The sequence below is a fragment of the Bos javanicus genome, chromosome 15 (genome assembly GCF_032452875.1).
Source record: "Bos javanicus breed banteng chromosome 15, ARS-OSU_banteng_1.0, whole genome shotgun sequence".
Classification (NCBI taxonomy): Eukaryota; Metazoa; Chordata; class Mammalia; order Artiodactyla; family Bovidae; genus Bos; species Bos javanicus.
In genome coordinates, this window is record NC_083882.1 from 30901173 (window position 1) to 31815801 (window position 914629).

Consider the following 914629-nt stretch of genomic DNA (forward strand, 5'->3'; position numbering starts at 1 on the left):
TCACTCAATAAATAACTTTCACATCATTCTCTCAAAGAGCCTCACAGCAATCTGGAGCAGGCAAGAGACAGAATCTTCACCTAGAAAACGTGATAATTAGCTGGGACCCATCCAGGTCCCAGGAGGAGATGAGGATGCATGGGGACTTAGGTGAGCTTGGCCACCTGCTAGGTTCCTATCATTAGATGCAGTTAAGATTAGCACCTGTCCCATTTTATGGATGAGTAAACTGAGTTCAGGGAGGTGATGAGCTTCCTCTCGTGTTACACAGCCTGCAAGCGGCTGAGAGGTAGAATTCCAACTCTAGATTCTTGCCAGCACACTCTCGTGGCTTCTCCAGACACACCAGAACTCCTCCAAGAGCTGGGGCATCTGTCCAGAGGAAAGCTCAGGCCCCCGCTGGTTAATCCTCCAGGGGTTCCTCAATAGGACGAGCCAGACCAGGAGCCTGGGTGCGGTGGGAAGAGGCCGCCGGCCGGTCTGGGGCGGACAGGTGTTCCGCAGGGTCGGGACCCACCCCGGCAGCACGGACTGCCCCCTCCGCCAGCCCCCGGCTCCCCAAATGCAAATCGCTGCTTTGCCTGGGCCTGGGGCCAGGCGCGGGGGCCCTGCCAGGGGGCGTGGCCCGCGGCCCCCGCCCGCCGCGCGGCGTGCTCACCTGGGGAGTGTGGCAATCCCGTCGCGCCGAGTGCTGCCCGGGCGGCCGCGAGCGAGCAGCGGAGCGCGCGACGGCGGCGGCGACGGCTCCGGCGGCGGCTCCCGCGGCGGTGGCGGCCGGGGACAGAAGGCAGGAGACCCTGGCTTCCCCTGGGGCCCGGCTGGGGCAGACGCGAGGGGCCTGGGGGGAAGCTGGCTTTGGCCCCGCCTGGGGCAGGATGGTGAATCTGGAACCCATGCACCCAGGTGAGGGGCGGAGGGCGCGAGCTCTGACAGGTGTCCCTGCGTGCGGGAGGGGACGAAGGACAGGGGCGCCGCTCTCAGGGGTGTTGTTCCCCTGCGGCCAGGTGAGGGCGGTGTGGACAGCGGGTCACCCGGGGCGGGCGGGCGCCTGGAACGTCTGGGGGATTGGGGGGAAGAATGCGGGTAGAAGCTACAGCCTAGGGGTGTCAGGGCTTCTGAAGGCTCGCAGCACCCCAAGAGCCACAGCTATGTGGGACCTGAGCGTGCTGGGCTGTCCTAGGCTCGGGGAAGTTGCCTTACTGTTCACTTACTGCAGAAGGGTGGCTCACTGGCTTAACCACGGGTGTGGACCTGGGAGTGCAAAAGTGAGGGAAGTACTTGTATCCACATGTTGGTGTTTGGTGTCCCCGGCATTTATATCAAGTAGAGGCCAAATGGACATTTGTGCCGTCTAGGGGTGCCTAGGAGAAGCGAACAGAGCTGGGCATTTACACAGGCACAACCCGGGCAGCTGGTACAACGCACCTATATTGATTAGGGCTTACGGAAGTACGTCTGGTGAATATCAGAGGGGAGTCTACCTGTCCTCAGGTATGTTGGGAGAGGAGGTGGAGCAGACCCCATGAAGGTGTGCCTGCTCCCCAGCTCTGTGGATCTAGGTGGTGTTACAGGCTGGTGCACGGCGGGGTTGGGGAGTCCGTGTGCAGGGGCTGGGCCGGAGCTCTGTGGGACCCCACCGGAGGAGTAGCCTGCTCAGGGGCCTGTGGGAAGTCCTTCCATCTCTTTGTCTGAGAGGGGATGTGAGAGATACATCAGCAGTGGGTGCATGGCAGCGGAGACCCAGGGGTACCCAGTTCCTGTGTTCTTTGTTCCATGTCCCATAGATTTAGATTCCAAGCTCTCCTCTCCCCAGGAGTGGGAACCTAGGCCATAGAAATACTCTTCTGGGAGTCAGTTTCCCCTGCCTGAAAGGTCTGTGAGCACGGAGTGAACCAGGGCCCTCTCCATTCACCCCGCTGATCCCTCCTTCCCCATCCGGGGGAGGACAGGGGCTCCTAATACCAGAGGCTGGACTTGGTGTTGGAGTGGGGCTTCTGGAGGTCTGAGGGCCTGAGCAGAGAAGGACTCCAGGTGAAGAAAGCTGAGCCTGGTTTGGCCATTTCAAACCAGCGACTTGCCTCTTAAAGGGGGCAGCACCCAATGCATGGCCTTTATTAAGAACTTCAGGGCTGTTGGTGGAATTTTGTTACCTGCTCTTCTTTCTGGAGGAAGCAATTTTCAAGACCCAACCCAAGGAGCACGGCAGGCTAGAGTCTGGCCTTTTCCTGGAGCGGCCAGTCCTGAAATCAAGCAGCAGTGGTTGCACAGGGGAGACCCAGGGACCCCAGTTTCCCCAGACGTAGTCCTGATGTGGCTGAGAGAAAGCCAGCTGACAGGGAGGTGTTAACTCTGAGTGGATCCCTGGGCACCAGGACGTGCCAGGAAGGGCTCAGTGAGGCGGAAGGAGCCATCCAACTGGGTATCATCCAATGTTTGGGGAAAGTCCATTTCCAGATCCTGAAGCACCAGTATGGAGCTGGACGTGGCCAGGAGCCTATCCTGGGCTCTCGTTCCTCCACTTCCCACCAAGAAGGCCTCAGCACACATGGGGAGCAAGACCTCAGGAAGATCAGAGACTTCCTGGGGGTTTTCCACCTCGTTGTCTTCTAGAGGCTCCTTCTCTGGGGGAAGTGGGAGGAGGGGGGACCCTGCAACCCAGCAGGGAGGCCGTCTGAGGGTGAAGAGGATCTTGCCGAGAGCCCTAGAGGGTGAGGCTGAGGTGAGGAGGCCGAGCCCTCCTTGCCTGGCCTGGGAGAAAGCTCCAGGCTGATGCTTATCAGAAGCCCGGCACCTCCCCCAGCCCTGTCCCCGCAGGCAGACACCGAGGGGTGATTAAGCTAAACCTGAGGGGCACTGCCTCCTCAGGTGGGGTCTGCGTCTACTCGGTGTGGGCAACCTGAGTCATCTCTCTACAGCTGCTTCCTGCCACTCCCCAGCCCACTTCTTCAGCCTGTCTCCCCTTGGGGCTGTCCAGCCTCCCTGTGAGGTTTCTTGGCCCCTCTGTGGTGTCCGGTTCCCCTTCGACAGCACCTCAAAGGGATCGCTCAGTTTGGGACTTTCTGTGAAGCCTCTCTGACTGGGTCTCCATTTGAGGGTTCCCTTTGCTGGGTCTTCTCAGTGGGCTTCTTACTCCAAGGTCATCTTTTTAGGGTCCTTCAATGAGGGCCCTGCTGTGGGGTCTCTGAGGGAGGGTCCATCTATGGAGTGTCTCCTTGTGGGACCCTCTCTCGGATCTCTCAGTTCAGGATCCTCTTTGCGGAAACTTGGTCTCTCTCTCTCTTTTTTAAAATTATTTATATATTTATTTGGCTGCATTGGGTCTTAGTTGTGGCACTCAGGGCCTTTCATTGCAGAACATGGACTCTCTAGTCGTGTGCAGGCTTAGTTGCTCCACCGCATGTGGGATCTTAGTTCCCTGGCCAGGGATCGAACTCGTGCTCCCTGCATTGCAAGGTGGATTCTTTTATTTATATATATATATATATACATATATATATATATATATATACATACACACACACACACGCATACACACACACAATAAATTTATATGTAATGAATAAATATATAATAAATTATATATATATAAATATATAATATAATATTTAATATAAATATATATATATATAGTTCCACCTAAAACTATCACAACATTTTTAATTGTCTATACTCCTATATATATAGGAGTATAGGCAATTAAAAATGTGATAGTTTCAGGTGGACAGCAGAGGTTCAGCATGTATACACATGTATCCATTGCTCCCCTCCCATCCAGGCTGGCAAGACGGATTCTTAACCACTGGACCACCAGGAAAATCCTGAAATCTGGTCTCTTTTGAACCCTATTTTTCCCCTCCCAGTGGTCCTGTGTCCTGTGGGTACTTTATAAACAGCACTTGCCCTTCGAATCCCCAGTCTGAGCCCTTGTGGATTCCTCCTCCATTGATTTACTACAAGAGTTTGGGGTGGGGTGTGGGCTACCCTGAAGCTCCCCACCTAGCAGCTCCGTTGGCATGTCAGCCCCTGTGCCAGCCCATCTTTTCACTCAGATAACCTGGGTGCCAGCTGTGATCCAGGTCTGCCTGGGGCCTCAGCACTTTGTGTTTTGTAGAGCGCCTCTCCTTCGACTCAAACACTCGAGCATGAATGAGGTCACCAGACAGGGGGGCACCCCAGCCAAAGAGGGGCTCCTCCCTCCCAGGCCCCATACAGGTGGAGGGGTAGACAAGAGTCAGACAGAAGGCTTCCCTGGGGGTGCAGCTAAGAACCTGCCTGCCAGTGCAGGGGACAGGGATTTGATACCTGGTCCACGAAGATCCGGTAACTAAACTCGTGTACCCCACCCACTGAAGTCCACTCGCCTTAGAGCCTGTGCTCCTCAACAAGAGAAGCCACCACAACGAGAAGCCTGCACAGCCGGCAACTAGAGAGCAGTACCCACTTTCCGAAAGTAGAGAAATTTGATGCGCAGCAACAAAGACCAGTGTAGCCAGAAAAAAAAAAAAAGGAATCAAAAACCTCAGGCAGAAGAGACAGAAGAGACAGTGGAATTCAGCCTAAGGGGGACACTCAGTTAGTCCCAGGGCACCTCTTGTTTTGCCCCTTTTCTCACTGTGAGCTGTTCCCCATCAGGGTTGGGAAAGAAGATTCAAGTCTCACAGACTGATACCAGTTACGGCTCGGGACCCCAGGGTCCTTCCAAGGTCTCATGAGAGGATGTGCATTTCTCCTGAAGTAGAGGTGAGGGTTGACTCCTCCACAGCAGAGTTGGAAACATGGCTAGCTTAGAAGTAGGAGGGTGGGCCCCTTGAATTGCCTCTGGGAGAAGTGCCCCCAGCAGTGGGTGTGGGAGGGAGAAGTCAGGAGGAGCTCCAGTCCCTTCCGAAGAGTTGAAGATGGACCGTAGGAGAGAGGGGAGTGGACCTTTTGCTTTCCCAGCATCGCCTGGGCCCGGGATGTCCAGGACACTGTGGGCACTGAGCCTGCAGCCTGGGGAAGTGCTGCCCCTCAGACTCTGCTCCTATAGGTTCACACACACATCCTGGTTCACCAATGTGTCAGGAGGGGCTGCTGCTGGGTCATGCCAGGGCATCAGGAGGGCAAGGCCGGCAGCCAACACCTTGCCCCAGCTTCAGAGAATGACGGCGCCAGTGAGGCAGATGAGGGGCTGTCTGGTATCTGGGTTCTTACACAGAGCAGCTGAGCCTCCCCAGGGAAGGGAGTGATGGCAAGGAGCCTACTCAGTGCCAACTGAGATAAGAACAGCACAGAAGCCCGGCCCCACCCCACACCTCCCCCACTCACCTCCGGCAAGTGTTGTCCGACAGGCAAAGGGTTACGGCGTCTCAGGGAGTTTCGGTGTTGGCCCATTTTTAGGCTGAGACCCAAGAGCTCATTCCGCCCATCAGCCTCAACCTCCTACCCAACAGGAACAGGCTCTCAGTATCTTAGCATCCTATGGCACTCAAGAGCTTTTACAGATCATCTCAGCCTGCCCCTCCATGCAGACCCACATCTCTGTCCGATCCCGAAGTATCACAATGTCGCTCCCATGATGGATACGTTGAACAAGTAGATGTCCTGGTAGAGTGTGGAGCCTTTGACTCCTTCAAAAGTTTTTTTTCGATATGATTAGGACTTCCTTTTATGCTAATTTAAAAGTTCAGAGAGATGGCTTTTGGATAGATTTAAAGATGGTGCAGGGAATGGGTTTTGGAGGAGAGTCTGCGTTATAGGCATAAAATTATGGTTGAGCTAAAAAGTTACCCTTCTTAAATGTCAGAAGTTTGGAATAAGTTGATTCAGAATACTTGGTTATCATCCCAGCCTTACTACTACTTAAACTCTTCCTGTGCCCATGAGCGTTTTTCTAATGAAGTCAGAATTTGGAGAATGCAGATGCCTTCCCAGGTAAAGGACAAATTACGATAATGCTGAGACAGAAAACCAAAGCTGTTTATTGTAATGGGAGAAGGGGACCCCCATTGAAGCTTAAGTATCCAGTTAGTTCACTCATTTATCACAGCTTTCTGTGTGCCAAGTGCTGTGCCAGGCTGTTTTCATTCAAAATCTTACTTGCTCATCACAATAATTCTGGGGAGTATCATTCTTTTCTTTTCTTTTTTAGCTGAGAAAACAGGTTCACATGTGTGGCCAGGGTTCCCCCTGCTAGTTAGGATGGCACTGGGATTAAATCCAGGGCTGTCTGTCTGCTGTCAAAATCTGTGCTCTGAATTCCCAGGACTGCTGAAGCAGGTTTAAAAGCCCAATGAGGGTGAGAACTCACCCCCCTCCCACCCGCTTCCTCGTCAGTCTCTGGTTTTTTCTCAGCACTGTTGAGAATCCCTATGGGGGAGTGTGACTGAGCCTGTTTGTGGTAGGCAATGCCCAGCTCAAGGGTGGGACTTCATTGGTGGGACAAAGCAAAGCCTGTTTCCCACTGGAGCAGAAAATGAGGACTAGCAGAAGTCCTTTGCAGGTGTGTCCAGGTGGCCCACCCTAGTTATGCTGATGCATGGCAGACTATACAGAAAGTTTCAAACTGCAGCAGGAAGAACTTTGGTTAAGCTCGCGAAATGCTTTCTCAAGTGTCATGCGCTGAGAAGGGTGGCCAGTGTGGTTGCAGGGTTTCCCCTAGAGGTCTGTAACCACACAGGACAGCATGGATGTCTGAGGCAGGCTTACGGAGCTCCACTTATTCATCTGGGAGTGGTCACTTAGGCTGATCTCAAAAATACTCCTCAAACTACAGCAGCTCCTAAGGTTGCTTACCCCTACCCCTGCTGCTGGGGTGTTCCAAGGTCTGGAAAGCCTTGCGACTCCCCATCTCTGTCTTGCTTGGCGTGACAGTCACCCCTTCTACATTGCAGTCACTGCTACCCCTGGGACCACAATTTAAGTCTCTGCCAGAGCCACACACGTCATTGCCCTAAACTAAATAAATAAATGAGTTTCTTCCCGCTTTTCCCCCTGGGGGAGGTCCACCCTTCTCCCTCATCCTGATCCTCTCCAGACCTCAGGCATCCAGACTGCCAACTGCTTGATTACCTGATGCAAATGAAGATGGCCTGCTTACCCGACATTGGCTGGGGAGCTGGGTATGCAAATTGGCTCACCCAGACTTTATCAGATTTGAAAGAGTTAAAATGCTGCCCCAGAGAAGAGGGTGGGGGTAAGGTGGGTGGGTGGGTGGGGAGTCAACCCAATTTGAATAAAATATTCTTCTGTCTTTAAGGGCTTCAGTATTTGAGTGGTTTAATAAGGAGAGGAGTCTAGAGAACGAGAGTTAGTTCAAAGTTACATCTTTCCTTCTCTCTGTGCACCCTGGAGGGGACTTAGGGGCCTCTTAGGTAGTGGCAGCTGTCTGTTGTGGGTAAATGTTTAATTTATTGAAATGAAGCAGGGCAGACAGGCCAGACCAGAAGCACTTGGGGACTGAGACAGGGGGCTTGTGTAGGTCTTCTCTCGCTGTGGGGCACTGACCCAGTCACCACCCCTCTCTTACTAAGAACTGAAAATGCTGAATGAGTAGGAGAGAAGGTAAGGATTCCCAGAGAGGGCCACACAGATACTAGGGTTTGATCCCTAGACAGTGGGCTGGCCTCTGAGAATCAAACAGAGAACAGAGGCAGAAGGGCAGGCCTTGGTTCAAGCGTACTCTTACCTCCCAGGTTAGATTTATTATAGTGGGGGTTGGGGGCAGGATGCGAGATGGATTTCTTATGCTGCTTTAAAAATTACTTACATTCTCCAGATGCCAAATGAAGTGAGGATGAAGAATGGGAGACATTCTCCCCCATGCTCCACCCACCCTCTGTTGTACCCTTCCCCTTGTTTAAATTTTTACCAGCTGAGCCAGGCGATGGAAAGTAGTGGCAACGAATGATACAAAGTGGGAGAGACCCTACAGTAGCCGGAAGAGGGGGGAAAGGAGGCTAGCCTGAGAGAAGAGTATATGTGTCCCCAAGCTTATGAATATTCTAATAGTTGTACGTTCAGGAATCAGGAATTTGAAAGTCTGATGGTTGTTGTAATTACACATTCATCTTCACTGTTTAGTTACAGCCACATATGTCAAAGCGAGAAAAATTGTGACCTGTTATTAAAATCGGTTGTGTTTTCCCTGCAGATATAAAGATGAGTGGGGACGTAGCAGATTCTACAGATGCTCGAAGTGCTCTCAGCCAGGTGGAGACAGGTAAGGGTCTTCTCTTCTGGGGACAGAGACAGAAAAGCAAGGGTGGGAGAGGGTTATTGGAATTCATCGAATAATGAATCTCTTATTCATTTCTTGTATCCTTTCTGGCTTGGTCTTTCAGCCAATCAGACCCAAAGGCTGAGTCAGGAAGCGAAGAGGTTCCCTAGAGATGTGGGTATGACCCTTTGAACAGTAGACATTGGTCTACAGTAGAACAAAGTCTCTGGAACGAGGCCTTAGATCCTTAGAAACAAACAAGTTAGGGAGGAGATTCACTTCTTCTCCCCCCGCCTTTTTTTTGTGCCTGCACTGTGCAGCATATGGGATCATTAGTCCCCGTACCAGGGATCAAACCCACTCTCTGCTGTGGAAGCTTGGCATCAAACCACTGGACCCCCAGGAAAGTTCCGAGATTCACTTCTTCATTTGCCATTCCAAGACCCCTAGAAACAGCAGGCTGTGTTCCCAGCTGCTACTGGCTGACGGAAGGCAGAACCTGTCTTTGGTAAATGGGAACTAAGGCCTTTTAACCCCAGATTTCTCAATAATCCTACTCAAGGATCTAACCAAAGAGGCCCATGTACAAGTGTTTGTCTTCCAAATTACATGCATGTGGGTGGTAAATAGACCCAGAAAGGAAGGCTTAGTGCCTGGAGATGATTTTGCTTTGTGAATAAGAGAAAGAGAACAGAAAAGAATTGAGAAGAAAGTTTCATAGCTCCCTGCTTTTAACTCTGTCATCCTTACTTTGAAAGCTCCATATAATTAAAAAGAACTTAAAGAAAGATGAGTATAAATTGTAACACCACCAAATAACTTTAATAGCATCCCAACAAGACCTCAATTAGTCTTTCATCTAGATCATTAGAGGCGTAAAAATTAGAAGTGGAAGAGAATCGATGTCCCCCAGAGCTAAAATCTTTTCCCAAGTCTTCAGGTGCAGTCTCATTCCATTCTTTTTTTTTTTTTTAGTATTTATTTATTTGGCTGCACTGGATCTTAGTTGTGGTACATGGATCCCACGGGTTCTGTAGGCTAGGCGGGCTGGCTTAGTGGCCTTGTGGCGTATGAGATCTTAGCTCCCAGACCAGAGATGGAACCCATGTCCCCTGCATTAGAAGGCAGATTCCTAACTACTAGACCACCAGGGAAGTCCCAGTCTAGTTCCATTCTTAAAGCTAAAAGGCTCCGGATCAGGGACAAGAAAACTGAGAGTCTTGTGGAGGCATCTGTAGGATATATTTCCCATAAACTTTCCTGCCCACCCCGCTCCCCAGTTTAGTATTGATACTGTCTGTCTGCACAGGTGGTGGCACAGGTTTTATGTTTTGCTTTGTGTCTAGGGACAGTTAAGTTAGGAGAGGGTGGGCCAGTTGCAACCATTTGCCAATTGATTTATTAGCTGAGAATGTGTTACTATAGGGTCTATGGAATGGGGCATCTTTTCTTCCCAGTTGTGAAGAAAATTGCCTTTTATCTCCAGAACTCAAGCAAGGCTTTCAAATGAGTTCTCCTGAAGAGTATCAGGCCTGTCTCTGTTCTGAACACTTCCCTAGAAAAAGGAGAGTCCAGAAGCCTTGTTTCAGGGAAGCTGGGCCACCCTCCCCCTGTAGCAGGCTGGCTGGAGCCAACTCTGCTCATCTGGGCCGAGTATATTGTCCCAGGTATGTGAGGACACAGTTAAGAGAATGTCCATATGGATGGAAGAGTGCACTTAGCAGGCTAGCTCTGGGGCCCTGTTATTAGTTATGGGACCAAGTCAAGGTGCCTGTGTCGGGAGTGAGAAGGACCTATAACAAAACCCTGAAAAGTGAGCCAGGAGGTGGAGGGAGTTCAGATCCTGAGTAGGGATTGGTTGTTTAGTTGTTCAGTTGTGTCTGACTCTTCGCAACCCAGTGGACTGTAGCCCTCCAGGCTTCTCTGTCCACGTGATTTCCCAGGCAAGAATACTGGAGTGGGTTGCCATTTCCTTTTCCAGGGGATCTTCCCAACCCAGAGATCGAACCCAAGGCAAATTCTTTACTGCTGAGCTACCAGGGAAGTAAAGAATCCGCCTGCCAATGCAGGAGCTACAGGAGACGCAGGTTCGATTCCTGGTCAGGAAGATCCCCTGGAGAAGGGAATGGCAACCCACTCCGGTATTCTTGCCAGGATAATTCCGTGGACAGAAGAGCCTGGCAGGCTACAGCCCATAGTGTCCCAAAGAGTCAGACATGACTGAGTGGGGTTAGGAAGGTTTATTTTCTATAGGCCATCTCCATGGTTCTGGCCTCCTGTCTGGGAGTGTAGGAGCTCGCACAGACTAGGTTGTAGGTCCAAGAATCTGAACATAAACTGGATCTTTCAAATACAACTGTCATCCCAGTGACTGTCAGTTCAAAATGTGACCTTAGACCAGTTTGCTTCCCCAAGAGGCAGGAACAGATGACCTTCGATGAGTATGGATTTAGAATCAAACAGATGTAGGGTAAAGAAAACAGCTTTCCTGCTTACTGGTTGTGTGATCTGATAAGTTAATTTAATTTCATCTTTTTCTCTTTTTTATTAAATTTATTTTTGTCCATTGATTTGGCTGCACTTAGTTGATTAGTTGATTATTGATTAGTTGTAGCATGTGGGATCTAGTTCCCAGGGACTGAACTCAGGCCCCCTGGGTTGGGAACATGGAGTTATAACCACTGGACCACCAGGGAAGTCCCAGTTCATCTCTTTTAAAGGGGACAATTAATGTCCATCCTTAGAGAGTAGGTTGAGAGCTGAGATGTTTAAAGCCATTAGCACAGTTATGACAGCTGTGGCCATCATTTCCTCGAATGGCATCATCAAGGTCTTGTGATTCTGGGGTCTTCCCTGGTAGTTAGCAGTTGGAGCTCTGAGTTTTCACTGCAAGAGGCATGGGTTCAATCTTTGGTGGGGGAACTAAGATCCCACACGCCATGAGCCTGACCAAAAAAAAAAAAAAAGATGCAACGTATATAACGAACCTTTCTGCTAAGCGTTTTGGGGCTGCAGGTAGCTCGAGTGCCCTCACCCCTTCACTCAGGCCTCGAGGGTCAACCCTAGATATTGATTTTGCTCCTTTCTTCCACCACTCAGGGAAGAATTCTGTATGCGTCCTACACTCCAAGGAGACCCGTTAGTCCATGTTGTCTGGAACACCTCTAACCCCAGACCCTTCACTTTTAGGGGCTCAGCTTGGTAGCTGGTAGCATCCATGCTTGAGTGATTGTCAAATTACTGCATGTTTTTAAGGGCAAGAAAAAAAGAGGTAGCTAATTAAAGTAACCAAACTTCCTGGAAAGTCGTTCTGACTCATTTTTTATGAAGGAAAGCTCATGGTGAGTCACAGTGGTTACCAACCTGGTTTAATGGCTTCCTTTGGATTTTTGAAAGGCGGATTACCCTTCCAGGCAGTGCATGAATTAAGGGGTAGTTTGTCTCTGGGTTTTAAAGGAACTATAAACAAGGGTGACCTAGAAAGCCCCAGCTCCCAGAGAACACCCTTGGTGTTGTGTGAAATCCCCAAGGGGCACATGGTGGGAGCTGAGAAAGGGAAGTGAATTTCCCTTTCACCCTGGCCAGACCGACATAGGAGAGCGTTCTCGGGTCCAGACACAGACCTCCCCGGCTGGTAGAGACCTGGCAAGGCTGCTCATCCTTCTCTTCCCTGCCATCTGGGCAGACAGGTAAATGCAGAGTGTCTTTGTGACAGCATGAAGGACCAGAGAAAGCTCCCGATCCCTGTCCAGCGCTGTTTCCACACCGCCCAGAAGACCAGAGCCGAGCTGTTTCTATTGTAGCTGTTTTGTCCCTCAGTCGTGTCTTGACTCTTTGTGACCCTGTGGACTATAGCCCACTAGTCTCCTTCTGTTCATGGGATCTTCCCAGGCAAGAAATACTGGAGTGGGCTGCTGTTGCCTTCTCCAAAGCTGGTTCTAGACTTCTAAACTTTTCTGAATCCCTCCTTTGAATCCCTGTTTTTACTTTTCCTTCGTTCTTAAGCTGACATCATATACATTTTTTTTTTCTGTTCTCACTTGAGTGGTTGATAAGAAAATAAGATTACCCACACTTCAAAAGCCCCTGGCTCTGTACTGACCAACCCCAAGCACCCACGCAGCTGACCCTATGACTTTTGACCACACCGATCATGATGTAGCTTCCAACACAGGAGAGGACAGATGGGGTGGTCTTGGGAAGAGGAAGATAAAGGCCAGTCACATCCACGGAGCTTCCTTCCCGTGCCCAGGCCCATGGAGCCAGCTGTAACTACATCACCTCATCTCATTCTTACAATCCACGTTTTTATCAGTGAGGAAATCGTGACTCAGAATGAGAAACTAACTAGCCCAGGATCGCACAGTTTCTAACCAGGAATCAAGTCGGGCCTGCCTGACTCAGGCTATTAACTCCCTGCAGATTACTGGGCAAGTGTTCCCTACCTGGATGTTGATTTTCCTCCCCATTAAGGAGGATTTGGGGGCTTCTCAGTGTAAAGAATCAGACAGGTGAGGAGGGTTGTGGATCCCTGGGATGGGAAGACCCCCTGGAGTAGGAAAAGACACCCCACTGCAGTATTCTTGCCTGGGAAAAATCCCATGGACAGCGGAGCCTAGCAGGGCACAGTCCACAGGGTTGCAAAGAGTCGGACATGACTGAGCGACTAAATAACAGCAACAAAGGAGGGTTCGGGGCTGGATAATCTTTAAGGGCTGGATTTTTAAAGATGTGTACGCAGCTCTGCTTTTCAAAAATCTCATTCATCGGTTCGCACACCCACGTGCTGTGTTTGTGTGTGGGCCTCCTCAGGCCCGAGCTGCCTGTGCACCCCATCACCTGCCTCAGCCCCTACATCCCCTCTCGGCCCACTCTCCTCTGACTCCTCCAGCTGCCTTGCTGAGTTCAGGCTCCGATCTCTCCTCTGACCTCGCTGGCAGGTCCCCTTGTGTCAGAACCTGGGTTCAGAAAGATGAAGAAACAGTCCCTGTCTTCAAGGAGCTTTTCTCCGGGACTTCAAGGCGGAGTGGGTAACAGGGCCAACTTGTGTCTGCCAGGAACAAACATTTGGCCTTTACAACAGTTCTGTGCAGCTAGATGGCACCATCCCACTTTGCCGATGGGGAAATTGAGGCTGGTTAGCAAATTTCCCCAAGATTCTGAATCTAGCAATTGACATAATTAAACCTGGGTCTTTCTAGTGACTTTTTAAAAAAGAATAATTTTATTTACTTACTTACTTTTGGCTGTGCTGGGTCTTCGTTGCTGCACAGGCTTTTCCCTGGTTGTGGAGAGTGAGGGCCACTCTCTAGTTGTGATGTGTGGGCTTCTCAGCGTGGTGGCTTTTCTTGCTGCAGAGCACAGGCTCTAGGGCGTGCGGACTTCAGTAGTAGCGGCTCGTGGGCTCAGTAGTTGCGGCTCTCTTTCTACTGACTTTTCACCTAAAGAAGGTGGTGGGAAGACCGGAGACCTTCACGGGGAACAAGGGACAGATGACGCAAGAGAGTGACGGCATCAGAGAGATGCTAAAACGATGGCGGGTGGCTCCAGCCAAAGGGGCCAGAGGGGAGCCAAGCCCCTGCTGGGGGCTGGGGGGGCAGTCTCTTCCAAGAGGTGGAAGCCTTGTCTGCTGCCAAAAGGTGCTTGCTGGGAAAGAGAGAGAAAGAGCTGGGGTCCACTCACTCCCTTTGGTGAAGTGTGGAGGGTGAGGATCTGGCCTCAGAGAGAAGTGTCTCCTCTCTTCTCTCATTCAGCCTTACCAACGTACCGGCCCCAGCTCCTCACAGTCTGCAGGCTCAGCTGTCATCAGTGGGGTGAGGAGATTGCAGACCCAGATGTCACTGGAGCAGATGCCTTGGCACTCTGTCCTGCTCAGAGATCTGGAAAGGAAGAACTCCGTGAGGGCAGCCCATGGGGAGGAGAAGGGGGACAGGAAGAAAAGAGGGCAGGGACTGGACTTCATCAGTCATGCCTTCCTTTCGCCCTTCTCCGCTTCAGTCACTTATCTGTGAGATGAAACTGCTCACTGTGTCGCATTCTCCAGAAGGACCAGCCAGGCAAGTTAGCTGTGTGGGGTCCCTTTGCAGAAAATCTCTCCTCACTTAAATCTGGGAACTTTTTTTTTTTAATAATTAATTTGTATTGGAGTATCATTGCTTTACAATGTTGTGTTCGTTTCTGCTGTTCAGCAAAGTGAGTCAGCTATACACATACATATATCCCCTCTTTTTTGGATTTCTCTCCCATTCAGGTCACCACAGAGCACTGAGTAAAGTTCCCTGTGCTGTACAGTAGGTTCGCATTCAGTTCAGTTCAGTCGCTTGGTCGTGTCCAACTCTTTGAGACCCCATGGACTGCAGCAGGCCAGGCTTCCCTGTCCAGCACCAACTCCCGGAGCTTACTCAAACTCATGTCTATCGAGTCAGTGATGCCATCCAACCAGCTCATCCTTTGTCAACCCCTTCTCCTCCCGCCTTCAATCTTTCCCAGCATCAGGGTCTTTATAGTGAGTCAGTTCTTCACATCAGGTAGCCAAATTATTGGCGTTTCAGCTTCAGCATCAGTCCTTCCAATGAATATTCAGGATTGATTTCCTTTAGGATAGACTGGCTGGATGTCCTTGCTGTCTAAGAGACTCTCAAGAGTCTTCTCAAACACCACAGTTCAAAAGCATCAATTCTTTTGCGCTGAGCTTTCTTTATAGTCCAGCTCTCACATCCATATGTAACTACTCGAAAAACCATAGCTTTGACTAGATGGACATTTGTCGGCAAAGTAATGTCTCTGCTTTACTGTCTAGATTGCTGTCTAGATTGATCATAGCTTTCCTTCGAAGGAGCAAGCGTCTTTTAATTTCATGGCTGCAGTCACCATCTGCAGTGATTTTGGAGCCCCCCAAAATAAAGTCTTTCACTGTTTCCACTGTTTCCCCATCTATTTGCCATGAAGTGATGGGACCAGATGCCATGATCTTAGTTTTCTGAATGTTGAGTTTTAAGCCAACTTTTTCACTCTCCTCTTTCACTTTCATCAAGAGGCTCTTTAGTTCTTCTTAGCTTTCTGCCATAAGGGTGGTGTCATCTGCATATCTGAGGTTATTGATATTTCTCCTGGCAATCTTGATTCCAGCTTGTGCTTCATCCAGCCCGGCATTTCACATGATGTACTCTGCATAGAAGTTAAATAAGCAAGGTGACAATACACAGCCCTAACATACTCCTTTCCCAATTTTGAACCAGTCTGTTGTTCCATGTCCTGTTCTAACTGTTGCTTCCTGACCTGCATACAGATTTCTCATGAGGCAGGTCAGGTGGTCTGGTATTCCCATCGCTTGAAGAATTTTCCACAGTTTGTTGTGATCCACACAGTAAAAGGCTTTGACATAGTCAATAAAGCAGAAGCAGATATTTTTCTGGAACTCTCTTACTTTTTCGATGATCCAAGAGATGTTGGCAATTTGATCTCTGGTTCCTCTGCCTTTTCTAAATCCAGCTTGAACATCTGGAATTTCCTGGTTCACATACTGTTGAAGCCTGGCTTGGAGAATTTTGAGCATTACTTTGCTAGCGTGTGAGATGAGTGCAATTGTGCGATAGTTTGAACATTCTTTGGGATTGGAATGAAAACGGAACTTTTCTAGTCCTGTGGCCACTGCTGGTTCTCATGAGTTATGTTAAATCTGACAGCTTTCTGCATGGTTTTAAGAAGCAATGGACACAATTATATAGGAGAGCCTGGAGAGGTTAGTGATTCTCATAAAAGCCCAAAGAAAGAATGAGGAACTGATTCAGGACGAGAAATCCCATCTCAATTTGTTTATTCCTGGGATCTCACTGTCTCCACCCTACTGCGTCCCCAAGAAAAAGTCTGAGGATAAAGAAACTACAGCTTATTGCAACCAAGAGATGCACTTCCAGGCAGAAGACTCTGGAGATGTGTATGGTTTTTAACCCAAATGTTTATGCAATAAAACTGTTCTTTCAATGACACAGAGGACAGCCGGGGTCTAGGAAGTACCTGGGGTGAGGTGAGACTTGGGGAAAGGTGCGCAAGAGTCTCCTCTTGATAGCTCTTCCTAATGAGGCATGGGGGTAAATACACACTCACATGCACGCCTTTTATGATTAAATGACAGAGTAGGTGTGAAAGCACTTTGCAAAGTGTCTGTCACCATACAAATATAATCCATCATTAGGTTGATAATTATTGGAAACATTCAGGAGACAAGATAAAGAAAGCTCTGTCACTTAGCAGTGTGGGACCAGTCTGCTGGTGCCCTAGGCCTGAGTTTCCTTGTCACAATATGGGGAGGAGAGGGCTGGCTGCAGGAATAAAGTGAAGGGAATGGGCCAGGTGGGCTCTACGACTCAAGCCCAGGGACTCTGGTCCCGTGCCTTAGTCTGAACCTACTCTGTCCCTTACCTCTCTGGAGGAGAAAAAGGAAGTCACGGCCCCTGCAGATGTCCAGGGGGAACTGACAAATTCCTGGGGAGGCCAGGATTCTGAGAGGGAATCTCATTCATGCCTCACTCTTCCTTTGCAGATGTTTCAAATCTGTCCCCGGAAAATGAAAGAATCTGTTGTTCTTAGAGCTGTTTTCCCATTTATCATCCATCCTTAAGAAAAGCTAACCCCACCATTTCTCTTGGCCACCTATCCTTACTGGATGCAATTCTCAGGGTCTGAAAGTCCTTATCTCTTGCCTACGACCCTCTTGCTGCAGTAAAAGCCCCATGCCTCTTGTTCTGGCCTTCCACAAGTGGCTTCCGTCTCACCGTGTTGCCAGTTTCTGTGGCCGGGAGATTAGGAGGTACTCAGTCACCATCCAGGCTTCCTACTGTGGCCATGTGTGCTGGAGACCTCAGGAGAGCAGCCTGTGGTGTCGGGAGGTATCTGCCTCCAGCACACGAGAACCTCAGCAAATAAAACAGCTACTCCAGCAGCTCACACCTGTGCTGCACAGCTCACAGGCACTTTCTCACCGTCTAGTCCCAAATCCAACCCTACAGGGCAGAACCATGCTGCTCAGATGATAGGTGGCTGGGCCAGTCCTGCCGGGGACCTGTCCCTCTTCCTTTCTGGGGTCCCTTGAAGGATGTACCCCTCTCCCTGCCCAAGCAGCCCTGAAGCGCTTGGACCTCCTTTTCTCTTCGATCTAAGAGGGAGTAAAGTGAGGTGGCCACGTTGGGGGCCGTCAGTATGTAGTCTTTTGTTATCCTGGTTTCATCAGTGGTCATTCCTTAGGGCACCGTTTCTTAAATAATGTGGGTTGCAGGACCAGTCATTTTATTTCTGGTCAGTCACAGACCAGTCTGCAGTCCCACCATCCATGACTGGTAATGCAGCTTATACCCACCGTACACATTCAATAGGACCCAAGCTGGTCTACACCACATCCACAGAGAGTGCTCACTAATCATGTGCTCCGGGTGCTGCGAGCATTTCTAAATTCTGACTCTCTGTGTTTGGATGCATCTGGTCTCAGACTTCAGTGAACAAGTCAGACCAGCCTGGTTGTGGGACCACATTTGGAGGTGCCTTAGAGGATAAGGATGTGTCCAAGAATGCCCGTTTCCTTTGGCCTCCCATGGGCAATGGATATATCTTATGGGCTTCTGAGCATCCCTCCTGCTTCCACTGTGGCTATTGTGGGGGCAGTGATAGGGAGATCCAGCAGGGGAGGTAGGCCCAGGCAGTCCTGTGCTGTCAGGAGTGGAATGACACCACAGACACACACACACTCCTGAGCAGTGTCCAGAGGCTCAACTCAACACTGTAGCTTCTGGGTTGGATCCCTGCATTAAGGCACCTAAACTGCAGCCTCACTTCTCAAGCTGTGAGTAGATTCTTTTGGTCTCTTGGCGCTACTTTGCTCCTCAAGAAACAATTAGGGCAGTGAACACCTGGTGTGCAAAAGTGCTCAGCAAGTGGAAAAGGAATTTGCAGAGAAATGAGCAGCCAAATTAGAGTAAAGTCTGAGGGCTTGAGGCCTTCCCTAGTGGCTCAGATGGTAAAGAATCTGCCTGCCAATGTAGGAGACCCAGGTTCCAGCCCTGCTTCGGGAAGATCCCCTGGAGGAGGGCATGGCAACCCGCTCCAGTATTCTTGCCTGGAGAATCCCATGGGCAGAGGAGCCTGGCGGGCTACAGTCCATGGGGTCACACAGAGTCGGACACAACTGAAGCGACTTAGCATGCACGACTGGGGTAACAGCAGGGCCCTGGGAGTCTCAGGGAGGGCAGGCCTTTGTGCCAAGCCAGGAACGTGAGAAACAGAGCGGCGGGCATCTCCCAAAAAAGCAGTAGTGCAGTTGACTCAAAAAATAATAGGTGTTAATTTGCATGGCATTTTACATACGCCCTGCTTTCCATTCCTACCGCTGGAGAGGCATGGCCGAAACCCCCCAGGTCTGTCCTCTCCTGTCACCCCCTCTAGGAGCATCGCTGTGTCCTCCAGGCTCCAGAACTTTCACCACCCAGCCCATCCTTAAATTAGGCCAACCTGGGGAAAAAAACAGCAGTGGGCCTCGCTTGGGTGTGCAGGGTCCAGATTTGCACTAGAGAAGCAAGCAGGTGGCCTGGTAGGTCTGGGACCCTTTGGGCACCTCGGTGAGGGGCGCCCCACTTGCCTGCGGTGGCTACAGTGAGGCCTACTTGGTAGGCAGGGGGCTTGCCCACCCCACCTACTTGGACTGGGGAGAGGAACAAAAAAATCTAAGCCGGGGAGCCCAGAGAGGTGTCACCCAAAGGAGAGGAAACCCAATGGTTGCCATGACGATGGGGACTGGTGCCTGATTTGCATAGGGCAATGATTTCCATACTGCAGGGTGGATTTCCATATCCCTGCCTCAAAGCCTGTTGGGGCCAGAAGCGGGAGAGGGGAGAGGTTATTTGAAATTCAAATGAGGGTGATTAAGGTTTTCTTGAGGAGGGAAGCGTGGACAAAAGGGGTTAAGCCAGCTGGGAAACGTCTGCTCAGGGCTCCAAGATATCAAAGGGAGGTGGCTGCTCTGGGCTGGCCTCTCCTACCCCTGTCTCTGTCCCCTCACCCCCTCACCACAGGCCCCTGGAGGCTGAGGGTGGTTGTCTGGGCCGGGTATTTGTGGCCTCGGCCTCCCAGGAGAAACAGCTAGGTCTTTATTCCCCTCCTGTCCCAGACTCAGTTTACCTCCCAGGGTCCTAAAAGATGCTTGGATTCTTAAAAACCATTGAGTGAGTTAATGAGTTCTAGTTCTGGGCTTAGGCCTGCCACCCTCTGCTGACAACAGATTGGTCATCTCAGTTTTTGTATCAGTGAAACTGGAGAAGCAGTCTGCACCTCCTTGTCCGACTGAGGAGATGTGAGGAGACAGGCATTCTGGAATCATCTCTGCCATGAACCTGTGCCAAAAAATCACCTCTGTCTTCAGGCCCTGAGTCTGTGCATTGGACGAAGGATCTGAACTTGAGGGTCTCTGATATCACTTCCGGTTCTAAGATGCTGAAGTCTGTGAGTACATGATTGATCCTATGTGCTCACCGGTTGTTATTTGTAAGATGTGGGTTGCTGCACCCCTGGTTCCTCTAATGTGTTAGGAACGGCAGCCCTGTCCCCCAGCTCACCAAGGTGCAGGCCATAAATGCAGTGACTTTGGAGCCAGAGTCTGTATTTGAATCCCAGCTTCTCTACTTACTAGTTATAGGACCTTGAGGTGGTTACTTAATGTCTCAGCTCAGTTTCCTAGACTGTAAAACGGGGGTAATAGTAGACATGGGTCTCATAGGGTTCCAGTGAAAACTGAATAAGCCAACATCTGTAAAGGACTTAAAGTAGAGCTTGAGTGAGTGAAAGTTGCTCAGGCGTGTCTGACTCTTTGCAACCCCATGAACTATACAGTCCATGGCATTCTCTAGGCCAGAATACTGGAGTGGGTAGCCTTTCCCTTCTCCAGGGGATCTTCCCAACCCAGGGATCGAACCCAGGTCTTCCACATTGCAAACAGTTCTTTGCCAGCTGAGCCACAGGGGAAACCCAAGAATGCTAGAGTGGGTAGCCTATCCCTTCTCCAGCAGCTCTTCCTGACCCAGGAATTGAACTGGGGTCTCCTGCATTGCAGATGGATTCTTCACCAACTGAGCTAACAGGGAAGCCTCTAGAGCGGAGCCTGCCATACGTAATACAATACAGGAATGCTATTTGCCAGTGTTAGTATCAGAAAGACAAATTGTCCACACGATGGAGCAGTGACCCAATCGAGGGACCCTCTGTTAGGAATATGGGCTGTCTCCTGAATGGACCTACCTGTGAATTCATTCACTTGTGGCCCACACACTGTCACAGCCACCTGTGCTTGGGAATGGGAAGCATACGTCAACGAAGGGCCCTCAAACAAACTGACATAAGGCAATCCAGAAATGGCTGGAAGGAGGGGAAAGAACTAGTGCCAAGACCCCTCCTCCCCACACCCAGTGCTTAGAGATGTGACAGATTCAAGGAGGCTGCTGCTGCTGCTGCTGCTAAGTCCCTTCAGTCGTGTCCAACTCTGTGAGACCCCATAGACGGCAGCCCACCAGGCTACCCCGTCCCTGGGATTCTCAAGGCAAGAACACTGGAGTGGGTTGCCATTTCCTTCTCCAGTGCTTGAAAGTGAAAAGACTAGAAGACGTTTATAGTTCTGGAACTCTAAAGGTCTTTTTTCCTTCTCAGGTTTCTGCAACAATTCCATTTTTTGTTTTCATTTGGAGATAGATAGTACAAAAACTGTGGTGTAGTCAGTCTTGGCTGGTGGACAGATGTGGGCTTGAGTTTCTACTTGACAAGTTACTAATCAGTAACCTTGGGCCAGGTTGATTAGCCTCTCTGAGCCTCAGTTTTCCTCATCTGTGAAATGGGATAATAAGAGCACCAACTCGTGGGGTGATGATGAGGATTAAATGCTGTCCTGTATATAAAATGTTTAATACAAAGCTTGGTGCATAGTAAATGCTCAATAAATGCCAACTATTAATTAATCCCTGTTATTTGAAAACAGTGTTCTCTTGCCAAAATGTTTGAAAATTCTCTGGTCTAGTCCTATTCTCGTATTTTATGGGGAAAGAGACTGGGGTCAGAAAAAGGAGAATGATTTTTCCAAGGTCACAGCAGAGAACTGAGATCCCTGTTTCTTTAGAAGTCTTTCCCTACCCTAGAGGTAGTCCTCTGTCCTTCGTTTTTTTTATTGTTTCTTTGGACAAAGCCTCATCTCTCCCCATCACCTGTCCCTCAGAAGTGGCCGCTCCGACGCTTGGAACAGGGGCCCCAGAAGGGAAGGAAGAGGCATGACACAGGGTGAGCACAGGGCATGGTGTCTGGTTCCAGAGGACATTGGCAGGCCTCACTGTCTCTGAGCCTCAAGTTTCTTCACTGGTGAAGTAGGCGTTCTGGAATCTCTGGCCCTGTGGACCTCACAGGTAGGCGAGGCTCTCTTAAGGATGTGAAACGAAAGTGTACTGCCCAGAAAGGAACAAACCCAGTTCAAGTCCCCAAGACCCATGCTTGTTGGCCAGCCCATGGGCCCTGCCTCCAGAGCTGAGAGAGCAGATTTCCATCCCTCCAGGTTGGGCTCCATGACCCAGCCTCAGTTTCCTTATCTGTAAAACGAGTTGTAAGGCGGGAGCATGTCTGTGGCAGCTGAAGGAAGTGTGAGTTGTTCTACAAATGTGAGATAGCATCTTCCGTCTAAGCTTTCCCACCGCACACGTGCCCCTTGGAGCCACACAAAGGACATCTGTGTGCCTGTGTGAAGCCCAGAGACCCGCTGCGTCTATGCAGCGTCTCTTAGCAACCTTAAACCTCTTCCCCTCTCAGAACTCAGGGTGGAGTGGGCTGGGGGCTGGTCTGGAGGAGACCTTTAGGGAACCCCTTGACTGTGGTCAGAAGGCAAGTTCGAGCGTCAAAGCTGGGGTTCTGTTCCTGCTTTGCCTGCATTACCTGTGTGGCTTTCGCTCATCACTCATCCTGTCTGGGACTCAGTCTCCTCACCTGTCAGTGGTGAGTGCAGCACCGGGCGTCTGTGTGATCCTGTTCAGCACAAAAAGTGCTGATAGAAAAACAGCAGCCAAGGCACTTCTCTGATCTGTGCCCAGAACCCTGGGTTTCCTTAACAAAGTTTTTCCTTTCAAGTTGGATTTTTATTGTTTTCCAGGGTCAAGGGATGATGAGTGGAGACTGGGCTGGGGATCCTGGCCCTTTGACCCCATTCCAGGCCAGGGCCCGAGTCCCTAGTCTCTTTTTACGGGAACCTGACACATCTGCCCGCATGCTCCTTCAGCTCCTCTGATCACACTGCCCACTTTGGGCCTCAGTGTGTGGCCAGCAGAAAGTGGGGGTCCCAGGAGTCCCCTCTATAGCTCAGACTGAGAGGAAATGAGGATTCTATTTCCTAAAAAATTAGAAGACCTTGGGGAGGAGCCTTTCATGTATCAAAGAATGACAACAAATTATAAAGGGAAGCCAGAGGAGGCTGGGCCTCCGTTTTAGCAAAGGTGGAGGAGTGGGCACCCTCTGTCCATGGTCACCCGGACCCATGCCCCTGACATCTGTGAGAAGGGCCTGGAGAGCAAGGCTTTGTACAATGGCACAGGTGGAGAAAGTCACTGGGACACTCACAGGCCATGTCGCAAGGAAGCCCTTGGCGACACCAGTTGGGTTTACTCTGCCATTCTAGAGAAGAAGCTTTAAATCATGAAAATCTACAGGGAGTCAGAGCTGGAGGGACCCTGGAAGATCTTCCTGTCCTGGGGTAGCAAGTGGGTTTCTTCAGGAGAGCCACTTCTGATCATCGCTGGTGGTCGCTATGCACTGAGTTTAGGAGAAGGAAGTGAATACAGCGGGTCATCAGTGATGTCTGCCCAGGGCATGTCTCCCTCGCTGCACCTTTGCACCTGCTATCCACAGCTGAGACCATTCAGCCGGTGGAGAACTGCAGCTCTGATCTCCCATCCCGTAAGCCAGCATTCTTCCCCCAGCCCATCAAGGTCCTCCCGTGTCCTGTTCTTCAGGTGCCTTCAGGGGCCAGCCTCAGTTTCCTTTGAAACGGAGAAATGCCAAGGCGTTTCTTTGCTCCCACGAAGAAAGTGGCATGAATACAGACAGAATTTTTGGTTATAGTATGTAATGGAAATTGAAAGCTATGGAGATCAAGCAACTTGCCCAAAGTCCAGCAGAAAATAGCCTTTGAAGTAACCCTCGGGCTCAGTTTACCGTGTGTTCTCTGTACAGAACTCTGGCCATTAGGCCACAGTGCCCAGTTCCTTGGAGGAATCTCAAATAACAAAAAAGGTAGGCTTGGTGTCTGTGGGGTCCTGGGAAAAACTGTTTTGACTGGTTAGAATGACTTCACTGGGAAGTCTCTTGGTTTGCTCTGGTGGCTACCTGCCCAGGAGGGCCTCCAAAGGTGCTGGTTATTTTAATCATTGCTATCCCAGGAAGTGCTAATACATTGCCAAGTAGTCATAAAGTGACAGGGGAAGTCTTACTGGGTTTACCTGGGAGTGGAGCTGGTGAGAAGAGAAGCAGCCCAGAAATGGGAGCGTTTCAGCCTCCTTGCAGAACGCTCCCTGTGTGTTTATCAGGCAAGAGTGAAAAATCCTGCTGGAACAGTTCTCCACTCCTGTGCTTCCACCTCCCTTACCCAGAGAATTGCTCCCCAGGCAAGCTCATACCCCAGTGCTGCCAAAGCATGCAAATCAGTGGGCCTGTAGCACTGTGGCTCAGAGGTGGGAACGCGGAGGGCTGGCCAGCTCCTCCTGTCTCCGTCTCGACAGGGGTCTTTGCAGGTGTCTGGGACTGCTGATCTGGTGTTCACCAGATGCCACGGAGGAGGGACAGAGATGGAAGTTGCCTTGCCCGCTGTGTTCCTCCTATAGACAGATCCTTGACCTTTCTCACTGGGACTCTGTTGAGTATTACTCCATCCTGGTCTAAGGAGATTCTATCCAGAACCCTGGTGTTCCCCACCGATTCAAGATGCCTTTTACCCTCTTTTCATCACTGACTATACGTGTGGTACTCAGTTGTGTCCAACTCTTTGTGACCCCATGGATTGTAGCCCACCAGGCTCCTCTGTCCATGGAATTCTCCAGCCAAGAATACTGGAGTGGATAGCCATTCCCTTCTCCAGGGGATCTTCCCAGCCCAGGGATTGAATCTGGTTCTCCCGCACAGCAGACAGGTTCTTTACCATCTGAGCCCCTCAATTCAAAAACCACTTCTATAACATCTCTGAAATAAGCAGCCTCTGCTTGAGCTCTGTTGACATGAAACCATGGGTTTCACTGCTGGACAATTCCACATTTGACGCAATTCTTCCTTATCCTGAGGTGAGCCTGCTTCCTGGCAGCCTCCACCACTGACCCTTGTGGAGCTGGGTTTTAGGAGCTGCAGGTTAAGCCTGCTTCATGTCCAAACCAATATTTGGGGAAGAAAGAAAAGTACTCTGACATTTACCTAAGAACATACTATGTACCAGGCATTGGGCCAGGTAGAGCTTTCAAATGTTCCCTCATTGAATTACTTTAAAAAGTTTTATTTTGAAAAACTTCAAATATATAGAAAAGAGAAGAAACAGGTTAACGAACAACCATATACCTACCACCTGGATTTAATAACTTAGCATCTTGCCATATCTGTTTCATCCATTTGGGGAGGGAAATATTTTCTTTTTAACTTTTTATTTCAAACACACCTGAAGGTAGACACTAAAATGATGAGCCCCCTTATACTTATTGCCTACTGTCAACAACCATCAAGTTTCTGCCATTCATGTCACTGAAGTATTTTCTTACAAACTATAGACATTATAAACATTTCGATCCTAAATATGGCAGTATGTGTCTCTAAGCCATAAAAGACATTTTCCTTCTTGACCACAGTACTGTTATCACACTTAACAAAATGAATCTCTCACATAATTCTTGTGGCCATCCTAGGAAGAAGGGTTGATCTAAGGGCAAGGGTTGATCTTTATTTGTTTGGGCTCCAAAATCACTGCAGATGGTGACTGCAGCCATGAAATTAAAAGACGTTTACTCCTTGGAAGGAAAGTTATGACCAACCTAGATAGCATATTCAAAAGCAGAGACATTACTTTGCCAACAAAGGTCCGTCTAGTCAAGGCTATGGTTTTCCCTGTGGTCATGTATGGATGTGAGAGTTGGACTGTGAAGAAGGCTGAGTGCCAAAGAATTGATGCTTTTGAACTGTGGTGTTGGAGAAGACTCTTGAGAGTCCGTTGGACTGCAAGGAGATCCAACCAGTCCATTCTAAAGGAGATCAGCCCTGGGATTTCTTTGGAAGGGATGATGCTAAAGCTAAAACTCCAGTACTTTGGCCACCTCATGCAAAAAGTTGACTCATTGGAAAAGTCTCTGATACTGGGAGGGATTGGGGGAAGGAGGAAAAGGGGATGGCAGAGGATGAGATGGCTGGATGGCATTACCGACTCGATGGACATGAGTTTGAGTGAACTCCAGGAGTTGGTGATGGAGAGGGAGGCCTGGCGTGCTGTGATTCATGGGATTGCAATATTCGGACACGACTGAGCGACTGAATTGAACTGAACTGAAGGGCAAGTGTCCTCTTCTCTAGGCTAGATATCCTTTCCTCATTAGATGTGACTTGGAGGCCCCAGTCTTGGTCCTCATGCTCTACAGCCAGTTCATCAGGGTCGCTTTTAGAAAATGGTATCCTGAACCGGGCCTGATGCTCTCAGCAGAGATCTGCAAATCTGCATGTCTGCTAACATGCAGGTTACCACGCACGTGTAGCACACTCCAGCCAATGTGGGCTTCATGCGTGCATGCACGTGTGCTCAGTCATGCCTGACTCTTTGTGGCCCCGTGTGCTGTAGCCCACCAGGCTTCTCTGTCCATGGAATTTTCCAGGCGAAAATACTGGAGTGGGTTGCCTTTTCCTCCTCCAGGGGATCTTCCCCACCCAGGGATTGAACCCACATCTCCAGCATTGGCTTTAGTCAACTGAAATGCTCCTTTTTTCCAGTTTCTTTTCCACAGGAAGAACACCAGCCTCCTCTCTCTTCCCCTCCCCACAAGGAACTCCAGTCTGTTTATTTCCAAACATGTCTGCCAATAAACAGAAATGGGAATCATTTTTTTTTTTTCCGTTGGGATGGGAGAGATATATTGAAGTGAAGTGAAGTGAAAGTCGCTCAGTCGTGTCCGACTCCTTTTGGGTTGGCCAAAAAAGTTCATTTGGGTTTTTCCCTGTAATGAACTTTTTGGCCAATCCAGTATTATATTTCTTTAGGAGGCTGAGTCTCCTTGAAAATGTGAAATATGGAGTATAGATATTTTGATGGTCAGTTATCTTTAATTATGCACCCATGAATTTTTAATCACTGTAGTTACTCGCTGTGATTATTTCTATAGTTTTAGTTTGAGATTGGTTATTGGTTTTGTTGAAAAAACTCTTTGAAGTTTCACATCGTAACCCAGAGTCTTCTGTTTAAGCTTTATTGAAGTGTTACTGGTAAATAAAATTGTAAGATGTCTACAGTGTATATCATGTGATTTGGTACATGTATATATAGTGAAAGGATTCCCACAGTCTAGTTAATTAACACATCCATCACCTCTATATTTACCTTTTTATGTATGAGACAGAACATTTAAATTCTACCCTCTTAGCAAATTGTAATTGTTCAGTACAGTGTTATTAACTATAGCTACCATGTTATAGACTTCCCTGGTGGCTCAGCAGTAAAAAACATGCCTGCAAATGCAAGAGACACGGGTTCGACCCGTGGGTCAGGAAGATCCCCTGGAGGGGGAAATGGCAACCCTCTCCAGTTTTCTTCCATGGGAAATTTCATGGGCAGAGGAGCCTGGTGGGCTACAGTCCATGAGGTCACAAAGAGTCAAGACACGACTGAGCGACTAAATAACACCACCACCACCATGGTGTATATTAGATCTTCAGACTTGACTCCTCCAATAGCTGAAAGTTTTTGTCCTTTTAGCAACTTTTCCCAATTCCCCCCACCCCTCCAGTGTCTGGTAACCCGCTTTCCACTCTCTGACTTTTTTTTGAGTTTGAGTTTGACTTTTTTTCTTTTGATTCCACATATAAGTGATCTGTGCAGTATTTACTTGACTTTCTCAGTCTGACTGATTTCACTTAGCATAATGCTCTCAAGGTCAATCCATGTAGCTGCAAATGGCAGAATTTCCTTCTTTCTTGGGGTTGAATAATATTCCACCATACCACATATATATATATATATATATATACACATATATATATATGGCATTTTCTTTACCCATTCATCCACTGATGGGCTATAACTGAAACTATTTCCTTAACTTGGCTATAGTGAATAATCTTGCGGTGAACAGGGGAATGAAGCTATCTCTTTGATATCCTTTTTTCATTTCCTGTGGATATATACCCAGAGTTAGATTACTGGATCATATGTAGATAGGTTTAAAGGCGGAAAAACATATAATATTAAATTTAAACATAACACTTACCACCTTAATCATTTCTTAATTCAGCATCCTTTATCTTTTATGTATACAGTTGACTTTTTTAAACCTAAATATAAGGCTTAGATTTATTCCCGTTACATATTATCTTGTTGGTTTTTGCCTTCTATTCAGTTCAGTTCAGTTCAGTTCAGTCGCTCAGTCATGTCCGACTCTTTGCGACCCCATGAATTGCAGCACGCCAGGCCTCCCTGTCCATCACCAACTCCCGGAGTTCACTCAAACTCATGTCCAACGAGTCAGTGATGCCATCCAGCCATCTCATCCTCTGTCATCCCCTTCTCCTCCTGCTCCCAATCCCTCCCAGCATCAGAGTCTTTTCCAATGAGTCAACTCTTCGCATCAGGTGACCAAGGTATTGGAGTTTCAGCTTTAGCATCAGTCCTTCCAATGAATACCCAGGACTGATTTCCTTCAGAATGGGCTGGTTGGATCTCCTTGCAGTCCAACGGACTCTCAAGAGTCTTCTCCAACACCACAGTTCAAAAGCATCAAGTCTTTGGTGTTCAGCTTTTTTCACAGTCCAACTCTCACATCCATACATGACCACTGTAAAAATCATAGCCTTGACTAGATGGACCTTTGTTGGCAAAGAAATGTCTCTGCTTTTTAACATGCTATCTAGGTTGGTCATAACTTTTCTTCCAAGGAGTAAGCGTCTTTTAATATCATGGCTGAAGTCACCATCTGCAGTGATTTTGGAGCCCCCAGAATAAAGTCTGTCACTGTTTCCACTGTTTCCCCATCTATTTCCCATGAAGTGATGGGACGAGATGCCATGATCTTAGTTTTCTGAATGTTGAGCTGTAAGCCAACTTTTTCACTCTCCTCTTTCACTTTCATCAAGAGGCTGTTTAGTTCCTCTTCACTTTCTGCCATAAGGGTGGTGTCATCTGCATATCTGAGGTTATTGATATGTCTCCTGGCAATCTTGATTCCAGCCTGTGCTTCTTCCAGCCCAGCGTTTCTCATGATGTACTCTGCATATTATTTAAATAAGCAGGGTGACAATATACAGCCTTGACGTACTCCTTTTCCTATTTGGAACTGGTCTGTTGTTTCATGTCCAGTTCTATTCAGATCAGATCAGATCAGATCAGTCGCTCAGTCGTGTCCGACTCTTTGCAACCCCAAGAATCGCAGCACGCCAGGCCTCCCTGTCCATCACCAACTCCCGGAGTTCACTGAGACTCACGTCCATCGAGTCAGTGATGCCCTCCAGCCATCTCATCCTCTGTCGTCCCCTTCTCCTCCTGCCCCCAATCCCTCCCAGCATCACAGTCTTTTCCAATGAGTCAACTCTTCGCATGAGGTGGCCAAAGTACTGGAGTTTCAGCTTTAGCATCATTCCTTCCAAAGAAATCCCAGGGCTGATCTCCTTCAGAATGGACTGGTTGGATCTCCTTGCAGTCCAAGGGACTCTCAAGAGTCTTCTCCAACACCACAGTTCTATTAGAATCAACCAAAATATTTTCTAATCCTGATTACATCAACCAGCTTTCTGAATTAATTTTGCTTCCTGCTTTAAATCACCTCCAAATTTGATCAGCATCTATCCTGCTTACTTGCCTAAACTATTGATTATAGCCTAATACTTGATTCCCTCTGTGTTGGACTCTGGGCACAGTGAGTTTATTGGGAAAACTGAATGAGTGTAGGAGTTGAGAGATCTAAGCTTTAGTCTGAAATCAGAGTCTCTGAGGCTGTGTGACCACCACAAGGTGCTTCCCTCTGAGGCTGGACTTCAGTATCCTTCCAACTCTAAAATAATGCAGTGGTCCTTCTTGGCGTCTGTCCTGCTTTGTTTTTTCCTACAAGTGACTGCCATCTTCCAAGAGCTTGTATAATAGAATGTGTTCAGATTTCTGCAGGTGGAGGGACCCGTGATTTCTTAGATCTGAATAGAAGATCCATTTCAGTTGCAGTTTCTGAGTTATTTGGATCAGTTAAACATGCATTCATTCAGCTCCTACTATGCGTTAAATGCTGTTAAAGGCTCTCAGAGTACAAAAATGAGTAAGAAGAAATAACCCTGGCCTCTAGGAGCTCACAATTTCATGAGGAAAACAGACACACAAAGCATTGACTCTAAAATATGTGGCAGGACTTTCCTGGCGATCCAGTGGTTTAGAATCTGCCCCAGAGCAACTAAGCCCATGGGCCACAACTCCTGAGCCCACGTGCCACAGCCAGAGCCTGTGCTCCACAGCAAGAGAAGCCACCGTAGTGAAAAGTCCACGTACCACCACTAGCATAGCCTCAGCTCGCCACAGCTAGAGAGAGCCTGTGCACAGCAACATCCCAGCGCAGCCAAAACTAAATGTATTTTTTAAATATCTGGTTGTGCCAGGTATCAATTTAAAACCCAAGTCCTTCTAACCACCTTCACGGCTGCCCTTCTGTCCTGTGCAGTGCCCTCTCTCACCTGACCCACTGCATGGCCTCCCTTCCCCCTTGCTTATCCCTACAGCTGATTACCACAGGTTTATTTATTTTTGGCCATGCCACATGACATACAGGATCTTCCCCAACCAGGGATGGAACCTATGCCCACTGCAGTTGGAGCATAGAGTCTTAATTACTGGACCACCAGGGAAGTCCCTGATCACCGCAGGTTTAAGCACTGAAGTCAGTTCATGTAACTCCTCTGCTCAAAACCCTCTGATCACTTCCCAGTGTCCTTGGCATGAAAGCCAAAGTCTTCGGCATGACCTGCCTTCCAGAGCCACGTCATCTTGCCCTGGGCCACACCCATCCCCTGCTCTCCGGCCCTACTGGTCTCATCACTGTTCCTCAACAGGCAAGCCTGTTCTTGCCTCACACAGGCCTCAATCCCTCTGTCTAGAATGATCTTCCCAGACCACCCTGATCATGAACAGCCTCTGACACTCTTCTCCTGACCATTACTACTGCTTTCCATAGTAACTCTTTCTAAATGAAATTGTGTATTTGTTTTCTTATTCCTTTTATGTCTCTTCAACTAGAAAAGAAGCTCTGTGTGGCCAGGGACTTCATCTGGTTTTCCAGCATGATATTTCAAGTGCCTAGAACAGTGCTTGGTATATAGAGTGTATTTTGTGGAATGAATGAATTTGTTCACATTTTAAAATTACCCCCTTACAAGGCTACATTTACAGTGTCATGAAAGAATATATTTTTTTTAATACGAAAGCAATTTTATCTTTAAGTCTAGCCTCTGCACACACTATTTTCAGTCCTTGGGCCCTTCCCATCTTAGCTCCCCTCTCAGATTAGCTTATTTAATCTCAAAATTGGACTGCTATTCAAAGATGACTTCCTGTCTCACCTATTTCCTCTTTCTCGGAATCCCAGAGCCCTTAACCTCTACTGTCATCTTGCCAGCCCAGCTGCTCTCGGGGATGCTTCACAACCTATCAGGCAGGCAAGGGCCAAGCTTATCTATCATTTAGAGCAGAGCAGAGGGAAGGGGGCTTCAGTTAAAGCTCCAGAGGATTCTTTTGGACCCCATTCATTCATCTATCAGGTGCTTCTTGAGCCTCTGACCAATGTTAGGAACTACAGTGGTCTTTGAGGACAAAAGTGGTGTCATCCTTCTGGTTTTCAAGGAATTCATAGGCCAGAGGGAGAGAGAGACATGCAGACAAGAAAAGGAGTTCCATGACATGTGCCATAGGGCTGGTAGAGAGGGGAGGGGGACCAACTTTGTAAAAGGGAACAGTGCATGGAGGCCTGGAAACGGGAGGGGTGTGACGTGTTTGGACGTGTGGATCTTTCCATGTGACTGGAGCACAGGGTATCTGGGAGGGAGGAAGGCGAGATCATGAGAGCGGAAGACAGAGCAGGGAAGGTAGGCAGAAACCAGATCATACGGGGAATTATTTATCACACTAAGAAATTTGGACTTCATTCCAAAGCTATTGAGGAACCAATGGAAAGCAGAATTTTTTTTTAATTAAAAATAACTGTGTTGGTACAAAGTGATAACCATCGTCTGAGCCTTCAGTGAGTCATAGTATAATCAGATCAGATCAGATCAGTCGCTCAGTCATGTCCGACTCTTTGCGACCCCATGAATCGCAGCACACCAGTCCTCCCTCTCCATCACCAACTCCCGGAGTTCACTCAGACTCACGTCCATCGAGTCAGTGATGCCATCCAGCCATCTCATCCTCTGTCGTCCCCTTCTCTTCCTGCCCCCAATCCCTCCCAGCATCAGAGACTTTTCCAATGAGTCAACTCTTCGCATGAGGTGGCCAAAGTACTGGAGTTTCAGCTTTAGCATCATTCCTTCCAAAGAAATCCCAGGGCCGATCTCCTTCAGAATGGACTGGTTGGATCTCCTGCAACATCAAAGATTGTTGGTCACAGATCACCATGACAAATATAATAATAATGAAAAAGTTTCAAATATGTGGAGGATTACCAGAATGTGATAAACCTGAATATACATTATTACATAATGTCATTGTGTTCAGGTTTCCTTTTTTCCTCGGGCTGACCAAGCCAAAGCCAGATGTGAACCCTCTGCATTTGTGGCAAATCTGTTGTTGAGGACAGAGTTCACAATTGTACTCAATTCACTTTATGTAGAGAGAAAGCAGAAGAATTTTCTAATTGAAAGGTCTGAATTCATTCACATGTTCATTTATTCATTCATTCAACTAATATAATATTTAAAAATTTTTTTTAATTTTATTTATTTATTATTGGCTATATGTAGAATCTTTATTGTGGCTCAGGCTTAGTTATCCCATGCATGTGGGATCCCTGACCAGGGATTGAACCCACATCGCCTGCTTGGTAAGGCAGATTCTTAACCACTGGATGACCAGGGAAGTCCCAACCAATATAATTTGAACTCCTGTTATGTACTAAGCCCAGTGCTAGGCTCTGGGTGTATGGCATTTAATATCATTTTCTTGCCATTATAGAGCCAGTTATCCATGGGGCTCAAAGGAAGATTGTTTGGCAGCTCCTGCCCTGAGGAGGTATATGAGTAGGAAACTTAATTTTAGTAAAGAATGGAAGCATTTTTCTAATAATAGGTATATGTTTAAGCAGATTTTGGTATGTCCATAAATGGAATATTATGTAGCCATTAAAAATTATCTTTGCAAGCATAGGAGAAAGATTTATGATGTGTCTTAATGGTGTAGGAGAAAGATTTATGATGCTCACTAGAAAAAGCAGAGTAAAAATCTGTACAGAGTGGTATATATCAATTAGGAAAAGCAAGCATAAAAAGGTCATGAAATATACAAAAGTAGTCATTGTAGCTCTTCGCAAATTGATTTTTTCTGCTACTTTTTCTATATCAAAAATTTTTTTCTATTAAGCATACCTTTAATTTTTCAACCGAACATTTACTATAAAGGGAAAAAGATGAATAAAACAAAGAATGAAAGTTGGGGGACAGGTGGTAGAAACAGGTGTGACAGTCATTTACCTGACATGATTTAGATCCCATCAACCCTGGAGGGCTGGGATAGTGGAGGGACTTCTTGCCTTCGGGCAGTTCCTTTAGGATCCGTGGCTGGTCATCCCTTGCTTTTCCAGAAAGCCTGTGTCAGAACTTCTGTCTGAGGACATCTGGCAGAAGCATTCTGGTATGGCAAGTTCTAATCCCAGTTAGATTCTAGATGACCTTGGACAAGTCAGTCTCCCCTTTCCTTGTCTGGTTACTCCCTTCTTGAAGAAAAAATTTTCAAAGACTGTCCCAGGAAACAGAATAAACAGGAAGAGTCTGGCCACAGGGCAGGCAAGTGTACTTTTTCAAAATAAACAGAAGCTCATCCTGACATCCTATTTCCCTTTAACTTTCAGTCTCTTCCAATCTTGCTAGCTATTAATATTTTCTTTTTTTTTTTTTTATCTTTTTCAGGAAATGATCGAAATGGCTTAGATTTCAACAGGCAGGTAAGGACATTCAGAAGAAAAATTTATTCTATAAATTTTAGGGGTCATTCATACTATGTCAAGTGTGGGGACACAAAGAAGATTAAGGGAAGTGTTCAAGGGTGTTTATTTGTAGATTCATCACTCTCAGGATTGGTAGGGGTATTTCAAGAGCTTTTGCAACCCCCATCTGCTGAATTGGCAGGCAAATTCTTTACCACTAAGCCACCTGGGAAGAAGACAAAAGGGTGGGCTTCAGTTAAAGACACATCTAGGTAAACTACGAGGAAGGACTTGCAGCCAATGAGCTTTATCAAACACTGGAAGAGCTACCAAAGGAAGGAGGCTGTAGAATAGGCTTCTCTCTCAAGGTCTTTAAAAATAAGACAAGGACTTCCCTGGTGCCTAAGATCCAGTGCCTAGGACTCTGAGTACCCAATGCAGGAGTCCCAGGTTCCATCCCTGGTCAAGGAACTAGATCCCACATACTGCAACTACAGATCTTCAACTAGGATCCTATGTGCCCCAGCTAAGCCCCAGCTCAGCCAGATAAATAAGTATTTATTAAAAAAAAAAAAAAAGATGAGACAGATTCTCAACTAAGGGATAGTTTGGCCAGGTGTGTTTCCAGGGCAGGAGGATGGAGGATATGCCTGAGGATTCTGTGACCCTGAAGGAGCCCTCCGTGGTTGGGGTGTGGCCCGTTGCCTGTTCTTTCTGAGCTTCGTGGCCCTTGGATGAGGGCATCTCACAGTCCCTTGGATGAGATGCGCAGGGAGTAGCCCATCCACACCAAGACGGCGGCACTAGCCCAGCCTGGAGGTGGCCCGCTCCACAGGCCTGGTGGGTTTGGCTGCCTGTGTGATCTGTTTGAAGCTGGGGAAAACCTTGCACTTAGGTCAAGGGTGGGGGCAGCCCCTCTGGTCCCAGCAGCCTACCGAGAGGCCCCTGATCCTTTGAACTTCTGTAGGGATAAGATTTCCTCACCAGTTGGGAGAAAGTTTCCAGGTTTCTGTCAGGGGAGGACCTCACTAGAGTTTGCTTCTCTTGGATAAGCCTCATCAGGGCAGAAAGGAGGGCAATCCCACCCTCCCCTGGGAAGGGTTTCTGCATTTCTCATTAATGACAAGAACAAACACAAGAGATTTTTTCCTTTTTTTTTTTTCTTTCGGTGCACAGGCTTCTCTATTTGTGTTATGCAGGCTCCAGAGCGTGTGGGCTCAGTAGTTGTAGCATGAGGGTTAGCTGCTCCATGGCGTGTGGGATCTTAGTTCCCTGACCACAGTTCGAACCCGCATCCCCTGCATTGCAACATGGATTCCTAATCACTGGACCACCAGAAAAGTCCCACAAGAGACCTTTTCTTTAGAGGGGTGGGAATTTTGGAGTAAGAGAGGCTCTGCTGGTCACGCTCCTTTACACACTTAGACTGGCATTCACCTCTGTGCACAAACACACACATCCACACCCTCCCTAAGAATCCACCTGGCTCCTTCTCATTCTGCCTTTCAGATGCCATCAGATACCAGCACCCACACCCTCACATTCACACCAGCTCACCTGTGGACCTGCAGGTGGGCACTAGAATTTCTCAGGTCCCTAAATTGATAGTGATACCCTCGAGCTTCATGACGAGGGAAGTAAACCAACATTTGCAGACACTCAGGCAGTAGGCAAGGAGCTTCTGGCACTTCGTCTCATTTGATCCTCACTATTCTCACCTTACTTGGTAAGGAAATCGCTTCCCAGGTAGCCCCACCTGATTTGGGGAAGGGTTTGAGAGGTTAAGTAATTTGCCAAAGGTCATGCACATTGGTTAACTGGCAGAGCCAGGACTTGAACCCACATCTCCTTGACTCCTAAGCTCATTTTTCCCATGATGCCTTGCAGCACCCTCCTCCCCAGTCCCTCAATTCCCCTCTCCCTGAAAATGCACACCGTCCTTAGGGAGAGGCCTGGGAGCCAGCAGCTGAGTGTGACCTCACCGTGACTAACCTGGAGGAAGTGGGAGGTGGAGGGAGCTGGGAGGGGAAGAAACAGTGTTGTGTAGGAGTCGTCTTTGTGTCTGATACCGAGAAGGGTTGGCGGACACGGGAAAGCAAAGGCTAAGCCGCCGCCTTTGGTGAAGCTCCGGTTGGAAGACCCCAAGCCAGTTGGTGCCATGGGGAATTGCAGCCAGGCTCTGGGTACACTGCCCGCCATCTTGAGGTTGCATGAACAAGGGATGTTTACTCATCAGGAAGTTTCGTGCTGAGCCTGTTAACTTCCTGATCCCAGGAAAGCAGCCTGAGCCTGTTTGGGAGATAATAGTGAGCTGACCCAGAAGCAGGGCCACCCCTAAGTCCCTCGGAAAGATTAATTCAGAGCTGGAAGGCAACAGGACAAGGCCAGATCCCTGGACGGGGAGTCCGAGGTCCTGAGGGCCAGTGCTCTTGCACCGTACACAATCCTCTCCTTTCTGGGCCTCAATGTCCTCATGAATAAAAGAAAGATGTTTGCATAACATGGTCGCCAAAGCCCCTGCAGTCTGTATGTTATGGTCCCATCAATTTTCTCATGCCATATTCTGTTTGGTTATGCTTCCACATTCCTTTCATGTTTTTCTTTGAAGAGAAACAGGGAAAAGAGTGTCCATTTCTTTACCCTGAGCTGTAGAGAGTGAAGAGAAAATGTCACATGAAATCTTTCCAGCCTTTATGATCTCGTGTCATCCAGAGAAAAGCATTTTTCTGAAATTTAAGGCGCAGAGACAGAAGGACCCAGCAGGCTAGATCTGGGGCTAACCATTCATTCTTTGAATACTTAATCATTCCTAAGGGTTAGATAGAGGGTGTCATTTGTAAGATGATAAATTGCCAACGAACTCTGTAGGCAATTCTGTTAAGACAGAAGAGCGCTGAGCTCTGAGATACTGCACAAGGACGTCACCATAGAGATGGTGTCCGAAGCGGGTGACAAGGGAAGAGTATGGGATTTGACTGGCAGAGAGGAGCAACAAGAATATTCTTGTTGCTGTGAAAGTAGAGCCTCACCACGTAAAAGGGAACTATGCGAAGGTCAGCATGGGGTGTGATGGTGGGAGATGAGGCTGGACAGACTGTGTAGAGCTTTGAATGCCCAGCAAAGAAGTCTGGATCTATCCCATGGACAGGAGGGAAGCCACTAGGCTTTTTCAAACAAAACTAGTTTCACTTAATGGAAGAGCATCAGAAGTGGGTATGGGTGAGGAGGGAGGAAGGATGAACGGACTGATGTGAGAGCGGCCAGCGGGATGCTGCTGAAGCAGGAGGAAGTGGGCAGTGCCAAGGAGTGGGATTAAGCACACAGACAAAGAGCCAGATGGCCTGCATTAGAGTCCTGGGCTTTGTACTGCTTGGCATTGTGACCTTGTACAAATTCTTCAACTTCTATATTTCTCTGGGGAGAATACTGGTACCTGTCTCACAGGACTGTTGTGAGTGTGTGTACATTAGTGTACCTCTTTGACAATGTCTAGAATATATATATACTGTATGCTGCTGCTGCTAAGTCGCCTCAGTCGTGTCCGACTCTGTGCGACCCCATAGACGGAAGCCCAAGAGGCTCCCCCGTCCCTTGGATTCTCCAGGCAAGAACACTGGAGTGGGTTGCCATTTCCTTCTCCAATGCATGAAAGTGAAAAGTGAAAGGGAAGTCGCTCAGTCGTGTCTGACTCTTAGCGACCCCATGGACTACAGCCTACCAGGCTCCTCCACCCATGGGATTTTCCAGGCAAGAGTACTGGAGTGGGTTGTCATTGCCTTCTCCAGGGGATCTTCCCAACCCAGGGCAAAATAGAGTCCAATTTGGGAGAGATTTCTGGTATACAATCAGGAGGATTTGGGCAACAAATTGGAGATGGACAGCAAAGGAAGGGGAAAGGTCTGGCACAATTCTTGTGTTTCTGGCTTCGATGCTAAACATTAGTGGGGCTGCGATCAGAGATCAAGAGGATTGGAGGTCCAGTCAGTTTGTTCAGATGATAGGAGGAGGAAGAAAGGCAGATAATGGTCTATAGGTGCTCAATACATGATGAGAAACTCAGATCTAGAGCGAGCAGACAGGTTAGGATGCGTACTGAGGAGTCACCATTGAATGGTGTTAATCCTAGCAATGGGAAGGAGTGAGGTCACCTTGGGAGGTGGTGCAGACTGGGATGAGAATCCAGAGAAGACCTGGAGAGAAGGAACATGTCAGGGACAGGCTGATGAACAGGTACCCATAGATGAGACTAAGAAGGAGTGGTGAAAGGGATGGATGGAGAACCACACCCACAAAGGAAAGATTTTCACAAAGGTGGGGACAACAGATAGCATCAGAGTGCACAGAGATGTTGTACAGCCCCAACTGGGAAGTGGCCATGGTCTGGAAGTGAGGTGAATGGTGCTGGTCTCGTCATGGCATCGTGATGAGAACAGATGCCAGGTTGCTATGGGGTGTGGGGGAGGGGAGGAGGGGTTAGGACATGATGGAGATGAGGACTACAGAATTCCCTTCCAAGGAGTGGGATGATGAAGAGATGGAGATGTTGGCCGAAGATGGAGACAGTGTGAAGAGAAGTTTTTGGGGGATGAGGGAGGCTTTGGGGGGCTGTGGGCCTGGGGAGAGATGGGAGATGCAGTAGAGGAGACAGAAGAAGGAGAACATGGATGGAAGATTTAGCCTAGAAGAGGGGGGTGGGGGGAAGGGCTAAGCACCCTGCCAGTGAGTTCAGGAGCCCAAGGGACAGCCTTCCAGTCCCGGAGTTTCTCCACTTCCACTTCCTGCTCTTTGGACCCGCAGCTAACTTCAGAAGAACTTTAGGAAGTATTATTGACTCACAGGGCTTGGAGAGCCCACAGTGACACAGGCACCCCTGGGCAGCCTGGCGCTGCTCTGTGCTGATGGCTTCTGGGTCCCTCATCAATCCAGGGCCATGGTTGTCCATCAGAACTATCAGCATGGCGTCTCCACCTGTGCTGTGGAATGCTGTCTGGCCAGAAGACTTCACAAAAGCTCTCTGAAGCCAGAAGAGAGTCTGAAGCAGGTTGGCAGGTATCTTTGTCTCTGAGCATCCTGCCCCCAAAGCTGACAGCCAGCTACCTGGGGTTCTGTCTCAGCCCCAGGCCTGGCAGTATTCTCAACTCACCTGCTCCTACAACAGGAGGCACTTCCTTTCTGGCTCAGCTGGTAAAGAATTCACCTGCAATGTGGGAGACCTGGGTTCGATCCCTGGGTTAGGAAGATCCCCTGGAGAAGGGAAAGGCTACCCACTCCAGTATTCTGGCTTAGAGAATTCCATGGACTGTATACTCCATGGAGTTGCAGAGTTGGACATGACTGAGCGTCTTTCACTTTCACTAAGCCACTTGAGTAGTAATTGGGCTTCCCTGGTTGCTCAGACGGTAAAGCGTCTGTCTGCAATGTGGGAGACCTGGGTTCGATTGTTGGGTCGGGAAGATCCCCTGGAGAAGGAAATGGCAATGCACTCCAGTACTCTTGCCTGGAAAACCCCATGGACAGAGGAGCATGCTGGGTTATCGTCCATGGGTTTGCAAAGAGTCAGACACGACCGAGCGACTTCACTTTCACTTTCCATGATGGAGGCAGGACCAGGCTCTCAAGCTGGGGCTTGAAGGTCTGCAGTGAAGACATAGTGAGTCTTCTCTGGGGCACCCAAGGAGGGCTGGCCCCACTGTAGCTGAGCACCAGAGGGTGAGGGAGGGAATTAATTGACCACGTTTGACCATTTAGTCCCACAAACCTGTGCCTAGCTGGGTAGTGAGGAAGAGTCAGAGAAGGGTAGAACGAGGTCCCTGCCCACAAAAGCTCCCAGTTGGTGGGAAGAAAACACAGTGGAAGATGCAGGGGGAGAGAAGGGAGAGAGGGGGGGTGCCCTGCATTATAGTAATGCCAGTGGGCTGATTCAGGGAGTCTCAGAAAGAGCTAGAGCATAGGGATAGCACTAGGGATAGAGCTAGGGATAGGGGGCCCAATAAGCTGGAGGGAGACTCTGAGACCTCCTTGTGAAAGACCTCAGAGGATGAGAGTTAGGATTGTGAAAGTCTTGATCCTCTGAGGCTTGTTTCCGTCTGCGGCAGAATCCAGCTTCTGGTCCTGTACTTCCAGGTGGATGCAGGATTGTTGATGGTGGATGGGCAGACTAAGGGAAGAGATTGAGCAGCCAGCCAACTACATTTTGCTCAACCCTAAGCAGTAAGGTTGGGTTTTAGTATGTTGACCTATGACATCCCTCTTTTTCCCCCGCCCAGGTACCAAAGCAATTGAAAAACACAGATGCAGGAGTCAGACAGATAGAGCTGCAAGGAAGACACGATTGTTTGTTTTTAACTCAGTGTGCTTTTATTGCCAAAAGAAAGTGAAAGTTTTACCCTAGGAAACATTGCTATAAAAATCATTTAACAACAAAACTATAAAGACAGAGTAATGACAAAGATAGTGGTAAATTCTATCAGAGAGCTTAGATGGACAAAATATATATAGTGAACATCAATACATCTCTCTTATTTCTTTGTCAAACAAGAGAAGAAGGACAACAATACAGTATTACTTTTAGGTAATATCCTTTATAAAGGTACAATTTATTTAAAAAGATTGCACTTAAACAATAGGCCAGAACTTATTTTCAATTAACTGGTTGGGGGACATGGTTCTGATGTGTTGCCATAATGGACTTTCAAAGACCTTGCTCCAGAACTAAATATATCCACCCAGCACACATAGAGTTGGTGGAGAAGAGACTTTAAAGTACCCTCCTAGCCAACAGGCAGGTCCCAGAAGGGACCAAGTCACACATATCCATTTCATTCTAAACCTGTGCTTCTCAGCCTTATCAGATACAATATCCCCTGTAACAGGGTGCTATAAAACTCCCTTAATATGCTAGAATGAAACTTATAGAAGACATACCTAAAAATCAGTAGGATACTCTAATTTGGATAATGATTCAAAGGAGAATGAAAAAAAAGTAAATAATATATATTTCAGCGAGTAAATCCTCGTGAAGACTCCCCCGGAAGGTTTGATGAGATAATATGATGTTTATATGAATGGGACAGACACAAGTACAGACTGATATTGGTATGCTATGCTGGCAGCTCAAAAGCCATGATTTTCCAAAATGTTAAGCAAACTCTTGATAAACTTCCAAACAAAGTAAAATATAATCTTTCTTCAATTTATGCAGAAAATGGCATCCCAGAAAAAGGCAATGCATATTAAAAGTGTGCAAAAAGTACAGTGTGCCCGCCTAAAAACTGGAATTGGGGACTTCCCTAGCAGTCCAGGGGTTAAGACTCACACTTCCAATCTTCCAATGCAGGGGACGTGGGTTCAATCACTGGTTGGGTTCGATCCCTGATTGGGAAACTAAGATGCCACCTGCTGCATGGAGCAGTCAAACGGAAAAATAAAAACTCTGGAATTGGGTTCTAGGCTCGTGTGATTATAGGCAGGCTATTTACTGACGCAAGTGACTGATGGGTATTTGAAAGCCAAATACAAGTTGTACAGAACACAAACAAGTGTTTCTTGGCTATTACCGTCTTCTGCATCACAGGATGTCTAGAGTGTCTGTCCTCTGCTTGGTAAATGCAAACAGAACCTCCTAGTTATTAAGACAGAAGAACCACCACACAGATATCAGAGGATGACCTTTAGCTTTGCTCTCACCGCTGCCCCTCAACCCCCGCCCCGCCCCACGGTGAGGACAGCTGCTGACTTAGGCTCACCCGGGACACAACCCTTCTTCAGGAGGTGGAGGGCACGGTGTTTCTGTGGCTATGATCCTTCCACACAGAAAGGCAAGACAGTGAAATACGGAGGCTCCCCAGCACTGGGAAAACGTACCCCAAGTGACACACACAAACCTGCCCTCAGAGAACTCGCTTGCTATTCCACAGGGAGACAGGTCTGAAAAGTACCTTAAAATGTCAGAACAACGGGTATGTAAACCAGTGCAGCCTGAACAGGGACTAAGCTGGGCCTGTGGAGTCACAAGGTAGACGGAGGGCAGAATTCTGAGGCAGGAGATGGTTGGTGAGACAGAAGGACTCCTTTCTCCAAAGTGATTCCCCCGTCATAGTCAAGATAAGGTAACAGTAGAAATATTTATTAGTAGTAAATATTTATTATTATTAAATGATAATAAATCCTGCCTGTGCACAGGTGCTGAGTGCAATGTGCTTCGTTTTTATTGTTCCTTTTATTACTTAGAACACTCCTGTGAGGTCTTTGGGATCATTCCAATTCCACAGATTAGAAAACTGAGGCGCTGAAAGGTTAAGGAATTTTCCCAACATCACTTCATCCAGAAGTACGGAATTTAAGGCTAGACCAGCCAAACTCCAGACTGCATGCTTCTTCTGCTCCACGGCCCTTCTTGTCTGGGAGGAGGTGGTCCCATGTAGTTGAGCCAATTGTCTGTATTGGTCAACCTCCCCGTGTTTCACTGTCCTCACCTGAAGATGAGAACAGTCATCAGGCCTCCTTTCCAGGCATGTTGTAAGGGTTAATTACAGTTAAGACACAGAATAGGCTCTGACATACAGTCATTGACCAATAAACATTAGCTGCTATTATTTCTGATGAATGAGAACCCATAATTTTCTCTTCCCCTTCTCTCCCTGGGTGGCTGCTCTGCCAAACTTGCACCAGTTTAGATGGGCTGCCAGTGCTACTAGAAGGAAATTTTTTTCTGAGATGCACGATCTTTCCATCTAAGCTTCCCCCTATCCAACCCTAGCTTGGATGGGAAGCAACTGATGAGTGTCTTCGCTTTTGGAGAGGTGGGAATTTGTCCTTTGCCAATCATGCTCTGCTGTTTGGCCTGAGGCTCAGATGTCAATGGTCTCCTGTTCGTGGCCTGGGCAGCAGCCTCAGTATTTAGATGGATTGAGCCTTATTTAGAACAGGACTGTGAGGAGCAGGTAGGAACAGGAGCAGCCAGGGTTCTCAAGAGGCTGGTCCTGGGACACCCTGGTTGACCTTAGAGCCGCCACCACCACCACGAAGCCCCTCTAGGGCACTGGGTGTGGGGCCAGCTCGTTCCGGCTGCAGCAATGGCACAAGCCCACGGGTGCCTCTAGATGGGGAGTGGGAGACCGAACATTCCTCTCCACTCATGTGTGGGGTGGAGAGCAGAGAGGACACAAGAGGAGAAGGAAAGCATCAGACCTTCTCCCCGATTCCGCGGGGATCCAAAAGAGGGCTTTCTTTGGAGATTTGAATGAGTTGCCTTTGATAGGTCTACATTCTGGTAAGGAAGGGCCAGTTTGTCCCCCTCTCGTGTAGAAGTCTTTTTGGAGCAGGAGTCTTGAAAAAGAAGCTGGATTTGGCTCAAATGGCATAAGAAATTAATACCATCCTGAGCTGAAAGGCAGTAGGCCATGCCTTCCATAAGCAGTATCTCATTGGAACCTCACAGCAACCCAGAGGGATAGCTTTTAGAATTCCCAATTTACAGATGAGAAAACGGAGTCCAGAAAGGTCAAGAGACTTTCCTGGATTCAAACCGTGAATGATGGAATGTGCCAGGCACTTTACCTAAAGTTCTATCTTATTTGATATTACTTAATCCTTACGACAGCCAGGTGAGGTAAGCGTGATTATTCCCATTATACAGCTGGGGTAACTATAACTCAGAGCGGTTAAGTAATTTATCCGGGGTGGAGCTCAGATGTGCAGCAGGCCTGTCTGACCCTACCCTGTGGCAGGCTGTTTTTGAGACAGAGAGATCCTGCGAAGCAACGAGCCCTAATGTTGCACAGAGCCCCCCGCCTGTAGTCTGCAGGGTACTTTTCCACAGGTCCCCAGCCCTCGTGCTCAGACCGCAGACCTCTCGCGGCCAGGGCTTGCCAGCCTGCATGACAGAGATGCTATCTGCAGGCTCGGGGAAGGCTGCCAGGGAAGGGGTGGGGTGAAGCAGGGTTCCCACCCAGAGGGTTCCCCTGCCCCGAGAGGAGGAGTGCCTCCCCGGCCTGTGCGTGAGAAGGGTGCAGGGAGGAGATGACTGTTTGCCTGTGTGTGTGCCCACAGGGCAGGGGGTGGGACCTGGCTTCTCTGTGCCCCCAGTCGGAGGGCTGTCGAGGCAACTCTAGTACCCAGAAGATTCTCCTAGAATCACTGCTGCGGCAGAAAATAAACTTTTCCACCTCAAACTTCCCTCTCCTAGTCTAGCCCGAGAGTGGCTTCGGAGGCCGGGCTCAGGGCTCAGGCGCTGTGGCCTTGTTCAATTCCCTACCCCATTAAGCCAACAGTTTGACTCTCACAACAGCTATTAAACAAGCATCATTATTCTCAATGAACAAGGGAAACTTCGGCTTAAAATGGTAAAGTGACTTCACTTAAGTGGCAGAGCCAGGGCTTATTCCACTTACCTTTATTCAGTGTTTACTTGATCATATGCGCTGTGTCCATTACTGGCCTCCTGTCTCCAATTCCAGCTTATTCTACTAACTGGCTGCCCCCTTCACCCCCATCACCCCTCTGGCCTCTGCTGCTTGTGTCCAGATCCCATGTCAAGACTCCCTTCCCTCCTCCCTGCGAGGCCGCTAAAATCCCCTCGGCTTCCAACGCCCAAGGATTCACATCCTGTTTTGTTTCTCTGTCTTGGCAGCCCCTCCCCTGCACTGGCATCTGTAACATTTTCTCCCCAGACACTGCTGGCATGGACTGCTGCAGGGCGTCTGGTTCTAGGCTTACAAGTGGCAGTGCAGTGGTCAGAGATCCAGCCCTGCGATCACACAGACCGGGATGTGAATCTTGGCTCTGCCACCAGGAGCTGGGGTCACTCACCCTTCCCAAGCCTCAGTTTCTCCCTCTGTAAAATGCGGGGAAATAATAGCATCAACCTCACAGCATTGTTAGGATGAGGATTGAAAGAAATCTTGAGCGTAAGCTGTCTGGGATATAGTAAGTGCTCAATAAACTGGCTGTTGTTGCTGTTGCCACAGTTGATTCGCGCTGCCCTGTTTCACATCAGCCTGCTCCAACTCTGCTCTTGGGAGGCACTGAAGGCCCAAGGTTCACCATTTTCCAGATGATAGTTCCATTCAGATTCCCCCAACTGCAGGCCTTTTTCTGGGTGCCCTAACCTGTGCCCTTGTGCCTGACTCAGCCCGTTCCTAGAGGAATAATAAGAAAAATATGCCAGACTCAGTTGGTGCCAGGTAAACACAGGCATGCCTCTCCATACCTGAGAGGGTGGTTCCTAAAATGTTGTACGTAAGTTAAAGTTTTATCAACTAAATTTAATTTTTTTGCACCAAGAGCCTGCTATTTAAAGCAATATTATGCTCAATCTTTTTAGAGACTATAAAGAATGCCCTTTTACGATGAATTAAAGCAAACATCATCCATAGGATTTGCTTAAAGTAAGTTCTGTATTAATTTGGCTTTTTCCCGATGACATCTTCTCAAAGAAAGTGTGTGATCCTAACCAGGTAATGTTTAAACTTGACCCCATCACAGTGGACGGGACTCATCTGAGAGCTTGGAAGTGGGTTTTGCAGGCCAGTTGGGGAGCTGGTAAACTGAAGCCCAGAAAGATTAGAACACCCAGTCCCTGGGGGTAAACGCTGATGCCTGCTGGGGCCAGTGGTGGAAGGCTTCTGTGCCCCCTGTCTGGGGCTGGGACTCTCAGAGGTGTGGCTGCTAGGGTACAAGCCCCCAGGCCAGACAGAAAAAGTTACCACCACTCTGGCTAGAGGGAAGCCATGCAGCTGCCCAAAGGCATGGAGTCCCTTTCTCTCTGAAGTGAACCAGAACCAACTTCCTTTTTGAGAATTTGGTGCTTCCCCTTATGCTGGCCGGGCAGTGCAGAGGAGTACAGCTTCCTGGCTTCGGGGCACTCCCCAGCCTGGCCAGGCCCATGGCCTCTGAGAGACAGACACTCTTCCCACATAAAGCAGGTGGGGAGTAGCAGGATCTGAGGTTTGGGACTTGGCTGAGAATCTAGCCACTCAGCCAGGGTCCATCTAACCTCACAGGAGACCTCCAGGCCCTCTTCTTCCCAGGTCCTAAGGGCTTCTAAGTACCACCCAGAAATGATCCTCTTTAAAATAAGGAAGTGTCCTCAAGATAGGGAGGAACAGAGGAAGAGGCAGCATCTAGACTCTGTTGCTTTTTAATTTTTAAAATTTATTTTATTTTTGGCTACACCGAGTCTTTGTTTCTGCACACGGGCTTTCTCTGGTTGCAGCGAGCGGGAGCTACTCTTCCTTGTGGCGCTCGGGCTTCTCATGGTGGAGGCTTCTCTTGTTGCAGAGCGTGGGCTCTAGGGTGCATGGGTTTCAGCATTTGTGGTGTGTGAGCTCAGTAGTCATGGCTCCCAGGCTCTAGAGCACAGACAAGACTCAATAGTTATAGCGCACTGGCTTCACTCTGCGGCTTGTGGGATCTTCCCAGCAGGGGTCAGACCAGTGTCCCCCTGCATTGGCAGGCCGATTCATAACCACTGGACCACCAGGGAGGTCCTCAACTGTTCTGAATGAGCCCTACCCGCACACCGCCAACCCCCTCACCGCCTCATCCTAACTTTCCATCACCCTGCCATTTATCTTTCCAAACTCAGCTCAGATGTCTTCTTCTTCAGGTAGCCTTCCAGAAGATGGGAAATATTTGAGGAAAGAGTCTGTATTGTATTGATTCCAGTAAAGCAGTGCCTAGCACAGAGCAGACGTTCAGTACGTGTTTCTTAAATAAATGGACTGATGGATAGCTGTGATGAACCTATCCACCCGTCCCTCCATCCTGGTGCCAAGGATCCCACCTCTCTGCTTTTCAGGGCCTTCTGCTCCTCATGCTGCTCTGCTCCCTGTCATCATTCTCTCAGCCAGCGATTCTCAGAAACACACCCGTCCTCCCAGGGCGGTGAGCTTGCTGGGTGTCTGCACATAGCGTGTACAGTGGGCTCCTTCCAGTCCACTCTGGTAAATATTTCCCAACTCCACTGCTTTACTGGCTGGGTCCCAGGAGCTATTGGCTGAGGCATCTCAGCTGTTTGCTCAGTGGGTGCTGGGTGCCAGGGCCTACCCTCTAGGCATCCGGGGTCTGCATATAGGACTCTGGCCAACCTGGCTTTCTAAACTCTTTGAGGTTGAGAGTTCAGTCCCAAGCTACATATCCCAAGCCAGAGGAGGCCCCTTACAAACGCCCCTTAACGGAGGACAGGGCTGAACTTCTTCTCCTAGGACTGCCCTCTCCTGGCCATTTCAATAGGAAGTGTGGTTGAGGGTAACCAGTGACCCCTGACAGCACTGTGACTATATTTTTCATTAGCTGTAGAGACAAATTTGGGTTGCATTTCTAACTCCGGAGTGAGTCAGAGACAAATAGACCCTTAGGGCAAAAGGGTCCCTTAGGTCATTTGTCCCCTGTATCCAGAAGGGTTCCACAGATCTCTGCTGTCTGGCACCAAGGCTTTATTCTTCTTTTCTCCTATCCCGTCTGTGGATACACTTATTTATTCATAATACAACATTTTACGACTAAGTTTTCACCATCTGCATTAGAATTTTAAAAAAATATTTACTTATTTATTTGGCTATACCGGGTCTTAGTTGCAGCATGTGGGATTTAGTTCCCTGATCAGGGATTGAAACCAGGCCCTCCACATTAGGAGTGCAGAGTCTTAGCCACTGGACCACCAGGGAATTTCCTGCAGTGACATTTTAAAAGAATAAAACATAGCAAATTTTTATACAGTTAAATATGTCCAATTTAAACAGTCTGAGAGTTTGCATTTTGGGGTATTAAAATATCAGTTGCATGTAATGAAGTGATGACTTGAGTAGGTGATACTGGTTACTTTAATGTTCTTAGTTGACAAAAGAACACTCTCTGAACTCTGCCAAAAAAAATTAATTAATTAAAATTTACTTGTCAGGAGTCTCAAAACCAGCATAAGCCTCAAAACCAGCTTAAGCTACCTCCTGGAGCAACGTTCTTCTGCCGACATCTCTGACAGAAGGCCCCTGGCCCCACACCTCTGGCCAGAGCTCTCCCAGGAATTCGGGACTCACTTCCCAGAATGCAGTTCACTGCAGGGTTCAGCAGATTGCGATGTTAGGACATTCTTTCCCCTGAGGCTCCATCCACTCTCTGTGGCGGTCACCCGTGGTCATCACTCCACGTGCTCCAGGCCCTAAATCCGTCCACTTTAGTTGACAGCCCTTCAGTATTTGAGAAGAGCTCTCACCCCTCATCCTGCCACCTACACCAGGGCTCCCTCGTGGCTCAGATGGTAAAGAATCTGCCTGCAATGTGGGAGACCTGGGTTTGATCCCTGGGTCAGGAAGATCGCCTGGAGAAGGGAATGGCAACCCACTCCAGCATTCTTGCCTGGAGAATTCCATGGACAGAGGAACCTGGCGGGCTACAGTCCAAGGAGTCGCAAAGAGTGAGACATGACTGAGCAACAACACAATACAACAACTCACCTCTCAATCTTCCCCTTTCCATGTAAACATCCAGAATTCCTTCAGCAAAGTCATATAGAGGTTTCTAATTGCCTTACTTAAAGCAGTCACACACAAAGTGTATGAATGCTTTCTTGTAGAAACATTGTTCCTTGTTGAGCTTCGGCCCTCTTTGCAGAGAGAATTTCTCTTATCAATATGGTGTGTATGTGTCTAAGAACCTTCTCTCCACTCATACGTGGATATGGGAACAAATGGAAATTATAAATATTTGTGGAGTTTTAAAAATGCATGTATATGTACATATGTAGGTAGGTATAAATTATAAAGTGTGTATTCCTTTGTGAATTTGTTTTGAAATTTAAAAATAAGATTTGTAGATTGCCCCTGGGTGTTACACATAGGGTCGATTATGATTATTGTTAATGACTGCATGCCATTCTGTTGTTTCAGTGTAATTTTACTGTTCTATTACCCTACCAAAGGACATTAGGTTGCTTCAGCTATTTTTGTTCAATGCTGTGACAAACCCTTTGAATTTGTTTCTGCCTTCATGCCTTTCACCCTCTTTAGGTATAGTATCCACAAGTGTACAACATTTAATACTCAGACGAATCTGGCTAGGCCAGAGCACCTTGGATGATTTATTCATTATCCATTTACTCATTCAACAAAATTTAATTGAGCAAGTGCTGTATCTTTGTTGTATCTTGATTCCAGCCGTTACAAGCCCAGATAAGGCAGTGGCAGGCCTGTCCAGGTGGAACTTGTATGGTTAAGTAGGGGATCCTCATTCCACACTCTGCTGCATTAGAATAGTACAGCCTATCCTACAGATTTTTTATTTTTATTTTTTTCTTTAAATTTTGCTGGACTGTGGTTGATTTACAATGTTGTGTTAGTTTCAGGTGTACATCAAAGTGATTCGGTTATACATATACATATACTCATTCTTTTTCAGATTCTTTTCTCATATAGGTTGTCATGGCATATTGAGTAGAGTTCCCTGAGCTATACAGTAGTCTACAGATTATTTAAAAGATAATTATATCACACTTTCAATTTACATGGTCTTAAGTGTCAGTTAACACCTCTCAAGTCTTCTTGAAAAAATTACAAACTGCTGCCTCAACTTGTGCAGTTAATTTTCATATTCTAAGTAAAGGATTTTTATATTTCCTCTTATGCTTTATCTTATTACTTTGTTCCCTTCCTTGCATCTTTTCAAGTTTATTTTTTTAACCATGATGTTTTTGCGCACAGTAGTAGTAGCCAATCCTGTTCCTCATACAGAGATGTATTAAGTATGCAGGGTACATATCTCTTCATAGTCTAATGTACTGATGACATTCTTAGCAAGACTGGACCATGAGCAGAGTCCCATGGCATGCCATTGGAGACATCCCCGTTGGATGACACTGATTTGTTAATTAACACTCTCTCAGTCCTTATGACCCCCATCTTGATTTCCAGGGACATGTGTATATATATATACATATAATAATTATAGCATTCATCTGATCCTTATTTCTAAAAACCCTGTATAAAAGAAAATGAGCCTAGTTTGGCGTGACTTTTTAAGTCAGCACGATACCAGGGAAAGGGAGTTCATTCTGGGTCTGCTCAGTCTCTCAGTCGTGTCCGACTTGTTGGGACTCCATGGACTGTAGCCTACCAGGCTCCTCTCCCCATGGGATTATCCAGGCAAGAATACTAAAGTGGGTTACCATTTCTTCCTCCAGGGGATCTTCCCCACCCAGGGATTGAACTCACGTCTCCTGCACTGCCTGCATTGGCAGGTGGATTCTTTGCCACTGAGTCACCTGAGAAGCCCAAATCTGCTTAGACTTAGATTCAAATTCCAGCTCTGCCACTTTCTAGCTGTATGGTTTTTGGGAAATCCTTTGATTTCTCTGAGACTTGGTTTCCTAAATTCTAGGATTATTGAAAGTATTTATGCGTCAGTCCCCTATCTATTCAATAAGCATTTAGTGACAGGCAAGCAAGATAAGTATCCCAGGTAATACATGTGCAAAATCATCATCTTCATATTGATTTGGTGACAAAATCAGGGAAAGTCCTTCTTAGAATAGGTTTTATAGATGTGTGTGTACGCTCAGGCATGTAGTTGTGTCCTACTCTTTGCAACCCTATGGACTGTAGCCCACCAGAATATTGGCAAAAATACTGGAGTGGGTTGCCATTTCCTTCTCTTGGGGATCTTCATGACCCAGGAATCGAACCTGAGTCTCCTGTATCTCCTGCATTGGCAGGCGGATTCTCTCACTGTGCCATCTGGGAAGCCCAGGTTTTATAGTTCTTTATCCCTAAATCCTTGACACCTGGGCAGGAGTCAAAGATGATTTTCATTTTATAAGTAGGGAAACAGATATACTGTCAGAAAGTCCCTTGGCTTAAGTTCACTGCCTTTTGGCAATAAATTTGGTAACTGCTCCTCAGCCATAGAGAATTTAGCTTACACTGTCAATTGTGTGGGTTCAGCCAACCATTTTGCCTGGAGTCCTGTCCCAGGCTAATAAGGGTAACAGGATAGATATGTACTCAGTAAAATTTGAACCAAAAGGCAAACCCCATGTCAAACAGCTACTCAGAGCCATTGCAGTGCCTCAGTTATCCAGAGAGCCCACAGCCTCACCTATTTAGAATCCAACTGAGAGTAAGAAGGAAGCCATTGAGACTTGGAGCCAGATGATTTCTCAAGAGCCTTAAACTCCTATTTTAGAAACAGTTGTAACAAACTTAACTATCTGGTTTTTCTAGCCCTTAGCAAATAAAAGTTGCGAAGTTAAACTGGCATGGGGGGCTGCTAGAAGCCAGGATACCAACGATAGGATAAAAACCTGGTTGTGAGAAAGGAGGCAAAAAACATGGAAAAAACCAGAACTGCAAAAAATAAAGGGATTCAGAGCCTTTTAGTGCTACACCCAACAGAGGCCAAACGCTTCAGTGTCCCTGAGGGCACGATTGCTTTTAAAATGTGTTCACAATTGTGATTGCGTCATTGACTAAATTACCTTTCAGGTACCCTTTAAGGGAAAGAAGGGATGTGTATAATACTTTTTAGCAAGATCTCTATTCAAAAATGAAATCAATCAATATGTATTCAAAACGGAAAGAAAGACTTGGAGCTAAAAAGGATAGATTTTAGTAATTGAAAAATGTACTTATTTGGGGAGGCTTTCTCAGGAAATCTTAGGAATTTTGAAAGATGATGTGTTGGTTTTTTTTTAATTGAGGCATAGTTTATTTATAATATTATATTAGTTTCAGGTAGACAACATAGTGATTCAAAATGTTCATATATTATACTTCATTTATTATTTATTATATAACACTGGCTGTAGTCTGGCTGCTGTACAATCTATCCTGTGGCTTATTTTAGACATGGTAGTTTGTACTTTTAATCTTCTCCCCCTGTCTTGTTCCTCCCCCTTCTCGCTCCCCACTGGTAACCACTAGTTTGTTCTCTTTATCTGTGAGTCTGTTTCTATTTTGTTATATTCATTCATTTGTTTACTTGGGTTGGCCAAAAAGTTCGTTTGGGTTTTTCCGAAAAAAGGTATGGTAAAACTGGAATAAACTTTTTGGCCAACTCAATATTTTTTAGATTCTAAATATCAAGTGGTAACATGCGGTATTTTTCTTTCTCTTCTGACTTATTTCAGAAAGTATAATACCCTCTAGGTCCATCCATGTTGTTGCAAATGGCAAAATTCCATTCTTTTAATGGCTGAGTAATAGTCCACTCATATACACATTCCACTTCTTCTTTATCCACTCCTCTGCGGATGGACAGTTAGGTTGGGTTGCTTCCGTGTATTGGCAGTTGTAAGTAACTGCTGCTATGAACATTGAAGAGCATATGTCTTTTTGAATTAGTATTTTCATCTTCTTTGGATATATACATAGTGCTGGAATTGCAGAATCATACAGTGGTGCTATTTTCAGTTTTCTTAAGAATCTCCATACTGTTTTTTCCCACAGTGGCTGCACAAATTTACATATACACCAACAGTGCACAAGGGTTCTCTTTTCTCTACATCCCCACCGACATTTGTTATTTACAATTTTTTTGATGATAGCCATTCTGACAGGCATGAAGTGATATCTCACTGCAGTTTTTATTTGCATTTCTCTAAAGATTAGCAATGTCGAGCATACTTTTCATGTGTCTGTTGGCCATCTGTGTGTTTTCTTTGGAAAAATATCTATTCAGTTCTTCTTCCCAGATTTTAATCGAGTTGTTTGATTATTTTACATTAAGTTCTATGAGTTGTTTATATATTTTGGATAATGACCCCTTATTGGTCATATCATTTGCAACTGTTTTCTGCCATTCAGTAGGTTGTCTTTATGTTTGTCAATGGTTTCCTTCGTAAAAGATTTTTAAGCTTACATGGGTCTCATTTGTTTATTTAATTTTTAAAATTTTATTTTGCCTTAGGAGACAGATCCAAAAAATATTGCTGCAATTTATGTTAAAGAGTGTTTGTCCTATGTTTTTTTTTCTAGGAGTTTAATAGGTTTTGGTCTTACATTGAGGTCTTTGACCCATTTTGAGTTTATTTTTGTATATGGTGTGAAAAAAATATTCTATTACATGTAGCTGCCCAGCTTTTCAAGTACCACTTATTGAAAGTATTAGTCACTCAATTGTGTCTGACTCTTTGTGATCCCATGGATTGTAGCCTTCCAGGCTTCTCTGTCCATGGAATTCTTCAGGCAAGAATACTGGAGTGGATAGCCATTTCCTTCTCCAGGGGATCTGCCCAACCCAGGGATCAAACCTGGGTCTCCCATATTGCAGGCAGATTCTTTACCATCTGAGCCACCAGGGAGTTCTTATCGAGGAGACCACCTTTTCCTCATTGTATATTTTTGCCTCCAGTGTTGTAGATTGACAGTAAATCCATGGGTTTATTTCTGAGTTCTCTATTCTGTTCCATTGATCTATGTGTGTGTTTCTGTGCCATTACCATGTTTTGTTTTTTTTTTTTTTTTTTGATTACTGTAATTTTGTAGTATAGTCTGAAGTCAGGGGGATCATGCTACCTTTAGCTCTTTACTTTCTCAACATTATTTTGGCTCTTCAAGGCCTTTTGTGCTTCCGTACAAATTTTAAAATTACCTCCTCTAGTTCTGTGAATAAGGCCATTGGTATTTTGATAGGGATTGCATTGAATCTACAGATTGCCTTGATCATTTTAACAATATGAATTATTTTAATCCATAACATGGTGTACCCTTCCATCTGTTTATGTTGTCTTCAATTTCTTTCATCAATTTTGAGTACATGTCTTTTACCTCCTTAATTGGATTTACTCCTAGGTATTTTATTCTTTTTGATGTGATTTTAAATGGGATTGTTTTAATGTCTCTTGCTGATAGTTCATTGTTAGTGTTTAGAAATGCAAGAGATTTCTGTGTATTAATTTTGTATCCTGCAACTTCACCAAATTCATTGATAAACTCTAGAAGTTTTTTGGTGGGGTGTTTAGGATTTTCTATGTATAGTATCCTGTCATCTGCAGTGACAGTTTTACTTCTTCCTTTCTGGTTTGGGTATCTTTTATTTCTTCATTTTCTAGTTGCTGTGGCTGGGACTTCCAAGACTATGTTAAATAAAAGTGGGCATCCTCATCTTTTTCCTAATCTTAGAGGAAATGCCTTCAGTTTTTTACCACCAAGTATGATGTTAGCTATGGGTATGTTATATATGGCCTTTATTATGTTGAAGTATGTTCCCTCTCTACCCACTTTGTGGGGAGTTTTTGTCATAGATGCTGACTTTCATCAAAAGCTTTTTCTGCATGTATTGAGATGATCATATGATTTTTTATTCTTTAATAAATTAAATGTGATATATCACATTTTTTGATTTGTGAATATTGAACCATCCTTGCTGCCCTGGAATAAATCCTGCTTGGTCACAGTGTATGATTCTTTTAATGTATTGTTGGAGTCAGTTTGTTAATATTTTGTTGAAGATTTTTGCATTTATGTTCATCAGTAATACTGGCTTATAATTTTCTTTTTTGTGAGTTCTTTGTCAGGTACTCTTTAGGGGAAAGTAGAGATGTATATGATATAAGATGTCTGTTCAAAAATAAAACCAATAGGAAAGAGGAGGAGAAGAAAATCATATAGTAGGATTTATTCCAAGAAGGCAAAGTTGATTTTACAATAAAATGTCAGTTGTGCAATTAATCACAAACAGAAGTCAAAAATTATGTGGTTATCTTAAAAAAATAAAGAAAAAAAAATTTGATAAAATTCAGTTCAGTTCAGTTCAGTTCAGTCGCTCAGTCATGTCCAACTCTTTGCGACCCCATGAATCGCAGCACACCAGGCCTCCCTGTCCATCACCAACTCCCGGAGTTCACTGAGACTCACGTCCATTGAGTCAGTGATGCCATCCAGCCATCTCATCCTCTGTCATCCCCTTCTCCTCCTGCCCCCAATCCCTCCCAGCATCAGAGTCTTTTCCAATGGGTCAACTCTTCGCATGAGGTGGCCAAAGTACTGGAGTTTCAGCTTTAGCGTCATTCCTTCCAAAGAACACCCAGGGCTGATCTCTTTCAGAATGGACTGGTTGGATCTCCTTGCAGACCAAGGGACTCTCAAGAGTCTTCTCCAACACCACAGTTCAAAAGCATCAATTCTTTGGCGCTCAGCCTTCTTCACAGTCCAACTCTCACATCCATACATGACCACAGGAAAAACCATAGCCTTGACTAGATGAACCTTTGTTGGCAAAGAATTAAACACCCATTAATGGTTTTAAAATTTAAAAAGCTCAGTAACTAGAAATTGAAAAACAATTTTTTTTAATCTGGTAAAGGATATCTTCCAAAAAATACCAACCTCTAACATACTTGGGAGGACTGATGCTAAGGCTGAAACTCCAATACTTTGGCCACCTGATGAGAAGAGTTGACTCATTGGAAAAGACTCTGATGCTGGGAGGGATTGGGGGCAGGAGGAAAAGGGGACGACAGAGGATGAGATGGCTGGATGGCATCACCGACTCGATGGACGTGAGTCTGAGTAAAGTCCGGGAGTTAGTGATGGACAGGGAGGCCTGGCATGCTGCGATTCATGGGGTTGCAGAGTCGGACATGACTGAGCAACTGAACTGAACTGAACATACTTAATGATGAAATGTGACATTGAGAAAATGACAAAAATATACACTACCATTACTTTTATTCAATTATCTTGGAAGTCTAAGCCAGAGCAATAAAGTAAAGGTACAAAATAAAAATAAAAAGTGTAAAGTTTGGGAAAAAAGTAAAACTATCTTTATTCACAGAAAACTATTGACCAAATTGTGTAAATAGAAAATTCAAAAGATCTTACAGGGAAGTTATTAGAATTAATAAGTGCATGTAATAAAGTTAATGAGTATCTGATCAGTATGTGAAAAGCAAGTGTATGTCTATATTTCACAGCCAACAAGTTAAAAATGAAACTGTAAACACATTTATAACAGTATCAGAAAAATCAAATCCTAGAGGTGCAATACTTCTAAAAACTATAAAACATTGCTGAGAGAAATTAGAATATTCAAATAGGCGAAATTTATATAATTTAGAAGGTCTACTGTAATAAAGGTGTCTATTTCCCTCAAATTAATCTATAGATAATGCAATCCCCATTAAAATACTGGAAAGTGAAAAAAAAAAAGAAACCAATAAATAGCTATCCAAAACTGAAATAAAGTCTTTGGATCTGTAAGAGATAATTTCAGGGACTGAAAATCCACTTATTTGGGAAGCTTCCTCAGAAAATCCTAGAAATTTGACAGATGTGTTGACTTTTAAATCAGATAACCTGAGTTCAAATCAGAGCTCTCCTGATAACCAGCCATGTACCTTGGACACATCATTTACCTTTCATGAACCTGTTTTCCTTAACAGTAAAACAGGAATAGCATCACTTGCCTTTTCAATCTCATGGGGATATTCTGAAAATCAACCAAACTGATATGTTTGAAAGTGCTTTGTAAACTGTAGAGCTTCATGGAAAGGTATGGGTAAGGGCTATAGGCCACATCCAGGTGTGGCCTCTTGGTAGACGATGACTCAGGTTATGGCAGGAGAAGGAGATGGATTCTCAGTTATTGATTTAAAAACACACACATACAACAAACATATCTATCTGCATATATGTGTGTTTATTTAGAAAATGTGCCCCTAAATGTCTCAAGACACTTCTTTCACCAGGTAAAAAAGGAAACTATCACTAACTTGAATACCTTAGGAACTGAAATCTTCCAAACTCAAGCACTGAAATTTGGAGTTCTTTCTCTTTTTAATCTTATTAATATTTTTTTTCTAATTTAAAATGAATAATTACCTTTGAAAATTTGGACATTACAGAAATATTTGACTTAGTGAATACCTTCTGGAACCCCAAATGCCCTCCGTGTGTCTGTTCTAAGCAATTGGATTGACTCTGGTCTTTCAGAATTTTTTCTGTGTTGGTTCTTTGTGTCCTACAGGCATTCAACAGAGAATTCCTGAAATAGTCCTTTGTTATAGAGGATAAACCTTTGGGGGTGGAAATATATTTTCGATACTAAAAGTTTGCCATTCCATATCTGCCTCTCCGTTCTTACTGTTTTGGCCTTAGGCATGTCCTCAGCAGCTCTTTACCTAGACTGTCATGATAAACAGCTCTTTAATTAATTCCCCTGCTCACAGGTATCCTCTCTTCAAATCCATATTCCATACAGCTGTTAGCATAATCTAACTAGGTGAAACTCTCACATGTCCCTGCCCTTTGCTCAAGTTACACTTTGCCCCCGAGTCCAGCCTCAGCTTCTTTGCGTGATCCACAGGGCCTCTGTCATCAGGCCCTGGCTGCTTGCCCCAGCCTCTCCCACTCCACGCTGTGGCAGCACTGAATTGCTCGTCGCTCTTGAACATGAAGTCGTTTCGTTATCTGTGACTGTGGACAAGCTGCTCCCACTTCCTGGCATGCCCTGCTTTCCCTTCTGCTGAACCCCCCTTCATTCTTCAAGGCTCCTCAGAGGCTCCCACCTCTCTTTCCTGGAACCTTCCTATCTGACCCCTCTTTTTCTGGTTATCTGTCCTCTGCCCTGACAAAGCAACTCACAACCTTCCCATGTGACCACCGCAGCACCGCCTTCCCACTGCCTTCAGTATTGCACTGTAGGTGATGTTTTTGTTTGTTTCAATTCATTACTTATCTATTTTTTAAAGCTTTTTATTTTATATTGGAATGGCAATGATCAACAATGCTGTGATAGCTTCAGGTGGACTGCAAAGGTCTCAGCCATTCACATACATGTATCCCTTCTCCCTCCTCCCCTCCTAGCCAGGCTGTGTAGGTGACTGCAGTTTTACTTGCCATCTCCTAATTGGTCTGGGAGGTCCCTGTTCACCTTTGTGTCACAGTTACTCTTGGTATACAGTAGGTGCATACTAAATGTTTATTGAACTAAAATGGGAAGGGGAACTTTATGGGGCAGAAAAAGCTATGTTTAAAGCCACTTGGAAGACCATATGCTCCACTGCTACCGGAGCAGATGTGGGATCAGAGGGCCACAGAGGCACATCACTTTATCCAGGGCACCAGAAGAATACAAGAGACAAGGACCTCAGTCTTCCTTAGAAGACTATTCTCAAATATGCATGTTACCAGGGAAAGCCTTTTACTTGCATTTATAGCCAATGCTCAGCCTTTCAGAGACAGGCTTCCAGGTCACAGGCAGTTCCCCAGGGGATGCCAAAGAGAATCCCAGTCAGACTTGTTGAAAGTTTACTTTTGATCACTACGTCAGCCCCACATCCATGTAAAAATCCCAGGCTCCACTTGTGGAAACCTGTACACCAACTGTGTACCACATGTGAAAACAGCATGGCCCACTGAGGAGGCAGAGGTCAACAAGTTCATTTTTAGGTGGGAAATTCTGGGTGGAAACAGAATGGGATGCCTTACAGAGTGGTATGGGCAGAAGAAGGGAGGGTCTGGGGCCCAAAGATCCAAATAGAAAGTCAGGCTCTGCTCTTCCTGGCTGTGTGATGGGTCTATTAATTTCTCTAGTCTTGGTTCCTACATCTGTAAAAATGGTTCAATAAGATTATTTTCCTCATTGAGTTATCATGAAGAATAAATGATGATCCATTTGAAAGTACTTTTATTTTTATTGTAATTGTATTTACTTAGTTTTGGCTGTGCTGGGTCTTCGTTGCTGCATGGACTTTTCTCTAGTTGTGGTGAGCAGGGACTAGTCTCTAGTTGCAGTGTGTGGGTTTTTTATTGCGGTGGCTTCTCTGTTGTGGAGCACTTGCTCTAGGCACGTGTGCCTCATTGGCTGTGACACATAGTTGTGGTTCGCAGGCTCTAGAACACAGGCTCAGGAGTCGTGGCACACAGACTTAGTTGCTCCGTGACTTGTGGGATCTTCCTGGTCCAAGGATCGAACCCGTGTCTCATGCACTGGCATGTGGTTCTTTACCACTGAGCCACCAGGGAAGCCCTAAAGTATTTTTAAAATATTACTTTTTCCCTTTCTTGAACTGATGCTCTTGGAACTAATCTCTGTAGCACTTCATGACTGCAGGCTGGTGCTGTGTGTGTGCACAGTCTCCTTTGGACCCCAGAGTACAATATACAGTAGTGTGAGAATATCGTGGTGTGTCTGAGCCTTCTCTTGCCCTGTCCCACATCTCTTCCTCATGATGAGGGAGGAAAAGAGCAAATGTCAACCCCCCTGGAGTTAATCTGTCTGTGTGAAAGTCAAGGGAATATAAGAATGCTGGTTCCCAAAGCAAGCGTTATCAGGTCACACATCAGGTAGATGTGTGCTTTATCTGCATCTAAACCTTACCCTGTGTAGTAATGGAGAACTCTGAATCGGGACTGAGATTAAATCTTATTAGAGCAATGGGATTAGGGTTACTACTGAGTTACTTCAGGAGCCAGAATGGGCAACAACCCCAGGGTGATAGAAACAGGAGGCAGAGTCATGCCACTGTGTAGGGGAGTGGACTTGAATACTGGGTGGAAAGTTAGGAGACCTGTTCTTAGGGGCCCTGACTTGGTCTCCAGACTTGGTGTGACTGCATCTCTAGCTGGGTTGCCCTGATAGGTGATTTCTCCTCTGGAGAAATCAGAGTCAGAGCTGTAAAATGAACCATTTGAACCAGGTTGTATCTACACTTCCTGTGAGTTCTGATGGGAAAGGGAAGGAATCCACATTGTTGAATGTCTGCCATGCACTTGACAACAATCTGCACAAAGCTACCTTGAAGAGTCTATGGTTTTATCACACATGGTAGTCAGGTTTATGTAGAACTATGCACTCAGATAGATGTGGATTGAAATCCCAGATTTACCAGCAGGAAGTATCTTTTAGCGTTTCTTAACTTTTCTAAGACTCAGTCTAGTAAAATGGGTCTGCTGCTGCTGCTGCTAAGTCACTTCAGTCGTGTCCAACTCTGTGCGACCCCATAGATGGGAGCCCACCAGGCTCCCCCGTCCCTGGGATTCTCCAGGCAAGAACACTGGAGTGGGTTGCCATTTCCTTCTCCAAAGCGTGAAAGTGAAAAGTGAAAATGAAGTTGCTCGGTTGTGTCTGACTCTTCGCGACCCCATGAACTGCAGCCTACCAGGCTCCTCCGTCCATGGGATTTTCCAGGCAAGAGTACTGGAGTGGGGTGCCATTGCCTTCTCCAAAATGCGTCTAGTGACTCAATAAACGTACCTGTGTGCTCACAAGTCAACTCCAACTCTCTCTTTTATACATGACAAATTTCTTAAGTAGATTCCATCTGGTGTGTTTTCTTCCTTTCATGGATGCATAATCTAGGCCTAGAGAGATGAGTGAAATAACTAAATATAAGATCATGCAGGTCTTTAGAGGCACACATGGAGCCCAAAGTCAGGTCTCCTGGTTAATTCTGAGCCTTGTGCTTGTTTCCTGGATGTGTTCTTTTTTTCCTAACCCCTGCTCTGAAATGAATCACAAGGTTCTTCCATGATAGGCAGCCCAGTGTATGCAGAAGAACCCAGTGTGGTGACAACCAGCATTCACACATCAGATAGTTCCCAAGAATAGCCACTAGCAAAAGGTTTTCAGAGTTTGATTCCATGCTCAGCCTTTCGAGCCCCAGCCCTCCCCACCCCTTCTTCTGGCCATTTCACTTATTTGGGGGGCAGAACAGCCATCTATAGGGGTGAATCAACAGTTCTCTGTGGCACTCCTTCCCAGTCAAAGAATCAGAGAGGCACTCCACACCTCTTGTCGACCAGGTAGGTGGCCAGGATAACTAGAAGACTCTGATTCAAAAGAGGTCAGGGTTAGGAATTCCCTGGCTGTCCAGTGATTAGGACTCAGCACTTTCACTGCCACCGCCCAGGTTTAGTCCCTGGTCAGGGAACTAAGATCTGCAAGTCAAGTGGAGAGGCCAAAAAAAAAAAAAAAAAAAAAATCAGGGTCTAAAAAGAGGGCTAGCATTAATCCAGCTCTTCACTGGAAGCAGATGCTGCTGGTGTCCCCAGAGGGCTAGAAAGCAGCACAGTGGTTAAAGTGCTTCAAGTCCTGGGCACCGAAAATAATCCATGAGGATGTGACCTCCCAGAGAGCACAGCCCCTTCCTAGAGTTTTTAAACTTGAATGCACGGACCTGTATGCCAGAGGGAGAAGAAAACTTTTATGGGCTTAAAATGATGGGGTTTTTTCAGACATGTGTCAGTACTAGCAGTGCTATGTGCTAAGAACTGAAGCCAAAGCATTAAATAACAGGACTGATAAGCATATTGCATTTCCAGAGGAGGTACAAGCAGGAAAAACAAGAAGGCCTCTATGGAAAGCTTCTTTTCAGGAAGGAACAACTCCAAGTGGCCCCACCCTCCTAAGAAATTCTATGTTTATTGAAGGACTCCATGTCTCCTCACTTCATCAGTCTTTGTCTAGAAGTTCAGTGCTGCCCAAGAGAAGATTCCAAAGTGTAACAGGCCAAGGTACATCTAGGAACTTCTCTGGTGGTACTGTGGATAAGAATCCACCTGCCAATGCAGGGGACAGGGGTTCCATCCCTGATCTGGGAAGATTCCACATGCCTTGGAGCAACTAAGCTAGTGGGTCACAACTGCTGAGCCCACGTGCTGCAGCTCTTGAAGCCTGAATGCCTAGAGCCTGTTCTACAACAAGGTTTCTTACTGTTTAGTCATTAAGTCATGTCCAACTCTTTTGCGACACCGTGGCAGATGAGCCCACCAGGCTCATCTGTCCGTGGGATTTCCCAAGCAAGAATACTGGAGTGGGTTGCTATTTCCTTCTCCCAGGGCTCTTCATGACCCAGGAATCGAACTCGCATCTCCTGCACTGGAGGCAGATTCTTTACCACTAATGTACTTGGGAAGCCCGCTCTACAAGAGAAGCTACCACAATGGGAAGTCCGTGCATTGCAACAAAGAGTAGCCCCCACTGACCACAGCAGAGAAAACCCTCGCAGTGCAGTGAAGACCCAGCACACCTAATTGAAAAAAAAACACCCACAAAATTGTTTTTTAAAGAAGGTGCATCTAGGCTAGTCTGTCATAGACCTGACTAGACCTCATCCAGTCCATCTCTTCTCCCCAGGCACTTCCCACAGGGACCCAAAAGGGTGGGAGCCTTGGACTCATGGGAAGCAGTCAAGAGCCATGGAGAAAGGAGAGTCTCTTGGGCAAAAACACAGCCAGCATCTCTTAGGGGACTCTCAGCCTTGTTCATCTGAGTTAGCTGCCTGCCCCATTCCACTACTTGGAATGTATTTTTAGGATTGTTCATTAGCAATGTTTGTCAACCCTTTTATAGATCAGTTACAAAACAGAAACTCTTCCTCACTGCTCTGGAGAAGTATAGAAGGGGTGGGGGGGAGGGAGAAACAACCAAAAAAAAAAAAAAAAATCTTGCCTGTAATTGAAGGCAGGTTGGGAGATGTTCACGCTTTGAAATTCTCCTTCTTGTGAAATGTTTATGAAACACTTTCCACAAACGAGTTATGCAACTGGCACTACAGCTTTGATCATTTTCATCGCTAGTGATATATTCATTAGTGTCGGGCTGTTTTCCCCCCAGGAGAGGGCCATGTGAAATGTCACAGGGAGGGGGCTAAGGCTAAGTACTCCAGCCCCATCAGATGGTTAATAAGGAGGTTCAAGTGTATGTGTGGACCACAGCATCACCTTTTCCATCACCTATCGTCTGTTCTCTCTCTTATCCCTGGAAAGTATGTAGTACTGTTTTGTAGAAAGAGTGCCAGGGGAGGGTCAGAGGACCATTCCCTTGTCAGGGTTTAGCCAGTGTCCTGTTGAATACCTTTACACTCATCTCTGAAGCACTCCTGGTCTCCATGAGATAGTAAGATACGCACTTGTCTTCAAAATTCCTGACTGGGAGGTGAAGCTAAGTAAGGAATGTTTGAAGGGTTTCCAATTCATCATAAAGGGCTCTCTCTTCCCAGGAAGAGACTATTTATTGCTTTCTATAGCAGGTGATGTCAGGGAGTTTGCTGGGGTTAGAAAAGATAATCACCCATGATACCTCTTTACCTCTCTGGTCACTACCCAAGACTCAGTGTAACACCTTTGCACAGCACAATGGGTGGAGAAGATCCTAAACTAACTAACTGTGTCCAATAGATGGACAGAGTGATCGATGGCCTTGACCGCGCCTTGACCTGGCAGAGCCCTTTGTGGTGGCTCACGTTCCCAGGGATCGGTCCATCGCAACAGGGCCTGGAGAATTAATCTACTGGCGTGAAAAGATGCTCCAAAGGGACCCTGCAGATGATCTGCACAGTTTCAGGGAGGCTGTGGGTTTGGTGGGGTTTTCACAAGTATGCGGGAAATTGGGTTTTCGTCCAATTTGCCTCTGGTTCTCACGTTATAAGTCAATGGGATCCAACAGAAGTCTCTCTATCTCATCGTTCCGACCCACAGCCAACACCCAGTTGCCTGGAAAGGTTCCAGTCTTTTCCATTTGACAGCCGTGAGAGGGATTTTGGGATTTGGAAGGGACTTGATTTCTTAGTTTCTTAGCCTCTGAACTCTCGGAGAGTAATCAGAGAAGTGTGCAGGGGGGTGGGAGGGGTGTGGGATCAGACAGAGTTGCTGCCGTGTCTCTCCTCCTCCTAGTCCAGTTCAGCTCTTTCTGAGACTCAGTGACCAAAGCGGAGATTTTAGAACTTGTCACAGGAAAAGTCTTCTGCTTTGCTGTCTTTCAAATTGGTTTGTTTAGGATTGCCTTCTTTGGGGTTCACCATCAGCAACTCATACCTAAGGGGTAGTAAATGATGAAAAATGAAAGAATAAGGTGTCGATAAATAAGGTGTCGATAAAGCAAAAACTCAGAAGAGTAACACACGGAGTTGTCAGAACACCCCCAGGCTAACACCCAGGGGGATGTTTTGCCATCAGGAACCTCATTTTCAGAAGTGGGAGGTCGGCAGGGGCCTTGAAAGAGCATGGAGGGCAATTGATCCAGGAAGCAGATGAAAGGGTGCATTTTCTTTTATGATGGCGCTGGTTTCTGAAATTAAGTGTTGCAGGAAGACCTGGCACTGATTCTAACAGATAGCACTCAGGTTGGAGGCAAAGCACATGTTTTCAAGCTCTGTCATAGCTGCACCTTCTTATCTCCCCATTGCGCATAATGAGTCTATAAAGGAACCCTGCCACTTGCCTCCGAGCTGGAGCCCTGCCAAGCTGCCTGGGGTGGTTCCACCAGCGTGCTGTGAGCTCCGATTTTCCATGTTCTCCCTCCGTCTCCCTTCCTCCATCCTGTCTCACCTATCCCCACTGGGGATAAGGGATGCCCGGGAGCACGAGGGGGCTGCAAAAGAAGCATGTGGGGAAGGGAGGCTTTGCTTAAGTAAAATCTCCTCTCTGTGCAAAGCTTGAGCTTGGTGGTGATCTGAAATAAGTAGTTTATCATCTATTTTGAGCTTTCAAAAACCTGCTAACGAATGTTTCCCCGGAATCTAGGATGTGAAAACTCTAACTTCTGGGGGAAGAACTAGGACACTGGAGCTTCTTAGATGGAGATGCCAAGTATGGTGGGTGGGGAAAGCTGAAGGGCATTGAGGGTGGGGATGGAGGATATTCTGGAGAACACTCCTGGGGGGCAGTGCCTTTGAAGTTTTCTGGATGTCTAACTGTCTGCCCTCACAAGGCTGTTTTCTGACACTCTGACTTCCTCCTCTTTGCTTCCAAGTTTCTAGAATAGTCTCCTTAGGTGAGGAAGGAGAGGAAAGATGTATAAAGACTATCCCCAAAAGGACCATCTTCTTATCACTTTTGGTACAAGCAGGGCTTCCTGGTGCTGTTTAGATCTGCTTTATCTAAGAGCGCTGTAGCAAGCTGGAGGAGCGAAAGAAAAATCATGTAGAATGGGGAAACCAAGTCTCACAGAGACGAAATGATTGCTCAAGGTTATGTTGTAAACTAGGGTCAAAGTTAGGACTAGAAACAGGTTCTAGCTCCCTGTTCGATGTTTTCCTCACTGTATCCCGATGCAGGATGGGGAGAGAGACTCTGTGTCTTTGATTCAGTTAACACGCATTGGGTTCCCACTAGGTACGAAGTACCATACTTAGGACGTGGGCTCCCCCCTTGGTCTGTGTCACTCAACAAGATCTTCCTAACTCTCCAACCACAGGGAGTTCTTTCTTTAGTGATCCAAAGCACCATTTTCCCACAGCAGTTGAGCACAAGTAGAGCTGTTAGTCTGAACCTTTGACTTGTGTTAAACTAATGCAGACAAGAAAGATTCCAGGATGTCAGTGATATTCCCAGCATAGACCAAGAAAATGGTTTCAACCAAGATTCCTATGGACAAGAGCTTCCAGCCAAGCCATACCCGCCCGACACCAGCCCCCGCCCCCCCAATGTCTTTTATAAGGTTCTGTCTGGATCCCAAGCTCCCTGCTGTATTATATGAATTCAGAGTCCCTTGCATACTCTCTACCCACCCTCCACCCCCACAATGGACTTTTTGAAAGGCTGCAAGAGGGTAGTTGTTCTCAGGGTGGGAGAAGGGGTGGGCATAGGTAGAACTTCCTGCCCTGCCCTTGGACACCTGGAAAACCCACAGGTGGGTGGTTGGTGCTGCCACTGAAGGGTGGTAGAGGCTGGAGAGAGTGTGGAAACCACCACAGGCCCCTCAGGCTGCAACTTCAGCAGTGACTGTGAGGGAGCATGTCCCCACCTGTAGGGAGACAGGCAAGGTCTGTCACCCAAGCCGCATGGCTAAGGAAGCTGGCTGCCAAAGCAACTCAGCTCGCAGAGGGCAGGTTAGTGTAGAAAACATGGGGGAATGGAGGGAAGCTGGTTCCCAGACTTTGGGATTTTGTGGACCAGGAAAATAAAAAACAGACTATAAGGGAGATTGGAAAAGAACTGCCTTTTTCTTTTTTTAAAAAACTTTGTAAAGTGCACTCTAAAGCCCATGCTCCACAACGAGAGGCCCGTGCACTACCTCTGGAGAGCAGCCCCTGCTCACCACAACCAGAGAAAAACCTGTGCAGCAGTGGGGACCCAGCTCAGCCGTAAATAAATAAAGAAAATGGAATAAAAATACCATTGAGGAGCACTATCATGTCCAAAAAGAAATCCTAACATGCCACCCCCAAGACAAAAAGAATATCATCTAACAATCTGAAAGAAATGTTTGAAGTCACTACAAAAATTCCTCATTTTTTGAGTTTTAGTGAGGAAGAACGTGTATTGCTGTACACACCAGCACAGGCCATGGTGTTCAGGAGCAATCAATCCAGGTGGACACCCCGTTGAGCACATTTACCCCTGAGAACCTCTCAACCTCTGTCCCTTACCAGCTGCCCTAACCTAAAGGACTCACACAGGCAGGAAAATCAAGTTGCAGCCCAATAGGCGCTGCGCGAGTTTTCTGACTCTTGGGGCTTGTTGAACATCTCCTGCCTTCGCCTTCTCCGAGTTTCCCCTTCCTTCTGCTTGAGGGGTCCTGAACTGATGCTTCTCCTTCCTGCCTCCGCTTACAGATTAAAACTGAGGACCTCAGCGACTCCCTGCAGCAGACTCTCTCTCATCGACCATGCCACCTGAGTCAAGGACCTGCCATGATGCCCGGAAATCAAATGTCTGGGGTAAATGCCAGCTCAAGTCGGGGAGCCCTAATAGTCTCAGTGGGCCAGTGAGTTTCAGGCGAGCCTCCTGCAAAATGCTTCACCTCTGGACCTGGCTCTCAGTGCATCCAGATTGGGCCAAAGAATCCCCTGCAGGGAAACTTCGATGTCTGAGGTGGGGCTAGGGTTACCAGACAGTCCTCAGAAAGATGAAGCCTGGCTACTTATGCAAAGAGGGAGGTCTCCACCTCTCTGGGAGAAAAAGCAGCCTGTCTTGCCAAAATGATAGGGCTCACAGCTATAGGGCTGGGGTCTGCCAGCCATATTCAGTGGAGCCCCACGATGACAGCTATGGTCACAGAGCACTTCTGTCCCCACTAAGCCCATTCTTCCTCCTCAAGAGTTTGTCAAGCTAGAAGGAATAAAGGGGCTCCTGAAATAGTAATGACAAATGTCTGAGAAGGCTGGATGTCCACAGGGTAAGTCCCTGATTTGATATGGATTCCCCCAGGGAAGAATGAGCCACCACTTCCCTGGAAATATTTAAGGATAGAATGTGCACTTATTCTTTCACTTCTTTTCAGCAAGGATTTACCAAGTCTTTTCTTTGTGCACAGACCTAAGCTCGGTCCTGTGGGGATCATAGACTCCCACGGGTCCAGATCACAGAGAACTCCCATGTCCCTGGATATTGGGACTGGTATTTCTCTTTGTGGGGGCTAATGGGAGGAACCCCAAGGGGAAATGGACTTTCTGTTTCATCAAAGCGTTTTTATTAAGAGCAAGCAACAGGCTTCTTCCTCCAGGAATGGTTTAGACCCTGGAAACGGCCAAGATGAAAATGGCTTTTAGTATAATCAAAGGGCATGAGATTAAAAAAAAAATTGTGTACTGTGTGTCATTTCTAGGGTAAACCTCTGAGAGATGGGTAATACCCACAGTCTGTGTCCTCGGGGCATTATCAGTCTAGCTGGGAGACAGTTCTGACACACACGAAAGTTAAATAACAAGGCAAGGTTAAGTAACAACAGGCTGCGAGGCACAGCCTGACTGAGGGCAGGCAGTGTATCAATAGCACCATTAACGGGGTAGCCGCTATGTGCCACATACAGGGACACACAGAGGCATAGGGCAAGCTCCCGGTGGATACCCCTGGGACAGACAGGCAGCGGGTGGATGGAGCCCACGCTCCCAGCTTGTAAATTCTATGATGTCTGTGTCGCCCTGCATAGGACATGGCCTCCCTCCACCCACTCCAGCAGCTCGTGCTGGTTCCCGGACACCTACAGTCTGTTTCCCAGTTCCTGCTATCTCAGAGCCAGCCTGGGCAGCAAGGTGAGAACCCTGGGGGTTTTCTATATAGACAAGGGCGGTAAAGGGCTGCTTCTGCCTGCTGGGACCCAAGTGTGGGGTGTGGGTGACCAACTCATGTGCGCATGTGTGTGCTAAGTCACTTCAGTTGTGTCCAACTCTTGGCAACACTATGGAGAATCCATGGGATTCTCCAGGCAAGAATACTGGAGTGGGATGCAGCTTCCTTCTCCAGGGGAATCTTCCCAACCCAGGGGTCGAACCCGAGTCTTTTATGTCTCCTGCACTGGCAAGCGGGTTCTTTACCACTAGTGCTACATTAAGGTTGGTGGGTGACCAGCTTACCCTCTGGTATTAAGAGCGGCTTATCCAGCTCAAGGCCTGAAGAAGGGACCTGGTTTTGCCCTTCAGGTTGAGAATCCTTCTCCTCCTCCTTCTCCGATCTTCCTTAATTTCATGACCAGTTGAGAACGAAGGTAAAAGGTGGCAGAGCCGGGGCAGAGCAAGGAAGGAGGAGCTCTTTGGGAAACGCAGTCCCAATTCCTTGGAAACCTCCCCAGGACTCAGGATGTGGAAACAGACGCCCGCCCTCGGGGAGCTGGAATTCCATTTGTGTGGGGCGGCAGCGCCACCCACAGGCTATGCAGAGCATTGTTGGGTTTCCTCCCACAGGGAAGTTCCTCGCAGAGAACTTCTCGTTGGCCAAGAGCAACTAGACTAGAATATTCACAGTAATAACTAACATTTCTTGAGCTTGATATGCCAGGAGTTCTGTGGAGGGATTTTTCTGACATCTTTAAAAATAACCTCGAATGGTAGGTGGACCTACTAGAAAGTTCCGTAAATTTCTTTTCTTCAGAAAACCCATTTTCTGAAAAATGGGTTTCAGAAACCCATTTTTTTGGCATTGCATGGTACTGCCTCGCTGTCTCCCACCTCCACCAACTAGAGCTGAAAGTGATGAAGTCTAAGCTTCTCTCCACTGTTCAAATCCCAAAGAGAGGCTTTGGAAATCCAGAACCCGACGAAACCGCAATCTTGCCTTCTGTCCTTACCACCTGCCCAGTAATAGGTATCCTTCGTTTCCAAGACATCTCAGAGTGTTATGATGATGATGAATGAGGACATAAGTGAATCTGTGAGTCTCTGCATTCACTAAACAGTGCACATCCTGTTCCTGGCATAGGAAAGGGAAGGTAACAGTTAATTCTATTTCTTTTGAAAAATGGCACTGTGAAACTGGCTCAGGCATATAACCAATGAGGCTAGTGTGTGACACAGAGAGAGAATACAGTTTAGTATTTAGAATCAGAAAAACTCATTGGTTTAAAAAAGTCATTTACTAGCTGAGTCTCCTTGAGAACCTTACCTGACCTCTCTGAGGTTCCTTTTTCTCCTCCCTAAAAATGGAATCATACTAAAACTCTGCCTCACAAGGTTACTGAGAGCTATTTGAAATAATGCATGTGAGAGGGCTTTGTACATTTCAAAATGCAGCGTAAATGTCAGATCACTGTTAGTACTCGTGCCTCTGACTCTCAGTACAGGGTTCTTTATAGCTTTCTTGCTTACGTATTTTTAAACTTCATTATTATTATTAAAAAAAAAAACATTTAATTTTGTGTTGGGATATAGCCAATTAACAATGTTATGATAGTTTCCAGTGAACAGTGAAGGGACTCAGCCGTACATACACATGTACCCATTCTCCCCTGAACTCCCCTCCCATCTAGGCTGCCACAAAACACTGAGCAGAGACCCTGTGCTATACAGTAGGTCCTTGTTAGGTGTCCATTTTAAATACAGGGGTGTGTACATGTCCATCCCAAACTCCCTAGCTGTCCCTTTCCCCCCATTATTCCTCCGGCAACCATAAGTTTGTTCTCTAAGCCAATGAGTCTCTTTCTGTTCTGTAAATAAGTTCATTTGTCTCGGGTAAGTCATCTCTCTTCATATTCCATATGTAAAGAATGTCATAGGATATTTCTTCTCTATCTGACTTACTTCACTCAATATGACCGTCTCTAGGTCCGTCCATGTTGCTGCAAATTTGCCTATGTATTTTATTTTTCTTGCCTATGTATTTTAACAAGGAAAAATTAAGCCTCCAGGGTCTCTGTTGTCCCTAATCTGTTCTGGGTCACTGATGTAAAGCATCTCTTCATTCTGAAGAGTACAGTGGTCAGCCTCAGTAGGTGCTACACGTCAGTGACCCAGAACAGCTTAGGGACAACAGAGACCCCAAGGTTCTGCTCTGTGCTGAGTGCGTGGGGTGACCTGCCCCATCACATGCTTTGGTAGTCAGTTCCATTCCCGTAATGTGAGTAACAGTTCCTGGCTGTGGCTCTTCTTAGAGGGAGGCCATTGTCATGACCACCAACCAGGCAGAGCGCTTCATGGACAGTTTTCCTGGAGCAAGAAGGAGGAAGCAGACCTCAGGCAGTGTGAAGAAGCAGGTAGAGTCCATACCACCAGAGAGAGTTGCCAGAAGCTTGGCCTGGGCTCTTCCGTTCTCTCTCTTAGCCCTTCCTCCCAAGTGTACAATGTCTGGGTCCTGCCAAGAGCCTCTGGCACTTGTCTGCTGCCCTTTAGAGCTGTATCGCCCCATTCCTTTGACCTGGCATCTTTTCAGATGTGGCTAGGCCTCTCTAGCCATCCCGGCTACTTCTGCAGGCAAAACGAAAACCCTCAGCCCCAGCTTGAATTCTGAGTAGTCACCCCCCTCATTTCCTTCCCACCTTGGGTTTCTTCAGGCCTGGCTATCAGATCCCAGAGCTGGTTTCCTTGACCCTCCTCAGCCTTTGTACCACTCCAGGCAGGCAGGCAGGCAAGCAGAAGGACTGGTTTGGGGACTGCTGTTTACATCTGCTTATCCCCATGTCTGATTCGCCTCCACTTGTGTGTGGCAATCCTGACAGTGTTCGTGGGGGCCTCTCCTCAGGGCTCCAGGGCGGGGTTGGGGGGGTTAGGTAGCAGGGGGGTGGGGACAGTTATTACGTAGAGCATGTCTTTCAGTTGGCCTGGATTTTAGGCGTTTGTTGCTTTGTTCTTCCCCTTTCACCCAGGTCTGCAGCCAAATCTTCTCCCCTTTCCGCAACAACAGAGCTCGCTCCTCCTTCCGCAGACGGGGCCTGGCCTCACATCCCAGGTAAACACGCGTACTCCTCCTCTCCCCTCTAGGAACCTCTCAGCTCTTGATGGAGTTAAGCTCCCTGGTTTCTCCTTTTGGGGAGAGTGAATAGCAAGGGATTGTCCCCATTGACGCAGAGGAGGAAATTCAAGCCACAGTCAGAGGAAATGAGTGACCCAGTGTCACTTGTGGAGCCAGAATTAGAAGCCAGAGATTCCAGTTCCTGGGCTAGCCTGCTCTGGACGCGCGCATTCCACTCCATCCCCGATCAGGCCCCTGCATCAGTGCTCTGCAGGGCTCAGCTAGCTTTCCAGACACACTAAAGTTACTGCCGCCCTCCTGGTACTCTCAAGACCCAAGGGGGAGACCAGAGAGCCACAGGCTTGATGTCAGGAGAACACCAAGACAAGGTCTCTCATCTCTGGGCCTCTCTTAAGAACCCACTCTTTGAGGGACTTCCCTGGTGGTCCAGGGAACTCTGCGCTTTCACTGCAGGGAGCACAGGTTTGATCCCTGGTCAGGAAACTGAGATTTCATGTGCCACGTGGCAGGGCCAAAAAAAAAAATATATATATATATATATATAATTGCTTTTCTAGATTGGCTTCTGTAGTGGACAGGTCCCTGGGTTGGGAAGACTGAGGTCTGCAAGAGGGCCCTTTGCAGAGCTGCCCTGGTGCCGCACAGCACCTGCTTGCCAGTGAGAAAAAAAGGCACCACTTCCTCTGGCCAGAGGCAGCCTCATACCAGGGAATGTGGCTTGGCCAGAGCAGCTGGAGTTACATCAGAGCTGCCACCCCTCCCCCTCATTAGCTGCCCCTGTGCAGTTAACCCCTACACCATTGCATGAGATGGCTCTGCAGAATCCGACGTGTAGAAGAGCTGGGAATGACTGCAGAGATCCTAATCCCTTCTCTGCGCTAAAATCCCCATGGATTGCCCCTGGCTTTACAGTGCTGGAGTCCACTGAACTTCTGGAAGAGCCGAGGGTGCCACCTAGTGGCTAATAGAAACGAGGACACCAGTGTCCTAAGCTCTCAGACCTCTTCCTTACTGCTAGCGGAATATCATCACCACAGACTTAGATCTGGAATAAATCTTAGAGGATTCTGAAGATCAACTCATGTGACTTATAACACAAGAGCCATGTGAGACCAGAAGCAGAAAGACTGGAAGATTATTAAGATCATCCTGAGGCAGCAGTAAAGAGACCTACTCAGAGTGGTAGCAGTAAGGGTAGAGGATGAGATGGTTAGACAGCATCACTGACTCAGTGGACATGAGTTTGAGCAAACTCCAAGAGACAGTGAAGGACAGGGAGGCCTGGTGTGCTGCAGTCCATGGGGTCGAAGAGTCAGACACGACTTAGTAACTCAACAACAGCAACAAGTAAGGGCAGAAAGGAGGGGCTGACAGAGGATGTGGGGGAAGCTGACTCAAAGCAGTTCTGCAGCTGATTGGATGTGAAGGTAGGACATGGGCTTTGTCCTGAGGGTCTGGTCTGCGCCACCCAGTCTCCCACTGAAAAGGTTCAAAGCCTAATGGTTTCAAATCATTCTGTTCTAAAATAACCTCCCTCGAGGAAAAGAGTCCTTAACGTTTCTCTGGTCATCACAAGGTTGCCTGTGTGAATGGGAGGCCTGAAGAAAAGACTAAAGTTAACCCCAGGCTTGGAAAGGAGTAAACTGGAAAGGAAGATAAAAGAGTGGACTTAGGCCACTTCATCCACATGGCTAGCAGCACAGCCGTTGCCCTGTATATAAGCCCCTTAGGACCCCAAGCCTGGGCTCCATGCCTTTTTCACGGACGAGCTCAATTTACTCCTGACCCCAATAGGCATAAATTGGATTCCAGGTATAAGAGTCTGTTCTATGAACATAAACTAAAGAAAGAACATCTCCTGGCAACCATGAATGCGATCAAGGGGCACTTGGATAGTAGTGGAATACTTTTGATTTTAAAAAAAAGAAAAGCAGAAAGCAAAATATTCTCATGAAAGAAAATGATGGTTTAGAAAGTAAAATGGTGGTCACAAGAGTCTGGAATTTTATGGGAATTCCATTAACATAATGAGTCTCAGACGCCCACTGTTATCTTCAGTTAATGCCTGTTGAACACCTCAGTCACTTTGCTTTGTGGAAAAGAACAGACGAGACAAACAACCTTCTCCTTATCCCATTTTGAGATTTGTTTTGGGGATCTTTGTAGACAACCCTGCTAGCTCCTTTTACGGTGGAAAACTGAAAGGAGGAAGTTACCTGCTCAGAGTCAAACTGTGAGTCATAGGCTAAAGCCCAGAAAGGCCACCGCCCTGTCCCACACTCCTGTTTCTGCCCTAGCTGCTCCTGCTGGTCCCTTCGCGTCATTGTTGTTTAGTCGCTAAGCCATGTCTGAGCGACCTCATGGACTGTAGCCCGCCAGGCTCCTCTGTCCGTGGGATTTCCCAGGCAAGTATACTGGAGTGGGTTGCCATTTCCTTCTCTAGGGAATCTTCCCAACCCAGGGATCAAACCTGCATCTCCTGCATTGGCAGGGATTCTTTACCATTGAGCCACCAGGGAAGCCCAGTCCCTTCACAGAAACTCCAATTTCCACTTCCAAACACTGACATAATAGGAATCTAACCTGTTAGCCTCTAAGCAGGGCTTTAGTGCAAAAAGCTCAGAGAATGCCATTTCATCTGTTGACTGTGGGTGAGCTTGGTGTGTGTCTCCTCTTAGGCAGTTGGGCGCCCTGGGCTACCAGGATCTTCTTTAGAACCCCATCTGGAAGCATCTCAGCATCTCCCTGTGCCCAAGCATCTCCCCAGTGCTGGAGGAGCTGACGAGCCCAGTGACCTAGAGGAGCTGGAGAAGTTTGCCAAGACCTTCAAGCAGAGGCGCATTAAGCTGGGCTTCACACAGGTTTGGTTTGGGACTGAGGAGGTGAAGAACTTGGGCTGAGTAGAGACTGGACTTCCTAAGTGTAGGTTTAAGAGCACCTCAAGCTCATGGTGTTCGGGGCAAACCCATTGTGCCCCTGTGTCCCCTAGCAATGGGGCACAGTTGCCATTGGTAGGGAAGCCGGGGACCCTGCTGATGGAGGGGGCAAGGAATGAGAGCCAGGCCAGAGGCAAGGCACACACCACTCAGAGTCTAAGGAGAGAAGTAACCAGGTTTCCATCTTAGAGGAAGAAACCTGGAAGGGAGCCAGGGTGATGGGTGGGAGCTCAAAAGGTGTGGCGAGGAGCTAGGATGGTGGGGGATGTGGACAAAGGGGAGAAGGGACCTGTCAATCAAGTTCCTCCCTCTCCACCCCCACGTGCAGGGCGATGTGGGTCTGGCCATGGGAAAGCTGTATGGTAATGACTTCAGCCAGACAACTATCTCACGATTTGAGGCCCTCAATCTGAGCTTCAAGAACATGTGCAAGCTCAAGCCGCTGCTGGAGAAGTGGCTGAACGATGCAGGTAGGCCTTGAGGACGTGAAGATGGATGGTGCCTTAGAGCAGTGGTCCTCAACCTTTTAGGCTCCAGGGACTGGTTTTCATGGAGGACAATTTTTTCACAGACCCAGGGTTGGGGAGTGGTTTCGGCATGATTCAAGCGCATTACATGTATTGTGCACTCTATGTCTATTATGATTACATCAGCTCCACCTCAGATCATCAGGCATTAGATCCCAGAGGTGGGGGACCCCTGCCTTTGAAGGTCCGCAGAAAGGGGCTGGTGACTGATCTATGCTGGGGCTTTCAGTGGTCAACACTCAGGGCCCTTTCCTCTCCTCCTGAGTCTGGAACCAACAGAAAAATAAGACACCGGGGACAGGACCTGCCTGGCCTCACCTAGGACTGCTCACCAGAGACAAAGGTGGGGTCTCCAGAGCCAACACACCCAGACTACTGTCTGGACTGGGTCTAGAGCAGGGGCATAGGGAAGGGGGCTCTCCAGGGTCTCATGGCCGGGAGGAGGAGGCAACAGGCACAACAAAAGATCTTTATCTGGCTAATCCTTGAGTAGGTTTTCAGAGGTCAGCAAGTTACTTGGGAAAGCGTTCCAGCAGGAGTGGGGTTTGCAGGAGGATTCAGTCAGGCGTGGTGGCCATGGAGGCAATTCCAGGAGGCCCAGGGTATAAGCCAGGGGCAAAACATTTGGAATAATGAATGGAAGAGTTTGGTGTCAGGGAACAGTGTGGGATAGGGTTCTTAACCACAGCATTAGCAGTATCTATGGAGAAGGCAATGGCACCCCACTCCAGTACTCTTGCCTGGAAAATCCCATGGACGGAGGAGCCTGGTAGGCTGCAGTCCATGGGGTCACTCAGAATGGGACACGACTGAGCGACTTCACTTTCACTTTTCACTTTCATGCACTGGAGAAGGAAATGGCAACCCACTCCAGTGTTCTTGCCTGGAGAATCCCAGGGATGGGGGAGCCTGGTGGGCTGCCGTCTCTGGGGTCGCACAGAGTCGGACACGACTGAAGTGACTTAGCAGCAGCAGCAGCAGCAGTATCTTGGGACAGACAGTACTTTTTCATGGAAGCTGCCCCATGAATTATAGGCTATTTAGCAGCATCCTTGGTCTCTACACACTAGATGCCCGCCCCCTGTTGTAACACCCAAAATGCCACGAGATAGTGCCAGACCTCCCTGGGGGAAGGATGGGGGTAGTACAAAGTCATCCCAGGGTGAGGAGAAGAGCCAGTGGTGGGGCTGGGCTCTAGTCTGTAGATAGTGTGGGTTAATGGTTACTATGGGGCTTCCCTGGTGGCTCAGATGGTAAAGATTCTGCCTGCAACGCAGGAGACCCGGGTTTGATCCCTGGGTCAATACCCTGGAGAAGGGAATGGCAACCCACTCCAGTATTCTTACCTGGAGAATCCCATGGACAGAGGAGCCTGGCAGGCTACAGTCCATGGTGTCACAAGAAGTCAGACATGACTGAGTGACTAACACTTCACTTCCCAGTGGTTACTAAGGATAAAGAGGAGAGTGGGAGATGGGCAGCCAAGGATGGGACCCTCTCGGAAGTCCTTCCACATGGAAACAAGGGAGTGGGTAAGGAAGTGTCCCCACCAGGCTGTCCCTTTGGCAGGTTTTACTGGAGCGCTGAACTGAGAGAGATGACCAGAGAGTCTTAGGATCTTTGGGAAAGGACCTTGCAGATCTCTTCTGGCGTGACTCCCCGTCTGCGCCTGAATGCTTCTGGAGGGCCCTCCCAGTTGACCCCTCACACCACCTCAGCTGCAGCACTCATGCTGCAAAGGAAGTGGCCTCACACCAGCCTCTGGCCTCCAAGGGCCATTGCTTTTAGCTCAAAACCCCAGTTCCCATTTCCCTCAGGATTCACATCCAGGCCTCCTTGTAAAAGACAGACCTGTGAGTGCCACTGCCCTCACCCACTCACACCCACACATGCCGCTGATGTCTGGGTGTCCCTGAACCATGACCGCAAATGCTGGAGGCACCGAGGTGGGAGGCGTGGAGGACCTTTGCCCGGAGCAGCGAGGAGAAGCAGGATTCTCAGGCTGTTCATGCTCCCCTGCGAGGGGTGGGGCCGCGGACCTGCTGGGAGAGGGTCATGGGACCTCAAGTCCAGGGAGACAGAGCCTGTACCGGCTGCCTTCCCCTCTCTGAGCCTCCTCTCCTCTCCCGCTCCACACAGAATCCTCCCCGTCGGACCCCTCGATGAGCACCCCCAACTCTTACCCCGCCCTCAGCGAGGTGTTCGGGAGGAAGAGGAAGAAGCGGACCAGCATTGAGACCAACATCCGTCTGACTCTGGAGAAGAGATTTCAAGATGTGAGCAGATCTTTGGGGTGGGGGCAGGTGGGCTGACTTGCACAGGAGGGTGAGCATACACGCACAGGTCCTTGGGCACCACCCCCGAGCCCCCAACACCTGCCCTGGGAAAGGGTCAGAAACAGAGACCTGCTCCTTCTCCAGGTGCTTGAGTGACAGGCTGGGCTCCAGAAACTTCCTCCCCCACAGACCCTGCTGGCTCTGACCTCTATTTGGTACCCATGATCCCTTGAGCCGAGAGATTTAGACTGGGATCTAGAATCCTAGTGGAGAGGATTGTATCTGTATCCAGTTGAGATAAAGGAAGCAAAGCCAGGACATTGTGTATATATTCTTTATCTTCCTCACATTGCTTTGTATTTTTCAAATTATATACGTAAAATAAATACTCATTGTAAAGAATTTGGAAAATGCAGGGAAGTAGGAAAAAAAATTCACCACCAAATGTCATCTATGTATGTCCCTCTGTTTCTTTCTTTGGCATACACTTGCTTCTCTGCTGGCTCAGATGGTAAAGAATCTGCCTGCAATGCAGGAGACCTGGGTTCGATCCCTGGGTCGGGAAGATCCCCTGCAGAAGGAGATGGCAACCCACTCCAGTATTGTTGCCTGGAGAATCCCATGGACAGAGGAGCCTGACAGGCTACAGTCCAGGGAGTTGTAAAGAATCGGACATGACTGAACAACTAACACTTTCACTTCACATACACTTAAATATTTGTGATCGTATTACATACACACATTGTTTGGGACTTGCAGCAAAAGTGTACTCTGGAGTCAATATGTGGAAGCTAATAATACCAGTTATGTGCCCCATGGGAGCCGGGGAAGAGATGAGGGATAAACATGTGTGGCCTAAAGAGCCTTTAATCAGGGTCCCTTAGGGACTGGCCTCCAGAGTTTCCATCCACACCGCTCAGGTCCCTCAAGGATGTACCCATGGCCTAGTTCTGCCTCGCAGGCCCCAGGCCTCCAGGACTGTGGCCTCCCCAGCAGATTCCCCCATGCATGTGACTGAGGACTTGATGGCTGCATCCTGCTGGCAGGATGATAAGAGTTGGTTTTTCCTTTTGCTGAAGTTTCTCAGAGTAGCAAGAGTAAGGGAGGCTGTAGAAAGGAGAGAAAGGGGGCTAAGATCAAAGATTGAGTTGGGGGTGGAAGCGGTCAAAACAAAGGAGTGATGGATATATATATATATATTTGAGTATGTATGCAAATGTATGTGCTTCCCTGATGGCTCAGTGGGAAAGAATCCACCTGCCAATGCAGGAGACATAGAGATGTAGGTTCAGTCCCTGGGTTGGGAAGATCCCATGGAGAAGGAAATGGTAACCCACTGCAGTACTCTTACCTGGGAAATCCCATGGACAGAAGAGCCTGGCAGGCTACAGTCCATGGAGCCGCAAAGAGTCAGACACGACTTATCGACTCACACACACACACAAACATGCTTATCTCCTCTGAAGTCTTGATGAGTCCACGTGTTTTAACTAGCATTTCCTATTCTGAGGTAGGCAGGAAGAAACCAGCTGAGAGTTTTCCTCAGATTATGAGGAAAGAGGGGAACATGGGTTCTGGGGATTCAGCCTGCCCCACCAAGCTCATCAGCTTCTTTATTCAGAACTTCTCCTGGATAAGAAGTGAGAGGAGAGCCTCCACCCTATGTCAGGCCCTGCACTTGGCAGTTGACACACATTTTCTCCTTCAGTCTCCACAATAATCCTACACAGTAGTCATTATTACTCTCCTTTCATAGATGGTTCTGGAGAAGGCAGTGGCACCCCACTCCAGTACTCTTGCCTGGAAAATCCCATGGACGGAGGAGCCTGGTGGGCTGCAGTCCATGGGGTTGCTAGGAGTCGGACACAACTGAGCGACTCCACTTTCACTTTTCACTTTCATGCGTTGGAGAAGGAAATGGCAACCCACTCCAGTGTTCTTGCCTGGAGAATCCCAGGGACAGAGGAGCCTGGTGGACTACCGTCTATGGGGTCTCGAAGAGTCGGACACGACTGAAGTGACTTAGCTTAGCTTTTCATAGATGGTAAGACTGAGGCTCAGAGAGGTTGGGAAAGTTTCCTGAGGCCACAGAGTAAGGGCTAAAACCACTATTCCATCTTAGGTCTGATTCTAAAGCTTTTGCTCCATCTATTGTTCTATCCTGCTTCCTGGAACATCTCTCCCCCACCTTTGATTCTTGGTCCTGTTCCCTTCTCCTCCTGATGGCTCTGTCCCTTTGGTTTCTGTAGAACCCCAAACCCAGCTCTGAGGAGATCTCCATGATTGCAGAGCAGTTGTCCATGGAGAAGGAGGTGGTGAGGGTCTGGTTCTGCAACCGACGACAAAAGGAGAAGCGAATCAACTGCCCTGTGGCCACACCCATCAAATCACCCATGTACAGTTCCCGGCTGGTGAGTGGCCAGGAGCCAAACTGCCTGCCAAGCACTGGGGGAGATGAAGCCTGGAGGCCAAGAATCTTCCCCATCCTAAGGAAGATGGGGTGGGGGAGTATGGAGTAAATAAATAAGCAAAGAGATACTACATATCAAATATATATAATATAAAGTAAAGAAGAATAAGGAGATAGAATGTGATGGTAAGGAGCTGGTGTTTCAGTAGAGGGGTGAGAGAAGGCCTCTCTGATAAAGTGAGATTTTATCAGGGATCTAAGTATTGAAAGGGAATGAAATATAAATATCTGGAGGAAAGAGTTGTTCCAGGTAGTGGGACCAGAAAATGAGAAGAGCTGGCATGTTTGAGGAAGAGCACGGAAGCCAGTGTCACCAGGGCAGAGCAAGGAAGGTGGTGAGGAGCGGGAGATGAAGTCAGAGAGGTAACAGGACCCCATTCACTAAGGAAAGGTCTTAGAGGCCATCAAAAGGACCCTGGCCTTCATCTTAAGTGAAATAAAATACCACTAGAGAGCTGCCACGGGCTGCCATTTGGAGATTAATCTGTGTGGAAGCAGGATACCACCTGAGAAAGTTACAACAATCAAGCTTCAAGGGGTGGAAGCTTGGGCTATGGTGGAGGGCATGGTGGGGGGAGACGTGGTTGGACTCTAAATGGATTTCCACCATGAAGCCAACAACGTGTGCTGTTAGCTCAGACAGGAAGTACGAAAAACGAGGCCAAGATGACCTCAACGGTTCTGACCTGAGCAACACATTGGCAGGTGTTGCCATTTTTTGAGATTATAAAGACTGTAGAGGAACAGGTTTGAAGGGTGGGGAGGTGAGCAGAGAATTTAGAGCTGGTTATATTAGACTTAACATCCTGGGCATCCAAGAGAAAGTGTCAAGTAGATGGTTATATCTAGGAATCTAGAATGCAAGGTGAGAAGTCAGGGCTGGGAGTGATTTGAAGTTCAGGCAGACTGGGAGGCCTGGAGGGTAGAAAATATCTTCTCCATCCCTGGGATTGGTGAAGGTTGAAGATTAAGGGAGGTGGGGATAATGGTGTTGTCCCCATGTTTCTAGCACTCAAGGGTGGCTGAAATCCAGCCTCGTCCTGGCATAGTTCATAAACGCATACTATTGTTTATTCTTTCACCAAACATTGATCAACCATCTACTATGTATTGTTCTTTGTACCAAGTGCTGGGGATACACAAATAAATAATATTTGTCCCCTGTCCCGGAGGACCTCACTGCCTAGCAGAGGAGACAGACAAATAATCAAATGGCAGACAACACGATGGTTTCTCTCAGAGAATTTAGGAGTAGCAGCTAACAAAGCCTCGGGAGGTGGTGGTTAGGGAAGGCTTCCCCAAGGAGATAATTAATGCCTGAGCTGAGTCTAAAAAGACAAGAAGGAGTGAAGAGGCAAGTAAGTGTGTAGCGGGTAGAGTTCCCAGAGGAGAAAGTAGAAGAACCATGGTGCAGTGGTGGGAAGCAGGGTGAAGAGGGCACGGAACAGCAGGTGGTTCCATGGGGAGGACTGTTGACAGATAAGACTGCATAGATCAGCAAGGGCCAGATGGAAGGGATTGTGGGCAGGGGTAAGGGAGGTGAAGGCTTGGGGAATTGCTGACGGATTTGAAGCAGGGCACTGGCATGATCAAATTTGCTTTTTAGAACCATCACTCTGACTGCAGTCATAGAGGGTGGCTTGAGAGGCACCAGGCTTGGTTTCAGAGATGAGTTAGATGTGACCGCAGTTATCCAGTAAAGATAGGATGAGGGCCAAAGCAAAGCCATTTGGTTAGATGAGGGGCATGGGAGAGATTCAGGAGATAATTAGAAGGTAGAATTATTAGGTCTTGGTTAATAGCTTGAAAACTGGGTGGGGGCAGGGAGAACCATAAAGGGAAGAGAGTACTCTGGGATGCCTCTCTGCATTCAGGCCAGACTGACTGGGTAGAAGCTGGTGCCGATGATGGAACAATTATACGTAGGGGAGGAGCTGGCTTAGGAGTAGGAAAAAATTATTTCAGTTCCTTTTGTTTTTTTTCATTTGGCTGTGCTGAGTCTTAGTTGCTGCATGTGGAATCTAGTTCCCTAACCAGAGATCAAACCTGGGGCCCCTTGCATTGGGAGCACAGAGTCTTAGCCACCGGATCTCCAAAGAAGTCCCATTTTAGTTCTTTACACCATTATGATATACAGTAAGGCCTATGGGTCACCCAAGTAGGAAAGTCCCCGGGCACTTGGAATAATGGGTCTGGAGTTCAGAAGGAAAAGCCAGGATAGAGAAGTGAGCTGGGGACTCATAAGCACACAGGTGGTGGTTGGCATCCTGGGTCAGGAGGGTCTCACCTGTTTAATTTGTACAGAAGAAGCAAAGAAGAAAATTGAAATCCCAACCCTGGGAAACACCAGCATTTGAGGGCTGGGCAAAGGAAGAGGACCAAGGGGAGAAAATAAGAAGGTGGAGCCAGAAAAGGCAAGAAATTGCAATGAAGTGGGTGAAGCAGCTGTAAGGAGCCCTGAAGGATTGCCGTGGGAACACCGATGAAAGACCCCCCAAATCAGGATGGGATGCAGGAGGGCTGACTCCCTAATTTGTTTGGAGAACAGGTTGGGAATTCATAAAAAGAACAGCATAGCAGAAGGAATAGTCTGTGAGAGGCATTGAATTCTAAAACAACATGATGCATCTGGGGAACCACAAGCTTTTTGTTCTGGCTGGAGCTAAGGGTTTAGGCCTAAGACAGGAGGTTGATGAGAGCTGGATCATGGTGGGCCATGGATGCTAAATTACCCTCGAAGCTATGAGGAGCCATTGACAATTTGAAGTTGGAGACAATATGATGTTCATTGACCATTCATTTCTTAAATATTTATTGAGCACACACTATTTGGCCCTGAGATGTGGCAGTGCACAGGATCGTTATTGGTGATCTCTGCTTAGAGTCTAGCAAGGAAAACAGACATTAAACAGAATGCAATTTGTGATGAAGCCTCCAGAGAAGGCGTGTGGGTATTTGAGGGACCAAACCTAGTCCAGGTATCAGGGACTTCTCTTTGGAATGATGGTCAAGTTGATGGCAGAAGAAAGAGTAGACTCGAATGGGGTAAAGGTCTGAGTTAGAGGTGGGGAAGGGGAGCAGGATGGCGGGGCAGAGGGAGTGTTGGGAAGAACATTCTCTGCAGATGAAACAGTGTGGGCAAAGGCCCTGAGGCTGGGGTGGGCAGGGAGAGGAAGCACAGAAGGTTGGAATGGAACACAGGGAGGGAGACTGTGTGAATGAGGAGGCTGGAGCAGTAGGCGGGCTAGATCCTGTAGGGCACTGTAGGCCACGTGAAGGAAACTGAACCATGCCATGAGAGATTTGGAATCCTTAAAGATGGGGCTTTGTCTAGAATAGTTGGGAGGTAGCTATCACCTCAGTTCAAACCGAGCTGGGGACACCAATGTGGAGAAAAGAAGTGGGAGGCATGGAAGAGCCATAAAGGAGCATCATGCATTCTCATCGTGCATTGGATACTGAGCACCTGCCAAGTTCTGGGTGCTGCAGCAGACACTGAGGATCCAGCAGGGGACCACACAAGCATCACACTCCCCTCATGAAGTCTCCAGCCTAGTCAGGGAGAAAGATGTTAAATAAATAGTCACATTAATACTTGCAGTCAATGCTAAAGGAAAACAACCCTGAATATTCATTGGAAGGACTGATGCTGAAGTTCCAATAATTTGACCACGTGATGCAAAGAGCAGACTTATTGGAAAAGACCCTGATGCTGGGAAAGGTTGAAGGCGGGAGGAGAATCGGGTAGCTGAGGATGAGATGGTTGGATGGCATCACTGACTCAATGGACATGAATCTGAGCAAACTCTAGGAGATAGTGAAGGACAGAGGAGCCTGGCACGCTGCAGTCCATGTGGTCGCAAAGAGTCGGACTCAACTGAGTGACTAAACAGGAACAACAATACTTTTGGCGTCCTGAAGGAAGAGGGTAGAGAAAATGCTCTAATTCGGTCTTCTCCTTGGGTCTCACTGGAACATTGTCCTTGGGACTGGGACATAGTTTCTTCTACTTCTGGTGTGAAATAATCTCCAAGATATACTGTTAAGCAAAACAAAAAAAAGAAGAAGAAGAAGAAGAAAGAAAGCAAAAAAGGCAAAATTATTCAGAGCAGTGTGGGCAGAATGCTACTATTTATATAAAAACTTAAAGGGAGAGCCATATCTCTGCTTGCACATGTACAGACTGTCTCCAGATAGAAGAGAAGAAGCTGGTTGCAGTGACTAAATAATTATTTATTTAAAAACAACAACAAATGGCTTGGGGTGTGGCAGCAAGGGGTGGGTAGAGGAAAAGAGGGAGGGAGATTATTGATAGCATCTCTCACCACGCTGCCCCACACCTGTCTCCACCCTTCGTGGGCCCCCAGACTACTAAAGAGGCTCCTTGTGAAAGGGTAGGTCAATGAAAGCAGCAGAACCATTGCTGATTGATTAGGAAACGAGTACATGCTGAATCCTGTCGGCATGGGATGTTCCAAACTAGGGGAGGGCAGGGGTGGCCAGTCGAAGCTCCCTGAGCAGAACCTCCCTACGAGGTCCTGGGTGGAGGCTGATCCGAGTGTCCCAGGACAGCATGAGAAGATGAAGGGGGAGGAAAAGTATGCCGAGTTCAGCTCCAGTGAAGAGATAAACAGCAGCTCAAGACATACAAGAGTTGACAGCTTCTGCAGGAAGGCAGGGAACTAACATTTAACAAGCCAGGTACTCTTTGCCAGGCATTGAGTTAGAAGCTTAATGGACATTATCTCATTAAACTTAATTAAAAGAAAATATGAGGGAGGTGTTACTGTTTTTTACGGATGAGAAAACCAAATCTCAGCAGGGTTAAGTAACGTGCCCCAGCTACACAGACAGTGGTGGAGCCAGGCCTCACTCCCAGACCTGTTGGGCCCCTGTGTCTATTTAGGATGGTAATACTGAGGGTAGGGATTCCTGGACTGTGTGGGAAGGTTAAGCTACAGTACCTTAGGTCCCTTCCCAGCCCAGAGTTGATGATGCTGTGAGGTCTCCAGGGCGAGATGCAAAGCTTCAGAGACCTCACACAGTTCGTCTCCTCCAGGGACCTCTGAAGAGTGGATGGTCCACTCATGCATCAAGATGCGAAGCCTGTGTCAGGATGGTTAGGGCTGAGCTCTTCTGCCCAAGCAAGTGCAAGGGTTAAAAATAAAACACAAGCATTTCCATTATTCTTTTTTTAATGTTTATTTATTGGGCTGCATTAGATCTTAGTTCCAGCATGCAGGGTCTTCATTGATCATGTGGGATCTTTGAGGCAGTGTGAGGGCTCAGTAGGCGCAGCATGTGGGCTTAGCTGCCCCATGGCATATCAGTTCCCCAACCAGGGATCAAACCTGCATCCTCTGCAATGGAAGGTGGATTCTTAACCACTGGACCCCCAGGGAAGTCCCCACAGGGGTCTTTTAAGAAGGAAGAAGAAGGGACTGGAAATAAAGCAGCCATCCTGCAGTGTCGGCCACAACGGCATCCTGGAGGCATGCTCCTCTCCTCACCAGAGCATCTGAGCAAGGCCTCTTTGGTCTGGCAGTGCCCAGGCAGCCTTGCCAGGGGTCACACTGCAGAGAGGCCCTGGCCTGAGGTCCGCAGGGAGTGGTAGGAGCAGGGCAGAGCTGGAGCTGTGTGGTGTACATGGTCCAGAGCCTTTCCTGTGACACAGAGCACAGGGCATTGGTTTGGGATTAGGAAACCATCCAGGAAGTGGAGCCCTAATCTCTGTGGAGTCTATGGCCTAGCACCCTGGGAGAAGCTACAGAAGATGGACATGGAAATGGAAGAGAATGTTTACAAGCTTCTCTCACCTTTCAGGTGTCTCCCTCTGGATCTCTGGGCCCGCTCTCTGTCCCTCCAGTCCACAGCACCATGCCTGGAACAGGTGAGCTCTAAAAATAAGGTCTACTAGCATTCTTTTTGGAGAAGGCAATGGCAACCCACTCCAGTACTCTTGCCTGGAAAATCCTATGGATGGAGGAGCCTGGTAGGCTGCAGTCCATGGGGTCATGAAGAGTCAGGCACTTACTGTGTGACTTCACTTTCACTCATTGGAGAAGGAAATGGCAACCCACTCCAGTGTTCTTGCCTGGAGAATCCCAGGGGACAGTGGAGCCTAGTGGGCTGCCATCTGTGGGGTCGCACAGAGTCGGACACGACTGAAGCAACTTAGCAGCAGCAGCGGCAGCAGCAGCATTCTTTTAGATAATGGGATAACAGAACTGCAAGATATTGACCTAAGTCAGTTCAGTTCAGTTGCTCAATCATGTACGACTCTTTGCAACCCCATGGACTGCAGCACGCCAGGCTTCCCTGTCCATCACCAACTCCCGAAGCTTACTCAAACTCATGTCATTCAAGTCGGTGATGCCATCCATCTCATCCTCAGCATTCCCAAAATGTGTTTCAGAAGATGTTAACATTTTTTCTAGGAGGAAAAGTCTTCCATGATCAAGTAAGTTTGGGGAATGCTGAGTAGGTAAAGTTTGAGCAAGTGTTTTTGTTTTAATTGCTGCACTTCTCGGCCCACTTTATGTACAAATCTCTTATACATAAAAATGAGCTGAACAGAAGGCAGGGTTTTCTAAACCAATTTTCTACAGAACTCTATTTTTCAAAAAGTATTTCAAAGAATTAGATAGGGTGACCATATGTCTGGATTTGCCCAGGACAGCCCCAGTATCTGATGATCCCCTGTGATGATGTCATTATCAATACCAATGCCTTCGACCCTTCAAAGCATCTTAGCTTGGAGGATGAAATCTATGTCACCTTATCCACGGAATGCTGTTTGGGAAACTCAAATACAGGAGTTCAGTTTTATCCAGATTTGCCACATTACAGAGGTCACAAAGAGGTTTCAGGGAAGTGAAGCAAGTTGCCACAGGCCACAGAGCTCTTTAGTGGATGGCTGGGACTCCTCCCGTGCTCTTTCTGGAAGACCACGTACCATGTGGAAATGGGAACCCCAGAGAGGCTGGCCATCTTGACCTGTGCTCTCAGCTTCTCTTTTCCTCCCCGAGCATTCTTCCTTCTCTCCTCCTCGCTTCCCTCCCGAAGCTCTGGTTCTCTTTCTCATCCCACCCCTGGGTCCCAGGCTGGATATACCCAGCCCAGGGTGTGCCCTTGGAATGGGATGGTTTTGGCATCCATCCTTCCTGTGTTTTGCAAGTCTTGGACTTGTGGAACCAGCCATGCCACTCTCAGGGCCTGGGCTAAGGAGAAGTGTGTACGATGAGGGCCCCCTGGGGCTGGGTGTTGATGCTACCATGATAGGAGGTGGGCAGATGGGTGGAGGCGGGAGTGGAGTAGGGAGAAGGTGAGACCCCTTGGGGGATACGTGCCTGAAGGTCACGAGGTCCCTGGAGCCAGCCTCATTAATTCCCCCTTGTTTCTGCCTCTCCTCGTGCTCAGTAACGTCATCCTGTTCCCCTGGGAACAACAGCAGGCCATCTTCTCCAGGCTCAGGACTCCAGGCCAGCAGCCCCACTGCATCTCAGAATAACTCCAAAGCGGCCGTGAACTCCTCCTCCAGTTTTAACTCTTCAGGGTAAGGTGGAGGGAAGAGCACCAAGACACCTCTGCCAGGGCCAAGGGACATGTGAGAAGCTGTGTCTGAGGGTCAACACCTTGGGGAAGAAGGCTTGTCACAGGGGAGGCAGGGAGAGGGCGGGGTGGTGAGCCAGACTGGACTCTATCCCTTGGGAGTGGGATTTAAAAGAGAAGCCTCAGCCAGTGCTGGCAAGGAGCTGATGTCAACAGAGCCAAAATTTCCATCCTCTCTGGGAGGGTGGAAATTTCCAAACACTCCTGTCGGAAAGGGACAGGTCCTTCCCTGGGCTTCGGAGAACTCCCTTTCACGCCAGTTCCAGCTGCAGTGGGGGCATTCTGCCCCGAGCCTGAGCTTCCCTGTGTAGCTGACGCCCTGGGAGAGGGGAAGGGTGCTCCATCCTAACCTTGTGCTCCCACCCAGGATGCAGTGACAGAAGCAGCCTCCAGAGCCTTGATGCAAAGATTCTCCTCTAAAAAGTGTTCCCAGAGTGGATGCCTCAAGAGGTTTCTTCCCCAGTTCAGAACAAAACAAGAGATTTGCAAGTCAGGCAATTAAAGACCTGAGCTTGTTTGAAGAAATGAACCTGTTTGTCCAAACCCAAACTGTTTGGCAAGGCAGCCAGCTCTTAAGAGCCAACTGTTGCATACCCCCAAAGCTAGGAGCTCCTAAACCTCCCCCACCAAAAAGAAGAGAGGAAAACATATAATGGACATTTAAAAAAAAATTGTTCTGAGATATAATTCACATTCCATAAAATTTACCAATTTAAAGTGTACAAGTCAGTGTTTTTTAGTATATTCACAGGATGGTGCAATTGTCACCATATCTGATTCTAGAACACTTTCAGCACCCCTAGAAAAAAACCCTATATGTATCTGCTAGTGCTCACTGCTTATTCCTGTCTTTCCTCATGGTTAGAAGCTGTCTGATTGACTCGTTCCTTCCTCCCCTCTAGATCTTGGTATCGATGGAGTCATCCCACCTACCTCCACTGAGACCAAAAAGTTTCTCCTCTGCCACCTGGCCCTGTATTCCCCACCAGAAGGAAGGGAATCATGCCATCTCTGTATGGACAGATTACTTTCAGGAGAGAGAGCGGAAGAGGATGAACCCAAACTCTTGTCTTCTTCGGACCAAGGGCCTCCAGAGATCCAAACTGTGATTGAACCGTGTGCTGACTCCTAGCGCTCTTGAAATGCACATCCCTCCTAGGAGTTGGTCATTTCTACCTTCCTTGCCTGCACCCTTCTCTAAATATTTCAGACAGTTTCCCTGCTGCAGTGGCCTTTGAAAAAGGACTTCTTCTTATTCTCCAGCTCGTCTCCAGTTCATTCTGGGCACAGCCATTCACCTAGTGCCAGACTACCAGAGGGGAGAGAACGGGTTTTGACTCTGAACTTAGCCACAGTCCAAGAACTGATTCTAGAATCTGTGAAAAGATTTGAATCTGATGTCTCTACCAAAGCTTGGATGTTTTTTCTGTTCAGCAAACTTTTCATTTCCCCCCACTTTCTCTTTAGCCTCGTCCCCTTTTCTAGAACCAAATCCATTCATAATCGTATTCTCCAAATTCCCTCCTCTTTACTCAGTCCCCTGGCACATTTCTCTGCCCACAGGTGCTCTTCTGTCTGCTTTGTCTGCCCCAGAGTTCAGGAACACCTGTTTCTTCTCTCCTTCCCTGTGTTTCTCCTTCTCTCCTTCTCTGCCCTGTCTCCTGTTGCAGAAGGAGGAACACGAAAGCACACACACAACAATTATGCTGGCAACATAACTGTATATAGCCCTTTCCTTTTTTTGCATTATGTTCTTCTCTCCTTAATGTGGAATTTTCCAGAAAAATGTTTAACTCAGGTGTGAATTTTGAAAATGTCTCTGTAATATATTATCTTCTTTAACAAAAAAGAAAGAAAGAAAAAAAAAAATACCAAAGTGTGAACTACTGTGCTAGCTTCCACAGGAGTTCCCACATGGGCTGGGAATCCTTGTTGATTTTTGCAGGAACGTTCTTTCTCCAGTCTCTTTCTTTGTGGGCCAGTGTGTAGACTGTAACATGAAGCCATTGTAGAAATGGTCACTTTTTATTTTTTTTAAGATTGCATAGCCAAGAAAATGTTGAGATTCAAAGGAATCTCTCTGTTCCTAAATAAATTTGTATAATGATATATACAGTATTCCACTACTGGTAAGAAGCTACTACTGCTAAGTCGCTTCAGTCATGTCCGACTCTGTGCTACCCCATAGACGGCAGCCCACCAGGCTCCTCTGTCCCTGGGATTCTCCAGGCAAGAACACTGGAGTGGATTACCATTTCCTTCCCCAATGCACCCATGCATGCTAAGTCACTTCAGTCGTGTCCGACTCTGTGCGACCCTATGGACAGCAGCCCACCAGGCTCCTCTGTCCACGGGATTCTCTAGGCAAGAATACTGGAGTGTGTTGCCATTTCCTTCTCCAATTGGTAAGAAGAGGTTTAGGTTATTCTGTGTCTTTTGTTGTGGGGGAATGTGAATGCATATAATGAAAAGGATGGATAAAGTGTTTCAAATTGGTGGATCAAGTTTATTACTCCCCCAACCAATGCTGAAGATGACATACGTTAATACAGGGCTCTGGAGAGTTCAGAGATTCTACTCTTTTTGACTGAACAACCTTGAGGAAAGTGTAGGTAAGAGATTGGCTTCCTCATTTTGTAAGTGGGAGAATGGTAAACGTGTAAGGTCAAGTTGTTTGGAGACTTATGAGGTGAAGTCCGGGGTTTATAGCTCATATCTCAGAAATCCTAAAGGTCATGAAAGTGATAGATATTTGAGACAAGGGATGATTCAAAAGTCAAGTATTTGGCTTTTGAATGCACTGTGACTTTTGAAGAGGCAGTTGAGAGGCAAGTTGTGGTCTTTCTTGGGTTAATAAAAATTTAAATAGTTACCATTTTTGAGGCAAACATTGAGCTGTAGGAAAAGGAGACCCTTCAAAAATGTAATGACTGAAGGGAAGAAACTAAAACTAGCATTCAAAGTTTGTTACAAATAGTATATCCCAAGGGGAAATCTATATCCAAATAACCACAAATTAACTGGGTTGTTTTTTTTTTTTTTTGGATGGGGCTTATATTAAAAGTAATATCTCGTGTGGTGAAGTGGGAGAAAGCCTATTGGTAGTGGTTACTTTGTCAAGAAAAGATCTAGTTGAAAGGAGCTAGATATGCACCAAAGAGACAAGAGGAGCCTGCAGCAATAATTTAATTGTATAAAGAAACTACTCTGCCACCCATAGGCCCATGTGTACATACACACGTGTGTGTACACTGTTCTTTGTACACTTGTGGGTGCCAGAGTAGACACTTTCCTGCAGCAGTATTGGCTACTTTGATACCTTGTTCAGGTGAGTGCTGCAAGTTGATGTGCTGCACTGTCCATGAGTCTGGTGTTCACTCATTTGACCCTTTAACAAATATTTTATTTTTTCAGAGCAGTTTTAGGTTTACAGCAAAATTAAGAGGAAGCTACAGAGATTTCTTGTACACCTCTTGCCCCCATATATTCATAGCTCTCCCCATGATCAACATCATTCACGAGAAAGTAATTTTTTTTTTTTACCAAGAATGAATCTACACCGACACATCACAATCACCCAAAGTCCAGCATTAAACATTTGTTAGCTTACCTTGGAGTTCTCTCTAGATGTCGTACCTTCTCTAGGTTTGGAGAAAAGTACAATGATGCGTATCCATCATTATAATCACACAGAGTATTTTTCACTGCCCTAACAACCCTCTGTGCTCTACCTATTCATCTCTCCCTGCCACACCCTTACAGCCTTATTTCTGTCGCAATAGTTTTGCCTTTTCCGGAATGTCACATGATTGGAATCATAGTATATAGCCTTTCCAGATAGGCTTATTTCAATTAGTAATATGCATTTAAGTTTCCTTCATGTCTTTTCATGAGCTTGCTAGCTAGTTTCTTTTTAATGCTGAATAATATTCTAATGTCTGGATGTACCACAGTTTATTTATTCGTTTACCTACCGAAGGACATCTTGGTTGCTCCCAAATTTTGGCAATTATGAATAAAGCTGCTATAAATATCTGTGAACAGGTTTCTGTGTAGTCATAAATTTTCAGTTCATTTAGGCAAATACCAAGGAGTGTGATTGCCAGATTGTGAGAACATTTAATTTTGTAAGAAACCACCAAACCGTCTTCCCAAGTGGCTGTACCACTTAGCATTCTCACCAGCAATGTAATTAGAGTTCCTGTTGCTCTGCATCCTTGCTAGCCTTTGTTGTCAGTGTTTGGGATTTTGGTCATTTTAATAGGAATACAGTGGTATCTCATTGTTGTTTTAATTTGCATATCCCTGATGGTATGATGTGGAACAACTTTTCACACACTTATTTATCATCTGTGTATCTTCTCTGGTGAGATGTCTATTAAGATATTTGGCCCATTTTTAAATCAATTTGTCTGTTTTTTTACTGTTGAGTTTTAACAGTTCTTTGTATACTTTGGATAACAGTCCTTTATCAGATGTGTCTTTTGCAAATATTTTCTCCCAGTCTGTGATTTCTCTTCTCATTCTCTTGATATTGTCTTTTGCAGAACAGAAATCTTTCTTTTTAGTGAAGTCCAGCTTGTTAAGTATTTCTTTCATGGTCTGTCTCTGGTGTTGGATCTAAAAAGGCAATACCATACCCAGCATCATCTAGGGTTCCTCCTATGTTATCTTCTAAAAGCGGTTCCCAACCTTTTCGGCACCAGGAACCAGTTTCATGGAAGACAATTTTTCCACGGACCAGCGGGGAGCACATGGTATGATTACCATCATGGTGTATCAGGATGATTCAAGCACGTTCTATTTATTGCACAGCTTACTTCTATCATTAGTATTACATCAGCTCCACCTCAGATCATCAGGCATTAGACCCTGGACGTCGAGGACCTCTGTTCCAGGAGCTTTATAGCTTTGTGTTTTACATTTAGGCCTGTGATCATTTTGAGTTAACTTTTGTGTAGGTTCATTTTTTCACATGTGGATGTACAGTTGTCCCAGCTCCATCTGTTGAAGACACTATCATTATCCTATTGTATTGCCTTTGCTCCTCTGTCAAAAATCAGTTGACTATATTTATGGGGGTCTATTTCTGGGCTATTTGACCATGGTTTTTATAAAAGAAATAAACAGAATTGTAGCCTACCTGCTCAGCCTCCAGTAGCTTCCATTAACTGTTGCTTTGGAATGTTGCTGAACAGACTCAAACCTAAAAGGGGGTACCAATTCACTTTTCATGTCTGTAAGATCCTGTAAAACTCATCATTCCAGTCAAGTTAAACTGAAGCCTGGTTAGCTTCTTCAGCATCTAATTAGGCACAAGAGAATCAAAGGGCAACAACCAGTCATTGTCTAGGAGGAAAGAAAGGGAAAAAGAATTGTTGCTGCTGCTTTTTGAATTTTCAAACTTTGATCTTTAGTAGACTCAAGACTGATGGGCTCAGCTGTGGGCTCCTAATACTAAGAGCTTTTGGTCCAACTGAGGGGTGAGAGGATGAGTTTAGTTGCAGACTCAAATTAGGAATCCTGTCCTGAAGCTCAACCCAATGTTCTGTGACAACCTAGAGTGGTGGGAAGGGGAGGGAGATGGGAGGGAGTTCAGGAGGGAGGGGATATATGTCTCTGAGTCGTGTTGATGTGTGGCAGAGGCTAACACAATATTGAAGAGCAACTGTCCTCCAATAATTGTATTTTGTTCTATACCTCTCAATATTGTACAATTATAATCTTTGATAATTAAATAATAATAATAATAGTTAAGCTAAAAAAAAAGAGAAGAATCCTGTCCTGGGCCCCCAGACTGCTGGCTGAGTGCCCCTTCCCACTGTGTACTCCGCTTCCCCTGGCCACATTCATGGACTGTGTTTGCTGCCTCTTCTGTTTTCCTGATAGACTGTGAGGCGCTCCTTGTAGCTGTCTGTCTTTTTCTCTGTATCCTCTTGACTAGTACTGTGACAAGGACACAATAGGCAATTCAGGTTTTCAAAACCCGAATTCTTTCTTTTAACCTCTAAACAACTTCTAATAGGAGCTGTGAATAAAGAACGCATAGTACCATCTTGGAGGAGACTCTAGGGGAGTGGAGGCAGCCTACCTTTGTGGTTAAGAGTATGACCTCCAATGCCATATTGCCTGGGTTCATTACCCAAATCTGCCTCCTACTAATCACATCACTTTGGGCAATTTCCTTCAGTGCTCTGTGACTCAGTTTTTCACCTGCAAAAATGGGGATAACAACAATATCCATCTCCAAGAGTTGTGAGAATTAATGACTTAATATGTATATATATGTAAAGTGCCTGGAACAATGCTTGATTAATAAGTGTTATCTGTTATTGTGATTATTATGATTATGATTGTTATTGTTAGTAAAATAAATTGGTGGAGAGCTTCCTGTTCCCTGCACAGGCCAGAACTTTCCTAGGGAACACCACAGTTGACAAGCCTGTGATTTGGTGGAACACAAATCACCAAATTTGTGGCCAAAGATACATGAATTAATAAAATTTAATCCCAGGTAATGGAGTTTGAGCCTGGAATCTCAGCCACCCCAGGATAAAGGTCCGATATAGGCTCAACTGGAAGAACTAGCACTTTCCCTTATGCCCTCAGCCATTAGACTCCTGAAGCCTTTAATTCATATTCTGTTTTTTCCTGGGAAATGGTGGCAGCAAGAAGATAATTCCAGGTTCAGATACTAGAAGAACTGTAACAAAAACAAATGGGGAAAAGTTGAGATATGCATACCATCTATTCATTCAGTGAAATGGATCTCTCCTTGTTTTCTTTCTTCAAGCTATTATTGTTACTTATCTGGTCCATTCCAATCCACTTGTGACAGGTTGTCTTCTCCAATTCATTTTATATTGATTTTCATTGAGTAGCAGTGATTCCGAACTTTGCTTACACAGATAATGGAATTATCTGGGAAACTTAAAAAAAATTGACACACACCGATTCTGATTTACTTTGCCTGGGATGTGGCCCAGGGAAATGGGACTTTTAAAAACTCCTCAAGTGAGTCTGTTGTATTGTCATGGTTGAGATCCACGGCCTGAATGTGCATACAGATCACTGGGGACTTTGTTAAAAATGCAGATTTGATTCAGTAGATCCAGGGTTAGGGTCTGAGAATTTGTGTTTTTAACAAACTCTCAGGTAATGCAGACTGGAGTAGCAAGGACTTGAGAACATGATAAAGTTATTCCCTTGCCAAACATCATCATAGGTTTCCTGTTATCTGCATAATATAATGCCTCAGCCTGGCATCCGAGGCTAGCATCAATAATGAAAGGTTCTCTAACATCAGTTCCTCCCAAATATGACTAATCATCTGAATGATCTATGAGCAGGTTTTAATAGACATAGATTCCTGAACCTCACGCTAAGCCTATTAAAGCACAACCTTCAAGGTGCAGCCTGAACAAAGGGTGTTTTGAAAACACTTCCCAAGTGATCTAGAGGGGCATTCAGATTTAGGAGTGCCAGTATGCTTCCAATATACATTTGCAGGCTCACTTCCCATTCATTCAGGCAGCAATCATTTATTGTGCCTGCCTTTGTACCAGGTAGAGGTACCAACAAAGATGAAAAGAGTGTGATCCTGATTCTTAAGGGGCCAGCAAAACAAATCACCCAAACTACTTACTATTCCCCAAACATGGCCTAAAGCCTCACCCTTCTGCTCAAGGTCTTCTCTTCTTAAGAATATCTGGGCCCCTCAGCATCCTATCATTGCCTGTCTTGATCAACCAACCCAGATGCCCTCTTTTTAAAAATTAATGAATGAATTTGGCTGCACTGGGTCTTAGTTGTAACACTCAGGATCTTTAGTTGTGGCATGTGGGATCTAGTTCCCTGACCAAGGAATGAACCAAGGCTGCCTGCATTGAGAGCATGGAGTCTTAACCACTGGACCAATAGGGAAGCCCCTTAGATGCCCTCTTTACCCCATTTGCATCTCCAAACTTTCATTTAGCTATCTCTTCAAACTCACTTTCATTGGTATCAAAACAGATTCAGAGAGGAGAGAGGATTAACCCAAAGTGAGGTAACAACAACAATAATTAACATTTATATAACAACTTCCATGTGCCAGCCATTCTGTAAGCACTTTACACATGTCAAGTGTGTAAAATTCTTGCAATAACCCAATAAGACAGCTATTATTATTACTATCCCCATTCTGTGGATGAGAAAACAGAGGCACAGAAAAGTTAAGCAACTTGTTCAAAGATACACAGTCAGTAACCAATCCGGATTTACTCTTAAAGCCTTATTCTCTACTGCCAAGGTAGTGAGAGGGCTGACCTGAGAAGGAACAGATAACATTGGTTTTCAGGCCTGAGCACTTTCCTGGAAATTAGTTATTTGTGTGCCTGTTTAACTTAAACGCAAAAGTGAAATCCCCCCCAGAGCCTAGTAGGGGTGTAAGCACTTAGTAGGTGCTCTCCAACTGGTTATGGGATGGGCCGTCACATCGTGGGGGCAGGAGATGGATAAGTGTTCAAACATAGACAACAAACAAGTAAGCAAAAACAACAGTCTGCAGGTCTCACGTCACTATTAGGTCATCATCACCCCTCACACCCCCGCCCCTCGCCTCCTCGTGACGAAGAGGGGATCCTCCCGCCCGCTTTCTGAACAGTCCCGGGTCCAGCTCTGGCTGTGCGCTCCGTCCTCCCAGCCAGCAGGTGCCCCCAGACCCCCGGCTCCTCCTCTGCCGCCGACAGAGCCTGGTCCTCCCTCCCTCTTTCCGCTGCTTCCTGCTCCCGGGGATCCCGGTCCTGAGCTCTGGGGCCGAGGCGCCCGAGGCTTTCCGGGGCGCTGGACCAGGTAACTGCGCGGCGCGAACCGCCCGGCTCCGGCGGCCGGCTTGGGCTCCGGACGTGGATGTCCTGGCCTGCCCGGCCCGCTGAGCGGGGCGAGGGTGGGAGAAGAAAGCCGGCAGATGGCCTGGCCTGGCCTCTGAGGGGAGAGGGCCTCCTTCTGCCTCTGGGTGCCGACGGGATACCGGCATAACGGTCCGGCTCAGGTGCGCCGCCGCCGGGCGTGGCCGCAGCGTAGGGTAGGCAGGTCCAGGAGAGATGCGCTCGCGCTGCCTGCCAGGCGCCGAGGTTGCCGCTGGCTCCAGCCACGCCTGCTCCGAGGCCCAGAGCCAGGTGGGCCCGCCCAGCGCTCCTCCTCCCGAATCTGGCCCTGGACAGGGAGGAGCGAGGACTGGAGCCTTGGAATTCTGAGCGGAAACGGCCATCGGCCATCTAAATACCCTGCCATCCTTTCCCCCAAGAGTGAAAAGCCCCAACGCGGAGACGGAGTGACATTCTCAAGGTCACAGCGTTGTATCTGCCATTTACGAATGTCTATTCTTTTATTTGTTTGTAAATGGGCTACTGTTCGCTCTGTTCTGCCAGGGAATTAGGATTCAGGGAAGAAGACTAAAAATACTAATCGGCATAACCAAAAGAGCTGATCCGTATTACTCTGGCTGGTGACCCTGGCCTTTAAAAGGAAGTGCGAGAGGACGGTTCTTTTCACTCTGGATCCTTTGTACTTCTGGCTCTTGCTCAGAAAATTGGCCTGGAAGTTTTATGAAATTCTCTCGGAACTCCTTGTCAGAACTGGGCTGGATTATAGAGTTTTATCGGTCATTTTCCCCTCTACTTTCTCTCTCTTTTTTAACTGAAGCTCCAGAGGTGAAAGTGATTGGTCCACACACTCATAGCTATTTAGGGGCAGAAATAGAATTGGAACTCAGGTCAGTGATTGACACCTGCTGTTTTCTTGAGTAGAAATCTGGTTTCAGATGAAAGCTGTACTGCACTTGACCTTCATAAAGCCCTCTTGGGATAGCATTCTTGGGAGTGGCTTGTGTACTGATGTGTGTTGGTCCACAGATACTATTTCACTTGTCAGAATAAAGTTAAGCAGTGAGTGTAGCCATGCAGAAAATTCCTGCTGAGATGAGACAGATATCTGAAATGTATTTTTTAACTTTTTTATTTGTACTTTCAGTAGAGGGGCTAATGAATATTAATAAGGACATCTTGGTTATTTTCAGATTTTTGTCCTGTCTGACTCTATTGACTCCATTATTTTCATTCTTGTCCTGGTATATTTATCACTAGTAAGAATGTCAAAGTGTAGCTTTCTGACTGTGTTTCATTTTTAACTAATTTCCTTAAAGATATTTTTATATATTAACAAAAACTCCCCACTTGTACCTCAAAATCCTGCTTCCCTCTTGGCCAGTTTTTGAGTTAATTACAAAACTGAATAGAACTAGCTTCTTTTTTTTCTTCCAAAATATCTAGGTCTTTGTTTAGTTCTATCTTCAGGTTTACCTCATTTTGATTTTGACTGGTAAACCCATAATTCAAACCCAAACTTCAGTTGAGTTTAGTATCAGTTTAAAACCACATTAAACTCTCATGTGTCATGACTTCTAGCAGAGACCACAAGTGGTGGAGGTGTTTTTCCATGAGAGCTTCTTATTGGGATTTTTGAAATATGAACACATCTAATATGTGTATTATATTACTTGTGTCTCGTAGTCCAAGGTCAGTCATCACTGGGAGATTATTGGCATTTACTCATCATTACAACATGTTATGTTAGACTGTCTGCTAACTCAGAATGCAGTTCTTGCTTTTCAGTTTACAGTTTTGACCAGTGATCTCTAACGAACACGCAATCAGAATTACAGCCACACTTCAGTGGAAGATTCTTGGCAATGTAGATAAGGAAAAAGTATTTCTGTGAAGGTAATATTTTTGTACTGTCTTACAGTAGAAATGAAGACATATACTCAATATGACCCAATGCTGTTTTCTTAGGGTGCATTCTTTGTTTTTCTGGTTTTGGTCTTTTCGTCATAGGATGGCCTTAGCTCTGTGTCTGCAGGCACTGTGCAGCCTGGGGGGCTGGCTTTCGCTCTACGTTTCTTTCTGTCGCCTGAATAAGCACCGAAGCTATGAGTGGAACTGCCGGCTGGTTACGTTCACCCATGGAATCCTCTCCATAGGTCTCTCAGCTTATATTGGCTTCATTGACGGCCCTTGGCCTTTTACCCACCCAGGTATGTGGGAGACGTTAGAGAATTTTCCCTTAGGAATTTATGATTTGGAGGTAGTCTTGGAAGGATGGGAGTTTCCCACAGAATTTGTATAATACTGAAGAATATTGAAGAATAATTACTATTATAATGTGCTTTGGGAGTCTTAGTTCATCTTCTTGTTAATTCCGATATTGTATGCATCACCTTTTGTTCTGCTTTTCATAACTCTATTTTTAAAACAATTTTAATTGCTTTTTACAATTTAATTGATCAAAATGTATAAATTATAAAAGCAATGTCAACATTTTCTACCACCACCCCCAGACAGACAATGGACTGTATAATACATACTTTTTGGTAACCTGCAACTTTTACTTGATTGTATATTCAAAGGACATCATCTTTCCATGTCTATGTATATAGATCTTCCTTATCCTTTTCAGTTATTATATAATATTGTGTTGTATGCATTTGCTATCCTTTATTTAACCAATGCCTCATTATTTGGGGTAGCTGAATTAATTTTTAAGCTGCCAGATGTGTTCCTAAATGTTCCTTAGAATACAAAACCTGTCTCCCCTTGAATTAGTTTGCTGGGGTTTATTACAGACTGGGTAGCTTAAATGACAAAGATTGATTTTCTCGCAATTCTGGAGGCTAGAAGTCCAAGATCAAGTTGGTGCATTTGATTTCTTCTAAGGCTTCCCCTCCTTTGTGTGCAGATAGCTGCCTTCTTGCTGTCTTCACATGGTCTTTTGTGCCTAGTGTCCTCGTTTTACAAGAACACCACCCTAATGACTCTATTTTAATTACCTCTTCAAAGGTCCTATCTCCAAATATAGTCATATTTTGAGGTACTGGGGTTCAGCCCTTCAACATATGAATTTTGTGAGGACATAGTTTAATCTGTAAGTTCCCCAGAATATGATTTTTTTTTAATTCCTTAGATTCTTTTTCTAATTTCTTTATAGTCCCATATTGAGTTTCTGAATTTCCTCCTCAAACTATCAAACTGATAGGAAGCAATGCTTAAGCTTCATGTTTTACATGAAGGCTGTTAATGGATTCAAACAAAGGGTCCTTGCACCCTATGTTCCTGCATATGGGAACATACAGAGTCCACTTTCAAAACAAGTTAGGGCCACCAGTGTCCAATAATCTAACCCATTAAGCTAAGAAATTAATCTGACATTTGGGACAGAGTAACATTTCCGTTATGGTTTATTATAGGATATTGAATATTGTCCCTGTGCTATATAGTAGGATCTTGTTTTTTGTCCATTCCATATATGATAGTTTGCATTTGCTAGTGGGATAGAATAACTGAATCTGGAAGCAGACTTTTAGCTGGTTAAAAAAAAAAAAAGGAAAGAAAGAGACTGTGTAGGATTTTAATTGAAAGAACAAAGTAACTCGATTTTATGCTGCTACACAGAGGACGCTGGATCATCACTGGTGTTCGAATCACTCACTGAGATCTGATGCATCAGAACAGCATGTCCTGGGGGCTGTAACATTGCTTTGATAGAGACCAGAGTTTTAGGTTTTAGTCTTTTTTTTTTTTTTAGTTGTCTCTAAAAAGCATGTGCCTGCCATTGCTTTTGTTTTCAGTGATTCCAAAAGGTTTGAGAAAGAGCAACACAGGATCCCTGTGTAAGCCAGCACAATTCCTAGCCACTCAATATGCTTCTTCTTGGTTTATTTCAGGCTCACCCAATACACCTCTCCAAGTGCACGTTCTGTGTCTCACCTTGGGCTACTTCATCTTCGACTTGGGCTGGTGCATCTACTTCCGGTCTGAGGGGCCTCTGATGCTGGCTCACCACACACTGAGTATCTTGGGCATCATCGTGGCCCTGGTGCTTGGAGAGTCGGGCACAGAGGTCAATGCGGTCCTCTTCGGAAGCGAGATTACCAACCCCCTGCTACAGATACGCTGGTTTCTTCGTGAAACAGGCCATTACCATAGTTTCACCGGAGACGTGGTGGATTTCCTCTTTGTGGCCCTGTTCACTGGAGTGAGGATTGGTGTAGGAGCTTGCCTCCTCTTCTGTGAAATGGTCTCACCCACGCCCAAGTGGTTTGTGAAGGTTGGGGGAGTGGCGATGTATGTGGTGTCTTGGTGTTTCATGTTTAGCATCTGGCGCTTTGCATGGAGGAAAAGCATCAAGAAGTACCACACCTGGAGAAGCAGGTGGAGTGAGGAGCGGCAGCTCAGACTTAATGGACATCTCAAGACACACTAGCCAAGGCTTGCTCTGGACAATGGATTAGGTTAAGTCAGCCACGGGAACCAGGTTGGACATATGGCTGTTACAGAATCATACTTATTACAAACTTAGATCACAAAAAAAGGGCTAAATTTATTGATTGGTTTGAAAGCCAGTCTTGGAGCAGAACACATTCCAGTATTAAAACGCTAACTTCTGCAGCAGCACAGCTGTGGAAAGTGCGACTACCAGCAGTAGTTGGGAGTAAGTCAGAGCTGTGAGATGAGTGTGCTGCATTCCTTGTAGGTTGTGGTGACCTTGGCTCTTCTGTCCCTGGGAGGCTTGATGACCAGACAGCTTAGAAAGGAACTCAAAAAACATTAGTGCAATTTCTTCCTTATTCCTTTGAATAAACAAATGCTTATTCCTGGTTTCTGTGTAGCAGCTTAAAGAAATGCACCCCATTTACTATAAAGTGAGGGACTTTCAGGAAGTAACTTGGATCAGGAAATTGAGAGCAGGATGGGAGGTGAAACCATGACAGTGGTGGGGGGCTACTTCCTGAGCCTCCCTATACCATATACTTGGTATATACCATATAGGACTCCCTGTGCTTGGGGGTCCCCAAGTACATACCTTTAGGCATGATGCTTCACTAGGAAGACTCACAGCACACAGCACTTTGTTGTACTTAGAGCTTTGATTTATTACAGTAACAGGATACAATGAAAACTCAGTGAAAGGAAAAGGCACCCGGAGCAGAGTACAGGGGAAACCAGCCCAAGCTTCCAGAGCCCTCTCCCAGTGGGATCATGCAGGATGTGCTAATTCCTCTAGCAGTGATCTGTTCAGAGTATGTATGACATGTCTAGAAGAAAGCTTGTTAGAGATTCGGTATCCAAGGTTTCAGTTGGGGGCTGGTGCCATAGGCAGTCTCTCCATGGCGTGCAAAAGTCAGCCTTTTCCTGACTCCCAGAAGGAAAAGAGGTTTTCGTCATGAACCACATTGTTTGTGCAGTTTAGAGTCAGTGACCCAGTCTCATCAGTTCAGGTGGGAACCTTCCTGACGAAATCTAAGTCCCCGGATGCTGGCCAAGGGCCAACCTTGCAGACAGCCCTTTCCAGGCCTGCTCTATTAACTCTTTTCTGCACAAAAACCATAGAGCTAGAGCTTCGGATGAGAGATGAATGAGGTGTGGGCAGATTTACCGAGTCCTGTTGTACGAGTTCTGCCCTACCAGGAAAACTATGCCAGTTCTCAGGGCTTTCGTGCATTAATCTCCTAGGCATGAGAGGCTGTGACTGAATTCCGTAGGGATTTACCATGTAGATTCCACTGGGCTTGAGATGCCAGTTCAGGTTTCAGCTCTGCTATACATACTACAAACCAGAACCAAAGACCAAATGTCCTGGCCTCAGGGTGATGAGGCTGTTTTTTTTTTTTTTTTCCATTTCAGATACATTCCCTGTTCATCTTGTTACTACTTTTTCTCTGGAAAAGGTGCCACTCTCTCTGGACAGTATATTATGAAAAAGCCAATGTCAGGAGGAAAAAAATATTTCTTAATCAATAGTCTCTCATCTTACCTAGGCAAAGCAAGAACACAAGTGTAGTAAAAGGGCTTAGGAAGTGAAAATTCTTAGGTTCTGTGAACTGATTTGGCTACTCACCTGCCAGATCCTTTGGGCAGGTCACTTGTTTACTCTTTACCTCTGTTTGAACCCTACTGTCAATAAAATACTCCATTGCGTATTTCATAGAGACATTAGGTGGCTTTTCATTAATGCTTTAATGTAGGGCTTTTATGGGAAAAAAGGAAAGTTTTATTTATTTGTTCATTCGTTTTTTATTTATTCAGTCAATTGTGTTGTTGAGACCACGTAGTGGTGACCACGTAGCTCAGCTGATGAGCAAGAGTCTGGGGCTGTTGAAGTCAGGGCTGGAGGTCGGTAGGAAGTGTCAGCCCATTCGATGGTCACTCGTAATCCTAGCCTAATGAGTGGTTTTTGAAAATGGACATCATTGTCCAGGCATGAGTGGTTGGAACCGCATGAAGTCATCATTGCTCTGGGAAAAGACAGCTTTAAAGGCATGTTAACTATGGGTCTTTTAAAATGACTGTCATTTGGTTAAGGAGATTTGCTGGACATGAGAATAATCTGACAGTAGCATCCCCAGCTCCTTTTTTTCTATGACCCATATCCCTGAAATGCTGGTTAGCTTCTTTCCAATAAGACTGCGGTCAAAGTAGGATGCTAGGGAATGCTGATTTTAGCAAAAGCCTAGTTAGAAAAGCGTGGCTTGGCACCAAAAAAAAAAAAGGGTGGGGGGAAGCCGTCTCTTGAATTTTGGCACAGTGCAACCTGTCCCATACCAGACAAATGAATAGACTTAATCTGGTACCAATTCTTTTCTCCTCATGCCTCAGAAGTGAAGGGATTGTAGACCTTGCTCTTTTAGGGGAATGTACTTAGATTTCTTGAATTTCAAGAAACCTAACTAATGATAAGGGAAGGAGAATCCCTCATTTCAGCTTTTTCTTGATGTTGTAGCTGATAACTCTGAAGGCAACTTGCTGAGACAAAACTGTGAAATGAAGGTGACTCAGCAGTTAAGATGCTGAGTTTGTCCATGACAGGTACTGTAGGGCTAATTAACACGTGGTATGGTCAGACACATGAAGTACTCTTTTGCATTCAGATTACTATGTAATAATTATTAACACTGCTCAAGAAGAATTTATATTTCAATAAGATTTATGCTAAATTTTATAAAAATAAACAACTTTTTATCAACCCAGGGTCTGCTTTATGTCTTTCTTGTGGTTCTGCCAAGAAGCTTAAAAAAAAAAGGCTTTGGCTTGCAGAAAGGTTGAACCATATTTATACTTACCGGTAAAATACTTCTTAGCTGCTCTTATCCACCATTCTTAATAGTGTTTATTTTTTGAGGCAACAACCTACATACAGAAAGCAGTTTGCCAAAAGGAGGAGGAAGAACTTAATTTCTTATTTTGCCACCTGTTTTAGTTGTTGTTCAGTCACTCAGTCGTGTCTGACTCTTTGCAACCCCATGAACTGCAGCACGCCAGGCTTCCTTGTCCTTTACCATCTCCTGGAGCTTGTTCAAACTCATGTCCACTGAGTCTGTGATGCCATCCAACCATCTCGTCCTCTATTGTCCCCTTCTCCTCCTACCTTCAATCTTCAAAAGCATCAGCATCTTTTCCAGTGAGTCAGTTCTTCGAAGCAGGGACCCAAAGTATCCGAGCTTCAGTTTCAGCATCAGTCCTTCCAATGAATATTCAGAATTGATTTCCTTTATGATTGACTGGTTTGATCTCCTTGCAGTCCAAGGGACTCTCAAGAATCTTCTCCAACACCACACTTCAAAAGCATCAAATCTTTGGTGCTCAGCCTTCTTTATGTTCTGTCTATTTGAGTAGTTGCCTTGAAAATAATGATGTCCAGTTGGGTCCATGAAGACAGGGCCTTCTGCTTTCTTCAGACTCTGCTTCCAAAGACTGGAACAGTGTTAGACACACAGTAGGTGCTCATTGTGTGCTCAGTAATGTCCAACTCTTTGCAGCCCCAGGGATTGTAGGCCACCAGGCTCCTCTGTCCACTGGATTACCTAGGTAAGAATACTGGAGTGGAGTGCCATTTCCTCCTCTAGGGGGACCTTCCCAACCCAGGGATCAAACCCAAGTTTCTTACATCTGCACTGGCAGGTGGTTCTTTACCACTAGAGCCACTTGGGAAGCCAGGTGCTCAGTAAGCAGCTTGAAAGAATGGATGAGGGCCTGGATAACCCCCCATTGGAAAACCTCAAAGAGCATGCACAGTGGATAGGTGTCATCGATGTCATTTTTCTAGGTAAAGGACTAATGTCCCTGTGGAGTGTGTTCTGCCTAAATTGGTGTGACTATTGTGAAGGTAGTCTATACACAGACTCTAGAACAGTCTAGAGCTACCAACAGTTGTAAAGAGGCTTTCGGGGACTTTTTTTTTTTTTTCTTTTTTTTACCATGAGAGTTTTGTGTGTGAATATAGAGATTTTCATTATTAAAAAAAAAATAGCCCTGGAGTGAATAATCACTGGCTTAATTAAATCTTTTGCTTACCATCTTCCGAAGCTTTCCCACAGCAAATGGCCTCTTTGCTCACAGCTAGAACTTTGGGTCTGTTTAAGTTTGGAAAGATCGTGAAAGCAGCCTGCCAAGAGGTTTTGTATGCAAGGAAGAGAAGGTGAATTAGGAAACTTTCCCAGTTTGTTTTATTCCTGAAGCTCGTGGAGTGAGGCATTCTTGAAGGGAAGAAGGAAACTCATTTTTAAAATGCATGATTTGATGAGTCATTGGGTCCAATTATTTTGATACCCAAGCTGTGAAATTGTTGGAATACGGCAAAAAAAGATATTTAGCACGTCTAAAAGTTTGCGGATAAGGTTTGAATTTTGGTCGTTGTATACAGACTGATGAAGCTCTTTCCAGTTATCTATGGAAAATGCGCAGTTTAATGAGTTTACAGGACAGAATTATCATGCTAGGGTACACCAGCAGGTGGCAATGTGTCCTGGTCTGATCATTAGGAAAGTGGCTTGGAACCCTATTCTGCTTCTATTCTTTCCCAAAATAAACATTACAAAATTAGTTGGCTGTGCCCTGGACTTAAAAAAAAAATCGAGCAATAAAGAGTCATCTTTGGCCTCTGTTTATCTTTATCTTTTTTTTTTTTTTTTTTAAACCGAGTTCTAACGTCAGCCTTAGCTCATGCATCTATTCAGGGATAATGATCCTTTCACGCACTGTTGCGGACTGACTTTTAGAAACAGCATTGTTAAGAGGTAATTGTTTCCTTTCTCCACATCCACTGTTTATTAGATTTGCTTTGCCACTTGATTTCCACAAAAATGTTAAAGACCCTTACCCACCAATACAGGTTTGAACCCCAAAGTCTGATAATGGTTGCATGAAGAGACAGCCACTTCAGATGTTTGCAGGCGGGATGGAAGAAATATATTGTACATGGAACTTGAATAGCTACAATCCTGAGTTACGCAACCATAAAACTGGATGGGTGTCTAAACCTACTACCTAGTAGGAAAAAAACATATATATATATATTTGGGAACTCTTCAAAGAGAACTGTAATGTAACAGGATAAATAAACTGCCCTCCCCCCCCCCCCCCCCCCCCCCGCTCCCATTTCTTTCCACAGCAAGCTTGTTAAGCCGCTGTGGAAAGCACCATGCTTGCTCAATTTGGCAAATAACACATTTCATTTTGCCAAGGCAGAAGCAGCCTAAAAGCAACCTTATACGAAGAAATCCTGGCTCCAATTCCCAAACTGTCTCCCCATTCCTATACACTTCCATCCTCCAACTCTCCGCCGGCAGCCAAGACTTTTTTGCGCGGCAGCCCCTGCCCTGGGCCGAGGCCAGCAGGTGCCCCAGGTGAGCGGCCAAGGCCAAAACCTCTCTCTGCTGGGGTCTGATTCATCAGAGAGCAGCGGGGTCCGGGCAGCCGGACCTGAGTTTGCTTCCATTCGCCAAAAACAGTCTGTGCGTGTTATCAGAAAAGAACAAGTATGCTCCCTTAAGGAATACAAGTTTCTAGGACAAGGGGGTGAGTAATTTCCAAAGAGCCTCTTCTCTCATCCTCAACAACTCGGGACTGGGGGCGTGCTCTCTGGGAGAAAGCCGAGTTAGGGCAAGCTAGACCCCAAAGTAGCAACCTCCGGCATTCGTGGGCTCCCTGAGACAACCTTAGGTTGGCGCGTGGGACTCTCAGGGTCGCACGGTGCCCACCTCCTTCTGCCCCGCAGAACTACTTTTTCGCTCTCCCCCAACAAGAGTCCGGCGGAGGCGTCCGCGCGGGGGCGGCGCGCACCCGCGGTCGGTGAGAGGAGGCGGCGCGCGGGGTGGCGAGCGCGGGGGGCTGGGGCCGCCCCGCGCGCCGCGGAGGGATCCCGGGTGAGGCGGCTTCCCGAAGTCAGAGGGGAGGAGGCCAAAAAAAGTCGGCGGGGGAGGGGAAGGGCGAGCGCTCGCGCTGGATGCGGCAGGGGCCGGGAAGGCAGAACCGGAACCGGAACCCGCGCGCGCGCCTGCGGTTGTCGCGCGGCCCCCTCCACCGCCGGCGGCCTCCTCCGCCCGCCGCGCGCGCTCCCGCGAGAGCCCCAGGACCCGGCTAGCCGGCCCTGCGTTCCCAGTTGCCGCGGTCGCCGCCGGCCTCCCGGGCCGGTGCTTCCAGGCCGGGTCGGACGGGAACCTCCCGCCCCTCGCGGGAACCGCCGCCTACCGGCGCGTCGGGGAGGAGCCACCACCGCCGCCGCCGCCTTCGCCGACCGCGGAAGAGCCCGGGCCTCCGAGGGATGGGGAGCAGCCCGTGGGGCTGAGAGACCAGGTTCCTGTCACCTCCGGCTGCGGGACCTCCTCTCCCGGCGCTCGTGCTCGTCCTGGCGTCCGGAGCCTGGTGGGGGGGCGGCGAGGACGACGAGAGGTGTCCCCCGGCCCGGGGCCATGGAGCCGCGCGCGGCTGACGCGGGGCGGCCCGAGACGCGGCCGAGACCGCGGCCACGAGCGGCCGGCAGCCCCAGATAGAAAGCAGAAGCCAGCGGGCCCCGGCTCGGTGGCGGGGATTTACAGGCCCCCGAGACCCCGACGAGGAGCCCATCCTGCCCCGGACGGACTCCTGAGGTCCGTTCCCCGCGCGGCTCGCCGACTTCCCTCCGTGACGAAGTTTTCTCCGGCGCTTTCCCAAGGATCGCTCCCTAGCTTTAGAACTCGCCTTCTGGCGGACTTGCTCGGTTTGTTTTGGGAGATAACGTGCTTCGCTCCCACCCACATCCCCTTTCCTTGACCCCTGCCAGTCGGACGTTCTAGATGACTGAATGGAGTTTTGAGTTGGACTCTGGTGTCCCCTACGGAGTCGGGCCTGATCCCGGAGCGCTGGGGGTGGGGTGGAGGTGTTACTGTAAAATGCAAGTTGGATAAAAGGAGGACCTCTCGCCAAGGGCCCCAATGAGTGGCACACAGTCTACTATCACCGACAGGTTGGTATGAAGCTCCCCCCTGCGCTTAGCCTCCCTGGATGGGGCCCGACCTAGCAGGAGAGTCAGGATTGCCTTTGCCCAGTGAAGTTGACAGGCATCCGACGGAGGGTTGTTTCCGAGCTCTGCAGTTAGTCTGGGGTTGCTGCCAAGTTACCCGGTTGATTGAATTTGGAAATGTATTTTTTTTTTTTTCCTGGAGAGAAACTTTTCCAGAGTGTCGGAGGAGGGGTAGGTAAAGCCACGATTGTGTTTTTCTGTCCGTAGTGGGCATTAGGATTCGGTACTGATCTTGGAAGCAGAGGAAGGTCATTTTGGGTGAAGGTCAGCGCCGGAGGTCGGCTGGGGTATTGGTCCCTCATAAGTTAACTCCTGGCCTGTAGTTCCTTAGACCCTGTTCTGTTTGTGAACTTCATTCTGAGACTACCGCATGATGATTTATGAAATTGATATCCTTGAAACATTGACTTGCACGGTGTTTATTGTCTAATAGTTTTCCAGAATGTTGGAATTACCAGTAAGTCCCAGTCTTCTGGTGGGGACAATATCAAGGAACTAAAAAAAAGAAAGGGCGGGGGAACATCATGGGGCTTGATTTTAATTATTACACTTTTAGGATTTCATTTTCCAGAAACGTTTGCATTTAAGGGGTGTAGGCCTAAGCGAATTATGTAGTAGAAGCTGGCAGGTGGATTTGTTGAGTTGGGTCAGTCTTTTACAGTACTTACCTATGTTGCTCGGTGAATTGAGGTAGACCATTTGTGGTTTAAGTGAGTTTCCTTACTCTTTAGAGTTATTCTTTGCAATATTTAAGTGATAAAAGCATATTCTTTACTACATGATATTTTTCAGTGTAACTATGACATTGTATTCAAGTCCCAAGTTTCAATTGTTTTTTTTTTTTTTTGGTCAGCCTTCAAACCATTACATCATTAAAAAGAAAAAAAAAAGATCAAATAACTGAAGTTAGGGAGCAAAGAAAGCATTTTGAGAAGTGCTTCTGCAAAAAGTAGTTGAATTCCCTAATAAGAGAGTTTCACCCAATTGTAAGACTCATTTGTTGATTTTAAAAGGGCCAAATTCCATTATCTTACCCTAACAGCTACTCCAGAAACAGAATTTCCTGTTCCTGTTGATGCTTCCCAGTATCACGTGAATGTTCACCTAAAAGATTCTATTAAATATTTAAACTATTTATTCTTTGTTTGTGTATTTTTTTTAATGCATTTAATTTTCAACTTCTCCGAGAGTACACTTAACATTATTAACAATGCTTATTTTCATTTTTTCTGGTTATTCCCATTCCTTTTCCTTTCACGGTGTTTCGCCTCTGAGAAGCCACTTTCATGGGTAATTGTTTTGCTGGTTCTCTTAATTCTTGCCTTCTCTGTTGACCCTGGAGACAAGTCTTATTAGGAACTAATATGTTGGTAGTTTTCATTGCAATAGTAAGGGTGTTTAATTCCGTAGAAACAGAACCTTGGGTCACCAGCTCATTCCACGTGAAAATCACCTAAAGGCCCCCAAGTAATGATCTTTCCTTCTTTGCTTCTCAGAGATTTTCTTCCTATTTCCATTATGTTGGAAGGAAAACTTTGGGATTTGTGTTGCTTTTTGTAACTTAGATGAGATACAGATGTACAATAAGCATGCAGTTAATGCCTGTTTTTTGCCAGGCACTGTGCTGGGCACAAAGGATTAAAAGATGAATATTCTAAGATGAATCTGCAAATTGGTTTGGGTTTAATATCTACTTGAATTAGTTTGGGTACTGCCTAATTTCACATACTTTTTAAAAGACAAAAGACTTTAAAAGCCACTTAATTTAATGTGCCTTGGTGAGACAATTATGGATTCATATTTCTTAGGAATTTACTCCTAGTTTCTTTTTTTTCCACCACAAGATTTATTCTTATGTGACCATTACTTTTTCTTTGAACATATCTTGCCCCATAAATCTCAAGCATCCATTGACTCTTAGAGTTGTCTCTGATTTGAATATATGTTGGGGTGAAATCTGGAAGTACTGGTTTAGTGTTATTTCTGTGCCAGGCTGCCTTAATAAAGTTACGAGTATAGAATAGTTCCCATCTTCTTCTCAGCCTACCTACCTCAGCCTCTTCTCATGGTCTAACTCCAGTGCACTCTAGATACATTTTGCTGATTCTAGAGCTATTGGCAAATTAACAGTGTCTTTTTAAAGATCCTTTCAAGTTTGAAGTACTGTATGTGGTATGGCTTTGTTTTGTAGAGTGTGCAGACCCACCAGGCCAGCTGTGTGAGTTAGAGTTCTTTCATTGTGATGCTTCTGACTACAGAGTCTGTCTGTCCTCAGTTGAAATCAGACTAGCTGGTTTTGGGCGTTGTTCTGTTTTGCAGTTTGTGGCAGGCGACACATGGCTGAACAAGATAAGAAGGGTTTTATTCTTGTGTTAGGGACGTGCTGGGGCTGGGATGGAATTCAGCTATGTTTGGGCTCTGAATGGTCACTTTGGAGACTCAGAATTCTGTTATATCCTGTTATTATTTTGCAGTTAAATTAACACATTCATTTACTCCCCATTTCCCCTTTTCATTCTCTATTCCTCAGGCACTCCAGCCCCCTTTTAAAAAGTGTAATTATCAACTTAAAACTCAATCTATATGTTCATGGTAGCTGTTGTTTTTATGTAGTATATTTGAATTGTTAAAAAAAAAAATCTAAACAGCTTATGAATGCCATCCAGTGTCTTGCTTTGTAATTTCTATGAAACCTGAAGATTATATTTTTCAGCTTTTAGAACCAGCACTTGAAAAGTGATAGAAATATCTGATTGCTGTTCTCCAGTTTGCATTGATTGCTGTCCTTAGTCCCAAAATAATCCTAATTGTTTCTAATCCTCCTGGATGCTTGTCCTCACCCTAAGAGTTTAGGGGTCCTGTGGTAGTTGGAATTTCTTTTGAGAGATAAGAGAATGTTTTTTCAGTGGACTGAGTAAATTGTTTCAGGCTGTATTCTAGAACAGTGAATTTTCAGGGACAATACAGGTACGATTTTGCTATAAAGGTCTTTGTTGAAAAGAACCTATGTCCTGTCTAGGACTTGTAGATTTTGTTGGTTTTGATTTATAGATAAAAGGTTTTTAATATATTGGCTTTTTTTTTTTTTTTTTTTTTAGCACTGTAAGTTTATCTTTAAGCTGTTTAACTGAAGCAAGTCTTTTTGTTCTTTTTTTTTTTTTTTTTAAGAAGCACCTTTTTAAAGTGAGACTGGAAACCAGAGGCTTTATATGCATTTGCCCAGTAATTAACGTTTTCATTCATAATACTTTTTCTGCCAACAGTGCCATATAATAATGCTTTTGATTAAAATACAAAACAAAAATTCTGTATGTGCACTGTTTTCAAGGCTGCCTGAGTCATCTGCAAGGTGAAATTATTTGTAGCATTCATTTGTAAAATCAGTCATTAGATAAATACTGAATTGAAAGTAGGGCCAGGATCACAGAGCTAGCTTTGTATTCACTCTAATGTTCTTCTCTTCTAGTTTTTCAGTTTTAAATTCTGATTCAGACAGGTATGCAGTAGTACATTCTCTTGTACAGTTTTACATGAGTCAACATGTACAGTCCAAGTAAATTTTTTAAAAGTACAGAGCTATAGTCTTCTAGATTAACGGCACATTTATAAGATGTTCACGTGTATTTAGTGAGATGATGAGAGAAGCTTTATTTGAATCATAATAAAAATATGTTAACCTGGTAATACCACTTAACACACTGGTGGTTTCATGAATTGAGTATGAATTGCCTGCCTACTGATACGGGTTGTAAAAGCAACAGGATATTTTAACCATTTTCCAGCGGTAATTGGAGAAGTGCTTTTACATCATGGTTGTCTAACAAAGTTACCAGAAATGCTACTTATCATTTAATTGCTTATCTCCTAGGGATTGACCATGCCACATTTTCAGAAACAGGGAGCATAATTAACTTCATTAAGTTTCATCCATTAAAACGTGGTGTTGATGATGTTTTAAAACTTCATTGGAAGGCATGGTCCTTTTCCTTTCAGTAGTTAAGAATCTTCAAAATAATGGCATTTGGACTGAAAATTTAAAATCAGCAAAATTATAAATGTTGTTGTTTCCTTTTGAAGAAAATACCCTGATATATGTAATGATATCCTATGGCAGTGTGGCTCTGACATTTACAGTGTCTTCAATTCAATGTGAGGCAGATCATCATTTACACTTAGAGCAACTCATAGCATTTAAGTTAAGATTATAAAACTGGAAAGGATAGATTCAAGATATGACCTAGATTTTCTGGCTTTCAAGTCCTCCAGATGTCACTCTAAATTATTGTCTTTCCGTGTGTATTTTTTCTGTCCTGCTTCCCTTGTAACTTTCCAAGCTAAGTCAGGGTTGGATTTTTCTCTTACCGGATGCTTTCTAGTACCTTATCCATTCTAATTTTAAGTATCTCTAGAGGATAAAGCTATCGTCACTTCCTCAGGAGACTGAACAACAATCTGATAGATCTTATAGTCAGGAAGTTTTTCTTGATCTTTAGCACAGACTTTTCTTTTAAGTTGTCCTGTTACTTGTATACACTTGCTGTACTAGGCTAAATAATGATCTCCTCCCATTTTATGTTTATGTGACTGTAAATGGTTTAGACAGTTGTCCACCACCCTTTCCTTCCCCCCACCCTTATTCTTTGCTGAGCCAAGTTGTATATTCTGTTGATTTGTGTCTAAAAGTCAGTCTGTTCCTCTTAATATTTTATTAGCTTTTCCTCAGTTGCTCATCTAGTGCAAAATGGTTTTTTTCTTTCAGTGCTGTTCTACTACAAAATGATACTCTATATTTTATGTTTATTCATATTCTAGAACAAGTTGCAGTTTGGTTTTACCATAATACAGGGGTCTTCTGTTTTCTCCAGGCATAGCCCAAAATTATAAGTAAAGAAATTCTCAAGACCATTTTGACTCAGTTTTATTTTAGATAGTTTTTTTAGAATGGATATGGGAGATGTCACCATCAAAAAAACAAACAGATATATACAAACAGCATAATTAGCAAATCAGCTAATTAAGCCATTGCTCATGTTATAAAAGCCTTGTTTACAAAGTGATTCTTTCTGATATCGTGCCCTAATGTAAGTTACAAGTATTATCAATTATGTGACAAAAATGTAGCAAACAAATGATAAACCATCCCTGGTTGAAAATTAATCAGAAATGAGGGTGAACCATCTCTGAATTTAATAAAGAGATGTGGTTGTAGCTTTAAGATATCACTGTATGATGAGATATATCTGTAAGTTGTTATTCTTTTTTCTTTGTTTTTTTACAGTGGTTTTTCAGTCTAATCTTAAAATTGTGTGTCATTTTTCCATTTTGGTTTTTTTTGTGTGTGTGCTTGTGTTGTTTAACTTTGTTTTTTCCTGTTATTTCCACTTATTAGTGAAAAGAAATAGATTTGCAATGATAAGCAGGTTTTTCCAATAAGACATACTGTTATTAAAATTGAAATAATGTTTTACTTTCTTACCAGTGTATTTACAAGAACTGTTACTAATGATAAGTAACAGAAGGAAAACATGGATATTTAAATTATTATATATATATACACGTACATATATATATATATATATAAGATAGAGCTCTTGAATGTTGTATTAGTAGACCTTTATTGTTGATACTTAAAGTTATTTTAAATAGATATCTTTATTCTTCCATGTTTTGCTAGTGATTTTGTTACCTCAAATGTCAGAATTTTGGAAACGGATGAGATTTAGGGTATTTTACTTTCTCTACTTAGAATATCTAGAGTACCAAGATAGCCACAAAAGAAAGAAATTTGTAAGCGTTCCTAACATCAAGAGAAACCTATGAAGCTAGTACCTAGAATAATTCTCAGCTTTTTTATTTTGCAGAGATAATATGTGATGGTGTCACAGGTCAGAGACTGCCTACAGTTTATAAACATACGTTACTGACTTTCAGTAAAAGGAGAAGTATACTGTTTTCCTTACTAAATTAACATGTACCAATGCAGCTGACAGCTTAGATTCATAGCAAAACAGGATCTCTTACTAATTCAAATGCTGAATCCTGGCTTTTTCGGTCATAGACACATGATAGACCTGGGTGGCTTCCCAGTGTTGAGAGATAAGCAAATCTGAAGGCCAGTAAAAAATTAGGTTTCCTGTCATGGGACTGTGAGAGACAATTCATGAAGAAATTGGGAATATATAAGAAAACCTGATTTAGTTAATGTTTAATCTTATCCACTTGTCACACTGTTTTTTTCTTCTGATGCCTATTATAGGCATTTAAAGACAACTGTTCGAGACTACAGTTTTGGTTAAATATTACATTTAAATGCTGATGTTAGGTTCATACACTCGAGCTTAAGGAGGATTTCATGTCTTCTGTGGATTCAGAAAAATCTAGATATTTGTGGTGTTGAAAAAATCAGCATCTGAATAAATTATATGTGAAATTGATTATGTAATGTAGAAGGTGACTATATCTCATCCAGAAGAGTAACAAGTCCCCCAAATACACTTATACACTGAAATACATATATATAAGATACCTTGTGAAGGTGCTTGGACATAGCCTTCCATAGGTTTTAGATGGGTTATCTGCCTGTGTTCCGACACAGGCTGATACATTGTGGTTGCCCTGTACAGTCTTTGTGGTTTACTCAGAGGAAGTGGTTCTTGTGGGTGAAGGTCGGATCTTTTTAGAGATTGTTGGTGGCATATGCACTGTCAGCTTATTTCCTGTCTTATTGGCTGTTTTGGCAATACCTCCTCAGGGCAAGTACTGCTGAAGGGATATTTAAATGTTTTGTAGTGGCAGAATAGATGGTTATAATGTTGTATAATACCTACCTCCCAAGGCGATATGAGGGTTAAATTAACGTTTGTAAAGTGCTTTGAGATCCTAAGATGAAAAGAGCAGAGATGTCCCTAATCATATTTGCAGATATTGCTCAAGTTTAAGTAAAAATTTATTCACGTAGTGAAATGTTACTTTATTGGCCTTGAGACTTCTGTTACCATTCAAGTGTTGTTTAATCACCTCAAGAGTTGTGGTTGGAATGTTTTTCTTCTAATGCTTAAAAATATAGTTACCCTGTATGGGTTAACTTAGAGGAGTAGATACCTGGTCTATAGTTAAGGCTTGTCTATGGTTAAGGCTTATTCACCAAGTTTAACGCCTAGAGTGTGCTTCTTCACCAGTTTAATTGGCATACTGAAATAATGTGATTGAGAGAATTTCCTTTGAGATCCATAGGTGCACTACCCATGTACAAAACCCTGTGTTTGCTTTACTGAAATCTTAACATGAGCAAACTGATAGAATTGCATGTACTTACACTCCCCATTGTTTTAAATTTTGTTTTCACATATTGCCTTTGCCACTTTGAAGAATTAACAATGAATATCTTTATTGGAAAAGGCTTTCTTTAAAGCTAAATTGCAACCAGTTTTCAGATTCCTTAAGGATAGGAGGGTAGTTCTTACTCATTTTTAATTAGTTACTATCTGCTTCATTATATTTTTATTCTCTTTTAATACTAAAAAGCATAAGGAAGAAAAAATAGCCCAAATTATCCAGTTATCCAAATGATGTTGTTAAACACACTCATGAAAATTCAAATGATAGATAATATGATATAATAATATATAAAGTCTCCCTCTGATCGTAACTGTATCCCTGCACACCCTCTGGTTCTCAGACTCTCTCCTCAGAGGTAACTACAGTTAAGTTTTTTTGTGTGTATCTACCTTCCTTTACAGTCTCATAAATATACCACTCATCATTTTAATATTCTTGGTACCTGACTTGTAGTAAATGTATCTATCAGCTTTTGCTGGGTTGTATTGCCATCAGTTCAGTTCAGTCGCTCAGTCGTGTCCGACTCTTTGTGACCCCATGGATTGCAGCACACCAGCCCTCCCTGTCCATCACCAACTCCCGGAGTTCACTCAGACTTGTGTCCATCGAGTTGGTGATGCCATCCAGCCATCTCATCCTCTATTGTCCTCTTCTCGCATAGCAACACCAACAAATATCTGTGGCTTACAACACTAGTTAATTTCTTGCTTACACTGCATCTTGTCAGCTCTGGATTGATTGCAGCATTTTTGGAACCCTGTCTGAAGGAGCATCCCCCCAGCAGCCCCTGGAATATGCCATTTCTGTGGCAGAGGGAAAGAACAGGAAAATGGATGGCAACATACAGTGACTTCAAAAACTTCTGCTCCGTCGAGGTGTATATCACATCACTCACATGTCATTGGTCAAAGCAGTAATATGGTCATGCTCATTGTCATTGGGCCAGAGATGTGTAGTACTCCCACAGGTGGCATCACACGCCGGGTGATGACAGGTAGATCTGTATAATCCTAAGGAAAGAAAGGGCAAAGCAGTAAGACAGTCTGTTATCGGAGGTGATCGATGAATTCTTGTTAAATGGGTTGTTTTGAATCTGTGAAAGTTTTTATTTTTATGGACTGTTTCAAGCATATACACAAGTACAGAGAATAATATAATAAACTTCCGTGTTCCCATTGTTTGCGTCAAAAACTTTCTGTGCATGGACAGTCTTGGTTCATCTATTTCCTTTTCCCGCTTCTCCACTGGATTATTTTGAAGTAGGCTGGATATCATAATTTCAACCATAAATATTTCACTGAGTATCTCTGAAAGATAAAATCTGAAGGTGTAACTTCTTTTAGTAAATTCTTACTGTCTGTTAGTAGTTGGAGATAATGATGCTATGGACTGACAGGTGTCAAGTAGGAGAGGATGTTCATGGAGTTGTATCTAGAATTTGACAGCCAGAAAGTTGTTTTGATTTAGTTTTGAGTATTTCTGGAGGAGGCTTACAGCAGAATGTCATCTGTTTTTCCAGTACCTCCTTTCCTCCTGAGTGTGTGTGTGTGTGTGTGTGTGTGTGTGTGTGTGTGTGTGTAAGTGTGAAGCAGGTAATTAACCTCTGGAAAAAAATAACATTGCAACAGATTTGATTTGCAGGAGGTTTCATTTCACACTGAGCCTCTGTTGGAATGACGCCAATTGAAAGGAATCCCAGCCCTTAATGGCTGTAAGTCTTCTGGGAGTTCCCAGTTGCTGATGTTATATACTCTGGAGAAGAATATCAGAATCATTTCTAAAAATTCTGTATTCAGCTATGCTGTTTGCTGTGCAGAGAAAGGTTCTGTCAGATCTCTAAGGAAATAGTCCTAAAACAATATAAAAATAAGAAAGTGAATCTGTCTAATTTTAGTTTAGAAATAATTTAACTCACTCTCACCTGCTCAGGTTAGTTCATCTGAGGACCTTTTTAAAGCCTACATTTTGACTCATAACTTCATAGATTTTACTAGCATATAGTGTGAGACAGTTTACTTATCATTTCTATGGTTATGGGAGTAATAGACATTATATTATAGATCGAGAATAGTCAGTTTCACAGAACATACTTGGGAGAGGGGTATTATGTAACAGTGGGAAGCAAGCTAAACAGATATAATCCCTTCAGTTTGTAGGTTGGCTGGCGACAATGAGTTGATCAAAGAGGATTTATACAGGCTAGTGAATAAATTATTGTATATAACATGATGAAAATAGTTTATTTTAGGATAGTACTATCTATGTTTTCTTATCTGATGTTTTTCACTGTTCATTGAAACTTAGTTAAAATGGTCTTTCTAGGTGTCCAAGTAGTTTTAGTTTTCTTTAATTAAGTTATATTGTTAATCTCATTTCAGAATCCATGTAGTGACTGAAGCAGAAACTTGGTTATCGTCGACTTGTACATAAAAATTTTATTTAATTTTGAATTTTTCTTGGCATTGGATTGATTCTGGCTTTGGTTGCTTGGGGCTCTACAGTCTGTTTTTAATAAATAAACAGTTTTTTCCCCCATGGAGAATTAACTCTTTGACCTGCCTTTTGTTCATGTTGTATTTCTATTGTATCATGTTAGAAAAACATTCACTTTTAAAGATAATAATTTGTTGGTCCCTTTGTCAGAATAAGGTACTTTCACTTGGGTTGCATTTGTCTTTTGTGCAATTTGGGGAAAGGTTTGTGGTTTCTTGTTACTTAAGTATTTGTTTCTTGTGTATTTATCCAGAAGCCTACATGGTCAGAATTCTTGAAACAGTGTTTGAAGGTAAATTGGGTATATTAGTAAATAGATGTGAATAGTTAAAAAAAAAAAGAGCGAGAGAGACGGTTCTTACCATGCAGTTATTGCATAACAGGATACAAGATATAATTTGTTTCCAAAAAAGGAATTAAGTAAAATATGGATAAATATTAGTAATTATATTAATTTTGACTGCCCTGGCAGAATTTTTTTGAGACTATTCTCTTTTTAGAGATTAAAAGTAGCTTTTAAAGGAAAGATATTTTAGCTCTTAATTATATATTCTAATTTTGATTTTTTGCAGCCTTTGTAAGAAAGGAGTAGTAAAAGGGAACTAAATGAAGATAATGTAGAGAAAAGAGCCTGGGTTTTGGTGTCAAGACTTGTTCTGCTTACATGCTAGGATACTTTAGGGAAATGTACGTCTCTGAGGAACAGTTTAGTTTTCTCATGTATAAAAATTGGAGTAATATCACTTACCTTTAATGTTGGCATGAAGATTAAATGAAAATGTATTTAAGTACCTAAAGGAGGTCAGAAACTTAGAATGGAACTTATTATTGTTTAAACTTAAGAAATTGGGTTTTCCTACAACTTTGATCTACACATTTTAAATAATTTGGAATTCATATGTATCTGCTGCTTCTGCTGTAACAGTGTTTTTTTCCTTGCTGTGATAATATTCCCTTTCCATTAATTTCAAATTATAGGATGTTTTTAGAATTAAGGTGCATTTAGAGGTGAGGAATAGACCAAAGAGACAGTTATTTCAACTCAGACTGTGAAACAGTAGCATCTGTAGGTATAGAGTCAATAAGATTTTTTTTAGGATTGGCAGTCAACTTTTAAATCTGCCTTTGATCACTTAGATTTGTCCAGCTCTGTCCTGACAACATCAGTTCATTTGTTTCTTCATTTGTTCAATAAATATTGAATGCCAGCTCTGTGTAGGTCATTATGTTGTCAGTTATTTTGCATTCTTGTCTGCTGATTTGTATTTAAAGAATTAAGAAATTTACCTCTGATATTCATTGATTAGTGCTGAGGATTAAGATGAGAAGTCATGTGTACTTTAGGGGTGGTGCTAGTGGTAAAGAACCCCCCTGCCAATGTAGGAGATGTAAGAGATGCATGTTTGATCCCAGGATCAGGAAGATCACCTGGAGGAGGGCATAGCAACCTACTCCAGTATTGCTGGAGAATCCCATGGACAGAGGAACCTGGCTGTTTACAGTCCGTCTAATACAAGTTTTATGGGATTTGGTTTGTTGCGTGTGTGTGTTATAGGCACACAAGACAGTAAATGACTCAAAAAATTGTTATACTGAGTATGTAAGAGGAGGAAAAGGTAGCAAAAGAATGACTTTACTAGTGATTGGGCCTTTGTGAAACATAAATGATGTAAGCAAATTGAGTTTAAGTTTATTCTTAGCAAGAATCTATGTTTGGTTAAGTGGTAATGGAGATTATATTTTCTTTTTAAAGGTTTCTTCTTACAGTAGTAATCTCTTCTATATCATTTAGTTTACAGTTTCTACCACTTAAAGAAATATCATCCCTTTTATCCTAGCTGTAGATTCATATTCTGTGCCATAAAACATTGTTAATTTTTAGTCATTTCCTCTCTGTAAATGATTTTTTTGTTACTGAAAATTCTGTGGCATGAATCCTTTTACTTAGCCTCCCTTTGTGCCATAACATTGGAAAAGAAAACTTGCCTAAGAGATAGTTCAGTGTGTTATTTTTTAACCTCTTTTAAGCTATGAATTGTTTTCCTGCATTTTCTTAGTAACCCTGGAGAATCAAGAACAGATAGGCAGATAGCTGGTTTAAAAAAGAAGCCCACAAACCAGATCCTTTATTGAATACTGTTTCTGTGTAGGGAAAGGATGGAGAATTCTAATTTGAGAGTTTTACTAGGTGGTGGATTCATTTTGATATTTGGCAAAACTAATACAATTATGTAAAGTTTAAAAAAAAAAAAAAGCTTATAGAGAGGCTGCCTGCAAAAAAGCAATGCCCTTTGAAGCATTCGTATGGACATGGAGACTGTATAGCCCTTAGGGAGATCTACAGACATCCGCTCTGCCGAGTGCTGGGAAGCGGCTTTTTCCCATGCTTGCAGCATCCCTGTGGGGTAAAGTTCTGTTAATTTTGCATAAATATTTACCATATCTCATTTTAGCTAGCATTGCTTCCTTACACTGGTAGTAATAAGGAAATCTTTGCTTACCCAGCTTGAAAAGTTTGTTATAGATATGACTTGTCTGGAGAATGTTGTTATCTTTGAGGGCTGATGAAGTTAAAAGTCAGATTGGAAAAAATAATGGGGTAAATTACAAATTCACAATCCATAAATAATCTACTTATTATAGAAATATTTGCCCATGTTTACTGTCCTATATTTAAAAGTGAGAAGGTTATTATCATACAATCAGCATGATTCACTTCAGCTTTGTCCCATCTAACAAGTCAGATCATTGTCGCTTTCATATATCTTGTCAGTGTGATACTTGAGTAATTTAGTCTCATTTACTACACTTTAACAGTTATTTCCTCATTTAGTTGTAAAAGCTTCAATTTATTAAGTAGGTTCTTTGTAGGCATTGTATTTAATACATATAACAGCACTATAAGGCAGATGTTATTCCTGTTTTACAGATGAGAAAAATCTTAGATTCAGAGACATTTGTTGACTAGCCTGTTATTTCCCAGCTTATACATACTTGGGACCAGGTTTAAAATCCAGGTCTTCTGACTCCTGGTTCATTGTGTTTGCTACTGCACATAATTATGGGTAACTATTTTTTCTGTGAAGGTAGGGTCCAAACACAACTACAAAGTATGGAATTCAAATGAGAATGTTCAGTCAAAGAAGGTTATTTATTTAGTTTCTTTATCTTTTAACGTGGACTTCCCTGGTGCAGGGGTAAAGAATCTGCCTGCCAATGCAGGAGACACAGGAGACTTGGATTTGATTCCTGGGTTGGGAAGATCCTCTGGAGAAGGAAGTGGGAACCCATTCCAGTATTCTTGCCTAGGGAATCCCATGGACAGAGGAGCCTGGTGGTCTACAGTCCATGGGGTCACAAAGAGTTGGCTACTACTTGAGCAACTAAACACTGCCATCTTTTAATGCAAACTACAGTAGCAATTTTAAAATTGTGTTCCAGGGAACATCCAGAACACTTCAACAAGAATGTAATTTTTTGTTTTGCATGATTTTCTTAGGAGCCCCACATTGTCTCAGGTACTCAAGGCAAAAGGTAGAATGTAAAATGAAATTAATGGAATTAATGTGTAATCCCCCCCAAATTTTATTATTTAAAAGAGGTCCAACTTATTAGTTTAAAAATGGTCTAATCTGTTTTATTTTTTAAGTCAAAAATAGTTCAGTATTTGCAGTTTCATGTGATTTATCCTAGGAACTATCCATATGACAACATCTTAGCTCTTGTCATTGCTCAGAAAGATCCTGCTTCCAAATTTTTGTGTTTTTCTACTTCTTACCTTCTACTTCTCAGTCTCCCCCATTCCTTTCTATATGCATTCTTTGCCTTCATTGTCATTATTGGGCTTTTGATCTCTCCCATCTGATCCCATCTAGAACTTCTGCTCTTCTTCAACCTTTTAGTTTCCTCAGCCTTTTTATTTATTTCTGGTTGAGTCCTTTTGCCATTCTCTGTCATTTTCCTACCACATAGTAGATACCTAAGAGGCTTCCTGGATTATTTAATGTATTTTCTTTATAGAGTAGCCTAGCAGAAGTGATTTCAAAGATGGTAGCTTTTATTTTAAGGCGATGGCACCCCACTCCAGTATTCTTGCCTGGAAAATCTCATGGACGGAGGAGCCTGGAAGGCTTCAGTCCATGGGGTTGCTAAGAGTCGGACACTGAGCGACTTCATTTTCACTTTTCACTTTCATGCATTGGAGAAGGCAGTGGCAACCTACTCCAGTGTTCTTGCCTGGAGAATCCCAGGGACGGGGGAGCCTGATGACCTGCCTTTTATGGGGTCACACAGAGTCGGACACGACTGAAGTGACTTAGCAGCAGCAGCAGCTTTTATTTTGATCTATCTCACCTTTCCTGTACTCACCCAGGAGTTGGTAACTCATTAGTCTCTCCATCCAAAATACACAAAATCATATAGTAGGAACTATAACATTTTATACATAATAGTTTACTTATTCTTTACTGTGAAGTATAATGGGTTTTATTATATAATCTTCATTTTGTAGGTGAAGAAACAGGAGCTCAGAAAGTTTTAAATATCATACCTACTAAGTGGAAAAACTGGAATTTTAGTCTTAAGTTTGTCTAACTTCCCAGCCTACACTGTTAATACTATGCTGTCCTGTCAGATAGAATCAGCATTGAATCGGGTACTCGTTCTGCCCTTAGAAGCTTCTAGTCTAATACAAGGAGATAGACATGTCGGCAGTGAGACTCAAGAAAAATCAGTACTTTCTGGATAGATCAGAAACAGGAGATAAATGCTTCCATTGAATCCTTAAAGATGGGTTGTAATTATCAGGTGAGGAATAGAAGATTATTTCAGGTAGAAGCAGTGATTATGAACAAAGGGTAAAATAGCTCATCTTTTCTAAGAACTCCATGGGTGTAGTTCATTGTGATGAGCATGGAGGTTGACTATGGGCACAACATTTGGTAAAGTTGCAGTGATAGGAGGCGTCAAATTATTTTTATACCGTTCTGAGTTTGGCTTTTGTCCACTGGATTGTGGGAAGCCACTGAAGATCTTTAATTGCACGAGTAATATGATCAGTAGTTATGGTATAGAAAGATCATTTGGGTGGCATTGTAAAGATTTGATTAGTCTTGAGAAGTTTTAGGGGCAGAGATAACCAATAAGGAGACATTTTTCAATAAAGAAGAATGAAGTACTAAATTTGTAACAATACATTTAAAAACGAAGAGACAAATAGAGTTATTAAGAAGATGTTAAATGTAAGAAAGGTAGGTGGTGAAAGTGAGGGCCTTTCTGGCTTGGGTTTTAGTGGATGTTGGGTATTCCATTCACCAAGATATGGACTATAAAAGGGAGAAGGCATGGGTTTTGTGTGTGTGTGTGTGTGTTTGGTTGACTGATACGATGAAAGATGGAGAGAGAACCGAGGTAGTAAGGGACAGATTCAGTTTAAGGTTAGAGTCATCTAATGCTGCATAATAGATTATCCCAAAACAATAAATAAACTTGCACTCTAACATGGTAGTCACAAGGCACTTGTGGCCATTTAAATTAGTTAAAATTAGATAAAATTTATAATTTAGGTCTTAAGTCACACTAACCACTTTCAAGTATACAATAGCCATGTGTAGCCAATAGCTACTGTTGTGGACATTGGACAGAGACCATTGTAATCATTGCAAAAAGTTCCCTTGGAGAGTGCTGCTAAACGTTTGTTATCTCACAGTTTCCTATGATAAGGAACCTGGAAGCGACCTAGCTGGGTGGTTCTGGTTCAGGGTCTCTCAACGAGGTTGTAGTTGAGATGTCTATTATGGAAGCAAAGACTTGCTTGACTCCTCTGAGGGCTTGATTGGAGCTGCTGGATGGACTTCCAAGGTGATTCACTCACATGCTGGCTAAGTGAATGCTGGTTGTTGGTAGGAGGCCTCAGTTGCTCACCAGGAAGACCTCTCATCGGAATGTTTGAGGCAGCTGACTTTATCTAAATCAAGTGATCATAGAGAACAAGATGGAAGCCATAATGAGTTTTATGAGCTAAGCTCAGAAGTCACAACCTGTCTTTTTTGAAATGTTCTCTCAGATCAGCTGAGAGATCAGCTCTATTCAGGGTGGGAGGGAACTCTACAGGGTGTGAATTCCAGGAGACAAAATTCACTGGGGTTTATTTTAGATGCTGCCCAGCACAGGTACCTGTGAAGCCTGCAGGTGCAGACATCGGATAGGCGACTATATGTGAAGGCGTGAGGGCATAGCTACTGCTCTTGTGTTCGTAATGGTAGTTGAAGCACTCTGAGTAGGTGAGTTCAGTAAGAATGAGATTTCGCTAAAAGGATGGCCCAAATAGCATCTTGGGTCACATGTCTGGGGTAGTCAAGAAGGGCTCTCAGAGGCTGTTGAGAATCAAACCTGCAGAGAATCAAAGGAATGGTTACGGAGGAGTAGGAGTACCAGGAGGGTATTTTATAAAGGAGCTTTCATGAAGGGATGAAAGTAAAGTGTAATTAACATTGCTAAATGATACAAACTAGTCAAGTAATAGTCGTTCTTTCAAAAATTATTTATTGAATATTCTGGGAACCAGAGAAAGATACATAGATGAATAAGATAAAATCTCTATTGATGCAGTCTGAGGAGATATGGAGAGTTTTTTGGAGGAAGATAAAACCTTAGTGTAGACCCTCTTTAAAAGGTAAGGAGTTGAGTTGGGGTTAGGTGTAGTGTGTGTGTGTGCATGTGGTATGGTCTAAAGGTGGCAGTGGTGATGATATGGGTAATAGAATAGACATTTTAGGCAGAAGGATGGCTTGTTATGTGCAGGATATTCCTAGAACATGCAGTTTGTAATGAGGAAAAGTGGTGAGAAAAGAGACTACAGGGATAATTAGAATGGTCTTGAGTTCGTGGAAAGGAACTTGCCTTTATCTTGTAGGCTGTTGCTTCCCATATTTAAAATTATGACTTACTACTACTACTACTACTAAGTCGCTTCAGTCGTGTCCCCATAGATAGCATAGGTATGCGACCCCATAGACGGCAGCCCACCAGGCTCCACCATCCCTGGGATTCTCCAGGCAAGAACACTGGAGTGGGTTGCCATTTCCTTCTCCAGTGCATGAAAGTGAAAAGTGAAAGTGAAGTCGCTCAGTCGTGTCTGACTCTTCGCAACCCCATGGACTGCAGCCTACCAGGCTCCTCTGTCCATGGGAGTTTCCAGGCAAGAGTACTGGAGTGGGGTGCCATTGACTTAGATAGTATCCAAATAATTTAATCCTTCATGTATCAGTTACTTAATCTTCTCTAACATTGCCTTTTAAATTGAAAATCCATTTCCAAAGGAAACTTTACTTCATTATTGTAAATAGAAAATCAGTATTTTTGCCACATAGAAAAGACACAACAGTAGAAAAATTGCAAGCTATTATTAGATTTAAAAAAATAAAAAATGAGATACAGCAGTGAATCCTTTATTTTACAGAGATGTCTGCCTGAAAAATCAGTTCTTCAGTGAGAGACTGTTTTTAGTCAGCAAGAAAGGGAGACTTCTTTGGAAATCACCTGGTATAATTCAGATGAGATTTGGTTATTGGGACGTTTTCATTTTTAAGTTTTGATGTTGACAAGCACCAAGAATCCTAACTTGCAAGTGTTTGTGGTTTAAAAGATCAGAAAATAGTTAATGGTCAACTTTGTTTTACATTTAAATACTAATAAAAATTAGGCCCTTTATTCAAAGAAACTATCTAATCTTCAGAATCTGTTCTTCCAAATGTGTCAAGCTATTAGTTGATGTTGATGAAGTAGAAAAGGAGTTCTTCATCTACTCTTTGCTGCCATCCAATTTGGGAAAATTATTGTGAAAAATTATCAGATCTTTGATATTATTCAGAATACTTTCAGTGGTTTTTCAGAGGAAACCTTAAGTGGTCTTTTCAGAGAGGAACAAGAATGCAACTCACTTATGTATCTCATAGTTCTAGTTTTCACTTAATCTTGTTCACTTTGTTTTACACATGGAATTCTTACATTGTCAGGGTAAATGTAAGTTGTTCACCTGAACAGATATGTTTATCAAGATGTGCCTATTTGTAAAACTTGTCTCATTCATGCATGTTATCTCAAAAACTGAAGATTTCTTCCAGAAATATTTGAAATTCTTCCTACAACTCAAATGGGTGTACAAAGACTTTTCCATTATTTCTGCCAAACTCTGTAGTGTAGTTCCAGTTTTGAGGTTAAGATAGGGAATACTTTTATAAGATTTTTAATGAATATTTTTGAGCTGAAATGGCCCACAAAAAGCATGAAAATAATAGTGTTAAAGATGCTACAAAAGTGCCAAGAAAGAGTAACATTCTTGATGTTACAATAAAAGTTGGAATGTCTCAAGGTGACTGATTACATTTAAGGAACTGTTGGAGGGAACGTGTGGTAAAGATGAGTGGTCATTTAGGAATTCACAAAGTCCTGTAATCAAGGGAAGCTAACATTATCCAATTTTGAATGATGCGACCAATATATTTAAGAATAGAGGGTAGAAGCAGTAGTTGAAATCTCTTAGTTAACCTCAATTTAATGGACGTACTCCATTTCCCCCATGGAGCATGACTTCTACCCACAGTTGGATTAAATGATTACATCTACAGGCTACTCTGTAGTATGTCTGAATACTTCCAGGTGAACTTTGTAATCCCAACCTGTTGTACTAGTATTGGAATTAGATAGTTAAATATTATGAAAACCGATGAAATATGAGCGTAAAAGGAAAGTTATTTCTATGAAAACTGAGTTGTATGTACTTTGGAAATACAAGTAGAGACTTGTCACTAAGGAAATTTCTGTCAAATTAGAGATGAAAAACCACTATTAGCTATTTGAAGAGAAAAAGAGTCCAGGGATTATCCTTAGTTTCTTTGTCCACTGTAAAGAAACTGAAACAGGAAATGAACAGAGCAGATCTATTATAGCATAATTTATAAAAGGATAATAAGGCAGCCCAACACATCCTTACTCAAAGAAAAAATCTTGAGCCTACATTTAAAAATTGGCAAATAAATATACACCTAAATATTTTAAATTGACGTTTAAGGTGTATATGATTGGTTTTTTTAAACAGTTCTTTAACTGCTCTTTCCCATTAAATGACCAATCACTGGTACCAGTTAATTGAATAGGTCAGTTTTTTCTGACTAAAGGCATGTCATAACTTGAGATTTGAAGAGAAGGAGACATGAAATGCTTTTTTTTTCAAGGCTTCCATAACGATCGTGTTGGTGGTGGTGGTTTAGTTACTAAGTTGTGTCTGATTCTTCAGACCCCGTGGACTGTAGCCCACCAGGCTCTTCTGTCATGAGACTTCCTGGGCAGGAATGTGAGTTGCCATTGCCTTCTCCAGTAATGATCATGTTACTGGTATACTAATTGTTAGTGTTTCTATTTCCAAGAGTGCTTTACTTGCATTTAAAAATTAAAAAAATTCAGTAGCAGTTTGTATATTTTATCTACTCTTGCTTTCTATTTTTGTCAAATAATTGCTGTTGTTGTTTAGTCATTAAGTCCTGTCCAACTCCTTGCAACCCCATGTACTATAGCCTATGTTATGCTAAGTCACTTCAGTCGTGTCCAACTCTGTGCGACCCCATAGATGGCAGCCCACCAGGCTCCCCTGTCCCTGGGATTCTCCAGGCAAGAACACTGGAGTGCGTTGCCATTTCCTTCTCCAGTGCATGAAAGTGAAAAGTGAAAGTGCAGTCGTTCAGTCGTGTCCGACTCTTAGCGACCCCATGGATTGCAGCCTAACAGGCTCCTCCGTCCATGGGATTTTCCAAGCAAGAGTACTATAGCCTAGCAGGCTCCTTGTCCATGAGATTTCCCGGATAAGAAATTTCATTTCCTCTCCAGGGGATCTTCTCCACCCAGGGATTGAACTTGTGTCTCTTGCATTGGCAGGTAGATTCTTTACCACCTAGCCACCTGTGAAGCCCCATCAAATGATACTGGTTTTTAAACTTAGAGCAGTGAAATAAAGTTTTCTTTTTAAATGAAAATCATACTACTTAAAGAAAAACATTAATAATACTGAATTCAGGAGTTCTGTGACTATGGCAGTCCTTAAGACAGAGTTTAAGTATGGGAAACAGTAACCCCCAGGTTAAAGGCAAGTTCCTCAACATTCATTTAAGACCACTCACTGCTTGGCCTTTGTCTGACTTCTGCAGTCTCATGTCTTAGCACTCTCTGTTATCACAGATGCCGTGTTGATCAGTATAGGGACTGCCTCTTCTCAAGGACTGAGCCCAGACCAGGCCAGAAGGTAGTTAGAAGAGAGGGAATTTGATAGCTCTGAGGGCCATGCTTTGGAAGAAGAAATCATGGAATTAATTTTTTCAGCTTTACTGAGCTTGTCTGTCTAACTCACTTTTGTGTTCCCAGTACCTGCAAGATAGTGAAATAAATATTTGAATTGATAAATAAATGAACAGATAAACCCAAATAAGAGTTACAGTGTTATAGCATAAGGCATAATCTTGGATACTGAGCAAAAACCTTCTGAGACTATGCCTTGCTGTGTTGGGAACTTCATCTTTATTTAAAAAATTTTTCTTTTCCCTTTTTAAATTGTAATTTAAAAGAATACTGAATGCTAGGGAGAATTGTGATAAGGCAGTGTATTTTGTACTCTTCAGTTGAGGCTATAAATTGGTTTAAACTTTATAGAAAATAATTTTACAGTATAACTCAAAAGCCTAAGAAATATTTAAACCTTTTGATCTGGTAGTGCCAGTTTTGGCATATATCTCAAGACATAAAGTAAAAATTTAGTTATCAGTTTTTATACAAAGATGTCGACCACACCATTATTTGTAGTAGGGGCAGAGAGGAACCCGTCTAAGTTTGGTATCTCTGAAGAGTGATGGCAAGGAGCTCCCAGGAGACTGGCGTTAATAAATGACCTTAGGACATTTGTAGAGATTTATATAAGCACTAAAGACATTTTCAAGTAAAACTTAATAGAAGAGTGTCCATGGCGTGTGAAAAATAGGAGATAAAACTGTAAATATAATGCCAGTTATTTTTTTTTAAACATGCTTAAAAAAAAACTTCAAGGTCATGTGCTAATTTTTTAAACGTTTCTGGGTTGTGAGATTGTGCATGGTTGTTTTACCTTTTACCTGTATTTTCCTGGCTTTCAACCGTAAATATATATTGCTTTTGTAATGAGAGATACTTTGTTTTTAAGTGAAAGCTCTACTTAGTTTCATTTATTTGATTGCTTTTTATTTCAGTGAAAAACCATGGTAGTAATTTGATGGAAGATCGGAGGTAATTCTTGACACCCGGAGTGCAGGTGGGAGACTATAATGGAAGATGAGAGAAGCTCCTGCCCCAGGGGCGGGGTGACGGAGCTGGGGAGGACAGCAGTGACAGTGGGTGAGATAGAGGAACAGAGGAAAACGAGTCCAGGACGACTCCCAAATTGCCAGGTGTTTAATTGAAAGATTCTGAGTTGGAAGTTCGGCTCTTTAAAAAAAAAGGTATTCTTATTTAGGGAATATTTAAATCTAATGAGGTTATTAACAGCTTCAGGTTCCTTTTTCCATATGCTTCAATTCTTTAAATTTTATATGTTGTTGAAAATCTTATTTCTGATTTGTTGTTAAGAAGAACAAATAGGTGACATGATTATGAAGATAATGTGTTTCTGACATCTGTCACCTGTGGATTGCCAGTTAGTGAACCTGGTTATCTTGAGAAGTTATTAGCTGACTTGCTCACTAGTTTATGTGCACCACTCCTGAAGTTATAATCTTAGTGGAAAATGGCATCTTCTAAGTAGAGAAGGATAATTTTTAGGTAAAATTGTAGATGGAAATTACGTGTACCCTGGGTAGCACCCCCAACAGCAAAACAAAAACAACAACAAAAAAAACGCAGGAAAAAAAATCCTGCCAACTATTTCTCCACTGCAGGACTCTGCAGAAAGGTCAGTTAAAAACATGGAAGCATAAGCACTACCATATGTCCATATGTAAAATAGGTAAGCAGTGGGAATTTGCTGTATGACTCAGGGAACTCAAACCAGGGCTCTGTCACAACCTCCAGGGGTGGGAGGTGGAGGGAGGTTAAAGAGGGAGGGAACGCAGGTCTGCCTGTGGCTGACTCAGGTTGATGTATGGCAGAGGCCAACCCAATATTGTGAAGCAGTTTTCCTTCAACTAAAAATAAGCTTGGAGGAAAAAAAAAAAAAACTCAAAATGATACCAAAGGTAGCTTTTTTTGGTGAACTGAAGTTAAATTTAAATTTAAATGTATCCACTTGGGGGTCTTACGTTAAAATTTTTGAAAAATTTTTTATGATGCCCTGAGTGATAAAACAGTACAGTGAGTGTTCTGTTCTTGCATTTCAAATATAAAGTTCCTTATTTTTCCACAAAAGTATTGGCTGATCTTTTCCTTTTTTCTGGTTGTGAGCAGCAGGTAAATTAATGTGACCACAGTGTGACCCCCAACTTCCTGACTCCAGTTTCCTAATTCTGAACTTACCCATCTTTCCTTCTTCAAGGTCATGTGATATTGTATATGCTATATATGAATAGAAATCGGAAAGAAAAAATTTTTGTTTAGACAACCCTGTGGCAAAGGAGAGTTGGAACGCTTAATTGCTGTCCAGCAGTCTTACTGGATCTGATTTTTTGGTGATTACACAAGTAGAGATCATACAGTATGGGAAGGATAAAGTAGATGACTGATCTGTAATTCTGTTACTCACATCTCAGAACTGTTGTGATATGTGAATAATTTTGAAACGTTTCCTGTACTTTTGGGGAAAAACACATTAATGGGACTTCTCCCAAGGATTATAGAACAGCACATACACAAAAAATCATTAATTTCCATTACTTATATGCTTCTAATAACTTTTTTACATCTTGAAATTTTTAAAATTTGGAGTTTTTAAATTAATAAGATTTTTAACTTAAAAAGTTGGAATACTTTTTTAACGATAAAATGATAAGACCCAAAGATTTCATTGTGGAATAGAGAAGAAAACTTACATGGAATTTGAAGTAGTGTTTTTATATTTGAATAGCATTAAAAGTTTTTTTAATTTTCTAGATTTTTTTAGCCACACCATGTGGCTTGCAGGATCTTAGTTCCCCAACAAGGGATTGAACCCATGATTCCTAAAGTGGAAGCTGGGAGTCCTAACCACTGGACCACAAGGGAATTCCTTGTGGAATCAGGAATTTGTTTAAAGGGAATCAGCATTTGTTTATTAGTTGGGCTCTGCACTTACCCATTTAATCCTCACAACATTCCTGTAAAGCTAGTACTTAGTGTAATCATTTGTGAGGAAATTGAGGGTCAGTGAAGTTCAGTAAGCTTTTCAGGGTCACACAAAGCATGGAGTAGTTGTGCCAGATTTTGACTTCATTCTGAATAATCCCCAAACCCACATTTTTTTCATGTATTTCCCCCTTTTGAATACTTTAAATAAACTTACTTAGATATTTTAAATAAATATCATCTACTCCTTAAGTTATTTTTATTTGCCAGCATGTATGATACAGATGATTGTTCCTTAGCTGCTGAAAAAGCAGAATTGTTGTATCCTTGGTGTCTGGCTCTTCATGATAGCAGCATGATCTTACATAGTGACTAGTGACTGTTGTAGTGTACACACAAACCTTTTGTTTTTAATTAAACCTGATAATAAATTTCAGAGAGAAAGGAGAACTAATTCAGAATGAGAGCTTACTGATAAGTTTGAGAGTTGTAAGTCAGTAAACTGGTGGTAAAAGCTATTTAAGCATTACAGTTATCATCTTATAGAGATTAATTGGAATTACTCAGTTTTAACAAAACATTGTTCTGGAGATAATAAGAGAATGTTTTACTCTTTAAATGAATTCTAAATTAAGAAAAATTTTTAAAAAAGCTGTGGTTTCTCTGTTAATAAGTAGAAGTCTCAATTAGCCACCACATCTAATTTAAACTTTTTCTTTTCCCTTCATTGTAAAATACTGCAAGCATAAGACAAAGTAAAGAAGATAATATAGTGAACATCCAGGTACCTACTATATAGCATCATCATTTTGGGAGGAAGAGGAAGAAATAAACAACCACATAAAGTTAAAACTCTGCTGCACACTTTTCCCTGATCTGCTCTTTCTCCCCAGTAGCACGCTGATATATTTGGTGTTTACGTATTTCCTCAAACATTACAGAGAGTTTTTAGGGAGACAGATTTTTTAACTTTATAAAAAATTGAATTCATATTGTATATATTTTGCAACTGTGTGTCTTTTTTTTAAATGAAGTCCAATTTATTTTTTCTTGTGTTGCATATACTTCTGGTGTTATATCTAAGAAGTCTTTGCCTAACCCAAATACCAAAAATTTATTCATACTTAATTTCTTTAATGATATTTTCAGTATTTTACAATTCTTTTTTAGTGTTTTTTTTTTTTTTTTCCCTAACTTTTTATTTGAAGGATAATTGCTTTACAGAAGTTTGTGGTTTTCTGTCATATGTCAACAAGAATCAGCCACAGGGGTCAGCCATGGCCTCTCCCTCCCATCTCCCTCCCCACCCCACCCTTCAGCCTGTCACAGAGCTCCGGTTTGAGTTCCCCGAGTCATACAGCAAATTCCCATTGGCTATCTACTTTACATATGGTATTGTAAATTTCTAGGCAACTGGTTTTTAATAACATATGAATATAGTATGAGGTAAAGAGTGAGTTTTCTTTTCCCTGGAGATTACCAGTGATCTTGCCATTTGTTGTACGTTTATCTTTTCGCCATTGATTTGCAGTGCCATCTCTGCTGTATATTGTGTTTCCATCTTCTGTGAGTTTGTTTCTGATATTTATGTTCTTTTTTGTCAGTTTAACTTTTTGTGTGCCAATACCAAATTGTTAAAATTAAACTGTATAAGCAGAGTGAGTGTCTTTACTCAGTTTTTCTTTTCCAGAATTTTCATTGCTAGTCTCATCCTTTTCTTTTCTGTATGAATTTTGGCGTCAGCTTATTAGATTCTATAAAAGCCCTGCTGGGTGTTTTATTACACTTACATCAAAGGTTTTATTAGTTTGGGGAAAATGGACATCCTTGTGATACTGTCTTATGCATGAACATGGTGTTTCTTTAGAAATTTCAGGCCTTCTGTTCCTCAATAGTAATTAGTAATTTTATCCATAGACATCTTAAAGCATTTTCTGTTAATTTTATTTGTAGATACTTCATGATTTTCACTGCTGTTTTGAATATTGATCTTTCCTTCCCTTCTCTCTCCTTCCCTTTCCTCCCTCCCTTTTTTTTTCTTCTTTTCCCTCCTCCATTTCTATCTCTGTATCTCTGTAGTAACTTCCCTACTGTATCATTTAATATTTTAATTTTATGTTGTCTTGGCCAAAAGTTCTGTTCACGGTAGTGCAGTATAGAGGAAAGCATATGGAGGTCAGAATTGCTAGAAATGAATCCTAGCCTTGTACCTCAAGGATAATATGATAATTAAGTCAACTTTTTTGGTTTGTTTTTTGAGACTAACTCTCCTAGTCTACGGAGAAGGCAATGGCACCCCACTCCAGTACTCTTGCCTGGAAAATCCCATGGATGGAGGAGCCTGGTAGGCTGCAGTCCATGGGGTCACGAAGAATCGGACACGACTGAGCGTCTTCACTTTCACTTTTCACTTTCATGCACTGGAGAAGGAAATGGCAACCCACTCCAGTGTTCTTGCCTGGAGAATCCCAGGGATGGTGGAGCCTGGTGGGCTGCCGTCTGTGGGGTCGCACAGAGTCGGATACGACTATAGCGACTTAGCAGCAGCAGCAGCTCCTAACCTACATAGGGAGAATAATGCTTTCATATTTTGTATATCACAGGATCAAATTAGATTTGATTTTTTCTAACTAAATGCAAAAAATTGTTATTTTGAGGTAGAGGAAGATATATATTAAAATCAAAAATATTAAAGAAGAACGTATGAATACATATGCTTGTGCTTAGTTGCTCAGTCGTGTCCGACCCTTTGCGACCCCTGAACTGTAGCCCACCAGGCTCCTCTGTCCATGGGGGTTCTCCAGGGAAGAATACGGAGTGGGTTGCCATGCCCTCCTCATACATATACTTATATTGACTTAAAAATTATTTATAATGTTTATACCCCACTTGCCCAAAAGGATGTGATTTGTAATAAAGAAAACATACACATATACATACATCCCAACTGAATACATTAAAAATTTAAAATCAAGTTATCACAATGAAGTAAATGCAAATATTATAATTATGATCGATACAACCATTGTGATTAATGCTGTATGCTTTTGGGATACTGTGGGGAAAAGATAAATATGATTTGACTATTAGTGGGTGTGTTTCCTCTTTTGTAATAAGGCAGATTTTTATTATTTGCCATCAAATTCATAAAAATATTAGTCACATGGATTTTGTGACAGTACTGCTTCTCCTATAAGTTAAAAGCAATTTTTAAAATGTCTTCTTCAGTCACCTTAAATAAAAAAAATTAGGAGAGAACATAAAGCTTAATTCGCTGAAACTGATTTCTTTGAGTGGACTGTCACTTAGATATTTTGTAATCTATAAGGCACTAACTTGGATTATAATCTAGAGAAGTGGTTCTCTGTATAAACATTTTTAAGCATTTCCTTCATACTTTTGAATATTGGAATTTTTGGTAACACCCTTAAAGCCATTAAAATTTTCAAGAGAACACTAGATAATTAATAATAACTACAAGGTAACCCCTACTACAGTAAAAAATACCTTGTAAATTTCAAAAGAATCCACAGCTGTCTCATTATTTAGTCACCATTAGCACTGCAGTCTAGGTTTCAGTAGAACTGTTTATTGTTCTAATAATGTTTTCTTCTGTGTTCATGAAGCAAAGTTCTTATATGTTCTAACTGATATACTGTCTTTAACATTGACTTGATATTATTTAATGCCCCTGAATTATAGTTATTTGTACTTTACTACACTCCGTGTCATGTGTTGGGCTAGTACAGAGTTCTTTCTAGCAAACCTTTCTCCCAGTGAGTTATTAATCAGTTTGCTTTGCAGGATTGAATCTGCTCTGAAACATGTCTTGATTTTCTCTAGGCAAGTGCCGTGGAGTTAACTCCTAGTATTTGAAAGACTTATTTATAGAAAATTGAAGTTTGTTTTTTAGGGATAAGACAGGTGCTCATTTTTCTGGGGTTTTCCTACACAGTGTTTTCCAACTTTTTGTATTAATAGAAGCAAGCAGGATTTGCAATCAGGTATGATTTCAAATTCTGTCTACCACTTGATAGCTGAGTGCCCTTGAGAAAATTACTTGGCCTCCCTAACTTAGTTTTGTTTCTTTATCTGTGATATCTACCATAATATCTAATACTTTAAGGGATTTTTGAACAATAAGTTTTTTCAAAAATTTTAACTATGGTTTGATAATTTGTTGTTTAAGGCCAATTTAGCTGATGTACCCACCTCTAGAATTAAAAACCAATGCAGACACACAAAAAAAGCTATTCAGGATGAGTCTGCTCTCAAACATAGTTTTAGAAGTAGATTTTTTTAAAAGTATATGTAAAATATATGCTTGCATAATTTTACTATGTAAAATTTAAGGCATACATTAAAATTAGAATACCACAACAAACCTTCCTATGCATGCTACCAGCTTCAATTAAGAAAGTATAATAAAGTAACAAGTTCCCTCCCTTCTCTCTTGCTTAATCTGATTTACTAAGGTAGCCTCCAAGAAGTTTCCTCACAAAATGAAATTACCTTATATATACGTTTTATAACTTGAAATTTTTATTTGGAAATATACTTAAAATATGTTTTATTACCGTGTGATTGCCTATGTCTGTAGCTGTACTATATTCTGTTGTGTAGCTGTCTAATAATTTACGTAACTAGTAGAATAATGGTATGATGTTAAATAACTTTTTTCCTTTGGTTTTTTTCCCCCGTCCTTTTCTGTGAACAACTAGTTTTTGATAATGATGGAAAAAAGCTTATTTTGAAAGCAAATTAAAATATGAGAAGTGTATTTTGATGGCTGTTGCTGCTGCTAAGTCGCTTCAGTCGTGTCCGACTCTGTGCGACCCCATAGATGGCAGCCCACCAGGCTCCCCCGTCCCTGGGATTCTCCAGGCAAGAACACTGGAGTGGGTTGCCATTTCCTTCTCCAATGCAGGAGAGTGAAAAGTGAAAGTGAAGTCGCTCAGTTGTGTCCGACCCTTAGCGACCCCATGGACTGCAGCCTACCAGGCTCCTCCATCCATGGGATTTTCCAGGCAAGAGTACTGGAGTGGGGTGCCATTGGCTACCTGTAGTTAAATGTCTTCCCTTTGTTGTGCTTCCTTTAAATATAATCCAGTGACTCTCTTTAATCAGCTTGTCTCTGCACAGTGCCTCCTGTGTCCTCCTATGATCATTTTAGAGTGTACCCATTGTTCAATGCTTCTAGATAGGCTTTCTCTCATAAAAATGAATTGCAGAGTTAAAGCTTTTTTTTTTTTTTTTTTTATGGCTCTGTAAGGGTTCAGCAAGTTAGGCATTGCTTGGATGTTTTATTTTCTGGAGGAAAATCACTCCTTTTGATTTAATTACCTTTTAAGAGTAGGGAGGTACTTCTGGAGATTAAGTTGGATTATTGTTACAGCTGAGTGTGTGTATGAAAATTATGATAGTTGATAAAAACAGCTTCACTGAGCTACTGAACATCTCTAGCTGATTTTTCTGCTCAGCTCCATCCAGAAGTTTACAAAGCTAAAAATCAATTTCTTGAATTGTTTCTTTTTTATTAGATTTGAAGTTGACTTATAGTTGATTTACAGTGTTATGTTAGTTTCTGGTGTACAGAAAAGTGATTCAGTTATACACACGCACACACACACACACACGTGTGTGTATATATTCTTTTTCGTGTTCTTTTCCATTATGGCTTATAGGATATTGAATATACTTTCTTGTGCTTTACAGTAAGACCTTATTGTTTATTATATATTTAAGTTTGTATCTGCTAATCCTAAACTTCTCTGATTTATCCCTCTCCCATCCTCTTTCCCCATTGGTAACGATGTTTGTTTTCTATGTCTATGAGTCTGTTTCTGTAAATAAGTTCATTTGTATCACATTTTAAATTCCACATATAAGTGACACCATATAGTTTATATCTTTCTCCTTTCAGTTTCACTTGGTATGATAATTTCTGCAACCATCCATGTCGTTGCAAATGGCATTATTTCGTTCTTTTTTATGGCTAAGTGGAGTCTGACACGACTGAGTGACTTCACTTTGACTTTTCACTTTCATGCATCGGAAAAGGAAATGGCAACCCACTCCAATGTTCTTGCCTGGAGAATCCCAGGGATCAGGGAGCCTGGTGGGCGGCCATCTCTGGGGTTGCACAGAGTCAGACACGACTGAAGCAACTTAGCAGCAGCAGCAGCATTCGGCTGTGTATATGTATATACCACGTATTCTTTATCCGTTCACCTGTTGGACAGACTTTTATTTTAGGTTGTTTCCATGTCTTGGCTATTGTGAATAGTGCTGCTGTGAGCATAAGGGTGCATGTATCTTCTGAAAATATATGCACAGGAGTGGGATTGCTGGAGCATATGGAAACTCCACTTTTATTTTTATTTTTTGAAGAACCTCCATTACTGTTTTCCATAGTGACTGCACCAACTTACTTTCTTACCAACAGTGTAGGAGGGTTTCCTTTTCTCTACACCCTCTCCAGCAGTTGTTATTTGGAGGCCTTTTAGCAATGGTCATTCTGGCTGGTGGGCTTCCCTGTTGGCTCAGTGGTAAAGAATCCACCTGCCAGTGCAAGAGCCGTGAGTTCAATCCCTGGATTAGGAAGAGCCCCTTGAGAAGGAAATGGCAACCCACTCCAGTATTCTTGCCTGGGAAATCCCATGGACAGAGGAGCCTGGCGGGCTATAATCCACGGGGTGCAAAAGAATCAGATGTGACTTTGTGACTAAACAACACAACAATTCTGCCTCATGTGAGGTGGCACCTCATTGTAGTTTTGGTTTACATTTCTCTAATAACTAGCAATGTTGAGTATCTTTTCATGTGCCTGTTGACCATCTGGATGTCTTCTTTGGAGAAATGTCTTTTTAAGGCTTCTGCCCATTTTTTGATTGTTTTGTTGTTGTTGTTATTGAGTTGTATGAGCTGTTTATATATTTTGGAAACTAATTCCTTGTTGGTTGCATCATTTGCAGATATTTTCTTCCAGGTCCTGGGTTGTCTTTTCATTTTGTTATGGGTTCCATTGTTGTGCAAAAACTTGTAAGTTTCATTAGGTCCCATTTGTTTGTTTTTGCTTACATTTCTATTGCCTTGTGAAACTGACCTAAATCTGTTTTATTTATTTAAATCTCTATTTTATTTATTTCCTCTCTGATCTTTAGTATTCCTTCCTTCAGCTGACTTTAGGTTTTGTTTTGTTCTTCTTTTTCTAATTCTTTTAGGGGATAGGTTAGATTGATTTTTTTTCTTATTTTTTGAGGAAGGCCTGTATTACTATGAAATTCCCTCTATGAATTGCTTTTGGTGCATCCCATAGATTTTGTATAGTTGTATTTTAATTGTCATTTGTCTCAGTATTTTTAAATTTCTTCTTTATTTCATTGTGACCTTTTGATTTTTTAGTAGCATATTTAGTCTTTATGTAATCTTTTTCTTTTCCCCTTGTTTCTCTTTCTGTTGTTGATTTCTAGTTTCATACTGTTGTCATCAGAAAAAAAAATGTTTGAAATAATTTCTGTCCTCTTAAATTTGTTGAGGCTTATTTTGTGTCCTATTATGTGGGCAATCCTAGAGAATGTTCCATGTGTACTTGAAAGGAATGTGTATTCTGCTTTTTTTCTTTGATGTAATGCCCTGAAAATAGCAAGTAAGTCTAACTACTCTATTGTATTGTTTAGGCTCTCTGTTGCTTTACTGACTTTTGTCTAGAAGGAAGATCTACCTATTTATGTGAATGAGGTGGTAAAATTTCTTACTATAGTAGTTCGCATCAATTTCTCCCTTTATGTCTATTAGTACTTGTTTTATGTATTTAACTTATATGCAGAGTACATCATGAGAAACGCTGGACTGGAAGAAACACAAGCTGGAATCAAGATTGCCGGGAGAAATATCAATAACCTCAGATATGCAGATGACACCACCCTTATGGCAGAAAGTGAAGAGGAACTAAAAGGCCTCTTGATGAAAGTGAAAGAGGAGAGTGAAAAAGTTGGCTTAAAGCTCAACATTCCGAAAACGAAGGTCATGGCATCCGGTCCCACCACTTCATGGGAAATAGATGGGGAAACAGTGGAAACTGTGTCAGACTTTATTTTTCTGGGCTCCAAAATCACTACAGATGGTGACTGCAGCCATGAAATTAAAAGACGCTTACTCCTTGGAAGAAAAGTTATGACCAACCTAGATAGCATATTGAAAAGCAGAGACATTACTTTGCCAACAAAGGTTCGTCTAGTCAAGGCTATGGTTTTTCCTGTGGTCACGTATGGATGTGAGAGTTGGACTGTGAAGAAGGCTGAGCACCGAAGAATTGATGCTTTTGAACTGTGGTGTTGGACAAGACTCTTGAGAGTCCCTTGGACTGCAAGGAGATGCAACCAGTCCATTCTGAAGGAGATCAGCCCTGGGATTTCTTTGGAAGGAATGATGCTAAAGCTGAAACTCCAGTACTTTGGCCACCTGATGCGAAGAGTTGACTGATTGGAAAAGACTCTGATGCTGGGAGGGATTGGGGGCAAGAGGAGAAGGGGACAACAGAGGATGAGATGGCTGGATGGCATCACTGACTCGATGGACATGAGTTTGAGTGAACTCCGGGAGTTGGTGATGGACAGGGAGGCCTGGCGTGCTGTGATTCATGGGGTCACAAAGAGTCGGACATGACTGAGTGACTGATCTGATCTGATATTGGGTGCATATGTTAAGTGTAGTATTGTCTTCTTGTATTGATTCTTTTATCATTATATAATGTCCTTTATCTGGAGAAGGCAATGGCAACCCACTCCAGTATTCTTGCCTAGAGAATCCCGTGGACAGAGGAGCCTGGTGGGCTGCTGTGCATAGGGTTGCACAGAGTCGGACACGCCTGAGGCGACTTAGCATGCATGCGTGCATTGGAGAAGGAAATGGCAACCCACTCCACTATTATTGCCTGGAGAATCCCAGGGACAGAGGAGCCTGGTGGGCTGCCGTCTGTGGGGTCGCACAGAGTCAGACACGACTTCAACGACTTAGCAGCAGCAGCAGCAGTGTCCTTTATCTTTATGGCTTTTGTTTAAAGTCTGTTTTGTCTGTTATAAGTATTGCTTCCCCCATTTTCTTGTCATTTCCATTTGCATGAAATACCTTTATCCATCTCCTCACTTCCAGTCTATATGTCCTTCACTCTAAAATTGGTCTCTTATAAACAGCATGGTGTAAGTAAGGCTCTTGTTTTCTTTTTAGTCCAGTCTGCTGGTCTGTGTCTTCTGATTGGAACATTTAGTCCATGACATTTAAGGTCATTATTGATGAAAGTAGTGAAAGTGAAAGTCACTCAGTTGTGTCTGACTCTTTGTGACCCTGTGGACTGTAGCCTGCCAGGCTCCTCTGTCCATGAAATCTCTGGGCAAGAATACTGGAGTGGGTAGCCTTTCCCTTTTCCAGGGGATCTTCCCAACCCACAGATTGAACCCAGGTCTCCCACATTGCAGGTGGATTCTTTACCATCTGAGCCACCAGGGAAGCCCAAGAATACTGGAATGGGTAGCCTATCCCTTCTCCAGGGGAACTTCCTGACTCAGGAATCGAACTGGGGTCTTCTGCATTGCAGGAAGATTCTTTACCAGCTTAGCTACCAGGGAAGCCCAATTATTGGTAGATATGTGTCTATTGCCATTTTAAACCTTGTTTTCCAGTTGATTTTGTATTTATTCTTTGTTCCTTTGTCTTTTGTTTTTCCTTTTGTGGTTTGATGATTTTCTTTTGTACTATGCTTTTGTTCTTTTTTATTTTTGTGAGTGTATTGTGTGTTATTGATTTGTGATTACCCTGTTTTTGAATTAAGTTTCTTCAATGCAGAAATTATCTTTAGATATGCAGAATTAACCTTGTGAATTTTGTTATAACAATCTCAGTCCTCATAGTTACAGACTTAGAAAAAAAATTTTTTAAACAAATTTCTCTTTGGATAGTGAAGCATTTCTATGATGGTTTTAGCAAAGAATATGTTTTGATGAATAACTGATTACATTGAATTATGTAGATTAGCAATTTAAATCACCAACATAGCTCTAATAAGTTAAATCTGTGATACTGAATACAGATATGTCAGACTTTGAAGTTTCAAAAATGTTGGAATCCACCCTCATTTTTGAGGAGCACACGAAACCCAACCGTATCTTTTTCTGACTTGTAAAAGAAATGAAAGACATTGGTATTTCACTCTAGTTTGCAAATGAGGATTAAAAACGAGAAGTTAAATGACTAAGAGAGAAGACTTAATTTAAACTCAAATAAGCGTGCTCAGAATGACTCTCTCCATTTCTGCCCTTCCTTCCATAGTTAGCCACTATATTTCTCAGATTTTAAGCAAAATTAGTCTTTTCATCATGGAAACTGTTAACATTCATTAACAAGTAGTTTTACTTTGAAATCTGATCAGCAAACACTAAAGAGTGAATTGTTGCTATACTCCATGGGAGTCTTGAGATTGACGTCAAAACACCAGTACAGCTGTATAAGCAGTGGGAAGAGTATTTTTAACATCTTTATTAGATCATCTTTTGACCTTTCTTTTTGTTCTTTCTCTTCTTCCATTAAACAGTTTTTAAAAAGAGGCTTTATAATGTTATTTTCTACCAAAGCTGTAGTGATGTTCTTTAAATTATTAGCACCTGTACCATCCTCCTCTAGATTCCCTTCCGCTTTTATCTTTCCCTTCTTTTCATGTAGTGTTCTAAGTTCTTCTAAGGAGATGGACATTTTTATTTAATAATAGAGAAGTGGTGAAGGGGGAATTTTTTTTAAGAGTATTTTTTAGAACAGGGTTAGATTTATAGAAAAACTGAAATCTAGTACAGAGAAGACTATGTACCCCATACTTGACCTCAGATTCCCATTTTATTAACACATTACATTAGACACATTACAATGTTAGCATTGTACAGTTGTTAAAATTAATCATTTTTAATACATTGCTTGTGCTCAGTCGCATCTGACTTTTTTCGGCCATCTGAACCGTAGCCCCCAGGCTCCTCTGTCCATCGGATTTTTTAGATAAAAATACTGGAGTGGGTTGCCCTTTCCTCTTCCAGGGGATCTTCCTGACCCAGGGATTGAACCCACATCTCCAGTCCTGCATTGCAGGCAGTTTCTTTGCCTGCTGAGCCATTTAGTATATTGTAGTGTTAGTCACTCAGTTATGTTGCACTCTTTGCAACTACATGGACTGTAGCCCGTCAATCTTCTCTGTCCATGGGATTTCCCAAGCTAGAATACTGGAGTGGGTTGCCATTTCCTTCTCCAGGGGATCTTCCCAACCCAGAGATTGAACCCAGGTCTCCTGCATTGCAGGCAGATTTTTTACTGCCTGATCCACCTGGGAAGCTGCATTTAATACATCATTATTATTACCTAAAGTTGAAAGTTTATTTTGATTGCCCTGGTTTTTAAACTGTTCCCCCTGTTTTGATCCAGGATCACACCCAAGATACCATATTACATTTAGTTTTCCTGTCTCCTTGGGCTCCTCTTGGCTGTGACAGTTTCTCAGATTGTGACAGTTTCTTAGGCTTATCTTGGTTTTGATGATCTTGATAGTTTTGAGGAATACTGGTCAAGTATTTTGTAATATGCCCCTACATTGGAATTTCTCTGTTGTTTTTGACACAGACTGTAGTTATGGGTTGTTGGAAGGAGGGATCACAGAGATATAGTGCCATTTTCAACACATCATATCAAGGGTATATACCATCAACATAATTGATGACTGTTGACAATGACCTTGATCACCAGGCTGAAGTAGTGTGTCAGGTTTCTCCACTGTAGAGTGTTGGAGTGTTCTAGTAAGAATATCCTAGTTAGGGGAATTGCTCTGGTAATTTCTTGGGCTTTAGGTATTAGAGTAAGTCATTATATTGATACGATGCTCACTGAAATGTTAAATATTTTTACAAATATGTTCTGAGTTAAAAAATTAAATGCTTTGAATGTTCAATCTTTCAAGTTTTATTTTTAAAATAAAAGATTTTTCTATGACATTCTTAAGACTTATGTTTATCTAAAGTGAAACTCCAGTACTTTGGCCACCTCATGCGAAGAGTTGACTCATTGGAAAAGACTCTGATGCTGGGAGGGATTGGGGGCAGGAGGAGAAGGGGACGACAGAGGATGAGATGGCTGGATGGCATCACTGACTCGATGGACGTGAGTCTGGGTGAACTCCGGGATTTGGTGATGGACAGGGAGGCCTGGCGTGCTGCGACATGGGGTCACAGAGAGTCGGACACGACTGAGCGACTGAACTGAAAGTAACAATTAAGATTTCAATATTTTGTGTAGGAAGTTAGAGAAGCAATCAGCTATTTAAATTCTGGACTTTTTTTCCCTTTATAAAAAATGAAATTACTTCGAAATGCAATTTAAACGTAATAAAGTTCACTCATTTTAAGCGTGTATTTAGATGAGCTTTGACAGATGTGTATAATTTTTGACTAACACTGTTACTAAGATACTGAACATTTCTGTCGCTCTGATAAGTTCTGTCTTGCATCTTTTCATTTATTCCTCTGAAACTGTTGATCTGCTTTCTGTCTCAAGAGTTTTGTCTTTTCTAGAATTTCATGTAAATGAAGTCCCTTTTTGTGTCTTTGTACAATGTGTATCTTTTTGTGTTTGTCTTCTGTAATATTTTTTTTGGTTCATTCAAGTTGTTACATGTTGTAGTAGTTTGCTTCTTTTTCATGCTTATAGTATTCCATGTGTGAATAGTTTCTGTATCCATGTACTTGCCGATGGACATTTGGATCATTCCCAGTTCTGGCTATTTCAGATAATTCTGAACATTTGCATATGAGTTTTTATGTGGTACACATTTTCATTTCTTTGTGGTGAAATCCCTGAATTAGGATTACTAAATTGTTTGATAAGTGTATGTTTAACTTTACAAGAAACTGCCAAACTCTTTTCCAGACTGACTAGCATTTCACATTCTTATAAGCAAGGTAGGAGAGTTTCACATCTTCCATATTCTTATCAATATTTGGTATTGTCAGTGTTTTGGGTCATTTTTGTAGGTGTGAATGGCCATTTCATTGTATTTTTAATTTACATTTCTCTTAAGATTAATGATGTTGAGGACTTTACATGTGCTTTTTGCCATATGTTTTCTTTTGTGATATATCTGTTTAAAATCTTTAAAAAGTGGCTTATCTTGTTATTGAGCGATAAGATACAAGCCCGTTATCAGATATGTTTTAGGTAAAATTTTTTCCTGGTTTGTATCTTGTCCTTTTATTTCCTTAACAGTGTCTTTCAAATAACAAAAGTTTTTAATTTTGATGAAGTTCAGTTTATCAACCCTTTATGTTTTGCCTTGTGGGTCCTATCTGAAAAATCTTGACTTAACGCAAGATCACAAGAATTTTCTCCTGATTTTTTTCTTGAAGTTTCGTAGTTTAACTCTTAGGTTTAGGCTTCTGATACTTAACAAGTAAACATTTGTATGTGGTGTGGAGTAAGGATTGAAGGGTGTGTGTGTGTGTGTGTGTGTGTGTGTGTGTGTGTGTGTTGGCATATGTTCCAGTGCTATTTGTAGAAAGGACTGTTCTCTCCTTATAGAACTGCCTTGGCATCTTTGTTAAAAACTTCAGCACCATCTTCGCCGGGTCTGTTTATGCTCTCTGTTATATTCTTTTTGTCAATATGCCTATCCTTGTCTTGATTGTCTTAACTTGATCTTAAATCTTGAAATAAGATAAGGTAAGTCTTCCAACTTTGTTGTCTTCCTAAAAATTCGTTTGGCTTTTCTAGGTCCTTTGTATTGTCATATAAATTTTAGTATCAGTAAAGCCAGTTTCTATTTTTAAAAAGGTGCTGGGATTTGGGGTAAGAGTGCTGAACCTAGTTAAGATTGGGGAGAAACAGTATTTTGACAGTATGAGTTTTCTGATTCATGAACATATTCTCACTCTCCATTTATTGAAGTCTTTAATTTCTCTCAAAGATTCTACAGTTTTCAGTGTACAAGTTTTGCACATAGTTTAGCTTCATCTCTATATATTTCATGTATTTTGAGCTTAAGTGGTATTTAAAAGTTAATTTTTGATTTGTCACTAGTAATTATAAATATAGTTGCTTTTAATATCAGTTCAGTTCAGTTGCTCAGTCATGTCTGACTCTTTGTGACCCCATGGACTGCAGCACGCCAGGCTTCCCTGTCCATCACCAACTCCCTGAGCTTACTCAAGCTCATGTGCATCGGGTCAGTGATGCCATCCAACCGTCTCATCCTCTGTCGTCCCCTTCTCCTCTTGCCTTCAATCTTTCCCAGTATCAGGGTCTTTTCCAAGAGTCAGTTCTTCGCATCAGGTGGCCAGAGTATTGGAATTTCAGCTTCAGTATCAATCCTACCAATGAATATTCAAGACTGATTTCCTTTAGGATAGACTGGTTGGATCTCCTTGCAGTCCAAGAGTCTTCTTCAACACCACAGTTCAAAAGCAGCAATTCTTCAGCGCTCAGCTTTCTTTATAGTTCAACTCTCACATTCATACATGACTACTGGAAAAACCATAGCTTGGACTAGACAGACCTTTGTTGGCAAAATAATGTCTCTGCTTTTTAATGTGCTATCTAGGTTGGTCACAACTTTTCTTCCAAGGTGTAAGCATCTTTTAATTTCATGGCTGCACTTACCACCTGCAGTGATTTTGGAGCCCCCAAAATAAAGTCTGTCACTGTTTCCATTGTTTCCCCATCTATTTGCTGTGAAGTGATGGGACCAGATGTCATGATCTTAGTTTTCTGAATGTTGAGTTTTAAGCCAACTTTTTCACTTTCCTCTTTAACGTCCATCAAGCTTTTTAGTTTATTGATCTGTATACTATTTTATTGCTAGACTTGGTTGTACTAGTTTTTAAAAATAAATTACTTTAGAGTTTTTGTGTCATCTTTCTATAAAGAAAATTGTACCTCTTTCTTTTCAATCTGTGAGCCTTTTATATATTTATTTTTATTGTGTTACTGCTTTGACTAATCAGAGTAGAAATTGAGAACAGACATGTAGAATCCTTGCCGTGTTTTTTTATCTTAGGGAGAAGGCATTCAGCCTGTGAAGTATGAAATGAAATGGTGTGTTTGTTTTTTATAGATGTCCGTTATCAGTTTAGGTATCCTGAAGTGAAAGTGAAGTCGCTCAGTCATGTCCAACTCTTTGTGACCCCGTGGACTGTAGCCTACCAGGCTCCTCTGTTCATGGGATTTTCCAGGCAATAGTACTGGAGTGGATTGCCATTTCCTTCTCCAGGGGATCTTCCCAGCCCAGGGCTTGAACCCGGTCTCCCGCATTGTAGACAGATGCTTTACCGTCTGAGCCACCAGGGAAGTCTTAGGTATCTTAGTTTGCAAAAAATTTTTTATCATTGATGAGTATTGGATTTCGTAAAGTGTAGTTTCTGTATTTACTGAGATGATCAGATGGTTATTTATTTATTTATTTTTTACTCTGGTGATATGGTGAATTACACTGAATTCTGGATGTTGGGTGGACCTTGCATTCCTGGGATAAACCCCATTTCATCATTCTGTATTATTTGTATATATATATGGTTTGCTAATATTTTTTTCATTTATTTTTTAATTGATGGATAATTGCTTTATAGAATTTTGTTGTTTTCTGTCAAACCTCAACATGAATCAGCCATAGGTATACATATATCCTCTCCCTTTTGAACCTCCCTCCCATCTCCCTCCCCACCTCACCCCTCTAGGTTGATACAGAACCCCTGTTTGAGTTTTCTGAGACATACAACAAATCCTCGTTAGCTATCTATTTTACATATGGTAATATAAGTTTCCATGTTAACTCTCTCCATACATCTCACCCTCTCCTCCCCTCTCCCCAGGTCCATAATTCTATTCTCTATGTCTTTTTCTCCATTGCTGCCCTGTAAGTAAATTCCTCAGTACCATTTTTCTAGATTCTGTATATATGCATTAGTATATAATCTTTCTCATTCTGACTTACTTCAGTCTGTGTAATAGGCTCTAGGTTCATCCACCTTATTAGAACTGACTCAAATGTGTTCCTTTTCATGGCTAAGTAATAGTTCATTGTGTATATGTACCATATACATATCCTTTATCCGTTCATCTGTCGATGAGCATCTAGATTGCTTCCATGTTTTAGCTATTGTGAATAGTGCTGCAAGGAACAATGGGATACATGTATCTTTTTCAGTTTTTGTTTCCTCAGGATATATGCTTGGAGTGGGATTGCCGGGTCATATGGTGGTTTTATTCCTAGTTTTTTAAGGAATCGCCATACCGTCTTCCATAGTGGCTGTTTCAATTTACATTCCCACCAACAGTGCAAGAGTTCCCTTTTTCCACACCCTCTCCAGCATTTATTGTTTGTAGACTTTTGATGATGACCATTCTGACAGGTATGAGGTGATACCTCATTGTAGTTTTGATTTGCATTTCTCTAATAATGAGCGCTGTTGAGCATCTTTTCATGTGTTTGTTAGCCATTTGCTAGTATTTTGATGAAGAGTTTTACATCTGTGTTCATAAAGGATATTGATTTTTCATTTTCTTGTAATGTCATTGTCTTATTTTCATGTCAGGGTAATGTTGGGCTTAGAAAATGAATTGGGAATTATCATCTGTTTTCAGAAAGAGTGGGTGTAAGGATTTTATCTCTTTCTTTACGTGGGTGTGATAATTCACCAGTGAGGTCATCTAAGCCTAAAATATTCTTTGTGGGAATATTTTAAACCAACAGTTGAAGTCACTACCTTAGAGTGCTTACTCTTCTGACTTCTAGCATCATAGACTAACTATTCAATAACCTCTTTATTTTAGAATAAATTTAGATTTAAGGAAAAGTTTTGGATAGTATAGAGAGTTCCCATATACCTCATACCTAGTTTTCCTCATTGTTAACATCTGTGATACATTTGTCAGAACAAAGAAACTGACATTGATATTAACTAAACTAACTACAGACTTTATTTGGATCTCACCAGATTTTCCATTGATGGTCTCAGGCTGTTCCAGGATACCACATTGCCTTTAGTTTTCTTGTTTCCCCAGTCTCTTCTGGTTTGTGACAGTTCCTCAGGTTTACCTTGTTTTTCTTGACCTTAACAGCCTTGAGGAATGCTGTCTGGCTATGTTTTAGAATACTTCAGCCTGCATGTGCTGCTGCTGTGTCCCATTAGGGTTATGCATTTGTGGAAAGAATACCCAGAGGCAAGGTCCTCTTTTCACTTCATCTTATAAGGGTCTGTGATGTCTACATGACATTCATAGAGCATCACTGATGGGATTGATCTGGACCACTTGGCTAAGAGTGTTTGCCAGGTTTCTCCACTTTATAAAGTGACTCTTTCCTCTTTCCGTCTACTATTCTGAAGCACGTCACTTGTCTCAGTCCACACTTGAGGGAGAAGTATCTATAGCTCTGATTTGGAATTCTTCTGTAAGGAAAATTGACTTTAATCCAGTACCACAGGGTTCACTCTGTTTTTCCTTACTGTCTGACAATGAGAACCCTGGCTCTGACCATCCACTATCCATTTACTTGTTTGTTCAACTCCAGTTTACATGGAAAGCTATTTCAGAACTGTTAATCCATATACCCACGAGAAATGAATGTTCCATTTAGAGTACCGTGTTTCCAGTCAAAACATTGTTTTCCAAAGTTAGTTAGGCCAGCTCTCCCCCTGCCCCCATCTTTGGTGTAGGTATGTCATGATTTGTCCTGCAGTTAGATTCATTTGTCACAGCCCACATTTCATCCTGGAATCTTCCAGTGGTCTGATTGGTGGTTTTTGCTGTTGCGTGGTCAGCATTAAGTGAAGTCCAATGTGCAGCTCTGTGGGTTTTGACAGAGTTGAGTCATGTGTCCGCCACCCTAGTGTTAACAGAGCAGAGCCTGTGCTCTGTGCGTCCCTTTGTGTGTCCCCTTTGTAGTCAGCCACTCTCCCCTCCCCTGATCCTAGTAACCGTTAATCTGTTTTTTGTCTTACCTGTTGTTAATTTTTGCATTTTCCAGAGTTTCATGTGAATGGAATGGTATTAAAATCTTTAGATTTTTCGTCTAACTTCTTGAACAGTTCTTGGTTCCTCCCAGAAGCTCAGATGGTAAAGAATCTGCCTGCAATGTGGGAGACCTGAGTTCGATCCTTGGGTTGGGAAGATCCCCTGGAGAAGGGAATGGCAACCCACTCCAGTATTTTTGCCTGGAGAATCCCATGGACGGAGGAGCCTGGTGGGCTACAGTCCATGGGATCGCAGAGGGTTGGACACAACTGAACGACTAACACTTACTTACACTTCTTGAACATAGAACATTAAGATTTATCCATAGTTTTGTGAATTAATAGTTCATTCTTTTAAAATTATTAAACAGTATTCCATTGTATGGATGAATCATAAGCTTATTTAATCTTTCCTCCATGAAGATTATCCTGATGACTTCTACTTTTCAGCAGTTACGAGTAAAGCTGCTATAAACATCCATGGACAGGTTTTTTTATGAACATAAATTTTCACATCATCTAGGTAAACACCTAAGAGTGTGATCTCTGGGTTATATGGTTGTATGGTAAATCATATCACTACTTCGCTATTAAGTACTTAGAAACAATAAATTTAGTAAATCTGTTGTTTAATATTGTCCACAGAGAATATTAAGATCAGTCTCTAGAAAGTCTGTAAAATCTACTTTTTTTTCCGGCCTTTGGTTCTTCTTTATTTTTTAGAAGTTACATTTGCCAAGGTGTGCTTTCTTAGAAGATGATTCTTCATAGATCACTAATTGTGGTTCTGAGGTTCTGTAAATTTGTCCATAAATTCACGGAACTCTGGTCTATAATTTATGTAAATGAACTGATTACTGGGTATTAGGAGGCCTGGGCGTGCTGCGGTTCATGGGGTCGCAAAGAGTCGGACACGACTGAGCAACTGAACTGATCTGAACTTGGAATTACATATATTCAAATGTTTTACAGAATGTGTTTTATAAAACAAAGAGTATGTTTTTTATTCATTACTAATGTATTGATCCCAGAAATTATGTTTTCCAAATTGTCAAATTAGGTTGATATTTCAGAAAATGAAGTGAAAGTCGCTTAGTTGTGCCCGTCTCTTTGCAACCCCATGGACTATACAGTCCATGGAATTCTCCAGGCCAGAATATTGGAGTGGGTAGCCTTTCCCTTCTCCAGGGAATCTTCCCAACCCAGGGATCAAACTCAGGTCTCCTGCGTTGCAGGCAGATTCTTTACCAGCTGAGGTAAAGAAGGGAAGCTTCCCACAAGGGAAGCTCACAGAAAAGGAAATTAGAGGGTAATGAGTCATCTTAGTGTGGGGATGTATTTGTTAGGGAGCAGTGTTTGGGAAAAATTAGTTACAGCAAAATTATACAGGTTCTAGGGATTAGATTGAATGAGTGTGTCTCTTGTCCCTCCCTGCTTCTAGTGTAAATGGCAGGGATGCTAGTTAACAGAGTGCCAGACATCACAGCGCCTGGGGCGTATTTAGAGACCAGGGAAGGTTTACAGTAATCAAACACAAATAGGCAAAGTAGCATGAAGAAATTTCAGTCCTTTCGGCCTTGTTCACAAACTTAATTAGGCTTATTGGGTCAGAAAATATTTTTCCTCCCATTTTTATCTGTTCTTCTTTCACCCTCCCATCCCCACCCCCGACCTCCTGTTCCAGATTACCTTTGAAGGGGATCACGCTATCAACAAAAAGAGAGGTTTTTTTTGTTTAATCCTAACTTACTTGGTTTATTTAGCTTTCAGGAAAGGAGCAGTGGCGAAGGAAAATTTTAAGATATACAAGGACCTCCATTTTTGATAGAGACACTATATGTTCTTCTAAAAATCATATGTTATTCAGGAAATTCTGAAGAAAATTAATTTTTTTTTGTGGCTCTAGAATTGGATCTTTTACAAGTATTTTTAATTTATGGGAGCTGCTTGGCCTACCCCCTTCACATATTGCCAACTACATCTTTGCTTTTTTTATTTTAACTGTTTATATAATTTTACAGTGTAATGTTTCGGAGCTGTATGTGGATGCTGTTCTTTGCATTTCCATGAGCAGCACAGTATTGGGCTTCAGTTGATGATGGTGGATGACTGGGGGTGGAGAAGAGGTGGAGTTTCTTCATATCATCCCTCTTGTGGTCAATAAAATCATCCGACAAATGCCTTCCCAAGGATGTCGAGTGTGTATAAAGGAGAAGCCTAGGAATGCCAAGGGAGTGGTGTTTTACTGAGGATTTCATTCTGCTCTGCTCCATGGAAACGAGCCTTTTGAGCTTTTACTTGTCTGCTGATTTGTCCGGTGATCCAGGTAATCTAGTGCAGTCTTTGTTTTCTCGGTGGTGTGTGAAATGTAGCAAAATGGTAGAAAGCTAGCTTTAGTGAAAGGGATATACTTACAACAGGAATAAAATTAGAAAGAAAAAGGACCTATTACATTGTTCATTACTCTTTAAATAGCTTTGAAGGTTTTTTCATGTTTTAAAAAGACTAATTTGATCTAAAGGAAGAAAATTCATAGTTTTAAAAACCTGTACTTTAATTTCTTAGCTTGAGAACAAAGGTTTTAGCATCCAGCATTGCAGGGATATTTTTATTCAGAAGGAGAGGAAGCAGCATCCTTCTGTTAACCTTTTTAGAACTGAATTGACAAAACTCTTCTTAAATCTTAGCTAGGGTCTCTGATTTATTATTCTGTAAACTGTGATTTAATTATCTGAAGCTTCAGGTTGGTTGATTCCCTTTGATACCTAAGAGATCTTGGAAGGAGTATGAGAGGGGGCAGGGATTAAATCTGTAGTGGGGGAGGGGAATATTTTTACAGAGTAATCTTCATGATTGTTTCTCCATTTGAAGCTAAATTGAAATATACAGTCATTTGGAAACGGTGATATCCATGACACCAAACACTCTTATCTGTTTGAATGATTTTATCCTTTGTTCAGTTTGTGGTATTTTTTGCTTTTGTCAGCTAAAATGTTGGTTATAAATATGAAGAAGCAGCCAGATTACTATGTGATGGCATTGGAATTGCAATTCTGATTTTTTTTTTTTTTGCATTCGTTTCTGTAAATACATGAGCATGGGCATGAATGTGAAAAGCAAAAGTGCTATAAAATGCTGCAGGCATTTTTGTTTTCTCCTGAAGGTGTTTTTCATGGTGGGAGTTGTTTTGTTGTAAATAGAAAGACCCAATTTATGATACTAAGATGTGTTTAGTACTACAGACGTCTCTATTTAGAAAAGAAAGACCAAAAACATTTTTAAGCATAGTCTGAAGCTTTCAGTTAATTTGATTATCTTCCTCATAGTGGTGTGAGTTATCATACTATTTGTCACATTTTGAAAGTTGCTTGATTCCTCAGAATACTGAAAAATTAATAAATGCTTATTGAGTGCTTACATAATTTTCAGTGCTTTAAATGTAAACACAATTTGTAGCATAGCAGAGAGTATAAAAAACCTATGCATATGATGTACTATTTGTGTGTGTGTGTGTGTGCGAGAACACACCTATTGGTTATATATGTATATGGGCTTTCTGGGTCGCGTTAGTGGTAAAGAACCCACCTGCCCATGAAGGAGACACAGAGATGTAGGTTCCATCCCTGGGTCAGGAAGATCCCCTGGAGGAGGGCACGCCAATCCGCTCTAGTATTCTTGCCTGGAAAATCCTATGGACAGAGGAGCCTGGCAGGCTAGAGTTCATAGGGTTTTAAAGAGTTGGACACAGCTGATGCAACTTAGCACATGTATGCTTATATACTGACACGTGGGTATTTTACATAAGCTATTACATCTAAGGATTCCCAGGTGGCTCAGTGGTAAAGAACCCGCCTGCCAATGCAGGAGACGCAAGAGACTTGTTTTCCATTCCTAGGTAAGGAAGGTCTCCTGGAGGAGGATATGGCAACCCACTCCAGTATACTTGCCTGGAAAATCTTACTGTCAAAGGAGCCTGACAGGCTATAGTCCATGGAGTCACAAAAGAGTCTAACATCATTGAGTAACTGAGCACTCATGAGCACTTACTGCATTTAATCCTAAAATGACCTTGTCACAAAATTAGCACTATCCCTCTTTCATGGATGAGGGAATTTATATTTTGAGAGGTTAAGTAATTCATCATAAACAACAGACCATAAAGTGATGAAGCCCAGGTCAAGCTCAAAAACTCTTTCCATGGTTTTAATGTGAGTGGATTAAAACATTATATCACAATTATTTGACACCATGAAGAGTGATGCTGGTGGAGTGAACAGGAGATAGGGTCCCAATCCCTATCAGGAATTGAGTAATTGGATAAAAAGTTTAGCATCATATTTTATAAAGAGTGAAGGTTGGACTAGGTCACTTAAAGTTCAGTTCTAACATTATATGATTGTATTCCATGTAAGATTTTCATATGTGGCTTATGGAAACAAATAGCGTTACTTTCAAGTTTTTATTGTAAATATATAGGTTTCCATTCCTGATCCTTTATAACCTGCTTTACTTTTTCTCCAGGGGATATCTGTAATGCATATCACCTTCTAATATATTACAGTATACTTTTTTTCATTAAGTCATTGTTTATTGTCTCCCTCTTCTGTTTCTGCCAAATACAATGCAAGGACCTAGACCAGTGCCTGACTATGGTAAATTCATTTATTGAATGAATGAATGATATACTTTTATAGTACGTAGATAAGATATTGGAGAAGGCAATGGCACCCCACTCCAGTACTTTTGCCTAGGAAATCCCATGGACAGAGGAGCCTGGTAGGCTGCAGTCCATGGGGTGGCTAGAGTCGGACACGACTGAGCGACTTCACTTTGACTTTTCACTTTCGTGCATTGGAGAAGGAAATAGCAACGCACTCCAGTGTTCTTGCCTGGAGAATCCCAGGGACGGGGAAGCCTGGTGGGCTGCCGTCTATGGGGTCGCACAGAGTCAGACACAACTGAAGCAACTTAGCAGCAGCAGCAGATAAGATATAGAAGTAACTAAATAGTTTTTAATATCAACAGATTCCCTTGGGGTTAATAGTATTCATTTTACTATTATAATGACCCTGTAAGGAACTAATTAGTATGAGATTTTTGAAAAAAAGAGAACTTATAGCAATTGAGTTTAGGGAAGTAAACTTATATATGCTGGAATTTCCTCATGCAAAATTATTGATAGTATAGAGCTTCACAATCATAGTTTTACCCAGTATTCTATTTTAAAATGCTAAAGTATTATTAGAAATTTTCATATACACAAAGAAAAACACAGTAGCAAAGTTCCTTTTTGGTTTATTTGTTAATTTATGTATACTTTCAAATGTTACTAATTTATAATGGGTAGAAAATATTCAGACCACTGAGTCTTTTACTTCAAAATTTTTTCATGAAGTATGACATTATATTTACTGGTAGTTTTGGTTCATTTGAATGTTAGGCTTTCTGAGATTTCAGTAGCTTTATTGAGGTAAAATTGATGTATAATAGACTGTATATGATTAAAGTATAAAATTTGATAGGTTTTGATATATATATACAACTGGAAACTGTCCACCACAGTCATGGTAATATACATATCCATCATCTCATGTTTCTTTGTAGCTTTTGTAATTTTTCCCTCCTAGCCCTCCCCACACATCAGGTACCCACTGATGGTATCATTATAGATTAGTTTGTATTTTCTTGCTTTTTGTCATTTAGATTAGCTTGCATTTTCTTGAATTATTTTATAAAACTGAAATTTTACAGTGTGTCATTTTTTTCTTGTTTTTCTTGCATTCTACATAATTACTTTAAAATTTGACCATGTGTATCAATAGTTCATACCATTTTACTCCTGAATAGTATTCCACTATATGGATATACCACAGTTTGTTTATCCATTTATCTGTTGATGACATTTGGGTTATTTTCAAGTTTGGGACTACTAAGAATAGATTTGCTTTGGACACATAAGTCTCTGTATGGACATATATTTTCATTTCACCTAGGAGTGGAATGGCTGAGTTATGAGGTACGAGTGTAGTGTTTAACTCTTTCAGAAACTGCTGAACTGTTTTCTAAAGTGATTTTATTGTATTACATCCCTACCAGCAAAGCTCTAGTTGCCCCAAAGCCTCACCAATACCTGGTACTTAGTCTTTTTAATTTCAGCCATTTTAGTGGTGTGTAATGGTGTCATTGTGGTTTTTATTTGCATTTCATCTCATGACCAGTGATGTTGAGCATCTTTTTATGTTATTTACCATCCATGTGTCTTCTTTCATGGATTATCCAGTCAAATCTTGTTTTTAATTATGTTCTCTTTTAATACTGAGTTATAAGAGTCCCTTATTATATATGATTTGTAAATATTTTGTCCCAGTCTGTGACTTGTCTTCATTTGCTCAGTTTTCTCTCACTTTCTAAAAAGCTTAATTGAGATGTAGTTCACATTTCAAAGATCAGAAGTTTTTTACCGTTGAATCTCAGTCTGTCAGTATTTTCTTTTATGGGTTTTGCTTTTGGTATAGCTAAGAAATATTTGTGGCTCAGCTGGTAAAGAATCTGCCTGCAGTTTGGGAGACTTGGGTTCTATCGCTGGGTTGGGAAGATCCCCTGGAGAAGTACACACTCCAGTATTCTGGCCTGGAGAATGCCATGGACTGTATAGTCCATGGGGCTGCAAAGAGTCCCACGTGACTAAGCGACTTTCACTTCACTTCAAAGGAGGTAAATCTTTCTGCCAAGAAATATTTCCCTAACCAGTATTTTTCTGGAGTTTGATTTTAGAAGTTTTATAGTTTTAAGTTTAGTTTTAGGTCTGTGGTACATTTTGAATAATTTTAAAATATGGCTTGAGGTATTTACTGAATATATATTTTGGCATATGAATATCCAAATATTCCAGCACCATTTCTTTAAAAAAAGTGCTTTTCCTCCACTGAATTCCCTTTGAACCTTTGTTGGAAATCAATTGTCCATATATATGTGGGCTAAGTCACTTCAGTCATGTCTGACTCCTTGAGATCCGCCTGGCTCCTCTGTCCATGGAATTCTCCAAGCAAGAATATTGGAGTGGGTTGCTATGCCCTCCTCCAGGGGATCTTCCTGACCCAGGGATCAAACCTGAGTCTCTTACATGTCCTGCATTGGCTGGCGGGTTCTTTACTACTAGTGCCACCTGGGAGTCCATTCTGTTCTGTCAATTTCTTTGTCTATCTTGACCCCAGTATTACGCTGTCTTCACTACTGTACCTTTATAATAAGTCTTGAAATCAAGTAGAGTTAATCCTTTAACTATGTTCTTCTTTATCAGAGTTGTTGGCCTGCCTAGGTTCTTTGCATTTCTGTATGAACATTAGAATCAGTTTGTCGATTACTGAAAAAAAAGTGTGTTGGGAATTTAATTGGTATTATGTTGAATCTGTAGATTTTGTTGAATCAGTATTGCTAAAATGACATCTTAACAATATTGAGTTTTCCAGTCCATGAATACAACATATCACTCTATTTCGGTCTTTTTCTCAGCCATACTGTTCTGGTTTTCCATTTGCAGGTCTCTGTATCTTTTGTCAGAGGGACAAAGGTGGTGCTAGTGGTAAAGAAAATGCCTGCGGGTGAGGGAGGTGCAAGAGATGCGGGTTCAGTCCCTGGGTCAGGAAGATCCCCCAGAGGAGGAAGTGGCAGCCCACTCCAGTATTCTTGCCTGGAAAATCTCGGGGACAGGGGAGCCTGCTGGGTTATAGTCCATGGGGTCACAAAGAGTTGGATATGACTAAGCTGACAGCACACACACCCTGTGTATTTAATATTTTGATGCTATTGTAAATGGTATTGTCTTTTCAAAATTAATTTCCATTGTTAGTACAATTTACAGTTAAACAATTAATTATTGATTTTGAATTCTACAGCCTTGCTAAGCTTATTAGTTAGTTCTGGTAGCTTTTTTGTTGATTTCATAGTTTTCTATATTGATCATCATGTAGTGTGAATAAAGACAGTTTTACTTCTTGCTTTCCAACCTGGATACTTATTTATTCTTGCCATACTGCACTGGCTAGAATAATACAGTGTTGAGTAAAAGTGATTAGAGAAAACATCTCTGTTCCTAATCTTAGGGGGGAAGCTTTCCTTTTTTTCACCTTAAGCATGATGTTAGCTGTAGGATATTTTATAGATGCCATTTATCAGGTTAGGCTTTTAATGAATGTGAGAAATGAAATTGATAACACTTGCACAAATAGAACTTTTTAAGTAGCAGAGGTCACATTTTTTTAGAAGAAAGGGTTTTGGAGTATTTTTCAATTCAGTAGTCTTTTAAACGGGTGAATTCTATCACTGCCAATATTCTGGCATTGCAAGGGACATCATAACTAGACAGTTTTAGTATTTTTTCTGCCATGTAATTGTGACATAAATTTGAATTTAAAAATATAAGAACGTGTCCTTTAAAATTATTTTTTCACAAGTTTATGGATTTTTTGATTCCATAAAAATCAATAATAATGACTAAAGTCATATTAATGTAGCAGTATATTTTGATTTAGATTTCTCTAACCACTTTTACATTTTACAGATGATAAGTTAATTTCTTGGGGAGTCTCGTCTACTTCCATGATATCTGCGCTCATGCTGATGTCATCCTGATCTGGAATTGCCAGATCAGTCTCCTCTCTGAACTCCAGTCCTTTGTAGACACGTATCCCCTATGATATCCTGCAGGTACCTTGGCTAACATAAAACTGCTTACAAGTGGCACAATTAAATGTTTTATCTAAGCCAGACTCCTTGGAGTTCCTTTCCCTCCCTTTCCCCTAAATTTGCTGTAACTTCCATGCTTATTTACATAGTATTATTTTTGGTGTGTAGCCCCTATTCTTCATTGCCTTTGTTATTGCACTCTTCATTTTTTAATCTAGAAATGCTGTTATTTTACAATTAGTTTTCCAGCCCCCAGTTTCATATCTTTGCTGCCCATTCATCATGTTATTTGCAAGGGAGTATTTTAAAGTGCATAGTGGATCATTCTATTGCCTGGCTTATAGTCTGTTAGTGTACCTGCATTGTCTTCAGCAGTGGTTCTTTGGAGGAAGAATGTTGCAGACCTTTTGAAACCCTCTCCAGAGAGTCTCATAGTCTAAAATATTCAATACCTATAGAAGCTGAAACCAAAGTTTAAATTCCTTTGTATGATATATAGACCCCCTTTGATCTGGCAACTGTTTATCTCCCCAGACATCTTTACTCTCTCCCCACCCAAGCCCCATGCTCCAGCCATACTGAGCTACTTGAATTTTTGTCCAAACACATCAGCATATGCTTTTTCCCTTGCTTAGAATTTCTCTTCTTGATTGTTTGGTTGAGTTATTAATTCATTCAGCAAATATTTACTGAACATTTTGAGGACCTAACCAGGTACTGGATTTACTTTGTACCTATGGAGATGTCTATAATTATATAGAATAACATTGAATGCAAATAATTATAAAATGTGGTAAACTATTAAAAAAGAGAGAACAAGGTTAATTATGGGAGACAGTATAACAAGAGGAGCTTAATTTAATTTGGAAACTGAGGTCAGGAAAGGCCTTTCTGAGGTAGCAACTTTTAAGCAGAGACCTGAAATATACTCAGGAGTCGGGTGGGTAGGGAGAGTGGTTCAGAGCAGAATGCAAGATAATCCTTTTGGCAGGAAGCAAGCATATGAAGCAATAAAGGTAGGCCATAAAGGTGACTGGAGCATAGGGAATGAGCAGGAGAGGGTGGTAAAGTTGAGATTAGAAAGGTAACAAGAGCTATGTTTTATATTTAGGCCTTGTATGTCGTGTTTGGTGTTTGGATGTTTTTTTTTTTTTTCCCCCCCTACATGCAGTGGGAAAAAATTTAAGCAAGGGAGGAACATGCTAAGATTTGTGTTTTGAAATTATATGGCTGCTGTTTGGGAAAATGAAGGATGTGTGCAGGAGTAGAAGTAGCAAGGCCACTAGTGCAGTAGTCTAGGTTTGAGATGAGATGGCTAGCTGTAAGCTAGCAATGCTGAAGGTCAGAAGTAGACAAATTGGAAATGTGTATCGAAGATAAGGTCACTGGAATGTGATGATGAATGTTAACTCCTTGAAGATAGTGACATTTATTTTGTGTCTTCAGTCTCTAGAGCAGTGCCTGATATACAGGTGGTACTCAATAAATATCATTGGATGGATGGAGAGTTGGTGTATTGGATGTTGGGCCCCGGGGAAGAAGGTTGTCATTAATGACTTCTAGATTTGACTGAATTAGCTAGGTGAATGGTGGTCTATTTATTGAGATGGAGAAGCAGGTTTTGAGAGGCAGAGTAAGAATTCAGTTTTAGATTTATTGAATTTGAGGTGCCAGAGAGATATCTAAATGGACATGTCCAGATGGCAGTTGGTTAGGGCCCAGAAGGTTAGAGGAAGTCCATCTGACAATGTCTACTGTCTTTCATTTAGTTCAGTTCAGTTCCTCAGTTGTGTCCGACTCTTTGCGACCCCATGAATTGCAGCACACCAGGCCTCCCTGTCCATCACCAACTCCTGGAGTTTACCCAAACTCATGTCCATCGAGTCGGTGATGCCATCCAGGCATCTCATACTCTGTCATCCCCTTCTCCTCCTGCCCCCAATCCCTCCCAGCATCAGAGTCTTTTCCAATGAGTCAGCTCTTCGCATGAGGTGGCAAAGGACTGGAGTTTCAGCTTTAGCATCATTCCTTCCAAGGAACACCCAGGGCTGATCTCCTTGCAGTCCAAGGGACTCTCAAGAGTCTTGTCCAACACCACAGTTCAAAAGCATCAATTCTTCGACGCTCAGCTTTCTTCACAGTCCAACTCTCACATCCATACATGACCACTGGAAAAACCATAGCCTTGACTAGACAGACCTTTGTTGGCAAAGTAATGTCTCTGCTTTTGAATATGCTATCTAGGTTGGTCATAACTTTCCTTCCAAGGAGTAAGCGTCTTTTAATTTCATGGCTGCAGTCACCATCTGTAGTGATTTTGGAGCCCAGAAAAATAAAGTCTGACACTGTTTCAGTTATTTATTGAGCACCTCCTCTGTGACTAGTATTGTCCTGAGATATAGAGGTGAACCAGAGATCCTTACATCATAGAATTTATATTCTTGCAAGTTAGGGGTGGGGTGGGTGATAGATCAACAAATAAATGCTTTAAAAAAATGAGTACTGTGTTCCAAAGGACGTGAGAGCACGAGATTAAGACATTCTCCATTGAGGAAACTCGTCTTCTGTTGGATAGCTGTGGGGGTGGCTTTTGTTACAGGTATGTATTAATTTCTGCATTTTAATTGATTTAGTGCTTACCCTCAATTCTTTTACCTTACCATCTGCATTCCTGAGTTCGTTCATTCTTTATTTTTTATTGGATGGATTTTGGCTTTAATTAGTGTTTCTCCCCTCTCCCAAGAAGAGCTGATAGGTGCTTTATTTCCTTATTTCTCTAAATATTTATTTCTATTTCCAGTATGTATAGTAACTTTTAAAGGAAGGTTAGACATTGTATACTTTTCCTTCTCACAATGGAGTCATAGCTTCTAGCATAGGCAGTCTTGTGGAGAAATCTTGAGGCTAGTAACTTAATCTTATCCATTTACACATAACCTAATTTTTTTTGTCTAGGTGCTCATGTAGCTCTTTACTTAAAAATCTTAAATTTTCATAACTGCCGCCAGAACACAGCACAGAGAACTCTGTGACTTGAAGAACTTGGCTGTGAGCCACACACATCTTCTGAACACGAACAGAAAAAGAAGAGTAGGTACCAGGAAGATGGAATAGTTAATAACCGGTAACATTTACTGTGCATGTAACATATGCCAGTAATTGCTGCAGCAAAAGAAGCTGTCACAAAAAGATTAAGGAACTTGCTTAGGATTAGATAGTAAGCAGAGAAGCTGAGTTACAAACCCAGTTGCAGTATATGGGTAGGGTCGTTTATTTTAATTTATATCTGTTTTTATAGTGTGCATTGTATCCTTCCATCTTCAGATTAAAATTATTCTGTATTTTTCAGAATTTTTAAAAATATCTTTCTGAATATTCTTTTTATACCTATAAAGCATAGTAGTTAAGAACAAGGCTCTAGAACAGTAAGGTCTGGGTTTGCAGCTATGATCCCTAGCTTTAGGGAGATCTGCTTCCTGTTCAGGTCTACTAAAGCCTTTCTTGGTGTGGATCGAGAATTTAATAGATACGGCAAGTATGTTTTGTAGTTAGTGGTTTAAGGTTATACTCATGTACTGTTTCATGGAGAAGATGGAGTTTTGTCCCCTCTTATTTTTGCTTTTAGTGTTGAGGAAGCCTAGTACAGTAAAACTGCCTTTCTTTTCCACCTTTACCTGGAGTTTAATGCATGTTTATTGAAGGAATGAAAGGTTTCTGAGAACATTGCCATGAAGAAACACTTTTAGGTGGAAACAGATCTTTCTTCATATGAAACTCTGGCAACTTGCCCTCTTGGCAAATAGATATTAACAAAATTCTCAACCAGACTTTGAGATTTGGGGACACAGATTCTATATGATGGGGAATTCTTTTGTAACCAGTTTATATTGGCTTATCTTTGCCTAAAAGGAATAAATGGCATAAATACCTTTCTAGCTAAATATTTTGTAGTTATACCAGATCTAGTTTTCTGCTCCTCACTCATGTGAAAACTTTTAGTTAACTGTAAAAAAAACTGTACAAAAGAAAGATAATGTTTTGTTGGAAGATAGTAATCTAGAGGTTGAGAGCAGGGGCTCTAGTGAGACTAGAGGGTTTTCAGTCACAAGTCCTCCATCTACTAGTTATATAACTTGTATAAGTTATTTAACTTTTTTGAATCTCACATTATTCTACTATAAAATGAAGCTAAAAATAATATTTATCTCTTTGAATCTTTGTTAGAATATAGTTAACTAATATATATGTCTAAAATACTTAATGCAGAGATTGGCATATGGTAAGTACTCAAGTAAAACTACTACTCAAGTTTTAGCTAATATTATCATGGTTTCAATTGTTAATGATTATTCTTACCATGGATAATGGAGGGCATGTATTTGGAGCAGTCTGCCTAGCATAGTTTTTAACTACCAAGTGAACCTGAAGGTATTGAATGTTCCTCAGCTAATAAATATTCTTCCCAAATAAATATTTTTCAGGGAATGTGGCCTACAGACCAGCTTACTTTGTTGTTCTTTACCTCTTTAATTTATGCTTATTTCCAGCCAGTTTATCCCCTCTTTAACATACAACTTCAGCAAAACAATTTTTCTCATTCAGAAATTTTTGTTCTGATGTTGAGCATGTTTAAATTTGGGTTTGAGCACTGATGTAAAACTAAACTGGATTCCCTCCATTGACTCTGCTTCACCGTCCCAGGGTAGAATTTTTTTCAGGAACTAAAATAGCTTTATCTAGCAGGGTCTTCCTGCCATTAGCAGTGAAACAGTACAAAGGCCACATTGAGCATAACTGCTGGGGAAACCCTTTTTCCTTCTCTGGCCTGTAAATGCTGTTCTGTCTCTGTGAAAAGCCCTGACATCAGCTCTTGGAAAAGTCCAAATACTTGTGTTAGAACAGGGCTGAAACACTTGCTTGAGCAAAGACTAAATGACTGAACTATGGTTATAAGTTTACCAGATGCCTCTCAGTCATGTTATGCTTTAAAAAAAAAAAGTAAATCTGTGAGTTTCAGATATTACCTAGAGAATTTAGGATAGAGATGACAATGTAATAGGTATCTCTGTTTCTTTACTAGTTCCCTCATTTTATTCTTTTTCCTAAATAAAATCTAATTTCAGGGTATCAACATTATAAGCTTTGTGTAGTATTCTCCATATATTAAGTGCTTCCTAAGTATTGATATTTGGGGCAAAATACACTGTTATGTAAAATAGACTGAAGTTAACTTTCTTGTGTGTGTTAATTGCTCAGTCATGCCTTGACTCTTTGTGATCCCATGATCTGTCCATGGAATTCTCTAGGCAAGAATACTGGAGAGGGTTGCCATACCTTTCTCCAGGGAATCTTCCCAACCCAGGGATTGAACCTGGGTCTCCTGCATTGCAGGCAGATTCTTTACCGTCTGCAATACTAGGCAAGTAACTTTTTTGGTATTCAAATATATGGAATGTGAAAGTTCATTCATCAGAAGGCTCCTTTAAAACAAATCAGGTGGTGACTCAAACAGCTATAGTGGTTTTCCATTGTACTTTGAGTAAAATCTAAATTTGTTGATACTGCTCGCATTCGTACATTATCTGGCTCCTGTCTACACCTGTTGATCTCTCCTGGCCGTTCTCTGTGCTCAAGCAACAGTGAACCTCATATTTCTCAAAAACACTAAACTTCTTTTCCCTTGTGACCTTTGTACTGGCTGTTCCCTTTTCCCATGACCCTCTGGCTCCAGATTTTCTCACGAGTGGCTTCTTTACCTCATTTACATCTCAACTCAGATGCCTTAGATGTCTTCTTTGAGTAAACTAACTTAACCCATTTAGTCCCAATTACATCTCTTATTTTTCTCATAGCACTTAACACTTTCTGAAATGATTTGGTACAGTTGTCTGTTTGGACTGTTGTATTCCTGTAGAATGTGAGCTTCCTGAGAGCAGAGGCCGTATCTGTTGACGACGTAGCCTCCAGTGTCTAGAGCAGTGTGTGGCACGGTTTGCTGTTCATGTAACTTAGTATGCGTTTGGGTGCCCATAACAGGAAGCCGAGTCAGGCCAACTTAAGGTGTAAGGACAGTAAAGACGTTTCCTGGCTCACACAAAAAGTCTGTTGGTAGGGTTGAGGGATTTTTGACTTAGTAGCTTCACTCTGTGAGTGGCCCGGGTTCTTTCCATTTTTCCTCTCTTGCTATCATTGTCACCTTCATCTGAAACTAGTCGTTAAGGTTGGATGCTGACTAGCTGTCAGGGCTGCGTGCTTCCTCATTCACCTCTAGTGGAAGAGGAGAAATTTCATTTGCTTCTCTCAAGAGTAAGAGATGCATCCAGCAAACTTTGTTTCTATTCTTCAATCTCTCTCTGAATTAATCACATACCCAAGAATGGAATTACCATTAGGCCAAAAAGGCTCATTGCTTTTGCTGCAGATGGAGTCATTTTTCTCTGAGCCAGCTGGGGTCTGAGGAGAGTAATAGATAAAATAGTAGTGAAATAAAATGGTGGTTTCTGGATTGGGAATCACTTATATCCTCTATAATCCTAAATAAAAAATTTTAAATGAGTAAATGCATTTAGTAAACATGTATTGTCAAGTATATGCTCAGCACTCTACTAGTTAATTGAAATACAAAGTCAGATAGAACATGTTCTTTACCTTTAGATAATTTAAGGTTTAGTGAGTGAATCAGACAAGTTAACAGAATACTAAAATTGTTTTGAAAATCAGTCAGCTGCAACATTATGACTATAGCTAACACTGCTATATAACATAGGAAAGTTGTTAAGAGTGTAAATTCTAAGAGTTCTCATCACAAGGAGAAATTTTTTTTTCCTTTTTTTTCTTTCCTTTTTATTGTATCTTTATGAGAAGATGTATCTTAGCTGAACCTATTGTGGTAATCGTTCATACTATGTGTAAATTAAGCCATCATACTGTGTACCTTAAACTTACACAGTGATATATGTCTGTTATTTTTCAATGAAACTGGAAAAAAAAATCAGTCGATTAATTGATTAAAATAATTTAATCCAAAAGAAAGTGGAAAATTGAAAAGGGGAAACAACAAATGAGACAAGTGAAAAGCAAATAGCAATGATGATAGACTTAAACCTATCCATATCAGTAATCACATTAAAGGAAAGTGGCCTAAACGCTCCCATTAAAAGGCCAAGATTATCAGATTGGATAAAACAGCAAAGCCCAACTATATGCTGCCTACAAGAAAAATACTTTAATAAATACACAAAATTTCAAAGTAAAAAGATGGGGAGAGGGGTTCAGGATGGGGAACACATGTATACCCATGGCTGATTCATATCAGTGTATGGCAAAAACCACTACAATATTGTAAAGTAATTAGCCTCCAATTGAGATAAATAAATAAATTTTTTTTTAAGTAAAAGGATAGGAAAAGATATACTTTGCTAACACCAATCAAAGTAAAGTTAGTGTGAATATGTTAATAGCAGATAAAGTAGATTTCAAGCAAAAATATTGTTAGGAATAAAGAAAGTCACTTCATAATGATAAAGTAGTCAATAAAAAAGAAAACAGCAGCTCTAAACTTCTGTGCATCTAATAACAGAGCTTTAAAATTCATGAAACAAAACTGACATATAAAAACGACAAGTAAACACATCCACAATCAATAACAGTGACTTCAATATCTCTCAATAATTGAGAGCAGTAGACTGAAAATCAGCAAGGATATGAAACACTTAACACCGTTGACCAATTTGATCTAATTGCATTTATAGAACATTCTAGCCAACAACATAATATATTTCTATTTTCTGCAAGTGCACCATGGAACATTCACCAAGATAGACCATATTCTGGACCACAAAATAAGTTTGCATAAATTAAAAAGATTTAAGTTATATTAAAGTATGTTCTCTGACCACAGTGAAATTATTGGACATCAATAAAAGATTTATGGAAAATCTTCAAATATTTGGAAATTAAACAGAAGAATTCTGAATAACCCATGAGTCAAATCAGAAGGGAAATGGGAAATTATTTTGTGCTGAATGAAAATGAAAGCACAACATATCAGAATTTGTGGAATGCCACTAAAGCATTACTTAAAAAATTACATTATTAGAATTTAAGAACTATCAGAAGAACTTCCTTGGTGGTACAGTGGTTAAGAATCCACCTTCAGTGCAGGGGATGCAGGTTCAATCTCTGGTCGGGGAATTAAGATCCCACATGCTGCAGAGCAACTAAGCCCACGTGCCACAACTAGAGAGCTTGTGTGCCGCAACTACTCAGACCCTCTGAGGACCACAGCCAGAGGTCCCACATGACCCAACAAAGACCCTGGGTGTCGCAACTAAGACTCACTGCCGCCAAATAAATTAATTTTTTTAAAAAAGCCACCTATTAGGAAAGAGGAAAGGTCTAAAGTCAGTGACCTTTCAACTTCCATTTTAAGAAACTAGGAAAGTAAGAGGAAATTTAAATCAAATTAAGCAAAAGAAGAAATGATAAAGATCAGAGTGGGAGTCAATGAAGTAGAAAAGTAGAGAAAATCAGTGAAAGCAAAAGCTGGTTCTTTTGAGAATATCAGTAAAGTTGTTAAATCTCTAATGAGGCTAATCAGGAATGAAGATGAGAAGACGTTACCGATTTGGGGAATGAAAGGTGATACCAGTACAGATCTATAAGTATTAAATAGATAATAAAGGAATATTATGAATACCATGCCAGTAAGTTTAGCAATTTAGGTAAATTGTGGTTTGGAATGTTATAAATCTCAGCAATATAATTATATACATAAATATATAAGTATATATACCTATGTATTATATATAAACAAGAACATATAAAACACATATGTGAACTTATAAAAGACATGTATATGTGTGTATATACATACATACATGAACTCACACACATACATAGATGGGAGCTAGATTTCTCACTGTCAAGGAAGTTAAGCCAAGGGGTGAGGTGAACCCTTTGGTACTGGATTAGAATCAGAGACATTAGTGTGAACTCATCTTTAGCTTAGTAAATATACAGTGGATAAATACAAAAACAATTATAGATGTGTGTATATGTATACATTAATTTATTAGCTTTGTCTGCTAATAGGACCAAGAACTATTGACACACCAGTAGCAGCAAGCACATTTAGCTCCCAGATCTTAGTTTCTAAATACCAGTCCCATAAAAGACTCCTTAGAGAAATTGATTCTAGGGCTGGAGTAGGCAAGATATAAGATGAGCCTAAATTTACAGTGCCAGAAACAAGGAAGTGCTAAAAAAAAAAGTAAAACAGTGGGAACACAGATGCCAGTCTGAAAAAACTCTCAATGGCTTAAGCTGGAATCGCTTTTTTGAGCAATAAAATAATGTATTGATTAGAACTCAAAAGTATAAAATAAATATACATGAATTCATGCTGATAGAAATGATTGCATAAATTAAGTATAGAAGAAGATACAAATCTTCCTTATGGGAAGAGTTCCAAATGGTATACGTGAATTCTGCCTCCTTCAGGAGATGGAGAAGGCGATGGCACCCCACTCCAGTACTCTTGCCTGGAAAATCCCACGGATGGAGGAGCCTGGTAGGCTGCAGTCCATGGGGTCGTGAAGAGTCGGACACGACTGAGCGACTTCACTTTCACTTTTCACTTTCATAAATTGGAGAAGGAAATGGCAACCCACTCCAGTGTTCTTGCCTGGAGAATCTCAGGGATGGGGGAGCCTGGTGGGCTGCCGTCTATGGGGTCGCACAGAGTTGGACATGACTGAAGCGACTTAGTAGCAGCAGCAGCAGCAGGAGATGGAGCTTAATCTTCCCAACCCCTAGTATGGGATTGGATTTAGTGACTTGCTTCTAAAGAATAGAATATTGAAAGGGGGAAAAAAAAAAAAAAAAAGAAACTACAGGGCAAAATCTGGCAAATTCTGTCTTATCCAAATGACCAAGGGTAATATTACTAGTGATGTCAAGTTGATATTATATATCCTCTGATATGGGCTTCCCTGGTGGCTTAGACAGTAAAGAAACTGTCTGCAATGCAGGAGACCCAGGTTCGATCCCTGGATCAGAAGATCATCTGGAAAAGGGAACAGCTACCTATTCCAATATTCTTGCTTGGAGAAGCCCATGGACGGAGGAACCTGGCAGGCTACAGTCCAAAGGGTTGCAAAGAGTCTGACATGACTGAGCAGCTAACACTTTGACTTTTCATCCTCTGATACATGACAAGAAAGGCATTTCACCTCTGTGGTATTTCAGAAATAGGCCCACATATGTATGTACAATTGATTTTCAACAAAAGTGTAAAGGCAGTTCGATAGAAAAAAGATGGTCTTTCCAACAAATGATGCTGGAACAACGGGATAATGCTATGCAAAGAAATAAATTTCTGTCCATACTCATGCCCTGTTCAAAAATTATTGTAAAATATGTCATAGACCTAAAAGTAAAATTGAACATCATTAAACTTTCAGAAGAAAATGTAGAAGAAAATGTAGGACTTTGTTATGTTGGGGAAAGCTTTCTTAGATATGACACCAAGAATGTGTGATCACAGTCACAAGCACTAGGAGTTAGAACATCAACATATCTTTGTGGAGGACACAATTTAACCCACAACAACTGTGGTAGTTCCCAGTTTAAAGATTGTTTTCATGTTTAATGCAGGGGAACTGAGAATTTCTCTGTGTACTAAGTATATAAGTAAAGCATCTTCCATATCTTTGCTTACTTTTCTCTCGAATGTAATGATGGTATTATAATTACTAAATACAGAATTATTTGAAAATATGAGTTTGGTGTAGCTTTTTGGCATTTATTCACTTTGTGGATAATATACCTCTAACCTGTTATGTATATCTCTGCTTTATCCATTTTTACTTTTAACAGTTTTTTTAACGGTCTCTTTCACCTGTTTTGTGCCACACTTTGGCACTTGGGCTGCAAAGTAATGTTACCTTGGACCTTTGTCTTACAAAGTCTGTTCCTAAAACAGCTCCTTCAGCTTCTTGCTTCTATGTGTTTCCATAAGGGTTAGAAATGATTTCACAGGATTGAGCTAGGAGACTGCTGTGTCTTCTGTGTTCTGTTTACCTTGTACACACAGAAACTCCTCTTGACTTCCAGCCAAACTCCCGTGTGGATTCCTTACTATAGATAACTTCATCTTAAGGAAGAAATCAACAGGGAGTGCATACCTTGAGTTACAAGGATATTTTGTTACAACATTGTTTATTATACTGTAAAACTGGAGCTAGCCTAAATATTTACAAAAGGGAATTGGTTAAGTTAATTAAATAGCTGTATCACAAAGCACTTTGCAGTTATCAAGAGTGATCTGGAGCCCTGTTTTTCAAATCTTTATCTCACTTGTAAGTTCAATATATAAAATAAATAGAAGTTAAATAGCTCTGATGTATGGGAAACCCAGAGTCTCCAATCTACCCATTTTTGTCCCCTGATGGTCCTAGAATTTTATGCAGCACAGTTTAAAACCATTGCTTTGGTTAAAAAAAAAAAAAAGTAATGTAAATTATGTTGATGTTTTATTAAGTTAAAAAAAATTACCAAATAATATGTCTGTTATGCTTTAAGTTTTATCAAAAGAATTTTTATACACTGTGTTTATGCTATATACAAATACAGTAGTCTATACCTTGAGAAAAGATAGGGGATGTGCTCATAAAAATTCTAGGTATTGAGATAATGGAAGAATTTTTGGTTTCTATTTTGTCTTTTTAAATTGTGTACATGTGTTTCTTTGAGAGTAAAAGATATTTTTTCATATTAAGAAACAGAGAATCATTGCTTAATAGGAAACTTTACATTTTGGGAAAATAATTCCTCAGTTCTTTGTGAGAGAGGAATTATCTTGAGAATGTTGTAAAATACTCTTAGTAGCATAGATTGATTCAGAAATTATTAACATCAGTAGTCTTAGGTGTTTGTTAAAATAAGTCACATTTTTATCATCCAAGGGAGAAAACAGAATTGAATGTCAGTGGATTCAAAATGAACTGAACTTCATAAAGCACTGATTCTCAGTTCTGAGATAATGTAAGAAGGTCAAAACAATTGAAATACTCTTCCCTCCACCTTTTCAGATTAAGTATTGTTGTGAGCTGTTTGTTAATGAGTATACCTCTGCTCTAGTTCCTTGGTTTTATTGTAGAAGAAAGGGTGAAAAGGGCATGCATAGATCTGATTTTCTCAACTTTGTTCCACAAAATTGAAGGGTTTTTTTTTTTTTTTTTTTTTGCAGTAGTTTGAAAGTTTGAAGTATTCAGGTTTGGCAGCAGAAAGTGTGGTTTTATGATAAACTTAAGTGGATAGCTAAGAGAAATTGAGTTGTTGTTATTTGATTGCAAAACCAAAGCGTTTATGAAGAGAAATCTTCCTAGTTTTAAAACCAAAATTTTCATCAGAGCATTCATTATATACATATCCAGTAAAAGTATTTTCAGTGAAAATTAATTTCCTCAGAAGAAAATAAAGCATTTTTATGGATGTGGAAGGTGTGTTATGTAGAAAATTTAATTGTAATGAAACTGGCTGTCCATCAATTTGTTTAGTGGTCTTATCTTTACCTATATTTTATATTCATATAGCCTCAAAATTTTCATTATTTATGGAAATATCTCACCAGCTAAGGAATATGACTTAAATATAAGGATTGATAATCAAAATCCTTACCCGTAATGCATTATTTACATAAATTTTTAAAATTGTAAGTGGAAAACATAGAATATGCTCAATCCTTATTCCCTTCAAGTTCTTCTCAGAAAGTGTATAAGGTTTTAGTTTCCTCAGAAGAAATAGACCTGTGTTGGTTTAGATCAAGGAAATTGTGGACATTTTTATCACATGTGGGAACTAAATATATACTTTTCTTATTCCGTATATTTTCTTGTCCTGTGATTTGGGGCATTACTTGGTTAAATACAGCTATGGCAGTGATGAGGCTTCTTGTAGTCAAGGAATGAGCACACACTGTGCCAGCACCTGAAGGTAAGCAGAGATCAAGAAGAATAATATTCTGTGGTTTGGGAGTTAATGTAGCTTTGGTGGTTTTTCCTTCTCCCAAGATTTTAGAAATGAAATCCTATCACTGTTGTGTTGACACTGGATAAGTATTAAAGAGCACTTAAGAGAAATCCATTATAATTTGTTTTCTTGTTTAATTGGTAGTCCTTGCTATATACAATGCTATTTTTAATTGATATATAATAATTTAAATTTTTTATATAATAGAAAATAATTTTTTATGTAATAGAAAAAATGTTGACATGCTATCTTATATTTTATTAAATTGTCAAAGTATCTCAATGGCACCTCAGTGCAAAAGGTAAAAAGCTAACAACTAAGGATTTCTACTTTTTTCAGAAGCACAATTGTATCTTTTGCCAAATTTGAAGAAAGAAGCTTATTCCTACAAATTTTGCATAATTGTCACTGCAGTTTACAAAATTTGAGCTTTTAGTATTAGTATATGTTGGTGTAAATCCTTGTTGGGAAACATGCCCATCCCAGGTTAGGAGGCCTTTCTCTCCCTCTCATTTTTATTGTCACAAACAAATCCTGAAAGAGGGAATTGTGAAACAAGGTTAAGATTTAAATTCCTATCTATAATAAAAGGGGAAAAATTGGAAGCAGTGACAGATTTTATTTTCCTGGGCTTCGAAATCACTGCGGATGGTGACTGCAGCCATGAAATTAAAAGACGCTTGCTCCTTTGGAGGAAAGCTATGACAAACCTAGACAGCATATTAAAAAGCAGAGACATCACTTTGCTGACAAAGGTCCATATAGTCAAAGCTATGGCTTTTCCAGTAGTCATATGTGGATGTGAGAGTTGGACCAGAAAGAAGGCTGAGTGCAAAGAATTAATGCTTTTGAGTTGTGCTGGAGAAGACTTTTGAGAGTCCCTTGGACAGCAAGGAGAACAAACTAGTCAATCCTAAAGGAAATCAACCCTGAATATTCATTGGAAGAACTGATGCTGAGGCTGAAGCTCCAGTACTTTGGCCACTTGATGCAAAGAGCCAACTCATTGGAAAAGACCCTGATGCTGGGAAAGACTGAAGGCAGGAGAAGGAGATGACAGAGGATGAGATGATTAGATAGCATCACCAACTCATTGGACATGAGTTTGGGCAAACTCCAGGAGATAGCGAAGGACAGAGTAGCCTGGCATGCTGCAGTCCATGGGGTCACAAAGAGTCAGGCATGATGACTTTGCAATTGACCAGGAACAACCCTATCTAAAGAAAATCATGCATTGACCCTGTAAGTCCTGAGATTATTCTGTAGAGTCCAGTTTCTTGCTGATTTTTGTTTAATGTGTTTGATGTTTTGACTGGTGTTGAGTGGTATGAGAATACTTAAGTAGTTTGAAGGTCTCAGACTTTTTTCAGATTTTTTTTAAACTTTTTTTTTTTTTTTGAGTAATTTGAAGTCTTAAAAAGACACTGTAAGTTAGTAGTGATACTCATGATCTCAAAGAAAATTTAGTTAGAAACCTTACAGGAAATACTCACAAAAGTGATAATGTTCCAGATTATCAATAAAGAGATGAAAGTTTAATAAGCTATTATTTTCTCTTATGACTTACTTTTCCCAGTTCAGAAGCAACCAATATGAAATGTATAATATCTCTGACAGAGAATTAAAATAATTTAGAATTAACTATTTGATTTGTCAAAGTATGTCCACAAAAACAAGAGACATTTACTTAGCATCTGTCTTGTGTTTGAAATTCTTCAGTAAAAGTGGCGGTATACTAAGCTATGTTTAAAAAGTTAATTTGAGATCTTACATTACATTCTAGTGAATCATTTTTGGATCTACACCGAGCTGAGCTCCTTGTTCCTTGTCATTCTGTGGTTATGTATTGCAAGGTCCAGAAGTTTAAAGCTAATAACACCATGAAAAATTCTCCATGACTCACCCTGTCAGCTGTGGCTTCTGCTTTAAGAGCCTTTCTGATAGAACTAATTATTGTTTTATTGCCAGCTCTGCTAAACTTTTCGTGCTTTGGGTCTGTATGCTAACAAAAAAGCACAGTAGTAGATAATGTTCAGACTTTTTTTTTTGTCTAGATCCAAAATTTTTAGTTCTTTTAGCAACTCTGAGCTTGACCAGTTATAAATTATAGGTGGCAAGAGGATTTATGACTGGTGTTTTGATTTTTTCTTTTTTTTGGTGGGAGGGAAGTGGCGGTAGTTGTTTTCTGCTTTTGGTTCTGTGTGTCTTGCTGTCCAGAGATGTAAAGATTCAGTTGACAGTCGGCTGATGTCGGTACTGTGCTCTGAATCACGTGCTTTTCGGTACTGTGTATTGTAGGCAAACATCCTTACAGCTGTCTTCGTTTATTCTTTTGTGAAAAATGAGATAATAACTTGAGCTAACTTGTTCATATTCATGTTAGAGTACTTTCAAAATTAAGTGCTTTGCTTCAGGTTATTTAAATTAGTTTTAGAAATAGACGAATGAAAAACTCGCTTTACGTCCAGGACACAGACTGCCTTAATCATTCTAGATATTTTAAAGATGAGGAAATGTTGGACTCTTCACTAAATGGCAAGCAAAGTCATCGTGATTTCACTTTGTTTAAAAAAATCACTGATCTTACTTGCCAGAATTAAAAGTTCTGGTTATAATCTGGTTCTTTTTCTTACCCTGTAGCAACTAGGAAATTTGGTAACTTGAGTATGGACATTAATTTTACATAATATGACTTAGCAAGTTAAGTTTATAGTTTCATCATAGACTTTGAACTGTGCATTTCTATGGATTTTACTGAGCTAAAAAGCTATTTGAATAATGTTAGTCTTTATTTTTCTTTTCTATTGAATTTGAAGTCGTGCCACTAAAATTCAGATTTTATATTTGTTCTTCCTGATTGTTGTTCAGTCGCTCAGTCGTGTCCAACTCTTTGCGACCCCATGGACTGCAGCACACAAGGCTTCCCTGTCCTTCACCATCTCATGTTCAAACTCATGTCCATTGAGTCTGTGATGCCAGCCAACCATCTCATCCTCTTTTGTCCCATTCTCCTCCTGCCTTCAATTATTCCCAGCATCCAGTGGGTCCAATCCAAAGAGTCTTTTCCAGTGAGTTGGCTCTTTGCATCAGTGGCTAAAGTATTGGAGCTTTAGCTCCAACATCAGTCCTTCCAATGCACATTCAGGGTTGATTTCCTTTAGAATTGACTGGTTTGATCTTCTTGCTGTTCAAGGGACTCTCAGAAGTCTTCTTCAGCACCACAGTTTGAAGGCATCAGTTTTGTAGTGCTCGGCCTTTTTTATTGTCCAGCTCTCATATCCGTACATGACTGTTGGAAAAACAATAGCTTTGTCTGTATGGATGTTTGTAGGCAAAGTAATGTCTGCTTTTAAATATGCTGTCTAGGTTTGTCATTGCTTTTCTTCTAAGGAGCAAGTGTCTTTTAATTTCATGGCTACAGTCACCATCCACAGTGATTTTGGAGCCCAAGAAAATAAAGTCTGTCACTGTTTCCATTATTTCCCCATCTATTTGCCATGAAATGATGGGACCAGATGCCGTGATCTTAGTTTTTTGTATATTGAATTTTAAGCCAACTTTTTCATTCTCATCCATCACCTTCATCAAGAGGCTCTTTAGTGCCTCTTCACTTTCTGCCATTAGGATGGTATCATCTGCATATCTGAGGTTATTGATATTTCTCCCCGCAGTCTTGATTCCAGGTTGTGATTCATCCACCTCAGCATTTTGGGTGGTGTACTCTATATATTCCCCAGTGGCTCAGACAGTAAAGGATTCGCCTGCAATTCAGGAGACCTGAGTTCGATCCCTGGGTCAGGAAGATCCCCTGGAGAAAGAAATGGTAACCCACTCCAGTATTCTTGCCTGGAACAATCCCAAGGATGGAGGAGCCTAGCAGGCTACGGTCCATGGGTTTACAAAGAGTTGGACAGGACTGAGTGACTAATATACTTCTGCATATAAGTTAAATACAAGTTAAATAAGGTTGACAGTATACAGCCTTGCCCAATTTTGAACCAGTCCATTGTTCCATGTCCAGATCTAACTGTTGCTTCTTGACCTGCATACAGGTTTTGCAGAAGGCAGATAAGATGGTCTGGTATTCTCATCTCTTTAAGAATTTTCTATAGTTTGCTGTGATCTACACAGTCAAAGGCTTTAACATAGTCAATAAAGCAGAAGTAGATGTTTTTCTAGAATACTCTAGCTTTTTCTATGATCTAATGGATATTGGCAATTTGATCTCTGGTTCCCCTGCATTTTCTAAATTCAGCTTTTATTTTTGCAAGTTCTTGATTCACAGACTGTTGAAGTCTAGCTCGAAGGGTTTCGAGCATTACTTTACTAGCATTTGAAATGAGTGCAATTGTGTGGTAGTTTGAACATTCTTTGGCATTGCCCTTCTTGGGATTGGAATGAAAACTGACGTTTTTGCAGTCCGGTGGCCACTGCTGAAGTTTTCCTAATTTGCTGGCATGTTGAGGGCAGCACTTTCACAGCATCATCTTTCAGGATTTGAAATAGCTCAGCTGGAATTCCATCACCTCCACTAGCTTTGTTCATAGTGATGCTTCCTAAAGCCCACTTGCCTTCACACTCCAGGGTGTCTGGTTCTAGGTGAGTGATCACACCATCATGGTTATTCGAGTCATTAAGATCTTTTTTGTATAATCCTTCCGTGTATTATTGCCACCTCTTCTTAATATCTTCTGCTTCTGTCAGGTCCATACTGTTTCTGTCCTTTATTGTGCCTATCTTTGCATGAAATGTTCCCTAGGTAGCTCTAATTTTCTATGAGAGATCCCTAGTCTCTGCCATTCTATTGTTTTCCTCTGTTTCATTGCATTGTTCACTCAGAAAGGCTTTCTTATCTCTCCTTGCTCTTCTCTGGAACTCTGCATTCAGATGGTATATCTTGCTTTTCTCCGTTGCCTTTCTCTCCTCTTTTCTTCTCAGGTATTTGTGAGGCCTCCTCAGACCACCATGTTGCCTTTTTGCATTTCCTTTTCTTGGGGATGTTTTTGATCACTGCCTCCTGTACAGGGTTACAAACATCTGTCCATATTTCTTCAGGCACTCTGTCTATCAGATCTAATCCCTTGAATCTATTTGTCACCACCACTGTATAATCATAAGGGATTTGATTTTGGTCATACCTGAATGACACTTAGTAATGTCACTAGTTCTTCCTAATAGCTACTAGTAATTAAATGCTTAATATGCACAAGGCAGTGCTTCTTATTTAATGCTTCTCATTTTATGATTTACTCCTCAAAACGAAGTGGTGAGTTCAGTATTAGTATTATCACTGTCCTACAAACAATTCTTAGCGAGGTTAAGCAACTTGCCCAAGTACAAATACCTTTTCATTGTAAAACCAAAATATGAACCTTGTGTTTTTTCTGAGGAGTCATTGAACCTAGGGTGTTGAGATCACATGTAATTCTCATTGACTGTACTGTGACAATACTTTGGCCACCTGATGCGAAGAGCCTACTCATTAGAAAAGACCCTGATGCTGGGAAAGATTGAGGGCCGGAGGAGAAGGGGGCAACAGAGGATGAGATGGTTAGATAGCATCACCGACTCAATGGGCATGAGTTTGAGCAGCTCTGGGAGACAGTGAAGGACATGGAAACCTGACGTGCTATAATCCATGGGGTTGCCAAGAGTTGGACACGACTGAGTGACTGAACAATGACAGTACTGTAACAATACTGGAATAGTCTGTTTTTTGCACTGATGTTTATTATCATTTTATGAGGAGCTGAGCCTAGGAATTATCTTAATTGTTAACCTGTTTTGCAGAATTCTTTGGTAACTTTACTCACTTAAGTGATTTTTCTCTTGCATTTTAATATTACTAAAATCAGGATGTATGTTACAATGGAATTTTTGAGAATTCTAAATTTAGTAGCTAACATTGTTTGAATGTTAATAAAAGCTTGACCACTCTCCAATGTAGGTGAAATTTCCTTAACTTCCTCCCCTTCATTTCGGTCATCCATTATTAAGAACCATCCAGACTCTCAAATTCCTTGTCATAACTAAACCCAGGGGAGAAAAATCTAATATCTTGGAGGAAACAGAATAGGAATTAAGGTTTGCCTGTGATATCCCCATTTCTTCTTTCAGAATGCTTCTCACTGGAGTGGAATCCAAAGGCTAGCTTTTGTCTCACCAAAATCAGTAAAAGGAAAATATGATTTCTAGTAGGCTATTTATTATACGCAAATATGTTGTAACACATCACTTCGGCACTTCTTTGCAGTTTTTTTTAATCCAGAAGAAATTCTGTGTAATGGTCTTAAAGCTTTTAGGTTTTAAGATCTCTCCTTTTAAAAAATTTTATTTATTTTTCTCTGCCCTGGGTCTTCGTTGATGCGTGTGCTTTTCTCTAGTTGCGGAGAGCAGGGACTACTCTTTGCTGAGGTGCTCGGACTTCTCATCACGGTGGCTTCTCTTGTTGCAGAGGACGGGCTCAGTACTTGTGGCACATGGGCTTAGTTGCTCCGCAGCATGTGGGATCTTCTCAGACCAGGAATCAAACCCGTGTCCTCTGCACTGGCAGGCGGATTCTTTACCACTGAGCCACCAGGGAAGCCCTGAGTTTTTAAATCTTAAAAACAGTTATGACATCATGTATATGTATATATGTATCATAGAATCATTAAACCTGGCTAAGAAATGAAAGTCTTTTTCCAATATATATATTAATTGCAGATTAGGGTTGTTTAATTACCGAATCACATTTCCCTCTACATGATTTAACATATTGGGAGAAGTGTGAAAATAAAAAATTGGGGGAGGCCTCTGTGTATTGTAACCTAATGATTTAATACTAGAGCTCAGAACTAACAAAGAAAAGGCATCCTGAGTCAAGTGAGTCAATATGTTGTGACATTTAAGGCCCTTGGTTAGGATTTTTGGCACGAAAGTATGCTCAGTATGCTTAGACGACAGAGGATGAGATAGTTAGATGGCATCACCAACTCAATGGACATGAGTTTGAGCAAGCTCCGGGAGATGATGAAGGACAGGGAAGCCTGGTGTGCTGCAGTCCATGTGTGCATGCATGCTAAATCACTGCAATCGTATCCAACTCTTTGCAACTCCATGGACTGTGGCCCTCCAGATTCTCTGTCCATGGGATTCTTCAGGCAAGAATACTGGAGTGAATTGCCATGCCCTTCTCCAGGGGATCTTCCCGACCTGGAAATCAAACTCGTGTCTGCCTGTGTCTCCTGCATTGCAGGCGAATTGTTTTCCCTCTAAGTCACCTGGGAAGCTGCAGTCCATGGGGTCGCAAAAAGTCAGGTATAACTTTGGGACTGAACAACAACCAAGGCACCTTATCCCAGTGGCTCAAACTCCTGGTAACCCTTTCCTTTATCTGTTATGATTCTTCATATTGGCTCTTTGACTTTGTCATATATCTAGCAAAATACATATACACATATATAAATAAACACAAACATATTCATTGTTGGCTAAATGTCCAAGTCATCAACAGGATATTTTCAAAATCCAGACGCATTTGGTTAACTAGCCACATCTAATGTTATGTCAGCATTCAGACACAGCTGTTTCTACTTAAATATCTAACCAGATGAGATTTTCACAATTTTATGATTGGACTACACAATGAACAGGGACTTGGAAATATGGGATTTTTGTACACCAGAATTGTTTTATCAGCCTAGTGTTGGGCTACTGTGTTGCTAGAACATGGCCATTTCTCAGCCTTCAGCCTACCTTTCTGTAGCATTTAGTAGTCGTATCTCTTCTTTGTTGGTCCATAGGACAGCCCTTTCTCTATTGTGATTTATCTTTTTTATCTCCTTCATCACCTGTCACATCCTTACTCAGTTGTTCAGAAAATAGGTTACTTTTCCCAAGGATTTGATCCTTGGTGTTTTCTCTTTATGCTGCTGCTTCAGTCGTGTCCGACTCTGTGCGACCCCATAGATGGTAGCCCAACAGACTCCCCCGTCCCTGGGATTCTCCAGGCAAGAACACTGGAGTGGGTTGCCATTTCCTTCTCCAATGCATGAAAGCGAAAAGTGAAAGTGAAGTCGCTCAGTCGTGTCCAACTCTTTGCCATCCCATGGACTGCAGCCCACCAGGCTCCTCCATCCATGGGATTTTCCAGGCAAGAGTACTGGAGTGGGGTGCCATTGCCTACCAGCAGTAGGTTGGTGACACAAATCTACAACTCTAGCCCCAAGTTTTTCTCTGGGGTTCTAGCTTTCTGCTTCTAGCTGTCTCATTACATCTCCATGTCAATATCCAGGAAGCGGTAGTGATTTTACAAAACCGTGGGATTCTGGTGGTGATGTTCTTAGCTAGAGCTGATGGAAGAAGGCCCTTGACTGTGTTACTTACGTGCATTTGCAGCGTCACATGCGTATGTACATGTATATTTGTTTGTTTTACCACATATTTTAAAGTGGAATTTGGTGATTAGAGAAAAAGTATTGTGATGTAAAGATTTTTTGAGAAATTTCTTTGTACTTGGGGACTGTGGTAAGTCAACTGCAATAAGGAAGTTGTACTGAGGTAGCCCTTCTTATTTCATTTTTGTCCTCTTTCCTTTCCTTTCCTTTCCATTCCCTTGTAAGAGAAAATAGCTCAGGAAACTGGTTTACAATCAGTAGTCTGGGAACTTCCGGTTTCTTTACCAGAATCTCCCTGGATGATGCAGTTTCTGACGCAAGCAGCATTGTTCTGGGATAGGAGTTTTTAATATAATGGTTGTCAGGCCAAGTGGCTAAGGTTGCTAACTGCAGGTATTATCCTCTGCAGAGATTCAGTTGGGAATTCTTTACTGCCAACTTTTATGTTCATCTTTTTTTTTAAATTTATTTCAATTGGAGGATAATTACTTTACAGTATTGTGATGGCTTTTGCGATTCTTTAAATTTAAATCCCATTCCCTCCCATCTCCTCCAGCAAGTAAGGATGGACTACTTAGGCACTCTTATTTCTGAAAATGTTATAATCTTTTGTAATCAATGTGTTCTTTAGAGCAGTGTCCTCTCTCTTAGTCCAGAACCTCTATTTCTTGTCATGCCTACCTGGGTTGTAAGTTAATATTCTGTAACTTATTAGGGAAGTTTTTAGATTCTCTTTTTCTTTGAATCAATTTTAATTTATGTGGGAATTAAAGGGAATTATAATTAAAGTTATATTTAGACTAAGTTTTCATTTTAAGCTAAACTATCTCCATGCCAAATAAAATAGTCAAGTATCATTGTTTTATGTTTATTTCTTCCTACCCTTACTAATGTGCTTCCCTGGTGGCTCAGTGGTAAAGAATCTGCCTGCAATGCAGGAGACATGAGTTCTATCCCTGGTTGGGGAAGATCCCCTGGAGAAGGAAATGGCAACCCATTCCAGTATTCTTGCCTGGGAAATCCCATGAACAGAGGAGCCTGGTGGGCTACAGTCCATGGAGTCACAAAAAGAGTCGGACACAACTTAGCGACTAAACAGCAACCCTTACTATAGTCTTTTTAAAAAAATTACTGATATTTTTAATAAACCCTGTTCTTATTACCTAGACTAAATAATCTTTACCTGAAATAGTATAGGTTGAGATAATTATAGAAATGAGAAGAAGAATGGAAGTTTGAGAACATTCCTTTAGACTTAGGTTAGTGTTTATGTATAGCATCAAATTCTTATCAGGAAGCATCCAGAAATATTCTTTTAAAAAGACAACTAGGAGGAAAGGCTGTAGTTCTTCTTCCTTACAGAACTGAAAAAAATGTTAAAGTACCCTTTGTTTTCTACTTTTGGAACTTGTTTTTACTAACTGATAGTACTTCAGTGGCAGTTTTTTCTAGAATTCTGTTATTGTAGAGATAATTGAATGGGGATTATTTATGTTAAACATAAATAATTGAAGATCTTGATTTGATCATGATCAAAGGTTAGACACAGACCAATAGAGCAGTAATCAGCACCCGGCTATTTTGGATGGGGAAAGGTGAAGAAGGAACTTTCTTTCTAGGAAGAGTAAATATAGTATTTATATTATAATATTTATAATGGTGACATTTTTCTAGCTTCCATTTTTTAAGTCTGTAAAATAGAAATAATATCTTCATAGATATTTTTAGAATTAAAAAGTAATATATGTGAACAGTTTAGAATAGTGCTTAGCATCTACTAAGCCCTCAATAAATGTAGCTATTGCTATTATTATTTTGATTTTTAAAGAGAGAACCCATACTCAGGGACAGCTGATGGTAAATGCACCTGCAATTTAAGATTTAACAAAGTAGTTAAGACATTAAAAAATGTATCCAGTTCCACTTGTTTGTTGAATCTTGCCTTGGAAAAGTTAGTACAAGATGTAAACCCCTTATTCTGGTTTTATAGAAAGAATAAACTTAATAACAATCGTACAAGTGAAATAACTACATCTAATCTTTTTATTTTTTTTGTTTGTTTCAGGTTTCCCCTCAAAAAACCTATAAGGTAAGTTGTTCAGTTGCACTTCATATGTTTAGGTTCAGTGTTACTTAGAAGTGTTGCTTTGAAATTATGGTGCATTTCTGTGGTTTTCAGAAATGTGGATTTAAGTAATTTAAAATTTCAAAATGTTTTACAAGTTTGAAATATAACAGGTGTTGCATATTTTTTCTGGAAGATGGCATTATTTTGATAACATTTCTAATGTTTTTAATGTAAGCATTTTAAAAGTTTGTTCAAATTGATACTTAAGGTCACTCCCTCTGAAGAGATTTAATTTCAGAATCTTTTGTGACTGTTTTAAGTTGTGAGTAGCTTGGGGAGTGTAAATGGATTGCCAGTTTTGATGTGTTTTATAACTTTGGTGACTGTAACTGCCTTTAGTTAATGAACTTTGGCAAACTGAATTAGTTAGTTACCCTAAGAAAGTAAAGGGAAAAAATCCAAAATGTCCAGATATTTCTGTGTCTGTATCTATATCTTCATATTTATTCATTTCCTGGGATTAAGTGCCTCTTCCTGAGTGCTTGTTCTTCAGCATCTCTTTTCTCTCTGATCTTAATTGTCATAAATATTATTTAAAATGTAGGTAGTGTGTCATTCCTAATTATTATGATACTTTTATCATTTTTTAGTGATGGCATAGCCCAAGATACCAATGCTCATCTTAATTAGTAATGTATGTGTTACAGTTGGAGAAGGCAATGGACCCCACTCTAGTTCTCTTGCCTGGAAAATCCCATGGATGGCGAAGCCTGGTAGGCTTCAGTCCATGGGGTCGCTAAGAGTCGGACGCGACTGAGCGACTTCACTTTCACTTTTCACTTTCATGCATTGGAGAAGGAAATGGCAACCCACTCTAGTGTTCCTGCCTGGAGAATCTCAGGGATGGGGGAGCCTGGTGGGCTTCCGTCTATGGGGTCGCACAGAGTCGGACACGACTGAAGCGACTTAGCAGCAGCAGCAGCAGCAGCAGTGTTACAGTAGTGCAATATCTGATCAAGTGTAATATGGTAGGGCACAGGAAAAACAATAATTCTAATGTCATCTGGGGCTTGCAAAAGATATGTCTGTGGCATGAACTGTAGGCAGACTTTAAAAGAGCCTTGCCTAAGATTTTTTTTTTTTTTAACTGTTCTCATCTAAGCTGTATTTACAGTGTTTTTGAACCTGACCATAGTAAACAAAGGGTTGGGGACTATGTTTAATTACTTTTCAGTACTGTTTTTTTATCTGTTAATTTGAATAATAGTAATCAACCTGTGAAAACCACTAAGAGATTTTAAGGAGTTATTTCTCAGAATAAAATACACGTTATTACTAAATGCTGTGCTGTGCTTAGTCACACAGTCTTGTCCACATCTTTGTGACCCCATGAACTGTTGCCTGCCAGGCTCCTCTGTCCCTGGGATTCTCCAGGCGAGACTACTAGAATGGGTTGCCATGCCTTCCTCCAGAGCATCTTCCCAACCCAGGGATCGAACCTAGGTCTCCCACATTGCAGGCAGATTCTTTACTGATTGAGCCACCAGGCAAGCTCAAGAATAGTGGAATGGGTAGCCTGTCTCTTCTCCAGGGAATCTTCCCTACCCAGGAGTCGAACTGGGGTCTCCTGCATTGCAGGCGGATTCTTCACCAGTTGAGCTACCAGGGAAGCCCTTATTGGTAAATACTGCTCATTATTTTAAAGCACTTTTTTTTAAAACCAGCTAAATAGACTATATTAAACATAGCACAGACTGAATTTTAAAACGTCTTGAAAAATATGAATTAGGTTTATGAGACTACGTAAGGTAAATTCATTTATTGGTTTCTCTTTGTAAGACGCACGTGGGATTTTTAAATTGTTTTTGTTACAGTAAATTTTTTTGTAGTAAATATTTAATTGCTTTTATTTAACTTAGGCATGGAAGTATTTTGAACCGAGAGTCACCAACAGATAAGAAGCAGAAAGTTGAGCGCAGTACATCACATGATTTTGACCCCACAGGTAACACACTTTGTTCTGCCAAAGAATACTGAGACTGGTGAAGTTTTGAATAATACACCTTAAGCTACATAACTGCCTGAAACACCCAGGAATAGCTGTTTGATCTATTTAAGACTCTCCTTCCTCTTCAGTTACATAATATGAAACCTTTGCACTCAGAAGGAATACAAGCATTTTTAACTTTCAACACTATGGATTCTACTATGGAAGCATCATTGCAGACTGTGTTGTATTTTAAAATAATAATGATACTAGAAATAGTTATATCATAATTGGAAATTTTGGTCAGACCAAGGACTTAGTAGCAAGGTAAATCCTAGGTATGAACAGTAGTATGTTTATAAAACCAACATTGTAATCAAGGCTATAACAACTACATATTCTGTAGTCAATTAAAAATTCAGATGTGATCACGGTAAATTGGAGAATTGGATAAAATAATTCAAAATTAATGATTATCTCACTTTAGAGTAAGTAGATGAATAGAAATCTCTTTTTCTTCAAAAAGTATTCTAAACTCAGAGCTGTCTTTCAACTTCAGTAGTGTTGATATTTCCTAGAATTTTCATGCTAGTGTACTTTTGACTATATCTATTCTTAATTTTGTATATAGGTTGAACCCTTCTTGTAATATATAGGCTTTGGTTTCCCCTTGTAAACTCACTCAGTATTTAATTTATAAAAATTACTTGATAAATTTGCTTTTGTCATTTGAGACGTATTCCTTGTGGATATACAGTTTTATTCACTGAGACATTCCCATGACAAAAGATAAAGTAAGTAAATACTAAGGTCTCAGATACATAAATATAATGTATCTGTTTTTAGGTATTTTCACTTAGAAATAACATTTTTAATAGAGTGTTTCTTTCGTATCCAAGATGTTTCATAGTATAAACTGCTAGTACACTTTGAAAAACATAAATATTACCTAGTAAGGGAAGAATGGGAAGTGAACAGCTACTGAACCTTGGGTGGTAGGTTAAAAATGAAATCCCAGTCATCAATTTAGGAGGCTTTGGTGGTGGGAGTATGTAATATGTAACTTCTGGATCTCTATTAAGAAATAATTCTTTGTTTTTGACACCTCATTTTGATGTCATAGGACTCCAAGGCTTTCATTTATTGATAAGTTTTGTCTTGATAACTAGGGTCACAGAGTTTCTGTCCTATACTCGTCGAAGCCATTAAAGTCTTGTTAGATTGACTTACTCTGTATTGTTCATCTGTGATGTACCCATCTCCAAAGACAGGTTAGCAAAGTGGTACCCCATGTTTCACAATGAGATTATTACAGCTTTTAGTGCTTTTGTCATCTCTACAACTGTCAGATAATATATTTTGTAGAATTCTCATGTGTTGTTTGTTTGAACATATTTTTATTGCACTGTCTTTTCTTCAACAAATCTAAAATGTCATTACCTGTGCTGTTCGTGACCATTCTAAGGGCTGTCACCTGTGATGTTCATACTTTGTGTTTGCACGATTTAACTTGATCATGATTCATTCTTTTTTTTTTTTTCTCCCCATGAATTTTCCCCCTTACATTTGGTCTCCATATTTTCTATATCTCTCTCCTTTTCTCCCACTCTTGTGCAGATAGCTCCTCCAAGAAGACAAAGTCTAGTTCAGAGGAGAGTAGATCCGAGATATATGGTAAGCTAATGTAGCCAATTCAGCCTTGCACCTTTGGAGCTTGCTTCATGCTGTTTCTTTTTTTTTTTTTTTAACTGCAGTCTTCTTGTGTCTGCTCTGCATGGCATGATCTCCTGCAGGGAAAGGGAGCCTGGGGTTTTAATGTGGCTGTGATGTGGAAGCTTAAGAAACTAACATTATAGAGGAGGAACAGGTACATTGCCCATCTTCTCTTTCATCTTGTTTATGTTAGGAAGGTGATCTCTAAGATGTTTGGGTCGAGTTTCTCCAAATAACATGGATGAGCTTTGAATTCTTGTCATTTTCTTCCCATGTCCCATTTGCAGAGTTTGGCTCATGTAGAATTTCATCATTCCTACCAGTCTTTTCCTCTCAGTCTAGTCCCAGTGTAGTTTAGATGTGTTAGCAGCTCTTCAGAATTTTTATTTTATTTTTTTATTGTTTTTTTTTCTTTTTAATTGCCTCATCATCTGGAAGTGCTGTTCTTGTATAATTTTTCTACAACAGCAAAAATAACTTAAGTGTTTTATTTTTGTAGATGGAGAATGTCTCTGCCTTTCATAAGTTTCCCAAAGCTTATTCTGAATAGGAAAATTTCAAAATGGCACCTCTAAAAAATAATCTCCACAAAGAGCAGGTTTAACCTGAATGGTCAAGTCTTGCAGCAGATGCTTGAAACACTAATATTTCCAGGCTGTGTTCTGTCTTCCAAAGATAACGTAAACCCTGTTTGTGTAGTTCAGACATATTTTTCCTTTTCCTTTGCATAGTTTTACCTGCCCTCTTTTCTTGTTCTGGCATCTAATTAGTGTTTTGAGAAAAGTGAATAAGAGAAGCACTGCCTGGAACCTAGACTTTTAAAATAATCTTTGAAAGACTAATAAGTTTTTCTTTTTAAAGAAGATTCCAAATTTGGCCTCAAAGAAAAACCAGGTCTTCTTCAATAGAGCCAAAGTCTATCAAGTAGAAGTTTCTCCAGGTGCAGCTGTTTCCTAGCTTGATTAATACATGAAAGGAAAAAATATGTAAAAATGCCCCCTTTCTCTTTTAAGACACTTGAACACATACTGTCAGGTACTGTTTAGTATGAGGCCTGTGTTTGGTTGTAAATCAGTTAATGTTTCTGTGTTAGGTACATATCTATAGTTGCTTTGCTTGGGTTTATGTGACCAGTACTGTTTCTGTGCAGTTTAAACCTTTTACAGTAGTTAACAGGAAATGTGTACCATGCCATATGGCATGTCAGATTTCATGTTTTTTTCTTCCTTCCAAAGTATTTGGCTCCTCATAATTTCTTGAGACTCTGTCTTTCTGTTCTATATAAAGACCTTCCTATGGTTTATTCTCTCCTTAGGAATGTGAACACTCTCTTTATAGCACCATTCTTTTCCAGTAACCTTTGCAATGTTGTAATTTCATCTCCCCCTCATTTTCCTAGATCTGTGGTATGTATGCTGTTTGCTTTGGATGAGACTAACAATTTAGGAATCTATGACTAGAAATAGTAAACTAATATTTTTCTTACCAGCGATAGGAATACTAACACTAGTTCAGACATGCCATTGGCTTGGTAGTAATAGAAACATTTTAAGTGGTAATGGGGAAGTAAGGTGTGGCTTCTCTGTGTTTGTTTCTTGAGAACCCTTGAAATACCTCTTTTGGAAGGAACTAACCCATGAGTTCTCAAAGAGTACTTTGGAGAGGGATGAGTTGATCACAACAGAGTTAGCGTGCTAACTTAAATCTCGTTGACATTACAAATATTCTATCACCAGTGTGAATAGACTTCTTCAGACTGTGTGCAATTAGCATGGGTGAAAAGGAGTATCTGGAGAGTTTTGGAAAGTTTAGAAATACTGGAGTATAACTTGAGTAGAATCATAGCAACTGATGACATTGCTTTAGTGTAGGGTCTCTTAAGCAAGGAGATCCAACCAGTCCATCCTAAAGGAAATCAGTCCTGAATATTCATTGGAAGGACTGATGCTGAAGCTGAAACTTCACTACTTTGGCCACTTGATGCAAAGAACTGACTCATTTGAAAAGACCCTGATGCTGGGAAAGATTGAAGGCAGGAGGAGAAGGGGACGACAGAGAATGAGATGGTTGGATGGCATCACTGACACAATGGACATGAGTTTGAATAAACCCCAGGAGTTGGTGATGGACAGGGAGCCTGGCATGCTGCAGTCCATGGGGTCGCAGAGTCGGACATGACTGAGCAACTGAACTGAACTGAGGGTCTCTTAACAAGCCCACTTTTAACTTTTGAGATTATCTTCTTTTGGGGTAAAATTTGTTAGCTGGATACTTCACACAGATACTCGTCATTCACTTACAAATTATTTATTTTAAATTTTCCTGGCCATTTTTAGAGCCATTTTGTGAGATGGATTCACTTTGCTCATTTTAAGAGGAAATCAAATGTTTGTTTTGTATTCACTTCTTTGTTAAGCTTCTGCCCAGTACAGTAGGTCAATATTTGTTCCTTTCCCCCTTATTTTCCTCTCAGATCATTTTGGAGTCTTTTGACCATATACAGATATATTTTCTGATCTGCAATTTTAATGATATTTAATTTTATGTTTTCCTTACTGTAATGGAGAAATTTTCTGTTGTTTGAGGAATGTGAGAGATTTAGCAAGGGAATTTTGAGTTAGACTACAGCTTTTCCCTAATTTCTGTCTTGGTGTCCTGAAAAGATCTCAGCTGATGGTATTATGTATAAGAAAATAAGCTATGTCTTTTTGAATCTGTGTTATTCCTCTGGGACTTCTATAGCAAAACACTAGAGACTTGACTTAACAAGAGTTTTATTTTCTCAGTTTGGAGACTAAAAATGTGAGATCAGGCTGCCAGCAGCTGCTAGCATTAGTCAGGTTCTGGTGAGAGCTCGTCTCCTGGTTTAAAGATGGTCACCGTCTTGCTTCGTGCTTGCGTGGTGTTTTCCTTGGTGCAAGCATGTGTAGAGGGGGAAAGAGAGAACAAGCTCTTTGCTATCTCGTAAGGATACTAATCCCAGCATGAGAGCCTCACTCTTAATGATCTTATTTAACCCTAATTCCTCCTCAAAGGACTCATTCATCTCCAAATACTATCATGTTGAGGGTTAGAACTCAGCATATGAATTTTGTGGGGGTGACACAAGCATTCAGTCCATAACAGAAGCAAATTGTTGCTGCTTGAAATATTCTGATTTAGATACTTAGAATGTATCTTTTTAAATTCATATTTTTTTTCCTGACTTCTCATATCTGTAAAATGAGAAGTCCTTGGTTTGATTTTTACTCCCACCAAGTTATCATTCTCTCTGTTTTTTTCTTCAACTTTGCAAAGAGCATTCTACACCATGAATGTGTGTCCTCATAAGTCACTCACTTCTTAACTTCTTAAAATCTGACTGCTGAAGACATACTCTCTGGGACGTGAATCAAAATAATCTAAGTTGAAAATTTATAAACTTTTTCTCAGTTCTCACCTTCCCCTTGAGACATTAGACAGCGATGATACACTATCTTTGGTGTATATAATACTACGTCTACCCTTTCCTTTTCTCTTTATGTTGGTTTTATCTTTTCTGTATTTATTTTTCCTTCTTCTAAATTTAAGCATAACCCAAGTTTGTCCCTGGTCTTTTTCTGTTTCCAGTCTCATATTTATAACAGTTCACTGCATACTTCCACTCTGTCCTTCAAATCCAAATGACCAATTTGGGATTTATCAGTGTTAACTATGGCTGGAAATTGATTTCCCTGTTTCTTTTAGTAGCACAGTCATTTTCCTGTTCACTTAGTCTTATTTTCTTAAATTTACCTGTGACTTCTCCCTTTCTCTTGTCCTCATTGTCAACGGTTTGCCACATTCATTGGTTCTACCATCACATTATTTTTCACCCCTTACTGCATGGTTTCATCTTTGCAGCTTTGTTCAGGTTTTCATTATGTCATTAGACTTATTTAATAGACTAGACTCGTAAGTTTCTTTCATGTTGATTTCACATTGATTGACTTCCTTTTCATTTTTCTGTATTCAATTAGATTGGTATCACTGAAGTAAGGATTTAGTCATTCACTTTTTAGGAAAGTACAAATAGTTATTAAGATATGCCATGATTTGTTTCCAACTCATCATTCTCCATTAATCTACTGCTTTTCACCTAAAGGAACCAGACTGTCCCCCAAATTTTCATTTCTTCATATACGACTTGGTACTTTTTCTTTGCTCATGCCATCCCCATTGTTTTGAATGGTTTATCTCCTATAACTCCTTGTTAGAATCCTCCCCACCCTTCAAGGCCTGTGTTCAACTACTGCCTCTTCCATATGGCTTTCCTAAGTTTGCTAAGTTTTTAAACAATGGCTTTTGTTGTCTGACATCCTGTTAACATCCTGCTTTATGTCAAGTTGTTCATATTTGTATTCATCTTTGCATCTTCCATAATGACTGACACACTGGAATCACTCATTGAGTGAATGGTTGTTGAGATTGGTGTGCATTGTTTTAGTAAAGATGATTAATGGAATAAAATTGTTGATTCATTTTAATTGGATTCTCCTTTCTCTGAAAAACTTTAGGGTAGAAGAAAATGTGACTTTGAAAAGAGACTAACTGTTGGTTATAATGTAAAAGAAAGAAATTGGCATATTTGGAGCTTAAGGCCCTTCTTGCTGGCAACATTGTGCATTTAGAATCAAGAAACTTCTTAATCAAAGGATTATCTAAGGTCTAACTCATAAAACATGTATGTCTGGCAGCAGTTTAAAAATGAGCTGTTTTTATGGGGTTGCACATGGTCTTTCTCCACACCCTTCCCTGAAGCTAATTCTTAAGAGGTGAGACTTAGAGAAGTTTGGTCATGTAAAAAAATCAAAGATGAAGAAAGACTAATGTGCTTTCCCTGAAGTAAATGCAGTTTGAAAGGTTTAGCATGTTGCTTTGCATATTTAACACTACATTTTCATTAATTTTATATTTGGCAATATAGTTGCTGAATTTTTCAAGGAATATATTGCAGTGAAACCTCAGAGTACTTTTTCACCTTTTTTAGAATACCTGAAAGACTTCTTCCCCTCCCTACGGTAAAGCATTATAAAGACTTAACTTTTTTTCACTTTCAATCCTTGGTATTTAACTTTTGAGTAAGAAACAGTTTTTTATGTTGGTTTCAAATGTTGCATTGGAAAGGGGGATTAAGGAAGTGGAATAAAAGGATGTGAAGTTCACCTACCCCTAAAAGCACATGAAAAATACATCTACATGTAGAAAAATTCTCACTGTAAACAAACTGGAAACTGGCAGAACAACTATATGACCAAGGCTGCAAGAAAGATTCTCACGTAGTTGGGTAGGATGGGAAGAAACACTGGGCTGAGACCTCTGCCCCTAGAAAGGACCTAAGAGGAAGAGGGAAATAGTGTGAGTGGACACTCACCCTGGGAAGTAAGCAGGTGGAGCCACAGGCTGGGAATCATAGTTCTGGGGTCCTCTGTAGAGGAGACAAGCTCCCTTGGCTGCTTGGTGAACCAGTGGGACAAAGAGAAAGGCAGGAAAAGCCTGGACTCCACTGTGAGGAGTATGTGGGTACTGGCTTGCCAATAAGAAACACACTTAAAAAGGAACAGAGCCATTTCAAGCCTGACTACCAGGGATTCTGCTCTAGCAACCTGGGAGTGGACCCCACCCCTGACAAGGCAACAGTGCCTACCACTGAGCAGAGAGGAAATCCCACCTTAAGTCCTGTGCAGGCCAGGACCAACACCAACCACCACCACCAGTGTGTGCACCCCCTATCAAGGTGATCATGGCTAGCACATCCTGAGGAAAAATGGTTCTGGCATCTCCATCAAGTTCAGCCCTCACACCAGAGACAATAGGCATAAACAGTCTATATGGGGATGCTGCTATGTAAAAACGTCCCTCAAGACCACAGTGGATAACTTCCACCTAAATTCAGGGACAGAGTTAAGTAAAATGGTAAGGCAGAGGAACTACCCTCAAAAGAGCAAGGAACTACCCTGAAATAATAAATAATGAAACAGAGGCAATCAGTCTACCGGTTAATGAATCCAAAAATTTCATAATAAAAATGTTAACTGAATCAAGAAAGAGAATTGATCTAAGCACAGATAATTTCTAGAACCAATAAAGATCTTATAAAAAACAGATAATTCAGATTTCCACTTGGAACTCTGATCTAAAGTGTCTAGTGCAAGGCTTCCACATGCGATTCCCTATGAGCAAGTGAAACTAGACAAAGCACAAAAGGAAAAAGAACACAGGCACACGTCATCCCTAAAAAGAAATAAGCACAAACCGCTCAACCAGCCTTTCCCTCCAAGGACAAAAACCAAAAGGAAGAAGGAATACAACCCTAAAGCCTGACCTCAAGTGGAGCAAGTTAGAAAAAATGATGAAAAGACAGAAATACAGTACAAATGAAAGAACAAGGTAGAAACTCAAAGACCAAACAAAGAGGAAATAAGCAATCTACCTGAAAGAGAATTCAGAATAATGATAGTAAAGATGCTCTGAAGACTTGAAAATAAAATGGGGAAAATGCAAAAAACATTTGACACTGTTAATATAATCACCAAGGACATAGAAGAAATAAAGAAGAAGCAAGCAGAGATGAATAACACAATTACTGAAATAAAAAATACTCTGGAAGGAACCAATAGCAGAGTAACTGAGGCAGAGGAGTGGATAAGTGAGCTGGAAGATGGAATGGTGGAAATAACTGCTGAGGAGAATAGAGGGAAAAGAATGAAAAGAATTGAGGATAGCCTCAGAGACCTTTGGGAAAATATTAAACGCACCAGCATTCAAATTGTAGGGGTTGTGACTTAGCAGCAGCAGCAGCAGAGAAAGAAGAAAAAAAAAAAAAAGACATTGAGAACATTTTTGAAGAAATTAGATCAAGACCAAGAAGCACAGAGAGTCCCTTACAGGAGAAACCCAAGGAGAAACACATTGAGACATATTAATCAAGCTGACAGAGATTAAGCACAAAGAAAGAATATTAAAAGCAGCAAAGGAAAAGCAACAAATAACATACAGGGAAAAACTCATATGTTTAACAGCAGATCTTTTAGCAGAAACCCTGCAGGCCAGAAGGGAATGGCAAGATATATTTAAAGTACTGAAAGAGAAAAATCTACAACCAAGATTACTGTACTTGGCAAAGATCTCATCCAAAATTGATGGAGAAATCAAAAGTTTTATAGACAAGCAGAGGTTAAGAGAATTTAGCACCACCAAACTAATCTTGCAACATACTGAAGGGACTTATATAGCCAGTAAACACACAAGAAAGGAAAGACCTACAAAAACAAACCCAAAGCAATCAAGAAAATGCCAGTATCACTGCTGGTGCTGCTAAGTCCCTTCAGTCATGTCCGACTCTGTGCAATCCCATGGTCGGCAGGCCACCAGGCTCCGCCGTCCCTGGGATTCTCCAGGCAAGAACACTGGAGTGGGTTGCCATTTCCTTCTCCAATGCAGGAAAATGAAAAGTGAAAGTGAAGTCGCTCAGTCATGTCCGATTCTTAGCGACCCCATGGACTGCAGCCTACCAGGCTCCTCAGTCCATGGGATCCTCCAGGCAAGAGTACTGGAGTGGGTTGCCATTGCCTTCTACGTATCACTAATCATCTTAAATGTAAACAGATTAATGCACCAATCAAAAGATACAGACTGAATGGATACAAAAATAAGACCCATATATATGCTGCCTACAAGAGACCCACTTCAGACCTAGAGACACATACAGACTGAAAACAAAAGGATGGAAAAAGATACTCCATGTGAATGGAAACCAAAAGAAATCTGGAGTGGCAATCCTTACTTCAGACAAAATAGACTTTAAAGAATATTATGAGAGACAAAGAAGGACACTACATAATGATCAAGGGATTAATCCAAGAAGACGTAACAATTGTAAATATTTAGGCACCCAACATAGGAGCACTTTGATACATAAGGCAAACACTAACAGGCATAAGAGGGGAAATTGACAGTAATACAATAATAGTAGGGGACTTTGACAACCCACTTACACGAATGGACAGATCATCAAGACAGAGAATCAGTAAGGAAACACAAACCTTAAATGAAACATTAGACCAAATGGACCTAATTGATATCTTCAGGACTTTCCATCCAAATGCAGAAGAATACACTTTCTTCTCAAGTGCACATGGGACATTCTCCAGGATAGACCACATCTTGGGTCATAAATCAAGCCTCAGTAAATTTAAGAAAATTGAAATCATATCAGGTATCTTCTCTGACCACAACACTATGAGACTAGATATTAACTAGGGAAAAAAACCAGCAAAACCCAGAAACTCATGGAGATTAAACAATACATTACTAAATAACAAAGAGGTTACTGAAGAAATAAGGGAAATCAAAAGATTCCTAGAAACAAATGACAATGAAAACACAACGACCCAAAACCTGTGGGCTCAGCAAAAGCAGTTCTAAGAGGGAAGTTCAGAGCAACACAATCATACCTTAGGAAACAAGAAAAGCATCAAAGAGACAACCTAATTCTACACCTAAAGAAGCTAGAAAAAGAACAACAGAAAAAAGCCCCAAAGTCAGCAGAAGGAAAGAAATCCTAAATATCAGAGCAGAAATAAATGAAAAAGAAATGAAATGTTACCAAAGATTAATAAAACTGAAACCTGGTTCTTTGAGAAGATAAATAAAATTGACAAACCATTAGCCAGACACATCAAGAAACAAAGGGAGAAAAGTCAGATCAACAGAATTAGAAATGAAAAAGAAGTTACAACAGACAATCCAGAAACACAAAGGATCATAAGAGAATATTGTGAGCAACTATATGCTAATAAAATGGACAACCTAGAGGAAATGGACAGATTCTTAGAAAAGTGCAATCTCCCAAGACTGAACCAGGAAGAAATAGAAATTATGAACAACCCAATTACAAACACTGAAATTGAAACTGTGATTTTAAAAAAATTCCCCCCAAAACAAAACCCCAGGGCCAGATGGCTTCACAGGGGAATTCTATCAAACATTTAGAGAAGACCTAATGCCTGTTTTTCTGAAACTCTTTCAAAAATTGCAGATGAAGGAACACTTCCAAACTCATTCTTCGAGGCTGCAATCACCCTGATACCAAAACCAGGCAAAGTAAAAGATGCTCAGTTGTGTCCAACTCTTTGTGACCCCATGGACCCCATGGACAGTCCATGGAATTCTCCAGGCTAGAATACTGGAGTGGGTAGTTGTTTCCTTCTCCAGGGGATCTTCTCAACCCAGGAATCGAACCCAAGTCTTCCACATTACAGGTGGATTCTTTATCAGCTAAGCCACCAGAGAAGCCCCCAAACTAGGCAAAGACAACAAAAAAAAGTAAATTACAGGCCAGTATCACTGATGAACATAGATGCAGAAATCCTCAACAAAATTCTAGCAAACAGAATTCAACAACACATTTAAAAGCTCATACACCATGATCAAGTCAAATTTATTCCAGGGATGCAAGGATTCTTCAGTACGTGCAAATCAATCAATGTGATACACCATATTAACAAATTGAAAGATAAAAACCATATGATCATCTCAATAGATGCAGAAAAAGAAAAGCCTTTGACAAAATTCAGCACCTGTTTATGATAAAAATGCTTCAAAAAATGGGCATGGAAGGAACCTACCTCAACATAGTAAAGACCATATATGATAAGCCCACAGCAAACATTATTTTCAGTGGTGAGAAACTAAAAGCATTCCCGCTAAGACCAGGAACATGACAATGGTGTCCACTTTCACCACTATTATTCAATATAGTTTTGGAAGTCCTAGCTACCACAATTAGAGAAGAAAAAGAAATAAAAGTAATCCAGGTTGTAAATAAAGAAGTAAAACTTTCACTGTTTTCGGATGACATGATACTATATATAGAAAACCCTAAAGAAACTATCAGAAAATTACTAGAGCTAATCATTGAATTCAGCAAAATCACAGGATACAAGGTGAGTACACAGAAATCACTTGTATTCCTATATACTAACAATGAAAAATCAGAAAGAGAAATTGAGGAATCAATCCCATTCACCATTGCAACAAAAAGAATAAAATATCTAGGAATAAACCTACCTAAGGAGACAAAAGACCTGTACACGGAAAATTATAAGACACTGATGAAAGGAATCAAAGACGATGTTAACGGATAGAGAGATATTCCATGTTCCTGGGTAGGAAGAATCAATATTGTGAAAATAACTGTACTGCCTGATGCAATCTACAAATTGAATGCAATCCCTATCAAACTACCAGCGGCATTTTTCAAAGAATTTGAACAAAAAGTTTCACAGTTCATATGGAAACACAAAAGACCTCAAATAGCCAAAGCAGTCTTGAGAAAAAAGAATGGAGCTGGAGGAATCAACCTTCCTGACTTCAGACTATACTACAAAGCTACAGTCATCAAGACAGTATGGTACTGGAACAAAAGCAGAAACATAGACCAGTGGAACAAGATAGAGAGTTAAACCCATGCACCTATGGGTACCTTATTTTTGACAAAGGAGGCAAGAATATACAATGGGGCAAAGATAGCCTCTTCAATAGGTCATGCTGGGAAAACTGGACAGTTCAGTTCAGTTGCTCAGTCGTGTCTTACTCTTTGCGACCCCATGAACCGCAGCACCCCAGGCCTCCCTGTCCATCACTAACTCAGAGTTTACCCAAACTCATGTCCATTGAGGCGGTGATGCCATCCAACCATCTCATCCTCTGTCATCCCCTTCTCCTCCTGCCCTCAGTCTTTCCCAGCATCAGGGTCTTTTCAAATGAGTCAGCTCTTCACATAAGGTGGCCAAAATATTGGCGTTTCAGCTTCAACATCAGTCCTTCCAGAGAACACCCAGGACTGATCTCCTTTAGAATGGATTGGTTGGATCTCCTTGCAGTCCAAGAGACTCTCAAGAGTCTTCTCCAACATCACAGTTCAAAAGCATCAATTCTTCAGCGTTCAGCTTTCTTCACAGTCCAACTCTCACATCCATACATGACTACTGGAAAAACCATAGCCTTGACTCGACGGACCTTTGTTGACAAAGTAATATCTCTGCTTTTTAATATGCTGTCTAGGTTGGTCATAACTTTCCTTCCAAGGAGTAAGTGTCTTTTAATTTCATGGCTGCAGTCACCATCTGCAGTGATTTTGGAGCCCTGAAAAATGAAGTGAGCCACTGTTTCCACTGTTTGCCCATCTGTTTTCCATGAAGTGATGGGACCGGATGTCATGATCTTAGTTTTCTGAATGTTGAGCTTTAAGCCAACTTTTTCACTCTCCTCTTTCACTTTCATCAAGAGGCTCTTTAGTTCTTCTTCACTTTCTGCCATAACTACATGTTAAAGACTGAAATTAGAATACTTCCTAATGTCATACACAAAGATAAACTCAAAATGGGTTAAAGATCTAAATGTAAGACCAGAATCTATAAAACTCTTTAGAGGAAAACATAGGCAGAACACTCGATGACTTAAAGCAAGATCTTCTGTGATGCACCTCCTAGAGTAATGGAAATAAAAACAAAATAAATGAGTTTGACCTAATTAAAAGCTTTTGCACAGCAAAAGAAACTACAAACAAGGTGAAAAGACAGCCCTCAGAATGAGAGAAAATAGTAGCAAATAAAACTGAGAAATAATTAATTTCCAAAATACACAAGCAGTTCATACAACTCAAAACCAGAAAAACAAACAGCCCAGTCAAAAAATGGGAAAAGGACCTAAAAAGACATTTCTCCAAAGAAGACATACAGATAGCTAACAGTCATGTGAAATTATGCTTGGCATCACTCATTATTAGAGAAATGCAATCAAAACCACAATGAGATATCACCTCACACCAGTCAGAATGGCCATCATCAAATAATAAATGCTTGAGAGGGTGTTGGAGAAAAGGGAACCCTCTTGCTTTGCTGGTGGGAATGTAAACTGATACAGCCACCCTGGAAGACAGTATGGAGATTCCTTAAAAAGCTAGGAGTAAAACCACCATATGACCCAGCAATCCCATCCCTAGACATATACCCTGAGGAAACCAAAATTGAAAAAGACATTTGTACCCCAGTGTTCATTGCAGCACTATTAACAATAGCTAGGACATGGAAGCAACCTAGATGTCCATCAACAGATGAATGGATAAAGTAGCTGTGGTATATATATATATATATATATATATATATACACACAATGGAATACTACTCAGCCATAAAAAAGAATGCATTTGAGTCAGTTCTAATGAGGTAGATGAACCTAGAATCTATTATATGGAGTGAAGTATGTCAGAAAGAGAAATATAGATATTGTATACTGATTGCATATACATGGAATCTAAAAAGATGGTACTGATGAATTTATTTTCAGGGCAGCGATGGAGAAACAACAGAATAGAAAACAGACCTATGGACACAGGGAGCGGGGAGGAAGGAGAGGGTGAGATGTATGGAGAGAGTAACATGGAAATTTACAATACCATGTGTAAAATAGATAGCCAGTGGGAATTTGCTGTATGACTCGGGAACTCAAACAGGAGCTCTGTGACAATCTAGAAGGGTGGTATAGGGAGGGAGTTTCAAGGGAGGGGACATGGGTGTACCTGCGGCTGATTCTTGTTAATGAATGACAGAAAACCATAAGATTCTGTAAAGCAAATATCCTTCAATTAAAAAAGTAGGTTATTCAATTCTAAAAGTAGATAATTCCAAAATAAAAAAGCACTTTAGAAGTGATGAGAAGACTAAACGACATAGAAGAATGCGTAAGTGATCCAGAAGGTAGAATAATGGAAATCACCCAATAAAACAGCAGACAGAAAGACAAATGGAAAAAAAAAAAACAAAAAACAGTAAGAGAACTTAGGGATAATATAAAATGTGCCAACGTTCATATTATAAGGGTTCCAGAAAGAGGAGGGGGGATCAAACATGTATTTGAAGAAATTATGACTGAAAAATTTTCAACCTAAAAAAGGAAAAAGATACCCGATACACAGCAGCCCACCAGACTCCCCCATCCCCGGGACTCTCCAGGCAAGAACACTGGAGCAGGTTGCCATTTCCTTCTCCAATGCATGAAAGTGAAAAGTGAAAGGGAAGTCGCTCAGTCGTGTCCGACTCCTAGCGACCCCATGGACTGCAGCCCACCAGGCTCCTCCATCCATGGGATTCTCCAGGCAAGAGTACTGGAGTGGGGTGCCATTGCCTTCTCCAACAGGAAGTACTGTGGGTCCTAAACAGGATGAACTCTAATAGACCTATAAACAAGACATAGCATAATTAAAATGGTAAAATGTAGTTAGAGACGTCTAAAGGCAGCAGTAGAAAAATAATAATGCCGCATTTGCGGCAGTGTGGCTGTAACTAGAGATTATCATACAAAGTGAAGTAAGTCAGAAAGATATCACTTACGTGTGTAATTTGAAACATGATACAAATTAACCTATCTCTGAAACAGAAACAGAATCACAGATACAGAGAATAGACTGGTTGTTGAGAAGGAGGAGGGAGGGAGGAGGGAAAGGGATAGATTGGGAGTTTAGAATTAGCCAATACAAGCTGGTATATATAGAACGGATAAATAACAAGGTCCTAGTTTGTTACACAGGGAACTATATTCAATACCCTGTGATAAACCGTAATGGAAAAGAATATGAAAAAGAGTATGTGTATATGTATAACTGAGTCCCTTTGCTGTACAGAAGTAATTAATAAACATTGTGAATCGACTACAGTTCTTTAAAAATACCATACAACAGAAAAAGAAATGAAAGGAGGAATAGCATCTTATACCTATTTATAGCATCAGAAATACAAAAAATCGTAAGAGAATATCATGAACAATATGTCATATTATGAACAACGTGTCAACAAATTGGACAGTCTAGAAGAAATAAACAAGTTTCTGGGAACATACAGCCTATACCAGGACTGAGTCAAGAAAACACAGAAAATTTGAACAGAGCAATCACTAGAAGTGAAATTGAGTCTTTAATTTAAAAAACAAATACTCCCAGCAAACAAAAGTCTAAGACCAGCTGGCTTCGCAGGGCAATCCTACCACACATTTAAAGAACTTATACCTATCCTTCATAAGCTATTCCTTGAGGAGAAGGGAACACTCCCAGATTCACACTATGAAGTCATTCAGTTCAGTTCAGTTCAGTCACTCAGTCGTGTCCAATTCTTTGTGACCCCATGAACAGCAGCACGCCAGGCCTCCCTGTCCATCACCAACTCCCGGAGCCTACCGAAACCCATGTCCATTGAGTCAGTGATGCCATCCAACCATCTCATCCACTGTCATCCCCTTCTCCTCCTGCCTTCAATCTTTCCCAGCATCAGGGTCTTTTCAAACGAGTCAGCTCTTCGCATCAGGTGGCCAAAGTATTGGAGTTTCAGCTTCAACATCAGTCCTTCCAATGAATACCCAGGACTGATCTCCTTTAGGATGGACTGGTTGGATCTCCTTGCAGTCCAAGGGATTCTCAAGAGTCTTCTCCAACACCACAGTTCAAAAGCATCAATTCTTCAGTGCTCAGCTTTCTTTATAGTCCAACTTTCACATCCATACATGACTACTGGAAAAACCATAGCCTTGACTCGACGGACCTTTGTTGACAAAGTAATATCTCTGCTTTTTAATATGCTGTCTAGGTTGGTCATAACTTTCCTTCCAAGGAGTAAGCGTCTTTTAATTTCACGGCTGCAGTCACCATCTGCAGTGATTTTGGAGCTCCGAAAAATAAAGTCAGTCACTGTTTCCACTGTTTCCCCATCTATTTCCCATGAAGTGATGGGACCGGATGCCATGATCTTAGTTTTCTGAATGTTGAGCTTTAAGCCAACTTTTTCACTCTCCTCTTTCACTTTCATCAAGAGGTTTTTTAATTCCTCTTCACTTTCTGCCATAAGGGTGGTGTCATCTGCATATCTGAGGTTATTGATATTTCTCCTGGCAATCTTGATTCCAGCTTGTGCTTCCTCCAGCGCAGCGTTTCTCATGATATACTCTGCATAGAAGTTAGACAAGCAAGGTGACAATATGCAGCCTTGATATACTCCTTTTCCTATTTAGAACCAGTCAGTTGTTTCATGTCCAGTTCTAGTGTTGCTTCCTAACCTGCATACAGGTTTCTCAAGAGGCAGGTTGGATGGTCTGGTATTCCCATCTCCTTCATTACCCTGATACAAAAACCAAAGACACTATAAAAAATTACAGGCCAACATCTTTGATTAATGTAGATGCAAAATAAATGAATGTAAATACAACATATTAACAAATTAAAGCTTAAACAATACACAAGCAGGATCATATGTTATGATCAAGGTGTATTTATTGTAAGGTCACAAAAATGGTTCAGTATACACAAATCCATGTGATACACCACAATAGCAAAAGGAGAGACAAAAATCACATGATCATCTCAATAGATGCAGAAAAAGCATTTGCCAAAATCAAAACCCATTCATGATAAAAACTCCTATCAAAGTGAGTATAGTGGGAATATGTCTCAGCATAGTAAAGGCCACTTAAGAGAAACACACAATAATACTCAATGGTGAGAAATTGAAAGCCTTCCTGCTAAATTCAGAATCAAGGATGCTCACTCTCACTGCTTCTGTTTAACATGCTATTGGAAGTCCCAGCCACAGCTGTCTGACAAAAAAAATTTTTTTAAAGAAAAGATATACAAAATAGTAGGGAAGAGGTGAAACTGTCACTCTTTGCATATGACATAATGCTTTATATAGAGAACCCTAAATTCTGCACAAAAATACTGCTAGAACCAGTCAACAAATTGAGGAAGATTGCAGGATACAGGATTAATATACTGAAATCTGTTGCATTTCTATTATACACTAATAATGAAATATCAGAGAAAGTAAAAAAGACAGTTCCATTTAAGATCACATCAAAATAATAAAATAACTAGGAATAAACCTAAGCAAGGAAGTGAAAGACCTGTATTCTAAAAAACTGTAAAACAGTGATGAAGAAAATTGAATATGACTCAAAGAAGTAGAAAGATATTCCAGACTCTTAGATTAAAAGAATTAATATTATTAAAATAGCCATATTACTCAAAGCAATCTACAGATTTAAGTGCAGTCAGAATACACAAGCATTTTCTGCAGGACTAGAACAAATAATCCTAAAGTTTATATGGAATTACCAGTGACCTCAAATTGCCAAACCAATTCTGAGACAAAAGAACAAACTGGAGGGAGGTATAATCCTCTCAAACTTCAAACTATACTCCAAAGCTATAGTAGTCAGAACAGCATGGTACTGGCACAAAAACAAATGCATAGATCAATGGCACAGAATAGAGAGCCCAGAAATAAATCTATACATCTACAGTCAATTAATCTATAACAAAGTGGGCAAGATAAACAATGGAGAAAAGATAATCTCTTCAAGTGATGCTGGGAAAGCTGGATGACCATATGTAAAACAATGAAACTATAACATTCCTTCATACCATATACAAAAATAAACTCAAAATGGTTTAAAGACCTAAATGTAAGACCCAAAACCATAAAATTGCTAGAAGAGAGCATTGAATACTCTTTGACATAAATTGTAGCAAAATTTTCTTGGATAAGTCTCCTAAGGCAAAAGAAATAAGAGCAGAAGTAAACAAATGAGACCTGAATAAACTCAAAAGCTTTTGCACAGTGAAGGAAAACATCAAAAAGACAACCTGTGGAATGGGAAAAACATTTGCAAATGATGTGACAACAAGGGGTTAATATCCAAAATATACAAAGAACTCATTACAATTTAATATCAAGGAAAAAACAATCCAGTCAAAAAATGTGCAGAAGACTTGAATAGCCATTTTTTCAAAGAAAATATGTAGATGGCTAACAGGCATGTGAAACAGTGCTCATCACTGCTGGTTATTAAGAAATGCTAATCAAAACCACAATGAGGTATTACCTCATACCTGTTAGAATGACGACCATCAAAAAGTCTACAAATAACAGATGTTAGAGAAGCTGGGGAGAAAAGGGAACCCTTGTACACCATTGGAGGAAATGTAAATTGGTACAGGCACTGTGGAAGACAGTTTGAGTTCCTTAAAAAACTAAAAATAGAACTACCATATGATTCAGCAGTTCCACTCCTGGGTATATAGCTGGAAAAACAGAAATGCTAATTGGAAAAGACAATGCACCACAGTGTTCATAGCAGCACTATTTATAATAGCCAAGATGTGGAACCAGCTCAAGTGCTTGCCAACAAATGATTGGATTAAGAAGATGCAGCAATACAGGAACTACATTCAATATGTTGTAATAACCTATAATGGAAAATAATATGAAGAATAAATATGTATATAACTGAATCACTTAGTTGTACACCTGAAACTAACACAATATTGTGAACCAGCTTTTGTAAATCATGCTCGTGCTCAATTGCTAAGCCATGTCTAACTCTTTGGGACCCCCATGGAGCCCATGGGACCCCTGTAGCCCACCAGGCCCTGTCCATAGGGTTTCTCAGGCAAGAATACTGGAGTCAGTTGCCATTTCCTTCTCCAGGGAATCTTCCCGACCCAGGGAACCTGCATTGTCAGGCGGGTTCTTTACCACTGAGCCATCAACTATACTTCAATTTTAAAAAAAGAATATCTTATGTATGTGTACAAAGAGGGACATCATAACACACATCAAGGAATATTACTCAGCCATTAAAAATGAAATAATGCCATTTGTAGCCACATGGATAGACCTAGAGAGCATTATGCGTAGTGAAATAAGTCAGACAGAGAAGGACAAAGACTATATGATATAACTTATATGTGGGATCTAAAAACAATACAGATGAATGTATATACAAAACAGAGTCACAGATACAGAAAACAAACTTTGGTTACCAAAGGAAAGAGGGAAGGGAGGAAGTACAGATTTGAGGTAGGAATTAATAGATACAAACTACAGTATATAAAATAGATAAACAAGGATATACTGTATAGCATAGGGAAGTATACTGAGTATCTTGTAATAACCTGTAATGGAATATAATCTGCAAAAACACTGTTTATGTTATATGCCTGAAATTAACAGAATTTGTAAATTAATGGTACTTCAGTAAAAAAACATTGGAAAAAAAGCCACAGTATTTTAACAGGAAAACATATCCTTTGTTTATAAAGGGGAAAATATTAGGAAAGGATAATATTTACATAAATTTGATAGACTGTCTACTTTTACTTCACTGATAACATGAAGCATGACATTTATTATCAGCTTCCAGCTTCTTAAAAGACAAGAAATAAAGAAAAACTTATTTGTAACTAAAGTTATTTTAGGGTAGATAGAGAATCAAGTTAGTTAGAATTTAGGACAGAAGGTTAGTGTCTGTATAGAAGTATTTCCTCACTTAGCATAGTTTTCTATGATTTTACTTTTTCTTGAAAAATGACTTGAGTATGATATATTTATAAAATAAGTTCAAATTAGTAAATATTCATTGAGCACCAATTATACACCAGGTACTATGATAAGGGATGGATTAAAAGGTATAGGAGACTGTACCTGCTTTCTAGAAGTTCACAGTCTGGTACAGAAGAAATCCTGTTTTGTAAGTATGATAATAGAGATGTGCACTTGATTACCAGTGCTCCATATGCAGTTATAAACATTTGTGAGAAAAAAAAAAATCTTCATATGGCACTAAGGACAGTGAGAGTAAAGAAATATTCCTGTGACTAAATCTCAAATTTAGGTTATCGTTACCTTACTCGTTGAATACTCTCTCTGCCTGTCTTCATACAATGTACTTGGTTACAGTTCATGTTAAAGTCATTTTGTGACCTTAAAAAACATGTATTCAGAGATAAACACATTTGTATGGTGATTATAATGAATAATCTTTATGGCAGAGAATAAGGGGATTAGAAAAATAAACCAGAAAACAGCAAACAAACCATGGACAATATGTGTTCTAAGAACCAGAAAAGGTTAACATGGTCAAAGGTGTTTTTTTTGTTGTTTTTTTTTTTTAGTTAATAAAATTTGGAAATAGACATTCTGTAATTAGGAGTCCATTTTTTAAATCTCGTCCTTCTTTAATAACATATTGGGCCTGTTATTTTATCATATTCTTGGAGAAGGCAATGGCAACCCACTCTAGTACTCTTGCCTGGAGGATCCCATGGGCAGAGGAGCCTGGTGGGCTGCAGTCCATGGGGTCGTGAAGAGTCGGACACAACTGAGCGACTTCACTTTCACTTTCACTTTTCACTTTCACGCATTGGAGAAGGAAATGGCAACTCACTCCAGTGTTCTTGCCTGGAGAATCCCAGGGACCGGGGAGCCTGGTGGGCTGCCGTCTATGGGCCCTATCTGTTTCTTTATTACCCTTCCCCACCAAGATTTTAAGTTCTTTGAGAGCAAAGACTCCTAGTAGTTCTGTATTGCTCATAACACCTACAGATTACAGTGTTAAATAACTAGTAGATGCTTAATACAGATTTGCCCAAAAAAAAAAAATGCTTTTTGTCAAAAAGGACATTTCAAAAGTACGACTAGTTAGTACTGGTGATGTCAGTACTATGGCTTCCTATTTTGTAAGAGTGGTGAATTTGTGAATTCAAATACTGTTTAGTACTTGGTGGAATTTATCCTCTGTGGTGGTTAAAACATCTTCTGGTCTACGATAAGTAGAACATTTTAAAAATTGAATTCCATAGATCCTGAATTGGCTATATATGTGTTTTCTTTTTGTATTGGTGGCCTAGTAATTCTTAGATGTTCAAGTATGTCAGACTCTCAGACTGGTAGATGGACTTATAATAATAATAAGTGGACAGTATAATGGTATTAAGGAGAAGAAAGAGGTGGATATGATGTGCACATTGCTTTTTCTTCTTTGCTCTTTATCTTTTCCTTTTAATGTAGAATCAAAGGGGAAAGTTATCACACAGAACAAATTTGAATTGGAGAATACAACAGTATTCTGAAGTAACCCTAATATATTTTTTCAATACTTAGTCTATTAGGACCATAAGCATATTTGCTAAAATTAATTGTGTGTTGGTATTTTTTTTTAATCTCTGATCACCTCCCTTTCTAAGTTTCCATCCATCTCTAGACTCCTGTTGGAGAAGGAAATGGCAACCCTCTCCAGTATTCTTGCCTAGAGAATCCTGTGGAGAGAGGAGCCTGGTGGGCTGCTGTCCATAGGGTCGCACAGAGTTGGACACAACTGAAGCGACTTAGCAGCAGCAGCAGCTAGACTCCTATTAATTCATTAGCAATTTTAAAATTTTCCTTTTATTCCAGAACATTTACCAGGTCCTGAGATAAGTTCGTAAACAAGGTAGTGCCCTGAATTCTTAAAAGTGTGTAATCTAGTAAGAGGATAAACACAAATCACTTGTGACTGATAAAGATGCTCTGAGAGTAAGCAGAGGGTGCAGTGGTAGTTAGAATGGGACACCTAACCCAGTCTTGATATTTAGGAAAAATTTTATAAGAGAAGATGATTTGTTTCTTGAGGCCTTCTTGCTGTCTCTCATCTTCTAAAGTTATCACAAGAAGCTTTGTAAAATGTCCATGTTCCCTAACCAATCTCAAAGTAATTTGCTGGTCTATTAAAACAAAATTCAGACAAAGACATAAATGAGGATTGACTCTACTAAGGATTATTTATATTAATGATATGAGTTTGTTGACACAAAAGTATTTTTAAATGATTTTTAATTGATGGCATAGATAAATAATATATTTCTGAGCAGGAAAATCCAAGGGCAACTCACCCCTTATCATAATAAAGTAACAACTCACACTTATTAGCCCTTAGTATTTGTTAGACATTAAGCTAGAGACTTTAGGTTCATTTTATTCAAGTGAAATACACAAATATAACAAACTCTTAACCTCCATTACTCCTCTCACTGTGTACAAGCACTCAATTTTCTACAGGAACCTGAAAGAGAGTCTGCTTAAGAAGATCAGTAGCTTAGCAAGCAAACATCAATATTAGAATCCTCTAACTCACTGACTTTCAGCCCTTTGGAAGTGAGATGAGATAACTGGGGGGGATGGTTATAGCATGAAAAAATACATATTCAGTGTTGTGGCTGTCTTGACTTATGATATTCAAAAATTCAAAATATCTATTTTGATATTTCAAATGACTGTAAAGAAGCTCATCAGATGTTTTATGTTTCTAAAGCTGGGTTTGCATTTTTAAAACTTTCTGTATAATATCATTCTCTGATACTTATATTTATTGTATTATATACTAGGAATTGTAATAAAGCATGTCTTTTTCCATGATTTTATGCATTCATACTCATTCTATTTAGAATTTTTCCTAATTACTTGAAGGAAGCAACATTAAACAAAAATGGTTAAATTCTGATGGTTATCTTTCCTCTGCCCACATTATGGTTTCCTATTTTAGAAGAGTGGTGAATTTGTGAATTCAAATATTGTTTAGTACTTGGTAGACTCTAGAATTGAGGTCTCATTTTTTTAAAGTTGAAAGTTAACTTTTTTGAGATCCAATTTACATAAAATACGATGCACTCATATTAAATATACGATTCAGTAAGTCTTGACAGATACATATTCATACAACCATTACATTAATTAAGATACACAACATTTCCATCAACCCAAAAAGTTGTTTCATATGTCTCATTGCAATCATTCTTACCTTTCCATCCGTCTTGTCCTTAGGCAACCACTAATCTGCTTTTTGTTACTACAGTTGACTTTTTGGCTTGTTCTACATTGGAATCATGTAATATTTATAGTCTTTTGTATCTTCCTTCTTTTGCTTAATGTGATGTTTTTGTGATCCATATTAGTTGCATGTGTGAGTAGTTCTTTACTTTTTTTTCTTGCTAAGTAGTATTCTATTATAATGGATATATGACTATTTAAAAAAAAAATCTATTTGTCTGTTAATGGACAACTGACAGAATGTGGTCTGCTGGAGAAGGGAATGGCAAACCACTTCGGTATTCTTGCCTTGAGAACCCCATGAACAGTATGAAAAGGCAAAATGATAGGATACTGAAAGAGGAACTCCCCAGGTCACTAGGTGCCCAATATGCTACTGGAGATTAGTGGAGAAATAACTCCAGAAAGAATGAAGGGATGGAGCCAAAGCAAAAACAATACCCAGTTGTGGATGTGACTGGTGATAGAAGCAAAGTCCGATGCTGTAAAGAGCAACATTGCATAGAAACCTGGAATGTCAGGTCCATGAATCAGTGCAAATTGGAAGTGGTCAGACTGGAGATGGCAAGAGTGAACATCGACATTCTAGAAATCAGCAAACTAAGATGACTGGAATAGGTGAATTTAATTCAGATGACCATTTTATCTACTACTGTGGGCAGGAATCCCTTAGAAGAAATGGAGTAGCCATCATAGTCAACAAAAGAGTCCGAAATCCAATACTTGGATGCAATCTCAAAAATGACAGAATGATCTCTGTTTGTTTCCAAGGCAAACCATTCAATATCATGGTAATCCAAGTCTATGCCCCAACCAGTAACACTGAAGAAGCTGAAGTTGAACAGTACTATGAAGACCTACAAGACCTTTTAGAACTAACACCCAAAAAAGATGTCCTTTTCATTATAGGGGACTGGAATGCAAAAGTAGGAAGTCAAGAAACACCTGGAGTAACAGGCAAATTTGGCCTTGGAATACGGAATGAAGCAGGGCAAAGACTAAGAGTTCTGCCAAGAGAACGCACTGGTCATAGCAAACACCCTATTCCAACAACACAAGAGAAGACTCTACACGTGGACATCACCAGATGGTCAACACCAAAATCAGATTGATTATATTCTTTGCAGCCAAAGATGGAGAAGCTCTATACAGTCAGCAAAAACAAGACTGGGAGCTGACTGTAGCTCAGATCATGAACTCCTTGTTGCCAAATTCAGACTTAAATTGAAGAAAATAGGGAAAACCACTAGACCATTCACATATGTCCTAAACCAAATCCCTTATGACTAACAGTGGAAGTGATAGTGAAGTAGAATAGTGGATAGTGAAGTGGAAGTGAAATAGATTTAAGGGACTAGATGTGATAGACAGAGTGCCCGATGAACTATGGATGAACTATGGAATGAGGTTCGTGACATTGTACAAGAGACAGGGATCAAGACCATCCCCAAGAAAAAGAAATGCAAAAAAGCAAAATGGCTGTCTGAGGAGGCCTTACAAATAGCTGTGCAGAAGAGAAGCAAAAAGCAAAGGAGAAAAAGGAAAGATATACCCATTTGAATGCAGAGTTCCAAAGAATAGCAAGGAGAGATAAGAAAGACTTCCTCAGAGATCAGTGCAAAGAAATAGAGGAAAACAATAGAATGGGAAAGACTAGAGATCTCTTCAAGAAAATTAGAGATACCAAGAGAACATTTCAAGCAACGATGGGCTCGATAAAGCACAGAAATGGTATGGACCTAACAGAAGCAGAGGATATTAAGAAGAGGTGGCAAGAATGCACAGAAGAACTGTACAAAAAAGATCTTCAAGACCCAGATAATCATGATGGTGTGATCACTCACCTAGAGCCAGACATCCTGGAATGTGAAGTCAAGTGGGCCTTAGAAAGCATCACTACGAACAAAGCTAGTAGAGGTAATGGAATTCCAGTTGAGCTATTGGCAAATCCTAAAAGACGATGCTGTGAAAGTGCTGCACTCAATATGCCAGCAAATTTGGAAAACTCAGCAGTGGCCACAGGACTGGAAAAGGTCAGTTTTCATTCCAATCCCAAAGAAAGGCAATGCCAAAGAATGCTCAAACTACCACACAATTGCACTCATCTCACACGCTAGTAAAGTAAAGCTCAAAATTCTCCAAGCCAGGCTTCAGCAGTACGTGAACCATGAACTTCCTGATGTTCATGCTGGTTTTAGGAAAGGCAGAGGAACCAGAGATCAAATTGCCAACATCTGCTGGATCATCGAAAAAGCAAGAGAGTTCCAGAAAAACATCTATTTCTGCTTTATTGACTATGCCAAAGCCTTTGACTGTGTGGATCACAATAAACTGTGGAAAATTCTGAAAGAGATGGGAATACCAGACCACCTGACCTGCAGCTTGAGAAACCTGTACGCAGGTCAGGAGGCAACAGTTAGAACTGGACATGGAACAACAGACTGGTTCCAAATAGGAAAAGGAGTACGTCAAGGCTGTATATTGTCACCCTGCTTATTTAACTTATATGCAGAGCACATTATGAGAAACGCTGGGCTGGAGGAAGCACAAGCTGGAATCAAGATTACTGGGAGAAATATCAGTAAGCTCAGATATGCTGATGACACTACCCTTATGACAGAAAGTGAAGAAGAATTAAAGAGCCTCTTGATGAAAGTGAAAGAGGAGAGTGAAAAAGTTGGCTTAAAGCTCAACATTCAGAAAACTTAAGATCATGGCATCTGGTCCCATCACTTCATGGGAAATAGATGGGGAAACAGTGGAAATAGTGTCAGACTTTATTTTTTGGGGCTTCAAAATCACTGCAGATTGTGATTGCAGCCATGAAATTAAAAGATGCTTACTCCTTGGAAGGAAAGTTATGACCAGCCTAGACAGCACATTGAAAAGCAGACATTACTTTGTCAACAAAGGTTCGTCTGGTCAAGGCTATGGTTTTTCCAGTGGTCATGTATGGATGTGAGTTGGATTATAAAGAAAGCTGAGCACCGAAGAATTGATGCTTTTGAACTGTGGTGTTGGAGAAGACTCTTGAGAGTCCCTTGGACTGCAAGGAGATCCAACCAGTCCATCCTAAAGGAGATCAGTCCTGGGTGTTCATTAGAAGGACTGATGTTGAAACTGAAACTCCAATACTTTGGCCACCTGATGTGAAGAGCTGACTCGTTTGAAAAGACCCTGATGCTGGGAAAGATTGAGGGCAGGAGGAGAAGGGGATGACAGAGGATGAGATGGTTGGATGCATCACCGACTCAATGGACATGGGTTTGGGTAGACTGTGAGTTGGAGATGGATAGGGAGTCCTGGGGTGCTGCGGTTCATGGGGTCGCAAAGAGTCGGACGTGACTGAGCAACGGAACTGAGTTGTTTCTAGTTTTTCACTCTTAATGAGGAAACTTGCTGAGAACATTTTTTTTTTTTACCAGTCTTTATGTGGACATGAGTTTTCATTCCTCATAGGAGTGAAGATGTTGGGGCATGTGTAATTATATGCTTACCTTTTTAAGAAATTCCCACCATCTAACATTCCCACCAGCATTGTATAAGAGTTCCAGTTGTTCTGCACCCTTTCTGGTGCTTGGTATTACCTGTCTTTTCATTTTTAGCCATTGGTTAATATATAGTGGTGTCTCATTGTGTTTTAACTTGCATTTTCATGAAGACAGCAGATGTGAGTACCGTACCTTTGCATGTGCTTATTGGCCACTGATGCATCTTTGTGTGTGATGTGTTTCTTCAAATCTTTTGTCTCTTTAAAATATGTCTTCCATTACTGGATTGTAAAGTTGTTCTTAAAATAAGAATCTGGATACAAGTGCTTTATCAGTATTTGTATTACAAATGTTTTCTCCCAGTCTGTGGCTTGCTTTTTCATTTTCTTATTACTGTCTTTAGGAAAGCAATTATTTAAAATTTTGAATCCAGTTTGCTGGGTTTTTCTTTATGATTGGTGCATTTTGCATCCTGAAAGATCTCTGCCTATCCTAAGGTCTTGAAGATTTGTTCCTGTGTGTTCTTATGAAAAGTTTTAGCTTTTATCTTAAGGTTCATGGTTTGTTGTCAGTTAATAAATTAAGGTTTAAGATTCCTCTTTTCCATTCAGGGATCCAGTTATTCTAGTTTGTCATCTGTAGCAGGCTCATGTGTGCTGTGCTTAGTCACTCAGTTGTGTCCGACTCTGCAATCCCATGGACTGTAGCCTGCCAGGCTTCTCTGTCCAATGGGATTTTCCAGGCAAGAATACTGGAATGGGTTACCATGCCGTCCTCCAAGGGATCTTCCCAACCCAGGGATCTAACCCAGGTCTCCCTCATCGCAAGCAGTTTCTTTACCGTGTGAGCCACTAGGGAAGCTCATAACTTGTGTCATTTCATTTATAGCAAGAAATATGCATGTATATTCATTAACGTGCAGTCTTTAGCACTTCCTTTGTTTTGTACACCAAAGTTATTTAAAAGATCATACCTCTGTATAAAAACCTTAATTTTGAAGTAGTTTTTATTTGCTAATCATCATTATACTTGTGTTATTTTTATATATTGTTTTTACATATTCATTTTTGGTGAAGCATTTAGAGTCAGTAAAGCTGGAAGTATATATTAAACCTTTGACTAACACAGAGTTCAGGATCTCCCGATCTTGCTCTATGATAAAAACAGCCCTGGGCACTAATCAGGGTTCTGTTTTATCCCTGTTCCTTTGGTTGTGGTCTTCTTTCTCTCACCTTACCTTGACAATTTTTGTTTGCTGTTTAACTGGAAGGAAAACAAATTTCTCTGTAGCAATCAGGTAAGTATATGAAAGAAATCAAAGAGCTGGTTAAGTTCACAAGTTCTTTTATCTTTTTTACTGTCTTTTCTTTTTATTATTTCTGTAAGCCAAAGTGTTTCTTTCCGTTAGACTTTTCAGAAGAGCCACAGGTGCTCTCTAAGCATTCCTTTCTTTTTAATAGTCTGCTTTTCTGAATATGTTTTTTTGAGAGTAATACTGAACTTCTCTAGAGTGTACCATGGGCTGCTGCTAGCGTAATGTCCCAGAATGTTCGATTGTCTTGGGTTTAAATACCATTTAGAGCACTTAAAAACACAACGAAGTGGGGGTAGAATTTTATATTGCAAATAAATTGCATAGACTTGAATGGGCTTCCGTCTGTCTCCTCTCTAATACTTTACCTTTTCCAGTTCGCCTTAGCTATTTTTAATCCTGGAGCAATCCTACCTTTCCTTTGAGAAACCAATATATATGACTCTGTGATATTCTTGTGTGTGTTTTGCTTACGGGGTTAGTGCTCTTTATTTTTATATGGGTTTCATGTGCTGCCTTGTGTTTCTCCAGGTAGAATGCAGTTCATTACTAAGAATATGATTATTGACTTTTTTTCCCCTCTGTTTTCTCTTCCCTTCTCTCTTTATCCTGTGGTTCTCGTGCAGGTCTTGTTCAGCGTTGTGTGATCATCCAGAAGGATGACAATGGATTTGGGCTGACGGTCAGTGGAGACAATCCAGTGTTCGTACAGTCTGTCAAAGAAGGCAAGGCATTTTTAAAAAAAAAACAGTCTTGTCACTGGGAGCAAACAGAGTAAGAATAGAAAAGCTTAAATAATGTCTATTGCTTAGAATAAAATAATTGCATAATTATAGGTCATATGGCCTTACTGTACTAGATTTGTCTTTAGTGTTAGTTATAGGCATGAATTTATCCCAGTTGATTTCCTTTTGTATTTTATGGAAAGAAAAAAGTTCTTGTATGTTTTAGAAAAATCACATGACCCTTTAGTCATGATACTTTAAGCATCATCACTTACAGAAGTTTTTGTAATTTTTTTTCCTTCATGGCACCAGAGATATTTAGGTAGTGACAGATTAAAGAAATGGTCGTAGGCTCAAAAATATCTGTCTTTTCCCCTCAAATGACTATAATATCTTATACTATTGCAATATTACCATATATTGAATACTTTATTTTAGTTGCTGTAATTTGAGGGAGGTACTTTGGTACTTTTTAATCTCCATTTTACAGGGGATATTGAGTCTTAGAGTGAAAAAAAAAAACAAACGTAAAATCTGACCATGGTCACCCAGCTAGTGAGTGGCAGAAGCAGGAGTTGGACCTTGTCTGTCTGACTTTACAATCCATGTTTTTCACTGTTTTGTTACATGCTTCTCTTTTGAGAAGATTGTCAGTGAATGTAAATGAATTACATTTTAAGAATTAATTTCTGTTACAGATGGAGCAGCCATGCGGGCTGGAGTACAGACAGGTGATCGAATCATCAAGGTAAGGAAAAGACTGTTAGGAAATTTATGGTAGAAATATAAGGCAGCATATATTAGCCATATTTTAACTTTTTAGCTTGAATTTTTATTAAAAGCTGCACATTATAGGGTGATGGATTTATTGACTCTAAAAATTTATTTCATTTATCTTAATATTAATGTTACCCTTTACTGAAAAGCATAATACAAGTTTTGAATAAATAGAGTCATGTGTGTTCTTGGGCAGGAGAGTAGCTCACTGTTGTAAAGACCTTAGTTCTCCAAGTTAATCTCTTAGCAAGAAATTCTCATCATAATGTATTAATAAATTTGGGAGGTGTGCCATTCCTTGTCAGACTTCCAAATGATTATTTCTTCTAAACAAATTTTGCAAAGGTATTGTGGGAAGAGGTAAGTGGGAGGTGAGATGGTATAGATTAATTCAAAGCAAGTGACTATAGTATAAATATGGATCTATCTGTGGAACACAATAGAGGGTCCAAAAACAGGCCTTGAGTTTTGATCAGTAGAGTAAGTATGGATTCAGTTCAGTTCAGTTCAGTTCAGTCGCTCAGTCGTGTCCAACTGTTTGCGAGCCCATGAATCGCAGCACGCCAGGCCTCCCGATTAGTCACTAATTATTAGGCAACTGACTAATGTGATTACTTAAAATCAAATTACTGTACAGGAAAAGACATAACATATTTACAAAGAACTATCTGGAAATAAATATTTGAAATATATTATAGAATATAATATACTATAAAGAACACTTTTAAATTATTAACAAAAGAATAGTCTAATAGAAAGATGGGCAAAGAATTTATCAGACAGTTCCCCAGCGTAATTGAAATAAATAATATATCAATGAGGATATGTCCAATCTCATTGATAGCAAAGAAGTAGAAATTAAATGATAGGTAAAAATATATTTGCTTGTCAGGAATTTTAAAGACTGCTAATACACATTTGATATAGTTTGGGAATCTACTCTTATAAACTTGTGAATATAAATTAGGTAAAACCTATTTGGATGGAAATTTGTGAATAGATGTCAAAAGTTACATATTTTTAGAAAGTATATAAACTTTGACCACAGTCTTGCTTTAGGAACTTATCTAAGGAAATGGTGTTCAAATGTGAGGTGATATGTATATAGGAAAATTTACTTAAGCTTTATCACGTTGAAACTTGTAAGCAATCTAAATATGCATAAGCTGAGGGCTAGAGAAATAAATTGAAGAAGAAGATGGCAACCCACTCCAGTATTCTTGCCTGGAGAGTCCCAGGGACGGAGAAGCCTGGTGGGCTGCCATCTATGGGGTTGCACAGTCGGACACGACTGAAGCGACTTAGCAGCAGCAGAGAAGTAAATTGCATTACATCTCTAGCTCTTAAAAAGAGTAGATTAGGTCTATTTGTACCTATATTGAAAGGCATCCATAATACAATAAAACAGTATTTTTTTTATTTGCAGAAAAAGACAGTTATAATGTGTGTGTATGCTTGTCTGATATTAGAATAGCATCTCAAAGATTAAGCATCATGCTTAATAGTGATCGTCTCTGGTGGGCATGACAAGTGTACTTTTGCTTCGATTTTATATACTGATAAATTTGAACTTGTAAAAATTAGTATTACTTGCCTCAGAAAAAATAATGTTAATATTAGATCCATGTTTGATATTTTTACTTTAATTTCTCTGGCTTAGTGGAAATTCTGGAGAACACTTCCTACATTTAGCCTGCCTGAAAATTTAATTTTCTCTGTAAAGATTAGGTCATGATCAAAAAACAAAAGGTAAATTGAATATTATTGTAGAATATTGGTTATTCATCTTTTGAAAAATGTATTATGCTTTTGGAAAACCAATGAATTTGCAATTAAAAGCATAAAGAGCTTTTCTATTTGCAAGCATTCTTTACTGTGAAGGATTTGTGTATCTGTTGCATAGTATATTTATCATTTTTCATGGTGAATAAGTTATAATGTCCTTTAAAGCAAGGCCTTTTTTGGTGCTCAAGTTCATTTTGTTGCTGAGTATACGTTATAGAGGACTTCCCTGGTGGTGCTAGTGGTAAAGATACTGCCTGCCAGTGCAGGAGACATAAGAGACAGGGGTTTGATCCCTGGGTCGGGAAGATCCCCTGGAGGAGGACATGGCAACCCACTCCAGTCTTGTTGCCTTGATCTCGTGGACAGAGTAGTCTGGCGGGCTGCAGTCCATAGGGTCACACAGAGTCAGATATGACTGAAGTGACTTTGCTTGCATGCACACACATATACCTTGTAGAATAGTGGTAAAAGTGAATATTGAACCAGATATATACACGTTTTTATGTAGGCCTGTTTACTATATTATAATTGGTTGTATTGTGTATAATAATTCCTAAAGTCAGTTTATCCATTGTCTCAATTAGAATGTATCTGACACACACTGTTTTCATTTTTTTATAGGTGAATGGAACTCTGGTGACTCATTCAAACCATTTGGAAGTGGTGAAGCTAATCAAATGTAAGTGAATGTTATTCTCAGTTTTGTTTTCTGAAACCCTTAAAGCAAAGATCAGCAAACATTTTCTGCAACAGGCCAGATAGTAATTTTTTTAGGCTTTGTGGGCCAGATAGTTTGCCACTTGACTCTCATTATAGTGTAAAAGTAGGCATAGACAATCCATCAGTGAATGGACATGGCTGTGTTTCAGTAAAACTTTATTTGCCAGAATAATCTGTGGGTTGAATTTAGTCCCTTGGCTGGAGTTTACTGACCCCTATGTTAAAGTCTGAGGTGAAAATTCTTAACTTACTAATAACTATCTTTAGTCCCTGGTGGCTCAGACAGAAAAGAATCCACCTGCAATACAGGAGATGCAGGTTTGGTCCCTCAGTTGGAAATAGCTACCCACTCTAGTCTTCTTGCCGGGAGAATTGCTGTGGACAGAGGAGACTGGCGGGCCACAGTCCATGGGGTCACAAAGAGTGACTAACACTTTTACTGTTTTTCACTTCATCTTTAGTCCACTTCATATATATGGCTGATTATAATGTCCTTGTCATTCTTGGTTATATTGAAAACATTTGAAAGAAATGGATGAGTTGACCTGAAAGAGAATAGGTTAGAAAATCAGACACAATGGTTCGATGAACTGAAATGGAACTTGAAGTAACATAATCATATTCTCTCAGATAAGCAAATGATTAAATAATCCAGGGGAGTGATGTTCTCTTGGAAATCCCCAGGGTTAAGAATTTATAATCTGCTCTATCAGACTATTCCACAGGATAGTAGGCTACAGTTAAGAGACAGGTGTTTGTGGCCAAGCAGAAACACTACTTCTTTATTTAATATTACTTCTTTTTGGTAAGTGGACATCTTTAAAATAAATTTAATACACTGGAATCTTTCTTGGCCTTATTATTGCTTAGATAAAGTAACCCATGAATTCCTTTACCTTTTCATCAGAGTACTAGTGCTCTAAATCTGTCACTTTGTTCTTAGTGTTTAACTTCAGTACATTTTAAAAAGAAATGGGAAGATCAGAATTAGAAGACCTCATACTTGAATAAATTTGATTACTTAGTTAATGAGACTGTGACTTTTTTATGGACAATACAAATATGCACTAAATAAATATATGTTTATTTAGTGCATATTTGTATATAGTATTATTTAGTACATATTTATGTACTAAATAAATTTAGTACATATTATGTACTAAATAAATACATATATACATATAAATTTACGACATGGTAAATTTTTATGTACTGTATAAATATGGTTTATGATAATAAATATATGCCTGGTAACTGTGTTCCAATATCAGTTTTACTTAAATCCGTGGACTATAGCAGTAGATTACTTATCCAATAACAAGAGCCTAGCTGAAAACTCAAAATAAGCATAAAACAGTCTAAGTATTGAAAACAGATATAAATTTGAAATGCCTAAACCCCTGTGTACTATACTTGTAGTAGAGTTCCCTCATGTCCTGCTCTTCAGTGCAGTTTCTGGACATGATAAAAGTGATTTCAAATCAAACCAGTTTAAAAATATCCAAAGAAGGAAAGGGAAGAACCAGGAAGCTTTGAAAGACAGACATGGATAAGTCAACAAGATACATCAGATGACTTTGTGACAGTCACAAAGTGTTTTTGATTGAAAAACTTTAAAAGTGTATATACTTAAAGTCTCCCCAGTATCACAGCATTAATGACTAAGTGTAAAAAAAAATTTTTTTTTTGGAACTTGAAACACTGAAATAGTTGCCATTGAGTTTCATGGAAGAGTAAGTGGAAAGAAACACTATGAAATACAATTTAAAGTATAAGAGAAAGGTTCTGTCATTAAAGATCAGTTATCTAGAAAAGTTATTTATTTGGAAAGTGTTTTTTTATTCTAGATAAATAATGAATATCTGTTGTTGAGTCTCTGGTTATGGGTAACTTTGCTTTCTATAGTTTTTTCCCCTGTAAAATACTCAATTTGTCTTTTCCTCCAAATTTTTGAAATTAAAACTTAGTACTTTTCTGTTGTGGCTTTTTTTTTTTTCCTCTTTTTTTTTGTGGGTTTTTTTTTTGTCACACTGATTTTTTTAAAGTTAATTTAAAATTGCATCATTACAGAGTTAGTTAAGCCTTGCTTAATTAGTATCATCTTAATATGGTGATTTTTTAAATTTCCATTTGAGAAATTGAGCATAGCCATTAGTAGATGGTTGATAACAACTCATTCATATCTAAATTTAAAAAAATTATTGGTGTCATAAATCTTACTTGCTTTTAAGTAATATCCGATCTTATGAGTAATAATTTGTTATCTGAAAATCGCATTGTTCTTTTAGATCTGTAGGGGAGTCATAAAAGAGAAATAACAGATTGGATTCTTCTTCTGTGGAGAAATGATTAGCCAGCAGATGATGAAACTTTCTCACATAACTAGATATTTTAGAACTATCAAAGATTAAGTAGTAAAATGCTGTAAAATTTTTTTGACAATGTTATTTTCCCTTTCCTCCCCTTTCTGCCATCTCTCTCCCGGAAGCTGGTTCCTATGTAGCTCTCACTGTTCAGGGACGCCCCCCTGGGTCGCCCCAGATTCCACTTGCTGATTCTGAAGTAGAGCCATCAGTCACTGGACATATGTCTCCCATCATGACATCCCCCCATTCACCTGGTGCATCTGGGAATATGGAGAGAATTACTAGTCCTGTGCTCATGGGGGTAAGCGTGGGAAAATGTCTCTGTAAATGTCGTTATATAATGAATGATGCCTTTGCTTTATGTTAAGAGTTTCAAAGTGTAAGATTCTAGAAAATAATTTGCTGCTGATAAAAAATTATATAATGATTGGAATGATTGCACAATATTGGGATGGCAGATTTAATTCAAGTATTTAACACTTACATCTACAAAACAGTGTACCTCCCACAAAAATATAATTAAGATATCTGTGGTCAAGGTCCTTTGTCTTCTTAGAATATATATTCTAAGAGGAAAGGGGTTTTTTGTTCATTATGTTTCCCCAGAGTCTGCAATATTGCTTGGCATATAGTGCTAGATACTTAATAAACCTTTGTTGTTTGAGATTGAATAAAGGGTATGCAGGTAATTATACTACAAAGGCAGGATGTTGACATTATTAGAAGGAAAATATTAAATTCTGTGAGGTTTCAAAGAAGGGAGAAAGCACATCCAGTTGCGATAAGGAAGGAGTTTATGGAAAGCTGTTATTTGAAATGAGCTTTGAAGAACAGTTAACATTCAAGTGGTGGCAGTGGAGGTCAGGGGGAGGAAGGCAACCCGGGTAGAGAGAGTAGGATAAACAAAGGTAAAGAGCCAAGAAAGCATCAAGTATTGGGGAGAAATAGCCAGGATTTTTGTTTGGCTGGTGGTTGTTAAAGATTTATACGGTAGGAGATGAGCTTGGAAAAGTAAGACTATGTATTTTGAAGAGTCTCAACAATGAAGCTAATTTACATGTAACTGGATCATTAAGGATATATTACATATTTTTTGACTGATGTGATTATAGCAAGATTTTAGGAAGACTAATTTGATAAAATATCATAGGGTTATAAAACTGGGAGAAATGGCAGGAGATGTATTAGGGAGCAGTCTTAATATTTCAGGTAGGAAATACTGGGAATTTGAGCCATGCAAGGGATTTGATAGTAAAGATCCAAGGGAGGGCAAAGTATAAGATACTATTCTTACATTTAAGTCAACTTCATTTCTCCAACTGATATTAACATTTAGTGTTTTTTGAATGTGATATTAACATTTTAGTGTTTTTTATCAAAAGTGAAATAGAAAGGTTGAAATTTCCCTATAACCTTTTATCTTCAGTGTCATATCTAAAAGCTTGGTGTCATAACCACCGGAAATAAAGAAAATCCTGATAGGTATTGAAAATTGGAGCTGAAATGTAACATTGTATGACTCATTTTCAATACATATTTTAGCTTCACTTTCCTTGTGTTGGTTCTTGGGTTTTTTTGTTTGTTTGTTTTTTCTTTTTCTAGGAAGAAAACAATGTGGTTCATAACCAGAAAGTAGAAATTCTGAGAAAAATGTTACAGAAAGAACAGGAACGGCTTCAGGTACTAAGTTAGAAATGGGGCTATTTACAGGCCAGTAAAAACATGAGTGGGCATAGTTGAGTTGGTACTTATCATAATCAGACACTATTGATAATCAGTGCCATCAGCTATTTTATTGATTAAGAATGGACTTTTCAGATATTTTCTTGACATAAGTAGTTAATTCTTGAAATATTTTTATAACTTTTCAGCTATTGCAGGAAGACTACAACCGAACACCTGCTCAGAGATTGCTAAAAGAGATCCAAGAGGCCAAGAAACACATTCCTCAGCTGCAAGAGCAGTTATCCAAAGCCACAGGCTCTGCTCAGGTAACATCACTGTTAAAAGTGCTGCGCGCCATTTTGCCGGAGAATTTTCTTCTGGGAATGTGTCAGACGGTATTACAGTTAGCCCTTTTAAAAGTTATTTTTTCTAGTATAGGCCAACAGGATGTCCTGTGTAGGATGTTACAGAAATAATGGTCAACTAAAAAAAATGCGAAAAAAAGAAATGTAGGCCTCTGATTGTTTGGTCATGATATCATGCTTCTTTGTTCCACAGTAATTTTAGAATGAATTGAGTGTTTTTACTTTGATACGACAAATTACTGAAATGTATTTAAATACATGTATTTCCATTTTGAGGTTTATTCTGCCATTTGAAAACAGACCGGCAATTATATTTTAAGTAGGGATATATAATTTTTCATACTTAATCTGCAAAACAACCCTCTGAGATTAGATATTACTGTTGTTTCCCCGCATTTTACATAAACACTTAAAGAAAACTTGGATAAGTTAAATAACTTGTCTGTGGTCATGTAGCTAAATGGAACATGGAACTGGAATTTAAACTCAGTCTGACGAATTTAAAACACATTCATGTTCTTAATGACTATATTTTAAATTTAAAAATAGATTAGCTATATAGGTGTAAGTTATGAGGATGATAGTCTCATTAGAAGAATAGCTCAGCATTGTATGTCAACCACATTTATATTCTGTAATGTTTAGATTTGGTATATGGAGCAATGAGTAAAAGCTGCTTATTTGTTATTCTTCATGAGTTAGGTCTGTAGCTTCACACAGCAATCATCTATCCTAATCTGCTCGTTTTAAAGTTAAAAAAAATCATGCCATGGTTGAGAAACCTTGGTTAAATGACTCATACAAGATCACACATTTTTAAGGCCTCTTGACTTCCGGGTTCAGTGTACTTTTCATTACACATTTTTTTTTTTTTCTTTTAGTTCCATTAGCTATATGAAGTTTTGAGTATTCTGCCTTAGTAGTAATTGACATAAGTAATGTTTTATGTTGTTGTTACTACTGAGCAAAGACAGCAATCTTACTCGGTTCCAAGAGTAAAACTGTGGTTCCTAATGTAAAAGCTTATAATAGTTTGCAGTATAGCATTGCGTCCCAGAATTGACAATTTATTGAAGTTGTAAAGTGTTGGAAGGCAATTAACCACAAGTTATAGTGTCATAATCTTTATTAACAGGCAGGGAATATTAATTACATAAGTTAAACTATTTTATCTTTTTACTTTTATTTGGAAGTTTGAATATTTTATTCTCTTTATTGAAATATCACTTTCCCTGTCTTCAAGGTCATGCCATTTTAGAACCACAGCATTAATAGTTATTTATGCCTTTGACTTTTAGAACTTTTAGTGATTCTTGATCACATCAAACTGGCCAACTTTTTACAGTCTCCATTGAGGTTGCAGTGTGACTCTCTTTATGCGGTCAATAACGAAAGAGTCTTTTTGTTGTTGTTTGTTTTTAATGTATGTGTGCCTAATCTGTTTTAGGATGGAGCAGTAGTTACATCCTCCAAGCCGCTAGCTGACGGGCTAGCAGTGGGTGAAGGAGAAGCAGATCCTGGTGATGGGCTAGGCAGACTTGACTGTGGCAGCGGAGACGCTTCTCGGCCCGGTAGCGACAGTGCTGATGTGAGTGTTCTGCACTTGTATTTTGGTGTTTTTCTCTACAGCCCCACTTCCAGATTTGATTGTAAGTTATAGGAACTACAGGCGTTCTTTTTACTTTCTTTTTATCGCCATCATCTTTTAAATTAATTAATTTATTTTAATTGGAGGCTAATTACTTTACAATATTGTAGTGGTTTTTGCCATACACTGACATGAATCAGCCATGGGTGTACATGTGCCCCCCATCCTGAACCCCTCCTCCCACCTCCCTCCCCATCCCATCCCTCAGGGTCACCATCATCTTTAATATAGCAATTTGATGAGCAGAAATTCTGGACCCTGTTGTATATGAGCTTTTAATTCCAGAGTTCACTTTTTCCCCTGGACACCATTGCCAAATGTTTCTTTTAAGGAGATGGAATTTCCCAGCAGGCGTCTTGTTTGTGGGTAGAGAAGTTAATAATGCCGGTGCTTTCTTACTGAACCGAGAGGCCAACTGTTGATATCTTTAAGAGCATGTTAATATTCCATTTGTGGTCAGAGTGACTCAGTCTCGAATCATGGGGCACTTTGCCATTTCAAAGAGGAAAAGCCTTAGTCCTCTTAGACTTCAGCTAATAGCCCATGTTTAGTAATTCTTTCTTGGTTAACCCAAAAATTGCCAGATGAACATGGATAGCTGTTAAGATGATAAGAAAGAGCACATGTATACCTGTGATGGATTCATTTTGATATTTGGCAAAACTAATACAATTATGTCAAGTTTAAAAATAAAATAAAATAAAAAAAAAAGTATTTTAAGCTGAATATGATGTAGTGTCACAGTTATATGAATACTTAAGTGTTATATACTCAGCAATACTTTGTAAGTAGTATGCAGTAATAGGAATAATTACTTCAAAATAGATCACCCTTCTTAAAAATGATGAAGAAAATAATCTGCTGCAAGTCAGTGTTTTTTTCCAACGTGGGTCATAAAATCAGTTTAGTGGGTTGGGGCCAGTATTTTTTTTTTTAAAAAGAATAGAATAAGAAATAAGAGTGCTTTGCATGTAAAGGAGGTAAGTGTTACTTTTGGTGACTTTTGTTGTATACACACATGCACACATTGTGTGCATTTGTACACATGTATAGCTGTGTGTGTATGTGCACACGTTGGTTAATAATGTAAAATTTCTCATAGTAGAGGTTGTAAAAAAAAAAAAAATTGAAAGCCACTTGTCTAAGCCACCACCATTTAGGGTATCTTGATGCTTAGGCCCAGTGACTCAGTTCCTCGTGCAAGGAAGATTTGAGGATATTTTTATTTTGAAAGATACTAATAGGAGTATTATGATTAGATAGGCTAATTATCTTGATGATAGATTTCAATTTTGCCTCAAGAAAAGAATTATAGTAGCTTACATTTATTGAGCATATGTATTAATACCATCAGCTATAATAGGTGTTATACATTTTTTATCTTAGTTAATTCTCAGAACAGCCTGATGAAGTAGTACTATTGTTATTACTTAAACAAAAGGAAAAACTGAGGCCAAAGCGAGTTAGCTAACTTGCCAAACTTACTCAGCTAGTAAGTGATTGCCTCTACCTAATTTCAAAATACCAGCACTCAAAGGCTCCAAGGTCTGAAAATGCATTATATTTTGGGAGAGCAGTGAAAATTTTACAGGTGTACTAGGATTATATTAATGCTAAAATGGCTGGAGTTGATCTTACAAGCAAAGTCTTGAGTTCAAGTTATAACTTGTTCTAGCAGTGCTGTTTCTGGGAATCCTCACATTTCTTCTGTTTGATTCAGTGCTGCATCTCCTCTCTGATTGCATGGCTTATCTCTCCCATTAGATGTTTCTAGTGGTAGATGTTTCTAAGTTTAGATATCTCTAAAGCAACACACCATCATATTTGACTTTATATCTCTGAAGACAATGAGATTGTAGGAACTCAGAACAAGTGATGGAAATGAAAAATTTGAATTTTATCTTATTTACAGAAATGTTAACCATAAAATCTGTGGCTTAGAAATATCACGTTATGAAATACAGAGTGAATTGGCAAGTGTAGAAACAGGCAGTCCAGTGAATTCAGACTGTTCGACATGTGTCTGGTGTCTAATTGGTCTTTGAACAAGAGTGAATGAGTAGAGTTTGGGCTGTATCTTGCATGCAGAAGAGAGGCACAGCCAGAAACATGTCCGTGTCGGAAATGAATTGAAGTAAATAGACAGGGAGATCAGTAAGAAAAGACGACTACTTGGCTTAAGAGGAACTTGACAAATGTGTGTTAAATGGCTGACAAATTGTCACCATCTATTGAATACCTACTTTGTGACAGTAGTTGTACCTAATGCTTTACAGTTACTCTTTTTAACTCTCATAGTGATCTTAAAAAAGCAAATGTCACCATTTTATAGATGAGGCAATTGAGGCCAAATAAGAGGATGCTGTGGAAATCCACATGTGAGGCAATACAGTGAAGACTACTCACTGAACACGTAACAAACTCATGTTGTTCCTACAGGTGTCTTTTTGAAGCTAGAGATTTGCTGCTTTTAGCTTATGGATTTCAGTGTTTGTTTCAGTTGTACTATATTAAGATTGTAGGAACCAATCAATGCCTTACATTTTTTCCATTTTCTGCTCCTTTTTATAAAATAACCTCCTTATGGTGTTTGTGATATCATTAGCATTGTGAAATTCCCTGCTCTTCCTCACCTCAGAGAAGGCTTTAAAGAATACTCACATGCCCATGGATGTACTTCTCATAAGAGAAGCTCAGTTCAGTTCAGTCGTGTCTGACTCTCTGACCCCATGGACTGCAGCATGTCAGGCTCCCCTGTCCATCACCAACTCCCAGAGTTTGCTCAAACTCCTGTCCATCAAGTTGGTTATGCCACCCAGCCATCTCATCCTCTGTCATCCCCTTATCCTCCTGCCTTCGATCTTTCCCAGCATCAGGTCCTTTTCTAAAGAGTCAGTTCTTCACACTGGGTGGCCAAAGTATTGGAGCTTGAGCTTCAGCATCAGTCCTTCCAGTGAATATTCAGGACTGATTTCCTTTGATCGCAAATTATCGTCGAAAACTTAGAGCATTTGCCTCTTTGATTTTCATTTTGCAGCTGATGTTTAATTTAAAAGTTACTTTGAGGAATTTCTCTGGTGATCAGTGGTTAAGAATCCGCCTGCCAATGCAAGGGACACAGGTTTCATCCCTGGTGCAGGAACTAAGCCCCCACATGCTGCAAGGCAGTTACACCCGTGTGCCACAACTACCGAGCCCAGACTCTAGAGCCCGCGTGCCACAGCTCCTGAGCCCACAAACCACAGCTGCTGAAGCCTGTGTGCCTAGAGGCCATGCTGCACAATGGGAGAAGCCACCACAGTGAGAAGCCTGCTCGCCTCAGTTAGAGAGAAGCCCCCACACACAACTAAAGAGAGCCCACGAGCAGCGTCAAAGACCTAGTGCAGCCAAAAATAAATAAATAAATAATTTAAAAAATAACAAACTTACTCAAAAATAGACTAAGATAATAAACTCCCGCATGTACCTAATCACCCAGCTCAGAGTCATCAACAAGTGCTTAAACTTACTTTTGTCTGTATTCCTTCATTCCTCGTACTCTCCATATACTGGATATTTTAAAGTAAATCCAAGGTATTATTTCATTAACATGCGTCTTTGGGAGGAAAAAAAGACTTAAGTTAGAGCCATAGTAGCATTATCAAATCTTCATTAATATTTTCTTAACATGCAATGTGATTAGCCTAATAGTCTTATAATAATCTTTTTACAGTAGGTTTATTTGAGGCAGGATCCAGTCAACAGCTTCAGTCTTTGGTTGATAAATCTCTTAATTTATGATAGTTCCTTCCTCTTTTTTTTTCTTACTATTTTTTTTGTTAAACTGGGTCATATGTCCAATAGAACTACCCACATTCTAATTGTATTTTCATGGAGGTGTTAAGCATATTCATCTGGTATATATTTCCTGAAAATTGATAGTAAGATCTAGAGTCTTGAAAAGATTAAGGATTGAAGGTTGTTGTTTGGCAAGAACAATTCATGGGTGGTACTGTGTATATCCTGTTACACCACATTAGGAGGAGAATGTCTGGTTGTCTTTTTACAATTGTTAAGTTTGTATAAGGTATGCAGATTAAATCAGCATAATTCCTTCCTTATAAATTTCTCCACTAAGTTTTTATCTGATGTTTTTACTTCCATTGATAGCAAAAATGCCTGCATCCATTATTTAATAAGGGATTTCAAAATGGTATAATTTTGTCATTCGTCCTATATTCATTAAATGGAATTATTTTATAAAGAATTTTCCCTTCTAGCTTTTAAGTTGCTGTAAAATGTAGCTTATACGGGAAATTCAAGACAAATGTTTGATTATTTTCCCTTACGTATCTGTTTTCAGAAGAATTGGTGCCTGACATACTCTGAAGGTCACTAAATGTGGGGATGTTTGCACATATGTGTGTAGATGTGTAATATTTTGAATTCACAGATTTTTAACCTGTTTCTTACTGCATTTCAGTCCATTACAGTCATTTTTCTTTTTGATACTTATTAAATTGTCCCTTTTGGGGGACTAGTGTGTTCCTTCTCAAGTTGTCTTATGTGTCCTTTTGACATGACTCCCCAGTAACATAGGTTTCTTTCTTTTTGGTGTGATAAGATTATTCTAGCTTGATCTGTCCTACCTCTTAACCTAGAGTCATCCATTTCTCCCAGGTGGGGCTTATATTTGAAATTACTGTTCTCTGTCTCTCATACACATTATATATACAGATAGCATATATCTTCTGTATAGGCATTCACACAAAAATCTCTTGCATCTCATTTTCAGCTGCTCTGAAGAATGGCTCCCATTGCTTGGAGTGTTCCTTATCTGCCAGAATTGAAGCTTTGTGTATCATAGAGTGTGTATTTTACATTAAATCATCCCAAACATACCATGTAAATTTTGTAAGAATCCATAAATCAGTTTACATAAGGTAGGAACAGAAAAATAGAAGCTCATTTTCCTTCATATAAGTAGGCGGAAATGCTTTTAACTTGGATAGAAAGAATAGTTTGGGACAGAGGGATTTAGAGGAAGTAGAGTTTGATTTTGACTTAATGAGCTTGAAATATGTAATATATCTGATTAGAATTATTTGATAGACATTAACCCTCAAGCCTGAAGATGAAATTATTTTATCAACATAAGACTTAAAAGCCTAATGAATAAGTGACTTTCCAAAGTCAGGTAAAAAATAGCAGAGCCAAATATTATATGAAAGATATTTAATAGTCACAAACACAAATGTGACATTCAGAACATTATTCTTTCACATTGCTTTTTCTTATCTCCATTGGTGGGCCTGTTGAAATGAACACGTTGTTTTTTGTTTTTTTAATTTTCATTAGAGTCCCAAGAGTGGCTTGAAAGAGAGGATTTATCTAGAGGAAAACCCAGAAAAAAGTGAAGCAATTCAGGACACTGTGAGTATGAAATCAATGAAATGATAGTGACTTTCCTTATACTTCAATGACAGACATAACTGATGTGTGTGTGTTTAATTTGGAGAAAAAGCTTAAACTTATTAAAGAAATTTAATAAAGATTGGAAAATAGCTGCTACATAGTATTATTATGTGGTTAAATTTTTTTATAGTAAAATACAAATAACATAAAATATACAATTTAACCATTTTTAAGTTCATTTTGTCATTAAGTTAGATTCACATCATTATGCAACCATCAGCACATCTATCTCTAAAACTTTTTCACCTTCCCCAGCTGAAACTTGGTGTCCATGAACTTCCATTTTCTCCTCTCTCCAGCCCTGGCAAACACCATTCTACTTTCTGTCCCTTCGAATCTGACTAGGAACTGCATAATAAGTAGAATATATATTTGTCCTTTTGTGGCCAGCTGATTTCACTGAGCATAATGTCTTCAAGTTTGATCAGTGACTTAGCATGTAGCAGAATTTCCTTCCTTTTTAAGGCTGAATAATAATCCATTGTGTGTATATACCACATTTGGTTTATCCATTCATTCATCAGTGAACACTTGGGTGGTTTTCCTTCTGGCTGTCATGAATAATGCTACTCTGAACATGGATGTATAAATAAATACCCATTTAAGTTCTTCCTTCAGTTCTTTTGAGTATATAATCAGAAATGGAGTTGCTAGATCTTGTAAATCCCTAATTGAATATTTTTAGCATTCTGATTTTATTTTTTAAGATTAGGACTTGTATAAAGTTTTATAGTAAAAGATTTAATAGCATATTATGATTCATCTGTTATTAGCAACATAAGGACTGTTGAAAAATCAGAAACCTCAAGTCTGCTGTAAAATGAAAAGTTGTCTCACTAATACTCTAAACAAATAAAATTTCTGCTTCACCTCATTTTTAAAAAAATATTAAAGCCTTGTGGTTTAAAAAGCAAGAGTACAGAAAGGCAGAATCAAGTTTAGGCAATGCAAATACTTAGAGTTGCAACACACTTAATGAAGAAAAACTGCAGCTGTGTGTTTATTAGTCACTTAATTTATAGCTTGTGGGTCCATGTACATAGTTGCAGCTGTAACTGCTGTGCAGATAACTCCCATGTCACCATAGCCTCACTCCCTTTGCTCAACCCCAGATCCTACAGCATTCAACTGCTGTCAGGTTTGAGCCAAACTCATTTTTTTCATATTTGTTCCAAATTTACTATTTCTTCTAGTACTATATGGTCTTCCATTTCTGTATTTGTGGTATTCAAATATCCCATACTTTTTGCATTATATACTAATGTTCCAACACTCCCCTTTTCATGCCAAATCCAAATGTGTAAGGGAGTGAGGGCTGCCAGCCTACAATTTATTTTACAATCTTGTTACCATCATTTCTATAGCAGTGTTTGTGTGATTACTTGAATATTTTATTGCATTATGCCAATGATTTTCAACCAGGAATGATTTTGTCCCTCAGGGCACATTTGGCAAGGTCTGGAAACATTTTTGATTGTCATGGCCGGGAAGCTGCTCCTGGCATCTTGTGGGTGGGCAGTGGCCAAGTATGCCGCTCCGGACCCTACAGTGCATAGGACAGCCCCCACAACGAAGAATCATCTGGCCCAAAATGTCAACAGTGCCATTTTTCCTTTGTCCTGTGGCCTTCGTTCACTGTTAAAAATTGTAACTGTTTGTGTAAGCCAGCTTAATTTCTTTCTGTAACAAGGTCTAGATATATATGAAACAATAAATGAAGCCTACAGACAGGGATTAGAACCAGATAAACAAGGGTGTATAAACAGAGGATGTTTATTATTTCTAGGGGAAATGTTTTCTCCCCCTCCCCCTGACCAAGAAACAATCAATACTGGAAAATTTGAGAACCACTTTGAAAATAAAGTACCTAAAGAAAAGGAAAAGAAATCCAGTCAGTTTAGTGAACCATGTCTTTTTGATAGTTTGGCTTTATTCTGTCTCTGAAATTGACCACCAGGCAATTTTTCTGTTCCTTCTCTATGAATGTTTCCAGGACACTCAGTCGCTTGTTGGGAGTCCCTCTACCCGTGTGGCACCTCATATTATTGGAGCAGAAGACGATGACTTTGGTAGTGAACATGAACAGGTGATGACTTTTTCTTTCTAAAAAACAAATTATTAATTTTCTAAGATGTTTGATTTATTGCAAAAATGAACAGTTTCTGGAGATTGAAATTATATTGATAAGAATTTGAAGCTCATTAGAACTAAGATTAATTGTTTACTTGCTTGGGTTAATTGCTTATTTTAGCTTTGACCAATAGAAATGGCCTTGCTCTTGAAGCTGATAAGAAGTCATTGATTTTTACCTACGTATTTTATCTTGGGAGAAGGGGGATGTTCTTATAAATTTTTTAAAAATTTTCAAATTCTGGTTGTTTATTGATGGTATATAGGAATGTGATTGGCTTTATTCTTGTCCTTGTTAGTAAGCTCATGTGATCTTTTAGTAAACTAACTACTTCAAAGAGGTTTTTAAAATTAACTTTTTAAGATTTTTCTATGTAAATAACTGACAGTTTTTATTTGCTTGTTTCCCAGTGTTTATCTTTTATTTCTTGTTATTACCTTTACTGCGCTGGCTAGGATTTCCAGTATGAGGCTGAATCACTGGTGAGACAGGGCATCCTGGCCTTCCTGGCCTTATCCTCAATCTTAGGAAGAATGCATTCAGTCATTTATTATTAATATGATGTTAGCCATAGATACTTTTTTTTTAATTGAGGAAGTTTCCTTCTATTTTTAGTTTGATAGGAGTTTTATCATGAATAGATGTTGAATTTTGTTGAATGACTGAGATCATCAGATGTTGTTATTAAATTTACATTACATTAATATAATTCATGTGGAACTACATATCATGGTAAATTACATTAATTGGTGTTATTAGCATTTTGAAACAGATATTCCTGTTTCATTCCTGGGAGAAACCCCAGTTGGTCATAATTTATTTTCCTTTTTCCAGTATTATTGGATTCAGTCCTATTATTTTGCTGAGGATTTTTGTGTGTGTGTTTATGGGGGATAGTAGTCTGTAGTTTTCTTTTTTTGTAATATCTTTGGTTTTGATAGTTGGTTGATGCTGAGCTCTTAGATGTGAGTTGAGAAGTCTTAGTCCTCTTATATTTTCTGAAAGAGATTGTGCAGAATGGGTGTTACTTGTTTAGATTAACTTACATGATTCTAGGTTAAGGTCAGCTCTGGCTGCTTTCTGTGTTCATTGCCGTTTGGAAACATACAAGTATTCTAGGAGTTGTGTTATTTAAAATCACACAACTCCATTTCCTACCACTGTCTCTTTGATTAGCCTAAAAGGAAGACGCCTATTTTGTTATTAGGCAAAAAGCCTCGCTTTACATTTTTAGAAGTGTTATTAACCTGTTTTTTTGTGTGTGTACTTATTTGTAGACCTGTGAGCTCTTTGATAATTATATTCTGGATTTGCATTCTCCCAGGATGGTCTTTCTTCCAACCTGTTCCCAAGAGATTATTTTCAGAGGAAGAGATTCCATAGCCTATGTTGTTTATAATAAATTCTAGTGAAGTTTTTTTAAACCTTGAATTTTTTAGGAAAGGTCAAAGTGAAATTGGGATAGTCATATTTAACTGACCTGACATGACATTTTGCATTTATGTGTTGGTGTTACTAATGTATATTTACTTACTTTTCTAGATCAATGGGCAGTGCAGCTGTTTTCAGAGCATTGAACTGCTAAAATCTCGCCCTGCTCACTTGGCTGTCTTCTTACACCATGTAGTTTCCCAGTTTGACCCTGCAACATTGGTAATGTATTTCATGATTTAGCCAGTTTAGAGTTCTTAATTGATTCAAATACCGTGAAACTTTTCAGTTTTAGCAAGATGGGTAGATAGACTTCTGCCAGTTTTCTAAATTAGATATGAAAGATGATTAAAATGTTACTAATTTATTTTTCAAAGGCTTGGTTATATGGTAATAACTGCATTGTTCATGGTGACCTACTTGTTTCAGACATTTCTACTCAATGAGGATCTAGCAGATTACATTTTTCTTGATTTCTTCCCCATTTCTTTCTCTACTACAGCTCTGTTATCTCTATTCAGACCTATATAAACAGACCAATTCCAAGGAGACCCGTCGTGTCTTCCTTGAGTTCCATCAGTTCTTCCTGGATCGATCTGCTGTAAGTTGCCAAGTTAATATATTACAGTCTTTGCTTCAGTATACTGAATTACTGGCCTCCTACTTCTGGTCTTCCCTCCCGTGTTTTTGGACTTGATTGTGCTTTCTGACGTCTGTATTATATCTCAGTTATTGACTACTCATGACTGTTTTTTTTTTGTTTATCATTTCTAAGTTAATTATAGGTATATAAATTCTCACAAAAGGTTTTAAGGGATATATATGTATATATATAGGTTTATATATATGCATATTTAGGATAAGGGAATGAAAAAGAATACAATATATATGTGTATATATAAATATACATATATATTTAAGATCCAAAGGTTAGTACTTGTATAATTGGACTCTGGTTGGCCTCTTTGAAGTTTGGAGGCCCAGTTTAACTAAAAAGGGATGGAAAAGATCTTACTCATATAAATGATGGTAGATAATAGTAGTGTTTTATTTTACCAATAGAAATCTTAATAAGGTTTTTAAACTAATGCATTTTATTATTATCCTTGCTCTAGGAAAAATAACAGCCCTTAATACGTCTCTGATAATCATGCTGCATGTCTCTAGTCCTTTCATATTTGCAGTTCTCTTATTTGACTGTTTCACACCTTCTCTCTTTTTAAACTCTCTATCAATTCCTCTCCTGTTCTTTTCTCAAGAACTGATGACCTTGCTGGTTTTTTTTTTTTTTTTTTGAGAAATTTAAAGCATATAGAAGATAACTTCTTCCAGAGGTGTCACCCTACCTCTGTCATACCATATGCTTGACCTTCTCTCCTGATGTGATGATATGTAGGAATTTTTCTGCTTTTGGTTCAAGACTGCCTCTTCGCCTATTTATCCAGAGCGTGCTTTCTTATACCTACTCAAAGATGGTACTCTAGCAAACGTACCCCTTCTCTCTTGCATCATCAGTTCTTTTGTTTTCTACTGAATCAGCCCTATTAGTGTGCAGACATGGTTATTTCTCCCATCTTAAACAAACTCACACAGAAACATTTTGGCTCCCCCTCTTCCTCCAGGACTTGCCCTATATTCTTTGTATTTTATTACAAAGCTACCTCTACATCTCAGTTCAGTTCAGTTGCTCAGTCGTGTCTGACTCTTTGCGACCCCATGAATCGCAGCACACCAGGCTTCCCTGTCCATCACCAACTCCCGGAGTTCACTCAGACTCGTGTCCATCGAATCGGTGATGCCATCCAGCCATCTCATCCTCTGTTGTCCCCTTCTTCTTCTGCCCCCAATCCCTCCCACCATCAGAGTCTTTTCCACTCTTCGCATGAGGTGGCCAAAGAATTGGAGTTTCAGCTTAAGCCTCAGTCTTTCCAATGAACACCCAGGACTGATCTCCTTTAGGATGAACTGGTTGGATTTCCTTGCAGTCCAAGGGACTCTCAGGAGTCTTCTCCAACATCGCAGTTCAAAAGCATCAATTCTTTGGTGCTCAGCTTTCTTCACAGTCCAACTCTCACATCCATACATGACCACTGAAAAAACCATAGCCTTGACTAGACGGACCTATGTTGGCAAAGTAATATCTCTGCTTTTCAATATGCTGTCTAGGCTGGTCATAACTTTCCTTCCAAGGAGTAAGCATCTTTTAATTTCATGGCTGCAATCACCATCTGCAGTGATTTTGAAGCCCCCAAAATAAAGTCTGACACTGTTTCCACTGTTTCCCCATCTATTTCCCATGAAGTGATGGGACTGGATGCCATATTCTTAGTTTTCTGAATGTTGAGCTTTAAGCCAACTTTTTCACTCTCCTCTTTCACTTTCATCAAGAGGCTTTTTTAATTCCTCTTCACTTTCTGCCATAAGGCTGGTATCATCTGCATATCTGAGGTTATTGATATTTCTCCCAGCAGTCTTGATTCCAGCTTGTGCTTCTTCCAGCCCAGCGTTTCTCATGATGTACTCTTCATATAAGTTAAATAAGCAGGGTGACAATATACAGCCTTGACGTACTCCTTTTCCTATTTGGAACCAGTCTGTTGTTCCATGTCCAGTTCTAACTGTTGCTTCCTAACCTGCATATAGGTTTCTCAAGAGGCAGGTCAGGTGGTCTGGTATTCCCATCTCTTTCAGACTTTTCCACAGTTTATTGTGATCCACACAATCAAAGGCTTTGGCATAGTCAATAAAGCAGAAATAGATGTTTTTCTGGAACTCTCTTGCTTTTTTGATGATCTAGCGGATGTTGGCAATTTGATCTCTGGTTCCTCTGCCTTTTTAAAACCAACTTGAACATCTAGAAGTTCATGATTCATGTACTGCTGAAGCCTTGCTTGGAGAATTTTGAGCATTACTTTACTAGCGTGTGAGATGAGTGCAATTGTGCAGTAGTTTGAGCATTCTTTGGCATTGCCTTTCTTTGGGATTGGAATGAAAACTGACCTTTTCCAGTCCTGTGGCCATTGCTGAGTTTTCCAAATTTGCTGGCATATTGAGTGCAGCACTTTCACAGCATCATCTTTCAGGATTTGAAGTAGCTCAACTGGAATTCCATCACCTCCACTAGCTTTTTTTGTAGTGATGCTTTCTAAGGCCCACTTGACTTCACATTCCAGGATGTCTGGCTCTAGGTGAGTGATCACACCATCATGATTATCTGGGTCGTGAAACTCTTTTTTGTACAGTTCTTCTGTGTATTCTTGCCACCTCTTCTTAATATCTTCTGCTTCTGTTAGGTCCATACCGTTCTGTCCTTTTTCGAGCCCATCTTTGCATGAAATGTTCCCTTGGTATCTCTAATTTTCTTGAAGAGATCTCTAGTCTTTCTCATTCTGTTGTTTTCCTCTATTTCTTTGCATTGATCGCTGAGGAAGGCTTTCTTATCTCTCCTTGCTGTTCTTTGGAACTCTGCATTCAGATGCTTATATCTTTCCTTTTCTCCTTTGCTTTTGCTTCTCTTCTTTTCACAGCTATTTGTAAGGCCTCCCCAGACAGCCATTTTGCTTTTTTGCATTTCTTTTCCATGGGGATGGCCTTGATCCCTGTCTCCTGTACAATGTCACGAACCTCCACCCAGGCACTCTATCAGATCTAGGCCCTTAAATCTATTTCTCACTTCCACTGTATAATCATAAGGGATTTGATTTAGGTCATACCTCAGTGGTCTAGTGGTTTTCCCCACTTTCTTCAATAAAATCTGAATTTGACAATAAGGAGTTCATGATCTGAGCCACAGTCAACTCCTGGTCTTGTTTTTGCTGACTGTATAGAGCTTCTCCATCTTTGGCTGCAAAGAATATAATCAGTCTAATTTCGGTGTTGACCATCTGGTGATGTCCATGTATAGAGTCTTCTCTTATGTTGTTGGAAGAGTGTTTTTTATGACCAGTGTGTTCTCTTGGCAAATCTCTATTAGCCTTTGCCCTGCTTCATTCCGTACTCCAAGGCCAAATTTGCCTGTTACTTCAGGTGTTTCCTGACTTCCTACTTTTGCATTCCAGTCCCCTATAATGAAAAGGACATCTTTTTTTGGGTGTTAGTTCTAAAAGGTCTTGTAGGTCTTCATAGAACTGTTCAACTTCAGCTTCTTCAGCACTACTGGTTGCGGCATAGACTTGGATTACCGTGATATTGAATGGTTTGCCTTGGAAACAAACAGAGATCATTCTGTCGTTTTTGAGATTGCATCCAAGTACTGCATTTCGGAGTCTTTTGTTGACCATGATGGCTACTCCATTTTTTCTAAGGGATTCCTGCCCACAGTAGTAGATATAGGGGTTATCTGAGTTAAATTCACCCTTTCCAGTCCATTTTAGTTCGCTGATTCCTAGAATGTCAATGTTCACTCTTGCCATCTCCTGTTTGACCACTTCCAATTTGCCTTGATTCATGGACCTGACATTTCAGGTTCCTATGCAGTATTGCTCTTTACAGCATCAGACCTTGTTTCTATCACCAATCACATCCACAACTGGGTATTGTTTTTGCTTTGGCTCCATCCCTTCATTCTTTCTGGAGTTATTTCTCCATTGATCTCCAGTAGCATATTGGGCACCTACCGACCCGGGGAGTTACCCTTTCAGTACCTTCTCAGTGGGCCTTCCCTGACCAACTTACTTAAAATTTCATCCCCCATGCTTTCTGTCACCTTTCCTGTGTTATTTTTGTCCATAGAATTTATATTTTTTTCTTTATTTTTATCTGTCTATATTCCTGCTCCTCTGCCCTGAATGAAGCTCCATTAGGGCAGATGTCTTTTATTCTGTTTGTTCACTGCTGTTTTCCCAAAACTGAATAGATCCTGACAGAGTGGTCACTCAGATAGTTGCTGAATGGATTGGTTAGGGTTCTGATTATAATGCCATTGTTTAAAATATTACACATTATATTTATTAAGATGATTTTCTTCAATGAAGAAATGACAGTATACTGAAGTTTATATGAACTTGACATTTCTTAAGAGCATTCCATGCTAAGGCACAGAATGTGCCTTCAGATCAGGTGATTTCTTGTATTTTGCTGCTTATTAACATCAAAGTGTAAGAACCCTGCTAGATTAATTTGCTAATTATTCTTTTATGCCACAGGTGATATTATTTCATATAAATACGCACATACAGAAATGAACGTATATATACTTCTTGCATTTGTGCTAGAAGTACTTCTGGAAAGTTGGCTTGAGCTACTTTATAGCAACTTAAGATAAAGAGAAAGCTTTGAAATCCATTTCAACTGCTCTTCAAATAAATATTAGAGCTCTCTTAATTTTTAGCAGTAACTTATTTTCAGATGTAAAACTTCAGATCCTACATTAATTTTTTTTTTAATTCTGGAAGGATATGACTTAAGTGGGTGTATAATACAGAGTAAATTTGAAGAAGATAATATATTTTCTCCAAATGCAAAATAATTTTTTCTGAGACATTTCCCAAATTAACAGGAGAAAATTATCTGGTAATGGGATCACAAACTGCAGTTGTCATGTGAAAAAATATAGCTAAGAAGAAGTTAATTATGACACAGTTATCTTATTTCAGTAGTTAGAACTGCAGATGTAAGAACTAGAGATTTAAGACTCCAGAGCTTCAACATTGATATCCAGCACTTTCTCGTTGGGAGCATGACTTCTTATGAGGGTTCTTCAGCTTTATATACGAATATGATTGGGAATATCATGGTCTTCAGTGTGAGTGTCTCAAATACAGTGAATAAAATTGTTATACATGAGTAAGTTTTTCATATGGTTATCTACATACAGTTTAGCTTTTTATCTATATTGATTCAAACAGTGTATGACCAATTATCTTAACCAGTGATTCTCAAAAGCCCAAACCAATATTCATTCATTCTAGAAAGCCAAAGCCAACAGGAATAAATAAGGCACAAAAGCATCCAGTCATCTAGTAAAATGGATTGTAGGTATTTCTTTTATAACATGATCCTTGAGGAAAGGGCTTATTTTCAAGTTCAAACCATAGAATATTCCAAAGCTGGGAAATTTAGATGGGTGGTACCCCACAAATGAGCTTATACATGAATATACTTATAAATATAGGTATTCAAGTTTTTTCTCTTTATTTTATGTAAGTACTGATATGGATCCTGAAAGACCCTAAGTGCTATTTCACTTTTTGTTTGCATTTTTGTTTTAGCACCTGAAGGTTTCTGTTCCTGATGAAATATCAGTAGATCTAGGTAAGTCTGGAGCACCAGTGTGCCAGAGGATTGCATCTCTGTAGATAGGTAGCTCAGCTCCTCTCTAGAGGTTTTATCTGTTACACAGTGACGAGTAGGTCATATGAATCACAACAGTAAAAGAGCCTATAATACACTTCAGAGTAAATGAAATGTGAGTTCTAAGATTAAAATACTTAAAATATGTTGAGTATCTCTTTATCTTACTTTAAGTTTACACCAAGTAGTGCCAGTTACAATGCACAGAATGTGCCTTTAGATCAGGTGATTTCTTGTATTTATGCAGAAAAAAGACGACCAGAGCTTATTCCTGAGGATCTACATCGCCACTATATCCAGACTATGCAAGAAAGAGTCCACCCAGAAGTTCAGAGGCACTTGGAAGATTTTCGGTAAGCCCTGTGGTCAACAGAAGCTGATATGGTTGTCCTGAATTAGTTTTCTTTCTAGGTAGGAAAAGGTTACACATTCCTTGGCATAACATGTGGTCTCTATCACTGTTACTAAAACCTAATGAAGTTCTGGCGTCGAAAGCTTGGCATGGTACTGAGAGTGCATGGTCCCCGTTCCTTATGGCTGGCAGGAATTGAGCTTAGTACCTGTCTGTGCCAAGTGTGTCCTTCGGGATATGTGTTCTGTTGAGTGACTTCCTCTAGAATTTTCTTCCTCCAGTGTCCCAGGTGACATGGGCCCCCAAATAGAAAAGCATGACATTTTACCTGTTGCTAGAAATTCATAACTATGGAAACTCCGATGAAGCGTCTCCAGAGGGAGATAGTTACCCTCTAGGTAACTCAGGAAATTACCCTCTAGGCTGCCTCAGGAAATTTCTCCTATTCCCTTTAGGCAGAAGCGCAGCATGGGGCTGACCCTGGCTGAAAGTGAACTGACTAAACTTGATGTAGAGCGAGACAAGGACCGGTTAACTTTGGAGAAGGAACGGGCATGTGCAGAACAGATTGTTGCCAAAATTGAAGAAGTGTTGTAAGTAATAGAAATACATGTAGAAACGCCCTCTCTACTGAGATGATAATTATGTGTAAAGTACATTTGAACAAATTTAGAAAGGGTGTCAGGTTGTTTATGTACAGCTGTTTGCCTTGTGATAATACTTGAGAAGCTGGAATCTTAAGTTTATGCTGATATCGTAGATGACGTTCTTGTATTTCTTTTTCTGGGTATTGGTAAAATGAGTAACTGTTGAATTTCTAGCTGATCAAAAACAGGTTGAATACTTACATTGGCTTTAATTCACAGGCTTTGGAAATGTTTCTTGCTATAAAACATTTATAGCAAGTTGATGATGAAAAAATGATCCTTCAGGGATCACAATTTTTCTGATATATCATTACAGGTGACAGAGACTTAGAGTGGGTCCCAAAGCATTTACTGTGCCACAGGGGCTTCCCTGGTGGCTCAGATGGTAAAGAATCTGCCTGCAGTGTGGAAGACCTGGGTTTGATCCTGGGTCGGGAAGATCCCCTGGAGAAGGGAATGGCTATCCACTGCAGTATTCTTGCCTGGAGAATTCCATGAACTTGACTCTATTTTGTTGATCAGTTATCTGAGTTTAGTAACAACTCTTTTATTAAACTGTAATATTTCATTTTAAATGCTTTCATTTTTAGGATGACTGCTCAGGCTGTAGAAGAAGAAAAGAGGTAATGTAACTATTTTTTCCTAGAATTTTAAAGACCAAAAAAAAAAAAAAAGAAACTGTCTTTTCTCCTGTCCTAAATTAAGATTTATTTCTTTTAACTTAAAAATACAGACTGTCTCTGGTGGCTTGTATTTTATGTGACTAATATTCTAGTATCTTGAGTAGAATCTTTACTGGTCACAGTGAGTAGATAGCTCTTTATGTTTCACTTGATGAATTCTAAGACTTTGAGCAAGGGGGTTTTGGAAGTCATTTGATATCTTTATTTACCTACTGTCCCTTCCCAGAAGTCTTATTTTACTTAATCCTTTCTCCCCCAGTTCGACAATGCAGTATGTTATTCTCATGTACATGAAACATTTGGGAGTAAAAGTGAAAGAACCTCGAAATTTGGAGCACAAGCGAGGTCGGATTGGATTCCTTCCAAAAATCAAGGTAAAACTGGAGTAATAACAGTGTGTTCAGGTCGCCATGCTTCTTATGTCTGACTGCACGGCTTTCCTTCTTCTTAGTGTTTACTTTTTCAGCAAATTAGTGCTAAGCATGCCAGCAGGAATAAGATACGGTCCCTGTTCTCAAGAAACTCAAAATCCAGTGAGAAATCCAGGCGTACGAACTAACTGTTAGATGATATGAAAAGTGAAAACAGGAGTTTACACAGAGAGCCATCGTCAGCTTTGTTTCGACCCCATGCTTTTCCTTTACGGTTCCTCTCGATGTTTATAATTGTTTATGTTGTTAGATTGTAAAGCTGGATGAAGATAAGGGCCTCCTCCTTCGTTGTACCCCATCTTTTAGCATTGTGCCTTCAGACATTATTAGCTTAGCAAATATTATTCAAGAGATGAATGAGTTACTTAAAACAAGCTCCCAGTAAATGTGTTGTAAAAATACCTTTTACTTTCCAAAATTGTCAGCTCTGAAGGGTTTGAAAAGGCATCTTGAGTTTGGAGTGTACATAGTGCTGTGTGCCAGCTTCCAACGAGCGCCCGTTGTGTGTCTTTAATTTACATGTGGCCAGTTTCTTTCAACCTGACCATTAGGATTGTGCGTCTCTTACCTCTTTGATTGTACCTTGATTCTAGCAAAGTATGAAGAAAGATAGAGAAGGCGAAGAAAAGGGGAAGCGAAGAGGATTCACCAGCATCCTGGGACCCCCTAGGAGACCAAGCCGCCACGACAACAGCGCAAGTAAGTTGAAGTCTGAGATGCTGCATTCCCACCATTCCATGCCGTCTTTAGATCAGAGGCTCATTCAGCTAGGTTGGGTTGCTGGAGAAAGATGTTCTAGAAATGTTTCCACTGAACCTCCACTGTTTTCTATTCAGTGTCATTTCTAAACCCCCGGTGTTCAGTTAGACTTCACAGTTGTCGTGTTTAATGGCAGTAGAACATCCCATCAGCTGTTCATAACATAATTTACTTACCTGTTCTGACTTTGTTGCATTCACTTTCTGATTGTTAAATTCATAAAACAAAATGTACACAAACTTCACCATCATACTTTGTCTTTTTGTACATACGTGACTCATTTTCTCCATACTTAACTGTTCTCCACCTCTTCATTGTGCTTTATTTCCTGATGTCCCGCCACCCTCAGGCCTAGTGGAGAGATGCTGTCCTAGAGAGGGCTACAGGAGAAGTGGAGGTGGTGCTATGGGAGAGAAATTAGGTCCTGCAGTGGTCCTCACATTGGGCAGCACCACATTTCAAAATACTGGCACAGTTGGAGTTGGGGGCGGGTGTTGTGATCCAGCAAAGCTGAGTGTCCCACCCTATGAAGAATCCTCATTCAAATGTCAGTGGTGCCCCTTGTTGAGAAACACTGAGAAGATGAAGGAAATCTTTAGAGAAGAGGTTGAGGAGAATGGAAAACTTAACCATCTGTTAAAGGGATTCAGAAGAAGAATTGTAGGACTTAGGGAAGGAAGAATTTTAGGATTAGAGATATAACGAGCTATGTGAAGATGTGCACAGCTCTGGGGTGCTTCTTATGGTGACTGATGTAAACACTGGTAACAGGCAGGATGGGGATTATTCTGCATGGTCTCTGAGGCATGTCATGATGAAATTGTGAGTGTTAGGGAGGAGTGGGGTAGAGGCTTGCTAAGAGTTCACAGAGCCAGCGGGCTTCATCTTCACTCTGACAGAGGAATACAGCTTTGTGGTGTATCCATCTCTGTCTGTCGGTATCCCCTCTCCCCACACCCAGTGCTGGTCTTCTCAGCTCCTTTTCTCATGACCCTTCTTCCTCTGCCTCTTCTCTCTCCCCCTCATCTTCTACCTTCTCCCACCCTTTTCTCCTCCTCCTCTTTCACTCTTCCCTGCCTTTCTCTCTATCTCCATGGCCCACCTCCTTCCTTCTCTTTCTTCCTTACTTTTTTTCTCCCTTCCTTCCTATCTTTTTATCTCTCTCTCTCTTCCTCACTCTGTGTAATTCTTGTTCTGTGTTTCTAGGGCCCACCATGTTCTTTCGAATTCTTTTCGTCATCTTCTTTAAAGCTGTTTTGCCACATGATTACTAGCCGTTGCTTTCTGTTCAGTTGGCAGAGCCATGGAACTGCAGAAGCAGCGCCACCCTAAGCACTTGTCCACACCCTCATCTGTGAGTCCTGAGCCTCAGGATTCTGCGAAGCTGCGCCAGAGTGGGTCAGCAAGTGAAGGAGCAGACACTGGATACCTGCCAGCCAATTCCACGTCCTCCATGGTTGCAGGGGCCACTCTTTCCCAGGAAGGAGGGAAAGAGAATGATATGGGTGAGCTAATGCTGTCATTCAACTTAGCTAAGCATCAGGATTTTAAAACAACCATACTAAGAAATAGAGGGGCAGATTATTTGAATCAGGACTGAGTCACAGTTTAAAGATTTTAGTATCCTATAACCAGTGACAAATCTATTCTGAATGGTAATTTTGAGTTATTATCCATTCAGAAAATATTTATGGAGTTTTCTGTCAGGCATTATCTCTGTAGCAAACATTAGCATGCGAGAATTATACATAGATTTTTGCCCCATGTAGCTTAGCCTTCTGGGGAAGTAGTCATAAATACCATAAATAAAATATTCAAGTTATGGGGAGTGTTGAGAGGACTGGTCAGAAGTTAGAAGCATATACAGTAAATAAAAGAATGGGAGGTAATGAATAAAGAAAAAGCAAAAAGAGGAAAGAAGCCGAGGAAGAGAAGATATTCTTATTCATAAGAGATTTCCATAAATTTGGGGGAGATTAATGGGATGGAGAAGGCAATGGCATCCCACTCCAGTACTCTTGCCTGGAAAATCCCATGGACGGAGGAGCCTGGTAGGCTGCAGTCCATGGGGTCGCTAGGAGTCGGACACGACTGAGCAACTTCACTTTCACTTTTCACTTTCATGCACTAGAGAAGGAAATGGCAACCCACTCCAACGTTCTTGCCTGGAGAATCCCAGGGACGGGGGAGCCTGGTGGGCTGCCATCTGTGGCGTTGCACAGAGTCGGACACGACTGAAGCGACTTAGCAGCAGCAGCAGCAATGGGCACGAGTGGTTTGATGGATGAAAGGACATAAAGGAAGTAGGAGCCCATAGTTCGTGTAAGGAGTCCAAGGTGGGAGCCAGTCTGTCCATTGGAACCCAAAAGAGACCTTGGGCTTAGAGTTGTCATATGAGTCACAGAGTGCATGAGGAAGAAGTAAAACTGAAAATGATGAATTCACATCTATAATCAAAACAGTTCTGTCAGCAACTTCTGATTTTTACATTACAGAATATAAGCAGTCATTCCTGTATCAGAAGAAAATGAATATGTTCTTTGTTACAGAAGTTGAAGTCAGACTGATTATATTCTTTACAGCCGGAGATGGAGAAGGTTATACAGTCTGCAAAAACAAGACCTAAAGCTGACTGTGGCTCAGATCATAAGCTTCTCATTGCAAAATTCAGGCTTAAACGAAGTAGGGAAAATGACTATGTCATTCATGTATGACCCAAGTCAAATCCCTTATGGTTTTACAGTGGAGGTGATGAACAGTTCAAGGGATGAGATCTGGTAGACAGAGTGTCTGAAGAACTGTGGACAGAGGTTCATAACATTGTACAGGAGGTGGTGACCAAAACCATCCCAAAGAAAAAGAAATACAAGAAGGCAAAGTGATTGTCTGAAGAGGCCTTACAAATAGCTGAGCAAAGAAGAGAAGCGAAAGGCAAAGTAGAAGGGGAAAGATATACCCAACTGAATGCAGATTTCCAGAGAATATCAAGGAGAGATAAGAAAGCCTTCTTAAATGAACAGTGCATAGAAATAGAGGGAAAACAATAGAATGAGAAAGTCTAGAGAGCTCGTCAAGAAAATTGATGATACCAGGGGAACATTTCATGTAAAGATGGGAACAATAAAGGACAGAAACAGCAGGTACCTAACATAAGCAAAAGCTATTAAGAGGTGGCAAGAATACACAGAAGAACTCTATAAAAAAGGTATTAATGACCCAGATAACTATGATGGTGTGATCACTCACCCAGAGCCAGACATCCTGGAGTGTGAAGCCAAGTGGGCCTTTGGAAGCATTACTATGAACGAAGCTAGTGGAGGTGATGGAATTCCAATTGAGCTCTTTCAAATCCTAAAAGATGATGCTGTGAAAGGACTGCCCTCAATATGCCAGCAAATTTGGAAAACTCAACAGTGGCCACGGGTCTGGAAAAGGTCAGTCTTCGTTCCAATCCCAAAGAAGGGCAATGCCAAAGAATGTTCAATCTACCATACAGTTGTGTTCATTTCATATTGATAGTAAGGTAATGTTCAAAATCCTTCAAGCTAGGCTTCAACAGTATTTGAATCAAGAACTTCCAGATATACAAGCTGAATTTAGAAAAGGCAGAGGAACCAGAGATCAAATTGCCAACATCCATTGGATCATAGAAAAAGCAAGGGAATTACAGAAAAACATCAACTTCTGCTTCATTGACTATACTAAAAAACCTTTGACTGTGTGGATCACAACAAACTGTGGAGAATTCTTACAGAGATGGGAATACCAGACCACCTTACCTGAAAAAGCTGTATGCAGGTCAAGAAGGAACAGTTAGAACCAGACATGGAACAACAGACTGGCTCAAAATTGGGAAAGGAGTACGTCAAGGCTGTGTATTGTCACACTGCTTATTTAACTTATATGCAGAGTACCTTATGCAAAACGCTGGACTGGATGACTCACAAGCTAGAATCAAGATTGCAGGGAGAAATATCAACAATCTCAGATACGCAGATGATAACCACCCTGATGGCAGAAAGTGAAGAGGAACTAAAGAGCATCTTCATGAGAATGAAAGCGTGAAAAAGCTGGCTTAAAACTCAGCATTCAAAAAACTAAGATCATGGCATCTGGTCCCATCACTTCATGGCAAATAGATGGGGAAAAAGTGGAAACAGTGGCAGATTTTATATTCTTTGGCTCCAAAATCACTGTGGATGGTGACTGCAGCCATGAAATGAAAAGATGCTTGCTCCTTGAAAGCAAAACTGTGCCAAACATAGACAGTGTATTAAAAAGCAGAGACATCACTTTGCCGACAAAGATCCATAGAGTTAAAGGTATGGTTTTTCCAGTAGTCATCTATGTATGTGAGAATTGGACCATAAAGAAGACTGAGTGCTGAAGAAAAACCGATGCTTTCAAATTGTGTTGCTGGAGAAAGCTCTTGAGAGTCCCTTGGACAGCAAGGAGATCAAACAGTCAATCCTAAAGGAAATCAACCCTGAATATTTACTGGAAGAACTGATGCTGAAGCTGAAGTTCCAATACTTGGCCACCTGATGCGAAGAGCTGACTCATTAGAAAAGACACTGATGATGGGAAAGATTGAGGGCAGGGGGAGAAGGGAGCGACAGAGGGTGAGATGGTTGGATGGCATCACTGACTCAGTGGACAAGAGTTTGAGCAAACTCGGGGAGACAGTGAAGGACAGAGAAGCCTGGCATGCTGCAGTCCATGGGGTCACAAAGAGTTGGACATGACTTGGCACAAGCTAAGTGAATTGTGTAAGGCCTTGGTACACAGTTCTTAAGTCCTCCATGCTATTAGTGCCCTGAAGCTAACTTTAGGGGACCTAAAGCCTGGCAGTAGGCATGCCAGGGGCTTATGCCACTCAGAGGAGCTTCTAGCTGAAAGGATCCTACTTCTACATAGCAGAATAGGAAAGTCAAGTCAGCTGCTAAGTCTTGCATTCTTAAAAATGTGCAGCATTACTCACTTTTGGCAGAAGTTATTAGAGTCAAGACCTAAGATAATCAGATAAGATCAGATCAGATCAGTCGCTCAATCGTGTCCGACTCTTCGCGACCCCATGAATCGCAGCACGCCAGGCCTCCCTTTCCATCACCAACTCCTGGAGTTCACTGAGACACACGTCCATCGAGTCAGTGATGCCATCCAGCCATCCCATCCTCTGTCATCCCCTTCTCCTCTTGCCCCCAATCCCTCCCAGCATCAGAGTCTTTTCCAATGAGTCAACTCTTCGCATGAGGTGGCCAAAGTACTGGAGTTTCAGCTTTAGCATCATTCCTTCCAAAGAAATCCCAGGGCTGATCCTCCTTCAGAATGGACTGGTTGGATCTCCTTGCAGTCCAAGGGCCTCTCAAGAGTCTTGTCCAACACCACAGTTTAAAAGCATCAATTCTTCGGCGCTCAGCCTTCTTCACAGTCCAACTCTCACATCCATACATGACCACAGGAAAAACCATACCACCAAACCTATTTGGGGCATAAAAAGGAAAATACAAAATAAACAGAAAAACTGCCACTAGCAGAAAACAATTTAGGTAATAAGTAAGAACTTATAAAAATACCTCCAAATTAGATAGTATTCTTGAAGAAATTAAAGAGGTTATTATATCTAAAGTAAGAATAGCATGTTATGAAAAAGGAGCAGAGACCAAGAAGTCTTAATATAACTGTTATATACAATAACTGTTTTATTAGTTATCAATTGCTTTGTAATAAATTATCCCAAAACTTAATGGCGTAACACACAAAAAATATTTACTACTTCACATTTTTGGTGTGTGAGGAGCTCAGGAGCACCTTAGCTAGGCAGTTTTGGGTTGGACTCTCTCATAAAGTTGTAGTCAGGATGTCAGCCAGCCATGTAAAAGCTTAACAGGGCCAAGAGACCTGCTTCTGTGCTTCCACAGGTGGCTGATGACAGGAAGACTTCATGATTGAAACATGAAGCAAACAGAGGCATAATCTGAAAGTGACTGATGGAGTGTATGACTTTAATGTAATAAACATTCTATTTCATGTGACCTAGGAGTTGTAGCATTGGACCAGTAGAAAAGAAAACATAATCCTAACGTAACATGCCTCTTAACCTGGCAAGAAAAATATGTATAGGGTATGTTGTATTACAATATGTGTATGGTCACAATAATGTAAGTACACTATTTTTTTTTCAGACTCTTAGAATCAGCCTATTAGGCGAAGCATAGAATATTTTTAGTTGTGGCTGCAGATCAGAATGGAAATGTAAAAAATCCTCTTAAGGATACAAGTAAAAATGTAACTGAAAGACATGAAAGGTAAAAGGAAAGAAACACAATTAAAGAGAAGGATACGGACACAAATACCTAATGTGACATAGAGGAAAGTTAAGACACTTAACGCCTTGTTGGAATAAATATATATATATAATTCCATCATGTAAACTTAGGGAGTAACAGATAACTAGGAATAATAATATAGATGTTAAAGAATGGGAAGAAAAAAAGGACGGGAAGTGAAAATGGGATGAATAAGTGAGCAGACTCTTCAGAGATGAGAAATATGAAGTTATTTGGAGGTAGACCATCATGATAACTAAAATTTGAATGAAGAAGATTGGTACTTGGAGTAAAAAGGATATAGAGAATGTTTCTCCGTATCACGTGCTCTTCCTAGTAGTTGCCGTGTCTTATGTTGATTTTTTTTAAGCTGCGTAAAAATGATGGATGGGGAAGCCTGGCATGCTGCAGTCTTTGGGGTCACAGAGTCAGACACGACTGAGCGACTGAATTGAACTGAACTGAAAAATGATATTCCAGTTTATTTTTTACTGCATGTTAAAATTTTATGTTAGAATTTTGTTTCTAGCTAACCTGCAGTTGTTTAAGTAAGAATATGACCATGGCTGAGACTGAAGCTTTCTAGGGGACTGAATTTTTTTTTTTTAAATCATTGTCCTTGTGAACAGCATCTGAATGTCTGACTTTTGTCTTTTCAGGATCAAAACAAGCTGGAGAAACGCCAGCATCTGGAGACTCCTTGGATGGCACTCCTCGTACTCCCAACACCATCTTTGATTTCCCACCTCCTCCATTAGACCAGGTGCAGGAGGAAGAATGGGAAGTGGAGAGGTAATTCAGGGGTGTCTTAGGGGTGTTTAGGACATTGTTAAAAGTTTCTCACTGTATAGTATGCCTATACTTAGTAGTGTTTTTTTCTACATGCTTTTTGGGGAAAGAAATAGAATTTATTGGTAGTAAATATTAGGTACTGAAATGTTTTTAAATTTATTTGATATTAAGTCATTGCAGTATCCAGAAGAATTATTTATCGGTCACTGTGGTTTAACACAATTTTGAATATCTTTGTCATCAGTTTTTTTCATCACCATTTTATTTGTATGTTGACTGTCTATTCTCCATTGTCTTAGAGTGACTGAGCATGGGACACCAAAGCCCTTTCGAAAGTAAGTAATCCTAAAGTAGCTTTCAGTGGGCATATTTTAAGAAATATATCTTTTTTCCCTAAAGTCCTAGTTTTAAAGGAAAAAAAGCCCCATGTACAAATCTGTTAGCTAGTATAAAAGAAATTTCTTAATAAACACAACTATTTAAAAATTTATGGAAGTGTTTATAACACATGTAAGCTATTTTGTAAGGGAGGATGATGTTTTAGGCTCTGCTAAGTAATACTTCAGAAATCTGACTAATTGACTGTAACATAAAGACTTGTGCTGTCTCCCATTGTCCGTGTGATGTCCTGAAATAGAAATCATTATTTGTTCTTCATTAGGTTTGACAGCATAGCTTTTGGAGAAAGTCAGAGTGAGGATGAACAGTTTGAAAATGACTTAGAGACGGACCCACCCAACTGGCAACAGCTTGTCAGTCGAGAAGTGTTATTGGGACTAAAGCCTTGTGAGATCAAAAGACAGGAAGTAATTAATGGTGAGTTTAATTCATTTTTGTTATTCACATATATTGAGTTTTATTAGAGTTAAACCAACCCCAAACCTTGGAGTTTGCTTCAGAGTTTATACTCAATGTTTGTTTTGAACAGAGAGGAAATTAATAGATGATCCCTGAACTTTCCAACTTAAAAATGCAAATGATTGTATGATTCTTATTGATAATTTAAAAGGAAAATGTGTTTAGCATTCAAGTTATTTAAAATTCATATCATCATAGATCTTAAACATGAAGAATCATTGAGACAACACTTGTGCCCTCACTTTACTTTCAGGCTCTGTTATTTTTTTGCGCGTAGATTATAAATGAGAGAGCCAAGGCTCAGAATAACTAATTGAATTAGTCAGGATCATGCAGCTGGTAAGTGATGGGAAGAAAACTAAAATCTAGGTCTTCCTTTATCCTTGTGTAATGTGCTTTATTTTACCCTAGCATATATGACACAGAAGCTGTACCTATTACTATCTTTAAGTTGTGATTTGAATACATATGCTTCCTGTCTCTAGCAACATTGAGACATGGTGAAATTAAAAAGTTTGGCCTCAGAAATGAGAGTCTATAGGCAGGACTTCCCTGGTGGTCCAGTGGTTAAGAATCCACCTGCTAATGCAAGGGACATGGGTTCAGTCCCTGGTCCTGGAAGATCCCACACGCCTGTGAGGCAGCTAAGCCTCTGTGCCACAACTCCTGAAGCGTGTGCTCTAGAGTCTGTGCCCTGCAACAGAAGAAGCCACCACAGTAAGAAGCCAATCCGCCGCAACCAGAGAGTAGCCCCTGCTTGCTGCAGCTGGAGAAAGTCCGTGGGCAGCAGCGGGCACCCAGTGCAGCCTGCTTAATTAATTAGAGTTAATAGGCAAGTTAGATAACATAGAATGCTATTACTTTTGAAGAGGGTTCAGTTCAAAGACTATGTGATATTTGGACTTACAGTTTTCTAATGTTGTAGTTGTGATTGGTTGGTGCTGGCAACCCATGGATTTTGGAGTACATTGTTATCTTGTAAGTACAGAATGGTTTAAATGATACTTTTCATTTAGCAGTATTCAACTCTTACAGCCAGTATATAGTAGGGTTTCATGGAATTAAGAAGTGACTTCAGAGATACCGTATCCTGTCAAAACTATAAATAATGATTATATTAGTCATTTGGTTCTTAATTTCAGCCAAAGTGTATGTTTGATCTCATTCTAAGTAAGGTAACATTTTATGTTTCCTATTTTTCTGCTTAGAATTGTTCTACACTGAAAGAGCTCATGTTCGAACATTGAAGGTTCTAGATCAAGTGTTTTATCAGCGAGTGTCCAGAGAAGGAATTTTGTCACCTTCAGAACTACGGAAAATTTTTTCAAATTTAGAAGATATTCTTCAACTTCACAGTAAGATAAATTGACTCTGATCTTTGTTCCTAACATTTCCAATAGATAAAAGATTGTTGGTATAAAAAGGCACCATAACAGTAAAATCTTATAAATAAATGTATCCATGTTGGCATTCCTGAAAGTTCTATAATTATATGTGAGCATAAGATAAAGAAATAATTGGATCTTTGAATTTCTCCCCAATTCCTTACTTTCACCACATCAACTTTTTTTATTCAGAGTATTAACACAGAACTTAGGGCCTAAAGTCAATGCCTAAGACAAAAAACATAAATAGTTAAAATTAACCTTGGAAATTCCTGATTACTTACATTATATATGTTTTTTAAAATATATACTCTGTATAATATATGTATAAATATATTTTGTAAGTACTGATATATAATCCAAAACATTCAGGAATTAAATTATTTTATGGTTTTGTTGCTTGGAATGCTTGAATGAATACATTAAAAATCAGTGCTGCTGTCTGTCCCTGGTTGTAGTCATCTTGGGCTTTGGAGACAATAGTATCAGTTCCTCTCTCTTTAAGTCACTGTTTCTCCAGGACCCTTACTTTTAGTCTGTCTTTCATTAAGGATGCCATCACCACCTAGCAACACCCACCCACCGAACAGTTGCCTTTTGCTCCTGAGTCTCACCGGTGTGCGTGACACATTTGAGCATGATGATGTCCGTTGCCTGGGAACACACGTTTTGAGAGGAATAGTGGGCAGAGTCACTTGTACAGTCGAAGTTTGTTTTCTTACAAGCATGGCTGGTTACAGATGGAATCTTGAAGTTAAATGCGTATTTGATGCCCCTGTACCGTATATAATGTGCTCGTTTCCACATTATTTTATGCTTTGGCAGCTGGTTTTCATATAGAACTAAAAATATGTAGATGTATAGGAATTATGTCCAGATTTATATTTAAGGCAATTAGAAGCTATGTGGCTTAGTCGCTAAGTCGTGTCCGACTCTTTCAACCCCATGGACCGTAGCCCACCAGGTTCCTCTGTCCATGGGATTTTCTAGGCAAGAATACTGGAGTGGGTTGCCATTTCCTTCTCTGCGGGATCTTCTGGACCCAGGAATTGAACCTGGATCTCCTGCATCACAGGCAGATTCCTGCATTGCAGGCAGATTCTTTACTGACTGAACTATGAGGGAAGAAGTCATACTACTCTGAAAATCCTTTTTTTTTTAAATTTAGATTCATGACACTACCAGTATCTCAGCCTGAAGTGAATGTATGCTTAATGTTTTTTCATCGTTTTCCACCCCCTTAGTTGGATTGAATGAGCAAATGAAGGCTATTCGGAAGAGGAATGAGACCTCTGTTATTGATCAGATTGGGGAAGATTTGCTGATCTGGGTAAGGACATTGGTGATTTCATTTAAAAATTTTCATAGGCATTTGATCAGATTTAAGGTTAAGCTGCTAACCTTCCCAAGTATGCAAACTCATCCTTTCATGTAAAGATAAAAAGGGTCCAAGTGTGTATTCTTAATTAGTCTTCTAATAAGTGCCCATTCAACTGCATGCTCTTTTCTCATCAAATTAAAAATAATAGTTCTTTGTGTTTTAAAGAACGTAGAGTAAAATGGGCCTTGATAAAAATAATTTAACTGATGTGGAATTTTAGCTGTCTTTTATTGTCAAAATCTTAGAAATGTACTGTAAAACCCTGGACAATTACAGATTGTGAGCTACCATCACAAAAGCAGAAAAGAGAAAATTACTTAACCTTATTTACAGTATAAGGAAAGAGGGTTCAGAGACTATAGTAGCTGCTTGGCAGATTGCATTTATCTTTCTGGCTGACTCTTTGTCAGCATATACTCACTGTTCTAGGTGCTGGGGATACAGTGGCAGTCAGAACAGATACGGCTCCTGCCCTTGTGGAACTTATAATCAGTAGGGGAAAAAGAATAGTCATTATTTCAGGTGTGATTAATGTTACAAAAAGGGGAGAATACAGGTTATTTTGGGGGACACCTAAACTGGAGCATATAGAAAATCTTCCTACATGAAAGTGGAGTTGATCTAGACACTTAAAGAAAGTCCTATAGTTAAGCCTATGAGTAATAGTAAAACATGTGACGTTCCCAAAATTTTAACCCTGGTTGAACAGGAACTGTTTAGATATGCCAGCAGATACTTACTTCAGTATGTAGACTGCTTGAGGAAATGCCAAAAGATTTTGGTAATTTTACAATGATAACTTTTAGAAAGATTAAACACTGATAAGTTGACCAAAACAATCTTCATCTTACTCTTTTCTCTGATGGTGAGACCATGACTCAGAATCTACTAATCTATTAGTAGATCTCTTCTTAATGATTAGCCACTTGACATGTAAAACAGGATCAGGGAATCCTAATCCAGTCTCACCTTGCATTTCCTGAACTTTACAAAGCATTTTCTCCTTAGACCCATGCTGGCATTATTGTTGTTAAGGAGACTTAACTTCCTTGAAAATTCAGCTTATTCTGTGGCTACTCTGTGGTCGTGTGACTCATTTTGTTTCTTGATCTCTGAGTTCTGTGGGCTTGGCAGCACACTACCAAACTTGAAATAGAAAATTTGTAGTATGACATAGCGTAGCATCAATTTTCTTCTCCATTTGGATTAAAAAGTTGTGAGTCATATGGACTTAAGATATCTATCTTGATTCTGAAGCAGTTTAATTTACATCTCATATAAATAATGTTTAACACCAAGTGTCAAGTGAGATTCATCATTAATAAAGTACAAAAGTACAGTTGGTCCTCTTGTAATAGCCCTTTGGACTATATAAATATTACATGTGAAAAAGAGATACCTCTTAAAAGTGGGACAGAAAATTTATTTTAGAGCATGTAAAAAGAACTGTATTCTTGACCAGTGTGTTTTGCCTATAAGAGATTGAGGAAAAGCAAAATAGACTAACCAGTTTGGCTAGTTGCTGCTAGGTACAAATGCTTAATTTAGGGCAAAGCATTGGCCAGAAATACTAAAAGCAGAAATCGTAAATAGGTGTCTAGATTTATTTTATCTTTTAAAAATAGTTTTGGAGAGTATTTTTCCAGTATTGGCCCCATGAGATCACCTTATATGTACTTTTGCTGCTAGTAAAACCACTGTAAAACTGCTTGAGCCTGGGGCGTTATTTTCTTTTGTAAACCCAGCTGCTGTTAGTAATTGCCTGGTACCTAGATTGACTAACATACCAAGAATTCTGCCAGTCTCATCTCTAAATATGTTGAGTGTCATATTTAAAATAAAAATACAACATTGGAGCAACCTATTAAAACATCACTCTGCGTGCTTCATAGTTGAAGAGGAAAGTACTGAGCATTTACCTACAAATGCCCTGTGCTGTGCTGCACTTAGTCACTCAGTCGTGTCCAGCTCTTTGCGACCCCATAGACTGTAGCCCACTAGGCCCCTCTGTCCATGGAGTTCTCCAGGCCAGAACAATGGAGTGGATTGCTGTCCTCTTCACCAGGGGAATCTTCCCAACTTAGGGGTCGAATCCGCATCTCTTAACATCTCCTGCGTTGGCAGGTGGGTTCTTTACCAGTAGCACTACCTGGAAAGCCAGTAAAAAGTATAATTTTTAGTAAAAGAGGTTCATAGGCTCATGCATCTTCCCTAAGAGAAATTTAAGGGATGGAGCTCCAGCTTCTGCATAGGTGAAGCAGAGGTGATTTAGTTTTATTGTGACCCAGAGGGGTTATGACCTGCCCTGGGTTTCATAAGTGAGAGAGTAAGCTTGAACCCCAAGGGTTTTCTTCCTAGAGCAGTAAGATAGTAATTTTTGTGAAGGTGTCAGATTCTAAGAAAATCTAATTGTAATCTCAGTCTTTAAGCATTTCGTGTCTCATATCCCCCAGCTGTCAACCTTTCTGTCAGATTTAGAAGTGGGATAGACTGAAAAGGTTAAGTTGTGGTAAGCTGTGAACAAGAAAATATTATACGATGATCAAAAAAGGTCTGGATACATCAGAGTCAGAAGTTTTTTAGTGGAGAATCCTTGATAATCCACATTAAATATGTAGATTTCTGCTCCTTATCACTTGGGGATACTTACTGGGATACTGGAAGGATTGTGGCTGTCTGTCTTTTTGCCTGGCCTTACATAAGCTCAGTATCCCATTCTCTATTGTGTTCTTTGTGTTCTTGGCACAGTTCAGTGGACCCGGGGAGGAAAAGTTGAAACATGCTGCTGCTACCTTTTGCAGTAACCAACCCTTTGCCCTGGAAATGATCAAGTCTCGTCAGAAAAAGGATTCTCGATTCCAGACTTTTGTGCAAGTGAGTTGAGTGAGTCATGTAACCAAAAAAAAAAAAAAATGCAGTTTTTTTGGGGGTCAATTACGGAATGAACTAGGGGAATTCTAAGACTAAAATTTTGCATAAGGGTTATATCTATGTTTACATTTTTAAAGCCATACATTATCTCTTAAATTACTGGAGGATATAAAGGTGATACTGTAATGGTGAATTATAAAGAATATATGATGGGATTAAAATATTTGACTTAGAAGATATTGCCTCCACATTGTCTTGGAGATATTGCAGGAAATGGCCATGCACACTATTGAAATAATCCTGTCAAAACCTGAGAAGGGCCTTATAGCCAGCCCAGAGAAGAGTCAAACAGCAGTCATGCTTACTGGGATATATATTGGTATAGATAACCATCAGCAAACTAGAGCCCGTGGGCCATATCCGGCCTCTTCCCTGTTTTTATAAATTAAGTTTTATTGGAACACAGTTTATTTTGTATTGCTGTAGACAAATCAGCACAAATGTTGCAACTTGATGCAGATGTATCATGTCACAGTTTTGTAGTTTAAGAGTACAAATACAGTTTATCTATGTTCTTTCTTCATGCTTTCATCAGGCTGAAATCAAGGTATCACTTGCAGCTGCAGTTCTCATCTGGGACTCTCTCAAGCTCACTAGTTGTCAGCAGAATTCACTTCCTTGTAAATGTATAATCGAGAACCCTGTCTTGCTGTTGTTGGCTAGCAACTGCTCTGGGCTCCTAGCAAGCGCCCAAATCTCTTTGCCACATAGCCCCTGTAGGCAGTTTATGAGATGTGGTGTTCTCTTCCAGGCCAGTAGGAACGTGTCTCTCTGACAGAGCTTGCTTTTAAAGACTCCTCTGATTAAGTTATTCTCACCTAGGACAATCTCCTTTTTGATTGACTCAGAGTTAACTGATAGTCACCTAATCACAGGAGCGATAACCCATCATATTGATAGGTTCTGTCCACACTCAAGGGCAGGGGGTGGGTTATACAGGTTGTACACCAGAAAATTGGAATCTTGGAGGCCTTCTTAGAACTCTACTCCACAGAGCCAAGTTCAATCCTTTAGGTGTTATTTCTGGCTGCTTTTGTGTTAAAACAGCGGAATGGAATAGTTGTGACAGAGACTGATGACATTCAAAGCCACGTCTGGCATATTATTGAGAAGTTTGCAGACCTCTGTTACAGCTGAGCTGATATATCTATATTTATAATCTACTGTGCCTACTTGGAGTGGCAGATAGCAGATTAACTGATTGATTAGCTTTTGGTGGGAAAGCCAATCATTGGAAAACATAACTAGATTTTCTTAGTATGTAAAGATAAAACTTTTTCACAAGAAAGCAGTTCTTAGAGATGATTATGGATGTTCTCAATCCTTGCTTAAACAGATAGCACAGAGCCATTTGCTGAGTGATAAAGGCTACATTATATGATTAAAGAAGAAAACAGAAGTGGAGTGTGCCAGTGGCATGTCCTGGCAGGTTTTAAGTCTTGATTTAATAACCAGAACTGTGATGCTGAACCAGAACTGTATGATGAATATATGGTGCATGTTAGGTAATTATAGTCCTAATAAGAATTACAAATTCACTATTTGCCTTTAATTTTAGGACGCTGAGAGTAATCCACTGTGTCGTCGTTTGCAGCTAAAGGATATCATTCCCACTCAAATGCAGAGGCTTACTAAGTACCCTCTTCTCCTGGACAATATTGCCAAATACACAGGTACAGCATTCTCACTGAAATTAAAGAGCTTAAGAGCAACAACAACAAAAGCACATTTTGCTGAATAATCTCTCACAGCATCCTGGTGTCTGGCACTTTGAATTTCCAAGTAGTATGGCAAAATAGTCTAGCAAGATTCCAGTTGTCTTCAGGCTCTTTGATTTAATGTGCTCCATTAGTAGCTCAAGCACAGGATTTAAGCAATCTGTGGATCATGGTTAAATCTGGCTCACACATATTTTTGTAAGAAAAGTTTTATTGGAACATAAATCAGCCAGTCATGCTCACTTGTTGAAATATTATCTCTTGACTGCTTTTGCTGTACAACAGGGTTAAATAGTTGTGACAAAGACCATTTGGCCTGTAAAATATACAGGAAAAGTTTAACAATACTTCCTCTAGCATGTATCATCCTATTTCCTTTGGTGAAGGCCTGTACCAGGTTGAAGAGATGTTTTATATCTATTGATATGTACTTTCATTAAGTCCAGTCAGTGTATTATCACTCCAGCTCTCTTGTTTTAAAATACAAAGTGAGTCTGAGTTTCTCAATTGAGCTTTAGGTTCTTATACTTACTTAGTTCTCAATACTTCTGTGTAATTAAGTGCCTATTTCTTATGCCTGGGAATTTGAAAATATTCATACACATTAATTTTTGTACTTTAATATATTTATTCAGTATAATTGAACTGTTGTTTAGAGGATTATAATTTTAAATATTGTGATTTGGTATTCTTTACCAAAACATAACTTCAACACAATCTCAGTACATTTTGGTGAATTTCATCTTCTTTTAATAACAAGTATTGTAAGTTATTTTCTTTCTTTAATCCCAGATTTAAAGAAACTTATTTTGGAGCTATTTTTAATTATTTTATCACTCAAAATTATTGTTTAACTAGTCAACTGTACATAATCTTGTAGGCTATGCACTTTGAAATTGCAAGGAGAAAGGAGTCTCATTTATATAAGCTTACAATGTGAATGAAACCCGTTTCTTGGGGTGGGCTTGATACTCGATGTAAAGCATCACTCCTCACATTTGATTTCTTTTTAAAAATTAGTATTTATGCTTAAAGACTGTGATAAGAAGTCTTACCTGTCCCAAGACTACCTAAACTAAGATTCTGATGTAGATTTTTTATCCTGGTATAAAAATATTCAGGGTCTTAGTATGCTTTCATACTGTTGAAATAAAGTGGTATCTCCTTTATATATATATATATGCTTATATTCTTTTCTGATTTCCTCCATTTTACATTTTGGATTTTTTTCACCATATTTAGAGTGGCCAACAGAAAGGGAGAAGGTGAAGAAAGCTGCAGATCACTGTCGTCAGATCTTAAATTATGTGAACCAGGCTGTTAAGGAGGCAGAGAACAAGCAGGTAAGAAGGAAAAAGCAAGAAGACACAGGTTGACAGTGAGAATAAGAACGTTAAATTCGTGTTACCCAGAGCCTGTTCAGTAACCCTTGTAGCTGTTATTACATAATTGAGGGGCGGAACACTGGTTACCTATTCATGTAGTAGGTGGGGCCAGATCAGTTTGTGGTAGGACGTCAGAGTTGTGTTTGGCTCTCTTGAGCATCTCTAGCTGCTTGTTTGCTCATTCATTCAGTCTGTTGGTAAAACTTTGGAAAAATAGGAATTTTGTTGTTTGTAATGTAAAATGTTATAACCCTAGAGGGAAAATTAGAAATTTATATCTATATTTAAAAAACACATATTCACGTGTTCATCTTTTGATCCAGCATTCTCTTCTTAGTGATCTACCCAAGAGAAATGAAGATATATGCCCATAGACTTCTACTGGAATGTTTGTAGCATAAACCAAATGTAGTATAGTCATAAACTAAAGTAATACCAGCAATAATGGGTGAATCTCACAAACATTATTCTGAGTGAAAGAAACTGGACACAAAAGAGTACACACATATATATTCTGTTTAGTGAACTTATAAGACCTAGCTAAACTAATTTATGGTGGAAAAAAATCAGAAAAGTGGTTTGTCACTGAAGATGTGGGGACAGATATTAGCTAGGAGGAAGTATGAGAGAGCCTTCTGAAGTGATGGCCATGTTTTGTATCTTGATAGGAGTTTGACTGCGTAAGTATATGCATTGGTAAAAGCTCATGGAAAGGTACACTTAAAATGTGTACATTTCACTGTATATAAACAAATATTGAACTCCCATTTAAGAATATTGAACTCTTGTTAGCTCTGTTAATGATGAAATGTTTAAAGTGTGCTTATATCTGTAACTTATTTCGAAACACATCCAAAATATCAAATGGATTGAGGAATAGATAGAGGGATGAGTAGATGGACAGATACATGGTAAAGCAGATCGAGCAGATGTTAATTGTGGAATGTAGATGAGTATATGGGCATTTACTATATACATGCTGACCTTTCTATTTAGAAATATTTTATAATCTTGGGGAAAATGTATGCACCCTTTAATCCAACCATTCTTCCTCTGAAAGTGGATCCTAATATACATGTCCATTAGTAAGATGTAATTAAACTATAGCTTTTTCACAAAGTTGAATACCACACAGCCACTGAAAAAATGAGCCCACTCTCTATTTGCTAATGGAACCATCACCAAGATATATTGATATGATGCACACACAGAAATGTGTATATGACTATATTGTTATTTTTGAATAAGTGATACATATATGAAAATATTATGTTACCATATATTTCTTTTAAAAAGGGTGTATCTACACACAGCATGCACAGAGGCAGTTCAGTTCAGTTCAGTCGCTCAGTCGTGTCCAACTCTTTTCGACCCCATGAATCGCAGCACGCCAGGCTTCCCTGTCCATCACCATCTCCCGGAGTTGACCCAAACTCAAGTCCAACGAGTTGGTGATGCCATCCAGCCATCTCATCCTCTGTCGTCCCCTTCTCCTCCTGCCCCGAATCCCTCCCAGCATCAGAGTCTTTTCCAATGAGTCAGTTCTTTGCATGAGGTGGCCAAAGTACTGGAGTTTCAGCTTTAGCATCAGTCCTTCCAAAGAACACCCAGGGCTGATCTCCTTTAGAATGCACAGAGCCAAGCTAACTTATATCCATATGTGTTCTTTTTTGCTTAGAATTTTCCTCATAGGCTACCCAGGAAATGGGTATTAGAAAACTGGAGGTGGGGAAAGCGTGGACAAACATAGAGGGAGACTTACTGTTTTTTGTGTGCCTTATATTACTTTCTGAATTTTGTACCATGTACATGATTTACTATTTAGAAATTAAATACAAGCTAGTTAGAGGCCAGAGAGTTTGAAAAAAAAATTGGAAGAGCTGAAGAGGTGGAAGGAAAACCAGGAGAGGGTAGTGTCACCAAAGCCGAAAGAAGGAGTGTTTTAAGAAAGAGTGAGTTGTCAGTTGTGGCTGATGTTGCAGAGCGCTCAGTAAATGCAGGGGCAGTGTCCGCATTCAATTAAGAAACAGGGAGGTCATTGATCCTCAAAGGAGTAACCTTAGCTCCGTCCTCTCTGATTTTCAGCGCTTGGAAGATTATCAGCGTCGCCTTGATACCTCTAATCTGAAGTTGTCAGAATACCCAAATGTTGAAGAGCTCAGGGTAAGAGATGGTCTTTTGGACTCTGTGGGAGAAGGAGAGGGTGGGATGATTTGGGAGAATGGCATTGAAACATGTATAATATCATATATGAAACGAGTCGCCAGTCCAGGTTCGATGCACGATACTGGATGCTTGGGGCTGGTGCACTGGGACGACCCAGAGGGATAGTACGGGGAGGGAGGAGGGAGGAGGGTTCAGGATGGGGAACACGTGTATACCTGTGGCAGATTCATGTTGATATATGGCAAAACCAATACAATATTGTAAAGTTAAAAAATAAAAAATTTTTAAAAATTAAAAAAAAAATGTACTGAAGACCTGGCAGATGATTAACATCTCAGTGGAAACATACATGACCTGAAGGAGTTCTTATATCATACATTGTCTATACTAAGGATTGTTTTCTTCCTTTTAAATGTCTTGGTCTGTGTGTAAAGACTGCTTTAGTCTTTCATAAGAGTAATATTTTGTGTGAAACTAACTTTTTGTGACAAGAATTTGTGGGAGACTAAGGAACATTCCTTACTGTTAAATTTAATTTTATTGTACTCTATAGTTTGAGTAAGAGTAGGGCTGTTTACTGTTGGAACTTTCCAGATTTTTGAGTTAAAGAATATAATTATTTTTCTATGAAGCTCTTCTAAAGCATTAAAGTTGAAACCATTACTGGAATGATAGTAAAATATTTATAAATTGTTATTTCTAGTACATGGAGTTTTTGTGTTAATTAACTTCTGAGGATTTTAAGTCTTTCTTGTACTGTTTCACTGGTTCTTTTGGCAGATTTATTTGGTAACTATTAAATTAGACTTTTATGTCCTACATAACAGCTTATCAAAACATGCTGATATGCTGAGCTTCCTAACTTCCAGAGACTTAAGATTTTTCTAGAGCTGCTTATACTAAAAGATAATTCTCTCAAGTTATTGATATTTAGAGCAAGCCTGAGTACTTCCTGGACTTCTGTGAATGCTGTCCTTAGAGCTTTTTTTGGAACAAGAGCCTAGAACTCAGAGGCTTCATATGCATAAGCCATGGTCTAGTTAGTTATGCATAGAAAAAAATAAGGAAGGGGGTTGAGACTCTAGGGACTGAACGTTTGCTTCATTTTTATTAGCTGTTGTCATCTGTTTAGAGTGTGATTGGGAAGATTTTACTCTTGGGTGTTTTTCTACAAGATGCGTTTTCCTTTTTAGAATATTTTATGCAGCTTACTTTAACTGGATTTTTATTCTGTTTTCAGTAGCTTACAGATATCAATAATCATGAATGTAAATGATGTCTTTTATATTAGGAATTTCTTGAAAGGAGACACTATGGAATATCATTTAAGTGCTTGGAAATAATTTGTATATAATTCTCCTTATTTTGGCAGAATTTGGATTTAACAAAAAGGAAGATGATTCACGAAGGCCCATTGGTTTGGAAGGTGAATAGAGATAAAACAATTGGTAGGTGTACTGTCTGCCAATGTGGGGGAGAGTAGAGAAAGAAAAAGAATAGGAAAGTTTCCTTATGCCAAACAGAAAAGACATCCACTCACATTTTTCAGTTACAGCAGTTAGCAGTGGTACTTTGTGTTATTTATACATTTACAAAAAATCTGCTTATGTTATTGTTTTACATGTGAAATGTGTTAAATATTTATTTAGGAATTAAGCAGAAAATTTTGTCATTATCCAGTCCTGTCTCCATCTTTGTATGCTGATCAGGCTAAGCTTCTTTTAAACTTCTCTATCTCAAACTATCTGTGGTGAAGAACCATTGTTTTTTTATTTGTTGTGATACTTTAAAAATGAATTATTAAAAATGAAATTAAAAAACACAATAGCAAGTCACTTTTACTAGATTTACCAGAAATCAGTTTTCTATGTCAAATTGTTATAAAGTTTATAAAACACATCTCAGTTTCTATACTAATCAACTTGTCCTACATTTTTATTTTTAGATCTGTATACATTGCTGCTGGAAGATATTCTTGTATTGTTACAAAAGCAGGATGATAGACTGGTGTTAAGGTGTCACAGTAAGATTCTGGCATCTACAGCTGACAGCAAACACACATTTAGCCCCGTCATCAAGCTGAATACGGTGTTGGTTCGACAAGTGGCAACAGGCGAGTATGTCCGCTGAATGACGCTAATCTCCAGGTTTATCATGACATTGCATAAGACACTCAGTGTTGTCTGAGTTGCACAGCTGGCATGGAGTTCTGCTCCTTTTATATTCTTATACAGATCAAATGAAATGCATTTACTGCCTAGAATGTGAATTATGAGTTTATATCCCCAAATTATTTAGGATGCTTAGATTCTCTGAATAATTTTTCACATTTAAAATTTTTCTGCGTATTACTCTGATCTTTATTTCATGTTCAAATCAGTGAAGATGGTGAACTGGAGCTAATGCCATTGAAAAGGCTTTCATTGTTTTGTTAGTTTCTTTAAAAACTTCAAGAGTTTATTTGGGCAAAAATTTATTTGGCTTGGGCAGCATCTAATATAGCAGACAGACTTATTTTTTTAGATTATTTTTATTTTTTTGAGAAGATAAAATATTTATTTATTTTAAATTATGAAAGTATGATAACACCTTTACCAGAGACTTGGAAGATACAAAACAAAGTTACATGTGGTTCCACTATACATTATGATTATTTTTTTAAATAGATAAAGAGTTTTAGTTGGGGTTTCAATATCAAACTCTGAAAAATTAATAGAATGAACAGACAGAAAAGTAGAAGGATATAGTAGACTGGAAAAGCACTATGACCCAATTCAACATAATTAAGATTTATATAATTTGCACACAACAACAGGATAGAAATTCTATTCAGGTTCCCATAGACTATAAACCAGGAGATACTGGAACATATCCAAAGACATGTTGGGTGTAAAATTTTATGCTCTGAAGGTATTGAATCATACAGAGTCTGTTTTCTTATCACTGTGGCATTATGTTAGAAATCAATATCAGAAGATATTTGAAAATAATGCTCATATTCTCAAGTGCAGTGTGACATTTACCAAAAGAAATATTGAATTTAGCCATTGACAGGGCTTTCCTCTTTTGATATGGTGAGGAAAAAAGCAAAAACAGGAGAAGTGGGTGTGGTTTAGGTTTTTTAAAAATCAGTTTAAGTTAGAAAGTTACACATTAACAGTACTAATAATGAAGATCCCTGTTTAAAATTCTTAATTCCATGGTGGTAAGATACATTTATGACCTTGTTTCATCAACACCTACTGAATATTACCAACTACCCATTTAGCAAAAGGGCAGTGTGGAATAAATGCAAAAATAATGTTTAGTTCAATAATTTCGATAATAGACACTTTTTTGTTTTTAATAAATTACTGTGGAATTAGTGTTAGCTTTTATAATCTTCGTCTTATTAAAGTATAATATATATAGTATAAGATAAAATAATTTGCAGAATTTTTAAGTTGTATTTGATGAGTTTTTACTAAGTGAATGAGTGTCTACAGAGTGATCACGTGTAACCTTTACTTAGATTAAGATGCACAAGAGTACCAGCACACTAGAAACATCTTTCACAGCCTCTGTGGGTCATATCATTAGAGTAAATTTGTCTTGTTTTTTTCAGATAACAAAGCTTTATTCGTCATCTCCATGTCTGATAATGGAGCCCAAATTTATGAACTGGTGGCACAGACAGTTTCTGAAAAGACTGTGTATGTACTGGACATAGCTACCTTGCTCTATTGTGTCTTATTATTCTGAATATAATATTCCACAATCTTAACCTTGCTTTTGTAATAGGACTTTGAAAACCAAAAACTGTATGGAAACAGATACTTCCTCTGTATTCTTTGAGAGGTGTTCTTTTAAGAACTTGTTCTTTTAGACAGCTGTCTCTTACTTGGGCTTCCCAGGTGGCTCTAGTGGTAAAGAACCCACTTGCCAGTGCAGGAGTTGTAAGAGATAAAGGTTTGATCCCTGAGTCAGGAAGATCCCCTGGAGAAGGGCATGGCAGCCCACTCCAATATTCTTGTCTCTTACTTTGAAAAGTATCTTTGCTAAAGAAAAAATTCTACAAGTGTCAAGTGAAGTTTTTTTAATGGGTAGTGTATCCATAATGTTGTTAGGTTTTTCTTTAAAGTATAGAGTTTTTATAATCTCTGCTTAATAGTATGTCTCCAAAATAAAGATAACCTCTGGCAGAAATAGGGTTTTTTGTTGGTTGGTTTGGTTTGGTTTCTGGTATAGTTCGTTGTTTTTACTTCTGCTGTCTGAGTATGTTTAAAATGTGTTTCATTTTCTTTGCCCTTCTGAATGTGTTTTGTGCTGTTTCCAAACGTGCAGCTGGCAGGACCTAATATGTCGGATGGCCGCATCCGTGAAGGAGCAGTCCACAAAGCCAATCCCACTGCCCCAGCCACCACCGTGCGAGTGAGTGTGCCTCTGCTCCTGAGTGGCATCAGAAAAATGATGGATGATTCTTAACATTTTGTTGCAGTGATCTTTAGGCACCTTGTGAGGCTAAAAGGTTATTTATTTATTTTTTCTTCTGCAGAGGAGACAACGATGAAGAAGAACCTCCAAAATTAAAAGTGGAACATCATGACATTTCAGTCACTGGTCTGCAGAGTCCAGGTAAACTGTTTGTCAGAGTTAACCTGGAAGAAAGTAGTCTACATGCTAGTTAATAAAATGTGAAGAGACTCTTAACTGCTTTGGTTTATGCAGGTTCTGGCATCTGCCATTCACTTTAACAGACTTTGCTCATGCGCCTTCTGTGTCATCATAATGCCACACTAAGTGCATGCATTTTACTTCGTGGACAGTCTCTGTAGCTCATGTGGTAATTTTTTTCCAAATATTTTTCTGGGTGCTTCACATTAAAAGTTTTGCTAAGATGTATTCTACTTTCTCTATTCCATTGAACAGACAGAGATTTGGGATTAGAGTCTCCTTTAATGTCATCAAAACCTCAGTCTCATTCGCTGGGTACCTCTGGGAAGTCGGAAGTAGATGACCTCTTTGTGGCTGAGAGACAGTTTGCAAAGGAGCAGCATGCAGACGGGACACTAAAGGAAGTCGGAGTGAATTATCAAATCTCAATCCCAGATCCACACTTGCCTGGCTCGGAAGAACGGTGGGCGCTGGATGCACTAAGGAATTGTAAGTTCTATTCATACGTTAACACAGATATACTTATTAAGCACGAGAGTTCTATAATGTACTATGCAACCATTTAGGGAGAGTCAAGAAAGTATAAACTATGAATTTTCCCTTCAAGAATTTTACGATCTAGTTTGGAAGATGACAGAAAACTTTCCCCTACCTTCTTAAGTTTTATAGGTATGTCAAAATTGATCTGGTTTGCGTGACCAGAGAAGGGAAGCATTAGAAAACAAGAGAGCTGTGATTACTTTCCTAAAGAATGGGTAAGACTCAAAATAGGTATTTATTAACAGGAGAATAAACAGAAGTCATTCAGATAAGAAGAATGGTAGGACCAACAGCAAAAAGGCTAAACCTCTGGGGGTTCAGAGAGAAGTGAGTAGGGCAGCTGGCCTGTGTGGGAGACCACACAAGCTAAGGGAGTTGTGGGGCAGGGTTAGAAAGCTGGAGGACGCTTTGTGGAGCCCCGCTGTTGTGGACCCTGAAGACTAGATTGAAGGGTGGCACCCCACGGAGTTTTGAGGACTATTTCAAGCTACAGATATTCTTCTGTTTTTCTTGTGGATACTGTAATATTCTTCACCGCAGTCCATTCTTCACACACACACACACACACAGATGCACAACTGGGTGGTCCTTGCCACTCTGTTAGCTATCTGCCCCCCTTTCCAGCCTGGTTGAGAACCACTGGTGTAGACAGGAGTGCATCACATGTCTCAGGTGTACTGGAGGAAGGGAAAAAGGCTGGCTGCAGAGAAAGAACCATTTGAAGTTTTTAAGCTGGAGTGTATGTATTAGTAATGAGAAAGAATACTCTGGCTGAGAGCTGCAGAAGGATTTGAATGGAAAGAGGATTATTGTGGTCTGGGCTTGAGGCTAAATGGGTTTGGACTAGAATGGTGGAATGGTGTTAGAGAAATAAAATTGAAGTGAGGAACCAACAAATACGTAAAACAATTGACTTCTTTGGATGTGAAGACAAGGGACGGGGAATATTTAGAGATAATTTCAGTTTTCTTATCAGAAATAAAAATTAGAAAGGACTGCCACTGCCCACTGCTACACTTTCTTTTCTCCTCCTTTCCTTTGCCATAGATTGTGGGCTCAATTTTAAAACATATTGAGATGTAGGTAATGAATGGCAAGCCGTTTAAGAGGAAGGATGAGCAGGAGGTTGGAATTTTAAGACTGGAACTTTGGAGAAAGTTAGGGAGAATGCTGGCTCTGAGTATCAAAGCCATATGAATTCATAGCATCTCTCAGTGAGTAACTGCAGAACAGAGAGACAGAGGGTCAAAGACCCAAACCCATGTGGAGACTTTATTTAAAGGGAAGACAGAAATTAAGGTAGTTGAAAGTAGGGAATTGGTCAAGTCATTTAAGACTTACTTTATTCTAGACTCATTGAGTTAACAGTGGTAATGATTTCTGATGGTTTCACTAACATTGTTCCACTGACCCTCTCATTGAGTGGCCTCACAGCATACACTGGCCCATTTAAAATTAAATTGGTTCTGTTTTCAGCAACCTAAGGAAGCTGTGTTACTTAGTGAGGTCATTTTTAAAAACTAATAAATATTTCCTTATCCTTTGAAATTATGCATGGTACCAAACATTGGAATTAAATTTACAGGCCAGCTTTTTTTTCTTTGTCACCATTTAAGGAGATTCTTTGGGTTATTATAGATGATAAAATTAATGTTCTAATAAAATTAGAAAAAGTAATGCCTATGTAGATAGTGTCTGTTTCTGGAAAAAGCAGAACTTTCAAATTCTTTTGTTCAGATTAATACAGCTTTTCTACATCCTTTTAAGAAGTACCTTGGGGGTATTATTCCAGTTATATAGAAGAAGAAGTGGAGGCAGGCATGGTATTGATTATTTAACAGTTTTAAATAGGAGAATAATAGGAAAATCTCCATTGAGAATTCTTCAAGTTTTTTTTTTTTTTGTCTAGTTTAATGTTAAATTTTCTCTAGATGGTGTTTTATTTCATTTTTCAAACCAAACAAAAAATGATTGTGTGAAATTAATGTTTTTTATTGTATGTTAGTAAAAAGGTACTGGCTTTAAGAGAGAAATTATAATTCCTCTAATTTAATTCTGTCTGTCTGAGGTTATGTGAATGCATGTGTTCTCCCCACTTCCTAAATCTTCTAGTGGGTTTGTTGAAGCAGCTGCTGGTACACCAGCTGGGCTTGACTGAGAAGAGCACTCAGGAAGACTGGCCACATTTTCCAAGATGCAGGACAGCCTCTCTGGGGGTGCAGGCAGACAGTGGAACCCAGAACCCTGAAAATATTAAGGCCTGTCATCCTGTTGAAGCACAGATGCCCTTTAGAACTGGAACTGGTGACATTTCAACTTGTTACAGTCCACGGACTTCAACTGAATCTTCTGCTCCACGGGATTCAGTAGTACTGGCATTCCAAGAGAGCCAGGCAAGTGACATTTTAATAATGGACCACATGATTATGACCCCAGAGATGCCTCCCTCAGAGCCAGAAGGGGGTCTTGATGAGAGTGGAGAGCACTTTTTTGATGCCCGTGAAGCACATAGTGATGATAATCCATCAGAAGGTGATGGAGCAGTTAAAAAGGAAGAGAAGGATGTTAATTTGCGCATCTCAGGCAAGTTCCTTTCACATTTAAACTTTGATTTCGATCGTCGTTATTTGTCCTGTGTGCTGAAATCGATGTTGCTTGGATATCCGTGTATGTGTTATTGTATGTGTTATCTCACGTGTGTGCCTGTGTGTCTGTGTATAGTGTCTGTTCTTTCATGCAGTAAATACTGTCTTGACTCTATGCTGGGCCCCATCCTAGGTCCTGGGAGATGGAACAGTGAATAAAACACAGAAAAATTCACTCTTCTCATGAAGCTTCACCACCGCTCGGGGAAAGAGTAACAATAAATAAGTTACCAAATAAACAGATGTCAGATAGTAAGGATGATACAGAAAAATAAGTCATACTGAGGGGCGCAGACAGTAAGGAGGAAGGACAGGGTGGTCAGGGAAGAAGGCCTCTCATGAGGTAGCACTTGAGCAGAGACCCAGGGGAAGGGGAGGAAGACGCTGTGTGGGTGTCCAGGAGTAGAGTGTTCCAACAGAGGAGGTGAGCACACAGTCTGCGAGGCCAGAGCAGGCGTTCTGTGGTTAAAGAGCACAGGCTGTGGGAGAAAGTGGTGAGAGATGAGGCCAGGTAGGTATTTGACAGGGAAAGTGGTCATAAGATCATATAGGGACTCAGTAGTTTTCAGCTTTTAACTTGTAAAACGCTAGCAAACATGAAGTTATTCCAGAATTACCAGGAATGTTTGCTAAGTGTACCTTTAATCTGAAGTAAGAAAATTCTGATGTCCTGAAAACATAACTTGGAAATTTGGGACTTAATGGCCTTTCCCCCTCTTTAATAGCTTTTAAGCTATTTCAGATATTAAAGAATCCTCTGGCAATGCAGGAGACCCCAGTTCGATTCCTGAGTCGGAAAGATCTGCTAGAGAAGAGATAGGCTACCCACTCCAGTATTCTTGGGCTTTCCTAGTGGCTCAGCTGGTAAAGAGTTTGCCTGCAATTCAGGCCACCTAGGTTTGATCCCTGGGTTTGGAAGACTCCCTGGAGAAGGAAAAGGCTACCCACTCCAGTATTCTGACCTGGAGAATTCTATGGACTGTATAGTTCATGGAGTTGCAATGAGTCAGACACGACTGAGCAACTTTAACTTTCACTTCAGTAGCTTTTAAAGGTGTCAGCACATCACCCCACATCTATTTTCCGATGTGTTGGAGGTGGTACTAACCTCTTCAACCTGTCCTGTCTCTGTCCGTAGGAACCTATCTGATCCTTGATGGCTATGACCCGGTGCAGGAGAGCTCCACAGACGACGAGGTTGCTTCCTCGTTCCCCCTTCAGCCCGGGGCAGGCATCCCCTCTCTGGACTCTGGACACCAGCAGCAGCCTTCTCCCCAGAATGCTCATTCTGATGGGGCTGTTTCACCGTTCAACCCAGAATTACTGGTCCAGCAGCGCTGGGGAGCTATGGAGGATTCCTGTTTTGAGATCCAGAGTCCCTCTGCTTGTGCTGATTCACAAAGCCAGATCATGGAGTACATTCGTAAAATAGAGGCTGACCTTGAACACTTAAAGGTACCTCGGACTTCATCCTTAGGAGTCGGATATAAGAAACACGTTTAACAGAGAGGAAGTGTAGAATGATCAACATGCTGATGTCAGTAACCTCGCTGAGGGTCTAGATTTGTGTGTTTTCTCTGACCATTGTCTGTGAGTAGACCTGGATGAAAAACTAAGGTCGGCATTGTTTTATCGGGTTACACATCACAAGAGCAGAAAAAGTTGTACTCTATAAACTGTGTGTGTGTATGGCTTTCAAAGTTTAAGGACCTAAATACATTTGGGATGATTGGCTGACCTCCATGAGAAAATGTGAGCAATAAGCTGAGATAGGTGGAGTTCGTGTAGTTAGGAATCTAGGCTGGGAAGTGCCTTAACTTGCCATCACCTATTAATTATCTGTGAATTGTAGGGTGATGTTGATAGTTTCCCAGATGCTGTGACAGAGAGAAATTGTCTCCAGTGGCTCCAGTGGTAATCTAAAGACCTGCCTATGAGTAGGGGTTCTGTAAATGGGCAATTGAAGATGTCACTGTGTGAGCCATCACTGCAGAACTGACCTGTGTGGTCATTTCTGACAACAGGACTCTGTAAGTTTGCCATCCGTAGGCACAGGTACCAGAGCCCAGATGTTTTGTCATGACATTACTTAGAGGTTTTGGGGGCAGAGTTCAAAGTGTTCTTAGTCTCTTAGCTAAAGATTGATCTCCCTTAGTTTTTCTTTCACCTTCATGTGATAGGTTTTCCTTTCTTTGTAGGATTACATATAGGGATGTCCTGTGGCTGGTAAGATTCTAAGAGGCCTTCGAGGGCACATTGGCTCTAACTTAGTTCATGCCACATATGGGATCGTTTTCAGGGTGACTCCAGGGCAGGAGGGAATAATCACCTCTAATAGTTGCCCTCTCCTCTACTTTCTTCTGCATGGGAACATTTTAAGTTATTCACTCAAGGGAGGAACAGGTAAAAGGAAATGAAATTTACTTCTTTTTTTTCCCTATTAACAAAAATTTTAATGATGTTAATGTTAAATTTGACAACTTAGACCTGTAATATACAAAAGCCTTCTTTCCTATTTTCAAAATAAAGTTTTTTTAAAATGATGTTTGAATGAAAAACCTGTGGGTTTTATTTTACAGAAGGTGGAGGAAAGTTACACCATTCTTTGCCAAAGGCTGGCTGGATCAGCCCTCACAGACAAGCACTCAGGTGTGTGAACGCTGTGGGTTTCTGACTCAAGAATCATCCTGCCTGAACAGTCCATTGAATGAAATGATTTATTAGTCTTTAAAGTGAAAACCTTGTGAGATTCTGTTTCATCTCTTAAAAAAAAAAAAAAGATACTTGTTTCCGAACATCATGCATTAAGCAGAGGCCACTGTCTGCTGACTCGGCTCTTCCTCTCAAAGAGGAGCTGCAGTTGTCAGTCCCCACGCCACTCGCGTTCTGTCGTCCTTCCCCTTTGCAAAAGCAAAAGGCAGAGCTGCAGTGAGGGGGTAAACCGAGGCTCCGTAGCGGTGGAGGCAGGCCCTCCTCGGGTCCTGCTGTGCTTTCCTGTCTCCCAGAGACCACAGATGGTTCCTGTGTTCAGTGCAGCAGTCTGTACTCATTTGCCTTCATTCTTTTGAATGAGACTATTCTGATCCAGAAACAAAGATGTTAACAAGGTCCACAGGTTTCAGATATATTCTCTGTGTTAATTTTATTTTTATTTATTTTTTTTAATTTATGTATGTATTTTTGGCTGCACTGGGTCTTCATTGCTGCGAGGGCTTTTTTGTAGTTGCGGCGAGCGGAGGCTACTCTCCGGTTGCAGTGCATGGGCTTCTCATTGTGGTGCCTTCTCTCGTTGCAGAGCATGGCCGCTAGGGTGTGTGGGCTCAGTAGATGCCGCTCGCGGGTCTAGAGCACAGGCTCAATAGCTGTGGTACACAGGCTTAGTTGCTCCTCAGCATGTGGGATCTTCCCAGATCAGGGATTGACCCCGAGTCTCCTGCATTGGCAGGCGATTTCTTTACCACTGAGCCACCAGGGAGGCCCTCTCTGAGTTAATTTGAACTCAGTCTTTCTCCTTAATTTGACCTCTACACCTCTTTGTTCTTCCCAGATAAAAGTTAGAGCCACGTGTCCTGGAAGTGACTGCAGGTTGTTGGATTTGAGCACCAGCCTTGTCTCACCATGTCCTGGCTCCAGTGTGGACGCTGAGAGAGAGTGTGACGTGTGACGGAGGATCTGCCTGCAAACACCCTGGGGGAGCCATGCCCTCCGGGCCCCAGAGCAGGACTGGGTCTTCACAGCCTGGCAGCTGCACAAGTCTGTCCGCGAGGGGACATCTGTCCTCTCGCCCTGCTCTTCTCACTCTCGGAAATCCATTTTGATTCAGAACAAAAACCAAATGTATAGAGCTTTGGGTGTAGAATATGAAATTTTACTTAGACTTAAGAGAAAGAGAAAATCAGATGTATTTATTTGACTTCATTCCGTATTTGAAAGCACATTTTAATTTTTATTTTGCCATGTTTTGTTTTAATTGAGTAGTGAGAGTTTTAGCCCTTTGTATTTAGTACACCCAAGGATTGACTGCTCCTGAAGCAAAGAGTTCAGGATGGGGTATCAGGAGGTGGCTGGAGAGGTGAAGAGGGGGAGGGAGTGGGCAGAGGAGGGAGGAGCATGAGGTCTCTACCGAATGATGTCCCGTGCCCTCTGCTGTCCCGGAGGCTGCTCGTCTGAGGGTCCCCTCAAAAGCGTACTCAAAAGTCCTCTGCTGCGACTCCTCCAAGCAGAGGACTTGAGCTTTGTGCTCCCAGGTGCGGGGCTTCCTCCCACCCGAGGCCAGCACCTCTTCTCTGTAGCTGGGATCTGCTCCCGATGAACAGGAATCCTCAATGTACTAAATAGCAGGCACTTGAAAATGGGTGTGTTTTCTTCTATCGTCTCCTTTTCTGTTGAGGGTTGGGATTTGGGAGGGAGAGGAAAGCAAATTTTATTTTCTTGACTATAAATTTGTTATCCTTGGTATTGTTTCATTTTTATAATTATACATTAGACCTTGGCACTTGTGTAAAATAATCCCTGCCAGCTGAGCAGGAAGCGAAAACAAGCAGAGATGCTTCAGGTGGTGGCAGGGGTGGGGGCTGCTGAGGAAGGGTGGGATGGGAGCGGGTGAGAGTGTGGGAAGGTTATGTAACTGAATCACTACTGAGTTGAACAATGGCTTTCATGAGCCACGGGTACTGCTGATTATAAGGCCAGTAAAATTTTAGTACCTGGAGGTTTGACTCTGATTTTTGCACTGATGGTGCCAAAGGGCTCTTAGAGTTTGAGAAGAGAGCCAAGGGTGGAGTGGAGAAGGATGCGGTGGAGAAGGCAGAGCTGCTCCAGCCAGCTCCAGAAGCACATCCTCTGACTTCACTGCTGGAGCTTTTTCCACACTGGTGCATGACTGACCTTAAAAATTGCAGACCAGAACATACACTGGATACTGCAGGCAAGGCGTTGGGAACTGCCTGCTCTAGAATGAATAGTAGCCCTGGCAGCACCCTCCAGAGGATACATGTTTCAGAACTGCAACTTGAGAACTCCCTTCAGTTCTGTTGGCTTTCTGTGGTTTTCTTTGTGCATCAGGTATATATTAATGTGTTTTGAAGTATTTTTGCCAATCAAAAATGAAATCATTTGTCAAATATTACAATTCTCTTAATACACAAGGAGTTGATCCACTGCTCATGTCTTTCAGTAGTACCCTCTGAACTCTGTGGGTAGTTAAGATGTAATTTTGCTCTCCCCTGCCATCCCCTCACCATCTGCCCCAAAATATATATATATATATACATTATATATATATAATATATATATAAAATTTCCCCCCATCATAAGTGGTAAGGATTCCCAACTGCGTTTATAAACACCACTACAACTTAGCAAAGCTCATCTATGTCCAGATTCTTGTTTCTGTCTTTCCAAAAGTGATCTGTGTTTTTAAATAGACCAACTTGGATCGTTGGACCTCATCTATAAATTAGAATTTTATTTTGATTTATAGCCCAAGTATAAATTAAAATGGGATTAAAAAATTTAGAAGCAGAATCTAATATATAAGTAAAGCTTGGGACTTGAACTTTCTGTATCTCTTAAGAGAAACAAGTAGAAACCAAATGGTTACATTGTGCTGCTGGAAATAATGTAGTCACTCCCAACTAAAAGGGGTACCTGTAGTTACTTGACACTAATACCATCAGTGGGCAGTTAATCAGAAGAAAGGTAAATACAAATAGAACTTTCATCTTAACTTCAGATAGTACAGGGTCATTGAATAATTCCCTAGCACTCATTTATTTAAGAAGATTTGTATGTTAGCAGAGTTTTAGTTTCTCTTCTGGTTCAGCCAACCCCTTGTCCTTAGCAACTGTTTGCTTTTCCTTTTCCTGAAGTTTAACCTCTCCTTGGAACAAAAACAGGGCTAACTGGAAAAATATTTTGACTGTTGCTCTAGTACCTCCAAATAAATTCGTATCTAGATCTTCAAATGAATCCCCCAAGTGAAATCTAATTCTGAAAAGATTCCACGATTTTGAGTTTTCTTTTTTATCTCACCAGCCTCATGTCTTCCTCCTCCTCCTCATCCTGGCCTCCCATGCTCTCCTTTTATTTTTATTTTTTCCCTTTTGTCCATTATAATCACATCCATCCTACTTTGATACTATACCTGCCTTTCAGGACAATGGAATTAGGTAATCTCTTTTTGGGTGAGACTGATGACCATCAAAGCCGTTTTCTCAAAGTTGGTGACTGAAGTTGGAATCAACTTCCATGTGGAAAGATCCAAGGGCGGTGGACAGAGCCACCTTCCCAGAGCAGGAGAGCTGGTTTTAGCTATCGTGACCTGCCGTGACCCTGTGCTCTTTCCCGTGGCCGTAAGGGATCCCTTGCTATTAAGTGGCAGATTACATTTGAGGTGTCTCTTTCCTTTTCAGAGAACAAAGTTCAGCAAGGCAAATCAATAAACCCCAAAGTGCTGTAATTTAAAATCATGATCACTGCCCTAGAAGTCATATATTTCGTGTACTTTAAAACCAGCTATGAATAACTTGGACTGCTTGGGTTATCTTTGGCTGTTAGGACGTGAACTGTAACTATTTATTATAATATGCTACAAAAAAGGTGCTTTTTTGCTTTCTTTTCCCTGAAACAACTTTGATCGACCGTTAGAAAGGATGAATCCCTCTCAAAAAATTTTTTTGTTAATTTGTCCTTGGAGGAGGGTGGAGAGCCAGTATGATAGTAAAGGAGAAAAGCCCACTGTTCCCTTATTTTTGAAGCTAAAGAAAACAATTATGCCTACTGTGAGTTGTCTTTTGCTCGCATACTTTTTTCTTTTTGATATCATTAAATTCAGTATATTATGTGGAGCTTCTGTATTTCAAACTGGAAGCAGTCTTCTTTGAAGGTGGTATATGATGTAATTTTGAGCTACAAGAGCTTTGGTCAGTCTTTCCTCCCCTATATATTACAGGGGGCAAGGTTCAGAACTGTGTTCAGAGGACCTCAAGATAGAAAATTAAGCAGGACCTTCCAGTCATCTTTCTGCTGGCTAACTTTTTATTCCCTAGAATTACAATTCCTCTTTTAAATCTTTTTTTTTTTCCTCTGACTCCTCCACCACTTTTCAAAGTGATCTGCATAATTATTCTTTCCTCAAGAAAAGAGTTCCTTTGCCTTGTTCTTCTCCACTGGTACTGATGGTTTTGAAAATAAACTGGTAGGAAAAAAAAGTGTACCTCCTAGAAGGAAGCCCTGCCCGCCATTTCCAGGTGCCAATGGCTAAGCAGGTGTGCCGCAAACATAACTGTAACTTGTGCACACTGTGGGTCACTCTTAATCAGCCTCTTCCTACTAGAGCATTTTATTTTCCTTGTTCACCATACAATCATGTACTACTCTTTAACAGAAATTACTTTTAAAGAAATCTGGAACTATCTTTAAAAAAAAAAAAACTTTATTAATAATCATGTATTTTTACTGATCACATTTTGAAATGCCTAAAAGACTTTATTGTTCTAATTATCCAGATGTACCTTTGTAAAATAGCTCTTTTATGAATTAGCTGATAAGGCTGTATGTTTCTGGAACAAAATATTGGTCATCTAAAAACTCTGTTTTCTGGGGTCTGGGAAAATAGAAGAATGAGAATTCAAATATTAAATATGCTTAAAGGAACCAAGTATGTGACTTTTTATTTACATTCCTGTTGATTTGTCTTATTCAAGTTATCTTAGAGAAGTTTTGACACCAAGGAGGCCATAATTAATCTCACTGGCGGTGACTGTCAGGCATCTTCTACTGGTCAGAGCATCTTTACTAGTGAGGCAGCCAGTTGACCTCTGTAACATGTAAACTTCCGTGGGGACACTCACAGCTGGAATTGCCCCAGCATCTGGGGCAGTGTTGTTTGGGTTTTTTTTTTTTAACAGTTTTAGTGGGATATAATTCATTTACTGTACAATTTACTCATTTAAAATGTACAATGATTTGGGGCCTATTACATTATTATTTTTTAATGGTAGTAAAATATATATAACATAAAAACTTTAAATGTACGTTAGTGGGGTAAATGGAGCAGCCTTTATGGCTTACTTAAAGGTAACTTTGGTTTAATGCTACCCTAAATGAAGTAAGACGTCTTTATTACCATTCTTATCCCCGGTGTTGGACTTCCTAAACTACCAACCATTTCTATGCTTTTATGGATCCCATTTCAACTCTTTCATTTCAAAACCTCAAGTTTTAGGCTTTGGGGTATGTTGGTTTCGACATAGAGGTGTAATTTGATTTATTCTTCATATATTTTAGTTTCCAGTTATTTAGCATGTGTTTGATAGATCTACTAAGCATAATAATAAAAAAAAATCAGTGGAGGTCTTGGTGGCCTAGTGGTTAGGATTCTGGCTTTCGCTGCAGTGGCCTGGGTTCTGGTTCAGTCCCTGGTTGGGAAACTGTGATTGTGCAAGTCGTGTGATGCCGCCAAAAAATAAATAAATAAAAATGCTTAGTGTTTTGTAGATCCTTTACTTAAACCTTAAAAAGTTAAGTCAGATGTACTTGCAGCAATTAACCTGTTTGTATAAGCTCTGCTTATAAACATAACTGATAGAAGAAATAAATACCCATACCTTCTTACAGAAATGGAGAAGGTCAAACTCTTGTCTTTGCATGTGAGCATTTACTTCCACCTTTTGACTGGTTCACCAAAGTTTTAATGCCAGCTTGAAAGATAAGAGGATCTGTCCTCTTAAAAAATTTACTTCTCAATTAAAACTTTATATCTTCCCACTATGACGAAAGTTGTGAAACATTACAGATAATTAGCTAGATGTAGGTGTTTTCCTTTTTTTTTCTGTAATGTCAAGTATAATTCTAGATGCTAATTAAAAACACTTCTTGATTTTAGCTGTCAGGGAATATGATTGTTTTGCCACCTATTATTACTAGTGAGACATCATCATTCCCTGGGCATCAGCCAAGGTCTTGGTTTGAAATTATTTAAGGTAGGTGTAGCTCTTTCTATTCCAATCTTTCCCCCCATTTGATTAGGGTGCTATTGGAACTATAAGTCTTCCTTTACAGAATTTTATTTTAGAGGATCCTTTTTTTTGTATATGTGACCACAGGGATGGGGCTTCCTGAATACATTCTGATCAATAACAATAATTAGGGTACATATTGGTGATCTTTTCTTCTCTCTGTATATTTTAAAATTTATTTTAATTGAAGGATAATTACAGTATTATGGTGGTTTTTACCACACATCAACATGAATCAGCCATAGGCATACATGTGTCCCTTCCATTCTGAGCGCCCCTCTCACCTCCCTCCCCACCCCATCCCTCCAGATTGTAAGAGCACCAGCTTTGGGTGCCCTGTGTCATACGTCAAACTCCCACGTGGTGATCTTTTTAAAAATTTTGGAGAAATATCAATACAGAGAAATTTTTCTGCTGTCTTATTATTTTAAATATTGAAGGCAGCAGGATATAATGTGGCAGTTCGCAATCTTTTTGACCTCAGAACCACTTCATAACGCTTAAAAATTATTGAGGACCTTATGGAGGAACTTAGGTTCATGTAGATTATTATAGCTATCAATATTATTAGAAGTTAAAATGAGAAAATGTATAAGAAGTGAGAAAAGCAGTAACAATTCATTCTAAAATAATGATAAACCCATCACATGTTTTTATGAAGAATTCCTGTATTCCACAATAAAATTGTAAGAGCATTTAATCTCTAAGCTCTGCCATAATAGAAGGTAACTGAATCCTAGTATCTAGGTCTCTGTGCAGTCTAGTATAATACATTGTTTTTGTTGAAGTAGATGAGGAAAATCTAGCCTCACCCAGACATACATTTATAAAAGGGAAAATGAATAGCTTTTTCAGATAATTTTAGATATTCTTTTTTGATAATACACTAAAATTTGATAAGTAGTGTTTTTTTTAAACAGCTGCAGTGTGGAGTCTGAAGTCCTATCAATGAAATTGTTATACTTTATTATGCTCAAATCCATCAATCCATATAATACTTTAAATGTGTCAAGAATGGAATGTTTTCCCATGCATGATTTTGTAATAGCCTGTATTGATCATTTGGAAAATATTGGTTTACCACATTATTCAGGTCTTCAAATGTTAACACATTTCTTTCTGTATGTCAATCACACTTGTTAATAACAACAGCCAGTCTCATCAGAAAAGTCTCAGTTTCCAAAGTTTTTAATTTTTGCTTGAAAGCTCACATTTTATCATTGGCAACAAATGCAGTTGTTTTCCTCCTGATAACAGGCTCACTTTTTCGTTTTTGAGAAAATATCTGCCGAATATGCAAATCTGAATAGCCAACCTGTCATTCTTTCAAGTTCAAATAATCTTCCATTTGGGGAAAAAAAAGTGGCTTATCTAGCATCCAACTCAAACAGTTGCACAAGTCCTAATACTTCTCCAGACACAGTTGTGGTGCTTTTGTGTGTGACAGAGGTGCTTTATGCATTTTTCTCATTTTGTCTCAGAGTTTTCACAAGGTATGTGCTCAAGGAGTGTGATTTCATAAAGTTTTTAAATTGTTACTGCTTCATCAAGGGCATTCCAAAGAGAAACTGGCCCTGTTAGTACTGTACAGGAGTGGCAGGAACACAGGGATTCTTAGTAAAATTTGGCGTCGCTGCCTGGATTTCGGCTAAGACCACCAGCAGATTTCCGCTCCGTTGCTTTTGCACCATGAGTGCAGAGTTAACAGTGGAAAGGCAAATGGTGTCTTAGTAGTTTCATGAAAACAATTTTGATTCCTGGACCCTGTGAAAGGGTCTTGGAAGCCCTGAGGGCTTGCAGACCATACGTGCAGAATTGTTGATGCAGTAAAAAGGGCCTGGGTGTAGATGATCTGGGTTCATTTCCAGCTCTTCTCCTTACTTGCTGTACAATCTTGAGTAGATTACTCTTTCAGTTTCCACTTTGTAATCTGTAAATTGGGGTGGAAAAAACTTATCCTGGGCTTCTCTCATGGCTCAGACAGTAAAGAACCTTGCCTGCAAGGCAGGAGACCCAGGTAGGATCCCTGGATCAGGAAGATCCACTGGAGAAGGGAATGGCTACCCACTTCAGTATTCTTGCCTGGAGAATTCCATGGACAGAGCAGCCTGGTGGGCTACAGTCCATGGAATCACAAAGAATCGGACACAACTGAGCAACTAACATACAACACTTATCCTAAGAGAGCTGTTAGAGGAATTGGTAAACGAGAAATTATGTGATTGGTGTCTCCAATTTTTTATTCATTGTAGGATTTAGTACTTAAAGCAGGAAAGGTGAAAAATGATACATTTAGAAAATGTAAATGTATTTTACCAATATAACCATATTTCATGTTTTATAATGGTTCTGTGTGTCTAAGCCCTAGGTTCTTAAGGTGTGTGGTGTGTGTGTTTATTTTTAAAGAATTGGTTGCTGACCTCTAATAATAATATACTTCTTTACTCCAATTGTTCTTCTAAATGTAAAGAAAAAAAATCTGCAGTTTTAGAGAAACCTATTTATTGGAAGCCTGTATATTATGCTGTTTTGATGCTCCTATTATAGGGGGTGGATTGTGGTGGTGGATGTTCCACAAACTTCAGTAAATCATATGGGATGAGTGGTTTTCATCTTGTCTTCTATATGCAATGTGCTAGGATTGGAGTTAGGGTTACTACTTGGGTTTATCTTCCAGTTAAAGCTAGATCGTGGTGGTTTTGAAACATGTTTATTCTCAAAAATATATGAGCTGCTCTCATTCTTTTAATTAATGAGAGACTGAGTTGTATTGTGGTTATTGAATGAGAGTCTTATGTTTTTAAAAAAACGCACTGATGGTCATGTCTAAAAACCATGGATGATTTTCACATGAAAATCATGATAGTACTTTGAGATGAACTTTCTGGAGAACACAGATCCTATAGCGCACATATCATGGCCTCCAGTCCATGGTGTGGCAAGGTTTCTGAGATTTCTCTCTACCTTTCGTCCTATCCATAAGGAGAGGGCCATACATATGGCCCGGAAGCAGGACTACAGCAAACCTGAGTTCTCTCCACTCCCTGCTCTGTTAGCTGGTTATCTAAGCTAGAATAAGTTCCTACCTTATCTGGGCCTCTGTTTTCTCAGCTTTCGCTGAGCAAGTCTGTGAAATGGATTACACCGAAACATAGAGACAGCTTACCTCTTGCTTACTAGCTATTCTCAGGGAAGCTCTGTCCTTTCCCCACTGCATATGTTGTTCCAAATCAGAGTATAATTTTAGTATCATTCACTGGAGTCTGTCCCTGGATGTTTCTTTTTCTTCTGTTCTTTGGAGTATTTGTCTTGTTATTTTATCTGATAGCTGCCTCTAGTTCAGTATTACCTGTAGTCTGATGAAGTGAAATCATCATTTTTATTTTGTCTGGATCTCGCTGCCAGTTTATGATAAATTTGGGGCTTTTCTCTGAAAGAAGATCTGACATTCCCGGTTCAGAGGAGACTTTCTGAGCAGGCTGAGGGGAGACTGATAGATCTTATCTCCATCTCAGCTCATGTCCTGAGCCATTACTTATTCTGGGAGGCTCATGAAATTTACAGAATTTTTAAAAGTTGAGTGCCCATAACATGAGCTAGCTGGATTGATAATTCAGCAAGCAAATGTACTATCAGAAAAACTGGTCCAGCCAGCAAGGATGAGTCCCAGAGAACTTGGAAGCTTTCATGCAATCAAATATTTATAAACTAACAAGGACAAAACTGTTCTATGCAATGCCACCTACTGAAAGTAAAAGACTCAAATATTCTTAACTTTTTTTTCCCTTTTAGAAATTGTGTACTTTGGGATACATTCTAATCTGCTTGGCAGTCAGTGACATTTAGCTGCAATACATATAGAGCCTGATGCTTGCTTGTGGGAGCAGGGGGAGGGGGACAAGTATTTCCATTCTAGGAGGAGTGTGTGTGAAAGGCTCTGAATCTTCAAACATGAGTTGTGATTGATTAACGGATAGTTCCAACTTTCTTCTTCCTCTTTTGGGAAGATCTGAGCAGGAATCTTTCTACCCTGAGCCAGAATAGCTTGGCAGCAGCAGCTAAAGAGTTGATTGATAAATTGGTGAACTTAGTCCCAGCTTTGTTTCAGAAAACAAAGACTTGGAGGAGCAGAGTGTTTGAAATGGCTTCAGGAAAAAAAATAAAAGCTAGGCCTTAGGGGAGGAAGGCTAGGGATCAAGTTCATTTATGGTATTTGTTATGAGGGCCTGTGATTTTTTTCCTTTCAAAATATCTTTTTTTTTTTTTTTAAGATTTATTTGGCTGCACTGGGTCTTAGTTGTGGCACACAGGATATTCGTTACATCATATGGGCTCCTCCACTGTGAACATGCTCTTTAGTGGTGGCATACGGGCTCCAGAGCACATGGGTTCCGTTGCTCCACAGCATGTGGGATACTGGTTCCCCCACCAGGGATGGAGCCCATGTCCCCTGCATTGCAAGATGGATTCTTAATCACTGGGCCACCAAGGAAGTCCCTCAGAATGTCTTTTTGATCTAGCCTTGCTCTTCTCCCATTGTAGCCGGCTCACTTTGCCATGCGTGTGAGCATCTAAAAACACTGTGAGAACCGCCTTCTCATGCTCTCCCGTCTGCCACAGGCAGCTACCCATCTGGTTTCCCAACAGCACTACCCTCATCACAACACTTGACCTGCCCAAGAGACTACGATGGCTTCACCGTTACTGCTGTACTGAGGTTAAACTCTGCTTAGTGTCTGAGATGTTCATGGTTTATCCACTAGCCTTATTCCCCTTTACTGCCCACGATAAACCTGCTTCTCCAGGAAGGCTGGCCTCCTCCCCGTCTTCCTCATCTGGCATCCAGGTCCTGCCTTCGCTTCATTGTCTGAAATGCACCTGGTCCTCCTCTCTGTATCTTCAGCTCCCCCTTTTCAGTTCCTGAAACTGCTAGTTACTGTCCCCTTCCCCCAACTCTTCCTGAGATTGTGGTTTTTCCCTTGTATCCACCTGCCCCCGCCCCCATTTCCAGTTAGAGGATGTGTGTTTTCAGGTGCCAGATTATAAACATAAGGGCTTCACCATGAGTGTGAAAAGAATAGCTACAGTTTATTAGAACAAACTATGGGATCAGGTGGGCTTCCCAGGTAGCACTAGTGATAAAGAATCCACCTGCCAATGCAGGAGATGCAAGAGACACAGGTTCTATCTCTGGTTCGGGAAGACCCTCTGGACAGAGGAGCCTGGTGGGCTGCAGTTCCCAGAGCTGGCGAGAGTGGAACACAGCCGAGCAATTAAGTACATGCATGTGCACACAGGATCAGGTGCTGCACGCTTTATGTATGTTACCCCTAATCTTAGCAGGCACCCCAAGAGCTGGGTGTTTCTCTCCTGTTTTAATAGGTAGACAGCTGAAGCTAGTGGTGATTGTGATGTTCCCAGAGGAACAGCCAGAATTCAAGGCAAGATCTGTCTTCCACCAAACCTTGTCTTTACCACCCCCCTGTGGAAATAACTTTTGTCCTTGAAAGTATTTACAATAAAACACTGAAAAGACAAATACATGAATATCACTTTTCTATCTTTCTCCCTTACTAAATTGTGGTTACTTAAATTGGACTAAGGTAGAATTTTGCATGTCATTTAAGGTGTTTGATCTTGGCAGTGGTTTGGACAGAGTTGAACATAAAGATGAATTCAGCAACTGAATTACACTGAGTAATACAGAGTAGGAAAAGGAGAGTTAGGAGTCAGAGAGACTAAAGGAAGGCTACTGCAATATTCAACAGAGACTTCAAATTGGTTAACCAACAGAATGGGGAGAAAATGGTATAGTTAAGGTAGAATTTACAGATGTTGGTATGCAAATTAATAAGAAACATACAGGAGAGAGAGAAGCTTTTTTTTTTTTTTAAGAAGAAAGACAGTTTTGAAAACTTATGGTTACCAAAGGGGAAAGGGAGAGGGATAAATTAGGAGGTTTGGATTAACATATATGCACCTCTATATATAAAATAGGTAACCAACAAGGCACAATGGTAAAGAATCTGCCTGCCAATGCAGAAGACACAGCAGACATGGGTTCAATCCCTGGGTCAGAAAGATCCCCTGGAGCAGGAAATGGCAACCCACTCCAGTATTCTTGCCTGGAAAATTCCATGGACAGAGGAGCCTTGGTGGGTTACAGTCCTTGGGGTCACAAAGAGTCAGACACTTCTGAGCAACTGAGCATGCAACAAGGACCTACTGGATAATAAAGGAAAATCTACTCAGTATTTTGTAATAACCTAAAAGGGCAAAGACTCTAACTGAATCATTGTGCTACACACCTGAAACTAACACAATATTGTAAATCAACTACGCCTCAATTTTGAAAAAAAGAAAAAAGGGACTTCTCTGGTGATCCACTGGGTTAAGACCACCATTCCACTGCAGGGGGCGCGGTTTCAATCCCTAGTCACAGAACTAAGATCCAGCGTGCTGTGTAGTGTAGCCGAAATAAAATTTTAAAACACACATTAAAAACAGATTGTTTGGGGACTTCCCTGGTGGTCCAGTGGCTGGTTCTCTGCTTCCAATGCAGGGGGCCCAAGTTCGATCCCTGGTCTGGGAACGTGTCACAACTAAGACCTGGAGTAGCCAAATAAATAAGAAAAGTAAACAGTTTTTTCAAAACTGTTTCATGGACCTACGAGCCTGGTATTGCCACTAACAGAAGTCAGGACTCAGGGAGGAGAGGATGGCTTTGTGGGGAAAATTTGTTAAACGGGGCTGTAGGCAGGAATATGTCAACTAGGGGATGTCCACCAAGAAGCTGCAAATACAGTCCCAGAGCTGATTGAGTTATCCATGTGAGTTGTCCCAGCTGGATTAAGGTCAGGAGCCTTGTGTTCATAAATTCTCAAAGTTAAAAGTACTGAGTCCGTCAACTGATGAATGGATAAACAAAATGCCATATTCATATGACGGAATGTTCTTTAGCCACAAAGAGAAATGAAGTATTGATACATGCTACAACATGACAGACTGGAAAATGCTATGCTAAGTGAAGAAATCAGTTACAAAAGACCATATTTTGTAGGATTCATTTATATGAAATGTCTAGTATAGGTAAGTCCCTAGAGATCGAAAGTAGATTACTGGTTGCCAGAGGCTGAGGGGTAGGTATAATGCTAAGTGTATGAAGTGATGAAAATATTCTAGATTTCTTTGTGGTGATGAAAATGTTCTAGGAGTTCTACGATAGTGGTGATAGTTACACACCATGCAAATATGTGAAAAACCATTGAATTAAACACTTAATTTTTAAAAAAATTTTTATTGGAGTAGAGTTGTTTTACAATGTTGTATTAGTTTCTACTGTACAGCAAAGTGAATCAGCTCTCTCTCTCTCTCTCTCTGTATGTATATATATATATATATATATATATATATATATATATCCCCTCCTTTTTGGATTTGCTTCCCATTCAGGTCACCACAGAGCACTGAGTGGAGTTCCCTTTGCTATACAGAGGTTCTCATTAGTTATCTATTTAATGCATAACAGTGTATATATGTCAATACCAATCTCACAATTCATCCCACCCCTCTTTCTCCTCCTTGGTGTCCATACGTTTGTTCTCTACATCCGTGTCTATTTCTGCTTTGAAAATGGGTTCACCTGTACCATTTTTCTAGAATCCACATACATGTGTTCAGAGATCATATCAGTCGCTCAGTCCGACTCTTTGCGACTCCATGAATCGCAGCACGCCAGGCCTCCCTGTCCATCACCAACTCCCAGAGTTCACTCAGACTCACGTCCATCGAGTCAGTGATGCCATCCAGCCATCTCATCCTCTGCTGTCCCCTTCTCCTGCCCCCAATCCCTCCCAGCATCAGGGTCTTTTCCAATGAATCAACTCTTTGCCTGAGGTGGGCAAAGTACTGGAGTTTCAGCTTTAGCATCATTCCTTCCAAAGAAATCCCAGGGCTGATCTCCTTCAGAATGGACTGGTTGGATCTCCTTGCAGTCCAAGGGCCTCTCAAGAGTCTTCTCCAACACCACAGTTCAAAAGCATCAATTCTTCGGCACTCAGCCTTCTTCACAGTCCAACTCTCACATCCATACATGACCACAGGAAAAACCATAGCCTTGACTAGACGAACCTTTGTTGGCAAAGTAATATCTCTGCTTTTGAATATGCTATCTAGATTGGTCATAACTGTCCTTCCAAGGAGTAAGCGTCTTTTAATTTCATGGTTGCAGTCACCATCTGTAGTGATTTTGGAGCCCAGAAAAATAAAGTCTGACACTGTTTCCACTGTTTTCCCATCTATTTCCCATGAAGTGATGGGACCGGATGCCATGATCTTCGTTTTCTGAATGTTGAGCTTTAAGCCAACTTTTTCACTCTCCACTTTTACCTTCATCAAGAAGCTTTTGAGTTCCTCTTCACTTTCTGCCATAAGGGTGGTGTCATCTGCATATCTGAGGTTATTGATATTTCTCCCAGCAATCTTGATTCCAGCTTGTGTTTCTTCCAGTCCAGCATTTCTCATGATGTACTCTGCATGTAAGTTAAATGAACAGGGTGACAATATACAGCCTTGACGAACTCCTTTTCCTATTTGGAACCAGTCTGTTGTTCTATGTCCAGTTCTAACTGTTGCTTCCTGACCTGAATACAAATTTCTCAAGAGGCAGATCAGGTGGTCTGGTATTCCCATCTCTTTAAGAATTTTCCACAGTTTATTGTGATCCACACAGTCAAAGGCTTTGGCATAGTTAATAAAGCAGAAATAGATGTTTTTCTGGAACTCTCTTGCTTTTTCTATGATCCAGCGGATGTTGGCAATTTGATCTCTGGTTCCTCTGCCTTTTCTAAAACCAGCTTGAACATCTGGAAGTTCACGGTTCACATATTGCTGAAGCCTGGCTTGGAGAATTTTGAGCATTACTTTACTAGCATGTGAGATGAGTGCAATTGTGCGGTAGTTTGAGCATTCTTTGGCATTGCCTTTCTTGGGATTGGAATGAAAACTGACCTTTTCCAGTCCTGTGGCCACTGCTGAGTTTTCCAAATTTGCTGGCATATTGAGTGCAGCACTTTCACAGCATCATCTTTCAGGATTTGAAATAGCTCAACTGGAATTCCATCACCTCCACTAGCTTTGTTCGTAGTGATGCTTTCTAAGGCCTACTTGACTTAACATTCCAGGATGTCTGGCTCTAGGTCAGTGATCACACCATCGTGATTATCTGGGTCATGAAGATCTTTTTTGTACAGTTCTTCTGTGTATTCTTGCCATCTTTTCTTAATATCTTCTGCTTCTGTTAGGTCCATACCATTTCTGTCCTTTATCGAGCTCATCTTTGCATGAAATGTTCCTTTTATCTCTGATTTTCTTGAAGAGATCCCTAGTCTTTCCCATTCTGTTGTTTTCCTCTATTTCTTTGCATTGATTGCTGAAGAAGGCTTTCTTATCTCTCCTTGCTGTTCTTTGGAACTGTGCATTCAGATGTTTATATCTTTCCTTTTTTCCTTTGCTTTTCGCTTCTCTTCTTTTCACAGCTATTTGTAAGGCCTCCCCGACAGCCATTTTGCTTTTTTGCATTTCTTTTCTATGGGAATGGTCTTGATCCCTATCTCCTATACAGTGTCACGAACCTCATTCCATAGTTCATCAGGCACTCTGTGTATCAGATCTAGGCCCTTAAATCTATTTCTCACTTCCACTGTATAATCATAAGGGATTTGATTTAGGTTATACCTGAATGGTCTAGTGGTTTTCCCTACTTTCTTCAATTTAAGTCATACATGTGTTAGTATACGATATTTGTTTTTCCTCTGTCTGACTTATTTCACTCTGTATAACAGTCTCTAGGTCCATCCATGTCTCTGCCAATGGCACAGTTTTGTTCCTTGTTAATGGCTGAGTCATATTCCATTGTATATATGTACTACATCTTCTTTATCCATTCCTCTGCTGATGGACATTTGGGTTGCTTTCATGTCCCAGCTATGAATTGTACACTTTTAAAGGGTGAATTTTATGGCATGTGAATTACATCTTTTAGAAAATGGAAGGAAAAAAGTATCTTGGAGATCATGTACTCTGTCTCCACACTGAGTGATTCAGTGTCTTCATCCACCCTCTACTTACACTGAAGATGCTTAACCATCTCCTGTCATAGGAAACTTTCTCACAAAGTAACTCAGTCCGTGTTTTTGGACTTCTAACTGGTGTATGTGACACAGCGACTGAGGAACACAGACTGGACATTGGACAGTCCTAGTTCTGCCACTTACTAACTTGCGTGGCGCTGGGCAAGTTAGTTAACTTCACTAAGGCTCAGTGTCATCATCTGCAAGATGAGGAAAGTAATAGTGCCTTCCTCGCAGGGTTACATGGAAGCAATGACACAAGGCAGGGAGAGTGTAGGACACCTGTGCAGAGTCAGCACTCGCTAACTGGTAACACTTAGCTTTTTGTTATCTCTCACCTGCCCTTCATTACAGCACTGAACACCTAGCAAGAGCTCAATGACTACACTTACAGATTTGGTGGTCCCATAGGCCCAAAAGTCTAGAGCACTAGAGGCCATGACACTGCGGGAATAAGCGGTGAAAATGGTTTATTGGTGGTTTTGTTTTTTAAGACTCTTGATAGGCTCTTCTAATGCCTTTACTGTCAGTCAGTCAGTTTCCCAGGAGTTTTGTTTTTCCCTCATGAAGCACGTGCACAACGTGGCCAGAGATCTCAGGGGTTTAGGGATCTAAACAACTGCTTGGTGACCCAACAAGGTGCCAGGGGAGCTTGCATTTAATTCTCCCCCAAAGATCCAATAACACTAAGGAGCTGACAGCAGTCCTCTTTAAAGTGCTCTTTATGTTAACATAAAGCAGCCCACCCAAACCTTCCCAATATCCCTACGCTCTTTGGCAATTAAAAGACATACACAGAAAGACAGTTGGTTAAGCATGTGAAAGCAATGAGGAATTGTCTCCTGGATTCTGGTCCTAACCTCAACCTTCTTATCCTTGTTTTGGCAAAGGTTAGACAAGTGCTCTGAAATGATGGGATGCCAAAAGTTGAGACAGGAGACAATTTATGCTGGTTCCATCCTCTAGATTTGGTAACCTTTTACAAGTGGTTTGTTATATTCCGTGTCTAGTGCAGTCCTGGTGTTAGCTGAAGCTATATGGGTAATCTGTATTGCTTCATAAAATACTGTAATAAACCCAATAGTAGCTGCTGCAATAGCTTTGCACCAAGGGAGCATGACTTCCCGCCTCTCATTCTCTCTGCTTCCTACTCCCCAACCCCTTTTTCACTCCCCCCACCAGGCAGCTGGAATAGCCAATTGCCAGTGTTACTTTCAGACAACTCAAATCTCCCCACACGATTTTTTTTAAGGTTTCTTTTTAAAAAATTTATTAGAGTATAGTTGACTTAAATTGTGTTAATTTTTGCTGTATAGCATAGCAAATCAGTTATATATACACATATATCCACTCATTTTAAGATTCTTTTCTCATATAGGTCATTACAGGGTATTAAGAAGAGTTCTGTGTATTGTACAGTTCAGTTCAGTTCAGTTCAGTTCAGTCGCTCAGCCGTGTCCGACTCTTTGCAACCCCATGAATCGCAGCACGCCAGGTCTCCCTGTCCATCACCAACTCCCGGAGTTCACTCAGACTCATGTGCATCGAGTCAGTGATGCCATCCAGCCATGTCATCCTCTGTCGTCCCCTTCTCCTCCTTCCCCCAATCCCTCCCAGCATCAGAGTCTTTTCCAATGAGTCAACTCTTCGCATGAGGTGGCCAAAGTAATGGAGTTTCAGCTTTAGCATCATTCCTTCCAAAGAAATCCCAGGGCTGATCTCCTTCAGAATGGACTGGTTGGATCTCCTTGCAGTCCAAGGGCCTCTCAAGAGTCTTCTCCAACACCACAGTTCAAAAGCATCAATTCTTCGGCACTCAGTTTTCTTCACAGTCCAACTCTCACATCCATACATGACCACAGGAAAAACCATAGCCTTCACTAGACGGACCTTTGTTGGCAAAGTAATATCTCTGCTTTTGAATATGCTATCTAGGTTGGTCATAACTTTCCTTCCAAGGAGTAAGTGTCTTTTAATTTCATGGCTGCAGTCACCATCTGCAGTGATTTTGGAGCCCCCCAAAAATAAAGTCTGACACTGTTTCCACTATTTCCCCATCTATTTCCCATGAAGTGATGGGACCAGATGCCAGTATTACTTTCAGACAAATAAATCTCCCTACACGATTTTTTTAAAGATTTCTTTAAAAAAATTTATTACAGTATAGTTGATTTAAATTGTGTTAATTTTTGCTGTATAGCACAGTGAATCAGTTATATATATACATATATCCACTCATTTTAAGATTCTTTTCTCATATAGGTCATTACAGGGTATTAAGAAGAGTTCTCTGTACTGCACAGTGGGTCCTTATTAGTCGTCTATTGTACATAGAGGAGTGTCCCTGCCTGGTATTTTTTTAACTGGTTTGTTTGTTTCCAGATGTCAGGAGTGTGAAGCACTGTTCCAATCAATGGTTTAACCTTCTTGTTGATATTTATTCAGCTCTGTTGAATATCCTCTATTAAACTGAACTCCATGGATGGGAGAGTACATTTGAATCTTTCTCTGTTCTCTGGAGACATCATAATATTTCCTATTATCTGGGGTTATTGTTTTGCTGGGATATTAATGAGCAGTTCCCCTGCTGGAGTTATCACTGCTTCTTCCTGCCTTCAGCCCCCAAACAAACAGTTTTGAATTAACATGGAAACCAAGCTTAATTTCTTGACTCATCTCCTCTGATTTTGAATCTCTTTCTCCGTTTCATGGCCGTTATGGATAATTTGACGTGCTTATCTGTCCGTTTCCTCTGACCCTGGTACTGATAATGTGATTAAACCCTCTACTCTGTTGCTTTTCATTTACTTCTCAATCATTTCTGATCGTGTGTGCTGTATTTTCTTTATTTGGATCCAAGGTGTAATTAGGAAAGAGAGCTGAACGGAAGATGCCTGTTTTTTTCTTTCTCTCACTGTGGCAATGGGTGAAAAATGCTGTCCAGCACGTCCGGTGGAATACCAACTGCTGTGTGTCTTTGGTAGCACTCCAGGGATGTGTGCAAGTCCAGATGTGTGATGGCAGCTTATTTACCTTACTTGGTGCTTAACGAGATGTTCAGATACTGTTACTTTGAAGCACTGCATCTATTTTTATTATCTAACATTTATTAAATGTCAACCATATGGTCTGTTAAACACAAAGAAGAGCATAGTTCTTCTGCTGGATGAGGAATCTAGAGTGCATGTGAGTTTAGTTTTAGCCCTAATGGCCAAAATATTTTTTTAAAAAATGTGTAGTGGGCAATGTATGTCATCCTAGGGGAGGTTTTCCAAGTATCTCCTATTAAATTAATAAGCATTAACCCCTGCCCCCCTGGGATGACATATAGAAATCAAGGTATGAAATAAGAAAGAGAAATAAAATACACTGGGAACTTGTTTTAAAAGTAAGATTGATTTAAAAGAAAGATTTGACTTTTGCTCTTATTTCAAGTGATGGGTTGCATTTTCCAGCTATTTTGGTTTCACCTGCGTTTTTCATTCCACAAAGAATGTTTTAATCTTTTCATCTGGCCCAAGGCAAAATTGGTGGCTTGGTGCTGTTAACAAGGAAAAAACCTGGAACTTGAAGGAGCAGGAACTTGGATTGTAGCTCACTTAACCAAGAAGTGGCTCAGCTTTGTCAGTTACACTCTGTATAACCCAGGTTCAGGTGTATTACACGATGAGGGCAGAATGGAGTTAAAACCACAGTAAGAAGGAAATTTTTCTGGTTTAAAATCAGAAAATACAACTCGGGGGCTCATGATTTACTACCAAGCGGGTTCCTTTCCCATCTTTGAAATGAAGATAACATCATCACAGGGCTGAGATGAGGAACCCATGTCACAGCGGCCATGAAAACAACTCGTAAACAGTAAAGTGCTGTACAAACATTAGTTGTTATGAAGAGTGATGGTGAGAGGGGCTAGATACCTACATGATGACAGAATTGAAAAGTATTCAACCTCAGAACTCTTACTGTCTATTTGTATATGTTTATGTGCAAGAAATGTATCCAAACACATTCACTCTTGCATTCAGATTTATTTTGCTTTTAATGAGGAAGGTGCCAGGGTAGGAGTGTTGAGCAGAGGACCGAAATGAGTGGGTTGACCCTCTGGACTCAGGGCTGAGGGAGCTCCTGGAAGGGGGGACTTGTGTGTCCCCAGCCTCTGGGATGGGCCTGGGACCTAGTAATCACTGAGCAATAGTCCACCCAACCCAGCTGAAGATTGAAACCACATCCTCAGCAGTAATCTGTTACTTAATAAATTTTCTTCTGCCTGTCTCATCTACTGCTTTATCCAATAATACCATAAACCAGATCCTTATAGCACTGATCTTATCCTTGGGAGTTGGGAGAGGGAAGACTTACTCTCTGCTTTGGGAAGACTTGCTCTCTTGCTTTGGTTATTGAATGTCCAAGTATTTCTGTGTAAGCATTTTTGCTTGGGCCTACTTTTTTGGTCAATTTACTTTCTCTACTCCTCTTTCCCTATCAAAATTTTTTAATTAATTAATTAATTTGGCTGCATGGGGTCTTAGTTGCATCATGCAGGTTCTTTCACTGGGGCGCATAGACTGTCTTGTGGCACACCAGCTAAGTTGTTCCGTGGCATATGGGGTCTTAGTTCCCCAACCAGAGATCAAACCTGAGTCCCCTGCATTGCAGGGAGGATCCTTAACCAATGGACCACCAGGGAAGTCTCATTCCCATCCAAATTTTAAGTCAACTGTATCACCTCTACAGTGGGCCTAATTAATTAGCATTTGAAAAGCAGCGCAGCCATCAGACTCGGGGAGGGGTGACTTGGAGTCGATTTGTATTCGGTAGAACAAGGTATTACTGTGTATGCTGAGCTTCACCCAAGTGCTTCATGCTTGAAAATGCATGAAGAAAACCATCCTTCCTCTAGCAGGAGCTAGTCTGGCTTGGAGGCTGAAAAGCAGTTGATGTATTGAGATGCTTTTTCACTTTGACTCCACACACAGTTTGCATTCCTGAACGTGTATGCCTGTGTGCGTGTGTGTTATAAGAAGTCGTTTAAAAACCAAGCACGGTGTTCATCTATTCAGATTGGTCTTATTTGGAACCATCTTCTTTTCACGTAAATAGATTCCCTTTTCTTAACAAGGCCATTAGTGCTATTTACCTAGTAACACTTGAGTGTGTCAATAATATTACTTTGTCAAGACAGCATTTAAGTAATTACTGCATTTTCTAGTATTAAGTGTCTTCACTGCATTCAAAGAAAAGTGCCCATGCATCTAAAGAGAAAGGCCCAAACACATGCGGCGTGCTTTTACTTCCAACAATAAGTGTTACATGTCTTCAAAGATTGAAATTTCCTTTTAGCCTTGGGCCAAGGAGACAGACTGAGAACCGAGAATTTAGAGATGGAAGGTAGCTCATTCAACCTTCTAATCCAACGCTGGAATACCTTCTATGCAACCCTGGCAGATGGCCATCCATCTGCTTGTATACTTCCAATGCTGGGGAGCTCATTATCGCCTGAGGCAACTCATAAATTCTTTCTTATTTGAGCTAACATCAGCCCGTAACTTCTATCCATTGGTCCTGGTTATGGAGCAACATAGGAAAGCTCTTAAGTATTTGAAGACAGCTGCCACAGCTTCCTTTAGTCTTTTCAAATTAAAATAACTAGAGTCTTCTAAATTAAGACTTTTTTTCTGAAATGTGGCAGAGCAAGAATGAAGTGATTGTTATATCATGCAATACCCATCACAGTACTTTGGTTGTAATTGCAGCTAGCAGGTAGGCATCTCTTCTAGTATTTTAAACTTGGGCTAAGCGTACTCTGCAGTACAGTTTCTGAATGTAACCCATGCCTTGTTTAGCTAGGAACAGTAAGAAATCTGTCCCTGGTGAATAGAAAACCTGCTATCTTCTTCCTGTTGCTATTCGGAATTCCTTGAGAGAGCACAAGCTCCGAGAAATTGCTCTGAGATAAAATTTAAATGTTTTCCTTTAGAAGGGAAAATTAAATGCACCCAAATATAAACTTTTTCAAAGTAGAAACTCTGTTCAATTTTTCTTTCTGTCCCCTATAGTATGTAATATCCTACCTGGCAGAAAGAAGCTGCTGGATGAATTGCTATTCTATTGAGCTGAAAAAAAGAAAACTGCTCAATCTTATGTTGAAATATGTATATATCAGGGATATGTATATATATACACACACACATGTATATATATACTATATGTTAAATACATATATATTCATATATGTACAGAGACACATATACATATGCACACACACATCCTTTTTTTTTTTTAACCTTCAAATACCTTTATAATATCCTGAAGTCATTTTATAATAATTCATAGGAAGACTTAATGCCACTGTTCAGACAAAACTGTTCTCTGGATAAACTATAAATCCCAAACACCTGGGGGAATATGAAAAGTGTCATCTTATTTTTACATCCCGAGGCTGCTGCATGGAGAAGGCAGAGCTCTTTTTCACCTACTTTCCACTGCTAAAGTGATTCTGCTTTGCTCCCAGGCAGAATATGCCACCCCGCTCCTCATCGTCCTGCCTCTTCCTCCTGTGCAATCGTTTTGCTTCTTCAGCTGCCCTAGGTACTGGAGACTGAGAGGGAAAACAATGAGACAGGGAACAAAAATGCAACTGCTCTAGTCCTTGCTGAACAGTTTACCCAATTTGGCTTAAATGTTTAACATCTTCTCACAGTGACCTTTGACCAGCATCCTTCATGCGGCATGCTTCCTTCCTGATGCCTGAAGTCCCACGTTAAAAAAATTTTTTTTAAATTACTGATTTATGTAAATGGCTGCGCTGGGTGTTAGTTGCGGTATGTGGACTCTTCAGTCTCCGTTGAGGCATGCGGGGTCTTTAGTTGCTGCACGTGAGATCTTTAGTTGGGGGATGTGAACTGTTAGTTGCTGCACGTGGGATCTAGTTCCCTGACTGGGGATAGAACCTGGGCCCCCTCCATCGAGAGCACGGAGTCTTAGCTGCTGGACCACCAGGGGAGTCCCCAGAAGTACCAAGTCTTAACCTATCTTTGCTGCTTCCTCACTGAGTGATTTCTGTCTATCACATGGCATGATGGAAGCTGGGAGTCATGAGGAAAGGTGGACATGGAAATCCATCCCAAGCAAAATGCTACCTTTAGACGTGAGTATAGTAGCCTTACTACCTTGGGACTGGTTACGAGCTTTTACTTGTGCTACCGAGCTGCAGCCTCCAGCTACAGCACAGATCTGTAGAAGGTCCAGAATGAAAATTCTGGGTGTAGACACAAGCCAGTGTGTGCTGGGGGCCCTCAGTCCGACCTCTGGAGTTGCCATAAGTCACACGCCCCTGCAGTCTGCTCCCTACCCCATCCAGTCAGCCAACCTAGTCCACGGCCATATAACTGAGTCAACTGTATGTGAAAAATCATACAGAAAACGCCTGACGAGAGAGCGGACCACAAACCACAACTGCTAGAAGCAGAACCTTCTCCCTCTACCAGATCTTTTACTTGACTGTGAGCTGCCAGAGGTCAAGCCCTGGATTGCTCTTTTGTTTCATTTCCTATTTTGTCTCCAGTCCCTATGCATAATAGGCACCGATGATTTTTTGAAGAACTAATTGCCACACAGTTTATCTCCTCTGCTGGGTGGTAAATGGAAGCTAAGACACGTGGTGGGATGTATTAGGGTCTCACATTAGGCAGACAGCATGGCTCAGGATGAGAGGCACGTTGCATTCTGATCAGGGATGACCCAAGTTTTCATTTTAATTTCAATGTGAGTGGTATTCTTTAGGTCTAGACTTAAAAAATGGAGATAAGAGGCATTGGGGGAAGGGAGATGCATGATCATGCAGTTGTCAAGAGAAGGGAAAAAAATTTTGTTTTCCTCCATATTCCAACATGTTTAGGTTTATTTATTTATGTATGTATTTGGCTGAGCTGGGTCTTAGTTTAGGCATGCGGGATCTTTAATTGTGGCATGAAGGATCTAGTTCCCTGACCACTAATTGAACCTGGGCCCCCTGCATTGGAAGCACAGTCTTAACCATTGGACCACCAGGGAAGTCCTGAGGAGGGGAGGTGGATTTTTAACATTAGATGTAGTCTTTGCAGCCAGGTAGGCTGAACAACATGCTGCAAGGAGGCCAGGAGGCTACGTATATCTAAACACACACGCGTGTATGTTTGTTCTCTGCCAGCGCTTGGCCATAATGTTATCAGGGGAAAGCACTGCTTGTTGCATCCGACAAGGCATGAGTGAGTATCTATGTCAAGTCCAAGAACTCTTTCTAATTTCAATTTTGCTCTTAAACTGGTCCTGTTAGATCATCCTTTATCCCCAAATAGGTGGCAAGAAGACACAGAGGGTCACTTTCATTTACTCCAGAGTTCGAGTGCAGTACTCTGGTGGGATGGCTGCATTTTACTTCTGTGTGGCAAGAAGGTTATTCAATCAGGCTGTTGCTTCCTTCAACGTCATTCCCCCAAATGTGAACCCCTAATTTAGATTAGGTTTATAAAAGCTTCAACTTAGCAGGGACCAAGGCTTCATACTGCCAGTTAGGTCATTTTATCTGACTCATTTGATCTGACCACAGAAGGCAATTTGATTTGCCTGAATTGCAGACCCACTAACTCTTACTCCGTGTTTGTGCATTCACTGAACACATTTACTCACATCTACTGTCCCAGGCATCGTGCTGTTAAGACAGCACGATTTTACCATGAACTGGTGATGAGCTTTCAAAGGATCTTAGAAAAGAGAGGGCAGGTAAACTGAAGATCAAATATTCTTTGTGGATATACCTGAAGCAAATACAAAGAAGGAAGAAGCTAAAAATAAATCCAGCAGATGAAATTCGTAGTCTCTTAGTGAAAGCAGACATGAAACAAGTGATAGCCATAAGCGCCAATAAGTGCAGGCGAAGTCCAAAAGAGGGAGTAATTAATTCTTTGAGAAGGGCCAGCCTGCAGGTCAGGAAAAACCTCTAGTAGAAAGAGATTCCTGAACTGAATTTGGAAAGGTAAATATGAACTTGTCTAGCTGTGTGTGGGGGTTGAGGGGAGGGAATGCGGGGATGGGCTTTGGACGAAAGTCAATGTGTTAAAGGCAAAGAGGCATAGCATGGGAGGACCAAGGACCGAGGACGCCCCTGGTGGTCAAGGGGCTAGGACTCTGTGCTCCCAATGCAAGGGGCCCAGGTTCGATCCCTGGTTGAGAAACTGGACTGTGCTGCAGTTAAGACCCAGCGAAGCCAAATAAACATATAAATTTTTTTTTTTTTTGAAAAAAATGAGAGGACCAGAGAACTAACTACAAGCATTTGGTGTTGATGAAGTCTGAGAAGGGCGGTGGTGGAAAATAGGTGGTGGGACAGAAGTGAGCTGAGAGCTTTTATGTTGTGCTAAGAAGCTTGGGACTCAGTTTTACCTTAGAGGCCAGCTAGAGTCACGAAAGGATTTTAAGCTAGGGATGAAGTAGCTGAAACGACAGCCATTTGTGGATGTGTTGGAGGCAGCCAGGGAGGTCAGTTAGAAGACTGTTGCCATAGTTTCTAAGAGACAGTGACAGAGATGGCATGTACCCCTAAGCAAGTGCCAGGTCACACAGTCACTGTGAGCCCGAGTTGGCCCCACTTATGCAATGGGTTCATTATGAACTTGGGATGAACCTTCAAAGGGACCTTTGGAAAAGACAGGTTAGGAAATTTAAGATCAGGAATTCTTTTGGGATATACCTGAAGCAAATACAAAGAAAGAAGGTGCTAACATAAATCCAGGAGAACAAATTCCTTTCCATGGGCTCCAGTCACCAAAGCGCTTGAATCCACTGGGTTTAACCATGAGGCCCTAGCACACGGAATGCTGTCTGTCTAGCACAGCCCAGCAGCTGGCTGTGTGGGATGCTTCAGATGAGAGGTTCCAGGGGAGGGACCACCATTTCCACTTCTCCACCACCAGAAGCCACTTCTCCTATCTCATTCAAGGCTGCAGCCTTGGAGGTAGTTCAGCTGAGCTGGCCTCATTCCCCTCCGACATAACCCTGCTGTGGGATCCAAGATGATCTGGACCAGCCTTTCCACCCCATTCCCACCCACAATCAGGTCTGGGAAGTTAGCTTGCCTGGAATTAAACTTTGATTGACAAGTGACACTGATTTTCAGGAGTAAAGAAAGTAGACACGCTCTTCCCTGGTGGTCTAGCGGTTAGGACTCCACGCTTCCACTTCAGGGGGCTTGGGTTCAATCCCTGGTCAAGGAACTAGGATTCTGCATACTGCTGCAAAAAGAGAGGACAGCAAGCAGCGATCACTCAGAACTCTGAGGTTAGTAGCAGAAGGAAGAGACAGCAGGTGGGTGGGGGACAGCCAGGGTGGGGCTGTAGGCAGGCTTCTCTGGCATCACTATTCACGTTCTGACTGCTAGCGGGCCTTGTGCTGTAGGAGGCAGAGGCCTTAAGGAAGGGAAAGAAGGTCAGAATCATCTTCTCAAGAAGGGGAGGAAGGGGTCCTCATTAGACCACAGTCAAGACCCATCAGCAATTCTGTTGCTCTTGCCAACAACTTCTCCCCCTCCCCGCCTCCATTTATCAGGAGACAAAGGAATAAGATGAGACATTTCACATAGATGGTACTTTTCTTCCCAAACAGTTAAGCTTCTATGGTCTTGCTCATCTTACATCTTTCCAAGAAAAGGCCCAGGATCCAGACTCGGCCTTTCAGAGTTTGAAGTAACTTTAGAGATTATTAGTCTGCTTCCCTCATGTGAACACTGAAGGGGAGGGATGTGAAGTCACCTGCCCCAGGTGGGTCCCAGGAATGCCCCTTGCGCCTCCGTGTGCTGTCTGCTGTTCTGTGCAGCCATGTGCCAGTTGGCAAATGAGGCCCTGAGTGAGAAGATGGAGCCGGAATTAGATGGTTCTGTGTGGCCGATTCACCCCAGGGTATGGCTGATTCTCCCCCGGGTATGGCCGGTTTACTGGGGGTATGTTAAGCTTTAGCAGCTTTCTTATGTGAAATGGGATTAGGGTCATCTTCACACATACCTTGCAGAGTTGATGCAAAGGTTCCTGAAAACCACACGTGTGTAGTTTCTGTCATGCCGGCACCCAGTAGAAGTACTGGTGTTTCCCCTACAGAGCATTCGCCACGCCCAGCTAGCGGAGGTGGGAATGGGAAGCCAGCACTCTTGTGAGCCCCGTTCCTCCCTGCAGCCCTGGGTGGCCAAGAAGTGGTAAGAGTGGGGTGGTGAGCCTGGGGAATGCAGCATCATCATCCAGGTTTCAGCTTTTTATGCCCAAGACCCAACCCAGGACATCTGGGAACAAACCCTTCTCTGAGAACTGACTACCTTGTGGGTGGGCAGAGAGTTGAGTGCGGGCGGCTCAAGCCGTCGACGATGGGAAGACTCGGATCAGTGCCTTGTTTGTCCCAGATAGAGATCACGTGGGTGGGAAAGGAGGAAGTCCCCCTCTGAGGTCACATGTCCTCAGATCTTCCTCCTCAGGATCCCCGATTCCCCAGCTCCTCCGGAGGACAGCGGTGATGTAGTACAATGAGCTATGGAGGCATGTCAGAAAGCTTGATTGCCCCCCTGGTCCTGATGCTCACTACCTCGTTTACCTGAAGCCCAGGCTCCTGGGCTGGGATCCTCATCCGTGGCATGAGGTTGACGGCTCCTCCAAAGATGTTTGTATTCATAAAATAGTGCCCTGGAACTACTAAGTGCAAGCCGTCTGTCTCCAGCCTCCTGGAACAAATTGTTCTTTTCTCTCCGCCGACTTCACACTCCTCCAGCCTAGCCACCACCGAGGCCAGTCTCCAGAAACCAGCACGCTCTTCCCTCGCGCTGTTCCCCGAGAGCCCCACCAGGAGGCGCCCTTTGCCCGCCGAAGCGGGCCGGGCTCGAACTCCTCCAGGCCGGGGTGGGCACCCCTTTGCGCGGGGTGGGCACCCCTTTGCGCAGGGCGGTGCTGGGTGCGGGTTCGCCCGGGGTCCCCCGGAGGTCGATCCAGCGCAGCGCCCGCACCGCGTCCTGAGGCCGCTTGGTCGCGCGCGCCCCCCGCGACCCTGCGTGCAGCTGCGGCCCCGGCCCCGCGCCTCTCGTTCGGCCTCGGTCCCCGGGGTGGCGGCAAGTTTGCTTACGGTCGCTCGGGCCCCTCGCCGCCGCTCTCCTCCGGCGCCTGGGCCCCGAGCGCGCCGGGCGAGAGGGCTACGAGGGCGGGCGGGCGGCTCGGCGCTCGGGCCCCGAAGGGGCGCCCCCCCGGCCGGCGTGCGCGGGCCGCCGTAGTTCCCGCGCTGCCCGCCGGGCGGCGCCGCGCGCCTCGGCCGCGCTCCTCCCGCGCTGCCGGCTCCTCGCTCGCTCGCAGCCGGACACAGACTCTGCCTTCAGCTGCCGGCGGATCGCGCTGGAGCCGCCGCGGCGGCTGCGGAAGAACGAAAAAAAAAAAAAGGAAAACAACAGCCCGGCGGCCGGCGGAGCAGCGCCCGGCCCGAGCTCAGCCCCCGGAGTGCGGAGCCGCCCAGGTAAGGGCAGGGCCCGCCGCGGCGCCCCCGGCCCGCACCTGCGCTGCCCCCGCGCCCCCCGCGTCCCATCCGCGCGGAGCCCCGCGCGCGCCCCCTCCCGCGCCCGGATTCCCTACTTCTGACGTCTCTGCCTCTCCTGCCCTCCGGGGCCGCGGCCCCGCACCCCGCCCCCGCCCCCGCCCCCACCCCCTTCCCTGCGCCCTTCCCTCCGTCTCCCGCCTTCAGCCAGCCTGTCCCCTGCACTCCGGTCTCTGCGTCTCCCGATCGGGCTCCGAACCCCCATCGCTCTGCGCCCGTAGTTCCTCCGGTCTCCATCCCCATTTCCCTCCCTCCGCATCCCTTCCCCGGGCTCGCCGTCTTCCCGGTCTGGTCCTCCCTCTGCCCCTGTGCAACTCCCAGCCCTCCCTCTGCCCCCTGCAGGGATGACGGCCCCTTCCCCACCCCGGCGCTTCTCCCCCGCACCTCGTCACCCTCCGCTTCTCTGGTCGTCTCGGTCCCCGGCTACAGTGCCCCATCCCAGCCCGGAGCCCACGAAGCCCCCTCCTCCAGTCCTCTCTGCCATCTGCCTCGACTGCCCCCGGCCCCTGCCCTGGACTCTGGCCACCACCACACGCGCCCCCCCCCGCCCCAATCCTTCGCGCCGTCTCGCTTCGGGGAGAATAGCGTCGTATCAGAAACGACCCTCTTTTCCCTGGACTACTGAGGTTCCCACCCATCCCACCCTAGTTCACCCGAGTGGGAAGTGAGGGAGAAACTCTAGAGACCTGCATTTGGGCGTGTGATGGGGGAGGGGGCTGGGGCGGAGCGGGGGGAGGGGAGCTGAAAGCGAGCTCCTCTCTAGTGAGGACTGGCGAGCGGTGAGCGGCTCAGACCTGGCCAGAGGAGAGGGCCAGCTTGCGACAGCTGGGACAGGGGTTTCTAGGCTCCGGGAGCACCTGTGTCTCTTTCGCTGGCTCCCTTGAGCTGAGGAAAGTGATGGGGGAGGAGTTGGAGCCCAGGGAGAGTTGGCGAGGGCCTTTGGGCTGGGGAGGCCCGCAGCCAGGGAGGACCTGGGCCCTCTGGGCCGCCAGTCTGGCAGTGGCCGGGCAATGCGGCCACCGTCTCCCCCACCGGACCTCGGGCTGCACAGCTCTTGGCACCTCTACTTCATGCTGCCATCTTCCTCCTGGTGCTGTTGTCTGGTGATGCCACGAGGTGCCACCTCCCTGCCTCCCTCCAGTGGCTCTCCTGGGCATGTTCTCCCAAGGGCCTGGGTTGTCTGGAAAGCAGAGGGACCCCTGGGCTTGGCTGGGCCCCGGAGCCAGGCAGTGGGCGCCAGTCGGGACCAGACCAAGACATCCCGGGACTGGCCAAGTGCCCGGAGCCTTGCCAGGGACAAGGAGAACTGCCTTCATCTAAGCTCCCTGTGGGTCACCTGGGTGACTGGGGTGCTTCCAGGAGCACCTGCCAATGGTGGGCGTGGTATCCCCTGGGAGAGAGGCTGTCTGGGTTGACAGTGGGCTGCCAGAGAGAGGACTCTGGTCCTGTTTGCTCCTGGAGTGTCTGTGCTCGTGGAATGGGTGAGGGCTGGGGAGAGGTCCTCTGTGCTCTGGTCCCGCTCAGGGAGGAACCCCGGGAACTCCGCTGGGCATCGTCAGGCTCTATTTGCTGAAGCTGCAGCTCGTGCCTCTTCATTAATCAGGTTTATTATTTTCCTCACTGGCTGGATGTGTTCCTCAAGGTCATGACCCTTTGGAGAGTTAATCTAATATGCACACATTACAGTGTCTGGGTTTGTTTAATTTTCCGTGTTTTGTTCATTTCTCGTGGAGCTAGCCGTCCATGGAGCTGCGGCCCCGGCTTGCCCATCAGCCTCCTGCCTGCCTCTCTAGCTCCATCCCCATCCTCCTCTGGACCTGCCAGCCAAGACCAAAGATGAATCTGGCTCCTGGAGTTCTTGGGAGAGGAGGGTGGAGGAGGGCAGGGGTTAGGGGAGGGGGGTTGAGAAGAGGTTCTGATTTTCTCTGTTTCCCCATACCTCCCCCCCCACCCCCTAGGCATCTTGATCATTGGTTAGCATTTTCCCCAGCACCTAAAGTTCTTCCTAGAGACTGGCTCTGCTACTTGGTCTGGCTTCCCAATGTGGTTTTCCCTGTGGATGGAGAGGGAACTTTGCCTGGTGGCAGATAAGTGGAGACTCTGAGGAGGAGGTCCCAGCTGCTGGAGCACAGGACCTCCTGGACAGTGGGCCTCAGCTGTGCCTGGTATGAGTCTCAGCCCGACTGAGATGCAAGAAGGGAAGGAAGAGGGCAGGATGACCTGTCCTGGGAGACGAGGAAAACCTGCTCAGAAAACAAGAGGAACATTGAATATGACGCCGGTTGCTGTGCGGCTGGCGCGGGTGGGCAACAGGCAGAGAATACGTGTGGGAAGCAAACATCTCTTGTTGCTTCTGCATAGTACGAGTCCCTTACGTCGTGATTGAGTTCCGCAGTTTTCCAAATGCTTTTTAGAAAAATTACTCGATCTGAACCAGACAAGCGTTTTGTCTATACCACTGCCCTTCGGGGAGGTGTTATTGATCCCCTGAAAACTGAGCCTCGAAAAGGTTAAATGACTTGTCTGAGGCTCTGCAGCCACACCTGAAGCCTCTGGACTCCCAGCCTGGCTCTCGTGCTATTGTACGTGTGCTCAGTCTCTTCAGCCGTGTCCGACTCTGTGTGACCCTGTAGCCTACCTCTCTCCTCTGCCCATGGCATTTCTCAGGCAAGAATACTGGAGTGGGTTGCCATGACACCTTCCCGACCCAGGGATCGAACCTGAGTCCGTGTTGTCTTCTAGTATTGGTAGGTGGGTTCTTTACCACTGGTGCCACCTGGGAAGCTACTTGTTGCTTTTTAAGGTCTTGCTGCTGTTCAGCCCTCCCTCTCCACATCCCAGGCTTCAGCCCTCACGTTCGCCAGGGTCAGCTCAGCACTCCTCCTTGCTCGGGGCGCTGGCTCCCCACCCCTGCCCCGGTCTGCAGCCTGGCTGGTCTGTGGTTCTGCGTTCTCCCTGCCCCTAGACTGGCTTCACTGGCACCCTGGCTGTCCTCCCACCCCCACCGCAGCCCATGGCTTCCTGTGGAACCCGGCCTGCAGAGTTCCTGGTTCTCCCAGGCACATGGCCTGGGGGCCTTGCACTTCTCAGCTCCCCCATCCCACCCTCCTGCACCTTGTTGCTTGAGCCTTGGTTCTCTGGGACACTGCTGGTGCCCAGCCTGACCTTTTCCCCTGGCTACTATCCCACATGGGGCTTCAGTGGCCCAGCCTTGGGTTATGGTAACATAGCCTCCTCTCTGGGGAGGCTGCAGGCACCTGACCTCCACCTGGCCTGCCTTCTGGCAAAGGATGGTGTTTGGAACATGTGACCCGGTCTTCAGAGCATCAGTGGTCCCCTTGGGTTCCTGGATGGAGTTCCCAGACTGTGGCCTGGAGTTTACAGCATCGACATGCTGGGCCCAGCTCTGTGCCTCTGGACCTGACCCTCTGCCCTCTCTCTGCCTACCCTCCCCCCAGGCACTCTATGCTTTTCCTTGTCCTTTTCTCCTCCTTTCTGCCCACCCTTCCCAGCCTTCAGGGTGCCTCTGGAGCCACACAAGGTATAGCCTGAGAAGGGATTCTCTGCTCCCACCCTGGCCTTCTATCCCCAAAGTGTGACAGCTTCAGCGGCTCATGTCAGGCAGACCTGGGGTTCCTATTCTGGTGTCACTCCATGGGTGTGAACAAATTGCTTAACCTCTCTGACCCTCACTTGCCTCACCTGTAAAATGGGAATAGTCTCTTCTGCCTGAAAGGCTTGTTGTTGGCATGAATGTGAGCAGAAGGGACCGTGGTTTGTCAGCCCAGGAGGTGCCCAGGGAGTGTCCCCAGGTGGCTCCTCCCACACAGCCTCTGTGGTTTAGCTCCCAGCGCCTGCCTGCTGTATATAATTACCTGTCTCTGCTTGTCTCCCACCTGGATGGCCGATCCCCTAAAGAACAAGGCCTTTGGTGCCTTGGCACATCCTCAACTCCAAAGGAGCAAGCCCTGTCCTTCAACATCCCAGAAATTGGCCCCTGCCCCTAGTAGGAATGTGAGAAATAGTTGTTACTTGATTATAATATATGGTTACATAAAATAGGGTATGCCTTACCTGTAGCAAATCCAATAGGAAAAAACCATTTTAAGCCACAGTACCAGCTGAGAGAAATGGTGGGAAGGAAGTAGAGGCTCAATTTAATGTTGTATTGCCTGCAAAGTTGGCTCATTTCTCTCGGTCACCCCAGAGACCCGGTGAATTAGACCTGATGATCTCTTACAGATGAGGAAGGGGGCCCACAGGGGGCCCTGCGGTGTAGCCCACGGCTCAGACCAGGGAGCGCTTCAGAACCCCGCTTCCTTCCCCTCGACTGAGGCCAGAAAAGGGAAAGAAGAGCCTCTTTATGAAAAGATACATCGCAGGTTTTCTTTAAACAACTGAGCGTCTCTGTCACCTTGGTTCAGACCAGCAGGGATTGGGGGGTTACCAGAACCTCGGGGAGGCAGGACCGCTTCCAGCAGGGTTATGAGCAGGTGGAGAGCACAGGTGGGCACATGGCGTGGTTGGTGTGGTTGGCACGTGCGGTGTGGGCATGAACCTGCAGTGGCTGCCGGCTGAGCCAGGTGTTCACAAGGGGCTGGAGTGCAGGGATGCACAGGCCAAGTGGGGATGGGGGGTGCCCTGGGGCCTGGGTGATGGGCAGAAGGGATGGGACAGGTGAGGCTGGGTCCTCTCGGTGGGGAGAAAGGGGGACAGGGCTGGGGCAGAACTAACTGGAGTCTGCAGAACCCTGAGAGCCAAAGAGAAGGGTTCAGCATCCTTGGGCAGAGGCAACTGGGTGCCCAGAGTGGGTGAGGGACTTGGATGAGGGTGACGGCAGAAAGGGGGTGCACTTGAGTGGCATTTCCAAGGAGCGGCAGACGTGCTGACAGCTTGGGCACGCAGATGAGGGAGCAGGAAGTGTCGGAGGGAACTTCGAGATTTCCAGCCTCGGTTTTCTTTCAGGAACAAGGGAGCCAGGAGGGGAGGCAGGTCTGAAGGAGGCTGGGGAGTGTGTGCCCAGACATGCTGGGAGGAGAGTGATGGGGCGTTTAGGGGTCCCCCCAGGTAGCTCTGGGGTCCTAGCTTGCAGCTGAGCAGTCTTTTGCAAAGACGCATGCCTCGGGGCACTTGCTGCCCTGGGGGCTGCTTCTAGGCATTTCTGATGCCTGAATTTCACCCCCCAGCCTGCTGGGCGCCCTCTCGGTCCTCCCCTCCTGAAAGTGGGACCCTTGTGCCCAGCACCCCCTCTACCTGTCACCTCTAGGGGATCATGCCTCGCACAGAGCAGCTCTGAAATAAATATTAATATTTGTCTTATTTAAGTGGCCTCAACTCATGTTTAACAAATGTCTGTCATGGAGATATATTTGTGGAATATGGTGGGTGAGGAGGGCAAAGGAAGGCTGGGCGGGCCTTCAGCCTCCGGGAGCTGGGGCTCCTCCGCCACACAGGCCTCGACCTCTGTGACTCTTCCCATCCCTCCTTGGCCCCCTGCTTGATCCTGGACCTGCCTTTTCCCAGGATGCGGGGCCGGGTTGTGGGGGATGGAACAGGGGTCTGGAGGACAGTAGGCTGCCCTTTGTTGCTCAGTCCCGGGGTTGGCACTGGCCTGCCCCTCCTCTGGAGGGGTCCTGCTTACCCTTCCTGCCTTCTCCTGCGTTTCTCAGGGGGCAGTTTTCAGAGGAAGCAGGGAAAACCAGGTGGCTCTGGAGTTTCTGCCAGGGTGCACTGGGGATATTTTGGCCAAGGAAAGGCTGCGTGTACACAGTCTGGTGGGGAGATCTTTGTGAGGGAGGAGGGCCTATGTTGTGGACCCGCGGGACAGAGCCAGCTGGGAAATGGGAAAACCAGGCTACTGATTGCCTCAGTTTCCTCTCTATAATCTGGGCCGTATGATAAGGTCGACCTCACGGCTCCCGATTCAGTGAGATAATCACGTGGAGTCTCCTTGGGGGAGGGAGTAGAGAAGGGTGTGACCCCTCAGGACAGAAGAATGATTGTGAAGTAAACACATATTTAGAATTGGAGTTTAAGGGCCAGAGTTAAAACAGAGGATTTAATAAAATGAGAAATCAATAACCCAGAGGATGTTAAATGTAAGTGAGAGGCTGGTTACAAGGCACACTTAATAAAAAAAGAAAAGTTTGAGAAGCCGAGGAGGATGGATGTGTCCTGGGGCTCCAGGGATGCTGGGGTGGCTTCTGCCCTCAGCCTGGCACGGCTTCCGAGTGGGCAGGCTGAGTGGAGGGATGAAGGGCTGCTGTCACCTTTTGGGGTCTGCTGTCTGCTCCTCTCTGCCTGAGCAGGGCACCCTGTCTCCCCTCCAGAGGCTGTGGGCGGGTGGCAGGGAGGCGGTGGCTGCTCCTGGATCAGACTGCATGGGATTCCAACCCCAGCTCTTCCAGTCCCATGAGGAACATAATACCCACCTGTGACAGTCTCAGCAGTGCACCAAGTGCTTGCTAAATGGTCACAGTTGTTCTTGTTAGAAGTATGATTACATTTTCATCTTTACAGAGTCTCTCCAGCCCTGTTCAGTTCTGAAGATGTTATGGAATACCATTCCTAGTCAGGTCGGTGAGAAATGGGGAAGCCTTATTAGGAGGCAGCAGGGGTGTTTCTTTAGTCATCAGAGAAGTCTAGAGGGAGTTTAGTCCCAGCCCCAGGCAGAGGAGGGCCCTGAGGTCCAGGGAGCTTAGGTTAGTTGTCCAGGTTATAAGGCAGGAGTCCACTGAGCTGGGGCATCCTTTTCACTGGGCTTTGTGGCCTCCAGGAGGGAGGGAGAAGGCTGGGAGAGAAAGACTCATAGTCATTTGGTCCCATCCAGGCATCCCAACAAAATCAGATTAGAACTAAAAAGGAGAATGGGCTTGATTTAAAAAAGAAAAATTTTTTTTCTTGGCTGCACCACAAGGCATGCAAGATCTTAGTTCCCTGACCAGGGATCAAACCCACGTCCCCTGCTTTGGAAGCTTGGAGTCTCAACCACTGAACCTCCAGGGAAGCACCTGATCTTGATTCGTTAAGGCAACAGTCTGTGAACTCCTTGAAGGCGGGGATACGGCCTTGGATTTTTGACTCTAGCACTCAGCTGACACATAGTAAGTACTCAATAAATACTTGTTAAATGGACAGATGACTTCACAACAATGCCAATGCCAATAATACCAGCTAATGTTCATTGAGTACTTATTATGTGCCAGGCATGATGCAAAGTGCTTTCCGTATAGGATCTTAGTTCATCCTCTTAATAACTTTAAGGTACTATAATACCCATTTTACAGATGAGAAGGCTGAGATCCAGATCAGGCGATGAATTAGCCCAAAGTTTCATAGTAAGAAGTAAAGTTGGAATTTACACTCAAGCAGTCTGATTTCACACCCTGGGGGTAAAGTTTCTGTGTGTGTGCCTGTGTGGGTGCACAGACATGTGAGCACACAGGCACATGTGTGTGAAATGTGCGCTGACTCTCCCCTAATTTCTTAGACTCCCCTCCGGCTCCCTCACTCCCCTGTGGGCAAGGCCCGGCTTGGAGGAGGGGGCAAACTCTTGATGTACTCTGGTGCTTGTCTTTCCTTAGCCTGATTTCTCTGACCCCTGAGTGGAAGGCCACTGGCAGCACTGGGGGAACAGACCACCCCCAGTGGAGCTCCTGCTGTGGTAGCTGATTGTGTGCCAGTCTTATCTAACACAGAGGCTGTCCGAGTAAGGACCTGGCCTGGATGCTGGAGGAGGGAGCCACATGAAGCCTTAGCCAGACTCTCGTGAGCTCAGATGAGATGGGGCCCCACAGGGTCCTGGATCCCACTTGGCCCAGACCAGCAAGGGTCTGTGTGTTCACCATCCCCCCAGGGCCCGGGGTCTAACTGGGGTATATTGGACTCTCAGAGGCATGACAGGACGTCTCTGGAGGAAATCTGAGGTGCCCTGCTGTTACAGTGTGGTTGTCAGGAATCTTTACAGCATCTCCCTGATCTAGGACTGTTCGTAAGGTCACGGAAAAATGTTCCCGGCAAGGCTGGTGACAGGATATCTCTCTCTCTGGAGGTAACACAGACGTTTTCAAAGGTAGAGAGGACTAGAGTGGATTTAGGGAGGGCCAGAAGACCCTCATGGAGTCATTTCCTAGGGGGCTTATGGGTACAGCTTGTCACCGAGCCCACCCCACCCCCAAGCTTCCATCAGTCAGCACAACCAGCCCTTTGCTGAGGCTGCCGATGCCAGCTCCTGGTGTGTATCACATATTCAGAGGCTTGTGATGTCTTGGAGATTTCTTCTCTCCCAGGTATCTTACATGGCCTCAAACCTGAAAGGTAGATGCGACAGGTAGGAATTATCATCCCAGACTTTCAGAATTTCAGTAACTAGTCAAAAACAAGAGTTTATGGGTTGAGAGGTCGCATCAGTATCCAGGCCTGCTGCCCCTTGCCTGGGGCTCTGTCCTCACGCCTGAGACTGATTGAAGGCCACCGCAGCCTTTGCAGATGGTGGAAGCAGTGCTCTTCCCCAGGCTAAGAATATTGCATTGAATAAAGCAGCATTTGTCCAAGAATGATAATGCCTATTTTATTGCTGGGAAAACTGAAACACAGGGAGGTTAAATGAATCACAGAATCTTATTCCTGGAAGGAACTTGAGATCATTCAGTCAGCATCCTACCTGTGGACATGCCATCTTGTGGACAGAGTCTCTGCTGGCTATTTCCCAGCCTCAGCTCACCCTCCTGCTTCCCTCTTCTCCTCCTCTTCCTCCTCCCCATCTTCTGAAGTCTAGCTTTACTAAGCACGTACTGTGTTATAGATGCTTTTATGTGTGTTTATGATTGTTTATTATAAGGTAGTAACTGTCATTCCCTGTGCTATATAGTGGCTTCCCTGGTGGCTCAGTCGGTAAAGAATCCACCTGCAATGCAGGAGACCTCGGTTTGATCCCTGGGTGGGGAAGGTCCCCTGGAGAAGGAAATGGCAACTCACTCCAGTATTCTTGCCTGGAGAATCCTGTGGACAGAGGATAGACAATAGTCCTTAGACAATAGTCCTTAGTCCAATAGATAAACAACAGTCCTTGTTGTTTATCTATTTTATATCTAGCAGCCGGAGAAGGTGATGGCACCCCACTCCAGTACTCTTGCCTGGAAAATCCCATGGATGGAGGAGCCTGATAGGGTGCAGTCCATGGGGTCACGAAGAGTCAGACACAACTGAGCGACTTCACTTTCACTTTTCACTTTCATGCACTAGAGAAGGAAATGGCAACCCACTCCAGTGTTCTTGCCTGGAGAATTCCAGGGATGGGGAGCCTGGTGGGCTGCCGTCTATGGGGTCGCACAGAGTTGGACATGACTGAAGCGACTTAGCAGCAGCAGCAGCATGTATCTATTCATCTCCTGTTCTCAACTTAACCCTCTTCTTCCCCTTTCTCAACCATACATTTGTTTTCTATGTCTATGACTCTGTTATGTAAATAAGATCATTTGTACAATTTTTTAGGTTCTGCATATAAGTGATATCAGATGATATGTGTCTTTGGCTTACTTCACTTAGTATGGTAATTTCTAAGTCCATCAATATTGCTGCAAATGGCATTATTTCATTCTTTTTTATGGTGAAGTTGATATTCCATTGTATCCTCTTTATCCATTCATCTATCGATGGACACTTAGGTTGCTTCCATATCTTGGCTGTTGTAAATAATGCTGCCATGAACACTGAAGTGCATATATCTTTTCAAAGTAGAGCTTCCATCTTTTCCATATGTATGCCCAGAAGTAGGGTTGCTGGATCATATGGTACTTCTGTTTTTAGTGCTTTAAGGAACCTCCATAGTGTTTTCCTTAGTGACTTTTCCAATTCCCATTCACACCAGCAGTGTAGGAGAGTTCCGTAGATGCTCTCGAAGTATTACTTTGATCTTCCGACAGCCCTCGGAAGTAGGGACTATCGTCTCATTTTACCAGTGAGTAACCTGGGGCTCAAAGAGGTTGCATAGCTTATCCAAGGTTTAGACTTGGCAGTCTCACCCGTGCTCTTGACCTCTCATGAGGCAGGCTGCTCCTCGCCAGGTAGCTGTAAACAAGGGAGCGTGTGGGAGCACCCAGCATACTGCCTGGCATGCAGAAGGTGCTCAGGAAACGCTAGTGATTCTCTCCTAAAAAATACCAGAACGCTTTGCCTTATACTGAGCCAAATCTACTCCTCACAAATCCTCGTTCTGCACCCTTCCTTGGAGCCCTGTAAGGTACTTTTACCCTTCTTCTCCTTCCAGTCCTGGGGTTGTGAAGAGCCCTTACGAGCAAAAGGCAAAGCCTCCTCCTACTTGTGTTTCTGCTCAGACTCTTTCCCATGGAGACTTCCCTGGCAACCCAGTGGTTAAGACTCCAAGCTTCTACTGCAGGAGGGCACGGGTTTGATCACTGGTCAGGGAACTAAGATCCTACATGCTGTGTGGCATGGCCAAAAAAAAAAAAAAGACTCTTCCTCAAACTAGAGTAGCCTAGCAGGAAGATGATGGCCTGGACCTGAGGGGGTGGGGTGCTCTGAGAAACCTACAAGGCTGGCGCTGGCCTGGAGGGCAGGTAGGTGCCCAATCCTTGGTCACGTCCATTCCTAGCACACATTTCTCAAGTGCCTCTTGGGTGCCAGGTCCTGCCACAGAGCCGCACAGGGTGGGCTTCCCCACCCCCAGGGCTGGGAGCACAGATATCTTCTGAATCTGTCAAATGATGGATTGGGCCTTGGGTCCTGGGGACTGGGGCCTGAGGACTGAGGTGACAGCCTGCTCCCGCGAACTTCTGTGAGGCCACGTGAGGCTGCAGACACCCCGGGAAGGCCAGAAAGTTCAGGTGACCCAGGTCGCAGGGTAAGCAGCTGGGTGGAGAAGGCTCACCCGGGTGATCTGAATGAAAACAATACCATACCATTCTCCTTTGAAAAGTAGGTGTCTTGCCAGAGTCCGGGGTAAATAGTCTGGAACGTGAGATGTGCCAGGTAGGGTGCACATCAAAAGCAAATAAGGCGATTGCACCAGGTGAGCTGTGGAAAGTCAGCTGAGGATGTGCGTTTCCATCAGCACAAGGCTGGCTCTCCCCCTCAGCCCCTCCCCAGGGGAGGTGGTGAGCGGAGGGGGATGCTCGGGGCTTGACCTTGGGCCTCAGAAGCCGGAGTGGACCTTTGTCCCATGTTCCTGGACCAGGAATGCTGCCCCTCTTGTCACGTCTCCAGTGTCCATCCTCAAATGTTCTGGCATATCCTCTCCGCAACTTACACCATAGGGGTCACTGGTTCCGTTTGACCCAGGAGATTACGGATACTCCTGGGTAACCTGCAGCCACACAGCTGGACCATAGCATCACCCCTTTTCTCTGTATCTGTGTCTTCTCATGGTGGCCAGTGCCTCTCCAAGGAGCCAGTAGGTGTCTCTGCTTGAGCCTTCAGCCCCGGCAGGGGAGGAACTTAAACAGCCCACCAGTTGCAGAGGGTCCAGGGCAGGAGACTGTGTGGCCAGATGCTTCAGGAAGGTCAGCAGAAGTCATCCTCTGTCTCCCCAAGAGATGAGCTCCGGTGGCACAGGGGCTGGGTCTGTTTCTCAGCATTGCCTCCCCAACAGCTTGGATGGTACCAGCTTCTAATAGGTGCTTAAGACATATTTTTGAATGAATGGCTTCTTCTGGGAGCCCTTGTGTGCAGAGGCCCTGGATGGTGGAGTCTGGGGCTAGCAATGAGCCTCAGCTCTGGAAAGATCGGATTGACAGCTTCAGCTCACAGTGTGTGGATCCAAGGTCCCCCTGGACCGAATCCCTAGGCACCTCACTCCCTCCTGGCGTCAAGGGCCAAGGGGGACTGGACAGGGGTGTCTAGTGAGAGTGGGGGTGGCACGTGCGGTGAGAGCTCTGACTTCACTCCCGTGAATCAGGAGGAGACTCGGGGAGCAGAGGCCTGAGCCCCAGGGGTGCTACCCTACACACACGAGGTATGAGCCAGGGATGGTGTGCCCCCAGAATTTCATTTCTTCCTGGTGGAATATTTGTGGGAGGGTGCCAGGCAGGTGAGTGTAAGGACTGTGGGGGCAGAGAACCTGGGAGAAGACTGCCTTTTGTGGGGATGGAAGCCCCAGGATTTGGGGCGTGAGCTGTGGCCCTGTCTGCGCTTTCAGCCCCTGGATCTCAGGGCACAGTCTGGCACTGAACGCGGATGCAGAGTCCCAGTGTCGCCTGTTGCTTGGTGCCAGCGTGTTCAGTGGTGTCTGCTGGATCTCCTCCTGGGCCCACTTCTGCTGATGGGCGGTGGTGCCTGCAGGGCAGGGTTGAGAGGGGTCTGGGGCCAAGGGTGGGCTCCCTGGAACAGAACCTGGGTTGATGGGATGTCTGCCAGGGGCCCAGGGTACAGTAAATTTGTCCAGTTGGACTTAGTCCAATCAGCTCATTGTTTTTTCCTAGGTTTTACCTTCTCTTTAAAAATTAATTATTTGTTTATTTTTGGCTGTGCGGGTCTTTGTTGCTTTGCGGGCCCTAGTTGTGGTGAGTGGGGGCTACGCTCTAGTTGCGGTGCTTGGGCTTCTCACTGCGGTGGCTTCTCTCGTTACGGAGCTCGCGCTCTAGGCCCATGAACCCAGTTGCTCCATGGTGTGTGGGATCCTCTCAGACCAGGGTTCGAACCCATGTCCCCTGCATTGGCAGGTGGATTCTTAACCACTAGACCACTGGGGAAGTCCCCAGTCAGCTCATTTTACAAGTGAGGAAAGCAAGACCCAGAGAGAGGAAGAAGCTGGCCTGAGGTCACATGACTTGCAGCATCAGGACTTGAAATGGGGGCCCCTGGTTCTTCCTTGTCTCCCAGCTCACACTAAACTGGCTCTCCAGGAGCCTCCCCTCACACCAGGGGAGCAAGCGCCCTGCGCCAGTGCCCAGTCCTGGTGGGCCCGATTCACAGCTACTCCCACCCTCCCAGCTGTTAGCCCACCCTGAGTCCCGAGCAGGGCAGGGAATGAGCCCTGGAGCAGGCCTTGCCCTCTGGGACTTGTGACCCCAAGAGGTGTGTGGAGAAGAGAAGGCAAAAATTTTGTGCAAACCCACAGGAGTGAGTAAACAGCTCCCCCCCCCTCCCAGGGACAAGGATATGTTCAGTCAGCAGTATTGTAAGACCCCCAGTGTCCAGATTGCAATGGGCAGCATGAGGCAGGCTGACCGTTCTCTGGGCAATCCCAGGAGGCTTCCTGGAGGAGGGGATTCACCCCCACCCCCGACACACACACACATTGTTAGGGGTGTGTGGTCTAGTATGATGTGTGGGATGTAGCCTGGTGTGGTGGGGTAGTGACAGGAGAGGGCCTTGGCCAGCCTGGAGTTGGCAACCCCTCCTCTTCACCTCCTCTATGTGCGTGCGTGCTAAGTCGCTTCAGTCGGTTCTGACTCTGTGTGACCCCATAGACTATAGCTGGCCAGGGTCCTTTGTCCATACGATTCTCCAGGCAAGAATACTAGAATGAGTCACCAAGCTCTCCTCCAGGGGATCTACAGCCTTGGATAAGTTTGTTACCGTGTCTGACGCCTCTGTTTGCTCAGCAATAAAATGGGGGTAATAAAAGAGCTAATCTCCTCAGCCTTGGGGAAGAGCAAATTGGATAACATCTATGGAAGGGCTTCTTAAGTAAGGTGCTTTCAGTACGTACTATACGACTTTATATAGATTTATAAGATTCGAGAACAGGAAAATAAATCTCTGGTAACAAGTCAGGATAACAGTACCCTCGCAGAAGGCATGGGGGTGCAGGGGGCTCTATGATACTGATAATGCTGTCTCTTGATCTGAGAGCTGATACTATGGGAAATTCATGGAGCTCTACACTTAATGTGCACTTTTCTGTGCAAACATTACACTTTGATTTGAAAACTTTTTCTTAAAAAAGAAAAAAATTGGGGAGGCTCCAAGGCTTATAGGGGACTTCCCCGCAGGACAGTGGTTAAGATTCTGCCTTCCAATGCAGAGGGCGTGAGTTTAATCCCTGGTTGGGGAACTAAGACCCATATACTGTGGTGGAATCAAAAATTTAAAAAAGAAGAGGAAAAAAAAAAAAGTGGTTAGAATGGCCAGACACTTGACGGAGTGTCCTTGAGGAGGCCTGGAATGCTGTTGGTAGAAATAGTAGCTGGTTTCTGTGGAATGTTTCAGGCAGTGTGCTACTGAGTTCACATGCACTTCCTCCCCTAATCCTTCCAACAGCCACATTTTACGAGGAGGGAAACGGAGCCTCATAGAGGTTCTGTAAGTTGCCCAAAGTCACACAGCCAACTTGGGGCAGAGCGGGGCACAGGCCAGGTGTGACTCCAGAGCTGCCCTCTTGGTGAAGCATGAAGGACCTAAGTGTTGCCTTGACCCTTCCTCAGCTAGCTGGAGGGTGGCTCCTGGGTCTTTGTCGTCTTTTTTGACTCTGATGATGCCAGGGTTCTGCTGGCCTGCAGCTTGTGGTGGAAGATGCAGAAGGGCGCGGCTCCCAAGCTGGTCCCAATCTGGAGATGCCCTCAGAATGGGAGTAAGGGGGCAGCCGGAACCAGATGGAAGCACTTGTCTGGAGAGCTGCAAGATCACGCAGGCAGGATGAGGTGGGCAGCCTCTGAGGGTCCTGGTGGGGAGGGCGCTGTATGGGGCTCCAGGGCAAATGATGACTAGCTCAGTTTGAAACCTCCAGGGCAGATCCCTGCCAGGTGAGAGGGGAATGGCTGGAGAATTTCTCCTCCCAGCAGCCAGGGGAAGAGGGGAGCTTTTCTGCATAATGCGAATCCCCTTGGCACCTCCTGAGCCCCAGATGGGGGGTTTGCATCTTCACCAGGCCTTACTGCTCCCCTGAGGAGCTTCAGGCATGAGTGCAGGCACTTCCTTTGTTGCCTTTATTCTCAGCCCAACTCAAGACTTAACGGCCCTGCCCTGTGGCCTTGTCTAGTGGGAGAGAGAGTCCATTGTTTTTGCCTTTATATGCAACTGGCAAAGTAGATAAAGCCTTATTGTTGTCCAAAATTTCCAATCAGATGGGAAAACTAGGGCTCCTGGCATCATTCAGGTGTGCCGGAGGAGGGCGGACAGCAGAACCCCTCACCTCCTCTGGGAGGCCTGCCCTGATTAACCCCTTCAGCTCTTGATGGTTACAGCCCAGCTCTTAGCAAGAAGGCACATCCTCTGATTAGAGTAAGCACAGTAGCAAGTTCTGGTTCTTTGTGATGGTTTATGTCTAAAGCCTGTCTCCAGTTCACTGACTCTGTTACTACCATTTGACTGGAGGTTGGCCAAGGGCAGGACCGTGAGGACCTTCCTCTGGGCCTCCCTTAGAGGTTCCATCCACGTAACCAGTGCCAGTCTGCAGTGCTGGCTGTAGTTTCCCAGTGCAGAGTTGACTCTGCCTCAGGACCTTTGCACATGCTGCACAGCTGCCTGGAACCCCTTCTACCACCTCCTCTCCTTTTGCTTCTCCATCCTCTTCCAGGAAGCCCTTTCCTGTAACCTGAACGGGGCCCCTCTTGCTGCTCTGGCTCCTCCCGTGCTCCTTCCCTCTGGAGCACTCCCCAGCTGGCACTGTAGCTGCCTATTCATGGTTCAGTTTCCCCTTACTGGGCACTGAGCTCTGGGAAGCCAGGGATGGGATTGGGCTGTCACATCCAGTTCTGTGCCACAGCCTGTAACTCCGAGGATCTTGCTGAGGGTTTATTGAAAGAAGTGAGGCCGTTGAGCACTGAAGAGAGGAGTAAGTCCAGAGCTTCTCTCTGGGTGCCCAGCTGCTGTGTCCACCTGCCCTGGAAGGAATGTCCTTGGCTGTGACTCCCTCTAGCGGAGTCTGAGACCTCAGACAGCTATAGAGGCAGGAGCCTGGAGCCCAGTGTGGGTACCAGTGGCTGCATCTGTTTTGCTCAGTGCTGAGCCTCTGACATCTGCCTGCAGGTGCTACATCAGAGTGTCCCATGGATTTGCCTGGAAGTTCAAATGTGTCAGCCCCCTGTGGGGATCGGGGGTGACCAGGAAAGGAGATGCCCATCTTTCATCCTTCTAGGGAACTGGGTGGAGGTGGTTTCAGATGGCCTGGCCTCAGCCACTGTCCCCATTGTGTGCAAATTGCTTATAGGAGTTTCGCATCCAGTTTCTCATTTATTCCCTCCAGCAACCCTGGGAGGAGCATGTTATTGGCCCATTTTACAGATAAGGAAAAGAAAGTTCAAAATGGTTAAGTGGGCACAGCCCAGGTGACATACCTGGTAAGCAGTGGAGCTGGGATTCGGTTCGTCTCTTTCACCATGCAGCGCCTCTCCCCACCCCGTCCCCTGCCCCTCAGCTCTCTTTCCTCTTGGGTGGCTCAGTGCCTGCGCAGGAGCCAGGGAGCCCAAAGTGTGAGTCCTCAGAGCACCCCCCCATCCTTGCTTGGCACCTGAGAGTCCATGACCTTGGAAGGCCCGTGTCCTGTGGGGAGGAAGTCTGGCTTTGACAAATAGCCCTGTGGTCCCAGGACAGGCAGGGCTAATTCAAGTGCAAACAGTGTATTAGTATTTATTCCTCACGCTCCACTGCTAATAAAATTTGAGTTTTAAAAATAATGGTGAGCAAATGAATTGGTCGATGGCCTGTGGGGAGAAGATGCAGAAAGGATATTTCATGGAGACATATGACAGGGGGACTAAGCCACGGCGGGTTCCTTACTGGGGTGGGGGTGGGAGGGCTTATTTTGGGGAACAGCTCTCCACTCCTGGTCCAGTTTGAGAAGTCGTTAATCTGCATGTTAAAATTTGTTGAAAGTATATTTGCCAACTGCGGCAGCGTCTCCAGGCTGAGGAGGTGGCTGTTGGCTGGGGAAATAGCTCTCCAATGTCTATTTCAGTTATCTGTGCTTAAAATCTGTAATTTGGAAGGCTGCTTCCTACAAGGTCCCATGACTGCCATCCAGCGCGTGCCTCCGTTTCTGACACCTGAGTTATAGAGCTGGTCAGGTTCTGCCAGGCAGGGCAGAGACCTAAGAAGGTTCTAAGAAAAATGTAGGGACGTATCATAGGTTCCATGATGCCTGGGAATAAGGAAGAGAGAGAGGGGGCCCCTGGGATGGGAGAGGGGACTCAGAACCACCCCCTCCCCTACAATAGATAGCACCTCTGTCCCTGTGATTCATCGGTTCCACTGTGCCTCAGGAGCATCACGAGCTGTAAAAAGCATAATTTAAGAAAGATAGGACCTGCTACTGTGTGACTTTGAGCAAGTCATTTATCCTCTTGGTAACTTAGTTTCCTCATCCATACAAAGCAGGTGATGAGACCTGCGGGGCTGGCTTCATAGGATCCAGAAGGAAAACAGGACTGTGTAAGCAGAGGGATATGACAGCCCTTCAGATACTAGCAGACAGGCTCCTGCTTCCCTCAAGAAATTGCTTTGCTTAAAGCTGGGCTTTTGGAGGGCTTAGAGAATGTGAGGGGATTTGGGATTTGCGTGTCTGGGTAGTACCTGCAACACCTTTCAGATTTCATCCATCAGCCGTGATGGACAGGGAGAGGCATGGCCCTCCCCGCCCCGCTCCCTTCCCCCTCCCTGTCCCCACATGGGCGGCAGCTCTGCGGCACTGCCCGAAGGATCGCTGAGATGTCAAGAGTGCCTGCGCTGTGGACTCAGCACTCGGCACACTGCTCCCCAGTTCTCAGCCGACCTTGAGGTGGGCACCAGTATTAACCCACTTTACTGGAGCAGGAGGAAACTGAGGCCCAGAGCCGTGAGGGGGCCGCCCAAGGTCACGGTTAGATCTGAGCTCTGCCTGCTCCTTCAGCATCCTGCCGCCTCAAGGTTCTGGCCCACGGCTGCCTCGCCAAAGTGGGGTCAGTGACCTCGGGGTGTCCCTGTGGAGTGGCTGCCATCCCCCCTTCCTCTCTTTTACCCCCAAATGGAGACTCTCCTCCTGCCCCAGCATCCAGCATGAAGAAAGACTTCAGTGTCCCCAGCAGATATTTTATCTTCCGAGTACCATGAACCGCAGGGAGTAAGACTTCCAAAGGGCAAGCTGGGGTCATGGCCACTTGGACCCTGGGCTGCAGATGCAAAGATGGCTGCCTGATTCTGATTCTGACCTCTTGGAGTCCTTTGTAGCTCCTCCCAGTTCCAGAAGTGGCCTGGCCCTGCTGCTCTCAACATCCTTTCCCCAGCCCTGAGGCCAGACTCTTGAGTGTCCACGCAGGCCCACCCTTCACCCCCTGCATCTTTTGATCTGGCTGATCCAGTACCGTGTAGTCGGCCTGGTGGCCCTGTGATGTTAGCAGGGGAAGTCCAAACAGCTGGGAGGCGTTGAATCCAAGACCTTGGCAGTGGGGGGAGTGGGTATTGTTTAGACATTTTGTGTAAATTAGTATTATTGTAACTGTTAATTGAATGTCCATTGACTGCCTGTCAGAGGTTTGATTTAATCTGTCCTTCCCCTCTGAGTCTCGGTCCACTGCTTAAACAGTTTGCTTGATTTGTGCTCGTTTTTCTTTCTCTAATGTGGTCTCCTTCCCTGCATCACAACCTGAGTTTCATCTCACTGGCTTCATAATGAGCATCTTCTGTTTTCTGGCACTGGCTTTGGCCTCCATGTGGCCCCTAGTCCCTCCCAAGTGGATTCCCAAGACTCATTCCTTAACTGGGGACTCAAGACAGACATAGAGTCAGCCTGGTGTGTTTCTTTGGGGGCTTTAAGTGCTTTGAGATGTTTTCTGGAAGGGAGTAGAAAGGGCAGTGGCCTGGAGACTTAGGGGACGAGCCCCAGTTTTGCCTCATTCATTCATTCAGTGAGACACCAGCTCTCTGCCAGGCTCTGTGATCAGCACTCAGGGGACGAGTTCCTGCGTTTAGCCCTCTGTAGGAGAGACGTGAACAGCTGATCCAGTGCAGCATGATGGTCAAGGCAGGGGGCCATGGGGACACTGAGAGGACATTGAAATCAGATGTGGGTGGCAGGAAAGGCTTCGTGGAAGAGGAACAGTGCCTGCAAAGCAGCTTGAGCTCTTCATTCAGAAGACAAGGAAGAGTTAGCCTGGCAAAGGGCACCCCAGGCAGAGGAAGCAATGGGTAACAGCGGGGCTCCTAAAGAGGTAGCTGAGAGGAACTGATAGTCATTACAGTGATGATAATATATTGAGACTCACTCAGCATCAGGCAGTGTCCAAGGGCTTTTCTTGGCTTATCTAGTTTAGTCCTTATAACAACCCCACACGCAGATGCCATTGGCATCTCCTTTAATGACTGAGGCGTGGAGCCCGGATCTCACCTGTCCTAGTGAAGGGACTGGAGCCATGGACTCAGGCGTCTGATTCAGGGCTGCTGGCTCCTTCAGCATTTTGCTGCCTCTGTGTCTGTTCCAGGGATGTCACACCAAGACTTGGGGTGTCCTTGCTGAACCAGATTGTGGAGGGTCTTAGGTGAGTACATGGAAAAATTTTACCTTTATCCTGAAAGCTACAGAGAGCCACTGAGAAATTGTAAATTGAGGAATAGCTTGATCGGGTTTGTTTTTAGAATTTATCACTCTGGCTGCTGTGTGGAGGACGGATGGGGCTTGATCCAGAGTGGAGGCATGGAGAGCAGTTGCTGAGTGGGGCCGTGACCCTACGAGGAGGGCTGGGTGCTGGCTCAGGCGGGGGAACTGGGGTGCACAGATGAGCATGGGCTCCAGAAGCACGAGGAGGCAGAATGTGCAGGACACTCAGGGGGTGCTCGAATGAGGGCGAGGGGTGGTGGGTGAAGGCGGGGTTTAGATGATTCTGAGGTTCCTTTTTTTTTTTCACCAAAGGTTGCAGAATTTTATTTTTGTAAAGTCGCATCAAAAGTTAAATTATTGGGACTCCCCTGGTGATCCAGTGGTTAAGACTCTGCGCTTCCAATGCAGAGGGTACGAGTCCAATCCCTGGTAGGTGAACTAGATCCCACATGCCGCATGGCATGGCCAAAAAATAGAAAAGTCAAATTATTACCTATTACAGTTTCTCTTTTGGTGTTCTGAGGCCAGTTTCCAATGTGTGCAGGAGGGGTTTTCCCTCATAGCACCAGGCAATTCTCAGACATCAAAAGGGTATTCAAGAATTCAGCTCAATCCTGGCACCATCTACCATGGTCTAGAATCAGATTCCCCAGGTGAAGGGCTCAATCCCCCAAGAGCATCTTCCACTTCAGATGCCGGCATCACACCCAGGTAATGACCTGTGCTTCTGACCCACTGTCTAAAGGATAGAGGGTCCCACCACTGCCTCTAACTCAGGATGGCTGATGGGCTATAAATCAGAGGTTCCCACCACCTCCTCCTTGGGGTCGATGATTTTGCTAGAGTGGCTCACAGAACTCAGGAAACATTTTTCTTACCAGATTACCCGGTAAAGAATATAACTCAGGAACAGCCAGGTGGAAGAGATGGGGAGGACAAGGTACCGGGGAAGAGTGGGGGGTTTCCATGCCCTCCACGGGGGTGCTGCTCCCCACAAGTCTCCTCGTGTTCACCAACCTGGCAGCTCTCTGAATCCTGTCCTTTCTTGTTTTTATGGAGATTATATTGCATAGTCATGATTGATTGATTAAATCCTTGGCTATTGGCAATTGATTCAGCCGCCAGTCCCTCTCCTCTCCCAGAACCATCTAATCATGTGGTTGGATCTCCTGGCAACCAGTCCCCATCCCCAGGGGAGGTCCAGAAGTCACGTCATTAACGAAACAATAGACACTTTATCACTCTCATCACTTAGGAGATTCCAGGGGTTTTAGGAGCTCTGTGCCAGAAATGGTGACGAAGACCAAATATATATTTATTATAAATCGCAATATCACAGTTCCCAAATCAATAAAAATATCTTTATCATAGAATGACTCATATTCCCTGAAACGAGAAAGGAATCCTTTCTAGTTGCAGCGTGTTGATTCTGCTGATTAGAAGACTCAGATGTGGCAGGAATCTTGAAGACTGTCAGTTGATAGACCATTGGCTCACTAGCATTAATTTCTTGATAGCAAAATTTCCAAAACACAGAAGAAGATGTGTGTTGAAACTCACTTAACTCACTAAAACTAAACTCATATACCTTCTAAATGTGACTGTAAGTGTTACTGGCTACAGAATTCTTAATAGGAGTTATTTCAATAAGACAAGAGGTTTTTTTTCCCTCAGTTTTATTGAGATATAATTGATATATAATCACTGTATTCGTTTAAGGAGTACAGCACAACAGTTTAACTTGCATATATTCAGTTCAATTCAGTTCAGTTGCTCAGTCGTGTCCGACTCTTTGCGACCCCACGGAGTGCAGCACGCCAGGCTTCCCTGTCCATCACCAACTCCTGGAGTTTGCTCAAACTCATGTCCATTGAGTCAGTGATGCCATCCACCATCTCATCCTCTGTCGTCCCCTTCTCCCACCTTCAGTCTTTCCCAGCATCAGGGTCTTTTCCAATGAGTTAGTTCTTCGCATCAGGTGGCGAAAGTATTGGAATTTTAGCTTCAGCATCAGTCCTTCCAATGAACACCCAGGACTGATCTCCTTTAGGATGGACTGATTGGATCTCTTGCAGTCCAAGGGACTCTCAAGAGTCTTCTCCAACACCACAGTTCAAAAGCACCAATTCTTCAGCACTCAGCTTTCTTTATAGTCCAACTCTCACATCCATACATGACTACTGGAAAAACCATAGCTTTGACTAGATGGACCTTTGTCGGCGAAGTAGTGTCTCTGCTTTTTAATATGCTGTCTAGGTTGGTCATAACTTTTCTTCCAAGGATATATCATGCATATATTATGAGATGATTACTGCAGCAAGTTTAGTTAGCATCCATAGTCTTGTATAGATACAATAAAAAGAAAAAGGAAAAATGGAAAAAAATTTTTCCTTAAATCCAGAACTTTTTAACTTAAATCCAGAGGGTGTACTCTTTCCAGCTTGCCTGTATCTCATTCAGCGGTGTTAGCTAGTCCTCATGCTGTACATCACGTCCCCACTGCTGGTTTATCTTATAACTGAAAGTTTGTACCTGTGACCATTTTTTCCCAACACCTCTCCGCCCTCCCCCACCTCTGGTAACCACAAATCTGACTTCTTTTTCTCTAAATTCGGTTTGTTTGTTGTTTAGATTCCACGTATAAGTGAGATCATACAGTTTTTGTTTTTTTCTGTCTGACTCATTTCACTTAGTAAAATGCCCTCAGAGTCCATCCACGTGGTCACAAGTGGCAGGATTTCTCTGTTGTTTTTGTTATGGCTGAATAATATTCCATTGTCTATATACGCTACGTCTCTTCTGCTGAAATATAGCTGGTTTACAATGTTGTGTTGGTTTCAGGTGTACAGCAGAGTGATTCGGTCATACATCATATATGCCACATCCATATGCTTTATCTATTTATCCATTGGTGGACACTTATGATTGTTTCCATGTCTTGGCTCTTGTGAATAATGCCACTGTGGACGTGGGGGTGCAGATATCTCTTTGACACAGTGTTTTCATTTCCTTTGGATGTATTCCCAGAAGTGAATTTGCTGGATCAGATGGTCGTTCTATATTTAATTTTTTGAGGAACCTCCATACTGTTTTCCACAGTGGCTGCACCAGTTTATAATTCCACCAACAGTGCACAAGGGTTCCCTTTTCTCCGCATCTTCGCCAGCATTCGTCATCTCAGAGTCTTCGTGTAGGGCGGCTGGGAGTCATTCACGAGACGGGGTGTACAGGGGAGGACTAGATGGCAGTTCAAGTGATGGAATCAGTTCTGTTTTAGACTCGCTGATTTGAAGTGACTGAAGGATATCCACATGATGTCCAGTGAATGTACACCCAGAGCCCAGGAGAGAGGCAAGGGCTGGAGATGCCGATTCTGGAACTGGAGCACATAGACGGTACATGGATTTGGATGAGCTCTCCTTGAACATTTAATGTCAGAAGAGGGGAGGGCTGGTGCCGGGCTTCTGAAGCCTGCCCACACTGAGGGCCTGAGTCTGTGATAAGGACCAGAGGAAGGAGCCAGAGTTAGAAGGACAGCCTGGAGAGAGAGAGAAAAAGGGGTCGCAGAAACCTCAGTAGAAGTGGAGAAACGATCCAGGGTGGTGTGCGGCAGAAAGGTACAGTAAGCAAGGCAAGGGCAGGCTGTGCTTAGCGATTTGGCAACTTGGGGGCCCCTGGGGACCTTGCAGGGAGAAGACTTGGGGGGACACAGGGTGGAGGTGATTGCAACCGGTTGCAGCCATGCAGGAATGTTGGACGGGATGAGAGAGGACCTGTAACAGGTGATTTTGGTAGCTTTGTTAGGGAAGGGAGAGACCAGGAGAGCCCTGGGCAGGGGCAGGGATCCCTGGGAAGCCTCTCCAACCTTTGGGAGACCTGGGTATGGTTTATAGTGAAGAGGGGAGGAGAGAGTGACCAACCATTCTGTATGCCTAGAACTCAGGATCTCCCCAGGCTCGGGACTAAGCCCAGGATGCTCCCGGGCAAACTGGGACGATAGGTCGGGGTTGAAGCTAGTGTGGAGGCAGGAGGGAAGAACCTGGCCAGTTGGGGTTTGGTAGGGCGGGGTGATCCAAGGCCAGGGGAATAGGTGGGCTCAGGGTCACGGTTACTGCAGTAATTAGCCATGGGTTTCAGGCCAGTCAGGGCAGATGGTAGAGGGAACCACTGCTTTCAGAGGTTCAGAAATTGAGGGAGTGATGGGCATTAGTAGGCAGGGGAGGAGGGCGGAGGTGCACATCCTGGAGTTGGTACTGGTTTGGGAAAAATTGAAACAATGATCAGGAGCCGTGTGGCCCTGTGGAGCCAGGTGTGACTTGAGGGAGGGGCCACAGGTGGGCAGCCAGACCTACACTTGGGTACATACACCTGTGCTGTAACCTGGCTGTACCACGAGGGACGTGGAGAAACCCTCTTCCCCAGCAGGGAAGGCTGAGACATGCTCACAGAGGTCTGGAGCAGGTCCGGTTCTGGAGCCCCTGCCCTCCATCACGCCCCTCATTCTAGCCACGGAAGTGAATATCTGGTCCAGGAGCCCAGCTGTCATACAGGACCAGCCAGGCCCATCTTTGGAGCAGGGCTCGGTTTTGAGTCTTCCCCTGCTTTGTCTCTGTTCTCAGGCATATTTTGGGGATGCAGAGAACAGAACTCCTGGCTGCTGCAGCTCAAGACTAATGACTTGTGGGGTTTAGTGGCCCCGAAGTCAGAGAGACGTGTGTTTGAGCCCCAGTCCTGGCATGTGGACTCCACGGGTTGTTGATTAGGATGCTTAACCTCTCCAAGCCTCAGTGGCCTCATCTGCACAAGGGGGATGACAACAGCCCTCACCTTATAAACCTGGGAGGATTCGGCGGACTGCTCCGCGTGAGTGTCAAGTGTAGTTACTGCTAGCTGTGACCACTGCAGCTGTGTATCCTTTCCAGTGGTTCTGTTGGCTGGTCCTTCTCATCTGTGTCAGCCTCAGATCAATAGGGTAGTCTTGGCTCCTGTTGGCTCCTTGGCTCCTTATCACCACTGCTAGAGGTAAGAGTGAGGCAGCTGAGGGGCCTGCTTTTCCTCTGAAGCGCTGGCCAAGTTCCGTGGGAAAAGGAACACTGTCTATGCTGTTCTGGTTGGTACTGTGTAGTGGCAAGCGTTAAGTCTCAGAGATAAGGATTCCATTGCAAAACATTCCTGTCCTTCCCCTGTACTCTCTGCCCCTGCCCCTCTTTTTTCCTTACTACCTCTTTCTTACTACCTTCTAATATGTTTTGGGGCTTCCCTTGTGGCTCAGGTGGTAAAGAATCTGCCTGCAATGCACAAGACCCAGGTTCGATCCCCAGGTGGGGAAGATCCCCTGGAGAAGGGAATGGCAACCCACTCCAGTATTCCTGGAGAATCCCATGGCCACAGGAGCCTGGTGAGCTACAGTCCATGGGATCGCAAAGAGTCGGACACGACTGAGTGAGTAACACAACGCTTCTAATATGTTTACTTATTTGTGTTGTTTATTTTCCAGGCCCCCTAGAATGTGAGCTCCATGAGGACAGGGATTTCTGTGTTTTGTTCACTGCTCAATACCCGGTATCTGAAGTAGTGCCTGGTATACAATTAGCATTAAATAAGTATCTATTGAATGAATGACTAAGCTCCAGATAACCTGCAAGCTTTTTTCTTGCGGTTTTTTTGTCAGCTGCCTGGCCCCTACATCCCTGTTTCAGAATCTTGCACTATTTATAAAGCCTGATCTAGCCAGTTAAGATATTGTGTAGTGCAAACAACTTGCTATAGGATCAGAAGGGAGGGAATAAATGATTCTATCCAGGATGGGAATAGGACATGCTTCACTGAACAGATGACATTGAACTGGGCTTTGAAGGATGAATAGGAGTTTTCTCCGTGGGGAAGAGGAGAAAGGAGATTCCAGGCAGAGCCAATAACATGAACAGAGGCACGAGTTCTATGAAAGTACATGGAACATTCAGGGAATGATGAGGAGTACCCAGATGTAAGGAATGTGAGGTGTGCTGGTAGATTGAAGGAAATGAAGTGGAAGTCTTGGGATGACATCTTACTGATATAAACAAACATGCCTAATAAGAGAGAATGGTAGTTGAGAGCCCAAACTCGGGGGCCAGGCTGCTTGGAATCCGATCCCAGCTGTACCACTTCCAGCTGTGTGCTTCTGTTTGCTGTAAAGAGGAGATAATGAGAGTATTCACCTCACAGGGCTGGAGCGAGGATTAAACGAGTAAAATATACGAAGCACTTAGTACCTGAGCATAGTAAGTGACATGAACATTAACTATTATTATTATTATAGCAGGAACCCAATGAATGCTGAATGCTTTGGGTACACATATCCATGTACACTGCCACACGTAATGAGCAGTCGTCAAGTTATGAAACTGATGCTATAACCGACTTCCAATCAGCGGGCTTCATTTTTATTTCTCAGCGGCAGGCATGAATGCACTTGAATGCGGTATTAGCAAGCTTGACTGGCTGCTCCTGACCAAGGGCTGCCTTTATACCTTCTTGGGCCAAGGCTAGGGATCAATCTGAGATGATGACAAACAAAGGTAACCACAGAGTCATTCTTAGGGGAGCTGCGGACGATTATCAATGAGATTCTAGAAGCATCGTGCCGAGAAATTGCCTGGAAAGTCGGAGAGGTGCCAGAAGTCTGAAGACAGGCAGATGTTTTCACAAAGAAGAAAAAGGTAGATTAAAGAATATTATGAAGCAATAAGTGTTAGGCCATTTTCCTCCAATATTTTGGAAGAGCATGTGGAGCAGATGGTTTTTGAGCTCTGGGAAAACAGAGGTGTTCACTGGGGCTGGCAGTGCTCATGAAGAGCAAGCCAAGTCAACCTCATCTTTTCTTTTTTTTGTTGTTCCAAAAACTTAACTGTGTCTAAGTATCTTAGACACGGTGTCTTAACTTCACAGAGCTTTGAGCCAAGTCTTGACTGTGTTTTAGGAATACGATTCTTGTTGTTCAGTCATTAAGTCACATCTGACTCTTTGTGACCCCCATGGACTGCAGCACACCAGGCTCCTCTGTCCTTCATTATCTCCCAGAGTTTGCTCAGATTCATGTCCATTGAGTTGGTGATGCTGTCTAGCCATCTCATCCTCTGTCACCCCCTTATCTTCCTGCCTTCAGTCTTTCCCCGCATCAGTGTCTTTTCCAGTGAGTCAGCTCTTCGCATTAGGTGGCCAAAGTATTGGCGTTTCAGCTTTAGCATCAGTCCTTCCAATGAATATTCAGGGTTGATTTCCTTTAGGATCGACTGGTTTGATCACCTTACTGTTTAAGGGACTCTCAAGAGTCTTCTCCAGCGCTATAGTTTGAAAGCATCATTTCTGCGGCAAATTAGATGAAATGCTGTTATAGTCCTGATGTACAGACAGGTAGATTCATAGCGGGTTAAATAATTGAATCCAGAGTGTTGATTAAGAATTACGGTGGACCCAGAGAAAACTCACCTTTGTCTGGGCTTTCATTCAGTTCCCCACGTGTTTTCATGATGAAGAGTAGCTGAGCCCTTCCTGTAGTGCCAAGGGTGTCATCCTTGGGCCTGTCCTGGGTGGCATGTCTCTGGATGTCCTGGATGAAGAGAGAGAAGGCAGATTATCAGGCAGGGAGAAGAGCCACTCCACTAGGTGACATAATTGACATCACTGGGATGACTGATGGGCAGAACAGTGGGCCAAAGCCAAGCCCATGGAATTAACTACTCGAAGTCTCACATCCAGATTTTTTAAAAAATCAATTACATGAACACAGAATGAGGAGACCCGAGTTGGCCTTGTGAGGGGCAAAGGACTTGAGGATGGGGCTGACACGAGCTCCTTGTAGCCCCAGTGCAATCTGAGGAAAGGACCATGTGTTCAGGCAAAGGGAATGTGCCCAAACCCCGCGCCCTAAGTAGATCATGCTCGAGCCAGGTAGGGGGGCCACCCTGTGCTCTTTACTGAGTGCCTCACTCCAAGATAGGTTGATTAAAACCGCAGTACCTTTGGGAGCCAGCTGGTGAGATGGCCAGGGGACTGCAGGAAGGTGGACGAGAAGATTCAGGGTGAATGCTTCAGACCCTGGAAGGTCTGCAGCATGGTTCGAGGAGAAAGATCCTTACTTAACTGCGTCACTGTCCCATATTCTTTGCCCCATCCCCAGTCAGAGGGGACACCTCCTTTTCCTTTCCGCAGTTTCAGCATCCCCTCCTTACGTGGCCAGCAGTTTCTTTAGAAACAAGAGACTGTGAGGCAGGAGGACATTTGGGTTGTGATCAGGCAGGGGACTCCTAGGTGGGGATGTCCAGATGCTTCATGAGTTCCGGCCACACAGCAAGCCTCTAAATAAACTCTCACCATCATGACTAGCACTGCTGCCTTGCTCTTTATTGGACATGGAGAGAAGGCAGCTGAGTGTGTACAAATGTGGTGACTGAGATCTCAGCGGAGCAGCTGCTGTACTGCCTGGGGGAGTCCTACCTGGAAACTCACAGTGAAGGAAGCAAATGCAAATGCCTTCTGCCAAAGCCCAAGGCAGAATTAATCACTGCTTCTTCTCTGGTCTCCAAGTCCGTGGTACCTGCTTCCATCAGCGCGCTGCTGCTCGGACTGCACCCTGGATGGGCATTCGTACCCCCAACTGCGCCCTGGGTGGGCGTTGGTACCCCCTCCCCCAGCACACTCTGCCTGCGTTCCTTTATAGCCTCAGTCCTGGCCCTTTGCCACACACAAAGTAGCTGCTCAATAATGAATGAGTGAATCTGCAGTAGAATAAATATGTGCTCTTCTGCGTATGGGCTGGAACACATACTCACTTGTTCTTTACCAAAAACAAACCTTTGAGTGAGTTTTCCTTGTTAAGGGGAAGGACCTAGGGTGGAGGGCAGGGGTCTGTATCTATGCATCATCCAGTGAGGAGAACCACAGAGGGAGCTCATGATTTATGGCCAAGGCCAACATTTAAATAGAAACCTGGTCTTAATTATTTAGCCTTAATAAACAAAAGTGTGTTTTGCGGTCATAGCCACAGACTTTCATATATCACATAGCTCTAAGGAGAGCAGAAGGATTTCTTTTTTTAAATTAAAAAAAAATTATTCATTTTTCAGTGTGCTGGGTCTTTGTTGCTGCTAGTGGACTTTCTCTAGTTGTGTTGATGGGGGCTTCTCCTGTTGTGGAGCATGGATTCTAGGGCATGTAGGCTCAGTAGCTGTGGCATGCCAGCTTAGTTGCCCGGCAGGCATGTGGGATCTTCCCAGACCAGAGATCAAACCTGTGTCCCCTGGACTGGCAGGACTCTCAACCCCTGGACCACCAGGGAAGTCCCAAGGATTTCTTTAGAGCTAGGAAGAAGCCTGGGTATCGACCCCACTCATGGTCTCAGAAGCTTCAACACATCCCTCCAGACACGTGCCTGTCCCTAAGCACCTTTGCTTCTCCAGACAGGTTTGGTACCAGGCCAGTGGGGAGGGGTGTGTTTCTTGAGATTTGTTTCCTCTTGAGAAGAAGGGGTAGGACACAGGAGTTACTTACAGGTGGGTGCTTATTCTGAGAAGTAGAAAATGTCCAGGTGACACCCCCTACCTCCAACACCACCTGACTCTGGTGCACCAGATTCCCTTCTGTCTGAGTCCCTTCCCATGAAGTCTATGTTATAAAGGCCCACTCTCTCAGGACCGGCCCATCCAACCACTCCAGATCCTTGGGACTTAACATTCCAAGCAGATTTCCCTTTTCTTTCTCCCTAAGTTGGCATCAATTTTCACATTAGTAATGAGATTGTGTGTATTGCAATAGCCAGCACTGTTGGCTTCCTTGCTGCTTAGAGCTGTCTGAGCCGACTGCCTCAGGTCTGTTCTCTTCAAGTGCAGAGGTGGGCCAGGTGCTGGAGTACGCTGTTTATCTGAGACTTTTAAACTGGCAAGCCCTCCTGCTCAACCACCCAGATCACTCCAGAGGAGAAGGAAGTCAGAAGGAAAAAGAGATTGCGTTTCTCCAGTTGTGAGTCAAGGCAATCCCAGGAAGTCTGCAGGACAATTCTGATGATACCAGCCAGAGCTTGGGGCTCTGAGTGCATCCCAGGATGGGCTAGGGTCCTCCCAACGGAGGCATCAGAGAGAAGGCCAGCATCCTCAGCGGTCCATGAGTCAGATGCGGTTTCTTCTGTCCTTACTCCCCAGACTGGGGAATTCTGTTCAAGGGCAGGCAAGCAGCACTGGGATCATCCAGACCAGAGCCACGTCCAGAGCAGGTGAGAGGCGCTCCGCCAGGCTTCTCCGTGGAGGTAGACTCCCTAAGGTCAGAGGTAGTGCCCGGGACACTCTGCTTAGGGGATAGCACCCTGAGTAAGCTGTCCCTGTGGAAGGAGAGTCCAGCCCCTTTACCAGTGCTAGGGTGGCTTCCAGGGGCCCATGGGATAGTCCCGGGCCTGTGTTCTGGCTATCTTTCTTTTTTGGTTTGTTTCCTCCCACCTCTTTTTCTTTTATTTATTTATTTAGTTTTAGGCTGTGATGCTAATTTTGGCTAAGATCCTAACATCAGGATCTCAGTTTCCCAACTAGGGGTGGAACCCGTACCTCCTGCATCAGGAGCCTGGAGTCTTAACCAGACCAGCAGGGAAGTCCCTGTTCCCGCTATCTTAAAGAGGTACCAGGTGAGAGGCGTGGCATATCACAGGGTGGAACCTTCGGATGAGTGGGGAGCATCTTAAATTCTCAGTGATAGTCATCCCTTGTGTCTATCTCCACTGAATAATAGGTCACCAAAGGAAGCATTTTTGCAAACATGATCTCATGCTTTTCACAATAGCACAGTGGGAAGGAGTGCTATCTGCCCCTCTTTGCAGGTGGACTCCAAGTCCAGTGCTCTGTCTGGGATACACAGCTGTCCCTTGTGGCTCTCAACTGTGAGGGAAGCTGGCCAGGGATTGAATTGGAAGTACTTTGGCTTCAACAGATCTTATTTGATCTGGAGCTTAAGTCAAGCTGCCATCGGTGAAGTTATTATCATTACCACATATTTAAAGTGGTTAAATATTTAAAGCCATGTCAGCTTTTCTCTGCTGAACAGGGTCACCAGACACATCAACCAGATGCCTCCACTGGGAGCCCGACACTGGGTCTCTGCACCAGGAGGGTGAGTGGGTTCCCTGACGGGAAAGGAGGCAGCCAGGTAAAGAGGAGCCTGCAGCTCCAACCTGCTTGGCTTCTGAACTCCTTCTCAAGGTTGCCTGCCAAAGCAGTTTTTAAATAATCAAGTTACTGTGGGGCTGTGACTCTGACTCTCACTGGTGGGGAAGCTGGCAGCAGAAAGGGGTGGGATGGATGGGCAAGGAATGGAGTGTTTCCTGGGCGGGGAGTACCTTTGGGAATGATGGTAACCCCGGGCTCGTTGGAGGCTCTTCCTGACCTCTGGGCACAGATCACTGAAGGTCTTGCCCACCTATTCAGGTGGCTGGGAAAGAGCAGGGTGGCTTTAATGCTAGTTAAGTGTGTCAGGATGCTTCTAGGGCAGAATAACCCACACCTTGGAGTGCAGGGGCTGAGCGCCTATTACCAGGTTTCTTCTTGAGGGTGCTCACCCAGGGTTCAATACCTGGATGTCCTAAATGTGCAGGGGTCATGGGTAGAGTCCAGAGCTAGGAAGACTCTGGAGTTGGATGCAAGTTTGTGACACTATGCCTTTAATTTTAATTTTTTTGGCCATATCTTGCGGCACTCGGTGGGATGCAGCGCTTCCCAGGTGGCGCTAGTGGTAAAGAACCCATTTGCCAATGCAGGAGACTTAAGACATGGGTTCAATCCCTGGGTCAGGAAGATCCCCTGGAGGAAGGCGTGGCAACCCACTCTGGTATTCTTGGCCTGGAGAATCCCATGGACAGAGGAGCCTGATGGGTTACGGTCCACAGGGCTGCAGAGAGTAGGACACGACTGAAGTGATTTAGCGCGCATGCATGTGGCATCAGGATTTTAATTCCCTGTCCAGGGATTGAACCCATGCCCTCTGCAGTGGAGGCACAGAGTCTGAAGCACTGGACCACCGGGAAGTCCCAAGTGAATCTGTCCCTTTGAGGTACAAGGTTGATAGTGTCCATAAGATTCTCAAAGAGGGCTGTGGTCTCAGAAATACAAAGCACCACTTGTTGGTGTGCCGGGAGACCCTTGCCAGCGTGTTACATCACCTCCCCCAAACCTGGGGACCAGGCACCGGGTCCAGGTGCAGCCTCTCTGGGCATGCTGTGGTAGTTCACAGTTCAGGGCCTTTGCCGAGGCTGTTCTGTCTGTCTTTGCCTCCTTGCCCATCTGCCAACCTCCTATTCATCCTTCAACAGCCAGTTCAAGCTTTTGCTGATCCCCTCCCCGTGGACAGAGCCAATCGTCCCCTCTTTTGTGTACATGCATGCTCAGTCTGTCATTCACGTCCAACTCTTTGTGACCTCATGGACTGCAGCCCACCAGGCTTCTCTGTCCATGGGATTTTCCATGAAGGATACTAGAATGGGTTGCCGTCTCCTTCTCCAGGGAATCTTGCCAACCCAGGGATCGAATGTGCATCTCTTGCATCTCCTGCATTGGCAGGCGGATTCTTTGTCACTGTGGCCTCTGTTTTGAGCCAGCATCAAGCTTTAAACAGGTTTACTGGAGCACCTACCACTCAGTGTTTTCAAACCATTTATTCCTGTGTTTATTTCACCAGGACAAGGTATTTCTCCTAAAAAGAAAAAAAAAACCCACAAACTTATTTTATTTATTATTTGTTTATTTGTCAGCTCCAGGTCTCAGTTGCGGCATGCTGGATCTTTAGTTGAGGTGTGTGGGATCTAGTTCCCTGATCAGGGATGGAACCTGGGTCCCTGGAATTGGGAGTGTGGAGTCTTAGCCTCTGGTCCAGGGAAGTCCCAAGACTAAGTATTTCCTGAGTGCAGGTGAGCTCGTCTTCATTTCTGAATGGACCTTTTGAGTAAACCTTTAATAAAATGTGTTAAATTGATTTGGTGAGGCCCTTTCAACCCAAATGGCCACAACTGGGTAGGTATCGAGAAAAATGCCCTTTAAATGTGAAGATTGGAACAGTTGCAGCACAGCTGTTATGAGGAAGCTGTGTCCCTCTTTGCCGATATTTCCTTGGGTTTAGAACAGGCTGAGTTTGATGTACGAGGGAAAACAAGGAAGGAGGTCGTCCTGTGGGTCACCAGAGCTCTGGTCCTAAAGGAGGAGAGGGGTCAGGGCTGGACATGGAGACTTAGGATGTCATGGAGGAACCATGTGTGGCCCATTTCACAGATGGACTAAGGAGAGGACACCATGCAGCACTCGGGAGAGGGGACCTGCGATGGTGAGCACCCAGGCTCCCTCCCAGTGCCAGGCGGGGTGCCCGCATGCCTCACTGGAGCTGCACAACAGCCCTCTGCTGGAGGGTCCTGTTTCTCTAGTGTGTAGATGGGGAAACTGGACCAGGGAGGTTGCCCTCTTAGCCCAAGGCCACATGGCATGTCTGCGGCGGGGTCAGAACTCACAGCTGCAGGAGTCCAGCTGCGAGTCTGGGCACTGCTGGAGAATGCACCTCTGAGCCAGAGAGGCGTGAACGAACCAGAGAGGCTCTGAGCCTGGCTGGAAGCCGGGGTGGGGCCCAGCGTCCCCTGCTTCACCTCCGGGTAGAATTCTTCAGCCAGGGTCATGAGGAGACATTGGGAGTCATTTTGAAAAAGGGGCTGAGAGCACGTCTGTGCGTTACGTAGTCACACCAGAAATGGAGCTTTGCTCACTCCAAATCACCTTATCTCTAGTCTTTAGAATGTTCTTTTGGCTGAAACTATATTGAATTAATTTAATTGAAGTTTTTTTTCCTGAGATAATTTTTTTCTTATTATAAAATGATATATGTTCTTTGAAGAGAGTTTAAAATACAGTGAGGCAAATGTAAGAGAGTGGGAATCGCCCATAATTCTACTATGTATAATAACATTAATAATCATAACTGATGTGCTGAATGCTGTGTATTAAGGACTATACTAAGGGCTTTGAGGTACTGTTATTATTAACCCTTTTTTTAGAGTGTGAGGAAAACAGACTCAGAGAGGTTAAGTAACTTGGCAAAGGTCACACAGCCAGGAATTGATGAGATTTTAATATGCACAGAGTGACTCCAGGGCCCGGGCTCTTAAATTCCTCTTTCTTGTGTGAAATAGCAACAGCAATGAATTGGAAAGGGAGGCATTGAAGCTGTTTACTGGATTTTGCCTACTTGGGACTGGAGCAATTGTGATTATAGTGGTCAGGTGGGGACCACCAGTTTCAGGAGTCTTTCGATAGCAACATCTCGTGGTTCTTTAACTCAGGCTTTATGAAGACAGGGAAGGCGTTACTGAAAGCCAGAGGCGTGCTCCATCCTGAGCTTTCCACTCAGTTGAGGCTGTGCGCACACGGGAGCAGCAGGGACAGTCTCCCTCCATCAAGGGTGGAGGCTCTGGGTGAGCCCCCCTGGGCTCTGCTTCGTGGTCTGCTGCCCACTTCATGTCCTGGGTGTCCTCCCTTTCTCTCCTCAGTGCCCCTGTAGCCAGTGGCTAAGAGTCTTCTGTCCTCGTGGGTTGGTCCAGGTGTTGACCCCGAGGCATGGCGGACCTGTCCTGTGCTTCTAACAGGGTCCCTTGGGGTGTCATCCTCCCAGGGGAGCCAGTGTGTGGAGGAGAAGGGAGGTGTCTGCGGGCGGTACCCCTCTCTGAAAACCACGCCTTATGGCATCCACACGACCGTTCTGGTTCAGCTGCTTCATCCCCTGTGGACGTGGGTGTGCTCATGCATTTCTCAGGACTGCAGCTGGTCCGAAGAAGTGATCAGGGCTATTTTCAAGGAGGGCGAAGGAGTAGGGAGAGGGTGAGCCATGTGAGAACAGACCAAGTGGTCTGGAGCGGTTTTTTCTGGGATGGCAGAGGACTTCCTGGGGGCTGTGTCTGCTTCCTGCCAGGCTGTGGGTGTGTAGCTTCCACACCTGCTGGTCTAATAACCATTAACCCCAAGTGCCTGACCCAGGGTGTCGCTCCCCTTTCTGAGTCACAGGCACCAACTCTCCCAGAGTCCTCTCCCCACTCTGGGGTTATTATGAATATGGATGGGATTGGGGCAGTGCTTCAGGCTTCCATGAACTGGGTATGAAAGAGAAATACCAGAAGATGATTCAGAATCTTGCTAGAGGAACCAAATATGACCTCAACCCTTAATACCACTAGGTTCTGGGCCTGAACACAGCTTTGGAACAACAAGGGAGGCTTGGCATTGCCTGACCAACCATCTAGCTTAAGCCTCTTCTTGCATGCAGAGCCCTGCGTCCCTCCCCTGGGCTCTGTGCCATTCCCTCAGAGCTCCTGCTTGGCTCACCCCATCCCTTTTGCATGGCCATCCCATCTACTTGAAGTACCTGTCCCTTTCGCACCCCCTCCTGCCCCCATCCTCAGGAGCCAGCTCAGTGTCCATTTCCCCCATGAAGCCTCTTCTGGAAGCCTTTACTAGAAAGGGTCCCCTCTTCTTGCCCCCAGGACACCGCAGGCTTGCGTCCACCATGGCCTTTAGCGGCTGTGCTCGTTTGTCTTGACATCTCTCTTTGCACTTAGACTGTGAGCTCCGGAGGTCAGTGACCTTGCCTCAGGCGTGTCTGACTCCTAGCAGCAGTGACCTCAGCAGGTGGCCGGATGGCTGGAGGGACAGAGAGGGACAAATACTGTGGCGACGTGAGGGCGGGGCACAGGCAGCATCACTGGAGGTGGTCAGACGCCTAAACAGGCACGCAGTCTCACACACACTTTCAAGGCAGTGATCACATAGGTGGAGGAGACGGTTGCAGTTGGTGAGACCAAGTGGGGAAGCATTAGCCCCATTTCCAGCCACTCAGGCATGGGTTTTGTCCCAGCATAAACATATGGTTTTTCCATCAAAGTATCTTGCATGGGAAATCAGAAAATCTTTCTTAGGGAGAGACCAAAAATTACAAGAGCTCATCATTATTATTTTTTAATTAAAAGACAGCAACTGCCTGATATTCGGTAAATTCAGGCCCCTCCCATGGGTCCACTAATGTGCTGAAATCTGGGTTTAATGTGCTGAATTTATTTTTTATAAGAATCTGTTGCTGAATCTGCTTGACGAAGAGAGCCTGGTTAGAGCTTTAAGAAACTTCTCATTAGCGGGATAAATGTGCTGGGTGCTTGGGGAATCTGCAGCCTACTGCTGCTGGGCGCCTGCCGGGGCAAGTGGGGCTGCTTGGCCTATGCTGGGGTAAATCCAGAGGGTCCCCGTGGGCGGGCACACATGGGGGCCAGACCCTGGGAAGTGCACGCACAGGTGTCCTGATCAAAGCCGTTGCGTGAGTCATCTCCTGTTACCTGGTGCTGGAAGCATGATGCTGGCTCAGGCTGCCAGACTGCCAGGCCCTGCCTGGCACCCAGGAGTTCTCCCTGTTGTGTGAGAATACGCCTCGTGTCGTGTTGTTTAAATGCTGGTTTGTAGAAGGCAGGTGTGTAGAAGGGGACCTAGTATATGGATGCCCAGGTAACCCTAGTTCTGATGGGGGTGGGGATGAGCAGAGATATGTGGGGGACACCGGAGGTGAGAACTGCACAAGGTGGAGCCATGTGGTGTAAAAACAAGGGGACTCCAGGCAGAGACAGTGAAGGTGGGCGGCATGGAAAAGGGAGGGTGGACGGAGACAGCATGTCTCACTTGGGTGGATGGCAGGCTGACAGGAGAGGGGATGGGAGCAAGCTGGTTCCTTGATCGCCTTACTAGGGGATTCAGACTTTCTCTTCTCAGCTGCTGGGTTCTAGGAGAGAGAACAGTGTGATCCCGTTGGCGTTCTGGGACGAGCTGATGGCAGTGTGGAGGATGCACAGCTGTGGGTTAGAGGGAGTCTTGCTACCGGGGTGCGGCCCTGGAGCAGAGGCCCGTCCCTGGGCGTCTGTCCCCCAGCCCCAGGGCCCTCTGAGTTGCAGCACCAAGCTTTTTCCTTTGAGGCCAGGCCTTCTGAGTGGAAGCACAACTCCAAACCAATATTCCAGGCCACAGAACCTGGGGCCACACGATGCTGGTTGGAAAAGCAAGGGTGAGTGCTTGGCCTAGGCAGCTGTTGGACCCTGCCGGGGAGAGGGGGGACGTTCTGAAGGATGCTCTCTTTCTTGGCTGCTTCTTATCAGAAGACACATGCCCCCTATCCACCCATGAGATATTGTTAGATGGCAGCAGTGAACAGACACAAAGTTGAACCAAGAAAGAGGGAGCTTCATGGGAGCTGCAGCAGCCCATGTTTTAAAGCTCTCTTTCTGGGACTTCCATGGTGGTCCAGTGGTTAAGACTCTGCTTCCAATGCAGGGCTCACAGGTTCGATCCCTGTTCCGGGGACTAGGATCCCACATGCTGTGTGGTGCAGCCAAAAAATAAAAATTAAAAAAGAAAATCATCTTTAAAAAATGAAAAAGGTCTTTTTTCCTTTAAAAAGGACCTGCGGTTAGACAGAGGATGGGAGAGGCACAGTGAACACCACCCTAAGCCTGGAAAGGTTGCACACGCTGTCGATTCAGTCGTGTCGGACTCTTTGTGACCCCATGGACTGTAGCCCTCCAGGGCCCTCTGTTCATGGGATTCTCCAGGCAAGAATACTGGAGTGGGTTGCCATGTCCTCCTCCAAGGGATCTTCATGACCCAGGGATAGAACCCACATCTCTTATGTCTCCAGAATTGCCAGTCGGATTCTTTACCACTAGCACCACCTGGGAAAGGTTATTTGCCACAAGATGCTGCTGGGCTCAGAGCAGAAGCCTGGGACTGGAATGTGCAGAGGCTGAGGAGGGTGGCTGTGGGCAGCCGGTGGAGCTGGGGTGCAGAGGAGGATTTGGGACAAGCAGCTGCCGTGAAATGAGGAAAGACCAGGGACACCTGAACGAGAACAGATGCCCAGGGTCAGAGAATGCCAGTCAGATGTCAGGGCCGTTCCTGGCCTTCAGGGCCCTTCATGGTAGAAAAGGCTCCCTTGGATATTGAGGTGCGAAAATATGAGGTCTTCAGACATTTTGCTATCAATAATTTAGTCTTTATCATTTAAGCCAGTTTGAGTTGGGTTTTCTGTCACTTGCAATGGATTCGGTTCCAAGTGCAATGAAAAGCTATTAAAGGATTTTGAGCTGAGGAGCACATGATCTCATTTACATGTTGAAAAGATGCCTCTGGCTGCCGGTGGAGAATGGACTCTAGAGTGGCATGAGTGGAAGCAGGGGACTCCTCGAGAGGCTGTTGTAGCTGTTCAGGTGGGCGGAGGAGAGGCTTGAACTCGGGTGGTCATGGCAGAGTGGGCAGATGATGCCAGCAGAGTCCTGGGGTAGCTGGTGCAGGATCAACAAGACTGCTGTGGGTGGACTGGAAGGACAGGAGTGACTGGAGGAAGACGGAGCTGTTAGTGATGCTGGTGAGGAACGGGGCTGGAGGAGTGTTGGGTTGGTGGGCGGGACGGGTTGGAACTTCTCTTTTCAGCAGATTCTGTTGAAGAAGCTAATCAGACAACTAAGCAGCCCTAACAAGTCAACAGTTGGATATCAGTCTCTTGCCCAAGCCAAGGGTCAGGGTTAATTTGGGTGTCATCAGTGGTTAAGAAAAAAGTCATGTAGGGGGAAAATACAGAGATGGAGAAAAGAGGGCTGAGGGCAGAGCCCTGAAGTTTGCCAATCTTAGAGCCTGGTAGAGATGGAGAAGCCAGTGATGGAGAGAGAAAGTGGCCAGACAGAGAGGAGCCCAGGCAGTGTGGAGCCACAGCACCCAGGAAGGAGAGGTCAGCTCTATCCAGGAGTGATGGGGGTGTCACAGCGAAGAAGAACACAGAAGCATCTGCAGGATTTGGCAACATGGCAGTCATCGGTGACCTCGATAAGCCAGACTGGGGTGACTGAAGAGTGAACAGGAAGAGAGGGGTAGGGGTGTGATCACTGAAGTTTCTTTGAGGTGAGCTGTGACCAGGAGCAGGTGATGGAGCTGTGGTTGGAGGGGGATGTGGGTTCAAGGAGGGCATTTTATTTTTAAAGGCAGGAGATGGCGGAGTGTGTGAATAGTGATGGAAATGATCTAGTGTAGGGGGGATAAATTGATAATACAGGAGAGAGGGGGAATCTCTTCCTGAATGAAAGGGAGGGCTTGAAATCAACTGATTTGGCCTCTCCTGGAGCAGAAGTGGAGGGATGACAGAGAATTTGAGAACAGGAGGTAAGGCTGCCAACTTGGTGGTGAGAAATTAAGGGGTTTCCTCTTTCCTTGTTTTCTCAGTGGGTTACAGGGTGAGGCAAGGGGCTGAGAGTCCCAGGGGCTGTTGAGGAAGGAGGGAGGGCAGAAGACAGGAGTCTGAGAGCAGGGGGTAGGGCGACCTTACCTGGGATCTGTAGGAGGAGTACAGGGTGATGCTGAGTGCCTGTCTGAAGCTTGTGGTTATTAAATTAAAGTGCGAGCAGTCAGCCTGGCTCTTTGGTCGCCTCCCGAAACGTTCGGTGCCTGAGGTGCAGACGTGGAGAAGACGGAGAGTTGGATTCTGGTGGACTGGGGACTCAGCCCAGGGAATGGAAGGAGGGTGGAAGGGGCAAAGAGTCTGAGGTCATTTGCAAGGGAGAGATTATACGGAGCCATAATTATGCATGTCCAAGAACTTCTGAGATAGAAAAGATGTTGGAGATAAATATTTAGGATCATCAGCTAATGGGCAGCACGTGAAGGGTTTAGACGAGATTGCCCAGAAGAGGGTGTGATGTGAGAGAGAAGAGGACCAGCGATCAGATCAGACTGGGGGAGTCAGCATTCCAGGTGGGAGTCGGGGAGCCTTGGGGGTGACTGAAAGGGAGACATGCAGGAGAGGTGGTGCCTGGAAACCAAAGGAGGGAAGAGCAGGAGTGACCAACCCTCCCGGGAGGCTGGAATTGTTACTTTAGATGTCACTGGTTACGTGGGGTGAAGATGGAAGGGGAGGGAGTGGAGGCAGTGAGTGGGGTCAGAGGGATGAACAGCATTAGAAGCGCGGCAACTTGACCCAGATCTAGAGAAACGAGAAGTGGGTTAATTTTCCAAGAGGCAACAGAGAAAGGAAGTTAGGACCTGAACTTGGGGGTTCTGTTCGGAACCAGAAAACAGCACTTGGCTCCCTCAGGGGCTGGAGCTGTGAGAGAGAGGACCCTTTGTGTCCGGAGAAGGAAGGAGGTGTGAAAAGGGGTCAGGGACCAGATGTAGGGGGCATGTCATGAGGACTGTGTTCTGTGGAATCTGAACAAGCAAGTGAGTGTAGATTGCTTGCCCACGTGTCTCTTGTACCCGGATATTTCTCTCTTCATACTGGAGCAGACCATGTTTTCCCAAAGCTGGCAGAGTTGGGGGTGGAGTGGGAGGGATAGGGCTGAGGAAGGTCCAGGCCACAGTGTCCAGGCCAGGCTTTCACACAGAGAAACCAGCTTGGAGGGGGCACAGACGTGACAGGGCTGGGTGCATGCAGACACTGACACTGGGGAGAATGTTAGGGGTCAAACACACACACACACACACACACACACAGTCCCTGGAATAGCCTTGAACTATAGGCATCTGTAGGCACCATGAACAAAAGGAAAGTGAATGAATATCTAACATTAAAAAACCTAGGGTCAGGCCCCAGTGGGACTGCAGAAGGCTCTGTAGATTGTGTGAGGTTTGGAGCCCAGGATATCTTGGCAGAAACAATTTATGCACTAAAAGAGCCCTGGCTCATCAGAGGGGCAGTTCCTTCATTATTCTTGCCATAAAGGCCTTTGCAGTCTCACAGCATGTCCTGCCGTCTCTTTCAGTGTTGGGGTGCGGTCGGGTGTCAGGGCTGGACCACAGCATCTCCCCCTGCGGCCCCTGGAAGAAATCCTGTCTCCACTTTGGTTTTGTTTTCCTCCCAGGTTCGCTTCTCCACTCCCCAAACTGCTGAGTGGCATGAAGTCACAGGGAGGCTTGGCTTCCTCCTCCTTTCCAGTCTCCTGCGAGTGAGCTCAGATGGCCCCGAGCCCCTTTCGCCCTCCTTTCAGATGAGGAATATCTGCTGGGTTTGAGGGTGCGGCAGGAAGACTGCATCCACATTGCTACCCAGTGTCGCGGAAGGAAGGGGGGTGTCCACGGAGGTCCGCTGGACGGAGTGCTTGCTTCAGCTGCCTGGGGGGCCCGAGACGGTTCTCTGCAGCCCATGTGTCCTTCAGCGCACACACACTTGGGTCAAAGTGCAGGTAGCCAATGACCATGCGCTATCTCCTGGTCTTTCCCATGACTCCACGTGTCACTCCTGCAAATGGAGACATTTCCAGCCTCAGTCTGAGTTTCTGGTGGTTTTTGCTGGTGGGGATTCTGAATGCAGAGCCCGTCGTGCAGCTTCCTGCTTATTCATTAGGTCTGGGCACTCTCATTACCGGGTGGTGAACCAGAAGCCACAGCGAGGTGCCGGGCCAGATGAGGGTGGAAAGGCTTCTCTCCGGAGCTGACACAGCAGTCATGGGTCTGGCTTGTGTTTCTCCACTTCTGATTTGCATCGAGGTTGCTAAGAAAGCTTTCCACCCAGGTCTGCTTACGTCACCGTACGCCCAGCCAACGCTCCCAGACCTTCTTCTCTGCCATCAGTGGAATTCAGGTTGGGGCTGAGGTTGCTCTGAGAGGTACACAGCAGTCATCCTTCTCACTCACAGTCCACCTGCCTTTCCCTTCTGGGTAGCTTTTTATTTGACAAATAGAATTGAGCAGCACCCAGCGTCTAGGTGGTGGGGTGGGCAGGGCACAGGGGATGCAGAGAGAAGATCTGCCCTTTATCCCTGGCTCTTTGTACCTCTCAGGAAAGCTGTGAGTGGCATCAAGTCTACAAGTCCCTTTTACCTCTGTCCCCAGAGGCTCAGTCATCATGAGAGGCCTGGGGCCTTCTTCCCACATTTGTCACTATCAAATCAATCCTAAAAGAAATCAACCCTGAATGTTCATTAGAAGGATTGATGCTGAAGCTGAAGCTCCAATACTTTGGCCACCTGATTCGAAGAGCTGACTCATTGGAAAAGACCCTGATGCTGGGAAAGATTGAAGCCAGGAGGAGAAGGGGATGACAGAGGACCAGATGGTTGGATGGCATCACTGACTCAATAGACACAATTTGAGCAAACTCTGGGAGATAGGGAAGGACAGGGGAGACTGGCGTGCTGCAGTCCATGGAGTCGCAGAGAGTCGAACATGACTTAGTGACTGAACAGCAACAACTGGCCCCACCCACGGAGAATCACAGTCGCGCAACCGGGCTGGGCTCGTTAATCTCGGAGGCAACAGAAATTGCTTTGCCTTGAATTTGACGGTTTAGGCAATGACAACATTTATACAGGCAGTTCCCACTTACGTACAGGTCATATTTCTGGCAGTTTATTTATAAATTGGCTGTTGGCTACTTGAAAACAGTTTTTCTCATAGAAATACATTTTCAGGTGATGGTTAAGTTTCCCTGCCAGCACACAAAGGGCTATTTAACTTGGATTAAAGTAAATTATCAGCTAGTTGAAAGGGGTGGGTCTAGGTCAAGATTTAAATTGAAGGGGAGATTGCTGGGGAGTCAGGGTCAGCCTGGGAGAATGAAAGGTCATTCCATTTGGTGTACATAACAGTACAGCCGGTCTGAGCCATACATTCATTGATGGTTCTTTATCTTGCAATCCATATTCATCAACAATCCTGTTTGTTCTACCTGAAAAACAGAACCCAAATCTAATCACCTTTCAACTTCTGCTAGCCACCATCGCCCTAGATGGAGCTACCATTCTCTCTTCAGCTCCCTGTTCCTGTGTACCCCACCCCCTCCCCACAGCCTGTCCTTCACAGCGCTGGCAGAGTAAACCTTTAAAATGGGAGTCAGATCAGGCCGGTTCACAAGGTGAAGACAGAGGCCATCCAGGAGGCAGCACCTCCCTCTCCTCCGCCCCTCACCCCCATCGATTCCACTTACCTCCTGCCAACTCCACAAAGAGGTAGGGATCCGGTGCCTGCTTTTTTGGGGGAGCTTCCTGGTTTCCTTTCGGTTCACTCACTCTTTAAAAGTCACTAGGTTTCTGCATATATCCTCAGTATCTGGGGCTTAAACCCCTGTGCTTTGTTTTAGGAGGAAAACCCACCCCCATCACCTACTGTGTACATACACGGGAGGACACTTTAAAAAAAACTGTGCTCCATAGGTTCATAATTACAGTAATTCATCTCCTCTGTGCTCCTCCATTAATGGTGACCGGCAGTCTCGTTCCCAGCCCTGTGTGAATTTCTCTCCACTCTGCACTGGCCGCTGATTCCTGCTCATTCATCACTCTCCATCCCCTCTGGTGGCACAGGGACCCTGTCCTGGGGACCTCGCCTCCCAGTGGACCTCCTCTTCCTGGTGTGAGCTGACTCCATCATTGGAGCCGGCCTGGTACAGACAGCAGCCTGCTCTCAGGAGGGCCCGACCTCCAACTACTGCTGTGCCAAGGTGGCCTGTCTGAGGTGTAAATCAACCCCGACTGCAAGGCCATCGGCCGTGTTCTTGGAGCTGCCTGCTGACAGCATTCAGGAGTCCGGGCTGACTCTTTCTCTCCTGGCTGTAGCAGTGTGGGCCATGTGTTATGACCACAGAGGATTCAGGGACTGGGAGGAGCCCTCCGAAGTTATTTTGCCTCCCTGGCCTCTGCCCTCGGCTAACACCTTCTGATCATCACCGTGGGACAAAGAACCCTCTTCCCATGGAGACTTGGTTCAGCACGGCGCCCCTCCCAGCTGCCTGCCCTCTGCTCACGCGGGCTCGGTTGCGTTGGTGGAAGAAAACAGTAGCTCCTGCTGATGAAGTCACCTGCCTCTGGCGCTGCACTCCCACCATCACCAGCTTCTTCTCTTGACCACTTGTTTACAGTTTCCCAGCCTCTCTGCCGTCTGGGCGACAGGAGCACCCAGCCAAGACAATCTGAATTAATTTTGCAAGTAAAATTTAATCAGACGACCCATCAAGCGCCCCACTAAATCAAGACATATTACATCTTGTGTGAGCCCTGAGCCCATTCATCATGTAAGGCAGCCCCTGAAATGCCAGCCAGGGTTAGGGCAAAAAGGAAGAGCGTTCTTGTCTGAAGTCAGAAGCAGTCTTCCCTGTCCCCGGCTTAGCTCTTTTGCGGGTGATAGCATCAAGAAGGTGGTATTGGTATTGGTGGCATCAGAGTCAGGGTCAAATGCTCCTGAAACAGATCTCTGCTTCTACACTTGCTAGCTGTGCAATTCTGCACAGCTTACTTAACCTCTCTGAGCCTCAGTTTTCTTATATGTAAAATGGGAATGATGGCCCTCTTAGAGGGCTGTTACAAGGTTAAATGAGGGAGACCTCATTTAAGTGTGAAGTGTCTGTATTATACTAAATGTTCTATAAATGGTAGTTCCTCCCTGCCTCTGCCCCTGCCCCCCATAAGAAGTAAGTTAAAAACCTCATGGAAAAAAAATAAATAAATAAAAACCTCATGGATATTTTTGGTTCAGCTATGCCAATGTAGTGGCATTTACACACAACATAAATAATAGAAAATTAGCAGGCAAGTACATTATATACAAGGAACAGTTGAATGAATTCAGCTGACTGAGGGAGATGGATTCAGGGGACATTTTAGGTTCACATAGAAAGAAAATGGGCAGAAGTTTTCACCATTCGGATGTGGTGTGGGTTTCAAAGGTTGGTCTCTCTTTGTGCTGTACTTTCTGTCTTGTTCTGACTCACAAACTGTGAGCGTCTGGTTTTACAGAGCTTTCTGAGATCCTTAGTAAAGCCTAACCATGGTGGTGGTGATGGAGCCTCATCTTTTTGCTTCGTTTACTTTTTCTGTTACCGTTCTAGGCTGCAACAGACTACAGCCATTTAGGACCAGGCATAGGGAGATAGGGGGCTTTTCGGGGGGGTGCAGTGGTAAAGAATCCACATAACAATGCAGGAGACTTGGGTTTGATCCCTGGGTCGGGAAGATCTCCTGGAGGAGGAAATGGCAACCCACTCCAGTATTCTTGTCTGGAGAATTGCATGGACAGAGGAGTCTGGCGGGCTAAGTCCATGGGTTGCAAAGGATCAGACACGACTGAGCACGCATGCTTAAGAAGATAGAGAAACCTCGCACATTATCTGCTGACAGCTTTGATTAGGATTCCTTCTAGAGAAGTCTGGGAGTGGCGACCCTCAGGGGACAGCAAAGGTCCCCTTGGGTTAGGTGGTGGTAGTTCTGCTCTCAGCGTGGCCTCCAGGGAGCTGGGGAATGAGGTCTCGGGCTCCTCAGGACTGGCTTTGGGGGAGAGGGGCTCCCTAGCTTCCCCTACTTTCTCAGCCATGTGTGAAGGAGGTCCCGGCAGCCATGGGACTCTCATCTCTGATTGAATGCTTACCTGAGCCCTGAGCAGAGAGAGCCAGACAGAATCTTCATCTTTGTTTTTTAATTAAACTTTGTATTTTGTATTGGAGTATAGCCGATTAACAATGTTGTGATGGTTTCAGGGGGACAGCAATACATATACATGTATGCATTCTCACCCCAAATTCCCCTCCCCTCCAGGCAGAGTCTTGTTGACCAACAGGAGCTCCCAGTCCTGACTGACTGTGGTACTTACAGAACCAGTGACAGAACGTAACTTACTTCTTTAAGGACCAAAACTTAAAAAAATATTTTGGCCACTTTAATGAAATCTTTCCATCCAAATGGACATAAGAAAAGTAGGACTAATATGCATGCTTTCTTTTTTTTTTTTTTAAGGTTTCATTCTGAGCTTCTAAAAAAAATATATTTATTTTTAATTAAAGGATAATTGCTTTACAGTATTGTGTTGGTTTCTATCAAACATCAACATGAATCAGCCATAGGCATGCTCTCTTAACCAGTGTACTCAGAATACAGTTGGATTACTTTTTCATTTCTCAGGGTTGTGATCATAAATGTTAGCTACTACCCGGGTGCTATGGGCTTCCCAGGCGGCTCAGTGGTAAAGAATCCTCCTGCCAATGCAGAAGATATGGATTCTATCCCTGGGTGGGGAAGATACCCTGGAGGAGGAAATAGCAACCCACTCCAGTGTTCTTGCCTGGGAAATCCCATGGACAAAGCAGCCCGGCAGGCTGTAGTCCAGGGGGTTGCAAAGAGTCAGACACGACTTAGCGACTAACAGCAACAGCCCTGGCTGATAATGAACCAGTGCTCCAGAGCCTGGTGGGATAGTTTTTTTCCTCCACAGCAGACCTGCTTGGGTTCCCGTGACTTTTCTCTTTTCTCCTGCTTCATCGGCTGCCTCTTACTCTTGCCCACTTGTCTGCCTCCCTTTTCCTCTTCCCTCTTCTGCACTTAGTGTGAATAAACTCTCTGAGCATTAGCTTAGAGTGGGGCCAGGAGGGGTCTCTCTTGTTTGCTCTGAGTCCTTTTTGTTTCCTCCTTTATCTCAGTAGAGTTGAGGCCCCTAGCTGGGTGGTATTATGGTTCTGCCTGTGTGGAAGTTGCATTGTTTGCACATGTGCCCAGCTTTCCTGATAGATTTTTAGATCGCGGTCCACAAGGGACCGGACTACATTTGTTTTCCCCACAGCAGTGCTCCATGGATAGCAGGGTCCCTTCACAAATGTACACACTGACTTTATCAATGAATCTATTGGACTGGCCGAAAAGTTCGTGAAGGTTTTCCATAAGATGTTATTAAAAAACCCAAACAAATATTTTGGCCAATCCAGTACTTAATGAGATAGGGAATTAAATGGAACAGTTAGTTCCATTGGAAATAGAAGTAGTTACACCACTAGAAAGAAAGAGAGCATTTCCCTCATGTATACAAAAGAAGCAGTTCGATAGTGGCTAGGAGCTAGTGAAATGGGGCTGTAGCTGGGTGATCTTGATTACTCTATGCCTTACTTTCCCCACCTGAAAGATAGGATAATTATACTGGCTGCGTCATAGGGTTGTAAAGATAAATGGGGTCCTGGCTGTTAAAATTGCTTAGTACCGGACTTTCCTGGTGGTCGAGTGGCTGAGACTGCCAATGCAGGGTGGCCCCGGGTTTGATCCCAGGTTAGGGAACTGGATGCCACATGCTGCAACTAAGACCTGGCACAGCCAAATAAATATATAAATAAAAATAAATATTAAAAAAATAAAATTACTTAGCTGAATACCTGGCACGTAATAAAGCATTTGCTGATGTTAGTAATGATAATAAAAAAGCTTTATGTGTGATTTGGTGTATCTGGTGGGGATGGTGTGTGCTTCCTAGGGGTCTGTCTAGGGGCCCTTCCTTTCTGCCCTGGATTGCACCCTCCTTTCCCCGCTTCCATGCCTCTGGGAAGATCTTTATTTGGCCTCGGTGTGAGAAGGATGTTAATGCAGAAATGTTAGGTCTGGAGATTTCCACAGCCTTTGAATAATAGACATTTGGAAAATTAAATATTTCTGTCAAGTGTGCCATAAATCTTGGCTGTTTAGGAAGGTGAGAAATTACAATTGCAAACCATCCAGGGAGGGAGCAAGCCAGTCCAGCTCCCTGGTGTGTGGTCTCAGGGTGAGGGTGGGTGGAGCAGGGGCTCCCAGAGACAGCAGCTTTGGACCAGGACAGGGAGCAGACGCTGGGCTGAGGGCGGTCAGGAGAGGACTGGTTACTGCAGGTCGTCAACCCGGCGCACTTTGAAGTTCAGAAGGTTTTGATGGAGGCTTCCCCCTCTGCGTTCTAGATCTGCACCTACCGGGCTTCAAGCATTTCTCTCTCTTCTTTCCCTCTTGTTTTGGCTTTCCTGCCTATCCACCCACACACCTGATGGGCACCCTCCCTCCCTCCTCCTGCTTCAGAGGAAGCATCAGTCCCAGTAATTCCTGGCACTGCTGGACAGCCATTTGGGGAGCTGGGGAGCCTGTTCTGGGCTTCCTCTGCCCCAGCAATGGCAAACCATGAGAGGGTCTCACGAATAGAAATGGTATCCCAGACTACACAGAGCAGGCAGTAGATAAGCTGCCAGGCTCCTCTGTCCATGGATTTCTTTAGGTAAGAATATTGGAGTGGGTTGCCATTCCTTTCTCTGGGGCATCTTCCCGACCCAGGGATTGAACCCAGGCCCCCTGCATTGCAGGCATCTGAGCCACCAGGGAAGCCCATATGTATCTCTAGGGCTCAGGAAACATCAGAGGAGGAGATTTGGGTGAAGTCTATATAGACTATGAACAGCTCCCTGTCTCCTCCCTCAAGCCCCAAGATGACCCAAAGATAGGCACCCACCTTCAGCCCTGTCTGTGTGTCTCTCTCCTGTCTTCTTACCCACTCATGTATCCAGATTGGACTCTTGGATGACTACACTGTATATTGTGTTGGCAAAAAGACTCACTCGGATTTTTCCATCACGTCGTACGGGAAGGCATGAACAAATTTTTGGGCCAACCCATTAAATGTGATGAGGGCATGTCAACTGGTCACCAGTTCTTTGTGACCCTCTTGAAAAGGGCTACAAAGAAACCAAAGCCTATCTAAGGAAGTTTGGCCAGGTGTTGAGGAGACTCAGAACCATGTCGTGTCCTTCCTTTAAGGCATTTGTTTCATTCGGCCATTGTGAGTAGGTGGCTAGAATGTTCCAGAAGCACTGGTTGCTGAGGAGAAACAAGTAATAAAGAGACAAGTCCATCTTCTCTGTGTCAAACATTGTGCTAAATTCCGTAAACACAATAATTCATTTAACACGAAGAACCTTAAGATGTTACTATTATTCATTTAAGTAAGAGAACTGTGATTCAGAGAAATTAAGCAACCTTCACAGATGGAAGAGCTGAGAATCAAACCCTCATCTGACTTTCAGTCATTTTGAATCACTTGCTAATAAGGCCTTGCTGGAAAGTTGAGGGAGCCAAGCCTTGCCCCTGAGGAGCTCAGGGTCTAGTTGGAGAGCAGGTGAATACGTTTGAGTGGGGAGCTCAGTCTTGGATGGATGACAAAGAACCAGGGAGGGCTTCCTGGAGGAGGTGATGCAAAAGCTGAATCTAGCAGGATGTAGAAGAGCCAGTTGGGAAAAAATGGGAGGTAGGCTATCATGAGGTTGGGGAAGCGTTTCAACACATGCACGGAAGTGAGGACTTATGTTTAGGTCATAGCAAGCAGTGGGAGCCAAGGTACAAGGGGAGAAGCCAGGGAGTTGGCAGGGATCCGATTGTGAAGAGCCTTGTATGTCAGACTAAAGGTAGCAGGAGGCCACTGCGGGGATTTCTACAAAAGGGGACAGGTTGAGATCCACTTAGCAGCTGGACAGGAGGCAGAAAAACCATGAGGCCACTGTGGACATTAGTGTGAAATGTGTGTGTCTTAAACTAAGGTCTGGAAGTACACAAATCTGAAGGACCTAGAAAGGAGAATTGATAGGACTCTGTGCTGGTTCGTCATTTGTGGAGAAGGGAGGAGCCAGGTCTGGGGGAACAGAATGGGTAGCCGAGTCCCCAGATTTGCGTGGCCTGCTTGGTGGCAGCGGGGATCCTCACCGTGGACCCAGGCCTGTTCATGTGGATGAAGTAGATGTATTATGATCACTGGGCTAGGGGATGCTTGTGACTATTGAGATGTCAGTCATGCAAGCAGGGACCCAGCTGGCCCTGCTCCCAGGAACTGGGCTAGGGAAGTGTGCCTCCCCACCCCATCCTCCCCCAGGCACAACCTCTTCTTTGTCAGTTACAAAGGAAGTCAACTCTGTGTGTATTGGACATATGGATGGTGTCTATTATTGTCTTCTTTTCCCGTGTGGCCTAAGGATTGCTTGGCCAGTAAGCTTTGCTTTTGGCCCTGCTTTCTCCTAGAATACTAGCACGTGGCTGTTTGGAAGGCATCTGCCCTGAAACCCACAGCCTAGCTTTGGGATGGCAGCTGTGAGATCATGGGGTGGAGGGGAGGTCGGGTTTCCAGGTGCCAGCTTCTCTGGGTTCTAGGGAACAACTGGGTCCTGGGTGAACTCTGTGCCCAAGGTTGTTTAGTTGCTAAGTCGTGTCCGACTCTTGCAACCCTGTGGACTGTAGCCTGCTAGGCTCCTCTGTCCATGGGATTTCCCAGGCAAGAATACTGGAGTGGGTTGCCGTTCCCGTCTCCAGGGGATTTTCCTGACACAGGGATCAAACCTGATTTCCTGCATTGCAGGCAGCTTCTGAGCCACCAGGAAAGGACTCTGTGCCCAAGGAGAAGCTTATAAAAGGAAATAAGACAATCCTTATATTTTTAGGACCCTAGAAGGGAAGTAGGATGGATGGCAACCTTGACTTTCTGGAGTAAAATGTGAACTTCTGAAAACTGAGGACCAAAAGCTAGGTCCAGTCTTGGCCAGGCATAGGCCAAGGGCTGGGGGCGGAGCAGCAGCAGCCCTCTTGTAGTTATGAGGGGGATGGGCAGAGTTGATCAGCATCCAACTGGCCTCCTCCCTCAGCTCAGCAGACCCCAGCACTTCTGGAACTCTATCCTTTGATCCAAGTGTTCCATCATGGGCGTCTTTGTTCTCCAGCGCCGAATTCCTCCCCACCCTTCAGAAAAGCCCACCTGAGTTGAATCCCCATCTGCTTTCTCTCTGGCTGTTTGAGCCAGTTCTGGCTCCTACCGCACCTGGGGTTCTGTTCTGTCGCCCGGGCCCGCCATGAGCATAGCTACAGTCTAGTTTGACTCCAGACTGACCCCCTGGGCCTGGCACATTATCCATCTCGGACTAGATGCTCCAGATGTGTCTCCTGTATGTAATACAAGCTCTCAGAGAACCTTTAAAAGGCTGGGGTGTGGGGAGGGGGCAGGATCCTGAGAGCGCCTACAGAGTGGAAAGATGGGGACGCGGAGGCAGTGCTCCAGGGGAAGGGCTGCGGGTCCTGGAAGGCGGCGGCGAGCCCTGGAGCCCCCGCCCGCTCCCTCTCCCTACGTGTGCGCTAGGCTTTCGTTACTCTGGCAACTGGTCCCGCTCAGACGGCAGCAGGCAGCTGAATCCAGCCCCTTGTTGCGGGGGAAAATGCTCTCATTGAAGCGCCCGAGCGGAGCTTCTGCCTTTTATTGCAACCGGCGCCACCGGCTTCCATTTGTAAACTTATTAGTGTGCGCGCGCGGGGAGAGGGCCGGGGAATCCGGGCCGCCGCGCCAGGGGACGGCAGGGGCGACGGCAGCCGCATGCTAATCAGCCGGGCTAGCTGAGCCGAGGGGCGGGCGGGGCCTCCTGGCCCCAAGCGCCCCCGCCCCAGCGTTGACCTTGGCCTGGCCTGCTTTGATTCCCCGACTAGGCGGTAGGAGGGGGATCGATGCGCACGGATGGAAAGGGCCTTAGGATTCAGAAAGCAGACAGGTGTCTCCTGGGGGAAGGAACCCTGTCCCGCATAGGGACCAGGCCGGTCTCCGCCCTGCCCTGAGGTTGCCCTAGCCCGGGTCCCGAGGCTTCCTGCAGCCACAGTCAGCCGGCGTCTGCCCAGCCGGCCAGGGGAGACCGCCTGCGCCCGGAATGATAATGCGCCCGCTCGCCCGCGCCTCATTTGTAAAGGGCAGCGGCCTGGCTGCCGTAGCAGGTAATTAGCTGGACAGATGGGGACCGGCGCGGAGGTAGATGTTCGCAGTGAAGACCGGCGCCCTCTCCCTGTCTCGCTCCCCGAAGGCTCGGGAGTGGGATGATGAACAAAGCGTGGGCCTTCCGGAAGCGGGCGGCTTTGGACCCATCTCAGGACTTCACACAAGGGCAGCTCTTTGTTTACAGCTCCTCTTTCCCTTCCCATTTCCTTTTCTTCCACCTCCTCCCCTTTTCCGGTTGTCTGCTCCACCCCGGGGGCGGGGATGGGGCGAGAAGCCGGGGCGGAGTGGGGGGGGGGGGAGGGGGGCGGCGGATGGTTCCTGTCAAACCGACCCCCTTCCCAATCGCGGTTACTCTGGTGGGTACTCTTTGCCAGGGAGACTGTCACACACACATCAGAGGCAGTGACGCTGGGGCGGCGTGGGAGGACTGACTGCGGAATCCACGTCATCCAGCCCCGGAGGAGCGCTGGGCTCCTCTCCTGCCTGCGGGCACCCGGGCAGCCACCAAGCAAGGCTTTGCCGGCCGCGTCCAGCAGCTGCTGACCTCATTAGGGCTCCGATCATGGAGGCGCAGGCCGTTAAAGGTCCATAAGAACCAGAGCTAAGTGGCTGCAAAGATATTGACAGCCTCCCTGGAAACTCACTTTCCAATGAGCTGCTGCATCCCTCCTCCTTTAATTAGCAGGAGGGAGCTGGACAAGTTGTTACAACTGCAGGGAAAAACGATAAAAGATGGCTTTGTATTAGTGTGGCAAATTTTATTAAACCGAGAGAAAGGGTAACTGAAACATGACAGCCGTGTGTGTAGTGCCTCCTGAATTTGTAATAACCCAATCTTGCTCTGAATCATCCCTGCGTTGGCAAACCGAATATAAAGCATTGAACAGATCCAATATTGTAAGAGGAACAACAGAGAACAGCCGAATGCCCAGGGACAGGTAGGGGAAGAGGGTCTCCAGCCCAGGGCAGCAGTCACTGGTTAATGAGCAGAAATAGAGGGTCTGGCCTAAGGCTTTGTCTCCTGAATGACTCCCCCCACCCCTTTTTTCCTATGTCCCTGTCTTTTCACTTATAATTCAGAGGTAATATCTGGCCACAAGAGAAAACTTAACTAATAGCATGTTAGTTGGCAGGGAACGGACAAAGCCATGTTTTTCTAAAGGGAGGAAAGGGTGAGACAGGAAATCTAAGAGAAAGAACTGAGCCACATGGCGGATCTGGGCTTGGAAAGCTCTTTGGTGCCCAAGCAGGAAGGGGGTGGTCTTATGTTTACTCTGCATTGGCTGTGATGCAGGTAGCTGTCCTTGTTTTGATGATAGAGATCTGAGCCAGGCTTGGAGAGGTTAAGTCCTGGATCTCCTGAATGGCAGCCTGGATCTGTACTTTGATCTCTCCGCCTCCAAAGCCTGTGCTTTGCCTTTTACCCTAGGCCTTAGATTTTAGTTGACAAATGAGAAGGGAAAAATATTCTTCATTTGTAGAGGCCATTTTGTGAGGAATTGTAGCCCTTGAGCTCTAAGGGGTTTTGAGAGATTTTCTGATGAAGGTGAGATATTGTCTCCTCTGTTTTTCAGAGGAAGTCACTGGGGCCCAGAGATGTTAAGCAGGGTGATCCAGCCAGGAAGTGACTGAGAGAGGAGACCAGACCTCACATCCCTTCCAACTAATATTCGGGTGTCAGATAAATCCATGCTGTCTTAAAACAGAGTCTACTTGGGATAATCACAAACTAATTTGTGGACTGGCCAGGCCAACATATGTGGTTTTAGACCTTCTAGAGTTGGAATAAAGAAGGTACTTGGAAAGTATGTGGGTTTCCCAGGTGGCTCAGTGGTAAAGAATCCACCTGCCAGTGCAGGAGACATGTGTTTGATCCCTGGGTTAGGAAGATCTCCTAAAGTAGGAAATGGCAATCCATTCCAATATTCTTCCCTGAGAAATCCCATGGACAGAGGACCATGGCAGGCCTTTGTCCAAGGGGTTGCAAAGAGTCAGACATGACTGAGCACGCATGCATGCCCTTGGAGTGTTTATCACAAACTATTCCAACAACATGCAAACTTTTTTTTGACTTTAGGTTCAGGTTTTTTTTTTTTTTAAGATTTTTAAGATTTATTTTTTACAATATTCTAGAAGTGGGAGTACAGAGATTTCCCACAAAGCCCCTGTTCCCACACATGTATGCTGCTGCTACTGCTAAGTCACTTCAGTCGTGTCTGACTCTGTGCGACCCCATAGACGGCAGCCCACCAGGCTCCCCCGTCCCTGGGATTCTCCAGGCAAGAACACTGGAGTGGGTTGCCATTTCCTTCTCCAATGCATGAAAGTGAAAAGTGAAAGTGAAGTCACTCAGTCGTGTCCGACCCTCAGCGACCCCATGGACTGCAGCCCTCCAGGCTCCTCTGTCCATGGGATTTTCCAGGCAAGAGTACTGGAGTGGGGTGCCATTGCCGTCTCCCCCACACATGTATCGTGTCCCCCATTATCAGCATCACTGCCATCAGCATCATTGGAATGGTGCACTTGTTACCCAGGACGCACCTACACTGACACTGTAACTACCCATAGATGCATGGGTTCCCTAAGGGTCCCTCTTGGTGCTGTACATTCATGGGTTTGGACAAATGTATAATGACATATATCTGTCACTACAGTATCAAGCAGAGTACTTTAACTGCCCTGAACATGCTCTGTGCTCTGCTACTCATCTCTCCCCCGATCACCACCCCTAGAAACTGATCTTTTCATCATCTCCACACTTCTGCTTTTTTAGGTTCAATTTTCTGAATGGGAGATGGTAGAGTTAAGTGGATTCATCACTGGTTGAGCGGTTACTGGGTTGGTGTCAACTAGAAGGGAGTTCCTGGGAGCATGTATCAGGACTTTGTTCTTCTTTCCCACTTCACTGTTTGTGATGTGTTGATGTTGGAATTAAGACTCACAAAGCTCTCAGCAGGATGGTATAGGGGCTCGAGGGGGCATTTCTGTGGAAGTCAGCAGAACTATGGGTGTGGAACGGACTCGTGGACACATGATTGAAAGCCTTGCCTGCCAGGCCTGCATGAGAGGCTGTGGAGTGGCCGGCCAGCCCTTCTTTAGCAGAGGAAGAGACTGATGAAGTGAGGTCTCCAGGACAGAGAGAGAAGCCCACATTCTCTTCCAAGACCCTCGTGCCTGGTACCAGATAGTCCCCTGATGTCACAGGAGGAGTTTCCTAGTATGGCACAGTGTTGGGCTTTTCATGGGTCATCTATCCCTTCATCTGCCACAAGGCAGCTATGAACCCAAAACATGCCATACAAATGGTTGTCTAGCCCCATAAACTCTCTAGGAGATGTGATCAAATGTTGCTCACTTCCGGGCAGTGAGACTGGTCCTTCTGGGGTTCAGCCTGACTTCTCACTGCTGCTTCTCCCTTCTCTTCTGTCTGCTTCTCTCCCTTCTCTTCTGTCCTCAGAAGAGACAGATGTACACCTCCATCTTCTCCATCACTCTTCCTAGATGTGAAGGCTGGCGTTGCAGACTCACCTCTCCTCTCACTCAAGTTCTTGCGGCCGAAGACAAACTGGACCCTCTGAAGGGTTCACACCCCACTCAGGAGTGATTGACGTGTCCGCCTCCTCAGCGTGGAGTGGAAATGAGCAGAGCACTTCTGTTCAAAAACAGGAGACAAAAATATGTAATACAACCCCAGGCTCCAGTTTGGGTTTGCAAAGTGGAAAACAAAACAGAACCATTTTCCAGGTACTTTTATGTTATTGCCTCTATAATGTGCCCAAAAATATTTTCTGAGTGATTCATCTACAATCCAATAAGAACAACGGCTGTTGCCATTTGTATGAGAGGAACAGAAGCGCATTTGTGAGTGGTTTTATTTTACGGAGGGGAAATGGCACAGGTGTTTGGAACCATTTGCCTGAGGCATGGAGATCTGTGCCCAGGGCGTCGGCAGCTCCAGGTGGGACAGCCCACACCACTGCAGGGAAGAGGAGAGACCTACCAGGCAACTCCCCATGGTTACCATGGGAAAGGGCTGTCCGAAGTTGAGGCTTTTAACTTCATACACTCATCTCCTGCCACTATCTTTAAAGATCTCTGTATCGTCTGCTAATTTTAAAAAAATCGTATGGTGGGCTTCCCTGGTGGCTCAGAGGTTAAAGCGTCTGCCTGCAATGCAGGAGACCCCCTGGAGAAGGAAATGGCAACCCACTCCAGTATTCTTGCCTGGAGAATCCCATGGACGGAGGAGCCTGGTGGGCTACAGTCCACGGGGTCGCAAAGAGTTGGACACCACTGAGCGACTTCACTTTCACTTTCACTTTCATAGGGGCTGTGTGAAGGAAGTTCAGGAGCAAGAAGATGTATGATACATATAGCTGATTCCCCTGGAGGAGGGCATGGTAACCCACTTCAGTATTCTTGCCTGGAGAATCCCCATGAACAGAGGAGTGGCGGGCTACAGTCCGTGGGGTCGCAAAGCGTCAGACACGACTGAGTGACTAAGCACAGGAGCTGATTCACTTCACTGTACAGCAGAAAGTAACACAACACTGTAAAGCAATTATACGCCAATAAAAAAAGAAAAATAAGACATTAAAAAAAATTAAGATTTATAGTAATCATTCACATTTCTAAGTTTTTGCAACGCTGCCTTCTATTCATCTCTATCTTGATCCTGATAAGCACCCTGGGATTGGAACAGACTCTGCAGTCCCCATTTTACAGATGAGGGAACTCAGGCTTTGGGATGTTTACTGCTTTGTTCAAGATTAAGAGACTCCCCGTCTCTTGTTCTCCTATTCTTCAAGTAGGGTGCCCCCTTGTAAATGTCAGGGGTTTCATGTTGCATTTTGATTTGGGGGAAGAGATGTGAGCTGCCCCAAAGGGTCGTGCTACCGAGTGTCAGTCACTGCAGGAAGAGGAGGGTCATTAGCCAGGAAACAGGAGTGGCTGGGAGGACCCCAAGGTGCCAGGGGAGAAGCTCTAGGCCCTGCTCTTGTGAGTATACACTTGGGGGAGGAGTCGGTGTAGGGAAAGGTGCTGTCTCCCCATGGGCAGGCAGGGTCTAGGTAGGAAGGGTGAACTGGGAACCCTGGAGAGGGTCGGCCATACCCATAAAAGCCAGCTTCCTTGTTCCTTTCCCCTTTGTGTTTCCAGGCTGTTAGAAAAGTCTTATTTAATCATTCCAGCCTCATCAGATGTGTTTCTTGAGAGAAAGGCAGTGGACCTGTGTCTACAGCAAAGCATTGTTTGACCACCTTGTTGGTTCAGCATCATGAGTGAGACAGCCCTTCCCCCCAGGACAAGATGAAGCTTGGGTGACAAGGGTCAGGGTAGAAGGTGCCTGCTGCCTTGCCTCACTGGAGAGCATCCCTGCACAGCCAGCACTGCAGGGTCAGGGTTTGAGGATTTTAAGAACTAATTGCACACAACAGTGTGAGTATACGTAACACTACTGGACTGTATCCTTATAAACACTTAAGATGGTAAAGTATATGTTTTGTGTATTTTACCATAATAAAAAAATGAAAAATAATGATTGTAATCACTGTTCATAGTTCATAAGTCAAATAATATTAAAAGGCTTATGATAATAGATATTACTTCTTTGCGCCTAATCTCCCTTGTCCCATAGTTTTCCTTCTGAGAAGTAATGGCTTTCAACTTTTCACTTGTTTCTTCTGACGTTTATGTACCTTCATAGTTCTAAATAATATATGTGTATTGTTAAAGTTTGGGGAAGGCAATGGTACCCCACTCCAGTACTCTTCCCTGGAAAATCCCATGGATGGAGAAGCCTGGTAGACTGCAGTCCATGGGGTCGCTAAGAGTTGGACACGACTGAGCGACTTCACTTTCCCTTTTCACTTTCACGCATTGGCGAAGGAAATAGCAACCCACTCCGGTATTCTTACCTGGAGAATCCCAGGACGGGGGAGCCTGGTGGGCTGCCGTCTATGGGGTCGCACAGAGTCGGACACGACTGAAGCGACTTAGCAGCAGCAGCAGCATTGTTAAAGTTTAATGCATTGATTATATTATCGAATGACTATTTGTGGTAATGAGGATTTAGCTCTGTCACACTGCCTTCCCCTCTGATTCTTAACGCTTACATAATGTATTCAAATTTTAGTTAAATCAGTATTGGCGATTTATTGATACATTGTTCAGTTCAATTCAGTTCAGTTGCTCAGTTGTGTCCGACTCTTTGCGACCCCATGAACCGCAGCACGCCAGGCCTCCCTGTCCATCACCAACTCCCGGAGTTCACCCAAACTCATGTCCATCGAGTCAGTGATGCCATCCAGCCATCTCATCCTCTGTCGTCCCCTTCTCCTCCTTCCCCCAATCCCTCCCAGCATCAGAGTCTTTTCCAATGAGTCAACTCTTTGCATGAGGTGGCCAAAGTATTGGAGTTTCAGCTTTAGCATCAGTCCTTCCAAAGAACACCCAGGACTGATCTCCTTTAGAATGGACCGGTTGGGTCTCCTTGCAGTCCAAGGGATTCTCAAGGGTCTTCTCCAACACCACAGTTCAAAATCATCAACTCTTCTGTGCTCAGATTTCTTCACAGTCCAACTCTCACATCCATACATGACCACTGGAAAAACCATAGCCTTGACTAGACAGACCTTTGTTGACAAAGTAATGTCTCTGCTTTTTAATATGCTATCTAGGTTGGACATAACTTTCCTTCCAAGGAGTAAATGTCTTTTAATTTCATGGCTGCAGTCACCATCTCCAGTGATTTTGGAGCCCAAAAAAATAAAGTCTGACACTGTTTCCACTGTTTCCCCATCTATTTCCCATGAAGTGATGGGACCAGATGCCATGATCTTCGTTTTCTGAATGTTGAGCTTTAAGCCAACTTTTTCACTCTCCTCTTTCACTTTCATCAAGAGACTTTTGAGTTCCTCTTCACTTTCTGCCATAAGGGTGGTATCATCTGCATATCTGAGGTTATTGGTATTTCTCCTGGCAATCTTGATTCCAGCTTGTGCTTCTTCCAGTCCAGCATTTCTCATGATGTACTCTGCAAAGAAGTTAAATAAGCAGGGTGACAATATACAGCCTTGACGTACTCCTTTTCCTATTTGGAACCAGTCTGTTGTTCCATGTTCAGTTCTAAATGTTGCTTCCTGACCTGCATATAGGTTTCTCAAGAGGCAGGTCAGGTGGTCTGGTATTCCCATCTCTTTCAGACTTTTCCACAGTTATTGTGATCCACACAGTCAAAGGCTTTGGCATAGTCAATAAAGCAGAAATAGATGTTTTTCTGGAACTCTCTTGCTTTTTCAATGATCCAGCGGATGTTGGGAATTTGATCTCTGGTTCCTCTGCCTTTTCTAAAACCAGCTTGAACATCTGGAAGTTCACAGTTCACGTACTGCTGAAGCCTGGCTTGGAGAATTTTGAGCATTACTTTACTAGCATGTGAGATGAGTGCAATTGTGTGGTAGTTTGAGCATTCTTTGGCATTGCCTTTCTTTGGGATCAGAATGAAAACTGACCTTTTCCAGTCCTGTGGCCACTGCTGAGTTTTCCAAATTTGCTGGCATATTGAGTGCAGCACTTTCACAGCATCATCTTTCAGGATTTGAAATAGCTCAACTGGAATAGCTCAACCTCCACTAGCTTTGTTCGTAGTGATGCTTTCTAAGGCCCACTTGACTTCACATTCCAGGATGTCTGGCTCTAGGTGAGTGATCACACCATCGTGATTATCTTGGTCGTGAAGCTCTTTTTTGTACAGTTCTTCTGTGTATTCTTGCCACCTCTTCTTAATATCTAATGCTTCTGTTAGGTCCATACCATTTCTGTCCTTTATCGAGCCCATCTTTGCATGAAATGTCCCCTTGGTATCTCTAATTTTCTTGAAGAGATCTCTAGTCTTTCCCATTCTGTTGTTTTCCTCTATTTCTTTACATTGATTGCTGAGGAAGGCTTTCTTCTCTCTCCTTGCTATTCTTTGGAACTCTGCATTCAGATGCTTATATCTTTTCTTTCCTATTTTGCTTTTCACTTCTCTTCTTTTCACAGCTATTTGTAAGGCCTCCCCAGACAGCCATTTTGCTTTTTTGCATTTCTTTTCCATGGGGATGGTCTTGATCCCTGTCTCCTGTACAATGTCACGAACCTCCATCCATAGTTCATCAGGCACTCTGTCTATGAGATCCAGTCCCTTAAATCTATTTCTCACTTCCACTGTATACCTATTTGAATAATATTTACAACTGACTGCTTTATTATGGTTATGCTTCATTTTCCCCCCTAAAGTTAGTAACTGCCTTGTTTTGCTTAACTTTGTGGCTCTAATTTTCTTTGTATCTACTAATAGCCTCTCAGAATAATTTTCCTCAAGATTACTGTCATCAGGCAATGCATCAGTTGCAGCAGGTTTCTCATAAACTTTGCTCCTGGACACCTCTGTTCTGTCTGGACAGCTTGTTCCCAGGCCTGCAGCCATGTTATCCCGGGACCTCCCTCTGCTCTGGTCCTGAGAATTCCCTTTGCCCTTCTGTGATTTGCATTCTCTGTTTCTAGGATCCTGCATCTTCTTCTTATTTGGTTTGCTCCATTGTTTTTTTTTTTGCTCCATTGTTTTGATGGAGCACATTCTCCAGGAGTTTCTCAGGTTTGAAACGTGCAGTGTCCGAGGGCTTGGTGGTGACGGTCCGCTGGGGGCACCGTGCACCCTGGACCGGGGCCTTCTGTACCTGGTGCGTGGCAGTCCCCTCTTCCTGGTGTTTTCTGTCATCCTCCTTCATCTTGCTGGAGGATTTTGAGTTTAGGAAGGCCGATTGGTGGTGGGACCCTTGTATACGTCACGCTAGTAGGTGGCAGAACTGTGACTTGGACCCAGATTTGCTGGCTCAAATCCGGTGCCCTTCCTCTGAGCGCGGATCCTCACTCCTCCTACCGTGGCCAGAACCAGTGCTCCCTGGCCTCAGCTGACCTCACTCACAGCCTTGCCTCTCCTCCTTGTCCTCCCTAGCCAGCCCCATTGTTGATGTCTGTCTCTAGAACACCTTTGCTTAGGCTCTGTCCAGGATCTGGTCTCCTAGAGGACCCCAGGGTCTGTATGGTGACCTCGACATTTTATACCTTTCTGGGTGGCCAGGCTACTTGGAGGCAGGGAGCATGGTTTGTAAGGATCACTGCCCCCTTGCTTTGCCTGTTGCACACTCACTCTGCTCATACCCCATCCCCCTTTAAAAAAATTAGCTATAGTTGATCTAAAATGTTGTATTACTGTCAAGGTATACAGCTTCAGATTATTTTTCATTATAGGCTATACAAGATACTGGATGTACTTCCTTGTGCTCTACAGCAAATCCTTGTTAACCTATTTTATATATAGTGATGTGCATCTGTTAATCCCAGACTCCTGATTTATCCCTCCCCCTTTCTTGTGCCCCTTTGTATTGGCAGGAAGTCAGCGAAGGGATCCCCTCTACAACATGTCTACTAGCCTTTACCTGGAAGAATTCAGACCTGAATCCCGCAGGTGAAGGAGTAGAGATCATGGGAGAGAGTCAGGCTCTTCTCAAGTCCATTGTAACTCTGTAGCTAAGAGCATGTTGAGATGGTGAACAGGGCAGGAGGGCCGTCTGCTTTGCAGGCTGTCTCTGGGAGGACTTTCTGGGCTTGCTTTAAGATAGCGGCTTCCTCCTTCCCCAGTGCCTTCTGTCCCTCTTTCAATCCCTGCCTATAGCAGTACCTCTCTTGGGATATTTCCCAGGCTAAGTGGAAGCAAGATGGCAGTTCATGGCAGGAGTCTTGCATAAATAAAAATCCACAGATAACTCCCAAGAAACCTGGCTGTAGCCATCAGTTTCAATCTTTCTTACCCACCAAACCTTTCCCAGAGCTGCTGCATGGAGCAAGACTGAATGATCCGTGTCTTTCCTGTTTTCATCCCCTCCGCTCCCTCCTTCTGCTCCTGAATGAGGTACAAATTAGCAATGAAATGACCCAAGTAAGGCCATTAAATATTGCGTGAGAAGATGGAAAAGCAAGAGGCTTCAGTCATCCATAATTAAATAATCAGGCTCATAGCCCATGAAAGGTGACTATTCTATTTACTCATTCATTAATTTACTCAGTAGTCTTTTATTCATCTAGTAAAGTTCTAGACTCTGGCATTATAAAAGCCCAGTGTCTTTCAATTTGAGGTATTTAAAGTGTATTTAAAGCAAACTGACCCTTGATGAGTTGTAATTACCCTGAGGTCGTGAATCTTTGATTGGTTTTGCTGATTCCATGCAGGGTCCCCCGGGTTCACGGTTTGGGCCGAAGGACAGGCAGATGCTGGGAGCCATAGCCCCATAAATGTTGCTGAGGATGCTGGTGCTTGATCAATAAAGCTAATACTGCCATTGTCATCAGGGAATAAATCTGTACTCATGTGTGTGAGAATTTCCCCTTGAATGTGCTTCTGAGGGTGCTCAATCAGATTTTTTATGGTTTCCAAGAGCTAGGCCTGATGAAAAAGGCCTTGGCAATTTATTTCTGAGGAGAAGTTGAGCAGAAAACAAGAAGTCACTAAGCTAGTCCAGTGTCCTACCCCCAACATCCCGAAGCTGCTGGGGACCCTGGACCCCAGCTCATGTCCTACCCCCAACATCCCAAAGCTGCTGGGGACCCTGGACCCCAGCTCAGTGCTCCTCAGCTGTGCCTCGTGGGTCTTTGGTGCCCAGCTCAAATCTTCTCTCTGGGTGGAGGAAGAGGTGCATGTGGGGATGGAAAGTTGGAATCGGAGCCCTGGGACTCAAAAAGTGGTCATGAGCAAGCATGTAAGAGGACAAAGCAGGAAAGGAAAGAGGAGTGGGGTGAGGCTGCATGGGGAGTCAATAGGCCCTGGTCCTGCCACCATACACGGTGTGTGGATGGACCTGAACTGTGAGCCAGGTAACCACCGAGGCCTGGGGCCTGGGGCTCAGGACCCTCTCCCAGCGCCTTATATCTGGAGATGACTAAGCCTGTACTCCCACTCTGGCTCCTCTGTGGGGCCCAGACAGAAGGTGGCTGAGGGCCAGGCCTTGGGACTCCTGCTGACTCATCTCTGTTGCCTCGTGGACTAGAAACTGCTGCCCTGGGAGGGCCTTACAGCCCTGAGAACATCTCTTGACAAATCCTGTCACCTCCAGGGCCAGCACCGGTGCCTCTGGGACCAACTGGGGAATGTGAGGTGTCTTCTCTCCAGCTTATCACAAGCTTTTCATGAACATGAACATGCCCCGAGTCCACAACATGCCCCAGCATGTACCCAGGGTGTAGTAGGGGCTCTATACATGCTGTATGAATTGAGCGGTAACCACACTGTGTGACTGTCCCTGAATGGGCAGGGGACAGTGTTGGGAGCAGCATCCACGACTAAGCTGCTCAGAAGGATAGACCTCTGTGGCCAGAGGCCTTCTCCCAAAGAGGGAATGATGGAGGGATGATGATAATAGTAGTAGTAGGGACTTCCCTGGTGGTCCAGTGGTTGAGAATCCTTCTGCCAAGGCAGAGGGCACTGGTTCGATCCCTGGTCTGGGAAGATTCCACTTGTGTAAGCCCATGCAGTGGGCTTCAGAGCAGTGCCCTTAGAGCCCATGCTCCACAGCAGGGGAAGCCACTGCAGTGGGAAGCCCGCATACAGCAAGGAAGATACAAAAGAAATAAACATTTTTTAAAAAACAACAAAAATAATAGTAGTAATAGTTGTTGTTCAGTTGCTCAGTCACATCTAGCTCTTTGCCATCCCACAGACTCAGCACACCAGGCTTCCCTGTCCTTCACAGAAGCAGCAGTTAGAACCAGACATGGAACAATGGACTGGTTCAAAAGCGGGAATGGAGTATGTCAAGGCTGTATGTTGTCACCCTGGTTATTTAACTTATATGCAGAGTACGTCATGCAAAATACTGGCTGGGCTGGATGACTCACAAACTGGAATCAAGACTGCTAGAAGAAATATCAATAACCACAGATATGCAGATGATACCACTTTAATGGCAGAAATAAAGAAGAACTAAAGTAGTAATGGTAATAACAGCAAACACTTATAACCGGGCACTAGACCAGGTAGAACATCTTTGTATGTTATCTACTTAATTCTCACAACAACCCTAGGAGGCAGGCATTCTTTTTTTTTCACTTAAAATTAAAAAAAAAACTAATAGTTTTGACTGCACTGGGTCTTGCATGCTGCGTGAAGACTCTCTGTAGTTGCGGTGAGTGGGCTTCTCATTGCCGTAGCATCTCTTGTTCTGGAGCATGGGCTCTAGACACACGGCTTCAGTAGCTGTGGCATGTGGGCTCTAGAGCGTGGGTTTTAGTAGTTGTGGCACATGGGCTTACGTGCATGTGCAATCTTCCTGGAACAGGGATTCCATGCATTGGCAGGAGATTCTTAACCACTGGACCACCAGGGAAGACTGAGGCAGGCATTCTTATTCCCATTTTACCGATGAGGACGTGGAGGCACCTGGCTTCCTGCTGTGCTTTCCTCTGGTCCCAGTTTGATTCTCTTCCTCTGGGCGAGGCTGTAGCACTTTATCTCCCTCTCACGGCATTGCTCGCTCCTCCTGGCTGTTTGCTTCCCTAGAACAGTGAGCTCCGTCAGGTCAGGGCTCTGCCTGCCTTCCTCATAGGCAACCCCTGGCACTTGGTACAAAGGTGCCATGGAGTAGACACCCAAGGAATGTTTTGAATGAATGAACGGACACGTTCTGAGAGCATCACTTGCTGTCCATGAAGAAGTCGGCCAATCAGTCTGCAGGGAGGGGGGCTCTATCCTCTGGGTCTCCCTGCAATGCCCACTGAGCAGAGGGGTGTCCCAGAAACCAGCCCCTCTGTTTAACATGTGTTTATTGTTGTTCAGTTGCTAAGTCACGTCCGACTCTTTGTGACCCCATGAGCTGCAGCATGCCAGACTTCCGTGTCCTTCACTATCTCCCTGAGTTTGCTCAAATTCATGTCCATTGAGTCAGTGATGCCATCCAACCATCTTGTCCTCTGTCACCCCCTTCTCCTCTCGCCCTCAATCTTTCCCAGCATCAGGGTCTTTTCCAATGAGTTGGCTCTTTGCATCAAGTGGCCAAAGTATTGGAGCTTCAGCTTCAGGATCAGTCCTTCCAATGAATATTCAGGGTTGATTTATTTTAAGATTGACTGGTTTGATCTTCTTGCTGTCCAAAGGACTTTCAAGAGTCTTCTCCAGCACCACAATTTGAAAGTATACATTCTTTGGTGCTCAGCCTTCTTTATGGTCCAAATCTCATATCCATACATGACTACTGGAGAAAACATAGCTTTGACTATATGGACCTTTGTTGGCAAAGTGATGTCTCTGCTTTTTAATACACTATCTAGAATGACCATAGCTTTCCCTCCAGGAAGCATGCATCTTTTAATTTCATCACTGTAGTCACCATCTGCAGTGATTTTGTAGCCCAAGAAAATAAAATCTGCCACTGTTTCCACTTTCCCCCATCTATTGTGCTTATTAAGCACCTACTGTGTGTCCTATACTAAGTGGCAGGGAGGAGGCCCATGACCTCAAGGAGTTTCCAGTTTCTCTTGCCAGGAAGTCCCTTCATTTGAATTTCTTCTAAAGCTGTCCTGTGTTTTTGCTCAGTGGCTCCTGCTTTGCCCTCTAGGAGATCTGGGAAGGGGAAACAGGTATCTTGTTCAGCAGCCTTTTCCATTTCAGAGAGCCCTGCCACACCCAGCATCCCTCAGACAGACTAACCGAGATAATTCAATTATGCATGTTAATGCTGGGATCTGTCATTCCCTCCATTTGTGGACATGTGCATTTTTGCCAATTCTGAAGAGTACAGGTTTTCTGCTCAGCCTGTGGTGGGCTGAGGGTGCCGCCATGGTGCTGGTATCTTTTCCATGTATTGTCTCACAGTTCTCCTGCCTCTCCCTGTCTTTTACCTGATTTAATTTTCACACCTTATTCAGTGGCTCCTTGAGAAACTCTTCTACACCTCTTCCCTCTGACCTATGGGTCTTTCCACCATCTTCCAAGCTCTTCTCCCCTCTGGGGCATTTTTACAGGAAATACAAAGGATTTTCTGAAGGGCTGGTGCTCTTGAGAGCCTGAGCGTGTGTTTGGGGCCTGAGCATCACCCGCCCACCCAGGAACAACAGTGTGTACGACTCCTATTCTCGCCTCCACGATTCTCCCTTCAGATACCTCCAGCCACTCTGACCTCCCGCTGACACCCTAGGATGCTGGCAGATCCAGGCGTGGGCATCCAGCTCCCTCCACCCTTCTCCTGGCGCTTCTGAACCGAGCAGCAGAAAGCTGTCGAGTGGGACCCTGAGGAGCAGCTCAGAGGCGGTCCAGACAGCATCCTGCTGCAGCTGGAAGATGCAACCCCTTTTTCATTTTGTGGGCGACGACCATAGGAAAACAGAGTATGAATGGCCATAATTTACTGGGCTCCTGGGTAAATTTGTATTTCATTCTGATTATTGAATGTGTCTCCTAATTGCAGCTATAAAAAGGAATAGTCCATCTTCCCCCTTGAAAGCCTGGTGCTGGCTGATTGTTGTTTAATTAGTTGATGCCAGTGGTCGAGGGGTGAGTTTGGAATTACAATTACAACTCCTATTATTTCAGGGAGATTGCTGAATTAATTAGTGGGACAATAGGATTCCTCATTGTTGACATCTTAAGAATCCACAATAATAACTTTAAAATGGGTTGCAGTAATGGGAGTTTGTAATGGATTTGTCTTCTCTGCCGGGAGAGGCTGGACTTCAGGAGGATGGAGGCCTACCTTCTCTGCCCCCTCCTAGAGGGGTGTGGAGTGTGGAGAAGCAGGTGCTCCTGACTTGGAGAGAGTTTTGAGTGGCTGGATTGGGAAAGGAAGCAGGGAGGACTCACACGCCCGTCCTTAGCTTTCTCGTGACCTGGCCAGCTGGAGACCAAAGGTTATATTGTTGTTTCATTGCCAAGTCGTATCCAACTCTTTTGCAAACCCCATGGACTGTAGCCTGCCAAGCTCCTCTGTCCAGGGTATTTCCCAGGCAAGAATACTGGAGTGGGTTGCCATTTCTTTCTTCAGGGGATCTTCCTGACCCAGAGATCAAACCAGTGTCTCCTGCATTGCAAGCAGATTCTTAACCACTGAGCCACCAGGGAAGTTCAAAGATTCCATTAGACAAGAGAATAACGAGAGACAAGAAAGGGTCCAGCCAAAAGCATGAAGTGTTTAGTTCAAGAAGGAACCTTGCTTATAGCTCTGAGGGTCATGGACAGCCCCTCTGGCCAGGGCCCAGGGGTGGCACCTCCTGAGGCAGGCCCAAGTGGTGACAAGGTCTAGTTCATGCAGGGAGCTCTTGGAGGTGGGTGGATGGAGTCTGGTGAGCCTGTATTCCCAAGACCCCTCTGGGACCACCAATCTGTGCTGGGTTAGGGATGAGGCTGACTGTTGTTTGGAGTGGGTGACCTTCAGCCTTCTGCTCAAGGTCTCCCCTGAGTTCCTGCTGGGCGTCCAGACGGCCTGTGTTGGGGGTGGGGGGAGCTGGAACGATCCTGCTCCCTCTCTCCATGCTTGCCCGCTCCTTCTCTTTCTTGTCATCCTTCCTGTCTCCCCAGGAGCCACCAGAAGCATCTTTGCTCTGGATATAAAAGAGAAATATTGCACTTTAGCTTCAGCAAGAGAGGTGATAATGAGAATATAGGAGAAACTGTTTATCCAGGTAGTTAATATTTGAATAATCCTGAAGGTCATGTGGCATCTTTCTTTCAGAGAGAGATTTCTACCCTGGCCTGGGCTGTGTGCATGGAAAGTGGGGCAGGGTGCACCTCTGTCCCACATTCTATGCCTAGTTGGTTTCTGTAGCTTAGAGACAGAAGTGGGCACCTGGGCTGGAGGGGGCCAAGTGGGCTTCAGAGTGGGTGTAGCCTGCAGTCTGAGCAGAGAGGGGGGTTGGGTCCCGAGAAGCACAGAATGGGAAGATGGAGAGCTCTTGGTTTAGAAAGACATGCTTGGTTCCGGTTCTGAAGACGGATGCTCAATGAAAGATGTTTGGTGGGAACCCTTACCAGACACCATCTCTTGGGTGTTCATCTCCCCCTTTCCCCACCCTGTTTTTCCAGGGCTCTGTGTCCTCCAGGGGACAGAAGGCCTGGGGAGTTTCTTGGAAGGCAGATCATTAAGATTTAATGGGATGTTTCCCGCCAGACAGGGGGATCATAAAATACAACTAATTTAGAGAGCTAAAGGATCACAGAGTCATTTTGCCTGTCGGCTAGGAAAGGCCAGACGTGAAATTATGCCAGTCCCTGCCCTCCTCTCTCTAGCCTTCCCCAACCGCACTGTTGGGCTGCAGATGAGCTGGCCGAGAGCACCTGCTGGACAGAGCCCCTCCACGCTGGCGATGAGGTGTGCGGCCACGGCCGACTGGTGGACTGGTGTGCACTTAGCTAGGCTGAGAGCTTCGTGAGGAGGGGTGATGCTGGAGCAGGGTCCAGGAAGCGATGCGCCCCTGTGCAGTGCACAGACATCTCAGCTGCAGCCCAGGGGACCATAACTGTGGCCTGGACATCGTTTTGATCCTTTGAATCCCTTGCAGCATGGTATCCACCGCATTAATCTGTCATGGTCCTGTCCTCCAGGCAGAGTGAATTCAATAGCTGAAGGGAGTGAGTTGGAAAAGGGGTGGTGACAGTATGCAAGTGTGTTTGTGTGTGTATGTGTGTGCCCGTATGCGTGAGTTCACATGGATGGGGCAAAGATATAGAGACAGAGAGACAAAGGGAGAGAGATGGGGTAGATGGAGATGAGGGCAGGAGAAGGGGAGCCACAGGCTGGGGGCAGGGAGATTGAAGGGCAACAGTTGCCTTCCCAAGGGCAGGGACATTTGGTCCCTTAGCTGTGAGTCTACCCCCACCAGAGATGGGCAATGAGATCATGAAGGGACAGAGGTGGGCACAGCCCAGGGGCAGCAAGGGGGAGGCCTGATGTTACAACAGCAGCAGGATCCTCTGGGCTCTCTGTCTGCTCCCTGACTCTTAGACTGAGTACGTGCTGTATTGGTGCTCCCCAAGAAGCCGGAGAGAGGATGAGTGTAGAGTTGCCCCTAGGCATGTGATGGAACCAGCTCTAGACAAGGACTCTATTTATCTAAAATTATTAGAACAGGGGATTCCCTGGCAGTCCAGTGGTGTTAAGACTCTGAGCTTACACTACAGGGGGCAGGAGTTTGATTCCTGGCCAAGAAACTAAGACCCTGCATGCCATGTGTGAAAAAAATAATAGCAAGTAATTTTATTAGTACCAGCAAAATGGGCTTATTTGGCAACAGCAAGAATTGCAGTTCAGAACGTGCAAACTTTGGGGAACCACAGGCATGTCCAGATAATAAAGGAGGGCATTTTATAAATAAAGGGGGCATGGGAAGTGCTGTTCTAAATGAAAGTTCATTGGTTGGAAGTGGGAGACACACAAAGACAGATATCATGATACCACTTACATGTGGAATCTAAAAACAATGGTACAAATGAACTTATTTACAAAGCAGAAATAGTCTCAGAAAACAGACATAGAGAACAAAGTTAGGGGAAAGAGAGGAGGGCGGGGCAAGAGCGGACAAAAGCTTGGACAGAGTGGCCCTGGCGATAGCAGGTGGCTGCTAGGTAGATTCCAGATATGTGCGCTGCTGTTTTTCTGAAGGTACACTTTACATGCAATGAAACTCGCCCTGTTTGGTGTAAAGTTCTATGCGTTTTCATGGCCGAATGTCTTTGTGTGAGCACCACCACAGTCAAGGGATGGTGACTATGGTTACCCCTGACTCCCCTGTGCCCCTTGGGTCATCCTCTCCCCTGTTTTCCAGCCCTGGCTGCCTCTGATCTGCTTTTTTTGTCCCGTAGGTTTGCCATTTCTACAGAGTCCCATAAATGAAATCGTATGGTGTATAGCGAGGGAGTCAGTATAATGCACTCTCACTTGGCATCGTGTGTTCAAGAATCTTCCATGTTGCTTCATATAGTAGGAGTTCACGCCTTTTTCCTGCTGGGTTTTCCATTCTATGGAAATACCAGCTTCAATATTCCTTCACCACTTGAAGGACATTTGGGTTGTTTTCAATTTGGGGGCAGCTTCAAATAAAGCTCAATTTCAATAAAGCTCATTGGTGTGCACATGTTTATGTGAATGTTTGACTTTATAGGAAACAGCCAACTTGTGTTCCAGAATGGCTGTACCATCTTGCATTCTCATTGGCAGTGTATGTGAGTTCCAGTTCCTCTGAATGCTCACCAGCATTTAATATTGTCCTTTACATTTTTCTTCCTCCACTCTGATAGGTATATAGTGGTATATCATTGTGGTTTTAATTTGCATTTGTCTAATGATTAATGACATAGTATCTTTTCATCTACTTGTTTGTGATCCCCTTATCTTTTTGGCTCACATATCTTTTTAAAGTATTTTGTACATTTCTGTATTCTTGTTGGGTTATTTTTTTTTTTAATTTTTGAGAGTTCTAGTATATTATGGATATATCCTTTTTCAGGTATGCAATTTGCAAGTTTTTTCTCCCAGTCTGTGATTCTCCCCATTTTTTCCTCACTCCCTCTCTCACTCTCATTTTCTCTTTTAAGTCACAAGACTAAGTACATTTATGAAAACAGAACCAAGACTAAATATATAATTTAAAAAATCAGAGACCACCAATCTGTTGTCATTCAAAGAATGATTTCAGAAAACTGCTTCTTCTTAAGATTTGTTGGGAATCTTATCTTGATGACCTAAGGTTCATAGTTTATTTTTTTTTAAGTTGTAATAAAATATATAATTTTTACCATCTTAGTCTTTGTAAAGTGTGCAGTACAGTAGCATTAAGTGCATTCACATTATTGTGCAACCAATCTCTAGAACCCTTTCCATCTTTCAAAACTGAGATTCTGTGTCCATTAAATGAAGCTCCCCAGTGCCTGGCAACCACCATTCTACTTTCTCTCCTTATGAATTTGACTGCTCATTAAGTGGAATTGTACAGTATTTATCCTTTGGTAACTGGCTTATTTCACTTAGCATAAGGCTCCCAAGTTTCATCTATCTTGTAGAATGTAGCAGACTTTCCTTCCTTTTCAAGGCTGAATAATATTCCTTGTATATGCAAAGACCACATTTTAGTCATCTATTCTTCTGTGCATGGACCTGTGCATTGCTTCCACCTTTTCTCTATTGTACATAATGCTACTTTAAAATTAGGTTTAAAACTATTTCTTTGGGACCCTGCTTTCAGTTCTTTTGGGTTCTTTTCATTCTGTTGACAGTGCTTTTTGAGGGACAGGAGTTCTTAATTTTCATTTTAAAATTTATCAATTTTTATTTTTTGGTTTCTTGTTGCTTGGTTTTTTGATGTTGAGTTGTAGGAGCTGTTTGTATATTTTGAATATCAACTCCTTATCAGTCATCTCATTTGCAAATATTTTCTCCCATCCAGTATGTTGTTTTCATTTTGTTGATACATTCCTTTGCTGTGCAAAAGCTTTTAAGTTTAATTAGGTCCCATTTGTTTATTTTTATTTTTGTTTCCTTTGACTTAGGAGACAGATCCAAAACAAGATTGCTACGATTTATATCAGAGTGTTCTGACTGTGCTTTCTTCTAGGAATCTTATGGTTTCTAGTCTTACATTTAGGTCTTTAATCCATTTTGAGTTAATTTTTTATATAGTGTGAGAAAATGTTCTAATTTCATTATTTTATATGTCCCTGTCGAGTTTTCTCACATCATTTATTGGAGAGACTATCTTTTCTCTGTTGTATATTCTTGCCTCCTTTGCTGTAGATTAATGACCACAAGTATGTGGGTTTATCTCAGAGCTCTCTATTTTATTCCATTGAGCTATGTCCTTTTGCGCCAGTACCAAATACTGTTTTGATTACTTAACTTTGTAGTATAGTCTGAAGTCAGGAAGCTGATACTTTGAGCTCTGTTTTTCTTTCTCAAGATTGTTTTGACTATTTGGATTTGTATTTATGTACAAATTTAAAAATCATTCCTTCTAGTTCTGTGATGAATGCCATTGGTATTTTGATAGGGATTGCACTGAATCTGTAGATTGCCTTGGGTAGCATGGTCATTTTAACAATATTAATTTTTCCAATCCATGAACACTCTATATTTTTCCATCTCTTTGTGTCTTCATCGGTTTTCCTGAGTACAGGTCTTACACCTCTTTAGGTAGGTTTATTTCTAGGTATTTTATTCTTTTTGATACAATTGTTCTCTTCCTTTCTCTTTCTCATAGTTCATTGCATTAGAAATGTTTTGACATAGGATTGACAGGACATGTCTTTGGATGTGGAACTTAGAGGAGAAAGAGGAATTAGGGGTGACTGAATTTTGGCTCAGGTGACTGGTTGGATCAGGGTGCTGCCTTCTTAGATGGGGTACCCTTAGAGAGAACAGCTTTGGGACTTGAAATTTTTGAGTTATGTTTTGGAAGTCCTCTAAGATCATTTGGCAAGGAGTGAGCTAGACATATGTGTCTAAAGTTCAGGGCAGAGGTGAGGGCTAGAGATACACATTTTACAAGTCACTGGTACCTAGAAACAGACAGGTAAGCTGATGCTTAGAGTGCGGTGTGCTGAACACAGAGACAGACGCGTGTGCAGTGCGTCCGAGCCCTGCGGCAGGAGGACAGGGTGGAGCAGAGAAAGGCCCCAGAGGAGGTCAGGTCAGGGGGTCTTAACAGAGGAGTAGGAGTTTGCCGAGAGAGGATCTTGGGAGTGGAATTTCAGGGGAAGGATCTGTGCACAGGCTTTGGAACATGAAGTGGAGGGTGTTCAGGAAAATTCAGAGTTTGAAGCTGTCAGAGAGAAGGTGCCTGGATAGGGATGTGGGTGGGGAGTCTGGAAGAAGGGAAGGCCAGTGCCAGGAAGAACTTTATATAGAGAGAGCAATTTGGCCTTTCTTGTGCAGATATCGGGGAAATGAACCACAAACTTTCTGTGTGTGGTGGGGGGAGGGGATCATCCCATCTTCCCTCGAATGTTTGTTCGAGGTAAAGGACCAGGGCCACGTGTATGAATTAGAGGCCATGAGACAGGAAGCAGGAAGGTCAGTGAGGGGGCGCGTGTTCACTGTGAGATGCTGAGTGTCTGAACTTGGTAATGGCTGGAGGGATGGAGAGTCAGAGGTCATGGTGTGACCTTCGGGATGAGCTCCCTCTACTCCTGGTCTCCCCTCCCTTGGCCCCACCAGCGAGGCTGCCCTTCCAGCGACCTGTCGAGTGTGCCTGTCCCCAGGGATCCCTTGATTAGATCAAGCCCCACAATTGAGGTGAGTCTCTTTGTGCTTCAGCCTCCCCCAGACCCGACATGCAGTTGGTATCAAGACACCTGCCCAGGTTTGGAGGCGAGTGGGGTCCAGACACTTCAGGGGACTGGCATCAGGTCTGAGCCTTCATCCGTCTGCCTAATCAGACCCTGTCTATCCTGACAGGAATATAGATTCGATGCTCCTTTTTCACTCTGTCTGAAATAGCTCCGTAATAACGGCAGGAGTTAGAGAGGCATTTTTATTGATTAAACAATCGAAGCGATTTGTCTTTACAAAACTGAAAATATAGAGGTGTCTCTTTCTTCCTCTGTATACATTACGCATGCTTATTTATTGGAGGCAACAGTCTCTGCTTGTAATCAAGCTGATGTTTATGATGGCACTGCTTTATAATGCCAGGCTGAGATGATATAATGGGAATTGGGCTGAAAAGAAGCCTAATGTAACAACACTGGCAATCAGGGGTGAGAGGCCCCTGGGGATGGTGGAGGGCCGGGAGGGGGTGGCTGGAGGGAGCCAACTGTGCAGCCATTTTGATATGGAAAAAGGATTCTTAGAATGCCACTTATAATTCTGATCGTGTAGGGAGAAGAGCCAGGGCTTTGCATGGCTCAAGGTTTGAATCCTCGCTTTCTTCCATTTATTGCCTGTGTCACCAGGGAGAAGTTACTTCAAGTCTCTGACACCCAAAAAAGGGATAATGATGTCTACTGAGAAGGCAAATGTGAATTGCCTAGGGCAGGATCAGACATACATAGTTATTATTATCTTGATCGTTCCAGCATGAGGTTCTAGGGACTCCCCTAGTGGTTCAGTGGCTAAGACTCTACACTCCCAATGAAGGGAGCCTGGGTTCAATCCGTGGTCAGGGAACTAGATCCCACGTGCCACAGCTTAGAAGCTCACATGGTGCAGCTTAAGAGTTTGCTTGCCCAAACTAAAGATGCTGCACGCTGTAACTAGACCTGGCATAGCCAAAGAAATGAATATTTTAAAAAAAAAAAGTGTTCTAGGTAGGAATGGTGTACTAAGGAGCTTGGACTGGGAACTAGTGAAGGGAGCAAGTCAAGAGCTCTTCAGGACTGACTCTCAGGCTGTACCCATTCATCCCAGACGCTGTTTGCAAGTGTTAGGGAGCAGATTTGGCACCCCTGATTGTCTCTTTGGCATGCGGACTTATTTAGGCTGAATGTTTCTAAGGCCCCAAAGACTGAGGCGAAACCTCTGATCTTTCCCCAACTGCCTGAAAGAATGTGGATGTGTGCCTTATTCCAGGACAGGAGCCATCAGCATAGCTCACTGTAGTCTGAGCTGGAGTGTAAACAGACAGGAACCCAGCACAGTCTGTTGGTTAAAATTCCTCTCTGTGTCCTACGGTCTCTGCCAAACATTTCCCAAAGACTGACTTTTCCAAGTCTCAGTGAATTACTTTCCTCCCCTTTGTAGTCCCAAACCACTACCCCCGACATCCTCTTTTATCTTTATCTATTTATTCCTTATTTATTTAACAGAGTAGATTTTTTTAAAGGTATTTATTTATTTAATTTATTTACTTGACTGCACATGTGGGATCTAGTTCTCCGACCAGGGATCGAACATGGGCCCCCTGCATTGGGAGTGTGAAGAGTTAGCTACGTGACCACCAGGGAAGTCCTCTCTTTTGTCTTTAGCTGGAGACAGTATTTAAAGTGAGGATTTCAGCCATTTTGATGAGTTTTTCAGTTTTTCTGAGTCCCTCCTACGTTTACATGTTATTAAACTTTTGTTAGATTTTCTCCTATTAATCTGTCACAAGTCAGTTTAATTCTTAGACCAACCAGATAAAAGCTAGGAGGGAAGAAGAAAATGTCTTCTCGTGAGGCTGACTGGGCTGTGGCTCAGATGGGCAGGTACCCTAGTGTTGTAGTGTCTCAGGCCTGTTGGATTACCTGGCCAGGTACCTGGAAGTCTTCACAGGGAGGGAGCAGGCACAATAGTCATGTATGGATGTGAGAACTGGACCATAAAGAAGGCTGAGTGCTGAAGAATTGATGCTTTCAAACTGTGGTACTGGAGAAGACTCTTGAGAGTCCCTTGAATAGCAAGGAGATCCACCAGTCAATCCTAAAGGAAATCAACCCTGAATATTCATTGGAAGGACTGATGCTGAAGCTGAAACTCCAATACTTTGGACACCTGATGCAAAGAGCTGACTCATTGGAAAAGATGCTGATGCTGGGGAAGATTGAGGGCAGGAGGAGAAGGGGACGACAGAGGATGAGGTGGTTGGATGGCATCACTGACTCAATGGGCGTGACTTTGAACAAACTCCAGGAGATACTGAAGGACAGGGAAGCCTGGTGTGTTGCATCCATGGAGTCACAAAGAGTCAGACACGACTGGGCGACTGAACAGCAGGGCCCCAGAAGACTGCTGAGCTGCCTTTTGAGTCAAGAGGAGGAGCTGAGCCTTGTGGGACAAGGTTGCCTCTCAGAGCTACTTGCTGCATTATTGAGATATTCCTAATTCCAAACTGATACAATGTAATTGTTCCAGCCCTGCAGGGCTCAATGTGAAAACCTACATCAGTCTCTGAGGGGATTTGCCAGACTGCATCCGTGTTTTTAATATTATGGGCCTGGATTGTGAGCTGTGGTGGACTCAGGAGGGTGCACAGTCTGCAGTGAGCCAAACACAGAAGTCCAGAGCTCCTGTCTCTGCTGATGTGTGACCGGACTTGGCCTGCTCTGGAGGATACCAGGGACTGGAGGGAGGGCAAATAGCTTAAGGTGGAGGTGCTGGGCATGCCTCTGGTCCTCAGGTGTCTCAGCGCCTGGATTTGGGGTCAGCTGGGGCAGAAGCTCCTCGGAGTCTAGTGTTCTTGGTGTTGGAGTATTAGGGTGAGGTGATCACTCTGCCAGTCAACTCTCTTTCTTACTGCCTGGCAACCAATGAACACACACACATCTGGTACTTATTGTGTGCAAGCATAGGGTTTCTGGAAGGTGGAGGCAGCAGATATAACATAAAGTCTTTACTGGCTAATCTAGGTTTTCAGAGGGCAGGGGAACTACTATGAACGAGGCTGGTTGAGAAACCCTTACAGCAGAAGTGGGGTTTGCAGGAGGATTCAGTTGGGCATGGGGGCCCGGGAGGCATTCTGGGAGGTGAAGTGATGTAAGCTAAGGGCAAAGCGTTTGGAATAACGAGTGGAAGAGTTTGATGTCAGGAAATAGTGTAGGACTGTTGTTCAGTTGCTCAGTCGTCTCTGAGCCTTTGCGACCCCATGGACTGCAGCACCCCAGTCTTCCCTGTCCCTCACTATCTCCCCGAGTTTGCTCAGACTTACGTCCATTGACTCACTGATGCCTTCCAGCTATCTCATCTTCTGTCACCCCCTTCTTCTTCGGCCTTCAGTCTTTCCCAGCATCAGAGTCTTTTCCAATGAGTCATTTCTTCGAATCAGGTGGCCAAAGTGTTGGAGCTTTAGCATCAGTCCTTCCAATGAATATTCAGGGTTGATTTCCTTTAGGGTTGACTGGTTTGATCTCCTTGCTATTCAAGGGACTCTCAAGAGTCTTCTGCAGAACCACAGTTCGAAAGCGTCAGTTCTTCAGCACTCAGTCTTCTTTATGGTCCAACTCTCACATTCGTACATGACTACAGGAAAGACCATAGCTTTGGCTGTACGGACCTTGGTTTGGAAAGTGTAGGATAGGGTTCTTAACATTTCAAGTCAGATACTTCTTTGCTGTGGTGGCTGTCTGGGCATTGTAGGATCTTTAGCAGTATCCCTGGTCTCTACCCACTGGACACCAGCAGAATCCCCTCCAGTCCCTGAGTTGTGACAGCCAAACATGCCTGTAGACTCACCAAACATCTGGAAGCAAAGTCACTCCCACTGAGAACCACTGGCTAGTATAGGGGGTGGTCAGAGATTATGGTGGAAAGGTTGGCCGGGCCAAGTCTGGAAGGGCAGTGGGTTTTATGTTAAGAAAATTGGGACTATAACTCAACAACAAAAAATCACATTACCCGACTAAGAAATGGGCAATAGACATTCCTCCAAATATGTACAAAGTGCCAATAAGCATATGAAAAGATGCTTGATGTCATTAATCATAGAGAAATGCAAATCAAAGCCACCATGAGATACCACCTCACACCCATTAGGATGGCTGCTGTCAAAAAATAGAAACAAGTGTTGGCAGGGATACGAAGTTGGAATCCTTGTGCACTGGTGGTGGGGATGTAAAATGGTACAGCCGCCGTGGAAAACTGTATGGCAGTTCTTCAAAAAATTAAAAATAGAACTACCATATGATCCAGAAATCCCACTTCTGGGTATATATCCAAAAAGAATTGCAAGCAGGGTCTGAAGAGAGATTCGCATGCCCCTGTTCACAGAAGCATTGTTCACAATAGCCAAGAGGCGGAGGCAATCCAAATGTCTCTTGATGGATGACTGGGTAAACAAAATATGGTATATCGTATATATGATGGAGTACCACTCAGCCTTAGCAAAGAAGGAAATGTTGTCATATGCTACAACATAAACGAACCTTGAGGACATTAAGCTAAGTGAAATATTGAAGAGTAAGTTTTACTTGTAAACTTCCAAGTAAGCACTGTAAGTTTATTGAAAAGTGAACGTTGTATGATCCCACTTACATGAGGTATACAGTCAAGTCCCTAGAGACAGCAAGTAGAATGATGCTGTCAGGGCCTGGGGAGAGCTGGGGCGAGAGAATTCTTTAAGGAGTATAGAGTTTCAGCTTTGCAAGATGAAAAAGAGTTAGGACTTCATTCTGGAAATAAGGAGGCGCCTTCTGTAAACAGATGATTCAGGGAAGCTATGGGATCAGCAAACTCTCACAAGGAGCTTTGCAGGAAACTATACATAACATACAATTTAGCGTTTTCCAGTTTAGCCATTTTAAAGTATGCCGTTCAATAGCATTAAGAAAATTCACATTGCTGTGCAGCTGTCAGCAGCATCCACCTCTGGATGGGGGCTGGGGGAGGGGGGAAGGGAATCAGTATTTCATGAATACAGACCTTCCATTTGGGAAGCTGCTTCTACTTTCAGTAAAGCCATTTCTACTTTCTGTCTCTGTGAATTTGATTACTCTAGCTACCTCATGTAAGTGTAATCATACAGTATTTGTCTGTTTGTGTCTAACTTCACTTAGCATAATGTCTTAAGCGCCTTCTGTCTTCATTTTAAACTTAATTTTATTTTAAAATGTTATTTATTTTTTAGCCATCCCATATTGTTTATTTTTTATTTAAGTATAGTTAATTTGCATTGTAATGTTAGTTTCTGGTATACAGCAAAGTGATTCACTTATATATATAATTATATGTATTTATACATAAATTTGCTCTTTTCAGATTCTTTTCTATTATAGTTTGTTATAAGAGATTGAATATATTAATAGTTCAGTGTGCTATACAGTAGGTCCTTCTTGTTTATTTTATATATAGTAGTTAGTATCTGCTAAAACCAAACTCCTAATCTATCTTTCTCCTCTTTCCCCTTTGGTAACAAATAAGTTTGTTTCCTGTGTCTGAGAGTGTTTCTGTTTTCTAAATAAGTTCATTTGTATCATGTTTTAGATTCTACATACAAGTGATAGCATATGTTTGTCTTTGACTTTACTTGTGTGATAATCTCTAGGTCCATCCATAATGCTGCAGATGGCATTATTTCATTCTTTTTTATGGTTTTGTTTCTGTGTGTGTGTATGGCACACATTCTTTATCCATTCATCTGTCGATGGACATTCACGTTGCTTTCGTGTTTTGGCTATTGTAAATAGCGCTGCTATGAACATTGGGGTGTATGTATTTTTTCAAATTGTTGTTTTCTCTGGATGTATTCCCAGGAGTAGGATTGCTGAATCATATGGTAACTCCATTTTTAGTTTTTTGAGAAACCTCCATACTGTTCTCCATAGTAGCTGTACCAATTTATACTCCCATCAACAGTGTAGAAGGGTTCCCTTTTCTCCACACCCTCTCTAGCATTTATTATTTGTAGACTTTATGATGGCCATTCTGACTGGTGTGAAGTGATGCCTCATTGTAGTTTTGATTTGCATTTATCTAATAATTAACAGGAGAAGACAATGGCAACCCACTCCAGTACTCTTGCCTGGAAAATCCCCTGGACAGAGGAGCCTGGTAGGCTGCAGCCCATGGAGTCACTAAGTCGGACAAGACTGAGTGACTTCACTTTCACTTTTGACTTCCACGCATTGGAGAAGGAAAAGGCAACCCACTCCAGTGTTCTTGCCTGGAGGATCCCAGGGATGGGGGAGCCTGGTAGGCTGCCGTCTACGGGGTCACACAGAGTCGGACGTGACTGAAGTGACTTAGCAATTTAACAATGTTGAACATCGTTTCATGTGCTTATTGACCAGCTAGATGTCTTCTTTGGAAAATTTTCTGTTTAGGTCTTCTGGTTTTTTTTTAGAGAGTCATTTTTGTTGTTGTTGTTGTTGTTGTTATTAAGCTGTATGAACTGTTTGTATATTTTGGAAATTAATCCCTTGTTGGTTGCATTATTTGCAAATATTTTTCCCACATTGTAAGTTGTCTTTTCATTTTGTTTGTGTTTCTTTTGCTGTGCAAAACCTTGTAAGGTTAATTATGTCCCATTTGTTTATTTTTGCTTTTACTTCTATTGCCTTGGGAGAATGACCTAAGAAAATATTGGTATGATTTATGTCAGAGAATGTTTTGTCTATGTTCTCTTCCAGGAATTTTATGCAATCGTATCTTATATTTAAATCTTTAAGTCATTTTGAGTTTGTTTTCGTATGGTGTGGGGTGTGTGTCCTACATTCATTGATTTACACCTGGCTGTCCAGCTTTCCCAGCACTACTTGCTGAAGAGACTGTCTTTTCTCCATTGTGTAGTCTTGTCTCCTTTGTGAAAGATTGGTTGGCCACAGTTGTGTGGATTTATTTCTGGACTTCGTCTTCTGTTCTGTTGATCCATATATCTGTTTTTGTACCAGGCTGTTTTGATTACTATAGCCTTGTAGTATTGTCTGAAGTCTGGCAGGGTTATGCCTTCAGCTTTGTTTTTCCTAAAGACTGCTTTGGCAATTCTGGATCTTTTGTGGTTCCATATAAATTTTAGGGTTATTTGTTGTTCCTTTTTAATAAATAATGCATCACTGTAAGTGTGTGTGTGTGTGTGTGTGTGCACACACACGTGCACATGTGTCTGTGCATGTATGCATACTCAGTTGCTAAGTCATGTCTGACTCTTTGTGACCCCCATGGACTGTAGTCCATGGCTCCTCTGTTCATGGCATTTTCCATACAAGAATACTGGAGTGGGTTGCCATTTTCTCCTCCAGGGGATCCTCCTGACCCAGAGATTAAACCTGTGTCTCCTGCATTTTCAGGCAGATTCTTTACTACTCAGCCACTGGGAAGCCCCCATATGTATAGACCATATTTTATTTATCCATTCATCTGTCAGTGACCCTTGGTTATCAGGAACTTTTACTTGGAATGGAACTGTTTTCTCTGCCAAGGATCATAAAGTCGGATGCAGTGTGGAGCCCAGCTGGCTGGTGACATAAAGGCACCAAGTCGGCCAAGTTGAAGACAGTAGTTACTAAAACAGCTTGTGCTGGGCCCAAGAATGACCCCTACCTGTTATATTATCTCAGTGGTTCTCAAACTTTACCAGGCACCCATACCACCTGGAGGAGTTTTGTGAAAACACGTTGCCGGGTGCCACTCCCTAGAGTTTCTGATTCAGTAGAGGCTTAAGAATTTGCATTTCTTGATTGAGAAACACTGCCCTAATTGTAACTCATTGCCCAGACAGGATGTGGGTGTGTAGTGCCTGGCTTCTTCCTGCTGCTGCTGCTGCTGCTGCTAAGTCGCTTCAGTCGTGTCCGACTCTGTACGACCCCATAGACGGCAGCCCTCCAGGCTCCCCTGTCCCTGGGATTCTCCAGGCAAGAACCCTGGAGTGGGTTGCCATTTCCTTCTCCAATTCATGGAAGTGAAAAGTGAAAGTGAAGTCGCTCAGTCGTGTCCGACCCTCAGAGACCCCATGGACTTCAGCCTTCCAGGCTCTTCCATCCGGGGATTTTCCAGGCAAGAGTACTGGAGTGGGGTGCCATTGGCTTCTTCCTAGAAGAGGTCAAAATCCTACCGAGGCCACCATCTAAATAGTAAAGATGGTGTAAAGTCCACGTTTCTAGGGTGGACTCAGTACACTGGCTTGCCAACATCCACTGGACATGGAAAAAGCAAGAGAGTTCCAGAAAAACATCTATTTCTGCTTTATTGACTATGCCAAAGCCTTTGACTGTGTGAATCACAATAAACTGTGGAAAACTCTAAAAGAGATGGGAATACCAGACCACCTGACCTGCCTCTTGAGAAACCTATATGCAGATCAGGAAGCAACAGTTAGAGCTGGACATGGAACAACAGACTGGTTCCAAATAGGAAAAGGAGTATGTCAAGGCTGTATATTGTCACCCTGCTTATTTAACTTCTATGCAGAGTACATCATGAGAAATGCTGGACTGGAAGAAGCACAAGCTGGAATCAAGACTGCTGGGAGAAATATCAATAACCTCAGATATGCAGATGACACCACCCTTATGGCAGAAAGTGAAGAGGAACTAAAAAGCCTCTTGATGAAAGTGAAAGAGGAGAGTGAAAAAGTTGGCTTACAGCTCAACATTCAGAAAACGAAGATCATGGCATCCGGTCCCATCACTTCATGGGAAATAGATGGTGAAACAGTGGAAACAGTGAGACTTTATTTTTTTGGGCTCCAAAATCACTGCAGATGGTGACTGCAGCCATGAAATTAAAAGACGTTCACTCCTTGGAAGGAAAGTTATGACCAACCTAGATAGCATATTGAAAAGCAGAGACATTACTTTGTCAACAAAGGTCCGTCTAGTCAAGGCTATGGTTTTTCCTCTGGTCATGTATGGATGTGAGAGTTGGACTGTGAAGAAGGCTGAGTGCCAAAGAATTGATGCTTTTGAAGTGTGGTGTTGGAGAAGACTCTTGAGAGTCCCTTGGACTGCGAGGAGATCCAACCAGTCCATTCTGAAGGAGATCAGCCCTGGGATTTCTTTGGAAGGAATGATGCTAAAGCTGAAACTCCAGTAAAGTACCTCATGCGAAGAGTTGACTCATTGGAAAAGACTCTGATGCTGGGAGGGATTGGGGGCAGGAGGAGAAGGGGACGACAGAGGATGAGATGGCTGGATGGCATCACTGACTCGATGGATGTGAGTCTGAGTGAACTCTGGGAGTTGGTGATGGACAGGGAGGCCTGGCGTGCTGCCATTCATGGGGTCGAGAAGAACTGAATGACTGAACTGAACTGAAAGTCTCAGGAACTCCGCTTGGCTCAGCCCCAGAAACTTCCTCGGTGCTGGCTGCCTGTGTCTCATGCTGCCAGTCAAGCTTTAGAATTAGATGCAGCCGCTGCAGAAGGACAGGGCTCAGAAGGTTTGAAAAATGCACAAAGACATTGAGCCTAATACCCTTTGCTTTGGGAGCACTCCCTGTTTGCACTCCCTGGCTCACAGGGGTACCTCGGAAAACAAAACATGACCTTCCCTGCAGAGGCTCCCCCAGGGCCTCTCACTAGCCAACTCCACATCCAGCCCTGCCCCCATCCACAATTACAACCATTCTCAGCAGGGCAGAGTGTTTGTTTCTTTTAATATATATTTAAAAGGTATTGATGGCCAAAAAGGCCGGAGGGAGGTGCACACAGCCTGCTTGGTGGTTGGCATTTCCACATGTAAAGGCTTCTCTCCCCATCACTCCTAGAGACCAGAGCAGGAAGGGGCCTCAAAGGACATTCTGCCCAAACCCCTGAGGCCTGAGAGGGAGGTAAGGGTTGTAGGGTTGCGGCAAAGGAGGGGCAGAATCAGCTCTGGTCTCTGCTGTTTCTAACTGATGTCTCCTGCCCATTCAAGGACATAACCTATCTCTAAGGTCGAGGTCTGGATCTGGGAGGTCTCAATGCTTTTTTTTTTTTTTTTTTTAATCCATGAAGCATTAATTTCCATTGGTTTTTTTCTTCTTTCTCCTCAGTGTTTCAGCCCCTCCCCAGCACTGCCATTTACTCCTTCCTCTGCTTCCACTCCAGTGTTCTTGCCTGGAGAATCCCAGGGATGAGGGTGTCTGGTAAGCTGCCGTCTATGGGGTTGCACAGAGTCGGACACGACTGAAGCGACTTAGCAGCAGCAGCAGCAGCTGCTTCCTTTCAGCTTGGCCCTCCCTGTACCCCGATTTCTCAGTTCATTGTGCCTGGGCAGCACATTTCCTCATAGCCTCAGGCTTTGTCTTCCCCAGAGAAATAGAATGAAATGGGCAGACTTCTGCCGTGATACCCAGAACAAGCCGTTGGCCACAGATATCAGTCTGGTGGCCTTATGTGGGCGGCTCCAGATGAATCTTTAGTGATGAGTCCTTGCTCCCTGATGTCCAGGTATCCCTTTCTCCTGGCCTGCCACCTCCTTCATGCTGTATTTCTAGGCTGCATACAGTGCCTGGCATGTAATTGGCATTTAGTTAGATTGTACACTGAGCCAGGGGAATGCATGAATACAGTTTACTCACTTCCTGATCTGGACTCGGGCCACTTCTTAGGAACCCCAAGGCTGACGCAAGGGAGGCTCAGTGACTCTCGTGTCAGTGGGATCTGATGGCCTTTTGGTGGCAACCTCTGCAACAGGGTCCCCTCACCCCAGACCCCACATAGCCTTTGTGGAGTACTTACTGAAGCCAGCAGCGTGCTGAGTGATTTACCCATGGTGTTGGTTCTCCCAGCAATCCCTGGGTTCGGTCCCACTATCTCTCTTTTAAAGGTAGGTTAAATGAAGATGTCGAGAAGTTAAAGATGATGTAACGTAATGAATCCTCAGCTCCCTCCCTTCCCTGGATTTCTATGCTGCTGCTGCTGCTAAGTCACTTCAGTCGTGTCCGACTCTGTGCGACCCCACAGATGGCAGCCCACCAGGCTCCCCGTCCCTGGGATTCTCCAGGCAAGAACACTGGAGTGGGTTGCCATTTCCTTCTCCAATGCATGGAAGTGAAAAGTGAAAGTGAAGTCGCTTAGTCGTGTCCGACTCCTAGCGACCCCATGGACTGCAGCCCACCAGGCTCCTCCGTCCATGGGATTTGCCAGGCAAGAGTACTGGAGTGGGTTGCCATTGCCTTCTCCAATAGGCTGACCCTAACTTAAGGCCAGGAGGCACAGTTGTGATGGATGTTGTTCAGTGGTTAACTCACAGGAGATCTGCCTTCTTAACCTGCTTCCTTCTTGACTGAAGGGGTGAAACTGAGGCCAGCCACCATACTGGGAGGTTGGCCTCATCTGTCTCTCTTCTTCCCAAGCCTGCAGCTGAACTTTGGCTCTGGCAGATGGTCCTGAGTCTGGCAGTACCACTGGTCAGTAGGGGAGCTACTGCTCTGGGAGGCACCATCCATCCACAGTCACTTTCTCTGTGTATAACTTGATCACCTTCTCTCACCCTACCTCTTGTTATCTGCTCATTGTAGCTATAGTGCTAATCATGTCAGGAGTTTAACTTAGAAGTGTGTTGGTGGTGTTCCCCGTGGATGCGCTCAGTGTGTGCCCCGGCCCCCTCTGCCTCCTCCCCTCTCCTGGACTCTTTTCTCCTCCTCCTTCTGGGAGGTTCTTCTGCTCAGGACTGTCCCACCAGCTTCCTTCTATCCCTGTCTTTGTCCCAGGTGGCTCTGGTATTCATTTGCCTCTGGGTGGATGCTCATAAACATTTTGAGTGTAAGTCAATTGCTGTTGCTTCCACTGTGATAAGTTGCAGACTGTCTGTCGCAGGCCTGCTCTGTCAGCATCCCCACCTCCCCTCTGTATTTGCATTGGCCCGGGAGCTCTTGTTTCCATCAAATGAGTCAGGGGAGAGATCTTGGAAGAGTAATTAATTTGAGCAGATGTGTGTCAATGTCCTAGGAAATAAAAGATGTCAGTACAAACCACCTGTGCTTGCTGTGGCCCCGAATCTGCAGAACGCAGGTGGGCCTCTCCTTAGGAAAACCTCCAGGTCCAGGCTATTTGCATTTCAAAAGTCACTTGACAGAAGGATTTGCTTCTAGATCCCTTAAAACTGGAGCTCCTTTGGTTTATTTAAGTCATTTACAGGCCATTAAGTACTTGACAGAGGGACTTTAGGGACGGGAAAACTTTATGTTCAAGTTTAAGAACCAGTGCCAATTACAGATGGCTCAGAAATGAAGATTAAGCATCCCAGAAATTGTGTGTAAAGCCAGTGGGGAAGTGCAGGCTGACTCATCAAAAACAGGACCCCACACACCCCTTCAGAGATGCTTGCCAGGGACCCATATAGAAATGTACCTGTTTTTCTGTAGTGATGAGCCCTGACATAGGAACTATGATTTCTGCACTGTTTTCCTGATTGATCCCTGTTCTGCTCAGCCCCGTGTTCCCTTAGGCTGGGTGGAGATTGCCTAACTGAAAATCAGAGTCCCAGTCAATGGCTTTTTAAGGTTTTTTATTGTCTGATGTTTCTCTAGTAGACTCCCTTTTCACTCCCCAGGGCTCCTGTTTCTTCCCTTCTCTGACTTCAGTTCTCCACCTCACCTCCCACACCGTACTCGGAGCTCTGCATCTCACTTCAGACTCCACGGAAGTGACAGAGGAGATGGAGACGGAGGCATCTGTGTGGAGCCGCCTCATCTCCGTCCAGCCCCCAGGTCTGTGAGCCCATCGCAGCCGGGCTTGTCTTCATCCCTCTTGAAACTCCGAGGCACAGTCCTTCCACCTGTGCACCGGCTCTCAGCCTCTCACAAGGACCTCACCTGGGATCTTTCCCAGCAGTGTCTGACCTGCTCTCTTATCTGTCTTCTTTGACAAAGCCACAAGCTGCCTGCAATTGTACCTTCTCTTTCAGCTCCTGCTCCATCTCTGTTCTCTTTCACTGCCAAACAGCTCAGAAGGATTTTTGGCGCATACCACCTCCACTTCTCCAACTCCCCGTCACCCTTCTGCCCACTTCAATCTGCCATCCGTCCCCACCAGGCCACTTTATGACTCAGGGAGGTTACCGGTAGCTTCCGTATAGCCTCCTCCTGCCCTGCTGATGCTTTACTGTCTCCATCTTGGCTTCTCAGCAGGATTCCACACCCTCTCCTTCTCAATACACTTTTTCTGGGCTCCCGACGTTGGGCTCCTCTGGCCCCACTCCCTCCCTTTCTGTTTGTTCCTCCTTTTCTCTTGTCTAAATATCAGATGTCCTGACTCTTGGTCCTCAGCTTGCATCTCCATCTACACACCCTTGCTAGGTGTTACCAAGCTTAAATGCCATCTCTGTAGTGATAAGTTCCAGATTTCTCTCTTGAGGTCTGGTCTTGGGATTCTGTCTTCTTGAATTTTTCATTTGAATGTGCTACAGATACCCCAAACATGTGAAAGGAAACTAGACTCTCTATTTCATTTATCTGTGGCTGTCTTCATTGTTGTGTGTGGGCTTCTCCTTGCGGTGGCTTCTCTTGTTGCAGAGCATGGGCTCTTGGTACACAGGCTCAGTTACTTACAGCTCACGGGCTCTAGAGTGTGGGCTCTATGATTGTGGCCCGCGGGCTTAGTTGTCCCGTGGCATGTGGGACCTTCCTGGACCAGGGATCAAATCCGTGTTCCTTGCATTCTTTACCACTGGACCACCAGAGAAGTCCCCAGAAACCAAACTCTTGATTTCTCTTCTCATGTCTTTTTCTCCCTAAATCTTCTCCCATTTCAGTAAATGGCACCCACGTCCACCAATTTACAAGGCCAGAAACATGGGAGTCCTCCCTGTTTCTTTCCCTTACCCTCTCCGTCTCACTTCCCACCAGATCCTTCCAGTTGACCTCCAACATGTATCTCCAGTGCACACTCTGCTCTCCATCTGCCCTGCCCACCCTCTCATCCATGCCACCATCATGTCCTTCCTGACTTAGGGCCGTAGCCTCCTAATTGGTCTCTTTACTGCTATTCTTGATCCCTATTCTTCGCACAGCACAGCATTTCAAAACATAAATTGTTTCATGTTATTTCTCTGCTTAGACCCTGCAGTGGTCATTCATTATCCTTAGAATAAAGTCCTGACTCCTTGCTGTGTCTTATAAGGCTCTGTGTGATCCAGCCCAGCCATCTAATCCCCCAGCTTCATCTTGCTTCCTCTCCTTGACTGGTCGCCCTCCTAACACCTGTTTCCTCCCATCTTCCATTGTGATAGAACCCCACTTTTGTTCAGAAAAGGGACTTTTCACGAAAAAGGTGGTGACATTTTCAGGAAAGGTGAGTCCTTCTCTCTTCCACAGGAGGTGACCATGGTTAATCCAAGCTAATTGTGGTAATGCCATGACTCTATGTCCAGTGATTGGTTTAAGGGTGGGTATGTGATTGGTTCTGCAACATGGGACTTAAGAATGTCTCCTGGCATTGCCCTCCTGGGAGAATTAGACATGAGGGGGAGATGCCTCCAATACCCACTTCCCACTTTTCCGATGTTGGTGGATAAGGATGTGGTGCCTGGGTGCCATGATGGCAGACACAGCCACACACTGAGGGGTAGATGGTGGGGGGGAACAGGTCCTGATAGACTTGGCTGAGTGGCTGAATCTACTCTGTAATTGACAGCATTCCAAGCATTGCAAACAACTGAACCCATCCTAACCGAAATCCTTTCTCTCACTCCACTCTCACTGGCCTTTCAACCTGTGGACGTGCCAAGCTCCTTCCTGCCCCAGGAGGTTTGCATATTCTGTTGCCTCTGTTTGGAGCATCTCTACCTGCTGTTCACATGGCCGATGTTGTATATCCTTAAGGCTCAGACGGCTCTCACATAAAGGCTTTCTTGCATCTATTATTTCTTTGTGTCTACTTCTTATTAGTTTCATTCATAGCCCTTAGCACCTCTTAAAATAATTTCTGACATTCACTTTTTCCTTCCTTCTGTTAACTCCATAAGGGCAGAGATTGTATATCTTGTTCACTACTGTGGCCCGATTGTCTGCACATCACAGAACACAATGCGTCGCAGAGAGTAGGGGCTCACTTCCTGTTTGCGGACTGATTGCATGAATGGAGGACCAGTCTGATCATGCTCTTCTTTCCCTTATTCTCTTCTACTTGGTGACACCTACACTTTGTACTCCAGCCATTCTGACCTATGAATGGTATTATATGAACTATATATCTGTAATATAGTCTATAATGGTATTATTATAAACTATAATACCTATTATGATATTATAGTTTTTTGAACATTGCTTCGTCTCCCTGACCTCTGGACCTTTGCATGTGCAGCTCCGTCTGCCTGGAAGAGCTCTTTCTTTTCACCCAGCCACCTCCCGTGCTTCCTTAGGTCTTGGCTGGGATGCTGCGTATCTTCCTGGACCTCCCCTCCCTGGATTGTGTACCCTTAGGTCCCCGTTCACCCACCACAGCACTGACCAGTCTGTACTGTAGGTCCCACTTGTCTGACTCCCTTAGACTCTGAGCTCCTTGAGAGAATGACTTCTTTATCACATTTTAAAATCCTTGTATCCCTAATACTCACAGTAAGTGATAAAACATTCCCCCTCTGACGATGGCTTCCCTTGTCGGGCTCTCAGGAGGACTCGGGCGAGGGAGCATGCGGGCACAGCACCTCTCTCAGGTCCTGCCTCCCCAGGAGCGTGAGACCTGCCTGTGCCCCTTCCTTCCTCTTCTGCTTTTTGGCTGCTCTTCCCAACAGGTGTTGACCTGCCCCTGCTCCCTGCCCGAGCCCAGGCTCTTCAGCTGAGCCCAGCAGCGGGCTGTGAAGTCTCGCTGTACCATAAAGGCGGTTTCTGTAGCTGCTTCTTTTTAAACAACAAAAATAAAATTGCCTCTCCGTCTTACTTGGCTGCCTGAGCCGAGCGCCTTGCCAGCGTGTTCACATTAAGGCATCTGCGGGGGTCCTCCAGGTTGTGGGCTGTGTGTGTTTTGCCTGTTTAGTGCGGCGGCTCCCACTCTGTCTAATTTCCTAATACAGCTCAGCCTTCTAATTTTTTCTCCGAGGCTGTGGACGGGAAAGGGGAATTGCGACTCCAGATGAGGCCTTCTTCAGACTCTGAGATCCCCCCAAAGTCAGCCTTCAGCCCAATTAGAAACCTGCCTGGCTTTTTAGGAGCCAGAGTGCCTGCCGATGGAAGATTCCTGTTCCAAGCCCTAATTGCCGCTTGATGGAATGAATAAAGACATTGTGTTTCCTACATTTTACTTACAGAGCTGCTGATGCGGTGAATGTTGGATGAAGCGTCTCTTTCTCAGAGAGATTAAAAACCGAGTGCCTCAGCGACAGATCGGAGCCGCTGTCTTAGCGACAGGCTTTCCCCTCGTCCCTTCAGAGTCCCTGTTTGAGCAAGTCTGGGGAGTCAGGGAGAGCAGGTCCCTCTGGGGACCCTTCCTGTGCTATCCGCTCCTCTGAACTCAAGGTGGAAGCCGCTGGGACCATCTAGTCTGGCTGAGTAAAAGCGATAGAAGTACTTTTTGAGTGGTGGTTTTCCCAGACAGTCTCTAATTTCCTTCCCCACAATGACCTCACGCCTATGGTTTCCTTTGTGGAGATGCGGAAACTGAGGCTAAAAGACTTAGGTGGCATCTTGCCGAGGTCTTACACAGGTAGCAGGGAACAGAGCAGTGCTTTGGATTCAGGGTCCTGGTGCTGAAGTGGTCTTTCCCCCTTGGCCTGGGATGCTTTCCTGCTGGGTCCAGTTAACCCAACCCCCGAAGGGCTGCCAATTCTTTTCCTTGAGAGTGAGTGGCAGGGAGAGTGTAGCAGGTAACTGCTGCTGCATAACAAACATTCCCCCAACTTAGTGGCTTAACAAACTTTTCTGTTTGTCTTGGCTCCATGTTAGCTAAATGGTTCCTAGGGTCTTGGACTAGAAGGTCTGGAATGGCCTGTGTCAATATCAGCTGGGAGACCCAGATGGTCTTATTTTCCAGGAGACTAGCCCCAGCCTGGCCTCTTCTTTCATGTATTTTGTATGTAGCTGTAACCATACATATAGCTGTAGGTTCATCTTTGAAAGTAATAATGCTGGTTTGAACCTTGTTTATCTTTACTTGCTCCTGTGGTAGTGGAAAGTTGCTGGCAGCAGGAGAGGGAAGCCCTAAGCTACAAGCACTTTTGGCGCCTCCGTTAGTTCATGTCTTCTAGTGTCCAGTTGGACAAGGAAGCCGCGTGTCCAGGACCAGATTCAAGGAGTAAAGAATAGACTCCGCCTTTTGATGGGAGGGGCTGGGAAGCCCCATTAGAGCGGGCCTCATCCTGAGATGGGGAGCTTTTGCAGTTACTTTGCTCTCCCACAAAGGGTCATGTTCTTCAAAAGGCCATTTCATGATTCCTGGTCCGGTCATTTAGGGGCTGGAGAGGGGACTTACTAATCCTCTACATCTGGACAGAATGTCACCATGGCTGTTTCCAGACAGATGTTTCATTTTTTGTTGCTATATTGTTTTTAACATGCAGAGGATGAGAAAACAAAACCTCCCTTTGGTAATTTATCCACGTTCTCATAACCAGCCATTATCTTTTGTTATCTTTATGTCTTTGGACCACATGCTTCAGCTTGCCTGGGAGCGCGTATCTGGACGTGGTGGTAGGACCATCCCGCCTCTATGGCTCATAGCTGCAGGATGGAGGAGGCAGCAGCTCTGTGCCCCTGCCTCATCCCTTCTCTAGGGCTCTCAGCATGCTCTGCTTTCTCCATCTGAACTTTCTATGGTTTTCCCCCCATGATCTAGGAAATACAGACCAGAGGATTTTAGGCTCTTTGAAGGAGGGAGAGGTTCAGAGGAATCCATTCTGTGATTGAGTCTCTTATATACCCTGACAGCTTTATCTCAGATTCTGTTTTCCCAGCCCCCCAGCCTCTTTCCTGTGCTTCCAAGGCCATGATGACCTGTTTTCTGGGTAGAAACTGCTTTAATCAGAGGTTTGTGGGAACCAGTTTCAAGGTAGCCTGCCTCAGGTATTATTAGGCCCTCAGGTCTCAATTCAAGGTTTCCCTATAACCTTCCAACAGGGAAAGAACAAGGTTGCAGGAGGTGTAAACACCATGGGCTTTTCCCCAGCTCAGCCACTTGGATGAATCCCTCTAGGAATTCTGTACATAGCTGGGCCCCAAGGCCTGGGACCCAAATGTGAAAGGCCTCTAGTGCCCCTTGTAGCCAGGACTGGTTACAATTATTGGCTGATTTTGGTCTCATTCTTTTCTGCAATGGCTTAAATAGCCAGCACAGGGCCTGGCACAGGAGGAAAGCTCCAGAAAGGAGCTCACCCCTAGACCACCATGCCAGCGACTGAAGCCCCGTGGCAGAAAGTTCCAGAGGGGTGGTGCTGGTGGTGCTGGTTGAGGTGGAAGTGAGCTGGTTGCTCCAGTGGCCATGGTGGGAAGGGAAGAAGGGGGAGGTGAGATCCCAGCGTGGGGTCTGAAGGCTACACCACTGAAGACGGCCTCATCTTCCCCAGCGCCCTCCCTGCACGGCCAGCGGGCTTCTCAGCGCGGCCGGCTCCTTGTGCATTGTCAGCCTTTGTGTGGCACCCATTAGAGCCCGAGAGCCAAAGGTTCTATGATGGTGGCTTTTCCTCTTAAAAAAAAACAAAAACAAACTTTTCCTGCAAATTAAACAAATGTCACATCAGCTTTGGTTGCCTGAATGGCAGCCTTCCAGAGGCAGTGCCTCAGGCTAAGCCGGGGGAGCTGGGTTTCTAGTCTCAGGGGCTCCTAGGGAGGCCCTGTCTGTTCCTTGAAGAGAGGAATGTCGGTCTTCATTCTGCTTCTCCCCCGTTCTGCTTCATTCTGCAGGAGACCCCGTTTGGGAGCCCAGGGACCCCCTCCCAAGAGGGTGATCAGTGATTCCAGGAGCCCGCCCACCCCTCACTATTACAGGCCACATTTAGTGTATGTATAGAAAGTGAACTGGGAGGCAAAAGACTACGGCTTTCCTCACTTTCTCAAAGAAGTCGGGGACCCTAAAAAAGACTGAGGACTCAGAAGATCTAGTATGGCTCCTTTACTGTGGACAAGAAGAGCTTTGGGCCCAGACAGGGCAAGGGACTTGATTCAGGTCACACAGCATATTAGTGGGTTTGGTTTATTTTATTTATTATTTTTTTAAGTATCTGTTTGTCTGTGGGTATTAGTTTTGGCATGCAGGCTCTTCGTTGCAGTGTGTGGACTTAGTTCTCTCAGGACACGTGGGATCTTAGTTTCTAGAGCAGGGATCGAACCCACATCCCATGCATTGGAAGGCAGATTCTTAACCACTGGACCACTGGGGAAGTCCCTGGCTTTTGGTGCAAAGGTCAGATCCTCATGTTTAAAGGGAGGGAGCCAATATTGAGGAGGGGAAGCCTTTTTTCATTTCCTGGTGATTTGCAAGCAGCTTGTCTCTTAATTGATTGTATGTGGTGGGGTTTTTTATTTCTTTTTTTTTTTTTTTTGGTTTGTTTTTTTGTATTTTTTTCGTAGCTGCTGGAATCACTCCCAGAAATAAAGGGGCTGAGATGAGCAAAATAAATAAGGAATAAACAGGCTCAACATGTGGGGGAAGTGAAAGTAAAAAAGCAACTGTGAGTTTGGGGTAAAACTGACTCAGAACTGAATGGGAGCAACTCTGAAACCAAAGTTAATGAGATGGAAAAAGAGCAGCAAACATGATAAACAGCCGGAGCGTGTTTCTGTGTTTTGTTTTTCCTGGAACAATGGAGCTCAGGGCTTGCCAGTCTCTTTAAGTGAGGAGCCTGGGCTGGGCTTGGCATGTCCCCCAGCTCTGGCAGGCGTGAAGGACTGAAAGGGAACTCTCGCCTTCTGGACCCTTGATCCTGGCCTTTGATTTTGCTGGGGTCTGCTCACCAGCTCCGTCAGCAGCCAGGCACCCTGGGGCCGTCCTGTCTGCTCTCATCCTTCCCTCTCATCCTAAGGCTCCTTAAATTTCCAGCTTGCTCCGCTTACGGTATTGATCGGGAGCCCTGGGGACCAGCTGCACGCAGATGGACCCCTCCTGTTCCTTTGTTACCTTTGACAAGCCCCGGACCTCCCAGGCCTCTTTTCTCTGAAGTGATGAGAATGCTGACAACACTCTTTTGCTATTCTCAACCGATGAGAATTTTTACTTCCTAGGGCCAGTCTCCGTTTAGTGGATAAAATAGAACCCAATAGGAATTGATTACCACCCCGCAGGCTCCTCACAGGCCCGGCAGCCCTGTCCAAGAACAGCTCTGTCCTTTCAGGGAATGGATAGATGGTCCTGCTGGTAGCTGCCTAAAGAGGGATCAGGGAGCTAGCTTGGCATCTTCTAGACTTTTTCTCAGGCTAGTGTCATCACAGCCCTTGGTGGGGGCAGGTGTTGGTAGCCCATTTTGTGGATGAGAAAATAAAGGCCCAGAGATGTGAAGGAGCATGCTTGCATCTTGGCAGAAGTAGGCTTGAACATAGAACTATCTGAACCCAAGGCCCATTGTCCCTGTTGAGAACCGGGTTGGGTGTGAAGAGCTCTATCTTGGTTTTCACAAGTACCCTGTTAATGCTAAAAAATACTAGTAGCTGGTATTTTAACTTCCTTGGTGGTTCAGTGGTTAAGACTTAAGATTCCAGCGCAGGGCTTGCAGGTTTGATCCCTGGGAGCTGAGATTCCACATGCCTGACAGCCAAAAAACCAAAACATGAAACAGAAGCAGTATTGTAACAAACTTAATCAAGACTTTAAAAAGGGTCCACATCAAAAAAAATCTTTAAAAACAATAAAATAAAATATTAGTATCCTGTTCGGTGTTCACTGTGTTCAGTGGCAGCTCTTTTGGCAGAGGTCGGAAGGCAGGGAGAAGGGGGACAAGGGCTGAGGAGTGCCTTTCGATGGGGAATCACCAGAGCTAAGGTCACAGATGGGCAGACTGCGTCTTGCTGGCAGAAGGGCTCTGTTTATCCAGAGATACTCTTGCTCTGGGGCTTCCCAGGTGGCTCAGCTGTAAAGAACCCACCTGCCAACGCAGGAGATGAAACAGACGCGAGTTCGATCCCTGGGTCGGGAAGATCTCCTAAAGTAGGAGATGGCAACCCATTCTAGTGTTCTTGCCTGGAGAATCCCCATGGACAGAGGAGTCTGCTGGGGCTGCAGTCCTTGGGCCTGCAAAGAGTTGGACACAACTGAGCAACTGAACACGAGTCAGAAAGTGGGGGCACTGTTCAGGAAGAGCTGACTGTCCTCCTGAGGTGGGTTTCAGAGTGGGGCTGGGTTAAGCCCAGGCTGATTTACACCCAGATCTGGCAGAAGAGGCTCATTGTCGTCACCAGGCAGAGAGACCTGTAACCTGCAGACAAGTGAGGATGCAGGAGGATTTCAAAGGGAAACAGCTAATGCATGGGGAGGGGTGGTAATAAGCAAAAAGAACTCCCATCCAAGGAAGGGGCGCCAGACCCTGTGAACCCTAACATCTGAGCTGAAGAGAGCATGGTGAGGATGCAGAGGAGCGGTTCTGAGGGCCGCATTAGTGGCCCCCAATTCTGTCTCATTGTCAGAATCAGCCAGGGAGCTTTAATAAGAAAAAATAATAGTTATGGTCAATCCCTGGTGGTGGTTTAGTTGTTAAGTCGTGTCCGACTCTTTGCAGTCCCATGGACTGTGGCCCACTAGGCTCCTCTGTCCATGGGATTCTCCAGGCAATACTGGAGTGGGTCGCCATTTCCTTCTCCAAGGGATCTTCCTGACGCAGAGAATGAACCTGTGTCTCCTGCATTGCAGGTGGACTCTTTACTGACAGAGACACCAGGGAAGCCAGTCCCTATCCCTAGACTTTATTGGGATGGCTAGTGATACTGATGACCAACCAAGGGGGGTTACCTGGGTTAGATGAGTGTTTTATTCAACATCAAAATAAATATTTGAGGGAGAGAAGAATCAACACTCAGGCAACAAACCTTTGAGAACTTAGCGCCTACCAGGCACTTCTGTGGCTTGTATCGAGGCAGATGGGGTCCCCTGTCGTCTAGGAGTATACAGAATAGGTAATAAAATCTCTCCAAGCCTCACTTTCCTCATAAGTTCAATGGGACAAATACTGCTTTGAGCACAGGGTCTCAGTGAAGTTTATGTGAAAGAACAATGTGGAAACTAAGTTCCTAGCTTCGCATCTGGGCCATGGTAGTTTCCCCAGAGTTGTCTGCTGACCACGGTTCCTGATGCAGGACTTCTCTTCCAGTTCAAGCGCCATGTGAATTGAGGGTCTGCACTCTGTCAGGGATGGTCCAGGCTTTGGAGGATGTTGTTGTTGTTGTTGTTTTGGCCATACTGTGGCATGTGGGATCTTAAGTTCACCCAGCAGGGATCTAACCCATGCCCCGTACAATGGAAGCTTGGAGTCTTAACCACTAGACTGCCAGGAAAGTCCCCAGGCTTTGGAGGATGTTGGAGTGAGGGGGACTTCATTTCAGTCCTCAGATAGCTTTCAGTGTGATTGGGAGACAGCCGCATTAAACCCCCAGCACTTCAGCATCTAGAATGCAAGCCCAGGCTGAGCATAGATACTTCGTGCCCTGCTTTATGTGGGTCTGGGGCCAGAGGGTAAAAGCTCCAGGGAAGCTGCTTAGAGAAGTACGGGATTTTGCAGGATGAATAAAGTTCTCTAGGCGGGCAAGGTGCTTGCAGGCAGCCGGGACTGGATGTGCAAACATATGGAAGGCTTGACAGAGATGTGTTGGTGGCAGGGGCCTGGCGGGTGGGGTCGCTGGACCTTGCCTGCCAAGGTCTTTTTTTGTTGTTGGTAGTCGCTAAGTTGTGTCTGGACTCTTGCAACCCCATGGATGGTCGCTGGCCAGGCTCTTCTGTCCATGGGATTCCCCAGGCAAGAATACTGGAGTGCGTTATCATTGCTTCCTCCAGGGGATCTTCCCCACCCAGGGATCGAACCCATGTGTCCTGAATTGCAGGCAGATTCTTTACTGCTGAGCCACCGGGAAAGCCCTCCAAGGTCTCTAGGCCCTTCATTCTTGTCCTCTGTTTCTCTCTCTCCTCCCTCTTTTCCTCCCCGGAATGGCACGTACCAGGTTCAGACACCTGAAAAAGTTCATCTGCTTGATGTTTGATTTATCATTCAAACCTTCGGTAACTGGTTTCTAGTCTCATAAAATATTAAATACATCCATATATCGAATATCACATTTTGATATGTTTTCACGCCTCATTTGCCACCAAAGTCAAGGACAAACTCACATTTTTCATGGCATGGGGCCCAGATTTGTCCAAGTACAGTGTTTATTATATCTCCTCACCCCAGCCCTCCACACAGACCCGAATTTCTCAGGGTCTTGCATGAGTGTCCCCACCGACAGCCCACTTGGCACTGACCATGGCATGCCTGGGGCAGAAAGGCAGCATATATCATCCCCAAGGAGGATTATTTGCATAGCATTGTAAACATTTGTGGAAGGGCAGGGTCTCTGCCAGACATCTCCAGATCCCTCGTGGGACAGCAGCCAAGCCAGTGGCAGAGCCTGAGGGGGAGAGGCTGTGAGTACGTTCGTTCTTTCCATCTGTTCTGGTTCCCATGAATTCATCTGACATTTCATGAGCACCTATTAAATGACAGGCACTGAATTAGGCTCTGGGAATGTTAAGATGGTCAGACAGAGAAGGAGAAATATCATATGACGTCCCTTATAGGTGGAATCTAAAAAGAAATGATACAAATGAATTTACTTACACAGTAGAAAGAGACTCACAGACTTAGAAAATGAACTCATGATTGCCAGGGGGAAGAGATAGTTAAGGATTTGGGGAAGGTCAGGTATATACTACTATATTTAAAATGGATAACCAACGAAAACCTATTGTATAGCACATGGAACTCTGTTCAATGTTATGTGCCAGCCTGGATGGGAGGGGAGTTTGGGAGAGAATGGATACACGTGTAGTGTATGGCTGAGTCTCTTCACTGTTCACCTGAAACTATCCCAACATTGTTAATTGGCTATACCCCAGTACAAAATGTTTTTGGTGTTAAAAATTAAAAAGATAGTAAACTATTGCCTCACCGTCAGAGGGGAAGGTATAGATGGCATTCAGGGCAGTAAGTGCTACAGGTATCGAGGGAGAAGCATGTCAGAGGAGCTGTGAGCGTGGAGAGGAAGTCATGCCGTTCTCCCCTGGGAGGCGGGGAGAGAGTGGGGCAGCAAGAAAGACTTCATAGAAGGAGGGATCCTTGCGTTTAGTTTTTGACTAAGAATAAGTGTGCAGAAGGCAGAGGGCAGGCAAGGACATCCTGGATGTGCCTTCGAGAAGCTGGGAGCTCAGTGTGGCTGGGACCATAGGGTTTGGGGAGGAGCTTGATAGGCTTGAATGTACACAGAAGGTGAGGGTGGACCATGGAGGCCCTTTGAAGCCATGAAGATAAAGGGATTTGGTTGTATCTCAGGGACTGCGCAGGTCCACTGGAGCGTTTTAATGGAGGGAATGCTGTGACCAGATGTGTAATTGGGGATGGTTTGGAGCAGGACAAGAGGAGGGTCAGGGAAGCCCATCAGTCGGCTGCTTCTGTAACCCAGGGGAGAATGAGGAGGGTTGGATCCAGGGGGAGAGGAAGAGGATACAGCTCAGGAGACATTTAGGACTTGAACTTGATGGTGTAACTGATACAGGGTTAGTGGGCGCTAAGGCTGGGTTCCCCTAAATGTAGGCTTTGAGAACAGTATTTATATTGTAAGAGGTTTGTTTGGGGCGTGATCATAGAAAACACCAGTGGCAAAGTGAGACAGGGAAGGAAAGGAAGCCGGTGCAAGGAGCTTAAACGACAGATGAGTGCTGTGGACACATGGGGCTCAGTCCTGCTGGGGGCTTGCAGAGACCGCAGGGTGTCCCTCCTGATGTGCCAGGGAGTTGGGGTATAATCATCCAGATGCCACGTGTCATTGGCTAAGGGTTGCCACCAGGCCTAATAACCCAGCACTGGTCTGCAGGAGAAAGCCATCAGCCCAAAGTCATAGGTCCCTGCCATACAGGGATGATGCTTGCCAAGGGGATTCAGGCAGGGCACAGTTAGCATCTGTACTGTTGGTACAAGAGAGGGGAAAGTCAAGGATGACAGCTGGTTAGGTGGTGATGCCATTCAGAAAGAGAGAATGTGGGAGGGGTGGTCATTAGGGGGAGAAAGGGAGATGACTAATTCTACTTTGGACATATTGAGTTGGGGGTGCCACAGAGAAACATCCAACAAGCAACTGAATGATGGGATCTAAAATTCAGGAGAGAGGAGTGGGCTCAAGACACAGAATCTGGCTCCATTTGGGTAGAGATGGAGTCTAAGTCATGCACTAAAATTAAGTCACTTGAAGTCAGTTAATCTGAGTGCATGGAGCCTAAGTCATGCGCTCAGATTAAGTCAGGCAGGCTGGGCCTAAGAGGGACTTCCCTGGTGGCTCAGATGTTAAAGAATCTGCCTGCAATGCAGGAGACCAGGGTTCCCTGGGTCGGGAAGATCCTCTGAAGAGGGGAATGGCAACCCACTCCAGTATTCTTGCCTGGAAAATCCCATGGAAAGAGGAGCCTGGCAGGCTACAGTCCATGGGGTCGCAAAGAGTCAGACACGACTGAGTGACTAACACACGGACACACACATAAGGGTTGAGACGAACAGATGAATTTATGGAGCAAACCAAGGAAGAAAGCTCAGAAGTGAAGCGAGAAGTAACCAGAGGTAGAAGAACAGACAAAAGCAATTAAGACCACAGAATCCCAGGGAGGAAGACGTTGGATATGACAGAGGTGCCAACCTCTTTCTGGGCCAAGCGGTTCAGGAAGGTGAGGATGGGACAGTGTTGGGTGGGTAATGAGGAGGTTGTGGGTATTTGAAGAGCGTTTTCAGTTGAGTGGTGGGCACAGAAGCTACAGAGCAGAGGCAGCTGTATTAGGTTTATGTTCAAGGAGGAGTCAGGGTCAATGTGGCATTTAGGAGTGTATTCTGGAACTGGTATGCAAGATTGGAGAGAGCAGAGACTGTAAAGGAGCTGCTGGGAGGGTCCTGGTCTGGGATATAGCAGTGGGCAAAGAAAGGAAGAGATAGGTGGGCTGCGGCAGCCTGCAAAGAAGGCTTGATAAAGCTCAAAATCGCTAGGCTTGGGAACACATCTGCAGTGGCTCTCAGGGCCACCCTGCCGGTCACACTCTGCCAGGAGTCTGCAGAGTCGGCTGTATCAAGAGTGTGTCTGTGTTCCAGGGTGGGGTGCTGTGGTCATTGACGTACGTGGTCTCTGCCATCCCCCTTTTGAGAGGGTGACCTTGGCCACGCTCCTGATCCTTCTGAGACTTCTTTCTGTGTGTAGAGGCAGAGGTGATGGCCACCACGCCTGCGTCCTGAGTTGTGAGGCTCCAACAGCTGGTGGTTTCGGAGCCTTGCATAGGGTATGCTGACCTGTCTGGGTTTTTCACTGTGCTCAGAACCACCATCAGGGCCTGTGTCTTTGGTGGGCCTGGGACGGTGCCCCCTGGAGCTGGCCTCGCTTCTCTGCTCACTGGACTTTGAGGCCCCAGCTCACTCTTCTGGAAGCGCCAGTGTGTGCTGACCTTGACTGCTCCCCCTCAAGGTGGACAGGCCTGGCTGGATTGCAGCCTGTGGACAAAAAAGTGACCAGCCAGCAGGAGCCTTTTTTCCCCTTTCTCTTCTTCAATTCAGGACTGGTCTGTAGCCCACTGGCTTCAGGGAGGTGACTGAATCTGCTTTGCTGAATTATAATAGCAAATTGATTTGATAGCCGCCAGTGTCTGTAACACATTCCAAGTCAACCTGGGATAGCACCATTGTGGGGTAATGGCATTTTAATTGTGTGTGTATCTAGTCTGGCTAAATGTTGGAGGCCTGGGGCAGAGGCTCAACCCCAGAGCTCCCCAGTCCCTCTCTCCCCCTTATGTCTGGTCTGCTGGACTGCTATCAGAGATGTTACACCCGGAGCCCAGCCCTCTCCTGCCTCAGGGATCGGGGAAGCTGAGCAGTTGGGGGTGAAGTTGAAGATGACTCTGGGCTTCCATCTGTTTCAGATTTTCCTCCCTTTTTAACATGTCCTCTGTCCCCCTCTCTCTGCTTCTTCTTTCTCACCCTCTGTATCTTTACTGCTTAATGTTTTGTCGGCTTGGCCTGCTATCATTCTTTCCTCCTCTGCACTCAGTTTTCCTCTCATCCTTTTCTCTGTTCTCTCTACTCATGTGCTGTGTGGTCTTCAGCAAGTTGCTTACCCTCTCTGAGCCACAGTTCTCTCATTTATAAGATGAGGTGGTTAGACTAATTGGTCTCGGTATCCTTTGGTGCTAATGTGATTCCTCCCTGTGTTCTGCCCTCTCCCCTCCCACCTGCCTTCTCTTTTGTTTTCTCTGCTTCATTTCTCGGCTTCAATTACTTTTTTATGGCCAGCCTGCATGTGGGCCAGACAGCGGTGATGAAGGCAGGGAGCAGGAATTTCCCCTCTCCACCATAAGGGTGGAGGCCTGAGTTGCCGTTTATGACCCCTGAGCTGTCCAGAGGAGATGGATTTAGTGAGGAGCTGACTTGCTCCCCTCCCCCAGAACAGCCAAGTAATTGAAGAAAACATGAATGTTAATGATGCATTTAGCATTTGAAAGTTAGAGGGGTGATTAATATGTTGTAAGTTGTATATTAACACCTTTGCAGTGGCATAATGAAGACAAAATATACACTTGTAGATGAGATTGTTTATTCTTGTGTGCAGACTCTTGGTTCCTGGCCCCTGAAGCCTCAGAAAACGTGGGGTTGCTGTGTGTGTGGCCGGTGGGCATGGCGGAGGGACCTCTTTCTGGCATTGAGGTTCTGGTCCACGATCTTTGTCACCTGAGCAGAGGACAGGAGCATGGCAGGCAGGGGACTTGGGATCAGCAGGGGGACAAGATGGAGGGCACCATTATTTGGGAGCAGCCCCCACCCGAAGACAAGGTGGCATGTTCTTCATGGCTTGGGGAGCTGACTCTTAAGTTTTCGAGAGAACTTCAGGAGAGGGTGGCTATCTCCAGATGGCACCCACTTCGAGGGGGTGAAGTGCAAGAAGGATGAGGGAGAGAGGAGCCCCCTGCAGTGTCTCAGGCTTCAGGAGCTCAGCAATTAGCCCTCCTGCTCTGGGGAGGTCTGTGCTGCTGGACTGGGCATGCTTATTAAGTCACAGGCCAGGTCCAAGGAAGCACGTGGATGGGAAACTCTTACTTGCCCCTTGTTCCCCACTGATGCTCCGTCAGCCCTTTTAGAGCCAGAATCCAAGGGTGTGGGGAGTCTTGAACGAACCTTTAGGCCACATGTTATAATTTCCAATTGGAAGTGAGAAGAAGAGACTTTGTTTTGGGCTCACAGCTCAAGGTAGAACCAGAGGGACTGGCTCTCCATGGTTGCTTCTCAGGGATTCGGGACTAAGTGCTATGACTGAGAGCCGCAGTTCACTCCTTTGACCACGTGGACCTGTGGGTAGTTCAGTGGTCCCAGAGGCTAAGGAGAAATTCAGTTACACACTCAACCCTGTAGTTCTGAAGTCTGGAATAGCAAGTAGAAGGCAGACGGATTCATGTCCCATCCCGGGATTTGCTGGCTGTGTGGCCACGACAAAGTTGTTTCATCTCCCTGGGCCTCAGTCAACCTGCTTATTACACAGGGGTGATGATACTAAATATCCTAAACACACATTCTGAAAAATGATTTGAGTCAGTGTGTGCGTGTGTGTGCGCGCGCACGTGTGTGTATGTATGAGAGAGAAATACCAAGTACAGCTTCTGCCACAAAACAAGACAGTACTCAGAAGACGGTGATGTGTGATGATTTTCGTTTCTGTCACTGTCATCACCGGCTTTCCTGGCCTCGTCCTGTGTACGCACCCGCCTCCTGCTTGTCCTTCAGGATTCAGCTTAGTCACCTCCTCTGGGCATATTGCCTCACCGCCCACCACCCCAGTCTGGATACCACACCCTCCAGTGTGTGGTGAGAGCTCTTCTCCATCTATATATATTGTCCCTAGAATTTGTATGTCTTTCTCCTCTATCTGACGCTAAGCTCAGTGAGCAGGGATTGTGTCTCATTCTCCCTGGATCCTCAGCACCAGCCTTTGGTAACTGTTCATCGAATGAATGAATGACCTAACTCCAGGCCTGGAAGGCACAGCGTGGAATGAAGCCAGTGGATGTGCACATAGCTGCTCATTTTCCGAGATTAATCATACATGCTTCCCGCTGTGCAAAGAACACTGTGCTTTGGGGTTTAGAGCATTCCCCCCAACCCCTACAAGCGATAGAGAGCCTGTGACACAGGTTATCTCCTTATATGACCAATTGCAACTCAAGTCCTGCCGAGCCCATCTTTTCTGGATACTTGGTTCATTCTTCTTGCGACATGCTTGTCGTTTTACCTTGTCCTGTGGCCACTTGCTTCCATAACCTACTTCCACCAAGCTCTTTGGGGATTCATCCCACTGTTGTTGTTCCGTCCCTCAGTCATGTCCAGCTCTTTGCCACTCCATGGACTGCAGCACACCAGGCTTCCCTGTGCTTCACCATCTCCCCTGGCTTGCTCAAACTCATGTCCATTGAGTCAGTGGTGCAACCCAACCATCTTGTCCTCTGTCATCCCCTTCTCCTGCTTTCAATATTTCACAGCATCATGGTCTTTTCTAATGAGTCAGCTCTTCTAATCAGGTAGCCAAAGTATTGGAGGTTCAGCTTTAGTATCAGTTCTTCTAGTGAATATCCAGGGTTGATTTCCTTTAGAATTGACTGGTTTGATCTTGCAATCCAAGGGACTCTCAAGAGTCTTCTCCAGCACCACAGTTCAAAAGCATCAATTCTTCGGCACTCAGCCTTCTTTATGGTCCAAATCTCACATCCATACATGACTACTGGAAAAACCATAGATTTGACTATATGGACCTTGTAGGCAAAGTAATGTTTCTGCTTTTTAATATGCTGTCTAGATTTGTCATAGCTTTTCTTCCAAGGAGCAAGCGTCTTTTCATTTCATGGCTGCAGTCACCATCTGCAGTGGTTTTGGAGTCCAAGAAAAGAAAAGCTCTCTCTGTTTCTATTGTTTCCCATCTATTTTCCATGAAGTGACAGGACCAGATGCCATAATCTTAGTTTTTTGAATGTTGAGTTTTAAGCCAGTTTTTTTTTTTAACTTTACTTTTCACCTTTATCAAGAGGCTCTTTAGTTCTTCTTCACTTTCTGCCATAAGGGTGGTGTCATCTGCATATCTGAGATTATTGATATTGAAATTATTGGCAATCTTGATTCCACCTTGTGCTTCATCCAACCTGGCATTTCTCATGATGTACTTTGCATATGAGATAAATAAGCAAGGTGACAATATACAGCCTTGACACACGCTTTTCCCAATTTTGAGCCAATCTATTGTTCCATGTCCAGTTCTAACTGTTGCTTCTTGACCTGCACACAGGTTTCATAGGTGGCAGGTAAGGTGGTCTGGTATTCCCATCTCTTTCAGAATTTTCCACAGTTTGCTGTGATCCACACAGTTAAAGACTTTAGCGTAGTCAATGAAGCAGAAGTAGATGTTTTTCTGGAATTCTCTTGCTTTTTCTATGATCCAGCAGATGTTGGCAATTTGATCTCTGATTACTCTGCCTTTTCTAAATCCAGCTTGTACATCTGGAAGTTCTCGGTTCAAGTACTGTTGAAGCCTAGCTTGGAGAATTTTGAGCATTACTTTGCTAGCATGTGAAATGAGTGCAATTGTGCAGTAGTTTGAACATTCTTTGGCATTGCCTTTCTTTGGGATTGGAAGGAAAACTGACCTTTTCCAGTCCTGTGACCACTCTTGACTTCCTACTTTTGCATTCCAGTCCCCTATGATGAAAAGGATAACTTTTTTGGTGTTAGTTCCAGAAGGTCTTGTAAGTCTTCATAGAACTGTTCAGCTTAAGCTTCTTCGGCATTAGTGGTTGGGGCATAGACTTGGATTACTGTGATATTGAATGGTTTGCCTTGGAAACGAACAGAGATCATTCTGTCATTTTTGAGATTGCACCCATATACTGCATTTTGGACTCTTTTGTTGAGTATGAGGGCTATTCCATTCTTTCTAAGGGAATCCTGCCCACCGTGGTAGATATAATCATCATCTGAATTAAATTCGCCCGTTCTGGTCCATGTTACTTCACTGATTCCTAAAATGTCAGTGATCACCCTATGCTCTCCCCATGGCTGTCTGTATGGGACACCTGTTGCCACTATGAACTGCCAGGGTGTCCACTTGTATAGACTCTCCTGCTAGTAGGGTATGCGTGGTGTATCAGTGAATGCATGCATACATGATTTCGTACTCTAGTTCTAGTGTAGGAGCCTATTCAGCTATTGCCTCGTTATGTGGTATGCCAGTTTTTCTACTTATCCAGAGTTCTTAGTTCCCAGAAACCAAGGATCTTTATTTATTTATTTATTTTTTTGCTGTGCCACACGGCATATAGGATCTTAGTTTCCCTACCAGGGATTGAAGCTGTGCCCCCTGCATTGAAGTCTTAACCACTGGACTGCCAGGGAAGTTCCACAAGGATCTTATTAAATACTTCTGTGTTCTCATAGTACTGGATAAATCAGTTTTAATGGCTAATTACTGATTGATTTCCTCAAATTTTCTATCTTATTAAGACTTTTGAAGCAAAAAAAAAAGAGAGTCTTATTAGCTTTGTTAAGGAGTGACAATATCTGAAAGAATTGACCAAGCTTGCGTACCAGTGATGAAACATATGGCATGTGGGATTCCACATGATGGGTGGAAATCCTGAGAGTTTTTCTAATCATTTCCTCACAGGCACTAATTACTTTAATGAAGGCAAAAGATCTCAGTTAAAGAGATTTATTAGACTTGGACAATAGAAGTTGTCAATGTAGCCCTCATTAAAACCTTAGTTAATTGAGTTGCCTTGTGCTGGGTGGTCACTGGCTTTGGGCTTTCCCAGTGATATCTGTGGAAAGAAGGCAGGACGTGCCTGATGGCCCAGTGGTTGAGAATCTGTGTACCAGTGCAAGGGACACAGATTCTATCCCTGATCTGGGAAGATCCCACATGCTGCGGGGCAACTAAACCCATAAGCCACAACTGTTAAGGCCACATACCATAACTAGTGAAGCCTGTGCTCCCCAATGAGAGAAGCCACCACAACGAGAAACTTGTACACTGCTACAAAAGTAGCCCCTGCTGACCGCATCTAGAGAAACCCTGCGCACAGAAACAAAGTCTCAACACAGCAAAAATAAAATGAATTTAAAATTAAATAAATTAAAAAATGTCGAATCATTGGGGGAAAAAAAGGGATGGCAGAGGGTCTCTGCTCATTCTGGGCCAGGCTGAGGCCACGCCAGCTCTGAGCTTTCCCCACCCTGCATGTGGAGTTCTGAGCTAGGGGCTCTGGAGGGGGGTGGGGGGAACTCAGGGGAAAGAGAATTGAGTGCCCACACCTTGGAGTTTGGGGAGGGGAGAGGAGTTATGAGCTCATGATGTGAACTGGAGTGCTTGTGGGAGAAAAAAACATTTCAAACGAGCTACCAACCTAATCAGTAGAGCTCTGTGTGTGAGTGATAGGGGTGCGAGGATAATCATTCGAGGCCTGAAGGGTTGGTCTCGCATGTCATCTTGGAGTATGACAATGATGAGAATAACTAACACCTGCATACAGGAGTGACTAAGGGAGCTTGGGTTCTAAGGGAGCTGCAGAGACCCAAGTTTATAGCTGAGCTCAGCCGCTAGTTACTAGCTGACTGACCTCTGGCAAGTTACTTACACCCTCTGCTTCTCCATCTCTTTTGTGAGGTATCATCATAAATGACTCCTCTGTCTTTTGTGCAAGGTGACATGTTCTCCACCTGGGACTAGAACCTAGGTCTTATCAATTCATGGCCTATGCTTTGTGTACACTGCAGTGGAGGGAAAGGGGACTGTGTATGTTTAATTAGCTGGTGTAGGGAAGAGCTTTGGAGATACAAAGCTCTTGATAAGTGGTGGTAATCCTCTTTAATCTGTGTAGGGCTGATGTGTGGATGGAATATACAAGGCAAACAGCATTGGGGGAATTGACGAGGAGGGCAGGGCAGCCCAGACAGAGAGACAGGGAAAGAGAGAGAAAATGAGTCAATGAATGTTGAGCGTGTGCACACAAGTTTGTATGTGTGTCTGTGGATGTACGTGCATTGTTTTTGCTCACCTTTGGGGTGCTTCAAAGTGATGGGTAGGGATTAAAGTATCAGATGGGACCAACAGGAGACCTCCATGTCTCTGCATCCCGGGAGTTCTGGGATTCTCTCCTTGGTTGGAAGGTGACCCCGGGTTCTGGGGCAGAGAAGCATGGAAGTTCTGAATGCACATCTGTGTGGCCCAGGGGAGGTGTTGAAGAAGAACCTGGTGCAGAGTGAGCTCTCTGCATGCTGCCCTGCTCACTCAATGTCTCAGGATGCTTATAACATTTGAAAATTGGCCTGATGATTCCTTCTGGCAAAGTTGCCAGTCCTGCTGTAGACTGGAACTGGGGGATCTGTGAACTCAGAGACACTCTGTTCTGCTTTGACTCAGTGGCGGACAATCTGTTTTCCCCTAGGAGCTGGGTTTTGGTCTTCAGTTATCAGTCAGTGCGCTCTCTCCTCTGTTTCCTCCTCCTCCCCATAAGGAGGCTCCGCCCACATCCTCACTAGCTTCCTTCTTTTGCCTTCCTCCTTTCCTCTGCTGGTGGTGAGGGCAGCCAGAAGTCGACCTGGGTTGAAGATGTAAGTGCCTGTAGTTCCTTGCAGGGGGTAGGGGTGGGGTGGGATGGGGGGATCCCGGGAAATAATCATTTGCTTGAGAAGCGAGACAACAAAGGGGAAGAAGATAATAAAGCAGGTTGTAGGTTACACTATGGGCAACCACCACCTGGCCCCACTAGGGACGGTGGGAGAGCATACAGGGCATCCTAGAGCAAGGTATCCCGTTGGCCGCTGACCGGAGATTGTGACACTTAGGGCTTGCGTGTGTACCTGGGCTGCATGGGTTCCGGGGACCAGAAAGTTCTCAGGTGAGCTGCAGGTGCCTGAGGCTGGAAGCCCTCAAGTTGGGGAGCATGGATGGAGGTGAGCAGGGCCCCACGGCTCCTCCTGGCCACCCCGAACCACCCTGGAGACCAGACCCGTACTCAGCTGCTGGGTACGGGCAGCTCCTCGGGCCATAACCCGCTCACATGGAGATGCCAGCTGCCCTCCAGGGTTAGGAGCATTTCTGCAATTTTTTATTTCCTGAAGAGCCTGAGGGTGACCTGATTTATGAGAACCACAAACAAATGGAGAGTTTTCAGGATGCTAGGCACTCTGTCCTTTTCCTGCACCCTCACTTTGCTTCTCTCTCTGTAGCCCATGGAATAGGATAGTTTCTTTTTTAAATTTGGGCTGTGCAGGCTCTCTGCTGTGGCTAGGGCCTTTCTCTATCTGCAGTGCCAGCTTAGTTGCTCTGTAGCATGTGAGGTCTTAGCTCCCCAACCCGGGGTCAAACTCATGTCCCCTGCATTGGAAGGTGGATTCTTAACCACTTGGGCCACCAGGGACATCCCTTTGAGAAAAATAAGGTAGAAATGGAAATTATTTTCTAGTTGGGGCAACTGAGGCAAAGAGTGAAGTGATTCGTTCCAGTTCACACAGTTGGTGGTGGAAGAAATGGCAACTCATTCTAGTTTTCTTGCCTGGAAAATTGCATGGACAGAGGAGCCTGGTGGGCTACAGTTCATGGGGTCAGCGTCAGGCACGACTGGCAACAGTGCACACACGCACACACACACACACACACAGTTGGCAGGAGGCAGGTTCATAACTCTGACCAGGGGCTTTCACTCTGCCCTGTACCAGCTCTTCTGCCTCATCTCAGGATCCACAACGCCTGCTGATGCCAACTGGCATGTCCCAAAGTGCTGACAGGGTGGGTGGGCTTCTCCCGTGGCCTCCTGTGTATAAGGATACCCGAATGAGATCAACTCTAAGTGTACGTTAACAACTCCCCTGAATTGTGGATTGATAAGGACCTGGGCCTGGGGGAACGGGAATTGCCTTTAAATCAGGTTCTGAAGAACATACTAGCCTCTCACCCTTGGATAAATTTGTCTCTGCCTGGCAGGGCCTGGCAACTGCCGGTGGCCCAGCTCCCGCCTCATTACCAGGAAGCCCAGCCCTGCCAGTGTCTGCTTGTCACTTTCTTTGTCCCAGGGAGCCCCTGGAGACCTTTAGGAACACGTTTCACCTGTTGGGCCTGGCTGGCACTCTCCCTGCCCGCAGGGCCTGAAACAATGACTTTGCTGTTGGGCTTCATGATCATTACTTGTGGACAGGGAACCCCAGGGACCTGTTCAGCTGGGCGCTCACTTGCATTTTAATCACGTGGCCAAAGAGCTCTGGAGTAGGAATAGGGAATCTTGGTTTAAATTCCACTAATTACCGTGCATCCTTGTACTTCTGTTTTCTGGGCCTTAGTTTCCTCATGTGCTGAGGATGGAACCTAATGTCCCTTCCAATCCCGAAGTGCCAGGAGTCAGAGAGAGTCAGGAGGTCATTGGGTTACAGAGAGGGCAGAGGGTTAACGGCTGATTTCAGACACTGGTCTCCCTAGGGTCCTAGCTGTCTGCCAGCTGACAGTTCAAGCACCCAGGACCCTGAGAACAGTCCCAGAGACCTTGGACCCTGCCTGTCCCAGGAGCTTGAAAGCATGGCTGGCCTTGGGTCTCCATGGGAACAAGGGGCAGAGGGAAGAACAGGGAGATGGTGCGTGGTGGGTAGGGGAGGGAGCTGTGGACACAGCCAGAGTTGAGCAGCTGGAGTCTGGCCCAGCCCCAGGTGCAGAGGGGATGCTGGAGTGGGCCAGGCCATGAAGGATTGTTCCTGCTGGGCTTCTGGGCTGATAACCCCAGCACTAAGGGATCCCTTGGAGTGGTGAAGCTGGAACTCAGTTGTAAAGACAGCGATGGAGAGCAGAGCTTCCGTAAGGGGTTCTTGAGGAAGAGCCTGCTGGATGGTTCTTTCAAATTGGCTGTGACAGAGCTGTCCCCCAAGGAGCCATGCTTAGCTCCATCTCTCACCAGATGGAAGCTAGCTGCTTTGGTCCAGAGGATTTGGCCCCATTTTTGCCAACAGGGTGGATGAATTAGGAGGGCAGCCCCACATTGCCTCAGTCCGTAGTCTCTGTTTTCCCAAAGAAGAAAGCAACATCGTCAGGCACCTACTATGTGCCAGGCTCTGTGCTCCACTCCAGGGTATTCACAGATGGATCAGGCAGAGACCCTTCCCTCCAGGGGCTTAGGTTCTAGGGGCAGAGGCAGGCCACTGTCAGACGTTCCCGGCATCTGTGGAAGATGAATGCAGAAGAGGAGGGTGTGCCACAGATGGGAGATGGTTGGAAATTCCCCAGAGGATTTACTGGGGAAGACTGTGGGTGAGGGGGCGGGTGTGAGTGGATTTCTTTCCAGGGAAACTTCACAAGCAGAGGCATCGTGGCAGGATTGTGTCCCTGCCCTGCATGGATGGGCTGGGGGAATTCAGGCTGTATCTGTAACAAACACCCGGGAACAGTGGGCAGCTCTGGTCCCTATGCAGGAAGGGAGGCCGAGCCTTGAGTGGGCAGCAGAGGGATTGGAGATGGGCATGCACGAGGCACCAAGCCCCCCAAGGACACTCAGGTAATCAAAGGCCAGCATGGGAACCCGAGTCGGACCTTGAGAAGGCAATTTTCAGACATGTGAATGAGGTGCTCAGATTTTACCAGGTTCCCCTCTGCATCAGGCCACGAACCACTGTGTTTTCCTTGCATTGAACAAGCCTACGACTCACTATACTTACCTGTGCAAGTGAAACCAGGACCCCCTCTGCATTAGGCAGTTTCACTGGGCTTTTGCTCCGGGTTCCTTGGCCTCTGCGTGATCTGTCTGAGTGGGTCCAGGAGCGGTAGTGGGTAAGTGTGGCTGGAGCAGTAACTTCACTTAGGACTCAAATCCTCACTGAGAACCTTCTCTGAGCCCTGTGGATGTTGGCAAAATGTTATGTATATGTAGCCATGTGTGTTTCTCTGGGAAAGAGTCTGAAATGTTCTTTTTTAGGAAAAATTTTTTCCTGTTTTTAAAAATAATTTTTGTTGGAGTATAGTTGTTTTAAAATGTTGCATTAGTTTCTACTGTACAGCAAAATGAATCAACTGTACATATATATGTATATTCCCTCCCCTTTGGATTTCCTTCCCATTTGCTGCTGCTGCTGCTAAGTCATTTCAGTCATGTCTGACCCAGTGCAACCCCATAGACAGCAGCCCACCAGGCTCCCCCGGGATTCTCCAGGCAAGAACACTGGAGTGGGTTGCCATTTCCTTCTCCAGTGCTTGAAAGTGAAGTCGCTCAGTTGTGTCTGACTCTTGGCAACCTCATGGACCATAGCCCACCAGGCTCCTCTGTCCATGGGATTCTCCAGGCAAGAACACTGGAGTGGGTTGCCATTTCCTTCTCCAATGCATGAAAGTGAAAAGTGAAAGTGAAGTCGCTCAGTCGTGTCCGACTCCTGGGACCCCATGGACTGCAGCCTACCAGGCTCCTCCGTCCATGGGATTCTCCAGGCAAGAGCACTGGAGTGGGGTGTTCCTTCGCATTTAGGTCACCACAGAGCTCTGAGTTGAGTTCCATGCTATGTGTATGTCCTCATCAGTTATCTATCTTATACGTAGCGCCAGTAGTGTACATGTGTCAGTCCCAATCTCCCCATTCATCCCACCCTGCTTTCCCCCTTGGTATCCATATGTTTGTTCTCTACATCTGTATCTCTATTTCTGCTTTGCAAATAAGATTATCTGCACCATTTTTCTAGATTTCGCATATATACGTTAATATATGATATTTGCTTTTCTCTTTCTGACTTATTTCACTCTGTTTGACACTCTCTAGATCCACCCGTGCCTCTGCAAACAATCAGATTCTCAAAATAGTCTTTTACCTCCCAAACAGTTAAGGTTAGAACTGTTGAGACAGGCTCTGTCTGCCTTGCCCTCCATTGTATTACCAGTGCTAAGGGCTTGTCTTAGCCTGTTTGGGCTTCTTTAACAAATTACCATAGATTGGCTGGCTTACAAACAACAGATATTCATTTGTCGGTTCTGGAGGCTGGGATGTCTAAGATCAGGGTATTGGCAGATTTGGTATAACCGTCTTTTTTTTGCTGTAACCTCACATGGTAGAAGGAAGCTCTTTGGGGCCTGTTTTCTTTTTGAACTTTTTTCTTTGTATTGGAGTATAGCCGATCAACAATGTTGTGATAGTTTCAGGTAGACAGCAAAGGTACTCAGCCATGCATATACATGTATCCATTCTCCCCTAAACTTCCCACCCATCCAGGCTGCCACATAACATTGAGCAGAGTTCCCTGTGCTATACAATAGGTCCTTGTTGGCTATCCATTTTAAATATATCAGTGTGTATATGACATTCCCAAACCCCCTAACTGTCCTTTCTTTGGGGGCCTCTTTTGTTAATGGAACTTATCCCAGGGCAAATGTTCCACCTTCATGATCCGATCATCTCCCCAAGGCCCCACCTCCTAATGTTTAATACCATCATCACATTGGGGTTTTGGATTCCAACCTATGAATTCTGGGGGGAACACAAACCTTCAATTTATCGCAGTGCTTGATAAATAATTACTAGATGACTAGGGTTCCATGGGGTCGCAAAGAGTTGGGCACGACTGAGCAACTAACACTTTCACTAACAGTTTTTCTAGGTGATGAAAAGGAATAAAGGTTCATAGATGGGGAAAGCTTTTAAGGCAGATGTTCACATCTGTGGAAAAGCTCTTGTTTCATTTGCTTAATAAACACTTAGCTCCAGTGGTGTGCCCGGTAGTAAGTGCAGTGCTGTGACTGCTGCTGTTGCCATCACCACTGCTGTGTCTCCAGCTCCACCCAGCCCCCTGTTTATGATGTGCCAAGCATCATGCTAAGCCCTTTACAAACACAGTCTCATTTAATCCTTACAACTGTCCGATGAGGTCGACATTGTTACCCCCGTTTTAAAGACAAGGCTCAGAGAATGGCTAAGTCGCTTGCCAAACATCACGCAGTCACTAGCAAAGCTCTCATTCCAATCTGAGTCTGCCTGGTTCCAAAACCTGTATCCTCAGCCACTATTTCAGGGCTGGGTGGCTCAGTGCTGAGAACTAGGAGTCCTCCCACCTCTTTCCTGTTGCTCCAGATTGGCTGAATTCTCTTTGGCTGAGAGGTGTGGAGTAGCCGACACAGGCTGCCCAGCCCAAAGTCCCTGTCCACTGGGAAAGGAACTCTGAGTCCTGGGTGAGGGGAGGGAAACAGCAGGGCGCAGGGAGCCTGGAGGGTTGGCCCGGGGTTCCTGGAAGCCCTCTCCTCAGTGGAACCTTTCTCACTGTCTGCTTTCTAGCCTCTGATCAGCTGACTGCTGGGAGGCTGTCCTGCTAGGACAGGATCAGGGCATTGGGCACTTGGAGCTGTCAGGGAGAAATATGGGAATCATTTCAACAGGTAATCACAGGATATTGTGAGCTTGTTCAGTGCAAAGAAAGCTCAAATGGCACAGATAATCGATGGACGTTGCATCTAAGGGATTTCCTGTGGATGGCCACAAAGGAGTCTTCCCTGGGGCCCTGGTGGTGGGATGAAGTGCTGGGCTGGGGGAGGGCTGGCAGGGAGTGGTGGCTGTGATGTCCGAGGGGCCGATGAGAGGTTAAGGGGAGTTGGGGAGAGTGTGCCTTTGCCTCTGATCAGGAGTTTAGAGACTGCATTTTAGCCCCATCTTGGTCACTTACTTACACGAAAACTTGGCAAAGTCGTTGTTTTTCTGGAGCCTCAATTTCCTCCTCTCTGAAGTAGAGGGATTACCTGGATTTGGTCAGTTCAGACACTCTGATTCTGCCATCTCTAGAGGCTCCTCAGCTGGAACGTCAGGACAAAAAACCTTTGTAATAATCAACACGGGCACGGGGTAGAGCTTGTGCTTGTCTTCATGTGTATCTTTTATTAGTAGTGTTAGCAACAGACATGCAACAGCTAACATTCCTTGAGGATGCAGGACATATTAGGCTGTATGGCAAGTACACTATTTCTTTTATCCCTCATGTGCTAAGTGCTAAGTTGCTTCAGTCGTGTCCGACTCTTTGCAACCCTATGGACTGTAGCTCACCGGACTCCTCTGTCCATGGCATTCTCCAGGCAAGAATACCCAACCCCATGAAGTGGGTTGCCATGCCCTCTTCCAGGAAGTCTTCCCAACCCAGCCCTCACAACAACCCCATTGTACCAATGAGGACCTGAAGCTCCGAAAGGGTGAGTAACTTACCCCAGACCACATAGTCTGTAGGGAGCAGAAATGAGTTGCCTCTCTGAGCTGTTAGATTTCAAAGCTGGTGCCCTCAAGCACTCGGCTGGAATTTTTCAATCTCTTGACAACAGTCCACAGCAGGAATACATTTCAGAGTCCAGCCCAGATTACCCAGAGATACAGATATACAAACTGAAATGCTGTGTGCTCTGTGCACTGACCGTTCCATTTTCATTGCTTTTCATCTCTTTCTTGATCATCTTTATTGTATTAGTTTCCTGTGGCTGCCCTAACAAAGGACCACAAACTGGGTCGCTTAAAACAGCAGAAGCTTGGTCTGTCTCAGTTCTGGAGGCTAGAAGTTGTTTTTTTTTTAATTTGTTTTTTTGAAGTATAGTTGATTTATAATGTTGTGTTAATTTCTGATGTATAGCAAAGTGATTCAGTTATATATTAATACATTATTTTTCACATTCTTTTCCATTATAATTTATCACAGGATATCGAATATAGTTCCCTGAGCTATACAATAGGACCTTCCTGTTTATTCATTCCATACATAATAGTTTGTATCTGTTAATCCCAGACTTACATGGGCTTCCCTGATAGCTCAGTTGGTAAAGAATCTGCCTGCAATGCAGGAGACCCCGGTTCGATTCCTGGGTTGGCTCCTGGTCTGATTCCTGGTTCGATTCCTGGGTCTATGCATCATAGTTTGTATCTGCTAATCCCAAACTCCCACTCCATCCCCACGCCCTGCAACCCCAGGTCTCTTCTGTATGTCTGCGAGTCTGTTTCTCTTTTGTAGACACATTCATTTGTGTCGAATTTTAGATTCTGCATATAAGTGGTATCAGGTGCTATTTGTCTTTCTTTTTCTGACTTACTCCACTTAGTATGATAGTCTCTAGGTCCGCCCATACCGCTGCTTTATCGCGTCCTTGTTGTGGCTGAGTACTATTCCGCTGTGTGTGTATACACACATATATATATATACCACATCTTCTTGGTCCATTCATCTGTTGATGGGCATTTAGGTTGTTTCCATGTCTTGGAATAGTACTGCTATGAACATAGATGTGCATGTATCTTTTTAAATTATAGTTTTGTCCAGGTATATGCCCAGGAATGGAATTACTGGATCATATGATAGCTCCATTTTTAGTTTTTTTGAGGAACCTCCATACTGTTTTCCATAATGGCTGCAATAATTTACATTCTCACTGACAGTGTAGGAGGGTTTCCTTGTCTCTACACCCTCTGCAGCATTTGTCATTTGTTGATTTTTTTTTTTAATGATGACCTTCTGATTGGTGTGAGATGACACCTCATGTGGTATTGATTTTCATTTCTTTAATAATTAGCAATGTTGAACATCTCATGTGCTTGTTGGCCATCTATATGTCTTCTTTGGAAAAGTGTCTATTTGGGTCTTCTGCCCACTTTTCGACTGGGTTATTTTCTTGCTGTTGATTACATGAGCTGTTCGTATAAGCCTTTGTTGGGTGCATCATTTACAACTATTTTCTCCCAGTTTGTCAGTTGTCTTTTCCTTTTGTTCTGGTTTCTTTGCTGTACAAAAGCTTGTAAGTTTGATTTGGTCCCATTTGTTTATTTTTGCTTTTACTATTGCTTTGGGAGACTGCCATAAGAAAAACATTGCATTGATTTATGTCAGAGAATGTTTTGCCTATATTTTCTTTAAGAGTTGTATGGAGTCATATTTTACATTTAAGTCTTTAAGCCATTTTGAGTTTATTTTTGTGTATGGTGTGAGGATGTGTTCTAACTTTATTGACTTGCATGCAACTGTTCAGCTTTCCCAGCACCACTTGTTAAAGAGACTATCTTTTCTCCATTGTATGTTGTACTATCCTTTGTCAAAAATTAATTGAATATTAGGTGTGTGGGTTTATTTCTGGGCTCTATCTTCAGTTCTGTCAATCCATGTATCTGTCTTTGTGCCAATACCATGCTGTTTTGATTACTGTAGCTTTGTAGTATTGTCTGAATGGAGGCCAGAAGGTTGAAACCGAGGTGTTGACAGAGTCAAGTTCCCTTGAAGGCTCAAGGGGAGAATCTGTTCCATGCTTCTTCTGATGACTTCAGGCCATCCTTGGCTTTTGGCTGTATTAGTCCAGTCTCTGCCCCTGGTTCAATTCCTGTGTCGGGAAGATCCACTGGAGAAGGAATAGGCTACCCACTCCAGTATTCTTGGGCTTCCCTTGTGGCTCAGCTGGTAAAGAATCTGCCTGCGATGTGGGAGACCTGGGTTCAGCCCCTGGGTTGGGAAGATCCCCTGGAGAAGGGAAAGGCTACCGACTTCAGTATTCTGGCCTGGAGAATTCCATGGACTGTATAGTCCATGGGGTCACAAAGAGTAGGACATGACTGATCGACTTTCACTTCATGTCACTGCCCCCATGGTCAAATTGCACCCCCCTGTCTCTCTTCTACTCTCTGTGTCTATCTTATAGGGATGCCTGTGGTTACATTCAGAGCCCACCTCATAGTCCAGGACAGGCCTTCCTCTCAAGATCTTTAACTTATTCATATCATTTGCCGTATAAGGTAATATTCATAGATTCCAAAGATTGGGACAGGAACCTCTGTTTTGGGGGACCACCATGCCTACAATTATGGGCTGGTGAAGTTTTTGCATTCTCTGTACATTTCGAACAGTTACCATCACTATTCACTTTGAAGGTCCAATTGTCCCATCATTGGCCAAGTGGGAGAACCTTCAAGGCAGCCTCTTGATCGTTAGCCCCACTAGTCAGGGGCAATTTCTTGCTCTCTAGTGCCAGATGTCTCAGGTTCACCTTGTGTATTCCTGTCCCTGACCTGGAATTTCTTCTGGGCACTCTGGTTTCTTTCGGTAGGGAATGGAATAGTATTTCTCTTTGATATTGTCTATTCTACTCTGTTTCATTGAAAAATTGTACTGATTGCAATCTACCTAATTGATATCAAACTGCCACCTGCAGTTTGTGCTGGATTCTTCTGCGTTTGCTTACCTTTCCCACAGATTTAACTTTCTTCCCATATAAGTGTGAAGTACCCACAGAACAGGGCCAGATCTCCATCCACTGGTTCTCCCGTGGCCCCAGCAACTGAGTCTGCTTACAGAGGGTGGCCCTTCACACTTCTGGCCGCCTCCCTGTCCCGAGGCCCTGCTTCCTGCTAGACTTCATTGCTCCTCTCCCCCTGCTGTGCTCTTCTCTCCTCCCTATTCCCAGCTCAGCCCCTCTACATCACTGTCACTCTTCTGCATTCTAAGAGGCTAATGTGAAAATTGTTCACAGATGGCACAAACAATATGGAAAAGAGCCTCTCTCTTCATCAGAGCAACACGAGATAGAGTTTTTAAATGATTAAATTGTTATCAGAATAATTATGCTGAAATCCCAAACATCTCCTCCATGTGCTGCTTCAGCCTTTCATCAAGGACTCCTGAGGCTCCCTTGGTGGTTCTTGGGAGGCAACACCACCAGGGGTTCCAAGAACTGACTGTCCAGTCCCTTTCTGTGGCCTTCAAATCGGGAAACTATGGACAGAAATCTTTGGGCAGTATGGCTGTATCCCCGCAGCTCCTCACCTGTAAACCAGGTGCCAAGCTGAGCCCCCGGCCAGGTTCTAGCAGACTTTGCTTTTGGTGGCTGCCGCAGCTCCACCCTCACACACAGGCTCTGTGCCCTAAATAGCCCGCAGGTGCTCCTAGAGGCCTTGTCCTGCCCACTCCACAGTCCCGGCCCCCCAGCTTCTTTGCACCCTCTCAGAGCCGGCTGGCACAGAGGGAGAAAGCAAACTGGATGAAATCTTTCACATCACTTAAGACTGACGGACACTTGGTCTCTTACCTTCCCCAGAATATTTGCATTTTGGGAGTATCTTGGAAATCTCTCACAGCTCTCTCCTTCCTCCTTATCTATCGGGCAGACCTTGTTTCTTTCTTCCCGCCTGCCTCACTCCCGTCCAGCCCCTCTCCCCACCTGCTGCCCCAGAGAGAAAGCTCAGGAGACCACACCTAAAGGAGGACCACCTCATCTCTGGTTGTCCAGGGGGAAGGGCAGTGGTGGGGATGGAAGAGAGACCTGGGAAAGAGGAGACACATTTCATATTAAAATTAAAGACTAGCAGTCATGAAGCTGCTCTTTAAACAAATATTTAAAAATAGATTTTAATTTCATAGTGTGGTCAGCCAAGGCAGCGAGGGAAGAAGAGCCAGGGGAGGCTGAGCAAGAAAGGGCCCTGACCTGCAGAAGCAGGGGAGAAATTATGAACAGATTCTGTGCCTCATTTTAGGTTAGAAATTCAGCGTCATTGCCTCTTAGCACTCACATGGACGATGTTTATTGATCAGTTCTTCAGCTGCTCTTTCTCTCTAGATCTATCTGTCTCCCCTGTTAACAGACCATGGTTCAGTCTATTCCGAAGAGGCCACATTTTGGCTTGGGTTTCGATGGACAGAAGTACGCTCTGGCTTGTTTCTTTATCTTCTCATCCCAAAGACAGAGCCAGGGATATGGAAGAAAACAGTGTGTTTGGTGAGAGGGTGGGTGGATGGATGGGTGAATCAGCACTTCCAGGTGGAAATGACTCATCAGCGATGGTGTCAGCGGCCTGCGGGGGAGTGGGGAGGAGTGGACAGTGGCCTGCCCATCCCACCTTGGGCTCCGGCGATCAGGGACTGCCCAGTCTCTCTTCTCTTCAGATCCTACCTCTGATTAAGCGCCCTGACACAGTATCTGAAGAAATATAAAAGCCAAATTCATCGGCTGGGATGGAATTGTATTAAGGAGGATGAAATGAAAGGCTTTTCACAGAAAGGGATCTCTAGGATCATATGATGGAAGACTTTAATTATTTCAAAGTGCCCCCCTCCCCCAAAAAAAGATGCTTTCAAAATGAATTCACTTTGGGGAATCACATAAAAACATTATGTATGTGTATCTCTTTGAGTTGTTAAGCTGTTACTGATTTAGAGGATTACTGGCAGCCCACGCAAGGGGGACTTTAGTTGCCTCCCCTGTGAGCTGATGACAGACAAGGCAACGCTGCAACTGGGGGAACAGAGACCAGGGAATGGAGAAAGGGTTTAAGGTCCTCTGATGAGACACAGGCAAGAACTTGAGGTCATCTAATAACCTTCTTTCATTGACCTGGTGTAGACGCTTTCTTAGAAGGAAGCTAGTGAGTTTCCCTTGCCATTGAAAGAGAGAGGGTATCTCTTTCATGAGTTGGGGTGTGCCGTTTCAAGGCCACGCAGGGTGGTGCTCTTAGGACCCTGTATCCGATGGCCTTACTGTCTTCCCTTGGCCAGACTAGGTGCACGCACTTCTCAAGCTCACCTGGATCCAGGCTTTTCCCAGGGGATCCTGGGCCAGAGACCCACTCCCCGGAGTTCACTCAGTCCCCCCCTCTATCTGAACCCCCATTTGGATTAAATTGCATGGGCTCCAAAGCTGCTGCCCATTCACTGCTCTGGACCCCCATGGTCTGAAAACCCTCTTGCTGCACTGCCCATCCATGCTAACTTGTCCAAGGCTCATCAGAAGGATGGTAGAGTCACATAGCTAGAACTTTGTAGGTCAGAAGGAACTAGAACGTTTGCCTTGTGGTCTGCTCCTAAGACACATTTTCTTGACATAACTGAGAGAGAGCCAGCCCTGGCAGTGGTGACCCTGAGGGTTCCCGATGTGCCAGTTGACACCTGGAGTCTCAGGGGTCTTGCCCATGGCCCAGGGCACACTGGTCAGTGGCCCCTGGGAGAAGTGGGCCAGGTGGAGGTTAAGCCCGGTCCTGTCCATGCTCATCTTGCCTTGGGAGCCCCTGTGTCGGTACTGGGGGTGCATCTAGGCTTGTGTGGTTCAGTGTTCACTTTATTTACTGTGGAATCCTCAGGGATAACTCATAGTAGGTATCTCACTAATACTCATTAATGTTGGTTGGTGAATGAACACTAGGGAGCCCAAGTTGGTCTAGTCCTTTAGTCATAAGAAATTACACTTGCCATGACTCCTAAACTGGATTTGGATGGGAGCCTTCACTCACCTTCCCTGGTGGCTCAGACCTTAAAGAATCTGCCTGCAATGCAGGAAATCCAGGTTCAGTCCCTGGGTCAGTAAAATTCCTTGGAGAAGGGAGTGGCAGCCCACTCCAGTATTCTCACCTGGAGAATTCCATGGACTGAGGAGCCTGGAGGGCTACAGACCATGGGGTCCCAAAGAGTTGGACATGACTGAGCAACTAACACTTTTGCTTTTTCACCCTTCACTCTCCTGGTCTTCCCTGAAGGAGGAGGCGCTCTATATGGTGTAAGGAGAGCCCAGGGTGGGAGCCATAAACCTGGGTTCTCATCTCAGCTCTCCTGACTCTGGGTCCATGTACACAGGCGCTGTCTCCAGGCCTCTGTGGGCCTCTCTGCAATGGGATGGGTGTACTCTGCTAGTCTTTTCCAGTTCTGGGCTTTCCTGATCTCCCCCTTTCCTTTCCTGCTCCACCCTGTGCCTCCTGGAGCCTCCAGAGCCAGCCTGGGAGATGGAATGGGGCCCACAGGACTGGCCATGTGAGCCTCCCCTCTCCCGTCTCCCCCTCTGCTTCCCTGTGTGACCGAGGCCTTGTTCATCCTTTAATGATTCACCGCACACAGCCTGGGGCTGCATGGCGGCTCCCAAAGGCCAAGTCACCTCCCGCAGAGAAAGGCTGCCTGTCCCTGGGGGCGGGCACTGCTGGAGCAAAGCTGTCAGCACACTGCTGTTGCCGTGGTCACTGAGCCCCGGGGAAGCATGAGCTCGTAGTGTGCGGGCACTACTGGATCTGTGCACTGGGGCCTGTCCAAACAGACAGAGTCCCTGGAGTGCCGGTCCCCTCTGGTCACACTCCCACCTCCCCCCACCACAGTTCCTGCGTGGAACCATTCTTCAGGTTATCGCATGTTCCCTGAAGAAGGAAAGTGGAGGCACATGCCAAAGAAAACTCCGGAGCTCACGTGCTGCCCACAGTTTGCTTTGCCCCTCAATCCCCCTTTGGCCTCAGTCTTCTTATCTGTTAAATGGGCCTGAGAATGTTCCTGATGAAGGTGGTCAGAGGCAAAGTTTGTGACAGTCCTTTGGAAAGTGCAAGGGTTATTCTCAGTGTGCAGCCTTGGGGCCGGTGCCGGCAAGCTTCATGGAAGGGTGCTGTGGAGATGACTAAGATGAGGACTTCCCTGGTGGTCTGGTGGGTAAGACTCTGTGCTTCCACTGCCAGAGGTGCAGGGTTGAGCCCTGATTGGGGAACTAAGATCCCACATGCCATGCATTGCGACCAAAAAAACAAAAAAGAGAGAGAGAGAAGGACAATTCTATCACTGTGATTTGAAAGGTTTTTCAAACAAAATGAAAGGTTTTTTTTTTTTCCAAGATAGTTTAAAAGTGGGGTGAAACTCAGAGGTGTGGCAGGCTGGTGGGTAGAGGGAGGTTGAATAGTCTCTGTCCCCATCATTCAGCCCTTCATCTGACATCTCTGGGTGTCCAACCTTTTCTCTGCTTGGAGAAGTCACTGATTTGTAGCCCAGAAATTTATCTTCAGCCCATGGTACTAGGATACCCAGTCACCCCCCAAACCACTCACTACTTCTTACCTGCCCTTGCCCTGGTGGATGTAAGGAGTCTGACTCTTGAAAATCCACTTCTTTGGTGTTCACTGGGGCCTCTCTCGGAGAAGGCAATGGCACCCCACTCCAGTACTCTTGCCTGGAAAATGCCATGGACAGAGGAGCCTGGTAGGCTGCAGTCCATGGGGTCGCTAGGAGTCAGACATGACTAAGCGACTTCACTTTCACTTTTCACTTTCATGCATTGGAGAAGGAAATGGCAACCCGCTCTAGTGTTCTTGCCTGGAGAATCCCAGGGACGAGGGAGCCTGGTGGGCTGCTGTCTCTGGGGTCGCATAGAGTCAGACAGGACTGAAGCGACTTAGCAGCAGTAGCAGCAGGGGCCTCTCTGACCACCACCTGCCTCTTTGGGTAAGAGCACCTTTTGGAGAATGTAGGGGATCTGAAGCCAGGAGCTGTGTTCCCAAGGTCCTCCTGACAGCATATGGTCTGTGCAGAGAAGGGAAGTGAAGAAAGAAGTCATCAGCTATTTCTCTGGGGCTCTGGTCCATTTCACTGCTGGATGGATGGAGGAGGAGAGGGGCGATCAGCTTCACAGAGGCCTGAGGAAGACTACCACAGAGGACCCGGGTAGGTCCTGAGGCCTTAGCAGTCTAATCGGCTCTTGGGGTGAAAGACTTCTCCGGAGAGGGTGAGAAACCCCAGGATCAGTTCTCTCTGTTTTTTCTAGATGATGAAAAATAAATGTGAAGTAAAGAGGGTTCAGGGAAAGAGCTATCCTTCCCTCCATCTCTTCATTCTTTCTTAAATATTTATTAAGCAAGCTGTGTAAGCCTTAGACTGTGCTAGAATACCGAGCATGAAGCACCTGTCTCTTGCCGTCTTTGTTGTTCAGTCGCTCATTCGTATCCACCTCTTTGTGACCCCGTGGATGCAGCACGCCAGGCTTCCCTGTCCTTCACTGTCTCCTGGAGTCTGCTCAAACTCGTGTCCATTGAGTTGATGATGCCATCGAACCATCTCATTCTCTGTTGCCCCCTTCTCCTGCCCTCAATCTTTCCCAGGATCAGAGTCTTTTCCAGTGAGTCAGCTGTTTGCATCAGGTGGCCAAAGTATTGGAGCTTCAGCTTCAACATCAGTCCATCCAGTGAATATTCAGGGTTGATTTCCTTTAGGATTGACTGGTTTGGTCTCCTTGCAGTCCAAGGGACTCTCAAAAAGTCTGCTCCAACACAGTTCGAAAGCATCAATTCTTCGGTACTCAGCCTTCTTTATGGTCCAACTCTCACATCTGGCTCTTAAAGCTCACAAACTAGTCAGGAAGATGAAACAGCCATCAAACACAGCAGTCAAAGCAAGCATGCAGGCACCGAGGCGAGTAGCATAGCCATTCAGACTTGGGTGAGCTTGGGGAAAGCCTGGTGCAGTCAAGGAGGGCAGCGTGGAAGAGGTGGCCCAGAGGTGGGCCTTGGAGGATCAGAAAGCTTGGAGAGGTAGGGAAGATGAAGGGAAACATGTGATGAGAGAAAAACTCGTGCAGTGTAATAGTTGATGATCTGAGTTTGAGTCTGTACCACTGAATATCCATGTGTCTGGACAAGTCACCTTCCTATCTGAGCCTTGTTTTTTCATTTGAAAAATGGGGACAGTAGCAGTATCTACCTCTTAAGGATGGTTTGAGAATTAAATGAAATAAAAGAAAAGCTATGTGGGGCCAGTTGCTCCAGAATACATATACTTTCCAACTTGGTACCCTTGTTATCCCTACTGTTGCTGCTGCTACACTCTGCCCTCAGCCTCGTAGCTGCCTCTCTGCTTCCCTCCTCACACCCTCTCAGCATCCCTGCATCTCCCCTCTGGGCCACCTGTGCCCCTGATTATGTACTCAGGCCTCTGGCCAATCCCCTGTCCCCAAGCAGAGAAGGCTGGAGCGCCTCAAGCAGCTGTGAATTAAACCCAGCTTCCCTCCTGCTCCGCTCCAGTTGTCCTCTGAGGCAGAAAGTTTCCCTGCCAGGCCTCTGCTGTTTGTGTTGACAGCTCCAGCCACCTTTTCCTCCCAGCGTCCCCCATGCTGGGTGGCTGGAGACCTGGCCTTTCACTTCCAGAGAGGGGATACTCTGCCCTTAAAGGCTGCATCTGCCCACCCCGCTCTGGAGCCTGACATTTTGTCTGTACCAAGATAGAGTCCTCTGTGCTAATTGGGCCTGTTCTGGCTGTCCTAGTGCTAATCCAATATCATTGAACTTGCACTTGGAGTGGTAAAGCTTCAGAGCAGAGTGCCCAGCCCAGAGATGAAAGGTGCCCAGCAGTTGTGCTGGTGGCGGGGCCACCACGGGCCCAGAGCAGGGCGCATTCTTCCCAGCTGAGGTCTAGAAACCCCACTGAGCTCATCATGCGAGTGAACAGTCTGGGAGGGTTGCCTCTCTCCCCACGTGGCTGCAGGTTGCAGCCATTCCTCATCACTGCCTTTTACAAGCCCTCAGGCCCTCAGCATCTCTCACCTTTCAGTCTCTGGGGTCAACAGAAGGCCCTGCAGCCCTGGCACCGGAGCTCAGCCTCTCGGGAGCAGGCAAGCTAGGCCTCCAGTGACCTATTCTTTAGCTCAGACAAAAGGCCGCCTGATTGCTTTGTGGTATTATTTTGCGTGTTTCTGAAACAAATCAAAACATGCTTGAAGAAGAACAGTGAACCAGCATCTCTTAAGGGTGCACATGCTCCTGGCAACCTGATGGGAAGAAGGGCAGTCTCGGCTTTGAAGCCACACTCCTGCCAGTGGTTCTGAGCCAGCAGCCGTTGCCAGCCTTCCCCATGCTGCCAGGGGACAAAAAGGGACCCCTAAAGAGAAGCGGGCTCCTTCCTCCTCTCCCAAGGGTGTTGGGCTGGGCTCTGGGTGGGTGAGACTCTGTCTCAGGAACGTCAGGTGAGGAAGAAACCCACTGGGGAGAGCAGTTCTGTTAGAGTCCACGAGTCCATATCATTTTGAGCAAAATTGAGCTGATGCTGACGAGCTTTGCCAACTTTAAAATTACTCCAGCTCCTTCTGTGCCAGAGCCCTGGGGGCTGAGGGAGGGCGGAGCTGTGGGGATCTTGGTAACCCCTCTTTTCTCGTTGGACCCCTTTTTGCGTTGTCTTATTGGAAAATGAGAAGATTTTCCAGGAGACCTGTGGGTTCTTGGAGAAGAACTCTCACCACGCGGGTAAGATGTGCATGGGCTGAAGCATTGGGCGGTCCTGGGCCTGGGTCTCAGCTCTGTCCCCTGTTACCGGCTAGGTGACTGTTCAGTCTCAGCTGTCTTGTGGGCAGGACAGGGATAGTTACAGCGTCGGCCTCTCAGGGCTCTTGTGAGAATTAACAGAGATGCGTGCAGAGCACTGACGCAGTGTCCAGCTCACCAACAGCTCCCAGAACGTGTCAGCCGTCACGTTCGCTTCCTCCGCCATGGTCATTGTCAGTATTTTCATCATCCCCTCTGGTGCTGATCATGTTGGCCATGGGGCTGGCTGGGGGCTCCAGAGTGTCTCTCAGACTTTAAACTGCACTTGAATCATGTAGAGACCTTGTCATAAGGGGGATTCTAACTCAGGAGGTGTCTGAAGGTGGGGCCTGAGGTTCCGCCTTTCTCACCGGCTCCCCGGTGACACTGCTGCTGCTGTCTGTGGGCTGTGCTCTGGGTGGCTGGGCTGTGGCTGTGACCCCCGGGCCTCAGTGCACAGAGTGGGTGGGTGTGGCATCTGGGGCCAGGCCTCCAGGTCAGCTCGGGTGGGAGCCTCTCAGGGTCAAGAAGGATGTGAGAAGCCTGGTGAGTTCAGCAGCCCCATCATTAGAGAGAGAGAGAGAGAGAGAGAGAAAGAGAGGGCAGAGGCCTCAGTGGGCTGTGAGGTCAGCAGAGGTCTTCCTGGCTGATGTCATGAAAGAGAGTTTGAAGATGATTCTTTCCTTGAACTCCTCATTTTCTCATAATTTAGGGCTGATTGTTATGATTGCTGCCCGAGTCTCGGGCCTATCTCTCCAATTATGCTGAAAGCTCTTGGAAGACAAGGGTCTGGTCTCTTGTCCTCTTTACCCCTGAGCTCCTACGATCCAGCTGGGCTTGGAGGATGCACTCGGGACCCGTATGCCTGGATCCCTGACTGTGGAGCTTGGTGGGGTGCAGGGTGAGGACAGGCTGTGGAATCGGGTGACCCTGCCCCAGTCCAGCACAATCATGAACTTTCCTGCAGTGCGTGGGCAGCTTCTGAACACCCCCTCATCCTCCCCCAAGCCTCATCTGGAAAAACAGGAACAGCGACCCACCTCAGAGAATTATCAGGATTCATTGAGATAAAGTATGTCAAAGGGCCCAAACTTCCCTGGTGGCTCAGTGGTAAAGACTCAGTCTGCCAGTGCAGGAGATGTAGGAGCCTCAGGTTCAATCCCTGGGTCGGGAGGAGCCCTTGGAGAAGGAAATAGCAATTCACTCCAGTGTTCTTGCCTGGGGAATACTGTGGACAGAGGAGCCTGGCAGGCTGCAGTCTATTGGGGTCACAAAGAATGGGACAGGACTTAATGACTGAACCACAACGACAAATGTCAAGGGCCCAGCTCAGAGTGGGCCTTCAGTACCCAGTTGCTCCCCTTCTGTCCTCCTCATTGTCTTTCATATTCTCAAGCTATAGCACGCACCTGCAATCCTGGGTCCTCTTAGAACTACAGTCTTATCCCCAAGGCTTTTCTACACTGACCGGTTCTATCTCCAGGCTAGCACTGGGCTGTGAAATAAAGGTCTAAAAGCCATCCCCCGGGACTCCCCTGGTGGTCCAGTGGTTGGGACTCTGAACTTCCAATGCAGGGGGTGCAGGTTCCATCCCTGGTTGGGGAGCTAAGATCCCACCTGCTGCACTGAGTAGGCGAAAAATTAAAAAAAAAAAAAAGTCACCCTTCTTTTCCTAGTCCTCTCCTCCCGCTACTGCCTGCCGCCTGTTTATCTTGCTGAAAACTTTGCTCTTTTGGGAATAGCACTTAAGTCGCCCTGCCCAGTGAGTCCTGGGGGTGGGTGGGGGAGAGAAGTACCGACTGAACTGATGGATTCCCAGCGTCGCCTGCAGCCCCCTGCAGCCCCCTGCACTACCACCAGCTGCCCCTAGAGGCCTCCGTGTTCTCGGTGCACGAGTCTTTGCCCACGGGACCTGGGCACCTTCATTCTGTGTGAAGAATGAGGGCCTTTGCTGTGTGGCTCTCTGCTGGGTTTGCCAGGGAGTTGATGCTGAGGGCTTGTTAACTGCTTCTCTCTGTCACCCACTTAGAGGTCACTCAAGGTTTCCTTCACTGTCACCTACAACCTGGGAGGCAGGCTGGCTGTGCCATCTTCACTTTACAGGTGAGGAGACTTACAGGCCACCCAAGGACACAGTCACCTCTGTCATCTGGCTCTAAGTTCAGGGTCTTTCTCCTTGGGTGACGGCTGCCCACACCACGCCATTAGCACAATGGCAGGTTTAGAGAAGACCAAGAACATAGTGTACTGGTGTCAGTGATTTCAGTCTTCTTGGCCTGGAGCTTCATTTAAGATGAAATGCCATCAGCAGGGTAATTATCATTATCGGCGTATTTAAAGTGCTTAAATATTTGAGTCCAAGTCAAGCTTTTACAGCTCTCTAAATCAGAGGCAGTTACGCCGGGGCCAGGCCTCCTAGGAATCTTAGCCCTTCTGTATTAGGAGCAGAAAGAACTGTTTCCTGGCACAAAGGGGGCTCCCTGCAGACAGGGGCCCCCTCTCCAGAGCACGTGGGTGTGCTTCCATGTATCTGTGTTATCGCCTTTGACTTAGAAAGTCTTCGCACATCCTGCTTGGATCTGGAGATAGGCTGCTGCACCTGTTACCGATGGCGTTCAATTAAGGACCTGAGACGCTTTTAACTTTTATTGTTTATTAATAAAGTTAAGTCCTAAGCATTAAAACCGTACTGATTTAGCTTTTATTCAAGAGGAAAATGAAAATGATCCATTCCCTAGGTGAGAGAGGACAGGTTGTGAAGCATGAGAAGGCCCCTGGGAGTGGGGCTGGGGAGGTTGTGTGAGCCTCTGACTTCCCTCTGTCGGCACCGTTGTGTTTCCTGGGGGTCCCCACCCGGCCAGAGGCAGACAGAGAGCATGGCTGGGCTTGGAGATTTTTTTTTAAGTGAAGAGCCTCACTTACAGAACATCTACTTGTGGGAGGTGCAGAAAGACCACCGCGAACCTCTTTGCTTTGCAGCTGAGCGTGTCTGGGCACGTGGAGGTCGGGGCAGGATGGTGCAGCGGTTCTCAGAGACGCCCTTGGAGGCGGCCAAACATAGGTTCAAATCCTGCTGCTTCCACTTGCAGGCTGTGTCCTTTCAGAGCAGCAGCGGCTCCTTTCTGAACCCCATCTCCAAAGTGGGGCTCTTTGAAAAAAGTGAAAGTGTTAGTCTCTCAGTCGTGTCTGACTCTTTGTGACCCCACAGACTTTGTGGCCCCCCAGGTTCCTCTGTCTATGGAATTCTCCAGGCAATAATACTGGAGTGGGTTGCCAGGCCCTCCTTCAGGGAATCTTCCCGACCCAGGGATCGAACCCAGATATCCTGCATTGCAGGCAGATTCTTTGCTGTGTGAACTACTGGGGAAGCCTGGGGCCCTTTAGACCCGCCTTTCAGTTTATGTGAAGATTAAGAGTGATGGTGTGTGCAAGTTCAGTTCAGTTCAGTCACTCAGTTGTATCTGACTCTTTCTGACCCCATGGACTGCAGCATGCTAGGCTTCCCTGTCCATCACCAATTCCCTGAGCTTACTCAAACTTACATCCAGCGAGTTGGTGATGCTATCCAACCATATCAGCCTCTGTCGTCCCCTTCTCCTCCCGCCTTCAATCTTTCCCAGCATCAGGGTCTTTTCCAGTGATTCAGTTTTTCACATCAGGTGGCCAAAGTACTGGAGTTTCAGCATCAGTCCTTCCAATGAATATTCAGGACTGATTTCCTTTAGGATGGACTCGTTGGATCTCCTTGCGGTCCAAGGGATTCTCAAGAGTCTTCTCCAACACCACAGTTCAAAAGCATCAATTCTTTGGCTCTCAGCTTTCTTTATAGTTCAGCTCTCACATCCATACATGACTACTGGAAAAACCATAGCCTTGACTAGATGGACCTTTGTTAACAAAGTAATGTCTCTGCTTTTGAATATGCTGTCTAGGTTGGTCATAGCTTTTCTTCCAAGGTGCAAGCGTCTTTTAATTTCATGGCTGCAATCACCATCTGCAGTGATTTTGGAGCCCAAGAAAAGAAAGTTTCTCACTGTTTCCATTGTTTCCCCATCTATTTGCCATGAAGTGAAGGGACTGGATGCCATGATCTTAGTTTTCTGAATGTTGAGCTTTAAGCCAACTTTTTCACTCTCCTCTTTTACTTTCATCAAGAGGCTCTTTAGTTCTTTGCTTTCTGCCATAGGGTTGTGCAGAACCATCTGCATATCTGAGGTTATTGATATTTCTCTGGCAATTTTGATTCCAGCTTGTGCTTCATCCAGCCTGGCCTTTCGCATGATGTATTCTGCGTATAAGTTAAATAAGCAGGGTGACAATATACAGCCTTGACATATTCCTTTCCCAATTTGGAACCAATCTGTTTTTCCATGTCCAATTCTAGCTGTTGCTTCTTGACCTGCATACAGATTTCTTAGGAGGCAGGTAAGGTGATCTGGTATTCCCATCTTTAGACTCGCCTTTCGGTTTATGTGAAGATTAAGAGTGATGGTGTATAGAAAGTGCCTGAGATATCGTGAGCCACCTGAAAAATGACAGGAGGTGGACCCTGGTGCCTTGCCTTTGGTGGCATTCTCTCTCCTTTTGTTGCTTAAGGTGGTTAGAGGATGAATTACCAAACTCGACAAATAACATTTCCTGAGACCCTACTATGTGCCAGGGCCACGGGGAGACCCCCCCAGATTGTAGAGGGTGGAGGTGTGATTGAAACCAGAGGCCCGTCCCTCTGGCTAATTGCAGCAGCGGCAGCCTGGAAAGGCCTCACCTCCAACACAGAGTCTCCTCCTCCCAAGGGTCCCGCCCTGGTTAGCCTTCTGCGCAGCCTGTCTGCAGGGCTGTGCCCTGACTTTTCTGGGAAGAGCCTTCCCAGACATAAGACTCTCCCGGGCTGCCAGCCTACATTTCCCCAGGGGCACCTTGTTCCCCTGGGGACTGTTCAAGATTGAGTCTGTCAGACGGGGGACTTGTTGCTATGTCTGGAAAACCCACTGGTCTGGAGACAGTGGGCTGGGAACTGAAGAGAGAAGGGAGGGCAATGGGGGGACAGTTAGAGGTTCATCTCCGGAGCGCTTATGAGACTGCCTGCCAGGGGCTTATTTCTCCCTCCTCCCTAATCTCCTTGCCCAGCTCAGGGGGCCACCAAGCAGGTAGAGCAGGTGGCCAGACTGCATGGCCCCTCATCTCTGGCTGCCCGGGGAGGGAGATGGAAGCTCCCCTCTGTGCTCAGCTAAGCTCAGTCTTGGCAGCTGGGGGCAAAGCTCAGCTGAAAATGGATCCGTGAGACCAGGGGACCTTGAGGAGCTAAGGGACTAGTTTCCTAACCCCCTCCCCACTCTGGGCCTGAGAGGATGGGAGGGCAGTAGGGGGCTGCCAGTGTGGCCAAGATCCCTGCAGAAGTCTCAGGTCCTTCCAATGTGTCTAGTGCCCGCTGTGAATTTTTCTCGGAGATAATTGGCCTGTGAGGTTACAAACCTGGCAATCCCCACCTGCTCAGAATGGGAGAACTCTTTGGCTAATTCTTGGAAACACGACAGAGCTGCCCGAAGTGCAGTAAATCAGCTTTGTAAATTGGGAGGCTAGGTCAAAGTCCGGGTGGTTCTTTGGCAGTTTGTAAAGCTGCAGATGGCCCTGGCAGGTCTCGCAGGGCCACACCCAGGTGGTAGGTGCCAGCTCTAGTCTTCCCGGAGCACTTTTACGTTTCTAGTGCTCCATCTGTGCTGACCTTGGGGCTGACCCAGCCTCACCAAGACCTGCTCTGAGGGTTCTAGTTCATGATCTAGAGGCCCAAATGGTGCCTCCCTGCTGCAGCCCAGGAGGCCAGCTGCCATGCCCCCACTGTTCGCTTTCCAGGAGGAAGCAAGAGGCTCAGCATGCCACAGGCTTCGGGTTAAGCAGCGGCACAGGGTGTGCTGAGTGGTGTCAGGGCTGTGCCCGCCACGCCAGCACTTACCTCGTGCTCCCGCTGCCTAGTTGTAGTTGCTATTTTAAGTTAAGATGGTTCTACTTTATTAAAAAGGAAATCCCCCAGGGAGGGTAATACTGCTGAACTGCTATTAGCCATGGACAATTTAGCGTGAATTAATTAATCTGACGGTGTCCCATGTGACCGCAGGGTGGAAGGGGCATGAGGTCGGCTGATTATGGGGAGAGAGCAGAGAAGGGGAGCCAGGGGCACTGAGGACAAGCAGAACCCCTACTGTGCCAGGTTATCTCTTGTTTGCTTTAATTTTTTTAATGTAAACTTTTTCACAGGAGTCTATCAAGTATACAAAAAAAAAAGAGGAAATCATAAGTGCACAATTTTGAATTTTTGCACAGTGGACACACCCTTCTATCCAGCACCTGGACTGACAAATAGCAGCCAGTTGTCCCACTCAGGCCCCCAACTTGTCACTATGACCCCTGCTGTGACCATGGTCCTGATGCTCAGTGCCTGTTTTGGAAATGGATGAACATGGAACCATACTGCAGGCATCTTTTGTGTCTGGCTTTCTTTTGTTCAACGTTCTCTTTGTGGGTTTCATCCACATTGGTACAGTTCATTGATTTTTCATTGCTGTGTTCCATTGTCTGAATATGCCATCGCTTATTGATTCTATGGTTGATGGACATTTGGGTGTTTAGTTTTTGACTCTCATCAACAGTGATGCCTTGAATATTCTTGGACATTTCTTAATTATTTCTTTTCTATGTCTCTGGCTAGATGGTTTTCTCCTGGGAACCCTCCTCTGACCTCCATCCCCAGGGGAGGCTAGGTGCCCCTCTGTTTGCTGCCCTATGGCATTCTGTAGCATTTCATGAGGGCAGGAAAAGTAGAACTATGATATTTTCAGCTTTTAGTCAGTTGTCTGGCATTGAGTTGGTGCTCAAAAGTGTTGGTTGAATGAATGAACAAATCTTGCCTATATCACAGTTTTGCCTGGGGCTGGTCTTGACCTCTAAGCAAAGCAGCTTAGGAAAGCTGTGTTGGGGGACCTTGGGGACCAACTGGGATTCCTCCCTAGAGAGTGTGGTGCTTTCTGGACTCTGGGCTTCACCTGAGCCCTGGTGTTGCTGAGAATGGGACTGGAGTCCAGGGCCATAGTCAGAGGTGTCTGGCTGGGCAGGATCCCAACTTTTCCAGGCATTTCAGAGACTAGACACTAAGCTGTGGCAAAATGAGCCTGTGCCCCCTTTGTTTCTCTGAGGACCCTCAGGCTACACAGGCCTCCCTGGACATAGGTGTTTGGTGGCCAGCTGGGAGGGAAGCATCATGAAGAATGGAAGAGAAAGAGAAGATGCAGGAAGGGAGGGTAGAGAAAGAGAGGAGGCGAGAAGGGGAGCAGACACATAAACAAATCCTTTTCTTTTTCCTTTCCAGAAGCAAGGCACAGGGGAGAACCAGACAGGCATGGAGCCTGAGCTCTCGGGGGAAGCGAGTGACCTCATGTTTGGGCTGTGTTGATTTCACCAGCAAGTGACAAAGTGGAAGCAGGAACATGAGCCTGTCGAAATGCAATGTCAGGGTGCCCTGGTGGGATAGGCTTTTTTTTTTCCCCATTGGTGCTTGGCAGATCCCTTTCACAGGCAGACTGAGTTGCTTCCTGTGCTCCCTGGCTGAGCAGCATTGATTGAGCACGTTATTCTTTATTCATACACCTTTTGCTGAGCTGCATAACAAATGTGCTGTAAATTTCGGTGCTTTAGAGAGAGCCTGATGCATAAAACAGGACTCCCTCCCCTAATATAATGGAGGCTGGTCAAATTCTGCATACATCAAAGCTATTTGGGGTGCAATTGCCGTGTTTTTGAAGTAAACATTACTTCTTAAAGAAGATCCACACCCAGAATAAATTATTTTTTTTTGGCATGATCTGAGGCTAAAGCTGGTTGAATCTTTTCAACTCAGCCCAGGTTTTCTCCTAGTGAAGTGTGCCAGAGTGCTTAAATCCCAAACTGCAGAATGCTTCTTCCTTATCCTGGGCTGCCTTTGCCTACAGAAGTGCACCTCTCCCAGCCCTATCTTGTTCCTCGTGGTGGCATCTCAGTCTTCATTTTATGCATTCATTTTTACTAATTTGCCAATTATGTAGTGCTTACTGTGTTCTGGGCTTCCCTGGTGGCTCAGACAGTCAAGAATCTGCCTACAATTTGGGAGACCTGCGTTCCAGCCCTGGGTTGGGAAGATCCCCTGGAAGAGGGAACGGCTACCCACTCCAATATTCTTGCCTGGAGAATCCCATGCACAGAGGAGCCTGGTGGGGTACAGTTCATGGGTCGCAAAGAGTCGGACACAACTGAGCGACTAACACTTTCACTTTTCACTTTACTACATGCCAGGCTCATTTAGAAGCTCTTTAACAAATACTAACTCAGTTAGTCTTTACAACTCTGTGAAGGGGCGCTTATTTTTTTAATATTTATTTTTATTTATTTGGCTGTGCTGGTGTTAGTTGTAGCTCATGAGATCTTTGATCTTCTTTGCAGCTTGTGTGGGAATTTTAGCTGTAGTATGCAAATTCTTAGTTGCAATATATGGGATCTAGTTCCCTGGCCAGGGATCAAACCCAGCCCTCCTGCATTAGGAGTGCAGAGTCTTAGCCACTGGACCACCAGGGAAGTCTGAAGCACTTACTTTTAACACCATTTTCCAGATAAGGGCACCAAGGCACAGAGAAGTTAAGTAACACACTCTGCTGCCTCTCAGTTATGTCTTCTCAAGTGGCGTGAGAAGCAGGGGACTGCCTTTTTTCAGGAATTAGAAACAACATTTGGTGCCTTTCTTCACATCCTCCTAATTGAAGGTTGCCCCTTGACCTTGAAGAGCAGAGGGTCAGCCCTTGGGGAAGAAGTCAGAGTCTGTGAAGTACACCTGTCCAAAGGCCAGGCTGAATCGGCAGCACCATGGACAGAGGCACAAAAGGGCGCTTGGCGCTCAGGCCGGCAAGGTCAGTTCCGGATAGAAGAATTCCAAGAGCTTGCTGTTAATTCTCTTCTTCTTATTAGACCTCCACACCATAGATGTTCCTGGCATCTCTGGACTTACGTCCTTTTCTTCCAGTTTTTCCTTCCTCTGTTCTCCACCCTCTGTCTCCGCTCTGGTGGCACCGGTATCCTCACAGTTGTCCAGTCTGGAAGCCTGGAGAAGTGAAAGTGCAAGTGTTAGTTACTCAGTCGTGTCTAGCTCTTTGGGACCCTATGGAGTGTAGCTTGCCGGACTCCTCTGTCCGTGGAAGTATCCAGGCAAGAATACTGGAGTGGGTTGCCATTCCCTTCTCCAGGGGATCTTCCTGACTCAGGGCCTGAACCCAGGTTTCTTGCATTGCAGACAGATTCTTTACCATCTGAGACACCAGGGAAGTCATCCTGTTTTCCTGTTTTTTTCATGCTCCACATCAGATCACCAGGTCCTGTCAACTCCACCTCCTATAAAAGTCTCACCTGCACACACACCTCTCTGCCCCTGCCTTTGTTCAAGCCACTTTATCCATCAGGACTTCTGTGTTGCCCAGCCCACCAACCTTTCACACTTTAGAGGCAACCCCTCCAAAACTTCTTTTGAGGTACAGTCCGAGTGATTTTTCTATTTTCTTTCTGTGATTCTGCTTACATCACCGCTTTACTTGAAACTGTTCAATGGCTCTTAGAATACACTTCACACTTCTTAGGAGTGGCTTCCAAGGCTGTGGGTGACCAGGTCTCGCCTCCCTCAGGGCATCAGCTCTCTTTGCTGTCAGATCCCTAAACATTTCTGTTTCTTCTTCCTTCAGGCCCTGAATGTACTGTTTCCTTGTCCCCCACTCTGCCTCCCTCTGGCTAATCCCAGGGTATTGTTCACATCCACACTTAGATGTCCTTTCTTCTGAGGAGTGCTCTCTGACCCCCCAAAGCCTGGCCTTGGGGACCCCTTCCCAGTGTTCCCATGACAACCAGGCAGCACTTCCTCCACAGTAACACCATGTACTTGGTATTTGAATTTGAGGGCTACCTGTGTGTTTATCTGTTTTACACAGTGTCTCCCCATAGTGTCTTATGTCCTAGTAGAGAGCTGATTTGTGGAAAACAGTTAACCAAAAAAAAAAAAAACACTTTAATGAGTAAGTGCTACCAGAAAAAGGGTATTGATCCAGCAGCCAGGAGACTCAAGTTTTATTTATTTATTTTTAATTTTAATTTATTTTTAAGTGGAGGATACTTGCTTTACAATATTGTGTTGGTTTCTGCCATGTATCAACATGAATCAGCTATAGGTATATACATGTCCCCTCCCGCTTAAATCTCCCTCTCACGTCCTCTACCCCATCCTACCCCCTCTAGGTTGTCACACAGCACCATATTTGAGACTCAGGTCTTAAAACCTGCTCTGGCACAGATTCTGGATGCTGAAGAAGTCATTTTCTGACTCTGAGCCTCATGTTCGTATCTGTGAGGTGAGGAGCCTGCACTAGGTTCTGGATCCATCTTCTGCATCCTGGATTTGCTTTCCTAGGCTGTCTCTACTTCCCAGGTTGTGAGAACCCACCCTCTCCACTCCTCCTCCAGCTTGGCTCCCTGCCTTTAGCTGGACACAAATTCTTGATGCTGAAGAAGCCATTTTCTGACTCTGAGCCTCATGTTCATGTCTGTGAGGTGAGAAGCCTGCGCTAGCCAGTGGCGGCCTTGGTTTCTCCTTGAATCCAGGACGAGAATGCTTAGAAATTCTCCCATGTCCTTCTTCTCACCTCATCTTGTTTGCTGTCAGAACATTGTAAGTAGGATGCTTCTCAAGCTGCCTCTGTCCCTGTGATCAATAGAAAGACGTCAAGTCTACATGCTCGCAAGGCCGCCTTCCCCCAGCAGATCTGGGAGACTCTGGGTGGCCGCAGCCTGAGTCAGCACTGTGTTTAATTTTAGGACCCATTTACTGTTCACCGGAGAAGGCAATGGCATGCCACTCCAGTACTCTTGCCTGGAACATCCCATGGACAGAGGAGCCTGGTGGCTGCAGTCCATGGGGTCGCTAAGAGTCGGACACGACTGAGCGACTTAGCAGCAGCAGCAACACTGTTCACATGTTTCTCATATTCATTCAGCACCTCCCTCGAGCATTTACTACATGACAGGCATTGCTCTCAGTGCTCAGGCACATAAAGAACAAAGTAGACAAAACCCTAATCTTGGGAGCTTACATTTTCACGAGTGTGTGTAGGAGCGACCCATACAAATAAGCAGCACAATGGGGAAGTAAATTATATAATAAGTCAGGAGGCGGCGAGTGCTGTGGAAGGAAAGGGAAAGAGGAGCAGGGAAGATGAAGACTCTGAGACTCTGAGATTTGAGTCAAGACCTGAAGAAGTTGAGGGCGAGTGTCGGTTTCTGTGGGGGAAGAATATTCCAGGTCCCAAAGTGGGAGCATTCGGGGGGCGGTATGCAGGCATGGATCCGGCATGACCTGGCAGAGTGCCAGGCCCAGTGCTCGGCAGGCTGGTCACTAGCATTTGCTGGTGGTGGGAGCATAGGCTGCTGGGCTGGAAGCAGACAAACTGCCACCTGCCCCACTGCATGCTGGCTTTGTGATCCTTGGCAGATTACTTTGTTGAGTTCCTGTTGCTTCGCCTTTGTAGGAGGGTTGCAACCCAGGCTTCATGGGGTTGTTGTGGAACTTGATGAATTAGGTACATGGAGTGCCAGCTCACTGGCACATGCGTGGCGTGTGCAGCCTGATAATATCAGTCCCTGGCATGCCCTTCTCCTGGTCTTTGGGCAAGACGTATGTCTGCTCTGAGTCTCAGTTTCTGCTTCTGAAACGCAGAGGATAGTCACTCCTGTGCTGTCTTCGGTCTAGACTTTAATAACTGTCATGTCCAGCAATGGGAGTAATAGTATTTTAAATGTATTGAGTTGGCCGAAAGTTTGTTCAAGTTTGTCCGTAACCTGAACAAACTTTTTGGTCAACCCAATAGATGACAGATTCCCAGGGGCAGGGGTTCTATGTACATCTGTGTGTATATATGTGTGTGAGTATACATATGTATGATTGCATGTATGTACAGTTCGACAGGAAACAAGTAGGTTTTTTTTTTTTTTTTAATCTTTCGTAGATGCTTCAGGGGCAAGGACATTATTTTTAGATGAAACCTCAAGCCTCCCACTCGGTGTTCAGTCGATCCTCATTGAATAAATGAAATGTTGCTGATGAAGTTATCTTTGCTGGATAAAATGTATAGGTAGAATTCAGCAGAGCTGTTTGCTTCCAGGTAGCAATGATGGAGTGCCATCACGAAGAATATTTAGAATATATTTATCGAGGACTTAACTATGTGCCAGGCACTGTATTAAGGACTTTACATGCATTTCTCACTTAAAACAGTCAACAACCCTGCAAGGTAGGTACAGTTATTATCAGGATTTTATAGTTGAGGCAACTGAGGCTCAGATGTCAACTTCTTGATCACAGCTCGTAAACGAAGGAGCTGGAATTAGAACCCAGCCTTCCAGAGCTAATGCACTTTCCTGCTAGTCTTATGTCTTCCTGAAATGTCACTGCACCTTTCCATGGTCTGATCTCCCATGAGGCAGGGAGGAGGTAGGAGTGGGGTGGGGAGGAAGGCTGTTCTTTCAACCAGGCCATGTGGAAAGTCCCGACTATAAAGTCACTCCCCAGGTTACTGGCAAACCTTCCCAGTAGGATGGGGAGATGAAAGAGTTAGCTTTTCTTGCCTGCAGTAGACAGTGAAGATGTTTAAAGACAAGGATTGCTTTCTTCCATGTACCTAAAGTTATCCTTTTCCATTTGGTCTCAGAGCACGTTAAGAACTTGATGGAGGGGACTTCCCTGGTGGTCCAGTGGTTAAGATTTTGAACTTCCAATAAAGGGGACGCAGGTTCAATCCCTGGTCAGGGAACTAAGATCCCGTATGCTGTGAGGTATGGCCAAAAAGAATTTAAAAATAAACCTACTGAAAAATCAAAATTGCTTAAAAGAAAAAAAAAAAAAAGAACTTGGTGGAGCTCTGTGAGCCTTGGACCACACATTTCCCTTTTGGGTGCCTAAAACCTGAGGACACATGTGTATGTATAGTAATATACACTTGGTGCATACATGCTAAGTCACTTCAGTCGAGTCAGACTCTTTGAGACCCCATGGACTGTAGCCCAACAGGCTCCTCTGTCTATGGGGTTCTCCAGGCAAGAATACTGGAGTGGGTTACCATGCCCTCCTTCAGGGGATCTTCCCAACCCAGGGATGGAACCTTTGTCTCTTATGTTTCTTGTATTGGCAGGCAGTTCTGCCAGCACTTCCTTACACCTTAGCTGTGTGACTGCACTTCCCAGCCTGTGCCTGGTGACCGCTGTCTGCACCTATGTCCCTTTGAAAGATCGTCTTGTGTCCTAGTAGCTTTCTGTCCACTGGCAGCTCATGACTAGTGAGTGCATACTCAGCATGTAAGCTCCTGCTTAGTTGCACAGTTGTGTATGACTCTTTGTGACCCCATGGACTGCAGCCCACCAGGCTTCTCTGTCCTCCATGGGCTCCTCACCTCCATGGGCTTCTCCCGGCAAGAACACTGGAGTGATTGTCATTTCCTTCTCCAGGGGATCTTCCCACCCAGGGATCAAACCTGCATCTCTTAAGTCTCCTGCATTGGCAGGGGGGTTCTTTACCACTAGTCCCACCAGCATGGAGATGAACAAATGAATGAACAGGAGACTGGTCTTCATACCACCAGCCTAGGTGAGGCTATTATCTACCCCAGTCACTCCTGGGTAGGGGGTTAACAACAGAGGCTACCTTCCTGTGGGGTGGGGTGCCCAGAGACAAGCCGGAGATGTTTGATGTCCTTGGCCTTGAAGCTGCCGTGGACACGCTAAGCTGCGTAGAGCTGACCTGGGTGCTCCCCCGTCCCCTCAGCTGGACTGGGTGGCCAGCTATGGTGGCTTGGAAGAGCCTTTCTTCTGGAGCCTTTCTCATCTGGCGCCTGTGTTCCTGTCCCCTGGCCTGCCAGCTTCTCCTTGGGTCTGCATGGAGAAGGAATGTGTTAGGATTGCTCTTCTGCGTGTTTAATGTGTTCCATGCCTGCTGTGTCCCCCTGTGCTCAAGTTCCGGGCAATTACCCTCCTGCCGGGTTTCGTTGCTGAGCACAGCAGGTGGGCCTTGTTTGTAATTCACTTGCACCATTAACGCTGGGTTAGCACCATAAGGGCGACTGATGCGCTCAGTGCCCCCAGCCCCAGATGCCGCTTGATAGCAGGATGTTAGATTGGCTTTGGGGGCTGAGGCATTTCTAAGCTCTTCCTGATCTGCTTTCTCCAGTTGAAAGCGACGAGAGAGGTTTCATCTATTGACAATCACAGGGTAACAACAGTCATCTGAACTAATGGGAGATCTGTACCCAAATACTGGTCGCCCCAAATCATGGTGATTTGGCTCCGAACAGTAATACCAATAATCCTAATAACAGCTCTCAGTAATCTAAGCAACAGTGCCATCATTGAGCACTTGCTACTTGCAGGCGTACTGCTAAGATCACAGCTAATCTTTGAGAGCAATCTTAGGAATAGCCAATATTTTCTCCATATTGTGGATGGGAAAACTGAGGTTTGGCGAGGTTAGTCACTCGGCCAAGGGCATAGCTAATAAGGAGCAGAGCCCAGAGTTGTGGATCTCGGTCTGATGCAGGCACAAAACTCGAGCTGCTAGCGGCTACCTTACACTGCCCTCCTCTGGGATGAACGATGTGGAGTTTTGTGAGTGGAGGTGGGGGTCAGGTCAAGATCTCCAATTTGCCATGCTAATTTTTTTTTTTTTTGCTAGCATTCATATTAAGATGAGTTACTGAGTATGGGAATGAGGAGTATGATTAAAACATCCTCCATAGGTTTACTTTTATTAATTAATCAACCGTACATTTATTGAGCTCCAACTAGGTGGAAAACATTGTCTTAGGTGTTTTACAGAAAACAAAGATAAATCATTCATCCGTTCAATAAATTTGAGAGATGGGGAGTCAGACATATATTCCAGAATGAAAGACAGGGAATGTAATGTTAGGGGTGGGGGCGGAGGAGGTAAGAATTAAACAACCGCAGGGATCTTACTTTCTGATTGTTGAACCATGATTGGCAGTTGGCAAAGTCTACTGCAATAAGCATCACATATAGTGTCTCCTTTAATCTTTGAACAACCCCGTGGAGAAGACAGTGCAAGTAGCATGTTTCCAGCTTTATGGGAAATTAAGGCACAGAGGGGCTTCCCTTGTGGTTTAGTGGTAAAGAGTGTACCTGCCAAGCAGGAGACGTGGGTTCAATCACTGGGTCGGGAAGACCCCGTGGAGAAGGAAATGGCACCCCACTGCAGTTTTCTAGTCTGGAGAACTCCATGGACAGAGGAGTCTGGCAGGCTATATATAGTCTATGGGGTTGGAGAAGAGTCGGACACGGCTTGGGGACTAAACAACAGCAAAAGGCACAGAGGTTTTAGGGTCTGCTGGTGGTTGCACAGAGAATGGTGGTAAAGCCAGATTGGAGCAGAGGCCTTATGACTCCAGCTCCAGACTCTTCAAGAATCTCTCCCATTAGAGCCCAGCGTATGTGCTCGGCCTAATCCAAGCTTGGTGTGGTATATGTGATGCCCTCAGTCCTACTGAGGCTGATTCTGGAGCTGCCTGGGGCTCTACTTTCTTTGCAGACCCAATGCCTGGCTGCTTAGAAACTTTCTTTTCCCTAAATCTGTGGGAAAATTCAGGGCCCTAATGTTCAGGCTGTACGGGGTCCGCTCCCTTCAGGGTCGGCTTCCCCATGTTCACATCCACGCACATGTGGCTAAGTGCCCATTAACTAGCCTCGCTGCTCTCCAGGCCACCTGGCACACCCTGGTCTCATCAATTTCCTTAAGCACAGCTCCGGTCCTGGCCCTCCCTTGACCAGAAACTTTCAGTGGCTCTTTATCGCCTGGAGGATAAAGTCCCTGCTCCTTAACCTTGGCATCGAAAGCCTTCTAGAATCTGACCCCAAGGCTTATCTCTCTCTGGACCCCACAGACACCATGTGCTCCTTCCAAGGTGGGCTACTCCCTGTCCCCGGGACAGCTCCTCTTGCCTTCTGCAGTGAGTGCCTGGAAGGTTTCCCTTCCTGCACAGCACATACCTCAGGGCGCAGCACATGTCCTACATCTTCCAAGAATCTGGTTCCAACTCTCCAGGCCCCAGGAGGCCTTTCTGCCTCTGTCTTCCCAGCACTTCCTCCTGTTTGCTGATGAAGGCTGCCCTGTCTTGTGACAGCTGCTCCATTGCTGTCTTGCACCATGAGTTTACGAGGGGTGCTGCTTAATTTACTTTTCCCACAAGGACATCTGACTTTTCCAGTAAGTTCCTTGAGGGCAGTCAGCCCACCTGAGAGTTCTGAGAGCCTGCTGGTGGTGCTCAGCACAGCGCTGGGTCAGCCCCAAGAGCCCAGGGACACTGGTGCAACGTAGCAGGGTTGTCAGGATCTGAGAGGTTCCTCCCCCCACCCCACCCCCGCACAAGGTGGTACTTACAGCCTTTCTCTCTCCTTCTGGCAACTGGAGCTGGACTTTCATGGTTATGTGCCCGCTTCATCTGGGCCCTTGTGGTGGGGGAAGTGTTAAGTCCAGAGACAGCCCCCTTGCTTATCTAAGGAAGTCAAGGATTTCCCCAGGGGAACGTCAAAAGCCTTCAGCCTCTGGGCTTCAACCCCTAGCCTCTCTTGGCTCTGCCTGAGTTTCTGAGACATCCCAGACCATGGTGAGGAGAAGCGACGAGGCTTTGACAGACTGGATGAGAACTACTATGTGTGCGTGCTGAGTCTTCTCACTCGTTTCCAACTCTTTGTGACCCAATGGACTGGGTAGCCTGCCAGGCTCCTCTGTGCATGGGCGTCTCCAGGCAAGAATACTGGAGCAGGTTGCCCTTTCCTTCTCCAGGGGATCTTCCCAATCCAGGGATAGAACACATGTCTCTTATGTCTCCTGCATTGGCAGGTGAATTATTTACCATTAGCACCACCTGGGAAGCCCAGGAGCTACTGTTGCCTGTGACTAATGTGGAATCCCGGGGCAGCTCCTGGAGAGAGTGTTCTCTGCATCCCTGACCCCTTCAGAGATCAGGTCAAGGCAGTGGGGCCCCCATTCCCCTCCCCATCTCTCCTTCCAAGGAAGGACCCTCCTCTCACCTAGCGCCTGGGATCCGGCTAAGAACCAGAGCTGTGAATGCATTGGTGTGTCTTGGAGGTGCTGGACGTGGGCTGGGTAAGCATGGAAACTGCAGGTAGGCTTGGGGGCTGTGGAAGCAGCAGGAGAGGAGGTGCTGGGGTTAGCCTGTGTCTGGCCAGGGACTATGGTCTGAGAACACACTCTGGGGTCACCTCTGAACAGCGGCTCTACTCCTGCTCTCCTGGTAGCCAGAGAACCTGGGCCGGTGACAGTTGGTCCAGTGAGACTGTGAGAGCCCTGAACGGGCCCAGCAGTCACTGAGCACTTGACCTCGAGGTGTTGTGTGCGTGCATTCTCAGTTGCTCAGTCATGTCCGATTCTTTGCGATCCCATGGACCATAGCCTGCCAGTCTCCTCTGTCCTTGGGATTCTCCAGGCAGGAATACTGGAGTGGGTTGCCATGCCCTTCTTCAGGGGATCTTCCTGACCCGTGTTGTTAGCCTTACTCTACAGAAGAGGGGGCGCAGGCTCAGGGGTGAAGTAAGCCTAGGTCTTAGAGCCAGTCATTGAGAAAGCTGGAATTCTTTATTGTTTTTTTAAATTATTAACTAGATTTCTTAATTGAAAAAGTCATCCAATCTTTAGCTTAAAATGCAAACAGTAGAGAACACTTCAGAATGACAAGCGAGTCTGCCACCTGCCCTGCCTGCAGTTCTAGGACCTTCTTTGCAGGGGGCAGTTGTCCAGTGGCAGTTTCTGTCCTCTGCCCCACACAGAGCCTGGTGCCAGGCCTTCCCCAGGTGGATGGCCATCAGTGCTGATGGCACTGAGTGGGGGAAGGGGCTGGAGGGGACTTCCAGGCCGTTCCAGAGCTTGCAGTGAACTTGGGTGATGCCAGCAGAATAAGTCAATCACTTTGCAATTTGAAGGGGACACCCACCCTTACTGTGGAGAAACTTTAACCTAGATGTTTTATCAACTGTGCTGTATAGATGGAGAAGTCTTGAGGCTACTGTAAAAATAAGACTGAAAACCAGAAGCAGGAGGCTTAAGTCCAAATCCTGAGAACACCAGAGAACTCCTGACTCCAGGGAACATTAATCGACAGCAGCTTATCAAATGCCTCCATACCTACACTGAAACCAAGCACCACCCAAAAGCCAACAAGTTCCAGAGCAAGACATACCATGCAAATTCTCCAGCAACACAGGAACACAGCCCTGAGCTTCAATTTACAGGCTGCCCAAAGTCACTCCAAACCCATTGACATCTCGTAACTCATTACTGGACATTTCATTGCACACCAGAGAGAAGAAATCCAGCTCCATCCACCAGAACACCAACACAAGCTTCCCTAACCAGGAAACCTTGACAAGCCACCCGTACAATCCCCTCCCCCCCACAGTGAGGAAACTCCACAATAAAGAGAACTCCACAAACTGCCAGAATACAGAAAGGCCACCCCAAACACAGCAATATAAACAGGATGAAGAGACAGAGGAATACCCAGCAGGTAAAGGAACAGGATAAATGCCCACTAAACCAAACAAAAGAGGGAATCTACCTGATAAAGAATTCCAAATAATGATAGTGAAAATGATCTAAAATCTTGAAATCAAAATAGAATCACAGATAAATAGCCTGGAGACAAGGATTGAGAACATGCAAGAAAGGTTTAACAAGGACCTAGAAGAAATAAAAAAGAGTCAGTATATAATGAATAATGCAATAAATGAGATAAAAAACACTCTGGAGGGAACAAAGAGAATAAGAAGAGTAGTAGAGGCAGAATAATAATAATAATATAAATAAGTAGAATAGTAGAGGCAGAATAAATAAGTAGAATATTTATAAATAAATAATAAATAAGTAGAATAGCAGAGGCAGAAGATAGGATTAGTGAAGTAGAAGATAGAATGGTAGAAATAAATGAATCAGAGAGGAAAAAAGAAAAACGAATTAAATGAGGACAATCTCAGAGACCTCCAGGATAATGTTAAACATCCCAACATTCGAGTCATAGGAGTCCCAGAAGAAGAAGACAAAGAGAAAGACCATGGGAAAATACCTGAGGAGATAATAGTTGAAAACTTCCCTAAGATGGGGAAGGAAATTATCACCCAAGTCCAAGAAACCCAGAGAGTCCCAAACAGGATTAAACCCAAAGCGAAACACCCCAAGACACATATTAATCAAATTAACAAAGATCAAACACAAAGAACAAATATTAAAAGCAGCAAGGGAAAAACAACAAATAACACACAAGGGGATTCCCATAAGGGTAACAGCTGATCTTTCAATAGAAACTCTCCAGGCCAGGAGGGAATGGCAGGACATACTCAAAGTGATGAAAGAAAATAACCTACAGCCCAGATTATTGTACCCAGCAAGGATCTCATTCAAATATTATGAAGGAGAAATCAAAAGCTTTACAGACAAGCAAAAGCTGAGAGAACACAGCACCACCAAACCAGCAGTCCAACAAATGCTAAAGGAGCTTCTCTAGACAGGAAACACAAAAAGGGTGTATAAACTCAAACCCAAAACAATAAAGTAAATGGCAATGGGATCATACTTATCAATAATTACCTTAAACATAAATGGGTTGAATGCCCCAACCAAAAGACAAAGACTGGCTGAATGGATACAAAAACAAGACCCCCATATATGTTGTCTACAGGAGACCCACCTCAAAACAAGGGACACATACAGACTGAAAGTGCAGGGCTGGAAAAAGATATTCCACGCAAATAGAGACCAAAAGAAAGCAGGAGTAGCAATACTCATATCAGATAAAATAGACTTTAAAACAAAGGCTGTGAAAAGAGACAAAGAAGGACACTACATAATGATCAAAGGATCAATCCAAGAAGATATAACAATTATAAATATATATGCACCCAACATAGGCGCACAGCAATATGTAAGACAAATGCTAACAAGTATGAAAGGGGAAATTAACACAATAATAGTGGGAGACTTTAATACCCCAGTCACACCTAGGGATAGATCAACTAAACAGAAAATTAACAAGGAAACACAAACTTTAAATGATACAATATACCAATTAGACCTAATTGATATCTATAGGACATTTCACCCCAAAACAATGAATTGCACCTTTTTCTCAAGCGCACATGGAAACTTCTCCAGAATAGATCACATCCTGGGCCATAAATCTAGCCTTGGTAAACTCAAAAAAATTGAAATCATTCCAAGCATCTTTTCTGACCACAAAGCAGTAAGATTAAATCTCAATTACAGGAGAAAAACTATTAAAAATTCCAACATATGGAGGCTGAACAACACGCTGCTAAATAACCAACAAATCAGAGAAGAAATCAAAAAATAAATCAAAATATGCATAGAAATGAATGAAAATAAAAACACAACAAACCAAAACCTGTGGGACACTGTAAAAGCAGTGCTAAGGGGAAGGTTCATAGCAATACAGGCATACCTCAAGAAACAAGAAAAAAGTCAAATAAATAACCTAACTCTACACCTAAAGCAACTAGAAAAGGAAGAAATGATGACCCCAGGGTTAGTAGAAGGAAATAAATCTTAAAAATTAGGGCAGAAATAAATGCAAAAGAAACAAAAGAGACCATAGCAAAAATCAACAAAGCCAAAGGCTGGTTCTTTGAATGGATAAATAAAATTGACAAACCATTAGCCAGACTCATCAAGAAACAAAGGGAGAAAAATCAAATCAATAAAATTAGAAATGAAAATGGAGAGATCACAACAGACAACACAGAAATACAAAGGATCATAAGAGACTACTATCAGCAATTATATGCCAATAAAATGAACAACTTGGAAGAAATGGACAAATTCTTAGAAAAGTACAACTTTCCAAAACTGAACCAGGAAGAAATAGAAAATCTTAACAGACCCATCACAAGCACAGAAATTGAAACTGTAATCAGAAATCTTTCAGCAAACAAAAGCCCAGGTCCAGACGGCTTCACAGCTGAATTCTACCAAAAATTTAGAGAAGAGCTAACACCTATCCTACTCAAACTCTTCCAGAAAATTCCAGAGGAAGGTAAACTTCCAAACTCATTCTATGAGGCCACCATCACCCTAATACCAAAACCTGACAAAGATCCCACAAAAAAAGAAAACTACAGGCCAATATCACTGATGAACATAGATGCAAAAATCCTTAACAAAATTCTAGCGAACAGAATCCAACAACATATTAAAAAGATCATACACCATGACCAAGTGGGCTTTATCCCAGGGATGCAAGGATTCTTCAAGATCTGCAAATCAATCAATATAATACACCACATTAACAAATTGAAAAATAAAAGCCATATGATTATCTCAATAGATGCAGAGAAAGCCTTTGACAAAATTCAACATCCATTTATGATAAAAACTCTCCAGAAAGCAGGAATAGAAGGAACATACCTCAACATAATAAAAGCTATATATGACAAACCCACAGCAAACATTATCCTCAATGGTGAAAATTTGAAAGGATTTCTCCTAAAGTCAGGAACAAGACAAGGGTGCCCACTTTCACCACTACTATTCAACATGGTTTTGGAAGTTTTGGCCACAGCAATCAGAGCAGAAAAAGAAATAAAAGGAATCCAAGTTGGAAAAGAAGTAAAACTCTCACTGTTTGCAGATGACATAATCCTCTACATAGAAAACCCTAAAGACTCCACCAGAAAATTACTAGAACTAATCAATGAATATAGTAAAATTGCAAGATATAAAATCAACACATAGAAATCCCTTGCATTCCTATACACTAATAATGAGAAAATAGAGAAATTAAGGAAACAATTCCATTCACCATTGCATAATAAAATACTTAGGAATATATCTACCTAAAGAAACTAAAGACCTATATATATAGAAAACTACAAAACACTGGTGAAAGAAATCAAAGAGGACACTAATAGATGGAGAAATATACCATGTTCATGGATTGGAAGAATCAATATAGTGAAAAGGAGTATACTACCCAAAGCAATCTATAGATTCAATGCAATCCCTATCAAGCTACCAATGGTATTTTTCACAGAGCTAGAACAAATAATTTCACAATTTTTGTGGAAATACAAAATACAAAAAACCTCGAATAGCCAAAGCAATCTTGAGAAAGAAGAATGGAACTAGAGGAATCAACCTGCCTGACTTCAGGCTCTACTACAAAGCCACAGTCATCAAGACAGTATGTTACTGGCACAAAGACAGAAATATAGATCAATGGAACAAAATAGAAAGCCCAGAGATAAATCTACACACCTATGGACACCTTATCTTTGACAAAGGAGGCAAGAATACTTTACAATGGAGAAAAGACAATCTCTTTAACAAGTGGTGCTGGGAAAACTGGTCAACCACTTGTAAAAGAATGAAACTAGAACACTTTTGAACACCATACACAAAAATAAACTCAAAATGGATTAAAGATCTAAATGTAAGACCAGAAATTATAAAACTCCTAGAGGAGAACATAGGCAAAACACTCTCCGACATACATCACAGCAGGATCTTCTATGACCTACCTCCCAGAATATCGGAAATAAAAGCAAAAATAAACAAATGGGACCTAATTAAAATTAAAAGCTTCTGCACAACAAAGGAAACTATAAGCAAGGTGAAATGACAGCCTTCAGAATGTGAGAAATAATAGCAAATGAAGCAACTGACAAATAACTAATCTCAAAAATATACAAGCAACAACTCCTGCAGCTCAATTCCAGAAAAATAAAAGACCCAATCAAAAAATGGGCCAAAGAACTAAACAGACATTTCTCCAAAGAAGACATACAGATGGCTAACAAACACATGAAAAGATGCTCAACATCACTCATTATCAGAGAAATGCAAATCAAAACCACAATGAGGTACCATTTCATGCCAGTCAGAATGGCTGTGATCCAAAAGTCTACAAGGAATAAATGCTGGAGAGGGTGTGGAGAAAAGGGAACCCTCTTACACTGTTGGTGGGAATGCAAACTAGTACAGCCAGTATGGAGAATAGTGTGGAGATTCCTTAAAAAACTGGAAATAGAACTGCCTTATGACCCAGCAATCCCACTACTGGGCATAAACACCGAGGAAACCAGAACTTAAAGAGACACGTGTACCCCAGTGTTCATCGCAGCACTGTTTATAATAGCCAGGACATGGAAGCAACCTAGATGTCCATCAGCAGATGAATGGATAAGAAAGCTGTGGTACATATACACAATGGAGTATTACTCAGCCATTAAAAAGAATACATTTGAATCAGTCCTAATGAGGTGGATGAAACTGGAGTCTATTATACAGAGTGAAGTAAGCCAGAAAGAAAAACACCAATACAGTATACTAACGCATATATATGGAATTTAGAAAGATGGTAACGATAACCCTGTATGCGAGACAGCAAAAGAGACACCGATGTATAAAACAGTCTTTTGGACTCTGTGGGAGAGGGAGAGGGTGGGATGATTTGGGAGAATGGCACTGAAACATGTAAAATATCATATAAGAAACGAATCACCAGTCCAGGTTTGATGCAGGATACAGGATGCTTGGGGTTGGTGCACTGGAATGACCCAGAGGGATGGTACGGGAAGGGAGATGGGAGGTGGGTACAGGATGGGGAGTGCGTGTACACCTGTGGCGGATTCATGGTGATGCATGGCAAAACCAATACAATATTGTAAAGTAATTAGCCTCCAATTAAAATAAATAAATTTATATTAAAAAAAATAAATCTTCCTATTAAAAAAAAAATGAAGGGGACACCCAGGTGGTGCAGTGGTAAAGAATCTGCCTGCCAATGCAGGAGGCACAAGAGATGTGTGTTTGATTCCTGGGGGCAGGAAGATCTTCTGGAGTAGGAAATGGCAACCCCCTCCAGTATTCTTGCCTGGAAAATTCCATGGACAGGGGAGCTGGGTGGGCTGCAGCCCATGGGCTTGTGAAGAGTCGGTCAGAACTGAACATGCAGGCATGCCACTTATTTTGCTGTGGACCTTTACTGTGCAATATCTAGCTTTCCTATCTTCTTTACTTCTGCCTACTGCACCCCCCACCCGCCAGCCTTAGGGGTGCTGGGAGCGAGGGGCCAGTCCTGGGCCTCCTGGAGGAATGCATGCACCTTGGAATGGCTGCCTTCTCTCCTGCTCTGGCAGGGACTTTAAGAAGACAGGGCCTTACTTCCTGCCAACAGTGTCTGAGACGCTGAAAAGGCTGATGTGTACATGAGCTGACCACGTGGGTGAGATGGAACCCGGCCAAGGGAAGGGAGCTTGCGTCTGTGGCCCAGCCACTTTCAGGTCAGGACGTGCTTCCTTATCCATAACAGTTAGAGTGCTGTCCTCTGGCTTTGACCTCAGCGGAGCTGGAGATTGTCTTCCATCATACGTGAGTCTATAATAACCCATCTCTGGCTGCAGATGGTTAAACTCAGATACATCTCCCACCCCCATCCTTGTCTTCTCCAGGCTACAGAACCCAACTCTTCCCACATCTCTTTATGGAAGTTTGCAGTGCACACAGCCTCGTTCCTAGGCTTCTGCAGGGCAGCCCCTCTCCTCCCAAACACCCAGACAGAACCTGAGCAAGGGAGGGAGGGCTGCGTTTACATGGAGGTAATTAGGATGCTGTCCTTTACAGCAGTTTCTCTCCCCATCTTTCTCCCCGCTTGCTCTATTCCTCTGTGGAGGCTCCTGCAAGGTCTCTCTGCTTTAAATGTTCCAGACGGCTCCACCACTGGGCTATTTTCTTTCAAAGCCTCAACTCACATGGTCTCTGCTAGGAGCTTGGCTCCCCAGGGCCTATCCTGGTGGCTTCAGATAAATGCCAGGGACATTTTTCACCATCCAGAGCCAGTCTGGACTCCACATCTGACCCAGGGATCCTCTTCCCATCTCTCATGGCTCACCTTGACTGCTGGGTCCATCTTGTCACCTCTAACCACCTCCTTTGCCATAGAGAGGAGATTCGGATGCTGTGGCCTCCTCCCTTTTCTGTGAAGGATGCTCAGTCCAGTGTGAGTTTCAGGAGGGCAGTTGGCTGTGGATGCAGAGCCTTATCCTGGACTTTGGAGCAGAGAGAGACTGGGGATGCCTAATGAGAGGGACTCACAGAAACACAGCAGATTCAAAGAGAAGGTGCTCCCAGCTTTCTAGCCTCGTGGGCTCCCTGCCATCTCCGACACTCATGGCGCAGCGCTCCACCAGCGCCTCTGGGTCTCCTTTGCTGTGCTGTTCCCTCTGTCTGGCTCCTCTCCTCCCTACTCACCCCTGTCCCCTTCAAAGAATCTGGCCAACTCAAGTCAAACATTTTATCCTTAGCAAGGCCTTCCCCTCTGGCTACGTGAGGACCCCACCAAACACTCTGTAGTAGCCTCTACTTTCCCCCCACCATCTGTCATTATGGCATCTAGTTACCTAGATATGGATTAATATCTCCTCCCTAGACTGTAAGCTCCATCAGGGCAGGAATTGGACACTGCCTGTCATCCAGTAGGCACTCAATAGAAATATTTGTTGAATGAATGAAGTATAAATCATGTAGTGGTATTAAGTCTAGTTTATGCTTGGGTTTCCTAGGTGGCGCTAGTGGTAAAGAACCTGCCTGCCAATGCAGGAGACGCAGGAAACCTTGGTTCAATCCCTGAATCAGGAAGATGCCCTGGAGGAGGGCACAGTAACCCACTCCAGTATTCTTGCCTGAGAAATCCCATGGACAGAGGAGCCAGATACAGTCCACAGGGTTTCAAAGAGCCAGACACAACTGAAACGACTCAGCACGCATGCTTTGGCCAGTCTAGTATAAAGGAAAAACAAACACCAATTCTTTTTAGACAGCACTTCATTCACCTACAACGTAATTCTCCAGCTATTATCTCCTTTGAGTCTCTTAGCAACCCCGAAGGGCAGACGGTGGGAGTGTAGTTCCCCATTTCACCGAAGAATAAATGGAGGCTCTGAGAGGTTAAGAGATGGGCCTGAGGTCGCACAGCTCTCCACCTCCAGCGTCTGCTTTTTCTCCTGTGCCAGGCTGAGTCTGAGTGAGGAAGTGGGGCTGACTCTTCAGGGAAAGGTTCTAGGCGGGGCTGACTTGGAGCAGCATTTCGGAAGTGAGAGGGCTGTGGATTAATCTTAGCATGAGGCGTGGGAGGTCGTCTCACTGGGAGAAGATGTGGCTGTGGTCCAGGGTGCCTTGGATGGGATGAGGGAGGGACCGGAAGTTCACATTCACCGATTGCATTACTCCTAAGATCTCTCCCAACAGCTTTTCAAGGGAGGCCTCACGTCACCCATGGTTTATAATTGTGGAAATGAAGCTCTTAGAGGTTAAGTAACCAGCTTAAGGAAGCAAAGCGACAGCTGAAACTGGAAACCAGGGTTGTCATCTCTTTGTTTAGAGGTGGACTGAGTGCTTTGGTCTGAAATAGACATGGGAAGTGGTTTGGAGGGGAAGGCAAACTGGGGTCCCCCCCGGCTCACTCACTAGTGCCCAAGAATTGGGAACCGCTTCCGCAGTTGTGTGTCCTGAGTGCTGGCAGACACCTCCAGGGGCCCTGCTCCCTGGATGCCTCCCCTAAAGTCAGGCTCAGGCAGGACAGTCCTTCCACTTTAGTTTATCCTGATGCGTCAGACCTGGTCCAGCTGATGCCAAGCCTCCCTGGCTGGTGTGCCATATTGTAACTCATCACAAACTCCTGAGAGCGTCTCCTGATAGTAAATCCTAAAGGCTGAGGACGTTGGGGCTGATCGTTTTGCCAAAGGACACTCCTAGACTCATTCCTGTGTTGCTGGCTCCCCCTGCCCCTGATTTGGCAAAGTGTGCAAATGGGCCCAGGTCTATTTGCATTTCTCATCTTCTTCAACATCGTGATAACCACTATCATCACATTTTAACACCTCCTCAGGTACCACTGTGTGCCAGATTCTGGGGTGCCTAGAGGAGGCAGGTGTAGAGAGCAGTGGATGAGAACGGGGTGCTGGAGCCATGGCCTGGCTCTTCCACTGATGAGCTGAGTGACCTTGGCAAGTCCCAGTTGACCCCTCCACCTTTGGGGTCCTTGTCTGCTGGGGATTGGAAGGGGGATGAGTGTCTGCCTCACAGAACTCTGAGGAGCATTAAATCTTAAATAGTACTTTGCACATAGAAAGCAAATGTACTTACATATATGTATTTATTTATTTTTGGCTACCCTGGGTCTTCGATGTTGTGCGTGGGCTTCTCATTGTGATGGCTTCTCTTGTTGTGGAACATGGGTTCTAGGTGCACAAGTTTAGTTGCCCCACAGCTTGTGGGATCTTCCTGGACCAAGGCTCAAACCTGTGTCTCATGCATTGGCAGGTGGATTCTTAACCACTGGACCACCAGGGAAGTCCAGAAAGCAAATATTTAGTAAATGTTACCTGTTCTCATAAAGTACAGTTCCTAGAACTGAAGAATCTCAGAGTTTAAAAGAACCTTAGAGATCATTGGTCTGACTCTCTTATTTTACAAAATGGAAAACTGAGGCTCAGACAGGCTCAGAGCTAGTGAACACCCAGGCCCCTGACTCCCAGGACAGGATCTGCATCCAAGCATCACATACTTGTTGCCAGGGAGACGGGATGCTTAGCACATGCTGCTCATGGTATCAGGTCACAGAGGATGACTCCCCAAGGAGGCCACATGGCCTGGGGTGCCACCCCACTACCTGCACATCCCATCCAAGCTGCTAGCTGCTGTTGGGAGTTTCTCTCTGTTGGAGGAGTCAGAAGAGCAGAGAATCACAAGTCCATTTGTCTTGAGGAGGCTGGAGCATCGTGAGGAGTAATCAAGATCTTGTTGCCCAGAGTCGAGAGCAAACCTGTAATTAATCTGGCTGCCCCTCTGATTTCCTTTGTCCTCCCACCACCAAACATCCTCTAGTGGCTGTCAGCCTCCTCTTGGACCCACCCCAGAAAACCAGAATTGATGGTGTAATAGCCTTATGGGGATGAGAGAGACCAGCAGAGGGACCGCTGACAAGTCAGGAGAGGAGAGGTCATTTAGCACAACTGGGTCAGGGAGTCTAGACGCCGTTTACCGTGGGACACGAGGAGCTGTAGTTGGGCAGTGTCTGTCTGTGCCTGTTAACCAGTGTGGGTTGAGAGTCAGCACACATTCGTGGAGCTTCTATTCAGGATGAGCATCATAACAAACGTGTCAGGAAGATACATGCCAGAGAGATGATGCTCCCCTGCCTTCCAGGAATGCACAGTCTGGAACAGAGAGAGAGCATCAATACATGCAAGTTAAATAACCATTCATTTATTCACTCATTTCTTAATGTTTATTTATAATGGCATTGCACTGGGTGCTGTTCTAGGTGCTGAAGGTGTAACAGTGAAGAAGAAGGCTCTGCTCTCACGGAGCTTCATTCAAAAATACAAGCACCAGGGCTTCCCAGTGGCCTAGTGGCTAAGACTCTGGCTACCAATGCAGGGGGCCTGGGTTCCGTCCCTGGTCAGAGAACTAGATCCCACATGCCACAACTAAGACCCAGCACAGCCAAAATAAATAAGTAAAAATAAACATTAAAAACCTTTAAAAAATAAAATACAAGCACCAGAGAGAGGATTAGAGACATTGAGGTCTGAAAGAGACAGGAGAGGATTTTCTACCTTGAGGAAGCAGAGCAGTCTTGAGATACTGAAACAATGGAAATTAGGTGCCCCCTTTGAAAAAAACTGGGGACCTCTGATCATTGTATTAAAAAGCAGAGACATCACTTTGCTGATAAAGCTCTGTAGAGTCAAAGCTATGGTTTTTCTAGTAGTCATTTATGGATGTGAGAGTTGGACCATAAAGAATTCTGAGTGCTGAAGAATTGATGCTTTTGAGTTGTTGGTGCTGGAGAAGACTCTTGAGAGTCCCTTGGACAGCAAGGAGATCCAACCAGTCCATCCTAAAGGAAATCAGTCCTGAATATTCATTGGAAGGGCTGGTGCTGAAGCTGAAACTCTGTAGCTTGGCCACCTGATGCAAAGAGCCGACTCACTGGAAAAGACTCTGATGCTGGGAAGGACTGAGGGCAAGAGGAGAAAAGGGGGAGCAGAAAATGAGATGGTTGGATGGCATCATCGACTCAATGCACATGAGTTTGAGCAAACTCTGGGAGATGGAGAAGGACAGGGAAGCCTGGTGTGCTGCAGTCCATGGGGTCACAAAGAGTTGGACACAACTGAGTGACTGAACAGCAACTGATTTCTGGTGTTTGGGTCAGGAAACATCCTGGGCAGGTAAATGCTGAAGCAGGGATGAGACCGCAGAAGCCTCAACCGCCAGTCTGATTCCACAGCACGTCTCTCAAGTGCTCATGGGGCAGGATGCAATCAGTGTGTGGGGTGATACTTCCTGTGCTGTGCAGGTGGGGGCTGAAGGGCTGGAGCAGGAGAGCTGAGCATGCTCGTGGAGGAGCTGCACCCGAACACTACATTTTCTTTTTGGGCAAGGACTCTGAAAGTAACTCATTAGGAAATAATTCACGCCCACAGAGCCTTTTCCATGTCTATAACCTGACTGAATTATTTCATAATTTCAACAGATATTTTTGAGGCTTCCCTGGTGGCTCAGATGGTAAGGAATCAGCCTGTAATGCAGGAGACCTAGGTTTGATCCTTGGGCTGGGAAGATCCCCTGGAGGAGGAAATGGCAACTCACTCCAATATTCTTGCCTGGAAAATCCCATGGACAGAGGAGCCTGGCAGGACAGTTCATGGGGTCATAAAGAGTTGGAAACCAGTGAGCGTCTAACACTTTCACACTGTGGGGCAGCCTGTGCTAGACACTGGGGATGCAGGTGGAAAATTCTTACATGTTCCCTGCTCTCCTGGTGCCAGTCACCCCATGAGGTAGGCATTCATATCCCCATGTTACCAATGAGGAAACAGGCTCCAAGGGGTGGAGCTGCTCAGGAAGTTCCCTCCTTAAGGACCACAGCAAATCTGACCTGGCCTCCTTCCGTGCTGGGCCCTAACTGTGCACTTGTTAGGGTTGGCATGAGTGCTCTAGGGTGTCAAGAACAGCGTTCTCAAATTGCCTGGGAAAGATCTATCAGAGGCCTTCAGAAATTAGAAGCCATATTTGTATCAGCCTGCTTTGGACTTAAATTCTGCCAGTGCCTTTGTATTCAACTCTAGTTGAACGAGGAGCCTGGGATCTGTGATCACATGGGGTTAGACGGTCTTGAATTTGAACTTCAGCACGACTGCTTTAGTTGCATGACCTTGGGTTAGTGATTGATCCTCCTTGAGCCTCAGTTTCCACATCTGTGAAGTGGTATGCAATATCATCTTATAGAGTTAGTATAATAGCCATGAACAGTTAATTACTCTGAGAAGTACAGGATAAGCATCTTAGCATCACTCCTCCTAATGATTCTGTGAGGGTGCTTTTATCATTGAGCTTCCCTGGTGGTTCAGTGGTAAATAATCCGCCTGACAATGCAGGAGACTCAGGTTCCATCCCTGGGTTGGGAAGATCCCCTGGAGAAGGAAATGACAACTCACTCTAGTATTCTCACCTGGGAAAGCCTGTGAACAGGGGAGCCCGGAAGGCTACAGTCCATGGGGTTGTAAAGAGTCGAACACGACTTAGTGACTGAACACGGACACGTTTCTATCATCCCCATGTTATGAATGAACAGGTTGAGGTTCGGAGAAGTTAACTCACTTGCTCATGGTGTATAGCCGCTGCATGACAGTGCAGGACTCAACTTGTGTAAGAACTGTGGCTGGCAGTCCAAGCCCCAACCTCAGAAGTAAAGGACAATAAACGTTTCCCTCCCCTTTTCAGTCTTCTTGCCTGGGAAATCCCATGGACAGAGGAGCCTGCAGGCTACAGTCCATGGGGTCACAAAGAGTCAGACACGACTGAGAGGCTAACTTTTCACTTGCACTTTCCTCCTTTCAACATATATCGACATGATGATCCTATGCCTGGATCTAGAGCATTCTGTCTGCTTAGATTGTTTGTATTAACTACAGTGAATGTACAAAACATAAAACGTACAAGTCAGACTGAGAATTTATTTCATCTTGGCATAAACTCAGAAAATGCCTTTTGACGCCCTCTGTTCATTGATTTCATTCAGCCAGTACTAATAGAGCACCTACTGTGTGCCAGATAGTGTGCTGGTGCTGGCTACGGTCCCGGCATCACAACTGACAGTTCTGTGGGGAGACAGGAGGCATCATCATGAGCAGAGTACGTGTCCTAACGAGGAATGTTCCAGATGTGGTAGCAGCAGATGGGAAAGGGATCACAGAAAGCCTCAGAGGGGAGGTAATGCAGTGAGCCTGGAAGACACAGTGTGCAGGCCATCACGGGGCGAGACTGCAGCCTGTGCACAGGCAGAGGGTGGGTGCTGAGGCAAGTTGAAGATTGAGCTCTGCTGAGGATCGGCTGCAGTGGAGTTGAGGGTAAAGACAAGAAGACAGGAACCAGAGCTTCCCTGGTGGATCAGTGGTAAAGAATCCTTCAGCCAATCAGGAGACTCTGGTTTGATCTCTGGTCTGGGAAGATCCCACATTCCATGGAGCAACTAAGCCCGAGTGCCACAACTATTGAGCTTGTGCTCTAGAGCCTGGGAGCCCCAACTACTGAAGCCCACGTGCCCTAGAATCTGTGCTCCGCAACAAGAGAAGCCACTGCAATGAGAAACTCTCATACCGCAATTAGAGAGTAGGGTCTGCTCACCACAGCTAGAGAAAGCCAGCAAAGCAATGAAGACCCAGCATGGTCAAAAATATAAAACAAAAAAAAAAGCAAGAAAGAAAGAGGAACCAGATCTTGAAGGGTTTATCTGTTGGAGTTAAGTTTGCCTTTGATTCTTGATGCAGTGGAGAGCTGTGGTAGACTTTGGGGCTGGGGTGTGTCATTATCAAGTTCGCAGTTTGGTAAGAACTCCCGGATGCTCGTTCAGGTGGCTCAGATGGTAAAGATCAGGTGACTCAGATGGTAAAGAATCTATTTGCAATTCAGGAGACCCGGGTTTGATCCCTGGGTCAGGAAGATCCCCTGGAGAAGGGAATGGCAACCCACTCCAATATTCTTGCCTGGAAAATTCCATGGACTGAGGAGCCTGGTGGGGCTGTAGTTCATGGGGTCACAAAGAGTTGGATACGACTGAGTGAATAACACTTTTATTTCACTTTTCTGGCCACTCACTGGAGACCCAATGGAGAGGGAAAGACCAGAGGGAGAGAGACGGAGATGGCTACTATCACAGAGTCCTGGTTGTTGCTGGTGGATGTCTGGACTGGAGCAGGTTGATGGTGATGGAGAGAAAGTGACGGAGCCATTGGGACTTGGTGACTGAGTCGATGTGGAGTGTGGGGAAGTAGAACTCTACAGTGACTCTCTGCTTTCTGACTTGGGTGACTAATGGATCGTGGTGCCATCCACTGGGAAGGAGAATGTAGGAGGAGAAACAGATGGTGGGGTCGGTGGAGAGGAGTCCTCCTTTTTAGGACTAGGTGTGTCTGGAGGGCTGTGGGACGTCCAGGTGGAGATTTCAGGAGGCGGCTATCTCAGTATAGGTGTTCTGGGCTTGAGATTCTAATTTAGAAGCCGCACCATGCCAGTGGTAATAACTCATGGGTGGAGGTGGAACTCTCTAGGGATGATGTTAGTGGGAAAAGGGGCTGGATGCTCTATTGCTAGAAAAAAAATTTATCTTTAAATTATGGAAATATTTTCAATTGATAAAGGCTATGTCATTAAGTTCTAAGACCAGATTCATATAAATTGAAAATAAGACCTCAACTTTCCTTGTGTTTTTGGATAAAGAATTCAGAAGCTTCACGATCTGCTCTCATACGCAAACAAGTACGTGACAGAGTCTGAATCCTGGCTTAGCCCTGGCTTTCCCTAGTAACAGCTGTGTTACCTTGAACTAGGCACCTTTCTTGAGCTCAGCTTCCTTGTTAGTAACAGAACTTGTTTTGTGATTAAATAAGATAAAGATTATGGAAAAAATTTTGCAAACCCTTTTGCTTTACCAACTTGTGTCATGTTGGTGCTTTTTATTCCTGTAAGGTTTTGGGGGAGATTATTTCTCATCACTTTGCCCAAGAGCAGCAGAGGACCTGAGCCATTGTCCTTACATGTGGTCTCCAGGATCAGCCAGCCTTTGGGGTCATGAATAATGGCCATCAGGCTTCATGGATTGAGTATAGTTCTGTCATCAAATAAAATTTACACAGGCTAATCTGACACCTATTTAGCGGTCTGCATAATAATTATTGTGCAGTGGGCTGACCAGGCATAAATGGAAGGCATTTGACAGAAACGATTATATTTAGTATTACTTTTATATAGCCTAGCAAGATTTTTACGGTTCTTCCATCTTTGACAGCCTATTCATTTTCCACTCGATGCGAATTTATTGAGGCTGTAATATATGCCAGGCACAGTTCTGGGCCCTGAGATGACAGAGAAACAGGATTTCTGTTCCAGCCCCACCTCCACTGAGCTTGAATTCTAGTGGGAAGACAGTCACTCCGTAGTCAACCTTACCCACAATGAGTAAGAACGCCAAGCTTCCCTTGAGATCATGGTTGCTTTCATCTCTTCCTGAACTAACACCCATGAATTAATATTTAGTTAAATTTATTTATTTGGCTGCATCATTATTTGGTCTTAGCTGTGTCATGTGGAATCTAGTTCCCTGACCAGGAATTGAACCTGAGCCCCCTGCCTTTGTTGTTCAGTCGCTCAGTTGTGTCCAACTCTTTGTGACCGCATGGACTGCAGCACTTCCTTGTCCTTCACATCTCCCGGAGCTTGCTCAAACTCATGTCCATTAGTCGTTGATTCCATCCAAACATCTCATCTTCTGTCATCCCCTTTTCCTCCTGCCTTCAATCTTTCCCAGCATCAGGGTCTTTTCTAATGAGTCAGCTCTTCACATCAGGTGGCCAAAGTATTAGAACTTCAGCTTCAGCATCAGTCCTTCCAATGAATATTCAGGATTGATTTCCTTTAGGATGGACTGGTTTGATCTCCTTGCAGTCCAAGGGACTCTCAAGAGTCTTCTCCAGCACCACAGTTCTTCAGCACTCAGTCTTCTTTATGGTCCAGCTTGGGCCCCCTGCATTATGAGTGCAGAACCTTAGCCAATAGAGCACCAGGGAAGTCCCAGCACCAGTGAACTAAAAGACAAAGATTCTGAGCCTGATTTGCCAACAGCAAAGTTGTCTTTGCTCCAATCTTTATCCTTTATTTCCCTCTGTCTCCTTATATCAGTCAGTGGCTTGAGACCTTCCATCCATTGAACAAATATGTCTTGTGCACCTATTGGTATAAGTAGCCTCAAGGGATACAGCAGTAAAACTGGGAGTGGTCTGGCCCTGGAGAAGCCCACGCTGAACCCAGAGAGACAGGGGCAATAGAGGAAAACATTTTGCCATCAGAGCCACTAGAGGCTGCTAGGAGGGGGTAGAGAGGCACCCGATTCTGGCACCTGGCAAGGTGCGGGGAAAGGAGCACACACCAGGCAGAGGGGCGGAGTTGTGTGCAGGAAGATGCAAGGTGCTGGGTTAGGCTGCAACATGAGCTGCCGTGGGAAGGGGGGATGTCATAAAACAAAAGCTTTACCAAGTGTAATGCACATACACACATACAGAAAAGTGAACATTATCATCAGCATATATACAGCTCGACTGATTTCACAAACTGAGCACACTTTGCTTAGTATCTGGAATAAGACACAGGACATCACCAGCATCCTCAGAAGAACCCCCGTGGCCCATTTTGGTCACCACCCTCCTGCAGGGGTCATCACTAACTGGACTTCTTATAGCACACGGTGGTTTTGTCTGCTTTTAGATAGAATCATGCGGTAAATGCTCTTTTGTACCTGGTTTCTTCTACTCAACCTTATGTCTGTGAGATTCATCACGTAGGTGCATGGAGTTGTTGACTGTTTGTCTTCATTTCCAAGTTGTATTCCCTTGTGTGATCGGACACTACATTCCTCCATCCTGCTGCTGGACATCTGGGTAGTTTCCAGTTTAGGGAAATCCAAAGAGTGCCCCTGTGAACATTCTAGTATGTCTCTGGTGAGTGTATCACACATTTCTATTAGAAATACCTATGGAGTTGCTGGATATTAGCATACATGTTAAGCTCTAATAGACCAGTTTTCCACAACAGTTACGTCAAGTTACATTCCCAGTGACACTGTAGGAGGGTTCTAGTTGCTCCACATCTTTGCCAACACTTTGTAGTATCATTTTTCTAAGGCGTTCTGGTGAGTGTATGTTGTTTTAGTCACTAAATAGTGTCTGGCTTTTTTTGTGACCCCATGGACTAATCCTGCCAGGCTCCTCTGTCCATAGGATTTCCCAAATGAGAATATTGGAGTGGGTTGTCATTTCCTTCTCCAGGGGATCTTCTCAACTCAGGGATTGAACCCGCATCTCCTGCACTGCAGGCAGATTCTTTACCGCTGAGCCACCAGGGAAGTCCTGGTGAGTGTATAGTGATAACGTATTGAGATTTATAATTGCATTTTCTCTAGTACTTTTCCAAGTGTGCTCTGAAACTTTGGATATATTGTTAGTGAAATGTTTGTTCTAGTCTTTTTCCTATATTGGAGAAGGAATTGGCAACCTACTCCAGTATTCTTGCCTAGAGAATCCTGTGGACAGAGGAGCTTGGTGGCCAGCTGTCTATGGGGTTGCACAGTGTCAGACATGACTGAGCGACCTCACTTTTCACTATGAAGCATTTGGCCACAGTCACACTGCCTGCCCCTGATTTGATGGAGATGAAGGTGGAGGATGGCTTTAGAACCTGAGGCTTCTGTGAGCCTGGGCAGAGTGGGGAAGGCAAAGGCCTGGAGCCGGCCTGGAGCTCCCCCACAGGCACAGGGGTTCGGGGAGGGAGCGTCAGTCCTCCTCACTGAGGCTGTCCACTCGGGGAGGCCGCTGTGCTGGAGGGGTGGCTCCCAGCACGGGGACTCACGCACTTCTCCCCCTCCCCCGCAGAGTTATGTCATGCCCAGACCAGCGGAGGGCTCCATGAGGATTTATAGAAGATGCCCCGCGTCTGGGCGCCTTTGGTGCTGCTTCCCACGTGGCTCGTGATGGTCGCCTGCAGTCCACACTCCCTGAGGATCGGTAAGCGCTGCCCCTGTGGCACCCTGGGGGCAGCCCAGCCCTGGGCGATGCCCCTCCTGCACCCAGGTGTCTGCCAGGCACATCTGACCCTGCACTGCCCTCCTGAGTTTGGCTGGGGCAGGGGTGGCAGTGGTGGGGCAGCCGACAGGCCCACAGCTATGATCTGCTCAAGCTGCCTGGCTCCTCTTGTGATGAAACTAAAGATTCTGATAAGTGTCTCTTGCAGCCTGTGATGGACTCAGGGTGGGAATGGCTGGGGGGCTTCCAAATCCAGGGCTAGAGAGCAGAGCACAGCTCATCTCTTCTCTCCTCTGATCAATCCCAGAAGTCTTCCTGGAGGCTGTGTTCAGATGAAGTGTTCTTGGTGCCCCTGACCTGGCTGCTTGGCAAGGCCTTGGTGTCTGCTTGCCCTAGCCCGGTTGTGGGAAGGAAGAACGGGCCACTTCAGGGACATATGTCCACCCGCTCTGTCCCTTGGCCTTGCTGCCGTGGGGGTGCTCCTTCTAGTTATAGGCAGGCACTGCTATTGATGGTCCATCAGCACCCCTGTGCCTGGCAGAAGGCTTGGCTCTTTCCAGGGTTCAGAAATGCCTGAAAAATCAACTGCCTCCCCTACCCTTCAACACCTCCAAGACTGAGCAAAGCTGCTTAACTGCAGGCATTGCTCCACCAGTGGAGCACTGGTGATCTGGGTATTGAGAACACGCTCTAGCTGCAGAGACAGATAGTCCGGTCCAGCAGACACTGTGTGGTCAGCTGATGGCCTGGGACAGATGTGGGATGTTGGGGACTGGGTTGTGTACTTGTATATGGGGAAGGGAGTCAGTGTGGACAGGTAGCTGGGGCACAGCAGTGAGGAATCCAGGCAGGTGTGTTGGTCACAAGAAGACCAGTCCAACAGCAGGACCCCTGGGCAAGGCCAAGCAACAGCCTTAGAAGCACCTAAACACCAAGTAGGTTATCTGGGCAGGTGCCCACCTGAGGCCTCTCTGTCTAGACTGGGGTGGGGATGGCGAAAGTGGATACTATGCACAAGGCAGGATCCGAGATCCTAAACTTGAACCTGAAAGGGTTAGAGGCTGTTTTAGAATGAAGACTATGATATAGAATCCCAGGGACTTGGCCTAAAGCTCCTGAACTCCTCTAGTGCAGTTAGAACTGGTTCTAAGGTCCCAGACATTGGCATGATGGTGGTGATGGTGGTCAGGAGGCTCTGGCCAGGCCAGGCATCACAGAGCCTAAGTTTGAGGCCCCCAAGTTGCTCCATGCTGTGTCGTGGGCACACAGACATATTTCTCCATGGATATGCCAGAGACAGCTAATTGGAATCAGAAATGAGGACCAGTGACTCAGTCCTTCCCCTCATCCTGCCCTTGGCTCACCACCCTGCACACTTGAAAAAAGGAATTAAAAACAAACCCTTTCCTCCCTCTTCCCCATTCACTTCTACTGAAACTTCAAAACCTAATTTAATTCTGCTTAGCAGCAATGCAAAACGGTTCATATCCTTAAGATGCTTAATTTATAAGATGCCTCCAGTTATTCAGCATTTGCTGTGAGGTTTTCTTCTCCTCTAAATGAGTGGATGAAGCGGTAACCCATCAATTTCCATTTGTCGCTAATGGGAAGCGGAAAGAGACTGAGCCGGAATCAGTAGCGCCTTGCGGCCTTGGCTCTCTTGACACTTGTTCCCTCGGAGGGAAAGCAGAAAGTGAAGCTGACAGATCCCTGTCTGGCCTGCTGTGCGACGGGGGAGGGCTTCCAAGGGACCCCTGTGCTCCCATCCCCACACTTGGAACGATGCTTGTCCAGTTCCGTCCGCTCTGCTGGTGCTGGTTGTGGTTCATGCCAGGCCACGTCCAGCTGATTTCCAGCCAGGGGCCCTGCTGGTGGACAAGGTCAGACCGAGCCTGATCTCCTGCAGAGTCCAGGAAGCTGAGTGAAGTCAACAAAGAGAGAGAAAAGTAAAGAAAAACCAAAACAGCAATGCCCGGGCTTGTTTTGCTGTCTCCTTGGTTATCCTGGGAGCCAGGAGCTTTATGGATGAAAAGGTGCTAATTACTCGGACTCCGGAGGGGATCTGGAGTAGGGCAGGGATGAGGAGAGAAGTAGGTCAGGAAAACGCAAGTAGCTGAGCAGCAGGCAGCCTTCTGCACCGATGGTCTGGACCAGTGTTGATGGCGCCAGGTCCCCCAAGGCCTCCAGAGCCTCTTGGAAAAGGGAGGGGCTGCTGCTCCTTCCCTTTTCCCAGGGGTCACTCTCCCCACATTTGATTCTTCTGGAGTTCCTCCCAAACCCCCAGACTCAATGTAGATGGCTGTGAGAGCGAGACTGAATGAAGAGACCAGGGATCTCGGAGATAAATGGTCCCGCCTGCTCCATCTCCAGCCCCGCTTGACGGCTGGTGACAATATGGATGCTTGTAAAGAGGCGCCGAGCCCATTACCCTGCCTTGGGACTGCTGTTTTTCATTCAAGTGAGGCACGGGGCGGGAGATACAGCCAAATTGTCTATTACAGGGTCCGGTGTTTACCCCCCCGCCCCGACCCAATGAGGTTTTGGGTAAGAGAAAGGGATTTTATTTATGATGGTGAAGCTGCCCGCATAAATTCCCCAAACTCTCACACATCTGTCAGCCCACTTCAGTCATCTATCTTCTGGAAATGTCTTTTGATTTTGCTTCTGTCCCTCTGGGTCCTCTGAGTGATGACTGTGGGAGCCACAAGTTAATAAATGCCTTGAGAAGACCTCCCCTCCCCATCTCTAGAGCCCTCCATTACTTAAAGGGATCATCATTATATCTTAAAGCCACAAAGGATTCTGCAGATCCCATTTTCCAACCTGCTCATTTCGCAGATGGGGAGGGAGACCCACAGGGGTGGCGGTTTGGCCAAGGTCACAGGGCTCATGGGGGCGGAGCTGGTGGCAGTCAGTCCTAGGGCCTGGTCTCCTGACTCCTCTTGCAGTGTCCCCTCCATTGCCCACCAGTGGGCTCCCTAAGCCACTGGGGAAGCAGAGTCACCTTCAACAGCAGGTGAAGGTCCTTGTCTCTTCGTTTCCTCCCATCCCGTTTCTGATATTAGCAAATCTTGCCCCCAGACTCATTAGGAACTCAGTATTTGTCAGCTGAATGAATGTGAGGCTTTCCCGCTAGCCGTCTGTTACTCCTTCCCTGGTCACTTATGTTAGCCACACGACTACTCACTGTTAAGTGAATATGCCATATACTAGGGAGGTTTACTCTGGGCTTTTCTCATTCCTCTTCTGGGCCTGAAGATTTCTTCCTTGCATTCCATTTTCTCTGCCTGGAAAAAAAAAAGCGACTTCTCCAGCTCCTCCTCTCCCCTCCCCTCCTCCTTCTCCCCCTTTTGCACCACCAATATCACTGGTGTAAATAGCCCTTCCTCCTCAGACTCCTTTCCCAATATTTTCCTGTCCTTCCTAGGGTCAGATCATCTTTGCCCAACCATTCTCCCATTCCCCTGTTCCATCATTCACTGGGTTGTACTCTGATTATTATGGCATTTTCCCACCAGAGTTTGGCTTCCAAGGGAGATGGACAACGTGACACAGGCCCTCACACTTGATGTGTGCAAGTGTGTCACACAAGCTCAGTGAAGGGGTAGGTGGATGGGTTTGTGATCCTTGCAAGATGTGGTTCCCTCAAAACATGCTCCGCATCATTGTTTTAGTTTCTTCCAGCCTTTGTTGTTGTTGTTCAGTCGCTAAGTCGTGTCCAGCTCTTCACGACCCCATGAACTGCAGCACGCCAGGCTTCCCTGTCTTTCATTATCTCCCTGAGCTTGCTCAAACTCAAGTCCATTGAATCAGTGATGCCATCCAACCATCTCATCCTCTGTCATCCCCTTCTCCTCTTGCCCTCGATCTTTCCCAGCGTCAGGGTCTTTTCCAATGAGTCAGCTTTTCCCTGTGCTTAAAGAGGTAGACTTATTGGAGGAAGTAGAAAAAAAAGGAGAAAGAGGAGAAAGAGAAAATGTTCATCTATCTGTCTTACTTAAAAGAGAGAAGAGGAATGGACTGGAGATCCTGATTGAGTTCTAAGGCAAGTGTTAGCTGTAATGGTAAAAACAGGGATTCACCTATTCATTCATGAGTCCACTCAGCAAGTATTTATTGATTGCTGTGTGCCAACGACTGAGGATATGGTGCTAAATAATAATAATCCCCATAATAATTCCCACTTGGAAAGACCTCACTTTCTTCCAGGTACTGTGCTGGGTGTTTCACATATTTCAGGCAATCTTCACGTCAGAATTAATGATCCAAAGTTATAGATGAAGAAACAGAGGCTCAGGGAGCTTAAATAACTAAGGTCACAGAGAGACTGAAATGCAAACCTGTCTGTCTCCAAAGCTTCTCTTTCCGCTTTGCTCTACTGCAGCTCTACAGCCCTGGAGACATTGGGGATATTCCATTATCACAGCAGTCACATAAAATGTATTGTGTTCTATCTGGTAAAGGGATTGAAAGATGGAATCATTATTGCTTTTATAGGCTCTCACTCTTTTTTTGTTTTTAACTCCCAAATAATTTCCTAAGGGCCCAAAGTCCATCAGACAGATGAGGAAACTGAGGCCTGGGGATCTGAGAGGCTCGATCAGGGTGGTACAGAGTTCTGCTCAGTGTGGGTGGCGCCAGACATCAACAGGTTATTGTAGCAGTTGAATCTCTTGTTTAAGGTTTCCCTGTGAGGTCGAGCAGCAAGAGCTTGGATTTATTCGACACTCTGTCTTACTAGGACCCCAAGCACTTTACAATTCCCATTTTTCACTGAATTGGTTTCCCTCAATGAGCTCCAAGTCCTGCAGAGAGAATGTTTAACACAGAACATTCAGATGTTATGAAGATGAAGATAATAAGAGAATTGGGGGAGGTAAGCAGGGGAATAAAATGCACCGGTTTTCTTACCCTGTTCTGCTGTGTGTTAAATATATCGGACACTGCTGCTGCTGCTGCTGCTAAGTCGCTTTAGTCGTGTCCGACTCTGTGCAACCCCACAGACGGCAGCCCACCAGGCGCCCCCGTCCCTGGGATTCTCCAGGCAAGAACACTGGAGTGGGTTGCCATTTCCTTCTCCAATGCATGAAAGTGAAAAGTGAAAGTGAAGTCGCTCAGTCGTGTCCGACTCTTAGTGACCCCACTAAGATCCAAATATACCAGTGGAATGCTGTGTCTTTCAGAGGACATAGCATGGGGCTTTTTGAGTAGTGGGCTTCCCTGCATAATGTGTGATGTGATCATGTGATTTGATTTATGAAATTTTGATCAGCGTGTAACTCTTCATCTCTTTTCCCAATTGAGTCACCCAATCAGTTGGTCTTTCACATTAGGGACAAATACAAATTGATGCCTTTCTCCTTCATCTGTCATCTAGAGAGAGAATCCATGGACAAAGCTTTCTGGGACACAAATCCCTCCCCTAATGACCACCTTAGGGGATCAGGGTCTTTGTTATTATGTCTGTGTTCCTGAGTCTAGCACAGTGCCTGGCCCATGAAAGGTGCTTAGGAACTGCTGGATGAATTATCTAACGATGAGTTTTGAATCTTGAACTGACCTGTCAGTTTTCTAATCTCTCTTCTCCCAGATGTTGGTCAGTGCTCAGAAATGTCAACCAATTTTATTTAACCCTAAGTGTCCAAAATATGTATTTAGGAGAGCAACTATTTTGCTGAAAGCAGTCCTTTAGAGCGTCTGCCCGCATGCGTGCTAGCTCAGGGCTGTCTCTCCTCTCCTTCCTTCCCACCCCTGCTACCCCTGCCTCTTCAGAGGGATGAAGGAGGCTTGGTTATAAAGGTATTCCAGGCCAGAGTGCCTTGCAGCGTCCTCTGTCTTTGCTTGTGGCTTGGTCTTCCTCCAGGAGCACTGCATTGGATACTGTCAGGATGTGTATCCTCTCTCTCAAGCTTTCCAGAGCCCATCTGTGAGCTGCAGCCTCTGGCCATAGTCTCTTGCACCGAGGAAGCAAGGGATGCATTAGGCCTAGATGCTCCATTTTACAGATAAGACAAACTGGGGTCCCCATAAGGCAGAGCAAGTTGGCAAAGGCCACTGTGGCAGTGCCAGGACTCCTGACTCCCAACTGCCTGGTGACATCGATGCCACGGTTTACGCTGTATAACACGCTCTTTGTTGTTTTGGTTCAGTCCCTAGGTTGTGTCCGACTCTTTGTGAGCCATGGACTGCAGCACACCAGGCCCCCCTGTCCCTTACCATCTCCTGTGGTTTGCCCAAGTCCGTGTCCTTGAGTCAGTGATGCTATTCAACCATCTTATCCTCTGTCACCTTCTTCTCCTTTTATCTTCAATCTTCCCCATCATCAGGGTCTTTTCCAATGAGTTGGCATTTCACGTCAGGTGGCTGACATGTGTTAATTCAGTTTCCCCAACAACCTGCCAGGTAGATAGAAGTAGACACATCTCGTAGAAGAGGAGTCTGAGGCTCACGGAGTCTGTGGCTTGCCCAGCTCTCATGCAGCGGAGTGGTAGCCTCCAAAGGAAAGAGAGGGGAGGACATCTGGGCGGGGACAAAGGGGACCTCTTGAGTCAAGTTGGAGGGCAGCCTAGGTGGCAGAGTCCTGAATAACTTGTTAGTGTGTTCTCTCTTTTCTCTCTTTTTTTTTTTTGGTTGAGTGGCATGCAGGATCTTAGTTCCCTGACCAAGGGTTGAACCTATGCCCCCTGCAGTGGAAGCTCGGAGTCCTAACCACTGAACCTGCAGGAAAGTCCCGCAGTACATTTTTTTTTAATTGGGGTATGATTATTTTACAATGTTCTATTAGTTTCTACTGTACAACAAAGTGAATCAGCTGCATGTGTACATACATCTCCTCCCTCTCGAGCCTCCCTCCCACCCCGCTCCATCCCACCTCTTTAGGTCATCACAGAGCACCGAGCTGAGCTCCCTGTGCTCTGCAGAAGCTTCCCACTTGCTGTCTATGTACACAGGGTAGTGTATATATGTCAGTTGTACTCTCCGAATTTATCCCATCCTCCCCTCTGACTGTACATTCTCTATGGGTAAGACTGAAAGCCACAAGGGCCAGCATGCCAACACCTAGGACCTTAAGAAATCAGACTGACTAAAGCAAACAGGCCGGTGATGGCAGGAAACATCGTGTTTTCTTAAGCGTATCAGGATGAATCTCCGGAAGGAAACTCGGAAAGGCCCCAGTGGCAGTGGTATTAGAGACAAGGGAGGGGGTTATTTTTTCCTAACTCAAAGCCATGCATCACAGAGCTGATTTCCAAATAATTTTGGTGCATGCCTTCCTATGTTCACGGGTGCTTGAAGGGCCTGGTTTCCCCAGGGTCTCATATGGCCCCTCCACTCACGCGATGACCCACACTATCTGCTGCTCTGCCAGAGGAAGCCCTACCTGGCAGAGACATACATGATTTGAGAGAACTGGCATGGTGATATTTTGTCAGAATTTCAAAAACCTGTCTCCAGCCCTGCACAGTGGTTTACAAGAGTCTTGGGATGGGGACTGAGTCATTAGCTCTATTTTGGCGGGAGGGTGTGGGGGGAATGTGTTGTTTCAGGGGGAGGTGGAAATCATGGAGAGAGATTTGGGTTTGGTGTAGAAAAATGCTTATCCAACAGATGGGATGGGTTCTGATGCTGAGGTCCTCACAGCTGGAGATGGCCACAGCTGGGCTGGACAGAGATTTCAGCATCATGGGGGGGCGGGGGGTGGAGCGGGGGCTGGACCTCTTACCTTTAGGACCCTTTCCAAGCTGGGATACTGTGTTAGAATACTGCAGCCTTTGGTCTGTTCTCATACTATGAGGGAGGCAGCCCATTATCATTGTGTTCTCATTAACAGCCACTCACCAGAGCTTAGAATGGAGGCAGCCATCTGCCCGATTTAAGCCATGACCCCATTCGGCCACCGTTGCTTAAGCAGGATAAGAAGGGAAGCCCTACTAGTTCTGCTTGCTCGGTTGGTGTAGCCCTGCCTGGACGTTTCTTTTCTCCCCGTGGCCACTGCTGAGGAGTCAGAGATGCGCGGGTGATGGCGGTGGCCGCTGCCAGCTCTCAACCAAGTGCCTGGGTGTGTGCGAGCCCGAGTGGGCGGGAGGCACGAATCCCACTCACAGCCTCGCGGCTCAGCTGCAGGCGAGACAGCGGTCACACTTAGCTCTCATTAGTCTGGATGCGGGGGCACACATTCCATATCAGCTGGACAAGGGCTGCAGGCATGCCTGGTCACCCAGCAGCCATTCTGTATCTTTTTGGTGTGTGTTTCTTCCCATTGAGCTGGGTTTGGGGCCGATAAGCTCGTGGCAGCTTCGGAACCCCTTTAGCCCACATCGATGAGGGGCGTGGTCCAGAGGGAGGAGCCTGCTCATCGAGTCCGGCCTCAGCAGATGGGTGATGAAGGGGGACCTTATCCAAACCCCGGCCAGGAGGCGTCGCCACCATGCTAGATTCAGGAGGAAAGCCAACCTAACTGGGGTGGGTGAACACCTGATGCAGCCCTTGAGAGGGTCTCTTACGTATTTCCCTCCCCCCTCAGCCTGCTCTCTCCTGACTCACCGGGTGCCTTCCATGGCCATTCCAAGCTCACTGGACACCATGGAGCCTGCTGTGTTCCACATGGCACTGGGGTTGGCCTGGGAAGCCTCCAGCATAAAGTAGAGCTGGATGCTGGATCCTGGGCTCTAACCTGGGTTTGGATGTGAGCACCACCGTTTACTAGTTGTGTGACTTTGGGAGACAACTCAGTTTCTTGGTGCTTCAATTTCTTCAGTATGGCATGGATGACAGTAGTTGCTTCCTCATATGTTTATGAGAATTCAATGAGTTCCCTGGTGGCTCAGTTGGTAAAGAACCCACCCGCAATGCAGGAGATGCAGGAAGATCCCCTGGAGAAGGAATTGACAACCCAGTATTGTTGCCTGGGAAATCCCATGGACAGGAGCCTGGTGGGCTACAGTCCATGGGATTGCAAGAGTTGGACACGACTTAGTGACTAAACTACTACTACCACTACCTACAGAGCACTTAGAAAAGTGTCAGGCATGTATTAAGTGCTGGAAAGAGATGCCTGTTACTGGGAATGGCCCTGTTAGGCCACCCTGTGTCCATCTCTTGACCTTCCCCTGCCTGGAGCATCCTTCTCCACTCCTCCATCAAGTGCTGTATCTTCCTTCCCCTTTCCTAAATCCTGCTTTAAATTCAGGTATTTCTAAGAGCCAAGAATGTGCACCCAGTTTGGGAAGCTCTTCTAGAATTCTTAGAGCGCAAGAGGTATGCATGCTGACCGCATCACGCATGCCTTGCACTGATGACATTGGTCCACCCTGCCTGTTTCGCAAACATTTTAAAAACCTTATTTGAATTCCATCTGTCCCACAAACTTAAGAGCGTCCTGAGAGGCTGGATTCTATCTTCTTTACCTTTCCAGTGTCGTGGGCATTTTCCCCTGAGGTAATGGTCCCCACTACTGTCTAGGGGATCTGAGTGATTGCCCATCTTAAAAACCTCCCTTAGCCCCACATCCTTCTTCAGCGAAACTCCATTTCTCTTCTTCCCATTGCAGAGAAACTGCAAAAGAATTCTCATGCAAAGCTGTCTCCATTTCTTCTCCTCTCTTACCTAATCCTTAGGACTCTCTCCCATCAGATTTTCACTCCCACCCACGGTGCCTCCATGGCCTCATCCAATCCCCTGTCTCCAGGACTCATTTCACCTGCAGCATTCACTCCCTCTTCCTGGAAACGCTTCTTTCTCTTGGCTTCTGGGTCACACTCCTTCTTGGTTCTTACCCTCCCTCACTAGCTCCCAGTCTCTTTTGCTATTTCCTTCTCCTGTCTCCAACCTCTGAATACATATGTGCCCCAGGGTTCTGTCCTTAGACCTCTTCTCTTTCCACCCACTGCCTAGTGATCTCATCCAGCAGCTTTTGATGCTACAACTCTGCAATGTCATCTCCAATTCTGACGTCTCCCCATAACTTCAGACTTATATGCCTACTCCACATCCCCTCTTGGAGGTCTAAGAGAAACTCAAACTCGATGTGTCCAAACTTGAGCTGTGGATGTTCCCCTTCAAGCCTGCTTCTCATACCATCTCCTCCATTTCATATATGGTGATGGCATCCTATCTCTTTGGACTTAGGTCCCAACCCTTGGAGTCATGCCTGATTCCATCTTTCTCTGATATCCCATATGCTCCCCTTCAGCAGATCCTGTCTGCTGCACCTTCCAGAACCCAGCCCCTTCTGGCCACCTCTGCTGTGGCTTTCCTGTTCCAAGATAGTAGTCTCCCTGGATCACTGCAAAGCTTTCCTTCTGCTTTCTCTGCTTCTCTCTTGCCCTGTCACTTTTGTTTCTCGGGATGGCAGCAAGGATGATTCTTTTAAAATATAAGCTGGATCATGTCAGCCCTCTGCTCAGCTCCTTCAATGCCTTCTCATCTCAAATCAGAGGAAAAGAAAGAGTCCTTCTGGGGTCCCTCCCTTGGTATCCTCCACGATCTGCCCCCTTGTTCTGTTACTTTTCCCCCTCATTCCTTACCCTCTGTCTCTTGCTCACTCCATACCAGCCTCCACCCCCTGGCTTCCTTGGCTTCCTCTCTGCCTAGGATAATCTTCACCTAGATGTGTGCATGTGGTTCGTGCTCTCATTTCCTATAGGTCATGCCCTGCCCACCATTTCTCTTTCTCTCTCTTCCTTGCTTTTTTTTTTTTTTTAATAGCACTTGTCACCATCTGAGAAACTGGGTCCTATCTGTTTATTATGCATCTTCCCATCAACTGAAGCCCTTTGTTCTGTTCTCTGCTGTTTCCCTGGCATATAAGGCAGTGCCTGGTACACAGAAGCTTGCCTAGCTCATCAATCTTGTCCGACTCTTTGCGACCCCATGAACTGTAGCCCACCAGGCTTCTCTGTCCGTGGAATTTTCCAGGCAAGAATACTGAAGTGGGTTGCCGTTTCCTCCTCCAGGGTACACAGAAGGTGCTCACTAAATGTCTACTGAATGAGTGAGCAATGCAGACCTGAGGGAGGTCCCTGAGGAGCTTCAAATTTGAAAGCTGTTGGAAGGCAGATGGTCCCACTCGCAAAGCACTTCTAAACAAGCATTCCTCTAAACAAGGACAGTGCAGTGACCCTGCTGGCTTCCTGTCCCCCCGTTCTCTGACCCCTGCAGCAAACCGTAAGTCCCGGGGCCAATCTCCATCCCACTGAGGAAGTCCAAGCCAGCAGGTTAATGACTCAGCATCAAAACCAATCTTGGCTGCTGGTCCTACTTTGTCCCTCAGATCCAAACACTGAGCTGTTGACTAAGAGTCCTCTCCCAGCTGTGCAGCTGCTGCAGGGCTCAAGTTTCTGTCTCGTCATCAATTCTGAAACCTCACTCTCATATTTTGACTGTGTCTGAGCTTCCCCCAGGGACTGTGGCCAGGCCTTGCTTGCCTCAGTCTTCCTAGAGTCTGGGGACCTGAATCGGGACCCAGCCTCCCAGCTAGGATCCAGCCACCCGCTCCCAGCTCTTTCCTGAAGCTGCCAGTTTTGACCAGGGTACCTGCCTTTTGTCTGCCACAGATTATTCCAGTGCTGGACCCAGCCTGTCTGCTTGTCCTCAGAGTCACAGAATCTTGATGGTGGCCAGGGAACCCCAGGGTAACCCATTCCACTTTTGAAGAGCTCTGATGATCAGTTTTCCTATCTGTTGAGCCACAGTCTGTCTCTGTGAGCTCTGCCTGTCTCTCAGGAGCTGACAGAGCAGGCCTAGTGCTCTTCCCGCCGACGGCGTCTCTCAGATCTGAAGCCCTGTCATTTCACAGCCCCCAGCAGCTCCTTTCTTTCAAAGATTCATCATGAGTGCCTCTGATGGTTGCTTCCGTTTCAATATCTGGATTCTACTCATCATGCTGGTCACTGCCCTCTGAATATGGGTTTTCTCTTTTCTCCTTTCCAGGTGGGATGTGGTCTCCAAATCAGAGACAGGCACTCCCCTCATCTACTCCCTGTCCACCACCCACATGTGCTCCAGCCTGATGGGGTCTGGTCTCCAGGTTCAGAGCCCCTGGTCAGACCCAAGCACTGACCAGTGTTTCAGTTAAAAAAAAAAAAAAAGCCCATCTAGGTCTCCACCTATGTCTGTGCGAGGCGTGCCCCCTCCCCCGCCCCGGCTCCTCTCAGGCTGGCTTTGCTCTTGACCCCAGAGCCGATGCTCTTTGAAAGCTGGCGGCACGTTGCCCTGTGTCTGAAGATATCTGTGTTAAGGAGGCAAGTGCTGGGAGGTTCCCCAAGTTGTGTCACCCCTGTGGTTTCTTCCAAGATGTGCTTTTCCGTCCTTTATAGAACATGGTCTTTCAAGCAGGCAGTGACACAGGCAGGGGAGGGAATGCCACTTTGCTGGCAACACTCATAAATTTCCCCCAGTGCCAGGGATCTAACAACATGAGACTTTGAGCTTTCAGCTCACAGATGAAAGAACAGGGATTTTCCCCGAGATGACAGGAGAGGGAGGTAGATAGCCCTGGGGACCTCCACAGGAAGCTCTGCTAAGGGCTTGCCAGAAAGGCACCAACCCCAGCCTGTGGCGGAGCATAGTGGCGGTGGGTGGCCCTGCACCTCTGGGCAGCCATCAGGAAGCCCCAGGCCAGCGGACAGGGAAGCAGGGAGCTTTCTGAAGGCCATCGTGGGGACACTCCCTGCTCTTCCTGGAGCCTTTGGGGTTTCTGAACATAAAGGGACCTTTACCTTTAATGTCAATTTCCCTTTTAGAGCCAGTTGGGAAACCTTGAGTGCTAAAGGAATTTAAAATGGAAATGAGTGGAGTTGGTGGAGATGAAATAGCATGTAAGTCAATATAAGTATCTGTGGATTCACCCCCGTTGGAGCACTCCCTATATTTAGTCAACTTCTTCCTTGTCTGCCCAGGAATTATCTTACCAGCTGAGCCACAAGGGAAGCCCAGGAATTATCTACCAGAGAGTAATACTGGCCTCTGGGCAGGACCGCTCCTGGGGGGTGGGCAGGGGGCTGTTGCTGTCGGCTTGTGATGACAGCTTGGCGGGCTTCATTTTGGATCTTGATTCAGTGCCTGTCTTACCATGAAGTCATAAGTATGTTCATCTTGGGGAGCTTGGGGTTCACATTCACGTCTTCATATCCTCAGCATCATGGACAAGGCAGCCTCGAATTAAAAATCCATGGGTGTGACTCTCTGTTACTAACCATGTTCCTTTAGGCAAATTATTCAACCTTTTTCATGCTCAGTTTCCCATCTGTAAGCTGGAGATAATGCTTTCCCATAGGAGGAGGTTATCATATTAAATGAAAAGAGATATGTAATATCATATGTACCATCCATGGTTTGTAGCATCTAGTAATATTTAGACAATATTAATTCCCTTTCTTTTGTTTCTTTAAAAAAACAGTAGTTTGCCCAACATTATGGCAGGCGTAATTCTGGGTGGCATTGCAGGGCTGTTAAATGGAATTGGGCTTTATTGACATACAAACTTGAAATTGAATTAGCGTGTGACCTTGGGCAAATTATTTAGCCTCTGGTTTCTACTAGATAATGGGGTAGTTATATACACCCTATATACTGAGATTTATGTATGATAATGTATCCAAAATGGATAGCACAGTGCCTGATAGTTAGTAGTTCAATAAATAGTAGTTATTAAAAGTAGTTCTACCATAGTTATTATTACTATAGCTTTCTCCTGCTGCCATCACAAATTACCACAAACTCAGTGGCTCAATCCAGACAAGTGTATTAATTTATGGTCAGAAGTCAGGCTGAGCTAAAACTAAGATGTCAGCAGGACTGTGATCCTTCTTGGAGGCTCTAGGGGAGAATTCATTTCCTGCTCATTTTGATTGTTGGCAGAATTCAATTCCTTGCAGTCACAAAATCAAGGTTCTTGTTTTATTACTGGCTGTCAGCAGAGCCTGTTCCCAGCTTCCCGAGTGCTGCATGCCTTGGCTCATGGCCCCCTTCTTCCATTCTCAAAGTTCTGGGTCACTTCATTCTCACATCACAGCTCTCTGACCTCAGCCAAGGAAATGTTCTCCAATTTTAAGAACTCACCAGATTATACTGAGCATGCTGAGATGATCCAGGATAATCTCCCCATCTCAAGGTCTGGAACCTTAATGACATCTGCAGAGTCTGTTCTGCCCTGGAAAGTAACACGGTGGGAGACTCTGGGGATTAGGACATGGACATATTTGGGGGCCATTATTCTGTTCTTCTGTTTGGATAGCTTCCAAGATAGGAGCCTGAACCTCTTGAAAGCTTTCTCATGAGCAGAGCTGTGTGCAGGGGACCACACTTGTGCTTGGAAACTGGCCCCAGGCCAACCCGTGACCCTATTGCCTGACTCCTGTTATGGTCAACCATTCTGCATGAGAACCAGACAGCCCAGAGCCCTGAAGTGGATGCGTTTCCTCAATGGGCAGAGGGAACCCGGCAGGACAGCCACATGAGTGTCACTGAGACTGTGCCACAGGAGAGAGAGAGAGTCACAAAGGGACTGTGTCACGGGAAGCTCTTCATCACGGTGATTTAACGTGTCAGGGTTCCAAAGGAGTAACCTCCAAGTAGAGTGTTATCTGAGGCCGCGTCACGTGGGCTCTGCTGGGCTTGGCTTGGAGTGATGTGTTTATTTCCTGCCATGGGGCCAGGAAAGAATTATGTTCCCCCAGAGTCTCAGCAGACTTTCTCTTACTCTGCTTGTCATCCTTCCAGAAAGGGACAGATCCTCTGGTGTTTTAGGAAAGCATGTGATATTAGAAGATACTGCCATGGGTCAGGAGTTAGGAAACCTGGGCTTTAAGGCTGATCCAGCTTGTTTCTCTTGGTCCTTATTTAACGCTGATAGTGCCCTGCAGTGGGCTGAGGCTCTGTGGGAAATACTGGGAACAGGGTATTTTGTTGTTAAGGTTCTAATATGAAAAGGCAAGACTCAGACATGAAGGAACTCCAGGGTAGCATAAAGCAGAAAGGCCTTGAGTGCTAACGGGCTAGTTCCAGAGTTAAGCAATGGTTGTCGGCACTTTGGGCTTTTTGCCTTCTTGACATGTCACATGTTTCCATCTAATGAAAGGACGGCGGCCCATCACTTTCAAGGACTGTATCCAGGGGCTGGAATGACATTCATGTGCACTGAGCATCTAATATGTGCCCATCACTGACTATAAATTATATAATTTAGGTTTTGCAACAGTCTTCAGAGGTGGGTTGGATGATGCCTGGTCTTACAGATTCTACAGGTATAGAATCCAAGGCTTGGAGGGATTGAGGTCCCCCATGCGGAACATAGAAGACCCTGGATTTGAACCCAGACTTCTTTGGCCCCAAACCTGTGCTCTGTCTGTCACACTAGGTGCTTCTCATTCTTGCACCCACTGTACTCCCTTCGAGGAACCCCTGGGAGGAGTGGGAAGAAGGTGACCATGAAGGAGGTCTACCCAAGACCCCTAGGCCACTTGGATTTCTTTCTCTCTCTCTCTCTTTTTGGCTGCACTGGGTCTTCATTCCCATGTGCAGCTTTCTTTGTTTGCGGCAGGCAGGGGTGTACTCTCTCACTGCAGTGGCTTCTTGTGCTGTGGAGCACGGGCTGTAGGCTCAGAGGGCTTCGGTAGTTGCGGCACATAGGCTCAGGAGTTTGCGGTACCCGAGCTCAGTTGCCCCAGGGCATGTGAATTCTTCCCAGACCAGGGATTGAACCCGTCTACCCTGCATTGGCAGATGGAAGTTCCTTAATTTCTTTAGAGAAGCAGAAGGCAGACGCCAAGCCTGAGCCCCCCTCGTTGCCCCCTCCTGCCCTTGCAGGTTTCCTTTGCAGACATTGGAGAGAGAGAAATTAACTTAAAATTGAACCACACGAGTAGCGCTGAAGGCACCTTTAGGCTAAAAATAAGAGCAGAGGCTGTGCTGCTCGGAGGGGACGAATCTGCTCGTTGCCTTTATTTATAGCCGCCTATTTATTAGATTCCAAATGATGTTTAACCAGGAATCATATGGCAGTGATCTTTGATTACTTATGTGGCTAATGGCTGAACATATATTATTATTGCTATTTATCCTGCCCTGTTAAATGTATCTGGTGCTTCTCTCCCAGGAAGGTGCCAAGGAGAGGGGCCCAGAGGGTCCCTGCCTTGTAAGATCAGCACAGTGCCCCAGGGGAAGGAGAGTGAAGGTGGCTTGACTGGTGACCAGGTGACAGGCTCTGCCAGGAGTGTTTTTAAATTATTATTATTATTGTCCACATTGCATAGGATGCAGCATCTTGGTTCCCTGACCAGGGATCAAACCCACACCCCCTGCAGTGGAATCACTGAGTCTTCACCACTGTACTACAGGAAGTCCCAGGAATATTTTTTTTTAAAGGGTGAACAATCCTTTGAAATAGAGGGAGTGGAGATGAGAGTTGGAGAGGACACTCTAAAAGGGAAAGAAGAGTGTAAAGTAAGAGAGTAAGAGTTGGGACTTTTGGAGTCAGAAATATCTAGCCTTAAAATAATAATAACATTATTAAATATTTGGTTATGTATCAGGGACTATGCTGTTCAAAATCACTTAATTCTGCCATCATGTCCATTTTACAGATGAGAAAGCTGAGGCTCAGAGAGTAAATAAGTTACCCAGGATCACGCAGCTGGTATGAGGCTGGAACCAGCATTCAAACCCACACCCTGTCTGCCTCTGGAGAGCATACACTCATTATTACTGCCCTGCCCTACTTCAAAACCAGTGTTCTCTCCTCTTTACTTGCATATGTGCTCAGTCCCTCAGTCATGTCCAACCCTTTGCGATCCTTTGGACTATATCCTGCCAGGCTCCTCTGTCCATGGGTTTTTTAGGCAAGAATATTGGAGTGGGTTGCCATTTCCTCCTCCAGGGGATCTTCCCAATCCAGGAATCAAATCCACGTCTCCTGTGTCTCCTGCTTTGCAGGCGGATTCTTTACCTGCTGAGCCATGGGGGAAGTTCCCTCTTTTGCCTAAGCTTAACTTTTTGAGTAAACAGTCCATGAAGAGAATGGAAATCGTGTCCCTGAGGCCTGGAAAGAGTACAGAGACTGGAGTTGTTGACTTCCCCTGTGCTCTCCTGGGGTGCTTAGGATGCATTGCCAGCAGTCTCCAGGGCATGCTGTGCCCAGGGCCACGGGGGACCACCTGGAGTGGACCACTGGGTTTGGGCAGGAAGTGGGAGGTTCAAGATGTTCAGTAAAGCTTCCTCTGCTTCCTTGCCCAAGCCTCAGGGTGAGGCCGCCAGGGCATCTGAAGGTGGAGGTGGTGGGGGCCAGGGCACTTCTGGGCCCTGGTGCCCAAGGATCGGAAGCCGTAGCATCTCCACGCCCCCGCCCCCAACATCTAAGGAGGGCTTTAATGGGGGGAGGCTCAAGAAGTGCCTTTCCGGGGCACCTGAAGCCTTCGCAGGTGGGCTGCAGACCATACAGACAGCCCCAGCCTTCATCATCACGCCCCCATTTCCATCCCTGACCCGTGAACACTTGCCATCAGGCATCCTGCCCTCCAGACACACTGGGGCCCCGGAGCACCTCTGCGTCTCTCATCCCTGGGCCTTTGCTCCATCTGCTTTATCTACTTATCTCCTCACCTTGACTCCCCCTGCAGAATTTTCTTCAAAACCTCGCTCTTCTTCTAAGAAAATTTCCATGACTGTACTTTCCTTCTCCATAACAGGGCTGTCTGCCCTTCCCTGCTCCACTGTGCACTGCGGGCGGCCAGTTCCACCCCAGCCTTCGGCTCATGTCACATAGAGATGAGAGTTGTTCAGGCGTTGGTTTCCCTGGAGGCCAAGACCGCCCCTCTCAGCCTTGCTCATAGCAGGTGTTCAGTAAACATTGGTGGAATGAATGAATGAATGACTCAAGTCTTACCCCCGGCTGCCATGAAGAAGGTGTTTGTGCCCCTTGGGACTGTATACCCTGTGACTTTGAAAATGGGGACCCTGGGGCAGGAAATGGGACTACATGAGCTAAGTTACTCATCCTGAGACAGAACAGCAAGGAGCCTGGAACATTCTGGTGGGAGTGGAGGTGTTGGCCAGCTGAGTGTCTCAGAATTTAGAAAGGAGTAGAAAGAGACTCGGACCGGGAGCATCCTCCCTGCACCTCTCCTCTCCCCATAACTCGACATGCAGTCTCTGGCCTTTTCAATTCTAGCAGGCACTCCGTTGGAGCATTTGACCTTTAGAAGGAGGACTGTGTGCTCGGGCTGGCATCACAGGGGCCCCCTGCCCGGCATGACTCTGATGCCCGACTCTCACCTGGGGAGGCTCTGCCCCACAGTAGGGTGGACCGGCCTCCAGCCCTTTCACTCCATCCCTCGGTGCCCTTCCCTTCATCTCTGCAGACATCACCAGCGGCTGCCTGGGGTTTGGCCAGATGCAAGGGCGCTTGAAGAGAGGCTCCTTAGATAGGCTCAGGAAGGGATGTGGTTGGAGGAAGAGTAGAGAGGGATGGGGAGGATACAGGTGGGGGCAGGACTGTGCTTGGAGAAGTGGGGCTCAGGCCGGAAGCCTGTGGGGAGAGTGAGCCCCAGCCCTGCGAGCTGTGGGATGCTCCAGGATCACGTTGCCGCTCTGGGCTCCCGTTTCTCCGGCCATGGTTCCCCGCGCTGTCCCGCCCAGGGCTCTGTCTCTGGGCAGCTCCTCTCTCTGGAGGCTGCAGCATATGCGAGTGTGCCTCCACCTCCTCCGTTGTTTCCCTTCTGCCCCGCTCAGTATTTACCGTCCACCTGGGTCTAGATTATCCCCTGATTAAGTGCCATTTAGCTGTTGGCTGCCTGTTCACTGAGTTTTATGGACACATTCAGCGAGGCACAGGGGCCAAGGCCTGATTTTGGAGAGGGGGGTAATGAGAACAGGGCAGCAGCGGCCCACTTAGATTGGATTTTAATAAAGTTTCCAGCTAGCTTAAATTATTGCATCACAGGCGGCCCAGCGATGGCTGAGCATAACTGGTCAGCCCCCCACTGCTGCCTCCCCTCGCTGGGGCAAGCTGGAAAGTGCAGAGTTGGGGCTGGGGGTGGGGCATGGAGGAGGGGGGCTGCTGGAGGGGAAGTGCTCATCTCCAGCAGAGGACCCTCCTTGACTGCAAGGGTAGGGCTGTTAGGAAGCATGCTCAAGGTAAAGGGTCTCCGAGGGGAGGCAGGATGCCTGCTCTTTCAGCAGCTGTTAATTAGTTGCAGATGATGAGATAATTCATAAAAATTAGCAGTGATTTCCTTCATTGTGTTAATATCACCGGGCAATAAAACTGCTGTTAAGGATGACTTTTCTCTGCATCGAAGAGCAGGATGTCAAGGAAAAAAAGAGCCCTCAGTGGGGTGGAGGGAGGAAACAAGGAAAACAGAACCGGTGAGAGAATGACAGGGGGAGTGATTTCCAAGCTTTGGCTGGAATCATCGGAAAGAAGTCAAATTGAAATGCAAATCCTGTGTCTCCCTGAGCCCTGGCTGGGAAGAAATGCATTTGGTGGTGTCACCTTGGCAGTCGATGGGCAGCCAGACGGACGGCGGGGAGGGCTTCCCCCAGCTGCTCAGTGGAAGGGAAGGTGGCCATGGCCTCAGCTTCCATCCCCATCAGGGAGTCGGCCTGGGCCCCCAGGAGAATTCTCCAGAGAAGAGACATGCTTGCTTATGAGGCATGTGAAGCCCTGCATGATCTGGCCTTGACCCCTTCATCCGCATCTCTTAGAGCTTTTCTCCTGTCTCGCCCAGCTCTGCGCACACTGGCCTAAGGTCAGTTTCTTGAATGTGGCCCCCGCCTTCCTGTCTTAGGGCCTCACACATACTTTGTCTAGACTGTAATTTGACCTCCTCTCCATTTCTTTCATCTCTATGTAAAGTGTCATTTCTGTAGATAAGCCTTCTTTGAGCTGTACTACTAGCTCCCGACACAGCGTCCACGTTGCTTATGGGGAGTGAGAGATAGATGAATATAGTCTTTCCTTTAAAAAAAAAAAATATTTTTGGCTGTGCTGGGGCTTCGTTGCTGTAGGCAGGTTTTCTCTAGTTGCAGTGAGCAAGGGACTATTCTCTTCTCATTGAGGTGGTTTCTCTTGTTGTGAAACACTGGCTCTAGAGCCAGGGCTCAGTTGCTATGGCATATGGGTTTAGATGCCCTGCGGCATGCGGGATCTTCCCAAACCAGGGATCAAACCCCTGTCTCCTGCGTTGGCAGATGAGTTCTTAACCACTGGACCACCAGGGAAGTCCTGGATGAAGAGTGTTGTCCCTGCTTAAACCCTTCCCCAGTCACTTGTTACCTCCAGGTTCAAACTCGAGTGCATATTCATTTGCTAGGGTTTCTGTACCAAAATACTGAGTGGCTTAAACAACAGATAATTATTTTCTCACTGTTCTGGAGGATGGAAATCCAAGGTCAAGGTGCTGGCCAGGCATGGTTTCTCCTGAGGCCATTCTCCTTGACTTGCAAATAACCACCTTCTCATCCTTTTCTCACGTGGCGTTTCCTCTCTGCACATGCCCTTCTGGGGTCTCTCTGTGTGTTCATATTTCCTTTTCTTGCCAGGACACTAGTCAGATTGAATTAAGACCTGCCCTCATGACCTCGCTGTAACTCAGTGGTCTCTTTAAAAGATGTATCATGAAATACAGTTACAATCTGAGGTACAGAGGATTAGGTTTCAACATACGGATTTTAGGGGAACCCGGTTTGGCCCATAACAGCATCCCATGTGATCTAGTCCCTGCCCATCTCACCAGTCACATCTCCATCTACCCTCTTAACTCTGTTCTGCCGAAAACCCCCTAAACATGTCATACTTTACCTGTCACCATACTCAGAAGAATTTTGTCCATGTGTCTGGCTGATGAATCCAGACTCATTCTCTAAAACCCAGTTTAAATGTCACGTTCCCCAGGAAGTGTGCCCTGGCACCGTCTCTCCCTCCTTTTACTGTTCACACTCTCCTAGGTCATCTTGCCTTATGAACACCTGTATTGTAACAGGTTTGCTTATGACTTATCATCATCTGGGCATGCTTAGTTGTATCCGATTCTTTGCGACCCCATGGACTATAGCCCGCCAGTCTTATCTGTCCGTGGAATTTTCCAGACAAGAATACTGGACTGGGTTGCCATTTCCTTCTCCAGGGGATCTTCCCTACCCAGGGCTCGAACCTGGGTCTCTTGCACTGGCAGATGGATTCTTTACTGTCTGAGCCACAAAGGAAGTCTCTTTGTGGCTGTGAACTTGCTGTGCTCTTCTGAGAGTATTGACTAGCACAGAGAGGGTACTCTGTAAATTGTTGAGGGTACAGATGAATGCTCAAAACTCTTTTGAAAGCTCAGAAAATGATTTGGGTTTTAATAACCTAGGCCAGAGATGATGTTGGCTTATATTAGGTGGTGACTGTGGGGATGGTGAGAAGTAAATGGATCTATCTGAAGTTGAATTGACCAGTCTTGGTAGTAGGTAGATGTGGAGGTTGATTGGAGGGTTAGGAATGACCAAGTTTCCAGCTTGACCAGCTCAGTATCCAGAGGTGTTATGTATTAAGAAGGGGAAGAGTGGAATAGGAGCAGCCTTGGGATTGGGGGGGTAGGGGAGATCAGGAATTGTAAGATATTCAAGTCAGCATGTCAGGCAGTCAAATGGTTATAAGATAGTGGATCTCAGAAGAGAGGTCTTGGACAGACAGGTAATAGGGGGATCATGTAAGTGTTATCCCCACCCATGAGATCAGGCCATCTTCTAGGGAGAGAACAGTGTGGAGAGTTTTAGGACTGAGCAGCCTAAAATGTTTGCTCAAAAAAGAAAGATACCATTTTGCAAAGTAGGCATAGTCTAGTGAATCCACAATAAATGACATGATTGAAGTACCTACAAGACTTAACCAGCTGAAATATTTTAACTGTTAAGAAAGAATGGAAAACTTAAATTAAAAAAAAAAATATATATATATATATTTGGCTGTGGTGGGTCTTAGTTGCAGCATGCAGGATCTTTAATTGCGGCATGTGGGAACTAGTTCCCTGACCAGGGATTGAACCCGGGCCGCCTGAATCAGGAACTCGGAGTCTTAGCTACTGGACAACCAGGGAAGTCCCTGGAAAACTGAATTTTATATCTGTGGGGCATATTGGCCAATGATGGTACACTAGCCATAGAAAATGGGAGAATGGTTTTGAAAGGCCAGCATGTCTCTTGGTAGACCAGCTGCCACCACATGAAGCCATTGTGACCTCACACCCTGCTCTTGATAAACACTAGTCCTGAGTGTTCATGTGCCAGGCTAGGAATAGTTTCCCCTGGTGATGTGTTAGAAGATTCTTAAGGGATAAATCATGAACACAGACTTTGCAAATAAGTGCAAAACTTTTCTAGACCATTAACACTTTCTGGTAAGCCTTTTTTCCCCCCTTTTTCTGGGAGAAAGAAAAGTGGAACAAATAGAATGTACATCTGATTTAATTAATGACTGATACATTCTCTCATTCATACTCAATATTATGAACAAACAACTGTAAGTCAAGGTTAAGAAGAAAAAGGATTCTATTTGATTCCTGACCTCCAAGGGCTGGTGGAGACAGTACTAACACAGGTGGAAAAATGAATGGCCATGTAAGACAACTTAATAACCATAAGAGGACAAAGCATTTAAGTGCCCAATGAAGGGTGCAGACAGGATGTGGTACAGGAGACTAGTAGAAGGAGAACTCGATCACTCTGTACCCAAGTCATCTGGGAAGGCTTCTCTGTCCTCATCTGATCTAGTGAATGAAGGATGCTTTTTAGGCTGTACAGGAAGGCAGATGGAATGGAATGGAATCTCCGAGCTTGCACTTCTGTGGAAGATGACATTTAGATCTGCTGCCATCTGTTGGTGAGTGTGGGAAGGAGCCAGGAACACGGTCTGCAGGTGGTAAAACGCGAAGGGTGCCAAGAAGAACCAGGTGCTGGCACCTACCTCTCTGGGATAAGTAAGCTTTTGTCCAGTCCATTGTCATTAAAAATGACAATGATCCTCATGCCTGCAGTGTTGAAGTTACCTATTGTTGCTGTTCACTTGCTCAGTTGTGCCCAACTCTTTGTGACCCCAGGGACTAGAACACGTCAGGCTTTCCTGTCCTTCACTATCTCCCAGAGTTTGCTCAAATTCATGTCCATTGAGTCGATGATGCCATCCAACCATCTCATCCTCCGTTGCCCACTTCTCCTTCTGCCCTCAATCTTTCCCAGCATCAGGGTCTTTTCTACTGAGTCAGCTCTTCACATCAGGTGGCCAAAGTGTTGGAGCTTCGGCTTCAGCATCAGTCCTTCCAATGAATATTCAGGGTTGATTTCCTTTAGGATTGACTGCTTTGATCTTCCTGTCCAAGGGACTCTCAAGAGTCTTCTCCAGTACTGCAGTTTGAAAGCATCAGTTCTTCAGTGCTCAGCCTTCTTTACGTTCCAACTCTCACACCTGTACATGAAATTACCTGGGATTATGTTAAAATGCATAATCTCAAACTCTACCCTACACCTACAAAATCAGTATCTACAAGTTAGGCACCCCCCCAAGGGATTCTCATGTTCATTAAAGTTTAAGAAACATTAATCTAAGTCCTGGTGATTTAAGAACCTTCTGGGGCCCTTCCCAGGCCCTCCTCCCTGGAGATTCCAATTAGTGGGACTAGGATGACACCTGGAAATTCATATTTTTAACATGTACCCCCAGATGATGACTTTTGTGCCATCAGGAAAGTTTTGAAAGCTCTGCTCCAGCTGCAGTCCCTGTCTCTGGGTCAGGTCAGCTATTCAGCATGCATAACCTGGACATATGCACTTCTCTTTCCATTGAAATCATTCTTTTCAAGACTGCCAGCCAAAGGGCGTTTTCCTGGTCTTCATCCTCTCAACCTCCTTTACCTCTATGCAGCAGTTACAGTTTGGGTGACCTCTTGCTTTTTGAAGCTCTCTCTTGATCTTGGTTTCCATCAGCCTTTCCTATTTTTCTACTCCTAACTACTTCTTCATCTTTTTTTTTCTGATTTTTCTTCTTCCCCGATCCCTTGACTCTCCCTTCACCCTTTCTGGGCTGTCTTGTCTACTTTGTGGCTGTAATTACTATCTCGATATGAACAACTTCCACATAAGCTCTGTGTGGGAGGTCCCCCACGTGTGATAGCACCATTCAGGCTGAGGGTCAGTCATGCCGCTCTCAGAGGCAGCAGGTATGTGGGCTTTAGAACTCAGCCACCCTGAGCCTGAACCCTGCTGTCCACTTGGCAGCTGATGGATCTTGAATAAATTAATTTACTTTTGAGTCTCAGTTTACCTCTAGAGTGAGATGAATAATATCTATGAATACTTCAGAGGAACATTTCTGAGACCAGTTGGGAAATGTATATAAAATGCATGACACATAAGAAATGCTTCATAAATGTCATTCTTTAAAAAAAAATCTTCTTGATAGACACCTTCATCGAACGGAATTTGTTGTACCCATGCTGCATTTTTTCAGCTGTGTCTTTGCTCATAATCTTCCCTCTGCTTGGATCATTTCCAGTTTTGCTGCCTTTCAAGGTCAAATTCTGTTGCCACCTTGGCACCAAAGTCTGTGATCAACTCAACACCAAATCAGCTTTTGCATAGATTTCTGTATTTCTGTTACTCTTGTAATACTTAAATCACTAACACCTTGTGTTATAATTGGTCAGGCATATGCCATCTTCTTGCAAGAGTAAAAGCTCTGTTTGGACCAGGTTCCTGTCCTTCTAATAGTTTTATTCCCCCAAAGGCTTGCAGAGTGCCTGTCTTTTATGCCAGGGAAGCTCAAACGTCCCACTGGTCGTGAATGGACTGCATCACCTTTGCCTGTGAAAGCCAAGACATTACTCTCCATTACATATGCTAATAGAAGAGCAGTGATGTGGAGAATCAAAATAACCAACTGTCCCAACATTATTGCTGTTGGCTTTGGAAGGCATTGTGATGTTTCTGCTTCAGATTTACCTTGTTGATTGTTTCATCAGGCACACATCAGAATGAGTCTGCATTCCATGAGCGTGCACCATCTGGGAAACGGAAGGGTGTGATCCAAAACTGCGTAGAGCAGTAGGAGAAGCCAGTTTGGGATTTCAGCTGTCCAGAGATAATCCACAAAGTGAATAATCAATCCCAATGTAACCGAGAGATGGCTATTTTATTATTATCCCTCTCAGCTTTCTCTGGTCAAACCCCTTTATAACAATATGGTCATTAATTAGTCAAGGGCACGCTAATCATTTGTCATTGACATAAAATACCTCTGGTGATAGAGCAGAAGCTCTGTATTTTGAATCGATGCCAGCCTATTATAATAATGATGCCTTACATTTGTATAATGATTTATAAAGAGCTTTCATGTATGTTATTTAATTTTATATTCTTGATGCCCTGAAGTAGATAGAGTAGGTCTCATTTTACTGTTTGACAGATGTGGAAACCACAGCTCAGAGAAGTTCAGTGACTTCCCCAGGCTCTCTTAGTTAGATCTAGGAAGAGTCAGGGATCCAGCTTTTGTATTTTTCCTCCATTAAGGAAGCTGTCATTCTTTAAAATGTTTATTATGATTCACTTGGAAGATTGCCAGGTGATTCTTTTTATAGTTTCCAGTTTTCTGGTGAAATTCTTTATTTTAATCTATTCTATTGATATAAATTTTCTTTCTGTTTTTTGAACAACAAAAGTGTCACATTTAGAGTCCTTTTCTTTGAACTTGGATATCTGGATCACCTGTGGGTCTGTTTCTACTGTCTGTTTTTTCCCCTTCTTGGATTTTGGTTGTATGGTTCTAACTCTGGGTATACCTCATTTTTTTTATTAAATGCTAGACACTGTATAGGCTGTAAGATGCTCTGATCTTCAAGAGAGGGTTTACTCTGCTAGACAGAGTGCAACCCGTGATCTTAATCCAACTAAAGACTGAACCAAGTCCATGCAGGATTGTGTTTTGATAAGGTTTAGTCTGATCTGTCCCTCTCCTTTACAGCTAGCACTAATTGAGAGCCTCGTGTGTTCACAGGGTCCCTTTCTTTGATAGGTCCTGGATTCTAGTCTTATCTTTTCAGTAAGTTAATACTTCAGGAAAACTCTCTGCTTCATAGAGAACTTTCTGCTTAGTTTTTTTTTTTTTTCTGCTTCTATTACATTCAGCTTTCAGAATTCCATAAATGACCCCAGGGGAAAGCTGGCCATGCATTTGAGGCCCCTCATGCCTCTAATTTTCTCTTTCTAGTCCTGATACTGTTGGAAGCTTTGCTAGCTTTTTTTGTGTCCTAGCAGCAGCCCTATGCCTATGTAAAATATCCTCAGTCTCTTGTCCTGCACTCAAAAATGCTGAATCCTTCCAGGTTAGAAGCAACTCTAGAATACGAGTTTGCCGCTCCTCACCTTCCCCCCTGGGTAGTTATATCCTTGCTCCAGCAGGTCTATAAGACCTTGCATGTTATGTGTGTGCTCAGTCACTTCAGTCGTGTCCAACTCTTTGCAACCCCATGGACTGTTGCTCGCCAGGTTCCTCTGTCCATGAGATTCTTCAGGCAGGAATAGAATACTGAGGTGCGTTGCATGCCCTCCTCCTGGGGAGCTTCTGACCCATGATCAAACCTGTGTCTCCTACATCTCCTGCACTGCAGGCGGATTCTTTACCCACTGAGCCACCTGGGAAGCCCCTACAAGACTTTAACACAAATGCATTTTGCATTTCATCTAGCATTTTTGGTTGTTCTCAGAGGAAGTATTGATCTGCTTCAGACTCTCCCCTCCCTCTCAGAAGTAGAAATCAAATGTTTATTCTCTACACAAAAAAAGCCGCAGCTTACATGGGCAGTTCTTAGCTGGAGGTCTTAGGAGGTGGCCTAGCGAGCTGGGGGAGAACCTTCCCCAAGGCATTTACGGGTGTCTCCAGGCGGCCCGGAAGACAGGGAAATGGATGGGTTGTAACTGTGGCCTGGGACGAAGGCATTCATTAGGCTGAGGAATGAGCGTTCGGCAAGCTCAGGAGGCCTCACCACTCCATCAGGTTTCTAATGATTTTTGTCAGAGTGTTAATCCCCTGGGTGAGCAGCAGCATTTTGATACCAGCAAACAGATTGTGTTTCAGCCCAGATCACCTAATATGGAGTGCTGCATGAGAGCTGAAAAAAATTCATTCTATTTTAATGGAGTTGAGAGAGGCTAGTTGGGATAACAAACATTGAAAATAGGGTGATGGGGCTCAGAGTGAGAATGGGTTGGAGAGGTAGGTGCTGGACATAGCACTGGTCCACATGAATTCCAAAATGGGTGTACTTATGTACCTGGATATGAAAGGAGGAGATGCAATTGTACACACAGGATGCCTTAGGGATGATCTCTTCTGGGGCGAACCCTTTCTGAATGCCTAGTCTGGCCCAGCTCCTGTGAATACGGAGATAAGGAGAACCAAAATCCAAACCCTCAGGACCTCTCAGTCTGGTGGTAGAGGTTGACAAGTGGCCAAACAATTAATAATAGTAGTACTAGTAGTATTGGATGTAGGAATGTCCCGGCTGCACCAGGAATACAGAGCAGGGACAGGGTTTAGGGGTGAGGGGAAAGCTTGAGTGGATCTCTCCAGTGAACCAGCTGGATGGGGTGGAGGACGCTCTAGGCACAAGGAACCGGTTGAGGAAATGCGCTGCTGTAGTGCCGTGATAACAGGCACACGCATGCGTGTGTGCTAAGTCTCTTCAGTCGTGTTCGACTCTTTGTGACCCCACAGACTGTAGCACACCAGGCTCCTCTGTGCCTGGGATTCTCCAGGCAAGAATACTGGAGCAGGTTGCCATGCCTTCCTCCAGCGGATCTCTTCAATCCAGGGATCGAACCACATCTCTTACGTCTCCTGCATTGGCAGGCGGGTTCTTTACCACTCATGCCACCTGGGAAGCCCCAACATATATGTGATCTTACAGAAATGTGGAGTTTTCATTTCTTCTGCCACTCCATGGTCAGATCTATTTGTTTTTAATATTGATTTATTGATTTGTCTGTGCTGGGTTTTGGTTATGACACACAGGATTTTTGATCTTCGTTGCGACATGTGGGATCCTTAGTTGCAGCACGTGGGATCTAGTTTCCTGACCAGGGATCGAACATGGGCCCCCTGCGTTGGGAGCTTGGAGTCTTAGCCACTGGAGCACTAGCGAAGTCCCACTGGTCAGATCTTTAATGACATCTTTCTTGGTGAGAGCTTTTTGCTTGCATCCTGTCTCTCACTTCTTGAGTCTATCCTATATGTTGAACCATATTTTTTCCCTAACACGCACACCTGGCCATTGTTGTTCACCACTCAAGAACTTCTTAGGGTTCCTCTTTTTTTATAAAATAAAGTACAAAATCCTTGGGATACAGTAAGCCATTTAGTGATATGACTGTAACCTACTGCCCTGTCACCATCGACACCTTCCCCAACCCTACCCTGGAGCCCTGTTCCCTGGCTTCGTGTGTGTGGCAAGTTGCTTCAGCTGTGTCTGACTCTGCAACCCCGTGGACTGTAGTGCACTAGGCTCCTCTGTTCATGGGATTTTCCAGGCAAAAATACTGGAGTGGGTTACCATGCCATTCTCCAGGGGATCTTCCCGACCCAGGGATATAACCCAAGACCCAGGGATCGAACTCGAGTTTCTTATGTCTCCTGCACTGGCAGGCAGGTTCTTTACCACTAAGAAGAGACAACAGTAGTTGAGAGCCCAAACTTGGGGGCCAGGCTGGGAAACCCTTTCTCTACCTTTACTGGGCCACTATAGACAGGTTGTTCCTGTAGACAACCAGTGTTTTCCTGCCCCCATGACTTTGTCCATGGTCTTCCCCATGCCTGAAATGCCCTTCCCTGCCATCTTTGCCTGATAAAATTCCACTCTTTACTCCAGACCCAGGTCACATGTCACCTCCTCTCTGAAAGCTTCCCTGATCCTCTCTGTCAGAATGATTCATTTCTCCTCTGAATTACTTAATAGTCTACCCCTCTGTTAAAATAAATCACCTTCAGCCTATCTTATAACTTTTGTGTCTCTATCGGTGACTGCCCCCGCCCCCACCAGGGAAACCTCCTTGAAGGTAGGGAGAATGCCTTATTCATCTCGTGGTCTCCATCACACCTCACGGTGCATTCCTGCTGCTCAATAAATATTTATTGATTGAATGAATAAATGAGTATTGAATGGGCTTTCCATGTGTTCTGCTTTTGGTGTCTCTCATTGTAATTAAAGCTTTTTTTTCTTTTTTAGTCGATTTCAGGCAAAAAGCAAGATAAATTTTACGTGAGGTTTGAGAAGGACTGTAGAAGTGATTTATGGGCGGATAAGAGATCTGTGCAAACAGGTGGTAGAAATGTTCACAGTCAGCTCTGCCTGCTCCTTCCATTCCTCCAGACCCTAAAAGCAGAAGTACAGCTGCCTTCAGCCAAGGCCAACGCCAAACCCCGATGCCCGCAAGCCCAATGTCCCCTGCCCTCCTGGCAGGTGAGCAGCTTTAATGTATGGTGTTGAAGTCCTGGGTAGAAATGCTCTCTCCTGAGAGTGTGTTTGGACATTTATGGCCGGCTTACACATAGTGGGTACTGTGGAGGCTCATGTTCTGGAATGGTCTTTTGGGGAGGAGCTTGTGCTCTGGAGCACATTTGCACCAGTGGAGATAGCTGTGTACTTGTCCAGCCATATTCTGTCACGGCAAGCCTTGGCAAAGCCCGCATGAGGCTCAAACTTGTGACCTTGGCTTCCTGGCCTCATGCTCCAGTCGCCTGAGCCAAGCCCACAGCAGGCACTGGCTGCACTGTCTCTGTTTCGAGAGTGAGGTTGGGCCCAGATAGCAGACAGCCCAGCGCCAGCGCCAGGGCCCTGCCTGTCAGGATCTGGATGCCCAGAAACCTCGGTTCAGCTCGGAGAGTCAGAACACCTCCCGAGTGGCCCAGATGGGTCCCAAAGTGGCCATTTCTCCCCAAACGGGGACAATAACCCTGGGACCTGTGGCTTTCCTCTTTTGATGACTTTGCATCAACAAGCCGGGTGTCTTGGCCCCCACCCTCCCCATCAGCCAATGTTCCCAAGGCCCAGATTTAACTTTCTCTTATTCTAGTTTCAGGCCATTTCTTCTTTTAATGGTGTCCCTAGCTTCCTGAGATAATTCTTGCCCTTCTTTTATGTGGCTGTGTCTCACAGATTTATGGGAAGTTATCGTGTCCTCACGGGTCCTGGTTCTCCGAGTCCCACATATTATGTTCCTTTAACCTCCCTTTATAGGTCAAGAATTCTGATTCCTTTAATCATTTTTACTGCCTTTCTTGGTATTCACTCTCCCTCCTTGACTTCTGTTAAGAGCAGGAAGGCCCAAACTTCAGAATGTGTTCCAAGAGTGGCCTAAACAGGGGTGGGGGCAGTCAAGACCCTGTTTTAGGGACTCATGGCGTTTGTCCCCCATGGAGCTCTTGCATGTTTCTCGTTTTACCTTGGCCTCATTGCTCCCAAATCACCTACCCTGAACTTCACCTTCCTGTGGAATGGGCTTATTCATTAAAAAAAAAATTTTTTTTTAAGATTTTTCTTATGTGGATCATTTTTAAAGTCTTTATTGAATTTGCTATAATACTGCTTTTACAGCATATTAAAAAGCAGAGACATCGCTTTGCCTAAATAGTCAAAGCTATGGTTTTTCACGTAAGAATGTGAGAGTTGGACTATAAAGAAGGCTAAGCACCAGAGAATGGATGCTTTTGAACTATGGTGCTGGAGAAGACACTTGAGAGTCCCTTGGACTGCAAGGAGATCGAATCAGTCAATCCTAAAGGAAATCAACGCTGAATATTCACTGGAAGGACTGATGCTGAAGCTGAAGCTCCAAGACTTTGGCCACCTGATTTGAAGAGCCGACTCATTGGAAAAGACCCTGATGCTGCCAGAGATTGAGAGCAGGAGGAGAAGGAGATGACAGAAAATGAGATGGTTGGATGGTATCATCGACTCAATGGGCATGAGTTTGAACAAACTCTGGGAGATGGTGATGGACAGGGAAGCCTGGCGTGCTGCAGTCCATGCGGTCACAAAGAGTTGGACATGACTGAGTGACTGAACAACAACAACACTGCTTCTGTTGTTTTTGTTCTGGTTTTTTGGCCATGAGGCATGTGGGATACCAGCTCCCCAACCAGGGATCAAACCTGTACCCCCTGCATTGGCAGGCCAAGTTTTAATGACTGGACCACCAGAGAAATCCCTGGAATGGGCTTACTCTTACCATGGCCCAGTCCTCAGACTTGAGGTGAGGGTGAGGCATCCTAGGAAGATTCAGGGTAAAAGGAGAGAGCCAGCAGGTGCTGAGTGCCTGTGATGTGCAGGCACCACACAAGACTCCTCACCCATATTATCTCCATGAACTCTCACATAATCAGCTCAAATATATATCATCACTCCCCTTTTCCTAGTTAAGGACTGAGGCTCAAAATTGTGTAATAACTTTCCATCGAGCGTGTGGCTAATCAACTGAATATCTAGGATTTGAACACAGGCTGTGAGATGACCCCAAAAAGTCTTTTCTTCCCACTCTCTGCAGCTTCCTTTAGAAGAAGTAGGAAGAGAGCCTTTTGCAGAGGGAGCAGTGGAACCCAGAGGAGCATTACGGGGAGGACTCTGTTTCCCTCATCCTCAGTACGCCGACATCCTGGGGACTAGTTGCTTCCTTCTGACATGTCCTGAAAAAAAAAAAAAAACTCACTTTGATCCAAATGCCTCTCCCTTTATCCTGAATGCAGATTATTTCTTGCCTCTTGAGCAGTGGGACCTTTATGTCCCCAGATGCCCTGCCACTGGCCTGAAGGGGCATGTTAGGGTTACTTGTACTCCTCACTTCTGAGCTGGAGAGAGAGCATTCTGCAGCCTGGAGCTTGGGAATTTTCCCCACTGGTTCATGCTGTGCCCAGCCCTTTCCTGCTTCCATCGCGCTGCTGTAAGGGTACCCTCTCGTAATGCGTATCCATTGGATTGGGCTGACTATGGTCCCTCTGTGTGTGGCTCACATGCTATTCCTCTCTGAACCCAGCCAGGGAGCAGGGGGTGGATGTGGCAGCTCCACAAGGCAAATTGATCAAGTCTCAGTGGTGCCTGGGATGATGGTTGCCTTCCTTACCACTTGGCCGGAGGGCAGGAGAGGATCCACCACTGTGCTGTTGACACCCTTGCACCTGCCTCCCCCGCTGACTTTGTAAGAGTAAACAGTGCCCCGTCAGCAAGTATCTTGGAAAGGCTTGAGATAACCAGGTAATACTGGAGATAACCAGTGCCTGCGATGACCTTGGGTGGGAGAACAGAGAAAAACTGGTTCGACCCCTTCCTTCGGAGCACACTCAGCTGTAGGGAAGACTTCTGAGGCTTTGCTTCTCCGAATCAGCCCCACGGGGCACAGTTACTCATTTCAGAACCCAATTATGGGATTTGCCTGGCAGTCTAGTGGTTAGAAGTCTAGCCCTCCAGAGCAGGGGTCCAGGGTCTGATCCCTGGTCGGAAAATTAAGATCCCACATGCAATATGGCATGTCCAAAAACAGCAACAGAAAAACAACTATAGTCTCCATGCTGGTCTTGGTACTGGGTGTTGGGGAGACAGATGAATAAGACAGGGGACTCGTTTTCAAGGATTGAGCAGTCTAATGGGGGACATGGCACATAACAGACCATTCAGCTCAGGGCGGTGATAGCAGGAATGGAGATTTACACTGTGGAGTGGGAAGCAAGGCTCCCACCAGCCTAAAACAGGGGTGGTAGCGGCAGGAGTTGGTTTTTAAGGGCGATGTCCCCTGAGCTGGGTTTAAAAGAGAGTGAAAGTGGGCCAGATGAAGAAGGATACGCCAAAGGGGAATTGTAAGTAGGGCAGACAGGAAGCCGGGGAGATAAGACTGAAGAGGAATCGTGGACCCAGTCGTGGAGACCCTGTGTGCTGGAGAAGGAAGCTTCAACTTAGGGAGGAATAAGGAACCAATACAGATGGGTTTTAAGTTAGGAGAGCGCCTTGGCAATTTATATCTTAGATGAATCTTCCCAGAAGTAAAATAGAGGGCATATTTGAAGAGGGTAAATCTTTAAAAAAAAGAGACCAGTTATGAGACTGTTGCAGTAGTCCATCCATTTGTTCATCCATCAATCTATCCTTTTCATGAATATTTACTGAGTGACAAGTATGTGCTGGGTGCTTGGTGAGTGTAGGTATAGAGAGATAGACACAAAAGACGGAGCCCTGGCCTCCAAAGCTGGCATAGAAGAGGCCAGGAGGCCTGGGCCTTTCACATAGAGCTGATGGAGGACAGGAAATGAAGTACAATGTTCTTTCAGAAGTCAGTTTAGTAGGATTTGGTTACTGATTAGATGGGGTAGGCGGGAAACGTGAAGACAGAGGCAAGGACGTCTCCGGATTTCCACTTGGGATGACTGCAGTGGCTGAGTCAGGAGGAGGTCTCCATTAGCATCCTTAGCACCCCAATTAAACAGCTAACCTCAGAAAGCCATGCAGACTCAGCTGTAGACAAGTTCACTAGCTCCATTCCCCCTTGCAGCCTGACTGCCTTTCATTCCCTCCTATAAAAATTCTGGAGCTGCCGCTGGGAGACTGGGAGGTTGACATTAACCAGGGGCAGAGGGTGCGTGGGAGATGTGATGGACTGCAGGTACTCAGGACCTTGGGTAAACAGCTGGACATATAGGTCTGAGGCACGAGTGTTGGGGTCTGGACTGGGAGTGTAGCTTTGACATTGTCAGCCAGGAAACTGTGATAGCAGACAAAAGAATTGCAAGCAGAATGGTGCTGGGAAAGGAACAGCGGCCCAAACAAGACGCCATGGCTCGGGCCTCAGGTTGGCTGTTCATTTGCAGCATGACCTGAAACTAGCTTGTCCTCCTTGGACTACCTCGGAGGCCCAGATCTGTAAAATGAGATGATCAGACCAGATCAGTGGCCTCCAAACTTATTTTTAGTGGCTACACTTTTCATTTACACACAGAATCACAATAGGTAAAAACTGAGCTACTGGGATCGAAGCAGGATATTGGGGGCTTAGAGGTTGCTGTCCCTTCTCCCCCTACCTCCCAATACCGAGGTGTAGCCTAGGAGGGTGTTCTGGAGAGCACAGTTTGAGAATCAGAAATCTATGGGATTTCGGAGGTCCCTTCCCTCCAGCGCCGGCTTCCTGGAGCCTGATTCATAGCTCGCTTGGGTGCAGGAGGGAGAGACTGTGCCTCAGGCCTCCTGGAGATTGCTGTCCGGTCAGTGGGAGATGGAGGAGGAAGAGGCAGCCTGGAGCCCACCCCCACCTGTGTAAACCCAGGATAATTTTTGTCTTTCAGGAGCCTAATTAAAATCCAAGCCCTTTCATTTGTTCCCTTAAAAAAGAGAGAGAAAGAAAAGCCTCACAGGCTATAAAACACTGCAGCCTCCTGTAATGTTTTCCCATCTCTTCCTGCAGTTCCATTCTTCCTAGTTTATCATCCTCAGGCTTGATCACAGGAACTTTATTATTTCCTTTTCCCCTCCAGCGCATGTAGGAAGTAAAAAAAAAAAAAAGAAAAAAAAGAAGATCTTGAGCCTCCGCTGAAGCCAGATCTGCTTCTCACCCCTTTCAAAGGTCTTTACTATTATGATTCACAGCCCCCAAGGAGGAGACTCAGAGACCCCTGGCTAAGAGCGCTCACACCAGCCCTGCTCTTGCAGCCCCAGGAGTGTGGGGGGAAGAGGGAGGGAGCTCTTTCTCATACAAGCTGACCTGTGCCTGCAGACAGAGGCGGTGCTGAGCTGTGTTCTGAGCTATAAATTAGCCAGCTGTGGTCCAGCCCCCAAAGGGCTGTAAATAGACCAGGGGTCTTCAACTTCCCTGGCGCTGAGCTTGTCCCTGGAGCCATCCTGTCCGTTCACTTCCAGCCTCCAGGGCTTCAGGCTGTTCCTTGACTGAGGTCCTGGCTCTCCCTCTGGCCAGCATGGCTGCCCCGTCCTGCCGTGACGGGCCTTCTGTGACTCGCCAGGGGATTGTCTCCAGGCCATATTTCACCCAGGTGCCTGTGAGAAAGACTCTCTGTTCTCACTGCAAAGCAAGAGAGAAAGGCTGCTTCGGCCACATCAAGACATCAGCTCTTCCACGGCCAGGGCGCTCGAGGCAGAGCTTGTCAGAAACTTCATTTATGCAGAAGAGGAAGAGAGGTCAGCCTGCGGGGTCTGGCTGGCCCACCGCCTCCCTGGCCTGGAAGGTGGCCACAGGCAGGAGGCAGGATGGGGCAGAGCTGTCCCAGCCTCGTTAGCACAGCCTGGACCCCGTTTTGAGCCATGTGACCAGGCTAAGACGCGGTGTCATTAGCAGGGCGGCCTGGCTGGATATTGATCTGCCCTGCAGAGGCCTGGAGGATTTGCAGCTGGAGCCGCCATGCAGACCACCGACCGAGGACGCAGCTGTGTGCAGCCCCCAGGAGCACACAGAGGTGACAAAACAGGAACAAGCCTGAAGCACCTCCCATCACTCACCCAGAGAGCCCTGCTTCGTGACCTGGCAGGAGCAAGCACCAGGCTCTCAGCTGCCTCCCTCTCCCTGAGCAGACCTGCCTCAATGCTCTTCCCCGAGCCCTTCTTCCCAGGCCAGGCTTCCAGTTCTCTCCCCCTCTCGCCAGCAGAGGGATCTGGGCTGCCGGCTTCTGCAAGATGGGCCAGCGGGCCCCGGGAGTGCCTCTGTGACTTGTCCTATAAATGACAATAGAGCTAACAAGATCTAATTGGCTATTAAAGGAGAAAGCGCCCTATAGATGCTGCAGGCTAATTAACCCTGGGAGCACAGAGTGGAAGGATGGATCACTGCAGGGTCTGCGTGTTGAGTGCATCTGTGCTGAAGTGTGTCAGCCCCAGTGGCAACCGGGAAAAGAGATGCTCCCGCACAGCCAGCCTCAAACCACCCCCTCGGAGCCCCAGAATCCGGCTCAGTGGGCCAGGAGGGACAGGGCTCACCCCAGCTCTGGAGCTCAGACTCAGATCCTATGTACCAATGAGGAAACGGGAGTCCCAGGAGGAAGGAGTGGCACTTCCCTAAGACCACAGAGCTGGTTGGTGGTGGAACAGAGTGAACTTGGAGTTTAGAAAGGCCAGTCTTTCCCGCCTCGTGTCTGGTGTGGTGTGAGGGTCCCCACTCTGTCCTGAGGATTCAGAGTCTCATTAGGGAGATGATCTCTACAGATCATAATTATAACCCGGTCTGCAGAGGCCAGGAGGAACCTGCTGAGCTGAGTAGCGACCACTCAGCTCTGCCCTGGGGACCCAGAGGAGGCTTCCCTGGGGGGTGCAGTCTGAATTAAGTTTTGAGTAAGATGTTTCTATTAATAGATAGACCTGTGAGGGGAGGGCATGGGGCAGAGGAGCCTGGGAAGTCCCAATGGCTGAGTCCCAAAGTGGGAGGGCTGAAGATGGAGAAGGGGGTTGAAGCCCTGCTCCAGTGTGGAGTCGAGGCATGTCCTGGGAGCGGTGTGGAGCTGGCATCAGTGGTGGCTCCCTCGTGCTTCTCATTTGGAAGAAAACTGGAGGCAGCCAGATGGGCTAGGGGTGGGGAGAAGGTGGGGGCTGGAGAGATGAGGAGGGTTGGGCCAAGGCAGCGGCAACAGGATGGCCGGGATGGAGGGAAGAGCCCCAGGTGACTCTCAGATCTTGGTGCCTTTAGCGGTGACAGAGAGCAGCTGTGGGGCAGCGCTGTGCTCTCTGCACCCTCCTTCGATCCAGCTCCCCAACTCATAGGCCGTCAGAGCCGGAAGAGGCCTTTGGAAGTCTCCTGGCCCAGCTCTGTCGTTTACAGAAGAGAAAACCGAGACCCAGGGAGGAGATGTGATGGGGTAGCCCCACGTCTATAACCTGACGTCCAGTGCCTGGTGCAGTGTCCCCACCTCTGTCCTTCGCTGGAGTCCGTGCTTCCCCTTGTGAGAGAATCTGCCTCCTGCCTCTTCACCTGTCCTTAGTCCCATCATCTTCCTAATGTTTTTCCTTTGCTTTACTTTCCTTTCCTTTCTCTGACCACATCCATCCAGACCCACCTAACGCCAGGATGGTTCAGCCTGCATTCAGCAGTCGGTTCTGTTCTTGAAGACGTGACAGTTAGAGCCTTTGGTTGGCTGTGCTGATGAACAGTGATGAACAGACCAACGCATCAGCCAGCCCACATCCTAAATGCCCAATGGTACGCTGTGCTCCAACTGGTTTCGCTAAGTCTGACCTTTAAAAGTGTGTGTGCCTTGGGCATACGCCAACGGCCAGAGGGCAGGGTAGCCCCGAGGTTACAAATGAGCTAGAAATGAGCCGTGGAGCACACAAAGGTGCATTTACTTCAACAGAAAGGCTTTTGCGGGGCTGTCAGCGGCATCATCGGGTGTGCCAGCCACCGCCAACCCTCATGGTGTAATACGTCCGGTAGTGGGGCTGGGGCAGTTGGGTTGGGGCCAGTCCCTCTGGGAAAGGCTGGCAGTGTAGTAGTGAATGCGAGCCCAGTGCTGTCCACGGAGGGTCTCACTCCTACCCCTGCCCTGCCCGCTTCTTGCATCAGGCTACAGCTACACCCCTCCTCTTCCTTCTCCTGCTCTGGCCGCCCTCTCTCCTTCTAGGTCCTGGAGTTAGGAGTGGGTGGTTTGGCCAGAGCTGAGGTGACATCACTCTTCCTTTCTGACCTTGAAGGGTGTGATGTTTCTCAGTTCGATCCAATCTATTTTATACGTATTTGAAAAAGCGTGCTTTACCATCCTAAAATGGAATTCACCAATACTTTAACCCTTCTGCATGCATGATTTAAAAACGTATAATATTTTAAGTATAACAAAGGATGAATTAAAGGAAAGTAACATAATAAACTGTGTTTCCATACAGGCACACCTCATTTTATTGTGCTTTGTTTTATGGTGTTTCGCAGATAATTGTGTTCTTTTTTACAAACTGAAGGTTTGTGGCAGCCCTGCATGGAGCAGATCTATTGGAGCCGTTTTTCCAACAGCATTTGCTCACTTTGTGTCTGCGTGTCAGATTTTGGTGATTGTCACAGTATTTCAAACTTTTTCATTATTGCCGTAATTGTTACGGTGATCTGTCATCAGTGATCTTCAATGTTACTGATACAGTTGCTTTGAGGCACCACAAATAATACTGACAGTAAATTTAACTAGTAAATGTTGTGTGTGTTCTGACTGCTCTACGTACTGACTGTTCTCCCATTCTCTCCCTCTCCTCGGGCCTCCCTGTCCCCTGAGATGCAACAGTAGTGACGTTAAGCCAATTAATAACCCTGCAATGGCCAACTGTTCAAGTGAAAGAAGAGTAACTCATCTCTTACTTTAAATTAAAAAAAAAACAAAAGCAAAAACTAGCAATAGGACTTCCCTGGGGGTCCAGTGGATAGGAATCCTCCTGCCAGTGCTGGGGACATGGGTTCAATCCCTGGTCCTGGAAGGTCCCACATGCCACAGAGCAGCTAAGCCCATGCACCGCAACTGCTAAATCTGTGTTCTAGAGCCCACATGCCACAAGAGAAAAGCCACTGCCGTGAGAAGCCTGTGCACCACAGCTACAGAGTAGCCCCCACTTGCCAAAACTAGAGAAAGCCCACACACAGCAACGAAGACCAGCTCAGCCGAAATTAAATTATATATAGTGAGAAATAGGAATGATTTTTAGTGAGGGAAGCACGTCAAAAGCTGAGGTGAGCCAAAAACACTTAGCCAAGTTGTGAATGCAAAGGAAAAGTTATTGAAGGAAAATGAAAGTGCTGCTCCAGTGAACACACAAATGATAAGAAAGTGAAACAGCCTTATTTCTGAAATGGAGAACGTTTGAGTGGTCTGGATAGCAGATCAAACCAGCCACAGGCTCTTAAACCAAGGCTAATCCAGAGTAGGTCCCTAACTCTCTTCAATTCTGGGAAGGCTGAGAGAGGTAAGGCAGCTGCAGAAGGAAAGTCTGAAGCTACCAGAGGTTAGTTCATGAGATTTAAGGAAAGAAGCCACCTCCGTAACATCACAGTCCGAAGTGAAGCAGCTAGTGCTGTTGTAGAAGCTAGGAAGTTATCCAGAAGATCTAGCTAGGATAATTCATGAAAGGTGGCCTCACGAACAGCAAGGCCTTCCCAGGTGGCGTCAGTGGTAAAGAACCCACCTGCCAATGCAGGAGACTTAAGAGACATGGGTTTGATCCCTGGGTTGGGAAGATCCCCCAAGAAGGCATGGCAACCCATTCCAATACTCTTGCCTGGAGAATCCCATGGACAGAGGAGCCTCATGGGCTGCAGTCCATGTGTCACAAACAATCAGACACTAGTGAAGCGGCTTAGTACAGCGCACCCAGCACAACCAAGCAACAGATTTTCAATGTTGACCAAACAGTCTTCTCCTGGAAGAAGATACCATCTAGGACTTTTATAGCTAGAGAGGAGAAGTCAGTGCCTGGCTTCAAAGCTTCAAAGAACAGGCTGACTCTCTCTTGTTCAGAGCTTCTGCAGCTGGTGACTTTACATGTAAGCCAATGCTCCTTTATCGTTCTGAAAATCCTCAGGCCTTTAAGGATTATGCTAAGTCTACTCTGCCTGTGTTCTCTAAATGAAACAATAAAGCCTGGATGACAGCACGTCTGTTTACAACATGGTTTACTGAATATTTTAAGTCCCCTGTTGAGATCTACTGCTCAGAAAAAAAGTTTCCTTTTGAAATCTTACTGCTCCCTGACAATGCACCTGGTTACCCAGAGCTCTGATGGAGATGTACAACGAGATTAATGTTGTTTTCATGCCTGCTAACACAGCATCCATTCTGCAGCCCATGAATCAAGGAGTCATTTCAACTTTCAAGTCTTATTATTTAAGAAATACATTTTAGGAGACTATAGCTACCATAGATAGTGATTCCTCTGATGAGTCTTGGAAAAGTCAGTCAAAAATCTTCTGGAAAGGAAAAAATTCACCATTCTGGATGCCATGAAGAACATTTGTGATTCATGGGCAGAGGTCAAAATATCAACCTTAACAGAAGTTTGGAAGCAGTTGATTCCAACTGTCATGGATGCCTTTGAAGGGTTCAAGACTCCAGTGGAGGAAGTAACTGCAGATGTGGTAGAAATAGTAAGAAAACTGGAATCAGAAGTGGAACCTGAAGATGTTAACTGAATGACTGTCATCTCATGATAAAGTGGTCTTCCTCTGTGGCTCAGCTTGTAAAGAATCTACCTGCAATGTGGGAGACCTGGGTTCGATCTCTGGGTTGGCAAGATGCCCTGGAGAAGGGAAAGGCAGTATTCTGGCCTATAGAATTTCATGGACTATATAGTCCATGGGGTCGCAAAGAGTCAGACACCACTGAGAGACTTCACTCACTCACTCACTCATGATAAAGCTTTCACAAATGGGGAGTTGCTTCTTATGGATGAACAAGGAAAGTGGTTTTTTGAGATGGAAACTACTCCTGGGGGAAGATGCTATGAAGATTATTGAAATGACAATAAAGAACTTAAAAATATTACATAGGGCTTCTCTGGTGGTTCAGTGATAAAGAATCTGCCTGCCAGTGCAGGAGGCACAGGTCCTATCCCTGGTCTGGGAAGACCCCACATTCCTTGGAGCAGCTAAGCCCATGAGCCACAAACACTGAGCCCACATTCCCCAACTATTAAGGCCCACATACCGTAGAGCCCGCGCTCTGCAACAAGAGAAGCCACCACAGTGAGAGTGGCTGAGCACCACAGCTAGAAAGTAGCCCCACTCTCCACAACTAGGGAAAAGCCCACGCAGCAACCAAGACCCAGCACAACAAAAAATAAGTAAATAAACATTATTTTTAAAAAAAGAAAATGTGAGCAAAAGGGAATGTGACTATCTTCTTTAAAAAGAGAATATTATATAAACTTAGTTGATAAAGTAGCAGCAGCCTTTGAGAGGACTGACTCCAACTTTGAAAGAAGTTCTGCTGTGGGTAAGATGCTATCAAACAGCATTGCACATTGCAGAGAAATTTTTCATAAAAAGAAGAGTCCATTGATTTGCAAAATTCATTCCTGTCTTATTTTAAGGGGCCCCAAACTTCAGCACCCACCACCCTGATCAGTCAGTAGCCATCAACATTGAAGCAAGACCCTCCACCGGTTAAAATAATTATGACTCTCTGAAGACTCAGATGATGGTTTGCATTTTGTAGCAATGAAGTATTTTTATTTTTTTAATTTAAATTTATTTATTTTAATTAGAGACTAATTACTTTACAATATTGTATTGGTTTTGCCATACATCAACATGAATCCTCCACGGGTGTACACGTGTTCCCAATCCTGAATCCCCCTCCCACCTCCCTCCCCATACCATCCCTCTGGGTTATCCCAGTGCACCAGCCCGAAGCTTCCTGTATCCTGCATCGAACCTGGACTGGCGATTCATTTCTTATATGATATTATACATGTTTCAATGCCATTCTCCCAAATCATCCCCCTCTCCCTCTCCCATAGAGTCCAAAAGACTGTTCTATACATCTCTGTCTCTTTTGCTGTCTTGCATACAGGGTTATCGTTGCCATCTTTCTAAATTCCATATATATGCGTTAGTATACTGTATTGGTGTTTTTCTTTCTGGCTTACTTCACTCTGTATAATAGGCTCCAGTTTCATCCACCTCATTAGAACTGATTCAAATGTATTTTTAAATTGACGTATGGACATTGTGCTTTTAGACATAATGCTATCACACAGCTAATAGACCACAGAATAGTGTGTGTGTGTTTAGTCACTCAGTCATGTCCGACCCTTTAGATTAGCCCGCCAGGCTCCTCTGTCCATGGGATATTTCAGGAAAGGATACTGGGGTGGGTTGCCATTTTCTCTTCCAGGGGATCTTCCCAATTCAGGAATCAAACCTGCATCTCCTGGGTCTCCTGCATTTCAGGTGGATTCTTTACCCTCTAAGTTATCAGAAAAGCCTGCAGTATAGTGTAAACATAACTTTTATATGCACCGGGAAACCAAAAAATTCATGTGACTCAGTTTATTGTGATATTCGCTTTATTGTGGTGGTTTACAATGGAGCCTGCAGTATTTCTGAGGTGTGCCTGTATATAAATGCTTGGGCATGAATACATTTAGAGGAAAAAAATATCCCCCAAATTTTCAGAAAGCCTCACAGGACTCCTGTGAAGAACCACTGGCTTTGGAGTTAGAGAAACTTGGATCAAATTCTGTATCCAGCCACCAAGAGCTGTGTGACCTTGGGCAAGTGAATTAGCCTCTTTGAGCTCCTGGCCCCTCATCTGTAAATCGCAGGGAACTGTGGCTGCCCGCTGTGTGGACTAGAGGCATTAATGAGATGCGGTATTTTAAAGCTTTTTACCCAGGGCTGACTTCTCCTCTCCCGCGTCTTTTGCTCCGGATACTCATCTCCTGGTAATATTCATAAAATCCTTCCAACTCACCTTTGTTCCAAACTTCACCTTGGAAAGCAGTTTTGCTTCTGTTGTGCCATGACTGCCTCCTGCTCTTCCCGCCTCCCCACCTCTGCGGCTCCCATATAGCCAGCCCAGTAGCCTGGCCCCTGCTCCCCAGTGCCCTCCAACCCCCATCCTCTGTGACCCACCCTGAGCCTCTGAAGGTCCTTAGGCTTGTCTGCACCACAATGCTGGAAATAATAAAGATTTCCAGCATCACAGTATATTCCTTCCTTCCTATATAGGCACCATCCTGATTTGGGGGAGGGGGAAAGTGGAGCTCTCAGGAACCCATTTACCCCCATCATGAGCACATGCATTTTTCTGTATGTGACCTCTTGGTTCATTCATTCACTGAGTAAATATTTATTTAGTGCCTGCTAGGGATCAGTGCATTGTAGTCATCACAGGCTTCCCTGGTGGCTCAGTGGTAAAGAATCTGCATGTGATGTAGGAGACGCGGGTTCAGTTCCTGGGATGGGAAGATCCTCTGGAGGAGGACATGGCAACCCACTCCAGTATTCTTGCCTGGAGAATTCCAGGGACAGAGGAGCCTGGAGGGCTACAGTCCATGGGGTTGCACAGAGTCGGATGTGATGAAGTGAGTTAGCATGAATGCATGCACATGATCATCACGAAACGTGGGTTGTTGGTTTCACTTGTCTCAGCAAGGCCTCCCTCCAGGTATGAGCCCTTAATAAATACTTTATCACCCTCCCTGCCATACACAATAGGGAGAAACCCTACCTAGCTCTGGGAAGATTTCCCGCCTGCATCTGTTTGTTTCATTGGCAGCCCTGAGCACATACTTCCTCTCACACTTCATAGTTCATGTTGCCACTGGAACCCACTGCTTCCATCCACACAGCTGCCTGTGAGCCTTGAAGCCCAGTGGCAAGGCACTGCCCTACTGCCCTGACCCTATCTCAGTGGCCCACATTCCCTGGTCATTCCTCCAAAGCCTGGGTCAAGGTGCTTGGAGGGGAGATCAGGCTGGCTCCTCCAAGGGTCCTGCCCATGGATGTTGGGGGCTGCATGGTCTCCATGCAGCCTCCAGCTCTTGGTTCATTCATTCACTGAGTAAATATTTATTTAGTGCCTGCTAGGGATCAGGCACTGTTCCAGGCACTGAGCATAAAGTGGTAAATTAAAACAAGCAAGAACCCTGACTCATGAAGAATATAAAAATAAATTGTGTATGTGGTCTGTCAAGGATAAGTATTAAGGAGAAAAATGAAACAAAGAAAGGACAGGAAAGGTCCAAGGGAAAGGGCGTCAAAATGTTAGATGGGGTGGCTGGGGGAAGCCCCACTGCGAAAGTAATGTTTGAGTAAAGACTTAAAGGAAGTGAGAGAGGAGCCAGGCAGATACCAGGAGAAGAGCATGTCAGAGAGGGAACAGCCCATGCAAACATGCAGAGACCAGAGACAGGAGGGGCCCTGACATGTCCAAGACACAACCAGGGGGCTGACCTGGCAGAACAATAGGAGACAAGGTCAGAGATGTGGCTATGAGGGTCAGACCATGTGGTTCTTTAGAGTAAAATGCGAAAGAGAAGGAGTTTTTTTTTTTTTTTAATTGAAGTATATTTACAATGTTATGTTAGATTCAGGTGTACGGTAAAGTGATTCAGTTATACACACATATATATGCTCTTTTTCAGATTCTTTTCTATTATAGGTTTTAAGAAATATTGAATACGATCTCCTGTGCTGTATAGTAGGTCCTTGTTGTTTATCTGTTTTATATATAGTAGTATGTATCTGTTAATCCCAAGATCCCAGTTTATTCCTCTCCTTTGGTAACTAGAAGTTTGTTTTCTTTGTGAATCTGCTTTGTAAATAAATTCATTTGCATTATTTTTTAGATTCCACATGTAAGGGGTAATTGTGGTATTTGTTTCTGTCTGATTTACTTCACTTAATGTGATAATCTTTCAGTTCAGTTCAGTCGCTCAGTCGTGTCCGACTCTTTGCGATCCCATGAACCGCAGCACACCAGGCCTCCCTGTCCATCACCAACTCCCGGAGTCCACCCAAACCCATGTCCATTGTGTCGGTGCTGCCATCCAACCATCTCATTCTCTGTCGTCCCCTTCTCCTCCTGCCCTCAATCTTTCCCAGCATCAGGGTCTTTTCAAATGAGTCAGCTCTCCACATCAGGTGGCCAATGTATTGGAGTTTCAGCTTCAGCATCAGTCCCTCCAATGAACACCCAGGACTGATCTCCTTTAGGATGGACTGGTTGGATCTCCTTGCAGTCCATGGGCCTCTCAAGAGTCTTCTCCAACACCACAGTTCAAAAGCATCAATTCTTCAGCACTCAGCTTTCTCTATAGTCCAACTCTCACATCCATACATGACTACTGGAAAAACCATAGCCTTGACTAGATGGACCTTTGTTGGCAAAGTAATGTCTCTGCTTTTTAATATGTTGAATAGGTTGGTCATAACTTTCCTTCCAAGGAGCAAGCGTCTTTTAATTTCATGGCTGCAGTCACCATCTGCAGTGATTTTGGAGCCCAGAGAAATAAAGTCAGCCACTGTTTCCACTGTTTCCCCATCTATAAGCCATGAAGTGATGGGACAGGATGCCATGATCTTAGTTTTCTGAATGTTGAACTTTAAGTCAACTTTTTTCACTCTCTTTCACTTTCATCAAGAGGCTCTAGGCCCATCCATGTTGCTGCAAATGGCATCATTTCATTCTTCTTTATAGCTGAGTAATATTCCATTGTATGTATGTGCCACATCTTCATTATCCATTCATCTGTTGATGGACACTTACGTTGCTTCCATGTCTTGGCTATGGGAATAGTTCTGCTGTGAACACTGGGATGCATATATATTTTTGATTTAGAGTTTTCATATATGCCCAGGAGTGGAACTGTAGGATCATATGGCAGCTCAAATTTTCGTTTTTTAAGGAAACTCCATGCTGTTTTCATGTACTGGATGCCCCAACTTACATTCTTCTCAACAGTGTAGCGGAGGGGGGGGTTCCCTTTTCTCCATACCCTCTCAAGCATTTATTTTTTGTATGCTTTTTGATGATGGAATTGTAGGATCATATGGCATTGTGATCTGGTGTGAGACCAGCCATTCTGACTGATGTGAGAGGTGATACCTCATTATAGTTTTGATTTGCATTTCTCTAATAATGAACAGTGTCGAGCATCTTTTCATGTGCCTCTCGGCCATCTGGATATCTTCTTTGGAGAAATGTATACTTAGATCTTCAGCCCATGAGTTGTTTTGTTTTATATTGAACCGTAAGAAGCAGAAGGTTTTGCATAAAACAAGGTCATGAGCTGACTTCAGTTTTGAAGGGATCACTGTGATTACAGGGGAAAATGCAGGGAGACCAAATTAGGAGGCTCTTGTAGGAATCCAGGGGAAAGATGATATTGACTCACACCAGGTGTATCAGCCCAGTAGTAAGAAGTGGTGGAATCTGGATAGATTTTGAAGGTAAAGCCAACAGAATTTCCTGATGGTTTATATATGAGATGTGAGAGCAAGAGAGGCATCAAGAGTGACTCCAAAGTTTTTGGTTTAGCTTTAGAAGGATGGAGTTGGTATTTGTTGCAATATAAAGGGAGACTGGACTGACTTGGGAATAGAAGCTCTCTGAGTCCAGTCTTGGGCTAATAATTCTGAGATACCTGTTTTGACTATCTGGTGACATTTAGGAATGTGAGCCTGGATTTCAAGTGACTGGCTTCTGCTAGAAATACAGACTTAAAAGTCATCAGTGTAGGCATGCATGAGTGCTAAGTCGCTTCAGTCCTATCTGACTCTTTGCGACCTCATGTACTATAGCCCACCAGGCTCCTCTGTCCATTCTCCTCTGAGAATCCATGGGATTCTCCAGGCAAGAATACTGGAGTGGGTTTCCATGCCCTCCTCCAGGGGATCTTCCCTACCCAGGGATCGAACCCAGGTCTCTTGCATTGCAAGCAGGTTCTTTACTGTCTGAGCCACTAAGGAAGTCCAAGAATACTGGAGTGGGTAGCCTATTCCTTCTCCAGGGGATCTTCCCAACCCAGAAATTGAATCAGGGTCTCCTGCATTCCAGACAGATTCTTTACCAGCTGAGCTACCAGGGAAGGCCCCCCATCAGCATATAGATACTTAAAGTTCTGAGACTGGAATTGTGGAGATATTGAAGAGGTCCAAGGACAAAGCTCTGGGTCACTTCCAAATTAAGAGATTGAATTGATGAGAAGATGCCACCAGTCTTTGGAGGAAAGCCAGGTGATCAGGGTCTTCTGGAAGTCAATGAAATAGTGATGAGCTTTAACAGGTGCTCCTGAGAGATCCAGGAACATGAGGGCCGAGAGGTGGGCCCACTCCTGAAGGACTTCTGTTTCACTTTGCTTTTCAATGCTCTACATTTTTTTGTTGTTCTGTGGGTCATTGTCTGGGGAAGGGTGACTGTGCCCATGGTGGGGGGCATTTCTGTCTGAGTGGAGCTGGGGGCCCCAGCCTTACAGAAAGCTGGAGGGAAGATTTATTGTATTGAAAAGGAAAGTGGAAGATACCAGGACACTTTCAAGTTTATCTCATTTTACCCACAGGTCCTGGTAGTGGAAGATTTGTAGGGTTACTTTTAGATAAAGAAAATGAGGTGCAAAGAGAAAACATAGCTAACTTTAGGTCATGGGCTTTTAAAAAAACTTTCTTAATGAAATTAAATTAATTTATTTCTTTGGCTGCGCTGGGTCTTCTTGCTGTGCTCGGGCTTTCTCTAGTTGCAGCGGGTGGAGGCTACTCTTTAGTTGCGGTGTGCAGGCTTCTCCTTGCGATGGCTTCTCTTGTTGATGAGCACAGGCTCAAGGGTGCATGGGCTTCAGTAGCTGCAGTGTGAGGGCCCTATAGCGTGGGTTCAGTAGTGGTGGTGCATGGGCTTAGTTGTTCCATGGAATATGGAATCTTCCCAGACCAGGGATTGAACCTGTGGGCCCTGCATTGGTAGGCAAACTCTTAACCACTGGACCACCAGAGCTTTGAAATCAGTGTTGGCTAAGAGAACTTTCTGCAATGAGGGAAATATTCTCTATCTACTTTGCCCAGTACAGGAAGTCCCCTACATATGAAGGAGCTCCATTCCAAGAGTGTGTGTTTATAAGTCCAATTTGTAAGTCCTTCAAAGTTAGCCTAGGTACCCAGCTAACACATTCAGCTATATAGTATGCTTTTACACAAATAATGCATGAAAACAAATGAACACAAAAAAAGAAAGCATTTTTAATTTACAGTACAGAACCTTGAAAAGTACAGTAGCACTGTATAAGCGCTGGCATACAGGGGCTGGCATCGAGTGAACAGCAAGAAGGGTTACCGACTGCAGGAGGGAGAGGAGATGGGAGATGGTGGAGCTGAACCTTTGTCAGCAATAGGAGATGGAGGACAAGCTGCAATTTCATTCACACTTGACATGCATGGCACAGGTTCTGGTTCCTTGCTGGATTCAATCCTATCTACTTTCTTGAAAAAACGATCCAGTGGTATCTGGGTAGTAACTCTTCTCTTCTCATCATGGGTGACATGGTAGCACTGATTTGCTTTCTGAACGGCTGCTGCAACCTTCACGTACTATTCTGTGTTTGGGTCCTGGCCTCAAAAAGTAACATTGACCCCTCAAATAAGGAAAACCCCCTTGCCGTTTGCAGAGGATGTGCACACGTGACAATGTATGCCAGACACGTGAACTAACGTATGTGACTGGACACGGGAATGCATGTTTGCATCTTTGAAAGCCTGAAACTAGGTTTGTATGTAGCAAATGTAGCCTATGTATTGGCTCTTTGAGCTTCATCTGGCTGCTGAGCGCTTGAAATGTAGCTAGTACAACTGAGCTGACTTTTTAATTGTATTTTACATAAATTAATTTAAATTTAAAGATCCACCTGTGGCTAGTGGTTACATTCATGGACAGTACAGTTCTTAGTGAATGAACCTGGATTTAAACCCTAGTCTTCTGACTCAAAAGGACTTCCATGGTGGCTCAGACAGTGAAGAGTCTGTCTGTGATATGAGAGACCTGGGTTCAATCCCTGAGTTGGGAAGATCCCCTGGAGAAGGAAATGGCAGCCCACTCCAGTGTTCTTGCCTGGAGAATTCCATGGACAGAGGAGTTTGGTGGGCTACATACAGTCCATGGGGTCACAGAGTTGGACATGACTGAGCAACTTTCAGTTTTTTTCTGACCCAAAGCCTTGAAAATTCCCAAACTACCCTTTGCTCCTCAAGAAGGTGGTAGAATGCTCCAAAGAAGAATAGGCTGGCCTGAGCTGGTGTATTTGGGGGAGAGCAGAGTTGGAGACGGAGAAGGCAATGGCACCCCACTCCAGTACTCTTGCCTGGAAAATCCCATGGATGGAGGAGCCTGGTAGGCTGCAGTCCATGGGGTCGCAAAGAGTCGGACACGACTGAACGACTTCACTTGCATTTTTCACTTTCATGCATTGGAGAAGGAAATAGCAACCTACTCCAGTGTTCTTGCCTGGAAAATCCCAGGGACGGGGAACCTGGTGGGCTGCTGTCTATGGGGTTGCACAGAGTCAGACACGACTGAAGCGACTTAGCAGCAGCAGCAGAGTTGGAGAAGGAGATTATGTATATGACCTAGGGGCTCCTCCAAGGTTCTCAGGTTTATTAGCCAGTTGACAGGTTCTCCAAGGTATCCTGTAGTCATTATCTTCTGCTGCTTAGCCCAGCCTGGGCTCTGTGGGCTGGGTGCATCTGAGGGTAGAGCGTACCTAGTGGTGGTGGTTCAGTCGCTAAGTTGCGTCTGACGCTTTTAAGATTCCATGGACTCTAAATAGGAACGCATTTGAATCAGTCCTAATGAGGTGGACGAACCTGGAGCCTATTACACAGAGTGAAGTAAGTCAGAAAGAGAAATATAAATATCATATACTGATGCATTTATATGGAATCTGGAAAGATGGTACTGATGAATTTATTTGCAGGGCAGCAATGGAGAAACTATGATATTGAATGGTTTGCCTTGGAAATGAACAGAGATCATTCTGTCGTTTTTGAGATTGCATCCAAGTACTGCATTTTGGACTCTTTTGTTGACCATGATGGCTACTCCATTTCTTCTGAGGGATTCCTGCCTGCTGTAGTAGATATAATGGTCATCTGAGTTAAATTCACCCATTCCAGTCCATTTCAGTTCGCTGATTCCTAGAATGTCGATATTCACTCTTGCCATCTCCTGTTGACCACTTCCAATTTGCCTTGATTCATGGACCTGACATTCCAGGTTCCTATGAAATATTGCTCTTTGCAGTATCGGACCTTGCTTCTATCACCAGTCACATCCACAGCTGGGTATTGTTTTTGCTTTGGCTCCATCCCTTCATTCTTTCTGGAGTTATTTCTCCACTGATTTCCAGTAGCATGTTGGGCACCTACTGACCTGGGGAGTTCCTTTTTCAGTGTCCTATCATTTTGCCTTTTCGTACTATTCATGGGGTTCTCAAGGCAAGAATACTGAAGTGGTTTGCCATTCCCTTCTCCAATGGACCACATTCTGTCAGACCTCTCCACCATGACCCGCCCATCTTGGGTTGCCCCACAGGCATGGCTTAGTTTCATTGAGTTAGACAAGGCTGTGGTCCTAGTGTGATTAGACTGACTACTTTTCTGTGAGTATGGTTTCAGTATGTCTGCCCCCTGATGCCCTCTTGCAACACCTACCATATTACTTGGGTTTCTTTTACCTTGGGCGTGGGGTATCTCTTTACGGCTGCTCCAGCAAAGCGCAGCCATTGCTCCTTACCTTGGATGAGGGGTATCTCCTCACCACTGCCCTTCCTGACCTTCAGCGTGGAATAGCTCCTCTAGGCCCTCCTGCGCCCGCACAGCCACCGCTCCTTGGAAGTGGGGTTGCTCCTCCCGGCCGCTGCCCCTGGCTTCGGGTGTGGGGTAGCTCCCCCTGGCCACCGCCCCTGGCCTCACTGAAGAAGCTGAAGTTGAACGGTTCTATGAAGACCTACAAGACTTTTTAGAACTAACACCCCCAAAAGATGTCCTTTTCATTATAGGGGACTGGAATGCAAAAGTAGGAAGTCAAGAAACACCTGGAGTAACAGGCAAATTTGGCCTTGGAATATGGAATGAAGCAGGGCAAAGACTAATAGAGTTTTGCCAAGAAAGTGCACCCGTCATAGCAAACACCCTCTTCCAACAACATAAGAGAAGACTCTACACATGGATATCACCAGATGGTCAACACTGAAATCAGATTGATTATATTCTTTGCAGCCAAAGATGGAGAAGCTCTATACAGTCAACAAAAATAAGACCAGGAGCTGACAATGGCTCAGATCATGAACTCCTTACTGCCAAATTCGGATTTAAAATTGAAGAAAGTAGGGAAAACCACTAGACCATTCAGGTATGACCTAAATCAAATCCCTTATGATTATACAGTGGAAGTGAGAAATAGATTTAAGGGCCTAGATCTGATAGATAGAGTGCCTGATGAACTATGGAATGAGGTTCGTGACATTGTACAGCAGACAGGGATCAAGACCATCCCCATGGAAAAGAAATGCAAAAAAGCAAAATGGCTCTCTGGGGAGGCCTTACAAATAGCTGTGAAAAGAAGAGAAGCGAAAAGCAAAGGAGAAAAGGAAAGATATAAGCATCTGAATGCAGAGTTCCAAAGAATAGCAAGAAGACATAAGAAAAAAAAAGCCTTCCTCAGTGATCAATGCAAAGAAATAGAGGAAAACAACAGAATGGGAAAGACTAGAGATCTCTTCAAGAAAATTAGAGATACCAAGGGAACATTTCATGCAAAGATGGGCTTGATAAAGGACAGAAATGGTATGGACCTAACAGAAGCAGAAGATATCAAGAAGAGGTGGCAAGAATACACAGAAGAACTGTACAAAAAAGATCTTCACGTCCCAGATAATCACGATGGTGTGATCACTGACCTACAGCCAGACATCCTGGAATGTGAAGTCCAGTGGGCCTTAGAAAGCATCACTATAAACAAAGCTGGTGGAGGTGATGGAATTCCAGTTGAGCTATTTCAAATCCTGAAAGATGATGCTGTGAAAGTGCTGCACTCAATATGTCAGCAAATTTGTAAAACTCAGCAATGGCCACAGGACTGGAAAAGGTCAGTTTTCATTCTGATCCCAAAGAAAGGCGCCAAAGAATGCTCAGACTACCGCACAGTTGCACTCATCTCACATGCTAGTAAAGTAATGCTCAAAATTCTCCAAGCCACGCTTCAGCAATATGTGAACTGTGAACTTCCTGATGTTCAAGCTGGTTTTAGAAAAGGCAGAGGAACCAGAGATCAAATTGCCAACATCCGCTGGATCATGGAAAAAGCAAGAGAGTTCCAGAAAAACATCTATTTCTGCTTTTTGACTATGCCAAAGCCTTTGACCGTGTGGATCACAATAAACTGGGAAATTCTGAAAGAAATGGGAATACCAGACCACCTGACCTGCCTCTTGAGAAATCTGTATGCAGGTCAGGAAGCAACAGTTAGAACTGGACATGGAACAACATACTGGTTCCAAATAGGAAAAGGAGTACGTCAAGGCTGTATATTGTCACCCTGCTTATTTAACTTATATGCAGAGTACATCATGAGAAATGCTGGACTGGAAGAAACACAAGCTGGAATCAGGATTGCCGGGAGAAATATCAATAACCTCAGATATGCAGATGACACCACCCTTATGGCAGAAAGTGAAGAGGAACTCAAAAGACTCTTGATGAAAGTGCAAGTGGAGAGTGAAAAAGTTGGCTTAAAGCTCAACATTCAGAAAACGAAGATCATGGCATCTGATCCCATCACTTCATGGGAAATAGATGGGGAAACAGTGGAAACAGTGTCAGACTTTATTTTTCTGGGCTCCAAAATCACTGGAGATGGTGACTACAGCCATGAAATTAAAAGACGCTTACTCCTTGGAAGGAAAGTTATGTCCAACCTAGATAGCATATTGAAAAGCAGAGACATTACTTTGCCAACAAAGGTCCGTCTAGTCAAGGCTATGGTTTTTCCAGTGATCATGTATGAATGTGAGAGTTGGACTGTGAAGAAGGCTGAGCACCAAAGAATTGATGCTTTTGAACTGTGGTGTTGGAGAAGACTCTTGAGAGTCCCTTGGACTGCAAGGAGATGCAACCAGTCCATTCTGAAGGAGATCAGCCCTGGGATTTCTTTGGAGGGACTGATGCTAAAGCTGAAACTCTAGTACTTTGGCCACCTTATGCAAAGAGTTGACTCATTGGAAACGACTCTGATGCTGGGAGGGATTGGGGGCAGGAGGAGAAGGGGATGACAGAGGATGAGATGGCTGGATGGCATCACTGACTCGATGGACGTGAGTCTGAGTGAACTCTGGGAATTGGTGATGGACAAGGAGGCCTGGCGTGCTGCGATTCATGGGGTCACAAAAGTTGGACACGACTGAGCGACTGAACTGAACTGAACTGAACTGAATGGAGAAACAGATATAGAGAACAGACTTATGGACACGGAGGGTGGGGAGAAGGAGAGGGTGAGATGTATGGAAAGAGTAAAATGGAAACTTACAATACCATATGTAAAATAGATAGCCAATGCGAATTTGCTTTATGACTCAGGGAACTCAAACAGGGGCTCTGTGACAGTCTAGAAGGGCGGGATGGGGAGGGAGATGGGAGGGAGGCTCAAGAAGGAGGGGACATATGTATCCTATGGCTGATTCTTGTTGATGTTTGACAGAAAACAACAAAGTTCTGTAAAGCAATTATCCTTCAATTAAAAAATAAATAAATATTTTAAAAAGACCCCATGGACTGTAACCTGCCAGGCTCCTCTGTCCATAGGATTGTCAGGCAAGAATACTGGAGTGGGTTGCCATTTCCTTCTCCAGGGGATCTTCCTGACCCAGGAATTTAACCAGAGTCTTTTGCGTCTCCTGCAATGTAGGTGGATTCTTTACCACTGAGCCACCAGGGAAGCGTACGTAGTATATGCCCATTTTAAAATCCTACCATCTGTCTTTTCCCTCTCCTCTGTGAAGTTTTCCCTATCCGTCCCATCCAAGAATTGATTTGAAATATTATTATTTAAACCTCTTTATGGACCCTTAGAATGTACCTGCTGTTATTGTCACTATCTCACTTATGTTTATGTCCTGCCTTCTGAATTACCTATAAACCACCACAGGCAAGTGAATTATCCATGTCCCGTCTCCTGTTCACGGTGGGTACAGAGTGTAGAGAACACTAAGTCTGATCATCCTTGTATCAGTAGAACCTGGAATCATGCTTAGAAAATAGTGGGAGTTCCATAAATGTCACTTCATAATTTAATGGCAAAACTTAGATTCATTATAGTCCTGGTTCAGATTCCTAGGTGTCCACCCACTATTTTTGTGGTCAAAGGCAAAATACTGAGCTCTTTGAAATTCAGTTTATTCATCTTTCAAGTGTGATGCAAATCTTTTGTGTGTTCTCTTGAACATCAAATGAGATGCAAACTATAGAAGTTTTTGCACAGTGCTTCTGAGTGACAGTGTTTCTTTTTGTTGAACTATAGTTGATTTACAATAGTGTCTTAGTTTTCAGGTGTACAGCAAAATGATTCAGCGTTTTATACATGTGTATATATTCTTTTTCAGACTCTTCCATTTGAAGTTATTACAAGATATTGAAAATAATTCTCTGTGACCTGTGTGCGTGTTCAGTCATGTCCAACTCTTTGTGACTCCGTGGGGTGTAGTCTGCCAGGCTCCTGTGTCCATAGGATTTCCCAGGCAAAAAATACTGGGGTAGGTTGCCATTTCCTACTCCAGGGTATCTTCTCAACACAGGTATTGAATCCACGTCTCTTGAGTCTCTTGCGCTGGCAGGTAGATTCTTTAACTGCGATACTTGGGAAGCCCTCTATAATTCTCTATGCTATACAGTAAATCCTTACTGTTTATCTATTTTATGTATAGTGGTATCCATCTATTAATCTTATAATCCTCATTTATCCTTCCCCCTTAAGTAATAACATGTCTTGATTTTTCCTGTGATGCTGTGTCTTTAGTTTATTCTTCACTAGACTGTGGTCTTCTGCAATGTAGGGACTGTATTTTACTCACCAGTGTCCTCTGCACAATCCTCTAAATGTATTAGATCCTCTGGAAGAGCCATAGGATTTATTGCTTGCTGGGTAGTTCTGGCCCCAACTCAGAAGATGCAGTTAAATGAGATGTGACCAGGTCCAACAGAGAGCTTGTGTCAGTGCCTAGAGGGTTCATGGCCTCTATCTCAGCTTGTCTACTTGTAACTTTTAGCCACTGCTTCTCCTCCCCAAGGGGTCATTGGATTTCTTTAAATTGCAGAGCTGTCCTGGGTAGTTCCCCTACTAGAGTGTAAGCTCCAGGAGGACAGACATTTTTGTCTTTTTGTTCACTCTTTGTCGAGAGCAATGCCTAGTATGTGGTAGGTGGTTAACAAATGTTTGTTAAATGAAGCAATGTCCACAGGTGGGCATGAGAAATACTCTATTATCCAAGGATCTTCACGTTTTTGTTTTTTGTAAAGGACCAAATAATAGATATTTTAGACTTTGGGACTATACTCTCTGTTGTGATTGCTCAGCTCTGCCAGGTTGCACAAAAGCAGCCACAGACAAATGAGCAGGGTGTGCTCTGATAAAATTTAATTTACATAAGCCGGTAGCATGTGGTTTTCCAGCTGTCTCAGCACTCTTTCTTGCCTATTCTTTCCTCATGGAAGAGTCTTTGCACCCTCGTCAAAAATCAACTAGTCATAGATGTTTGGGTTTATTCTGAACTCTCAGTTCTGTTCCACGGGTCTTTATATCTGTGTTTGTGCCAGCACCATTTTGATTACAGCAACTTTGGAATCAGAAAGTATGAGTCTTCCACCTTTTTCTTTTTCAATATTATCTTGGCTATTCAGAGTCCTTGCAGTTCTCTATGAATTTGAGGATCAGCTTTTCCATTTCTGTAAAAAAAAAACACCATTGAAATTTTGATAGGGATTGCACTGAACCTATCAACAACTTTGGGGAGTATTGCCTTCTTGACAATGTAAGTCTTTCAACCCATGAACCTGGGCTGTTTTTCTCCTTAATTATGTCTTCTTTCAATTCTTCCAGCAAGGTTTTGTAGTTCTCAGTGCGCAAGTCTTTCATCTCCTGAGTTTATTTCGAAGTACTTTATGCTTTTAATGCTATTGTAAACGGAAATGTTTTCTCAGTTTTCATTTTGAATTGTTCATTGCTAGTATCTTGAAACAAAACTAGTTTTTGTATTTTGATCTTGTACCTGGTAATTTTGCTGAATTTGTTTCTTAGCTCTGTTAGTTTTTGGGGGTTTTTTTGGTGGATTACTTGAGATTTTCTCTATATATGGATAAATGTCATCTGCAAGGAATGAAGTTGGGCCTCTACCTCAATCCTTGTGTAAAAATTAATCCAAAATGGATCAAAAGCCTAAATATAATAACTAAAACTATAAAGTTAGTCACTCCGTCTTGTCCAACTTTTTGAGACCCATAGACTTTAGCCCGCCAGGCTTCTCTGTCCATGGAATTCTCCAGGCAAGAATACTGGAGTGGGTAGCCATTCCCTTCTCCAGGGGATTTTCCCAACTCAGGGATCAAACATGGGTCTCCAACATTGTAGACAGATTCTTTACCATCTGAGGCATCAGAGAAGCCCTAGAAAACTATTAGAAGAAAACATAGCAGTAAACCTTCATGACCTTGGGTATGACACCAAAAACATGAGCAAGAAAAGTTAAATTGGGCTTATCAAAATTAAACTTTTGTGAATCAAAGGATATTATCAAAAAATGAAATGACAACCTATGTAATGGGAGAAAATATTTGCAAATCATAAATTTGATAAGGGATAGTAAATAATACGGAGAAGGCAATGGCACCCCACTCCAGTACTCTTGCCTGGAAAATCCCATGGATGGAGGAGCCTGGTAGGCTGCAGTCCATGGGGTCGCTAAGAGTCGGATACGACTGAGCAACTTCACTTTCACTTTTCACTTTCCTGCATTGGAGAAGGAAATGGCAACCCACTCCAGTGTTCTTGCCTGGAGAATCCCAGGGACGGGGGAGCCTGGTGGGCTGCCGTCTACGGGGTCGCACAGAGTCAGACACGACTGAAGCGACTTAGCAGTAGCAGTAATAAATAATAAGAACTCTTATAACTCAACAGCAAAAAGACAAACAACCCAATTAAAAAATTGGCAATGGACTTGAATAGTCATTTCTCCAAAGTCCAAATGTTCAACAGATGTGTGAAAAGATGTAAAACTTCTTTGGTTTTTAAGGAAATGCAAATCAAAACAACAATGAAATAGTACTTTACATCCACTCGGATGGCTTTTAATATAAAACAAAAAATACCGGAAGATAGTCAGTATTGGTAAGGGTGTGGAGAAATCGGAACGTTTGTATGTTGCTGGTGAGAATGTAAAATGGTGCAGCCGCTGTGGGAAACAGTTCGGCAGTTCTTCAAAAAGTTGAGCACAGAAGTATAATATGGCCCACCAATCCCACTCTAAGTACATACTCAAAGAAATAAAATGTACATCCACATAAAAACTTGCACATGAATATTTATAGCATCATTAAAAGATGGAGACAACCCAATTATCCATCAACAGCTGAATGTATAAACAGTCACATATATACAACGGAATATTATTCAGCCATCAAAAGGAATGAAGTACTGATACGTGCTATAACTTGAACCTTGAAACATCATGCTAAGTGAAAGAAGCCAGATACAAAAGTAAACTTATTTTATGATTCCTTTAAGCGAAATGCCCAGAGGAGGCAAATCCAGAGACACAGGGGCTGAGGGTAGGAGAGAATGGGGTGTGTGTGTATTATTAAAGAGAATATGGTGTTGTTCTGGGGTGACGAAGCATTTTTTGAAACTGAAGAAAGATGCCTGTTGTACAGCATTTTGAATGCCTGCACTAAATATCATTAAATTATATGCTATAAAATATATGTGTTTTATATAAATTATATAAACTGTATGAATTTATATAAACTGTATGTATTATATAAACTGTATGAATTTCACCTCAGTTAAAAACCAAACAGGTGGCAGGATTTGGCCTGTGGGCCATAGTTTGCCAACCTTTGAGAGCACTGTTTTTCAAACTGCAGGTCAAGACCCATCAGTAAGTTGGGAGATCAGTTTAGTGGTTCACAACCAGCAGTTTTAGCAAAAATGAAAAAGAATGGAAAAGAGCTTACCAGAGTGTCATAGGCAGTAAGAAGTTACTGTTTCACGAAATGTTTGTTTCAGTTTTATATATACGTTTAGGTCCCAGTTAATGATGTGATGTATACTTCTTTTTATTAGCCATGGTTAATGGATGAGAAAAATTTGACCTCCTCCTCAGATATGATTAATTTGCTAGAGCGGCTCATAGAACTTGAAACATTTGTACTTTAAAGGATACAGATGAACCACTAGATGAAGAAATACACAGGGTGAGATCTGGAAAGGTCCTGAAGGCAGGAACCTCTGTCCCTGAGGAGTTGTATGTTATCCTCCAGATGTGAATGTGTTTACCAGTCTGGAAGCTCTCTGAACCTTGTGGAGGCTTCTGCACACAGGCATGATCAATTATTAATTCCATTTCCAGCCTTTCTTCCTTCTCAAGTGAATGGGGAACAGTGCTGAAAATTCCAAGCTTCTGATCCTGGCTGGGTCTTTCTGGTGACCAGCCCCCCATCCAGGAGGCTTCTGGGAGCCCAGAGTCACCTTGTTAGAACAAAAGATGCTTCTATCTCCCAGGCAACCTCAAGGGTTTCAGGAACCCTGTGACCTCAAAGACCAAAGAATAGAACCAAATATTCTCCCAGTGCTCTTATCACTTAGGAAATTCCCCAGGTTTTAAGAGCTCTGTGCTGGAAGCAAGGATGAAGACCAAATATATAAATCACAATATCACAGTTAATAAAACTTCAAAGCCATTTTTTACATAGTTCTGTGGCCTCTATTTTGGGTCAAGTCCAGTGCCAAAGCCCAAAGCCAATCCTCATTTTCTGCTCATTTTCCCCAGTGGCCCAATGTCTCTGGCTACTGTCTAACATCGTCTTGTAGCTGCAGTGAGGCCTCCAGGACATCCCGCTCCCAGCAGTGGACCCTAAACACCAGTTTAAGCGCAATGGTAATTGTTTATTGACCTTTTAACCTGTCCCCTTCGGTTCTTCTTCAAAGATGTTTGTGTTCCACCATCTGTTAATAAAAATGCTGTTAGGGTGGCGTTTTAGTCACTATCTGAAATTGAATGCCCGAGAAACTTGACTGCTAAACTAAGCCACTCTAATGCCTTGACTAGACGGACCTTTGTTGGCAAAGTAATGTCTCTGCTTTTGAATATGCTGTCTAGGTTGGTCATAACTTTCCTTCCAAGGAGTAAGCGTCTTTTAATTTCATGGCTGCAGTCACCATCTGCAGTGATTCTGGAGCCCCCCAAAATAAAGTCTGACACTGTTTCCACTGTTTCCCCATCTATTTCCCATGAAGTGATGGGATCAGATGCCATGATCTTCGTTTTCTGAATGTTGAGCTTTAAGCCAACTTTTTCACTCTCCTCTTTCACTTTCATCAAGAGGCTTTTTAGTTCTTCTTCACTTTCTGCCTTAAGGGTGGTGTCATCTGCATATCTGAGGCGATTGATATTTCTCCCAGCAATCTTGATTCCAGCTTGTGCTTCTTCCAGCCCAGCGTTTCTCATGATGTACTCTGCATCTAAGTTAAATAAGCAGGGTGACAATATACAGCCTTGATGTACTCCTTTTCCTATTTGGAACCAGTCTGTTATTCCATGTCCAGTTCTGTTTCTTCCTGACCTGCATATAGGTTTCTCAAGAGGCAGGTCAGGTGGTTTTTCCAGTGGTCATGTATGGATATGAGAGTTGGACTGTGAAGAAAGCTAAGCACTGAAGAATTGATGCTTTTGAACTGTAGTGTTGGAGAAGACTCTTGAGAGTCCCTTGGACTGCAAGGAGATCCACCAGTCCATTCTAAAGGAGATCGGTCCTGGGTGTTCTTTGAAAGGACTGATGCTAAAGCTGAAACTCCAGTACTTTGGCCACCTCATGTGAAGAGTTGACTCATTGGAAAAGACCCTGATGCTGGAAGGGATTAGGGGCGGGAGGAGAAGGGGACGACAGAGGATGAGATGGCTGGATAGCATCACCGACTCAATGGACATGAGTTTGAGTGAACTCTGGGAGTTGGTGATGGACAAGGAGGCCTGGCGTGCTGCGATTCATGGGGTCATAAAGAGTCGGACATGACTGAGCGACTGAACTGAAGTGACTGAACCGAGTGTACATATATCAAACCCAGTCTCAATTTGTCCCGCCCTCCCCTCCAGCTCCACTCCTTGTCAGATATCTTGTCATCATTCAGATCCAGTTTCTCCTGGTCTCCTGACTGATTCAGTCCCAGGGTTTGGTTCACAGTTTTCCTTCCCCAGCTCCCCCACCTCTCTCATCGTGATTGTGCTGGCTTGCTGGGGGTCTGAAGGAGTGGGTGTGCTCATATATCTTTATGTGAACCTCTGCTCAAGTCTTCCCTTGGTCCTTCTCCTCCACAGGACACCAGAGCTTGGAGACCATAGATAAACCTACAACAGGGAATGGGATGGGTGGCTGGACTGCAAGGCCCATACGCTGTGTGTGTGGTGTGCTCAGGGTTTAAGAGCATGGGGATCCCTGAAAGGTCCAGGGTTGATTTCTAGCCCAGAAAGGACTCAAACTGCAGGGATCTTTATCATGTAAGACATACAGAGAGTCTGTTCCATACAGTATCAAGACAATATGGGAGGTTAAGAAAGAGGAGCTTATGACCAAAATCCTGGGAAACTGGCTGGATCAATAGCAGCTACACCCACCCTCTCTGTGGCTGCCCTTTGGTCTAAAGGTGCCTCCTACTTGGCAGCCTTGTCTCCTGCAAGCACTGCTCCTGTTTGTTACAGTCACCATATTGTCTTTGTTATCATTCAGTTGCTAAGTCACATCTGACTCTTTGCGATCCCATGGGCTGCAACACACCACTCTTCCCTGTCCTTCACTGTCTCCTGGAGTTGGCTCAAACTCACGTCCATTGATTCGCTGATGCCATCCAACCATCTCATTCTTCACCAGGTGTTAATAGCTACACTGGAACCACAGCCTGACTCTGTCTGGCACCTTGAAAGGGATAAACAGCCACAGATCTCCTCCAACTCTGGCAAAGGTCCTGGAGCGCCTCAGAGTTCCTGGTACAGGCAAGCAGAGCTTTTTTGTCTTCATCAACGTTGAACACCCAGGCTTGGATGAGCCTGCCAGATGAGGACATCTCAGGACAACACTGCAGGGTGATGCTCATTTACAGACACCTGGAGACAACACCCCTAGGGAGCAATGGAAGCAGCTGAATACACGAATCAGAACCGTGCACCCTGGGAACTGGAGCCGGCAAGCTCCCCATGTATCACTTCGCTGGCTGAGACCCATGGTCTTGGCTGCCAGCCGGACAGGCACAGCCACTCTGCTCTGGGTGAATCATCAAGGTAAAGCCCGAGGAGGGACCTGTCAGTCAGGGCTGAATCCACCCTGAACTCTGAACTCTGCCCCCTGCAGATCCCACGCATGGGTCTTGCTACATAAACTTGTGTGGCTCTGTAATCTCAGAGTCCCATTTTGGTGACAGACTGACAAAGGTGAAGGGAAGTAAGTGGGAGGCTGGGCAACCATACTGCTTTTACATATCGACTATCATTTATTTAGCTCTCAGTCTTCAACTGGGGCAACAACGCTTGATGGGGAAGATTGAGAAGGACTCATCTCTGCTCCATGTAGCATCCACTGGGGGCAGCTGGGAGTGAGTGCATAAAACTACATGGCTGGCAGGTTGGCACTGACTGGAGGGGGCCTCTCTTCCTCTCTAAATGGACCTCACCATGTGGGCTCCTCTGCAGGCTGCTTGAGCTTCTGTGCAGCATGGAGGCCATGTACTAAGACCAAGCAACCCAGAAGAACTGGGCGGAAGCTGTATTGCCCTTTCTGACCCAGTGGAAGTCCCATAACATCACTTTCACAAGCCCCCCTGCCTTCGAGGGGTGGTGTCCAGAGTCACATCACTGGAAGAGCATGTGGGATGGGAGATGTTGTTGTGACCATTTCTGAAAAATACCATCTCCTCATGAGTCATGGAGAAGGAATAGCAATGTTTTGGACATTACGGCATCCTTAGAACCCTAAGGGGCTCAATGAAGCAGTAATGGGTAAAAGGCAAGGTGCTGAGGAAGTGGGTCCTGCCACTGGCACAAGGGACCTTGTTTCTGCTCTGGAGGGTAGGGGGTGTGGGTTGGGGAAGCACAGAGCTTTTGATCTGCTCATTTGTTTTTGACTGTGCTGGGTCTCTGTTGCTGTTCAGGCTTTTTCTCTAGTTGTGGTGAGTGGAGGCTCCCCTTCATTGCAGTAGGCTTCCCATTGCAGTGGCTTCTCTTGCTGTGGAACCTGGACTCTAGGGCATGTGGGCTCAGTAGTTGTGGCGTGTGGGCTCAGGCTCTACAGTATAAAGTCAGTAGTAGTGGTGCATGGGCTTAGCTGCTGCATGGCATGTGGGATCTTCCTGGCCCAGGGATCGAACCCGTATCTCCTGCATTGGCAGGCAGATTCTTTACCACTGAGCCAACAGGGAAGCCCCTAATCTGCTTCTCTGATGTAAGTGAGAGACCCTTTGTGAGAAAGACACGAATGGGATTTGTGTGTGTTTAGTCTCCCCATCCCCTCCCACCTCTAGCTCAGCTCAACAGAAATCCCTGATGAATAATCTTCGTCAGGGAGAGACCAGAAATATCTTCCTATTTAACAGGCAGGCAGAGGCGAGGATGAGCGTGGGGCTCAGTGGTGAGGCCCCTGCAGCTGGCAGATTGACTTGTGTGAGTTTTTTTTTTTTTTCACTTTTGAATCTCTGAGTTCTGGAACAGAGCCACATCCAGGGAGATGCCCCCGGTTTGGTGCTCCTTGTGGGAACACGAACAGGCTCCACAAGACGGTGGCAGCTGCTGGATGCTGAAACGAAGATGCCCCTCTGAAGGTTAATTGCCCTCAGCTGTGTTAGACCAGAAAGCGTCCTGGCTTTCTGAGACCTGTCCTTCTGCCGCTCAGGCTCAAGTTTCTCCTTCGAGTAGGTCCAAAGCTCTGCTGCCCTTTGAGGCCTGGGGCTGCTATGCAGAGTCCCCTGCTGTCTGTCATCTCCCAACCCATGGAAGATTGGTTGTTTGTAGGACTCCAGCAAGCCAGATGTTGTTGCTGTTCAGTAGCCAAGTCGTGTCTGCCTCTCTCTGACCCCATAAACTACAGCACACCAGGCTTCCCCATCCTTCACTATCTCCCTGAGATTGCTCAAACTCATGTCCATTGAGTCGATGATGCCATCTGACCATCTCATCCTGTGTTGCCCCCTCCTCCTCTTGCCCTCAATCTTTCATAGCATCAGGGTCTTTTCTGCTAATGGCCCAGAGCCTAAGCAAAGTCAGGGCAGTAACCTTTACCTGCTTGGCCTGGGGATATTTATAAAACCTGAGTGCCTTCGGGCAGACTGTGTGGACGTGACATGGACCAGGCGTGGTCCCTGGTCCTCAGGAGGACCTGCCAGCTTGGGAATGCAGAATCCTTTCTGAGCCATAATTTTCAAAGGGAGGGCCAAGGATCACCTATTTAGACTCTTACTTAGAGAATTTATTAAGAATGTAGATTTCAAAACAACAAGAAAAAGAAAGTAGGTTTCAGTTCTACTGAAATCTACAGTAAAGTCTCTGAATCTGGCATCTGCTTTTTAACCAGCACCTAGGGATTTACAGAAATTCTGAAGTTTGAGACCCACTTGTAATCCCTTCCCCCACTCTAGACTGTCAAACACAGCAGTTCACTCACCTCTGTCTGTGCCATGGGTGGTTAGGTGCCAGAGATATGAGGATACATAAGACATGGGATCTGATAGGAAGGGGATAATTGTTTCTAGAAATTCTCAGATTAAGTGTTATCATCTGAAAATGCGTATTCACTTCCCTGACAACTCTCCTTACCTTCTGCCCGGGTTTTAGAATTACTTCCTAAGGGGAGTCTCTACAAATGCTGACTAGCTTATAGGAAATAAAAGGTCAGTTTGATAGGAGTTCTGCAGAGTTGATGCCATTTGGCTTGGCAGTGTGGGGTCTTAATAATAACTATAGTTTACTTGTATATGGCACCTCTGATTATCCCTGCAAAGAGACAAGTCTTGGAAGTATTTGTTCCCTACACACAATGCTTTGGACAGCATTTCACCCATTTCCCATAGCCCCTTCTTTTCTGAAGTCCTTTCTTTTCCTTCTTCTAAGGTTTTCTGATGATGCCAAAGAGAGTGTGTTTTCAGTGACCAAAAAAAAGAAGCCTGGGCAGAGAATGAGATGACTAGGAATCAAGTTCCCTCTTGGCCACTTATGACCCATGAGATGTAGAATCTGCATTTCCCTATCTGCCGTGTTGATACCTCCCTGCCCACCTCGTAGGGATCGAAGAGATAAAGCAAGTGAGATGCTTTGAAATCTGAGCAGCAACCACACACTTGCAAAGCATTACGATGAGTAAATGAGAACTCTGTGCCTTGGTTTCTGAGTTATCTACAGGTCCCTGCTGAACAGTGGTCAGCAAGAGGCAAGGCAGAAACGAAATGAAAGGACTGACCCCATGTCAAGTCTTAAATCCCAAATCCACAAATACAGAAGATGCCCTGTATTCTAATTAATCCTTACAGCCATGCTGAGAAGGAGAGAGGACAGATGTTATCTGTACGGAGAGGAGATTGGACTCGATATTTTCTGGGGCCTCTTCCAGGTTCTAAAATGAAATAATTCTGTTATTTGTCAGATGAGAAAACTGGGTTGAACTGAGCTGAGTGGAGGTTAAGAGGTCTGGGCTAAGACCACGGGCTTATTAATGACAAGAGTCAAGATGTAACTGGGGCCTCTGGCACACCCCCCCCACCCCCTCCTGATAAATGGCATTGTCTCACTCTGGCTCCTCAAGGACTGAGCAGATATTGGTGTTGAGGCTGGCCTTTGTATGGGCAAGTGCATGCATGCGTGCATGCTCAGTCATGTCCAACTCTTTGTGATCCTACGGACTATATAGCCTGCCAGACTCCTTTGCCCATGGGATTTCCATACTAGAGTGGGTTACCATTTCCTCCTCCAGGGAATCTTCCTGACCCAGGGATCGAACTCCTGTCTCCTGTGTGTCCTGCATTGCAGGCAGATTCTTTACCGCTGAACCACCAGGGAAGATCATGTGTGGGCAAACTGGTCCCCAATTCCAGCTGCTTGGGTTCCTTGCTCCTGAGCATTGTAATTCACAATAATCTTTCTTTCCAGATTGGAATATGTGGGTGGTTTCTAAGCACAGAGGTCAAAGGAGAACCAGGAGCAGCTGGCCTTTCTGGTGGGACTCCAGCCCACCTCCAGACTTGCCCCAGAGGGTCTAACGGGTAAAGACGAGCCCCGCACAGCCCACTCCTGGGTCCTCTCTCAGAGCTGTTTTGTCACCTCACAGAGCAGGATGAACCATCATCACTTTATCACTTTAAATGTTAATAATTTGTATTATTTTCCAATCTGTGTGCCTGGAAACCTCTTTGCCAGAGGCCCAGTGACTAAGAAGTGGATAAATAAACTGGGAGCCTTTAGCAGATTCCAGGAACTGCCACTCCCTGGAGGGCTGCACAGAGCCTGAGCCTCCCGCCTCCTAGCCACAGCCAGGATGCCTCCAGGAGGTGGGGAGGATGGGCCAGCCATGGCCCTGTTCCCGGATTCTGGCCCCGGTGGGCCCCGCTGAGCTGCAGGAGGCGGGGAGCTCCCAGTCAGTGTCTCTGATGAATACTGCACCAGGGCTGTCATGTCAGGGAAGCACGCTTTCCTCAAGAGACATTAAATATTAATGGCAGCAATAGCAGCCATAGAGGCAGAGGGTAAACAAAACTGAGAAAATGTTCATATTAAGAGCAACCCTATTAACTCCTGAGCGTAGAATGAGCATTTCTAAAGCAGGGCAAAGGCAGTGAACTCCTTGGGTCTTCACTTTCTCAATGGGCTGATCAAGTGAGAGTGAATATTCTGCCCTTTATCTGCTGTCCCAAGTTGGAGATGCCCTGGGGCTCCTCACCTGCCTGCCGCATAGCCCGAGGTGAGGAGGGAGAAAGAGCAAGCTTATCCTGGCTGAGGATTCATCTCCTGGCTGGGAGTCACACCCTGGAATGGGGCATATTTCTATTCAAGGGGCTTGTCAGGATAGCCCAAGTGCAGGAGGACAGGCCCTTCCAAAATCCCAGAGCAGAGATTCCCAGGGCAGAAAGGGGCCGCAGAGACCACCTTCTCCAATCTCTGACCATCTGGCAAAACCCTATCAAATAGATTGATACCTCCTGTTTTTCAGGCAAGAACTTCCCCAAATGTCTGTTGTTGGGATAGGAAGATGTAGCTTAGACACCCAGGAGCTGTGGGAATCCTGTTGCTGTTGGAGGGGGAAAGGTTGTCTTCCCCTGCACCTGTGGGGGCAGAAAAACCTCAAAGCTGATATGCAGCCCAACGGAGACAGAAGGTGATGGGTTCTCTAAGGATAGGAAGCCTGGAGGTCCTAGCAGTGGAATCTCCCCATTCTATAGTCTGGGAGCTTCACTTAGAATCCAGTTCATTCATACATTCAGGAACTCAGAGATGTTAATTCCGTACCGCAGCATGCCATGAGCTGTGTCGAGTGTTCTGGGTGCAGTGATGAGCAAACTGGACATGGTCTCTGCCTTCCCCCAGCCTACACACAGCTGGGAAATTAGACAAGTAAATAAGCAATAACTCGGGCTTTCCTGGTGGTCCAGTGGTTAAGAATCCATCTGCCAGTGCAGGGTACACAAGTTCAACCCCTGGTATGGGAACTAAGATCTCACCTGCTGCAGGGCCACAAAGCCTGTGGGCCACAAGTACTGAAGCCCGCGTGCCCTAGGGCCTGTGCACGGCAGCGAGAGAAGCCACTGGGTGCAATGCAATAGAGAGCAGCCCCCGCTCACAGCAACTGGGGAACGTCCATGTGCAGCAACAAAGACCCAGCGCAGCCAAAGCTAAATCAATTCTAGAAATAAGTCGTACTCTTGGGGGGCGGGGAGTACTCTGAAGCCAAAAGCACAGGGCACTAAGGGAGCTGGGGTGCAGGGGCACCCAGCCTGCTCCTGGGAGCCAAGAGAAAGCTTCTCAGCAGAGATGATGGAGAAGTAAATCCTGGTATCCAGCCGTGTGGTGTGCTGGGCGGGGGGCGGGTGGGCGGGGAGGGGCAAAAATGGCAGAAAAATGAGCCCAGAGGGGCAGGAAGTGAGAGAGGACAAGGAAGCAGGTATGTGGGTCCCTTGAAGCCACTCAGCCAAAGCAATCTGTGACCATCTCCAGCTCAGTTGAGGAAAATCTCCAGCTCAGTCTTGTGTGCCCTGTGGAGACCTGTGCATCCGAGGTCACGGACTCTGCTGTTTTTGTTTTCTCCTAAATTCAGCCTCTGCCTGCATCCTGCAAGGACAGGTTATGCTCTGCCTCTGAGGTGGCAGCTCCGGTTGGTGGTCAGTTTTTTTCTGATGCCTCCTCACTTCCTTCTGTGGCCCTAGTTGGGCTCTCATGGGCCTAGGAAAGTTCATCTTCTTCGTTTTAAAAACAATTAATTATTTTTTTTGCATTTTCTTAAATTTATTGTGAACTCTTATTTAACTGGTACAAGTTTCTTTTGATATGAAATGGTCTGGTAACTGTTTTTTGTTTTGTTTTGTTTTTGTTTTTTGCTAGTTTAGCTGTGTTGAACCAGAAATGCTTGTTTCTGGTTCAACACAGAAATGAGTTAGTTTCTGAAAATTAGTTTAAAATTATTTAATGTATTTATTTTTGGCTGCACTGGACCTTCACTGCTGTTCGACGGCTTCCTCTAGTTGCCACGACTGGACCTACTCTCCAGTTGCAGTTTGAGGGCTTCTCATTGCGGGGGGCTTTTCTTGTTGTGGAACCTGGGCTCTAGGTTGTGCCGGCTCAGTGGTTATAGCATCAGGGCTCAGTTGCTCCACAGCATGTGGAGTCTTCTTGGACCAGAGATCAAAACTGTGTCCCTTGCATTGGCAGGCAGATTCTTTACCACTGGACCACCAGAGAAGGCCCCTAACTCTTCTTGATGGCCCTTTAAACACTTGAAGTCAGCAGTCATTCCCCTGGATGAAGACATCCTGCTCCTTCAGCCACTTCCCCTATGATTTAATTTCCCTTCATGTCACTAGCCTGGACCCTCTCCTTCCCTCCTTTCCCATTGTCCTTGTGAAAATGGTGACCAGTTTGGCCCCAGTGCTTGGCCTTAGCCTGGCTAGAATGGGGATCCGAGCGGGAGGTCCCCTCCTTTGTCCCAGATACTCTGCTATCATTAATGCAACCCAGGTTTGCACTGTTCTTTTTCCAAGTAGCAGTTTATCACGGTTGGCTCATGTCAGGCTTGGGGTTCCAAAACAAATGAACAAACAAAACTGTATCTTTTTCTTTTAATAAATGTTCCAAGCCAGGTGTCCCCTGTTTATAGATCAGCTATTGATTTCTCAAATCCAAATGTAAGACTTTGTATTTTCCATCCAAGATTTCATTTTCTTGGTTTCCCTCCGTCTTCTGTTCTGCCATTTTGCACTTGGGTTCTGTCACCTGATGTGCTAGGAGCACGCCTTCTGAGTTTTGTGGCCCCTGCGGATTTGATCAGCATGCTCTGTATGTTGTCATCTCTGATACCTGCAAGCCCCCAGACCCCGTCTGGTTACTCCATATGGGAGCAGGAGGAAGGCCGAGTGGGTGCCCATGCATCACTGCCACTGGGCTATTCAATCACTGTCATGTTGTTATTGGCAAAAGTGAAACAGCAGCGTGTTCTGTGTTTTGAGCCCTTTCACAGGCCAGGTTTAATTGCAATGGGATTTATGACTGTCGCTGTAGGAGGTAATAGATGTGTCTCTTTCATCCTGTCTGGCTACTGAGGATTTCTAAGGGAAGAGGAGAGACAAGTGGAACTGGAACTAGGAACTCTGCAAGGTGGTGGGGGAAAGTGGCGACCAGTGACTGGATGAGTGGCAGCTGTGAAGGTCGCCCTAAGAGATGTCAGGCATGAATATTCACAGTTCCCTGCGCTTGCGGTGCCTTCCTGGCCTTATCTCTTCACAGCAGCCTTGGCAGATAGGGAAAGGAGGGCTGGATTCTCCATTTTACAGAGGCAGAGATTGAGTCGAGAGTGGATTTGCAGCCGATTCAAAGTCCCGCCAAAAGTCAGGATTAGAAGCGGGCTGAACTCCGGGTTTCAGGCTCTCATCTTCCCACTACCCACACACGGCTCCTCTGGCGTCATTCACAGGGCCCATCTCTGCTTGGCAGTCTTCCTCCTGGACTCTTATATGTGAGGTGATGTGCATGGCAGCATGTTGTGAAGAGGAGCCTGGAGGGGCCGTCCACGGTTTCTGTTATTAGGATAGGACTTGCTGTGGGTGGGATACCTTGCTGGGCATCTAGCGGAATGCAAAGCATGGATCCGCTATCCCAGCTTTTCAGTAGGAGCTATGTTCAATAGTGTTAGGAATTCACTTAGCCGGGAGGCTTATCTTGACGTATCATCCACAACTCAGGGGAGGGTTGCAGTAAGGAAAGTACTAATGCCTCTGTCTGTTTCAATCTAGAGTAAAGGCAAGGGACTCTCAGAAAAGACCAATCCTCCCTGCTCCCCTCCCTCCCTTCGACCCTCCCTTCCTTCTCTCCTCTCCTCTTCCCTTCTTCCATTCATTCACCCTCCCATTTATTTTTCCTATCAGCAATTATTTATTGAGCATCTATTTTGTGTCAGACACTGCCCCAGAGGCTGTGATCCACTGGTGAACAGGCAGGTGCAGGTTCTAACCTCTTGGAACTTAGAATCTAGTGGAGGAGACCGAGGACTAAGACTTACTTGAAAGTATCAAATGCATCCTCGTAGGGGAGGTGTTGGGGTACAGTAGGTCACTGAACAAGGACCTGGGAGCTGATCTGTGTGTCAGGGAAGCTTTCCTAGAGGAACCTGGAGAAGCGCTTGGCAACCCTCCCCAGTATTCTTGCCGGGAAAATCCCATGGATAGAGGAGCCTGGCGGGCTACAGTCCATGGGATCACAAGGAGTCAGACATACTAAACCGCTAACAGACACACACACTCCTAGAGAAAATCATGACTTAAACTGAGACCTGAAGTTTCAATAAAAGGTAAGAGTTAGTCCTGGTAAAGAGACCATGGAAGCGTGGTGTAGTTAGAGGAAGAGGCATGTTCAAAGACTGGGGGCAATAGAGGACATGATGTTTATGTGGACTGTAGGGAAACAGGGAAGTGGAAAGAGATGAGCCTGGAGAGATAGTCAGGGGCCAGATCATAAAGGAGTCCTGTTGAGGAGGCCTGGACATAAGCCTAGTATGAGGGGGAAACGTCTACAGAGTTCTGAGCAGGGAGGAACATGAGCAGGTTTCTATTTTAGAGAGACTCCTCTAGCCAAAGTGAGAAGAACGAATTGAAGGTGTTCAGTTTGGGTCCTGCTGATTCCGAAGTGCCTCTGGGCTTGGCAGTGGAATGGTGTATCCTGTAGGAAACTTGATGTGTGGGTCCGGAGCTCAGAAGAGAAATGCAGGCTGGAAACAGGAATTCACCGTGTCTCTGCTAGCACTTAGGCACTAATGCTGGTCCTGAGGTACCGGGAGTCAGCTCACCAAAGCCATGGTTATGGATGCCACAACCGGGAAGGGCAGGGGACCTAGGACAGAGTCCCGAGCACTGACCCATGAGGGCAAGCAGATAATTCAAGAATGGAAGCCACCTTTCAGGGTCACAGTGGAATCCAACAAAAGCTGTGGGTCTTCTTTCCAAAACAAAGCGAAATAAACCAGAGAAATGGGACCCTTATGAACTCCTCAGAAGCTAATCAGTGACCTCAGATGGAGGACCCCTGCTCTCTCACACCTCCCAGGAGGGAGAACATATCTCCAAGCCTTTCTTTCCCTAATCGTCTGATCCTGCTCTCTCTGTGTCTCCTCCCCCACTTCTGTTTCCTTTTCTAGACATTGGTTTTCTCCCCCAGTGACTTCCCAGTCAGGTACAGAGAATGACATTTGCCAAGGGCTCAGGCAGGTATTCTCAAGTCCTGGTGTCTCCAAACCACCAGAATGGAAACATCACACTTTTACAGCATCACCTCTCACCAGGCTCCATGGACACCTCGCCGGTTCCCTTTGGTAGGGCCGATAGACTCAGGCAGATCATCCCACCTTGAGATAGAGCTGGGGAGACTGAAGCAGAAAATAGGACACGGCGTCCTCTGGGTTTCCACTTTCATTTATTTCAAATGAATTAAACATACTCTCCCTGTTCCCCTTCTTTGTGTGGATTCCAGGTGGGGGAAATAACCCAAGCAAAGGCACAGATGCAGGACCGTCCTGAGAAGGAAAAGGGCTTCAGGGTCGCTCAAGAACTGGGCACATGGGATGTCCCCATTGTGGGGGTGGGGTGGGGTGGGGGTGGATGAGGCTGCAGGGCTGTCTGGAGCCTGACAGTGGTGGTCCTAAGTGCAAGGAGGATGAGGAGTCAGGACTATTCTGTAGGTCATGGGGAGCTGGCAGCATTTCTGAGATGGGAAAAAACATATCAGAGCTGAAGCAGAGGAACCAGAGCCTGATTTGCAGAAGCCCAAACGTGGATTTGTACAATTATAGAACTCATTAATTTACTCAACATGAATCGAGTGCCTGCTATTTGCAGGCTCAGAACTTGAACCAAGAGATGCAAAGATAAGATGCAGTCCCTGCCTTCAAAGAGCTGGCAGCCTGGCTGGGGAAACAGAAAGGCGGTGTGATAAGTAGGTGGGAGGAAGCAAGGCCCTCGGCACCCCACCCCAGCCACTCTCCCGCCCTGTGCAGGAGCCCTTCCAACAGTGAGGGGAGGGAAAGGAAATCTCTCCCAGAGGCTGCTGGAGGAGAAAGCCTTCCCAAGCAGCTGATGCTCTGACCAGAGCTAATGATGGGCTCATAGGAGGGGGGTTCTGGGACTTGGTCATCCCCTGAACCTCATTTAGAGGCTTAGGGCCCTAGACAAAACCCCATCTGCACAGCCCTGGGCTGAGCTTTCAGCTTGGAGGGGTAGAGAGGACACAGCAGGGTTTAAGATCTAAATCCTCTGAATATTTGCTGTGGGGCCTCTTCATCCCCAAGAGGAGAGACAATGTGGAGGAAGCAGCTCTCTAGCACTCAGAGGGGCAGTTTGGGGTCCAGCCAGGAGATTTCCCCCTGATGACCGAATGACCTTTAAGGAGGTCAAAGGCCATGTGTCTGTGTACACAGTTGGGGAAAGGAGAGGGTGGGACTAATTAAGAAGGTAGCATTGGCATGTATATGCTGTTGTTACTGTTGCTGTTGTTTAGCTGCTAAGTCCTGTCCGACTGTTTGTGGCCCCATGAACCATAGCCTGCCAGGCTCCTCTGTCCATGGGATTTCCCAGGCAAGAATACTGGAGTGGGTTGCCATTTGCTCGTCCAGGGAGCAATGATTCCCTTCCCGAATCAGGGATCAAACCCTTGTCTCCAACTTGGCAGGTGGATTCTTTACCACTGAGCCTCCTGGGAAGTCCCTGTGTATATATCCTTCCATGTGTAAAATAAATAGCCTAGCGGGAAGCTGCTGTGTAGCACAGGGAGCTCAGCTTGGTGCTCTGTGATGACCTAGATGGGTGGGCGGATGGGGTCCCAAGAGGGAGGGGATATATGCATACATAGAGCTGTATAGCAGAAACTGGCACAATATTGTAAAACAATTAATGTCATTGTCATTCAGTCGCTAAGTTGTATCTGACTCTTTGCGACCCCATGAACTGAAGCACGCCAGGCTTCCCTGTCCTTCACCATCTCCCAGAGTTTGGTCAAACTCATGTCCATTGAGTCGGTGAAGCCATCCAGCCATCTCATCCTCTGTCACCCCCTTGTCCTCCTGCCCTCAGTGTTTCCCAGCATCAGGGTCTTTCCCAGTGAGTCAGCTCTTCACATCAGGTGGCCAAAGTATTGAAGCTTCAGCATCAGTCCTTCCAGTGAATATTCAGGGTTGATTTCTTTTAGGATTAACTGGCTTGATCTCCTTGTCTAAGGAGCAAAACAGTTATACTCCAATAATAAAATTTTTTTCATGCCTTGCGTCCATTGCATTAATGCGAGCCAGGGGCTGGGGTCACCTGGCTGGGCTAATGCAAATGTAGCTGAAGAATGAAAAATAGGAAGTGACTGCAAACACACGGGTGGTGGGCAACACTGCGGGAACAGATGCTTCCAGAAAGGCCCCCACTGGAAATGTTTGCATTGTTACCTTGGTGGAGACAGGCTGACCTCTGGGTTCCTTCTTTCCTTCTGTCTGCTGAGCCTACTTGCAGGTATGCAGGCATACCTGTGATGCTGAAATGGTGGAGAGAGACAGGGTCCACTCCTGTCTTTTGCCACTGCCCGCTTTCCTCCTCTCCTATACAGAAGCAATGTGTAGGGCCAGGACATTTGAACACCCAAAGCCACAAAACTGGGTTCTAGCCATGGTTCATGACCATGGCTGTATCAGCTGACCTCCTTGGTCCCCATGTTCTTCCTTTTAAAGAGAGAAATCAGGATCCTGTGGCATCCTATCTCACAGACGATGCGAGGAGGCTGAATGAGGTAGTTAAAAAGAGTGCATCAACAGGCAACACCATCTGGGTGTGTGGGGGTCGAACCAGGGAAGCCCAGGTGCCTTGTTTAGACGGGTTTGTGGGCAGGAACAGGCTCTCAGAGCTAAAGCTCAGGCTCCAATCTCCACCCCTGGGGCGCCTAGCAGCTGGGTCATCCACACAGAGCTGGGCAGAAAGTCACCAAGGCCGCCTCCCTGGCCCCACTCTGCCCTGCAAACCGAAGCAGTCACCTTTGAAAGAGGGCTAAGGAAATTCCAAATAGAATTAAGTCAGTTCGGCTGTTTTTCCCCCTTAAGTGTCTGCCTGCAATGCAGGAGACCAGGGTTCAATCCCTGAGGCACCAAGATCCCCTAAAGAAAGGAATGGCAACCCACTCCAGTATTCTTGCCTGGAGAATCCCATGGACAGAGGAACCTGGCAGGCTACAGTCCATGGGATCGCAAAGAGTTGGACATGACTGAACGACTAACACCCACTAAGTGTCTGTCTAGACACACACCTGATTCCTGGAAAGGAAGGTCATGCCACCTGCTCGCTGCTCTGGGTGCTGTGAAGCCTGGCGTCTTCCTAACATCTCCCCTCTTTTCTAACTCCTTTCTTCCTCCACCTCCTCACCAGGAATGAAGACTGGGCAGTCCTGTGACTGTCACTGGAGGTCCCAAGGAAGTTGGCACACGCCAGATGTGCATATGTTCCCCTCTCCCACATCTGTAAGTCAATCCATAATGCCCAGTCTTCACCCAGGCATTCCAGAAAAACTCAGACTTTCCGCAGACTGAGGAGTGATGTGACCAAGTCGCTAAGATGCTAAAGCATCCATATTCAGGAGAGGATGCTCGCCAGTTTCCATTTTCCCTGAGGACAGACCGAGGAGAAATAGGCAGCAGCAAGCCGGATTTAGGCTCGGGTTAACAAAGAGTATGATGCTGTTGAAATGAGTGATTTGCTGGGCCCCGTGCTCCCGCTCCTCTCCAGTGTTCTAAGCCGGGGACTCTTAACCTCCAGCTGTAAGTACAACCTGGCCCCAGCATGGGATTAGAAGGATAGAAGGAAAGAGGGAGAGGCTCGCATAATGAACACTGTCCTTATGCTGAAGCCGAAGCTGCAGCTGAGCCAGGAGCTTTCGTCCTCACCTCGCTGGACAGATGGGTATCTGGGGATGCTGCCTTGGGAGGGTCAGTCCCGCTGCTGTTGCTTCTCTCCCAGCCCAGGAGCGGCCAGTGCCCACGTTGGTCCTGCTGTGACTTTGCCTCTGTGGCTGGTCCCCTACCTCAGGCCGCTGCAGGACCCTTCTTACCCTATTTCCTGCCTGCTTCCCAAGCCGGCTGTGTGGTCCTTCTCTCCAGTCCCTTCCCCATCTCTCTGCTGGGTTTTCATTCCCTGCTGACTCTGATCCCAGCAGTTTCATGAAGGGCTGAGCCCCAGTTTTAATAAGAGTTGTTAATCATGGGGATGATTTACTTAGAATCCTTTATAGATTAATATGGTGCTTAGAGAAGTGAAACAATAGGTTTTTACAATATAGGAAGATTAGAGCAACTTCTCTGCACACACATAAAGCAGTATTTCCTATCAATCTGCCTGGCTTAAGTAGAGGTGGGGGTGGAATCGACCAGATGGCCTCCTCCCAGAGATAACTTGAAGAAGATGAAGGTTTTAGAGTCTGATCTAGATCCAAACCCCAGCTCTGACCCTCACTGCCTGTGTGATCTTGGGTCCAGCTACCTGGCTCCTTGCATCTAGAGTGTCATCTCTCTTGGGAAAGTCAGACTAACGATAGCATCTCCCTTGGAACTGTGAACAAGAACTTGAGGTGCAGCATATGAAGCCAGTCTTCTTGGGCTTCCCTGGTGGCTCAGATAGTACAGAATCTGCCTGCAATGCAGAAGACCTGGGTTTGATCCCTGGGTCAGGAAGACCCCCTGGAGAAGGGAATGGCTAATCCACTCCAGTATTCTTGCCTGGAGAACTCCACGGATAGAGAATCCTAGTGGGCTGCAGTCCATGGGGTCGCAGAGAGTCAGACATGACTGAGCAACTAACACTTTCTCACTTCTCTAGAGATGGAAAGCTCTTCATCATTTACCTTAGGCTTCAGGAGTCCTGAGTTATTTGTAGACACTCTTTCTCACACTAAAAAGGTATTTCATTTCATATTCAGATTTCTCTGAACTGAGTTAGATAAGCTTCTCTCCCATCTAATATTCAAAATTGGAATTTACAAAAAAAGAAAATCAAGGGACAATGGCTAGGCTTATTACAGAAGAATCCTTCTTTTGCATAATGATGTTTTCTAGGGTTCTTCTGCTAAGGGAGCATTTTGGTCCACATTAGACGCTATTATCTATTTGACAGAGAAGCTGAGATGCCAGGGTAAAAGCAAAAGGCTTAAATAGTAGGAACTATTGGGAACCTTTGTTTCTTAAAGATCAATTAGAGAAAAGGGTAAGATGGATCAGAAAAGTCAGATTTGGGGAAACTGGGATGTGATATATAAACATTCACACTGTCTCGGGAAACATCTTCTACACAAAAGCAAAGTACACCTGAATCGTGGAGCACTGCCCTACCTTGTACTTGGAATGCAGAGCACATTGAGTGTGTATGCGTGTGTAGGGAGAAAAAGAGAAAGGAAGGAAGGAGGGGAGGGAAGGAGAGGGTGAAACTGAGAAATGGGGGCCCTATTGGCACGGCCATTAAAACTACTTCTGCTGGTCGCAGGCACAGCACATTGAAGTCTGTCGGGGCAGGATTGGTCATGAAATCAATCAACGCTGCATTTTGTGTCTGACTCTGGTTTATTGTAGACTGTTTTCTCCAGACATCCTCTGATGTGTCTCTGGCTGTTAGCAAATGATTATAGATTTTTCCGACCACATTCCAGGTCTCAAGGCTGTGTCCCCTGCAGTCCTACACCTATGAGGGCTAAGAAGCTCTCTGGGACAGTGCTGGCCCCTGGATCCCCAGCCTGGACAGGGTGGGAGTTGGGACCTGAGGGTGTCATCCTACTTTGGTCAGGATAGCTCAGGACTGGAAAGGAAATAAGCTTTCAGGTGGGCGACAGTGATGCCCAGTCACGGGCAGATGGAGAAGAGGCCGAGGAGGTTGCAGAGGGGGGAGGAGTTGCTGACACCAGGAGAAGCAGTTTGGGCTTTATGTTTAGTCTGTGAGGGTGTAGGTTGGGAAGAGGCAGGTGGGGAAGTTCTACTGAAGATTTATGTTTTAAGAACTTTGATGTGGTAGCATGCAGTCTGGGTTGGAGAGGAGGATGTTGGAATTGGGAAGATGGATTAACAAGGTGTTGCTCTCTTTCAGTATGTGACAGAAAGGATAGAGGAGTTGTGCGTGTTGGTGGAAAGGAAGAGAGGGTAATGGGACAGAGAGAGAGACACATAGTTAACTACGAGTCTCAGTTACAACCGTTGGATGAGTTTTCTTGTTCATGCATTTACTTGTTCATTCTTTCCAGTAGTAGCTATTGATCAGCACTGGGAGGGAAATCGTGTCTCAAGGGTTTCTGAGTTCACTTCTTTTTAAAGTTATTTTTATTTATTTCTTCGGCTGTGCCAGGTCTTAGTTGTAGCACATGGAATCTTCAATCTTCGTTTCAGCATGAGGGATCTAGTTCCCTGACCAGGGATCAAACCTGGGCCCCCTGCATTGGGAGCATGGAATCTTAGCCAATGGACCGCCAGGGAAGTCTGCTGAGTTGACTTTCTGATGGAGGGTTTATAGTCACAAAAATAGGCAATTACAATAGCCATGGGGACACAAAAGAGGGGCGCTGGCTGGGGGCTTGGAGTGGTAGTTCAGGAACACTTTTTGGAAAAAAGTAGAACAAGCGACCTCTAAGCCATGAGCTAGTCAGCAAAGCCAGATGCTATCATGAGGCCCAGAGAAAAAAGCAGACATGGATGAGCTCGCCTGGTTGGCAGTGAGACATGGTTGATGACCTGGGAGAGAGCAGTTGGGGGAGGATTAAAGCTGTGGCAAAGCTAATGTGTTTGAATCTAGTGTCTTAATGATTTGAATAGGAGATGACCACCATTGAAAAGATAGTTTGTTCCTCAAGGTTCCCAGGAGGAGGGGGCATGCCTTGCCTCACCAGGGACCACACAGGGAACCACCGATATGGGTCAGGAGGGCGTGGGAGCTGGGGGCAGTGTGGTCAAGAGCCTTTGTTGTGGTTTCTGCACAGAGGAACAGGTGAGGCAGCATGCATGGGCTTCGGATTGGTTAGTCTGAATAATCTCAGTGGGTTCCGGGGCACAGGGCCTTTCTCTAGTTGCCTGGTACCTACTCCTGAGAGTGATGAAGGCAGATAGCTAGTTGCCTGGTACCTACTCCTGAGAGTGATGAGGGCAGGTACCATGTATGGAGTATACCTCCCCTGAGAACACTCAATAAAGGAGGAGGTTGCGGTGTGGGCTCTGGGTTTGTTGGCTGTTTTGGAAAAGTGCCCATGTGGGCTAGCTAGTTAGTATCTCTTGGAATTGGGTAACTCTGAGAGGAGCAGTTCCTCCAGGGTCAGCAAAACCCCAGATGTAAAGCATCTGAATACAGACAGTCGAAGACATGGTTAACACGGGCAGTTAAGGGAATCATCATACATGACGTCTGTTGGACAGTATCTGTATGTCAGGTACTCGTCTTAGTCATTTACATGTTTTATCTCCACTCTCACAGCGAATTAAGGAATTAAGTAGGAATTAAGTACTACTCGTTTACAGATGAGGAAGCTAAAGCTCAGAGAAGTTAAGGAATTTGAGCTAGGCCACACAGCTAGTACTGGGCCTGGGGTACTGGGCTGGTGGTCCCAGTCCCTGTGCCTTCTTAGCAGGTGCCAAGCAAGACACAACAGAGGTTACAGAATCCTCATTCCATAGTGATCATTTTAATGCAAGTTGAGATGTTCGTGCAGTTCTATCTGGCATTTTCCTTTCCAAAACTCTCCATTAGATCCTACTGCTTCCACCATGATGGAGGTAATGGCATTTTACAGGAGAATTAACTGCGAATCAGAAAGATTTTGAGGCTTTTCCAAAGAGACATCTTGATTCCACCGGGGAGTCAGACTCCCAGCTGTGGTTGTTCTGAAAGGCATCGGCATTCCCCTCTCTGGGCAGCTGAGCACGCTTCCCCGAGAAACATCGCTCCCTTTATTTGCATTCGCACAAAGCGTCTCTAGGTTTCAAGGAATCTCTTGCAAGCCCCTGTACTGTTCTTTCTATAAAGAAGGGGCAAAGAACAGTCTGTGCCGAAGCCTTTGGAGCATTCAGGGAATCCAAATGAGATTTGCTCGGTAATTATGTTTTCCTTAACGAAGTTTCAAGGAGGCAGTAACTACCAGGGCTTTATTCAGACACCAGCCATTTCTCATCAGTAAATGGTGCTTCAACAACAGAATCATAAACAAAAGATTTTGATGGGTCCACATTCCAAAGGCTGCACGAGCTGGAGAGGGAGAAGGGAAATATTGAGGTTTGGGGTTTGTGTCTTGACTTTCGATAACTGGCCTTTCAGCTCTGTTTGGGTGGCTCAGGTTCCAGTATGTATAACAGGCTTCAGTTAATATTAACTGTTCTTAAAGGTACCATGGGAGTTGCTTAAGGATGCCAAGGCTCAGCTCCCAGCCTGGGAAGACCCTCTGGAAGTCTGTGGGGCAAAGTATCTTCCTTTACCCCTTATAGATGATTAGACAGGGAGCCTGCAGGATTGACTGAGCCTTAGGTGTACTGTAAATGGAGCAGTAGAATAAGAAAGGAAAATTAGCCCTTGGGGACCCCTGTGCTGCTGGTCATTAGGAACAGGATCTTTTCAAGGTCAGGACAGTTTGCAGCCAGATGGCTTTGATTTCTGATTTGTCACAGAGTTGTCTTGCCTGGACTTGCCACCTTCTGAATTTCTGACCCACCTGCAGTGGGCTCTTGCCTCCAGTGCCCGTTCTCAGTGACTCCCACCTCCTGCTCTCTGGGCCTTGTTCCCAGCCCCTGTCCTTTGCACTGACCCTGGGCTGGAGGGAACAGCTGATGGGTCTCCCTCTGAGAAGTATTCCAGTTATCAGCACAGCGAGGGTAAGGACTAACGGCCAGGACCTAGAAGCCTACCATTAACCAGCTATTCCCTTGCTCCCTGGCCATAAGCAAATCATTGAATCAAAGAGGGTCTGGATCAGACTGCCCTCATGGTCCAGTGGTTAGGAATCTGCTTGCTGATGCAGGGGACATGAGTTTGATCCCTCGTCCAGGAAGATCCCACATGCCTCAGAGCAGCTAAGCCTGTGTGCCACAACTAGAGAGAAGTCCTCACTCACCACAACTAGCGAAAGCCAGAATCCAACAGTGGACCCAGGGCAACCTAAATAAATAAACCATTTTAAACAATTTTAGAAGTTAAAATCAAAGAAAATCAGGATCAACAATGTGGAAACTGAGGTTCAGAGGAGAGCAGTGACTTGAATACCAAAATGTACCCAACTGATAAATTTCACGCTTTGGAACTAGACCTTCAACCTAAGCGTCAGTTTTCCCACAGAAAGTCACATATAGAGCTTGCCGCATACCGTAGTACTTATTTCCAAAACTGAGTCAGTAAGCCTTGCCCAGCCTTACTGAAGTGGCCAGGACATCTGAAAAGACTTTATAACCTGTGAAGCTCTATATTACTTCTCAGTTCTCAGTTTTCAGCAGGGAGGTACCTATTTTTAAAAATACTTCTAAAGTTTGAGGCATAATAACATACAGTAAAATTCATTTTTGTAGTGTACAATTCTATGAGTTTTGACAAACACATGCAAGCATGTAACCATCAATTCAATCAAGGTATAGAATGATTGCATCACCCCCTGAATATTCCCTTGTGTCACTTTGTTGTTAACCCCTGTCCTGACCCCCAGCTCCTGGCAAACACTGATCTGTTTTCTGGTCTGCTTTTGCTTTTTTGGGAAGATCCTATAAGTGGAGTGATACAGTGCTGTAGCTTGCATGTGTTCCCTCCAGAATTCTTTGTTGGAATCTAATCTTCCATGTGATGATATTGGGAAGTAAGGACTCTGGGAGGTGATTACATCAGGAGGATGGAGCCCTCCTGAATGGGATTAGTGCCCTCATTTAGAAGAGGTCCCAGGGAGCTCTCCTGCCCCTCCCAGCATGTAAGGACACAGCAGACAAGACAGGAAGACAGCTGTCTATGAAACAGGAAGCACACCCTCACCAAGACACTGAATCTGCTGGCTCCTTAATCTTGGACTTTTCAGCCTCCAGGACTGTAACAGATAAATTTCTGTTGTTTATAGGTTGCCTAACCTATAATATTCTAAGACATACAGTGTATAGCCCTTCCAGTCTGGCCTTTTCCACTTAGCATAGTGCATTTAAGAGTCATCCAGGTTGTCGTCAATATCAAAAGTTTATTCCTTTTTATTACTGAGTGGCATTTTGTTGTATGGATGGACCATGGTGTGTCTATTCTTGGACCAGTTGAAGGACTTTTCAGTTGTTTCCAGTTTTGGAAGACCACAAAAAAGGCTGCTATTTTGTAATAATATAAACATAGGGAGCATTTTGTAAATTTATTTGGTCAATTCTGATTTTCCAATGATTGAAGAATGAGCTTTGCTGGCTTTCACTGTACTAGTACTCTTCAAGATTCTGGAGAATTAAGCACAGTGAAGACATAGCATGAAGACACATGAAGACATAGACTTTTAGCTCTTCTACTTTGAATTTATGTAAAGTATAAACTTATATATTCTGCATTTACAAATACATTTATGTATTTGTAAACACAGGATATTTTTGTAAAAATCTAGTATACGTTGAATTTTCCCTGAAAATTCACTAAGCATGTTGGGAGGACTGTACCTTGTTTGTTCTTCATTTTACCAAAAGCTGGTCAACATTTTGGAAAATCATATCACCCTCTATCACTCTTGCCAACTGAGCTTGTGGTGTTTGAGCTGCCAACACAACACTTTTTGTATTAGTTTGAATTTATAGTTGCTTTGTTCGTGGTGATGCTACATAGAGGTGCAAAAATCTGACTCCTTCCTTCTGTCTTCTAGTTTAGTCATACTCAAGCATTTGCATAATGAAATACTTATTATTTTGTCATAAATTACTTTTTAAATTACTCCTTTGTATTATAATTAGGGGAATACGGTGAATTAAAAAACAATTAGGTTTGCAGTTATATATGAATTTTTATTTTGGAATAGAAAAGCTTTATTATAAAATATTGGTTATAGAGAAGGAATGTTGATTGTAATAGAATTGAAGACCACTCCTCTTCCCAAGAGTTGTGTGGTCAATATAATTTGTCCAGCAGTATAGACAGAACCATGTCCTGAGAGAAAGGTTTAGATTGGCAGCTGGCAATTTTAGGAGAATATTCATGTTCCAGCGTTTGCTGTAGCAGGGCTCAGATCCCTTGGCTATATCCAGAAGCATTTGGAAAAATAATCAGCTGATAAATATTTATTGAGCACCTATTATGTTCCAGGTGGTATCACTATCCACAAGGAGAATTCTAATGGTGGCGGGGGTGGGAAGATGTATATATTCCTACATTTGTATGTATTTATACATACACATAAATGAAAAAGATAATTGCTGGCACTGATAAGTGCTAAGAAGAGAATAAAATAGATAACAGCTTTACTTCGGGGATTAAATAAGTCTCCTCTGAGTTTGTACATGACAATGAGAAGATGCAGTGTTGAAAAGACCCAGGGAAAAAGCATTCCAAACACAGGAACTAGCAGGGTAAAGGTGCTGAGATGAGGAGCATATAGGATTTTTGGAGACAAAGAGAAGACCAGGTATCTGGAACCCAGAAAATATAGGGAAGCTGGAGGGAGAGAGCATCAGAGAAGCCAGAGTTCTCCAAATGATGCAGGACCTACAGGCCATAGTCACTTGTTGGGATTTCACTTTTAGCAGTGGGAAGCCTTGGGGTTGTGTTAAACATGGGAATGGTATAATCTGTCTTATTTATTTATTTTTTTTTAAAGACCACTCTAGCTGCCCTGAAGGGAGAGTGGAGGTAGAGAGACCTGGAGCGTGGTGTAGAGATCCAGGAGATAGGTGGTGGAGGCCTGGATCAGGAGAAAGCATGGAGATGGCGGTTAGTAATTGAACTAGAGACGTGTTTTGTATAGGAGAACGGCCAGAGCCTATGGGTAGGATTAATTTTGGAGTCTTGAGGCAAAAAGACTGACTCCTCAGTTTTTGACCTGAGCGATTGGGAGGGAAGTGGTGCCATTTATTGAGATGGGGACGATTAGGAGAGGTGATAGACTCGAGGGGGATAGCTGACTTCTTTCAGCCAAGTTAAGTGTGAGACACCTGTTAGACCTCCACGTGGAGAGAATTCCCCAGCAGTCCAGTGGTTAGGACCCCATGCTTTCACTGCTCTGGGTCTGGGTTTGATCCCTCCTGGGGGAACTAAAGAGCCCATAAGCTATGTGGCACAGCCAGAAGAAAAATGGACATCCACATGCAGATAACAGTTAATAGTTGGGTATACAAAGTCAGGTGAGAAATGCAGTGTGGAGATAAAATTTGAATGTTATCAGCCACAGAGATTTTGGAAAGATAGTGGCGGCATAGTATTTGAATAGTTTTGGATCTTTCCCCAAATCCCCACATAAAACAACAGAATGGAGAGATGACAAAACCAAAACCCCATAGGCAACATTTATAGTAAAACCAGGTGATAAGATATCCTCTAAATTACAATAAGATGGGATCATTAAAAATACAAGATCTGTCTTAGTGTCCATACGTGAAAAGCAGAGAGAAAACAGAGGGGCGGTGGACCTGAGAAAAGAAGAGCCTCCAAGTAGCAGCACAGAGATGTACTCAACAGAACATGGTGGGGTGCTTGGAGAGTAGCAGCTGAAACCGGGGCGGCGGTTACAGGTTTCTGCTCACTACAACAGCAGGTCACTGCAGGGAGCCCACCAGCTGGACTGAAGCGGCTAGACCAGAGCAGTTGCCGCGTTTTCTCAAAACCAATCTGCCAGGGCTTCTTCTTGCTGGGGTCCCCACTGGATAGTAGGGAGTGGAATCCAAATTGTGGAAGGTTAGGTTAATAAAAAGGAAAGGAAAAGAAGAAAAAGTCCAGAAAAAGATATGGGGAGGGGAACAGAACCAAGAAATTTCAGAAAGCAAGCTACTGTATTTTTAACACTACATAAAACAATGGAGGGGGGCTGCCCTGGTGGTTCAGTGGTAAAGAATCTGCCTGCCAGTGCAGTAGACAAGGGTTCGATCCTTGGGTTGGGAAGATCCCCTGGAAAAGGAAATGGCAACCTAGTCCAGTATCCTTGCCTGAGAAATTCCATGGACAGATGAGCCTGGGCAGGCTACACCCCATGGACTGCAAAAGAGTCCGACATGACTTAGTGACTAAACGACAACAAAGTAATGGAAGAGGATGCTACGTGGAGTTAGAAAAGACACCTGAGTGAAGTCTTTTTCTAAAAGTTCAGGAAAACTCTTTTCACTTAAAAATGAAACGATTGTGTCCAAACTCCATAAAAGTTACTGTAAGGAAGACAGAATGAGAATAATATCCCTGTAGACAATGAAAGCACACCAAAACAAACAACAACAGCAAAACAACTATAACATGCTATTTTACAATAGGCCAAACGTTTAAAAAAATAGTACATGAAATATGATTATATTGATATTTAGAAAAACAAATGTAGTGATAGAATTCAAGAAAGAATGAGAAATAAAAGGAAAACATTTTATAATGAAGGAGTAAACTATAAGGAACATGAGAACAAACAAACACTGCAAATAGAGCCGTATGAGAAAAGGCATAAAGGAAAGAAAACTATGACGCTGAGAAGAAGTTAGGAGATAAGCATGGTTTGAAAGAAAGTGACATATTGAAGGAAGACAGAAGATCCAACACAAAGATAACAGGTATCCTTGAAAGGAAAAAAGAAAACTAGAGCAAATAGCAAATCATAAAAGTTATATTCAAAAATCTTCCTGAAATCGAAAGAAAATGTAAAGCTGCATATTCAAAGAACACCCTGTGTATCTGAGAATATAGATCCAGAAGGCCCAAAACTTGTTCTAATAACACCCCAATGGAGTGGGGTGCCATTGCCTTCTCCATCTAATAACATTACTGGGCTTTAAAGAAAAACAAAAGAATCCTTTGGGCAACTAAGCAAAGGAGTAAGTGATTCACATGAGAAAGAAAATGATACTGTCCTCAGACTTTTCTACAGCCATATGTTATGACAGAAAAAAATGGAGTAACATGTTAAAGGTACTCAAAAGAGAAAATGGGAATATGAGCCAAAGATTGTATATTCACCCAAACTGACATTCAAGCACAAACAGCACAACTATCATTAAAATTTGCTGTTCAGTCGCTCAATCATGGCCGACTCTGCGACCCCATGGACTTTGCAACCCCATGCACACCAGGTTTCCCTGTCCTTCACTATCTCCTAGAGTTTGCTCAGACTCAAGTCCGTTAAGCCGATGATGCCATCCAAACATGTCATCCTCTGTTGCCCCCTTCTCCTCCTGCCCTCAGTCTTTCCTAGCAAAAGGGTCTTTTCCAATGAGTCGGCTCTTCTCATCAGGTGGCCGAAGTATTGGAGGTTCAGCTTCAGCTTCAGTCCTTCCAGTGAATATTCAGGACTGATTTCCTTTAGGATCGACTGATTTGATCTCCTTGCAGTCCAAGGGACTCTCAAGAGTCTTCTCCAGCACCATAACTTGAAAGCATCAATTCTTCGGCGCTCAGCCTTCTTTACAGTCCAACTCTCACATCCATACATGACTACTGGAAAAACCTTCAGTTCAGCTCAGTCACTCAGTCGTGTCCGACTCTTTGCGACCCCATGGACTGCAGCACAGCAGGTTTCCCTCTCCATCACCAACTCCTGAAGCTTGCTCAAACTCACGTCCATCGAGTCAATGATGCCATCCAACCATCTCATCCTCTGTTGTCCCCTTCTCCCACCTTCAATCTTTTCCTGCATCAGGGTCTTTTCCAATGAGTCAGTTCTTCACATCAGGTGGCCAAAATATTGGAGTTTCAGCTTCAGCATCAGTCCTCCCAATGAATATTTAGGACTGATTTCCTTTAGGATTGACTGGTTTGATCTCCTTGCAGTCCAAGGGATTCTCAAGAGTCTTCTCCAACACCGCAGTTCAAAAGCATCAATTCTTTGGTGCTCAGCTTTCTTTATAGTCCAACTCTCACATCCATACATGACCACTGGAAAAACCATAGCTTTGAGTAGATGGACCTTTTTTGGCAAAGTAACGTCTCTGCTTTTGAATATGCTGTCTAGATTGGTCATAGCTTTTCTTCTAAGGAGCAAGCGTCTTTAAATTTCAGGGCTGCAGTCACCATCTGCAGAGATTTTGGAGCCCAGGGAAAGAAAGTCTATTTGTTTCCATTGTTTCCCCGTCTATTTGCCATGAAGTGATGGGACCAGATGCCATGATCTTAGCTTTGACTGTACTGACCTTTGTCGGCAAAATGATGTCTCTGCTTTTTAATCTGCTGTCTAGGTTTGTTGTAACTTTTCTACTCAAAGAATATTGTTCCCATGAGTCCTTCATAAGGAATCTACTAGAGAATTGAGTTTGAACAACCCTATGGCCAGAGAGATATGGATGTTAGACCAGTGGTGAGCATTAAGCTGTTATTTATAGCAACAAAACTAAGTGAAGTTTCCCAGGGCTACATTATAAGATGCAATGGCTGTATCATCTGACAATGCAGATATGTTATTAAGAATAGGGGAACAGAGATGGCATATGCAAAAACATTTTAAATCTTTTTAATAATCATAATAGCTGGAAGTGCTGTTAGTATTGCTACTGCTATTCTGAGACTGTTGTATGCATGATGTGGAATAACACAAATGAATCATTATGGTCATTCTAATTCTGTCTTTCCTGTGTCCTTGAGAATCGGGATTCTTAGTGCAAAAGAATAGAAATACAAATATAGTCATAGAAAAGGCAGAGTAAAAATCATGTAGACTTGAACTTGAAATTTTTATCTTATAAACTTTGATACTTATAAGTTGTATATTTTATTTTATATATAATATTTGTTATTTCTGTCTATAAATAGACTTTTCATTTTGTCCTGTATCTCTGTCCACTGAAAAAAGGCCTAGAGACTATGACCAAGAGATGCACCAGATTATGGTTGTGCTATTCCATTTCTCACTGAAAGAAACCAGTGAGTGACATGGAGACATGGCTGACCCCAGGTTTAGGCAGAAAAATGTACAAAAAGACCACCTGGAGCAGTCATGTCCAAAGGACTTAGGCGCTAACTTAAAGAGACTCTTACTGGTCAAAGATGACAATTTGAGCTTTAATAAGGATAATAGCTGCAATGGATCAAAACCTATGTTTAAACATAGGTTTAATATGTTTATATCTATGAGTTCATAATGGCATGTGAAATATTAACTAATTGGTCGTCATTGCAGGATGACAGGGAGCTAATTAATTATCTTGAAAACCATGTAAATAAAAGGAAATTAGCATTTATCCTGTCACTCCTATATGAACTGTGCCCCTGGGTAGCAAAGTAATAGATAAGGGGCAGCATCTCTGTATACAAGTATTCAGGTTGATATGTGAAAACTTAAATGAATGAATGGACCTGGGATCTAGATGTTAGACACTGAGCACCAAGAGTTGGTAATCCTGTAAAAAGAATAAAAAGCAGACGTTATGTGCCTTCTGATGAAAGAACATAGCATCAATTATAGGCTCAGCTGAAAACCTGAGCTTGACCAAGCCTCTGGATCCAGCAGCCGATTTATAAGAATGAAGAGACAGAAAAGTGTATTGAGCTGTACCAGGAGTGTGCAGGCAACAGAATCCAGACTGTGGGGGAACCCCACAGGGTAAAGGAACAGGTGTATTTTAAGGAAAAGAAAGAGATGAAGGAGAAATTTGTAAGTTAAAAGAGGATTAAGATAAAGTTCCTCAAAATGGGCAAGACTAAACTACAGTATCTGGGAATGCACTTGGGTGATAAAACCCTAAATAGAGAAAAAACACACAAGAAGTGATTCCTATAAAAGTCAGGAAAGTGGTTACTTTTGGAGGGGAGGCTGGGATTACAGTTGGGATGGGAACCCGTAGGCCTTCTGGGTGGCTGCAAAGTTGTACAGCTGTAGGCATCATGAGGTTGTTCATCCCCCAAGCTATTTATTTTGTGTGGTCTTTCAGCACCTATGTTTTATTTTACAATCAATGGGTAACAAAATATTTTAAAGTCATGAATGTATAGCTGGAATTTAAAGCCATGGGAAAGATGAAGTCACTTGAAAGAGAGTGTAGATGGGAAGGGGCTTCCCAGGTGGCATTAGTGGTAAAGAACCTGCCTGCCTATGCAGAGATATAAGAGATGCGGGTTTGAACCCTGGGTTGGGAAGATCCCCTGGAGAAGGAAATGCCAACCCACCCCAGTATTCTTGCCTGGAGAATCCCATGGACAGTGGAGCCTGGCAGAGTACACAGTCCATTGGGTCGCAAAGAGATGGACACGACTGAAGCAACTCAGCATGCAGGCACTTAGATGGGAAGATGGCTCAGGACTGAATCTTTGAGGGGCACCTTGATGTTTGCGAAGGAGCCACTGAGGCAGGAAGACAAATCACAGCTGTGAATAAACAGATGAGTGAGATAGGATGGGCCCTTAGAGGAGGAAGTATTTCAAGGTGGAGTAAATGATTTCACTGGTTGCTGCTTCTAAGAGACTAAGTTCAGAGAGGATAGAAGATTGGTCATGGTCCTCAGTGCAGTGTAGATGACTGAGGACTTTAGTAGAAGCTGTGTTGGAGTGATGAGGATGAAACCTAACCCAATGGGGTGGGTTAAAGTGAGCATGGTCAGTGGGATGGAGATGGAGTAAAGACAATGGTTTCTGGGGATATGGAGTGGTGTAAAGTGCTATAAAGCCATCTGATTCAAAGAGCTGACGCGCTGGAAAAGACCCTAATGCCGGGAAAGATTGAAGGCATACGGAGAAGGTGGGGACAGAGGATCAGATGGTTAGATACCATCACTGACTCAGTGGACACGAATTTGAGCAAACTCTGAAAGATAGTGAAGGACAGGGGGGCCTGGCATGTGGCAGTCCATGGGGTGGCAGAGTGCAACACAACTTAGTGACTTGAAAAAAAAGGATGGTGGGGCTGAGGCATGGATCAGGAAAGCCCCTGAGCCGTCTTAGTGCCAGGCAGGAAGGGAGCCTTCCCTGGCCCCACGGCATGGGCACTCTGCTCCGAAGATGGCCACACAGTCTGTTCTGCTGAAATCCATTACCCTGGCCTCTGCCCTGCTCCGACCAGTGTTGTTTGCTGAGGTGACCGGGCAGCTAGTGGCCAGCTGGTGTTTCGCATGCAGGGTGAGCAGGGCCTGAAGGGGCAGGGGGCACTGGGCTTATGGACAACAAAAGCTAACAGTTGAGAGGATGCCAGTCAAATCAAAGCACCATCAGCCAGTTCTGCTGATCTCTGTCTCCCTCTGCTTTGGCAAAGCCGAGAGAATTAATTCTCCCCATGTCTTGTTCATGCCTTCCCTTCAAAGCTTGGCCACAACTGGTCCTTTCTCATCTTGGTGAGGCAGGAGGATACGGACACCGTGCAGGCTGGGGCTGCTGGAGACACAGCCACTGGAAGCTGGCTCAGACATGCTGACAGGAGCAAGGGAGCCCTTCTTTCATTCAAGGATCAAAGCCTAAAAGTTGGAGCAGAGAAGCTTTAGAGCAGGCTGGGTGCCCTCTTCGGAGCTGTCTGGCAATTTGAAGGGAGCTTTGGAGTCCTGATCTACATCTGTCTGTCTCCCCAACCCACTCTAGTTTGTTTACTGAAGCTACAGACCCACCATCCTGGAGACACCCACCTTGCCCATGAGCAGAGGCATCCCAGCAGGATGACAGAGTGAAGAGGAGCCAGACTTGAGTTTCCTCATGCCCACCTCATAGAGATGCTGCAGAGTGCAATGGGTTAGTGTCTTCAAAGTGCTGACAGCTAGGCTTGCCATGCAGGTAGGGCCAATTTTAGCTGATCTGGTCTCTTAAGTTTCCTATTGGTCTGTCTGCTTTATTACCTTCTCTGTTGGGGAGTTTAAGACTCTGAGAAACTAAGCCTGGCCTCCTCCTAGCCTTGCTCCATATCCTGCAAATGTGCACTGCCCAGGAAGCTGTGAGATGCAAGGGACCCCAGAGGTGGTCGTCCAAATGAGCCCATAGGAAAGAAATCCTTTTCTACTGCCTCTGGAGGTTTTTTTTTTTTTTCTCCCTATTATACTTTCCTCTGAGACAAAGTGTTCAGTCATCTCATACATATGTGTTAAAGCTAAAATTCTACGTTGCTTTGTGGGTTATTTTGGAGGACGAAACAGATAATGAAACTCTTTTCCTCTTTTTTTCTCTCTCTCTGTTAATATCTCTCTGTCCTCAGGCAACAGCGCTTAGCATCAGTTACACATACGCGATTGTTTTCTAGCATCTGTGATGCATTTACCCTAAACTGGCCCAATCACATGCCTGTCTAATATCTAGGGTCCTGGCCTAAACTAAAGGTGACTTTTGTGGCTGTAAACAGAATCACACTAACAGGATCGCACATAGCCCAGACCCAGGACCCGTGTTGTAGAACTGTGCTCCAGCCAACTGACCTCACATGTGCTCCAGCCTTGCCCACTAGGACAGCCCATCTGGTGGCCAAAGTCTGCAGTTGGTAAATGCAGATGGCTGGTTTGCATGACATTGAACAGCTTGAGATTTGGACTACATGGACGATTAGCTGAGCTTGTGCAGATCCAACCCAATATCTGGCATCATGGAGATGTAGCTTGTTCTTTCTTCCCCTTTATTTTAATAAAATGCCTGAGCCTGGCTGGACTCTAGAATCTACAGCCTCTTATAACTGAGTATAATAGTGGTTTGTAGTTAGACTTCCTGGTGGCTCAGCACTGTCCTGGGTCAGAAGGATCCCCAAGAGGAGAAAATGGCACCCCACTCCAGTATTCTTGCCTGGAGAATCCCATGGACAGAAGAGCCTAGCATACTGCAGTCCATGGGGTTGCAAAGAGTTAGATACAATTTGGCAACAGGCTTTCAAACTTTCATAGTAGTGGGTTGTAGTTAGGCCACTGGCAAAGTCATATGCTGTCCTTGTAGGTGCTTCCAATCTTTGGAAGTTCAAGGGGACTGGGGACAATCACAGCTTGCCTGTCGTCATAGCAGTAACTCTGAGCTCCTGCCTCCCCTCCAACACACAGGAGTGACAGGCTCCAGCTAGAATAAGGGTTGGGACTGGGCCATCCCCATAGGATCCTGCTGACCCCACATAATCTATAGTTGCCCCATGGCTTGGCCCTGCCTCAGCTGGGAGAGATCATCATGGCCCACCATGCAATATACCCACACAGTGAGAGGGCAAGTGACCTTCCAGGGAAGGGATCCAACATTCCCTGGTGACCTGGGATCACCATAGCCATCTTGGGGATCTGCCTGGGATCCTGGCCTCCCTGGGAGGGTCCAGAGGAGATCATCTCAGCCACTGTGTCCCATAGAGCTGAGTGACTGGCGAGGGATGGGACCTCTGTGAGCGTCCCTCCCGCCCATCTGTCAGCCCTTCACTGTGAGAACCTCAGCGCATCTGTAAAGTACCGGGGCCCCCTCTCTCTCCTCCTGGTCCTGTGCTCTGCAAAATATTTTGATTATGGACTGTCTCGTGTCACCCTCACCTTTCCACAGACATGCCATCTTCCTTTGGTTTTATATGAACTCTAGGGCTGGGACTGCCCGGGGGATCCTGATACTGTTCCACCTGTGTTTCTGGGTCTGCCAGCTGGGCCAGGGACCTAAGCATCTGAGGGAGGTGGGGCCTCAGAGACCACGGGTGGTGTGTGGGGCACAGGCCCAGGTACATGCCCTGGGGCAAGTCTCTGGTAAGTGCTCCAGAGCCCCATGCTGCGCTCCCCTCCCGGTACAGTTCCCACCATTGACTTTACCAGATGCTGGGGGTCCTTCAGGGCAGCGGTCCCCAACATTTTTGGCACCAGGGACTGGCTTCATGGAAGATGATTTTCCCATGAGACCGGGGGGCAGGGGATGGTTTCGAGGTGATTCAAGCTCAATACATTTATTGTGCACTTTATTTCTAATTTAATGGCTCCACTGATGTGACAAGAGGTACCAGTCCACAGCCTGGAGGTTGGGGACCCCTGCTTCACAGCATCTGCGTGCATTACATCATCTACCACTCACAGCATCCCTATTTACAATTTGAGGAATTGGGAGATTTAGAGAAGATGGGAAACTGGCCCCAGGTTTCACAGCTAAAAGGTGGTACAACAGCTGTGTATTCTTAACCATGGTGCCATCCTGCCTTTCTGCAAAGAATAAACATGCAGATTGTCTTTCTAGGGGGACTTTCTGTTCATGTGAATGCCACAGAGGGGAGCTTAACCTTTCAGATCAGACAGAAAACTCCTCTGTTCCTATGGCCATCAGTATACATGCATGTGCTCACACATACACGCATACTCATGTCAACAGGCAGTCATTGACTTGCTCTCCATTCAAACAGCCAGAGCCCGCTGAACTCCACTGAGCATCGTGGTGGATGCTGGGGCTTGAGAGAGGAGTCAGAAGTAGCCCTTGCTCTGGGGGAGTTCTTGGGCTCAGAGGAGACTAGTTCTGTAAATGTGCAATGCCCAAGGGCAGGCGCAACAGTAGAAGCATGTGTGAACTACCTGGGCGCACAGAGAAGCAAGTCTGATTTGGGAACCTGTAGACGGATCTCATTTCAGGAACTGAGAAGACATTGGATGTACTAGAATCTTTGAATTTGCATAAGGCAGATGCAGAGAATGGACTTGTAGACACGGTGGAGAGAGGAGAGGGTAGGATGAATTGAGAAAGTAGCATTGCGGTATATACACTCTCATGTGTGAAATAGATAGCTAGTGGGAAGATGCTGTATAGCACAGGCAGCTCAGCCTGGTGCTCTGCGATGACCTAGAGGGGTGGGACTGTGACTGTGGGGGAGGCTCAAGAGGGAGAAGATACATATATAATTACGACTGATTCCCACTGTTGTACAGCAGAAACCAGCCTAACATTGCAAAGCAATTACCCTCCAATTTAAAAACTTTTGAAAAAAGGAAGAAAAGAAACTTTTAAAAAGACAGGCTTGGGCTCTCATCCTAGCTCTGCCCTTTCCTGTTGCAAGGATGATGTGTCAGAGGACACAGTAGGAGGTGCAGAACCAATAAATGTTTATCTGACCAACATGCTCTGCAACCTTGAACAAGGCAGCCAACCTCCTTGAGCCTCAGTTGTCCTATTTACAAAATGGGAGCAATCAGATCTGCCCTGACTGCCTTTCCAGCTTGCAGTAGGATGAAGCAGTTTACTGGGGATGAATGCTCTTTAGGTGTGAACTCGTGTCTTCGCTGTCATGCCTCAGTCCAGCAAGGCCGGCACAGCAGGTGCGCGGAGGGCAGCCCGGATCTCTGGCTACTGGACAGAACGACAGGATTGGTCCTTGAAAGTACTCAACAAGACTCGAGAGATTAGCGACTGCGACAGCACAGCGTCTGATTCTCCCGTACCCGGGTCTCTCCCGTGAAATGACTGCCAAGCACTTGGCCATGACGGAGTCTTTTATAAATACTTCTTAATAACAGCAACCTACACAGTTTGCAGCGCGAGTGGGGCTGATGGGAGCGTTAATGAGGCTGCTGGGTGTCTGCTGCCGCCCAGCTCCATCCGGCTCCACAGAGACGGGGATACGCAGGAAGCTGTGGGGCTCAGGCCTCCTCCTTTCTGCCCCCACACCGAGCCTGGATGCTCAGCACACCTGTATCCAGGACACCACCGGCCCAGCTCATCTCTGTCGGCCGGGCTTTTGTTGCTGATGCCTTTTACTTGGGGGTTTTAATCAGTACTACATAGTCAGGAAAGGAATGCGAAAGGCTCATTCCCTGGCTCATGGAGGGAGAGCAGGTTGTAAACAGTGACAAGAATGATGTCAGCCACACTTACTCTGTGCCAGGACCTGGGCAAAGCAGGTGGCGGCATCATCACAGGCACTGACTAGCCAGTCAGAGGATGGAGAGTCTCTTTCTGGGGAAGAGGAGATGAGAGAGGCGGAGGAGAAATGGGTGAAGGGTGCGCGGCAGTGCAGGGGGGAAGGGACGGTGTTTGAATAAAAGACTCAAAGGAGATTTATGTGGAAGTTAGTGCTGGGAAAGGCAACCATTCTAAGTGGAATATTAATGGAATCCATTTTCTTGCCATCTCCTGAAGGAACACTTTGGAAGTGCAGGGGAAAAAAATCACTTTGCAATAATAACTGTTATTTATATAAGAGAACAGCATTGGATATATCAAAATGTGAGGTTTCAAGGCAATAACTGGACCCTCGGAATCATCATTATCCATTTAAAAGGTAATTTCTGGGCTAGGAAATTGATAGAAAAAAATGGCCCAACTCTAGCATGATGGTAAATAAATTTGTGTTTCAGTTTTATGATTTGATTTCATTCTGAATCTGATGGGACTTGGTGACTAAAGGGAATTGAGTCAGGATGTAAATGGGAGTGACCTTCCCCACTGCATCTTTACTGATGCCCAAATATGACTGTGGGAGGAGGGGAACCTCAAGCTTCCTTCCTTGGTCACAGCTGGACAGAAAACAGTGGAGACAGAGGAACAATTCCTGCCAGAGTGCCCTGGGCATCTTGCGGGAAGTTTACCCGCTACTCCTGTAATTTCCCTCTGTCCCACCTGCAAAGTTAACCACCATGGATGACCATTCCTTTGGAGTTTTTTCTATCAAAATCTATACATTTTTTTTCTTTAAAAAGAAAATGGGGATCATTCTATACATACTCTATTGGAATTGGCCCTTTTCACTATATTGTGAACAGCTTTCCATGTCAGTTTATATAAATCTGCCTACTTTTTAAAAGTGGAAGCCTTCTCCCTTATGTGAATATCCATCATTTAAATCAGTGTGCTCCTTTTGATGGACATGTGGGTTGTTACCATTCGTGTGCCAGAGTCTTGGCACACTTGTAGGAGTGTTTCTGGAGAGTAATACCTCGAAGTGAAAGATTCAGATCAGAGGGTGTGAACATTTTAAATTAGAATCAACCGAACATTACTGACCTTGAAAAATGAGATCTGACAACCTCTGCCTCGGAGATCAAATGGATTATTATGATGTCAAACAGGTGGGCAACATTATGAAAGATCTTTCTGGAATCGGCGTGTTTGCTTATTTAAGGGTGATGACAAAGATTGAGAAGGAGATGAAACTGGTTATGAACATGGGACGTTAAGCCCTGTCCCCACTAATGATGTCAGAGGTGTTACCTGGGAGGGTTTCCAGGGTAATGATGACCGCCTTTGCTACCTCTGCTGGTGAGGATAACAGGTACCACGGCGCACTGAGGACGCATAAGGCACTTGGGGACTTGCTGTCCAAGGCCAACACTGGGACCTCAGTTCTGCTGCTGATGAACTCAAGACTTGGATGCAATTTCTAACCCCATCCTGGATGAAATGGGGACCATCACACATACCATACAGAGTTTTAATAAGGATTAAATATCATAATTCTTATAATATTGCTTTGTAAAGTAGAAAGCGCTACTTAAATATTAGTGTCTTTATTAATAGTGATTCTGAGGTTTATTTAAAATGATCAAAGTGTTCCCCCACCTCCCCCAGCCTCCACCACAGTGCTCAGAGTCCTAGGTCCTTAAAGAACAGGTGTGTGTTTCCTCAGCTTTGCCATTTGATCTTGGGAAGTCATGAAACCTCTCTTAAGTCAGAGGTTCTCCTTCTAGGACTTTGAAGGAAACAGAGTTGTGTAAGGGGCTCAAAGTTGTGATCAATAGCATCTTTAGCCAGAGAGCAGCCATCTAATTTGGTACACCTAAGCAGAGGTGATCTGCTGATTTTTAGACAGAGTGTAAGACAGGTAAATAGGTGTGACAGATAATTAGGCAGGGGTAGGTTTTAGAAAAGGCAGAGGAACCAGAGATCGAATTGCCAACATCCGCTGGATCATTGAAAAAGCAAGAGCATTCCAGAAAAACATCTATTTCTACTTTATTGACTATGCCAAAGCCTTTGACTGTGTGGATCAAAAAAAAACTGTGGAAAATTCTGAAAAAGATGGGAATACCATACCACCTGACCTGCCTCTTGAGAAACCTGTATGCAGGTCAGGAATCAACAGTTAGAACTGGACATGGAACAACAGACTGGTTCCAAATAGGAAAAGGAGTACGTCAAGGCTGTATATTGTCACCCTGCTTATTTAACTTAGATGCAGAGTATATCATGAGAAACGCTGGGCTGGAAGAAGCACAAGTTGGAATCAAGATTGCCAGGAGAAATATCAATAACCTCAGATAGGCAGATGACACCACCCTTATGGCAGAAAGTGAAGAGGAACTAAAAAGCCTCTTGATGAAAGTAAAAGAGGGGAGTGAAAAAGTTGGCTTAAAGCTCAACATTCAGAAAACGAAGATCATGGAATCTGGTCCCATCACTTCATGGGAAATAGATGGGGAAACAGTGGAAACAGTGTCAGACTTTATTTTTGGGGGCTCCAAAATCACTGCAGATGGTGACTGCAGCCATGAAATTAAAAGACGCTTACTCCTTGGAAGATAAGTTATGACCAACCTAGACAGCATACTAAAAAGCAGAGACATTATTCTGCCAACAAAGGTCCGTCTAGTCAAGGCTATGGTTTTTCCAGTGGTCATGTATGGACGTGAGAGTTGGACTGTGAAGAAAGCTGAGCGCCGAAGAATTGATGCTTTTGAACTGTGGTGTTGGAGAAGACTCTTGAGAGTCCCTTGGACTGCAAGGAGATCCAACCAATCCATCCTAAGATCAGTCCTGGGTGTTCATTGGAAGGACTGATGCTGAAGCTGAAGCTCCAATACTTTGGCCACCTCATGAGAAGAGTTGACTCATTGGAAAAGACTCTGATGCTGGGAGGGATTGGGGGCAGGAGGAGAAGGGGACGACAGAGGATGAGATGGCTGGATGGCATCATCGACTTGATTGACAGGAGTTTGGGTAGACTCTGGGAGTTGGTGATGGACAGGGAGGCCTGGCGTGCTGCAATTCTTGGGGTTGCAAAGAGTCAGACATGACTGAGTGACTGAACTGAACTGAACTGAGGTGAAACAGGTAGGTAAGACAGGTATGACATTTAGAGAGGTAGGTAGGTAAGTAGGTCCAGTAGGTAGGTAGATAGGTAGATAGATACATACAGAAGTCATGGGAGCAAGATGAGAAGAGCAAACTACTTCTTCTTCAAAACCCCTGTCTTGGCCAGGAGGGGAGGGCTTTGTGCCCTCAGAGACCAGGGACAGAGAACACGGGGTGCTGGCATAAAAAATACCTTAGGAGCCAAAGACGGGGCAGGGGGAGGGGGAGCTTACACTTACCCAACAGGTGAATTAAAGTTTCCATTTTTATTTAGTCTCACTCTAGAGAAATCAAGAAATAGTTAGGAGTTGAAAGCATCGACGGAAAGGTCTCTGCCATCATCCAGGATCCCAGATTCCTCAGAAGAGAGGCAGCAGAGCATGGGTTTTCTTTCCTCTTAGCCCTTCACTCTGGAAGTTCAAATGCAGACAACAGCCCCTGGAGGAGGGCATGGCAACTCACTCCAGTTTTCTTGCCTGGAGAATCCCATGGACAGAGGAGCCTGGCGGGCTACTGTCCATGGTGTCACAAAGAGTCTGACACTACTGAAGCGACTTAGCACACAGCATAGAGTGTCCAATAAATTGCATGAAAGATGCAGACATCACTTGCATTCATGACATCACTTGCATTCATGACATCACTGAGTATGAAGGCAGGTTTGGAGGTGGGGGCTGTTCAGCAGAGCGGTTAACGCTGTGGAGCTTACCATGGATGAGCTGTGTGACCTTATGTGAATCACTTAGTGTCTCTGACCCAGGGTTTCCTCAGTTCTAAAACAGGGATGATAGTCCCTTCCTCGCAGGCTTGCTATGGAATTACGTGAGGTCATATGCCTGAAACTAAACTCTCGATCCGTGGCAGTTCTGTGGGGGTAGAGCACCCCAGAAGTAGCTACTGTGCCTGCTGACAACCAGCTAAGATCCACAAACCTCAGGCCTTTCCCAGTATCAGCAGACACTGCCTTGATGTGCTAACAACCCCTAATGAGTGCCATGCTCATCAGTTACGTAAACAAGCAATTAGTGGGTGAGCGGGCGGCTCTTCCTCAGCACATCCTATTAATCTGCTGGTCGTTGGTTCACAGTAGTTGGAAGTTGATGAACTGCAGGTCCTAACAGGCCCCGGGCAGCCTCCATTCTGAGTGATCCCCAGGCATCCCCGGCCTGTCTGGACTCGCCATGGGTTCCTCCCTCTCGAGGGTTTGTAACAAACAGAGTCCGTGTTCGAGGTGGTGAAGATGTCTGGAAGGAGGCCAGGAAATGATGGAAAAAGTCCCAAAGCCCATAAATGGATTACCTAGATGTAGAGTCAGGAGTGATAAGGTGGTTTGAGGCTTGTGAGAGACTCAGACAAATAGCAAAGCTTTAGAAATTGCTTTAGAAGTATTCAGAACAATATGGGGCGGAGTGGGGAGGCGTGACGGGGGCTAGAAATTAGGCTGCCAGGACTCCCAGTGCTGTACACTGTTCCTGTTTGTGATACTTTGGTTTAGTGATTTATTTTGAGCACAGCCCAGTATTACTGTTAATATTTTTAGTATTGTGGTTAATATTGCGAACATTATTGTCAGATAATTTAATCAGAATTTTATCACCATTTCCAGAAGTGGGCACAAAGCCTGGTACAGAATCATTCTACACAGACACACACACACACATACACACATACACACACACACATACACCCCAGTTCTCAAACCCTTCCCCCTCCAAGTATGCTTTTCACGTTAAGACCCAGGGTGAGGGCCATGTGAGCTTGAATCCTTAACGTGATGTGTGAACTTGGCTGTTGGTAACCCAAGCTCCTGATTCAGTAACTAAATGATTTAATTAAGTTTATCACTGGTACTCCAAGCAAGGCACCTTTCTGAATTATTGTAGCTAATTCAATATCCTCTCTAAGAAGCACCATCGGGGAGTGTGATGCTGTTCTGGGGACCAGACTCCTCTCCATTCACCTCCAAAGCCTGTTGGGGTGCGTGTGTGCCTCTGGAGGTGGTCTTGGGGAAGCGAAGCAGCCGACAGGAGGCCTCCTCCCTCCTGGGTCTCCTCAAGTGCGTGGCTGCGAGCCCACTGGAAACCACCCCAGCCTCCACCTTCCTCCTTCCGTCTCCTGCCACCCCCTGCCGAGCACTTTTAATTTGCTTGGAATAATTGATTCTGTCTTCTTCTTGCACCTCATTTTCTCCCGGCTTTTATTTATCTCCTTTAAGCCTGTCCTTGATAGAAGCCAGCCCAGCGTCTGTGGGGAGAAGGGAGAGGGGTATACGTGTCCTGGGCAGACAGATATATGGTGGCACCAGAATCCACAGGTTCCATGTCCCCCTCTTCTCCCCTCATGCACTGGGACCTCATGGCTGGGAACCCCGTGTCTGGAGAGCATCTGCACACAAGAGAGTGATGAATAGTTGGTGAAGAGAATGACAGATGAATGAATGAAATGTGCCTCATCTTTTCCTGGCCCTGTGTTTGCATCTGGCTCTCTCCTCCTTTTAAATTACCTCCCCTTCCCCTCATTCCTACTCATCATTCCCAGCAGGACCCCAAACCTGATTCCTCTGTCACGCCCTCCATGATTACCATTAGAAACTGGTCCCAGACTCTTATTTCATTAAAGAGAAACAGACCCCCTAGAATCACCTTTCCAAGTTTGCCTAGCAGCAGACCCAGTAGAATTCAAGTCTTAGGACTCTCCTAGACCAACATGCTTCTCTCTCCTGGGCACTTTTACTGTTTATCAGGTATATGATTTGCAAATATCTTCTCTTGTTTGGTAGGCTATTTTGTGTGTGTGTCGTTGCTGGTTTCCTTTGCTGAATAGGAACTCTTTAGTTTGATATAGTGCCGTTTGTTTATTTTTGCTTTTGTTTCCCTTCCGGATGAAACAGATCTGAAAAGATATTGCTAACACCAATGTCGAAGAATGTGCCATCTATGTTTTCTTCTAGGAGCTTTGTGGTTTCGGGTTTTATATTCAATTCTTCAATCCATTTTGAGTTAATTTTTGCGTATGGTATGAGATAGTGGTCTGGTTTCATTCTTTTGCGTGTGGCTGTCCAGTTTTCCCAATATCATTTATTGGAGAGTCTTTCCTTTCTCTATTGTATATTATTGGCTTCTTTGTTGTAAATTATATCTACATTTATTTCTGAGTTCTTTATTCTATTGCATTGATCTCTGTGCCTTTTTTTTCTGCCAATATCATGCTATTTTGACTAGTAGAGCTGTGGAGTATAATTTGAAACCAGGGCGTGTGATACCTCCAGTTTTTTTTTTCTCTTTTCTTGGGATTGCTTTGGCTATTTGGGGTCTTTTGTGATTCCAAACAAGTTTTAGGATTTTTTGTTCTATTTCTGTGAAAAATGTCATTGGGATTTTGATAGGAGTTGCCATGGACTGTAGATTGCTTTAGGTACTGTGGACATAACCATGGCATATCTTTCCATTTCTTCATGTCTTCTTCAATTTCTTTCAATGTCTTAAAGTTTTCAGTGTACAGGTCTTTCACCTCTTGGTTAAATTTATTCCTAAGTATTTTATTCTTGGGTGCAATTGTTATCATGTTGTCTAGAGCACAAGCTCCTCAAAGTGAAGTATTTCAAATACTATTTTATTAAAATAATATAATAACCTATTGATCAGCCGTTTTGTACTGAGTACTTTAGATAAATTATTCCATGTAATCTTTACCAAGGCAAGAAGCAGGCATTGTTACCCTCATCACAGATGAGGAAATAGAAGTTCAGACAAATTAAGTGGTTTGTTCAGAGTCACACAACTGGTGAGTCATTGTACCAGGATTTGAACATGGATCTTTAGGGCTCAAAGAAATACTGGGCAGTCAAGCCTTTTGCAGTTTATACGTTTAGCACAGAGGCATCCTTGTAATATAACCTGTATTGGATTTGCCTAATGTGCAGACGAGGAAGGGTAGAGAATTTCAGTGGAGAGGGGGTGGTGCCTTTTCACCTTGGCAGGGCCCCCAGGCTTGCTCACCACCCAGGCCCCCTACTGGAGTGCAGTTAACCAGCTCTCCGTGGCAAGCTCAGAACCGGTGCCTGGCAGGAGGGAGCAGTGCCTTGCCAGTGGCTGCCCATGGAAAGCACATATAAAAGGCTGCTGAGCAGAGGGCAGAAGACCAGGTAGGAGGTGCTGCAGTGCTATTGCAATTAAAAAAGAAAGAAAAAAAAAGAAAGAAAGGAAAAAAATCCATGGTGGTTCTTGGCTCTGAATCCCAATTTGCATCTCATCTGGGAGTCATTTGCATAGGAAGCCCTATCTGTAGCTTTATGAAATAAAATAAATAAAATGAATGAGCTGGTGAAGCTGCCAAGCGGACTCCCAAAGCCTGTGCTCCGAAGAGGAAGTTATTGCTTTGTTGAGTTCTTCTTAGAGTCCCCAGGAGCCTTCCCTGCAAGGCTCTGGGTGGGTTGGGGGAAGGGCAGGTTTCAGGGTACAACTCCAGAGGAAGCAGGCAGGTCAGGGACACAGTAGGGCAGCTTCCTGGACTCAATAAAAGCAGCCCCTGTGTTCCCTCAGAACCCAGTTCTGCAGGTTTCTCTTGGCTTTTCTAGCAGGATCCCTCCACTCCCCTCCCACAGCCCCTCCAGACTTTGGCCCTGGGCTCTGTGCTTTCTGAACAGCAATTCCCCATGTTTAGTGAGCAGGATAATCCTTGGGAAGCCTGTCACAAAGAAGGTGAAGGAAGCCTGTCACAAAGTCCTCTCAGAGACTGATGTGGTTGGTCGGGTGGGGGCCCATGAATCTGACCTCTAGCATGCAGTCATACACTTTGAGGACACCAGCTCCAGGGTGATGGGGTGGGAGCTGATAAGACTCCAGGTGTTCCCTGCAGGGTGACAGCATCCTCTCCCTAGGGCATCTGCATGCCCTCACCCTGAGGTCTCCCCACAAACCGCGAAGAAGTGATGACCAACTTCCTGTGACAAAGGAGGAAAAGATCCTCAGATGGGCCAAGAACTGCCCAAGGTCACTCAACTAGGAAGCAGCAGAGTTTGATTTAAAATTTAGTAAGTTTTGATTTAAAATTCAGTGAGTTTAGTGAGTGAGGTCCTTGAAAATGATGCAACATCTCTCCTGGTGGAGTTCAGTGGTATTTAGTGGGGAGCAGAGAGTGTAACTTTGCAAGAGGAATCATCCTCATGGTAGCCCCCTCCCATGTGGTCTGATACTCGGTCAGAGGCAGAGATGAAACCATGCAACTCACACTGGGACTTGAACCCATGGCCTTCTGACTGAGATCACACACCTGGTCTTAGGACTTAATAAAACTCAGGTTCTTGATGTCTTATCTCATGCAGAAAGAATTCAGTGAGAGACAAAGTGATAGTTAAGAAGTGGATTTACTTAGAACACACTCCATAGAGTGTGGGCCATCTCAGAAGGTGAGAGTGGCCCCAAGGTATGGGGTTGTCAGTCCTTATAGGAGTGGGTAATTTCATAGGCTAACGGGTAGGAGGAATATTGCAGCTATTTGGGGGAGGGGAATGCGGGTTTGGGCCCAATTCCTTGGCCCCCAGGGATTGGGCCACGCCTACTTTCGACCTTATGATCCACCTTGGAACTGTCATGGCACCTCTGGATGTGTCATTTAGATGCTGATATGTTACAATGAGTGTATACTGAGACACAATGTCTAGCGAAAGTCTCGTCTACCATCTTGGACCTAGTTGGTTCCAACCATTTGTGTCGTGGGCTATGGCTATCCATTCCTTTAGGGGTTGTGCCTTGCCTCTCCCCGTCTTTTTCAAAGGGCCGGCCATATCCACAGTCACACAGCCCGCTGGGGTGGGGCCGGTCCACAACCTGAGAGTTGGTGCAAAGGCAGAAGTAATCTGAGCTTGGGCTAGAAGTGGGGAGATCTGCTCCTTTCTTGGGCCCAGTGGGTCTTCTCATAATCATGGATAGTTCAGCAAAGTCAGCCTTTGAGTGACGCTTGAAAAGGTCGTCAGTTTTAAATTTGCTTTTTCCTCTTAAAGTTCTCCCATTTTGTTGGTTGATGATGACTTCTAACCCTCTCTGTGTGGTCGGAGGGCCACAGGGCACACAGCCTCGCTGAGGGGCCAGGGCTGGGGCTCAGCCTCCTTCCTACTTACTTACCCACCTCTGCTCACCCCACCCCTCCACCTCTGCCAGTCCAGAGCTCACTTTTCCTATCTTGCTTCTCCTTTGTTCTGCTCTCTGGTCCTTTAAAGGGGGAGGAAGAGCCTGTCTGCAGAGCCAACGCACAAAGGGTGGCAGTGACTGTGACACACAGCAGGCTTCTGAGTGTCCTCTCCAGGGCGAGGTCAGAGCAGGTCCTGCCCAATCCTGGGTTGGGGGCAGGAGAGCTGGGAGCCTGGACTGGAAGATGCCCTCCAGGTGCTGCCTCTTCAGTCCTGCCCACTCCTTGCCCCCTGCATCTGGCAGCCTCCAGGGAAGATGGCCTGAGGGTTTGGGGTGCTCCACTGGGGGAAGCTGTCCCTGCTCCTCCCACCACATCCTTGGCAGAAGAGAGGTGAGGCTCAGGTTGGGTGATCTGGGAAAGACAGGAAAGCTCTGGAGCTTGGCCCAGCTCTCTCCAGAGCAGAAGTTATTTCCCTGAGCCCTGCTCTGCATTGAGCCATTTAGGTGAATTTGAGGGATCACAGCAGCTTCTGACTTGGGGCTGGGGAGCAGAGGCAGTTGGCAAAGCCTAGGCGGCTGGTGAGCGACCAGACAAAAATGTGGGAGGTGTGGGGGAGGGGAAGTCAGCTAGGGTGACTTTGCTTAGGAAAGGGAAAAGTAGACAGGTTGTGAATACCAGAGTCCAATCGTTGGCACCATTATCATCTGCTCAGTGCAACCTCAGAGAAGCCATTTAATTTCATTGACACTCAATTTCCTCTTTTGTAAAATGGGGACCATACGCATCCTAACCGGTGGTGGTTAGACAAAACTGAAATAGGTTAGCCAGTCCCCTCCAGGTGTCAGAGGGTGATTACCCTGATGGTTTTGAATTTGAATGAGAGGCTACATACCTTATTCTCCTTTTCAACTACATAGTCGTTTCAATTCCACAAATTTTTTTGAGTAGATATTCTACCTCCATCCCTGTTTTAGGGGCTATGGAGGATTTGATAGCTAAGATCCCACTCAGATCCCTGTGTTCCAAAGTTAGAGGCTTGAGAGTTAGATTCCAGAAAAAGGAAGTCATCTGATTTTCTTTTTTTTTTAGGTTTGTTGTTTTGTCTTGTTTGCTTGTTTGCCACACCCCGCAGCTTGTGGGATTTAGTTCCTCAACCAAGGATTGAACCTGTGCCCTTGGCAGTGAAAGTTCAGAGTCCTAACCACGGGACCACCAGGGAACTCCCTTATCTTGTTATCTTAAACAGCTTTGTTGAGATATAATTCACATACCAGACAATTTACCCAGTTAAAGTATACAGCTGAATGCGTTTTAGTATATTCAGAGTTGTAACACTATTACTACCATCACTTTCAGACTATTTTCATCACTTCAGAAAAGAAACCCTGTACCTATTAGCTCTCACTCCTCAATCTCATCATCCTTCCCAGCCCTTGGCAGCCACTGATCTGGTTTCTGTCCTGTAGATTTACCTACTCTGGATGTTTCATACAAATGGCATTATACAACATGTGGCCTTTTGTGCCTGATTGTTTTCATGTAACATAATGTTTTCAAGGTCATGTATCAGTACTTCATTCCCTTTTATGACTAAATAATATTCCTTGATGTGGATATACCACATTTTGTTTATCCATTCATCTGTTAATGGGCATTTGAGTTTTTTCCACTTTTTGACTATTATGAATAATGCTCTCTGAACATTAGTGTACAAGTTTTTGTGTGGACATTTGTTTTCATTTCTCTTGGGGATATAACTAGGAGTAGAATTTCTAGGTTATGTGGTAATTCTATGTTTAACTTTTTGAGGGATTGCCAAACTTTTTTTCAAGGGGATTGTATCATTTTATGACTCCCCTGATGGCTCAGCGGTAAAGAATTAGGCTGCCAAGCAGGAGATGTGGGTGGATCCCTGTGTTGTAAAGAACTCCCCTGGAAAAGAAAATGGCAACCCACTCCAGTTATTCTAGCCTGGGAAATCTCACGGACAGAGGAGCCTGGTGGGCTACAGTCCGTGGGATCGCAAGAGTCAGACACGACTTGGCCACTACACCACCACCGCCACATACCATTTTAAATTCCCACTGGCAGTGTATTTTTCACATCCTATCTCATGTGGTTTTTGATTTGTATTTCCCTCATGGCTAATGATGTTGGACATCTTTTCATGTGCTGATTGGCCATTTGTAGATCTTCTTTGGAGAAATATCTATTCAGATATTTTGCCCATTTTTAATTGGGTTATTTGTCTTTATTATTAAGTCGTGAGAATTCTTTGTATATTCTAGATGCCAGTCCCTTATGATTTGCGAATATTTTCTCTTCTTGTGTGGGTTGTCTTTTCATTTTCTTGATGGTATCCTTTGAAGCAAGATAACTGAATCTGAATTGTAAAAAAATGTAAGTGTTAATTACCCTGAAACCCCATTAATTTGGACTGTGATAGTTTGAAATTAGAATTGGTCAGGGTAGAGGTACAAAGTCCATCCATTCAACACACAGTTATTGAGACTATCTGTGGTCAGGAAATGTGCCAAGGCCCTGGAAATAAAGGGATGAATGGAGCAAGGCCTGCCTCTGCGGCCTTCAGTCTGCTGCTGCTGCTGCTGCTAAGTCGATTCAGTCGTGTCTGACTCTGTGTGACCCCATAGACAATGGCCCACCAGGCTCCCCCGTCCCTGGGATTCTCCAGGCAAGAACACTGGAGTGGGTTGCCATTTCCTTCTCCAATGCATGAAAGTGAAAAGTGAAAGTGAAGTCGCTCAGTTGTGTCCGACTCTTAGTGACCCCATGGACTGCAGCCTACCAGGCTCCTCCATCCATGGGATTTTCCAGGCAAGAGTACTGGAGTGGGGTGCCATTGCCTTCTTCGCAGTCTTCAGTGAGGAGCAAACAAACACATCATCCAGCCAATGGGCTGAGCCCTGATGGCAGAACCCTGGGGAAGGAAGAGCTAACCCTGCTGTTTAAAAAAGGGGTTTACTAAGCAAATGAGCAGTGAAAACTATTTAGGAAATGCTTCTGAAGCCTTCTCAAGGCCCTGATGGCTTCCATTTCTATGCTAACAAGAGATGTGGGGCCTTGCCCTCTCACCCTGGGAGCTTGCCTGGCTTGGATCCTTCTGCTGCTCCCTGTGGGGCCCAGGACATTTCGTCAACTTTAATCCTCATGATAACCTGATGGGTGAACTGTTACCATCACTGTCACCTGGGGAGGTTCAGTGCCTTGCCCATGGTGACAACTGTTAATTGTTGGGATTGGGAATACTTTAGCCACCTGATGCAAAGAAACGATGCATTGGAAAAGACCCTGATGCCGAGAAAGATTGTGAGGGCAGGGGAAGGGGGCAACAGAGGATGAGATGGTAGGATGGCAGCACAAACTCAAGGACATGAGTTTGAGCAAATTCTGGGAGATACTAAAGGACAGGGAAGCCTGGTGTGCTGCTATCCATGGGGTCAAAAAGAGTCAGACACAACTGAGTGAATGAACAACAAGAGCTCCCTCTATCATCACTGAGATCTGTTCTCTGTATTGGATTCCAGACCCACCAATCCCAGCATTATACACTGGTGCCATCCCTAAGACAAGGATGACGCTCATGACCCAGATGGCAAAGCACTTGTCACCTGCTCTACCCAAGACCAAAGTATGGGCTCTTCAGGCCACCCCAGCCTGGGGAATAATAGTTGGAAGGTATATTTTCATCCATCAAACATCTGTTGTTTATGCCTACTCTCTATTTTAGGGCCCCACATCCAGCAAAATGGCTGGGACTCCCTGCCCCAGCCTGACCGCAGGCCTTCTGTGGGCTCCGTGGCTCCAGGTCTAGCTCTTACTCCTGACCCTCCTGTCCCCTTCGGTGTCCTGATGTGGATATAATCCTCCCCATCCTCTCTGAGTGCCCTCTGCTGCCCAGGGAAGGAAACAGGGCTGCCTTATAAGCTCAGGATCCTAAAGAAAGCTTCTGTCCTGTTTGTGCTTTTTTGTTTTTCGTTTCAGTCTCTAGTATTTGGCTCAAAGGGCAGGCTAGGTTCGTGAGCCACGCTGGACCCAAATGCATTTCTCTTCTTGCTGGTTCTTCTTAAATTCTTTTTTTTTTTTTTTTTGTGGTGGTCTGTGCTGCGTCTCTGTTGCCGTGTTTGGGCTTTCTCTAGTTGCGGCGAGCGGGGTCTGCTCTTGGTTGTTTATGGGCTTCTCATTGCAGCAGCTTCTCTTGTTGTGGAGCACAGGCTCTGGGTGCATGGGCTTCTGTAGTTGCTGCACAGGGCAGGCTTGGTAGTTGCGGTCCTCGGGCTTAGTTGCTCCCAGGCATGTGGGATCTTCCCACACCAGGGATTGAACCTGTGTCCCCTGCGTTGGCGGTCATACCCGGGTGGCCCTATCCACTGGACCACCAGGGACGTCCCTTTTCTTACATTCTTAAACCAAATTTACCCATATTTGCTTTTCTCTCGGGACACATTGCCTCTCTTCTGGATTTTCAGTCCCTCATGCAGGTGGACCCCTGGGGTCCCACCACGTGGATCTTCCACTGGTCTGCAATGGGCACACGGCTCAGATTCTGACCCCAGAACTCCTCCCCCAGAGGCAGGAAGCAAGTTTCATGAAGCAGCCAAGGCCCCATCCACTAAGGCTGGGACCCAGGCTCCCAGCAGCTTCCCCGCACACATGCTTCATGCAGCTGGGAAAACTGAGCTCCTTTCCCACCTTTGCCTCCTGCTGCATCAACCCTTGCAGCCAGACATCCCAGCCAGAGCTCAGCTCATTTCCTGCCAGAGAACATGGTTCAGTGGAGCTGGCTTTTCTGCTCTTGAAGGAGGTGCAGGATTCCATCCTTGAGTGAATCAAACAGACCTCATCAGCTCAATGGCCCATGAGAGTCTAGTCTCATCAGGGGCACAGCAGTAGCCTCAGGTGGGGCTGCCTCCTCTCCTAGCAGGGGAGGGACTCCTGGGGGGACCCCAGAGGCCTTGGGAGGCATGTCCTTGGCATTCAGGAGCCACCAGGTTCACAGGGATACCAACAGACCCCCGAGACCAGTCTCTATGGGGGCAGAATAGAGAAGACCACCAGGCAGGGCAGAGCAAATTTTGTCTCCTGCTCATGATACTTGCCTTGGGGCTTTCCAGATGGTGGTGTAGCATACTGCAGGGGTCCCCAGCCTCTGGGATCTAACTCTGATGGTCCAAGGTGGAGCCAATATAATAATAACAGAAAGAAAGGGCACAATAAATGTAATGCACTTATAGCATCCCCGAAACCATGCCCTGCCCCTGGTCTTCGGATAAACTGTCTTCCACGAAACTGGTCCCTGGTGCCAAAAAGGTTGGGGACCACTAGCCTATTGGAAGGAGCATGGGCTTTGTGCCAAATCCCAGTTTTATTTCTTTCTGGCTCTGACTTTTGACATATCCTCTGACTTCTCTGAGCCTCAGGTATCTTACCTGTGAAATTACCTGAGTAAGAGGACTTAACCTGTATCACTATATGGGAGGCAAAACTACTTAACATTTGGAAAGCACCAAGGACGAGGCAAGGCCCAAGGAGGCTTTGGAAAGTATTCCTCTCTCTTTTTGGAGAATCTGTCAGTCTGCACAGCTGTGAAAGAGAAAAGAGCTCCCGGGGTCAGGGGAAGGCAGTGAAACTTTAGTATCTAGCCCACTGTGTTTTATTTTGGGGTTCTAACATAAGGTGTGGGCTCCTGAAAGGAGAAAACCTGCATTTAAACACTGGTTTTCTCTGTCGGGCCCAAAGCACCCAGTCTTCCTCTCTCTGCAGTCATCAGAGGGCTGTTACCAAGTCCCATTTTTCCGTGGAAGAGAGTTTGTTTAAACTTTTGTTTTGTATCGGGGTATAGCTGATTAACAATATTGGGATAGTTTCAGGTGGACAGAGAAGGGACTCAGCCATACATACAGAGGCATGTGGAGGAGTCTGAATGGGGGAAATGTGGAATCCATGTGATTCCTTCTGTCTTGACTTCTGAAGACGGGATTCTTCTACTCCCGCCCCATGCTCGATGCATTAAGAGAGCATGAAGGGAACCTGCAGCCTCAGGTCCCTCTCCGGGAGCTCTCCTTGTCAACTGCTTATGATGTATGCAGTTGACAGCATGGAGTCTGACATCACAGCCAGCAGAGGGGAACTGTGCAGAATCGTGGCCCCCACCTCACCAGAGGAGCTCCCTCCATAGCCTGCAACTCAAATTCCTAGCCCAGGAGTAAAGGTTGGGTAAGATGCCAGCTGGGGACTGCACTTGGCATCCAGCGGTCCCATCAGGACCCATTCACCCTCCATCCCTTAAGGCTCAGTCAGTGTGGTCTGTGCCCTTCTCACCACACCAGGGGCAGGAGTGGCACATTGATGGGTGGCAGAGAACAGACAGTGGCCACCAGACTTCCCCTGGTGCCCACTGACCTCTCCTTCGCCCCACCCCCACCTTTGGCTGCTGCCTTGCATCCCCACCTTGAGGATCTAGGGCCCCTGTGCCTGATATCTGTGTTTCTGGACTGCTTTAGCAAACTAGCTGCTTTTTGCTGGAGAATTCTGAGGACCTCTTCATGCTATCCCTCTGCATTTGTTTTTTCCCAAAAGCTCTCAGCCAGCATTTCAACTTAAAACACACACACACACACACACACACACAAGCTCTAGAGTACAGTAAGTTATTACTGGTTTAGAAGAAAAGGAACCTTCGCCAAATGAGTTTGGGAAAGGCTGCCTGTTACACTTCCCTCCTAGCAGCACAGAATCAGGGCCTCAGAGTCACCAACACTGCAGCCAGCTCTCTGAGAAATCTTGTAGGAAAGACAGCTGCTTAGCTCTGTGTCTCAGAATTTTTAAATATCAGATCTGGAACATTAGTTGGAATAGTTGGGTTTCCATCTATGATATAACCCATACAGAACCCTGGGATGAACCATTGCAGAGAAAAGGAGGACAGCTAAAATAATCACCGGATGTTAATTAGTCTCCAATGGATGTAAATAAATGGGAATGCCTCGGTGTCTTCCCTATTAACCAGTGGGACACTGGTAGTCCACAAAACAGAAGCTAAGAAATGCTGGTCTTAATGCAATTTAGTTAGCACCTAGCTGCCAGGCACTGTGTTAGGATATAGTGGAGAGTAAAATTAACATGGTTGTCTTGGCTATAATGGAGCAGCAAGACTAGCCAGGAGAGTGAGATAAACACACTGTGTATGTGATGATGTGTGTTTCAGAAAGATGAGTCCAGGGCACTGTGGATGGGGATGGTGTGCAACACGGGGGCATCGCCTAGTCTAAGAGGTCACAGATGGTCTTCCTAGGACATTGTTAATTGCTGATCTTGAAAGATCAGTAGAAGGTAGTCAGGCATGGGATGAGGTGAGGAAAGTTTTCTGGGCAGAGGGAATAGTATGTGCTAATGGCCAGAGTTGAGAGATGCTTTTGGCTGCAAGTAACAGAAAACCAAACTCAAGAAGCTTAATGGTAAGAAAATGAATTCCACAACAGGAAGTCTGGAGGTGGCGTGGGCTTCATTGTGGTCGATTCTAGTGTCTCAGTGATGGCAGCAGGGATGTGGGCTCTGCTTTGTCTACTCCAGTGTCCTTGCCTTCAGCTTTATTCTGGGATCAGCTCCCCCTTATATCATGGGCAATTAGTAGCAAGCTTTTTTCAAGTCTTGTATAAAGGTGAGAACCAGACAGCATCCTCTCTCTACAAGTCTTACTGGGCTGGTTTGGAGCATATAACCACCCAGAACCAATTATTGTCACAGGGGAATGCCTGACTCTGGCCAGCTTAGTCCGGGTTCTTACCCAGATAATGAGAAAGCACTTGTAAGGGAAATGGGATTACTATGATTGACTTAGACCAAACATTTTCCATAAAGGGCCAGATAGTAAATATTTTAGGCAATGTGAGCCCTACAGTCTCCGTTACAACTTCTTTTATAGCACAAAAGTAGCCATAGACAAGACATAAGTAAATGAGCTTGACTGTGTTCCAAGAAATTTTATTTATGGATGTTAATATTTTATTTCATGTAATTTTCACATCATGAAATATTCTTCTTTTGATTTTTTTCCAGCAATTTAAAAATGTCAAAACCATTCTTAGCTCGTGGACCATACCAAACCCTCGCCCCACCCACCCCACACGAAAAATAGGTGGCACATAAGATTTGGCCCATGGGCCATAATATGCTGACCTCTGGTTTAGACTGATCAGATCTCATTCCTGGAGCAGGGTTTAGTCCTAAGCCACGTGGCTATCACATAGTGAGGGAGGGGTGGAATGGATGGGGAGACTACCTCAGTGTCCTTCACTGAGAGCCTGGTCCTTTCAAAGGTCTGTAGGCAGTCAAGTGACTGGATTATAGACAGTGAGCATCACAAAGAGATGTGATGCTTCATGGCACACAAAGCCTCCATCACCTTTCCTGAGCAGCTCTGCCCTTCTCCCTGCCTGGGTACCACCCTGATGTCCTACCAGCTTCACCAATACACAGCTAAAAACCTAATCCTGGGAAATTGTGGCAATGGTCTGAGGAATCTCCCTCTCACTTACAAGTAACACCAAACCCTGTGCATGTTAGTGGGGTCTTCCTGAAGACAGGGCCCCCACTTTTGTGACTATACCCAATGGAGTGCCTGCAGTCAGTCAGCAAGTAGTCATTGAGATGCTCACCAGGTTTGCAGCCCCCATGGGTGCAGTAGGGGAAGCGGGAGGAGTTGAATGATTTTCCTTTATAGCAAAGGCATGGTGTCCAAAACAAACACACACAAATCTGTCCGTGTTCCGCGGTGCAGAGCCGCCTGGGTGATAGTGGCATGATGAAATGACCTCAACTCCCAGCATCTGTTTATGCCACACAGTGAAAGTTAATGAGGGCTGACCCTCAGCTAAGCTGGGAAGTCAATCAGAGTTCAGCTTCTGGTTCCAGCCATTCTTTCTGAAGATGGGCTCCCTCTTTGACAAACTCGATTCTAGTCCCTTTACTGCACCAGGTCGTGTCTCCTCTCTGACCTTGCCCCGTCCTTTATAATCAACAAGGATCTGCTTGTTGGGTGTACTTTCTTTTGAATGACAGGGCGTACTTTCTTTTGAATGAATTTCAGGTCTTCTTTTTCTCATGCTGTGTATGCAATTTTGCTTAATTTTGTATTTTATGCAATGTGTCTCTGATAATTTCAGGCTAAGCAGGCATGTGGTTGAGATTGGTTTGGCACAAGGAGTGAAAGAGAGCAGAGATCACAGCGATATTAAACAATGTTTGGCATATGGACATCAAGGGCTGGGTGGATAGGATGAATTGGCAGATTGGGATTGATGTGTATACACTATTGGCACTATGTATAAAATAGATAACTAATGAGAACCTACTGTATGGCTCAGGAAACTACTCAGTGCTCTGTGGTGACCTAAATGGGAAGAAAATACAAAAAAGAGAGGATATATATATATATATACATACACACATATAGCTAATTCACTTTGTTGTACAGTCAAAACTAACACAACATTGCAAAGCAACTATATACCAATGAAGATTAATTAAAAATAAATAAACAATATTTGTGTTTCACTTTACCACTCATAGAGCGTGTGCACATGCACCCACACACACTATTTCTCCTAGACCCTGTGAGCCAATAAAGCTAAGATGGTGCCATCACTATTAAACCCATTTTATAGGCAAAGAAACAGAAGCTTAGACTAACTGACCCAGAGTTGCTCCATCGCTAGTATTTGTGGGACAGAGAGTTGAACCTAGAAGTTCAAACTGTGTCAAAATGTGTGTTCTTTTCATTGAGCTCTGCTTCTCCCTTGTCCCACCAGTCCCTGGCCATCCTCAGCTCTCTCTGGGCCTGTTCATCAGGGCAGCATGAAGATAAATCTCATTAGGAACCTTGAAAACAAACGGACTCACCTTGATGATGCTAAGGCTGATTGAAGCTTCTTTCTTTCTTTCTTTCTTTTAGCTCCTGGGGGTAGGGATGATGAGTATTGTGAATATTGTGCTGTCGCTGGCTTCTGTTCATTCATTTAGTTTATCAGCATTTGTTCAGTACCTACCGGATGCTAGGCTCTGTGCTTAGGTACAGGGGATCCCAAGAGAAGAACTATACTCTCCTTCCTCTGCTGCTGCTGCTCCTAGGTTGCTTCAGTCGTGTCCGACTCTGTGCGACCCCATAGATGGCAGCCCACCTGGCTCCTCCATCCCTGGGATTCTCCAGGCAAGAATACTGGAGTGGGTTGCCACTTCCTTCTCCCCTCTTTCCTCTAGTAAGTGGACAATTACCACACAATACTTAAGGATCAGGATGAACTTCAGGGCAGGAAACAGTGGCTCATGATAAAGGGTGTCTAACCCAAGCTCAGGAGGTCAAGAAAGGAGTTGGTCCAGATGCACAGGACTTGGTCTATAGGCCAGGGTATGCAATTAGGAGATATACAGTCAAAGGAGTGTGTGTGTGTGTGTGTGTGTGTGTGTGTGTGTATGTTTTATGGGAAAATGAGAACATGTTATATTCTGGGGAGGAGTTGGGGACAAGGTGGAGAGAAGGCATGGGAAAAGCAGGAAAGGGTGGGATCTAGAATATTGCTAGAAGGATTGGCCTTGCTCAGGTGAGGGGTCTGTTCATCTGGGACAGGAAGGAAAGTGGGTATAAATATTGATGCATTCACTCATCTCATCATATTAACTCATTAAATATGTATTGAGTGCTGTGATGTGCCAGCATTACTGTTGATGAGGATATAAAGTTGAAAATAATGAATTCAGTACATATTTGCTGAGTTCCTATCTGCTGTGTGCTTTCCTAACACTAATAGCAATATATATTGAGTGTTTATCTTGTGCTTGTTTTGTTTGAAGAGTTTTGCATGTATTATTTCATTTAATCTTCAGAACAGCAGATGCCAATGTTATCATTATTTCTAGATGGGTAAACTGGAGACACAGAGATTAGGTAACCAATGTTCCAAAGCTGATAAGTGGCAGAGACAAGCTTTGAACCCAGTCAGCCTGTGCTCTGAAGCCCGTGCTTATAACCATTGAGAGTACTGTCTCAAGAAACTTATAGGCCCATTTGTGTAGACAGATGTACAGATAAACAATTAAAATTCAGCAGGTTTCTATTTTGACAGTATGGTTGACTAATAAATTGAAAACTCCTCCCTGAGAAAATACCAAGAAATTCTGGATTAAATATAATAGCAAACCCTTTCCAACTGTAGCTGAGCAGGAATGACAGGAAGGAAAACCACCAGGGATGAAAAATGAAGAGAAGCTGAAAACCAAAGTGGTGAGCATGTGAAGAGATGCCGTGGCAGCTTTGGGTGAGTAAGTGGAGAAGTACAGTGCTCATCTTGGATTCGGGAAGTTTGGATTTCATTGACCATGAAGAGATAGGAGTCAAGACCCTGGAATTGTAATGTGGAGAGTTAGAATTGAGAACTCCACATAAAGATGATGTCTTCAGGGAAATGGGGACCTATAAAACAGCCCATTCGTGGGAACAGGGCAATAATTTGGACTCCTGAGTAACAAAAAATAGTCCCTGAGATTTTATAACCATGGCGGACCCTTAATAGGTCTGAGGTTTGAGTTTATCCTCCTTGCTCTTTCAAGAATTATCAAGTGGAAGCATCTGTAATAAAAAGTAGCAACAAGTTGGTGATGCTCCTGGAGTTTCTGACAGAAGCAAAAGTAAAACCTCTCACATGGATGAATCTTCAGCCATGGTTACAAAGGATTCCCATAGATAAAACCTCATGAATGACAGTCAGTAGACACAACTGGCATCAGGATGAGCCCCTCGGGAAGTGCAGCTTTTAAACACTGGATTTAAATTACTGGTTGGACTGTTGTTATTGTTAGGTTGCTAAGTCATGTCCGACTCTGCAACTCCACGGACCGTAGCCCACCAGGCTCCTCTATCCATGGGGTTGTCCTGGCAAGAATGCTCGACTGGGTTGCCATTTCCTTCTCCAGGGGATCTTCCCAGACCAGGAATCAAACCCATGTATCCTGCATTGACAGGCAGAGACTTTATCACTGAGCTACCAGGGAAACCCCACATGTTAGACTTGGTGGGCTTAAATAATATATTGGAGAACTTGCCGTTCAACAGCAGCAGAATACACAGTCTTCACAAGTGCTCATGGAACGTTCTCCAAGAGAGATCATATCTTAATAAATTTTAAAAGATTAAAATCATATAAAGCAAATTTTTCATCAAGATGGTATGAATTAGAAATCACCTCTAAGAAACAACAGGAAAATTCACAAATACAGGGAGATTAAATAACATACTACTGAAAAACCAATGGGTCAAAGAAGAAACCAAAAGAGAAATAAAAAAAAAATCTTGAGACCAATGAAAATGGAAATACAATATATCAAAATCTATGGGATGCAACAGAAGCAGTTCTAAAAGGAAAGTCCATAGTATTAAACACCTAACATTGAGGAAAAAGGCTTTAGGGGTCAAAGCCTCATAACAGGCTCACAAGCCTGTGGGTTCTACATCAGGAAGACAAGCTCTCAGAATGTCTGGCTTTGAAGGCCAGCAGGACTTGTGATGGGAGAGCTGGAGGGCTATAGGAAAGAGACTCTGCTCTTAAAGGGCACATGCAAAATCCCATACACTGAGTATCAGCGCAGAGGCAGTAATTTGAAAGGAGCCTAGGTCAGAACCTGTTGCTTATCTTGGAGATCCTCTTAGCAAGGCATGAGGCAACTGGGATTCTTCCTGGGGACACAGGCGCTGGCAGCAGCTGTTTTTAGTAACTTGTTCTATCACACTGGTGCTAACAAGCACCGTTTTTGAATCCTCCTTCTAGCTGGGGACTTACAACCCCTTAGTGGGCCAAAATAAGCCCCAAGCCCCTTTGGGGCACTTAGCTAGCTACTCTGGGACCTGCCAGTAGTCAGGCATCAGCCCCAGGCCCTCTCAGGGAATGCAGCCATCTGTGCCAGGACCTGGATCTGCCCACCAATGGGCCAGCAGCCTCCAACCAGACTGAGGACCAGCCCCACCTGCCAGCACACCCACAGTATTCAGCCCTGCCACAACAGAGGGGCCCACACAACCCACATAAGGCGGTACCCCTAGAGCATATAACTGTGGTGACCAGAGGGTAGTTACTGGACCCCATAGGATATCTCCCATTTAAGGCCACTTTTCCAAGACTGGAAAATGTAACCAACCTACCTAATGCATAGAAATGAACTCAGAGAATTGGGCAAAATGAGAAGACAGAGTAATATGATCCAAATAGATGAATAAGGCAAAACCTGAGAAAAAGAACTGAATGAAATGAAGATAAGTGATCTACCTGATAAAGAACTCAAGTTAATTAAATTACCATAAAGATGCTCAGTGAAAAACTAAAAATGGAACTACCATTCTACTCCTGGGTTTGCATCCAAAAAAAAAAAAAAACCCAGCCACTAATTCAAAAAGACACATGTACCCCAAAATTCATAGCAGCATTATTTACAATATCCATGGTATGGAAGCAACCTAAATGCCCATCAACAGATGAATGGATAAACTCACAATGGAATACTACTCAGCCATAAAAACAGACAAAATTTTGCCATTTGCAACACGTGGATGGACTTGAAGGGCATTGTGCTAAGTGAAATAAGTCAGACGAGAAAGACAAATAGTGCATGATGTCCCTTATATGTGAAATCTAAAAAATACAACAAGCTAGTAAATATAACCAAAAAGGTGGACTCACAGATCTAGAGAATAAACTAATGGTTACCAGTGGGTGGGGAGGGCAACATAGGGGTGAAGAAGTGGAAGATATAAACTACTGAATGTCAAAGAGGCTCAAGGATGTATTGTGCAAAAGAAACTATGCTCACTGAACTTGGGAGAATTGGCGAACACAGTGATAATTTTAACAAAGAGTAAGAAAATATAAAGGAGAACCAAGCCAAGCTGAAGAATACAGTGACTGAAACAAAAAGTATACTAGAAAGAATCAACAGTAGATTAGATGACAGAGAATGGACCAGTGAACCGGAAGACAGAGTAATGGAAATCACCCAAGCTGAGCAGAAAGGAGAGAAAGGAATTTTAAACAATGAGGCTAGTTTAAGAGACTCCTAGAACAGCATCCTGTGTGCTAATGTTGGCATCATAGGGAACAACATCCTGTGTACTAATATTGGCATCCAGAAGGAAACGAGAGAGGGAAAAAGGGGCAGAGAATTACTAGAAGAAATAATACCTGAAAATTTACTTAACCTGGAAAAGAAAGCAGACTCCAGGTACAGAAAGCAAAGAGAATCCCAAACAACCAAACCCAAAGGGGTCCACACCAACTCTTGCCACGTTTATTCAATATAATATTAGAAGTCTTAGCCATAGAAATCAGACAAGAAAAAAAGGCATCCAAATTGGAAAGGAAGAAGTAAAACGGACTGTTTGCCAATGACATGATATGATATTTAGAAGATCCTGACTGCTACTGCTAAGTCACTTCAGTCATGTCCGACTCTGTGTAGCCCTGTAGACGGCAGCCCACCAGGCTCCCCGTCCCTGGGATTCTCCAGCCAAGAACACTGGAGTGGGTTGCCATTTCCTTCTCCAATGCATGAACGTGAAAAGTGAAAGTGAAGTCGCTCAGTCATGTCCGACGCTCAGCGACCCCATGGATTGCAGCCTACCAGGCTCCTCCATCCATTGGATTTTCCAGGCAGGAGTACTGGAGTGGGGTGCCATCCGAGAAGATCCTGAAGATACCACCAAAAAACTATTATAACTAATAAATGAATTCAGTTAAGTTTCAGGGTATAAAATTCATATATAGAAATCTGTTGCGTTTCTATATGCTAACAATGAGCTTTCAGAGGAGTAATTAAGACAATGATCCCATTTACAATATCTCCAAAAGTAATAAAATACTTAGGAATAAACTTAACAAAGGAGGTGAAAGATCTGAATATGAAAAACTACAAGACTTTGTTGAAGGAAATTGAATAATATAATTAAATGAAAGCATACTCAGTGTCCTGTGTTGAAAGAATTAATCTTGTTAAAATATCCATACTATTCAAACAATCTACAGGTTCAATATAATCTTTATCAGAATTTTATGACATTTTGCACAAATAGAAAAAACAACCCTAAAATTTATGTGAAACCATGAAAGACCCCAAATAACCAAATCAGACTCAAGAAAGAACAAATCTGGAGATATCATGCTTCCTAGTTTTGAACTATTGCAAAGCTATGGTTATCAAATTAGTATAACATTGGCATAAAAACAGACACATTGATCAGTGGAACATGAGCCCAGAAATAAACCCATACTTATATGGTCAGTTAATTTATGATAAAGGAGCCAAGAACATATTATAGGGAAAAGACAATCTCTTCAATAAATTGTGTGGAGAAAGCCACAGCCATATGTTAAATAATGAAGCTGGACTCCTATCTTATACCTCCACAAAAATCAATTCAAAATGGATTAAAGAATTAAATGTAAGACACGAAACTATAAAATTCCTAGAAAAAAGCTTAGAGGGTAAGCACCTTGATATTCCATTGTAGCAATAATTTTTGGGTTTGACACCAAAACAAAAGCAACAAAAGGGAAAATAAGCAAATGGGACTACATCAAACTAACAAGCTTCTGTACAGCAAAGAAATCATCGGCAAAATGGAAAGACAACCTATGGAAGGGGAAAAATATTTGCAAATCATATATCTAATAAGAGGTTAATACCAAAATATGTACAGAAGTCACAATTCAATAGTAAAAAAAGAGAACATATAACAACCTATTTAAGAAATAGAGGAACTGAATAGATACTTTTCCAGTGAAGACACACAAATGGCCAACGGGAACATTAAATGATTCTGATCATTAAGGGGCTTCCCTGATGGCTCAGCAGTAAAGAATCCGCCTGCTAATGCAGAAGGCACAAGAGACGCTGGTTCTATCCCTGGGTTGAGACGATCTCTTGGAGAAGGAAGTGGCAACTCACTCCCAACATTTTTGCCTGGGAAATCCCATGGACAGAGGAGCCTGGTGGGCTATAGTCCATGAGGTTGCAAAAGAGTGAAACAGGACTTAGTGACTAAACAACAACAATCATCATTAATCAACAGGGAAATGCAAATCAAAACTGCAACGTCATCAAAATGGAAAAATATCACCTCACACTTCTTGGAATGTTGATGAGAGTAGAGAAAAGCTATCCTTAGGCGCTGTTGATGAGAATGTAGAGTGGTGTAGACACTTTGGAAAACAGTATGGAGGTTTTCTCAGAAAATTAAAAATAGAACCACGAGGTGATCCAGCAGTTCATTTCAAAGGAAATGAAAACAGGATCTTTAAGAGATACCTGCGCTTCTGTGTTTATTGTGGCATTATTCACAAGAGCCAAAATATATGGGAGGAACCTAAGTGTCTATAGTGTAGTAGCGTCTACACAGAAAAAAATAATTGAAAAGGAAGTGCTGCTCAAGAACCCACAGTCACGTTCACACTGCAGGGTGCTCAGGGTCTAAGATGCCAAGGTCTGCCTGCCGGGCAGGCCTCTGCCTGGTCACATATGAGCATGGATGGGTAGGAGTTTGCTAAAGGGATTTCTGGGGAGTGGCATTAGGGTTCTTCAGACAAACAAAGCCAATAGGGTGCGTGTGTGTGTGTACATGTGCATATATATATGGAGATATACTCTTTTAAGGAACTGGCTCACATGACGGTGGGGGCTGCGGGGCGGGCCAGCAGGCTGGTAATCCAGGAAAGACTGATGTTGTAGCTTGAGTCTGAAGGCAGGTCTGAGGGCAGGATTTCTTCTTCTTGGGGACCTCAGTCTTTTTCTCTTAAAACCTTCAATTTTTCAGATGAGAGTAATTCAGTATACTCTCCATACCCACATTATGGAGAGTAATCTGCTTTACCCAAAGTCTGCTGATTTAAATGTTAATCATACCTAAAAATGCTTTCACAGCAACATCTGGACTGGTATTTGACCAAATATCTGAGCAGCATTACCAAGTTGACACGGAGAACTGACCATTGCAAAGTGCAACCTGAGAGTCTGTGTTCTCCCTGTGAATTGGGAGGCAGGGTCATCTGCTGAAAGTCAGGCACTGAGGGTGCCCAGGAAGCTGAGGACTGTGGGAGTCAGAGACACAGTGATAATACCATGGCAGAGGGTTGCTGAGCCATGCGAGGGACCAGCTGAGCATGGGTGAGGGCATGCATATATGAATAAATCAATGAATGAATATCTCAATGAGAGCAGAGGGGCTAGCTGATGCCATGATGGGAGCCACCTCTGCCACCAATGCAGGAGAGGACATAAAGATGAGAATAGGTACAGACAGGTGAGTGGGCGGGCCAGGGGGATGAGAGAATCCAGCAGCCTCCCCCTTCCCCTTCTCTGCCCTGTGCACCCGGGGCGGTTCATGGTTTCAGTACTTCTAATTTCATTTCACTGGTATTAGAGGAGGACCTTGTTGCATGGCCCCTCCTTATCTGATATCCTGGAACATCCCGGAGCCTCTATTTCTTTTGCACCTCATCTGCTGACAAGCTCAGGGCTCCAGCTTTCTAGAACCTGCTGTAGATTGAATAATCTGGAGTCTTACATGTGAAACTGCAGACAAGCCATACAAGAAGACCCTTGAGGGGAAGAAACATATGATGAGATAAGGAGGGACAAATGCCCAGAGAGGCCGCTGGGGTTGGGTGGCAGGAGAACTAGAAATTACAGCCGAGTTCTGGCCCTGGCTCTGCCCTTACCACCTGTGTGACTTGGGCAAAACTGGGGCTCACAGTACCTGCCCACAGACCTCACCAGGCCATCTAAGGTCTAGCAAGTTCATGATGCGGAGGTGCTTTGAACAGTGTAAGACATAACAACCACAACATATACCATTTAAGGATACTCAATATATGCATGGAGCACAGAAAAGGGAATTTCCAGTGCACTGGTTGGAGTGGGACAGGGTAGGAGAAGGCTTTCACATATCCTGGGATGGGGAAGGCCTTCAGCAAGCACCTGCTATATTCTAGACCCTGTGGTGGGCACTTGCTGTGCAGCTGCTCATTTAAGCCCATGATGACCCCAGTGAGAACAGGTGAGTCAATCAAACCAAGTAACTTGCCTGCGGGCAAAAGTTCAGTGGTGGAGCTGAAACTGGAATCTGGGGATGCTTGACTCCCGGGCCTAGGGTCTCCCCACCCCCACGCTGTACCCTCTTGGGGTGTTTGTGAGCTGATTTTATTATTGTCCTCGGGACCTGAGGATCTAAGGCACAGCACAGTGATTGTAGTCAACCATATATCTTGTAAACTTTAAATTTTCTGAGAGACTGGATCTTCATGTGCTCACCACAGAAAAGAATGATGATTTTGTGATATGATCAAGGTGTTAGCTACAGTGGTGGTCACACTTTCATATATCAGTGTATGAAACCAACACCTTGTGTGCCTTAAACTTGCATAATGTAATATGTCAATGATATGCCAATAATTAATTAAATAGTGTTGTTAGGGTCAGGCGCGGCTTCTTTCACCACTGTTGGCACTCAGGCCCCCTGGGCAGGCTGCGTGATGTGATGGTGGGCTGGGGGGACTTCCCTGAACAGGCGCCTTGGTTTGACTGTGAACCTGGGCACCGAGGCTTAAAAGCGTTAATAACATTTCATTAACGTGTTGGCTAAAGGCCAGCCTCTGAGAATTGTTCCAGCAGGAGCTGAGCCTTCCCTGAATCCTCTGTTCCCTTGTTGCTGTGCTCACAGTACCCTCTGAGCTCATGAAGTAAGTGGTGGAGGAAGCAGTAAAACAGGCAACAGGCTGCATGCTCACATCTCTGCTGCACCTCTGGGACCCATGTGGGTCAGAGTGCCAGGTTGCGGGAGCTGCAGGAGCTGGAGAGAATGCTATCTGATGTCCGTCCCACCTCAACAGCAAGCTGACCTCCTGGGAGGCTGGAGTTCCCCTTCCTTGTTTCCTGACCTCGTCTGGAACCTCTCATTAGTGTCTTTTATGGAAGGGACTGCCTCCTTCAGGACTCCAGTCTCTGTCTCAAAGGTGGGAGGTTGCTAGATGCCCTTGGAGGGGAATTAGGCAATATAAATGATCTACCACTGCATACCAGATTACCCCAAACTTAGTGGCTTGAAGAGTGTTTATCATCTCACACGGGTTCTGAGGGTCAGGCAGCCAGGGGCTGCCAGGCTGGATGGATCTGGCTCAGAGTCTCTCATGGGGCTGCAGTCATCTGTAAGCTCATTCGTGGTTGTGGTCAGACCTTGATTACTTGCTGGCTGTTAACTGGACACTTCAGCACCTGGTCATGCGGTTCTCTCCATAGGATTGCTCACGACACAGCACTTTCCCAGAACAACAGGGGTGTGTCTGTGAGAGAGAGAGGGTGAAAGTGTTAGTCTGTCCGGCTGTGTGACCCTATGGACTGTACCAGCCAAGCTCCTCTGTCCATGGGATTCTGCAGGCAAGAATACTGGAGTGGGTTGCCATGCCCTCCTCCAGGGGATCTTCCCAGTCCAGGGGTCGAACTCACATTTCTTACATCTCCTGCGTTGGCAGGCGGGTTCTTTACCACTAGCACCACCTGGGAAGCCCCCTCCTCGAGGCAGGGACCATGAATATGTCCATCTTGCATTCTCACTGCTTGCCCTGTTGGCAAGAGGTAGAGCCTTGATGAATGATAAATGTCCTTTTGGTGGGCAGGAGTTTTAAAATGTCTGAGAGAGACAGGATTGGACCCCCAGCAAACACACAGACCCCAGGACAACTGATTGGGGAAGGAAAACAAGAAGGATAAATTTTTTTGAAGATTAGAGACTGACTCCTTACACATCCTTATGTTTTATAGACAGGGATGAGATGAACGTGAATTTAAATAAAGACTCGAATCCTTATTTAATGATGCAGTTATCAGGCTGTATTTGGCAACATGTCCCCTGACGTAAAGTTTGAAAATCAGCCTTTTCAAATACTAAATTACCCTTTGGGTCTGCCAGCATTAATTATAAATATAGCAAAAGTCGACCTCATTACCATCAGATTCATGGAGTGGGTTAATATTTGGTAGACTAATCAGTTCTGAATGCTGAGGAATGAAAGCTTACTAAAGAACAGAGTCAGATGGAAAATGAGGGGCTGGACCACATTTGCAGCCAAGTCCATTATACAGGGGTCAATGAGCCCTTGCTTCAAATCAATGGGGACTTAGAGCCTTCCAGGTTCTTATAACAGGGCAGGCTGATTTTGCCTTTGACTGGGGCAGCCAAAGTGTGATGCCTTGATGAGTTGAGAGGGTGGGCTCCTGGGAACCCTGGCCTGCAGTCCTGTCCTTGGTGGGACATGTCCCTACTGCTTGTGCGTCAGGCCCAGAAATGGAAGGTGCTGGTTTGCCCCATGACCTCCGTTGGGTGTTCCTTCATGAGGGAGGGGAAGGGCTGGGACTGAGGAGTGAGTGACCAGGCATGAGTCTCCCCTGTCCCCTGCGAAGACCTCAGGAGGGTGTGAGACCTGTGATAGGGAGGAGGAACCAACCTCTCTTGCAGGAGATGGTACTCAGTCCTGTGTGAGCCAGGAGGAAGGGAGAGTGAAGAAGAAAGTCCACAGGCCTGGTCTCTCCTCACCCTGAGAGCCCAAGCAGAGTGGGCTATGCAGTGGGCCCGTGGAGAGGGAGCATTTCAAGGAAGTGTCTTTTTAAATTGCAAATGCCCTGGTTAGGGTGGTGGAGGAAGAAGAAAGTAAGTTGGATAAGTAACCCGTTGACTATTAGTCAAGGGCAAGAACGTGCTGTTAACCAGATCATTCTAGAACTGGAGGTGGCTGTGTTTCCAGTAGTGGGAGCTGGGGCCTGGATTCAGAGTAGAAGTGAAAGTGGTCAGGTGGTTTAAGCACTTAGATTTCTTTATCATCATCTGTAAAGTAAAATAATAATGATAATAATCATTTTGAAAAATAATAAAAATATTACCCACATATCGGATTATGGTGTGTAAAAATCAAGAGAAAAAAAAAATATATATATATATATACACACCAAAAAAAAAAACCCAAACAAACAAACTGCCAGGGACATAGAAGCATCCAGCAAATACTGGTTTCCCCTCTTTCCCTAAGTCGTGAGAGAGGTATCTTCCTCAAATAAAATAACTCCTTCTCTCCCTTCCTCCCTCTGTGCTTTCTTTCGTTTCTCTCAACCAAACAGCTAGTATGTGTTCATCACTTAGCACTTAAGAGGTGATTTAAGAAATTTTCTGGTGGTCCAGTGGTTAGAATTCCTTGTTAAGATCCTGAAAGCCATGCAGCACTGCACCCCCCCCATAAAGGGGTGATTTATTACACAGAACATTCTAGGAAAACCATTGGAATATACTGAACAGAATATTAGTAGTAAAGGATCTCATTTTTAGTTTTAATCCCTCAACACATTCAGCTGTGTGTCCTTGAGCTGGTTTAATCTTTCTGGGCTTCTGAATACTCATCTATAAAGTGGGAATGCGAACATTTTACTCTTATCCCCCTTTGTTGTTCAGCCGCTCAGTCATGGCTGACTCTTTGCGACCCCATGGACTGCAGCATGCCAGGGTTCCCTGTCCTTCACCATCTCCCGGAGTTTGCTCAAACTCATGTCCGTTGAGTCAGTGATGCCATCCAACCATCTCATCCTCTGTCATCCCCTTCTCCTCCTGCCTTCAATCTTTCCCAGCATCAGGTCTTTTCTGATGAGTCGTCTCTTCACATCAGGTGGCCAAAGCATAGCAACTTCAACATCAGTCCTTCCAATGTATATTCAGGATTGATTTTCTTTAGGATTGACTGGTTTGATCTCCTTGCAGTCCAAGACTCTCAAGAGTCTTCTCCAATAGCATGGTTCAAAAGCATCCTAGATTATTAAAAAGTGCAAATGAGATAAGATGTGTGTAAGTGCTTTGCAAACTATAAGGGCTTCCCAGGTGGCGCTAGTGGTAGAGAACCTGCCTGCCAGTGCAGGAGACCTAAGAGTCTATGGTTCAATCCCTGGCTCAGGAAGATTCCCTGGAGGAGGGCATGGCAACCCTCTCCAGTATTCTTTCCTGGAGAATCTCATGGACAGAGGAGCCTGGCGGGCTATGGTCCATGTAAAGTGAGTGGCGAATAATAGAAGACACAATTTTTGCATTAAAAATTATTTTTAATTGTGGTGAGATGTATAGAACATAAAATTTACCATATTAATCATTTGTAAGTGTAGAGTGTGTGATATGAAGTACATTCACAGTGTTTTGCAACTGTTACCACCATCTATCTCCAGAACTTTTCTCATGTTGCAGAACTGGAACTCTATACCCACTGAATATTAACTGCCCATTTCTGGCAACCCCCAGCCTCTGACAGACACCTTTATACTTTCTGTCTTTATAAGTTTGGATACTTTAGATATCTCATATAAATGGAGTCATACAGTACTTATCTTTTTGTTTCTGGCTTCTCTCACTTAGCATAATTTCCTTATGGTTCATCCATGTTGTAACATCTCTTAGAATTTCATTCCTTTTTAAGGGGGGACAATATTTGTATATACAAAGGAGTAATGTCTATACCAATATATCACTTTTTATCTATCCATTCATCTGTTGATTGACGCTTGGGTTTCTGCCATGTTTTAGCAATTGTGAATAACACTGCTATGACCATGGATATACAAATACCTCCTTGAGACCCTGCTTTCAATTCTCCTGGATATATACCCAGGCGTGGAATTGCTGGATCATATGGTAACTCTATTTTTAACTTTTTGAGGAGCCACCATACTGTTTTCCATAGCAGCTGCACCATTTTACATTCCCTCCAGCAGTACGCAAGGGTTTCAGTTTCTCTACATCCTTGCCAACACCTGTTATTTGTTATTTTTTGTTTTTTTGGGGGGGGTTTGTTTTTGTTTTTCATAATAGTCATCCAAATGAATGCAAGGTAAAAAAAGAAGACACAGTGTTAGTGATTTTATAAGTGATTGATTTCATTATAGCTCACCTCATTCAAAACAGAAAGGAGAGGGGGATTCTAAATTGGTTTATTAAGATGAGAATGCTGCTCTGGAAGAAGTCATGGTTTAGAGGGAAATCGAGGCTCTCACACCAGTGTGTGTGCTGTGGATCCCTTACAGATGGTGTCCGAATGATGGATGGACAGAGGGAGTGCATTTGCCTGGGGTGATCCTTGAAAGTATGTGTGAGACTCTGTTTTTGAGTCAGACCTTGAAGAATGGCTGAGATTTTGATACACAGCAGTTGCAGAGGAGGGATAAAGTGTGGTTATCTCTGCATGAAAATAGCATGGTTCAGGACATCTTAGAAGCAGTCAGGTGTGTTCAGAGAATGCTCCTCAAAGTGTGGTCCCTGGATTAGCAGTGTCAGCAGCTCCTGGTAATTTGTTAGAAGTGAAAATTCTCGGGCATCTCCCCAGACCTGTGTGTTCATGCTAAGTCACTTTAGTCATGTCCAACTCTGCAGCTCCATGGACTGTAGCCCACCAGGCTCCTCTGTCCATGGGATTCTCCAGGCAAGAATACTAGAGTGGGTTGCCATGCTGTCTTCCAGGGGATCTTCCCGATCCAGGGATTGAACCCACATCCCTTCTGTCTCCTGCACTGGCAGGTGGGTGCTTTGCCACTAGTGCCACCTGGGAAGCCCACCCCCCAGACCTGTACTGAGTCAGAAACTCTGGGAACAGGACCAGGCAGAGTGTTGTAACATGCTTCGGGGGAGATGGGTACACTCTTTGCTTCATATAAGGAGTAGGAGCAGTTTAAGGAGCGTAGAGTGGGTTACAGGTTAGATTATGAAGCCTTAGAGTTAAGTTAGGGAATTGGGCTCTGTTTATAACTGTCTGGTGACTTCCCATTGCAATTGGAATAAAATGAAACTTCTCATCATGACCCAGGAGGCAATAAGCCGCCTCTGTCCCCCTCTTTATCCTCCCTGCTTCTCTGCGTTCACTATACTCCAACCACTGTGCATCAATTCCTGCCAAGCTATTTCTCGTTCCTTCAACTTGGAATCTTTTTCTCTCCCCAATGGCTTCTTCCTCCTCATCATTTCGGTGTCTGCTCAGATGATGCCTCTTTATAGATTCACTTTCCCTGACCATTTCCCCTCATTATACTCTCCTGAGATCCTATTTTTCACAGCACTTGTTGCTATCTGAAATTACCCTATATTTCTTTCTTTACACAATCTTTGTCTGCCTTCCCCAACCAGAACATAAGATCCTCGAGTCTGGGTCTCTGTCTTGTTTACCAGTCTATTTCCAGTGCTCAGAACAAAACCTGACCCATGGTAGGTGTCCGGTATTATTTTTGCACTCAGTAGACACTGGGATGCTTTTAAGTGCTTCTGAATAATGGAGTGATCCCCTCAAAGTGGGGCTCTGCGAGAATTCGTCTCGTGGCTTTAAGTAGACGGTGGTGGAGCAGCAAAACTCAGAAAGAAGAGAGAATTCTCAGGGACCAGAGTGGACTTGTGATGTGACGACGCTCTAAACTCGTGATTCTCACCTGGGGGGAGCGGTTTCCCTCTTTCCCACCATGGGACTCTTGGCAATATCTGGAGGTATGTTGGGTTGTCACAGCTAGAGCAGAGGGTTCCTGGCACTTAGTGGCCAGAGGCCAGGGATGCTGCAAAACTTCGTGCAATGCCCAGGCTCGCCCCTTCCAGCGAAGAATTATCCAGCTCGAGTGTCAGCAGTGCTGAGGTTGAGAAACCCTGTTGGAAACTACGGTGGCGGTTGTGGGAATGGAGAGAAAAAAAACAGAAGTGAATATCTTCTGTTCTGCAGGGTAAGATTTTGTCCCTGTCTGTGTGTACAATTGTGACTTTAAATCTTTCCCACAAAAAGGGAAAATTTCTCTGGAGAAGAGCATGTCTCTATTCCTCTTTCCTCCTGTTGTTCACTGTCTCCTGTGTCTCTCTTTCCTCCCCCTTCCTTCCCTTCCTCCTCTTTCTTCTCTGCTTCCTCCTTCCTCTTTCTTCTTGCCTCTTCCTCCTTCCTTTCTCCTTCTGCTTGCTCTCATTAAACTGCTCATTATAAAGATTTGAAGTTTACTGGGTTTACAGTCTCAGTCCTTAATTTTTAAAGTGGGTAATTGCTTGGTCTATACTAAATTAAATTTACTAGCTTTTTACTTCTGTGGCATATGGCATCGGGATGGGACTGCTTTTTATCTCCTGCAGGTTAGTGCTGTGTCTTTTCCCTTGTCCCTCTGCGCATTTTAAATATTCTGACAGCAGCCACTAAAGCATCTCTTTCAGCCAATGACAGCTCATTAGGGAACTCAGCCAGTGTCCTATTACCCAGAAGAGCTAGACCTCGTCTATTGGATTCTGGTGTAGAACTTGGGCAGATGCTCCTTACCCTGGAGAGCTCCCCTCCCTGTCCTGGATAGGTCTTCTGGGCTTCAGGTGGCCAGGGCCATTTATCTTTCCCAAAGGGGCCACCCCAACTCCTCACTATGTGCTACGTACCCTATCAAAGAGCTCGGACGTGTCCAGCTCTTTGCAACCCCATGGACTGTAGCCCACCAGGCTCCTCTGTCCATGGGGATTCTCCAGGTGAGAATACTGGAGTCGGTTGCCATGCCCTCCTCCAGGGGATCAAGTCCTCACTGTCCCTCCACAAAGCCCAGCACACATGATTTCCCAGGGACACCAGCTAACAAGTGAGTTGGTCTCCAGGAGAAATATGGGGCCTGATATGGGTTTTTGAGGGAGGAGAGACCCGAGAGATATTTGTCTTGGTGAAATGCCACAAAGAATGTTGAGACTTGAGCAGATTATGAGGGAGGTAGGGTGACAGGGACGTGCTGGCCTCAGAGAGGCCGAGGAGACAGCAAAGCAGAGTTCTCACCTACATTCTGGGTGTAGACTCTAGAACTCGGCCGTCCCAGTGCATATAGAGCGGTGACTGTCCTCGCCAGTCAGAAATGGTCATTACAATGTGAGCTGGAATTTTGACACATTTTGTTGGTGTGAATTTCCTCCTTTCACCTTAGGAAAAGAGCACAATAGAGATTGTCTGAATGTTTTTCAATTAAATTGGTGAACAAATGTTCAACAGAGCGCCTCTCCCATGTGGGGCCCTCGCTTAGATGCTCTGACCCTGTGTCCTCCTGGATAAACTTCTCTGTCCTGGTCTGACTCTTTCCCAGCTGGTGATGATGATGGACAAGCAGATCTATTACTTGTGCTTTGGTCTCCTGGGAAAAAAGACTGATAACTGCAAGGTAGAAACAATCAAAGTAATGGCCCTTTGGATTTTTCTAGCCACTTTCTTGCAAAGAACTCAAAGCAGTTCTAATCTGTCCTTATCTCTCACCTTATCTCTTCTACCCTGTTTCTTGGGTGGAAGAGGGATTAGCATCAACCAAATGGGTCAGACTTGTAGCTCCCGTTGTAATTGCCATTTCTGATTGGAGGTGACAAGGTCCTGCATTGTGGACTTGGGTGGGCGTGACCTCATTTATCACAGCTTTGGGTAAAATGTGGAGATAAGAACCCCTCAGTGGGATTATGGCTTAAGGTCTCCCTCCCTAGCATTAAGGAAGGAGCATGGAGCAGTGGTGACGTCATATGATGGAGATTGACAGGTGGGTCACAGATGGCATGGAGAAGTGGAGACTCGGGGTGGCACCCGCCGGCTGCCCAGCTGAGCTCACTTTGCAGAGTCGGCCCAGCCTGTCGCTTGTGCTCTCTGTCCTTCCTGACCCTCACCACCGTCTCCCCAGCTAATCAATGAGTCTCTGAGAGCAGGGTCCAAGGCTGCTTCGTGCCTCCGGGTCTTGGGTTCTCAAATGCATCTACCCCACTAGGGCTAGCCTCAAGAGAGGAATTCAGTAAGGGCTCATCAAATTGAATACCCCACACCGGGAGGCTGGCCTGGCCTCAATCTCTCCTCTGGAGTTAAAGCAGACCTCGCCTGGTGTCCTGGTACGTGCTAGGGTTGTTAAGATTCCCAGCATCCCCCATCACTCCCCATCCCTCTGCCTCCATTCCACTTCATCTCATAACTCGGCCAGGAGACTGTCACTGGCAGCTGTTACAAAAGACAAATGGGCAACTCCAGTCCATTCTTTCTCTCTCCCTACCTGATTGTGTGCGCAGAGAACATTGAGTGTGGCTGTGCAGGACACTGCCCTACCCCCATCGTGTGTCTGGTCCAGCCAGAACTGCCAGGGGACTGCCATAGACCTGTGATGAGGAGAACACAGGGGACTGTCCTTCCCAAAGGAAGCCTAGAAGGAGGTGGCAAGATCCAGGGAGAGAAAAGAAGAGCTTGGGGATAACTGGGAATATCCATGGGGTGTGTGGAGGCCTTATAGAGGCCGTATTAACAAGGCGGGCTTCCCTGGTAGTAAAGCTGGTAGAGAATCCACCTGCAATGCAGGAGACCCCAGTTCAATTCTGGGGTCGGGAAGATCCCCTGGAGAAGGGATAGACTACCGACTCCAGTATTATTGGGCCTCCCTGCTAGCTCAGATGGTAAAGAATCCACCTGCAGTGCGGGAGACTTGGGTTCAGTCCCCAGGTTGGGAACATCCCCTGGAGGAGGGCATGGCAACCCACTCCAGTATTCTTGCCTGGAGGATCCCATGGACGGAGGAGCCTGGCAGGCTACTTCTGAGTTGGACACAACTGAGCGACTAAGCACACAGCACAATGTAGATGTGGTTTCTGGTTATGCTGTGGACTGTATTCAGTCATTTTTTCCCTGGAGGTCATCTTCTTTTGTTGACTGGGAGTATGAAGGATTAAGAGAGGGACCAGAAGGTGAAGTTTGGAAAATGCTACAACTAACATATATTAGGAGTGAGTCTTTTAACACGTTTGGAAGGCACATGCCTAATGTTTCCCTGGATCTGTATTGAGTGGGGTGGAGGAGACCAAGAAAGATAAGACAGGATGTCCAGCCCCAAGGGCAGTCCCACAGCACCAGGACGCATCCTCTGCAGCCCTGTGCACAGACCCCCAAACCCCTCCAAGGAGGGATGGGTCCTCTCACTGCTCTGTGCGAGCTCCCCACCCCTGCTCACTCCCACTCCTGAACTCCCTCCACACCCTGGTCAGCTTGACATGGAGCCACAGTTCTGCGGAAATGTCTAGCCCATCACATGGCCCCCTCCACTTGCCAGAACCTAAACCTATCAGATGCAGCACATCCCTTCCAGCCATCTCTGAAGAGAGGTGGCTGTAATCCCTGTTCCCCAGTGCAACCCACAAACACCCTCCACCATTGTTCCCCAGGACAAGCCTCCACTCACCTTGTACCTGCCTGTCTCATCTGTGGCTTTCCTCCGGGCTCACAGCCTTTCTCTCCTCCAACCCTTGGCTCCCGCCCTGGTCATCCTCAGGGTCCGTGGATCCTGCTCTCGAGTGCCGTTGCCTTTGTTGTTGTTTAGTGACTAAGTCGTGTCTGACTCTTGTGACCCCATGGACTGTAGCTGTCCAGGCTCCTCCATTCACGGTATTCCCCAGGCAAGAATACTGGAGTGAGTTGCCATTTCCTTCTCCAGGGAATCTTCCTGGACCAGGCATCAAACCCACATCTCCTGTGTCTCCTGCATTGGCAGGCAGATTCTCTACCACTGAGCCACTTAGGAAGCCCCCATCCATTCAGCTAATTAGTTCCAGACTTAAGACCTGAGTCCGGGTCTAGCTGTTTTCATGGTCCCTCATCCTTCCGCTCGGCAGAATGGCCCAGAATAAGCTGGAGGAGACCGTTGAGGCATCTGGTCTAATCTTCCAACCCAATGCAAGAATGTTCTCCATAGCATCCCTAAGGGAAATAACCATACAGCCTCTCAGTTCACTTCAGTCCTTCAGCTGTTTCTGACTCTTTGCAATCCCGTGGACTGCAGTACACCAGGCTTCCCTGTCCATCACCAACTCCTGGAGCTTGCTCAAACTCCTGTCCATCAAGTCAGTGATGTCATTTAACCATCTCATTCTCTGCCGTCCCCTTCTCCTCCTGCCCGCAATCTTTCCCAGCATCAGTGTCTTTTCCAATGAGTCGGCTCTTCTCATCAGCTGACCAAAGTACTGGAGCTTCAGCTTCAGCATCAGTCCTTTCAATGAATATTCAGGACTGATTTCCTTTAGGATGTACTGGTTTGATCTCCTTGCAGTCCAAGGGACTTTCATGAATCTTCTCCGACACCACAGTTCAAAAGCATCAATTCTTTGGCGTTCTGCTTTCTTTATGTTCCAACTCTCACATCCCTACGTGACCACTGGAAAAACCATAGCTTTGACTAGACAGACCTTTGTTGACAAAGTAATGTCTCTGCTTTTTAATATGCTGTCTAATTTGGTCATAGCTTTTCTTCCAAGGAGCAAGTGTCTTTTCATTTCATGACTACAGCCACCATCTGCAGTGATTTTGGAGCCCAAGAAAATAAAGTCTGTCACTGTTTTCATTGTTTCCCCATCTATCTGCCATGAAGTGATGGGACCGGATAGCATGATCTTAGTTTTTTGAATGTTGAGTTTTAAGCCAGCTTTTTCTCTCTCCTCTTTCACTTTCATCAAGAGGTTCTTTAGTTCCTCTTCTCTTTCTGCCATAAGGGTGGTGTCATCTGTGTTTCTGAGGTTATTGATATTTCTCCCAGCAATCTTGATTCCAGCTTGTGCTTCATCCAACCCAGCATTTCGCATGATGTACTCTGCATATAAGTTAAATAAGCAGGTGACAATATACAGCCTCGACCTACTCCTTTCCCGATTAGGAACCAGTCCATTGTTCCATGTCCAGTTCTAACTGTTTTTTTCTTGACCTGCATACAGATTTCTTAGGAGGCAGGTAAGGTGGTCTGATATTCCCATCTCTTTAAGAATTTTCCATAGTTTTTTTGAGCACATCCTGGGCTGGGGAATTCACTGTCTCCCCAGGGACACATTCCAGAAGCTTCCAGGCACCTGCCTCCTAATCCTGCCCCATTAAGCAGCCCAGAACAATCAGCTTTCTCTCTCTCTCTCTCTTTTTCCCCCAACTCTTCAAATATTTAAAAATAATTTGATTTCACTTCATTTGTTCTTTCCTGAAACTTAGCATAGAATTTTTTTTGAGCACCTGGTTTGTGTCAAAGGCCAGATAAATGATAAATGAGTCATTGACAAATGAGTCATTGGCAGGTGGATTCTTGACTGCTGAGCCACTGGGGAAGCCATTGCACTACTTTGGGGACTCTGAATGTCCTTCTTTCAATGACGTTCTCCTTCTCCATGTCACTGTCTAAACTACACTCTGGATTGTGACAACTCCTAGTCCTCTTGTGCCTCTAAAACCTTACATTTCAAAATCTCACAATCTGAAAACAGCATCCTTTGCCTCTAGCTCTTACCATCTTGCTCCCACTGCCAACCCTCTTCCATATGTTCACACATCCACATACCCTAAGTATTCTTCAGTCCTTCTGGGCCCAACCATTTGGACAACTTTGGCTTTCCCGCCAAGTGGGAAGACCATGGCCCATCACCCTCATCGATGCTCCTATAAGAGCCTTCAATTTGTTTGCCCCCTCATCCTGCCAACCCACCTAATTACTCCTACTCTTGGTAGTTCTGACATCTACCCACCCTGAGGTCACTTGCAGAAATAAACCAACAGTCTTCATTTCAACTAGTCCCAAATAGGAATATATTTATATCTCAGAGCACCTATTCCACGCCTTCACCTGAAACTACCCACCCTATCTTTGTCAGTCTTGCTCAGAAAGTGATGATCTTGCCTCTTTTCAGAGGAACTAGAAGCCAAAGCTCAGTCTCTCTCAATGCCCTGCCCCCCAAATCTATATTACGTAGACTGGTGTTGTCCGGTATGGTTGCCCTTGCCGTGGAGCACTTGCAATGTGGCTAGTTTAAATTGAGATGAGCTGTAAGTATTAAATACACACTGGATGGGGGGAGCTTCTTTGTCTTAGTGAAATGAAGGGAGTATCAAATGTTAATATACAAGGAAACTTTCTGAAATTTAAAAAAAATTATTATTTTTTGTGTTTTGGGGTTTTTCACTTTAAAGTATTACTATTGGCAAATGGACAGTTATATCCAGAATTCAAAATCTAATGTAATTTAAATACTTAGAAAAAGTACACTCTGGGGACTTCCCTGGTAGCCCAGTGGCTAAGACTCCACACTTCCAATGCAGGGGGCTCAGGTTCAATCCCTGATCAGGGAATTAGATTCCACGTGCCAAACTTAACAGTTCACATTTTGTGACTAAGACCTGGCACTGCCAAATAAATATATATTAAAAATTACACCCCAGATTTTGAAACTTAAGTATGAAAACAGGAGTCCAAACATCTCAGTGATTTTTATGTTTATGGTACGTTGAAACAGTAGTATTTGGAAATTTTGATTAAATGCAATATATAATTTAAATTAATGTCCTGATTTCAGCTGTTTCTGTTTAGTTTTTCAATGTGGTTACTAGAAAATCTGACCTGCCTCTTGAGAAATTTGTATGCAGTTCAGGAAGCAACAGTTAGAACTGGACATGGAACAACAGACTGGTTCCAAATAGGAAAAGGAGTACGTCAAGGCTGTATATTGTCACCCTGCTTATTTAACTTATATGCAGAGTACATCATGAGAAACACTGGGCTGGAAGAAGCATAAGCCGGAATCAAGATTGCCGGGAGAAATATCAATAGCCTCAGATATGCAGATGACACCACCCTTATGGCAGAAAGTGAAGAGGAACTAAAAAGCCTCTTGATGAAGGTGAAAGAGGAGAGTGAAAATGTTGGCTTAAAGCTCAACATTCAGAAAACGAAGATCATGGGATCTGGTATCATCATTTCATGGCAAATAGATGGGGAAACAGTGTCAGACTTAATTTTTTGGGGCTCCAAAATCATTGCAGATGGTGACTGCAGCCATGAAATTAAAAGACGCTTACTCCTTGAAAGAAAAGTTATGATCGACCTAGATAGCATATTCAAAAGCAGAGACATTGCTTTGCCACCAAAGGTCTGTCTAGTCAAAGCTATGGTTTTTCCTGTGGTCATGTATGGATGTGAGAGTTGGACTGTGAAGAAAGCTGAGTGCTGAAGAATTGATGCGTTTGAACTGTGGTGTTGGAAAAGACTCTTGAGAGTCCCTTGGACTGCAAGGAGATCCAACCAGTCCATTCTGAAAGAGATCATCCCTGGGATTTCTTTGGAAGGAATGATGCTAAAGCTGAAACTCCAATACTTTGGCCACCTCATGAGAAGAGTTGACTCATTGGAAAAGACTCTGATGCTGGGAGGGATTGGGGGCAGGAGGAGAAGGGGACGACAGAGGATAAAATGGCTGGATGGCATCACTGACTTGATGGACGTGAGTTTGAGTGAACTCTGGGAGTTGGTGATGGACAGGGAGGCCTGGCGTGCTGCGATTCATGGGATCGCAGAGAGTCGGACACGACTGAGTGACTGAACTGAACTGAACTGAACTAGAAAATCTGAAGTTGCACATGTGGCTTGCATTATATTTCTGTTGGGTGTCACTGAGTTAGAAAGCAGGCTGGGCTGTAATAACAAGGGGGCCTGAAAATGCAGCTTGCTGTCCCGCTCCCAGCCTAGGTGAGCCTATAACCTGTGCCCCAGGCTCTTGCCTACCAGCCTTTTTACAGGACTTGCTTCAGAAAGTGGCCTCTTTCTTCTTCTTTTTTTAAATTTATTTTTTTAATTTTTACAGGAGTATAGTTGACCTACTATGTCATATTAGTTTCAGGTTACAACAAAGTGATTCAGATATATATATATATATATATATATATATATATATATATATATTCATTCTTTTTAGATTCTTTTCCCGTATTCAGTATTGAGTTGTAGAAAGTATTGAGTAGAGTTCCCTGTGCTACCTACTAGGTCCTTATTAGCTACCTATTTTATATGTAGTAGTGTGTATATGTCAATCCCAATCTTCCAATTTATCCCTCCTCTCACCCCCTGGAAACCATGTTTGTTTTCTACATCTGTGACTCTACTTCTGTTTCGTAGATAAGTTCATTTTAGATTCCACACATAAGCAATGTTATCTATTTGTCTCTGCGTCTGACTTACTTCACTCAGTACAACAGTCTCTAGGTCCATCCGTGCACTGCATTCTTACCAGACCATTTTATGCAGCCCAGTACTTTGTGTAACTGGTTTCCTTTTGCAGCACTGGAAACAGGAGAGCTGATCTTTATTAGTGACTCTTGAAGGAAGGGCATATGTACACATGTAATAAGGTAGGTGAACTGACAGAATTTCAGTAAGAGAGAGAAAACGCAATAGGCAGGCAGGCCTGTGCATTTTAAAAGCTAGTTTGCAGTCAAGTTTGAATTATGCGGTTTGGGCCACTTGAACTGTTTGTTTATTTTCTTCAGCCAACGTTTCAAGTTGTGCCTGTAGCTTTGACGCTAGAGGACAGACTAGCTGCCCCCCTACCCCTCCACCATTCCTGCTGCCTGTGTCTTCCATGCCTCCTTTCTGGAACGTGTGGTTGTGATAACTGTGAGTTTCCGTGGTTTATGACCATATTTGAGCATCACGATGGTGCCGTGTGCTCCTGTCTTGGCCTGGAGACAGCCCCTTTCTTCTGACATTGTCAGTTTCTCCCTTCCCATAGGCTCCTTCATCTGAGCCCCTCTCCTGTAAATGAATTAAAGACCCTCCCTTGGGCAGTGTGATTCACTCCACTTCTTGCCTGGATCGCCCTCCATTTCTGGAAGACAAGATGCTTGACTCCAGGCACATCTCAACTACTCATCCACCTGCGGCCGCCTGAACGGTGTCCCCACCTCTCCGTAGGAACCGCTCTTGCAAATGTCCCGAACAACCTCCTGATTGCCAGATCTCATGGAAAATTCTCAGTGCTTATTCTACTTGACTTCTATCCACTCTAACCACTCTGACTCCGCCTCTTGCAGCAGTTCATGCTCTCCCCAGATATTGAGTCCTAAGGGTCTTAGCCTTGTCCCTCCCCGCTCCTTACTCTCCACCCTATTCCAGATCCAAATTGTCATCACCATCCTAACCCTGAGGTCTTCCAGGTCTGGGTCTCCAGCAACTTTGCTGCTCAACATCGTACCCCAAACATAATGAATATGACCCTACACTCTCTATACCTTCTCCAGAAACAAACAAACAAAAACCGCCCTCTCCCCTTTTCTTCATCCAAGTCAGTAATGTCACCATTGAAATGACGGATGAAGCCAGAGATCTTTTCATCTCCTCCCAGCCCTCCTCTCGGCCACCCCTCTTGATTCCACCTCCTGAATCTCACTTGAATCTGCCCCATCTCTCTCTCTTTCTCTCTCTCTCTCTCTCTCTCATTTTTGGCTGCACTGTGTGGCATGTGGGATCTTAGCTCCCCTACCAGGAGTGGAACCCATGCCTCCTGCATTGGAAGCAGAAAGTCTTAACCACTTAATTCCTGCTCCATCTCTGATCCTCATCATCCTGTCCCTCAGTACCCACCTCATTTCTCTTTGTTGAGCTACTAAAGTCACCCTCAAGCTGATCTTCTTAGCTGCATTTCAGCTCTCTGTCTGGTGTATCTACTGTGCTGTGAGAGTGATTACTCGAAAATGCTAATGTCATGACGTCATGGTCTATGGAAAGTCCTCTTATTGTTTTGTCTCAGTTCCCTGTCGTGACACACAAGGTCTTTCCTGCTCAGACTCCTATCGTCTTGTCCAGCCTCCCCTTTCAGGGGCTTGGGCCCCTGACACCAGCTGAACCAGTCACCCCAACCTTCCTTGTGCCTTTGGGGGCTCCCCACTCTGGAACACTCTTCGTTGCCTGGCCTCTCCAGGGACACTCATGTCCTCCTTCACAGTTGCCTTTCCTGTGAGCCTGGCACAGGGCTGGTAGGTAGTAGGTCTCACCATATGTGTGTTCCGTAAACATAGGGGGCTTTCCCTAAAACTTCCCTCCATCACCCAGAAGTGTTTAGTTTTCCCTTGTCTGTACTTCCTTAGAAATCTGTGATTCTCTCTATGGGACCACTGACTTCATTATACAGTAAAGGTCTCTTTCTCTCCGTACCTCCACCAGTCCCCAAGACAGGCCAAATGTTTGAGAGCCAGGGACCCCTGGTCTTCGTTGTCTGTGAGTCTCCAGCACAGTGAGCACCTGTGGGTGCTTTACGGCTGGAATGTAATATGAGTTTGTCAATCATGTACCGTATTGTGTGGTGGTCATTTGCTTTTAGGCTCCCCAGGTGATGCTAGTGGTAAAGAACCCACCTGCCAATGCAGTAGACATAAGAGATGTGGGTTTGATCCCTGGGTCAGGAAGATCCCAGAGAAGGGCATGGCAACTCATTCCAGTATTCTTTCCTGGAGAATCCCGTGGACAGAGGAACCTGGCCAGCTAACAGTCCATGGGGTCACAAAGAGTTGGATGTGACTGAGCATGCAGGAAGGAGATCAGAATGTAAATCAAAATGGTGTCATATCACAGATGTTGAAAGATGATGCCAGGGAAAACGGTCCAGTCACAGGTACCTCAGAGAGCTACAAAACTCTGAAAACCAAGGAAGAAGAACCTTGATGATTTCTGAGGGTGAATCTAGAGATGGTGGCAGCTCAGGATGGAGAAGATGCAGAGAAATTGGAGGCAGCAGGTGTAGACCACCAAGTGTAAGGTGTTTCATTTGCTGAGGTGGAGAGGAGGGGAAGGAGAAGTTAGAGGGGAACCAGAGGAATAGTAGTATTTTCCTCATACAAGCATATTTTAAAAATTGAGGCACAATTTACAGACAATAAACTGCATGTATATACTTGACTTTATTGGAGTACAGTTGATTTATAATATTGTATTAGTTTCAGGTGTACAGCAAAGTGAATCACTTATACATATTCCTCTTTGTGGTTGATTGCTGTCGCTTTACAAATGTGCTGCTGAGTGGAACTCAAGTTAGAGCCACTGTCACTGAGGGACTGAAGTTCTGAAAGGTCCAAACAACCCTCTGAAGGATCCCCACAAATGAAGGCACTAACAATCTTCTCGGAGAAGGCAATGGCACCCCACTCCAGTACTCTTGCCTGGAAAATCCCATGGACGGAGGAGCCTGGTAGGCTGCAGTCCATGGGGTCCCTAGGAGTCGGACATGACTGAGCGACTTCACTTTCACTTTTCACTTTCATGCATTGGAGGAGGAAATGGCAACCCACTCCACTGTCCTTGCCTGGAGAATCCCAGGGACAGAGGAGCCTGGTGGGCTGCCCTCTATGGGGTCACACAGAGTTGGACACGACTGAAGCGACTTAGCAGCAGCAGCAGCAGCAGCATGGGCTTCCCTGGTGGTTCAAACAGTAAATTATCCACCTGCAGTGCAGGGGATCTGGGTTCAAGCCCTGAGTCAGGAAGATACCCTGTAGAAAGGAATGGCTACACACTCCAGTATTCTTGCCTGGAGAATTCCATGGACAGAGGAGCCTGGCAAGCTGTAGTCCAAGGGGTTGCAGAGTCAGACATGACTGAGCAACTGACACTTTCACTTTCACACCCCATTTCTAGCCTCATCAGTAGCATCTTCGAGGTTCAGTTTCTCTTCACCAAGTTGGTTCAGTTGAGCTTTTAAGTTTTAGCTATGCTAATGGGTTTCTAACAATATCTAATTACGGTTGTACTTTGTATTTCCCCAGTGATTAGTGATGTTTTTATGTTTCACAGGTTATTTGCCACCTATGTAACCTCTTTGTTGGAATGTCTGTTGGAAAGGGATCTTTTGCTCATCTTTAAAAATTGGGTTGTTTGGCTTCTTATTGAGTTTTGAGAGTTCTTTTTATATTCTAGATACAAGTCTTTTATCAGGTATATGCTTTGCATATAATATTTTCTCCCAGTCTGTGGCTTATCTTTTTGTTCTACTAACAGTGTCTTTTGAGGAGCGGACATTTTAAATTTTCATAAAGTTCAGTTTTCCATTTTTAATTTGTTGGTTTTGCTTCTAGTGTCACATGTAAAAAATGTTTTTCTAATTCAAGATTACAAAGATTTTCTTCTAGAAGTTTTATAATTCTAAGTCTGTGATTTATTTTTCTGTTTGTCGTTGTTCAGTAACTCAGTCATGTCCGACTGTGACCCCATGAATTGCATCATGCCAGGCTTCCCTGTCCTTCACCATGTCCCAGAGTTTGCTCAAACTGATGGCCATTGAGTTAGTTGGTGATGCTATCCAACCATCTCATCCTCTGTCGTCCCCTTCTCCTCCTGCTTTCGATCTTTCCCAGCATCAGGGTCTTTTCCAATGAGTTGGCTCTTTTCATCAGCTGACGAAAGTATTGGAGCTTCAGCTTCAGCATCAATCCTTCCAATGAATATTCAGGGTTGAGTCCCTTCAGGATTGACTGGTTTGATCTCCTTGCAGTCCAAGGGACTCTCAAGAGTCTTCTCCAACACCATAGTTTGAAAGCATCAGTTCTTTGGCACTCAGCCTTCTTTATGGTGCAACTCTACATTCATACATGACTACTAGAAAAATCATAGCTTTGACTATATAGCTTTCACTATTTTGTGTTAATTTTTGTACATAGTATGAGCGAGGGTTTATTCCATATATAAGACATGGTTTGAAGTTGTTTTTTTTAAACTCATGCATATCCATTTGTTCCAGCCCCATTTGTTGAAAAGACCATTTTTTCACTGCATCTTTGTTAAAATATGTTGTCCACATAGGTACTTCTCAGAATAGTAATTTTTATGGAAGAGTAGAAGCAGGCATTGTTGTCGTTGTTGTTGTTTAGTCGCTAAGTCGTGCCTGACTCTTTTGCGACTCTAGTTCCTCAAAAGCCAAAACAAATTTTACTCAAACATTTAAAAGTGTTATCAGACACTGGCTACAGAAAAAAAATGAATGAAGTGAAAGTTATAGTCTAAACTGTTAATTAGAGTATAAGATCCATGGAATTCTATAAACGTACATAGTTGGAACACTTAATAAACTTTTGTGTTCAGAGAAGGCTTCCAGAAGGAGGGGAGGTCTGAGCTGAGGGTTCATTCTGAGTAAGAGTGGTGAGTGAGCAAAGGTGAGGAGGCAGAAGGCAGAGGAGACTGAGCTAAAGTATGGGGGCATGGAGCAGCTCTGTGTGTGCATGTGTGTGTGCCTGTGTGTACCTGTGTGTGCATGTGTGTGTGCCTGTGTGTGTGCCTGTGTGTACGCCTGTGTTTGTGTGTGTGTACCAGATGGTGCTGTGAGTCAGATGGTTCAATGTTTCTAAAAGGTAGAGATGGATGAACAGAGAAGCACAGTATAAGACTGGAGAGCTAGAGCCTGCTCTTGTCTGCCATATCAAGTAATTCATTTGTTTGGAGATTGGAAGCTAAAAGCTGGGGTTTGCACCTTAAAAGGATCACTGACAGCTGTGTGGGAGTGATTGAGGAGTGCTGGGTGGTGGTTAAAACTCTGGAGGCACAACATTGTAAAACAATTATACTTTAATAAAAAATAAAATTAAAACATTAAAAATAAAAGGTGAGAGTTAAAAGGTTGCAGTGATATCACTGAAATCAAAGAACTGAACTAGAACAGCAGAGCTGAGACCAGAGAGAAAAACAGTGATTCGAGAGATACTGAGGAGGGACATTCAAAAGCAACTGGGAGTTGAGGGATTGGGGAGAAGGCCTGATGCCTGGGTAGCTGGTGCCACCGTTAACTGAGCTCAGGAATGTAGCAGCAAGAATCCCCGGGGGCGGTGGGGGGGGGGGCTTTTAGTGTGGGTCTTACCAAGTCCGAGATGTCAGACATCTGGGATCATTGGGCAAGTGGACATAAGTCAAGCATCCCTGTGGGGGAGCCTATAAGTGGAATCATATAGGAAGCCCATGGGAGTGAGGCGAGAAGAGAGCTCTGTAGATCCCTGGGGTTCCCTGGTATTTTAAGGGCAGGCAAGAGATGTGTACCTTGAGAGAATGGGCAGGGAAGTGGGAGGAAATTTCGACCCAGGGACTTTGTGTTCTAGAAGCCATGGAAGCTGAGGGGCTCAGGCCAAAAAGAACCCTCAGGACCCTCAGATGCAGAGGAGGTGGCCTGATGATCCAGTCTAGCAGCTCATGGACTGTATTAAGTCTGTTGTAAGGAGCTGGGTGAGGAGGAGGAAATGGCAAGCCACTGGAGTATTCTTGCCCGGAGATTCCCATGGACAGAGGAGCCTAGTGGGCTACAGTCCATAGGGTCTCAGAGTCAGACACGACTGAAGTGGCTTAGCATGCATACATGCACAATCTTGGGCAAATTGCTCAACATCCCCTTTCTCAGTGTTCTCATCTATAAAATGGGACAGTAAGTCGTAGAGTTGTTTGAGGATTAAGTGAGGTGATACACACGATGCTCTTTACACATGATGCTCTTTGAACAGCACGTGGCAGATACAAAGAGTCATGCTACTCAGGACTTAACTAGACCAGGAATCAACTGTGCCCACCAATTTTGCAGAAATGGCTCTTGAGGGTTATTTGCTTTGTGGGTACAGTTTGAATGGGGTGGTGGGGACAGAAGGGAGAGTATGAGGGGTCAAGAAAAATGTGGAATGAATAGCAAACTTTGAGTAATCACTGGAGAAGCCTGGCTGAAGTTGAAGATGGAGTGAAAGGAGGGTGAGATGACCAGCTAGGTCAGTGTAGTCAGGGGGGTCTGGATGGGAAGGGAGGGCTCTGACCATGTTTTGTTTAATTAATTGATTAGTAAATATATTTATTTATTTGGCCGCACCGGGTCTTAGTTGTGGCACGGAGGATCTTTAGTTGTGGCATGTGGGATCTAGTTTCCTGGCCAGAGATTGAATCAGGCCCCCTTCCTTGGGAGCACAGAGTCTTAACCACCAGACCACCAGAGAAGTCCCCTGGCCATGTTTTAGTGGAGAGGAATGAGGGCATCTGGGAAAGACACTGAAAGATAAAGAAGAGCAGGGAAGCGTGGTGAGACAGAGAGGTGGGCAGGTGGGGGGTCTCCTAGCATGACTCCTGACATCTGAGCCCGAGGGAAAGAGGTGGGGGCACAAGACTGAGGGGTTCACCGAGGGAGGCCTCGGCTTAGCGAGCCAGCAGGCTGAAAGTGAGGAGTTGAGAATAGGCAGCGGCTATATGTGAAGGTCCATGTTCTGGCCTGAATTGTATACCCCCCTCAAATCCTTATGTTAACACCCCAACACTCAGTACTTCAGGGTGTGACTGTATTTGGACATAGGGTCCTTAAAGAGGTGTTAGTTTCTCAGTCTTGTCCAACTCTTTGTGACCCCATGGACTGTAGCCCGTGAGGCTCCTCTGTCCAAGGGATTATCCAGGCAAGAATATTAGATTGGATTGCCATTCCCTTCTCCAGGGAATCTTCAAAAGTGAGGTCCTATGGGTGGGGCCCAAGCCAACATGACTGATGCCCTTTTAAGTAGAGATTAAGACACAGACTCCAGACTCACGCAGTGAAAAGACCAAGTGAATATGTAAGGAGAAGACGACCGTCTGCAAGCCAAGGAGAGAGGCCTCAAAATGAAACCAAACCTGCTGATGCCTTGATCTTGAACTTCTAGCTTCCAGAACTGGGGGAACAATCAAGTTCTATTGTTTCTGCCCCATCTGTAGTGCCATCCGAGAAACAGATACCCTGTAGTGTGAGAGGACAAGGGCGGTGGTGCCGTGTTGCCCCCCAGGTGAGGGGCAGGGTGTGAGCTTGTGGTGGGAGCAGCCTGCACAGTGGTGCAATTGCCACCAGCCAGAGGGATGACTGAGACCAACGAGGGCGAAACAAAGGGTGCTGGGAGGACACGGGGAGTGAGATGTACCCGATGAGTGATGGTGGAGGTGGGCCGGGGCCCCTGGGGGACAAGCAGCCCGGGGCTTGGCTCTGGCGCAAAGTCAGCTGGTTCCCTGGAGGCTCACAAGGCCTCCTCTTCTTGCTGCTACACGGCTCTAACAGATGTAGGCGTGTTATAGATACTGCCTATAAAGACTCTCTAGTAAAATCTCTTTATTCCCACCTCAAAGAGGTAGAGTATCAAAGCTTTTTGAATTCTTCACCAGACGATCAGGAAGAACCAAGGGATTAAAGAGTCTGATTTTTCAATCTAAGGAGTCACTTGTGGGCTGCTGAGAAGTTGTAGAGGGAGGACAAGCCCCGCTCTGATGGACACAGGTGAGCAGAGAGCAGGAGAGCCCTAGTTGCGGGGAGGAGGGCTCTGCATGGGTCCTCCGTCCTGGAAGCCCGGGCATAGGAGCTGTGTCCAGTCCATACCTCATCTAATGCCTACTGCTCCCAGCCCAATGTCTGCTCCTGGCTGTAGGGCATGAAAATCAGTGGCCTTGCATTATTTATTCACTCAGTACCATTCATTAAGGACTCCATGCATGTGTGAGTCTGGAATTGCACAGTTGCAGAGATGAATCAAGCGTGGCCTTCACCTCAGGGAGCCAACCATCTGGAGGAGAAAAGATGGACAAATAGGCGTGATAAATAATAGAAAGCCAGAAGTGGTTACTCTCTGAGGAAAGGTACAGAGAAGTTTCTGTGGGAGTTCTAAGAAGAGGGGATTGATGTGGGATGGGGAATCTGGGGAGTTTCAAAAGAAGGAAGAATAGCTCTGGGCTTTTCTGTTTTTAGTTCTGGGCTTTTAAGGCACAAGCTTGATGAGGAAGCTCACAGATAGAAATGGAAAGATAAATACCCCTCCAAGGTAGTGCGTGGAAATCCAAGGAGAGTAGCGGGCTGGGGAGTCAGGGGAGACTCATTTTTCTCTTAAAAAAATTAGTTTATTATTTGTTTCTTTTTAAAAAATACTTTTATTTATTCGTTTATTTTTGGCTGTGCTGTCTTCATTGCTGTGCAGGCTTTTCCTAGTTGCAGTGCACGGGCTTCTCATCGTGGTGGCTTCTGTTGTTGCAAAGCACCGGCTCTAGAGCACAGACTCAATAGCTGTGGCACACAGGCTTAGCTGCTCCTCGGCAAATGGGATCCTCCTGGACCAGGAATCGAACCCGTGTCTCCTGCACTGGCAGGCAGATTCTTTACTACCAAGCCACCAGGGGAGCCCTGTTATTTATTTCTTGGCTGCGCTGCATGGCATGTGGGCCTTTGGTTCCATAACCAGGGATCAGTGTATTGGAAGTGAGGAGTCTTAACCACTGGACCACCTGTGGTCAGCAAAGGCTTGGAGGAAGGACCATAACAGGCCAGCCCAGGTCCTAGCACAGAGGCACTGTCACCATGGGAGTGGGAGGGGTGCTGTAGGTAGAAAGGTGTGGAGGATTCGATGCCATCCTAGAGACTGGATTGGGACCAACCCTTCAGACAATGGGGAGGTTTAAGGGCTTCAAGAGGGTCAGAGATCACGCACCTTCCCCTCGGTGGTCGTGGCCACACCCACTGGGGTGAGTAGGAAAGCATACAGGGGGCAGCCCCGGCCTGCCAGCCCCCTGGGGCAGGCATCCTCTCCAGAGTGGATGTAGGCATGGGCCCAGAACATGGCGGGGCACCTGGGCGCAGGTGGGCAGGGCCAGGAGGCCACCCTTTCCTTAGAACTCAGAGATGCTAGCAGAGGGTAAAGCTCTTGGTCGTGGGGAGAAAGGCTGGTGGAAATGTGACGGGTCATGGCTCCCTGGGCAGGAAGGAGTCATGTTGAGTCCATGTGGGTTTGAAGAGTCATTACACAGTCCCCATGGCTGGAAAGGGCTTCTCTGGTGGCTCAGTGGTAAGGAGTCTGCCTGCCAATGCAGGAAACATGGGTTCGATTCCTGGGTCAGGAAGATCCCTTGGAGAAAAAAATGACAACCTATTCCAGCATACTTGCCTGGGAAATCCCATGGACAGACGAGCCTGGCGGGCTACAGTCCATGAGATTGCAAAGAGTCAGACATGACTTGGCGACTAAACAACAACACGGCTGGAAAGGGGGCAGACCCTGATTCCTGATTGGGTCTCCTCAATCATCTTGGCCTTTGCTTCAGAGCCAGACCCCCCCCTCCACCCCTGCAGAGCAGTCCCCAGGGATGGAGGATGTACCAGATGATGGGGCTCCTTCTTGGGTGGTGGCTGGGGACTCAGCCCCCTGGCCCAGCTGCACAGCCAGGCCTGGGGATGAAGGTCAGGAGCAGCGGCTACCAGTTCAGTCCTGAACCAGCTGCTCTCCTTCACCCCCAGGCCCTGCAGGCGACAGGTGGACAGCAAGTGTGCCTCTCGGTAACGCCTGCTGCAGACGTGTTCCTCTGACGTCCCAAGGAGGCCTGCGCATGTACCTCGTCTTGCTGCCCGCAGCCTGGGAATCTGGTTCTTGTCATCTTAATTCTTCTGCTCCCAATAATACTCGATGCCAGCCAACCACCCAGTTGAGGTTGTTCCCAGTCAGAAATTAATCATTGTCTAAAACCTAATGAAAACTTGTGCCCAGGAAGGCATGGGAGTTGGGAAGAGAGGGCTGGGTTGTGGATCTTAGTGAGCTGGTGAGAACCTGCCAGGTACCTCTGAGGACAAGTCCTGAGTGCCTCCTGCCAAGGGGCTCTCGTGTGCCCCTCAGTGTCCAGTTTCCATACGCCCTCTTCCCCTCCCCGGCCATGATCCTTCTATCTCAAAGTGTGTCCTGTGACCCTGTGTGAGTTCACTGTGTTGTGTCACGTGGCTGGCCGGTGTCCTGTCTACGTTAGGTTGGGCTGCCATAATAAAACAGTATAGACTTGGTGGCTTCAACAATAGGCATTTATTTCTCAAGTTCTAAAGGCTGGAGGAAGCACAAGCTGGAATCAAGATTGCGGGAAGAAATATCAATAGCCTCAGATATGCAGATGACACCACCCTTATGGCAGAAAGTGAAGAGGAACTCAAAAGCCTCTTGATGAAAGTGAAAGAGGAGAGTGAAAAAGTTGGCTTAAAGCTCAACATTCAGAAAACGAAGATCATGGCATCTGGTCCCATCACTTCATGGCAAATAGATGGGGAAACAGTGGAAACAGTGTCAGACTTTATTTTTGGGGGCTCCAAAATCACTGCAGATGGTGACTGCAGTCATGAAATTAAAAGACGCTTACTCCTTGGAAGGAAAGTTATGACTAACCTAGACAGCGTATTGAAAAGCAGAGACATCACTTTGCCAACAAAGGTCCATCTAGGCAAGGCTATGGTTTTTCCTGTGGTCATGTATGGATGCGAGAGTTGGACTGTGAAGTAGGCTGAGCGCCGAAGAATTGATGCTTTTGAACTGTGGTGTTGTAGAAGAATCTTGAGAGTCCCTTGGACTGCAAGGAGATCCAACCAGTCCATTCTAGAGGAGATCAGCCCTGGGTGTTCTTTGGAAGGAATGATGCTGAAGCTGAAACTCCAGTACTTTGGCCACCTCATGCGAAGTGTTGACTCATTGGAAAAGACTCTGATGCTGGGAGGGATTGGGGGCAGGAGAAGAAGGGGATGACAGAGGATGAGATGGCTGGATGGCATCACCGACTCGATGGACGTGAGTTTTAGTGAACTCCGGGAGTTGGTGATGGACAGGGAAGCCTGGCATGCTGCGATTCGTGGGGTCGCGAAGAGTTGGACACTACTGAGTGACTGAACTGAACTGAGAGGCTGCAAGTCTGAGGTCAAGATTCCAGCAGCAGGGTCAGTTCCTCATGACAGCCTGCTTCCTGGCTTGGGGATGGGAGAAGGAACCTTCTCTAAGGGTATTAATCATGTCAGATCAGACCCCAACCCTATAACCTCTTTTAAGTTTAATTACCTTTTAAAGATCGTATCTCTAAATGCAATCACATTGAGGATTAAGGCTTTAAGAAATGAATGGGGGGGGGGGGACCATATTTCAGTCCATAGCACACATCTTTTTTTTAAATTGAAGTATAGTTGATTTACACTATTGTATTAATTTCTAGTGTACAGCAAAGTGATTCAGTTACATATATTGGGTTGGCCAAAAAGATTCATTCTGGCTTTTTCATAACATCTTATGGAAAGCCCACATGAAGTTTTGGCCAAAACACACACACACTCACGTATATTCATTTTCAGATTCTTTTCCATTACAGTTTATTATAAGATATTGAATATAGTTCCTTGGTAGGTGCGTGCTAAGTCACTTCAGTAGTGTCTGATTCTTTGAGTCCCTAGGGACTGCAGCCCGCCAGGCTCCTCTGTCTATGGAATTCTGCAGGCAAGAATACTGGAGCGGGGTGCCATGTCCTCCCCCAGGGGATCCTCCCAATCCAAAGATTGAACCCATCTGCCTTATGTCTCCTGCATTGTCAGGCAGGTTCTTTACCAGTAGCACCACCTGGGAAGCCCCTTATTTATCTATTTTACAGATAGTCATTTGTATCTGGTAAGCCCAAACTTCTAATTTATCCCTCCCTGCTTTGGGAGGTGATTAGGTTTCAGTGAGGTCATGAAGGTGGGGCCCCCGTGATGGGATCAGTACCCTATTCAGAGTGCCCAGAGAGCTGATCTCCCTCTCTCTGCCGTGTGAGAACATCAGGAGAAGACAGCCCTCTGCAAAGCAGGAAGCAGGACCCCACTCCACACTGTCATGCTGGTACGCTGGTCTCCTCCCCAGCCTCCAGAAATAAATGAGAAATAAATACCACCCACTCGATGGTGTTTTCTTATAGCCATGTGAGCCAAGACACACCTGCCTAGACCACTGCTTCTCAGCAGCAAATCCCCAGGAAGACAAGTTTTGTTAGAAGAAATGTGCCCTGTGGTTAAGGGCACAGGGTCCATATGAGACCCACCTGGGATCCCCTCCCTCCTCTATACTCACCAGCCCTGTGAATGAGGGAAGGTCGCTTGCCTTCTGTGATCTGTTTTGGGTTTTTTTTTCATCTCCAAATGAGGACAACACAGAAAACACACTCTCATGGAATTCCCAGATACAGTAAGTGAGACTGTGTCCACCAGGACTTACCCTAAAGTGGTCACTGGATGTGTCCCTGTTAACATTAGATTCGTGCCATAGACCCATGCCTCTTTCCCATGACTCATGCCTCTTTCCCAGGAAATGCCATTGCCAATTCCTGACATTTTTTAAGTGTCTCTTTTCTATGCACTAGGTCTGGGCTAATGGTTTCTATGATATTTTTAACAGTGAAACCTTTTTTCCCCACATCACGTTTTTTGTGGAACTCCAATATCTAAAACTGACAGATGTGGAGGTTGTATTAATTGCAGCTGATGTGAGGCTAGAGACCTCCATGAACCCCTTCTTGAAGGAACCCAGAGGCCCTCCAAAGAACACCATTTGAGAACCACTGCTCTGGGCTGCCCCACTTCCCTTCCACTCCCAAAGTCTTCTTCCTGGGACAGCGCAGTGTAATTGTCCAGGTTTCTTCATAAATAATAATCTCATTCTGGTCTTGCTTCCCTAAGGCAACCTGGCTAGGAATTTTAGGTGTCCCTGGGCTCATCAGTCATACATTTAAGGTCCTCTGGCCACTCTCTCAGGTGTGCATGGACTTTGCCACCTGACTTACAGAAGTTCCTTGCCTAGGTCTAGGGGTGCCCCTCTGTCGCCCCATGTATTACCAACCATTGTAAACGAAGTCTAATTTGTATCGCTCAATAAGGCTATACCTATAAATAAACCCACAAATCAGGAAAAAAAATTGCTTTGTCATATTCTGTGTCCTGGTTTTGGTGTGGAAAATGGGTCAGAAGAGGGAAACAGGGGAGTTTCATACAGAAAAAACAGCACAGAACCTGATCTCTGCTCACACCAGCCACAGGGATTCCGGGGCCTCACTTCAGCGAAATCTATTTGGCTTGATTCTCCGTGTTGCTCTTCTGAGGCTTCAACCTCAGTGAGATAAGCGTGATCTTTCTTATTTTATTCTTGTAACAGCTTTATATTGAGATATAATTCATATAGCACACAACTCACCCATTTAAAGTATACAATTCAGCGGCTTTCAGTATATTCACAGAGTTGTGCAGCCATCTCCGTGATCAATTTTAAGACATTTTTGTCACATGCCCCCCCGCCCCAGAATAAAAAACACTGTATGCGTTAGCAGTCACTCTCCTTCCCCCTAACCTCCCCACCGCCGCCGCCACAGCTGGGCAACAACTAATCTACGTTCTGTCTCTGTGGGTTCACCCGTTCTGGACATTTCATATAAAGGGTGTCTTTTAACAGGTGGTCTTTTGTGTCTGGTTTCTTTCACCGAGCACGTTTTCAGGGTTCATCCACGATGTGGCATACATCAGCACTTTATTCTTTTTTATTTTTTGTAATAATACTCCATTGTAACTATATACTGCGTCTCTGTTCGTCTACTCATGAGTTGATGGATGAGTGTCCCCACTTTTTGGCTATTATGAATAATGCTGCTTGGAACATTTGCATACAATTTTCTTTATATTTAGACAGAGTAACTACTTTTATGATTTATTTTAACTTTAAAAAATTGAAGTACAGTTGATTTATAATACCATGTTAGTTTCAGGTGTTAGAGCACGGCAATTCAGTTACATGTATATATACAGTCATTTTCAGATTCTTTTCCCTCAGTACTACAAACAGCTGAGTTTAGCTCCCTGTGCTACACAGTAGGTCCTTGTTAGTTACCTATTTTATATAGTAGTGTATATATGTTAATCCCTGGTGGGTCTTAACATATATGGGGTAGGGTCTTCTCTGGTGGCTTAGAGGGTAAAGCATCTGCCTGCAATGCAGGAGACCCGGGTTCAATCCCTGGGTCGGGAAGATCCCCTGGAGAAGGAAATGGCAACCCCCTCCAGTATTCTTGCCTGGAAAATCCCATGGACAGCGGAGCCTGGTAGGCTACAGTCCATGGGGCCGCAGAGTCGGACACGACTGAATGACTTCACTTTATATGTTAATCCCAATGCCTGAATTTATCCCTCCACCCACCCTTCTGTATACAAGTTTTGATGTAGAGATTTTCAGTTGTGTAACTTCCTCTACTGAGAGAATGAATGATATAAATGGCTAGATTTATTGTGTTTCATGCACCAAATTCTGCGCTGAGCACTTCACACATATTATCTTTGTCTTCTTTATTGTAGCCCAAAGAATAGGCTCTCTCCCCATTTTTACCAGTGAGGAAACTGAGTCCCCATAGCTAACACAGGGCAGGGCTGGGATTTGAACTCAGGTTGACACATGTTCTTAACACACGCATACTGAATACTGCTTCCAGAAGTTGGGCAGCTGTTGGTACCACACCACTCCAATCATTCACCCTAATTAAGTCACAATGATTAAATTTCAGTGGTGTGCCACTTATATACATTGTCTTACCAAATTCTCACACGCACTCTGTGAAGTTGTCTTATTGATACTATCCCTTGCCCAGTGAGGAAATAAGTTCATAGAAACTACTCCCTGGGTGACATGTCTCATCGGTGTCTGAGCATGGAGAGCCAGAGGTCAACAGGACCTCCAGCTGCTCTTTGATACCACAGCTCTCCTTCTCAAACCTGGCCTCCTTCAACCCTGTATCACCTCGAGGACAGTTTCTCATATGCCCAGAAGTACTATTTTCAAAGCAGAGCCACCATCTGCCTTCTTCTGCACCGGTGTGCCTGTGTGTGCATGTAAACCTATATCCAAGGGTATCGCTACTCCCGACCTAGGGTCCTCGTGCAGGTAGGACCCCTGGTGGCCTACCGTGATATTGCAGGGTTCTTGAAGTGGTTAGTCCCATTAGAGTTCATGCTACACCAGACTTCAAGCCTAGACCCTTAGCAGGTAGAGGACTTGCTTTTGGACAGTTTTGAGGCTGGCAGGGTGGAGGTGGAAGGTGGCAGTGGGGGGGGAGACTGGAGCAGAGGAGGGTAACGGTAGAGGGTACCAACTGTGTCCATGTGGTTGCCTGCCCACAGCCGCTATCTTGGATGACCCCATGGAGTGCAGCAGAGGGGAGCGGCTGTCCATCACCCTGGCCAAGAACCGCATCAACCGCGCTCCCGAGAGGCTGGGCAAGGCCAAGGTCGAAGTGGACATCTTTGAGCTTCTCAGAGACAGCGAGTACGAGACTGCAGAAACCAGTACGTAGAACGGGCAGGGCTGCCCTCTGCTTCCCCTGCTGGCAGAGGAGGGGCTGGTGGTGTGAGCCGCACCCATCGAAAGACCTATGATGCAGGGATTCCTGAGAGAGGAAGAGAAACGTGCACCAGGAGGCCCTGTAGGGCTTAGTCTGAACAAGATCCCGGGCTTTGTTGTAAATCATAGGTAGGGTAGAGTTGAGAGAGGAAATTTATTCATTCCTTCATTTTACCCACTCGTTCATTCCTTCATGTATTGATTCATTCATCTCCTGGACATTTTGTGCACAAATCCCTAAATGAAACTTTGTGTGGTATTAAGAAAGGAGAGATCTGGCCAGCCCCAGGGAAGCAGAATCGTGACACATCTGTTTCCTTCCTGTCTTGATTTCTTATGCCAAAGGCAGTGTTGTGGGAAGAAGCTGAGACTTGGGCTGGAGATCGGCCACTCGCTCTTGAGGATAACCTTGGACAAGTCAGTGATTCTTTTAAACCTCAGTTTCTTTATCTGTAAAATGGGAATGCTAGGCTCTACTTTGTGAGTCATTGTGAGGGTTAAATGACTTACAAAATAGGAAAGGCCTCTGTGAGTTGCAGTGCTTTACAGACGTACATAGTAGATCACTCCAGTCACACTTATGGAGCCCCTCCTATGTGCTGGGCACTGCTTTTAATTCTTCCAGCAACCAGAAAGTTAAGTGCTGTTATTCCAGCTTTACCAAGAAACTGAGGCTCAAAGACTTTGGATAACTCACTCAGTGCCAGAGCTAGTCAGATGCAAGTCCTAGACCCTGAACTTGCATCATAGTCTTGCCAGTCCAGGGTCTCGCCTGTTCTGCCTCCCCTGCACTTCTCTGGCATTGCTGGTATTATCTAGACAGCTTAACAAGATGAGCTTCCAGGTTAGTGGGGTGATGGCTTGTAACTTAGCTGTGGATGAACCGCTCCAGTTCAGAGGGAAGGAGGGGAGCCCCTCAGCCCAGAGAAATGATAGCCTTTGTTCCTTAAGACTCTGAAGTCCCATCTCTTCCTTTCCCGTCCATATCAACATTTAATGACAGTCAATGGCAAAACCAAACCAAACCAAAGAACAACTCGCTTACATGGGTATGTCAGACATGCGGTCTTCTGCATGTGGGCCCAGTGATGCTGTAATCTGGACTATTAATATTGCAGGAGAAGAAACGTATTTACCTTAGGTACAATGGACAGGATACTGTATGGATCCAAAGAGGGCAGGGAGGGAGGAAGGCAGTGGCTCCCTGTGTCGTAGCTCCTTAAATCTCCTGTTGTGTCAAATCCACGCTCTGCTCCTTCTGCCGCTTTCGTTTCCCTGGCTCATCCATCGTGTGCCATGATGGCCATCCAGCTTACAGTTTGTTTACCCATTTGGGAAACTTTTACTGAGCATTAGCTCTCTTTTGGGCCTAACTCGGGATATCCTGTGTTGGGGGCAATGCAGAAAACAAGATGGATAGGGTCCCTGCCCTCAGGCGGCTTACAGGCTGTCTTCAGTGTGCAGCTCCCCCCAGCGCCTCTTGGTTTGGAGTTCCGAGGCAGAGCATCTGCTTGGTCCAGGTTCTCTTGGCTGGTCTCACAAGTCGCAGACATTGGCCAGCTGACCTGAGAACTACTTCTGGGGAGAGAGTCCACTCCTAAAAACTGAGTGTGGATTCCTATCATATGAAGCAGTTGTTGAGGCCAGCGGGATCTGTGGACACAGATTCCTTCAGAAGGAAGCTTGGGGGAACAGGTACTTGGAATCGTCATTCATTTATTCACTTGGTCAGTCAATAAATATTTAGAGGGTGCCTGCTGTACTCTGTCCTAGACAGTGGGGGTAAGGCACAGATGGAAATTCCAGTTATCATAGAGGTTAAACTCTAGTACAGTGAAAGGAAGATTCAGATTTCTCAGCATCTTCCAAAGGAAAGCGGAAATACCAACAATGACTTCCTGTGAAAAGCTCCTGGTCCTGTCTATACATTGGTGTGTTTTTTTGTCCAAGAGGGCTGGTCTCAGACAAGAATCCAGATTTCTAGATAGTTCTCATAGTCTGTTCTTTGGGAAAAAACAGCTCCCCCTTCTTCTTTGGTTCTTCAGACTTTCCCCTGCAGAACAGAAAGCGTGGATTGCCCTCTGAGAATGGGAGTCATTAGCAGATGTAAATTTCTTCTCCCAATGACCCGGGCATAGCAGAGTCAATACATCTAAAATATTAAACCAGAGGAATCAAGGGAATAAAGGAAACATATCTTTAATCCATGATACAGAGCTTTGGAGCATCTTTCTAAGGCCCTTCTTTTAGGCACCAAGTATTTTACTAACAAGTGGCCTTGGTTCAGCTTTTACATCTCACTGTGTTTGAGGCATGATTAGCATTTGTCAGAAAAGAGGGCTTTTGGATCTTTCTACCCCAAAGGCTTTTCATCTAAAGCCAAAGCTGCTCCCCCACAATGGATTTTAAATACCACCCAGATAGTTCATAGAAAGCTTCCAGCTCCACTTTCCCCTCCCTCAGTAAGGGGGAGAGAGGGTGGTGGGTTAGCACTTTTAGCTGAAGCATGGTGGGTCGGACCGGTGGTCAGTGGTGGGGCGGGGGAAGGAGTTTGGAAGGAGGCAGGATCCCAGGATGAGGGCAGAAAAACAGCTCTGCTATCCCTACTTGGAGAGACTGTGGGACAGAGTAGGATGATCATACTGACCTGGCTGTGTTACCTATGAGCTGTGTGACTGTGGACAGGCTGTTTAACCACTTTGTGCCTCGGTGATAACACCTCCTAGGGTCGTTAGGAGCACAACAGGAGACAGTACAGGTGAGTTCATTAGCACCTACACATACCAAGGAGTTAGGAAGTGGCAGCTATGGATTTTGCTGTTGGGTTATTTTCTCCACGGGCTTCTCTGGTGGCTCAGACGGTAAAGAATCTGCCCACAGTGCGTGAGACCCGGCTTCAATCCCTTGGTTGGGAAGATCCCCTGGAGAAGGAAATGGCTACCCACTCCAGTATTCCTGCCTGGAGAATCCCATGGACAGAGGAGCTTGGCAAGCTGCAGTCCAGGAGAGTCACCAAATTGAACACAACTGAGCAACTAACACTTGCACTATTCTCTCCACACATCTCTTATGCCCCCGCCGCCTTGGATCTGGCTTCCTCTACCTCTTACCATCACCTCTGTCTTCTCTGTCTCAGAGTTCAGCCATCCCTCCCAGGCAGCCCAGTCTACCTCCCAGCCTCCTCTCACATGGCCTGTCTTAATGTCAGGTGCCTCCTGGGGCCTCGATCATAACTGAATATTCCACTCTCTTTCCCTTTTTCTGGGTTGATGCATCTGACAGTTCTGAGCCTTTGGAAGTCATGATATGCTGCCCAGAGCCAGCTACTGCTCAGTCTCGTGGTGGTGGTGTCTTCCCTGGGCTAGTGGCTGATTTGCATTGTTAATTTAAATCCATTTAAGTGGCTCTGGGGCCCTGACCAACGCCCCCAACCTCACATCTGTCACCCTGCGCCTGGCGACTCCACTTCAAGGAGATGAAAGAGATCCTAGTGATGACATTCTTGGTTGTAGAAAGCAGAGGCTCTGGGTTAAGTGAAGATGGTAACAATCCTACCGGGTACCCTTGTGCCTGCTTTTGGCAATAGGCAAGTTTCAAAAACTGCACAAATAATGAGTCACACTTGGGGCAGGTGTGCCATTCAAGAGAAGCAATGGCAATTTCAGAAGCAAAGATGGTGAAGTGTAAAACTAAAGATGCTGGGGTCTGGAGTTCAGCCTTCTCATTTGATGGTTGAAAGGGAGACTGGGAGGTGGAAAGTATCACATGGGTATTAATCAATAACAACCTGGGTCCCCCGGAGAAGGGAGTGGATGCTAACTCCAGTATTCTTGCCTGGAGAATGCCATGGACAGAAGAGCCTGGTAGGCTACAGTCCATGGGATCGCAGAGTCAGACACAACCAAGTGACTAACCCTTTCACTCACTCGGACACTGGAAAGATACAAGTAGCAAACCACCTCGCTTCTATCTGGTTCACACAGATTTTCATGCAGTGAGTTTATCTAAAGTGAAGGTCACCTATAAAGCTCCCTCAGACCCACGTCTGTGCCTGGTCACCATCATCGCCTCGGGCTTCTTGATGTTTGATTTCCCGGCTCCCTCTGCACGGCCCACAGATCTGAAATAAGAGGGCTGGACAAGACCTATCAGGTCACCTCCCGGCCCGCCTGTCCCTTCCTTCTTTCCTCCCGTATCTTATCTCCATCTCGGCCTTTCTTGTGCAGGCAGCTCCCACAGGCCTTGCCCTCCTCTGTTCCTATAGATCCCTGTGTCTCCTGTGGCGAACATATTAGAGCTTAACTAAGCGCCACCCCCTTATCACCCAGACACCCGGAGGCACCGTGCCTGCTACTGTCAGAGCCAGTGTGAGGTTTAATTTACTGCAGAGCTGAAAGCAGGAGCCTTCCTGTCAGCCCCTCGCTTCTGCCTGGGTTTGTCCCTGTGAGGCCAAGCATGCTATCAGCTGTCCACACCATTTCCCCTGGAAACCCAGAGGTGCCTGGTTCCCAGGCCCCATGAGGCCCCAGTGATGGGCAGAGAGCGTGAGGTTCTGGCTGCCTGGCTGCCCCTCCTGCACAGGCTTCTGAGCTTCTCAAAGGCTGCACGGGGCATGACCTCCAGCGATCCAGAGCTGTTTCTAGTAAGTGAGGGCTGATGCCGAGCAGGGCCCTGTGGGGCTCCTGGGCACGGAGGCCTTTCTGCCCCTCATTTCCCGCAGGCAAGACTCCAGCTTCCATGACCTCTGAGTTCCAAAGGGCACAACAGTTGCTCATCAGGAGAGGAGCAGGCAGGAAACCACCTGTTGTTGTTCAGTCGCTACGTCGTGTCTGACTCTTTGCGACCCCATTGGAAAAGACCCTGATGCTGGGAAAGATTGAAGGCAGCAGGAGAGGGGACGATAGAGGATGAGATGGTTGGATGGCATCACTGATTCAATGGACATGAGTTTGAGCAAACTGGGAGATGGTGAAGGACAGGGAAGCCTGGTGTGCGGCAGTCCATGGGGTTGCAAAGAGTCAGGCACGACCTAACGACTGAGCTGAACTGAACTGAGCTCGATGGCTGCACTCCAGGCTCCTCTATCTCCCAGAGTTTGCAAAGATCCATGTCCCTTGCGTGATGCTCCCCAACCAACTCATCCTCTGCCATGCCCTTCTCCTTTTGCTCTCAATCTTTCCCAGCATCAGGGTCTTTTCCAATGAGTAGATTGGACCACCTAAGACCCAGCACATACCCTAATCTTGTCAACAGCCCCACTCTTTTGAAACTTTGAAGAAGAAAGAAGAACGCAAGACTGTTACTGCCTAGATCCTTATCGCATACTCCTGCCTGACTGGATAACCTCTCCCTATTACCCAGAAAGGGGGCCATAGTTCTTGAGGCATTAGCCTATGGTGCTCCCTCTTTGCCTGGCAAAGGAATAAAGGCACTCTTTCCCTCTCCTCTATAACTCTGCCCGGTGTTTCTCTTTGGCATTGGTGCACAGAGAGCCAAGATTTTGGTGACAGGGCTAACATTCCTCCATCAGCTCACTAGAAAGAGTCCAAGGCAGCATAAGGGAGAAGGTGAGAAGCCAGAAGAGAAGGCATCCAAATAGTGATGTGTCATTCGACAAGTGTTCCCTGCTCCCCTTTCCTCAGCTGCCCACATCACATATACATAACGGGGACTCAGAGACACATTGAATTACAGCGCTAAGAAATCAGGAGGAGAAGGGGACAGCGGAGGACGAGATGGTTGGATGGCATCACCGACTCGAAGGACATGCGTTTGAGCAAGCTCCAGGAGTTGGTGATGGACAGGGAAGCCTGGTGTGTTGCAGTCCATGGAGTCGCAAAGAGTCAGGCACGACTGAGCGACTGAACTGAAGAAATCACCTGGCCCAACTGCCTCCTTTTACAGAAGGGGAAAACTGAGGCTCACAGTCTTTCCCAGAGGACAGCTGAGACCACACATCTGAAAAGTGACATAAATCTCAGTAGCTCTGCATGGGCTTGCCAGGGAGTGGCTTAGAGAGGAGCAGAGGGACATCAGAAATAGGTCATGGTGTAGCTGGGTGGTCAGGTAAGGCCTCTGGGCCAGGCCTTGCAATGACTGACAGGTGAGGCATAGGGCAGAGGGCATCCATACAGAAGGCTTAATAGTATGTTTGAGGCAGGGAAAAAAATGGGGTACTTTCGGGCACAATGACAACTGGGCATGGCTAATACAGAGAGTGTTTATGAGGGCTGTGACGATGGCCAGGACTGGAAAGCAGTGTATCACAGTGATCAAGATCCTAATCTTGGGTTTACCAACATCATGGAATTATCACCTGAGCCTCGGACTCCCCATTTGTAAAATGGGAATACTATGAGTTCTCACTTCATGAGGTTGCTGCAAGGACGGAGATGATGCACTTAGAAAACTTAGAGCAGTGCCAGGAGTCAGGTGAACTCTTGATAAACTTCACCTATTAGTAGTATTATCAGTAATAGAACTAGTATTGTAACCCCTCCTTCATGGGATGATTGTAAAGCTTTGGGGTTCCTGGTGCCTGCATGTGTAAAGTCCCTATAAATGGTATTGCTGCTTCTGTGGTGATCTAGGGCTGAGGCTTTGAGCAATACATCACTGGTGACAGGAGCCAAAGACAGGTGTTTCTTTTCCTTCCAGTTTTATTGAGATATAACTGACATACCACATAAGTTCAAGGTATATAGCATAATGATTTGACTTATGTACATCATGAAATGGTTATCACAGTAACGTTAGTGAATATCCATCATCTCACATAGATACAAAATTGAAGAAATAGAAAAAATCTTCCTTGTGATGAGAACTCTTAGGATTGACTTTCTTGACTTTCATATAGAACATAGAGCAGTGTCAATTATACTAATCATGTACTTTACCTGCCTAGTTTTTTTATAACTGGAAGTTTGTACCTTTTGACCGTCTTCATCTAATTCCCCCTCTGAGCATTCCCCACCTCTGGTGAGCACAGACCTAATTTCCTTCCTATGAGCTGCTTTGTTTGTGTTTGAAAGATAATTGACCTGCAACACTGTTGTTTGCTGCTGTGTATCTCAGTGATTTGATATTTCTATGTATTACAAAATGATCGCCATGATAAGTCTAGTTACCATCTGTCACCGTACAAAGATGTTGCGTTATTACGGACTATATTCCCCATGTTGTTCATTTCATCCCTGTCACAGCCAGTGGCAGTTTTGAGATCTCAGATACTCTGGGTCACTCTGACCAGGGAGGTATCCATCCCGGGGCATGAAGGTGCAGAGACCCGACACTCCACCCTCCCATTTCCCCTCTCGGCTTGGAAGTGAGCAAGGCCATCCTTTTAGGTCCTGGTCCATTCACAGGGCTGAGAGTGGACTGTGCTCTCCAGGCTCTGGCACAAGGAGGGGACAGACGGTCCTTGGTGCTGATAGAGGCGGTTGTTTGCCTCGCTCGGATGGTAAGGGCTCTGCTCTGGGCTCAGTGTACAGCGTGACCAGGCACCCAGAGACACCTTGCCCTACCGCTCCACTCGGGCTTCAGCGCCCTAAAGTGTTTTTATGTGAGCTCTCTCGGCCTCTGCTCCACATTACTCTCAGCTCCCCGTCGCCCTGATAATTTATCACAGAAGCTCAGAGAGCACCGTACTGTAAGTGACGAGGCCCCAGTTTTCTCGTCCCCACCCGGGAGGCTACCCCTTCCCTGGAGGGCTTGAAGTTAGTGAGCCTGTGACTAACTACTCTGGACCACGTGCATCACAGGCAGACCCTTCCCCTCCCTGTGAAGACTCAGAGACAGTTAAGTTCCCATAAGTGCCTCCGGTCCAGCCCAGGTGTCTAAGGAAGCTTCACATCCAAGCCTGAGCTGGTGTCTGCTGGGGAAGAAGTTTCCGCTTCTTACAGCACCCCATCGTGGTGTTTTATTCCTGCAGCTGCTCTGTCAGTTGCCTTCCAACTCCTCTGCTGGCTGGGAAACTTGGTTGCCATGGCAACATCACTCACATCTCCAGTGCTCCCTGGGAGGCAGAAGGAGAGTGCCCCTCCCTCCCCTCCATCCCACAGACTGCTCAGAGATCCTCACGGGATGACCGGGGCCTTCAGCACTGGGGTTCAGGAAGTTTTAGAGCTGAGGTCCTTTATAACTAATTTTCATTTCTACCAAGCAGGCATCCTTCATAGGGAATGAAAGAACAATTCCCAGGTCCCAGGAATTCCCCAGGCCCCAGCTGCTGGGAAGATGATAACTCACTTTCATTGCACTCATTTTCAGTTCAGTTCAGTTCAGTCGCTCAGTTGTGTCCGACTCTTTGCATTTTGGATCATTTCAATTCAGTTGAGCAAGCATCTATTGAGTAATTCCTTTTTGCCAGGACTGAATAGCTGTGACCCCTACCTTCAAGGAGTTTCAGATGCAGTGGGAAATGGGAGATGGACACTCAAAGGCACAGGTCCCCAAACCCTTGAGACCAGATGTGTTTAGATTTCAGAACTTTTCAGATACTAGAAAGGTCATGTCCTGCTTATACTATACATTAAATAGCGTTTCCGATGGGGCTTGGGGCTGAACCCTACTCTCAAAATCAAATGCATACTTATATTCAGATAGTCACATATTATAAATATCTTCACATCTATCTATTTAGATCAGATTTTGCCACTAAATGAATTTGATGATACCATCCACTGTAAGAGATTTTGGGATTTTGAAATTGAGAATAAAGGATTGTGACTTTCTCTAAGAATTTTTTTTAGGAGCAGCTTCTTCGTATTGGGGTTTACCTGGTGGCTCAGACAGTAAAAGCGTTTGCCTGCAATGCGGGAGACCTGGGTTTGATCCCTGGGTCAGGAAGATCCCCTGGAGAAGGAAATGGCAACCCACTCCAGTACTCTTGCCTGGAAAATTCCATGGATGGAGGAGCCTGGTGGGCTACAGTCCATGGGATCGCAAAGAGTCAGACACGACTGAGCAACTTCACTTTCACTTTTCTCTGTATTGAGACCTGGCGAGAAAACCTAGCTTGGGGCAGAAGCAAGCCAGGAATTCAGAGAACAGGGAAATTGATCTTTCCAGCATAGAGCTGACTCAGAACCACAGTGGGATGTGAATTTCAAGAGGGAGCAGTGCTTTCTTGCCAATGGGCAAGAACAGAGCTGGGCACTGGAGGATCAGTAGGAGTTTTCCAGACAGAAGGGCAAGAGAAGACATAAACCATGGTAGTTTATGGGTGCTAAAGTACTCCTCAGAAAAGTGTTTTTAAACGAATGGAATTGCATAGATAGGATGAGGAGGGAGACAGGAAAGGGGCAGGGCACCTTTAAAAGAATGACATAGCCCGAGGACACTACATAAACTGATTAGAATGAACTAGATCTAAGATGGCAGAGGACCACTTGACCTTGAGCCTCAGTATATGCTTATTGTAACATTCAGAAGCTAATTTACACACCCCAGGCACCATGATGGTTCCAAGGACAACTACAAAAGGTCAAAAAGTGGGCAGTGGTCCAGTTTCCAAAAATCCCCACCCCTTCCCTAATCCCATCCCTTCCCCCAAATTGGTCTTCCTCAATGGCTATGCAGGAGATGTAGGAGGTGTAAGTTCCATCCCTGGGTCAGGAAGAAACCCTGGAAAAAGAAATGGCAACCCACTCCAGTATGTTTGTCAGGAAAATCCCATGGACAAAGGAGCCTGGACAAAGGAGTCAATAGGGCTGCAGACTCAGATGAGACTGACTACCTATGCATCCCCCAAATAGCTGGGAATCCTCCCACTCATTAGCCTATGAAATTACCCACCCCAATAAAAACTGACCACCCCTTACCCTGGAGCCTCTCTTGCCTGCCGAGATGGCCCGCACTCTGCCTGTGGAGCGTGTTTCCTCTGTGAGTAAAACTTTCACTTCACTGTGGCTTGCTCTTGGACTCTCTCCTGTGCGAAGCCAGGAACCCACACTTGGCAGCCATCCCAGGGTCTCTGACATGACCTGGAATGTGACCCATGCTTTTGAGCTCCACTCTCTGTGACAGACATACAGTTAAAATATTTTGATAGTGATATATAAATATACATATTTCTTCATTAATGTACTCAATAACCAGACCTAGGATCAAGTCTAACTACTAGTGTAATTTTGGAGTAATTATGAATATGAATGGTATTTCAAGATCTCTGCAATACTATAATATGATCTGAAAACACTTGTGATGTCTATCAATGACAGAGTCACAGTTACTGTTAATATACTGTGGTTTATGGCCTCTATTCCAAATTGAAGGGGATGCTAAATTTCAGTTAGGGGTTAGAGAAAATAATGCCATTTTTCTTCCGCCAAATGTTCACAGACCACTGACTTCTGCCCATAGATCTCAGGCAGCAGGGTTAAGACTGCTGGTCTAGTTAGAGAGAACAGCTTGGAACAGGCTCAGGTAAGAAATTGCAGAGTGTGAACCAGGTGAGCTTGTGTGAAATGAGAGGAGACGTGATGGGAGAAGGGGCTAGAAGGGTCATATCTTGAGGAGATCAGACCCATCTGGATTTTACTTGTTCATCGGAAGACATTTTTTGATAATGAAATTTTATTTTTTATAACGATGTGTTATGAAAGGAATACATGCCCATTTATATTAGAAAGTAGAGAGAAGGAAAAAAGAGCATCATTTAGTGTTCCCCTGGTCAAGGCAACCTCTATTGTGATCTCGGTTAATCACTCATGGCCGAGGGAGGTGGTGTGGTATGGTGGTTAAGGAACCGACCCTGGAGTCAGGGGTTGGGGGTTTGAATCCTGACTCTGCCCTTTAACTTTTCTGTTTTCTTATCTGTAAAATGAAGGTGAAACAACTCTCATCAAGTTGTTTCCAGAATTAAGTAAGTTAATTCATATAAAGTGCTTAGAATGGGCCATAATTAGCACTTAATAAATATGGGCTTTAATAACCTCTTCTTCCAATCACTCCTCGGTGCCTGCCTATTTTCTGTATTTGCTTACTTGTAACCTTCAAATAGATACACATATAATTTTATATCCTGGTTCTTTCTCTTAATATTATTACATAAATATTTTTAATACTATTATAAACTGTTCATAAGCATTGTAAATGCCTAAGTAATATTCCACTTGGGTATATGACCCACACTTTAGATAATTATTTCCTTATGATGGGACATTTCGTTTATTTCCCGTTTTCTGTGGTAAGAGTTGAGTGGGCTTCAGTGTGGTTCAGTGGCTGTTTATTGAGCACATAACTCTTGAGGCCCGCCCTGCTCTGTGTGGAGGGCGCAGAGATGAATAAGGCAAGCTTTCTGGTCTGCAGGGGCACACAGACACACGTTCAGGGTTATAATTGGCCTCAGTGTGGAGAACGGATTGGATATGAAGAATCCGGAGAAAGCCTGGAGGAGGCAGGTAGTAAAGGGGCTGATGGAAATGATGGCGGCAGTGAAAAGGAGAGGGTGGAGGGGGACGAGCCGGTCAAATGGTCAGGACCTGGCTGCTGGCTGGTGGGGCTCGTGAGTAGGTTCAGTGGGAGAAGGCAAGGAAGAGTCAAAGAGACCACGGTTTGAACTTCAGGAGCTAAGGTGGGGGAGGTGAGGGGATGGTAAAACGAAGTGGTCAGGAGTTTGGGCTTTGATGCCCAAAGTGAAAGTGTTACTCACTCAGTCATGTCCGACTCTGCGACCCCACAGACTATATAGCCTGCCAGGCTCCTCTGTCCATGGAATTCTCCAAGTAAGAATGCTAGAGTGGGTTGCCATTTTTTTTCTCCAGGGGAATCTTCCCGACCCACGGATGGAACCTGGGCCTCCTGCATTGCAAGAAAATTATTTCCCACCTGAGTCACCAGGGAAACCCAGATGGAGCTTTAAAGTCAAGCCTGACGCTATCACATATGACCTGTGTGAGCCTGATCAAGCTACTTAAGTTTTCTAAGCCTCAGTTTCCCCATCTGTAAAGTGGGGATACTAATGAATCTTCCTGGAAGCGTGGTGATCAAGTCAGATTATATATGAAAAATATATAACAGATATGATGAACTGGGAGTAATCGTAGGAGTCCTGTGGCATATCAGTTCCACTCTAAGTGTGTGTGTGTGTGCTCGGTCATGTCCAGCTCTGTGCGACCTCATGGACTGTAGTCCACCAGACTCCTCTGTCCATGGGATTTTCCCAGCAAGAATACCACTCTAAATACTTCATATGTATTAATTCACCTTAATGCTCACAACATCCCTACAGGAGAGGTGCTCTTAGCATCTCAGTTCTATAGATGAGGAAGAAGGCTCAGGGAGTTTGGTCAAGGTCTTGCTCAAGGTCTCACAGCTAGTCAGCAAGTGATCCAGCCAAGACTCATACTGAGATAGGCTTGCATCAGAGCCCGTGCTCTTAAGGACTGTGCTTTCTCTCTCTCTGCCTCACTCTGTCCATGCTTACTGCAGGACACCAGAGGGAAGTCCCTGTGGCAACACCCAGCAGGTGGTTGGAACTTGTTTTAAACCCAGGACATCTGTCAGAGTGTAGGATCGCCTGGGCAGAGATGAGTGGAGGCCACAGGGAAGGATGAGATGCCCAGGGAGAGTGAGACATGGACAAACTCTAAATGTAGTGGGTAGCAGAGGGAAGAGGCATTGGCCAAGGAAGTGAGAAAGGCCTTTCAGAGAAGCAGATGAGAATCAGGACCAGAAGGTATCATGCAATTCAATGAACAAATGGAATCGTTCGCGTCAAATGCTGCAAAAGAAAGATAAGAACTGCTCATAGGTCCTTGGTGACCGTGGGGAAGCAGGTAGAGCAGAATGACGAGGGGCGGGGACCTGGACTGCAAGGAGTTGAACAGAGATGGACGAAGTGGCTGCAAGGAGGAGGGCAGACACGGAAGGTGGCTGCGAGCAAGCGGGACAGTCATAGCAGACTTGAATTCCAACGCTGACTCTGACCTTTATCAGGTGTGTGACTTTATGGGTGTCGCTTAACATCCCTCAGATGCTGTTTCCTTATTGTTAAAGTCAGGAACTGAGCTTCATCCCTGGGGCTGCTGGAATTTGATGGCCAGTGAACTCAGAGCCCCTTGCTGGCAGTAAGAGTTGAATTGGCTGAGATCACGTGCTCTAACTTCCGTGGAAGTAGCTTGAACTTTGATGAGCGTTCTCCAAAGGTAAATCTTGCCCTGGACTTCCCTGGCGGTCCAGTGGCTGAGACTCCACGCTCCTAATGCAGGGGGCCTGGGTTCCATCCCTCGTCAGGGAACCAGGAGTGCCACATGCCACAACTAAAGATCCTGCATGCTGCAATGAAGATCGAAGATCCCACGTGCTGCAGCTAAGACCTGGTGCACTTGAATAAAATAAAATAAATGCTTAAAAAAAACAATGGTAAAGCGTGCCCATAGCTACTGCGTCTCCGGGGATGGTTCTGACAGTACTGATGAGCCCTCCTCAGGCACCCACCGCCCGCAGCCTATCCGTCAGCTGAGATCTGTGATGTTGTGTTGATTGGACCCCTGCCTGTGCCTGGGGCTGAGAGAAGACCCCCACGGATCTCTTGTTTGTGTGATAAACCACGGCACCAGGATTTGAGCCCTGGTGCTCTATCCACCGCCCGTGCCCCATGAGATCTAGGACTTGGCTGTGTGGGCCAGTGGTTAGGACTCTGCTTTAGGACAGAGAGCATCCAGGTTGCAGGTGTGGCTTTGCAGTTGACTCCACGAGGATCCTTGGGCTGATTCCTTAACCTCAGTGTGCTGCGACACTTTTTAAATTTTTGTTTATTTATTTTTGGCTGCACTGAGCTTTCCTCGCTATGCATAGGCTTTCTCTAGTCATGACAAGCGAGGGCTAATTTCCAGTTGTGGTGTGTGAGCTTCTCATTCTGGTGGCTTCTCTTGTAGCATGGGCTCAGTTGGTGTGGTTCATGGGCCTAGTTACCCCAGGGAATCTGGGATCTTCCTGGACCAGGGATCGAACCTGTGTCCCCGGCACTGGCAGGTGGATTCTTCTTCACTGGACCACCAGGGATGTCCCTGCCCTGACTCTTGATGTTGAGTAGGAGAAAAATGTGTCCAGAGTCAAGCTTTGAGTTTTGTAGGGCAGGACGTCTTACAGTACAGCTGGGAATCATGGGGCATAATCTGAGGGCCAGCTCTTTGGTTCTCATATCACCGTGTGTGTCTTGAGAATTGTCCTGCGTTCTCTCTCCATCTGTTTCCTCCTTTTTCCCTCACTTCCTTTCTCAATCTATAGCATTTTAAAATCTTATATTCTCTTCTCTTCTGACCACATGCCTCATCCACCCAGTCATTCATTCAACAAACTTGAACTGGGCCCCTAGGAAAAGCATCATGCTGGAGACAGGGAAACGTCAAATGGGGATTGAGAGATAAATACGGTTCAGCTCTGCCTTAAAGGGGTTTGAAATCTAGTGAGAAGAGTAACATATCTAAACAGCAAACTGAAATTGACCCATTTACAAGTGTCTTAGAACCAGGGGACAATCCACGGGCCTCGGAGCCCCGGGGAGGATGAATTCTACTTAAAAGAGGTAGGAAGGGGTAAGGAGGAAGTAGCATTTGAGATGCTCCTTGACATGTAAGTGAGTGAGCATCCAGAGTAGAGGAGTGAAGGGCATCTCCCCCGGGAGAGTTACAAGGTCATAGAACGTGCTGGTTGGTAAGGAAAGCACCTGTTGGGTTCAGGGAAGGTGGGGGGAGGGTTGGGTCAGGCTCCAGGCCGGGCGAAAGGCGAGTGGCATTGAAAGATGGGGCTCCTCTCTGCCACCCTCTCTTTTTCTTCTGCTCTCTCTCCTGCTCCCCTTAACCTTCACTGAGCCGCTTTCTCCTCTCTGCCTGCAGCATCCTCTCTGTCTTTCATCTCTCCGCTCGTCTGCCTTTCCTCCTCTCTAGACTCTTTCAGGGAGGTGGGGAGTAATAGATTGTGCACCGGCTGGCTGTTCTGTGAACTGAGCCCTTGGCCCCTGCAGCAGCCGTGTCCGGGCTCCCAGCACCCGTCCTGCAGGCCAGGCCAGGGGAGGGCGGGGGAGCGGTGTGCAGGTCTCCACCATGCACTTCCGTCCTTCGGTGACAGCCCAGACAATTTATACATCCTGTTGGCGGAGGCCATATGTTGAAATAACCTAGGTCATTTCCTCATTTAATACCATCCATAAACTCTAATAAAAATGTCCTGGAGCCCAGTGGTCCAGGGGAGGAGAGGCGCTGGGTTTGAAAGGATGGGAGAGGGGACCAGGATGCGGGTGGGTGGGAGGTGAGGGGCCATCAGGGGAAGATCAGAGGACTCGAGGCTGAAGCCCATGCCCCGCCTGATGAGCGCCTTGTTTCCTTTCCTGCTCCCCACGCTCTGTCCTGCTGCCGGCTGCAGTGTGTCAGATTCTCCCCAAGGGCGTGGTCGCTGTCCTGGGACCATCCTCCAGCCCAGCTTCCAGCTCCATCATCAGCAACATCTGTGGGGAGAAGGAGGTGAGTGCTGGGCCAGGGTGGGGGCCCTCTCTGTGGGCTGGCAGCCTGTGCCTCGAGCCCAGAGAGATCCTGGACTCATAAGGGCGGGAGGTGTTACTAATAACAACCATACAAGGAAAAGAAGTGGGCCTTGGTAGGCACTTACTTTTTTTAGTTTGTTTGGATGGAGGGGACTCAGAGGAAAAGTTTCATAACAAGGCATTCAAGCTGAGCTCCTCCTAGTCTTGGGGCCCTGTAGGGGGCAGAGCAGAGGCGGTCCCTTGGTGGATGAGAGGAGAGGGAAAGGCTGGGGAGGGTGGTCCAGGGGAGGCTGAGAGGGCTAAAGTCTGAGCCCCACAGGAACGCTCCAGAATATCTGTTTAGATATTGGGATTCTGGGGAGGAATGCCTCTGGGGCCAGGCCTTGCTACAAATGGTGGCTTCCGTGGTGGCTCAGATGGTAAAGAAGTTGCCTGCGATGCAGGAGATCCGGGTGTGATCCCTGGCTTGGGTAAATCCCCTGGAGAAGGGCTTGGCAACCCACTCCAGTATTCTTGCCTGTAGAATCCCATGGACAGAGGAGCCTGGCAGGCTATATAGTCCATGAGTCACAAAGAGTCAAACACGATGGAGTGACCAACAGTTCCGCTTGCTACATTTTAGTGCTGAAATGAAGTTTGAAAACTTACTTCTATTTCATAAGTTCTCTAGAAAAAGAGATTTTATTTTGCTTTCTTCTTCATTCACCAGTTCCAGTATTTATTTCTCCAAAGTGCTGTGTCCATTCCCTCTAGTTCTTGTTCCCCAGGAGATAAAAATGCTCGATTCTTAGGGAAATGACAGGGCGAAGCTTTGGACTGTATTTGCGCACTAAATCTTTATTCTAAAAAAGAAAATGGAAACTTTTTAAACGAGAATTATTTACACCTATATTAAAATCTTAATGGGTAAAATAATGTAAAAGAGAGAAAAAGAAGATGCTTGGGCACAAGTTTCTGAGAGAGGGCTTGCTCCCTGTTCCAACAACTCTCTCCCTCCTTTTCCCAAAGGAGAAAACAAACTGAAACTTTCAGCGATTCTACTGCTGGAAGCTTTCCTAGTCCATCTGGGAATCAATCAGTCCTTCCTCTTCAGATATATTCCTGGGAGATGGTGGCAAAGTGACACCGTAGCCTCCGAGTGGACTTCTAGATAGGTCTTTTGGGGACAGATGGAGCTTGATGGTCAGAAGCTGGGGAGGCGGCAGAGCAGAGGGACTGGGGAATGGAAGGGTCAGTCTTGCACCTGTCATAGGAGCCTGGAGGCTCAGACTTCCAGAAGCTTTAGCCTTGGGAGAGTCCAGTTCTTACAGCAGGACGGGGCTCCTGCTTTGTGAGTTGCTCTCACAGGGGCAGTAGAGCAGCAGATTGGCCTCTGCCCACCCCAGGAGGCTCTCTGGAAGCCACTTCCTTGCTGTCTGCACTTCTCTTATGATCAGAGGGCTTGGTGAGTCCCCAAGGCTTTGAGAAGAATATTGAATCTTCTCTGTGTTTTGAGCCCACTCTAAGAATTGTTACCAGCACAGTAGAATGCCCTGTGGTCCCAGCCCCAATCCTGCAATGGGTCTTCCTTACCACTCCCTGTAGGTGGAACCCCTGAGCTTCATACCAGAGATAAGGTTTGTGCTGACTACTCCCCATCCCTACTCCCAGCCATCCTGAAAGATGACTCCTGCGCCAGCCCAGGCCAAAAAAAGAGCTGCTGTCGCACCGCAGTCCCTTCCAGCATCTCACAGCCTTCAGCCCCCGTGAGCTGGACCTGATGTTTAACTTAAATCTTTCTCGCTGGCTCCAAGTAACAGCTCACATCTATGGCAGGCTGTTACTTCCCGCTTGCTGTGATCTTCACCAAGTGAGGTTGCCAAGCTACCCATTGTCTCTTGTCTTCTCCCTCTCTCTCTTTTTCTCCCCTCTCCCTCCTCCCCAGCACTTTCATCTCTGTCCCCTGCAGTCACCCCCCAACAAGTCTCCACTCCAGAATGGCCTCCTCTTGGGGTTCAGTGGTTATTTTATCTCGGCGATCACATCCTTTAACCCCGCTTGGCATTTCAGGCCAGAGGCGGAGACCCCGAGTTGCACCCATCTTCCCATCCTGCTGCCAGGGACCCCGTGCCATTGACCAGCCAGACAGGCTGTGCTGCCCAGGAAACCACCAGACAGTTACCCTTCATCTGTCTGGTCATGTTCCTTTCAGAGCAGCCTTTCCTTTCCATTCAGATTATGCATTTCTTTTAATATTTTATGAGGCTGAACTGCCTTACACTGATTCCCCTCAGCTTCAGGAAAAAGAAATGGAGTCTTCACCAAGGAGTTCATCCCCTTAAATGCTGCTAACGTCTCTGCAGGTCCTGCAGCTGGCAGCTTTCTGCCTCACTGCCCTTCCCCTCCATGCTGCTCACCTCTTTCCCTGATCCACACCTCCATGCTGATGTCCTAGGATGCATTTGTAATTGCAGATCAATTACCGATTGATTTTTGTCCTAGAGAGACAATCAGCAGGTCTGGCCTGGCCATCCCCACCTGGACCCATCAGAGTGTCTGGCTGCTTCCACGGCAGCATTTAAGATGCTGGACTGTGGGAGACTTCCCCACCAGCCCCTTCCTAGGGACACCCCTCAGCCCTCGCCCCCTGTACATACAGCCCCAAGAGCTTGTCCAGGAGTTCCTAGATTTGGGAAGAAAGGGGAAAGGGAAAGAGAAAAGACATTGCCTTTATCCCACATGTTAGGCACTCATCTAGTACGTGCTTCACATACAGGGTCTCATTTTATCCTCCCAAAGCTCAAGAAATACCTGTTGTTTCTCCATGTGAATGAAGCCTAGAGAGGGTAAGCAGTTTGCCCCAAATCACACAGCAGAACCTGGATGCAAACCCAAACTCGAAAACTCTTTCTCCTGAGCCTTCACTTTCCTGAGTCTTTTCCTGCTTCATCTCTGGGATCCGTAGATCCATGGGAATCTCTAAAGGTGCTTCTATGGGGGGTAAGTTAGCTGCTAATGGAACCTGGTAGGCTGGATGGCCACACAGGGAGGGCCTTGGGCAGAGATCCTCAAATGTGTGAGCTAGCCAGCCTGGCTACCCTGCCCAGCCCTGGCCTCCAGCTTACCCCTCTGTGAACTTTTTTCCATTCACGGTCCGTTTGTGATTCAAGACAGACTGTAGGGTTGCTAAGTATCGGTGGGAAGAAAGACCCCTTATGACACCCCCCAGGTCAGTGTCACTTTTCAGCACCTTCTGTCATTACTCATTAGGCTCTCTCCCCAGGGCTATGCTTTTCAGTCTCTGCTGGAAAATATTGGTTGCCTTCTCTCTATGGTTAAAGGGTTAATCCTAGTTGAATTCAGGAATTTTCTCCCTACTTTCTGCTAAATCTTGACCCTCCCCTCATCCCAGTCTCAGGGGAACTCTGGTCTCTGACTTCTTCCAGAAGCTTAAAAGGATAAGTTAGCAGAATTTTCCAGAGACCATGTCAACATCATCCCAGACTCTGGGCCAGCCCAGACAGAGACAGTTTCTGCAATCGTGCCTGAATAAACCAGTCTAGGAACCAACCAATTCACTATCAGGGAGTTCTTGCCGTCTATCCTCAGTCTTGCTCACTTGAAAGTGAGTGAGTTAGTTCAAATGTGCGCTCATAGTAACCTAACCCTTACATTGGGCACCCTAAGTGAGCATGAGGGATGAGGTTTCAGCCCCGTCTCTGGTAGAGACATGGACAGCCTTTAGCTCTTCTGGCTCTGGGTACCAGGGTGACAGAATGCAATCAAGGAGGATGGCAGCTTATTACATTTTAACTTTCCTATTACCTACCCAATAGCCTAAGCCGCCAATAAAGCAGCCATCACAGCCTGTTAATATCTATTTCTGGGAGAACAGAGGCAGAAGGCAGGGGCAGTGCCTCCCGGAAATGTCAGTAATAGACGCAGAGGGAACCTGACACTGTCCTAATGAAGCCAAAGCAGGTATTTATTTACCTGGCTCCATTCGGAGGCTCTCTAGTCGGTTTCCCAGCGTGCAGCGCTTCCCATCCTCATATGTGTCTTCAGAGGAACACATCCCAGGCTTTCACATAGAAATTTTGTCCGGAGCTGGTTTATATATCTGTTGGCTAGGCTGGGTTGAAGGGGCCAGTTGGTTAGTCCCTAGGGCAATATTTTTCTCTTTTTGCCATCTCAGCTCTGATTCATTAACTACAAATAATATAAGGATTATGCCTTCAAGAGCCCTTTGTCTCTCTGCCTAGCAGTGGGCAGCTGAAAATAAAGACCTATTGTTTTGCCTTCTCGAGGCCTCAGAACTCCGTTCCAAGGTCCACAGTCCATTTATCCAGGTCTCTGGCTGCACGTTTTCCCATCCTGGGTCCTGAGCTTTGCCAGAGATGCCATCTCATCTTCCTCCTATGGTGTGGGTGCCCTGACCCCCACAAGCCGCATCTCCGACCAGGCAAAGGTCGCTCATGGAAGAATCCACCCTCTGCAGCTTTATCTCACCCGTCCCTCTTTTCTTTCTCTCTCACTTGTTCTCCAATCTTCCCCGCTGCCCGTTTTTTTTGCTCCTCCTCCCAGGTCCCTCATTTCAAAGTGGCCCCAGAGGAGTTTATCAAGTTCCAGTTCCAGAGATTCACAACCCTGAACCTCCACCCCAGCAACACCGACATCAGCGTGGCTGTAGCTGGGGTCCTGAACTTCTTCAACTGCACCACCGCCTGCCTCATCTGTGCCAAAGCAGAATGTAAGTTTCCCCAGGCTGCCTGCACCCAGACAGTCAGGTCCTGTCTGTGTCAGCCGGAGTGGTTTGCACCTCCCTGGCTGCAGACCACACCCCGCAGGGGAGGGCTCTTTCTGATCTTAGAGATGATAACCAGAAGATTCGGGCCTTCCCAGGTGTCCTTGGCTGTTTGTGTGTGTGTGTATATGTGAAAGAGAGGGCAGTCCAGGGGCCCTCTTTGTCAGAAACTCCCTGAGCGTGGGTCGAACATCGACAAGCACTTTTACAGGGAGACTGGCCAACCGCCAAGACTGTCTGCATCTGCAAATGCAATTCCCACATTTTCAGCCTCATTGTTAAAGAGCCACAAAGAGAGGGGGTGGGGGGGGAGGAATATAAAATTGGATGCATTTGTATTTGATGGGTTGAAGAGCTTCTTTCCTTGGAGAGCGGGTTTGGCTGATGGAACAAGGTTCAAGGTCAATTCCTGGTAAAGATTTTTTTTTTTTCCTTACAAATGCAGGTTTTAGAAATGTGTTTTCTCTGACTCTCAATTTGCGACATAAATTTAGTGTTTATGAGATTTAGCTAATTTAAGCCAGCACGTTCCAGCAAATCTGCATCTGTGTGCTCCCTGTGACAGCTGTGCACCCACATGCAGTCAGGCAGGTGCTGGCCACTGGCTCCCACCGCGGCCCAGAGTGCAAGCCCCGCATCTGTGTCCTGTGCACGTTTTACCATGCTTGTCTGGGTGGGCTGCACGGGCAAAGGTATCCCATCCCTGTTCGGTCCTCTATGGCTTCTCAGACCCGCTCAGTGTGGTAAGCCCTTCCTCCAACCTGGAATGCCCACAGCATCTGAAAACAAAAGCCCCCTCCCTGCCAAGGGCCAGACCCGTTTCTTATGGGACCTTTGCACCTCACTGCCTCCACTTGTACATTCATTCATTTATTTAATACAAAATGAGTACTTGCTCTGGGCTACCCAAGAAGCAAAGTAACTGATCCCCAACTATGCATACTTTTCAAATATATATTTTTTATTTTATTTGGCTGTGGCGGGTCTTGGTGGCATGTAGGCTATCTAGATGTGGTTCATGGGCTTCTCTCTAGTCGTGGTGGGCAGGCTCAGTACTTGCGGCACTGGCTTAGTTGCCCCACAGCTTGTAAGATCTTAGTTTCCCAACTAGGGATCAAACTTGCATCCCCTGCATTGGAAGCTGAGTTCTTACCCACTAGACCACCAGGGAAGTCCCTATGCATTTTTTTTATGCTTTATTTAATTATTCAACAACCCAGTGATTTTGGAAATGTTGGAATGTCCCATTTTAAAATTCAATACAATTTAAAGTCCAGTTTCTTAGTCTCTCTAGCCATGCTTCAAGTGCTCAAAAACCTCATATGAACAGTGCAGTTAGAGAACATTTCCATCCTCACAAAAAGTTCTATTGGATAGCATTGCTTTAGATGATAAGGTTTTGTGGACAAAGCATTTTGTAGCCCCCAAAAGAGAGAGAAATGTTTAGATAACACTTCATTCTATCTCTCCCTCATGGAGAATTTCAGCACACATTACCATGGGCACTCTGAGTTGTCCTGTGGCCAAAACAACTATTTACCTCAGCATCTTCCAAATAGGTTTGATCATATGCCCCCAAAAGGATGCTGATCTAAAAGCCCACACAGGATGCTAGTGTTCGATGGAACACAGTTGGGATACATTGCGTTCCACCAGGTAGCCTTCCTTGCGTGGCATCTTTACACCACTGAAAGGTTTAACAGAATCAGAGATTCTTCCCAGGAAATTTCTGCCACCAGTCCACTCAGGCAGGACTGCACTGGCTCACGCCGTGCATCCAGTGGGGATGCTGGAGGACAGGACAGGCTGTAAATAAGGCCAGGCAAAGGTTGCTCTGCAGCCCTTGTCTGTGCTGGGTTACAGTGTCTCAGCAACCTGACAGGAAGTTCTTTCTTGTGTCTAGCCACCGTTCCTCCTGCTTTAAAGCTGAGCCCTGTTTCCTCTGCTTCAGTTCTTCCTGGGTTTTGGGACGTGAGTTGCTCAGATGTTGGTTAAGCACCTGCCGTGTGCCGAGCACTATGCTAGATATGGTTGCCTCCTAGCCCAGGGCTTTTTCCATTGGAATTGACATTCTCTGACATTCAAACAGTTCCTTGCAGATTGCAAAGCACTTTCACTTATGTTTCCCCACTTTACCTCCCTCTTTCTCAGTCATTCCGAGCTGAGCGAAGAGTCTGGGAGCTGCTAAGTGATTTGACTTAAGGTCACACAGCTGGTACATGACAAATCTGAGCTGGGGCTTCCTCCTCTCTGGCCCCTCCCACCCTTCTGGGCTGCACCAGGCTCAGGAGGGCTCAGGGTGGGCTCTGCAGGGCAGGCACAGTGTCCTGGGCAGGGCAGAGATCTCTCTGGAACAGTGTAGCCCCTTCCTCCCTTGAGTGGGTGCAAGATGGCTAAGCACAGACAGTAATCCTGGAGAGGATGAGTCTGTCTGCTCAGGTGCTGGCAAGGCCGGCCCACAGCCCAGGCGGGACTCATCAACCACACACTGCCGCCTCTGCTCCGAGGAGAAGAACTCATCTCTGGAGGCTGCTGAGTGACTGGCCCCACCTACCAGAGGCAGAAGGAAAGTGGGGCAGAGCAGAAGTTCAAGGGCAAAGAGGATTAAAAATCTAATCAAAGAATGAAGAAATGAGGGACTGAAGGGAAACGCAGCTCAGAGCTTGGGAGGAGACACTCTTCCATCTCCCTTATTAATGCAGGGCCGAGAGATGCTGCAAGTAGAATTAGGAACAGAATTAGGAACTAATTCTATTTTCCTAGCATCAAAATTAGGCATAACAGAGATCATTCTCTGGGGAATCACGCCGCTTACGCTCCTTCTTCCCCAAAGTAGATTTTTAATAAGCAGGTTTTGGACCAAGTACAGTTGTATTGTGGATGGCATTATTTTTCTTTAATGGGAAAAAAAAATCAGAATATCTGTGAGTACCTAGTGCTAGTGAGCTTCGGGGAGGCAAGGTGAGGAGCCTGGGGGTGGCTGTCCCAGTCAACCCCACAGGGCTGGGGGAATTTGCTGTTAGGAGACTTTCAACGAAAGTTAGGGTTCCCTACCAGGGTCCCTGAGGCCCCTTTGGTGAGATCACCCAGCCCTGCCATAGAGTTACCTTTTGAGACTCTCAGGCTGGACCCAGAGACTCTTCATTCAGTTCAGTTCAGTTGCTAAGTCATGTCCGACTCTTTGTGATCCCAGAGACTGTAGCACACTGGGTTTCCCTGTCCTTCACTGTCTCCCGGAATTTGCTCAAACTCACGTCTGTTGAGTCGGTGATGCCATCCAATCATTTCGTCCTCTGTCGCCCTCTTCTCCTGCCCTCAGTCTTTCCCAGAGTCAGGGTCTTTTCCAATGAATCGGCTCTTTGCATCATTGGTTCAGCCTCAGCATCAGTCTTTCCAATGAATGTTCTGGATTGACTCTTCATGGTCACAAGCATAATATGCTGTGTATTTTCCTGGTATTGCTATACATAGTTCAATCATCTCTTTGTTTGTGTCTCATGCTTGCTTTAGCGTTTCTGGGTATTTTAATGACTTTCTTTATGCGTGGCTACAAGTTCTGTGCCCCTACACCCTCTTCCACTTGTGTACCGCCTCTGTAACCTGGAATCAGAAACCTGGGTGTGGACCTTGCTTGGCCTGTGAGTTCTGAGATCTGCCCTGCGTCTCTTCTGTTCCAGTGTTTGGTCTCTATGTGTGGTGTGTTCATGCTCAAGTCATATCCGACTCTTTGCGACCGCCTGGACTGTAACCCGCCAGGCTCCTCTGTTCATGGGATTCTCCAGGCAAGAGTACTGGAGTAGCTTGCCATTTCCTGCTCCAGGGGATCTTCCCAACCCAGGGATCCAACCTTTGTCTCCTGTGGCTCCTGCATTGCAGGTGGATTCTTTACCACTGAGCCACCTGGGCTGACCTGTTTGGTCTCTCCCCAGGAATAATGATGATACCTGCTTCCTGGACCATTGTGGGGGATAAATCCACATTATGTGAAGAAGCTTAGGAAACAACAAAAGCAGGTCTCAGCTCAGAGATGCCTGCTGGGCCCCAGCAATTAATAAACAAACAAGGACTTCCCTGGGGATCCAGTGGCTGAGACTCTGCAGGAGTCTCGGGGTTCAATCCTTGACGGGAGAACTAAGACCCCACATGCCATGTGGTGCAGCCAAGAAAATTAAAAAACAACAACAGCAACAAAACAACAAAGAACTAACCCAATCAAACAAACACCCTGGAGAAGTCAAGGGGAGTCCCCGGGTGAGGTTTTTCCCGTGTCCATCCTTGCTGTCAGAGAAGGGGGCAGCCTGGATGGCCAAGCAGGGCAGCAGACGGTCCTCCTGGGAGCGAGAAGCCTCCACCTGCCCCTCTATCCCCTCTCTGTCTCCTCCTCTGACCCCCACGGTCTGGCCCTTTCTGTCTTGTCTTGGGGCCAGGTCTAGGCGTGGGATGGGACAAAACTGAAAAGTGGATAAAATAAGCCCACTGTTCAAGCATTTGAACTTGTTCTGTGCCCCTGCCCCTCTTGCGACACCTCGGACCCTCATCCCTCTCACTCCATCAGAATCTGCTCCCTGGAAAAACAGGGCGTGAAGCCAGCACAGCCGAAGCACCTGCCCCTGTCAGGGGAGGGGAATGGACCAGTACTGGGTTTAGGTGCTCTGGGCAGAGTTCACCAACTCACTGCATCCTCACCACCACCCTCTAGTCGGTGTTAAGTCAGCTGCCGCCCGCAGGAGCTTAAAGTGAAAGTGTGAATGGGCTTCCCTGGTGGCTCAACTTGTAAAGAATCTGCCTGCAATGCAGGAGACCCAGGTTTGATCCCTGGGTCGGGAAGATCCTCTGGATTCACCAGAAGGGAATGGCTACCAACTCCAGTATTCTTGCCTGGAGAAAATCCTATGGACAGAGAAGCCTGATGGGCTACAGTTCATGGAGTCGCAAAGAGTCAGACACAACTGAGCAACTAACGCATTCACCAGCTGGGAGCGTTACCATTTTCCAGGATCAAAGCCTGAAGCCCAGGGAATCAGCCAGTGGAGAGGGAAATGATTACTTATTCCTGTTTTTGGATACAAGCATCCTCTGTGTCCCCGGCAGACCCATCACTCAGGTCTCTGTGTCCTTGTCCTGCAGCCCATCCAACCCCTGCTGCACCTTTCTCAACCTGTCCATCCATCTCCTGCCCCACCTCCCAGTCCCAGAAGCCAGCCTCCCTCCTTCCTGGAATAGCCAGCCTGCTGGCTTTCACATCGATCCATCCCATCACATCCTGAGCGATACTAATAGGTTCCCCAGGCCCCCTCTCAGCCTTGGACTTGGCAGCTAGACCCGCTGCTGGGCTAAGGGTCCAGCAAGATAGGGGGGGTCAGGGTGGAGATGGAGGGGAAGCTGGGGAGAAAGCAGCTTTGAACCCCTCTGGTGACAGCTGCCTTTGACAAATACCTTAGTTCCATTAAGGGGTTCCTAGTGGCACAAATGGTAAAGAATTTGCTTGCAGTGCAGGAGACCCAGGTTCCATCCCTTGGTTGGGAAGATCCCCTGGAGGAGGGCGTGGCTACCCACTCCAGTATTCTTGCCTGGAGAATCCCATGGACAGAGGAGCCTGGCAGGCTACAGTCCATGAGATTGCAAAGAGTCGGACAGGACTGAGTGACTAACACACTTGGTTCCATTAAACAGGTAGAGGTAAGGTAAACAACAATTGGAAAATGCCAGACTGCACTGAAAAACTCCTGACGTGCTTAATGTAACTAAACCACCCTTCCTCTTCTGCAGATGTTTCCCACTTCCTAGAATTAAAAAAAAAAAAAAAGGATCCTTTTCTAATTCATAAAGAATCTCTGGGCTAGAAAGACACCAACATCTTTGTAGTTCAGCTTTCCAACCACTGATTTAATTTCCTCTACAACCATCCTAAAACGGGGCTTCAGTCTTTCCTTGATTACCTCCAACCATGGGGAACTCACTCCCTCACAATGTAGGCCACTGCCTCTTTAGAGAGCTCCAACAGAGTTCTTCCTTACACTGAGCTAAGTACGGCCCCTGCGAGTTCCATCCATTCACTGTTCCTGGGCGTAGTCCTTGACTATAAATCCACAGCAAGTCTGTCTTGTGACAGCCCCTCCCCTCTTCCTCAGGCCAGGCACCCCTTCCTTCAGTGGCTCCTCAAGTGACATGGTGTCTGCTCCCACCTGGCACTGCTTCTCCCTTGACTTCTTAGGAGGGAGTCTATCCCTCTCACAGTCTCTGCTCAGTCCACCAGCAAGAACCGTGCACCTTGCCTCACACTGAGGCTGAGCTGCAGAGTTTGAAATAGGATCCCTACCCAACGCTGTGAAATAATTAGACTACATGTTATCTGTTGTAATATATGCATATATGCATAAGCATATGCTATCAAATGTTTCTTATGGTTTATAACCAAGGGCTGTATCCTGCGAATTGGATAATAAATCCTGAACGAGTTGGAAGAAGAGAGAAGGGGAGGGTGGGGGCTGGAGAGTGGAGAGAAGGTTTTGGTGGGGAGGGGACGGGGTGAAGGAGAGTTAGGATGTGAAGGGGTGGGGGAGGGGTGGATGAAAACCAGCTTGGTGGGGTGCCTTCTGGGTGACAGTCACTGATCTGCTCATTTGACTCCCCCATAAGGTAGTCATTACCCGTATCTCATGGATGGGTACACAGAGGGGCAGGGGGCAGAGGGAGTGGCCCCCACCAGCTAACCTGGTGGTGCGGGAGCTGGGATTCGCAGCAGCTGACTTTGTGCTCTTGCTACTTTAAGCTCTGTGCAGCCTGGGAAGAGGAGGGACTCCTAGGAGATCCTGGGAGAGGTGGCGGACCTCCCAGGGACCCTTCTCCCCTGCCTCCCGGCAAACAGGGTTGGATGAGATGCTGCTTCTTGCTTAAAGGGCAGCAGAGCACCCCCAAGGGGCCGCGGGGGTGGGGCACGTGGGCGTTGCTGGGAGCAGGGTCCCCATTTTCCTGACACCTAGGGGACCTCTTTCCCTGGGAGCTCAGTGCACCTGCCAGCTTTCAAGGCACGCAGGGTCCCTGGGCTGCCTTTTCCAGGCTGCTCCATGCTGTGTGTAATTGTACTGTCACTCCCCAGGCTTCCGTCTCGTCCCACTGAGTTTCATTGCCCATCTGAAGGATCCCAGGGCATTTGGCCTCTCTCCCAGTCGAACTCCAAAGGTTCTCCCTGCTGCATTCCAGGCCCAGTGGGGAGTTCACCCCCACCACCCCTCCCCTGCTCATACCTCCAGCTGCTCCCCTAGAGCGTGTCCTGAGGACAAATCTTTCCTTGAGCCAAGGAGCTGGCCAAGACTCCAGCAGCTCCAGTTCTGTGGCCTCCCTGATCTCCTTGTCCTTTTGATCAGGTGCTTAGACCTTTGTCCGAGTGAGATTTTGCTTTTCACAACATCTCTGTGAAGATATGAATATTCTCTGAATTTTACATATAGGATGCAATGCAGCTGCCCCATAGAAAACCAGATTTTTAGGCCACCAAACAAAATAGGGATATGATTTGGGGCTTTACAAAAATTTTTATTGGAATATCGTTGATTTCCAAAGTTGTGTTAGTTTCACGGGCACAGCAAAGTGGATCAGATATACATATACATATGTTCACTCTTTTTTTAGATTCTTTTCCATATGGGTCATTATAGAGTACTGAGTAGAGTTCCCTGTGCTGTACTGTAGGTCCTTGTTATCTATTTTATACACAGTACTGGGGATATGATTTGAACTTTGCTATACACTTAGCTGGGCTTTCCAAGGTGTCACTAGTGATAAAGAACCCACCTGCCAATGCAAGAGACATAAAAGATGTGGGTTCGATCCCTGGGTCGGGAAGATTCCCTAAAGAAGGGCATGCCCACCCACTCCAGTGTTCTTGCCTAGAGAATCGCATGGACAGAGGAACCTGGTGGGCCATGGTCCATAGGGTAGGGTTGGACTGCAAAGAGTTGGACACAACTAAGCGACTGAACGTGCTTGCACACACTTAGCTGCAGCTCCTGGCCTCTGCTGGTGTCTTGTCAGCCCAGTGCCTGGCACCAGGACAGTGAGTGTTGGATGAACAGATGAGCACCTTCCTCCCTCTTCTTCTGCCTCACTAAGCCGCCATTCCTGACCTTTGTGTTCTTATGGGATCGAGTAGATACAGGAGAAGCAATGTTGATTCCATGCATACCAGCTCCCAGCCTGCTTTCACATAGGATCTCAGTGAGTTCTCACCTGTTATGCCCATTTTACCGATGAAGATTGAGACTTGAAGAGGTTAGATGGGTCTCAAGCTCACACAGCTAGCGACAGTTGACCCTGAGCTTGAATCTAGATCTGCATCAAAGTTGGCAGGAGGAGCCCCGGCAGCTTCAGTGCCCTTCTGGATGGAGGGTGGTGGTGTGGAGCCCTGAGGGGCACAGACAGCAGCAGGGGGTCTAACAAGCCTCCGCTGAGGCCTGTTTGGAAAGGAAGGAAAAACCAACTTGACTCTGGGCTTGCACAGACCGCGTTGCTGAAACCTCTTTGTGAAGGACAGGCCCTCCAGGGGCTTCTCTCCAGTTCTTCTCCATTCTTCATCTACAATGCTTCTCCTACCGCAGCCCCTAGTTCCTGGGACCACCTTTTCAGGAGCCGGGGTGGGGGTGGGAGTTAGGCACTGGCCCCGCCTTCCAGGGCTCCATCTCCATCACCCCCGGTGCAGCCTGCTCCCTCGTTCCCTCCACCCTGCTGCCTCTTCCTTGTTCACAAAGCACACCAAGGCTTTCGCCCCCAAGACCTGAGACGCGTGAACCAAGCCTCCCTGGGTTCTGTGCCTGCTCCTTCTGGTGGGTTTTATCCTAAGAGGAAGTCTGGACTCGGGAAGAGGATGGGATGGAGATGAGGAAATGGGAATTCTGGTCCCAGCTCTTTTCCTGGGCACATCCTGTCATTTCTCTACAAAATGAGGAAGCTGGTACAATGCTCTCTATTTTTTTTTTTTATATTTATTTACTTGGCTGTGCTGGGTCTTCGTTATGGCACTGGGGATCTCTGATCTTTGTTGCAGCATGCAGGACCTTTGATTGGAGTTTGCGAATCCTTAGTTGCAGCAAGTGAGATCTAGTTCTCCAACCAGGGAGGGAACCCGGGCCCCCTGCATTGGGATTGTGGCATCTTCGCCACTGGACCACCGAGGAAGCCCTTACAATGCTCTTCAGATGCCCCCTCATCTTACCTTTTGGTCCTCAAGGATCCGGAGGGGGTTTAACCTGCACAAGGAAAAGGCTTCTTTGGGGTCATATTCATGACCTCCCTGCATTTAATATTCCTTTAACCAGTGCAGACACCAGAACACCAGGCTCTTTGACTTGTCAGAGAGCATCCTTCCCCGGGCCATCCACCGTGACAGTGTCTGGGAGAGTTCCTCCTCTCCTGCCTCCTGCTCGCCTCTGTGCTATGGGATTGGAATACTTTGTATGATCTTGGGAGGACTTAAACAAGATGAGCCATTAAAATGTTTAGCCCATTACCTGGAACGCAATAAGAATTCAATGAATGTTACTCTTGTCATTGATTGGCTTTGGGGAGCAAATGCCTATAGGTCTCTTTCCATTGGAATTGAGACCACTGTCTTCCCAGGAGACCCCCACCCATGCACACACCCTCCTCCTGGCCTTTTCAGAGATGTCATTTAAGACCCATGTATCTTGGTGACATCCATCTGGAATCCCTTCTCCCACGTGCCTGGCGGCGGATAGCAAGGGCCTGGCAGAATCCTTAGCTCAGGATCCCCAGCTGTTCTGGGCCCACCTGACTGCCTGCTGGGGTGCAGTTCAAAACCCGTTCTTTTATAATCATAACAATACCTTGTCTCAGAGCAGCCCCTGTGCTCTGAGGAGTTCAAAGCGTTTTGCTAGATCTGTTTTCTGGGCTTTGTGACCTGGAGGGAACCGCTCCCTGACCTCCACCATGGAAATAAAAGCCGGATGTAACATTTATGAGGGCTCACCATGTGCGATGCTCCGGCCTAACCACTTGATGCCAGACCCAGGACCCTGCTTCCCTCCCGAGTTTTCTGGCTTTGGCTCCCGTGTCTCCTGAGGCAGCACCGTGGACCCTCAGGGGCTTCGTCCTCTCTTCCCCTCCAGGCCTTTTAAACCTAGAGAAGCTCCTCCGGCAATTCCTTATCTCCAAGGACACACTCTCGGTCCGGATGCTGGATGACGCCAGGGACCCCACCCCGCTCCTCAAGGAGATCCGGGACGACAAGACCGCCACCATCATCATACATGCCAACGCCTCCATGTCCCACACCATCCTCCTGAAGGTGGGCGCCGGGCCGGGCGGGTGCTGGTGGGCAACGAGCATCCCTCTCCCTCCCTCTGCCTCTGAACTGACACTCTGCTCCCTTCTTGCCTTGGGTGTCCCCCCTGGGCTGAGGTTGAAGGAGCCCTGGGCTGGACCTCTGACCCCAACAGTGTGCTCAGTTCCAGTGAACAGCTCCTGAAAGTTAAGAGGAAAAAGTAGGAGGATGCAACGTCACAGAGACGTTTAATTCTCGGTGCAACAGGGCAGCCGCTGGCTGAGACCCTGGCCACACCTAGATCTGCCAGGGGCTCTGTGGTCCAGGGGTTCCTAGGAGGGGCAAGGCTGGTGGGGTGGGCTACTCGGGCGCTGAGACTATTTGCCAAACCGAGTAGAGGCATCTCCCTATTCTGACAGCCGGGGCTGTCTCGTCCGTGTGTATTACTGAGTGCCAGCCCTGTGTGTAATCTTTACACGTGTTCTATCGTTTACCGAGCGCTGCCGTGTCATTTTTCAATGTAATCCTCTCCGTGACCACATGAGGTGGACATGGTAGCATCCCCCGGCAGCGGAAGAAACTGAGAGTCTGCGAGATGAGCAGCTCTGTCCAAGGCCAGCCCTGGGAGGAGGAGCCTGCCTCAGTTCTCTTCACAGGAAATCAGTCCACTTCTCCCCCGCTCCCCACCCGCTCCCGGGGACACAGGGATCAGCCCTGGAATCAATGTATACACAGGGAAACTGGAACTCTCTGAGTGAGGCCGGTCCAAGAGAGAGAGACAGAGACACACACAGAGACACAGGGACAGAGGGAGAGAAGTCAGTGCCTGGGGGTCCACGCTGGACAAACAGCTTCGATCATCTGGGCATCCTTGGGACCACTGGGACTGTGTCCCGGGCTGGTGTCTGGGCTAAGCAAGCAACCCCAGACAGAGTGGACCCTGCCAGGCTCCGCCCTGGCTCCAGCAGCTCCCCCAGCCTCTCTGGGCTCATGGCCTCCTCGAGTGCCATTTTAATTGCACATCCACGTGCAGCCCGCCGTCTTCCACTGGGGGAATGAGGTTCCTCATTAACCTCAGCAGGGCCGCAAGGAGCCCAGCAGACACAGGATGATTCTCTCTTCCTCTCCCTCCTCGCTGTCTCCTCACCTCCGCACCCCAGCTAGTTTAGTCCCAGAATTAATAAGAGATTTGAATGAAATTTCTCTGAGTACTGAGGGCCGTCCCTTCAGCCTGTTGCTATAGTAATTTTCTGCAGCTCCAAACCCACGTCTGTCTGTGTGGGTATACCCAACTCACAGACACACACTCCAACACACAGTTTTTCTTTCTCTTTCTTCTCTTGTGTCCGGAGCTGTGATCAATGAAGTCATTGAGGATGGAAAAGCTGCAGGGCATGAGAGATGCAGGCTGAGGAGTTCTCAGGAGGGTGGGGAGGACTGCAGAGTAGGGAGCAAGATAGATGTCCCTCAGTCCCCCTGCCAAGGGCAGATCAGAACGTATGTTTCCCATGCAGTAGCTGATTCCTGCCTGGACAGCCCCCAGGTGGAAGCCTTTAGGGGTCAGCCCTTGCCCAGGAATATTTCCTGGCTCCCAGCATATGTGGTTGCCTCCCTCCCTTTTAAAAAATATGTCTAGTTCATTGTTGAAATCTCGGAAAGTACAGAAAAGCCCATAGGAAAAAAATAAAAATCATTCACAATTCCATCACTGAGAGAGAACCACTATAAAATTTTGATATCAGGTCTTTCTGCCCTTAGAGACACATTTTTTTTTTCCTTTTTCAAAATTATTACACCCTGAACATACTCTTCTGGAACCTTTTTTTTTTCCCACTTAATTATATGCCATGCATTTTTTTTCTCATGTCATGACATATTTTTCTACAAATATTATAATGGCTGCATCATTTCTTATCATATGGATGTACCATAATTTATTTAACCATCTCTTTATTGTTGGAGATACAGGTTGTTTTCACTCTTTGCTGTAATAAATAATGCTGGAATGCACATATTTTTACATAAATCTTTATGCACATTCATGAATATTTTCAGAGCATAAATTTCTAGGAGTGGAATTACTGAGTTAAAGGTATGCATGCTTTTAAGGATTTTGATATGATTTGCCAGCTTGCCTTTTTTAGAAAGTCTGTAAGGATTTACACTCCCACCAGTGGTGTATAGGTGTCTTATAGCACCCTTGCCAGTACTGGGTATTTTCACTAAAAACGCTTTTAATTTCTTTTTTATGGCTGTGCATTTGAAGGAAATTCCCTTGTAATGACTGTTATTAGCAAATGGTTCTGCTGGGTGGCCAGTGGCAGGCTTTCCTGAGGTCATCGATCAGCCCCAGCCCATGTAACCTTGGAACCAAACTCATCAATGAGCAGTGAGGTTTTGGAAAAGCTCATCCCCATTTGAATTCCTAGAAGCCCCAGCAGGCTGACCTTGTATCCATCCTGGACTCGATCCGCATGCTTCCCTGAAGCACCAGGCTCTTCCTTCATGAGGTTACAACCTGGCCTTGAGGGAAGATAGACTCAGCGTGGGAAGCAGTGCAATCAGAGGGCGCCCGGAGCTTCTGGGAGCCTCACTGTGCACTCCTGAGCCTGGCCTCAGAGCTTGGCAGCGCTCCACTGTCTCTTGATTTCAGGAGGATTTTCAGAGTAATCCCCTATTTTATTGAGCGGCTGTTCCAGCAACGAATTCCATGTTTACCCAGAATTCAGGTCTTAAAAACCAAGGATCTCTTGTGTTTTATCTTTAGGACAGCAGATTTCACAAAGTGGGTTTTAACCATCCAACAGTGCCCTTTCTCAGCCCCCTGCCCCCAACCCATCCCTGGAACCAGGGGGCTCCCGTCAGGCAAGGCAGTGGTGAGAGGCAAGGGCATTATTATATGGATAATTTGGGGGGTGGGTGAAGAGGTGGAGGTGAGCACCATGCCCCCCTCCCCAGAAGTGGAGGCGTCACTGTAGCTTTGCTAGAGGAAGGAGAGGCCTTGAGCTCCATCATGACCCCTTGTAATCTTGCCCCAGTTGCCTCAATTTCTTATAGGGATGGTGATGATATATTGGGCTGGCCAAACAGTTTGTCTGGGTTATTCTGTAACTTGGAAAACCTGAACGAACTTTTCGGCCCACCAACCTAATAATTACCCCAGCCTGTCCTTCAAGGAACCTGTGAGAATGCTCACACAGTTATTGGAATCCCTGGGGAGATAAATAAGATATAAAGGGAGAAGGCAATCATCCCTGGCTTTGTTTACCGCCCCCCACCCCCATGCGCCTCAACAGTCATGACAAAAGTGGTTTCCTAGTGGCCAGGGCTGAAGGCTATGTGATGAAGATCTAACCAACTGTCAGGAGGGATAGGGGACCTGGGGAGAGCTGGGCTCATTATTTCCATGATCTCCTTGTTAGCTTCTATAGCACCTGTCACACTCCAAGCCAGGCACATGGCACGGAAGGTTGCTTATAGAGGTATTTATGATGCTGCAAAGATCAGAGAAAAGGAGGCCCATCTGAACTAGCAGCTCCCAACCGTGGGCTGAGACTCCCTGGTGCACCATCACCAAGAGCACATCACTTGCTCCTCACTACTGATAAGACCGCAGTTTGCAAACGATTCACCTCTTTCCAGCATTGCCGCAGATTGAAGAATATGCCTATGAGGCATACTCACTCCCACCCTGACGAGGGTGGGGTTAATTTGGGAATTGCCTACAAGCCACCACTTTCCTGTCCATGCCTTGGCCCCTAAGAGGAGTGTGTCAGTAATTCCCTCAATATCATAGTTCTCCAAGGGGCGTGTTGGGCTGCCTGGCTTTAATTTCATCTTTTCCACGTATGAGACGTGTGATCTTCTGGACAAGCTACACAGCCTTTGGTGCTTCAGTTTCCTCAGCTGTCAAAGGTGGGGTGGTGGGCAAGCAACAGTGTGCCTCAGCAGGTGAACCCTAGCCAAATGCTGTCCGGTGCTTGGTGTGGACCAAACAGCGCGTGTTAGCCACTGGTATTGTTAATGGTCGTGGAAATAATTATTATAGTCTTTTGTTATTTGTTTCATTTCCTGGAAAGTCACTTTGGTTTCCATAATCCCCAGTTATATCCATGGGAATGTGTACACATGAGAATATCAGCTACCATGAGTGTCCCTGCAGGGGTGGAGGCGTGGGCTGGAGGGAGAGAGACCCTACTCTAGAAGCCAAGGTTTCTGTGCTCCGTCCTCCAAGGTTGAGGGTGGTGTAAGAACCAGTCAGTCAAGATGTTCTACTCTGCCGGTGGGGAGCCAGACCAGGGGCAGACACCTGGAGCCCTCTCTAGTCATGCACTTCCAGTGGGTTTTTCATTTTCCACTCTAATATCCTTCTCTTCCCTTTGCAGGCAGCGGAACTAGGGATGGTGTCAGCCTATTACACATACATCTTCACTAATCTGGTAAGACATTTTCACAGCTCACCTCTTTGGCATAGACAGTATCATTAATTAGGGTCAGTGGGGTGTGACGGAATGAAGCCCTGGAGATGGGCAGTAGGGGAAATGGACCAGAGGAGCAGATGCCAGCCAGAGAAGCAGGGCATTTGAGACACACGGAAACCCAGGAGCCCTGGGACTCTTGTCCTAACAATTCTTAGCCTAGAAGAATCTAATACCTCTGCTCAGATGCCACCAGCTGACCCCTCTGATGGTTGCATCTCCTCTATAGGTCCAGTTGCAGGCTGGCAGTTCAGTCCCTACATTTCCAGATCCTAATGTGGGCTGGCTTAGAATTAGGAACACTACAGCACAAAAATTACGCCTGTCCTAGGTAAGAGGTGTTATAACTGACACACTTTCAGAGGCCATTTTTTTCAAATTTTCTTTTGCAGCCTAGAATACAGGCCTATAGAAATTTTATTGAGTCAAGTTGGAGCTCTAGTTTTGCCCCGTACCAGCTGTGTGCCCCTTAAACAAGCACTGAGCCTTGGTTTCCTTGTCTGTAAAATGGGTGTAAGGACAGCTACATCATGGAATTGCTATCATTTTGAAATGATGTAATTTAATCTGTGTTTATTTTGAAATCGTAAAGCATTATGTCATGTGAAACGTTGTGAAATATACACACTCTCAATTCAGTAGAAAGAACCTCAGAGAACAGGTTTAAAAACATTAGAACTTTTTATTTTGAGATAATTATAGATTCACAGAAAGTCACAAAGATAATACAGAGGGATGCCATGTAACTTTAACCCAGTTTTCTGCAATGGCTATATCTTATGTTATTACAGTACAATATCAAAACCAGGATATCAAAATATCAAGTCTGTTAAGACATATGTAGATGTGTGTAACTCTACTACAGTTAGGAAAAAAACCATTTCATTACCACAAAGATCTCGCTACTACCTTATAGTCATATCCACTTTCCTTCTTCCCACCAGTCCTAATCTCTAATAACTGCTAATCTGCTCTCTATTTCTAACTTTTGTTGTTGTTGTCGTTCAGTTGCTAAGTTGTGTCTGAATCTTTGCGACCCCATGGACTGCAGCACACCAGTTTCCCTTGTCCTTCACTATCTCCCAGAGTTTGATCAAACTCATGTCCATTGAGTCAGTGATGTTATCTAACCATCTCATCCTCTGCCGCCCCCTTTTCCTTTTGCCTGCAATCTTTCCCAGCTTCAGGGTCTTTACCAATGAATTGGCTCTTCGCCTCAGGTAGCCAAACAATTGAAACTTCAGCTTCAGCAACAGTCTTTTCAATGGTATTCAGAGTTGATTTCCTTTAAGACTGACAAGTTTGATCTCCTTGCAGTCAAGGACTCTGCAGAGTCTTCTCCAGAACAAGTTTGAAAGCATCAATTCTTCAGTGTTCTGCCTTCTTGGGTCCAGCTCTCACATCTGTTCATGACTATTGGAAAAACCATGGCTTTGCCTAACTTTTCTACTTTTATGTAAATGGAATCATGAGTAGATGACCTTTGAGGTTAAATTTTTTTCACTCAGTGTATTGCCTTCAGGATCCATCGAAGTTGTTGTGTGAATCAATAGTTTGCCCTTTATTTTTGCTGAGTCATATTTCTTGCTGTGGATGTACCTGTTTGCTTAATCATCCACCTATGGAGAGACATTTTAGTTGTTTCCAGTTTGGGGCTATTACAGATAGAGCTGTTATAAACAGTCATTCAGAGAAGAGGTTTAATTATTATGCATTTATTTATTTTATAAATGCATAAGATATCCAAATCATTTAAGTAGCCCCTTTATCTAGATATACTTTTTTAAATGTTTTTTTAAAGTGTGCTGAGTCTTCGTTCTTGCAGGGACTTTCTCTAGTTGGTGGTGAGCGGATGGGCTCTTGGGCACTTGGGCTTTAGTAGTTGTGGCACACAGGCTTAGTTGTGGAATTTTCCTGGACTAGGGATCGAACCCATGTCCCCTGCATTGGCAGCAAATTCTGGGAAGTCCCTGTCCAGACATACTTCTGATGTAACAGGCACTGAGCCAGGCATTAGAAATTAAAATGGGAATAAGAAACCAAGCTGGCCCAGCAAAAACCTATTGCAAACTGTCATATTGCAAAGTGGCAAATTCCATGAGATGTGGACACAAAATGCTTTAGACCCTAGAGTAGGGGCCACTTGCTCTACCTGGGGCAGTTAGGAAATGCTTCACAGAAGAAAGGGTCTTTAAGCTACATCCTGAAAGACAAGTAGACTTTTTCCTAGACAAACAAAGAACAGAATAACATTTGGGAATAAGGAACAGCATGCTCACATACTTGGAGATTTGAGTCCCTTCACACATATGGACTGCTCCAGGAATGGATGTGTCAGTTTATTATTACTCATTTGTCTATTTATAGCCATTTGTGAAAGTAACCTTCTTAAAAGATATAAGGCAGGTAACATCAAATGAATAATAATGAACTGGCACACCCATTCCTGGAGCAGTCCATGTGTTAGAAGGGACTCAAATCTCCAGGTATGTGAATATGCTGTTCCTTATTCTCAATGCCAATGCAGGAGACGTGAGAGATGTGGGTTCAATCCTTGGATCTGGAAGATTGCCTGAAGGAGGACACAGCAACCCACTCCAGTATTCTTACCTGGAGAATCCCATGGACAGAGGAACCTGGGGGGCTACAGTCCATAGGGTCGCTAAGAGCCAGACGCGACTGAAGCGAGTTAGCACACACGCAGGTGTCAATGAACCACAAGAGCCTTGATGTGTTTAGGAAGCAGAATTCAACCTCACAGAGTTGACTCTCGAATCTGAAAATGGAAAAGGTTACCTGGGAGTTAAGACTTTCTTGGCCAACACAGGTGGTAGGGTAAACTAGGGGTCATGCAGTGTCCCTTCTGGGATTTAGGGGCCAGGGCCAGGTCTCCTGAAATGTCCTGCAAAGGCGAGGAGAGGGCTGCCCAAAAAGACAGGCTGGGATCCTGCCATCCCTGTTCATCTCTAGCGGTAGTTTTGTGAACAGCCCTTTCTTGCGGCTTCTGTGGCATTGTTCACCCTGAAGCATCCTATAGGTCTTTGCTGTCAGAGTTGAAAGCCCCCTTGAAGAATCCTGTATAGCTTCTCTTCTGGTGTAGGGACTCCCTCCACAGCAGGCTTGCCAAAAAGTCATTCAGCTGTCTTTTGCCTGGTACGCCCCACCACAGACCTGCCTGTTCCATTGTTGGAATTTTTAACTGAGGTCTAACCTACAGATAGAAGGCCACGGAGATCATATGTGAGCAGCTGAACGAACATCCTCCAGGTGAGCACACCTGTGTAAGCAACACCCAGATCCAGAAATAGAATATTGCCAGCACCACAGAAGTCCCCCGCGTGCCCCCTCCCAGCCACTGCCCCTCAGAATATAAAGCAGAAGGAACTGCTTTGTTGGCGTGTTTAATTTATTTTTTCTATCTCACACTGCTGCTGTAAATCAGGGCATTAACATGGAAAAGGGAAGAAAAGGATTAGGCTATTCCCAGAGTGATGCGAAAGCATTTGCCTGGAGTAAGGAGGCATTTGGGGGAGCCCAGCAAGTTGGCAGAAGAATAAGGACAGATTAAACTCCATCTGTGTTCCATTTGGGGAGCCTGGGAAGCAGAGGGGAGGAGGGGGAGAAGGCAGGCCAGGGGCCACCTGCCTTGGGCCAGCCTGCTCCCAGGTTAGGCCGACAGGGTAGCCAAAGAGGAGGGAGTGGGGCAGCTAGAACTCACAGAAGTGTTTTTGCAGATGGAAGGAGGCTAGTCTTTTGAAAGATGAATTCCCAGGATGATAATGAGACTAAGGTGAGGTTGCTTGGCCTGGAGATGTTTAAGAAAGCATCACGGAGGCTTCCCCGGTGACTCAGTGATCAAGAATCTGCCTGCCAATGCAGGAGACGTGGGTTCCATCCCTGATCCAGAAAGATCCCACATGCCATGGAGCAACTAAGCCTAAGCCTATTGAGCCTGTGCTCTAGAGCCCAGGAACCACAACTACTGAAGCCCAAGTGCCTAAAGCCATGCTCTGCAAGAAGAGAAGCCATCGCAATGAGAAGCCTTTGCATTGCAACTAAGCAGTAACCCCCATTCACTGCAATTAGAGAAAAGTCCACACACAGTGATGAAGACCCAGCAGAGCCAAATATAAATAAATAAAATTATATGCAAAAAAGAAGGCATCAGAGGACTTCCTGGCATCCAGTAGTTAAGACTTCACCTTCCAAGGCAGTGGTGCAGGTTCGATCTCTGCTCAGGGAAGTAAGATCCCACATGCTTCGTGGCCAAAAACACCCCTCATAAAACAGAAGCAATATTGTTGTCATTTAGTCGCTAAATCACGTCAACTCTTTGCGACCCCGTGGACTGCAGCGTGCCAGGCTTCACTGTCCTACACTATCTCCTAGAGTTTGCTCAAATTCATGTCCATTGAGTCAGTGATGCTATCTAACCATCTCATCCTCTACAACCCCCTTCTCTTCTTGCCCTCCATCTTTCTCAGCATTAGGGTCTTTTCCACTAAGTCAGCTCTTCCCATCAGGTAGCCAAAATATTGGAGCTTCAGCTTCAGCATCAGTCCTTCCAATGAATATTCAGGGTTGATTTCCTTTAGGACTGATTAGTTTGATCTCTGTGCAGTCCAAAAGACTCTCAAGAGTCTTCTCCAGAACCACAGTTTGAAAACATCAATTCTTCAGCACTCAGCCTTCTTGATGGTCCAACTCTTACATCTGTACATGACTACTGGAAAAACCATAGCTTTGACTATACAGACCTTTGTCGGCAAAGTGATGTCTTCGGCTTTTTAATACACCGTCTGGGTTTGTCAGAGCTTTTCTTCCAAGGAGCAAGTGTCTTTTAATTTCATGGCTGCAGTCAACCTCTGCAGTGATTTTGGAGCCCAAGAAAATAAAACCTGTCACTGTTTCCACTTTTTGTGACAAATTCAATAAAGACTTTAAAAAATGATCCACATGAAAAAAAAGCTTTAAAAAAGTAAAAAAAGAAAGCGTCACCCCTGCTATGTCCCACCACTCCCTCTTCTCCAAAATGTTAATAAAGACTTTGATGATGAATTTTGTGGAGAAAACACTGACCCATGAAGTCAGGAGACCTGGATCAAGTCCCCACTCTGCCTTGTAATTGCTGTGTGACTTGGGGGGAGTTGCACTGACTCTCTGAGCCCCAGGTCTCTCATTTGTAAAATGGGGATAATGAAATCTTACAGGGTTGTTGTGAGGATAAAGAAAACTGTGTTATGAATTGCCAAATACTGTATGTTTTTAGGACAGTGTGTATTTTGGTCACACTCTGATACTTTCAGCTTTCAAAGGGCTTTTGTCCTTCTTGGGTGAACACAGAATGAGATGAGCTTTGGGAGGGTACCTTCCTCAGAGAGTTCTTTGAATCTGGAAATGACAGGATTCACACAGTTTGTGAGTTTGCAACAGGAAATCAGAAAAGTAACTGTGTAAATGATGATGGCTGAGTAATAGCCAAGAAAATAGAAGCAAAGCCATTTCAAAAATCAGTCAGTGAGAGAATATTCTGGATACTTCTCATTAGTCCCTTGGCTCTCAGAAAGGACAGACATTTATTAGGAGTGAAGAAACTATTTTTAAGTCCATTCTTTCTGCCCAGTTGCTGTTGGAGTCTTGAACCAGAGCAGGAGGGGCTTTATCTAGAGGGTCATAGGTGAGCCTCTGTGCTTCTCTAGAGGCCCAGTGGCCCCTGACTTTATGGCACCAGGGACCGCTTTTGTGGAAGACAATTTTTCCATGGACTGGAGGAGGGAGGATGGTTTCTGGATGATTCAAGCACATTACACTTACTATGCACTTTATTTCTATTATTATTACATCAGCTGCACCTCAGTTCATCAGGCATTAGATCCTGGAGGTTGGGAACCTCTGCTCTAGTCCTTCCCCCCAAATATAGATGCCACCTGGACTTTAATTCTTATTTATTTCTTTTCTGATTCCTCAAAGATGTCCATCATGTCCCATCTCTCTAAATTCGGCCACAGTGATGCAGCAGGCACTCAGATTTGCATTTGAGAGTTAGCACAAAGGTGCAGGCCTTTGCATTCGTAGACAAGACTAAGGACTCCAGGTTGCCTAGCTGTCAGCTGTGTGATCCAGTGCACCTTGCTCAGTCTCTCTGAGCCTGGGTGACCTCATCTGCGGGTAGACACTAACAATACCTGCCCTGGGAGATAACAGCCACACAGGAATTGACTCACAACACAAGTCTAGTAAAGGGAAGGTATTATTTTAAGAAGTCCTGGGCTTCCCTGGTGGCTCAGTGGTTAAGAATCCTCCTGCCAATGAAGGAGACACATTGAATGAAGTTCGATCCCTGGTCCGGGAGGATCCCACATGTGGTGGAGCAACTAAGCCCATCGCCAGAAGAGCTCTGCTCTAGAGCCTGGGAGCTGCAACCACTGAGCCCACGTGCCACAACTACCAATGCCCACGAGCCCAAGCTTCACAGCCAGAGAAGCCATTGCAATGAGAAGCCCAAATACAGAAACCAGAGAGTAGCCCATACAGCAATGAAGACCCAGCACAGCCATAAATAAATAAATGAAGTTATAGAAAAGGAAGTTCTATTTGTGTTTCCCAGGTACCAAAAAGAACAGGAGATATTTATTTTGCTGTCCAGCCTCTAACAGCCTGTAAAAGTGACTCCTAAAATGCCATTTTATTAATTTCCAGACAATGAATAGAACGAGGTAGTTCAGTTATTGTGCAGTCACAATATTATTATTGTGTGAAATCAGGTAATATTTGTCTTTTGTGTCTGGCTTATTTTATTCAGCATAACGTTTTCTACATTCATCCATATTATAGCACGTATCAGAACTTCATTCCTTTTTTTAAACTCTTGTTTTATAGTGGAAAATACACATAAAATTCACCATTTTAAGGATATCATTCAGTACAGTGAGTATATTTACATCGTTGGGTAGCCATCATCACGATCCACGTTCAGAACCTTTTTCATCCTCAAACTGAGACCTTAAACCCATTAAACAGCAGCTCCCCACCCTCTCCCACTCCCAGCCCCTGGCAGCTACCATTTTGCTTTCTGTCTCTATGAATTTGCCTCTTCTATATGCTTCATATAAATGGAATTCTAATGTTTGTCCTTAGGTGTCTGACTTATTTCACCTAGCATAATGTCTTCAGGGGTCATCTAGGTGTCAGAATTCCCTTCCTTTTTAAGGCTGAGTAATACATGAAAAAACTAAGATCATGGCACCTGGCCCCATTACTTCATGCAGATAGAGGAGGAAAAGGTGGAAGTAGTGACAGATTTCCTCTTCTTGGGCTCTAAAATCACTGCAGATGGTAACTGCAGGCATGAAATCAGAAGATGATTGCTTCTTGTCAGGAAAGTGTGCTGAAAAGCAGAGACATTCCTCTGCCGACAAAGGTCTGTACAGTCAAGGCTATGGTCTTCCCAGTGGCCATGTACGGCTGTGCGAGCTGGATGGTAAAGAAGGTGTAACGCCAAAGAATTGATGCCTTTGGACTATGGTGCTGAAGAAGATTCCTGAGAGTCCCTTGGACAGCAAGGAGATCAAACCAGTCAATCTTAAGGGAGATCAACCCTGAATACTCGTTGTAAGGACTGATGCTGAGGTTGAAACTCCAGTATTTTCCTCATCTAATGAGAACAGCCAACTCATTGGATAAGTCCCTGATGCTGGGAAAGATTGATGGCAGGAGAAGAGGGTGTCAGAGGATGAGATGGCTGGATGGCATCACTGACTCAATGGACATGAGTTTGAGCAAGCTCTGGGAGATGGAAGGACAGGGAAGCCTGATGTGCTGCAGTCCATGGGGTCACAGAGAGTTGGACATGACTTAGCGACTGAAAGAACAACGGTAATCCACTTTACGTATATACCACACTTTATCTCTTCATCCATCAATATGGACATTAATGTTGCTTCTTCCTTTTGACTATTATGAATAGTGTCTCAGTGAACGCAGGTATGCAAATACCTGTTCAAGTCCCTGCTTTCCATCCTCTTGGATATATATCTGGTAGTGAAATTGCTGGATCATATGGTAATTCTGTGTTTGATTTTTGAGGAACACCATAGTCTTTTCTAGCTGTACCATTTTTATCCCACCAGTAATGAATGAGGGTTTGAGTTCCCCTACATCCTCCCAATGCCTGTTATTGTTTGTTTTTGTGATAATAGCCATCTTAATGGCATGAAGTCTTCAGATGTGTTTCTTACTTCTATTTGGAGTTTTCCCATTGAAAGAAGTGAGAGTGAATGGCTGAAGTGGAGAATCCTGATTAGAAAGCTTTCTAATGAGAGAAAGAAGCTGTAAAAACCCAGTTTTTATTTACTATATTTATCAGTTATTGTGCAGTCACAATATTATTGTTGTGTGGAATCATGTAATATTTGTGTCTGGCTTATTTCACTCAGCATAATGTTTTCTGGGTTCATCCACATTATAGCAGTATCAGAACTTCATTGCTTTTTTTAAAATTCTTTTTTTTATAGTGGTAAATATATATAAAATCTGTCAGACCTGGTGAAAACCCTCAGTTTGGGAGCTTCCTAACTGTGCACCCTGATGCTCTTGGCAGGCCTCAGTTTCCCCATATGTAAAATGTGAATCATAATATTCATCTCAGGAAATCTTGGTAAAATGAAAAATCAGCAATGGATAACACTCTGTATCTGGTAGGCAATGCCAACTGCAGTTCCATGGTTTCACACAGTAGACGTGTCATTTCTCACTCAAAGTCCTCCAGGTGTGTTTTGGATCATCGGGCAGCCTTCCAGAAGGTCATCTGGAAGCCCAGATTTCTTCCAGATTCTAATGTGTCCACTGAGAGGCCAGGAAAAGGACAAAACACAGTGGGTCAGACACGAGAGGGTTTGGGGGGGCCAGGCCAGGAAGTGGCCCATAGTATCTGTCCTCTTAATCCATTGGCTGAAACTTGGCCACATGCTCACACCTACCGCAAGGGAGATGGGGAAACATCATGTCCTGTGTGCCCAGGGAGAAGAGGATATGGGAATGCTGATTAGCTAGCCACATCTGTTGCATTATTAAATGATTAATGATCATCGCAGGTCTCTTTCCTGTATTCTAGAAGAGCAATTAGCAACCTAAGCCCTGGCGTGTCTGTTTAGAGGCTAGCTGACCCTGTACATGGAGACCAGCACTTTATTATAAAGGTGTCAGTGAGTGAGTGAAAGTTGCTCAGTCATGTCTAACTCTTTGCGACCCCATGGACTATACAGTCCATGGAATTCTCCAGGCCAGAATACTGGAGTGGGTAGCCTTTCCCTTCTCCAGGGGATCTTCCCAACCCAGGGATCGAACCCAGGTCTCCACATTGCAGGCGATTCTTTACCAGCTGAGGACAAGGGAAGCAAACTTGTCAGCTGCCTTATAACTAAAAGCGTCTGCGTCTTGCATGCTCTTGCCCAGGTGGGCTGCTGGCCTGATGGTCCTGTCTGGTGCTTCCAGGCGAGGCATGCACTGAACAGGTATGGATTCACTGTGCTCATCCTGCTCCTTAGTCTAGAAGCAGCCTCTGTACTCCAGTCAGCCTCCAGGTTTGGCTGTGGGAATCGTTGTTCCGCAAGACTGTTGGGAGTTTGGATAAAGGATGTGAAGAATTAAGGGCCTTTGGGCAAAGCCCAGTCGGCCGCTGAGATAGCAGAGATGCCATCTGAAGAGAGGAGGTGAAGGAGGAAGTGCAGTTTGAGCTAATAAATCTGGGAGGATTATCCAGCTACTAATGAACCCAGGGAGATTCGCAATCACTGCCTAATAGAAAAGATAAAATCACCCTAATCTATTGTCAGTGAGCACAGATGGGCCTGGTGCCAAAGCAGGGAGCCACCGCCTTGGCAGGAAAAGTGTAGAGATTTAGGGTAAGGGTCAGAATCGTGAAGTGTCCAGAAAAAGTAGGAAATGGGCCCTGGAAGTGGGAACTATATGGTCTGTGGGCCACCTGGGCTGCTCCCAACATTGTAGGCAGCATGGCTTGCTGGATGCTGTGATCATCTTTTCATTTTCCTGCCCTAGGTAGGGCTAGAGTGCCAGGCTCTTGCCACCACCACTGTGCTGGAGGGCACAATGCCATTTGTGCCATATGTATAGAGGCGGTTAACATCTCAGAGTTGTTCCCTTGGGGACTCTAGAGAGAAGGAACTTGGTGCTGGCTGGGTATTGGAAGGCATGAGGCAGGGTTACACCAGCACCTGAATGGTTAATGGTTATATTAGCACCTGTAGGGTTATACTTGCATGGTAAGGGTTATACGAACAGGAGGCCTCATCATATATAGTTATAGCCCCGCTACTAACTAGTGGTCAACATAGTATTAGTCAAAGTTGATATTTATTACCTACCTTCTGCATGCTAGACTCTGTAACAAGTGCTTTTCAGTTATTTTCTTACTTAAACCTCACCCAACAGCTCTAGGAGAGCCCCCTTTTATCCCTATTTTAGAGATGAGCAAGTTGAGGCTCATAAAATTTTGATACGTTGCTCAAGGTAGTAACCCAAGCATTTAGCTTTTAGCCACCTCACTCTACTGCATTTATCTAGGCAAGCCGTTTCTCCTCCCTGTGCTTCAGTTTTTTCATCTGAAAACTATGAGGTTGTATTAATAGTAGGTGATCTTTGAGGTTCTTTACAGTCCTGGACTTATTTCATCCCACACACGTTGAGGGCATTTCAATTCACAGCACTCTGTGGTTGGGAATATTTCCTGGAGAAGAGGAGAGGATGACCCATTAGATCAAGGGCCCATGGCTGTTTAGCTAACAGCTCCCTGGATTCCCAAAGAGTAGCCAGGTCCTACAGAAATAACTCCTTTGTGCCCCAGTCTCTATCTTGTTTGGGCAGGATGGATATATGCAGCCAATTTTTCTCCTCTGGGTCCATGTTACTGTCAAGCAGACTGAGCCTGTGTTTATTTTTCTAGAGGTTTATCAGAGAGATTAGCCATAAGTAATTGAAATTGCTAAAATTATTACAGAAAGGGGAGCCAGGGCAGTCAGGGAGGGAAGAAACAAATGATTCCAAAGGATGCAAATGCTCACTGTCCTGCTCTCCTGCTCCTCTCTGTGATGGGCCAACACCATTCATCGTAGGTCTTCCTTAAATGCCAGTTTCTCGAGGCGTTTTCTGCTGACGTCCCCTGTGCTGAGTTCCGTTACACAGTCTCAGAGCGCCCTGTCTTCTGCATTTTGTAGCATCCATCTCAAGCAGGAATTCCTTCTTCTACGTCTCACCTTTCCATCAGACCGTGAATTTCATAAAAGAAAGACCAAGTCTGGGCTTTCCCAGTAGCTCAGCAGTAAAGAATCCGCCTGCAATGTGGGAGACCCTGGGTTGGGAAGATCCCCTGGAAGAGGCAATGGCAATCCACTCCAGTATTCTTGCCTGGAGAGTCCCATGGACAGAAGAGCCTGGTCGGTTACAGTCCTTAGGGTTGCAGAGTTGGGCACAACTGAAGTGACTGAGTGCACACACGCACACACACACACACAAGACCAAGTCTGTCTTGTCCATCACTATACACCAGTAGCCTACTGGCATATAGTAGGTGCTCAATAAATACTGAGTTAATGAGTGGAGAAGTTCATAACTTATAGAGTTCTTGAACTAGATGGCTGGCCAGGATTAAGGCTCATCTCCTTCATCCAACAGGAATTCAGCTCATCCCAAGTAAGCCCAATGAGTGCAAAGGTCCCCAGCTCAGCCAGGAGGAGCAGGGCTCAGTGCCCCTTTTCCTGAGGATGCCTGCATTTTCATAGCCCACACGGTAACCACTTGGTCTGGAACACTCTTCCTCCATTCTGGGCCAGACAGATTTGAAATTAAGGGTGTGCAAGTTGCTGAGGCTGAAACTCCAGTACTTTGGCCATCTCATGCGAAGAGTTGACTCATTGGAAAAGACTCTGATGCTGGGAGGAATTGGGGGCAGGAGTAGAAGGGGACGACAGAAGATGAGATGGCTGGATGGCATCACTGACTCAATGCTCGTGAGTTTGGGTGAACTCCGGGAGTTGGTGATAGACAGGGAGGCCTGGCGTGCTGCGATTCATGGGGTCACAAAGAGTCAGACACAACTGAGCAACTGAACTGAACTGAAGTTCAGCAAGGACGGTTTTGTTCAGGATCCAAAACATGGAGTATCAGGGGGTTCTTTTTTTTTTGCCACACTATGCAGCATGCAAGATCTTAATTCCCCAACTAGGGATCAAACCCACACCCCTGTAGTAGCAGGGTGAAGCCTTAACCACGGGACTGCCAGGGAAGTCCCCTATCAGGGAGTTCTGGTAAGTGAGGGTGGTGTTGAAACCTGTGGCCCCTGATTGACACCAATACTGACCATAGAAGTGAGAAGGGGCAAAAGAGTGCAAGGACTGTGCTGAGTGACCTGTCACCTGGGGCTGCTTCCTCTCCTGGCCACACCTTGCCTGGTTCAGCCTTGGTCAAGCAGCCTCTTCCAGCCAATGCCTGGCACTTCTGAGCCAGAACCCAAAGGTCTCTGAAACAAAACCTCTGCTTTGGGTTTCCAAGATCATTATGAAATTATCTAGTCCTGTCCACCATCCCTATGACTTGGCACACAAGGTTGGTGAGCCTCATGACTGTCATGACACAGAGGGTGGAAACATGGCTTAATGGAGGCAGCTGGGGACTCGGATCAGAGAGGACCTGAGCTGGAACCTGGGTCCTGCCATGCATGAGATGTACACATGGCCTGTTACTTAACCTACTGGAATCTCAGTTTTCCCTTCTGTAAAATGGGGATGATAATTCATACACCATCATTTTGTGAGGAACATGGAACATTTCTAATCCTGTCAATATTATTTACTAGGCTGCTAGTAAACATTATTTCCGTTTCTTCGCTCTTTCCCACTTCCCTGTTGAGTATTTCCATACTTAGGCCTCAGCATCCTGGTTTACTGTGTCTAACTTTTGAAAACTCCAAAGCTGCTATCAGAAGCATTTCAGAATTGGTCTGTCATCTAATTGAAGTTACAACTACAGTTCCCAGGGTGCGTGAGCCTCTTCCATATCTTAGAGTCTTTTACTGAAAGCACGCACCACACGTACACACACACACACACACACACACACACACACACAGCTAGCCAACAACTACAATCCATCAGTTGGACAACTTTCCAGCGCCAGAGCAATTGATTCTAAAGTGTAGTTTATTGTAAAATTATTAAGACTATCCACATATTTCACCTTTATTGAGCCTTTTAGGAGAACCACTCTGCATAATACAGTATACTTTGGTGAATAAATATGTTTTTAGCACAACTAGGAAAGAGTAATGGAGTGAAAGTTCCCCATGTGTCTGACTGAGCTTCCAAGGTACCGCCCCCACCAAATGCAAACTCAGAGAGGGGGCAGGTCTGGCAGTGACAAATGTCCCCTGGGCGTACATGGGTCCAACAGCGTCTTGACGAGAAGCTTTTATTCCAGAATTGTGCTCTCTGGCTGCCAACCCTCCTGTGTCTATTCTCTGAACTGGGCCACAGCTAGAGGGGGTGTGTTCAGGGGAAGTGGCGGGGAGAATTGGAAAAAGATTCAGGAGGCCACGACTGAAAATTATTCTCTGCATTTGCATCTGGGGAAACCGGCTGACAGTTGGAAGTCCCTCGGTCCAAGTTATGGCATTATAAAATGATTAGCTGGTCATGATTAAGCGACTTACCTATGGAAAATGCTGAAGTCAACTCCACTGATTCAGCAAACATTTATTTCGTGTCTGCTGTGTGCTGGGAATGCAAGCTGCGGTAGAATGTGGCTTAAAGAGGCAAGAAGTGGAAGCCCAGAGGAAGAGTGTTGAGTGCTTTTTTGGGACCTTGGAGAGAGGTTTACAGATTTGGTTTGCTTTGAATCATTTATTGAGGGAAGGTTATAAAGGAGCGGGATTCCCTGGTGATTCAGATGTTAAAGAATCTGCCTGCAACGCAGGAGATCCGAGTTCAATTCCTGGATAGGGAAGATCCCCTAGAGAAGGGAATGGCTACCCACTCCAATATTCTTGCCTGGAGAATGCCACAGACAGAGGGGCTTGGAGGGCTATAGTCCATGGGGTTGCAAAGAGTTGGACATGACTGACACTTTCACTAGAAAGGTGAATGGGATGATGGCATGTGGTCAGAAGTAAGCATGGTAGGCCTGACAAAGAAAAAGCAGGGTGCCTGCTATAGTTGGAGAGAGGACCTGTGATGCAGAGAGGGGAACCAGAGTTGGCAGAGGAAAGTTCCTGTCAGATGACATTCCGTCTGCCCTGCAAAGTTGCTGGACTTTTTGGCATTAGAAGTTGGCATAGAGACTTCCCTGGTGGTCCAGTGGCTAAGACTCCACACTCCTAATGCAGGGGGCCCAGGTTTGATCTCTAGCCAGGAAACTATTAATATATCCCATATGCCACAACTAGAGAGTTCGCATGCCACAGCACCACAACTAAAGACCCAGTGCAATCAAATAAATACATAATTTTTAAAAAAGAAGTTGGCCCTGGTAGTTCCAAGGGCTGGTCTTGGCTCTCCCACTAACTGACCATGTGTGATCTTGGAGAAGTCCTCTCTACCCTGGGGATAAACTGAAGGATCTCCAAAGACCTTTCAGCTCTTAAATTCTGTTGACTTCATGGATTGGGTGAATTTATAGTAAATCAATGGGTTCTCTGGGCATGTGAAGCTTCTGGCTTTCCTCTTCATGGCTTCTAGTGTCCTGGTCTGGTTAGCTTGTCCCTCCACTGCCTTCTGTGCCCCTAGCTCCCCCCACCCCCACCACAGAGGGCAGCACCCCTGGCTCGTGAGGGTCTGGTCCTCTCACCTGCTCTTGCCCAGAAGGCGCTATCCTGCATCCCACATCCAGGCTACCTCCTCAGAGCCCTGATGGACGAAGGGCCTCGAAATCCAGTTCAGGCCGATATGTGAAGGGCTGATGACAGCACAGAATCTGGGGGGACCTTTGAGAGCATCTCACTGAATCTCATCATTTTACAGTTGAGGGGACATAGCTGGAGTGGGACAGTGACTTGCTCAGCTCTCACAGTGAGTCAGGAGTGGCGGGCAGAAGTCTCCTGACCATGCATTGGCTGGTCAGCGTTAATTGAGCTTGTCAGGAATGCAACCATGAATACAGTCCATTCTCTGAGACGGTCAGGGTGGAGTGGGAGACAAACCCCAACAGAGGATTGAAAGCCAGAGGGTTAAAATAATGAAGCTATCCACAGAGCCTGGCAATCTCATGAAGACTTCCTGGCGGAGGCCACACCCAGTGGGCCCTAAAGAAGCACTACTTCGTCAGGTGGAGAAGGACAGGGGATGGATGTTCTAAACGCACAGTTTAATGCCTTAGACATTCCCTTTTTAACCAAAGCCTCTACCAAGGAAGTGGATCCTATGGGAAATTGTGGATTTGGTGAGGAAGGTATTTTGAGGTGTGGAGGAACTTTCAGAGCCTTCACCTCCCTCCACACAGGCAGCCAAATGCCACCTTCCATGTCCTGTGAAAGGCAGATAAAAAAGAAAGGTGGGAGTCACAAGTGAATCAGCATGCGTCCTAAGTCGCTTCAGTCGTGTCCGACTCTTTGCGACCCTATGGACTATAGCCGTCCACGCTCCTCTGTCTATGGGATTTTCCAGGCAAGAATACTGGAGTGGGTTGCCGTGTCCTCCCCCAGGGGATCTCCCAGACCCAGGGATCAAACTGTTGTCCCGTATGTCTCCTGCATTGGCAGGTGGGATCTTTACCAATGGGCTTCCCTAGTAGCCCAGTCGGTAAAGGGCCCATCTGCAGTGCAGGAGACCCCAGTTCAATTCCTGGGTTGGGAAGATCCTCTGGAGAAGGGATAGTATTCTATCCAGTATGCTTGGGCTTCCCTTGTGGCTCAGCTGGTAAAGAATCCTCCTGCAACGTGGGAGACCTGGGTTCGATCCCTGGGTTGGGAAGATCCCCTGGAGAAGGGAAAGGCTACCCACTCCAGCATTCTGGCCTGGAGAATTCCATGGACTGTATAGTCCATGGGGTCGCAGAGTTGGACAGGACTGAGTGACTTCCACTTTCACTTTCTTTACCACTGAGTTAACACCTTTATTGTGGTGCTGAAAGTGAAAGTGAAGTCGCTCAGTCGTGTCCGACTCTTAGCGACCCCATGGACTGCAACCTACCAGGCTCCTCCGTCCATGGGATTTTCCAGGCAAGAGTACTGGAGTGGGGTGCCATTCATAAATGCCTGAGACACCGCACATTCACTTGGGTGGCTGTCAACTATTCTCCCCTTCAAGGTGATGGGCACTGCAGGCCTAAAGAGAGAACCCCAGCTAGGGACTGGACTGGGGACCGGAAGCCCAGCATCTAGGCCTCACAATGAAATCTGGGGTATTACAGGTGATCCTGAAGTTTCCAGATACACTTGATTCCTAACGGTGTGGGGCGGTGGGTGTGAGAGCAGAATGAGGATTGCCAGGAAAATCAATCAAAACCGAGGGAGCATTCAGCGGGAGTGTGGAAACCCTGGTGGAGGCGAAGAAACCCTGCCCGGTGTCAGAGGAACCAATTATCACTCAGCCCCTTTGCTCGTGTTTGACAAATAGTGTGACAGTGAACATTGGTCCCACGGGGCTCCTGGCACCAAGTGGGAGATATTTGCGTATCATCCATTTAATAGAATTGAAGCTCATTCCTTGCATCTTCCTTGACACACACACACACACACTCCCACATCCATGCCTGTGTGTGTTGCTGGCGGGGTGCACCAGACTGTGCTTGTGAAATAAATCAAATTGAAATAAGAACTAGACTCTGGGGACTACACTGGCTCCATATCTCTAGAAATATAATGGAAATGCCCCCCTCTGATTGCCCAGGCCTTTTGCTTAATAGAGCTTTGGGAAAGGGGAGACCTGCCTTGACCTGAGTCACCAATAGTCCCATTAATTCATTGAAAGATGCCTCAGCCTTCCCTCTGTCCACTGATCCAGCAATTCCCAATAATCCACTATCAAGAGTCTGACCATAAACACCTACCCATTTTCACTAGCTGATATTGTAACAATCATTGCTCCCACGGTACCAGCAAAGTACCAGACACCATGCTAAGTACTTTATGCTCACGATCTTAAATCCTCAAAATGCCACTATGATGTAGGGGCTCCAGTTCCACCAAACAGGGAAGCGAGGCTCAGAGATATTTGTAAACTTTAACTGAGGTCATTCACTCCACAAGTGGTCCAGCTGAGAATTTGCCCTTGACCTCCCTGCCTATCTCAGGTCTTTAACAAACTGCTTTTTATTGCTTTTCCATGCTGTATGAGTTTTCTGTTGCTGTGAAACCGATTACTACAAAGCCAGCAGCTTAAACCTCACAGCGACTGGCTCACAGCTCTGGAGGTCCACACCACAAGGCTGGGCTCTCCACTCAGGTTGAAATTAAGGTGTTGGCTGGACATGCTCTCATCCAGAGCTCAGGGACCTCTTCCAGGCTCATCCTGTTGTCAGCAGAATTTACATCCTGTGGTTGATTACAGGACTGGAATCTCTGTTTTCTTCCGAGCTCTTGGCTAGGGACTGCTCTCAGCATCCAAAGGTCACCGTCCAGTGCCTTGCTCCTTGTTCTCTGGCAACGCCTCTCATTGTCTATCCTTTTATCAGGTGATGGGGGAGGCGGAAGGGAGCAAATGAAACTCTAGTCCTTGCCCATGAGCCTCCTTCCCCTCCATCTCATCTTGTCCATGACCCACTCTGTGATCTCTCCTTCTCGTCCACGGACAGTCTGCCTCTATCCAGGGCTTCTCATAACTTTGAATCTCTTGACTTCCTCTTCTGCAATGAGCCAGAGAAAACTGTTTTTAAAAAGTTATCGTGCCTGGAGAATCACCCTCTTTTAAAGTCAACTGTGCCATATAGCAGGGCCTCCCAGGCGGCTCAGTCAGTGGTAAAGAATCAGCCTGCCAATGCAGAAGCTGCAGGAGAAGCTGGGTCAGGAAGATCCCCAGGAGGAGGAAATGGCAACCCTCTCCAGTATTCTTGTCTGGGAAATCCCATGGACAGAGGAGCCTGGCAGGGGATCTCAAAGAGTCAGATGCGACTGAGCATGTACTTGCCGTATCGCATAGCCTAATCACGGAAGTAAAATTCATCACAGTCACTCACATTCCTAGCGATTGTGTATATGTGGGGCATGGTATCTTTAGAATCCTGCTACCCCATGAACTAATTGTGCAAATTAGTTTATTTTATTTGCTCCTTCCCCTCCGCTCCCCGCTCCACCCCCCATTGCCTGGTAAAAGGATAGACAAGGAGAGACGTTGTCAGGAAACCAGGAGCAAGGCACTAGAGACCTTGGGACAGCAAATGGTACATCCCCTGATAGATGGTGGGCCAGGTTCCCTCCGCTGACCCACTGTGGATCTGTAGGGGGCATACACATTGACTCCCGATGATGCTCTGTAAGCAAGCCCCTGAGAGAAGACAGAACCAGAGCAAAGGGGAAACTGAGGCCCCTGGGACAGCTGAAGTTGCCTCATAGTCTCCTGGCCCTGGGGAATTTGGGCCGCGCTGAGAAGAGTGCTTGGGATGCAATGAATGTTTGGAAAGCATAAAGAGACTGAGAAGAAAATACATTACGGCAAATCTTATTATTATTATTATTACATTATAAGTGCAATTGTATTACAAGCACCATTAGGAGGAGCAAGTGCTGTTATTATTAAGCAGTCCAGCTCCTCTCTCTCCAGCATCAGGCTTCCCTCAATATCAAAGGCATCAGCCACTCAATTAATCACCATCTGAGGCTTTCCCCACCCCCGGCCCTGTGTTTGTAGTGCTGACAGCTCCCATTCACAGCCCAGTAGTAAGTGTGACACCTGCCTGTCCAGCTGAAGCCTCCAGCCATCACCTGCATGGTGGATGCCTCTCCTGTGAGTTTCAAAGCTAGATTTTTATCTTGGCCAAGAATTAAAATCTTCCTAACATCACTCTTGATGATACCTCTCTTTTGCTTAAAACCCTGCAGGAGCTCCCTATCTGTTACCCCAGGATAAAGTCCGAGGCATCTTATTCCTTTTTTTAAAATTTATTTTTAAAATCTTGGCTGCCCTGGGTCCTTATTGCAGCGCATGGACTTTCTATAATTGTGTCATGTGGGCTTAGTTGTCCCATGGCGTGTGGGATCCTAGTTCCCCAACCAGGGATTGAACCTGCGTCCTCTACGTTGGAAGGCGGATTCTCAACTGCTGCACCACCAGGGAAGTCCCCAGAGCAGCCTCTTTGGAATGGACTTCTGACTCTAGCTGTGCCTTTCCCTCCTGCCCAGCACTCCAGCCAGATGGGGTGGCTTGCAATGCCCTGCATTGAGCCAGTGCCTTGCTCCTCCGCAGCTCTGTGCATCCCACCACTTCTCTGTCTTAGAAGCTCCTTCTGCACCTCCTTGCCTGCTGACTCCTGCTCGCCTTTCAGGCCTCAGCTTGCAGTGAGCTTTCAGCTTGGGAAAATCAACAGTCATTTTTATGGCCATGCCGCCTCTCTCTGTGCCCCTGGCACTTGAGCTCAGCACTCTTTGGGACTTGCCTCCACTTGCCCCTAAGGATAAGTACCTTGACAGAGATAGGTTTGCATACTGGTATGTTCCTGGTACCCAAAATGATGTGTGTCCTAGAGAAGAGGCTCCTGGGTTGTTTTGTTTTGTTTAGAATGAGTCAAAATGGCCAAGATCTGAAAAATCACCTGTTGTGTCCATTTCCCTCCTGAGTGTCCAGTGGCTTGGATCCTGGTCTGCTGCTGCTGCTGCTGCTAAGTCGCTTCAGTCATGTCCGACTCTGTGTGACCCCATAGATGGCAGCCCACCAGGCTCCCCCATCCCTGGGATTCTCCAAGCAAGAACGCTGGAGTGGGTTGCCATTTCCTTCTCCAATGCATGAAAGTGAAAAGTCAAAGTGAAGTTGCTCAGTCATGTCCGATTCTTAGGGACCCCATGGACTGCAGCCTACCAGGCTCCTCCGCCCATGGGATTTTCCAGGCAAGAGTACTGGAGTGGGGTGCCATTGCCTTCTCCAGGATCCTGGTCTAGCCTTAGTCATATACTTGCTGAGTGATCTCAAGGGTGTCATAGACAGCAAGATGCCCTAGCCCTGTGGGAGGTCCTGCTGCAGAGGTGAGGGAGGAGGCTGCAGAGGTGGGGGAGGAGGCTGCAGAGGTGGGGGAGGAGGCTGAGGCTGCTGAGTGACAGTCTCACTCATTTTCCCCAACAACTCCTAGTATGCCTGCTAAGATGGGGGAGGGAGGGCGTTGTGTCCCTACAAGCCTAAGGCTAATTAATGAGTTAGAATTAATCAGTGGACCCTGAGTGCAGGGGACTTCAGAGGTGAGGCATCAGTGCCTGATAGAGGAAGCAGGCCTGCAGAAGAGCCATGGCACCCCTCATCCCAAGGGGAGAACACGAAGCCGCCACCATTTTGTCAGTTTGATCCATTGAGCTCTCAACATCACAGTTAGTAACCACTTACTTAGTTCCCAGAGGCACAGAACATTTCTAAAGCTAAGATGAAGACAGAGCTGCTGGGGTGGAGGTGGAAGGGTTCTCCCCTCCCTGGCCTCTGCCTTCCTTCTTCCTGGGAGCAGATGACTGAAGTCTTTGTAAAGGTGTTTCCACCCTGATGCGTGTTTGCAGATGATCATGAATTCATATAAAGAATGTTTGAGCACTTGCTAAGCACCGGCACAGAGTAAGGTGCAGGGACCAGAGCACTGGACAAGACAGAATACAGTCTGCTTTTGAAGTCCTGTTTGTAGACTCATGCTGGGAAAGAAAAGCAGAGAAGGGACAAGGTTCCTGGGAGGAAGGGCTGTGCATGCTCAGGTCATGGGGATACATGAAGAGGAGACACGCAGGGAGAAGGATCCAGGAAAGCTGGGAGCAGGGAGGTTTAGAATCAAATCTCCCATTAAATGGAATTCACTGACAGGTGTGAATTAGCCTCCCAGCTGCTACTTTCTTCAAAGACCTATTACACAAAAAGCAATCACCTAGAATGCAGAGAGCACAGGCTGTGATGCAGATAAATAGACAGACAGGTACCTGGAGGGAGGGAGAAGATGTGAGGGTACCCAGGAGATTCTGGACTCCTGGTGGCTTCAGTGCTTTCTTGAGAAAGGCTAAGAGGCCACTGTTTTTTCCTTTTCAATTTTTATTTATTTATTTGGCTGAACCAGGTTTTAGTTGTGGCACGTGGGATCTTCAATCTCTGTTGCAGCATGCAAACCCTTAGTTGCGGCATGTGGGATCTAGTTCCCTGGCCAGGGTTCAAACCTGGGTTCCCTACAGTGACAGCAGAGTGTTAGTCACTGGACAACGAGAGAAGCCCCTAAGAGGCCACTTAAAAGACAAAGGCTTGGGTCCTGGCCTCCCCCATACTTGGGTCCCAAGGGAAAATGAATAGCTGTAGTCATAAGGAAAGAGCCTCAAAAGTTAAAGGACCAAGCTGCCCATCCAGTAAGATAAGAAACAGCCTGACAGGTGCTCCCTTCCTAAATTCATTCAGTCAACAACCTTGACTTCTTTCTATATGCTTTCCCCCGGGTGGATGCTGCTACTGTAAATACATTGTCTCCAATAGCACCCAATCCTTGGGAAGTTGCTTTGAACAAACTCATGACAGCTTCCCAGATGGTACTAGAGGTAAAGAATCTGCCTGCAATGCAGGAGATGCAAGAGACGAGAGCTTGATCCTTGGGAAGGATCCCTGGAGGATCCTCGGGAAGCTCCCCTGGAGGAGGGCATGGCAACCCACTCCAGTATTCTTGCCTGGAGAAACCCATGGACAGAGGAGCCTGGTGGGCTAGAGTCTGAATGAATGAATGAGTGACTGAGCAGTGATGGGATAAAAAGCTCTAAGTGATGATGAGCATACCTGTGAGGACAGTGGCCAGTTCCTGGATGATGGAGGAAGTCAAGGTGAAGAATGAACAGAGGAGTAGACAGGAATCATAGCGTGAAAAGACACATATGTCCAGCTAAGGAGTTTGTTTTTGTCCTGAGTGTAGTAAGGAGCACTGGGAGGTGGGGATGGATTCATGATCAAATGAATTGTTGAGAAAGAGCTCTTGAGCAATAGCATGAAGGAGGAAGCTGGAGAAAGGCAAAACTGGAGGAGGGGAAGCCAATTCATTCAAAGTCCAAGAACAAGCTTGTGAAGATCTGAATTGAGGCAGAAGCGGTTGGGATGGCGAGCAGGGGACAGATTCAAGAGATGTTAAAGAGGTACAGTGTTTCCAGTGACAACCTAGTGCATGCAAACATGGATGAGATGGGAGCGTGAGAAGGGGAGAAGTGGAGAATGAGCTCCAGATCCTAGCCTGAATGATGGGTGGGTGATGGTGACGTTCACAACTAGGTAACCAAGGGAGGGGATTAGATTGGGGTGGAACAATAAGAAGTACAAGTTTAGGAGTGATATTGTCAAGGATATCTTCCATTATTCCAGCTTCGTAATAATGGCTTAAGAAATCGGAAGCTTTTGGTGTTCTCAGTACTCCTGGGAAAGTTGTCAGTCATGAACAACCTCAGTGGAGGGCTTGTGCATTTGAGTTTATGCTGTATCCTTCACTGGTGGCTCAGATGGTAAAGGATCTGCCTGCAGTGTGGGAGACCCTGGGTCAGGAAGATTCCCTGGAGAAGGGACTGGCAACCCACTCCAGTATTCTTGCCTGGAGAATTCCTTGAACAGAGGAGCCTGGTGAGCTACAGACCATGGGGTTGCAAAGAGTCAGACACCACTGAGGAACTAACACCAGTACTACTATTGACTTAACCTTCTGCTGAGCCCCAGGAGGGAGGAATGGGATTATAAGTGCGGATCTTGAATGCCAAGTACCTGGACCTTAATCCCAGTCTGTCTTTTGAGCAAGACACTTAACTCCTAGGCACTTCAGTGTCTCCTTCCATCAGATGGGTGTGTGACTAAAACCCACTCTCTCCACACCAAGTGTGCTGGTGAGGACCAGAAGAGGTGCAGGAAAGTGCCTTATGAGTTTTGTAGAGTTGTGCCAATGGAAGCAGTTGATGTTATGGTCCTCAATGACAAAGTAATGTTTAATAAACGACTTCTGATTTGGATGATAGGAGGTTGCTGGTCTCCTCTCCCAGGAAGTTAGGGGCGGGGCCTGAGCATGAAGCAGAGATCAGAGGTTGAGTCTTGGGTGAAAGCAACGGAGGAACAAGGGACTGCTTAAAACACCACTGTGTGAGTATGAACCAGTTCTGGAGCAAAGGGTCTGCAAAGAAGGACAGTTAAAGCCCAACTGGGTCTGGGTAGTGGGATCCAAAGAGAGTGCAGAGGCTGTAGAGGTATCATCAGGGTGGCACTTTTAAAAGTTGCCTGTGGCCCTGGCAGGAAGGGAGATGTTGAATTCTCAGGCCTCCATGCAAGATCAGAGAGATCTTCCATCTTCCTCCATGACAAATCTGTAGGGAAGACAGAAGGCTCCCTCCCCACCCTGTCTTCCTCATTGCTTGTTAATGATGCCTGAAAGTGCACACAAAATGCCTTCCTTGAGCTAGTGTATTGTTATACTAACAATACTAATAATTTCAAGAAGTTCTTTTCATATTTCTGATCTATATAGTGCTTTCCTATATATCACTGTTATCTCTTTTAAGTCTCACAGCCAACACTGTGAAGTGTGATTTTCCCTATTTTGTAACAGAGTCCTGTCTAATGAAAAGAGACTAAAATAAAGAGATTGAAAAATTAAAAAGCAGAGATTGGTTTTTGGAATTTGGGACTCCAGTGAAGCTCCAGTGAAGAAAATCTGGGACAAAATACCAGCAGACAGTGTCTGATTTAACATGTTGTGACTCCACATCCATACCCACTCTCTCCAGCACAGTTATTGTCCGCATCATTTAATGAAACCAAAGAACCAGCTTCTGGTTTCACTAAGTTTCACTGGGCTAGAGATATAGCAATGAGCAAGACCACCCACAGGCCAGCAGGAAAGCTTTTGCGGCTCAGATGATGGTGATCAGGGATGACCAAGGCTCCTAAACCAGTGCTGGCTGAAGTCAGCCAAGTGCATGAAGCTGATTTTAACTGCCTACTTCTCTATGCATGTTAGCCATTCATGTCTTCAGTCACAATGCTTTCCTTTCTTTTATAAAAAAACTTTTTATTTTGTATGGGGTTATAGCCAATTAACAGTGTTGTGATAGTTTTTGGGTGAACAGGGAAGTGACTCAGCCATACATACACATGTATCCATTCTCCCCCAAACTCCCCTCCCATCCAGGCTGCCATATAACACTGAGCAGAGTTCCCTGTGCTAGACAGTAGGTCCTTGTTGGTTATCCGATTATACTGCATTTATTTCTAATTCCTCCCCACCTGAAACCTGGTGTTGTCTCGTATTCCTTCCTGGGATTCTTTGTGCTGAACAGACATGGCATGGGGCAAACCTCAGCTCTTGCATGTTCTCAAGATCAGTTTTAGTTGCTCAGTCTGGAGCCCACACCAATCCCCAGGACCCTTTGTAATTAAAATGTTTCTCAGGCAGAGAGTTAGTTGATGTTGGATAATCTCTTTACTCTCTTGGACGACGAGTGTTCATTTTGTAGCTGCAAATCTTAGACCAGAAGTCATTGCTCTTAAAGTCGAGTTGTATATTCTGAAGTGAATTTTAATTCAATTTTGCCAGCTCTTGTACAGCACAGTCAGCATGAACTCGTAGTACCCTTGACCCTCGATGCCCCGCTCACAGGGATGAATAAGGGGTACAAACATATAAACCACTGGGTCTGGGTCTGTTTACAGCTGTGTGACCTTGGAAAACCACTCATTCCTCTGGGTCTCTGCTTCTTCAGCTATAAAATGACACTGATAACTCCCCTGTGGTAGGGCTGCTATAAGAATGGATTGAGATCCTGCACAGGCAGTGCTTAGTTCTGCCAGGCACACAGTTGGTGGTCAATAAATTGTCACAGCTATTATTATTATAATTATTGCTTTGTTAGGATTATTTATGGTTGGAAGGTCTGGAACTGCAACTCAAGCCTTCTGTCTCCACACAAATAGCCACACCAAGCAATTAACACCTTATGGTGACTGACTTAGCCAAACTTTTCTTATTTGGCAAGTAGCTAAGGATAGCTTTTTGCAGGGTGAGGAGGGGAGGGAAGAAGGGAGGAGAAACCCCCAGGCCAGATAGTTCACTTTGTCCAGACCTAAGTGGAGTGTGGGGACCAGGAGGAGGGAGGAGAAGGGACAGCATGGAGGATGGACTGCACTAGCCATGGATTATCCCTGTAAGGTGGATGCTCTGATCTGCATTTTACAGGTGAGCAAGGCTACTCAGTTGCTCAAGATCACCTAACCCATATGTGGCAAAACAGGATTCGAACACAGACTGTCTTATTTCAAAACCTTTTTATTATATCCTGCTGTCGCCTGATGGGATCGCCACATGGCACGACTCCAGGGGGCGCCATGCACGAATGGCAGCTGGGGCTTGTGCTGTGTCGTGGCTGAGTCTCCCAAGGTCCAAGGGGTAGGTTACTTAATAGACAACGGAGAGATGAGGAAGGCCTGACCTGGCAGGATTGAAAAGGAAGGGGTAGAGATACAGGACACAGATTGACTAGATATAGAATTGAAAGAAGAGGGGGCGGAGGCTGTCTTTGAAGTGTCTAGCTTAGGTGGCCCTGGCAATGGTCAGGCCGCTGGGGGCTCAGAAACTGGGAGAAGAAACCAAGGAAAAGGGGCTCGTGGGCAGAGAGTATGAAATGCCCTTCCCCCACTTCCCCATTTCACCTGCATCCAGGCCCAGACAGTGAAAGGTTAGGAGATGGACTTGACCCCAGGACATGGTCTGGACCTGTGTTTTGATTTCCTGTTTTTCTTCTTAAAGTCAAGTACAGAGGCTGAGTCCAGATCATGAAAAACCCTTGTGCTTTTAACCTTAGTCGGCTGACCTTGTCCCTCACCCCTCCACCCTGCTGCCCACACTCAGCTTGCCCTAGCTCCTGGCCTGGTGGATGAGCAGGCTGTAGGGCCATGGAGTGGTCCTTGCAACTGACTGGAGTGGAAGGCTGTAGGCAAACCAGGACATTGGAAGTGTCACAGCTGCTGGACAAAGAGGGCCATTCGGCTGATCCACAGCACTCACGTGACGCTCCATCCTTTATGCATGAGGCCTTCCTCCCAGGCCTGTTGTAAACACCCTTCAATTTCAGGTAACCCTCTCCAGTATTCATTTGTGGTCATGACCTGACCTTCAATTGCAGCTATTCAGACCCCTGAAAATCACTGTATACAGAAGGATACACATGCACACACGATCCCATATGCTTACACATACACAAATGTGTGCACATCTATAACTTTTTAAATAAGAAAGCCCAGTGATAAGAAAACAAGCTGTTAGGAATTTGCTTTTCAAAATATAATAATGTAACTTGCAGAGGACAATCGAGGGATGGTCACCATCCTGCTCATGTTCTTATACCTTCTGTAGGAATAAGACTGAGCAGAGTCAGGCATAGTGAGGACCCCAGGACTTTGAAGCATCTTCCATCCACAGCCTCAAGCAACATTCACCAAACAGCTTCCAGGTATTAAGCACTATGCTGGGTGCAGTGGAGGTTTCAGAAATGAGGCAGGGAACTTCCCTGGCCGTCCAGTGGTTAAGACCCTGCACTCTCAATGAAGGGGGCACAGGTTTGATCCTTGGTCAGGGAATTAAGATCCTGAAATCCTTGGATGAAGCCAGTTTTTTTTTTTTTTTTAATGGGGACTTCCCTGGTGGCACAGTGGATAAGAATCTGCCTGCCAATGAAGGGGGCATGGGTTCAATCCCTGGTCGGGGAAGATCCCACATGCTGCAGAGCAACTAAGCCCGTGTGCCACAACTATTGAGCCCAAATTCTTGAGCCCCAGCCTGCAAACAGTAACTACTAAGCCCGAATGCCACAACTACTGGAGCCCACGCACCCTAGAGCCTGTGCTCTGCAACAAGAGAAGCCATTGCAATGAGAAGCCTGCACATTGCAACTGCAGAGTAGCTCCCACTCGGCACAGCTAGAGAAAAGTCCAACAGCGGTGAAGACTCAGCACAGCCAAAAATAAACAAATAATAAATGGGTCAGGTACATCCCTGCTCTTAGGAACACACAGGCCTTGGGAGGAAGAGGCCATGGACGTGAAAATATATTGGCACTGCCAGTGCTGTCACAAAACCACGTGCTGTTGGAGTAATTGAAGACTTGGTCTTGGCCTCTGTGCCAGCACTTGGCCTTACCAGGTGGCCATGGGCTCTGTTCTTCACCCTGGTTCCCCTGGTCTCGTGACGGTGATGGAATCTACTCACATTGGGAGCAGAGACCTTAAGATTTCCCTCCCCAGCACATTTATAAGAGAACCAAGGTTCCCATGAGAACCAGATCTACCCCAGGGCTCCTAACACTTTGTCATTTCAGTTAAGGTCACAGCCAGCCTGGGAACACACCTGGAGAGCACAGGACACCTGGATGAGGCCAGGGTGCATTCTTGGCTAGAGCTCTCGGTGGAAAGCAGGAGCCAGAGGGTCTATGCTCCCCTCTCATCCTGAAATTGGTTGATCTTGTATAATACCCCCTCAGCCAAATGATACCCTCCCTATGACTTGATTTGATTTGGGGGTTATGATTCATGTTTCCCTAAATATGTTTAGAATTGTTGTTCAGTTGTTGCTAAGTCATGTTCTACTCTTTGTGACCCCATGGACTGTAGCATGCCAGGCTTTCCTGTCCTTCACTATCAAATGCTCAAACTCATGTCCATTGAATCAGTGATGCCATCCAACCATCTCATCCTCTGTCACCCACTTCTCCTCCTCCCTTAATCTTGCCCAGCATCAGGATCTTTTCCAGTGTGTCAGCTCTTTGCATCAGGTGGCCAAAAAACTGGAGCTTCAGCATCAGTCCTTCCAATGAATATTCAGGGGTGATTTCCTTTAGGATTGACTGGTTGGATCTCCTTGCCGTCCAAGGGACTCTCAAGAGTCTTCTCCAGCACCACAGTTTGAAAGCATCAATTCTTTAGCACTCAGCCTGCTTGATGGTCCAACTCTCACATCTGTGCATGACTATGTAGCATGTTTAAAACAGCATTTCCCACTGCACAGTCTATAGAACACTCCTGCGAGACATCCATAGGTTTGGTGGGGAAAGTGTTCCATGGTTAGAGCTTAGAAAGTCCCAGGTTAAACAAAATTAAGCTGCTTACGGTAGGACTTCTTTAACCCTTTCATGTGCTAGTGTGCGTTGTCAATCTTGAACATGTGTTTAGAATATGCCAGGTTTGCTCCCCTTATTTGAACATGGAAACTTGTTTTATTGAAACTTCTGAACACACTTCCCAGAAAAGCTAGTGTCCTAAGAAACACACTTTGGGAAATACTAGAACTTAGAAGATTTTCTTTGTATACAAACTGGCAGTGGGCAGCTGTTTCCCATTTTCACTTAGACACCAAGCTTCAGCAGCAGCAGAAGACTGTAAGTTTAGACAGAAAGAAGCATTTCTTAACAGTGAAGATGCTTAGAGAATAGAAGCCTGAAGTGTCCTGGGAAATTACAATAGAAGAACACTCCACCCCTTTCTTGTCCTTTCACAAGCTCTCCCATAGGTCGTTATAAATAGGATGGATTATCAAGGAAGCTCCTGGATCTTTTTATCTTAAGGGGGCCTTTGAAAATAGGATATAATTGGAGGATGAGAAGGTAGTTATTAAAAGGCGGGAAGACAGGTTGTCTGACTTTGGGATGGGCTGTCTCTAAGTGTCTGTAATTAATTCATTCATTCTTACTCAGCTCGGGCCAGGCATTTCAAGGAAACACCTTTTGAACTCAGGTTTCCAAGACGAGTGGAACTAAAGAAGTAGGAAGCTAGAAGCTTCCCACAATCTTGTGGTAGCATGTTAGTAGCCGTCGCATGTTGAACATGTCTTATGTGCCAGAGATGATACGCCTGGTGCATGCCTATTATTTGTTCCTTGAACAACCTCTGAGGTTGCTGTCATTGTTGTTGCCACTTTAAATGAGGATCTGAAGCCCAGATCATACATGGCAGTATAGTGCAGCCCCTGGATTTGAACCCAAAGCGCTTACCATGTGTCCCCCTACTGCCACTGTGAGTCTAGACATCAAGGTGTCAAAGTGAAAGTGAAAGTTGCTCACTTATATCCAACTCTTTGCGACCCCATGGACTATACAGTCCATGGAATTCTCCAGGCCAGAATACTGGAGTTGGGTAGCCTTTCCCTTCTCCAGGGGATCTTCCCAACCCAGGGATCGAACCCAGGTCTCCCACATTGCAGGCGGATTCTATACCAGCTGAGCCACAAGGGAAGCATAAGAATACTGGAATAGGTAGCCTATCCCTTCTCCAGGGGATCTTCCTGACCCAGGAATCGAACCAAGGTCTCCTGCATTGCAGGTGGATTCTTTACCAACTGAGCTATCAGGGCTTCCTTGAAATGGGCCTTCTTCCACCCTGCTGTGCATGTGAGGATAGGGCGGGGTAGGGGGTGGGGTGGTGGTGACGAGCTGCCCACATTGACACAGAAGCCGAGGGAGAGGGGACATCTCCAGCTCCCCCCACACCAACCACAGCTGGGGAGGCCCCTCTGTTGCCTGACAGCAGCCTGGCTCTGCACCCCACCACCCCGTCCTTGCCAGATGCTCTCTCCTCGTTAGCCATCTGCACCCTCGTGTCTGCTGATAGCCCATAGTGCACGGGCAGCTGCCCTGTTAGAGACGGGAGACATATCAGCTTATGAATCAATACATTCTCTGACACGTCCGGGTTCCCCTGACGGGGATGTGGCAGGATCCAAAAGACACTTAATCCTTATCCCACTCCATGCTGTCAGCCTTTGGTGGCTCCAAAGGCATCTTTGTAACTTTAGTTTGCAAGCTGCAGCTAATGAGGCTGGACTCCGGGCACAGCGCAGGCCCATGGCCCGAGGGCTTGGCCGTGGCCATGGATGTGAGTGAGTGAGTTTGCCAGGGATGTGACAGGGGCCTGGAGGAACTAAGTCTTAAGACATGGAGGCCGCCTGAAGAAGAGCCGTGTTTCTGCTCGGCTACAAAGCAAGCCCACGGCACCTGCCATCTGTCATGTCAGACGGAGTGGCTGATGGGTTAGTCCTGGGGTCTAACGACCATGTGCCCAGAGGGTGCAGAGCTGTGTGTGAGGCATGTGGAATAAATGTGTGATGAATGTGAATTCAATGCACAAGGATGACCTGACCTGCATGTGAAGGCATTATTTCAGGAGCAGGGATTGGTGAGCTGAATAGCCCACACTCTCCTGCCTGGTTTCCCTGTATAGGCCCAGGGGGACTTTGGGGGTCCAGGGCTCTGACCTCAGCCCTGCCTGAGATAGGGGTGCTTCTCCCCGTGACACTAACTGGCCTCCTTGAGACTCATGCCTGCAGTTTTTAGCTGAGTGAAACCATGGCTCCAGCCACATGATGGGTGAGGACCACACATCCTGGGAGCATTCCCTTGAGTATCTACATGCCACTGCCCCACATGGGGTTTCCCTAACTGCCTCATCTCAGGGAGCAACCCCCATTCTAACCCCATAGATATCTGACAGTGCCTGGGTGCTAAGTCGCTTCAGTTGTGTCCGACTCTATGACCTCATGGACTGTAGCCCACCAGGCTCCTCTGTTCTTAGAATTCTCCAGGCAAGAATACTGAAGTGGGTTGCCATACCCTTCTCCAGGGGATCTTTCTGACCCAGGGATCGAAACTGTGTCTCCCTGTGGCTCCTGCATTGCAGACAAATTCTTTACTGCTGAGCCACCAGGGAAGCCCTATCTGACAGTATACATATTTATTTGTTTGCTTACAGTCTGTCTCGTCCCCTAACCTGCATGGTCCTGAACATCAGGAAATGTGTTTCTTGTTCATATATATTCCGTGTCTAGAACACCCTCTGGGCCTGTGTCTGGCACATAATTAGCACTTCAATATTTGTGAAATGAATAAAAAATAATAATAATAAAATGAAGGCACTGCCCTACCTGCAGATGTTCAGGTGGAGATTCTTAGAAATACAACATGATCTTCTTACTCCTTGGCTGACTGAGCCTTCAGGTCCCATCACTATTAGGATAAAGCGCAAGCTCCCCGACCCAGGAACCAAGCCCTGTGCTCCGGCCCCTGCTGACATCTCCCACTCCGTCTCGCACGGTCACCCCACCCTCATGTATCCTGGTTCTGACCCAGTGACTCTCAAACTTTGATGTGCATATGACCTTGGACCCTGCTAAAAATACTGGGTCCTGGGCCTCAGCTTCTGAGATATGGATTCAGTTGGTGTTAGGTGGGATGCAGGCATCATCACTTTTTTTAAAAAAGATACCCAGGTGAGTCTGTGGCAGGCGTTCTGTGGACATGCTTTGAAGAGCGATGCTCCTGTGAAAGTATCCCGCAGGCGCCCACACACTGTCTCACCTCCAGGTCTTTGTATCCATGGTGAATCCTGTCTGGAATAGCCTTGGTCCACTCACATTTTCCACCCAGAAAATGCTGAGCATCCTTCAAGACAGCTCATGGGTCACACCTTCTGCACACACCATCCTGCCTCTACCAACTCATTCGTGTTTTTCTTTCTCCAGCCAGAGCATTGTACACATGCCTTTCGTAGAGATCATTCTGCTCATTTCTCCTTTCTCCCTCCCTGCACCCCTACCCTGTGAGCTATTTGAGGAAGAACTCTCTGCCACCCCCGGACCCTGACGCCCGGCAGAGCACCTGGCAATGCTGTCCATCTGGCTAGGCTGCACTCCCTAGCTATGAGCCTGCAGAGCCCACCCACCCTGCCCTCCCTGACCCTGCTCTGCCCTGCCTGCTGCATCTTTCAGGAGTTCTCGCTCCAGCGGATGGACAGTCTCGTGGACGATCGAGTCAACATTCTGGGCTTTTCCATCTTCAACCAGTCCCACGCTTTCTTCCAAGAGTTTGCACAGAGCCTCAACCAGTCCTGGCAGGAGAACTGTGACCACGTGCCCTTCACGGGGCCCGCAGTAAGTGCCCACCAGGCCCCTCCCTGGTGCCCCTTTGCTGCCAGCACCCCCTCTGTGAGCCAGCCCCTCCCCCCAAATACAGCCCATCCTGGACTCCAGCCTTCTCCAGGCCCAGCTCAAAAGTAGATCATACAAGTGCTGGAAAGTGCTTACAAGGGACACTTTGGGGGAGAAGTCAGCAGGTTGGGAGCATGTGGAGGCCCCAGACTGTCATTTAGTGATGTCTGTGGCCAGACTCCTGTTGACGCTGTTGCTAAGACCCACTGAGTTTCGGATCCAAGAATCTTACATTGGAAGGGCTTTAGCTGATCTGTTCCTTCATCTCTCAGATAGACTGAAGCCCAGGCATGGAGATGAGGGAAGGGGATGTGGGGATCTTGTTCAGGGGCAAACACCAAGCCTTTTCCAAGTGAAACTAGATTCTGATACTCCTGGTCCTGTGCCGTGGACCATTGCCCCCAGTGCAGCTCATCCAGAGAGGCTTCCTTTGTGCTTTTACCTGCATTTTTCCTCTCTGCACTTCATTCCCTGTGTGTGTGTGATGGAGGCAGAGATTTCCCTGGCTGTTCTCCACTGGGTCCAATGTCCTTACTCTCTGGGGCCTATCAGGGATCTCTGCTCATGTTCGTTTATTACAAGGCACGTTCTCTGGAAGTGGGTTTGTATGGCTTTCTAGATCTGTCCTAGCCAGGTTAGAGTTAAGCCTCCCAAAGCCCCATGAGGTTGTTCATGTGATGCTCACATAACTTTCCAAAGGTCAGAACTCTTGCAAAGCTCAAGGAGCTTTGATCAGGGAACCAACTGAGAGGAGGCATGAGAACTTGAGCTAGAAGGTTCTCAGGGTTACCAAGCGCATTCTAGCAGGGTGTTTTAGGCCTGAAAGAGGGAAGATGCCATAGGAAGGATTTGCTGGGGCGAAACACCTGGAGGAAGGGAGTCCTCACCCCCAGTTGCTTAAGGCGCAGTGACAAGTCCTCAGGCATAGGGTCATAGGTGGGACCTTGCTCACCCCTCCTGGGAGGAGTGCAGCCCTGTGCCCCTGGTCTTGTCCGTGGGTCTTGCACTCATCACTCCAGTGTTGTAATGAGGTGCTCATTACACCTCACAGAGGCTGTAGCACAGCCTCTTCAGAGGCTCATAGCACATTATCAGGAAGTGAAGTAAAGTAAAGTGAAAGCCACTTAGTTGTGTCTGACTCTTTGCGACCCCATGGACTGTAGCCCACCAGGCTCCTATGTCCATGGGATTTCCCAGGCAAGAATACTGGAGTGGGTTGCCATTCCCTTCTCCAGGGGATCTTCCCAACCCAGGAATCAAGCCCAGGTCTCCCACATTGCAGGTGGATTCTTTACCAGCTAAGCCACAAGGGAAGCCCAAGAATACTAGAGTGGGTAGCCTATTCCTTCTCTAGTGGATCTTCCCAACTCAGGAATCGAACAGGAGTTTCCTGCATTGCAGGTGGATTATTTACCAACTGAGCAAAGAGGAGGCAAAACCTGCCGCCTCCTCTCCAACCCAAACCAGTCCACATTTGGCATCTGGCCTAGTGACATTAAAGGTCCTGGTGCCACGTTGCCAGTGTCCCTCTGAGGGTTTCAACCCTGCCATTTGTGTGCACATTGACCACAGACAGGCAGACAGGTGGCCCTGGGCACCTGGCTCATGCCCACCTGACACCCCGGCCAGGCGGCACCACTAACAGGGCTATGGGACCAGCTTGGGCTGTGCTCACATGTGCTGACAAGAGGCACGGGACCTGGATTCAAATCCTGGCTCTGCTGTTTTCTCGCTGTGTGATCTTAGGTAGCTATGTAACCCTCCTGGGCCTCAGATTCTTTTTCTGTCATTTTGCGGAATTAGGTTTGACCATCTTAGAGGATTATTGTGAAGATAAAATGCGATATGATTCCGTCCTCAATTTTATTGCATAATGTAAAGAGTACAGATATGCATTGAATTAATTTATTTAACATTCCATCTGCTGGATACTTTGAGCCACACATTCCCTGGTGGCTCAGACAGTAAAGAATCCACCCGCAATGCAGGAGACCCAGGTTCAATCCCTGGGTTGGGAAGATACCCTGGGAGGATCTACCCACAGAAGGGAATGACTACCCACTCCGGTATTCTTGCCTGGAGAATTCCATGGACAGAGAAGCCTGGAGGGATACAGTCTGTGGGGGTCGCAAAGAGTAGGACACGATTGAGTGACTAACACTTCACCACTTCTTCCACTACATGCACTGAATGAACTTATTTAACATTTTATCTGGCAGATATTTCAAGAAGCATTAGTAAGTATATCAGGTAGCTTTTGCAACACCAGCTTTGTAACAACCAGCACCCAGATCTCACCAGCTTACAAAATAAACATTTATGGAGCTCGTGCATCTGAGGGTCAACCAGGGATCAGCTCATCTAAGCTGGCTCAGCAGGGCAGCTCTTTTGATCTGGCTGAGCTCATTCAATGCCTAGGAGTCGGCTGATCAGGCTGGGGCTCCACATAGCTCCCATCCTTCTAGCCCAGCAGGCTGGCCTGGCATGTCCTCTCATGGTGGTGGCAGGAGGGTGGCAAAGCAAGTGGAAATGCACAAGACCTCTGAGTCCTAGGCTCCCAGGATGAGCACACTGTGATGTCCACCTCATTTTGTTGGCCAAAGAAAGCCACACTCACGGACTCAGAGTCAGGGAGTGAGAACAGAGAACAGATAGAATGCTGAACCACTGGTGCTTGAAATATTCCCACCTGGATGTCTTCCTCTTCGAGGCACCCTAACAGCAGACAAGAGCAGTCATGCTGCCCTATTGAACAAATGAGAAAACTGAGGTGCAAGAGTGCTGGGGGCCTTGCGGAGGCCCTCCAGAGGACGGGGCCACGGCGAAGCCTCGGCTCTAGCTTACAGAACCTTCCAGCCACGGTGTCTGAAGGGAAGGCGATGTAGGAACTCCTCCCCTTGACGAATGTGAAGCTCATCTTTCCCAAGGCTTCTTGCTCTAGCACCTACCTTTTGAAAAGCGGTGCCTCTTCCTGTCTCTTTGGAGGCGGAAATTCCCAGCACAAACAGCCTAGCTCCTTCATCTGCCGGGAGCTGGAAGGCGAGAAAGAATCAGTTCCAGGAACACACAGCCCGGTTTGTCTCCCCACTTTAGCTTCCTAAAGAGATGCTCCATCTGGGAGGGGCCGCTCTCCTCCTCTCTCTTTCCTCCACGGTCCTCTCCTCCTCCATCAGTTCTGTTCTCTTTTTCCTTCTCATCTCCTCCCCCCTCACTCTGCCCTTTCCACTTTCCTCTGTCACTATAACCTCCTCCCCTTCTTGCTCTTTCTGTTCTTCTTTCTCTCCTGCACTCCACATTTTCTTTGCATTTTCTTCTCTCTTACTTCTTTTTCTCCCAACTGGAGTGTGTCTCCCTCTCTTCCTCATCTTCCCTGTTGGGCCCATGATGTTCCAGGTGGAGCTTGTTGGAATGGGGGCCCAGTTCCAAGGGCACAGAGAGGGAATGGCTGTACAGAAGGGCGACCACCAAAAAAAAAAAAAAAGCGCTCAGTGCTGCCCCCACCAGGCCGTGCCTGCCTGGCGGCTGCCAGCAAACCACAACCATGCTTCCCGCCTGAGCAGAAGACAATCTTGAACGAAGACACGTCCCTGCTAATTTCATATGCCACTCCCATTCATCACGCAGCAAAGAACAAAAATCGTAGAAAATCATTAAAATTACAGATGGCTAGATTAAGTAATTAGAATTTGGGCTAAAACAGCTGTTTGTAATTAAGTGTTTATTTCATTGAATAAAACCCAGATTGTAAGAACTATTCCATGAAATTTTAATGATTCCTGTCCTGGAATTGTGCTGGGGATCAGAGTTTAAGCGACAGAAGTTCAGAGACAAACGGACACCCAAGAGGACTCTGGGAATCCATTGGTCTGAGGGTGTTGGGGAATATAAGGGTTACAGTGGTGTGTTTAAAAGATACTCTTATTTTTATTCCAGTGGATGAAGAAATTCAGCTGCTATTCCTTGAGTCAGATTGATTCATCTTAATTTATACAGTCTTTCATTCCCCTAAACAATTTACAAACAGCTTCAAAGAAGATAGCAATGAAGAAACAAATGAAAATATAAAAACAAGAGAATCGTGGGTGTTTGCCAAGGAACATTTTGAGCCAAGAAAGAGGAGAGGATTTTAAATGAGAATTGAGTCATTTGGGGGGGGGTTAATATTTAGAAGAGACAGGACAGGAGAAGCAGAGACAGGACCTAGAGACATGCCCACATAGATGGGGAACAGAAGCCACAGAAAGACAGCAAGGGCTCCGAAAGGGAAACACGATGGAAGATGGAAGGAGCAGGGATGGTGGGCTTTGCAGACCCAGGAGCAGAAACATGGATGGAGCGCTAGTTAGGTACCAGGACTTTCCCCACCTGCAGTGCCAAATGCTTTCCAGAGCTAAATCAGTAAATAATAGTAGAGGGAGAAAGAAATTGGGAGATCCAAAAGATGCTTCAGAATGGAGACCTGCAGTGGGATGGAAAAGCTGATGAGCCAGAAGTTAGATAATAGGCTCTCACACCTTTGGAGGTGAAATTGGTGATGGGGGATGGGGTGGGAGGAATAAGCTGGAGGAGTGTGGATGGAACACAAGGTTTCCGAGAAGCTGCTGGAGGATACCAGTGAGAGACCTGGGCTGATTGCCAGGAGCCTGGGAGAGAACTGTCTGGTGATAGACGGAGGACCCTTGGAGACTAAGCTGGGAAAAGAAGATGTTCAGGGCTTAGGAGGTTTCAGGAGCTCAAGGCAGCCCAAGCTGGACCACAGAAAGGACTCATGAAGCCCAGAGCACACTGGGGATACATCAGCTGGGTCACCTCTCTGAAGACAAGATACAGATGGAGAGAAGACAGGGACTTTGAGGATGGTCCTTCCATCCTCTTCCTCCTCCTCACCCCCAGCATCCCTTGTTGGAGTTGTAATTACTTAGAAGCACCTGAAGAATCTCAAAGGCCAAATGCCAGAGAATACTGCAGATAAGCACATGCTGATCTCTCGGCATCTGGATCGTTTGCTAATGAGGGAGCATCAGCCAAGATAACCGCATCCCAGACGACGTGGGAAGCGGCAACCATGTGGCAGGAAAGAGCTTGGGGCCTGGTGGGAGGATGCGAGAAATGGCGTGGCGAACTGTGTCTGCAAGTCTCCAGGGAGAGGTGGACCCAGGGCAGACACGCCCTCACTTCTTTGTTTTGCTTTTTCTTCCTCCTCCTTTCTTCCTCCTTTTCCTTTCCCTCCTTTACACCCACCACTTTGTCTCTCCACCTCAGCTGTCCTCGGCCCTGCTGTTTGATGCCGTCTATGCTGTGGTGACCGCGGTGCAGGAGCTGAACCGCAGCCAGGAGATCGGTGTGAAGCCCCTGTCCTGCGGCTCGGCCCAGATCTGGCAGCACGGCACCAGCCTCATGAACTACCTGCGCATGGTGAGGGGCGGTGGGGACCCTGCAGGCCACGCCCAGCCTGCAAGGGGCAGAGTCCGGGGCGGGGACACTGTTCAAGGCCCCCCACCTCCAGGCCTCCCCAGTATATCACAGCCATGGGTAAAACAATGATCTGTGGTGATCCCATTCAGGGGAGCATCAGTCCCAGTTGTTTCCTAATCCCTAAAAACCACTGAGAATCCATGGCAAGTTTGTTTGCAGGGCAATGGCTCTTGAGCCTTAGACTGTTAGGCAGTCCCTGGATTCTAGGCTTGGAACTGGGACCCCCTTGGCTCAGATGTGGTCCCTGCAAAGCTCTGCACACATGGGGATGGATAATGCTGCCATGGATGTTGGCCCCTCCGGGAGTCGCAGGCTCAGCACTTCTGGCCTGATGCTAAGTTCCCCCAGAGTTCTCCCAGCTAAGCCACCACTGGTGAGATGGACATGGATTCTAGCCCAGGAAAAAGCCATTTCCCATCAGAGAAACCTGGTACAGAGCAGCTGGGACTTTGCAGCTAGAGTCAGGTCATCCTGACTTCCTGAAGCTTAGAGATGGGCGAGCAGCTGCCCAAGGAGGATAGATGCTATTCACAGCCAAGGGCGTGGAGGAGGAGCTCCGGGGGATCTGAGTTCAAACTAGCATCTCAGTACCGAGTTGGTTTATGCAGCAGCTGTGAGGTCACTGAGTGTGGAGCAAAAGTCTGAACTGGTTCCAGAGACATCATTTTCATAGTCTCAAGATCCTGTGGCCGAGAGGTGGACAGGAGAATGGATCTTGATGGCTTCCCCTCTCTTGTGCATCCTTCACTAGAATGGTGGAATGCTTGCTCCAGGCCACATGGAAGGCTGGGCCTATTTGGTGCTGTAACTCACTCTCTCTTGGACAGGTAGAATTGGAAGGTCTCACCGGCCACATTGAATTCAACAGCAAAGGCCAGAGGTCCAACTATGCCTTGAAAATCTTGCAGTTCACAAGGAATGGTTTCCGGCAGGTAAGCCGAGCCTGCTGGCAGATCCCTCCTCCTTGCTCCTGTCTCTGTCCCCAGCCCATTTCTCCTTGGCACTCAGGATGACCTCCTGCTGTCATCCCCAGAGCAGCAGGTGGTGTCCAGTGCAAGGCTTCTCCTCTTCCCGCACCAGGATCAGCCAGTGTGGATCAGGGGTCACAGCCCCAGCAGAACACCAAGAGGGAGGCACCTGTGCTTCATAGTGGAAGAGGGCAGAGAAGGGGGCATTGTATAAGGAGAGAATTCTAACATGTGGATTATTCTGCTTCCTGAATCTCACCCTAATCCTGGCACCAGTGTTAGTTTCCAGGTGGCTTGCTGGTCACATACGGATCAGATCCCATCCCGTGGGGTTTGAGGAATCCCTTCAGTGTTCAGTTCTCTCCTGTCAGCTCTTTTCTGACCAACCCACCTCCGCCCCCTGCCATGCCAATCACACCCCTCCTCTCCTGGCTGCTCCCTGTCCAACTCAGGGATGCTTCGACCTCTGGAGCTCCTTTCAACTCGCCCCGCCTCTCTCATCCTCCTGCATTAACCTTCTCACTCTCCTTTCCTCCGATTCTCTTACATCAGAGGAAGCAGGGATTCTGGCAGTCACTCCAAGTGCCTCTCTGAAGGTCTCCCAACCTCTCCATCACTCTATTAGTAAATTCTTTATTCTTAGTGTCGCCTTCCTCCAACCTTAGGAAAACATTAGAAGTAGAAAATGATGCACTAATTATAGCAGGAAGCAGACATATTGAAGAGCCTCCTGACTATCAGAGTGGCTAAGGAAACATACCACCGAAGAGGTTGCAGAATCACCTTTCCAGGAGATTAAGAAGAATCATCATCATCTTCTTCGTCACCAACACCTCTACCATCATCTTTACCACCACGCCCAGCACCATCATCCTCATGGTCACCATCCCTACGATCTGCACCATCAATCTCACCATCTCCATCACCTTCACCACCACCACCACCATCATCTTCATCACCACCACCACCACCATCTTCATCACCACCACCACCACCTTCACCACCACCACCACCACCACCATCATCTTCATCACCACCACCACCACCACCATCACCTTCACCACCACCACCACCATCTCTATCATTTTCACTGCTCCACCATCATCATCATTATAGGGGTTTTCATTCATGAAACTCTAACCATGAGCCATTTACCACACAGAATATGTCATTCATATTTTCCCTTTTAATCCCACAAAGTAGTTACTTCTTATTAATCCCCATTTTGCAAGTGAGGAAACTGAGGCTCCAAGAGACAGACTGACTTGATCTTGAACAATGTAGCCATGGCAGCTGATTTTGAATTCAAGCATTTCTGACTCTAAAGCCCAAGTTCTTAACCATTATGACAAATTATGCATCAGAATCACCTTGGCAATTTGTGGAAAATGCAGATTTTTTGGACTCCACCCCACAAGTGTCTGATTGGGTAGACCTCGTGGAGGACCCAGGAACAGACCCCAAAGGTGATCTGGGTGGCACCCTGGGCTGTGCTAGAAGGGCCATCACACCTGCATCCTTCCACTTGGTCCCTGTGTCTGAGAGACCCTGATTCAGCCTGTCTCACCAGGGCCAATGGAGTTCCTTCTAGGAGGAAAGCAATTATGCTCGACTACAAGGGCAGATCACCCTTCTGGGAACACAATAAAGTAAAAGGCAAGAGTCCCAGACTGAGAGAAGCTATGTTAACGACTGCTCTTAGCTCAGGGCTGGAGCGCCGTGATCTTGAAGCAGTGACATCAGCAACTGTTTTTCATAACTTCCCAAATGGGCTGGGAGTGAGGTAGACAGTCAGAAACTAAGGGATGGAGGATCACAAAATGGTCATTTCACGGCTGTCACAGATTGTGAGCCTATCCTGGGTGTCAGGCACCGGGCTGGGCATGGAGGAAGCAATGGAAAAGACATAGTTCCTGCACTGAGAGAGCCTACAGTCTGGCAAGAGACTGACATGGAAAAAATAAGTGCAATTTCAGGTTATTAAACTCAAATCGTGCCCTTGGGCTCATAATTCCCGAACAAAGGAAGCCTCCCATCTGTAGGCAAATTGTCAGGCTGACTTCCTGAGTCCCAGTGAGGGATGTGAAGTAAGGAACGTTTATTCATTTTTTGCAGTATATACATATGGGCTTCCCTCATAGCTCAGTCGGTAAGGAATCTGCCTGCAGTGCAGGAGACCCAGGTTTGATTCCTGGATTGGGAAGATCCCTGGAGAAAGTAATGGCAACCCACTCCACTATTCTTGCCTGGAGAATTCCATGGACAGAGGAGCCCAGTGGCCTATAGTCCATGGAGTCGCAAGAGTCAGACACGACCTAGCTACTAAATCATCACAGATATATATATCTATGCTGCTGCTGCTGCTAAGTCGCTTCAGTCATGTCCAACTCTGTGCGACCCCGTAGACGGCAGCCCACCAGGCTCCCCGGTCCCCAGGATTCTCCAGGCAAGAACGCTGGAGTGGGTTGCCATTTCCTTCTCTAATGCATGAAAGCAAAAAGTCAAAGTGAAGTCTCTCAGTCGTGTCCGACTCTTAGAGACTCCAGGGACTGCAGCCTACCAGGCTCCTCCATCCATGGGATTTTCCAGGTAAGAGTACTGGAGTGGGGTGCCATTGCCTTCTCTCTATATATCTATATATACATATATATGTGTGTATATATATATATGTGTATATATGTACATATATACATATTGAGTTCCTGTAATGTGCCAGGCTGTCTTCTAGACAAAGGTTAAAAATGGGCTTAGTGTCTGCTTCCGTGGAGCATGTATTCCAGTAGGGGACAGACAGGAGGCAAACAAATACTATATAATACATCAGTGGAGGTAAGGGCTACAGGAAAAGTAAAACAGGGTCAGGAAAAAGAGGGGATAAGAAAAACGGAAGTTAGGAGAACAATGAGGATGCCAAACCCAGGCTCAGTCCACAGAAAGCCCAGGCTCAGGCTTTGAAAAACTTTCTTTGGCCTTCAGCTCTGCTTTCTAATGCTCCCCAGAAAGAACCCACTTCTACCAGGCGACACCTGCTGTGGCAGAGTTGGCTGTTGGCCCTGATCCCACCATCCACTTGAAGAACAGCTCATTAGCCTCAGAGTACCTTTTCACCTTACCTCCACTTCTCCACCAGCCGCCACTCAGGCTGCTTTTCCCAGCTGCCGGGCTGCAGAGCTGCCTGAGTCATTAGGAGACAGCAGCATCTCCAGCCACCAGCACCTACCCCTCGACCCCAGCCCAGCCCAGCCCAGCAAGGGGTTCTGCTCAGAGACGGCTGCTGCCCCATCTTCTACAGCACTTGTGGAGGGTAGGGCTTCTCAAACCCAGGTGTATGCAAGAATGACCCATCGTGCTTGCCTTCAAATGTATGTTCCTAAGCCCTGTGCTCAGCCATGTCTGATTCTTTGCGACCCCATGGAGTATAGCCCACCATGGAATTTTCCAAGCAAGCATAACAGAGAGGGTTCCATTTCCTCCTGCAGGGGATCTTCCTGACCCAGGGATTGAACCCCCGTCTCCTGCATTGGCAGGCAGATTCTTTACCACTGTGCCACCTTCTTTACCCACTGAGCCATCTGGGAAGCCCCAGTCCACAGGCTCACCTTTGACAAATACACACTGCAGCCTCTAAGAATAGGCTTGACACCCCCTGTATCTCACCCTCATCTTTTTTGAGCTAATATTGAATGGAACCTGCTGCAGAAGTGACCATTAAATAGGATGGTATTTTTTTGACCTTCAGCTACCCCAAGGGACACACATCCTTGATTGGACTTATAAAGTGCATCAGAGTAATCCTCTTCTGTTACCCATTTCCCTTCAACAAATCTGGTGACCGTCTTGCTGCTCGCCTGTCTGGCTCATGTTCCATGAGTAGCAGTGAGAACTCTGCAGGATGTATCATGAGCACAGATGTAGCTCTGCAGCTCTGGTCCCCAGGTCCCATCCCAATCACCGACCCAGTCTTCGCCTCTTGACAGGTGTCCTTCCCCTGCTTATTACAGGATGAAGAGACGGTTTAGGGACTGGTAATTAATTGGGCTTCTCTTCCAGGGTAGGAGAAATGTCAGGGGTATGTCAGTATAACTGCTGTACTATTCTCCCAACTCCATCCTCGGTGATACTGGCAGGGGAGGGGAGAGTGACACGGAGCAGGGAAATAACATCTCTTGAGGACCTGTTTGGTACCACAAACAGCACATGGGCACTTTGCACAGGTCACTGCTGATGTGGAGGGCAGCCCTTCAAGGTAGATAAAACTCCCACTTGACAAGTGAGAAAACCGAAGCTCAGGGTTGCGAAGGAACTTGGCCCAAGTCCACAAATAGCAAGGACTCTGGGCGCAGAACTGGAATTCACACTCAGGCTTGTCTGACTCCCAAGTCCATGCTCATGGGTCTCCCACTCCTGCCTTTTCTCACGTTCCTGGAATCCCTAAGCCCCCAAATCAAAACACCTTAGCTTGCTGCCACCTGCTCCAAACCAGGACGGCGCCTGGCTCCTGGGCACCCGCTGGGCTGGGCTTGCTTTAGTAATGGCCTCTTCTCATTTGGATTTGTTCTTTCTCTTCCTGTCTGGGCGAGTGACTGTTAAGAGCTGGGTTTGATTATTTAGAAAGCATCACGCAGGGACCCAGTGGGTTGTAATTGGTAAAATGTCTGAACCAAATACCATAGTCCCTGCCAGTGGCTGATTAAGGGATTATTACCATTTAAAAAATAGTCTTTTAGAATTTCAGGGCTTTTTTTTTTTTTTTTTTTTACCATTTAAAAAAATTACTGTTTTGATTCTGTTTGGAGAGGGTTTTTCATCTGTGGATCTTCCATTGGAGGCTGTTTAGGAGAAAATGTTCCCTACAGTGTCCTGGACGGAACTTTCCCAAACCTGGACAAGGTCTGTTAGCTTCAGCCTCCAGGTTTTGCCTGTATGAGATCTCCTATCTCTATTCCAAATTCTCCCTCCCCATCTTCCAAAAGATCTCCTGGGTGGTATCAGAATAGTATAATCTCCCTGCCTAATTTGTGAGAAATCATATTTGAAAGAGGCAAGGGGAAAAATGAAGCACAGCATCAATGGGCCCTTAATTTCCTTCATTTTAACTTGGTTTAAAGATCAGAGATTCTGAGCAGGCCCCCAGCGACTTTGTTAGGGCTGGAATAAGATGAGTGCACCTTTCATCTGAGGATCGGAAATGGCTTAACAGGCTCTAATTAAGCCTCTAGGAGGTGGAGGGATGAGGCCAGGGAGGTGGGATCAACACTCTTCGATGGGCTCATCGCAACAGGGCACCTCAACTCTCTCCCTCTGTGCAGTGAAGATGGTAACCCCTCAACGTCTGGCCTGGCTAAACTCAAAGATTATTGAAACTCGATTTGCATAGCAGTCTGTTCTGCTCGCCTATGGTTAGATGGAAAGCTGACTCTGCTGACATAATGAGAATGGATACCCTCTACCGGGGTCTGCTACACGGTGAGCTGTGCTGGTGTTTTGTGTACTTGAAATTTCTCATCCTTTTATCAACCATGCATAAAACTAGTCTCTCCATCTTGCAAGTAAAGAAACTGAGAGAAAATCACGGTCCTCATCCATTCAGCTGTTTTGCTCAGTTGTTCAGTCATGTCCAACTCTTTGCAACACCACGGACTGTCACCCACCTGGCTCCTCTGTCCATGGGATTTCCCAGGCAAGAATACTGAAATGGGTTGTCCTTCCTTTCTCCATGGGATCGTCCAGGACCAGGGATCAAACCTTCATCTCCTGTGTCTCCTGCATTGGCAGGCAGATTCTTTACCACTGAACCACCTGGGAAGCCCCCATCCATTTAGCTGCTGCTGCTGCTAAGTCACTTCAGTCGTGTTCGACTCTGCAACCCCATAGATGGCAGCCCACCAGGCTCCCCCGTCCCTGGGATTCTCCAGGCAAGAACACTGGAGTGGGTTGCCATTTCCTTCTCCAATTAGCTAGTTAGTTCCAAACTAAAGAGCTGATTCAGGTGTAGCTGTTTTCACGGTCTCTGGTCCTTCTGCTCTGAAGAATGTCCCAGAACAAGCTGGAGGAGACCCTTGAGACCTCTGGTCTGATCTTCCAATCCAATGCAAGAAAGTTCTCCACAGCATCCCTGAGGGAAGCAGCCACACATCCTTTCCTTGAGCACATCCTGGGCTGGGGAGTTCAATGCCTCCCAGGGACACATTCCAGAAGCTTCCAGGCACAGAGTCAAAACCTGCCTCCTAATCCTGCCCCATCAAGCAGCCCAGAACAATCAGCTTTCTCTCCTCTCTTTTTTACCAGCTCTTCAAATACTTAAACATAATTTGATTTGGTTTCATTCATTCTTTTTTGAAACTTAGCATAAAAATTTTTTTGAGCACCTACTTTGTGTCAAAGGCTGGAAATGTAAGATAGATTAGTCAGAGATACTCATCTTTTAGGAAAGGTAAAAATTAGCAGTCACTGTCCAGTGCTTGATTTGTCCTGTCCCGCTGACTTTTTCTTTCCCCAAACCGTGGCCCCTAGCCATTCCCAGTGTGACACAGTTGATGAATTTCTCACCATAAATGCCTTTTGGTTTGTCTGGGGCTCTGTTAAAACATGAGACCCGGGACTTCCCTGGTGGTCGAGTGGTTAAGACTTTGTCTTCCAATGCAGGGGGTTCGGGTTCGATCCCTGATCCGGAGGCTAAGGTCCCACATGCCTCATGGCACAAAAACCAGAATATAAAACAACAGAAGGAATATTGTAGCAAATTCAGTAAAGACTTTAAAGTGGGGACCAGGCTCCAGATGAAGCTAAGTGGCACATATTTGAGAGCACCATGGGACTTTCACCTCCCTCACTCAAAATGTTCCATTTTTATTTACCACATGGCAGCCCTTGGAATTAATTAACTACTCCTTTTGCCCCTAGTCACCACTTCCAAAATATACAGAGTTATTTTCACGTGGTTTTTTCATGGAAACCAGTCCTGAGCCACCTTTTTGTGGACCATGGATCCATTTAACTGTGTGTGTGGAGATGGAGATTGGCAGAGATGGCCAGAAGTAGGCAAATAAAAACACTGTGAGTCGGCAGCCATGTTTTATTTTCCAAAGCTGATACAAACCCAGCTTTCCAAGGGCCTGATTTCCTGGAAGGACTTGAGTGTAGTGTTAACCAGAGGCAGGAGGATGGGCAAGACGGCTTTTGTGAGTCACTCTTACAAACCGAGAATTAGGGATGCAATGTCTTCTAAAAGGTTCAGGGACTCCAGTCTCCAACTTCTCGAAGTCCCTGCAGGTCTCACCAGTTGCTGGGAGTACAGGATGCCTCTCTTTGATCTCCTGTGCTGTCCCTTGCCTGCAGAAGCCCCACCCCCCCACCCTGAAACAGGGACATCTGCTGTCTTCCACGGAGGTCTGGGTGGGGTGGTCCAGTGTTTCTGACTCTAGAACGTGCTTCGGCTACATCACTGAGTAGTGTAAAGGCAGCTACACTTGTTATCGTGGCACTCACAGTCAGAAGACCAGGAAGTGTCTGTTGCTTTGATGCAACTTAAGCAGACCTGCTGGAGTCTGTCCCCCCTCCAGATCGCTTCTCCCACTTCCAAAGCAAAGAACAATAGTAAATCCCCAAAACACGCTGTCAGATGATGGTCTGTGTTGCCATTTCCTGCACGTGGCCTTGGAGGAACAGTGAGGACGGAGTCATGAACAGGTCCATGGACAGGTCGCCCCACCCCCACATCTGTGTTCTGTCCCCCATTCCTCTTTGCGTGAGCCTCTGACACAGCTCAGGTCCCACCTGCACTAATGAGAACAGCCTTTAAGGCTCAGACAGGTTGCCAGTCGGGGAAGCCGCTCAGAGAGCGCAGTGATTGCTACTGTCGAATGTGTTTTCCATCTGAGGAGGGAGTTTATCATAAATATGCAGATCCTTTGAAGCTGCCTCAGTGGGTCCTGGCTCAGCCACACAGGAATGGGGATTGATTGCTGGAAATCAGCTGCCTCGCTTGCTGCAGGGATGGACCTGACGAGAGCACTGGCTGGGGTCTGCTTGGCAGGCCATTCCCCACGACTTGGCCTTTGATGAGGAAATTCTGAGGCAGCAGTTCTCCAGAGGAGGGAGAGGAGATAGAGATTGGTGGTTTGGGGGCTGCTTTGAAGGTTCCTGAGAAGTCACTTTTCCCTTTTAATGAAGGGGCTGGGAGAAGGGGAATTGGCGAGAGGTTTAAAACAGTTGTCAGCATCTCCCAGAACTTTATAAATTCTTAGGGTTGGAGGAGACCTGACAGGTTATCAAGTCCAACTTTCCCACTAGAGGAGGCAGGAGGAAACATCAGTCCTCGGCTGAAAACCCCACAGTGGCCCCCGTTTGCTTTCAGGGCAAATGGCAGCTTCACTGCAAGCCTGTCACGTGCTGGGCCCTGCCTGCCGGGAGCCTGCTCTCTGACCAGCCCCCCCCACCGCTCTGACGCCTCGCCCTAGTGCACAACAGACCCGGCTGTCTCACACCCGCGCCTGCACCCTCAATCCCATTTCTCACTGGGCTACTCCTGCTGACACCAGAGCTCAGATCACAGAGCCCCTTCTCAGGGAGTCTTTTTTAATTAATTAATTAATCTATTAATTTATTTAGTTTTGGCTGCACTGAGTCTTTACTGCTGCCGGCAGGCTTTCTCTAGTTGTGGCAAGTAGGGGCTACTCTGTAGTTGTGGTGCTCGGACCTCTCACCGCGGTGGCTTCTCTTGTTGCGGAGCACAGACTCTCAGCGTGCTGGCTTCAGTAGCTGTGGTGCACCATCTCAGCTGCCCCAAAGCATGTCAGATCTTCCCAGACCAGGGATCGATCTCATGTCCCTGCGTTGGCAGGTGGATTCTTAACCACTGGACCGCCAGGGAAGCCCTCAGGAGTCTCCGGGCACTCCTTTCACCTGCTCCCTGTGGCTGCCTCTTCTGTAGCACGCTTGGACTGCTGTCACTCCAGGTTCGGGGAGGGACAAGCCTCCTTGAGGACTCCATGACTACAGCCGAGGACCACCCAGCTGGTGTGAGACTCAGCAAGGGCTGGGAAAAAGGATGCATCCATGAATAAGGGACTACGGTGTGCGGAGCCCAGGGCTGGGACCCGGGAAGTGGGCAGGGAGCCTGGGGACCTAGGATTTTGTCCAGTGTTCCTCATTTGTTCAAGAGAGGTTTCACATGACAAGCTTCCCCATTGGCAGCTGGAATTTGAAAACTGGAGTGGAAGTCCCTCCAATCATTGATACGTTTCTCCCTTTCCGTTTGCTTCAGTTCTCTTAACAGCAATAGTCTTCTGGTTCATTAGAAGTCTATTAATATTAAGCACCCCCTCCTATGAGGGCATCTGGTGCTCCTGGCCTCCCTCACGATGACTGACAGCCAAGGGGCAGATGAGCTGGCTTCGGGAGGGTATCACCTGAGGGCCTCCTCTCCTTCCACCACCCTGGCCCACAGACTTCTGGCTCTTCCTCCCAAAGCACAGGGGCTTCCTGCTTATCAGCTTTGATGGAAAAGTCACTGACTGCCGATGCTTATTCACACGTCAACCAGCAAACAAATTAGAGCTACTTGAAATTTCAAACAGGGGGCTGCTTTTGGGCAGAGGAATGGGATTTTAAAGGGCTGTGTTTGAAATCTAGTTCTTGTAATATGCCCGATTACGTATCCTGCCTGAACTCAGCCTGGGGAAGTTTGCCAGTTCTGAGTGACGGCTTCCCATGCCTCTTCAGCCAGCTCAAGCCAGGGAGAGCTGCTAATTTAGTCTCAGGAAGCAGCCCACATCCCTCAACTCTGATGAGACGCAGGGTAGGCTCCAGGCCAGAGGTGTGGGAAGTGCAGGCAGGTGGGCCAGGGGGAATGGAAAATTCAGGGAGGTGAGAAGGAGCTGTGTTCAGGGCAGCCACTATGGGATTGTGGAAGGGCTCAGACCGAGTCTGAGCTCTCATAGCTCCCAGCGTTCCATTCCTTGATTGCATCCTCAGTAAAACAGGAATGATGGTCATCATAGTATCTGCTTTATGTGAATCATCAAATTGTGGTGAGAACAGAATGGAATATTTTTCATAGATGTGCGTTGAGGATTCTCCTCTATTGTGCACATTTTGGTTCGAGTGTCTTGTGGAGATGTCTACTCCTATATTTCTCTCTCTATGCATGCAGTGTTCCTGGGATCTCACTTCTCACCTGCTTCAGAGTAGAATGAGACGAAGCAGGACCAAGCCATATGCTCATATCACTCCTGCAGCAACTCCAGAGTCCTGCAAGAGGGCTGCAAGGGCCAGCCCGTGCCAGCCAGGCTTAGTGGAAATAAATTCTGCCAGCTGCCCACCCCGACCCCTCCCCGCTCCAGGATGGGTTCCCCACAGCCCTCCCCCACCTTCCCCTCTCCTTCTTCCGCCCCCAACCTCTGTCCTTCGTCCACTCCCTCATGCGCTGGTATGAGCAATTCCACTCTGCAGAGTTTCTGAGTGTGTGTGAAAATGAAAACTGGAAGTCACTGCTCTACTCCTGGGAGAATCCCCAAGATGCCTGGGGCCTGTCCAGACAAGAGCTGCTGACACCACTGTCCTCCCCCACCTAAAAGCACCCCATCTTCCTGGAGCTCCGTGAGGCCCAGCCACACGCCATCTCCCACCCACAGTCTGTGTCTGTCTGGGAGCAGCAATGGATCATCCTCAGTCCATCCCTGAAAGCTTCCTCTGCCCTCTTGCCTTCTCAGCCTTCCCCTGACTCCTGGAGGATGGGGCATGATCAGCTTCCTTCAGCCCAGATGCTTCATTAGAACCGTTAGTTCAATTGGCATCTGCCGCTCAGAGCTCAAAGCTGTGTGTTATTAGTACAACTGCTTCCCTGAGGAACTTCTCTACCCGGTGAGTTAACAGATGAAGCCAGGCACTCTCCGTGCCCTGACTGTGTTGTGTTTGTGGGCAGTAATTTTCTTGTAAAATGAAAAATCTCAAGCATGCCTGAGCTCTCTGATAAATGCTCTCCTCAGCAGCTAATTTGAAATACCTTCCATCTTCAGGAGGCGAAAGAGGGCTGTGAGGCTGAGTCTTCATGTTTACACTCTCTGTCTTGCACCCCATGCTGGTTTGATTGGGCTTCCCTGATGGCTCAGGCAGTAAAGAATCCATCTGCAACGCAAGAGACGTAGGAGACTCCCTGGGTCAGGAAGATCCCCTGGAGAAGAAAATGGCAATCCATTCTGGTCTTCTTGCCTGGGAAATCCCATGGACAGAGGAGCCTGAGGAGCTACAGTCCATGGGGTCTCAAAGAGTCGGACATGACTGAGTGTATACTGACATGCTAGTTTGATGGACTTCCAAAATGTTTAGAAGAATGTCTGTGAGATTTTTGACCATATGAAGAAAAAGAGGGAGTTGAGATGTAGGTAAAAGAAGTCATCAAAATCAGTATTTCCATCCAAAGAGAAAAATGATATGAGCATCCTCACTGCCCTACTCAGAGAAATTTATCTTCTGAAACCCTAAGCTAGTTGAAGAGTCTTTCAGATTGCTTAAGAGCATTGCTGAGGAGAGGACCTTAGCCAGAGCCAAGTGGGATGAACCCATCTCCATTCTTGCCCTAGTGAGTACTTACTGGTCACCAAAGTCCCTGGAAAGAGTCACTGTCGATTTGTTCTCTTTGGCAGGAGGAGTGTTGAGGGCTAAGCCCAATTCCACTTGATATTCCAGAGACTGGGGATTCAGGATGGAAGTCTGGGCACATCTTTCTGAGAGCCAAACATTTGAGTGCAGATGAATACAGTTGATCCTCATTATTTGCAGATTGCATATTTGCAAATCTGTCTCCTCACTAAAATATATTTGTAACCCCAATGCAATCCTTCCCTGGTGGCTCGGTGGTAAAGAATCTGCCTGCCAATGCAGGAGATGAGGGTTTGATCTCTGGGTCAGGAAGATTCCCCTGGAAAAGGAAATGGCATCCTGCTCCAGTATTCTTGCCTGGGAAATCCCATGGACAGTGGAGCCTGGCGGGCTATAGTCCATGGGGTCACAAAAAAGTCAGACAGGACTTAGCAACTAAACAAAAGCAACAACCCCGATGTAGTGCTCATGGTGCTTTCACAGATGAGTGTGTGGCTCATGGTGCTTTCACAGATGAGTGTGTGGCTTATGGTGCTTTCACAGATGTGTGTGTGGCAGGGAAAAATTTGAGCAGGTCACCTGGCATATTCCCAGCAGAGGTCCAACAAGGCAATACTCTGCCTTCTGCTTTGGGCTCATACTATAAACAAGGATTTCTTTCATAGTCTCTGCAGCGTCACATCTTTCACCTTTTTGTGCTTTTTCTTGGTGATTTTGCTATTTAAAATGACCCCTGCACTTACTGCCAACGTGCTGTGTAGTGTTCCTAAGTGCAAGAAAGCTGCAGTGCGCCTTACAGAGAAAATACAGGCATTAGAAAAGCATTGTTCAGGCATGACGTTTAGTGCTGTTGTTCAATGTTGATGAATCAGCAGTATGTATTAAGTAAGATGTCTATCAGCAGAAACACACATACATCGAGATTATGTGTTAATTGGTTGATGGAAATGTGACCAGAGGCTCATAGGACCCTAGCCCTGTTTTTCCCTAAGGAGAAATGGTTCTGTCTCCCTAATTCAGTGTTTGTGGTAATGTTATAGAACACAACTACCATGAATTATGAGAACCAAACATGAGTTCAGCCAGGAGAGAAGGCCAGAAATGAGCAAACTCGTGAATGGCTGAAGATTTCCTACAGTGACTTTGTCTTTCTGCATTCATTACCATACTCCTGTTCTCCCGTTTTCTCACAATGTCCGAGGACCTCATCTGTCCCTTCATGCCCTGGCCTTGCTCCTGATTCCTCTGATGTAGAAGTGTGATCTAGATCCCACACTCAAGGCCAAAAGGATTAATAAGACCCTCCAGACCAGTGTGCTAGTCAAATGCTTGAATTCTTGCAAAGGTGTTCTCATGAAGTAGAGTCTGTGCTTGAATCCTCCAGTGCATTCAAAGAACTCACTACTTATAGGGACAGCATATTCCATCTTAGAAAGCTGTCTCCGTTAGAAAGTTTCTCCATCTATTGGGTGGAATTCTTTTTTTTTCTGAAGCCTCTTCCTTTTGTCCTTAATTCCATTTCTTGGGTCCACACATCTCATCCATCCTTCCCATGACTGCCTTTACTTGTTCCTTCTAGAATGTGATTTCAGTCAATGTTAATGAATCAACAGTAAGTATTAAATAAGATACCTATCAGCAGAAACACACATAAATCGAGGTTATGTGTTAATTGGTTGATCAAAATGTAACTGGAGACTCATAGGAACATAACCCTGTTTTTTCCCGAGGAGAAATGGTTCAGTCTCCCTAATTTAGTGTTTGTGGCAACGTTATAACAAAACTACGATGAACAATGAGAACCAACTGTAATGAGTTCAGCCAAGAGGGAAGACATGTGCTTGGAACACACTCCAGTTAGTCTATGCTCCACTAAAAGAGTGGTGTCTGGAACAATATGCAATATTTGAGGTGTAAGTAAGTAGTGTGTGCAGCTGACTGGCTCAATAAATAGCTGTTGAATTGAATAATAATAATAATGTGTTAACATTTTGACACCATGTTGACCAGCTCTCAGACCATGCTCTCTAGTGAAAGGATGCCAGGCATGGGCTCAGAGAGAGCTGACTCTTGGCAGGTGGGAGAGTGGCCTTCCCGGCATCCTCCTCATAGCTGACCACCTGCTTCATTTTCATACCTGGGCAGCCAGGCTTCCAGTGCTCTCCTACAATCACCTTTCCAGGCCTCTTTATGTTGTACCTCTCGGGACTGTCTCTTCCTGGCGTTCCCCCAAAGCCCTTTGAAAACTATGCTGCATTATACACCTACCTGGAACTTTCAGGAATTCATGTTTGAGCTGGAAGGGGCTAGACTAGAGCCTTCTTTTATAAGTAAGATGACTAAAGACTAAAAAGAAGGGTCTTGCCGAGAGAAAAGTTCATAATTCAATTTGACACACATTTATTGAGCACCCAGGTGCTGTCCTGGGAGCTGGAGCTCCAAAGAGGAATTTATTAATGCAATTGTCAAATATTTACTAAGTGCTGATTCCACACTGGGCATTGGGGATATGTGAGGAATAAAATAGAGTCCTATTAGTCATAGAATGGATTTTGTAGTGCAGGAAATCGACTTGAAACAAATAATTACCTAAATAATTATACAAAAAAATAATTATCTAAATAATTATACAATGAGTGCTATAAAAGAGAAGTTCAGAGCTTCATGCCTTAGTCTCTGTGATGGTGAATGAGAGGTTGGGAAGGACCTGCCCAAGGGGGTGACATTCAGATGGAAGGTTGGTGGATGGCTGGGCCTTGTGAGCCCAAACAAGGGCTCCCAGAACTAGTGGTCACGTGTGGGATTCAGAGATCAGAGCCAGTTGATGGCAGAGCCATGTCAGGAATCCAGAATTCCTGATGCTTTACTTTTTCCATGAACCCGTCTGTCAAGCTTTATTTAAATATTTATTTAAATATCCTCTTATAAATATGTGAGTCAGAAGCAAAGGCTGACTCCAGGAATGTGGAATCTCAGCCAGGAAAACTTTACAACAAATACCAATTGATAAGGAATAGCAATGAAAAGGTTTTGCAAATGTTTAACTACACATCCGCAGCCCAGGAAAATTAATATCTTGGGGGCACCACAGCGGAGTGGACCTGCCTGGGTTTAAATCTGCTGAACTGTGGAACTTTGGGCAAGAAATCTAACCTCTTCGAACTTCCGTTTTTTAATCTGTAAAATGGGCTGATAGTAGTACCTTCCTTAGAGTGTAGTTGGGAAGATTAAATAACAAGTGTAAAGCATTTAGTCCCATATGAGGCATTCAGCACATGCTCCAAGGGCTTCGCTGATGACTCTGGTAAAGAACACACCTGCCAAGGCAGGAGATGTGGGTTCAATCCCTGGGTCGGGAAGATCCCCTGGAGAAGGAAATGGCAACCCACTCCAGTAGTCTTGCCTAGGAAATCTCATGGACAGAGGATCCTGGCTGCATGCAGTCCATGGGGCTGCAAAAGAGGTGGACACGACTTAGTGACTAAACAACATGCTCAAAAGTATCAGCTTGCATAATCTTCATAGTCCTGCAGTTAAAAGTGACTAAGATAGGAGTTCATTATTGCCAAAATGTGTTTTACTGAGCATCAGTTGTGTTCCAGGTACTCTGCTAGGGGCTGGCTATAGAGCAGTGAACAGGCAAAGTGTCTGAATCCCCTGTGCCAGGCCCTTTTGTCCTTTTTGAGCATCACTTGCATTTTGGTTGCAAATCCAGGACATGCATTAACACCCACCCCCACATAATTGAAGCTAAAGCTTATGAAACAGTAGTTGCCCATGCTGTGTGGGTTGCACTCTGCTCTGTTCTGGATATATATTTCATTTTTAAAATGCAGGTCTTGACCCCCTAAATTGATTTCCTAACCTACTAATGGGTAGCAGCCACAGTGGAACAAAACACTGCCTTAGACCAACTCAGCTGAAGGCTTAATCAGCCCAGAAAGAGCTCATTTGATATGAAGCCTTCCCATCTTTCCTCTGGATTGTTTTTCATCTTTTACCTTTGCCATTTGCCACTGTTGTCCTTTGATCCTGCGTTTTTACAGTATTTTGCATGTAAGCGCCTATTTTGTACTAAAAGAGTATTTTGGTTGGGAGAACGAGATCTTCAGCCAACATCAATAACTCCCTTTGTTCCCCAGATCACCCTGCTTAGGCAAGGGACCTCTGATCCAGTCTCCCATGTGAACTGAAGTTTTATGACTGGAAATACTGTATTTAAATTCGGTAAAGATTTTACTTCTTCATGCCAGGGGTTCACCATGGAGGCTTCCATTACAAATCTTTTAACTGGTCATATATCAAGGCACAGACCTATACTATAGATACTCCAAACTATAACTGAGCCTCAGTTCCTCCCCTAGTGGTTCACATCAGACCGTCATTTTTCCTGCCTGTATGTTGAAATCAGTTCTCTGTACTCAAGGAGACACTGATGCATTATTGTATGTATTCTTCCTAGTGAAAACTTCAACTTTGAACCCTGAGGCTGAGGTTAAAAAAGTGAATCGTGTGTTGTGACATCCAACCTTGGATGGGCCTAGAAAACAAGGACCTGGAAGAAAGAGCTTACGTTTGGATACGGCTTTAAACTTCTGTCACCCCTATGATTGCCTCATAACATCCCAGTAGGAGGAGAAGGGCCTTATCTTATAGGCAGCAAAATTGACTTCCCAGAGCCACATAGCACATGACAGGGTAGAACTTGACTTCTGCTCAGCTGCATTTCTACCAGCCAGACAGTAGTGCTATTAAGTTCCCATGGCTTATTATCACTCATCAAAAGCCATCACGGCTTTCCAGGTGGCGCAGTGGTAAAGAATCCATCTGCCAATGCAGGAGACACGGAAGATGAGGGTTCGATCCTTGGATCTGGAAAATTCCCTGCAGTAAGAAATGGCAACCCACTCCAGTATCCTTGCTTGGAAAAATTCCATGTTCAGAGAAGTCTGGTGGGCTACAGTCCATGGGGTTGCAAAGAATCGGACGTGACTGACTGCTGCTGCTGCTGCTGCTAAGTCTCTTCAGTCGTGTCCGACTCTGTGCGACCCCATAGACGGCAGCCCATCAGGCTTCCCCATCCCTGGGATTCTCCAGGCAAGAGCACTGGATTGGGTTGCCATTTCCTTCTCCAATGCATGCAAGTGAAAAGTCAAAGTGAAGTCGCTCAGTCGTGTCCGACTCTAGCGATGCCATGGACTGCAGCCTACCAGGCTTCTCTGTCCATGGGATTTTCCAGGCAAGAGTACTGGAGTAGGGTGCCATTGCCTTCTCCGACATAACTGACTAAGCCTGCACAAAAGCCATGACACGCACAGCTCAGTTGACAGGGAACAGTATTGCTGTACTATGGGTAGGCCAATTCATTTATTTCCGTTTTGCAGCCAAGGAAGATTCAGAGAGGTTAAGTGACTTGCTTATACATGGCAGAGGAGTTAAGAAAATGTGGGTCTTCTGGTGCCCTCCCCTTGTGAACTCCTATGCTCAGTGCCTAAGAAACTACCCTGTACCTTGATCAAGATCACTCTTGTGGACTCTTGCACAGAATCCCTTCAGGGCTGGTAATCTCCAAAGAACAAGTTCACGGTGATAAAAGAGGTGTGTGGGAAGGCCCAGGACGTAAGCTCAGGGTAGCCTGCACCTGTCCTAACCCAAGCAGATGGTAGAGCAGTAAATAGAACCCAAGTTTTAATTCCAGTTTCATCCCATATTAACTGTGATCCTCGGCAAGTTTGATATCTCTGAGTCTCAGTTTCATTCATTCATTTAACCAAATGAATTCATTTATTTCATGCATTCATTGTTTCAACAAAAACTTGTCTGAAGTGCTTACATTTCTCAGATGGGAATGATAACAGAGTTGTTACGCAGAATCAAGGGCATTTGTGTAATTAAATCGTGGCTGAGTGCCCGGTGTGCAAAGGTGATCAGTAAGTGTTTGCAAACTCTTGACTCTGGAGCAGAAGAACTTGTCCAGCCTTGGGGCTACGTCAGCCTGTCTAGAAACTGGATCCTGGCAGTGCTGAGAGCAAAGAACAATCATATACACGAAATATTAAATGTTACAGAGCCGTGTGCGTACTCACAGAGGCAGGTACGGTTGTGAGGAAATCCTTCAGGGCTTTACAAATGAATCCCTTTTTACCTACTGGGGAGAGAACAAAGCGGCAAAATGACAGCCTCTAGTGATTCTAGGCAGGAGGGAGCAGGAGGGCTTGGGAGCTGGAGGCGTGTGGCTTCTCTGGGCAGGACTAACAGCGGACCAGAGAGAAAGACAGGTAGTGAGTGATGGGCTCATTAATGAATGTATAATGACAGCCTGAGACAGATGCTCTAAAGGAAAAGAATGTGGTTCTGGGAGAAGTTTGACTTTGGGAGTTAAAAGAAAGCCTTCCTAGAGGTAGTGATTTCTAAATTGAGGCCTGAGGGGTTAACAGATATAAACTAGATCAAAGTTTGAAAAACTTCTCTTGTAAACAGGCCCAGAGGGTAAAAATTTACACTTTACAGCTTTACTGTTGTAGATGAATGTCACCACAGACGGAACAATCAATGAATGGGTGTGACTGTGTTCCAATAAAACATTATTTTCTGAAACAGGCAGCAAGCCAAATTCAACTCACAGTCTGTGGTCTGCCAACCCCTGAACTAGCCGAAATGGGGCTGCAGGCAGGGGGTCGGGCAGCAAGGAGAGTCCCAGAGAGGGAACGGCAGGCACAAGAGACCCTGACGGGAAGTTTATTGCACTTGAACTGAAAGTTTTGCCTGGAGCAAAGATAAGGCCAGGAAAGAGGGTATGAGAAGAACATGGAGGGTGGGCAGAGGCCAGGCCTTGTAGGGCCCGGTGGGTGTGGAGGGCTTAGTATGAAGGACCCTGGTCTTTATCCTTAAGAGTTGAAGGGTCTCAGCAGGGGCCAGTGTGACCATAGTTGAGGCTTTGTAGAGATGGCTGGCTGCTGCCAAGTGTCTAACAGAACAAACAGAGGCCCTGGAGGTTCCCGGTCCTAGCCAAGTTCATTGGGAGCTTGGATGAGGATGGAAGCCGGCAAGTATGAGACTTGGAGAAATTAAGTGACTTGCCCTGTGGTCACGGTGCTGGGATGCTAATGCAGATCTCCAGACTCCACACCAGTACTTTCAGAAAGCATCAGGGGACACCTGAGGTCAGGGCTCCTGGACAAGCATTTCCCACGATGCCTTGCTGAGGGAGTGACCAGCTTGCTTATGCTGACCCAGGGTCACGCAGCAGACCAAAAGCAGGTCTCTGACACTCATTCAAGTGTACGGCAGTCGCCTCTCCGAGGGACTGTGGGCTGCCCTTATCAGTGTCACAGAGTCTGTTCGCTAAAGGCCCTAGGCCCCATCAGACCTTATCTCTGCTTTTTGTACAGGAGTTCTTTAAAGCTTGGTCCCTTGGTTGCTCAGCCAGGGATCTTAAATACAGCTGCGGAAAGGACAGAGCCTCTTTGAGACAGCTGTCCTGATAGCAGTCAGAAATGACAGTTCACCATTAGAAAAGAGATACTACGAAAAGCAGACAAATTAACTTATGAAAACACAGAAATGAGGGTGAGAGGCCACCACATTTCAGAAACCGATAAGCAGCGCTGTATCACAGGACAGGGTAATAATTGGCTTCGAAAGGATGACACTGCATTAAGGTAAAGACATGCACTCTGTTTAAGAGGACAGCAGAAAGTATTAATATAATTCCCTTGTAAAGAATTTTGGGAAATAATACTTTCAGATAAATAATTAAAATCCCCGCCCCCAATTTTAGTGCTTAACAGAGCAAGATTATTATTAATTTATACGGATTCTTTGTCTTTGGGGAAATTGGGTGAATGATACTTTCTGTGCACATGCGGACACATCCCATATCATATTTGGACATATGGGACACATCCCATAATACCCTGTGATATCCCATATCATACCGATTTTCATATTTGACAAAGTACTTCTAGTTCCTTCAAAGAGCATAGAATCAGTAATGAGAAGGGATATACTTTTTTTTTTTTAATATCATGATCTTAATAAAGCAGCACATTGGTCTTGTTTTGAATCCTGTTTTTTCTCCATGTATCAGCTCTGGGATTCAGGTAAATTATTACCTTGTGCAGAGGTCACTTTCCTTACTCATAAGTAGGGTGGCAGTGAGATTCCTAGACATAAATGGGCACCCATCCCAGGACCTGTGAGCCTGGTGGCACCAGGGATGTCCTAGAACCGGCTTACCCAGCTAGCAAGAGCTCCCCCGCTCCCCAGTTTTACACTTCTCTTCCCAACTCAGTGTCCCATGATTACATGTTAGCAGCTTGAAATCAGCCTCAGTGGGAGTGTTTACGTCAATGAAATGGACAAAGAAGACCTTGGTTTATTTATTTGGCTATGCCAGGTCTTAGTTGCAGTATGCAGGATCAAGTTCCCTGACCAGGGATCAAACCCATGCCCCCTGCAGACCTCCAGGCTCCTCTGTCCATGGCATTCTCCAGGCAAGAGTACTGGAGTGAGCTGCCAATGCCCTCCTCCAGGGGATATTCCTGACCCAGGGATCAAACCCAGGTCTCCTGTATCGCAGGCAGATTCTTTACCATCTGAGCCACCAGGGAGACCCTGGTCTAATCTCATAACCCAAAGTCTACAGTGCAAAGTGTGGGGTGCAGAAGAGACCCCACCTTCTGTCTCAAACAATGACATTACAAATGCATGCACTCTGCGCATGTATTATCTCCTTTAATCTCCTCATGAACCCTTAGGAGGTAATCATTACTATTTTAACACCCATTTTATAGATGAGGGAAACAGGCTCAGAAGGATTAAGTAACTCACCCAGAGTCACACAGCTTGGAAGTGAAAGGTTGTTGTTGAATCACGCGAATACACCAGGATTCTTGGCCCCCGGAGGAGAAGAATTCAATCCGGAGCCAGAGACGAGGCTTGATCGCTCAGAGCTTTTGTGTAATAAAGTTTTATTAAAGTATAAAGGAGATAGAGAAAGCTTGTGACATAGGCATCAGAAGGGGGCATAAAGAGTACCTGCTTGCTAGTGTTAACAATGAAGTTATATAATCCAAAGAATATCTGCAGGTTGTAAAGACCTCATCAGACCTACTCCCATAATTTACATTTTAAGGTAATACTGTCCTCAGGCAGGATACATCCTTGTAAAGACCAGGTCTACTCCCATAATTTACATTTTAAGATAACAGAAGGTTTAATCCAAAGACTGTCCTTAGGCAGGATACATTATTGTTATATAATCCTAAGGAATGTGGAGAAAGAAAAAAAAGTTTGTCCTTTCTTCCTCCTTGAGAATTCCAGACCCCTCTCTCCTTGGGGACCCCTAGACTCCCTATCAACCTGCCTAGGAAATGACTCTCTCAGAAGCAGAGAAGTCAAGTTCAACTCAGGTCCTCTAACACTGGGGCTGTTGCACGCATAGTGCAGACTGTGGGGTGCTCAGTGGTGAGTGGAGGCTGGAATCAGCATGCCCAGCTGTGCACCTGCTGGACTACATCGGCCCAGAGGGATGTCATTTTCCTACCTGCCTGAAGGTGCTGCATAGGTTTGCAGTGGTGGTGTCCAAGTCCAAACCCTCTCCTCCCTTCCCTGCAACTCCTGGGATCTCTAGTGGGAAAGTAGAGCAAGTGGGAGAGAGAGAAAGTGCAAAGAGAGGGCCCCAGGAAGACATTATTTGCAGCATAATCAAGCTGGCACGTGTGGACATGTGGAAGAAGCTTACAAAGCAGCTGTTCCTGCAGAAGGTTTGGGGCAGGTGTCAGTGGGGTGGAGCAAGGGAGTTTGGCTGGAGGCAGAGCCGCAGATTGTCAGTGATGAGAGCTGTAGCTCCTGCCCACCCCTGGCATGTGTCTGGCATGGAAGGTGCCCAGTGGGTGGGGCAATTAGCCTGTATCCCAGGGCGCCTGGCTCTGCCTCTCGCTCTCCCTCCCACTGCCTTTCTGCAATTAGATTGCTCTGGGTAGTAGCTGCCAAGCCGCTTTGTTGGATCTGATGAGTTTATTAATTTCTTGGGGGCTAATGGGAGTGTTGGGGGGAGATTCATTTCCTGACTGGAGCTTGGGGGCTAATTCATCTCCTGGCCATGTCCCCAGAGGTGGGAGGTGGCAGGGGACATGGCTCAGGCTGTCAGATCTGGCTCTGGGTAAATCATTTATATCCCTAGGTTTTGTGCGAACCTATCTCATGGCTTGGGTCAGACAGGGAGTCCAGGGCTGGGGCAGGCGGTTAGTGAGCACTGGGTCCCCTGAGATCAGTGAGGGTGCGGAACTGGTAGGGGGTGAGGCGTTGCTGGTCCTGTGAAGTGCGTGCTTAGGGGACAGGACTCTGAGAAGTTCAGTCCTGTCCCACACATCCAGATGCTGACATCCAGACTAATTGTTTTGAGGTCCTTCTGTTCAAATCTGGCCCTTCTGATCCTAGGAGGTTGCCAGGAGCCAGTTCTAGCCATCTTGAAGATAGGGAAGCAGACTCATTTCACTTGCTTTTGTGGATATAAAAACCCAGGAAAGAAAAAAGCTGTGTCCCGGATTCTTGCTGTATGGCTGAGGCTCCTTTGAGTCTTTCCTCTGGTTGGCCAGGCTGCTTACATAGAGGACACATTAGCATCCCCAGCCCAGAGACAGCAGTGGACACAGGAAGGGTCTTGGATTCAGGAGTCAGACAGCTCTGGGTTCAAGACCATGCACCACCTGCTAACTAAGTGACTTTGTTGTTGTTTAGTCACTAAACTGTGTCTGACTCTTTGCAACCCCATGGACTATAGCCCACCAGGCTCCTCTGTCCATGGACTTTCCAGGCAAGAATACTGGAGTGCCTTGACATTTCCTTCTCCAGGGGATCATCTGACTCAGGGATTGAACCCACATCTCCTACATTGGCTGGCAAGTTCTTAACCACTGAGCCACCACCTTAGGCAGGTCATTAAACCTCTGCGCTCTAGTTTCCTTGTAAATAAAATGAACGCACTGTCACTGCTCCACAAGGTTGCTGGGAAAATTCAACCAGCTGATGGAGCTCATTCAGCACAAGAGGTGTCTGGTAACTCTTGTTCCCTTTCCCCCTTCACTTGAAAATCTTGCGGCTTATCCCTCATCCTTCCCGACTCTTTCCCCAGCAGAGAGAGGGGCGGAGGCCAGGTAGCTCAGGCTGTACCCTGACCTGGCTGATCCCTCCAGGGGGCACTCCAGGCTCCTGCTCTTGCCTCACCAACAGGAACACTCAGCATGTGAGAGATGATGGTTTCCTCTGCTTCTAGGTACCAGTCCCTGAGCAGGAAACTGGGGGCTGAGCCTGAACAAGCCAGTCCCTCCCCCACAGACTAGCGGGGGAGACGGACATGTAAGCCGAACATGCGGTAGGACGCTGGAAGAGCCAGAGAGGAGGCCACGAAGGCATCCTTGGCAAGGCGATCTGGGGCTAAAAGCACAGGGATTAAAGCTCAGGTGTCTCAGCTGATGGCGAGGTTTCCTCAGGCAAGTTGCTGGGTGGGCTCTTTTATCTTGGCCTCAGTTTCTTTATCTAACGAGGCTTCCCATGTGGATATGCAGGAGATGCTGCTTGTAAACTAAAATGATCAGGAACTCGCGCGGCACCTATCTGCCTTTGTAGAGGTGGAGACACCAGTGGCATCCTTGCTGAAGCTTGGAGAGGGGTTTTTGGTCATCTCTCCTTTTTCAAAAAAAGGTTTTTTTCTCTTTTGTTTATTTGTGTATTTATTTCTGGTTGTGCTGGGTCTTTGTTGCTCCGAACAGAATTTCTCTAGTTGCAGCGATCAGGGGCTCCTCTTCATTACGGCGTGTGGGCTTCCCACTGTGGTGGCTTCTCTTGCTGCAGAGGACAGGCTCTTGGTGCACAGGTTCAGTAGTTGCTGCACGTGGGCTCAGTGGTTGCAGCTTGCAGGCTCAGTAGTTGTGCTGCAAGGGCTTAGTCGCCCCACAGCATGTGGGATCTTCCAGGACCAGGGATCGAACTGGTGTCCCCCATATTGCAAGGCAGATTCTTAACCACTGGACCACCAGGCAAGCCCCCATCTCTCCTTTGACAGATGAAAAGCACACTTGGAGAGAGCATCGGAGCTCTTGCTGGAACTGGAGGTTTCCCGCCTGGCCCTCCCCTCTTTAAGCTCCAGACCACGATGTCAGAGAGATGGTTCCTGCTCCCCGTGACTGTCAGCCTTCTGGGGGTGGGTCCAGAGCCAAAGCTGAGACGAGTCTTTTCTGTGGTTGGAGCTTCCACAAGAGGAATCCAGAACCCAGCTCTGGCGGGTGGAGCCATGTGGCATCCATGGAACCTGTGAGAATTTTCCAGGGAAGCTGCTGCCGGTGCCTGGAGACGCCTGGCAAAGGCAGACGTGTGCATTTCATTGGGTTTCTAGCCAGCTGCCAGCCGACTCTCCTGGCTGCCCACCTCCAACACCCAGCAAAAAAACGGTTTGCCAGGGGATCCAGCTAGTGGAAAGATACTGGTAGTACAAACACGTATGTATAGCTTTAAAAAGGGTCCCACTGGGAAAACAAACAAATTCTCTAAAAACCCAATGATGCTGAATTTCGATTTAGGTGATTTTCTTAGAAAGTGGAACTAAGTGGAACTGGTGGAACTAAGTTATGGATTTTTTTCCCCCTCTCTAGTCAAGACAATGAAGAGGAAGGAAACTAGCAGGTATTGAGTTTCAGCTTAAATCCATTCTCACAATGACCCCAGGAGGTTTGTATTATTCCCATTTCACAGATGAGGAAATGTGTTCAGAGAAGTTCAGTCACTTCCGGGGTGATGCAGTTGAGATCTGAGGTCCTGGGTCTGGCTGAATAATGTAACATCAAACTGTCGTTTGCGTGATTTCCATTTGTTCTGGGAAGGCAGGGCAAACGTTGCCACCCCCATTTAGACCTGGGGAAACGGAGACTGGGAAAGATTCAGGTAACCCGCCAAGGTTCTCACAGTCAGCAAGTGACTCCACCAAAACTAGAGCCTGGCTCTTCCCTTTTATGGTCCATGCATCCACTGAGCCATTCAGCGGGCATTTATTGAAGAGCTGAGTAAATGCCACGTGGTGGCCATGCTGGTTCTTGTTTAGATGATGAGGCTTCCTGAAGGCAGGGTAGAGCGAAAGAGCTGTGCAGCTCAGTCCTGCCTCCAGTTAATACAATTCCCCCGGCTCCCCATCCTTCTGGGTGAGAGAGCGTCCCTGAACCGCATTCCATTCGTGATTTCTTTTTTCTGTTTTTAGTTTTTATAGGAGTATAGTTGCTTTACAATGTTGAGTTCATTTCTGCTGTACAGCAAAGTGAATCAGCCATATGCATACGTGTGTACCTCTAACTCCTCTTTTTTGGATTTCCTTCCCATTTGGGTCACCTCCATTCCTGATTTCTTTTCCCGTTTTCTTCTCCACCTCTCTCTTAAGTCTTGCTTTCCTTCACAGTCTCCCTACCCTTCCCTAACCCCCCGAACCCTAGTAGCCCCGTCCCAGTTCAGCCCCTCTGCTCCATACTCTGTGTGGCTCCCTCCTTCTGTGACTTAACCATAGCCCCGCTAGAGGCAGGGGACAGGCCTCTCAACTCCCCCAGCCCTGGAGTCTCACGGGATCTCAGCACCCCAGCTCCCCAGCCTCCACCTCCCCCCAGCCCTTCCCAGCCTCTCTCCTTGGTCTCCTCAGATTGGCCAGTGGCATGTGGCAGACGGCCTCAGCATGGACAGCCGCCTGTACGCCTCCAACATCTCTGACAGCCTCTTCAACACCACCCTGGTCGTCACCACCATCCTGGTAAGCGGGTGCCCCTAGGGCTTCCCAGCTGCTGCTCCCTGGGGTGCCTCCTCCTTCTTGCAGCCTCCCCAGGAACAGAAGATGGGAGCTCTAATCACAGCACCGAGGCCAATTTATGACAGTGTAATTAAACTCAAGTTGCTGCTTCATATGGAAATGATATCTGATGAGTTCCAAGGCAGCTGGGGAAGCAGGATGGGGTGGCGAGACGGCAGTTTGTGGATGTCTCTAATGGGGGCACCCCAACAACCGGGGCATCTGTGTACGGCCAAGGGCAGGGCACCTTAAGACACAGTGGGGAGAAGTCCACCAGGGTGGCCCCTACTCTTTCACGGCAGCCTGCTTTGCTTGGTGCCTACGTGTACAAATCGCACCCCTGACAGTGGACACCTGAACTCAGTGGGTTTTTATGGCCTGTGATTTCTTCATTTCCAAACGATCAAAGGAAAGTTCTCAATCTACAGAGGAAGGGACCATCTGCCTTTTTTATTTGATCCAATTCTCTTCGATGATTACCCAGCCCTTCCCGCTGTGTGTCAGGCACTGTGTTCATTCCTGGGGACACGAAGATGAGTAAGACTCAGTCTCTGTCCTCAAAGAGGCTGTAATTTAGTAGATGGCACGAGTCAAGTATATTCATAGCCAAAGTCATTTACTTCTCCCCTCCCCCCGCCTACAACGACATCATGTTTTTAAAGATTTGTCAATTAAACCAACTGCATATTTTAAGTAATAATGAGTTTCCCCCCTTCCTCCACCTCCTTTTAACTAATCAAAAGCCTACTTCCCTGTCTGGCCCAGCGTCTTATCAGCAAGAGATAACCAGTGTGGCTGCACTGATGTAATTCCAGCTCCAAACAGACCCAACTATTAGTGAGTCTGTTCAGCCTTATCATTGCTAACTGTGCAAAGTCTGGAAATGTGTCCGTTAAGAAAAGGACCTTCTTTTGAAAGATTAGGCTTTCAAGATAATGAAAACCTCCATCACTACGTTCATAAACTCCGGGGGCCCAGGAGCCCTGGACTGGAATAACTGATCTCCTGTGAGCAGAGCAGGAAAAAAGCCAAGAAATAGGCTCATGTCTAGCACTGCGGGGTTTGAAGGAAGGAGAGGTCCCATCCCAGCAAAGGGGTGGTCAGCAAAGCCTTTCAAGAAGAGGGACCTTGAGGATGGGCCTCAAAAGACAGCAAGAGATAAGGAGGGAGAAGTGGACGAAGGAGAGCCTTGTTGGGCACTCAGGAAACGCAGGAAAGGGCAGGTTGCTAGGACATGGGCATAGGTAGAGAGGGAAGGCTTGAGGCTGGAAAAGTGGGTTGGGTCCACAATGCTCAGGGACTTGAACGCCAGCTTATGGGTTTTCCCTTCACGTGGTATGAGACAGGGGTCACTGAATACTTCCATTCATTCACCGAGTATCTGAGGGGCACGCCTGTGTTCTGGGCTCAGTTCTAGGTGCTAGGGTATAGACAGAGCTGGGGAAGGGGAGTGGGGTGCTGGCCTCACTAAGAAGGGCAGATCTGAGCAGAGACCTTAAGGGGGTGAGGTGACACGTGGTGGTCTGGGAGGAACATTCCAGGCAGAGGGAATAGTCACAGCAAAGGACGGAGAGGCAATTCCAGCTCACAGAGTTTTTGCCACCCCCGTCTCAGCTCAACCTTAGCTCATCCAAAGCAGTGTGAAAACGTCAGCAGGATGAGGGGGTGATGGTGTCACCTAGACCCCCAGATCTGGCATGCCTGGCCGAGCTGGGGCCACACTGAGCAACAGTCCTGGCTGAGGGGGACTTTCTCTGCCTATGAAGGGCTTCCTGAGTCCGTGCCCTGCTGCCCATCCTCAAGCACATGTCCCAGTTCCTGCTGACCATTTGGAAGAGAGCCTTGGCAAATGGTCTTTCTGATGGTTTATCCCTTAAAACTCAGCACATAGTCCTGTTGTGTCCTGCTCTTGACAGGGTGCAGTTGGAACTTGTGATTTATTGGTTAGCACCAGCTAATGCACAGAATTGTTGTTGTTTAGTCACTGAGTCATATCCAACTGTTTGTGATCCCATGGACTGTGGCCTGCCAGGCTCCTCTGTCCATGGGGATTCTCCAGGCAAGAATACTGGAGCGGGTTGCCATGCCTTCCTCCAGAGGAATACACTGAATTAGCTGCAGCAAATACCCCACCTTGTGTCAGAACCTGGGTTAAGCTTTTTGCCCGCATCACTATCTTCCGTTCTCCCAACGCCCCTGCGAGGACGGGGCCCCAGGCCAGCACTCAGCCCCTACACTTTCCAAAATGCCTGTGACTCCTCCCTCTAACATTGGCCTTGTGTTTATTCACTCTAAATATGCCAGTGGATTTTAAATTAACTAAAGAGTGCTCAGGGAGAAGAACTTTGTGAAACTCCTTGGGGTCATTAAAGATACCCTAGGAGGTTGCCTTCCAACCCAGACATGGAAACTCCCCAGCTATGCACTTTTTACCCACACAATCCGCAGGTGCTGAACACTGGAGCCAGGTGGGGACACCATGAGGAGTCAGGCCCAGGCCCACGTACATCCTGCCTGGGAGGCAGCAGGTGTAGGAAGATGGAGGGTGTGAGTGTGGGACCCTGGCTGGGAGCACAGTAGGAATTCTCAATGGGACCCCAAGGGCAGTGTTGCATTAGGTTAAACAGAAGGACGGAGAAGAGCCCTTGAGCCAAGGACGGCGTGTATGGAAGGCAGGGAGCCTGGCTGCGTCTCATTGACAGGACAGTGCACTTGATCATGAACCAGAATCACATCACCTTCAACTCAGAGGTCCCTCCCCCTGGCACGGAACCTCCTGCCTTCCCCTCTTCTGCTTCACACTGCTCTCGCCCTTCCTCCGCTCATGACCTCTGATCTTCCCCAGCCCAGAGGCCCCTTCCAGCCTGAGCTCAACAAACCAGCATTTCAGCATTTTCCTCTCTTGGCTTCTAGAACTGTCTCCACCATGATGCTCAGCCATCTCACCTCCTGTCTGTCTCTGAATCCACCTCTCCTTCCAAGTCCTGCTCCCAGCTGCCCCTCTGCATTCAGCCTCCTGACTCAGCTGGACCTGGGCAACCCCAGGCTCCTCTCTGTCACCCCCATCGTATCCCCTGAGCAAACCTCTCCAGAGGAGCCAAGCCTTCCCTCCTGCCCCAGGGCGACTCTGGTGCACTCCTTGCCTCTGCCCTCCTCCCTTCCTCTCTGAACCCGCTGACCCTGGCCCTCCTCTCCATCCTCAGGTCCACTTCCCGGACTCGAGTTCGCCTTGACTCTGGCCCTCCTGGGACTTTGCTGCCCTGACTTGCACTTCTCTTTCTTCCTTCTCTATCTTGCCTTTTCTAGGGATCCCTCCCTTTCCACCTGCCTGTACACTCTTGTCCCTCCCATCCTAAGACCACCTCTCTTTCACCCTGCTGCCCTTGGACTACCCTCCAGTTTAGGGGATCATCCATCAAGGGGTCGGTGGTCGCCATTGCTGGTAGAGGGGAACTGAAGTTTGGAGAGAGACGTGACTGGGAGCGGCTGGGTGGAGAAGCGCTCTGCCGGCTGGTCCTTATCTCCTAACCTCCCAACAACCCTGGCCCTCCCCTGTGCACCTCTCATTCACCCCCATCCCTGCAGGGTCTGCCATCACCTCCCCCCAGCACCCCCAGTCTGCCTTCGAACATCTCCAGTGACACATGGCCCGGTTACCCTTTCACAGCCCTGCTTCCTCTCTGGGTGGGAATGCCTGCCTTCTTCTGCTTGAAACCCCCACCTCCTTGACCTTCATGACCACATTTTCCTGATTTTTGGCTTTTCTGGCTGCTTCTGCTTTGTCCTGCTCTGTGGCTGCTCTTCATTCACCCCCACCCCCGGATTAGGTCTTATCCCTCTGCTGTCCTTCCCCCTCCATGGTCTCCCATATCCTGCCACTTCAGCCACCGCCTCTATCCAGAGGCCCCATCTGTGCCCCCGATCCTGCCCTCCCTCTGTATTCCAACATTCAGTCGCATATTTGCTCCTGAATCACCTATTCAACATGTTCCAAAACCTCTTCCTTTTCAAACCATCCACGGCCATGATGACACCATCGTGAGTCTCCTGTTCAGGCTCTGAGGGTCTGAGGATCCTCCCTCTGTGCTCCACACCCATCCTGGCATCCACCTGGCCCTCTCTGTGCCTTGTCCAGCTCTGAAACCCACCTGAGCCAAAGCACAGCTCAGGAATCTCTATCTCCTAGCAGGAAAGGCTCTGTCCTCATGCCCAGACCTTCTCTCTCGCTCACTTTGTCATATTCTTCACTCACGTCTTTGAGTCTCTAAAACTCTGAGTGCTTCCCTATTATATATGTGTGATGTACCTTGCCCTGGCATCCAAGGCCCGTGCTGACCCTAACTCATCTTTCTAAATTTATCCTCCCATCCCACCCCTGCCCACAAGCCAGGCTCCCACTCAAGGGTGCCTCCATCATCTGCTGAATGGGCCGAGCTCCATCTCACTGGGGATTATGTCCTTGACCCTGCCTTTCCCCTGCCCACGCAGCCCCTCTGTCCCCGCCACTTCCATTTGTCAGTCTGTCATCCTCTGGAGCCCAGCCTGCATCCCACCTCCTCCGTGGAACCTTCCCTGGACATTTCACCTGAGAGACCCAGCCCTTCTCCCAACACCCATGGCCGGACCCATTCTGCCTTGGGTTGTGATCATACGGTGCATTTAAGAACCTTACCTGTCATCAGCATCCTTGCATCTCATAATGCCCTGAGATCAGTCTCTGTGGAATAAACAAAAGGAAAGGGGGGAAAAGGATGGAATGAAATGGGAGATGGGGTCAGATGATGACCTTAAACGAGGTACAGGGGCTTCCACTGGAGCCTCTGTGCAATGAGACCCTTGTGTGTTCCTGGTAAGAGAAGTGCCTTGAAGTCAGGAAAGGGAGGTAATCGCCACCTCCAAAGTGTCCCATTACCCAAGCCACTTCCCTCCTGCACCCCATCTTCTCCCCACCCTCCTGTGTCCCCGGTCCCCTCATCACATGTGGCTGAGACTCCAGGGCTAAGATGAGAATGACAGCTGCCCAGTTTTGCTGCAGGAAAACCCGTATTTAATGCTGAAGGGGAACCACCAGGAAATGGAAGGCAACGACCGCTACGAGGGCTTCTGTGTGGACATGCTCCAGGAGCTGGCAGAGATCCTCCGGTTCAACTACAAGATCCGTCTGGTCGGGGACGGCGTGTATGGCGTGCCCGAGGCCAATGGCACCTGGACGGGCATGGTCGGGGAGCTGATCGCTCGGGTAAGGAAAGAACAGGTGGTTTGGATCTGAGGGTGGGCTGGGGAGGGTGATGGAAGGACAGAAGGTTGTGCTTTATGTTCATGAACCCTCTGTTTATTCAGTCAGTCAGTCATGCTTTTTTCATTTATTTGTCCATTCGTTGCATGAATCTTCCCCGAGCTGGCACCGAGCCAGGCACTGGTGATATATATACATTGATTTAGTCATTGGTGAATAGGACTACCGTGATCCTTGCCCTGTGGCTCTTCTGGTCCCAGTCTATCACCTGTAATGGCTGAGGAATAGAGGCTTTGACCAATAAACGCAGCTTGGAGATTGGGTTCACTTTTTGGACAATTCAGGTGCTTTTTGTTCTGATTTTTTAAAATTATTTATTTTTTGGCTTCGCTGTGTCTTCATTGCTGCACGAGGGTTTTCCTCTAGCCGCAGTAGACAGGGGCTGCTCTCTAATTGCCATGCACGGGCTTCTCATTGTGGTGCCTTCTCTTGCTGTGGAGCACCAGCCCTCGGATGCACAGGCTCAGTGGCTGTGGCACACAGGCTTAGTTGCCCTGTGGCATGTGGGATCTAGGGCTTCCCAGGTGGCACGAGAGGTAAAGATTCCACCTGTCAATGCAGGAGAAGTAAGCATCGCAGGTTTGATCCCTGGGTCTGAAAGATCCTCTGGAGGAGTGCGTGGCAATGCACTCCAGTATTCTTGCCTGGAGAATCCCATGGACAGAAGAACCTGGCGGGCCACAGTCCAAAGGGTCACAAAGAGTCAGACACAACTGAAGCAACTTAGCACACACACATGTGGGATCAGTCGGACACAACTGAAGTGACTTAGCGCACACACGTGTGGGATCTAGTTCCTGGAGCAAGGATCAAACCCGTGTCCCCTGCACTGGCAGGCAGACTGTCAACCACTGGACCACCAGGGGAGTTCCAGTTTTGATGATTTTTTTGATCATCAGTACCCCTGGCAGAGTTTGGACAGGCCCTGGTGTAGAACACACCTACATCAGCTGACTTTGACGCTTGAGAAGGGCTGTCAAAGAGACATGGTTAAATAACAAGGGAAAAGGGACCAACTGTCAGAGGCATTGGTCACAGTTACGGCTGTTTTGTTACTTCTTGTATTATTTTCTGCTATCCTTAATGTGCCCTTACAGACCAGGGCCAAGGCGCACTGGGGAGGGCTGTACATTTTCAGGGTGAATGTGGAGACTTGATTAAAAGGTAGGTGAGCATCCTAGACTGTCAATCATCATTCGGTTAGAGCAAGACTGTAGAAAGTTCTTCCAGGGCCAGAGTGCTTGTTTTCTTGGCACAAACTACGAACATCTGTAAAAATTAAGTTGTCATTAATTCACTGTCTGTATTTCCATAACTGAGTGTTTCTCATCAGGGTGGGTGATCAGCACCCAACGCAGAGATCACAGACCTAGGTTCTTAGAGCGACCTTGAACCGACCCGTCCCTCTCCGTGCTTTCCAAGTGCAGAGGGAGCCCCTGCAGGCTCCCAGCCAGTGCCAACGTGAAGGGGGCTTTACATACATTATCTCTAATCCTCTCAGAACATACCTTTTATTAATAGTTCATTGTTATCCTCATTTTACAAATGTGCCACCTAAACGGAGAGCTTGAATGGTTTGTCTGAAGGCACACCGTCAGGGTGAGACAGGGCTGGGATTTGAACCCAGATGCGTCTAACTCCAGAATCCCACCACAGCACACGACCTCAGCTGGACGGAGATGTTACCAAGGAAGGTCCGCATAAGCCCAGTCCCAGCCTTTGTATTCTCCTTCCCTTTCACCTTTGCTTGCTTTTTTCTTTCCTCTCATCTCTTTATCTGTTAAATTAACATGATTGTAATCCTTTATATATGGGCTTTCCTGGTGGCTCACTGGTAGAGAATCGCCTGCCAATGCAGGAGACATGGGTTCGATCCCTGGGTCGGGAAGATCTCCTGGAGAAGGAAATGGCAACCCACTCCAGTATTCTTGCCTGGAGAATCCCCATGGACAGAGGAGCCTGGCAAGCTACAATCCATGGGGTCACAAAGAGTCGGACACTACTGAGTGGCTGAGCACACATGCCGCCTTTTATATGTACCAAACTTGGGATAAAAGATACATTTTTTAAATCCCAGTCTTCAAGGATAAAAAGATTAGTAGGGGTATTGAGTAAGCAATCCTTGCCAATGCATGATGGAAAGTTCTATATAGACAAAGCGTGTGGAAGGCATCTAAGGGCTGAAGTGGGATGGTGGTTAGGAGTTTTCCTGACAGCATTTGCAGTGACTCAGCGGGGCCAGTAGCAAGGCTTGTTCAGTGAGACCATGAATTGTCGGGTTCCTAGAGTCCAGGAGGGAGGCTCTGCTGGCAGAGTGAGGCTTGCAGGCAATCAATGGAAGACCATAGAAGGCCCAGGAGGCCCTGAGAGCCTCTCACAGGGACAGGCTGGGGGTGAAGCCTTCTGCCATCTTTGAGGCTCAAACTCCTAGCGGATGATGCCCACGCATCAGGAAAAAAGGACATTTGGCTCTTCTCTAAGTTCCAGAACCCCTCCCAAGGCAGTCTTATTGTTTAGAACCCCCGGTCGAGGCGCCCTCTAGTGGTTAAACCTCAGAAAGCTGAACGACCCATCCTCCTGTCTTACTCACGTACTCAGTGACCTTGAGCCCGTTTCTTCAGCTCCCTTGGGCTGCCTTGTGACATGTGGGGTGACTTCAGGGATGTCGGAGTCGGTGCACAGCCATCCCCTTATCAGCCCCTTAATGAGCTGTGATGTGGACTGGCAGGAAGAGGAAAGGATCCGGGACTCAAGGACATGCAGCTTCATACTGAATGATTTGGGCAATCAGACTGGTATCTTAAAATTCACCCCAGATCTGCTTTCAAGTCAAAACACTGCTGCTTTGGTCTCATCAAGATGTGGCTGGGTAGTATTAATTAATTAAGGAATTAACCCGTTCTTTCAATACTCCAGTACTCTTGCCTGGAAAATCCCACGGACGGAGGGCCTGGTGGGCTATAGTCCATGGGGTCGCTAAGAGTCGGACACGACTGAGCGACTTCACTTTCACTTTCAATACATATGCTGGCCCTGATCTAAGGTTCAGTGCTTGATATGTCTGCCCTGATGTCCCCTAGGATCACAACAGTCCTGAGGCCCGCAGCCCTGCTGTATGACCTCTTCCCCAAGTTGCTCAGATCAGAGGTTATAACAGCAAAGCCTTGGGGCTGGCTAGTCAGTGTCCCAGACAGAAGAGACCTCAGAGGTCATCTCACCTAAATCTGTCACTTATATACAGATGAGGAAATGCAGGCTCCGGGAGGTTAAATAACCTGCCAAAGATCACACAGCTGGTAAGTTTAGAGTCAGCATTTAAGCCCTGGTCCAGCTGACTTGGAGCTTCCCTGGTGGCTCAGACGGTAAAGAGTCTGCCTGCAATGCAGGAGACCCAGATTCGATCCCTGGGTCAGGAAGATCTCCTGGAGAAGAGCATGACAACCCACTTCACTGTTCTTGGCTGGAGAATCCCCATGGACAGAAAAGCCTGGCGGGGTACAGTTGATGGGGTCCCAAAGAGTCGGACACAACTGAGTGAGCTGACTTCAGTGCTCATGGTCTGAGAGTGGGAATCTTGATGTTAAACCTAATTTCAGTTCACTTACTTACTAGCTGTGTGTTCTTGGGCAACTTTTTTTTATCCTTCCCACCCCATCCCCCAAGGCTTCAGTGTTTATCCAGAAAGAATTTTTGTAAGGATTTAAAATAACACACACATGAGCATGCCCACACCCACAGAAAGTTTGACATACAGGAATCTCTTTAGATCATTTGAGGAATGCAGTAGCCTCCTGGATGGAGAGTGATGCAGTGTAAAGAGTCATCTCCTGGGTCATCTCTACTGGGTGTTCTAGAGCCTCAGTCTTTCGTATCCATAGTCACCTGCTTACCTAAAACTGTGCGGCTAGCACTCATGGCGTGTTAGTTATGAAAGAGCATTCAAACATATTTTCTGCTTACTTTTGAAAATCATCAGAGTGTGTCTTTTGGTGTAAATCCCATTAAAAGTAGGAGTGTGGCTGGAGTGAAAACAAGTGGCTTCACGTCAACTGGGCAGGTGACTGGCCTCTCACCCCCAGGGCTGTGTCTGGGTAGGGGAAAAGTGCAGTGTGTCCGTTTGGGAGCCTCTTGGGTCTGGATTCATTTTGCCCCCAGTCAAAGCCTTCACAAGCTGAGCCCACAGCAGTGATGGGGTGTTTTGGTGGAGGTGTACTTGGCAGAGAGGAGGAGATGGACTAAAGCTTGAAGAAGAAGATGCCCTTGGAACATCCTCTTGTGTCACCCCGGTATATTTATTTAAAGTGAATTTTTCATTGAAGTTGTTGGAGGTATTCACATATAGAGATGAATGAGACAGACGCTAGGTCACTCTTTGATGGAGGACCAGTTGCGTAAAAGCAGAGTGAGAAAGGCTAGGATGGGGCGGTAGAGGGCTGGTGAGAGGACTGGAGGAGGGCCTCCTGACTGCTTTGGAGGTGTAGGAAGGACACCTGCAGGAGATGATGCTTGACAGCTCCAGGAGGAGCTGGCCAGGGAGAGCAGGATGTGGAGGGAGAAGATCAAGCCAGGAGGGAGGACGCCAGGCAGAGTCCACAGCCTGGAGACAGGAAGGGGCATGGCAGTTTCCATTTTAGGATACTACGCCTGGAACAGAGTGTGGTGGGAAGTGAGCCTAGGAAGTGGGCAGTGGTCTATACGGCCTTCCACAGTGTGGAACATGGATGGGTGGAGGGATGGGAAAGGCCTGGAGGCAGGGGACCAGGGAGAAGATTGAACTGTTGCAAGAGGTGATGAGAACCAGAAGTAACTTAGGAGTCAGAAGAAGCCTTCAAAAGCTGTCTTTAAAGGTAAGTTTTTCTGTAATATAGAATGGCTCAGTGGTAAAGAATCCTCCTGCCAATGCAGGAGACAGGAGTTCCATCCCATACTAGGGAAGATCCCCTGGAAAAAGAAATGGCAACCCACACCAGTATTCTTGCCTGGAGAATCCCATGGACAGAGGAACCTCAAGGGCTACAATCCATGGGGTCGTAAAAGAGTCAGACAGCCTTAGCGACGAAACAATAAATACAATCTTTATAAAATATATGTGTTTTAAAAAAAATTACTTATAATTCCACCAGCCACTCATACCCATGGTTAACATTTCAACATGATCCCTTCTGATTTCTTAATGAGTAGGTACTTACACAAGTTTTTTCTTAAATGAGATCATAGTGTAATTCTGTTTGGTAACTTGTGGAAGCTATTTAACAGATGGACTGTCAGGACTTGAGGACTGAATGGACGTGGCCCATGGGAGGCAGACAAGAGTAGAATGGATGACACCCAGGTTTCTGATGTGGACGCTGATGTGAACGTCTGGGTGGTTGGCGGTGCCAGTCTTTGAGGTGGAAAACCCAGGAGAAAAACAGATCTGGGAGGAAAGAGGGGGAGGATTTCCGCTTTGGAAACGGTAACTGTGAAAAGTCTTTTGGACACGTAGGTAGAGATGCTCAGCAGCGAGTTGGTTAGAGTGGGCTCTGCGGCTCCAGGAGTAGGTGCTGGCGTGGTTGGTGAGCTGTAGGTGGTTTGAAGCTGTGAGGAGGGATGGAACCCTCCGGGAGAAAAATCATACATTCAAGAGGGAGGAGAGGGAGGAGAGCCTGTGAAGGATGCTGAAGAGAGGTGGGTAAAGAAGCTTCCCACCTCTTGAAGGGAAGCACAAGAGAGCCTTCCATCAGATTTAGAATGAAGAAGCCACGGACAAGATTGGTTTCAGTGGGTGCTTGGATTGAAATCACACTGCAATGGTTGAATCATTGTGGAATACTCTTTACAGAAGCTTCGCTCTTGTGGGAAAGCAAGATAAAGGGCTGTAGCTAGAAGGAGCTGTGGAGCTGAAAGGTTGGCAGTTGTTTAAAACGAAATCGCTTGTGGAAGTGGCTGCTGGGAGTTGAGAGCGCGCGCGTCTCTTAGGCATTGGGGAGAGGCAGGGACCGTCACGTGGCTGGAGCAGAGTCCTGGTGGGGATCACGGTGGTCAGGACAGAGGGTGGGGGAACGGCGCATTCATTGAAGGGGTTTGGGGTCCTCGCCGAGACATGAACGGGTCACTGGGAAGCAGTGCGGTCAGGGGTGCGTCTGTCCTGGCTGTTGTCCTAGTCACCCCCCAACCCACACACGTATGCGTTGATTTCGTGTTTGAAATTGCTTTCACAGCACTAACTCTTTATCCTCCATAATGGCTCTGTGAAGTGGATCTATGGGTGAACACCCTGTGGCTAAGAAGTACAAATGATTCACCCCCGGTCCCATAGCCAGCAGGTGGGCACCTGAGTCCTCGTGGCCTCTCCTGATGGACTTATACCCTCATCTCCCTCCAGCCATGAATGGTGCTCTCTTCCGAGAGGTCTTTCTAGGCAGAGCCTTTGGAGGATGCCCAGCACTTGGTACCCACGTCTGACTCTGGCCCATAAAGGGGCTGCACTTTATTTGTAAAGTGAGTGGATGACCTCTCTGACCCCTTCTCCTCTCCCCCAGTTGTGTGTCAAGCTTTCTTGTGGGTTCAGCCCTGAGCACTGGTATCCTGGAAGGGGAGAGATTACATTTCACATCCTAGGGGCCCAGCTTGGAAAAGAGTAAAGCACACTCAGGAAGAGAGAGAGAGCCCCCCTCAAGCTTCAAAGCTCAGAACCAAGTCCCCTGTTGGCAGTCAACGCCAGGTTGGCAGAACAGCCCATTTAGGTTCAAAGAGAAAGGGGCTTTAGAAGGCTTAGATTCAAGGCTCATAAGCTTTGGACATCAAATAGCTCTTACCAATGACATTTTGATGAATTAAGTGTAGATGAAGCTGAAATGCCTCATTCCATTTCCCCTCCTGGGCCCCTAGGAGAAAGAATTGTGGAGAGAGTTTGCCGGAGACCTGGTGGGGTGGGCTGTCTGTGGCCTCGATCCACTGGGGAAGTTGCTGAGAGACATTTTGCTGAACTAAAAAAAAAAAAAATCCAACTAGTCCCCTGGGATTCCTTTTCACCTTGAAACCAGAGACTATTTTAACTGAAAATAGGTCATGGAATTCTGTTCTTTAAAATCAAGATACTGATCCAGGGGCTAAAACTGAATGCTCAACTCTTTTCCCATGTGACAGCCAGGTTCAAGGGGGGTACTTTCTCTTCTTAAAGCCTGGTCCCTGCATTTACTCAGATAGGAGGAGGTGGGCTCCAATGATAATTCAGCAAGTCATTCATTCATTCACTCATTAATCAAAGTGTCCGCTCTCTGACAAGCACTATTTGGATGGGAGGAATTGCTGGTAAGGAGCTCAGGACCTACTCAAAGAGACCAATAAACCACAAATTCCAGTACCGTGTGATACATGCTCTATTAATAATATTAACAGTGCTGACAAAGGTCCATATAATCAAAGCTATGGTTTTTCCAGTGGTCATGTATGGATATGAGAGTTAGACCATAAGGAAGGCTGAGTGCTGAAGAATTGATGCTTTTGAATTGTGGTGCTGGAAAAGATGCTGGAGAGTCCTTTGGACAGCAAGGAGATTAAACCAGTCAATCCTAAAGGAAACCAACCCTGTATATTCATTGGAAGGACTGATGCTGAAGCTGAAGCTCCAGTTCTTTGGCCACCTGATGCGAAGAGCCAACTCATTGGAAAAGACCCTGAGGCTGGGAAAGATTGAAGGCAGGAGGAGAAGGGGGCGACAGAGGACGAGATGGTTGGATGGCATCATCGACTCAATGGCTGTGCGCAAACTCCAGGAGATGGTGAAGGACAGGGAAGCCTGGCGTGCTGCAGTCCGTGGGGTTGCAAAGAGGTAGGCACAACTTAGTGACTGAACGACAACAGTGATGAAGGTAACAATGACTGACATTTATTAAGTGTTTCCTGTGGGCCAGGCACTGTTTTACACGCTTAACTCATTTGTCTTCATGATAACCAGATGTTCCAGGTGAGGAAACTGAGTCACGAAGCAGATGACGTGGTCACATGGGTAGTGGGCGACACTGGTAGGGCCGGTGGAAGCATGAACAAGGTATGTACAGGAACGAGCAGGGAAGGACTCACCCAGGAAGGGATCGTGGAACAGAGTGTTGAGGATGGAGGAGCATCATCTCAATAGAAAAGAATATTCTAGGTGCAGAAAATACTGAGATTATACCAGGCAGTGCAAATGACTCTGTGCGGCTGGCATCAAGTATGGCAGGGAGTGGAGGCGGGTAGAGCTATAGGCAGGGGCCATTGGTGACAGGGTTTATGTGTTTGTATATTTAAACTATGTCCAGAGGGCTAATGGGGAGCTTTTGAAGAGAGAGAGGTGGTTGGTTTGTTTTATTCCAGGAGAGGATGCTGTAATTGGCTTTGGTCCCGGAAAGTCAGTCCAGGAGGCGAGATGGGGATGGATTGGATGTGGGAAGACCAGATTCAGTTATGCTTATCAGACAGCGGTCCAGGGATGCCAGGGGCGGGATGCGGCCCGAATAAAAGCAGGGTCAGTGAAGATGACCAGGAGAAAACGGCGACAGTGTGGGGTCTCGGCATGTCATTCTAGGACCTACTGAGTAGGGGAGCTCCCCTTTCATGGGGACTTTTAAGCAGGTCGTCCTGCCTCTCAGAAGAGGGAGGGCTGTCTGACTCTGGGCAAGGTCCTTCCTGGAATGGCTTCTTGCGGCATGTGTATCAAGCAGTGGTCCCTGCATACAACCCCGAGATGCGGGAAGGGAGGAAATCCATCTTGTCTGGTTCATTATCCACAGGCTGTTGTCCTTGAGAATAAAAGGTCCAGAGCCCTGGGCTGCTTCCTGGACCACAACCGCCTTCGCTCTCCATCTCTCATCAGACCCTCCCTTACAACTGTCTGTCTCATCTGGAGTCCTCAAAGGTTCCTTTCTGTTACTCAAGTCCTTTCACCCACCCGATAAAAGCCAAGAAAAGCAGTTTTGAAACTGCGGCCGCTGTGCCTTTCTTCTGAGACGTCTGTCTCAGCTGCCGCCCGTGCAGCTGGGTGCTGCTGTCTGTCTCTGTGACCACTGTCCTCGCTCCACATTTACGGCTGGGGCGCACAGCCCCCAGAAGACTGCGGCTGGGCCTCTGGACCCGCAGCATGCAATGAACATGAGCCCCAGACAATACCCTACCTGGCCGTCACAGGCTTTCAGCTGAGGGCTCTGTCCTGGGCCTTCAGACTTTTTCCTCTTGCTGTCCATGGCTCTGTAGAGAATTACAATGGGGGGAGTGGTCATCTGACGAAGGCACTGTGTCCTGATTCAAAGCTGAGCCCCCAGGAGGGAGAGCAGGACAATGACGGCTGCTGACAGAGGCAGCCACTGTATAGGAGCTCGGCAGATGCTGTTTCATGTAATCCGTGCATGGCCTGAGAGGGATTATTACTCCATTTTACAGATGGAATGGAGGCTCAGAGAGTCAGCAATGGACCCAAGCACAGACTCACAGCAAGCAGCCAGAGCCCAGATTCACACGCTATTCAGACCCCTGTCTTGAGTGCGTCTTACTGCACCACCAGGGACGCATGAGAGCTGGTGGCTGGAGTGGATTTTTGCGTGATTTTGGTACAGCCTTCCTGTCCTCTGCATCTACTTGCTAGGAGAATGGAGAGGAAGGAATAGACTGGACCAGAAGAATGGCAGGAAAAGAGGAGGCACTGCACGGCCAGATTGAGAGGGACACATGGGTGATATTTACATCCTCAACTGCATTATCTGGGAAGTGGGTGTTTTAACTACTTCCTTTTTACGGACTAAGAACACACAGCCCCAGAGAGGCCAGCACCTAGAAGCACGAGGATTTGAAACCAGGTCTGTTTCCTCCAGGAGCTCTCCCACTGGAAAGGCAGACAGATGGCAGAAGTTATTTTAATACCAAGTTGTATGGAATAAAGCTCTGTTATAGATATAAACTACATCCTTTTCAACTGACAAAGTAGGAGGCAGAAATGACTCCTCATTGGGGACCGCTGGGATGGATTCTTAGTGGCAGCGGGACTGGCAGCTCCTTGCGGGCAAGCACAGTATTTTATTTCTCTTGATATCCGCATGCACCTAACACAGTGCCTGGGACACAGCAAAGTGTATCAGATAGTCCCTTTAGGTCATGCAGAGCAAGGCACCAGGTGATAAGTGTTCCCTGAATAAACTTAGGGAGTTCATTCCTTAACAGGTTTCTATCAACCCAGTCGTTAACCTGAGGCTTGGAAAACTGGGCCATGAATTGATTAATCAATCAGCAGATAGTAATTTAACACAGCGAGTCAGTTACTGTGCTCGAGGTTTGGGGGGAAAGGATAGATGAGATTTGGTTCTGTCTTTGAGAGCTTACAGGCGTGGTGATATGGAAGTAGGCAGAATACAGACACGTAAAAGAAGCCGTGTGCTAGGGTGGGCAGGAGAGAGGTGAGTAGGTTGCTAAGGGAGCCCTAAGCAGGGCAGGACCAGGGAGTGACAGTGTACATCAGCTGTGAGCGTGCACAGCTTAAATACTCATCTCCCAGGAAGCAGTGTCAAGATGGTTCCCGCTCTGGGATCATGGAACATGAGATGAGGCCCAGAGAATCAGCCACAGATTCAGGAAGAGAGAGCAGAGCTTTGTCTGGCTGTCCTGAGAGTATAAAGGGTTCTTTATACTGAAGAAGCTGCTATGGATGGGAATCCCAGGGGTTTTGCAGTTCAGTTATGTTCACAGCTACCCCAGCAGCTCCAGACTGGTAACGCCTCCAAACCCCATGGGTGTCTAGAAAATGGCCTGGGAAATTTGTCAGAAGGCTCCCTTCTTGGAAATTATTTCCGCCTTCCCAGCCGAGTACCAGCTGTTTAGGAGAGTGAGGGTCTGCAGAATAAGTGAAAGTGGATTAATTAAGGCATCTGAAAGCCTTCTGAGAGATTGGCTTGCTGTGACACAGAAGAGCCAGGCGGTAGGGAACTGATTTGGGGCAGGAGTGGGGACGGAAGCTGTGAAAAGTGGGATCTTAGTATCTCCTAAGAGTCCTGTAGTCCTGATTGCCCGCCTCACGTGGCAGAGATGAGGTGTCATCTATGGGCTTGACCATGCACTGGGCTGTAGTCTGAGGTCAGGGGTGCTTTGAAGAGGTCCGGTTGGGCATGATGCTCAGTCATGTCCAACTCTTCGAGACCCCATGGGCTATACAGTCCATGGAATTCTCCAGGCCAGAATACTGGAGTGGGTAGCCTCTCCCTTCTCCAGGGGATCTTCCCAACCCAGGGATCGAACCTAGGTCTCCCGCATTGCAGGCGGATTCTTTACCAGCTGAGCCACAAGAGAAGCCCCTTATTCCCTAAAGTACCCAGTAATTCAGCTGCTGATTTTTCTCCAAAGCCTGAGTCTCTGGTGTTACTAACCCTGGGTCTTGTACCTCCCTTCCCTCTTGGAGTTAAGGATGCTTTTCCTGAACCTGGGACCAGGGCCCTACTCACCCTACTTAAGTGCTTCCCGTCCTCAGGCACTATTGATTCAACACTGGTTGTGACTTCAGGTTAAATAAGACCCAGTTTTTACTTTCACTAGGTTCACATTCTACCTTTACAGAGCCTCCAAGAATGGTTGTGCAAGTTGTATATTGTACAAGGGGTGGGTGGGGACTGAAATCCAGCCTCACGCAGCTCACCAAGCATGTGCTCTGGTGTGAGCCTCTGCTGCTGCTGCTGCTGCTGCTAAGTCACTTCAGTTGGTGTCTGACTCTGTGCAACCCCATAGAGGGCAGCCCACCAGGCTCCCCCGTCCCTGGGATTATCCAGGCAAGAACACTGGAGTGGGTTGCCATTTCCTTCTCCAAAACATGAAAGTGAAAAGTGAAAGTAAAGTCGCTCAGTTGTGTCTGACTCTTCACAACCCCATGGACTTCAGCCCACCAGGCTCCTCCGTCCATGGGAGTTGCCAGACAAGAGTACTGGAGTGGGTTGCCAGTGCCTTCTCCGGGTGTGAGCCTCTATCCACCTGTAAATTTTCTTCCTGCAAAGACATCTTTAGTTTGCCAAGTCATGTGCCCACTAAGTTTGCTAGGAGGATCAATTTTTATAATTTGTACAATGGCGCCCAACTATAATAGGAATGAGGCCCAGTGCATAAAAATAATGAGACCACAGCATGAGATACATGCAAAATGGGATCATATACAAAATTTTATGGGAATACAGGAAAAAAAGAAATTATTCAGCTCCAGGAAGCCAGGCAAGACTTTAGAGCAGCAATAACGATAATAATAGTTATTGTTTATTGAGGAGCTACTACCTGCCAGGCATTTCTTATGCGTCATTTCCTCTCCAACAACAATCTTACAAATAAATGTTATTATTCACAGTTTATAGTGAGGATGCTGAGGTTAGCTCCAGCTTAACAGAGAGACTAACTCAGCTAACAAGTTGATTGATTCTGGAATTCAAAGCCAAGCCTGACATCAAAGTCCATGGTCATTCTAACACACTGTGGTGCTTCTAAGGGAAGTAATAGTCAAGTTGGACCTTAATAGATAAGTAGGAATTTGACACGGAGAGGGCAATGGCAGCCCACTCCAATGCTCTTGCCTGGAAAATCCCATGGACGGAGGAGCCTGGTAGGCTGCAGTCAGTCCATGGGGTCGCTAAGAGTTGGATACAACTGAGCGTCTTCACTTTCACTTTTCAGTTTAATGCATTGGAGAAGGAAATGGCAACCTACTCCAGTGTTCTTGCCTGGAGAATCCCGGGGACTGGGGAGCCTGGTGGGCTGCCGTCTATGGAGTTGCACAGAGTTGGACGCGACTAAAGCAACTTAGCAGTAGTAGCAGCAGCAGCATCAGGAATTTGACAAGAGCCAAGGAGGAAAGAGTTACAGGCAGAGGGAACTGTGTGGGCAAAGACATGGAGTTTGAACCATGTGACAGGTGTAAGGAACACAAGTAGAGCAATGTGGCCGCGTCATAGGTTAAAGAGAGATCAGGGCTTGAGGTGACGCTGGAGAGAAAGTGTGGGACAGATTGTGAATATCACTGTAGGGAGTTTGGACCATATTTGAAAGCTAGTAGGTAGTTGCTGGGGGTTTCCAGGTGGCTCAGTGGTAAAGAATCGTCTTGCCAAGCAGGAGACACCGCTTCAATCTCTGGGTCTGAAAGATCCCCTGGAGAAGGAAATGACAACCCACAGCAGTATTCTTGCCTGGGAAATCCCATGGACAGAGGAGCCTGGCGGGCTACAGTCCATGAGGTCACTAAGAGTCAGACACAACTTAGCTACTGAGTGCACACACGCACACATACACACACACACAGGGAGTTGCTGGAGTTTCTTTAAGGGGGGCAGTGATGTGATTAGATCTTTTGTCTGGAAGTAGATTCTAGAGCAGTGGTTCTCAAAGTGTGGTCCTTGAGCCAGCAGCACCAGCATTACCTAGGACTTGTGAGCAACCCAAATTCTGGGGGCCCATCCAGACCTGCTGAATCAGACAGTCTGGAGCAGGGCCCGGCAACATGTATTTTCACAGGCCCTCCAGGTGGTTGTAATGCACGGTCAAGTTCGAGGACCCCAAGTGCCTTGGCATCCACTCAGCTGGACAGATGGAGTGGGGAAGAACTAGGAGCAATGAGGCCAGTGCAGAAACTACTGAATAATTCCAGTAAAGACTTGAGTGATGACAGCGGTGATCAGATCCGAGCAGTAGTGATGGATTACGTGGGCGTTTCAGAGGTAGGATGGATGGGGCTTGGTTATTGACTGGAGAAACAGCAGGGAGGTAGGACGGGGAGACTCTGGCTGACTCCTGGTCTCGGTTTTAGATGACAAGTGCCTGGTGAAGTCATGAACTGAGAAACAGCCTCTGGAAAAAACAAGTTGCTTTAGATGGCAGAGGTGAGGAGTAGATGACGTGGGTCTGAGGTACAGGCAGAACTTGGAGGTGGAGAAATATAGTCCGGGGGTAAGATGGGCGAGAGGGCAGAGCTGGGCCGAGCTCCATTGGAGGATCGCCAGAGGCAGGAGGTAGTGAAATGGGGGGAGCTGAGCGTGCTCAGCCATCCTCCACCCCTCTCCCCATGCCGTAGCACCCACCCCGGCTGCTTGGACAAGCCAGCCAGTGTTTGTGATCCACCCCACTCCGCATCTTCATTCTCAAAATGGTGATAGTAGCATCTACCCCCGGGTTATTATGAGAAATCAATGAACTGTAATGTCTCAGTATCCCTGGCATGCTGTGACTCTCAAACAAGGTCAGACCTCTTCTCTCCTTCCCTGCTGTCTGTTACCTGCCTCTCCCATAAGACTCTGCTTGCACTTCCTCTCTGGACCTAAAGCCTTGGTCCCTCTTCCATCCATCCCCAAACACGTGGGTCCACAGGCCTGCCTTTCTGGAAGATGTCCTTGTCCAGGACTGGGTCCTTCCCTGTCCCAGGCTGGCCTGGGTTAATTGGGTTAATTTCTCCTTGCCGCACCTGTCTGGAGACCACAGAAGTGTAACTGATCAAGACAAAACTAAAGTACCACGTGTCTGATCGTGCTCCTGTAGCCTGAGCTCTGGCTGCCTTCTAAAGGTTATCTGCATCAGTGGGAACCTGCCGTGGTTCTAACCCCCTCTCCTTGCCCTCTTGTCTGGGGAAAGCAGACACAAGGAACAGAAATTCCCTCCAGAGGAATGGTCTCTGGGTCATCTCTTGCGAGAGACATAGCCTCTGTTAGGTGAAAAGGTGGTGGCATTGGTGGCAAGTTCACATGTCCTCCTGATCTTAGAAAAAAAATACCTTGAGTTGGAAGTCTAGGTGTGTCCCTGAGCTTTAAGCTGGTGCCAAATCTCCCTGGGCCAACATTTGCTCCCTTGTTCAGTGAGCAAAAACATCTCCTCCATGTTCTACCTTCATCAAGCCAGGAGTAACTAAAGAACCTCTTGATGAGGGTGAAAGAGGAGAGTGAAAAAGCTGACTTAAAACTCAGCATTCAAAAAGCTAAGATCATGGCATCCGGTCCCATCACTTCATGGCAAATGGGGGAGGGGAGTGAAAACAGTGACAGATTTTATCTTCTTGGGCTCCAAAATCACTGTGGACAGTGACTGCAGCCATGAAATTAAATGGCACTTGCTCCTTGGAAGGAAAACTATGAAAAACCTAGACAGTATATTAAAAAGCAGAGATGTCATTTGCTGACAAAAGATCTGTATAGCCAAAGCGGTGGGTTTTCCACTAGTCATGTACGGTTGTAAGAGTTGGACCATAAAGAAGGCTGAGCACCGAAGAATTGATGCTTTCAAATTGTGCTGGAGAAGAACCTGGAGAGTCCCTTGGACTGCAAGGAAATCAAACCACTCAATCCTAAAGGATATCAATCCTGAATATTCATTGGAAGGACTGATGCTGAAGCTGAAGCTCCAATACTTCGACCACCTGATACAAAGAGCTGACTCATTGGAAAATGCTGGGAAAGATGGAGGGTGGGAGGAGAAGGGGGTGAAAGAGCATGAGATGGTTGGATAGTATCACCGACTCAATGGACATGAGTTTGAGCAAACTCTGGGAGATAGTGAAGGACAGGGAAGCCTGGCGTGCTGTAGTCCATGGGGTCGAAAAGAGTAGGACATGATTTAGTGACTAACTAACAACTACCTTCATCAGTCACAATTTCACCAATGTCCCTACCATCTAAAGAAGTAATTAAGAGCTCACAAGACCCTGCACCTCCCATCACTGGCTCCACTCTCTCTGACCTTCTCTTGACTCCTTGTACACGGCATGCCCAGTTCCAGCATATGGTTTGTGCTCTTCCTTCTAGCAGAAATCTGTTCCTTCAAAGTCTCCAATCTACTGCTTCTTCCTGGTTATCTAGGTCTAATCCAGATGTTGCCTCCTCCAGGCAGTATTCTTTCTCTGCCACCTAAGGGACAGCCATCCTGTCTCTGAACCCCTCTCTTCCACAGTACCTTGTTGTATGATCTTCAAAGAAACCGTGGCCAAATGAAATCACCTTGCTTACTGTGAGACTAGAATGCAAGTTCTCTGAGATCAGAAATTACATTTGTCTTGTTCATCTGTATACTGATGGCACCTGGAACAGCCCCCAGCATACTTAGGAATTATAGGATGGATGAAAGGGTAGATAAATGGGTGGATAGATGGATGGATGAATGAATAGATGGGTGGATTGATGGATGGTAAATAAATACATGGGTAGATGGATGGATGGACTTCCCAGATGGTGCTAGTGGTAAAGAACTTGATGCTTGGATCAGGAAGATCCCCTGGAGGAGGTCAGAGCCACCCACTCTAGTATTCTTTCCTGGAGAATCCCATGGCAGAGGAGCCTGGCAGGCTGTGGTCTGCCTGGGATGCACAGAATCAGACACAACTGAAGCAACTTAGCACTCACACACTCAGATGGACGGATGGTAGATAAAAGTTTGGGTGGATGGCTGGATGGATGGTAGATAAATGGGTGGGTGGTTGGATGGATGGATGGTAGATAAATGGGTTGATGGATGGATGGATGGATGGGTGGTAGGTAAGTGGATGGGTGGATGGATGGATGAGTAGATGGATGGGATGCCGTGAAGACATGTACAAAAGAATGAACCATTATAGCCCTTGACCCCAGAGACCTCAGAGCCTGGACAGACCATCCCAATGCCAAGAACCAGTGATAGACTTTCAGATGATCCCTTTGGTAACAGGAGCACACAGTGGCCCAGAAGTGCTGGTGCATTCAGCAGGCTGGGGCAGCAGAGATGCCATGGGCACCCATACACTTCCCATCAAATCCCTGCCTCCCTTCCCAGCTCCATCTTCCCCTGGTCCCCAAAGCTGGGCCCTCAGCTCACCCCGGTGTATGTGCAACCCCACCCTACATCCCACACCAATATTGTCTTGAGAAAGAGGAGCTTAAGCCCCCTCCCCCTCTTTCCTCTCCTCATAGGGTGGGAATGTCTGAGATGAGTTGTCTGACTCTGAAATTGACCCCATCTTCTAGTTTGCTCTCTGAGTCACAGCCCTCTGTCTTCCCTCTTTAAGCTTTAGTTGGCCTAAATGGTTGTCTGCTCAACTCTCATCACACACACATTTGTCCTCTGACTGCCTTTGTTTTACATACATACATATATATATATATATATATATATATATCTTTGTTTTGACTGTGCTGGGTCTCAGTTACAATTCATGGAATCTTTAGTTGTGACATGCAAACTCTTAGTTATGGCATGTGGGATCTAGTTCCCTGACCAAGAATCGAACCTGGGCCCCCTACATTAGGAGCACAGAGTCTTAACCACTGGACCACCAAGGACGTCCCCTCTAACTGCCTTTGCAATCAGCCTCTGCTTGTGCTTGCTGGTTTTATTTCCTCGAGTATAGGTGTTGGTAGAGAGAGTGCCATCATGTGCACCATGAAGCAGGCGCTTCATGGACATCTGAGTCATCTCCCCTGAGACTCCTGTATTCTGAGCTCAGCCCCTTGTGGCTCCCTAGGCTGACCTTTCACCTCACCTTATCACCTCCTTGGGTGATATTGCACCAAAGATAGTCATGGTGCTGTTTATTGAGCGCTTACTAGATGCCAGGTGCAGTGCTAATAGTTGCTCTACAACTATTATCTCATTTAATGAAGCACAAGCTGGAATCAAGATTTCCAGGAAAAATAGAAGTAACCTCAGATATGCAGATGACACCACTCTTATGCCAGAAAGTAAAGAGGAACTAAAGAGCCTCTTGATGAAAGTGAAAGAAGAGAGTGAAAAAGCTGACTTAAAACTCAACATTCAAAAAACAAAGATCATGGCATCTGGTCCCATCTCTTCATGGCAAATAGACGGGGAAACAGTGAGAGACTTTATTTTCTTGGGCTCCAAAATCATTGCAGATGGTGACTGCAGCCATGAAATTAAAAGATGCTTGCTCCTTGGAAGAAAAGCTATGACCAGCCTAGACAGCATATTAAAAAGCATAGACGTTATTTTGCTGACAAAGGTCTGTCTAGTCAAAGCTGTGGTTTTTCCAGTAGTCATGTACACATATGAGAAAGCTGAGTGCCGAAGAATTGACGCTTTTGAAATGTGGTGTTGGAGAAGAGTCTTGAGAGTCCTTTGGACAGCAAGGAGATCAAACCAGTCAATCCTAAAAGAAATCAACCCTGAATATTCACTGGAAGGACTGATGCTAAAGCTGAAGCTCCAGTTCTTTGGCCACCTGATGCAAAGAACCGACTTACTGGAAAAGACCCTGATGCTGGGAAAGATTGAAGGCAGGAGGAGAAGGCAAGGTGACAGGATGAGATGGTTGGATGGCATCACCGATTCAATGGACATGAGTTTGAGCAAGCTCTGGGAGACAGTGGTAGACAAGGAAGCCTGATGTGCTGCAGTCCATGGGATCACAAAGAGCTGGATATGACTGAGTGACTGAACTGAACTGAATCTTCAAAGAACCTGACAAAGTAAAGTATTCTGACCCCTGTTTTATAAATCAGCAAACAGGCTCAGAGGTTCATTTGTCCAAAATCATGGGGCTGAGAAGTGCCGGAGTCAGATTCCAAATTCAAATGGGTTTGCAGTGTGTCCTCTTGAGGACTGTGGGGAGCCGCCTTGAACACCTGCCATATTTGCTCATCCAGCCATCTCTGGGCCATCAGATCCTGCTGCAGTGGCTCCCTGCCCACTCCAGCCCCCACCCCCAGCCGGCGGGCACTGCTCATCCTTTGCCCTGTGCATGCACACTCAGTCGCTCAGTCATGTCCAATTCTTTGCAACCCTATAGACTGCAGTCCACCAGGTTCCTCTGCCCATGGGATTCTCCAGGCAAGAATATTGGAGTTAGTTACTATGCCCTCCTCCAGGGGATCTTCCTGTCCCAGGAATTGAACCCACATCTCCTGAGTTTCCTGCATTGGCAGGCAGAATCTTTACCACTAGGGCCACCTGGGAAGCCCCTTGCCTTCCCAGGAATAGATCTGCTCCAGAGCAACCATATGCGACAGTCCCCTCTGTCATTCCACCATCCATCCCTCACTCACAGAAATGAATTCACACCAGAAGGTCTTGTGTTTTCAGCTTGCTTGTTGTCATGGCTTGGCCTCACCATCTCAGTTCTTGGCCAGAAGCCTTATCTGCTTTAGGGGGCTTATTCACAGATTATTCTTCTGGCCATCCTATAGCTTGTCAGAAGCAACTGACATCCCACCATTTGTCAGCGTGAGAACCAGAAATGGCTCAGTGGTGCCAAAGGCAGTGTTGGCAGCTCTGGAGACGGCTGTCTGAGAGCCTGTTCTGCCCCGCCCTTTCCAGAACCTAGGGCATTATTCCTTCTGCAGTCCTCAGGTGAGCTCCCTTGCTCGATGACAAACTTCAGCCCCTGCTGTGTCTACATTTGCAATTTAGGCAAAAGGGTGAAGGCCTAGATCTTTAAAAATGGCAGCGGGCAGTCCATTCAGGGAATTTGAACAGCCCAGAAAGACTGTCAACTTTTGCTGAAAGGATCCTTTATCCACATCCAGGACACACCCTGAGCACACCTGCCTGGTCTTGGATGGCAGCAGGCTGGGGACCCAGCTGGCTGCCGGGGTTTGGTGAATGGTAGAATACAGGCAGATCAAAGCAGAGGGTGGATGTGGTCAGTAAGTACAGCAGATCAGCAGTTGTGTTAGCTGGTGTCAGTCTGACCAAAAGTGAAGGGGAGTCAGTAGGAGCCAATCAGGTAGGAGAGTTCAACCTTCAAAAACCCCACCAGATGGTCCAGTGGTTAAGAATCTGCCTTGCAATGCAGGAGACACTGGTTCAATCCCTGGTCCAGGGTCTTCCCTGGTGGATCCGCGGTAAAGAAACTGCCAGCCAATGCAGGAGACCCAGGAGATGCAGGTTCAATCCCTGGGTCGAGAAGATCCCCTGGAGGAAATGGCAACCCATTCCAGTATTCTTGCCTGGAAAATTCCATGGACAGAGAAGTCTGACGGGCTACAGTCCATGGGGTCACAAAGAGTTGGACACAGCTGAGCGACTAAGCACACACACCAGGAAGATCCCACATGCCGTGGGACAACTAAGCCCTTGAGCAGTAACTACTGAAGCCCATGTACCACAACTACCGTGCCTGCACTCTACAGCCTGTGCTCTGCAGCAAGAGAAGCCACTGCAATGTGAAGCCCGTGCACCACAGCTAGAGAATAACCCCCCGCTCACTGCAACTAGAGAAAACCTGCACGCAGCCACAAAAAAACAACTAGCTAAATAAAATTATTAAATTTTAATAAAATGTATTTTTAAAAAACCCACCAGGCAGGACGGTGCAGCCCAAAGCACAGGCCAGGTATTGGGGGTGTCGAGCAGATGGGCAGAGGATGGAGGCGGGATGCCAGAATCAGAAAGAGCATAATATTAATAGCAGCAAACATGATTGAACAGTGAACATGTTCTTTGTGTCAGACCTTAGACATTAACTCATATAATCCTCACAGCAACTCTGTAAAATAGAAGCTGTTGCCATTCATACTTTACTCATGAGAAAACAAGTTCAGAGAGGTTAAGTAACTTGCCCATGATCACATAGCTAGCAGGACGCATACTTAAACCCAGGACCCACAAAACACTGCGAAAACATCACTATCCAACATGGGATGGAGTGCTGTCTCCTTCTGGGTTTTAAGACCCATCTAGAGTGGAGGCTGGCAAGTGTTGGAGGGTGTTTTCGGCTCCCAGTTGAGGGGCCAGGTTCCCCGGCCCCCAGGCGCTGGGCTCTGCCCGGTGTTCACAGCAGAGAGAGAGTTGGCTCCTGAGAGTTTTACAGTCCATCCAGTTGTGTGCACCAGACAAGGAATCTGGACTTTTCTCCATCCAGATGCAAAATACAAATCCAGTTAAAACAGCCAAATGTTCCTTTTAGCTTGTCTTGAATTAGAAGCCACCCAGATGTTTAAACAGAGATAGGCTATAGATTTGTCATGTCTGAACATATCAGCCCCTGGCACAAATAATGTAGCCACTACAGCCCTGTATGTATCTTCCAGGCTTTTTTATTCCAAAGAGTCAGCAGGCAATGTTTTATGTGGCAGCCTGGATGGGAGGGGAGTTTGGGGGAGAATGGATACATCATATGTATGGCTGAGTCCCTTTGCTGTTCACCTGTAATTATCACATTTTTACTTGGCTCTACTTTAATACAAAATAATTTTTTAAAAAAAGAGTCAGCAAGATGCTGAGTATCAGGCTTGATGGTAGCCACTCTTTCTTCTATTTGGGCAAATCACTTAACTTTTTAAAAAGCATTGTGATTGAAATATACATATAGAATTCACACAAATCATAAGCATCGACTTGACTTATCACAGAGGGGACGTACCCATGTCATCACAATCCCGGTCAAGACATACACCAGCACCAGCACACTGCAGAGCCTTGCCCCTGCCTGCCAAAATGCCTCCCTTCACTCTGCACCCTCCCTCCTCCCAAAAGGTAGCCATCATCCTGAATTGAACACCATCTTTGCTCTTATTCTCCTATCTCTACATTGGCTACTGCTGGCTTTGAAGTTGTTATGGAGCTCATATGCAGTCTGTGAAAAGAATTTTAGGGGTGTTTATTATGAGGGGGCATGAGAACCCTGTCAGCACCTCTCTAAAGTAGACCAAACGCACTTCAGCACCGAGGAGGAGGGGCCAGAGGCTTATGACAGCACCTCTAGCTGTCTTCTTGGGAAAAACAGCAGGGATTCCTGAGAAAATGCCCTCTGCCCTTGGCAATGGCTTTGACTTGTGCATATACTGATAAGAAATGAGAAAAATGTTAGTTGTTAACCAGTTCGTGGATCTGATGAGTCAGGTCATTGCTCACCCTTCCTGGCACCCTGTGGCACAGCTCAGGGGTCAATCTGAGGCCAGTTCAGACATTTCTTCTGTCCAGCAAGACAGTAAGGGATGGGGGAATCACTGGAGGAGGCTTGTTGACTTGGAGTTCAGCAGGGGGAAAGGGGCCACCTCTGGAAGGTCTCTGTGGCTGTCAGCAATGCTCCCAGGAACTGGTGGTCCTTTATCTCACCCAACAACAGTCCTAATAGCAGCCTGTGAATCACGCTGTTCCTAAACACGGGGCTGACAAGTGGGAAGGGAAATAAAAGAAGAGCACCGTGAGCTAGAAGTGCTGGCAGATACACACAGGCCTGGAACCCAGAGGCCCCAGCAGCTGTGGAACTGGCTTGGTCAGTGCTGGTTTTCTGCCTGAAAGGTCAGGGCTGCAAGCTTGATCCCCATGTGGGCCAGTTAGCCTTGCTCAGTGTCCGAGCCCCACGCTGTGTCCCAGACCTTCGGCTTTTCTGGCAGCCAGCAGGGTATGTGGGAGACTGGCAGCAGTGTGTGAGCTCACCAGTGGCAATCCTCTGCCTCTTATCATAGGTCCTACTGAGGGCCACATTGTCATGTGGGCTGGAGGTTTGTATCAATTTGATTGGGGAATAAGGAGCATTTGGATTATGAATGAGCCTATCATCCTGAAAATTGGGGATTCTATCGTTTTCTTTGATGTGTCAATCACTGGTCGATCTTCAGCAAATCGGGGGTTGGGGATGATGAAGGCGATGGTAAGGGTGCCACAGTGTGAGGAAGCAGGGTTCAGGCTTCCCCGGGGAATCCCTGCATCCCCAGACTCTCAGGGCTAGTTCTTTTTCACATCCCAACTTCATAAACACAGCGTAACATCTATCATACGCATCGGTTTTTCCAATCATAGGATTTCTTTGTTCTCTCTTCAAAACCTATATTGATCTTTTGAAATAATCACTGTTTTAAATAACATTGAAGTTGAGCCTTTAACTTGCAACAACAAAAATAATAGCTTACACTTCTGTAGCATTTTCTGCTCCAGGCACTGATCTGAGTGCTTTTCGTATATCATTTCGTTTTGTCTTCACAGCATCCTTATGAGGTATGTATCATTACTGTCCCACTTTCCAGATGAGGAAACTGGGGTACAGAGAGGTTCGGTCACTCACCTAAGATTATGGCTGGTGAGTGCCAAGGCTGGCTGGAGCATGCGCACTTTTAGCTGGAATTGTGCATAATTGCTCCCTAACTCAGAGTCAAGGTGAGAAAATCACATGAATGAGCTCCTGCTTGCTTTCTTTGATTCGTCTATTCATTCATTCAGTTGTGCCTTTCTTCATCAAATATCTGTTTGGTACCCATCACATGCCAGGCACCGTTCTAGTCTCTGGAGAGCTGTGTGGCCACAGCAATAACAGGTTCCTACCTACTGGAACCTTCTTTCTAAACAGACAATAAACAGGAAGATGAAGGAATGAACAAGACAGTTTTAGATTGTGATTTTTGCTGTGAAGGAAAAAACTCAGGATAATTACACAGAGAGTGTCAGAGAGAGGGCTCCTTTGAATGAATATTCTGGAAAGACCACTCTGAGATCCGAACCATGTGCAGAAGCAGCCTCACCAAGGCCAGGGCAGAGCTGGGAATTGCTCTTTAGTCTCTCAGTCATGTCCGACTCTTTGGTGACCCCATGGATTGTAGCCCACCAGGCTCCTCTGTCCATGGGATTTCCCAGGCAAGAATACTAGAGTGGGTTGCCATTTCCTCCTCCAGGGGACTTTCCTGACTGAGGGATTGAGCCTGCATCCCTTGCATTGGCAGGGGAATTCTTTACTGCTGACCACTTGGGAAGCCCAAGAGCAGGGAGAGGAAAGAGTAAATGCCAGAATTCCACAGTGCAAATGAACCGGTCACGTTTGAGAACCAGAGCACTGCCCCATCACACCATGCCTGGTGGGCCTGGTGAGGAATCAGGGTCAGTAATTGGAAAGTCTGTCTCTCTGGGTTCTTTTCCGGGGTCCATGGCCACCCAAGGGTCTGAGGAGAGCATCAAGAAAGATCATAAACTTAAAAGGGAAAAATTTATATCTATGTTTTTTTCTAAATTCAAACTGAAATATGATATTTCCTTTATCTATAAATGTGGGCAACAAACCTTATTGGTATTAAGCATACTGTGACTCTGTGGTGCACTCAACAATGGTGCCATTAGAATGTTGCTAGACCTACCTGTCATGCGAAGAGTTGACTCACTGGGAAAGACTCTGATGCTGGGAGGGATTGGGGGCAGGAGGAGAAGGGGACAACAGAGGATGAGATGGCTGGATGGCATCACTGACTCGATGGACGTGAGTCTGAGTGAACTCTGGGAATTGGTGATGGACAGGGAGGCCTGGCATGCTGCGATTCATGGGGTCACAAAGAGTCAGACACGACTGAGCGACTGAACTGAACTGAACTGAGACCTACCTCTGGCTCTCATGGTCAATGTATCACAATTATGTGGTTATGTATTCTTTACTTTTATTTTTTATTCATTTATTAGCTGCACCATGTGGCATATGGGATCTTAGTTTCCCCACCAGGGATCCAACCTGCACCCCTTGCATTGGAAGCAAAAAGTCTTAACCACTGGACTGCCCAGGAAGTCCCTTGTAATTATGTATTATGTAATACAGTCACATGAAACAGCAAATGTAATAAACATTTTAAAACATTTTTAAAGAAAGGGTCGACAGACCTCACCAGACCGCTGATGAGGGTCCACGGCATAGAAAAGTAAAAAGGCAATACAGAGAACAGCATGATCTGCTTTAGCTTCAAACACCCACCCTGGCTACAGTTGGAAGAGGGGGTTATAAGGGCAGAATGACCCCTGAGCTCAGTCCACAGAGGTTACTGGATTTAATCCTTGCAACAACCACAAAAAACAGGCATGATTGTGTCCATTTTAGAGGTGAGGAAGCTGAAGCCCAGACTTCAGGTAATTTGCTCACTGTGGATTGTAGAATTGGGATTGACGTACATCTCTCTGACCTGAAAGGGCAGAAAGGGTCCAGGGCCAGAGATGGGAGCATGTGACAAGAGGTCAAAGGTCAACAATATCTGCTTGGCCTCCTGACCCAGCTTGGACCCCCGTGCTGCACAACTTCACCCGTGAAAGAATTGCCAACCCGTCTTTCCTTAAGCCTGGTTCTTTCTTCAAATCGGCCCACATAGGCCAATTACACAGCTCTGAGCTAAGCCAACTAAATATTTCATGGGGATTTTAATTTAACTCTAAAGAAATTCATCCAACCCTGAGAGTAGGCTGTCACCTCAAGAAATAGCACCAGGGAGCCCTTGGACCCGCCAGTGACATTGCTACTTCCCCGGGAATGCTAATGCTTCTCTGGGTTTGGCTCTGAGCCTTGTAGGCTCAGCCCTGGGTGCATGAGTACATCTCTCAGATTTGGGCTCAGATGTGCTCAAAAAGGGCTTCCCAAGTGGCTCAGTGGGTGAAGAATCTGCAGAAGATGAGGGTTCTGTCCCTGGGTCAGGAAGATCCCCTGGAGGAGGACATGGCAACCCACTGCAGGATTCTTGCCTGGGAAATCCCTTGGTTGGACAGAGGAGCCTGGTGGGCTACAGTCCATGGGGTTGCAAAGAGTCAGACACAATTAAATGACTGAGCATGCACACACACATAGACTCAAAAAGGTTCCGATCAGGACCTTCCTCGGATCGGGAAGCAGGCTGATTTGAGTGTGTGTGTGTGTGAGAGAGAGAGACAGGTGACTAGCTGGTCCTCCTCCGTGTTCCCATATCCTGGACTGAAAGAAGGGAAGGGAAGGGATGGGGTTGACCCCCAGTCCCCTCAGTGAACAGGGCACCCATCATCGTGCAGGTGCCATGGGGCCCTATTAATTTACCCTCAGCCCCAGCCCACGGCGGGTGGAGTGGGAAGCCGCCTGCCTCATGCAACAGAAGAGCAGCTGTGTGCATCGCTGAAACCTATTATTAGGGCGTCTAAGTGATGGCTCCTGTGGATAACAGCGAACCCTGGAGTGGGAGTGAGCTCCCCGGCACCTTCAGATCCCGTTGCCGCTCAGCACAGGGACCCTGGTGCCTCCCGGCAGGTTCCCTGAGAGGCTCCCTAGGTGGGGGCGAGAGAGGAGAAGAAGGTGCCCAGCAGGTAGATGGATCAAAAGACAGAAAGTGAGCACATAATCTAATTTGAAATGGGCTGAGCTGCAGGTGTTAATCTGCTCCACTGCGCAGCACGGAAGGCCTGAGCGCTGGCGAGATTCTGGAAGCCGGTCCTTTCTCTTCTGGCCCGCCTGGCTCAGCCCGGGCCCTCCTCAGCATCCGCTTCTTCCCGGAGGGTAATTAACACCTCTCGGCTGACGGCTGCCTTAATCACAGAGCGTGGGGGCCCATTCGCCTTTCGCTTGGGCTCCCTGTGTAGCACACTGCCCTGGAGTTACAGGGAGCTGGGGCTGGGGAGGGGGCAGGGGAAGAAGGGAGCCCTCTAGTGGGGATGTGGGGCTTCGAGTCCTCTTTAGGCTGGAGCATGAAGAAGTGTATCAGTTTGCATCCGGAGCATGACCTGAATTTGGTTATAATGACCCAGCTTCCTAATAAGTCCCTCCCGGTACAGGCTCGTCAGGTATGTGTCAGAAATCAACCTGATTCTGCTGTCGGCAGGAAGGGGCTGGAGGGTAGGCCGTGTCTGAGAAGTTGGCCCCCTGTACCCTGCCCTGCTGGCTGCACTGGTTTTACAGACTTGCTGTGTGTCCACTTTGGGAATGTCACTATGAACAGTGCAGCCATAAGAAAGCAGTCCTGAGAATATGTGCATCTGAAGACAGGTTTCTCTGTTTCCAAGCTGTGTGTACTTGAGCAAATTAGTAACCTGTCTGGGCCTCAGTTTCTTTGTTAAATGGAGCCTATGGCAACTACATAAGTTAATTTTTTTGACGATATGGTCCTTGCTTCTTATAATCTAATGGGGGAGCTAATTTATGTGCATGAATGTTCACAACAACAATAATAATGTTCACACAATAATAATAGTAAGCGCTGTCATTCAATGAGAATTATTCTGTGCCAGGCATAGACTTTGTGTGGGTTGTTCAATTAATTCCTGTAGAGGCTCCATGAGGGTGGGAGCTGTTGTTAGGCCCACTCTCTCGATGAAGAAATTGAGGCACAGAGAAGGTAAGTCCTTTCTCAAAGTCACACAGCCAGTAAGGGTAGGGTTGGCATGTGAGCTCAGGTGCCTGTTCTAATATAAGGCAATTTATGGGAAATGCTACCTAAGTGGTATAAGCAGTGTTTTAGCTCCATTTTTTCCCCCCGTATATATTCACTTTATGATTATTTCTATTCATTTATCTTTGGCTGCATCAAGCCTTGGTTGTAGCATGTGGGGTCTTCCCTGTGGCATGGGTCTTCTTGTGTGGCACTCAGGCTCCCTGTTTGTAGCACATGGGCTCCAGAGCGCTTGGGCTCAGGAATTGCAGTCTGCAGGCTTAATTGCCCTGTGGCATGTGGGATCTTAGTTCCCCGATCAGGGATTGAACCCACGTCCCTTGCACTGGAAGGCAGGTTCTCAACCCCTGGACCACCAGGGATGTCCCTTAGCTCCCTTTTTGATTGAGAGGAGGGAAGGCTTATTCCTGAGAAACTGATAGGGAAGTTTATACGGAGGAGATAAACTTTGAATGGACCTTGAAGAGGGGAGTTACCGTTGGACATTCCAAGTGAAAGAGCTATAGGAGGCGTGTTTGACTCCCAGGGGCTTCAGGAGGAGTGCTGGGAAATGAGGCTGAACTTGGAGAGGTGGGCAGACCATGAGGTCTACTCCCAGGCTACACCTGTAGCTCTGCCTGTGTGTCAGTTTACTAACTAAGCAACAGGCAGGGCTGTGGGTATTAAATGTGTTAGGATTACAGACCTGATTCTGCTTAAAGTACTTGAGGGCCTTTCAACTGCTCTTCAAGTCACTGCATCTTCTGCCTGCCCCTCCAGCTTCATCTTACAGCACCGTTCCCAGCCCTGTGCGCTTCAGACACTCCAGCGCTCTTCTAGCCTCTGGAATGCCCCAGGCTCCCTCCTGCCTCAGGGCCTTTGCACGTGCAGCAACCCCCCACCCTGAGTGGGAGTGCTCATCCCAGGCCTTCTCACTGGTAACTCTTGTTCAGATAACTGAGTCTCATCCTGAGAAAGCTCCCATGAAGACTCTGTCAACCCTTGTTTTCCCTTCTTATGGGGCCACAGATGACTCCTGTAAGCACTTAGTGCAGCTGTCATTTTACAGATTTCTTTTCCAACAGTCTGGCAACTGCTTCTGCTGCCGTCAGGGACCCTGCCTGTGTTTGCTTACCCCTGTATCCCAGCACTTTGCTCCCTGCCTGGGGCAGGGCAGAGGGTCGATAAGAGGATGCTGTTACAGAGGGAAGGATTGCTGGGGAGGGGGCAGTGGGTTCTGCCTTCCCTGACATTCCACACTCCAGGGCAGATCCCAGGACACAGAGCTGACTGGGGGTCCAGTGAGCTCCGTGGTCCCATGTCACCCTGGGCCCAGATACTCAACCAGAGCCCAGCATCCTTTACCCCTCCCTGGGAAGCCAGGCTTGGTGAACTTGGGGCTCCTTCCTATCTGGGTCTTTACAGATAATGCCCTCGCCACTCTCACCACCTCAGGCCTGGCCTTGCTTGGGATTCTGTAAGCCTTTTCAATATACAAAGGATCTCCAGAGACAATTACCCCAGAATGAAGGCTTCCAGGAATGCTCGATACAGCCTTATTCTGTGTAGCATTTTCTCATTCCAACTGTATCCTCCCAAAGCTTTCCAGTGTTAAATAACACAATTACAGAGTTAAATAAATGCCAGCAAAGGATGTGAGGCACTATGGGGCCTGAGTAGCAGGTGAAACAAGATCTGTGCAGATGTGACCAGCAAAGGAGTAGAAAGCTGGTGGCAGGGCAGGTGAAGGAGGGCAGCCGGCCTCCCCAGTGGGCAGGAGCCCCAGGGGACTGGGAGGCAGTGGGGGCCGAGTTAAAAAGAGGCCAGAGAACAAAGACCTGGAAGCTGACTAGAGATAGCATGATGGATCCAAGAATTCAAAGGGAACTGGGGAGGTCACTGAATCTGTTGTCCCCAGAGGAGAATCGTATAACAAGGAAGAGGCTGTGGACAATGGCTAGGTTTCGCTTCCAAGCTGGATGTTAGGTTTTTCCTTGAGATTTCTAAGCAGTGTTACAGTATGCGGCCTAAGAGGGTCCTTAGGTGGATAGGCAGTTACACCAGGGAGGCTCACTGGGTCGGTTCCGCTGTGTGTGTGTCTCAGGTCACCTGGGAAAGGCCGCTAGGGGCCAAATGTCCAGAGACCTCTGCCCACCTGGAGGTGGAACAGGCCTGGCTGCCCCCTCAGACGCTCCTACAACTCATCGTGGGTTAAGATGTTGTCTCCAGAGGCCCTGTTGAGATTCTCCTCATTATCAAGTTCATCATCATTTTCACTATCTGTATCATCTTAACATCAAACATTAATCAGGTACTTACTTTGAAGCGGGCCCATGCTCAGCATTTATAAGCATCGTCTCATTCACTTTCTTAGCAATTCTGGGAAGTGGGGCCTATTATCATCCCCACTTTCAGATAAGCAAACTGAGGCTCAGAGAGGTTACATAACTTTTGTCCAAGGTCACACAGCAAGGAAGGAATAACAGAGCCCAGACGGGTCTGGCCCACACTGAAGGCTGAGTCTCAGCCACCCTGTCTACTACCTCCATTGCCGCAGGCAGGTGTGGGGGGGACTCTACAGGGTGCAGAGTTCATAGGGCTCTTCCACACCCATCATCTCTCTGGACTCTCACATAATATCGATAGGCAGGCATCGCCCCATTGTATAACCTGGTAAGCTGAGTCCCAGAGAGGCTAAGTGAGTCGTTATGAACATTTGGTCAGCAAAAGGCAGAGCCAGGTCTTCTGACCCACCCCATCCTCTCATTAGCCAGGCTCCATGTGAGAGAGGAGCTCTTAGACAAAGGAGGCAGGGAGCTGAGGCAGCGGGGGTCTGCCCAGGGTGCCTGGGCACTGCTGAGGGCAAGGGATAGAATTTTGCCCTAAAGGGGGCAGCAGGCGCCTAAAAGAGAAGGAAAGGGAGACAGGAAAGCTTTGATCCTTCAGCTCTTTCAGGATCTGGTGCTGCGGGCAGAGGCCTCCCTGGAGGCGTTCTCAGGGAAGCACGGAGTGGGGTCTGCAGGCTGGGGCAGGCATGGCCCAGAGCCCTGCTGTGAATTTGCTGTCTTCCAGCCAGGCCTCTCATCCCAGGAGAAGAGCCACGGCCACCCCGAGCCTTCAGGCTGATAGCGATGATGGTGGCAGTCTCGTGTGACCCCTATTCAACCCAAGAGGCACAGGGTAGTATGTTTTGGAAGTCACCTCCAGGCTGCCTGCAGTCTGCCCTCCCCTTGTAAATTCCACAAACATCCAGGAGATAAAAGAGGGGATCTCTCAGAGGCAGAACATGAAGCTCTTCAAAGAGCACTTTCAATCAAAAATGGGAAGAGGAGAGAAGTCTTTCTCTCGGAGGGAATGTATTTATACACCCCTGTGTGTGTGTGCGTGTGCGCGCGCGCACACACACACACACACACACACACACACACACCCAGTAACCAGGAGCATCGTGATGCTTACAGAATGTTCTGCCTGTTCCGTGTTCCCATTCCTCCCTCTCTTCTTTCTCTAGCTCCAGGCATCCTACCCTTTTCTGGCTTCCCGGCCCCCACAGGGTACACCTCTAGATCTGCCCTCTCCAGATAGCATTGTATCTTTCTGTCTTTTCTGGCTTTCCTGCCTTGGGCTCTGCTCCCTGCTGACTAAGGTGATAAACAGTCTCCTCCCTGACATCTCTGAAGCACCGATTCTAGGGACCACCATCATCTTCTGGAGCAAACGGGGACCAGTTGATGGAAGTTCCTCCCTTCCTAGTCCAGCAAAATGAAAGCCTGAGATCTTAGGCCTGGGGAAGAGCTTCAGAGGGCTTCCCAGACAGCGCTAGTGGTAAAGAATCCACCTGCCAGTGCCGATTAGACATAAGAGACATGGGTTCAGTCCCTGGGTTGGGAAGATTTCTTCCTGGAGAATCCCATGGACAGAGGAGCTCTGTGGGCTACAGTCCACAGTGTCGCAAAGAGTCAGACATGACTGAAGCAACTTAGCACGCACACATGCAAGAGCTTCAGAGCATCTGGTTGAGTCCTTTCATTTCACAGTAGGAGAAACTCAGGCCTGGACGGTAAAATCACTTACCCCAGATCACAGTGAGTTTATGGCCCAGCTGTGATGAGAGCCAGGTCTTCTGATGTCCTGTCTGTGGTTCTTTCACTGGAGAGCATGGCTCTCCCCAAAGAGTGACTGGAGATGCAGAAGGGCTGGGCTGAACCATCGTGATGCCCATACTTCCCTTGACTTTCCATGCCCACAATTGCTAGTCTGTAGCCCCAGCCCCTGTGGTTGTTAATTTGGTTTCATGTCACATGACCTCCTCATCAAAGCCTGCTTTACAGGATAACGTCTTTTTAACTAAGGTAAAAATAAAAGACATGCCCGCCTTTTGGAATAGCCGATCCCATGAGGTTGTTGCTGGTAATCCGGGCTGCACAGAAGCCATGGAATGTGATTGCTGCTCGCTACTGAGTCAATGAAAACACAATCCACTACATAACCTCCATAGCTTCTTCTAGCATCTCACTCTTCCCTCTCTGCCTCCCTTGCACCCAGGTTACTGTCAAGTGGAGACAAAGGAGAGAGAGAAGGGCTGGGCTAAAGAGGCAGCTGTGCCTCCAGGAGGCAGTTTTCTGTTTGGTCTAGCTTGGGGAAGCGTCTATTTGAGAATAGACAGAAGTGCCCTGTCTGAGGCTGGGACAGACGTTCTCCCGGGGTGTGTGGTCTTTCTGCTTCTATCCAGGAAAGCACCCTCCTGGGATGCTGTCCATTTCTAGTTTCCTCTCCACATGGAATTGTTTTACCATAATGTTGTTGCTGGCCGACTTTATAAACTTGTGAAATGATTTCTAGATTGCAGTCTGAAGTTCTCCCTGTGTTGGTGGTGGTGGAGTGGAAAGAAACTTGAGGATAGAGTTGTTGGTTTGGGTTACTTCGTTTGGATGTATCTTTTTTTTTAATAAACAGAAAAATGACAGGATGCTGTGGTTACCTCTTGCCCATTGTATCAGTTTTCATTTTTCTATTCTTTTCTTCAGTTCTTTCATTCCAACCTATTACATTCCTATCTCCTCCGCCCAGGGTCTTTGCAGGGCTTGACTGCTCTTTTGCCGTAAACCTGCACAGGACCAGTATTGTACCTGCTACATCTTTGTGGTTGATTTCTGTCGCTTTACAAATGTGCTGCTGAGTGGAACTCAAGTTACAGCCACTGTCATTGAGGGACTGAAGTTCTGAAAGGTCCCAACAACCCTCTGAAGGATCCCCACAAATGAAGGCACTAACAATCTTCTCGGAGAAGGCAATGGCACCCCACTCCAGTACTCTTGCCTGGAAAATCCCATGGACGGAGGAGCCTGGTAGGCTGCAGTCCATGGGGTCGCTAGGAGTCGGACATGACTGAGCGACTTCACTTTCACTTTTCACTTTCATGCATTGGAGGAGGAAATGGCAACCCACTCCAGTGTTCTTGCCTGGAGAATCCCAGGGACAGGGGAGCCTGGTGGGCTGCCATCTATGGGGTCGCACAGAGTTGGACAGAACTGAAGCGACTTAGCAGCAGCAGCAGCAACAATCTTCTAATCAAACTTCACTCCCTTCTCAAGGGTTGATTTACTTGACAGCAGTCATGAACACTCTCTTGGAGAAATATAGAATGAGCTCAAGAAGGCATTCATGTTTTTCGTTTTTATTAAGAATCTCTTACATCTGCAGTCTAGTTACTTTAAAGCCTGGCCTCACTTTGTAAGGGATTCTCTGGTGACTCAGATGGTAAAGAATCTGCCTGCAATGCAGGAGACCTGAGTTCAATCCATGAATCAGGAAGATCCCCTGGAGAAGGGAACAGCTACCCACTCTAGTATTCTTGCCTGGAGAATTCCAAGGACAGAGGACCCTGGCAAGCTACAGTCCATGGGGATGCAAAGAGTCAGACATGACTGAGTGCCTAATACTTTCACTTTATAAGGCTCTACCTTGTTAACTGATGCTGGATTGAGTGGCTGCTTTTAGCGTGAGTTGGGGGTTGAGGAGTGGAGCTGAGATGGAGAAGAAACTGACTTTTGTCAATGGATGTATCCTGTGTGTACAAATCATAAATCCCTTTGTGTATAAAGTGAGGAGTGACATGTCTCTCTCCTTACTTCCTTTGCAACGATTTAGGAAAAATCGCACACATGTGTAGCATGTGTGTGTGTGTGTGTGTGTGTGTGTGTGTGTTTTCTCATTCAGAACCAGTTGGCCTGTTTGTAGATTGTTAAACACCTCACTTTTCCTCCTTTCTTTCTCCACCTTGTGTGTCAACAGATCCACCAGAATTAGTGGTGAAAGAAGCTGAAATGTAAACCTTGATGGAAGCTAGTCTGAGATACATGCCTAGGTTATAAAACATAGTTCTTAAATATCGGTGTAAGCCAGAATCACTTGGACAACTTGTCACAAATAGATACCCGGGCCTCATGACCAGAGTCTGATCCAGGAGGTTTGGGATGAGACTCAGGAATTCACATTTTAATAAGCCCTTTCCTCTTTAACATCCTTCATCTTTAACAAGAATAAGGTGATTCTAATGCAGGTGATCCTGGACTACACTTTGAAAATCACTGTCGGAGAATTGCTTGGAAGGATCCTGGTACTGTCTAAACCCCATGCCCTTGGTTTGCGGATAAAATTAAGGAAGCCAAGAGAAGTGAAGTGACTAGGTTGGTTAGCTAGTTAGGGCAGAGCATGGCCAGAAGTGAACAGCACTCTGGGCCTTTCCCACCACTCTATGTATAGGGGAGCAGGCCAATAGGAAGTGAGCTTGCTTTGCAACAGAGTGTATTGAAGTTAGACACAAGGAAGAACTTCCTGACAGAGAGGTATGTGGAGGCGCTGACAGCACTTCCTTTCTCAGGGGATCTTAATTCAAGAAAGATTCTCATCAGGTGTGGGTACCTGAGGTGCAGAAACATCTGGTGACTTCGCATAAAAGGGATCAGAGGCCCTTCTCAGAGTTCTGCTATGGCACCTGGATTTTGACCTTGACAGCAACATAAGGCCAGTGGTTCAGGAAGACTGCGGTGTAGTCCTACCTCTGACAAAGACAAGCTTGTGACGTTGGGCCACTCGCTCAATTCTTGGCCTTCATTTCTTCCCTGGGAGATAAATGTGGTTGCGTTAGATTGCCTGTAATTTCCGAGGAGCCATCATTTTTATTTTCCACTGTAACTCCCTCACCAAAGCTCACACAACACTGGGACTTGTTTGTTGGCTGAACAAGTTCATCAGTTGAATAAAAAACTACTCATTATTGAGTTTCCAGAAGTTCTGTCTGCCAATTCTCCCTTGCCTAGGGCGTTTTTAGTCTCTGTCTGACAGGTCCATGGTGAGCTTCCCTTTTTATACTAATTTACATATTTAAAGGGGTCTAACCTCAGATGAGGGCTTCCCTGGTGGTTCAGTGGTAAAGCATCTGCCTATAATGCAGGAGACACTAGTTCGATCCCTGGGTCAGGAAGATCCCCTGGAAAGGGGCATGGCAACCCACTCCAGTATTCTTGCCTGGAGAATCCCTGGACTGAGGAGCCTGATGAGCTACAGCCTGTAGAGTCGCAAAGAGTCGGACAGGACCGAAGCGACTGAGCACACACACATACTTCAGATGGACATGAGTTACATCCATGTCCTCTCATGAGTGATTGTTCAGACCTCTGGCTTCTTGGGATCACTCCCCAAGCAGAGAAGCCAGACCAGAATGGCACCTCTCCATCACTGGCATCTCTGGTCACCAGTCCCTGTGCCCCCATCTCATGGGGCCACCCCTTTGATGACCTCCCTCTGTTCCTTTCAGAAAGCGGATCTGGCCGTGGCGGGCCTCACCATTACTGCGGAACGGGAGAAAGTGATTGATTTCTCGAAGCCATTCATGACTCTGGGAATTAGCATTCTTTACCGAGTTCATATGGTAAGAGATTTATTTTATAAGCATTTATGGCATTAGAGTTATTTGCATGCAAACACTGAGTTATATGGTAATAATGAATGACTCACAGAAATATTTAGATTTCAAGACTTAAATGCAAATGTGCCAGGCTATTTTCTCCCCCATCAGCTGTGAGGACTTGCAAACAGGAGGAATGGAAAAGTCACACTTGGGGGCTTTCCAGTAAAAATAATGCTTCTGCCTCACTGCATAGGGATGGCCAAGAACAATCATTCAACTCTTGGTTTGCAGAGTGTTGGCAATTGGACCCGTGGGTTACTCAGGTTCCTCCAAGGTGGTGGGTCCCCAGCCCAGATGAGTCACCCCAGATTTCTCAAAGCCTTTGGCAACCTTCAGATCTGCTTGTCTTCATTCTAAGCATTGCAAATACTGAGGCAATGCAGACTCCCTCTTTTTATTATCTGTACTGGAGAATAAAGAGCAGGTAATGTAATATCACTTATAGCTTCTTCTGCCTCCCTTTCAAAAGGAAAGACTAGACTGAGTATAAAAATGAGTTTGTAAAAGCTCACCTATGGGCAGCAGGGGCTGGATGTGACATCAAAGTTACTGGCTGGTGGGGGGAGCATCCAGAGAGGGAATAGTAACCCTTATCCAACCTGGCTCTAAGCACACATCTATTACATGGATTTCCCCAATGATCTAGTCACTTTAGGCATCCAAGGTCATGCCAACATGATGTATTCTAGCACCCAGCACCACAAAGCTGCTCAACAGCGAGGAACTCAGAGCTCACCCCATGTACCTGCTGAAGACCCTCCACCCTTCTGAGCCCCTCCCAGGCCCCAAGTCTCAGCCCTAGGAGAAAGGGGTTTTCTGTATTTGCAGCCCCAGCCAGGGCATCAGGATCTGTGGCCCGTTTCTCCAGGAGGAAGGACGTCTTGTCTCAGAGTCCACTCGGGCAGCTCAGAAGGCCACTGCCCTGGGCTGGGCTTCAGTGTGCATCATCGTTGCTGCCCAGCTTGGACAAAGAGGCTACGTCATCTGGAAGATGAGACAGCATCAAAATCCCAAGCTGTCCGGGCTAAGCCAGAAGGAAATGTGAGGATCTGGTCATAATCACTGCGGTGATGGATGTGTCTGTCTTATGAATGAAGGGGGATTTTGATCCTTCCCCCTATCTTTTCCATGATAATGATAACTGCCATTCACTGAGCACCTCTTGTGTGACAGACACTCTTCAGGCCCTGTGATGTGGGGTGTTGTTACAGATTGATTTGTGTCCCCTCAAAAGGACTTGTGAATTGGGTGACCTTATTTGGAAATAGGTTCTTCGCAGATGGAGTCAAGTTAAGATGAGGTCATACTGGAATGGGGGAGGTGGAGCTAATCCAATGACCAGTGTCTCTATAAAGAAGTGGGAAATTTGGACGCAGACACCCAGAGGAGAAGACAAGACTCTGTGAATTTGGAGGCAGACTGCAGGGATGCATCTACAAGCCAAGAAACGCCAAGGATGGCCAGCAAACCCAGACGCTAGAAGGGACAAGGAAAGAACTTGCCCTTAATTCTGAACTTCCAGCCTCCAGAACCGTGAGACGATACACTTCTGTTGCATTAAGCCCCCTCCCTGCCAGTCAGTGGCACCTTGTTACGGCAGCCCTAATAAATGAGTACAGTCATCCTGTTCTTATTTTAGAAATGAGGAAACAGTGGCAAGCAGTTCTACAAAGGTGGCCAAGCCCACACACCTCTCAGTGAAAGGGCAGAGTTCAAACCCAGGAATGGTGTGGTGCAAGCCTGTGTTCTCTGTCGTTACTGAAAGAGTGTATATGGGGTCCGGCTGCTCGCCACTCAAAAGCCAGTAAGCAGGCCACGTTGGTGGAAAGGGAAGTTTGCTTTATTTCAGATGCCGGCAACTGGGGTGGGGGAAGGGTGGCGGACGTCTGTCCAAAAGGTGGGGGACTCTCCCCATCCCCTGCTGGCAACCAGTGGGGCAAGAGCTTTTATAGACAGAAGTAGGGGGTTACATACAGGAATAGCAGTCAGCTCTGACTGTCATCTTTAAATTGGCCATCAGTGGTCTGAGCAGCAGCATCTTGATTGTTTAGGTCCAATCTTTCGTTTCAAGGTCGGTTTGTTTCCATTTCTTTGAGGCCAGTTCTCGGAATTGTGGCAGCTCATGTCATGGGTATGGTCTGGTCATCCTGTAGTTAATTTCTCCACCTGCTGTTTTGGTATCTGTAAGACAGCTCAGAGGATATGGCTCAGAATATTATCTATAGCCCTTGAGAAAGAACTATGGTTCTTGACTATGCTTAATGACTACATTATTACTATTTAGTCTCCTTTGACTGTTTTCCTTTGTTTCATCATTTCTCACTTCTCTGATGAAACTTATCCTTTGGCTAAAGTTTTCCACACACATAGGGCAGGCAGAGGACATGATGGGGGGAGACAAGGACCATAGGTCCTGCTCTGTTTCACCATGATATGAGGCTGTCACCTACATTGTGTGACCTGCTCATAAGTTGTCCCGTAAGTGGGGCTCTCTCCCTGTTCTCAGCTGGTCCTCACAACTGTTCTTTGAGGAAAGAAGGGAGGTGTTATCATTCCCATCTTACAGACGAGGAGACCAAGGTCACACCTGGAGCTGGGTCTGGAATCCAGGTCTCCTGATTCACAGGGTAATGTTCTTGTCACCATTACATCTCTTGGTACCTGGAGACAGCTTTCCATCCAGCACCATTTCTTGAGCCCCACCCCCCACCCTGACCCATTCTCCTCCCACAGCTGAGCTCCGAAGGAGGATCCAAAAAAAGATGGAGACACAGTCTTCCTCCAAATGGTATATCTATGGCCAGGTCACATGACTAGGCTCTGGCCTTGATTTCTTGATTAAGGCCAAAGGCACTAGAGCACCACCCATGATCAGATGGGCTGAGAGGAACCATATGAGTAAAAGCACATCAGCACAAGTGTTTTCACCGCCTAGGAACATCTGCTACTAGGCCACCTCCACCACCAGGACACCATTATTCTGAATATCAGCTCTGGACATCCTTAATTGGATCACTGGCCAAATGTTTTCTACCACCTGCCCACCTCGGACTGTATGAGCTCGTCTGCATTTGTTCTGGGATGTGAAGTTTTATGTGTCACCTTGGAGAGGTTCCGTCAAACCCTAGTCCAGACGATGCTATGAGGGTCTTTTGTAGATGCGATGAACATCTATGATCAGTTGACGTCAAATAAAGGAGATGACCCTTAATAAGGTGGGTGGGTCTCATCCAATCAGTGAAAGGCCTTGAGAGCAAAAGCAGGTTTCCCAAAGCAAAGGGAATTCTGTATCAAGGCTATCACGTAGAAATCCTGAATTTCCAGCCTGCCCTACAGATTTGGGACCTACCAGCTCCTACAATCTTGCCTGGAAAATCCCATGGATGGAGGAGCCTGGTAGGCTGCAGTCCATGGGGTCCCTGAGGGTCGGACACTACTGAGTGACTTCCCTTTCACTTTTCACTTTCATGCATTGGAGAAGGAAATGGCAACCCACTCCAGTGTTCTTGCCTGAGAATCCCAGGGACGGGGAGCCTGGTGGGCTGCCGTCTATGGGGTCGCACAGAGTCGGACATGACTGAAGTGACTTAGCAGTAGCAGCTCCTACAATCACAGGAGCCAATTCCTTGAAATAACTCAGGTAGTGCTACTGGTAAAGAATCCACTTACCAGTGCAAGCGAAGCAAGAAACACAAGTTTGATCCCTGAGTCAGGAAGATCCCCTAGAGTAGGAAATAGCAACCCACTCCGGTATTCTTGCCTGGGAAATCCCATGGACAGAGAGGAGCCTGGTGGGCTACAGTCCACAGGGTCACAAAGAGTCAGACATGACTGAGCATGTGCGCACACACACACACACACATCCACCTGGTTCTCTCTGTCTCTCTGGAGAGCCTTACCCACACAGTTCCCCTGTCTGATCAACATTCCTTCCCCATCCCTGCCATTTTACTGAGGCACTAGGGTGTCACACAGCTGCTCAGATCTAATTTCTAACAGGGGGCCAAGCTGAGTAAAAATTGAGTGCTGGCGTGAACAGCTCACACTAAGCAGAACTGACGGTTTATGCATTTATTCAACAAATATTTACTTGCATTCCATGTGTGCAGCAGAATGCTTAGAAAGCATCAGAAAGTAAGCTGGGGAGAGGACAATCCTGAATTGACTAAACTGGGGGAGACCTGGTTAGAACAAGTCTGAGATGAACTGTGCAGAGTCTGAGACAAAAGAGGTTGTCAGAAACAGCTAATACCAAAGGGGAGCCCAGCAGAGTTCACCATGAGTGCCACAGTCTAAAATTATTATACATACAGAAGCTCTCTCTGACATAATAAGTGTTAAGCTGATGAAATTAAAGTTGGATACTGGGTGTTTATTATTTTGTAAATTTTCTCTAACATAGTTTTCTGTGAGCAAAAATACGATTCATTTAATGTAATTTATAATGACCCAGTCTCTTAGCTCTATATCCAAGGTCACCTGAGTCGTGAATGATAATTACCAAAAAAGTGAGCATCTGGTGAAAATCAAACCTGTGTCCAAAAGTGAAAATAATTAACACAAGGTATAAATGCCTAGTTAGAAATTCTTCAGAACCTTTCAAAATAACAGGCGGTGGCAGGTATATCTCAAGTCTAAAGATAATCAGAAGTAATTTGTGCCCTTCCAGCAATCTCAGATTATCTAGGTTCTTTCTCGAACATGGATCATCACGAGTTGGTTGTGGGATATTTTCCTTTCTCTAGAACCTTGGGGTATAATCTATTTCTGCCAGGCATATCCAGGATCAGAATCAGAAGACTGTTTTGCTCTTCGACCTCTACTCCCTGCCACTCAGAGGCTGGCTTTGGCATTTGTTATTGTCAATCTCTCCTGCTTATTAAAACCCCCTCTCTGTTCCTAGCATCCACATCACCATTTTCTCCTGCTGTGCTTCCTGTCTCTCTGAGTATTGCCTTCTTTACCATTTCTCTTGATTCTTCTCTCTCTGTTTGCCACTTAAATGTCTGTGGTCCTTTTCTATTCTCACTCTCCCAATTCTCTGCCTGGATAATCTCACCTGCTCCCAAACCTATAAATCTAACCCTGACTGCTCTCCTGAACTCTGGAAGCATATTTTAAATACATTACTAAGTCATCTCCAGACTTCCCAGGTGGCTCAGTGATAAAGAATCCGCCTGCCAATGTGGGAACCACGGGAGACACAGGTTCGGTCCCTGAGTCAGGAAGATCCCTGGAGGAGGAAATGACAACACTCCAGTATCATTGCTAGAATAATGCCGTGGACAGAGGAGCCTGACAGGCTACAGTCTACGGAGTCATGAAGAGTCAGACACGACTGAGCACCTGAGCACACAGGAGACATCTCCACATGGATATCTCACAGGCACCTCAAAAACAGTGACACAAACTGCATTTGGTATATTCCTCCCTCCTCCCCTCTGCATCTCCGCATCACAGCATCTCCATCCAGCCACCTGAGCCGCCCTGCGCTTGTCTTTCCTCAAATGTCCATTTGGTCCACTCACGTCCTACACAATCTGCATATATACTGATAATTCCTGCTCACTCTGCCTTGGTTCAGGCTCTCCCCATCTCTATCAACAACTGCTGCATCCCAGTGGCCTGTATCCTCCTTGAAGGCAGGCGTTTCTTTTCTTTTTATTTTTTAGGCTTTTAAAAAGTACTTTCTTTATTTTTATTTCCGGCTGTGCTGGGTCTTTGTTGCTGCATGTGGGCTTTCTCTAGCTGTGGTAAGAGGGGCTACTCTCTAGCTGCCGTGTGCAGGCTTCCTGTTGCGGTGGCTTCTCTTGTGGAACACAGGCCCTAGGGCACTCAGGCTTCAGTAGCTGCAGCACACAGCCTCAGTAATTGTGTTGCACGGGCTTATTTGCCCCGAGGCACGTGGAATCATTTTAGAGCAGGGATCATTGAGCCCGTGTCTCCTGCATTGGCAGGCAGATTCTTTGCTGAGCCACCTGGGAAGCCCCACTATCATATGGTATTAGACTATGCATTTTTATGGGATGATTTTTGGTATGGAAAATGTCATCATCCTAAACACGCAGCATTTATTTGAAAAGTATAGAAGGAAGAAAGGAAAGCGGGAGAAGTGTGAGGGATCCTGTGATTCTGTGAGCAATGAGCACCGGTTCCCTTTGTGGCTCACGGCCAAGCGTCACTGACTCCCAGGAACCTGGCTTCTGTCAGGAGGTCCAGTATTCTAGGCAGCAGGATGAGTGACCCGAATTGATTTCTTCTTTTTCTTTTTGGCCTTTACCCTGTTGGTCTTGAGAACAAAAAGTGAGAGAAAGCAGATGTTGGGGCAGCTCAGATTCATCAACAGGTCAGGCCTGCCATAGCTGCCACCTGAGCCCCCTACTCCCTCCCGCCCTGATGCCTGTGCATCCCACAGACAGCAAAGCACCCTCCTGAGAAGGTCTCAGAAACCCTGACCCAGGCCAGGTGAGCTTCCAGGTCAAACATAGAGGGCCCAGGCCTTTAGAATCTGGAGTGTCCCCTTGTACTCCACAGATGGGAATCCAGTGACTGGGAACATCAGAAGTTCAGGACTCTCTTCATTTCCTTGGCATATTAGTTGATTATTATTGAGAAGTTCAGTATGTAACATAGCAGTATAACCCCAAGGGCATTTTGCAGTCCAGGGGAGTTCACAGAATTGTGCATTTTGTAGTCCAGAGTTTTATAGAATTGATGCATACTATAAGCTTCCAAATATCTGTGAATGGAAGGGAGAAGAGCACAGAAAACAAAAAAACATTCATATTTGATGTTAGAGTATGTCATGTAGTTTTCTCTCTCTTATTTTTCTACAGAAGCAATTTGCCTAATGATGTTTTTCTCAGATTAATATTAAAGTAAGTTTGTATGCCTCAAGCACACACTGACTGTTGGAGCAAGGCCTCACCAGAGCATGCCAGAAGCCAACCTGGGGTTTGACATTTGGCACATAGAGCCCCCAGATGGATAATCAAGTTCAAAAAATTCAGCATCGATATATTCAAGGAGGTTGGGTGCATGTCCAGGATATTTGCATGTTGACTAACATCATCTGATGCCTCGTTATCCATGAAGCCCTTTCACATAACAATCTCTGGTTTACTACAGCAACCCCCCGAGGTAGACAGTAGAATTCTCGTTTCACACAGAAGGATTCTGAGGTCAGTGATGGCCAGTGGTGCAGGGGAAAGAAGAAAGATGGTGCAGTGGTGGGAGTGGCACAGAACCCAGGTTTTCAGTCTCCAAGTCCATACATTTCCAATGATCTATCTTTATGGTATAGTAGGTATATTTCCTTGTGTCAAGGACATGTGTTAGGTGATCTTTCAAGATCCTTTCTAATCTGATGATACTATCTATGATCCCAAGTAGTGCCCTGAACCAGCCAGAGCATCTAAGGCTCCCTTGAAAATGTGAGTTGGTGAGATCTCCCTGGTGGTCCAGTAGTTAAGAATCTGCCTGCCCATGCAGGAGACATGGGCTCGATCCCTGGTCTGGAAACTAAGATCCCACATGGTTCAGGAAACCAAGCCCATGAGCCACAACTACTGAGCCTCCAGGCCACAAATGGAGAGTAGCCCCAGCTCACCACAGCTAAAGAAGGCCCACATGCCCCAAGCAAGTGCCCATGTGCCACAACCAGGACCACCAAAAACAGGCAAACAAATAAATAAGTGTTTAGAAAATATGAGTTAATTATTTTCCCCTGCGATGTCCTGCTCCATCTTTGAATGACAAATGTGAAAGTTTGACGTTTTGTTCTTTTTTTCTTCTTAACCCTTGGCAAGAATCGTCTCTCTAAAGAAAAGTAAAAAAAAAAAAAAAAAGAGCAAACAGTGATTAAATTAAAAAATGAGCAAGAAATAAATGTCAACATTAAATTAACACCTGGCATTTTTTCTGGATGTATTAGTCATTTTTCAAGAAGGACTGTTTCATCTCAGAAAGACTGTCTAGGAAAATGGGGAATAATACTTAGTAAACCAATGAATCATTTCTAATACTGCTTAATACTCTGTTATAAGAAAATAGAAAATGAATAAAGTTCTATTCCTTAAAACTAAGTAACCTGATAGCCCGTATAATGGAAGTATGGTTCTCTGGATGTATAATCACATTAATATTGGTTACTTATAGAGTGCTTCTCTCTCAAGAAGCTGAAGGATTTTATCAATGTTACTATAGTAATTCTCACATCCCTACTTCATGTTGATTGCAGTGTTCCACTTTCTGGAAGAAGGAAACAGCACCCAGACAGGCAGAGTGGTTCACTCAGAAAGTCAAGGTCAGGACCAGGTTTAGAACTTAGGTTTTCTTGTGACAGATTTCCAATCAGCAAAGTGAAAATAGATATACCAGCATCTGGATTATAAAGGCAACAACCCCATCTGGGTGTTTTAAGTGAAGAGGAATTAATTGCTTACTTCTTTTTTCCTCTTAGAGTCAGAGGTGGGAAGTGCATTCTAAACCAAAATATCAAGACAGTCCACTGCAGACACACTGAGGGAGTTATCCCTGGGTTCCTGGGGTGGACCAAGAATCTCCTCCTTCTGCTTCTTCCAGAAGGATTCATGGAGACTGTGTCTGTCTTATCTGTTTCTTCAGCCCTAAAGAGTGTTTTATTGACCACTGATGACAACTGGTAGTGGAAAGAAACTTCTGTATGAATGGCCATTTAGTTCTACAGACTGGCAAGACCACATGGAGGACAGGATAAGCCTTTGTCATTGGTTCTGCTGGAGAGGGAAGAGTTCTGCTGGAGGAAGAGAAGGAGCAGCATTGATGGCCCAAGTCTGTGTGTCAGGAAATGGTGATGCGGGTGCACAGCCCTCACACAGACACAGGAGAGCCCACTGCACATCTGAGCCACTCTGTCTTGACTTCCTTGGGAAGGCTGAGGTGGAACTGAGTTCCAAAGCTTGCAATTACCGGCTTCTAAGAGCCAGCCTTCCAGAAGAGAGCCTGGTATTACCCTAATCACTTCCTGGGGGAGCCCTGGGGAAGCCCTCATGATTCATGTATTATAACCCACAAAAACTCTAGGAGTTATAGAAAGGGAATGTGGCCAGATGGAATTCTCCCTCCAGGCATCTTTAGCACGTGCTACTACAGGACAGAAAATTGGATTTCTTGTCCGTGAGGGAGGGCTATAAAAGGCAGTTCCCTCTTTCGTCATACACCATCTCCCCCACCTCTCTCACACATGGCTCCCATTAGACAGTTGTTGTTCAGTCGCTAAGTCGTGTCCGACCCTTTGCAACCCCATGGACTGTAGCCCGCCAGGCTCCTCTGTCCACAGGATTTCCCAGTCTAGAGTACTGGCGTGGGTTGCCATGCCCTCCTCCAGGGGATCTTTCCCACCAAGGGATTGAACCTTCGTCTCCTGCATTGGCAGGTGGATTCTTTACCTCTGAGCCACCAGGGAAGCCCATTAGACTGGGGTGGGGCGGGAGCCAACACTTACATAGCACTTACTGTGTGTTAAAACAATGCAAGAGGTAGGTTTTATGATCACCCCCATGTTACAGAAGACATGGAGACCTAGAGAGCTTACGTAACTTGCCCAAGATCCCATAATTGTATATGGTACAGCCAGGATTCAGTCCTGGGCAGGCTGACTGCAGAGTCTGCATGTTAATTCATTACCTGTCTTGCACTACGTGGCCCCAATGTCCTTATGCATTTGGCTCCAGACTCTGGGCAAGCAATTACTTTCTTACTATAATGTCATTTCTTCCAGTAAATGTGCAATGAAGTATCAGTGAGTTTATGGATTTTTTTAAGGATAAGAGGAATTTTCACCAGGCAAGAGGAGATTAGTTCCACTCTGTAACTCCGTGAACAGCTCCACTGCTGACATTCAAAGGGCCTCGCCACTCAGGGATTGTAGTCATTTGGTTACCAGCCCCGTCTCGCTCACCATCCGACAGCATCCGTGATGCTGGCTCTGATGTGGTCAGTCTGAAGCACAATACAAAAATCAAGGAACCAGTTCCCATTTTGGTGCCACCTAATTTGCAGCCCCATTTACAGGGCTTGGCCTGACCTAGACATTTGGGGCATAGACTCTGTATCACCAATTATCTACCTTCAAAGTTGTTGTCTTCACCAGAAGGAACAGGCCCAAAATGTAGTCAACAGAGACATGTAAAAATCAATAACAGGGTCCCCATAAAGGATGGTTTCTTGTCGTTCACTCACTCAGTCATGTCCGATTCTTTTCGACCCCATGGACTGCAGCACACCAGGCTTCCCTGTTCATCACCAACTCCCAGAGCTTGCTCAAACTAATGTCCATTGAATTGGTGATGCTATCCAACCATCTCATCCTCTGTCACCCCCTTCTCCTGCCTTCAATCTTTCCCAACATCAGACTCTTTTCCAGTGAGTCAGTTCTTCACATCAGGTAGCCAAAGTACTGGAGTTTCTGCTTCAGCATCAGGCCTTCCAATGAATATTCAGGGTTGATTTCCTTTAGGATTGACTGGGTTGATCTCTTTGCTGTCCAAGGGACTCTCAAGAGTCTTAAATGATGATGGGTATAAATAAATAATGTTTAGAGTACTTTAAGGGGGTGAGATCAAGTAGGCTGGGATTCTGTTGGCATTGGGGAGAAGGCGTGGGATTAATTAGGGAGTTTATTGAAGCAAATTGTAAAGATACAACGGAGAGGAAGATGCGGTACAGCTGCCGTTTGAAAGAAGGAGAGCACGGTATCCCTATGGCACAGCTTGACAAATGAGCACCAGAGAAATTGAAACCATCACCAGTGATGTGAGCACGGCACTTAACCTCCCTGGGTCCCATTTCTTCCATCTGTCCATATGGAGAACTGAGTACTGAAATCCAAAGAACAGAGTGAAGCATTTTGAGTTCTTCTGAAGAAAAGCGTCACCATCATATATCCATATATCCAATGGGTTAAGGAAAACCTGTTATTAGGAAGAAATGCCAGTGGCATGTGACACCTGATCTACCCCCCAGCACCAGTAACTCAGATGTCTGTTGGGAAGGAAGCAATCGAAAGCATCCTCATAGAAAAAAACGGGAGGCGTTCAGAGCCTTGCAAGTAACATACTTCTCTTTGGCACCATAAAAACGGCTTGGGCTCAGTCCAAGCCTAGTCTGTGCAAGCCCAGACCCACATCTCAAATGACTGCCCATTCCTTGCTCTTCTGGTTGGCGTCAGTCAATCGCACGTGGAATCAGATGTTGCCTTGCCAACGTGACTGATATGTTTCCAGGGGAGCTCTGTTTATGTCTTGATCCTTGTTTGTGTGATGCTCTGTGTTTTCTAACTCAAGTCTCCAGGAATTTTTCCCATGGCTGTGCATCACTTCTTATCACCCATAACCAAATATGGCAGCTTTAAATAGTGCTGTCATTTTCCTCAATTTCATTCGTTGTGATATAATCAGGTATAGATTTCTGACATTGAGCATCTAATGAGGTTTCAGATTCAGAGAGCAACAATGGAAGAATTTTTTTCTCCTGGATATCTCTCAGTTGGGAGACACAGAGTGAAGCAGTCATGAGTGACAGGTGTAGAATTCACGTACGTTTGCCCAGAGAAGCTCCAGGGCATAGAAGGACCCCAAGAGTGGCCCAAACGAGTGATTTTCTGCTGCAGGTGTGTAGATGTAATGAGTATCTTCATCCCCTTCTGGACTCAGTCCGTCTCTTCCTGCATCTGCACTGGCTTTTAGGATGATGGTGAAGGCATGGTTAGTCTGTGATGGACATGGAAATGACTAACGGGGGACTCCAATTCTGCTGTCTTGCGTCTTTCTTCCCATTAGACAATTTACATAGTGATAGGGCCGTACGTATTCAAATGGTCTTCTCCCTGTTTCTCTGCTGTTCCCCTCGTCACGGGGCTTTGTCCCTCAAGCTGTTTTATTTTCCCAGTCACCTGAGTGTTCTCTGCAGCTCAACATGAACACACATGAGGCAGAGAAATTGCAGTTGGTATCAGAGGGCAGTTCCCTGGTCTAAGCCACATTGGGAGAGAAATCCAATTTCAGACAGACCACCCCAGGGGTCACTGTCACACTGATGAAGGACTTCAGGATCCAAGAACCAGTGCCCCACTGGCAGAGGGTAAGCTTTGACTTCACTCTGTACCCTCTGGACTATGTCCTCAGGGGGAGAATAAAATTATACTCCCAAGTGCTTTGGGAATTTGTCTATTGGCTCACTAGGAAAGGATGGAGAACTCACCAGAAGAGCAGTTGAAAATCAGCCACAATTGGGGTTTGTGCAGATACAACAGGGCCTTGCAGCATTGTCTCCCCTGGTCTTTAGACGCTGCCTTGGGAGCAGCTGTAGTTACCTGCAGTTTCTCAGCGTTATCTCATGGTCTGGCTGTCCTTGGATAACAAAAGCCCAGAAAGCTGATTGAGATCAGCTCAGTGTTGGCATAGATAGCTCCCCTTGGTGTCTCTGGGAATCCCAGTACAAAATGACATACCTTGATATTGACAGCAGGTTGTGCCATGACCGATATGTCCTTGAACTTGAAAGTTTACCTGTTCATAGCACTCCTGAGCTTAATACTGGTTTTCTATCCTATCCATGGACCTCCTAGATTCCTGGAATCATAAAGTCATATCATTTTTTATTTAGAATGGTCTTTAGGGAGCATCTGTTCCAGTGGTTTCATAGTAAGTGGAAGAAGCAGCCTGGTTCAAGACCAGGGCAGCAGTGGGAGCTGTAGAGTGGGACCCTGTCTTGAGTGAACAGCTACCACTCAGCTCCAGCTGGTTGAGAATTAGGCCCAATGTGGCCAGATCATCCATTTTTAAAGCCAGAAATCTGGATTTTTCTGTGAAACGTCCTAGTCACTTAATGTTGACAGCTTATCAAAATGAGTAAACACTATAAGTCAACAAACAAGTGGTCTGTGGGCTGCAGGTCACCACGGTATCACCTTTGATCTAGATCAGCTCCAGTAGAGTCTGGAGAGGGGTGTGCACTTGCCTGAGACCACACTGCTAAAGACCAGGAGCAGATTCTGAAATTCCTTCCTTCTCATCCCATCTCACTTTCCTGCAGAAAATGCCCCCCCGCCAGAGTGTGGTTCCCAGCTTTCTGGCTGGTTCTTGGCTCCATCCTTTGGCTCCCATGACTCTGCCTGGCCTAGGAACAATGATGTTTTCCCGCAGTATCCTGGGCTGCATCAGATGCCCTGGGCTTTGTGTCAGCAAGCATGCATTCGAGTCCCAGTTCTTCCACTGATGAGCTGTCTAACCTTGGACACATCTCTTGAATGCCTTAGGGCTTTGATTTCTTTCTGAATACAATGAAAATAGGAATCTGGGTTCTTCACAGCACCCAGTTTGAGATTTACATGAGAAGATGTTAACATGTATGTGAGATCACCCTGCAAACCAAAAACCAAGGATGCCTATCAAATTAGCATCCTTGTAAGAAAGACATGAGTGGCAGAGGGGGCTACATGCCCTCGGACATCAACAGCTCTAAGGTGCTTCAGAGCCCATCCACGCTGCCCCTGGAGGACGTGGGGACACATATAAGGGACACTGAGGGCTGTTCTATTGCCCAGCACAGAGCCCCCTTCATCCTAGGAAGTGATGAAGCCTTAAGCTGTTCTTTAGTTTCATCTACTGAGTTAAGGGCTGCGTAGATGTTTCAGAGCAGACCCCTCTACACCTTCAGCCCCTGTGTCATTTAAATCAATCACCCATAACCCAAGGCAGTGCAATCTGGGCCCATTCCCAGCTCACCAACCCCTCTGCCCTCCCCTGCCCAAGGGCTGTGCTGACTGAATGCATACATGAATCTCGTTTCTGTCTCCATTTCCAGGGACGCAGACCCGGCTATTTCTCCTTCCTGGACCCATTTTCTCCGGGTGTCTGGCTCTTCATGCTTCTAGCCTATCTGGCCGTCAGCTGCGTCCTCTTCCTCGTGGCTCGGTACTGGCTTCTCCCCTTCCCTGTCCCCACACCGCCACCTCGTGTCCACCTCTGGGAACTGCATGGGCGGGGGTGGGGAGCAGGAGGGGGCGGATGGAGAAGACCATCCGCCAAACCAGACCAAGACCATGGTGCCAAACCAGAGGAATGGGAAACGGGCTCAGGACCCGAGCCACTCGGCCCTGCTATCAGCCGGGCATTGCCCGTCCATCTATCTACATACCCGTCCCCTGATATGCACAACACAGACAGGCGAGCTTGTCCGAATTTGTGCCCCTTGCCTCTTACCCCTCTCATTCCCCAGTCTCCAGCCCCCTGCCTTGGGAGAGAAGAGGAGGGGAGGAAGGTGGTGGGAAGACTACTCTGATTAAGTGCTCTGCCTTTGGCTGCCCTGGCATCTGTCCTCGCCAGGACCTGCCACAAAGTGCTGAGTGACAGGAAACAGAGCCTGCAAATCCGGAGTAGGGAACCAGCAGCCTCGGTGACACAGGCAAGGGAGACGGCCTCCTCTGCAGAGGACCTGGCCCTTCCCCAGCCCGGGTCTGTCTGTAAAAACACAGCTGCCTTGTTGAATGGAGACCGTGTAGGGCGGCTGGCAGCAGCAGGGCAGGATGGAGAGCAGCATTGGCAAGCAGCTCTGAGTTGAGACACATGGTCCAGATTGGGGGTCGGGGAGGAGAAGAAACCCGCCCCCCATCTCCCTGGACACGAGAGAGTGTCCCTGAGCCCAGGAAGAAGCCAAGGAGCATCCCAGGAGGATGCGCAGAGAGGGTCATTTCTCTCTAAGGCTAAGTTGGGCTTCAGGAGAGCCCACTTACTATCCAGAGGCAGAGCCAGCTCCCGTGGTTCAGGGTCATTCATGCAGATCCCTGCTTCCTGCTCAGAGCTCAGCTGATCACCTCAGAGGAGCCAAGACCCACTCAGAGTAAGAGTCTAGGGGGCCGACAGTGGCTCTGGTCCAGCTGTCTGCTCTCCTCTGCCTCGGGGCTACAGGGGCAGCGCTGGCCTATTCTGTAGTGAACGGTCCACCTCTATGGGGTGGGGTCTTCCCCAGAAGCATGTCTATTCATTGCTCAAGGGTAGTCTGTGCTCCCTCCAGCTAGAAGATGGAACTCCCAGGAGGGAGGTGATGCGTGTATAATTATGGGTGATTTGCATCGTTGTACAGAGGAGACCAGGCTTCCCTGGTGGCTCAGATGGTAAAGAATCCTCCATTTGCAATGCAGGAGACCCAGGTCCGATCCCTGGGTCGGGAAGATCCCCTGGAAAAGGAAATAGCTACCAACTCCAGTATTCTTGCCTAGAGAATCCCATGGACAGAGAAGCTTGGTGGGCTATGTCGGTGGGCTCTCAAAGCACAACCAACTAACACACACACACACACACACCAGGAACCAACACAACATTGTAAAGCAATTTCCCCCCAGTTAAAAATAAATTTTAAAAAATGAAAATGGAGCCCCAAGGATCTTCGGAGTACGAACCCCTAGGGCAGTTCCCAGCCTGCCCAAGAGGCATGGCATCACCCAGTCCATGCCTCTTCCAGTGGAGATCAAAGCCAGGTTCAGGAAGTCATTCCCGACCCCTGAGATCCAGCCGAAGGGGGAAGGCCTTGCTTACAACCTGGTCATCATCACAGGGTGCTGCATGTGCCACTTGGGTGCCACCTACCCCGCTTGGGCCTGTAGCCATGGCCACTGTCAAGTATCTGTTGTCAGTGTCGACTGGCAAGGCGCGGGAGCTGGCACACCATCTGACACGTCCCCTCTGCACTTCGCTGGGCTGTCTGCGGCTGCTCACAGGAAGCTGTCTGCCTGAGTCTCGGCTCCGCTGCCCCGGAATTCTCTCTTGTTCCCTTTGATTGAGCCCCTGTGTGTAGAAAGTCATGGTTCTCAGGTGGCCTTGAGGGCCTGGAAGTGGTATTAGGGCGTGGCTATCAGATACATACATACACACGCACACACACACAAGACCGCTTCACCCTGCCTGCCACAGCCTGAAACTTTTCGATCAGCCCTGGGGGCTTAAACAGCCCCTCTCTCCTGCCATCCACATTCACACACACACTGCCCCCCCAGGATCCAGAATTAACAAAAAGATAAGCCAAAAAATGGTACTAGAGGTCTGATCATACATCATATATATCATACAATATGTATACACACACACACACACACACACACACAGACATACAGGTCACTTGATACGAAGAGCTAGTTCATTGGAAAAGACCCTGATGCTGGGCAAGATTGAAGGCTGGAGGAGAAGGGGACAACAGAAGATGAGTTGGTTGGATGGCATCACTGATTCAATGGACATGAATTTGAGCAAACTCCAGGAGACAGTGAAGGACAGAGGAGCCTGGCGTGCTCCAGTCCAACATGGCCTTAGCAACTGAACAACAGCAAAATACATATAATATCCTATATAAGTAATATCTGAGGGTAGGGTAATCTGGCCCAGGCAATAGCTTTCAAACTGGGTTCCCAGGGACGTGGAGGCTCCTGGTAGATGCGGACACATGGAGGGGCGGTGAAGAGGCTAGGCACACAGAGCTCTGCGGCCTCAGCTCGTCTTCATTCAGACCAGCTCCACTCTTCTCTCTCATATATTGTACTTCTGGGTAAGATTTTAAAGGGGAAAAGATGTTTGAAAACCACTGCTCTATGACAGCCATTCCCAGGCCAGCTGATATCAGAGTCATTCAGGGAGCTTTAAAAAAAACTTGAATGTCTAAGTCAGATCATCTCAGAATCTCTAGGGATGAGGCCCCGGGAATCTGTAGTTCTGAAGCTCACATCCAACCACCCGTAGGCTTGGGAACCACTGGGGTGAAGCCACACGGGTACGATCCAACCCCACAGCCCCTGGAAGGAAGGAGGATGTATGGGGGCAGGGGCCAGAGATGGCACACTGGCCTTGTAATCAGGAACAAGCAGCAGCGAAGGAAATGCGAACCAGCCCCTCAGCATAGCACCTGCAGCCTAGGCTGAGCAAAGGGACAGGAGGGCCGGGGAAGACGATGACATCGCGTGAACACGCAGACCTGCCCTTCTTGGCGTATGTCCAGATGCGTCTCCCACATCAGAGGTGGAAGGCTTTGTGTGGGAGGCAGGCTGGGGAAGAGGGAGGGCGTGTGTCTGGTGGGCAGGAAGTTAGGGCATCAGAGACATCAGAGGTACCGCTGGGAGAGAGGCCAGCATGAGGCTGCGAGGGACAGTCGAAGAAGCCTGTGTGCCTTGTCAACCCTATGTGCCCATCGCGCTCATCCAGGGAGCCCTGAGACATGCTGAGGCCCAGGCCGTATCTGGACAAATGAAATCAGAACCTCTGGGCATGGAATCCAGGTGTTGGGATTTTTTAAAAAGCTCCTGGGTGAGTCTGAAACACAGACAGGGTTGAGAACCAGGGCTGGAGGGAACCACTGGGGCCAGTGGTTTGCAAAGTGTGGTCCCTGGACCAGTGGCATCCCCTTCTCCCAGGAACCTGCAGATTCGTAGGCCTCACCCAGACTTAGCGAATCAGACACTTCAGGGCTGGGGCCCAGCGATCTGTGTTTTCACAAGCCTTCTTGGTGATTCTGATGTCAGTTACATTTTGAGAATTTCCACTCTGGGTTGAGAGTTTTCAATCCACGGCTCTTTGGGGCCTTAGGGTTCTCTCTGTGGTCACTTCGGGGGAGCAAAAAAGACAGAACTAGCAATTCCCAGCCATCCACCCCCGTAACTTGATTTATTTTGAAAAAATTAAGATGTTTCTTTGATTAAAGAAAGTTCCAAAACTGCCAACATAGTCCAACAGAAGGGAGCTGGCTTGCCCAAGGCCGCAGGCAGCTACCAAGGTCCAGGGGTCAGGCCAGAAAGAAGAGCACCCCCACCCCCCCAGCACCCCTTCTTCATGCCCACCCTCCACGGCGCTGATGTGTGTTCCTTTCTCCCACAGACTGACCCCCTACGAGTGGTACAGCCCCCACCCGTGTGCCCAGGGCCGGTGCAACCTCCTTGTGAATCAGTACTCCCTGGGCAACAGCCTCTGGTTTCCCGTCGGGGGCTTCATGCAGCAGGGCTCTACCATCGCCCCGCGCGCCTTATCCACCCGCTGCGTCAGTGGCGTCTGGTAAGATCCTGGGGTCCTCAGATGAGCCCTGATCTGGCTTCTCGCAGGCAGGAACCTCAGTTCCACCCTCGGACAGCCTCTGCCAGCTCAGAGGGCCGGTGGGGTAGGGTGGGGGGAAGGTGCAGTGGGGGGTGTTCTTTGTGCCATCTTCTCTCCTTCCCCCTTCCCCCGCCTTGGAGATGCGGAGGGAGCCGAGGCACAAAAGGAGGCCCGATGAGAAAACGCCTTGAAAGCCCAGGCAAGGCAGTTATACCGTCCTGACCTGAGAATGACTGGCATTTGAGAGGCAGGGCCTGAGAAGTCATGTGCAAATTTGTGCAAATGTGCACAGGGTGTAGCAGGAAGTCCTGGCCCTCCCCCCACCAACCCCAAGTCACATCACTCCCCCTCCGGCAGCTTTCTGGAGCTCTGTCCCTCTGCTCCTGCCTCTGGGCCTGCCAGTTGTGTCCTCCTCAGCAGGTGTAGAAAAATGCAAGCTCTTAGTGGCTCAGAGTTGGACGGGACCTCAGGGTCTAAGTTGACAGCAGGGTCCACAGGGCCGTTGGCCAGCTCCTTCTCCTCTTGGATCAGGCAGGGCAAAAGGAAGGGGGTGAAATGATTCAAGGTGCGGGGAAGCTCCCTGAAAATTTGGAAGTGCCACATGAATGTTTGAACTGACCACTGCTATTAGACCATTCATTTGGGGGGAATGAAATATCGATGTAGCCTTGAGAGGCAAGTTCTCCGTCCTCACTTAAAAGCCCACTGTCGGGTTTGGTGTCACAGCTTTTAGGGCTTACAGCCTTCATTCTCTCCCCTCCTTCTCAGCCTGTGTAAGCTGGAGGAAAGGGGAAGGGATGAGGATGCTGGGCATGGTGGAGCATCTGGACTGTTACCTGGGAGTCACTGGACTGGGGCTGATCCTAGCAGGTGGAAACACAGGCAGGACTGATAAGTGACAAATACAGTGGGATTTAAATCACTGGGGCAGGATGCTCATCCATGATCACAGCCAGCACAGGAGTCACTGAGTGTATCACCATGGGGAGCCCAGCCTCACGTTCCCCGGCAGAAAGGAGACCTCGGCAGGCACAGTTGCAGAACCCTCTAAAAAATCCAGGAAATCTGGGCAGAGACCCGGAGATGAGATGTCAGCTGCAGATTTTGATCCCTTTCTACCTGGGCTTTTCCATCCAAAGGGGCATGTTACCATGTGGCGCCAAGTGGGGCTCCATTGCCTGCTCCCTTAACCTGTCAGCTCACACCTCCAGGAATTCCCTCCCCTAGAGGACATCTGCCCTGGTGCCGAGGGGACCACCTGTCCTGCAGGTTGTTGACTCAGCCCACTGGCTCAGGAGGGCTTTAAATAGCTGGCCCCAGGTGGCTCGGTTACCCTGCTCCAGAGTGTGTGTGGGAGGGAGGCTTGGCCCTCCCCAGCCTGACCCAGGGGTGTTGGTGTGCCCGTCTGCCTCTTGGAGCTCTTGGTTATGAAATCACAGCCTCGGTTTGTTGGCTCCTTGGAGAGTGGGAGGTCAGAGGACCCGGCCTTTATGACCTACCATGGCATCCTCATCCAGAGCAAGTGACAGAAAATATCATGTCTCTAACAAGAATGCCAGCTTCACAATAAAATGCCCGTTTGGCACAGGAGCAAGCCTCTGTTGACCCCTCTGGAGGGAGCTTGGGTGTGATTTGCTTTCTCAGCAGAGGTGATGGGCTTCCACTGAGCTCCTTAGGCTCTTGGAACTGTCCCCTGTGACCAGTGGCATAAACAGCCACATGGCTGTCCAGGGTGGAACAGATCCCAGAGTGTAGCTGTGTGGTTGAGGGAACCTCCCCAGCCAGCTCTGAGGTCATGTCCACACCCAGGGCTCATTAACCCACAACAGTGGATCAGAGCAACTTCCGGATGCTCACCTCCACCTGGGGAGCACTCACCACCACCCCCAGCCTCTTCTGGGGGAGGCTCATGAGAAACAACTTCCAAGAGGGTGTAAGAACTCTGGCAGGAGCAGGAAAGCCAATTTGAGGATGGAGGGACTCCTGGCACTTACAGGTCACCAGTAGGGAAGGTAGACAAATGATTTTCATCCCCCTTGTGATGAAATGGGACTGTCTCTACTTGTCTCTGTATCTCATGCTCATCTCATCCTTTACAGATAATTAGTCACTAACGACATGTTATCTGATCTGATCCAAGACAGGTAAACCAGGCATTATTAGGGTGTTCAGTTGCTAAGTTGTGTCCAACTCTCTGCGACCCAATGGACCGTGGCCTGCCAGGCAAGAATACTGGAGTGGGTTGCCATTTCCTCCTCCAGGGGATCTTCTTGACCCAGGGATCAAACCTGAGTATCTTGCATCTCCTGCACTGGCAGGTGGCTTCTTTACCACTGTCCCACCTGGGAAACACAAAGCAGGCATTATTATCCCCCATTTATTAGTCAAGCAAACGACCTCAGAGGTATTGTGTAGCTTTCCCCCAAGGTCTCACAGGTGTAATTAGACAAAGCCAGAACTAATGCCAGGTCTCTTACTGGTGGTCTGGGGCATGGATCTGGTGGGCTGGCTTGTGGATGTGCCTGTCAAGTTGATGGGTGCACCTGTCCTTTCACTCCTGGAAGAAAGCGTACAGGCCAAGGGGGTAAGGGGACTTCCTGCTCTTGCAAACCCACCTGCAAGCTGCCCTCCCGCAGCCCGTGGCAAACACTGTGCCTTCATTGGCAATGACTTCGTAATGAATTGAAGCCTCATTAATTCCGACTCCACTGATTCAGAATTTGGCAATTCGCCAGCCTCAGTTATGCTTACATATATCTTTGAACCCCTATAAACAAATGGATTAGAAAGCAGATCCATACTGCTGACCAGATGGTAGAAGTCCTGTTTAACCTACTTAAGTGAACAAACTGGTTTTAATGACTTTAGCGTGTGTGCTGCCTGAGCTGCAGAGCTATTCTAATTTTAAATGAGTTCAATCTACCCAATGAAACAACCTTCCGTTTTGAAATAGCATGACCTTTGTAAGAGTGTTTTCTAATTCCAACTTCTCAGCGGCTCAAAGGTGCTTGTCATCAGTTTGTCTTGAAGAGCTCCCTCTCTGACGATTTGTGGAACTGGTTTTAGAATACGAATTTCTCCATATGTTACTTGGCCACGTGACTTTGCTTCTCTCGGCCTCGGTTTCCTCTTCTGTAAAGTCACAATAAGAATTTCACTTCCCTGAGTTGTAGGGAGCACAGGAGCTGGAGGGTGTGGCTCTCCGTGGGTGCTCAGTACATGACAATGCTCCTCTGAAGGTCAGCTGCATCATGAGGTGGGGGAAGTGTCCCGCCATAGCTCTGAAGAGAGCCCCCAGAGCTGACACCCTTAGCTCATTCACTAGCTCTTTGCTCACTGTGTCTCAAGCTGTTTCATGTTCACAGACACACTTCTTTTGAGTAGTAACCCAATAATCACCTCCTTTAGGAAATAAGAGAAAGAGAGCCATGGTCTTCTTCGAGGCAACCCTCCCAAGCACTGTTCATTTCTGTTAATATCATATGCCCTGCCTCCTTTCTCTTCCCCCACTAAGCTGAGGGCTCTTTCAGAAGAAGAGGGCCACCTGCCCTCTCCCATGTCACAGCAGGACTGGGAATGGGGGCTAAGACTCCTGGGGGCCTGGGCAATGATGACTTCCTGGTCTTTTCCTGCGTAGGTGGGCATTCACGCTGATCATCATCTCATCCTACACGGCCAACCTGGCAGCCTTCCTGACCGTGCAGCGCATGGATGTGCCCATTGAGTCAGTGGATGACCTGGCTGACCAGACTGCCATTGAGTATGGCACGATTCACGGAGGCTCCAGCATGACCTTCTTCCAAGTAAACCCATATGGTTGCTCACCAGCATCGGGAGTTGGGCAGGATAAAGTTGAGATGTTTGTCTGCTGGAGATAAAAACATCTCTCCTCATCTCATCCTCCCTTTTGAACCCCTAGTTTGGATGTCCTCATGGGGCTCATTTTCCCCCCTTGCTCCCCAAAATATCCCTGGAACCAGGTCCCCAGAGCATTGGGTTAATGCCAGCCTTGTCCCTGAGTGTTGATCATGAAGGATTAGTGCTGCTTAAGATGATTTTAGTGATCGAAATGTTTTTTAATTGCAATAGTTTCATATTTACTTTAATAAGCATTAGAAAAAATATGTGGTGAAGCTAACCTATACTTATATTACTGTATAGGATGAGGCTAATGCATGCTTTAAAAAATTTTTGTAGGGTAAATTTTATTAGTAGTACTTAGACAAAGCAAGATTGGAGTAATACACTAATGAATGAAGTGTAAGGAACTTTTTTAAGCTGAACTGGTTTCACTGATCCTAGACTATATAGATCTCAGATGGGGACTGTTTTGGCTTCTCTGAGTTTCCCTTGCAAGGCTCAGGAGCGGATCCTGCCACAATGCATGTTAGCTGGCCAACCAGAGCTGGGCTAGACACAGAAATAGTTTGTGTTGGCTTCAGGATCTCTAGGGAAGCAGATTTCCCTGGAGTCTGTGATTGTCTAAGCAGCCTATGACCCAAGAAGTTCATTTTCACATGCAACAGGTCCAAGGCCTTCAGTTTTCTGTTTTCCGTACACGTCTCAGAGCTGCTGGCACAGGGACCATGAAGGCATCATGCAAACATAGGGTTTGGATAATCCCCCAGAAATCTCTGTCTCCTTCTTATTTGTACCTGAGAAGCCAGCATTGGATATGTGATGATGGACTGGTTCAGAGTTGATAGAAAAGGGCTGGCATTCGTCCTTTGGATGATGTCTCTTAGAAGTCCAGAATGAATCTGAGCTCACTGCCTCCCAGAAGGACAGTGGAGGGTACAGCCAGAATACCCATACTCACTTTGATCAGCGTGTGGAGGTTGGCAATGGAAGACCCCTTGAGGGTGGATGAGGCAGATGCAGTGATCCAGCCAGTAGGCGGAGTTTGCAGCACCTTCAGATCCTGTTCCTTCTCCGTTTTTCTCTGTGTGTGTGCATGTTTAGTCGCTCAGTCGTGTCCAACTCTTTGCGACCCCATGGACTGTAGCAGGCTCCTCTGTCCATGGGATTCTTTAGGCAAGAATACTGGAATGGCTGCCATTCCCTTCTCCAGGGGCTGTCTTTCTGTAAAAGTTATCAGAATCACAACCCTCTCCTCCGCCATTGAGCAGCGGCAGCTGAGAGATGAAAGGGAACAGGTTCTTGAATGCAAGGAGGGGACTGAGTAGCGGAAGGACCAGGATTTGGGGGACCACTTGTATCTCTCCCTTTGCAGACCACTATCTGCTTTCGCTACCCTCAACCTGCTTCCTTGTGTTCTTTTCCCCAGAATTCCCGCTATCAGACCTACCAGCGCATGTGGAATTACATGTATTCCAAGCAGCCGAGTGTGTTTGTGAAGAGCACGGAGGAGGGGATCGCCAGGGTGTTGAATTCCAACTACGCCTTCCTTCTGGAGTCCACCATGAATGAGTACTATCGGCAGCGAAACTGCAACCTCACTCAGATTGGGGGCCTGCTGGACACCAAGGGCTATGGGATTGGCATGCCAGTCGGTATGCAGGAGAGGATCAGCCTCTTCGGGTAGCTCACCCAGGCAGGCTCAGGGCAGCTCAGACCACTGAAGGCAGCCTTCACGCCAACAGCCCCTGTTTCTAGAACCAATTTCTCAGTGACTTGAGGCAGGCATTCTCAAGGTTGTTTTTTTTTAAAAGCAAACCCTCATACTTCACGTCATCAGGGATCAGTTCTCAGTCTTTAGTTACTGAAGGGTTAATTGACTAGATTTTTTATAATTTTGTTTATTTATTTTTGGGTGCACTGGGTCTTCAGTGCTGCTGAGGCTTTTCTGTAGCTGCAGCAAGCAGGAGCTACTCTCTGCGTTGCGTGGGCTTCTCATTGTGATGGCTTCTCTTGTCGTGAAGCACAAACTCCAGGGCACACAGGCTCCAGTAGTTGCGACAAGTGGGATCTTGCCAGATCAGGGGTAGAACCTGTGTCTCCTGCATTGGCAGATGGATTCTTTGCCACTGAGCCACCAGGGAAGCCCTTGTTAGTTTTTAATTGCGTGATTACTAAAGGGCACTCAGATGCCCCTGGTGGATATCTTTAGGCCTGTTGTTCTCTCCCCTTCCGCTTCCTGCTCTTAGATCGTTTCTCTGCCGGCTGACATCTCTACGAGTGGTGGAAGGGCGATGGTAGGACTCAAGTGAATTAATTTTGCTATTAGTGTCCTCGGGGAAAGGTGTAATATGAAAGTGGACTGATGTGATTGGAGGAGACGGCTTTCAAATCATCTGTGGCTCTCGTGGATCCGTCTACTCTGAGTCAGCGTAGATAGCTGAGAGTGAGCGGGAGTGCTCTGATGTAGCTCTGATGAGGCTAGAGAAGCTTGGCTTCCAGAAAAGTATCCCAGCTATGCCTTCTAAAGGCAATGCCTGCTTTAGGCCTTCCCTCGCCGATGACTCCTTCACCAGAAGGTGAGGGGGAGCATGTTAACTGCTCACCATGGTTGTGGCAGAGGTCTGGAAATGTTCCCCAAGTGTTTCAGACACATACCCTTCCCCCAACACCATGGAGAGTCGTGTGGCACTCATGACTTCAGACAAGGTTGTCCTGTGCCAGGCAGCAGGGAAAGAAGCAGGAATGGAAGAAATCAGATCATGTGGGGAAATTGATATATAGTACATGCATCTTTGCTATGATCTTGCACAATTCTTCCTCTCTCTCTTTTCTTCTAAGTATAGTTGATTTACAGTGATGTGTTAGTTTCAGGTGTATAGCAGAGTCGTTCAGTAGACATATATATATTTTTCAGACTCTCTCTTTATAGGTTATTAAAAAATATTGAGTAGAGTTCCATGTGCTATACAGTAGGTCCTTGCTGGTTATCTATTTTATATATAGTAGTGTTACACCCCTTCTCTGGATAATTACATAACTCAGAACTCTATAAATTATGGGGCTTACTTATACCAGTGTCTTGTGAAGAGCATGGCTTTGAGGCAGGCAGATCTGGAAATGCACCCTGCTTCCTGACTGCAGGACCTTGGACAAGTGATTTAACCTCTCGGAGTCTCAGTTATCTCATTTTAAAGGGAAAGTCGCTCAGTCATGTCCAACTCTTTGCAACCCCATGGACTATAACCTGCCAGGCTCCTCTGTCCATGGAATTCTCCAGGCAAAAATACTAGAGTGGGCTGCCATTTCCTTCTCCAAGGGATCTTCCCGACCTAGGGATCGAACCCAGGTCTCCCGCACTATAGGTGGATTCTTTACCGTCTGAGCCACCAGGGAAGCCCATCTCACTTTAAAACCAGGTTTCTAATACCTAACTCAAAGGGTTATTTTAAAGGTTAAACCTAATCATCTGGTCTCACCATGGTATCTCATCACACTTAGCCTGTTTGGGGGAACATTAGACCCTCCTCATCTTTTCCATCATTCCCTCTGTTACTTGATCAAAGCAGATGACTTCTTAAAGACTGCTCAGACACCAAGCCCAGGAACATTGGCAGTAACACGATTCAACTCTTGAACCCTGTGATTTCTGACACCGGTAGTTCTATAACCCAGAAGCCTCACTCAGGGCACCTGCTTACTCTCTGCTTAGCATCGTATTTCATTGAGTCCATTAATATTACAGATCGTGGGCCCCTTTGAGAAATTTAAAGGTTGACATTTTGTTTCAAGATGGTGGAGTGAACCGCAAAATGAACCTAAGGTTCACCTTGATAATACTCTAGCAATTTAACATATTTAACTGAAATGTCAGGTGTTTCAAGAGTGTTCACAGAGGAAAAACCTATAGAGAGTTGACATGAAGCTGACTGACTAGAAATTCTCATCGGTAACCAACGAAAAGGGGAGGGAAATGCATTGGTCCTGTGTCTGAAGTGATGCTGTTTCCGTTTGTGTTACTTTAATCTTATTCCACCTGCAAGGTAGATGTGGTCCTTCCCATCCTAGAGGATAGAACTGAGATTCAGGGTTGATAAGTTACTTGTCCAAGGTCACAGAACAGGTGGAGAGAGAAACTGGGCTTGAGCCTAGGGTGCCTGTCTCAAATCTAGCGTTTCGCCTCCCAGATCGTGTTGACATAAGGGTACCCAGCTCGACAGAACAGGATAGATGGGGAGGGTGAACTATGAGCTAGCTCGGGCTCTCAGATCAGGCTGGGAAGAGCACTGCAGAGTCGACTTGATAAGACAGAATTTAGGTCCTAAAGACAAGCACGTGTGTCCTTCTTAAGTGAGAGGAAAGGGCGTAAACAAATAAGCAATGTGACTGGACCCAGGAAGATTAAGGGAAACAGAACAAGGAATGAGATGGGTAGGTAGTTTAGGAGCTAAGTAGGCAAACATGGAGTAAGCAGAATAAGCCTTTGCTGGGGCCCTTGGTGTGCTATAGACATTGGGCTGAAGATGCCTTGAAAACTGCTCGAAATGCCTTGTCGGGTGGATACTTGTTTCTAAGCCTGGAATGTTCATTAGTCTCACCATCTAACACCATCTGTTAGTTCAAGTAGCCATTCACTTCAGATGTGTGTTAAGTACCTGCTATAGGTGAGGTGCTGTTGACATTCACCCAATTTGCGTTCAGTGCTGCAGGCTTGGGGTTTGAATGCCCAAGCATAGTTGTATCTATAGCAGGGAAGTTTCTATCTATGGAATCATGGGCTGTTAGAGTCCTAAGAGATCTGGGAACTGATCTGATTCCTTACCTGTCAAAGGGCAGTCCATGGCCCAATGGCAGGGCACTACCTTGGAGCTTGTTAGAAATGCACTCTCAGCCGCCACCCCCGACCCACTGAATCAGAGTCTGCGGGGTTTGACAAAATCCCCAGGGGATTCCAATGTGCATGAAAGTTTGAGCGCAGGCATCTATTTGTTCCAGCTCCTGCCTGTATCCTTCACCAGAGCCCTTTCCCCCAGACCATCTGTCCACAGCAGGCCTTCACAGAGCTTAGACAAGAACCTGGGTAGCTTAGTTGCTTTCCAGCCTCTTGGCAGCTTTTTCTTAACGATTTCAGACCTCAGCCTGGGCTGGGGCATCGAGCTTTCCATGGTTTCGTTTAAGCCTGTTTCTGTGATTAAATCTAAATTCCGGAACCAGAGCTCCTTGATGGTATTCCATTTGAAAATTAAAAAAAGAATTGCACTCAACTAAGCCTTCGGTTTGAGGAGGTGGGGGGAGTGATGTAGACAGGGTGGTGGACAAGGTCAGGGTTTTGGGGCCCCAGCGGGCAGCTGTTAGGGTCGTGGATGCCCCAGATGGGTGCTCCATGCAGATAGAGCCACTCCTCTCTCTGGGTGGCTCTTCTCTTATTGATGGCTGCTCCTGGTAAACAGTTGTAGGGTATAATGTAGTGAGAGTTACAAATGGCAGAGAAACTAATTTAAATAAAGTAGAGAGTAGGCAGCTGATGGGCAGCAAGGTTTGTGTCACAGAAGATGTCCCTGCTTGGCCCCCCAGAGGCAGGCAGATGGGAAGCTTTTGCAACCAGTTCCCTGCATGCCCGTGGGTTCACCCAGGTAGAACGCAGTGGCGCCTGGATGGGGAGGTGGGAGGCGCAGCTGTCTGTCACTTGACCCACAGTGGGGTCTTGGCCATGGGCTGGGCGTGCCAGTCAGCGTGGAGAGAAGGGAAGTAAAAATACCTGGTGCCCCACTTGGAGCCAGAACGCAGTCCTGTCCACGGAGAGTCCCAGCCTGAGCACAGTGGAGAGCTGTGCTCCTGCGGGGACCCCAGCCCCTCCCCTCCTGTGCTACATGGGCGGGGTGGTGGGGGGTGGCAGGGAGGTTGAGACCTGGCCGGGGAGCAGAGAGATGCAGATGGGGCACTCACGTCCTGTGTTTCGGGCTCTCCTGTGACCCCCAGGCTCCGTCTTTCGGGACGAGTTTGATCTGGCCATTCTCCAGCTGCAGGAGAACAACCGCCTGGAAATCCTGAAGCGCAAGTGGTGGGAAGGGGGCAAGTGCCCCAAGGAGGAGGATCACAGAGCCAAAGGTAAGGGCAGCCGGGGCGCCCCCTCCTGCCTGGGAGACCACAGCTGCTTGTCTCTGGCTTCCGAATCCCAGGTCATTGCAGGTTGAAAACAAGCCTCGAAAGGAGCCCAGGGCCAGGCTGGGATCGACAAGGGTCAGCCCTGTCCCAGGTCTCAGCTCCCTGTAGGGTATCCACTCCCGCCTTCTTGCAGGCCCTACAGATGCTAACCCTGCCACGCATCTTAAGTCCAATCACTTCTGCGCCAGCACCACCTCTTCCACTGTGGCCTCTGTCCCTGGCACTCCACAACCGCACAATTACAACAGCCTGGCTTCTTTTTCCCATTTTTGCCCCTCTTCAGTGTTCTCTCCGGGGCTTCCCAGGTGGCGCTAGTGGTAAAGAACCCACCTGCCAGTGCAAGTTAGATGTAAGAGACTCAGGTTCAATCCCTGGGTCGGGAAGATCCCCTGGAGGAGGGCATGGCAACCCCCTCCAGTATTCTTGCCTGGAGAATCCCAGGACAGAGGAGACTAGGGGGCTGCAGTCCATAGTGTCACAGAGTCAGACACAACTGAAGCGACTCCACACTCCCACACACAGTGTTCTCTTCACCAGGAGCCTTAAAAAGGTCATTCTTGACACACATAAGATTGCAGCCTCGGGGGCTTCCATGGCGATTCAGTGGTTAAGACTCTACCCCTTCATTGCAAGGAGTGTGGGTTCGATCCCTGGTCAAGGAAGTCCCTCATGCTGTGAGGTGCAGCCAAAAGGGAAGAAAAGAGATTGCAGCTTTGGCCTGACAAATCTTCCAATGGTTCCCATCTCACTCAGAATAAAACTCAAGCTTTCTATGACTCCCGACCCTACCTGATCTCTTCCCCCCGTTTTCTTCCTGCTCCCCAAGCCTGTTCCTTCAGAAGCTCCCTCAGAGGGGCCATCAAGTCCCCACCCTGCATACCTCTCCCCCTCCTCTTTACTGCTTTATTTCTCTTTTCAGACTTTGTCACTACCTGATATTATTATTTTCTATTAATCCATTTACTTTCTGCCTCTTCTAGAACATAAGTTCCATGAGGGCAGAGTTTGTCTTCCTCACAGGGCTGTCCACTGGGCCTGGCACATGGATATTGTATTGAATGAATGAATGAATGCTAAATCCAGCTGGATAGAGAGCAGTCACTGACTGCCGTGAAGTTGAGGCGGGGCTTCCCCTGTGGCTCAGCGGTCAAGAATCTGCCTGTAATGCAGGTGTCACAGGAGCCATGAGTTCAATCCCTGGGTCAGGAAGATCCCCTGGAAGATGGCAGCCCACTCCAGTGTTGTTGCCTGAAGAACCCCTTGGACAGAGGAGCCTGGCAGGCTACAGTCCATAGGGTCCCAGATAGTTAGACATGACTGAAACCACTTAGCACGCGTGCACGAGGGTCCTGAACATGTAGCATTTTCTGTTGGGGGAATATATACCCTGGCTTACCCAGGACAATCTCGGACTACATATCTGCTGTAGATCAGTTAATGCCTGTTAGTTATTTTTAGAATGCCCTTTCATTCTCCAAATGTCCTGGTTTGAGCAATAAATCATCTGGTCACCCCAGTGATCTACTGCAGCCTTGCTAAAATATGCATCGAGTTTACCTATACACGCTGTCCCCCAGGGAGGCAGCAGAGGAGTGAAATGGATGATCCTTGTGCTTCCCCTCTTGGCTCAGGGTGAGTGATTATCCAGGATGAGACAGTGAGGGAGTGACTTTGTGTTCCTAAGTGTCTCTGTGTGCATCTTGATCCTGCAAGGAGAGGGCTCAGGAATACAGGAGCAGCCCTTAGTCATTTAGAATATCGTCTTTTTTTTTTTTTTGGCCACATCTTGCAGCATGCAAGATCTTAGTTCCCTGACCAGGGATCAAACCTGTGCCCCCTGCAGTGGAAACACAGAATCATAACCACTGGACTACTAGGGAAGTCCTGATCTGGAGTAATTTAAAATAGAAACAGAGAGATGGGCCTGGGACCCAGAGTGAAACAGGAGAGATGTCCAGGTTTCTGGCACCCTAAAAGCCCTTGATCCTCCTCCAACCCTCTCCCTCCCACAGTGGGTTGGGTGCCTTCTGTGGTTTTGGATTGAGCACTCAACATGCTGCGTTGCAACTCTTGGTGTCCTCTGCCTGGTCAATGGCCCCTTAGAGTGGACCTGTCTCCTCTGCTCTATGTCCCTGGCCTCCCCTGCAGAGACTGACACATAATGGGCACTCAGTGAAAGTTTGTGGGATGTGTGATTAGAGCCACTGACTGACAGCTGTCAGAAGACACCGCTTAGGGTCCCCCTGGGCCACACTAAGGTGCTGAATGACACTGCTGTGATGGTTTCCTGGGTAGTCTTCACGCCCAGAGCTCTCCACTCTGTAGAGTTGTTCCTGACTGGCAGCTGACTGGACACACGTGGGGATGCGGGGAGGCTGTAGATGAGGGAGACTGATCAAAACAGGGGTGGCGAAGAGCAAGGGCTCAGAGAGCTGCAGGGACCCCACCAGCTCTGGCTGCTCCAAGCCTCCCTCCTCTTCTCCTTCTCGCTGGTGGTGAGGTCCCCCACTTTCCTTCTCTTTGTAAACCTGATCCTATTTGATCTTTTGGAGCCTGGTTCCCCTCGAGACTCACGACTGAGTTATCCCAACTCTCCAGTGTCCCCTTTCATCCCTGACTGCTAAACCCAGCCCCTGGCAGTTAGTATTTGCTTGTGTTTATTTTCACCAGTAATCTATAGAGGAACACTTGGAGGGCAGCAGATTGGCAAGGACGTAATGATGACTCAGGAGCTGGGACCTTATGGCTTTCACTCAGGGACCTCAATTTAGATCATCTCTGTCCCATTCACGATTTCACCCAAAGGCCAGTGGAATCCCCCCACCGCCCAAGAATGGAGCTTATCAAACTTTTGCCCCCCTGCACACCTGTTTGTTCTGCCGACTGCCACTATGTTGGTTCTCTCCCCTGAGGCAGTGTGCACAGGGCTCAAAATCATGAATAGTGCGTCAAGGGGACTCTGCTCCATAGATGGCCTTGTTATTTACGCTGTAAAATGTCTTTAAGCCTTAGTTTCCTTCTCTGGAAAACAGAGCTAAAAATAATAATGACCCTCCTTGGGCTATTGCAGAGATCGAATGAGATAAATCATGTTAAATGCTTAGCAGGGCACCTGGTTCAAAGGAAATGAGAAGTGATTTTATTCTAAATTTTTAATCTAAATAAGCAGTTGAGGTCTGAATAGTGTCCACAAGTGCATCTGTCCACCCTGTATTCCTCCAGGCTACATAGTTCTTTTTCAACACATAGGACATTAGTTTTCTATTAATAGTTGTTCCCTATGGACTGTGAAAACCTTAAGGACAGGGTCTGTGTCGTATGTATTTTTCTATCCCAGTGACCAGCATATCATTTGACATTTCATCAGTACTTGATGCAAGGAATAGAAAGGAATGAATGAATCAGCCATCATCTCAAGGACCTACAGACTGGTCCTACTTCCTAAGTCTGTTTTCCTCCAGACAGCCCTGACATCCAGGAAGTGGATGGAAAGTGTTTACAGAGCCCCCACTGCCTCGAACAAACGGTGGAGACCGCTGTGTATCAGGCACTGTGCTGGGCTCCAAAAGTATCAAAAGCAATGAGACGTGGCCCTGCCCTCAAGAGGCTTAGCACCTAGAGACAGGTGCAGATCATCTCTGTAACAGTCACAATGCAGAGATGCTTTCATAGAGCTGGACAGAAGGTATTATGAAGCCCCAGGGCAATACTTCTGAGCAATATTCAGGGAAGGTTTATGGAGACATGGGGCCTGGACCATGAAACATCCATTAGGAGTTACAGCTTTATTTGTTTATTTTTATTTTATTTATTTGGCTCTGCTGGGTCTTCACTGCTGCACGGGCTTTTCTCTATTGTTGTGTGTGGGCTTCTCATTGCAGTGGCTTCTCTTGTTGCAGAGCACAGGCTCCGGGGCACATGGGCTTCAGTAGTTGCGGCTCCTGGGCTCTAGAGCACAGGCTTGATAGGGATTGAACCTGACTTACCTGCATTCGTAGGCAGATTCTTTTCCACTGAGCCACCAGGGAAGCCCTGGGAAGTCACAGCTTTAGGAAGATTATGGAGCACAGCTGTCACACTCAGAAATTGGATTCAAAAAGCAGGGTGAGGTTGGATTAAGAGGACATTGAAAAGTGGGTGAAGGCGTGTGGACAGCAGACCAGTGTCCCAAACTTTCCCATGGAAGAGATGCACAGCAGAGGGGACTGAGTGTGGACTTTTGAGGGGTCTGGGGACACAGTCACAAGCGTCTCAAACAGCCCAACATGTTTGGAATATCCTTAAAGTCTTCTGTTTTGTCCTAAAAACACGTGTGAATTTTGCATCTGACAGCCGGATATGGGCATGTTTATGTAGTGGAAAAACCCTTTTCTGGCCTAAACTCTGGGTAAAATCGTGTCCTAGGAAGATGTCCTAGGAACACCCCAGAGCTCTGCATACACCTTGGCACACCGTGAGCACGCTGGACTGAGTTGGTGACGTTGGTGGCAGACCTCAAAGGTTCTGGCATGAGATGTGGCATCAAGAAAGCAGGTGCTGTGGATGGAGCTCTGAGCTGCCAGTGGCATTCACGGTCCCAGGGGACAGTCATTGCCTTGGGAGGAACAGAGAGGAGAGACTACCTTTAAGTTCTAAAAGAAGTTGTTCCAACTCAGCAGACACAATGTTCTTAGAAGTCAAGGTGTTTGATTTGCTAAAAAGTATTTTGGAATACAGAAGGCCAGTACCTGAAAAGAAGCTTGGTGTAAAGCTGACACTAGAACTTCAAAGACCCAGGCCACCCAGGCTGCAAATTAGATAAAAAGATGTCCTTCTGAGACAGGGAGTTTCTGAGCCGGAAAGGATGTGTTAGAATTTGGAGGGTCCCTGAGAAGGAGCCTGATGTCCGGCTGAGAGGTGGAGAGTGCCAGAGAGAACTCTGGATTTGTTGGGAATCCCTAGAAGCAAAGAGGTTTTTGCTTGCTTCCAGAGCTTGGCAGACCCCAGAAATATGTGTTGTGCTGCATGGAATGGGGGGCGTGAGAGATGGCATGTGGGGACCAGGAGCAGAGAGGTCACAGGGACAGGCCTGCATTTTCCAGGGTCCCAGACAAGGATATTGGAAATCTAAGTCGAATCCAACATTAGGACAGGACGCCTAACTTCACCCCCATGACATCATCTCCTTGCCAACCTCAGACCTGAAATATATCCAGGAGTGAAAGGGGAACAGAGATAACACTGTATTTAACTGAATATAAACCTGAAATTTTGGAGAAGGCAATGGCACCCCACTCCAGTACTCTTGCCTGGAAAATCCCATGGGCGGAGGAGCATGGTGGGCTGCAGTCCATGGGGTCAGGAAGAGTCAGACACGACTGAGCAACTTCACTCTCACTTTTCACTTTCATGCATTGGAGAAGGAAATGGCAACCCACTCCAGTGTTCTTGCCTGGAGAATCCCAGGGACGAGGGAGCCTGGTGGGCTGCCATCTATGGGATTGCACAGAGTCGGACATGACTGAAGCGACTTAGCAGCAGCAGCAACAGCAAACATGAAATTTAAACATAAAGAAATCTCTGTTTCTGGCAATCAGGTGAAAACAGAAGCCTGAGGTAGACATTTGGTACTTTTATAGGAAAATTAAGTTGTCGTTTTTGCAGCGCGGTTGGCTTGGGATATTCTTCCCCATTCCACAGAGGTTTTAAGAAGACTGTCTGACAGCAGAGCTCAGAATGGATGGAGGAGAGAGACAGGGAAAGCAGGTTCCCAGGGAAGATGGAAAGAAGTGAGCAGGAGGCTTCTCCCCACTCTGCAATTGGGGACTGAATGTTCCCTGGCACGGAGAAGAGAACTGAGCAGATGAAGAGGGAAAATAAACAGTGGAAGTCATCCTTGCCCAGGTCTCATGTGCTTCAGAAGATGCTCGGGTTCTATCAACCAGCTGATGCTGTCTTGCCTCCTTTTAGTCGTCCTTGGGTACAAGAGGGGGAGCCATATTAATCACCGGTGTGGTCCAAGAAGGGGCTGTGTGGGAGATGCTGTACAAATCAGCATAAGAGCCGGGGCTTCGGTTCCCAGCCCAGCCACAGCAGCTGGTGCCAGTTTAACGCACTGACCCCATTTCTGCCATGGCTGAAACCCAAGCAGACATTACTCAGAGAAGCTGAAAGGCTTTCTGGCTGAGCAAAAGTCCACATGACCTCTGCCAAGCCAGGCCAGAAGCACTAACCTGGAAGGACTGGAGCCACTGCCTGGTTAGTGTGTGACAAATTAGCCATCAGACTTCCAGGATATAACTCACTGCTTGACAGACCTCCCCTCCCCTGTGGCAGAAGAACAGGAGCCAGCATGGCCTGGAAGCTCTCTTCCTTGAAATCTTTCGTGGGGGCCCGGAATGGAGCCGCAGGACCATGTTTTTTCTTGCATCTCAAATTGAACAAAGGGCAGTCCTTTTCATTTACTTTCCAAAGCAGCTCCTAGGAGATCTTTCTTTTATTGATTGGAATCCCTTGGCTTTCAAATGGACCTAAGGAAGGAGGAGAAGATGGAGCATTCTGAGAGGGATGGAGGTGGAGGGAACTTTGAAGGGGGATCCTTATCTCACAGACCTCTGAAGCTGAGAGTGACATCAATTAGGATGTTTCAGACAATGCACAGTGCCTGGCATAATCCTTTTCTACTGTGTTATCCTATTAAAATGTGATACATTTTAAAGAAAAGGATCTGATGCTACTCCACGTCTAATCCAATATTATAGCTCCAGCATCACTGCCAAAATCCAGAGAAGAATCCTAACATTGGGCTGATGCCACCAATCCGAGTTTTGTTTTGTTTTTTTTTTTGCCAGGTCTTCCTTGGCTCTGATGAGAACCACAACATTACCCCTTGGCTTCATCTATCCCCATTTCTTTCCCTGCCTATAACTCAGTGACCGGTTACCTGCATACACAGCTGAAAAACACAGATCATGTGGAGGACAGGAGTATTACAAAAAGAAGCAGGCTTCATTCCAAGCTGCTTCATTTTCTTCTGCCTTGTCTTTTCAAAAACACTCATTTTATTTATTTTCTCACTCAACTCCTATAAAAAGAAATATCGCTAGCCACTCACAGGGGCCAACATCCCCATTCAAGGGGATTGTATTACCGAAGGCTTTGCAGAGCAATCGCCAGACAAAAAGGTAGTCGGTGAATTCCAAGGAAATTAAATACTTTTATCTTAAAAAACACAAGCTCACAATCAGGCTTCAAAGGAACATAAATACAACACCGGGCTGTGAAAATCAGGATCCCCTTTCAAGGATGGAATAGAGGCCAGTGGCATTGACTCACAAAATCCTCAGAGAGCAGGAAGTTTGCTGTCTGGCATGGCGGGAATGAAAGTGTGAGACATCTTAGCAAGAGTGGGGGCGAGTAATGAGAGGGGTGGGGGGAATTGTGGGGACATTTTCCCTTCTCTTTCTTCCCTGGGGGCCCAGCTCTATTATGCTGGCTCTCTAGTTTCTCTGGAGAGAGCCAAGACTGGAAACCTGAATATGGGAGTTTAGATAGTGTCTCAAAGTGATGCTTGCAGAGAAAGCCTCTTCCTAAACAAATCGGATTGACTGCTCAGAGACAGGGAAACTCTGGGACGGGTGTAGGGGTAGGGTGGAAAGCGTGATCAAGAAGAGAGGTGAACCATGGCCCGGTGTGTCTGCATCAAAGGAGGTCAGCGAGTATAAAGACCACAGCCGCACCGTGTCTGCAAAGTGAGGCAAGATTAAGTCAATGGATCTTTGATCCAAACATTTGATGTAATGTTCCCAAGGAGAGCAGGGGTTTTCATAAGTGGAACTCACAGCCCATACATGGGCTTCCCTGGTGGCTCAGTGGTAAAGAATCCACCTGCAATGCAGGAGACACGAGTTGGATTCCTGGGTCAGGAAGAACCCCCTGGCAAAGGAAATGACAACCCATTCCAGTATTCCTGCCTGAGAAATCCCATGGATAGCACAGCTTGGCGGGCTGCAAATCCATGGGGTCGCAAAAGAGTCAGTCATGACTGACTGACTAAACAACAGCACAGCCTCCCTCCCCAGGCACTCGGGACAGGACTGGGGCAGTGGTCCTAGAAATGACTTCAGTCATGGGAAGCCAGGTTGAGTCCTGTAATCATGCTCCTGCAGCATGAAGGACAATGGGGGCCCCCAGTTCCCTGGAGAGGTGGTGTAGGGTAGGGATACAGGCTGAGACTCCAGCTTCCATTTGAATCAGGCACTTCCGCTTGCCAGCTGTGGGGTCCTGGGCAAGTTACCTGACTCCAGTACCCTGATTTCCTTATCTGGAACATAGAGGCAAGGGTAGTGCCATTTTCACAGGGCAACTGTTAGGATTGGATTAAAACGTTTAGCCTAGTAAGCTGGCTCATAGTAGACATTCATAAAGGTCAGCTTTACTTTTATAAACGTTAGCTGGGCAGCCTGACTTACCTGGATTTCACATCTTAGCTCTGAAGACTTGGGCAAATTCTTGAAGTTCTCTGAATTTCTGTTTCTTTAACTGTAAAATGCCGACAGTGGACCTTCTTTATAGTATTTTTAATGAGAATTGAATGAGATCCGAGGTGCTCAAGCTTAGTTAGTTCAGTCGCTCAGTCATGTCCGACTCTTTGCGACCCCATGAATTGCAGCACGCCAGGCCTCCCTGTCCATCACCAACTCCCGGAGTTCACCCAGACTCACGTCCATCGAGTCAGTGATGCCATCCAGCCATCTCATCCTCTGTCGTCCCCTTCTCCTCCTGCCCCCAATCCCTCCCAGCATCAGAGTCTTTTCCAATGAGTCAACTCTTCGCATGAGGTGGCCAAAGTACTGGAGTTTCAGCTTTAGCATCATTCCTTCCAAGAAATCCCAGGGCTGATCTCCTTCAGAATGGACTGGTTGGATCTCTTGCAGTCCAAGGGACTCTCAAGAGTCTTCTCCAACACCGCAGTTCAAAGGCATCAATTCTTCTGCGCTCAGCCTTCTTCACAGTCCAACTCTCACATCCATACATGACCACTGGAAAAACCATAGCCTTGACTAGACGAACCTTTGTTGGCAAAGTAATGTCTCTGCTTTTGAATATGCTATCTAGGTTGGTCATAACTTTCCTTCCAAGGAGTAAGTGTCTTTCAATTTCATGGCTGCAGTCACCATCTGCAGTGATTTTGGAGCCCCCCAAAATAAAGTCTGGCACTGTTTCCACTGTTTCCCCATCTATTTCCCATGAAGTGATGGGACTGGATGCCATGATCTTCGTTTTCTGAATGTTGAGCTTTAAGCCAACTTTTTCACTCTCCACTTTCACTTTCATCAAGAGGCTTTTTAGTTCCTCTTCACTTTCTGCCATAAGGGTGGTATCATCTGCATATCTGAGGTTATTGATATTTCTCCCGGCAATCTTGAGTCCAGCTTGTTTTTCTTCCAGTCCAGCGTTTCTCATGATGTACTCTGCATATAAGTTAAATAAGCAGGGTGACAATATACAGCCTTGACGTACTCCTTTTCCTATTTGGAACCAGTCTGTTGTTCCATGTCCAGTTCTAACTGTTGCATCCTGACCTGCATACAAATTTCTCAAGAGGCAGATCAGGTGGTCTGGTATTCCCATCTCTTTCAGATAAATTGTAAAGTGCCCCTTCTATAATTTTTATTTCGATAAATTGCAAAATTTATCAGATGCGTTTCCCATCCCTCTTCTATTCTGTTGCTTTTCCGACCCTTATGCCATCACTGTCTCCAGAATCTGCTAAGGTCTAGTCAACAGATGTCATGATCGATGCAAGAAGAAATGGCAAACTTAGTTTCACAGTCCTCAGCGGTGCAAACATGATGATTCACTTTGTATTTTCTGAAAAGGTTATGTAGGTCAGCTCATATATGGGCAAGTAAAGTTGTTATTTACAACAAATAAGTCCATAGAGATGGGGCCATTTAATATATTTGCATGAATGTAGGTGAATGTGGCTCTGGATTGTTTTTATTTATTTAGTTGCTAAGTCACGCCTGACTCTTTGCGATCCCATGGACTGTAGCCCTCCAGGATCATCTGTCCGTGGGATTTCCCAGGCAAGAATACTGGAGTGGGTTGCCATTTCCTTCTCCAGGGGATCTTCCTGACCCAAGGATCAAACCCTGGTCTCCTGCATTGGCAGGCGGATTCTTTACTGCTGAGCTGCAAGGGAGCTTCTAGACTCTGAATTAGTAAGTGCTTGAAAATCATATCGGTCAAAGAAACCATGTTCTTATCAAATGTTGTCAATCTGGAAGACTGCACCAAGCTTCAGCACCTAGCATAGTGCTCAGCTCATGGGAGCTTCTCAAGAAGGATGTGTTGACTGATGTCAAAGACAAAATACACTGCCTCCTAAAGGGATTGTGGTACCAGTCTCTCCTCTCTCTGCCCCTGCCACGTGACTCCTGTTGCCTCTGCCTCTTTGCTTCCCAGGCTCCCATTCAAAAGGAACTGTCCTGCCTTGCATTTGCAGATTTCCACAGGACCATCTGGAGATATGCACGGGTTTTAAGGTCTGGGATATATGTGCACCTGAATCCAAGAGGTGACTATTTGCTGGTCAGAACCAAAGGCAGAGCAGGTGGCTGGGTGGGTGGGTGGAGATTCAAATCTATTCAGAGATACTCCCTTGGAGGTGGCCCATTCCCCTCTGTGGTTCTGGAGACAGCATTCTTCATTTGCATCTGTCAACTATCATTTGTATTTGTGGGCAATCTGTGAATGACACCAAAGTTAGTCTTTAATCCACTGAGAGTTTATGGGGAGAGTTTGATTCCACTTTAGTTTAATAGTCTTACTTCTGGGACCCAACTGAGCCTTAGAAACTCGTGTCAGGTACATCTCAGTTTGAAAGCCATCTGTCTGGATGGCTTCTGTGTGGTCTTGTCTGAAGAAGGGGTGGGGGTGATAAGATGACTCCAGTACAGGTGTGGAGGCATCTATGGGTGCATCATGGGCCTTGGGGTCAGACTGGAGGGAGGCCACAGGACAGGCTGCTCTGAGTGATGGCTGTGAGCCGGGGAAGGCGTCTGACTTCTAGGAGAATGACTAATGACGATGTTAATGGAACCGCTGCTCCCTCCTAACTCTGCTTCCCGCTCACTCCCCACTCCATCTGTTTCTCAACTGCAACTCTGCCAGCAATCTATTCTTGCCTCCCTTTTCCAATAAGTTCCTAAAGGCACGAGCAGTATATAAGCCCCGCTCCTACGGGGAGGGAGCCACTCAGCCCGGAGTCAGCATGCTGGAGCTGACAGCCCTGATTAACATGCTGGTCTTGAAACAGGAGAAGCTGGGAAAGAGAGGCTGTGGGGTGTTTCACTGACTCATAGTTTCTACCAGAACCCCATTTAAACCTAAGCTCCTTTAAGAAGCTTTCCCTCACCTGATCAAGATTATCCCAGCACAGATCACCTGTTTGTTTATAACTCTCCCCTAGCCCCACCCCCAGACCTGCTCAGGACCACGTACTGTCAAGTCCACATTGTGGACCATCCATGTCATGTTCAGTCCCACTTTGGCCAGCCATTTAGTACAATCTGGGCCATCTGTCTGTGTCACCAGGCTAGGATAATTGGATGAGGGCTACTGCTCAAACTCTCAATCATGTCTGACTCTGCGACCCCACAGACTGTAGCCCCCACGCTCCTCTGTCCATGGGATTTCTCAGGCAAGAATACTGGAGTGGGCTGCCGTTTCCTCCTCCAGGGAATCTTCCCAACCCAGGGGACAAACCCACATTGTCTCTTACATCTCCTACACTGGCAGGCGGATTCTTTACCCCTAGTGCCACCTGGGAATAATAGATGAGGACTGGCCCACTTTATTACTAATTTAAAAGCATTTGATTAGGAGTGAGTACATATCACAATATGAATCCAAAGTTTTGGGTAATGCAGGCATCTACACCTGTGATGTCCTTATCCTCTTTCTGTCAGCTCGTTTTTTAAACAAGCATTTATTGACTCTTACGATGGGCCATGATTGTGGTTTTACAGAGCTGAACAAGACGTGGATCCCCCTCTCAAGGGAATCACAGTCTAGTGGGAAATCAAGGTATCTACATTAAACTAATGATTATTCTGTGCAGTTTTAGAGTGATACAAGATGTATTAGAAATCTTCTGACCAGAAAGATCACTCGGGCAACTACATGGATGGTAAAGTTGAAAAGCACAGGCTGTGTGCAGAGAAGTTATTTTGGAGTCTTCAGCCAAAGTCCAGGCAAGAGATGGTGGGGGCCTGAGCTAGGGACGTGGTAGGAGAGACAGAGAGAAGGGTAAGAAATTAAAAAGCATTTAGGAGGTTAAATCAGCAGGACAGTACACGGAGGAGAGGCAAGAGACCCAGTGCAGGGAAATAGGAGAATATGCTTCAGAGCCGGCAAAGACAATTGAGAAGCCTGGGGGAGAGCAGAGAGCAATGGCTTCATGAAAAAAAGGAGGAAGAGGAAGTTCCCTGATGGTCCCATGGTTAGGATTTGCCACTTTTACTGCTGTGGCCCAGGTTCAGTCCCTGGTCGGGGAAATGAGATCCCAACAACCTCACAGTGTAGACAAAAAAAAAAAAAAAATGCAAAAAGGGGTTGGTTGACAATGTCAAGTGTTACAAGAAGTCATCTAAGTTCAGGACTGGAAATTTTCTGATAGATTAGAAACCAAATGTTCATTGGTGACCCTGATGAACTTGGTTTTAGCGGTACAAAACAAAATTTCATGGGATGACAAGTAAATATTCAGGAGGATAAAAGTGAATTCAGAGCACAATCATTTTCTCCTTTAGATACCATAGACAGGTCACCTAGCACCTAAAAGCTTTTCTTGAGTGTCCAAAACTATGTTTGAGGTCTGAAAAAAATTATTAGCTTCAAAATGCAAAAAGAAAACTGCTAAATTAAGTTGACGTGTAATTAAATATCTCCAAGATGTAACATTGCTTCAACTTCATTAACTTTAAATTTAATATTCATAAAAACTTCACTACATTTAGAAACAATTTTTTCAGCTTGGTTTTTCTCCTTTTGCAAACATTCTCTTATATGCACAACAACTGCTAAGAAATCACAGCCAATTATACATTAATCGTTGCTTGCCACTCCGTCACATCAGAAGCAGAATTTTAAAAATGCATTTAACATACAATGTGGGTACATTTTCTTTTTGTTTCGTGTGGGCTGGGGCCTCCAACTGTAAGTGTTTTAAGAGCTGTCTTAAAATAGTTCTGATATAGACAAACTGCTTCTAAAAGCTTGGCCAGGGAAGAAAGGAAAAAAGAAAGGTATTCACTAGACAGAGCTGGAAGGAGGAGACGGATTTTTTATTTTTCTTTTTTAATTTTTAATTAATATTTTATATTGGAGTATAGCCAAGTAACAATGTTGCGATAGTTTCAGGTGGACAGCAAAGGGACTCAGTCATACCTATACATGTATCCATCTCCCCCAAACTCCCCTCCCATCCAGGCTGCCACGTAACATTTAGCAGAGTTCCCTGTGCTATACAGGAGCACCTTGTTGGTTACCCATTTTAAATATAGTAGTGTGTAGACATTGATAAGAAGGGAAAGACTTGAGTGTGTTTTCGTGCTGAGGGAAAAAGCCAGTGGGGAAGACAAGACTGGGGAGGGCCAGGATGGGGACAGAGGGCAACAGGGAAACACTAGAGCCCAGATGGCAGAACTGGGCCTGAGTGGAGAATGCCTCCTCTGCAGAAACACGAGGGGAGGTTGAGTTCCTAAAAGGGGATCCTAATCTTTTTTCTGGAGCTGAAGCTTCAATACTTTGGCCACCTGATGCAAAGAGCCAACTCACTGGAAGAGACCCTGATGCTGGGAAAGATTGAAGGCAAAAGGAGAAGGGGGTGACAAAGGATGAGATGGTTAGATACCATCACCAGCTCAATGGCCATGAATGTGAGCAAACTCCGGGAGATAGTGGAGGACAGAGGAGCCTGGCATGCTGGTCCATGGGGTCCCAAAGAGTTGGACACGACTTAGTGACTGAAAACAGTGTTTTCTCTATATCAGGCAGAACTATCTGAAGGTGATAGGAAAGTCCATGGTACCTCAACAGTCACTTGGGGCTCTGTTTACCTAAACAGGCGGGCCTCCTTGGCATCAGTTATCACTTCCCCTTCACTGGGGAGCCCTTTCTCCACAGGGGCCGGCTGGAGAAACTGGTTAGTCCATGATGTTTAGGTGAATGTTCTAAAACCCGGTTTTCACCACCCCTAAAGCTGTGGCTGCACACCCCAGCTAGATTCTTGGGGCATTCCCCCTTAAGTGTTTCTTTTGTGTCTGTGATATTCCTGTGGTCAAAGTGAAGTGAACTCGCTCAGTCGTGTCCGACTCTTTGCGACCCCGTGGACTGTAGCCAGCCAGGCTCCTCTGTCCGTGGGATTCTCCAGGCAAGAATATTCTGCCTAAATGGTTCCAGGTTAGAGGGACAGGCCATCAAAGAAGCCCAAGCACCTTCCTCCTGGAAGGAAGAAATCTACTCCAAACTCTATATGCGTTCCCTTAAAACTGAGTTTTTAAGTTGTCTCTTGGTTTTGATTATTCAAAATAGAGGATGTTGTATTCATGCAGGTCCTCAAGAGTTGGCTGTGTGGACCTGCAGACCAGAGTATATAACCCATTGGGTGCATTCATGATGTGAGCCCTTGGAGTAGCAGATTATTAGTATAGGCAGATGCTGTGCCACGCTGTGTTATTTTAAAAACAAAACAAAAACCAAAAAAACAAGACATTCACTTGAGGCTTTGTGAGAGGAAACCCAAGGCATCTTGAAATGGCTAGGCAGGGATATTTTTCCAGCTTTGCCAAGTACAGGAAGCAGTGTCAGATTTCTGCTCCTAAACCCTGGTTCATCTCAGCGTTGCAAGACGCTGGCTCTCCCTGACACGACATAGCTCCCTGTCCCATGAGGGCACTGCTGGTTGAACAGACACTCAAAACGTGCAAGTATTCAGGAAGAGCATAGGAGGGAAGCCACGCTCTTGGCACTTTCCTAGATAAAAGCTGCTTTTAGATTTATGATTGTGGCCCCTGGTGAGTCAGAGTTTCATGTGTGTCTGACATTCCCCCCCCCCAAAAAGCATCCAGTTACATAGCTAATGTGGTGTTTGACATTGCAGAAGTGAAACAACCATATAATTCTAGAAGTATTTGTTAAGTATATGTTATGTGGATGGTCATCATACTAGGAAGTGAGGTTATAACCAGATATTGTGCCTAACTTGAAGAAACTTAGCTATGTACAATGCTTTCCCAAATACCAATTGGCAAACAAATTTTAGGCCTGGCTGGAAAAGAACCACCTGTGAAATGCATTTAAAAATACAGATTCCTAGGCATCATTTCCAGAGGTAGGGATTCCGTAGGTCTAGGGTAAGGACTAGGGATCTGTGTTTTTAATGAGCTTCCCAGATGGTTCTGATGGCCTTTAGGTTTGGGAGCCACTGGTCTGGTGGAATAAAAAGTTTTACTTTCCAAGGAAGTATTTTAGTAACATGCTGACACAGATAAGTAAAAGAAACTTTTTTCTATCCACAGTTAGGTTACAAGTTTTTTATATCCATAGATATAAATGGCTTTATATCAAGCAAACACAGTGTTAGGAAGATTGACTACATTTTTGTGAAACAGCTAGAATTTGCTGGTATTTTGATATCATTGTTATCGTTGTTGTATAGTCGCTAAGTTGTGTCCGATTCTTTTGCAACCCCATGGACTGTAGCCCACCAGGCTTCTCTGTTCATGAGATTTCCCAGGCAAGAATACTGGAGTGGGTAGCCATTTCCTTCTCCAGGGGATCTTCCTTATCCAGGGATCGAACTTGCATCTCCTGCATTGCAGGCGGATTTTTTACCACTGAGCCACCTGGGAAGCCCTTTGGTATCTATAGGCGAAATCCAATTTTGCCTGAGCCCATTTTCATAAGATGACCACCACTCCCGCCCCAAGAAGCCTCTCACCAATCTCCTCCATCTGCATCTACATCCCCTTCCCCTCTTCTCCTCCAGCTACGCTCTGCTTTTGTTTCAAAAGAATAATTATATCTCAGGGAACATGTGTGTAAAGCATCTACAAGTCTCAAGTGCTGGTAATTCAAATAACATTCAACATTTTTCGTAGAATAATTATGTCTTCCAGCTCTTTTACGCTATTTTTTTGTTTGTTCTCACTTTCTTACAGGACTAGGAATGGAGAATATTGGTGGAATCTTTGTGGTTCTTATTTGTGGCTTAATCGTGGCGATTTTTATGGCTATGTTGGAGTTTTTATGGACTCTCCGACACTCAGAAGCGACTGAGGTAAACCTTCTAATGGGTATGACCTATATAGTGTTGGCAGGCAGGGCAAAGTTCAGAGGCTCATGCAGGGACAAAGGTCACTTCAGACAGAGCCTGTGAAATCCCACAGGAGGGTAGGGGGCCCATGGATTTAGCACAACTGTGATTTAAGGTATAGTATTAAAAGGAAAAACAAGCAAAAGTAACCAGGTTACAATGGAAACAGTGGCTTTGGCTCTTCCATCTTAAGTATGTTTTTTGCCTTGCAGGTAAAAGCTGTCTAGAGCTATTATCCTAATTCATGAGAGCTCAAAATGGCATCTTCCTTCTCAGAGATTTGGAAGACGTTTAATTCTCAGACCTGTGACTTAGAAACTGGGTTAATTACGCTTCACACAGATGGAGGAGTCTAAGAAGGAGGAAAAAGACTTTATCCAATTGTAGCCCCATTCTACCTCCTTACACGCTACTTGCATTATTTGTTTGTTTTAATTGGGGTATAATTGCTTTACAGTGTTGTGTTAGTTTCTGCTATACAATGAAGTCCATCAGCTATATGTGTACACATGTCCCCTCCCTCTTGAACCTACCTCTAGGTCATCGCAGAGCGCCGAGCTGAGTTCCCTCTGCTATACAGCAGCTTCCCATTAGCTATCTATGTTACCCATGGGATAGAGAGCAGTATGGAGGTTCCTCAAAAAATTTAAAAAAAAAACTAAAGTATACTGGCATCTATCTCAGTCTCCCAACTCCTGATTGTCCTAAAATCTCTCTCCCTAACTGACACTGGAGAAACAGCTCCTAACAATAACTAAGGGTCCAGGGCTCCTATAAACCTCTGTGGTCCAGCCTCATGTAGGGCCTCGATTTAACACAGCTCACCAATCTCTTCCTCTTTCTCATGCCCCCTTAGGACTTTCAAGCCATCACCCACTCCTCATAACCCTTTGCTCCTTCATGACTAATGTTCCCTCCTGTCTCACCAAGAGATCAGGAGTGACCAGCCCCCACTGAAGATCACCGCCTTAAAAATCCATCCACAGCTGGAGCCACCCCTGGGCCTGCCTCGCATGTTCTGGTCACCCCTCCACCTCGTTCCCATCTTTCCTCAGCTCCTCTAGGATTATCCTTTTTCTCTCATTTATTTTTTCTCCCTGTTCTCTCCCCGAAGTCCACAACTACACTAATGTTTATCCCATAGTCTCAAGTAACAGCCATGTTACTATTGCTCTTGCCCTCCCTCTCTCCTCTTGCAAACCCAGGTAATCCACTGCCTCTACCTCCCTGTCTCACCTCCCATTCTGGCCTCACTCAAGGACCTCTGCCCTGAAAGGTTGTGGCTAAGAGGCCTGACCCCTCCCAATGAACAAAACCAGAAGATAACCCACTGGGCCTTATTGGACCTCAGTGTGGCCCTTGATGAAGTGGGAAGTTCCTTCCAGAACTCTTTCTTCCCTTGCCTTGCCTGCTCCAGACTCTCTTGGTTCCCCACATCCTTCTCTCTTTAGCATTACTGGCTCTCTTCCTCCATCTGCTCCTTAAACAGTGATGCTCGTACCTCTCCCTAAGACCTCATTTAGGTGTTCCTTGCCCTCTGAAACCTTCCCCACATCTCCTGCCTTCTCCCCCAAATCAGAACGCTACTCATTTCTCCTCCCTTCCACCACCCCTGTAACCAGAGCATAGAGCAGTCACACACTGTGTGCCAATTATTTTCACATCAGCCTGGTTACTAGACATTTTGCTACCCGAAAGTAAGGACTTGGTCTTTAGTGTCAGTATTCCCACTACTAAGAATTTGATACTTAGTTGACAGTCATTACATGTATGTTGGTATATTCTGTCACATATAATAGATTAGGCAGGAGATGATGCTTTTGTTATTATTAGAAGCACAGAGAAGTCAAGACTTGCATAGAGTCTCTGCTATTTATTGACAGTCTTGAGTCTCATCCTGACTCAGGCCGTGTTCCATTAGGGGAGTCTACTTCTCTGTAGCTGCTTCAGGTAGAGGATCTGTGTAAGCTGGGTTATTTTCCCAAGAACTCGCCCATGTTCTGGATGTACCTTGAAAAATTCAGTGAGGAGTTCAAGCTCTCCCAACATCTAGAAAGAAGAGTAAAGGCTACATGAACAATTTGATTATGGTAAAGCAACTTCCCGTTTCTGCTGATAGAATGGGAAGACTGGAAGAGAGAACATGAAAGAAAAGAAAGTTCCTTCTCCCATCCTGGGGGCAAAAAGTGTCCTTTCCAGCACAGAGTAGAGAACAAAGCAGAGCATGTACTCACTCTGAAGTAGGTAGGTGTAGATTCAACTTCTAGGTCAGCTATTTGTTAGTTGAATAAGTCTAGTAAAGTATATAAATTCTTTGAGCCTCCATTTCCACATCTGTGAAATGGGTATAACTATGATAGTCATGGGCTTCCCTGGTGGTTCAGATGGTAAAGAATTCACCTGCAATGGAGGAGACCTGGGTTCAACTCCTGGGTTGGGAAGATTCCCCTGGAGGAGGGCGTGGCAACCCACTCCAGTATTCTTGCCTGGAGAATCCCATGGACAGAGGAGCCTGGGAGAGCTTGAACTCCTCACTGAATTGTTCAAGGTACATCCAGACCATGGGTGAGTTCTTGGGAAAATAACCCAGCTTGCATAGACCCTCCACCTGAAGCAGGTACAGAGAAGTAGACTCCCCTAATGGAACAATTAATGGAACAATGCGGGCGATCGAAAAAAGTCGGACACGACTGAGCGACTAAGCACAGCACATGGTTGTCATGGTACAAGTTGAAGATTCTTCATTCACAATTCTGAAACCTAAAAAGCTCAGTTCAGAAAGTTCCAAGTTTTTTGTTTGATGCCAGCGTATTTGGTGAGAAACCTCGACTTGGACTTGTATGAGGCTAATGTTTATGGTCTTTCTCTCACTTGGGGTGAGCATATATACCTTTTGCTATTAATGTGTTTGAATGCAGGGTTTTCCCCAGAGCCCACTGGAACAGATACATAATGTATTTTATGTTCACTGTATTACCTTGTCCAAATCCAAAATATTCTAAAACACAGCTGGACCCAAGAGTTTCTTATCAGGAGAGCTGCAGGAGTAGATGGCTGTTGTACAGTTCTTGTTAGAACAGCAGCCTCTCCAGCCATAACCAGCTGATTAAAAGAAATGAGACTTTTTAGCCTGAGAACAGAATGTTCATGGAGACAGGGCTGCTTTTTCAAATACTTGAAAGACTGACATCTGGTAGAGGGATTACTTATTTAGTCAGCTTCAAGGTCCAAATTTAACTGGGATCCATGGATGACAATTTCAGGGAGAGGAATTAAGTCAGTAGAAGGAAGCAGCGTTTAAGGGAAATATGCAAAACTGGTAGGGGCGCTTTCCCACCGCGGTGAGATCACTGTCTTTGAAGGTGTTCGAAGTTGAAACAACCAGCTGGTAGGGCTGTTGCACACGATGGTATGGAGGATGTTTGAATATTAAATAGCGGGTGGAAGTAAGAGGATGAGTTGAAAGACCATCGATCATTTACGATGATAAAATTCTGAAACTCTGCGCCCTGATCGCTCGCCCGAACTAGCACGCTGGGGACCATATGGGGCTGCTCTTGAAAGATGGGGCTATGACCTTCCCATGTCCTGCAGGGGTCCGTCTGCCAGGAGATGGTGAGCGAGCTGCGCAACATCATCTTATGCCAGGACACTGTCCATCCGCGGCGGCGGCGCTCTGGGCTGCCGCCGCCCCGGCCCCCCATCCCGGAGGAGCAGCGCCGGCCCCGGGGCACCGCGACGCTCAGCAACGGCAAGCTGTGCGGGGCCGGGGAGCCAGACCAGTTAGCGCAGAGACTGGCCCAGGAGGCCGCCCTGGTGGCCCGCGGCTGCACGCACATCCGCGTGTGCCCCGAGTGCCGCCGCTTCCAGGGCCTGCGGGCGCGGCCGTCCCCGGCGCGCAGCGAGGAGAGCCTGGAGTGGGAGAAGACCACCAACAGCAGCGAGCCCGAGTAACCCTGCCGCCGCCGAAGATGCTCCGCTCCTCTGCCCGCTGCGGGGGCGGGATGCGCCGGGCCGGCGCTTGCTGCCTGCCGGGCCCTCGGACTTGTACAGCGTCCACCCTTCTCTCCGGATTTTGGATCCAGTAACTTTACAAACAGATCAAAGAGCCTGACGCCCCAGCCGGAGGCGGCGCCCTGGTCCGGGGAGCTGGGGCCACCCCAGAGACGATGCGCCCAAGTGGCAAGGGACTCTCTGCCTCCTAGCCACAAGCCCCCACTCCCCTCAGTGGGCCTTCCCATCCCGCCAAAACTACAGAGTCCGGGTGGGGGTCCCTGTCCAGACCGTCAGATGAATTGGTGGCATCATCAGTGGAATTTCCCCCTAGGAAGGGGCCATTGTACCCTGGGTCTAGTTCTTACAGGAAAAAAAAAAAATTAAACTCAACAGGGAAGTTTTTCTTTTCTGGATTTGTATATTTTTGTTAATGTTCTTTTGTTGTCTCTTTTGCCTTCCTTCCCTTCTTTGTTGTCTCAATTCTCTTCCCTTGTTTTGCTTTCTTGGGGAGGCGGGGAGGCTGGATTAGGGATTGGAAGTCACCATAATCTCTGTTACCATTTCCCTAAATTTTAGGATATGGAGCAGCCAGTGCATCAAACTCCAGGTGCTGAATTCTCCTTTCTGTGTGGTGACCGGGGACACAGGGGCATGGAGGAGAAGGCTCTTGGGAAGAATTAGGTGGAGAGTCTCCAATAAAGGTCCATTAAAGTAATTTTTAAAACGTCCCAAACCAATGAACTCAAAGTTGACTGAGAGAACTTGAAATGCCTGAGAGGTTAATATGTCCCTTCTTTCTGTTTCTCTTTTTGACTTTCACTGTGATTGGGTTTGGTGTGGTCTTTGATGAAAGTGATCTCTGAGAAGGAGAGAAGAGAGAGGAGTGCAGAAGGCATTGACTATCCCAGGGCTGGTTTAAGGAGCAGAGAGGGTAAATGCAAACTTCCTGGACAGTGGCCTTGGCTCAGTGTTCATGGGGTGGGAGGTGGGGAGAGGATGGGGCCCCCTGCTGGTCCGGTGCAGACTTTGTTACCTGCACCTCTTTTTAACAAAATTCAGTAGCTGCCTATGAAGCCAGAGCTATCCTGGATTGGGTGACTTCTTGCTACTAGATGGGAGACCTGGGTACAAGCGCGCACGTGTGTGTGTGTGTGTGTGTGTGTGTGTGTGTTTATTATATAGAAAGACCATAAATAATCAAGACTTTGCCAGGTTCCTGGGAGAGAGGTAGGGTCTTGTGGCCAGTGCACAGGCCTGGGAACTAGGAACTCTTGAGTTCTTACCGACACATGGGCAGTAGCCCCCTTGTATGACTTCACATGAAGCATCTCACTTCTCTTCCATCTGCACACTCAGAGTTACTGATGCTTTCCAGGCTGTCAGTTGCCTGCAAAGTGCTTCTCTACTTGTGAGATGCTTGAGGGTCCACAGCATCTTCTGACGGGAGGGGCAGCCTTCCCAGCAGCCACTTGGTCTTTGCTTGGCTTCTCCAGTTGGGAGGTTCACACACAGAGTTCTCATGTTCTGATGGAAAACAAATTCTATGCAATTTCTGTTTGTCAGTTTAGAAAATCCAGAGGGAGAGAGAGCTAAATAGCTACGACGATCACCTCCCCCACCGTCAACACCTTGAATCGAAATTGTCCTCCCATTGTTTCTGTTCTGAATGTACTAACGTAAAGACCCCTTTGGAAGACGACGAGCTTAATTCCATGTTTTTGCCATCGACATTAGGTTGACATCTTCTTTGTGCCAGGACAGTTGGTTAGAGCAGCCATCCTGGGGGTACCCTGAGGCATCAAATAAAGGATACCGGTTTTGTACTAGGCTGACCTCTTCTCTCACATGAATTTGAGTCCTCTTACTTTTTCCTCTTAACTCATCAAATGTCAGCAAGCTCTGCAGACACGAGTCTTTTTTTTTAAACCTTGCTCGCTTGAACCACCTGAAGGAACACAGACTTGGCGGGAAGGGCACCTGGAGGCCGACAGACTGCAGACCAAAATGGTGCCACGATGCCCTCAACTCCAGCCCTTGCTTCGCACAATGTGGTCCCTACTGTCAGATCACATGTGGAGCAGGAAGGGTTTGTTTTTTTGTTTTTTTTTTAAAGACAAATAAAACTCATTTTTATGAGCAAGACATCTTGATCAATAACAAACTTTTTTTAATGGATTAGTGAAGTAAATGTCCCCATGAATCATTTATAAAGTCTGTTTCTTTCACGGAATAAAGATAAGACTGGTGGCGCAAGGCAGTTTCTATCAGCTGCAGAAACCATTGTTGCACCTCGCTCAAGCTGCTGCGTGAACTTGCAACCAGCTAGTTCTCTTCCTTGGTTCGTCTCCACTTTTATCTGTTGGTTGTTGCCTTTCTTTTCCATTCTGTATTTTCTATCTGACTCTGTATACTGTATAAAGCTGTTTTTTCTTGTCTGTTTATCTTTCTTCGACTGGAATATTTACAATAAAACAGAAAGAAACCCTGAAATGTTAGTGATGGATGAAAGCTGTCTGGGTTTCGAAAGAGTGGTTTGGTGTGTCCAAAATCCAGGTACTCTGAAAGCAAATAAAAATATAAACCCACATTTTGTCTTCCCCTCCACCTGCCCTTCTCTCTTGCCCTCTCTTCAGTTCCCACCCCCTTCAGCTCTTTGTTCAGACCCCAGAAAAACCTAGGTGGCTTCTTTCAGTTTGTAGTCCTGGAGACAGAGTCAATCCCCACCTCCCACCCCCAAACGGATACACATGTTAATGAAGTTCAGGATTCATAGGGTTTTGTCTTCCTAAATGCACTTTCACAGAATAGTCATCTATTGATACCTAGGGTAACTCTAGTCAGATATCACCCCAGATTCCACTGGGAGCTTGAAGATTACATCAATTAAAATATAATACTTTGCTTTATTTCTTTTAATTGCCTTGCAGGGCCCCAACGGTCACAAGATCTCTACCTCAGAACCCAGGTGGGGTGTAAGTTGAGTACGTAGATGGCCAAAAATCTTTTGGCTTCCTCTAATCCAATGCTCATATGAGAATATTCATCCTGGGAACTTGCCAACCGGCCCTCTTATTGGTTAGGTGAGACCGAAATATCATGATAACCAATCCGCCTGGGGCTTCTCTGTGAAAGTTTATTAGTTTGGAATTCCAAGGAGTTTAATTTTCTTTGGGAATCCAAGGGGGACTTCCCATGGTGCAGAAGGCCAGAAAGGGCCGGGGCATTTCAGACTCGGCAGGCTGGTGGTTTGAGTGAAGCTTGAGAGAACCATTTGTAACCCTCCCTCCAGTGGGGTGTGCACAGCAGTAAAGCAGTCTGGACACGATAAGGGGGATTTGGTTCCCTGATGGGTAGGCGACTCTCTGGAGGTAATAACAAAGAGGCCTGTTGGGAAAATTCAGAGAAGGAATCCTTTCATAAAGATTTCACTTAAAGCTAGTGCTTCCTATGGGACCTCTCAAAGAGAAAAATTAAGCCTTTAGTTGCTTTGAGCTGTTCGCTTGTCTTTCTGTGAAAGGTGGCTTCTCCCCACAACCCCACAGGCAAATCCTCCAACATTAGCCAAACAGAGTGCCTCAGGGGCTGACAACCGGGGATCCTACTGCATGCCTCAAAGATTGGTGATGACGTGCCTTTAGAGAACTCCTCTCATGGAAAAAATATTCGTTATTGCTGTTTAGTCGCTGAGTCTTGTCCAACTCTTTTGCGACCCCATGGACTGTAGCCCACCAGGCTCCTCTGTCCATGAAATTTTCCAGGCAAGAACACTGGAGTGGGTAGCCATTTCCTTCTCCAAGGGATCTTCCGGACCCAGGGCTCAACCCAAGTCTCCTGCCTTGAAAGGTGGATTCTTTATCATCTGAGCCACCAGGGAAGCTAGAAATAACAGGTGTTGATTGCAGAGGAAAAAGTCTCTAAGTTTTAAAACTGAGGAGGTCAACAACCCCTCTGTAATTTAAGGGCAACCTGGAAAGAGCAGTTCTGTCACTATCAACAGAATGTTATCCTTCAAATTCTATTAATTTCATACTAATTTCCAAATCTGAATGAAAACATATTAATGTTACCGTAAGAACTGGCACGAAGATCAAGAAAGAAAAATGCTTGTGAGGGGAGTAGAATGGAAAACAAACTCTCTGATCAGAAATGGCAGAAAAGTTGATGGCCTAAGAAGAATCATAAAGAGGTTGAGTGTAGGGACTTCCCTGGCAGTTCAGTGGTTAAGACTGCTTTCCAATGCAGGGGGTGAAGGTTCGATCGCTGGTCAGGGAGCTAAGATCCCATGTAATGTGCAGCCAAAAAGCATAAAAGAGAAGTAATATTGCAGCAAATTCAATAATGACTTTTTTTAAAAAGGAGTTGAGCATATAATCTGCTCATATATTAAGTGAGACCATGCATGTAAATATTTTAGTGGTCAGGATTGAAGGAAATGAGTCAGAGAACCAATGCATTGTAACTGAGTTGTATCTGGGTAGTTTAACTTATTTACAAAGGTAAATATATAGAGTCTTACTGCAAATATGTAGAGTCTGTATTATAGAGGATGGAGGTCAGACACATAAGCGCAATGATCCTCTTGCCAGAAAATTAGCTAAAGAATCCTGCTGCTCACTCCCTGGCCATCTTGGTGGCTGCTCTTGGTTGGAGGCATCCCGCATCTAAGGCAAGAAGATGGTGGCTGCAAAGAAGACGAAAAAGTCACTGGAGTCGATCAACTCTAGGCTCCAGCTGGTTATGAAAAGTGGAAAGTACATGTTGGGGTACAAACAGACTCTGAAAATGATCAGACAAGGCAAAGCAAAACTGGTCATCCTCACCAACAACTGCCCAGCCTTGAGGAAATCTGAAATAGAGTATTATGCCATGTTGGCCAAAACTGGTGTCCATCACTATGGTGGCAATAATATTGAATTGGGCACAGCATGTGGAAAATACTACAGAGTATGCACACTGGCTATCGTTGATCCAGGTGATTCTGATATTATTAGAAGCATGCCAGAACAGACTGGTGAAAAGTAAATCATGTACAATTATTCTTTAATAAAACTGGCCAGAGCTTGTTTTTTTTTTTTTTTTTAAAAAAGAATCCTGCTAACCCTTCAGAATCCCTTGTACCCAATCCAGTGTTCTCTCTTGACTATGGCAGAAAAGTCAGAGGGGAACAGGGACCAAGAGGCCTGTCATCCTGTTGGGAATTATTCTTAGATTCGTGCGTGACCTTGAGAGGGTGTTTCTTCAGTCTACAGCCCCACATTAGAGTCTGTGTCTGTCTTCTGTCTGAGAAGACAACAGTTACCTGTAAGAAACAGTGAAGATAAAGCACAAAATATCCAAGTGCTGGAGTGTGTGATTTGGAATCAAATCATGTAGACATTCCGAGAGGCTGAAGATTCCAGGTCATTGAGATCGGCTTAGTGGAGGAAGCAGGACGGTTTGTGACTTGGGGTTGTTAATTAATTAGTTTATTTATTTTGGACATCTAGAAAAACAAGAGTTCACTTTCCCTGGGAATGAAATATGGTTAATTCATGTTGATGGATTCAGCGCCGTTCTGATAAGAGATAGCTTGTTGAGGCAGTTGTTTTGTTTCGCCCACAGCGTTCTTTTTCCCAGGATTCCAGTTCACCTATTATGCTTCTTCCTATTTGCTGCCAGTACTGTTTAGAAATTTTCACCACTAGCTCGTTCCTGGGCTTCTTTATGTTGTATTAGTGGGATTAGCTATAGAGACAAACAGCCTAGACCTACAGAATACAGAAAGGCTAACTGTGAAACAAGCAATGAGATGATCTGAAGTGGATTATGAGCTCTTTTTAAAAAAGATTAAATATTTTTTAAACTGGGCGGAAGGAGGGTGAAATACATAACTGAAAGTGTGGAACCAATGTGAAAAACTAATACAGAACCAAATGCCCAAATTTCTGATATACAGGAACATTCAGAATGATTTTCTTTTCAGTCCATTGAACCATCCAGGTAGCCAACGAAGCCCATGGAGCCTGCATGGAAAATTATTCTACTTGGATTGTTCTGATTAGATTCTTAGTAGCTTTTCTATGAAAAATAACAGAATGTAGCTTCCAATTCTACATCATCTGTAATCCTATAGCTCCAAGTGGGCATAGAGAAACATGCTAAATCACCAAAACCGGGTGACATGTGACACCCGGATAACACACACACACACACTCACACACACTCACACACAGGACAGCATTACTGGAGATGTTCATACCCACATACTCAAATGTGGCGACAGGACTTAAAAAGTAGCTTAAAGAGAATCTGATGGAAAATACTTCTGCACAGAGAGACTTAAATTTATTTCTCTGTGCTTCTTTTGCCCCTGTTTATTCAAGCTAAGCTGGTGTGTGTGTGTGAGTTTAGCACAGACTGGGAGATTCCCATAAGACATCTCTTATGTCTGTTTTGAAAGAGAGAAGACAGTTTCCACGATCACTTCAGGGTTTGTCAGTGCTTCTAGATAACTTTCCTGGGTTTAATCTTCTGGCTTTTAGTGGCTTAGTTCTCCCTGAGCAGTCTTGGATGTAATTTATTCCTAAACCAACATATATGTAGATGCATGAAGTAAAAGGTGCTTTTTCCCTATTCCCAGTTGAGGGATAAGATGCCTGAGCTAACTTCTTAAAACCTCTTCACCCTCCACCCCCATCAGATGCAAAACAGAACTCCTCCAGCATGAATAACTGACCAGGCAAAACGTTCTGGTGATAGTGTAATGGAACACCGTCCATGAGAACAAGAGCAGCACACGTTGACATTCCTCTACTCGACACTTGTCAATCACTTTGTCCATTGTAGGCAGCAAACAATTTTCAGAAAGGTCACACAATGAAACTGTTAAAATGTAAGTGGCTAAGTTGACTGGTGAGCTATAGAAATCTGAAGCAATGTTTTCATTTAGCTAGTCTATTTTCTGTCACAAATAAAACAACAAATTTACTGTGGCTGCCATGATTTCTAGAGGATATAAGTTCCTTGTTGATTCAGCCCCTGTTGATCTTCCAACCTTCTCCTGACACTTTTCTCACCTTTCCTCCATCCCACCCTGCAGTCAAACCACACTGCTTTCTACTCTATGTATACCCTCTCCATCCCATGCTTTTCTTCTCCTCTGCCTTTACTTTGGCAGTTCCCAGCTCCTGACTTCTCTTTCAACTCTCCACTGTCAAAGTCTCCCTGTATGTATGAGTCACCAGTGGCTCAGATGGTAAAGAATCTGCCTGCAATGCAGGAGATCTGGGTTTGATCCCTGTGTTGGGAAGATCCCCTGGAGAAGGGAATAGCAACCCACTCCAGTATTCTAGCCTACAGAATGGAAAAGAATATGAAAAAAGATATATATATATGTATAACTGAATCTCTTTGCTGTACAGAAAAATTAACTCGATATTGTAAATCTACTATTCTTCAATAAATAAATTTTAACTTATTCTTAAATTTAAAATATTAATTTACTAAAGAATAGTGGATTTACAATGTTGTGTTAATTTCTTCTGTATAGCAAAGTGACTGAGTTATACATATACGTATATATACATATATTCTTTTTCAATATGTTTCGTCACAGGATATTGAATCTAGTTGTTATAAAGCAGGACTTTGTTGTTGTTCTATGTATAATAGTTTGCATCTGCTAACCCCTAATTCCCAATCCATCTCCCTTCGCCCCCTCCCTCTTGGCAACCACAAGTCTGTTCTCTGTGTCTGTGAGTCTGCTTTTGCTTCATAGATAGGCCGATTTGTATGGTATCTTAGGTTTCACATATAATGATATCATATTCGTATTTGTCTTTCTTTGTATTTGTCTTTTCATCTTTTTAGAGAAAATCTTCAAGGGAAATTTCTTTCAGTTTTCCTGGTGAGTAGGGAGGAAACTGAACTGGTTTTGATTATTTTGGTAAAGTGAAAGTCGCTCAGTCGTGTCTGACTCTCTGCGACCCCATGGACTTCTCTAGGCCGGAATACTGGAGCCGGTAGCCTTTCCCTTCTCCAGGGGATCTTCCCAACCCAGGGATCAAACCCAGGTCTCCCACATTGCAGGCGGATTCTTTACTAGCTGAGTCACAAGGGAAGCCCAAGAATACTGGAGTGGGTAGCTTATCCCTTCTCCAGCGGATCTTCCCAACCCAGGATCTCCTGCATTGCTGGCAGATTCTTTACCAACTGAGCTATCAGGGAAGCCCCTTGCATTTCTCCTGAGCAAGTACTGCCTTGATGGACTTATATTGAATTGGAGAGCCCATGAGTCAAATTTTGATCATTTTATTTTGGAGCAGAAATCACTGCTTTTTGTATGTGTCTTTCTCTTTCTGACTTGTTTTGCTTAGTAGGATAATCTCTAGATCCATCCAAGTTGCTGCAAATGGAAACCTGCCTATATTTAAGATCCAGCTCAAATATTTCCCTGTGACATCTTCAATAATCCCCATCCCCAAGGCAGTAATAATCTCTCCTTCTCCTGAACATTCCTAATCTTTCTCTCCCTGATCATTTCCTGAGCTGTGCTGTGCTTAGTTGCTCAGTCATGTCCGACTCTTTGTGACCCCATGGACTGCAGCCCTCCAGGCTCATCTGTCCATAGGGATTCTCTACTAGAGTGGGTTGCCATACCCTCCTCCAGGGGTTCTTCCCAATCCAGGGATCGAACTCAGGTCTCCTGCATTGCAGGCATATTCTTTATTGTCTGAGCCACCAGGGAAGCTTGATCATTTCCTACATTGAATCATATATGCTTACTCCCACCTACCAGAGTAAGTAAGGCCCTTAATGTACAGAGAAAATGCTTTTTCCATCTTTAATTCATTCACAGTGCATAGGATTCTTTGCACATATTTGGTTCCCATGAATGAATGCATGAATGAATGAGGCAAATTCAGCTGAGAGCAAATGTACATAAAAATGCTGCAGGTTTGAAACCAAGTAGCAGAAATACGCGAATACATTCCTGATTTAAAGCTACTGTGCACAGAACAACTTAAAATTTTACACCAGGCAAAAAATAGTACTTCGTTTATTTAACTGGATGTGAACCTGATGGGGACAGCAGGTTGATAATGTTCGTTAGCTGGTGGAGAGTTGGTTCCAATTGGGAGGTTCAAGGGGATGTTTTCTTCCAGTTGTTTACATGCCTTCTAAACAGGTGATCAGAATTCAGCCTCTTGACTCCCACACCAGCTTTGGAAAAAAATCAACCATCCTTCTCCCTTCTCTCCTCATTATTTTCAAAAAGTGATTTCTGCTCCAAAATAAAATTATCAAAACACGGCTCATGGGCTCTCCATTTCAATATAAGCCCATCAAGGTAGTACTTGCTCAGGAGAAATGCAATCATCTTTATCAAAATAATCAAAACCAAATTCAGTTTTCTCCTTACTCACCAGGAAAGCTGAAAGAAATTCCTCTTGGTGATTTGGTTTTTACATGTGAAAACATCATAATTGTTTAAAAGTTAACAAAGTAGAGCTCTAGTATGTAGACTGATTACCATTCTGGGAAGTCTAATTGTTTAAAAGTTAACAAGGTAGAGCTCTAGTATGTAGACTGATTACCATTCTGGGAAGTCTGGCCAGTTTTGATGAGCTGGGAAAAATGCTATTATTTCCCTAAAATAGTTCTAGATCAAAGAAGTTAGTGTTTAGATCAAAGAAGTAGGAAGGAAGCAGAGAGAAAGAACCAGCTTTTCTCCAGTATCTGCTACATACCAAATACACTACAAACATTTGTTTATTTAATCCTCGTGACAGCCCTTCTGAATTAAATATTACTATTTTCAGGTCAGAAAAATGTAGGGCTTTGGAAATTAAATAACATACCCAAAATTCCACAGCTGGTAAAAGACAAAGCTCTTAGTGAAAGGCAAATATTCAAATCCAGTTCTGTCTGTGTGCTTTACCCGTGTATCTCCCATTACACCCTATCACCTGATCCCATCTGGGGGATTTTCCTCCAGGAAGAATAGAACTCGCAGACAGGGTTCTGCATATGCTTGCTTTTTATTAGCTAGGATTCTTGCTTTTTTGTTGTCGAAGCAGACAATTCACTCTAAATCTACAACTTTGTTCACCACTAATATTTTGTGTTTGTTTTTGAAACAACCCGCTTCAATACTGAGAAATCATCAGAGATGCTCAATATACTACTTTAGAGATGGAATTTCAGTAGAAGGAGAGTTTTTATTAGGTTGTCTGGCGATATTTCTTATTATTAACGACAATAACGTTTGATGGCTTTAATACGGCATGCATCAATGAACCAGAATGGTCATTTAGTTGATGCAAACATCCAGCTGCTCTGTTTTTGATTACAGAGAGAGTCCTGTTCAGTGATCAGAGATAACAATGTAAATGAGGAAAATTATGCATAAAGCCCTGAGGATCTAGAAGTTTGCCCCCTAGACTTGTAAATCTGGAAGGACTGTCATTCAGTAGTCAGGTACTCCATTTTAGTTTATACCCTACAATTAAAATGATACCCAAGCCTCTGTGACCAAAGAAGTAACTGACCATTCAAACCAATAAAACTTTATTAAGTGTTATGTTTGCCTTGATGGGAAGGGAGCGAGGTTTGTGGGTGCTGTTGAGGGATGTGAAGATGGATGAAGTCATGTGGACTTTTTATCCTTTGTAACCCCTAGAACTAATTGCATACGTTACTGAGATACAGGATACGGATCAATTAAAGAATTTGTAAACAAATGCTGAGTTCCCCATCATTGTGAGTATGCAAAGTTGATGGTATCAGAAATATCTTCATGGATTAACAATATGGTTATATTTTATGATGTCAGACTAGATGATGTGCTATAATGATCCCTTATAGGAGAGGGAGATGATCATAATAGTAATATTCTTTCTTTTATTGAGTACTTAATAATCGCCAGATACTATGCTCTGTGTTTTGTAGATGCTATTTTTATATTCACGACTGGGAGTTATTATTTTCCTCCTGCTACAGAAGAGGAAACTATTTTACTTGGCCAGCAATTTAGAAGTCAATTGTGGAACTAGGATTTGAACACAGCTGCCCTGCTCTAGAGTATTACTATTTTTAGCAAAGTCTTTTTCATTTCAACCTTGATATCTTATGATTGTCAGGCATGGGGTCTGCCTTCAAAGTGTCACTTAAAAGAGGAGACAAATGTACACAGCTATAATGCAAGGGGGGATAATATAGAACACGTAATATTATGATCTTGTTGAAGAAATAGGAAACAGAGTTACAAACTAATAAGAGATTTATTTAAGGATGAAAAATGTGATTACAAAAGACATAATAAGGAATTATTTTATCAACAAGCCTTATATTCAGCAAGAATTTATTATTATATAGTCCAAAAAGTTCTTTTGACATCTCTTGTATGCACTTTTCTGTCTAGATACTGAAGGATACAAGAACAAGGCATTTAAAACTGAAGGAACTCATTTTCTGGGCTGCTCATTTGACCCTGAATCTTAATTTGATTTTGTGACATTTCTGTTACTGTTTTTCAACCAAATTTATACTTTTAAGGTTTAGCATTTTATGATTAATAAAGTAGTACACATGCATTACAGAAAATTTGGAAAATCCAAAAAGTATAAGAAAAAACTACCCCAAATGTCAATAACTAAAGGTCTTCATTTTTTAAATTTTGTCTTCTAGTCATTTTTATGTGTCTTTGAATCATTATGATTTTAATGTATGTAATTACATTATTACCTAACTTTCTCTCCATATACACTGGGCTTATCCAACAAGATTCTGAACTAGTAGAAGGCAGGAATTAGATACCACACTTTCCTGGAGTCCTTGGACTACATACAAGTAAGTTTGCACTGTTCTGTCAGCATAGTAAGTGCAAGAATCATGAATGGATTGATTATCAATCAATCAATCAATAAACACAAAATATAAAACAAAGTTCTCCACCTTTGAGGAATTGAGAGTCCATATTAATTAAGTCCATATTAAAGTTCTAATTGCACAACGCATTTTACCCTAAGACTTGCATGCATGGCTGCTAAGTTAAGTCAGTTGTGTCCAACTCTTAGGGACCCTATGGGCTTTATCTCTCCAGGATCCTCTGTCCATGAGATTATCCAGGCAAGAATACTTGAATACAGAGTGGGTTGCTGCACCCTCCTCCAGGGGATCTTCCTGACCCAGGGATTGAACCTGCATCTCTTATGTCTCCTGCTTTGCAGGCAGGTTCTTTACCACTAGCACCCGCTGCGAGGCCAACATATGGCTAAATACTAAATGAGTCATTGCAGGATACTCTTTAGAAAGAAGTGATACGTGGTGAGGAAAGATGGCCTGGGACATACCTGTGGGGTTATAACTATGGTGGAAGAAGCTGAGCTTAATTTTTTGGACCATCCAATAGGCTCCCTATAGACATGGGTTGTTCTGTCTCTAGCCAGTTCCCATTATTCTGCTCGGTGCCAAGTGGCCTCTCCACTGACAGTCTCAGAGGACCTGCTATATTCTACACAAGCAAAAGAAACCAGAGCCCCTCTCCCTACACGAGGGAAAGTACCTAGCTAGAGTTTCCACTCAGCTCTGGGATCAGGAGGGAATTCTAGGCTACACAGCCTCATGATGGATAGCTTTCTCCAGTGGTAAACTTACAAGGAAGGCGTTTTAAAACTCCTTTTTAGAGTTCTTTCTCTCCTTTAAGTGAAAGGCTGCTCAGGGGGAAGTGCTGAAACCGTACTCTCTCCTGCCTAGTTATCTGATGATTGTGGTCCTGGAGCTCCCATTATACAACTTGCGCTGAAGTGTATTGGAGCTGAGTGCCTTGGCTACAATGGGCAGCATGTGAGAGGGACACTTTGGGGACGTGGGGGCTTCTCAGATGGCCTGAATTCAATGAACAGTTTGCAGCTAATCAATAGGGGCATAGCAATCAGGTAGATGTAAGTAGAGCTGGATTTGAAGGATTTTCACGTAATCGGTTTGGAGAATTACCTTGGGTATAAAGAGATGTGTAACATCAAGCCGCATTTGGCATATTTCAGCTCAGGTTGTGGCAGCTGGTCTGACAGGCTGCCTGCCCCTTCCACAGTTCTGTTAATTCCAGATGAAATGAAAATACCCTCCTTAGTAGTCATTAAGGTTCCAATTTTATTTCTCATTATTAAACCATGAAGTTGGCAAAAACATTTAAATTAAGCAAAATGAAGAGATTTATGAGCAAATTGGAGTCAAGGTGAAACATTGAAGCTTAATCTCAAAAGATTAAGACAGGCACAATAACCAGCCTATTGGAAAAAAAAAAAAAGCATATCTCAGAGTAAACAGGAGGAAATGTTCTTTCTTATTTTTTCCCAAAGAACTAACCCTTTAAAATTGAGTTTTTTAGATGATGACTTCATGCTTCGTAATACCCACCTGATTTGAGAAATGTTGGAATAAGATTTAAATGGTATTTTAGTCTCCGTGTAAAACTAGAAAGGTATGTCACATTGATAGCCCCAAGCAGCTGACAGTCTCCTGCGGAGGCAGAGTGCTGTGATGAGAGCAACATGAATTATTTCAGATCCCCCTTGCCCTGAAGACAGAACCCTGCTCGGTTGCCGGCATGAGGGTCAGAGATTAAACTTGTTTGATCTTCAGTTTCTCCACTGAGACTGTCAGTAAGGAGCTGGTGTGCCAGAGGGAAGGATGTTTCCAGCCAGCTGAGTGTCCCATGGGTAAGCACAGGGCTGAGACCCCACCCGAATTCCTTATTGGAGGCTGCCTTCTTCCTTGAGAATGCCATAGCAGGGGCAACCTTGAAAGGTGATGACAGACACAAAAGGTTCCATAGGCAGTCACCTAAGCAGGGCACCAACTACTGAAAGCATTTTAATTTAATACCAAAGAGCGTCACGGATAATCATAATCCCATCTATTGATCCTAAACCTCTTTCAGCAGTGAGGAGATGCAGTTACTGTAAGGGCAGTAAGGGCAATGACTGTTCCCCAGGGACTTTGACAGAAAAATCCATTCACTTCAAAACTGAACACCAAGGCTTTTCTGGAAGGTAAGTGGTACGACCTGGATGTTAGTGTTGATTACTGGAAGATTCCAACTGTCCCCTCAGACTGCGTGTCCCCCATAAACCTGTTCTGATACCTGACATAGTCAATAGAGTGGCTTCTTTGGGTTCAGCAGGTATGACATTGAGTTAATCATTATAAGTCAATGACACCATAGCAGAAGCAAGGTCTGGGAGAGGTCAACTTTTACGAAGGTTATAGAGGTTCCTGCCTCCAAGGATTCTGGGGTTTCTGGGGGTGCTGGGTCTATGGGAAAGCTGGTCCCAGAGATGGAGGGGTGGGGTGGGGTAGGGCAGGGGAGCAAGGAAACTAATGTTTCTTTCGTTTTAATTGTGTCCCAGGTATGACACTAGGTGCTTTCACATAAATTATATTTAATCCTTGCAGCAACCCTCTCAGGCAATCTTTTTCACCCTCATTTTAGAGCTAAAGAGTTGGAGGCTCAGGGAATTGAAGTAATTTGCACAAGTTCACCAACCTCTCCCATTACGGATGTGAAAAAAAAGAGCTGGCCAGCCTCAAAGATCATGCTTTCTCTGTGACATCATGCCAAGTCCCTGGAAGTTAAGCACAAGGAGCCTTATTGCACATCTGGGTCAGCCAGGAGTCACCTGTCCCAGCAGCATATGTGGGAAATTTTAAGTGGGAAAAACACCCAGTCTCCTTTAATAAAAATGTGTTGCTGTTCAGTCATTAAGTCGTGTCCGACTCTTTGCAACCCCATGGGCTGCATCATGCCAGGCCCCTCTGTCCTCCACTATCTCCCGGAGTTTGCTCAAATTAATGTCCGTTGAGTTGGTGATGCTATCTAACCATGTCATCCTCTGTCAACCCCTTCTCCTTTTGCCTTCAATCTTTTCAGCAGGGTCTTTTCTAATGAGTCAGCTCTTTGCATAGAGTGGCAAAAGTATTGGAGCTTTAGCTTTAGCATCAGTCCTTCCAATGAATATTCAGTGTTGATTTCCTTTTAGGACTGACTAGTTTGATATCTTTGCAGTCCAAGGGACTCTCAAGAGTCTTCTCCAGCACCACAGTTTGAAATCTTCAATTCTTCAGTGATCAGCCTTCTTTACAGTCCAACTCTCATCTGTACATGACTACTGGAAAAACCATAGCTTTGACTATACTGACTTTTGTTGTCAAAGTGATAATTCTGCTTTTTAATATTTAATACACTGTCTGCATGTGTGCATGCTAAGTTGCTTCAATCATGTCCGACTCTGTGAGACCCTATGGGCTGTAGCCCTCCAGGCTCCTCTTGTCCATGGGATTCTCTAGGCAAAAATACTGGAGAGGGTTGCCATGCCCTTCTCCAAAGACACTGTCTAGGTTTCCCAAAGCTTTCCTTTCAAGCAGCAAGCGTCTTTTAACTTGAAATGGAGGGAAAATCTCTACTTGAGAATGGGAGACTAGACCTGACTGGTCTGATCTCTGCCCTCTCAAGATTCGCATTCAGCTTGAAGTTCTATCACTGATCATTCTTGCTGCCACCTTTGTCTTTGGGGCCAATCTGATCTTTCACAAAAGGACTCAAGTGGACTTAGGACACTTAATTTGCTATGGCAGCACTGCAGCAAGGCTAAAATGATGACATAGGACAACCAAAGGCTCAGAGATAAGTAAAGGAAAATAAACATGGATTAGAGGCAGCAATTAATCAGACTCAGGGGCTGTGGCTGCTTTCCAGAGCATGGTCCATCCTCTCAGGTGACTTTGCAGTCACCGCCCTACTCAGCTTCCAGCCTGAGTTCAGGTGGCAGAGGCCAACTCCTCCACCCCAAGCATCTGGAATGTCTTTCTTAAAAAACCTTATTTTTTAATATTTATTTTATTTATTTGGCTGCACCAGGTCTAGTTGCAGCAAGAAGGATCTTTGATCTTTGTTGCGGCACGCGGGATCTAGTTCCCAGACCAGGGACTGAACCCAGGCCCTCTGCACTGGGAGTGCCGAGTCTCAGCCACTGAAGCAGCAGGGAAGTCCCTGGAATATCTTAAAGCATCTTAAGGAAGTTTAGGCCACAGTCTAAAGTTAGGCTTCAAATTTCAAAGAAACGACTTGCCCTATGTAGATGAGCACCCGCCTTGACTTATTTATTGGTAGCTGCAAATTCTTAACCCAATCTGAACAGAAAAAGGTAAAAAGGCAAGTATTATAGGAAACGGAGAAGAACTTTTAACAATTTGTCAAAATATGAACACGTGACATTTTTATTTTAAATACAACTGCTCAAAGCATTGGCAGCACTCACCTTAACCACAGTTATCAAATAAAATGAATGAATTCTTCTCACACATCATTCACTACATCTAGAACAAGGCTATGTTTTCACAGAGCTACCAAATCAGCTACTTTTCAAACACCAGAAGATCTTCAAAACAACACTAAAATAATATTTCACACCTACCAAGGAGGCTAAATAAACAAATAAAAATTTGATAACGTTAGGAGCTGGTGAGGATGTTTGCTCAAGAGATGTCTCAGCTGCTGGTTGGAGTGTAAACTGGAAAGAAAAATTGGCAACATCCAATGAAGGTAAAGATGAGGAATATTCTATGAATCAATTGCATATCTTGGTATACACTCTAGAAAAATTCTTGCAACTGTTCACAAGCAGACATGAACAAGAATATTCACTGCAGCAGTTTATAACAGCCAAACACACAGATTGCTTAAAAAAAAATCTGGACAAAATTTAAATGTCCACCAATAAAGGGATGGACTTTTAAAGTTATGATTTAATTGGTACAAATGGAACAGTTTACAGTGTAAAAGTGAATAAGGTGCCTCTACTTATGCATAAGTCTTTACTGTATAATACTGAGTGAAAACCCCCATATCTCAGGGGGTTTTCCCTCATATGCCATCTCTCAAGTTTAACCATTGACCACAAAAACCACTCATTCATTCTTTAAAGTAATATTCTTAATTTTACAGATGCAGCCTCTGTTAGATATTCTGGGAGATTGAACTATTGATCTAAGGCCAACAAGGATACTTCTTCTTAAGATCTCATGGTTTGAGTGCATCTGCAACATAAATGGAGGGCTTCTTATAGCGGTGCTGGCACAGTCTTGGTGTGTACTGATGAAACAAAACAGATGCAAGCAGGAAAGCAAAACCAGAAAACAACTCCCTACTACAAATGCATGAAAGGAAGGGTAACTTTGTTAATGAAACGCAGATAAGTGGTTTTTAATGAGAATGTGTTCGTAGAAATCAAGACTGTCCAAGAACAACGCAGGTTGCACTATGGTTACCAACAAAGTAAAAGGATTCCGAAGTGCTTCTCTTTCTTTCTCTCTCTTCTGGAGTATTAAACCTATTCAAAAGGTCCACAGAGTGATTTCTGTTTTCAAATAATTTTTAGTCCTACGTGCCATTGGAAAGAAGGCACACAACATCGAAAAGGTTTACAAGAAATCGGTGGTCTTGGTTGTGGGGAGGGGGGTGACCTAATTAATCGTAGAAATACAGAGGTTGTGTGGGGAGATGGAAAGTCAGGACTGGAGTCAGATTCTGGCTGTACCACTTATGAGCTGCTGGTGCTTCAGGCAGTTCATTTAATGGTTATAATCTCCAAAGTCTCTTTTAAAAAAACTTTTAAGTTTTGTGTTGGGGTATAGCCAACTAACTATGTTGTGATAATTTCAGGCAAACAGTGAAGAAACTCAGCCATATATATATACATACCCATTCTCTCCTAAAACCCCCTCCCACCCAGTCTGCCACATAACTTTGAGCAGAGTTCCCTGTGCTATACAGTAGATCTGTGTTGGTTATCCATTTTAAATATAGCAGCGTGTTCCTGTCCATCCCAAACTCCCTAACTTCAATGTCTTTTTGATAAAATAAAATATCTTGAAATATTGCTGGGAGGATTACAGAGGTAATACAAGTCAAGTACATATATATGTTTGTGTGCACAGTTGCTAAGTCGCTCAGTCGTGTCTGACTCTTTGTGATCCTCTGGACTGTAGCCTGCCAGACTCCTCTGTCCATGGGATTTCCCAGGATAGTGGGTTGCCATTTCCTACTGGAGTGGGTTGCTATTTCCTACTCCAGAGGATCTTTCCGACCTAGAGATCAAATATCTCCTGCATCTCCTACATTGGCAGGCGGATTCTTTCCCATGTGCCAACCTGGGAAACCCCAGAGTGTATATATAAATATATGTATGTATATGTGTGAGTGTGTATGTGTGTGTTGTGCTTAGTTGCTTAGTCATGTCCGACTCTTTGTGACACCATAGACTATAGCCCACCAGGGTCCTCTGTCCATGTGGGTTCTCCAGGCAAGAATATGGGAGTGGGTTGCCATGCCCTCCTCCAGGAGATCTTCCCAACCCAGGTCTACCACACTGCAGGCAGATTCTTCACCAACTGAGCCACAAGGGAAGCCCATATATATATAGAACTTAGAAAATGATAAAGGCCCAAGAAATGGAAGAGCTTGTGATGATGATGGTGACGATGTTGATGAGGACAAGGACACTTTCCCAAGCTGCTACTGTGCACTGCCGTCAACTACAGCCTCCTTCTGGTATTTATATGCTGGTGGGAAAGGCATAGGAGACTTCAAGCTGAATAAAACTTAACTCTGTAAAGCATTTACTGGCAAAATCTAACTGCTTGCACATAGGCGATAACTAGCCAGTCTATTTTAATAATAAAAGGTTTTTTTGGTTTCAATTTCTGGTTGCCCTTTGTTGATCAGTAGAGAACTGATTATACAGTCTATACTGGGCCCATAAAGAATTATTCTTAAAGAATTACCCTTTAGCAAGATGCTATTAGCTGTGATGGAGTGTCTTTACAAGAAACAGTTCAGTGAATGTCACTAACTCTATTGTAAAGAATGTAAGTCTGATGTTCACTGTATCACATAGGGTCCATTTTACCAGACCTCTAGGGAAAGAGCCCTGTCTGATCTTGGTGCCAAAAAACATCTTAAAAAATCCCTTGGGTACTTGATTTTATCCTTTTGATGCTGTGAACAGACAAAGTTCATTTCCTTTTTTGAGTGAATATCTGGGATGCTCAGTTTGAGACCCAACAGTAACTGCCCATCATCACTGTGTACATTATTTAAGCCTCACCTTGGAGTCATCTTTGTTCTTGCCCTTGTTTTTTTCTTCTCTTTTCACCCTGCTTTTATTTTTTTGGTTGCAGCATGCAAACTCTTAGGAGGATCTAGTTCCCTGACCAGGGATCGAACCCAGGTCCCTTGTGTTGAGAACACAGAGTCTTAGCCACTGAACTGCCAGGGAAGCCCTTCGCCCTGCTTTTACCTGGAAGAACACTCATACGTAGATGTACTGTGCTGTGCTTAGTTGCTCGGTCACGTCTGACTCATAGTGATCCCACGGACTGTAGCCCACCAGGCTCCTCTGTTCGTGGGACTCTCCAGGCAAGAATACAGGAGTGGGTTGCTATGTCCTCCTCCAGGGGATCTTCACAATCCAAGGATCAAACCCGGGTCTCCTGCATTGCAGGCAGATTCTTTATCAGCTGAGCTACCAGGGAAGCCCTCATACATAGATACATCTATCTATATATGTATATTCAAATACTTACATATACATATACATATATATATATATATATATACTTACATCTATGCAATACAGTGCTCCATACTAATCTATAAAGGAAATTATGCCAAATGTCATTACTCTGGGTGGTCCAAGGGTTGATTATATTAAGTAGATTATTCTAACATTTTGTTTTTCCCACAGAAACATCATCTACACTGTTTGAAATGCAGCTCTCTAAAAGGCAGTTAAATTATTAACTCCCATCTAGATCCTAAATGAGTGTTTTTCCCAATACATCATTTATAATATACTGTTGCCCCTCAGGAGTTGAGGTATTAAAGTGCTTTTTGAGACATGCTGGGAAAACTCTGAAAAATAACTTGCTAAAAGAAAACGAGTTCAGGAAAGCAATTTCATGTTCCATTTTCCTGCTGGGATACTATCTGGGATGGGATGGTAGTGTTTACGTGTAAGCAAAAATCTGTTCCGTATGTTGAGAGGAAGACAAAAGCAGTGCCAGTCTGCGACGCTGGGCAGTGGCACTCAGCAGACGATTTGCGAGGCAGAGACTCAAGGACCCACACTTGGCAATCACCGTCATCTTTATGCATGAAGGACCACCATCACATTTTCCACCTTCCTTTCGCTTTCTGGTATGTCGGTCTTTTAAAAAATTATATATATTAAGACTTGCCATAGTTCAAAGGTACACCTTAACTCACTCAAATCACAAGTCTTGTCTCTGACTGAGAAGAGTGCTGATAATTCAGCATTATTACCACAAGTGAGGGGATGGAACTCAAATGAACCATGCTGAGGCCGCTCTTTTAGGAAAAGCACACTGAGGCTTCCCTCCCCCAGGACTGTTTTGCTTCTTGGTAATTCTGTCAAAATGTGATTTTTTCCCATTTTTTTCTGGGTCAAATCCCGGTGAGGTGCTGTGGAGATGGGTGTAATTTCATGAGGGAAAAGTATTAATTTTTTACCTGAGAGAAAGCTGAGGAGGGACTTCCCTGGTGGTCCAGTGGCTAAGACTTGGTGCTCCCAATGCAGGGGTCCTGGATTTGATTCCTGGTCAGGGGTCTGGAGCCCACATGCTGCAACACACATAAAAATACGTGGTTTTTTAAAAAGAGAAAAAAAGTTAAGGAAAGGTCTCTTCTCTCATGCCTTCATTTTCCTCAAAATGTTGAATTGCATTTTTTTTCCTTTTTAAATTGAAGAATTAATGAAGAGAAGGACAGAGTGTGGTCTGCTGAAGGAGAGGTCCATGGACAAGTTTTGCAGGAGCAGCATCAGCTGCGGTAAAACACAGAAATCTCCATTCTTCCCTGACAAAGCTGAAACTTATGGCTTGTGCCTTGTTTCCCCCAGGACGCAGTGTCCTGATAAGGGGTGACAGCCCCATGGTTAAGATGTAGGCTTTGGAGTCAGACTCTGAATTGAAGTCCCAACTTGACCACTTTTATTGTGTGATGCTCAACAAATGCCTCCACTTAATTTCACTAAGCCTCGTTATTCTCAACTATACGATGAGAATAATAATGAGTACCTACCTTGGAGAATTGCTGTAGGATTAAGTGAAACAATCTTTATGAAGCATTGAGCACAGAACCTGAATATTAAGCACCAAAAGATATCAGCCGTTATTATGTAAATGATCAAAATCATTTTAAGGTTGGTTGATTCACAAACTTTTACTTATGAAATTCCTTTTTTTTTTTTAATAAGAAAATACTCTTTGCCCTCCAAGCAAGATGGCTGAGGAGTCTGCGCTACAGTTCCCTCCCTCGACTGCTCCTGAAGCTGAAGGCCCTAAGGAGGTATCCCCAGAAACAGCCACCCCAGAGCCCACTTCTTCAGCTACAGTCTCTCTGGGAACAGAGGAACCTGTCGCTGACACCAAGAAAAAAGCAACATCCTGCTAAAGGCTGTGGGAGACACTCCTATAATGAAAACAAAGAAGTGGGCTGTAGAGCGAACCCGAACCATCCAAGGACTCATTGACTTCATCAAAAAGTTTCTGAAACTTGTGGCTTCAGAACAGTTGGTATGAAACCAATGGTGTCATTTCCCTACAGAAATTCACAGAGCATTTGTCTCTCGGTACCCAAGGTGGGGGAGGGGATTGATTCCAAGACCATCTTCTGTAGATGCTCAGGTTCCTTATATCAGATCAGATCAGATCAGATCAGTCGCTCAGTCATGTCCAACTCTTTGCAACCCCATGAATCGCAGCACGCCAGGCCTCCCTGTCCATCACCAACTCCCAGAGTTCACTCAGACTCACGTCCATCGAGTCAGTGATGCCATGCAGCCATCTCATCCTCTGTCGTCCCCTTCTCCTCCTGCCCCCAATCCCTCCCCAAAATGGCCATATTTGCATATAATCTGTGCATATTCTCCCATATACTTTAAATCACTTTTAGATCCCTTATGTTACTTTAGGGTATGTAAATAGTTGCCAGTACCCAACAAATTAGTTTTGCTTTTTGGAACTTTTTTTTTTTTTAAAAGAAGATATTCTTCATGCTCACACATAATAAGATCATGGGATAATTAAGAATTAGTATTTTTATTTTTTAATTATTTTTAATTTTTTAATTGGAAGATAATTGCTTTACAATGTTGTGTTAGTTTCTGCCACACAACATGAATCAACTGTAAGTATCTATCTGTCCCCTTCCTCTTGAATCTCCTTGGCCCCCATCCATCCTACCTCTCGAGGTCGTCACAGAGCACGGAGCTGAGCTCCCAGTGCTGTACAGCAACTTCCCGCTAGCTATATATTTTACACAGAATTAGTATTCTTAAAATTTCACATATTTACACATTTTAAAAAAGTAGTATGTGTATATTTGAGAACTGTTGTTTATTCAGTGAGGGTTTGGGGTACACAGGGATTTGCAGACCCCTCTTAAATAACTCCCTGGGGACCAATGGAGTCTGAATCTGTGCCCAGGGAAACATTGTCTCCCTGTGGTCCTCTGTTTCTGGGAACAATTGGGTTCAGTGACACATTATAAGGTATTTCATGACAAAGGGCTCTGAGGCTAAATATGTCTGGAGCATGCTTCATGAAATAGCTAAACTCTTTTATGTACTGCAGAATTTTTTGGACCATTTATAATGTGAATAGGTATGGCGGTTCTCCAAGAGGGTAATAGAAGATGCTGTTTTTCCCAGATATTTTTTTTTAACAAAAAGCTGTGTGTGTGTGTGTGTGTGTGTGAAAGCACCTGCAGCAACTTGGGCACATGAGGGCTTGCAAACTCACCTTTCCAAGACTGTCTTTCACTGGCAGGGTCCCCATCTCATAAGTGCTCACTGGCTTATAGAATTTCTCTGCTGCTTCAGTATTACCCCTAACCTCCATGCTACATACCTCAGTGCTGCTTTTCTTCTTAAGATGCTTCAGTCCTTTAAATAGTCTTCCCAAGGCATTGATTGCCTAGCTCTCTGAGTTTACAAAGCCTTCTATGAAAAAAGTTGGGGGAAGTTCCCAAGGTGTGAACTCTAGGGATTTGATACCTATCCTGTGAAAGCATCCTTCCCCCACACCACAATACATGACTCAGAATGATCTCAGCACCTTGACTCTTATCTGTGCCCCCGGCCAAGTTTCCTTCCTATGCCAGAAGCTGGGGAGATCTTTTCCCCACTTCTTTCTAGCTTGCTATAATTCCAGTGTCTTCTTACCCTACAAGAACACCAACTTCTCATTCAGACTCCCAGCAACCAGTTCCAGAATTTCCTAACTGGACAAATAGACACCTTTTCTCTATTCATTGTTTGTTAAACAGGCAATTAAATTAAAAAGGCAGTTGAATTTGTAAGCCTAGGGGCTCAGAGAAATCTGGGCTAGTAATGTAGAATTCATCAGCTTGGGGACTTCCCTGGTGGTTCAGTTGTTAGGACTTCTCCTTCCAATGTGGGGGGTACAGGTTTGATCCCTGGTCAGGGAGCTAAAATCCCACAGGACTTGTGGCCAAAAAACCAAAACATAAAATAGAACCAATACTGTAACAAATTCAAGACTTCAAAAATGAAGACATTAAAAAAATCTTCAAAAAAAATTTTTTTAAATAAAGAATTCATCAGTGTGAAGATGTTATTTAAACAAGTGCAATAGATGACACGACATAGGGAAAGACTAGAGACAGAAAGAAAAGAAGAGGCCTTGGATAAACCCTAAGAAGTTCTAACATTTGGAGGTAAGGTAGAGGAGGATAAACTAGTCAAGGAGACTAAGAAGGAGCTGCTACTGCTGCTAAGTCCCTTCAGTCGTGTCCAACTCTGTGCAACCCCATAGACAGCAGCCCACCAGGCTCCCCCTTCCCTGGGATTCTCCAGGCAAGAACACTGGAGTGGGTTGCCATTTCCTTCTCCAATGCATGAAAGTGAAAAGTGAAAGGGAAGTCGCTCAGTCGTATCCGACTCTTAGCGACCCCATGGATTGCAGCCTACCAGGTTCCTCTGTCCATGGGATTTTCTAGGCAAGAGTACTGGAGTGGGATGCCATTGCCTTCTCTGAAGAAGGAGCAGCAGGTGTGAAAGAGGAGAACTAAATGATGCCCCAGAGGCCAAAAAAGAGGGAGAGGTTAAGTGAAGCAAATGCTACTATGAATTTAAAATGAAAACAGAAGTACTAGAAGTACTCACTGGTGACCCTCACAAGAATGGTTTCAGTGGAGAGTGGTGGAAACAGAATAAAGATTGGAGTAAACCAAAGAGTGAATATTGAGAGAGACAAGAGACAGCATGTATAACAGCTATTTTAAAGATGTTTTGCTGAGACAGAGGCAGATAAATAGAGCAGTAGGGGGAGGGGCATAGAATTTAAAGTCAAGAAGATGGGAAATACTAGAGAATGTTCCTGTTGTGATGCGGATGACCCAGTAGACAAGAGACTTGTGAAGCATATAAAAAGGAGGAAGCCAAAGGGTGGGAGACCTTGAATGGATGAGGGCAGAAGAAATCCAGAACACAAAGAGAGGGTTGGCCTTTGGTAGGCGGAGGGGCAGGGTCTCCATTTTAGCAGAAGAAATGGGGACAGGTGCAGGCTGACTTTTAGGGAAAGGTATAGGAAGACAAGTAAGTTCACACCAATGGTATTTACTTTTCTTAATGAAGTTTGAAGTGAAGTCATCTGCTCAGCAGGAGGGAAGACAAAGGGGTACAGGGAATTTTACAGAGAGAAAGGAACCTTAAGGAGTGGGAAATGAGAAAAACTCACCAAGATGAGTGAGCAATACTGAGTGCCTGTTAAAAGTCAGAAGTAAAGTCAGCTCAGGTATGTGAATTTCTCTAGCAGTACTCACCTTCTCTAGAACTGGCACGGTTAGGTTCATCCTTGAGTTTGCCAGACAAGAAGGACAGAGGGGAAAGAGAGGCACTGAAGTTAGGGATATTTGCAAGGGAGGGAATGTAACGGTGGACCCTGGAGTCCAAACTGTACAGCATCCACCACAATGGCTGGGGTACAAGGAACAATAATGAACAAATAGAAAGCAAACGTCTCTCCTGACAGGACTGCCACGATTCACTTATGTTTCCTTAACAAGGTCACAAAGTGTGAGTTTGTGAATGCAGAGACTATCTCCGCAGAAACTGAGGTTCTGTAAATTCTTGAGTCTTATCCAGTCACAGCCATCTAATCAATTGCTCACGTTCTTTTCCCCATTATGGTATTTGATGTAGTTATATACCAAATGTATATACAAACGCATGTTTTTACATATATATACAGCAAGCCCCTACATACAAATAAGTTCCACTCCAAGAGCGCATTCGTTGAGTCCAACAAAGTAAGCCTAGGAACCCAACTAACACAATTGGCTAGTACTTTACTATAATAGGTTTATAATACTTTTCACACAAAACATAAGAAAACATTTTTAATCTTACAGGACAGCACTTTGAAAAGTACAATAGCCCCAGTCACGTCATCACTACTTTTACTGATTGATTCTGGACAGTCTGCCCTTGAAATAAAGATATTGAACTACTGTCCTCTGTACAGTAAAGTACACAAAAGCACAGCCACCTGTAGATGATCCATGTACCTAACAATGTACACCAGACACATGAACCTACTTATGTGAGTGGACATGAGAATGCATGTTCACAAGTTTAAAAGTTTGTAACTTGAAGGTTTATATGTAGGAGACATACATGCATACATACATATACATATATATACACACATACACTCACAGAAGAGACAAATAAAGGACATTTTTTACTTCTGTGAGGCCTTTGCTTAAATGGTTTCCTGGAGGGATTTGAGGTCTAATAAGAGTACATCATGAGAAATGCTGGGCTGGAAGAAGCACAAGCTGGAATCAAGATTGCCAGGAGAAATATCAATAACCTCAGATATGCAGATGACACTACCCTTATGGCAGAAAGTGAAGAGGAACTAAAAAGCCTCTTGATGAAGGTGAAAGAGGAAAGAGAAAAAGTTGGCTTAAAACTCAATTCAGAAAACGAAGATCATGGCATCCGGTCCCACCACTTCATGGGAAATCGATGAGGTAACAGTGGAAACAGCGTCAGACTTTATTTTGGGGGGCTCCAAGATCACTGCAGATGGTGACTGCAGCCATGAAATTAAAAGAGGCTTACTCCTTGGAAGGAAAGTTATGACCAACCTAGATAGCATATTCAAAAGCAGAGACATTACTTTGCCAACAAAGGTCCGTCTAGTCAAGGCTCTGGTTTTTCCAGTGGTCATGTATGGATGTGAGAGTTGGACTATGAAGAAGGCTGAGTGCCAAAGAATTGATGCTTTTGAAGTGTGGTGTTGGAGAAGACTCTTGAGAGTCCCTTGGACTGCAAGGAGATCCAACCAGTCCATTCTGAAGGAGATCAACCCTGGGATTTCTTTGGAAGGAATGATGCTAAAGCTGAAACTCCAGTACTTTGGCCACCTCATGCGAAGAGTTGACTTATTGGAAAAGACTCTGATGCTGGGAGGGATAGGGGGCAGGAGGAGAAGGGGATGACAGAGGATGAGATGGCTGCATGGCATCACTGACTCGATGAACGTGAGTCTGAGTGAACTCCAGGAGTTGGTGATGGACAGGGAGGCCTGGCGTGCTGCGATTCATGGGGTCACAAAGAGTCGGACACGACTGAGCGACTGAACTGAACTGAAGGGTCACGTATATCATAAGTTGCTTATTAAGAGCTATAGTAAAATAATGTGAAAAATATTAATACTTGGAAGCATAACAGAAGGAGCAATTTGATTTTGTTTGGTGGGTGGGGATGTCTTCACAGAGAAACTGACATATGAGCTCAAACTTAACAGTCAAAAGGTTTCATTTAAGCTTTGACTATGCAATAGAGACTCACTTTTGTTGTTGTTGCTGTTTAGTTGGCAACCCTATGGACTGTATCATGTAAGGCTTCCCTGACCTTCTCTTTCTCCTGGAGTTTGCTCAAATTCATGTCCATTGAGTTGGTGATGTTATCCAACCATCTCATCCTCTGCTGCCCTCTTCTCCTTTTGCCTTCAATTTTTCCCAGCATCAGGGTTTTTTCCAATGAATCAGCTCTTCATATCAGGTGGCCAAAGTATTGGAGCTTCAGCTTTAGCATCAGTCCTTCCAATGATTATTCAGGCTTGCTTTCCTTTAGGATTGACTGGTTTGATCTCCTTGCTGTCCAAGGGACTCTTAAGAGTCTTTTAAGCACCACAATTCAAAAGCATAAATTCTTTGGCATTCAGCCTTCTTTATGGTCCAACTCTCACATCTGTATGTGATTACTGGAAAAACCATTCCTTTGATTATACAGACCTTTGGCAGCAAAGTGATGTCTCTGTTTTTTAATATGCTGTCTAGGTTTGTCATAGCTTTTCTTCCAAGGAGTAAGTGTCTTTTAATTTTGTGGCTACATCACCATCTGCAGTGATTTTGGAGCCCAAGAAAATAAAATCTGTCACTGTTTCCACTTTTTCTGCATCTATTTACCATGAAGTAATGGCACCGGATGCAGTGATCTTCGTTTGTTGAATGTTGAGTTTTAAGTCAGCTTTTTCACTCTCCTCTTTCACCCTCACTTTCTTGCCACTAGAATGGTTATCATCTGCTTGTCTGAGGTTGATGATATTTCTCCAAGCAGTCTTGATTCCAACCTGTGCTTCATCCAGCCTGGCATTTTGCGTGATGTACTCTGTGTATAAGTTATGGAGCTACTGGTAATTGCCCTCCACTCTTCCCCATAGCATATTGGGCACTTTTGACCTGGGGGTGTGGGGGCTTATCTTCCGGTGTCATATCTTTTTGCCTTTTCACACTGTTCATGGTGTTCTCACGGTAAGAATACTGGAGCAGTTTTCCATTCTGTCCTCCAGTGGACCGTGTTTTGTCAGAACTCTTTACTATGACCCATCCATCTCTGGTGGCCCTCCATTGAATGGCTCATAGCTTCATTGAGTTACGCAAGCCCCTTTGCCATGACAAGGCTGTGATCCATGAAGGGGAGAAACTCACTTAAGAGAACAGAAAGAACTTATAATAATAGCTAACATTTATTGAGTGTTTACTATGTCTGAGACACTAAGCACATTACACATTTTAGCCATTTAATCTATTAATAGGTTCTGTCTTTATCCCTATTTTTCTAATGAGGATTAGGGAGGTTGGTTATTGTGCTATTGAGAGGCCCAAACAGGATTCAAATCTGGGTGTCAGTGATGTTCAAGCCCAGGAAGAAGGATTAGCACTAGCAAAGGCCCAGGGAATGTGAAAGAGAGGCCCATGAAGGAGAGCAAACTGGGCGGGGTTGGGGGAGAAAAGAGAAGCCTGGCAGAGGTAGGAAGAACCATGGAAGGTGAGCCAGGAAAACCAGGCTGTGCCAAGATTCTAGTCCTCAACTAGTAGTGAGTTCCAGGTACCTATTTCTCTGTAACAATCTATCCCAAACTTAGTGGCATAGAGCAACCATGCCACGTGAGCACAACAAACTTGCTCATGGATTTGGTGGTAAGGAATTCAGAGAAGACACAACACAGTGGATGACTCATCTCTGCTCCGTGATGCCTGGGACTATGGTCAGAAATACTCAAAAGCTGGGGGACTGGAATCACGTGAAGACTCACTCACTCACATGTCTGGTAAGTGACATAGTTATCTGAGACCTTAGCCAGGGCTGTTGGCCAGGTCTGTGGGGATACCCTCCTATAAGCTCTCTATGTGCCTCCACTGGCTTCCTCACAGCATGAATGTCAACACACGTGTCCCAGGAGAGCATCGAGTATCCATGGCGTTTTACTCTGCTGGTTGAGGCAGTCCCAAAGGCCCATCCAGGTCCTAGGAAAGCAGGTGGAGATCCCACCACTCAGTGGAAGGAAGGTCAAAGTATTTGTAGCCTCTTTCTTTTTCATCATCTTCAACCATTTTATGAGTACAGTTCAGGTTTTTTTTTTTTCCAATATTTATTTATTTGGCTGTGTCAGGTCTTAAGGTGGCATGAGAATCCTTCATTGTGGCTCTTGGATTCTCTGTTTTGGCTTGCTGGCTTCTCTCTAGTTGTGGCAGACTCATGGGCTAAGTTGCCCCATAGCATGTGGGATCTTAGCTCCCCAGCTGTGGATCAAAACAGCATGCCCTGCACTGAAAGGCAGACATCCAACCACTGAACCACCAGGGAAGTCCCTGCAGCCTGTTTTAAAACTACCAAAGTATCAGTGAATCAGGTCATTAAATAAGGAGAGACCAGTCTACTAGCACTAAGGTGATGTCTATTGCAATACAACTTTTACGTGTAAAATGTATGGAATTACACTACCTGCTCTTCCAGAGTTCTCCCTGAATCGTTCTTTTGCTCATTTAGTTTTCCATTTCTGTAGTCTGTCTTACTTCCTTTGTTTACAATTTTACAGGAGAAAAGTCAAGTTTAAATGAGTCATATGAAAGTACCTCGAAGATTTTTATTTTTTTAATTTTTATTTATTTATTTTTTAAATAATGAGTAATACCGGTTTATTTATTTACCCCTGCAGTGGAAGTTTGGAATCTTAACCACTGGGCAACCAGGGAAGACTCACTGAAGATTTTTAGACATAACTAGCTCTAAACTTCTAACAGATAAATAACAAGAAATGTTTGTATTCAAGAGAATTACCTTCCTAGTGCCTTAATAGTTGGCTGAATTTTTTGAATTAACCTTATGTACAATTTAATTGCACTCAGTGTTATTTTAAAATCGGTGTCATTTTAAAAAATGACATATTCACAGAGTTCAATGGAGCCTCCAGAGGTAGGTGAGCAACTAAACCTTCCAAAACAGATGGATACCTATGAGCAATATTTAATCTTAATGGAAAGCCAAGTTTACCTATGACAAGTTCCCGGCTTGGAAGCAATGCTTACTGTGATACAACTTTGCTGAGCTAAACATTTACAGAGAATAGAGAACAACAGGGCAGCCAAGTAGCTGCTTTATTGTGAGCCCAAAATAAACATGCCTCGGAACATTTAAAACATGCCTCAGAAAACTTGATTAAATGTTTTTCAGATCAGATCAGTCGCTCAGTCGTGTCCGACTCTTTGCGACCCCATGAATCGCAGCACGCCAGGCCTCCCTGTCCATCACCAACTCCTGGAGTTCACTCAGACTCACGTCCATCAAGTCGGTGATGCCATGCAGCCATCTCATCCTCTGTCGTCCCCTTCTCCTCCTGCCCCCTATCCCTCCCAGCATCAGAGTCTTTTCCAATAAGTCAACTCTTCGCATGAGGTGGCCAAAGTACTGGAGTTTCAGCTTTAGCATCATTCCTTCCAAAGAAATCCCAGGGTTGATCTCCTTCAGAATGGACTGGTTGGATCTCCTTGCAGTCCAAGGGACTCTCAAGAGTCTTCTCCAACACCACACTTCAAAAGCATCAATTCTTTGGCACTCAGCCTTCTTCACAGTCATCCGTACATGACCATAGGAAAAACCATAGCCTTGACTAGACGAACCTTTGTTGGCAAAGTAATGTCTCTGCTTTTGACCATGCTATCTAGGTTGGTCATAACTTTCCTTCCAAGGAGTACGCGTCTTTTAATTTCATGGCTGCAGTCACCATCTGCAGTGATTTTGGAGCCCAGAAAAATAAAGTCTGACACTGTTTCCACTGTTACCCCATCTATTTCCCATGAAGTGGTGGGACCAGATGCCATGATCTTCGTTTTCTGAATGTTGAGCTTTAAGCCAACTTTTTCACTCTCCACTTTCACTTTTATCAAGAGGCTTTTTAGTTCCTCTTCACTTTCTGCCATAAGGGTGGTGTCATCTGCATATCTGAGGTTATTGATATTTCTCCTGGCAATCTTGATTCCAGTTTGTCAATTGAGTCTCCAAGTGGTTCTTTGGAGTATAACTCAATAATACAATTAGTAATGGAATTATGTTATAATATTATTAATTAACTCATTTATTCCATCAATTTTGTTGACTAACTCTTGACCTAGCCAACTCTTGACCTAGTCACTGAGTGTTATCAACACACTATAGATCTAGAAGAAGTATGTCAATTTTAAAGAGATTCCCCTTTTAAATGATCAATCCTTATTGGAGAAAAATGAGTTGAACATGCATAAAATTTATCTTTGGAAGCTAAATGAGTAAGCGCATGAAAAGCTAAGAATAATATATGGCTCTTCGCAAGACCTCATTGCAAGTTTACTGCTGCTACTGCTAACTCACTTCAGTCGTATCCTACTCTTAGCGATCCCATGGACTGCAGCCTACCAGGCTCCCCCGTCCATGGCATCTTCCAGGCAAGAGTACTGGAGTGGGGTGCCATTGCCTTCTCCCATTGTAAGTTTAGCTACTATTATTAAGCTCACTAAAATTCTCTCAAGTTCCTATATCTATTCACACTATATTTCTTGCATGAAGTCAGAGATTAGTAAAAATTCCAAGATCTCTCATGAACATAGGTGCAAATACTCAACAAAATATTAGCAAATCAAATCTCACAATATACAAAGAGAATTATATTATACACCTCGTCTACTCCAGGTATGTAAGGCTGGTCTAACATTTAAAAATCAATTAATGTAGTTTCCACTGTATGGATCTTTCACATCCTTGGTTAAATTTACTTCTAAGTGTTTTATTATTTTTGGTGCTATTGTGAATGGGATTTTTTTTTTCAGATATTTCATTGTTAGTATATAGAAACACAACTGATTTCTGTGTTATTTTATATCCTGCAACATTAATACATTTGTTGATTAGTTCAAACAGGTTTTTTTTGGTTGAGTCTTAGGATTTTCTATGTATCAGTTCAGTTCAGTCGCTCAGTCATCTCCGACTCTTTTCGACCCCATGGACTGCAGCAAGCCAGGCCTCCCTTTCCATCACCAGCTCCCGGAGCTTGCTCAAACTCGTGTCCATCTAGTCGGTGATGCCATCCAGCCGTCTCATCCTCTCATCCCCTTCTCCTCCTCTCATCCCCTTCTCCTCCTGCCTTCAGTCTTCCCCAGCATCAGGGTCTTTTCCAATGAGTCAATTCTTTGCATCAGGTGGCCAGACTATTGAAGTTTCAGCCTCAGTGTCAGTCCTTCCAATGAATATTCAGGACTGATTTCCTTTAGGATGGACTGGTTGGATCTCCTTGCAGTCCAAGGGACTCTCAAGAGTTCTCCAACACCACAGTTCAAAAGCATCAATTCTTCAGTGCTCAGCTTTCTTTATGGTCCAACTCTCACATCTGCACATGACTACTGGAAAAACCATAGCTTTGACTAGACAGACCTTTGTCAGCAAAGTAATGTCTCTGTTTTTTAATATGCTGTCTAGGTTAGTCATAGCTTTTCTTCCAAGGAGCAAACAACTTTTAATTTCATGGATTTTAATTTTCTTTGTATAAGATCATATTATCTGCAAATAATGACAATTTTACTTCTTCCTTTCCAATTTCGTTGCCTTTATTTTGAATGATTGTTTTAGCTAGGACTTCTAGTATTGTTTTAAATAAGAGAATGGGCACCCAACCTTTCATTGTTGATACAATATTAGCTGTAGGTGTGCCATATTATTATTTTTTATTATATTTATTTCTTATATTTACATATGTTCCTTACATGCCCAATTTGTTGAGGGTTTTTATAATGAAAGACATACTTTATCAAATGCTCTCTTTTGAATCTCTTGAGATGATCATATAATTTTTATCTTTCGTTCTATTAATGTGATCTGTCACATTTATTGATTTGTGATTGATTTGAACTATCCTTGCATCTCATGGATAAATCCCCCTTCATCTTGGTGTATGATCCTTTTAATGTGCTATTGAATTCAGTTTGTTAATATATTGTTGAGAATTTTTGCATCTATATTTGGCATAGATATCGGTCTATAGTTTTCTTTCCTTGTAGTTTCCTTAACTGACTTAGGTACCAAGGCAATTCTGGCCTTGTAAAATAAGTCTGAGAGTGTTCCCTCCTCTTCAAATTTTTGAGAAAGATTGTCATTAATTCTTTTTTAAATATTTGACAGCATTCAACAATGAAAATATGTGGTCCTGGGCTTTTTGTGTTGGGAATTTTTGGTTACTAATTCAACCTCCTTATTGGTCTGTTCAGATTCTCTGTTTATTCATGATTCGGTCTTGGTAGGTTGTATATATCTAGAAATTTATCCATTTTGGGGGGGGGATAAATTTATCAAATTTGTTGGCACATAATTGTTCAAAGTAGTCTTTTATGATCCTATGTATTTTTGTCATATCTGTTGCAATATCTCCTCTTTCATTTATGATTTTAGTTATTTGAGTCTTCATTCATTTTTTTCTTGCTCAAACCAGCTGAAGCTTTGTCCATTTTGTCTATCTTTTCAAAAAAATCAGATTTTCGTTTTCTTGATCTATTATCTTTGTGGTCTCTATTTCACTTATTTCTTCTCTGATCTTTGTTATTTCTTTCCTTCTGCTAAATTTGGGCTTAGCTTGTTATTCTTTTGATAATTCCTTGAGGTGTAAAGTTAGGTTATTTACTTGAGATCTTTCTGTTTTCTTAAATATGCATTTATCACTATAAACTTGCTTGTAAGTTTATTGCCACAGGTGTTAGTGTACTGTGTTTTAATTTTCATTTATTTTAAGATATTTTAAATTTTATTTTTTATTTGTTTATTTGACCCATTAGTTGTTTAGGCTGTGTTCTTTAGTTTCATATAATAGTAATTAAAAAGATAGTTGGCATGAGTTCAATGTTAAATTTGCTAAGACTTGTTTTATGGCAAAGAAATCTATAAGATGTGATAAAAGAAACTGAAGAAGGTACACAAAAAATGCAAAGATATCTTGGGTTCAAGAATCAAAAGAGTTAATATTGCTAAATGTCCATATTACCCAAAGCCATCTATAGATTCAACTCAATCAGTATTGAAATTCCAGTGTCATTTTTCATGGAGACAGAAAAAAAATCCTAATATTTGTATGGAATCACAAAAGACTGAACAGCCAAAGCAATTTCAAAAAGAAAGAACAAAGCTGGAGGCATGAGAAGTCCTGATTTCAAACTATATTTCAGAGCTATAATAATTAAATCTTCTTCTATAACTCACCAAAACTGATGCAAGGAGAGTAGCAAAAGTTGAATAATGCCTAACTATGAAATAAACTGAACCCGTAATTTAAAACTTTCTATATAAAATACTCTAGGTCAAAATGACTTTATCGGAGACCTCAAACAATCATCTAAGAAATAAATAATGCCAATGTTACACAAATTTTTGCAGGGAATAGAAAAAGAGAGAGTACTTTTCAACTAATTTTATCAGACCAATGAGAAAATGACAGACAAACTTAGCAGAAAAAAAAGGGCCCGTACTGTTCATGAAGGAGAATATCAATTTGCCAATAAACATAGGAAAAGATACTCAACCTCCTTACTACTGCATGATCAGTTGCTTTAGCTGTGCCCACCTCTTTGAGACTCTATGGACTGTACCCTGCCAGGCCCCTCTCTCCATGGGATTTTCCCAGCAAAAATACTGGAGTGAGTTGCCATGCACTCCTGCAAGGGATCTTCCCAACCCAGGGATCAAACTTGCATCTTCTGTGTCTCCTGCATTGCAGGTGGATTCTTTACTGTTGACCCATCAGGGAAGCCCTCTTTATCATTAAGGAACTGTAAATTAAGCCAAAATAAGATACTACTATATGATCATCAAAATGGCTAAAATTAAACAGATGCGCAGTACCAAGTACTGATGAAGATGTGGAACAAATGTAATTCTCATACACTGCTGTAGAATTGTAAATTGGCACAACCACTTTGGAAAAGTGTTTGGCAGTGTTTTCTAAAGCTGCACTGTCCAGTAGTGTAGTAGTAGTAGCAGTTACTACCACGTTTGTTTATTGAACTCTTGAGCTGTGGCTAGTCCAAACTGCAATACACGTAAAATACACATTGAATTTTGGCGATTCAAAATGTGAAAAGAATGTAAAATATCTAATTACCAGTTGTGATATTGATGACATGTTAAAATGATAGTAGTTCAGATGCATTAAAACAAAAAAGTGCATGATTAATATTCATTTTTTTAACTTTTTAATGTAGCTACTAGAAAATTTTAAATTACAGATGTGACTTGAATTGCACTGTATTTCTATTAGACAGTGCTGATCAAAAGCTGTGACCCATCAATTTTATTCCCTGAGTATATTCCCAAAGAAATGGGTATATATGTGCACTAAAAATCAAGTATAAGAGTGTTCACAGCAGCATTATGCATAGAAATAAAAAATTTGAAACAACCCGAACATCCTTCAATAGTGAATGGATAACTATAGTGGATTATAATATGAAATACCATTTAGCAACAAAGATTTTATTCAGCTATTTGAAAAAATATAGAAGATTCACAACGTTAAGTGCAGGAAGTCACCTCATTTGATTTCATTTACATAAAGTTTGGGCTTCCCAGGTGGTGCTAGTGGTAAAGAACCTGCCTGCCTCATTAGAACTGATTCAAACGTATTCTTTTTAATGGCTGAGTAATACTCCATTGTGTATATGTACCACAGCTTTCTTATCCATCCATCTGCTGATGGACATCTAGGTTGCTTCCATGTCCTGGCTATTATAAACAGTGCTGCGATGAACATTGGGGTACACGTGTCTCTTTCAATTCTGGTTTCCTCAGTGTGTATGCCCAGCAGTGGGATTGCTGATCATAAGGCAGTTCTATTTCCAGTTTTTTAAGGAATCTCCACACTGTTCTCCATAGTGGCTGTATTAGTTTGCATTCCCACCAACAGTGTAAGAGGGTTCCCTTTTCTCCACATCCTCTCCAGCATTTATTGCTTGTAGACTTTTATTGCTTTGTAGACTTTTCGCAGCCATTCTGACTGGCGTGAAATGGTACCTCATAGTGGTTTTGATTTGCATTTCCCTGATAATGAGTGATGTTGAGCATCTTTTCATGTGTTTGTTAGCCATCTGTATGTCTTCTTTGGAGAAATGTCTATTTAGTTCTTTGGCCCATTTTTTGATTCGGTCATTTATTTTTCTGGAATTGAGCTGTAGGAGTTGCTTGTATATTTTTGAGATTAGTTGTTTGTCAGTTGCTTCATTTGCTATTATTTTCTCCCATTCTGAAGGCTGTCTTTTCACCTTGCTTTGATGTATAGAACAGTCTTTTGGACTCTGTGGGAAAGGGAGAGGGTGAGATGATTTGGGAGAATGGCATTGAAATATGTATAATATCATATATGAAACGAGTCGCCAGTCCAGATTCGATGCATGATACTGGATGCTTGGGGCTGGTGCACTGGGACAACCCAGAGGGATGGTATGGGGAGGGAGGAGGAAGGAGGGTTCAGGATGGGGAACACATGTATGCCTGTGGTGGATTCATTTCGATATATGGCAGAACCAATACAATATTGTAAAGTTTAAAAAAAAAAAAAAAAAAAAGAACCTGCCTGCCAACACAGGAGATGCAAGAGACATGGATTCAATCCCTGGGTCAAGAAGATCCCCTGGAGGAGGGCATGGAAACCCACTCCAGTATTCTTGCCTGGAGAATCCCTTGGACAGAGGAGCCTGGTGGGCTAGAGTCTACAGGGTCACGAAAAGTTGGACACGACTAAAGCCACTTAGCACACACATAAAAGTGTAAAAACAGGAAAAAATAAGCTCCAATATTAGAAGGACAGTCAGTAACTTTAGGGAGAATGGTGGATGTAGTGACTGGGGGAAGACTGGGAAACTGGCCTTGTACTATGACTCGACAGGCTGGTGGTTACACGGGCTTTTGCTCTCTGATAATTCATTGAACGGTTCATATATGTACACTGTGCATGTGCAGTTTTCTGTGTGTAAATTATACATACAGAAATATAAAAACTAAGAGGGGTTAGTGAAGTTTCCAGCAATTTGAAGTAAACAATCTTAATAAAGGTAAAGCCTCCTTGATAATTAAGCTTCTTACAACTGATCCATTTATGTACATCTCAGAAAAGCAAACTGAATTTTTTTTAAGACTATATTCTGCCTAGTAAGAAAATCCTGATACTTTCTAAATAGTTCTAGATATGAGTCTTCAGTTTAAAATAAAAGTATCCCTGCTCTTTGCTTGGTCACTGAGCTTGGCATGACAGTTCATTTCCTGATAGAGACATCAATAATGTTGACAAAAATAAAATACAGAATCTCAGAATTGCAGAATTTAAAGCTATAATGCAGCCTATAAGTTTTTTGAGTTGTGATTTCCTTGGGAATCTTATGGAAACTATGGTACTTCCTCTTGAAAATACATACACGTAAAATATTCTATATATTCACCATGACAGCTTATTCAATTCAGGTAATCTGATAGATAAAGCTCTGCTGCTGCTGCTGCTGCTAAGTCGCTTCAGTTGTGTCTGACTTTGTGCAACCCCATAGATGGCAGCCCACCAGGCTCCATTGCCCCTGGGATTCTCCAGGCAAGAACACTGGAGTGCGTTGCCATTTCCTTCTCCAATGCATGAAAGTGAAAAGTGAAAGTGAAGTTGCTTAGTCTTGTCTGACTCTTCACGACCCCATGGACTACAGCCTACCAGGCTCCTCCGTCCATGGGATTTTCCAGGCAAGAGTACTGGAGTGGGGTGCCATTGCCTTCTCCGAGATAAAGCTCTAAGGCAGAAATAGATCAAGTGACAAGGCTGGTTAGTGCAAAAACCAGGACGAGTATTGCAAACTTTCAATTTCTAAACCAGCTGTTATTCTTTCCAGGCAAGCAGTAGCTTTTCTCTTCCCCTTTGTTCCCATCTGTGTACTGATATTGTTCACATTGAATTCTCATATAATTCTGTCCTTATGCTTTGCCTACTTGGGAGAGGTCTTTAGCTAAGAAGATGACTCCCTAACCCACCCTCCTTTTAAAATAATTGATATTTAACTGTCCTTTATCACTGTTATTTGGGCATAAGCATTATCTTCCAACTACATTTTAGGAACAATACCTTATCTATCTTTGTTTTCCCCACACCACCTAGCTAGGTATATATCCATTACAAAATAACCAGTTGTTGAATTAGAAGAGCATGCAAAAGTCTGACTGAAACTTCCTGTTGAATTACATCTCATCAATGCAGTGTTACTGTGAACTCAGATTCTGGTGTCAGACTGACCTAAAAATGTATTCAGCCTCTGTCATTGACTAGCTGTATGTTATTAGGTATATAATTTCTCTAGAGTCTTAACTGGCAAATCTGCTGGCACCAAATGTACTTCATAAAAATCACTGTGAGGATTAAAGGAAATAATCTATGTGAAATAGCTTGAGCATGTTCAGCACATAATAGAAACTCAAGAAGTGGCTATGATTATTGTTATACTGTTATACTCAGTTTTGAAATAAAGAACTGGTTGGAGGACCGTAGACTTAGAACCTTAGAATTTGACTGGTTAACCAGTCCAACTGATCCAGGAATTATTATCATTATTACTCTTTTTACTTTTTCTTGGCTGCACTGCATAGCATATGGAATCTTAGCTCCCCAACCAGGGATTGAACCCATGTCCCTTGGATTGGAAGTGCAGAGTCTTAACCACTGGACTGCCAGGGAAGACCTGATACAGGAATTATTTATATACCATTCTAGCAGGATTCTCCTTTGCCTAACTTATCCAAGTAACAGGGAACTCATTGGAATGGATTAAAGCAATCCAATTCTTCGAAAGTTCTTTCTTATTATTAGCTTGAACCATATGAAATTGCTGTTTGTAGGTCAAAACAATCAAATTACCAACAATTTCTAATAAAATGACCATCTTTCTGTTACATCCTCATTTAACTTCCCTGTCCACCATCTCTTTGTACATAACAGTCCTTTAGAGATAATGGGGAATCCAGGATGAACACAATGGATCTAGCTCCTACTTTCATGGAGGCTTAAGTGCTTGTCAAGGAGACAAGAAAATAAGCAGTTGAATATCATTTTCAGTCTCAAGGAGGTAGAAGAAGAATGTTTGAAGCAAAGGGCGTAGCAGAGCAAATTCTCATAGAACATAAACCCGAGGGATTGAGAAAGGGGTAGAGCAGCACTAACAGACATTCTGTGATCATGAAAATGGTCTCTGTGGGCATGTCCAAAATGATAGCCCCAGCCGCACACAGCCACTGAGTTCTTGAAATGCAGCTAGTGTCTTGTGACTTAGGAAATGCGATTTTAATTAATTTAAATAACCACATGTGGCTAGTGCCTATCAGATTGAACAGGGCATGGACAGAATAAGAACAGACAGGGAACAACATGATCACGCATGAGGTTTTTTAAAAAATTAATATAACATGTCCTGTGTGGGCTCTCCAGTTGTGGTGTATAGGCTTAGTTGCCCTGAGCCATGTTCTCCCACCAGGGACTGAACTCACATTGGAAAGCTAACTCTTAGCTACCGGACCACCAGGGAAGTCCCTACACATGAGTTTTAGAAAGATAATTTTGTCTATCTTGTGGAGATAGACAAGGGATGGGTAGAGACGTTGATCTTGTCTTTAGGAGTATGCTCTACAAGGGGAGAGAAGGGAACGAAAGAAAAGTGAGTCAAGGACATCTCAAAGAAGCAAAGTGTATATAGTCATCTCTCAGTATCCACGGGGGATTGTTCCACGCTCTTCCTATATATCAAAATCCACAGATGCTCAAGTCTCTTAGAAGAAATGGTGTAGTACCTGCATATAACCTATATATATCCTCCCATATACTTTAAATCATTTGTAGATTACTTATAATACCTAGTACAATGTAGCTGCTATGTAAATGATTGAATATGATATATATGTAAATTTCATATAAATAGTTGTCTTCTCCAAGGCCATCTAAACCAGATCTAATGCAGGTTCTTTACCATTCGAGCCACCAGGAAAGCCCAAATAGTTGTCTACACACAGCAAGTTCAAGTTTTACTTCTTGGAATTTTCTTTTTTTCCTGAATTTTTTCTGTCTGCAATTGGTTGAATCTGTGGATATGGAATCCCTGGGTTACGAAGGGCTGACTACAACTAATGACACCCAATCTTATACAGTATTCATTTATGCATTTATATACACTGTATGCAGTATTTGTGAGCAATAATGACCCCACATTTCTTGCCTTTTCCCCTAGTTGCTCATAGGACATCTAACTTCTTAAGTATCTCTGAGCGTTCCCAAGGGTACCTGAGCTCACAAGTATGTCTACCAGTAAAGCATCCATGTAGCATCCACCTTGCTCTTTCTCCTCTGTGCATATTTCACTCAGTTCTTCTCATGGTCCTTGTCACTGAAACTACTAGATGTTGGTCATGTCAATGATCCTAATACTTCCAAAGCCATTCACCCTATGGTGCCAGAAAGACCCTTTGTGCTCTGCAGAAGGAGGAAACAGTTTCTTGGCTCACCCTCTCCTTGATCTTCAGAACATTTTCTTTAATCAACTCTTTTCTGGCCCCTCTCTTAATTCCCCTAAGGCTTACCTATGGGATAAGTCAAAACAAAACAAAATAAGAGAAGTAAGTCCCCAGGATTACCACCAAGTCCCTTGCAAAGAATTTTGTCTTCCCCACTCTATGAACCAATAACTACCTCTGTATGCACATCAGGACCCCTTACCTGCTGCCTAGCACACACTACATGAAAACACACACACCTCATGCATGAAGATCTTGTCAACTCCTAGCTCTTCAGCTAAAAGACTGAAGAGAATTCAGTCTTTTAGGGACGGCGCTTTCAGCCAGCACCATCCCTATTCTTGCAAAAGAAATGGTCGAAGAAGTACGTAAACCATCACAGCCCAACAGTGAGATATAATGTGTACAGAGCTGGAGCAGTAGTATAGGATAATGTGAAGTGCGGGCACTTAACTTTGGTGCCAGACTGACCTGAATTCCAATCTCAGTCTGGTCACTTTGACTAATTGTCTTGGGTAGATCACTTAACCTTCGTGAATTTCAGTTTTCAATTCTGTAAAATACCTACTTTGGGAAGGTCATAAAAAATCGGAAGTAGCTTATATACAGTGCCTGGTATCTAGAAGGGGCTCAATAAGTGAAAGATGCAATCACTACATTGGTGTTGGAGCACCGAAATCTCAGGATGCCGCAGACCTTGAGACAAGGACACGAAATAAAGGTCAGAGTGCTACCACATCCTTACACAAAAGCATCTTGGGACAGTATTCGATTACAGCCTAGAGCTCGAGAGTAAGGACACTGAAGACATAGAAAGGAGGGGAACTGATCAGGGTCACCGGTAAACTAGTGACCGAATCAGGACAAAATTCTAGGTGATTCTGGAAACTTTCGGCTTGCTGCTCCTTTCTGTAAGACAGCAGCCTCTCAGAGTCCCGGGCTCGGCTCTGACTTGCCCCTATTCCACTCTGATGCGACAATTTGTACTCCTCCTTTGCACCCAGGGTGTCCCCCCATGACGAGTAAGAGAAAAAGCAGATGATGAAGTGTGTTTCTAGTGACTACCCGGCCGCCCGCGACATCCCCGTCGCCACGGCAACCTCAGCTAGGTCCTGGAGGACCGGTTCCTCCGGCGCCCCCTCCCATTCACGCAGCGGACGTGACACGTGCGGCGGGGTCACGTGTTGTTGTTGGGCCGGGAAAGCTGCTTCCGGGTCAATGCAGGACACAGGGCTCCGGAGGCCGGAGTTGGGGACGAGGTGAAGCGGAGCCGGTCCGGGGCCGGCCGTGAGCAGGCCCGAGGCTGAGCGGCGGCCACGGCGGCGGCCGGGAGGGGGGAGGAGAGGCGCAGGCCGAGGAGCCGCCGCAGCAGCTCCCCCGCCTCCCGGGCTGAGGGGTGAGTGGAGCCCGGGCCTGCCGGCTCCGCCGGGTTGTCGAGGCCCGAGGGGCTTCTCTCTGGAGCCGGGGTGCTGTGCGAGGAAATAGTTGGAAGAAGTCGGAGCGGGACGAGGCCTGCCTGGGCGAAGGGGAGGATGGGACACCTGCCGGGGCCGGAGGGAGGATGGGGCCGGGCCTGCGCTGCGGCGGCGCGGGGAGGGCCTGGGCTGGGAGAGGGGCATGAGTTGGAGGAGGCCGTCTGGGGGAGCCTGTCCGACTTCCTGGGAGAATCAGGGCTTCCCGCTGTGCCCCGGGGCTTGGGGGACGAGGAGATGCCCCCTGGCTGGTAGGAGATGGATATTGGAGATGTCTGGGGCTGCTGGGGAAATAGGAAACTTGCCTCTTAATAACTACTGAATAAACAACAACAACAAAAAAAGAGTACGTGTCCCCGGGGAGGTTCGGTTGGGTTAGGAGCTCCTGGGACACCAGGCCTGCTCCTTCCGGGGGCCCGTAGGAGCAAGCAAGCGGCAGTTTAAAGAGGGCTTTTGAGAGAATCGTTTTGCCCCCAGGACAACTAACTGACAATGAGGCGGTTGGGGTAAGATGGGACCTGGGAGGAGGGTACCCTGTCCGGAGATCTGGGAGAGGAGAAGAAGGGTCAGGATCTGTGAGGAGCTTCATTCTCTGCTGAGTTCGAGGTCCTCTTCTAGGAAGACATACTGGGAATTGGTGAAGCGAGAAGGAGAGGTGATACTGTCTTGGGGCACAGTGATTCTAGAAGTTGTAGTTCCGTAAAGTTGGTTGGAAGAGTAGAACTGTTTCTAGTCAGTTGAGGGAGGAGGAGCTCCTTGAAGGTTGCTAAGTTACCAGAAGCTTGTAGGCACCGCCTAGGGCTGGTGTTAGGGGAGGTTAGTTCTTTCAGGTCCTAATTCGGGCTTAGTTAAGGCGTGTCCTCATTCTTTTTTTGCTGCCTGGAGCTCTTAAATTGGTTTCCACGAGCCCAGCTTGAGCTAAGAGGTTGTGTAGGTGCTGAGCGCTGATGAATGTCTTTGAGTCCAGAGACATTTAGGTTAGGAGTTTTCAAACTTTAAAAAAATTATAGTAAGAATAACGTTTTTCATTATCATCTAGTACATACCCACATAGGAACAAGAAGTTTCACAAAGCAGTACTCATTCTTACTACTAATGATGCATACTGATGATTGCTATTATATTTCATTCTTTTTCTTTAAGAAATGCTAACTAAACGCACTAAATTGATACACGGGTCATAACTTGCAGTTTGACAAACTGTCTCCAGGGCACATTTTTTTGGCTTCAGTTAGTGTCTTCCTGTATGTTTCTAGAAAACAAGGATGATAATAAGGAGATAGGGAGGGAGAGTGGAACCCCCCTGGTGCAATTGACTACTTTTGTTTACATATTTAGAAGGTGTAGTAAATTGTACCATGATCTTTGATGTCTTAATTTGCCTGATCAGTTGATGAAATTTTGAAATAAGTATGTGCTTTTAATTTTCTCTGTTCTTTGCTGGATCTGAGAAATATGAGAGGCCTAGTTCCATACAGTTGATTCATCCTTACAACATCTTTAAGGTAATTTTAACGTTACAATGTTATACATTAATTTGCCTTTCTGCAGTATAAAAAATCTCAAGCTGAAACCCATACTCTTCCTACTCCAATAATTAATGCATGATATGCTTTTTCTGCATGATTTAAGGTGTAGGTTCCTGGCTTTAGTAACTTAATCATAAACTTAAGATATCTTTCAGTTAATTAACATCTTAATTCTCCCCATGAAAATGACATTTTCATCTGTTTTTGAAACAGATAAGGTCCTTGTGTGAGTAGTATTATAATAAATGTTAACGAGTATTGGTGACCAAAGTGAGAAGCCTTCATGTGTTGTGATGTTTAATGTCCTTTTAAAAGTGTCACATGGCCTTTTGTTACAGGACATTGAGTGTCAAATGATGCTGCCTGATTTCAGTAGGTACATATTTATAGGTTGTATTTAAGACCAGTTCAATCATTTTTATTTTTGTTGAAGATGCCCTCATATTATTTGAAACCTGGAATTCAAAAGCACAGCCATCAGGAAAATATTGCCTGAAGTAAAGTTTACCACTAGGGCCACATTCTTGAGTAGATGCTTTATGAAAGCATTCTTATTATCTTCAAACTTACTGTATTATAAAATACATCTTTCTTACCTTTATTTTTTGACTATCTCTTGGTTGTTCTGCCTGCATGTATCAGTCATCCTTTAAAAATTACGTTTAACTCAGGTAAAAATTTGTTTTAAAATGTTTAAAAGTTTTCTTTGTGTGGTAGATGTTTGGGACATTAAGGAAGATTCTCATTAATTCCATTTTTCTGGGAATCATGTGTATCTGTCAATAAACAGTTGTGGCGAATTTACCCTGAGTGATTCTGTGTGCTTTTTTTTTTTTTTTTTTATAGTTTTCCTTTCTATTCTTCAGCTTCTTCCACCTGTCTATACCCTTCTAATTTTTGCTCTTTTACCCTTCTAATTTTTCCTTCTGAACTGCTGTGGGTTTGGAAATTAGATGCTTACCTTTGTTAGAACTTTGAGTAAAATGAGATTATATTGCTCTTAATAATGTTCTTTCATTTATATATATTATATATTAAGTATAATATATATACATGTACTTTTTTTTTTTTTAGTGTATGAACTATGTGACATGTATTTTGCAGGCCTGTTTGCTGACTTCTTAGTCATGGGCTGTGTTTTGAATAAGTGAACTGTATAGTTTGGAGCTTAGTTGGTTGTTTAAGAAAAAGTTGTAAAAAGTAACATGAAACTGGTCAGACTACAACTTGGACTTAAGGGGTGAAGAAGTCATTTGTTAATAGCTGTGATTGTTGCCTCTGCCCCACATGCAGTTCATTGTCAAGAGGTACCATTCTTCCTTTTTTTTTCATCTTTTCCAGTACCATGTTCTAGCTGTTAGTTTTTTGAGATTGGAACGCTGCCAGCCTAACTATTCCCATTGTTGTTCTCAATATACTTGATCTTGCATAACTTCATCAGAGTACTCTTCCAAAGAATATTGCTGTGATTTATCATTTCCCTCCTCAAAAACCATTAGCAATTTCCCAGAGCCAGCACTGAATAAAACCCATAGTGTTTAGGTTGACATTGAGAGCATTTTTACTGACATTACTTTTCCAGCCCTAAATGCAGAGCCCCTGTTCCTGCCAAGCTGTCTGCTTTTCGAGCCTTCCTTTGCATGTAGCATTATTCCTGAAAGTCTGCAGGACTTTCTTCATGAAATCCTGCTCATCTTCATTTCGTTACAGCTGATCCCTCTTCCTTGAAGTCTTGCTGTTTTGTTGACACTACTTCTCCTGTATCACTGTATAGTTACCAATTGTGTGTCTGATTTCTATCCCTTTTAGATTGTAAACTGATTGAGACAGGAGGCTCATATATCCTCAAACCTGTAGAACACTCTGCACAGAGTTGAGTATAGTTCATGGACCAAGACAGTTAAAATTGCAGATCTCTGGAAATTCCACCCTAGACTTACTGAATCAGAATCTAGGAATCTGCCCAGGTGATTCTAATGTACAGTAATGTTTAAGAATTGCTGACCTAGCATGATGCATAAAATTGCAGTAGATACACACACAGTTTTTTAGCAGATAATGTAAGTGAATTGAGCAGTATCAGTTCAGCAGATGGGTTTAATTTTAGGGCTTTGAACTCGGGCAGCCTAGATTTGAGTCTTTCACTCGTTAGCCATCTGACTAGACTCTCTTTGCTTTAGTTTTCTGATGTGTAAAACAGGGTTAGTAACAGTACCTCTGATAAAGGTCGTGAGAACTGAGTAATAACATGTGTAAAACAACATAGTACCAAGCACGTAGTGAACTCAATAGATATTATGAAGTGTTGTCATGTTGATCATAACAGGGGTCATCAAAGTAAGGAAACGAGAATAGACTTTATGTCAGTCATTGTGAATACACAAATTACTCATGTTTTTAAGAATTCAAGCTTAAGATTCATTTTCTATTGTAGACTGACAGTTGAAGGATCTGTATGGCATATAAAGTCATAAAAATGTGTTTTTTCCTTCTTTAGAACGATTGATGCCAAATTAGCATGTTAGATTCCGCTCCCCCCTACCCCATCTCCCTGAAGGAGAATGCAAAATTCTGTGTGTGTGTGTGTGTGTGTGTGTGTGTGTGTGTGTGTATACACACACACAAACACACCCCTGGGTCAGGAAGATCCCCTGGAAAAGGGAATGGCAACCCACTCTGGTATTCTTGCCTAGAGAATTCTATGGACAGGGGAGTTTGGTTGGCTACATAGTCCATGAGATCACAAAGAATCAGACATGACTGAGGGACTAACACTTTCACAGACACATAGTTTTCAAAATTCCTTTCCATCTGTAATACTTCTCATTGGTGTTCTTGATTTTCATATCACTGTCAGAAAGTGCTAATTCATGTTTATTGAAAGTAAATTTCACTGTTTTATTCATCCAACAAATATTTGTTGCCACTTGCCTGACACTGCTTTGTAGTACACTGAACTGAACTGACAGATCCCTGCTTTTGTGGGACTTGGGTTCTGGTGGAATTTATCACTAAATTAACAGATAGTGATAAGTGCTGTAAAGAATGAAACAGTGGAGTGGTAAGTGCTTGCTGGTGGCAGTGTTGCCGTACTTAATGAGGTGGTCATAGGGAACTTGGTTGAGAAGGTAGCATTTGTGCTTAAATTTATTTGAGATTTAAATGCTGAGATGAAGCCAGCTAAGCCAAGAGCCAGGAAAATGGCATTCCTGTAAAAGCCTTAAGAGGGGGAATCAACTTGGCAGGTTTGAGAAGTAGAAAGCCAAGCCAGCTGAAACCTAGTGGGCTAGGAAAAGGGTGGGAGGAGGTAATCATAGAACAGGTAAAATGAAGCCCTGAAGGCTGTGGTAAAGACTGAATTTTATTCTGATTGTGAAGAGAAGCCTTTGGAGAGTTTAAAGGACATGACTTACATTTTGAAAAGATCACTTAGATGATCTTGGAGAATGAATTATACAGTCATGATAGACTTAAGAGGAACCTCTTGCCACAGTCCTAGCAAGAGATTAATGAAGGCTTAACCCAGAGTAAAGTAGAGGAAATTGAAAGAATTGGGCAGAATTGGGGTGTTAGTGGCTCAGAAGGTAAAGAATCTGCCCACAGTGCAGAAGACCCGGGTTCGATCCCTGGGGAGGTAAGATCCCCTGGAAGAGGAGATGACAGCCCACTCCAGTATTCTTGCCTGGAGGATCCCATGGACAGAGTCAGACATGACTGAGTGACTAACACACAGAGGTTGATTAATTACACGGGGTGTGAGAGGAAGAGAAAAATGTAACTCTGTAGGTGGGAACTAGTAGAGGAGGAGCAGATTTGAGGAAATTAAGAATTGATTTTGTTTCCTATGTGCCTCTCCTTGGTTATTCACCCCCACTGTCCAAGGATACCACAATTCTGAATTTTTTGTTTATTATTCATGTAACTTTTCTTTACAGTTACACCTATGCATGTAACCCTGAACAATGCAATGATTAATTTTCTATGTTTTTGAATTTTAAGTGGAATTATACTGTATATATTCTTGTGACCGGTTATTTTATCCATTTAACAGTGTTTTTAAAAGTCATTTGTATTGATAAGGAAGCAGTCATAACGAATGACCAATTATTAATTCCATTGCTGTGTAAACATATTATGAATGTAACGGAATTTATCCAGCTGCCTATTGGATATAAGGGGATTTTTTTCACCAGCGTTTTTGTAATTTCAAACAATACTGTTGTTGTGGACACTTATGCTTTTCTCCTGGTACACATTACAAGTTCCTGTAAAGTTACACTGAGAATTGCTGTGTCACAGGAGGTGTGCATATTCAGCTTCACTAGATGATGATGAACGGCTTTCCAAGGCATTTGTATTCCTACTAGCCGTGGAAGAGTTCCTGTTCTTCCACATTTTCTCCAACACTTGGTATTATCAGAGTTTTTAAGTTTTGCTAGTTTTTGTAAAATGATAGTTCATTGAGATTTAAATTTCTGTCTTTGAATATTATTGAACATCTTTTACATGTATTTATTAGTCTTTTGAATTTTATCTTCTGTTAAATACTTGTTCATGTCTTTTGTCCGTTTTTCTATTGCATCATTTGCCTTTTTCTTACTGGTTTTAGTTCTCTATGTTAATTACATGTGTTGCAAGTATCTTTTTCCAGTTTCTAGCTTATCTTTTTCTGTGTGTAATATCTTTTGATGATCAAAAGTTTTTCATTTTACTTTTCCTTTATGGGTTCTTTTTGCGTTTTGCTTATGAAATAGTTCCCTAAATCAAGATCTTAGAGCTGTTTTCCTATTTTTAAAAAATACTTATTTTTTTCTCATTGGGATAAAGTTTGCATTCAACATTGTAGCTGGATTGAACCTTTCTGTGTTGTGAGATGAGGAATTCCCCTTTCACTCTTCCCAGATCTGTATTTTCTTGTCCTTGGGCAGTTCTTGTGTAGTTCAGCTTTTTTCCTGCTAATCTCTATGCTGCCTGCAGCCAGGTTTACATAGACCTGTTTCTGGAGTATCCATTCAAGTCCATTGATCCATTTTTCTTCCCTTCTGAGTTTTCTTTGCAAAGTACAGTTGATTCTTGTTATTCATGGTACTTATGTAAAGTTGCCATAATACCAAATTAGTAAATTTGTAACCATTGTTCCCAGGGGAAGTATAGGGTTAGGGTCCTGCCAGTCTTTGCTCACATTTTCATCAAGTGATTAATACCTAACCTTGTTTATTTATTTATTTTTTTAACCTTGTTTAATATGTGTTTCTGTTTAAAGACACTGTATTCAGTATATATTGTTGATTCATTAACTTTGGATTCATAGTGATTATCTCTGTAGTTCATGCCTGAATAAATCTTATCTAACACCTGTTTTTTCCATAAGGTATATCAAAATCTTATGTTTAGGCACACAGCAATGTGCTGAGGGGCCTTTTCCTATAGTAAGATCAACAGAAAAGCACAAAAATATAAAAAACCTGGCACTAAATAGATCCTGAAAAGGACGCTTGTTTACAGTATGAGAGCTGAAACAAGAAGGCAGAGTGAGGCCTTTTTTCCTCTCTCAGCTGGAAACATACTGTCAGGTGACTCATTTTTTTCTTTCTCTGAGAGTGTCTGCAAATGACCATGAAAATGCTGCAAGTATTGATTTTGGAGTTACAAATTAATTTGAGTTGGTGAACTTGCAAATAAAGAATTTGCTAATAATGAGGCTCTACTGTATTATGAAATCTGGGGAGACAGTTTTTCAGCAACTTTAGCACTTTCCCTTTCCTCTTATGCTTACACATATATTTATAATATTTCATTTTAAAAGAATGATATAATGCAATGATTCTCTCATATATAAGTTGTAGTTGACAGATGCCATTAGTTCAGTGGGCTTCCCTGGTGGCTCAGACGATAAAGAATGCAATGCGGGAGACCTGGGTTCAATTCCTGGGTTGGGAAGATCCCCAGGAGGAGGGCATGGCAACCTACTCCGATATTCTTGCCTGGAGAATCCCCATGAAGAGAGGAACCTGGCAGGCTACAGTCCATGGGGTCACAAAGAGTCAGACACGACTGAGCAACTAAGCACAGCATTATCTCAGTGAAGATAGTTCATTTTTGAGAATATTTTTATTATTATTACGTTGTTATTTAGTTCATAGGTAAATGAATAGAGAATTTTAGGAAAGAATTGTGAGCTTTAAAATGTTGGAAACAAGTCCAGATTATTAAACCATATTATTATGTCTTGCATGAGGATATTTTCTCATAGGTACTATTAGTAACTTAAGGCATACATTTTATAAAGGCAAGTCCCTTTGGAGATTGTAATTTAAATGTTATCTCTATTAATCCCTCATCCATTAGTGACATTTTCCCATGTGAACATCAGTAAAGGAGTCCAAAATAAAAGATACGATTATGTACATTATAAATCATATCTGTTACAAATGCATTTATTGAGACTTGGCTAATTTATCCCTCACTCACTATTGAAGATCCTTAAGTGAATTGTTGGCACAATTTGGTAAGTATGCTGAGAGAGTAAGAACCAGACACTTTAGATTTGACCTATATTCATCTTTGTTTTTAAGTATATTTTATTTATTCCTTGATTTTTTGAAATTTTATTGTGGTAAAATATATATAACGTACCATTTTAACCATTTTTAAGTGTATGTATCAGTGGCAGTATGTACATTCACATTGTTGTACAACCATCCCCACCATCCCTCTCCAGAGCTTTTTCATGTCCCCACTCTCCCCAGCCCCTGGCAACCATCATTCTATTACACTTCCTATCTCTGTGAATGTGACTACTCTAGGCACTTTGTATAAGTGGGATTATATAGTAGTAGTTCTTCTGTGTGTAGTTTATTTCACTTAGGGTTATGTCTTCAAGGTTCATTCATATTGAAGCATGTGTCAGAATTGCCTTCCTTTTCAAAGCTGAATAATTCTCCATTGTGTATACATTCTATGTTTTCCTTATCCATTTATATGCCCATGGATGTTTAGGTAATTTCCATCCTTGGCTATTGTGAATAATGCTGCTATGAATATTGGTGTACAAATAGCTGTTCAAGTCCCTGCTTTCAATTCTTTTGATATATACCCAGAAATGGGATTGCTGGATCGTATGTAATTCCATGTTTAATTTTTTGAGAAACTGCCAAACTGTTTTCTGTAGCAAGTACACCATTTTACATTCTCACCAGCAATGCACATATATTCATTTCTAGTTACTGTACTGTGCCTGTTGATCTAAAGAATGGCATAAATTATTAAGTCATGTATGAGATGTACAGTATAGTATGGATACCAAAATCATATATTCGGTATTAAATCTACTGTGGTTATAGTTTTTGTGGAAGAATTCAACTTGTGCTTGGAAGCAAGAATTTTTTATTCTGCTACTGATTCATTGCTCTATCATGTGTTGTCTTATTTTTGGAATCCCCATGGAGAGGTAGACATAATTAGTATTTCAGTGGTAGCTAAGAAGCATTTTCATAACTAATCTGTTTGTTATATCCCTGCCTTTGATATTTTTAAAAGTACATTTGATATGAAAAATCAGAAGTGATTAAGAAACTCATCTATTACCATATTTATTGAGTGTGGATTATGCACAAAGTTTCAGCCCATGATAGAAAGAAGCATTGTGATATGGTTCTTAGCCTCAAGAACTATACTAAGGATTTAAAACAAACACATGAAAATCACAACACTATGCATTAGTTAACAATGGGAGAAAACTGAAAAGAATCCATGCAAATACATGATTAATTACCCACTGAATATTTTAGGTAATGGATAGGCTGAGCTCCGCTCAAAAGAAGCATTATGTCGGGAGGTATCTGAAGAGTCTTCATCTCCAAGTATTCTGAGTCGGACTTCGAAGAATGAGTAAAACTTAAGACAGGTGGAGAAGGGAATACCTTCTAGTTAAGGAGGAATGACATTATAAATGTCAGACATTCATTAATTGGCATTAATTAGCATTGACCTAGGACCAAAAAATATTAGATCAAAACTATTTAACAATAATTGTAAATAAGTCCACCAGCCCTACATTACTGTTTCCATGAATGGTAATGAGAGTAATAATCGGAGTAGCAGGAGTAATAGCTGGTATTTAAGTGCTCTTCCTGTGCAAGGTGATGTGCTAAACATGTTTTACTCATATTACCTCCATTCATTCAGCAACCGTGTGAACTAGGAGTTAGGGGCTATCTTTTACCCCTTTTATGAATGAGGAGACTTATTAATAGAAACCAAAGTAACTTGCTCACATACAGAGTGGTAGAGTCAGTCATGATTTACATCCAGGCAGTTTGGTTGCCCTTATTACCACCAGGCAATATATACTACTGTAGCACAAAATATGGCAAGGGCTAGTGAATTTTTTTTAATAACCTGTAAACTTTTGCAGCTTCTCTGTGTGGCTGTTTACAAGAATGCTTTGTAAACTCTAGAAGGCTGCAGAGTGATGAGCTAGTAGTCCATTCCTACGTTAAACTTAATAGGTAGGTACACACAAGTAGAGATGATGGGGTAATCTGTTCTGTAAACAGCTGAATAGTGACCTTAAGCTTGTGTATTCACAGCTGAAAGATAGTATGCATGTATAATTTTCTTCTAATGAAAACCGGTACATTCAGCAAACTAATATTTAGTGCTTTTTGGGAGGAAGGAGAAGTTAAGAATATTTTCCCCCCTTTGGTGACTAGACCAGTCAGTACAGCTGCTTAGTTTTGTGGTTCAGTTACTTTAATGTAGTTACAAGAGGTATTTTGGGTGTGATGGTTTTCATATATTTTAATAAGTTGGATTTCTATGATTTATGCATGATGCCATATACTATTGACATGCATTTTTTTTCTTTTTTTTTTTTTTGTAGTGAAGACAGCATGGCTCAACAGATTAGGAATACAGAAAGTATGACTTAGCATCCTGGTTGGGCCACAGAAACCTGAGCAGGTCACCTCAGTTTCATGTCCTGTGTAAATAGAAATGTCAGTCTGTCTGTTTGAGAAGGTGCCTGTGGAAAATTACTGGGCTTTAAAATGATTGTTAATCTCAGTGTGGGGACACTCAGCTTTCGGGGAGCATCGATTCAAGAGTAAATGTTTCTACTCGTGAATTTTGAGTAAGTGCAACATAAAAGCCTTAAGATTTTTTTCTGGTCCGTGTGGAAAGATAGGGGTTGTTGGAGATTTGTTTGTAAAGGAGTTGAAAAGTGGGGGATAAGGGTGAAATTCTTGGAATTGATTGAAATAAGGGGTGAGGTGAACGTTAAACTTTTTGTTGTTCTTGTGATTGCTGAAAGTTGATGAAAAGTGCTTTTCTGTATTCTAAAATGCCTAATTTAGTAGGGATGTAGATAATTGGTGTAAGCCAACATTTCTCACAGAAGCTATGGGAATCAAGAAAGAAGTTCTTAGAAATAGTTTCATACAAAGAGATGCTTACATCTAAGTAGCAGTATTTTCTTAATCTTTTTCCTCTCAAGTACTTTCTCATTAAAATTATAAAGTTCTTGGGCTAGTTCATTTGGATCAGAAATTTCGAGTGCTGCACAGAACAGACTACCAGCATGAGAGTCAATCCTGGTTACTAATATGCAGCTGTAGATGAGAAAACTTTGTCTTTTGTCCAATATCAAATGTGCTTTGTGTGCAGTATGGTTCTTTAGTAAAAAAATACAGACAGCTCTGAGGCCATACTCACTGATAACATAGAGTCACAGTTTTAGATATCTCTGGTGCCACTAACATCATTACATAAAGAATTTGGGTTAGATATTGTGGTGCTTTTAAGGAGAATGAACTGTGCTGTGATACGTGAAAAGGATAGCAGTGCCCTACTAATAGTCCAATTCAGAGACTGACGAGGAGTCTGAATTCACATTTCATTTGGCAGTGTTGCATTTTTTGAAAAAATCTTCTAAGAAGATTTCTACCAAGAAAAGTTGATGTGCCACATTATTAGGTGTAGCTTAGTATACAGCTGAGAAGGAGACTTTGAGAAATAGGGTGGTTCATAGTAGGGTGTGAGATCCTGGTGTGTTATGATAATGGACTTATCAGCTGCACTCAAGTTTTGCATTTGGCATGCTCAGAGTCAGTTGGTGAATTGGTAAGCCATAATTCTTGAGAAGAGCTCTGAAAGGTTATTAGAATTAGTTTATTTTCCTTGCTTTTCATCCCAAGAAGGCATCTGCTTAGTATATTACAAAATGTTCAAGGAGGTAACTGAGGTAGAGTTGCCTGTATATGTACTTTATGATAAGGGGAAGCAGAAGCGCCGTACAGAATGAGACTGTCTAGCCTAAGTATGTTGACTTGGACGGTATCTTTAATGTGTTTCTATGGGAGAGATCACTGTCATTCATGAGTTCAGCAGCAAAAGCTTGTTAATGGAATGTTCCACAGACCTCAAAATGATTATATAGGTATTTATTTTTGGATATAGAAAGTTTTTCATGAGCTGTTTAGTGAAAAGGCAGGTTACAGAGCTATATGTCTGAAAGTAATTTGGTCTTTGTGTGAAAAGCATGTCTCTACATAGCATGGAAAAAATGGTCTGAAAAAAATACACACCGTAAGGTGTATCCTCAGGCTTTTAGTCTACTTTATAAATCTGTCAACCAAAGCTTCCTCCTGGTGTGGCTGTGGCTGTAAATATGCTTCAGATAAGAAAAGCTATTTGATAACAGTTATTTACATGCTTAGCTAGTGAAAAGTGAAACTCCATCTACATGACATAACAGTTTTTTGGCTTATTTTCAGTTGGTAATTTTTAAAAATTCAGAGTGTATATCACTAGTATTTTTAAAGCACTTTTTTTTTAGAAAAAAGCTTATCAGTAGACCCTTTTCTCTTTATTTTTTAATATAATTTTTAATTGAAGTATAGTTGATTCATAACATTGTGCTAATTTCTGCTATATATTCTTTTATAATATCCTTTTCCATTATGGTTTATCCCAGGAGATTAGAGATAGTTCCCTGTACTATACAGTAGAACCTTGTTGTTTATCCATTCTAAATGTAATGGTTTGCATCTACTAACCCCAAACTCCTAGTCAATCCCACCTCCACTTGGCAACCACAAGTCAGTCTCTATGTCTATGAATCTGTTTCTGTTTTGTAAATAGGTTCATTTGTGCCGTATTTTAGATTTCACATGTAAGTGATATCGTATGGTATTTGTCTTTCTCTTTCTGACCAACTTCACTTACTATGATAATCTCTAATTGCACCCATGTTGCTGCAGATGGCATTATTCTGTTCTTTGTTATGGCTGAATAGTATTCCATTGTATATATGTATCACATCTTCTTTATCCATTCCTTTATTGTTCTTTCTTTTAAGCTTTCCTGGAGGTAAAAATATGTAAAATACAGATATGCTTTCCCAGAGTAATTATGTTTTATTAGGGTACACTCTTGCCGAGGATCAGAAAGACGTAGGAAACAAAACAACAAGCTAAAGTCCCAGCTACCTAAAATGTCCAAGAATCTGGCAGAGTTCGGAAATAATGGGGATCTTTAAAAACAGGAAGCTTTCTGGGGATGAGGTTAGGAATCCTAAAGTAAAAGCTAAACGGGCTTTGAAAAAAACTTCCAAAAATTAAGAAAGCTAGTAGTACTAAGAGATTCTTTGACACTACTCAGATTTTCCTCCTTGGCTTTGTTTTGTTAGTTTTTTTGACCTCCTCCATGCCATTACCGCCCACACCCCAAAACTCATCCTATAAATTCCTCTTTCAAAATATAACAGCTCTCTATCTCTGAACACTTCACTTTTCTTCATCACCTGTCCCATCTCTTCTGTTTTCATCTAAGCATCTCAAAGGCATGGTCTATACTTAACTGTCTTCACTTATTTATTTCCTTAACTCTCTAAACTATGGTTTTTATCCCCTTGTCTGTACTGAACATGCTTCCTCTAAGGTGAACAAACTCCTACTTACCCAGTCCTTTTAGGGTTTTAAAAATTATCATTTTTGACCTCTTGATAGTGTAAATAAAGATTGGTAACCCCATCCTTGCAATATTCACAGCAATCTGTCAAAACTTCTCTTTTATCTCTATAGGATGAAGTCAAACTGAGCAAGGTCAGGCATGAGCTGACTGCCCTCCACTTTTTGGTCTGCTCCCTATGCAAATTTTATGTTGTAGCAAAACCACTTAATGTGTCTTGTGAAGTTTATCTTCAGTTGTTTCCTGTGCCGGGAATGCTCTTCATCCCATTAGCCTAATCTTTGTCATCTTTCCAAATGGCTGAGGATTCACCTCCTACTTCTTGATTATACTTACAAAAGTTCATCACTTCTTGTCTTTAATTCACTATTTCTGGGTGCCCTGTTTGAGGTATGTATTATCTTCCTGAATTTCCCTCTAGGTTGTGATGCCGTAGGGGCAGAGTTTGTATTTTATTTTCTCCTTTCTTTTTGCTTGGCACAGATGCAGTGTCTGGGTCATGTTTGTTGAATGGAACTACATGAGACTATAAACTTTGTGAGGGCACACATTTCATAAATAAATGAACGAGTAAATAAGCCTAATTGGGACCACTTGGTAACATGCAAAAGAGAGAGTGAAAACTGGATATATTTGTTGTCTCCATTTTTATTAAACAAGTGGTGAAAAATTCTTCTTCTCAGATTGTCTTGTAAGGGAAGTAGGTACCTGAGAAGAGAAAAATGCCTGGAATGAAATGTCATCTGACCAACAGAACCGTTCCAAAGGTGAAATTGTGGAGCCTTTGGCCAAAATGTTTAACCTAAATTTTATTTTCACATATTTGGTAGCAATATATTAGCAGGTAGCTCTAAAGTGTGTTTTTCTCCTGCCCTTCTCTGATGGATAGATAAGATTGGTTAGTTATAAATTGTATCTGCATGGGTCTGTGTCAAATGGCTGAAAATAAACTTAAGCTACTTGGGAGTGCTTCCCTCTTCTTTATTATTTCTATGCTGTGAAAACTCTTCCTGAATGTTTAGCGTCATCCTGCACTAATGCATATTTTGAATTATTGCGACTTATTATTGAGAGCTGTAAGTCAGTTTGCCACTATTTATTATTCCAGTAATTTGCATCTTGTAGGAAGCCCCAGTCTTTAGTTAGTCTCCACAGCAAGAGGCAACTGGGAGGCCTGAAGCTCCAAAGCATCCTTAGGCCGTGGCTTTGTAACCTCTGCCTCCTGGATCTCTTGTGGTTCCTAAGTCAGTGGTTTGGATACCATTTGGGTAATTTGGATGAAATATTGGGTAACTTATTAACACATTTAACTTGGTTAGCAAAAGAAATGACACTGGAGACCTGAGGGTGTTCTTCCCACCACTCTGTACACATCATAGTCATTTTCCCACTTCATCTCAACCCAGCCTCTCATTTTGATTGTAGTTTATTTCTGAGGCGCAGATGTGTTTTGTTCTGCTTTCTTTTTTGTTGTTTAGTCACTCAGTCTGTGTCCAACTCTTGCAACCGCATGGACTGTGGCCCTCTAGGCCCCTCTATCTATGGGTTTTCACAGGCAAGAATATTGGAATGGGTTGCCATTTTCTTCAGGAGATCTACTTGACCCAAGGATTGGACCTGCTTCTCCTGCATTGCAGGCAGATTCTTTACCTCTGAGCCACCAGGGAAGCCCTTTCTTTTTCTTTATCAGTGCCCCTTTACAAAAATATTTCCATTTAGCCACCATTTTATTTCTTTTCTTCCTCAATTCCCAGTTCCTTTAAAACTTATTATTTCTTTTAAAATTTATATTCCACGTAGTCAAGTTTGGCATTTTTTTTTCCACAGACAGTTGACAATAATGACTTAAAAAACACTTTGACAGATCAGGTCAGTCCCGGATATTATCACTTAAAAATGTTTTGTATTTTGAAAAGATAATATATGGGAAAAGAAAGGGTGATATATGCATCTGGTGAGTTCAGGTGGTTCAGACAGGTACACAGTAAAAAACCACTCTCCTCACTTTGTTCCTCATTTCCTCTCTTTGGAGTCAACCACATGAATTTTACTACTTTTGTTTTATCCTTCTGGATATTCTACCTTCTGGAGATAGTTTATACATATATAGACAGATAAACCTATTTTTTAATAAGATTTTAAATGTTTTGGGACTCTGGGATAGTTTTGGAAGTTGTGAATGAGGCTGGTATTAATAGTGTTTATATAAAATGTAGTAGTCTGCCATAAAATTTTTTGGTGAAATAAATATTGGTCTTGCATACCAGCATAAGGCCATATCTTGTGTATCTTCCTCTCTTAGTGGTCAGATATGGCCTGTTCTCTGTTTCCACTTGTGTTGAGTCTCATACTAATTGTGACCTGATGTTGAGTCAAATTGATAGCAATTGAGGTTACTTAGGTAAATGGTTGTCCTGTTCTGATATTAATCTATTTGGCAAAAGTCTCCTGAGCTCCTTATCCTTGCACTTTCACCAGGTGCTTATAAAAAGAGCATATAGCATAGTCAGAATTTGAGGCACAAAGGGGTTAAGATATTCACAGGCACACTCCATGACTCGGTAAGAGAACCAAGCAACATCACCCCCAGATTCCTGGTTCCCTGGCTTGAAGCACCAATTCAGAACACTTTTATAAGTTTTTTAGAACTCTGCAACTGTGGAAGGTAATCAGATGTAACTTGAGACCAGTTCTTTCCATAGTAATAGATTATTGTTCCACCTCCAAAAAAACCTTTTAAAAGGCTCCAATTAAAGGTCTTTTTCCATCCTATATTTCCTCATTTTTCAGTCTATTTGGTTTTCAGTTTTCCTTTCCCACCTACTGTTCTTCCTCCAAGTGCCCCAACAGGTTTCGAGTAGATTTATGTTACTGATCCATTTTGCAGTCTTAGTGTTCTAATTCAAAATCTGTGTATTAATGTGTACAGTATCTGCATTCATGGAAAGCTGTTCCAGTAGAGTATCCTGGAAAATAACCAATGAAGTTGCCTAATATTGCTTTTTAGTCTTTAGAGAAAAAATAAAAAAGCAGACTACTTAGAAAAACTTAAAGCATGGGGCCATGAGGAATAACTTTTAAGTTCCCACGATTACTTGCTTACCAGCATTTACTTTAACTTGTATATGTTTCTAACGTTACCATCCTCATATCAGTTTTAGTATTATAATAGTCAGTTACTTAACCACCAAAAGCCAGTTTATTCGGGAATAGCCAGAGGATTTACAATGTGAGATATGCAAACTATGGCAGACCATAGGCAGATCCAAGGAAGGGGAACTTGCTTTTATAGGGAAAATGAGGGGAGCTGAAGAGGGTGGCGTTACATAACCAAAGAGTCCATTGAGGAAGCTGGGAGTCCGAAGTATGGCGGTTGGTTGGGCTGTTTTCAGTCTCTGGCTGGGTTGTCACTGGGCGGAGCATTTTTTTCTTCCTGCTGACTAGTAAAGTAGGCAACATCTTCCTGTCATAGATGAAGGCTTGCGTTTCTTCCTGTTTGAAGTAATTAATGTCACATGGCAGGGATGAAAGCTCAGCCTATAGCCCTGTCCAGACTCCAGTTTTAGCCAAGGTCTCTTTAATTCCACACTCAGCTTGTCTATATTTAAATTGTGATTAAGATTATTGTCCTTGAATGAAGAGGTTTAGGATTAAGTGAATGTGAAGCTTCCAGTTAAAAGATGCTGTTTAATCTTGGTGACTTGTTATTTTGACACTGACAGTTGAGCACCCTCCCACACAGTTTTCATTCTTTTGAACTGCCAGTTGTATGTATGGAAGATAGCAGTGCAACCTCTTTGACTTTTTGTTAAACGTTTCTGAAAATTCTCTTGGCGTTCTGCTTGAGGCGGCCTTTGATCAGAACCGTGGGGCCTGTCACTAGTGGCATAGCACCTGCTCTGTGCTGTCTGTTGTCAGTGATGAGTTTACGTTGAGAAAGAACCTTTCTACCTGGAGGTTTCTGGAGTCATTGATGAAAATGCAGAGTTCGGTTTTGGCACAGTGCTGGGACAGAGGACAGCAGCATGTACTTACCACTCCGTGTGCACAGAAAGAACAAGCTCTCTTGTACTAAAACAGACCCTGTTCTTAAGCTCCCAAATGACAACCGTGACAGAGGGCAGCCCTATATTTTCAAGTTGACTTGTAGTATACTTGTTATGAAATGCATTTCCACTGTCTAAACTTTGATAGATCACACAGATAAAACTTTTGGACGTGTGGTCAATGAGTGTCTCCTCTGTGCTCTAGGTGTTTGTGAGTTGATGTCATAAAGTACAGAAGACGTGGTCCTGGTAGCGATCTAGAAAGTGGGCCAGGTTTAAAGACCACTTTTATATTCATGTCATTTTTACATTCCTACTGCAAATACAAGAGGAAATTTGTAGCTCATCCATAGTGGGAAAATTTGAAGTGGAAAGAGGTTAGATAACTAGTTTATGTTTTACCCAGCTAGCAATTGCCAGAGTCAAAGTTTTCTATGTTTATGTGCCTTTTACCACATTACAAATTCCTTTTATAATTAGTAACAGTTCTGAATTTTAGAGATTTACAAGAGCCCTATAATCTAAATAACACATTTGTACATTTCAGAGCTCTATGGTAACCCTGAACTCCAAGAAGTATAGATATTAATATTGTCTTTTACAGAAAGGACATTTAAGCCCCAGAGAAACACAATGTCTTGCTCAATGGCACAAAAGTATTAAGTGGTAGAACTGGGTGGGACTTATATCTACTCCTGATCCTGAATCCTCTGCACTTTCTACTTGGCATACCGAAAGCTAGTTATTTTATTAATAGTACTCAGCGACACTTATTGAACCATGACTGTGTGTAGAGTACTGTGCCAGATGCTGTGAATCAATGCTGAAGAAGCAGAATTGCATAGCATTGCTCACCTTTATAATGCCATGGTGGAGCCAGGACAGTCACATGAGGAAAATACCTAACATGAGTATAATTAGACTGAAAGCAAAAGCAAACCCAGGGCAGCATAGTGAAGTAAATGTATCACTGCCAATGGTAAACAGTTTGCAGTGTTACCTGACCAGTACCAAACAGCCTTCTAGAAGGCTCATTCCTGCTAGTTTTTCCTAGGACCAGGTACCAGTAGTCGTTTTCATACTCTCCAGCTCTACTTGCTACATCTCCATAACCTAAACTGTGTCAGGTATCTCCTATTTTAAGAGGAAAAATCTTGGGCACTTGCTCCCCTGATCCCTACTCTGTCCTATTCCTGCCTTCCTTATCAGCTCATTTTCTTCCTCACCTTCTCATCAGAACTTCTCAAAGTGTTAGCTATACACTCCACTCTCTTTCCCTTTTTGTTTTCCTTCATGATGTTGCTTCCTCTACCTGGATCTTAAATATCAGTGTCCTGGAGAGTTCTGTCACCTGACTGTCCTTATTCATGATATTTCCTGATGAGGTCCAAAGCCTCACCTCAAGCTCACTTTTCTCACCCAACTTCAGTCTGTTTCCCTGAATCAGATGCCTCGGATTGAACATGTGTAAAATAGAATTCATCATTTTCCTGCTTGAAACTAGATCTTTCTGCATTCTCTTTTTACTTAGGGTTATCACCAGTGACCTAGTCACCTGGACTAGAAACCTGGGAGCCAGCCTTGACTCCGTCTTCCCCTTGGCCCCTAAAACTCCTGAAAAGCTTGCTTTCTAAGTAGATGTTGAGTCTGCTTGTACTACCACTGCGTCACTGGGCTCTCGTTGTGTCACCCCTGTGCTTTGCAGCATCTAACTCTTCTCCCACACAGGGTCTCCTCTGTCTGAGATTCCTCTTTAGGTGATCCTGATGCTCTCTTGTTAGATTTCTTCTGGTTACTCTTCTATACCATTGTGCATTCTCTCTGCTCTGTTTAAGTATTCAAAGAAGAGTACTCTTCTTTGAGTACTCTTTATCCTTCTTCCTTTTTTTTCTGATTATTTTAGTAAAAAGTTTAGTTTCTAATAGGCAGAACTACAGAGGACAATTGGTGGCCTATATTTTGATTTATGTTTAATACAGATCAAAAGCCAGTTCCTCAAGATAATGGTAAGCAGGCCCACGCTGTTTGATGTTACCTTTTTTAACCTATGCATGAGTACTGGGAGTATGCTGGGATTACAGTATGTTTGTACCCTTAGCTGAGGTTAGACTTGACCTTGACAATACTAATACTAATACATTAGTGCTAATGATACTCTGACTTAGTTAGGATTAGGCTCATTTTTAAGTGACTGAAAAATTGAGGACAGTGGCTCAAATAAAACAAGGTTATTCCTCTTTTACTGAAATTTCCAGAGATATGCACTGAGCAGCATTATGGCACCTCAGTTCCATGACATCCTCAGGGACTTAAGTCCCTTTCAGCTGTTTGTTTCACCTTCCTTAGGATGTGTCTCTTGGTCACAACAGCAAGGATCTGTTTCTAGGCAATAGAACTGAGGAGATGGGGAAGGAGGACAAAGGGCACACTGGCTATCTTTTAAGGATTATTCCCAGAAGCCTCCATAGAATTCTTTATTTTTATCCCTCAACTAGAACCTATATAGTCATTCCTCAGTAGAAGTAGCTGTGGAAGAAGAGAGGACTTTAAGTAACAAACGTCAATTCAGGGTCAAAGTATTCGTCCCATTCTTCAGTCTGATGTTTAATCTGTGCCTTCCTATTGGCCCCCTTTCCTCCTATCACGTGAACCCGTGCACCAGCCAGAGTCTTCCTGTTACACTTGGCTGATGGCCTTCTCTTCTAAATCTTGTAGCTCTTTTCATCTGTATTGCAGTTACCATATGCTGAACTATATTGCTGCCATTTGTCTGCCTATGTAGCTTCCCTAAATCATGAGATCTCACCACAGTATAAGTTCCTGGGGTCAGTGACCATCTCTTCTGTGTTGGCAATGCCTTGCTTAGTACCTTGTAAATAATTGATTATCAATAAATATTTCCTGTGTGAATAAATAGACAAATTTTGATGGTTTCTGATTTCTTATAGAATTTTAGGAAAGGAAGATGGATCAACCTAGCGGGAGGAGTTTTATGCAAGTATTATGTGAAAAATACAGTCCTGAAAACTTTCCTTATCGCCGTGGTCCTGGGATGGGAGTCCATGTCCCAGCCACACCTCAGGGCTCTCCTATGAAAGGTAAGAAAGATGGGACATAAAACATTTATTTACTGGAACTTACTTAGGACATTAAACCAGACTATTGCCTTATTTGCAAATGATTCCCTTTATTTTGAATTATGAATTGAATAGCCTTTCTCCCTTTCTATGATTTTAGTTTCTTGGAAAACCTGAAAGGATTTATCTTCCTCCAGATTGGCCAAAAGGCATTTTAGTTGCACTCACAGGGCAAGAGCAATATTTGAATGAGAGTATTTCAAAGAACTTGGAAGGTAGAAGATAGTACAAGCCTGGCCTGTGCCCTCAATGACCTCATAGCCTATTGGATTACAAGATACTCACATTTATAAAAATGTATAATAACACAAGGTAGTTTATATTGAATCAAATGAATGGCACACTGATTGGGAAAGAAATTTAGGGAGTGAGTTAATACGAACAGGAAAGAGTTCAAAATTGTGAGATTTGAACTAATCCTTCAAGAAAGTAAAATTTGGTTAGAGAGGGGATAAAGACATTCTAGGAGGGGGCTTATGTGAGCAGTCATCTACAACTGGAAACATATAATGTGTGTTTTCGGTTTGCACTTAATGTTGTAATTAATTGTTCTTGGAAATAGTTCTTTGTCATTATGGGAGGTTAATATTAAACAGTGTTTTAAAGTTCCTATGTCCGAAGGTTACTAAATGTTTGCTATTTCTCAATACCACTATCTTACCACTCCATATAAACTGGAACAGCAGAAAGAAGTGGATTTCTTACTTGATCATTTTTTTAGGATCTACTTCCAGCCTGAGAAAATTGATTTTGTGAAAAGCACTAAGTTGAAAAATCATATTATTTGAGGTCTCCATTTATAAAATATACTTTTGTTAGTCTTTGTTTTATATCAAATAGGAAAAAAGTGGCTGAATTATCATATTGGTCCTTTTTACTAGAGATAGGAAGAGTGATTTTATTGGCTTATTTTTGAACAAGCAGTAGTTTGACTGAATTCATTGAATGGTTTAAGACTCTGAAATATATTCCCTCATAATTATATATTTTTGAAAGTCTCATTTTTCTAAGGGACAAATTCTATGTGGATATGAAAGGGGGTTGACTGATGGACAAGTATGGGAGAAAGATGTAGATTTTTAAATGGATTCATGTAAGTGAGGAAGATTCCTTGAGTTGATATGAACTTGAAGAACAGAATTGATTTAGCCGATACACTACCTAATGGTCTGAGATAATTTTCAAAGGCAACAAGAGGTGAAAATACAAATCAGACTGTCTGAGAAAAGAGCTAACCAGAATGATACTTTTGAACTAAATTTTAAAGAGAAAGACTTGAGGCCATGAGAAGACAGTGGTAGCCCTGCCGTGAATCACAGGGATCTAACGTCAGATGATAAGGTGACAGTGTGGGTGATGGTTCTGTTGTTGGTAGTTGAGCTAAACAGTCCTGCCAGGAGGTAAAGCCTCCAGGACTCCTCAGTCTAGTACTTCTAATCTCCTCCTGGGTCATATTTGGCTATCTCCCCCTTGAAATTCAATACCCTTGGATTCCATCACATCCTGTATTCTCAGGGCCTTGTGTAATTTCACATAATTTGATTTTGATTCCTGACGGTTCAGTGTATGTAGACAAGAATTAGGCTGACGTAGAACATGTTTCATTTCCCTTGTGATTCAGATCGCCTCAACCTCCCAAGTGTATTGGTGTTGAACAGCTGTGGAATAACCTGTGCAGGAGATGAAAAAGAAATTGCTGCCTTCTGTGCTCACGTGTCAGAACTAGATCTTTCTGACAATAAACTTGAAGACTGGCATGAGGTAAAGCTTTATATTGCTGAGTTTTGGTGAAGGGCAGCAATGACTCACTATATTATTCTGTGTTGCTATGTATGCTGCTGAATTCTGCTTCTCACTTGGGATTCTTCTCTGTATGTCTCAAGAGAAATAACCGATTGCTTCAACTGTTTCTATAGTGATTTTTCAGTTAACTTTGTTATTGCTTGTTTTTCATTAATGTGAAAAACACTGAGAAACTTTATTCTAGGCATCAAGAGGTTAATAAGACCACAGAGGTTTAGACTGCTAACAGTGCATTAAATTACCTGTTGTTTCACGAGTTTACATATCCTGTGTTCATTCTCTGCTACTACTTCACTATTTATTACCATAAATTGACATTAAAAATTGCTGGAGCTCAAAACTAAGGTTATAAAAATATTTTTTCTTGATACTGAAATTTATTCTAAATATTTTAGAACTTTTCCTTGTTTTATTGAGTCTTATTGGTGATTTGACGTAACTGATGCCTTTGACCTCAGAGTAACTCTGAGTTGCACAAATAATAGTATTATGACATTCTCTCTTGTTATATATAACATTACTACCTGATTATAACATCACCTGATATAAGGTATCTTTAAGAGAAAAATAGTTCTTCCTGCTTGATTTTTTACCTTAATTTAGGTTCTTATTTCTTGTTTGGACTACTGGAAAAGTATCTTAATGGGTTTTCTGCCTCAGGTTTTACTCTGCTTCCTCTAAGCTACCTTCTGCAGTGGTACCAGACTCCTTTAAATAATGAAACGTGGTTATGAAGCTTCAAGTCCCTTCACTGATTTTCACTGCCTACAAACAATGGTTTGAACTCTCTAAGTGTGACCCTCCACCATGTGACCCCTTGCTATTTCCAGAGTCTTTTCTCCATCTTTAGCCATGTGCTTTTCTGCAGTTCATGGTAAATCCTGACAAGGAAAACTTCCCTGCTTTTATTCATTCTGAATCTACTGTTCTCTTTCTCCTCTGTCTACCCAGCTGCTTTCTGTGTATCTTTCAAGATTTGGCCCAAGTTGTTGTTCCTCTCTGAAACTTGCCCTGACTCTCACTCAGGCAGAATTAGATCATCCAAACACCTATATCACGCTGCTGTGACAGAATTCATCACAGTGTAGCGCAGTCACTGGCTTACTTGGCAGTTTTCTGCTGGACCATGAGGTTTTTCAGGGCTTTCTTTTTTATCATCAGCAGTAGCAGTCTAGGCTGGAAAAGAAAATAGCAACACACTCCAGTATTCTTGCCTGGTAAATCCCACGGACAAGACGAGCCTGGCAGGCTACAGTTCATGGGGTCACAAAGTATAGCACATGACTTAGTGACTAAACAGCAAACAGCAGCATTCTAGGCATTCATATGTTTGCTGAGTTCATTAAAGAATAAATGATTGTATCTTGAGGTTTGATCAGGCCCAGTTGCTCTAACTTTTCCTGTAATCTTAAGAAATTCACTTATTCCTTTATCATCTGTAAGACAAGGCTACTGATAAAATTAATTATCAAGACACCTGGTAGATATTAAATGTGATACAAATTCTAAGACCGCTTTCTTGTTAAAGAAAAATCTATCTATAACTTACTTTTCTTTAGCTTTTCTTATATTCATCCATTTCATAGTCTTATTTAATCTGTTATCTGTGCTCCCCATTATATTTCCTACTTTCATTAAGATGTTTGCCAAAATTCGTTGAGATGTACGCCACTTGATTTCTAAATCATGTGTTAATATATACAGATTTACCTGGCTGTTTCCAAGAAACAGTCTCTACTTATCCATGTATTTATTGATTGGTTCACTTATACAAACAACTCTTACAGTCACTGTTCAACAAGTTACAGTGTGTGCCTTCTGGGTCCTTTGAGATGCTTAATTGACATGCATGCTCTGTCCACATTGTACAGATGCAAAAAGAACTACCTTGTTATCCTCCTTCTCCAGGATTCCCACAGCAGTCCTCCTGCTGAATCTCTGGTGAGACTTTTGACCTGCGTGGATGACAAGTCAGACCAACTCTTACCCTGAATCATTTTAGCTCCTATGTTCACAAGCTGATTCCCCTAAATTTATTCCTTTGGCAGTAAAAATTTCACAGAGGTGTTGTACTTTGTGCTTTGACCACATACATAAGCTTTTGCTAACTAGTGGGAACAGTTTACTAGAGATATAACTGCTACCTCAGAAAGATGATTTGTGTCAACACGGATCAGAACACAAAATTTATACTAGGTAATTCAGCCTTTTCTCTGCTTAGACAAAGATCTACACTGAACATTTTTCCAACCCACATTGACTGATAGAGCCAGAGGGTCACATGTTTGGGCTTTCCAGGCGGTGCTGGTGATAAAGAATCCACCTGCCAATGCAGGAGACGCAGGAGACGTGGGTTCGATCCCTGAGTTGGGAAGATCCCTGGAGTAGGAAAGCGCACCCCACTCCAGTATTCTTGCCTGGAAAATTCCACGGAGAGAGGAGCCTGGTGGGCTACAGTCCATGGAGCCTCAAAGAGTTGACAGGACTGAGCTCACAGCTGAGACGACACTCACAGCCACACGTTTATTTGCACTGTATTGGTGCTCAGTTTGTATATTCCTGTAAGTGCTCTATAGTCTGATTTCAGGCAGTTTTCAAATGAATGTTTGCTGCTACCCTTCAGGTTTCCATTTTCCAATTTATTTTTGTTTTCATCTTTCCTTTATATTTTGTCCTTCCCCTTAACTGTAGCTCATCTTAGTCTTCTAGAATATATATCAGAACACAGAGATAGGGGAGAAATACTGACAGTGGAAGAATATTGACCTTTTTTAGAATTGATTAAACTCTCTGCCAAGCTACAGAAGGCCTCATAGGTCACAGTTTTAAGATATTACATTCCAACCCATTGCAACACATGTATTTGATTACCAGAAAGATCATCTGTCCCTGGCCATTAACTAAGTTTATTTCAGCCAGTATTTGATATAGCAGTATGGAACAGAATAATCTAGTTTGTCCTTTCAGTGTTTTTGAATGGTCCTTAATGTTATAAGTAGCTTCTTTTATACTTTAAACAACTGGCTGCTATCTATTCAGAGGCTAATATAAATAGGAGTGAGAAGTGTAATACTTGGGGGAGAGGCAAAGATTTGTCTCCAGCCCTTCTAAAACTGGGCATCTGTATGTATAAAAAAAAAGAGATGCATTTTTTAGCTTTTGATTTGAATATTTGGCTAAGTAGATTTTTGTCTGACCTTTCCCAAAGTATCTCTTTTATCCTCCTCTCCTTATCAAAACCATTTTATAAAGGAAATTGAACTAAGCAGTTTAGAGGAGGGAGGAAGCCCCCACTCGGGTGAAGTAGAGAATAGCTTAGGTATAAATTACAGATTGTTATCTCACAATCCTTTCCCATTTTTCTTAAAACCTTAGTTTCTTCCTTTTCAAAAGTAGAGGGTCCCCTGTTAAGTCATAGAGCTGTGGAGACCGAAGAGGTGGTCTGAGTTCATCTCCATGTTCTGCATATGAGTATCCTGAACTCATTTCAGATCGATGGGTCTTGTTTTCTAGTTTTAGAATTTAAAAAAGAGAAGCCTGAGATACTCATTGAATATTAGCCTTTACTATTAAGACATTTTTCTGCCTTGAATAAACCTACCTGTGTAATGACTATAATATTTTCCAGAATATTGTTAATCTAAGGTGACCCAAAATCCTTTTAAATTTTAATCTTTTAAAGAAGATATTTATTTCTAACATGTACTATTTTCCAAATAATATTTGGATTATTCACTTGTAGTCCAATGTTACATTTTTTAGGATATTCTAGGGCTGAGTAATTATTTTTTTAATTAATTATTTGGAGGATAATTACTTTACAGTACTGTAATGGCCTTTGCCATATAACAACATGAATTGGCCATAGGCATACACGTGTCCCCTCCCTTCTGAGCCCTCCTCCCACGTCCACCCCATCCCTCCTGGTTTTCACAGAGCAAAGGAGACACAGACATAAAGAACAGACTTTTGGACACGGTGGGAGAAGGAAAGAGTGGGATGATTTGAGAGAATAGCACTGAAAAGTATACATTACCATATGTAAAAGAGATAGCCAGTGGGTGATGTATGATGAGTCATTACTTTAAATCTTTATTCTCATTAGATAGTAGTGCAGATGCAAACCATGAAGAGGATCACATCAGGTATCTGCTAGCCTTGGAAATTCTTTCAGAAATTGCTTCAAAAACTCTTGAGAGTATCCATTTTGGGGAAGTTTTCTTTATTATAAAAATAAAATATGAAGGGTGGTGGTTAGCAAAGGGTGTATGCTTTGTTTATTTAACTGGGGTTGTACTAAAATTGGGAGAAGGCAATGGCACCCCACTCCAGTACTGTTGCCCGGAAAATCCCATGGATGGAGGAGCCTGGTAGGCTTCAGTCCATGGGGTCACTAAGAGTCAGACACGACTGAGCGACTTCACTTTCACTTTCCACTTTCATGTATTGGCGAAGGAAATGGCAACCCACTCCAGTGTTCTTGCCTGGAGAATCCCATGGACCGAGAAGCCTGGTAGGCTGCAGTCCATGGAGTCGCAGAGTCGGACACGACTGAAGCGACTTAGCAGCAGTAGCAGCAGCAGTACTAAAATTAGAACTTATCCTTCATGCTATAGTTGGAGCCAGTTCCTTTTCATCTTTTTTTTTTTTTGTGGTCCTTAAAGCATAGCTAGTCATCATCTTCTGTGTGAAAAGCCTTTGTATCATTGGTATCCAGGTGGTAGAATGCAGCAAAGGATCGGTCCATGTGTGGACTATTCAGCTGTGTTGTGGCCACTCACTAAACTCCAAATCTTAGGCATATATCACCCAAATGCTTGGTACCATTTGATCACAAAAGAGATCATACAGGAGAATATATGCCAACTGGTATGAATCTCTTGCATTTTAAACCGAAGCCTAGTGTGCTGTGCTTAGTCACTCAGTCGTGTCCGACTCTGCAACCCCATGGACTGTAGCCTGCCAGGCTCCTCTGTCCATGGGGATTCTCCAGGCAAGAATACTGGAGTGGGTAGCCAGCCCTTCTCCAGGGGAACTTCCCAACCCAGGAATCGAACCCAGGATCTCCTGCACTGCAGTGGATTCTCTATCACCTGAGCTACCCAGGAAGCCCTAAAAACCTAGTACAGTGCATAGGGAATAGTTAAGGTCAGTAATCAATGAAGCTCATTTCCTTTTTTTTTTTCTTTCTTGTGTACCAAGTTGCTCGCTAAATCATGTTTGATGATCATGATCATGTTTTGATCATGTTTTCTCTTTTGTTGATGATCATGTTTTCTCTTTTGTAATATAGTCACAGATGCTCTTTATTTTTAAGTAAATATATTTTAAAGTTTGGTGCATCTTTGGACCAAGCTGAAAGTGTTTTCTAAATGATTATGTAATTAATTTTGAATACCTGAATTGTTACCATGTGGTCTTCAATAAACCTTTAATTAGCCTTAATATTGTACTGAGAATGGAAGGAAGAGATATTCAAAGAGAATTACTTGTACATGACCCAATCTCAGCTGTTTAGAAAATGTCATCCAAATGATCTTTTCTCCAAAATAGCATATAGTGATATCAAAGAGAATATTATACAGAGCAGAATCAAAAACTTTGCCAGAGGCAACATAGAAAATTTTTCTTTTATACCATTAATTTTCAGTGATGCTATAGAAAGGAATTAAATCATTTGCCATGATTTGTTGAAATTATTTATGCCTCTCTGTGCATACCATCTCTAAATAGGACTTCATAGTATAAGTGGCATTTTGCCTGGAGACCCACTCACTTAGGTTTTCTTGACTATGATTGCTGTTTAAAATCTCTGATTACTGCCTAATATGCTTTTCTTTTTTTTCTCCGTAGGTCAGTAAAATTGTGTCAAATGTTCCCCAGTTGGAGTTTCTAAACCTGAGTTCCAACCCTCTGAATTTATCAGTTTTAGAAAGAACATGTGCTGGGTCCTTCTCTGGGGTTCGAAAACTTGTCCTCAACAACAGCAAAGCTTCTTGGGAGACAGTCCACACGATACTGCAGGAGTTACCAGAGTAAGCCCAAACGGCATGATGGAGAGGGAGCTATGTTGCCGTCTGTGTTAGTACCTAGAATTACTGCTGGCCTCCCACCTCAGAAATACTAGAACTGCAGATTGAATGGAGAATGAGGTTAGAAAAATGAAGTAATTAAATGAGGGTGTGAGGGTAATCTAGTAGCATTTTCCCTGGAATACTTGTAAGTGTTGAGTAGCACCAAGACATAGGATATATCATCCTTTGGCTAGAAAATATCCCTGAGAAGCACTTATCATTTTAAGATCAACCCAGCCTTTCTCCATTTTAATCTTCTGATTACCTGATTCCAGAATTTTGCCTTAGCCCTTTTCTTTGGGAGGAAAGAATCATAGTGTCTCTAAAATATATTAATGCTCAGATGATTAAGTAAGTGCCTAGCTGGCATGATGGGAAAATGGACCTCATATTCTTTTCAATAATTTAAGCAGGAAATTATACTTCTGTTTGTCAGTTTAGAAATGTTTTGTTATGTTTTGTTTATATCTATCTTTGTATATGCACATAAATATTCAAAGGAAATAGTTTAAAGAAATATATGAAGCTGTAGTCTCCTTGATTGTCTAAATACAGAAATTATTAAAGCCTTTCAGAGTCTGGTCTCAACTCACTTATTCCATCTTAGTTTCTCACTCTCCCTCTAATGAGATTGATTTTCTCACTGCATGCAACATTTAGCATAGCATGGAATGAGCTTTAAATCACAGTTCCACTTCCTAAACATATGACCTTTGATAAGCTTATTAATCTCTTGTCTATAAAGTGGGCATAATTAAAATTTCAGAAGTGGAAGTATGGTATATAAAGCACCTGCACAGGACCTGACACAGGGTAGGAATTCAATAAATGATAACTATTATTTCTATTTCTAAACACTGTTCATGTTGTTTCTAGAATTTTCTTTTATCTCCTCTCAATTTACCCAACTCTGCCCCTTCTTCAAGGCCATGCATCCTTTCCTGGCTGTTCCAACTACAATTTCAATTCCATTCCTATATGAAGTGGCATTGCACTTACAGTGCTGCTTCATTGAGCATTTATTTATTTAAGCATACAATTACTTTAGTACTGGGTTGTATCATTCTCTGCTCTTTTATGTACTTTAGTCGTCTTCCCAACTGTATTTTAAACTTCAGAAAGACATCTTTCTATTTGTTCTGCTATACGTAGCAGAGTCTCATACGTAGTAGATGCTTATTTACTGAGTGACTAAAAATAGGTGCAAAGTAGAAACTTAACTGCTTTAAACAATGAAATATTTCCTTTTTTCTCTGCAGTTTGGAAGAACTCTTCCTGTGCCTTAATGACTATGAAACAGTGTCTTGTCCTTCTATTTGCTGTCATTCTCTTAAGCTACTACATATAACAGACAATAACCTCCAAGACTGGACTGAAATACGCAAGTTAGGAGTTATGTTTCCCTCACTGGATACCCTTGTCCTGGCCAACAACCATTTGAACGCTATCGAGGAGCCTGATGATTCATTGGCCAGGTTGTTTCCTAATCTGCGATCCATCAGCCTCCACAAGTCAGGTGAGGGACATGCTTGTTCTTATTCTACATGCAAATTGATCTGCATTTATGCATGAAATACAGTGAAAGTGTATTTCTTTCCATCATAGCTCTGCCTTCTTACAGGATGATTTTACAGAGTGACATGTAGATGCCTATTGATAAGTTAAATTTAAGGCATTCATTTTTATAAATGCTCTGGTAAATATCAATATTTATCAAATATTCACTTGGCATAGTATTATATTAGTTATTAATATTTTATATATTAAAGGGGCCATGCTATGAAAGAAGTGAAATTGATGAATTGGGTAGTAAAAAGAAGGCTGCTGCTGCTGCTGCTGCTAAGTCGCTTCAGTCGTGTCCGACTCTGTGCGACCCCATAGACGGCAGCCCACCAGGCTCCCCGTCCCTGGGATTCTCCAGGCAAGAACACTGGAGTGGGTTGCCATTTCCTTCTCCAATGCATGAAAGTGAAAGTGAAGTCACTCAGTTGTGTCCAACTCTAGCGACCCCATGGACTGCAGCCCACCAGGCTCTTACGTCCGTGGGATTTTCCAGGCAAGAGTACTGGAGTGGGGTGCCATCGCCTTCTCTGAAAAAGAAGGGTAAAAAAGTACAAAAAGTTACAAACAAGATGGTTTTGTCTGGATTTAGGTTAAGGAATTCCCAGTCCTTTCAAATTCTCACTTATCTTTTCTAGTATTTACATATAATTGATTATCAATTTGTTGCTATTTGATTCTGCATATAACAGGAATGAATATTTTAGCCTAATTTTAAAAATGAGTAAATTTTATTATTTGGAATCTTAATATTCACAGCAAAACTGAGCAGAGAGTACATAGAGTTCCCATATACTCCCTGCCCCTACTCATGCAAAACCTCCCCTTCTATCAACCTCCCAGCACCAAAGTGATAACATTCAGTTTACCTGCATTGACATCATCCAAAGTCCAGAGTTTGCACTCTTGGTGTTGTTCATTGTGTGGGTTTGGACAAATGTATAGTGACACACATCTACCATTGTAGTATTGCACACCTTAGTTTACTGCCCTAACTAGCCTCTGTTCTCTGCCTGTTCATCCCTTCTGCCTCCCTAATCCCTGGCAACCACTGATGTTTTTGCTGCCTCCATACTTTTGCCTCTTCCAGAATGTCACATGGTTGGAATCATATAGTGTGTAGCCTTTTCAGATTGGCTTCTTTAACTGAGTAATTCACTTCTTTCTCTTAGTTTAAATTCCCTCATGTCTTTTCATGATAGCTCATTTCATTTTTAGTGGTAAATAATACTCCATTATCTGGATGTACCACAGTTTATTTATCTGCTCACAAACTGAAGAATATCTTGGTTTCTTCCACATTTTGGTTTAATTAATAAAGCTGCAAACCTCCATGTGTAGGTTTTTGTGTGGACATGTTTTCAATTAATTTGGGTGAATAACAGCACAGTCGCTAGATCATATAGTAAGAGTATGTGTAGTTTTGTAAGAAGTTACTAAACTCTCTTCTAAAGTGGCTATACCATTTGCATTGCACCAGTAATGAATGAGAGTTCTTGTTGCTCCACATCTTTTGTCAACATTTGGTTCTGTGAGTGTTTTGGCTTCTGGCCATTCTAACAGGTTTATAGTGGTATCTCATTGTTTTAATTTGCATTTTCCTGATGGCATATGGTATAGAACATCTCGTATGCTTACTTGCTGTCTGTATTTCTTTGCTGAGATGTCTGTTCAGGTTTTCTGCCCATTTTTTAATCAGATTGTTACTTGGCCTATTGTTGAGTTTTAGGAGTTCTTTGTATATTTTGCATAACAATCCTTTATCCATGTGCCTTTAGCAAATATATTCTCCTAGTCTGTGGATTTTCTTCCCATTCTCTTGGCATTGTCTTTCTGCCTTTTTTTTTTTTTTTTTTTAAGAAACCAACTATATAAGGAAAAATAATTCTGACCTGTAACTGAAAAACCACACAGTTTATTTCACCATGGAGATTTTAAGGGTGGGAATTAAGTCTTAAAAACAAGTGATTATGTAAAGTTTAAAAATAAAATAAAATTTAAAAAAAAAAGTAAAAAAAAAAACAAAAAACACAAGTGATTATAAAGCAATTGTCCTCCAATTAAAATTTTTTAAAAAACAAGTGATTTGCATAAGGAAACTGTTTATTTCACAACTGACACTGCTTGAGCTAACTCCATTCTTCCTCCTAGATAGAATGCTGTTCTGAAGAGGACAGCAGTGACCTGGGTTGGTTATGCACCAGTTTATTGCTCCTCTGCCTTTACCTTGCTGAAGGCTGATAGAAACAGGAAGGGACGAAAGGGACTACGTTGTTCTCTGCAATGGATTTAATTAACGTGTTGTAAAACTGAGCAGGAGTATTTTTCCTGCCAGTGCCAAGTAAAGACTTGGATGCTACATTTGTTCACAGCCATAGGAAGAGTTTCCTTTTAAGACTGACCAGTCTTAATTTGTTGCCTATTTTCCTGCCCAAGGGGTTCAAGTTTTTTGTGTCTCAATTTGTTTGTTTTAAATTTTGAATGTGTTTTCCCTATCCCCAAGATGGAGATAGTCGAAAGATAATGTTTAGTTTCTGGTTCTGTGGACCTTGCCCATTTTAGTACTTGTTAAGTAAAAATTTAGTCTAGCAGTATCCACTCTTAGATTCTGTGAGTCTGTATTTGATGAAAGAGTTGATCACATCACTTTTAAAATTTTGTAATCATGACATCCATACTGCTTATTAAACCACTGGTGGTCGCCTTTACCAGCCTTTTGGGTAGAGAATCAGTAGATGAGTGAATGTTGGAGAGTAAAGGGGATCCTTGAACACTGGGGTCACGGAGAAAGGAGAGGCTGCAGGGGAGTTTTATGGTGTTTTATTGGAAACAGTGTCAGACTTTATTTTTCTGGGCTCCAAAATCACGGCAGATGGTGACTGCAGCCATGAAATTAAAAGACGCTTACTCCTTGGAAGGAAAGTTATGACCAACCTAGATAGCATATAAAAAGCAGAGACATTACTTTGCCAACAAAGGTTCATCTAGTCAAGGCTATGGTTTTTCCTGTGGTCGTGTGTGGATGTGAGAGTTGGACTGTGAAGAAGGCTGAGCACTGAAGAATTGATGCTTTTGAACTGTGGTGTTGGAGAAGACTCTTGAGAGTCCCTTGGACTGCAAGGAGATCCAACCAGTCCATTCTGAAGGAGATCAGCCCTGGGATTTCTTTGGAAGGAATGATGCTAAAGCTGAAACTCCAGTACTTTGGCCACCTCATGCGAAGAGTTGACTCATTGGAAAAGACTCTGATGCTGGGAGGGATTGGGGGCAAGAGGAGAAGGGGACGACAGAGGATGAGATGGCTGGATGGCATCACTGACTCGATGGACGTGAGTCCGAGTGAACTCTGGGAGTTGGTGATGGACAGGGAGGCCTGGCGTGCTGCCATTCATGGGGTTGCAAAGAGTCGGACATGACTGAGCGACTGATCTGATCTAATCTGATCTGATTCTAGTCTTTCCTTGAATAAAAAAAAATTTCAGGATCTAGAACTAGCTTTTGTGATCATTTTAGCATTTCAGAACTTATTAATGGAAATAATTTGTTTAGTGATGTTTATCTTCTCATTTGTATGCTTTTCTGGATTTACTTAAACAATGTATTTCTCAAATTAGGTTTGCAGTCCTGGGAAGACATTGACAAACTGAACTCATTCCCTAAACTTGAAGAAGTGAGGTTGTTAGGAATTCCTCTTCTGCAGCCATACACTACTGAGGAGCGAAGGAAGTTGGTAATAGCCAGGTCTGTTGTCCTGATTATTTTGCTTTCTTTCCTCGGTGCTTTGTTGTTTCATTAAGGGAATATGCACTATTGGAAGGTGGGAGGAAGTACACTGTGTGTTTATCCATCTCTAGACAGACTGTGCTTAAAGCTTCTGCACCTCCAAATTCTAGAAGAAAAGGAACGTAATATGATACGAAAAATGTGAAATATAATTCATCTGCCAAGACCACTGAAAATTTCCTCACAAGTCTATTCCAGTTTTATACTTTTTGATATTTACAATATTTGAAATCTTGTTTTGGGTCATGAGGAAAAAGTAAGTATATTTGGGAATTGATTCCTTGTTTTCTCTGTTAACATAGAAGTCATTTACAGTGTAAATCCCTGGAAATTGGGCTGTTTCATTAGTGTAAAACTCAAGAGAGCAGTATCTTTGGTTTTTTCTTCCATTTAGATTGACCTAAACTTGACCACCACCTTGTTACCTTCTTCCTCCAGCTGTCCTGCCTTTCATGTCTCAGCCTCTGCCTCCCTCAGACTCCTGAAATGTCCCGTGAGGGTTTATTTTTGTATGTATGTGTCTTTAACAGCATTGAGGTTTGGCTAAGATGTAAAGGGCTGTGGAGCTTTGCTCTGTTCTCTCGTGTGTATACATAGTAGTTTAATAGGGGAACAGTAATCTTGAAGAGTCCCTAAAGAAGAGTGATTCTGTAAACTGCTTTGGTCTTTCTGACCAGCTCACGTCTAGCAGGTCTTTACTGCTTTCCGGTTGTTAACGTACACGATAGTATCCTACTGAGGAAATAAATTTCAGCATGTTTTTCTTCTAAGAAGAGTAAGTCTTGCATACCTTATGCTTTGTTTTCTTTACACAATTCTTTTGTAAATACAATAAATGAATTCCTGAACTATGTGAGCAAATTGTACTGACTGCTCTGTAGACCTGTGCTGTTCAGTATGGCCCCATCAAGCCATGTGTGACTTTGGAACACTTGAAATTATGGCTAGTCTGAATTGAAATGTACTATAAATGAAAAAACACATACTAGATTTCAAACACTTTATATGAACAAAAAGAACGTGAAGTACCTTAGTTACTTAGTGTCGATTATAGGTTGAAATATAGCCTAATATGTAGTATTAAATTAAATTAGATTAAATATAATGTATTAAAATTAAGCTCATTTGTTTACTTTTTACTTTTTAAAATGTGGATACTAGAGAATTTAAATTACATGTGTGGGTTGCATCATATTTAAGTTTGGACAGTACTGTATAGAATCTTATTTTCAAAGGTGAGGTATGGTTATAAAAGGTCAGTGTTACTTCCAAAAACGCAACTTTAGAGAAATTTTTGGTCTGTTTGTTTTCTATCACGTTAGTTCATGTAAGTAGCTGTGCACAAGCGGAGCCGCATCAAATGCATCCTTTCAAGAGAATAAGACTGGGCCTCAAGCCAATCATTCTATTGTATCTTTTGCTTTTCATTTATAGATTGCCATCCGTCTCCAAACTTAATGGCAGTGTTGTTACTGATGGTGAGCGAGAAGACTCCGAGAGATTTTTTATCCGTTACTATGTGGATGTCCCACAGGAAGAAGTGCCATTCAGGTAAAAACCCCTCATCAGCTTAGCAACACTTTAGCAAGTATTGAGGCAACTTAAGAACTATTGCTTTAAAGCAAAATCTACTGACTTGTTTTTGGACCCTCTTAGAAGAAAAAGCAAACCTGTTTTATGTTATTCTCCATAGTGGATTTTTTCTAGCCTTGCACTTGTATTAAGAATGTTTGGGTAAGTATTTGACTGCTTCCAGCAGTTCCCACTCCATCTTCCATATCATTGATTCCTTTTTGTTCCTTTCTTCCAGGAGCACATTTTCACCCACCCCCAAAACTGGTCTTTTTTTTCACATTGCATCTGCTTTTAAGCTCTACTATGTTCTGCAGTTTGGAAGGCTTGGCAAATGTACATGAGGTTTAGTGATTATGAGAAAGGGACTAGAAAATAGAGTCCTTAAATAGGAAATATTAAAGAAATGAGGATGTTGAGTCGGAAGAGAAATGCTGAGGCCTGCATATGAAGGGTTAATATGAAGTTGTTCGGTGAGAAACTAATATTCTATAAATGTAAAGAAAATGTAGCAGATATTATATAGGTAAACATAAAGGGGAAAAAACTCCCTAAACAGATTTCTGGGTATTGGAAACTAGAATCAGTTACCCCAAAAGTTATTCTTTTCTTAGAGTTTAAGAATAGCATTCAACAGGAGGCGTTTCAGACAACAAGATGCAACTTAAGGTTGAACGTGAGTCAAACCACATTCTGTTTACAAATTTCAGTGATTCTAATTCATTCCTGGCATCTGGCACATAACACTCAGTCGTGTCCAACTCTCTGTGACGGCCTGGACTGTAGCTTGCCAGGCTTCTTTGTTCATGGGATTCTTCAGGCAAGAAATCTGGAGTAGGTTGCCATTCCCTTCTCCAGAGAATCATCTCGACCCAGAGATCGAACCCAGGTCTCCTGCATTGCAGGCAGATTCTTTACCATTTGAGTTACAAGGAAGTCCTAATTCATTCCTACTGAACATTTTTTTCCCCAGAGTTCTCTGTTATTTACAGACTTTAAGAGAGTTTCCATACTGTAAGGCTGAACCAGGGCTGTGAAAGAGATTTGTGCTATTAGCAGTAGAATTTTAATGCTTAAATGTTTAAAATGTTAGACAATTAAGTAAGGATTTTGAAGGTAAACTTTTAAAATTAGCTAAGAACAGCTAGTTAGGAAGAAATACAGCTATGCCTTTAGCACAACCCAGAAATATTAAGTTAAACCATGTAAAAAAAAATTTTAGGTTAATAAAACTATAGTCTGATATCTATAGTTTCATTTGATTCAATCTAATGTATTATTAGAAGAAGTAAATATTCTGGCTTTAAGCATAAGTCTGTCATGACAGGTTACTAAGCTTCGTCTGCTACAGGAAGTAGTATATATATGGCAGTAAATTGTTTCTGTCCCTGATGGCGTAATTTTCCTAAAGTGCTTTTATGCCTCTGTAGTAATCAGTATCTTGAATGCATGTCATAGAAATCATCTTTATCAAGGGGAGGACTTTATTGGAAGGATATTGAGAAACTAAAAGAATTGCTAGATGGTCTAGAGAACCCGGTTTAGACAGGAAGGAAAGCAAGGATAGCCAAGCTTTCCTCTTACAGTCCTCTTTATAGATTTCTGTTGGCACACTGCGCTGGACTTTACCACCGAACACCTGCAGCAGTGTCATGCACTTTTGATTTCCCCATTAGCACTGAAAATCATTTGTTACTGACCTTTGCTTCATTCCCTCAGTTCAGACCTTGCATCTGACCGGCTGATTGGCTGGTTTAAGGCATGTACCCACACTCTGTCTCCCCAGAGATAAGGAGCGGGCTTATCTGTTCTTTTTTGGCTTCTGCAGTGAGCAGTGATAATCTTGCTTCCCCTAATCTTGGGACTTCTTCCCATGTAGGAGCAATTCAGCGGAAAGAACATTTACTATAGTCTGACACAGAGATTACTTTGATTAACATCTAGATATATACCTTTTCTTTGAAGTTATGTATTAAATATTTCTTTTCTTACCTACCCTAATAAATTTCTTATACAAATGAAAACACATTTCTTTTTCCTTGTAATGAGATAACCTATTCCAGTCCTACGTAGACTGTGATCAATTACCTACTACCAAAGATTTATGCAGTCAAGCTATTTTAGTTACCACTGTGGCCTTGTTGCCTTTTTTATAATTATGCCTCTTTTCTCACTAGTAGTAATTAGTTACAGTTACTAGTAGTAGCTTGATGCTACCGCCTGGTCTCTTCCTTCCTTCCTGATGTTGAAATATTGAAATGGGCAACCAGATTTCAGTGTCTCCCACCAGCATCCCTGGCCTATGAAATGTTTTCCAAGGATGTATGTGCTCTGCTCATGAATGTATTTTGCAAGGCCTTGGGGAAGACAGTATCTCTTGGTCTTTGTAGGGTCCATGGCTGGAGAATGGGTGAAGTGATACAGGGTGACAGTAATTTCCTTCATCCCTGTGTCTTGAAATTTCTGAATTCCTCCTTCCACATTAGCTCAAAGAATTTGTGACATTTCAACTTGTTTTAGCATAGACCACCACCATTGAGTCCAATTTCCAGTCAGCCAGCTTAGAACCACTCTAAATGATTCTAAACCATTGAAGCTAGCCGCTAGGTTTTTTAAAATTCAGAACCTTTGGTAATATACCTACACAAAATCAGCCAGATCTAGAATTGCTTTTTTTCGCCTTGGTTAACACAAATTATTTTTTATATTCCCTATATTCATTTCCCATATGTTTGTCCATATAAATGACTACAGACTTGTAAATGTTTTGATGGTTTTGTAAATGATCCCACAGACAATGCTGTGATTGATGGTGGTACGGTAGAGTGTGTCTGTGGAGGGAGGAGGCAAATGGGGAATTAGTTTACACTTGCAAGGTAATTCCCTCAGGCAAGGGGATTTTACTGCCTTTTCAAGCCACAGAGGAACAGTTTTGTTGGACCCAGTGAGGATTTAGGGATTCAGGATATTCCCAAGTCCTCAGAGTCCTTCCTTATATATACTTCCACTCCAATATATGCTCTGTGTCTCTCCCATCAGTGCTTCAACTTTCATAGCGTAGTTCCAATATGGATGGAAAATGACCTATAATTCAGCAACCTAGAGCATAAAATCTTGTATATTTGTTTTTATGGCTACTTCAGCTCTGTTGTAAGAAAGCAAAGATCCTTTATAGGAATTTGACATTAACATTCTCTTTATGTAATATTCTCCATTTTGTACCCTTAAAATAGCGGGTGCTCATAGTCTTGAATTGTTCATTCCCGTCATGTGTTTTTTTCTTGGCAGCACTCTGTCGGTCTCCTAGAGCATTTCATGTGAGCTCAAGTGATAATGAGTTATTTCACCACTCCATGGCAAGGACTTGCAAAATCCCTCCCATGAAAATTGTGATATTCACTGGCCTCTACTAGGCCAGAAACCAATCCCAAATCACCTTTAATCACCTGAGGTATTATTGCTGGGGAATCTACTCCCTGGTAGTAGGCCCATAGGGCACAGAACAGAAATCAACTCTGACCAACTTAAGTAGAACAGGAATTTAGTAAAAGAATAATGAATACTGTGTAGGGCTCAGAATTGATAAGATTAGAGAATTAGGCTTGGGCAGGGTTGAGGGGAAGGCAGGCACAGCCAAGATTTCTGTAGATCTCACTGTACAAACAGTATCCTTCTTACAGTGGTCACTGGACAGTCATCAGTAAGTTGCTAGACTTCACTGCCTTCAGACATTTTGCAGCCATGCTTTTGAATGTTTGACTCTTCCTTATCTGCTGTGAGTAATCTCTGTCAGACCTCATGTCCTTGCATTACATCTTAGGATTTAAAGTTCCAGGTATAGTTAGACAGGTTCATGTCACCTTCCCAGGTTCTGGCTTCCAGGGGAGAAAGAGAATACCTACTCTTTAGCTTCTGTAGTGGGACGTGGTTTCTGCCTCTCATCTGTCTTGAGTTTCCCTCAAATCAGAAGGGCATTCTGATGCCGAAGTTGACATATATCCACAGTAGTACACATTGCCTAGTAGTTTTCTTATAAGTCTCCCGGTGGACTGATTTTGAGCCACTATAATATGCCAGGAGCTGTGTTAGCCATTTTTAAAAGAATATAGTAGCATTCATGCTGATGCAAGATGAAATGGTGAATAACAGAGAGGAATTTATATTAAATGCATTCATTATGAATTAAGAGTGATCTATAAACAGGGCATTAGTACTATACTTACCATCTCTTTAATTGTCTCCCAAGTTATATGTGTAATTTCTCCCCAAAATGCCTATGAATAGTGAATAGCACAGTTCATAGTAAAAGGTAAAAATTTGACTTCCTGGATAATTCAATGTTTCATACAGAATCACATAGTTTCCTGGTGGGATTGAGGTATCTGTTTATTTTGAAGAAAACATTCCTTTTCACTTGACCATGGATTTTTAAAATCTTGATTTCCCTATAAATTCTGACTTTCCCAGCATCCTTCCCCAGTTTTAGGCTCCCCATTCTTCTCCTCTCATTTTCCTGTCTTGTGTCATTAATCACCAAATACCTCTGTTCAACTTAGACATAAGTAAGAAAAGTTAGCCAAAATGTCTTTTGAGAGCTCGAATAAAAGGCCGTTATGATCCATTCAGTGTCCTTTATGGTAGCAAAGTTATTTTGCGAGTCAGTCGGATTATTCACACACATCTGTTTCCATATGATTAGTCATTTTGGCAACAGAAGACTTTAAAGACGATCCAGAAATTTACATATTCTTTTTTTCTATCTCAGAATAAAATATAAGCTCCAGTTACCTGTACCACTTCAATTTTTTATGATGAACAGAATAAAATGTTTAGAGGACTGAAGGGAGACATACTTATTAAGAGTGTTATAATTCCTTACAGGTGCTCCCCTTCTACTGGTAGGTGGAGCTGGAAGCTTAGCCTCTCTACTGTGTCTGTTTATAGTAATTATGGACAGACACACACACTAAAAGCAGAGGAGTTGCCCATATGTTTCATATTTATTTATTTTGTAAAACAATAGAAGATGAAAAATTTCTGTTGCATGATTCTTGGTCTTTAAACATCATAGTGTTTGCTTTTCCAATCAGTAGGTTTTCTTTTAGAGTCTTCATTTCTGCCTGGTCTCTTCATGGCTTGTATGGCAGTGGTGTGCTATTTCAGAATCAGTTCAGTGGGTGCTGCCAGTGGTTGAAAAGATGTCCTCACTGTGTTGGTCATATTTCAGTTGTTGGACTCTCATATTTTACCAGGAGACCTTCTAGGAAATAACTCTAGATTCTAGATGGGTTTCAAAGGGCAGTTTAATTTATTTACTGAATATCTACTATGAACTAAGAGGCATTGAGCCAGAAGCTGCAGATAAGGCAAAATAGTAGTATCTATTCTTAAGAAGGTTGCCATCTGCACTAAGCTAGAGATCTATTTCCTCTGCTGGAGGCGCCTCATGTTCCCAACTTTTAAAAATCCAGTTATCTCAGGATTTCATCTTTGCATCTCTTCTCTTCTGTACTCATCCCATAGGTACTTTTATCTAGTCCTATGGCTTTCCACATCTTTTAATTTCAAATAATTGCCAAATTTATTCAGCTTTCATCTATCTGCCCCTAAATTCCAAACTAATATTTCCAGATATCTACCTGACATCTCTATCTGATGTTTAACCCTAAAGTGTCCAAAATCTAACTTTTGGTCCCTTCTTTACCTTTCCTTGGCCCCTTGCCTTCCCTGCTTTATCTGATGCTGTGCACGTTTTCCTCCATCTCTTCATTCTTCCATTTGCTCAAGATTAAGAGTTGGGCACCATCCCTGATTTCTTTCTCCTATACCCCACAACTAGTCCATTTTGCTTTTTTCAATTCTGCTTTCAAAAATATATAGAATCTTAATACTTCTTAGCATCATTTTAGTTCAAGCCTTCCTCATCTCTTACCTGTATTATTATAGTAGCCTTCCAATTGTGTTACCAGCTCTTACGTGTGCACTGTTTACTGCACAGCAGGCCAATAAATCAAGAGACAAGTTGTTAGGACAAGGAAGAGCGACTTTGTTTTGAAGGCCAGAAGATTGAGAAGATGGTGGATTAGCATCCCAAAGAATCATCTTACTTGAGTTAGAATTCAGGCTTCTTTTATATTAAAAGGGGAGGGAATTTGGTTTGTTTTTGCAAACTTCTTGCTGTGGTAATCCTTTATTAGCTGTCTGAGTAGGTCAGGTCACTGATGTCCCTGTAAACCTCCAAGGAGAGAAGTGCTATTCTCTATCCTGCAGCTTTTTATATCTCATATCTTATCCAATGGAAAATGTTGCAGTTTTAAAGGTCAGAGTCATGAGAATGGGCTAACCTGTATTATATTTCAGGCTATAAGCAGCATTCTTAACTTGAAGCAAAGCAATAGAAGACAGAGGTTAAGTAAAATAGATCTAATATGGAGTCAGATTTGTTCTTTCCTATTACAATTGGCCTCCCTATATCCACCCTTGCCCCATATTCTCCACATGCTGTGCTTAGTCTCTCCATCTCTCCATTCTTGGAGATTTATGTCCAACTCTTTGCGACCCCATGAACTGTAGCCCACCAGGCTCCTTTGTCCACGGGGATTCTCCAGGCAAGAATACTGGAGTGGGTTGCCATGCCTTCCTCCAGGGGATCTTCCCAACTCAGGGTTCGAACCCAGGTCTTCTGCATTGCATTCTCATTTACCATCTGAGCCACCAGGGAAGCCCAGTTCTCCACATGGCAGCCAGTTTATAAGAACTCAAATACATGGGGAAAAAAATCCTTGCCGTTCATCAAACACACCAAGTACACTCCGCCTCAGGCCTTTGCATCGTTTCCCCTGTTCAGAATGTGCCACAGCAACTGCTGGGCTCTCTGATACCTCATCAGAGACTCCCTTCCTGACCAAGCTAGCTGAAACAGCACACCTCTGTCTCCTGTCATTCTCTTAACCTACCATTATTTGTATTTATCAGCACCTGGCATCACTGACTCAATGGACGTGAGTCTGAGTGAACTCTGGGAGTTGATGAGGGACAGGGAGGCCTGGCGTGCTGCGATTCATGGGGTTGCAAAGAGTCGGACATGACTGAGTGACTGATCTGATCTGATCTGAACCTACATTTCTTTGGAGAAGGCAATGGCAACCCACTCCAGTACTCTTGCCTGGAAAATCCCATGGACGGAGGAGCCTGGTAGGCTGCAGTCCATGGGGTCACTAAGAGTCGGGCACAACTGAGCGACTTCATTTTTACTTTTCACTTTCATGCATTGGAGAAGGAAATGGCAACCCATTCCAGTGTTCTTACCTGGAGAATCCCAGGGACGGGGGAGCCTGGTGGGCTGCCGTCTATGGGGTTGCACAGAGTTGGACACGACTGAAGCGACTTAGCAGCAGCAGCAACCTACATTTCTTATTACTGAGTTAATCTGGTGAAGATGAGGGGGAGAATATTCCAGACAGAAGGGAGTTTGTGGGAAGTTAAGGCACAGAGGTATGAAATAAGTCTTTAGTTCCAGTATGACTTAATGATAAGCAATTAAATGGGAAGTCGTGGCAGATAACACTGGGGAAGAAGGTAGAAACCAGAGCAGGCCAAGACCTTGGTGTGCCATGCCAGTTCAGTTCAGTTCAGTTCAGTCGCTCAGTCGTGTCCGACTCTTTGCGACCTCATTAATCGCAGCATACCAGGCCTCCCTGTCCATCACCAACTCCCAGAGTTCACCCAAACTCATGTGCATCGAGTCAGTGACGCCATCCAGCCATCTCATCCTCTGTCGTCCCCTTCTCTTCCTGGCCCCAATCCCTCCCAGCATCAGGGTCTTTTCCAATGAGTCAACTCTTTGTGTGAGGTGGCCAAAGTATTGGAGTTTCAGCCTCAGCATCAGTCCTTCCAATGAACACCCAGGACTGGTCTCCTTTAGGATGGACTGGTTGGATCTTGCAGTCCAAGGGACTCACAAGAGTCTTTTCCAGCACCACAGTTCAAAAGCATCAATTTTTCGGCCATTCCAGTAGACTAGGACTTCTTGTGGGCCATGTGGAAATCATTGAAAGGCTTCAGGTGGGAAAGTTATGTGGGCAGATTTAGGTTTGTTTTTAGAAGGAGAGGCTGAGAGAGACCCAGAGGCCTAGTTAATAACTGAGACTTGAGTAAAGGAGGATATGTGTATCAGTGGTCATTTATTTCTCTTTACAGAGGTACATATTAGGACTGAATTTCACTGTATAATTTGAAGCCATTTTTAGAAAATACCTCATGAAATTCTATGTGTTTTCTGGTATTTATAGGTCTGATTTCTCTAGGGGTATAAAAGTACCATTTAGAGAGAAAAAACTCCACATTTATGAATCTGGCACATGTTAAAATGTACCTATTTATTATTTTTTGCCTTTCCGTTTATCAGACATCTCTCTACATTGCCTGTATTTATCAGCTTTTCCTTTGTTTCATGTTTTCTTTATCTCTTAATTTCCTGAGAGATTTAATTTAAGTTACTTATTTCCTACTTAACTAATACACAGCTCCCCTGTGTTTAGTTTTAAAGAGAAACAGAAAAAGAAAAACCATGATAACTTTTCTTTTAGAAATCAACATATCATGTATCTTTTTGGGGGAGTCCAATGGTTTCTATTTATTTTTAAAGACAGGGAAAGTAAATGCATTGATTTGGGGTGTCTTTTTTTAGACTTTAGAATTTTGTTTTTCATAAAAGGGAGTTACGAGAGGCATAGCTCCAGTGAGCAGTTATTTGATGGGAAGAAATGCTGTTGTCAGAGACAGAGTGGCAGTGCGAGAAATAAAGTTTTCTTAAAGGCTTTTCTTTTTGCTTTTATCCTCTTTTGGTATCTCACTTTATGTTTGTCCCAAGGAGTCCCTAAACTGTGCCCTGGGAAATCCTTATTTATGATGTCAGGAATTGTAGTAGGCATTCCTCAAATGTTTATTGGATTGTCATTAGTGGTAACCAGCTTTTTAAAATATGGAGAGCATGTTTTTTCCTGCTTAAGACTAATGGCTTTTCTAAATGGAGCTGATTGTATCTTCATGTTACTGTGAGAGCAGGGCAGCAGGCTGTATTTGGACCCCACCTCAATGAAGGCTTATTTTGCCCTGGGTGCTGGAGAAATCCTAGTGTGCCGGGTCGTTCCCTCATATCCCTTCCAGACAGAGGACCTGCTGTTGTGAGGGAACATTCCTCCGTTGGACAGAGTCTCCTGGGCTTCTCCATACTGCCAGCCTCCATCATCCTCTGACAAGGGCCATGACACAGCACTCCTCACATTCAGCTGCAAGTCTGATGAGAAACAAAAGGGGCTTTCTGCTTGGCGCGCCATGGAGAGCCTCTGAAATGTTAGCTCTCCCTGTTGCTTACTGCTTTTGTCATTCCGATTACCTTGGACTTGATTGTGACTTCTTTCCACTTTCCCAGCCCAGCAGAAGATAGGCTGCTTTCCTAATCTTGATTAGAGTTAATATATGAGAATTTGAACATAGCTGCAAAGGAAAGAAAGAATGAGAATCAGCCCTCCCAAATCATGGTCTTGGGGGAACTTTTCTTTGTTGTCTAAACTTTTTGTTTTGGCCAGGGCATGGGGCCAGTTTTATCTTTTATTGTTTTTGTTTGCTTTTTTAGAATTAAAATAAAATACTGAGAATAATATATAAATACTCATGTTCACATGGTTCAGGACTGATGATTTTTAATATTTTACTTGTTTATTTTTTCATTGAAATAGATAATATTACAGATAAAACTGGAGTACTTTTTTGTCTCTGTTCTTAGTCCTATTTCTTACTCCGAAAAGTAACCAACCACTGACAAGAATTTGATGTATATAGTTGATGTCTACTTATTATATTTTATATATCTATTAAAGTATAAAGTGGGATCTTCTTATACTTTGTCAATATACACCGCAGTTTTTTTTTCAATCTGATATTTTCACTTTGTATTTTGTTGAAAAGAAGTTTTAAAAATTTACTATAACGTGTATCAGTCCTTTGTTCTACAGTGTATTTTTTTTTTTAATTTTTGGCCACACTGTACAGTGTGTGGGATCTTAGTTCCCCAACCAGGGATCAAAACCCACAGCCGTGCAGTGGAAGCATAGAGTCCTAAACCACTGGACTGCTAGGGAAGTCCCTCTGTGCTTTATTCTTACTCCATCTTGGTCAAGAAATCATTTCCTTTCCAAAGATCACTGAATATAATCTTGTGGGCTTTTCTCTAAAAGTGCTTTCACATTTATGGCTTTGATTTGTCTGGAATCTATTTTTGTGTTTAGTCTCTAATAGCAATCTAAGACTGTTTTTTTCCTCCACAATGATAATTGGTATTCACCACTGATCTGTAATACCAGTTCAGTTATATATCTAGTTTTTTATGTATATTCATGATTCTTTGTCAGAGTCCTGTTCTAGTCCATTGATGTGTAGTCCATTCCTGTACCATTACAAAATTGCTCTATTACATTGTTAAATTATAGTAAGTCTGAACTCCCAGGAAGAATATGTTTCCTCACCTAATTGTTCTTTTTCTAGATTCAGGTTAACTGAATCTAATTCAGATTAGATGTTTTAGATCCTTTTCCCTATAATTTTAGGATTGGCTTATCAGGTTTCACAAAAATCCTGCTGTAATTTGGATTCCAGTTACATTGAATTCATTGACTAATTTGGGAGAATTGACATCTTGATGCTGTTACATCTTATCTGTGAACATAAGATGTCTTTCCATTTAATTCAGAGAATCTTTTTAAATCTGTTTTTATATTTTTTGTTGTTGAGTTGTAGGATATCTTCATACATTTTGGATATTAACCCCTTATCAGATATGTGATTTGCAGGTATTTTCTCCCATTTGGTAATTTGCCTTTTACCTCTGTTAATTGTATGCTTTGATGTACAAAAGTTTTTTAGGTCTGATATAGTCTCATAAGTCTATTTTTGCTTTTGTTGTCTCTGGTTTTGGTGTGAAGTGAAGAAGTAAAGTCACTCAGCCTACCAGGCTTCTCAGTCCATGGGATTTTCTAGGCAAGAGGACTAGAGTGGGTTGTCATTTCCTTTTCCAGGGGATCTTCCCGATCCAGGGATCAAACCCAGGTCTCCAGGATTGTAGACAGATGCTTTTACCCTCTGAGCCACCAGGGAAGCCCCAGTATCTAAGAAATCATTGCCAAATCCAGTGTCATGAAGCTTCCCCTTATATTTTCTTCTACGAATTTTATAGTTTTAGATGTTACATTTAGGTCTTTAATACATTTTGAGTTCATTTATGTATATGATGAAGGTAAGAGTCTACTTTCTTTTCCCAATTTTCCCAGCACCATTTGTTGAAGAAACTGTCTTTTCACTGTTGGGTGGTCTTCAAACCTTTATGGGTCATTTGACCATATATGTGAGTTTTATTGCTGCCCTCTCTGTTCTCTTCCATTGGCCTATATGTCTGTCTTTATGCCAGTCCTGTGCTATTTTGATTACAGTAGCTTAATAATATGTTTTGAAATAAGGAAAATGTGAGTCCTCTAATTTTATTCTTCCCTTCCAAATTTTTTTGGCTAATCAGGATCCTTTGAGATTCTGTATAAATTTGAGGATTATTTTTCCTGTATATGCAAAAAAAATGCTATTGAGATAGTGATAGGAATTGTGTTGAATCTGTAGATTGTATTAAATGTGGACATTTTAATAATATGAAGTATTTCAATCCATGAACATGGATCATCTTTCTGCTTATTTATGTCCTCATTAATTTATTTCAACAGTGTTTTGTAGTTTTCAGTGTTTTCCTTAAAAAAAAAAAACCATTGATTTCTGATTATTTCCTTTCTTTTGCTTGATTTGCTCTTGTCCTAGTTTTTAACGTAGGAATATAGATTCTTAATTTGAGGACTTTCTAATAAACATTTAAGTGCCATAAATGTCACTGTGTGCACTGCTGGCATCCCAGGTATTTTAATGTGTTATATTTCAATTTCCATTCAGTTTTGTTTTTAAAAATAATTATTTTATTTGAGTCTTCCTCTTTGACTCATGGTTTATTTAGAAGTTTAATTTCCAAGTGTTTAGGAATTTTCCTCTTATCTTTCCGATATTGATTTCTACTTTTGTTCCATTATGGTCAGAAAACATACTTTGTATAATATCAATTCTTTTAAATTTGCTAAAGTGTATTTTATGCCCACCTTGGTGATTATTCCATGGGTGCTTGAAAATTGTGTATTCTGCTCTTGTAGAGTGGAGTGTTCACTGTGTGTCAGTTAGACACTGTTGATTGTTTTGTTCATATCTCTGTTCTTGCTGATTTTCTATCTAGTAACTCTGTCCTTTTCTAAAAGGAGATGTAGGTAGCTTTTTGAATCTGGTTTCTTTTATTTAGCATAATGCATTTGAGATTCATCTCGTGTGTATCACTAGTTAGATCCTTTTTACTGTTCAGTAGGACATGGTTTATTTAGACATTTATCAGCTGAAGTACATTCTGGTTGTTTACCCTTTTGGGCAATTTATTAAGAAAGCTATGATAACCACTCACAGGTTTGTGTGTGAACATAAATTCTTATTTCTCTTCAGTAAATATAGAGAAGTGGAATTGCTGAGTCATGTGGGAAGTATATGTTTAACTTGTCAAGCTGTTTTCCAGAGTGACTGTACCATTTTGCTTTCCCATCAGCAACATATGAGAATGCTGTTGCTTCAAATCCTCACCACCATGGTATTTTCAGTTTTCTTGTTTCTGTCTTTAATTTTAGCCATTCTAATAGATACATAGTGGTTTTAATTTGTATGTACCTAGTGACTAATGGTATAGAGCATCTTCTCATGCGCTTATTTGCTACCCAGATGCCTTCTTTGGTGAAATATATGTTACAATCTTTTGCCCATTTTTGTACTGGGTTCTTTTCTTATTATTGAATTCTGAGAGTTATTTATATACTCCATATATAGATAGATAGATAGATAGATATATCCCTTATCAGACAATTGTTTGGTAAATATTTTCTCTCAGGCTGGCTTGTTATTTTATTTTTTATCAGTTATTTCAAATAGCAGGCATTTTAAATTTTGATGGCATTCAACTTACTGATTTTTTTTCTTTTATGGATTATGCTTTTGGCGTTATATCAAATCTTAGATCACAGAGATTTCTTATGTTTTCTAGGCATTTTATAGTTTTAGGTTTTACATTTAAGCACATTGATTCATTTGAGTTAATTTTTGTATATGATCTAGGATATAGATTAATTTTTTGTTTTGTTTTAATTTGAAAATATGAATGCCATTGTTTAGTTGTATTCATTGATAAGACTATCTTTTTACTATTTAACTAAGTTTATACCTTTGTTGAAAAAACAATTAACTGTATAGGTAGACTCTATTTCTGGATTCTCTCTTGTTTTCCACCGGTCTATGTGTCTGTCCTTTTGCCAGTATTATGCTGTCTTGATTACTGTAGCTTTAAAATAAGTCTTGAAATCCAGGCAGTATGTATTTCAACTTTGATTTTCTTTTCAAAGTTATTTTGGCTGTTCTAATTCCTTTGCCTTTACATATAAATATTAGGATAAGTTATTGAATTTTAGAAAAAAATTCCTGCTGGGATTTTGCTTGAGATTTTGTTGAATCTGTAGAACAATTTGGGTAGAATTGACATCTTAATAATATTGAGCCTTCCTGTCCATGAACCAATGTATCTCTCCATTTATTTAAGTTTCCTATGATTTCTTTAAGTAATTGGTGTTTCATAGTTTGCCACATAAATCCTGCCCATATTTTATTACATTTTTACTTAAGGATTTCATGTATCTAAGCCCTAAGATAAATAGTACTATTTTTAATTTCAGTTTTCAACTGTTCATTGCTAGGATAGAAATACAATTAGTTTTTGTATATTGACCTTGTATCCTGCAACCTTGGTAGATTTTTTGCCTCTTTGTTCTTTGGTGAGTTCATTGTAGACAGTCATGTTGTATATGACAAGGCACAGGTATATCTTCTTTTCCAATCTATATGACTTATACTTCTCTTTTATTTTTTCTTCTTTTTTCTTTATTTTTCTTTTTCTTTTTTTATTTTGCGTGCGTGTGTGGCTTGCTGCGGGAGTCCCATGATGTTCTCCCATTCTCCAATCAGATAGGAGTCCTTTATCTTCCTTCGGACCTGACCCATGCTCTGACTGTATCTCTTGGAGGTGATCTCCCGCCTGACCCCTGCCATCTGGTGTTTGCCAGCAATTTGCATCAACCCTTAAGTTTTGCTCATTAAACACCCTCTTTGGCAGCTCTGTAGCTCCCCTGCAACTTTTACAGCTTGGCTTTGGGTACAGGCTGCTTCCAACAGAGCCTGAAGGTACAAAACTTGTTAGATCGGAATGCTGAAAAAAAAAAGACTCGGAAAAGGTCATAAGATTTTCATGGAGATTTAAATAGATTTGTCTACAGTTTTAGAGGGTAGGCTGTGGAACCATATTCTTTGAAGTTTTTTTTTTTTTTCTAATTATACTTGTTAGGTTGCTTTTTAAAACATATACACAGGAGTATAAAGAAAACAAAAAGGTGACTGATAATTTCACTGTTCAGATAATCTCTTTTGGTGGTTTTTTAATGGAAAACTGTACATGCTTAAAATTCAAGCTGCAGAATGATAAAAGACTGAAACTGAAAGCGTTTATACTTAAACATACACAAAACACAGAGGTCCTTATTTTCCTTTATCTCTTTATTTTTCTTTTTTCCCTCTTTTTCTGCATCTCTTAAGAAACTCATGAAGTGTTTTTTTATTTTATTTTATTTTTAAACTTTACAATATTGTATTAGTTTTGCCAAATATTGAAATGAATCTGCCACAGGTATACCCGCGTTCCCCATCCTGAACCCTCGTCCCTCCTCCCTCCCCAACCCACCCACTGGGTCATCCCAGTGCACCAGCCCCAAGCATCCAGTACCGTGCATCAAACTTGGACTGGCGACTCGTTTCATACATGATGTTATACATGTTTCAGTGCCATTCTCCCAAATCTCCCCACCCTCTCCCTCTCCCACAGAGTCCATAAGACTGATCTATACATTGGTGTCTCTTTTGCTATCTCGTACACAGGGTTATTGTTACCATCTTTCTAAATTCCATATATATGCGTTAGTATACTGTATTGGTGTTTTTCGTTCTGGCTTACTTCACTCTGTATAATAGGTTCCAGTTTCATCCATCTCATTAGAACTGATTCAAATGTATTCTTTTTAATGGCTGAGTAATACTCCATTGTGTATATGTACCACAGCTTTCTTATCCATTCGTCTGCTGATGGGCATCTAGGTTGCTTCCATGTGCTGGCTATTATAAACAGTGCTGCGATGAACATTGGGGTACACGTGTCTCTTCCCCTTCTGGTTTCCTCAGTGTGTATGCCCAGCAGTGGGATTGCTGGATCATAAGGCAGTTCTATTTCCAGTTTTTTAAGGAATCTCCACACTGTTTCATGTAGTTTTTTTAATTTAGTGTGCCATTACAGTGAATTATATTAACTGTTTTTTTTTTTTAATGTTTAACCAGCCTTAAATTCCCAGAATAAATCTCACTTGGCTATACTATAATGTTAATCTTTTTATGTATTGGAAGGTTTATCTTGCTGATGTTTTGTTGAGAATTTTTGTGTCTATATTCATGAGGATTGTTTTTATATATCTGTAATTTTCTTTTTCTTAATGTCTTTGTCTTGGTTTAATACTAGAATTTTAGGATAGTGCTGGCCTCATAAAATGAGTTTGTGAGTGTTCTTTCTTCTTCCCTTTTCTGAAAGAGTTTGTGTAGAATATTATTTCTTTCTTAAGTATTTTGTAGAATTTGTCAGTGAGGCCATCTGTGCCTGATATTTACTGTAGATTTTAACTATGATTAAATTTATTTAATAGATACAGCTTGATTCAAGTTGTTCCTTCTTGAATGAGCTTTGATAGTTTGTGTCTTTGAAGGAATTCATTTTATCTTAGGTATTGAATTTATTAGCATAAAGTTGTTCATAATATTTATTTATTATAAACCTTTGATGTTTTAGAGTGATGTCTCCTCATTTAATCCTGATATTAGTATCTTCTTTTCTTGATCAGTCTGGCTAGAAGCTTATCAAGTTCACTAACCTTAAGGACCAGCTTTGGGTTTTATGGGTTTTCTCTTGGTTTTCTGCTTTCTATTTCACTTATTTTCCTCTCATATCTTTATTAGTTTCTTCCTTCTTCTTGGTTTGAGTTTACTTTGCTCATCTTTTTCTATTTTCTTAAGGTGGAAGCTTAGATTATTGATTTGAGACCTCTTTTCTTTGTAAACCTTTATTTCTATAAATTTCTCTTTAATCAACTGCTTTAGCTACATTCTATAATTTTTGATATATTGTATTTTTATTGAATTTAGAAAATTTTCTAATTTTTCTTGTGACTTTCTGTTTGACCCATGAGTTATTTACATGTGTGTTGTGTATTTTCAAAATTCTTGGGGATTTTCCAGTTATATTTCTGTTAATGATTTATAATTAAGTTTATTATAGTCAGATAACATATCTTGTATTATTTCAATTATTTTAAACCTAATAAAGGTATATTTGGGGCCTAGAACATGGTCTGTTTTGGACAAAGTTCCATATGCACTAGGTAAAAAACATGTTTTCTGATGTTGCTAGAAAACATGTGTTAAAAATGTCAGTCAAGTTTGTAGTGTTGGCCAGGTCTTTATATTGCTCACAGTTTTCTGCATTCTTATTCTGTTAATTACTGAGAAAGGAGTGCTAAAGTCTCTAATTGTAACTATGGATTTGTCTATTTCAGCTTCCAGTTCTACCAGTTTTTGTTTCATTATCTTGAAGCTCTCTTGTTAGATATATACACGTTGAGGATTGCTACTTATATATATATATTGTTATTTATATATATCTCTTTTGAGCTTACCTCTCCCTTTGTAATGGTTTTTGCAGTTGTCTCTAACCGGCTCCCTAGACTCTTGATTTAGAACCAGCTCTCACAATGGATTTTGGAGACCCTATCCCACTAATTACTGAGTCAGTGTAAATCTAGTCATCTAAGCAGGAGGTGTGCGTGTATGTTCTCAGTTGCTCAGTCATGTCCATCTCTTTTTAACTCCATGGACTATGGCCTGCCAGGCTCCTCTGTCTGGAATTTTCCAGGCAAGAATATTGGAGTGGGTTGCCATTTCCTACTCCAGGGGACTTCTTGACCCAGGGATCAAACCCACATCTCTTATGTCTCTTACACTGGAAGGCAGATTCTTTACCACTGTGCCACCTGGGAAACCCCTAGCAGTAGGTGATTTGATTCAGTTCCTTTTGGAAGAGTTATCTTTTTACTTCCTTTACCTAGACCCATTGGTCAAAAGAGGTAGCCTGAGGAAGTGGATCTGCAGCAGTTTTTTGCCTCCTTATTTCATGCCCAACCTCACATTACCCTAACTCTATTAATACTTCAGGCAGTGATCCCGGCTTGAGTTCCTATAGCTCCTGTGGGGTACTTTTAACCACCTTTGCTTAACAAGAATTTAACTCCTGACTGCTACTACCTGCTTTGAACTTGGAGTCCAGTGGTCCTATAGTTTCAGTTGTATGCTTTGTATTTCTGTTCAGTTTCTGATCCATGGAGATGTCTCTTATTTTTGAGACTGGGCCATGTGTTCTTGCAATTCAACTCTTTCATATTTTATCCATTTTATTCTGCTTTGGGAGCAGAAATACGTTAAAATGTGAATTTATGGAGCCATTTTGTTCAGGGTTTTAATCATATTGATAAGTGTATATCAAATAATTACTTATCTGCTATATAGTATTCTATTTATGACTAGGTGTCTGTCCATTTACTAGGCAACTTTGTCAGTACTTGAATTTAAGAAATAGTAAATTGAAACAAAATTCTAAGTCTTTATGGAAAACTATATGAAAAATACTAAGTTCAGTTCCAGACACTTTGCTCTGTGTCAATGATGAGAATAAGTAATTCTGGATGTAGGTTAAATACAGAAGCTTGAGGAAGACAAGTGGGAAGCATCTATGGCTTCATTTAAGTGAGAGAATGAGCTCCATGATGGAAGATCACGGACAGAAAAGGGATGAGAATCTGGGAGTGAATTTTGAGTACAACCCAAGTGTAGATGGTAAAAAGAAAACCTGTAAAAATAGATTGCAATGTAATGTAAAAGGAGAAGAGAATTTCTAGAGCAGTATTCATTATTGCACCAAACCATTAAGATGGTGATAACTGAGAAAGAATGATGGTCTGAGAACAAGACCCAAATTCTACTTTCTACCTTTCATTCTTCCATAGCAAACTGGCCCTCAATTCAATTACTTATCTGTAAAGTATGTAGTAGATGATCTCTGTGATCTTTTCTGCTTCTGAAATGTGATGTTTTATGTGTTTTAAAGATGTTGGTGACTTTGAGGAAACTGTTTAAGTAGAGTGCAAAATCCCAGCTGCAGACTGCTATGGCAATCCTTGATATGCCATGATATGCGTGTGTGTGTGTGTGTGCTCAGTCGTGTCTGACTCTTTGCGACCCCATGGACTGTAGCCTGCCAGGCTCCTCTGTCCATGGCATTTTTCTAGCAACAATACCAGAGTGGGTTGCCATTTCCTCTTCCATGCCATGGTATGATACCATGTGAAAAAAAGAGAGAAAGCCTACCATACAAGAGAGATTAAATAACAGCAATCAGATGTTTGAAATATATTTTGAATCTTTTGTAATACCTTAGGAAACAAAGTAAACCGTGTGAATAGTTTTCTTCTAGTTACTCTTAATGATTTTGTTCATCCAAGAGAAGCATAAGGGATTTTTCATGTTTTATTTGTTGCATTCCTTAAAGAGAGAGATGTCTTTGTTAGGGATTTCAGTTCAGTTCAGTCATTCAGTCGAGTCCGACTCTTTGTGACCCCATGGACTGCAGCACGCCAGATTCCCTGTCCATCACCAACTCCCACAGTTTGCTCAATCTCATGTCCATCAAGTCGGTGATGCCATCTGACCATCTCATCCTCTGTTGTTCCCTTCTCCTCCTGCCTTCAATCTTTCCCAGCATCAGGGTCTTTTCTAAGGAGTCAGTTCTTCACATCAAGTGGCCAAAATATTGGAGTTTCAGCATCAGTCCTTCCAATGAATATTCAGGACTGATTTCCTTTAGGATGGACTGGTTTGATCTCCTTACAGTCCAAGGGATTTATTTTGAAGTGAAAGTGAAAGTCACTCAGTCATGTCCAACTCTTTGCAACCCCATGGACTATACAGTCTATGGAATTCTCTAGGCTAGAATACTGGAGTGCGAAGGCTTTCCCTTCTCCAGGGGATCTTCCCAACCCAGGGATTGAACCCAGGTCTCCTGCATTGCAGATGGATTCTTTACCAGCTGAGCCACAAGGGAAGACCTTATTTTGAAGTAAAATAGCTTTATTTAGAATAAATACTCTAGTTGATTCCATGAGTCTGCTTTTGAGACTCAATAGAGTAGTAGAATTGTTAGCTTAACACTACTGGATAGGCCCCTGTGAGCACACCTCCAGATAGTTTCAAGGGAGAGATGGAACACTTCTGGGATACCCTGTGGTAATACACTTGCATTTTATGTAAGACTCATCATTTTTTTCTAGGATGCTCCTTGAGATTGTGAGCTGCCGTTTTTATGGATTTGGAGACATGAGGTCCAAATGTGGTACTTTCTGCCAGCTTAAAACCTTTGCTTCAAGGCCTCCTTTAGTCTTCCATGTTCCTAAAAATTATATAAAATATTATGTTCATATTGCTTAGGATAGTTATAAGACTGCAAGGTCACCTTTGTCTCTGTTCATCTTTAGGGATTAGGTTTTTCATAAACTTACCCTCAGACTGAGATTTAAGGTGGAAACCTAGTCTTTTTCAAGTAGTGTGCCAGGTCTTTGTTCTAGCTTCTTGGACCAGTGACTGAACTGTAACTGAGGAAATGTTCCTAGCTATCTTAGGAATCAAGAGTGAAAATAGGCAGTAAGGAGAAAGGGACATTCCTCTCCCAACCTGACCATCGTGCTACTAAAATATGCTCATGTGTCTGTCCCATTAGGCAGGTGTGTCGTGGACCAGGAGCCCCTCGTGTGTGAAGGCTTGTTTATGCGCACTGGGAGTGGAGTGCCCAGCCCCAGCTCCACTAAGCGTGGCTTCATTCTCCAGTCCCCACTTTGTTAGTGCCACCCACAACCCACTTTACAAGTAACTAATTTCTAACTCCTCACCATTCAAAGACTCTTAAAGTTGAAAGAAGCTTTTCTTTCTGTGGGTGTTTTTATTTAATAAGAAGGAGGAAAAAAGCACGATGCCAGTTTGTCTGTGGGTAGTGTTCTTCACAAGGTTGCAGCGAGCATTTGGTTTCCATTTATCATTTTCAGTTACCCATGCGGTCATGCTGGCCTTTATGCTGTGTGTAGTGAATTTTGTTTCTCTTGTGGTTGGTCATTTTCTGTTGGAAGGTCATGGGGGAATGGTTTTCAGAACTACTGAACACAAACACAGTATATACTACATTTTAGCATTTGCTTATTACAGTATATCCTTGTCAGTAGTATCTTCCAAGGTAGGCCTATAGCATTTTGCCCACTTCAGGAGTGAGACTCACAAATATTAAATACTTTTTAATAGCCAGATAGAAGTACTGATTGGTAGACTATAAATTGAGATCATTCATTTTGAAGACTACTTAATCATCAGAAATCATACAGCTTTGAGAAGAAAAAAGCCATTCACCTCTTATGGCTATAGCTTTGGGGCTGATGATGCCAAGAAAAGCACAGATAATACAGAATATGCAGGTATAGTTCAGACATTGTTTAGATGAACTTTTGAATAATGAATAAAATTTCTAAGCTGGTGGACTGAGAAATTGGTTTCTAAAATTTACTGGGCATTTTGTAAAATCATGATTTTTTTTTGTATCTACTGATTTGCCTTGCTAAACAATAATCCAAAATAAAGATATTTGGGGATAAACATATTATCTTAAAATCATGATTTTCACTTATGTAACTTTTAGGGTTACATATTCAGTATATGTAGTGAGTTATTGTGAGTCACAACTTTAATATTTTTTCTTCATTTTTATAGCATAAAGAGTCAGTATTTGTTATAGTCCATATCCAGGCTTTCATCCATATACAAAACTCTGCTGACGTTACCTCAAAATCAATAAATAAACCTTGATTTTAAGATTAAACAAGTGAAAAATAGGTATAGGATGTGGTTATATTGATGACACAAAATAAGTTTGGAAAGTTACATGGGAATGAAATCATGAAGACACTTTTATAATCAATGTATTAGTTTTCTGTTGCTGCTATAACTAATTGCTGTAAACTTAGTGGCTTAAAACAATGTCTGCTTATTATGTTAACAATTTTTATGGGTCAAAAGTGTGAGCACAGGATGGTTTAACTGGGTTCTCTGCTTAGGGTCTCACAAGGCCAAAATCAAGGAGTCAGGCAACAGGGCTGTGTTCCTTATTGGAGGTTCTGGAGAAGCGTCACCTTTCAGGCTTGTTCAGGATGGCAGCTTAATGCTATTTCTGCTCATGCTTTCCATGTGCCTCCCTTCGTCTTCAAGCCAGCAGTGTCATGTCAGGTCCTTCTCATGCTTGGAGTCTCCCTCGCTTCCTCTTCTATTGTTAGCTGGAGAAGTTTCTTTGCTTGATGCTTTTGAACTGTGGTGTTGGAGAAGACTCTTGAGAGTCCCTTGGACTGCAAGGAGATCCAACCAGTCCATTCTGAAGATCAGCCCTGGGATTTCTTTGGAAGGAATGATACTGAAGCTGAAACTCCAGTACTTTGGCCACCTCATGCGAAGAGTTGACTCATTGGAAAAGACTCTGATGCTGGGAGGGATTGGGGGCAGGAGGAGAAGGGGACGACAGAGGATGAGATGGCTGGATGGCATCACTGACTCGATGGACATGAGTCTCAGTGAACTCCGGGAGTTGGTGATGGACAGGGAGGCCTGGCGTGCTGCGATTCTTGGGGTCGCAAAGAGTCGGACCCGACTGAGCGACTGATCTGATCTGATGATTAGGCCCCACTCAGTTAATGGGCTTCCCAGGTGGCACTAGTAGTAAAGAATCCACCTGCCAGTGCACGAGACATAAGAGACGTGGGTTCAATCCCTGGGTTGGGAAGATTCCCCTGGAGGAAGGCATGGCAACCCACTCCAGTATTCTTGCCTGGGGAATCCCTTGGACAGAGGAGCGTGGTGGACTATGGTCCATAAGGTTGTGAAGAGTCAGACACGACTGAAGCGACTGAGCATGCACATAGGTATCCAGTTAATCTCCCTATTTTAGGATCAACTATGCCACATAGCATGATATAATCTTGAGAATAACACCAGGGAATGGAGATGATTGGGAATGGACAAAATTCTGCCCATCTTAATCATATTAAAGACTTAAGACATTATTCTCTGTGTCTTATGTGATTTTAAGAGAAGAATATTGTGGTCAACTTTGTGTTTTATAACCATGACTTTGGCTATAATATAGACAAGAGTAATTGGGGAGCCACTCTAAGTAAGGTCTTGGGAAACCATTGAAAGGAATATCATTTGAGATTCAGGTAAGAAGAGCCACATGAGCTGTTTTAAGAAGAAGGGATTTGATACAAGGAATAAGGTGTTATAGAATCTGAAGAAGGGCTGCCTCCCTGGGATTCTGTCTAGAGTGGTACTGCAGAACTAGGCCACCAAGGGCACTGCTTCCTCCACTAGCACCAGATAAGGGGGTGCTCAGCAAGCTGCTGCCAGGGGAATCGACTGCAGGAACACACTATGTGAACCACCATCTGATATTAGGAAGCCTCTAACCAAGCTGTTCCCACCCACTGCTAGAGCCACTCTCTCTCCCCGGGCTGTTGAATGAGATTGATGAAAGTTAAATCTCACCTGAAAAGAAGGGTGGTAAATGTAGTTTTCATCTCTGTAGTATGAGGTTGGAACAAATACTGAGGAGACTCATCCAGCTTATGCATCCAAAGAAAGCTGTGGCAATCCATGTTATTAATGATAGTGGCTTGAATTTACAAGACAAGTGGGCAAAGAGATGCAGATAGACTCATGAAATATTTAGGAATAGAATTAGTATGACACAGCAATTGATGAGTGGGAGAAGTGGAGAAGAGAGATAGGAAGGAATCCGGACGACTGTTCAGTTTCTGGCTGGGATGATTAGATAGTTTCTGGTGCCATTTACTGAGATAAGAAAGACTAGAAGAGAATAAGGTTGGGGAGCAACAATGAATTATCTTTGGACGTGTTGAGTTAGGGAAAACTGTAAGACCTTAGAGTGTTCTAATTTATAGGTCATTTAATTTGTAGGTAGACTTGACCGGTTGTAACAAGTAGGCTAATTTCTGCACATGGGCCATAATTTTGTGTACAAATATGTTTATGCTTGAGATAAATTCAGTTGACTATAATGTCAAGTACAAATAAGTATAGGATTATACAGCTCTAATATTAAGTTTTATATTTAAATAGATTCAGGGCTTACCACTAGTTCTGTAATCTCATTGTTGACTAGTGTTTTTCTTTTTCAAAAAGAATTGAGGGTTCTATATTCCCTAAGTTTGCTTGTTAAGCTTATTTCTGGGGAAAAAAAAACAAAACAAAACTTGGTGAGGTATAATATTCCTGGGTCATGCTTTCTAATTTATTTATTTGGTAGGAAATGTATTATTTTGCTCAGTCTCTTTCACTGATGCTGAAATCTTGCTTTTCATCTCATTCTGCTGCTTATCCTTTATCTTTGAGCTCCTGTTTTATGATATTAATGCACTTAGTAATTTCTGCACCTTAGAGTATCTGTGGGGCATTTTCATTTCATTGAGATGTTTTCTTTGAGATCGAGTTCTCCTCTGCCTTTCACTTATGAGTTTCTCTCTTTTATTCCTTTTGCTGTGTGGTATGTGCTTAGTTGCCTCTTTGTCTTATCTTCTTGCTTATGCTTAAAAGTGAGTCCTGCTCTCTAGACCATGTCTGTACTGAAACATGGTCTAAGTAAACTCCTGACCCCTCACCACTGTTTATTTTGTCCCTCCTGGACAGAGTCTGAGAGTCTGGGGTGTTACAATTCTATCTACTTTCCTGTAGTCTGAAGGGAAAACATCTGTAGAACTGGGTTCAGCTTTTATTTGACCCCTGGGTTCTGCTATCTTTCCCAAGATTTTGTTAAATTATCATAACCTAGTTTCACTTACTTGAAGTCATACGCTAGGAGACTGGGTAACAGAAAGATACCCTTGGACTTTGAGTCATTTTGCTTTTTTAATTTGGAGCCTTGGAAAATTTCAAGTCCTGGTAGTTTTGCTTTTTGTTTGTGTGGACTATTTTGCTTTGTTTTGTTTCCCCTTGCTAAGATCCTGACATACTGGCAGTGGGGTGTAGCGCCTTCTGATCCCTGAGGGATGTCCTTAGTCTTCCTCCCAGCTGACTCCATTCTCCTTCAGCCCCATTTGCTCTAAATTTAAAAGTATTGGTTAGTACACTAAAGGTACTGACCTTGGTAAGGGTTTTGTTTCCTTACCTTCTTTCTCCATAATGTCTTCTAGGGGCTGAATTAGGATCCTTGCTTATTAACAAAACTACATAGCACAAAGCTTTTGGTTCCTTTTAAAGGGCTATTTCAATGAGACTGTTCCCTCTTTTTCTGTATTAGTTGCTGGGGTAATATTTTACCCTTAAAAAATATTATTTGGGGTCCAAGATCTGGGAGAAATTTCCGTAATGTGTTTCATCATACCACCATCTTTTCAAAGAAGTCCTTCCTAAGTAGATTTCAGTCATATGTTTTTTAAAGGGTATGTGTGTTTTAATAATACAAGTCCCAGGCAACAGGAATGGAGTCTTAATACTTATTTGTATATGGACTTAGATTTTACAAGTTCTTCAGTTCAGTTCAGTTGCTCAGTCGTGTCCAACTCTTTGCAACCCCATGAATCACAGCACACACCAGGCCTCCCTGTCCATCACCAACTCCCGGAGTTCACTCAAACTCATGTCCATTGAGTCAGTGATGCCATCCAGCCATCTTATCCTCTGTCATCCCCTTCTCCTCCTGCTCCCAGTCTCTCCCAGCATCAGGGTCTTTTCCAATGAGTCAGCTCTTCGCATGAGGTCGTCAAGTTCTTACTCATCTGTTATTTTGTATAAGCCTCACAACTGTCTTATAAGGTAGGAAGAACAGACTTATTATCCCAGTTTTACTAGTGAGGAATCTGAGATACGAAAGGATTGAGTGAGTTGGTAAGTCACACAACTAATTATAAGTCAAGACTCTGACATCAGATCTTCTGACTCCAAGGCCAGTGCTATTTTACCTGATCCCCGGAGAAGGCAATGGCACCCCACTCCAGTACTCTTGCCTGGAAAATCCCATGGGCAGAGGAGCCTGGAAGGCTGTAATCCATGGGGTCGCTAAGAGTCGGACACGACTGACTTCACTTTCACTTTTCACTTTCATGCATTGGAGAAGGAAATGGCAGCCCACTCCAGTGTTCTTGCCTGGAGAATCCCAGGGACGGGGGAGCCTGGTGGGCTGCCGTCTCTGGGGTCGCACAGAGTCGGACACGACTGAAGCGACTAAGCAGCAGCAGCAGCCACTTCATGGCAATGATTGCCTCCATCCCTGACCACAGAGGTCTTACTGCAGTTTCAGTGTCCTACCAACCTAGTTACAACACTGATTTAACTGAGTTAAAGCCAAAGTAGGGTGGAAAATGTGGGGGAGTAGCAAGCTTATGACCACTGTATTCTGATCCAGAATTAACCTCAGTATATCTTGGTTATAGTAAAGCTAATATCAGATCTTTTTCAGCACTTTTTCCCTCTCTGGTTTGTAGAAAACTGCTCAGCATCCACAGGGAGATCAAACCTACATTCTCCAAAGCTGGCAGACGAGACAAGATTTTCCACATGGGAAACTTGTCCTCTTAGGCCCTGGTCCCACCTGCATAATTCACTTTCCTCCTAGTATCTTTGGCTCTTAATTCCTGCCTTGATCAGGGAACTTGTATCCCTCATTTACCACTTTTTTTACCAGAACATATTCTTGATTCTTCCACAAACTCCTTATATTACAGTCAACTAGGCTAGGCAGGACCATTCAAACAAAGCATCACTGAAAAATCAGAGTTAATAGCTAATATACAACTGTTTTTTACAACAGTGTTTTTGTTTGTAAGTTATGGCTTCTCTGGGGTCAGAAACTGCTGGTCTATGTCCGTCTTTCCAGCTATTACCAAAAACACGGGCTTAGGTATCTACACACCTTGGTGATGATGCCAAAGCAAGTGGGTTCTACAGAGTGACTAGGCTTCTGTCTGTAACCTTTGTAGTGTCTACCTTTTTAGGTTCTCCTCTCCTCTCTAAGCCTATTCTTTCATAATTATTAGGTTCTCCTCTCCTCTCCTCTCCTCTCTAAGCCTATTCCTTCATAATTATTAGCAGCAGGCATGATAGCCATCTTTAGAAGAAACCCCCTCTCTGCAAGGATGGGGTTTTACTGAGATTTCAAGGAGACAACCATGTCAGATCACAGATTCCACATACTCACAGTAGATAGGTAGACAGGTAAGCAGATATAATATTAGACTAGGATATTAGATGTTGAGAATAACAGTAGTTTACCTGTAGTTCTGAAGAAGTCAGTAGTTCTTGCGCTGGTGGCTTAGGTATCACTGTTTTGGTTTTCTTTTTTTTCCCTTCTAGGTATCATGAACTCATTACAAAATATGGGAAGCTGGAGCCTTTGGCAGAAGTGGACCTGAGGCCCCAGAGCAGTGCGAAAGTGGAAGTCCACTTTAACGACCAGGTGGAAGAGATGAGCATTCGTCTGGACCAAACAGTTGCAGAACTAAAGAAACAATTAAAAACTCTAGTTCAGTTACCCACAAGCAACATGCTTCTCTACTATTTGGACCATGAAGCGCCCTTTGGCCCAGAGGAAATGAAGTACAGCTCTCGAGCCTTGCATTCTTTTGGCATTAGGGATGGAGACAAAATTTTTGTGGAATCCAAGACAAAATAATCTCCGCCAGCCTTGTGAGAACACACACATTAGGACTTGCAGGGCATTTGTTCCGTGAGGTTTTCTTCAGGAGGGAGAAGGTTGTTTTGCTTAGTTTTGTTTTGTTTAGGTTTTGGGGGGTTTTGTATATTTCCCTCTAAAATGGGTTAGGGGGCTGTTTTTGGTATTTTCTACCACCTATTCCTTCGGCTCTGCCACCAGAATTGGCCACATCCCCAGTCCCTGTGCCCACCCTCATGAGAGATGCCTGGGCAGCACCGACTTCTAACTGTGTTCACTGGGATCTGTCTACCACGTGGTCGTCATGACCACTTAGGTACACTTGTGACGCTGGTGTGAACAGTGCGTCCCCCCAGAAGGGCATCTTGCGCTTAAATCAGGAGACAAGGAATCTTTCCGGGAAGGGCCAGCATGTCTCTCTCTCAGTTCTTCCATTTTCCCCTCCCTCTCTCCTTTCCTTCTTGAGTTCAGTTTTTCCTTTTGACTTGTGTCTGCACGTTTGCCCAATAGTTTTATTCTGTCTGTACCTAACTTCTCATTTCTCAACTTGGGTAAGTTTTTTTCTTCATTTCTCCCTTTTGAAATAATGTCACATGTTTCAAGCGTTTCTCAACCTGGTTCTGATCTCAGGTACTCAGTTGGAACCTTTAGTTCTGTTAGGGTCTGGAAGAAGAGTCCATGAGGGAACATGGGCTGCTGGAAGCGCAGGCACGAGCAGTCTGAGCTCTGTGTGTGACTGTCCCGGTCTTAATGTTCCTCCCCCACTAGATCACCCATTACTGACATGAGATAGGTCAAATCCCAGAGTTCTTTGCTTTTTGAATGTATTTTTTTCATATCTATCTTTTTCATTACTTTATTGGGAATGGAGGCCTGACTTTATGAAGAATTCAATAGTGCAATGGATATACATGCCAGGAGAGCTAAGAGTTACCTAGTAAACTCTTGGTAGTATGCGTGAGGGAGTCACGTAGAGGGGATATGGGAGAAAGTGTGTCGTGACTTTCCTGCCTGGCATCATTTGAAGTCTTTGCTCTCGCACTTTGCATTAGAAAAAGTGGGAAATTTTCATCAAAGGGATCTTTGATTGCCAGTTCTTCCCTGGGATTTTGTGATGTCATAATTAAACAATTCTTTTTGTTTTATGTTTCAACTTAGTTGCCCCTACAGGAGAACAGCTCTGACTAATCTCTGAGTAAAGTGTAAGTGTCAAAACTTCAGATTTGCCTCCAAGTTATGTTTTTTGCACAATCATATTTAAAGCACTTCCCTTTAAAAGGTAGTCCTTACCTGCTCTGACATCTTTTGGTTTGTTCTTCTGTTCCTTTGTTAATCAGTGTAGTCTCTTCCTTTGATATATATTTTTCTGGATCCACCGTGTTTACTGATGGGAGACTTGAGAAGGACTTAGTGCCACTGGGGCAGAAAATGTGCACATGAAGTATTTTTCAAAGAATGTAATTGTTATCTGATTGCATTTGACCTTTTGACCTTTGTTACATGATTCCATTGCTTCTACAAACTCTTAATTTCTTACGAAATTTTTAGATGACTCTTGTAAAACCCTTCTCAGATACAGAGTTGTGTTTATTATTGCTACTTTTTCAGTCATCCTAGGCCACAATAGCAGATGTTTATTCTCTTAATGCACTTCAGGTTCAGTATCTGTAAAGCCTTTGACCCAGGCTTGCTGAGTCAAATCTACATTCACCGTAATGTTGAAGGTGGAAACCAAAGGGTTTAGGAAGATGAATGAGGCCAGCTCTCCTGCTGCTGCAGACTTTATCTTTCAAAATCATAAAAATGAACAATGGAGATCCAGGTGGGGTATAGACAAGAATAATTATTTTGCAATCACATTTTCCTGACAGATTTTTGGAGGTGGGAAAAAGTGTGGCAACAGTGTCATGACAATTAAAACTGTGGGTGCTTTGTGTACGTGTGTGTGAGTGCAAATGAGTGTGAGAGAGAAACAGTGTAATTGAGCCCGTCGCTTTTGTCAGCCTGGGAAACAGATGAGCTCTTATTTTTTAAGGTTGTATGACCCACGACTGTCTCACAGCAGAAAGCAGAGCGAACACCTGTGTTACGCTTTAATCATCAGTGAAATAGTAACAATTAATAAGATATTTTATATATGACAAAGTTTTATGAAAATGCTTTTTTATTATTAGAGACTTGTTCCTTCTGCTATTACAGAACACAGTGCCCATCAGCTGCAGGCCTAATTCTCCAATTACACAGTTGCATGTCAAGGGAACTTCTCATTTAATTCAATGGCCGTGGGTATTTGGGGGACATTGTAATTGATGGTTCTAATAATTGCTAAATGATTTTTGATTGAGACAAGATCTAATGCAATTATCAGTCTTTTAGAGTTACAGAACGGAAGTAAATGAGAAAAGCTGTTTGAGCATGTATACATGTAGACTTATTTGGGTGGCCGAGTAAAGATGCTGCTCTTGAAATAAAATTGGTGCTGTGTAGACACTTGTAACCAAAATTATTTTTATAACAGGCCAAAAAGAAGGAGAAGAGAGACCATGGATTTTTGAGTCAACAAGTTATGCATAATTGATTGTAGCTTATCTGTGTTTTAATGTTAACTCCATCCAGATTCAGTGAGAGCATATCATTGACATTTATGAAGCAAAATTCTGTCATAGCCAGTATTACAGATAATGTTGCTACAGGCACAGTGTATAGAACATACCTTTTCTAAAATAGAAATTCTTTTCAGTTATGAAAAAGGAAAGGAGTAATGAAAGAAAACCAAGTCAAAACTGAGGCATCCTTTTCATGTGGGCATGGAGCTGCTGAAACCACAGTGGAAATAAATTTTTGAATTTGAATTGTTGAAATATCCCACATTGCGTTAAAAAAAAAAGTTCAGAGTCATGTATCTTTTTTCCTTATTGAAAGTTTCTATTGTTTCTGTAACCTATTGCCACCGTGACTGTAAATGCCTAAGAAAGCAGATATTATATAACCCTTGTTCCTTTAAGACCTTTTGGTGAAAATAAGCCCAAAACATGAGCTGTATGTAACAGAGCCAAATGTTATGATGCTATGTTTTAAAAGTTTGTTTCCTTAAAAAGAAAGGAAAGTTCAATTCTAACCAAATGTTGTAGCTATGTTGCTAAATCAGCAGTGTTATGAACAGGGAAGACTTGCTACACCAGTAACATGTCACCATTTGAGGCACGCAGGTGACTGCTTTCAGGAGCCCATGTGTTGACGGTGGCTTGCTCCATGGGAGGTGCTAGGCTCCAGGGCAAATAAAACAGAATACAGAATAATAGATTGTTCTAAGCGACGTCCTTTCCACTGATGAATTTGACTTTTCCCCTCATTTCATGTTGGATTGCAAATGCAAACCAACTGCTTCCAAGAACACTCAGAAGCTCTCTGTGTTACCAGGTGTGTTGTGAACACTCTATTTTTCATAGGTGCTTCCTTCGAATACGTGTCCACTGTAGTGATGGAGAGGGACTGGACTCTCTCAGGCTCTTTACTTGCCAGTTGTCTCCTGCAGTTAATGGAAATATATATATTTTATTTTAGAATATAATTTAAACATGAAGGTCTATTCTTTGCACTTTTTATTAATATATATAGAGAGAGATAATCTTTAAAAAAATTAAAAATCCAAGTCCACTTTCTCTTTGTGTTCTGATTTTTCTTTTCTGGAGTTGTGTCGTCAAAGTACATGTTTATTTTTATATATCAAAAAGTTGACGATAGTGCTCTGGTTGAGTCCTCTAGGGAACTGGGCCTAAGCTGGTAAGGATCTGATCAGCTTAAGAAATTTAGTTGGCATGTTGTCAAAGTTAGTGATTAAAGCTGCAAAACAAAGATTCATAGGAAATGTTACTTTTTTGTTAGCAAAGTTTTATACTTCTAACATGCTCTTTTAAAAATAAAAACCCATCTTTGAGATATTTGGCATCCCCTTTTTTAGTAAGAATCTCATTTAGATGAATTAAGCTTTTGTGACAGTGTTCCAAGGGACACTTCTTTCCTTTGAAAATAATTTTGTATAAGAATTAGAGTTTGGGGCACTGAGCCATATCTGCTTATCAATAATTTCTCAGTGATCTGTTGTGAATGAACCTTGTACCAAGAATTGAAGTCCAAGTACTGTGTATACTTTGTTACTGTATTTAGAAGACAGTATCTATTAAATTTTTTCTCACTTCTTCAGAAATGCAGAAGTATCATGATCTGTTTAAATTTAAGATTATTTCTACCTCTTATTCAAATTTCAAAAAATTGTAGTTTTAACCTCTGAGCTAAGTTCTATTTAGCTAATATTTATTATGAGCTTCTCCGACTTCTTACATGGGAGACATATGTCAAGACACCCATTAGCCCACTGGACTGAACAGCACTGTAACTTCTAACAGTTGTTAGAATACATGTAAAACAAGAAGGTTAACCTTTGAAGTCCTGTTTGTCTTTCCAACTCTTCTCTGGAAAAGAAGTTATCTGTGTTCTCCAACTTAGAATTTCAGGATTCAAATTTAGCCAGATAACCTTTAAAAACATAGGTCATGATAAATATTAACAAGTCATTTCATCTAATGTTAAGTTTTTAATGTAACTTGAGATTTAGGAATTGAGTTAATACACGAAGGGGATAACATACCATATTATATCTCCTTAAAATATAATGAATTTCTGTATCCTTCAAAAATTTGAGAATAACCCTAAAAATGTTTAGGGTTTGTTTTTTTTTTAATTGATCTATTGAAGAGTTCAAATACATGTATTTGCCTAGACCTATGAGTATAATATACATGAACGTCATGCTTTTCTTCAATGTAGTTTAGGCCCCTGAGCAATTTGCATTCTATTTTAAGGCACATATATCAAGAGAGGAGTAACAAACTCGTAATCCAAGAGGCTGCTGCTGCTGCCAAGTCGCTCAGTCGTGTCCGACTCTTTGCGACCCCATGGACTGCAGCACGTCAGGCTCCTCCGTCCGTGGGGTTTTCCAGGCAAGAGTACTGGAGTGGGTTGCCATTGCCTTCTCCAAATCCAAGAGGAAGATGAGACAAAAGTAGAGAGAGTTCTTGGTTGTGTTAATCAGTGCCAGGGATCCAGGCTTATACTTTTCATCCTCATGTTTCTTCTAAACACTAACGATGAGCACTTATTGTCAACCAGGGCCCAACCTAGATGCTCTACCTATATTAAAGCCTTTGGTGTTCATGGCATCCCTATGGTTCAACACTATTATTTATCTCCATCTTCTTATTCATGAGGCACAGAGAGGCTGAGTAACTTGCCAAAAGTCACACCGTTGATAAATGACACCAGAGCCGGGATTCAAACCCCAGAAATTTGGCTGTAGCTGACAGCTATACTACGGTACTTAACACTGAAGTTCTCCTTCATCACCCTACACACACACACACACCGTTAGTCTTAGTCTTAATGTTTCACTAAAACACTGAAATGAGATATCCCTCAATATTCATTTACTAAATTGAGTTGCTCTATATCAAAAATCACTGATGTGGCTGGTGGCTCTAAATCCAAATTGGAACTTGGCCTCACGGCCCTTCCAGAATTGTGACATTGTGATTGGTATGTTCCTATTGGCCTCTTTGCTTTTCTAGGGGGAGCCACAGTGAACACTCGTCATGGGTGCTATTGACAAGGATAAATGAACCCACAATATGATGCTGGACACTGCTTTTCAAGCTGAGGACATTCTAGAGCCTTAAAACTTTGTTTCAGTGAACAACCCAAGGTGAAACAAGTCAATCAGTTTTGACTTCGACGTTTATTAAGGAGGCATCTGTGTTGAACTGAAACTTGATGTTTATGGTGTGGGGGGAGGGGGATAAACAGTAATCTAATGGAGCTTGTATCAAATGTTTTGTTACAGGAAAGGAAGAGGCTGTCACTGCTATTGTTCCTCTCTAAAAGTAAAGACGGAGACTTGTGAGGAATATAAATATTTATTACAAAATAGAGGAGGCAGTTTATTATGATCTGTGAGATCTAAATCTGCCCAAGAATTGCAACGCAGCTTCAGTTTACCGAGTCTCTCACAGACTCTTCATCCTTGAATGCTTCTTAAGTCACTATAAGTAACACAACTAAGGTGTGAAATAAGAATGGGAATCAGAGGAGGCAGACATTAAAGAATATAGGCTAAAGAGGAAAAAAATTTTTCTGAACTACCTGATACCTTTGAGAGCAGATGTAAGCTTTATTCCACTATTAGAGAATACAACTAGGACATCATGAATAGCTTTGCTTGTGTTAGAATATTTTGTTTGGTGTATATTTCAATGTTTACAAAAATACATGTGTTAAAAGTCATTTATATTTCATTTTTAAATAGAAAACATTCACAATTCAAAAGTCAAATGATACAAAGAAAGCATACATTGGAAAATTCCACTCTAACCCCTGTTCTCCACCTTTTATTAGTTTCTTGTGTGTCTTTGCAGAGTTAACACAAATAATGGCAAATGAGAATGTATTGATCCCTTTTTATCTAGCAAAGTTAGCGTATACCATCATGCACCTAGCTTTTTTTCACTTAAAAATCTACCTTGGAAATCTCTCTGTAACGCCATACACAAAATGATCTTATGCTTTGTTTATAGTATATCATCAACCCACTCCGGTCTTCTTGCCTGAAAAATCCCATGGACAGAGGAGCCTGGTGGGCTTCAGTCCACGGAGTCGCAAAGAGTCGGACAGGACAGAGTGACTGAGCATAGACGCATATAGTATTCTATTTTAGATGTGATTTATAATTTATTTGACCACACCTTATTTTTACAATTTTTGGGTGTGCCATGTAGCGTGCGGGACCTCAGTTCCCCAACCAGGGATCGAACCCTCACCCCCTGCTTTGGAAGCACTAGGTCTTAACCACTGGACCACCAGGGAAGCCCCTGATCAATACCTTACTGATAGATATTTCAGTCTTTCTTTACTCTTTCCCAATCTCCGCCCCCACCCTCTCTCTTCTACTTTTTTCAGTTTGCTGCAGTAAAAAACATACATTCTTTTACATGTTCAAAATAAAACTGTAGAATACATTCCCAGAAGTAGGATTGCTAAATCAAAGGTCAGAAAGTGAAAAAGTGAAAGTTGCTCAGTCGTATCTGAGTCTTTGCGACCCCGTGGACTATAGAGCCCATGAAATTCTCCAGGCCAGGATACTGGAGCGGGTAGCCTTTCCCTTCTCCAGGGGATCTTCCCAACCAAAGATCAGAGTGTTTGTAACTTTCGTGTGTGTGTTTAGTCGCTCAGTCGTGTCTGACTCTCAACCCATAGATTGTAGCCTGCCAGGCTTCTCTGTCGTGGGAGTCTCCAGGCAAGAATACTGGAGTGGGTTGCCATTTCCTTCTCCAGGGGATCTTCCTGACCCAGGGATCAAACCCAGGTCTCCTGCATTGCAGTCAGACTCTTTAACGACTGAGCTACGAGGGAAACCCTCAGAGTAATTCTGGTGGATGTCGCCAAATTTTTCTCCACTGGAGTTACATAAAAGAACATTTTCTTTTTCTTCTGATTTCACTACTTGTCACATCCCTGCAAAGTCAAAGATTTTACTGATCTTGGGCTTGATAGTAATTCTTGGTTAGGGCGATCAAGATGGGATTCTTCCCAATTAGGCCTGCAGATCTAGCCACTTGAATTCAACACACAAAGGATTTGCATGAGCCATACAAATTGTCTGTCTTAGGAGCTGTCTTTCCTTGGAATCTGCAATTGTTAAATCACTGGTGAGTGAGATTTCACTTCTACTGGAGACAGTGTATGTACTATTCATCCTTAACAATGCACTAGCATTTGTTTCCGCCAAGTGCCCTTGAAAAGTGATAGACAAATAGCCCTAAAACCCTCTGTTTATTGTCTACAGTAAGCTTTAATCAGAACTGCTTCTTTCCATCCAGTGAAATTCTTCTAAGAAGAACTACTTGGTGAATAGGAAATACAAAGTGTCTTCCCCCAATCCCTTTTCAACTGTATTGCTAATGTGCTAGCAAGGATGTTAGAATGACTGGTTTGGGGTTTTTGTTTTTTTTTTTTTGGTTATGTTGGTCTACTTAGAATTAGCTATTACAAACCCCTTGCCTAGAGATAAATTCTAGAGTTATTTTCAGAAAATATCTGAGTCCTTGTTTAAGTTTCAGAGCTGAACATCTTTTATTATTGAGATCTTAGATCTAGGAAGTCTTGCTAGTTAGCTAATAAACATTAATGTTATTCCACGTGATCTTCCAAGAGTCAATGCCTTTTTTCTCATAATTAAGAGTTCAGTGTCTAAGATCAGCACAAAAAGAAAAATGTTATTGTTTAGTCACTAGGTGGGACCAACTGTTTTGCAACCCCATAGACTGTAGCCTGCTAGGCTCCTCTGTCCATGGGATTTCCCAAGAAAGAATACTGGAGTGAGTTGCATTTCCTTCTCCCAGGGATCTTCCTGACCCAGGGGTTGAATATGAGTCTCCTGCTTGGCAGATGGATTCTTTACTGCTGAGCCACCAGGGAACCTCCCCACCAAAAAAAGAAAATCACTTGGAGGTAAATAATATTAATTCTTTAAAAAGACAGGTTCTAGAGGATCTGTGCTACAATTTTAACTCCTAATGCTTCCAGCTTACTGTTACAAAATGATTACCATGATACTACTAAATATGAAAAATTTTAGAAATATGACATCAGGTTTTTAAACATTTTGCTTTTAAGATGGAAAAACTAACAGACTGCATGAGAACCAATTTTATGAAAGTTAACCCAGGTGTATAAGAACAAAGATTCCAAGACAGTAAGAGAAACAAACTTCGAGATGCAGCGCTCTTGAGAACGTTCCATTCTGAATATCTTTACTATTCAGGAGGTCTTCACGAGCATAATTGCATTTTCTACATCAGCTCATCCGTTTCAAGGACTCTGCTGTGACTAACCACCATTTTCGGGGAGAACGTTAAACATAACATTAGATGAAGAGACTTCGATGCTGGTCCAGTGGTTAAGAATCCGCCTTGTAATGCCGGGGATGCAGGTTCAGTCCCTGGTCAGGGAACTAAGAGTCCCACATGCCAAGGAGCAACTAAGCCCACGTGGCACAACTAAGACCCGACCCAGCCAAATAAATGAATAACCTTAGATGTGATCACTTTGTCAAGCTAGATCTAGGAGGCTGAACATTAATCAGTCAATGGATAAGTGGTAGAAACAAACGCACTACAGAAATATGTGGAATCTCCACAGCATATACAACGAAGCAGAATGATCAGTTGCAGAGGGCTGGTATATTTATCCAAGACATCAGTGTCACAGATTCAGCTGTCTGGGAAGCAGATGCTAAGGGGCAGGGAGGAGTGCAAAAGGCTTCTTGGGGAATTGGGGAAAGGAAAAGGGGGAAAGAAGGATGCGGCAGCAGAGGGCATCACACTGTGCCATGGACCTGACAAGGTCTGCAAGCCCAATACGATGCTCTGGTGCAAAAATTGCCTATGAGTCTCACTCAGGTCCTTTGTACCAAAGCTTTTCTCAGTCATGGATGGAGGAACACAAGAACATAACCTCAGCTTGAACATGGATACAGACACCAGAGGAGCCAGCCATTGGGAGCTGTCAGCTAACCATACTCTGTGGCTTCCGAGCATCCTTTCCTGTAAGGTGGATCTGAGCGGTGCACATCTGTACAGACCACAGTCCACCCCATGCCGTGTGTAGATGCAGTTCTCCATCCATGATCAGGGCCAGCTCTTCCAGGGCTCTGGTGGACTTCTCTTCCTGAGGGGAACCTCAGACAGGGGAGATCAGAGGAGTGAACGGTGGCCCCTGCAGAACGGAACCCATCATCTCCCTCGTCCACCATCCATTCTATCACCCCTGCAGGTCTCAGTGGTTTCCCTTGTGGTTCCTCCCAAACTCTAATTCCTGAGGAGTCCGAATCCCTGGTTACCATATGCTGCTCAGGCTTAGGTTGCATGCTTGTCTATCACAGTCACAACCAGCCAAGGGAGTACCAAGAGCTGCCATAGTGTATCACCTGAGTTCCACACACCTTACCCCTTGAACCTGTCATGCAACAGCAGCCCCACCTCCTCCTGCTCATCAGAGTCAGGGATTCCTGATGGGATGGTGGCTCATCTTTCCTGCTGGTCTCTGTCACAGGGGACCTGGAGTACCCAGACGGCACCACAGCCACAGCTTGCAGTTCAGTAGGACTCTTGTCATGTCTTCTGCTGAGAGTATGCCCTCTTGGGAACCAGGATGTCAAACTCCGCGCAACCTAGAGATGAGGGGTTGGGGAGCCAAAGTCTCTCAATAATCCCTGGGAGTGATCACAAGTGGGGCTACTCCTGCTTCCACACCTTGGTACCTGGACCCGTGGATTCCTCCTCTTGGGGCGCCGCTCGAACCTGTGGCTCCTACTATAATTTTGGGCACACAATGTCACATCCCTTTTCTCATAAAGTAGGTTCTCTAGTCAGATGCTATTTTACCTGGAATTCTATGCCTGTGGATGTCCAACACGTTCATTCTTCTGAGACTTTTAATTCCTTCTGCCATCTGTCCCAGTAATTTGGGCATTTCAACCTCTCTCTCTCTCTCTCTCTATATATATATATATATATGTGTGTGTGTGTGTGTGTATGTGTGTGTGTGTATTTATGTATATATATATATGTATATGTACATATATGTATATATATGTAATATATATATGGATGGATGGATGTATATGAATCTTGTTGCTCAGTCATGTCCGACTCTTTGGGATCCCATGAAGACTAGACCACCAGGCTCCTCTGTCCGTGGAATTTCCAGGCAAAAATACTGGAGTGAGTAGCCATTCCCTTCTAGAGAGGATGTTCCTGACCCAGGGATTGAACCTGGGTCTCCTGCACTGCAGGCAGATTCTTTACCATCTGAGCCACCAGGGAAGCCCAGTTGTTTATCCATAAAATCCTAATACATAAAATTGTATACACAAGTACAAGGTTTTCCCAATTAGACCCTGATTTTGGCATAATAGAGCTGCCTCAGTTGAAGACTTGATATTGTCTTTGTCAGCTCAACTAGGTTCTTTTTTTTTATTTATTTATTTTTTCAACTAGGTTCTACCGAGCAAAAATTGCCCATTAGGGGAGTCCTGCTTTGGTGGAAAGTGACGAGGCCGTTGCGACCACGTGGCCCAGTCACTGGCAGGGTCTCCCGTGGCTCCATCAGCGAGGCTGAGGCTGAAGGAGCTCACAGCTTGAGGCCTGCAGCCTGCCACACTTCCCACTGCATCATTTCAAACAAGCTCAAATCTCTTTCTTTCACAAAAGGTGTAAGCAACTGAAGCAAACGAAACAAAAACAATCAGCATATAAGGCTGACTCTGTTTTTAGGGAATTCGATTTTTTGTTTTGTTTTGTGTTTGAACTGTCTTTCCTCCTGCCTAAAAAGCAGCATCCATCTATGCCTTCTTTGTAAAAAACAAAGTGTCTTGGGTTACTGGCTCCAAGCCACGCCCACACCACCTTAGGTCTAAATCTTGTCGAATCTTGGCTCACTTCACCCCTTCAACAAAATAAGTCCCCCTGCCGACATGGCATAAAAAGAGATTTTTGTCATTTTTTTCCCCTTCTGTGACCACTGAGTGTACGCTTGAAATACACACTCACTCCCCAGCCCAGCCAGTGGTATGTCAGCCCCGTCTGCTCTCAGGCGCCTGACTTGCTCACACCCAGAGCCAGCCATTCTGAGCCATGCATGCTGCCATCTTGTGTATCTGGTTAAACCCAGGAGCAGCCCTGCCTCAAGAAGGACGAAGCATTTAATATGGATCACAAGGCTGAATACAAATGCCCGTGAGTGCACGAAGAGAGAAGACCAAAACAGTTATGCCACTAGGAGCTGTTAAAGCAGAACCAACTGTTTTGCTTCATGACATTTAGGTTGACTACAGGACTAACACCTTAATAAAGACTGGGCAAGGAAAATGCTTTTCAAGGTGAGTCTTGGATTTGAGTTAATTTTATTGGGAACAGACAGCCCCAGAGTCAGACTTTCTGTTAAATATGTGCCTTTTGGAGAAAGATGGATAGTTATTTGACACATCTGAAAGTAAATATATATGGCAGGTAGGGTAAAAACCCTACTGAATTACCACAGGATTTTGGAAAAAAATATATTGACTAATTTAGACTGAAAAATAAGTTCCCCAAAACTCTTGTCCATTTTAGGACAATGTACTGAAAACTGGAGTTATGTCTTTTGACACAGTTGGCCTTTAAATGTCTGGTCAGAGATAAATTTGGAGCAATTTTTAAATTCCTATTAATTTACAGAGAGTTTTCCCCTGCTACATTCGAATGATTTCCTTTTTTAAAAACGAGTCTCACTTTAATAATTTTGGATACTAAACTTCGTTTCTGCCTTAGCCAATGTTTCTCATTCTGCATCGACAGAACTGGAAACGGTTTTAGCCTTGTTCATGATGTTTAAATACTTAGAGCAAAATTTCATCAGGAGGGGTTCTGTCTCCCCTACACCCTCCGAGGACCCTCACTGGGCATCTGTGGAGGTTTTCAGAGCCTTTGATTTTTCCCCTGTGAAAGATCATGCCTCACGCTGCTTACCTGTTCCCTGGCCTAATCCTCTGCCCAGAGGTGAATCAGAGAGAAAGTGGCAGGAATAAAACCTAGAAAATTTTGAGAGCATTTCTTTAAATACTTCGTGCATACCTGTGAAAACACAGAGTAGTCTATCAGTGGCAACTGTTCAAAACCAGAGAGACAAAAAAAGACTTTAGTAGCAAACCAACTTCATTTAAATGTTGGAGGCAGCAGCTTTGTTTGGAGTTTTAATATCATGCTGGTGGATGCTAATTCTGTAACATTATACAGTTCTCTTTTTTTGGGTACAAAGGTAGAAGGAGGGGGTTTCTTTTGTGTTTTCACTGCAAAGTGATTCTGATCAGAAAGGACCAAGGTTTCAGCTCCAAGTAACTGACATTTCCATCTGAATCTACTTTTTTTTTTAAAAAGGTGGGAGTGGGGAGGGGGGCAGAAAAAGGTCTAGTTTTTCAGGAAAAGAACCTCTTTACGCAATCCTGAAACTGATCTTTAGATTTACTTTTCCTTAATCAATAGGAAAAAAACTTGATTGCAACTCAACACTTATCTGACTCTAGCACAGGACTAACTGAATTTTTGGTTTTAAGAGTAGGGGATTCAGACATCATTTCAGGAATCAGAAATAATTGGCAGCGAGTGGGGGAGAACTGACATAAATTCTTGTTTTACCTAATTTTTTCCGGGTTTACCAAGATTTGGCTTAATATTTCCGACTCAATTCCTCCAGTCCCTGCCGAACAGGTTAGTGACATTTTTCATAAATACAAATATTTAAATGAATCCTCCTTCCTGCTCTCTGAACTCTTTCCCTAAGGACTTCAGTCTTAAACCTGCCTGACATCTCCTTCTGCTAAAAACTGTGTGTGATCTCTGCTGAAGTCTTAGTCACGTTTTCAGCAAAACTGACGAATATTTATAGTATGCTTGAGGTTTCAATGCGTGTGCTTGACAGCTGAAGATTTACAATAAAACTCACAGAGGAGGTTCACTGATTTTTCCTTGGAAGTTTGGCTGATGAATTGTGATAGCTT

General features: G+C 44.8%; 6 protein-coding genes, 1 long non-coding RNA gene and 1 other non-coding gene across 21 annotated transcripts; 7 read left to right on the plus strand and 1 right to left on the minus strand.

Moving 5' to 3' along the window:
• Positions 1 to 782: 782 nt before the first annotated feature.
• Positions 783 to 91421, plus strand: POU2F3 (POU class 2 homeobox 3). Its single transcript, XM_061440603.1, has 13 exons — positions 783 to 903; positions 8129 to 8197; positions 33578 to 33612; positions 66083 to 66187; positions 67399 to 67501; positions 70543 to 70625; positions 73328 to 73510; positions 73914 to 74055; positions 76252 to 76388; positions 78638 to 78799; positions 84682 to 84748; positions 86278 to 86413; positions 87372 to 91421. The coding sequence occupies exons 1-13, from the start codon at positions 876 to 878 to the stop codon at positions 87409 to 87411; spliced, it is 1290 nt and encodes a 429-aa protein (XP_061296587.1). The 5' UTR covers positions 783 to 875; the 3' UTR covers positions 87412 to 91421.
• Positions 91422 to 95212: 3791 nt separating this feature from the next.
• TLCD5 (TLC domain containing 5) lies at positions 95213 to 102529 on the plus strand. 7 transcript variants are annotated; one of them, XM_061440606.1, is made up of 4 exons: positions 95213 to 95301; positions 97129 to 97229; positions 97344 to 97543; positions 99230 to 102529. In XM_061440606.1, exons 3-4 carry the CDS (start codon positions 97345 to 97347, stop codon positions 99766 to 99768), a joined length of 738 nt encoding a protein of 245 aa, XP_061296590.1. In that variant the 5' UTR covers positions 95213 to 95301; positions 97129 to 97229; position 97344; the 3' UTR covers positions 99769 to 102529. The 7 variants fall into 7 exon arrangements, with proteins under 7 accessions (XP_061296590.1, XP_061296592.1, XP_061296589.1 ...); XM_061440608.1 differs by having other exon boundaries at positions 95215 to 95301; positions 97108 to 97229; positions 97302 to 97543; XM_061440605.1 differs by having other exon boundaries at positions 95215 to 95301; positions 97108 to 97229.
• Positions 95244 to 273013, plus strand: ARHGEF12 (Rho guanine nucleotide exchange factor 12). Of its 3 annotated transcripts, none has more exons than XM_061440602.1 (41): positions 95244 to 95301; positions 180132 to 180155; positions 182054 to 182139; positions 183739 to 183795; positions 210971 to 211069; positions 211768 to 211817; positions 214253 to 214310; positions 216840 to 217018; positions 218320 to 218397; positions 218589 to 218708; positions 220195 to 220335; positions 225733 to 225807; positions 227843 to 227935; positions 229523 to 229633; positions 229914 to 230012; positions 235621 to 235663; positions 235950 to 236055; positions 236510 to 236647; positions 237292 to 237324; positions 237644 to 237758; positions 238409 to 238514; positions 239867 to 240079; positions 245563 to 245695; positions 245995 to 246030; positions 246357 to 246511; positions 247762 to 247908; positions 249183 to 249268; positions 252068 to 252193; positions 253809 to 253923; positions 255211 to 255311; positions 257439 to 257516; positions 258892 to 258967; positions 259465 to 259632; positions 261124 to 261211; positions 261843 to 261929; positions 262054 to 262133; positions 262428 to 262661; positions 264825 to 265295; positions 266496 to 266812; positions 267937 to 268006; positions 268905 to 273013. In XM_061440602.1, the coding sequence occupies exons 6-41, from the start codon at positions 211779 to 211781 to the stop codon at positions 268913 to 268915; spliced, it is 4326 nt and encodes a 1441-aa protein (XP_061296586.1). In that variant the 5' UTR covers positions 95244 to 95301; positions 180132 to 180155; positions 182054 to 182139; positions 183739 to 183795; positions 210971 to 211069; positions 211768 to 211778; the 3' UTR covers positions 268916 to 273013. The 3 variants fall into 3 exon arrangements, with proteins under 3 accessions (XP_061296586.1, XP_061296584.1, XP_061296585.1); XM_061440600.1 differs by lacking the exon at positions 95244 to 95301 and adding an exon at positions 106283 to 106785; XM_061440601.1 differs by lacking the exons at positions 95244 to 95301; positions 183739 to 183795 and adding an exon at positions 106283 to 106785.
• A 23906-nt stretch (positions 273014 to 296919) lies between these two features.
• On the plus strand, positions 296920 to 798589 carry GRIK4 (glutamate ionotropic receptor kainate type subunit 4). The gene is made up of 20 exons (XM_061440611.1): positions 296920 to 297020; positions 456792 to 456923; positions 608459 to 608623; positions 624045 to 624142; positions 628726 to 628891; positions 639070 to 639248; positions 643610 to 643663; positions 675629 to 675790; positions 681110 to 681262; positions 682150 to 682254; positions 707573 to 707680; positions 712752 to 712955; positions 747843 to 747956; positions 761841 to 761950; positions 765893 to 766066; positions 769743 to 769908; positions 771393 to 771618; positions 775943 to 776071; positions 792337 to 792455; positions 796086 to 798589. The coding sequence occupies exons 2-20, from the start codon at positions 456842 to 456844 to the stop codon at positions 796443 to 796445; spliced, it is 2874 nt and encodes a 957-aa protein (XP_061296595.1). The 5' UTR covers positions 296920 to 297020; positions 456792 to 456841; the 3' UTR covers positions 796446 to 798589.
• LOC133261860 (uncharacterized) lies at positions 479143 to 479941 on the plus strand. Its single transcript, XR_009741150.1, has 2 exons — positions 479143 to 479314; positions 479709 to 479941. It is a non-coding gene; the product is annotated as an uncharacterized LOC133261860 (long non-coding RNA).
• On the minus strand, positions 730204 to 730276 carry TRNAR-CCU (transfer RNA arginine (anticodon CCU)). Its single transcript has one exon. It is a non-coding gene; the product is annotated as a tRNA-Arg (tRNA).
• A 2511-nt stretch (positions 798590 to 801100) lies between the features above and the next one.
• LOC133261183 (large ribosomal subunit protein eL30-like) lies at positions 801101 to 801554 on the plus strand. The gene has a single exon (XM_061439703.1). It carries the CDS (start codon positions 801162 to 801164, stop codon positions 801507 to 801509), a length of 348 nt encoding a protein of 115 aa, XP_061295687.1. The 5' UTR covers positions 801101 to 801161; the 3' UTR covers positions 801510 to 801554.
• A 36709-nt stretch (positions 801555 to 838263) lies between these two features.
• Positions 838264 to 904646, plus strand: TBCEL (tubulin folding cofactor E like). Of its 6 annotated transcripts, XM_061440616.1 has the most exons (11): positions 838264 to 838352; positions 839880 to 839933; positions 848374 to 848467; positions 848842 to 849090; positions 858922 to 859071; positions 860732 to 860871; positions 866767 to 866948; positions 868247 to 868503; positions 872162 to 872288; positions 873765 to 873881; positions 900666 to 904646. In XM_061440616.1, exons 5-11 carry the CDS (start codon positions 858939 to 858941, stop codon positions 900982 to 900984), a joined length of 1275 nt encoding a protein of 424 aa, XP_061296600.1. In that variant the 5' UTR covers positions 838264 to 838352; positions 839880 to 839933; positions 848374 to 848467; positions 848842 to 849090; positions 858922 to 858938; the 3' UTR covers positions 900985 to 904646. The 6 variants fall into 6 exon arrangements, with proteins under 6 accessions (XP_061296600.1, XP_061296596.1, XP_061296601.1 ...); XM_061440613.1 differs by lacking the exon at positions 838264 to 838352 and having other exon boundaries at positions 839739 to 839933; XM_061440615.1 differs by lacking the exons at positions 838264 to 838352; positions 848374 to 848467 and having other exon boundaries at positions 839739 to 839933.
• Positions 904647 to 914629: the final 9983 nt, after the last annotated feature.

Excerpts from the sequence above, each read along its gene's own strand:
- TLCD5 (XM_061440604.1), top strand. The coding sequence starts at position 97,279 with ATGACCCAATGCTGTTTTCTTAGGGTGCATTCTTTGTTTTTCTGGTTT. Across the intron at positions 97,544-99,229 it reads TTGGCCTTTTACCCACCCAG|GCTCACCCAATACACCTCTC; the intron begins GTATGTGGGAGA and ends GGTTTATTTCAG.
- ARHGEF12 (XM_061440600.1), top strand. The coding sequence starts at position 106,754 with ATGAGTGGCACACAGTCTACTATCACCGACAG. Across the intron at positions 249,269-252,067 it reads GGGAAGATTTGCTGATCTGG|TTCAGTGGACCCGGGGAGGA; the intron begins GTAAGGACATTG and ends TTCTTGGCACAG. Across the intron at positions 259,633-261,123 it reads GGTTCGACAAGTGGCAACAG|ATAACAAAGCTTTATTCGTC; the intron begins GCGAGTATGTCC and ends TGTTTTTTTCAG.
- LOC133261183 (XM_061439703.1), top strand. The coding sequence starts at position 801,162 with ATGGTGGCTGCAAAGAAGACGAAAAAGTCACTGGAGTCGATCAACTCT.
- POU2F3 (XM_061440603.1), top strand. The coding sequence starts at position 876 with ATGGTGAATCTGGAACCCATGCACCCAG. Across the intron at positions 67,502-70,542 it reads GAGCCAGCCTGGGCAGCAAG|GTCTGCAGCCAAATCTTCTC; the intron begins GTGAGAACCCTG and ends CCTTTCACCCAG. Across the intron at positions 86,414-87,371 it reads TCCAGTTTTAACTCTTCAGG|ATCTTGGTATCGATGGAGTC; the intron begins GTAAGGTGGAGG and ends CCTCCCCTCTAG.
- GRIK4 (XM_061440611.1), top strand. The coding sequence starts at position 456,842 with ATGCCCCGCGTCTGGGCGCCTTTGGTGCTGCTTCCCACGTGGCTCGTG. Across the intron at positions 624,143-628,725 it reads ACATCTGTGGGGAGAAGGAG|GTCCCTCATTTCAAAGTGGC; the intron begins GTGAGTGCTGGG and ends TCCTCCTCCCAG. Across the intron at positions 792,456-796,085 it reads GACACTCAGAAGCGACTGAG|GGGTCCGTCTGCCAGGAGAT; the intron begins GTAAACCTTCTA and ends CATGTCCTGCAG.
- TBCEL (XM_061440616.1), top strand. The coding sequence starts at position 858,939 with ATGGATCAACCTAGCGGGAGGAGTTTTATGCAAGTATTATGTGAAAAA. Across the intron at positions 868,504-872,161 it reads CATCAGCCTCCACAAGTCAG|GTTTGCAGTCCTGGGAAGAC; the intron begins GTGAGGGACATG and ends TTCTCAAATTAG. Across the intron at positions 872,289-873,764 it reads AGGAAGTTGGTAATAGCCAG|ATTGCCATCCGTCTCCAAAC; the intron begins GTCTGTTGTCCT and ends TTTCATTTATAG.